This window comes from Taudactylus pleione, unplaced genomic scaffold (assembly GCF_031769625.1).
Source record: "Taudactylus pleione unplaced genomic scaffold, aTauple2 ptg000391l, whole genome shotgun sequence".
In the NCBI taxonomy this organism is placed as follows: Eukaryota; Metazoa; Chordata; class Amphibia; order Anura; family Myobatrachidae; genus Taudactylus; species Taudactylus pleione.
In genome coordinates, this window is record NW_028284792.1 from 5,348,164 (window position 1) to 6,332,500 (window position 984,337).

The 984,337-nt window shown below is 42.6% G+C and overlaps 2 protein-coding genes across 2 annotated transcripts; both read left to right on the forward strand.

Moving 5' to 3' along the window:
- The first annotated feature begins 160,544 nt into the window (after nt 1-160,544).
- LOC148507544 (speedy protein 1-A-like) lies at nt 160,545-169,596 on the forward strand. Its single transcript, XM_088445884.1, has 4 exons — nt 160,545-160,591; nt 160,736-160,821; nt 162,091-162,250; nt 169,444-169,596. Exons 2-4 carry the CDS (start codon nt 160,748-160,750, stop codon nt 169,594-169,596), a joined length of 387 nt encoding a protein of 128 aa, XP_088302010.1. The 5' UTR covers nt 160,545-160,591; nt 160,736-160,747.
- A 302,746-nt stretch (nt 169,597-472,342) lies between these two features.
- GALNT17 (polypeptide N-acetylgalactosaminyltransferase 17) lies at nt 472,343-965,303 on the forward strand. The gene is made up of 11 exons (XM_088445857.1): nt 472,343-473,811; nt 662,029-662,212; nt 702,242-702,408; nt 775,520-775,694; nt 803,864-804,061; nt 880,177-880,294; nt 939,687-939,872; nt 939,971-940,108; nt 948,929-949,024; nt 956,059-956,226; nt 964,354-965,303. Exons 1-11 carry the CDS (start codon nt 473,574-473,576, stop codon nt 964,480-964,482), a joined length of 1,797 nt encoding a protein of 598 aa, XP_088301983.1. The 5' UTR covers nt 472,343-473,573; the 3' UTR covers nt 964,483-965,303.
- The last annotated feature ends 19,034 nt before the right edge of the window (nt 965,304-984,337 follow it).

Sequence of the window (984,337 nt, forward strand, 5' to 3'; positions counted from 1 at the left end):
ATGTTCAAGACTAGTGGTTCAGCTTCACATGACGATGGAAGCCCTCCTCCCACTAAAAAAATCAAACGAGTTAAGCTGGCAAAAGCACAGTGAAGAACTGTGCGTTCTAAGAAGATATCACAAATCCCCAAGGAGAGTCCAAGTGTGGTGGCGGTTGCGATGCCTGACCTTCCCAGCACTGGACGGGAAGAGGTGGCTCTTTCCACCATTTGCACGCCCCCTGCAAGTGCTGAAAGGAGCACCCACAGTCCACTTGCTGATATGCAAATTGAAGATGTCACTGTTGAAGTACAACAGGATGAGGATACTGGTGTAGCTGGCACTGAGGAGGAAGTTGGCGAGGAGGATTCTGATGGTGATGTGGTTTGTTTAAATCAGGCTCCGGGGGAGACAGTTGTTGTCCGTGGGATGAAAAAGCCCATCACGGTCATGCCTGGGCAGAAGACCAAACATTCCACCTCTTTGGTCTGGCAATATTTCTATCCAAATCCGGACAACAACTGTCTTGCCATATGTACCATATGTAAAGGTGAAATAAGTAGGGGTAGGGCCGTTAACCACCTAGGAACATCCTCCCTTATACGGCACCTGCAGCGCGTTCATAAAAAGTTACTGTCAAGTTCAGAAACTTTGGCTAAGACCGTAAGCAGTCCAGGGACACCTAAATCCCTTTTTCCTGTTTTATCCAAGGAATCGGTGGATGAGGAGGATGAGGACTACATCTTGCCTCCGTAGAGCCAGTTTGTGCAGGGACACATGAATTGCCAGCTTGTTTTGTGGGGGCCCAAACGAACCAATCATTTCAGCCACAGTCATGTGGCAGACCCTGGCGCTGAAATGTTTGGTTTGTTAAAGTGTGCATGTCCTGTTTATACAACATAAGGGTGGGTGGGAGGGCCCAAGGACAATTCCATCTTGCACCTCTTTTTTTTCTTTGCAGTATGTACTGTTTGGGGCCTAGTTTTTCAAACTGCCTTCCTGTCTGCCACTGCAGTGTCACTCCTAGATGGGCCACGTGTTTGTGCCGCCCACTCGTGTCGCTTAGCATAGTCATCCAGCTACCTTGGTGCAATCTTTTGGCCATAAAAACAATATTGTGAGGTGTGAGGTGTTCAGAATAGACTGGAAATGAGTGGAAATGAAGGTTATTGATGTTAATAATTGCATAGGAGCAGAAAAACCCACAAATTCTGTGATTTAAGCTGTTTTTATGCTTTTTGTCAAAAAATACAGATCCAAAACACAAAACCCAGAACCCAAAACACGGAAGGGTGGTTTTGGCAAAACCAATCCAGATCCAAAACACGAAGAAAGATCCAGATCCAAAACCAAAACACAAAACACGAAAAGTGGCCGGTGCACACCACTACTTTATATTAGGGGTGTGCACCGGCCACTTTTCGTGTTTTGTGTTTTGGTTTTGGATCTGGATCTTTCTTCGTGTTTTGGATCTGGATTGGTTTTGCCAAAACCACCCTTCCGTGTTTTGGGTTCTGGGTTTTGTGTTTTGGATCTGTATTTTTTTGAAAAAAAGCATAAAAACAGCTAAAATCACAGAATTTGTAGGTTTTTCTGCTCCTATGCTATTATTAACCTCAATAACCTTAATTTCCACTCATTTCCAGTCTATTCTGAACACCTCACACCTCACAATAGTGTTTTTATGTCCAAAAGGTTGCACCGAGGTAGCTGGATGACTATGCTAAGCGACACGAGTGGGCGGCACAAACACGTGACCCATCTAGGAGTGACACTGCAGTGGCAGGCAGGATGGCAGTTAGAAAAACTAGGCCCCAAACTGTACATAATGCAAAGAAAAAAAGAGGTGCAAGATGGAATTGTCCTTGGGCCCTCCCACCCACCCTTATGTTGTATAAACAGGACATGCACACTTTAACAAATCAATCATTTCAGCGCCAGGGTCTGCCACACAACTGTGGCTGAAATGATTGGTTCGTTTGGGCCCCCACAAAACAAGCTGGCAATTAATGTGTCCCTGCACAAACTGGCTCTACGGAGGCAAGATGTCATCCTCATCCTCCTCATCCACCGATTCCTCACCCTCTTCAGTGTGTACATCCTCATCCTCACAAAGTATTAACTCGTCCCCACTTGAATCCACCACCACAGGTCCCTCTGTACCTTCTGGAGGCTGGTCTCCCTGGAAGAGCTGATAATTCATTTTGATGAACATCATCTTCTCCACATTCTGTGGAAGCAACCTCCTACGCCTTTCGCTGACAAGGTTCCCGGCTGCACTAAACACTCTTTCGGAGTACACACTGGAGGGGGGGCAACTCAGGTAAAATAGAGCCAGTTTGTACAGGGGCCTCCAAATTGCCTCTTTTTCCTGCCAGTACAGGTATGGACTGTCTGACATGCCTACTTGGATGCTGTCACCGATGTAATCCTCCACCATTCTGTCAATGGTGACAGTATCATATGCAGTGACAGTAGACATGTCAGAAATTGTTGCCAGGTCCTTCAGTCCGGACCAGATGTCCAAACTTGGTCCTGCCTGCCCTGCATCACCGCCAGCGGGTTGCTTAGGATACCTAAGTTTTTTCCTGGCAGCCCCAGTTGCGGGAGAAAATGAAGAAGGAGCCGTTGACGTGTCACGTTCCGCTTCAGCTGACAGTGTGTTCACCAGCAGGTCTTTGCACCTCTGCAGGCTTGTGTCGGCCGGAAAGAGAGACACCACATAGGCTTTAAACCTAGGATCGAGCACGGTGGCCAAAATGTAGTGGTCTGATTTCAACAGATTGACCACCCTGGAATCCTGGCAAAGCGAATGAAGGGCTTCATCCACAAGTCCCACATGCCGAGCGGAATCGCTCCGTCTTAGCTCCTCCTTCACTTTCTCCAGCTGCTTCTGCAAAAGCCTGATGAGGGGAATGACCTGACTCAAGCTGGCAGTGTCTGAACTGACTTCACGTGTGGCAAGTTCGAAGGGCTGAAGAACCTTGCACAACACGGAAATCATTCTCCACTGCGCTTGAGTCAGGTGCATACCCCCTCCTTTGCCTATGTCATAGGTGGATGTATAGGCTTGTATGGCCTTTTGCTGCTCCTCCATCCTCTGAAGCATATAGAGGGTTGAGTTCCACCGCGTCACAACCTCTTGCTTCAGGTGATGGCGGGGCAGGTTCAAGAGTGTTTGCTGGCGCTCCAGTCTTCGGCACGCAGTCGCTGAATGGCGAAAGTGGCCGGAAATTTTTCGGGCCACCCAAAGCGTCTCCTGCACGCCCCTGTCGCTTTTCAGAAAATTCTGCACCACCAAGTTTATTGTGTGAGCAAAACATGGGACGTGCTGGAATTTGCCCAGATGTAATGCCCGCACAATATTGGTGGCGTTGTCAGATATCACAAATCCCCAGGAGAGTCTAAGTGGGGTAAGCCACTGGGCGATGATTTCCCTCAGTTTCTCTAAGAGGTTGTCGGCGGTGTGCCTCTTACTGAAACCGGTGATACACAGCGTAGCCTGCCTTGTAACGAGCTGGCGTTTCTGAGATGCTGCTACTGGTGACGCTGCTGCTGTTGCTGCGTAAGGTGATACATCTACCCAGTGGGCTGTCACAGTCATATAGTCCTTAGTCTGCCCTGTTCCACTTGTCCACATGTCCGTGGTTAAGTGGACATTGTGTACAACGGCATTTTTCAGGACACTGAGGACACTTTTTCTGACGTTTCTGTACAGTCTCGGTATCGCCTGCCTAGTGAAGTGGAATCTAGACGGGATTTGGAACCGGGGACACACTACCTCCATCAATTGTCTAAATCCCACTGCACTAATGGCGGATACCGGACGCACGTCTAACACCAACATAGCAGTCAAGGCCTCAGTTATACGTTTTGCTTCAGGATGACTGCTGTCGTACTTCATCCTCCTCGCTAAGGACTGTTGGAGGGTCAATTGTTTAGTAAAAGTAGTGGTGTTCCTACTTCCTCTCTGGGATGATGAACGACTCCCAGCAGCAGCAGCAACAGCAGCAGCGGCAGCAGTAGGCGTAGCAATGCAGGATCCTCCGGAGGAATCCCGGATAGGAGAGTCAGTCATGCCAGTGATATGGCCTGCAGGACTACTTCCGATCCTGACTAAGGAGGAAATTGACGAGGAGGGAGTTGACGGTGTGGTTTGCAGGCGCTTGGATACAACAGGACAACGGGATTTAGGTGTCCCTGGACTGCTTACGGTCTGAGCCAAAGTTTCTGAACTTGACAGTAACTTTTTATGAACGCGCTGCAGGTGCCGTATAAGGGAGGATGTTCCTAGGTGGTTGACGTCCCTACCCCTACTTATTTCACCTTTACATATGGTACATATGGCAAGACAGTTGTTGTCCGGATTTGGATAGAAATATTGCCAGACCAAAGAGGTGGAATGTTTGGTCTTCTGCCCAGGCATGACCGTGATGGGCTTTTTCATCCCACGGACAACAACTGTCTCCCCCGGAGCCTGATTTAAACAAACCACATCACCATCAGAATCCTCCTCGCCAACTTCCTCCTCAGCGCCAGCTACACCAGTATCCTCATCCTGTTGTACTTCAACAGTGACATCTTCAATTTGCATATCAGCAAGTGGACTGTGGGTGCTCCTTTCAGCACTTGCAGGGGGCGTGCAAATGGTGGAAAGAGCCACCTCTTCCCGTCCAGTGCTGGGAAGGTCAGGCATCGCAACCACCACCACACTTGGACTCTCTTTGGGGATTTGTGATATCTTCTTAGAAAGCACAGTTCTTCGCTGTGCTTTTGCCAGCTTAACTCTTTTGATTTTTTTAGTGGGAGGAGTGCTTCCATCGTCATGTGAAGCTGAACCACTAGTCATGAACATACTAGGGATCGACCTTAGCCGTTCCTTGCCACTCCGTGTCGTAAATGGCATATTGGCAAGTTTACGTTTCTCTTCAGCTGATTTAAATGTCTTTTTCAAGGTCATTTTCCTGAACTTTGCCATTTGGGATTGTATGTGCCCTCTACTATGACATTGGGCATCGGCCTTGGCAGACGACGTTGATGGCATGTTATCGTCTATGTCATGACTAGTGGCAGCAGCTTCAGCACTAGGAGGAAGTGGTTCTTGATCTTTCTCTATTTTATTTTTATCGGAGAAAGTTTGGTCCTCCATTTATGTTATATCGATTTGATATATACGTGCGGCTAAACACAGAAAATAAATTTTTTTTTGGTTCGGACTGGAGTGTACTTTGTGGGTTACAGCACCCTTTAACGGTCAAGCCAGCCGGCCCTTTACTTATGACACAGGCGCACTCTTGGCACTACTTTGTTGATGCACGTGCGGCTACTGCGCACACAATTCACAAACACAGAAAATAATTTTTTTTTTGGTTTGGACTGGAGTGTACTTTCGGGGGTTACAGCACCCTTAACGGTCAAGCCAGCCGGCCCTTTACTTATGACACAGGCGCACGCTTGACACTACTTTGTTGATGCACGTGCGGCTACTGCGCACACAATTCACAAACACAGAAAATAATTTTTTTTTGGTTTGGACTGGAGTGTACTTTCAGGGGTTACAGCACCCTTTAACGGTCAAGCCAGCCGGCCCTTTACTTATGACACAGGCGCACGCTTGGCACTACTTTGTTGATGCACGTGCGGCTACTGCGCACACAATTCACAAACACAGAAAATAATTTTTTTTTGGTTTGGACTGGAGTGTACTTTCGGGGGTTACAGCACCCTTTAACGGTCAAGCCAGCCGGCCCTTTACTTATGACACAGGCGCACTCTTGGCACTACTTTGTTGATGCACGTGCGGCTACTGCGCACACAATTCACAAACACAGAAAATAATTTTTTTTTAGGTTTGGACTGGAGTGTACTTTCGGGGGTTACAGCACCCTTAACGGTCAAGCCAGCCGGCCCTTTACTTATGACACAGGCGCACGCTTGGCACTACTTTGTTGATGCACGTGCGGCTACTGCGCACACAATTCACAAACACAGAAAATAATTTTTTTTTGGTTTGGACTGGAGTGTACTTTCGGGGGTTACAGCACCCTTTAACGGTCAAGCCAGCCGGCCCTTTACTTATGACACAGGCGCACGCTTGGCACTACTTTGTTGATGCACGTGCGGCTACTGCGCACACAATTCACAAACACAGAAAATAATTTTTTTTTAGGTTTGGACTGGAGTGTACTTTCGGGGGTTACAGCACCCTTAACGGTCAAGCCAGCCGGCCCTTTACTTATGACACAGGCGCACGCTTGGCACTACTTTGTTGATGCACGTGCGGCTACTGCGCACACAATTCACAAACACAGAAAATAATTTTTTTTTTGGTTTGGACTGGAGTGTACTTTCGGGGGTTACAGCACCCTTAACGGTCAAGCCAGCCGGCCCTTTACTTATGACACAGGCGCACGCTTGGCACTACTTTGTTGATGCACGTGCGGCTACTGCGCACACAATTCACAAACACAGAAAATAATTTTTTTTTTGGTTTGGACTGGAGTGTACTTTCGGGGGTTACAGCACCCTTAACGGTCAAGCCAGCCGGCCCTTTACTTATGACACAGGCGAACGCTTGACACTACTTTGTTGATGCACGTGCGGCTACTGCGCACACAATTCACAAACACAGAAAATAATTTTTTTTTGGTTTGGACTGGAGTGTACTTTCAGGGGTTACAGCACCCTTTAACGGTCAAGCCAGCCGGCCCTTTACTTATGACACAGGCGCACGCTTGGCACTACTTTGTTGATGCACGTGCGGCTACTGCGCACACAATTCACAAACACAGAAAATAATTTTTTTTTGGTTTGGACTGGAGTGTACTTTCGGGGGTTACAGCACCCTTTAACGGTCAAGCCAGCCGGCCCTTTACTTATGACACAGGGGCACTCTTGGCACTACTTTGTTGATGCACGTGCGGCTACTGCGCACACAATTCACAAACACAGAAAATAATTTTTTTTTAGGTTTGGACTGGAGTGTACTTTCGGGGGTTACAGCACCCTTAACGGTCAAGCCAGCCGGCCCTTTACTTATGACACAGGCGCACTCTTGGCACTACTTTGTTGATGCACGTGCGGCTACTGCGCACACAATTCACAAACACAGAAAATAATTTTTTTTTTGGTTTGGACTGGAGTGTACTTTCGGGGGTTACAGCACCCTTAACGGTCAAGCCAGCCGGCCCTTTACTTATGACACAGGCGCACGCTTGGCACTACTTTGTTGATGCACGTGCGGCTACTGCGCACACAATTCACAAACACAGAAAATATATTATTTTTTTAGCACTTGGGGGGAGCACCCCTGATGGACAGAGCACCCCCTGGACAACACTACAGCACCCCTTTAGGACTGGGACACTGCACAGGACTTTGGAGTGGACACAGCCCCTATGGAGAACTGACTGCACAACACAGTCCAGCCAGCCCCTATGGACTTTGAAGTAGTGGACACAGCCCCTATTAACAACAGCAGCACAGCACAACACAGCCAGCCCCTATGGACTTTGAAGTAGTGGACAACAGCAGCACTACACTACACTACACTACACAGCACTAACTCCCACCCTCCCTCTTCACTGTCCACAGCCGAGTGAGAAAATGGCGCCGACGCGGGTACCTTATATAGGATCCAAAACCCGCGAGACTCGGAAGGCGGGATGATGACGTTTTGCCTCGATGTCAGATCCGAGTCAGGCGGGAAAAGTCGAGCCTGACTCGGATCGGACTCGGATCGGGGGGGCTCGGGGGGGTTCGGATTTCAGAAATCCGAACCCGCTCACCCCTACTTTATATTAATTAATGTTTCTCCTTGTAACCTATGAAAATAGAGCATTCAGTATGTTCTTTCAGGCTCATTTCTATGGGATCTAGTGTCCAGTTCAAAATATAATAGCAGACAGTACTTACACACGCAAGATGCTTAATAATCTGGTTTGTCTAATATACAAAGTAGAATCCATGTTGCTATATAGGCCCTGATTCAGACCCGGACGCAAGTGGCCGTTCGTACGTTCGGCGTACGTGCCGAAATATGTTAATTTAAGGGCTCGCTCGTAATTTCGTACGCAGCTAAACTTCCTCCCCAAAGTCTCCCAACCCCTCCTCTAGCTAACGAGCGAGCCAAATAGCGAGCGTACATCCCCAATGTGGCTTGCAGGGAACGCTCGCACAAGTACAAACCGGAAGTGGGCCTGTCAGATTTCGATTACCTGCTCGTTCATTCTGCCTACCTACTTCAATCGTATCATGCCAATCAATATATCAATTAGGTTAATTGCTCTTCACATGTGTTCAAAACCTTTTTTTTTCATTTTCAATAAACTTTACTCTTGTCCGTGTTTTTGTTTACTCGCAGAATACGTACGGTTTAAACAATGGTTTTCTTTATCCAAAATACATGTTTGATCCAATTATCAAATTGTTTTCCGTGTTTTTACCCACGCATATTATACTTGTTTCATTTCTTTATTTAAATTAGCTTACGCATGTCACTGCATCAAGCCTATCATAACTCACAATAGATTTTTTGGCCTGTAGAACACATGACTCATACATTAACCAATAGAATGGTTCCTGTTAATTTCCCAACTACATTAGCCAATCAAAATTATTTTCTGGTCTTTATTAAAACTGTTTTATTAAAAATACACCATTGCCATCATGAGAGCCTCTGCATTCACCAAGCGGGAGCTTATTGTCCTGACAGAGGTGATGGACCGGCGTATCACCAGCCAGCCTCCCCCCATCAGCAATAGGGAGAAGCGTTCCGCCTATGCGGAGGTTCGCCGCCGCCTGCGTTCCTTCGGCTCACGCCGACAGATCGGCCAGCTGGAGCGCAGGTGGTCCGACCTTCAACGGCGGAGGCCCCGCTTGCTGGCATGTTTTCGCCAGCGTATAGCGGAAAGTAAGTTATGTTTTGTTTGGTTTTCATGTTTTTATTTGCGGCCCTAGCTGCGTGTGCATGTTTTCTTGCTTGGCCTGTTTCTTTTTTTCACACATATCTGCGTGTGCATGTTATCTTGCTTGGCCTGTTTCTTTTTTAAAAACATATCTGCGTGTGCATGTTTTCTTGTTTGGCCTGTTTCTTTTTTAAAAACATATCTGCGTGTGCATGTTTTCCTTTTTGTTTGTTAACCAATTAGCGTTTAGAAAGGTGAATTTAAAAACTAACCTCAATTTGTTATCCATCATTTAGGGGTCGAGCGAAGACTACGGCATCATCGCCTGCGAAGACGTCGCCCTCGTCCCCTCTCCCCAACTCCTAGCCAAACCTCCTCTCCCCAAAATTCCCAAAATTCCCCCTCCACCCCTGCCTGCCCAGACTCTGACGCCCCTCCCTCTTGGAGAATTCCCATCCCTCCAAATTCCCCCTCCCCTCCACCCACCCCTCTCTTGACCACCCCATCACCACTGTCAGAAATATCCCCGCCGACCTCCTTAGTCAATTGTCCCACCTCCGAGGAGGACGATGGTGTGGTTCCTGGTCCAGGCGTCATTCTGAACGGTATGTTTCCCTTTTAACCATTTTTTTTTTTTTCAATGTGTTGATGTAATCCTTTGTCTGTGCCTTTTCCATTTTTTAGTATTTTAAAAGGTTGGTTATATATATCTTTGTTTAAAAATTTTGCAGATGTTTTCCCCATACACATATCACACATGTCCAAACACTCATACTTGTATCTCTTGTTTACGGTAGCAAGAATGTTTTTTTTTTATTTTTTTATTTTTGGGGTTTTTTTTTTTAGTTTTTTATTTGAAAAATGAATTGGTGTTTTTTTTTTTTTTTTTTAAAACAATTGTCACTTTTTGCTAAGTCGATTTTGCTTTTGAAGTTTTTTAGAATCATAAATTAAGGATTCATTTTAGTAAGCACCACAATTTTATAACCCACAGAGGACCAGAGGCGGTTGGCGGAGCTAGCCGGGTGTGTCCAGATGTTGAGGGGGCATGTTATCGGCCTGCTGGTGGTCCTGGATAAAATGACGGGGATCCTGCGCCACTAATTTTTTTTTGTTTTTTTTTGGTTTGCAACATCTTTTAAAACAATAAACATTTAAATTTTGAATTCAGTCTCATTCCTTGTCTGTAAATCTTAGATTGTTTAAACTTACATAAGTAGACTATTGCAGCAAGTATTTGAAAGTAATGTAACTAAGATTGTGTAATGCTGATTATTTTAAGCAGGCACATGAAACACCTAACACTAACAACAGGTTTGGAGAGTTACCAGCATTTGTGTTTTTAAATTTTTGTGGGGTTCGATAAATATTATTTTAAACCTGCTTAGGCCGAGATTAAAAAACATACTGATTCTACATAATACCTTTTGGTGTTGGTTTTAACCCACAAAGCATAGTAAAATACTGAGCATTACAGGATTAGCCATTAAGCAACTTTGACTTGGGTGAACCAGCTTACACTTGCTTGTAATGTCGAAAAGAAATTATATTTTTTAAATAAGCGAAAATTTATTAAACATAAATAATAAACACAAAGTGTTGGGTCACAATCAATACACACAGTGAAAACAATCTCAAAAATCCAGCCTACACCATAATAAAAAAGGCAAAAAACAATTAAGAACTGGTTGACGAATTAGCATGCCAACATGATTCCACAAATGTGGCGTTGCAAAATTGGGTCCAGAAGATATATCCACATGAAGTCATTTTTTGGGAGCAGGAAGTAGTCATCGTTTCATTCCAAAATATTATGAAATAAAACACAAAATGGGAAATAAAAAACTGATTAATTTGATTTAAAAATAATTACCTTTCTACATTGTGTCAAATAACTTATTTTGTGTCAATAATTACCTAAAGAATCTGGCCACCACATCATTGCGTATGGCCCCCCCACATACTGACCTCCGACCAACCTCGGGGGGGCCATCCTCAGGCAAGGCATCCTCTGGCTGCATTGGGACACCAATGGCGATGTTGCAAAATATCCCACACAGGACCACAATTTTTTAAACCATATCCGGCAAATACATGAGCTCGCCACCAGAGCGGTGGAGGCATCTGAATCGGCCTTTTAAAAGGCCGATACAGCGCTCCACCACTTGCCTGGTGGCTGTAAGTGCGGAATTAAAATCACTTTGTGGGCCTGGTGTGGGAGCCAAATAAGGAGTGAGCAGCCAGGGCATGCAAGGGTAGCCACTGTCTCCTGTGAAAATGAAGTGACAACATCAGGATCACTGTGTATCAAGCTTTGCATTGGTATCTACTAAAGGTCTCCACTTACCCAGAAGCCACGCATCACCAGCTTGTAGGTTGTTTAATTTTTGCCAAATCCCTGATTGCCGGATGACGAATGAGTCATGTGCACTCCCGAGTAATTTTGCATTCAGGGACAGGATCTGGAGGGAGGCATCACATACCACCATTACATTCAGTGAGTGATAGTGTTTTCGGTTCCTAAAAATTACCTCCAGCCATGCTGGAGGCTGAAGTGGTATGTGAGTACCATCCACAACCCCTATGATGTGTGGGAAGCCAGCTATTTGGTAAAAATTGGCCTTGGCCACACTAAGGAAACCCATATCCAAAGGCATTTTAATAAAATGATGGAGGTGCTTGAAAAGGGCCTCCATCACTGCCCTCAGGATCCTTGAAAAGGAGGATTGGGATATTCCCGCAACTATTCCCACCGTGGTTTGAAAGGATCCTGAGGCACAGAAATGTAACACCGCCATAAATTGCGTAAGTGGTGGTATTGCTGTAGGACTGTCAATTTGCCGCTCAAGATCACTCTCTATTAATGAGAGAGTGTCTATGATGATTTGGGGTGGAAGATGGTAGCGCCTTAACACCTCATCATCGGGCATTCCAAAAAGGGTGACACGTGTTCTATATATCTGGGGCCTTGCACGCCTACGATGCCTATGCCTGGGACGAGATTGAGGTTGGTCGGCTTCCGGTAGCATGGCCACAATAATACGACCAACATCAACCTGAAATGGTAAGAATTGTAGTTAAGGTATGTTGCCCAAAAAAAAGACTGAAAAATACTTATCTTTATGATACAATCCAAAGATGCTTACATGCCAGGGTATTGTCATGATTGCCAAAACCTACATTTCAACAGACCATAAAAAGTAAAGATTTTGGGGTGTCCATTTTATAAGCTTGATTTTTGAAAAGGCACAAAAATAAAGGGGGTAAACACACATTTCTACAAAGAGCAAACCGACATTGTGACGACTTCCACAATTTGGCCCCCAAAAAACAACCCAGATTGTGAACGCTAAATAGTTCGCAGTTTTACAAGGGGAATCAAGCCTACAAAAGTGTGCTAAATAGTTCGCAGTTTTACAAGGGGAATCAAGCCTACAAAAGTGTGCTAAATAGTTCGCAGTTTTACAAGGGGAATCAAGCCTACAAAAGTGCGCTAAATAGTTCGCAGTTTTACAAGGGGAATCAAGCCTACAAAAGTGCGCTAAATAGTTCGCAGTTTTACAAGGGGAATCAAGCCTACAAAAGTGTGCTAAATAGTTAGCAGTTTTACAAGGGGAATCAAGCCTACAAAAGTGCGCTAAATAGTTCGCAGTTTTACAAGGGGAATCAAGCCTACAAAAGTGCGCTAAATAGTTCACAGTTTTACAAGGGGAATCAAGCCTACAAAAGTGCGCTAAATAGTTCGCAGTTTTACAAGGGGAATCAAGCCTACAAAAGTGCGCTAAATAGTTCGCAGTTTTACAAGGGGAATCAAGCATACAAAAGTGCGCTAAATAGTTAGCAGTTTTACAAGGGGAATCAAGCCTACAAAAGTGCGCTAAATAGTTTGCAGTTTTACAAGGGGAATCAAGCCTACAAAAGTGCGCTAAATAGTTCGCAGGTTTCACATCCCCGAAAACCCGGAAGAAATCCGTAATGTCCCCAAAAGATGCGAAAAACAAGTCATGAACATTTAACAAACAAGTTAAAATCCAAACTTACCAATACACGATAAAGAAGTCACAGAACAAAAAGGTCGTTGGGGCAGAGCCAAAATAAACCTACAAAAAAAAAATATATATTTTTGGGCCAAAAACAAACAAAAAGGAGAACCATATTTTACAAAAGGATGATGGGAAAAAACTTACACAAAAAATACACCACAACTAAAAGAACCACACCAAAAAATGCGAACGGAAAGTTAAACACAAAAAAAACGCCTCTAACAAAATCCAAAACACCTCCAAACACAACTCCCGCCAACAATCCACTCCGACCAACGTAACCTCCAACAAACAACACCCGCCACCTCGACTCGAGTCGCCAAAAGCCATAAATAGTGTTTTTTTTCCCGCTCAAATTAAGGACGGATCATAGGAACGCACAATCAATGATGCGGCCGAATAATAAGGACACATGTATAAATACGTCATGGAAAAAAACTAACGGTCTGGTGTAGTACAAGTTTTGGCATAAAAAATGGCTACAGACCAGCCAAACAATGGTCAAGAGGCGGCCGGTAAGTATTTCTCACATTTCTAATCAAAGCTTAGTTTCAACCAGAATATAGTGAAAGATTGACATCTAAATTCAAACTAATTTAATGTAAATAGGTGTTGAGGATGACATGGAAGAGGCTGCTGGGCCCAGTATTCCGGCCAAAGCTGGCAAAAAGAAAAGGCAGCCACAATTCACAAGAAAGGAGATGGAGGTTTTGGTTCAGAAGTGTGTGGACAGGAATATGGGTGTAAGCCAGAAGTGGAGAATGTGGGAGGAGATAGCCAGTGATGTCAATAGGGTGGGTGATTATGTCCGTCTAGCCCGGGATGTCAAACGCCGGTAAGTAAAAACTTGACCCACAAAAAAAAGGGTCAAATAATGCAGGAATAATGCCTACTTTTTCACCCACAGATGGCAAGACTTCAAATATCGCCTGAAGCAAAAAATGGCTGACAGGGCTAGGCATGCAAGGGGGACAGGTGGGGGTCCCACCCCTGTGTCATTGGAGTTTAATGATTTGGAAGAGCTGGCACAGGGGTGTGTGCAGGATGTGGAGGTGTTTGGCGTGTCCAACATGGATACGGACATGCCAGACTTTGCGGCTCCTCATGTTGTCCCAGGTAAATGTTGTGATGTAACCAACTCTGAAATGTTATTGTGACAATATGTAGATTGTAATGTTCCTCTTTTCTCTTTTTACTCACAGAGACACAGGCGGATGAGTCTGCTCCAGAGGGGAGTCTTGGCTGCAGAATTTCTGCTGGCTCTGCAGGGTAGGAACCAGTACATCCGGCTGAGGACCCTGCAGAAGCCAGTCCTGGGCAATCCCCCTCGCAGGCAGTGGCACTCCTCACAGAACTCAATTTTAAATCGGATTACCATACGGAGATTCTGCAGAGGATGGACGCCAGTCTGCTACGGGTGGCTGAGGCCCTGGAGCAAAATTCTGCGGCCAACGTGACCATTGGTCAGGCCCTGGCGGAAAATACCAGGGCCAACATCCGCATCGCCAATGCCCTGGAGCAGCTCGTTCGCCAGCACATGGTGGAGCCAACCTCCCTTCCTGCCGGAACATCTGGATCCTCCACCTCTGGCACAACAACAGCCATTCCTCCAAATGTGCCTAGCCCTGTGCCTAGTCTAGAGGCCACAACATCTGCCTCTGGACAGGCCAGCCAGAGGACATCCCGGACCCGGTCTGGCGCCCGCCCTACCCCAGCCAAACGGGGAAAGAAACGATGACAGCACTGGTTACTTTTCGCACACTCCTTCTGTGCTTGCCCCATATTCCTTAAGGGCCAAAACTTCCCTCTCCTTTCTTGTGAATTGTTTTTAATTTGTTGTTATTTTTGGCCCAAAATTGGCTTTTTTTTAAAGACAAATGTAAAAAATATGAGTGGGTAACAATGACCCCAAACTTTTAAGGCAAAATGCACATGATTTGTTCAAAAATATGTTGAGTAAATAAAAAAAAAAAAATTTTCTCAACTGTATTGTGACATTATTTGAAAAATGGTTTTGAGTTAATCCTGTACCACAAGGCAAAAACGAAATCTTAGCTTTAAAAAAAAAACATTAAAAAAGGGTTAAAAAAAAATGTTTCTTTAAGGAACACTTTGTTAAAAAAAAAACCAAAATCTCCAGGCCAATGCAAAAGGTTACAATACACACAAACATGATGACAATATTGTTACAATATCACAAAACCCTAACAAAATTGTAAAAAACAATCCTTCAAAAATACGCTAATTGATTGTGTAATCCTGAATTAGCAGCTGAGATTTTCAGCTGCGTACGGTTTTGTGCTAACCCAAAGAAAAAAAAACAAAAACACATTACAAGCTGGTTTTCAATCCAAAGTTGATTGTTTTTCTGAGAAGCCGTGATAAATCGATGAAACATCGAGGAGGACCGGACCAGAGGACAAGGCCATCGCCATTGTGGTCGATTAATCCAGACCCCAAGCTGTGCGAGCAGTTTGAACGGAAAGAGGATCAGCCAGTGACGTATGACTTGGTACAAACACATTTGACGTTCGCATGAGCTAATTTATGTACGCCCAAAAAACTCCTCGCCACGCCTGCGTTTTCCCATCTCCACCCCCGTCAACGCCCAAAAACGGCCTGTTCTGTCAATCACATTTGACATGTCACTTTCTGTTCGCAATTTGCCGAACGAGTGAAAAAAACTCGCAAACTGCCGTACGCACATGCGCAGTGTTACACCGACACATGCGCGGTTTCTCAACATCGGAACGCAACGAGCGTACTGCTGCTAACGAGCGGCTCTGAATGAGGGCCATAGTGTGCAAAACATAGTATATTGTAGTAAGCAAGAATATAAACTGATACATCTGCATTATATAAACTGTGGTTTAAACAAATGGAAGACTTTGATATCCCAATCTCCAACCAGTTCAACAGCTTTAGTCACACCTAGTGGAATCGGTATGTAATGCCGGCGGCTGATTAGCCGCCAGATGAAGTACCGACACCAGAAGTCTGAAGGTTATACATCTCGACTGGGGCTGATAAGTGCCCTAACCCTCCCATGCCCGCCTCCCCCCCCCTCCACAACCTTAACTCTCCTTGCTGGGATCTCGGCATCGGGATCAAGATTGGCATCGGTATTTCAACAAATTTCTTTAATCTGCACTCGGGCTTCCACTGTCGGGATTCTGGTGGCCGGCATTCTGGATGTCGGTAGCATAACTACATTCCCTCCTAGTTACCTTTTGCAAAGAAAATAGTTAGCATGGGGACCAACTTTCCAGGCTCCTTCTTTTAAGCCTGGTCCAGTCCTATAGTTTTGTAGCCTCTACAGGGGGCTTACTACAGGGGCCTACAGGGGGCATTACTGGGGGCCTACAGGGGGCATAATACAGGGGGCATGACTGGGGTCACTACAGGGGGCTTACCACTGGGAGCCTACTACAGGGGGCTTACTACAGGGGGCATTACTGTGGTCACTACAGGGGGCTTACTACTGGGGGCCTACAGGGGCATTACTGGGGTTACTACTGGGGGCCTAAAGGGGGCTTACTACAGGGGACATTACTGGGGTCACTACAGGTGGCTTACTACTGGGGGCATTACAGGGAGCTTACTACTGAGGGCACTACAGGGGGCTTACTACTGGGGTCATTAAAGGGGGCTTACTACTGGGGGAATTACTGGGGGCACTGCAGGGGCCTTACTACTGGGGGCACTATTGCGAGCACTACAACTGGGGGCACTACAGGGGCCCTTACTACTGGGGGCACTTCAAGGGGCATTACTACTGGGGCACTGCAGGGAGCATTACTACTGGGGGCACTAGAAGGGCATTACAACTGGGAGCACTTCATAGGGGGACAAATACTGGAGGTACTGCATAGGGGGACCATTACTGGGGAGCACTACATAGGCGGGCACTGCATAGGGGGACCTCTACAGAGGGCACTGCACAGGGGGACCACTACTGGGGGAACTGCATAGGGGGGCGGCGGCAGCTGGGGCTGGCTTAGGTGCTGGGGTGGTGGTTAATTTTAATTTGGGGGGGGCACCAACATTTATCTTGCCTCCGGACACCTGGGATGAAGTTATGCCACTGCTACCAAGAGATGAGAGATGCCCCCCATTGTTGAACTCCTAACTTCTTGCCTGGGCAGCGCTGGGCTCTTCCGTGTGGCTTAGCTGCTGCCCGGGCTGTACAAATGGAGACACAGCGGCGTGACTTCATAGGTCACGCATGCCACATCGCCATCCTGCCCACAGTTCTGTTCACTGCCAATGAACAGTGAATGTGACAGGTTGCTTCAAGCCTGCACCCACTTCCGCGCTGAGGGACTGATGACGTCAGGATCCGTTCGGTGAAAGGGCATCTAGATGCTATCAAGGGACAAGGAGCTCCTTTCTCTGCCACGGACAGGTAGGGGGTCAAAGTATATTATTTTGTTTTCTGTGGGGGCCAGTGTAATTGTGTTTTTTATGTGGGGGCAATATATATTATTTTGCTGTCTGTGGGGGCCAGTGTAATTGTTATTTTTAGGTGGGAGCAATATATATTATTTTGCTTTCTGTAGGACAATGTGATTCTTATTTTTATGTGGGGGCCAATGTGTTTTATTTTGTTTTCTGTCGAGGCCAATGTATGTGTTTTTTTCCCCCCATAAGAACCAGTGTGTGTGTTTTTCTCCGTGGGGGATTGATGGTTTGCCTTGGCAATTTTAAAATCTTGTTCGGTGTGCCGCTAGTTGAAAATCACTGCACTAAGGTATCACAACAGTTTGAGAAGCAATGTTTTATAGTACAAATTGTAAAGAACCTGGAGCTTAGTTTTTGGGGTGAGACTGGAATTATTAAATTACCTCTTGAACATCAGTATGGGAGTTCATGGTGGTATTTTTTTTAACTCCATTATCATGTTTACTGCAGCCTTTCTTAAGAGTCAGAGCTCCACATTATAATATAACCACTTTGCTATTCACTTTTAATGCCATTGATATAACTCTTCTCTTGTATAGACCATTTGGCTGCAATGTAGCACCACAACCCTATCATGGTCACTCTCGATCTTATCTTCACATGCCTTTACTCTTTTTTATACTAGATATATCAAACCTTGATATAAGCCTTGGAGAGATAAAGTGGAGAGAGATAAAGTACCAACCAATCAGCTCCTGTCATTTTCAAACACAGCCTGTAAAATGACAGTTAGGAGCTGATTGATTGGTACTTTGTCTCTCTCCAAGGCTTGATACATCTATCCCTAAATAAATCACCCTAATCTCTCCAAGATCATCATTATTTATTATAATGCTCGAAGTGTTCCGGTAAGAAACAATATGTCATACCAACACTTCATTTCGGCACCCGCCGCTGGGACTGTCACAGTCCCGGTCAACAAGTGGCTGTCTGTTTAAACTTGGATCTAGTCATGAGCCAATCATGGCTCATGGACCGGCAGCCAATCAGCAGCAAATGGCTGCATATTGACTTTGGCGCCGGGTGCAAGACAATCAGAGGCAGCCGCCATAACTTGGTTGCCGGTCCACAAGCTGTCATAGGTTAAATTCAATATGCCGCTGAGGAGTGAGAGGAGAGGGGCTGCACTGGTCAGCAGATCATGATGTGGTCTGTGCTGGGAGGTGATCTGGGAGGAGCTGTGAGCTGAGAGGTGTGCTGGAAGGTGTGATGGGAGGTGAGCTGGGAGCTGAAAGGTATGTTGGAACTGGAAGGTGAGCAGCTGGGAGGTGTGCTGGGAGCTGGAAGGTGTCCTGGGAGCTGGGAAGTGTATAGTGACCTGGAGGTGTGCAGGGAGCTGGGAGGTGTGCTGGGAGGTGAGCTGGGAAGTGCGCTGAGAGCTGAGAGGTGTGCTGGTAGGTGAGCTGAGGGGTGTGTTGGGATGGAATCGGTATGAATCACCGCCGAACCTAAGCCCGGCGGATGAAATACCGACCCTGGAAGGCCGGCAGCTGAAGATCCCAACAGGGAAGGTAAGTAGGCTATTCCTACCCCTCTCCTCCCCTAACCCTCTCTTAGGGGTGCCTAACCCTAACCTCCCCCCTAGTGCCTAACCCTAACCCCGTCCTCCCTGCACCCTAAACCCAACGCTCCTGGGGGGTCGCTTAAACCTATACCCCCCTGGTGGTGCCTGACCCTAAACCCTACTTCCCCTAGCCTAAACCTAACCCTCCCGGGGGCGTGCCTAACCCTAAATCTCCCCAGGAGTCCCTAATCCTAGCCCTCCTCCCTCACGGCTAAGTGCTCCCGACGCCCAGCTTACCTATGAACGGTATGCTGGGCGTCGGGCTTTCGGTATGGGGCTGATGATAGATGTCGGTATTTAGACGCCTATCATTAGTCCCATGCCGGGATTTCACAGTCGGGAAGCTGGTGGTCGGCATTTCGACCGCTGGCATCCTAACTACATCCTGCTGGGAGGTGTGCTGGGAACTGGGAGGTGTGCTGAGAGCTGGGAGGTGTGCTGGGAACTGGGAGGTGTGCTGAGAGCTGGGAGGTGTGCTGGGAACTGGGAGGTGTGCTGAGAGCTGGGAGGTGTGCTGGGAGGTGAGCTGTGAGGTGTGCTGACAGCTGAGAAGTGTGCTGGTAGGTTAGCTGGGAGGTGTGCTGAGAGGTGTGCTGAGAGGTGTGCTGGTAGGTTAACTGGGAGGTGTGCTGAGAGGTGTGCTGGGAGGTGTGCTGGTAGGTTAGCTGGGAGGTGTGCTGAGAGGTGTGCTGAGAGGTGTGCTGGGAGGTGTGCTGGGAAGGAATCAGTGTGAATCACCACCGGACCAATGATCCCGACAGGGGAGGTAAGTAGGTTACCCCTACCCCCCCCCGCCCCCCTGTTAGAGAGCAGCCAGTGATGCATTGTGCTCACTTACTAGAAGGGTGTGGATAGGGTTCTGTCCTGATCTAAGTAGGACAGTAGAAATAACTTTGAGTAGTTTAGGATTGGTGAAGAAGGAGGAAATGAGAGTTAGTTTAAGGGTGTAAATGTAAAAGCATTGTATACATTTCTAATGAAGGATTTTTTTCGGGTGGAATGTGACATGCCTGGGATCTGAAGCATTACTTTGAGATGGGATGTATTTTTAGAGTGTGAAGTTGCAGGTTACAACTGTAAGAGCAGTGGTGAGTAGTAGGGTTTGCTTGATATAAGTAAGACATGTTTTTGACTGTAGTGGCCAAGTTAGGATATGACAGAGAAGAGATATGGTAGGGGTTTTAACCTGTGAGCTGTTGCATGTTGCTATAAATGATGTTTGAAGGCATGGAGATATAAGGGGGGCATTACTTAGGTAGCCCCAAATCCTGAGTCCACCTGATATTTCCATACCCCCACTTCCTCCCCTCACAGGACACCTTCCAGTTCACCTCCCTTCACACCTCCCAGCTCACCTACACTCACACCTCCCAGCTCCCATCACATCTCCCAGCTCTCAGCACATCTCCCAGCTCACCTACACTCACACATCACAGCACACCTCCCAGCTCCCAGCACATCTCCCAGCTCTCAGCACACCTCCCAGCTCACCTACACTCGCACATCACAGCACACCTCCCAGCTCCCAGCACATCTCCCAGCTCTCAGCACACTTCCCAGCTCACCTACACTCACACATCACAGCACACCTCCCAGCTCCAGAAAATCTCCCAGCTCTCAGCACATCTCCCAGCTCACCTACACTCGCACATCACAGCATACCACCCAGCTCACCTACACTCGCACATCACAGCACATCTCCCAGCTCCAGCACATCTCCCAGCTCTCAGCACATCTCCCAGCTTACCTACACTCACACATCACAGCTAGGGGTGAGCGGGTTCGGATTTCTGAAATCCGAAACCCCCGATCCGAGGCCGATCCGAGTCAGGCTCGACTTTTCCTGACTCTGACTCTGAAATCGAGGCAAAACGTCATCATCCCGCCTTCCGGGTCTCGCGGGTTTTGAATCCTATATAAGGTACCCGCGTTGGCGCCATTTTCTCACTCGGCTGTGGACACTGAAGAGGGAGGGTGGGAGTTAGGGCTGGCTGGGCTGTGTAGTGTAGTGTAGTGTTGTAGTGTAGTGTAGAGCAGTGTAGTGTTGTGCTGTGCTGCGCTGTGCTGCGCTGTGCTGCTGTTGTCCATAGGGGCTGTGTCCACTACTTCAAAGTCCATAGGGGCTGGCTGGACTGTGTTGTGCAGTCAGTTGTCCATAGGGGCTGTGTCCACTCCAAAGTCCTGTGCAGTGTCCCAGTCCTAAAGGGGTGCTGTAGTGTTGTCCAGGGGGTGCTCTGTCCATCAGGGGTGCTCCCCCAAGTGCTAAAAAAATAATATTTTTTCTGTGTTTGTGAATTGTGTGCACTGTGGCTGCACGTGCATCAACAAAAGAGCAGTGCCAAGCGTGCGCCTGTGTCCCATAAGTAAAAGGCCAGCTGGCTTGTCCGCTAAAGAGTGCAGTAACGCCCAAAGGGCACTCCAAACAAAATAAAAAAATATATTTTTTTGTGTTTGTGAATTGTGTGCGCAGTAGCCGCACGTGCATCAACAAAGTAGTGCCAAGCGTGCGCCTGTGTCCCATAAGTAAAAGGCCAGTTGGCTTGTCCATTAAAGTGTGCTGTAACCCCCAAAGGGCACTCCAAACAAAATAAAAAAATATATTTTTTTGTTTGTGAATTGTGTGCGCAGTAGCCGCACGTGCATCAACAAAGTAGTGCCAAGCGTGCGCCTGTGTCATAAGTAAAGGGCCGGCTGGCTTGACCGTTAAAGGGTGCTGTAACCCCCAAAGTACACACCAAACGAAATAAAAAAATATTTTCTGTGTTTGTGAATTGTGTGCGCAGTAGCCGCACGTGCATCAACAAAGTAGTGCCAAGCGTGCGCCTGTGTCATAAGTAATGGGCCGGCTGGCTTCACCGTTAAAGGGTGCTGTAACCCCCAAAGTACACTCCAAACAAAATAAAAAAATATTTTTGTGTTTGTGAATTGTGTGCGCAGTAGCCGCACGTGCATCAACAAAGTAGTGCCAAGCGTGCGCCTGTGTCCCATAAATGAAGGGCCGGCTGGATTGACCGCTAAAGTGTGCTGTAACCCCCAAAGGGCACTCCAAACAAAATAAAAAAATATATTTTTTTGTGTTTGTGAATTGTGTACACAGTAGCCGCACGTGCATCAACAAAGTAGTGCCAAGCGTGCGCCTGTGTCCCATAAATAAAGGGCAAGCTGGATTGACCGCTAAAGGGTGTTGTAACCCCCAAAGTACACTCCAAACAAAATATTTTTTTTTTTCTGTGTTTGTGAATTGTGTGCACTGTGGCTGCACGTGCATCAACGAAGGAGCAGCGCCAAGCGTGCGCCTGTGTCCCATAAGTAAAAGGCCAGCTGGCTTGTCCGTTAAAGGGTGCTGTTACCCCCAAAGGGCACTCCAAACAAAATAAAAAAATATATTTTTTTGTGTTTGTGAATTGTGTACACAGTAGCCGCACGTGCATCAACAAAGTAGTGCCAAGCGTGCGCCTGTGTCCCATAAATAAAGGGCAAGCTGGATTGACCGCTAAAGGGTGTTGTAACCCCCAAAGGGCACTCCAAACAAAATAATTTTTTTTTTCTGTGTTTGTGAATTGTGTGCACTGTGGCTGCACGTGCATCAACGAAGGAGCAGCGCCAAGCGTGCGCCTGTGTCCCATAAGTAAAGGGCCAGCTGGCTCATTTCTTAAAGGGTGGTGTAACCCACAAAGTGCACTAGTCTCCAACAAAAATAAAAAATTATTTTCTGTGTTTGTGTGCGCCTTAGCCGCACGTATATATCAATATAACATAAATGGAGGACCAAACTTTCTCCGATAAAAATAAAATAGGGAAAGATCAAGAACCACTTCCTCCTAGTGCTGAAGCTGCTGCCACTAGTCATGACATAGACGATAACATGCCATCAACGTCGTCTGCCAAGGGCGATGCCCAATGTCATAGTAGAGGGCACATACAATCCCAAATGACAAAGTTCGGGAAAATGACCTTGAAAAAAACATTTAAATCATCTGAAGAGAAACGGAAAGTTGCCAATATTCCATTTACGACACGGAGTGGCAAGGAACGGCTAAGGTCTTTCCCTATGTTCATGACTAGTGGTTCAGCTTCACATGACGATGGAAGCCCTCCTCCCGCTAAAAAAATCAAACGAGTTATGCTGGCAAAAGCACAGCAAAGAACTATGCGTTCAAAGAAGATATCACAAATCCCCAAGGAGAGTCCAAGTGTGGTGGCGGTTGCGATGCCTGACCTTCCCAGCACTGGACGGGAAGAGGTGGCTCTTTCCACCATTTGCACGCCCCCTGCAAGTGCTGAAAGGAGCACCCACAGTCCACTTGCTGATATGCAAATTGAAGATGTCACTGTTGAAGTACAACAGGATGAGGATACTGGTGTAGCTGGCACTGAGGAGGAAGTTGGCGAGGAGGATTCTGATGGTGATGTGGTTTGTTTAAATCAGGCTCCGGGGGAGACAGTTGTTGTCCGTGGGATGAAAATGCCCATCATGGTCATGCCTGGGCAGAAGACCAAACATTCCACCTCTTTGGTCTGGCAATATTTCTATCCAAATCCGGACAACAACTGTCTTGCCATATGTACCATATGTAAAGGTGAAATAAGTAGGGGGTAGGGCCGTTAACCACCTAGGAACATCCTCCCTTTTACGGCACCTGCAGCGCGTTCATAAAAAGTTACTGTCAAGTTCAGAAGCTTTGGCTAAGACCGTAAGCAGTCCAGGGACACCTAAATCCCTTTTTCCTGTTTTATCCAAGGAATCGGTGGATGAGGAGGATGAGGACGACATCTTGCCTCCGTAGAGCCAGTTTGTGCAGGGACACATGAATTGCCAGCTTGTTTTGTGGGGGGCCCAAACGAACCAATCATTTCAGCTCACCTAAACTCGCACATCACAGCACACCTCCCAGCTCTCAGCACATCTCCCAGCTCTCAGCACACCTCCCAGCTCACCTACACTCGCACATCACAGCACACCTCCCAGCATATCCCCCAGCTCCCAGCTCATACCCCAGCTCCCATCACACCTCTCAGATCTCAGCACATCTCCCAGCTGTCAGCACACCTCCCAGCTCACCTACACTCACACATCATAGCACACCTCCCAGCTCCAGCACACCTCCCAGCTCACCTACACTCGCACATAACAGCACACCTCCCAGCACACCTCCCAGCTCACCTACACTCACACATCACAGCACAACTCCCAGCACATTCCCCAGCTCTCAGCACACCTCCCAGTTCACCTACACTCGCACATCACAGCACACCTCCCAGCTCCAGCACATCTCCCAGCTCTCAGCACACCTCCCAGCTCAACTACACTCGCACATCACCTCCAGAACATCCCCCAGCTCCCAGCATACCTCCCAGCTCATCCCCCAGCTCCCAGCACACCTCCCAGCTCTCAGCACATCTCCCAGCTGTCAGCACACCTCCCAGCTCACCTACACTCACACATCATAGCACACCTCCCAGCTCCAGCACACCTCCCAGCTCACCTACACTCACACATCACAGCACACCTCCCAGCTCCCAGCACATCTCCCAGCTCTCAGCACACCTCCCAGCTCACCTACACTCGCACATCACAGCACACCTCCCAGCTCTCAGCACATCCCCCAGCTCTCAGCACACCTCCCAGCTCACCTACACTTGCACATCACAGCACACCTCCCAGCTCCCAGCACATCTCCCAGCTAACAGCACACCTCCCAGCTCACCTACATTCGCTCATCACAGCACACCTCCCAGCTCTCAGCACATCCACCAGCTCTCAGCACACCTCCCAGCTCACCTACACTCACACATAATAGCACACCTCCCAGCTCCAGCACATCTCCTAGCTCTCAGCACACCTCCCAGCTCACCTACACTCGCACATCACAGCACACCTCCCACCTCTCAGCACATCCCCCAGCTCTCAGCACACCTCCCAGCTCACCTGCACTTGCACATCATAGCACACCTCCAAGCACATCCCCCAGCTCTCAGCACACCTCACAGCTCATCTACACTCACACATCACAGCACACCTCCCAGCTCCCACCACATCTCCCAGCTCTCAGCACACCTCCCAGCTCACCTACACTCGCACATCACAGCACACCTCCCAGCACACCTCCCAGCTCACCTAAACTCACACACCACAGCACACCTCCCAGCTCTCAGCACATCTCCCAGCTCTCAGCACACCTCCCAGCTCAACTACACTCGCACATCACAGCACACCTCCCAGCATAGTCTCCCAGCTCCCTGCACACCTCCCAGCTCATCCCCCAGCTCCCAGCACACCTCTCAGATCTCAGCACATCTCCCAGCTGTCAGCACACCTCCCAGCTCACCTACACTCACACATCATAGCACACCTCCCAGCTCCAGCACACCTCCCAGCTCACCTACACTCGCACATCACAGCACACCTCCCTGCACACCTCCCAGCTCACCTACACTCACACATCACAGCACATTACCCAGCTAACAGCACACCTCCCAGTTCACCTACACTCGCACATCACAGCACCCCTCCCAGCTCCAGCACATCTCCCAGCTCTCAGCACACCTCCCAGCTCACCTACACTCGCACATCGCCTCCAGCACATCCCCCAGCTCCCAGCACACCTCCCAGCTCATCCCCCTGCTCCCAGCACACCTCCCAGCTCTCAGCACATCTCCCAGCTGTCAGCACACCTCCCAGCTCACCTACACTCACACATCATAGCACACCTCCCAGCTCAAGCACACCTCCCAGCACACCTACACTCACACATCACAGCACACCTCCCAGCTCCCAGCACATCTCCCAGCTCTCAGCACACCTCCCAGCTCACCTACACTAGCACATCACAGCACACCTCCCAGCTCTCAGCACATCCCCCAGCTCTCAGCACACCTCCCAGCTCACCTACACTTGCACATCACAGCACACCTCCCAGCACATCTCCCATCTCTCAGCACACACCTACCAGCTCACCTACACACGCACATCATAGCACACCTCCCAACTCCCAGCACATCTCCCAGCTCTCAGCACACCTCACAGCTCACCTACACTCACACATCACAGCACAACTCCCAGCTCCATGCACATCTCCCAGCTCTCAGCACACCTCCCAGCTCACCTACACTCGCACATCACAGCACACCTCCCAGCACATCGCTCAGCTCCCAGCACACCTCCCAGCTCATCCCCCAGCTCCCAGCACACCTCCCAGCTCTCAGCACACCTGCCAGCTCACCTACACTCACACATCACAGCACACCTCCCAGCTCTCAGCACATCCACCAGCTCTCAGCACACCTCCCAGCTCACCTACACTCGCACATCACAGCACACCTCCCAGCTCTCAGCACATCCCCCAGCTCTCAGCACACCTCCCAGCTCACCTACATTTGCACATCACAGCACACCTCCCAGCACATCTCCCAGCTCTCAGCACACACCTCCCAGCTCACCTACACTCGCACATCATAGCACACCACCCAGCTCCCAGCACATCTCCCAGCTCTCAGCACATCTCCCAGCTCTCAACACACCTCACAGCTCACTTACACTCACACATCACAGCACACCTCCCAGCTCCATGCACATCTCCCAGCTCTCAGCACACCTCCCAGCTCACCTACACTCGCACATCACAGCACACCTCCCAGCACATCCCTCTTCTCCCAGCACACCTCCCAGCTCATCCCCCAGCTCCCAGCACTCCTCCTAGCTATCAGCACACCTGCCAGCTCACCTACACTCGCACATCACAGCACACCTCCCAGCTCTCCGCACATCCACCAGCTCTCACCACACCTCCCAGCTCACCTACACTCGCACATCACAGCACACCTCCCAGCTCCCAGCACATCTCCCAAGTCTCAGAACACCTCCCAGCTCACCTACACTCACATATCACAGCACACCTCCCAGCTCATCTCCCAGCTCTCAGCACACCTCCCAGCTCACCTACACTCACACATCACAGCACACCTCCCTGCTCCATCACATCTCCCCGCTCTCAGCACACCCACCATCTCTCAGCACACCTCCCAGCTCACCTACACTCACACATCACAGCACACTTCCCAGCTCCCAGCACATATCCCAGCTCTCAGCACACCTCCCAGCTCACCTACACTCACACATCATAGCACACCTCCCAGCTCCAGCACATCTCCCAGCTCTCAGCACACCTCCCAGCTCACCTACACTCGCACATCACAGCACACCTCCCAGCTCCCAGCAATCTCCCAGCTCTCAGCACACCTCCCAGCTCACCTACACTCGCACATCACAGCACACCTCCCAGCACTCAGCACATCCCCCAGCTCTCAGCACACCTCCCAGCTCACCTACACTTGCACATCACAGCACACCTCCCAGCACATCCCCCAGCTCTCAGCACACCTCACAGCTCACCTACACTTACACATCACAGCACACCTCCCAGCTCCCAGCACATCACCCATTTCTCAACACACCTCCCAGCTCACCTACACTCGCACATCACAGCACACCTCCCAGCACACCTCGCAGCTCACCTACACTCGCACATCACAGCACTCCTCCCAGCTCTCAGCACATCTCCCAGCTCTCAGCACACCTCCCAGCTCACCTACACTCGCACATCACAGCACACCTCCCAGCACATCCCCCAGCTCCCAGCACACCTCCCAGCTCATCCCTCAGCTCCCAGCACACCTCCCAGCTCTCAGCACATCTCCCAGCTGTCAGCACACCTCCCAGCTCACCTACACTCACACATCATAGCACACCTCTTAGCTCCAGCACACCTCCCAGCTCTCCTACACTCGCACATCACAGTACACCTCCCAGCACACCTCCCGGGTCACCTACACTCACACATCACAGCACACCTCCCAGCACATTCCACAGCTCTCAGCACACCTCCCAGCTAACCTACACTCACACATCATAGCACACCTCCCAGCTCCAGCACATCTCCCAGCTCTCAGCACACCTCCCAGCTCCCCTACACTCGCACATCACAGCACACCTCCCAGCACATCCCCCAACTCCCAGCACACCTCATAGCTCATCCCCCAGCTCCCAGCACACCTCCCAGCTCTCAGCACATCTCCCAGCTGTCAGCAGAACTCCCAGCTCACCTACACTCACACATCACAGCACACCTCCCAGCACATCCCCCAGCTCCCAGCACACCTCCCAGCTCATCCCCCAGCTCCCAGCACACCTCCCAGCTCTCGGCACATCTCCCAGCTGTCATCACACCTCCCAGCTCACCTAAACTCGCACATCATAGCACACCTCCCAGCTCCCAGCACATCTCCCAGCTCTCAGCACACCTCCCAGCTCACCTACACTCACACATCACAGCACACCTCCCAGCTCCCAGCACACCTCCCAGCTCACCTACACTCACACATCATAACACACCTCCCAGCTCCAGCACGTCTCCCAGCTCTCAGCACACCTCCCAGCTGACCTACACTCACACATCATAGCACAACTCCTAGCTCCCTGCACATCTCCCAGCTCTCAGAACACCTCCCAGCTCACCTACACTCGCACATCACAGCACACCTCTCAGCTCTCAGCACATCCCCCAGCTCTCAGCACACCTTCCAGCTCACCTACACTTGCACATCACAGCACACCTCCCAGCACATCCCCCAGCTCTCAGCACACCTCACAGCTCACGTACACTTACACATCACAGCACACCTCCCAGCTCCCAGCACATCTCCCAGCTCTCAGCACACCTCCCAGCTCACCTACACTCGCACATCACAGCACACCTCTCAGCTCCCAGCACATCTCCCAACACACCTCCCAGCTCACCTACACTCGCACATCACAGCACACCTCCCAGCACATCCCCCAGCACCCAGCACACCTCCCAGCTCATCCCCCAGCTCCCAGCACACCTCCCAGCTCTCAACACATCTCCCAGCTGTCAGCACACCTCCCAGCTCACCTACACTCACACATAATAGCACACCTCCAAGCTCCAGCACACCTCCGAGCTCACCTACACTCACACATCACAGCACACCTCCCAGCTCCCAGCACATCTCCCAGCTCTCTGCACACCTCCCAGCTCACCTACACTCGCACATCACAGCACACCTCTAAGCACATTCCCCAGCTCTCAGCACACCTCCCAGCTCACCTACACTCGCACATCACAGCACACCTCCCAGCTCCAGCATATCTCCCAGCTCTCAGCACACCTCCCAGCTCACCTACACTCGCACATCACAGCACACCTCCCAGCACATCCCCCAGCTCCCAGCACACCTCCCAGCTCATCCCCCAGCTCCCAGCACACCTCCCAGCTCTCAGCACATCTCCCAGCTGTCAGCACACCTCCCAGCTCACCTACACTCACACATAATAGCACACCTCCCAGCTCCAGCACACCTCCGAGCTCACCTACACTCACACATCACAGCACACCTCCCAGCTCCCAGCACATCTCCCAGCTCTCAGCACACCTCCCAGCTCACCTACACTCGCACATCACAGCACACCTCCCAGCTCTCAGCACATCCCCCAGCTCTCAGCACACCTCCCAGCTCACCTACACTTGCACATCACAGTACACCTCCCAGCTCCCAGAACATCTCCCAGCTCTCAGCACACACCTCCCAGCTCACCTACACTCGCACATCATAGCACACCTCCCAGCTCCCAGCACATCTCCCAGCTCTCAGCACATCTCCCAGCTCTCAGCACACCTCACAGCTCACCTACACTCACACATCACAGCACACCTCCCAGCTCCCTGCACATCTCCCAGCTCTCAGCACACCTCCCAGCTCACCTACACTCGCACATCACAGCACACCTCCCAGCACATCCCCCAACTCCCAGCACACCTCATAGCTCATCCCCCAGCTCCCAGCACACCTCCCAGCTCTCAGCACATCTCCCAGCTGTCAGCAGAACTCCCAGCTCACCTACACTCACACATCACAGCACACCTCCCAGCACATCCCCCAGCTCCCAGCACAACCTCCAGCTCATCCCCCAGCTCCCAGCACACCTCCCAGCTCTCGGCACATCTCCCAGCTGTCATCACACCTCCCAGCTCACCTAAACTCGCACATCATAGCACACCTCCCAGCTCCCAGCACATCTCCCAGCTCTCAGCACACCTCCCAGCTCACCTACACTCACACATCACAGCACACCTCCCAGCTCCCAGCACACCTCCTAGCTCACCTACACTCACACATCATAGCACACCTCCCAGCTCCAGCACGTCTCCCAGCTCTCAGCACACCTCCCAGCTGACCTACACTCACACATCATAGCACACCTCCTAGCTCCCAGCACATCTCCCAGCTCTCAGCACACCTCCCAGCTCACCTACACTCGCACATCACAGCACACCTCCCAGCTCTCAGCACATCCCCCAGCTCTCAGCACACCTTCCAGCTCACCTACACTTGCACATCACAGCACACCTCCCAGCACATCCCCCAGCTCTCAGCACACCTCACAGCTCACCTACACTTACACATCACAGCACACCTCCCAGCTCCCAGCACATCTCCCAGCTCTCAGCACACCTCCCAGCTCACCTACACTCGCACATCACAGCACACCTCTCATCTCCCAGCACATCTCCCAACACACCTCCCAGCTCACCTACACTCGCACATCACAGCACACCTCCCAGCTCTTAGCACATCTCCCAGCTCTCAGCACACCTCCCAGCTCACCTACACTCACACATCACAGCACACCTCCCAGCTCACCTACACTCGCACATCACAGCACACCTCCCAGCACATCCCCCAGCTCCCAGCACACCTCCCAGCTCATCCCCCAGCTCCCAGCACACCTCCCAGCTCTCAGCACATCTCCCAGCTGTCAGCACACCTCCCAGCTCACCTACACTCACACATCATAGCACACCTCCCAGCTCACCTACACTCGCACATCACAGTACAGCTCCCAGCACACCTCCCGGCTCACCTACACTCACACATCACAGCACACCTCCCAGCACATTCCACAGCTCTCAGCATACCTCCCAGCTCACCTACACTCGCACATCACAGCACACCTCCCAGCTCCAGCACATCTCCCAGCTCTCAGCACACCTCCCAGCTCACCTACACTCGCACATCACAGCACACCTCCCAGCACATCCCCTAGCTCCCAGCACACCTCCCAGCTCATCCCCCAGCTCCCAGCTCATCCCCCAGCTCCCAGCACACCTCCCAGCTCTCAGCACATCTCCCAGCTGTCAGCACACCTCCCAGCTCACCTACACTCACACATCACAGCACACCTCCCAGCTCACCTACACTCACACATCACAGCACATCTCCCAGCTCCAGCACATCTCCCAGCTCTCAGCACACCTCCCATCTCACCTACACTCACACATCACAGCACACCTCCCAGCACATTCCCCAGCTCTCAGCACACCTCCCAGCTCACCTAAACTCGCACATCACAACACACCTCCCAGCTCCAGCACATCTCCCAGCTCTCAGCACATCTCCCAGCTCTCAGCACATTTTCCAGCTCTCAGCACACCTCCCATCTCACCTACACTCGCACATTTTCTTTACTAACGTGTCAGAGACACAAAACATCACAGACTTAGGGCCTGATTCAGATGTGGACGCTAATGCAATTGTAGCTGTGATGCCGTACGCAGCTGCTGTGTGAAAATATGCTAATGCTGCAGCCACCTGGAAATGTACAACACGTGTTGTTGTAGTCACTCTCTGTAACCGCCCCCAATTGGTACCAGAATGTCAGTCACTTTCAAAGAAATCCTCACTGCGAGCGGCATCACTAAGGTATCTTGGCGCATTTGTGGTGTGTATTTGATGCATGTGCATTCCGCCAATAATCACTCAGCTGTGTAAATATCGGCATTGCATCCCCATCTGAATCGGGTCCAAACAAGTTTAGCTCCGGCAAAATGCTACATACATTAATTAATCAAAGAAAACAACATATAGGTGTCACTGCAGATAGAGGAGATCACTGTCCTCTGGGCATTCCACAAACATGTGCCATCTTTTTGGTGCTTCAAACATCTGATAACATTGCCGTTCCCATCGGGTTCCATAGGAATGGCAGTTATATGATCTTTATCCCATAGTTAACCAACAGACTAGAGATGAGCGGTTCGGATTCTGTGGAATCCGAACCGCTCTGAACATAGGGGATCCGAGTCCACCTGAACTCTGTTTGGGTGTTCCCCGCCTGACTCGGATAATACAAGGGGCACAACTATTGGGGGAATAATACAAGGGGCACAACTACTGGGGGCATAATACAAGGGGCACAACTACTGGGGGCATAATACAAGGGGCACAACTACTGGGGGCATAATACAAGGGGCACAACTACTGGGGGAATAATACAAGGGGCACAACTACTGGGGGCATAATACAAGGGGCATAACTACTGGGGGAATAATACAAGGGGCACAACTACTGGGGGCATAATACAAGGGGCACAACTACTGGGGGCATAATACAAGGGGCACAACTACTGGGGGCATAATACAAGGGGCACAACTACTGGGGGAATAATACAAGGGGCACAACTACTGGGGGCATAATACAAGGGGCACAACTACTGGGGGCATAATACAAGGGGCACAACTACTGGGGGCATACTACTAGGGGCACTTGTAATGGGGGCATACTAATGGGGGCATACTACTGGGGGCATACAACTGGGGGCATACTACTAGGGGCACTACTACTGGGGGCACTACTACTACAGACACTACTACTAGGGGCATACTACTAGGGGCACTACTAATGGGGGCATACTACTGAGGGCATTGTGTAAGGGACACCACTGCTGGGGGCATTGTGTAAGGGGCACTATTGCTTTGGGCATTGTATAAGAGGCACTACTACTGTGAGCATTGTATAAGGGGCATTACTACTGTCGGCTTTGTGTATAAGGGTCACTAATGTGGGCATTGTGTAAAAGGGGCACTACTGTGTGTCGTAACATAAGTAAGAGACACTACTTTATGGTGTAATGTGAATCGGACACTATGGGCCTGATTCAGAGCTGAACGCTCTGACCAGAGCACTCGCTCTGAATCAGGGCCTTCCTACCTTTTTTTGGAGCGTCCTCATGGACGCTCGCATAGCTGTGGGTTACCACCTACAGCTATAGCGAGCGTCCATGATGATGGTCGCGATGGTCTTGACCATCGCGACCATCGGGCTTGCGACGAAGACCCTGCGGGAGGGTCTCGCTGCCACAAGCCCTGGAGTGATTTTGGCTCTATCAGAGCCAAAATCACTCCCACTGACATCACTAGTGATGTCAGTGGGGCCGGCTTGAGATGGTAGGCGTTCCCATGGGAACGCCTCCGTCTAGCAGGCACGCCCCCGGTACGCCCACCAAAGGGGGCGTGCTGTCAATCAACATCGACAGCATGCCCCCTTTGGATCGAGACCCGGAGCAATGGTGAGCCCGTCGCTCGCGTCGTGCGCATGCGCAGTGGGGAACATCGACCCGCTTGCGAGTGTCCTGCCGCTCGCGAGCGGGTCTGAATGACCCCCAATGTGCGGTGTAATGAGAATAAGATTGTGCACTGTGACTCCTTGGGCCGTAGCCCACTGTGTATACAAGTACTGTGACTCTGCTGGCTGTACCCCACTGAGTGGGTGGGAGGGCCCAAGGACCATTCCATCTTGCACTACCTCTCATTTCTGCCACTGCTGTGTGGCAATGTGTCATAGATGTGCTTTAAACTGTGGTGTCTGTGCCGCTGCTTTGTCGCTTGGTAACCAGTCAGCTCACTGCAACCTTTGGCCAATAATGGTGAAAACTATAATTTAAACTGTGAGGTGGTCTAAATTGAATGTAATTGACTAGAAATTAATGTTATTGAGGTTAATAATACTCTAGGAAGAGAAAAAAGCCCCATTTATGTTATTTTTGCTTTTTTTGTAAATTTTTGCAAAAAAATCCAAATCCAAAGCCAGTCACCGCAGTTTGGCAAATCCAAATACAAAGCTGGACAACGAATTAGAACCAAATCCAAATCTGCCAAAAATGGTCCGGCGCACATCCCTAGATTAAACAATGTTTTTTGGTGTCCATAAATTAGCCACTGCGTTCTTGCTCGCAGCAGGAGAAACCCCTGTGTGTCTGTAGACCTGCTATGTCTGAGACAGCTGAGATTTAGGGGCCTATTCAGCAATTGGTAAATGGCCCGGTAACCATGAGGAAATGCTAGTTACCACATATTTAGGTTACCGGGCTATTCATCATCAGGGGTCTAGTAGGACACCTGATATTTAGCAAACTCCGAAAACTGAAAGTTTTCGCAGTGCTTCCGAGAACAAGCGCTATCTTCAGATGGCACTTGTTCTCGATTTCCGTCCCCTTCCTATGGGAAGGAGTTCTGGGGATGCGAAGAGGGATCTGACGGCTTTCCGCATGCATGACCTTGGGTCACGCATGCATAGCCGGGACGACGGGGAGGAGGTAAATAACGCAGTTACTTCTGTAGCTACAATACTAACCGAGGGGACAGCTGCTTTTCGCAGTAGCTGTCTCCGCATTGGAGCAATGATGAATTGCTCTGGTGTCAAGTGTCCCCCGCTGCGAGTTGGATACTTAAGTATCCCTCGCAACAAGATCATTCCTTAATCATCGGGGGCCATTCGGCCTTCGATGATGAATAGGCCCCATTCTGAGAAGGCTGATGGCTGCCTGATCAGTGGTCAATGTTTATGGTTTTGTGTATGAACAACGGATGTGAGATGCTTTCAGTGGGTGTCTCTAAGCACTGGATGGCAAGTGAGTCATTAGCATATTTTGGTAATTGCAATCTGTAAGCGATCACAGCTGTGATGGCATTTGCGTCCCTCTCTGAATCAGGCCCAGCGCTGGTTAATGCATTGTTAATCATGTTATGCTCAATTTCTTCTCCATGATATACAAATGCTGTAGACTATATTAGCAATATATAAAACATAATGATGTCTGGCAGTTATATGTAAATATTAATAAGGATGGTTGTTAGAATACATCTGTTTTCTTTGCACTGGTTAGTGAATTATTGTGTATTTTTAATATTAGATAGACCAGTACAATAGTCTAGAAATTCCTTGCAGAATTTTTCCAGGGTTAATAATTTTTTCTTGCTGAGGACCTGGGAGATCGGGTATTTGGCTGAATAATATTGACTTTTTCAGCTGATAACCTAACAAAAGTCAGTTTTATTACATTTATTGAAGCTTCAGTTCCAGTGAGCATCATTCCTGTTATGTTCGAGCCATTTTTTTCTTTATCTGCTTTGTAGGTTACAGCATGTTTACATTTTCTACTGCTTCTAGAATTAGCAGTAGTTCTGTAACTCATGGTTCCTCCTATTATTAATTAGGTAAAATGATATGCAAAAAGCTATTATTGTTAGTGAGCATGCAGCATACATGCCATCTCTTCCTGATTGTCAGGGAGACTCCCTAAAATAGCAGTAATCTCACTGACTCCCTGAAGAGTCTAGCAAGCTCCCTTATTGTACCTTACCCCCATTACGTAGCTGTTATATACTTGGGACAAAAAAAAAGTCAGAGATATATACAGTCAGATGGAATCGTCAGTGCCATTTCCCTGCATTGGTGATAAGGCACAATGGGCCTGATTCACTACGGATCGTTATTGCGAGATCTGCTGTAAAAATATGCTAAAGAATGCAATCGCAAAGCCGTCACACAGCCAGCATAGAGACGCCCACTACTGCTATCTCACATCCATAATACCTTGCAGTCCTGGGTATACATCGGTAACATCGAGTAACAGCGGCCCCTCATGCAGGATTACAGCAACCCTGACCTTACTCAGAAATTGCTAACCTCGCACGCAGTGTGTACTCAAGCTGTGTATGTCATCGCAGTGGCTAATTTATGCACGTCCATGCAATGGCGTTCAAACAGACAGGCACGTTTGCGTTTCTCCGACCACTCCCACGTCACCACCCCCAAATGCTGACCACTCGTCACTCACTCTGCGATGGCTTTCTATCTGCATGAGTGATCGCAGATCGATCGCAATGCTAACGCATGCACGCTGCGGTGCATATGCATTAAGCACAATCGACCAGTCAGCGTACGCTGTTGCAGTTGCGATCAGTGATGAATCAGGCCCAATGATCCCTATGGCTATATGCATTTTCATATAAGGTTTCTCTTGGCCACTTATATGGAACCCTTTGTAAAACACAATATATGAGCAAGCCCTAAAAGTATCAGTGTGTATTCATCAACAAGTAGATCTTACGAACGGGATGTAGTCAGCATCCCGGAATGCAGGATGGCGATGATCACAATACCGGCGCCAGAATCCCGACAGCGTTGGGATCCCAGCTCCAGAATCCTGACCATCAGCATCCCGAAGGTAAGTATTAGGGGTTAGGGGTAGGGTTAGACACTAAGGGGGGAGGTTTAGGGTGTGGGGAGTGGGTGGTTAGGTTTAGGCACTAGGGGAAGGTTAGGTTCAGACATCGAGGAGGGAGGGTTAGGGGTAAGGGTTAGTGGTAGGACACATACCTAATGGTGTTGGGATTCTCACTGTCGGGATGCCGCTGTCGGTATTATGACTGGCGGGATCCCATACCGAGCCCCTCATGAACAGCTTTGGGGTTAATTTATATTTGCATGTAAATCACTTTTATGGCACGCCTGTCAGATGTCGCACTATACGTTCACTTTACCGATGCCGTCATAGATGTTGCTTTCACAATCTCCCTGAAATGCTTTTTCAAAAGTAGGCAAGTATGCAATGCAGACAAGGCAAATAGAAGTCCATTAAGGACTGCAGTGGGTCATTAGTTAACAATATATTGTAGGCACAGGAGACTGGATGATGTGTCTCAAAACAAGGCTGCATAGCCACTAAGTAGCAAAGCAGAAAACAAGTAGAGAGCTTGTAGAAGGTTGTCTGGTTGGAGACACCGCCGAAACCAGTACTGGAACTCATGGAGTGGTGCCTAGTGGTCGATTTAATGAGGCCCGAGGATGAGATGGAGCTTTCCCAAGCAAAGGAAGAAGATTCAAGCTATCATCTTCTGGTTCCAGCCCGGTAAGTTACCACTGAGCTTCGGCCTTGGCAAGCTAGAATCTGCAACCACCCACTTGCCAATCATCGCTAGTGGAGTATGGGCCAATTACAGCCAGCCGTGATGAGCCAATCATAGTTTTGCTTCCTTGCTCCAGATTTTATTAACTGAAGCAGGAGCGGTAAATTAATTGGTGGAGAGGGAGCAGGGAAGCACTACCAAAGATAGAAGAGAGAAGATGCTGGATAAAAGAAAGGGAGAGACCCTGGAAAGAAGACTACTGTGGAAGAAGGAAATTCTGGCACCACAAGGAAGCTTTTCCAAACAGTGCTAACATAATCCCCTTGCCTGCCGGGTGAAGGATCCAAGATGAAGCCTCTATGTTGTCATGAGAGAATCCAGTGCTGGTCAAGTTGAGGATCAGCACAAAAGCACCCCATTTAAAAGAGTTCCCAAAGCTGTGACTCTGTGTCCTGCAAGATCAGCCAGAACAGGTAAATCCCCAATGGGACATCTGTTTTCATAGATCTGTTAGACCACCAGGGTGTAGCCCCTTTGCTTCCCGAGCATAAGACCCATGTTGCAGTGTGCATTAGTCCCAAGAAATAAGTAGAGGACAATGGTCTGATTGTAGCTTGGGCACTAGGTCTGTTTCCATATTGTACCAGTCCTAGAAGCAAGGCCATGTTTTAGTAGTCCATTTCCTATAAGACATTGAGCCACTGTGTACTAGTCTGACGTGTAGAATCAGGCTGTGTCCAGATTTATGTTGTGCTGTATTAGTGTGGCAGGCATTAGGACTTCCATACCTTTATGTCAGTTATGCCGTACCCTTAAGTTAGGAGATGACACTATCATACTCACAGTGCATCTAGCAAATTCATGCACTGCAAACCACTACATAGTGACTGCATGGCATCACAGAAATCAACCCCTGTATTCTGTAAACCCCCACTAGGAATTTGTGAGTGTGTGTGGCGCATCCAAGTCCTCTGATGGAGGTGACCCCTTTCTGCACCCCAGTAGCATCCAGGGTCATCCCTGTCACCCATCAATAAGTTGCTTATGGTCAGACCCCCAGTTTAGGTAGACTGTTAATGTAATTTCTCTTGAATATTTGAATGTTTGTTTATCTCTTCTACTGCATTGCCATGCATGCTGTTATTGCTGTTTATTATTAGCAAGTGTTCTAGATGGGTTGAGGTTTTTAGTGCATACTCATATCTTCATTGGTTCTAGTTGTTGACACTGGGTCAGTTAGTTTGTTGAGGGCCTATGTGTTGCAGTTGGTTTTGAAGCTGCTGTAGGTAGCAATTGCTATCGGACGGAGATACTGTAGCCTGTGTGAGTAGGCTGCCTATTTTGATTAGGTGCCAGAGTGCAGAAGAAACTACAAGCAAGCTGATAAGAATGTTATACAGTTGAGTGCTCTCTATGTTTTGTATGTGAGTGTCAGAGCAAACCTTTTGTGTAACCCTGGTGTTTTGTCTTCCCCATAGGCCAAGACTGTCCAATGCACGTGGGTGCTAGGACAGATTAAAGGCATTCCTCTTAGCTCACTTGGTTGCCAAGTAAGAGCTAAAGGCAACTGGCACCTTGGTACAAATGCAAATAGGTGTCACTCAAGCATTTGAGGTGCCTGCTCCAAGAACGATGATAACCCGACCCACCTACTGAACAGACAGTATGCAATCGGGAAACCGGCTGCCTTAATACTGACAGCCGGCTTCCCGACTGTCATATCCCGGTGAGGGTGAAATAAAGGGCGTCTATATCTAGACGCCTGTCATTTCCCCGACGTCGGGAGACAGGCGCCCGGCATTCCCATCGAAGGGATGCTGGGCACCGTGAGTGGACAGCCGTTGGGGGGAAGGGTTAGGTTTAGGACACCCGTGCAGGACTTAGGGTTAGGCACCCCCCGGGAGGGTTAGGGTTAGGCACCCGCAGGGGGTACTTAGGGTTAGGCACCCCCCCCGGGGGACTTAGATTTAGGCAGCGGGGAAGGGGGGGTTAGGGATAGGCACTTAGAGGGGGGATTAGGGTTAGGCACTTGGGGGGAGGTTAGGGTTAGGCGCCCATAAGGAGGGTTAGGGGGTTAGGTCAGTTTATACTTACCTTAGCGATGATTAGGATTTCCAGCGCTGTCGGGCTTCCGCTGCCGGAAACTCTGCTTTTGTCGGTCAGGCGCTGCCGGGAACCGATTCCGATTAGACGGACTCCTTTTTGTTGTCAATGACTTAACTTTGTTTTACTGACTGGTCCTCATATCTATCTCTTTCTCTAGAGAAAAGTCATCCAGCGTGTTTTCCAGGACTTCCTGCAACATCTTAGAGCCAAGAAGGTAAAAGTGTATTGAGTGAGATAATTGACTAATACACCTGCATATTGGTGTGCAAGGAGGCATGTTGGTGTGCAGAGGGACATGTTGGTGAGCAAGGAGGACATATTGATGTGCAGAGGGAGCATATTGATGTACTGGGAGAGCATGTTGATGAGAGAAAGCATGTTAGTGTGCAGAGGGGCATGTTGGTGTGCACGGGGGCATGTTGGTGTGCCATCAGAATATACTGGTGTGCAGGAGATATTGGTGGACAATGGGCATTGGAAAAAGGTTGCCTGTTCTGATTAATCACATTTTCTTTTACATCATGTGGACAGCAGGGTGCATGTTGTTTACCTGGGGAAGAGATGCACTATGGAAAGAAGGCAACACGGTGGAGACAGTGTGATGCTCTGGGCAATGTTCTGCTGGGAAACCTTGTGTCTGGTCATTCATGTGGATGTTTCTTTGATACATACCACCTACCTAAACTTTGTTGCCGTCCAAGTACACCTCTTCATGGAAATGGTATTCTGTGATGGTAGCAGCCACGTTCAGCAGGATAATGATCCCTGGCACTCTGCAAAAATTGTTCAGCAATGGTTTACGCAAAATGATAAAGAGTTCAAGGTGTTGACTTGACCTCCAAATTCCTCAGATCTCAATCCAATCAAGCATCCGTGGGATGTGCTGAAAAACAAGTCAGAGCCATGGAAACCCCACCTTATTTATTTATTATTTATTTATTACCAGTTATTGATATAGCGCACACATATTCTGCAGTTCTTTACAGGGTATATTTGGTCATTCACATCAGTCCCTGCCCCAGTGGAGCTCATAATCTATGTTCCCTATCACATGCTCACTAGGGTTAATTTTTGTTAACCTCACAATTTACAGGACTAAAATAATTTCCTGATAAGCCTTTGTGCCAGATACTAAAGGACACCTTCAGAGGTCTTGTGGAGTCCATGTCTCAATGGGTCAGAGCTATTTTGGTAACATGAGGGGAAGCACCATGTGTTCAGTTTACAGCTCTTCAGGAGTCTCTAAATCACTTTCCTGTAAGGTAAGGCAGTCATAGTATGCAGACTTTCCTGTAGTAACAAATCTAAAATCCTCAGCATGTGTCTTGCTTAATTGTATCCTGAGACTTGTAGTGCCACAATTTTATGTTCTCAACAAAAGAAGCACAATGTGGTATAAGCTCAAATGATAATTAAACAAACACTTGGTGCACATTTACCTGCCCACCTTATCTATCCCTGACTCTTTGGCCCTTGTGGCCAGATATAGTCAAGACCCCATTTGAATATCACTGATAAGTAAATTAACCAGGGTTATTATCTGCACCAGCGTGGGACCTGATCTTGCATTCACTGAGTGTACACAGAGATGTGCTGTTGCATGCAGGATCGCTGGCATTAGAACTGGTGGCACAAGACCCCTGGGAGTTCCTGGGTGGTGACTGGGAGGTGGCCTGAAATGTGCTCAAAAAAAGTCAGTCTCAAGGGATTGTTATGGAAGTGTCATTGAAATGTCAGTGTAAGGTGTATCAGTCACATAGGTGCAGCCATAGAAGCCATGTTTATATGGAGTCAGAGGCATCACTAGGTCTGGTGACACCTGGTGCATACTTTAATCCCCCATACGTGGCCTAACATAAAGGGGCATGGCCTCATGGGAAATCCTGATCACATCACTCCGAGGGTGTGATGAAATCCTGATCACATCCCCGGAGATGCTGGGCTGCCCCTGAAGACTAGTGCCTGCACCGTCAGATCAGCCTCTGTGACAAGAGTCGAGTGCTGCAGGAGACTGTCACACTGCAGCACCCGGCTCCTGTTACTGAGGAGGAGCCGGCATTTGCAGTCTGCATCCCCTGCACCCTCATAATTACGCCACTGTATGGAGTTGAGAAGGAGACACTTCTTCTATCATAGACTGGTACAGGGGCTGATGGTGTTAACGATGGTGTGCCAATTGTGCATTATTCAGAACCACCAGTGGAGTTGCTCCGTCCACAGGGTATTGAAAGTGTGCGCCTCAAGTCTTGCACTCTCTGGAGCTTGCTACTACACAAGAGGAAGGCTGAAACTAGCATTTGCATATTATCACTGCTGTGACTCTATGAAAAGTGGCAGTCGTGGCTGCAATAGAGTGCATCTATGAATCAGACCCCCTGTGTCCATCTCTCTTCTCACTGAGGCAAAGGTTATTTGTAGCTACTGACTGCTTAAGTCCAGCTGCAGCAACTTCAGAGGTTACAGTTATATGGCCATTTAGAGTTATAAGTAAAAGTTTTGTCAAAAATTGAATAGTACTGGTACTAACCTAATGTCGTAGCCGATGGTATTTGCACAGAGCCGCCCACTGACTGCAGCGCTAATCTGCCGCTGTGTGTATTAAGATGCACCACTGGTTGCACCACCGAATATTGCACCAGCCCAATGGAGGTGCACATTATCCATCTGAACATGGCTGACTGTGTCAGTACAACTGTGTCTTTAGATGCAATAAATGACCGCAACATGCCCACTTCTTTGTAGCCACTCTAGTTACCTCCAAGGAATGCCCACTGAAACTTAAATTCTGTCTGTGGCTCGCACCGGTAATCATTGGAATGCATGTGCAGTGCAACTTGGACTCATGCACAGACTGAAAACATCAGCCACTTGCGTGTGGCATTCATATTACATGCACCTCTGACTCTGGTCCTGATTCAGAGCCGGATGCTCTGACAGAGCGCTCGCTCTGAATCAGGACCGTCCCTTCTCCTTTTTGGAGCGGCCTCCTGGCCACTCGCATAGCTGTGGGTGACCACCCACAGCTATAGCGAGCGGCCAAAATTATGGTCACAATGGTCAAGACCATCGCGACCATTGGGCTTGCGACGAGACCCTGCGGTAGGGTCTCGCTGCCGCAAGCCCTGGAGTGCTTTTGGCTCTATCAGAGCCAAAAGCACTCCCACTGACATCACTAGTGATGTCAGTGGGGCCGGCCCCAGACGGTAGGCGTTCCCATGGGAACGCCTCCGCCTGGGCAGCCACGCCCCCGGCACACCCACCAAAGGGGGCGTGCTGTCAATCACCATCGACAGTACACCCCCTTTGCTGCGAGACACATAACAACGGCTTGGCCGTCGTTATTCGGATCTCGCGCATGCGTACGACGGAGCCGGCTCCCTCGTGTGCATGCGCACTTGGGCAACATCAACCCGCTTGCGAGTGCTCAGCGCTCACGAGCGGGTCTGAATCAGGCCCTCTGGCCCTATGTATCTATGCAGTCACAATATCCCCTAGTTCTGAGAGAAGCCATCATCACTTTTGGCCTGATTCAAAGGTGCCTGCTATTGCAGCCGCAACTGCATCTTTTGCCAAAGCGCAACTGCATCTATATACGAACGCTGAGGCTGAAGGACTTCATACATCCGCCAGCTGAGGTGTTAATCTTCTGCTGTGGATATTAAGATGCACCATCGGATGCATCAGTCGCAACATCAGTTGCACCATCTGGCATTGCACCAGCCTCAATGGAGGCACAGAATCTTCATCTGATCATGGCCACTAGTGCCAGTGCAACAGCTGTAAGAGCCGCAGGCGCTGACTGCAACATGTACATGTTTGGCTAGCCACCCCCCTTTTAACACCCAGAAATGCTCACTAATGTGCCTCTCTCTGTGTTACTATTGTACTACAAATGATTGTGTTGAAAATGCTAAATTCCTTTAGTACTGAAATCTCCTCCTACCTCCTTTAATAAATCTACTTGATGATTATATTTATCACATTAAGGCCCTCATTCAGAGCCGCTCGCTATTTGCGGTCGTTCGTTCTAAAACAAGGGGTGGCTATTCAAATGAACCGTTCGCTAATTGCGGTCTGTTCACGCCTCTAAGTCTGAACGAGCGAGCAAAACTTGCGGTTGTAATTTTGAAAAATACGCCCCCTTGCCGCTCGCACCATACGTCATGTCCGCTAATTATTAGATTAATCGAGTACATCGAACAGCGTATGAACTGCTCGCTATTCTTGTGGCTGGTTTTTTCAACCGCTATTTTACGAGCAGTTCTGAGTAAAAAAAAACCAAGTGACGTGGTCAATGACGCTGCTGTATTAATTATGCACTCCCTTAAAACGCCCGTTTTGACCTTTAAGCACGCCTGCGTTCGAATTCCACACCCCCGTTTTCAAGCACCTTCCCCTGTTACCACCCACATACGCCTCCTTCTGTCACTCAAAATAGCAGGCATTCGCTATATAGCGAACAAACGATTTTCGTCCGCACTTACTGGTTCGCGCATGCGTATTAAAATCCGTACGCATGCGCAGATGTGCGAACATCGGTCAGAACGAACGAGCGGCCACTTACGAGCGGCTCTGAATCAGGGCCTATGTCATTTTTCTGTGTATATGGGGCTACCCTCTCTGCTACATCCTGGGGTGGGTAAAGCTCGTGGGGTCATTGCCAAAAAAAATCCACTGGAGCTGCCATCTCAGCTGCAACGTACCATACACACCTAACTTATATGTGCGCAAACCAAACCCCGGGGTACCGAATAGTGACACCCTCCTTCCTCGTCATTGGTGGACAGATAGTAAGGAGGTGTGTAACAAATGCCTTCATTGTATTGTTTAAAATAATAGCTAATCAATAAATATTCATGTGGCAGGGTAATAGAGCTGGATGAACAACAGGGCAGCTGGTCCAGTCGGCCACGGGTCCCCACACTTAACTACATCACCAGTGTGGGGGACACTGTAGCATAATGTGAAATGGGGATCCTGTATGGGATAGTGTGAACAGTGTATTCAACACATTTGTCTTGTTCAGTGTTTACATAATAGACTTTTTAATAACATCACCAGTATATGCTTTTGAAAGTTTATTGGTAGGTGCCCCCAAGTTAGTTGCTCTTGGGCTCCCACATACCTTAGCCTGGCCCTACAGGATGCAATTACAGGGGTGTATGGGGGAATTGATGATTACTCAAAGATAGGGGTGGGCAATAAGCAGCTCTCCAGCTGCTGTTGAACTACACATCCCAGCATGCCCTGCCACAGTTTTAACATTCCCTGATAGCAAAATTGTGGCAGGGCATACTGGCTGCTTATTGCCCACCCCTGCTGTAAGGGATGGGAGATGATGAAGTATGGAAGAGGGTTGGAGAAGTAGAGGCAAATGTGGGGTATGGAATCACAGACAAGTGCAGTGAAACTGTGGTTATAAATGATATATTGTGAAATATATATACCAGCACTACAAAATAGAGATGTGTGCAGACCCTGATGTTTTGGTTTTGGCTTTGGTTCTAAGGGCCTGATTCAGACCCACTCGCGAGCGGCTGTCCGCTCGCAAGTGGGTCGATGGTCTGCACTGAGCATGCGCACGACGGAGGGAGCTCCGTCGTGCGCATGCGCCAGACACGACGAGCGAAGGACTTTCCTTCGCTCGTTGTGTCCGATCAAAGGGGGCGTGCTGTCAATGTTGATTGACAGCACGCCCCCTTTGGTGGGCGTGCCGGGGGCGTGCCTCCCTGACGGGGGCGTTCCCACGGGAACGCCTCCCGTCAGAAGCCGGCCCACTGACATCACTAGTGATGTCAGTGGGAGTGATTTTGGCTCTGATAGAGCCAAAATCACTCCTGAGCTTGCGGTTGAAAACCTCAACCACAGGCTCCGGCTCGCAATTTCGATGGTCACGATGGTCACGACCATCGCGGCCATCAAAATGCACGCTCGTATAGCCTGTGGGTGGTGACCCACAGCTATACGAGCGTCCAGGAGGACGCTCCATGAAAATGGAGCCCGGCCCTCATGCAGAGCGTGCGCTCTGCTCAGAGCGTACGGCTCTGAATGAGGGCCTAAATCTTCATCGTTTTTTGATTTTGGCAAAATCACCGTAAAATGTTTTAGATTTGGATTTTTAAAAATATTTATAAAACAGCAAAAATAATGTCATTTGGGGAGCCGCTCGCAAAAAGCGAGCGCTCGCTCTGAATGAGGATGGTGAGGCCGGCTAAGCTGTCACCCACAGCTTAGCCGGCTACCTGGCCGCTTGCTAAGCTGTGGGTGACTATTGAAGGATCTTCTTTCTTTTGCAGTTACTTCTATATTTTATTTTGTTTATATCTTTCTTCTTTTCTGTGTTGTAACAATTGTTATATATTATCATGTCACATCTGAGATGTGTTTTGTTCCCTCCTGCCCAGCTGGGCAACTGTCTCTGTAGTTCTCCTTCATCTTAGGGATCTGCCTATGCTCCGGTGCTGCCCCCTGGATGCTCACGATCGGCTACAGTGTTAGGGTCTCAGGCGTCTTGTGGTGGTGAGTCATTGGCTCTCTGCAGGCAGTCTAGGAAGGCTCTGGTGGAGGCTGTGGGTTGAGCATTGCCTGTGGGCCTCTCTGCCTCCTCCAAGATGGCGGCTGCAGAATTGGAGGTTGTGGCTGCAACCCCGGTGTCTAGGACCTCATTGGGAGGCCAGCTCAGTGGTGCTATAGTGGCCCAGCCCTGCGGACAACTATTGGGGACAGAACAGGAGTATTCGCACTCCAGCTAGTCCTCAGCTAAAATTCCCTATAGCAATATGACGGCATCCGCAACTCTTACTCGCGAGATTGTGGCCACTGCAAGAAGATGTAATATGGTGGCCAAGAGGTTGGAAGTCATGAATGCAGCTCCGATTCTCGTGGCTGCCTCTCAAGCTGTGATGCAGGAGACATACAGCCAGCTCTTGCAGCTACAAAAATATTGGAAAAAGACCGTGCCAGTGAAGGAATACTTGTGAACAAATAATAATATTAATAAATCAGTCCATAGAAATGAAAAAAAAACGGCTTCTCTCCTAATATATGTAAAATTTATTCAGACTACTGATTAGACATCTATCTATCTATCTATCTATCTATCTATCTATCTATCTATCTATCTATCTATCTATCTATCTATATTAGGGGTGTGCACCGGCCACTTTTCGTGTTTTGTGTTTTGGTTTTGGATCTGGATCTTTCTTCGTGTTTTGGATCTGGATTGGTTTTGCCAAAACCACCCTTCCGTGTTTTGGGTTCTTGGTTTTGTGTTTTGGATCTGTATTTTTTTTTAAAAAAGCATAAAAACAGCTAAAATCACAGAATTTGTGTGTTTTTCTGCTCCTATGCTATTATTAACTTCAATAACCTTAATTTCCACTCATTTCCAGTCTATTATGAACACCTCACAATAGTGTTTTTATATCCAAAAGGTTGCACCGAGGTAGCTGGATGACTATGCTAAGAGATACGAGTGGGCGGCACAAACACGTGGTCCATCTAGGAGTGACACTGCAGTGGCAGACAGGATGGCAGTTTGAAAAACTAGGCCCCAAACAGTACATAATTCAAAGAAAAAAAAGAGGTGCAAGATGGAATTGTCGTCGGGCCCTCCCACCCACCCTTATGTTGTATAAACAGGACATGCACACTTTAACAAACCAAACATTTCAGCGCCAGGGTCTGCCACACGACTGTGGCTGAAATTATTGGTTCGTTTGGGCCCCCACAAAACAAGCTGGCAATTAATCTGTCCCTGCACAAACTGGCTCTACGGAGACAAGATGTCGTCCTCATCCTCCTCATCCACCGATTCCTCACCCTCTTCAGTGTTGTGTACATCCTCATCCTCACAGAGTATTAATTCGTCCCCGCTGGAATCCACAACCACAGGTCCCTCTGTACGTTCTGGAGGCTGGTCTCCCTGGAAGAGTTGATAATTCATTTTATGAACATCATCTTCTCCACATTTTGTGGAAGCAACCTCCTACGCCTTTCGCTGACAAGGTTCCCGGTTGCACTAAACACTCTTTCGGAGTACACACTGGAGGGGGGGCAACTCAGGTAAAATAGAGCCAGTTTGTACAGGGACCTCCAAATTGCTTCTTTTTCCTGCCAGTACAGGTACGGACTGTCTGACATGCCTACTTGGATGCTGTCACCGATGTAATCCTTTAACAGACAGACGCACGCTTGTCGCTGCTGCTTTAAGGATGCAGGTGCAGCTGCAGCCCACACATTTCACAAAGACAGAAAAAAAATATATATTTTTATTGTTTTAGGAGCGCACTTTGAGGGTTACACACCCTTTAACAGACAGACGCACGCTTGTCGCTGCTGCTTTGAGGACAGTATCATATGCAGTGACAGTAGACTTGTCAGAAATTGTTGGCACGTCCTTCAGTCCGGACCAGATGTCCAAACCGGCCCTTGACTTATGACACAGGCGCACGCTTGGCGCTGCTACTGTGTTGATGCACGTACGGCTACATCGCACACAAGTCACAAACACATAAAAAAAATAGTTTTTTATTTTTTGGAGCACTTTGAGGGTTACACCACCCTTTAACAGACAGACGCACGCTTGTCGCTGCTGCTTTGAGGATGCAGGTGGAATCTAGACGGGATTTGGAACCGGGGACACACTACCTCCATCAATTGTCTAAATCCCACTGCAGTAATGGCGGATACCGGATGCACGTCTAACACCAACATAGCAGTCAAGGCCTCAGTTATACGTTTTGCTTCAGGATGACTGCTGTCGTACTTCATCCTCATCGCTAGGGACTGTTGGAGGGTCAATTGTTTAGTAAAAGTAGTGGTGTTCCTACTTCCTCTCTGAGATGATGAACAACTCCCAGCAGCAGCAACAGCACTAGGAGGAAGTGGTTCTTGATCTTTCCCTATTTTATTTTTATCGGAGAAAGTTTGGTCCTCCATTTATGTTATATTGATATATACGTGCGGCTAAGGCGCACACAAACACAGAAAATATTTTTTTATTTTTGCTGGAGAGTAGTGCACTTTGTGGGTTACACCACCCTTTAAGAAATGAGCCAGCCGGCTCTTTACTTATGGGACATAGGCGCACGCTTGGCGCTGCTCCTTTGTTGATGCACGTGCAGCCACAGTGCACACAATTCACAAACACAGAAAATATTTTTTTATTTGGTTTGGAGTGTACTTTGGGGGTTACATCACCCTTTAACGGTCAAGCCAGCCGGCCCTTTACTTATGACACAGGCGCACGCTTGGCACTACTTTGTTGATGCACGTGCGGCTACTGCGCACACAATTCACAAACACAGAATTTTTTTTTTAGCACTTGGGGGGAGCACCCCTGACGGACAGAGCACCCACTGGACAACACTACAGCACCCCTTTAGGACTGGGACACTGCACAGGACTTTGGACAACTGACTGCAGAACACAGTCCAGCCAGCCCCTATGGACTTTGAAGTAGTGGACACAGCCCCAATTAACAACAGCAGCACAGCACAACACAGCCAGCCCCTATGGACTTTGAAGTAGTGGACACAGCCCCTATGGACAACAGCAGCACAGCGCAGCACAGCACAGCACAGCACAACACTACTCTGCACTACACTACACTACACTACACAGCCCAGCCAGCCCTAACTCCCACCCTCCCTCGTCACTGTCCACAGCCGAGTGAGAAAATGGCGCCGACGCGGGTACCTTATATAGGATCCAAAAACCGCGAGACCCGGAAGGCGGGATGATGACGTTTTGCCTCGATTTCAGATCCGAGTCAGGCGGGAAAAGTCGAGCCTGACTCGGATCGGCCTCGGATCGGGGGGGCTCGGGGTGGTTCGGATTTCAGAAATCCGAACCCGCTCACCCCTAATCTATATATATATACAGACTGATACTTTCTAAAAAAATAAGTAACATTTAACACTGATGCCATGAGTAAAATAAATGCTAAGTATCTAATAGCATATACAGTAGATTATTATAATTACTTGAAAAAGTCCTTAGATCAAGGACGAAACACATTGATCCAGATAAGCTACCTTGTACTGCTGATTATTCACTACCTTCCTGCCATGATCCATCCACATCCATTTGCTGGCTTATGTGATTACTACCATGAAAAAGATATCTACCTGCCAATTCTCGTTATTAACAAACACTACGATCAGAGGTCGGCTAATCCTCTGTTCTCTCTGATCGCTCAGCCCTGCCACCAATGGTGCTCATTGCCACAAGGAGACAGCCCGCTAGAGTAAATACTGCAGCTGTTACTCCTCACTGCTGTCACCCCTGAGCCTGCTTTTGCTGATTTATTGCCGCAAGCGGTTGGGTACGGGATGCTGGCGTTCGGGACTAGCTTAGCATCCTGACTGCTCAAGCTAAGTATTCCTAACCTAACCCGTAACCCTGCTCAAATCCTAGCCCTAGCCATCCCCGGTGCCTAAACCTAACCTTCCCACCTAAGTCCCTAATCCTCCCTCCCTGGTGTTTAAACCTAACCCTAACCCTCCCCCTAGTGCCTAACCCTAACCCCTAACCCTCCCCTTAACCCCGCTACTTACCTTCCGGATTCTGATTGCCGCTGTTATTCCTCACCACCACGATTATATGCAAAGGACTGCCATATTGGGCGGTGAGTATACAGTATATACAAGTCAGCTTCAGGCAAGTAATTCCATAATATCTGCAAAACGAATTTTGTAAGGCATTTATTTTTCATCAGGCGGCACACAACTTATTTATCCAACTCAGCAAATCTGTGGGAATAATTTACCAGCTATATCTAAGCGGGACTTAAATATCATCCTGGAGATTTATTCTCAATTTTCTGGAACTCAAATATAAACTATGGTCAATTTTCACCTTGCAATGTGATAAGTGATTTGTAATTATAATTATCTATATGCTATTAGATACTTAGCATTTATTTTATTCACGGCATCATTATTTCAAGTTGCCTATTTTTTTTAGAAAGTATCATTTTGTGTATCTATAAATGTCTGATAAATTTTACATATTTTATGAGAGAAGCCAATCTTTCATTTCTATGAAGAGATTTATTAATTGCTCATGAATATTCCCTCACTGGCACAGTCTTTTTCCAATATTTTTGTAGTTTTACTCCTTTTGGACCTAGTGGCAATTGGCCCCATAGATTTGCTGCAAGTGAGGTTTAGTACTTTATATTTTATACAATTTACCATTTCAATGTATACTTTATAAATCTATTAAGCGCCGTAAGATAGAGTAATTTTTTACCCTCTTGTGGTCTTTGGCCTTCATTCAGAGCCACTCGCTATTTGCGGTCGTTCGTTCTAAAACAAGGGGTGGCTATTCAAATGAACCGTTCGCTGTTTGCGGTCTGTTCACGCCTCTAAGTCTGAACGAGCGAACAAAACTTGCGTTCGTTTTTTTGAAAAATACACCCCCTGGCCGCTCGCATCCTACGTCATGTCCGCTATTTAGTAGATTAATCGAGTACATCGACCAGGGTATGAACTGCTCGCTATTCTTGGGGTTGGTTTTTGCTACCACAATTTTGGGAGCAGTTCTGGCTATAAAAGAACCCAGTGACGTGGTCAATGACGCTGCTGTTTTAAATATGCACACCCATAAAACGCCCGTTTTGACCTTTAAGCACGCCTGCGATCGGATCTCCATTCCGCGTTTTCAAGCACCTTCCCCTGTTACCACCCACATACGCCTCTTTCTGTCACTCAAATTATCAGGCATTCGCTATTTTGCGAGCACATGAATTTCGGCCGCACTGAGTGGTTCGCGCATGCGTATAACGATCCGTACGCATGCGCAGTTGGGCAAACATCGCTCGTAGTGAACGAGCAGCCACTTGCGTCCGGCTCTGAATCAGGGCCTTTGTTTTTGTCAGCTCTAAGTACTCAGAATGAAATCAGCAATAAGATTTGAAAAACTACATGGTGGTAGATAATTCAGAGATCTCAGTTGCATATATTTGCAAAAATATGGCTAAGCCTCCAGGCCACGTCACGGCTTCTCTGATACTGGAGGTCCCTAATACTTGGTCAAATTCTGGGGTGCAGAACCCCAAAAAGGCAGCAAAGGGCAGCCAGCCCAGGGAAGCACACCAGTGAGAGACTAAGGTGTTAGTTTTTGCTTCATTCTTATTAACACTTACTATGTGTTAATAGATGATACATAGGTGAAAGGTGTAATTAAAATGCTAAGAAAAAAATAATAATAATAATTTGAAGGTGTTAAAGTGCTAAATAAAGTGTTAAATATACCTGAATTGAGATCCAGCTTACCTTGGAGTCATCCCTAAGTCCTCCTAATGGCACTAGAAGAACCAGCATGCCCTCCAAACGCTGGTCCCATCTGCCTCTCAGAACAGCAATACATGTTTATAGCTGCTCAATCACTTCAGTAATATCACTCAGGTACATGTAAGGGAGGGGTTATTCTATACAAGAAACAGCAAAAAGTATTCCCCCAGCACTCAGAATGAAATCAGCAATACGATTTGAAAAACTACATGGTGGTAGATAATTCAGAGATCTCAGTTGCATATATTTGCAAAGATATGGCTATGCCTCCAGGTCATGATCATCTGATTCCAGCAGCTCTGACTCACTAACATTATCCCTAGTGGTGTTGTTACTTTGTGACAACACAGCCATTTTGTGCAGTCTGTGTCCACAGATGCAGGATTAGATGAAAAAGGGTAAATTTGAGGACACTTTTACTCTTACATCCAAGTCTAAAGCTGTATCGGTGAGGAGACCTATCATATCTGGATTGCAGGGATGTATATCCGCATACTATTCTTCGCTCAGTGGCAGATTTAATGGTCAGGTGTCCCTGCTCACAACATTATTGCCCCCCTCCCCACTGGTGCTGATATAATGCTATATGAAAAAAGGATCTGATGAACGTTGGTGGGGGGCATAGGCAAAATTAGACATTTGGTAATGGGTGGTCCCGGACGGGAGGCAGGGGATGTTTCCAGTCAGTCGCAGAGTAGCTCTGCCCCCATGATGAGAGTCTCTAAGACAAGACAGACAGACAGACTGGTAAGTGATATGTGCTAACTGTCTATATCCTGTGTCAGAAGTAAACTGACACCTAGGGGTAAATTTACTAAAGTGAGAGTTTTTAGAAGTGAGTTTTAAAAGTGATGTTGCCCATAGTAACCAAACAGATTCTACTTAACATTTAACTAGCACCTTCTAGAAGATAATAGCTAGAATCTGATTGGTTGCTATGAGCAACATCTCTTTCAAAACTCACATCTAAAAACTCTCACTTTAGTAAATTTACCCCCTAGAGTGCAGCACCTGTAATTCATTTAGTTTTGCAAACACATCTGTGCCCCCCTCCCTCCTGCTGCTTGAGGTTGATAGAGATGAGTAAAGCTGGCCACACACTAGACCAACTTACATCCAACCAGCCAACTAGTTGATTGGTTGGAATGAAAATCTGGTAAGGAATGCAATCAGCAATTTGCTCCCAAATGCTGGAAAATGGACCAAAACTGTTGTTTGAACAAATAGTTTAGATCAAACATTTAACAAACTTGTCTGAATGACCATTTTCATCTGTTTTCTGGCATTTAGGAGCAAATTGCTGATCATCATTTACTCCCATACCTTACCAGATTTTCATTCCAACCAATCAACAAGTTGGCTGGTTGGATGTAAGTTGGTCTAGTGTGTGGCCAGCTTTAGGGTTAAGACAAGTGCTCCCAAACACATAGGGGTCTATTTACTAAGCAGTGTTAGGAGACAGAGTGAAAAGTGATAAGAAAGTGATAAGGTGCCAGCCACTCAGCTCCCAACTTTCATCTCACAGGCTGTGTTTGAAAAATGACAGTTGGAAGCTGATTGGCTGGCACCTTCTTATCACTTTTCACTCTGTCTCCTAACACTGCTTAGTAAATAGACCCCAAAGTGTCAGAGCCGGATTTAGACCTCACGGAGCCATAGGCAAGACATTGTTTATTGGGCTCCCTCATTCAAACAATCCTGTGCATAAATATTACAGTAGGTGTCACTGGAGCAAGATGCACACATCATATTATATACACGCATCAATATATACTAGGGGTGAGCGGGTTCGGATTTCTGAAATCCGAACCCGCCCGACCCCCCCCCGATCCGAGGCCGATCCGAGTCAGGCTCGACTTTTCCCGCCTGACTCGGATCTGAAATCGAGGCAAAACGTCATCATCCCGCCTTCCGGGTCTCGCGAGTTTTGGATCCTATATAAGGTACCCGCGTCGGCACCATTTTCTCACTCGGCTGTGGACAGTGAAGAGGGAGGATGGGAGTTAGGGCTGGCTGGGCTGTGTAGTGTAGTGTAGTGTAGTGCAGTGTAGTGTTGTGCTGTGCTGTGCTGCGCTGTGCTGCTGTTGTCCATAAGGGCTGTGTCCACTCCTCCAAAGTCCATAGGGGCTGGCTGTGTTGTGCTGTGCTGCTGTTGTCCATAGGGGCTGTGTCCACTCCTCCAAAGTCCATAGGGGCTGGCTGTGTTGTGCTGTGCTGCTGTTGTCCATAGGGGCAGTGTCCACTCCTCCAAAGTCCATAGGGGCTGGCTAGACTGTGTTGTGCAGTCAGTTGTCCATAGGGGCTGTGTCCACTCCAAAGTCCTGTGCAGAGTCCCAGTCCTAAAGGGGTGCTGTAGTGTTGTCCAGGGGGTGCTCTGTCCATCAGGGGTGCTCCCCCCAAGTGCAAAAAAAATTACAATATTTTCTGTGTTTGTGAATTGTGTGCGCAGTAGCCGCACGTGCATCAACAAAGTAGTGCCAAGCGTGCGCCTGTGTTATAAGTAAAGGGCCGGCTGGCTTGACCGTTAAAGGGTGTTGTAACCCTCAAAGTACACTCCAAACAAAATAAAAAAATATTTTCTGTGTTTGTGAATTGTGTGCGCAGTAGCTGCACGTGCATCAACAAAGTAGTGCCAAGCGTGCGCCTGTGTCATAAGTAAAGGGCCGGCTGGCTTGACCGTTAAAGGGTGCTGTAACCCCCAAAGTACACTCCAAACCAAATAAAAAAATATTTTCTGTGTTTGTGAATTGTGTGTGCAGTAGCCGCACGTGCATCAACAAAGGAGCAGCGCCAAGCGTGCGCCTGTGTCATAAGTAAAGGGCCAGCTGTCTTGACCGTTAAAGAGTGCTGTAACCCCCAAAGTACACTCCAAACAAAATCAAAAAATATTTTCTGTGTTTGTGAATTGTGTGCGCAGTAGCCGCATGTGCATCAACAAAGTAGTGCCAAGTGTGCGCCTGTGTCCCATAAATAAAGGGCCGGCTGGATTGACCGCTAAAGGGTGCTGTAACCCCCAAAGGGCACTCCAAACAAAATATTTTTTTTTTCTGTGTTTGTGAATTGTGTGCACTGTGGCTGCACGTGCATCAACAAAGGAGCAGTGCCAAGCGTGCGCCTGTGTCCCATAAGTAAAGGGCCGGCTGGCTCATTTCTTAAAGGGTGGTGTAACCCATAAAGTGCACTACTCTCCAGCAAAAATAAAAAAATATTTTCTGCATTTGTGTGCGCCTTAGCCGCACGTATATATCAATATAACATAAACGGAGGACCAAACTTTCTCCGATAAAAATAAAATAGGGAAAGATCAAGAACCACTTCCTCCTAGTGCTGTTGCTGCTGCTGGGAGTTGTTCATCATCCCAGAGAGGAAGTAGGAACACCACTACTTTTACTAAACAATTGACCCTCCAACAGTCCCTAGCGAGGAGGATGAAGTACGACAGCAGTCATCCTGAAGCAAAACGTATAACTGAGGCCTTGACTGCTTTGTTGGTGTTAGACGTGCATCCGGTATCCGCCATTAGTGCAGTGGGATTTAGACAATTGATGGAGGTAGTGTGTCCCCAGTTCCAAATCCCGTCTAGATTCCACCTGCATCCTCAAAGCAGCAGCGACAAGCGTGCGTCTGTCTATTAAAGGGTGGTGTAACCCTCAAAGTGCGCTCCACAAAAAATAAAAAATTCTTCTTTTTTTTCTGTCTTTGTGAATTGTGTGGGATGTAGCCGCACCAGCATCCTCAAAGCAGCAGCGACAAGCGTGCATCTGTCTGTTAAATGGTGGTGTTACCCCCAAAGTGCGCTCCAACAAAATAAAATAATCTTTTTTTCTGTGTTTGTGTGTGAAATGTATGCGCAGTAGCCACACCTGCATCCTCAAAGCAGCAGCGCCAAGCGTGCGTCTGTCTGTTAAAGGGTGGTGTAACCCTCTAAAGTCCGCTCCACAAAAAATAAAAAATTCTTCTTTTTTTTCTGTCTTTGTGAATTGTGTGGGCTGTAACCGCACCTGCATCTTCAAAGCAGCAGCAACAAGCATGCGTCTGTCTGTTAAAGGATTACATCGGTGACAGCATCCATGTAGGCATGTCAGACAGTCCGTACCTGTACTGGCAGGAAAAAGAAGCAATTTGGAGGTCCCTGTACAAACTGGCTCTATTTTACCTGAGTTGCCCACCCTCCAGTGTGCACTCCGAAAGAGTGTTTAGTGCAGCCGGGAACCTTGTCAGCGAAAGGTGTAGGAGGTTGCTTCCACAAAATGTGGAGAAGATGATGTTCATAAAATGAATTATCAACTCTTCCAGGGAGACCAGCTTCCAGAACGTACAGAGGGACCTGTGGTTGTGGATTCCAGCAGGGAAGAATTCATACTCTGTGAGGATGAGGATGTACACAACACTGAAGAGGGTGAGGAATCGGTGGATGAGGACGACATCTTGCCTCCGTAGAGCCAGTTTGTGCAGGGACAGATTAATTGCCAGCTTGTTTTGTGGGGGCCCAAACGAACCAATCATTTCAGCCACAGTCGTGTGGCAGACCCTGGCACTGAAATGTTTGGTTTGTTAAAGTGTGCGTGTCCTGTTTATACAACATAAGGGTGGGTGGGAGGGCCCAAGGACAATTCCATCTTGCACCTCTTTTTTTTCTTTGAATTATGTACTGTTTGGGGCCTAGTTTTTCAAACTGCCATCCTGTCTGCCACTGCAGTGTCACTCCTAGATGGACCACATGTTTGTGCCGCCCACTCGTATCTCTTAGCATAGTCATCCAGCTACCTCGGTGCAACCTTTTGAACATAAAAACACTATTGTGAGGTGTGAGGTGTTCAGAATAGACTGGAAATGAGTGGAAATTAAGGTTATTGAGGTTAATAATAGCATAGGAGCAGAAAAACACACAAATTCTGTGATTTTAGCTGTTTTTATGCTTTTTAAAAAAAAAATACAGATCCAAAACACAAATCCAAGAACCCAAAACACGGAAGGGTGGTTTTGGCAAAACCAATACAGATCCAAAACACGAAGAAAGATCCAGATCCAAAACCAAAACACAAAACACGAAAAGTGGCCGGTGCACACCCCTAATATATACAGTTTTATTTCTCCAAAGGAAACCTGGCCAATCTGTGAAAAGGAATAGGTGGCACTCTTGAATCCTGACAAAACAATGCTGCCTATTCTTTTCCACACGGGAAGGGCCAGGTTTTCCTTATCTTGTTCCATTGACACGTACTGTACTATATGCACAGTTACTACAGTCTTCCTAGATCACATTATATATATTAGGGTGTGCACCGGCCACTTTTCGTGTTTTGTGTTTTGGTTTTGGATCTGGATCTTTCTTCGTGTTTTGGATCTGGATTGGTTTTGCCAAAACCACCCTTCCGTGTTTTGGGTTCTGGGTTTTGTGTTTTGGATTGTATTTTTTTGAAAAAAAGCATAAAAACAGCAAAAATCACAGAATTTGTGGGTTTTTCTGCTCCTATTCTATTTTTAACCTCAATTACCTTAATTTCCACTCATTTCCAGTCTATTCTGAACACCTCACACCTCACAATAGTGTTTTTATGTCCAAAAGGTTGCACCGAGGTAGCTGGATGACTATGTTAAGAGATACGAGTGGGCGGCACAAACACGTGGCCCATCTAGGAGTGACACTGCAGTGGCAGACAGGATGGCAGTTTGAAAAACTAGGCCCCAAACAGTACATAATGCAAAGAAAAAATAGAGGTGCAAGATGGAATTGTCCTTGGGCCCTCCCACCCACCCTTATGTTGTATAAACAGGACATGCACACTTTAACAAACCAATCATTTCAGCGCCAGGGTCTGCCACATGACTGTGGCTGAAATGATTGGTTCATTTGGGCCCCCACAAAACAAGCTGGCAAATAATCTGTCCCTGCACAAACTGGCTCTACGGAGACAAGATGTCGTCCTCATCCTCCTCATCCACTGATTCCTCACCCTCTTCAGTGTTGTGTACATCCTCATCCTCACAGAGTATTAATTCGTCCCCGCTGGAATCCACCACCACAGGTCCCTCTGTACGTTCTGGAGGCTGGTCTTTCTGGAAGAGTTGATAATTCATTTTTATGAACATCATCTTCTCCACATTTTGTGGAAGCAACCTCCTACGCCTTTCGCTGACAAGGTTCCGGGCTGCACTAAACACTCTTTCGGAGTACACACTGGAGGGGGGGGGGGGCAAATCAGGTAAAATAGAGCCAGTTTGTACAGGGGCCTCAAAATTGCCTCTTTTTCCTGCCAGTACAGCTACGGACTGTTTGACATGCCTACTTGGATGCTGTCACCGATGTAATCCTCCACCATTCTGTCAATGGTGACAGTATCATATGCAGTGACAGTAGACATGTCAGAAATTGTTGCCAGGTCCTTCAGTCCGGACCAGATGTCCAAACTTGGTCCTGCCTGTCCTGCATCACCACCAGCGGGTTGCTTAGTATACCTAAGTTTTTTCCTGGCAGCTCCAGTTGCGGGAGAAAATGAAGAAGGAACTGTTGATGTGTCACGTTCCGCTTCAGCTGACAGTGTTTTCACCAGCAGGTCTTTGCACCGCTGCAGGCTTGTGTCAGCCGGATAGAGAGACACCACATAGGCTTTAAACCTAGGATCGAGCACGGTGGCCAAAATGTAGTGGTCTGATTTCAACAGATTGACCACCCTGGAATCCTGGCAAAGCGAATGAAGGGCTTCATCCACAAGTCCCACATGCCGAGCGGAATCGCTCCATCTTAGCTCCTCCTTCACTCTCTCCAGCTGCTTCTGCAAAAGCCCGATGAGGGGAATGATCTGACTCAAGCTGGCAGTGTCTGAACTGACTTCACGTGTGGCAAGTTTGAAGGGCTGGAGAACCTTGCACAACACGGAAATCATTCTCCACTGCGCTTGAGTCAGGTGCATACCCCCTCCTTTGCCTATGTCATAGGTGGATGTATAGGCTTGAATGGCCTTTTGCTGCTCCTCCATCCTCTGAAGCATATAGAGGGTTGAGTTCCACTGCATCACAACATCTTGCTTCAGGTGATGGCGGGGAAGGTTCAAGAGTGTTTGCTGGCACTCCAGTCTTCGGCACGCAGTCGCTGAATGGCGAAAGTGGCCAGAAATTTTTCGGCTCACCCAAAGCATCTCCTGCACGCCCCTGTCGCTTTTCAGAAAATTCTGCACAACCAAGTTTATTGTGTGAGCAAAACATGGGACGTTCTGGAATTTGCCCAGATGTAATGCCCGCACAATATTGGTGGCATTGTCAGATATCACAAATCCCCAGGAGAGTTTAAGTGGGGTAAGCCACTGGGCAATGATTTCCCTCAGTTTCTCTAAGGATGTCGGCGGTGTGCCTCTTACTGACACCTGTGATACACAGCGTAGCCTGCCTTGGAATGAGCTGGCGTTTCTGAGATGCTGCTACTGGTGACGCTGCTGTTGTTGCTGTGTAAGGTGATACATCTACCCTTGGATACAACAGGACAATGGGATTTAGGTGTCCCTTGACTGCTTACGGTCTTAGCCAAAGTTTGTGAACTTGACAGTAACTTTTTATGAACGTGCTGCAGGTGCCGTATAAGGGAGGATATTCCTAGGTGGTTAACATCCCTACCCCTACTTATTTCACCTTTACATATGGTACATATGGCAAGACAGTTGTTGTCTGGATTTGGATAGAAATATTGCCATACCAAAGAGATGGAATGTTTGGTCTTCTGCCCAGGCATGACCGTGATGGTCTTTTTCATCCCACGGACAACAACTGTCTCCCCCGGAGCCTGATTTAAACAAACCACATCACCATCAGAATCCTCCTCGCCAACTTCCTCCTCAGCGCCAGCTATACCAGTATCCTCATCCTGTTGTACTTCAACAGTGACATCTTCAATTTGCATTCAGCAAGTGGACTGTGGGTGCTCCTTTCAGCACTTGCAGGGGGCATGCAAATGGTGGAAAGAGCCACCTCTTCCCGTCCAGTGCTGGGAAGGTCAGGCATCGCAACCGCCACATCACTTGGACTCTTCTTGGGGATTTGTGATATCTTCTTCAGTTCTTCGCTGTGCTGTTGCCAGCTTAACTCGTTTGATTTTTTTAGCGGGAGGAGGGCTTCCATCGTGAAGCTGAACCACTAGTCATGAACATAGGGAAAGACCTTAGCCGTTCCTTGCCACTCCGTGTTGTAAATGGCATATTGGCAAGTTTACGTTTCTCCTCAGATGATTTAAATGTTTTTTTTAAGGTCATTTTCCTGAACTTTGTCATTTGGGATTGTATGTGCCCTCTACTATGACATTGGGCATCGGCCTTGGCAGACGACGTTGATGGCATGTTATCATCTATGTCATGACTAGTGGCAGCAGCTTCAGCACTAGGAGGAAGTGGTTCTTGATCTTTCCCTATTTTATTTTTATCGGAGAAAGTTTGGTCCTCCATTTATGTTATATTGATATATACGTGCGGCTAAGGCGCACACAAACACAGAAAATAATTTTTTCTTTTTGTTGGAGACTAGTGCACTTTTAGGGCTACACCACCCTTTAAGAAATGAGCTAGCCGGCTCTTTACTTATGGGACACAGGCGCATGCTTGGCGCTGCTCTTTTGTTGATGCACGTGCAGCTACAGTGCACACAATTCACAAAGACAGAAAAAAAAGAATATTTTATTTTTTGTGGAGCGCACTTTGAAGGTTACACCACCCTTTAACACACAGACACACGCTTGGTGCTGCTGCTTTGAGGATGCACGTACAGTGTATACAATTCACAAACACAGAAGAAAATATTTTATTTTTGTTGGAGTGCACTTTGGGGGTTACACCACCCTTTAACACACAGATGCACACTTGGCGCTGCTGCTTTGAGGATGCACGTACAGTGCAGACAATTCACAAACACAGAAGAAAATATTTTATTTTTGTTGGAGTGCACTTTGGGGGTTACACCACCCTTTAACACACAGACGCATGCTTGTTGCTGCTGCTTTGAGGATGCAGGTGTGGCTATAGCCACACAATTCACAAATACAGAAAAAAAAAGAATTTTTTATTTTTTGTGGAGTGCACTTTGGGGGTTACACCACCCTTTAACAGACAGACGCACGCTTGTCGCTGCTGCTTTAAGGATGCAGGTGCAGCTGCAGCCCACACATTTCACAAAGACAGAAAAAAAATATATATTTTTATTTTTTGTGGAGCGCACTTTGAGGGTTACACCACCCTTTAACAGACAGATGCAAGCTTGGACCTGCTGCTTTGAGGATGCACATACAGTGCAGACAATTCACAAACACAGAAGAAAATGTTTTATTTTTGTTGGAGTGCACTTTGGTGGTTACACCACCCTTTAACAGACAGACGCACGCTTGGCGCTGCTGCTTTGAGGATGCACGTACAGTGCACACAATTCTCAAACACAGAAGAAAATATTTTATTTTTGTTGGAGTGCACTTTGGGGGTTACACCACCCTTTAACAGACAGACGCACGCTTGTCGCTGCTGCTTTGAGGATGCAGGTTCGGCTATAGCCCACACAATTCACAAACACAGAAAAAAAAAGGAGAATTTTTTATTTTTTGTGGAGCGCACTTTGAGGATTACACCACCCTTCATCGGACAAGCCAGCTGGCCCTTTACTTATGATACAGGCGCACGCTTGGCGCTGCTCCTTTGTTGATGCACGTGTGGCTTCTGCGCACACAATTCACAAACACAGAAAATATTTTTTTATTTTGTTTGGAGTGCACTTTGGGGGTTACAGCACCCTTTAATGGTCAAGCGAGCCGGCCCTTTACTTATGACACAGGCGCACGCTTGGCGCTACTTTGTTGATGCACGTGCGGCTACTGCGCCCACAATTCACAAACATAGAAAAAATATTTATTTTTTTTGCACTTGGGGGAGCACCCCTGGACAACACTACAGCACCCCTTTAGGACTGGGACACTGCACAGGACTTTGGAGTGGACACAGCCCCTATGGACAACTGACTGCACAACACAGTCTAGCCAGCCCCTATGGACTTTGGAGGAGTGGACACAGCCCCTATTGACAACAGCAGCACAGCACAACACAGCCAGCCCCTATGGACTTTGGAGGAGTGGACACAGCCCCTATGGACAACAGCAGCACAGCGCACCACAGCACATCACAACACTACACTGCACTACACTACACTACACAGCCCTGCCAGCCCTAACTCTCACCCTCCCTCTTCACTGTCCATAGCCGAGTGAGAAAATGGCGCCGACACGGGTACCCTATATAAAATCCAAAACCTGCGAGACACGGAAGGCGGGATGATGACGTATTGCCTCGATTTCAGATCTGAGTCAGGAGGGAAAAGTCGAGCCTGACTCGGATCGACCTCGGATCGGGAGGGCTTGGGGGGGTTCGGATTACAGAAATCCGAACCCGCTCACCCCTAATATATATATATATATATAAATATATATATATATATATATATATATGTGTGTGTGTGTGTGTATATACATACATAAATACTTACAGAGTGTGATAGGTGAGACGGGATGATAGGGGGTCAAATGAACAGAGGAATATAGGAGGAAAAATAGTGTGAGACTGTAGGAAAGGGGGATGAACAGAGGGAGACAGGAGAAGGTGAGGGAACAGAAACTAAGATAAAAACACCTTCACAATAGGTAGTAACTCAGCAAATTTGATATAATATATAATCTAGTGACATTGTAAAAACTGTGCATAAATCCAGTAGGTGTCACCAGGTCAAGTCTTGACCTAGTGACACCTACTGGATATATGCAGTTTTTACAATGTCACTAGAGGAGAAGAAAATAAATAAATATTAATAATAATAATAAAAAAAACACATACACACATATATATATATATATATATATATATATATACATACACACGCACATTATATATATATATATATATATATATATATATATACATACACATATATATATATACACATATATATATATATATATATATATATATACCCTACCTGCCCGTGCTGGGTGCTGCTGGTGGGCGGCGGTGGTCCTGAAAAGCTGGCAGAGTGGCTGCGGTGTGGCCCGGCTAGATGGGTGATGGACGGATTATCAGATGCGGGGGACAGGGCGGCGGGCGGGGGGCTGCGCACCCAGCGGTGAGCCAGTCTTTCTCATTGCAAGTGTGCACACCCGGCCTCTCCCAGCAAGCAGCCGCAGGCAGGCTGCCGGGCCGCGTACTGTCTCTCTTTCCTTGACAGAGAGACAGAAGCGCAGGACTCTCTGGGAGAGGAGGAGGCGGGACCGCGTGACGTCCTCTGGGAGCACTGTGATCGAGTAATTTCTATGGGCAAAGGGGCCCGTCCACGGGCCCCTTGGGTCCCGCCGGGCCCTAGGCGAGCGCCTAGGATGCATAGCGGGAAATCTGACCCTGCAAAGTGTGCATGACATGTGGGGCAGATAAGGGACCTGGACAATATCTTAGATCCTTGCAGCTACTATACTACCTGCATCTCCCCTGCTGTAAGATGTCTTGATATGACTACGCTCAAAGCTCTTGAAATGTCAGCTTCCTTCTAGGTGAGATATTACTCAACCCTACAATTAGCCAATATGATGCCATTTTTGAGATCCGAACATAACTGAATAAAACCGAACCACTCATCTCTAGTATAAGGAGAACATAAAGCATATAAGGAAACGTTTAATAGGATTAGGATAAGATACTACATATATAGTGGGGTATCCAATTAGCTCAAAAAAAATTTTGGCAGTAAAAAACTGTTTTTTTAGCCGATGTTCGGGTATTTTTCACCTATTTTTTTATCGTGCTATCCAATTAAATCTCGTTTATTAAAACCAAAAATGTTCTGTTTTTCTCATGAAAATACATAGGATCTCTGAAAAGTCGCGGACCTATGCATTTTCTCTGCCGCGATCGGGAGAAAAACACCATCTTCTTGGGATTTGGTTTTCGCCGCAGGCGAAACAAAATCCCTGATAAGTGCCGGCTTTGGGGCTAATTGGATAGCCCCGGGAGAGGTAACTAGCCGAGGTAAATTGGTACCCCCCTAAAGGTTTTCTCTCTGTGTGGCTATCTTCTGTCTGGTACACAGAGACCCAAATGCCTCAATCCTAATAAGCATTTTTTTATTTAAAATATATTTTAAATTAAAAAGATTGTTTACTTTTACAGCTAATGTATTACTTAGGGCTCCATTTAACATTATATTTTGCAGGTGGCATATTTAATTTAATATCACAATGATATGAGTATGCCACTGGTATTTAACATTACTTACCTGTCCAGCGGGTCAAGCAGTGTCCACCACCTTGAAGGTATCTTCAGCTGAGTTACCTGCAGCCTACTGCTTCCAGCTGTGGGTTGATGACTAAAGCCTATGCGCAACGGCCATCTGCACAAGTCAGGGGTGTTTTAAGAGAGGAGGGGGCCCGTGTGCAGACTCAGTGTGGGCCCCCTCCTTTCTCTGTCCGTCCTGTGGTGCAGTCGATTCTGGCTTAGTGCCAGAATCTACTGCACATGCACGTGTCTCCAGGAAAATGGAGCCTGCGCCTTTTCCCGGGGACAGCAGTACTGCGCATGTGTGAGTCACCGGGCAGAACAGCACTACGGACAGGTAAGGTAAGTATAAGACTATATGGGTGCAGGGTGTGTGGTGTGGGCCCCCTGCATCCAGAGAGGGGTCAGAGCTCTAGTGCCTGGCTTCCAGCACACAGCGGCAGCAGAAGTACCATACACCGTGAATGACTGACACTCAACACATCCAGTTAGCTGCTACATGCCGCCATTTCCGGTGAAGGAGCGTGGGCAGGTTGTAAGATCCGTGACCAGCGAAAGGACTATGTAGAATAAGGATGTCTCTTTCACTAATGGTAGTGCCGGCTCTGGGTGCACAGTTCATGAAGCGGAGGAGGTGAGGTGCACCGATGAAAGTATGAGCCTCAAGGATCTGCTGATATGGGGGTTTCCTAATAGCCTGTGTAACTTCTGTATGTGGCTGTGCAGGGGTGGTATGCGGCTGATGCAAAGGAACACTCACCCCATTGGTAATCCTGAACCAGGAGATTGTGCATTGGTAAGGATAGGGTTGGTCTATCTTACCGTATTTGTTCAGGTTTTTTTTTGTTTATTGTTGGTTCAGTGGAGTTGGTTTATTGTATATGCTGCATATTTCCTAACTTTGGTGGAAAGAACTTATGTTATTTGTGTATATAGTATCTTATATTACTCAGTTCATCTATGTGTTCTTTGTGGATTGGTGAGAGTTGAACACCAATGACTGAGGGCCTGACTCAGACCAGCTCGCAAGCGGGTTGATGGCCGGGTAGTGCGTACGCTAGTGCCCTGCAGCGAGCGAGAAATCACTCGCTGCGGAGCTCGCAACAAAATGGGGCGGCTGTCGATGTTGATCGACAGCACGCCCCGTTTTGTAGGCGGGGAGGGGGGGTGGCTGACCAAACAGAGGCGTTCCTGAAGGAACGCCTGCCGTTTGTGGGCGGCCCTACTGACATCACCTCTATTAGAGCAGGAAGTTCACTGGGGCTTGCGGTAGACGAGACCCTACCACAAGGGTCTCGTCGCAAGCCCGATGGTCGCGATAATCGTGACCATCGCCAGGCAGCTCACACAAGCTGTGGGTGGTCACCCACAGCTGTGCGAGCGGCCTGGAGGCCAGACCCCCCAAAAAATGCCCATCAGACCTGCAAGCGGGTCTGAATCAGGGCCTGAGTTGTTATATGTTAGTTATTAGGGCTTATGTAATAAGGTGCGACTTGCAGCCGCTGTGGGAACATATTTTTGGCATATTTTTAAAGTGGAAATCATTTAGAATGATTGCTGCTTTAAAAATACGAGAAGACTCACAGGTGTTCCTGCAGCAGCTGCAAGATGAACCCAGTTACATAAGCCCCATTGTCATGTTTCTGTTCTTTTAGTATGCCATTCATACTAACAATAATAATAATTCAATTAGATATCAAAAATACAATTACAAAAATACATTTGCTCAATTTTTAAAAGCTAACTCCAGTTGTCATGTGTTGTTATTTAGTTAATTAAGGTTTTTAAATGTTAGATATTTATTAAGGCAGGGGGCCAAGTGACAGTCTTCAACTGTTTTGCAATCAATGACGGTCTATGGCTGATGGCAAGTGTTTTTTTCTTGCATGGCACCAATACAGCAACATCAATGGTGGCACACAAGGTTGATCAAACATCAGCAGCGCTTGCCCGATGGCCGATGTCTACACATGAACAGCACTCAGCTATAGAGATGGTATGTAGCCATCGATGGCAGAGCCAGTGATGGCCATCACTATCGGTGCCTGCCGAACAACTCCAGGATGGGAGCCAGGTCAGTTGTCCTAGGCTAGTGGAGGAGCTCTGTGACATCTACTGCTGGAAGGAGGGTGTTTCACTTGGACAGGTCCATATCAGGCCATTACATGCTGGTAGCAGCAGCTCTTTAGGGTCCATTCTTCAACAGAGGTATCTAACGCCAACAGTACTTTCTCCTTTATTTATATTCATGCATCTTGCACACACCAGTCTCCTGATCTAGGTGCATGCTGCTTAACTGCATTCAGCATAAGGGGCTACCAGATAAATCTTTCCTGTGCTGGCTTCATCCTAATATTTTACAGTTCTCCTTCAAAAATACCTATGGCCTATCTAGCTGTAATTATATTTTGCAAGCTATCCGGCACACACCACAACTGGAACAAACTGACAAGGTGCCATCCAATAAACTTGTGTATGAGTACTTACTGGCTGGATTGTAGCAATGTTTTGCTTTTAAATAGGAACAATCATTTAGCTGCAAGTGGAAATCCAGCTAACTTCCTGGCAACTCTAGAAAGCCTTGCAGGTCCACATAGATGCAAATGTTCTCCTTGAATCACCTTGGCACATGTACAGGGCATTAAAATTGCAATTGCGGTAATGGTGCATGTGGCTCTATGTAAGGCTCTGTGTGATTACAGGAGTACTAGATTCACTCATTATACTACATGTCATTGGGAAGAACACTGTAAGACAGAAAATTACACACTTTGTTTGCTTCTTATCAACAGTTACATTGCACAACAGTCCCCATTTTTGCAATTTAGTAATTATTTTCAGAAGCAAAAGGAGTATGGTGTACACAAAGGGGAAGATACATCAGAAATGGGAGTGGTCAAGGCAGGTTGTGTGAGATTTAGGGATCAGTTCAATTATGTGCGAATGGCGAGTAGCGAGTCTATTTCTTGAAACTCGCACACTTCACAGTGAAGCACACTCCTTGAAAATTTCAATCTAATTAAAAATGTTTGTTCGCACTACTCGCAGTGAAGGGGTGCAAATTGACTGCCAAATAAGAAATGCGAGAAATGCATGAAAATGTGGGGAGATCTTCCTGGACCCCCCAAAATGAATAATTTTGTTAGCAGGACTTTATAGAAGGAATCAGTATGTAATGCCGCTGGATTACCGCCTGACAGCGGCAGCCCGACGGGTCGGAATCATGAAAGCATTAGCTAAGTATTCCAACCCTCCCCTCCCCCCCTAACCCTCCCTTAGGGGAGCCTAACCCTAACCTCCCCCCTTACTGCCTAACCCCAACCCCCCCATTAGTGCCTAAACCTAACCTCCCCCTTCCCACACCCTATACCTAACCATCCCGGGGGGGTGCCTATCCCTATACCCCCCCCCAGTGGTGCCTAACTCTAACCCCCCCTTTACCTACCCTAACCCTCCCGGGGTGGTGCCTAACCCTAAGTATCCCCAGGGATCCCTAAAGCTAAGCTTCCCCCCGTGGCTAAACGCTAAAACACCCGGCTTACTTTAGTTTGGTAAGCCGGGTGTCGGGATTTAGTAGTGGGGCTAATGATAGGCATCGGTAATTTCGACGCCTATCTTTAGTCCCCTGTCAGGATGTGGCTGTCGGGATATCGGCGGGTGGGACAGCGCCCGCCGGTATCCTAACTACATCGCGTATAGAAGGCTGTTTGTGGGCATTAGGAAGGTACTGTAGGTTTTTAAATGGTGTCAAATGGCTGATTTGTGTTTTTTTTTAAATGCAAGAAAATTATAAAAAAACTAACTTTTTTCGTTTAATCTCAAACTAATTAAATGAAAAATGCAAAAACAAAGTAGGAAAAAGGGTGATTTGGGGTACTTTGAGGGCACCTTGAAAATTTGTTAAAAATTTTAAAAACAATAATTTTTCAACTAAAATATTATTGTAATTAAATTTGGGGTGCCTAAACTAACAAAAAAGTTGAAATTGGGGTAATTTGAGGACATTTTTTTTTACACCAAATAATTACATGTAATTATTGGACTAGTTAGGTGAAATGGAAACTCCCAATTGCCTAATTAGTCATTAGGGGGGGTGTCCCGACATATTAACTTTAAAATAAAGATTTTCCTTTCAATTTCTGGAAAGTTGCGAATTAATTCTGACTGATTCAGTGCAATTTGCTAATTGGATTGCAAATGAATTCGCTATGCGAATTCGAAGTGAAAATAGCAATTCACACCTCACAATTTGCACCTAATAGGATTGACCCCTTAGATGAATAAGACAGATGTTGTTCCAAGATATGAACTGTTTGGAATATAGCAACAGACAGATAAAGCAATAATCCTGACCTCATTGTACAATAATTTATAATTCTTTAGCCAACTGTTTTTTTTTTTAACAGCAATACCGTCTATGTTGTTTTGTAAATATATATTTTGTAACCAAACACTCCCAATTTTTGAATTTACAAAAATCACCTGCATTCTACAATTTTGAAAAATCACACCTTAGTAAATAAACCTCAAAACCTTTGTGAACCTATACAAATTGTAAATGTCAGGAATGCTATATTAATGTAGTAAGCTTCGAAATCTTAATTTTGTTTGAAAGCATATTGAGACATTGGGGTATATTTACTAAAGTGCATATTTTTAGAAGTCAGATTCTAACTATTATCTTATAGAAGGTGATAGATAAATGTTAAGTAGAGTCTGATTGGTTGCTATGTGCCACATCTCCACTTCTATAAACCCACACTTTAGTAAATATACTCCATTGTATGTACAATTTACTATAGCGCATGATCAATGATTATTTTCCCAATCTCTAGTCTCTATCTTAGCTTTAGTACATAACTCCTACTAAACATTACAGTAGATGTTTGCTTTGCTCTTGCATCATGGAGCAAGACTACCATCTACTGGACAGACTCATGTAAGGATTTTGAAACACAAGCAAAGCAATTGTTTATTAATAAGGCATCTTTGTGCAGAGCTTTTATGACCAAAATTCTATATCATATCCATTATATTGCCAATAAACAACTTTAAAATAATTTACATATATTGCAAGGCATGCAATATAACACCCTTGGCTTAACAGAAGTCTGGTAATACATTACTGACTGCTGTATATCGACAGCTGTGAGAAAATGAATTGTTACAGTGTTTGCAAAATGTAATCCTTTTGTTTTTGATTTATTAGTCTTCAACTTAAATTTCACATATATTTGTGTAAGAAACACAATGCCATTATATAACGGAGTAGCAAATGTTATTACACTTAGTGGTGGAAAGTAGAATCCTGGTGCCTGGAAATTACATTTCCAGCAAACCTAATGCACTGCCAGACAGCACAGGGGATGCACATTACACTTATAGCAAAGTTATGGAAAAAGGATATATCCAATGGTTCCAGTGTGTTTATTTACTGTTAGTTCAGTGTGTGGAATTACAGTACAGTAAGCAGCCAAAAAATCTGCTGAAAGTCAGCGCTCAGGATAATAAATATAATTCCACACACACTGAGGAAGTATAACATTTGGATACAGATGCCCTTTAAATAATAAGCCCACGGTTATGTGTAGCCTACTGTAAGTGCGGCTTTGGCATGTGTACTAGAAATTCATTGTAAGGAGTCAGAGGCAATGTTAAGCGACAACAAAACCTGATAATTTCTTGTCAGATTTTAATGATCAAAATCATGTTCACACAGATCTAACAATATAGGTGAGGACAGAGACATTGTACATACAGAAGTAACAATTGGTGATGGCAATTTACCTATTGCTTTGCAGAATTAAATTGTACAAGCAGCTAGAAACATCAGTCATTTATCACTTCATTGTCTCTCTGGGATGTAGTCTGTATCCCAGCCAAGGAGATGTGTTAGGATCTGAGTTTGTTGTGGACCCGGGGTGGAAATAGGAGCAGACACCTGAACAGATTTAAATTGAAAAGTGGGTCTTTTAATGGGTGAACTTGCAGACATGTACACGAATAATAAAATAAAGTCCAGAATATTAAGAGGAGGGTGATGATTAGAAACTGTAGTGAAGTATGTATAGGTAGTGTCCAGGTAGTGGCAGAACAAATAAAAGTCTTTGTAATCCAAATGGTCACTGCAAGGCTGCAGACAGAAAAACAGTACTGATTGAAACTGGTGGGGTGAAATCCGGAGAGGTAATGGAGTACTTAGAATAGCAGCAGCTGATGAAACTAAGTGGAGAGTTATACTGAGATGGCTCAGTGTAGAACCAGAGAGCTAGGTAAATGGAGGCAGTGTGGGTTAAGGGTTAACTGTAGACACAGGTCCTTTGGCAGGGAAAGGGTGCAGGTGCAGGATGGTTCCAGCAGGAGACTGGGAGCAGGCAGAGCGGTCCAGGCTACTTGGAAGCTGGGATCTAGCAGGAGCACAGGTGAGCACTCAAACAGACAGGTTATTCAGCACAGGAACTCTCTCACAGCTTACACTGTGAAACACATTGCCCTGGCAACTATGGGAAGCTCTGAACTCCCTTAAGTACCCAGTGCAGAATCGTGATAGGTCAGAGAGAGCATGTGACACGCCAGGACTGGAGCAACTAAGTCACATGACCAGAAGCAAGATGGTGGCGCCCATAGCAGAGCGGAATGGAAACACCAACAGGCCTACCCCAGCCAGAATGACACCGTGCTTGTGGAACACCTCGCACAGCCAATGCCTGTAGCCAGACACCAACCCCTCCGCCAGAAGGACCACGCCACAGCGCCCTCACAGGTAATACCTGTCATCCCCTATGCCGAGAAACCCTGGTCGTGACAAGATGTAGACATATTTATGATGAGTGCATTTGTCCAGAGGGCCCCCACACTGCCCTGCACACCCTGCACTTACTTTGCTCCGGAAAGCAGGTCCCTCCTTCTAAGCGGTGCCATCTTGCCAGTGACAGCTTTGGGAAGATGGAGCTGTGCAGTGAAAGCAGACTCTGGCACTGTGTCAGAGCCTTTGCTCTCTTGTGCGCATACGCTTTGTTCCCAAATCTCACTGGGAAGATGGCACCACAGAGGATGAGAACCGGCTTTCCAGAGCAAGGTAAGATGCGGGGCTTGGGGGGAGGGGCTACTGCACACGGGTTCCCTCTGGCGTTAATACACCCCTGCAAGAATACGGTTGTCATTTATTTTTATTGCCATATTCTTCCCCTTCTATTCAGTCCAGTAAGTTTGCTATATTTAGCTCAAGGCAAGTCCTGTGGCAGTCACAATTGATACACATAGTATGAGTCCATTTTCTATTACAACAATTGTTAAGTTTATTTATTTCCAATTTCCTGTCATTATTCCTTATTCCTCATTAGTCCAAATAAAAGTCTAAGATATATTTATTCCAAACTGCTGGAAAACCCCCCCAAAACACTATGGGCCAAATGTTATAGGGTGAGAGTTTAGATAATCTGAGTTTTCTCACACTTTTTATACTCGGCCAATGTAATAGAATCTGAGAACAAAGCAACAGAGCAAACTCGCATGTTTTTCATACTCCAAAAACTCTCACGATTTAAAATCTCATCCAGATGTTTTCCTATTTTTGAGCTAAAACTCGACCAATGTGAGATGTTACTGCTAATCTATCACATTCTCTAAACTCTCACCCTATTACATTTGGCCCTTTTTGTCTGAAAATATTCTGATCATATTTGGGTAGACTAAATACAGTAGTAAAAAAAGTATTTGTAGCACCTTGTGTTTGTAGTGGTAAACAGATACGTGGTGAAAAATGGTAACCTTATGCTGCTGGGTCCCTCTGCTGTTAACTTGTATAACACCACCAGGAAAGAAGAATGTTTGTGCTGTGACATTGAAAGTTTTCATTGGAGGAGGTGTAAACTATATATAAAAACAAATGTATTATAAATGTTCACATAAATTTACTTTAAAATGTATATTATAATGACAATAAAAGCAGTAATTGCTGCCGAAATGTAGCCCTATCTGGTAGTCACAGTACATCAGCATTAGAGGGTATTGTAACACGCCTCCTGGATTCAAATTGTGAAGACTGCTGTCTTGAGGTGTGGCCATCAACCCTGTAGACTATTTTTTTTTACCTACTGTAGGCCCTAAAGTAAATCTCTTTAGAGTATTTTGGGTGAAGGCTGTAAAGTTTAGGGGATGACATTGTGTGAGCACTATGTCACCTGGCATGTGGTATTTTGACTATTTTCACACTGTGCATGTCCAGAGAGTGAGCACACGAATACTGGCACTTTTGTTGTGCAAATATTGTAGTAATGGTGTTTGTGGTGCATATATTGTAATAATGGTGTGTTTATGGTGCATATATGTTAATAATGCTGCAGCTGGGTTCCATATGGGATAGCATGGTGTTAAAAGGAAAATGTAACGATTCTTGGAGGGAATCAATGTCTATGACTGTAGAGCGGAGGATTAGATAAGTTGGGGGTACCCTTGTAGACTGCAGATGATAACAACTGAAAGTAATAGGAAAGTCCAGCTACAGCCTTGAGGGCTGGAATACTTGGCTAGTGGCGGCTGTTTTGCCTTCAGGGCTAGAAAGGTGTTGCAGCCTTGAGGATTGGCAAGTCTGGGTGAGGAGCAGTCTTTGGGCTGAGTAGCAAGATGTGGCTTTGGCCGTGTAGCAGCCTTGAGGGCTGGTAACCCTTGGCGAGAGGCAGCCTCTGGGATGAATTGGATGCGGCGTTGGCCATGTAGCAGCCTTGAGGGCTGGTAAGCCTCGGCGAGAAGCAGCCTCTGGGCTGAATTGGATGCGGCTTTGGCCGTCTAGCAGCCTTGAGGGCTGGTAGGCCTCGGTTGGTAGACACTGGCGTTGGTGCGCTAAATTGTGTACTTAGGAGGCAGAGGTGCGGACAATGTTGCTGGGTTGACACAGGCGTTGGTGCACAGGATTGCGCACTTAGGATGCTGAGGTGCGACCTATGTCGCCAGGTTTACATAGGCGTTTGTGCACTGGATTGTGCACTTAGGTCGCTGAGGTGTGGTCTATGTCACTGGCTGACACAAGCATTGGTGCACAGGATTGTGCACTTATGACTTCGAGTGCAGTCTGTGCCGCCGATATGAAACAAGCGGCTGGGAGCAGGAATGCACACCGTGCCACCAAGATGAAACAAGCGGCAAACAGCAGATGTTATGTGGACCATGCCTCCTGGATGGTACAAATGCCAGACAAGAAATAAAGCAAACTGGAAATCGACTGCAACAAACAGGAGACTGGCCACAAATGGAAACACATGAAAATGCTATCACCGGCATGTAGTGAAGGGCTGGCTGCAATTTAACAGATACAGGGTCCAATCAAAGCAAGCCCTGCAAGTCTCCCTAATGACAAACTAGTGTGCACCTGGCCTGTGCACACAGACAAGACAATTAACTAGTGTGCAGCTGATACTGCACACAGACAGACAGTAATTACTGAACAAATGAGATCAGCACACAGACAGGAATTAATGCAGTGTCCCAGTAGCAACTAAGACTTGGAACTGCAACCAAGATGATCAGCTAACTGCAGATCCTAAGAGTAAATATATGAACATGTTTAGCCAAACATGATCATATACATAATAAATGTAATGCTGCTTGTAATTTCCTAAAGTATCCTCCAGGTGAGACATGCTCAACGTCTTACTAATATGTCCCGGACCTGCTGAGTGCAGAAAGGATGCTTTACCTATCCCTGCATTACCTATTATCCTTAGTAATTAAACAATCAATAACATATTGTGTCATCAACATTTTAAGAAAAGTTAAATATGAAAAAAATGCATTTGTATAAGTTTTTAAATAAGCTTTATAGATAATCTAGCTGATGAACCCGGGTAGGCCTTAGATATTTGCTGTTTCCATTTCTATCTCACTACTCCAGTAACACTTTAATCCTTCCCCTCTATAGTAATGCATCACTACTACAGTAAGACATTATCTTCCCTCACCTGTGTACTAACACATTCAACTCCCTTACCTCTGTAGTAACACATTTCCGTCCTCATCCATGTTGTAACACATTCAACATTCCCCTCCCTCGTCTGTGTAGAAATACAATCCCTTCATCACACCTGAAGTAACACATTACCCGAACACCTGTAGTAACTTATTCTCCCCTCACCTCTGGAGAAACACGTTCCCCTCCCTCACCTCTGTAGTAACACATTACCCCCTCTCATGCCTGTAGTAACTTATTCCCCTCCCTCACCTCTGTAGTAACGCATTACCCCTGCTAAATCCTATAGTAACATATTCCCCTCCCTCACCCCTGTAGTAACAAATTTCCTTCCATCGACTTTGTTGTAACATTGGGCCTGATTCAGACCCGGTCGCTATGAGCGTACGCTCGCATGATGCATATGCAACTATTTGAAAGTGACGCGGTGGGGAGCGATCGCTTGCCAAGGCATAAGCACGCCTATCGTACCTGTACGAGCGTTCACTTGTGTATGCAGACTCCCCTTAGCATATGCAGAGACGCCCACTGCCCCACGTCATCTCCTGGAAGTTTATGAAAACATTGGTATATCGACCACTATTGGAGGTGAACGCAGTGCTTGTGGTAGCTTTTTTTTACCACAAGCATTGCGAGGAAAACAGAGGCAAAAAATGGCTGGTGACGTGTACTATGACGCTGCCTGTTAATTATGAACGCTTCTAAAATGGCGTTGAAACACTCGGGCACACCTGCGTTTGCATCTCCAACACCCCATTTTTACTGGACTGCCCCTGTCACCACCCACAAACGGCCTCTCCTGTCACTCACTTTGCTGGGCTGGTTTTGCAGGGCGAGCGAGGGATCTGTGATCGCACAGTGTAGTTCACGCATGGGCACTGCGATGCATATGCATGCGCAGATTAGCAACCATCGGCAATTGCGAACAGACTGCAGATTCCGTCTGGGCCTGAATCAGGCCCATATTCCATTCCTTCACCCCATAGTAACATATTCCCCTCCCTCACCCCTGTAGTAACAAATTTCCTTCCATCGACTTTGTTGTAACATTGGGCCTGATTCAGACCCGGTCGCTATGAGCGTACGCTCGCATGATGCATATGCAACTATTTGAAAGTGACGCGGCAGGGAGCGATCGCTTGCCAAGGCATAAGCACACCCATCTTACCTGTACGAGCGTTCACTTTGTGTATGCAGACTCCCCTTAGCATATGCAGAGACGCCCACTGCCCCACGTCATCTCCTGGAAGTTTATGAAAACATTGGTACATCGACCACTATCGGATGTGAACGCAGTGCTTGTGGTAGCTTTTTTTTACTGCAAGCATTGCGAGGAAAACAGAGGAAAAAAATGGCTGGTGACGTGTACTATGATGATGCATGTTAATTATGAACGCCTCTAAAACGGCGTTGAAACATTCGGGCACGCCTGCGTTTGCATCTCCAAACCCCCATTTTTACTGGACTGCTCCTGTCACCACCCACAAACGGCCTCTCCTGTCACTCACTCTGCTGGGCTGGTTTTGCAGGGCGAGCGAGGGATCTGTGATCGCATTGTGTAGTTCACGCATGGGCACTGCGATGCATACGCATGCGCAGATTAGCAACCATCGTCAATTGCGAACAGACTGCAGATACCATCCGGGCCTGAATCAGGCCCATATTCCATTCCTTCACCCCATAGTAACATATTTTCCTCTCTCACCTCTGTAGTAACACATTTCCTTTCCTAACTAGTCAAATAGGGGAGCCACACCAACTGCCAGTGATGTTTGACAGCACTTGGGATGACAGCTGTTGATTGAATATGAACTGTGCTATAGCTACAATGAGACAGTTAGGCAGGATAGTGCACAGGGGGAGGAAACGTTTTAGCTCTTTTCACCCCCTTAGGAGTCGAATTGAAAAATCCCCTCTTAGTGGGCACCTACGTCATGGAAGAAATATAGGGCCTGATTCACTACGGATTGCAACTGCGATCGCAGCTGCAATTATGCACGCAGTCTGGCTGCGATGATATGCTAATCCATTGCGATCGTTATGCCGTCGCAGCACTACATAGGATGCCCACCTTACCTTACACACATCCATAATGTTTAGCAAGACTGCGAAAACATCGGTAACATCGAGTACAATCGCAGCCTTAAGCACACTTGCACAAGCTCTGACCTTACTCAGTAATTGCTAACTTCATGCATGCTGTGAGTACTCAAGCTGCGTATGGCATCACAGTGGCTAATTTATGCACACCCGTTCGAACACACTGGCACGCCTGCGTTTCGCCGAGCACCACCCATCACCTCCTACAAATGGCACTTCCTGTCAATCACTCTACGATAGGTCTGCATAGTAACTGTGATCGCAGTCCCAAACATAGTGGCCAATCACACACGCGCACTGTGATGCTTACGCATGCGCAGAATGCAACAATCGGCTGATTGAATGCGTAAACGCAGTTGTGATTGGTAGTGAATCAGGCCCATAGTCCCTGATTTTCATGTTTCTAGGTCCAGAGGTTTGGGCTGGGCGTTGATGAGTCAATCAATCATAGATAGATAGATGTTGCTGAAGATTATTTAAAGCAAGTGCAGGTTCTATAACACAAGAATGATATAAAGGTTGTGAACAGTACTGTAATTAATATATTGTAACCTGAGTGACTCCATCTTGTATAGATGTCTTTTACATGTTTCTTTTAGATGAATTTGTCCTGTTCCCCATATTCCTGCCATCTTTTTAAAACAAGTAGGTGGTTTATTTTGCTCTAGCTCAGGGATGGGGAACCTCAGGCCCGGGGGCCATATAAGGCCCTTGGAATCATTTGGTCTGGCCCTCAGAGCTTTTTTCTGTTAGCCTCATCTTGCTAGCAGGGTGCCTCAGGGGCAGAAGTATGGGAGACAATGGAGGCGCCTGCCGCCGGGCGCCAGCACTGAAGGGGCACCTACCTCCATCACCCACATTATATTCACCCCATTTAGGGCTGTAAATATGGGGAATAGGGGGGCACTAAATGATAACTTGCCTCCGGGCATCTGGGATGAACTTACGCCACTGGGGTGCCTAGAATGTCCTTAGGACTCTTCAGGCGGTTACACCACTGCCCTTACATCTCCATTGCTGTAATCGCTGGCAATTGTGGCCCTGCCCCCGTGTGATGTCACACATTGGGGGTGTGGCCTGCACCAGGCCCGCAAATAATATTCTATATATCAAAATGGCCCTTGGCAGAGAAAATGGTTCCCCACCCCTAGCTTATTGGAAGATTGCATTAACATAATATATTGTGTCACCACAATTAAATGTTGCTATTCAAACATTTCTCATAAACATTCTCATTGTTATCTAGTCTAAATAGCTAAAAATACGGATATCAATTTCAGGCATTTCACCTTGGCATTTCAGTTTCTACAGAATAAACTGTCTTTGTTAAGTTGTAGTCAGCTAGAAGGAAATTGGTACTATATCAACCAAAAGCAAAAATCAAGTGGATGGTAATTCTAGGGACATTTAAAGACCAATGCAATAAACATTATGTGTGATTTAAATACAAGGTTATATAGTATATGTGGCATTGTGTAAAGTCAATATAATATAAGAGAATTTATCAAGTATTTATAAATATGATTTGAACTAGAATAATAGGTATAGATAACTTATGTTTAATATTTAGTTTGCAGTTATTATGGAATGTTAACAAGCAAGAATATTTTTCAACAGATTAACTTTTTGTTATCTTTTCTGAATGCAACTATTGAATTGTTAAGGTGCGCACACACGGTACGATTAAAATGGATGATATGAACGAGAACGATATCGATCATATCGTTTTCGTTCATATCATGCATTTTTCAGTGGCCAATGATCTGCGATGCGTGGGCACGCATGGACAATAACGATATCGTCAATCGCCCGTACATGCTGGCCAACCTTGTCGATATCGACCAGGTTGCTATAGGGACCCGCGATCAAAGATCGCGGGCCGTTGGCCATCGTTGGTGAGTTCATGGTGTGCTGGATGATCGATATCGATCATTCAGCACACCCGGGAGATCGTTCAATGATATCGTTATCACTGACGATCGTCCCGTGTGTATGCACCATTACTGTTAGCTCCCACAGTGCCAGCTTTCTTTTCTTTCACTTTTTGATAATATCAAGATTAAGGAACAAACTGGAGTTGGCACTAGGGAGAGACAAATTTAATACGTGATGAACTGAACGATGACGACTAACCAAGTCCAAGAAGGATGAAAGCCAGAAACCAATCGCAGGCAGGCTGCTTTACATAATGAGCTATTTTGAACAATAGTAATTGAGGCATATCTTTTTAAAAGCTAATATTGTCTATTACTCAGAATTGGAGTGACGTGCTATGAATTATGAATAATTATAAATATGTATTAGCGTAGTTAGTTTAAATTGAATAAATATCGAGTGAAGTTGAGACATGTTAGGATTTTCTGTATTGAAAACCTCTGGGAACACATTACCGTGTGCTGCGCCCAGGGGAGTAGTGAGGGTGGTTCCAGTGGAGCATGAGCTCCAGGTGCCAAAATTGACCGAGGGCGCAATCCAGAGTTTTGGAATTCATGGGGCACTACATAGAATGACGGCTGCCTGTTAGTTTTATCTCGGTTAGTTTGCTCTATGTCCTAAATAAGTTACGGATTTTTATAAAATATTAGGAGACCTGGAATAATAATAATGGTGGTAGACAGAACATGACATGGTTAGTAGTACTCACATAATATAGGTGCAATGTATATTTGCGAAGTAGGAGCATAGCTGAGAATGGAGCTTCCCATAGGTGTCCCACTCCAGTGGAAGCTGCTTGCGGCTGTAATTGAAGAAATAAGCTGTACACCCTATGGAATATTACCTTAGCATATGTACTCTGTCAATTTAAGCTAAATGATCAGATTATATAATACAATCTCCTCTATTGACTGCTAACAATGATTCAAAGGAGATAAAGTCAGAACCTAGGTGCTATACATAAATAAAGCAGTGACAAAGCAGATAGTGCATCACTGAAGCATTCTATTCCCCCAATGGGACCTCCATGCCCATCATAATACTGCCACTGTTTGCTGTTTTTCTCTTCCCTTCAGTACTCCCCCCCCCCCCCGCAGGCTGGCCATATTCCACTAGCACAGTTCAGTACGGGTAGGGGGGGCAATGACATGGACTTTCTCCGGGCGCCATGGTTCAACGCTACTCCTCTGGCTGTGCCAAACAAATGGACTGGCTGGCATGATGTTACAAGTCTTCGTATGACTACTGGCAGTAAATGGTTAACTACTAATGTTTATCATTTCTAGGAACAGTGGTAGTGTTGGTGCACTGGAAGCAATTATGTTTGTGATGTGCGTAATGATGGAGTAACATACTGCCAGCAATGTGATAAGGAGATCACTAGATTGCCATAAGAAACTAAAACAATATACCATTATCAAGTATAGACCTAATACTGCTAAAATGGCAATTGTTATGAAATTTGGGTCACACAAATACTCACATACATATTGAAACATGGGGTGTTGAAATGAGGATTCAAGACAGGCAGGTGTTTTTGGTGAAGCAGTGGCTTTTTAATAGCAGCAAACACTGCACCTTACATTACATGAGTTCAGGCACATAACAAAATAAACAAACAAACATAAAGGCCTCAGCACTCCTTGTGCTAATCAGTCAGCACTGGCTTGCAGCCACAATTTGGGCATGCTCTCCCAGCATAGCATTTGGACCCTGGCACTACAACACTGTGTCCCTACTTCCTGGCTACTACTCAGTATCAGGGCAACAAGCATTAGGTGCGTGTGAGAGTTTTAAACCCTTCCTGTGCTCCAGTGATTATTCCAGCTGGGTTAGTGTAAATGTGAAACCCTGAAATTCCACACTTCCACTGCTAATGCAGAATGCGCAGGTTTCACTCTAGCCTCCCTTGGAGGGAGCTGATTTCATCAGAATGTGGGTAATTCAGGTAAGAGACACTCCCTCTCACCACAATATACACATGGAAAGCACTTAAACCAGAGGTTCAGAAACTCTGCCATTACAGTGCAAGTTTTTTGCGGATATCCATGCTTGAGCACGGGTGACGGGTGAGCAGAGCGCACGCTCTGAATGAGGGCCGTCCTCCATAACTATGGAGCGTCCCCCTGGACGCTCATATAGCTGTGGGTCACCACCCACAGCCTATACGAGCGTGCAGTTTGATGGCCGCAATGGTCGTGACCATCGCGACCATCGAAACTGCGAGCCGGAGCCTGCGGTTGAGGTTTTCAACCGCAAAGCCCGGAGTGATTTTGGCTCTATCAGAGCCAAAATCACTCCCACTGACATCACTAGTGATGTCAGTGGGCCGGCTTCTGACGAGAGGCGTTCCCTTGGGAACGCCCCCGTCAGGGAGGCACGCCCCCAGCACGCCCACCAAAGGGGGCGTGCTGTCAATCAACATCGACAGCACGCCCCCTTTGATCAGACACAACAAGCGAAGGACTTTCCTTCGCTCGTCGCGTCTGGTGCATGCGCACGACGGAGCTCCCTCCGTCGCGCGCATGCTCAGTGCAGACCATCGACCCACTTGCGAGCGGACAGCCGCTTGCGAGTGGGTCTGAATCAGGGCCTTAATTAGTACCTCAGTCGTTTTTATTTAACCATCTGGACTAAAGCATGGATATACTTAAAACCTGGACTGTAATGGCGGTGTTTGGGAACCACTGCCATACATATTTCTTAAACAAACAATTGTGTTACCATCACATCAGTGCTAAACTGTTTTATATATGGTACTTTATCTCTCTCCGCTTTATCTCTCTCCAAACTTTGATAAATCTCCTCCTTAGTCTAATACCAACTCTTTCCACTTAACATATACCGGCATGCATTATGGCATAAACAATTATATAATTTATACAGCAATTTTCATAGTGAATAGAATGGTGATGCCCTTATATGAGCCTTTGAATATATTTACATTTATCTTGGTATTGCCATTTCATACAAACTTCCAATAGAAGGTAACTTCCTCACACCACAGAGCCTGTTAATTGCTATCTGTGGGCCTGATTCAGCAAGGACAGCAACTGCAAAGCTGCACGCAGGCAGCTTTGGAATTGTGATCCTTGCAATTATGGTACTGCATCACGCCTCCTGCTGCATTACGTATCTGAGCTGCGTTGTCCAATGCAGCATCGGATACTCTGCAGAACATCGGCAGGCTGCGTGACCCATGGAGTCCCACAGCTGGCCGCTACAGATTCGAGTAAGAGGCCAGGAAATCTCCGTCAGCCAATGGAGATCCTGGCCTCTTCCCTCCCCTCCCACGACAGAGGCCATCGCCGCCTATAAACGCCAGCAGACTGTTAATCACTGACAGTCTGCTGGCAGTCTCGGTGAAACCTCGCAGACCAGTTCTGCACATGCGCAGAATGGGACTGACGCCTGCGCAGATTCCTGAACATCGGCAATCTGCGTTCACTGCTAAATTAGGCACTGTGGGCCTGATTCAGACCCAATCGCAAGAGCACAGCGCTCGCAAGTGGGTCGATGGTCCCCAACTGCGCATGCGCACGCCGGGGCTGTCTCCAGAGTGCGCATGCACGAGACCCGGCCAGCGACGGTAACTCTGTCGCTACAGGTCCCGCACCAAAGCGGGCGGCTGTCAATTTTGACAGCCAAACGGAGGCGTTCCCGAAGGAATGCCTGCAATTTGGGGGCGGCCCCACTGACATCTCTATTAGAGCTGAAAGCTCACTGGGGGTTGCGGGAATGAGACCTTACCACAAGGGTCTTGTCGCAAGCCCCCTGATGGTCGCGATGGTTGTGACCATCGTGATCATCACCTGACCGCTCGCTAAAGCTGTGGGTGGTCACCCACAGCTATGCGAGCGGCCAGGAGGCCATCTTAGAAAAAAACAGGGATGCCCTGATTCAGAGCGAGCGCTCTCAAAGATCGTCTGGCTCTGAATCAGGGCCTATGGGCCTGATTCAGACCCGGTCGCGAGCGCTGAGCACTCACAACCGGGTCGATGTTTGCCCACTGGGCATGCGCACGAGACCCGGCTAGCGACGGGTGCTCCGTCGCTCCGGGTCTCGCACCAAAGGGGGCGAGCTGTCGATGGTGATTGACAGCTCGCCCCATTTGGTAGGCGTGGCCGGGTGGTGGCTTCACAAACGGAGGTGTTCCCAAGCGAACGCCTACCGTTTGTGGGTGGCCCCACTGACATCACCAGTGATGTCAGTGGGAGAGCTTCCGGCTCTATTAGAGCCAGAAGCTCTCTGGGGCTTGCGGCCATGAGACCCTACCACAAGGGTCTTGACCATCGCGACCATCATCCTGGCTGCTCGCTATAGCTGTGGGTGGTCACCCACAGCTATGCGAGGCCGCACAAAAAAAAAACCTCCAGGATTCAGATCGAGCTCTCTTTCAGAGCGTCCGGCTCTGAATCAGGGCCTGTGTTCCTAGTTGGAGCAGCTTATATGGGATGGGTGCGGGATGCCGGCGCTCGTGATCCTGGAGGTCAGTTTAAGTCCTGACTCCAGCATGCTAACCAGGTTACAATCCCGATGCCTCCAGGTAAGTAAGGTTAGCAACCTAACCCCTACCCCTACCTCTAACCCTCCCTCCCCCGGAGCCTAAACCTAACACTCCCTCCCACACCCTAAACCTAAACTCCCCCCCAGTGCCTAACCCCAACCTTCCCCCTAGTGCCTAACTCTAACCCATACTTGCCTACTTTTCAAAACTAGTTTCAGGGAGACTACAACCGGTAGTACATAGCACTGCATGGCGAGCTGTTGAATGGGTGTGTCATGCTCCACTCAAAGAGCATGTCTAGATCCACAAATGGGTATATCTATTGCCACTCAGGGGTGTCCCCTGCAGCGGAAGGTGAAAACTAAAGTATTAAGTGCAGCATGCTGCCAGCATGCTGCCAGTGGGGGTTTGTGTATGGGTTGCATGTGCAGTCACAAAAAATCGCTAATTTACGATCCCAGTATGTGACCCTGATTGTCTCAACCAATATGAGGGGGCCTGTAGAGCTGCTGCAGGTAGAACCACAGACACTCACCCTGAGACTAGGCCACCTCCTTGCTATCACTCTCCGTACCAGAGCTGCTCTCTGTAATGCTGTGGAGCTGCTCGCTAGCTGGTCCAGCCCAGTCACCTCCCTCTCACACATATACACAGCCCTGCCCCAGCTACCTAGCCCTCACACATATATGATCCAGCCATCTAATTTTCACACATATACCCCAGCTCTGCCCCAGCCACCTCACTCTCACATATATACACAGCCCTACCCCAGCCACCTCCCTCTCACATATATACACAGCCCTACCCCAGCCACCTCCCTCTCACACATATACCCAGCCCTGCCACAGCCACCTCCCTCTCACACATATACCCAGCCCTGCCGCAGCCACCTCACTCTCACACATATATCCAGCCCTTCCGCAGCCACCTCACTCTCACACATATATATCCAGCCCTTCCGCAGCCACCTCACTCTCACTCATATACCCAGCCCTGCCAAGGCCACCTCACTCTCACACATATACCCAGACCTGCCCCAGCCACCTCCCTGTCACACATATACCCAGCACTGCCCCAGCCACCTACCCCTCACACATATACACAGCCCTGTCCAAGCCACCTACCCCTCACACATGTATGCACCAACCATCTCATTCTCACATATATACCCCAGCCCTGTCCCATCCACCTCCATCTCACCCATATACCCAGCCCTGCCCCAGCCACCTCCCTCTCACATATATACCCAGCCCTACCCCAGTCACCTCCCTCTTACACATATACCCAGTCCTTCCCCAGCCACCTCCCTCTTACAAATATACCCAGCCCTGCCCCAGCCACCTCCCTCTCACATATATACCCAGCACTACCCCAGTCACCTCCCTCTTACACATATACCCAGCCCTTCCCCAGCCACCTCCCTCTTACAAATATACCCAGCCCTTCCCCAGCCACCTCCCTCTCACACATATACCCAGCCCTGCCCCAGCCACCTCCCTCTTACATATATACCCAGCCCTGCCCTAGCCACTTACATATACCCAGCTCTGCCTTCAGCCACCTCACTTTTACTCATATACCCAGCCCTGACCCAGCCACCTCACTCTCACACATATATTCAGCCCTGCCCCAGCCACCTCCCTCTATCAAATATATACTGCTGCCCCATCCACCTCACTCTCACATATATACCCCAGACCTGCCCCAGCCACCTACCCCTCCCAGATATACACAGCCCTGCCCCAGCTACCTGAACAGGAGAAGATATCCTAGCGCTTATATATCACACTGGTAACTGAGTTTAAAAATACCTGCAGTGGTATGAAAATGGGGAACAATTGCAACCCCACAAGCACTACAACAAAATTAATTAACACACACCGCGCTGGTATATAATAGAAATGGATAATAAATAGATGAATTTATTAATTCTCAAGAATATGGTAAAAATAGGGATAATACATCTGAAGGAATCAAACAGACATATATCAACAATAAAAATACATGATCAGCAATAGATATAAATACAAAAATAAAAATAAAAATAAAAAATAGATAATAAAAAATAAAATGTAAAAAAATTATTTTATAAAGGAGAACCGAGCATAAATAATGAATAATGTAATGACTAGCTGGTGTGGAATGATGATAATATTTGTGCTGGGTTGAAATCAGAAGATGATAGTTCCTGTATGGAAAGTTTCAAATGAAGAGATAAACGGGCGTTTGACACACTTGCTAGTTAATGAACAAATTTTGTAATGTAACCGCTTAGCCTGCAAACAATGTATACGTATAAAGCCACAACGATGAACACTCTGAGGCTTTTATAGCACAACAGTTTAGTAACTTTTTAGAATAATGGATGTGTTATCCCGTCGGGCACATGTTGATAGAAAAAGGTAAAGTACTGACCGGTCTCTAGATTTTAAAACAGCAAGGTGGGGATAGCGTGATTCTCTCATCGGCCGTGCTGTAGCAGTACTGACAGGTCAGATTATACTCGAGATCACACAGCTTCAAAGATGCAGTACCATGGCTCTTTGTCCGGCTGCACGGTAAGGTTGCCTGCCAGAAACCAGGGCCAGGAGGGAGCTGAGAGGAGTTCCGGATGTATGAATAGGTGCGGTCGCGACTTGGATATTCTCCTCGCACTGGAATCAAGGACTGCAGATGCTGGTGATGCTTGCAGGAGCGGGTACAAGACAGGACACTTGAGTCAGGTAGAGACAGCAACGTGTTTCGTCCCAGTCCTGGGACTTTTTCAAGCTGGATGCCTCTATCAGTGTCCTTCATCTTAAATAGGAGTCATAATGGATCTATTCAGTCTCAAATTAATCTCCAATAAGTAGCTAGTCACGGTATCCTCCACTGATTGTCCATTTGTCAGGTACCTACCCCTCACACATATATGCTCCAGCCATCTCATTTTCACACATATACTCCAGCCTGCCCCATTCAACTACCTCTATCAAATATATGCTACCCTATCCACTTCACTCTCACATTTATACCCCAGGCCTGTCCCATCCACCTCCATCTCACACACATATACCCAGCCCTGCCCCAGCCACCTACCCCTCACACAAATATCCAGCCCTGCCCCAGCCAAATAACCCTAACACATATGCCCAGCCCTGCCCCAAACACCTCCCTCTCACACAGCTCTGCTCCAGCCACCTACCCCTCACATATATAACCAGCCCTTCCCCAGCCACCTCCCTCTCACATATATACCCAGCCCTGCCCCAGCCACCTCACTTTCACTCATAAACCCATCCATGCCCCAGCCACCTCCCTCTCACACATATACCCAGCTCTACCCCAGCCACTTACTCCTCACACATATATGCTCCAGCCATCTCATTCTCAAATATATACCCAGCTACCTACCCCTCACAAATATACACTCCAGCCATCTTGTTTTCACACATATACCCCAGCCCTGCCCCATTCACCTACCTCTCACACATATATGCTCCTGCTTCATCCACCTCATTCTCATATATATACTCCAGCCTTTCCTCATTCACCTACCTCTCACACATATATTCTCCTGCCCCAGCCACCTCACTCTCACATATATACCCTAGCCCTGTCCCATCCACATCCATCTCACACATATACCCAGCCCTGCCCCAGCCACCTCCCTCTCAAACATATACCCAGTCCTGCCCCAGCCACTTCCCTCTCACACATTTTCCCAGCCCTGCCCCAGCCCCCTACCCCTCCCACATATACACATCCCTGACCCAGCTACCTACCCCTCACACATATATGCTCCAGACAACTCATTTTCACATATATAACCCAGCCCTGCCCCATTCACCTACCTCTATCAAATATATGCTGCTGCCCCATCCACCTAACTCTCACATATATACCCCAGCCCTGTCCCAGCCACCTACCCCTCCCACATATACACAGCCCTGCCCCAGCTGCCTACCCCTCACACATATATGCTCCAGCCATCTAATTTTCACACATATACCCCAGCCCTGCCTAATTCACCTACCTCTATCAAATATATGCTGCTGCCCCATCCACCTCACTCTCACATATAAACCCCAGCCCTGCCCCAGCCACCTACCCCTCCCACATATACACAGCCCTGCCCCAGATACCTACCCCTCACACATATATGCTCCAGCCATCTCATTTTCACACATATATACTCCAGCCCTGCCCCATTCACCTACCTCTATCAAATATATGCTGCTGCCCCATCCACCTCACTCTCACATTTATACCTCAGCCCTGTCCCATCCACCTCCATCTCACACACATATACCCAGCCCTGCCCCAGCCACCTACCCCTCACACATATACCCAGCCCCCTACCCCTCGCACTAGTGGCATAACTAGGGCCAGGCGAGCGGGGCACATGCCCTGGGCGCTGTAGGACAGGCGGCATGGGGGAGCGCCATCGGCCATGCCCCGGCCCATTCTAGTAGGCTGTGTAGCGCCGACCGCAGTGTGTGCGGTCAGCGCTACATATTTACACAGGACCGGCACTAGGCTTCCCTGTGCCCAGTGCTGGTCCTGTGCTGCACAGCCAAGCCCCTTCCCCCCCCCGAGCACTTACCCTAGCACCAGGACCAGAGTGGGAGGTGGGCTCAGGCTGTGCAGTTTGACACACACATTGCCACCAGTGCAGCAGCGATGTGTGTGTTAACCAGCAGCTAATGAGAGTCAGACAGACTCTCATTGACTGCTGCAGCGCCCACTGCAAGAGCCGGGCTGGAGCTCACTCATGAGCTCCACCTTCCAGCTCCTGCAGTGAGTAATGGGAAAGATGTTATAACATCATGACATCTCTCCCATAATGCAGAGCGTGCCAGCCCGGGAGGACTGAAGTGTGGTGGCGGTGGGAGCAGTGGCCGGATCCGGAGCGTGGACTCAGGTGAGTGTACTTTAATTTTTAGGTTTATTTTAACTTGTTTGTCTGCTCTACAGGGGGGCACTGCATTGGGGAGGCTATTACTGGGGGCACCATTACTGGGGGGACCTCTACCGGGCGTGGGGCACTACTGGGGACTACAACTGGGGAGGCTCCTACTGGGGACACTGCACCGGGAGAGGGAACCACTATTGGGGACTGCTCCTAGGGGAGCAAGCTACTACTGGTGGCATTATATAAGGGACTTACTACTAGGGGCACAAGGAAAATTACTACTGGGAACACTATATAAGTGGCTTACTACTAGGGGGCCACTACTGGGGGCACTAAATAGGAAGGACTACTACAGGGGGCACTGTATAAGGGCACTGGATAGGGGGGATCACTACTGGGGGCCTGCATAAGGGGGACCACTACTGGGGGCACTGCATGGGGAGGACTACTGCTGAGGGCACTATATAAAGGGCACTGCATAGGGGGTACCACTACTGGGGACACTGCATAGTGGGGACTACTACTGGGGGCACTATATAAGGGCCACTACTGGGTGCACTTCATAGGGAGGACCACTACATGGGACACTGCATAATGGGGACCACTACTGAGGGCACTGAATAAGGGGAACTAATGAGGGGCTGCTTAAGGGGGGACCACTACTGGGGGCATTGCATACTGGGGGTACTGTATAAGGGGAACTAATGGGGCGCTGCATAAGGGAGACCACTACTGGGGGTACTGTATAAGGGCACTACTATGGGCCTACATAAGAGGGACCACAACTGTGGACATTGCATACTGGGGGTACTGTATAGGGGGCACTACTGGGGTTAAGGTGCATATGGAAAGGAATGTTCAGGGTGATGATAAAGGGGTGTGTGTCATGTTGACACGCCCCATTCGGGCATGCACATAGGGTGGGGGGGGCGCTCCATTTTTAATTTTGCCCTGGGCTCCAAATACCGTAGTTACACCACTGCCTCACACACATACCCTGCCCTGCCCCATTCACCTCCATCGCACACACATACTGTATACCCAACCCTGCCCCAGCCGCCTACCCCTCACACATATACACAGCCCTGCCTTAGCCACCTACCCCTTACACATATATGCTCCTGCCATCTTACAAATATATGCTGCTGCCCCAGCTACCTCCCACTCACACATATACCCCAGCCCTGCCCCCATTCACCTACCTCTTACACATTTACACCCCAACCACCTCCCTGTCACACATTCACCACAGACCTGTGTCTGCCCCAGTCACCTCTCTCTCAATCTCTGCCCTGGTAGCGCTGAAAGAGGGAGTGCAGCTGCCGGTGGGGTCTGTCTGGCTCCAGTTTTATGATGAAGGCTTGGAGTTGGAGGTGCATGTGTGTCCAGGGGCGGGGCAGCATGGCCAGTGTGATAGGCGAGCAGAAGCAGTATCACTGTCAGGTACACCAAGGATGATCTGAAGAAATGCTACACAGTAAATTAGCCCTGCTCTGGCACCCAAGGGAGAAGATGTCACTGGTGGGGACTTCACCCTCCTATCCTTACCTTAATGATGCATACAAGCTTGTGAGTACTTTCTGGCTGGGACAGTCTCCTCCCTTCCTCTGTCTGCTAGCTGTTATTCTGCACCAGCCCCGCCCCGTCCCAAGCACAGTCCAGATTCCTGATGGGGTAGTGGGGACGGAGGAATCCGTGGGATTTATTTAACTTTGCGGAGCAGCAGGAGACTCCACAGTGACCTGAGAGTCTCCCGCAGTAAGCCTGGAGGGTAGGCATCTATGCCCTAACCCCTAACCCTCCCCATAACCCTATTACTTACCGTCGGGATTATGACTGGTGTTGGGATTTAGGCATCGGGATTATGATTGCCGGCATCCCACATGCCGGGATATGAACTACCTTCCCCCTGCACCACTCCGGCTCTTAAACACAGTGCAGCACTGCCATCAATGGTAAACTATTTGACATCGACTGGCGACCATATGACTATATGATTTCTAATCATCGATGGCCATTAGTGATGGGAAATCTAGTTCATTTTGGTGATTAGGTCATTATGATCTAGTTCACTTAAAAGAGTACTTCAAAAGATTAGTTCATTTAGGTCATTACTTCGGCTCAGATACACTGCTGATAGAAGTGATTGGAAACAAAACTAGTCTATTACACATACAGTACAGCATTTCTGTTCAAATGATCAGATATGTTTAAAATGTTTGATCTTTTAATATTTTTATAAAAGCAATGACTTATACAGCAAAGTAGTAGTGACATATTTAGCTCTGGAATGTTAATTATTTTTGAGAAAGACACAAATTAAGAATATTGTTATGTGTCACTTTTTCAAAAACAGTAATTGGGAAGAAAAACAGTAATTGGGAAAACCCATACCTTTACCCCATCTTATTTATTAATTGCACCCATTAATATCACTGAATGCACATCTGGGCTAGATTAAAATGGGGTGGATGGGACTACAGCTCCAGGCCTCCCCATAAACATTGGCTCATCATTACAGCATTATGATATCCAGCTGCCTCGCTGGCACACAGTCTGCTATAAATCATAAGTATTCTAATTGCATTTCTATTTTCCTCTCAAAAATATAAAATGTTTCTATTTTTCAGTATTTAGGGAGATAATGGGTCTGATAGTATAGGGGTTGTATATGCCAGCTTCTGTCATTTATCTAGCACTTTCTATGAAATGACAGAAGCTGATTGGTTGCTATGGGCAACTTTTCCATTTGATCACATCTCCCCCTATGTCTTGTGGAATAAACAAAACTACAGTATGTAGCATGCAGCATGCACCACTCAGCACTGTGTCTTGAGCTGATGGGGAATGTATCATGTGACTTGTGAGCTACATGATCCACTGACTAAACGAACTACTGACCTATATGCCAGGAGAATAATGACTCATGAGCTCTACAGAATCCTCTCAATGTCTGAGCATAGCAGTGTCACCTGTGGTAGTTTAGCAGTACTGACTCATGATGAATGTATGAGAGAGATGATGGGGAATATATCATGTGACTTACATAAGTCACTGACCTAATTGAACTAGTGAACTAGATGCCAGGAGAATGACTCATGAATCATCATGAGAATCAGTTCAATGAGCTGCACATACCCCTCACAAAGTCAGATAACAGTGATACCTGTGGTTGTTTAGCAGTACTGACTCATGCCTAATGGAGTTGCTGCGCTCTCTCTGTCACTGTGTCTAACTTCTCCCACTTGGTTTAGCTCCTGATGAACTGATCTTTGCCAGAGCTGTGAACTGAGTGAACTAGTTCATTTTGAAGATCAGTTTATTTGAATTGATCATTCGTAAACTACCCATCACTAATGGCCATACCTAGTTTGCAGAGGCTGAGTGGCGGCGGCTGTGGCAGGACCTGCCCGAGTTCCTTCATAGTGTGCATGCAGCAGCCAGTGTGTCAACATAGACACACTGATTCTGTGGCTGCACTGTGAAGAAGAGCCATGACAGGAGGCAGACAGCCGTGGTTTGCGGCCCCCGTCATTTGAAATGATCATGCCACTGAATCTCCCAGGTGCATAGATTTATCACATGGGGCACATTACCTGCTCGCCATTCACCTCCTTAGCTGTGTTCCTGCTGCATAGAAGATTAGGAACACACTTGGCAAATATGGAATGAAATATAGAGTAATATGGTAGATAGAACTAGCAAATAAGATGATGAGTGCTCACTGGCAGTTTACCAAGGATAATCCTAAAAAAATCTTATAATTAAGCTCTATGTATAGATTAAAATAGATTTTTGTATTTTTAACTGACATAGGCTCCATTATGTGTGATGAAATTTAGCACTTCATTCCCCAGTAAGTACATCATACTTGTGTTCAATTGTGATGACGGCAATGTCACAGTTAGAGATTTGCTATCATTGAAGGTACCATGAATTATACTCTGTGTTAGGGGATTTTACAGGAGGATTTCAGTCAAAAACACCCACGAGTAGTCTACATCAGAGGGGTTGAAGGACAAGACATTTATGGAATGGCTTAGTCAAAGTCCATACCCCGATGAGCTGTTGTTTCTGGGACTGAAAACCAGCTGTTCATGTACTTAACCCCCAAATCTCACACGCTGAAGCAAATATGCATGTAGATATGATGCAAACTTTGGCCCTGATTCAGAGCCGGACGCTCTGACCAGAGCGCTCGCTCTGAATCAGGGCCCACCTCCATGAAAATGGAGCGTCCTCCTGGCCGCTCGTACAGCTGTGGGTCACCACCCACAGCATATACGAGCGTGCAGGATGATGGTCGCGATGGTCTTGACCATCGCGACCATCGCCACTGCGAGCAGAAGCCTGCGGTTGAGTTTCTCAACCGCAAGGCCAGGAGTGATTTTGGCTCTATCAGAGCCAAAATCACTCCCACTGACATCACTAGTGATGTCAGTGGGGCCGGCTTCTGACGGTAGGCGTTCCCTTGGGAACGCCTCCGTCTGGGAGGCACGCCCCCGGCACGCCCACCAAAGGGGGCATGCTGTCAATCAACATCGACAACACGCCCCCTTTGATCAGACACTACGAGCGAAGGAAAGTCCTTCGCTCGTCGCGTCTCGCGCATGCGCACGACGGAGCTCCCTCCATCGTGCGCATGCGCAGTGCAGACCATCGACCCACTTGCGAGTGGACAGCCGCTCGCGAGTGGGTCTGAATCAGGCCCTTTGTGTGCAGCATAGAGACTAAGGGGTCTATGTACTAAGGGCCTGATTCAGACACGCTTGCTAGGCTGCGTTCGCTCGTAGCCGGCCAATTGTTGCAAACTGCGCATGCATAAAAGATGCAGTCCACGTGTGCGAACAAGTCACAGTGATCGGGAGACGATCGCTCTCAGCCCTTCTGCTCAACGGGAGGTTTCTGTTCTCCCTGAGCTCGCCTTAGGACACCTGCATTACGGTTTGACAGGTGTACCGCCCCAGTCAAACTCCCCAGTTTGAGTGACAGAACGTGCCATTTGTGGATGGTGACAGGGTAAGGACAAAGGAAACGGGGGTGTGGATGTGCAAATGCAGGCGTGTCAGTGCATTTTTACACCATTATAAGGCCGTGCATAATTAAGACGCAGCTTTAGCATACACATCATGAGTGAAATAAAGACAGCAGCACTCGCAGTGGTTACGGTAGGCTAGGGTCTACCTCAAGCACTGAGCGCTGGTTCGATGTCGCCCGACTGTACCAATGTTCTCAAACACTTCCTGGATATGACGTCTGAAAGTGGAGTCTTTTGTCCAGGCTAGTGGGCGTCTAACTTCACCCGGCGATCGAACGTTAAGACATAAGGGGCGTTCTAATATCTTAGTGTGCGATCGCGGCATTTGCATACTGGCCGTCCTTACGGCTGCGAGCGAGCGCAGCTTAGCGTCCGGGTCTGAATCGGGCCTTAAGTCCTGGAGAGAGATAAAATGGATGGAAATGAAGTACCAACCGATCAGCTCCTAATTGTCATGTTACAGGTGTATCTGCAAAATGACAGTTAGGAGCTGATTGGTTGATACTTTATCACCATCCACTTTATCTCTCACAAAGGCTTAGTACATAGATCCCTAAATCATATCTTGTTCCCATATTAGCAATGGTATGTTTAATGTAACTTTTGTAATTATTCCAGTTTTCCAACAATAGTCCCTTTTTCCACCTGAAATATGTAATTCCCAATACTTATTACCCATCATTCAGACACCTGCCGCTCCAAATTTTTTATATAAGCAGCAATTGGTTCCTATAACTCAGTAATTCCCAAATCCAGTCTTCATGCATCCCCTCATTGCATTCAGGATTTCTGGATTTCAGGATTTCTGTAAACATGCATAGGTGGATTAACCCACTTTGCTTGGTCAGTATTACCCCTTTTCCACCAAAATTCCGGGTCTGACCCGGAATTGGAACAGGGTTCCTATCCGGATCAGACCCGGAATTTAGCCGGAGCTGACTCGGGATATTCCCGAGTCGGCGCCACTCACACCACAGTCGAGTCTGCATAGACCCGGCTTTTCCGTCGTGAAAGTGGACGCTTGGAGATGACGTCATCTCCAAGCACCACTGAAGCCGGACCAATCGGCCAACTTGCGGCGCACTGCAGGTCATCAAGACCCGGAGTGCGCCGTACACACAGCAGGGTTTCATGGGCTGCGCCCGTGTTAAACCCTGCTATTTACCTGAGTTGGATTGCCGTGCCACTCAACCCGGCGTTCCAACCCTCACCCCTTTTACACCAAGGAGCTGCCCGGGTTAACCCTACAATAACCCTGGTTTTAGCTCCAGTGTAAAAGGTATATAATTAATATACCTGTTTCCACAGACAGAAATCCTGAATATATGAGCTTTAGGGGGTGCATGAGGGTCGGATTTGGAAATCACTGTAGTAACTGTTGAAACTTACAGTAAGTGAGGCCTAAAAGAATGCAAAATATTTTTTTTGCTGAAGACACTTGCAGGTTCCATGATATTTAATGTGCTAATCATGTGATTCCTGAAAAGTGCATATTTAATTCACAGTAATTAAACAGATAGTTATAAACAATCAATAATTAGTTGATTAAATATATCTTAACAAATGCCCTGAAAGGTAATTAGCTAGAAAATAATAATTCTTCACAAAAAAAAATTTATCCATGTATTTTCAGTCACACATTACTCAAATTCTGGCCCTGTCCTTTCTTCTTTTCGATTATGTTCTATTATCTCTTTAAGTATATTTTCTCATTAAACGGATAGCATCACTGTCTACATGACTTAGATTATGTTTCCAGAAATATTTTGTGTCAGAAACACTATTTCTTTACTGTTTGCCTGTCTATTTATCTGTCAGGCTGTCCGTTTTTGTGCATGCATGCTACAAATGCTAATTTAGGAACACTAACTTGATGCATAAGTACACACTAACCAGCAGATGTCAGCATTGTTTCATTTTAAACTTTGGCAATCCTTAAGTTTTGATTTTTTCCCCCCCATTTGGTAAAATGTTTCCAATCTTATTACATTGGGCATAATGTTTGCTTATTGGCGAGCAGAATCTTCCAAACTGTTCTATGAAATATTTGCCCTATTCTGCATTTTTCAAATTTTTCTGATGGAATTTGGCTTTAGGTGTTCTCTCAGTCCTACTCCAACCACGACACAGAATGAAGTGACCATTGTTTATTCTGCTTTATTTCTAGACTATAAATTTAAATTTTCCAGGTTTTTATTTCTGGAACTTAGCATCTCAACAAAATGGCATGTTCCCCTTTATCAGTCTATTTGCCTGAAATGTTGTGGCAATTTTGCTCATATAAACGTCAAATATTGTAAATTAAATAATATGACAAGATGTTGAGGTGTGTAGTGACCAAGTGAATTTGTACAAGTCATGTGTCTTCTAAAGTCCTTATAATCTAAACAATGTAATTGCAGACTCCAGCAATCACAAAGTGCTTTTTGTGATTGCTGGATTATGTCAGTATGCATTTACATACATCCTGACAGGGTTGGACTGGCTAACAGCACACTCCCACCCCACACCAACAAAAAGACTTTAATTTTGTATGTTGCCTAAGGAGGTGGACATCGAATACATGTTACTGTATATGGAAAAGAGCTCTTAACTTTGATCAAATCAGGGACAGATTGTAAACTTAAAGTGGGCTGCTGTTCTTCCTTGGGTATTGCTTGTACCAACTACTTTATGCTGCTGCTGTGCTGCTGTATGTCTTGAAAAAGATCCCTATTGGTGACTGAAACGTCAACTGCTTATATGATGTGAGACCATTAAAGAATTGCTATTATCTTATAGAAATCCCAGTGACTGAGTCAGTCTCTCTCTCTCTCTCTCTCTCTCTCTCTCGTGGCTTATCTGGGTACCTTTGAAGAGAGGATCTATTTGGCCTTTTAAGAAAGTCCTTTTATATGAAACACGTTACGGCCTCAGATGCTGCACCATTGCTGGACTCTTCAAACTCACATTGGATTGCAGGAAATGGAATCATGTAACTTGTTTTCAGTTTTTGTGTCAGATATGCTTCAAATCAAGCTGTTTTATTGTGAGTGGGTTACCACTCTACCTTGAATAAGTAAGTGTTGAAACATTATTATGCTATGTGATATATTCCTTTTTATAGGATTCCTTTGGATATTGTGGAGATTTTCTGCCTGGACCATTGGGAGTTATGTCCTGGCAGGTGTGCACAGCAATACAAATGTACATGTATGGGAAAGGAGAAGGGTTGGGAGAACTAGACAAGCCTTTTTCAATTTGTATGTCAATCAATATTGGGAGGTATATATTTAGGAAATTTGTAGTAATAGTTTAATGTATAAAATTAGTCTATAATAGTTCTAAAGTTATAACTCATTGATTTTGCAGTTTTGAACATCTATTTAATAAATAACAATCTAAATAGATTATTTATAACAAAAGGTATCACAAGGCACCTCTTTAAAATTATGTTAGCATGTTCTAAATTGAACATTTGCTGTGGCAAACTAAGATAAATTATACTTCTTCTGCCGGTGCTCAGCATCAAGACTAGATGGATCTCTACACTGTGTTGGCTAAATTTCTACTGTAATCAAATAATGATTCTCTATATAAAATATATTATTTACTGTGTCAAATTAAGTCATGAAATAAACATTGCATGAAAAAAAGATTTCATGCAGATGTATAGCTTAATTTAGAATATTATATATTCATTTATATTATCTTCAATAACAATGAATCAAATTATTAAATGGTTTAACATATATTGTTCAATACATGATCAAGTTTGCTTTGCTCCAAATTAATTATTTGTTGTATAGATGTGCATAAATACCTTATGTATGTGTTTGGGCATGTGTGAATCTCAGATTCCTTCACAGTTCCTAATACAAACCTCAGACTTAAAGTATAGAGTACAACTTCCATTCTTACACAGTGGAGGTGATTCTGAGTTGTAGGCAGTTGCAGAAGCAGCTGTGTCTTTAGACATTCCTGAGAGGTAACATGGATGTTGCTGACAGTGACTTCAGCTAAAGATGCAGTAGCACTGACACAGGATGCCAGGTTCAGATGGCGAAATTGCACCTGCCAAAGGGCTGGTGCAAGCTTCGATGTTGCCACCAATGGTGTTTCTAAATACATAACGAGATGGATATTATCACCCTGTGCATATACAACCCTGAAAACCACACCATCAAGCTCCTTGGTTTACAACAGTGTTAAAAGGGGTCATAGATTTGAAAGGAAATGGAGGAAGACGAACCTGGTAGAGGATAAGTTAAAACTAGTCAAACATATTGGAGAATATCAATCAATAATCACCCGTAAGAAAACAGAGTTCCTGTCAAATGAGATCATGACAGCAAACAATAGGCCAGCTTAGCTTTTTCGTACAATGGAGATGCTTTGCAAACCAGCATGCCTGCAGCCTGATGAATCCCTGTACCAGTCAAGATGCAATGAGTTTGCAAATTTCTTTGCAGATAAAGTATCTTCCATATGGGCTGGAATCCCTACAGTGCCATCAAAGTAGTGCCAAACTACCTAGCCTGCCAAGGTAAGCCACCTGTCTTCATGGAACAGCTTTGAAATAATAAATGTAAAAGACATTGCTAAAATTACCCGAATGTTGCGTCCAACCACCTGTGATCTGGACCCTGCCTCAACCAAGCTTCTAATAGGGTGTATGGACATGATTAGCCCTATATTTGCAAAAATAGTTCAATGCTCTTTGCAGACAGACATTTTTCCTGAACCACTAAAAGAAGAAATTGTCAGACCTCTCCTTAAAAAACCTAATTTAGATCCCGACTACATGGCCAACGATAGACAGGTATCAAACCTTCCTTTCTTAGGAAAGGTAATTGAGAAAGTGGTGTCAAAACAACTAGAAACTCGCTTGTCAACCCGTGATATTTATGATCCATTCCAGTCAGGATTCAGGAGGACACATAGCATTGAAATAGCCCTGGTATGTGTGCTTAATGATATTCTAATGGCAAGAGACAGAGGTGACTGTTCAATCGTAATCCTTTCTTGATCTCTCTGCAGCATTTGATACTGTGGACCTTGGGATTCTCATTGAGCGTGGACTGGATGGCACAGTCCTTAGCGGGTTCAAATAATTTCTCACTGGCAGGTCACAGAGAATTTCTTCTGGAATATACTCATCATCACCAGTAACACTTCCATGCAGTGTCCCACAGGGTTCTTTACTATCTCCCATTCTTTTTGCAGTAAACATGATACCATTGGGCGAAATAATCAAATATCATGGCCTGGTCAACCACTGCTATGCAGATGATACACAACTGTATCTGTCCTTTGCTCCAGGTACTGAGAACCCAATACTAACTCTAAATGGCTGTCTAGCCGAGCTCCAGGAGTGGATGAGAGCCAGTTGGCTGCGACTGAACTCTGATAAAACAGAGGTCCTTATGATAGGTCACAGGACAAGGCTGCAGCATAGCCAACCAACAGTACTTACACTTGGGGGTTCAAAACTAAAAAACACCAAAAATGTGTGGAATCTTGGTGTTGTCCTGGATAGTGGCTTGACGCTTAAACATCAGGTATCAGCCACAATCAAATCCTCAATCATCTAAGGAACATAGCTAGAATCAAGTGCTTAATTCCCTCAGTAGATTTGCCTAAAGTCATACATGCATTTATATTATCACGCCTAGACTACTGTAATGCCCTCTTCCTTGGTCGCCCAGCAAAAGAAGTGCACCGCTTGCAGATGGTACAAAATGCAGCTGCCAGACTATTAACCAACCAGCCCTGTTCCAGCCACATAACTCACATTCTCTACTCCCTTCACTGGCTGCCTGTAAGATGGTGGATCATTTTCAAGATTGGCTCACTGACTTTCAAATCCCTACATGACCAGGGCCCAAGGTACTTGAAGCAGCTTCTGACTCCTTAGAGTCCCACTCGATTACTGCGATCCATTGACGAAGGACTATTAACAGTACCTAGAATCTCCTGTAATTCATTTGGTGGTCAAGCTTTCAGCTTTGTGGCTCTGACTATATGGAATTCACTTCCTCGCACAGTTCGAGAAGCCTCCACTCTAGAATCCTTCAAAATTAAACTCAAAACTTAGCTGTTCACCCAAAATTTCTCTAATGTCACTTGTTAAGTTTTGTTTTTCGTGCTGTAAAGGCACATGTATAGCACGTTGAGTCCTCTTAGGAGAAAAGTGCTATATAAATAACATTATTATTTTTAGATGTAATAGTGCCACTGCCAGTGGGCATCTCAGTAAGCTCAGAATCGGTTGCGGCATTAACATAAAGATGCAGACCTGGTAGTGAAAAAAAATACATCAACAGCCATGTTTGTGTGCAGTCCAGGATCAGGCCCAAACTCTTGGCCTCATTCAGAGATAGACGCAAACTGAACTCAATGCCGATGTTGGCAGAGTTGAGCGATTATTTGCTACTGTGCATGCGCGAAAAATCCTGGAAACACTAATGGCGCATGCCTACACAGTGGCATGCTGTTGCATACAGGTATTAGAACTGGCAGCAAAAATGTATGGGCATTCCTGGAATGTGAATGGGAGGTGGCCTGAAGTGTGTGCAACAAGGGGTAAATTTACTAAAGTGAGAGTTTTTAGAAGTTAGTTTTAAAAGTGATGTTGCCCATAGTAACCAATCAGATTTTAACTATTATCTTCTAGAAGGTGCTAGTTAAATGTTAAGTAGAATCTGATTGGTTGCTATGGGCAACATCACTTTTAAAACTCACTTATAAAAACTTTCACTTTAGTAAATTTACCCCTATATGTCCATCTCAGGGGTGTGTTATGAGAGTGTCACAGGCATGTCAGTGAATGCAACTGCATTCTAAGTCATAAAGCCACAGCAACAGAGGCCATGTTTATACAATGCTAGCTGAAGTACCCAACATTGCCCGGGTTTAAAACTTCAGGTTATTAAGTTTTATTATGTGACGTCATCCAAATCCATCCAGTGGAAGGCCCAGAACAGGCTCCCTGGGTTAAAGTTCTGGCTGGGGCACTCCACTGTGAGGTCCGACCGAGACCCCAACCACTCCATAAGGCGTCCCAGACCAATTTCCACCTCTCTCTGAAGATTCCATCGAAATCCATCTACTGGAAGGCCCAGAATAGGCTCCCTTGGTCAAAGTTCTGCACAGCATCCCTGGGTCAAAGTTCTGCCCATCATATACCAATGGGAGGTTCAACTGGGACCTCAAACTGCTAGTATGTCTACTGGGATCTAATGTTACCACGCTATGAAGTTTTCTTCCAAATTATGTGATGTCATCCAAATCTATCCAGTGGAAGGCCCAGAACAGACTCCCTGGGTCAAAGTTCTGCCTGGCACACTCCACCGTGAGATCCGAGTAGGACCCCGACCACTCCATTAGGTGCCCAGACCAATTTCCACCCCTCTGTGAAGTTTTCATTCAAATACATCCAGTGGAAGGCCTAGAACAGGCTCCCTGGGTCAAAGTTCTGTCCAGCTTCCCCAAAGAAAAGTTCTGCTCAGCATACACCAACTGGAGGTGCAACTGGGACCTCATCCCCCCTAGTGTGTCTTCTGGGATCCAATGTTACCACTCTGTGAAGGTTTCATCCAAATTCATCTAGTCGAAGGCTGAGAACAGGGTCCCGAGTGTAAGTTCTGCCAAGCGTACACAAGCGGGAGGTCCAAACCCCCCTTAAACCTGGCCAGGATCCAACTGGACAAGCTCGCGTTAGTTTCATCCCAATTGATGCTGGTGTGTCCGAATGCATAACAGGACATACACAGACCAATGAATATTATAAACAGTATAAGATTGAGAAGGAGACATTGCATCTGCCATATTCTGGTGCAAGGGTTGATGGTGTTCGTGATGGTGTGCCGATTGTGAATTGTTCAGAACCACCAACGAAGTTGCACCATCCATGGCATTGAAAGTGGGAGTCTCAATTCTTGCACTCTCTGGCTCTCACTAGTACTGAAACTGAGACTGAAACTAGCATTTGCATATTACTATCTCTGCGACTCCGCAAACAGTTGCAGTCGTAGCAGCAATAGCATGCATCTCTAAATCAGGCCCTCTCTTTAATGCTATATTCACATCTTACAAATTCCACATTGTCATCATGTTACCAAGGTACAAAACTTGCTGTTTGAAAAAAAAGCACTATATGTGGAAATGCTCACTATTGTAAGTAAAATTGTCTCAATTGCATCTCTTACAACATATATCATTCTGTGTCTAAATTGTGATTTCTGAATACCTCATTGTGTAATGACTACCAGTGACATCAGTAAGTCAGCAACTACTGCCTGTCTAGGAATATTGGCCCTCATTCAGACCCGGACGCAAGTGACCGTTCGTACGTTCGGCGAACGTAAAAAAATATTTAAATTCAGGCACACGCTCGTATTTTCGCTCGCATCAAAACATCCTCACCAAACTCAGGCGACCCCTCCTCTAACTAACGAGCGTGCCAAATAGCGAGCGTACATCCCCGAAGTGGTTTGAAGGGAACGCACGCACTAGAACTACCCGGAAGTTGGACTGTCAGATTTCGATTAACTGCTCGTTTATTCTGCCTACCTCCCTCAATCGTAACATGCCAATCAATATATCAATTAGCTTAATTGTTTTTTTTTTTTTTTTTAACACAATGCAATAAACTTTATTTATGTCCGTGTTTGTGTTTACCCGCAGAATACGTACGGCTTAAACATTCGTTTGTAATTGTCAAAATACATGTTAGCCCCTATTAAATAATTGTTCTATTTATTTTTCTACCCGCATATTTCCTGGAGTTCAATTCTTTATGTACATTTGCTTACGCATGTCACTGCATCAAGCCTATCATAAGTCTCAACAGATTTCTGGCCCTGTCGAACACATGACTCATATACTAACCAATAGAATTGCTCCTGTTAATTTCCTAAATACATTAGCCAATCGTAAAATTTGGGTGCACTTTATCAAAAATGATTTTTCAGAAAAACTCCATTGCCATCATTAGAGCCTCCGCATTCACCAGGTGCGAGCTGCTGGTGCTTACGGAGGTGATGGATAGGCGGATCACCAGCCAGCCTCCACCCATCACCAACCGCGAGAAGCGATCCGCATATGCGGAGGTTCGGGCCTGCCTGCGCTCCTTCGGCTCACGCCGCCATATCGGGCAGCTGGAGCGCAGGTGGTCGGACCTGCAACGGCGGACGCCCCGCTTGCTGGCATGCTTTCGCATGCAGATCGCTGAAAGTAAGTTTAATGGATTGTGGTTTTCATGTTTATCTTTGTGGCCCTAACTGCATGGCCCTGTTTTCCCTGTATTTCATATTTATTCATTCTCCTCATATCTGCATGGCCCTGTTTTCCCTGTATTTCATATTTATTCATTCTCCTCATATCTGCATGGCCCTGTTTTCCCTGTATTTCATATTTATTCATTCTCCTCATATCTGCATGGTCATGTTTTCCCTGTATTTCATATTTATTCATTCTCCTCATATCTGTTTTTTTTTTTTTTTTGGGGTGCATTCGAAATTGTTTTTGGGCGCGGATTTGTGTTGAAACTAACCACAATTTGTTTCCCATCTTTTAGGGGCCCAGCGAAGACTACGCCGTCAGCGTCCGGCCAGACGACGATCATGGCCACTCTCCCCAACCCCCAGCCAACACTCCAACTCCAGTCCTTCCCCTATTCCCCACTCCTCCCCAGCCTTCCTACACCCTCAGCCTGATTTTTCTGGCCTCCTTCCCCTCCGTCCCAATTCCCCCTCTGATCCAACCACCCCTCTTAGAATGACCCCCTCCCTGGAGTCGGTCATTACCCCGCCCCGATCTTTGGGGAATGGACCCACCTCCGAGGAGGATGATGGAGGGCCTTCCGTAGCTGGCGTTGGGTCTTCCGGTATGTTTTTCTTTGCGGTTTTTTATCGTCACATGCTGTTTGTATGTAATCATGGGTGTTTCCTTTTTTTGGGTTTTTTTGCTAAACTTTTGGGGTTTTTGGCGATTGCCTTTACCTGTTACTGCTGTTTTCAACATACACATAGCACACCTGTCGGAATTTGGACATAGGCCTTGTATTTTTGCCCTACACCATTTTAGTTTGATGAGTTTTAATGCTGTTTTTTTTTAATGTTTTTTGTGGAGTTTCGTTTTGCTTATTTTTTTAATGTGGTTTCTCTATTGTTGTATTAATCCCCACACTTTTCTCACCCACAGAGGAACAGAGGCATCGGGCCGATTTATCCGCCTGTGTGGCCCAGATGCACACCAATATCATCGGGGTGCTGGTGGTCCTTGACCGTATGTCGGTCCTCCTTAGGGAGTAGTTTTTTATTTTTGGCCCATTCTGTTAATAAATTGTTATTTTTGAAGTTATGTTCTGGCTCATTCATTTTTTCGAAAGCACATATTGTTTACCCTGACATAAGTAGACTGTTCCTGCAAGGTTTTCAAATTTTTTACACTAAGAGTGTGTGTTGGATTTTTATTTCAAACAGCCACAAGAAACACCTAACAGTAACAATCTGATTCCCCTTTTTTGGTGTAGTCACAATTAGATATTTCAACATTTTACAGGTTCCTAGTTGGTGTGCAAGCTGCTTAGGGCAATCTTACAAAGCAAAATGATTGTACAGGCTTCCTTTTGGTGTTGGTTTGGACCCTGAAAAATTTTTTTTTTTTATCTCAACTGGCGTCAGTACTGCATTACCCCTTAGTCAAAAGTAACGTGTGTGAACCTGGTTACACTTGCTGGTAACGTTACAAAAAATGTACAACATTTCACTCTCAAAACATTTATTATCAACATAACTGAAAAATCAAAGTGGTCACTCACAAACAAAACACACAGTGATAATCTCAAATACAACACATACCAAAAAAACCACATCACAAAACAAAAAATCAAGAAATGGTTGACGAAGGACCATGCCAACATAATTCTACAAATATGGCGTTGCAATAAGGGTTCCAGAATATATCCCCAAAATGTCCACATACAGGTTTTGTAAGGGTAGCAGGAAGTAGTCATCGTTGGAGTGCCAAAGATTATGTGAAAAAACAGATGATGTAGAAAATAATTATCCGAAAATTAGATGTTCTCAAACAAAACCAAACACATTAGGTATCAACACTGTTTTTTAGAAATAATTACCTAAAAAATCTGGCCACCACATCATCGCGTATGGCCCCCCCACATACTGACCTCCGACCAACCTCGGGGGGCTATCCTCAGGTAAGGCATCCTCTGGCTGCATTGGGACACCACTCCTTATGGCGATGTTGTGAAATATCCCACACAGGACCACAATTTTGGAAACCATATCCGGCAAATACATGAGTTCGCCACCAGAGCGGTGGAGGCATCTGAATCGGCCTTTTAAAAGGCCGATACAGTGCTCCACCACTTGCCTGGTGGATGTAAGTGCGGAATTATACTCACTTTGTGGCCCTGGTGTGGGAGCCAAATAAGGAGTGAGCAGCCAGGGCGTGCAAGGGTAGCCACTGTCTCCTGTGAAAAAGAATAGTCAACATCAGGCTCACTGTGCATGAAGCTTAACATTGTTATGTACTAAAGGTCTCCACTTACCCAGAAGCCACGCATCACCAGCTTGTAGGTTGGTTAATTTGTGCCATATCCCTGATTGCCGGATGACGAAGGAGTCATGTGCACTTCCTGGTAATTTTGCATTCAGGGACAGGATCTGGAGGGAGGCATCACATACCACCATTACATTGAGGGAGTGATAGTGCTTCCGGTTTCTAAATATTGCCTCCAGCCGTGCTGGAGGCTGAAGTGGTATGCAAGTACCATCCACAACCCCTATGATGTGTGGGAAGCCAGCTATTTGGTAAAAATTGGCCTTGGCCACACTAAGGGCACCCATATCCAAAGGCATTTGAATAAAATGATGGAGGTGCTTGAAAAGTGCCTCCATCACTGCCCTCAGGATCCGGGAAAAGGAGGATTGTGAGATGCCCGCCACTATTCCCACCGTTGTTTGGAACGATCCTGAGGCACAGAAATGTAACACCGCCATAAATTGCGTAAGTGGTGGAATTGCTGTAGGACTGTCAATTTGCCGCTCAAGATCACTCTCTATTAATGAGAGAGTGTCTATGATGATTTTTGGAGGAAGACGGTATCGTCTTAAAACCTCATCATCTGGCATTCCAAAAAGGGTGACATGTGTTCGAAATATCTGGGGCCTTGCACGCCTACGATGCCTATGCCTGGGACGAGATTGAGGTTGGTCGGCTTCCGGGAGCAGGGCCAGAACAATACGACCCATATCAACCTAAAATGACAACATTGGAATGTCAGGCTTTTTACCCCACCCATTAAAAATAAATTTAACTTAGCTTGAAAATACCATCCATTGATGCTTACATGCCGGGGTATTGTCATGATATGTTGTAACTGCAAATAATCACATCAAAAATATACATCATTTTATGCTGGCCATGTCATTATCAAAAATTTAAGCAAGAAAAAACATAAAAGGGGACACACACACATTTGGGCAAAGAGCAAAACGACATTGCGCACACTACGTCAAATTGAGGCCAAATGTAAGCAACCAATGCTCCCGGAAAAAAACAAACAATTTTAAGGGATGAATAAACATTTCACAAAGCGCAAATTAGTTCGCAAATACAAGTCACAATAGTAAGTAGTAAAAATGCGCAGATTAGTTCGCAAATACAAGTCACAATAGTAAGTAGTAAAAATGCGCTAATTAGTTCGCAAATACAAGTCACAATAGTAAGTAGTAAAAATGCGCAAATTAGTTCGCAAATACAAGTCACAATAGTAAGTAGTAAAAATGCGCAGATTAGTTCGCAAATACAAGTCACAATAGTAAGTAGTAAAAATGCGCTAATTAGTTCACAAATACAAGTCACAATAGTAAGTAGTAAAAATGCGCTAATTAGTTCGCAAATACAAGTCACAATAGTAAGTAGTAAAAATGCGCTAATTAGTTCGCAAATTCAAGTTACAACAACGCTGCATAAATAAAAAAAAAAAACACCGAGTTCGATTTAGCAAAAACAAACGTTACATGTGTAAGGCCAACCAAAGTTGCATACAGACAAACAAGAACATTTCCAAAACAGTTTAACAAATGAACTTACCAAGAGATAATATATAAGAATCCGGAACAAAATGTCTTTGGGGCAGAGCCAAAATAAAACCTAAGAGAGATGAAATGATGGGAAAAACGTATTAGAAAAATCGACACCAGAATGAGAGACAAATTGACCCAAAGTTAGACTTCCACAAACTTACCAAAACTGGAAACGACCAAAAAAATTAAAATGGAAAAAAAACGAACGGAAAACAAAAAAAGAATGAATCCAAAAAAAAGTAATCAACAAACGCAATCTCCTACACCAGCCAACAATCAACTCCAACCAACGTAACCTCCAACATTCAATAAACGCCACCTCGATTCGAGATGCCCCAAGCCATAAATAGTGTTTCATTTCCCGCACAAATTAAGGAAGGATCATAGGAACGCACAATCAATGATGCGGCCGCAAAATAAGGACGCATGTATAAATACGTCACGAGACAAAAACACAATTCTGGTGTATTTCTAGTTTGAAGCTTACACATGGCTACAGACCAGGGAAACAATGGAAAACAGTCAGGCGGTAAGTATTTCATGCATTTTGACTCAATGATTAATTTGAAACATAATATTGTGCAAGTTGTGAAGTTGACAATTCTCCAAAATTACACACATAGGTGAGGAGGATGACATGGAAGAGGCTGATGGGCCCAGTATTCCGGGCAAAGCAGCCAAAAAGAAAAGGCAGCCACAATTCACAAGAAAGGAGATGGAGGTTTTGATTCAGAAATGTGAGGACATCCTGCCACAGGCAGACAGGAATATAAGTGCTAGCCGGAAGTGGAGAATGTGGGAAGAGGTAGCCGTGGATGTCAATAGGGTGGGTGATTATGTCCGTCTAGCCCGGGATGTCAAATGGCGGTAAGTAAACACTTGACCACCCTAAAACCAAAAACCAAATCAAATAAAAAGTAATGGTTCCAATTTAACCCACAGATGGCAAGACTTCAAATATCGCCCAAAACAAAAAATGGCAGACAGGGCTAGGCATGCAAGGGGGACATGTGGAGGTCCCACCCCTGTGTCATTGGAGTTTACTGATTTAGAAAAGCTGGCACAGGGGTGTGTGCAGCCTGTGGAGGTGTTTGGCGTGTCCAACATGGATACAGACATGCCAGACTTTGCGGCTCCTCATGTTGTCCCAGGTAAATGTTGTGATGTCACCAACTGTGAAATGTTATTGTGCCAATATGTAGATTCTAATGTGAGTCTTTTCTCATTTTTCCATCAGAGACACAGGCGGATGAGTCTGCTCCAGAGGGGAGCCTTGGCCGCTGAATTTCTGCTGGCTCTGCAGGGGAGGAACCAGTACATCCGGCTGAGGACCCTGCAGAAGCCAGTCCAGGGCAATCCCCCTCGCAGGCAGTGTCCCTCCTCACAGAACTCAATTTTAAATCGGATTTCCATTCGGAGATTCTGCAGAGGATGGACGCCAGTCTGGTACGGGTGGCTGAGGCCCTGGAGCAAAATGCTGCGGCCAACGTGACCATTGGTCAGGCCCTGGCGGAAAATACCAGGGCCAACATCCGCATCGCCACTGCCCTGGAGCAGCTCGTTCGCCAGCACATGGTGGAGCCGACCTCCCTTCCTGCCGGAACATCAGGATCCTCCACCTCTGGCACAACATCAGCCAATCCTCCAAATGTGCCTAGCCCTGTGCCTAGTCCAGAGGCCACAACATCTGCCTCTGGACAGGCCAGCCCGATGACATCCCGGACCCGGTCTGGCGCCCTCCCTCCCCCAGCCAAATGGCCGAAAAAACGGTGACACCATTGGCTACTTTTCCCACACTCCTTCTGTGCTTGCCTCATATTCCTTTCTGGCCAAAACTTCCCTCTCCTTTCTTGTGAATTGTTTTTAATTTTTGCATTTACGTTTACCCAAAAATTATTGTTTGCACAATTAATAAATATTGTGGAACACTGCCAAAAATGTTTGAGTTAAATATGTGGTTTTTTTTTGAGTGGATACCAATAAATTTACCACAAATGTACGACTTTGTATTCTGACATTATTGTAAAAATGGGTTACATTTAATCCGGGCCCACAAGCCAACAACGTTGAAACTAAAAAATTACACATTGAAAAAAAAGGGCTCGTTAAGGAACGTTTAAAACATTACCTAAGGAGGAAAAATCACCTTGCAAACACAAAATGAGGGACCAAACCTAAACATGATGACATTATTGTTACAATAGTCCAAAAACGAACACATTGCGGCCAAAATACACCCCCACAAATGTACGCTAATTGATTGTGTTATCCAGACATTAGCAGCTATGATTTCCACCTGCGTTCGGTTTTGTGCTATCCAAAAAAACTGCTTTCCAAAAACATACCAAGCTGTTTTTCAATCCAACACTAATTGAGTTTCTGACAAGCCGTGATTAATCGATGCTACATCGTGGAGTGCCGGGACGGAGGAGAAGGCCATCGCCACTGTGGTCGAGTTATCCAGCCCCTAAGCTGTGCGAGCATTTTGAAGGGAAAGAGGATCATCCAGGGACGTATGAGTTGGTACGAACACATTTGACGTTCGCATTTGTTAATGTATGTACGCCCAAAAAACGCCTCGCCACGCCTGCGTTTTTCCATCTCCACCCCTGTCAACGCCCAAAAACGGCCTGTTCTGTCGATCACATTTGACATGTCACTTCCTGTACGCTATTTGACGAACGAGACAAAAAAAACTTGCAATCTGCCTTACGCACATGCGCAGTGTAACACCGATGAATCAGGGCCCTTATTCATCTATAGAATACCCTGCTAGCACTGAGGTCCGCTCATGTTGTGTTTCACTCCTGTGTAACACAGAGGTCCGCTCACACTGCACATCACTCCCAGCTGGTGCTGAGGTCTACTGAGGTCCTGCCCCATTTGCTCAGTATCCTGTCACTGAGCATGGAGATGGCTCTCCACAGTCACTTGCTCACAACGTGTCTCCCGAGCATGATTGTAACAAACTGCACGACAGAGGGCCTGATTCAGAGTCGGATGCTATTTGCGAACGGTCGGTCAGAAAAAGGGGCCGGCTATTTAAATTGAGCGCTCGCTCTTTGCGGTCTGTTGACGCCTCTATGTCTGAGCGAGCGAACGAAATATGCGCTCGCTATTTTGTAAAGATGCCCCCTGGCTGCTCGCATCCTACGTCATCTCCGCTATTTATTTGATTAATCGAGTACATCGAAAGGCATCTGAACTGCTCGCAGTACTTGTGGTTGGATTTTCCTACCGCAATCATGCGAACAGTTCAGGCTAAGAAACAACCAAGTGACGTGGCCGATGACGCTGCTTTGTTAATTATGCACACCCTTAAAACGCCCGTTTTGACCTTTTGGCACGCCTGCGTTCGGATCTCCACTCCCCGTTTTCAAGCACCTTCCCCTGTTACCACCCACAAACGCCTCATTCTGTCGCTCAAATTAGCAGGCATTCGCTATTTTGTGAGCACACAATTTCTGACCGCAATGACTGGTTCGCGCATGCGTATTACAACCCATATGCATGCGCAGTTGTGTGAACATCGCTCGGAGCGAACGAGCGGCCGCTTACGAGCGGCTCTGAATCAGGCCCAGAGTTCCCTCCAGAACTACAGTATGGGTGAAGCCATGTTGGACTCTGTCACTTGACACTCTTCCTCCACTCAGAGCGCTGCTCCCAGACCAGCCGATTGCAACATCCAATCCCTGGGGACCACCCCTATAAATTCCATTGTCTGACTGGCCCTCATTGCCAGTACAATGTTGCATCTTGCTGAAGTTACAGCTCAGTATTGAGCTCCCAGACACTCTGTATCTGAATGGTCACAGGGCCTGATTCAGAGCCGCTCGTAAGCGGCCGCTCGTTCGCTCCGAGCCATGTTTGCACAACTGCGCATGTGTACGAATCGTAATACGCATGCGCGAACCAGTCAGTGTGGCCGAAAATCGTTTGTTCGCTAAATAGCGAATGCCTGCTATTTTGAGTGACAGGAGGAGGCGTATGTGGGTGGTAACAGGGGAAGGTCCTTTAAAACCGGGAGTGGAGTGCCAAACGGTCAAAACGGGCGTTTTATTGGTGTGCATAATTAATACAGCAGCGTGATTGACCACGTCACTGGGTTATTTTATAGTCAGAACTGCTCACAAGATTGCGGTAGGAAAAACCAACCACAAGAATAGCGAGCAGTTCATATGCTGGTCGATGTACTCGATTAATCTAATAAATAGCGGACATGACTTAGGATGCGAGCGGCCAGGGGGCGTAGTTTTCCAAAAAACGACCGCATGTTTTGTACGCTCATTCAGACCTAGAGGCGTGAACAGACCGCAAAGAGAGAACGGTTCATTTGAATAGCCACCCCTTTTTTCTGAACGAGCAAGCGCAAATAGCATCCGGCTCTGAATCAGGCCCACAGTCCATTATATCTAGTTCCTAGTAAACAAGTCTCCTATACCATCTTGCACACCAGTTTGATTTTACCACTGAGACTTGTTCTTACAGCCACTATCTGTTCCAGCTGATACTTTCAACCACAGGTTGCTTCTAATGATGCTTCTAACATTGAACTCTTATCAATTAAGTTCTTCAATTCATCAACATTGGCCCCAACTGATCAAGTTCATCAATTCATTAATATCGGACTCATATCAATTAATTTCTTCAAATCTTCAACATCGGATTCAGGGCCTGATTCAGACCTGCTCGCGAGCGCTGAGCACTCGCGTGCGCACGAGGGAGCCGGCTCCATCGTGCGCATGCGCGAGACCCGCATAGCGACGGGCAAGCTGTCGCTATGGCTCTCGCTACAAAGGGGGCGTGCTGTCGATGTTGAGTGACAGCACGCCCCCTTTGGTGGGCGTGCCGGGGGTGTGGCTGCCCAGACAGAGGCATTCCCATGGGAATGCCTACCGTCTGGGGCCGGCCCCACTGACATCACAAATGATGTCAGTGAGTGGGAGTGCTTTTGGCTCTAATAGAGCCAAAAGCACTCCAGGGCTTGCAGCAGACGAGACCCTACCACAAGGGTCTCGTCGCAAGCCAGATGGTCACGATGGTCTTGACCATCGCGACCATCTTTTTGGCTGCTCGCTATAGCTGTGGGTGGTCACCCACAGCTATGCGAGCGGCCAGGAGGCCACTCTAAAAAAAGAGAGGAAGGGCACTGATTCAGAGCGAGCGCTCTGAAAGAGTGTCCGGCTCTGAATCAGGCCCTCAATTCCATCAAGTTCTTCAATCATCAACATCGGCCTCAAACCGATCCAGCTCTCAATCCAGCATCACAGGTCCCAATCGGATTCTGCTCATTCAGTATTATATATTCCATTCCAATCTGCTGTTCAATAAAGACTTTCTTTTCCTGTTCTCGCCTTTGGGTCCATCATTCACTGCCATATCTCTACCTATTCACATTAATACATGTGGAGGCTTATGCTCAAACCACCTAAGTTCAGCCACGCCTCTCAAATCTCTTCAGTCTCCCACATCTGTTCCAACTCAAAACCAACCCTCAGGCATGACAGTTTGTACTGGCACATGGATCCAGCAGAGAATCCGGCACGAGCTGCTGGGTTTACACCTGATCTTGTTGCTCACCTAGAACACCAAGAGGTGGTGCAGGGTCAAGTGGTACAGTTCCACCAAGAACTTTACCAGCTGGATAACGTCCAATGCACTCTGAGAGGCTCTGGAGCTGCCATTTTATCCATTCTGATTTCTCTGGTTCCAGTTTCTTCAGTGGCACCTCGTCTGCACATTCCTACTCCTGCAAAATTTAATGGGAACCCCAAAAATTGGAGGGGTTTCCTAAATCAATGTGAAATACAGTTTGAGCTCCAAACCAGCAATTTTCCTACAGACCTTACCCATGTGGTATACTGTATATCATCTCCCTTTTATCTGGATCTGCCCTAGACTGGGCATCACCCTTATGGGAAAGATCGGATCCCATCCTAACATCTTACCAGGAATTTGTCACAGCATTCCATCGAATCTTCGATGAGCCTGGGAAAGTGTCATCTGCACCTTCCGACCTTCTACGTCTATACTAGGGTTCAAATTCTGTAGGCCTATATCTGGTGCAGTTTCAAACATTGGCATCAGAATTCTCTTGGAATGATGGAGCATTCTATGCAGCCTTTTGGAACAGCTTATCTGATGAAATTAATGTTGTTCTTGTTACTTGTGATCTCCTGGACAAATTAGAGGACTTGATTTCCCTGTGCACCAAGGTGGACTTATGTTTTAAAGAATGTGCTATTGAGAGACTGAGATTCATTCATTCCAAGCCTCAGGTGACAGTCTTGTTTCTCCTCCCAAAGAGGAATCAATGCAAATCAACAGTTCTCGCTTTTCACAGGAAGAACGCCAAAGGCGACAATCTGAGAATCTCTGTTTATACTGTGCTGCTCCTTCTCATCAGCTTAACAATTGTCCCAAGCATTTGGGAAACTCCCTCTCTTAACTCGGCAAGGAGAGGCTAAGTTAGGAGTAGTTCATTCCTCTCCAAAGAAAACTTATTGCATTCTATCAGTTTCTCTTCAAGTACTGTTGGATTCAGGCACAGCTGGTAACTTTGTCACATCTGAATTGGTCCAGCAATGGGCATTACCAACCAAGAGTCTGCTTCATCCTATCTACCTCACAGCGGTTGATTGGGGTACCATTATCCTTCAGACTTGACCTCTGAGTCAAGATTGGTGCTCTGCACTGTGAACTTTTAAATTTTGTTGTCATACCCAGGGCATCACAATCCATAGTTCTGGGCTTGCCCTGGCTCTATCTGCATAATCCTCAAATTGACTGAGGAACCTCACAAATCTCCACATGGGGACCATCCTGCTTCGGTTCTTGCCTCCAAAAAGTTCTTCCAGTATACTCTGCAGTACCAACTCATCCAGATACCCCTCCTCCTCATCAAGAATTCACTGATGTTTTCAGTAAAGCTGGTGCTGATATTCTTCCTCCTCACCATGAATGGGATTGTCCAGTTGAATTAATCTCCTCCAAGAGGGTGAATTTATCCGCTATCAATCCCAGAAATAAAGGTCATGACTGACTACAGTATATCCAAGAGAATTTGGAAAAACTGTTCATCCACCCTTCCACCTCTCCCGCTGGTGCGGGCTTCCTTTGCATCGACTACAGGGGACTGAATGACATCACCATTAAAAACAGGTATCCCCTCCCTTTGATCACAAAGCTTTTTGACTGAGTTAGTGGAGCCACCATCTTCACCAAATTGGACTTGCGAGGAACATATAATCGGATACAAATTAGGGAGGGAGATAAGTGGAAGGCCGCATTTAGCACTCGCGACAGTCACTACGAGTAGCTCATTTATGCCCTTTGGGCTTAGCAATGCTCCCGCAGTATTGCAGCACTATGTCAATGAGATCTTCCGCAATCTGTTGTACAAACATTTTAGTGTCTATCTTGACGATATTCTCATATTCTCCAGAAAAATCACTCCAGCTGAGTGCAACTACTCTATTGGGGATCAAGAGCTTTTTGCTATTAAATTAGACTTAGAGGAGTGGTGCTAACTTTTGGAAGGAGCTGTGCATCCTATTTCCATTCTCACAGACCATAAAAAACCTCTTACATCATAAGACAGCCCATTGTCTGAATCCAAGGCAAGCCAGATGGGCTCTCTTCTTCTCACGATTTAACTTCAAATTGTCTTTTTGTCCAGGGGTCCAGAACTGAAAGGTTTATGGAGCAAGAAAATGAGACTACATCCACTGAGAAGCACCTCATCATTGATCCAGTGGCCTTCTCTGCAGAGTAGAATCCTTACCACCTGTTAGGAAATTTGGGCTCATGCTTCTTGCTTCACAGGTCATGCAGGCATACAAAAGTCCTTCAAGTTTAATGCCAGGTTTTACTGGTGGCCCTCTCTTACAGAAAAGACATCTAAGACTTAATTGCTTCTAACAAGTGCGCCCAGCCTAAAGTGCCTTGACAGTCTCCAGCTGGTCAGTTACTTCCTCTCTCTGTTCCACATCAGCCGTGGACACATCGGTCGATGGACTTTATTACCGATCTTCCAGTTTCAAACAAGTTCAAACACCTTCTGGGTGGTAGTTGACTGCATCACCAAAATGACTCACTTCATACCCCTTAGCGGTCTTCCATCAGCTCCCAAGTTGGCTCAATTATTCATAAAAAAAATCTTCAGACTCCATGGACTACCTCAGGAAATCATCTCTGAGAGAGGAGTGTAGTTTGGTGTTCCTTGTGTTTTTCACTTCAAGTCAAACTCAATTTCTCCACTGCCTATCACCCACAGTCCAATGGTCAGATGGAAAGATTCAACAAAGACCTGGAGTCGTTTATTTGTATCCTCCTCTCAGGACAACTGGGCTGAACTCCTTCCTTGAGTGGAATTTTGTCACAACAATCAATATAATTCTTCATCTGGTTCCACGCCATTTTATGCCACCTATGGTCTTCACCCTCAAGTTCCTGAGTTTCAGCCTCATCCTGCCTCACAGGCCCCAGCTGCTGACTGCACCTTGCAGTACTTCTCAAATATTTGTAAAGAGATCCGCTCCTCCCTTGTGAAGGCTTCTGAGTGGCACAAGAGTTTGCTGACAAGAAGAGGAGAGCAGTTCCCAGTCTCAAGGAAGGATTGAGTTTGGCTCTCTACACGAAATCTGCAGTTAAGAGTGCCATCCATGATATTTGTGCCCTTCTACATTGGGCCATTCGCCATTTAGCATGTAATCAGCCCAGTTTCATTTAAACTCAATCTACCTCCTTTCCTGAGGATTCCAAATTCCTTCCATATTTCTTTATTGAAACCACTCATACTCAACCAGTTTCATTTAACACTTCCAAAGGCACCCAAAACCATAGTCATCGTGGAGCTGAATACGAATGGCAAAGATTCTGGAATCATGAATCCGTTAAGGACATCTCCAATACTTAATTGACTGGAAGGGCTACAGCCCAGAAGAATGTTCCTGGACTTTTGCCTCTGACGTTCACACTCCTCAGTTGATTAAAGCTTTCCATGACAAGTTTCCATGAAAGCCTAAGAGGTGTCCTGGGGCCACCCATCAAGGAAAGAGGGTGCTGGCACACTCCAGACACTTAAAACCACTTTTTTACCTCTCCGGTGCCTGTCCAGGCTAGCGCTAAGGTCCGCTCATGCTGTGCATCACTCCTGGATAGCACAGAGGTCCACTCACACTGCACATTGCTCTGGGCTGGTGTTGAGGTCTACTCCTACCCTCCTACCCTGTCTGCTCAGTGTCCTGTCACTGAGCATGGAGATGGATCTCCGCTGTCACTTGCTCACAGCGTGTCTCTCCAGCATGATGGTATACAAACTGCACACCAGAATTCCCTCCAGAACAACAGTATGGGTACAGCATGTTGGACTGCCACCTGTTGCTTATCCTCCACTCATAGCGCTGCTCCCAGACCAGCTGATTGCAGAATTCAATCCCTGGGTATCCACCCCTATAATTTCCATATCCTGACCTTCCCTCATTGCCAGTACAACATTGCTTCTTGCTGAGGTTACAGCTCAGTACTGAGCTCCCAGGTACACTGTACCTGAACAGTCCCAGTCCATTAAATCAAGTTTCCAGATCTGGTAGACAAGTCTCCTATACCATCTTGCACACCAGTATGTTTTTACCACTGAAACTTGTTCTTACAGCCTCCATCGGTTCCAGCCGATACCTTCAACCATCGGTATCATCCGATGCTTCCAACATCTGACTCATTAATTAATTCTTCAATTCATCAACATCAGTCTCAAACCGATCAAGTTCATCAATTCTTCAACATCAGATTCAGGGCCTAATTCAGCTAGCAACGCAAAGAAGAGAACACAGGCACTTGGCCGATGTTTTTGTACCGCGCATGCATATGCATCACACTGTGCATGCGCGAACTGGTCAGTGCAATCGGGTAAGCATACGCAGACTATATGAAGCGTGCATGCAGACCCCTTCTGATATTGATTGACAGGAAGTGCCATTTGTGGGTGGTGACAGGGGGTGGTCAGGCGAACACAGGTGTGCCTGTGCATTGGGATGCCATTTTAGGGGCATCTATAATTAAGCCAGTGCGGCCACGGACGCAGTGATGAGACTCCGTGCACACAGGAAGTTGCCAAGATCCTGCGCGAGGTCTGGTCAACCCCTATTATGCAAAAAAAATGCAGAAAAAAAGAGAGATTTGCCCCCCAGCACACTGCAGCAAAAACAATACTTAAATCCTACATGATAATAGCGATTCAGAGGTATTAGTTACATACATTTGCAAATATATGAATAAGCGCCAGGCCAATCGTCAAGGCTCCTCTATACTGGCGTCCCTAGCATTAAGGGGTTCACGTCCGAGAAGCAAGGCAGCCCAAAAAAATTTCAACCAAGGGCCATCCCCAGGGCATCACACGAAAAAGGGAAAAAGGTGATAGTGAAGTATAAAGAAAAGATGTGTAAGTATAAATCAATAAGTGTTAATGAAATGAGAAAGAATTAAAATTACATAAATAATATACAAACAAATAAAAAAGTGATAAAAGTATTCTATGTGAATTAAGTGGTGATGCCATGAGAAAGCCCCAGTCAGAACCCCCCCGGGGGTCCCACTCCCAAACGCTCACCCCAAAATAATTATTGCTACATAATAGTAGCACCCACTCTGGGTCATATAATTACAATTGATGTACTGCATGATAACAGTACATATAAAAGCTGAGAGCTAACTTACCTTGGAGATACCCCAAAAAACCTCCATATGGCACTATAAGCATCAGCACATCCTCCTAGTGCTGACTGCCTTCATGCCTCTCAAAACTTGCAAAAAAAATTGGTAGTTGCTCAGATCAGCTTAATTGCATAACACAGGTGCTTGTAAAGGGCGGGGTTTACTCTGAACACAGAAAAAAAGAGAAATTTGCCCCCCAGCACACTGCAGCAAAAACAATACTTAAATCCTACATGATAATAGCGATTCAGAGGTATTAGTTACATACATTTGCAAATATATGAATAAGCGCCAGGCCAATCGTCAAGGCTCCTCTATACTGGCGTCCCTAGCATTAAGGGGTTCACGTCCGAGAAGCAAGGCACCCCCAAAAAATTATGCAAATGTGGTCGATGGTTCTCGATGTTATTGATGTTTACTCTATCTTGCGTACTGATCATGCTTTGAGTAAAGGTAGATGGCGGCTTAATATAGGGCTGGGTGTCTGCATCTTGTGCTGCTGTCTCCATGCGTATGCATTGATTAGCATATTCTAGCAGCGGACGGGAGCATGAGTTCTCTCCTTTCCATTCCTCGCTGAATCAGGCCCTCAAATCCATCAAGTTCTTCCAATCATCAACATCAGCCTCAAAGCAATCCAGCTCTCAATCCAGCATCATCAGTCACAAACAGATTCTGCTCATTCATTCAGTATTATATATTCAGTTCCATTCCAACCTGCTGTTCAATAAAAACTTTTTATTCCTGTTCTTGCCTTCAGGCCTACCATCCATTGCCATATATCTACCTCCTCATATCTATACATGAGGAGGCCCTTGCTCAAACCAGCTAAGTTCATCCATGCCTTACAAACTTCCTCTTCAGTCTCCCACACTTGTTCCAACCCCCTGAGGCATGACAGGTAGAAGGTATACTGAGATCTTCAGAGTGGCATACTACTTTATGCCATGGAGTTAGGGTGGCCAACACTGCTGTGGAATGGGTCAACACCTGATGTCTACTAGTCAGGGATAGCTACAACAAATGAGATTAAGTAAATGGGTGAGACATGCCCCTTTCCAGGAGGATCATCGATTTAGGGCTGTCCACCACAAACCAATCATGGCAGTTGGCAGAGTTCCAAGTTAGAAAATGCTAGTCCCCATTCTGACAGGAAAGGACATATCTCGTCTAACTAACCAGGGTTTCCGAGCTTTCCATACGTATTTAGTCATTATGGAATAAAATTTAGTTAAGAGGGGCAGCTGGACCAACCTAGGGATGATGCAAAACAAATGTAAATTTGTGTAATAGCACCATATTTACTGCTGCTATGTAGTCCAGCCATGAGACCTCTCTCAACATCCACTCCGTGGTTAGAAGAGATAATTTCTATAAGAGTAGAAGATAGTTACATGACAATATCTCATCCTCTCTTGTTGGAACCTGAACCCCCAGATAACTAAAACTTTTACTTTGCCCTGTATATTTATAGGTGTAATGAAGCATTGCCATCAATTCATAAAAGAGGTACACAGGTAGGTATTCAGTTTATAAAAGGATACATGGCAATACTCCTCAAAAACAATATGTAAAGATAGAAGAGAGGACTTGGGACTAGTGATACACAATAATAATAATAAAAAATAATCTGCAAATAAACAGACTTTATGAGACAAACCATATAGCTGAGGGCACTGTACAGCTTCAGCAGTTCTAACTAGAGATGTGCAGGTTTGGATTCCTGAAATTCAAACACATCTGAACTTAGGGGCCATTAGGAGCACTGTGGTAAAGGGGCTCTTTTTCATAAAAAAAATAAAATGCCATTAGGAGCACTGTGTTAAAGGGTACACTGTGTTATTTAAAAAAAACACATAGGAACACTACAAGACACTGTGTTGTGTGATCAGGGCTTCAGGCAGGCACTGTGTTAAAAAAAAGCCATTAGGAGCACTGTGTTAAAGGGGCACTGTGTTATTAAAAAAAACACCATATTGTGCCATTGCCATAGGATCACTGGGCCTGATTCATTATGAATCGCAACTGCAAATGCAATAGTGATTACACACACAGTTCAACTGCAATAGTATGCTAATCCATTGCTATGCTGTCGCAGCACTACATAGGGATGCACACCTTACCCTACACACAGTGGCGGAACTAGAGAGTGGTGGGCCCAGGTGCAAGAATATGCTTTGGTCCCCCCTTTGTAGTGCCCCCAGTAGTGGGACCCCTATGCAGTGCCCCCAGTAGTGCCCCTTATATAGTGCCCCCAGTAGTAGTCCTCCGCTATGCAGTAACCCAGTAGTAGTCCCCCCATGTGCAGTGGCCCCAGTAGTAGTCCTCTCTATGTGCAGAGCCCCCAGTAGTAGTTCCCCCTATGTGCAGTGCCCCCAGTAGTAGTTCCCCCTAGGTGGGCTGCCCCCAGTTGTAGTCCCCCTTATGTGCAGTGCCCCCAGTAGTAGTCCCCCTTATGTGCAGTGCCCCAGTAGTAGCCCCTGCAATGTGCAGTGCCCCCAGTAGTAGTCCCGCTATGTGCAGTGCCCCCAGTAATAGTCCCCCCTATGTGCAGTGCCCTCAGTAGTAGTCCTCTTATAGAACAAACACACAAAAAAACACTTATCTGAATTCCCGCTCCTGCCCCCACCGCTGTCTGATCCTCTGTCCTCTCGACCCGCTCTCAATCTGCCCTATGGGAGAGATGTCATGACGTCTCTCCCATCACCCACTGCAGGAGCCGGAAGGTGGAGCTCATGAGTGAGCTCCAGCCCGGCTCCCTCCATGGATGCAGCAGCCAATGAGAGTCTGTCTGACTCTCATTGGCTGCCAAAACAAACACACCACCACTGGAAAGTACAGGAGTTTGTTGTGTAGTGCAGACCGCACTCACCGCAGTCCGCACTACACTGTGGGGCCTGGGGGTCACTGGCGGCAGGTGCAGCGGTGCTGCTGGCTGCAGGGGCTATGAGCCCCTGCACCACAGCAGGCCCTGGTGCAAGCCACCAGCTGCATCGCCACTTGTTCCACTACTGTTTACACACATCCGTAATGTTTAACAAGACTGTGAAACCATCTGTACAATCGAGTACCATTGCAGCCTCATGCATACTTGCACAAGGTCTGACTTACTCAGAAATTGCTAATTTCATCGCACGCTAAGAGTCATCAGGCTGCATATGGCTAATTTATGCATGCCCAAGCAACGGCATTCAAATGCACTGGCACACCTGCGTTTCTCTGATCACCACCTGTCACCACCTACAAACGACAATTCCTGTCAATCTGCGATGGGTCTGTGTAGTCACTGTGATCACAGTCCCGATTGCAGTGGCTGGTTCGCGAACGCACACTGCCATGCTTATGCATGCGCAGAACGCAACAATTGGCTAATTGCCTGCTTATTAGCAACTGTGATCCTTGCTGAATCAGGCCCACTGTGAGGCACTGAATTTTCTTCAGGCACTGTGTTGAATTTTTTTTTAAATAAAACACTGTTGTGTGCACTTTGTTAAAAAAAAGTTATTAGGGTTCCATTACTAGGAGCCCTGTGAGGCATTGTGTTGTGTGTTCAGGAACTGTGTTAAAAAAATAATGTCATTAGGGTGCCTTTACTAGGAGCGCTGTGAGGCACTGTGATGTGTGTTCAAGCACTGTGTTAAAAAAAAGTAACTAGGGTGCCAATACTAGGATCGCTGTGAGGCAGTTTATTGTGTTCAGGGTCTTCAGGCATAGTTAAATATGTTTAATATAAAACGTGTGTTAAAAAATATATTATTAGGGTGCCACCCAGATTATACTATGGGTGTTGTGAGGCAGTTTGTTTTGTGTGTAAGGCACAGTTAAAAAATTATTAATATAAAACGTGTGTTAAAAAATATAATGTTATTTCATACTCAGACTCTCCTCATAAATGTACTACAGGGGTGTGTTAACCAATTAGGAAGGAGGGAGGAGGGGGGATTGTATGGTCAGCTTCTCTTGCAACCATTGTCAGGAATCTTTGGCTATTAACATTGTATTCTTTTATGGCATTATTTCTTTTCAGCTGCTGCAAAACAGCTCTCGCAAGGCCACATCTCTCAATTTTAATTGTTTTAATTATTCAATTGATCGATCAATCAACCAATTTTTACCTGCTTTCCACTACATACTCCACCTCTATTGCCCTTGGGCCTCTAAGCTAATTCCCCTCATGCTCAGACTCTCTGTTGCTCCTCGTAAATGTACTACAAGGGTGTGTTAAGCTACCTACACACTAAACAATTATTGGGCCGATTTGCGAATAATTGGGTGATCAGCCTGATTTATTGTGTAGTGTGTATGAATGATCATTTCAGTGTTTCACCAATAAAACAGTTTGAAATCATCCACAAATGCATTCCTTCGATTATCTGATCTGTCGGGAAAGAACAAAAATCTTGGCCTCAAATTCCCGATATCGAGCAGTGTGTGTGCCTTTTCAATTATCTACCCATATTTCCTATGTTCTCCTGTCATTATGTCATCATCCTTGTGGGTGGACATATACAAAATCAGTGTGATGTGGTGAAAAATTGCTAGCTTCTATGGAAAAATTGCATAATGTGTAGCACATATATTGGGGCTTTCATTTTTCAGAAAAATTGTCCCATTCCTCGTCCTGATTAAAAATATCTGACAGTGTGTAGCTAGTTTAACCCAATTAGGTAGAATTGAAGGAGGGAGATTGTATGGCCAGCTTCTCTTGCAACCATTGTCAGGAATTCTTGGCTATTAACAGTATATTATTTTTATGGCATTTTCTCTTCTCAGTTACTGAAAACCAGTTCAGCAAAACAGTTCTAGCAAGGGCACATCTCAATTAGATTTTTTTTAAATTATTCAATCGATCGATCAATCATTCTTTGTTACCTATCTTCCACTACATACTCCACCTCCATTTCCCAATACTGCCCTCGGCCTCTGAGCTAGTACTTGATTAATGAAAACATTCTATAGCTTAGCATTGTATTGTAATATGTATATACTAAACTGCCATCCTGTCTGCCACTGCAGTGCCACTCTGTTTTCTAGATGTGCTATATTCTTTTTTAAACTGCCATGTGTTTGTGCTGCTGCTCTGTTGCTTAGTGTAGCCAGGCAGCTCACTGCAGCCTTTGGCCAATATGGGTGAAAACAATATTGTAAGCTGTGAGATCGTCAAAATTAACTGGAAATGACTGGAAATCATTGTTTTTGGGAATAATAGTAATGTAGGAACAAAAACAGGCCCAAATTAATTGTTTAGCTGTTTTTATCAACTTTTTTAAAAAGAAATCCAGATCCAAAACACTTGAGTGTTGTTTTGGCAAAACCAAAATACTACAATAAATTAGAACCAAAACACGGTAGTCTGTGCACATCTCTAGTTCTAATAGTCTCACCCAATGACTCGATAGAAAGCACAAAAATCAAGGGGCCAGCAGGCAACTTTGATGAGTACTGATAGTTATAGAAAAAAACGAGGAGAGGAGGCATTTCACTAAAATACTAGTGGATGGATCAGAGTAAAGGGCCAATACAGAGGCTAGCAACTGACTTTGAAACTCAAAATGACCAAAGAACAGCATCAAATAAACCAAATGCAAGGAATCCACAGATGCAGCAAAGAACTCAACAATATGAAAAACCTGCCAGGAATTGCTGGAGGCTTGCCTATCCATGACAAACCCAATTTGGTACTGTGAAAGAAAGGTATTACAGGTCTGAACTTAAGAACAAATAATTTGGCATAGATCTTAATCTCAATGGATGACGAATCGCATCCAGAAATCTATCAATATCTACAGTGGTAGGTTGGTGTCTATGCGTAATTGGGTCATTTATTTATAGACCTGAGAATAGTAGTAAGCAAAAGCATCAGACACATCTACAGGATCCATTACACTAGCCCTAACATTTAAAAACAGCCAAAATCCTCTCCTTAGCCAGCTTCCTCCTCATTTTGGTGTCTATGCATATTTGGGTCATTTATTTATAGAGCTGAGAATAGTAGTCAGCAAAAGTATCAGACACATCTACAGGATCTATTACACTAGCCCAGTAGTTCCCAAACTGTGTGCCTAGGGTGCCGCAGCGCTGTTACCAGGGTGCTGCGGACCGGAGGGAAGCTGCTGCCAGTTTTGTCCTATATCTGCAGAGCAATTTCATCCGGAGGTTGGGGGGGAACAGCTATGAGTGGCACTGTATATTAACTATGGGGTGGGGGGGAACAGCTATGAGTGGCACTGTATACTAACTATGGGGTGGGGGGGCAGCTATGAGTGGCACTGTATACTAACTATGGGGTGGGGGGGAAACAGCTATGAGTGGCACTGTATACTAAATATAGGGTGGGGGGGAAACAGCTATGAGTGGCACTGTATACTAACTATAGGGTGGGGGGGAAACAGCTATGAGTGGCACTGTATACTAACTATGGGGTGGGGGGGAACAGCTATGAGTGGCACTGTATACTAACTATGGGGTGGGGGGGACAGCTATGAGTGGCACTGTATACTAACTTTAGGGTGGGGGGAACAGCTATGAGTGGCACTGTATACTAACTATGGGGTGGGGGAACAGCTATGAGTGGCACTGTATACTAACTATGGAGTGGGGGGGACAGCTATGAGTGGCACTGTATACTAACTTTAGGGTGGGGGGAACAGCTATGAGTGGAACTGTATACTAACTATAGTGTGGGGGGAAACAACTATGAGTGGCACTGGCACTGTATACTAACTGTGGGGGGAATGCTATGAGTGGCACTGTCTGTATACCATACTAATAATAGGGAGGGGGTTGGGGGGAAACAAAAGTATTTCTGTCCTGACCTATATACTAATTACGTAATTTTGACCCAACTACTTGGGTCAAAAAGGTACTGCTCGGTAAGTAATTTGGCTTAGGGGTGCCATGAAAAAATGAAGGAGACCCTAAGGGTGCCTTGAACGGAAAAAGTTTGGGAACCACTGCACTAGCCCTAACATTATTAAAAACACCCAAAATCCTCTCCTTAGCCAACTTCCTCCTAATTTCCGGGCCAACATTCTACCAGCCCTATTGCCATGGACATACAGTTTCTGATTCAGCTGAAACAAATTTTTATGCACCTTACGTAAAGTAATCACATTCCATTCATCCCTCACTTTAAGCAATTCTTTAAAGAAGTTGTTATATAAAGAACTTTTATGATGAGCCACTAAATCCACTACTTTAGTTTCCAACACCTACTGAAATTGCAGATTATCCTTTTTAATACAAACAGCTGATTGGATGGCCATACATCTCAACACAGCCTTTAAAGAGCACCAAACATGAAAAATGGAGGCATCTTTGGGTTTATTAGTTTCCAAGAAAAGAATTAAGGAGCATGATAGGGCCTGCTTTGAATCATGGTCAGACAGTAAGTACTTTCCCAAATGCAAAGGCCTAGGTATCGTTTAGATTTCACGTCCCTATCTAGGCTTAGAGGAGCATGATCTGAGCATTCCATAGGCCTTTTAAATTTGCTGTAAGTTACACTTATCTGTCACAGCTAAATCTATCTGAGAATAGGACTTGTGGATATGGAAGTAAAATATATATTTATGAACTGTCTGGTTCCTGTCCCTCCAAATATCGTGGTAAAGTGAGATAACTACAATGTCAGCTTTTGATGTTACAAAATATTGTAAAGCAAATCTCCTCTTATTCAGGGAATTCAAACCTTTTATGTTTAAAGATAATACCTTAACCATGGAAGAAGAACACAGTAAATGCAGAAAAAACTATTAATTTAAGCAGTTTGCACAATTACACGAATAGTGTACCCAAGGAAGGGGGGGGGTGGATATAGGAGAAACTAATTGGGAATGAAAAACAAAACAAGAAAAATAAAGTGACAAAACTGAACTGGCCCATATGGAGCTAGAGGGGGTCACCAACTGAAGCAAGACTTCAGTCATTCAGGGTAGCGGCACGTCTCCCATTAGTCTTAGGGAAACATAGAAGTAAAAAACATTTTTAACCTTAACCATGGCCCTACAACAAACTACAAATAGAACTGTATAATGGCATCAAAATAAAACTGATTACCCATAAGGAGGTCACACACATTGTTGAGCGCCAAAATCCTCTAGTAAGCAAAAGTGCATTTTACTAAAGTTATCCTTGAATCCAGGTGGCAAGGAAAACAAAAGATGGTGCAATTTGAGTCCCTGTAATAAAGAATAATAAAGAAGACCAAAAAGTCTAAAAAGTCAAATTTTCAGAAACAAGAGGTTTAAGATAAGTGGCAAAAAGAAAAAAAACATACGCTACAGTATTACAGAAGCATTGCTGGTATTAAAATCAGACTGGAAACACTAAAAGGTGGTCATCCATTGGACCCCACTGTGGACCATTCTTGTTGAATCTGAGGACTTTCATGGACATGCAGGTGGTTGTCAGCATTATTCCCAGAATTGAGCAGTTTATGCCATCATCAGGAGAAGAAACAATAATCGGGGATCTGTTGTGCATCACAATAGTTTAGTTGAGCAGCCCAACCTGTACATGACATTTGCCTTCTGCAGGCCCCTGTAACTTGATGGTATGATCTTCATTTAGGTAGAGAAACAAAAGTAGTCGGGACTTAGTGCTCTATTAGGGGTTAAATAAAGTGCATTTGGTCCGGAACAGTGGCGGTCTGAATAAGGGATTGTGCAAAGTTCCCACAAATATACAATATCTACAAATAGATTGCACAAGTACTGATTTAATATATGTTTAACTATATCCTGCATATCTTAGTGTTATGAATTTTAGACATTAAAACTTATTTTCATAGAGAACTTGAACACTTGAAACCTCTTCTTTTGTTTAGCTGCAGCTATATCTCCAAATTCCTGAAGATCACCCAAAACCTGCGTGGAAGTCTCAGACAGATAAGCGGCTTGTAGAAATGCCTCTATAGCATGAAAGTAGTGCAGCCATATTATAGTGTCCAGAGGATCTCCAACAGGCAGGTTCTTTGCCTTGGGAAGGTGATGTATGCAATCTTTAAGGAAGTCAGAAATGTGAGTGGTGAGAAGGAGCTTCTGGAATATATCCATAGTAAAATCTTTGAGCCCACAATAGGAAGCCAACTCTGGAATGCCCCATTTTTTATATTATGATGTGATCTATCCTCCAAATCACTGACTTTAGCCCTCAGTGCTTCTATCTCAGCCAGTAATTGCTAGTGAAGAGCAAAAATCCAAGGTAACATCTGCCAGAAGTTGTTTCATGGATACAACTTACTGGTTCATCATTACCCAGGGAATCTATTCTAGTGTGCGTAGTAGAGGTGGAATGAGATAGCACTGCAGCAGAAATGATGCCCTTAGAGCAGTCACTTTGTGAGGAAGATCTCAGAGAACCTTGCATCAAAGGTGACAGTTTAAAAAAGCTCTCTTAGGGCACCAATTTGGAGGCTTTCTGTTTTGAGTGGAATCAAATCAGGGCTAGGTTTTAAAGCACAAAATAGAACAGAGTACCAGTCTAAAAACAACAAATCCATGGAGCAGCACTTGGTGTCAGGCCATGGGAGAGCGATGAGAGAAAGTCATAGAGCTCAATTAAGTGCCATAGTAATACCCCTTTTACACCAGCATGAACACGCATAAACATGGGATTTTTGACTGTCTAAATGTATCAACCTGGGTCCAGTGACCTGGGCATCTGACCTGGCTGACTTGCAGGGTTGAGCACGGGTCAATCCCATGTCACCCTGGGCAGCCTCAGTGGCACTTGGAGATGACATCATCTCCAAGTGTCCATAGCCGGGCCAACCGGAATGGAGCAGCGCACCCCACCCACCCTCCCTGCCTCCAGACCGCTGCAGAGCAAGGTAAGGGTGTTGTGGAGGGGGAGGGAGGGTAAGAAGCACTGCATACCTGCACTGGAGAGCCGGGTCAGTGCTGAAAAAAATGTTTGCCCATCCACCGCATTATGTCAAGGTGAACCCCATACGATGGGTCCCTAACATCCCTAATACTAACACATTTTGTCAAAATATCCTGGACCTACCTATAATAGTGCCCAGGGGCAGATGGGTGGGGTGCAAATACCAAGCAGAAGGAGTCTCAGCCTTCAGGTGTACAATATATACACAAATATATTGGAAAGGTGGAGGGGGCTTGGACTGCACACCCTAATTTTAAACATAATAAGAGGTGCTACCATGCAGAGACTTGCAGTACAATGCAGGGGGACATAGAATGCAGGTGCACACTCAAAATACTAAGAACAATCATAGTCAAAATAATCCTGATAAACTCTACAATTAACATTTAGTACAAGTGAAGTTCTTAGAATGTTTGGCCAAAAAAATGTTGGCCCACCCACTGCGTCAAGGTGAACCCCATAAGATGAGTCCCTAACATTCCGCAATCAATGGCTGCATACTCAGTATTTTCAGATATCACAGTATTTGAAATTCCCATTTATGTGCAGTAATGGCCAAAATGGCTGCACCCTTCAAACAAGTGGAAGTGCCATAGAAGGCCTTACCAATTAGTCACTTGGCTATATATAGAGCCTCTGTACTCCATATGCCAACCTCCTCATGAAGTCCAGCCAGATCTTTTGGATAATAATATTCAAAATGCGTAGAGGGCATCTCATTTTACAGTACCGATCAGTTTCTATGAGCCTCTTCAAATGAATGTAAGACTATGTATTTTTATAATTTTATTATGTTTTGCTGTGTGTGTGGTAAGTAAAACTCCTTAAACTTAATATATCATTGGAGTTAATTTTTTATAAATCCACATAACTGAAACACACTTGTTTGGATACAAAATTTGTTACTAACACAAGGGATCTAATAGAAGATGTCAGGTACATCCTCTGCTCAAGAGTTGGAGTGATGTTCCCACTGGTTCCATACAAAACATTTTGATGAGCACCTTTTGCACTATATTATAGACTAGAGACCACCTGTTTTCTCAACCTTTCTTAGAATTCTACCAACATTGAGACTTCATAAACAAAAGTTCTCCCTGGAGAACAAACAGCTGCCACCTGAAGTGTATCTAAAGTGTGCTGTTTGAAGGACAATCATATAAAATAGACACCTAAACAGAGATTTTCCTTGGCTGTAGCGCTGACCCAGTGTTTTTGGTTTGTTAGTGAATATCTTCCACAGCAATGAATGTAAAGCTGCCAAATCTTACATAGTAATTTGTTATAAAAAATAAGCTATTAGACCACGTAGAGACAATGTGACAAAGCAAAAAATCTTATCTAGTACATAAAATTCATTGGCCTGATTGTTTGTCTGTCTGGTTATGCATTCGGACACCCCTGCACTGATTGGGATCAAATCAATGCAAGGTGGTGCAGTTGGATCATGGACAGATTTTACGGGGGTTAGGGTCCCGGTTGGACCTCCCGTTGGTGTGTGCTTGGCAGAACTTTGCCCCAGGGAGTCTGTTCTGAGCCTTCCCCTGTATGGATTTGGATGAAAACTTCATAAAGTGGTAACATTGGATCCCAGAAGACATACTAGGGGGCTGAGGTCATGCTTGGACCACCCGTTGGTGTACGCTGGGCATAACTTTGACCCAAGGACCTGTTCTGGACCCTCCGCTGGATGGATTTGAATGCAAACTTCACAGAGGGGTGGCAATTGATTTGGGATGCCTTTTGGAGTGGCTGGGGTCCTGGTTGGACCTCACGGCAGAGTGTGCCTGGAAGACCTTTGACCCAGGGAGCCTGCTTGGATCCGGGTAGCCTGTTCTGACCTCCCTCCCATTGGAGTATAAGCTTGGCAGAACTTTGACCCTGGGAGCCTGTTCTGAGCTTTCCACTATATAGATTTGGATGAAAACTTCACAGAGTGGTAACATTGGATACCAGAAGACATACTAGGGGGTTGAGGTCCCAGTTAGACCTCCTGTTGGTGTACACTGGGCAGAATTTTGACCCAGGGAACCTTTTCTGGGCCTTCCACTGGATGGATTTGGATGAAAACTTCACAGAGGGGTGGCATTTGGTCTGGGATGTCTAATGAAGTGGTTGGGTTCCTGGATGGACCTCACGGCAGAGTGCACCGGGAAGAATTTGACCAAGGAAGCCTGTTCGGATCTTGGGAGCCTGTTCTGAGCCTTCCACTGGATGGATTTGGATGAAAACTTCACAGTGTGGTAACATTGGATCCCAGAAGACATACTAGGGAGTTGAGTTCCTCGTCGGTTTATGCTGCACAGAACTTTGACACGGGGAGCCTGTTCTGGGTCTTGAACTGGATGGATTTTGATGAAAACTTCAGAGGGGTAACATTTGGTGTGCAATGTCTAATGGAGTGGTTGGATTCCTGATCGGTCTCTATGGTGGAGTGCACTGGGAGAACTTTAACCCAGGGAGTCTGTTCGAATCCAGGGAACCTGTTCTGAGCCTTCCGCTGGATGTATTTGAATGAAAACATCAGAGTGGTAATATTGGACCCCAGAAGACATACTAGGGGTTGAGGTCCCAATTAGACCTCCTGTTGGTGTACACTGGGCAGAACTTTGACCCAGGGAGCCTTTTCTGAGCCTTCCACTGGATGGATTTGGATGAACACTTCACAGAGTGATAACATTGGATCCTAGAAGACATGCTAGGGGGTTGAGGTCCAGGTAAGACGTCCTGTTGGTGAATGTTTGGCAGAACTTTGACCCGGGGAGCCTGTTCTGAGTGTTCCACTGGATAGATATGGATGAAAACTTCACAGAGGGGTGGCATTTGGCTTGGGATGTCTAATGGAGTGGTTGGGGTCTTGGTTTGGCCTCACGGAGGAGTGCCTCAGGCAGAACTTTGACCAAGGGTGTCTGGGCCCTCCACTGGATGGATTTGGACAACATCACATAATAAAACTTAATAACTTAAAGATTTAAACCCGGCAATTTAAAGAAGAAGCACTTCTTTCTAATCTCTACAACTTTAATTAAGACCATATTATTTTGTTTTATCTGTTTTCTTACATCTTGGGCCACATAGAAAAGAAATGTCTTTAAATCACATAATATAAATAGTACAGTACAGATGACCGCAATTGTAATAACTAAAAAGAAGTCCTAATATGAAAGTTACTATAGGCTTTTTATGTGCACATTAACCCTTGTATAGATTAATAACAAATCTATACAGTTACAAAGTTTGGATTGGCATAATATTATTTTATTACTTTTGCAACTCTACAGTATTATAGCAAGGTTTATTATTATTGATTATATAGAGCAATGGCATTTGCTCATAATACAGGTTGAGTCTCCCATATCCAAAATGCTTGGGACCAGGGGTATTTTGGATAACAGAATATTACGTTATTTGGAATTTATGTATATCATAATGAAATATCTTGGGAATGGGACCCCAATATACACACAGAATGCATTTATATGTTATATACACCTTATACACTCAGCCTGCAGGTAATTTTATACAACGTCTTCAATAATTTTGTGGCTCAAGCAAAGTTTGTGTACAGAAATGAAATTCATTTATGTTTCATATACACCTTATACACACAGCCTGAAGGTAATTTTATACAATATTTTTAATAATTAGTGCCTTAGACAAAGTTTGTGTACATTGAACCATCAAAAATCAAAGGTTTCATTATCTCAGTCATGCCAAAATTATTCCGTATTTCGGAATATTCCGTATTTCGGAATATTTGGATATGGGAGATTCAACCTGTATATCTCTGCCTATCCACAGACATTTTGTAGAATGTTCAAATATGATTTGAATGATCTGTGATATTTGGGTGTCACCTTTAAAATATCACAGTATTCATAATTATTTTTTTGTGTTTGCTTATATATGCTTGATAACCTGTTCACATTGTTATAGAAAATGTCATGATGCCCAAATTCAATTTTTGGAGTGAACAGTTAAATGGTACAAAATAGCATCTGTTGTAATTGAAAACAAACTGGCTTTAAATTATCTCTAATTCACAAAGATTTTTAAAAGTATTAGGGGTATATTTACTAAAATGAGAGTTTTAAGAAGTGGAGATGTTGCCATAGCTACCAATTAGATTCTACTTAACATTTACTTAACAAGTTCTAGAAGATAATACCTAGAATCTGATTGGTTGCTATGGGCAACTCCCCACTTCTAAAAACTCTCACTTTAGTAATTTTACCCAATAGTCTCAAAGTGCAAATGATGATAATTTTGTGTATATGGTGTTTATTTTCTATCCATTTGGAAGTATTATATGCTTAGACTGTTACATAAAAAATAACTTTGGGTGGTTTGTTTACTGCTTAGGTGGATAATTATTTATAAAATGTTTTGACATATTGATGGGAATAAATTGCTGAAGTAGACGTTGAATTTAAACAGTCTGCTATTGACACTGCAACTCTCGGTGAAATGCATGTTTTAATTATTGAATAAATATCTTTTTAAATTTGCAAAGCCTCAAAATATTAAAATATAATTTGCAAAGTGCAACCTATGGTAACCCCAACAGCTAGAGCCGGATTACCGGCAAGACAGTACAGGTGGGTGCCTAGGACTTGGTGGTCCTAGGGGGCCCAATGCCTGACTGCCACTGACTGTAGGACACAGACTGGGAAGAGGAGCCCAGCAGCCATAGCCTCATGCCATGTGGCTAGGGGGCCCACCTGCCAAACGCCCAAGCTGCCGGAGCCTCAAGGGGTAATGTGGCTCGGCAGCTACATGCGAGAGTCAGGGCACACTGTTGCATTACTGGGTAAATCCCATGAGACACTGCAGAGGGGTCAGAAGAGCATGAGCTAATCTCTGCTTAGAGGAGCCCATCACATGCACCTCTGAACCGTGGACATCAGCAGCAGCAGCCTCATGGTAGGAGATTTATAGTAAGAACAGAACAGCAACAGGTAAGTGAAGCTGTGATGGATGGGAAGAAGGCAGTGATGTAGAGGGTAATTGGTATCATGGGGTGATTGAGGGTGAGTTAAGATGAAAAGGTAAATTTTTGGGAGGTTAATTAACATGATTTTTTTAAAATTATATATAAAAAAGGGAAGGAGTATGAGGTGGAAGAAGAATCCGCACTAGATAGAGAGACAATATCTGGCAGAATATGTATCCAAAAACCAACATAGCCACTATTGTTATGTGGATTCAAATAGTATTTAGTTGGGGGTTCTCCTAAATTTTAGGTAGTGGAACCTACATATAACATGTTTAGGAAGCAGAATTTTGACAAGTATGCCCAAGAAAAAGATATTTGTCTTTTTTTGCTTCTTCACAAACACATTTTTTTTATTATTATTATACAGAGTGAGGTACAGTAATAATTGTGAATGGAATCACTGATGTCTAAAAGTTAATGTTTATATGTGGGATGGTCAGTAATTGTGAATTGGGCTGCTATGATCATCCTGAAGTAGATAATGATTTTTTAGGAGGTATTTTTTGTTTTTAGGATGAGAAGATAATACTGTGTGTCAATTTGAAAACTACTCTGTGTTGTATAGTGATCATTCACATGCTCTGTGTATTATATGGTTGTCATTCATATGCTCTCACATGCTCTTTGTATTATATGGTGGTCATTCACATGCTCTCTATATTTTATGGTGATATGGCTCTCTGTATTATATGGTGGTCATTCATATGCACTCTGAATTATATGACAGTTATTCACATGTCCTCTGCATTATATGGCAGTCATTCACATGCTCTCTGTATTATATGGTGGTCAGTGCTCTCTGTATTATATGACAGTCAATCACATGCTCTCTGTATTATATGGTGACAATATCTGTCAGAATATGTATCAAAAAACCAACATAGCCACTATTGTTATATGGATTAAAATAGTATTTGGTTAGTGGTGCTCCTAGATTTTAAGTAGTGGAAGCTACATATAACATGTTTAGGAAGAAGAATTTTGTCCAGTTTGCCCAAGAAAAAGATATTTGATAGTCACTGATGTAGGTAAGTTAATGTTTATGATGTGGGATAGTCAGTTATGGTGAATGGGGCTGCTATGATCATCCTCAAGTAGTTAATGATTTTTTGGGAGAGATTTTTTTTGAATGAGGAGATAATATTGTGTGGCTCTCAAAATTACTCGGTGTTGTAGAGTGATCATTCACATACTCTCTGTATTATATGGTGGTCATTCACATGCTCTCACATGCTCTTTGTATTATATGGTGGTCATTCACATGCTCTCACATGCTCTCGCTATTATATGGTGGTGGGGCTCTCTGTATTATATGGAGGTCAGTCACATGCACTCTGAATTATATGGCAGTAATTCACATACTCTCTGCATTATATGATAGTCATTCACATGCTCTCTGTATTATATGGTGGCCACTCACATGCTCTCTGTTTTATATGGTGGTCATTCACATGCTTTCTGTATTACATGGTGGCCAGTGCTCTATGTAATATATGGCGGTCATTCACATGCTCTCTGTATTATATGGTGGTCATTCACATGTTCTCTGTATTATATGGCGGCCATTCACGTGCTCTCTGTGTTATATGGCGGTCATTTACATGCTCTCTGTATCATATGACAGTAACAAAAATGGTCTCTGTAGAGTATTACAATCATAAAAATAGTTTCTGCAATCCACGGCTGTCACAAAAATTCTCTCTGCAGTGCATGGCAGTCATAAAAATGTTCTCTGCAGTGCATGGCAGTCACAAAAATGCTCTCAGGATTGTATGGTTATCATAAATATGGGAAGGGGGCAGTGCGTACCCTTACAGAATCCTATGTATCTCAGTCCTATATCCACTTGCAACTGGGTGGCTTTGATATTATTTTTTTGTTTCTGTAGTGGGAGAGGGTACTTTGTAAGGTTTTCCTTCACCTCCAGTTTGTCTAGAAAAGGTATTTATTGTATGAACGGATAGGAATGGGGCCCCAAACCAGTATCTTGCTGAGGGCCCGATGAGGTCTTACTCTGGCTCTGCCAACAGTCACTACACTTGTGGATAGTCTGCCCAGAGCAAATCAAGGTGCCACACATTGGGGTCCAAGTCCACATTACCGGGTCTGGCGGTGTCATCTTACTGCCGTCTGAGTCCCCACTGGCGGACTGCAGCATCCCTGAGACATGTGGTCACTCATCTGTAACATGCAGTTCCTTCCATTCTACATCATGGGCGCAACTATTTTTGACAGTATCACATGATCCGCTCTGACAATCCAGTCTCCAGCAACTCCAGTCACATAATCCATCTAGCCTATCAGTTCTAAGGGTGCCCTATTTAAACCAGGAACTGTTGACTGTTCATTGCCAGACAACTTTTCTCCCAAGTGATCAGTACACTAGATCCTGGTTCCATTTGCATGACACATCTGTTCCATTCATCAGTCTCTAGTATTGCGAATAGCATTCTGCACTTGTTCCAGTTATCAGAATTCAATATGTCCTTCATAAGCATTCTGTCTCAGTGTGTTCCAGCACACCTACTCCAGTAATTACTTTACAAGCATTCTGTCTCAGTGTGTTCCAGCACACCTACTCCAGTAATTACATTACAAGCATTCTGCCTCAGTGTGTGCCAGCATACATGCTCCAGTAGTTGCTTCTCAGCATCCTGTTCAGTTATATCCAGAAAGCCTGCTGTAGTATTGCTGCACAGTCCAGAGTTACAGCATCACATGCAGTCTGCTTCTATTGTGCACAGCACGCAGTTCTAACATCACCTGCAGTCTGCTTCCATTGTGCGTAGCACTCAGTTCCAATACCTCCTGCAGCTTGCTTCCGCTGTTTTATAACATCCAAGTCCAGCAATTCTCACAGTGTGACTCCACTGTGCTATTGGCACTCACATTAGTGTATGCAGAGAATGTTCCAGTGTACTCTATCGCTATCTCAAGATATCCAGTTATCGTGTCCTGTATCCAGTCATCCCAAATACTAACTATTATCATTGGTCCGCATGAAGAGAAGAATTATCAAGACCTCAAGTTTTGTCTACTCTCCTACAAGTGAAGCTAGCCCAAGGCGACCTGATCCGAATTTACAAAACCCCAGTGATGTGACACAAGGTGAATGCCAATCCTCTCTTCTTTGGAGCTGCCTCCACAAAATAAGAGCGTGAGGATTAAACAGATACCCACTTAAACAACTCACCCCGCCATGCTTTCTACCTCCCCGTTCGCTAATGATAATTTACACAGCCGCACACAAATGGCTGTGCAAATCCTCCCATCTCAGATACCTCCTTGCTGCATTTGCGATCCCAGCACTGCGACTGATGTCACAGGCTGGGATCACCATTGGAATCGCTTCCGCAGCTTGTTCGGTGCCTGGTCATGCAAGAGGTCAGGTAACTGCATCCACCGCCGCAGACCCTGGCCTCATACCTCAAAGAAAAAAGGAGGCGGCATGCCTCCATTTGCAGGAACGGCGACCAGGCACGCCCCCACTCTGCCCCCTAAATGATGCAGCATGTCAATCATACTGCGGCTTGGGAGGTCTGCGAGTGAGATCGCAGGACCTGTCCTGCACATGCTCAGAATGGGTCCTGCTCAGACGCAGATCCCTAAACATTGGAGATGTGTGTTCATCCTCGGATGAACGTATATCTCTGAATCAGGCCCTATGTCTGTCAATGACAAGTAGTCACTTTTATAGGACATAGGCTTTGTATAGCCTTGTTAAAATAGGTACTTGTCAACTTGATATCATCTATGTTTATGCTCATTGTGCACAGCCACAAGCCAATAGACACCATATCTGGTATTCTCTACCAGCGGTGCTTGGATACAGTAAGCTTGTGCCTACATTGTAATTTTCTCTATGTTGTAATAGTCACGTTTTTATATTATTTTTCAATATTATTATTATATGTTTGTTTCTTTTCCTTGTTGATCAAAACAGATTGCAAAAAAACAAACAAAAAAACAGCTTGCCCTCTTCTTGTGGTCTCCCCAGATAATAAATCAGACCAATTAAAGAGAAGAGCTCATTGGCCTCAGGTATCACTCCAAGAAGTCAGATGGCAGCATTGCCTCAGCCAAATGAAGATGCAGTGTTCCACCAAATTCAGAACCCTAAGCTTTTACAATTGCTGTTCCGTGGTCCATGTATGCAGAAAGAAAGGGAGAGAGTTTAGAAGATGTGAGAGATTAGCAGTAAAACTCTCACACTAATACATTGATCGAGTTGTATTTTCAAAACAGGAAACACCTGGATGAGAGTTTAAATCTTGAGAGTTTTTTTAGTCTGACACCCAGGACAAATCCTCTCACCTCATGTCCACTCCACTTGTCATATTACAAAGTGGAATGATAGCTAGTACCTGATAATCATAATCCTACTAAAATGGTCTGAAGATAACCAAATCCATATTCTCTTGTTGAAGTTTAGAAATAAAAGGATATAGAGGAAGAGAAAGAGAACCCTAAGTAAAAAGAGGGATAACAAGAACTGAAAGGTGGACATGGGTTTGCACAATGGGCATCGCCCCAAACAGTGGTGTAACTATCAATTTTGCTCCCCGCTGCCAAAAATGTTTCTACCCCCCACGGCATTTTGGTAAAAATAAACCAGGGCTGTTTCTAGGCAAATTGACTCCCAGTGCAAACAGTTAAATTGCTCCCCCACCCCCCATAGACAGTTTACATTATATGTCATTTTTCCTAATGCCCCTTACACATTATGCCACACACCATAATGCCCATTACACATTATGCCATACATTGTAATGCCCATTACAAATAATGCCACATATCATAATGCCAATTACACAATATGTAACACACTGTAATGCCCATTAAACAATATGCCACACACAATGCCCATTACACATTATGCCACACACCGTAATGCCCCTTACACATTATGCCACACACCATAATGCCCATTACACATTATGCCACACTATGGGCGTTACAGTGTGTGCCCATTACACAATATGCCACACACTGTAATGCCCATTATACATTATGCCACACACCATAATGCCCATAACACATTATGACACACCATAATGCCCATTACACATTATGCTACACACCATAATGCCCGTTACACAATATGCCACACACTATAATGCTCACTACACATTATGCAACATACAGTTATGCCCGCCACCATTTTATGCATACAATCAGGCTAATTACTTTTTAAATTACCTGCTCGTTGTCAGATGTCTCATGCTCATTTTCAAGGGTTTTATGCTCTGGTCTCTATGCTCGTTGCCTGAGGTTTTGTGCTATGGGTTTCCATGCTCATTGTCAGGGGCTGTCAGGGGTTCTATGCTCATTGCCAGGGATTTCAAGCTCATTGTCAGGAGTCTTATGCTCGTTGTCAGGAATTTCACGGCAGAAGATGCAGCTTTCTGCATCTTCTCCCGGTGGCGCCAATGATCCCAGCACTTCTGGGTAACGCTATGTGCATTGCGCTTCCCTGACATGCTAGAGGTCAAGTAGTCTGTCTCATTTTCAGGCGGCGGTCATTTTTGGAGGGACATTTCAGCAGATTCCATATGGTCTGCTAGATCACATGGAATCTGCATAAACATTGCCCCCAAGCCACCATGCCCCCCAAGCCACCACGGGATCTGCAGGGGCTATTGTTATGCCCCTCCACCCAAAGGTTTTGTTGATCTCCATTAATAATATTCATCTACCTGCATAACACAAAAGCAGAACTCTTACACTTGGAGAAATAACCATATGGTAGCAACAAAGTAGTAAATAATGAAATACTAATATTAAAGTCTCAAGAATAATGTACATATAAAAGAGACCCTCATGCCCTCATGTCTTCCACAGTGATTATTAATAACTACTGTACAATCTATCCATAACCTAAAGCCATCTAGCAGTGCTCAAAACACAAAGGTGTAACTTTCCTAAGGATCAGTTTTGCCATCTAATGCAATCCGATGGGCATCGCCGTCAGATTGCTATCTAAAAAAACGGTATTGACTAACCATCGAATTTCATCATTAAGTGAAAAGCGCTGCAAATCGTGGCTTCCACAGTGAGGGCATGGCCATGATGATATGACTCATGGTGCAACAATCCTTGCACCTCCCACTTTTACAAAGTAGGCAAACATGGTTTTATTACACTGCACAAAACATGTCCCATTAAAGTATAGGACAACAGTTTATCTCCACCAGATAAAATGGTTCAAAACTCAAGTTCATTTACAGAGAGGAAAAGACCATGCACCACTTTACATTGTAAGGAACATCCCTGAAAATGAGCACTATAAGTCTCTTTTTTTTGTTTTAATTATATCACTACATAACCTTAAATCTCATTTCTATTTTGGTCTGCAAAACTTTGTGCTTTGCCAAGAATGCTTTTACGCTGACCAACTCCTCCTCTTCTTTCGCAAATGTGACTCTGCAATCCTGGTTATAGCTGAAATCTAGGTACAAAGCACCTTGCTCCTCAATTTGCACAAGTTGTGCAAATCAAGGAGCATGGTGGTTACAAAGGTGCTTTATTAGAGGATGATCAGCCACTTTGAACTTTAACGCTTGCTCACATAACTGGATAGCTCAGTTTTCTCAATTGCATAACATACCATATAACTTTGTAATAGCTGTATCTAAAATATTGCTGCTAGAGAACGTAAACTAAAATTGCTATGTATATTTTTTTCCAAAATATTTTTATTATAGAACTGCAAAAAAAACATTAATATATTCACAGTACATGAATAAACAATTTCAAAAACATTAAGGGGTCAATCCTATTATGTGCAAAGGGTGCGAGTAGCCGCTGCAACGGCGTTAAAATGCCGGCAATGGACCGGCACCTTGCACCCTTCATGGCCCGCTGCAAGCCCAAATCCGCTGAATTTTGCTCGGAGCCCTATGGGGCTCCGAGCAAAATTCAGTTAATCCAGGCTGCCATAAGGTGCTGCCATTGCCGCGAGATCATCGCAGCTAACAGGATTGACTCCATAGAGTGATACACAGGAATATGAAATAACAATTGCTATGTATATTTTAATACTCCATTGCAAGTTACTAAATCCTGTAGCTAAAAGTTATCATGTATTTGACACCTGTATATGCATACAGTCCAAATTTCATTTGAGAAAAGGGTGTTGGGTCACTCATGTAAAGGATTTTTTGCATATGCTAAGGACATGGACATTTTTCACATTCATTTTGGCCCTTGAGTGTTTGGAGGTATTGACTATTTGTACATAAGTATTACCTAGAAAAATGCGAGTTTAGCATTTGTTACACATTAAGGGGTTAATGTATCAACTCAAGCAGTGAAAAGAGTGAACCAGTGGAGAAGTTGCCCACAGCAACAAATCACCTTTGATGAAGCATTTATCAGATACATTCTATAAAATGATAGGTAGTAGCTGATTGGTTGGCATGGGCAACTTCTCCACTGGTCAATTTCTCCACTCTTTTGACTGCTTGATACATCACATCCTATGTAAGCAATCATGGCTGAGCACACATCATTGCTTTAAGTAATCCTCATGTTGATGATCAACAAAAAAATGGGACCTACCGTATTGGAGTTAAAGTGTATGTAATACTGTATAAATATGAGCATAGTCTGGTTGGGTATGGATTATGTTTATGTGGATCAGAACATAGATTGGGCAGACTGTTTGCAGCACTTATTCTAGCCCAATTTTGTCTTTTTGTTAAATGATGGGAAAAATGGCAGGGACGCAAATTACATTTCTAACAAGTACATTTATACACTTTCTTCGTCAACTTATTATTATTTTGCACAGAAGAAATCCTTAGGGGTTGAAATAATTCCTTTACAAATAAACAAACAAACCATGTTTCGGTTGTTACTCACAGGCAGATTTTGGGATTGTTCATACTAGATACATAGTAATGTGGAAATCTGTATTTAGCTATCCTTTATCTGCTGCAGAGCTCTAGTGTGAGCAGGTTAATTCAATCAGAGAACCCATCTTAATATGTGTGCATCTTGAATGGCCTTTTACAAAGTCTAATAATAAAATGCTGAAATAAAACATTTTAAAGGAAGGATGTGTAATTTAGTTTGATTGAATGTGGCATGCCAACGAAAGGTTATTAAAGATCAGCCATTAAAAAAAGTGATAAAACATTTCAAAATTAAATATTTTGTGTTATCCAATTACTCTAGCTCCATTAGATTAAATTCTGTGCCCATTACAGGATATTGGTCTCTATTTGTTTTCCCAACTCACATGGCTGTTACATTACTAGTTGGCAATAAAACTACTTTGTTATGCCAGTGGTTTGAAAGTACACAACTCGATAGTTTATATAGATGATATTTTAGTATTGCTGCCTATTTTATTAAACCTTACTTAGTGCTCTCTTAGCCTACAGCGCAACAGCAAACAACTTTTATAAATAAATAAAAATATTAATATAAATAATATATGATCCTGGTTTTTCCAATAGCACAGCTGAAAGTAATTTATCATATTACAGTACATGACCCCTTTTCTCAACTCATTTTTCACTTCTAGAAATTCAGCAAGTCACAATGGAATATCCACATCAACCACGAGAACTGCCAATTCATTTTTATATATTTTGTGAGACTTTTACATATAAAGCAAATTTTCAACTGCAATACAGTATTTGGGAAGATGGAATAGTGTACACAACACCAAATACAAGGTAGCTCCTGTTATACTCAGTTACATCACATCACCAAGACAACAATTTGTTACATGTCTTTGATCAGAGAATAAATTAAACAATATAACCTTTTTGTGCCCATGTGATCTAGTTTATACTCCAATCTTCAGTACACAAGTATGTAAGATGCCCAATAGCCACTCCATTCAGCTCTGACCTTTTCTCACTAGATGTTAGGGGCTTAAGAGCAGGGTCCTTCTAACCTAAGTGATGAGTGAAATTGAGGCATTTTTAAGACAAAGAATTTGTTCGCACCATGGATGTCTTATCGCTGTATACAGTGATGCCACATGAACAAGGTATTGAGGCTGTTAGACAACATATTAGTAAGGGTCCTACTTTGGGAGAACTTGTTGAATTTACTTGTGACTTAATTAGCATGGTGTTAACCAATAATCATTTTTAATATGCAGAGTCTTATTATTTGCAGAATCCTGGCACTGCAATGGTTTCAAACATGTGCCAGCATACACTTATTTGTACTTAGCCAATTATCAGAAAAATTACATCTGCCCAAAATACAGTCCGCGCATTCTGCGTCATTTTCATTATATTCACAGTAATTTCAATTAATAGCAGGACACATGAATATTTTGATGTTATGGTTGATACATTGAATAGTTTGGATACACCTATAAGTTTGACTGACAACATACATTCTTAATGTATATAATTTTTGGATATGACATCATACCGTGAGGGCAGTTATCTGGGCATGACTATGTTTACTAATCCAACTGACCGTAAAACTTTTTTATTTGCCACGAGCCATCCTCCGGCAAATTTGGTAAACCTGTTGCCAGGTATTTTCTTGAATTAAAACATCCTCTTGCTGCATTGAAATGCAAGATTATAGATTTTGTTCTTGCACTACCTTGTGGAGGAGACAAGTTATTTTCGTGCAGGTTTGGATTTATGTCTTGGATAACATCAGTCCTAGAAGACTCAGTGAACACAATCAAGTGAAATGCCATCTTTAAATTAGGTTGACTCTATTAACTATTAATTGATTTTTACCTGCAACCTGTTATGAGCTACTGACAGCTTTATAGCTAAAACAACAAATTTCCTGAAATGTTAGAACCTTTTCCAGTGGCATCACAAAGGGGGGTATGGACCGCACCCAGGTGTCACCCGCCTAGTGGTGACACCAAAGTGCTGACTCCACCTCAGTGACAGGAGCCAGGTGCTGCACTGTAGCATTATGTACAGCACTCGACTTCTGACACAGTGAGGGAGCCGGCGTTGCAAAACAAACTGGTCACCAGAGGCAGTCCGTACCTCTGGCACCTCCCGAGTGACAAAAACGGGGGTTTGGGCAGTGATGCCATGCCTCCACCCATGAGGTCACACCCCCTTTTTTGCTGGTGTGCGGCTTCTACACGCTAGATCTAAGCTGAAGCTTTCTTGATAGAGGATATGACAAAAAGGAAATAAGTGAAGCCTTTTTGAAAGTCCGCAGACTCCATAGAGAGGATCTATTAAAACCAAAAGATTTGATTTATCGAACAAGGTTCAGACAATTTACATTTTGCAGTACATATACTGTTGCATTATAATTCAATAAAAGGAAGATATTAGAGCATTGGAATTTGTTAACAGCTGACCACACGCTGTCCAAAGTCATCAGTAACCAGCAAACCAGGAGTCTTAAAATGCAATGATGTACTTATAGCACATTTATATTGACAGGTGACACATTTACCAATCCTCAAAATAACAGTATGTATCATGCTAAATAGAGGCTTGACTATAATAGTAGGTACAAGACCTATTCTATGTATTGAAATGTCCCTGCAGGTTGTTCTATGTACTGTAGGTAAAATGACGAGAATATTCAAGGACAGGCTAAGCCAACATAGATCCTTGATCAAGAAAGTCCTTGGAACAGTAGACACACATTCAGATTTACAAAACCAACCAGTAATAAGGCAGTTTATGGAAGCCAAGCACACAGTGGGACCACTTTAGTGCTACATAATTGATCAAATACAACTACTCAGAAGACAGGGGAACATGCAGAAAATGCTTTTACAGCATGAACTGAAATGGATATGTCGATTGAATAGCCTGGCATCCCATGGACTAAATGAAGACTTTACCGTGGCAAGTTTCCTCTAATTTTATGCTTTCTTTTCATTTATATTTATTTGCATTTATTTCTAGGACCACAGCCGTGTGGTTTCATGCAGTAACTGCCTTTAGAGTGTCACCTCTGTTTGAATAAAGCATCAGAATCTATAATGTTGACAAAAGTATGAGGCAACATCTTGGCATTACCGCTATGTGCTCACAGCTTCATATTGCAAAGTTTGTCATTATTGTCTGCACACCACAGGTGTTCATAGAAATAGAGAATACTTCCCTGTTCTGTATAATGCCAGTGTTCAGCTCTGTTGATATCACCACCATTGAATTTAGTTATTGCCCATATTGTGCTTACTATCTACAGTCTGGAGCTGCATTAGTTGTTTGATCACCACCGTGTGATTGTTACTGACATACTACGCTGTTTGTTTTTCTTTAAGTTTATATTTTTTGATGACACACTTCTTTATAACATTTACACAGGTTTGCTTACATTTCCCTTTCTTATGACAGCAGCCAAACTGCTGTGTTCTGTCATGACTGTGGGGCCTATTCATCATAACTAAAACAATGATGGAGGTAATTAGGTTTAGAACTCACATAGGGCTCTATTTATTAACATTATTTTGACTAAAATAAAGTGAAAAAGGGTGTTTTCACACCCTTTTCACATTATTTTAGTATCACCTATAGTTATTACAGGGCAATTGTAAAATTCTACTCCAACCCCTAAGTATCACTTATTTTTAGTAAGCAGATAGCATTTCCCATAATTGTAATGGGAAATGTGATCTGTCTGGTAGTTACTAAAAATAAATTGTGAAAAAATACCTAGGGAGCTCCTGTTATAATAACGCCACCTGGGGGTGACATTATCCAGGGTCTCCCCTGGTTACCGGACTCCTACTCTGCTCTAACAGGGAGTTGGTCCCAGTAATCAGCTGTGTGCTCTAAACAGACCGCAAGCTGATTCACTGCAAAAAAAAATAAAATGTAAATAAAAATTAAATTGACTCCAGGGACCGGTGGTTGGGGCTCCGGGTGATGTCCTCCCTCCAGTCAGCTGGCCTCCCATGCTGCACTGCGGCCCGATCATCAGGTGATCGGGTCCCAGTGCAGTATGGGATATCACCTGATCGGAGGCATGGAGGACATCACCGAAGGCCCGGATCATGCAGGTAAGTGTAATTAAGGGAGGGCGGGGGTTGCAGGGGGGTTGCGGGTGGTCCGCGATAGCGGGGGCAGGGCTTAGCACCGGGGGGGGTAGCAGCGGCGGCCGTGACTAGTGTGCAGATGGGATTCGCAGGGACAGAGCTTTATCGCAAGCTCTGTCCCTGCAAGGGATTTGTAGTAAATCCCTGTGATGCGAATTCAGTTGTTAATATCACACTACAATCTGCATTCAATATGCGGATTGTAGTAAATAGAGCCCATAGTGTTCTACCTAATACCGTAGGAATTCATCATTCCTCCTCTCCATAACTATCTAGTTAGAAAAACTGTCATTTTTGCGATGACAGCTTTTCGGGAAATAGATAGCTTTCCCTCTCTATTCTACTCTAATTTACCGCAGCTGGAATCTGTGCTGTACATTTGTTACATCTGTAAAATCAGCGCATTTGCAGCACTTCCTACAGCTGTGGTAATTTTGTGTGTCCTCCAACCCCCCCCTCACATTCCTCCCCCCCATTCCCGACTTACCTGCCCACTGCAGCCGCCTCCAGCTCCGTCTGCTGTTCTGACACTGTTCTCCAGGCAGAACACAATGAAGTTTAGAAACCCCCCGCCCCCCTTTTTTTTTTTTGCTACACTTTACTGTGTTCTGCCTGGAGAACACGTGTCAGAACAGCCACCAGAGCCAGAGGAGAGACCAGGGAGTGAAGGAGGACCTGCCCATGCTGACACAGGTAAATGTCACCTACTCTGCGCCACATCACAGTGGCGGATAGTAATTCCATCAAATTCCGAAAATACCTAATTTTCAGAATTTGATGAATAGCATAATTTCCATATCCCCATACTAATGTATGGGGAGTGTGGAAAATAACGCAGGAGGACTTAACCAGGAGATATCAGTGATAACAGTAAATAAGGAAAATGTCCTTAAAAACGTTATTTTAGTGTTGATGAATAGGCCCCTGTGAGTGTCATGTGTCCTGCTTGTTTACAGCCAATGAGTTTGTATTAGACTTAACAGCTGCATGTATTTTTTCATATTATCCAGGTATTTAAACAGCTATTGATGCCATTTTGCTGGGCTATATAAATTTGCTATCGGTTCCATGCCGCTACAGGCCCCTAAAGAAACCATGTGGAGGTGGTTGAAACATTAGTTGGGAACAGTAGGTGAACTATATTTCACTATTATATCCAGGCTTGCCGACATCCTGGCAGCCAGGTAGAACAAGCAGGAGGGCGTGGCGCGGTAGACGCGGGGCATGACTGTGGGGGCATTACTGGGGATACTAGCCGGCATCGTGTCATTTTGGACTGCCCCCGCTACACATTGCTGAGATTTTCAGCACTGTGAAGCAGAGGGCGAGGCCATGATGACGCGATCAGCATGAATCGAGTCACTGACCCCCCCGAGCTGTGGTGGTTTTATAGTGATCGTGGGAGGGTTGGATGGGTCAGCGGCCGCCGGGAGGCTTGCCTGCCTTTCCAGGGGGCCGGGAGCGGCGCCCGATTTTTGGGAGGCTCCCAGCCAAATTGTGAGGGTAGGCAAGTATGACTAAGGGCTCTATTTATTAACATTATTTTTACTAAAATAAAGTGAAAAAGGGTGTTTTCACACCCTTTTCACATTATTTTAGTTTCACCTGTAGTTATTACAGGGCAATTGGAGTAGAATTAGTAAAATTCTACTCCAACCCCCAGTATCACTTATTTTTAGTAAAGCAGATCGCATTTCCCATAATTGTAATGGGAAATGTGAAATGTGTGCAAGTTACTAAAAATAAATTGTAAAAAAATACCGGGGGAAGCCCTGTGATAATAACGCCACCTGGAGGTGGCGTTATCCAGGGTCTCCCCCGGTTACCGGGCTCCCACTCTGCTCTAACGGAGAGAGCAGAGGCGGGAGCCGGTACCAGTAATCAGCTATGTGGTCTAAGTAGACCGCAAGCTGATTACTGTAAAAAAAAGAAAAAAAAATTAAACATTTTTTTTTTCCTTACCTGAATCCAGGGACCGGTGATCGGGCCTCCGGTGATGGCTCCTCTCCGGTCAGCTGGTCTCCCACAGTGCACTGGGGCCCGGTCATCAGGTGATCGGGTCCCAGTGCAGTATGGGAGATCACCTGATCGGGAAGCCCGGAGAAGATCACCGGAGGCCAGGAGGATGCAGGTAAGTGTAATGAAGGGAGGGGGGGTCACGGGGGGGGAGGGGGGGTCGTGGGGGTCCGCGATCGCGGGGGGCGGGGCTTAGCGCCAGGGGCGGGGCTTAGCATCGGTGGGGGGTAGTAGCGGTGGTCGGTCGGCGCATGCGCGGGCTCTTAGTCGCGGTATTTTTTCCGAAAATACCATGACTAGAGTGCGGATGGGATCCGCAGGGACAGAGCTTTATCGCAAGCTCTGTCCCTGCAAGGGATTTATAGTAAATCCCTGTGATATTGCCTGAATTCGGTAATATCACACTACAATCCGCATTCAATATGCGGATTGTAGTAAATAGAGCCCTATGGGCCTGATTCAGAGCCGTTCGCTATTTGCGGTCGTTCGTTCAAAAACAAGGGGTGGCTATTCAAATGATCCGTTCGCAAATTGCAGTCTGTTCACACCTCTAAGTCTGAATGAGCGAGCAAAACATACGCTCGTCTATTTGTTAAAAATGCCCCCTGGCCGCTCGCACCATACGTCATGTCCGCTATTTATTAGATTAATCGAGTACATCGACCAGCGTATGAACTGCTCGCTATTCTTGTGGTTGGTTTTTGCTACCACAATCTTGCGAGCAGTTCTGGCTAGAAAATAACCCAGTGACGTGATCAATGACGCTGCTGTATTAATTATGCACACCCATAAAACGCCCGTTTTGACCTTTAAGCACGCCTGCGTTCGGATCTCCACTCCCCATTTTCAAGCACCTTCCCCTGTTACCACCCACATACGCCTCATTCTGTCACTCAAAATAGCAGGCATTCGCTATATTGCGAGCACATGAATTTCGGCCGCACAGACTGGTTCGCGCATGCGTATAACGATCCGTACGCATGCGCAGATGTGCGAACATCGCTCGGAATGAGCGTACTGCCGCTAGCGAGTGGCTCTGAATGAGGGCCTATATCCCTTCAATAAATATTTTTTCTTTCTACTAAAAGTAAGTGCTAGTCCTTTCAGAGTCCGGATGGATTTGGTGAGTCTTGGTTTTGTTCTATGATCGTTGCACTGCTGATATTTTTTCTGTGGAATTAAGTGTGAGCTGCCTTTAGTTCTGGATGCCAAAAGACCTCTGAAGGTGTCCTGTGGTATCTGACCCCAAGATATTAGCAGCAGATCCTGTAAGGTCTGTAAGGCCGGCTACACATTAGATGATATATTGGACAATGTGTCATTTTGAGGCAAATTAGAATGACATATCGTCCACATCGTCTAATGTGTATGCACAAATGTGCATACACATTAGTCATTCATTGTATCTTCTCATGTCAGAAGAGAAGATATTGCTAACAATTTTGAGCAAATTGTGCAGTGCATATGCTCAACCGAACAACCAGGTAATATGTTTTTTCAATCTGGCCCATGAAGACATCACCTCAAAGCCACTCCCATATCCTCCGACAGTTCTCTGCTTGTCTCTGCTTCACAAACAAGCTCTGGTCAGTTACCGCAGAAACAAATGTCCTGACCGACTGACTCACTGACTAATCAAACGCCCACCCCACATCCCTGGACCTGTTACCATGACAATCAGGGGTAAATTTACTAAAGTGAGAGTTTTTAGAATTGGAGATGTTGCCCATAGCAACCAATCAGATTCTAGCTATTATCTTCTAGGAGGTGCTAGTTAAATGTTAAGTAGAATTGGACTGGTTGCTGTGGGCAACATCTCCACTTCTAAAACTCTCACTTTAATAAATTTACCCCTCAGTGTATACAATAACAAACAGATAAGTTTAAAAACAATGGTGCTGGCAAATCTACGCTGAAGATCTCACTGCTAATGCATGTATAATGCATAGCAATATATCTGACCCGCATATACTGTAAAGCGTGACAAAGATACTATCGAAGAGAAAAATTCAACAGTTCAATGGAAGGACAAAATTACTAAGAAACTTATAAAGATATATATGAGAACCTCCCTCAGTCAGATTCAGTAAAGCATTGGAGCCCCAATGGCTCATTGAGCACACGAGGAGATAACGCATCTAACCTGACGATACATTGCGTCTCGCACTGTAACAATTTACGAGACCGACCACGCCCCCTAACCATTGGGGGAACGTGATCAATAATACTGTACCTGAGAGATGCAAGATTATGTTTGGCCATAGCAAAATGTATTGCCACTGGCTACGGCCAAACATAATCTTGCATCTCTCAGGTGCAAAATTATTGACCATGTTCCCCCAATGGTTAGGGGGGGGTGATCAGTCTCATAAATTGTTACAGTGCGAGGCAAGAGGCCATGTCTGAATCAATGGAAGCCTGACCAGGCACTACCCAGGCTGGCAGAAAAATTATCTCCCGCAGAATTAAATTAATATAATACCGATAGATGTTGTGATTGTTGTAATGGTGATCCCAGACTGCAACCTTGTTTCCAGTGATGGGATGACACAGATGCAGCAATGAGGTGTGTGACACCACCTTCTGCATTTGCATCAGAGATGGGAGATGGATGGATTTGCACAGCTACTTGTGTGTGGCTGTACAAATCTGTCCTTCTCTGAATCAGGCCCTAAGATAGATCTGGTAAGTGTCTATCTTCACCATACATTTTTCATTTAAGTTCTGCAAATACAAACTTTACTTGTACATTTGTGTTAAATTATGGTAGTTTTTTCATGTACCTTCAGCCACAGGTCCTCCCACTGAGGATGCTGCCCAACTGAACCCTGCTGAGGACTCTGATGAAGGAGCTGGGCCAGGGGAGAAGGACTGGGAAGAAGGGCAGGGGAGGTTGTTTGGACAAGGGAGGGATTTTGGCTAGGGGAGGGAGATTGGCCAGGGTAGGGATTTTGAGAATGGTAAGATGATGGTACAGGGGAAGGAGGTTGGACACAGTGCCAGATTAACATCCACATGGTCCTGGAGCTGAGATGTATGAAGGGCCTATTGTGTGCCGCTGCAAGGAGGAGGGGGGGAGGGGGGGTGACAAGTGCTGTGTGACTAGTGATGTGGGGGGTGAGGTGGCCAGTACTTGTGGGTGTGGTCAACAGAGGAGGTGGTGCCTGTACCGTGCACATTATAGTGGAGCTCTAAGAAGATAAAACTCGTGTTTTTGTATGAAAGGGTGAGAACTGTATTGTCTGTCTTTGCTTGAGTGCTAGAATTTTTTAGATTATATAAAAAAAGAGTAAAAATATCCAAAATTGTACACTGATGCCGCAAACCACGGCGAGAGATCGGGAAGCATCGCTCACTGCGCACAGACTGCCCAGCAGAGTGAGTGACAGGAGAAGCCGTTTGTGGATGGTGACAGGGGCTGGCCACTAGAAACAGGGGAGTGGAGGTGCGAACGCAGGCATGCCTGAGCATCTCAATGTCATTTCAGAGGCATGCATAATTTAGGGGCAGCATCATAGTACACGTCACCTGGCTGGATTTTACACTGAAGTGCTCACAGTGCTTGTGGTAGGGTATGGTCAGCCACAAGTGCTGCGATCGCATCCGATGGTACTCGATGTACCAATGGTTGCATACACTTCCTGGAGATGATGTGCGTGAGAGGGCGTCTTAAGACAAGCTGGTGGGCATCTGCATACACAATGCGATCGCACGCCAAGACATAGTGGGCGTGCTAATGCCTTGCGTGCACAGGGCTGCCAAGAGAAATCTTGGGCCCCGGTACAACAAGTTACCAGGGCCCCCCCTAGAGGGGGTGTGGTCACAGCATATTGGCGGCATGGTTGCACCTCTTTCGGGGCATGTCTAACTTGTGAGAAGCTCCCACTCACAGGAGCATGACGTAATTACCTCTCGTCAGGTGGGACAAAAGTGTTCACTATTAGGATGGCAGGACAGTCCCATAAAAGCTGCATTTTTAGCTGCCCAAAACTCTCCTACATGCCACTCAGAGCTATATGTCACATGTGAGAAAAATTAACAAAAAAAAAGCTAAAATCACTTAATTTGTTTTTTTTTTCTTCCTAGAGTATTATTAACCTCAATAACCTTAATTTCCAGTCATTTACAGTCAATTTACACCACCTCACAGTTTAAATGATAGTTTTCACCATTATTGGCCAAAAGTTTCAGAGAGCTGACTGGTTACCAAGCAACAAAGCAGCGGCACAGACACCACAGTTAAAAGCACATCTATGACACATTGCCACACAGCAGTGGCAGAAATGAAAAGTAGTGCACCCACCCAGTGGGGTACGGCCAGCAGAATCACAGTACTTGTTTACAAAGTGGGCTACGGCCCTAGGAGTCACAGTGCACAATCTTATTCACATTACACCGCACATAGGCCCTCATTCAGACCCGGACGCAAGTGGCCGTTCGTACGTTCGGCGTACGTAAAAAAATATTTAAATTCAAGCACTCGCTCGTATTTTCGCTCGCAGCCAAACATCCTCCCCAAACTCAAGCGACCCCTCCTCTAACTAACGAGCGTGCCAAATAGCGAGCGTACATCCCCGAAGTGGCTTGAAGGGAACGCACGCACACGTACTACCCGGAAGTTGGACTGTCAGATTTCGATTAACTGCTCGTTTATTCTGCCTACCTCCCTCAATCGTATCATGCCAATCAATATATCAATTAGCTTAATTGTTTTTTTTTTTTTTTTTTAACACAATGCAATAAACTTTATTTATGTCCGTGTTTGTGTTTACCCACAGAATACGTACGGCTTAAACATTCGCTTTTAATTGTCAAAATACATGTTAGCCCCAATTAAACAATTGTTCTATTTGTTTTTCTACCCGCATATTTCCCGGAGTTCATTTCTTTATTTAAATTTGCTTACGCATGTCACTGCATCAAGCCTATCATAAGTCTCAAGAGATTTCTGGCCCTGTCGAACACATGACTCATACACTAACCAATAAATCAATTGGTCCTGTTAATTACCCAAATACATTAGCCAATCAAAAATTTTTTGGGCACTTTATTAAAAATGATTTTTCACAAATACACCATTGCTATCATGAGAGCCTCCGCATTCACCAGGCGCGAGCTGCTGGTGCTAACGGAGGTCATGGATAGGCGGATCACCAGCCAGCCTCCACCCATCACCGACCGCGAAAAGCGTTCCGCATATGCGGAGGTACGGGCCCGCCTGCGCTCCTTCGGCTCACGCCGCCAGATCGGGTAGCTGGAGCGCAGGTGGTCGGACCTGCAACGGCGGACGCCCCGCTTGCTGGCATGCTTTCGCATGCAGATCGCCGAAAGTAAGTTTTATGGACTGTGGTTTTCATGTTTGTCTTTGTGGCCCTAACTGCGTGTGCATGTTTTCCATGTAGTTCATATTTATTCATTGTACTCATATCTGCATGGCCATGTTTTCCATGTAGTTCATATTTATTCATTGTACTCATATCTGCATGGCCATGTTTTCCATGTAGTTCATATTTATTCATTGTACTCATATCTGCATGGCCCTTTTTTGGGGGGGGGGATTAGAAAATTGTGTTTTTCTCGGATTTGTGTTGAAACTAACCACAATTTGTTTCACATCTTTTAGGGGCCCAGCGAAGACTACGCCGTCATCGTCAGCCCAGACGGCGCTCACGGCCACTCTCCCCAACCCCCAGCCAACCCTCCACAACCACAAATTCCCCTATTCCCCACTCCTCCCCAGCCTTCCAAGACCCTCTGGGTGAAATTTTGGGCCTCCTTCCCCTCCGTCCCAATTCCCCCTCTCCTCCAACCACCCCTCTTCGCATTACCCCCTCCCCGGAATCGGTAATTACCCCGCCCAGATCGTTGGGGAATGGAGGCACCTCCGAGGAGGACGAGGGAGGGCCTTTTGGAGCTGCCGTTTTATCTTCCGGTATGTTTTTCTTTGTTTTTTTTTTTGCCACAAACTGTTTGTATGTAATCATGTGTCGTTCCCTTTTTTGGCGTTTTTTGCTAGACTTTTGGTGATTTTGCAGATTGCCTTTACCTGTTACTGCTGATTTCAACATACACATATCACACCTGTCGGAATTTGTAGATTGGCCTTGTATTTTTGGCCTACACCATTTTGGGTGGATGGGTTTTAATGGTGTAATTATGGTTATTTATTTTTTTTTGGGGGGGGTTTGGTTTTGGCTTGTTTTTTAATGTGGTTTCATTATTGTTGTATTAATCCCCACACTTTTCTCACCCACAGAGGAACAGAGGCGTCGGGCTGAATTAGCCGCCTGTGTGGCCCGTATGCGGCACAATATCATCGGTCTGCTGGTGGTCCTTGACCATATGTCGGTCCTCCTTAGGGACTAGTTTTTTTTGTTTTTTGCCCAATTATAAATAAATTGTTATTTTCTAAGTAACGTTCTGGCTCATTCGTTTTTTCACAATCAGAGATTGTTTACCCTGACATAAGTAGACTGTTCCTGCAAGGATTAGCAATTTTTGTCACTAAGATTGTGTGCTGTATTTTTATGTAAAACAGCCACAAGAAACACCTAACAGTAACAATCTCATTTCCCTTTTTGGTGTAGTCACAATTAGATATTACTACATTTTACAGGTTCCTAGTTGGGCTGCAAACTGCTTAGGCCAATATTACGAAGCCAAATGATTGTACAGGATTCCTTTGGGTGTTGGTTTGGACCCTGAAAACATATTACATTTTAGCTCAACTGGCGTCAGTACTGGATTACCCCTTAGTCAAATGTAACGTGTGTGAACCTGGTTACACTTGCTTGTAACGTTCAAAAAAAAGGTACAAAATTTCACTCTCCAAACATTTATTCACAACATAACTCAAAAATCAAAGTGGTCGCTCACAAACAAAACACACAGTGATAATCACAAATACAACACATACCAACAAAACAAAAAAAAAACACAACAAATCAAGAACTGGTTTACGAAGGACCATGCCAACATGATTCCACAAATATGGCGGTGCAATATGGGTTCCATAATATATCCCCAAAATGTCCACATACAGGTTTTTTAAGGGTAGCAGGAAGTAGTCATCGTTGGAGTGCCAAAGATTATGTGAAAAAACAGAAGATGGAGAAAATAAAAAAAAATTATTAGATGTTCTCAAACAAACCCAACCACATTGGGTATAAACACTGTTGTTTTGAAAATAATTACCTAAAAAATCTGGCCACCACATCATCGCGTATGGCCCCCCCACATACTGACCTCCGACCAACCTCGGGGGGGCCATCCTTAGGTAAGGCATCCTCTGGCTGCATTGGGACACCACTCCTTATGGCGATGTTGTGAAATATCCCACACAGGACCACAATTTTCGAAACCATATCCGGCAAATACATGAGCTCGCCACCAGAGCGGTGGATGCATCTGAATCGGCCTTTTAAAAGGCCGAAACAGCGCTCCACCACTTGCCTGGTTGCTGTAAGTGTGGAATTATACTCACTTTGTGGCCCTGGTGTGGGAGCCAAATAAGGAGTGAGCAGCCAGGGCGTGCAAGGGTAGCCACTGTCTCCTGTGAAAAAGAATAGACAACATCAGGATCGCTCTGTATGAAGCTTAACATTGTTATGTACTAAAGGTCTCCACTTACCCAGAAGCCACGCATCACCAGCTTGTAGGTTGGTTAATTTGTGCCATATCCCTGATTGCCGGATGACGAAGGAGTCATGTGCACTTCCTGGTAATTTTGCATTCAGGGACAGGATCTGGAGGGAGGCATCACATACCACCATTACATTGAGGGAGTGATAGTGTTTCCGGTTTCTAAATATTGCCTCCAGCCGTGCTGGAGGCTGAAGTGGTATGTACATCCACAACCCCTATGATGTGTGGGAAGCCAGCTATTTGGTAAAAATTGGCCTTGGCCACACTAAGGGCACCCATATCCAAAGGCATTTGAATAAAATGATGGAGGTGCTTGAAAAGTGCCTCCATCACTGCCCTCAGGATCCGGGAAAAGGAGAATTGTGATATGCCCGCCAATATTCCCACCGTTGTTTGGAACGATCCTGAGGCACAGAAATGTAACACCGCCATAAATTGCGTAAGTGGTGGTATTGCTGTAGGACTGTCAATTTGCCGCTCAAGATCACTCTCTATTAATGAGAGAGTGTCTATGATGATTTTTTGAGGAAGACGGTAGCATCTTAAAACCTCATCATCGGGCATTCCAAAAAGGGTGACATGCATTCGAAATATCTGGGGCCTTGCACGCCTACGATGCCTACGCCTGGGACGAGATTGAGGTTGGTCGGCTTCCGGGAGCATGGCCAGAACAATCTGACCCAGATCAACCTGAAATGGCAAGATTTGAATGTCAGGCTTTTTAAACCCCCCCAAAATTTAAATTTTAACTTAGCTTGAAGATACCATCCATTGCTGCTTACATGCCGGGGTATTGTCATGATATGTGCAAACTGGAAATAATCACAACATAAATATACATCATTTTATGCTGGCCATTTCTGATTCCAAATTTTAAGCAAGACAAAACATAAAAGGGGAGAAACACACATTTGGGAAAAGAGCAAAACGACATTGCGCACACTACGTCAAATTGAGGCCAAATGTAAGCAACAAATGCTCAAGAGAAAACACAAACAATTTTACAGGATGAATAAGCATTTCACAAAGCGCTAATTACTTCGCAAATACAAGTCCCAATAGAAAGTAATAAAAATGCGCTAATTAGTTCGCAAATACAAGTCATAATAAAAAGTAATAAAAATGCGCTAATTAGTTTGCAAATACAAGTCACAATAGAAAGTAATAAAAATGCGCTAATTAGTTCGCAAATACAAGTCATAATAAAAAGTAATAAAAATGCGCTAATTAGTTCGCAAATACAAGTCACAATAGAAAGTAATAAAAATGCGCTAATTAGTTCGCAAATACAAGTAAAAAAAACGCAGCTAAAAACAAAAAAAAAACACAGATTTCGGAATTTGCAAATCAAAGGTTACATGTGTAATGCCAACCAAAGTTGCGTAAAGACAAACAGGAACATTTACAAAACAATTTAACAAATGAACTTACCAAGAGATAATATATAAGAATCCGGATCAAAAGGTCTTTGGGGCAGAGCCAAAATAAAACCTAAGAGAGATGAAATGACGGCAAAAAAAAGTTAGAAAATTCTTAAACAGAAGGAGACACAAATTGACCCAAAGTTAGACTTCCCAAAACTTACCAAAACTGGAAACGCCCCAAAAAATTACAACCGAAAAAAAGCGAACGGAAATAAAAAAACGAATATATCCAAAAAAATACTTCCACCAACGCAAACTCCTACACCAGCCAACAATCAACTCCAACCAACGTAACCTCCAACATTAAAAAAACGCCACCTCGACTCGAGACGCCCCAAGCCATAAATAGTGTTTAGTTTCCCGCACAAATTAAGGAGGGATCATAGGAACGCACAATCAATGATGCGGCCGCAAAATAAGGACGCATGTATAAATACGTCACGAGCCAAAACAAACATTCTGGTGTATTTCTTGTTTGGAGCTCAGACATGGCTACAGACCAGGGAAACAATGGACAACAGTCTGGCGGTAAGTATTTCAGGCATTTTGACTCAATGATTAATTAGAAACATAATATTGTGCAAGTTGTGAAGTTGAGAATTCTCAAAATTGAAACAAATAGGTGAGGAGGATGACATGGAAGAGGCTGCTGGGCCCAGTATTCCGGGCAAAGCTGCCAAAAAGAAAAGGCAGCCACAATTCACAAGAAAGGAGATGGAGGTTTTGATTCAGAAGTGTGTGGACATCCTGCCACAGGCAGACAGGAATATGAGTTCAAGCAAGAAGTGGAGAATGTGGGAAGAGGTAGCCGTTGATGTCAATAGGGTGGGTGATTATGTCAGTCTAGCCCGGGATGTCAAACGGCGGTAAGTAAACACTTGACCAACCTAAAACCAAAAACAAAAATAAAATTAAAAATAATGGTTCCTTTTTCACCCACAGAGGGCAAGACTTCAAATATCGCCTGAAACAAAAAATGGCGGACAGGGCTAGGCATGCAAGGGGGACAGGTGGGGGTCCCACCCCTGTGTCATTGGAGTTGACTGATTTAGAAGAGCTGGCACAGGGGTGTGTGCAGGCTGTGGAGGTGTTTGGCGTGTCCAACATGGATACGGACATGCCAGACTTTGCGGCTCCTCATGTTGTCCGAGGTAAATATTGTGATGTCACCAACTCTGAAATGTTATTGTGCCAATATGTAGATTCTAATGTGACTCTTTTCTCATTTTTCCAACAGAGACACAGGCAGATGAGTCTGCTCCAGAGGGGAGCCTTGGCCGCAGAATGAACCAGTACATCCGGCTGAGGACCCTGCAGAAGCCAGTCCAGGGCAATCCCCCTCACAGGCAGTGTCCCTCCTCACAGAACTCAATTTTAAATCGGATTTCCATACGGAGATTCTGCAGAGGATGGACGCCAGTCTGGTACGGGTGGCTGAGGCCCTGGAGCAAAATGCTGCGGCCAACGTGACCATTGGTCAGGCCCTGGCGGAAAAACTTTTGTCCTCGAATGATGATGTTCGTCCATGTAAGATGACGTTTTGCCTCTTTCTGAGTTCCGTTTTTTTGGAGGGAAAAATCCGAACTCCACGTGCAAACTCGAACCTATCCGAGCCTGCACATCCCTAGTATATATATATATATATATATTTATACACACCATATATATCTATACATATACTGTATACATGTTTGTGTGTGTGTGGTGCACTAGAAACCCACAGTTTTATATTGACAATATTCACAAAGAAATCATGGCAAAAAAAACAATATATGGCGCATGATTCTGAACATACTAATGGATGCATGTATATTGAACTTACCAGCACTACAGTGTCACTCACAGCCAGTGCGCTTTTTCCTCGCAGGCTCGACTCGCACAGATACGACAGACAAACCCTCCCTGCCCCCAATTCATCTGACTCACAGTGTGGCTGTACAGACGCCCTGCCTATCCCTCAGTGGCCCCGGAGCCTGGAGAAGAGAGAGACTCGTGAGATGATGATGTCATCATCTCGCAAGACCACAGACCAGGAGCTCCGCAGCTGCTGCACCGTGCAGGTCTTGGAAGAAAACAAAGCTTCAGGTCATGAACATACTGGCCAAGGACTCATTCCGAGTCCCTCCCCTCCCGGCCCACTGCCCGCTGGGCGCCCGCACAGAGGTGTAATAAAAGTGATTGACATTGAAAAAAAAAAGTGGTACTGGTGTGCTCCGTGCCCCCTGGCATGCCCGGGCCCAGGTAATTAGTACCCGCTCCCTCCCCTCACGGCGCCCCTGGCCGTGCAATCGCCTGCCTTCCCAAATTTGCATACGCATGGAGCGAGCGAACGCATCTAGCGAGCGGGTCTTAATGAGGTCCTCAGAGCGGTTCCTGAGTCCCCTCATCAGCGTCATGTGACACATGTCCGTGATGCTGAGGAGGGAACCCAGGAGCAGCTCTGCCGGCCAGGACACATAAGGTATGGGGCTGGAGGGGGGGTACAGGACCGGACAGTCACAGGTGCCTTGTGGCTGTGGGGTATGGGGGTGGGAGGCTAGGGTAGGCACAGGCACTGTTTCCTTAGAGGGGGTCCCCAGAACTTAGTTGCCCCGGGCCCCAACAAGCTTTAATTCTGCCCTGGCTTTCACTATCTCCCTGAAATGCCTTTTCAAAAGTAGTAGTATGCCATTAAAGGATCCATAACCTTCCTGATTAAGCTGCACAACCACCTACATATTACATGTTACTAATCTATACCCCCATGGCTGGAGCTACAAGGCTTCTCCATGCTGCCATTGTTTCTGAGGCTACTGTATGTCTTAAATGCTTTTTTAGTTTACAATTTGTGGAATCTGATGCAGGAAGTGAGGTGAGAATTATGAGATTCACAGAGATTTGTGTCATCACGGCTCTGCTCGCCCGCTTCACTGCAGAAGTAGATGGGATGTGTTGTCTACTCTCTAATGATCCCCAAAATGTGTGAGTCTCCCAGACATTCCAGGAGAGAAGGCAAATAGGACTCTGCAATTGCTGCATATAGCAGACAGTGCAAATGCAGAGATCCAGGCACACTGCCACTGATAGACAGGGGTGGAACATAGCAATACTGGGCCCCATGGCAAAGGGGGAAGGGTCTGTTTATGCCCTTCCACAGTGCACATGCATCAGGCCTGTGTACTGTATGTACAGAAAAGAACCCTGTTCTGCTCCTTCAAGACAATAGTATGGGCCTCAGATGGGTGACCCAAAACTGCAGCAGGCTCTATCAATAGTCCTAAAGACTACGGGACTGATTCAGACCTGCTCGCAAGCGCTATGGCCGGGCAGTGCGAACGCGCCGCGTGCGCAAGCCATGGAGCGAGTGAGAAATTCACTCGCTCTGGGGCTCGCTACAAACGGGGCGGCTGTTGATGTTGATCGACAGCTTGCTCCGTTTTGTAGGCGGGGAGGGGGGGTGGCTGGACAAATGGAGGCGTTCCTGAAGGAATGCCAGTGATGTCAGTATTGAGCTTCCAGCTCTATTAGAGCCGGAAGCTCACTGGGGCTTGCGGCAGATGAGACCCTACAACAAGGGTCTCGTCGCAAGCTCGATGGTTGCGACCATCGCAACCATCACCTGGTCACTTGCAAAAGCTGTGGGTGGTTACGCACAGCTTAGCGAGCGGCCAGGAGGCCAGTTTTTTTGAAAAAGAGGCCGCCCTGATTCAGAGCGAGCGCTCACTTTTTGCGAGCGGCTCTGAATCAGGTCCTGGATACATACAAATGCTAAAGTCTTCCTCCAAAATTACTACCTCAAGTCACATATTATAATTTGTGAGGTGTTCCTGAGATATATTTCATAGATATGTCATTGTAAATGTTACTGTTAGTTGCCTTATGTAATGCAGCAAGTAAGCTATAGTGGTCCATTAAGTCTGATGGTAGCCATGGCAACATCAGTTATTTTCAAACTGGCCATGAGCTCAGATGCCTGATGGTGACTGATGGTGACGCATCTACCTGACTACTGAGGAGCTGCACTACTTGGCTAATTATCTTCATTTACTATATTTATCTATTTTTTCATTATTATATTACATTTTTATTATACAACTAATCAGTAATATTTATATATAATATATATTGGGGTATAGTGTATATATATATATTTATACATATATAATATATATATATATATATATATATATATATATATATATATATATATATATGTGTATAGATATATATATTACTAAAGGTTTCTACCTTTACCAACTATACAGCTTTTTTTATAATATATTTTTGCTAATATAATACTTTATTATTTAAGATTTAAACAATTTATTATACAGTGTAAATCAATTTAAAATATTGAGATTTACACTCTGTTGATTATACCTTTACTTCTCTATTTATTATTAGTTGTTACCTAAGCCTTTTTTTAACACCTGTCTTCTGTTTGGAGTTGTTCTCTGCTAGGTGTGAGGGAGGACAGTAGCAGAGAATTGGACAGTGGGTGAGTGCAATAAGCCAGTCACTATATACAGTATAGTAGGTTCTAGGGTTATAGGAAGAGTAGTAGAGGGGGTAATACATGTAAGGGACTACCTATTTACTAAGCCTTCGATGGAGATAAAGTGAACGGAGATAAAGTACCAGACAACCAGCTCCTAACTGTCATTTTTCAAACACATCCTGTGACAGGGCAGTTAGGAGCTGATTGGCTGGTACTTTATCTCTGTTCACCTTATCTCCATCCAAGGCATAGTAAATGACCCCATATATCACTGACTAGGGAAATATAGGGCCTGATTCTGAGATTTACACAATGCCGATATTTACGCAGATTGAACACAGAGGATTCACTCACAAAGTCAGTGACAGGAAGTCAGCGTTTGGGGGAGGTAACTGGGGGGGCTAGGCAACACAGGTGTGTCGGGAATGTTTCAACCCTGATTCATTGCCGTGCATAAATTATCAATTGCGATCTTCTCAGCATGAGAGATCCCTGCGTGTCAGGAGAGCCGCAGTGTATGAGGTAGGTCAGACAGGACTTACAAGCTGCTTGGTTGGCCAATTTGCATGAATGTTACCAATGTTTATGCTGTTGTACGTCATGGGATGGATATGAGAAGGCAGCAGCGGGCGTCCCTATGCTCAGCTAACCTCTGGAAGGCATTAACATATTATAGCAACTGCGACCCTTAAGAGATTGCAGTTGCGATTGCATTAGCCTAAATCTAGGAAGCAGGCCCATAGTGTGTAGATTTGGATGTAACATTGTTATAGATATACATCTAATATTTGTTACAAAAAAACATGCCACAGATGCTTTATGTTTGTTTAGGGAGGTTGTTTCTAGACAGATGATGACAGGTGGGTTTCTGGGTACCAGGGCACCCCCCTCCCCTCCCCCTGAGTGCGCCACTGGCATTATAAAAATAGCCAAACAATTATAGAGGACACATGATATAGACAGTCTTTAGCCCTCTCATTCTCATAATTACTGTAACACATAAATGAGGCTGGAGAATGTAGGATTTTGGGAGGAAAAGTCAATACAGATGTAGCCACGCTCATCTATCTCGCGATGCGAGTGGCATGGAGGTCGCGACTAGTGTGCAGCACTATGTGACCCTCATGTGCTAGGCGAACATGGTGCATTTCCGCAATAAAATATGAATTACAGGCGTACATTTATGGATGACAGATCACTTATCTAATCTTTCATTTATTAAGTATTCTGTATTACCATACATAAAATAGAATCATTTATCACCGCAGGACAGGCACAGAGATGATGGCAGCAAAGAGGAAGAGAGTGGACGTCGCTGGAGAGGAAGACAGCAGGATGTGCGCAGAGCTGCATCCAGCAAAGAGGAGAAGACTGGACGTCGGTGGAGAAGACCAAGGCCGACAGTTTACCACGCTAACACCGGAGGAGAAAGCGGCCTTTTATCGACTGCTGGGTACAGCTTATTGGTTTACCATTTATTAAGACCACAAACAACATGGCGGCCATGCTGCTGAATGCAGCATGCCCCCCGCTGTCTTTCAGTCGCTGCTGGCATCAGCAAGTGTGTGTTCACTTGCCTATGCCGGCACCCACACAGGGTCCCGCCGCTCACATTATTGCGTATACCCAGCTTTAGAGTGATGTTACTAATCACCGCTGTACAGATGGAGGAACCCCCCTCGTACCTGCACCACCTCACATCTCAGCTGGAGTGTCCAGCAATGGGGCTAGGGAAAGGTTTGTCCTTTTCCTGGCAATGTCGTCTGTACAAAAAGCGATCCCATGTGAGCGATGTGCCTACAGTACACAAGCATCAGGCCCTATAAATCATGGTGGCAGAGACGCCCATCCCAGCGCAATATGATTTCACCTTTATTATGATAAAATTCCCTTATAAAGTTTTGCCTAATATTCCACATTACTTCATTTATGGCATAAGGGATAATACTGTATGTGTAACTGGGTAGAAAAGTCAGTGTCTAATCCAATGAGATTCTGTCATTTTCTAATAGTATATAAATGAAAGCAAATGTCTGATTGGTTGCTATGGGCAACACCAACTCTTCTTCCCAGTTACCTGCAGAAATGTCTATATAAATATTGCCCACTATATCATATAGCATGTCACCATTACTGCTTCTCATTGCAGAGGAAGGCCGCACCAAGAGGTTACTCGCATCGGATAACTGCAAGGATGTGTCAGACAAGGTATTTATGTTACTGCTAATTATCCATTACTATTTCATTATATTCATACTCAGTAGTGTGTAATAGGTGGCAAATAGAACTGCTGAGGTATGTACATAGTACATACACACACGTTTTTCCATTCTGACTATCTTTCTATTCTAGTACCTGCTGGCCATGGCGTTGGTGTACTTCAAGAGAGCCGGGCTGACTGTGAGAGAATACACCTGGCTCAATTTCTACAGCGCACTGTAAGTATTTTACCTCAGCGATTAGTCCAGTGATTCCCAACCTCGGTCCTCAAGGCACACTAACAGACCAGGTTTTAGTGCTATCCATGCTTGTGCACAGATGGTTAAATCAAAATAACTGAGGTACTAATTAAGTCACCTGTGCTCAAGTACGGCTATCCTTAAAACCTGGACTGTTAGTGTGCATTGAGGACCGTGGTTGGGAATTCCTGGAATAATCAGATACAGCTGGAGATATATCCCCAAAGAACTTATTAGCCAAGTCATAGGTTATTTACCCACACAAATACTAGTTACTGTGTGTCCACATAATAAAGGAGACAGGGTCAAATGTAATAGGATGGGATCTTTCAAAGTGCAGATTTCTTGTTGATATATGCAGTTGGACTTAAAGCAGAAATGTATTAATAAAAACCTATTCCAGGTTGGTTTTGCCTTTTATAAAATTGGCGCTTTAAGTCCAGTGGTAAAATAAATAAAAAATCTGCACTTTTGACAAATTGCACACTTACATTTAGCCCAATGTGTTCAAATACTATATCCCACATTATACAGAAACTATGAGTGAGAAACTTTTCGGAACTTCTACATGATATTCAGTGCATTCTATAGATGGTGTACACCTGTATCTGGAAGTCTGTTACAGTTTTAAATTATAAAAATATGTGGTAGGTATAATTTATGTTATTATATTATATCTAAGACCTCTTCCCAGAAAATACTATTTATTTCTGATGGCGATCTAATGACCCCATTCTTTTTATAAGGGTCCAGCTAGAAACAAACATTTGCTGTAATAATTATATATTTCAGGCTTTACTTCCTGTTACTGCCATCCTGAGATGGCACTGATAGAAAATACATCATGTCGGACTGTTGGTAAATGAGACCAGGGGATAAATTTACTGAAGTGAGAATTTTTAGAAGTGAGTTTTAGAAGAGATGTTGCCCATAGCAACCAATCAGATTCTAGCTATTATCTTCTAGAAGGTGCTAGTTAAATGTTAAGTAGAATCTGGATGTTGCCCATAGCAACCAACTCTTCTAAAACTCACTTCTAAAAACTCTCACTTTAGTAAATTTACCCCCAGGTCTTTACCCTGTAATTAATACACCTTCTGTCTCTGCAACACCACAGTCTATACATAGCTTTGTATGTAACAAAGCAGGAGCTGTAAAATACATGGTAGATCCTCTTTAATAATGATACATAGAACATGTTGGTGACTATACGACACAAACCTTACTCCTCATGGTCTGTTTCTGTAGGTATCTTGCAACCCAGATGGAGGAGGATAACATGCTCTACCGCCGGTTGGAACGCCAGATTGTCCGCTGCATACCACTCGTGAAGTTCTGGAAGGTGAAGGACGCCCTGTGGCACAGAATGGAGTACAGAACATTTGTGACCCAGGAAGAACTGGACGAGGTGTGTAACATGGTACAATGAGTGTTGGAGATATGTGTGTACAGGTGCGGTGGTATAGGAGAGTTATGTACACACCAGCTCCGTTATCAACAATGATCATTACAATGTTTCATGGATCTGAGGGAAAACATTTCATTCCAGTGTAACAAAATGAAGTTCTGGAGCATTTAGGAATAAAATATTTATTGTGCTTTGTGCAGGTTATGGATTCTCTGCATCAGCTGCAACATCATTGAAACATTAAAAAACATGTGTTCAGTCTTTACAGAGTCTGCTAGTTACAATATGCTAATACCCAAATTCATCTGAGGTAGGGATGAGCGGGTTCGGTTCCCTGAGAACCAAACCCACCCGAACTTCGGGGATCCGGGGCGATCCGAGCCCAAGCTCGGATCTCCCTGTCTGCCCCGGATCCCTCTCCCGAGGCAAAACCTCGAGATCTGCTGTCGGATCTCGAGGTTTTGCCTCGAGCGGCCATTTAAAAAAAAATGCCTTTGCCTTTAATGGGCAAAGTGCTGATTGGCTGACAGAGCCGTCTGTCACGGCTCTCAGCCAATCAGCATTATGGTGCTCATTTGCATGTAGCACGGACTCGTGAGATCCGTGCTACATGCATCTGTGTGACTGACAGTGACACAGAGCACAGATGGGTCAGTGAAACCCGTCTGTGCTGCTGTGTATTTCAATGACACAGATGCACGCACGGACCAGGAGATCCGTGCTACTTGCATCTGTGTCATTGACACAGAGCACTGACGGGTCCGTGGTAAAAAAATGGCGTGCACCCCCCCAAAAAAAGAGCAACCAGCCCCGGGCATTAGTGACCCAGTGCTGGGTGTGCTTAAATACAGGGGACAAATGACGTAGGGGTCCCCTGTACTTAAGCACAACCAGCACCGGGCTAGTCAGAACCAGCGCTGGTTGCCAAAATACGGGGGACAAATGACGTAAGGGTCCCCCGTATTCTGCGCAACCAGCTCTGGGCTCTGATCCGGTCCTGGTTCTGGAAATACAGGGGAAAAAAATTAGTAGGGTTCCCCTGTATGTTCCAGAACCAGCACTGGACTTTTTCTAGCGGGGGGCTGATGCCACAGCCAGGGGAGCCCTTTCACCGGGCCCCCCAGCCGCAGCATCAGCCCTGACCGCTAGTCAGCCCAGGCCGGGGATCCCTGGAGAGCTGGGGACCCCCCCAATAAAGGGGTCACCCTCTCCAGGGCACCCCAGGCCCAGGCTGATAGCCCGGGGCTATCCCCGCCACCCCTGGTGGTGGTGGGTGGCGGGTTGATTGTGTGGTGTGGTGTCAATAAAGAATATCAAACATTGTCTTTACAAGTAGAACTGCAAGTCCCAGCTAGCCTGCCCCGCATGCTGGTACTTGGAGAACCACAAGTACCAGCACGCAGGGCATTAAGGGCCCACTAGTACCTGTAGTTCACCTGTAAAAAAATGTTTAAAAAAAACACAGGACAAACACAGTGTGACAGTATAAGTTTATTAAACATACATACACACACACACATGTACACATACTCACCTATGTAACCTGTAGCATCGGTCCACTTGGCACCTGTGAAAAAAAACATACTGATTACTTCCTCCCACTCCCGCATCCGAGATTTTGCCCGTGCTGCTCCCTACCTTTGGAATGCTCTCCCTCTCCCTATCAGACTCTCCACCTCTCTACAAATCTTCAAACGGGCTCTCAAGACCCACTACTTCATCAAGGCCTTCCAGCACTCCTCCTAACCCACCTCATGCTCTTTCCTTCCTATCTTCCCCTTCTGTGTCACGCCTGTCTGTCTGCCCCTCCCCTTAGAATGTAAGCTCTCATGAGCAGGGACCTCTTCCCTCATGTGCTTCTCTTTACATTTTCTTCTACTCTCTACTCCCCATTAGGGCACCTAACACGGGACCGCCAACTCCCGGCAGCTTATTGTGAGTGCTTTAATCACTATTTCAGCAATGTATATAAGTTGTGTCCCTGTCCTGCACTGTAATGTACTGTAAGTTACTTGTTTCTTGTTCACTTATTAGTTCTATGTACTATGTAAGGCGCTGCGGAACACTTGTGGCGCCATATAAATAAAGGATATTAATAATAATAATAATACTCACCATCTCCTATGCGAGGTTCTGTCCTCTTCGTTCCAAAGTAGGCATCCCCAGACTTGGCAAAAAAAAAAACGAAAACGCGATCCACGAACTTAGTACCGTTCTATAGAACGGTACTTCCCGAATGAGAGCTTAGCGGCGGGGTATCACCATGGAAACCCCGCTGCTAAGCGTTCATTGGCTGAGAGAGGTCATCTCCCGTCTCTCAGCCAATGAACGGCTCCCTCCATTGTAGTAAATGGTGGGAGCCGCAAGGTTATTAAAGTTTACCCTGCGGTTATCAGCCTGGGCCTGGGGTGCCCTGGAGAGGGTGACCCCTTTATTGGGGGGGTCCCCAGCTCTCCAGGGATCCCCGGCCTGGGCTGACTAGCGGTCAGGGCTGATGCTGCGGCTTGGGGGCCCGGTGAAAGGGCTCCCCTGGCTGTGGCATCAGCCCCCCGCTAGAAAAAGTCCAGTGCTGGTCCTGGAACATACAGGGGAACCCTACTAATTTTTTTCCCCTGTATTTCCAGAACCAGGACCGGATCAGAGCCCAGAGCTGGTTGCGCAGAATACAGGGAACCCCTACGTCGTTTGTCCCCCGTATTTTGGCAACCAGTGCTGGTTCTGACTAGCCCGGTGCTTGTTGTGCTTAAGTACAGGGGACCCCTACGTCGTTTGTCCCCTGTATTTAAGCACACCCAGCATTGGGTTACTAATGCCCGGGGCTGGTTGCTCTTTTTTGGGGGGGTGCACGCAATTTTTTTCTTTTTTTACACAGGTTTTTTTTTTTTTTTTACCACAGCAGCACAGACGGGTCTCACGGACCTGTCATTGCTCTGTGCCAATCACACAGATGCATGTAGCACGGATCTCCCGGGTTCGTGCTACATGCAAATGGGCACCATAACGCTGATTGGCTTCCTGTCTGCCACTGCAGTGCCACTCCTAGATGGGCCACGTGTTTGTGCCGCCCACTTGTGTCGCTTAGCATAGTCATCCAGCTACCTCGGTGCAACCTTTTGGCCTAAAAACAATATTGTGAGGTGTGAGGTGTTCAGAATAGAGTGGAAATTAGTGGAAATTAATGTTATTGGGGTTATTAATAGCGTAGGAACAAAAAAAGGCCCATTTTATGTGATTTTAGCGTTTTTTTTTATTTTTTAAGAAAAAATCCAGATCCAAAACACAAAACCCAGAACCCAAAACACGGAAGGGTGGTTTTGGCAAAACCAATCCAGATCCAAAACACGAAGAAAGATACAGATCCAAAACCAAAACATAAAACACGAAAAGTGGCCGGTGCATACCCCTAATCTGAGGATGGGAAAGCCATTTATATGGCCATTACTCTACCCACAGGGTATTCAGAGTCCGCACAAGAGCTGAAACAGAATCCCACTTATAGATAGGCTGTGCTTCCTTGTGATATACTAATCAATGTAAGGTGGGGAATTTTCTGCATGTGAACTTGACAACACAGTGGAACACTGCTGGGGATATGAGTTTGATTCCTGACCAGCCCTATATCTATGCAGAGTTTGTATGTTCTTCAGATGCTTGCATGGGTTCCCTCCAGGTACTTGTGTTACCTCCTACACTCCAAAAAAGTATTGCAGGGGTATTCAATATGGAGCGAAAAGTCAGTTTTTGCGATCATTTCGCACCGATGACGTCATTTTCATTAGGTTTTGGTTTTACACCGTATTTAATTTCAAATACTTTTTGCAGGTTCGAAAAGTCTTTGAAAAAAAACGGGGATAACTTTTCACCACTGAATAGGTGGCGAAAAAAAGTGCAGAATTGGGGTTTAGGGGTGCAGGCTTAAAAAAAATAGCCTGCATCCCTGGGAATGTCATTTTAAATTAAAAAAAAAAGTAAAAAAAAAAAATAGGGACACACCAAGAAAATTATTGAATAGTTAGGGTGAAAAACAAAATGGAAAAAAAGGGTTTAAAAATAAGGAAATAGGTTCAGGGCTATTCTGCAAGTATGCGGCAGGTGTTTTCTAGAATAGATTATTAGAGGCAGGTGCATATTTGCAGAATTTTTAAATAAAGACTTTAGGGACTTAAAAATATGCTAGTACCCATTTTCATGTACCCCAAATTTGATGGGACCACTTAGAAAAACTAAAAAAAATAACCTAAGTGCTCTTCTGCATCACTTCTTCAATGTCGGGAAAAAAACACCTGCAGCCGCTATTTAAAACCCGACTTTCATTTGCAGGCTAAAACGGGGATACCCATAGTGATCCCCCAATTTTTTACAGCTTTAGGGGGGTCTTACAATTTATTCCAGGAAAATTTCGTATTTTTTCGCAGATCCCACTTCGCAGGTTCCCGTTTTCGTAGCTTTGATATATAATACGGGGATAAAGCGGGCGCTCGCCCGATACTTTATCCCTGGAAAATCTCCGATGTGGAGTGAAAAGTCCAGCACAGATTTTTCGCTCCCATATTGAATACCCCTATTGGTAGTGTAATTGGCCGCCGACTCTGTATGCTCCGATGGGACAGGGATGATGTGAATGACAAATACCCTCTGTACAGCGCAGCGTAATTAGGGGCACTATATAAATACATGAAGATTATAACTTATAAGAAAGTCAGTAAAACAATGAACCTCTACCCAACATTGAGTAACATTAAACAAAATAAAGCTGCACCTCTGTAGATGGGGATCTCTCCCAGGGACCCATTTATTATCTGGTTTTAATTATAATTTATTTTAATGGCAATAAGAAATGATGTCCCTGGATGCATTAAAATACACATGCAGGGACATGGGCTCTGGTGGGAGTCTGTTCATATGATGTGTAAAAGTAAAGTGATTGCAGATGGAACCTTCTCCTTATAACTTTTTCTGAAAAGGATTTATTTATTTTTTTCCAGGGAATATCCCGCAAATATTCTTTGATAAATAGTCTCCTTATTATTTGCCAGCATCATGCTCTGAATGTCTATAGGGTAAAGCATTGTCTCACAGGGCTGGACATATTGTCACTGGGGAATAGGTCACACGTGTGTCAGTGAGGTTACATGTAAAAGGGAACATTTTCCTTATTATACATGGTAACAATTTCCCAGCATTTCCCTATGGCCAATAGGAACTATTGTAGAGCACTGGTGCTGACCTTTTCTAGCTGATAATTCAGGTGTCACATTGCTCTGCAAAAGATGGTGCTTTATCACCCAGGCATAGATTATCAGTATTGTCAGCATATTTAAGCAAAACTTTTTGTCGCACGAGATGGGGAATTATTTGCGCGGAGAGAGTTTAGCAGTGTTACTGATGTCTGTGATGGGTGCGGTATGGTGGTATGATATGTTTACCCATAGCAACCAACCAGATTCTACTTAACATTTATCTAGCATCTTCTAGAAAATAATAGCTAGAATCTGATTGGTTGCTATGGACAACATCTTCACTTCTAAAAACCTGTACTTTAGTAATATACCCCATAATGTTGACATAAATCATGTCAACACAAGAACATCAACATGGTCATAATGTCAATGTTGACAACATTCATCATACAGGCACTTTTGAAATGTTAAAAAAGATGTGAAAGCGCAATGAGATATAACAATTAAATAATAGATAATTTAATAATAAGGATGTGATGTATGGAAAATTGGTAAAAAATAGTACTATATCACAAAGAATTAATAAAAACACAGAATATACAATGAAAAGACACTAATAGCATCAAATATATACATAGATAGAATACACATGAAATACTGATTGTACAGATGAGTAGTTGGTAATGATTGTATTTCTGTCTGTGAGACAGAATGAAGTAATTAACCCAATTAATAAAATAGAACCAATGGAAATATTCTTATGGGACAAAATGAAATAATAGTCTCGGATGATATAGAAAAAGACAATAAGAAGGCTCCTGTAAAAGGTAAATTAGCGTTGGAATTGTGCACAATACAGGCTAACCTTAGAGATGTGGCTCCCGGTTAGACTTCACTGAAACACAGAGGGCAGTGTCCGGAATGCCTCTCTGGTATATATCTCACCGACCAAGGAATGATCCGGCCTCCTACCAATGTAGGGGAATGAATGTTGAGTACGGTGGCAGGGAAAGTTGGATGCGGAGTAACCGCTGGTGTGAGGCCGCTATGAAAAGATCTCTGCCCGTCCTGTGAGCGGCAATGGCTATTCGTAGCTTCTGCTGTCGGCTGTCGGGACTCCGTGTGCAGGAGAACCAGGGGGTCAATGCGACCAGTCTCAGCTGATGAACGGCCGTGATGGAAAAGGGCCGTGCTGACACACTCCGACCTCCGTCAGATGGTTGGATCGGGATAGTTCAAAGTCACCATATGAATGCTCTCATAGATGCCGTATGGTACTGTGTAGGTGGTCGTGTGGAATTAATAAATGGGTGTGGAACAGAAGTGGTCTAACGCGTTTCTCAGCCTTTAAACGTCCGGCCGTTTCCTCAGAGACAATGATGAAATGTTGTCATTTTTAGAATGTTGACATATCGTTCCTGGTGGCCTAATGGTCACTTACCTGCTCCTGGCTGCAGTGGCTCTCATTGCGGTTTCCTAGTCCCGGGCTGTCATGTGACTGTCACTTCCGGGTCAGACCTACTATGCTCCAATATTCTGGTGAATATTTCTCCCCAAACCCTTCCCTAGTGCCTAACCCTAATCTACCCCATTGTCTAACCCTAACCTTCCCCTAGTGCCTAACCCTAACCTTCCCATCCACAGCCTAACTGTTGACAGATTAACAATGTCGGCATAATAACTGTTGCCATTGTGGTGTTTACTTTCAGAATGTTGACATTGTAAATGTAGACCTGCATTGACTACATCCCATCTATGACATATGCTATATCTCAGGCTCTGGTATAGGCAGAGTTATTTTTTGCATGTCTTTTATCATAGTAACACTAATTAGGCAGCCAACTCTGCATAAACCCCTGACAATATCCGGGCAGTCAGGAGCCCAAAACACAGATTCTAGGGCCCCATAAGATATATATCTTTTTTCTAGAGCATCTAACAGACTGTGAGCTGATTATGACCTCAAAATCACTTGTGTGGCCCCCATCTAAATTATAGTTTTTTTTATACTAGGTGATGAGAGACGATCGTCATCCTGCATGGACGAGAGAGAGAAAATTCCACCATGGCTGTGCGATAAGAGAATATCCTGGGCATCCAATCCTAGCTTGTCATCGATGTGACCCTCCTCCACAGCCCAGATTCCCCTCCTGCTCACTGCTCTAGAGCTGCTACATCCAGAGGAGGAATATAATATCTTGAGAGCAACACGAGGAGATGTAGAGGGTGACAGGGAGAAGCAGAGGGTGATGTGGAAAGGTAAAGGGTGGCAGGGGAGGGAGAAGAAAAGGGTGGCAGGGAGAGGCATTGGGTGGCAAGGAGATGTAAAGTATGACTGGGATAGGCAGAGGGTGGCAGGGCTAATAGTGGGTGGATGGGAGAGGCAGCGGGTGTCTGGTTTTGACTGGGGAGGAAGTGGGTGGCAAGGGGAGGCAGAGGGTGACAGAGAGAGGCAGAAAGTCTCAGTAAGTGGCAGTGAGTGGCAGGGGGTGACTGGGGAGACAGAAAGTGGCAGGGAGAGGCTATGGGTGACAAGGAGAGGCAGTGGGGGGCAGAAGGAGGGGGGACAGGGAGAACTAGAGTATGATAGGGAGAAGAAAAGGGTGGCAGGGAGAGTCAGAGAGTGGCAGGGAGAGACAGTGGGTGGCAGAGAGAGGTAGAGGATGACAGGGAGAGGCAGTGGATAGAAGGGGTAGTAGTTTGTGAAATGGAGTGGCAGTCAGTGACATGGAGAGGCAGTGGGTAGCAGGGAAAGGCAGTGAGTGACAGGGACAGTTAAAGGGAGAGGTAGAGGGTGATGGAGACAGTGGGTGACAGGGAGAGGAAGTGAGTGACAGGGATAGGAAGTGAGTGACAGGGAGAGGCAGAGGGTGAAAGGGAGAGGAAGTGGGTGACATGGAGAGGCAGAGGGTCATAGGGAGATGTAGAGAGTGACAGGAAGAGGAAGTGGGTGATGGGGATAGGCAGAGGGTGATGTAAGAGGCATTATCATTGGGTGATAATGAGTGGTAGAGGGTGACAGTGAGAGGAAGAGGGTGGCAGTGGATGCCTGGAGAGGCAGAGGGTGGCAGGGCTAGGTAGTGGGAGATGGGAGAGGCATTGGGTGTCATGTGATGACTGGGGAGGCAGAGGGTGGTAGGGGGAGGCAGTGGGTGACAGTGATTGGCAGAGGGTGTCAGTGAATGGCAGTTGATGTTAGGTGGTGACTGGGGAGACAGTATGTGGCAGGGGTGGCTGTGTGTGACAGGGAGAGGCAGTGGGGGAAGAGTGAGGTAGCAGTTGGCAGGGTAAGGGGCACAGGTAGAGACAGTGGGTGACAGTGAGAGGCAGTGTGTGCAAGGTGGTGACTGGGGAGATAGTAGGTGGCAGGGGTGGCTGTGTGTGACAGGGAGAGGTGGCAGGGAGAGGGTCACAGGGAATGTCAGTGGGTGACAGGGAGAGGAAGAGGGTGGCAAGGAAAGTCAGAGAATGGCAGGGAGATGTAGAGAATTATAGGGAGAGGCAGTGGATGGCAGGGAGATGCTGAGGATGACAGGAATGGGTAGAGGGTGACAGAGAGAGACTGTAGGTGGCAGGGAGAGGGTGACAGGGAATGTCAGTGGGTGACAGGGAGAGGAAGAGGGTGGCAGGAAGAGACAAAAAGTGGCAAGGAGAGGCAGTGAGTGGTAGGGAAAGGTAGAGGGTGACAGGGAGAAGAGGTGGGTGGGAGGAGGAAGCAGTGGGTGGTTACTATATATTTGTTGTCTTGTGTGTCTCGTTACCCCTTGTCTATCCTACTCGGGGACTAGCTACTTGTCGTTGTTGGCAGCGGAAGTCTGGAGGGATTTGGGATTTTTTGCCTGAACTGACGGACTTAATTCGGCTAATTGGCAATAATAATTAGAATTCTTATGTCCCTCTGCAGGTTTTTGGTTTTACCTCCAGCCGAGTTTACTTGTGTTATCCTTGCTTTTCTCTCATACCCACCCCTCCCCCACTCTCCTACTCTTTTCTATTCCCACCTTATTCATAGTTTACCCTCATGTGTCTTTATGTTGCTTCTAATTGGCACTGAAGCTTGTCTTGATTCGGTTTGGCATTTATTTTTCTTTTTGGCAGAACCTCCTTTTAGTTAAGTTTTCAATTTTAAAATGATTTAGGCCCCTATTTACTACAATCTGCGTTTAAATTGCTGTTGTGTGATATTTTCGACTAAATCTGCATTTTGAATTTAGATAATATCACATGGATGTACTAACATCTGCATGCAGGGACAAAGCTTGCGATAAAGATCTGCCCCTGTGAATCCCGTCTGAAGAATACTTCTCTTTGTATTTTTTCAGAAAAAATACAGCGAGAATGTGTCTGCGCATGCGGCGCCCCTGGATACCGCTACCGCCCTTGACCCCCACTCTGCGATCTCCTGCATAAATAACTAATTAAATAATAATAAATAACTAACAAATTATTCTGCCAAATTTATGTCTCCGAGTCTTTATTTATATTATGGATTACTGTTGAATGCTTTATAATTATATGGTGTATGCACAGGACACCCCTCAGACGATTGAAGGTTTATAAGAATTCAGGTGGCAAAACAGAATGTCATGTGAGAGGACTAGACCCTTGTCTGCTCATAGTGGGGTCTCGGGAACAATGCAGAATAACTGCTAATGTGTCATTTTAATGACAGATCCCATATCATAGCTATTTTGGGCAGAGAGATTTTCCAATGAAGCACCTAATAATTTTGCTTTGGAAAATGTGTTTGATAGGCATAGATTGGATATAGAATCTGTCCCCAGGTCTGCAGTAAGATTGTATAAACAGTCTGATCTGGAGTCCCATCTCCCCTTAGGATTGGACAAGTGTGTGCCCATCTTTAGAAGCTGTCATTACACTTCATTATACCACTCTAGCTATCTCGCTATAATGCAGGATGGCCAACCCTGATATTTTTAATGCCATGATATTAATGCAGCTCTTGTGCAGTTGCAATCAAAACCAGGTCTGAGGGCTATAGCTGCTGCTCTGAGATTCTCTGAGAGACTGAGAGATCCTGTCAGAAGACACCAAGAAGTTCTTTTGGTAGCCTCTCTCATGCTCTCAGAGAAGCTCAGGACAGAGTAATACAAATGCAAGAAAGAGCTCAGATGGGAAAAGCCAGTGGGCAGATGAGAAAAATAGATCACTGCTGCAGAATCTATCTGTGCGATATATCATGTGCTATATCAACTACAATATCGCAGTATAAAGGGTGAAAATATCGTGAAGTGTAAAATATCAGCTAATGATGCTCATCCCTACTATAATGAAGATTGTATATCATAGTCCTGTCTTAGTGGGGAATTCAATTCACCGTGATATGTGCAGAATGCCTCAGGTGAAAGTACTCTGCAACTGTTATGTTTGGTCATTTCTCCATGCACCCCATATAAATGCGCTAGAAAATGAGTAAGGATTGCCTTCTATAGTAAGATGTAATGTGCACAGCCAGACACTGTGGTGATGACTTGGATTACACACTTAGAAAGCAGCATAGCCTAGTAGATTTACACCTAATATCCATATCAGATTACAAAATGGCTCCCTGACAATTCATCAGCTGAAGAAGCCATTTTCTTTACATCATGTCAGATCAAATATCCACAACAGTATAAATTATTTTTCTAATCAAGCACATAATAATTATATTTTATTATGTTACCTCAGCAATCCTGTGTCTTATTCCAAACAGTTCATTTTTGACGATCCTTAGAGAATAATTCCCATTGTGGGAGCCTCCATTCATAATGTTGGCTCAGTAATACATTTTCGGGGCACATCCCCAGACATATTATGATGAGTGGAAGTGATCTTGACAAGGAACAGAAGATTGTATTTCTCCTCACAGAAGGCCCCAGATTGTTCATTCCATGCAACCTCCTCAGAGCTTGGCTGCGGTACTCCACAATTCCTTGCCACCATACAACTTTTCCAAATACTTCATACTAACAAATTTATAAAGATACATATATACTGTATATATTTATATATATATATATATATATATATTATATATATATATATATATATATATATATACACACAATGCGGATGGCACTCCCACTAATAGTCAAAGAATCCGGGTGCCCTCTGGAGATAACCAGGAACCGGCAACCACATGTACAAACACTTTCAGCGGCACTCCATAAAAAAATCACAGAAGTAGGTAGTTTACATCAACGTTTCGATGCTTTAATGCATCGTTTTCAAGATCTTGAAAACAATGCATTAGAGCATCGAAACGTTTATGTAAACTACCTGCTTCTGTGATTTTTTATGGAGTGCCGCTGAAAGTGTTTGTATATATATATATATATATATATATATATATATATATTTTTTTTTTATGAATGTGTTTTTATATTATACTAAAATGTATTCGAAAGCCAAGATAATGATAAAGTCTAGTGTCTCACAATCATTAGTTTGCCACTTGTAAATGCAATGTATTTACAGTATATCTAGGGAATGGTACATTTTTACTGGCCTATTATTGTTTGTTATTGACAGATGGACATTTTGCAGCATTTTTACTGACTGTCAGTAAATTTAGTGATAGGTGGTCACCAGGCTAGTAATACACAATCATGAATGAACCTGGGGAAGCTCGACATGGCCTAAACGTCAAATGCTGCTCATATACTTGGTTTTCAGAGGAGCAGCTTTGTCATGTTTGCTATCTGCAATATAATAAGGACTACAATACCATGACCGCAAAACAGTTGCTTTAGTACATTCATTAATACACACAAATGCAAAAGGTATTGTTAGGATGTCTGCTAAATAGGGCTGTAATTTGCTACAAGCAAAGGACAAAAATACTATCATTATAGAAATGCCAACTTTTTTTTATACAAAATCAGGACAAATAAACCCACCCCTGATTTGCCGTACCCAGTCAAAGTAGAGCATCCATTCCTGCAAAGCCAACGCCCTCTGTAGATATGTGACAGATACAGTATAAATGGAATAAGAAATATTAAAGATTGGTCAATATGAGAGACTGCTGCTGCTGCTCACATGGTACCCCGCCACCTCCTCTCCCTATAGAGCACGCAACATAAATTATATTATTTTTTTCACTGAGGCGTGGCCATGCCTACTGCCATTAGACCACGCCCTCAAAAATAACCAGGGCCCGGCAATACTCACTATGCCCTGGTTAGAGTGCCAGTGGTGTCATGAGGAGGGTGCGGGCCACACCAGGGTGTAATCCTCGGAGGGGGTCACACCAAAATGCCGGCTTCTCCTCAGTGACAGGAGCCGAGTGCTGCAGTGTCACATTCTCTTGCAGCACCGGGCTCCTGCCACAGAGGAGGGGCTGACAGTGCAAGCACAGGTCTCGGGGGCAGTGCAGCATCTCTGGGGATGCTGGGCACACCCCTGGAGTGATGCAATCTAGATATCCTGATAGGCCATGCCCCTTTGTTGCCCGATGTCCAAGCAGTAGCCGCGGCACTTCATAAGCCAGCCGCGGGCACCACTCTGTCAGTGACCTGACTGAGACAGCGTGCAGCGATAGTGCTGTACACTGTCTCCTCATCCTGCAGCATCTGACAGATTCAGGCTGCCTGCTGTCAGTGCTGTGTCACAGGGTCAGCGCCAGCGCTGACATAATGTGCTGCCCGGCCACAGTGCTTGGTTTCACTTGTAGGTGAAAGCAAGCCAATCACATGCCCACTAGCTAACTATACTTCCCCTTTTGCTCCTCCTCTCTTCCTCAAAAAGACGAGGAGCAGGGAATGGATGCCACCCTGGCTGAGAGCCTGGGAGTGGGACCGTCACATAGCGCTGCCTGCATTATATACATATATATATATTAGAGGTGAATGGGTTCGGAATTCTGAAATCCGAACCCCCCCGAGACCCCCTGATCCGAGGCCGATCCGAGTCAGGCTCGACTTTACCCGCCTGACTCGGATCTGAAGTCGAGGCAAAACGTCATCATCCTGCCTTCCGGGTAACGCCAGTTTTGGATTCTATATAAGGTACCCGCGTCTGCGCCATTTTCTCACTCGGCTGTAGACAGTGAAGAGGAAGGGTGGGAGTTAGGGCTGGCTGGGCTGTGTAGTGTAGTGCAGTGTAGTGTTGTGCTGTGCTGTGCTGCTGTTGTCCATAGGGACTGTGTCCACTCCTCCAAAGTCCATAGAAACTGGCTGTGTTGTGCTGTGCTGCTGTTGTCCATAGGGGCTGTGTCCACTCCTCCAAAGTCCATAGGGGCTGGCTGTGTGGTGCTGTGCTCCTGTTGTCCATAGAGGCTGTGTCCACTCCTCCAAAGTCCATAGGGGCTGGCTGTGTTGTGCTGTGCTGCTGTTGTCCATAGGGGCTGTGTCCACTCCTCCAAAGTCCATAGGGGCTGGCTGGGCTGTGTTGTGCAGTCAGTTGTCCATAGGGGCTGTGTCCACTCCAAAGTCCTGTGCGGGTCCCAGTCCTAAAGGGGTGCTGTAGTGTTGTCCAGGGACTGCTCTGTCCACCAGGGGTGCTCCCCCCAAGTGCAAAAAAGAAAACTTTTTCTGTGTTTGTGAATTGTGTGCGCAGTAGCCGCATGTGCATCAACAAAGTAGCACCAATCGTGCGCCTGTGTCATAAGTAAAGGGGCAGCTGGCTCATCCGTTAAAGGGTGCTGTAAACCCCAAAGTGCTCTCCAAATAATATATTTCTTTTGTCTGTGTTTGTGAATTGTGTGCGCAGTAGCCACACGTGCATCAGCAAAGTAGCGCCAAGCGTGCGCCTGTGTCATAAGTAAAGGGCCAGGTGGCTTGACTGTTAAAGGGTGCTGTAACCCCCAAAGTGCACCCAAACAAAATAAAAAATTATTTTCTGTGTTTGTGAATTGTGTGCACTGTGGCCGCACGGTTATCAACAAAGTAGTGCCAAGCATGCGCCTGTGTCATACGTAAAGGGCCGGCTGGCTTGACCATTAAATGGCGCTGCAACCCCCAAAGTGCACTCCAAACAAAATAAAAAATTATTTTCTGTGTTTATGAATTGTGTGCGCAGTAGCCGCACGGGCATCAACAAAGTAACACCAACCGTGCGCCTGTGTCATAAGTAAAGGGCCGGCTGGCTTGACCGTTAAAGGGTGCTGTAACCCCTAAAGTGCACTCCAAACAAAATAAAAAATTATTTTCTGTGTTTGTGAATTGTGTGCACTGTGGCTGCATGTGCATCAACAAAGGAGCAGCGCCAAGTGTGCGCCTGTGTCCCATAAGTGAAGGACCAGCTGGATTGACCGTTAAAGGGTGCTGTAACCCCCAAAGTGCACTACAAACAAAATAAAATATTATTTTCTGTGTTTGTGAATTGTATGCACTGTGGCCGCACGTGCATCAACAATGTAGCGCCAAGCGTGTGCCTGTGTCATAAGTAAAGGGCCGACTGGCTCGTCTGTTAAAGGATGCTGTAACCCCCAAAGTGCACTCCAAAAAAAATAAAAAATTATTTTCTGTGTTTGTGAATTGTGTGCACTGTGGCTGCACGTGCATCAACAAAGGAGTAGCGCCAAGCGTGCGCCTGTGTCCCATAAGTCTGTTAAAGGGTGGTGTAACCCCCAAAGTGCGCTCCACAAAAAATAAACAATTATTTTTTTTCTGTGTTTGTGTGAGAATTGTATGCGCAGTTGCCGCACGTACATCAACACAGCAGCAGCGCCAAGCGTGCGCCTGTGTCATAAGTCAAGGGCCGGTTTGGACATCTGGTCCGGCCTGAAGGACGTGCCAACAATGTCAATTTCTGACATGTCTACTGTCACTGCATATGATACTGTCACCACTGACAGAATGGTGGAGGAATTATTTTCTGTGCTTGTGAATTGTGTGCACTGTGGCTGCACGTGTATCAACAAAGGAGCAGCACCAACCGTGCACCTGTGTTATAAGTAAAGGGCCGGATGGCTTGTCCGTTAAAGGGTGCTGTAACCCCCAAAGTGCGCTCCACAAAAAATAAAAAAAACTTTTTTTTTCTGTCTTTGTGAATTGTGTGGGCTGTAGCCGCACCTGCATCCTCAATGCAGCAGCAACAAGCATGCGTCTGTCTGTTAAAGGGTGGTGTAACCCCCAAAGTGCGCTCCAACCAAAATAAAATAATCTTTTTTTCTGTGTTTGTGTGTGAAATGTATGCACAGTAGCCGCACTTGCATCCTCAAAGCAGCAGCGACAAGCGTGCGTCTGTCTGTTAAAGGGTGGTGTAACCCTCAAAGTGCGCTCCACAAAAAATAAAAAATTCTTCTTTTTTTTTTGTCTTTGTGAATTGTGTGGGCTGTAGCCGCACCTGCATCCTCAAAGCAGCAGCAACAAGCGTGCGTCTGTCTGTTAAAGGATTACATCGGTGACAGCATCCAAGTAGGCATGTCGGACAGTCCATACCTGTACTGGCAGGAAAAAGAGGCAATTTGGAGGCTCCTGTACAAACTGGCTCTATTTTACCTGAGTTGCCCCCCCTCCAGTGTGTACTCTGAAAGAGTGTTTAGTGCAGCTGGGAACCTTGTCAGCGAAAGGCGTAGGAGGTTGCTTCCACAAAATGTGGAGAAGATGATGTTCATAAAAATGAATTATCAACTCTTCCAGGGAGACCAGCCTCCAGAACGTACAGAGGAACCTGTGGTGGTGGATTCCAGCGAGGACGAATTAATACTCTGTGAGGATAAGGATGTACACAACACTGAAGAGGGTGAGGAATCGGTGGATGAGGAGGATGAGGACGACATCTTGCCTCCGTAGAGCCAGTTTGTGCAGGGACAGATTAATTGCCAGCTTGTTTTGTGGGGGCCCAAACGAACCAATCATTTCAGCCACAGTCGTGTGGCAGACCCTGGCGCTGAAATGATTGGTTTGCTAAAGTGTGCATGTCCTGTTTTTACAACAGAAGGGTGGGTGGGAGGGCCCAAGGACAATTCCATCTTGCACCTCTTTTTTTTCTTTGCATTATGTACTGTTTGGGGCCTAGTTTTTCAAACTACCTTCCTGTCTGCCACTGCAGTGTCACTCCTAGATGGGCCACGTGTTTGTGGTGCCCACTCGTGTCGCTTAGCATAGTCATCCAGCTACCTCGGTGCAACCTTTTGGACATAAAAACACTATTGTGAGGTGTGAGGTGTTCAGAATAGACTGGAAATGAGTGGAAATTAAGGTTATTGAGGTTAATAATAGCATAGGAGCAGAAAAACCCACAAATCCTGTGATTTTAGCTGTTTCTATGCTTTTTTAAAAAAAAATAAAGATTCAAAACACAAAACCCAGAACCCAAAACACGGAAGGGTAGTTTTGGCAAATACAATCCAGATCCAAAACACGAAGGAAGATCCAGATCCAAAACCAAAACACAAAACACGAAAAGTGGCCGGTGCACACCCCTAATTCAAATAGCTGCAGATTTTTTCTTTTTTTATACGCCTAGAGGTTTTTTCACGTACTTCCAGAGCAAGTGTGTTTTTTCCTAAAAATGGTAATTTTAGGAAAAAACTCAGAGACTAGATCTGGCCCCACGGTGGTACCCCCCCTGAGGACTAATTAAGCAATTGGAAGTTACCAATTAGCTTAATTAGTCCTTAATTACTCACCTTCCGAAGCGGTGTTTTCTTCATCCAACTTCGGAAGCCGGGTCTTCTGCAGCAGGGTGAGTATGTCAGTGTGCGTCAGCATTTATTAATGTTTGTAAGTGTGTGTGAGTGTAGTGTGTGTGGGCCCCCCAGTCTCTATGTGGCCCCCCAGAATGGGTGCTGGGAAAACTACATCTCCCAGCAGCCCTTGCCCCTCCCACCAGCCCCTGGAGCCTCTCAGCAGCCCCCGGGACTCCCAACAACCCCCTCTCCACTGAGATGACAGAGGAGAGGCCACTGGGATCCGCAGAGACCCTCGGAGACCCCCAGGCAGTTAAGTGCCAAATTCTTTTTGTTTTACGCGGCGCAGGGTTTTCAGAGCTGAAAACCCCGCATCCACTTTTCTTTAATTGGATATCGCGGGTATCGGGAGCATGCAGACCCACGGTATTCCAAAATTGGGCACGAGGGGTGCTGGGTTTTTTACCTTGCTAAACTTCGCGCCCAACTGAATATACCCCTTAGGGTGTAATGTTTTAATTTCAAATAGAGTTTTAATTTCCATATGTGTTAAACTACTAGTAATGGTCTTATTTCTCCAGTGTTTTTCCACCAACTTTATTCTCATTACTTTTTGTAGTCCTTTCACTGAACTAGAATGTTGCTCCTTGAAATGTAATTATAAAGGATGGGCACTCTGACCATTTTTTAGGAGGGAAGGAAATATTAGCAGCGCTTCCTTTAATACAAAGAGGAAAACCTCTAAAACAAAGGTTGGAATCCCCACAAGGAATCAAATGAAGATTTAAACAAGGGAAGAAGAAAAAGAGGGAATCACAGAATTGCTAAAAAAAATGAAATCTCAATTAAATCTACAAGGACAGAGCAGGAAGGAATATTCAATGTAAACATGTAAAGAAATTATTAGAATAGACAAGACAAGAAGCTATTAACATTTCAGAAGATAGATCAATTTACGAAAGATTAAGTAAGCCCTGTCACCCCACCGAACAATCCATCAGTTTCTGCCGACTTAGACAATTCCTCTAAAAGTTCCTTGGTTCGCCACACTTAAAGCACCCTTCTGGGATCACCCTATGCTCTGTGCCAACATCTTGTGTGGATTCCTTTCTGACTATTTGCCTGACAACCTTCTCTCATGTCTGGACTATATTTTCCAGGGCATAATATCAGTCAATGGCTACCACAAGCTACTCAAACGACTGCAGATTGCAGAACCCATTTTTGCAGCTCTTGCTTTAGGTTCTGCACACACAGGGCCTGCAACAGAAATCTTGGGGCCCGGTACACTGATGTTTCTGGTTACCCCAGCTTCTCACAATGGGCTCTATTTATTAACATTATTTTTACTAGAATAAAGTGAAAAAGGGTGTTTTCACACCCTTTTCACATTATTTTAGTTTCACCTGTAGTTATTACAGGGCAATTGGAGTAGAATTAGTAAAATTCTACTCCAACCCCCAGTATCACTTATTTTTAGTAAAGCAGATCGCATTTCCCATAATTGTAATGGGAAATGTGATCCGACCATAGTTACTAAAAATAAATTGTAAAAAAATACCGGGGGAAGCCCTGTGATAATAACGCCACCGGGGGGTGGGGCTTAGCATCAGCGGGGGTAGTAGCGGTGGTCGGTCGGCGCATGCACGGGCTCTTAGTCACGGTATTTTTTTCGAAAATACCGCGACTAGAGTGCGGATGGGATCCGCAGGGACAGAGCTTTATCGCAAGCTCTGTCCCTGCAAGGGATTTATAGCAAATCCCTGTGATATTGCCTGAATTCGCAATGCGAATTCACGCGGTAATATCACACTACAATCCGCATTCAATATGCGGATTGTAGTAAATAGAGCCCCATGACCCCAATCCTGCACATCCCTGCCCTGCATGTGTGATATGTGAAGCATGAGAATGTTTGTAACTGAAAGATATACCAGCCTTTACATATAGTAAAAATACACTATGACTTACAGTACCACACTGTCTCTCTGTCACTAATTATGCATACTGTAGTTCTTGTCTGCCGTCTCTTGCCAGATCTTCCTTATGACAGTGCTGTGGATGCCTCAGGGGTAGATGGAATGGTGTCAGCAGCCAGCCATTCTCAGTCCTCAGCCCCTCATCACAATCCTCAGCCCAGAAGCCCTCCATCACCTTCTTCCATCCCCAGCCACCATCACCTTCCTCTGCCCCCAGCCCGTGTGACATTCTGCCCCCAGTTCCCATCACCTTCCTCTGCCACCAGCCTGTGTCATCTTTTGCCCCCAGCCTGTCACCTTCTGCCTCTGGCACCTTCTGCCCCCATCACCTTCCACTGTCCCCAGCCCCATCACCTTCCACTGCCCCCAACCTGTATCACCCTCTGCCCCCAGCACCTACTGCCCCAGCCCCTTCCTGTCCCCAGCCCCATCACCTTCCTCTGCCCCCAGCTTGTCACCCTCTGCCCCCAGCACCTTCTTATGCAACCAGCCCCTTCCTCTGTCCCCAGCACCATCACCTTCCTCTGTCCCCTTCCTGTGTCACCCTCTGCCCCCAGTACCTTCTTATGCAACCAGCCCCTTTCTCTGTCCCCAGCCTCCTTCACCTTCTTCCCCAGCACCCACCTTGTTCTACTTCCCCAGCCTGTGTCATCTTCTGCCCCCAGCCTGTCTCCTTCTACCCCATCACCTTCCTCTGTTCCCAGCCTGTGTCACCCTCTGCCCCAGCACCTTCTTCTGCCCCCAGCACCTTCCTCTGTCCCCAGCCTATGTCACCCACCCCTGTTACTCTAACATCCACTATCCCCTCCAAAACGCAGCCTGCCTGATGGGCAGAGATGTGCGGCGACATGAATTATGATGTCATGCCACCGCGTTGCTCATAAGGTCAGACAGCAGTCAGCAGGCATCAGCCCAGGCTGCAGCTGAGCCACCGGGAAGAGCCCAGCACTGCCCGGTCCAGGCTACAAGGGACAGAGCAGGGGCTGGGTGGTAGCAGCTATAGGTCCCAGCCCGCCAGCTTAAACAGGGAGTCTGTGGCCCTGTTTTGTGCCTGCCTGGTCCTTAGGGCCCCTCTGGATCCCGGGCTAGCTGAGCACGCTTTGTGGACCTATATCGCCAGAAATAGAAATGCTGTACTTTCCCAGGCTCCGTCACCCCCTACCCACGCCAGAATTGCAGCTTTCAGCTGCTGATAATTTGCTGTCTGGGCTTTGAGCATATTCACACGGGCCCTCTGTGCTTTGCCTGACAAATAAGGAGCCAATTGTGCCCCCCAATGCTTTATTGGCCATTTAAGCTGAGTAGCCGTCCTCTCAAAGGACAACAAACATGCCCCAACAGTGTCTGACAGTGCCATCTTCTGCATTACGGCAGGCCTGTATTCAACCAGTGACAGCTGACTGAGCTCTGCCCACAATAGTTTGTTGCTCTCCAGCTGGGCCTTAGCAACTGCTAGCATCTGGGCTTGCTGAGCCTGTTGTGCCAAAGCTAGATTAGTTAAAGCTCGGAGGATTTCCTCCATCTTGCTATCTGAGCTGACTGAGTTGCAAAATTGGGCTTCTCTTATCATACAGTGGCCAGCCAGTGTTTTGACGCCAATATAAACTGGCTGCCAGAGGCCACCGCGTTTTACTGTACCTTCTATGAGGCACAACACACCAAAAAAAACCCCTTCCCCTTTAATTGGTTTTAAACAGTTTTGCAAATGAACGGTTTGTTCACAATACACACAGGAACAAACTTCCCTGGTTTACTTGTGCCACATTGTGTTTTCAATAATGTCAAAACATTTCTATATGTGGCACTCATACTTGCTTACTTTTGCAAACTAGTTTCAGGGAGACTACAAACGGTAGTACATAGCACTGCATGGCGAGCTTTTAAGGGGGTGTGTCATGCTCCACCCAAAGGGCATGTCTAGATCCACCTATGGGCATATCTATCGCCACTCAGGGGTGTGTCCTGCAGCAGAAGGTGAAAACAAAAGTACCACTTGCAGCATGCTGCCAGTGGGAGTTCGTGTATGGGTTGCATGTGCAGTAACAAACAAAATTGCTAATTTACGTGATCATTGACACTGTGTCAGAATCAGCCCCAGTATGTGACCCTGATTGTCTCATCCAAAATGAGTCCTCTGACAGAATATTTTTAAAACCTTCTCTGTTTGGGCACACAGAGGGCAGTGCCAGCCTATACACACAGGGGGCAGTGCCGGTCTGTAGAGTTTCAGCAGGTAGAATCACAGACTCACCCTGAGACCGGGCACTCCTTCTCCTAGCCGCCTCCTCGCTATCACTCTCCGTACCAGAGCTGCTCTCTGTAACAATTGGGTCAAAGCCACCCACAACCACACTGTGGAGCTGCTCGCTAGCTGGTCCAGTTCCATGTGCAGGGCCCCAGCAGCCCATCCTCTCCGCGCCGGGACAGCAGCTCCACCAGTCCTGACAGCTGCTGCCTGACGTGCGGCTCCACCTGTTTGGCCTGGATCACAGTCATGTCTGCGTCCCACCCTCAGCCACCACCCTCTCACACACATTAACCCCAGCCCTGCCACATTCACCTACAGCTCACACACATATGCTCCTGCCCCAGCCACCTCCCTCTCACATATATACCCCAGCCCTGCCCCAGCCACCTCACTCTCACATATATACTCCAGCCCTGCCCCAGCCACCTCACTCTCACATATATACTCCAGCCCTGTACCAGTCATTTCACTTTCACATATATACCCCAGCCCTGTCCCAGCCATCTCACTTTCACATAAATACCCAAGCTCTGTCCCAGCCATCTTCCTCTCACACATATACCCAGTCCTGCCCCAGTTACCTACATCTCACATATATACCCCAACCCTTCCCCAGCCACCTCCCTCTCACACATATACCCAGCACTGCTCCAGCCATCTCCCTCTCACGCATATACCCAGCCCTGTCCCAGCCACCTACCCCTCACATATATACCCCAGCCCTTCCCCAGCCACCTCCCTCTCACACATATACCCCAGCCCTTCCCCAGCCACCTCCCCCTCACACATATACCCAGCCCTTCCCCAGCCATCTCATTCTCACACACATATACCAGCCCTGCCCCAGCCACCTAACCCTCACACATATATGCTGCTGCAGTACTGTCTCAGCCACCTCCCACTGACATATATGCCCCACCCCTGCCCCATTTACCTATGGTTAGGATTAGACTATACAGCGCAGATGGACCTGTGATGTCACACCCACGTGACCCGGCCTGAAAGGGGGAGGGGCGGGGATGCTAACTGGACCAAAAGTGTGCCCTCGCGGGCTCGCTGCACTCGCCATGCTTCGGGCATGGTGGCTCGCTGCGCTCGCCACAAATATTTGTTCCCCCTCTATGCCCTAGTGGATGGTAACGCAGGAGCGGTCCAGCCTCCTGCAGTGGTCACATGGTGGATACGTCACAGAGGTCCTTTCTCCAACTAGGAAATAGCAGCAACCATTCACCTACCTCTCACACATTTATAGCCACCTCCCTGTCACACATACGCCACAGTCCTGTGTCTGTCTCTCTCTCGTGCGCTCTGCCCTGGTAGCGCTGAAAGAGGCAGTGCAGCTTTCGGTGGGGTCTGTCTGGCTCCAGTTTTATGATGAAGACTTGGAGGTGCATGTGTGTCCGGGGGTGGGGCTGCCGGCCGGTGTGATAGGCGAGCAGCAGCAGTGTCACTGTCAGGTACACAGAGGATGATCAGAAGAAATGCTACACTGGAAGCTGGCCCCGCTCTAGCACCCGAGGGAGGAGCTGTCACTGGCGGGGACCCCCCCTCCTATCCTTACCGTAATTATGCATACACAGGCTTGTGAGTACTTCCTGGCTGGGACAGTCTCCCCCTTCCACTGCGCAGTCCAAATTCCTGATGGGGGACTGGGAAATCCGGGGGATTTATTTAACTTTGCGGGGCAGCAGGAGATTCCACAGTGACCCAGGAGTCTCCCGCAGTAATCAGGAGGGTAGGCATCTATAGTGGCACTACAATAACCAGCAATTCTCAAAGCACTGTCTCTTTAATTGGGCTTATACAGACTAACACAGATACCTTTTTTGTGCTTAGAATTATTACTCCTGACGTCAATACGAAAAGATTTAGTTTTGAGGTGACAGGCAAAAAGGCCACATACAGTTGTCCATGAGCAAAACAGTCTCCACTTAGGTCAACTCCAGCCACATTAAGGTGCATATCCAATTAGCTGCGTGAGGCCGCCCTATTCGGCTTCGCGCAAGCGGGTAAAACACACTGATTCCGCAGTTCTCGCGGAATCAGTGTGCTCTCGCGCAGGAGTCCCGTTCTAATGACGCGGGGAAATAGCTATTTAATTGAAAAGCTAATCCCCACGTCGTGGGACTTTTGCCTGACAATTAGCCGCAGGTGAAATCCCACTGCTAATTGGATATGCCCCTTAGTGTCTGTACCTGTGCTTTATTTATTGTCATGCTAAAGCAGATTCTTACCAGGAATTGGAATCGTTTGAAATTAAATAATAGTTTTTTGCATAAATTAAATAGGAACAGTAATAAAAGGGAACACTGGACTTTTGTATCAGTAAACAGGGCTTACATCAATTTTTATGGAAAAACAGGATAATATGTATTAATCTCTACATGGTATAAAATAAAGTCCATTGTGATATATCTTTAATGGTTTAGGCAGCGTAAGCGAAGGAAGCACTCGGACAGTCATTTTATCATTGACTTGGGCCCTGATTCAGACCCACTCGCAAGTGGGCGTACGCACGTTCGGCGTACGTAAAAAAATATTTAAATTCAAGCACTCGCTCGTATTTTCCTACGCAGCTAAAAATCAGCCCCAAACTTAGGCGACCCCTCCTCTGACTAACGAGCGTGCCAAATAGCGAGCGTACATCCCCGAAATGGCTTGAAGGGAACGCACGCACAAGTACAAACTGGAAGTGGGACTGTCAGATTCCGATTACCTGCTCGTTTTTTCGGCCTACCTCCCTCAATCGTATCATGCCAATCAATGTATCAATTAGCTTAATTGTTTTTTTTTTTTCAACACAATGCAATAAACTTTAATATTGTCCGTGTTTGTATTTGCTCGCAGAATACGTACGGCTGAAACCTTCGCTTTTATTGTTCAAAAGACATGTTAGCCCCAATTAAACAATTGTTCTATTTGTTTGTCTCCCCACAATTTTTCTGTGGTTCATTTCTTTATTTAAATTTGCTTACGCATGTCACTGCATCAAGCCTATCATAACTCTCAAGAGATTTGTGGCCCTGTCGAACACATGACTCATACACTAACCAATAGAATTTGTCCTGTTAATTTCCCAAATACATTAGCCAATCAAATTTTTTTGGGGTGCTTTATTAAAAATATTTTGTCAAAAAAACACCATTGCCATCATGAGATCCGCCGCATTCACCAGGCGCGAACTGCTGGTGCTGACGGAGGTGATGGACAGGAGGATCACCAGTCAGCCTCCACCCATCTCCAATAGGCGCAAGCGTTCCGCATATGCGGAGGTACGTCGACGCCTGCGCTCCTTCGGCTCACGCCGACATATTGGCCAGCTGGAGCGCAGGTGGTCGGACCTGCACCGGCGGACGCCCCGCTTGCTGGCATGCTTTCGCATGCAGATTGCGGAAAGTAAGTGTTCTGGACTGTGGTTTTCAAGTTTATCTTGTGGGCCCTAACTGCGTGTGCATGTTTTCATGACTGTCCTATTGAGTCATTGTAGTCATATCTGCATGTGCATGTTTTCATGTCTGTCCTATTGAGTCATTGTAGTCATATCTGCATGTGCATGTTTTCATGTCTGTCCTATTGAGTCATTGTAGTCATATCTGCATGTGCATGTTTTCATGTCTGTCCTATTGAGTCATTGTAGTCATATCTGCATGTGCATGTTTTCATGTCTGTCCTATTGTGTTTTTTTTTTTTTTTTTTGGTTTCCTGTTGAAACTAACCACAATATTTTTGTCATTTTTTAGGGGCACAGCAAACACTACGGCGGCATCGCCACACAAGACGCCGGTCCCGGCCCCTCTCTCCAACCCCCAATTCCTCTATTACCCCCTCCTCCCCAGACCCTGTGGCCGAAATTTCAGGCCTACTTCCCCTCCAGCCCAATTCCCCCTCTCCTCCATCCGTCCCTCCTCCAAATACCCCCTCCCAGGATCCCGAAAACACCTTGCCCCTCGGGTTGGGGAATGTAGCCACCTCCGAGGTGGTCCAGGGAGTGGCTTCTGGCTCTGTCGTTTTGGAGAACGGTATGTTTTTAAAGTTTATTTTGGACACCACAAACTGTTTGTATGTAATCATGTGTCGTCCCCATTTTTTTTGACTTTTTGTCGCCTTAGGGTATTTTTGGGGGTTGTCTTTACCTGTTCCTGCTGATGTCACCATACACATATCACACCTGTGTGCCTTTTTTTAGGGCCCTTGTATTTTTGCCCTTAGACATTTTGGGGTGCTGGGTTTTATCCGTGTAATGTTTTTTTGGCCCACAAGCTTGTAAGTTTTGGTTTGCTTGTTTTGTGTTTTTTTACAATGTTGCTTCATTATCGATTTATTAATCCCCAAACTTTTGTCACCCACAGAGGAACAGAGGCGTCGGGAAGAGATCGTGAATTGTGTGGGCCGTATGCGGGAGCAGGTCACCGGGCTTATGCAGGGCCTTGACCATCTGTTGGTCCTCCTTAGGAATTAGTTTTTTTTTTTTTTTTTTTACAAATTGTTTCTTAATAAATCTGTTTTAAATCAAGCTCTGTCTCATGCGTTTGGAGTAAATCCAAGATTCTTTACACTGACATAAGTAGACTCTTCAAGCAAGGTTTGCCACAGAATCTCACTACAGATTGTGTGTTGTATTTTGAATGCAAACAGGCACAAGAAACACCTCCCAGTACCAATGTCATTTTCCTTTTTTGTGGTGGTCAACATGATAGTTTACACCATTTTTCAGGTTCCTATTTGGTGGCCAAACTGCTTAGGACAATCTTACGAAGGCAACTGATTGTACACGATTCCTTGTTGTGTTGGTTAGTACCCCGAAAACATTTTACATTTTAGCTCCAATTGCTTCATTACTGGGTTACCCCTTAGGTAAAATTAACGTTTGAGAGTTTGTTTACACTTGCTTCTAACGTGCCCAAAAAGGAAACAAATTACACTCTCCAAATATTTATTCACAACAGAAATCAAAATACAAAGTGGTCACTCACAAACAAAACACACAGTGATAATTAGAAAAACACCACATACCAAAAACACTAAACAAACACACAACAAATCAAGAACTGGTTGACGAAGGTCCATGCCCACATGATTTCAAAAATATGGCATTGCAATATTGGTGTCAGAATATATTCCTGAAGTTTCAACAGAAAGGTTTTTGAAGGGTAGCAGGAAGTAGTCATCGTGGGAGTGCCAAAGATTATGCAAACAAACAGAAGATGGTGCAAGAATTAATATCAAAAAAGATGAATGTTAAAAAACCGTAACACATTGGGTATACACACTGTTGTTTGATCAATAATTACCTAAAATATCGGGCCACCACATCATCGCGTATGGCCCCCCCACATACTGACCTCCGACCAACCTCGGGGGGGCCATCCTCAGGTAAGGCATCCTCTGGCTGCATTGGAACACCACTCCTTATGGCGATGTTGTGAAAGATCCCACACAGGACCACAATTTTCGAAACCATATCCGGCAAATACATGAGCTTGCCACCAGAGCGGTGGAGGCATCTGAATCGGCCTTTTAAAAGGCCGAAACAGCGCTCCACCACTTGCCTGGTGGCTGTAAGTGCGGTATTAAACTCACTTTGTGGACCTGGTGTGGGAGCCAAATAAGGAGTGAGCAGCCAGGGCATGCAAGGGTATCCACTGTCTCCTGTGAAAAAGAATAGACAACATCAGGATCACTGTGTATCAAGCTTAACATTGTTATGTACTAAAGGTCTCCACTTACCCAGAAGCCACGCATCACCAGCTTGTAGGTTGGTTAATTTGTGCCATATCCCTGATTGCCGGATGACGAAGGAGTCATGTGCACTTCCTGGTAATTTTGCATTCAGGGACAGGATCTGGAGGGAGGCATCACATACCACCATTACATTCAGGGAGTGATAGTGTTTCCTGTTTCGAAATATGGCCTCCAGCCGTGCTGGAGGCTGAAGTGGTATGTGAGTACCATCCACAACCCCTATGATGTGTGGGAAGCCAGCTATTTGGTAAAAATTGGCCTTGGCCACACTAAGGGCACCCATATCCAAAGGCATTTGAATAAAATGATGGAGGTGCTTGAAAAGTGCCTCCATCACTGCCCTCAGGATCCGGGAAAAGGAGGATTGTGAGATGCCCGCCACTATTCCCACCGTTGTTTGAAACGATCCTGAGGCACAGAAATGTAACACCGCCATAAATTGCGTAAGTGGTGGTATTGCTGTAGGACTGTCAATTTGCCGCTCAAGATCACTCTCTATTAATGAGAGAGTGTCTATGATGATTTTGGGAGGAAGACGGTAGCGTCTTAAAACCTCATCATCGGGCATTCCAAAAAGGGTGACACGTGTTAGAAATATCTGGGGCCTTGCACGCCTACGATGCCTACGCCTGGGACGAGATTGAGGTTGGTCGGCTTCCGGGAGCATGGCCAGAACAATCCGCCCAAGATCAACCTGAAATGGCAAGATTGGAATGTAAGGCTTTGGACCCACCCCAAAAGAAAATTAAAAACAACTTAGCTTGATGATACCATCCATTGCTGCTTACATGCCGGGGTATTGTCATGATACGTCCAAACTGAAATTAATCACAAAAATAATTTGACAAATTTCACTCTGTGCATTTTTGTTTCTAAATTTTGTGCTAGACAAAACTTAAAATATGCGAAACACACATTTGGCAAAAGAGCAAAATGACATTGCACACAGTACATCAAAATGGGTTGAAATGTTTGCCAAAAAAGCGAAAGGGCAACCACAAAAAATTTAACAGGATTAATAAGCATTTAAAAATGCGCTAATTAGTTCGCAAATACAAGTCACAATAGTAAGTAGTAAAAATGCGCTAATTAGTTCGCAAATACAAGTCACAATAGTAAGTAGTAAAAATGCGCTAATTAGTTCGCAAATACAAGTCACAATAGTAAGTAGTAAAAATGCGCTAATTAGTTCGCAAATACAAGTCACAATAGTAAGTAGTAAAAATGCGCTAATTAGTTCGCAAATACAAGTCACAATAGTAAGTAGTAAAAATGCACTAATTAGTTCGCAAATACAAGTCACTATACAAACTGAGAAAAATGCGCTAATTAGTTCACAAATACAAGTTAAAAAATGGACTTACCAAGAGCAAATATATAAGAGTCCAAATCAAAAGGTCTTTGGGTCCAAAATTAATAAAAAGCTAAAATATATGAAATTATGGATCCAAAAATTAAAAACAAGAACAACACAATGAGACAACAATTGATCAAAAGTTAGACTTCACAAAACTTACCAAATCAAGAAACGAGGCCAAAAAAAAAAGAGAACGGAAGATAAAAACGCAAATCTACCAAACAAAATAAACTCCAACCGCCAACTCCTTTATCCGCAAATAAGAAACTCCAGCCAAGGTAACCTCCAACAATCCAAAAACGCCACCTCGACTCGAGACACACCAAGCCATAAATAGTGTTTCGTTTCCCGCACAAATTAAGGAGGGATCATAGGAACGCACAATCAATGATGCAGCCGCAAAATAAGGACGCATGTATAAATACGTCACGAAAACACATTAAAATTCTGGTGTATTTCTTGTTTGGACCTCAGACATGGCGACAGACCAGGGAAACAATGCCCAAGAGTCAGGCGGTAAGTCTTTCATGCATTTTGTATCAATGATTAATTTGAAACATAAGATTGGGCAAGTTGTGATTTTGTGAAATATGAATATTTACACAAATAGGTGAGGAGGATGACATGGAAGAGGCTGCTGGGCCCAGTATTCCGGCCAAAGCTGCCAAAAAAAAAAGGCAGCCACATTTCACAAGAAAGGAGATGGAGGTTTTGATACAGAAGTGTGTGGACATCCTGCCACAGGCAGACAGGAATATGAGTCTAAGCCAGAAGGGGAGAATGTGGGAAGAGGTAGCCGTTGCTGTCAATAGGGTGGGTGATTATGTCCGTCTAGCCCGGGATGTCAAACGGCGGTAAGTAAACACTTGCCCCCCCTAAAAACAAACACCATTTTAAACAAAAGGATAATGGCTTCCATTTTTTCCCACAGATGGGGCGACTTCAAATATCGCCTAAAGCAAAAACTCGCGGACAGGGCTAGGCATGCAAGGGGGACAGGTGGGGGTCCCACCCCTGTGTCATTGGAGTTGACGGATTTAGAAGAGCTGGCACAGGGGTGTGTGCAGCCTGTGGAGGTGTTTGGTGTGTCCAACATGGATACGGACATGCCAGACTTTGCGGCTCCTCATGTTGTCCCAGGTAAATCTTTTGATGTCACCAACTCTGAAATGTTATTGTGCCAATATGTAGATTCTAATGTGAGTCTTTTCTCTTTTTTCCTAACAGAGACACAGGCGGATGAGTCTGCTCCAGAGGGGAGCCTTGGCCGCAGAATTTCTGCTGGCTCGGCAGGGGAGGAACCAGTACATCCGGCTGAGGACCCTGCAGAAGCCAGTCCTGGGCAAACCCCCTCGCATGCAGTGTCCCTCCTCGCAGAACTCAATTTCAAATCGGATTTCCATACGGAGATTCTGCAGAGGATGGACGCCAGTCTGCTACGGGTGGCTGAGGCCCTGGAGTAAAATGCTGCGGCCAACGTGACCATTGGTCAGGCCCTGGCGGAAAATACCAGGGCCAACATCCGCATCGCCAATGCCCTGGAGCAGCTCGTTCGCCAGCACATGGTGGAGCCGACCTCCCTTCCTCCCGGAACATCAGGATCCTCCACCTCTGGCACAACATCAGCCAATCCTCCAAATGTGCCTAGCCCTGTGCCTAGTCCAGAGGCCACAACATCTGCCTCTGGACAGGCCAGCCCGATGACATCCCGGACCCGGTCTGGCGCCCTCCCTCCCCCATCCAAACGGGTGAAAAAACGGTGACAGCAATGGTGACTTTTCCCACAATCCTTCTGTGCTTGGCTCATATTCCTTTCTTGTCAAAACTTCCCTCTCCTTTCTTGTGAAATGTTTTTAATTTTTTGTTGTATGTTTATGTCAACAGTTATGTTTGACCAATTTGTTTGATTTTGGGACAGATCTTTGCCAAAAAAAGATGTCCCCAAATTTTTTATTCATTTATTTTTTGTTTGAGCAATAAATTGACACCAAAAATCTGACATTGGATTGTGAAATTATTGTACAAATGGGTTACATTTAATCCTGGACCAAAAGGCAAAAACTGGCAAAATTTTTTTTAAAAAAATAAAAAAAAAATGGGCTCTTTAAGGAACGTTTAAAAATTCATATAACGAGGCAAATTCAAGAGGCAAAAATAAAATGGTGAGAAAATTAAAACATGATGACATTATTGTTACAATAGGCCCTAACCACCAAATTGAGGGCAAAATAAACCCCCACAAATGTACGCAAATTGATTGTGTCATCCTGACATTAGCAGCTCTGATTTCCACCTGCGTACGGTTTTGTGCTATCCCAAAAAACTGATTTCAAAACACATACCAAGCCGGTTTTCAATCCAACACTAATTGCTTTTCAGCCCTCCCGCGATTAATCGCAACAACATCGTGGAGTCCTGGGACGGAGGAGAAGGCCATCGCCAATGTGGTCGAGTAATCAAGACCCTAAGCTGTGCGAGCATTTTGAAGGGAAAGAGGATCATCCAGTGACGTATGAGTCGGTCCGAACACATTTTACGCTCGCATCTGCTAATGTATGTACGCCCCAAAAACGCCTCGCCACGCCTGCGTTTTTCCATCTCCACCCCCGTCAACACCCAAAAACGCCCTGTTCTGTCAATCACATTTGACATGTCACTTCCTGTACGCTATTTGACGAACGAGACCAAAAAAGCTCGCAATCTGCCGTACGCACATGCGCAGTGTTACACCGATGCATGCGCGGTTATTCAACATCGGAACGCAACGAGCGTACTGCTGTTTGCGAGTGGCTCTGAATGAGGGCCTTGCTTCACTAAAATCGTCACTGCTCAGCTCCCTTTTGTCTTACATTAATGTTTCATACACCTAAACCTTTCGAGAAATGTATAGAATAGTGAAAACTGCATGAAAATCCATCCTGTGGTTGTTGAGATTAGCCCGAACAAAAGACAAATGCCTACCAGGGACTTTATTTTATACTATGTATATGATCTAGTGTGTCCAATGTCATGTTGGCAGCATTTCTCTCAATATACCACACTATTATATATATTTTCTAAATAGTTTGGCACTAATTATCAGCAGGTGTCATCAAATGAGGTACCCTTGTAATCATTTCACATGGCATTGAGATCAGAGATTTTTATTTGGGCACTTGTTTTGATGTCACCATTTCAAAATGCAACAGAATATGTTGGTGCTATATAAACAAATGTTAATAAATAAATACTAAATATCAAGCTGGTTGCTGGTTCCACAACATGACAACAGTTCAATGTACTACCATAACTTCAACAGTCACAAGATATCAATACAACAGAGTACCTTTGGTGTAATGGGAGATATGCAGCATGAATGTGCAACAAAAACACATCTGCAATAATTGTGAGTTGCTGTCATGTCATCATGGACCAGATCTATAAAGAAATGTTTCCAGTACTTGTTGAGTCCATGTTACAAAGTATTCAGGCTATCCTGGGAGCAAAGGGAAGTCCCATCCTACCATATACTAGAATGGAGAACCTAACAAAGTGGCCACTGTTTATAGAGGTTTGTTAATGTTGAGATTTATTACACAAGGTTCTAAAGGAATACTGTGGTGAGGAGAAGATAAGTCACCCATTGTTTGAATCTTACATTATGCTAATTCACTCACTTAACTACTAACTAGAAATAACACACGGACACCTATGTGGAATTAAGAGAGGACACAGCCGAAATTTATTGATCAATTTGTAATTAGAAAGATGGTGGCAGTAAAATCAGTGCTCCAAGGCCACAGCCCAGCAAATATATTTGACTAAATAATTAGAGGCGGATCCCCACCCGGCGCAAACTGGCCTGAAGCAGAACCATTCTCCCTTAATTGGTACAGCATTGACCCCTCCCTAAGATGATGGCCCAGTCCCCCCCTAAGGGGAATGACCAACTGGCTCTATCAAAAGGCAAATGCTACCCAGGCACTCTAACGGTATAATAGGCCGCCTAGGAGCACAGCTTCCTTCCAGGCTGTTGGAAAGAAAATAAAATTGCACAGTCCAACAAAATCAACAAGAATTGCATACAAATCAGCTTAGATGGGTGGGTGGGGTTCCAGGACTGGAAAAGAGGAAGATGGCTCCTCTTCCAGACTATTTATAATGAATAGTAGGGGCCCTGCCCTTTATTGCTACCATAGGCTATTATTTTGATGGACACAATCCTGGTTACGCCCCCTTCTCTCCTTTAACCCCTGGTGAACTAGTAATATTTGATCCTAAACAGTGTGCTTATCTTTCCTCAAACTTATTCAAGTATTTTAATCTATAAAGGAGAATGTGTTAGTTAACAAGTCCTGGATTCTGAACCACTACAGCTGTCACCTTGGGAATCTTTATGGTATCAGTTCCAGGAAAAGGTTTCCTACCTAACATAGGGTCTGATTCAGAGTTGCACATTATTGAACAGCTGCTACATCTTTGTACGCAGCGGCTGTGCAATAATATGCTAATGGCACAGGAGACGTCTTGTGTAAATACACGCCTTTTGCCAGGTTCTGTTATCCACAGCTGCATTAGAGGATGCAGCTTTGGATCACTCTGTGTGACCATCAGTAATCTGAGTTCCTTCAGGTTACTCAGGATGGCTGGTGTTTTCATGCAGCTGAAGACAGTGAAGCTGAGTACAAGGACGCAGAAAACACGGGCAACACCCCCAATTTCTGGGATGATGGCTGACTCCGTCCCCACTCCACCCCCAAACAGATGTCAATCTGTCAATCAGGACGCAGCATCCAGGCACTGCAAGCACGTAGAAGGAGATCTGCACATGTGCAGTACAGATTCTGCCCATGTGCAGATCACCAAACATCGGAGCTGTACGCATACCATCGGGGTTGCATACAACTCGGAATCAACTCCTTAGTCATTTTCTTGATTTCCTACAAAAAGATTGATTTTCAAAATCTACGCAAAACCACTTGGTAGACTTACATTGGGGCCTGATTCAGCAAGGAACACAGGGCCTGATTCAGACCCACTCGCGAGCGGCTGTCCGCTCGCAAGTGGGTCGATGGTGTGCACTGAGCATGCGCACGACGGAGGGAGCTCCGTCGTGCGCATGCGCGAGATGCGACGAGCGAAGGACTTTCCTTTGCTCGTTGTGTCTGATCAAAGGGGGCGTGCTGTTGATGTTGATTGACAGCATGCCCCCTTTGGTGGGCGTGCCTCCCAGACGGGGGAACGCCTCCAGTCAGAAGCCGGCCCACTGACATCACTAGTGATGTAAGTGGGAGTGATTTTGGCTCTGATAGAGCCAAAATCACTCCAGGGCTTGTGGTCGAAAAACCCGACCACAGGCTTCTGGTCGCACTGGCGATGGTCGCGATGGTCAAGACCATCGCGACCATAATCCTGCACGCTCGTATGTGCTGTGGGTGGTGACCCACAGCTATACGAGCGTCCAGGAGGATGCTCCATTTTTATGGAGGACAGCCCTCATTCAGAGCGAGCGCTCTGCTCAGAGCGTCCAGCTCTGAATGAGGGCCACAGTTGCTTATACGCACGCAATCATGTCGAGTGATTGACAGGAGCTGCCATTTTGGGGTGGTGATGGGGGGTGGTCTGCCAAATGCAGGCATGCCAGTGTGTTTGAACGCCGTTGCATGGCTGTGCATAAATTATCCACTGCGATACCATACGCAGCCTGAGGCCTCACAGCGTGCGCTGAAGTCAGCAATTCCTGAGTAAGGTCTGACCTGCCTTAACTGTGCATATGGGTCCGATGTCCGATGGTACTCGATTATACCAATGATTTTGCAGTCTTGCTTACCATTACTGATGTGCGTGTAAAGTAAAGTTGGTGTCTTTATGTAGTGCTTCGGCGGCATTGCGATCACTATGGATTAGCATACTATCGCACTGAACTGCGTGCATAAGCTATATTGCGTTCCTCGCTGAATCAGACCCTTTGTAATAATCCTTCAATTAACTTGTTGGGGTCCCTGAGATGTTTAGAAGCTGTAACTAGGTTAGTAGTATTTTTTTCATACTCTTCAATTGCCACTTTATTTTATTTTTGTTGTATATTTTTTGTATTGCTAGATATACATATCTTAAATGATTTACATACATTTATTACTTTCATAGTGTATATACTAGATGACTTTTGCATGGTTAACATTTATTTTGATAATGTTTTGATATGTGCTGTATGTGTCTGATTTTCTTTTCTAGTTATTGTATGCCCGATTATGGTCCGTAAAAAATTAAATACAACTAGCACATTTCATTATTGATTTCATTGAACTGATACTAAATTTTACTTTTTCAGGAGTAAAGTAAGCATGCATTTAAGATTTACATGATGTCGAATATTTTCTGAATTTAATCTTCTATTAGTATTTTCCCCTTGAAAAACAAACATTGATGCTCCAGCTTTTAACTTAATCCCTTGAGGGGAAATGTGCTCAAATTAAAAATGCAATCTTGTCTGGCTATACCATGTTTTATACTGTACCATGATCTATTCAATATTAATGAGGATCTAGTGGATGTTTGGGCATGTTCTTTACACTCTAATACCAAGGGATTTTCTACCTGCCTCATATTTACTTTGATTTTATACTCAATAGATTTCATGTCACTTGAGCTAACAAGAAGACAATCCCACATCAGCAAGGTAGAATATTGCATAAATGAAATAGATGGATTTAATAAATAAACACACCTTTATTTGCCCAGATAAATCACTTTCCAATTGAGATTATTTCAATATGTAAATCCTTCAACTGCAATGAAATATGGCACATCGCTGTGGATGTTCTATTGGCACTGCCAGGCTAAAAACAACAAACAAACAAATTCCAAAGTTACTTGCTTGAATGGAATTGAAGATAATTTAAATTACATATGCATTTTTGAGTCTCATCAGGTAACTCAGGTTTTGAGATGGGGACGCAAGGGCTGAGAGTTGAAAGCAAAAAGTTTTGCAGACAGAAATTGTGTGTTCTCCAACTGCTCATTAATTGGAGTCAAGACAATGCAAATACTGGCGATGCCGAGTCATACTCAACAGAATGGTAGCATAGTGGTTAACATTATTGCCTCACAAAACTGAGGTCATGAGTTCAATTCCCAATCTGGGCCGCATCTGTGTGAAGTTTGTATGTCCCAGTTTCATCCCACACATACTTGTAAATTATTTATGACCAGTTATTTATATAGCTAATATCCGGTGCTCTTGACAAATACTATTTGCCTATTCACATCAGTCTCTGCCCCAGTGGAGCTTACAATCTATGTTCCCTACCACAAGTACACTAGTTAACCTGCCAGTATATTTTTGGATTGTGAAAAGAAACTGGAGTGCCCACTTACTGGGTCCGGCGACACTGGACTGACAGGCAGCAGGCAGGGAGTCCTTGGCGCCCACTGCCGATACATCCAGTTCCCTCCGGCAGCTATGACAGATGGCCACGGCTCTCCTAGGAGCACGCCGCCAACCTGTGTTAGATTTAAAGCGGCAGGCAGGCCAAATGAGAATTCACATTTGGCACCGGATTTCATCTCCTCCCTACCTATAAGAGGGAGTCTCTGGCAGCACACAGGTGCCAGAGTATAGGCTCCATTACCTTACTTCAGCATTCCTGTGTTACTTGGCTTCTGATTCCTGACCTTGGCTTTTGTTCGTGACCCCGATTTTGTTTGCTGCCTTGGTACTGCGTTTGATATCTGGTTCTGACCTTGACTATACTCCGTGATCTCATATGTCTGCTTCTTGGTACCATCTTGCTTGTTTGATTCTGACCCGGCCTGTCGACTATGTTTATATCTTCTCCGCGCCTCAGAAATAGGTCACACCAATCCTTAAATACGGGCTGCATCCACTATCCACCCAAGATTTGTTACAACAGGACAATGGGTTTTGGTCAGGGCAACTATTGTAGCTGGTTAGAGGATAGTCAGGTTTTTTTGGTTGCAGGGCTGTTTTTCTTTAGTTATTTTGGGGTAGGAGGTCACTTTGGGTGGTGGGCTATGGTTCTTTGAACCAGGCTTTGGTGGAAAGCAGTGGTCCTTAGTGCCCTCTTGTAGCACATGACCAGTTGACTGATACTCCCCCTTTGAGCACAGCTAATGGTCTCTGCCTCAGGTGAGGACCTGGTCTCCAATTCAGGGAGGGGACAATGCTATGCAATTAAGTGGGAGCGGTACCACCCAATCCTGTTTGTGTTGGGGTGGGTACCACCCCATTTTTAAAATATCTGTATTTTGCTGTTGCCGTGGTTCGCACTGCTTTTTCTTGCCACCCTTTATAACTGGAATTCTAATTCAATAAATTTGGCTGTGGCTTCCTTAATCACAATACAGTTGTCTGGGTTTTTATTCGTAGTTAATTTTATTAGAGATTGGAATAATAAAACTACTAGGTGACATACACCGAATTCCATTGGAAAACATCTAATATGTAATCATTATTTAAAATATCAGATTGTATTGTATTTATAAATGACACCTACTTGTCATTACCAGCCTAATAACTTTTATTTTCTAATTATTAAGCTTTCAGGTTTGTCAATGTCTCAAAATGGGTTTCCAAACCAATGAACAAAGTAAAAAATTTGATACCATTACCACTGTCATCTCAGTGAGCTCTGCAAATGCAAAACCATGCATGAAAGATTGCTGTGTTTAAATCTGTTCTATTAAATTTTAATGATCAAAGTGAAAATTAGAATATCAGAGGTGAACAATTTGCAGATTAAATATGTGTATCCAATGAAGCAAATGAATAAATTATGTATGCAAAACATTGCATACATGATGCACACAACTTCTGAAGGCATTTTCAGTACTGAAATAATACAAGGAAATTTTACAATTCTGCATTTATATTATTGGTGTTTTGTTTTTCGGTTTTGATTTTGGATCTGGATTTTTTCTTAAAATATCATAAAAACAGCTAAAATCACATAAAATGTGCCTGTTTTTGTTCCTACAGTATTATTAACCTCAATAACATTTATTTCCAGTCATTTCCAATCAATTTTGACCACTTCACAATATTATTTTTTTCATCTAGTTAAGGCCAAAAGCTTGCAGCAGTGTCCTCAATGCAGGTTTGCTGACAGTGTCGGCAGTGCAGTGGTGCTGGTGGTGTCCTCAGTGTGGGAGTGCTGGCAGTGTGGGGGTCGCTGACAGTGTCCTCAGTACGTGGGACAGCAGTGCAGGAGTGTCAGAAGTGGTGGTGTCGGCAGCGGGGGATGCTGCCAGTGGGGGTGCTGGCAGTGTCTGCAGCAGGGGGTGGCGGCGGTGTAAGGCAGCAGGGGATGGCGGGTGCAATCTTCTTTTGCTTCCTGTGTGCATATTAAATGGAATTAACGCTGGTTGGCTGAGAGCTGTGACAGACGGCTCTCTCAGCCAATCAGCGTTAAGCCCGCTCAATACAAAACCTTGCGACCCGACAGCGGGATCGCAAGGTATTGTCTCAGATGAGGGATCTGGGGCAGGCAGGGAGATCAGAGCTTGGCTCAGATCGGCCCGGATTCCCAAAATTCGGGTGGGTTAGGTTCTCTGAGAACCGAAACCGCTCATCCCTAGTATAGATGGGATGCAGTCAGGAAGCCAACGGTCGAAATGCCAACTTTCCTGGCTTTCCGACTGTCAAATCCAGGCAAGGTACTAATGACAGGCGTCGAAATCCCGACTCCTGTCATTAGATCTAGGACGGGAGCCCAACACCCGGCATACCGATCAAAGGTAAGCCGTGCACCGGGTGCAGGCAGCCGCGGGGGGAGGGTTGGGTTAGGCTATGGGAAGGGGGGTTAAGTTTAGGCACTTAGAGGGGGGTTAGGGTTAGGCACTAGGGAGGGAGGTTAGAGTTAGGCACCCCTAAAGGAGGGTTAATTGTTAGGGAGGGGTTAGGTTAGTTAGTACTTACCTTTACAGCTGTCAGGATCTTCACTGCGTCTTGGATTTGAACCGCCTGACATAGGTCCCGCGGTATTTCATACCGATCCTGTATAGATGATACATTCTGTGAAATGAAAATGTATAAGCACAGTGTGAAAACTTTGGTCTTGCTGTATTTTTTCTATTGTGTGAATCTCTATTTGCGAAATGTTAATACAATTTTGCTCATAAATTTGCTAATACACAGCAAAAACATTTCCCAATAACCACATTTTACTTCTCAGTATCACAAATGAAATAATTAGCATCACCTGTGGATCTCTTAACATTTGCCAGCCAGTAATAAATACACCTGTGCACCAACTAGGAGATATGGAAAACATACACTGTTAGCGGTGCCCTGCTATAGACCATCAATACAGCTAATTATTAAAACTGCATAATATAAACTATCCAATGCATAAGGAGACCAATATGTACATATATGTCCAGGACAGTGCTAGATTCTTCTACTGCTCCCCCAGACTCCTGAACTTGGGAGCTCATTCAGAGCCGCTCGCAAGTGCTGTGCACTCGCAAGTACCCCGATGTTGCTGCACTGTGCATGCACCACGTCTGGTGTGTGCGTGCGTGAGCCCCACTGAGCGACTGAAGTTCATTAGCCATAGGGCTCTCAACAAGATGGGGCGGCTGTTGATGGTGAGTGACTGCTCACCCCATTTTGTGGGTGGGTAGTGGGGGTGGCTGGACGAACACAGGTGTTCCCTTAGGAACACCTGGCGTTTGATGTCTAACTGACATCACTACTGATGAGCTGATGTCAGTAGTGGACTTTCTGCTCTATTAGAGCAGGGAGTCCACTCGGCCTTGCGGGAGCCTAGACCCTACCGCAGGGTCTCGTTGCAAGGCTGATGGTCGCGATTATCGCGATGGTCTCCTGGCCGCTTGCACAAGGTGTGGGTGGTCTCCCACAGCTTTGCGAGTGGCCAGAGAAAAAATAAAAATGAAAAATGCCCAAAGACCCAGCGAGCGGCCAGCTTCTGCGAGCGGGTCTGAATCAGGGCCTTGCTCCAATTTTCTGGAATGTTGCCCACATCTGAAATAAAAACATTCAGCTCCAAAAGAATGGCCCTATTGCCTTATTTAATGGCTTTCTGTGTTTGCTGCTCCTGTATATGCTGGAATCAGTGGCGTAACTTCAGCTCAGGAGCCCGGAGGCAAGATAAATGTTGGTGCCCCCCCTCCCCCCTCAGCACCTACCCCCAAAGTCCTAGACCAGCCTACCACTGCCAGGCAATGACCCCGCCCCACCCCCCTCAGCATCTATCCCTAAAATCCTAGACCAGCCCCCCACCACCACAACGACCTCACCCCACCCCACCCTCGGGCTTGCCAGACACTGAGACAAATTTACTGTTTTTTACTGCCTGTCTCCAGTACCACAGCCCACAGAGCCTCTCTCCTGGGTCCTGGCCACTCTCAATGGCCCGCAGTAGTCCTTTCCAGCTGCCGGTGCCTACCAAGTTGCAGACAGTGTCGGAGGCTCCTCAGGAAGGGCAGGCACAGGGTCTCAGCTGGTCACATGATACGTGACGTCCGCTGTGACCAGAGAGTGCAGACGACGTGGTGGAGCCGGAGGAGGAGCGCCGCTGATGCTGATCGGCACTCAGTTCAGTGGCTCCTCTGGCTCTGTTTCTTTTACTACTGGTTAGAATGAAGAAGCCGGTAGGTGGTGGAACGGCTGGGACCTGGGTGACAATGGAGCCAGGTGCCACCTTCAGGGCTGGCGCCCGGCGGCAGCTGACTCCATTGTCTCCGGGAGTTCTGCCTCTGGCTGGAATTATGACACACAATACACTTGTGTGTCATACAATACAATATGGCATATTAAAGCTGGTTAAGTGCTAATTATGCCCTCTTCATGGACTGGCCACACTCACTCTAAAATCAAGCATTTGGAAACCCCCCTCAAGAAATCCTGCATTTGATTCTGCTCACAAATGTATAAGTTGCTTATATAAGTAAATGGGTTACACTTAGGGGCTGATTCCAAATGCAGATGTATCCTGTAGATACCTGCAAAACTGCTTATGTCCCACAGAGAGCAATTGCAGACTGTGCTTGCTCCACTTCATGCAAATGCACATGGATGGGGATTAAAAGAGCGGATGGTCCGATCCAGCCAGTTGAAAGGCCAAATGTATGGCTCAGTGGTAGCCAAGAGGAATAGTCCTGCTCAGCCTTGAGGGCTGGAATTCCTTGGTTAGATTTGGCCAGGTGGTTGCCTAAAGGGCAGGAGGTGCTAGCTCCAAATGTGGCTTAAGACCCAATTAGTTGTGGTGTGGCCTTTGAGCCGGTAGCAGCCCCTGGGCTAGATGGGCCTGTGGGCCAGTAAGTGGTGATGCGGCTTTGGGCCGGTAGCAGCCTTTGGGCTGGACGAGGCCTGTGGGCCTATTAGATGAGATGCGGTCTGTGGGCCGGTAGCAGGCTTTGGGCTGGATGAGGCCTGTGGGCCTATAAGTTGAGATGCTTCCTTTGGGCCGGTACCAGCCTCTGGGCTGGATGAGGCCTGTGGGCCTATTAGATGAGATGCAGCCTTTGGGCCGGTAGCAGCCTTTGGGCTGCATGAGGCATGTGGGCCTATAAGTTGAGATGCGGCCTTTGGGCCGGTAGCAGCCTCTGGGCTGGATGACTTGGCTAGGAGATGCTGTGGCGCGCCAGTGTCGTCGGGATGACACAAGTGGTCTTACACAGGATTGCGTACTCAGGATGCCCAGATGTGCTTAATGCCGCCGGGATGACACAAGCGGTTTGTACACAGAATTTTTACTTTTTGGTTTGTACTCAGGACGCTAGGCTGCGCACTCTGGACTCTGAGTGCGGCCTGTGCCACCTGGATGACACAGACAGCAGGTAGTACAGATGCGGACCGCGCCGCCTTGATGACACAAACACCAGGAGCAATGGAGCTGGCTGGTTACTGGAACTGGACTGTGAAAATCGTTTACTAAATTCGTTCATTTACTAAATGTAATGAACGATTTGTTTGAACTACAAACGATTTTTGCATATTCCCTTAATGAAAATAGTTGAGTTGGTCGGTCTGACTGAACTTCAAACTACAAACTACAAACGTGAACGTGCATGAACAATAATCGTTCATCGTTTTAACTTAGAAAGTGAACGATTTTTTCAACGATTGAACGATAAACAATATTGTTAACGATAATCGTTCAAAAAATCGTTGTGTGTGTATGCACCTTAACAGGCAGAAGGAGGAGACTTCAGCGAACGCTTGCCCGGCGTTCACCCCACACAGCATTGGCAGTGCGGCGGCTTATGGCACCAGACAGCAATGGATGGATAAGATAGTACGCAGGTTGCTGTGCCCAGATGTAGAAGTGGCGGCGGATGCATCCAATGCAGAATCAGCCCCTTACTGCCCAGTGCCATCCCAAAAACCTCTATTATAAGAGCTGAACAGCTGCACTACTCAGATAGAGAGATTACATTTTTTTTGTTTTTTGTAAACTGTGTTTTTATTTGTAGAAGGTGCTTTTTGTCTTCCAAAATGCACAATTTTGTCTTTGTGCTTTGGGATGCAGAAACATATATTCCCATTCATGCCTGCCATTTACTTGACACACAAATACATGCTGCATGATCAACCTGTCCAATTACCCAAATGACCTCCTGATCCAAACTTACAGCTGTAAGTACTGCACCAATCTAAACATCTCTGAAGACTCCTTCAAGCTATTGTTGTGTTTTATGTCTAAAATTATGGCTACACCATCTAATTTTGTGCTCTGTGAATGGTATCTGTATTGAAAGTATTTATTTCCTGATGCACTATACCATAAAGCTTTTCCAGGGCATGTTTGAAAATAAGATTAATTCCATCTCATTTCTACCTTTTATAAAACAGGTTCTAAATGAATACATTTCAGTAATAAATATCAACATATAAGTACATATATTAGGCATATAAGTAACAATTTTGGATGAAGGTTACCTATTTATTTATATTTTATGCCCCATTTCATTTATTTATTTTTATACGATATTAAATTGTTAATAATACAGAGTAGCACAAAATAAGCTGTTGATAGGCTGCAAATTAATGTATGACAAAGTCTCTTACTATGAACTACTTACTATTATGAAGTACCTTATTGAATCTACATTTTCTTATTGCATTGCACAACTACGCTATTGCCGAGCCATTATACTTTCTCATTAGACTAGAAATTATGTAACTGTCTGGAACAGGAAGTAACTGTATTTGAAAAATAGTATATGGTTCTGCTATTATGACTTCAATTCCTGAAACTAATTATCTAATGCTAAGTAGGTACTGTAACTCACATAAATATGCCAAATTAAAAACAAGCCCAAATTTATTTTTAAATTCCTATCCACCAACTGATAATAATTTTATTGCTAATTTTATTTAATCATTATTATTAATGATTCTAGTTCCATTAAAAATATATACCATTATAACAAGTTATTTATAATGTATTTATGTGCTGGAAAATTCAGATGTTTTATCAATTCAGGATGAAAACACAGTCACTCATTTCTCCTACCCATGACTACAGGTTTTTTGTTTTACTTTGTTAATTTACATAATTTCAGCTCTCTGCAAAACATGTACCCATCAGACCTTTACTGGACCTGATTCAGATGTGGATGCAATGCCGATATTATTATTTATTTATATAGCACCACAAGTGTTCTGTAGCGCCTTGCAAACTAGATAAACATATAGGTGACCAGTGACTTACAGTACAATAAAATACAATGCAGGACAAGGACATGGATAATATACATTGCTACATTAGCAACCATAACACCCATATAAGCAGCAGAGCATAAGCAACCAAGTGTTAGGTGCCATAGTGGGGAGTAAGAAGTAGATGAAAGTGAAGTAGGGAGAGGAACAAGAGTATAGAGAGCCCTGCTTGTAAGAGCTTACAGTCTAAAGAAATAGATGTGACACAAATAGGTGTGACACAGATGAGGTAGATGGGGAGGAAGGAACATGTAGCTGCAAGCTAGCATGAGAGCTGGAAGGCTTTGATGAAGTAGTGGGTCTTGAGAGCCCGTTTGAATGATTGTAGAGAGGTAAAGAGACTGATGGGGAGAGGGAGAGAGTTCCAAAGGTGGGGAGCAGCATGGGCAAAATCTTGGTGGTGGGAGTGGGAGGAAGTAAGCAGTTGGCATGAAAGGCCACATGTATAAGTTGAATGAAGAGGGTGGACAAGAGAGTGAAGGGAGATGAGAACAGAGATGTAAATGGGAGAGGATTGGGTGAGGGCTTTGTAAGCGAGTGTGAGAACCTTGAATTGCATTCTGATAGGGAAGGGGAGCCAGTGGAGTGCTTGTAGGAAAATGGAGGCAGATATAGAGCATTTGGAGAGGAAGATAAGCCAAGCAGCAGCATTGAGAATAGATTGGAGATGAGAGAGATGGGATTTGGGGAGGCCAGATAGGAGGAGGTTACAGTAGTCTAATCTGGAGATGACCAGTGAGTGTATGAGGGTTTTACTAGCATCCTGGGTGAGATAGGGTCTGATCTTGGAAATATTTTTGATATGAAAATGACAGGGGTTCTGGCTATGTGGTTTGAAGGAGAGGGATGAGTCCAGGATGACTCCAAGACAGCACACTTTGGGGCTAGGTGAGATAGTTGTGCCATCAATTGATAAAGAAATAGTGGGAAGTGAGGTTATGTAGGAGGGTGGGAAGTTGATCAGCTCAGTCTTAAACATATTAAGTTTAAGAAATTGCTGGGACATCCAGGAAGAGATAGCAGAGAGACAGTTGGAGATATGAGTCAGTAGAGAGGGGGAGAGATCAGGGGAGGAAAGGTAGATCGAGTATCATCAGCATAGAGATAATAATGGAGGTCAAAAGCAGCAGAGAGCTCAAGGAGAATGAGCAGAAAGTAGTGGCCCTTGGATTTGGCAGCAACAAAATCATTGCTGACTTTCATGGGAAGTTTCAGTGGATTGGAGAGAACAGAAGCCAGACTGAAATGGGTCAAGGAGGGAGTGAGAGGAAAGAAGGGCAATTGTAAACAATATGCTTAAGGAGTTTGGAGGCAAAAGGGAGGAGAGAGATGGGCCAGTAGTTAGAGAGAATGTTAGGATGAAGGGTAGGTTTTTTAAGATGGGGGAGACAAGGGCATGCTTGAATGCAGAAGGGACAGTGCCTGATTAGAGGGAGAGGTTAAGGAGGTGGACAAGATGGGATCAGGCAGAAGGAGAGAGGTAGCGGAGGAGGCAGGAGAGGAAAGGGTCAAGGGGTGAGGTGGAAGGGGGGGTGGATGAGGGCCATGATCCTCTCCTGATAAAGGGGAGAAGGATGTAAGTGTCGGTAGAATAGATGGGGAGGGGTGATCCGGGAAAGGAGGAGGTGGAAAGCTGGAGGACTGGTTGGATAGTATGTAGCAAAGTCAAGGGCAGAGAGTGAGGCATGGAGACAAGGAGTGAGTGGGCAGAGGAGGGAGTTGAAGGTGATGAAAAGGTGCTGGGGATTTGAGGACTGGGAGGAGATGAGATTCTTGAAATATGACTGTTTAGAGAATGAAAGGGCAGCACTGTAGGATGAGAGCATAAATTTGAAATGGAGAACAACTGCCTTAGAGCGTGATCTTCTCCACTGTTGTTTGGCAGTTCGTTAATACTTTTGCAGGTATCTTGTGCATTTCGAATGCCAGAGTTGAGGTGTGGATCTGTGAGGGTGAGTAGTGATCGCCGGAGCAACAGAGTCAAGAACAGATATAAGGCATTGTATAGGGAAGCAGCTTGTTCAGGGCAGGAGAGAGAGAGGATAAGGGAGAGAAGTGAGTCAAGCAGGACTCAGTGTCGATAGCCTCAATGTTATGCTTAGTGATGGTGGCTTTAGGAGAAAGAGGAGGGGAAGGAGAGAGGGATAGGTTAAAAGAGAGAAGGTGATGGTCAATGAAGACCAGATCAAGCCAACACCCACTCACATGGGGACTGTAAATGACAGCAACTCGGAGGTGTACTGGTTGGAAGAGGCATATAGCATGAACTTCAAATGTAGAGAATGTAAGGGACGGTTCTAAGGGTATGAGTTGGTAGGAGTAACTGGGGGAGAATGTGAGGCCCCCAGAGGAGAGAGCTACAGGAGAAGTGGTGTCAGAGGGTGAAATACAGGTTTCAGTAATGTGTAGGAGATTCAGGGAGTGGGAGATGAAAAATTCATGAGTGGGGACCAGTTTATTACAGACTTATCTGGCATTTAAAAGGGCACAGGATAGAGGGACAGAGTTTGTGGGAGAGATCTGAATGAAATTTTCATGGTTGCTGTAGAGTAGAGGTGAGATAACTTTAGGGGATCAAGATGAATAAAGTGTAATGATCGTGCGGGCTTCAGTGCTAGGAGGGGAACCTGTAGGAGGTGGGCAGGGAGGGAGATTAATGAGATGTGGATGGAGGTGTGGTGAAGTGACAGGGACAGGAGGATGGGAGGAGATATTAGCAGTGGGTTAGTAGTACCCCGGTGGGGTAGAGGAGAATGAAGGTGGAGTAATGGGAGAAGAAGAGGAGGCAGTCAGTGGAGGGGAGAAATGTGGGGATGAGGAATGGAGGAGACTAGGGGGTAAGGATAAAGGTGGAAGCCGGGGGCAGAACAAAAGATTACGTAGACACTGAGTAAAGGGGGAGTTGAAGAAAACATGGTCATGGTAAGGTTGAGGTAAATAGAGAAAGGAAAAGTTGAATGTAGGAATGAAGAAAGAATGTGAGAGAAAGTGCAAATTTCCAGATATGCAAGTAAAAGTACAGTGTGGGAAAAAGTGTCTGCACAACAAAAGTTTTTTTATTGAGTATAATAAAAGTGGAGATTTGGTGGGAGGAGAAATTGAATATTAAAGTAGACAGTGATAGTAGCTAGATTATGTTAGACTAGGCCACAGGTTCTCAAACTCGGTCCTCAAGACCCCAAACAGTGCATGTTTTGCAGGTCTCCTGACAGAATCACAATTTAAATTATTAGCTTCACCTGTTTATCTTTTAAAATGTGTCAGTGAGTAATGAATACACCTGTGCAGCTGATGGGTGACCTGCAAAACATGAACTGTGTGGGGTCCTGAGGACCGAGTTTGAGAACCACTGGACAAGGCAAATGAGCTAAGGTAAAAATACATTATTAGAGAGGTAAACTGACATTAACACAGATACAGTATGCATTAAGATTATATGTAAAGCACAGAGCAAGCACAAATAGTAGCAAGTGAGGCACCAGGTTTTTGTAGCAACCAAACAGGGAGTCCAGTGATGAAAGTCCTATATATAGTTTCAGTTGTTCTAAGAGTGCAGATAGGTTGTTTCTCTTCTGTTTCACTTCAGAATAACACCAGTATAATGCCAAAATTAGATTTAAAATGTAAAAAGCACTTTTGAAATTGGCACTTATGAGATTCGGCACTCCAGCCAAGGCTTCCAGCCTAATAATTATTAATGTGATATTTGCGCAGATTAAGGATTCACTCGTAAAGTGAGTGACAGGAAGTCAGCGTTTGGAGGAGGTAACAGGCGGTGTTTGGGAAAATGCAGGTACGTCGGACCATTCAAATGTTGTTTTCTGGCACCCATAAATTAGGCACTGCATTCTTCCTCGCAGCAGCAGAGCCCTCTCTGTGTCTGGAGACCAGCTATGTCGGTGACAGCTTAGAGGTACTCAGAAGGCTGATGGCCACCTCACCTGCATTCGATGTTTGTGCATGAGCAGCGGATGTGAGAAACTAAGCACTGGATGGCACGTGGCTCATTAGCATATTATCGCAATTGCTAATCCTTGAGAAATCACAACTGCAATGGCATTTGTGGCATCTGAATCAGGCCAATTGTGTGGTGGATTTTCAATCTCTACTAATAAATTCAGATCATTCATTAGGCAACCTAATCACTGCCTAGGCCCCAGTGAACACTTGTGTGGGACTGAATTACTATAACCCAAAGTTTCTTAAACTCGGTCCTCAGGCCCCCAAACAGTTCATGTTTTCCAGATCTCCTCACAGAATCACAAGTGAATTAATTAGCTACCACTGCAATAACCCATATTTATGATTTTATTACCATACCAAGCTGGAAGGGGGCAAATCAGTATCTTGCCTTGATCACCATGAAGGATCTCATGAAATCAGTCACTTATACCACTTTTATACCAAAGTTCCGGGTCTGACCCAGAGGTTGGAACAGGGCACCAATCCGGATCAGACCCGGAACTTCCCCAGCGCTGACCCAGGATATTCCTGTTCACACGGAATGCGGCGCGATCCGGGTCATTGTGACCTGGATCATGCTGTTTACACTGCAGGGTGGAACTAGAACGACCCGTGGCCAATCCTGCAAAATACCCGAGTCGGATCCCCGGGTCCCTGGACCTGGGTGGTTCCATTTACACCAACAAAAATCCTGGGTTCATGTGCATCAACTCGGAATTTGTGGCTCTGTGTAAATGGGGTATTAGTAAATACTGTGCTACTTAATGGTACTTTGAGTGACCAATTACCTGACATGAATCCCTTTTAAATTCTCTTTATATAGAATAAAGAAGCATTTCCTGCTCTGACTTGCCCAAATACATTGCATGACAGAGTGATTAATTACTCAAATTTCACACAATATGATTTAAATCGTGCATCTGTGGGTCAAAGGCAATGATCATGCTATGGAGCAACTAAAAATCTCTCTACAGATAATTGCATAGGAAACAAGATGCTGCAAAATGAATGATAACTGGTAAGCGATGAATCACTCACAATCATACATCTTATAATTGCTTCTCTAGTTTAGCCCATAGTGATAAGTTAACAGGTAAGCAGATAATATAAATGCTGCTGTTGCAACCATAATAAGCCTATAATGAAAATAAATGGTTACAGATTATCCTATTATGGGTTGGGAAATATATATATATATATATATATTAGGGGTGTGCACCGGCCACTTTTCGTGTTTTGTGTTTTGGTTTTGGATCTGGATCTTTCTTCGTGTTTTGGATCTGGATTGGTTTTGCCAAAACCACCCTTCCGTGTTTTGGGTTCTGGGTTTTGTGTTTTGGATCTGTATTTTTTTGAAAAAAAGCATAAAAACAGCTAAAATCACAGAATTTGTAGGTTTTTCTGCTCCTATGCTATTATTAACCTCAATAACCTTAATTTCCACTCATTTCCAGTCTATTCTGAACACCTCACACCTCACAATAGTGTTTTTATGTCCAAAAGGTTGCACCGAGGTAGCTGGATGACTATGCTAAGCGACACGAGTGGGCGGCACAAACACGTGACCCATCTAGGAGTGACACTGCAGTGGCAGGCAGGATGGCAGTTAGAAAAACTAGGCCCCAAACTGTACATAATGCAAAGAAAAAAAGAGGTGCAAGATGGAATTGTCCTTGGGCCCTCCCACCCACCCTTATGTTGTATAAACAGGACATGCACACTTTAACAAATCAATCATTTCAGCGCCAGGGTCTGCCACACAACTGTGGCTGAAATGATTGGTTCGTTTGGGCCCCCACAAAACAAGCTGGCAATTAATGTGTCCCTGCACAAACTGGCTCTACGGAGGCAAGATGTCATCCTCATCCTCCTCATCCACCGATTCCTCACCCTCTTCAGTGTGTACATCCTCATCCTCACAAAGTATTAACTCGTCCCCACTTGAATCCACCACCACAGGTCCCTCTGTACCTTCTGGAGGCTGGTCTCCCTGGAAGAGCTGATAATTCATTTTGATGAACATCATCTTCTCCACATTCTGTGGAAGCAACCTCCTACGCCTTTCGCTGACAAGGTTCCCGGCTGCACTAAACACTCTTTCGGAGTACACACTGGAGGGGGGGCAACTCAGGTAAAATAGAGCCAGTTTGTACAGGGGCCTCCAAATTGCCTCTTTTTCCTGCCAGTACAGGTATGGACTGTCTGACATGCCTACTTGGATGCTGTCACCGATGTAATCCTCCACCATTCTGTCAATGGTGACAGTATCATATGCAGTGACAGTAGACATGTCAGAAATTGTTGCCAGGTCCTTCAGTCCGGACCAGATGTCCAAACTTGGTCCTGCCTGCCCTGCATCACCGCCAGCGGGTTGCTTAGGATACCTAAGTTTTTTCCTGGCAGCCCCAGTTGCGGGAGAAAATGAAGAAGGAGCCGTTGACGTGTCACGTTCCGCTTCAGCTGACAGTGTGTTCACCAGCAGGTCTTTGCACCTCTGCAGGCTTGTGTCGGCCGGAAAGAGAGACACCACATAGGCTTTAAACCTAGGATCGAGCACGGTGGCCAAAATGTAGTGGTCTGATTTCAACAGATTGACCACCCTGGAATCCTGGCAAAGCGAATGAAGGGCTTCATCCACAAGTCCCACATGCCGAGCGGAATCGCTCCGTCTTAGCTCCTCCTTCACTTTCTCCAGCTGCTTCTGCAAAAGCCTGATGAGGGGAATGACCTGACTCAAGCTGGCAGTGTCTGAACTGACTTCACGTGTGGCAAGTTCGAAGGGCTGAAGAACCTTGCACAACACGGAAATCATTCTCCACTGCGCTTGAGTCAGGTGCATACCCCCTCCTTTGCCTATGTCATAGGTGGATGTATAGGCTTGTATGGCCTTTTGCTGCTCCTCCATCCTCTGAAGCATATAGAGGGTTGAGTTCCACCGCGTCACAACCTCTTGCTTCAGGTGATGGCGGGGCAGGTTCAAGAGTGTTTGCTGGCGCTCCAGTCTTCGGCACGCAGTCGCTGAATGGCGAAAGTGGCCAGAAATTTTTCGGGCCACCCAAAGCGTCTCCTGCACGCCCCTGTCGCTTTTCAGAAAATTCTGCACCACCAAGTTTATTGTGTGAGCAAAACATGGGACGTGCTGGAATTTGCCCAGATGTAATGCCCGCACAATATTGGTGGCGTTGTCAGATATCACAAATCCCCAGGAGAGTCTAAGTGGGGTAAGCCACTGGGCGATGATTTCCCTCAGTTTCTCTAAGAGGTTGTCGGCGGTGTGCCTCTTACTGAAACCGGTGATACACAGCGTAGCCTGCCTTGTAACGAGCTGGCGTTTCTGAGATGCTGCTACTGGTGACGCTGCTGCTGTTGCTGCGTAAGGTGATACATCTACCCAGTGGGCTGTCACAGTCATATAGTCCTTAGTCTGCCCTGTTCCACTTGTCCACATGTCCGTGGTTAAGTGGACATTGTGTACAACGGCATTTTTCAGGACACTGAGGACACTTTTTCTGACGTTTCTGTACAGTCTCGGTATCGCCTGCCTAGTGAAGTGGAATCTAGACGGGATTTGGAACCGGGGACACACTACCTCCATCAATTGTCTAAATCCCACTGCACTAATGGCGGATACCGGACGCACGTCTAACACCAACATAGCAGTCAAGGCCTCAGTTATACGTTTTGCTTCAGGATGACTGCTGTCGTACTTCATCCTCCTCGCTAAGGACTGTTGGAGGGTCAATTGTTTAGTAAAAGTAGTGGTGTTCCTACTTCCTCTCTGGGATGATGAACGACTCCCAGCAGCAGCAGCAACAGCAGCAGCGGCAGCAGTAGGCGTAGCAATGCAGGATCCTCCGGAGGAATCCCGGATAGGAGAGTCAGTCATGCCAGTGATATGGCCTGCAGGACTACTTCCGATCCTGACTAAGGAGGAAATTGACGAGGAGGGAGTTGACGGTGTGGTTTGCAGGCGCTTGGATACAACAGGACAACGGGATTTAGGTGTCCCTGGACTGCTTACGGTCTGAGCCAAAGTTTCTGAACTTGACAGTAACTTTTTATGAACGCGCTGCAGGTGCCGTATAAGGGAGGATGTTCCTAGGTGGTTGACGTCCCTACCCCTACTTATTTCACCTTTACATATGGTACATATGGCAAGACAGTTGTTGTCCGGATTTGGATAGAAATATTGCCAGACCAAAGAGGTGGAATGTTTGGTCTTCTGCCCAGGCATGACCGTGATGGGCTTTTTCATCCCACGGACAACAACTGTCTCCCCCGGAGCCTGATTTAAACAAACCACATCACCATCAGAATCCTCCTCGCCAACTTCCTCCTCAGCGCCAGCTACACCAGTATCCTCATCCTGTTGTACTTCAACAGTGACATCTTCAATTTGCATATCAGCAAGTGGACTGTGGGTGCTCCTTTCAGCACTTGCAGGGGGCGTGCAAATGGTGGAAAGAGCCACCTCTTCCCGTCCAGTGCTGGGAAGGTCAGGCATCGCAACCACCACCACACTTGGACTCTCTTTGGGGATTTGTGATATCTTCTTAGAACGCACAGTTCTTCGCTGTGCTTTTGCCAGCTTAACTCTTTTGATTTTTTTAGTGGGAGGAGTGCTTCCATCGTCATGTGAAGCTGAACCACTAGTCATGAACATACTAGGGATCGACCTTAGCCGTTCCTTGCCACTCCGTGTCGTAAATGGCATATTGGCAAGTTTACGTTTCTCTTCAGCTGATTTAAATGTCTTTTTCAAGGTCATTTTCCTGAACTTTGCCATTTGGGATTGTATGTGCCCTCTACTATGACATTGGGCATCGGCCTTGGCAGACGACGTTGATGGCATGTTATCGTCTATGTCATGACTAGTGGCAGCAGCTTCAGCACTAGGAGGAAGTGGTTCTTGATCTTTCTCTATTTTATTTTTATCGGAGAAAGTTTGGTCCTCCATTTATGTTATATCGATTTGATATATACGTGCGGCTAAACACAGAAAATAAATTTTTTTTTGGTTCGGACTGGAGTGTACTTTGTGGGTTACAGCACCCTTTAACGGTCAAGCCAGCCGGCCCTTTACTTATGACACAGGCGCACTCTTGGCACTACTTTGTTGATGCACGTGCGGCTACTGCGCACACAATTCACAAACACAGAAAATAATTTTTTTTTGGTTTGGACTGGAGTGTACTTTGGGGGTTACAGCACCCTTAACGGTCAAGCCAGCCGGCCCTTTACTTATGACACAGGCGCACGCTTGGCACTACTTTGTTGATGCACGTGCGGCTACTGCGCACACAATTCACAAACACAGAAAATAATTTTTTTTTTGGTTTGGACTGGAGTGTACTTTCGGGGGTTACAGCACCCTTAACGGTCAAGCCAGCCGGCCCTTTACTTATGACACAGGCGCACGCTTGGCACTACTTTGTTGATGCACGTGTGGCTACTGCGCACACAATTCACAAACACAGAAAATAATTTTTTTTTTGGTTTGGACTGGAGTGTACTTGGGGGTTACAGCACCCTTTAACGGTCAAGCCAGCCGGCCCTTTACTTATGACACAGGCGCACGCTTGGCACTACTTTGTTGATGCACGTGCGACTACTGCGCACACAATTCACAAACACAGAAAATAATATTTTTTTTGGTTTGGACTGGAGTGTACTTTCGGGGGTTACAGCACCCTTAACGGTCAAGCCAGCCGGCCCTTTACTTATGACACAGGCGCACGCTTGGCACTACTTTGTTGATGCACGTGCGGCTACTGCGCACACAATTCACAAACACAGAAAATAATTTTTTTTTGGTTTGGACTGGAGTGTACTTTCGGGGGTTACAGCACCCTTAACGGTCAAGCCAGCCGGCCCTTTACTTATGACACAGGCGCACGCTTGGCACTACTTTGTTGATGCACGTGCGGCTACTGCGCACACAATTCACAAACACAGAAAATAATTTTTTTTTTGGTTTGGACTGGAGTGTACTTTCGGGGGTTACAGCACCCTTAACGGTCAAGCCAGCCGGCCCTTTACTTATGACACAGGCGCACTCTTGGCACTACTTTGTTGATGCACGTGCGGCTACTGCGCACACAATTCACAAACACAGAAAATAATTTTTTTTTGGTTAGGACTGGAGTGTACTTTCGGGGGTTACAGCACCCTTTAACGGTCAAGCCAGCCGGCCCTTTACTTATGACACAGGCGCACGCTTGGCACTACTTTGTTGATGCACGTGCGGCTACTGCGCACACAATTCACAAACACAGAAAATAATTTTTTTTTTGGTTTGGACTGGAGTGTACTTTCGGGGGTTACAGCACCCTTAACGGTCAAGCCAGCCGGCCCTTTACTTATGACACAGGCGCACGCTTGGCACTACTTTGTTGATGCACGTGCGGCTACTGCGCACACAATTCACAAACACAGAAAATAATTTTTTTTTTGGTTTGGACTGGAGTGTACTTGGGGGTTACAGCACCCTTTAACGGTCAAGCCAGCCGGCCCTTTACTTATGACACAGGCGCACGCTTGGCACTACTTTGTTGATGCACGTGCGACTACTGCGCACACAATTCACAAACACAGAAAATAATATTTTTTTTGGTTTGGACTGGAGTGTACTTTCGGGGGTTACAGCACCCTTAACGGTCAAGCCAGCCGGCCCTTTACTTATGACACAGGCGCACGCTTGGCACTACTTTGTTGATGCACGTGCGGCTACTGCGCACACAATTCACAAACACAGAAAATAATTTTTTTTTTGGTTTGGACTGGAGTGTACTTTCGGGGGTTACAGCACCCTTAACGGTCAAGCCAGCCGGCCCTTTACTTATGACACAGGCGCACGCTTGGCACTACTTTGTTGATGCACGTGCGACTACTGCGCACACAATTCACAAACACAGAAAATAATATTTTTTTTGGTTTGGACTGGAGTGTACTTTCGGGGGTTACAGCACCCTTAACGGTCAAGCCAGCCGGCCCTTTACTTATGACACAGGCGCACGCTTGGCACTACTTTGTTGATGCACGTGCGGCTACTGCGCACACAATTCACAAACACAGAAAATAATTTTTTTTTTGGTTTGGACTGGAGTGTACTTTCGGGGGTTACAGCACCCTTAACGGTCAAGCCAGCCGGCCCTTTACTTATGACACAGGCGCACGCTTGGCACTACTTTGTTGATGCACGTGCGGCTACTGCGCACACAATTCACAAACACAGAAAATAATTTTTTTTTTGGTTTGGACTGGAGTGTACTTTCGGGGGTTACAGCACCCTTAACGGTCAAGCCAGCCGGCCCTTTACTTATGACACAGGCGCACGCTTGGCACTACTTTGTTGATGCACGTGCGGCTACTGCGCACACAATTCACAAACACAGAAAATATATTATTTTTTTAGCACTTGGGGGGAGCACCCCTGATGGACAGAGCACCCCCTGGACAACACTACAGCACTCCTTTAGGACTGGGACACTGCACAGGACTTTGGAGTGGACACAGCCCCTATGGAGAACTGACTGCACAACACAGTCCAGCCAGCCCCTATGGACTTTGAAGTAGTGGACACAGCCCCTATTAACAACAGCAGCACAGCACAACACAGCCAGCCCCTATGGACTTTGAAGTAGTGGACAACAGCAGCACTACACTACACTACACTACACAGCCCTAACTCCCACCCTCCCTCTTCACTGTCCACAGCCGAGTGAGAAAATGGCGCCGACGTGTGTACCTTATATAGGATCCAAAACCCGCGAGACTCGGAAGGCGGGAAGATGACGTTTTGCCTCGATTTCAGATCCGAGTCAGGCGGGAAAAGTCGAGCCTGACTCGGATCGGACTCGGATCGGGGGGGCTCGGGGGGGTTCGGATTTCAGAAATCCGAACCCGCTCACCCCTAATATATATATATATATATATATATATATATATATATATATATATGTAAAAAATTGCCTCTCCTTTCTCAGATATCAGTATCTGTAAATGCTCTTTAGCTGCCTATGCATTTGTTTTTTTTTTCTCTTCTCCATAAGTAGCTTTTCCAGTAACCTCTTTCAACTGCCAAGTTCCATTGCAGGAATCATTTTGAAAAATTGGACTTGTGAATTTAGGGCCTGATTAATTATGGATTGCAACTGCAATAGTGGACGCAGTTGGCCGATTGATGCGCACTGCACATGTGTATGCATCACAGTGCTCATGCGCAATGGCTACACTGAGCACTGTAATACCCCTTTTCCACCAAAATTCCGGGTCTGACCCGGAGTTGGAACAGGGTTACTATCCAGATCAGACCCGGAATTTTGCCGCGGAATATCCCGAGTCGGCGCCGCTCACACCGGAGTCGGGTCTGCATAGACCCGGCTTTTCCAGCGTGTAAGTCATCTCCAAGCGCCACTGAAGCCGGACCAATCGGCTGGCTAGCAGTGCACTCCAGGTCATCATGACCCAGAGTGCGCTGTTCTCACAGCGGGGTTTCACGGGCTACGCCCGTGTTAAACCCTGCTATTTACCTGGGTTGGATTGCCGGGTCACTCGACCCAGCGATCCAACCCTCTCCCCTTTTACACCAGGGAGCTGCCCGGGTTAACCCTTCAATAACCCGGGTTTTAGCTCCGGTGTAAAAGGGGTATTAGTCATCGCAGAGTGAATGACAGGTAGTCAGCATTTTGGGGTGGGGAAGGGGGAGTGGTCAGAAAAATGCAGACGTGGCTGTACATTTGAACGCTGTTGCATGGGCGTGCATAAATTAGCCACTGCGACGGCATATGCAGCTTGCATACTCACTGCGTGTGACGAGGTTAGAAATTTCTGAGTAAGGTCAGATCTTCTGTATTTCTGCGTGAGGGGCCGATGTTACTTGATGTTACTGATGTATATGCAGGGCTGCAAGGTATTACGGATGTGCGAAAGTGGTAGTGGGCATCTCTGGGCCTGATTCACTATGGATCGCTATTCTGCTTCTACGCACGCAATGCAGTTGCTGATATCAATGGTGATATGCAAATGTCACAGCCTAACATAAGGACATTTATGGCATTAATATTGCCACACTGCCGGTCCCACGTATGATATGGGTAAAACCGAGCGCGGGCTTATTTTTTTTCTGTTTTGTTTCCAAATTTTACCTTGTGCTATCATTGCAGCTTTCAATTAAGGCTATAAAAGGCCTAGTTGGTTGTGGCTCACAGCCAGCCCTTGTATAGATTTGTCCCTCTGTATATGGGATGTGAGTACATTTAACTGCAATGTAATGGTGTGCTGGGCATACAGTATATGCTAGAGTAGGGACCTGCAGAAAAAGAAGGGGTCCCTTGATGCTGGGCTGCAGGCTAGTATGCTTTGATCAAATCATGACAAAATCCCCTTGGTTTTATTTGCTGCACACACATAGATTTGCTGTATATTATTGTTAGTGCCAATAGCAAAAGTTTTTCTGTTTTGTAACATAAAGATACCACTTCCCCTTACATCGGTATACTTTGTCAACATAGCGAAACAATCAGTAACATCAAGTAACATCGGACCCATATGCACAGTTAAGGCAGGTCAGACCTCACTCAGGAATTACTTACTTCAGCGCACGCTATGAGGCCTCAGGTTGCGTATGGTATGGCGTTCAAATGCACTGGCACGCCTGCTTTCGCCCAACCACCCCCGTCACCACCCACAAACGGCACTTCCTGTAAATCACTCTGCAATGGGTCTGCATAATCTCTTCATTCTCTTTCTCGTCCACAGTGGCTATTTCGTGCATGCACACTGCGATGCATTTGCATGCGCCGGACACAACAATCGGCTGATTGCGTGCATATTAGCAACTGCAATCCAGGCTGAATCAGGCCCTCTGTGCTGGCTTTGGGTGTCTCTATACCAGCTTTGTGATTGCAGTCATTAGCATATTTTTGCAGGAGACCTGCGTGTGTAATCGCAGCTGTGATCGCAATAGCGATCCATAGTGAATCAGGCCCTTCGTGCATATGTCCATAAAAGGGAATTTATAACTTTTGAGCTAGGATATTTAGGAAAAGGTAACTATATGTCAGCGCAATAGTGGCAATGTTTCCAGTAAGAAATGACTGTAGGCGAAATTGACTGGGTAAAGATGATTGGCAAGGAGAAGACAAAGGTTTGGTGCTGTAGTAATAATAAGTACCAGGTGCAGAGGTAGAGCTCACAGGGGAGGTGTCACAGATCTACAACTGTTAATGGATTTGGTGCTCAGTCAGTATTTGTATCTACCAGTATCAAAGGTGGAGAATCTAAAGCTCCAGTGGTTTTCTGACAGGGCCACTCACAATGAGGTTTTGGCTTCACTGCGCACAATATGCAGGTAACAGCTCCCTAGTCTAGTTACTAGTTTGATAGATAGGTTGTAGCAATCACTAAGAGGTGCCAGCAAGCTAGGGTTTGGTTCACAGGGGTTAAGTAAAGAGAGTCAAGAACCAAGTCAGAGTCAGTACACTTGGATTACTCAGAAAAGCCATAGGGATTAAGGATCTGATTCAGAGATAGTGGCTTCACCAGGGGGGTGCGGAACGCATGGGGTGACACCATCCGAGGGAGTGACAACAAAATAGTTGCTCTGCTATTTTGGTGTCACCCTCTTGGATGGTGTCACTGAGCGGCGTGCAGCGATGATGGATGATGCATGTTCACATCATCCATTCCACAGCCTCCTGTGTCTGGAGTTGCTGGAGGCTTCCCTGTCATCTTTAATCCAAAACAGTTATTGCAAATGCAAATAAGTTATTTTCTTATCCTGCTGTGTAATTAAATTTGAGACTTTTATAAACAAATTAAAAAGTTCATATTTTGGAGATGCAGTGTATATGACTTTTTTCTATCTGTGTGTGGTGGTATCCCTGTCATCTTTACCCAAAATTATTATTACAAAGAAATACTTTTCTTATCCTGGTGTGCAAAACAATTGCCAGTCTTTTATAAATTAATTTAAAAATTAGTATAGTGTGTTTTTGAAACGCAGTGTATATTACTGTACTTAGAGGGTGTTGTCGTGTCCCCATCAGCTGCATACAAATAATCATAAGTCAAAATAAATAATTTTTTTGCTGGTGTCAAAAAACCGTAGTCTTTTACTAGAACTGCATGGTCAGGGTAACAGTCCCTCCTTTGCCTATCTCGTTGTACGTGTTGTGACAGTTAAGTTCAACTACAATAACTTTACTCCTGTCCTAGTGTAAAAAATAAAACCAATCATGAATAATTCGTCATACTGTAGTACTTCTTTAATATCTACTAAAGGAGATCAAGGGGAAAGATGGTATGAAGGGCAACTCAAATCTAAACAGAAGTTCACAATCATAAAGAAATCATCACCTCAAACTATGAAGGGAAATTTACTGCCAAAAATTTTTAAATTGCCAACATGCCATACACCACAGGCAACGGCAAGGAAATGCTCAGATGATGGCCTTGCTTTGTGAGTGGTGGTCCTGCTACTGCTGTTGCATGCACTAGACGATTATTGTGAAAGCCAGGGCCATACACAGTCAAGCATCTTCTGTAACCTTGCATGCAACACCTTCTCGCTCTAAATCTAGATGTGTACCTTTAAAACAGGCAAATCAGTGCACAGTAGGAGAGTCTAAAGGTGTCCATAAATGCTATGTGTGATTCTGACATTTCTGACACTGTAATCATGAAGAAGCCTTCTTCCACCATTTCTGATCCCTCTGCAAACATGAGGATGAGTAGTAGTAATGATTATGATGTTGAGGATTTTACTGTGGAAATGCAAAAGGTTGAGGGAGATATTTATGTATTTGAAGCTAATGAGGATTTTGATGATGAATTTGTTGGACAAGAACAAGTTGATAAATTTCAGGCGGATGATGTTGTTTGACTCAAAGTAAGTCAGTCACCAGTGGCATTAGTTCTTACCAGTGATAAGAAGAAGGACATTGTCATGCCTGGGCATAAGAACAAAAAAAACACCTCTTCTATGTGGAATAATTTTTACTCAAATCTTCACACCATTTGTCAAGGCATCTTTACCATTTGTGAAACCAAGGTAAGTAAAGGTAGATGCATTAATTATCTAGGCACCTTCTCCTTGTTACATAATTTGCAAATCATTGGGCTGCTGCTGCTGGGGGTGAATCTTCATCACAGAAGGGGACCAAGAAGACTAGTAGTTTCAAACAACAATTGACCATAAAACAAGCATTTGCAAGAGGGGGATAAGGTCAATACCGATGCCAGAATCCTGAGACCTGTCAGAATCCCAATGCCAGCAACCCAAAGGTAAGTAGTGAAGTTAGGGGGAGGGCTAGGGTTAGAGGTTATAGTTAGGCACTAGGAGGAGGGTTAGGGTTATGCACTAAGGGGGTAGGGTTAGGTTTAGGGTGCAGGGAGGGCAGGTTCGCTTTAGGCACTAGGGGGAGTTAGATTTTGACCGCCAGGATCCCTATTCCTAATGCACAAAAGGAACCAAGTATAACACCCTCCATCCTGTTACACAGTGGATCATTAAAGCCATAACAACTTCATATCTGAGCATTAGATCTGCATCCAATATCCACCATTACATTTTCTGATTTTAAACAATTAGTTGAGGTAATGTGTTCTTGTTACCAAATTCCATCTAATTTCCGTTTTACCAAAACACCTTACCTTTACCAAACTTTACCAAAAGTTATTCTTGGCATACAAAATGCCATCATACCGACTATCCACTTGACTACGGATATGTGAACTAGTGGTACTGGTCAAACTAAAGATTACATGACTGTGACAGCCCACTGGATGGGTGTATTGCCTTCAGCAGCTGCAGTATCTGTCACACAACACCAGCTCATTTACAGGCAAGCTACTCTCTACATCACCGTCTTCGATCTGTTGAAAAAAAACAGGGATGTGGTAGCAAAATGGCTAATTCCTCTAAGGCTCTCCTTAGGATTTGTCATTTCTGATAATGCAAATAACATTGTACGAGCATTACAACTTGGTGATTTTGAACACATACCATGCTTTGCATACACAATAAACTTGGTGGTTCAGAATTTCTTAAAAAACTTGACAGGTGCATGTAGGGCAAGCTGACTATGGCCCAAAAATTTGGGGGGCATTTTCGCCATTCAGCAACCACATGTAGAAGATTGCAGCAGCTGCAATAACTGTTAAATTTTCCATGCCACCGACTGGAGCAAAAGGTAATAACCAGGTACAATTCCACCCTTTTTATGCTTCAGTGACTGGAGGAAAAGTAAAAAGCCATCTAAGCATACATAACAAACCATGAGATAAGGAGAGGGGTCATGTTACCTTAGTCCAGCACAGTGGGGAATGCTATCTGTTTTATGCAAGCTACTGAAACCATTTGAAATTGTAACCAATGAAGTGAGTTTTGACAGGTCATACCCTTAATTAACTACTGGAACAGCAGTTAGAGAAGCTGAAGGAGGATATGAAACTAAGTTATTCCACTAAGCATGTTGGACTTCAAGTTCTTTTTTTGCTTCTCCAGGACCAAAGAGTTTGTTACATCTTGCAATTTGATCAGTACATTTTGTCAACCATGCTTAATCCTAGTATCAAGTCATATGTAATGTCTTTCTTTCCAACTGACACAGAGATACATAAAGTTCCTTGTGAAAAAGTTGTCAGCTCAAGAGGCACATGACACAGCAATGTCTTCTTCTTCAGCTTCTCCTGCAAATGCTGCTGCCAGAAAAAAAACTGACTTTATCCAAGAGACCCGCTGGAGATTATGAGTCAACTCATCACACCAGAGTAAAACATTATGACATCTGGTAAGGTTTAGAAGAATTGCTAACAATGATTGACACCTCTACCATGACTCAATCTAATACAGAAAGCATAAACAAATGGTGGAGGATGATTTTAATAATAATGTACAAATTAGCATGTCACACAGTCCCTTTGCATACTGGGAGGAAGAAAAGGCAATTTGGAGCCTCTTGTACAAACTAGCTTTGGTTTACTTAAGCTGCCCACCCTTCAGTGTGTACTTGGAAAGAGTGTTTAGCACAGCTGGGAAACTTGTGAGTGAATGGTGTAGGAGGCCACTTTCTAAAAATGTGGCCTGATGTTAATATAAATGAACTACAAATTCTATGAGGAAGCCAATTACAACAAACTACAGAGACTTCTGTAACAATGGATTCCAGTGGGGAAGAGCTACAGTAATATTGTTCAATGATGATATTAACAAAAGTGATGAGTGTGATAAAGACATCTTCCTGTTAGCTGCCTTAAACCCACTGGTAGCTTGGCTGTCAGGGCCCAAACAAACCAAATGACAGTCCATGTTGCTAAAGTGCTTGGGTTGTTAAACTGTGCATGTCCTTTTTAATAAAAACATAATGGTGGGTGGGAGGGCCACATATTGGAGGCAGCATATTTTACTGTACTTTACTGTGGCATTCATGTTCTTTTGTATCTTGCAAGGCCATCCATTACCAGATTCTCATCCAGGCATATAGGCCCAGTTTCCTGCAGCTTCTTCACAGATATAGTGTAGTATCATTAAATCGTATAATCATATAATTCATTTTTATTGACTTTGACTAGGCTTTCACTCTGTCCTGAATCTCTTGTATTGTCATGAGGCCTGTGATTTGCTGTTTGGCATCAGTTTCCATTTTAAAAATCTCATTTAGAATTTGGAAGCTTGTTTTTAAATAGTTTTTTCATGTTTTCAATTTGGTTTCCTTGATAGTAAAGTACTGCTAGTAATCAATCAATCAATCAATGTTTACTGGGCTTCCACTACATACAGTACTCCATCTCCATTTACCTGTCCTGGCATCGGGCTTCTAATCTAGTTCTTGATTAATGAAAACATTGTATTGGATCCTATATATTTTATTAAACTGCAATCCTGTCTGCCACTGAGAGCCAATATGTTTCATAAATGTGCAATATTCTTTTAAACTGCATGTGTTTGTGCCACTGCTCTATCGCTTAGTTTAGCTAGCTAGCTTGCTGCAGCCTTTGGCTAATATTGGTGAAAACAATATTGTGTGCTGTGATGTGGACACAATTGACAATTCAGTAACCATGCAGCCGATTTACTGTCACAGCAAGGCAACTAAAAACTGCAGAACTGCCACCATAACTGAAAACTACACCTATACCAACTCCATAATGTCACTAAACAATCTTCAATAAAGAAATACAAACCTTTGACCATCAAATTAACTCAATCAGGCGTAAATCTAAAGAAATTGTTCCTAACCATGACATTAGAAAACAAACCACAGCGAAGTTCACTTTTAGCCATGCTTCATTCGTGACCGCACCTGGGTTTAGGGGTCTTGTGACATGTTATGATGGCTGACCACAAAAACTTAAAAAAAGCCAAGACTGCAGCAACAGAACCAAATCATATACAATGGCCCAGTAGAGGTCTAAAAATCTACGTTGACCCAAGGCATTCCCTCCTACAGTAGGTGTATAAACAAAACCTTCAGAACTCCAAAAGCTATTAACACCTCCAACAACTACCTCTTCAAATCCATCCACAGTATTCCACTATAATCTCCACATCTGCACCAAAAGGAAAAATAAACTAAATCAAAAGCCGCTGCTGATTTAGCAACCCAGAAGACAAACAAGTGCATATGGGCTTAATATTAAAAAAAATCTTAGAAGGAATGGATCAAGGAGAAAAACCATTAATAAATAATAGCATTTAATAAAAACAAGAAAAAAACACTCACATCAAGCAAAACAAAGACAAACATTTAAAACAAAACCACAAACTTGTTAGTAAGACAAGCATTGTATCCAGACTGGAGGTAAAACAAAAACCCTACAAAATCTTTGCTTTGTGCAGTGTTTTTATTACACTTTTTTATTGATGCCTTAGTGAAGGAAAAAAACACATCCCTCACACAGCCCTGCAATATGCAGTAAGTAATCTGACACCTCTGGATAGCTTTCTGTAGGACAAACAGCATTCGCCTTGCTAGGTCGTATATATCTCGAAAAAACTGACGACTTCCAATGATCCAAGTTTGGATCTCAGGAGTGGAAAAACTTGCCATGGCAGTGGAAATAGCTGCACCAATCTGGATTGAGTGTCAAAAAGACAATGGCCCTTTTTAAGACGTGTCCCAAATGGTACTTGTTAAGAGGAGACCCATTTAAACTCTGCTGACAGACATAAAAAATGATGAGGCTGTAGAATACCTAACATGGATATCTCCAGTTTTCTGGGCCTGATTCAGACTTGGGAATAGAGGGCCTGATTCAGACCCGCTCGCAAGCGATATGTGCTCATGAGCAGGTCGATGTTTGGCCACTGCGCATGTGCACGCCGGAGTTGGCACCGACTAGTGCATGCGTTAGACCCGGCTAGCGATGGGTGATCCGTCGCTACAGGTCTCGCACCAAAGCGGGGAAGCTGTCAATTTTGATTGACAGCTTGCCCCGTTTTGGAGGCGGGCAGGGGGGGTGGCTTGCCAAACTGAGGTGTTCCCGAAGGAACATCTGCCATTTGGGGGCGGCCCCACTGACATCACGAGTGATGTCAGTGGGTGAGCTTCCGGCTCTAATACCCACAGCTAAGCGAGCGGCCAGGGGGCCGCACAAAAAAAATAAAAAGACACCCTGATTCAGAGCGAGCGCTCTTTCAGAGCATTCGGCTCTGAATCAGGCCCAGAGTGAGATATCTCTCTCAACTGTGAATCTGAACAAACCATATTGCAATGCAAGGGGTGAAAATACATAATTTTTTTTACATGTGGGGTAAATACTGGCTGCTTTTGCATGTAGCCCACAAATACTGCACAGCTTTATTATTACTCTACAATTTAGATGTCAGTTTGGAAACACACCTCCCAAATCTAAAACTCTATGCACATTTAAAATCTGCCCCACCTGCAGTGCAGCATGGTTTCACCAAGATGATCAGTTGAGAGAGATCTCTCTCTATATTCCCAAGTCTGAATCAGGCCCTCTGCCCATAGGAAAAACACTACAGGCAAAATTAAGCATATCCAACATTGACTGCACCTCCTGCAGAGCCATCTTTCTGGCCGCAAGCCCAACTCAATGGCTTATGGCCCTTTTCAAGACGTGATTAAATTGGTACTTTTCATGGATCAAGCTTCAACAGCATTATAAAGCACAGATAGATAAGCATGCACTAAGAATACCAGGTAGATTCTTACATCCTTTAAATTTGACAATAAAATCCAATGAACCACACTCAGGGCCTGATTCAGACCCGCTCGCAAGCAGGTCGATGTTGGCCAAGTGCGCATGCGCACGAGGGAGCCGGCTCCGTCGTGCGCATGCGTGAGACCCGCATAGCGACGGGCAAGCCGTCGCTGTGGGTCTCGCACTGAAGGGGGCGTGCTGTCGATGTTGAGTGACAGCATGCCCCCTTTGGTGGGCGTGCCAGGGGCGTTGCTGCCCAGACGGAGGCATTCCCATGGGAATGCCTACCGTCTGGGGCTGGCCCCACTGACATCACAAGTGATGTCAGTGGGAGTGCTTTTGGCTCTGATAGAGCCAAAAGCACTCCAGGGCTTGCGGCAACGAGACTACCACAAGGGTCTCATCACAAGCCCGATGGTCGCGATGGTCTTGACCATCGCGACCATCATCATGGCCGCTCGCTATAGCTGTGGGTGGTCACCCACAGCTATGCGAGCAGCCAGGGGGCCACTCTAAAAAAAGAGAGGGAGGGCCCTGATTCAAAGCAAGCGCTCTGAAAGAGTGTCCGGCTCTGAATCAGGCCCTCAATTCTGTCTGTGTTTGTTTGCTTAAGCTTGCAGAATAATGCATTGTCTTGCACCAAAACATCCTAAAAGAGCCAGCTACAAAAATTTTGCAGGTGCATCAGCAATGGCATTTTTAACCCACAGGACATGCTTAGCCTGGAAATTAATATTCCAAACCAAACAGTGCAAAAGTAGCCTACAGTAGCAATAAAATGAACAGTTGGCAATAGAGATGCACTTTGGTGATTAATGGCCTGAACAACTTCAAGGTAACCACACTTATTAAAATATGCCAGAACCACGCAAATGCTTCACCAGAGCTCCAAAGCCACTACAATTGGAAAGAGTTCAATCAGGAGACAGTTCCTGTTTACTTTAAATCCTCTCTTACCCATTCCTCTGGCGTATGGGACCAGACACCACGACCCATATATGTATGGCCCAAAACCGGTAGAACCTACAACATCAGTGAAGATCTGGAATGCCACATTATTACGCATTGGGGACAGCCACTAAACAATACTGTTGAAACCAAAAAGAAATAAGGGCCAAATATGAAGGTCCCTTTCAATCTTTGCTGAAAGGAAATTATGAAGCTATAGAATACCTGACATGGATCTCTCCAGGTTCCTTATAAAAAACTCTGCCCATGGGAATAAGCCTACAGGCAAAATTAAACATACCCAACATTGACTGAAACCATCTGCAGTATCAATTTCGATACCCAAGAAAAAGAGACACATAACCGGTCAATCACACTTGTCATGTGCTATCGGAACCCCAAGATCCACAAACAGGGCCTGAACTGAAAAATCCATGTTAGCACAGTGCAAGGACTTTGGCAGCCCAATGCAAAGAAAATCATTAATTTAGTGTACTACCCCAGTTTTTCCCACACCTGCCACCACAAAAACAAAATGCTAAATCACTCAAGGAAAGCACACACGATAAAATAACCCATTGGTAAATGGGGTCAGCAGCTCTAATTTTGGTAAATAAATTCTTATTATTTGTTTAAACTTTATAGTTATTTGAAAGAATACAGTGTCTTTTAATGTGAATTTAAGCAGTATAGACTTAAATTAATAGTCTATAGATTTTGATCAGTAGCAGAAGTAGCTAAAGTCCTCATCCCCTGTATCTGTCCTGAGTGGGGGCAAATTTATTTCCACTCTGAAAGTGAATCTCCTAGTAGTAAATTGTTTCCAGCTCCTAAATTTAAATGCTAAATCTAAATGCTAACATACCTACCCACAGTCCTGATTTTCCATGGACAATCATGATTTTAGTTGGGTAATGCAGGGTACACACTACACAATGTGTGAACCCAGTGATGGCACGATGCAATGGCACGATACATCGCGCGGTCCATAAGCACTGCACGATGCAGTGGACGACAGCATGATGTGTAGTTCCATGCTGCAATTAGCAGCATGACGTCATTCATCACATCGTTCCATCTGCTGTGCTGCACAGCAGATGAGAAGATGTGATGAACGATGCACAGGAGCGTGCAAAAGTGCATACACACTAGACACTGTGGACGACATGTAATTTCAATTCGGCTCAAAACGACAACTCTGCAATATATATCGTCTAGTGTACACCCATCTTTAGAAATGGGGTGGGTCGTGTCCACTATGGTTATAGTACAACCATTGTTTGGACAGATGATGGCTATAGCCTCATGTTTCCTCATTTTCCAATGGAGAATATTTTGTGTAGCAACTATCCACCAGAAATCCTTACACTAATACCCCTTTGAGTGACCCGGCAATCCAACCCAGGTAACTTGCAGGGTTTAACACAGGAATGACCCGTGAAACCCTGCAGTGTAAACGGAGCAATCCGGGTCATGATGACCTGGAGCGTGCCGCATTGGCCGGCTTCAGTGGCGCTTGGAGATGACGTAATCCACAAACGCCCACTTCCATGCCGGAAGAGCCGAGTCACTGCAGACCTGGCTCCGATGTGAACGTCACCGACTCAGGAATATCCTGGTCGGCGCCGGCTAAGTTCCGGGTCTGATCCGGTTTGGCACCCTGTTCCAACCTCTGGGTCAGGCCCGGAATTTAGGTATGAAAGTGGTATGAGTATCAGTTCCTTTGTGTAAACTTGATTCTTTGTGAAGCGTATTTGAGAGTACTAGAAGGTTTGTTTGCAAATAATGCCAAATAAAATAAAATCTGCATAATAGGTAATTGTGTGAAATGTAGGGGTGTTAAGTATGGGGGGTAGCTTACCTGAGCTTGGGCCTCTGCCATGGCCTCCAGTACCCAGTGCCTACCCAATGTCTCCGCAGCCTTGCTGAAATGTAAATATTTATTATTATGGTTGTCCATTAGTTTTAGGTTACATATAAAAAAAACATACCAGTGGTTCTCAAACCAGTCTGTAGTAGGCAATGTTTGTTCTGAGTTTATGGATATCCTATTTCTTCTTTGGTAGGTAATCTATAAATCTTAAACTATTAGTCATCCAGAGATTAGATTGTGAACCATGGCTGCAGAGAAAACAAATGTGTCCATTTTAAGTTTCTATAGCTGTCAAAACTTGATATATATAAACAAATCAGAACAGATATTTACAATGAAATATTCATGTATATTTGGGATCTTTTATGAACTCTGATTATTAGGGAACACAGAATTGCCCATGTACAAAATCTCTTTTAATAGAGCTTTTACTGTTTCCATTTGAAGCAAATGAAAGTATCATTTATTTTTATTGCAAAATTGGTTTGACAAAAGAAGAGCTCTACTTACAGGTAGCAATCAATAAGTCTGTAAAAAGCAATATTACAGGCCATCAAGCTGAACTGTGCATCTTCCTGTAGAATGAAATATTTACTGAGTGGTGTTACAGCAAGAAATATGTTTATTTTTGATTCTCTGCCATGATCCACTGACCGTGTTCTGGTGCCAAGATGTAAATTATTTCTCTTGCTGCACTAATGTGAGACATAAATACTTCCTATTCTCTCATCTTAGTTATAAGGGCAACCACTAAATAGACCTTTTGAGATTAGGAAAGACATGCTGTCAACAAAATATTAATATAGTTGAGAGAAATGTAAAAGTATCCTAGGCAGAGAGGAATCTAATGCTGCTGTTGTAAACTATTAAAAATGGTGCAGGTGGCTTTTTTACCAATCAGGTTCGGACTGGGCCAGGTGGCAAGGGGACATGTGCTCCCCTGGGCTGGACCCCTTTTTAATGCTTCTGGGCTGGTAGTTATCTGGGTTGACAGTGCTTGACAAGGTGACAGGCTACATACTGTATGTACCGCAGCAACTTATGTATCACAACAGTCAGTGAGACAGAATTGAACCTGCATGCTTCCCGTAGGCAACACAAGAGCTGGAAGATAAATGGTATTTGACTTGTTAGTGAATGATGTACCACATAGGAGGATCACGGCTGCATCAAACACTTGAACACAATGTACCACGTAGATTTTCTCTTCACCTAAGATGAGACAAGCTACTGTAAATCCTGGAGTACAGGCTGGAAGAGGAGGAGGAGGAGGGAGAGGAAGAGAGACCCACCCCACCATCACTAATTTAGATTTGCTTGCCTAATATCAAAAATATAGTTTGACAGTCCCTGCCAGAGGGACTTGTTAATTAAATTGTGCACTAAATGCAAATTATGGATGCTTTTTGAAACAATGACAGAGTAGCAGATAAAAATGCATGTGGTTTTAAATATTTTGTAATATATACTTTGTTGAAGGTAAGTAAAAATTATATAAAATATCCCAAAATGTAAAATGGAGAGTTAGGTTTTGAAATGTTTAAATAACCCAACATTATTCAAAATGAGGTGACTATTTAAAAGTAAATTGTGATAGAAGAAATTTTCTATCACCACATACTGTATTGTAGCATTAGAATTTTTTTTTATCAATCTATTTATCATTAGCATTGCTCAGCTTTCCGGCGATACTTGCCTGGAAGCGGTGAGCACAGATTTACACCTTTGCTGGCCAGTTGTTGCCCTTCTACACATGAGCGGCCCAGGTAACATATGAGCAGCCCGCCAAGAGCCACGGTGGGCTCGGATAACAGGGGGCTTGGCCTAATCGCGGGAGGCGTGGCCACGCCCTTTTCAGGGAAAAAAAATTTCAGCACCGCTTAGCACGCTGGCGAGGGGGATGCTCTGAGCCCCCACAGCCCGGCGCAAAGGCAGGGGGGGCGCGATCAGTGTGATCGCTCCCCCCCACAGGCATAGGAGACTGGTGTGGCTGAGCCACGAGCAGTCTCCCACTGCAGCTCAGCACACGCTGTGTGCTGGGCTGCTGTGAGGGAGGGGGGGGGGCGGCGTCGGAAGCCCGGGCCCGGGTAATTTGTACCCGCTCCCCCCCCTCTCGGCGCCCCTGCATATGAGCACTGCACCGGGAGTCTGATCTCAGGAGCTCATTCAGACCCGCTCGCTAGATGCGTTCGCTCGCACCCAGCGTATGCAAATCCGGGACACACCTTGCAAGCCAGGCAATCGCACGGCAAGGCATAAGCACATCCACTATGTCTTGGTGTGCAATCGCTTTGTGTATGCAGACACCCACCAACCTGTCTTAAGACGCCCAATTGCGCACATCATCTCCAGGAAGTGTATGCAACCATAGGTACATCGGGTACCATCAGATGCGATCGCAGCGTTTGAGGTTGACTATAAACTACCGCAAGCCCTGCGATCACTTCAGTGTGAAATACAACCAGGTGACATGTACTATGATGCTGCCTGTGAATTATGCACGCCTCTGAAACGGCGTTAACACACTCAGGCACTTCTGCGTTTGCACCTCCACTCCCCCGTTATTAATGGCCAGCCCTTGTCACCACCCACAAACGGATTCTCCTGTCACTCACTCTGCGCAGCGAGCAAACACTTCCCGATCTCTCGCACTGGTTCGTGCACATGCACTGTGATGCGTATGCATGCGCAGATTGTGAAAATCGGCCAGCTACGAGCGAATGTATCCTAGCGAGCAGATCTAAATCAGCTCCTTCAGCTCCAAGTGCAGATTCATAAAAATATAAAAACTAGTAAAAAAATTATTTTAAAATAAGTTTTAAATGGAAAAAGTGCTCTATTTTATAAAAACAAAAATGCATTTTTTCCTCTATTTCCCCAGTAATCACTTTCCTGAGATGGTGAAAGCAGTCAGAGGACATATAATAATCCACATGTCAAAGATAAAAATATTACTAAAATGTACTTCTTTTTTATAAATTAGTAAAATTTATTTAAACAGTATGCATTAAATAAAATGCTTTATTCCACAAACAAGGCATATTTTAATTTGTCTCTCCTGGTAACACAAAGGGGCTGATGCTGACTAGCTTGCAAAGTAGCTGTAGTTGTGGGAGTTTCAAGTTCTAGCTTTTCATTAATTTGTGCTGTTTCTTTAAATATACCATCTCTTGACTTGACAAGCTTTTCGTCATTTGGATTCCAGAGTCTGTACCCTTTACTTTCATAACAATAACCAAGTATGATACAGTCAGGTGCATAAATATTGGGACACTGACAGAATTTTCATATTTTGGCCTCTATTCACCACCACAATGGCTTTGAAATTAAACAAACAAGATGTGCTGTAACTGCAGACTGTCAGATTTAGTTTGAGGATAATTACATCCAAATCAGGTGAACAGTGTAGGATTTACAACGGTTTCTATATGTGCCTCCCACTTTTTAAGGGGCCAAAAGTAATGGGACTATCAACTCAAAAGCTATTTCATGGACAGGTGTGGGCTATTCCCTCGTTATTTCATTATCAATTAAGCAGGTAAAAGGTCTGGAGTTGATTCTAGGTGTGACATTTGCATTTGGAATCAGTTGCTGTCGACTCTCAATATGAGATCCAAAGAGCTGTCACTATCAGTGAAGCAAGCCATCATTAGGCTGAAAAATCAAAACAAACCCATCAGAGAGATAGCAAAAACATTAGGTGTGGCCAAATCAACTGTTTGGAACATTCTTAAAAAGAAAGAACGCACCGGAGAGCTCAGCAACACCAAAAGACCCGGAAGACCATGGAAAACAAATGTGGTGGATGACAGAAGAATTATTTCCCTGGTGAAGAAAAACCCCTTCACAACAGTTGGCCAAATCAAGAACACTCTCCAGGAGGTAGGTGTATATGTGTCAAAGTCAACAATCAAGAGAAGACTTCACAAGAGTGAATATAGAGGGATCACCACAAGATGTAAACCATTGGTGAGCCACAAAAACAGGAAGACCAGATTAAAGTTTGCCAAACAACATCTAAAAAAGCCATTACAGTTCTGGAACAACACCCTATGGACAGATGAGACAAAGATCAACTTGCACCAGAGTAATGGGAAGAGAAGAGTATGGAGAAGGAAAGGAACTGCTCATGGTCCAAAACATACCACCTCATCAGTGAAGCATGGTGGTGGTAGTATCATGGCGTGAGCATGTATGGCTGCCAATGGAACTGGTTCCCTTGTATTTATTGATGATGTGACTGCTGACAAAAGCAGCAGAATTAATTCTGAAGTTTTTCGGGCAATATTATATGCCCATATTCAGTCAAATGCTTCAGAACTCATTGGACGGCGCTTCACATTGCAGATGGACAGTGACCCAAAGCATACTGCAAAAGTAACCAAAGAGTTTTTTTAAGGCTAAAAAGTGGAATGTTATGCAATGGCCAAGTCAATCCCCTGACCTGAATCTGATTGAGCATGCATTTCACTTGATGAAGACAAAACTGAAGGGAAAATGCCCCAAGAACAAGCAGGAACTGAAGACATTTGCAGTAGAGGCCTGGCAGAGCATCTCCAGGGATGAAACCCAGCGTATGGTGATGTCTATGCATTCCAAACTTCAGGCAAAGGATTTGCAACAAAGTATTAAAAATTGAAAGTTAAATTTAGGATTGTTTAGTTTGTCCCATTACTTTCGGCCCCTTAAAAAGTGGGAGGCACATATAGAAACCGTTGTAATTCCTACACCGTTCACCTGATTTGGATGTAATTACCCTCAAATTAAATCTGAAAGTCTGCAGTTAAAGCACATCTTGTTTGTTTCATTTCAAAGCCATTGTGGTGGTGAATAGAGGCCAAAATATGAAAATTCTGTCAATGTCCCAATATTTATGCACCTGACTGTACATACATTTCATTGACTTTAAATCAAGGTTGTGTCTTCTCTCTTTTGGTATGTGTACTTTTAAAACGTTCTAAGATGCTTTACATTCCTGACCATGCTTCAATTAATGTTTTGTCTTTTAAGGCAATTATGGGAGAACGATTTTTCAGACAACTGCTGTGGACACTGCTTCCATCCTAAATTGCTTGTTTAGGCCTGCATACTTCAGCATACATCTGGCTCTCTCCACTAGGTGTGTGGTTTGCTCGCTCAATCACACCATTTTGTTCAGGAGTGCACGTAATGGTGATTGACATACAACTCCATATTTCTTTATGAAGAATTCCACATTTTTGTTTAGATATTCTCCACCATTGTTAGACCTTAAGGTCTGTGACGTGTTTGATTATCTACAAGTCTCTTGTAGTCTGCAATTTTCTTCACTACTTCAGACTTCTCCTAATGAAGTATATGTGGTTCACTTTTATGAAGTCATCATTGAACGTTATAAAAGCTATCCGCTTTTTGACTTGATTTCCATTGGCCCACACACATCTGTATGTACCTAGTGGTACTACAGCTCTGCTTGCTGACTTTAGAAATGGCTGATGACTGATATTCCTGTAACTATCCTGTTCAGTAATTTTTGAACACTGTCATATCCAAAGTGACCAAATCTTCTGTGCCAAAGTTCCATCGACTGTGACTCAGTCATCATATCGCATAATACTACTGTGTGTCAAGGACGTGTAATTGATGGCACCGAGTACCTGCTGTTATTATGGTCCCTTTTCTATTCCATACAATGCACTTTTCTCTTGTGAAATGAACTCAGTATGACCTCTTTGCTTTAGGACACTGATAGCTATGAGATTTGTTCCCATCCCTAGTACATAAAGCACATGTTGGATTTCTTTAGTAAATAGTAAATATACCCCTTAGTGTATAATACAGTACTATTCAATTTAACTTGCTTGCATTCTTGGGACTGTAGAAGCTCTGCTTTAGCTGTATATATAGTTAACTTGGAACCACCGGGTTTGCGTACATCCCTGAATTAAATCCTTAGTTTTGTGAACACAATACAGAATACATACATGTTTAATCCATTGCTGCAGTTATGTTCCAAAGTCTTGATCCCCTGCAAATGACGCTACATTTTGTCAGTAACAATGATCAGTTTACCTTTTTTTGCTGTATATATGCAGTATATTGTACATGCTATATTGTATTTTATTCTCATCTAATTGCACAGAGCAGTGCTTATTTTAGATGTGGGTATGACTTGTATTATCTATACAATCAGCATTACTCATAGATGTATCACAAAAATATAAAAGCCTGTAACTAATTTTATATTGTCAACGTAATTAATTGTTTCATTTATTCTACTATGTACCCAAATCCAAATTATCATGAAAGCATTAAAATTTGTAGAGTGTACAGAGTCATGTGAGAAAATTTCATTTAACCTAATTGTAGGTCTTAAAAGAAGATCAGATCAGCTTTTAGTCAAGTTAATGTAATAAAACAGACAAGTCTAAAAGGTTTTGGAAACTTTCCATCAAGATTCTAAATAATAATACTGTAATAAGCAAAAAAAAATATATACACAAATAAATACACTAAAATAAAAATAAAATGAACCTACTTAAACAGACCATGAAAATAATTCTAAGCAGTCTGAGACAGGGACTGTTCCACAAAATATCAACCTTATTCTTAATTTGGGTGTGGAATTTTTCGAGAAGAATTTGTGACTATGGGGGAGATTTATCCAACCTTCTAAGGATCCTATTTATCATTCTATATTTGCAGCTATAAGCCCTGAAAACACCCTTTTTCTAGGGTTAACCACAAATATTGAGTTTCCCCCGGATGTATGAAGGAGAAGCCACAGCAGGTATCGGAGATACAGTACCTGCTGCTATCCCTCCATTCCTGCTGACAGCCACATAGGTTTCCATGAGGTATGCGATGCTGCCAAATTTTCTGGAGATTGGCCCCCACAGCTAACACCATCTGGAGATGGCGATAACTACTGTAGCCTATGGGCTACTCTGCACATAACTTGCTGGGAGAAGTTTCCTCCCAAACTCTTCTCCAGCAATGGCCCCCGTGCATGTGCAGTTAGTAGGACTGTGCATGAGCAGCAGCCCCAGCAGCTCTCTGGGGGACGGGTTCCTTTCAGAGTCCCTGTCCCTGCATGTGCCGGATGATACATATGATAGCATTTTGTAATGCGATCATGGGCGGTTGTGTCATGCCCAGATCGCATTGCAATTGCAATCATTAATAAATGGGCCCCCTTAAAGTGCATGCAACCAATCAGATTCTACCTAACATTTTATAGCATGTGCTAGAAAAATGGCTCCTGGCTTCAACCCTCTCCTGGCTGTTTTTATGCAACTCTGTTTGAAAGAGGAAGATATGCCAAATGTGATAAAATGTTTGACAGTAAATTTTATAACACCTCCCAATAAACTGGAGTCTCTGAGCACTATTCAAGTGCCAGAGAATTAGGTTAATTTCCTGTACTCCAGTGTCTGCTTCTTTTTGAGCTCCTAGTGTGATTCCCAGTGTTGTGATCTGGTCTGTCTGATGATTCTCCTTGCCTGCTCCCCCGGTACTGTTCCTAGTGATCTCCTTTCTGACTTTGGCTATTCTCCTGACCTGATTTTGCCTGCCCCCTTGTACCAGAAAGCTCAATTTGTTCTAAACTGGGTCTGTTGACTACTCTCCAGTACACCCAATGGCACCCTATATCACAACCTGCCTCCAGTTCCTCCAGTCCCCACCTGCACTATACATAATCCAATCAGAGGATCATGATCTGTATATTGGGTGCAGCTGAGTCAAAATCCCCTTACGGGGTGCCTGGGAAGGCCACTTGTTGTGGGTTAGACCATAGATGCTTATTTCCTATTTACAGTTGGTTACATATACCACAGAACCAACTGGTCCAGTTGATATGTGGATGGTTCCTGCTGAGGTGTGACTTAGCAAACAGATTAGTTTTCCAGGGGTCCAATGAGATATCTCCCTCTCCTGTAACTATCTAGAACTTTTTCTCATCATTGTGGCTATGGAGCACTTGGGCAAGCAGTTATGTAATCATTCCCTCATTTGAGCAAGGTCATACCAGGGCCGGTGAGACTAGTGCCCCACTCTTGGAGTTCATAGGAGTGCAGCTGCACTTGAGCTATGTATTTGGTCCATACTGTAGCTTTCTATTCATCCAATGTGAACCTCTTAAGTTTGCACTATATTAGAGCTGAGGAAATAGTTGGATTTTTTTTATCTTTCACTCTGCCTTTTTATTTTGCACAGTTTACCAAAATGGATTGCTTAAAACAAGAATAAATAAATGGGGTCAATCACCTGGTGAAGGTGAAGGATAATGGCTTCAATTAGTTGCTCGTAAAATGAGGGTAGAAAGAACTGAGATCTAAAAAAAAGTATTTCGAAAAATGGTGTATGTATGCTTGTGCGCACTGCTTTATACAGTATTTCTTTATTATCATTTAAAACAAAAACATACAGTTTCAAATATTAATGTTTCACCTATGCCATGTTTAATAGATGACTATTCTGTAGGTTTAGGTAGTGTAATATTTCCCACAAATGATCTTAATCTGCACTATTTCAATATCTGATCTCCTTGAAACATTTTCAGAATTAAATCACCTTGTCAACAACTTTCTGAATACAAATTTTGATACAAACTGGATACATTGTTTTAAAGAGCACGCAGTCTCAGCACACATTAATTGACAGGAAGTGACTGTTTGGGGGTGGTGACGGGGGGGTGGTCAGTGAAACGCAGGCGTGCCAGTGCATTTGAACGACAATACATTGGCGTGCATAATTAAGTATCTGTGACGGAAGATACAGCCAGAGCTCTAGATGCACACAGGAAGTGGCCCAAATCCTGAATGAGGTCAGGTCAACTACTATTATGCTAACGGCTTCGATGGTTCTCAATGTTACCGATGTTTTACCTGTCTAGCAAGGTATTGCGGCTGTGAGTAAGGAGAAGTGGGTGGCATTATGTAGTGGTGGGCATCTGGTTCTTGTTCTGCGGTGTCACTGCAATTGGGTTCATTAACATATTTTCACAGCGGTGCATGCGTATGCAGACTTGCGTTCCGTGCTAAATCGGGCCGATAACTAAAGGCTCAGTTAAACCTTAACTATAGTAGTGACTACCGCAGTCAGTATAATAAAGACTTTAAAAATTAAAAACAAATGTAGTAAATGTTCCTATCTTGATTGTAGTATTGTTTCAAGGTCAATTTTACTAGAAAAAAATGCAGTTATACATCCAATTACGAAAAAAAGTTGCAGTTTTTTTCATTGTGTTTTTTAATAACTTCACAATTCTGCAATCAGTTTATTTTAGATTCATTCTGTGCATTTAATCATTTATGGGTAATGCTACATTTTAATAATACATCCTGCTAAACTCTGTATTTTGCTTTCAATTATTTTAAATTATGTTTTAGACAAAAAAACAATCTTTATTTCAAACTGCAATAAAAGGATCTAATAGCATCAATTCTATTTAATTATAAACATGGCTTTATACAGCCTTCGGAAGTAAAATAATTCAGTGTCAAAATAATTGCTTCCTAATCAACAGACTATGCTTTCCGAGAAAGACTCATACATCACTCCTCGGGAGGCAATTAACAGCATATCAGTAACAGAAACAGCTTACAAGCGAGTGTGCGCAACACCTTAATCCCATTCAATGAGAAATAATGATCTGGAATTATATTTTGAATGCGGTTTGAAACCAAGTAAATCTTTATCTTCTAACACGAGTGGCTTTCTCATTAGCAGAAGGAGTATCTTATAGTTGGCTTTGGATATTCAAGCATTTATTACTTTAACCTAGAGTACAGTATGTAAGGGAAACCAAAATCCCCTATGCCACTTCATACGGGTTTTAGTGTAGTGAGGGACAATATTAGAATAGAGGGTAGAGAGTTAGGCATGGTAATGTACAGTATTTTGGATAGGAGATTGGGCTTTATTGTGTGCCAGGAATCTTATGGGCCTGATTCAGACAGGTGACGGTGCATGACCCGCTCTGCACATGTGCAGAATGGGTCTTGCAAGATCACTCACACTACCCCCTAAGCTGCAGCATGATTGATATGCTGTGACTGTGTGGGGAAGGGGCAGTGACGCTGACCATTTTACAAAAGAAACAGTCTGGTGTGTGGTCTTATATTATAATCTGAACTAGAGGTTACAGTAAACTATGCAGTGTCTAGTATAATGTCAGTGGAGACAGCAGTAAAGGATGCCTCAGTGTTCTAACAAATGGGACTTGAATTTACAGTATGACAAATGAAATGTCTTTTAAACAGAGAATGTCTAGCTTTTCTATGTGGGTAAACCTTACATGACTCAAGCCGCTATAAGGCTAAAAGGTGAAGGGTCAATTCAGAGTTGAACATTACTTGCACTCACATTGTGGGCGGGATGCATCAAGTATCGCATTTTGGATGTGACGCATCCCCGCCAATGATTGCATGCATACTGGAGTTTAGTAACGCAGTATGCAAGATCATTTAAGCAAAGGACATATCTTCCAATAAGAGCTATCCTTTTCAGTGTTAGGACTGCCAGGTTTATGACCTGAGAGTCCCTCTGCACATGTGTGAGCAGCGTGGGACCCTGGGCGGGATCCAAATGGATCTCTCTTGGGGAAACCTCTGAAAAGAAGCCAATGGGCTTCTGTTATCTATAGATGGTGCTGCCTATTAGGTCCAAGCATATGGGAAATGCATTCAAACTAGACATGTGCACTGACCCTCGTGTTTTGGTTTTGGATCTGGATCTCCCCTGGTTTTGGATCTGGATTGGTTTTACCAAAACTTCACCTCCGTGTTTTTTTTTTCGGTTTTGGTTTTGGATCTGGATTTTTTCTTAAAAAATCATAAAAACAGCTAAAATCATGCATATATACAATTGCATAGTTAACAATCCCAACAACACACCTTTGCTAAAGTTTTCCTCAGCAGACTGCACTGTCTAAAAACTAGAGGTGAGCGGGTTCGGATCTTAGAGATCCGAACCCACCAGAACTTAGAGATCCGGGGCGAGAACCGAACATGCGTTCGGTTCCCCCGCCAGCCCCGGATCTCAAACCGAGGCAAAACCTCACAGACGAAATCTCGTGGCTCGTGAGCTTTGGTCTCTGCTTTATAAGGAGGAGCCTGCGTCAGCGCCATTTCACTCCGGCTGTGGAGAGTGAACAGGGAGGGTGGGAAGTGTAGGGCTTGTGCTATCCTGTCTGCTGTGTCCATCTGTGCTGGTGGTGTCTGCTGTGTCCATCTGGGCTTGTGCTGTCTGCTGTGTCCATCTGGGCTTGTGCTGTCTGCTGTGTCCATCTGGGCTGGTGCTGTCTGCTGTGTCCACCTGGGCTGGTGCTGTCTGCTGTGTTCATCTGGGCTGGTGCTGTCTGCTGTGTCCATCTTGGCTGGTGCTGTCTGCTGTTTCCATCTGGGCTGGTGATGTCTGCTGTGTCCATCTGGGCAGGTGCTATCTGCTGTGTCCATCTGGGTTGCTGTGCTGTGTCCATCTGGGCTGGTAGTGTGCTGCCTGTGTCATCAATCACTGCTGCCTCGGTCAGGGGTGCTCTGGGCTCCAAGTTGTGGGCAAAAAAAAAAAATATATATATATATAATAAAAAGTGTAATTTTTTTTGTGTGTGTGCATGTGCGTTAGCCGCACTTATTCAGACAGCAACCTAGTGCTGCCTGTGTCGTCAATCACTGCTGCCTCGGTCAGGGGTGCTCTGGGCCCCAAGTTGTGGCCAAAAAAAAAAAAATCTATATAATACAAAGTGTATTTTTTTTGTGCGTGTGCGTGTGCGTTAGCCACAACTTGGCAACACTATTGCTGCTTGCTAGGTGACTCTGTTGCAAGACCGCAGTGAATATGGAGGGCAGTCACATGACAGGAGACACATGTAGCTGCCGGCAGCAGTCATGATGATGCAAGGCCGTCAATGTCCTCGTCCTCTATGACGGCCGATGCCCTAGGGCTTAAGTCAGGCTATGGATATGGAAAAGCAACTTATTTTACTTTATTAAAGAAAAATAAATCTAAAGCTAAGTTGACTTTAGCTAAACATAAAATTGGCAATATGCCATTCACTACAAAAAGTGGCAAGGAAACGATAAGGCCTTGGCCTTTATTTATGACTGGTGGTTCTAGTGATGATAGCCCTTCTGCTTGTTGTAGTAGTGGTGGTACTATAAAAAAATGAAAATAGTTAAGAAGAAGACGAGTAAGACAGCTCCGGAAGAACCAACTGTGTGCTCCAAGAAATCAAAATCACAAATCCCCGAGGAAAGTGCAAGTGTGTCCGCGGTTGCCATGTGTGAGCCAGACCTTTCTAATAGTGTATTTGAGGATCCTCCTTCCAACATTTGTGTGCCCTCTGTAAATGTGGGGAAGGGCAGACAACATATTGCTGACGTAGTCATCGAGGATGTTTCTGTGGAATTGCACATGATGGGTGAGGAGAATATTTCGGTAGTTACCACTAAGGATGATGAGGATGTTGATGCCGAGGATGTCGTTTGTGTAAGTCAGGCAACAGTTGTTGCCCATGGTATGAAAAAGTCCATTGATGTTCTCATGCTGTTGTCATGCTGGGGCAAAAGGCAAAAAAATCCACTTCTCACGTGTGGAATTATTTCCACCCAAATCCGTGCAACAGTTGTCAAGCCATCTGTAACTGATGCCAATCAAGAGTGAGTACAGGAAGGGACCTTAACCATCTAGGAACCTCTCCTTGTTACGTCACTTGGAGCTCATTCATCATATTCGAAAGTGTATACCACCAAGTTCCACAACTCAAAATATAACAATCATTCCAGTGTCACCTACCTGCTCCCTCTCTGTGGGATCCAAGTGCCTTCGATCTCCACAACCAACACCTGCATCATCAACATCCTCATTCGTCATTGGAAGTAGTCCTGCTGCATCCAATGTTATAAACATGATTGACTCCTCTCCTATCAGTGATTCCTCAGAAGGATCCTTAATGACTACGCCTTTTGCTGCTGTTGTTGTTGTGAGTGGATCTTCATCCCAGAAGGGGACCAGGAGGAAGACTACTAGTAGTACTGTAACCAAACAATTAACTTTCAAACAATAGTTTTCAAGGGTGAACAATTATGACAGCAGTCACCCAGTTGCACAGCAGATTACTGACACCATAACAGTTATGCTGGTATTAGATGTACGTCCAGTGTCCGCCATTAATGCAGTGCATTTTAGAGAGTTAATTGAGGTCCTGTGTCCCCGCTACCAAATTCCTTCTAGATTCCACTTTGCTAGAACAGCAATTCCCAATCTGTACAAGCACATTAAAAAAACCTTATTAATGTCCTCTGAAATGCCGTTGTACTCAGTCCACTTGACCACTGATATGTGGACAAGTGGGACAGGGCAAACTAAAGATTACATGACTGTGACAGCTCACTGGGTAGGTGTATTGCCTACAACAACAACAGCAGCAGCAGCATCTACCACATGCCAGCTGATTCAAAGGCAGGCTACTCTTTGTTTAACTGGTTTCACTAAGAGGCATACTGCTGAGAACCTCTTAGAAAAACTCAGGGAAATCATTGCAAAATGGCTTACCCCACTTGGACTCTCCTCAGGATTTGTGATTTCTGACAATGCCAGCAATATTGTGAGAGCATTACATCTGGGCGAATTCCAACATGTCCCATGTTTGCTCACACAATTAATTTGGTGGTGCAACATTTTTTAAAAAATGACAGGGGCGTGCAGGAGATGCTCTTGGTGGCCTGGAAAATTTTGTGACATTTTAGACATTCGACAACTGCTTGTCAAAGATTGCATGACCAGAAGATACTGTTGAATTTGCCCTGCCATCAGCTGAAGCAAGAGGTAGTAACTTGGTGGAATTCTACCTTCTGTATGCTTCAGTGGATGGAGGAGCAGCAAAAGGCCATCCAGGGCTACACAAAGGCCTATGACATAGGCCGTGGAGCGGGAATGCACCTTACTCAAGCGCAGTGGATAATAATTTCCCTGTGGTGCAAGGTTCTCAAACCCTTTGAACTTGCCACACGTGAAGTTAGTTCAGACGCTGCCAGCTTGAGTCAGGTCATTCCCCTCATCAGACTTTTGAAAAAACCTGAGAAACTGAAGGAGAAGCTGAAACAGAGCGAGTCCGCTAAGTATGTCGGACTGGTGGATCAAGCCCTTGATTCGCTTCGCAAGGATCCAAGGGTCATCAATCTCTTGAAATCAGATCAATATATTTTGGCGACCATACTTGATCCTAGGTTTAAGTCATACCTTGTGTCTTTTTTCCCAATGGACAGAAAACTGAAAAGATGCAAAGAGCTATTGGTAAAAAATTTGTCAGCTAAAGCGGCATGTGACACGGTATCATCTCCTCCTTCAGATTCTGCGGCTGCCAGGAAAAAACTACATTTTCCCAACAGAATTCTTGCTGGTCATGCAGATCAGTCACCAAAAAATTACATCTGATCGGGCCTGAGAAAACTTCCTACTAATAGTAACATGTCTACCGTGACTATGTCTGATACGGTCACCATTCACAGAATGGTGGATGACTATTTAAGGGATAACATTCAAAAAGGCATGTCAAACAGTCCTTTTCAGTACTGGCAGGAAAAAGAGGCAATTTGGAGTCCGTTACACAAACTGGCTTTGCTTTACTTAAGTTGCCCGCCCTCCAGTGTGTACTCTGAAAGAGTTTTCAGCGCAGCCGGGAACCTTGTCAGTGATCGGCATAGGAGGTTACTTCCTTAATAATGTGGAACAGATGATGTTCATTAAAACGATTTACAAATTCCACAAGGAAGACCTCTACCAACAATTACATAAAAAAAAGGACAGAGGCGCCTATGGTAGATTCCAGTGGGGATGAATTAATATTGTGTGAAGAAGAGGATGTACACACTGATGGGGATGACGAGGACGAGGAGGAAATTGATGTTGTAATGTAAACCCAGTTTGTGTATGGGATCATTTCCATGTCCAATGCACATTGGCAGCTTGTTTTATGGGGGTCCAAACAAACCAATAATTTCAGCCACAATTGGCAGTCCCTGTCGCTGAAATGATTGGTTTGTTAAACTGTGAATGTCCTGTTTCATATACAACATAAGGGTGGGTTGGAGGGCCCAAGGACTATTCCATCTTGCACCTATTTTCTCTGCATTATGTGGTGTTTGGGGCATTGCTGTCTGACATTTTGAATTTGATTGTTTATTAATGTCCAGAAATTATAATGGCCACACTCAGCATCTCCTGTATGCCCCTTTCATTTTTTAAAAATGGCCACATGTTAGTGCCGCCCACTGATGTCACTTAATTTAGTCAGTCAGCTAGCTGGATGCAACATTTTGGCCTTAGGCCTAACCTAGATGAAAAAAATCAATATTGTGAACTGTGAGGTGGTCAAAATTGACTGCAAATGTCTGGGAATAAATGTTATTAAGGTTAATAATACTGTAGGAATAAAAAGAGGCCCAAATTATGTGGTTTTACCTGTCTTTATCATTTTTTGAAAAAAAGATCCAGATCCAAAACCAAAAACCAAAACACACAAGGGTGGTTTTGCAAAACCAGATCCAGATCAAAAACACAAAGCAGATACAGATCCAAAACCGAAAACAAAACCAAAACACGGGGGTCGGCGCACATCTCTACTAAAAAACATGCAAGAATTGAATTGCAAACAACTCGGCATCAAGCCCAAATAATACAGGAAGTGTCATAAAAAAGGACATAGAATGCAAATACTGTATGTAATAAATTCATGAAAACACAAACTCACCATGAAATAAATGAACTCTCACATGCACACGAGGTGAAAGAAAATGAATCTGACTCAACTGACAGTCAAGAAAACGGAAAAAACATTTAACCTGTATTAAACTGAACAGTATGAGGGCAGCAGACTGCCAGGTAATAGAGATCACCCCTGAAGTGGTAGCAGTTAAGTTGAAAATGGAACTGCACATATCATCTGCCCTTTTAGGGTTTACAGCAAAAACTTATTACAGGTTAGTTTCAGAAAGTCCACTATAAAAATTGTTCTGTTGAAGGCAAAAGAAAAAAAGTGCATCTTCTAGAGAAAATGAAAAATGTGAAATACAAGAGAAAACGTACAATATATATATGTGTTATTTATATATTTAAATGACATATGTATTATATATATATATATATATATATGTATATATATATATATATATATATATATATATATAACAGCCTAGCTTTGCTTGCCAGTGTGTGGCTAAGGAAATTTCAAGCTTAATTGCAGTTTATTAAAACATTGCATACTGTATGTCATCATCTATAGTACATCTACAGTATCAAATAATTGCACAACTTTTAAAACTTAAGTGCATTGTGTGATATTCTGGGGTATTTTAGCTCAGTAGAGGGCAGTGGTGCAGTATCTACAGTAGGTGCATAAAAAGGGTCCACACACAGCTTTCAAGTTCAGATTAAATAAATTGAACTTTACTAGTGTCAGCATGCAGAAACAAAATAGCAAAAGCCTAGCTCCCATTCAGTGCACTACCTCACTGCTTGGCCCCTCTCTATAATGGGCAGCTAGTCTGCAAACATAGCACAAGTCTCAGTCTTGTCTCTCACAAGTATAGGCATGGCACCCTGGCCTGACTTGGTAGCCACAACTTTACATAGACACAGTCTTAGAGATTTGTAGTTCTTCCTGTCACCTACAGGTCTGGACATGGCCTCCTGGCCTTCACAGCTCCAAGGCCTACTGGCCTGTCTGGACTTCCTCAGTACTCCTTGGACTGATTCCACTTTGCAGCCCTTGGGTGTGATCACACATCCTTTTTGTTCCCTGTGTTGGTGGATCCCTCCAGCCCCACACAGAATTCATGGCTCACTATAGGAACCTAGCTTGATATTGCCAAAATTGTTATCCGATGTGTAACCCAAAAAGCGATAGGAACATTAAAAGTAATGGAAGCCAGAACTGTACTGTGTAAATAGATGCTTCTAAATTTCACAAAGCTTAACATGTACTATTTGTTATTTGTTCAATAGTTATTGCAGAGCTGATGATACTAAGGGGTCTATTTATACCCCTTTTACACCAACCGAATAACCCAGGTTATTGCCGGGTCAATCCGGGTCGATGCTCTGTGTGAACGGCTTCCAGAAAAAAATCCCGGGTTGATTTACCCGGGAATCTTACTCGGGTTGAGAGCAGGGTTGAAAACGGGTTGTTCCCGTGTCATGCGGCAGTGTGAACGGGTGCTCCCCGGATTATTTTACCTGGCTACATTCTGCTATTTGCTGATTGGAGCTTCTGGGGCGCTGGCAGATGATGTCATTTGTCAGGGCCCTGCAGAGAGATGCACATGCAGCCATTACTTGCCTGCCTAACCTCCTGCACACAGCCTGCACCACAGCCTGACCAACTCCCACAAAATGCAGGCTGATACACAGGCTGCAACAGTCAGAACTGCAGCGTGCACCACAGCCTGACCAGCAGCTCCAAATGCAGGCTGATACACAGCCATAACAGCAGCCTGAGCCACACCCTGTTGCTACAGCAGCATGTGTGCTGCATCGAACTGGACCGATGCCGATATCCGAGAGCTACTGCTCATCAGGGCGGAGGAAGAAATTAAACGCCAGATGACCGGCACAGTGAAAGATGCAGTAGTGTACCACAATATAGCCCAGATGCTGGAGTCCCGAGGGATAAAAGGCACGCAGCAGCAAGTGGTCAATAAATTGAAGGCCTTGCGTAAGCAGTTCACTAAAGTGCATGATCATAACCGCAACAAAAGTGGTGCAGGCCGCAAGGAATGGGTGCATTACCAATTGTGCTACAGTGCTTTTGGAAATACATCGCTTTCAAACCCCATAGCACTGTCCTCCTCAATTGCGCCATCCTGCTCCAGCCAGCAGGAGGATAGTCAAGAGATACCGGCTACACAGGTTACCCTGCCGTCCTCGCAAAGCAGACCAACATCACAGCTCCTACTGACCGATGAGCCTGGAGAAGGAAGTGGGATGGATTCATCTGTGAATGCTGACAGTATCACTACCACCATAGATGAGGTAGTTGAGACAAGCTCAGAGACTGCGCCCCTTAAAAAGACCCCTCCGCTACGCGCTAATAGTAAGTATTTTAAAAAAGTAAAACACCCACATCACACACACACACACACACACACACACACACACACACACACACACACACACTACATTCCCTTAAATCCAAATGGTAACTGTTGCAGAGTGCCGTTATCGTGCAGGTAGATAGAAGGCCACAAGCACATGTACACAAACACCACTGCTATCTTTACGTCAGCTCAGTGCATATCATATATATTAATTTTTATCCCCTTTGCAGTCTACAATGTGCCACCCAGAAAGAAGAAGTTCAACAGGTCGGAGCAAGTGGCTAGAGCGATGACTTCTGTGATCGTGGAGCATCTCCGCGAATTGGATGCCGACATTCAGAGGCAGGAGGATGCTAGATTGGATCGGTTTCTAGAGTCCGAAAGGGAAATGCAGCAGTCATTTATGAAGCAATTAATTGATATGCAGGAGAGACAGATGTCTTTTTTAGAGTGCACATTTGCTTGTGGTTATCCCAACCAAACACAGCCATTACCACAGGCCCAAGTGTACACAGAACACAAATTTGGGCAGTGCAATATGGGGCCCAATTATTACAACCCTAGCACTAAACCTAACACAACACAAACAAACCAAGAGTCACCACAGTATACAGTGTATAGGCAATTGCCGTAAACATGGCCATTTTAAATATTTTATCGTTGTACCAACCGGTACATGTTCTATTTTAGTTTTTTTTTTTTATGTTGTGTGGCTAAAATTATAATGTTTATTGTGTGAAGGCACTTTTCATTTTTTATAACTTTTATAGTATATTGTTTTGCCCGCAGGGATCTATAAGGCACTTTTCTTTTATACTGGGTATATGATGTTTGACATATGTTTTAAACTGTTTTTATATTTTTTCACAATCTGAGAATGTGTTAAAACTGTTCTATTAAAAATCACAATATATGCACATGGTTAAAGTAAAAAAAACAAAACTTTAAAACCAAATAAACCAAAAACATGTTTAGAATATGAAATTTTGCCTTTTTATTTTAAATCAATAAGGGAAGGTTTGTTGCAATGGTGACCCGGATGAGCTCGGCACTGACCTCATGCTCCCCCATGTAGCTTACTGCATCACTTGTAATGCCCCCACCTCAGTGTCTTGCACATTCCACTCGGGAAGGAAGCGGTCCTTTTGAATTTCGCAAATGTTATGAAGAATGCAGCAGGCTGCTACTACATGGGGCATGATTTTTAGGTCCACATCATTCCTCTTCATGAGACAGCGCCAACGTCCTTTTAAACGTCCAAAAGCATTTTCCACAGCCATCCGGGCAGAGCTAAGGCTGTGAGTGTAGGTGACCTTATTCCGGGGACAACTGTACATGTTGTGTATAACCCTTCATTAGCTAATGCTTCAAAGGATATGCCGCATCGCCAATGATGTGGACCGGGACCTCCACGCCATCTACAGTCACCAATTTCTGTAAAAAAAAATATGGTCACTATAATGAGAAGTGGCATAAGGTGTATTCACATGGTGGTCAAGTAGGTTTCAAAAATTTAATGTATTTTATAGCACAATATATATGTTGGCAAATACTTTGGAATATCATGCATTCCGCACCATTTCACACTTCATATTTTGCTAAAGCACATAAGTATAGTGGACAAAAAGAGAAAAAGGACCATATATTCTTACCTCTCTAGGGAAAAGCCATCCACCCCGCTTTTCCTCTGCAATATTGTACAAGTCAGAGTTGGTTAGTACTCTGGCGTCATGTGCTCGTCCAGGTCACCCTATGAAAACATCTGTAAAACTAAAAAAAAAAAAAATTTGTATTCTACCAACAATAAACATAAAATAAAAGTAGATATGAAAGAATAATTAGTACAAATTTACTTACCAGTATCGGTGGTCCACAACAGCTTGAAGAATAATGGAATGCCACCCTTTCCGATTATAATAATCCACAGGGTTTTCATGGGGGGCGATTATGGGAATGTGGGTCCAGTCTATGGCACAGCACACTGCGGATACCCACGCCTGAGGAAGCGTTGTATGGTTTCATCTAGGCGCTGTCCTTCTGGTAAGGAGAGAAAGCACTGGTACAGGCTATCCACTAATGCCCGCGTCACCTGGTAAATGATCTTGCAGACTATGCCAATCCCAACACCAAATAGACAGGAGAGTGTGCGGTACTCTCCGGGGATAGCATACCACCAGAGTGCAATGACTAATCTCCTGATTGGGGTGATGGGCTTTCGGTAGTTGGTGGTCTGCATCATCAGTGCTGGTGCCAGTAATTCCAACATATAATAAAAGGTGGCACGTGACATCCGAAAGTGTTCCAGCCACTGCTCCACTTGGAAAGCTTCTACAGCCTGCATGAAAGCTTCTCCATGGTGGCGGTCTCTGGCCCACATTCTTCTATTTCTCATGGTGGTCAATCTCATCATGGTGGTGATAATGGCTGATATCAGTGCTCTCCTCCTGCGCAAATATTGCCATCGAAATCTGGCCCTCTAAGCCAAGAATTGCGCTCTCCTCCTTGAACCCTGCACAAGGTGCCACTTCATAAAAAGCTGCATCCAATTCTCTGTTGCTGAAATCAACAGAAAGCTAAAAACAGTGAGGACATCGGAAATACCCACATGTGCTCCGTCTGCCATCATTGCTGCAATGCTGTAAGCAGTCCCCTCCCCTCTCTTTTGTTGCTTTTTGTGACCTCATCTTTGTCAGTCCTTAAAAAAGTCCATTTTTAATTACATCTATAGGGAAAAGCAGGGAAAAGCAGGGATTACCCGGGTTCAGTGTGAACGGGGCAAACCCGGGAATAACCCGGGTCAAGTTGCAGTGTAAACGGGGTCTGAAGCCGAGTTCGACCCGGGATTGACTAGTGTTCAAATTCCAGGGTCGGACCCGGGATTTTGGTGTAAAAGGGGTAGACACAAACACCTGGAAATATAGTGTCCAATGATCTTTTCCTTAATAATTCTTACAGATATTTATCAATCATGCTTGAGATTTAGTTTTAAGTGAAATACGATTTTTATTGTATTATATGTTGTGTGTTGATGTAATTGTTACTCAATATTCTTTTACAAATTTTTTTATGTAATTAAATTCAGACATCTGACAGGGCTTTGAACTGTTCTTGTCTGTGGTAATTACCCTACGATATTATTGCTTTGTATTTCTGATTTTCACAATACCTGTTAATTAGTGTGCATTCTATCTTGCTTCTGTCCATGGCTGCAAGCTGCTCTGTGGTTAATATTACCTTTGTACTACTACTCCAGTTTTACCTTGCAAACTCACGCTGTTTGTATAAGCCCCTACTGTCCGGAGATTAAGATCTGGCTGCATCCTAAGTACTGGTGAGTACATCGTACTCTATGGGAACAACGGGGTGTTGTTATAGGCAGAAGCCCTTCCTAGAGTAACTCTCTCAACTGAGAAATATCTCTAAGCTCTTCAAGCCAGAGTGGACCTTCCTCGACTTTCACAACAGACAGTCACACAACCTATGCTGAAATTTCTCTCAATAAAACAGCATATGCAATCAAAGGTCAGAAAGCTTCCAAATGCCCAAGACCTGGTAGATTCCCACCTGCTCTTTACCTTACTTTAGAATGCATCCCTTCAGGTTTCACCATTACCAGATACAATGCTAAAAGCAAGAATTACAGTCACCCATAAATATGGTAAAGACTACAATAACTCTGCTAAAGATTTCCGAAATAGCAACTTTAAACTGTACTCTAAAATTTTAGACAACTACAATACCGTGCTGTTGATGTTGTTTTAAAGACAAATGGTGGTCGCACCAAATATTGATTTGATTTAGATTTCTCTTCTGTTCATTCGCTTTGCATTTTAAATGATAAAAAAAACCTGTTACTTCTATTTTTGAAAGCATTCTTACTTTGTAGCATTTTGCCACGCCAGCCTAAAACTTTTGCACAGTATTTTACCTGTATACTCTGATCTACCAAGACCAAGTAGAATTTATCCTGGAACACCAGACAAGAGACAACATGATCACTATAGACTTGATTCATACTGTATTCACAATAACACCAAAATGCCTGCAGTTATTCTGTCATTAGACCCCGAAAAGGTGTTTGAAAAGATCACCTGCCTATTAATGTGGTGAAAGCTACAAATTTTAGTTTTACACAGGAATTTCCTCATGGGCATTAGAGCCCTATACGGTTCCCCAACTGCTACTTATAAATAAATGGCTCCTCCTAAGACACAATCAAAATCTACAATGGATGAGACAGTGATGTCCCTCTCCCTAGGTGTTTACACTAGTGATTGAACCCCTTGTTGCATTGAGCAGTAGAAGAAGGGAAAAGAAAACAAGTGGGATGACATAACCTACTGTAACATGCCATATATAGTATGATGGAATAACTTGCAAAGTAAAAACTTTTGATATGGGTAACAGAGAACAGGTTGCATGGTAGAATGCAGTCATGCAATTGATTAGATAGGTGACAGATATCTTTGCCCTCATGAAATGGGCATTGTAACATATACTTTCTTACATCACATTAATGTGATAATTAATATAATAAACAAATGACCATTAATCTCTTTCTTGTGGGGGACGAGTGGGGCTCATCCACGCATATGCACCTACAGTGGGGAGAATGATACTCACTTGTATTCCACAGTAGCTGGTATAGAGCCCTTAGTCCTTACCAGTCCAGAGTCCCCTCTTTCAATTTATGTGGCCTCTTAGTAACTATTGTCTGGTGATCAGCAGATAATATCATCCAGTGCTACGGCAAGAAATCAGTTTTCCTCATACTGGCCCAAACACACATAAGGGTACGCTGGTTTGAAAGAGGGGAGTCTCCTAAATGATGTGCCCTTTAGTACTTATTTTCTGGTGATCACCTGATAATAACTGAAAAATGACACAAAAAATATTTTTTCTCACTGAGGTGGGGGCAGGGATCTAAAGCCTAGATTTCCATTGGTGCCCTCATTTAATGCAGTAGGTTGTCTACTTGTAGGCCTTGTTGGGTTGCTATCAGGGGCATTTTTGGAAAGGAGGGGGCTCGTTTGCAGCCCCCTGATATCTGCAATGTAGTAGACTCTGGCACTGTGTCAGAGTCTACTGCGCATGCGCCGGTCTCTGAGAGCATGGTACCCATGTGCACAGCACACCCTGCACCCATTATAGATATGCCAATGGCTACCATATTTTTCATACACATACTGCAGTAAAAGTTTAAATTGAGATTGGAAAATTTTGCTTTTTATTCACTTTATTTGAAATTTCAATTAAAAAAGACTAATGGTATTTTCTGAAAATACAATGGCCTGATTCAGAGGTGGAAGCTACTGCTACCACAATGGCAAATTTTTGTAGAGTCACAACGGAGCTAATATGCAAATGCTAGTTTCAGCCTTCCCCTTGTGCATTAGTGTGCTCCAGACAGTGCAAGCCCTGAGACGCCCTTTTTTAATACTCATAGGGGCCAATCACTCCACCATCGGCGCACTATCTCGTCCACCATCAACACTTGCACTAGCCTATGATTGGCACAGTGTCACCTACTCAACTCTGGCTAAACATAACTTCTGTGGCTGAGGCTCTGCATTTGGGAACACAGCTGCGTTCACTGAAATGCTCATGACACTCCCATAACATGTTCATGAGATGGCCTTTTTTTTGCACAAACTTCATGCCACATCACAGTAAGCACCCAGGAACACCCATGGTTTTGCCTTGCTAGTTCTAATGTCAGCACCTCTATACACAATAATAGACTCTGCATACACTCAGTTGTTTTCAGAACTTTTTGTGCATGTTCAGTAGCAAATAATCATTCAACTCCACAAATATCAGAATTGTGTCTTGCTTTGAATCGGGAGACAAAAGTACTCTGAAAAAAATGAATGTAGAGTTTGTGTGGGAATTGCATAAAAAAAAATCTGTGATGTTGATGCTGGAATGTGATGAGCACTAACATAAAAAAGCCTCAGCATAGGGGTGAAAAAACCCTCAGCAGTAAAAGAGTTAAAGAAGATATTTTTATGAGGTGGGGGGCAGTGTTATATCTGGAAGCATGCGCATTCTATTCACAGAAATAATGTCACAAAAAGGTTGCTTCATATGGACTGTTAATTAAAATAGGTACCGTTATATTTGGTAAATTGTGCTGTACTTTTTATTTATTTTCCAGTTTTTAGGTGACCCTTTATTCCTGTCACCCACACAGAGCTTCTATAAGCACATAGTTACAAAGATAAATGTCAGGGCAGCCAGAAACAAAAAGCACAGTGATGCTAATTAGGTGATTAGAAGGAAAAGAAAGGCAAGTGCTGGAATTGAATAAGGTGTCGCAATAGTTAATACTAGTTGTCAACAGTGTGAAGCCACAGTGGTTAAATGTCAAGAAATCACAGGAAGGAAGGAACAGAACAGGTAATACTGTATATCAAAGAGCAGCTACAAAAATATTAACAAATATCTATCGCTTTTTTTTCTATGTTAACATGTTCATGTACTCAATTAATGTTGCAAGTTGATACAAGGTGGCATTTATTTGTGGACAGGTGGGAGTGTGAAGGGAGATAAGGTCAGAGATATAAATAGGAAAGAATTGGGTGAGGGCTTTGTAAGTGAGTGTGAGAACTCTGAATTGGGTTCTGAAGGAGAAGGGGAGCCAGTGTAGGGCTTGTAGGAGAGGGGAAGCAGATGTAGTATGTTTGGAGAGGAAGAGGAGTCAGACAGCAGCATTGAGGACATATTGGAGTGAAGAGAGGTGGGAGACAGGAAGGTCAGATAAGAGGAGGTTACAGTAGTCCAGTTTAGAATGACTAGTGAGTGGATGTCGGTCTTAGTTGTCTCCAGGGTAAGAAAGGGCCTGATCCTGGAGATATTATTGAGATGAAAATGTCAGGCCTGGGAAAGGTCCTGAATGTGTGGTTTGAAGGAGAAGTCAAGAATAACTCCAAGACAGTACACTTTCAGGCTAGAGGAGATGGTGGTGCTAGCAATAGAAAATAAAATTGAGAGAGGTGAGATTAATTGGGAAGATGGGAAGATTATCAGCTCAGTCTTAGACATGTTAATTTTAAGAAAGCACTGGGACATCCAGGAGGAAATAGCAGAGAGACATCTGGAGATAGGAGTGAGGAGAGAAGGGGAAAGGTCAGGGCAGGAGAGGTAGAACTGTTTGTAATCAGCAAGGATATGATGTTGGAGACCAAAAGAGCTAATGAACTCATTTAAAAAGGATGTACAGAGAGAGAATAGAAGAGGTCTGAGAACAGAACTTTGGGGGGCACAAAGTGAGTAAAAGATTTGCAGGAGAAGAGTGTGTCCATGGATTCAAGAGCAGCAGAGAGGTCAAGGAGAATGAACAGAGAGTAATGACCCTTGCATTTGGATCCAAGGAGGTCATTGCTGACTCTAGTGAGGGCAATTTTTGCAGAGTAGAGCGGAGGACTGAAATGGGTCGAGTATGGATGAGAGGAAGGTAGTTATGCAGTTGTAGACAATCTGCTCAAGGAGTTTGGAAGCAATGGGGAGGTTGAGAGATGGGGAAGTAATTAGAGAGAGTGTTAGGATCAAGGGTACTTTTTAAGAATTGGGTAGACAAAGGCATGCTTAAATGAAGAGGGGACAGTGCGTGATGAGAGGGAAAGATTGAAAGCATAGGCAAGATAGTAACAGGGAAAAAAGAGGGGGGGATTCCTGCACACTGAGTTGGATTAAATGCTAGCAAGCTGCAGTATAATTAACGGTGGACTCTGTTAGACATGAACTATATAAATAGAGTTATATACTGCGCTCAGCTCTAATGTTCTCAGTTAGGAACCTATTCCAATATACACTAGTCTTGTTAATAAATAAATGAATATGTAGGTAAATAAATATTTTTAATGATAAATAGACAAAATTGGACTAATTGATTAACTGAATTAGTACATGTAGCACATACAAATCTAAATGAATAGAAATATCAAAATACATGTAGCACACATAAAACTAAATTAATTGAAATATCAAGTGTCGGATTGGCACACAAATAAATAAATAAATACAGAGGAGATCAGTATCAAAATCTGCTGATTGTAGAAATGAAAAAAGTCCTTAGTTAATTGATTTATATGTATGGGTCAAAAATCCGGAAAAAGTCAAAAGGAGGGAATTCCTGGTATGTGGAGAATGCAGGGGAAATGCAGGGAAAAGTCTTGTATGCAGAATGATGATGGTACCAGCGGCGTCCCGCTGATACCTGACAATACAGTTCTGGTGCTGAGCTGCCCGGGATAGGCTTCTTGAGGAAGGGAGAATGGACTGGTCGGCAAGTGAGGGGTTAATCTCAAATGGCTTGGCACTCCCAGTGCAAATGCTAGCAGTATGCCTGGTCCCAGGCGCCTGCCAGCACTGCCCTCCGGAGTGGCTGTTACATTGGTGGGGAGGGATGTTATGGTTAGGCTGTATGAAGCCGATTACCATACACCCCCTCCACACTAGAGACTTACCTTCCTGTGTCTCGCCGATGTCCGCTCCTTCCTCCGGCCGGCTATTCTTGCTTGTAGTACACGTCTTTCCTTCTCCTCGTGTAGTTGCACTGGCTTGGTCACATGTGGCAGTCTTCTCCTCCGTCTGTTACTTCCGGGTTATGATCACATGATAGTGATCGAGCCACAGCTTGGTGGGTCCTTGATTCAGCAGTTATTATTATTAGGTTCAGCATGGTTAGAGTGTGCACCTGCATTTGTTTCATTTTCTGCTTGCAGCACTACAAGTCCCAGCAGGTAGCACCTCACATTGTGCTTAGAGTGTGCAATCTAGGCCCCCTCTCCCTATGTATTTTGTAATGTGTGTATGTATGTACACTGGAAGGAGGAGACTCCTTCCATCTTGATTAGCACTCCTCCCACCTGTCCTGGGTGTTTTTAATTAGCAAGGAGTCCTTGCACTCCAAGTCTGCACATCTAATAAGGCACACTGAGGGTAAGACCTAGTATATATATGCTGTGGGTCAGTTTTGGTACTGGTATTGGGGTGCGGAGCTCTCTGGGTTGGTGTGGCTGGACTGTTTCATTGCATCATAATGTCCACTTTTTCACTTCTTTAGTTTGTTTTTATATATGTTGCACTTTATACACTTTTAATTATAACCTCCTACTTATGTAGGACTTAACACATAGGCATTTCTTTATTATTCTTTAACTTTCACCTTAAATCTCACACTAGTGTGATGCCATGGGGCGGTTCTGCTGGGTTGGCCTGGGGGGTCCCGTGCCCTGTATTTGTTCCATAGGACTGTTAGGGACCTGCCTGATGGAGGTCACCTGTATATGGTGGGCAGGCCCATAATTATGGCCATCATTATGCTAAGAACCTCTTTGATGCAATTTAGCAGTATTATTATTAGGTTCAGTATGGTTAGAGTGTGCACCTGCATTTGTTTCATTTTCTGCTTGCAGCACTACAAGTCTCAGCAGGTAGTACCTCACATTGTGCTTAGGGTGGGAAATCTAGGGCCCCTTTCCCTATGTATTCAGGGCATAGAAGTGGCAAAGTGATAACCAGGGTTGGATGACTGGGAGGAGATAAGGGTCTTGAAATATGGCTGTTTAGAGAGGGAAATTGCAGCACTGCAGGTCAAGAGCCTAAATTATAAATGGAGGAAGTCATTATTGGAGAGCAATTTCCTCCACTATTGTGGTTCGTGAACACTTTTGCAGGAGCAACAGCACCTAGAGCAGAAATAAGGGAGACATTGAATAGGGAAACCGCTTGGTCAGGGCAGAAGAGATAGACAATATCAGAGAGAACTGAGCCAAGCAGGTAGGATAAGGACATAGTGCAAATAGCTTATGCATGGTGATGGTAACCTTGGGAGGCTGGGTGGAGAAGGAGTGAGAGATAAGTTAAAAAAGAAGATGATGGTCAGAGAGAGATAATGGGGTCTTAGTTAAGTGAGATACTGTGTATCACAACAGTAGTTGAAGACCAGGTCAAGAGAGTATCCACTCACATGGGAGAGTGAGGAGGTCCACTTAGAGAGACTTAATGATGATGTGAGGGTAAAGAGTTTAGAGGCAGTGGGGACATTAATAGGGATATTAAATTCACCTAAGATGAGGAAGAGAAGGGCTGAAGACAGGAAGGGGGAAGCCAGGAAACAAATTTGTCAAGGATTTTGGAGATAGGGCCAGGGGGATGATAGTTGACAGCTACTCAAAGGTGAACAAGAGGCAGAGGCAAATAGCATGAAGCTCAAAGGAAGAGAATGAAAATTATTGGTTTTGAGGATATAAATTGGAAGGAGCAGCAGGGGGATAGAAGGTTCCTCACACCACCACTATGCTAACCCCCATGGCAAGGGTTATTAGAGAACACAATTCCACTAGCGGAGTCTGTATTGGCAGATGTTGTATCTGAAGGGGATTTGGAGATAAAAAGGACATGGATGAGGACCAGTTTGTTACAGACAGATTTGGCATTCCAGAGGGCACAGAAGAGAGGGACAGTGTTAAGGGGAGAAATGAGATTGAGATTATCAGGTTTGCTGTATCAAAGAGATTGATTTGGAGCAGGGAAATGAAGAGAGCATTGGGATGTTTGGGTTTCCTGAATGAGGAAGCAAAACTGCAGGTGGTGAGCAAAGAGGAAGTTTAGCTTAGCTGCGCCCAATGAGCAGGTTGTGGCCCTCTGTTCAGGGACCCAGGAATTAGCAACTGACAGGTAAGTAAGGAAGACAACTGAGTAGCTGAATATTATCCCAAAGAATATCGGTAGTGACTGATGTTGACTATCACTGAAGTATATCGGTAGGGACCAATGGAGAATAATACAGGAGGATATCGGTAGAGACCAATGTAGAACGTAACTGGAGAATATCGGTAGTGACCGATGATGAATATCACTGGAGAATATCGGTAGTGACTGATGTTGAATATCACTGGTGATTATCGGTACTGACCAATGTTGAATACCACTGGAGAATATCGGAAGTGATTGATGATGAATGTCACTGTAGAATATCAGTAAAAACTGATACAGCACACTGGAGTAATACAACAATGCGCACTGAGAATATCGGTAGTGACTGATGTTGAATATCACTGGTGATTATTGGTAGTGACCAATGTTGAATATCACTGGAGAATATTGGTAGTGACCGATGATGAATATCACTGTAGAATATCAGTATAGCCTAATACAGCACACTGGAGTAATACAACAAAAACTGATGAAAGCACACTGAGGATTCAACAGCTTGGAGCCTGGAACAGCAAACCAATGCAGCAGCTACTGGAGAAGAGAAGTTGTTCAGGCAACTTCCTTTTTCCCGGAGTCCTGCTTTATACCCTTAGGTAGCTGTCCATTGGAGGAGAGAGTCAGCTGAGTGATAGCAAGGCTACCATTGGTGGAGGGTCTGGTCAGGTGAGAAAGACAACATGGCTGCGCTCTTGACCGCCGCCCCAGGAACTCCAATGGAGGATTGCGTGGAAGTCAACCATATGATTAAACATGCTAGATATGCTGCACAGAAGACTAATAGGGATAAACTTGTCTTTCCTCCCAGAAAGAGCTCTTATGAGACCAACCAAATCAGATTTGTAGGAGATTACAATCAGAATAGGCGAGAACTAAAGAATATCCTACAGAAACACTGGCCGATTCTCCTTTCAGACCCAGACCTAAAGTATCACCATGGAACACAGGTCTCAATGAGCTGGAGACGAGCCAAAAACTTTAAAGACCATCTGGCACACAGTCACTTTTAAATAAATGGCAAGAAAATGTCTAAACTTACTGGAACATACCCCTGTGGTGAGTGCAAGGCTTGTAACTTCATCCTAAAATCAAATAAGGTTGAGGACAAATATGGCAACATTGTCACCATACAAAAATGTATGAATTGCAAAGCTATCAAGATGATCTACTGCCTACAGTGTGAATGCAGACTCAGATATGTGGGGATGACCTCCAGGACCCTCAAGGTATGCATTTTAGAACACATCAGCAAAATATAAAATGCCAGAATGCATATGGCTAGAATGAAAAAGATCTCCTCAGTAGCCAGGCATTTCCTTTCAAAACATAAATGTGATACAAAGAATCTAAAGGCATTTGGTTTGGATATAATCAGTATCGGCATTAGAGGAGGAGACCTAACTAACACCTTACTTAAAACTGAAACTGGATGGATTTTTAATTTGGGGACCATGGTACCGCATGGTCTCAATGAGTATATTAGCTACAGTCCATTTCTGACCTTGAACCATGGGCCTGATGCAGATCCGGTCGCAAGTGCTGAGCGCTCGCAACCGGGTCGATGGTGGCCCGCAGCACATGTGCACGATGGAGCCAGCTCCATCATGCGCATGAGTGAGACCCGGCTAATGATGGGCAATCCGTCGCTCCGGGTCTCGCACCAAAGGGGGCGAGCTGTCGATGTTGAGTGACAGCTCATCTCCTTTGGTGGGCGTGCAGGGGGGGTGGCTGCCCAAATGGAGGCGTTCCCATGAGAACACCTACCATTTGGGGGTGGCCCCACTGACATCACAAGTGTTATCAGTGGAGAGCTTCCGGCTCTGTTAGAGCCGAAAGCTCTCTGGGGCTTGCGATGAACGAGACCCTACCACAAGGGTATCGTCGCAAGCCCGATGGTTGTGATGGTCAAGACATCATGGCCGCTCACTGTAGCTATGGGTCGCCACCCACAGCTATGCGAGCGGCCAAGAGGCCGCTCCAAAAAGAAAAATGCCCGGCTCTGATTCAGAGCGAGCGCTCTGTATCAGGCCCCATGTCCATTAAGCACTGATGGTGCTTTTTATCTACATCATCTCCCCTATTCTCTGTTCATATATATATATATATATATATATATTTTATTTTATTTCTTATTATATCCTTTTGCAGTTATATTGTTAAAATTATACAAGATATTCACACTATTTCTATTGATCAATAAATTATGATAAATTTATCCTTTTTATAATTTCATATATTTGATATTTTATCAGGGTATTCAGTATAGTCTTCACCCTTTTATATAATCCTTCTATGTTTCACTCTGGGTATCCCATTAACAAATGCACTTTCAACACACTTCTATATATATATTTTTTTATTTTTCTTCTCTTTTTCATTTTTACATTTTTATTTTTACATATTAATTACACACAATATATTTAAACAGCAAAGACACTAATGTGAATAATATCCCCTTAATGCTCTTCTCACTTTATATTGAATATTGATTTCTTCTTTACCCATATAATTTATTTATTTTTCTGTTGTCACACTGAATAGTAATTAACTCAGTAGAAAGTTCCTGAAGATAGTGTGCCACCTGTTGCTGAGCTGCTTCTTGATTTTCCATACAAGAGGCAAGGTTCTGCATTTCCCCGGCACATTGGAGACCCTCGGCATCCATGTGGCCTGAACAAACTGTCACGACCAGACCCTTGAGGTTTCCAGTCAGAGGACTGGGAGTCAGAGTGACTAGGTGGGGAGGCAGCAGTAGACAAGGAGGAAATATATACGACTTCCTATCAGCTAATTCCGGGTGTTGACGAGACCTGATCAGAGGTGTGGGGTCTAACCCATTGGTGGTTTTCACCAATGACCCCTCCAAATGAGATATGGGCTTAGCTGCGCTCAATGAGCAGGTTGCGGCCCTCTGATCAGGGACCCAGGAATTAGCAACTGACAGGTAGGTAAGGAAGACAACTGAGTGGCTGGATACTATCACAAGAGAATATCGGTAGTAACCGATGTTGAGTATTACTGAAGTATATCGTTAGGGACCAATGGAGAATAATATAGGGGGATATCGGTAGAGACCAATGTAGAGTGTAACTGGAGAATATTGGTTGTGACCAATGATGAATATCACTGGAGAATATCGGCAGTGACTGATGTTGAATATCACTGATGATTATCAGTAGTGACCAATGTTGAATATCACTGAAGAATATTTCTAGTGACTGATGTTGAATATCACTGTAGAATATCGGTTATGACCGATGATGAATATCACTGTAGAATATCAGTAAAGCCTGATACAGCACACTGGAGTAATACAACAAAGACTGATGAAAGCACACTGAGGATACAACAGCGTGGAGCCTGGAACAGCAAACCAATGCAACAGCTACTGGAGAAGAGAAGTTGTTTCCCGGAGTCCTGCTTTATACCCTTAGGTAGCTGTCCATTGGAGGAGGGAGTCAGCTGAGAGATAACAAGGTTGGTGGAGGGTCTAGTCAGGTGAGAAAGACAACATGGCTGCATCCATGACCGCCGCCCCGGGAACTCCAATGGAGGATTGCGTGGAAGTCAGCAGGACCCCAGGGAGGGATGCGGTTAAGGTACCACCACCCAGAATGCTCATCTAAGAGGGTAGGAGCCGTCGCTGGATCTAAGGGCATGTAGTATTATTGAAATCTAGGTTCATAAGTAACAGAGTAGTATATTCTGTAACATTCAGTAGACGGGATATGAATGTGACATTATGTAGTCTTAAACTGGGTATCATACACAAAGTGTATACAGCTTTAGGACTTACTTGCTTTATTTTCAGAAGCCACAGTCCACAGTAGGTCATTAACAGAGGTTGACATGTAGACATGTACAGTAATTTAAATCATTTATCTAGATTTCCTTTATCTATTAGGCTGCCACTATATTTCTCAGGTAGATCAATTGCTTATACTGTATTTGCTTTTAAATTATACTTATAAAACTGGTAATTCTTGCCAATTCTGTCTTAATTAAGAAAAAGTTGTGTGAATCAGCATGAACATCTAATTGTGGGTTATTAGAAATAGATGTGAGGAAAAGAGAATTGGGACTATAATACTTCCCACTTGAATAACTGTAATTACTTTATTATATACAAATTAGGCTGATCTAAGTAAAAACAAGCTGTTCCCGAAACAGTAAAGAATACCAGTAGTTTCAGTAAACTCACTAGTTTCTATTTTTACTTCATCACCCCTAGGAATTTTCAATTGGCATCAAATCCTCCTGGGAAATAATGTCCTCTTATAAGTTTGATTTTAACCTTCTGGTATACTGTATATCTTTATTTGTATTTTATGTATTATTTGTAAGTTTTCCGAGAATAATGCTTATATCACAATATGATTCCAAATATGAAAAAAAAACTTGAATTAAAGCCACAGAACCGCTTAAAGAGAAAAATTTACCTGTGCACCTCTCCGTCTGGCTGGAGCCTTGGAGCCTGGTACATACAACTGTTTTTGCCAGGGCCCTCCCCCTCCCCGCACTCTAAACCTAAACCTCCCCCCTTAGTGCCTAACCCTAACCCCTAAACCTAACCCTCCCCTCCACCTTGTTACTTACCTTTGGTATCTCGGCGGCCGGGATGCCAGTGCCGGGATTCAGAACAGAGTCGGTATTCTGGCGCCTGTAATGTAAGCGTCTGCATCCCGACTGCTGGGATGCTGAACGCATACCCATGTCCCATCTGTTTTTTGACATGCGCGGTAAGAGGAAAAGAGGAGTTGCACAAAATACATTTATATGTGTCAGCCCCCGGGGCTCCGGTTTGTAGGTGGGCACATCAGTAAAATATTTAAGTAGGTGTCTGTGCAGCTTTTAGTAGTTATTAATGAGCTATTACAATTCTGCCATTTGCTTGGTCAAACAAAACAAGAAGGCAGGTTTCAAATATACAGGATCATGATACCATAAATTATGGTTGCTATTTGTAGACTATAAAATTAATTGTCAGGAACAAAACAGTAAGTGGCTGCTATTGGCTAAAATAGGACTTTAGATCAGGGTTGCCGATATTCTGGCTGCCCCTTCCGGGAGGGAGCTGCCAGATCGGCATATCAGGGGGCATGGCCAGCACAAGGGGGCAGGGCCGGACAGTTTGCCGTCATTTGTGGGTGGTGCGGGGGGGCAAGGCCACACAATAGTGACATTTTGGCCCCGCCCACGCTACACAATGTTGAGATTACTGGCATTTTGAAGCAGGGGGCGAGGCCAAAATGACGTGATTCAGTGTGAATCACGCCACTGGTCCCCCACTGCGGGGGTTTCTCTTTTTGCCTCAGGGGATCCAGAGGGAAGGCCTGTCTGCCTTTCCGGGAGGCCGGGAGCGACACCCGATTTTCAGGATGCTCCTGGATGAATCGGCATTGTAGACAAGGATGCTTTTGATATATTAGACAAAGTTGAATATCAGTAATTTTACATAATGATCAGTGACAAGACTGTTCTAACCTGCTATACTCCCCTGACAGCTGCTCAGTTCCATGGATGGCTCCAAGAAAATGGGCAGGTAGTACAGTATAGTCAGTGATCATATTGATGTGAATCATCTCAGTGTTTAGGCTCACAAGGAGTCTCCTGATAGGCCCCCTGCAACATTAATCTCCATGTTGCCTTGCCAGCTATAGGTGTAGTCATATTGAGCCTGTAATATGCCTGCTGTAAGTTTGCCTTGCTCTGATTCTGGCTCAGACCTCTACAGGGGATATTTAAATATTTTCTAGATTGCTGCATGCAAGATATTTCAATCAAATATGATTCTCCCAATACCTCTAACACAAATCTATTACTGTATATCTTTGATAGTCATAGAGCAGGGCTGTAACCTGGGTGGTGCAGCATGTGCCGCAGGGCAGGGGGCGCTGTTCGGGCATGTACATTTTTGTTTATAATCATTCTCACTTGTAGCTTCCTCTTCTTTTATCCCCGGCATCTCCTAGGCACTCCTATCTCCTCTCTGGCTGACTCCCCAAGCACCTTCAGTCACATCCTCTTTTATTTAGCACACACAGCTATCTGCCCCCCAATTTCTGATGGCAGTCCTGAACACAGACACCAATTCCTGACGCAGGTGTTACCAGCACACATTCAGAACCCTTGCCAGTGAGTTCAGCTGCCAGCGCAGGGTACATACACGGATCTCCCTGCTACTGATATTTGCTGCATATACAATACAAGCATGCTCTTTCTATACCTTCAGCCAGTGATCTACACTGCTGGCTCCAGGCTTCTGCACGGCTGTTCTGATGGACAAATTTTGCTACAGGTGCACCTTTACCAGCACTATCCTATTTCTAGAGCTGGTGAGTTATACTGCACAATTTATCATCATTGCAACCATTGGATTCAGACCCACTCGCTAAGTTGCGCTCGCTCGCTATGAGCGATTTTCGCCCATCTGCGCATGCATATAAATCACAGTGTGCCCTTACTCATGAGGCCACACCCATTTTTCAGGTGTGCCTTAAGTCCCTATTCAAAAAAGGGGACGGAGCCAATGTTCTTTCTGGCCCAGGGCACTACAAAGTCTAGTTACAATTCTGTCATAGAGTTCCAGACTTCTTATTTGATATTTATTTGTAGCATTATCAATGTGGATCTTGCACATTATGGCTTCTTATTATTGTTCTCCAGTGAAAATGGTTTCCAGAAGTTGAATTTTTCTAAAGGAAAGCCATCATTCAAATGGAATTTCATATACAGCAGATGTGCTTAATGCTTCTTATTGTATTACACCATTATATACAAATTTCAAGATAAATTAAGTTTGTATAAATTAACTTCCAGTTTTTACTGTTTTCTTTCTTAATATTTTAACCATCAATTTCCTAATAGTAGATGTAACTGTGGGGTATTCAGAAGTGAGCATATGTAGATATCTAGGAAAAGGTGTGCAACTGCGCACTGAGGGCCTGATTCAGAAAGGATCACAATAGTAAAGTTGCACACAGGCAGCTATGCAATTGCAATCCTTGCAAATATTGTAATGTAGCAGGAGGCATCATGCCTCCTGTGCATTACTTATCTGAGCTGCATTGTCCAATGCAGCATTGAATAAACTGCATAACATAGGCCGGCTAAGGTGATCTGTGGGGTCATGCAGCTGGCCGCCACAGTTTAGAGGAAGAGGCCAGGTCTCTTCCTTCCACCCCCCAACAACAGCGACATGCCTCCATTTCGGGTAATGGAGGCTGTCGCATGCCCCTCCCTGCCCCCAATTGGTAGCAGAACATCAGTAATCTGCGTTATGTCAGTATGTCCTGGTGACTTATAAACAAAGACAAATATCAATTTAATATGTGGCAGGACCTGATATAAATTAGTTATATTGTAGGTAGAGAATTGTCATTAGGTTGCTCTTACTAGGAGTGATGTGAGGCACTGTGTTCTGTGTTCAGACACTGTGTTAAAAAAATAAAAAATAAAACTGTTGTGTGTTTAGGCACTGTGTTAAAAAATAACATTTACTAAGAGCGCTGTGATGCACTGTGTTGTGTGCTCAGGAACTGTGTTAAAAAATAAAACTGTTGTGTCTTCAGGCACTGCGTTAAAAAATAATGTCATTAGGGTTTCATTACTAGAAGCACTGTGAGGCACTGTGATAAAATGTTTTAAATAAAACCGTTGTGTGTTTAGGCACTGTATTGAAAAAAAAAATAATTGAGGTGCCATTACTAGGAGTGCTATGAGTCGATATGAATCAGTTAATAAGGGCAGCAACCCAGTTCTAGTGCTGCTGCAGTCATGATAGTACTTCAACATCTACAAAAGCCGGTGGCCAGGGGCAAAGAAGGTTTAAGATAGGGCACCTGATATCTAAATAATATTTCACAATGTTAAAGAAAACATTAACTCTAATAATAAAGGGAAAATGTACTGCTAAAAAATGTAAAATGATCAACATTGACACCTCTACCATGTCTCAATTTCATACAATAAGCATCACTAGAATAGTGGAGGATTATTTTAATGACAATGTACAAATTAGCATATTGCACAGTCCCTTTCAATACTTGGAGGAAAAACAGGGAATTTGGAGCTCTAGTACAAACTAGCTTTGCTTTACTTAAGCTGTCCACCCTCCAGTGTGTATTCGGAAAGAGTGTTTAGCACAGCTGGGAATCTTGTGAGCAATCAGTGTAGGAGGTTAGATTCCCAAAATGTGGAAAAACTGATGATAATAAAAATGAACTACATATTCTATGAGGAAGACCTTTGCCACCAATTACAACTAAGTACAGAGAGTTCTGTAATGGTGGATTCCAGTGGGGATAAGCTAATATTGTGTGATAATAATACTACTGATGAGGGTGAGGATGATAATGACATCTTACAACTGTAGAGATGATTAATAATACTTTTAGCCACCTTAAGTCCATTGGTAGCTTGTTTTGTGGCGCCCAAACCAAGCACTTCAGCCACAAAAGTAATAGTCCTTGATGCTGAAGTGCTTGACTTGTTAAACTGTGCATGTCCTTTTTTTATATACAACATAAGGGTGGAAGGACTCAAGGACAATTCCATCATGCTCCACTTTTGTTTTCATTGTACTTTACTTCGCTGCACTTTACTGGGGCATTGTTGACAGTCTTCTGGATTGCAAGGCCCATTTCTCTATTTTTCTCTTCTTTATAGTTGTAACTGCTTCTGTGTTCATATAATCATTAATCAATCAATCAATCAATCAAATATATCAATGGCATGCTTTACCTGGCTTCCACACTACATATTTCCCAGGCCTATGTCTCTGTTTTTCTTTTCTTTACAGTTACAGATGTACTGTATCATTGCTCATCTAACCTCAATATGCCACGCAGCGCTATATGCCTGCTGTGAATAAACTGCCAGGTCCCATTCAACTCTAGGATGCACCTGGACACTGTGCTGATTATTTTCATATGTGACACTTGTATACTATATCTGTATGCAAATGAGTTTGTAAATTGAACTTAATGTGGAAACAAGCTGCAGCCACTGCATCATAGCACTTCCCATGTTGATTGCAAGACTCAGTCACACACAGATACACAAGTGTCACATATCAAATTAATCAGCCAGAAATATTTCTCAACATAGTGAAGACCTTTGGTCACCTGGAAGTGGACCTTTTTGCAACCCCATAAAATGCACAGGTCCCAACCTTTATGTCCAAGATCTGGACTTAGGGGGGACCGTAACATGGATACAATGATGTTCCCATTGACTGATTTTCACCTTCCATATGCCTTTCCTACTCCTGCCATGCTATTGAGGGTCCTCCTCAAATTCAAAGCAGACAGGTATCTCAACTAATTCTAGTATACTGTTTGTCCCTCCAGACTTTTGTTTCCCTTGATAATCAGCTCTGCAATGGATCCAAACTTTCCCCTAGGAATCTCCAAGTACTGCTTCTAGGGGACTCCAGACTTACTACAAGTGCTCCCACAATGCATGTGTCTAGTGACTTTACTCTGCTGTTGACCAACACTAATCTTTTGACAGTCTACAAATAAATACTTTATACAAAAACAGAAGTACAAAGTTACAATCCTTAAATTTAACACTAAAAAGTGCAACATGACTATATCTCAAATTGCATTATGATCTTACATATATCCAGAATCTTCAAGATTCTATTCCTGTTCTTTGTAGCTCAGGTTCATTCACCAGAAGGTCCTCGGTTCTAATCTAGGCTGAGGTACATAAAGGTCACCTCCTATGATAGTGTTTACATTTTAATTATAATTTTGGTTAGTAAAAGAAGAACAATGCTGCTTGCAATCAAAGTTAGTTAATTTTAATATTTCAATCCAACAATCAAACTCATATATAAGGAGACATGACCCATATCAGATAATAACTAATAGCGAATAGCTAGCTAGTTCAGTATCTGAGATTCAACTCCAAATGGAGGCATTTATAATTAGCCTCCTATAATTAGTTGCATGTTTTTATCTTTGCAGGTTTCTTTCTATGGGAGAAGCTTGTTTCCTGGAGAGACTCCAGCTGCCCCTCACAACAGCCTTTTCTTTAGTTTTATTCTAGCTCAGATTCCTGCATACTGTTGGAAGACACAAGCTGGGCATCTTTTGTGTTTTAGACTTTTTGTTTGCTTTTTAATTATTTTTTTAGATAATTTTTTTATAGTGGCAGGCAGGAAAATGAGAAAAATGAAAAAAAAAATTGGTAAAATGAATATTTTGTTTGAAGATTTATTTGAGTCTTGTGTAAATTATCTTTTTATTTGATGCTGTTTGACATGTAACAAATGTCATAGGCTCTGGAGCAGCTTTTTCAAGGCTTCCTGTGGCTTGTTGGAAGTACTGAAGTATGTTCCTCTTCTGTGTCTTCCCCTTCTGTGTCACGCGTGTCTGTCTGCCCCTCTTCCCTCATGTGCTTCTCCTTACACTTTCTTCTACTCCTTAATCCTCATAAGGGCACCTAACATGTCTCTGCCAACTCTCTGCTGCTTATTGCGAGTGTTTTAATCACTATTGCAGCAATGTATATAATGTCCTTCACTGTACTGTAATTTTTTTTTTTTTGTTCACTTATTAGTTTTATGTACTATGTAAGGCGCTGCAGAACACTTGTGGCACCATATAAATAAAGGATAATAATAATAATAAGAATTATATGTTCATTGGCAATTTATAAAATGTATCATTGCATGTGAAGTGCCCATTGAGGAGGAACAAAATTCAACATTCTTGTGACCAACAAAATCACAAGTAATACACTTTGATCTACAACATTTGTGGTATCCATTTGGTTTAATTGCCAACCAACTAGGGCCTAGTTTATTTGCACCTACAGTAGCATTCTGACCCACAAAAAAACTAAATCTAAATGATTCTTCAGACTCTTGGCCTTTTTAAAAATAATCACAGGTTTCTCTTTCAAATAAGGTACTAGAACTTTAGCCAACTGTAAATTGGAAAAATTCTTTGTTACAATCTTTCTAATTTGATTTCAACACACATTAAATCTTTATATAAATGATAATTCAAACTGGTGATCATTTACTCCATCTTTTCTCCTTAGTGAATCATCCCCTTCAGTAATCTTTCCCTCTCAATCAGTTCAACATGTTTAAATGCCTTACATAGAAGATCCTCTGAATAATCCTGCTCACAAAAGGCTGTTGTTAATCACATATGCCTGTTCATAATAATCCCCTATGTTAGAACAACAACATTTAAGGTACAGATACTGCCCTTTTATGAATGTTGCTATTCCATTTGTGTTAATGACAACTTGTGGAATGCAAATAATTGTTACAGTCCACCTACTTTTTGTATGTGTTTGTAGGGTGAGCAGTGTGAGTAAAAGTCAACCCAAATGTGATAGAATTAAGCTGAGAAATGAAAGAAGAAACCAAATCAAGACCCACTCTCAAAATAATAAACAAATCATCAATAAATCTGCCATTGATCACCAAGTTCGCCCCAAATGGACCACATTAGATATAGTGATCTTGAAAGAGGCCCATATAAAGGTTGGCAAACCTGGGGGCGAACTTTGTGCCCATGACAGTCCTATGAAACTGTAATCAAAACTGTGCATCTAACAAAAAATAATTGTGAGTTAGTATAAACAAAATAGAATCCAACACAAACTTATACCTCCTCTCTCCAAGGTCCAAGGTCAGTGCTGGAAATGGGAGTTATATGGGGAAAAGGGGGGAAGGGGTATGGGGTATTTCATCTACTTCCTGATATGAATTTTGAGTATTATAATACTTGGCCATCTGCTAACAGTCTATATCCCTTTTTTAATAGTTATATGATTATAAACAATGCTCTCTGTTTACTAACCTAAACTATAGTTAAAGTTGGATTACAATTATAGGAGGCTAATTATAAATGCCTCAGTTTTGAGTAGAATCTCAGATACTGACCTAGCTAGCTATTTGCTATTAGTTATTATCTTATATGGGTCTTGTCTCCTTATATATGAGTTTGACTGTTGGATTGAAATATTAAAATGAACTAACTTTGATTACAAGCAGCATTGTTCTACTTTTACCAACCAAAATTATAATGAAAATGTAAACCCTATCATAGGAGGTGACCTTTATGTACCTAAGCCTAGATTAGAACTGGAGACCTTTTGATAAATGAACCTGTGCATTTACAAGCAGAGCCACACAACACCCCAGCTTTAAAGTGCAGCAAACTGCATCTTTAAATAGTGCGGGGTGCAACAACAATGGTAAAAATGTGGTGCTATGCACCTTGCCCATTGGAGTAGGTTGCTTCCTCAGAGACTCTACCAGAGGGTGTTTAATCAGAGTCAGCAAGTATGGACTGGACCCAATGATGAAAAGCATAGGCCTATTATAAAATGAGAGGGAGAAGGGTTATATTTTTATTTACTTCTTTATCAATATGATAGTACAGATAGCTGCAGATGTAGCTAGTTTGCTTGTTAATAACCTATTTTTTTCAGTTCATTTTTTTCAACTTGTTTGGTGGTGATTTGTGATTGACACTTATTATATTCAGCAATTTGTATTCATAACATTTTTAAAAAAATGAAGATGGAGACTTGTGGCTCCTTGTTTTCTGGTGATTTTCTGACAATTTTTCCTATATTAAATTCAATAGTCTGTAACTCAAAAGTAAATATTTTGAAATCTATCACAATTTCCCAATATCTGCATTAGGATACAATAATATATTATGTAAAAAAATATTTTTAAACCACAAAGAAGTGAGGACAATCACAAGATTTGGAAAAATGCCTTTCCTTTGCTATTGATATACACACTGGATATTTTGGGAACCACTAAGCAAATTGAAAACACATAAACATATTGGTAAAAAAAAATAAAAACAAAGAAGGTCACAATCTAGAAATATTGAAGATAATTGTTCTCGGTGGAACGAGAATACGATTCTTAGATACAAAGAGTTAATCAAGCCACGCAAGTAATATATGTTAAAAAAGACATTTATTACAAAGTAAAGGAAAGAATACTTAACTTGCTTTTAGAGCTACTTAAAACATAGATGGTTTCATTCTTCCCAGGAGCCTCTTCCTCCAAAACCTTGGAGCTGGGATCTCATACATCAAGCATAGACAGAAGGCTCCCTGTATACTGACAGGTTACATCTTATATAGGAAGGCAACGTATGCATAAGCATTTAACAAGTACAAAGGTCATTTAGAAATATTAAGTAAAAGACAGAGGAAAGAATAGACAGTAGAGGGCACTGCTGCTTCAATTATGAAAGTTGGACATGTTGTAGACAGATGACTATTTATGACGTGTACTCAGATAAACTGAAGGTAAGACACTATTGACAGAGGTTTAGTAATGTCTGGCTACAATGGGAAACTATTTGCTCTTGGGATTAAACAGTGAACTTTTGGCATTGCTAACCTTTCCTGACACAGCCACTTATAGTGCACATAAATGAAACTGCTGAACACAGATGTATATAGCTAAAAACACTACCTAATATCTTACACAGATATACCCAGATATCTATTACCTTAATACATTTATAAAATCACACAACAATATGGCTTCCAGCAACCATATTTGGTATCCCTACCACAATAATCTATGCTTTAAATCTATTCTAAAACATTATTAATTGTACATGACAGCAATGGTAGCAGCCTCCAAGTATTTAACAATTAAGAAATACAGATATAAGCAGTTTTGTTAAGGTGCTAAAGCAGGTTTTGCAAAAGTTTATCAGAATAAACACCCTAACTGGCACATTTCAGATGGAAACCAGTATGCAGGTTACCTAACATTATTAACAATATATTTTTTTAAATAATGACAAAGACAACCATATGGAATTAAAAATAGGTCAAACCTTTAATTTAAAATTCCAAACATATAAAACTTATGGTGGCAAAGAAATTAACAACAGCTGAACAGTGACAACCTGTTTTATGCCAACAAGATGATAATAACAAACTTGCAGGGCAAATTGCCCTTTTCAGAGGCAAGTACTAGGTATATACCCTCCTACAATACAACAACAAATTGGCCCTACCAGAAAGCTGCTGCCACTGACACCTGTCGAGTAAAATCAGTCTAAATAATTTACTGAAGGGAAGTGCACCCAGATGGTATTGCAGATAGCTAGCTACTGGGCTCCTGGGCTGCCTAGCTGCTGGGCTACTGCTTTTTTCCTGCTAAATTGGTTGAGCAGGAAAAAAAAACAGGGTGGGAGGGAGGGAGTGAGACCAAAATTAAAAGAGGCTGGCCGCTGCCTCACACTAAACTAAGTTCACTTTTCCATTAAATAAACCCACCCCTATAATGCTCTAGTTGGCAAGAAACCACAACTGAAATTAACACCTGTCACAAAACCAGTCTTACACCATCCAGTAGTGCTTTAGCAAGTGGGACACTATGTTCCAAAGAGCGGTCACTTCATTCCTGAAGATCATGGGCACAGCCACATTGGCTGTGCCCATGACCTTCAGGTGAGCACCAGTATCCAGTCTCTACCTGTCTCCAGCACTCACATTGATGCCTCATCCTATCCCTGACAAGAGCTCCCTATTTAAGCCTGTACCTGACAGTAGCTCCTTGTTGCAACAATGTGGTTCTTCATTTTCCAATGATCTCACTCACTATTGAGTACTAACTTTGATCCACTGCCTGAACCTGCACTACTAGTTTCCTGCAAGCTGCTGCCTCTGAGTCTGCTCCATCCACTCTGCAGCATTGTGCTGTATCCTGCTTCCAGTCTGTACCTAACCAGCCTATGTTCAAGTATCAGTCCCAGTCCAGCTCAGCTACTGTTACCTCCGGTTCTATTCTGTTTCAAGCCTGTGGTTCCACTCCGGCTGACTGCTTCTCTCTCCAGTCCCACTCTGGTTCAAGTCTGCAGTTCCACTCCAGCTGACTGCTGCTCTCTACGGTCCCACTTTGGTTCAATCCTACGGTTCCATTCCAGCTGGCAGCTGCTCTCTCCAGTCCCACTTCGGTTCAAGTCTGCAGTTCCACTCAAGCTGGCTGCTGCACTCTCCAGTCCCAGTCCAGGATAAGCCTGTGGTTCCACTCCGGCTGGCTGCTACTCTCTCAGGTCCATTCTTGTTCATGCCTGCAATTCCACTCTAGATGACGGCTTTCTTTTCCGGTCCATTCCGGTTCAAGTCTATGATTCCACTCTGGCTGGCTGCTGTTTTCTCCAGTCCCATTCTGGTTCAAGCCTATGGTTCCACATAGGCTAGCTTCTATCCTCTCTGGTCCCATTCTGGTTCAAGTCTCCAGATCCAGTCTGGTTCTGCATCTGTTACCTCTGGTCCCAGTCTGATTCAAGTAACTTGTATGGACACAGCACAGCCACATGTATGGAGTCTGGACACAGCACAGCCACTTGTATGGACACAGCACAGCCACTTGTCTGGAGTCAGGGCACAGCACAACCACTTGTCTGGAGTCAGGACACAGCACAGTCACTTGTATGGACACAGCCCAGCCACTTGTATGGAGTCTGGACCCAGCACAGCCACTTGTATGGACACAGCACAGCCACTTGTCTGGAGTCTGGACACAGCACTGCCACTTGTATGGAGTCTGGACACAGCACAGCCACTTGTACCAGTAGAGCACAGCACACAGCAGTGTGCCTGAGAACAGAGAGAATTGACGCAGAGTCACCGCCACGGAGCCCTTATATAGAATCCAAAACCCATGAGAATCTGATGCCAGGAGTATGTTTTGGCCCAATTAGGAATCTGAGTCTGGCAGAAAAATGGCTCGGATATACTCGGATCCCTGATATTTGGGTGGGTTTGGATTTCCTACCACTCATCTCTATTTAGGATAGCCATGAAATTCAGGCAGCCAGGGCCAGAGAGGCTGTGTCAGAAAACACAGACACTGGCCTCAGCATGCCCAGTAAGCAGAGAAGATGCCCCTGTTTTCTGGAACACTGGATGCATGTCAATCATGCAGCGGCTTAGGGAACAGACACTGATCGGCACATGTGCTTACATATGCTGCACATGCACCAATCAGAAATCATCGGGTTAGCGTACAACTGTGAATCAGGCCCTGAGTAAGCTATCAATGCAGTTTTGTTGCTTAAGGCACACAGTTGGAGCAAACAAGATGCTTGGTGCGCACAGAAAGTCATTTGGTGTGACTGAAGCCACAGTATGAAAGGTAACGTTAGATACTGTTTTTCAAACTTTTCTTATGTATGTTTGCAGTACAACTATGCAGGGACGCCGAGAGGGGGGGGGGGGTACAAATTACCCGGGCCCAGGATTGCTGGAGGGGCCTGGTGGAGGCCTGGGTCCGGCGCCACCCACCTCCCTCATACAACAAACACATGCTGCTGTGCACATACACACGCTGCTGTGTGCTGGGCTGCACTGGGAGACTGCTCGTGGCTGCTAAGTAGCAGCCACAGCAGTCTCCTACAGTATGCCTGTGGGGGGGAGTAATCACACTGATCGTGCCCCCCACTGGCTATGCACCGAGCTGAGGGGATAACAGAGCAACCTACCCAGTGCCCCATGCGGTATGCGGGGCTGCAAAATGTTTTTTTTTCTAAGGTGGCGAGACCACGCCTCCCGCGATTAGGCCATGCCCCCTTCTTCCCCTATGCCTGGCGCGGCTCTCGGCGCCCCAGCAACTATGGCATTGCATATCAACTTTATATCTGCAAAGAACAGAACTTATTTTACAGTCTTTATTAAAAAAATTAAATATAAATCATAAGCATGTATTTGACAAAAGTTACGTGCTCAGTGCTGAAATGTGCTACATACTGAACAGTTGGTAAAGTGTCAAGTGAAAATGAGGCATAAGTTATAATTAGGCATATAATAGCCCTCTAAATCACTTTGCTTTATACCACCTCTCTAATCCTTACAGCAGAGTTCCACATTCACATCCCCTGCTAAATCCCTTCTGTATAAAATAAATACTTGTATATGGGATTTACAAACATATATAATTCTAGCAGTTATGTGTGACCCATTGCCTGTCTGTCTCTATCTATCTATCTATCTATCTATCTATCTATCTATCTATCTATCTATCTATCTATCTATCTATCTATCTATCTATCTATCTATCTATCTATCTATCTTTCTATCTATCTATTCTTTTTACCAATCCCCAATGAAATATCAGCTTGATAAAAGGATATTGATAGTCATAGTGCAACATGTATAAATGTCAAGAATTTATTATGACAACAAATTTTGTACATACAGTACAAAAAATAAACTTCAGCTTATCTGAATATACTATACACATCACTAAGGACTGCCAGCTGTTGAATTCCAAAATAAATGTTCCTATAAGAAGCCTCAGGATAATTTGTTATCCAACGAATTTCGTCTGGACAAACAAATGGTGTCAAAATGACATCCTCAAGGGCATCAAAATATGAACCCTTGTCTGTTTTAAATATTGCAAGTGATTACAAAAATAATAAAAAACTGGTTTGCAAAGACAGCAATAGCCAATATGCATATTGACTAATGCCGTGCTTTTTCCAACGAACTTTAAGTTTGTGATCACTCATGCTTATTAAACTTAAAAGAAACTACTATCTATCCATTGATTAATTTGTGTTTGGTTGAGATAAGCACTTTCTGTTGAATTTGTAATATGGGGCCACACTGAGGATGTGGTATATTTTGTTAATATTAATCATTTCGCCATTCATAATGTCAACATGAGAATGTTGATATGGTAAAAATGTCAACATGCAGCATGTCAATATGCTTGCAATGTCAACAATGAACAGGTCAGCATTCATCATGTTGACACTTATGAAATGTTGCCATGATTAGAATGGTGATAAAATGTCCAAGGTGGTATAGTAGTGACTTACCTGGTATGGTGGCTCCAGCAATGCCTTCCAAGTCCAGCAGTCAGTAAATGATGACTTCCAGCGGATCCAGTGGTAATTCCAGTAGCAAGTATGCCTAACCTTTACCCCACTTCTAGTGCCAAATCATAACCTCCATAGCCTAACCCTGACCTCCACTTCTGTAATCGAACCCCATCCTCCCTTCTCGTAGCCTGACCCTAACCCTCCACTGCTGGTACATGCAGAATGTCAGAATTTCACATGTAGACAAGGGTTGGGTATGGGATGCAGGCCCTTGGGATCCCGGCAGTTAGAATCATGACATTAGCATCCTGACAGGGTTAAAATGCTGCCACCTGTCGGGTAAATATTCTAACCATACCCTTACCCCTAACTCTAACCCTCCCTCCCTGCACCCTAATACTAATTTTCCCCTAATGCCTACACCTAACCCTCACCCCTAGTGCCTAGACCTAACCTCTAACCCTCCCGCTAACCCCACTACTTAAAGTCAGGATGCCGGCACCGGGATTCTGACTGGTGTTGGGATTCCAGCGCAGGCATTCTAAGTGCGGGAATCCCGCACTCCAGTATTTCAACTGCATCCGTAGACATTGTGAACATGTGAAAATTCTGCCCATTTCAACATGTTCAATGTCTACATTTGAAATATATCAACATCATAACTGATGACTTTGTGATGTCGACATTATGAATGTTGACATTGTAAATGTTGATTTTTTTTAATTACACCCCCAGATCGATTATCATATGTACTGGGGTTTTTTTTATTTGGTTTTGGGTCTGTATCTCCTTTGTGTTTGGATCTGGATTTGGTTTTGGCAAAACCACCCTTGCGTGTTTTGGTGTTGGTTTTGGACCTGTATTTTTTCTAAAGAATCATAAAAACAGCTAAAATCACATATTTTGGGCCTGTTTTTGTTCCTTTAGCATCATTAACCTCAATAACATTTATTTCCAGTCATTTCCAGTCAATTTTGACCACCTCACAGCTCACAATATTGATTTCATCCAGTTTAGGACAAAAGGTTTCATCCAACTTAATTAATTAATCATGAACTAGGTCAGAGGCCCGAGGGAGTTGAACTATGTTTACAGACTGAAGTCAGGAAAGGACAGAAGGATTGATTAGTTTTTAATTTATTTATTTTAATGTTTTGATTCTTAAAAAAATTCATGAGGGAAGATCAATGTAGGAGCAAGTTCTTCAGTTCATAAAAGACATCTATGATCTGGATCAGGTTTTTTATACATTTAATAGAAATGTGGTGGCCTTACTTGTGGAGGTACTGCTAGAACACACTGTAAATAGATGTTTACTTGGTGCTCAGGGAGGTTGTTAGGGATAATGGGACCAAGACTTGCTGTTTACATCAGAGGAAAGCAGCCTGTAGCTCTCCAGCTGAACTAGAACTCCCAGCATCCGTGATATTTGCCGGGCCTACTGGAAGTTATTTGTCAACAACAGGTGGCATGCCTCAGTTTACCTCAGCCTGATTTACACACTGTATGTAATTTCTGGACATATTTGGCATTCAGAAACTGTATGTAGAAGATTTTAGTGGCTGTGGCAGTTCAACTTCCAACATGGCACATCAGGAAACAAATGTTTTTATTATTCAAGAGGCCTGAGGGAGTTGGAGTATGTATGTAGTAAAGGCATGGAAAGGAAGAGTTGATTAGTAGTACATTTTATTTAATTTTTTTATTCCAAAGCAAATTTGTGAGGGATGAGGCATTTACAAACAATAGTAAATCATTCACATCAGTCCTTGCCCCAGAATAATCCTTGAGTGCTATGCCTGCTGCTGCTGCTCCTGGTAGAGGATATTCATCCTAGTAGTAGTTTAATAAACAATTTACTGTTAAACAATCATTTTCAAGGGGGAGCAAATATGACAGCAGTCACCCAGTTGCAGTGTAGATCACTGAGACCATAACATCTATGCTGGTATTAGATGTGTGTCCAATATCTGCCAATAGTGCAGTGGGTTTAAGACAGTTAATTGAGGTCATGTGTCCCCGCTACCAAATCCCATCTAGATTCCACTTCATTACAAAAACAATTCCCAGCCTGTACAAGGACATTAAAAAAACTTAGTGTCCTCAAAAATGCCATTGTTCCCACTGTCCACTTAACCACAGATATGTGGACAAGCAGAACAGAGCAAATGCAAGATTACATGACTGTAACAGCCCACTGGGTGGGAGAATTGCCTTCAGTGGCACCAACAGCAGCAGCATCTAAGAAACAGCAGCTAATTCAGAGGCATGTTAATCTGTGTATCACCGGTTTCACTAAGAGGCATACCGCTGACAACCTTTTAGAAAAACTCAGGGAAGTCACTGCAAAATGGCTTACCTCATAAGGATACTGGATTTCAACCTCTATACGCACCTACCTATACCTTCTAAACCCTGCCTATAAACCTCTAAAACGCAGTCATACAGTAAAATAAAGACTTTAGACCTTGAACATGTGTTCCAAAGCACAAAGTATTATTCAAGTAAAGTACAGTCAGTTACATGCTGTGATCTAAGTACAATTTAGCGCAAAGAATTATACAGACCGAAGATACAGTCATACATACGCAAGCGCTCTGGGACCAGATTCCGGCATCAGCAAGAGATGTCCATCAATCAGCAATCAGCAGAATAGCCTAGAAACCCAGGGTCAGAGCACACATATTTATACCCCCCCAGAAATAAGCTGAATAAAAGAGAGGTCTTGTTGCGATTCCATTGGCTCTCCATGGTGCGTTTGTCACAAGGCACTTAACAGGTTGATTCAAATGGCCACAGTCCAGCCTCCAACAGCTGGTTGCCTTCGTTTTCCCACCTCACGCAAATCTAGACTGTTGGTTTTATAAAGTATATTTTGGTTCTTTATGTCTTTACGGTCCATAAGTTGCGAACGCATGTTCCGATCTTCACACCGATGATACCGGAAAGCTGTAGATAAAGTGCGGATCAGTATAATATCAAACACGGCCTACTTATCACGTATTAAACCTTAGATACCAAAATAGTCTTTATTTCACAGCATTTGTAATAAATGAATAAAACTTGGATCTTTTACTTTATAGCTATGGAACCTGTAAGTGTGCATTATGTAAGTATTAGGGATATGGGAAAAGATGCTAGTTAGGTTTATCTGATTTGGGCAGATGTGCACGCATGCAGCTAATAAACAGCGTTCGCATGCAGGATATTGTGCATTCGCTACTGTGCGTCAGTTAGCAGCGCAAATGTGCGTAATGTGTGGTCTTTATGCATGAGATTCTACTTATGATGGATTTAACACATATATATATATTATATATATATATACATATACACATATCTCATTCATTACTAACAGTTTCAAACTGCAATGCAAATGTGTTATGGGCAGTGAGCTTCACTTCTCAAATATGGTGGAGACCCCCAGCTGTGTTGGTGCCAGCCTGTCTGAAAAAGAGCAGATTTCTTACCATTGTTCATTCAGTCAAATTCAAGTGTCTGGGCCATATTACAATTGCCACAGCTACACCTGTCGACATGTGAGGTCTCTCCCTTTACATGCAAAAACACTCACAGTTCCTGGTGTATTGTCTATTCTATTTACTTTTCTCAGGAGGCTGTCTTTCTAGTTGTTTTGGTATTTCTCTATGCAAAGTTGTCCCCAGAATGGGCCTGTCATGGCTTCTAAAAAATGATCAAAAACAGTGCCATCTGTACTTAGCTCGTGAGTTGTAACTTAAAATGGCGCTGGTCGCAAAATGGCATCTTGTAGATTCTTATTTTTACAATGGAGTCTAGCTGCTATTCGCAAGATGGCATGGCGTGCGCTAATTTTTATGCTGATTCCATCTCAGCCACTAATCCAGCTTCGACAGTCCACCCTTTGATACCGAACAACATACTATCACATACTGATGTTAAAATTAATTTTAGGCATACATACATATATTACTTAATGTTATTAGGGGATGGCACAAGGTGGTTCTTAATCCATCAATAATGTGTCTCTAGGAGGGGACATAAAACTACCATTATACACACACCGCGGACCTTGGGAGATTATGTGAAAGATTTGGGAATGCACCAGTCCTATAAAGGAAGTTTTGATGGGGAATTAGGGACTTACATTATTTGAGGTGTTTTTAAAATAACATTTTGATAATACTTTTTATGCACATCTAAATATAATACATTATATGATGGTGTTTCTAGTTCAGGGTTGTAATGCAGTTCTACATTTACCTCAGTATTCATATGGGTACTTCTAACCACCATCATAATTTCGCTCTTCCGATTTACCTTATTTTTACATTTTCCACACTTCAACACATTAGGAACACACTTGACACATATACCAATTACTATGATGACAACCAATATAAGGACCAGGAGTTTACCTATGCTTGCGATCATTTCCTGGACCCACTCCCCTAGACCTGAGAACCACTTCACGGGGTACAACCATGACACACATTCCTCTACCTTTTCCTCTACTTCAGCCACTGAAGTGTTATGGTTCTTCCGAAATTCCCATTTTAGCTGCAGAATTTCATCCATCTTCCAGTCTATCACCTCCTTGGGGTCACTGGTGTTATTAGTAATATATGTGCAGCACTTTACTCCAAACTGGGTGGCCAAAGTTACGCAATACCCTCCAGTGACAGCTGTTAAATAATTTAGCAATAGTCTGTGTTGCACCAGTTCTTTCTTGTATGCTTGCAATTCCCTACCTGTATACCTGAAGGTGTAATCATACATCTCAGTGATATTATCTGTCAATTTAGCAAGATCTTGGATTTATCTAAAATTTAGCGTACCCCGAGTGATCCTGGTGGGATCCAATGTGACTAAAACTGAAAGCCAGTTGTCTCACTAATTAACTGAGTGGCTTTATGTACATCACCAGGTATCATATTTCTTTGGTCTCTGTGTTCATACTGTGTGTGAAGATATGGTGATGGTGTATTTTTATGAATACTAAGCATTTCACCATGTGTAAGGGTCATAATTTCTGGAAGTAATCTTCCAAAATAACATAACAATTATGGTACTAAGATTGATCAGACACTCCCCTGATTTGGCATAGCACTCCCCCTCCTGACTCCACTCCATCAGCACTGCCATCAGCTCCCATCTCCTATATCGGTCCCCCATCACAGAAACTGGGTATCCCCAAACAGATCATCACGACAGAAACTCTGGAAGAAAGAACTAGGATGACCACAGCAGACCACTCCTTTGCTGGAAGCACTGATCTACACATTTCTTTAGCTCAGGTATCTCACCGCACCTTTTAACCCTCCCGGAACAGGCTCGCAATTGACAGGTTCATGTTATCTGCCTCGACTCCACCCCATATTTCCACCGGTTGGTTGACCTTTCTACAGTGAGTGGAATGGACCCAGGTATCTCTCTCGGCCACCTTCAGCAACACCTGATTCGGACCTTCCCAATGATCAGTCAAACAACCTGAGCTAAAAAAAAAAATTTGGATCATAACAAATTCCCCAGGTTTGAAATCATGACAGTTTGCATCAGACATGTTGGAAAAATAAAATTTTCAATTTCAGTTGTTCTTACTCATCTTCATGAGACACTGCACAGTAACCTCATTATCATATTTTCACATGAGGCTGCCTGTTAAACAGTATCTCAAAGGGGGACAGGTAGACATATGGTCTGGGATGATCTTGATATTAATACCCATCACCTTACACAGGCATTACTTGTGAAATTAGTATCCCTCCTATATTCAGTTATTCTAGGGATACTGTATTTGTACACAAATTCCTGCAATTTAAATTCTGTTATCAATATCTACTGCTCTAAATATTGCCTGGGCTTCTGGGTTGGACAGTATTCCGAATATTTGACCTTAGCCTGGCATGGCTGCCGTTTGTCCTTAGCGACCTTGTGTCCTGTGTGTGAGAGATAAAGCACAACAGTTTAATATAATTTAAACATGACCTAAATACTGACAGTCAGGGTGTTAGGGCACAGGGAAGAAAGCAGAACAGAGATTGGGTATCAGTTACATCAATTACTATTACCAGTTTTTTTCCTAGTACTTCCCATCAACCTGTTTATCTGCAGATCACAAGTATGACCCGACTCCTAGCGTTGGCTCCCACTCTCCCATAAAGCATTAACGGCTACAATTGGAGCTGGTGCCTGTTGGACATTTGCTGGTCTCTGTGCATATCCCTTATGGGGATATCCAGGTACTCCCTGGTTTAGGGGTCCTACCCTCTTTGCCATGCAGCTCTTACTTATGTCCTGGCTGGTTGCAATTAAAACACTTTGTGGGAAGGATTGTTGTGTGGGTTGAGCAGGAGACAAAGGTGGTGAGTATGGGTAAGGATATTGAGGAAAAGGATATTGTGGGAGGTATGGAGCTTGTGGGTAGTATGGGACTTGTGGTTGTGTAGGATAAGTGGGATAAGGCTGTGTTTGCTGTGGTGTAGGATTAGTGAGGGCGTATAACTGTTCAGGTGCAGGTGTGGGTGTGGGTGCAGGTGTGTCTGCTGGCTGTGATGTTACAGTCATTCCTTCCAGAGCTTGAATACTGACAGCCATTAGTGTCTCACTCTGTGTCTCTCTCTTCTTTGAGATGTTTTTATCATGTTGTATGGCAGATTCTATGAGGGTATCTATTGTGACTCCCCTCCAGCCAGGCTGTGAGGTCTGAACCCGGGTTTTTAGGTTCTCTTTAAGGCCATCCATGAGTATGGTGACAATCATTCCCCTGTGGTGAATGCTATCTTTAATATCCTCTAACCCAGTGTACTGGGTGATAGCCTGCAGAGCCCGGTCGCAATAATCTTCTGCAGATTCACTCTCCTTTTGCTTTATGGTGAAAATTTTGTTCCAGTTAACTACTACTGGAAAATATATACCCAATTGAGTTATAATGCGGGAAATATTACCTTGGTTTACTTGGTCTGTTAAAGGAACGTCACCATCCAATACACAATCCGTAAAATTTTTTGTCACATTGATATTGCGTGGTAGACAGGCCCTTAACACCACCCACCAATCTTTATTGGTGGGCTCATGAGAACTACCCAAATTTCTCAAAAAATCTTTGACATTTGGCTAATTCCTTTTTGGGATCGGGGAAATCATTTATGATGGAATTTAGCTCTGCTCTTGTCCAAGGACAATGCATTACCACATCCCTTGTAGGTACAACTCCGTTTGCGTCCGCATTCTCATTCGGAACAGTGATTGCCCGAATGGGATGCAGACCGGCCGCAGTGCTACCTTTGACCTTATTACCTGGCTGGGGGTTTAATCTGTTGCTGCAACGTATTAACAACTTCCTCCACGGGAGCAGAGGAGTTTAACACTTCCTGTGCTGTTACAGATGGAGATGGTGGCACCACTTGAGCTTGTCGTGGTGTCGCAACTAACATGTGCACAGCATGGGAAACGGCAGATATAACAATAGGCTCATCATCAACATCATAAACATTTTCTTTATGGTTACTTAAGAGAGAGTACAAGTTGCTTGTTAAATTTTTATGAGTTTTTTCATGACTGTATCTGCACCTCCATCCACATAAGGTGGCGGTGGTGCGCGTGAACTACTGGCAATACCTTCCGCAACGCTACCTTGCCGCACATGCGCGCCATTGTGCGGCTTGCACACATTGCATTCCAGCGCTGTGGGTGTATTTGCTGGCAATGCGCTCGCAACATTAGTTTGTGTCACTTGCACATTTTTAAGCCACGCATCCCCTTCATGCTGCCACAATTTTAAACATTCATAATATTTTACTTTTTTCTCCCGAGAACGCATCAGACTGATGTGATCCCAGACATTATCCAATACATCTTTATCAAAACTACCAATCCTGGGAAACGGTCTAACACTCTTCATCGTTATTTTAAACCATACATCACAATACCTTATCGCATAAGTACCGTACTTAGTATGCATAATACGACGGGCCAATCCAAGTGGCGCTTCCATTAGCAGCACATCATTGTCTAACATTTCTATTGTTTGCATTGCTCCCATCTTGGGACAACTCCTATGTTTTTCAATAAAAATTTAAACTTGTGAAAGTCAATTAAGATACTTTCACTTACCTGTGAACGCCTTTGAAAAAGGGTGTATCCGCAAACTCTATGGAGGACTTCTAGACGCTTCCACTCACCTATGGAAGTAAAGGCCGCTTCCGCTCAGCAATCCCTTTTTGACTACCTTTCAACTGCTAGGGGGCAACAAATTACCCTTTGTGTTGCAGTTGATTTGGTCCACTCTCCCACCAGCTCACTATCACAATTTAACCAAAATTATGCGGTTCAATTATAGTGTTCAAATAAGCCTAACAGATCACACACATTGATCACTGAACGCTATAATCACGCTGGGGGCCGAACCCTAACAAAAATAACAACCCATACACCTGCTTTGTTTAAAGTAAACGGTAAGCTGCTACCGAGTCACTAGGCCAACTCCTGCGCCTAGCACTTAAGGGTCCTACGATACCCTTAACATTTTAGGTCCCGTGTTACACCCTAAACAAATACTCACTGACACACACTTTTTTCCTGTGCAGAAAAATACACGTTAACCCAGATATTAGTAACAATTGATAATGTAAACTCAATGCCTTTGTTTAAACACATGGCAGCACAACTGGAAAATGCGTATACACTATTGTGCGACTAGTCACATACATAATGATGCAACTACCACACAACCGTTTGATGTACCCTTAGCTGCGTACGAAAAAGTGTGTCCCTATTGCGCGCAAAAATGCGACTTAGCCACGTGGGCAATACTGCGACAACCCTTTTAAACGCAAAATACTATCAACAAAGGAAAACAAACTTCTTCCTCTCTTGTCCCTGGATTCTAGTCAGCGTCTCTTGTTCACACGATAATGGGTAGCCATCTCTCGGCATTGAATGGTTGCAGGTAAGACTGCTTGTAGCCACTATCCACCCTTTGCTGAGATATAGATATTCGTGTATATATCGTGTGATTAGGTACATGACTTCACTATGAGACCCCAACTAAGGATTCTGAATTTCAACCTCTATACGCACCTACCTATACCTTCTAAACCCTGCCTATAAACCTCTAAAATTTACGCTATTTGCGTACGCAGTCATACAGTAAAATAAAGACTTTAGACCTTGAACATGTGTTCCAAAGCACAAAGTATTATTCAAGTAAAGTACAGTCAGTTACACGCTGTGATCTAAGTACAATTTAGCGCAAAGAATTATACAGACCCAAGATACAGTCATACATACGCAAGCAATCTGGGACCAGATTCCGGCATCAGCAAGAGACCTCCGTCAATCAGCAATCAGCAGAATAGCCTAGAAACCCAGGGTCAGAGCACACATAGTTATACCCCCCCAGAAATAAGCTGAATAAAAGAGATGTCTTGTTGCGATTCCATTGGCTCTCCTTTACTGTGCGTTTGTCACAAGGCACTTAACAGGTTGATTCAAATGGCCACAGTCCAGCCTCCAACAGCTGGTTGCCTTCGTTTTCCCACCTCACGCAAATCTAGACTGTTGGTTTTACAAAGTACATTTTGGTTCTTTATGTCTTTACGGTCCATAAGTTGCGAACGCATGTTCCAATCTTCACACCGATGATACCGGAAAGCAGTGGATAAAGTGCGGATCAGTATAATATCAAACATGGCTTACTTATCACGTATTAAACCTTAGATACCAAAATAGTCTTTATTTCACAGCATTTGTAATAAATTAATAAAACTTGGATCTTTTACTTTATAGATATGGAACCTTTTGTGTAAGTGTGCATTGTGTAAGTATTAGGGATATGGGAAAAGATGCTAGTTAGGTTTATCTGATTTGGGGCAGATGTGCACGCATGCAGCTAATAAACAGCGTTCGCATGCAGGATATTGTGCATTCGTTACTGTGCGTCATGTTAGCAGTGCAACTGTGCGTAATGTGTGGTGTTTATGCATGAGATTCTATTTATGATGGATGTAACATATATATATATATATATATATATATACAGTCAGGTCCATAAATATTGGGACATTGACAGAATTTTCATATATTGTCCTCTATTCACCACCACAATGGTTTTGAAATGAAACAAACAAGATGTGATTTAACTGCATATTTTCAGATTTAATTTGAGGGTAATTACATCCAAATCAGGTGAATGGTGTAGGAATTATAACGGTTTCTATATGTGCCTCCCACTTTTTAAGGGACCAAAAGTAATGGGACAAACTAAACAATCCTAAATCTAACTTTCACTTTTTAATACTTTGTTGCAAATTCTTTGCAGGCAATTACAGCCTGAAGTCTGGAACGCATAGACATCACCAGACACTGGGTTTCTTCCCTGGTGATGCTCTGCCAGGCCTCTACTGCAAATGTCTTCTGTTCCTGCTTGTTCTTGGGGCATTTTCCCTTCAGTTTTGTCTTCATCAAGTGAAATGCATGCTCAATCGGATTCAGGTCAGGGGATTGACTTGGCCATTGCATAACATTCCACTTTTTATCCTTAAAAAACTCTTTGGTTGCTTTTGCAGTATGCTTCGGGTCATTGTCCATCTGCACTGTGAAGCGCCGTCCAATGAGTTCTGAAGCATTTGACTGAATATGAGCACATAATATTGCCCGAAACACTTCAGAATTAATTCTGTTGCTTTTGTCAGCAGTCACATCATCAATAAATACAAGGGAACCAGTTCCATTGGCAGCCATACATGCCCACGCCATGACACTACCACCACCATGCTTCACTGATGAGGTGGTATGTTTTGGATCATGAGCAGTTCCTTTCCTTCTCTTCTCTTCCCATCACTCTGGTACAAGTTGATCTTTGTCTCATCTGTCAATAGGATGTTGTTCTAGAACTGTAATGGCTCTTTTAGATGTTGTTTGGCAAACTCTAATCTGGTCTTCCTGTTTTTGTGGCTCACCAATGGTTTGCATCTTGTGGTGAACCCTCTATATTCACTCTTGTGAAGTCTTCTCTTGATTGTTGACTTTGACACATATACATCTACCTCCTGGAGAGTGTTCTTTATTTGGCCAACTGTTGTGAAGGGGTTTTTCTTCACCAGGGAAATAATTCTTTTGTCATCCACCACAGTTGTTTTCCGTGATCTTCGGGGTCTTTTGGTGTTGCTGAGCTCTCCGGTGCGTTCTTTCTTTTTAAGAATGTTCCAAACAGTTGATTTGGCCACACCTAATGTTTTTGCTATCTCTCTGATGGGTTTGTTTTGATTTTTCAGCCTAATGATGGCTTGCTTCACTGATAGTGACAGCTCTTTGGATCTCATATTGAGAGTTGACAGCAACTGATTCCAAATGCAAATGTCACACCTAGAATCAACTCCAGACCTTTTACCTGCTTAATTGATAATGAAATAATGAGGGAATAGCCCACACCTGTCCATGAAATAGCTTTTGAGTTGATAGTCCCATTACTTTTGGCCCCTTAAAAAGTGGGAGGCACATATTGAAACTGTTGTAATTCCTACACCATTCACCTGATTTGGATGTAATTACCCTCAAATTAAATCTGAAAGTCTGCAGTTAAAGCACATCTTGTTTGTTTCATTTCAAAACCATTGTGGTGGTGAATAGAGGCCAAAATCAGAAAATTCTGTCAATGTCCCAATATTTATGGACCTGACTGTATATACATATATATATATATATATACAAAGAAGAACAGCGGCACTCACAGGACTTGAAATAAATGAGACTCACGACTCCAAAGGATCAGCGTCCATAATGGGCAGTGAGCTTCACTTCTCAAACAAGTTGGAGACCCCCAGCTGTGTTGGTGCCAGCCTGTCTGAAAAAGAGCAGATTTCTTACCATTGTTCATTCAGTCAAATTCAACTGTCTGGGCCATATTACAATTGCCACAGCTACACCTGTCGACATGTGAGGTCTCTCCCTTTACATGCAAAAACACTCACAGTTCTTGGTGTATTGTCTAGTCTATTTACTTTTCTCAGGAGGCTGCTTTTCTAGTTGTTTTGGTATTCCTCTATGCAAGGTTGTCCCCAGAATGGGCCTGTCATGGCTTCTAAAAAGATTATCAAAAACATTGTCATCTGTACTTAGCTCGTGAGTTGTAACTTAAAATGGCACTGGTCACAAAATGGCATCTTGCAGATTCTTATTTTTAAGATGGAGTCTAGCTGCCATTTGCAAGATGGCATCGCACACACTAATTTTTATGCTGATTCCGTCTCAGCCACTAATCCAGCTTCGACACTCACATGGACTCTCCTCAGGATTTGTGATTTCTGACAAAACCATCAATATTATGAGAGCATTACAGCTGGGTGAATTCCAACACATCGCATGTTTTGCTCACACAATCAACTTGGTGGTGCAAATTTTATTTTTAATATGATAGGGACGTGCAGGAGATATTCTTTGTGGCCCCCAAAAATACTGGACATTTTCTTCATTCAGCAGGTGCATGTAGAAGGTTGTGGCACCTGCAAGAAATGTTGAATTTGCCCTGCCACCAGCTGCAGCAAGAGGTAGTTACAAAGTGGAACTCCAGCCTTTATATGCTTCAGCGGATGGAGGAACAGCAAAATGCAACCCAAAGCTACACAGCAAACTATGACATAGGAAGAGGACGGGGAATGTACCTTACTCAAGCTCAGTGGAAAATACTTTCCATGTTGTGCAAAGTGCTGAACCACTTCGAAGTAGTCATCTGTGAAGTAAGTTCAGATACTGCCAGTTTGAGCCAGGTAATTCCCCTAATTAATGCAAAAACAGGGATTGGGGAGATGGAAATTCGTCGCACAGACAGAAAAATATGTATATTATATATTGACAAACCACTATTCTCACTATCTAGTATTGTGTATGATGGAATAAACTAAGTATAAGAGGAGTGGCGGTGCTCACAAGAGTTATATACAATGTAAGGTAAAGGAAAAAGAGAAAGAAGAAGAAACTTTGGGCCTGATTCAAAGCCGCTCGTAAGCGGCCGCTCGTTTGCTCCGAGCGATGTTCGCACATCTGCGCATGCGTATGGGTCGTAATGCGCATGCGCCAACCAGTCAGTGCGGTCGGAACGTGTGTTCACAAAATAGTGAGTGCCTTCTAATTTGAGTGACATGATGAGGCATTTAAGGGTGGTAACGGGAAGGTGCTTAAAAACGGGGAGTGGAGATCCGAACGCAGACGTGCCAAACGGTCAAAATGGGCGTTTTAAGGGTGTGCATAATTAACAAAGCAGCGTCATCGACCACATCACTTGGTTGTTTCTTAGCCTGAACTGTTCGCATGATTGCGGTAGGAAAATCCAACCACAAGCACTGCGAGCAGTTCAGACGCCTTTCGATGTACTCGATTAATCTAATAAATAGCGGAGATGACGTATGATGCGAGCGGCCAGGGGGCGTCTTTACAAAATAGTGAGCGCATGTTTCGTTCACTTGCTCAGACATAGAGGCGTCAACAGACCGCAAAGAGCGAGCGCTCAATTTAAATAGCCGGCCCCTTTTTCTGAACAAGCGAGCGCAAATAGCGTCCGGCTCTGAATCAGGCCCTCTGTTTGGTGAGCACTCTTAGGACAAAGAAAGAAGGGGGCAGGAAGAATATATGTATACCCCTAAAATATAACCTTTAATATAAATTTCTAAAACATTGGGTCACACATAGTTGATTATCCACATCTCACTCAATTAACACACATATCATACAATACATAAATATACATATACAATACACAACAAAAAATATTATATTAAAGATATTGTTTAGCAGAATACTCAAATCAATGGAGAAAAAAAAATTATCCTCCTAAATTGGCGAAGTATTGAGTTGCATGTATAATACAATAGAATTTCTAATAAAAACATTAGCTAACAGCAGTTTGTACCCATCATTTCATCATTCAGTAGTGGGTGTAAAATAATGATAAGAAAAGTCAGAGCATAGATCTGCTACTCTTCATTTTGCTGCTCCTCACCTCTGCTAAATGCCATCTATGAGGAGTGAGAGCAGGTTGCCCTTAGAAACAGCAGTTTAACAGCGACGTTGCTCACATTTCATTCCTGCTGTTGCGTGTCATACTCAATGCATTGGACACTCAATGAGAGAACTGCTCAGATGAGATTGCCCTCAGTTAATAAAGTGAACGAAACAGTAAAAAAAGAGAGAGGGGATATCATTTGAAATTCACACAGTTTTAGCAGACTTGATCTGTATAACTGTTATGTCTGCCTATTAAACGGATCACACATTGTTAGCAGATTTTGTATAAACATACATTAACATAGTTGCTGCATTCATAATATATGGAGTATTCCCTGTGACCATAAATAGTGTAGATAATGCAAACAAGGAAATATATACACATAAGATAAATTGCATTGATAAAATAAAATGGTGTAATAGTGCATTTAAAGTTGGCACAGATGATTAATCTGCATAACACTGGTGGATCATAAATATATACAGCGGTTAGTATATATGTTATGTTTATAGTATACTTCCTTTAACCATATGAAAAAGTCTATATAGCTCATGTGTCTGCCTGATGAGCAATCTGCAAAATACTGGCAGATCATACACATATAGCCAATTATGGGCCTGATTCAGAGCCGTTCGCTATTTGCGGTCGTTCGTTCAAAAACAAGGGGTGGCTATTCAAATGATCCGTTCGCAAATTGCAGTCTGTTCACACCTCTAAGTCTGAACGAGCGAGCAAAACATACACTCGTTTATTTGTTAAAAACGCCACCTGGCCGCTCGCACCATACGTCATGTCCGCTATTTATTAGATTAATCGAGTACATCGACCAGCGTATGAACTGCTCGCTATTCTTGTGGTTGGTTTTTGCTACCACAATCTTGCGAGCAGTTCTGGCTAGAAAATAACCCAGTGACGTGGTCAATGACGCTGCTGTATTAATTATGCACACCCATAAAACGCCCGTTTTGACCTTTAAGCACGCCTGCGTTCGGATTTCCACTCCCCGTTTTCAAGCACCTTCCCCTGTTACCACCCACATACGCCTCATTCTGTCACTCAAAATAGCAGGCATTCGCTATATTGCGAGCACATGAATTTCGGCCGCACTGACTTGTTCGCGCATGCGTATAACGATCCGTACGCATGCGCAGATGTGCAAACATCGCTCGGAACGAGCGTACTGCCGCTAGCGAGAGGCTCTGAATGAGGCCCTATATCTTTACTGTATTAATAATATGCAACACATTCTCTGAGACCATATGCTCATCAGGCAGACACATGAGCTATGTTTTGGATACACTGGGTACGGCATACAGCATCACAGTGTAGGGTACTGCACAAAAAAAAATTTTGCACTTTTTTACTTATTTTTTACAGCCCATGGACGGACAACACACTGGATGGACAGCACACTTGATGGACAGCACAACCCAGAGCAGTAAACCCCTTGATGGACAGCACAGCACACTCCTGAATTAGCAAAGCAATGATAAATAACACAGCCCATTGGACAAAGCACAGCACATCATGCCTGGATTGGACAACACAGTCCAGCACAGCAAACCCCTTGATGGGCAACACAGCCCCTGGACTGAGAACCAAACCCACTCATCTCTAGTTTAGTTTAGTTTATACAGACTATAATGTACATGGAAGCACCTTTTTGTTATATTTTAAAAAAATCACCTTTATGTAACAAACCGATTGACCATTCAATTTTATTTATTGTTGTACAGTATACACTGTATAGCAAGAGATTGAGGGCTCTATTTACTACAATCCGCATTTGTAATGCAGATTGTAGTGTGATATTACCGACTGAATTCGCATTGCCGACAGCCGGTAAGCCGTCTGACTAAATCTCGGTGTCTAAATACCGACGCGGGACTAAAGACAGGCATTGAAATCCCGATGCCTGTCTATATCACGATGCCAGAATCTAGACAGACGGCTTCCCAAATTAAGGTAAGTCGGGCAATGTTAGCGCTTAGCAATTGGGGGGGTAGGTTGTGTTTAGGTACCCCGGGGTGACTTAGGGTTAGGCACAACCCCGGGAGGGTTGGGTTTAGGGTGCAGGGAGGCGGGGGTTAGGTTTAGGCACTCCTGGGGGGAGGTTAGGGTTAGGCATCACCCTGGGATGGTTAGGCTTATTGTGCGGAAAGGGTGGGTTAGGTTTAGGCACCCCGAGGGGAGGTTAGGGTTAGGCACCACCGCGGGGAGGTTAGAATTAGGCACCACTAAGGGAGGGTTAGGGATAGGGGGGGGCAGAAGGGAGGGTTAGGGTACTTACCAGCCCCAGTAGGGATCTTCAGCATTCGGGTTTGCAGCATTGGTATTTAGTCAGATGGCTACCCGTCTGTCGGCGTTTCATACCCAACCCTTAGGAAGGTACTGTAGGTTTTTAAATAGTGTCAAATGGCTGATTTGTGTTTTTTCTAAAAAGACATGAAAATGATAAAAAAAACTAACTTTTTTTGTTTAAACCCAAACGAATTAAATGAAAAGTGCAAAAAAGGTGATTTTGGGGTACATTGAGGGCACCTTGAAAAATGTAAAAAAAAATTATAAAAAACAATTATTTTTCAATTAAAAATAGTTTAATTAAATTTGGGGAGCCTAAGCTAACGAAAAAGTTGATTTTGGGGTACTTTGAGGACAAATTACTTGTAATTATTGGACTAATTAAGCGTATTGGGGGGGGGTGTCCAAGGGATTCAGCACAGTGTCCCAACATTTTAGCATTAAAATAAAGATTTTCCTTTCCATCTCTTACCCCCAGGGAGGTGTGAACAGAAATATATGAAGTCAGTCTGACTGATTCAGTGCGAATTCCTAATTGAATTGCAAAATGAATTCGCTATGCGAATTTGAAGAGAAAATAACAACTCGCACCTCACAATTTGCACCTAATTGGATTAACCCCTATATCTATAGAAAACAAAGAAAAAGGACAGCAGCTAGCTACATTATCAGTGGTGAATTTTGACAATAGGTTAATTAAAATTGTGACTGTTCATTATCTGCATTTTTTGTAGTCTCAATTAGCTTTTGTTATGGCAAAATACTGTATATAAGTAGCGTCACTTACTTAAAATATTGTCAAATGGAAGATCAAAACATAAATATGGACTCTTTCGATTAATAGGTGCACTGCATTTATATTTGTGTTGAAGTGTTTGTTAGTTCTGAATATTTTATTTTTTATTACTAAGACACCATCTGGGAAGTCAGTCAGAGAAGTAGTACAGAATGTTTCCAGGAGAGATTCTATTTTTGTCTGAACAGGTGTTCTTGAAATAAACTAAGTTCCTGGGTTCATGTTATCTTATGGTGTGGTGTTTTTTCAAGAACAGGTTAACAGTTTGCGAACTGCTGTAATCCCTGTACATTCAGGGCCGGACTATTGGGACTTTTATAAAAAAATTTAAAAAAATATACAAACATAAAAAGACCCCCGCACAAGCGTAATGCATACCATTCATACCATTGCATACGAGTTCCAAATGGCTACTAATGAGGCAGTTTTGACAAGAACAACTCATAGGGAGGTCTATGCACTTGCAGTTCTACAGAAACAACAAATGTTTTAATCAGGATGACAATACTACCTGTCATGTTTCCAAGGCAATGCTGGACTGGTATACAGAAAATGTGGTTATCCGGATGGACTGGCCAGTTCAGAGTCCAGATCTTAACCCCACTGAGAACCCTGGGATGAAATGTAGTGATGGGTGCGGGACAGAGGGGGGCGGAGCAATGCTCAGAGCGAGGTGACCTGGTAAGATCAGGTTATGGACTGTCACACTCTGCTCAAATTGTATGACTTACATTATCATTTGCTGCAGGTCAGGATTTCTGCCTGATCTTGTTTAAGAACCATGCACTGACATCACCATCATGCACTATGTCAGCTGCTAGCATTCTTCCAGTGGGAGTGCTGATGCCTCAGCTGACCTCAGCAGCCTATCAGGGACTGGCAGCAGATTCATATCCCCTGTGAGAACTCCCAATGGTGCCAGCGCAAAGAGTTGCTTCCCAGTGTTAAGTTCCATCCTGTGGCTCCTTTCTGCAGAATACCATCACTGCCCTCTGGCTCAATATCTACAGTGTCCTGATTTGTGTGCTGCTATATTCCAGTTTAGGAATCACAAGCTGTTCCAGTGAACTTACTCAGCAAACATCAGTTGCAGTCTATTTTCCAGCTCAGTGAAATCACCAGCTGCACTGATTAGAGGATTCCTGCAATCAGCCTCTGCAAATCTGTTCCTGACCCTGGCTTTGTTTCTGACCAGATTCTGTCTAATCCCTGGTACTGCATTTGGTAATCTGGTTTGACCTTGGCTATCCTCTATGACCTGCACACGTCTGCTCCCTGGTACCTTGTTGTCCATTTGGTTCTGACCCGGCCTGTTCACTACGCTGAAAGTCTTCTCCACTTCATCCAGAATTCACCAGCACCTGTATAAGGGAACCTATTCTGAGGGCCGCGACCTGTGTGTCGGACTCAGCCAAGCCCATACCCTCTTGCGAGGGTCCCTGGAGAACACAGCCTGCACATTAGACTCCAAGCCTCAGAAATAGGTCACGCCAATCCCCAAATATGGGTTGCGTCCATTTGCCATCCGAGAGTTGTGACAGATTGCTCTGGCCCTAAAATATATGGATGCTGCTGGTCAGACTCAAGTGGCAGACCCCAGTCTGGGCCTTATGAATGTGGTGAAGAGATTTGAGATGACAAAAGCAGGTATACTACAATATTTGGCTATTTGTTTTACCATGGCTTCTCAGTCTCAGAGAATTTTTTCAGACACAGTTAACCCCTGCATACTCACTGCTGAAGATTTTGCTGGTAACCTGCAACTACATATTTCAGTTAAGGGACCACTTATCACAATCGCTCACAGACCTCCCAGTCATCAAATACATTGAATCCTGCACGACATGCAGTATTTCAGCAAATGTTAGAGCAGCTGCAAAAGCTTTTAACCAATATTATAGAGGTTCTACCAGAATTCATGGAAAATTCTTCTGATCCTGACAAAACCCCAACTCAGTATGTTAAAACTAAGGAGTTTGCTGATTTAGGAGCCTTAACGACTTTGGTCTCCTCCTCTGTACTGAAAAGGGAGAAATATCAGTTTTCCATGGCCCAAGCTGTCAGAAGCTGAACGTCAGCGGCGCAAGGAATTTCAATGTTGTCTTTACTGTGGGGGTTCTGATCATTTTATAAAAGACTGTTCTCTCTGTAAATCAAGGAAGGGTGACAAGTCTCATTGTCACAGCATTAATGCCAACGAACTATCTAGATTGTCACCTTCAGTTCCAGTTTCCACTACTCTAAATAGGAGTGCTAAGGAAGTTGTCCAAAAAGGAACTTCAGTTCAAGATTGGGGTCCTGTGAAAAGAGCACCCAATTCCAGCTTTGGAAATGAAAAGAGATTGTTAAAATCTCCCAAAGTCAGTGAGAAGTCTGTTCCTGCAGTCTCAGGAGGAGTATCCGATATTCAAACTCCAGCAGGAGTATCTGATGTTCAGACCTCAGCAAGGGTATCCGATGCTTCAGTCCAAGCAGGGATTTCCTATTTTTCAGTGCCAGTGGCGGTGTCCGATAATTGAATTCCAACAAGGATATCGGATGCTCAGACTCTGGAAGGAGTATCCGATGTTCAGACACCAGCAGAGGTGTCTGATATTCTACCTGTAAGCAAGGTGTCCGATATTCCAACCCCAATGGGGGTATCCAATGTTCCAGCTGCAAGAGTGGGAATTGATGTTCCAGCCACAGTAGGAGTATCCGATGTTACAACTCCAACAAAGGTATCCGATGTTCCAGTACAAGCAGGGTTATCCGAATGTTCAGTGCCGGCAGGGGTATCCGTTACTTCAGCCTCAAGAGATGTATCCAATGTTTCACTCTCAAGATAGGTGTTCGACTGTTCAACCCCAGGAGGGGTATCCAATGTTCTAGTCTCAGCAGTGGTATCCAATGTGTTAACCCCAGCAGGGGCAGACGATGTTTTGGCCTCAAGAGCAGTGACTGATGTGCCAGCCTCAGAAGGGGTATCTGACTTCCAAGCCCCAGAGGGGGTATCCAATTCTCTAGCCCCAGAGGGGGCATCTGACTTTGTAGCCCCAGAGGGGGCATCTGATTCTGTAGCCCTAGTAAGGGCATCAGACTTCATAGTCCCAGGGAGGGCATCTGATTCTGTAGCCCTAGGAAGGGCATCTGACTTTGTAACCCCAGAAGGGTCATCTGATTTTACAGCTCCAGGAAGGGCATGTGAGCCTCCAGCTCCAGGAAAAATGTCTGAGTTGCCAACCCCAGAGAAGGTGTCTGAGTTGCCAACCCCAGAGAAGGTGTCTGAGTTGCCAACCCCAGAGAAGGTGTCTGAGTTGCCAAACCCAGTGAAGGTGTCTGAGTTGCCAACCCAAGAGAAGGTATCTGAGTTGCCAACCCCAGAGGAGGTGCCTGAGTTGTCAGCCCCAGGAGGGGTCTCTGGTGCATCAGCCCCAGGAGGGGTCTCTGGTGCTTCAGCCCCAGTAGGGGTGTCCATTGCCTCAGCCCTAGGAGAGGTCTCCAGTGCCTCAGCCCCAGGTGCTTCAGCCCCAGTAAGGGTGTCCAGTGCCTCAGCCCCAGGAGAGGTCTCCAGTGCCTCAGCCCCAGGAGGGGTCTCCAGTGCCTCAGCCCCAGGAGGGGTCTCCAGTGCCTCAGCCCAGGGGAGATTTACAGTGCCAAGATCCCAGGAGGGATTCACAGTGCCATGGATACAAACATTGATTACTGTTTCCCACTTCATGAGTGCATCACCATGTGGACTTCTAGTACAGTCCAGACCCAGAAAAGGTCATCTAAACTTCCTGTTCCATCCAGTTCCAGTGTGTCCAGTCTTAATCTGGTTTTGACCTGTACAATTCCTGCCAGTTTAAGTGTCGCCAATCCCAATCCAGTTCTACCTATTCAGCCAAGTGAGAGCCCTTTGTCTCCTGGTTCCAAAAAGGGCTTAGAATTCTCACAGATCAGTTTAATTCCTGTTGCAGTGGGCCTTTCAACTGAATCTCTGCTAAGAAGTTCAGCAGATGATCGACCATCCATTTACTTTGATGGAGATTTAGATCAGTTTTACGCCTTGGCACTTCAATGTCTTTCTAATGTGGATTCCGGATTGTTGCCTTCATTTACTCCTGCCAATGTGGTAAAATATTTCCTTTTGGCCTTAAGGGGTAAAGCTTTGGACTGGGCTAATCCACTTATAGAGACCAAGGATCCCATTTTAGAAGATCTCTCAGCTTTCACTGAAGTGGTACTGCAAAGATTTGCTCCAAAAGCATTGAGATCAGCACAAGGTCCACAGCCTGTGGTACTGCAAAAGTTTGCTCCAAAAGCATCGAGATCAGCACAAGGTCCACAGCCTGTGGTATTGAGACTTGGGGTCACTTCCTTGGCCTCTCTCCATGAAGGCTCCTCTGGGTATCCTGGTACTTTGGATCCATCATCCACTTCTGGTACTTTTCCCAAGAAAAAAATTTTGATTCTGACTCTAGACATGGATTCTGATTCTGTTTGTGATCCTCTAGCAGATGAAGCACCTTTCCCTGGAGGTCCTATGTTTAGAAAGGAAGTTTTTGTTGAACCAGAGATTGTTTCTTCCTGGTGGATGAAGACATTCCCGAAAGGGTAAGCAGAATCGTCAAAAGCATTAATTGCTACCATGGTTTCTGCTTCTCCAATGAAGAATGTTGTTGATCTTCAGAGATCTATTCAAGATTTTTTTTCCCTCAAGTCATAGGGGTGTCCGGAGGCCACCCATTAGGAGGGGGTAATGTCACACTCTGCTCAAATTGTGTGACTTACATTATCATTTGCTGCAGGTCAGGATTTCTGCCTGACCTTGTTTTGAGAACTATGCACTGACATCACCATCATGCACTACGTCAGCTGATAGCATTCTTCCAGTGGGAGTGTTCCTGCCTCAGCTGACCTCAGCAGCCTATCAGGGACTGGCAGCATATTCATATCCCCTGTGAGAACTCCCACTGGTGCCAGAGCAAGGAGTTGCTTCCCAGTGTTAAGTTCTATCCTGTGGCTCCTTTGTGCAGAATACCATCACTGCCATCTGGCTCAATATCTACAGTTTCTGTGTCCTGATTTGTGTGCTGCTATATTCCAGTTTAGGAATCACAAGCTGTTCCAGTGAACTTACTCAGCAAACATCAGTTGCAGTCTATTTTCCAGCTCAGTGAAATCACCAGCTGCACTAATTAGAGGATTCCTGCAATCAGCCTCTGCAAATCTGTTCCTGACCCTGGCTTTGTTTCTGACCTGCTTCTGTCTAATCCCTGGTACTGCATTTGGTAATCTGGTTTTACCTTGGCTATCCTCTACGACCTGCACACGTCTGCTCCCTGGTTCCTTGTTGTCCGTTTGGTTTTGACCCGGCCTGTTCACTACACTGAAAGTCTTCTCCACTCCATCCAGAATTCACCAGCACCTGTGTAGGGGAACCTATTTTGAGGGCCGCGACCTATGTGTCAGACTCAGCCAAGCCCATACCCTCTTGCGAGGGTACCTGGTGGCACATTAGACTCCGAACCTCTGAAATAGGTCACGCCAATCCCCAAATACGGGTTGCATCCATTTGCCATCCAAGAGTTGTGACATTGATGCAGTCTCCTGGGGTAAATAGTAGAACTTTCTCATGCAGCAGCCAATTAATAGAACACCAGTTGAGTGCCTTTGAACAAGTAATTGAAGCTAGCTTTTTTAGCAGCATAAAAATAAACAAATATGAAAATAAATCCTGGCCTGTCCAGCACTAACTAAACATAGGTATCCATGTCTAAGAATGGAAGGAGCTAATGTCCAACTCACAAAAACAGAATTTAAACACAGCACTTACATTCACCAGTGACAGTATTTCTCAACAGGCCTGCCAACCTGCTCCCCAGGTAGTGAGCGAGAGACTAGCAAAGTGACACACCCTTTATTAGCCTCTCACAAGTGATCTGACAACCAGGCAGCTCATTAACTTGATGATTAACAGACAGAAGTTAGGAACCTGGAACATATACACTACCGTTCAAAAGTTTGGGGTCACCTAGACAATTTCGTGTTTTACATGAAAACTGACTTTTATTTATCAAATGAGTGGCAAAATGAATAGAACATATAGTCAAGACGTTGGCAAGGTTACAAATAATGATTTTTATTTGAAATAATAATTTTGTCCTTCAAACTTTGCTTTCGTCAAATGAATGCTCCTTTGGCAGCATTTACAGCATTGCAGACCTTTGGCATTCTAGCTGTTAATTTGTTGAGGTAATCTGCAGAAATTTCACACCATGCTTCCTGAAACACATCCCACAAGTTGGATTGGCTTGATGGGCACTTCTTGCATACCATATGGTCAAGCTGCTCCCACAACAGCTCAATGGGGTTGAGATCTGGTGACTGTGCTGGCCACTCCATTACAGACAGATTACCAGCTGCCTGCTTCTTCCCTAAATAGTTATTGCATAATTTGGAGGTGTGCTTTTGGTCATTGTCCTGTTGGAGGAGGAAATTGGCTCCAATCAAGCGCTGTCCACAGGGTATGGCATGGCATTGCAAAATGGAGTGATAGCCTTCCTTATTCAATATCCCTTTTACCTTGTACAAATCTCCCACTTTACCAGCACCAAAGCAGCCCCAGACCATCACATTACCTCCAGCATGCTTGACATATGGCATCAGGCACTCTTCCAGCATCTTTTCACTTGTTCTGCATCTCACAAATGTTCTTCTGTGAGATCCAAACACCTCAAACTTTGATTCATCTGTGCATAACACTTTTCCAATCTTCCTCTGTCCAATGTCTGTGTTCTTTTGCCCATATTAATCTTTTCCTTTTATTGGCCAGTCTTAGATATGGCTTTTTCTTGGCCACTCTGCCTAGAAGGCCAGCATCCCGGAGTCGCCTTTTCACTGTAGACGTTGACACTGGCGTTTTGCGGGTACCATTTAATGAAGCTGCCAGTTGAGGACTTATGAGGCATCTGTTTCTCAAACTAGAGACTCTAATGTACTTGTCTTCTTGCACAGTTGTGCATCGGGGCCTCCCACTTCTCTTTGTTCTCTGGTTAGAGCATGTTTGTACTGTTCTCTGAAGTGAGTAGTACAGACACCGTTGTAGGAAATGTTCAGTTTCTTGGCAATTTCTCGCATGGAAACAGGAATAGACTGTCAAGTTTCACATGAAAGTTCTCTTTTTCTGGCCATTTGGAGAGTATAGTCAAACCCACAAATGTGATGCTCCAGATACTCAACTAGCTCAAAGGAAGGCCAGTTTTATAGCCTACTCTAACGAGCAAACCCGTTTTCAGCTGTGCTAACATAATTGCACAGGGGTTTTCAAGGGTTTTCTAATCATCCATTAGTTTTCTAACGCGCTTAGCAAACACAATGTACCATTAGAACACTGGAGTGATGGTTGCTGGAAATGAGCCTCTATACATCTATGTAGATATTCCTTTAAAAACCAGATGTTTGCAGCTAGTATGGTCATTTACCACATTAACAATGTATAGAGTGTGTTTCTGATAAATTGAATGTTATCTTTATTGAAAAAACACAGTACTTTTCTTTCAAAAATAAAGAAATTTCTAAATGACCCAAAACTTTTGAACGGTAGTGTGTATGTGTGTGTATATATAAATATATATATATATATATATATATATATATAATCATTTTTTATCTTGAAAAAGTCCAGAGTTGTGGACGAAACTCATTGCTACTAAATATGCGGTATCACCTGGGTGAATATATTGCACTTCAAAGACACCAGTGAGCCCTGACATGGCCATAGAATCTGGTCTAAGCATCTGACAGCTGACTAATGCTGGTAATAATGACTCTGAAACAGCACCATGGAGAGTGAGCCCTGATAGACAAAACGGACAAGCCACAGCATACAGTGGCCTCCAGTAATTGTAACTCCAGACCTCTCCATATGGCTGGCTATAAAAATGACATGGATATGTACAAACTGGCAATATAGGGCCTGATTCAGACCCACTCGCGAGCGGCTGTCCGCTCGCAAGTGGGTCGATGTTATGCACTGAGCATGCGCACGACGGAGGGAGCTCCGTCGTGCGCATGCGCCAGACGCGACGAGCGAAGGAAAGTCCTTCGCTCGTTGTGTCCGATCAAAGGGGGCGTGCTGTCAATGTTGATTGACAGCACGCCCCCTTTGGTGGGCGTGCCTGGGGCGTGCCTCCCTGACGGGGGCGTTCCCACGGGAACGCCTCCCGTCAGAAGCCGGCCCACTGACATCACTAGTGATGTCAGTGGGAGTGATTTTGGCTCTCATAGAGCCAAAATCACTCCGGAGCTTGCGGTTGAAAACCTCAACTGCAGGCTCCGGCTCGCAATTTCGATGGTCGCGATGGTCTCGACCATCGCGGCCATCACAAAGCACGCTCGTATAGCCTGTGGGTGGTGACCCACAGCTATACGAGCATCCAGGAGGACGCTCCATGAAAATGGAGCCCGGCCCTCATTCAGAGCGTGCGCTCTGCTCAGAGCGTACGGCTCTGAATGAGGGCCATAGTTACAATTGTTTGTGACTATTAATATAGAGTACTGTATACTATTGATTACAAACAGACATCAATACTACAAACATCTAAATCAGGTGTGGGGAACCTTTTTTCTGCTGAGGGCCATTTTGATATATAACATTAGTCGCGGGCCCAGGTGCAGGCCATGCCCCTCCATGTGATGTCACACGGGGCGGGTCCACGATTGCCTGATTACAGCAATGCCTGGAGCATCTTGAGGATGCTCTGGGGAGCTGTAAGGGCAGTGGTGTGACCGTTTTAAGCATCCTAAGGACACTTCAGGCGGCACTGCTGCATAGATTCTGGCCCCAGGGTGCCATTATAGGCACCGTGCTAGCCAGATATGGCTAGCAAAAAAAAGCTCAGAGGGCCAGACCAAATGATCACGCGGGCCTTATATGCCCACGAGCCTGAGGTTCCCCATCCCTGATCTAAATAGATATCACTTTCATATATTGAAGATCCTTCCATGAGAACAATATAACTTAAGATATTACTGCTGGCAGATTAATTAATACATCACACAAACCTATATTGCTATAATGTTTCAGTCTCTGGATTCTGTGTATCATTAAAGGTTTTTATGGAACACCTGCATTTGTAATTAAATTTTTTTTTATATAAAACTGATTCTTTGTAGGTTATACCAGCACAGTTATTTGTATGGTTTTATAAATATTATATCTATACTAGATTATGTAATTTTTACTGACTGTGTCACTATTAACTGTGTGACACAGTCAAAGCTGCAGTGTCAACTGCACCTTACCTCCTGTTTTGCTGCAGGATGACTCATTGAGCTGCTGATGTCAGTGGGGCCGCCCCCAAACGGCAAGCGTTCCTTCGGAAACGCCTCCTTTTGGCTGGCCACACCCACTGCCCGCCTCCCAAACGGGGCGAGCTGTCACTCACCATCGACAGCTCGTCCCCTTTGGTGCGAGACCCCTAGCGACGGAGCGCCCGATGCTAGCCGAGTCTCGCGCATGCGCACGTTGGAGCCGGCTCCGACGTGCGCTTGCCCAGTGGGGGAACATTGACCCGGTTGCGAGCGCTCAGCGCTTGCGACCGGGTCTGAATGACCCCCTGTGATCTCAGGACAACCAATTCAGCACAGAAGCTGATTCCTTTCTTTTGGCTTATGTGCAGAATGCTGAAATCTGCAAGATCCGTGTGCACATACCAACTTGTGTGCAACTCACAGTCAGCCCCATAGTGTTTAACTTCATAGGAGCACAATTCCAAGTGATTCTTATAATCATGTATCTGAGCATCATATTACACTCTTAATTTAGGGCCTGATTCAGAGCCGTTCGCTATTTGCGGTCGTTCGTTCAAAAACAAGGGGTGGCTATTCAAATGATCCGTTCGCAAATTGCAGTCTGTTCACACCTCTAAGTCTGAACGAGCGAGCAAAACATACGCTCGTTTATTTGTTAAAAACGCCCCCTGGCCGCTCGCACCGTACGTCATGTCCGCTATTTATTAGATTAATCGAGTACATCGACCAGCGTATGAACTGCTCGCTATTCTTGTGGTTGGTTTTTGCTACCACAATCTTGCGAGCAGTTCTGGCTATAAAATAACCCAGTGACGTGGTCAATGACGCTGCTGTATTAATTATGCACACCCATAAAACGCCCGTTTTGACCTTTAAGCACGCCTGCGTTCGGATCTCCACTCCCCATTTTCAAGCACCTTCCCCTGTTACCACCCACATACGCCTCATTCTGTCACTCAAAATAGCAGGCATTCGCTATATTGCGAGCACATGAATTTCGGCCGCACTGACTGGTTCGCGCATGCGTATAACGATCCGTACGCATGCGCAGATGTGCGAACATCGCTCGGAACGAGCGTACTGCCACTAGCGAGTGGCTCTGAATGAGGGCCTTAGTTAGCAACTACTGTAGTTTCTATGATGCAGGAATATATGGAGAGTGTTTGCCTGAAAAAGCTGAACAGTACTTAAGTGAAAAGAACAACCATCTAGCGACGGATTGCCACGATCCTGTGATGCAGAGATGCCGGGGTTGGAGGATCTGTGAAATCCAACATGTTAGATGTCACTGATTTGCCGATCACGATCAAAATCTGATCATGATTAACAAATCGATGACATTTAACATGGAGAACAGGAACATCTATGGCATTTCCAACCGGCGGATCAGCGTTTCAAATCGCAGGATCGCGCAATATGTCGCCTAATGTATGAGCCCCTTAAATTGTAACTTTTAAAATCACAAAGGAGATGCATCTAGGAAGGTTAGACACCATTTGTATGTGTAGGGTGGAAAAGAAGACTGCATATAGTTTAACCCTATATCTGTATTGGTGTTTTAGCCAGTGTAATAAATATATGGTTAGTATGGGACAAATATATTAAAATGTTTAGGAAGGGACAGAGGAGGAGGGAATATATTTTTCATCCAGACAATTTGTACAAACAACGTTAATAAAATCTATTGGCATGAGCAAAATTGTTTACTGCATTTACTTATGGCCTGGAATACAAATATGAAGCTGGCAATAATTCTGGCATAAGCAGGGCATTGTTTTGCAATAGGGCATACTGGAATAGAATTGCTAAATTATGGCTTTATCTTAAAGTAACTTTGCTGTTTTTCTCATACAGTGTATTTCAGAATTATACTTTTTTTTTTTGCTTTTTTTACCAATCTCAAGGTTGGTAAAACATTTCAGCTGATTAAAAGAATATGCACTAATTAATATTTATGAGTTTTTCTTCAGGCAATCATTTCAGCCCATCCTCCCATTTCTCCTTTGTGACCAACCTCTTGATAAATTAATTGAATAATTATAGGGCAGTTGAGGTTATCTTCAGCCTACAACTGATGACAAATGAATATATGTTTGCATTTTTTTCCTGTAAACATGTGTTACTGAGTCATTAATTTAATTACATTTTATATCCAAAGTTGAATTCTATGATAAATGAAGTGCTTCCCCTATTACTATACACAGTTTGATAACAATCAAAGTATATTCGTAATTAGCAGATTCATGTTTATTCACACTTTACTATTTAATAGAGATATTTTTAAGTGAAATAATGATGATTTAGTGATGGTAATCAGCAGGACAGAGTTTATGGAATTGGGTGATATTATACGTCTTGCCTCATTAACTAAGTACTTTTGCTTCTTATACTTTCTTCGTTTCCTGCTGGTGGTTGCAATTCAACCTCTTTTTCTATTGTGTTTTTTACTTATTGTATTTGTATCTCTACTTTTGCTGGTAGAATAAATATATTTTTATAGATAAGATGTGGAGAAGGTTGGGTCCTTTGGATCTTTTATTTATAAAGGTTCATCCTGATGTTAATCAACCAGGTTTATAAAGTATAAAATATTATCTAATCTGAAGAAAAACAATTTATTCAGTTCTAACATATACTGATACTGTACAATGCTCATTTAAATCTTTGAACAGCCTTTTATGAATTGTACACTTGGGACATGGGGCCTGAATCAGACCTGGTCGCAAGGCTGCATTCGCACACAGCCTGCCGATGTTTGGAATCTGCGCATGCGTACAAGATGCAGTGTGGGTGCGCAAACTAGTCCATGCGATCTTCGCGTTTGCACCTTGTACACAGACGCTCCACAAACATGAGTGACAGGACGTGCCATTTGTGGGTGGTGACAGGGGGTAGTCGATGGTGTCAAAGTCAAATAATTGGTTATGATCATTTGTAATTATTATCTGACGATCTAGTCATCTTTGGGCTGATAAAGAGTAGATCGGACGCTACTCTGCATTGGCAAAATCCAATTCGCACAAATGCGTATATGTATATTTATATCTATGCAAGGTTTAGTCAGTGATGAGAAACAGGTTCTGTATACATGTCTGTGACTAGTAATTAAAATACACAAAGATACTGTGAAGTGTTTAGGAATATTTTAATTGCAAAGCTAGAAACAATTGTCAGAAGTTTGACTATCGTTAGCAATTGTATGCCTTGTGTTCAATGCTAATGTGGTTAAGAAGAACTGACAATTATATTCTAAATAAGCATAGGGAAGCCTTTGTTGAGTTATCAGACTTCTTGACTTCTGCAAAAGCTTGCTATGTCACCTGTGAGCAGAACAACTTCATTGTATATGACTCCTGGGAATTAGATTCAGACAGATATAATATCAAAAATCCCAGTTAATGGATAAAGCTATATATATATATATATATATATATATATATAATATATATATATATATTAGTCCATGACACACACAATGATGCACATTTGCACACACATATATACATGCATACACATATACATAGTTGCTATTTCAATATGCAGATGCACAATGCATACTGATGAATTCCTGTACATATCTCACATTCACTTACACAAGCACATATATAAAAGGTTCCCTATCATTGAGCGTAATATTAGAGGTTTTGTTAGCTAATCATTATGGTGTAAAATGTACATATATGATATTTAAGGTATAGAACTTAGTAGACATGTCGTGTTCAGTATCATACTGATCCCCTGTTTAATTCCAGATATCCGAATCTATCGGCAAAGGAGTCGCATCTTGCGTTCGGTGGTTTTGGATTATGGGAATTATTGGTTAGAATGTGTACTCTGTATGTAGTGTCTTAACCAGTTTTAACTCTTTTGGAGGGATGGACCATATCCCTGTTGTCACCATATGAACTGTCCTATGACCTGCATGGTACCAGAATAACAAGAATCAAGCACCAAGGAAATCACGTATGCTTGTCTCTATTGTTGGTGTAACACTCTGGAGGGTATATAGGCTTGTGCTTTTGGGGCTAGATCTCAGTCATACCCATTTGATGACCGCAGACGTCAGGAATGATGACTGGGACCTGGATCCGGGGCGCATGCGTATGTATTGGCTGTACCTTTTGTATTTAATTGTCTTTGCGCTAATTGTGATAGATCAAAGTGTGTAACTTACTTTTTGTTGCAATAAGAACTTTTTGTGCTTTGGAACCACAATCAAAGTCTGGAAAGCAATTATTTCATGTTTAGCGATATTTGGTTATTCATAATGGTAACAGGGTTGTGGTGGAATGAACGCAGGTTCGTCTGTGCATTGGAACACCATGTTGGTGACGTGCATAATTAAGACACATCATCAGCGTACGCGTCACATGGCTGAATTAAACACAGCAGCACTCGCAGTACTTGCGGTAGGGTATGGTCAGCCACAAGTGCTGCGTATGGGTCCGATGTCAGCCGATGTTACCGATTGTTTAATACACTTCCTGCAGATGACGTATGTTACTAAGGGAAAGTGGGCATCTTGTGTCAGGCTGGTCAGTGTCTAAATACATACCGCAATCACACGGCAAAACATAGTGGGCGTGCTAATGTCTTGCTAGCTATCGCAGGATTTGCATACTTTGAATGCGGACAGCTGCGCGCAAACGCAGCCTTGCAAACGGGTCTGAATCAGGCTCATGGTTGCAAATTTTTTGTCATTTCCACTCAAATAAACATAAATAAAAAAAGAATATTTAAGCCCATTTGCTGAAGCATATTCATCACAAGATAAGTGCAGATTTGTACAGGTAGTGTGTGCCCCCAGTTTACATAATTCATGCTTATCATATACTTGCACCAATGTACTGTATTTAACTATTTAGCTTGAAAATGAAACATTTGTTATTAAGCATCAGAAAACCTTTTTACTGTAGCTGTACGGCAGCCACCAGGGTGAGGCTGTTGCTGTCAGCCCTCCCCAGGCCATGTTTGATTCTATAAGTGCAACGCTGAAAGAGAGGAGCGCTGGAGCCACTTTGCGGGAGCCTGGAACAGCAATGCAAACTTGCTAAGGTAAGTGTGGGGGCTGCTGGGGACACGGAGGGAGTGCTGCTGAGGATGTGTAAGGGGGCAGCTAAGGATGGAGACACAGACGAAGGGCTGCAGGGGACACAAGGGGTGCTGCTGAGGATGGAGACACAGAAAATGGGGCTGCTGAGGACACAAGGGATGGTAAGTGTGGGGGCTGTTGGGGACACAAAGGAGTGCTGCTGAGGATGCGTAAGGGGGAAGCTAAGGACGGAGACAGATGGAGGTCTGCGGGGGACACAAGGAGGGCTGCTGAGGATGGAGATACAGAAAATGGGGCTGCTAAGGACACAAGGGGTGCTGCTGGCGACACAGAAAGGAGCTGCTGAGGACAAAAGGAGGTCTGAGGGGTCTGCTGGGGACAGAAGGCATGGCTGTTGGGGGCGGAGACACAAGGGGGACCTGCTAGGGACGAAGACACAGAAGGGGAGGGCTGCTGGTGATTAAGACAGAAAGGGGGGCTGTTTGGGATCGAGACAGAGAGGGGTGGCTGCTGGGGATGGAGACACAAAAGGGGTGGCTGCTGGAGGCAGAGACAGAAGGGGGCCTGCTGGAGATGAAGGGGGGCTGCTGGGGACACAGAAAGGGGTTGCTGAGGATTGAGACACAAGAGGGGGCTGCTGATGACACAAGGAGGGCTGCTGGGGCTGGATACACAGAACTGGGGGCTGCTGGGGATGTAGACACTGAAGGGGGGCTGTTGTGGATGGACACACAGAAGGAGGGATGCTAGGGACAGAGAAAGGGGCTGCTGAGGATGGGGACACAGATGGGGAGGCTGCTAGGGAGATTGGAGGGGGCTGCTGGGAACAGAGAAGGAGGGCTGCTGAGGATGCAGAAGGGGCTGGCTGGAACTGGAGAGACTGCAGAGCTGGAGTTGCAGAAATGGGGAGGGGGGCTGGCCTGAATTTATTACACTTGTAATACAATCTGAGTAGTCAAGCTGCTCAGCCTCCCATAGCTCCCCTCTTCCTCAGCAGTGTCACATCAGGGTGGTAAGCAGTTTGCTGGTGCTGCTGCCCGTGGGGGGGAATGCTGCGAGGTGTGTAATGGAGGATTACTGTGAAATGGTAAATATTGAAGGGGGGGAACCGATGTGAGGTGCATATTGAAAGAAAGTTTGGGGTATTGTGATGTGGTGAAGGGGGGAGAGCGCATTGGAGTGGGGGAGTGCTGTGAGAGGAGAACATTGAAGAGTGGGGAAAGGGTGCTGCATCCAGACCTGCCTACAGACCCTCTTGCCTGCACACTCTCCCTGTCACCTACCATACCTGTCCCTGCATACTCACTCTGTCATTCACCAGACCTGTGCCCAAGTACTCTCACCCTGCCAAACACCAGACCTGTGCTGCCCACGGCATCTGTTACTGTCAGGTCAGTCATCTGTGAGGGGGATGGGGAGTATTCTTTTTTTTTTCCTGTGGGGGCCAGTGTGTGTGTTTATTTTTGTGGGGCCAATTTTTTTTTCCTATGGAGCAAATGTGTTTTATTTTTTACCTGTGAGGGGCAATGTGTTTGTTTTTTTACTTGTAGGAGCCAAGGTGTGTGTGTTTTTCAATATTAAATATAGTAAAAGTTAATTATGGATATAGTTGGAAGGGTGGTTCTCAAAAATGTCCTGCACATGGTGCTAGGGAGTTGTGAGTGATATGAAGTGAATATTGGATGCGCCGAGGGGATACTGTGAGGTAGTTGTTGAAGGGGCTAGGGGGTGCTGTGTGGTGGAGGTGGGTAGTGCTGTGAGGTGGCAGTGAAGTGGGGAGTGCTGTGTGGTGGACAATGAAAGGGACAGTGAGTGCTGTGAGGGAGTGAACGAGTGCTCTGAGTTGGGCAGTGGGTGCTGTTAGGGGGACAGTGAGGTAGTCAATGGGTGAGCTGTGAGGGGGTCAGTGTTATATGGAAGGAACTGGCAGTAAGAGAGCTTTGGAGCAGGTAATGAGACAGCTATGGAGGGGGTAATCAGGGATATATGCAGGAAGGACTAGATGAGACAGCTATGGAGTGGTGAATCAAGGAGTTGTGCAAGGGCAATGAGACAGCTATGGAGGAGGCAGTTATATAGATATGCGCAGAGAGAGGGCAATGAGAAAGATCCATGCACTCTAATGCTATATGTTGGCTGGCAGTTGCAGATTCATGGGGAGAGATCTAAATTATTTGACACTTTAAATGTTGGTATTTATTACATCTCTCTTTTCCAGACAGGTCTGAAACTTTCCAAGATTTAAACAACTACCTTAGAACACCAGCTGGCAGGTGAGATATAAATTGTCTTGGCCTTGGAAATTGTATGTACTCCATGCTGCAGCATAATGAAAACTAGGACATGGCTTGTGGGTATGGCAATTCCTATGAGGCAACACCCCTTGATATGAGGCCACACCCCTTGTTATGCGGTCACACCCACTTTTTTTCTGGGAACTCACGCACCTTCTGCACACACAATAAAAACCTCACACGCCTTCCCCTATCATGGTGCCCCCCCTGTAATTTTGTTCTGGATTCACCCCTGGCCAGGGCTCCAACTTGGGGTCCTGAACACTGCTTCAACTAATGCCTAAGCATGGGGACACCATTTCGCAGTACACCTTGGACCCAGAAAATGCCCGGGTCGAGCCCATTCACACTGAATCTGTGTCTGCCCTGCAGGGCCGTAGAGCAGTTGCTTGTGGAAAAGGGGCATGGCCTAAACAAATCCAGGGGAAGGGTGCAATCAGTGTAATCACTCCCCCCACAGGCAGAGGAGACTGTTGCTGCTACTCATCAACAGCGAGCAGTCTCCCACTGCAGCCCGGCACACAGTAGCGTGTGCTGGGCTGCTGACAGGTAAAAGGGAGGGGGCAGCATCGGACTTGCCCCCCCCGTGCCCCTCAAACAAGCCTCGGCCCGGGTAATTAGTACCCCCCTTCCCTCTCGGCACCTCTGCTGCCCTTGCATTCAGTGTGAGTGATTGAAAGGGGATGCTTTTTTGACTCACAATAATGAGCTCATGAAAACTGTGTGGTGACTTGGCTGTTGGGTGATGAGTGGAGAATGCATTGTTGTAATTATGGCTGGTGAGTTACTACTGAGTAGCCTGGAGCTCCTGGTTTTCAGTGTTTTTGTTTGCAGTTTCACATGAGACTGATGCAGTTGCTGACACTGTTCTACATTGCGCAGTGTCATTTCAGAATGAGAAGTAGGGTTTCTCATCTTCTCTCCAGTGAGCCATGGTGTCTAAAACAGCATCTGCTCCACTGTCATGTGCTCTGGTGCCTATAGATGAGGTGTGTACCCAGGTCTAAAAGCCTGGGTTGCACCATTCACACTGCAGGTGACCCGGGTCGGTGCCAGTAATAACCCTGATACTGTGCAGGGTCGCTGTGCCGTGCCATCCAATCCAGATCGGGTCTGTTCACACATAGCAAAGAATTGCAAGCCCTGGAAATATCCTGGGTTGAAAGGGGTATAACATGACAGATACAACTCCCCATCTTGTTTTCATTAAAAAAAATGAGCTTACATTTGCATATAAAAAAATAAGGAACAGCAAAGAATGCACCTGTAAGACAACACAAGTTTCTCACTACTGTTGGCAACCATCATCATTATTTTGCTAATTTTTGGTGATTTGAGATAAGTATGTGAATTAATGCACCAGAACTGAAAATCTGAAATTCAGCTGATTTTCAGAATCTGACAAACTAACTATTTATGAACATTCCATACATCTAGGTCTGTCTGAGCAGAAACTTGTGTTATGTACAGTACATTGTTTTTTATTAGCTTTACATTTATTTGAATTAAGCAGTGGCAGTTTTTACTAGGGGCTGCAGCCCCCACAGTAAAATCTTGCATTTCCAGAAAGCTCCCAGTCCGTGCACTGGCTTCACATTGGAAGCAGTTTCTTTTGCAAATCACAAGACAGACTATCAGTCCCAGTGGCAGGTGTGTTCTCCCCTTGGGACTGCCAGTCTGGATGTCCATTAGCAGAAGTTCTTCCAATGTTAAGCTGCTTTGGCAGCTAGAACGCCAGAGTTACCTGACTTCTAGAGGCTGCAGCCAATGCAGTCCCTTGAAACCAGGTTTTGTGTGCATGCCCTTTTTTATTTCCTTCCCCAACTAGATTTGCTGCGCACAGATAATTATGGCGTCAACCTGAGCTGCAGCCCAGGCGGCCTCCAGACTGAAAATGGTACGAACCGCGGTCGCCACCTGGATTAACTACGTATTTTTTCTATAGGATGTATTAATATGTTAGCCTTTTACAACAATAAAATGTAATATATACCACAGTACTTTCAGTATCTCTAAAAATATCAAAAATATGGTTTCTGTTCCATAATACTCCTGAATAAAGTAATTACAAACAGCAAACCTCACACACTTTTGAAAAGAAATAATACATAAGTTTACCATCAACTTATAAAATGTTCCTTTTCAAACTATTAATACTTAATCCAGATTGGTCTATGGCAACAGTATTTGGAATTGTTCCTTCATATCAAAGTTAGTTAAGGACAAGCTGTGTCATTACTTAGTCATTAATCAAGTAATAATTGATTTGCCCTTGTATGCAAGTGTTTAGAAAACTTCAGCAACACCACCTGGGATTTAATAGGTCATTATTTAATTTTGTTACACACTTGCATCGAAAACATTGTATTGATATTCTTGATAACAATGTAATTTGGAGCGCACCTGCATGTAATTAAATATATCACTTGGAAAATTGTCATGTTACGGCATTTGTTGTAAAGGAGGAATGAATGACAAATAAACTCAGTGGGGCCTGAAACAAAATAATTAACATTACTGAGGCTATAACATTGGTATCAGTAGGCATGTAAAATGTATATGAAAGCTCCTTAGAGGTAGATTTAGCAAGATATTACCAATATCATCATATTCATTTAGTCTCACTGGGTCGAAGGACTTTGAATTTTATTTTATAAAATTTCCGCTTGTGAGTTCACTGAGTCATCCCTGTAAATGACCAAAGTTAGTAGTAATGCTATGACTTTTTTCCTTTTTTTGGAGGGGAGGGAGAGGAATGATGCTGTAGGATCACTATCAAGGGATTTGAAGCACAAATTGTAACTGAATTGTCTCATTATCTCAGCATGTGTTTGCAGGAGTCCTGCATTGCAGCACCCCAGTGGGATAAGAAATAATCCTTGTTTTACAGGCCAATCTTTTAATGGCTGAACATTACTCCAGGCTCTGTGTCTACAACTGTTTCTAACATACTGATAAGGCTCCAGAACTTTTACCATTATTTATTAAAGTTAAAAAATATAGGAAGGAGAATACATATAAACGTGTGTGTGTCCACACGGCTCCCCCTAACCTATTACATTTATTTATCTGCCCACCCTGCCGACAGCCCATATCATTTAATTTCTATGGAAATGTAGCTCCAGCATCATATTTCTTAAGATAGTGTCAGAAATATGGCGTATTCGTGGGTGACAAGTTTTTTGGGAGGAAGCGAGCTCATGGACTTCTGCACATTCATCTCTCCCATCTTAGAACACCCCTGAGACAGGTGATATATTAATTAGAGATGAGTGCCGGGCCATTTTTGCTAGTTTTGGTTTTGGATCTGGATTTGGTTTTGCAAAACCGCCCTTGCGTATTTTTCCTAAAAAATCATAAAAACTGCTGAAATCATATAATTTGGGCCTGTTTTTGTTCATACAGTATTATTAACCTCAATAACATTTATTTACAGTCAGTTTTGACCACCTCACAGCTCACAATATTGATTTTATCCAGTTTAGGCCAAAAGGTGCACCGAGCAAGCTGGCTGACTAAGCTAAGCGACAGCAGTGGGCTTCACAAACATGGCAGTTCAGCTTCCATCATGGCACATCTAGGATAATAATGTGTTAGGTGCACAGAACCTCGGGCGTTAGTTTACAAGATGACAAACAGAAAAAAATGTAAAGTATACTTCCCTTTTACTCCAGTATTTTCTCTCAAAAATGAAAATGAAATGAAAAATATAGCATAATCCTGTTTATCACTAAAAAAACAGTTTATTCATGAGAAAAAAAATATAAATAAATATCCAGATAAACAAATACAAGCAGCACAATTGGCTCTGGTATAGAGCAATGTAAAACAACATAAGCAGCACAATAAATAGAAGTTCCAATGTTAAATAATGGAATTAAATATGCAAACAGATTAGCTCAACATAGGAGCAGATATCCTCATTCAATATGATGCAAAATGGTCACAAATGGTAGGTATAATGTATTGTTAAAGATACAATGTCGATAGGCAAATATAGCCTCCGTACCAGATGTCAGGAAGTGATCGGCATGGGGTGCACTTGGGGTGAGTCTGGATATCACCATCTGTGTCTAACAATAAGATGTCATCCAAGGTAAAGTGAGCATGCAGCAGCGCCAATGCGTTTCAAGTTGAAACTCTTCCTCAGGGCTGTGGCACATCTAGGAAACAGAGTGGCACTGCAGTGGTAGAGAGTAGAGAAACCAATAATGTTTTCATTAATCAAGAACTAGAACAGAGGCCCAAAGAAGATGGAGTATGTTTATGGAGTAGTTGAAGGCAGGAAAAGGAAGGAAGGATTGATTAGTTTGTAAATGTATTTACATTTTTAGATTCTGAAGAAAATTTATGAAGGAGAATCATTGTAGGATCAAGTTTTTCAGTTTCTGAAAGACATCTTTGATGATCTTGAGAATGTTCGATATTTGTGCATGGAGAGTTTGCCAGAAGATATTATGCAGTGTCTGCACCATCACACAGAGATGGCTGGGGCGTATATGGGAGCAGGCTCACTGAAGCCCACTTGTGTCCATTCCTATGTGAACCAATCTGCAGCACACCTGTCGCTAACACACAGTGAGGGCAGCTGTTTTGTGCCACATCCTAAATTGAATATTGATTAAGCCCATATACGTTGTACAGTGATGGATCTAAATTTTTGGGGCCCTGACACTTGAGCCCCTTTGCAACCAGCAACAATAGAGCAACATCCAACAAGGTCCAAAGGGCCTTGCTGCCCTTGCAAGGGCTTTGTGGCCCAAATGATGGAGATGTAGAAACCCCCCAGAGAGTGAGTGACTGTCGGTAAATAGTGTCATAACTCTCGGAGGGCAAATTGACGCAACCCATATTTGGGGATTGGCGTGACCTATTTCTGAGGTGTGGAGTCTAATGTGCCGGCAGTGTTCACCAGGGACCCTCGCAAGAGGGTATGGGCTTGGCTGCATCCGACACACAGGTTGCCGCCATCAGAATAGGTTCCCCTATACAGGTGCTGGGTAACTCTGGATGAAGCAGAGAAACCTTTCAGCGTAGTGAACAGGCCGGGTCAGAACCAAACAGACAACAAGGTACTAGGGAGCAGACGTGTGCAGGTCGCAGAGGATAGCCAAGGTCAGAACCAGATAACCAAACGCAGTACCAGGGATTAGACAGAAGCAGGTCAGAAACAAGCCAGGGTCAGGAATAGGTTTGCAGAGGCTGATTGGAGGAATCTTCCAATCAGTGCAGCTGGTGATTTCACTGAGCTGGAAAACAGAAGCACACAATCAGAACGCAGGAACGGTAAATATAGAGCCAGGTAGCAGTGATGGTTTTCTGCACAAAGTAGCCACAGGATAGAACTTAACACTAGGAAGTAACTCTTTGCTCTGGCACCAGTGGGAGTTCTCACAGGGGATATGAATCTGCTGCAAGTCCATGATAGGCTGCTGAGGTCAGCTGAGGCAGGAGCACTCCCACTGGATGAATGCTAGCAGCTTACATAGTGCATGATGGTGATGTCATGGTTCTCGAATAAGGTCAGGCAGAAATCCTGATCTGCAGCAAATGGCAAGGTAAGTCACACAATTTGAGCAGAGTGTGACAGATAGACAGATGTAGAAACCCCCAGAGAGTGAGAGACTGTAGATAGATATATAGATGTTGAAACTCCCAGAGAGTGTGAGGTGAGAGACTGTAGATAGATAGATAGATAGATAGATAGATAGATAGATAGATGTAGAAACCCCTCCCAGAGAGAGAGAGAGAGATAGAGAGAGAGAGAGAGAGAGAGAGAGACTCTAGATAGATCACATACAAAACCAAAACTTACTGTAGGATCCCAGCTATTGATCCTCCTGAGTGGGATTTCTGGAGTCAGGTCTCAGTCAGCTCAGCTTTCAGTTTGTGGTCAGCACTGCAGTGCCAGCTTCTGGCAGTTGGGGCAGCACAAATGGAGATGGGCGCATCTAGTGGCACCTAGCAGTACTGCACTCAGCATAGACACTGACAGCAGCTCTCTATTCTGCGCCTGGCCGGCTCATAATCAACTTGGTGGTTCAGAATTTTTTTAAAAAATGAAAGAAGCATGCAAGAGATGCTGTCTGTGCCCATAACAAATTCTGAAAATTTTTGGGATTCATTAACTTCATGTAGAAGATTTCAGCGGCTGTGGCAGTGCAGCTTCCAACATGGCACATCTAGGAAACAAGAGTGGCAATGCAGTGGCAGACAGGATGGCAGTTTGATAAACTTTAAAAATGTTTGTCATCTACATAAAATGACAGTCATCAATGCCCCAAACAGCGCACAGTACTTATACAGATACACTGGGGTACAGCCTGCAGCATCACAGTACTTATATGGAATTTGGATACACTGGGGTACGGCCAGCAGTGTCACAGTTCTTATATCAAAACACTGGGGTACAACCTGCAGCGTCACAGTACTTATATGGATACACTGGGTTATGGCCTGCAGTGTCACAGTATTTGCTTGTTAGGGGTACACACTGGAGTACGGCCTGCAGCGTCACAGTACTTGTATGGATACACTGCGGTAGGGCTTGCAGAGTCACAGTACTTATAAAGAATCTGGATATACTGGGGTATGGCCTGCAGCATCACAGTACTTGTGTGTTAGGGACACACACTGGGGTATGGCCAGCAACTTCATAGTACTTATATGGATACACTGGGGTATGGCCTGCAGCATCACAGTACTTTTTTGGATTCACTGGGGTATGACCTTCAGAATCACAGTACTGTACTTGTATGGATACACTGGGGTACAGCCAGTAGTGTCACAGTACTTATAAGGATACACTAAGATACGGCCTGCAACATCACAGTACTTATGTGGATACACCACAGTACTTATGTGGATACACCACAGGCCATACCCCAGTGTATCCTATCCATATAAGTACTGTGATGCAGCAGCATCACAGTACTTATATGGATAGGATACACTGGGGTATGGCCTGTGGTGTCACAGTACTTATATGGATACACTGGGGTATGGCCAGCAGCGTCACAGCACTTATATCAAATCTGAATACACTGGGGTATGGCCAGCAGCATCACAGCAAACTGAGGTACGGTCTGCAGCATCACAGTACTTATATGGATACACTAGGGTACGGCCTGCAGGGTCACAGTACTTACATGGTTACACTGGGTTATGGCCTGCATCATCACAGTACTTGTGTGTTAGGGATAAACACTGGGGTACGGCCTGCAGCATTACAGTACTTTTTTGGTACACTGGGGTACAGCCAGCAGTGTCACAGTACTTATAAAGATACACTGGGGTATGGCATGCAATGTCTCAGTTCTTATATGGAATCTAGATACACTGGGGAACGGTCAGCAGCGTCACAGTTCTTATATGGATACACTGGGATATGGCCTGCAGGGTCACAGTACCTATATGAATACACTGGGGTACTGCCTGCAGCATCACAGTACTTATATGGATAGGATACACTGGAGTATGGCCTGCAGTGTCTCAGTTCTTATATGGAATCTGGATACATTGGGGTACGGTCAGCAGTGTCACAGTTCTTATATGGATACACTGGGATATGACCTGCAGGGTCACAGTACTTATATGAATACACTGGGGTACTGCCTGCAGCATCAAAGTATTTATATGGATAGGATACACTTGGGTATGGCCTGCAGCATCTCAATACTTATATGGAACCTGGATACACTGGGGTACTGCGAGCAACGTTACAGCTCTTAATGGATACACTTGGGTATGGCCGGCAGGGTCACAGTACTTATATGAATACACTGGTATATGGCCTGCAGCATCACAGTAATATGGATACACTGGGGTATGGTCGGCAGCATTACAGTACTTTTATGGTTACACTGGGGTATAGCCTGCAGAATCACAGTACTTATATGGATACACTGGGGTATGGAAAGCAGTGTCACAGTGCTTATAAGGATACACTGGGGTACGGCCTGCAGAGTCACAGTATTTGTATGGATACATTGGGGTACGGCCTGCAGCATATCAGTACTTGTATGTATACACTGAGGTACAGCCCGCAGCATCACAGTACTTATATGGATACACTGGAGTATGGCCTGCAGCATCACAGTACATATATGGATACACTGGGGTTTGGCCTGCAGAATCACAGTACTTGTATGGATAGACTAGGGTATGGCCTGCAGCATCACTGTATTTGTATGGATACACTGGAGTACTACCTGCAGCATCACAGTACTTATATGGATAGGATACACTGGGGTACGGCCTGCAGCATCACAGTACTTATATGGAATCTGGAATACACTGGGTTATGGCCTGCAGCATCACAGTACTTGTGTGTATACACTGGGGTTTGGGCAGCCACGCCCCCGGCACGCCCACCAAAGGGGGCGTGCTGTCAATCACCATTGACAGCACGCCCCCTTTGGTGCGAGACCCATAACGACGGCTTGGCCGTCGTTATTCAGATCTTGCACATGCGCACGACGGAGCCGCCTCATCGACCAACATCGACAACATGGGCAACATTGACCCACTTGCGAGCGCTCAGCGCTCGTGAGCCGGTCTGAATCAGGCCCAGCATCTGACCCGCACTGTAACTGACTCACACTGTACCCTGCACTGTGGGCCTGATTCAGACCCGCTCGCAAGCGCTATGCACTCACGAGCGGGTCGTTGTTTGGCCACTGCGCATGTGCACGCCGGAGCCGGCTACGACGTGCGAATGCGCGATACCCGGCTAGCGATGGGCGCTCCGTTGCTACGGGTCTCTCACCAAAGCGGGGCAGCTGTCGATTTTGATTGACAGCTTGCCCCGTTTTGGAGGCGGGCAGGTGGGGTGGCTGGCCAAATGGAGGCGTTCCCGTTTGGGGGCGGCCCCACTGACATCAAGAGTGATGTCAGTGGTGAGCTTCCGGCTCTAATAGAGCTGAAAGCTCACTGGGGCTTGCGGGAACGAGACCCTACCACAAGGGTCTCATCGCAAGCCCCGATGGTCGGGACCATCGGGTCCATCGCGACCATCACCTGGCTGCTCGCAATAGCTGTGTGTGGTCACCCACAGCTAAGCGAGCGGCCAGGAGGCAGCAAAAAAAAAAAAAAAAAGCCATGATTCAGAGCGAGTGCTCTTTCAGAGCATCTGGCTCTGAATCAGGCCCTGTGTCCGACCTGCGCTGTATTTAACCCACACTTTATAACATACTGTGGCGCTGATTCAGAGCCGGACGCTCTGACAAGAGCGCTCGCTCTGAATCAGGGCCGTCCCTGCTCCTTTTTGGCTCGCATAGCTGTGGGTGACCACCCACAGCTATAGCGAGTGGCCAAAATGATGGTCGTGATGGTCAAGACCATCACGACCATCGGACTTGCGACGAGACCCTGCGGTAGGGTCTCGCTGCTGCAAGCCCAGGAGTGCTTTTGGCTCTATCAAAGCCAAAAGCACTCCCACTGACATCACTAGTGATGTCACTGGGGCCGGTCCCAGACAATAGACCCCAGTGGGCCTCCGTCTGGGCAGCCACGCCCCTGGCATGCCCACCAAAGGGGGCGTGCTGTCAATCACCATCGACAGCACGCCCCCTTTGGTGCGAGACCCTTAACGACGGCTTGGCCGTTGTTATTCGGGTGTCGCGCATGCGCACGACGGAGCCGCCTCCGTCTTGCGCATGCGCACTAGGGCACCATCGACCCTCTCGCGAGCGCTCAGCCTGAATCAGGCCCTGTATCCGGCCTGCACTGTATTCAACCCACACTGTATCCTGGACTATATCAGACCAGCACTGTATCCTACACTGTACAGTATCTTACCTGCACTGTATCCAATCCACACTGTGTCCCGCACTGTGGGCCTGATTCAGACTCGGACGCTAGTTGCGTCCGCTCGCTGGCTAAAAGGGTCCAGCTATTTAAATCATGTGCTCACACTGCGTCACGTAAAGCTGCCAACTAAGTTATAGCGAGTGGCCGCACTTTGCGATCACACCTGTATAAATACGCCCCTTTGCCACTCACAACACACGTCATCTCCGGCAGTTTTAGGATTAATCGGGAACATCGAGAGCCATTGGAGCTGCTCGCAGTGCTTGTGGTAGCTTTTTCCCACCACAACATTGCGAGCAGTTCTGGCTAAAATATAACCCAGTCACATGTGTAATGACGCTACTTTGCTAATTATGCACACCCATTAAATGCCGTTCTGACGGTCGGGCACGCCTGCGTTCGCACATCCACACCCCCATTTTCAAGCATCTTCCCTTGTTACCACCAACAAACAGCACTATCTGTCACTCAAAATAGCGGCCCGACTGCGGGCTACGGTTGAGCACTTTCCCATCACAATCACTGGTTCGCGCACTCTCATTGCGACTCATACGCATGCGCAGATTGCGAAAAATCGCTCAATGCGAGCGAGCGCAGCATAGCATCCAGATCTAAATCAGGCCCTGTATCCGACCCACACTGTATCTGACCCGCACTGTGTCTGACCCACACTGTATCCGACTTGCACTGTATCTGACCTGCACTGTATCCGACCCACACTATATCCAACGCGCACTGTATTCGACCAACACTGTATCTGACCCACACTGTATCTGACCTACACTGAATACGACCCGCAATGTATCCGACCCACACTGTATCTGACCTGCACTGTATCCGACCCACACTATATCCAACGCGCACTGTATTTGACCAACACTGTATCTGACCCACACTGTATCTGACCTACACTGAATACGACCCGCAATGTATCCGACCCACACTGTATCTGACCTGCACTGTACCCTGCAATGTATCCGACCTGCACTGTCTCTCAGTCGCAGGTATGGAGCACTGTTTTCAATGGTTGGGGAGATTTTGGGGAACTGCTCAACAAAAAGGCTGATTGATCCGGGGCTTTACATGGGCACAGAGCCAGTTATCAGTGGCCCAGCACCCCCAGGAGGGAAATGCAGAATGGGCACTGAGAATAGGCATGTGCACTTGTGTAGGGGCATTCATGTCTGTTATTGCTATTTACACATGGTTTAGGGTTTGTTTTGTTGCTGCTTGTTAACTACGATTAATTGTTTTCAGCAAGGATATTTCATGTACGATTTTTTGTAAATTTCTGTGTTGTATTGTTTTCTATTGAACGTACTTGTGAGTTGGTTTGGCCTACAGTATGTTTGTGAAAATATTGTGTGAGGTGGTCAAAATTGACTGGAAACGAGTGAAAACAAAAGCCCAAATTATGTGATTTTAGCTGTTTTTATAATTTTTTGATAAAAAATCCAGATCCAAAACCAAAAACAAAACACGCAAGGGGCGGTTTTGGCAAAACCAATCCAGATCCAAAACACGAGAAGATACAGATCCAAAACCAAAACACGGGGGTCGGCACACATCTCTACTTATATGGATAGGCTGGGGTATGGCCTACAGAATCACAGTACTTGTATGGATACTAGGGGTGTGCACCGGCCACTTTTCGTGTTTTGTGTTTTGGTTTTGGATCTGGATCTTTCTTCGTGTTTTGGATCTGGATTGGTTTTGCCAAAACCACCCTTCCGTGTTTTGGGTTCTGGGTTTTGTGTTTTGGATCTGTATTTTTTTTAAAAAAAGCATAAAAACAGCTAAAATCACAGAATTTGTTGGTTTCTCTGCTCCTATGCTATTATTAACCTCAATAACCTTAATTTCCACTCATTTCCAGTCTATTCTGAACACCTCACACCTCACAATAGTGTTTTCATGTCCAAAAGGTTGCACCGAGGTAGCTGGATGACTATGCTAAGCGACACGAGTGGGCGGCACAAACACGTGACCCATCTAGGAGTGACACTGCAGTGGCAGACAGGATGGCAGTTAGAAAAACTAGGCCCCAAACTGTACATAATGCAAAGAAAAAAAAGAAGTGCAAGATGGAATTGTCCTTGGGCCCTCCCACCCACCCTTATGTTGTATAAACAGGACATGCACACTTTAACAAATCAATCATTTCAGCGCCAGGGTCTGCCACACAACTGTGGCTGAAATGATTGGTTCGTTTGGGCCCCCACAAAACAAGCTGGCAATTAATGTGTCCCTGCACAAACTGGCTCTACGGAGGCAAGATGTCATCCTCATCCTCCTCATCCACCGATTCCTCACCCTCTTCAGTATGTACATCCTCATCCTCACAAAGTATTAACTCGTCCCCACTTGAATCCACCACCACAGGTCCCTCTGTACCTTCTGGAGGCTGGTCTCCCTGGAAGAGCTGATAATTCATTTTGATGAACATCATCTTCTCCACATTCTGTGGAAGCAACCTCCTACGCCTTTCGCTGACAAGGTTCCCGGCTGCACTAAACACTCTTTCGGAGTACACACTGGAGGGGGGGCAACTCAGGTAAAATAGAGCCAGCTTGTACAGGGGCCTCCAAATTGCCTCTTTTTCCTGCCAGTACAGGTATGGACTGTCTGACATGCCTACTTGGATGCTGTCACCGATGTAATCCTCCACCATTCTGTCAATGGTGACAGTATCATATGCAGTGACAGTAGACATGTCAGAAATTGTTGCCAGGTCCTTCAGTCCGGACCAGATGTCCAAACTTGGTCCTGCCTGCCCTGCATCACCGCCAGTGGGTTGCTTAGGATACCTAAGTTTTTTCCTGGCAGCCCCAGTTGCGGGAGAAAATGAAGAAGGAGCCGTTGACGTGTCACATTCCGCTTCAGCTGACAGTGTGTTCACCAGCAGGTCTTTGCACCTCTGCAGGCTTGTGTCGGCCGGAAAGAGAGACACCACATAGGCTTTAAACCTAGGATCAAGCATGGTGGCCAAAATGTAGTGGTCTGATTTCAACAGATTGACCACCCTGGAATCCTGGCAAAGCGAATGAAGAGCTTCATCCACAAGTCCCACATGCCGAGCGGAATCGCTCCGTCTTAGCTCCTCCTTCACTTTCTCCAGCTGCTTCTGCAAAAGCCTGATGAGGGGAATGACCTGACTCAAGCTGGCTGTGTCTGAACTGACTTCACGTGTGGCAAGTTCGAAGGGCTGGAGAACCTTGCACAACACGGAAATCATTCTCCACTGCGCTTGAGTCAGGTGCATACCCCCTCCTTTGCCTATGTCATAGGTGGATGTATAGGCTTGTATGGCCTTTTGCTGCTCCTCCATCCTCTGAAGCATATAGAGGGTTGAGTTCCACCGCGTCACAACCTCTTGCTTCAGGTGATGGCGGGGCAGGTTCAAGAGTGTTTGCTGGCGCTCCAGTCTTCGGCACGCAGTCGCTGAATGGCGAAAGTGGCCAGAAATTTTTCGGGCCACCCAAAGCGTCTCCTGCACGCCCCTGTCGCTTTTCAGAAAATTCTGCACCACCAAGTTTATTGTGTGAGCAAAACATGGGACGTGCTGGAATTTGCCCAGATGTAATGCCCGCACAATATTGGTGGCGTTGTCAGATATCACAAATCCCCAGGAGAGTCTAAGTGGGGTAAGCCACTGGGCGATGATTTCCCTCAGTTTCTCTAAGAGGTTGTCGGCGGTGTGCCTCTTACTGAAACCGGTGATACACAGCGTAGCCTGCCTTGTAACGAGCTGGCGTTTCTGAGATGCTGCTACTGGTGACGCTGCTGCTGTTGCTGCGTAAGGTGATACATCTACCCAGTGGGCTGTCACAGTCATATAGTCCTTAGTCTGCCCTGTTCCACTTGTCCACATGTCCGTGGTTAAGTGGACATTGTGTACAACGGCATTTTTCAGGACACTGAGGACACTTTTTCTGACGTTTCTGTACAGTCTCGGTATCGCCTGCCTAGTGAAGTGGAATCTAGACGGGATTTGGAACCGGGGACACACTACCTCCATCAATTGTCTAAATCCCACTGCACTAATGGCGGATACCGGACGCACGTCTAACACCAACATAGCAGTCAAGGCCTCAGTTATACGTTTTGCTTCAGGATGACTGCTGTCGTACTTCATCCTCCTCGCTAAGGACTGTTGGAGGGTCAATTGTTTAGTAAAAGTAGTGGTGTTCCTACTTCCTCTCTGGGATGATGAACGACTCCCAGCAGCAGCAACAGCAGCAGCGGCAGCAGTAGGCGTAGCAATGCAGGATCCTCCAGAGGAATCCTGGATAGGAGAGTCAGACATGCCAGTGACATGGCCTGCAGGACTACTTCCGATCCTGACTAAGGAGGAAATTGACGAGGAGGGAGTTGACGGTGTGGTTTGCAGGCGCTTGGATACAACAGGACAACGGGATTTAGGTGTCCCTGGACTGCTTACGGTCTTAGCCAAAGTTTCTGAACTTGACAGTAACTTTTTATGAACGCGCTGCAGGTGCCGTATAAGGGAGGATGTTCCTAGGTGGTTGACGTCCCTACCCCTACTTATTTCACCTTTACATATGGTACATATGGCAAGACAGTTGTTGTCCGGATTTGGATAGAAATATTGCCAGACCAAAGAGGTGGAATGTTTGGTCTTCTGCCCAGGCATGACCGTGATGGGCTTTTTCATCCCACGGACAACAACTGTCTCCCCCGGAGCCTGATTTAAACAAACCACATCACCATCAGAATCCTCCTCGCCAACTTCCTCCTCAGCGCCAGCTACACCAGTATCCTCATCCTGTTGTACTTCAACAGTGACATCTTCAATTTGCATATCAGCAAGTGGACTGTGGGTGCTCCTTTCAGCACTTGCAGGGGGCGTGCAAATGGTGGAAAGAGCCACCTCTTCCCGTCCAGTGCTGGGAAGGTCAGGCATCGCAACCACCACCACACTTGGACTCTCCTTGGGGATTTGTGATATCTTCTTAGAAAGCACAGTTCTTCGCTGTGCTTTTGCCAGCTTAACTCTTTTGATTTTTTTAGTGGGAGGAGGGCTTCCATCGTCATGTGAAGCTGAACCACTAGTCATGAACATACTAGGGATCGACCTTAGCCGTTCCTTGCCACTCCGTGTCGTAAATGGCATATTGGCAAGTTTACGTTTCTCTTCAGCTGATTTAAATGTCTTTTTCAAGGTCATTTTCCTGAACTTTGCCATTTGGGATTGTATGTGCCCTCTACTATGACATTGGGCATCGGCCTTGGCAGACGACGTTGATGGCATGTTATCGTCTATGTCATGACTAGTGGCAGCAGCTTCAGCACTAGGAGGAAGTGGTTCTTGATCTTTCTCTATTTTATTTTTATCGGAGAAAGTTTGGTCCTCCATTTATGTTATATCGATTTGATATATACGTGCGGCTAAACACAGAAAATAATTTTTTTTTTGGTTTGGACTGGAGTGTACTTTGTGGGTTACAGCACCCTTTAACGGTCAAGCCAGCCGGCCCTTTACTTATGACACAGGCGCACTCTTGGCACTACTTTGTTGATGCACGTGCGGCTACTGCGCACACAATTCACAAACACAGAAAATATTTTTTTTTTTGGTTTGGACTGGAGTGTACTTTGGGGGTTACAGCACCCTTTAACGGTCAAGCCAGCCGGCCCTTTACTTATGACACAGGCGCACGCTTGGCACTACTTTGTTGATGCACGTGCGGCTACTGCGCACACAATTCACAAACACAGAAAATAATTTTTTTTTGGTTTGGACTGGAGTGTACTTTCGGGGGTTACAGCACCCTTTAACGGTCAAGCCAGCCGGCCCTTTACTTATGACACAGGCGCACGCTTGGCACTACTTTGTTGATGCACGTGCGGCTACTGCGCACACAATTCACAAACACAGAAAATAATTTTTTTTTGGTTTGGACTGGAGTGTACTTTGGGGGTTACAGCACCCTTTAACGGTCAAGCCAGCCGGCCCTTTACTTATGACACAGGCGCACGCTTGGCACTACTTTGTTGATGCACGTGCGGCTACTGCGCACACAATTCACAAACACAGAAAATAATTTTTTTTTGGTTTGGACTGGAGTGTACTTTGGGGGTTACAGCACCCTTTAACGGTCAAGCCAGCCGGCCCTTTACTTATGACACAGGCGCACGCTTGGCACTACTTTGTTGATGCACGTGCGGCTACTGCGCACACAATTCACAAACACAGAAAATAATTTTTTTTTGGTTTGGACTGGAGTGTACTTTCGGGGGTTACAGCACCCTTTAACGGTCAAGCCAGCCGGCCCTTTACTTATGACACAGGCGCACGCTTGGCACTACTTTGTTGATGCACGTGCGGCTACTGCGCACACAATTCACAAACACAGAAAATAATTTTTTTTTGGTTTGGACTGGAGTGTACTTTGGGGGTTACAGCACCCTTTAACGGTCAAGCCAGCCGGCCCTTTACTTATGACACAGGCGCACGCTTGGCACTACTTTGTTGATGCACGTGCGGCTACTGCGCACACAATTCACAAACACAGAAAATAATTTTTTTTTTGGTTTGGACTGGAGTGTACTTTGGGGGTTACAGCACCCTTTAACGGTCAAGCCAGCCGGCCCTTTACTTATGACACAGGCGCACGCTTGGCACTACTTTGTTGATGCACGTGCGGCTACTGCGCACACAATTCACAAACACAGAAAATAATTTTTTTTTGGTTTGGACTGGAGTGTACTTTCGGGGGTTACAGCACCCTTTAACGGTCAAGCCAGCCGGCCCTTTACTTATGACACAGGCGCACGCTTGGCACTACTTTGTTGATGCACGTGCGGCTACTGCGCACACAATTCACAAACACAGAAAATAATTTTTTTTTTGGTTTGGACTGGAGTGTACTTTCGGGGGTTACAGCACCCTTAACGGTCAAGCCAGCCGGCCCTTTACTTATGACACAGGCGCACGCTTGGCACTACTTTGTTGATGCACGTGCGGCTACTGCGCACACAATTCACAAACACAGAAAATAATTTTTTTTTTGGTTTGGACTGGAGTGTACTTTGGGGGTTACAGCACCCTTTAACGGTCAAGCCAGCCGGCCCTTTACTTATGACACAGGCGCACGCTTGGCACTACTTTGTTGATGCACGTGCGGCTACTGCGCACACAATTCACAAACACAGAAAATAATTTTTTTTTTGGTTTGGACTGGAGTGTACTTTCGGGGGTTACAGCACCCTTAACGGTCAAGCCAGCCGGCCCTTTACTTATGACACAGGCGCACGCTTGGCACTACTTTGTTGATGCATGTGCGGCTACTGCGCACACAATTCACAAACACAGAAAATAATTTTTTTTTTGGTTTGGACTGGAGTGTACTTTCGGGGGTTACAGCACCCTTAACGGTCAAGCCAGCCGGCCCTTTACTTATGACACAGGCGCACGCTTGGCACTACTTTGTTGATGCACGTGCGGCTACTGCGCACACAATTCACAAACACAGAAAATAATTTTTTTTTTGGTTTGGACTGGAGTGTACTTTCGGGGGTTACAGCACCCTTAACGGTCAAGCCAGCCGGCCCTTTACTTATGACACAGGCGCACGCTTGGCACTACTTTGTTGATGCACGTGCGGCTACTGCGCACACAATTCACAAACACAGAAAATAATTTTTTTTTGGTTTGGACTGGAGTGTACTTTCGGGGGTTACAGCACCCTTTAACGGTCAAGCCAGCCGGCCCTTTACTTATGACACAGGCGCACGCTTGGCACTACTTTGCTGATGCACGTGCGGCTACTGCGCACACAATTCACAAACACAGAAAATATATTATTTTTTTAGCACTTGGGGGAGCACCCCTGATGGACAGAGCACCCCCTGGACAACATTACAGCACCTCTTTAGGACTGGGCCACTGCACAGGACTTTGGAGTGGACACAGCCCCTATGGAGAACTGACTGCACAACACAGTCCAGCCAGCCCCTATGGACTTTGAAGTAGTGGACACAGCCCCTATTAACAACAGCAGCACAGCACAACACAGCCAGCCCCTATGGACTTTGAAGTAGTGGACAACAGCAGCACTACACTACACTACACTACACAGCCCTAACTCCCACCCTCCCTCTTCACTGTCCACAGCCGAGTGAGAAAATGGCGCCGACGTGGGTACCTTATATAGGATCCAAAACCCGCGAGACTCGGAAGGCGGGAAGATGACGTTTTGCCTCGATTTCAGAATCCGAGTCAGGCGGGAAAAGTCGAGCCTGACTCGGATCGGACTCGGATCGGGGGGGCTCGGGGGGGTTCGGATTTCAGAAATCCGAACCCGCTCACCCCTAATGGATACAGTGGGGTATTGCCAGCAGTCTCACAATACTTATAAGGATACACTGTCTGGGTACGGCCTGCAACGTCACAATATTATGGATACACTGGGGTATGGTCTGCAGCATCACAGTACTCATTTGGATACACTGGGGTATAGCCTGCAGCATCACACTACTCATGTGGGATCTGGATACCCTGGGGTATGTCCAGCAGCATCACAGCATTATGGACACACTGGATTACGGTCTGCAGCATCACAGTACTTCAATGTATACACTGGGGTATGGCCTGCAGAATCACAGTATTTGTATGGATACACAAGGTTACGGCCAGCAGTGTCACAGTACTTATAAGGAAACACTGGGGTACGGCCTACAGTGTCACAGAACTTATATGGATACACTGGGGTAGGGCCTGCAGCGTCACAGTACTTGCATGTTAGGGATACACACTGGGGTATGGCCTTCAGCGTCACAGTACTTGTATGGATACATTGGGGTACAGCCTGCAACGTCATAGTACTTATATGAAATTTGGATACACTGGGGTATGGCCTGCAGCATCACAGTACTTATATAGATTAGAGATGAGCGGGTTCGGAATTCGGAAATCCGAACCCACCAGAATTTAGCAGATCTGAGTCGGATCCAAGCAGGCTCTGGGTTTCCGACCTGACTCGGATCTCAAAACCGAGGCAAAACCATGGAGTCGGAAATCTCGTTGTTCACGAGCTTACGACACTATGATCAATGTAGTATATAGGGACCATGCGGCGGACGCCATTTCACTCCGGCTGTGGAGACTAAACAGGGAGGGTTGATAGTGTAGGGCTGGGAGAGTTGCTGGTGTTGTTTGGTGTTGTGTTGTCTGCTGTCTGCTGTGTCGTGGGCTGGTGCACTGCTGATCCATTCTGGGCTGGTGCTGTCTGCTGTGTCCTGGACTGGTGGTGCTGCTGTACTGTCTGTTGTGTCCAACTCGGCTGGTGTAGAATACATCTGGGCTCTGCTGCATCCATCTGGGCCCAAGTTCTGGACTCAAGCAAAAAAAAAATAGTAAAAAATAAATAAAAATAAAAGTCTTTTTGTGTAATATTTTTCTGTGTGCTCGTGCGTGTTAGGCTTAACTGCACAAGATCCAGCCAGCAACGCAAGTTGCAACCTAGTGCTGCCCAACTCCAGTCGTGATCAATCTGTGCTCTGGGCTCAAGTTCTGGAGCTGAAAAAAAAAATATTGTCTTTTTTTTGTCAAATTTTTATTGTGTGTGTCAGCCACATCTGGCTGTCACTGTCATCGGCGTAGGTGCGCAGGGGTGCTGTGTTCCTGTCTGTAGAGGAGCTGCTGTCCAAAATAATAAATAAACAACTTTTGTTGTGTGCATATAAGCCACACCTGTCATCGGCATAGATGCGCAGGGGTGCTGTGCTGCTGTCTGTGAAGGGGCTGCATGAATATTGCAATGAAAACTTTTTTTTTAAGTTATTGGGTTACAAAAAGTTGTTTTTTATCTTAAACATAGTATAAATGTTATCCTAACAGCTTATAAAGTTATATGCTCTGAAAAACTAAAGCCTATATTTATTTACAAACCTATATAGAGTAGACATCCTAAATTGTAAAATTGTTCTATTCAAAAACATAAACAAAAGCAAAGATTATAAGTCTAGTGTGTTATGGGCTCTATTTATTAACATTATTTTTACTAAAATAAAGTGAAAAAGGGTGTTTTCACACCCTTTTCACATTATTTTAGTTTCACCTGTAGTTATTACAGGGCAATTGGAGTAGAATTAGTAAAATTCTACTCCAACCCCTAGTATCACTTATTTTTAGTAAAGCAGATCGCATTTCCCATAATTGTAATGGGAAATGTGATCCGACCAGAGTTACTAAAAATAAATTGTAAAAAAATACCGGGGGAAGCCCTGTGATAATAACGCCACCTGGAGGTGGCGTTATCCAGGGTCTCTCCCGGTTACCGGGCCCCCACTCTGCTCTAACGGGGAGAGCAGAGGCGGGAGCCGGCACCAGTAATTAGCTATGTGGTCTAAACAGACCGCAAGCCGATTGCTGTAAAAAAAAGAAAAAAAAAATTGAAACATTTTTTTTTTACTTACCTGAATCCAGGGACTGGTGATCGGGCCTCCGGTAATGGCTCCTCTCCGGTCAGCTGGTCTCCCATAGTGCACTGCGGCCCGGTCATCAGGTGATCGGGTCCCAGTGCAGTATGGGAGATCACCTGATCGGGAAGCCCGGAGAAGATCACTGGAGGCCAGGAGGATGCAGGTAAGTGTAATGAAGGGAGGGGGGGGTCGTGGGGGTCCGCGATTGTGGGGGCGGGGCTTAGCGTTGGTGGGGGGTAGCAGCGACGGTGGGTTGGCGCATGCGCGGACTCTTAGTCGCGATATTTTTTCCAAAAATACCGCGACTAGAGTGCGGATGGGATTTGCAGGGACAGAGCTTTATCACAAGCTCTGTCCCTGCATGGGATTTATAGTAAATCCCTGTAATATTGCCTGAATTCGCAATGTGAATTCACTCGGTAATATCACACTACAATCCGCATTCAATATGGTGTGTTATTAGAACAAGCAGAACAGAGCATTAAATGCAACATTTCATTTTAAGGTTTAAGTTTTACGTTGTGTCTGGAGATCATTTAGAAAGCAGAAAAAAAGCTCCATCATAAGCTGCAGATGATTAAACTCACACACAAAGGTTTAATAGAAATAGATACAACACCAGATCAGTTGTTTACCCTGGAGGATCTGTCTGATTCATCATGGTGCCCTCAAGACCAAGATTGTGCAAATTCTGTCAAAAGAGAGACTGACACCACAGCTAAACATAATAGTGACCTTCTGGATGTGAATTTTCTCATTTGCATGGGGAAAACCCAACCCTCAGATGAGATGGATCTCAGCCAGTGGACTACATTGAAATCACCATTAATAAGTCACAATGGAAGACTACAGTGTGGAGAATCTTTATTCACAGTCTGGAGAGGCCTCTGAGAACATGAAAAAAGATGCTCTTGGTGCTGAACTTCAAGGGATTTCTCCATCATGTTCTGCAGTGTGGAAAGGTTGCATTCACATGTTTTCTATAAAGCAGTTCAAAGTTACAGCCTTCAAAATGTCTGGCTATAACAGCCACCTTTGCCAGTATTACCAAAGATTATTACAAGCAAAGGATTCATCTGTCCAGAATCTATTTGGGAATTCACGGATTGTATTTGGCCTGAATGCACTAAGACATCCAGTGATTCTGTCATTGTGTTCTGTAGCCGACTTTTTCCTACCTGAATTGCAAACTGAAATACGGAATAGTAAGCACAGACAACATGGAGGCTTTTGTTATTCTGCTGCCTGCATGCCAGCCAATACCTACCAGACTACACCCACTGGGGGGCCTGGTCTTGATAATGACCATCCCCATCTGTTGCTAGGCCTTCTTCTTCCAAACCATCCATCCTGGACTTCCTGTCCAAAAAGGGTGAGCAGGATACAGAAAGAGTTGTTAGATGTCCCCGATGACATTATTTTTCATCTATAATAGATGATGTGGAGAGATAAGAGCTTCAGATGTTGGAACAGGGGCTCCCACCTATTTGGCTTCCCTCCAGAGAACAGAGCTCTGTTCCACAGGAAGTGTCTATGCCTGAGCTGATAGGTAGGTAGTCTCTGTCTGTTAGTAAACACCCTTCAGGAGATGGCAACCCAAAATAACAACAATTTCAATAATAATGCGTTCACTGATAAATTATAATGATAACCAACCTGATCCCTTAACAGCAACATACCCCATCTGGCCAACTCATAACATGACACCCAGTTTTCAGCCTCCTCTTCCTTATGACACTAATTCAGTCACCATGGTTGATCAATCAGCCATGTGTGGTCCACCCAATTTTTGGCCTTCTACATTCTAACATCATATTCACATATCTAAGAAGTGGACAGTGGGAACAATGGCAATTTGAAGGCCACTAACTAACTCTATTTTTTCAATGTCCCTGTACAGGTTGGAAAATTCCTTTACAGAACAGAAGGTTTGCAAAGGATTATTTAAGTCAATTGTTTATTTATTTTTGGAAAGCACGCTTCCTGTCCCCCTTCTGGGATGAAAAAATCCACTCCCAGCAAGCAGGCATGGCACTAAAGAATGAATTCCCAAGAAAGACACAATGTAAGACTTAAACCTTAAATCTGAAATGTTACATTTAATGCTCTGTTCCGCTTGTTCACATATCTCATATGGTTAAGTGCCACTGTCCACATTACAGAGGGAACAACGGCAGTTTTAAGGCCACTAACTAAATCTGTTTTTTTTTAATGTCCCTGTACAAGTTGGAAAATGCCTTTACAGAAAGTTTGCAAAGGATTATTTAAGTAAATTGTTTTTTGGAAGCACTCTTCATGGTCCGCTTCTGGGATGAAAATCCACTCCTAGCCGCAAAAGCAGGCACAGGATTCTCAAGAAAGATACAACGTAAGACCTTAAATCAGGGGTAGCCAACCTCGGTCTTCGAGAGCTCACATTTTCCAGACGACCAAGCTAGTGTACAGGTGTATTCATTACTGACCAAAACATTTAGAAAGATCCACAGGTGCAGTTAATTATTATAGTTTTGATTCTGTGAGGAGACCTGGAAAACATGCACTGTTGGTAGCTCTCGAGGACCAGGGTTGGCTAACCTTGCCCTTAAATCATAGATATTATGCTTGTCCACACATCTGTGCTGGTTGAGTGGCACTTTGAGGCTGTTTTAGCTGTTTTTTTTTTTTTTTTTTTAAGAAAAAAGATCCAAAACTAAAACCAAAACACGAAAACAAAACACGGAGGTGAGGTTTTGGCAAAACCAATCCAGATCCAAAACCAGGGGAGATCCTGAACCAAAACCAAAACACAGGGGTCGGCACACATCTCTAATATAGCTACACTTGGGTGGATGGACACAGCACAGCACTGAGCACAGGAGCAGACACTGGAGTCTATGGACGGAGCACAGCACAGCCCCTGGATGGACACAGCACAGCCCCTGGATGGACTCATCATAGCCCCTGGACAGACAACACAGCCCCTGAATGGATACCACAGCCCCTGGATGGACAGCACCGCCCCTGGCTGGACACAGCACACAACCCCTGGGTGGACAGCACAGCCACTGGATGGACAGCACAACCCCTGGATAGCACAGCCCCTGGACGGACTCAGCATAGTCCATATAGCACAGCCGGAGTGAAGCAAATGGCGCCGATCACTACGGGGAGGGTCTTAAATACAATCCATAACCTGTGAGAATCCGACGCGGGATTGATGACATTTTGCCTCGTTTTCAGATCCGAGACAGGCAGGAAGACCCGAGCCCGACTCGGATCTGGTATGTACTGTATTTGCAATGTTCGGGTGGTTCCAGTTCTCAGTGAAGTTGACCCACTCATCTCTAATATTAATGCAGGTAACATTAGTGATATCAAATATCAATATACTGAAGTTCTAAAATGGCAGCAATTATTATACTAGACTATTTTATGTATTTCTATTAAAGTTATGTTTTTAACTGTGATTATATAGTGGTAAGCAATTGGTTTTTGGTTCGTTTAAGAATTTGTTTTCATTTTTTTTTTATTTGTATATATAGTAGATCATTTATTTGTCTGACAGTATTGCCTATTCGAAGATCATTATTGGACTTCACTTCTTTTGGATTTGTGCAGATATTGTAAGATTATATACAGTGTCTTGAACACCTGAGAAATATCTACTTTGTCGATTCTTTCTTATTCAATAATTTAAGGCATGAAGCATATTATTTGCAAAAGTAGATTTTTTTTTCTGTTTGAGAAATGAGAAACTTAACAATGGCATCTGCCTTACACAAATTTGCATCCTGTCGACACAATGCTCTAAAGCTGCTATTATTGAAGTTAGTGCATTCACTATTTCAGCAAGCAGATTGAAATTATGTTTTTGTAAAGTTACAGAATTGTTCAAATCAATCAGTGCTTTTTGAATAAAGGTCTTTAAAAAGAGGAGTTAAAGCATCAAAAACAGTAAGTTTCACCTAATTTTGTAATCCACTGATAATACAGTATATCACGGGAGAGACCTTTTGAAACTGCCAAAAAGGTTTGGAAAATTGCTGTTAATGTCATTTATGTTTTGCTCATCAGATAGCTGAAAGATACTGTATTATTTTATTTGAGGCTGGAATAAGGTTAAGAACATGTCCTTGTCTTCAGTTGTGATAATTAAATTATGCTAGACTTATCATTGTCGTCTGTATTAAGCAGAGTTACATGCGCGTCATCTTCAAAGTCATCAATATAATTGGATGGATCAGCCATTGTTATGGATGAATAGGGTGAGGGCCATAGCTAGGACAGTGCAGCCAGTGATGTCTCCCAGAGAATCATCATCATTACCACTCCCTCCATGTGTAGTCAGTGATGCAAAACTCAAAATAATGAGTGGTCACAGGTTTTCCTGGGTCCTGCCATGATACGAGTATTCTGCATCAGCCAGTCCTGTATGAGAGGTTCACGAATGGAGATACAGGAAATGTGTTGATTGCTGACACCTCTGTTGGATCCATAGACCCTGAAACACCACAAATATAACGAGGTGCATGTATCCACAAGGAGTGTGATAGACTGTAGTTTTGGACTTCTGAAAGCAAGTTAATGTGTCTGGACAAATATGGTGGGGCGTTTCTCTACTCACCTGAGAATGTTAGGGAAATTGTAGTTAGTTACTGTATACTGCATAAGCAGTGCCAGATTAAGATCCACATGTGCCGGGAGCTGACATTTATGAATGGCCTATCGGCTGCAGCTGCAGAGGATGAGACCAGGCTGCAGGGGTGTGACTAGTTTTGTGAGGTAGTGACTAGTGATGTGTGAGTGCAGCTCTCTCACTGCAGCCTACTCCACATCTTTCTGATTGACCGCTCCCTGCATATATCCCTGATTTCCCCTCAAAAGCTGTTTCATTGCGCTCATTACAAGTCACTGCTCACCCCACAGCTCACTCCCCCCACAGCTCACATTACTCCATCACACCTCACTGCTAACCCTGATGCTCACTCTTCCATCACAGTGCCCACTACCCCATCACACCTCACAACTCACCATGCAGCTCACCTCTCCCACAGCTCCTACTGCCCCATCACACCTCACTGCTCACCATGCAGCTCACCTCTCCCACAGCTCCCACTGCCCCATCACACCTCACTCCTCACCATCCAGCTCACCTCTCCCACAGCTCCCACTGCCCCATCACGCCTCACTGCTCACCATCCAGCTCACCTCTCCCACATCTCCCACTGCCCCATCACACCTCACTGCTCACCATGCAGCTCTCCTCTCCCACAGCTCCAAACTGCACCATTACACCTCACTGCTCACCATGCAGCTCACCTCTCCCACAGCTCTCACTGCCCCATCACATCTCACTGCTCACCATGCAGCTCACCTCTCCCACAGCTCCCACTGCACCATCACACCTCACTGCTAACCCTGATGCTCACTCTTCCTTCACAGCGCCCACTACCCCATCACACCTCACAACTCACCATGCAGCTCACCTCTCCCACAGCTCCCACTGCCCCATCACACCTCACTGCTCACCTTGCAGCTCACCTCTCCCACAGCTTCCACTGCACCATCACACCTCACTGCTAAGCCTGATGCTCACTCTTCCTTCACAGCGCCCACTACCCCATCACAGCTCACAACTCACCATGCAGCTCACCTCTCCCACAGCTCCCACTGCACCATCACACCTCACTGCTAACCCTGATGCTCACTCTTCCTTCACAGCGCCCACTACCCCATCACACCTCACAACTCACCATGCAGCTCACTTCTCCCACAGCTCCCACTGCCCCATCACACCTCACTGCTCACCATGCAGCTCACCTCTCCCACAGCTCCCACTGCCCCATCACACCTCACTGCTCACCATCCAGCTCACCTCTCCCACAGCTCCCACTGCCCCATCACACCTCACTGCTCACCATCCTGCTCACCTCTCCCACAGCTCCCAGTGCCCCATCACACCTCACTGCTCACCATGCAGCTCACCTCTCCCACAGCTCCCACTACCCCATCACACCTCACTGCTCACCATGCAGCTCACCTCTCCCACAGCTCCCACTACCCCATCACACCTCACAACTCACCATGCAGCTCACCTCTCCAACAGCTCCCACTGCACCATTACACCTCACTGCTCACCCTTGCAGCTCACCTCTCCCACAGCTCCCACTGCCCCATCACACCTCACTGCTCACCATGCAGCTCACCTCTCCCACAGCTCCCACTGCCCCATCACACCTCACTGCTCACCATGCAGCTCACCTCTCCCACAGCTCCCACTGCCCCATCACACCTCACTGCTCACCATGCAGCTCACCTCTCCCACCGCTCCCACTGCCCCATCACACCTCACTGCTCACCAAGCAGCTCACCTCTCCCACAGCTCCCACTGTCCCATCATACCTCACTGCTCACCCTTGCAGCTCACCTCTCCCACAGCTCCCACTGCCCCATCACACCTCACTGCTCACCATGCAGCTCACCTCTTCCGCAGCTCCCACTGCCCCATCACACCTCACTGTTCACCATGCAGCTCACCTCTCCCACAGCTCCCACTGCCCCATTACACCTCACTGCTCGCCATCCAGCTCACCTCTCCCACAGCTCCCACTGCCCCGTCACACCTCACTGCTCACCATGCAGCTCACTTCTCCCACAGCTGCCACTGCCCCATCACACCTCACTGCTCACCATGCAGCTCACCTCTCCCACAGCTCCCACTGCCCCATCACACCTCACTGCTCGCCATGCAGCTCACCTCTCCCACAGCTCCCACTGCCCCATCACACCTCACTGCTCACCATGCAGCTCACCTCTCCCACTGCCCCCACTACCCCATCACACCTCACTGCTCACCATGAAGCTCACCTCTCCCACTGCCCCCACTGCCCCATCACACCTCACTGCTCACCATGCAGCTCACGTCTCCCACAGCTCACACTGCCCCATCACACCTCACTGCTCACAATGCAGCTCACCTCTCCCACAGCTCCCACTGCCCCATGACACCTCACTGCTCGCCATGCAGCTCACCTCTCCCACCGCTCCCACTGCCCCATCACACCTCACTGCTCGCCATGCAGCTCACCTCTCCCACAACTCCCACTGCCCCATCACACCTCACTGCACGCCATGCAGCTCACCTCTCCCACATCTCCCACTGCCCCATCACACCTCACTGCTCGCCATGCAGCTCACCTCTCCCACAGCTCCCACTGCCCCATCACACCTCACTGCTCGCCATGCAGCTCACCTCTCCCACAGCTCCCACTGCCCCATCACACCTCACTGCTCACCATGCAGCTCACCTCTCCCACAGCTCCCTCTGTCCCATCACACCTCACTGCTCACCATGAAGCTCACACCCCAACAAGCTCAAACTGCCCCAAAATACTTTTAAATATTAACATAACATCTTTTTTCAAAAGAACCATGATAACATTAGGACACTTTGTTGAGGTGTGTGGTTTGTTGTTGAGCATAAACATATATACCAAATGTATTTGCTAGCATCATGTAACTGTCATTTTCTAAAATAATTTAAATGTGTTTACCTGAGTTATGTGTTGTGCAGCAATTCAGAGAGAGTCTTGTTGCTGCAATTTTATATTTTTAAGCACAAGTACATGTATATTTTGCACTGTTTTTATTGTCTTAAACTTTAAGACAATAAAGTAAATAGAAATAAGTAGTTTGCAAACAAAATAATGTATTATTTTTTTTTTCCTTTTTTCACAGGTGAACCTTCCTATTCTCACTCTCTGGACACTCTTCTTCATCCTCCTCTTGTCCACACACAGGGCCTGATTCAGAGCTCGACGCTATTTGCGGTTGCTCGTTCTTAAAAAGGAGCTGGATATTTAAATCGATCGCTTGCTCTTTGCGGTGTGTTGACGTCTCTATGTCTGAGCGAACGTCCGAAAAATGCGCTCGCTATTTTGTAAAGACGCCCTTTGCCATTCGCATCGCATGTCATCTCCGTTATTTATTAGATTAATCGGGAACATCGAAAGGCATCTGAACTGCTCGCAGTGCTTGTTGTAGGATTTACTTCCCGCTATCACTGCGAGCAGTTCTGGCTAAAGACAACCAAGCAACGTGGTCGATAACGCTACTTTACTAATTATGCACTCCCATTAAACGCCCTTTTGACTGTTAGGCACGCCTGTGTTCGGATCTCCATTCCCTCATTTTCAAGCACCTTCCCCTGTTACCACCCACAAATGGTACATTCTGTCAATCAAATTAGCAGCCCCTCATTGTTTTACGAGCCCACGATTTCCGACCGTAATGACTGGCTTGCGCATGCGCATTACGACCCATACGCATGCGCAGTTGTGCGAACATCACTCAGAGCGAACGAGCGGCCGCTTACGAGCGCCTCTGAATCAGGCACACTGCTCCTGGGTGGTGTGCAGCTGTCGGAATTACTTGTGGAAGCAGAGCTTGTGGTTGAAGGATGTAAATTTTGCTCTAAAGCATTTTGCAACTCATTAAGAGCAGAGCAGATTACATTAGTCATATGCTGTTGGGATTGGTCTGGTCTCGTATAGCTTTGTTAAATTCCATCATCCTTAAATCCATTCTATGCAGTGCATTATCAATGTGGTTGAATGTCCTATACTGTATGTTACAGGTATATTACAACTGACTTTTCTTAAATGGCAATTCATTTGAGTGAACAGTTTCTTTTGGTCCACCACAAATTCAATTTGTAGATTAAGAAAGTCTTCCAAGCTGCCATACATATTGTCTGAACCCTGGCCAGCTTGTGGTTGTTGTGTTTGTGTCTAGGGGGTCTGCTCGTGATTGTGCCTGTGTGGCTGCTGGTGGATCGGTTTATTGCTCAGAGTAATTTTCCCATACTGTCATCAGATAATGTTTCTTCAACAGGAGTATCTTCTGGAATAAGGGCTAGCACATAATGGGCCTGATTCAGAGACGTACGCGATGCTGATATTTACACAGAGGATCCACTCGCAAAGTGAGTGACAGGTAGTCAGCATTTAGTGGAGGTATCGGGGTGACTAGGCAGACACAGGAGTGTCTGATAATTTAAATGCCATTTTATGGTCATGCATTATTTAGCCATTGTGATCTCCTACGCAACACTAGAGCCCTCTGCGTTTTATGAGAGCTGCAGTGTTTGCGTCGGTCAGATTTGCCATATATACTGCATGGTTGCCAGATCTGCACCAATGTTACTGATGTTTATGCTGTTGTATGTCATCGGACGGATATGAGAAGGCACCAGTGGGTTTCCCTATGCTCAGGAAAGATTTGGAAATAATAGCATATTTTTGCAGCCATGTTACATGCAAAATTGCAGATGCAATTGTATTAGGGAACTCTCTGATGTGCAGCAGGGGAGCCCTCTGTGTGTCTGGAGACCCACTATGGCTATGACAACGTAGGCTTACTAAGAAGGCTGATGGCTGCCTGATTTGCGTTTAATGTTTCTGGTTTTGTAAGTGAACGGCAGATGCATTCCGTGGGCGTCTCTAAGCTCTGGACGGCAAGTGGATCATTAGCATATTTTTGCAATTACGATTTGTGAGAGATCGCAGCTGCATGGCATTTGCATCTATCCCTGAATCAGACCCTTAGCTTTTGAAATGTTTCAATAGTGTTGTTGATAAATATTTCAATGTTTCAAATGCTTATATAAATAAATTCAATTAAGACATAGGGGTCAATCCAACTCCACGCGAAGGGTGTTGCAACGGCGTTAAAATGCCGGCAACAGCACGACATCTCGCACCCCTTGTGGCCGACTCTGAGCCCGAAATCACATAATTTTGCTAAGAGTCCTATGGGGCTGTGAGCACTTTTATGCAAATTTCGGCTGCCGAGAAGTACACTTATTGTCGTGATGGCTCACACCAGCGAGCACATCGCATGGAATTGGATTGACCCCATAGTTGCGAACAGTGGCCCTGATTCAGACCCGGTCGCTCTGACAGAGCTCTCGCTCTGAATCAGGGCCGGGCTTTTATTTTTTTAGGATGGCCTCCTAGACCACCCACAGCTACAGCGAGCGGCCATAATGATGGTCGCGATGGTCAAGGCCATCGCGACCATTGGGCTTGCGACGAGACCCTTGTGGTAGGGTCTCGTGGCTGCAAGCCCCAGAGAGCTTTCGGCTCTAACAGAGCCGGAAGCTCTCCACTGACATCACTCAACATCTACAGCTCGCCCCCTTTGTTGCGAGACCCGGAGCGACGGAGTGCCCGTTGCTATCCGGGTCTTGCGCATGCGCACAACGGAGCCGGCTCCATCGTGCGCATGCACACTGGACCACCATCGACCCAGTTGCGAGCGCACAGCAATTTCGACCAGGTCTGAATCAGGCCCAGAGGCCCTGATTTAAAGATGTATGTATGTAATGGTTTGCGTAAATCTCTGGTTACTTATCTGTGCAAGCGCAGGATCTTTAATGTGCATGTGCAGATCTTGAACTGTGAGATTGATCACAGAGCCACCTAAGCCACAGCATGATTGCCATGCTGTGGCCATTTGGGGGTGGGGAGGGGGTGGTGATGGTGACCATTTTACAAAATGGGGGCCTGTTGCTCCCATATAGTAGACGTGCTGAGGCAAGGCTCTGCGTGTTCCGATGCATATTTCCTGGCCCTGGTAGAGGAATTCTGGCAGCCATTCTGCGTAAACTTAGGCTTACTCAGATTGGCCATGGCTGGCTGATGGTGATCTGATGCTGCATCCTCAGATGCATCCATGGATCACAGAAGCGAGCAGGAGGTGTCTATTTACACAAGATGCCTCCTAGAGCATTAGTATATGTTAGCCACACTGCTGCATCCAAAGAAATAGCAGCAATGCTAACAGCGTACAACTCTGATTCAGGCCCAGAGATATATAACAAGTAATAACATATTCACAATCTTTTAAGGTGTGTTGTGTATTTAACAATATTCTTGATCCATACTTTGTCACAAAAGGGATGTAGTTAATAGACCAGTGGAAGCGATGCCGCCAGTATAAATCCCGACTATACATGCCCGACACGGGATTTAAGAAAAGCGTCGAAATACCGCCGCCTATTTTAATCCCGACGCCAGAAGCCAGACACCAGCATCCCAATTGTCAAGAGCCAAGTAAGTATAATACTTAGCCCAGGGATGGGGGGGTTAGGTTTTGGGACTCCCAGGGGGACTTAGGGTTAGGCTCCCCCCAGGTAAGGTTAGGGTTAGGCTAGGGGAAGGGGGGTTAGAGTTAGGTACCACTAGGGGGAGGTTAGGGTTAGGCATTGCAGTGTGTGGCAACCTGTGTAAGGGGCATTATGGTGTGTGGCATTATGTGTAAGGGGCATTACTATAAGGACGAAATTGACAAATAATGTAAACTGTCTATGGAGGTAGGGGCGCATTTTTAATTGTTCGCACTGGAAGCCAAATTGCCTAGAAATGGCCCTGTATTAGTTTTACCAAAATGCCATGGGGTGGCACAAGAAACTTTTTTGGCAGGGGGAAGCAAATTTTATGTTTACGTCACTGTTTGCTGCAACTATTACACTATTGCAGTGGTTCCCAAGCTTGGTCCTCAAGGCACCCTTACAGTCCGGGTTTCCAGAATATCCATACTTAAACACAGATGACTTAAGGCCCCCATACATCTGTGACGTAACATCGCGTTGTGGCGATGGGATCGGAAACGCCGATCCGCCGGTTGGAAATACAAACTTGCGTTCCTCATTGTTCCACGGTCCGTTGCAGTATCGGTGAAATTCTACATGTTAAATTTTACTGATCTGCCAATCATGATCATTTTTTGATTGTGATCGGCATATCTGTGAAATCCAACATGTTGGTTTTCAGCGATGCCAGGTTGCAGGTTCGCTACTTTGCGACGATCCGTCACAGATGTATGGGGGCCTTTAATTAGTACCTCAGTCAGTTTGATTATACCATCTACTGTATGCACACCAATGGATATCCTTAAAACCTGGACTGTTAGGATGTCTTGTGGACCGAGTTTTGGAAACTCTGCACTATTGTATCAGAGATGTATGGCAAGTGTCATTTGTGTTTCGTTATTCCAGAGTGTGACATATAAGCATTAAAGGCATTGCTTTATACTTGAATGTCTAAAATTATAATTATTGTTGGTACTCAGATGAAAGATATAATAATTAACATACTTTCAATACTTAATTGCTTGACTTACCTGTGCTGCTACTGATCTCAGATAATTGAAATCAGCATGTAGCTGTTATATAGTCATATACTCAATACCATACTTTCAACTTAAAACCTCCCAGATGGTCAAAAGAGCAAGAAATTTCCGATGCAAGCTCATTATAAGTCCAAGAAACCCAGAGAGAGTTAAGTATTTTAGAAATATTTTATATCTGTTCTGCAATTTGCTTTCAACACTTACAGTATAGAATAGTGACACACTATATATTCAGTTTTTTAACTCCTTTAAAGGTTTCAAATAAAAAATACATTTTAAAAATATAATCATTACTATCTTATCAAATATGTGCTCTAAAAAAGATTATTCTTCTGGCTTCTATGCAAAATCTTTGTAGCAAATTGATTTATTTGATTGTTGTGCACAATACCTACAGTGCAATTGTAACAGTAATCCTAAAATATTTATGCTTAGTACAGTGGGTTACATTTTTAGTCCAGTGCAGAATCACCCTCCTCCTCACTTTAGATAAAAGGAAAGCTACAAACTATAGTCATTAATTATTGTACTGGCCTGCTATCCAGGCCACTCGCCTGTATACTGTATGTAAATCATTCCACAATGATAATAAATTTTATATGAAAGCAGTTTTTCAGCACTTTCAAGGATCACAAAACCATTTCCCCAAACTTCAGCCTTTATCAATCTGATGGGGGTATCCAATTAGCAGCGCTAAACTAGCACTGCTATTTCACGGCGGTGGGGCTATCCTATTAGCCCCAAAGTGCCGCCCGACGTTGGCACTTATCGTGGATATTTTTCGGGACCTGATGTGTCCCGAAAAATAATCCACGATAAGTGACGTTTTTTCACCACCTAAATGGTGAAAACACATAGGTCCGCGAGCTTATCGTGGGTCCTATGTGTTTTTGGGAGAATTATCCTATTATTTCGACTAAAATAACAGAATAGGTTGGAAAAAAACATTGGTGAAAAATGGGGATAAACCCCGTTTTTCGTCGATCGTGGCTATCCATTAGCCCCCGAACTATGTTCGGGGCTAATTGGATACCGCCCAATGTGTCCAAAGTTTCCTTTAGTGAAAAAAAATTAAATAATCAACAATACTATGACTGTTGTCACATTAGCTGATAGTACTATAGGCTATGCAGAGTTGTGCATATGCATAAATATGCCTGTTTTTAGTTATATCATTTGCAGCAGAGATTGTTGGAAGTGCACATTGATAATGATGCTGACTATGAAACCAAGCGCAGTAGCAAATGCAAGGGGGGGTTCTAAGTACCCAGAATCCGCCCTGACAGACTGGAGTGCATGCAACGTGTTTTTAGCCCATGCCGCGTCATGGCAATTTTGCTGCGATTTGAGGGTCAATATGGAGGAGGCAGAGCCAATATGACACAATTTAATTAGATTTGAGTCATTTGACCCTGCGAATCTCTGCAATTTGCCACGAGGGGGCGGGGCTTAAGAACATGGTGCCAGCTTGCTAGATTCTGTCCCTATCAGATCTGCTGCAAGGTAAGTTTCTTGTAATGTATGTGACATATGTTTGTGTGTGTATGTAAGGTATGTGTGACATATCTATGTGTGTGTGTGTGTATATCATATATGTATGTATATATATATATATATATATATATATATATACATATATATACACCCCCATAAAAATCCAGCATTTGCCACTGAAGTGGATGGATACATACGGTCTGGCTGCCAAGATTCATACACCTTTTTCGTATGCAGAGCCAAATTAACAATGGGGCAGATGGGACTACAGCCCCTGGCCTAAACATAAAAATAGGTTCACCTTCATTACAGCATGATGATGACCAGCAGCTCAGCTAGCCACACTGTCAGCCATAAATCATAAGTATTAAAATTGTGCTTCTATATTCTTCACAAAATGATGCAATTTTGCTACTTACAGTATATGTATGTAGAGAGACATTGGGGATGATAGTGTTGGGAGTGTACACGTCTACATGGCATTGACCACACCTACACAGCACTGGCCACACCTCTACTGCTACTCACAATAGGCCTTTGATAGTTTTAAGCCTCGTGCACATGTGGTCTTTAATATAGCCATGTGCATACGCATTAAGTTGTATTAATGCAATGCAAAAACAATAATAGCTGATTTGCATGTAACTCTGTATCTACAGTGTGTTATCCATGTAGGGTAAATCTATGAATCTATTATCTAAAATATATATTGTTCATAAGATGTTTTCCATTATTTATCAAAGGCAAATTCAGTAATCTTTGTGGTCCATTCTGGTCATGGGAGTATCTACAGTGGGTGCAGGGTGTGCCATTGCTATTGGAGCCCAGAGGGTAAGGGGGATGAAATTAGTAAAACTTCACACTATGATCCATCTCCCGCACTCCCATTTTGCCCTCACAGGTACAGCTGAGTTGATCAGTGAGCCCGATACTGTTGGAGAGTAGGTTTTTCTTTGATTACACCTTTGTGAAGTGAGAAGTGGGTGAGGGTTTATCTCCCAGATTAGGACTGTCCCAGAAAGGGATCATGTGCAGATATTAAGAAAATTTCAAATCAAAGTGGAATTTCCTTAATTAGGAAGTATGCCCCCTCTGGTAGGAGCTGGTTGATCCCCATCCATCCTACCCTGTCTTTACATTCACTGTCAACTGAAATTTTCTCAGCTGTGGAAGCCCTGCAGACTTGTAGCTGCCATGTAAGATTCAAAAGCTGCCAATAGGGATGGAGCACTAGATAAGACATAATCTAAAGACATTCCATTATCAGTGAGTAGTGTATGTAGTGGATGTTATAATGTTAAGCAGGATGCATGTAATGAATGTTATAATGTTCTGGGGTACTATAATGTAGCATAATATAAGGTGGAGATACTATAATGTAGCATAATATAAAGTGGAGACACTACAATGTAGCATCATATAAACTGGAGACACTACAATGTGGAATAATATGAACTGGTAGCACTACAAAGTGGCAAAATATTAAATGAGGGTACTACAATGTGGCATAATATGTACTGTATGGCTTCATGTGAACTGAGGCACTATGTAGCATAATGTCTACTGGCAGCATTACAATTTGACATACTGTGAACTGGAGGCACTACAATGTGGCATAAGATGAACTGGGGCTACTATGTAGTATAATGTGAACCATGGCACTACTATGGGACACAAAAATAACTAGGACACTATTATAGAACATAAAATGAACATGTGCTTTGGTAGGGGTCCTTCAAAATATTGTTATGGAGCCCACAATGTTCTAGCTATGCCCCTGATTCTTGTCATTTTCATTGGCCAGTATAATTGTTGAATAATAAAATCATTCATAATATGGTCATCCTGTGTGTAGGATCCTCCATTCATGGATGTCATGAGATATCATATAATGCCAATCAGAGCTGCATTTGTTGGAAAACTAGGAGGTTTTAGCTTTTCTAAAATATCTAGCATGTGCTGACATGATTTATGTACTGTTATTATAGACATACGTAATGGTATCAAATGATTCAACTAAACAATCTAGCATGTTTATTATTAAAGGTAATGGAACACTCTTAGGGCCTGATTCAGAGTCAGATGCAAAGTGGCTGTATTTGGGTGATGCCGCTGGAGCCAGCTCATGTGAGATGCCCAACTGCTGAGAATTTGTGCGGCTTCAAGCGAGAATCCACACCGCTCACTGTTTTACTGTCCACAGCCACATAATTAGTATCGCCACATGCACCTGGACCATGTTGGGTGCAAGAGATCACTTAGAAACTGTCTTTCCGTCTCTGTATGCACGCCTCAGAATATCACTGAACCCAAGCTACACACCCACAACATTCTCATGATACACTCACTAGATAGATCTTGCATGTTGTCACCCAGAAATGCCCATTGCAAGCAAAGAGAGATCCAGTCAAGATCCATCTGACTCAGATTCCGATCAAGTCAATATTACAAATGCACAGTTTGCTAAAACTCACTATTTGTAGCTGCATAAGGAGCTGCTCCTGCACAGAATCAGGCTCTTTGTGTCAGGTAATGTATTATCGCTGGAAGTGCTGCTGATTAGAAATACAGAAATAACTGTAAACAAAATATACCACGTTGTTTTACATCATACAAAGATCTTTGCAACACCCTCCCTGACACCATACAATCTATCAGTCTGCACTGCAAAAAATATTCAGTCCACTGACCACAAACATCCTAAAATAGATTATACTTTAAATATTTTTTTTATTTATTATTTTTCATTTAAATGAGAGATTTCTAATTTTTTTGTTTGAAGATGAAATTTGTAAACCTTAAAGGACAATGAATGAGATTCTATGAATTTCGGTATTTTACATCGCTTCCAGCAAATGAGCTTACAAAGGTCAAGTTGTAAACAAAACAGAATTTTGATAAAAATTGTCATTTCAAAGGTTGTTTTGAACAATAAAATCTTTCAAAAAAATAAAAATAAAACACATTTACATTTAAAATGGCTTTGTATAAATTTGGCAGTATGTTAAACTGTTAAGAAAATATTTGGCAACCGATTGACTGAAAATGGAACTGATATGGAGCTGACATGGGACTACAGAGAGGTGAGTATATTATAATATGGGTGCAGGGTGTGCGGTGTGGGCCCCCATGGACTAAGGGGCCTGTGGGCACCGCACATCCTGCACCAGCTATAGATATGACAATGCTCCTGGCCTGACAATAAACGGGACCCTCTCAGATGAGTCACAAATCCAAGTTAGCCGTGCCCCATCCAGCATTATAAAGGATGCAGCTGGTGTTGCTGTCTTTTGGGGCACCACTCCTTTCTCCTTTACCAGCATGGCGATAATGAGACGTCACTTGGAAAAAGTGACACGACAGGAGCTGCTGCACGAACCTGAGCCTGTAGCTAATAGCAAGTATTTTCCCACTCTAGCAACTTATCATTGTCTAACAGGGAATACGAGTTCACAGAACTTCCATCACATACAATTACACTTAATCCTTGGTGCACTATAAGTACCAGCATGACCTATGTGTACAAAATGGCTGCCTGGGCATACGTCACTAGGAGACCCAAACTGGGACTACAGGCACTTGTAGAGAGCCGGCAAAATATGCCAAAAAAAAGTTTACATTTTTTTAAACAAATAAACACTTTATTTAAAAAAAAAAAAACACACCCAGACACACTTCTTTAGCCAGCCATGTTTTATTAAAAATCTATACTCCACACAGATCCTATACAATTTTCTTTTGCTATTCCATAAGGGATTAATAAAAGCTCCCCTGCCCACTCCACTCCCCCATGCCCCAAAAAATGCAGTGTGAGCTGTTCTAGTAGGTAGGTCATTATGTAATATGACATTTCTGACTTTTTTTCCTGTATTTGTGATAGTATGGATTAGAAAAGAAGAAAATAAGTTACACTGGGGTCTATTTACTAAGCTGTGTTAGGAGATAAAGTGAACAGTGATAAGGTACAAGCCAGTGAGCTCCTAACTGTCATTTTTCAAACACAGCCTGTGACGTGGCAGATAGGAGCAGATTGGCTGGTACCTTACCTCCGTTCACTTTATCTCCTAACACAGCTTAGTAAATAGACCCCTGTATTTTTTAATTGTAAGATGGTTTCATGAGGGTTTGGGGTAGTTTAATATTTTTAATAATTCCAATGAAAATTCCAACTCAGTCATCGCTATGGCTGTCAATCAGTAGTGCTGGAAGATAGTGGGAAAAAGTACAAGATGCATTCTAGAACATAGGGCCTAATTTAGAGGTGGAGCAAATACTGTTACTCGCTGCATTATTGTATGCATTGGAATTGAAAAGATATGCAAATGTCTCAGCTGCTGGGATTTGTATTGAGACACCCACTAGTGGCATCTCAAACCCGGCTCTTGGTTACAAAGACGCACCATAAGTTGCATCATCAAAGTTCTTAATAACCCTGTGGTTGCTCTGAATGTCAGTAGACCTGCTTAGAAGGGCGTAGTCGCTGGCTCTGATACGTCCCCGAAACGGTCGCAAAACACTTAAGTTTTACTCCCCATCCCCCTTCAAATGATCACTACCTATTAATCATTCTGTGTACAAATCCACACCATGACCGCCATCTTAAATCCATTGCAACACATGTGCAGTGTGACTCAGATGCATGCTCAGTAGAAAAAACATTGACCAACTGCGAAAACATTGGCATTGCGTCCACCTCTGAATGAGGCCCATAGTCCCTAAACACAAATTTAGAAAAAAAATATTTAGCTTTTAAAATTGGCATAAACTGATAGATAATCTAGCAAATCAGCTGATCAAAAAAAACATTCTGAGTGATTATCTGTTAGTGTATGGTTGTGAACTATATTTTGTCAAATGCTCAAAATTTATAAGACAAAAAAACTGATTATGATCTTTAGATTTGAAGCCACATACTGGGGAAGCTATTTGAAAATGGGGTGTAATGCGAGGACATGCCCGATAACTCCACCATGTTACCTATGGTGCGCACACGGAATGAAGGCTAGGACTGATTGTGTGACACTCCGGAAATAGTTGGTACAACAAAGTGGTGTCAAACAATATCAAGTACGGGTAATATATACAATCTGTAACAAATGGAGCGTTCTCTTTTTATTTATGTGTAAGATGAGGAAAACAACTAAAGAACATAAGATAATGCAATGACAATATATAATTGCTTTACAATTAGTCTACCAGTGAGAGATACTTTGAACAAAACAACAATTTCTTTATTAAACTAGAATGCAGCATTGACCAAAGCCGCAGGACTTGGCAGGAACATTGTGGATTTTCAAGGGTTAATGCATTAAACACATCATATCAGAAAATTGCCTTACAATTACCTATTAAAGGTGCAATGTACACCAATACCACAACACAGGTATGCAACCAACTCGCAGTTAACCCATACTTTCCATTCCTTAAATAACTCTAATTTCCCCCATAACTAATTACCAATTTATGGTAGCAGAATTATTTCTAACTTAAAAAGTTCAGCACTGTACTTTCCGCCGGTGCACTAATCGTTGCCCGTGTTACTTGAATTTAAGTAGGCTGAGGTTTTCACTATCTGTTTGCTGTCCATTGAGGCTGGAATTTATCCTTTACACCAGTCTATGGCTGCACACAGTTTTAGTTGCAGTTTGTTTTTATTGGAGACTCCTACTTATAATGTCAACTGGCTTAAACTGCAAAAGTAACAAATTAGTAGCTCTCTCGAAGGAATAACTATGTAGCAGTTATGTAGCAAGGAAATATTATATTAATTGTATCTAGTCTCTTACTGCCCTTATTTAGTTATCATTGGTTTTAGCTGCATTTCTCCCTAGTGACCGTCACTCCTACAATAGTCAGACCTTTGTCTGGAATGGATTCCAGAGGCCGATGAGATAGTATAATTAGCCCTTCTGCTTCTGTAGGATCTTGTAGCTAAAGGTTATAAGGTTTCCCTCGGCAGCTCAATAAAGGGGCTGGTCCCTGTCAAGTCAAACCTTTTTATAAGTTTCGTAGCTCAGCCTTTATCGGTGACCACCTCAATTGGCTATGCGACTATCCTCTGCAGGTGGGTGATGTAATACAGACTGACTAGCAGAGGATTCACTTTCTAGTCTCGGTCACAATCACTGAAAGTAGTTGCTAGCTGAGCTGTTGGATGGGGTAAATTTAGTGGGTTGTGTATAGCCTGTCAGAGCTGTTGAGTCTATCGGCCTGCTGATAGATGTCTGTGGGCGTTTTTATAGAGGGAGTCTGGGAGTTTCCTCTTACCACAGGGGACGCCTACTGTTCCCATTCTCCTTCTGTTACTGCTGGGATAACCACCGCCTACATATGGCCTCCCCCCCGAACAGCTCCATCAGGCTTGGGCTTCCAACTGTGGACGCCCAAGTCGTACCTCCCCCTGCTGCTGTTCACACCTCCATCATCCTGCTTCTGCGGGAGGAACAAGAAGTTGCCTCAGAGGAAACCCTAATATCTCCAGAATTATGCCTGGCCTCTCCTCCACTCTATGCCCACAAGCCAAAAAGGCCACAACCACTTCAGGTAACTGCTGTAGTGTGAGGTCCTGTCCAGTCACCATTGCCTCACAAGACTGCGCAATAGTCTTGAGGGCAGCCCTTTTTATCACCTCCTCTCTCTATGCTCTAGATACTTTCTGCCGGTACTGTGAGCTAGAGCAGACAACTGTCATTTCCAGTCAACTGTCAGTTCTGCCCACACGCCTATTTCAGCAGTTGTCCTCAATGTCCACTGTCACGATGTCAAACAGTGCAGAGCTGCATGCATATACAGTACATTACATCATAATTAGACACTACGGCATACTAGCATAAGTGGTACTCCCAGTTTCTGGAGTACCACAATTGTAATTCCCAATCCATCTCCGGTTTGCAACCATTGATAATCATTCCTGCTGAAGAGCACAGAGGGTGGTGGGCAAATCAGAAGGCACTAAGAGATGTAAGGGGCAGGGCTAAGTTCCATGCCCCCTGTGTTGGGGAAAAAAAAACCATTGCTGACAGCCATCGATGGTGGAGAACCATTAGATCTCTGGTATCAATGGAAAAAACATTAATCACTAGTGGCAAACCATTTATGGTTGTTAACCAATGTTGGCCATCCCTACAGTCAGCACAATGAGAACAGGGGAAGTTAGTCGCTGTGGTTACCCAATGGACCAGTCAGTGAGTAATTCACCCTTAGCTGGGACTGGTGGTTACGTGGGGATTTTATTCACTCAGGCAGATCAGAATATATCCAAAATAAGTATTTTTTATGACATCACAATACCATAAGACATTCACATGCCAAGGGGTACCATCACACTCTTGCAGTCAGCACCTCAAAATTATCAATCTCAATATCCTCCTACAGTATTACTGCTACCATTAGATAGACAGTCTTGTGTCCCCCAGCATGGGATACTGGCTCACACAGACCTTGCCCTGGTAGGGTTTCCTCCGGCAGCACCGCGATGCCTGGCCCAGAGGGTTTCGTGCTGATGTCTTGTACACAGGATCCTCCACGATAGACTGACCACCATTGGGAAACCTGTCTCTTTATATACCTGGCTGTCTTAACCAGAGTGTATGGCAGATCCCCTCTGGTGCCAAAAAGTCAGGGAGTAGGGTCAATATGTTTCATTTTTATGCCAGTCAAAATGTTAGCATTATGTTTCAAATGCTAGCAAACAGATTAGTGTATTATTATATTTATTAACTGCTGTATTTGGGGACAGACGTGCATACTAGACATCAAAATAGAGTTTTATATTCTCTGATAGCCACCATATTAGGATCTGTTTTCTATGCTAGCCAATATGTCTACGTAATAAACTAGCCTCCAGTTTGAAAATCTGCCTAACTCAACAAATTTAAAGTTCACTGCTTTTTTATTATTGGACAGCACATTGAGGGCCTAGTTGTTATACTAGACACTAGATTGAATACCTGTTTTATAAACTAGTCTGTAGATCTCAGGTCTGCTTTATCTAATAATCACTAAATTGGTGAACTACAATACAAACTAATAGCAAAACTGTGGAAATACTTCATATACTAGCCACCAGATTATGAGTCTGCATTGCATTCTGATCATCAGATTGAACTCAACTGTATATTCTATAACCGTAATGGGATCTTAGTTGAGTACTAACAGAATCAGATTTATTTTTTGTTTGACACCAAATTGGCTCTTGGTTTCCATTTGTATGTTTTCCCTCAGGATAGACTTAAGCAGCATTTACAGTACTCCCCACCATGGGTTGGTGATCACGGAGAGCTCTGGGCACAGGGCTGGTTCCCGGTAGTCATCTGTTGTCATGGTGTTATATTCAGTCTCAGTGGCAGGCCTGTGCTCTTTGGCATCCTTGGGCTGAAGTCTTTGTGGTGTACATGTGTCAAGGTAAATTCACCCCTCTGTGAGGTCAAAGGAGCTCATCACATAGGTGAGTTCACCACTTGCTTATATCACTTCTATGTACAGATGTCACAAGTTCTCTCTATTTAAGGGATAACCACTTAGTAATTTGGGCTTGATTATTAAAAGTCTACCTTGCTTTGGGCTCTGTATCTGAAGTATTCCAGCGAATCCTGACTTTGTGCCTGCTCCCGACCACATCCCAGTTATTATCATTGTATGTACCTTGCCTGGAGATATCCAATACCTGTGCACCAAATCTGGCTGCTGACTATAAGTTAGCTACTAACCTTGTCTGTACCCCACCTGGACAAATCCAGTATCTAAGTACCAAATCAGGTTACTGACCATAAGTTAACCACAGTCTTTGTTTGTACCTTGCATGGAGATATCTGTTACTCGATAAAATATTTTGTCTCTGGAGTTTGAGGGATAAGGCCTGTGGAATCGGAAGACCTCGTGTCTTTGCCGGTTGCAGTCTGTTTGCCTCTCTACAGCCTCAACCTAAATCTCCCTCCCAACCCGGTGAAGAGATTTAGTCTCCTGGTCACCCTCTCACCTGCAGTGACTGCTCCTGTTATACCACTGAGCTCTCTCGGACCCCGGTGCTGCCTGTACTCACCCCTACCTGGAGAGGAGTGACCATGGACTGGTGTCCCTGGCCACAATCTCCGTCTGCTCTCAGGCGTGGCTTCCGGTGTCCTGCTGCTCATTTGGGGCTGCTACTCCCAGCTCTCCCATGCCACGTTCCAGCAGACTTGTTACTCCTGGAGCCCTTGGGATTGCTGGTGTTCTGATCCTTGCTGTTGTCAGAGGGGATCCTGCACAGATATCCCTAAGGTCTTGCTGACTCCCTGACACTTCTGGTGAGAGTCGATGGTAGATACTGATCACCCAGCCACCTGATCACCTGGGAAGATTTATATCTCAGCCACTCTGTTGATGCAGGGCTGCATCTTCTAATTCCCTTTTACTGAGGTTTTGGTTCCATCTTGTGGTTCACGGTTGTAACCACACTCTATACACACTTTATATTCCTCTTCTTTGATACTCTTTTCATCTCTTTCAGTATAATATTTTAAGGTGTCCCTCACCACACACACCTCAAACACTACTATTTTACTATATGGGATGCTCGGTACTCTGACTCCTGCTCCATTGCAGATGTGATTATGGCTTCTGTTATGGATACCTAGCCACTGGCCTCTGGGGGTCTATGCTCATCTCTAGTCCCTTTATGTGATGTCTTTTTATATATTCCACTCCACCAGCCCATTTTGCATTTATATCATCCTATTATCTTTAATCATGTGCAAAGATAAAAAATCTGCTCAAAAAAGAGCCAACTCTCGTCCCCGGAATGACTCCTCTCAACCAGACCCTTCCTTCTCCTGATTCCCTCCAAAGAGGGTCCCGTCCTCAACTCTTCCGATTCTTCTCTGGCTCCATCCAACCCACCAATCCCTTCCTGTGCTGAAAATTCTTCCCTTCAACCCTCCTCCAAACTGGGCAATGAGATTAAAGAAATCTTGATATATATCAAAACACTGCAGACCAAACAAGACCTACAAACCACCATCAGGCAGGAAATGGCATCTGTTAAGCGAGACCTGTCACTACTTTCAGATCGCATTAAATCTTTGTAAGAGAGTCAAGAATCTACAGGCACCACCCTCTCTAAGTTGACAGACTTCATCTCACCACAGTCAGCTGTATTGCATTCTCTGAAGTGAAGGATGGATGCTTTTGATAACAGAGGGAGAAGGAACAATATCCGTATTAGAGGCCTTCTCCAGGATGTTCAAGCCCCATCCTCATCAATGTCCTGACTAAGATTTTTAATGAGATCCTCGGCAATGATCCGAATGACAAAATTATCTTCAACAGAGCTCATTGGGCCCTACGTCCTCGTGGTCTTTCTTCTGGTAGGCCAAGAGATGTAATTTGTCGCTTACACTACTTTTCTAAAAAGGATGAGATTATGCGTAAAGTCGGGTAATTGGGTGGAGTGGATTTCAATAGAGATACTATTCATATCTATCAAGATTTATCTTGGCATACCCTATAGCTTCATAGAGCCTTAAAACCGCTGACAGATGTACTCCGCAAACATCAGTTGAAATACCGATGGGGTTTTCCATTTCATCTTCAGGTTACTTTTTCCAGTAAAGCACATTCACTCCATACGCCCTCAGATCTTCCTGTATTCTGCTCTATACTGGGCCTCCGCCCAGTTGAGATGCCTGACTGGAAAGATCCTTTGGCTCAGCTGGATTTACCTTCTAGCTTGGAAAAACATTCTTCTTGGCAACTGGTCCAACATTCAAGATGGCAGCCGAGAAGTCATGCTCATCTCCTGAATTGGAGGGCACTAGAGGTTTTTTTCTGACAGTATGCTTTTGTGGTATCTCAATGTTTTACAGTATGTTCCGGTTTAGGTTCATTATCATACCCATAGCCTTGGAAACTGATTTCTGATATTGTATCTATTTTTCTGTTTTAGTCTATTCTTGCCAACATTGCTTTCCAAGTGTCTGTTATATGATCCACCTTTTACTTTTCTGGGACGATTTGTCGTTCTCACTGATGTTACATGTCTCCATGTTATAACCCAATTCTTACAAATATTTTCTGATTTAAATATATATATAATATTTGTTTATGTTTTCTCTATTGACAAGATGTCACTGTTTAGAAATGTAATTTTTCTCTATATTATTGGGACTGCGTCTGACTATGACCCTAAACTCGCACCACATGTTACTACTTACTGGGATGTTAGATTTTTATATATTTTCCACTGTCTCAGATGCGGGAATTCTATTGTTCTTGATGTTGTATAACATTTTATTTTTGTTGTTTTTTCCCCCCCCCCATTTCTTTTTTTTTCTCTGTTTCATTTTTTTCTACTTTTTTTTTTTCCTTGTCCCAGTGATCATCAGTATACTATTCTCCAAACCTCCCATGATGACTGCAGCTTCTAAGCTTATAGTTTCCTCCATTAATGCCCGAGGCCTAAACTTCCCTGAAAAAAGATCCAAGCAAATGCGCACTCTGTGCACAGGTAGAGTATATGTAGCTTTGATTCAAGAAACCCATTTTAAATCTGGAATACGTACCCCTTCCTGCCATGACCATCACTATCCTACCGCTTTCATTAGCAACAGTCCTTAGGGGAAATCTAAAGAATTAGCGATTCTTGTTTCACAGAGATTACCCATTTCCGATGTTAAAGTTCATAAACTGATTCCAGGTAGATTACTTCTACTTACTTGTCAACTTTTTAACCAGGCCTTTACATTTATTAACATATATGCCCCTAACCATGCACAACACAATTTTCTAATATCAGTTCTGGACCAGCTCGATTCTACGGTGAAAGGTATCATAATTTTAAGGGGAGATCTTAACTGGACTTTAGACCCTGTACTTGATGTTTCTTCTAACTCCCCTCGGTTCTTGCAAGCTAAATACCGCCAAGTTAGACAGAGTTTCCATGATCACCAGCTGGCCAACTCTTGGAGAATCTTGCACCCGACAGGTCGCGATTACTCGTTCTATTCCAACCCCCACAAAATGTATTCTTGTTTAGATTATCAATTTTTGAGTCACAGACATCTCCATATGCTCGCTGGTGCTAATTTTGGTCCAATCACCTGGTTGGATCATGCCCCAATCTATCTGACATTGACATTGCCATGCTTCTCTCCTGGACAGTGGTCCTGGCGGCTTAACAAATCTCTCTTACAAGATGCATATTGTAAGGCTGAGGTTGACGTGGCTCTTTCGGATTATATAGCCCCTAATAATACTCCTGATTTTTCCCAGATTACTATCTGGGAGGCTCATAAGTGTGTCCTTAGAGACAAATTTATTCAACTCGGTTCTTACATTTAAAAACAGAAATCTGCGCAGATCTCGGCTTTACTCCAGCGTATCGACCTACTTGAGACCTCACACAAATCATATTTATCTGGCGGTATTTACTTGGAGTTGTCAGAGGCTCGTGCAGAAATTAATAAGCTACTTTCTGATGAAATAAAAGCATATTTGCAGAAATGTAAAAGCCAGTTCTATCAATGGGGGAACAAGCCAGGGAGGCTTCTAGCCCAGGCTCTGAGAGCTCAGCAAGCATCTTGACTTATATCTACTATTAAAGACAGTTCAGGCACATCCCACTCATTGACATCTAAAATTGCTTCTTGCTTTAGACAATATTTTTCGACTGTTTATAACCTGGCAGGTTCCTATTCTGGATGGTCTCCCCATTATACTACCCCGCACGTATTCGGCTATCTTTCTACATTTCCTTTCCCACATTGTCTCCTTCAGATAGAGATTCCCTGAAGCTTCCCTTCATGTTGAAAGAAATTGAATCTGCTTTATTTTCTTCCCCCTCAGGTAAGAGCCCGGGCCGAGATGGTCTAACAATTGCCTATTATAAAACTTTCAAAGATAAATTGGCTCCTATGCTTTTAAATGCCTTTAACGCAATCTCCACAGATTCTCGGTTTTCTAGGCAATCTTTGGAAGCATATATATCGGTTATCCCTAAATCAGGCAAGGACCCATCCCTGTGTCCAAGCTACAGACCCATATCACTCCTTAATGTTGACTTAAATTATATGCCAAACTCATTGCCAATAGAATACACCCACTTCTCCTGCAGCTAGTTCACAATGACCAGGTGGGGTTTGTCAGGAGTAGAGAAGCTCATGATAATATGACTAAAATTCTTAATCTGATTCAATTAGCATCACAGACAAATGTGCCCACCATTCTTCTATCAACTGATGCTGAAAAAGCATTTCATAGGATTAGATTGTCATTTATGAAGTCTGTTCTTGGTCATGTGGGACTGGGTCCTCTCGCCCTACAGAGGATCCTAGCTTTCTTTGAATCTCCATCAGCGAGGGTGAAGGTAAATGGCACTTTATCAGACCCTTTCTTTATAAGCAATGGTACCCGACAGTGATGCCCGTTATCCCTACTAATTTTTGTGCTTTTCATGGAAGTCCCAGTGCTGTCCAATAGAGCCAACCCTCATATCTCTGGTATACAAGTTGGTGAGAGAGCATAAACTTGCATTGTTTGCCATTGATCTCCTAGCTACCATCTCTCAACCGGTCATAGCATTGCCACACTTGATGTTAGAATTTGAAAAGTTTTGGAAATTATCCAGCTTCAAAATTAATTTCTCAAAATCCAGGGCTCTTAACATGTCTGCTTCCCCCTCTACAATAGCGGGACTTCAAGCTTCCTTTCCATTCACCTGGCATCCCTCCCATATCAAATATTTAGCGATTAAATTTACCAGAAATTTGTCACAATTATTTCAAACAAATTTTTCCACCCCTCTTTCCTCTATTCGCTCAGACTATACCCAATGGCACCTGAAGCAGCTTTCTTGGTTAGGGAATATTAATGTGGTAAAGATGAACACATTGCCCAAATTGCGATATGTCCTCCAGGCCTTGCCGATTGCTGTGCCAGAGTCTTAGTTTCAATAACTTGCTTTACTGATCCATCAATTCATTATCACACACAAAACAGATGGGTGGTCTTTAGTTTCCATACATTAAATCTTATTACCATGCCATTCACCTAAACAGAGACCTTGAATGGACCAGAAACAGAGATATTAAACAATAGGTTGCCATTGAAGGCTGCTTCATGAAACAACACCCTGAGATAGTGCCATGGTTACCTTCTCTTTCTAAGATCTCCCCCCCTCACCACTATCTCTCCCACCCTTTCTCTATGGAAGACTTTGAGGCTTCTCCCTAGTATCTCCTCACTTTTTGGCCCTCTCACTTCATTTCTGGCTAATCCAAGGTTCTCGCCAGGCATTAATCCTTCCCACTTTCCAGATTGGACCATGGCAGGCCTCTTTAGAGTCGGCCAGCTGGTGAATGCTTCTGGCATTAAACAATTCTTAGAGATCCGAAAGAGATGGAACATCCCTCATTTAGATTTTTGGAAATTTTTGCAAGTATGCCATTTTCTCACCTCAGATAACAGGTTTATCCTGGCAAAAAAGGATCTTACTAATTTCGAGAAACTATGTGTCTCCCCTCGCATATAGTGTCTGCAATTTATTGATCATTATTGTCTAGCCAGGTGTCTTCTATTCCACCTTGGGATAAGGCCTAGTAGTAGAATTTAGGTATCTTTCTCTCTGATTTAGAATGGCAGACTAATTTTCTTAAAGCTCACTCTAGCTCTATTTGTATCACTGTTAGCGAAACACAATACAAGATTTTAATGCCATGGTATTGACATCCTGCTTTGCTGCATACCATGTTCCTATCCGTTTCCAATACCTGCTGAAGATGTTCTACCGCCTTGGGCTCCCTCGAACATATTTGGTGGGATTGCCCCCTACTATCACATTTTTGGTCTCATATAATTTCCATCTCCAAACAAACTCTAGGCTTTTCCATTTCTACAGGCCCTGCATTTTGGTTGCTTAATCACTCTTCAATCCCAGTTTCCCAGTTCAGGAATCTTTACTTCACCATCTCTGTAACACAGCTTGCGCTATGATACCTGTACTTGAATATCTACTACTCCCCCTACACACAAAGATTGGTTCCACAGGCTTGACTATTTTATGTCAATGGAAGATATTTTATATTCCTCTTCGGATAAGTCCTCTGATTTTGCCAGTACCTGGTTCCTTTGGTTGGAATATAAGTCTCAGATGAATACAAGAATTATATGTCTTCCAACTCACCTATCACATAAATCATGACTTTCAGTAACTACTATTTGTTTTTGTTTTTTTGTTTGAGATGATCCCTTCTCTTCTCTACTCTCCTTATTATTTTCCATTTAATTCTTTTTGACTTTTCTTATAGTTTTTATTATCTGTTATTCTTTTTGGCCCCTTTTTCCTTTTATAAGATATTCTATACTTGATATATAATATATTATTTGTGTAATAGAGTTTTTTTCAAATGTCTATCAAGCATCATTTGTTCTGGTTTATTTCAGATGTGAAATGTCTATTTTATTTATGTTTTTCTGTATATTCTAATAAAAACAAAATATATTAAAAAAATTTAGCTTTATGATTCTGTAATGCTTGAGCAGTTTTCTATGATTTTATTAATGAGATATTTTTATTTACAGTATGGTCTTCTGGAAAAATGTATAGTCCTCTATGTTGATAATGGGATGTAGTTAATAGACCTATGATCGGGATGCCGGCTGCCAAAATCTGGCGCTGGAATCCTGACATGAGTGGAGATGTCAATGGCGGAATCCCGACAGCTGGCATCCTGTTTGTTAGTATAGCGGGCGCCATTAGCTGTTAGCCATGGTGGGATTAGGTTTAGGCACTAAGGGGGGGTTAGGGTTAGGCTGCGGGAGGGGGGAGGTTAGGGTTAGGCTGAGGACAGGGTGGTTTAGGGTTATGCACCTTCCATGGGGGATTAGGGTTAGGCACCAAGGGGGGAGTTAGGTTTAGGCACTAACCAGGAAAGCTAGGCTTAGGGTGCATGGTAGGGAGAGTTAGGGTTAGGAGGATACTAGAAAGGAGGGTTAGGGGGTAAAAAGGGAGGGCTAGAGAACTTACTGTGCCCCTGACAGGATTCTCAGCATCAGGATGCCAATGTTGGTCTTTTGACAGCCAGCATCCCGAATGCCGGGCTCCCATTCGACGTGTTTGCTTTGCGTAGTGGAGCTCTCCTATACTCACTTGTAGTGAGGGGATAGCCACTTGTTGGAAGTGGCACCCCTTCACTACAAGTGAGTACAGGAGAGCTCCACTACACCGCATGTCCGAGCGGCCGGGTGTCAGGAGATTACATTGATGGGGAGCAGGGCCGTAGCTAGGGTGGTGCGGTCGGTGCCTCCGCACAGAGCGCAACATTGCAGAGGGTGGAACACTGACCGCCAACCATCTCATATATAATAGTGTTCTCCCCCTCTGTGTTCTGTAATCCAGCTCCGGGCAGCCGCTGCTGCGTGTCCGCGAGGCCAGCACAGAGGAGGCAGACAGCCGTAGCCTCCCCACCTCCTTCTGATGTACCATCTCCCTGCAACCTATTGTGATAGGTCAGACGGAGGGTGGATTGGGCCACCGGGACAGTGGGCCATTTCCCGCTGGGCCGGTCCCTTCTCCCCCCTGCTTGGCCACTTGACACCCTGACTGCTGCATCTAATGGCAGCTACCGTGATCAGAGTGATCATGAGCCCCTCATCTGTAATACTGGACATGTAAAATGGCCGTGGGGGGCTGTTGCGCATGCGCAGACACAGCAGCTTCTCCCATCGGCCATTGCGGAGCTCGTGAGTGACAGACTGCTCATGGCTCCGCCTCCAGCAGTCATGAGCGCAGGAGCCAAGGACTCGAGTCGGGAGGGAGCGAGCACCTGCAGTCTCTGCAGAGTCCAGGAGCGCTACGGCTGGCTGCCTTTAGGTGTGTGACGTCGCAAGTTTGATAAGTACAAAGAGATATGTCTTAAGTCTATTATATAATATATTGCAGGAGTCGGGGGAGGGGCTAGGGGGTAGGTTGGGATGGCCCCATAGTGTGAGCAGATATGTCCAGTGTGTGTACATCACTTATATTAAAAAGATCCACATGACATGGGACTCCTTTATATATATATATATATATTATATATATATATATATATATATATATATATATATATATATATATACAGGCAGGTCCATAAATATTGGGACATTGACAGAATTTTCAGATTTTGGTCTCTATTCACCACCACAATGGTTTTGAAATGAAACAAACAAGATGTGCTTTAACTGCAGACTTTCAGATTTATTTTGAGGGTAATTACATCCAAATCGGGTGAACGGTGTAGGAATTACAATGGTTTCAATATGTGCCTCCCAAAAGTAATGGGACTATCAACTCAAAAGCTATTTCATGGACAGGTGTGAGCTTTCCCTCGTTATTTCATTATCAATTAAGCAGGTAAAAGGTCTGGAGTTGATTCTAGGTGTGACATTTGCATTTGGAATCAGTTGCTGTCAACTCTCAAAACGAGATCCAAAGAGCTGTCACTATCAGTGAAGCAAGCCATCATTAGGCTGAAACATCAAAACAAACACATCAGAGAGATAGCAAAAACATTAGGTGTGGCCAAATCAACTGTTTGGAACATTCTTAAAAAGAAAGAATGCACCGGAGAGCTCAGCAACACCAAAAGACCCGGAAGACCACGGAAAACAACTGTGGTGGATGACAAAAGAATTATTTCCCTGGTGAAGAAAAACCCCTTCACAACAGTTGGCCAAATCAAGAACACTCTCCAGGAGGTAGATGTATATGTGTCAAAGTCAACAATCAAGAGAAGACTTCACAAGAGTGAATATATAGGGTTCACCACAAGATGTAAACCATTGGTGAGCCACAAAAACAGGAAGACCAGATTAGAGTTTGCCAAACAACATCTAAAAAAGCCATTACAGTTCTGGAACAACATCCTATTGACAGATGAGACAAAGATCAACTTGTACCAGAGTGATGGGAAGAGAAGAGTATGGAGAAGGAAAGGAACTGCTCATGATCCAAAACATACCACCTCATCAGTGAAGCATGGTGGTGGTAGTGTCATGGCGTGGGCATGTATGGCTGCCAATGGAACTGGTTCCCTTGTATTTATTGATGATGTGACTGCTGACAAAAGCAGCAAAATGAATTCTGAAGTGTTTCGGGCAATACTATATGCTCATATTCAGTCCAATGCTTCAGAACTCATTGGACGGCGCTTCACAGTGCAGATGGACAATGACCCGAAGCATGATGCAAAAGCAACCAAAGAGTTTTTTAAGGATAAAAAGTGGAATGTTATGCAATGGCCAAGTCAATCCCCTGACCTGAATCCGATTGAGCATGCATTTCACTTGATGAAGACAAAACTGAAGGGAAAATGCCCCAAGAACAAGCAGGAACTGAAGACATTTGCAGTAGAGGCCTGGCAGAGCATCACCAGGGATGAATCCCAGCGTCTGGTGATGTCTATGCCTTCCAGACTTCAGGCTGTAATTGAATTCAAAGGATTTGCAACAAAGTATTAAAAAGTGAAAGGTAGATTTAGGATTGTTTAGTTTGTCCCATTACTTTTGGCCCCTTAAAAAGTGGGAGGCACATATAGAAACCGTTGTAATTCCTACACCGTTCACCTGATTTGGATGTAATTACCCTCAAAGTAAATCTGAAAGTTTGCAGTTAAATCACATCTTCTTTGTTTCATTTCAAAGCCATTGTGGTGGTGAACAGAGGCCAAATTATGAAAATTCTGTCAATGTCCCAATATTTATGGACCTGACTGTATATATATATATATATATATATATATATATATATATATGAATGTATATGTGTGTAGTATATATATATATATATATATATATATATATATTAGGGATGTGCAGGCTCGGTTTTACTCGGATTTACTCGGTTCTTATCGCCACTTTACCGCAAATATCGGCAACATCTCTTCTAAAAACTCACTTCTAAAAACTATCACTTTACTAAATTTACCCCTAGGACTTTATCTCATCTTTTAACAATGGAAATAGTGCCTCTGACATACAGTATGTTGCTCTTGGTTGGATTTTAGCATCATGTTTGGTATGAGTTGAAGTTTTCAAACTGTGTTATATACTTTACTAATATGTTTTTCAAGCTACTACAATTTCAAGTTCACTGGGTACCCATCTGATTAAAAAAATTCCTTTTTAATAATATTTTATTTATATTAAAATGTTATCTATCTGTCTTTTTAATGTTCACTGGGTGCCCAGCTGGTTTCTAAAAAAAATAATTATTATTACTATTGTGATCTGAATTGTATTTTACATTATTCATTTGATATTGGATTAAGTTTTTTATCTGGTGGAATTTAATTTTATTGATTGCTTACCAAGTGGATATTTAAACTGAAATCCATTTTGATTTTACAAAAGCTATTAACTTACAAAGCTCTGTTAGACATTTTATTTTTAATATTTTTTTTTATTCTTATCTGAGCCGCAGAATTTTTTTCAATTTCAATAGTTTTTAGTAATATACAATTTTAATCAGTTCAGTATAGTAGTGTGAGGGATGGCTATCGGGGTGCAACCTGCCACAGTGCATGTGTAGTTGGGCACTTGCCTCGTTACCTTGTGAGCACTCACTCTCACCTGCAGTCCATTGATGAAGCACTGGCTAATGGTTCTGAAATGCAGGTTGGATGTGGACAGAAACTCATGCTCCTGTACCCTGTTAAAGAAGGAAACACACTGTGTCTGGATGACCTCTGCTGGGACCAGTGGATGGTCATCATTGGCACTTCTGGCCTCAGACTTTGCTACACATTAGTGATAAGCACCGGGTTGCAGTTGAACAGATTCGATCAACGGAAAGGGGATGGGGATAACACAGAAGATACACATATTATGCTCACCGGATGCACTCTTGTGTCTTGGATAGATGAACAGTCATAATTTCAATACCGGCAAATAAGTACAACAAGACATTCCACACACCTGGCTATATTACTTGGACCTTTTTCCTACACATGTACCACATCAACAGCATTGCTACACACAGACATATCAGGCTGACCCAGTGTACCACCACAATACAGGCTGGGTGTAGTGCACTCCTTATCCCTATGCTACTATGAACTACACACCATGCATTTACACACAAAAAATGTAGTACTAAAACAAACTAGGGGTGAGCGGGTTGAGCGGGTTCGGATTTCTGAAATCCGAACCCTCCCGAGCCCCCCGATCCGGGGCCGATCCGATTCAGGCTCGACTTTTCCCGCCTGACTCGGATCTGAAATCGAGGCAAAACGTCATCATCCCGCCTTCCGGGTCTCGCGGGTTGTGGATTCTATATAAGGTACCCACATCGGTGCCATTTTCTCACTCGGCTGTGGACAGTGAAGAGGGAGGGTGGGAGTTAGGGCTGGCTGGGCTGTGTAGTGTAGTGCAGTGTAGTGTTGTGCTGTGCAGTGCTGTGCTGTGCTGCGCTGTGCTGCTGTTGGCCATAGGGACTGTGTCCACTCCTCCAAAGTCCATAGGGGCTGGCTGTGTTGTGCTGTGCTGCTGTTGTCTATAGGGGCTGTGTCCACTCCTCCAAAGTCCATAGGGGCTGGCTGGACTGTGTTGTGCAGTCAGTTGTCCATAGGGGCTGTGTCCACTCCAAAGTCATGTGCAGTGTCCCAGTCCTAAAGGGGTGCTGTAGTGTTGTCCAGGGGGTGCTCTGTCCATCAGGGGTGCTGCCCCCAAGTGCAAAAAAAATTTATATTTTTTCTGTGTTTGTGAATTGTGTGCGCAGTAGCCGCACGTGCATCAACAAAGTAGCACCAAGCAGGTGCCTGTGTCATAAGTAAAGGGCCAGCTGGCTTGTCCGTTAAAGGGTGCTGTAACCCCCAAAGTGCACTCCAAACAAAATAAAAAATATATTTTTTTGTGTTTCTCAATTGTGTGCGCAGTAGCCGCACGTGCATCAACAAAGTAGCGCCAAGCGTGCGCCTATGTCATAAGTAAAGGGCCGGCTGGCTTGACCGTTAAAGGGTGCTGTAACCCCCAAAGTGCACTCCAAAGCAAATAAAAAAATATTTTCTGTGTTTGTGAATTGTGTGCAGTGTGGCTGCACGTGCATCAACAAAGGAGCAGCACTAAGCGTGCGCCTGTGACCCATAAGTAAAGGGCTGGCTGGCTTGTCCATTAAAGGGTGGTGTAACCCTCAAAGAGCGCTCCACAAAAAATAAAAAATTCTCCTTTTTTTTCTGTCTTTGTGAATTGTGTGGGCTGTAGCTGCGCTTGCATCCTCAAAGCAGCAGCACCAAGCTTACGTCTGTCTGTTAAAGGGTGGTGTAACCCCCAAAGTGTACTCCAAAACATGTGTTTGTGAATTGTCTGCACTGTACGTGCATCCTCAAAGCAGCAGCGCCAAGCGTGCATCTGTCTGTTAAAGGGTGGTGTAACCCTCAAAGTGCGCTCCACAAAGAATAAAAAATTCTTTTTTTTTCTGTCTTTGTGAATTGTGTGGGCTGTAGCTGCACGTGCATCAACAAAGGAGCAGCACCAAGCATGCACCCTTGTCCCATAAGTAAAGAGCCGGCTGGCTCCTTTCTTAAAGGGTGGTGTAACCCACACAGGTGCACTAGTCTCCAACAAAAATAAAAAAAAAATTTCTGTGTTTGTGTGCGCCTTAGCCGCACGTATATATCAATATAACATAAATGGAGGACCAAACTTTCTCCGATAAAAATAAAATAGGGAAAGATCAAGAACCACTTCCTCCTAGTGCTGAAGCTGCTGCCACTAGTCATGACATGGACGATAACATGCCATCAACGTCGTCTGCCAAGGCCGATGCCCAATGTCATAGTAGAGGGCACATACAATCCCAAATGACAAAGTTCAGGAAAATAACCTTAAAAAAAACATTTAAATCATCTGAGGAGAAACGTAAACTTGCCAATATGAGATTTATGACACGGAGTGGCAAGGAACGGCTAAGGTCTTTCCCTATGTTCATGACTAGTGGTTCAGCTTCACATGACAATGAAAGCCCTCCTCCCACTAAAAAAATCAAACGAGTTAAGCTGGCAAAAGCACAGCGAAGAACTGTGCGTTCCAAGAAGATATCACAAATCCCCAAGGAGAGTCCAAGTGTGGTGGCGGTTGCGATGCCTGACTTTCCCAGCACTGGATGGGAAGAGGTGGCTCTTTCCACCATTTGCACGCCCCCTGCAAGTGCTGGAAGGAGCACCCACAGTCCACTTGCTGATATGCAAATTGAAGATGTCACTGTTGAAGTACAACAGGATGAGGAAACTGGTGTAGCTGGCGCTGAGGAGGAAGTTGGCGAGGAGGTTTCTGATGGTGATGTGGTTTGTTTAAATCAGGCTCTGGGGGAGACAGTTGTTGTCCGTGGGATGAAAAAGCCCATCACGGTCATGCCTGGGCAGAAGACCAAACATTCCACCTCTTTGGTCTGGCAATATTTCTATCCAAATCCGGACAACAACTGTCTTGCCATATGTACCATATGTAACGGTGAAATAAGTAGGGGTAGGGACGTTAACCACCTAGGAACATCCTCCCTTATACGGCACCTGCAGCGCGTTCATAAAAAGTTACTGTCAAGTTCAGAAACTTTGGCTAAAACCGTAAGCAGTCCAGGGACACCTAAATCCCGTTGTCCTGTTGTATCCAAGCGCCTGCAAACCACACCGTCAACTCCCTCCTCATCAATTTCCTCCTTAGTCAGGATCGGAATTTGTCCTGCAGGCCATGTCACTGGCATGACTGACTCTCCTATCCGGGATTCCTCCGGAGGATCCTGCATTGCTACGCCTACTGCTGCCGCTGCTGCTGTTGCTGCTGGGAGTCGTTCATCATCCCAGAGAGCTAGTAGGAACACCACTACTTTTACTAAACAATTGACCATCCAACAGTCCTTAGCGAGGAGGATGATGTACGACAGCAGTCATCCTGAAGCAAAACGTATAACTGAGGCCTTGACTGCTATGTTGGTGTTACACGTGCATCCGGTATCCGCCATTCGTGCAGTGGGATTTAGACAATTGATGGAGGTAGTGTGTCCCCGGTTCCAAATCCCGTCTACATTCCACTTCACTAGGCTGGCGATACCGAGACTGTACAGAAACATCAGAAAAAGAGTCCTCAGTTTCCTGAAAAATGCGGTTGTACCCAATGTCCACTTAACCACGGACATGTGGACAAGTGGACAAGTGGAACAGGGCAATCTAAGGACTATATGATTGTGACAGCCCACAGTATAGATGTATCACCTTACGCAGCAACAACAGCAGCGTCACTAGTAGCAGCATCTCAGAAATGCCAGCTCATTCCAAGGCAGGCTATGCTGTGTATCACCGGTTTCAGCAAGAGGCACACCACCGACAACCTCTTAGAGAAACTGAGGGAAATCATCGCCCAGTGGCTTACCCCACTTAGACTCTCCTGGGGATTTGTGATATCTGACAGTGCCACCAATATTGTGTGGGCATTACATCTGGGCAAATTCCAGCACGTCCCATGTTTTGCACACACAATAAACTTGGTGGTGCAGAATTTTCTGAAAAGCGACAGGGGCATGCAGGAGACACTTTGGGTGGCCCGAAAAATTTCTGCCCACTTTCGCCATTCAACAACTGCGTGCCGAAGACTGGAGCGCCAGCAAACACTCTTGAACCTGCCCCGCCATCACCTGAAGCAAGAGGTTGTGACGCGATGGAACTCAACCCTCTATATGCTTCAGAGGATGGAGGAGCAGCAAAAGGCCATTCAAGCCTATACATCCACCTATGACATAGGCAAAGGAGGGGGTATGCACCTGACTCAAGCGCAGTGGAGAATGATTTCCGTGTTGTGCAAGGTTCTCCAGCCCTTCGAACTTGCCACATGTGAAGTCAGTTCAGACACTGCCAGCTTGAGTCAGGTCATTCCCCTCATCAGGCTTTTGCAGAAGCAGCTGGAGAAAGTGAAGGAGGAGCTAAGATGGAGCGATTCCGCTCGGCATGTGGGACTTGTGGATGAAGCCCTTCATCGCTTTGCCAGGATTCCAGGGTGGTCAATCTGTTGAAATCAGACAACTACATTTTGGCCACCGTGCTCGATCCTAGGTTTAAAGCTTATGTGGTGTCTCTCTTTCTTGCCGACACAAGCCTGCAGAGGTGCAAAGACCTGCTGGTGAAAACACTGTCAGCTGAAGCGGAACGTGACATGTCAACAGCTCCTTCTTTATTTTACCCCACAACTGGGGCTGCCAGGAAAAAACTTAGGTATCCTAAGCAACCCGCTGGCGGTGATGCAGGGCAGGCAGGACCAAGTTTGGACATCTGGTCCGGACTGAAGGACCTGGCAACAATTTCTGACATGTCTACTGTCACTGCATATGATACTGTCACCATTGACAGAATGGTGGAGGATTACATCGGTGACAGCATCCAAGTAGGCATGTCAGACAGTCCATACCTGTACTGGCAGGAAAAAGAGGCAATTTGGAGGCCCCTGTTCAAACTGGTTCTATTTTACCTGAGTTGCCCCCCCTCCAGTGTGTACTCCGAAAGAGTGTTTAGTGCAGCCGGGAACCTTGTCAGCGAAAGGCGTAGGAGGTTGCTTCCACAAAATGTGGAGAAGATGATGTTCATCAAAATGAATTATCAACTCTTCCAGGGAGACCAGCCTCCAGATCGTACAGAGGGACCTGTGGTGGTGGATTCCAGCGGAGACGAATCAATACTCTGTGAGGATGAGGATGTATACAACACTGAAGAGGGTGAGGAATCGGTGGATGAGGAGGATGAGGACGACACCTTGCCTCCGTAGAGCCAGTTTATGCAGGGACAGATTAATTGCAAGCTTGTTTTGTGGGGGCCCAAACGAACCAATCATTTCAGCCACAGTCGTGTGGCAGACCCTGGCCCTGAAATGATTGGTTTGTTAAAGTGTGCATGTCCTGTTTATACAACATAATGGTGGGTGGGAGGGCCCAAGGACAATTCCATCTTGCACCTCTTTTTTTCTTTGCATTATGTGCTGTTTGGGGCCTAGTTTTTCAAACTGCCATCCTGTCTGCCACTGCAGTGTCACTCCTAGATGGGCCACGTGTTTGTGCCGCCCACTCGTGTCTTTTAGCATAGTCATCCAGCTACCTCGGTGCAACTTTTTGGACATAAAAACACTATTGTGAGGTGTTCAGAATAGACTGGAAATGAGTGGAAATTAAGGTTATTGAGGTTAATAATAGCATAGGAGCAGAAAAACCCACAAATTCTGTGATTTTAGCTGTTTTTATGCTTTTTTAAAAAAAAAAACAGATCCAAAACACAAAACCCAGAACCCAAAACACGGAAGGGTGGTTTTGGCAAAACCAATCCAGATCCAAAACACAAAGAAAGATCCAGATCCAAAACCAAAACACAAAACACGTAAAGTGGCCGGTGCACACCCCTAATACAAACAATGCAAAAATGCAGTTTCCAAATAAGGCAATAAACACCAGATTAAATATCACAGGGCATACCTTATTACTGAGGCTTACACACTGCTAGGGCCTACACACTATTTCGACTATGTATGGCCTGGTGCCCTAAGCGACTCAGGCCTACTGCCTGTTTTGCTTAGAGGCAATAACAATTCTTTAGGGACCTAGCAAGGGACAGCAACCATAATACTACAGGGCCTAATGCTCTCCGGCTGCCTTAGTCCTGGTTCAGCCACAACCTCCACATGGTCTTCGCCTGAGGCAGCTTCCCACCACCTCAGTGCTTCCTGGAGTCTTCTTCTGAGGTGGGACAACTCCCACTGCCTCAGGGCTTCCAGAAGTCTTTATCCAGGTAGCAGTGGCTGGCAGGCTTGGATTTACACCGTGGTGATCCTTATTGGATTGCCATACCTGTCAGGCATCTTTGTACTGGTGAATGGGGCCTGAATCATTCCAGGTTCAGGCCCGCCACCCTGTTCGGGGTCCCCTTGTGACCCTGCTACAATAGCTCAATCAATGATTGTATATTCAATGAGAGACCACACAGGATTAAAACTGTAACATGTTTCTTTGTATCTTTTAGGCATATCTCAGTAAAAGATTTGGTAGGCAACAGCTAGACATAACTAATCACAGATGCACCAACAAAATTAAGCCGAGAACAGGAACAGTTGCAACATTATCAAGGATAACATGTAGCTAACATTAAGATTCAGACTTGCGAATAGAGTAAAGCCATACATCAGCAATCGATTGTGGCAATTCTGCATTTTGCAGATGATTGTGTCAAAAATATCCAATGTATGGGGTTCACAGATCGCAGAATTCAACCAAAAAGTGATTGCAATTGGTAAATCAGGTTATCTAAAATGTTGGATTTCCCAGATCAATTGTGGCTGTAGATTGCTAGTGTATGGTAAGAATCAGCAGATTTGCACATAATTTCTAGTAAAATGATGGGCCTTTCAAGATTTGACCCCCGTACAATAGCAATGGATTGTCGCAATCCCACAATTCATAGATGCCGGGTTGGAAGATCTGTGAAATCCAACATGTTGGATTTCACTGATTTGCCAGTCACGATAAAAATATGATTGTGATTTGCAAATCGGTGAAATTTAACAAGTATCACCGATCCTCCAACAGATCACGGAACATCGATGGCCGCCGGTGGGCATTTCCAACCGGCGGATCACCATTTTTGATCCAGTCGCAGGATCTGGCAATCTGTAGGCCAGAGTATGGGGGCCCATTGGCAGATCTGTAGTTGCTGAAAATGATCTGCAAATCGCTGAAAACAATCTGTATGGGTGCAGATTACTAGATTGGGACATTTTATAATCGTTCAATTCTGGTTTGTCTGATTGCTGATGTATGGGGGCCTTAAGATAGAACATGGACAAACCATGTTGAAATGCAAGGGGTGAAAATACATACATACATTATTTTTGCATGCAGGGTAAATAATATCTGCTTTTGCATGTAGCCGACAAATGCTGGTCAGCTTTATTTTTACAGTGCAATTTAGATTTCAGTTTGGACACGCCCCTCCCAAATCAAACTATCTGCTCATTTTACATCTGCCCCATCTGCAGTGCAGCATTGTTTTACCAAGATGCATAGTTATGGGACCCATACAGCAGCAGTCACAAAAAAAAAATATATCCCAGATGCTGTGATTTATTTCCCCAATCCACCAATCTCTGCAGATCATTTTCAGCATTATTACTATACACTAACAACCTTCAGAAATCCAACATGTTCGACATCCTGATTTACCAATTCCAATCACTTTTTGGTTGAAATCTGCAATCTCAGATTTTTTTATACAATTATCTGAAAAATGCAGAATTGCCCCAAATGATTGTTGTATGGGCCCCATTACTCTATTCCCAAATCTGAATCAGGCCCTATGTGCCAAAAAATTCCCAATGTATGACTGCTCAACATGCAAGAGCCACGTCAGTTATTTAAAGGCACTTGAAATTCACAAAACATATTTTGTCACTACTTATATTTCTTTATTATACTTATTTGTTTAAGATATGTTCTTGTGCTGCAATATAGTACTTTGCGTTTTGGAATTGAAGTCTGGGCCAGATTTATCAGTTCTATTGATGATGCAAATAGGTGCTTTCGAGAATAGGATGTTTTTTATTTTAACCGTAAACATAGTAGGGGTTACTGCAATATATAACATTGCTATCTCTGGTAAAGGCTTCCCCAAGCCCTTATAGCACTTCAGTACCCATTATTTTATCACCATCTTAGTATCACTCAGCTTATCCCAAAATATTTTGTGTTAAATTACAGCAAAAAAATGCATTTTTTTAATTGCAGTAAAAGGAAATGCACATTAAAACATCAATAGATAAATAGAGCCCCCAGTCCTTATTGTCATCGTTGTTACAGTTTGTTAAACATGCCTTTGTACAAGCTTTGAAGAGTGTGATGAGTATTTTCCCGAATCTTTGTTAAAAAAAACTAAAATACAGAAAAACTGTGGATTACCTACAAATTGGTGATATATTACTCTTAAATGTATTGGTTTTGAAAATGCAGTACTAATAATTCTACCATGATGCTTCTACCTTTATTGCACCAAATCTGCTATAAATAGAGATTTCTGAGGCATGACTATGTATGAGATCATTGAGTCATTGAGGTCATTGAGTAACTGATTAGTTACAAAATTCAGCTGGCATGAACATTTTATTTCTCACAGATTCTATATTTCATGTGCACATGGATTCGGTAATCAAATCAATGAACAGCTGAATAGTTAGCTGAGTCATTTCAGGTTTAATACATGCATGAGAAGAAGATTGTAGTGACAAATAATATTCAGTATACTGTACCACGCTTTCTCTGCAGTGATAGGCTGGCTAGTTTAATGTTGTGACACCTGGTAACCAGATGTTCCTTAATCTGAAGTGCCTAATGAAAAATGAATCTCAAAACAATATCAAGATGTGGAAATACTATCAATATTGTATCACAGTATACTATATAATGGGTAATACAATTTAAAGTAAATGTTACTGATATTGGCATTAAAAGTGTTTCGTTTGTTAGTCTCCTAACAGCTGTAACTTAATCCCAAACTGTGCACCACAGCTCCCTGGGGTGCTGCTGTGCTGTCACCGGGGTGTTGTGGCGCTGTCACAGGGGTATCACAGCAGCCAGAGACCTAAAGAGACCGACCAGTATATATTTTGTTTGTGTAAAATATTTTTTTTTCTGCACAGGAGGGAGAGGGTTGGCGGTGTGGTGTAGAGCTGAGCGGCAGGGGAGGTTGTGATGAGCAGGAAAGGGCTGTCACTTTAAAGCAGCAGGTAGTGAATATTAAAGCTGCTTGTTGCAGAATGGGGTCCTACAATGCAGTGTGTTGTGGGAGATCAGACAGGAAGTGTCTGATCTGAGGAGTGATGCTGCAGAACAGCGTTCACAATTAACACTAAAGGTAAGTAAGAGGGGATATTAAGAGGGGCAAATGGAGACACATGGAGGGGGCAAATGGAGATACATGGAGGGGGCAAAGGGAAATTCAATACATGGAGTACATCTATTACTCTACATAAAAATGCACATTTTCATATCCAGTGCACTTAGCCTCCCCAAAAGTTGCCCCATTACATATATAGGATTAAATGGGTTCCAACGAGCATATCGGGGGCAGTGCGGGCATTCTGAGCACAGTGCAGTGGGGGCAGTATGGCTGTTCCACATCCCTGCCCCCTATATCCTCATTATGACCCTTTTTATGCTTATTGTTTTAATAGGTTGGCTTTTGTATGTCCCGGCATTTCTATGATATTTCACTGCAGATTTCTGTCATTCGTATAATGTTTATTATAGGTATTGAAGTTAAGTGACAGGATGTGAGATCACTTCTGGCATTGCATAACTCTTGGCCTATACTGGCTTCCAGGCTTACTGGCCTCCTTGGCTGCCACAGATTGTGATAAGTGCACTTTAGTAACCTAGCGATTCCCACCATTGAAGTCAATGTTGGGAACCACTCAATGGCTGAGAGAGATGGAGGCTCACCTTTCTCAGCCAATGAACATTCAGCCAATGAATTTCTATGGGAAATGTAGCAGTGGAACCATCATTCGCAAAGTACCATCCTTAGAGGACTGTACTGTCCGTGGGGTCTGCGTTTTTTGTTTATTTGCTTTCAGAAGATGGTGGATGCCTACATGGAAAGAAGAGGACATGACACCAGAGGTACATGAGTATGGATTTTTATTGATAGGTCCTGATCTTGGATTCTACTGGACAAGGGGACAGACCGGCACTAGGGACAAGGTAAGTATGTAGTGTGAGTGCAGGTGAGTCTTAGTGTGAGTGAGTGCATGTGTAATAAAATGTCCTGTGTTTTATTATATTGATTTTTTGGATATCCAAGTACCAGCATGCGGGGAGGCTTGATGGTACCTCTAGTTCTCCTGTAAAGTACAATATTATTATATCTATTTTTGACTCAATCAACCCAGCACCCACTACCCAGTGGACCCCAGGCCTGGGGTGCTTGGGAGAGGGGGAACCCATTTATTGGGTGGTCACCATATGAGTCAAAATGGGACCCTAAAAATCTCACCATATCACATTTATGAGCTGCAGGAAAAACTCACACATTCTAAATATGCGAGAATGTGCGAGTTTGACTAGCACAAAAAACTTGCACTCTATTACATTTGGCTTTAAGACTGAAGAACAAATTGAATGTTCACAAACATCACAGTTTCCTGAAGAGAGTCTTAGGTTGTCCACGAGTGTGAGCCTGACATTTCTGATTCTCACACTGTAATCATATATAAGCTTTCTTCCAACATTTTTGAACCCTCTGCAAATGTGAGGATGAGTAGTAGCAAAAAATAATAATGGTGATGGTTTAGACATAAAAATTGAGGATCCTACTTTGTAAGTTGTAAATGTGCAACAGAATGAGAGGGATAATTGTGTATATGACACTAATGAGGATGATGAATGTGTTGGACAAGAACATGTTGATAAAATTCAGGAGGATTATGTTGTTTGTGTCCAAGTAAGTCAGCCACCAGTAGCAGCACTTAATGCTAGTGATAAGAAGAACATTGCTATGCCTTGGCAAAAGACCAAAAAAGCCATCAAAATATTTTTACTTACATCCTGACATTTGTCAAGGCATCTGTGGCTTTTGTAGTGACAAAATAAGTAAAGGTAGAGATGTTCTAAGCACCTCCTCCCTGTTACATCATTTGCATTGAGTTCATTCAAGTTGTTTATCAGAATCTGGAAAATCATATATAATAACAAGCAGTCCAGCATCAGCTCTCAACAGCATGGATAGATACCAGCACATGCAATCTCCAAAGCCAACACATCTACCTGGTTTGAATCATCTGTACTGGCTTGAGGGCTGTGATTTGCTGTTTGAATTCAGTTTGCATTTGAAAACTCACATTTGGAAGCTTGGTTTGCAATAATTTGTTTCATGTTTCAAATTTACTTTTCCTTAAATTATTAAAATAATTTCCCCTCCACTAAATACTCCACCTCCAATCACCTGTACTGGCCTTGGGCCTGTGATTTGCTGTTTGGAGTAAGTTTGATGATGTTCTAGTTTTCTACTAGATGTTATTCATACAGCAACCACCTGTACTGACTGCAGCCAGTTGTTTACTGTTTGGAGAAGTATGTTGGTAACATATTCTATTTTATACTAGGCTCTTACTTTTAGGATATTTCTTGATTAATGAAAACATTCTATAGGGTCATATAGTTTATTAAGAGTCATCCTGTCTGCCAATGCTATTCCACTATGTTTTATAGATGTACTATATTCTTTAAACTGCCATATGTGTGTGCCACTATACTGTTGCTTAGTTTAACCAGCCAGCTCATTGTAGCCTTTGGGCAATATTGGTGAAAACAATATTGTGAGCTGTGAGTTGGTACCTTGGGGTGATCCCAATAGGGTAGTATTGGATGTGAAAGTGAATGTTAGGCCACACAGAAAGTCCTTAACCAATTAACTGGCTAATATTTTTTTCCAAAAACTACTTTTATGATTGAATTAGGTAAAGAACATCTATTTAAAACTTATCCAAAATTATTTTATTCAAAAAAAATAATATATTTTTAAACACAATATACCATAAAAATATTAATTTTAACTGTGCAGGAACTTGTACTTTTAAACTATTTAGGATAATTGTAGATCTCATATCAATTTTCTTAATCAATACAGGATCGCCATAATCAAATGATCCATGAAAGTAGGCCTCATTATCATGGCAATAGCAACAAAATATTGATAGTTTTCCATGTATTAACACAGGAGGCAGTGCTAGACTTTCCGGTGGTTGTTCCTCTCTGCAGCCAGCGGGTGGAGGGTGCCACAATGCTGCCCAATCACTGCCACAGTGATCAGAACACACTGCTAAGGATGAAGTGGACACTGGCCAATTGCAGTCTGGCTGCCCTGCAGCTGCCAAGAGGTAGGTGCTGCTGGGCTGCCTAATCAGAGTGGCCAGCAGTGATTGGGACACACTGGGGGAGGATCCGAGGATGCAGAGGGGCCTGTAGGTGCCTTTGAAATTGTCGGTTGCTGGAAGATTATCAGTGGGTGTTTCAGATGCGACCATGTCAGGGAAAGCCCAGTCTGGCGTGGTCTCATTTGATGCGACCACACCAGGCAAGTGGGTAACCAAAATTATGGATTTATTGGTAAACAGCAGGTAACATCATTATAGTGGGTGATGCAGGTGTTAATATAGTGGTAACAGCAGAGTATAGTATATACAGTGATGAAATCAGGGGTTAATAGCAGGTGATTACAGGTCTCATCTCAGGGAGCTAAGCACTGCACTTGTACGCAGTACTGTGGCACTTGTACACAGTAAAGAAGATGGACATAGTCTGCACATGTGCAGTAACACATCAGACCTGAGGTATCACCTCCCTGCAGACTCTGGGTCCTAGTGGCTAGCATGTAAGCACAGAGAGGTGACAGCGCAGGGTGCTGCTCTCCCAATAGTGAGGTGATCAAAATGACTATAAATGAATGTTATAGATGTTAATATTACTGTAGAAACAAAAGCAGGTCAAAATTTTGATTTTAGCTGTTTTTTATCCATTTTTAAAGAAATCAATTGAGGGTGATATAAATTATGTGTAGTGTAATATATTTGTTTTAATGGGGCTCAAGAATAAGGTAATGTGCGCACTTGTAATAAAATCTGTAAGGCTTATGTAATCTCTTCAAGAACTTTTAATTTTTAAGTGTGAAATAAGCAATCCAAATATATTTTAATATAAACTTTATAACATATTTATAGCTATCATTTGAAAAAGAGTAGCAAAATAATATGTTCAAACTGCAACCAAATGCATTTTTTATGGTTTGGATTTCATATCTCTAAAGAAGAAGATGCTTTTAAATAACATTGTGTATTTACTTACTTTGACTATTTGTACTTAAAGGGTATCTAATCTATAGGGCAGGGATCTTCAAACTTGGCCCTCCAGATGCTGTGGAACTAGACATCCCAGCATGCACTGCACATAGTTTTAGCATGCTGTTATATCGAAAAGGTGGCAGTGCATGCTGGGATGTGTAGTTCCACAGCAGCTGGAGGGCCAAGTTTGAAGACCCCTGCTATAGGGAATAATGTTTTGCCTAATTAAAATTAGTATGCTGAGTACTGCAATTCACTGGAATAATACTCCTCATACTTGATATATTATTTTTGCCTAAGTATCCTTTTTGACAATTCAGAAACACTATTTTGCTATTTAGAAGGGAAACTGAGGCTTGCACTTGCTTTCTATGATTATATACACAGTTGAGTCACATTATTATGACCACCAGCTAATAGCCAGAGTAACCGCCGTGAGCAGCACAGACAGCAGCTTGACGGGCTGGGAGTGACTCAATAAGGTGCTGGTAGGTTGGCACAGGTATCTGGAGCCATGCTGACTGCAGTGCATCCCACAGCTGCTGGAGGGTGCGTGGTGGAGTATACATAGAGCAAACACAAGAATCAAGGTGGTCCCACAGATGCTCAATTGGGTTCAAGTCCAGGGAATTAGGGGGCCAGAGAAGTACTTGGAAGTCTTGGTCGTCAGCAACACACCTACACAGCGCTATAGTGGTGAAAAAACACAATCAATTTATAATCAATAATAATTTATTGAAATGCAACTGCATCAATTAAAAATATAAAATATAAAAAAAGCATCCTTTCATAGTATAATATTTTATATTTCACCACTATAGCGCTGTGTAGTTGTTGTCTTGGTTTTTATATTGGGCTTGCTGTCCATTCACAGCTGCTCTTAGTGGTGATTGATAAGAAGATTCTTCCCTCCCAGCACCTGGGGTATATTTTTATATAAGTCTTTTACACAAGTCTTGGTCATGCTCGTCCAACCACTGTCGGACATTTCTAGCCATGTGACATGTCACATTGTCCTGCTGGAAGATCCCATCTGCCTCAGGATGGATTCATAACAAATCGGTTGAGGGTGCCTTCCACATGGATGAGTGGGCCCAGAGAATGCCATGAAAACATTCCACAAACCATAATGTTGCCACCATCAGCTTGTGTTCTTCCAGCAATGGTTGTGGGGTGTTTATTCTCCAATGTTTCTCGCCTGACGCGTCCATCCATTCGATAAAGATGAAAACGTGACTCATCGGAGAAGGCAACCCTTCGCTAATCAGCAGAGGTCCAATTCTGATACAGGTGTGAAAATTGAAGCAGTTTGCGCCGATGAACCTTCGTTAGCATAGGTACAGTGACCATCCGTTTGCTTCAGAGCCTCATATGCAGCAAGGGTCGCTGAACTGTCATTTTAGACACACGTCTGGTGGCCACCAGGTTCATTTTGACGGTGAGCTGCTCCACTGTAGCGTGTTGGTCGGCCCTCACGCACCTTCGTAGCCGACGTTCACCTCTCACATCAGTGGCACGCGGTGCTCCGCAGTTTCCACGTCAGTTATTTGCAATGGTGCCATTTGTCCAGTTACGATACACCTTTGCCACAGCAGCACACGAACAGCTTACAAAGTTTGCTGTATCAGAAAATACCGCCACCCTTGGACCGAAAATCAATAATCATCTCTTTTTGCAATGCGGATAAATCGCCTCTTTTACCCATGACAGCAATGAGTGATATGTGTGCAGACAGCCTATCGCACACCTTAAATACCCACCAAGCCAGCGCACAGGCACATGATGTACTTCATGGGCTATACAGTCTCAGCAACATGTTTTGCAGGTTTTAACAGGTTATTTCAGCCTAAGGCAGCTATAGAGGGCTGGCTCCAGGGGTTGGAGCAAACTGTACTGGCTCAGTTAACAGCGTCCCAATACTCACGCACGTCGGAGTCGAGCGCAACCAAAAATGGGGGCGTGACCTAATTCCATAAGCCATGCCCCCTAAGCGACGTTATTTGGAGGCATGCCCGCATGGAATACCTCCAAATAACGTCAGACTGGGGGTAAGCCCAGCACTCCGTCACTAGCTGGGCTTCCACTATCCCTCTCCCGGCACTGAATGGATGGCGGGTGCATGCTGGGGATGTTGGGGAGGGGTGCGCCCTCTATGGGGTGGCACCTCTATTCGACCGGACTGGTTGAACACCCCAAGAGCCGGCCCTGCAGCTATATATAGTGCCATGAGTTATTCCACTTCTTTTTTTTATCAATGTTTTTAATTTGACAACATCAGTTATTGGAGTTATGCACCTTAAACATATAAACAGAAGTTAAAAGAAATGCTGCTCCAAGTTAAAATTCACAATAATAATGGTCAGCAAATACCTGTCTCCTTTTTTCTAGTCAATTTTTCTTTTTGTTTGTGTTCTTTTGTGCTTGTATAGTGATAAAGTAGCCTATTCATCATCACTTAAATTCTATAAAAGCAGGTGAAAATTAACATTTTCACCTGCAATTGTGGAAATTAAGTTACCGGCCCATTCATTAAGAAGGTAAAGCAGGAGATATCACAGATATCTCCTGCTTACCTTCCTCTCGCGGAATGGCCTGCTGTCCCCATACACTAGTATGGGGACAGAATTCATCAAGCTCCGAAAATACAATATTTTCGGAGCTTGATTGCGGGGAACATTCGCCATCTTCAGATGGTGAGTGCTCCCGTTATCTGCTCCCTATGGGAACGAGTTCCAGCTTGTGAAGAGGGATTGTTTCAGATCCCTCCTCCCGTGTCCAGCTCCTTCCACCGGACGTCGGGGTTCTTGTGCGCATTCGTGACCTGTAGGTCACACATGTGCACTTGTTTCACTGCTCTGAAAGTGAAGCCATTCGCGGGGACAGCTGATTTTTGGATCAGCTGTCTCTGCGACGGAGCAATGATGAATTTCTCCGGCATCCACATTGAGTTAGAAAGTAAGGGAATGTTATTTTGTAATATTTGGTATTAGCTCAAGATATTCAGAAGTTATCAGCCCATATTAATATTATTTGCAGTCTAGTGCACCTGTGAATAGATAACCGCAGCTTTTAAGTCTGCTTCTGGTAAGCCTGTCCAGGTGTAGTACAGAGTTTTGGAAAATGGTAAAAGGTACAGGCAGGGGTGGTTTTAGAGAGGAGAGGGCCCAAGTGCAGTGCCTTATTCTCTGGGACATCTCTTCTGCATATGTGCAAGTCACCAGGAAAATGGCCACTGCCATTTTTCCTGTGATTTTTGCTGCTCTGCAGTGCCGGCCCAGCACTCTGGAGACTGCGGAGAGGTAAGTATATCTATATATGGATGCAGGGTGTGGGCCCTCACTGGACGCTGCGGCCCGTGTGCATGACACTCCCTGCACCCATTATAGATACACCATTGAGTACAGGTGGCAAAAGATCATACTGTATGCAGCAGTACATACAAAGAATTTTCCAATTTGTTTGTGGGCTAGGTAAATTCACTGTTGACTGACGTTACTGATCACTGTATGGACAGATATTTCCATCTGATCATGAATTGCTTGATGCATAGAATGCTTCTATGTCGCAGGCTCATTAATGGGCTGATTCAAGAGGAAAGCAAGAAAAAAATAGCAAATGTGTGCCATGGCAAAACCATGTAGTACTGCAGATGGCACAGATTTAAAATGTGCAGAGAGATTTAGAGTTGGGAAAGGTGTGTCTCAGCTGAACTCTAAATTGTAGTATAAATAAAAACCCCTTTTCCAGTATTTTTTGGTACATGCAAAAGCGGCCTGTATTTACACTGCATGCAAAAAACAAAAATGTATTTGCACCCCTTGCAATGCAACGGGATGTAGTTATTATAACGGCTGTTGGGATGTCGGTGGTCAGAATGCCAGCGTTGTAATCCCGACACCAGTCAGAATCCCGGCGCCGGCATCCTGGAGTTATCGGGAGGGTTAGGGTTAGTGGTTAGGGTTAGGCACTAGGAGGAGGGTTAAGGTTAGACACTAGGAGGGAAGGGGTAGGTTTAGGCTGCGGGGGAGGGGTTAGGTTGAGGAATTAGTAGGGGTTGTAGACTGCGGAAAGGGAGGTTTAGGGGTAGGGGAAGGAGAGTATACTTACCTCCTTCTGTAAGGATTGTGACCCTGTCGGGATGCTGGTGTCGGGATTCTGACCACCAGGATCCTGAGCGCTGGCATCCCGTACCCAACCCCAATGCAACATAGTTTGTTCTGATGTAAATATAAAATTTGCTTTGCTCCCAACTATGAATCAGCCCTTAGTCATTTCCATGATTATTCAGAGGCATGATTCTCTGAGGAAACTGTGTGGTTATAGTTCAAACTGTTTTCAGTCTGGTGAAGCTTATGTTTAATCCATGTCAATATGACATTTCCCTCTACAACATCTAGTGAACATTGTTTATTTTCTTACATCTTCCCCTGAAGGGTTCTAACATTATGAAGTGGTCGGCTAAGACTGCCTCTGTGCAGATACTTAAATAGATACTGATCAGGTTGGGTTTGTAAGCAGTTTATTACTGGTTTATGATTCATATGTGAGGTCTGTATAAGCATTGTATTGTTTGTATGCTAGCTATTTATGAGGATTGAATAGTTGTAAATAAAAGATGTAAAATGTTTTTTGTGTGTTATATGCATGTGATCTTATTTTAACCTGTTCCCATTCACTGAGTAATAGAAAATGTACTATATTAGAATAAAACTGTAAAGGTATAATCAATAAGTGGACATCCTGAGTGATAGTAATCCATGCTTATACAAGATGTCTACACTAGTGCCACACATGTCCTTGAAACAGAAAATGATCATTCATATGGGCTTTACACATGGTCAATGTACTTGCTCAAGGAGACATGCACCATTTTATAGGTAAAGGATGACCGATAAATAAAACATAAAATATGACTGTATTCACTGCTGGACTGGGCATCTGGCACTTTATGCAAATGCCACAAGAGTTGATGGCCTGATGAGCTGGTCCAGTGGCTTGAAGACGTGGCTGAGCAGCTCTGCCTCCTGATGCTCTACTCAACTGACACTGGGCGTGCTGCGAGGCCATGCCTCTGTGACTTGTAGCTCACATGGCGACACATGGCCACGCCCACATGATCCGTTGCCATGCTCCCTTTTCTATGACACAAGCGCACTAAGAAAGCCCTGTCCCCTGTCCATCCCCTGTTTTATCAATATAATACCTTAATATAAATATATGCAGTTTGCATTAGTTGTGTAAGGTCCTCTGAAATCACAATTCTGGTGGTATTAGGAAGGTAGAAGTGATGGGCCGAGTATTAGGTTTTTTCTTCAATCTACTTCTAGAAGAATCATTAATATTAAAATGCAATTGTAAAAAGCACCACTACATCTAATGCTGTAAGAGCTTGGAATTATCTTGTCTTTACTTTTTTATTTTGCAGAAAGCGCTCCATGGAAAAGCCTCCTAGTGTAAACTACAGTAGTTAAGCAAGACTTCTGCAGTTCATTTGTAGAAAAATTGCTATGACCGGACTAGTAGTCTTATTTTAACTGATTAACAAATCATTTTTTACTAGTTCAAACTAAAGTGTTAAAGATATATTTTATTATATAAAAGATAATAAAAGCAAATTGCCTCTTTCTACATCCAAATTCCTTCTGCAGCTGCCGGTGGTGACCATTGGGACGCATGTGCAGTGCAGCTCAGCAGACACATGCACAGACTGAAAACATTGTACACTTGTGTGCGGCGTCGACCTTGTGTCCACCTCTGAATAAGGCCCAATGTTGACTTTTCATTTATAGATTTATTGATATTGGGCATAACGAGCTGACGGCCCCTCTGACAGCCCCTCTTCACACCCCTCAGCCTGCTGCAGTACCGCTACACCTTGGGAGTTTGCACTTCTGACTGCTGCTCTGGCTATTCCACCCGAGTATGAATACTATTTTTTGCAGCACCTTCCGCCATCTTGGCATCCAATGAACAGCACTTTGGTTGCTGTGTCCATCTGCTCTCCTTCTGGGGTGCATTTCCACTGACTGGGGAGTTGTTTGGCCTCTGTGGAGTGTGCCACTGCTTGCTGCTCCAACTCTACTGACTCAGATGATGTGGCCCCTGCTGAAACAAAGGTAACCAGTGTATAAACCTACATCTTTCCTGCAATTTCCAGGTATCCTGCTGCCCAGATCTAAACTTGTGGTGCAGATAAAGTGGAATAATTTGCAGGCCTTTCATGTCTGATGAGTGACAGTCACTGCTGCAGTGTCCTGACTCTCTGAGCGCCATGTGTACTCCCCATCCTTGCACATTAAGGCTCCTGTCAATACCTTCCCTCACTCCCAATCTGATTCTACAATTCCTCACCCTCATCCTGTACACCATGCCTGTATGATTCTACATATTTAGGTGGACTGGGGGGTGCAAGCACTAATAGATAGCATCATATTCTCTGTCTGACACATAACCGATACTGTCCACAATTAAGGGGAAAAAAGTTGCATAGGCACGAAAAATCTACTTTCCCTTTGACTTTATTTACAGTATGTTTGTGAAAAAAAAACAAGGCTACTTTACCACAGAGCATTCCACTAGCTCTTCTTCCCATCTTAACTCGTGAACTGAGGGACAAGCTTAATTAAGTCCACCATCGATTTCTGGCTACCACCCACAATGCCCCATGTATCTTATACTCTGGACACAACTAGTATGTTTTTCAAGATGCGTCATCCTCCACCCTACAGAAACATAATCTCATCAGCATTAAAAACGTTCTCTGTAACCACAAGATACGCTAACACTGGAATTTGCTGAGGCCTCTCACCACTGAGACACCAGCTTCCACCTCTTCCTGATGCCCTCTGTCACCTGGTCAAAGGTTTGTCACAGAAATGAGAAACCTTCTGCATACTCTAGGACTCTAACTTACAAATGTACTCCATTGTTTTATTTACAAGGTTTGTCCCTGTTCTCCCTTCTCTCTTATTTTTTAGGCTGCTTTGCCGCCGTGATGTTTTGACTGAATTGAACATCCCTAATCTACTTGTAGGTCTCATGTGGATATGTACATTTGACATTTAGTCAAGGTCTCATTCTCCCCTTATTCCCTTATCCCCCCCTTTCTCTCTCTCTCTCTTTCTGGGGTATACTTACTAAAGTGTGGGTTTTTAGTAGTGGAGATGTTACCCATAGCAACCAATCATAATACTATTAAAATTGAGTATGCTCCTCCAGATTTGCATTGTATTTTTATACTTAATTAGATATTATTTGCAGCTCTACCCCTTCACTCGCCATGTCCATTAGTGTTCTCTCTCTAAATGTTAATGGGCTAAATGTTTCTGAGAAAAGTACCATGACCATTCAACATTTAAAATGTCACAAAGCTCAAATTCTTCTACTGAAGGAGACCCACTTTACACATTCTCACCCTGGTCTCACCTGTAAAGTCTTCCCTCACACTGTCTATGCTACCTCAGACCACAAAACCAAGTGCATTGCTATCTAGGGTCACAACTCTGTCCTTCTTTGAACAACTCCTCCTACTCGGATAATCAGGGTAGATTTGTATAACTGACGGGTTTCTTGCAGCAGACACTGATTACAATTGTCTCCGTTTACTCCCCAAATGTGTGACAGGGTGCCTTTTTTAATGAATTGTTTCTTAAACTATCTCAAATATCTAAGGGACGTTTGGTAACAGGATGTGATTTCAACACTGTTCTTGACATTACTTTCAAATTGTCCCATTCTCATGCATCACTCGATCCCTCCATGGAAATTCATGTACTCTTTCACTTCTTAAGCCACTATGATTTGTATGACTCCTGGTATTCCAGGTACATCTCAGTGTGGGTATTCACTATTCACACACTTTTCTGCATGCCCCAATCTGACCTTTACTGGATAGGCATCCCCACCAGCAAGCTAATCTGTTCTGCTGACGTTTCCCTGGGGGAGGCAATCGGGAAGCCGACTGCCTAAATACCGGCAGCCGGCTTCCCGACTGTCTTATCCCGGCGAGGGTGAAATGCCAGGCGTCTAGATGTAGACGCCCACATTTCCCTGATGCCGGGAGACTGGTGCCCGGCACCATGATCGTAGTGATGCCGGGTGCCGTGAGCTGACAGCCGCGGGGGGGAGGGTTAGGTTTAGGTCTCCCGGGGGGGACTTAGGGTTAGGCACCCCCCCGGGAGGGTTAGGGTTAGGCTAGGGGGAGGGAGGGTTAGGGTTAGGCACCCCCGGGGGGGCTTAGGGTTAGGCACCCTCCCGGGGGACTTAGGTTTAGGCAGCGGGAAAGGGGGTGGTTAGGGTTAGGCACTTAGAGAGGGGATTAGGGTTAGGCACTGGGGGGGGAAGTTAGGGTTAGGGACCCCTAAGGAGGGTTAGGGGGGTTAGGTTAGTGGTTACTTACCTATCCACGATCGGGATTTCCAGCGCTGTCGGGCTTCCGTTGTGTCGCACTCTGCTTCTGTCGGGAATCGAACTGCCGGCCATGCGGCCGACGGTATTTCATACCAATTCCCTCCCTGGTGTCCTGGACTGACCACCTTGCAGTTGTTCTAGTCATTAATTTGGAACTTCCAACACAACACCACCATTGCTGGCGCTTCCCAGAAAACCTCTTACGCAAGAAAATAAATTCCAAATTGGTCTTGTAATTGTGGCATTAAGAAAACACAACTTCTCCCTTGATCTCCCCTCTTCTGGGATTCTCTTAAAGCCATAATTTGCAGAGTACTCAATTAGTATAGCTGCATCAGAAAAACAGAGGCAATACTTGAATCTTCCATTGCTTTGCTATCAGACCTATGCTAATGATTCCCTAAGCTAGTGGTTCCCAATCTGTGCGCCGCGGCACCCTGCGGTGCTGCAGTGCTATCACCAGGGTGCCACAGCCGGAGGGAAGCTGCTGTCAGGTTTTTTTTTTCATTGCATTGCTGGAGAGGGTTTGCTGATTGGAGCCGGAGCTGGAGCGGAGGCGGAACAGGGCAGCAGTTTAGATGTGATCACATGGGAGGCTGTCATCAGGCAGTGGGCTGGGCTGCCTGTTTTGACGCTGGCTTGAGTAGCTGAGGGAATGGCCACGGCACTGGAGGGAGATCTTTAGTAAAGGTAAGCAAAGGGGGCTCCTAAACTATAGGAGAGTGGGGGCGGATAGCTATGAGTAGCACTGATATAAGTATACTATAGGGAGGAGGCACACATAGGGAACTATAGAGAGGGGGTGGCTGCAAATGAAGACTGGAGACACATGGAGGGGCTGCAAAGAAGACACATGGAGATGGAATGCACAGGGAGACACATGAAGGGAGCTGCACAGGGAGACACATGGAGGGTATTACAAAGGGAGACACATAGAAGAGGGGGCTATACAGGGATACACATGGAGGAGGGGGCTGTACAGGGAGACACATGGAGGAGGGGGCTGTACAGGGATACACATGGAGGAGGGGCTGTACAGGGAGACACATGGAGGAGGGGGATGTACAGGCAGATACCTGGAAGAGGGCTTGCATTGAGAGACACATGGGTGGAGAGGGCTGCAATGAGAGACACATGGAGAGTGCTGTAAAGGGAGACACATGGAGAAGGGGGTTGCAATGAAAGACACATGGAGTAAGGGGCTGCAATGAGAGACACATGGAGGAGGACACATTTTGGTGCATATTGTATTTATTTTGTTCTTATTCCTGTTAATGTGTGCCGTTGTTTGTTGGATGAATTATAATTGAAAAAAATATATATACATTCTTTTTTCCTTGTATTTATGTATATTATTTTTGCAAACAAGTTAATAAGTACTGTATTTCTGTCCTGACAGAAATACTAAATACATTATTTTGATCCATCTACTTTAAAAAAGGGTCCGCTATGTAATTATTTTGGCTTGGGGTGCCTTGAAAAAATCTTGGAGACCCTATGGGTGCCTTGAACTGAAAAAGTTTGGGAAACTGCCCTAAGTGGAAAACTTACAAAAAAGCTCCTAGCACTTAAAGGCCAATTGAATCAGATTCTTTCCACCAAAGCAGCCAGAACACTTTGTTGGCTCCACCACCATTACTACAAAGAGGCGCCAAGGCAGATTCTTTCCTAGACCAAAACTCTGCTCTCAAACAAACTGTAATTGAATCTCTTCTGTGAAGGACCCCATTGGTACTTCACTTTATGACCCCCATAAATTTGTAGATTTCTTTCATGAGTTTTACACCAAGCTATTTAATCTTAACCCTGGTTCCCTTTCCTCCCATATCAATATTGCTGATATAGGGGGAAATGCATCAAACCTTGGAGAGAGATAAAGTGTAGAATGATAAAGTACCAAACAGGAAGCTCCTAACTGTTATTTTTCAAATACAGACTGTAAAATGGCAGTTAGATGATGATTGGTTGGTACTTTATCTCTCCCCATTTTATCTCTCTCAAAGGTTTGATACATCTCCCCCATAGTGACTTTCCTAGATTCATGTCATCTGCCCCAACTATCTTCCTCACAGCAAGCCACAAAACAGATTTCACTGCAAAGGAACTCTTAAAAATAAATCTGCCCCTGGTTCTGATAGCTACATAGCTTCCTATTATAAAATGTACTTACCATCTCTCTGGACTGTAGAAAGCAGGGATGGGCCCGAGTACTGGGGGGCATGGCCAAATAGTGTAGGCATGGCCACGCCCCCTACAAAAATAATAACATGTGCCCCTCATCCAGGGGCAGATCCGCAAAGGGGAAGGGGGTGATCAGTGTAATCGCTTTCCCCCACACTGCAGGCAGACAGAGACTGCTTGTTCTCAATGGCAGCAGCCTCCCTTGACCTTCCGCAGCCCATCACACAGCAGTGTGTACTGTGTGCTGGGCTGGGGAGAGAGGCTGTTGCTGCTGAAAGGTGAGAAGAAAATATGGGGGTAAACCTCGTCAACAAACCCAGACCCATGTGAGTACTACTTACCTCCCCCCTCTCAGTGCCCCTGCCATCCCTCTCCTCCCTCTTCCTAAACTTATTCAATTTATTTTTACATGGTAAGCATTTTGTTGATGGGACCACCACCAGAGCAGACGTTGTGGTTATTGCAAAAGCTAGCTCGGACTTCAACCTATAGTACGTTACAGACCAATATCTCTCTTACATGTAGATCTGAGGTTATTTGCCAATATACTGTAGTTGTAACTAGGCTGGCTACTGCTGGAACTAGTCTGGGCCTCCCGGACCAGCTTGGGTTCATATCGGGATGCCAAGCATTTGATAATGCCAGGAATTTTTTTTGATCTTATCTATGCAGTCAACATGTCTGGATTGGAACCTCTTCTCTGCTAGTGTCCCTTGATGCTGAAAAGGTCTTTGACCATGTCACTTAGCACTTTATGCACCCCACACTCCACGCTATGGGTTTTTTCAGTCCATTTTTAGTGGGTGTCATAGCACTGTATTACAATCCCACTGTCTTGGTTCTTGCCAATGGCTGTACCTTCTCCCCTCTTCTTTTTGCACTCACTTTAGAGCCTTTTGCAACCAGACTCCATCTTAATCCAGATATCAACAACATTACAGTTGGCTAATCTTAATATTAACAGACAATTTACTGTATGCAGACCATATTCTTCTCAAAATTACTAAACCCCATATCTTACTCTCCTTAGTTTAGAATTAAATTAAAATGTATGGTCAATTTTCTAACTTTAAAATTAGCTCAGATAAAATTCAATTACTATCCTTTATCATCTCCCCTTTTGTGGCAATCACAGAAACTTCTAGGTTTCCTTACTAAACTTTACTGTATGACCAGCTTTGCTGCAATTTCCCCCCCCCCACTTAAAGATGCCTTAGAGAAAACCTCCACACATGGAACAGTCTATACATTTCATGGTTAGGCAGAGTTGCTACGATTAAAATGAACGTCTTGCCTAAGCTTCTCTATTTATTTTTAAATCTAACCAGTCAGAGTTGTATATTTACTAAAGGTCGATTTGGCATTTTGAGTGATTTGATGTGCAATTTTCATTTAATTTGTATTCGATTTTGCATTTGGGTATTTACTAGAAGCCAAATCGAATGCAAAATCGAATTTCAAATCGAATTTTAGTCAAATCGGCCTCAAATTGAACATCGGGAAACTCTGGTACTTTTACATACACCAACACACAAAACCCTTATTTATTATCATTCGATTTGAGATCGACCTCAAAATCGGACTTCAAATCGAACTTCAAATCCCCAAATGAATAGACCTGCTTCATGCTTTCGATTTGAGCATGAGCAGGTCAGATTGACATAGATACATGCAGAAATCAGTGAGATGCCTGCCTGTATCTGACTGTAAAAAGAAAATAAAGAGTTAAATGTAAAAAGAAATTGACGTGAGGTCCACCCCCAAAACACAACCACCCCTGGACTTTTCAAATACAAACCTGGTTGAACTAAGTACAGGGAGACCCTACACAATTTTTTCCCTGTACTTAGTCAACCAGGACTGGGTTTGAAAAGTCCGGGGCTGTTTGTGTTTTGGGGGTGGATCTCGCATCAATTTTTTTTACTTTTAACTATTTGTTTGCTTGTTACAGTCAGATACATGCAGGCATCTTGCTGATGTCTGCATGTATCTGTGTGAGAACGAACTGCTCATGCTGAAAGTGAAAGCATGAAGAGGTTCAATGTAGTTGGGGATTTGCAATTTGGATTGAAGTGGGATTTGCCATTCGATTTGTACATGAACATGTCAAGTCGAATAGCAAATCACTGCTCAAAACCGAATCAAATCGAATTTGTTTTGCAAATCGCAAAACAAATTGACAATTAGTAAATCTGGTAAAAAAAACAGTTGGCACAATGCGATTTGAGTCAGTTTGAGTTGAACTAAATCACACTTCAAATTGACCATCAAGTAAATTTACCCCCTAGAGTCCACCTTAGCGTTTTATACAAACACACCAGAGATGGTGACCTTGGCCTACCCTGTTTTGCATAAATATTATCTTGCATCCCATTTGACACAGATAAGCTTTCCCACTCTATCCGGGCTCTGGATAGATGTTGAAGATAATTTTCTACATATGACTTTATATGATACTATGATAGTCCTTCTCCCTCTCTTTTCTATATGACCTGACGTAACACATGGGAGTGTGAAGATTATTCTTTGATTTGAAGTAAAAGGAAAAACTACAACCTATCCAGGAAAATTTTTTTTCTATTATTTGGACTTCGAACTGCATTATTGACATTGAATTTGGGAAGGTTTTTTGCTGTGGCTATTGTGTATCCAATTGCGCCTGGGTGACTTGCTGTTCTTGTTGTTCAAATTTACACATTTGAACATATAACTAGTATCTTCCATGACCGCAGCTCTCAATTTTCTAATATATGAAATTCTTGGCTAGCCCATTTTAGACCCTCATAGCTAACTTACTCTGCTCCCTATAGCTTTTCCTCACTAGCAGTTGCGAACTCCATACCTCCTTATTCCTACACCACTTATGCCCCACTTATGCCCTGTACGAACACACCCATGCTCTCCTCCCTCCCTACCTTAATGCCCTATCTACTTTCTCAGTTTTGCAATTACTATTTTAAGCAGAAAGCAAACACACCTGAACTTAAGAGTTCCGAGTCGAACGGAGTCCTGGCTTGGATCACTTTCGAGGAGAACCAAATCCTGACTCGAGTCTTCTCGCCAAGTTCAGAACTCGGATCTAAAAAAACAGATCTAGCTTATTTTGAATTGCATTTAAGTTCATCCCTCGTGATGTCAGGTGCTGTGAGGTGGTCAACATTGACTGGAAATGTATGTTATTGATGTTGATAATACTATATGAACAAACACAGGTCCATGTTACATGATTTTTGCTGTTTTTATACATTTTTTTAAGAAATCCAAAGTCGAATCCAAATCAAAGTCCAAAACACTTGAGGGTGGTTTTACCAAAACCAAAACACGATGATGATTTAGACCCAAAACTAAAACGTGGGGGGGGGGTCTGGCACATTTCTAGGTTTTGTAACTCCCATTACTATTGTCATTGCTTTGTGTTTCACTGTAACTTGATATTCATTTCTTGTATATACCATACAATACATTGATTTAACTGCTATTCAGTCTTTGCAATGCTCCCATCCCCTCTCATCTTTCATCATTTCTGTTTTCTGTATCCCCTCCTTTTACTATATATCTTTGAAAAAAACCAATAAACTTTATAATAAAAAAAATATTTATTTTTTGTTGAAAAATAGATTTAAGACAGTTTTATTTTTTCCCCATCTATCTATATGAATCAATTAAATAATAACTAATAATAGAAATTCAGAGAATCTCAAGCTTTGCTAAGTCAGTTTGCTTATTTTTGCCTTGGTATTTGAAAACATTGCGTTATATTCATCTTCTATGTATCTATTTATTTTTGCAGTGTTTGGCAAAGAAAGAAATACTATTTTAATGATGCTTATCTGTTAAGCCCTGGCAGATCTGTTGCTATAACTCACTGACCCCTTGAATCCAGTGTTCATAGAACAGACATTATTTCAATCTTGACTGCCAAGGCCAGCAAGATAAAACAATGTAACATTCGGGACAGTGTGTATATGATACAATATCTGCAAAATAAATTGAATTATTTCCATAATGCTACCATGAAAGTTAAGGAAGCATAATAGAATGTTTTTTTCAAAAACAAAGAAAACTCCACTAAAACATGTCAGTTATGTCTGGATAGTAATCCTTTTAATCCATATGGGCAAAGGAATGCAGGGTAGCACAGGAGAACTCAGCACCGGCCCTGTGTTTACAGTACTGTTTGCTATATGGGACAATGGCAGCATATCCTAGGTGGCAATAACCTGGATTGCAGATCTGTATGGGGGAACAGGCCTCACAATTAGGACTTTCAGAAATGATAGAATAAGCTTTTTTTTAATTACAAAATAGTTGAAATTATAAGGCCTTTAATACACTTGGGCTAAATGTTTTATGCATGACCTCATGAAAAATCAAAGTCAAAAGTGGCCCATAATCATGATGGCAAAATATTTAATGACTGATCGATTCAGTTCCTACCCCTATGAACACTGGGTAATCCGATGACACTATGCAAAAAAGGGTTATATGGTAGCAGGGCCTTATTAGTGTACCGGGGTGTCTGATATCTAATTTTCAATGGCACAACACTCTGGACACATGACAGACTGAACTGGAAGCAGTCGGGAAGCCGATGGATGGAACCCTGACCGTCGGCATCCCAACTGTTTAATCCCGACAAGGGTTAAATGACAGGCGTCAAAATCCCGATGCCTGTCATTTTCCCTATGCCAGGAGCCCGACACCTGGCTTACCGATCGAAGGTAAGCAAGGCGACGGGCGCGGATAGCCGCAGGGGGGGGTGGTTAGGTTTAGGGTTCTTGGGGGGGACTTAGGGCTAGGCACCCCCCCGGGAGGTTTGGTTTAGGCTAGGGAAAGGGAGGGTTAGGGTTAGGCACCCCTGGGGGAGGTTAGGGTTAGGCACCCCCCGGGGGACTTAGGTTTAGGCAGCGGGGAAGGGGGGGTTTGGTTTAGGCACTTAGAGGGGGGATTAGGGTTAGGCACTTGGGGGGAGGTTAGGGTTAGGCACCCCTAAGGGAGGGTTAGGGTTAGGGGGCAGAATAGGTTAGTCAATACTTACCTTACAACGATTGGGATTTTTACTGCTGCCGGGATGCAGCTGTTGGGATTTGAACCGCTATGCAGCCGGCATGTATATCATACTGAATCCTGATCATTCAGTTTGGTACTTTTTCATCAAATTGAACATTTATTGCAAGGTGCATAGCCTCATTATGATCATTGAATATCTTATCCAGTTGGACAAAATTGATTTGTAAGGGTGAAACAAAATAAAGATAAGGAACTCCACTGCCACACATACAGTAACATACAGTAATTGGCTAAAGTGTGATGCAAAAGGACACATATACAGTATGCAGTGGTAGGGACGTATGGAGGGACAGAAATTAAGCTAAAGAGTTTTGGGCCTCAAAACTAGGCCCTCAGACTTTCACTGGTAGCAGGAATACAATGGATTTGGCACCATACTGCTAGCATATTCCTCATGTTTATTGGATGTTGTTTATACATGTTCACTCAGAGATGTGACATCTCTAGAATGGAGGGTTAGATTAAATACAATATATACAACATCTCTAAGCCTCATTTGCATAAACTGGACTTATTTTGCATGCTATTAAAGTGCTTATAAGAGTGTCCCATAGTCACATAAACATTTATGTTAAGGTAATACAAAATAGGGTGTCCCAGACACAAAAATGCCACAAGGATCTCCAAAATTTCATTCATCTTGATGCAAACCTTACTTCCACTATTAGAACATGTACAAAGGTGATTTATACCTACATTCAGAATAAACATACTGCCATGTTTCTTCCAGTTTTTGTTATATATTTACCAAATAATACAAATCATACTCCTTTCAGTGCAGTGATGTAAGTTCATCCCAGATGCCAGGAGGCAAGATATAATTTAGTGCTCCCCCCCGCTGACACTGTAATGTAGCAATTTGCTGGCAGAGAGGCTATAGATAGACGAAGGCAGCAGCTGATGGTCTGACATGTTACTCTCCACTAGTGTATGGTGGCTTCTCAGGTGCCGGGAAGGGGTGCCATGTATTGGGCGGCCGGGACAGTACACTCTGGGTACATAGTTACAGCCCTAAGTGGGGTGAATATTTTGTTGACAATGGAGGAGGTGCCCCTTCAGTTTTGGAGCCCGGCGGCAGGCGCCGCCATTGTCTCCCATAGTTCTGCCCTTGTTTCAGTGCTTTCAAGTCCTTAACTATCTACAAATCAAAAGCTGCTTGTAGACAAAAAAATTAAAGGGATATTTTTCGTGGAATTGACACATCGAAAATTGGTCTGGTCAGAAATGACAGTATGATATAAATGGAAAACAAAAATTAAATAGACATTACAAGGACCAAATGTGTATTTTCTGCTGCCAAATCTTGTGAAAGTAAAACAACTGCAAATATTATGCTATAGTCTTGGGTCTATAGAGGAGACAGGCCCAGCTGGAATTACTCCTGAGATCTTGGCTATGGCTTTTTAGTTAAACTCATTCATTTATTTCCTTGTTTAAATGAATACAAAGTAATATTATATTATTCCTGATTTCATTTTATTTATTCTATTTGTTAATGGTACTTTATTCATTGCATTTCCATTTTTCTGTGCAGGATTCAACTGTCTTCATTTTTAATTATTTTATTTTAATTTATGGTTTGATACTTACATTATTTTTAGTCCTTTGTTTTTATTTTATCATTTGCAGCCGTGTTATGAATACAGTGTTAATTGTGGAATAATTTAATCACAGCCTACACAATTTCATCTCATTATACACTGCTATTACAAAAAAGTCATAATGAAATGAATATTCAGTTGTCTATTGAGGCATCCTTATTTAGTATCCCACAGTTGTAGTGATTATATTCCTATTACATAAACTTGGATGAGATCAGACAACTAAACAACACCTGTCATCTTCTTCTCTTTCAGCCACCATTTCTTTTCCCTATATATAGAATCTTGGCAGAAGCATCGGATGCAGTAATATTTTGTTTCATAATGCATGTAATACAAACCTTATGTTACAATCTACAACAACTATCAGTGCTAGATTCATTTGCCTTGTCAGTTTTTTTTAAATATGCTTTTAACCTGAAAATATGTTGTATCCTCCATAAGGTAATTCTTTCACAATGCAATATTTTTGTTTTTATTAGTATATATTTTTTTACTACTATACTTATTATTCAATGTATAGTGCTCTTAGGAAACTATGAATGAAAATTTTGTTTCAATACTTCAAAATAGCATATAGTTTATTCTTAAAGTTGAGGAGCAAGGAAAATTTGGCAGTCCTCATTGTCTACGTTTGTAGCAAAATGTGCTCATTAGTTTTAAAAGAGAACCAGTCAAGAATGGAATTGCATATTACGAGTGTACAGTACATGTGAAGCATGGAAACCACTCAAGGTATGCTTACAGCTGTAACTAAACCAAAGCAATTGAATAAAAGGAAAATAAAACAAATGTACGTCTGGACATACCCTTAGATATATAATTAGCTTACTTTCTCTGTTGAAATGATCAGAGCCAGCATTAAATACTGTATGTTGGTTCCTTTAAAGTGATTTTAAGCCACAACTTTAGTAAATTCAACTAGCAGTGGTTTACTTTAATGCAAACAATTTTTACCTACATAATAGCTTTCATTAAACAATTTAGAAGACAAATGTCATAAAATAAACCTTTTACTGTAAATTTTTTTCCATTAAAAAAAGCATAGATCGTGATTTAAATATAATACAATCAGGACCTCATTCAGAGTCTGTCGAAGTGGCCGCACGGTCGTACGCCACCGATGGTCGCTATACTGCGCATGCGTAAAGTTTGAAATGCGCGTGCGCAAACTAGCCGCTACGATCAGAAATTTCTCTCTCCTTGAACACAGCCAGGTCGGTAGTTTGAGTGACAGATTGAGGCGTTTGTGGGTGGTAACAGGGGAAGGTGCTTGAAAACGGGGGGGCGGAGAGCCGAACGCAGGCGTGCCTAATTATGCGAACGGCGTTTTATGGGAGTGCTTACGGTTTATGGGAGTGCATAATTAACAAAGTAACGTCATGGCACATGTGACATGGGAGGTTTTTACACTGACATGATCGTAGAGCATAAGAGAGGGTATGGTTAACCTTAAGCTCTACGACCAGTTCCGATGGTTCCCGATGGTCTCGATTAATCCTTATATGCCCGGAGATGACGTGCAATGCGTATGTCTAAAGTCTATTATAAATATATTCATTATATATATTTTTTCTTTTTCATTGTAATGACTTTTAGTCATAGATGCTGTACACTGATTTCCAGTAGATCTACACTTAGTTGAACAGATGTCTTCCAGTTCATGTAACACTAGTCAGCAAAGCGGATGCCTACATTTTTATAACTATCATGGGAAGCCAAAAAAAATCCTCATCTACATTCCACCTGCTGAACAAATGTTAAACTTTCAGTAGTTAAATCTACTGCTGCATTTGTACCATAAAAAAATACAGTATGAATTCGCAAGGATTTTTATGCTGGTGTGTATATGAGGTGTGCAGGTTTTGATCCTGCTCAACCCTAAGGCTACATTCGCCAGTACAACCTGACAGGTTGTTTCTCAATGATCATGGCAGGATTAATTGTGGGAAAGGGGCGGCCAGGGTAATCACCACAAGATCCCCATACTGTCCATCACTTTCTGAAAACAGGTGCCCAACATTACCTGTTACCGGACGTGGAACACCGTCACTGAGCAGCTCCATCTCCACAAACCCTTAAGCATGACATATCTTAACGGAGCTGAGAACGGGTGTAGTAGGTAGGTTCAAACCCCAACAGTGGCAGCCCGACAAGGGTGAAGATCCCGATCGTCCCTAAGGTAAGTATCACTAACCTAATTCCTCCCCTAACCCTAACCCTCCCTTAGAGGTGCCTAACCCTAACCTCCCCCCCAAGTGCCTAACCCTAATCCCCCCTTCCCTGCAGCCTACACCTAAGTCCCCCAGGGGGTGCCTAACCCTAACCTCCCCCCGGGGGTGCCTAACCCTAACCTCCCCTTCCCCTAGCCTAAACCTAACCCTCCCAGGGGGATGCCTAACCCTAAGTCCCCCCGGGAGCCCTAAAAATAACTCTCCCCCCGCGGCTATCCGAGCCTGGCTTACCTTCGTTTGGCATGCCGGGCGTCGGTCTTCCGGCATATGGTTGATGACAGGCGTCGACACCGGGATTAGAAAGTCTGGAAGCCGGTGGTCGGCTTTTAGACCGTCGGCTTCCAAACTAAATCCCCTGAGAACTGTGCTGTATTTAGCAGCAGGATGCAGGCTGCAATTACAGTACATAAATGGGATATTGTGGCATAATGGGGCACTGTATGACATACTGAGGGCACTGAGTGATATACTGAGGGCATTGTGGCAAAATGAGTTACTGTGTGGAATCCTTGGGGCATTGTATGGCATAATGTTTTTACTGAGGGCACTATGTGATATAATCCCTCAAAAGTGGGAAAGACTATCTCTAGAGACTGCCGTTTAAGGTATATGTGTAGTGAATTTATTATAATTGTGTTTTTATTAATTAAATATATTTTATTGAAAAAAATTATCTTTTTGGTGCCTACTGCCCCCACCATTGTTCATAGGCCCCCATTGTATAATGTATCCCCCTTCCCAACATGGTAGATATCCAGTGGTAATAGATTTCCTAGTGGTAAAAGATCTCCTCGTGGATTTACCGCCTCCACCCCCACGATGTCCATAGGTTGCCATAGTATAATTTATCCTATCTCCCAACATGATAATAGATTATTACCCAGTGGTAATAGATCCCCCAATGGAATGGCCCCTCGCCCCACAATGTCCACAGGTCCCCATTAAAGAATAACACACTCTCCCCAGTGGCACACACACTTATCTAGATCTTCTGCATATCTATGGTATTGTGTTCTCTTAAATAATTTTATAAGCTCCTCTTGTTTTCTTGACCTACAGGGATTTTCCTCCAAAACTTCCTAGTATTAACTGATTGTTTGCTGTTATAAAGATACCACTAGCAGCCACACTTCCTGTAACCACCACACAATTAGCTGACATGCGTAAATCTCTCCTCTTCCCACATGTGCTTTCATTCCCTTACTTATACTATCTACTCCATACTCCTTACACCAGCACCTAACCATTAAAGTCTGCCAACCTGCTACTTTGACTATTATGACTGCTGATGCAGCTATGTTTATATACTATGTATTTGTCCTGCAGCTGCTAGCAAGGAAATCAGCTCCTCTTCTCTGCATGGCAGATATAATCTCCATAAGGGTGGAGGCAGATGCAATAGTAAAATATATTGCAGCAGTTGCTCACTGCATAGTAAATTGGATTCAAAAGGAAAGGTGGGGAGAATTTTAGTTGCAGGGATAGTGCCTGAGAGCCACCCCTTAATGTGAGTCCTAAAATAATTTTTAATGTTTTTATATATTTATGTACTAAAACTTGGACCTACAAAAACAGAAATGACAAATAAGCACTATGTTTCCTTCTCCTACAGTTACTGTAAGTAGTAAAACTGAACCTGGAATGTTCTCGTGGAAAAAGCAGAGATTGGGATTAAATACCTCTTAAAATTGAATAAATTTTTCATATGGGGTTAGTGAAGCACCCTTTATGCGCAAACTCCACAGTCACAAACATTCCTAATAATAGATCTTATGTGCCTGTAAATCCCTGTACATTTTATTCAAGTTTTTAAGTTACTATGTTGTGCTAAAATCGATTATTTTCATTAATTACTGTAAATGAGAAAAGCGCTATTTATTTTAAATTGTAAATATACATCATTATAGTTCTCATTGGAAATCCAGAGCTGATCATTATAGAAAATACTATTTCCTTGCCTCTTTGCTGTATCTGTCAGTGACGTGCGGTGAGTTAAATGGCTGGGGACGCACTGGCTAGTATTAGAGCCAGATTTATACCAATTTTCCACCTAAAATCCGGGTCTGACCCGGAGTTGGAACAAAGTTCCTATCCGGATCAGACCCGGAATTTTGCCGGCGCTGACTCTGGATATTCCCGAGTCAGCGCCGCTAACACCGCAGTCGGGTCTGCATAGACCCGGCTTTTGCGGAGTGAAAGTGGACGCTTGGAGATGACGTTATCTCCAAGCGCCACTGAAGCCGGACCAATCGGCCGGCTAGCAGCGCTGTTCCCATAGCAGGGTTTCACGGGCTATGCCCGTGTTAAACCCCGCTAGTTACCTGGGTTGGATTGCCGGGTCACTCGACCCGGCGATCCAACCCTCTGCCCTTTTACACCAGGGAGCTGCCCGGGTTAACCCTTCAAAAACCCGGGTTTTAGCTCCGGTGTAAAAGGGGTATAACACATACATATATGATTCCAGAGGTTTCATGTGGGCATTATACAAATGGGCAGCAGTATATAGTGCTGGAAATTTGGTGTGTTTTGATTAGGGATGTGCGGAAAATTTAGACATGGGAGGCAGTGCCTTACCTGCCATATATGTTTTACTCTATGATATACATGTCCACTGACAGATTATGAGAGATGTATGGCTTCATCATTATTATAGCAGTTTGCTACGAATAGGATGTATTATTATATTTTTGCTTATTGCTTTTAGATTGTCTCAGTTTTGAGACATATACATTATACTTACCACTATTGCTTTTAAACTTATTTTCTCAGTTGCAAGTGTATCATTAGACTGGATTTTGCTATATGCAAGTATCTATGAAATTTACTTTAACAATTAGGGTCTGTTATTAGCACTGTATCCTTTGGTATGCATTGCCAGATTGGTTTAGATTGAACCATATCTGTCATCTACCTGTATGAATTATTGATACTGGGACATAACCCATGGCAACATTGGAGTATAAATGTTTAACCTATTATTTAATGATCCTCTGTAGGAGAGATTGTTTAACCACTTAACTGAAGTGGTCCCATGGGATGCGAACGCAGCTCACTGTGCTTCAGCTGACATGGTGCGACTGCACTGCCCCGCTGTGTTTTTGAAGTGGAAAGCCGTTCTACACATGTGCAGAATGGCTCTCCTCTGACTCCCTGGACTGTCCTGCGGACTTTGCAATTTCTGACCGGTTTTGCCAGAAAAAACATCAGTTAAGTGGTTAAAGTATACCTAATAAGGCTAAATGTTACATTTTAGTATTTTTTGAATTGTATTGTATAATTTCTACTGCTTCCATAGTAAGCTTCCCAGATGCACCCTGGGAAGGTCATCATGCATCTCCATCTTAGGCCCTTATTTAACTAGAGGCGAAAAGTCGGAAAAGTTTCGTCTGTCCGACTTTCCGCCTCCTTCGCATGTTTCAGAGGCAAAAACTTTCCGTGCGCGTCCCCACTTTTTGCCCTATTTAATTCCTAAACAGGCGAAAACGGAACAGGCGGAAAGTAATGTCAGAATTGGGGAAATCAGTCTGTAGCCCAAAAAAAGATGCACTAACATAGGGAATCAATGTAGATGTGTATTAATCGCTCTAATAAAAGTGTTTGGGGTACTTAAGTGGTTTAAATTGCTTCTTATTAGCGTCTTTGCATAAGTGGTGAAGAATGGCATAAAGCAGTATTTTTTGGTGAAAATAAGTAGCCCAGTTAAATTTGGGGTACTTGAAAATGGGTGCAAGCATATTTTTCTGTCTCTAAAGTGAACGTTTATAAAACATCAAAAACGCACCTGTGGCATGCACCTGCAATTCTAAAAACAATTGACCCATCCTTACAGACCACCAAGAAGTCTATTTTGCTAGTTTTTATGCTTGTCACCCCACTTTTTACTGTTTCACCCCCAAAACAAAAGAACTCTTTTGGGGTGTTCTGAAGTAATTGTTTTTATTTGTTTTAATGATTTGTCCTTTGGGGGGCTGTCCCGAGGGTTCTGAGTCATTTGCACCCCAAAATAACGATTTTGCACTTTTTTTTACCTGCTATTCATTGGAGATACTTTTCCACCTATTACATTGCATTGAGTTTCCGCTTAGGCAAAATCGTCCTGGAATTGAATATGGAGATACTTTGAAAACAGGCGGAAAGTCTGAGTCCATGGAAACTTTTCTCCACATCTCACTTTTCGCCTCTAATTGAATCTGGCCCTTAGTTTCCACACGGATCACTGCAAACAGGTGCTGTATATTTTCCCCTTCAGCACAGCACTGATGGTCCACTCACAGGGTCTTATTCAGCAGTGCACACTAGTGCACTGCTGAACGCAGATTCCCAATGGGTGGAAATTTGCGCAGATGCCAGACCCATACTGCGCATGTGCAGTACGCAGGGCCGACGCCACCATTAGGCAGCTTTAAGCAGATCCCTAAAGGAGGCAGCCACTGAAGGGTGGTACTGAGTCAAACTAAAAAATGAAGAATGTCTCAGTCATCCTTCTTTTCAATAACACTAGCGGCGATCGCGGGTCTAATCAGCCGCTGTCAAGTCTCTGAGTCACCTCACATACTTCACTGGCACTGGCAGAGTGAGGTCTCTGCATCCAACTGCCTGTGCTGTCAGCTGTGCACAGGGCAGCGCAACACACTCAGCAAAGGCATGCATTGCAGGGAGGCACCAGGCTGGAGAGGTGCTCTCCCCGCATGCTGCTGCTGTGTCCACCGGTGCAATGTATAATAGTAGTGTTAGCGGCCACAGTATTTTTGCTGATATTGTAGCAGTGTGCTGGAGGGAACACCCTTTTCTTCTGTGGTTCAGAGCAAACCCCGCCCTTTACAAGCACCCGTGCAATATCATTAAGCTGATGTGAGCGATCACTATATTTTTTATTGCAGTTCCGAGAGGTATGAAGGGAGCCAGCATTGGGAGGATGTGCTGGTTCATATAGTGCCATTTGGAGGTTTCTGGGGTACCTCCTAGGTGATTCAGCTCTCGGCTTATATATATATATATATATATATATATAATATATATGTGCTGTTATTATGCAATCCTTTAATAGGTAATTAAATGACCCAGAGTGGGTGCTACTATTAGGTAGCATTATTATTCTGGGGTGAGCGTTTGGGCGTGGGGCCCCTGAGGTTGATCTGGCTGAACTTCTTAAGGGCATCACCACTTAACTCACATAGGTACATTTTCAAATAACATTTTTATTTGTTTGTTTATTATTCATGTAGTTTTAATTATTTCCTACTATATTAACGCTTATTGTTTATCTTTACACATCTATATTTTACACTTCACTATCACCTTTTTTCGTGTGATGCCCTGGGGATGGTCCTTGGCTGGAATTTTTTGGGATGCCCTGTGCCTCAGACATGAACCCCTGAATGTTAGGGATGCCGGTATAGAGGAGCCTTGATGCTGGCCCGGCGCTTAATCTTATATTTGCAAATGTATGCAACTAATACCTCTGAATTTCTATTATTATGTAGGGTTCAAGTATTTTTGCTGATATTGTTGCAGTGTGCTGGAGGGAACACCCTTTTCTTCTGTGGTTTAGCAGCACACCTGGCTCCTTCTCTGCCAGGTGCAACGCAATTAATATACATTACAGCAGGTAGTGCTGCTGTCTGTCCTGTATGCTCTGCCCCCTCCCTCTTCTCCCACAGTGTAATAATGAACTTTCACCCTGATTAACTGTTTATTGCTGGGCATTAAAATCGCAGACACCCATGCAGCCTGTGATCCATGTTTGTAAACGCCCAGGCCCCAGCTGCAGTAGTAGTCAGTGTCAGTGTGCAGCATTTCCTCCCCCTGCACAAGCACCATCTCCCACCCAGGCAGACACTGGGGCGGAGCATTAGATGATGAGGAGCTCTCCCTGCAGCACTGGATTGTTCATCACAGTTCTTCATCATCATTCTAATCACTGAAACCCCAAGCCTGCTGCTCAGCCCCAGCTGTGAGTATACACGATACAGCACCACCTGATGCCATGACCGGTTCCCATTCTGCCCCAGCAGCATCGGCCCTCACAGTGACCGTCTCCCCCAACAGCAGCAGGACTATTCCCTTCTGCTACCTGACTGTCCTGTCTCTCCCTGGCTGGTGCTTCCACTGTATATACTTCTAGTCACTAACATATAACCTGCCTATACACTATATGTTGATTCCACCATATCCAGCTGCTTTATTCATTCCTATGCTGTGCATGTATACAGGATCAGATGCTGCCTCCCTGTGTATATAACACAGTACTTTGCATCGGCCTCCAATGTATTCTTCATAATCTATAACTGCTATAGGAGAAAATTCATGTCTTTCAGAGGATAACAAGATTGTAACTCAACCATTTTATCAAAATTAACTTCCATAATCTGAAATATGTATTCCCTCTGTTTCAAACTTTTTTTTATCATTGTATACATTTTATCAGTTCTATACAATTACGTGACCTCTTTAGAAAGCGTTTAGGACAGCATATGGGGAGGTAGGCTGAAGTTTTGCCTAGGATGCCGAGAAACCTAGCACCGGCCCTGGCAGTATTGGTCCTGCGTGTTCAATCACTGACAGTCTACTGCCATTTGTAGGTGGGAGAGGCGGTAGAGGGTGATGACGGAGTGTTGCAGCTGTTAGGAGGGAAGGAAGAGGCTAGGGTCTACATCGACTGACGGAGATTTCCTGGCCTCTTTGCTGTATCTGTCAGTGACGTGCGGTAAGGTAAATGGCTGGGGAGGCACTGGCTAGTATCAGAGCCAGATTTACACATTTACACATACATATATGATTCCAGAGGGTTCATGTGGGCATTATACAAATGTGCAGCAGTATATAGTGCTGGAAATTTGGTGTGTTTTGATCAGGGATGTGCAGAAAAGTTAGACATGGGAGGCAGTGCCTCACCTGCCATATATGTTTTACTCTAATGTTTTGATTATAAAAATGATTACAATAATACAAAGATATATATAATATTTTCTTTACATTATTCTTAGAATTTTTATAGTAAAAACTGTAGAGTATACCTAAGTATGACAGGAAAGGCTCTGCCTCACCTGCCCGCACATCTCTAGTATCTGTGGCAGCCAGCTTGCATTACCCCATGGGTCACTCAGCCGGCCGATGTGACCGCAGATTATCATTTGGTACATCCTTATCCTCAGATAAGTAATGCATGCAGGGGGCATGACGCCTCCTGCTGCATTACCATAATTGCAAGGACAGAATTGCAAAGCTGCTTACGTGCTGTAGTACAGATGCATGCACATCTTTTCACTGCTAGTTCCTTCAGGCTCGGCTATGCCGCTGATAGCTCCAGGGTGCTCAGCGGCCTCGTAGTGGGTCTCATCGCTCAGTGGGCAATTTGTGTAAGCACCCATCTTGTCGTGTCCCTAGACACAACCATGTATTTAGTCGCACAGCACACATTAACTGAATTTCTCTTGCAACAATAATGTCCCTAGTCACAGCGGCACATCTTTCACGAGTAAGCCTCTGCTAGCTCCATTGTGCTTGGCTACGCCGCTGCTAGCTCCGGGGTGCATGGCTGCTTCGTAGCGGGTCTCACCACTCAGCGACCATTTTGTGTAAGCAGCCATCTTGTCGCGTCTCTAGATACATGCCCATTTATTTAGTCGCAAAGCACATGTAAACTTACAGCATAATTGCTACTTATACCTCTTACAAAGACCATGTTCCTAGTATCCCTACATGACCCATTCCAGGAGGGTCAAAAATGCTATGTTTCCTGGACTTCACTTTTAATTTATCATTGCTGTCAGTTGTGATGAAACACTTTTCTTATCAATTATATACAGTACTATAATTCACAACACAGGTGATGGCAAGCAGATATTGAGCAATGTTTATGAACAGAGCATTTAGAGTGTACTGAACAGTGCAAAGATGGTGAAGAGTGGAAATTTCTACACTGGAGCTTGTTCCCGTCCACTCCCACCAATGCATTGGTATGCCTAAGCAATCTTCCAGGAACATGTGCCCTATGACCTTTACCTGAATTGGGCCTAGCGTGTAAATTTTAATGGCAGCTGAAAGAAAATACTGATCTCCAACATTTTGAATGAAGACATCCTATTAAGATGCCAGGCAGGATTCAAAATCATAAAGGAAGAAATGACAAGGATAAAAGACACACTGAATGGGGTGCGTGGATGCCCAGAAAACAGCCATGGAGGACGGTCATCATATGGCCAGTGGGAACAGGACAGCAACCTTGAAACCAAGAAGCAACAGTGGTATCTGCGTACATCACCTGAACCTGCTGCAATGTGGAGAAGGATCAATAGCTCATGGTCTTTCGCCACTCATCTTTGAAAAAGGTAAAGTATTGTACTGTGGTGAGTGCTGTAATGTGCTTACTGCGTAAACATTAATTGATGAGTTGTATTGTACTGTAAGTATTACAGATTGAATAACAGCTACAAGCTGTTGCTCAGGTGTACAGTATCTAAGTCTCACAATAATTAAAACATCCACAACAAATGTGGATGTTTTAATTTATTGTGAGACTAACAAACAATTTACACATGAGCAACAACTTGGAGATCTGGAAAATGAGAGCTGTTACAGGTCACGAGGAGTGGCTTTGAGAAACACTTTGATACATTATGCAGTTTAACATTACTGTTATTCAATCTGAAACACTTACAAGTCATCAACAGGGTCGTAATTAGGGTGGTGCGGCATGTACCATGATACAGGGCACCACAGGACAGGGGGTGCTCTTTGGGCTTGTCAATTTTGTGTTTATAATCATTCTCACTTGTAGCTTCCTCTTTTCTTATCCCCGGCATCTTCTGGCCGCCACTATCTCTCCCTTGCCGACCCCCCCTCCATGTGGCCATCTTCCTAAGCACCGTCAATCAATATTTAACACCCACAGCTATCTGCTCCACAGTTTCTGATGGCAGCCCTAAACACATCCACTAATTCCCGACCCACGTGTTACCTGCACACCTCAAGTACCTTTGCTGGTGAGTTCAGCTGTCAGCCCAGGGTACATACGCGCAAATCCCCGCCACTGATATTTGCTGCATATACACCACAAGTAGCACTCTTTCTATACCTTCAGTCAGTGATCTACACTGCCGGCTCCAAACTTGTACACGACTATTCTGATGGACACATCCTGCTGCAGGTGCAGCTTCAACAGTGCTCTCCTACATCTAGAGCTGGTGAGCTATACTGAATAATTATTGGGTATCTTCACTGCAGCCATTGGATTCATACTGTATTTGGCAGTTAAACCTGGATAACAGTGGAACAACGGGATGAGCACCCCTTCATCATTGTATGGGACAATTCAGATTTGTCATGGCCCTTACTCACGAAGCCATGCCCCTGTAGCAGGTGCGTGCAGGGGCGCCAAGAGGGGGGGGGAGCGGATACAGATTATCCAGGCCCGGGCTTCCTGAGGGACCCGGTGGGGGCCCAGGTCCGGCGCCGCTCCCCCCTCCCTTCTCTCTCTCTCAGCAGCCCAGCACACAGCGTGTGCTGAGCTGCAGTGGGAAACTGCTCGTGGGTGCTGAGCAGCAGCCACAGCAGTCTCCTTTGCCTGTGGGGTAGAGCGATCACACTGATCGCGGCCCCCCTGGGTTTGTGCCGGGCTGAGGGGCTTACAGAACTCCCTTCCCTGACGCACGACGCAAAACTTTTTTTTTGGCTTGAGGGGGCGTGGCCACACCTCCCGCGATTAGGCAATGCCCCCTCTGTACCTGGGCCCGCCGCGGCTCTCTACAGCCCTTGGTGCATGGCTTATGCCCCTATTTGAAAACTGTAGGGAGGGACTACAAATGCTCTTTCTGGCCCAGGGCACCAAAAATTCTAGTTACAGCTCTGGTCATCAAGTACTGTTTACATTACTGTTATTCAATTTGTAACATCTTTCATCAATTAATATTTACAGTATATTACTGTTATTCAATCTGTAATCTGTTTACATTACTGTTATTAAATCTGTAACACTATACAATACAAGTCATCAATTAATATTTACATACACTGTAATGTATGTTACAGTTACGGTGTACAGTATGCACATAATAGTACTCATTGTACAGTATTTTGTTGTACAGTAGCCTACAGAACACCTGATAGTGGCAAAGCAAATGTTGTGAACAGTAGTGTACTGTACTTTTAACAATTTATTTTGTTTCCCCCACCATGCACTGAATCTTTGAACAACCACACTGAGTATACTGTAAGGTGCAGTTTGGGAAGAGCAACTGTTGGTAGTTATAGAGTAGCTGCATTGAAGAATGTAAGTTTTTAATACTGCACTGTTTGGTACTTTGTAACAAGACTGTACAGTAGATAGTTATAAACACTGTATACAGTATATGTAAGTTCTATATATATATATATATATATATATATTTCACTGCATGTTAATGTCATAGTAAAATACAGTAGTTTAATTAAGTTTTATAAAGTCCGCTGTTAAACAATAGTACTGTACTGTATGCCATTTTAATGTGCAGTATGTTGTCTGACCTACACAACAACCATTCTTGTTTTCTTTTTCTGGGCGCCATCATGTACTAACATCAGCAAAAGTATCCCAATCTGTATACAGTATGGAACTCTGGACTATAAAGCTTATTTACACTACAACCTGTACACCAACATCCTATAAAGACCCAACATTGTCAAGCTCCCAAAAGAGTGCACATTTTTCTGTTTGTGAAGGGTTATTTTTGGCCACAATTTGCAAAAATCAATTTAGAGTAATTATAAAAAAACTATTTATTGTACAATATTTTTTTTCTTTACTGCTGTATACTGGTAAATAGTGAGCTCAGTAGATTAATACAAATAAATAAGACTGTACATTAAATACTGTACAGTAGTCAGAAAGCTGCAGTACATTATTATTACTGTATAGAGTACTAGAATTGAAGTATACAGTACTGTACTCTACATTACTTTACATTTAATAGCATTTCTATTGGACCACATACAGTATTTTTAATATAGTATAATGTCGAAGAGGTGCTACCCAGTAACAAAACGTACAGTACTTTACTGTATACGACCAACACAAAAAATAGGTACAGTAATTTAGTGAATTGATGCACTGATCAGCAAAATACAGTTCATAAAACATATTGAACAGTATACTGTCACTTATGAATAGGAAAACCAATAATAGTTAAAAAATATGTATAGTAAAAAGACAAATAAAATGAATAATGACAAACTATAAAGTGTTTACTAGTAATCTTTGGCAGGGGGTATACTGTAATGTACATTAATATCATGGTACGGGATGCTGGCACTCAGGATCTTTGCGGAATTAATCCCAATGCCGGCATCGCAACAGGATTAGGATACAGACCTGTCAGTAAGTATTCTTACCCTACCACTACTCTAAATATAACCCTGCCCCACCAAGCAGCCTAAACCTAACTCTCCACGAAACCTAATGCTTTAAGTCATAGACATTAGAGTATTGTTAGCTTACAGTAACTGTATTTTATGTTGCACTGCTTGTTTGCCATATTAAAATTTTTTATTATTACTATTAAAATTTTTATATTTCTCTTATTTTGGTCATGATTGTGTTACTTTGGTGTATTTAAAAAACAAATGTTCATTTTACGCTACCTGCTGTAACTGACTGGATGAGGTACTGTACCTTGTGAATAATGGAGGCCCACAAACACATTCTGTACAGTATCACTTATCCTCTTAATGTACACGACCCACTGTTAACTAAAGGGGATGGAAGGTTTTATTCAGAAACTTGCTATTAACCTACTGTACTGTAAAGAACACTATTTATACAGTGGGCAAGTCCTTTCAACAAGTGTACATTACATGTGTCTAAAAATCACCTGAGATTCTATTATACAGTATAGTAAGTGCATGGAAATGGATAAGACAAAAGAGGGTGTACAACAATATAGTTTTATTGAGAAAAAAAAAATCAAATAAAATAATTGTAAATGAAAATCACAAAACTAAATTAACCTTAACAAAATGTCAAACCTACGGTTGACCACTGCCCACAGGATCATTATCAGCCTGATTAGTTGTTTTGTGCAAAAAAACTGTATTAGACCAGTAATAGGGTTAAAGTACAGTATATCAAAGTTTTAAAAAAGAAAAAAAAACATTATACAGTAACAAACCAGTCACTACAGGTATCTAAAGTATAGAATCAAGCATTTCACAAGTACATTAATTCACTATTAATAAAAAATATTGTAATTACACAATGTGATTTCACGAACACTCATTTCCACTGAGATCAGATCACAACCTTATCACCTGCAAAGTTTTTTCATTGCTGTACAGTACTGTACTTCAAACTCAGTTAGTCTGAACCTACAGTATTTCTAAAGTAAATTATATTCACTTCTTCTGAAATTGTTGTATACAGTAGTATCACACCTTTACAGTTAGACTGTATGTACAGTATCTTGCAAGGTGAAGCAATAATGGGACCGATTCGTAGGTGCATGCTGTACAGTATGCTGATGTTTAACACTTTCCAGAGCTTAGTACATTTGCCCATTAATCCCTTATTTAAACCTGTATAGGAGATAAAAAAATTAATAAATACTGATTTACAAATTTATATTGTCCCTTTCCGGGCCTTGACCCCAAGGCACAAGCCATAGCAGTTGTTACACCATTTGTGTATGTCATGTCTAGTGTCCGACCAACGTGTACAATACAATATCGATAGCGGTTTATAGTCTAATGAAGCTGGATGTCATAACATCGAGATGAAGGGATGAGAAAGTGAGGAGCACTGCATAAAGTGGAGCGGAATACTTTAAAAGTATTGAATCTGAAATGATCTCTCTTTATGGAAAACTGTCCGTGCATCTATAAACCAGACGTCTTTACACCATGTAGCGACAGTATACTGTACAGATGGCCTGTAATGAGTACAATACAATGTCTAAAGCAGTTTAGAGTACAATGTAGCTGGGTGGCATAACATAGAAATGAAAGGTGGTTGCATGTTCAGATCAATGTATTAAGCATGGTAGAGCATCTAAAGAATATTGAACTTGAATTCCTCTGTCTTTTGAAATGCTGTGCGTGTGTCCTCACACCAGCGTATATACAATATATATATATATATATATATATATATATATGTATATATATATATATATGTATTCTTATAAAACACAGGACTCAAACACAAAATGATTTAATCATTTATTTAAACCTGTATAGTAGATAAATAAATAAATAAAAAATACTTATTTACAAAATGATATTGTCCCTTTCCGGGCCTCAAACCAAAGACGCAAGCTTTGGAAGTGCTCACCTTAGCCATGCAAGCCAGCCATAGCAGCTGTTACACCTTTTATGTATGTCATGTCTAGCCTGCATCTTTATACCAATGTGTACAATGCAATGTCAATAGCGGTTTATAGTCTAATGAAGCTGGGTGTTATAACATGGAGATGAAGAGATGAGGAAAGTGCGGAGCAATGCATGATCTCTTTTTATGAAAAACTGCCCATGTGTCTTAAGCTACGTGTCTTTACACCTTGTAGCGACAGTATACCATATGGATGGCTTGTAATGAGTACAATACAATGCCTATAATATACATTATATACAATGTATATAATGTCATCAAATAATTTAATCCTTTATTAAACAGTTTTCTGCAGCTCTGCATTCATGACAAAATGCAGTTAAGTACTACTGTATAGTCTAATGAATGACAGCTTCCATCAGCCAAATACCAGGCGCTAGTAGAGAAGCTTTGTTGGCTATTTTACGCATGTGCAGTGCAGTTTCGGAAAAGCGACATCTGGTGGACAGAAAGTTTAATTACACACTCCAGCTTTTCCTGCTCTTCAGTAAGTTGTGTTGTGCATGATGTGACTTAGAACCACAAGCAGTGGCATGGCAGGGTGCGAATAGCACGGCACGCTACATGGAATATGGAGCAAAGATGTAGCAGGACATGTCTGTATATGCAGTTGATGAATGCCAAAAATATCCAGAAATTTTTATGGCCACAGATAGCATCTTCTACATGTCCCTTTAATTTTTAAAAAAATTCTAAACCACCAAGTTCACCCAGTTGTAATTATTAATTAATTTCTGCCCTGGCTGTCTAGTGTGAGCTCTCCTTCCAGCTGTCCTGTTTGAAATGGTGCCCTAATCACTGCAAGAGAGACTTATATTGTATCCAAAATCTTTGAAATCCAACTACGGGATGATGACGTTTTGCCGCGATTTTGAATCTGATCCTGGTGGGAAACCTCAAACTGTGGCTCGGATCCTGTTGGATCCCCCTCCTCCTCATAAATTTTCTTTGGAATCAAAAAATTTAATTAAATTTACAAAAAATCAATCCTTCCTTCCTTTCCCTGCCTTCAACTACATACATACTCCATGTCCCTCAGACCTCTTGATTAATGAAAGCATTCTTGGTCTCTGTCTATGAGGTTGTATAGTTTAATAAACTGCAATCCTGTCTTCTACTGCAGTGACACTCTGTTTCCTAGATGTGCCATGTTTGATGTTGAACTGCCACATATTTGTGCCATCCACTGCTGTTGCTTAGCTTAGTCAGCCAGCTAGCTCAGTGCAACCTTTTGGCCTAAACTGGATGAAAACAATATTTTGAGCTATGAGGTGGTCAAGATTTACTGGAAATGAGTGGAAATTAATGTTATCGATACTAATAATACTCTAGGAACAAAAACAGGCTCAAATTATATGTTTTTAGCTGTTTTGAATTTTTAAAAAAAAAAATACAAAACCAGACACGGCGGTTTGGCAAAACCAAAACAGGCCAACAAATCAGAGCCAAAACCAGCAAAAATGGTCCGGCGCACATCTCTAGTTAATATTAACAGTGAAACATTTAAAAAATAATGTTCTGTAAAATATTATATTTCATTAGTAATGCCCAAAATAGACTACATTACCAATACAAATGTTCAATGGAATGTAATATGCCAGTAAAAGGCTCAAAGGAATTATTTGAATAGTAATTATCGCCTGAAGACTCTAGTGTAACTGGAAAATGCTAAACAGAATTAAATATTGCAGTACTTACTTTTTCATGGTCACTGTAGCCAATTTTTTTCTCTGCTGTGATTTCTGCATCCGTTGATGCTACTTCGTCCTCTGACTCCTCTGTTTGTGCCCAATGTATGTAACCAGAACCGTTGCCATGGTAATAAAACCAGCCCTGTTGCCATGGTAACATAAAACTCTTATTCAAGGTAAGATGGAGATGATTCTGCTTCTTTGTTATTTTATTGATTCCTCTTATGACAAAAAATGTCAAAGTAATATATTTATTTTGAGACTCACAAATAAATTATGTATAGCTGGGTGAGAACAAGACAAGTATAATCTTAGTTTACTCTTCAACTGTAAATATACCACAATATAACATTGGAATAGTAAAACAAAGGTGTATAGCTATCTCCCAACTGTCCCAATTAGTGAACCACAAAGGAGAGGGGAAGATGTATTGGGAAGTGGGGGATGGCGGAAAATAGATGTGGTCGGGCTTATATGGTGGGTTTTGCATGAAATTGGGGTGTGACCTGCATGAATCATGGGGGAGTTTATTTTAAACCAATTTTGACTGCATAAATGTTCAAAGGTTTGTTCTATATGTCTAATACAGAAAAGAGAGAAAGCAGACTCTTTTTTATGGGGCACTCTAATTGGTTTGAATGATTTACCTAAAGTATAACTTTTATTAGTGTATTCTTTAAAATAAGTGAATCAACATATTTAGAAAAAATATTAAAAAGTATAATTTTTTTGATATACATTATCAGCATATTATGTGTGGTTTCTGAACATTCAATAATTTCCAAATAACATATATTGCTTCAGACAGGAATCCACAATTACCACATTCTGTGAGTAAATATTTTTCTATAGAGAGAATTGATTTCCTGATTATGCCACACCTACTGATCCTCAAGTATGTAGGTAGGACATGCAAGCATGAGTGAATTCAAAATTCCGTATCAGTACACCCACATATACTTAACTCTGCATTCATCTCTGATCAAGAGCGATCTTCAATAGTCATTTAAATGCAGCACCATTCAATATAGCAATACATTATATAAATTGAAAGAGCAGGCATGGTTTACATCATTTCACCAGAGTAAATATGTAACAAACGTTCAGTTTCAACAGGATTAACATATTTGCTGATATATTGTAGTTTTCCCTGATCTCTAATTGTTACATGTAACACCTTTACTACCAAAGTGAAACATGATACAAGCAATACTGTGTTTGAAAATTCAATCCTGTTTGTAGCATAGACAATGTTACTGCAATCATTGGCCAATAAACATATCCATTAAGCATCAATTGTAGGGTCGGCTCCAGGGGTCGGAGCACCCTGTGCCGGTTCCTTAAAGGGTGCCCTTACATTGCAGAAAATGGGGGTGTGGCCTAATTACCATAGACCACACCCCTTATGTGACATTATTTGGAGGCGTACCAAATAACGTCAGGCTAGGGGGGAGCCCAACTAGCTTTGCTTCCTCCAGCCTTCTCCCGTCACTGAATGGATGCCGTGCGCATGCACGCAGCATCCATTCAGACTCCGGCTGGGGGGGGAGCCTCACTAGCTTTGCTTCCTCCAGCCTTCTCCCATCACTGAATGGATGCAGCGTGCATGCACGCAGCATCCATTCAGATTTTTTTACTCATGGGCTGGCTGCTGGCACTGACAGACAGGCTGTATGTGGTGGACTGCGGCACGCTGGAACTTAGTCACACACACACAGCCTGCCCTGCCAGTGCCTGCAGCCAGCCTGAGCCCATGGTGATGCATTCACTTACCATCTCTTCTCCGCACGGACGCCCTCGTCGCATCGTCCAGGCCTCTGCGTCCACCCAGTGCTCAGCCTCAAGGACCAGGGTGCAGAGTCAGCAGACACGCTGGGCGAAAGCACAGCAGCGGGGTGGGTAGAGCCCAGCATGACAGTGACAGGGCCGGGCCAGCCAGGGAAAATGGCGTCTGAAAATCGGCGTGCTCACTGTAGGCCTTTGTGCGGCCGCTCAGGTGGAACATGCCTGGAGCCGGCCATGATCAATTGGACAACTTCAATCCTATGGCCACTGCCAGCACATACAGTATGTTACATATATCAGGTTGCAAGCAGGAATGCTATTATACATTAATGAATATATTGTATCCACTGATCATTGTCAGCACATAAATTTAACAAACCACAATGCAGTATTTAAAAGAAGATCATATATCAGCATGCCGATATCATAGCAACACAGTGGCATATGCCTGCGATTGCTCCGATGAAAGAGGCTCTAAGAGCTCTCAGTTCATATGTTAAATAATACCAGTGCTCGTTTAGTGGGTGTAGGGTCAGAAAAAGTGCATATCACCGTCTGTTAAAGGGATCGCGGTGCATGCAGGGCTGGTTCCAATGCCAGCGGGTCCTGGATAAGGTACCTGGAAAAAAAGACAACTGTTTCGCCTGGACAACTTGTAAACGTCCTCACCAGTGAGTTACCACAGCAAGGACCTCCCTTATATAAGGGGATCTGTCCAGCGGGCATTCAATTACATGATTACTGTCTCTATCCTCTATTGTAATTGACATCAGCCTAGACACGCAGGCTTGAGTGATGGCTATCATTGGATCACAGTGTCCTATAGTGAGCTTATATCTTAGAATTGGGCTCTAATGTGGCCCAGCATCAGACTTAGCTGACTCTGGGCCTGATTTAGACCCGCTCGCGAGCACTGAGCGCTCGCAAGCGGGTCAATGTTGGCCAAGTGCGCATGTGCACGAGGGAGCCGGCTCCGTCTTGCGCATGCGCAAGACCCGCATTGCAACGGGCAAGCCGTTGCTATGGGTCTCGCTACAAAGGGGGCATGCTGTCGATGTTGAGTGACAGCACGCCCCCTTTGGTGGGCGTGCCGGGAGCGTGACTGCCCAGACGGAGGAATTCCCATGGGAACACCTACCGTCTGGGGCCGGCCCCACTGACATCACAAATGATGTCAGTGGGAGTGCTTTTGGCTCTGATAGAGCCAAAAGCACTCCAGGGCTTGCGGCAGACGAGACCCTACCACAAGGGTCTCATCATGATGGTCTTGACCATCGCGACCATCTTTTTGGCCGCTCGCTATAGCTGTGGGTGGTCACCCACAGCTATGCGAGCGGCCGGGAGGCCGCTCTAAAAAATGAGAGGGAGGGCACTGATTCAGAGCGAGCGCTCTGAAAGAGCGTCCGGCTCTGAATCAGGCCCTCTATTCATATTGTATCATACAAAATACAGATGACTTGTTAGTGCCGGATACTCCCAAATGCGGTCGGGTCCAAAGCTTGTAGCAAAAATTCACCCCTTCATAGATAGTACAAGGCCCGGTGATTACATAAAAAGAGGGTACATATATCAGAATATAAACTTTTAATATAGCGACCACATTATTGGATATAAGTTAACATCACATCCCTGATGTAACCATTTATATTTATTATCTTAATCATGTGTACAATTATTATCAGTCCCATCTCTAAAAGGCACACAATATTCTGCTATATTATTACACCGGCGTATAACCTCTTCACATTGGGCCAGTCCGTATGTTAAACATTTCTTATTTTAAACCATAATTCGTGATAGTCTAATTGAGATCTAGAATACATATGGGTGCACCAATATTTATACAATTCAAAAAGAGAGGCTAATATCCTAACACCATAAGCCAGACACCTGAGATGTGTCCCGGTTGCACCGGGCATGAGTCTCGGAACACTGTCATTTTCACAGTGCCGAAGTAAAAAAAATGTCTCACCATGCAGATGAGATATTTGGCAACATGCTAATGACCTGATGCACCATATCACACCTTGCACTATCGTCAGTGTTCAATTAGACCACAGTTTAAAAAGGCTACAAGGTTAATCTCTGATTATATCACTTGGAGATTATGCATCATAATATATATTGAGGAAATTGAGATAGCTACTACATTCCACAATGGTGTCCCTATACAGCAGAAAAACATCAAATGATAAATAGTGAGAAAATTCCAATATCACCATAATGATATATATTTAATAATCAAACACTATAACAGAGACCATCTCTCTGCAGTGCTTATTAGTCCAAGTGCACTACATACAACCACTTATAGTCAAGCATTCCCAATTTGGAAATTGGTCTTATAAAAGTAAATCAGTGTTACATTACATCTATTGATGATTGTATATCAATCGCAAATATATTCTCATCTTTAAACATGTTAGTGACCAAGTAGTTATAAAAAATATTTGAGTATCATATGTCACCTGAATGTGTAACCAGAGTGATCAGACTAATAATTGGTACAGATTCCATCTTGGGCAACCAATAGTTGCATATACCCAAATTTTAGTCACAATAGTGACTGATCCAGATCAAAGGTATGAAAAATGCACAGGTAAAAAGGGGAGGGGGGAAAGGTGGGGGGGGGAGGGGGAAGGGAAGGGGAATGGGGGGGAGGAAGGTAATCCTCTAATCGTAGTTATCATCTGGATAGTATGGAATAATCATTCTAAGTGTATTAAGGAATAGAAAAATCGTTGGTGGATATAACTATAAGTCCATGTCATGATCTGTTCGCTTTCCATACATGTTCATGAAAGATTTCTAATTATCACTATTAAAGGAAGGATATGTTTTCTGGAGCAGAGGTGTGAAGTATTGATTTTGGGCTGGATAAGGTCCCTATGAGCTAGAGGGATCGATGTTAGTTATAAGACTACGCTGTTATTGATATTTTCATTAAGTCCTTTGGGTTCCAATGCCCCTAGTCTGAATGTCCATTGTATTTCATGCCTTAGCAATTCCCTTTTTAGGTCACCAACCCTAATGCCCATTTTTATCTCTTCAAAACCACAGACTTTCATGCCTTTCAAGTCACCTTGATGTTGGTGGTAGAAGTGTTTAGCTACTACCGTAAGTTGTTTCTTAGATCGCTGGCCACATTTCTGATGTTTCCAACATTTAAAATAAAGAGGACCTTGACAACTACGAGAAAATCATCATAGAGAGGAAAAGAAGTACATTTTTACGAGATGAGAAGGATGTTTCTTTAGTATAGGTGTTCAAATGGAGACCTATGAATATGGGGTAACACAGCAAACATCAATCGGATAATTTTCTTTAATCTGAGTTTGAATCATCTGGTGAAGACCGTATGGACTCCGGTAACAGCAGACAGTTCAGAGATGAATTGACCCCACCCTCCCATTCATATCTTTTTAGGGAATCCCAGACCCTCCAGAAGTTTTCACAAGGGCGCAGAAGGAAGACAAGGAGGGCAAACAAGAAGGGCAAGAAAAAGATGGGACACACTCTCCCCAAACCGATACCCACTTTGCAATGAGAGGGGACAGTAGAAGATAGTCTTCAAATCATCAATCTATCTGACCACAGTTTGTCAAACACATAAATGGATGTATTAAAAAGAGGTCTCTCATTTTCACCATCCTTCAGATTCAAAAGATTTCACTGGGAGAAAGACCTTAAACTTTTTGCATGTAAATTACTACTAAAAAAAGTTTTTTTTCTGCTACACAGGAGGAGAGTGACTCTATCATTAATCTATCCAATGAAGAACTGCTAGCATTAGCTACATTAGAGGAACTTCAAGATGAATCTAATAACCCCACATCAACTACAAGGAGGAGACTTATGGTGAAGAATAAATCAACCTTCTTTCCACCTGATCATATATGCCCAGAGATCAGGGTATTCACAAATTTAGTATCTCATGATTTGTATAAATTTCATGGAAACAGAAACAGTCATAAGACCAACAATAACTTGACAAAGGAAGAATGATATAATATACAAAGTTGGAAAGATGTAGTTATAAAATCTTCCGACAAAGGGGGAAATACGGTAGTTTAGCCAAAAGAAATGTATGTTAAGGAAGCCAACTGATAACTACTGAATGAGGAATGTTATCAACAGATCCTCATTAACCCCTTAGACATTTTCAAAAGTATTTATAAGGGAATCCTTGATCAAGCTAAGTCTGAGGGTACTATCACGAAGCAAGAATGGGAATACCTGTGGACTGAACACCCCAGGATCCCAACTTTTTACCTATTGCCTAAGATACCCAAGAACCCACTCTCTCAACCAGAGAGGCCTATAATATCTGGGATAGGAAGCCTGACAGAGAAAGCTAGCACATTCATTGAGCTACACATTGATACACTTTGTGCTTGAATTACCATCCTATGTTCGGGACACAGAAGACATTTTGAAGAAACTGCACGACGTCAAGTTGGAAGAAGGACAACTCTTAGTCAGCCTTGACGTAGAGGCACTATACACCAGTATTGACCACTAAAAAGTTTTAAGAGCTGTGGAATATTTTTTGAGGATGGAGAACAATAACCAATTTCAGAACTTCTTGTTGGAATTACTCCAATTCATTCTCAACTACATCTTATTTACATTTGATGACAACTTCTTTTGCCAGGTGAGAGGAACTGCGATGGGAGCAGCCTGTGCTCCCACCTACACAAATTTCTATCTAGGCTGGTGGGAGCGAGAATATGTGTTCCATGAGGAGAATTATGAATTTACTGAACACATAACTGGATGGTGTAGATATATAGATGATAACCTGATCATCTGGGAGGGCAGCAAAGAACTACTTGAATTCATCGATAAATTAAATTACAATAGACTTAATCTAAGATTTACGAAGGAGATCAATGACAGCAGTATCTCATTCCTTGACCTAAGGATATACAAAAGTAGCATAGGCTGGCTGGAAACAGAACTATTCCGGAAAAGCACAGCAACGAATAGCTTGCTATACCAAACTAGCTCACATTTTCCCCCTACCATAGAGAACATTCCTTAAGGTGACACAATTGCTCGGAGGACATCTTATTCAAATTGCAGTACAAAAAATTATCCCACAGATTAAGGGAACGAGGTTACAGTAATAACTCAATTAAGAAAGCCAAAACAGCTATAATGAGTACTCAGAGAGAATCACTCTATTCCAAGATATGAAGAAAAAAAAGATCGATACAGGAATAGTTAGATTTGTGGGCATCTTCTGCCAAGAATGGAGATCCATCCAAACTATAATTCAGAAACACTGGCATGTGTTGCTCCTTGATGAAGACCTTTCTCGGGTTCTGGGGGAGAAAGTCTTTATGAGCTGGAGATGGAGTCTAAATCTAAGGGATGACCTGACACACAGCCACTACACAAGAACTGCACCCAGACCTCCACGGATTATGGGTTATTTTCCATGTGGATCCTGCCGCTGCTGCCGATTTATGAGAAAGAAGAAAGAGGTAATGGATAAATTCTGCACTATGGTTAAGATCAGAAACTACATTAATTGTAGAAAAAAAGGAGTTATTTACTGCATATTTTGTGACTAGAGTAAGATACGTCGGCATGAACAAAAGGATGCTAAAGCAAAGAATCCTCAAACATATCAGAAACGTCACAAATGCGGCCACCCATCTAAGAAAGATGAAACAACTTAAGGTAGTAGCTAAATACTTCTACCACCAACATCAAGGTGAATTGAAAGGCATGAAAGTCTGTAGTCTTGAAGAGATAAAAATGGGAATTAGAGGTGGTGACCTAAAAAGGGAATTGCTAATGCATGAACATCAATGGACAAACAGACTAGGGGCATTGGAACCCAAAGGACTTAACAAAAATAACTAACATCGATCCCTCTAGCCCATAGGGACCTTATCCAGCCCAAAATCAATACTTCACACCTCTGCTCCAGAAAACATCTCCCTCCTTTAATAGTGATAACTAGAAATCTCTCATGAACATGTATGGAAAGCAAACAGGTCATGACATGGACTTATAGTTATATCCACCAACCATATATATATTCCGCAATACCCTTGATTATTCCATACTATCCAGATGATAACTACAATTAGAGTATTACCTTCCTCCTCCTCTTCCATTCCCTTCCCCCCTCCCCCCACCCTTTTTTACTTACCCATTTCTCATACCTTTGATCTGGATCGGTCACTACTGTGAGAAATATTTGGGTATACTGCATGCAACTATTGGTTCCCCAAAATGGAATCTGTACCAATTATTAGTCTGATCACTCTGGTTACACATCGAGGTGACATATGATACTTATAAATATTTTGTATAACTACTTGGTCACTAACATATTTAAAGATGAGAATATATTTGCAATCAATATACAATTGTCAATAGATGTAATGTAACACTGATTTCGTTTTATAAGCCCGATCTCCAGATTGGGAATGCTTGACTATCAATGGCTGTATGTAATACATTTGGACTAATAAGCACTGCAGAGAGATGGTCTCTGTTATAGTGTTTAATTATAAAAAATATATCATTATGGTGACATTGGAATTTTCCCACTATTTATCATACAATGTTTTTCTGCCATATGGGCCACCATTGAGGAATATAGTAGTTATCTCAATTTCCTCAATATATATTATGATGCATAATCTCCAAGTGATATGATATAAAGAGATTAACCTTGTAGCCTTTTTAAGATGTGGTCTAATTGAACACTGATGATAGTGCCAGATGTGATATGGCGCATCAGGTCATTAGCATGTTGCAAAGTTTCTTGTCTGCATGGTGGGAGACAATTTTTTTACTTCGGCACTGTTAAAATGACAGTGTTCCGAGACTCATGCCCGGAGCAACGGGGACACATCTCAGGTGTCTGGCTTTTTGAATTGTACAAATATTGGTGCACCCATATGTATTCTAGATCTCAAACAGACTATCACAAATTACAGTTTGAAATAAGAAATATTTATCATACAGACTGTCCAAAAGTGAAGAGGTTATACACCAGTCTAATAATGGGACTGATAATAATTGTACACATGATTAAGATATAAATATAAATGGTTACATCAGGGACGTGATGTTAACTTATGTCCAATAATGTGGTTGCTAGGATTAATAGTTTATATTCTGACATACAGTCAGGTGCATAAATATTGGGACATTGACAGAATTTTCATATTTTGGCCTCTATTCACCACCACAATGGCTTTGAAATGAAACAAACAAGATGTGCTTTAACTGCAGATTTTCACATTTAATTTGAGGGTAATTACATCCAAATCAGGTGAACGGTGTAGGAATTACAACAGTTTCTATATGTGCCTCCCACTTTTTAAGGGGCCAAAAGTAATGGGACAAACTAAAACAATCCTAAATCTAACTTTCAAAGTTTAATACTTTGTTGCAAATCATTTGCAGGCAATTACAGCCTGAAGTCTGGAACACATAGACATCACCAGAAGCTGGGTTTCATCCCTGGTGATGCTCTGCCAGGCCTCTACTGCAAATGTCTTCAGTTCCTGCTTGTTCTTGGGGCATTTTCCCTTCAGTTTTGTCTTCATCAAGTGAAATGCATGCTCAATCGGATTCAGGTCAGGGGATTGACTTGGCCATTGCATAACATTCCACTTTTTAGCCTTAAAAAACTCTTTGGTTGCCTTTGCAGTATGCTTCGGGTCATTGTCCATCTGCACTGTGAAGCGCCGACCAATGAGCTCTGAAGCATTTGACTGAATATGAGCATATAATATTGCCCGAAACACTTCAGAATTAATTCTGCTGCTTTTGTCAGCAGTCACATCATCAATAAATACAAGGGAACCAGTTCCATTGGCAGCCATACATGCCCATGCCATGACACTACCACCACCATGCTTCACTAATGAGGTAGTATTTTGGATCATGAGCAGTTCCTTTCCTTCTCCATACTCTTCTCTTCCCATCACTCTGGTACAAGTTGATCTTTGGCCCTGATTCAGACCCACTCGCGAGCGGCTGTCCGCTCGCAAGTGGGTCGATGGTCTGCACTGAGCATGCGCACGACGGAGGGAGCTCCGTCGTGCGCATGCGCCAGAAGCGATGAGCGAAGGACTTTTCTTCGCTCATTGTGTCTGATCAAAGGGGGCGTGCTGTCGATGTTAATTGACAGCACGCCCCCTTTGGTGGGCGTGCCGGGGGCGTGCCTCCCTGATGGGGGCGTTCCCAAGGGAACGCCTACCGTCAGAAGCCGGCCCCCTGACATTACTAGTGATGTCAGTGGGAGTGATTTTGGCTCTGATAGAGCAAAAATCACTCCGGGCCTTGCGGTTGAAAACCTCAACCGCAGGCTCCGGCTCGCAGTGGCGATGGTCGCGATGGTCACGACCATCGTGGCCATCAAACTGCACGCTCGTATAGGCTGTGGGTGGTGACCCACAGCTATACGAGCGTCCAGGAGGACGCTCCAGAATTATGGAGGGCGGCCCTCATTCAGAGCGTGCGCTCTGCTCAGAGCGTACGGCTCTGAATGAGGGCCATTGTCTCATCTGTCCATAGGATGTTATTCCAGAACTGTAATGGATTTTTTAGATGTTGTTTGGCAAACTCTAATCTGGTCTTCCTGTTTTTCTAGCTCACCAATGGTTTACATCTTGTGGTGAACCCTCTATATTCACTCTTGTGAAGTCTTCTCTTGATTGTTGACTTTGACACATATACACCATACCTCCTGGAGAGTGTTCTTGATTTGGCCAACTGTTGTGAAGGGGTTTTTCTTCACCAGGGAAATAATTCTTCTGTCATCCACCACAGTTGTTTTCCTTGGTATTCCGGGTCTTTTGGTGTTGCTGAACTCTCCGGTGCGTTCTTTCTTTTTAAGAATGTTCCAAACAGTTGATTTGGCCACACCTAATGTTTTTGCTATCTCTCTGATGGGTTTGTTTTGATTTTTCAGCCTAATGATGGCTTGCTTCACTGATAATGACAGCTCTTTGGATCTCATATTGAGAGTCAACAGCAACTGATTCCAAATGCAAATGTCACACCTAGAATCAACTCAAGACCTTTTACCTGCTTAATTGATAATGAAATAACAAGGGAATAGCCCACACCTGTACATGAAATAGCTTTTGAGTTGATAGTCCCATTACTTTTGGCCCCTTAAAAAGTGGGAGGCACATATAGAAACCGTTGTAATTCCTACACCGTTCACCTGATTTGGATGTAATTACCCTCAAATTAAATGTGAAAGTCTGCAGTTAAAGCACATCTTGTTTGTTTCATTTCAAAGCCATTGTGGTCGTGAATAGAGGCCAAAATATGAAAATTCTGTCAATGTCCCAATATTTATGCACCTGACTGTATGTACCCACTTTTTATGCAATCACCGGACCTAGGGCCTGATTCAGACCCACTCGCAAGCGGCTGTCCACTCGCAAGTGGGTCGATGTTGTGCACTGAGCATGCGCACGACGGCGGGAGCTCCGTCGTGCGCATGCGCCAGACGCGACGAGCGAAGGACTGTCCTTCGCTCGTTGTGTCTGATCAAAGGGGGCGTGCTGTCGATGTTGACGGGGGCGTTCCCAAGGGAACGCCTACCATCAGAAGCTGGCCCACAGACATCACTAGTGATGTCAGTGGGAGTGATTTTGGCTCTGATAGAGCCAAAATCACTCCGGGCCTTGCGGTTGAAAAACTCAACCGCAGGCTCCGGCTCGCAGTGGCGATGGTCGCGATGGTCAAGACCATCGCGGCCATCAAACTGCACGCTCGTATAGGCTGTGGGTGGTGACCCACAGCTATACGAGCGTACAGGAGGACGCTCCATAATTATGGAGGGCGGCCCTCATTCAGAGCGTGCGCTCTGCTCAGAGCGTACGGCTCTGAATGAGGGCCCTTGTACTATCTATGAAGGGGTGAATTTTTGTTATAAGCTTTGGACCCAACCGCATTTGGGAGTATCCGGCACTAACAAGTCATCTGTATTTTGTAGGATACAATATGAATAGAGTCAGAGAAGTCTGAAGCAGGGCCACATTAGAGCCAAATTCTAAGATATAAGCTCACTATAGGACACTGTGATCCAATGATAGCCGTCACTCAAGCCTATGTGTCTAGGCTGATGTCAATTACAATGGAGGATAGAGACAGTAATCATGTTATCGGACACCCATTGGACAGATCCCCTCATATAAGGGAGGTCCTTGCTGGCTGTAGTAACTCACTGGTGAGGATGTTTGCAAGCCGTCCAGGCAAAACTATTGTCTTTTTTTCAGTTACCTTATCCGGGACCTGTCGACACGGGAACCAGCCCTGCATACACCGCAATCCCTTCAACAGACGGTGATATGCACTTTTTCTGACCCTACACCCACTAAACGAGCACTGGTATTATTTAACATATGAACTGAGAGCTCTTAGAGCCTCTTTCATTGGGCACTCGCAGGAATGCACTACCGTGTTGCTATCATATCGGCATGCTAATCTATGATCAGATGCCTGGAGAGCATAGGTGGCTACTCTCTTTTCTTTTAAATACAGCATTGTGGTTTGTTAAATGTATGTGCTGACAATGGTCAGTGGATACATTATATTCATTGATGTATAATAGCATTCCTACTTGCAACTTTATATATGTAACATATGTGCTGGCAGTGGCCATAGGATTGAAGTTATCCAATTGATGCTTAATGGATATGTTTTTTGGCCAATGATTGCAGTAACCTTATCTGTGCTACAAACAGGATTGAACTTTCAAACACAGTATTGCGTGTATCATGATTCACTTTGGTAGTAAAGGTGTTACATGTAACAATTAGATATCAGCGAAAACTACAATATATCAGCAAATATGTTAACCCTGTTGAAACTGAATGTTTGTTACATGCTTTCTCTGGTCAAATGATGTAAACCACATCTGCTATTTCAATTTATATAATGTATTGCTATATTGAATGGTGCTGCATTTAAATGACTATTGGAGTTCCTTCTTGAACAGAGATGAAAGCAGAATTAAGTATATGTGGGTGTACTGATATGGAATTTTGAATTCACTCATGCTTGCATGACCTACCTACATACTTGAGGATCAGTAGGTGTGGCATAACCAGGAAATCAATTCTCTCTATAGAAAAATATTTACTCACAGAATGTGGTAATTGTGGATTCCTGTCTGAAGCAATATATGTTATTTGGAAATTATTGAATGTTCAGAAACCACACATAATATGCTAATTATGTATGTCAAAAAAATATACTTTTTAATATTTTTTTCTAAATATGTTGACTCACTTATTTTAAAGAATACACTAATAAAAGTTATATTTTAGGTAAATCATTCAAACCAATTACAGTGCTCCATAAAAAAGAGTCTGCTTTCTCTCTTTTCTGTATAAATCTTGTTTATTCTGACTCAAAGGTAGCACTCCCAACAATTGTAAATTGACGCAGGTTATCTGTATATAATGCTTGAAGTTGGTTCTCTATAATAAATATTTCTGTGCCGAATATTGGCTAACCTGCATAGCCTAAGGCAGTGTTGGCTAACCTTGACACTCCAGCTGTTGTGGAACTATATATCCCAGCATGCCCTGCCACAGTTTTAGCATGCCCTAATAGCAAAACTGTAGCAGTGCATGCTGGGTTATGTAGTTCCATAACAGCTGGAGTATCAAGGTTAGCCAACACTGGCCTAAGGTTCTCTACAATTAGCTTTTCTAGTGCGGATTCAATTTCTTATTGTATATTCTATACTGTATGTCTGCCATTTGTTCTAGTGAATACTTAGGCCATTAATAAAAGGATAGGCTATTTACCAGCACAGCCTCACATCTGTAACCTTTAGTTTATAAAATACAGCACTATTTAGCTTCTTTTGGAATAATATTGTTTAATTTAGTTGTTCATGGTAACAGACATAGCTAGGTAGCCTAGGATTGTTATATATAGGTTGCCACCTTTGTTCTGTCAAAATACAGTATGGGGGGTTGAGATGTGGCCAAAATGGGATACATGGCCATGTCACCTCCCCAAAAACCAGAAAAAATACTATACACAGCCCCACAAATCTGGGCCGCTGCACTTCAAAGGGAGACACGATACCCCCCTCAGAAACTGACCTGTTGTCTGTTGGGCCCCTACAACAAGAGTAAAGAGACTATACTGTTTTTTGTGTGTACTAAATAAATTATACCTTATCCATATGATGGTTTCTCTGCAATGGGGAACCTCTGAAGAAATTGATCCTCCCTGAGCAGACGGTGTCTACACTATTCATGTAGTAGATCACAAGGTGTGGAATATGCATGTTTGTGAAGGAATATAACCAATGTCATCATCATACAACAGAGGTTCAAAAAGCCTCCTGCCCCTTCATTTTAGCCTCCTGCCCCCTGTATCTCTTCAGCCTCCTGCCCAGTCTTTACAGCCTCATGCCCTATCTTTCCAGCCTCCTGCTCTGTCTCTCCATGATCCTTCCACCTGTGTCTCTCCAGGGTCCTGCCCCCTGTGCCTCTCCAGCTTCCTGCCCCTGTCTTTACAGCCTCCTGTCCCCTGTGTCTCTCCAACCTCCCGCCCCTTGTCACTCCAGCCTCCTGTGTCTCAAGATCTGTGTACACTATGACTTGCATGTGACTAAGAATCAGGCTCTAAGCTGTAAATTTACTTAGAATTGTTTTGGGTTGAATTGGGCTTTTTCTGCATTATCCCCCTGATTTGTCAAATCAGAGATTTACTAAAGACAGACATGATTTTAGACGACAATAGACTTCATTAGACCTTCGGAGGGTTTGTCCCCAGCACTGCACAAATCAGTATGAAACTGTGCAAAGTGTTGATATTCCTATATATCATCCTAGGAATATCAACATCTTATAATTTTATAAAAAATATTATACTGTAGAGGGTCAGATCTGCATGCAAATGCAATTTGCGTATGTATTTTTTACCCTGTGTATGTGCCTAAGCCTAACATATGCAATTAAGGGCAAATCAGATACTTACTGTATGCATCTTAAGCGCATCTCCACTTGCAGCTGAGTGGGAACAACTGGGCTTCCTACAGTAGGTTTAGCTGACCTCAACAGTGGTATTATCAGGCCTTATTTCCCTTTGTTTGTTACGTCTATGCAATGATTTGTAATATTTGCTCTTGTGCCTGTAGTGTATAGTGTGGTAACCCTCTCCTAAGAGAGCTGTAATTCAGTTATTTACCTTACCCTAACATTCCATATTATATTCTAAAGACAAATATTTGCCTGGATGACCTATGTTCCCATTTAGAAGTTAGCCAGGAGTGATAATAGGCTGAGGATGGCCCAATAGCATAGCCAATCGAGTGTAGGAGCCAGGTGAAACAAATGGGCACTAGGGTCACCTCTTTTAAGGCCAAGAACCAAGGGGTTAGGGTGGTAGAGCAGTAACTGACAGGGGTGACAGTGAAAAGGTCTTCCTATTGTGGCCAATCCCAGGTTTTGCTAGACCTGCCCAGAGGCGCGGAGTTTAACCCATTTGGTGGTCATCACCAGTGACCCCTCCTATTGGGATTTGGGTTTCATTGCACCAAGTGAGCAGGTCACGGCCCCCTGGAGAGGTACTTTGGAGTGGCAGAAGACAGGAATATAATAATAGAAAAGAGCTCTGAGAATTATTGAAAAATGTAATAACAATGGGATATACAATTGGGAAGACGGCTGCCAGATTCCCGACAGCCGGCTTACCGACTGCTTTATCCTGGCATGGGATAAATGACCAGCATCTACATCTAGACGCCTGTTATTTCCCCGATGCTGGGAGACCGGCGCCTGGCATCCCGATCGAAGGGATGCTGGGCGCCGCGAGTGGACAGCCACGGGGGCAGAGGGATAGGTTTAGGGCACCAGGGGGGGACAGGGTTAGGCACTGCCCCGAGAGGGTTAGGGTTAGGCTAGGGGGAGGGAGGGTTACAGTTAGGCACCCCCAGGGGGGACTTAGGCATAGGCAGCGGGGAAGGGGGGCTTAGAGTTAGGCACTTAGAGGGGGGATTAGGGTTAGGCACAGGGGGGGAGGTTAGGGTTAGGAACCCATAAGGAGGGTTAGGGTTAGGGGGTTAGGTTAGATTAGTTGATACTTACCTTACAACGATCGGGATTTCCAGCGCTGCCGGGCTTCCGCTGCCGGGCTCTGCTGTTTTGTCGGGCTGCCGCTGCCGGGATTCGAACTCCCGGCCATGCGGCAGCTGGGATACCATACCGATTCCAACACTGGAAGTTACTGAAAGTTGTGGTCACACTGGAGATTACTAGCAATGAGACAATCTGGGGATTAGTAGAAATAGAATGGCACTGGGAAACACAGGAAATGGAGTGGTACTGAAAATGCTGGAAATGAACCAGACGCAGATTTGCTCTGGGAGACACAGGAGATCCTGAGACTGACTTGCTGTAAGGAACACAGGGAATGTAAATACAGGAGTATACTGAGAGTTGCTAGTGATCCAGACGCAGACTTGCTCTGAGAAACACATGTGATGCAGACACAGGGGTGCAATGAGAATTTATAGAGTTCCAATCACAGGCTTGCTCTGTAACTATGTGAGAGGCGAACAAGTAACTCAGGAAAATCAACATGAGAAGGGAAATTCTGAATACTGGTAATCAGCTTAACAGCTGAAACATGTAACACAGGGAGAGAGCTGGACATGTAATTCAGGAAAATCAGCATGAGAAGGGAGACCCAGAATACTGGTAATCAGCTTAACAGCTGAAACATGTAACACAGGGAGAGAGCTGGACATGTAATTCAGGAAAATCAGCATGAGAAGGGAGACCCAGAATACTGGTAATCAGCTTAACAGCTGAAATATGTAACACAGGGAGAGAGCTAGACAGCACACCTGAATTCAGCATGAGAGCAAATACATTTAACTCAGGGAATCAGCATGAGTAGCAGAATTGCACACTGGAAAGTGAATCGCTGGAAAACACTGGAAGTTGAAAACAATAGGGAGCCTGGAGAGAAGAAGTAGTACTCAGTCTCTGGAACACTGAAGACTTGAGTAAATGAAGAGATGAAGTTGATGAGGCAACTTTCTGCTCCTGGAGTCAGACCTAAATACCCCTAGGCTGTTGGTCATTGGATCAGAGGATCACCTGAGTGACCGCGGGACTACCATTGGGAGAGACTAGTCAGGTGATATGGACCAACATGGCTGCACCCATGCTCACTACCACAGGAACCAGGACGCATGCACGGAAGCCCTAGCAGACCCCAGGGAGATTACTCAGTTACCACTCACTTCCACTTCCAACGGCTGAACACCTAAGACCAAGGATGTCAGCGCGGAGGTGAGTAGTGGCCGATCCCAGGCTGCCTCCTAACATCAGGGCCAGGTAATCACAGAAGAGCTTCACTGTTCTTGCCAAATTAGCCATAGAGTTCTGTCAACTATGTCTACAGAAATATTCAAGTACTCAATCTGTGTGGGATGATGAGTGCTGATGAGTAGGATATAATAACACAAAGCACATACGGCTGCCAAAAAGTTAGATGAGCATGACACTGATGAACTTTATTAAACATTTAGTGCATATTTTAGAACAAAACCTGTATCAGTGATCTCCACCTCTGTCAAGCAAGTTCAGCATTACTTCACATGGTATTAGTTTGAGTCCAATTCACTAACAGATTACATGATAAATATGCAGGTTTACCTACCATTTTGACAGTAATCCTCCATTCTAATACTGGTGACATAAGTAATTCCACCTATTTCTCCTGATTAGGGCTCCATGACTGTCAATCACAATGCAAATAAATGCTCACTGCGAACAACTACGGTAACACACAATGCGTCTCAGATGCACGTGCAGGCTGCCAATAATCGCTCATCTGTGATCATCATCATTGCAAATAACTCTGAATCAGGCCCTTAATGTTAATGTACCTCCTTCATTAACTAATATTCACACCGACCTATGTCATTCAAATCGAGTCCTAGTTCGGAATCACTTTGGGGTAATGAGTCCCAGTTCACTTCTGCAGCCAGTTCGAAACTCAGATTTAGAACAAGTTTTGGAGTGCATGTACACTAGGGGTGTGCACCGGCCACTTTTCGTGTTTTGTGTTTTGGTTTTGGATCTAGATCTTTCTTTGTGTTTTGGATCTGGATTGGTTTTGCCAAAACCACCCTTCTGGGGTTTGGGTTCTGGGTTTTGTGTTTTGGATCTGTATTTTTTTTTGTTCCTATGCTATTACTAACCTCAATAACATTAATTTCTAATCATTTCCAGTGTATTCTGAACACCTCACACCTCACAATATTGTTTTTAGGAAAAAAGGTTGCACCGAGGTAGCTGGATGGCTTTGCTAAGTGACACAAGTGGGTGGCACAAACATGTGGCCCATCTAGGAGTGGTACTGCAGTGGCAGACAGGATAGCAGTTTGAAAAACTAGACCCAAAGAGTATATACTGCAAAGAAAAAAAATAGATGCAAGATGGAATTGTCCTTGAGCCCTCCTACCCACCCTTATGTTGAATAAACAGAACATGCACATTTTAACAAACCAATAATTTCAGCGCCAGGGTCTGCCACACAATTGTAGCTGAAATGATTGGTACATTTGGGCCTCCACAAAACAAGCTGGCAATTAATTGTACCTGCACAAACTGACTCAACAGAGGCTAGATGTCGTCCTCATCCTCATCCACCGATTCCTCACCCTCATCAGTGTTGTCCTCATCCTCACAGAGTATTAATTCGTCCCCGCTGGAATCCACCACCACAGGTCCCTCTAAACTTTCTGGAGGCTGGTCTTTCTGGAAGAATTGATAATTCATTTTCATGAACATCATCTTCTCCACATTTTGTGGAAGCAACCTCCTACGCCTTTTGCTGACAAGGTTCCCGGCTGCACTAAAAACTCTTTCAGAGTACACACTTGAGGAGGGGCAACTTAGGTAAAAGAGAGCCAGTTTGTACAGGGGCCTCCAAATTGCCTCTTTTTCCTGCCAGTACAGGTATGGACTGTCTGACATGCCTACTTGGATGCTGTCACTGATGTAATCCTCCACCATTCTGTCAATGGTGACAGTATCATATGCAGTGACAGTAGACACGTCAGAAATTGTTGGCAGGTCCTTCAGTCCAGACCAGATGTTCAAACTTGGTCCTGTCTGCCTTGCATCACCGCCAGCGGGTTGCTTAGGATACCTAAGTTGTTTCCTGGCAGCCCCAGTTGTGGGAGAAAATGAAGAAGGAGCTGTTGACGTGTCACATTCCACTTCAGCTGACAGTGTTTTCACCTGCAGGTCTTTGCACCTCTGCAGGCTTGTGTCCACCGGAAAGAGAGACACCACATAGGCTTTAAACCTAGGATCGAGCACAGTGGTCAATATGTAGTGGTCTGATTTCAACAGATTGACCACACTCGAATCCTGGCAAAGCGAATTAAGGGCTTCATCCACAAGTCCCACATACCGAGCAGAATCGCTCCGTCTTAGCTCCTCCTTCACTTTCTCCAGCTGCTTCTGCAAAAGCCAGATGAGGGGAATGACCTGACTCAAGCTGGCAGTGTCTGAACTGACTTCACGTGTGGCAAGTTCGAAGGGCTGGAGAACCTTGCACAACATGGAAATCATTCTCCATTGCACTTGAGTCAGGTGCATACCCCTTCTTTTGTCTATGTCATAGACATATCCTCTGACTCATATAGAGGGTTGAGTTCCACCATGTCAAAAAATCTTGCTTCAGGTGATGGCAGGGCAGGTTCAAGAGTGTTTGCTGGCACTCCAATCTTTGGCATGCAGTCGCTGAATGGCGAAAGTGGCCAGAAATTTTTTGGGCCACCCAAAGAGTCTCCTGCATGCCCTTGTCATTTTTCAGAAAATTATGCACCACCAAATTTATTGTGTGAGTAAAACATGGGACGTGCAGGAATTTGCGCAGATGTAATGCCCACACAATATTGGTGGCATTGTCAGATATCACAAATTGCCAGGAGAGTCTAAGTGGGTAAGCCATTGGGCGATGATTTCCCTCAGTTTCTCTAAGAGGTTGTTGGTGGTGTGCCTCTTACTGATACCAGTGATGCACTGCATAGCCTGCTTTGGAACAAGCTGGCATTTCTGAGATGCTGCTACTTGTGACGCTGCTGTTGTTGCTACGTAAGGCGATACATCTACCCAGTAAGCTGTCACAGTCATATAGTCTGTAGTCTGCCCTGTTCCACTTGTTCACATGTCCGTGGTTAAGTGGACATTGGGTACAACTGCATTTTTTAGGATATTGAAGACACTTTTTCTGATGTCTCTGTACATTCTCAGTATCGCCTACCTAGTGAAGAGGAATCTAGACAGGATTTGGTACTGGGGACACACTACCTCCATCAATCCCAATGCACTAATGGTGGATACCGGATGTACGTCTAACACTAACATAGCTGTCAAGGCCTCTGTTATCCGCTTTGCTTCCGGATGACTGCTGTCGTACTTCATCCTCCTTGCTAAGGACTGTTGGAGGGTCTTTTGCTTAGTAAAAGAAGTAGTGGTGTTCCTACTTCCTCTCTTTGATGATGAACAAATCCCAGCAGCAACAGCAGCAGTAGGCGTAGCAATGCAAGATCCTCCAGAGGAATCCCAGATAGGAGAGTCAGTCACTGGCCTGCAGGCCAGTGAAATGGCCTGCAGGACTACTTCAGATCCTGACTGAGGAGGAAATTGACAAGGAGGAGGTTGACGGTGTGGTTTGCAGGCGCTTGGATACAACAGGACAAAGGGATTTAGGTGTCCCTGGACTGCTTACGGTCTTAGCCACAGTTTCTGAACTTGACAGTAACTTTTTATGAACTCGCTGCAGGTGACGTATAAGGGAGGATGTTCCTAGGTGGTTAATGCCCCTACCCCTACTTATTCCACCTTTACATACGGTACATATGGCAAGACAGTTGTTGTCCAGATTTGGATAGAAATATTGCCAGAACAAAGAGGTGGAATGTTTGCTCTTTTGCCCAGGCATGACCGTGATGGGATTTTTCATCCCACGGACAATAACTGTTTCCCCCAGTGCCTGATTTAACAAACCACCTCACCATCAGAAAACTCCTCGTCAACTTCCTCCTCAGCGCCAGTTACACCAATATCCTCATCCTGTTGTACTTCAACAGTGACATCTTCAATTTGAATATCAGCAAGTGGACTGTGGGTGCTCCTTCCAGCACTTGCAGAGGGAATTCAAATGGTGGATGGAGCCACCTCTTCCCATCCAGCATTGGGAAGGTCAGGCAACGCAACCGTCACCACACTTGGACTCTCCATGGGGATTTGCAATATCTTCTTAGAATTAGAATGCACAGTTCTTCGCTGTGCTTTTGCCAGCTTAACTCGTTTCATTTTACTAGAGGGAGGAGGGCTTCCATCGTCATGTGAACCTGAACCACTAGTCATGAACATAGGGAAGGACCTTAGCCGTACCTTGCCACTCTGTGTCGTAAATGGCATATTGGCAAGTTTATGTTTCTCCTCAGATGATTTAAATGTATTTTTAAGGCCATTTTCCTGAACTTTGTCATTTGCGATTTTATATGCCCTCTACCATGACATTGGGCATCGGCCTTGGCAGACGACGTTTATGGCATTTTATCGTCTATGTCATGACTAGTGGCAGCAGCTTCAGCACTAGGAGGAAGTGGTTCTTGATTTTTCCCTATTTTATTTTTATCGGACACATTTTTGTCCTCCATTTATGTTATATTGATATACTTGTGGCTAAGGAGCACACAAACACAGAAAAAGATTTTTATTTTATTTTTTGGAGCTCTTTGGGGGATACACCACCCTTCAACAGATGAGCCAGCCGGCCCTTGACTTATGACACAGGCGCACGCTTGACGCTGCTACTTTGATGATGCACGTACGGCTACAGCGCACACACATCACAAACACAGAAAACATTTTTTTTTCCGGCACTTTGGGGGTTACACCACCCTTCAACTGATCGAGCCAGCAGGCCCTTGACTTATGGCACAGGCACATGCTTGGCACTGCTACTTTGTTGATGCACGTGCAGCTACAGCGCACACAAAATGAAAAAAAGATTGGTTTTTTTGCACTTGGGGGGAACACCCCTGATGGACAGAGCACCCCCTGGACAACACAGCAGCACCCCTTTAGGACTACAGCCTTTATGGGACACTGCACACAAGTCACAAACACAGAAAAAAATATTTTTTATTTTTTTCCAGCACTTTGGGGGTTACACCACCCTTCAACAGATGAGCCAGTCGGCCCTTGACTTATGACACAGGCACACGCTTGGCGCTGCTACTTTGTTGATGCACATGCGGCTACAGTGCACACAAGTCACAAACACAGAAAAAAAATATTTTTTTTTCCGGCACTTTGGGGGTTACACCACCCTTCAACAGATGAGCCAGCAGGCCCTTGACTTACAGTATGACACAGGCGCATGCTTGGCGCTGCTACTTTGTTGATGCACGTGCGGCTATAGCGCACACAAACAGAAAAAAAATAATTGTTTTTTTTGCACTTGGGGGGAGCACCCCTGATGGACAGATCACCCCCTGGACAACACTACAGCACCTCTTTAGGACAACAGCCTTTATGGGACACTGCACAACAAAGCCCAGCCAGCTCCTATGGACTTTGGAGTTTGGACACAGCCCCTATGGACAACAACAGCACCAGCACAGCAAACCCCCATCCTCCCTCTTCACTGTCCACAGCCGGAGTAAAAAATGGCACAGACGCAGGGACCTTTTATAGAATCCAAAACCCGCGAGAATCCCACAGCGGGATGATGACGTTTTGCCTCGATTTCAGATCCGAGCCAGGCGGGAAAACTCGAACTTGACTCAGAACCGGCTCGGATCTGGGGGTTCGGATCTCAGAAACGCGCTCATCCCTAATGTAAACAGGTTCAAAATAGCTGTTTTATCAATTTCTTTTTATAATTTTTTTTTATCAATTTTGAATACATTTTCAGAATTTTTTTTAAGGAATCCAAAACCGAAGTAAAACTGACTCCAAACCAAAACACTTGAGGGTGGTTTTGCCAAAACCAAAACACGATAATAAATTAGAACCAAATCCAGGTCCGCGCACATCTCTAATTCCTACTCATCTAGATGCCTCTCTGGTGTTATTGTGCTTCTCAGCTTATTGTACCACAGCAGTGGGGCAAGTAAACTGGAAAAGCTGCATTACATTAAGAACACAGTACACAAGCTATAACAGAGTATGAAATCTATGTAATTAATTATTAAAGCTGCAAACATAAATGTTATTAATATTTTACCACCTCTTACACGATTTTCCACTTAGTTGCTAAGGATTGCTCAATGTTCATATCAATATAATAAAAGCGAAGTATGAGTTCTTTTCAACAAACATTTAAACTTATGCTACAGTTCAGTATTTTAATCAGTTTCATGATGGTTAGGGCTCGGATATGCGAATGTGTTTCATCTTTCAAAAGATTGCATCAAAAAGTCATGTACTGTAAAACAGCCAATTTATTTTCTTAAGCATTACAAAATAAAATAAAAAATCATTCCACATTTTTCTGAATACACTGTAGGGCTTCGGTACACTTATTAAATAAATGACCTTCATTAAGAACTTTGCAGTTTACAAATTAACTAGCACACACTGGTGTCAATGAGCTCTTAGAGTTACAAACTGTACAAGAAAAAAAAAACAGCAGAATTAAGATCTGCGCTGAGCTTACAATTTTGCAGATGTCTCATTTTGTTCCTTTGTATTTGAAGATACCGAGCTTATGTGCAGCTGACTGCATTCCGATTTGTGTGCCAAGAACTAGTTCAACTTTACTCTTGGATTTATATTCTAGACATACTACGCACACACACACATACTGTATATATATGTCCACATTAGACTATATTGGTATTATATTTAACTTATTCTTCTTTACTTTTTACCCCCAGATAATACTTTAATGTACAGATGTAAATAAGGCTTGTTACACACAGATACATTAGGTATCCTTAGCACTTACATAGGGTTGCACCCTAACCCCGCACACTAATCCTCCCACTAACCCCCCATACTTACCTATGGGACACCGACTGTCCTTATTCTGGAGCTGGAATGTTGTGGTGATTTAGACCGTCGCCATCCCGTCAGCCGGTATACTGACTACATCATCTTACACACACTAATTGCCTGCACATAGCATCATTGATGGGGATCTGAAACAGAGAAATACTAACCACTACAAGCCATAACTCGCATATATAATTGCATTTTCCAGAAACCCTCAAGATAGCCTTTCGTATGGTAGTACACAGACACTCTCGTCCCATTCATCAGCCATATGCAGCACAAATACCGTCCGATTACCAGCCATATACTGCACAGATTATTGCATAAAGATAGCCACAACTGTTGCGCAGATTTTGTCCCAATTGGCAACCACTACTACACCTCCAAGCCTCTTCTGATTCTCCAACACTGCCATTTTTCTCTCAGTATATTCTGGATGTTACTCAGAAGTGTGAGTGAGAACTCACTGAGACTCAATGATCAAAGAAGTGAATAACTGTGATGTGTGATGTTCTGCCACAAGAGCACCCATCTTACTTTGTGTTTATCCAGTCTAGTTCAGTCTCTCATTAATTTAATAATAATTATAATAATAATTTAATAATTTATATCATAGCTGGACATTAATCCGGATTCCGTCCATTGTGGAGTACAATTGACTATTTAAGACTGGCCCATGGACTGATTATTTTTATCCCCCCCCCCCGGTGACTTTATTTACTTGATTTTAACCCCCTATTCATACATTTTTATTTTATTATTGTTTATTGATTTATTTGTGCACTCTTGTGTTCTTACGGCGTGATAGACATGCTTATTAAATGATATTTATACCGTCAGTCAAGCCTTACACCTATCTATTTATTATTATTCAAGTTTTATTTACTTGAGATCTGAGAAGCTATATCTCAATTCACTCCAGTTCAGTGATTTACATTTATTTATATTTTCATCATTGTTTGTTCACTTATCATGGTATATGTATGTGATCATTAGATCAATCATCTGGTATACACCTAATTTAGCGCAGGTTCTTTCATTATTTGTGGTCTTTTTAGTTAGGAGAGTGACATCCTCCTTGAACCAGCAGCTGTCAGACAGCGCCACCTGATACATTCTGTTTTTTTGCTGTGATGAGAGGTGCTGGGCTGTGAGGGGCTCCAGGGGGGAGAGATAAGTGAGCTAGGATGAAGGTCCACTGAGGGGCACCAAAATGTTTTTTGTAGTCATGCAATTGCACAGAACTCTTCTGCCTCATGGGAGTGTCGTGTGAGTGTCATAGACGTGTATGCTAACTAACACGGTATAAGAAAAAATCAGTCAGGTGCACTAAAGTGATGGTCCACCTTAAGACAGGTAATGCAGACAAATATACATAGAATAAAAATACACTTCCTTTTAAAGTCTGGGTTGATTCTCCAATATATGAATAAGTGAGTACCCTCATAATATTTTTTTTTCAGAACCTCTCTCAAGGCCTTCCTGTAATGGGTGTCCTGGTCAGCCACAAAAGATTGTGATACCGCCAATGCATTTCGAGAACAAGATCTCTTCCAAGATATTACTCACTTATTCATATATTAGAGAAAAGGAGAGATCTACCCAAACTTTCAAGAGAAGATGCTCCGGGCAGTTGTAATTACAGTATACCTGCCTGTAGCGATGGACGCTACAGGCAGCACTGCCATATAGAGGTAGATTTAGACCTCATGGGGCCCTAGGCAAGATACCAGTTTTGGGGCCCCCCTCCCTCAAACAATCCATAGTACTATATTTTAATTTCTGATTCATGCCCCTGTATAGCACCCTGAAGAAAGGGTCCATTGCAGCTTTGAAACGTTGGCTATGTATGTATGGGTTGGGTACAGGATGCTCGCACTCAGAATCCTGATGCTGGTGTCCCGACAAGGTTAGGATACCGATACCTGCCGGTAAGTATCCTAACCCTACCCCTAAACCTAACCCTCCCTTCCCACAGCCTAAACCTAACCCTCTCCCTCGCAGCCTAACCCTAACCTTCCACCCCCAGCAGCCTAACCCTAACCCATCTCAGCACAGAACCCCTCTTTCATCACCACTGACTCCTCTCAGGACAGACCCCCCCCATAGCACAGGCCCCCTCTTTCCTGACATCACTGACCCCTCTCCCTTCTCAGCACAGCGCACTCACAGCTCAGACCGCTCTCCCCTCCCCTTCCCTCACCTCACAGCACAGCACATTTCTCCCCTCCCCGCTAGCTCCAGCAAACTCACCTGCTGCCCGGGGTCATCATTGGTGCGGGGGACCAGTCCTGCATGGATCTTCGAGCTCCACTTCCAAGTAAGTATAATTGTGACATGACTTGATGACGTCATGTCACCCTCTTGAAGCAGTGCTCCTGAATCAGAAAGGGGGTGCATTCAGCCGGCTGCATACCCTATCTAATGGTAGGGCCAGCCCTGTCCTGAAACTCAGCCTCCTCATCCCCCCACCTGGTATGGGCTGGGCTCTAGACGTGCTGCTGCTGCTGCTGTGTGTCCTCTTGCCAGATGGTGCCAGAAGCAGCAGCTCAAAATGCAGGTTCTCTCGAGGAATGCACTCCGGGTGGCCCAGCTATGGACCCCTTGGGAAATGCAGAGCCCTAGGCATCCACCTAGGTTGCCTAGCTTGAAATCTGGCCCTGCTACCATAGTAATACTGGATGCAGAGAGCCATTCCAGGCACTCTGCAGCCAGAAGCAGCCTTGTGAGTTTACAAACCTGTATGTGATGTAGCCTTGTGAGTTTACAAACCTGTATGTGATGTAGACACTACGGGGTAAATTTACTAAGATGGGAGTTCTATTTAAGAAGTGATGTTGCTCATAGCAACCAATCAGATTCCAGAAGGTGCTAGATAAATGAGAAGTAGAATCTGATTGGTTGCTATGAGCAACATCACTTCTTAAATAGAACTCCCATCTTAGTAAATTTACCCCTTAGTGTCTACATCACATACAGGTTTGTAAACTCACAAGGCTGTAAGTCTGACCTGACTATTCTTACTTTGCTTTACAGCCATTGATTACCTGCCAATATACTGGGGTGATTTACATTTAAAGGCAGTGCTATAGGTACACATCTTAAGCAGGGTTAGACTGGCCCACAGGGATACAGAGAAATCACCGGTGGGACCCACTACCCGAGGGACCACTCCCTCCTCAGGGGGTTGGGTCCCAGAATTTGCACTCAAATTATACATTGTTACTTTATTAGAGGGTCAGTTGTCACAACCCTGTCTAGTTGTCACCTTTTGCCTTGGGACTTACCCCTGTCAGCTTCCCCATGGATCTGTGTGTGTCATTTGCCTGGAGGATTTGCTCTGATTATTGCACCTGGCCTCTCCTCTGTCTGTGAGCACTGCTAGCCCTGATTGGAATCGCAGGTGTGGTTCTGATTCTCAGAGCTGCAGTGATGAATACTCCCTCTGCATGTTGTGCCTTCCACCACTCAGAATGCTACTACCAGACCACCTGTCCGTATCCACCAATTGCTGCCAGACCCATGATATATATATCCTCTCCTGATAGCATTCTGGGCCTGAACATCTCGTCTTCCCGTGGTGAATGGTTCATGCTGTTTCTGCATTCAAGTCTGTCCCTGAAACCTGCTACAGCAATCCCTGGCGCTACCCAGAAAACCTGTTTCAGCTGTACCTGGCAAACCAGTAAATCTGCTGGCAGCAACCCCCGGTGCTTCCAGAAAACCTGTTACAGCCAAACCTGGCAATCCAGTAAGCCTGCTGACAGCAACCCCTGGTGCATCCCGAAAACCTGCTACAGTAATACCTGGCACCCAGACGTCCTGTTACAGCATACCTGGCCTGTGCTCTGCTGTTAGTCATACTCCTGGTTGGTCCCTGGCACTCTGTAAACCTGCGTCGTGTCACCCTGCCTTGCTTCCTGCTGTGGATCAACTCCTGCCCCTTTACATACCTACTCCCCTCCCTGAACCTAAAATTCCCAAACCTACCCAATCCTTCCTGAAACCTGTTATTTCCAATTATCCTGTCCAGCCTGCAAATCCCCAAACCTACCCATTCCTTCCAGAAACCTGTTATTCTCTATTATCCAATCCAGCCTGCTCCTGAGTTCTAGCCTTTGTCATAGTAATTCCAGATTACCCTGTTTAGCCCTCGTCTCAGCATTACCTGACTTCCCTTCAGCCATTGTTACATTCCAGTCCTGAGTCAAGTTCCAAGCTCATCAGTTCAGTCCACATTGTTCCAGTCCAGAGTCAAGTTCCATGCTCATCAGTTCAGTCCATGTTGCTCCAGTCCAGAGTCAAGTTGCAAGCTCATCAGTTCAGTCCACATTGTTCCAGTCCAGAGTCAAGTTCCAAGCTCATCAGTTCAGTCCACGTTGCTCCAGTCCAGAGTCAAGTTCCAAGCTCATCAGTTCAGTCCACGTTGTTCCAGTCCAGAGTCAAGTTCTCAGTTCATCAGTTCAATTCAACAAGTCTTCCTGCCGGTCCCAGTCCGGTCCCTCCAGTTCCTGTCATTTATCATCAAAGGCAGTTTTCAATGCTACCCAAGTCTTGTAAATAGAGCTATTTACATTCTCTGTGATTCCAGTCATGCCGGCCTCCGTTGAAACCCGATCACCACCTGAGACAGGTAACTCGCAGACACCAATCATGACAGTCAGTTACCTGGTGGGGCAGGAACACTGATGAACAGTGGTTCACTTCTATAGAAACTACACCAAGATTTGCCTTCCTGCCAATCAAAGTGGATGGTCATGACACACCTCTGTCCCCTCTTCTTGTGGCCTTGGGCTTTAACATAAGGAACAGAGGCCCTGATTCAGACCTGCTCAAAAGTGCATTGTGCTCGCAAGCGGGTCGATGGTGGCCCATTGCGCATGAACAGCGTACGCACTGCACATATGTGAGCCCTGGAGTGAGCGCAGAAAGAACTCGCTCCGGAACTCACTACAAAAGGGGCGACTGTCGATGTTGATTGACAGCTCACCCCATTTTGTAGGCGTGGCAGGGGGGTGGCTTCACAAACAGAGGTGTTCCCATGCGAATGCCTACCGAATGTGGGCGGCCCCACTGACATCTCCAGTGATGTCAGTGGGAGAGCTTCTGGCTCTATTTAAGCTATGAAGCTCTCTGGGACTTGGGGCCACGAGACCCTACCACAAGGGTCTCGTCCCAAGCCTGAAGGTCGCGATGGTCTTGACCATCATGACCATCATCATGGCCGCTCGCTATAGCTGCGGGTGGTCACCCACAGCTATGCAAGGAGTCAGGAGGCCGCTCCTAAAAAAACAACGCCCGCCCTAAAAAAACCAGCGCAGGCCCAGAGTTTCTGCCAGTAATTGGAATGGCATTGTAGCCCTGTGTTCATTCATTAACCTATAACATCCCAGTTGTAAAGGCATGAATTTCACCTTTACTAGACCTAATGCAGTACTCATTGAGTTTTAGACATTGGCAAGTCAGTACTGGGGTCCCCTATCACATGTATAGTGTATTAATGTGGTATATATAGACATGATAACATTCTTGTGCTTAATTATTAAACATATGTTATATTACATTATACTGCATCCCCAGGACTGTGGTGTGTCTGCACTAGTGCATTGATGTTATCTTGTACATTATAATGCATGCACTACCAGTATTTACTATATATGAATATATATATATATATACTCTAAAAAAAATAAATATATATATATATATTTATATACAGTCAGGTGCATAAATATTGGGACATTGACAGAATTTTCATATTTTGGCCTCTATTCACCACCACAATGGCTTTGAAAAGAAAACAACCAACATGTGCTTTAACTGCAGACTTTCAGATTTAATTTGAGGGTAATTACTTCCAAATTAGGTGAACGGTGTAGGAATTACAACGGTTTCTATATGTGCCTCCCACTTTTTAAGGGGCCAAAAGTAATGGGACAAACTAAACAATCCTAAATCTATCTTTCAATTTTTAATACTTTGTTGCAAATCCTTTGCAGGCAATTACAGCCTGAAGTCTGGAATGCATAGACATCACCAGACACTGGGTTTCATCCCTGGTGATGCTCTGCCAGGCCTCTACTGCAAATGTCTTCAGTTCCTGCTTGTTCTTGGGGCATTTTCCCTTCAGTTTTGTCTTCATCAAGTGAAATGCATGCTCAATCAGATTCAGGTCAGGGGATTGACTTGGCCATTGCATAACATTCCACTTTTTAGCCTTAAAAAACTCTTTGGTTGCTTTTGCAGTATGCTTTGGGTCATTGTCCATGTGCGCTGTGAAGCGCCGTCCAATGCGTTCTGAAGCATTTGACTGAATATGAGCATATAATATTTCCCAAAACACTTCAGAATTCATTCTGCTGCTTTTGTCCGCAGTCACATCATCAATAAATACAAGGGAACCGGTAGCTTTGGCAGCCATTCATGCCAATGCCATGACACTACCACCACCATGCTTCACTGATGAGGTGGTATGTTTTGGATCATGAGCAGTTCCTTTCCTTCTCCATTCTCTTCTCTTCCCATCACTCTGGTACAAGTTGATCTTTGTCTCAACAGTCCATAGGATGTTGTTCCAGAACTGTAATGGCTTTTTTAGATGTTGTTTGGCAAACTCTAATCTGGTCTTCCTGTTTTTGTGGCTCACCAATGGTTTACATCTTGTGGTGAACTCTCTATATTCACTCTTGTGAAGTCTTCTCTTGATTGTTGACTTTGACACATATACACCTACCTCCTGGAGAGTGTTCTTGATTTGGCCAACTGTTGTGAAGGGGTTTTCTTCACCAGGTAAATAATTCTTCTGTCATCCACCACAGTTGTTTTCCATGGTCTTCCTGGTCTTTTGGTGTTGCTGAGCTCTCTGGTGCGTTCTTTCTTTTTAAGAATGTTCCAAACAGTTGATTTGGCCACACCTAATGTTTTCGCTATCTTTCTGATGGGTTTGTTTTGATTTTTCAGCCCAATGATGGCTTGCTTCACTGATAGTGACAGCTCTTTGGATCTCTTATTGAGAGTCAACAGCAACTGATTCCAAATGCAAATGTCACACCTAGAATCAACTCCAGACCTTTTACCTGCTTAATTGATAATGAAATAATGAGGGAATAGCCCACACTTGTCCATGAAATAGCTTTTGAGTTGTTAGTCCTATTACTTTTGGCCCCTTAAAAAGTGGGAGGCACATATAAAAACCGTTGTAATTTCTACACCGTTCACCTGATTTGGATGTAATTACCCTCAAATTAAATGTGAAAGTCTGCAGTTAAAGCACATCTTGTTTGTTTCATTTCAAAGCCATTGTGGTGGTAAATAGAGGCCAAAATATGAAAATTCTGTCAATGTCCCAATATTTATGCACCTGACTGTATATATATATATTTATATATATATTTATATATATATATATATATATATATATCTGACCACCACCCCCCTCTGGTGGCTGTCCACACTCCTTAATCATGGACCCCTACTACTGCGTTCCCCGGTAGGCCCTTAATGCCTCAATCTGTACTGATCTTAAGACTAGTACAGGTTTTAGTCATATTTAGAATATGGCTAACATTTAACAACTAGTAAACATGTAAATTACTTTCAGGTTACGAACATACTCATCGAAAGTGCAGGCAGCTGCAGCTCCCCTAGGGGTGCATTCACCGACCTGTAGGAAGATTTAAAGAAATAGGCGTGCCTAGCGTGACGTCACTTTTGGCATGAGATTCAAACTTCTCCCTACAAGAGTGAGTTGCTGGGCACTAAACAAGTGCCATAGTATAGGCTCCATTACCTTACTCCTGTGTCATTGTTGTTTCTGGTATTCTGTGGCTCATTCCTGACTTTAGCTTTGTTCCTGAGCCAATATTGTCTGATCCCTGGTACTGAATTGTCTGTTTGTTTCTGACCCAGCTTGTCAACTACATTGTACGCCTTCATCATACTCCACTCCAGAGTATACCAGCACCTGTATTAGGGAACCAAGTCTGAGGGCCGTGACCTACATGTTGGATGCAGCTATGTCCAAACCTCCTTGTGGGGGTTCCTGGTGAAAACAGCCAGCACATTGGACTCTGGGCCTGATTCAGACCCGGTCACGAGCGCTGAGCGCTCGCAAGTGGGTCGATGTTAGCCCAGTGCGCATGCGTACGACAGAGGCGGCTCCGTCGTTCGCATACGCGAGACCCGGATAGCGACGGCCAAGCCATCGCTATGGGTCTCGCTACAAAGGGGGCATGCGGTCAATGGTGAGTGACAGCACGCCCCCTTTGGTGGGGGCGTGTGACAAGTGATGTCAGTGGGAGTGCTCTCAGCTCTGATAGAGCCAAAAGCACTCCAGGGCTTGCGGCACACGAGACCCTACCACAACCCGATGGTCGTGATGGTCTTGACCATCGCGACCATCTTTTTTGGCCGCTCTAAAATTCAGAGGGACGGCCCTGATTCAGAGCGAGCACTCTGTTCGAGCGTCCGGCTCTGAATCAGGGCCTCTGTACCTCAGTACTGGGTCTTATCAATCACGAAGTATGGGCTAGCACCCGTGAGTTTGTGACAGAATACTCTGGCCCAACATGGATGCTGCTGGTAACCTCTCACCAAGGGAGCTGCTGGAAAATCTCCTTACCAAGAGCATGATCAGGCCCAGATCATGCAGTGTTTACAGACCCTGATGTAGCAAATCGGTACCAACCAGTCACCTCCGACGCAGTTAGCAACATCCTCTGTGGTGTCTGTTCAATTTTCCAATGCTTCTGCAACACTGATATTCTTTGAAAACATAGTGAATCATCGCCAACATGGATGTGACATACTGTCACATCTCCAGGCTAACCAGCTCTTCTGCAGGCTAGAGAACTGCTTCTTTGAGCAAATGTACAGTAGCTGACATTCCTGGTATACATCATTTTGGTCTCTTGCCTCCAGATAGATCAAGAGAAACTCAACACCATTGTCTACTGGCCTCATCTGGGTTGAAAATCGTCCTGGGGTTCTGTAACTTTTACCATCAAGTCATCAAAAACTACTCGTCAACTGCAGCTCCCATCACCACTTACATAGAAGGGTCAAGACACCTGGGTGTGGCCTTCCAAGGCAGAGGAAGCATTCGTCCTTCTAAAACAGTGTTTTATCTTGGCACCAACCCATTCTGAGGCAACCCAACTATGATCAGACTTTTTTTCTGAAGGTGTACGCCTCCACGACTTTCGCAGAAAGATGAAGTGGGCAGGTGGTAATCTTGTTGTTTATTTTCCCATATATTCTCTGCTCCAGAGAAGAATCATGCCATTGGGGATTAATAACTGTTAACCATCAAGTTGGCCCTCCAGGAATGGCGATACTTGTTTGAGTGAGCAAAATTTCTGTTGACAGTTTTTACTAATCACAAAAACCCGACATACTGTACCTCAAAACAGCTCACTGCCTAAACTACCATCAGTCCAGAGGGTCATTATTCTTTGATTGGTTTAACCTGGTGATTACCTACTGCCCGAGTATCAAAACCATCAAAGCCGATGCTTTGTCCCAAGCATTCAGTTCTGCGAAGGTGGATGAGGTATGAGAAGACAAGCCTATTCTGAACCCTGATTGCTTTGTGGCAGTAACCAGCAAGATCAAGCTTCTGCCGGGGAACATATTTATAGCACCCGAACTCCGGGATAAGATACTTCAGTGGGCACATTCATCACGCTTCATCGGTCATGCAGGCATGAGAAGAACTTTGGAGCTAATCCTCAGAAATTATTGGTGGCCTACTGTGTGTTGTCAGGGACTTTGTGGCAGCCTGTACTACCTGTGTCCAAGACAAGGTTCCAACTTACCCTCCCTCCGGTACTTTATGTCCTCTAGCAGTGCCTGTTCATCCTTGGTCCCATGTATCCATGGACTTTGTCACTGATCTACCATCCTTTCAAGGCTTTAATACCATCTGGGTGTTTGCAGACAGATTCTTCAAGGTCACTAATTTCGTTCCATTGACAGGTCTACACTCAGCTCCGAACTGGCTGATGCATTCATAAGGGAAATCTTCAAGTTGCACGGGTTCCCCATGGACATTGTCTTGGACATTGGGGTACAATTTACCTCTAAATTCTGGAGGTCGTTATGCAAGTGCTTTGGGGTCAACCTAAGTTTCTCATAAGCCTACCACCCTCAAAGTAATGGTCAGATGGAGCAAGTAAACCGTATGTATCAACCAATCAGGATGACTGGCTCTCCCTGTTGCAATGGGCTGAATTCGCCCACAGTTATCTGTTTCATGAGGTCACTCTCCAATTTTCATTCAGTACGACTTACATCCTGTGCTATCGGAGTTACCAGTGCTCCAGTCAGTATCACTTCCAGCCATCCATGGTACAGTGAACCATTTCTTCAAGATATGGAGGGATGTAAAGAAGAATCTGTGCAATGTCTCCTCAAGGTATAAACTGTTGGCAGACAGGAAGAGATGGAGAGGTCCTTTACTGTGCCCTGGTGACAAAGTCTGGTTTTCAACAAAATAGTTGCTATTAAAAGTTTCCAACATGAAGTTTGCTCCCAGAGTTGTATTTCATGTCTCCCTCCTCAAACCCTGCTTAATTGATTTTTAACACTTTGCAACCCTCCCTCTGCAATTCCAGTACACCATCATGAAGAATGCGAAGTGAAGCAGATCTTGGACTCGCGCTGTTGGGTCAAGGCCTTAGATATTCATGTGCCTCAGCTTTTCCAGAAGTTCCACCAAAGGTTACCTAGCAAACCATTTGTGGAGTGTTCAGTGCCCACCCCTGGGAAGGGGGGAAATGTTACAGTGTGCTGGTCACTGGCTGTCACTTACCGGGTTTGGCAGCACTGGGATCCTGGTCAGCAGCAGGCTGGAGGTCCCCAGCACCAGTGTTGTTTCTGATTCTGCCCCTTCCTTCTGGCTCATGCTGTGGCCATAAGTGCAGGTGGCTGCAGCTTCCCTAGGGGTGCGCGTGCCACCCTGCAGGAAGATTTAAAGAAATAGGCACACCAAATGTGACGTCATGTTTGGCATGAGATTTGAACTCCTCCCTGTAAGAGGGAGTCTCTGACACTAAACCAAAGTATAGACTCCATTACCTTACTCCAGTGTCCTTGTTCCTTCTGGTTTTCAATAGCTTTTTCCTGACTTTGGATTTGTTCCTGACCCGATATTGTCTGATCCCTGGTATTGCATTGTCCGTTCTGACCTGGCTTGTTGACTACATTGTATGCCTTCATCATACTCTACTCCAGAGTACACCGGCACCTGTACTAGGGAAGCAAGTCTGAGGGCCACTATCTGTGTGTCGGACACAGCTAAGTTCAAACCACGAAGTACGGGCTATCGTCCACTATCCACCCATGAGTTTGCGACAAATACTTTGCATACTTTATAGCACATTGTAAATAATGATGATGATGATAATGATAATAATAATAATAATAATAATTATTATTATTATTATTATTATTATTATATTCTGTGTAATCATATTGTACAGTTTAACTGCTGAATGATATCATCTGTAATTTGTAAATTGCATACAAATACAGTTCTGTATCTCTCTAGAGAAATAAATAGATTTGCCCACATGTGAGCATCATGAGACTAGGGGCCTGATTCAAGTGGGATTGCAACTGCGATCACAGCTGCGATTACGCACGCAGTCTCTCGATGATATGCTAATCCATTGCGAATGCTATGCTGTCGAAGTACTACATACTTACCTTACACACATCCATAATACTTTGCAAGACTGCAAAAACATCGGTAACATCGAGTACCATCTGAGCATCATGCACACTTGCACAAGGTCTGACCTTACTCAGAAATTGCTAACCTTCCGGTACGCAATTAGAGCTCAAGCTACGTATGCCATCGCAGTGGATAATTTATGCACATCCCTGCAATGGCGTTCAAATGCACTGGTATGCCTGTGTTTCACCGATCACCCACCCCTGTCACCTCCCACAAATGGTACTTCATGTCAATCACTCTTCGATGGGTCTGCATAGCTCGTGCATGCGCAGAACGCAACAATCGCCCGATAGCATGCGTATTTGCAGTTGTGATCCAACCTGAATCAGGTCCTAAGTACGTAAACTGCCAGCAGATATGGAGGTTCTGTGTCAGGGACTATGGAAATATCAATAGGCTCTATCAGAGCCAAAAGCACTCCCCCTGACAACACTAGTGATGTCAGTGGGGCCGGCCCCAGACGGTAGGCGTTTCCATGGGAACGCCTCTGTCTGGGAAGCCACGCCCACCAAAGGGGGCGTGCTGTCAATCACCATCGACAAACACGCCCCCTTTGGTGCGAGACCCATAACAACAGCTTGGGTCTCGCGCATGCGCACGACGGAGCCGCCTCCATCGTGCACATGCGCACTTGGGCAACATCCACCCGCTTGCGAGCACTCAGCGTTCACGAGCGGGTCTGAATCAGGCCCAGTGCCCGAAAAACGGGACTGTCCTGCTGAAATCGGGATGGTTGGGAGGTATGCACTTGTAATGCTTCTCACCTTGTGGTTCTCTTTGTTTCAGGGACTTCACTTGAATGATGAGACTACATGCTCTTCTGGGGAGTATTCAGGGTGAGGAACACCTGGGGAAGATTCGGGTAACCCCCTACCCAACACATACACAGGCACAAACATCACAAGAATCCATCACGCAGATATCTTGCAAAAGCCACACTAGCACATTTATTAAAGGGTTTTGGATAGCTACTGCTTTTTTCTGTGTTTTACATCAAAAGTAACCTTGTAAGATCAAGAAAAGAAAACATCAAAAAATGCGCATAGAGAACTAAATTGAACAGTCGGTAATGTACAAAAAATAAAAACAGCATGTACAGTACTGCAGTAAACATCTAAAAAACATAGCACATGGATCTTCTCTCTTCTGTCTTTCCTTCTATAGTCATCCTTCTTAGTACAAATAACATACAGGCATTTGCAATCACTGGCTGGGTAACATAAACAAGAATATCAGAAATGGCTTCCACACACACCACACACATTAGACAATACTTTCCCCACTATCTTCTGCATGCTATTACTTGAAAAAGTACTTTAAGGATTTCCACTTGAAAGTTAGACACTGGCAAGTCTCGGTGCGGTAGCCAGGCATGGTCAACTGTGCTAATATCAGCCTAGCTTGCAGCTCTGATTCAGGTCCAATGTCTCCAGAATCGATCTAAAAATCATGATTCATTGGGCATGAGCATTGATCTTTTTAAAATATTGATGCCCACCTCTACCACTACAAGTCCAGGACTGACCCCAAAGAGAGCCGAGTCCTTTCCAAAAAAATAAAATAAAATAAAAATAGAAATAAAGTTTATATTGAAAAAAGGAAAAGTCCTGAACAGTCACATGACTGGCTGGCACACTGGGAATACTCCTGGTGAGGCCTATGGCCACTCTGCTCCAGAGTGCACCCGATACCTTGTGAGAAGTCATGTCTAGGTACTGGTTGCCTGTTTTTATATTGTGATAAAATAAATCAGGTAACTGAGCGAATAAAGAAATAGCTGTGTATCATTCATGTGTTATGTGTGTTTGCATCTTGAGTTATGCTGCTACATACTGCAACTTGCCTTTGAAAAACACAGTTCAAAAAGCTCTGCAGGCTGCTGCAACATAAAGGACAAGCTTTCAAGTTGGTCCATTCCTCTTTGCTCATTTCAGTATTAGACTTGTAAAAACACAGCTTTTTTAACTCTAATACAGTACTGTACAGCTATGAAAGTTACTTAATATCACTGCAGAGTTATAAAAGCATACAGAAGGCCTGATTCATAGCCACACCTAATCTGCAATTCATGACGATGTGCAAAATTTTAAAAACCCACATGCATTAGACAGAGTGTAAGCACAAGGGTGCTGTTTCCATCGATTCACATGCAGATCCCCTAACATGACCCCTTCCATCTGGTACAAAATGCTCTGCTCCTGGATTTCTCTCTTAATGGATGACTGCACATCGTGGAGAAGGAGCCTGTATCATCATGTGCATAAAGTCGCATACAGCGACCACCAATAGACGCCACTGCGTTTGATTTTGTTTTCAGCTCTGAATCAGGCTCATAGTGTCTAAGCCAATTCTTGCACTTAAGTATACAATATTAGTTCCATATGGAAAGTTTTTTTATTATAAATACTGATGTTTTTGTTTAAAACATGTTGATGCCAATGCTGTAAGCTGTCTATCTACTCATACCCAGCTCAATCACAGCCTGAAGACCAGTGATTGTCAGCACTGAAATTATCCACCATAAACCCACTGATGAATGTCTTGTGTGTACCGTACATCATTTAAATGACAATAATAATAATAATAATAATAATAATAATAATAATAATAATATAAAGACTCAGGGGTATATTAAATAAAGTGCGGGTTTTTAGAAGTGGAGATGTTGCCCATAGCAACCAATCAGGTTCTAGCTATTATCTTCTAGAAATTCCGAACCCACCCGAATTTTGAGATCCGAGGCGAGAACCGAACGTGCGTTCGGTTCCCCTGGCGGCCCCGGATCTCAAACCGAGGCAAAAAAATAGAGACGAAATCTCGAGGCTCGCAAGCTTTCGTCTCTATGTATATAAGGGTCCACGCTGCGGCTGCCGTTTCACTCTGGCTGTGGAGACTGACCAGGGAGGGTGGGTAGTGTAGGGCTGGGAGAGGTAGTACTTACCTGTGCTGGTGCTGTGCTGTCTACTGTGTCCTGGGCTGGTGCACTGCTGATCCATCTGGTGCTGTCACTGCTGTGCTGTCTGCTGTGTCCATCTGGGCTGGTGCTGTTACTGATCCATCTTGGCTGGTTCTGTGCTGTCTGCTGCGTCCATCTGGGCCCAAGTTCTAGACCCCCCCCCAAAAAATATATATTGTCTTTTTATTTTTTTTCTGTGTGCGTGTTAGGCTTAGCCGCACAAGATACAGCAACGCAACCTAGTGCTGCCGACTCCAGTCATCATCAATCTGTGCTCTGGGCCCAAGTTCTGGACCCGAAAAAAAAAAAAAACAATAGTGTCTTTTGTCTTTTTTTTTATGTGTGTGTGTGTGTGTGTTAGACTTAGCCGCACAAGATACAGCAGCAATGCAAGTTGCAACCTAGTGCTGCCCGACTCCAGTTATCATCAATCTGTGCTCTGGGCCCAAGTTCTGGACCCGAAAAAAAAAAAAAATAGTGTCTTTTGTCTTTTTTTTGTGTGTGTGTTAGGCTTAGCTGCACAAGATACAGCAATGCAACTTGCAACCTAGTGCTGCCCCGACTCCAATCTCATTAATCTGTGCTCTAGGCCCAAGTTCTGGACCCGAAAAAAACAAACAAAAAAATAGTGTATTTTGTCTATTTTTTTCTGTGTATGCATATTAGGCTTAGCCGCACAAGATGCAGCAATGCAAGTTGCAAACTAGTGCTGCCTGACTCCAGTCATCATCATTCTGTGCTCTGGGCCCAAGTTCTGGAGCCCAAAAAAAAAAGTGTCTTTTGTTTTTTTTTCTGTGTATGCATGTAAGGCTTAGCCGCACAAGATACAGCAACGCAAGTTGCAGCCTAGTGCTACCCGACTCCAGTCATCATCAATCTGTGCTCTGGGCCCAAGTTCTAGACCCAATAAAAAAAAATAGTGTCATTTGTCTATTTTTTCTGTGTGTGCGTGTTAGACTTAGCCGCACAAGATACAGCAGCAATGAAAGTTTCTAACCTAGTGCCGCCCAACTCCAGTCATCATCAATCTGTGCTCTGGGCCCAAGTTCTGTACCCGAAAAAAAATAAATAGTGTCTTTTGTCTATTTTTTTGTGTGTGCATGTTAGGCTTAGCCACACACGATACAGCAATGCAAGTTACAACCTAGTGCTGCTCTGACTCCAGTCTCATCAATCTGTGCTCTGAGCCCAAGTTCTGGACCCGAAAAAAAAATAATAGTGTCTTTTGTCTGTTTTTTTTCTGTGTGTGCGTGTTAGGCTTAGCTGCACAAGATATAGCAACACAAGTTGCAACCCAGTGCTGCCCCACCTCAGTCATCATCAATTAGTGCTCTGGGCCCAAGTTCTGGACCCAAGAAAAAAAAAATAGCGTATTTGTCTATTTTTTTTCTGTGTGTGCTTGTTAGGCTTAGCTGCACAAGATACAGCAGCAATGCAAGTTGCAACCTAGTGCTGCCTGACTCCAGTCATCATCAATCTGTGCTCTAAGTAAAAGTTCTGGACCTGAAAAGAAAAATAGTGTCTTTTGTCTATTTTTTTTTCTCTGTGTGCATGACTGCACATGTGTGAATTTTGTAACCGCACCTTGACTACACTATTGGTGCTTGTGACACTGCTTCAAGACTGCAGAAAATATGGAAGGCTGTCACATGACAGGAGAGCAAGGCCAAGAACCACATGTTGTAGCTGCCGCAAGCAGTCATCATGATGATGCAAGGTCGTCAACTTCTTCATCCTCTATGAAGGCCCATGCCCCAGGGCTTAAGTCACTCCATGGATATGGTAAAGCTACTTTTACTGTAGTAAAGAAAAAAAATCGAAAGGCAAGTTGCCTTTAGAAAAACAAAAAATTGGCAATATACCATTAACTACACAAAGTGGAAAGGAAAGGATAAGGCCTTGGCCTATATTAATGATGACTGCTGGTTCTGATAGCCCTTCTGCTTGTAGTAGAAGTAGTGGTGGTACCATTAAAAAAATTGAAAGTTGTTAAGAAGAGTAAGACAGCTCTGGAAAAACCAACTGTGTGCCCTGAGAAATGGAGAGTGCAAGTGTGTCCACGGTTGGCATGTGTAAGCCAGATCTAAATACTAGTGTACTGGAGGATCCTCCAAGTTCCAACATTTGTGTGCCCTCTGTAAATGTGGGGAAGGGCAGTCAACATCTTGCAGACGTAGTCAGTGAGGATGCTTCTGTGAAATTGCACATGTAGGAGGTAGTTGAAGGAGCTAAGGATGATGAGGATGTTGATGATGAAGATGTTGGTGATGAGGATGTTGTTGCCGAGGATGTCCTTTGTGTAAGTAAGGCAACAGCTGTTGCCCATTGATTGAAAAAGCCAAAGCCCATTGTTGTCAAAAGACAAAAAAATTCACTTTTCACGTGTGGAATTATTTCCACCCCAATCCGGACAACAGTTGTCAAGCCATATGTAACCATTGCCAAGCAAGAGTGAGTAGAGGGAGGGACCTAAACCACCTAAGAACCTCCTCCTTGTTACATCACTTGGAGCACATTCATCAAATATCAAAGTGTATGTCGCCAAGTTCCAAAATTCAAAACGTAACAAGTCCAATGTCACCTACCTGCTCCCTCTCTGCGGGATCCAAGCGCCTTTGATCTCCACCACCAACACCTGCATCATCAACATCCTCATTCGTCATCAGGAGTAGTCCTGCTGCATTCAATGTTGTTATTCAAAGCATGATTGACTCCTCTCCTATCTGTGATTCCTCAGAAGGATCCTTGATGACTATGCCTGTTGCTGCTGCTGTTGCTGTGAGTGGATCTTCATCCCAGAAGGGGACCAGGAGGAAGACTACTTGTAGTGTATCCTCCAAAAAACAATTAACTGTCAAACAATTGTTTGCAAGGGCAAACAAGTATGACAGCAATCACCCAGTTGCACAACGGATTACTGATGCCATAACAGCTATGCTGGTATTAGATGTGCATCCAGTATCTGCCATTACTGCAGTGGTTTTTCAACAGTTAATTGAGGTCCTGTGTCCTTGCTACCAGATCCCTTCTAGATTCCACTTCGCTAGAACAGCAATTCCAAGTCTGTACAAGGACATTAAAAAAAACCTTATTAATGTACCCATTGTCCACTTGACCACTGATATGTGGACAAGTGGGACAGGGCAAACTAAGGATTACATGACTGTGACAGCCCACTGGGTAGGTGTATTGCCTACAATAGCAACGGCAGCAGCAACATCTACCAAAAGACAGCTGATACAGAGGCAGGCTACTCTTTGTATAACTGGTTTCATTAAGAGGCATACCACTCAGAACCTCTTAGAAAAACACAGGGAAATCATTGCAAAATGGCTTACCCCACTTGGATTCTCCTCGGGATTTGTGATTTTGGACAATGCCACCAATATTGTTAGAGCATTACATGTGGGCGAATTCCAACACGTCCCCTGTTTTGCTCACACAATTCATTTGGTGGTGCAACATTTTTTTTAAAATGACAGGGGCATGCAGGAGATGCTGTCTTTGGCCCGCAAAATATCTGGACATTTTAGACATTCGGCAACTGCTTGTCAAAGATTGCATGACCAGCAGGTACTGTTAAATTTGTCCTGCCATCAGCTGAAGCAAGAGGTAGTAACTCGGTGGAATTCTACCCTCTATATGCTTCAGCGGATGGAGGAACACCAAAAGTCCATCCAGAGCTATACAACGGGCTATGACATAGACCGTGGAGGGGGAATGCACCTTACTCAAGCGCAGTGGAGAATAATTTCCATGTTGTGCAAGGTTCTCAAACCCTTTGAACTTGCCACACGTGAAGTTAGTTCAGACACTGCCAGCTTGAGTCAGGACATTCCCCTCATCAGATTTTTGCAAAAACAGCTGGAGAAAATGAAGGAGAAGCTGAAACGGAGCGATTGCACAAGGTATGTCGGACTGGTGGATCAAGCCTTGATTCACTACACCAGGATCCAAGAGTCGTCAATCTATTGAAATCTGAAAAATATATTTTGGCAAGCATTCTGGATCCTAGGTTTAAGTCCTACCTTGTGAGTTTTTTTTCCAACAGACCGAAATCGAAAACTATGCAAAGAGCTATTAGTAAAAAAATTGTCAGCTGCAGCTGCACATGAAACGCCATCATCTCCTCTTTCAGTTTCTGCAGCTGCCAGGAAAAAACTAAATTTTCCTTACAGAATGCCTGCTGGTCATGCAGATTGTTCACCAAAAAATGACATCTGGTCAGGCCTAAGAGAACTGCCTACTAGTGACATGTCTACCGTGACTATTTGTGACAGGGTCTCCATTCACAGAATGGTGGAGGACTATTTCAGAGATAACATCCTTATAGGCATGTCAGACAGTCCCTTTCAGTACTGGCGGGAAAAAGAGGCAATTTGGAGTCCCATACACAAACTGGCTTTGCATTACCCTCCATAGTGTGTATTCCAAAAGAGTTTTCAGTGCAGCTGGCAACCTTGTCAGTGATCGGTGTAGGAGGTTACTTCCTCAAAATGTGGAAAAGATGATGTTCGTTAAAATTAACTACAAATTCCACGAGGAAGATGTCATGCTGGGAGGTGGTTTTCTGGAAGCTGAGGCCTGAGGCTGCGGGAGGAAACGGAGGCGAGGGGCCTGAATGTACGACCTCCGTATCCACGGGTCTTGGTCATTGGCGAGACCTAGTCAAAGGTACGGAATCTAACCCACGAGATGGTGTTCACCAGTGACCCCACCAATCGGGATATGGGCTTGAGCTGCACCTCGTAAGCAGGTTGCGGTCCTTTGATTAGGTGACCAAAGCCTGCGGGAAAAAGGAGAGATGAACACTCGTGGCCCAAGGGGTCGATGCCAGTAAGGGGCACATAGGGACACTGTACTTGAGGTACAAGGAAGAGTGCACTGCGGACACACTCTACCGGGTTGCCGGTCAGAAAGAGTGCACCACGGTGCAATACTGTAACACATAGGTAGGGACCACAGAGTCCCGTAACGAGGAGGGTAGTAGCACCAGAGCCAGCCAGAGATTATAACGCTGGAGATTTTGGTATGTATAACTACACTCAGGCTGTGATGGTAAAGCACTGGTGAAATGGATAGTATACTGCACACAGGCGGTGGTGGTAACGCACTGGTGGAATGGAGGTATACTGCACACAGGCGAGGTGGTAATGCACTGATGAGATGAATGATATAGCTGCACACAGGCTGGGGTGGTAAAGCACTGGTGAGATGAATGATATAGCTGCACACAGGCTGAGGTGGTAAAGCACTGATGATATAGCTGCACACAGGCTGAGGTGGTTAAGCACTGATGATATAGCTGCACACAGGCTGAGGTGGATAAGCACTGGTGAAATGGATGATATAGCTGCACACAGGCTGAGGTGGTAAAGCACTGGTGAGATGGACGATATAGCTGCACACAGGCTGAGGTGGTAAAGCACTGGTGAGATAAACGATATAGCTGCACACAGGAATAGATCACTGGAAGCAAGGGAACCTGGAACGAGAGACCACTAGTAACACTAGCAGCGACAATGGTTGTTCAGGCAACTATCTGATACACAGGAGCCGGATATATAACCCTGGGAGCCCATGAATTGGTTCACAGTGTCAGCTGACCGGCCAGACTGTCAGGGAAGGAAGGACAGTCAGAAAAGGAAGTGTCATGGTGGCGCCCATGACAGGGACTCCGATCCCCATGCACCAGGCCACCCAAGACACCAGCATCAGGGAGAATTCTCAGCACCTCCCACGTCGCCGCACCAGCCGCCCGACTGCCCGGGAAGTCAGAGGAAGCCGGCGGGATGGTAAGGGATGGCCGATCCCCGGCTGAACTCTGACAGTACCCCCCCTTTCAGGGTGGACACCGGAAACCCACCAGGTTTACCTGGAAATCTAATATGGAAGGCTCGAACCATTTGAGGTGCATGAACATCTGTGGCTCTGATCCATGCCCTTTCTTCCGGACCATACCCTTTCCAGTCAATGAGATATTGGGGGTTGTTAGATTTGGTAAATTGAGAGTCCAAAGTCCTCCCTACCTCGAACTCTGTACCTTGAGAAGTTTGCACTTGAGGTAACTTGGGAGCAGAAGTTTGAAAATGATTCAGCACTAGAGGACGCAGCAAAGAAATATGAAAGGTATTGGATATTCTTAGCTGAGGAGGGAGTTCCAACTTATACGCGACTGGGTTGATGACCTTGCAAACACGTTAAGGACCAATGAAGCGCGGGGCTAGCTTCATACTGGATACCTTCAATCGGATGTTCCTGGAGGATACCCAGACTTTGGACCTTATTCAGAGGCGGCCATACAGTCTATGACTGCATGGCCGCCTCGATGATTGACAGCTCGCCCCGTTTGGAAGGCGGGCTGGGGGGGTGGCAGCCCAAACGGAGGCGTTCCCTTGGGAACGCCTACCATTTGGGGGAGGCCCCACTGACATCACTTGTGATGTCAGTGGAGAGCTTCCGGCTCTGACATAGCAAGAAGCTCTCCGGGGCTTACGACAAGTGAGACCCTACCCTAGGGTCTCGTCGTAAGCCCCGATGGTCGTGATGGTCTCTGAACATCGCGACCATCACCCGAGCGGTCGTAAGAGCTGTGGGTTTTAACCCACAGCCTAACAACCGCAACAGAGGCGGGCAGTCAGGATGCAAGTGGCCACCAGTTTCTGAGCGACCGACTGAATGAGGGCCTTTATCTCCAACTCTCAGCAGTGGAACAGCGACACGTCGTCTATCCGCAAATTTTTTTAGTTCTTGGACGGCTGCTTCAGAGAAGAATGAACCATCTTCCAAATGGTTGCAAAAGACTCCACCAATTTAGAAACTGCAGGGACCTCTACTGTAGGTAAATTTTGAAAATCTGGGACTCGAGGATGTCTCCCAAACACCGTGTAAAAAGGAGTGGCTTTGGAGGAAGTGTGATATTTGAAGTTGTGTGAAAATTCTGCCCAAGGTAATAGATCCATACAGTTATCTTGTGATGAGGAAACAAAGAGTCTTATGAAAGTCTCCAGCTCTTGGTTAACTCTTTCAGTTTGCCCATTAGTTTGTGGATGGTAGGCTGAAGAAAATTTTTACTTGGTTCCACAAGTGCTACATAAGGCTCTCCAAAATTTAGCTACGAATTGAACTCCGCGGTCGGAAATGATCTCTTTAGGAAGTCCATGCAACCTGAATATCTCCTTAACAAAGACTCTTGCCAACTGAGGAGCAGAAGGGAGACCCATCAATGGAATAAAGTGTGCCATCTTAGAAAAGCGATCCACCACTACCCATATGGTATTGTATCCTTGGGAGCATGGTAGTTCAGAGATGAAATCCATGGATATATGGGTCCAAGGAGTATTAGGAATGGACAGGGGTTGCAGGAGACCTGCTGCCTTCTTGTGGGGAGTCTTATGCTGAGCACATTTTACACATGAAAGAATAAATTCTCGAATACCCCCTTTCATTGTGGGCCACCAATAGGAATGCTGAAGGAACTTGTAGTCTTGAGGATACCAGAATGGCCAGCAAACAGAGAGCTATGAGCCCAAGTTAGTAATTTTCCCCGTAGTTCTGGGGTCACAAAATTTTCCCTGGGGGAGGAGTCAAAATTTGAGTAGAGGCGAAGACTACAGGATCTAAAATTGGTTGGGAACGTTGATGATCCTCTTCCTGAGTGCTGGACAAGAAAGACTGTGAGAGGGTGTCAGCTTTTCTGTTTAGACTGCCAGGACGAAATTGAAGTTTTAAATGAAATCTTGAAAAGAACAAGGACCAACGGACCTGTCTAGCATTTAGACGATGAGCCGTTTGGAGGTAGATTGAGTTTTTATGATCCATAATCACGGTAACTGGAAAGTTGGCTCCTTCCAACAAATGCCGCCATTCCATTAAAGCTAACCGCATTGCTAGTAGTTCCTGGTCACCAATTCCGTAGTTCTTTTCGGCAATGGAAAACTTACGAGAAAAATACCCACAGGGATGGCACTTTCCATCACTTGAGATTTGAGACAGTACTGCCCCCACCCCTACTGAAGAAGCATCTACCTCAACTGTGAATGGTTTGTCCAATTGGGGTTGGCACAGGATAGGTGCAGTGGAGAAGGCTTCTTTTAATTTTTGGAAGGCTTGGATGGCAGTATCTGGCCAGCGAATGGGATTGGCACCCTTCTTTGTGAGATTTGTGATAGGTGACACCAGTGTGGAAAAATTTGTTATAAACCTCCGGTAATAATTTGAAAAACCCAAGAAGCATTGAGTAGCCTTCAAAGATTTTGGTAACGGCCAGCCAGAAATGGCTTTTAACTTCTCCGGATCCATCCGGAGGGTCTTTCCAGAAATTATGTGCCCTAGGAAGGGTACCGAGGTTTGTTCGAAAAGGCACTTGGATATTTTTCCATAAAGATGATGCTTCCGGAGGCGTGACAAGACTTCGCGGACATGCTGGCGATGATCTTGCAAATTTTGGGAAAAAATTAGAATATCATCCAAATAGACTATAGCAAAACTGTAGAGGACATCCCGGAAGATCTTGTTCACATAACCCTGAAATATCGCTGGGGCATTGCAGAGTCCGAAGGGCATAACGAGATATTCGAAGTGGCCGTCTCTGGTGTTAAAAGCGGTCTTCCACTCATCTCCAGCTTTAATACGTATTAAATTATACGCACCCTGCAGATCAAGTTTGGTGAACAAAGAGGCCCCGCGAACTTTATCAAAAAGCTCCGGAATCAGAGGCAGAGGATATCAATTCTTTACAGTAATCTGGTTGAGACCACGGTAGTCAATACAAGGCCGAAGCCCGCCATCCTTCTTGCTAACAAAAAAAACCCCTGCCCCTGCTGGAGAAGTGGAGGGCCGGATAAACCCCATAGGTAGATTTTCTTTTATATATGCCGCCATAGCGGCTGTTTCAGGAACTGATAATGGGTAGGTTCGACCTCGAGGAGGGTTCTTCCTTGGCAGGAGCTCAATACCACAGTCCCAGGAACGATGAGGTGGAAGTTTATCTACAGCCTGTTCGCAAAATACATCGGCAAAATCTTGATAAGCTGCTGGTAGACCGGCAACAGAGGAACACTTGGGTTTGTCAGACGGGGGGAAGCTTATATTTCCACTGGAGGACACCGCGTTATTGCAGACAGGGAGTACTTGGATGAGACATCCATGGAAACAACTTGGAACCCACGATAAAATCAGCATACTGAACCACTCAAATGTAGGATTGTGCTTTTGTAGCCAGGGGAGGCCTAGAACTAGTTCATAGGCTGAGTCGGGAAGAACAAAAAATTCAATTGTCTCCTGGTGCAGACATCCAATCTGGAGGAACACTGGCAGGATTTTTGAGGAAATAGATCTCCCTAGCAAGGTCTTGCCATCTACACCACAGAGCAGTAATCTGTTTGGCAATGGAACCACCGGAATGCCTTTGGTCTGAACCAGTGACTTAGAAATAAAACTGCCGGCAGCCCCAGAATCCACAAGGGCTTTAACCATCCTTGTCCTGGACCGGTAGGAGAGTGACACAGGCAATAAACTGTCATTTATTTGGGAGGAGACAGAAATAACCCCCAATTGCATGCTCCCAACATCAATTAGGGTTTTGCATTTCCCGCCAATACAGGACAATTCCTTAATATGTGCTCCGGAGCAGCACAATACAAGCACAATTTATTTTGAAAACACCGGTTCCGTTTGGCGGTACTTAACCGGGATCTGTTAATTTGCATCGGCTCCTCACTGCTAGAGAAGGAAGGAGAGGAATGACCTCCCAAGGATGGGTGATCCAGAGGACGATCTCCACGCCCCCTATTTCCCCACCGCTCTCTATGGTGAAGGTCAATAACATCCGAGAAGGTGGGAGGTAAATCCCTAGATGCCAATTCATCCTCTCAGATAAGCCATGTAGGAAGGCTGCCTTAAGTGCTTCCTCGTTCCATTTTAGTTCGGACGCCAGGGTTTGAAATTGTACTACATATTGCCCGACGGACCGGGTACCCTGAAGGACACGAAGCAAATCTGAAGAAGCAGAGACAGATCTCCCGGGTTCATCGAAGATCCTTTTGAAAGCTGCCACGAACTCTTCATATCTAGATACGAGCGGATCTGCTCGTTTCCACAAGGGGGAGACCCAATCCAGAGCTGCGCTGGTTAGTAATGACATTACATAGGCCACCTTAGACCGGGAGGTAGGGAAATTCTGGGGTAGGCATTCGAACTGGATCTCACACTGGTTTATGAAACCACAACATCGTTGAGGAGTACCATTGAACCTCTCAGGAGTAGCCAAATGCAAACGGGATTTTTGAGGAACGACCCCCGAAGGTAATACAGGAGAAACCATAGGAGCGACAGAAGGTGGAGCATGAGACATAGCTGCCAGAGTGTTCTGAATAGACTGGAGCTGACCAGATAATTCCTGTAGGTACTGGGCCACATGTTGCTGTGCCGCCTCTTGGTTATCCATGCGAGCCGTTAGCTCCTGGAGATTCCCAGTACCTGGGGAGCCTGTAGCTTCCATTGGGCCTGAACAAACTGTCACACTGCGAAGCGGTTTTCTGGAAGCTGAGGCCTGAGACTGCGGGAGGAAATGGAGGCGAGGGGCCTGAATGTACGACCTCCGCATCCACGGGTCTTGGTCATTGGCGAGACCTAGTCAAAGGTGAGGAATCTAACCCACGAGATGGTGTTTGCCAGTGACCCCACCAATCGGGATATGGGCTTGAGCTGCACCTCGTAAGCAGGTCGCGGTCCTTTGACTAGGTGACCAAAGCCTGCAGGAAAAAGGAGAGACAAACACTCGTGGCCCAAGGGGTCGGTGCCAGTAAGGGCCATGTAGGGACACTGTACTTGAGGTACAAGGAAGTTTGCACTGCGGACATACTCTACTGGGTTGCCGGTCAGAAAGAGTGCACCACGGTGCAATACTGTAACACGTAAGTAGGGACCACACAGTCCCGTAACGAGGAGGGTAGTAGCACCAGAGCCAGCCAGAGATTATAATGCTGGAGATTTTGGTATGTATAACTACACTCAGGCTGTGATGGTAAAGCACTGGTGAAATGGATAGTATACTGCACACAGGCGGCGGTGGTAACGCACTGGTGGAATGGAGGTATACTGCACACAGGCGAGGTGGTAATGCACTGATGAGATGAATGATATAGCTGCACACAGGCTGGGGTGGTAAAGCACTGGTGAGATGAATGATATAGCTGCACACAGGCTGAGGTGGTAAAGCACTGATGATATAGCTGCACACAGGCTGAGGTGGTTAAGCACTGATGATATAGTTGCACACAGGCTGAGGTGGTTAAGCACTGGTGAAATGGATGATATAGCTGCACACAGGCTGAGGTGGTAAAGCACTGGTGAGATGGACGATATAGCTGCACACAGGCTGAGGTGGTAAAGCACTGGTGAGATAAACGATATAGCTGCACACAGGAATAGATCACTGGAAGCAAGGGAACCTGGAACGAGAGACCACTAGTAACACTAGCAGTGACAATGGTTGTTCAGGCAACTATCTGATACACAGGAGCCGGATATATACCCCTGGGAGCCCATGAATTGGTTCACAGTGTCAGCTGACCGGCCAGACTGTCAGGGAAGGAAGGACAGTCAGAAAAGGAAGTGTCATGGTGGCGCCCATGACAGGGACTCCGATCCCCATGCACCAGGCCGCCCAAGACACCAGCATCAGGGAGAATGCTCAGCACCTCCCACGTCGCCGCACCAGCCGCCCGACTGCCCGGGAAGTCAGAGGAAGCCGGCGGGATGGTAAGGGATGGCCGATCCCCGGCTGAACTCTGACAGTACCCCCCCTTTCAGGGTGGACACCGGAAACCCACCAGGTTTACCAGGAAATCTAATATGGAAGGCTCGAACCATTTGAGGTGCGTGAACATCTGTGGCTCTGATCCATGCCCTTTCTTCCGGACCATACCCTTTCCAGTCAATGAGATATTGGGGGTTGTTAGATTTGGTAAATTGAGAGTCCAAAGTCCTCCCTACCTCGAACTCTGTACCTTGAGAAGTTTGCACTTGAGGTAACTTGGGAGCAGAAGTTTGAAAATGATTCAGCACTAGAGGACGCAGCAAAGAAATATGAAAGGTATTGGATATTCTTAGCTGAGGAGGGAGTTCCAACTTATACGCGACTGGGTTGATGACCTTGCAAACACGGTAAGGACCAATGAAGCGCGGGGCTAGCTTCATACTGGGTACCTTCAATCGGATGTTCCTGGAGGATACCCAGACTTTGGACCTTATTCAGAGGCGGCCATACAGTCTACGACTGCACGGCCGCCTCGATGATTGACAGCTTGCCCCGTTTGGAAGGTGGGCCGGGGGGGTGGCAGCCCAAATGGAGGCGTTCCCTTGGGAACGCCTACCATTTGGGGGAGGCCCCACTGACATCACTTGTGATGTCAGTGGAGAGCTTCCGGCTCTGACATAGCAAGAAGCTCTCCGGGGCTTACGACAAGTGAGACCCTACCCTAGGGTCTCGTCGTAAGCCCCGATGGTCGTGATGGTCTCTGAACATCGCGACCATCACCCGAGCGGTCGTAAGAGCTGTGGGTTTTAACCCACAGCCTAACAACCGCAACAGAGGCGGGCAGTCAGGATGCAAGTGGCCACCAGTTTCTGAGCGACCGACTGAATGAGGGCCTTTATCTCCAACTCTCAGCAGTGGAACAGCGACACGTCATCTATCCGCAAATTTTTTGTAGTTCTTAGACGGCTGCTTCAGAGAAGAATGAACCATCTTCCAAATGGTTGCGAAAGACTCCACCAATTTAGAAACTGCAGGGACCTCTACTGTAGGTAAATTTTGAAAATCTGGGACTCGAGGATGTCTCCCAAACACCGTGTAAAAAGGAGTGGCTTTGGAGGAAGTGTGATATTTGAAGTTGTGTGAAAATTCTGCCCAAGGTAATAGATCCATACAGTTATCTTGTGATGAGGAAACAAAGAGTCTTATGAAAGTCTCCAGCTCTTGGTTAACTCTTTCAGTTTGCCCATTAGTTTGTGGATGGTAGGCTGAAGAAAATTTTAACTTGGTTCCACAAGTGCTACATAAGGCTCTCCAAAATTTAGCTACGAATTGAACTCCGCGGTCGGAAATGATCTCTTTAGGAAGTCCATGCAACCTGAATATCTCCTTAACAAAGACTCTTGCCAACTGAGGAGCAGAAGGGAGACCCATCAATGGAATAAAGTGTGCCATCTTAGAAAAGCGATCCACCACTACCCATATGGTATTGTATCCTTGGGAGCATGGTAGTTCAGAGATGAAATCCATGGATATATGGGTCCAAGGAGTATTAGGAATGGACAGGGGTTGCAGGAGACCTGCTGCCTTCTTGTGGGGAGTCTTATGCTGAGCACATTTTACACATGAAAGAATAAATTCTCGAATACCCCCTTTCATTGTGGGCCACCAATAGGAACGCTGAAGGAACTTGTAGTCTTGAGGATACCAGAATGGCCAGCAAACAGAGAGCTATGAGCCCAAGTTAGTAATTTTCCCCGTAGTTCTGGGGTCACAAAATTTTCCCTGGGGGAGGAGTCAAAATTTGAGTAGAGGCGAAGACTACAGGATCTAAAATTGGTCGGGAACGTTGATGATCCTCTTCCTGAGTGCTGGACAAGAAAGACTGTGAGAGGGTGTCAGCTTTTCTGTTTTGACTGCCAGGACGAAATTGAAGTTTTAAATGAAATCTTGAAAAGAACAAGGACCAACGGACCTGTCTAGCATTTAGACGATGAGCCGTTTGGAGGTAGATTAAGTTTTTATGATCCATAATCACGGTAACTGGAAAGTTGGCTCCTTCCAACAAATGCCGCCATTCCATTAAAGCTAACCGCAGTGCTAGTAGTTCCTGGTCACCAATTCCGTAGTTCTTTTCGGCAATGGAAAACTTACGAGAAAAATACCCACAGGGATGGCACTTTCCATCACTTGAGATTTGAGACAGTACTGCCCCCACCCCTACTGAAGAAGCATCTACCTCAACTGTGAACGGTTTGTCCAATTGGGGTTGGCACAGGATAGGTGCAGTGGAGAAGGCTTCTTTTAATTTTTGGAAGGCTTGGATGGCAGTATCTGGCCAGCGAATGGGATTGGCACCCTTCTTTGTGAGATTTGTGATAGGTGACACCAGTGTGGAAAAATTTGTTATAAACCTCCGGTAATAATTTGAAAAACCCAAGAAGCATTGAGTAGCCTTCAAAGATTTTGGTAACGGCCAGCCAGAAATGGCTTTTAACTTCTCCGGATCCATCCGGAGGGTCTTTCCAGAAATTATGTGCCCTAGGAAGGGTACCGAGGTTTGTTCGAAAAGGCACTTGGATATTTTTCCATAAAGATGATGCTTCCGGAGGCGTCACAAGACTTCGCGGACATGCTGGCGATGATCTTGCAAATTTTTGGAAAAAATTAGAATATCATCCAAATAGACTATAGCAAAACTGTAGAGGACATCCCGGAAGATCTTGTTCACATAACCCTGAAATATCGCTGGGGCATTGCAGAGTCCGAAGGGCATAACGAGATATTCGAAGTGGCCGTCTCTGGTGTTAAAAGCGGTCTTCCACTCATCTCCAGCTTTAATACGTATTAAATTATACGCACCCTGCAGATCAAGTTTGGTGAACAAAGAGGCCCCGCGAACTTTATCAAAAAGCTCCGGAATCAGAGGCAGAGGATATCAATTCTTTACAGTAATCTGGTTGAGACCACGGTAGTCAATACATGGCCGAAGCCCGCCGTCCTTCTTGCTAACAAAAAAAACCCCTGCCCCTGCTGGAGAAGTGGAGGGCCGGATAAACCCCATAGGTAGATTTTCTTTTATATATGCCGCCATAGCGGCTGTTTCAGGAACTGATAATGGGTAGGTTCGACCTCGAGGAGGGTTCTTCCCTGGCAGGAGCTCAATACCACAGTCCCAGGAACGATGAGGTGGAAGTTTATCTACAGCCTGTTCGCAAAATACATCGGCAAAATCTTGATAAGCTGCTGGTAGACCGGCAACAGAGGAAAACTTGGGTTTGTCAGACGGGGGGAAGCTTATATTTCCACTGGAGGACACCGCGTTATTGCAGACAGGGAGTACTTGGATGAGACATCCATGGAAACAACTTGGAACCCACGATAAAATCAGCATACTGGACCACTCAAACGTAGGATTGTGCTTTTGTAGCCAGGGGAGGCCTAGAACTAGTTCATAGGCTGAGTCGGGAAGAACAAAAAATTCAATTGTCTCCTGGTGCAGACATCCAATCTGGAGGAACACTGGCAGGGCTTTTGAGGAAATAGATCTCCCTAGCAAGGTCTTGCCATCTACACCACAGAGCAGTAATCTGTTTGGCAATGGAACCACCGGAATGCCTTTGGTCTGAACCAGTGACTTAGAAATAAAACTGCCGGCAGCCCCAGAATCCACAAGGGCTTTAACCATCCTTGTCCTGGACCGGTAGGAGAGCGACACAGGCAATAAACTGTCATTTATTTGGGAGGAGACAGAAATAACCCCCAATTGCATGCTCCCAACATCAATTAGGGTTTTGCATTTCCCGCCAATACAGGACAATTCCTTAATATGTGCTCCGGAGCAGCACAATACAAGCACAATTTATTTTGAAAACACCGGTTCCGTTTGGCGGTACTTAACCGGGATCTGTTAATTTGCATCGGCTCCTCACTGCTAGAGAATGAAGGAGAGGAATGACCTCCCAAGGATGGGTGATCCCGAGGACGATCTCCACGCCCCCTATTTCCCCATCGCTCTCTATGGTGAAGGTCAATTTTAATACAGAAGGATATAACATCTGAGAAGGTGGGAGGTAAATCCCTAGATGCCAATTCATCCTCTCAGATAAGCCATGTAGGAAGGCTGCCTTAAGTGCTTCCTTGTTCCATTTTAGTTCGGATGCCAGGGTTTGAAATTGTACTACATATTGCCCGACGGACCGGGTACCCTGAAGGACACGAAGCAAATCTGAAGAAACAGAGACAGATCTCCCGGGTTCATCGAAGATCCTTTTGAAAGCTGCCACGAACTCTTCATATCTAGATACAAGCGGATCTGCTCGTTTCCACAAGGGGGAGACCCAATCCAGAGCTGCCCTGGTTAGTAATGAAATTACATAGGCCACCTTAGACCGGGAGGTAGGGAAATTCTGGGGTAGGCATTCGAACTGGATCTCACACTGGTTTATGAAACCACAACATCGTTGAGGAGTACCATTGAACCTCTCAGGAGTAGCCAAATGCAAACGGGATTTTTGAGGAACGACCCCCGAAGGTAATACAGGAGAAACCATAGGAGCGACAGAAGGTGGAGCATGAGACATAGCTGCCAGAGTGTTCTGAATAGACAGGAGCTGACCAGATAATTCCTGTAGGTACTGGGCCACATGTTGCTGTGCCGCCTCTTGGTTATCCATGCGAGCCGTTAGCTCCTGGAGATTCCCAGTACCTGGGGAGCCTGTAGCTTCCATTGGGCCTGAACAAACTGTCACACTGCGAAGCGGTTTTCTGGAAGCTGAGGCCTGAGACTGCGGGAGGAAATGGAGGCGAGGGGCCTGAATGTACGACCTCCGCATCCACGGGTCTTGGTCGTTGGCGAGACCTAGTCAAAGGTGAGGAATCTAACCCACGAGATGGTGTTTGCCAGTGACCCCACCAATCGGGATATGGGCTTGAACTGCACCTCGTAAGCAGGTCGCGGTCCTTTGACTAGGTGACCAAAGCCTGCAGGAAAAAGGAGAGACAAACACTCGTGGCCCAAGGGGTCGGTGCCAGTAAGGACCATGTAGGGACACTGTACTTGAGGTACAAGGAAGTTTGCACTGCGGACACACTCTACTGGGTTGCCGGTCAGAAAGAGTGCACCACGGTGCAATACTGTAACACGTAAGTAGGGACCACACAGTCCCGTAACGAGGAGGGTAGTAGCACCAGAGCCAGCCAGAGATTATAACGCTGGAGATTTTGGTATGTATAACTACACTCAGGCTGTGATGGTAAAGCACTGGTGAAATGGATAGTATACTGCACACAGGCGGCGGTGGTAACGCACTGGTGGAATGGAGGTATACTGCACACAGGTGAGGTGGTAATGCACTGATGAGATGAATGATATAGCTGCACACAGGCTGGGGTGGTAAAGCACTGGTGAGATGAATGATATAGCTGCACACAGGCTGAGGTGGTAAAGCACTGATGATATAGCTGCACACAGGCTGAGGTGGTTAAGCACTGATGATATAGCTGCACACAGGCTGAGGTGGTAAAGCACTGGTGAGATGAACGATATAGCTGCACACAGGAATAGATCACTGGAAGCAAGGCAACCTGGAACGAGAGACCACTAGTAACACTAGCAGCGACAGTAGTTGTTCAGGCAACTACCTGATACACAGGTGCCAGATAAATACCCCTGGAAGCCCACTGATTGGTCCACAGCGTCAGCTGACCGGCCAGACTGTCAGGGAAGGAAGGACAGTCAGAAAAGGAAGTGTCATGGCGGCGCCCATGACAGGGACTCCGATCCCCACGCACCAGGCCGCCCGAGACACCAGCATCAGGGAGAATGCTCAGCACCTCCCACGTCGCCGCACCAGCCGCCTGACTGCCCGGGAAGTCAGAGGAAGCCGGCGGGACGGTAAGGGATGGCCGATCCCCGGCTGAACTCTGACAGAAGACCTCTACCAACAATTACATCAAACAATTACAGAGGCACCTATGGTGGATTCCAGCGGGGACAAATTAATATTGTGTGAAGAAGAGGATGTACAGTACACACTGATGGGGATGACGAGGACGAGGATGATGACAGCTTATAATGTAAAGCCAGTTGGTGTATGGGATCATTTTCATTTCCATGTCCAATAAACATTGGCAACTTGTTTTATGGGGGTCCAAACAAACCAGTCATTTCAGCCAAAATTGGCAGTCCTTGTCGCAGAAATTATTGGTTTGTTAAACTGTGACTGTCTTGTTTCGTATACAACGTAAGGGTTGGTGGGAGGACCCAAGGACTTTTTCCTTTTTGTACCTTTTTCCTTACCATAATGTGCTGGTTGGGGCATTGCTGCCTGACATTTCAAATTAATGTTATGGCTGTTTTAGGAACCAATGATTTGTTTTTTTCATTTATTTAATATCAATTTTACAGCCAGGGGCTGCACCAATGAATTGTTTTTAATTAATTTATTATCAATTTTACAGCCAGGGGCTGCACCAACTATCAACAGTCAATTTTTCAATCCCCCAGTAGTCAGCAATTATGAAACATTGACCTGTGAGAAGGTTCTTTGATAATGCATTTTCCCTCCTGCTGCAGGCAGCTCTGTCTCTGCATCACTATTCATGTAGGCGAGTACAAGATGCCTGTTTACATAGAAATATAACCAATATCATCATCACAACCAGATAATATATAGTAAAAGAAGTATTTGTGCAGGGTAAATATGAATTTTTCTGATCAAACATTTTCTGTGTCTCTCCAGGCCACCCTGTGTCCATTCCCAGCCCCCCCATCTCTCTATCTCCAGGCCCCCTTGTCTCTCCATCCCCAGGAACCCATGCACCTCTCCATCCCCAGGAGCCCCTGCACCTCTCCATCCCCATGCACCTTTTCGGTCCCCCTGCGGCTCTCAGCGTCATTCCCCCATCGCCCGCATGTCTCTCAGCCCCATTTCCCCGACCCAGTGCGTGTTTCTCAGCCCCATTCCCCCAGACCCAGTGCGTGTCTCTCAGCCCCATTCCCCCAGATATAGTGAGTGTCTCTCAGCCCCATTCCCCCACACCCAGTACATGTCTCTCAGCCCCATTCTCAGCCCCAGTGTGTCAGCCTTAGCCCCAGTCGGTCTCAGCCTCATTCACCCAGCCCTTGTGTGTCTCAGCATCATTCCCAACCCCTGTGTCACCCCAGCCCTGTCATCAGCTCCAACCTCCCCCCCCAGCCCTATGTTGTCAGCATTAACCTCCCCACCTCAGCCCTGTGTCATCAGCTCCAATCTCAACCCTCCCACCTCCGGCACCACCAACACTTACCTGCTGCTCATTTGTTTGGGTGCCCAAGGCTTCTCTGTGGACTGTGGCTGGCCCGGCATCACCGGGCAGGCTGCCTGTTGTTGCAGCATGCATGGAGATTGTCCTGGAGCCCGGGCTGAGCCGTGGATGGAGGGGCTGGAGGCGGAGACATCAGTGGTGACTGACAGGCTCCACAAAGGCTTGTGGGAGGAGCTGCTTCAGCTGGACATGCGCAGCAGCTCCCCCGTCAGCCATTTTTTTTCAACTTTTATATAAGCTTCTTCGCAGAAGACGTAGACTGGAGCAGCTCGATCGGAGCTGAGCTCCGATCGTGGCAGCGGGCATATGGGAGTGGAGGGGGGAACTTTGGCCACTGCATGGACCGACCCAGCGGGAACCGGCCCAGTGCCCAATTCGCCACAGCTCCAGATGTCCCTACTTCACTGGTGATGACAAGAAAAAATGTATATATTCTGTCAGGAGTCTGTCTGCATCGTATGCTGTGGACCATAATGGGGCGGAACTGCGTTCCGTCACTTCTATTTGGAGACGGAACCAGTTACACCTCCTCCGACCCACCTCAGCCCGGCACCGCAGGGCTCAAGGAAAGTATTGTTATTTTTGTGTAAGAGGCTTCACTATAGGGGGCATAACTTCTGGAGGCACTACTACTGGGGGCATTACTCAGGGAGCATTACAATTGGGAGCACTATTACTGAGCACATTACTCAGGGGGCAATACTACTGGGAGCACTACTACAGGGGGCATTAGTATTTGGGGCACTACTACAGGGGGCATTAGTTCTACAGGGGGCACTACTACATGGGGGCACCACTGCTGGAGGCACTGCAGAAGGGGCACCACTACTACGGGCACTGCATAAGGGGCACCACTATTGGGAGCACAATCACTGTGGGCACTGCATAAGAGGCACCACTACTGGGGGCACTGCATAAGGGGCACCACTACTACGGGCACTGCATAAGGGGCTCTACTACTGTGGGCATTATGTGTATTAGAGGCACTACTACTGTGGGCATTGTGTATAAGGGGCACAAATGTGGGAGTTGTGTAAAAGGGGCACTGCTATGTGTCATACATGAATAAGGGACACTACTATGTGGTGTAATGTGAATCAGGGGTGAATCAAGTTTGTGCTACTGTGTGGCGTAAATTGGGAATACTATTGCATGACAGACCGCGTCCCTTCTTTCGGCTCGCGTCTATGGCGCGGGCTGTCCCTTTTTTTAAATTTAAAGTAAACTTTCACACTTTTTAAACTCGGCCAATGTAATAAAGTCCGAGACCATGTAAACTCGCATGTTTTTCAAACTCAAAAAACTCTCCCGAATTAAACTCTCATCCAGATGAGAGTACGAAATACAACTCGACCAATGTGAGCATGTAAGAGTTTACTGCTAAACTCTCACATTTTCTAAACTCTCACCCTATTACATTGGCCCCATTCTTCAGATTTTCACATCAGGTTTAGATTTATTGAAACATAGGAGTGGTTATGCTGTCACCAAATACTCAACCCAAAGGGACATTTATAAAAATGACGCAACACTGTTCACATTACAAAACCAGTTTATAATTGACATTGATATTCTGTTCTAAATATACACACACCGAAATTGGCATGTTATGCCGGCGACTGTTTAGCTGCCGAATCAAATACCGACAGCGGCCGCCCAACGGGTCGAAATCCCGACAGCAGCAGGTAAGTACTCTAACCCTCCCCTCTCCCTAACCCACAGGATCGCAAACATGGTCCTCAGGACCCCAAACAGTGCATGTTTTGCAGGTCTCCTCGCAGAATCACAAGTGAAATAATTAGCTCCACCTGTGGATCTTTTAAAATGTGTCAGTGAGTAATGAATACCCCTGTGCTCCTTCTGGGTGACCTGGAAAATGCGTGGGGTCCTGAGGACCAAGTTTGGGGTCCTGAGGACCAAGTTTGAGAACCACTGCCCTAACCTAACCCTCCCTTAGTGGTGCCTAACTCTAGCCCCCCCCAGTGCCTAACCATAACCTCCCCCATTAGGGCCTAAACCTAACCCCCCTCCCCACACCCTAAACCTAACCCTACCGGGGGGGTGCCTAGCCATTACCTCCCCCTACTGGTGCCTAAACTTGACCCCCCTTTCCCTGCTCTAACCCTATCCATCCCGGCGGGGGGTGCCTAACCCTAAGTCCCCCCAGGGGTCCCTAAAGCTAACCCTCCTCCCCGGGGCTAGACGCTAAAACACCCGGCTTACCTTCGTTCGGTATGCCGGGTGTCAGGATTTAATAGTGGGGCTAATGCTAGGCGTCGGGATTTTGACGCCTATCTTTGGTCCCATGTCGGGATGTGAGAGTCGGGATATCGGTGGGTGGGATAGCGCTCGCCATATCCTGACCGCATCCCACTCACCTAAGTAGGAAAAACCTGTGGAGACCTATGACCAAGCAGCAACTTATTTGGTATAAATCACACTTTAACTTTAACACATACTTGCCTACTTTTAATTATTCCTCCTCGGGAGAAGCAAAGGAGGATAAGCAGGTGGGCAGTTAAAGTCACAAAGGACGGCTCTTCTGAAAAGAACTGTCCTTTGCGAAGAGGGAACTTCTGGATTTATGACGCAGAAGTCCCTCGGGTGTCCATTTTTGCACTTTCGTCGTATGACGTACGCGCCACGGGGGACACTGGGAATGATTCCCTCCCATGACATAAGGCAAAAAGAAGCCCATAGGCTCCTATTGGGCAACACCATCTATAGACCATGGCGTTGCCCACCGGGTCCAAGCTCTGGAAAGTAAAGCATTCCGGAGCTTGGTACATATGGGAAATGTGACCAAAATGCCGAAAAACAGAAATTTTTTGGATTTGTGCTTGCTTTTTCCCTTTAGTACATCCAGACCAAATTATTTAATGTAACCTATGCTGTCAACTCCTCGCTACAAAATCATATAAACAATTAACTATGGTTAAGATCCCATTTTATCATTAATCATATTTAATTTAACATTTTCCTGTCCTGCTCGACAGACTTCTACCATCCAGAATGTTATCATTTTTCCTATGTAGAACATTTGTTAATTTTATATCTACTAATAACATGCAGACAAAAATGTGACAATATCTGCCAAACAATACACTGTTTTTAATAACTCTTGACAGATACATATGACTGTATAGTATTTAATACATTTTTAGTAGATTTAAGGTGTAAATAAAAGAATTAAGGAGTAATAACCAGATTGCTGCATTTGCTGGCTTTATTTATAATATCATATACACCGTGCGGGCCCCATCGCTGTCATTTCTTTACAGGATCTCTATTGCTCCCCTTACTATCTGCTGCTATTACTGACTGTGCTCAGATTTGCAAACTGCTTTATCTATCTACAGAATTGCAATTAGTATTACTTTAGCTTCTAAAAAGGATCTGACTGAATGTAACAGCATATGGGAAATCCACCTACAGCATTTATTACATTTGCATTTTGCAGAAAGTCATTTCTCATCACACTAATAGTAATCTCAATAAATTGGTTTAAATCTGTTTTGCAATAAATGCTTATATATTATTTATTACTTATAATGGCCGAACTGACTTGCCTTTCTCATTGTAAACATAAAAATATTTTTATTTCTAATATTTTTACAGATGTAAACAGCATCATAATAGTAAAAATTGATTATGTAATTTGGTTTTATGGCTGGCCCAATGGCAAATAGTTATTTTGCTCATTTTTCTTATGTAATATTATTCATTAAATGTAGCCAAGCCATGTTATAATATTACCTGATGACTGCTGTATATAATCTAGTATGAGGAACCACATAACAATATTAATATCAGATATACAGTATGTAAAAATGTATTCTTTTTTGATGCACTCTTTTAGTTGCATATTCAGTCCTGTGCATTAATTATTTGAGGTGGTACAGTAATTCCCTAGTCTTGCTGACCACTGAGCACTTAAATTGTGTAAACAGGACAGTAAAGCCTTGTTCTCCTGAGCCCTGAATGTATCCAGCTGCAGATTCATAAATCCAGACCACATTTTCCGTGCAGCCTTTCTGTAGGCATGTAGCATGGGATTCAGGCAGCACACGGGAGGATGTCTCTGCACAGAAATAACCAGCTAAGAGAAATGGGAGCACAGGAGAGAGCAGCTTCTTCCAGCACCAGCAGAAAGATTCCCCAGCAGCAGCAGTACCAGGACCAAGACAGCACAATCACCATCACCTGAGACTCTGCATCCTTCCCATGGACAGCACACTGAGAGGGAGAGCTGCTGCTGCTGCTGGAGCCTGACAAGAGTGGGATGTGATGGGAGGAATCAGCTCCTAAGACCGCTTCTGCTGCTGCTGTGCTCAGGTTGGAATCAGGAGTTCAGGGAAGTGCGGTCAGCAAGCTTTGCCGCATTGTCAATTTCCTCTGCAATATTCTCTTCCCACATTCACACTTGTCCCTTCTGTGCTGTGATGAAGGCTGCTGCTGACTTATATGCCTGACTATCACCCTGGATAGTTACTATGTGCTCTCTGCAAATATATTGCAGCAAAAGAGTCTACAATTGTAAGAACACTTGTCATTATTATCAATATTGTTATCAGTTACATTTACCTTACCGCACCCAATGAGTAACTTTACAGGCTAATGTATTTTTTTATGAGTCTGGTGATGTGTGTGGCTTTTGCTTTGCATCTATCTACAGTGAAAATATTTAATAAGATTCCAATGCTGTGCTTAAAATGTCTCTATTCATCCACATTGCTGCTGTATAGTACTGGATGTTACTGAAGTTCAAGCTTGTGTTTTGACTGTTTCTCACTGGACCTTGTAAGTAAATAATTCAAATCTCTGGACATTTGCTGGACTCAGGCACAATTAAGATACATATGCTACAGTTGCAACAATTCCCATATGGAATACTGATTGGCTTTCATCCATCATCTGGATATAATACGTGGAATACTATCTGAGGGTCATTTGCATGCTGGGGAGTTCCAGTTGTTACCCAGTTTGTAAACTCTCTTTCTATCGCCTCCTGGACATGCTGAGGGTGCAGATCCTCCTCTATAAATGTTTTTACAGGCACCTGTAAAAACACTGCACGTTGATTGGCTGTGCAGCTTTGGATTCCAGATCTGAAATCAGTTCCCACTTTCAGATTGTGTTCTTAACTCTGTTGTCATCAGTAGTATTAGGAAGTTTTTGCTGTCACCGGTCGAACTAGTTCTGAATGTCTCCGCTTGGAATTTTACATTTTTCTTTTTTACAGTGATGTTTAACTGCTTCCATACCAATTTAGACATTGGCAAAAATTTCAGTTATTCCAAGAAAAACTGAAGAATCAAGATTGTGGAGGTTGATGGCTTCTCTGAGAAGAGTTAAAATCTTGTTGGTGTTGAACCTGATAGCTGTTGCTGGATTTGTTCTGTTTTTGGCTAAGTGTAGACCAATTACTTTGAAAGGTGGGGAGTCCTTCCATGAGATCCATCCAAGGGCAGAGGTGACAAACTTTACCACCCATGGGGTCAGCCCTATCCAGGAGGCAGTGCTGAAAAGGCTCTCCCTTTTAGAGGACATAGTCTACAGACAGCTCAATGGTAGGAGTGAATTGCAATATAAAACTGTATAATATATATACATACTCAAATTGAAATGCTTTGTATTGAATATTGTGCAACCATCAAGAAAATGTGGTAACGTAAGATGAGATAATATAGAAAATTAGATACTTTGATCAGTTACTGCACTATAAGTACATAGTCCAATAAAATACATGTTGATGTATTTGTACTGTATTTAATAATAATGAAACATTTTATATTTACAACGTATTATTGCTGAAATGTGTCAGTCATTCCATAAGGGCGCATTGTTCACCAAAATCATTTCTTAGCAGTGATTTCATTAAACAGCTGTATCATAAAAATAAGAAGCCTCAAGCCTCACCAACTTACCTGTGATATACTGTATATCATTATAGGATGGAATGGTCAGTGTTTACTATCAGTTAACATAGCACTGTATAATATCACTCTTATCCACAGCCCAGTAGTTTAAGTATAATTTTTATGATGGACTAATTAAAAAACAGTGCTGTGTGTTTTACTTTGTTTTGTTGACTAAACTGTAACCATTGAAAGCCAATGAGAATATTTGACCAAAGTAATTACTTTTCTGTTAGAATAAATTTCAAGTCTCTGTAGACACAGATAAATTGTTTTTACCTTAAATTATCTCAGGAAGAACATGCTGCAGGTGCAATCAGTAAGTATGTTATCATGAAATATTCATGTACAGTAGGGTTCTTCCCAAACTCAATAATATTACAATAATGTTATTTCACAAAAAGGATGTTATTTCTATAATCTACAGATTTATTTCTTGTACTTTGATCATCATTAAATGTACACATTCATGTTGCTATGTCTGTATGTTCTGGGATTAACCCTGTGAAGATAAGCACATCATTATAATCAATTGTAATTTCTGGATTGCCCTATTGTACTTGTTTCTCCATGTCTGATGACACTGTGAAATGGATTCAATCTGGTGTATTTAAATTTCTTTGAAAAGAAGATGACAAGAATGTGTATTGTACTTGTGCTAATATAAATCTATCTTTCCAATTATCTCTTATTTTTATATGAGATGTTGTTTTTCACCTGTGTAAAACCTACTGAATTTAATTATTTAAAAAGTGCAATTTAAGATAACTTTTTTTGGGGGGGAAATAATAGTGATTTGTCATAATTGCTGATTTTTTGCTCAGGATTTAAAACAATAATTTTGTAAAGTTAAAGCTAAGTTAGTTTTGCCTTTTAGAAATGGACATTTTAAATCCTGGTTCAAAAATCGCTGAAAATATGTATTTTGACAAATCATTTTTTATTAAATTCCCTCAAAATGTGCTCTGGGTAGTGTTTGCCTAAAATACAGGTACTTTTGTCTGTATACTACTAGGCTCACTATTGTATTTTCTGTTGTATAAATTTTTAGCACATTTCATTCTTTTAAGTGAAATCTTAACCTGTAATACAAAATAGAAATGGGTATATATTAAAAAGATGTTAACCAGTAGCAGCCACTCAGATCCTGAATCTCATTCTTCTAGTAGTGTTAGAAAATGAAAGTATATATCTGATTGGCTGCTATGGATGTCATCATTTTTTTTGCTTATTTTAAGATATTCCAGGTTTATATCTTAAAAATAACCACCATTGTATGGACAGCTACTGCAGATGTGTTTAGTATTTAAAACGAATGGTTATTTAACTATTATTATTATTATTATTATTATTATTATTATTATTATTATTATTATTAATTTGTTTTCATTCCTTGTAGTTTTAATGAACAGGCTTGAGAGGGGAAAATAATTAATTAACTTAAACATTGCAGGGATCAGGTATGTGGTATGGATCAGTGGCGGGCTGGGCCGGGGGGCAGGGTGCCATGTGCCCCCGGGCCACAACACCATGCGGGCCGCGGGCAGTCTGTGTCTCTGTGACACAGCTGCACCGTGCGTGTAGTGTAGCGAGCGCTACACAGTGACTGACAAAACACACAGCAACCAGCGCCGGCAGCTGTGTGTTTGTTTTGAGTGGCAGCCAATGAGAGTCTGTCAGACTCTCACTGACTGCTGCTGCGCCCACTGCAGGAGCCTCTCCATCTTCCGGCTCCTGCAGTGGGTAATGGGAGAGATGTCATGACGTCATGACATCTCTCCCATAATGCAGAGCAGCCCGGCCCGGTGAGGACAAATGGAGGAGCTTATGGCGGCGGCAGGAGCGAGGATTCAGGTAAGTGTTTTTTTTTATTACGTGTGTCTACTGGGGGGGGGCACTACATGGGTCACTACAAGGGGGAGAGTACTACTGGGGGCACTACAAGGGGGGGACTTCTACTGGGGGCACTACAAGGGGGAGAGCACTACTTGGGACCCTACAATTGGGAGTCCACTACTGGGGGCATTACAAGGGGGGGACTACTGCTGGGGGCACTACAAGGTGGGGACTACTACTGGGGGCACTACAGGGGGAGAGCACTACTGGGGGCACTACATGGGGGATTACTACTAGGGGCACAACAAAGGGGGGCTACTACTGGGGGCACTACAAGGGGGGACTACTACTGGGGGCACTACAAGGGGGGGACTACTACTGGGGGCACTACAAGGGGGAGAGCACTACTGGGGGCACTACAAGAGGGGGACTACTACTGGGGGCACTACAAGGGGGACTACTACTGGGGGCACTACAAGGGGGATTACTACTGGGGGCACAACAAGGGGGGCTACTACTGGGGGCACTACAAGGGGGGATTACTACGGGGGGCACTACAAGGGGGGGACTGCTACTGGGGGAACTACAAGGGGGGGACTACTACTGGGGGCACTACAAAGGGGGTACTACTACTGGGGGCACTACAAGGGGGGGACCACTGCTGGGGGCAGTGCATAGGGGGTACCACTATTGGGGGCACTATATAACGGGCTTACTATTGGGGGCACAAGGGGCACTGCACAGGGGGCCCACTGCTGGGGGCACTGTATGAGGGGCACTGCATAGGGGGATCACTACTGGGGCAGTACTGGAGGCATGCATAAGGGGGTCCTCTTCTGGGGCACAGGGGGCACTGCATATGGGCACCACTACAGGGGGCTGCCCCTAATCTTTATTTTTACATTAATTCCATATGGACCCGCCTCTTCCCTGGAACAATTGAGGGGGGATGGGGGGCGCCGTAGCACGCACGTGCTCCGGGCACCCTGGCTATATGCTACTCCTCTGCCAGGGCCACCTGCATGCATTTGCCCCCGAGGCTAAAAGTTGCCAGCCAGCCCCTGGTATGGATACCACAGTGCAATGTTCCCAATAGGTTACACAATCACTTTAGGACAGGTACTTTTTTGCGGTGCCTGTAAATAGATTTATTTTTTGGTAATGTGGTGCATAATATATAGCACTATCACAAATTAACAGAGGAAACTTGTTATACGGGTTAAATAGAATTCATACATGCTTCTTTATACATTTTTTTGTATGTCCTTCGATGCTATATACTACTGTATAACAATGGGAAATGTAACTGGAAAAATGTGTATTCACGTCTGTAAATACTAATCAAGTGTAACGTTTTAATCAAGTAGTAAATTAAACCAAATTAATAAAACTAACTATGGCACTTATCAGTCAGTTTACCAGTCAATTGTAAAATAAAAAAGGGGAAAAATGGATCTTGGTTGGATTTTCCTGTAAATGAAATCAGCTTCTTATTACTACTTGTTGAGCTGTCTATTTGATGCATGGTTCATAGATGTGTTTTAAGATCTTAATGTTGATGGTCAAAACCGATCGATCACTGCACTGCTCAGTTCCAGCTCTAGAATAATCAATGTATTCATCCATGTTTCCTGCCTGTACATTTCAATTCCCATAACACTAATTAATATATCAGTATATGATTCTCAAGGTGTAATTAAAAAGCACAATGGTCTGATTATCATTATGTATCAAAAGTGAATGAAGACTTTGCTAGACCCATAAAGCAATTCCTCCTCAGTCACACCTAATTTTTAGGTACTCTGTGCCTGTTGCCACATAATTTATCCCCATGTTTGGATTACCAAGGAACATGCAGATGTCATTCTGGCATGTAACATGAAGCGTGAGCACCTGCATAAGCAAATGTACTCGGGTAGATAAACTCAGCCAATTACATGGCCCCCTCAGCACAAAGTCGCAAACTGTGGCATCACATAGACAGGACTGGCTATGATGCGATTCGCTGAGCCTGCAAGTTTGTGGAAGATTAACCTACACACACAATCAAGTTATAGATGTACCTAGCTGTCATCAGGGCACACCTCAATGCATACTTCAGGGAGATTGTGAAAGTAACACCTATGAGCGTGGCGATAAAGTGGACATGTACTGCTACATCCTGGAGACATGTCATAAAATGGACTTCCATCCAAATGTAAATGAGCCCCAAAGCAGTTAGTAAGATCTATTTGTTGATGAAAACACACAGATACTTCTCAGGGCTTGCTCATGTATTGTGTTTTACAAGGTTCCATATAAGTGGCCAAGAGGATCCTTATATGAAATGCATGTAGCCATAGGGATCACTTAGGCAATAATAGCAGGACTTCACCAGGACTTCTCAGATAAACCTTTTTGAAACTTTTTAAATGTAATTTTCCATCTTTATGTGTGTTTGTGTGATATTTTTAAATAAATGTTATTGAACTACTACCTACTACACTATGAGAGCATTCTTCTCTCCCTCTTTGTTGTGATTGCTGGAGTTACAGTAAGTGCCACATATTGCATGCAGTAGAGGTATCGCTGGTGTGGTTCCAGGAAAAGACACAGCTGTCGATTCAGACCCAGAGGCTAAGCTGCGCTCTCTCTGCCAAAAGGGTTTGTTATGCAAATTCAGTGATCGCACTGTCTGGTGTAAGGACACCCTCTATGTCTTAGCGATGGCAGAGCAAACACACGCTGGTCTAAAGATGCCCACTTTTCCTTCTCAACACACGTCATCTCCAGGAAGTGTATGATTAATCAGAACCATCGAGAGCCATCGGAGCAGCACACAGCGCTTGAGGTAGACTCTACCCCACCGAAGCACTGCGATCACTGCAGGCTGAAATACAACCAAGTGAAGTGTACAATGACGTTTCCATGCTAATTATGCACACCCATAAAACTCAGTTTTGATGCTAAGACACGCCTACGTTTGTAGCATCACTCCCCCGCTCACAAGCACCTTCCCCTGTTACTACCCACAAACGGCACATTCTGTCACTCAAAGTAGCGTCCAGTCTGTGTACTACGAGCGCATGATTCCCCGAAGCAGTGACTGGTTCGCGCAAGCATCCGCCGCTTAGCGTCTGGGTCTGAATCAGGCCCACAATACTACATGCCTATTAATTTAGATTAATATGGTACGCATTCTATTATTAAGCAATGTGCTGGTATTTTGTTAATCATATTACACTATAAGGCGCTTGTTCTCACCTTTTCTATTTTATAAACTTGGGGGATCTGGCAACGGTCCAATTGGAGAACATAGAGCTGCCACCGTGAGATATTGTGGAATTATAGTTGAACAGATTGATTTATCTAAGAACAATTACACAGAAATCCACTGGTCTTAGCGCTTTTTTCAGTACCAAATTGTATTTTTATTTATATATATATATATATTCCATAAAAAACCTTATGGTTTCATATATCCCATTAAGGCTTCTTAGACGTGATCTGAAATTTCACAAAACCTATTGAATTTCTGCCACTCAAACTTTAAAAAGCAATGAAATTATGATCATTAAGGCTGACACCTTAATGGAAGTGTTCCTTGCGTAATACAGATATGGTATGCCATGACACCATTTGGTTAACTGCAGATTCAGCATTCTCACAGAGTGAGATTGCTGTCACTCACAAAATGGTGGCGCTGTTAATTCACAGAATTGTCTGCTCATTGGAATACACACATGCAGTCTATGCAACTGATTTTTGAGCAGTTATGTGGCACACACATCTCATTCATACTTGCCGACATTCAGCTCCCTCTTTCCGAGAGGGAGCTGAATGTCTGCTTACAGTGGGGAGCGTGGCCGGGCAATAATGATGTATTGTGGGTGGGGCCGGGGGCGTGATCGCATCATCGTGGCCCTGCCCCTTCTTCACAATGCCTGAATAAATGGTATTGTGAAGCAGGGGGCGGGGCTACAATGACACGGTTTCTATATTTACTCTGGGGTTGGCCGGGAGGGTCGGCGGCTGCCGGGAGGGTCGGCGGCTGCCGGGAGGCTTGACTCCCGGCCAAATCAGGAGGGTAGGCAAGCCTGATCTCATTCAGTGCCCACAATCTTCCCATTCAGTCACCACAATAATCCCACTGGGTTCCAACATCCTTCTCACTCAAAACATCCATCTAATTATACACATTCAGCTCTCTAATTGCTAAAACTATCATACTCTATCTTTGCATCTACACTATCTTCGCCTCCATGCTGCTATAACTTCCCCAATCCCTACAGCTGTGTGGTCTCCCAACTGTGCTAGTCTGCATGCCCTCATCCACACCAATATGTCTTTCCCCATATGCACCGCCCTGTCTTCCAGCATCCGTGCCACTGTGTTTCCTTCCATCTGCACCACTGCCTTACCCCCAGCCACATCACTATGTCTTCCCGTCATCTCTGCCACTCTTTCTTTCTCCTTCTTCACCATTTTGTCCATCCCCAACCATGCCATTCTGTCTTTCCCCTCCCACCCGCTCCACTCTGTCTTCCCACTCATCCACACCAATCTGTCTTCCCCAATCCCTACTGTTGTGTGTTCTCCCATTGTGCTAGTCTGTATTCCTCAACCACACCAATCTGTCTTTACCCATCTGCTCTGCTCCCCCAAACCATACCACTCTGCCTCCTGCCCATGTGCATCACTGTTTTCCACCAATCTGCATCACTTTGGCTCGCCCCATCTGTACTGCTTAATCTCACCCTCTCCATGCCTTTCTTTCTGCCCCATCCACACCGCTCTGTCTTCTGCCCATCCACCATACTTTTATCCCATCTGCGCAGCTCTATGTTCTGCTCAGACCTCAGTTGCATAGACTGCATGTGTGTATTCCAATGAGCACACAATTCTGTGAATTAGCAGCTCCACCATTTTGAGTGTGACAGCAATCTCACTCTCTGAGAGTGCTGAATCTGCAGTTAACCACATGGTGTCATGGCATACCATATCTGTATTATGCAAGGAACACGTCCATTAAGGCGTCAGCCTTAATGATTGTAATTTCATTGCTAGTTGAAATTTGAGTGGCAGAAATTCAATAGGTTTTGTGACATTTCAGATCATGTCTAAGAAGCCTTAATGCGACATGTGAAACCATAAGGTTTTTTGTCTATGAAATTTCATTGCTTTTTTAAAATTTATTAACTATCAGGGTTTGGAGGAGCAAACCAAGCCACCTGTAGGGGAGAAGGACAACAAAATGATACACTAGTGCAGATGGAAGAGGGGCCGGCACACAAGAGGTGGTTTGGGAGGTGCAGAATGAGAGATGGCTGCGGGGGCAGGCTGTAGGTGTGCACAGTAGCGGCAGCAGCGGGGGTGCGGAGCAGTGGCAGCAGTGAGGCAGTGCACAGGGGCATCAGTGGGTGACAGAGGGCTCACCAGTACTGGGCATGCACCTGAGAAAATAAAATCAATAAGTCACAGATGCACAGACGCATCAGTGAGATCCATTTATGCACCGATGTTAAAAATTTAATGTGTAAAATTAAAAAAAAGGTGCCCCCTCCAAAGCACAACCAGCCCCAGGCTTTTGACGGCCAGACATGGTTGTGAAAATACAGGGGACAAAAAGCATAGGGGGTCCCCTGTATCTAGCACAACCAGCACCGAGCTAGTCAGAACCAGCCCTGGTTGCCAAAATACAGGGGACAAATGACGTAGGTCCCCCGTACTTTGTGCAACCAGCACTGGGCTCTGATCCAGTCCTGATTCTGGAATTATATAGGAAAAAAATTAGTAGGGTTCCCCTGTATTATCCAGAACCAGCACCATACTTTTTCTTGCAGGGGGCTAATGCCACAGCCAGGGGAGCCCTTTCACCGGGCACCCCAGCCGAAGCATTAACCCTGACCACTTGTCATCCCAGGCCGGGGATCCCTGGGGAGCATAACCAGCACTGGGTTAATCAGAACTATCCCTGGTTGCCAAAATTGGAGGACAAACGATGTAGCGGTCCCCCGTACTTTGCGCAGTCATCACTGGCCTCTGATCCGGTCCTGGTTCCTGAAATACAGGATGAAAAAATGAGTAGGGTCTCCCTGTATTATCCAGAACCAGCACCAGACTTTTTTTTAGTGGGGGGCTAATGCCACAGCCAGGGGAGCCCTTTCACAGGGCCCCCCAGCTGAAGCATTAACCCTGACCACTAGCCAGCCTAGGACAGAGATTCCTGGGGAGCTGGGACCCCCCCAATAAATGGGTTCCCCTCTCTAGGGCAAACCAGGCCTAGGCTGATAGCTTGGGGTTATTTTCCTTTGCAGGTGAACCACAGATCCCAGCAAGCCTCCCCTACATGCTGTTACTTGGAGAACCACAAGTACCAGCATGCAGGGCATTAGGTATTAGGACCTGTAGTCCACCTGTAAAAAAATAAAAAATAAACACAAAACACTTTATTATTTTAATATTTTATTTTACAGGTCTTCACCTGAGGGACGGCGGCCTTTAAGCTCTTTTACATGGCTGCCACTACCCCAGGGCTTTGGTGTCTTTGCCTGGTGGGAGCAACCCACCAGGGCTTTGGTATCTTCTCCTAGTGGGCTGCAGACTGTGTCAGCTCTTTTTCATGTTGCTGCCACCCACTAGGACTTTCAGCGTCTTCGCCTGGTGGGCGCCAAATTGCCAGGACTTCGGAGTCTTCACCTAGTGAGCAGCAGCCTGTGTCAGCTCATTTTCGTGGCTGCCGCCCAGTAGGTTTTCCAGCGTCTTTCTGCTTCAGGAGTTCTTCATTGCTTCCTCCCGGCCGTCGGACTGCCATGCCACCTCCTCATGCTGGCTTATATAAGCCAGACAAGGGTGCAGGGCGATGACGGCGTGAGCAGTGATTAGCTCGCGGCGGCCATCTTTGGATTTCAAAAATTGCGCTGTGGAGCCTTTTTTTAAGTGGGCTCCGCTGCCGAACTCTGCAGAATGGCAGGCAAGGACTGGATCCTCTCGGATCCAAGCCTGCCGCCAACACACACTGCCACCAGTATCCCCGCCGCTGGGTCCCGCTCACGCCCACTCTGCCGCCGCCGCTGACACTCGTGCTGCCGCCGATGATGTCTGCACCACCGCAGCTGGTGTCCGCTTAGCCACCGCTGCCGGATCCCCGCCGCTTCTACCACCCGCTGCCATTGCCTGGTCGCTCCACCGCTAATGCTATTCAGTATCTGACCTCACATGCTTTATTTAGATTAATTTACCACTGTATTATTATTATTATTTAGTTTGTCTTTTTCTGAACCTGACTCTTTATGATTTTGATTTAAATTTATTTATACATTTTATATACTGTATTAATTAATATCATCATTTCATCCTGTCAGTAGCACGATGCTTCTATCATTTTTTTTTCTTTAATATAAGGGCCCTTATAATATATATATATATATATATATATATATATGTATATATATATATATATATGTATATATATATATATATATATGTATGTATATATATATATATATATATATATATATATATTAGGGGTGTGCGCCGGCCTCTTTTCGTGTTTTGGTTTTGGATCTGGATCTTTCTTCGTGTTTTGGATCTGGATTGGTTTTGCCAAAACCACCCTTCCGTGTTTTGGGTTCTGGGTTTTGTGTTTTGGATCTGTATTTTTTTTTAAAAAAGCATAAAAACAGCTAAAATCACAGAATTTGTGGGTTTTTCTGCTCCTATGCTATTATTAACCTCAATAACCTTAATTTCCACTCATTTCCAGTCTATTCTGAACACCTCACACCTCACAATGGTGTTTTTATGTCCAAAAGGTTGCACCGAGGTAGCTGGATGACTATGCTAAGTGACACGAGTGGGCGGCACAAACACGTGGTCCATCTAGGAGTGACACTGCAGTGGCAGACAGGATGGCAGTTTGAAAAACTAGGCCCCAAACATTACATAATGCAAAGTAAAAAAGAGGTGCAAGATGGAATTGTTCTTGGGCCCTCCCACCCACCCTTATGTTGTATATAACAGGACATGCACACTTTAACAAACCAATCATTTCAGCACCAGGGTCTGCCACACGACTGTGGCTGAAATGATTGGTTCGTTTGGGCCCCCACAAAACAAGCTGGCAATTAATCTGTCCCAGCACAAACTGGCTCTACGGAGGCAAGATGTCGTCCTCATCCTCCTCATCCACCGATTCCTCACCCTCTTCAGTGTTGTGTACATCCTCATCCTCACAGAGTATTAATTCATCCCTGCTGGAATCCACAACCACAGGTCCCTCTGTACGTTCTGGAGGCTGGTCTCCCTGGAAGAGTTGATAATTCATTTTTATGTACATCATCTCCACATTTTGTGGAAGCAACCTCCTACACCATTCACTGACAAGGTTCCCGGCTGCACTAAACACTCTTTCGGAGTACACACTGGAGGGGGGGCAACTCAGGTAAAAGAGAGCCAGTTTGTACAGGGGCCTCCAAATTGCCTCTTTTTCCTGCCAGTACAGGTACGGACTGTCTGACATGCCTACTTGGATGCTGTCACCGATGTAATCCTTTAACAGACAGACGCATGCTTGTCGCTGCTGCTTTGAGGATGCAGGTGCGGCTACAGCCCACACAATTCACAAAGACAGGAAAAAAAGAAGAATTTTTTATTTTTGTGGAGCGCTCTTTGAGGGTTACACCACCCTTTAACAGAAAGATGCACGCTTGTCGCTGCTGCTTTGAGGATGCAGGTGCGGCTACTGCGCATACATTTCACACACAAACAGAAAAAAAGAAGATTATTTTATTTTGGTTGGAGCGCACTTTGAGGGTTACACCACCCTTTAACAGACAGACGCACGCTTGTCGCTGCTGCTTTGAGGATGCAGGTACGGCTACAGCCCACACAATTCACAAAGACAGAAAAAAAAGAAGAATATTTTTATTGTTTGTGGAGCGCACTTTGAGGATTACACCACCCTTTAACAGACAGACGCACGCTTGTCGCTGCTGCTTTGAGGATGCAGGTGTGGCTACAGCCCACACATTTCACAAAGACAGAAAAAAGAAGAATTTTTTATTTTGTTTGGAGTGCACTTTGGGGGTTACAGCTCCCTTTAACGGACAAGCCAGCTGGCCCTTTACTTATGACACAGGCGCACACAGTCGCTGAATGGCAAAAGTTGCCAGAAATTTTTCGGGCCACCCAAAGCGTCTCCTGCACGCCCCTGTCGCTTTTCAGAAAATTCTGCACCACCAAGTTTATTGTGTGAGCAAAACATGGGACGTGCTGGAATTTTCCCAGATGTAATGCCCGCACAATATTGGTGGCGTTGTCAGATATCACAAATTCCCAGGAGAGTCTAAGTGGGGTAAGCTACTGGGCGATGATTTCCCTCAGTTTCTCTAAGAGGTTGTCGGCGGTGTGCCTCTTACTGAAACCGGTGATACACAGCGTAGCCTGCCTTGGAACGAGCTGGCGTTTCTGAAATGCTGCTACTGGTGGCACTGCTGTTGTTGCTGCGTAAAGTGATACATTTACCCAGTTGGCTGTCACAGTCATATAGTCCTTAGTCTGCCCTGTTCCACTTGTCCACATGTCCGTGTTTAAGTGAACATTGGGTACACCAGCATTTTTCAGGACACTGAGGACACTTTTTGTGACGTTTCTGTACAGTCTCGGTATCGCCTGCCTAGTGAAGTGGAATCTAGACGGGATTTGGAACCAGGGACACACTACCTCCATCAATTGTCTAAATCACACTGCACGAATGGCGGATACCGGACGCACGTCTAACACCAACATAGCAGTCAAGGCCTCAGTAATACGTTTTGCTTCAGGATGACTGCTGTCGTACTTCATCCTCCTTGCTAAGGACTGTTGGAGGGTCAATTGTTTAGTAAAAGTAGTGATGTTCCTACTTCCTCTCTGGGATGATGAACAACTCCCAGCAGAAGCAACAGCACTAGGAGGAAGTGGTTCTTGATCTTTCCCTATTTAATTTTATCGTAGAAAGTTTGGTCCTCCATTTATGTTATATTGATATGTACGTGTGTCTAAGGCGCACACAAACACAGAAAATAATTTTTTATTTTTGTTGGAGACTAGTGCACTTTGTGGGTTACACCACCCTTTAAGAAATGAGCCAGCTGGCCCTTTACTTATGGGACACAGGCGCACACTTGGCGCTGCTCCTTTGTTGATGCAAGTGCAGCCACAGTGCACACAATTCACAAACACAGAAAATATTTTTTATTTGGTTTGGAGTGCACTTTGGGGGTTACAGCACCCTTTAACGGTCAAGCCAGCCGGTCCTTTACTTATGACACAGGCGCATGCTTGGCGCTACTTTGTTGATGCACTGCGGCTACTGCACACACAATTCACAAACACAAAAATATATATATATTTTTTTTTTTTGGAGTGCACTTTGGGGGTTACAGCACCCTTTAACGGTCAAGCCAGCCGGTCCTTTACTTATGACACAGGCGCATGCTTGGCGCTGCTCCTTTGTTGATGCACGTGCAGCCACAGTGCACACAATTCACAAACACAGAAAATATTTTTTTATTTGCTTTGGAGTGCGCATTGTGGGTTACAGCACCCTTTAATGGTCAAGCCAGCCGGCCCTTTACTTATGACACAGGTGCACACTTGGCGCTACTATGTTGATGCACGTGTGGCTACTGCGCACACAATTCACAAACACAGAAAAAAGATTTAATTTTTTTGCACTTGGGGGGAGCACCCCTGATGGACAGAGCACCCCCTGGACAACGCTACAGCACCCCTTTAGGATTGGGACACTACACAGGACTTTGGAGTGGACACAGCCCCTATGGACAACTAACTGCACAACACAGTACAGCCAGCCCCTATGGACTTTGGAGGAGTGGACACAGCCCCTATGGACAACAGCAGCACATCACAACACAACCAGCCCCTATGGACTTTGGAGGAGTGGGCACAGCCCCTATGGACAACAGCAGCACAGCGCAGCACAGCACAGCACTACACTACACTACACAGCCCAGGCTGCCCTAACTCCCACCCTCCCTCTTCACTGTCCACAGCCGAGTGAGAAAATGACACCGACGCGGGTACCTTATATAGAATCCAAAACCCGCGAGACCCGGAAGGCGGGATGATGACGTTTTGCCTCGATTTCAGATCCGAGTCAGGCGGGAAAAGTCGAGCCTGACTCGGATCAGCCTCGGATTGGGGGGGCTCGGGGGGGTTCGGATTTCAGAAATCCGAACCCGCTCACCCCTAATATATATATATATATATATATATATATATATATATCATATATACATACATTCAGTTTCCAGGGAAATAAAAAAGGAGACCAACACACCACCTTATAGCAAAAATAATCAATAAAATTGTATTGTAGATACAGCCATATTAAGTTCAATCAAAAGTGCATGTTACAAATACAGAGTGGCAAAATGTATACTTAGTAACAGCCTAGTGATAATATGTAGTAACAGTCAATGGCCGTTTCAGGGTAGTGCTCTACACTTCCATTATGACAACGATTTTAATTCTCAGATTAAATATTCTTTTCAAGTGACAATTGCATTGCTGTTGTTTGCTAAGTGGGCTGAGAGATCACTAAATAAAAAGCTATATTTAATAACTGGAAATTTTCATACTAATTATTGCATATGTACTGTAAGTACTACTTTTAAAGGATTTTTTTCAGTTCAGATCCTGATGTCTTGCATACTATGGGGCTGATGTAGAGTTGGTTATATATTGCATAAAAAATGTAAGATTGCAGTGCCTGATTCAGAGTTGTATGCAAACCCGATGGATTGAGTACATCTCCAATGGCTAGGGGACTGCGCACGACCCAATCTGTATAAGTGCAGGAAAGGTCCTACAACATTGCACATAGTACTCCCTAAGAATCAGGCTGCAGCCATTTGGGGGTGGGGAGGGGGTGGCTCCGGGCAGAATTTCTGAAAACAGGGGCATGTTGCAGGATTTTCTGGGAGTGCCTCGGCTATGGATGTGACACAGCCCTACTGAGTAACCTGAGGGTTACTCAGATGGGCGATGTTTTTGCAAGTGATCTGATGCTGCTAGGGATGGACTAGCCATTTGGCAGAAGGGCCGATGGTCAGAAGAGCTGTTCCAGCCGAGAAGCAACAGTCTAACGGGCCCATTTGCGCTTAACTGTGTGTCACTGGCTGCCTGTCTGAAAAATACCTGCTGCGCTTACCCCTACTGCCTGCCCCGCTTCCTGGCCTTGAGGACACACCCACCTGCCTATACAATAAGCCAGCCAGCCAGATTTGGGCAGGGCTTGGTGAGACGTGACCCCTTAACAGATGGAGTGTGATGTCACACTCCATCCCTTCCCGTGCCATCATTGATTCCACACAACGGCTACTGCAGCAGTGGTTACTGGCTGAGAAGGTCTGCTAGAAGCGGATGCAGTCTGCAGGCTGAAACCATGGACGCCAGGACCAGCGGAGGACTGTGGACTGTCATGTTGATCTGAGGATGCCAGAGGAGTCGAGCACAGAGAGAAACAGTTTCTCCACAGACCAGATGGACCGGTGACCTGGTGGTGAGCCCTACAGCTGATAAGTCACTAGCCCTCAGCCAAGCGCCTGACCACTACTGCTAGTCCTGACTGACACAGCTAACTTAGTACTTAGCTGCTGCTGGAGCCCGGCTGGAGAGGGACCAGCTAGGTCAGGAGGAGTTAAGACTGACTGAGTCTTAGTAGAGACAGTCTGAGACCGTGTGTGTAATAAAGAGGGGGGAACAGACGTGGTGTGTGGTGTGGTGGTGGTGGTCACTGGACTTGTGAGAGAGGTGCCTGTAGACTGAAGTGCAGTGCAGGATGAGCCTGGGAGGGGTTGAGCACAGAGGTTGAGCATCACCACCAGTGTAGTGTGGTAGATGTGAGCACAGCTGACAGCAGGTGCTGAGTATGGGGGGAAGGGGGGAGGGGGGGTTAACAGTGGCAGAGAGGAACATAGTTATTCAGTGTGAGCTGCATGTGCTGAGTCTGGAGGGGGGGAGATGGAGGTTAGCAATGGAGCACTGTCTGTGACTGAATGCAGTAGGCATTTGCTGAGCTGAGACTGATGGTGGGGGGCTGAAGAGTGGCTTAAATGGGGCTGGCTGAGGAGAAATGTGTGTGATTGACTTCAGTGGGCAATGGGCATTTGCTGAGCTGATTGAAACAAAACGTAAACAGCACACTATAAAAGGAATTTAGAGATATACATATGAATGGGTGCCATATAAAGATTAAAAATATACCAATTGAATGTTCTAACATAAATAATTATAAATAAATAATTCATATGCACAGTGAATAACGGCCTTATACTAGCACATGGTCAGTTTAAAGTGCACTCAATCTTTGTTCATATGGGTCTGGTTCATAATAGTCCAAAGTCTCAATCATAGGGGCACAGGGCCCTATAGTGATGGTCCAAAAACAGCAGCGATTGGGTCCAATGCAATGATGTATGGTGTTTCTTTATTCCACATTCTATAGTCTGGAGATCCCAATTAGCGATAGATATCCGCGTGATGAACCAAACAGTCCTTGAAATAATGCCCACTGACCACTAGGTGACCAGCCCCAGTTGGCATATATAAGGGGCATTATTGTGTGGCATAATGTCCAATAAAGGGCATTACTGGTTTTGGCATAATATCTAATAAGTGGCATTATCGTTTGGCATAATGTCTTATAAAAAGCATTACTAAGTGTGGCATAATGTATTATAAGGGGCATTACTGTGTAGCATAATGTCTCATAAGGCCATTACTGTGTGGCATAATGTCTTATAAGGGGCATTACTACTGTGTGGAATAATGTGTTATAAGGGGGACTACTACTGTGTGTCATACTATGAATTGGGGGCCCTACTGTTGGTCTTACTATGAAATGGTGGCCCTGCTGTGTGCCGTGCTTTGGATCGGGGGCCCTGCTGTGTATAGGCCTGTTTGGGGGGTGATGGGCAGTGATATCATTACAGGCTCCAGCATCAGGACTGCTATCACTGTGTGAATCTAGGCTCAATGTCGCACTCCGCAGTCTCACATGAGTGCAGGTGTGAGTGTGTCATGTGTGTTGTCCGGGTGAGGAGGAGGAGGAGTGTGAGTGTGGCTCCTTCCCACATGTTGCAGAGCAGATAATATATTTGTGTAGTAGTAAATGTGAGATTAATTCTGTATATTATTATTTTCCATCCAAATGTTTGTTTCCTTTGTTCTCCTTGTAAATCTTTGGTATGTGAGATCACACTGGGCCCACATTATGCTGTGTACATGTAGACGGGATACAGTGATCTCGGTCTTATATGTAGTGTCTCTAGCTGCTCCACATATCGAGGTATCCCGATCTCTAATATATATAGTCAAATAAGAAGAAATTTGTGGTGCGCTATGTTAATTAATGTCTTGCGATGTAAGTCTTTAGGACTTTACAAAGACTCATAAAAAAGGAGTTTTTCAAGGATGTAAGCAACTTCCCTGGCACTTAGTCTCCTTCACAAAGGGAGTCTTAGCAAGACATTAATAACATAAACTAAGAAATATTGACTCCATTGTCCCTGAGCGCACCACAACTTTCTTCTTATTTATTATTTATTTATTTATTAACAGTTTCTTATATAGCGCAGCATATTCGGTTGCACTTTACAATTGGAACATTAACAGAACAAAACTGGGTAATAACAAACAGATATATAGGGAGGAAGGCCCTGCTCGCAAGCTTACAATCTATAGGGAAATATTCATTGATACACAAGGATAGGTGCTATATATTGCATTTTGGTCCAGCCAGAATGCACAGTTTCTTGGTTGGCTGCATGATCCAGTCACACAGGAATATTGACCAAATGTCATGAGGATGTGAGAGAAAGATGATGTGTGAGATTGTGTGTGGACTGTAAAAGGGGATGTAATTAGATATGGAAGCTATGAAGGTTATGTGGTAGGTTCTGGAATCTGATAAGCTTGCCTGAAGAGGTGAGTTTTCAGGGAACGCTTGAAGGATTGGAGACTAGAAGAAAGTCTTATTGTGCGAGGTAGGTTATTCCATAGAGTGGTGCAGCGCGAAGAAAGTCCTGTAACCGTGAATGGGAGCAAGTAATGTATGGGGATGAGAGACGCAGATCTTGTGCTGAGCGGAGAGGTCAGGTTGGGAAATATTTTGAGATGAGTGAAGAGATGTATGATTATTTGACAACATTATGAGGGGTATTCAATATGAAATGTAAACTTCGCTGCCGAAGTTTACGTTTCATATCAGAGTTTTTACCTGCTTTAAAGTATCGGGCGCGCGCCCGCTTATCCCCGTATTCAATATTAAATTAACAAAAACGGGAGCCTGCGAAGTTGGATTTGCATAAAGTTACGAATTTTTCCTTAAAAAAATTGTAGGACCCCCTAAAGTTGTAAAACCATGTGGGATCACTATGGGTACCCCCGTTTTAGCCTTTAAATGAAAGTCGGGGATTTAAATAGCCGCAGCAGGTGTTTTTTCCCGACATTGAAGAAGTGATGCAGAAGAGCACTTAGGTTATTTCTTTCGTTTTTTTAAGTGGTCCCATCAAATTTGGGGTACATGAAAATGGGTACTAGCATATTTTTAAGTCCCTAAAAATTCTGCAATTGTGCACCTGCCGCTATAAATCTATTCTAGAAAACACCGGCCGCATACTTGCAGAATAGCCCTGAACCTATTTCCCTATTTTTAAACAATTTTTTCCCATTTTTTTTTTCACCCCAATTTTTTTATTCATTTTTTGGGGTGTCCCTATTTTTTTTTTTTTACACAGTTCTTTTTTAAATGTCATTCCCAGGGGTGCAGGCTATTTTTTTTAAGTCTGCACCCCTAAACCTCAATTCTGCACTTTTTTTCGACACCTATTCAATGGTGAAAAGTTATCCCCGTTTTTTATCAAAGACTTTTCGAACCTGCAATAAGTCTTTGAAATTGAATACGGTGTAAAAGTAAAACCTGCGATAATGACGTCATAGGTGCGATATTAACGCAAAAACGATGTTTTCGCTCCCATATTGAATACCCCTATATGCTGTGGTTAGGGTGTTTATGGCTCATCTTTATATTCATTCAACCATCATCTGTCTCATTTTCTGTTGTCTGAGTGATGGAAAGGGGGGTGTCCTATGAGACCATGAGGTCTATTCATGAAGCAGAGAAGAGCCCTATTTAGCTGAAATCAGGGCTCTTCTCTGCTTTGTGCTATTCATGAAGCAACTTTACCGTGGAGAAGTGTATTACTTCTCCAGCGGCACCCTTGCTCCATGAATGAAAGGCATCACCATACTTTTGTATGGTGGATGCGATTCATAAAGGAATGGAGAGCTCAGTTTTCTGCTCCTCTCCTGCAGTACAGATTTGCCAGCTGAGGACGGCGTAATCAGTACCGCGTGGCGAACAGAGCAGGGAAGTTGCATACTTCCCTGCTTTATGTCCGACACCTGGCGCTGGCTCTGCCCCCTTTTCTCAGCATCCTTTGCAGCAGATCTGACGTGACCTGCTTCTCTCTGACGCCAGGGCATGCGCAGAGGAGCAGGCATGTCTGTCTTCTTACTGCGTACACAAGGAGCGCAGAGGGGCCGGCAGGCGCCCGAAGATGTCGGAGAGCTAAGTATACATGAATGGCTACCAAGCATCACTATATATCGCATCGATGTGATACGATATATAGTGAAATCTTTTAGTAGCCATTTCATGTTCTACATGAATAGACCCACATGCCTCTAACAATACCCTTTTCTGTTGCACCATTCTCAGTGATCACTAATGTCCTAACAAAGGGCCTCATTAAGACCCACTCGCAAGCGGCTGTCCGCTCGCAAGTGGGTCGATGTTGTGCACTGCGCATGCGCACGACGGCGGGAGCTCCGTCGTGCGCATGCGCCAGACGCGACGAGCGAAGGACTTTCCTTCGCTCGTTGTGTCTGATCAAAGGGGGCGTGCTGTCGATGTTGATTGACAGCACGCCCCCTTTGGTGGGCATGCCGGGGGCGTGCCTCCCTGACGGAGGCGTTCCCAAGGGAACGCCTCCCGTCAGAAGCCGGCCCACTGACATCACTAGTGATGTCAGTGGGAGTGATTTTGGCTCTGATAGAGCCAAAATCACTCCGGGCCTTGCGGTTGAAAACCTCAACCGCAGGCTCCGGCTCGCAGTGGCGATGGTCGCGATGGTCAAGACCATCGTGGCCATCAAACTGCACGCTCGTATAGGCTGTGGGTGGTGACCCACAGCTATACGAGCGTCCAGGAGGACGCTCCATAAATATAGAGGGCGGCGCTCATTCAGAGCGTGTGCTCTGCTCAGAGCGTACGGCTCTGAATGAGGGCCAAAATCCTACAGTTATCCTAGAGAACACTACACAGAACACCAAAATGTGTAGTTACGGCTTTGCTTTGGTGTGCACAGATGTGTCCTCTTCTGTGTTCAGCTCACCTGCCCTAAAAAAATCCTACAGTGAACACTGGGCCTGATTCAGACCTGGTCGCAAGCACTGAGCGCTCGCAACCGGGTCGATGGTGGCTCACAGCGCATGCGCGCGACGGAGCGATGGGCAATCCGTCGCTCCGGGTCTCGCACCAAAGGAGGCGAGCTGTTGATGTTGAGTGACATCTCGCCCCCTTTGGTGGATGGGCCGGGAGGGTGGCTGCCCAAACTGAGGCGTTCCCATGAGAACGCCTGCCATTTGGGGGCGGCACCACTGACATCACAAGTGATGTCAGTGGAGAGCTTACGGCTCTGTTAGAGCCGAAAGCTCTCTGGGGCTTGCGATGAATGAGACCCTACCATAAGGGTCTCGTCGCAAGCTCGATGGTCGAGATAGTCTTGAGCATCGCGACCATCATCATGGCCGCTCACACCCACAGCTATGCGAGCGGCCAAGAGGCCGCTCCAAAAAAAAAAAGCCCGGCCCTGATTTAGAGCGAGCGCTCTGTCAGAATCAGGCCCACTGTATTATCCCCTACAACTGCTAAGCTAGGGCTTGGTTACTGGGAAAATGCCTTCCCTATTCTTTGTATGTGACCTACAGTACACCAATAAAGAGCCAGCTTTACCTAACAGAACCAGCCAAATACCATATGTCTGACTATGTTTGAATCCCCGCTCTGTTGTGTGTATTCAAATACATATAATGAATTACACTTGTATGTTGCAGGTAGGGCCGGACTGGCCATCAGGAACTTCTGGCAAATGCTAGAAGGGCCGATGGGCAGATGGGCCGATGTGGCTGCCGCTGAGCGCAGGCTTACCAGGCCAGCAACGCAGTGTTCAGCGATTACCTTTACCGCGGCTGCATCAGTGCGTAATGATGCCATGAAACGCCCGCGTTAAGACGTCATGACGCGGTGAGTTCTATGTGCGGTGGGGGCGGAGCTCCGGTGAGCTGACTACAGGAAGGCTGTGACACCATTCTGTGATCCACTCTCCAGTGGAGAGTCACGTGCGGCCACTGCCGCGATGATGTCATGATGCAGCAGGCCCAGCCCAGGTATAAAAAAGCATGGTGTGGGCGGTTATCTGAGTGGACTGGACCAGACCAACGCCATCTTCAGACGGCATGAGCTGCTGCTGACAGCCTGACACCAGCTGAGACTGCAGACAAGACCCCCAGACAATCATGTGTGCAGTCACAGTGAGTGTGCACAATTTTTATTCTCCTTGGTGTGGTGGGTGGGCTACATTGTGGGGACTACTACTGGGGCCACTGCATATGGGGTACTACTACTGGGGGCACTGTATAGGGGGGGATACTACTACCACTGGCGGTGCATGGGGGGACCACTTCTGGGGGCACTACTGAGGGGGACCATTACTGAGGGCACTGTATATGGGGGCCACTACTGGGGGCACTGCATAGGTGGGGTGGCTGCTACTGGGGGCACTGTATGGGGGGGGGTGGCCGCTACTGGGACACTGTATAAGGGGGGCGCTACTAGGGGCAATGCATAGTGGGGACTACTACTGGGGGCCCTGCATAGGGGGACTACTACTGGGGGCACTGCATAGGGGAAACCTGTATATGGGCTACTGCATTTCCCCCTATTCCTTCTCTCTCTTTCCCAGCTTCCCCTCTTTCTCCTATGACTCACCCATTTCCCCCTCTTTCTCCTCCTCTCTCTCCCAGCTTCCCCTATTGCTCCCCTCTCTCTCCCGTCTCCCCCTATTGCTCCCCTCTCTCTCCCATCTCCCCCATTGCTCCCCTCTCTCTCCCGTCTCCCCCATTGCTCCCCTCTCTCTCCCGTCTCCCCCTATTGCTCCCCTCTCTCTCCCGTCTCCCCATATTGTCCCCCTCTCTCTCCCGTCTCCCCCTATTGCTCCCCTCTCTCTCCCATCTCCCCCATTGCACCCCTCTTTCTCCCGTCTCCCTCCATTGCTCCCCTCTCTCTCCCGTCTCCCCCCATTGCTCCCCTCTGCCTCCTGTCTCCCCCTATTGCTCCCCTCTCTCTCCCGTCTCCCCCTATTGCTCCCCTCTCTCTCCCGTCTCCCCATTGCTCCCCTCTCTCTCTCCCGTCTCCCCCCATTGCTCCCCTCTCTCCCATCTTCCCCTATTGCTCCCCTCTCTCTCCCGTCTCCCCCCATTGCTCCCCTCTCTCCCATCTCCCCCTATTGCTCCCCTCTCTCTCCTGTCTCCCCCTATTGCTCCCCTCTCTCTCCCATCCCGCCCTATTGCTCCCCTCTCTCTCCCTTCTCCCCCATTGCTCCCCTCTCTCTCCCATCTCCCCCCATTGCTCCCCTCTCTCTCCTGTCTCCCCATATTGCTCCCCTCTCTCTCCCGCCTCCGCCTATTGCTCCCCTCTTTAGTCTTTCCCTATTCCTTCTCTCTTTCCTAGGTTCCCCTTTTTCTCCTATGTCTTTCTAGCTTCCCCAATTCCTCCTTTTTCTCTCGGCTCAACCTGTTCCTTCACTCTCGCAGCTCTACCTATTTCTGGAGGAATGTGAAAAAATATATATAATTATATAATTATATAATGTAATATGCCATAAAAATAAAGGTTTACAAAAGGTTAAAAAGAGAAGAAATCTAGTTCATATATTGATGAGACCTAAAAAGAAAAATTAATTAGTAAATGTTTAAAAGGTCCTAGAGTCCCGATGGAGGTAATCATGTACAATCCTCTGAAGGTGATTGTGACTATAGGATCTGGCCTCCCAAGTTTGTTTATAATATTTCTATTTTATAATATTTGTAATGTGCAAATATTCATGTTTGTGTATGTGAATAGAGAACACTATTGCGTGACTGTCTGACAAAAGGTGAAAAAGGGCACTACTTTGTGATGTAACATGAATAAGGGACACTACTGTGCAGTGTAGTATGATGAAGGGGCACTACTGTGTGATGTAATGTGAAAAAGACACTACTGTGTGATGTAACATGAATATGGGACACTACTGTGCAGTGTAGTATGATGAAGGGACACTACTGTGTGACATAATGCGACTATGGGGCACTACAGTGTGACATAATGTGAAAAAAACTCTACTCTGTGACGTAACATGAATAAGGGATACTACTGTGCAGTGTAGTATGATGAAGGGACACTACTGTGTGACGTAATGCACTATGGGTCACTACTGTGTGACGTAATGTGAAAAAGACACTACTGTGTGACGTAACGTGAAAAAATAGGTGGCTTCGCCCCTTTCCAGCGAGACCACACGTGAATTTTTTTGAGCGTGCCTTCGGCACGCACTCTCCCTGTTTCACCTGTGGATGGTGGCACATGCTCTTTTGTCAAAATGTGTAGTTATGGCTCTGCTTTGTTGTGCATAAATGTGTCCTCTGTGTTCAGCACCCCTGTCCTAAAAAAGTCCTACAGTGAACACTATCTACTACACCTGCTAAACTAGGGCTTGGGAAAATGCCTTCCCCTTTCTTTGTGTATGACCTACACCAGTGAAGTGCCAGCTTTACCTACAGATATCTGTCTGGTGGGAAAGATAATCTGGTCCATTTTCCAGCATCTAGGAGCAAATTCACAGATTTTCTGTCCCACCACACGAATTGGACAGATATATCTATAGGTGTGTACACAGCTTAACAGAACCAACACAATACTAAATGTTTGACTCCCATGCAGGATGTGCTCTTTTGTATGTATTTTAATAGATAATGATATGTACTTGTCTGTTCTAATATTAATTATATATGTAAGAACATAAGTGGGAGGGGTCAGGAATAGTAAGGGGAGGAGTCTATGCCACAAGCCAGATGCTGATGCAAGGTGGGCATTTGTGCTCTTTAAATGCCAGGGCCTATTTTTAGTCCCAGTCCGACCCTGGTTGCAGGGCTGTCTTTACAGCAGTGTGGGCCCTGGGCAAAGCAATGCACTGGGGCACCTACCCATCCATTCACGGAAAAATATGTAAATGGTCAATAAAATTAAACCCCCCTGCATGCCCATCAGACCTCCCACACATGCAGAGAGACTCTGTCTGACTGATCTGAAGCAGGCAGATGAAGTGAAACTGGGACTGAGGAGGGTACTCGTCACGGGGGGGGGGAGTTAGATCAGGAGGTTAGATCGGAATACAGTGCACCGGCTGCCGGCTTATAACAATATCACAAATTTACCAACTGGCCGCAGCTGCAGGGGGGCGGATTGGCAGGCCCCTACAAGCTTCGGGCCCTTGGGCAACTGCCCAACAAGCCCAATGGAAGAGATGGTCCTGGTATGTTGCTCTAATATTAATGATATTTGTAAAAGGCAAAGCGTAGACTAAGAAGTAGGAGGAGTCTTGAATAGTAAGGGGATGAGTCTATGCCAGGAGCTGATGCGAGGTGGGCCTGTATGCTTTAAATGCAAGGGCCTATTTTTAGTCCCAGTCCGGCCCTAGATGCTGCATTCTTAGATGCAGCAGTGGATCACACAATCATGCAGGAGGCATCTATTAACACAAGACGCCTCCTGCAGCATTAGCATATTTGCACACGCTGGCTCTGAATCACCCCCCACAATGTGGCATAAAGTAAAACACACAATCTGGACACCTAAGTATGCTATAGACTTTTATTGTTGAGGTAAGTCATTCTAAGGTAGCAGTAATAATTGGGCCCCATAACAAAATTTCTATAATGCCTAACAAGCTAGACTCACTCCCCTGCACCAGGGACGGGTCTGGACTTTTCCTGTAGGGGGGGTGGTTTATCAATTAATCCTGCGTCGTCCTCCACTGTAATCCTGACTCCTCCCATCTTCATTCCTGACTCCTCCCCTTTTCAAGCCCTGTCTCCGCCCCTTACCAGTCCCATCTTCTCAGGGGGTTCCTCTCGAGAGAGTGGGAGGGAAAGAAGAAAACCTTTTTGGGGGCACTCATGAAAAAATAATTAAGATTTAACTTTTATTAGAAATACATTAAGAAGGGGTCAGTACATTTCATATGATTAGCAGCGTACTCTCACCTCCCTGTATATGTGTATATATGTATGTGTTTATGTGTATATGTGGGAATTCATATATGCATGCATGTTCTCTCCATATTATAATCCTATTGATGTAGCCTCTAAACAATTACCGTGTTGACTTTGGAATTTTTATTGGCACGCAGTGGCTTAACTAGGGTATTTGGAGCCCAGGGCAAATTTGAAAAGGGAGCCGCCCCCCCCGATGTGTGCGCGCCGAAGGTGCGCGCGCCAAAAAAACGGGCGTGGTCCCTTAAAAATGGGGCGTGTCAACATGACACACCCCTTTATTTTCACGCTGAACATTCCTATCCATATGCACCTTAACCCCAGTAGTACCCCTTATACGGTACCCCCAGTATGCAGTTGTGGTCCCTCTTATGCAGGCCCATAGTAGTGCCCCTTATACAGTATCCCCAGTAGTGGTCCCCTTTATACAGCCCCCAATTAGTTCCCCTTACTCAGTACCCGCAGTAGTGGCCCCCCAAATGCAGTGCCCCATGTAGTGTTCCCCCTTATGCAGTACCCCCAGTAGCAGTCCCCACAATGCAGTGCGCCCAGTAGCGGTATCCCCTTATGCAGTGCCCTTTATATAGTGCCCCCAGTAGTAGTCCCCCCCATGCAGTTTTCCCAGTAGTGGTCCCCCTTATGCAGGCACCCAGTAGTGATCCCCCTATCCAGTGCCCCCTGTAGTGGCCCTTCCTATTATTGCCCCCAGTAGTGGTCCCCCCAGTGCAGTGCCTCTAGTAGTAGGCCCCTTTTATAATGCCCCCAGTGGTAGTTCCCCCCCCAAGTAGTAGTCCCCAGTAGAGGTTCCCCCTCCCAATTAAGTGTCCCCAGTAGTAGCCCCCCCAGTAGAGGTCCTCCCAATAATGGTGCCCCCTGTAGTAGCCACCCCTCCCCCGTTGTGCCCCCACCCCCAGTAGAGGTCCCCCCAGTAGTAGCCACCCTGGGGGGACCTGAATCCACGCTGCTGCTCCGGACCGCGACACCACTCCTGCCGCCACCGCCCGCCAGTCCTCCAGGGCTGACGTGCTCAGCATTATGGGAGAGACGTCATGATGTCATGATGTCTGTCCCATTACCCACTGCAGGAGCCGGACGGAAGCCCGGCTCTTGCAGTGGGTGCTGCAGCAGTCAATGAGAGTCTATCTGACTCTCATTGGCTGCTGTTTAACACATGCATCGCCGCCAGCGCTGGAAGCCTAGCGCCGGTCCTGTGTAAATGTGTAGCGCTGACCGCACTCACTGCGGTCTGCGCTACACTGGTGGCTAACTAGGGCGGGCCGGACCGTGGCTGGCGGCGCCCCCACGCGCTGCCGGTCCCACGGTGCCCAGGGCACACACACTGCCCGACCCCCCCTAGTAACGCCACTGTTGGCACGTAGCACTTTAATGTACCACGTTTGATAAATATACCAGCACTGTAACATGCCTTTGAAGATGTTCAAGAATATGTGCATATATACATTGTATCCTTATCCTAAAGCTACCTGTTAATAATGGTGGAATAGTAAACACCAATAATCTACTACACTATAAGGATCGTTCCAATAATATAAGAGCACAAATATACACTATGATATTATGCCATATACAATATGAATAGGATGATGATACTAGTAATAAGTATTATTTGAACAACTGTTTAAAATCTCTGTGAGACCCATACGATACCTTTTGAATGATTTATCATATGGTTTATGTCAACTATCAAAGAAATAGATAACGTGTACTACCACTAACCATTGCACCACCACTTATTAGCTCATAATACTGTCAGTTATAAATGACACTTCTGATTGGTTTACATACCAAAGGTCAACAATGAATAACATTGGCTGCATGGACTGTAAATCATGATCTACATATGGATGATAGGCTAAATTCTTTGACACACGCCACGCAGCTCTGCCTATAACCGGAAGAAAGGGAATTCTGGACTAGGCAATGTGTGAACAAGCCCACGAGCGGGCGAAACACGCGTCAGAGCTCCTACTGGATACCCGTGGTACGCACAAGGGATCCGGCAGACAGACCCACCCCACCTACACCCACATCAAGGACCGGGCATCTCTAAATCCACGGTATAAGGTATCCTTACTCCAATGCTCTCTCATCCAGCCATGGACTGAACCATCCCTGCAATGTCAAAGACAACAGGGAAAGATTCATACCAGCAATTTGGATAGCAAAAGCACCGCTAACTGTATTCCAGTCTGTGCAGTCTAACACTTTCTCACCTTACGTTCACTGATCTCAGAATCACATGGAAAGGAAGTAGAGGTGTCGGGATCACTGCCTTCAGACTAAAGTTTTCATGCAAAAGATCTATATACCCAGGGCCGGATTAAGCTCTGTGGGGGCCCCTGGGCAACAAACATGTGGGGGGCCCTATCAATAAAGGTTATATATATTAGGGGTGTGCACCGGCCACTTTTCGTGTTTTGTGTTTTGGATCTGGATCTTTCTTCATGTTTTGGATCTGGATTGGTTTTTTTACCAAAACCACCCTTCCGTGTTTTGGGTTCTGGGTTTTGTGTTTTGGATCTGTATTTTTTTGAAAAAAAGCATAAAAACAGCTAAAATCACAGAATTTGTGGGTTTTTATGCTCCTATTCAATTATTAACCTCAATAACCTTCATTTCCACTCATTTCCAGTCTATTCTGAACACCTAACACCTCACAATATTGTTTTTATGGCCAAAAGGTTGCACCGAGGTAGCTGGATGACTATGCTAAGCGACACGAGTGGGCGGCACAAACACGTGGCCCATCTAGGAGTGACACTGCAGTGGCAGACAGGATGGCAGTTTGAAAAACTAGGCCCCAAACAGTACATACTGCAAAGAAAAAAAAGAGGTGCAAGATGGAATTGTCCTTGGGCCCTCCCACCCACCTTTATGGTTGTATAAATAGGACATGCACACTTTAACAAACCAATAATTTCAGCGCCAGGGTCTGCCACATGACTGTGGCTGAAATGATTGGTTCGTTTGGGCCCCCACAAAACAAGCTGGCAATTAATGTGTCCCTGCACAACTGGCTCTACGGAGGCAAGATGTCGTCCTCATCCTCCTCATCCACCGATTCCTTGGATAAAGAAGGAAAAAGGGATTTAGGTGTCCCTGGACTGCTTACGGTCTTAGCCAAAGTTTCTGAACTTGACAGTAACTTTTTATGAACACGCGCTGCAGGTGCCGTATAAGGGAGGATGTTCCTAGGTGGTTAACGTCCCTACCCTTACTTATTTATCCTTTACATATGGTACATATGGCAAGACAGTTGTTGTCTGGATTTGGACAGAAATATTGCCAGACCAAAGAGGTGGAATGTTTGGTCTTCTGCCCAGGCATTACCGTGATGGGCTTTTTCATCCCACGGACAACAACTGTCTCCCCCAGAGCCTGATTTAAACAAACCACATCACCATCAGAATCCTCCTCACCAACTTCCTCCTCAGCGCCAGGTACACCAGTATCCTCATCCTGTTGTACTTCAACAGTGACATCTTCAATTTGCATATCAGCAAGTGGACTGTGGGTGCTCCTTTCAGCACTTGCAGGGGGCGTGCAAATGGTGGAAAGAGCCACCTCTTCCTGTCCAGTTCTGGGAAGGTCAGGCAACGCAACCGCCACCACACTTGGACTCTCCTTGGGGATTTGTGATATCTTCTTAGAACGCACAGTTCTTTGCTGTGCTTTTGCCAGCTTAAATTGTTTGATTTTTTTAGCGGGAGGAGGGCTTCCATCGTCATGTGAAGCTGAACCACTAGTCATGAACATAGGGAAAGACCTTAGCCGTTCCTTGCCATTCCGTGTCATAAATGGCATATTGGCAAGTTTACGTTTCTCTTCAGATGATTTCAATGTTTTTTTTTTAGGTCATTTTCCTGAACTTTGTCATTTGGGATTGTATGTGCCCTCTACTATGACATTGGGGGTCGGCCTTGGCAGACGACGTTGATGGCATGTTATCGTCTATGTCATGACTAGTGGCAGCAACTTCAGCACTAGGAGGAAGTGGTTCTTGATCTTTCCCTATTTTATTTTTATCGGAGAAAGTTTGGTCCTCCATTTATGTTATATTGATTTGATATATACGTGCGGCTAAGGCGCACACAAACACAGAAAATATTGTTTTATTTTTGCTGGAGAGTAGTGCACTTTGTGGGTTACACCACCCTTTAACGGACAAGCCAGCTGGCCCTTTACTTATGGGACACAGGCACACGCTTGGCGCTGCTCCTTTGTTGATGCACGTGCGGCTACAGTGCACACAATTCACAAATACAGAAAATATATATTTTTTTTGTTTGGAGTGTACTTTGGGGGTTACAGCACCCTTTAACGGACAAGCCAGCTGGCCCTTTACTAATGGGACACAGGCGCACGCTTGGCACTGCTCCTTTGTTGTTGCACGTGCAGCCACAGTGCACACAATTCACAAACACAGAAAAAACATTTTTATTTTGTTTGGAGTGCCCTTTGGGGGATACAGCACCCTTTAGCGGTCAATCCTGCCAGCCCTTTATTTATAGGACACAGGCGCACGCTTGCCACTACTTTGTTGATGCATGTGCGGCTACTGCGCACACAATTCACAAACACAAAAAAAAGATTATTTTTTTTTGCACTTGGGGGAGCACCCCTGACGGACAGAGCACCCCCATGACAACACTACAGCACCCCTTTAGGACTGGGACACTGCACAGGACTTTGGAGTGGACACAGCCCCTATGGACAACTGACTGCACAACACAGTCCAGCCAGCCCCTATGGACTTTGAAGTAGTGGACACAGCCCCTATGGACAACAGCAGCACAGCGCAGCACAGCGCAGCACAGCACAGCACAACAGTACACTGCACTACACTACACAGCCCAGCCAGCCCTAACTCCCACCCTCCCTCTTCACTGTCCACAGCCGAGTGAGAAAATGGCGCCGATGCGGGTATCTTATATAGGATCCAAAACCTGCGAGACCCGGTAGGTGGGATGATGATGTTTTGCCTCGATTTCAGATCCGAGTCAGGCGGGAAAAGTCGAGCCTGACTCGGATCGGCCTCGGATCGGGGGGGCTCGGGGGGGTTCGGATTTCAGAAATCCGAACCCGCTCACCCCATATATATATATATATATATATATATATATACACGTATTGTAGTTGTGCCCCTTCTGCAATGCCCCCAGTAGTTGTACTCCTTCTGCAATGCTCCCTGAAGTTGTGCCCCTTCTCCAGTGCCCCCAGTAGTTGTGTCTCTTCTTCAATGCCCACAGTAGTTGTGCCTCTTCTCCAATGCCCCCAGTAGTTGTGCCCCTGCAATGCCCCAAGTAGTTGTGCCTCTTATTCAATGCTCCCTGTAGTTGTGCCCCTTCTCCGATGCCCCCAGTAGTTGTGCCCCCTGCAATAACCCCCATAGTTGTGCCTCTTCTTCAATGCCCCCTGTAGTCATGCACCCTAAAGTAGTGCCCCCAGTACTAACTCCCCCTCCCCACCAACACCCCTGTGAAAAACAGAGCTCCCGAGTCCCGCTGTCGCTGCTGCTGCCGCTGCCTGGATCTAACTCCAGCAAAAGCGTGCAGGCTCCTCTCATCGCGGGTGACGTCATGACGTCACCCGCGCAATGCATCACTGGGAAGGCAGGCTTCTGAAGCAATCAGAGGCCAGCTTCAAGTTAGTTGGTCGTGATCTAGATGCAGGAGCTCCGCGAGCTTCTAGTGGATCGCGACCAACCTTAGCCGGACCTGACCTGAGGCATGTGGCCCTGCCTTTAATCCGGCCCTGAAACATACCCAATGTGTAAAGTACCACGTTAGCACCCGGCAATTCAATTCAATTAGCCGTGGTAATTTACCACAGTCTAATTGATCCCCCGGGGCTATTCAGTTAGCCCCGAAGGCAGCCCGCAGGCTGCAGTTAAACAGAATTTTTTTTTCAGCCTGAGCTGGCTTGAAAAGAAACCCCGATAAATAGCCTGTTTTCAGGTGCTGTTAATGCATAGGTCTGTTAACTTATCACTGATTCTATGTGTTAATGCACGTCGGGTGAAAGAGGGGCTAGGGGCCTGATTCAGACCCGGTCCCTAGCAAGCGTCCGCTCGCTGCTGCCGATGTTCGCTAGTCTGCTCATTCGTATGCATTGCAGTGCGCATGCGCAAACTACTCATAGTGATCAGGAACCGCTTGCTCGCCCAGCAAAGACAGCCCAGTAAAATGAGTGACAGGAGAGGCCGTTTGTGGGTGGTTACAGGGGCAGGACACAAAAAAGAGGGTGTGGAGGTGCGAACACAGGCATGCTTGAGTGTTTCAACGCCGTTTTAGAGGTGTGCATAATTATCAGCCAGCATCATAGTACACGTCACCTGCCTGTTTTTTACACTGAAATTCTTGCAGTGCTTGCGGTAAGGTAAGGCAACCACAAGCGCTGCGAGCCCTTTCGATGGTCCTTGGTGTACCAATGTTTTAATACACTTCCAGGAGATGACGTGCGCTAGTGGGTGTCTCGACAGACGCTAATGGGCACCTATAGACACAAAGTGATTGTCCGCCAACACAAAGTGGGCGTGCTTATGCCTTTCTGAGCAATCGCCTGCCATGCCGTCACTTAGCCGAATTTGCATACGCTGGGTGTGAGTGATTGCATCTAGTGAGCGGTTCTGAATGAGCTCCTAGAATTGAATAGTCCCAGGAGTTAAAGCCCGAGGCTATCACACTTTTTCACCCCCTGTTAAATTAACAGGGCTAATTGAATTAGTCCCTTAAACTGTGGATTTGCAATTGAGATTGCAGCATCTTTCCCAGACACTCTAATATCTGCCCATGAAGTGGCCCCTTTTTGTGACCACTTTAGGTTACCTCCCAGTCTCCGCCCTGAAATGATTCTCAATCCCTTTCTCTAGTGTTAGTGGTGCCGTACGCAGGTATGTATGGCATAGGACATGGCATAGGACACTTGCGCAGAAAGAGATTTATAGACTTTTTGCGCATGTACAGCAGCAAAACACTCAATTGCATAAATATCGGCACCGCGTCCTTTTCTGAAGCAGGCCCATTGTCTAATGAAACATTTGTTAAAAAGGATCTTTGAGCCATATATGGGTTGAATAGTGGATTTTTCATAACTGTAGATATATATGTTTACATATGCAGGGGACAGGTTCTTAGCCATTGCCATCCCAGCCATAATACTTACTAAGATACTTAAAGTGATTAAACTCTAACACCATTCTAATAAGTTAATCATAAATTCAATGGCTGGTGCACTTTATGGGCCTGTCTAACTGCCTCTGTACAATCATCATGACAGAGGAGGATGTAGAGGAAGCAAATGTCTAAGGTAGTGAGAAATGCACCAACCTGTACTTCTGTTTTGTCCATTTTATGTAGTACTTCAGCTGCATTCCTATATATAAAGAGAAGCTGCTGCAGTATCAACTCTTATAAGGCTGTAAGAGAGCTTAACATTTTCTGGGCAACTGGAAAACTTTCTAAGGGCCGTATTCAATAAGATGCGAAAAGCCATTTTCGGCGATAAAGTTTCGCTAGTGATGTAATTTCACCATGCGAAAAGTTTCCTCCGTATTCCAGAGACTTTTAGCCGGTGCGGAATCTCAATGCAATGGAACCTGCGAAAAAGTTTCGCCTATGAATTAGGGGTGAGCGGGTTCGGATTTCTGAAATCCGAGCCCCCCCCGATCCGAGGCCGATCCGAGTCAGGTTCGACTTTTCCCGCCTGACTCGGATCTGAAATCGAGGCCAATGTCATCATCCCGCCTTCCGGGTCTTGCGGGTTTTGGATCCTATATAAGGTACCCGCGACAGCGCCATTTTCTCACTCGGCTGTGGACAGTGAAGAGGGAGGGTGGGAGTTAGGGCTGGCTGGGCTGTGTAGTGTAGCGTAGTGCAATGTAGTGTTGTGCTGTGCTGTGCTGTGTTGTGCTGCTGTTGTCCACAGGGGCTGTGTCCACTCCTTCAAAGTCCATAGGGGCTGGCTGGACTGTGTTGTGCAGTCAGTTGTCCATAGGGGCTGTGTCCACTCCAAAGTCCTGTGCAGTGTCCCAGTCCTAAAGGGGTGCTGTAGTGTTGTCCAGGGGGTGCTCTGTCCATCAGGGGTGCTCCCCCCAAGTGCAAACAAAAAAATATTTTTTCTGTGTTTGTGAATTGTGTGCACTGTGGCTGCACGTGCATCAACAAAGGAGCAGCGCCAAGCATGCGCCTGTGTCCCATTAGTAAAGGGCCGGCTGGCTTGTCCGTTAAAGGGTGCTGTAACCCACAAAGTACACTCCAAACAAAATAAAAAAATATTTTCTGTGTTTGTGAATTGTGTGCACTGTGGCTGCACGTGCATCAACAAAGGAGCAGCGCCAAGCGTGTGCCTGTGTCCCATTAGTAAAGGGCCGGCTGGCTTGTCCATTAAAAGGTGCTGTAACCCCCAAAGTACACTCCAAACAAAATAAAAAAATAATTTCTGTGTCTGTGAATTGTGTGCACTGTGGCTGCACATGCATCAACAAAGGAGCAGCGCCAAGCGTGCGCCTGTATCCCACAAGTAAAGAGCCGGCTGGCTCATTTCTTAAAGGGTGGTGTAACCCACAAAGTGCACTACTCTCCAGCAAAAATAAAAAAATATTTTCTGTGTTTGTGTGCGCCTTAGCCGCACGTATATATCAATATAACATAAATGGAGGACCAAACTTTCTCCGATAAAAATAAAATAGTTAAAGATCAAGAACCACTTCCTCCTAGTGCTGTTGCTGCTGCTGGGAGTTGTTCATCATTCCAGAGAGGAAGTAGGAACACCAATACTTTTACTAAACAATTGACCCTCCAGCAGTCCCTAGCGAGGCGGATGAAGTACGACAGCAGTCATCCTGAAGCAAAACATATAACTGAGGCCTTGACTGCTATGTTGGTGTTAGACGTGCGTCCGGTATCCGCCATTAGTGCAGTGGGATTTAGACAATTGATGGAGGTAGTGTGTCCCCGGTTCCAAATCCCATCTACATTCCACCTGCATCCTCAAAGCAGCAGCGACAAGCGTGCATCTGTCTGTTAAAGGGTGGTGTAACCCTCAAAGTGCGCTCCACAAACAATAAAAAAATTCTTTTTTTTTCAGTCTTTGTGAATTGAGTGGGCTGTAGCCGCACCTGCATCCTCAAAGCAGCAGCGATAAGCGTGCGTCTGTCTGTCAAAGGGTGGAGTAACCACCAAAGTGCGCTCCACAAAAAATAAAAAATTCTTTTTTTTTTCTGTCTTTGTGAAATGTGTGGGCTGTAGCTGCATCTGCATCCTCAAAGCAGCAGCGACAAGCGTGCGTCTGTCTGTTAAAGGGTGGTGTAACCCCCAAAGTGCGCTCCAACCAAAATAAAATTATCTTCTTTTTTTCTGTGTTTGTGTGTGAAATGTTTGCGCAGTAGCCACGCCTGCATCCTCAAAGCAGCAGCGACAAGCGTGCATCTGTCTGTTAAAGGGTGGTGTAACCCTCAAAGTGCGCTCCATAAAAAATAAAAAATTCTTTTTTTTCCTGTCTTTGTGAATTGTGTGGGCTGTAGCCGCACCTGCATCCTCAAAGCAGCAGCGACAAGCGTGCGTCTGTCTGTTAAAGGGTGGTGTAACCCTCAAAGTGCTCCAAAAAATAAAAAACTATTATTTTTATGTGTTCGTGACTTGTGTGCGATGTAGCCGCACGTGCATCAACACAGTAGCAGCGCCAAGCGTGCGCCTGTGTCATAAGTCAAGGTCCGGTTTGGACATCTGGTCCGGACTGAAGGACGTGCCAACAATTTCTGACAAGTCTATTGTCACTGCATATGATACTGTCCTCAAAGCAGCAGTGACAAGCGTGCGTCTGTCTGTGAAAGGGTGGTGGAACCCTCAAAGTGCGCTCCACAAACAATAAAAAATTCTTTTTTTTTCTGTCTTTGTGAAATGTGTGGGCTGTAGCTGCACCTGCATCCTTAAAGCAGCAGCGACAAGCGTGCGTCTGTCTGTTAAAGGGTGGTGTAACCCTCAAAGTGCGCTCCACAAACAATAAAAAAATTCTTTTTTTTTCAGTATTTGTGAATTGAGTGGGCTGTAGCCGCACCTGCATCCTCAAAGCAGCAGCGACAAGCATGCGTCTGTCTGTTAAAGGGTGGTGTAACCCTCAAAGTGCGCTCCACAAACAATAAAAAAAAATTATTTTTTTTTCTCTTTGTGAATTGTGTGGGCTGTGGCCGCACCTGCATCCTCAAAGCAGCAGCGATAAGCGTGCGTCTGTCTGTCAAAGGGTGGAGTAACCCCCAAAGTGCGCTCCACAAAAAATAAACAATTCTTTTTTTTTCTGTCTTTGTGAAATGTGTGGGCTGTAGCTGCACCTGCATCCTCAAAGCAGCAGTGACAAGCGTGCGTCTGTCTGTTAAAGGGTGGTGTAACCCCCAAAGTGTGCTCCAACCAAAATAAAATAATCTTTTTTTCTGTGTTTGTGTGTGAAATGTTTGCGCAGTAGCCGCGCCTGCATCCTCAAAGCAGTAGCGACAAGCGTGCATCTGTCTGTTAAAGGGTGGTGTAACCCTCAAAGTGCGCTCCATAAAAAATAAAAAATTCTTTTTTCCTGTCTTTGTGAATTGTGTGGGCTGTAGCCGCACCTGCATCCTCAAAGCAGCAGCGACAAGCGTGCATCTGTCTGTTAAAGGGTGGTGTAACCCTCAAAGTGCTCCAAAAAATAAAAAACTATTATTTTTATGTGTTTGTGACTTGTGTGCGATGTAGCCGCACGTGCATCAACACAGTAGCAGCGCCAAGCGCGCGCCTGTGTCATAAGTCAAGATCCGGTTTGGACATCTGGTCCGGACTGAAGGACGTGCCAACAATTTCTGACAAGTCTATTGTCACTGCATATGATACTGTCCTCAAAGCAGAAGTGACAAGCGTGCGTCTGTCTGTGAAAGGGTGGTGTAACCCTCAAAGTGCGCTCCACAAACAATAACAAAATTCTTCTTTTTTTTTCTGTCTTTGTGAAATGTGTGGGCTGTAGCTGCACCTGCATCCTTAAAGCAGCAGCGACAAGCGTGCGTCTGTCTGTTAAAGGGTGGTGTAACCCTCAAAGTGCGCTCCACAAACAATAAAAAAATTCTTCTTTTTTTTCTGTCTTTGTGAAATGTGTGGGCTGTAGCCGCACCTGCATCCTTAAAGCAGCAGCGACAAGCGTGCGTCTGTCTGTTAAAGGGTGGTGTAACCCTCAAAGTGCGCTCCACAAACAATAAAAAAATTCTTCTTTTTTTTTCTGTCTTTGTGAAATGTGTGGGCTGTAGCTGCACCTGCATCCTTAAAGCAGCAGCGACAAGCGTGCGTCTGTCTGTTAAAGGGTGGTATAACCCTCAAAGTGCGCTCCACAAACAATAAAAAAATTCTTCTTTTTTTTCTGTCTTTGTGAAATGTGTGGGCTGTAGCCTCACCTGCATCCTTAAAGCAGCAGCGACAAGCGTGCGTCTGTCTGTTAAAGGGTGGTGTAACCCTCAAAGTGCGCTCCACAAACAATAAAAAAATTGTTCTTTTTTTTTCTGTCTTTGTGAAATGTGTGGGCTGTAGCCGCACCTGCATCCTCAAAGCAGCAGCGACAAGCGAGTGTCTGTCTGTTAAAGGGTGGTGTAACCCCCAAAGTGCGCTCCAACCAAAGTAAAATAATCTTCTTTTTTTCTGTGTTAGTGTTTGAAATGTATGCGCAGTAGCCGCACCTGCATCCTCAAAGCAGCAGCGACAAGTGTGCGTCTGTCTGTTCAAGGGTGGTGTAACCCTCAAAGTGCGATCCACAAAAAATTTTAAAATATTTTTTTTCCTGTCTTTGTGAATTGTGTGGGCTGTAGCCGCACCTGCATCTACAAAGCAGAAGCGACAAGCGTGCGTCTGTCTGTTAAAGGATTACATCGGTGACAGCATCCAAGTAGGCATGTCAGACAGTCCGTACATGTACTGGCAGGAAAAAGAGGCAATTTGGAGGCCCCTGTACAAACTGGCTCTATTTTACCTGAGTTGCCCCCCCTCCAGTGTGCACTGCGAAAGAGTGTTTAGTGCAGCCGGGAACCTTGTCAGCAAAAGGCGTAGGAGGTTGCTTCCACAAAATGTGGAGAAGATGATGTTCATAAAAATTAATTATCAACTCTTCCAGGAAGACCAGCCTCCAGAACGTACAGAGGGACCTGTGGTTTTGGATTCCAATGGGGACGAATTAATACTCTGTGAGGATGAGGATGTACACAACACTGAAGAGGGTGAGGAATCGGTGAATGAGGAGGATGAGGACGACATCTTGCCTCTGTAGAGCCAGTTTCTGCAGGGCCAGATTAATTGCCAGATTGTTTTGTGGGGACCCAAACGAACCAATCATTTCAGCCACAGTCGTGTGGCAGACCCTGGCGCTGAAATGTTTGGTTTGTTAAAGTGTGCATGTCCTGTTTATACAACATAAGGGTGGGTGGGAGGGCCCAAGGACAATTCCATCTTGCACCTCTTTTTTTTCTTTGCATTATGTACAGTTTGGGGCCTAGTTTTTCAAACTGCCATCCTGTCTGCCACTGCAGTGTCACTCCTAGATGGGCCATGTGTTTGTGCCGCCCACTCGTGTCGCTTAGCATAGTCATCCATCTACCTCGGTGCAACCTTTTGGACATAAAAACACTATTGTGAGGTGTTCAGTGTTCAGAATAGACTGGAAATGAGTGGAAATGTAAGTTTTTGAGGTTAATAATAGCATAGGAGCAGAAAAATCAACACATTCTGTGATTTTAGCTGTTTTTATGCTTTTTTTAAAAAAAATACAGATCCAAAACACAAAACCCAGAACCCAAAACACGGAAGAGTGGTTTTGGCAAAACCAATCCAGATCCAAAACACGAAGAAAGATCCAGATCCAAAACCAAAACACAAAACACGATAAGTGGCTGGTGCACACCCCTACCATGAATAAGTGTAGAAAAAAGTGCAGAATTGGGATTTTGGGGTGCAAACCTCGGAAAACCCCCCTGCACCATTGGGACAGTCCCCCAAAGGTAAACTGCATCAAAAAAGTAAAAAAAAATACTTTAGATCACCCCAAAAGAGTACTTTAATTTTGGGGCAAAAAAGTCCAAAGTTGGGGGACAAATTTAAAAACTAGCGAAAGAGACTCCAGGGTGGTCCCCAAGTATGCCCCAGGTGTTTTTAAGTTTGCAGGTGGTTGCGGCAGGTGAATTTTTTATGTTTTTTAAAACTTCACTTTAGCAACTTCAAAATATATTTTTGCTCCCATTTTTATGTACCCCAAATTTGCTGGGACTACTTATTATCTGCAAAAAAACTGCTAAATGCTATTTTTCACCACTTCTGCAAAGACGCTAATTAGCAACTATTCAGAGCATTTAAGTGCCCCAAATACCTTCAGCAGGCCTATTCGGGGGTATCTATAGTGATCGCCAATGTCAGTGCATCTTTTGGGGGGTGTCAAGCTGATTTCCCCAAATCTGACAGCACTTTTTGTCTGTTTGCGTTTCCCCGTGTGCCGTTTTTGCCGATTTCTAATTGAATACGGGGACGCACGGGATACTTTTCCACATGGAAAAGCAGCGGTGATGGCGAAAAGTCTGGCATGCAAAAAGTACGGGACTTTTCGCTCCTAATTGAATATGTGCTAGTGATATTCAGAACTTTTCTGAAATGTTTTAATCAGAATATAAAATAGTATATCAGTTTAACAATGTAACGATATATTACAGCAATAGTTAAATCAGTCGGTGTTTAGAAAAATATCAGTACCCGTGAATGAAATAATTGCTAACAAATTGTTATGCTATAGAGATTTGCGTGGTCCCGTGGTTGCTCTTTCTAACTGTCTGTTCATCTTCAAATGGTACAATAATAAAAATATGGGTTCATATTGAAAAATGACACATACAGTACTGGGATTTTCCTCAGCACTCAGAATATAGATTAGTTATGGTTTGATTGTGAATGTAAATTGACCTGGAATCCTGGATGTACTGTAAGCAATCTTTAAGGTCATAATTGAGCTGTGTAAACAAAACCCACATTTTACAGAGTGCAGTCTTATCAGCATATTTCCTCTGTCTATTCTTTTTGCTGTTTATCTTACTGAAAGCTACCTACCTCATTTTATATTTTCAAAACCAATTGAAAGCATATTTCAGCTAATTGTTTTTCCATTGTTAAAATTCTCTCTAGAGTATACCGTAGTGCCTGACTTAAACTATACTGTCGTGAAATGAGTTATGTGCATACTTGCCAACAATCAGCTCCAGCCTTCCGGGAGGGAGCTGATTGTCGGCTAATAGCAGGGGGCGGGGCCGGCTATTGGGGGCAGGGTGGCCATTTTGGGTCACACTGGGGGCGGAGCCGCAGGATCACGTCATCGTGACTCCGCCCCCTCTTCACAATGCCGTGATTTTCAGCATTGTGAAGCAGGGGGCGGGGCCACGATGATGCGATTCTGCGCGAATCGCGTCACCGGGCCCCCCGCTGCGGGGATTTCTGTTTTTTTCAGGGGGGAGGTGGGGAGGGTGTGAGACTTCCGGGAGGCTTGCCTGCCTTTCCGGGGGGCCGGGAGCGGCACCCGAAACCGGGAGGCTCCCGGCCAAATCGGGAGGGTAGGCAAGCCTGGTATGTGTTTATTCTGGGATATCCATTTTTCTTACATACTGAGATATGTTCATACTAACTGTGCTATATTTTATGAATCTACCACAAAGCAATATTGTTTTTGTGTTGAAAAAATGATGGTGTGATATTATTTTCTACAGCAACTATATATGACACAGTGAAGTTGATGCCTCTGTAAAGCAGAGCCATACATTGTGGTATACTATCTACTCTGATTATAAATGTATTGGATTCATTGCTGTGACGATATCCTCAGTAACCATATATACATTGGATTTACTGAAGGAATGGTACTGCAGGCCATGTTTTCCAGTTAGTACCTACATTGCATGCCATGTTTTCCTTAAAGCACAGCTTTTAGCAAAAAAATATAGTCTTACAATTGAGTCTGACTTATTTGTTAGCTTTTCCCCAAGGTCGTGGGTGTTTTTTGGTTAAAAGAATAATTATTATTATTATGTAAATTATATGGATACGTCTATTCAAACACAAGCAATTAAGCAAAAGTGTTAGACAAATATTTTCGCCTTATAGAACACTATTTGTTTTTACTATTACTATTTTTTCCAAAGGACATTTTGGGGTCAAACAGGGAGGTGAGAGTACGCTCCTAATCTTATGAAATGTACTGACCCCTTCTTAATTAATTTCTAATAAAAGTTAAATCTTAATTATTTTTTCGTAAGAGTGCCCCCAACACCGTTTTTTTATTTCCCTCCCACTCTCTCGGTAGGAAGCGCCAGATAATATTGTTCAGCTGCTAAACTCGGGGTGCACCATCAACAGAGTAACACTATATATTAAGATAATTAAATATTTAGGATGTTGGTTATATATGTGTCTCAGAATATGAAATAGTCTTGTGCAGGATCAATCTCTTTCCCCGACTTAACACTCCCATCTTCTGTAGGCCTTGCACATCACTACACTATGGTGGGTATTCGCGGCTAATTGCCGCACCTGAGCTATTCAATTAGCAGGGATTACCCCGTGTGCGAGCCCCAAAGTCCCCACGTGCGAGTCCCCTCAGTCGGACTGAACCTCGCAGCTCATGGAGGTGCGAAGTAAAGTCCACGGAAAAACACCAATTCGGGTTCGTATGCGGGGAAAAACCCCATTTAATTGAATAGCCTGTCCCCGTGCCGTGGGAATTTTGACCGGCAATTAGTCATGGGGTAAACCCTGCAGCTAATTGAATACCCCCCTAAGTGATAGGAGCAGTGGTGTCACTAGAGTTGTTGTCACCCAGAGAGATACGCATATCAGTATATTAATCTTTAATCAACTAATTACTTAAAAGGAATAATACATTTTTATAGCTGTGTAGAATAGACAACCTGTTGATTTTTATTAGCTATTTGTGCAGTACAATTTAAGGACCTCATTCAGAGCCGCTCGCAAAATGCGACCATCGGGACTTGCGACGAGACCCTTGTGGTAGGGTCTCATCTACTGCAAGCCCCAGTGAGCTTTCTGCTCTATTAGAGCTGGAAGCTCACCACTGACATCCTGAGTGATGTCAGTGGGGCCGCCCTCAAACGGCAGGTGTTCCGTTGGGAACGCCTCTGTTTGGCCAGCCATCCCCCCACCCCGCCTACAAAACGGTGCGAGCTGTCGATCACCATCGACAGCCGCCCCTTTTGTAGTGAGCCCCGGAGCGAGATAATTTCTCTCTCGCTCCGGGGCATGCGCACGCGCAGTGAGGCCGCTGCGCGTGCGCAGGGCCTCAACAGCGACCCACTTGCGAGCGCATAGGCAACGTCAACGTCCCCATAAATGCTGACTACATGCTACAACTTGCACTGTGACACTACACTGACAGCTGATGGTGAAACTTTGAACAGATATGATAAATGGCCATTGGCTCTTGGTTCTATGTTTTATTGTGTGAAAGCATAAATAGCAAAGTCCTGTGGTCAGCCTCGGGAGAGGACTTGTTGTAATCTACTTAGAATCAACTTTGCTTTCTTAAAAAGAAAGAAGTAAAAAAAAAAGTAAAACAAAAAAGATTAAATAAAATGCATAAAACATGGGGATGGTTATATTAGTTATTTGCACCTAGGTTAATTTAATTAAAAATGCAGGGCTAAGTTCAGGAGCAGGGAAATACCATGGTTTCTGCAGTGGGTGGAATGTACACCCAAACTGTAATTTGCATCATGATTCTTACACTACTTGCAATTCACTAAATATTTTATATACAAGTTAAAGCTTATAATGTGCATGATAAATAAACAATTTTACAGAGCCAGAGATACCTAAATTACATATAGAAATATTATTTCTTCCAGTATCCCAAAACACTTCAGTATCTTTCATTGAGCGTCAATCTTTGCTCATGATTTTGGTATATTGCTTTTGCTACGTTGAAGGTAGTGTTTTTATAAAAAATGGCTAATTTTAGTTTTTCAGAAACTCTAGATAGAAGTAAACTTCATACTTGTGACACTTTGGAAATTCCCCAACAGTTCATTAATATTATACTTTTGCAATGTTTTTAAAGCTATATTTTATTTAGTTCAAATATGATTACATTTACTTTTTAGTACATGTCATAAGTATCCAAAAGATGGTATGAAAAATATTGAGCATAATCGTTAATTATAAAAAAAAAACCACAGTGGTATTATCCAAAGATAATTAAAGCAATCCAATATTTTATTTGTGCATTTAACTTTGTGTACTGTGGGCCTTATTCAGAACCCCTAAAGTAAAATCTCTATCCATGGTTCTGAAACAGCAAAAGCTATTTCTTTTAGAGTGGTATATTTGTGTTCTGATTGTATGCAGAAAAAGACATATGAAAATAAAAATGGTAACTTACATAGGTACTTTATGTATAGTGAGAAATATCTCAAGATGCATCCATCTTATAAACAGCAGTATTCACGCCAAGTGTAAGTCAAGAAAGCTAGTGTGTAAATGCCTAATACTGTACATATGTGGCTGACAATGTTAATAGTAAATGATAAACTACATAGTGTAATAGCCTCAATTTTGTACAAAACATCGATTGTCTTGCAAGTTGCAAATCACTGTATGTTTAAAAGCTAAATTAATTTCTAGCTCCTAGCTCCTGATTGGTTGTGTTTTATCTTGGAAATATGAGGCTGTCGACCAGTGGCGTAACTATGGAGGTTGTAGGGGGTGCGGTTGCTATGGGGCCCGGCGGCTTAAGGGGCCTGCCGGCCCAGCAATCGCACCCCCTGCACCCTTCATTTGCCGGGTGCCCGCTGAGATTGTGTTACCAGCGGGCACCCGGCTTCTTCTCTCCTCCCCCTCCCGGTGCCAGCAGCAGCGGCAGCCGGAGGACAGAACTCACTCCCGAGAGCTCCGGCTTCCAGGTTCCGCAGTGCACGATGGGAGTGATGTCATGATGTCACTTCCATAGTTCTGAGGAGCAGGCACCGGGGACGGACGGACAGCAGCAGGCACTGGAGCGGGGTTTAAGGTAAGTATTGTTTTTTTTTTGTGTGTATGTCGGTGTGCGGCGGGGGGGCTTACTATTGGGGGCATAATATGGGGGCATTACAGCGGCCTTCCTTACTACTGGGGGCATGATATGGGGGCACTACAGGGGCATTACAGGGGCCTGCCTTACTACTGGGGGCATAATATGTGGGCACTACAGGGGGCATTACAGGGCCCTCCTTACTACTGGGGGCATAATATTGGGGCACTACAGGTGGGCATTACAGGGTCCTGCCTTACTACTGGGGGCATAATGTGGGGGCACTACAGGGGGGCATTACAGGGGACTGCCTTACTACTGGGGGCATAGAATGGGGGCACTACAGAGGGGCATTACAGCGGCCTGCCTTACTACTGGGGGCATAATATGGGGGCACTACAGGGGGCATTACAGGGGCCTGCCTTACTAATTGGGGTATTGTATGGGGGCATTACAGGGGCCTTACTACTGTGGGCACTACAGGGGGCATTACAGGGGCCTTTCTACTGGGGGTATCATATGGGGGCATTACAGGGGCCTTACTACTGGGTGCATCATATGGGGGCACTACAGGGGCCCTACTCCTGGGGGCGTCATATGGGGGCACTACAGAGGCCTTACTACTGGGGGCACTATTGGGAGCATTACAACTGGAGGCACTACAGGTGCCCTTACTACTGGGGGCACTTCAAGGGGCATTACAGGGAGCATTACTACTGGGGGCACTACAGGGGCCCTTACTACTGGTGGCACTGCAGGGGGCACTACTACAGGGGGCATTACTTTTAGGTGCATTATTACCAGGGGGCATTGTTACCAGGCGCATTACTATAGGGGGCATTATTACTACTGGGGGCACTGCATAAGGGGCACAATTACAGTGGGCATTTAATGTTTTAAGGGAACTACTATGGGCATTGTGTAAGACCTAAGTTAGGGGGGCCCCTTAAAAATGTTGCTATTGGGCCCAAACAGTTCTAATTACGCCCCTGCTGTCGACTATTAACTAGCCAGCCTGCCTAAGTTTAACTTATTGTGCGAATGGGCTCTTTGGAGCAAGTTGTACTCAGGCTATGAGGATTCTTTTTTTGCAAAGTCCATAAGACTACATCAGATTGAGGAACAAGGGTAAAGATAAGAATTGACAAGATGAAGGCATTTATTCTGGGTGCAACTTAAACCAGATTGGTGTAGAATATATATAGTTCAATCCAAGAATAAATAATACCATAAAAAGTTTTTTTTATTTGCCATCGTAGAAGCATAAAATTGATCACAAAGTAACATTTGTACAATATACAGTAGTACACAACTTTGGTATTTGACTAGCGATGATTAATGGCACTTCGTCAGATTAGATGATACTGGTAGCAGCACTAAATTCAGGTTACACTATCTGTGTGGATCCTAAGAAAAATATAAACAGAGTTAGAAAGATATAGTATCTCTGCTTCTTATATTTTTTACTGGCACAGAGTCTCAGACATAATAGTACTGTAGATGTACGCTACATATTAACTGGCTCATCGAGCACATTATATGTTAACTGGATAATCAAAGTTTTATTCTTCAGGGTCCATAGGGCTCCACAGGGAGACAGTGGGGTGTAGGTGGTACTTGAAGGACCGGACACCAACAGCAAAGCTTTTTTCTATCCAAGGCTGCTCCAATCCTTCCCCTTATACCCCGCCCACTGTCTGAAGGCAACTCAGTTTTGTTGGTGTCTGGCAGGAGCTGGATCACCGATAGAACAGTGGGGCTGCTGTTAAGCAGTCCAAGCTTAATTTTTATGATTTATTTTTATTTTCATTTTAAATAAAGAGCAAGCAGCGCTAGACAGTCCTCTGGACATCTGCACTGCTGTTCCATCACCTCTCCATGGCATCGCGACTCCATCCCTCAGCTAGGTTCTCTCGGCGTGGCTCTGGGGGGGACCTAGCTAGCAGGGCTCCTCGGACCTCAGACTGCAGCCGGGACTCAAGAGGCAGGAAAAGGCATCTATGCGCAATCTAACCTCCGGTCACAGGAGACAGGCGCTGATGTGGACACCGGTTCGTCCGGGACTCCACTAGGCCGGCCATTCCACTGCCTTCTTGCCGCCTCTGAGCTGCTCCTCCCTTACCCTTCGCACCCTCAGAGGCTCACGGCAGCCATTTTCTGCATCAGATATCCAGGAGTGCTGGGTCCGGTTTCCCTGTATACCTCTCCCAGGAGCCAGGTTATACAGAGCTATTTCCTACTAGCCACTGTGGTCTGTATAGTTGAATTTAGTGCCCACTGCAGTTATATTGTAAGCTCTGCATTGTATGTGACTTGTGATAGTGCTGATGTCTGTTTCTTTTCTAAACTGTCAGCTTATACCTTTCTCTTTCTTCATTATAACCCTGGAATACTGAGGTATAGGGGGTCATTGTACCTCACATCTACCTATATTTGTTAGGGCTATCACATCTGTATCTGTGTTGCACACAACACTGTGCCATATTGTGTGCTACATCGTCCTTGCAGCTATGTCTGGCAAAGGCAAGAATAACAAGCAAAGGAAAAAAACTATTTGCAGTCAAAGCTGCAAATACCCCGGCGCTCAATACAAAAATTGTTTGGTTATAATCAGTGCCAGCTGCAAGTAATACAGGTTTGGTCAAAAACCTAGAGACAGAAGTCTCCACAAAAACAGAAGAAAGTATAGAATTGTTTTACTGCGCTATGCACTGTTGGATTTTACAAATTTAGAAAACTCTATATATGGTTTGCTGTCTGTTTAATTAAACAGGAGGCTTGAATAAAATAAAATATATCTGATACTTTAATACAATGGTCCACAGATAGACACTGATAATCAAATGTACATATATAAAATCAAACAAGATGGATCAATCATATAATAGCAAGGATCAAATGCCTGTCTAGCTTAGATGCATTGCTAGGAGAATGTAACTGTATCACTGAGATTTCTACAGCATAGCGTTCTAATGTTCAGCTCCTACACCAATGGCTACAAATGTAGCAATTAGTTTCCAATGGTGAGGCAGCTCAGTTGCACTGCTTAGATTGCAATCACTACTGGCGTCCCAGTGTGAAATGCAGTCACGCTGGAGGATAAACGGGTAAATAATGACAGTTGGAGTATCTCACCCCTGGAAATCCGTGATCACAATAGTGTCCGTCCCAGCTCAGCCCGTCTGGACGTTGTAATTCCGCGGCTGGATGAAGCCGGGTGCCGTACAGCCAGGGACAGATGCTGCTAATAGAGCGGTGGCTGTGTGTCAGCTGGCGGTGAGCCCGGCCGGAGACAGGAGCTGCTGGTGGAGCGGTGGCTGTGTGTCAGCTGGCGATGAGCTCAGCCGAAGACAGGTGCTGGAACTTCGAGCCATTTACAAAACCTTCACTCTGGCTCAGGATATTCTTCAGGGCAGGCCAGTACAAGTACAGTCTAACAACGCCATAGGAGTGTCCTACCTCAATCACCGAGGAGGCACTCAAAGTCAGTCAGCAATGGCAGAAGTGTCCTGCATTCTCACATGGGCCGAAACACCAACTCCCAGCCATCTCCGCACAGTTCATCCCGGGTATTCCCCATTAAAAGGCGGATTTCCTCAGTTGTTACGACGTGCATGCAGTGGAGTGGTCTTTCAATCCAGAAGTCTTTCAGCTCCTGGTGGACAAATGGGGTCTACCAGACGTGGACCTCATTGCCTCATGACACAACTACATGCTTCCAGTGTATGGGGTCAGAACAAAGGACCCTGACACAGCCTTCATGGATGCATTATCTGTGAGGTGGACCTTCCATTTGGCACTTCAGAAAACTGCTAAGACTGTTTCTTATGGCTATAGCATATGCCCACAGGGTATCGGATTTAGGTGCGCTTTCCTGTCACTCCCCATTCTAATCTTTCATCTGGACAGGGCTGTTCTTCGAACATGCCCTGGCTTCCTTCCCAAGGTGGTCTCTCGTTTCCACCTTAATGAGGAAATTGTGTTTCTGGCCTTTCAATCACCAGACCTCTTAGCAGGTGAGGCCTCTTTGGATGTGGTCTGTGCTCTGAAAATCTACGTGGACCATACTAGTTCCATCAGGAAATCAGACTCCCTCTTTGTCCTATATGGATTCCACAAGAAGGGATGGCCAGCTAACAAACAGACTCTGGCCAGATGGCTTTGCATGACTATCTCACAGGTTTACATGCAGACTGGCCTTCCTGTGCCAGCTACAGTATCTGCTTATTCTACTTGCTTTGTGGGTCCCTCGTGGGAAGCTCACCGTGGTGCATCTGCCGAACAACTATGCAAGGCAGCCACATGGTCTTCTGTCTACACCTTTCATAGGTTTTATGCTTTTGGTACATTTGCATCTCAGGATACCTCCTTAGGGCGCAGGGTTCTCCTCTCCCCGCCCTTGAACAACTGCTTTAGGACATCCCCATTGTTTCCCTGTGGAGCTGTATGGACCCTGAAGAAGAAAAGGAGAGTTATGGTAAAACTTATTCTTGTTAACTCTCTTTATTCGAAGTCCATAGGGTCCACAGGGCACCTGCCCTGATGTACCTGGCTTCTATGGGCTTCTTCTCATGGCCATTTGTTTTCTTCTCTGTGTGAGAGTCTGATTGCTCAGTGAACCAGCCTTCCTTCTTTCCTATCCTGCTCCTGCTTTGGGCTTGTTAACAAAACTGAGTTGCCTTCAGGCTGTGAGCAGGGTATAGGGGGAAGGACTGGAGCATCCTGGGATAGAAAAAAGCTATGCTGTTGGTGTCTGGTCCTCTAAGTACCACCTACACCCCATTGTCTCCCTGTGGACCCTATGGACTTTGAAGAAAGAGAGTTAACAAGGGTAAGTATTACCATAATTCTCCTTTTTTATAATTATTATTTTATTTTAAATATTCCATCATTAATCATTAACATTATTCAATTTCTTTTATGCAGCAAATAAGAATTATTATTATTATCCAATTCATCAGGGTTTTAACTGGCTTATAATATACAGTACATGCAACAAATTGATAAAAGGTGCACAATACTATAACTGGAGTTTGCCAGAAGCTTTACAGAGAATATTTGTCCATTCACATCAGTCCCTGCCCCAGTGGAGCTTACAATCTAAATTCCCTACTACATGCTCACACACTTACATACTAGGATTAATTTTGTCGGGACCCAATTAACCTACCAGTATATTTTTGGAGTGTGGGAGGAAATCGGAGCACCTGGAGTAAACCCAAACAAGTGCAGTTAGGGCCGTAGTGGGCATCGAACCCACGACCTCAGTGCTGTGAGGCAATAATGCTAACCACTGCTAATTGCTAACCATTACACCATCTGTGCTGCCCTGTGATGCGACTATATCACCACTGCAAGCACTGCAGATGGCAGTATATAAACCATTGTTCATCCAGGTACAGTAATATGTGTTTACTGTTTTACAGACTATTATTGGACTAAAATTTAAACCAATTTACTGTACTTTGTACACAATATATGCTTGCCATGCACAGTCTTCTCTCCTAATTCCTCACATGGGTTGGGTATGAAATACCAAATCTTGACAGTGGTATCCCAGAGGATGAAGATCCCAACAGGGGCGGTGAGGACTCTAATCCTCCCCCTCTCCCTACCCTAACCCTCCCTTAGTGGTGCCAAACCCTAACCTCCCCCTTGTGGTACCTATCCCTTCCCGCACCCAAAACCTAACCCTCCCCGGGGGTGCCTCCCCCCATGGGTCCCTAAACCTCACCCCCCCCTGCGGCTAACACCTAACATGCCCTGCTTACCTTCGCTTGGGATGGTGGCTGTCGGAATTTTGGTGTTTGGCTATAGATGCGCATCAGGATTTTGATGCCCTATCTTTAATCCCGAGTTGTGTTTTCGATGTCAGGATTCCGATGGCTGGCATCCCGGCCACCTGTAAATTAACTACATCCCCCTCACATTACCATTAGCATTTCCCACTACTGTACTTGTGAAACCTTTTTATTACAATTGAGACTCCACCCATCCCCTCACATAGATTCTTGCAATTTTAAGTCTACAACATCAACTTCAGTATGAGATGTGGTGGTGAGTGGTGGCAGGTATGGTAATTTAAGTCGTAACAAGCTGAGGGGTGGGCACTCTGTGTTGAGCAAGTTGTATGACTGGAGATTGCAACTGCCAATGAAGGGACATGGTCACATCATGCGACCACTGCAAGGACTGCATTATTCACACTACTGTGCATCTGGTTATAGAAATGCTTGCCTACTGCTTTTTAGACTTCTGTTGGACCGAAATTGCACCCAATTTACTTTATAATTGGAATGGAGGCAGCAAGGAACCACAGACTGATAGTTATATACAATACAGTGCAGTAGTGGAAGGCAAAAGGCTCCAAGAAACACAAAGTATTTCAGGATAGGAGTACTCTGTGAATGAGGACAGGGCATTGTACCTATTAGTCAGACAATGTATATATCTAATGACTCATGGGCCTACTGTACAGTATTTTCTTTATTCTAGCACTCATTACTCCACAGATATTTCACCTTAAGAGTACACATTCATCACAAATTGACATTTAGCAGTTGTCTGACACCATTACTTAATACAATATCTTAATTAGCCAACCAAGGCAGTGATTAAGGACAGGGCCAGAATACAGTAAAGAGGAACAGTGTTTAGCATTGTTGCAGCATAGTTTACAACACCAATATTTACTCCAAAAAGAGCATGTACAATGTAAAACCTACAATATTGTCACTTCAGTTTTGGATGTTTTGTTGGTGGGATGTTCATTCCTAAGAAGCTGCCCTCCTATACAAGCCTAGGGTATGATTACAGCTACTGTACAGTCCTGCATATTTTACTACAGCTGCTGTGTACAAGGATGCAGCAGTGCTGTGCCAACTCTATGCTATTCTGACTGGCTGTAGAAGTCTTGAGCACACAGTAGCTACACAGACTAAGCATTTTTCCCCTTCAACAGCAATGTGTGCACTTGCTTGAGCATCACTATGGTACCTACCTTCTCCTCTGCCACTCGTCTTCACTTCCTCTCGTATTGGCTACAAAAACTCAGATTTTTCCAAGTTCAGACATGAGATTCTGAGTCCTGGCATCCTGGGCTATTTTGAAGGTCTGCTACTGCAAACAACCCCTCCTCATATGTCCATCAACTAGGGGGACCACTTCTCTCCCTCAATTAAGCATAGGATTAGAGGGTTACATATAATTCTTAATATAATTTATTGTAATAAGACAGTTCAAGTTATCAAATAATCTGTTATGATTTCATTTTCTGTATTTTGCAAACCTCAATGTGCTGTATTTTTCTGCAAATCTCTGGGTGCTTTTGCTTCTGGAATAAAAGAAGGACAACATAGACTGTGGAATTCTGCTAATTTCTGCTTCCATCGAACATTAACATATTTTGTAGTTATAGATTTAGTGTACGATTATTATTATTATCCTTTATTTATATGGCACCAAATGGGTTCCGCAGAGCCTAACAAAGTACATAAACAGTTGAGCAGAAGAAGAAAACAATGACTAATGGTGCATACACACGATCAGATTTTTTCTTCAGATATGGACGATAACGATTTAAAAATCGTTCAGTCGTTCAAATCGTTCAAAACTTTGGTCAAATCGTCCAAATCGTTCAAATCGTTTAATCGTTCAGTCGTTCATCTGACAAATCTGACAAGTCTGACAAATCTGACCGTGTGTACGCTCCATTACAGTACAAGACATTGCAGGATAAGTATATGATGTATAAACATTGCTGCAACAGTGGTCATAACACAGAAATAAGTAGCAGAGTGCAGAAGTCAAGGGTTAGGTGTCATTGTAAGGAGTGTGGAGTAGATAATAGTATAAGTAAGGCAAAGAAATGCACATGGGGAAGAGGGCCCTGCTTGTGAGAGCTTGTATTCTAAAGGGAAGGGGCAGACAGACAGTTGTGGCACAGAAGGGGTAGCATGGGACAGGATGAAAGATTGATGGCATTGATGAAGAAGTGGGTCTTAAAAGTCTATTTGAAGTTTTATAAAGAGGTGGAGCATCTGATAAGGAGAGGTAGAGAAGCACATGCAAAATCTTGGAAGCAGTTGTGGCAGCAAGTAATCAGTTGGCAGGAGAGGTGACATTTATTTGCAGATTGAAAAGTGCGGGCATGAGTGTAAATCATAAGGTCAGAGATGTAAATGGGAGAGGAATGGGTGAGGGCTTTGTAAGTGAGTGAGAGAAGCTTGAATTGGGTTCTGAAGAGGAAGGGGAGCCAGTGTAGGGCTTGTAGGAGTGGAAAGGCAGATGTAGTATGTTTGGAGGGGAAGATGATCCAGGCAGCAGCATTGAGGAAAGATTGGAATGGAGAGAGGCAGGAATCAGGGAAACCAGATTGGAAAACTTTTCAGTAGTCTAATCTGGAGAATACCAGTGAGTGGATAAAGGGCTTAATAGCATCCAGGGTGGGAAAGGGTCTGATCCTGTAAATCTGTTTAAGATGGAAATGGCAGGACTGTGAAAGGTACTGAATGTGTGGCTTGAAGCAGAGGGAGTAGTGAAGGATAACTCCAAGAATGGGGGGCTAGAGGAAATGGTTGTGCTGTCAATGGATAATAAATTGGGAATTGAGTTTATGTGGGAGAATGGGAAGATGATCAATTCAGTCTTAGATATTAGAAAATCACAAAGGTGCGCTGTAAGATACTCCCAATATCAGCTGTATCTGTGGCAGCTCACTAGAGGGTTCTGTACCCCACAATCCAAAAGAGAAACAATAAGTAAAGTGGAGCGTTCAAACTGACACAGTTGATGAGTCTATATTGTTCTTGTATTTAGATCAAAATTAACATGTACTGCACATATCATAAGCATATAATACAATAAAAACCAATCTCTGTCTTTAAATATAATTAGATGATACTTAGTAAACAGCTATCATATTCTCTATATGCATATAGAAATCAACAAAGGGCCCAACTAATAGTAATCAAACAGTATAGCAGACAATAACAACATGTATATACAATCAATTAGTAGAGAAGATGGTGATATTCTCTTAGGTCCGTTGGTAATGAAAGGATTCCTTATAGTGAATAATAAATGTTATGGCTCAAGAATAATGACATCTCGATAGTAGTATAAGCCAGTACAGATAAGAACACTCCTAGAGTGCTTTTTCCATAGAAAATACCTGTCCAGAAGGAGATGAGATCCTTACATTCAGCAGGTTGGTTCCAAATTAAGCACCTCTGTGTGTAGCACAAGCCGCGGCTGTAGTGAAATCCTTAATCGTGGCACTCGTGGGTAACGGCTCTACTTGCAGATCACCGCTGGTACCTGATAATCTGTATTGTCTCCTAGTATCAGCAGGTGGAATTGTATGTTCCAACAAGGAGGAACAGGAGCAGCCTCCATTCTTGCAATCAACCCTTCACATCAGTGAGTGGTGGAGAATGGTGGTAGCAGGTTGGTATGTTCGGCACAGACCTGCTGATCGAAGCTGTCAGCAGCAGGTCTCTTTAGCCACCTCCTGGTGATCAGCCAAAGTGGGACGATGATAGGAAGAATAGGTTATTCCGTGGCTCAGAATGCAGCAATTGGTAACAACTGGTGTGGCAAGAGACGGAGATCGCAATTTGGAGATAACAGCACAAATTCTTGACGCGTTTCTCCAGGTTCTATACCCCCGGTTTCCTCAGAAGGTTAGAAAATATGATAGCTGTTTACTCAGTATGATCTAATTATATTTAAAGATGGAGATTGGTTTTTATTAGATTATATGCTTATGATATGTGCAATACATGTTAATTTTTATCTAAATAAAAGAACAATATAGACTCATCAACTGTGTCAGTTTGAGCGCTCCACTTTACTTATTGTCAGTCTTAGATATGTTAAGTTTAGGAAACTTCTGGGACATCCAGGAAATGATAGCAGGGAGACAGTTGGAGATACGAGTAAGGAGAAAAGGGGAGAGGTCAGCGGTTGGAAGGTTGATCTGTGTATCATCAGCGTAGAGATGATAAAAGAGCTGATGAGCTCACCTAAAGAGGATTTATAGAGGGAGAATAGGAGAGGTTCAAGAACAGATCCTTGGGGGACACCTAAAGGTTGGAAGTGGTGTCATGAGAGGAGACAGAGAAGGAGTGGTCTGAGAGGTAGGAGGACATCAAGGTGAGGGCAGGTGCACATAGACCAGTGGAGTGAAGGATTTGTAGGAGGAGATCATTGTCCACTATGTCAAAAGCAGCGGAGAGGTCAAGAAGAATCAGCAGATAGTAATGACCCTTAGACTTGGCAGCAAGGAGGTCATTGATGACTTTTATCAGGGCAGTTTCAGTGGGTGGAGCGGACAGAAGCAAGACTGAAATTGGTCAAGCAGGGAGTGGGAGGAAAGAAAGGAGGTAAGGCAGTTCTAAACAATATGTTCAAGCATTTCGGAGGCAAAAGGGAGGAGCGAGATAGGTGGGTATTTGGAGCGAGTGTTAGGATCAAGGGTAGGTCTTTAAGAATTGGAGCAACAAGGGTATGCATGATGAGAGGGAGAGATTGAGAGATTGAGGAGGTGGGCAAGATGGTAATAGGCAGAAGGAGAGAGGTAACGGAGGAAGTGGGGAGGATAGGATTAAGGGAGAAGGTGAGGAGTGGGACCAAATGAGGGCCATGATTTAATCTCCAGATACAGAAGAAAAAGAAGTCAGAGTTGGTAAGATGGATGGAGGGGGTTAGGGCTCTATTTACTACAATCCGCATTTTGAATGCAGATTGTAGTGTGATATTAATATCACAGGGATTTACAACAAATCCCTTGCAGGGACAGAGCTTGCAATAAAGCTCAGTCCCTGTGAATCCCCTCCGCACACTAGTCACGGTATTTTCGCAAAAAATACCGTGACAAAGTGCCCCCGCATGCGCCGACCGGTCGCCACTGCTAGCCCCCCACCTGCGCTAAGCCCCAGCCCCTGGTGCTAAGCTCCACCCCCATGATCGCAGACCCCCCCGTGACCCCCCCCCTCCCTTAATTACACTTACCTGCATGATCCGGCCTCCGGTGATGTCCTCCATGCCTTCGGTCAGGTGATCTCCCATACTGCACTGGGACCCAATCACCTGATGACCGGGCAGCAGTGCACTATGGGAGACCAGCTGACCGGAGGGGAGTCATCACCGGAGGCCTGATCACCGGTCCCTGGAGTCAGGTAAGTAAAAAAAAAATTTTTTACTATTTTTTTTTTTACAGTAATCAGCTTGCAGTCTGTTTAGACCACACAGCTGATTACTGGGACCGACTCCTGGCTCTGCTCTCCCCATCAGAGCAGAGCAGGAGTCCGGTAACCGGGGGAGACCCTGGATGACACCAACTCCAGGTGGCGTTATTATCACAGGGCTTTCCCCGATATTTTTTTACAATTAATTTTTAGTAACTTTGGCCAGATCACATTTCCCATTACAATTATGGGAAATGCGATCTGATTACTAAAAATAAGTGACTTAGGGGTTGGAGTAGAATTTTACGAATTTTACTCCAATTGCCCTGTAATAACTATAGGTGATTCTAAAATAATGTGAAAAGGGTGTGAAAACACCCTTTTTCACTTAATTTTAGTCACAATAATGTTAATAAATAGAGCCCTTAGACTGGTAAAGGAGGAGGAGGGGTGCTGAGGTTCTGGTGGGATATGATGTCTTGACGTATGGAGTCAATTTTGGAGGTGAAGTAAGTGGCAAAGTTGGTGGCAGATTGAGGAGGGGAGCGAGGAGGGGGTGGGCAGAGAAGGGAGTTGAAGAGACATTGGGGGTTTGAGGACCAGGAGGAGATGAGGTTATTGAAATATGACAGCACTTTAGGATGACAGCATACATTTGAAATGGAGAATAATATATCGTGTATTTACTGTAGTTGTAACAGTTGCATCTTTATTTTTCCTTTAGAACTCTCAAAGTGTATTTTTTCTGAAGTGATTTTTCCATTTCCTTTAGCATTCCATGGAATAATATTATTTGCTTCTATTCTGAAATCTTGAAAATAGATTAGAGACACCTGTTATTTGCTTTAGTTTATTCTCCAGATGTAAAGAAAAATGGAAAGCAGATTTTCTGTTTAATTAACTAGTATTACCTAGTATAATGTATTATGTATGAAGTAGAGATGATCAAAATCATACCGAAATTTTATGCAAATCGAGTTTGCTAGAGGAAACAAGTTGTTTCACAGACAACATTCTCATAGTTTAAGTTCTAAAGTTTCCTTTTGACTTGACATTTAACTTTTAGTGAGATTTTTATGCTAAAATGAGACCTGGGATGACATTGTCAATTCATTCTGTTATGAGATCTGGTAGGAATGGATACATATAAGGCTAAAAAACATTTCAAGCCAAATATAGTACAAGGTGAATATTTCACAGATCAGCTTTAACAATGTTACTCATCTCTAATTAAAGTTAATAAAAAATATGTAATTCTTATCACATTGTTCCAATTATTATGTTGAAATATTTTTCTTGACACTTAGACAAAAAAAGTAGTTTGACAACTTCAGAGAATATTTTTTAAAATCCTATCATAGGCCTTTGTTCAGATTTGGGAATGAGTAAGATAGAGCAAATAACTGTGTACCTGGACAAATCATGTTGCAATGCAAGGGGTGCAAATACATAAAATTGTTTTGCATGTAGGGTAAATACTGGCTATTTTTTATGTAGCCCACAAATACTGCACAGCTTTATTTATACAGTGCAATTTAGATTTCAGTTTTGAAACGCCGTTCCCAAATCTAAAACTTTATGCACATTTTAAATCTGCCCCACGTTCATAAGGGATGGTCACCTTGGGAGTGCCGTGGACTTGGACCAGTTGGCTTGTGGTTATCACTGGGGACGCCTGGGTAACATCTTTACCAATTGCCTGTTTAGTCTGCTTAGTCCATTTAGTAGACCTATTTACTCGGTGAGAGTCCATCACATCCATTGTTCATTTTTTGTTTGTTAATATGAAAGAAGTACAGATTGACACTATTGGAGTTTTTTCCCTATTTGTTTCATATGACAATTTTTGGGAATTTGATGCCGTTGAGGATAATATACTATCAAGTGTGGGATCGATACTCTGGGTTATATATCCCTCCCCCCGGAAGTGCATTTGTCTACCTTATGAACGCAAACCACCTAATCTGGTAGGAGCCCCTGGTAGGAGCCCCTGTATTTCTTCTGATGAGTGATGTATTTCACCATGGAAAGCTGTCTTCTATGTTTTAGAGATATATCGTGGGAAATTGAAGTACTCCAGCGATATAGCCTTTTCTGCAATCTTCACATCCTCAATAGATTTGGAAGTATTATATTTGACCTAGCGCTGAATGACTCTTTGGTGATATGTTCTTATGTTTTTGATTTGTCAAGAAAGTGTGGGGTGACACTGATTAATTGAAGGCTCCAATTAGCTGCTCAATAGGCGCACCAGTTATTTTCACATTGTTTAATGTTTGAGATAATAAAAAAAAGTATTTACACTGAGGGCCTGATTAAGCCCCGTCGCTAGATGCGGATGCCTACTCCCAGCGTATGCAAATTCAGCTAAGTGACATCAAGGCAGGCGATTGCACGGCAAGGTATAAGCATGCCCACTATGTCATGGCGCGCGATCACTTTGTATCTTTAGCCACCCACTAGCGAACGTCATCTCCAGGAAGTCTATACAACCATCGGTACATTGGAGCTGACCGCAGCACTTGCGGTTGACTGTACCCTACCGCAAGCATTGGGAGCACTTCAGTGTATAATTCAACCAGGTGACTTGTACTATGACGTTGCCTGTTAATTACTCACACCTCTGAAACGGCATTAAAATGCTCAGGCATGCCTGCGTTTGCACCTCCGCTCCCCCGTTTCCAGTGGCCTGACCCTGTTACCACCCACAAATGGATTCTCCTGTCACTAATTCAACTGGGCTGACTCTGCTGGGTGAACAATTGCTTCCCGATCGCTTGGACTGGTTCGCGCACGTGCACTGCGATGCATACGCACACTGCAAAACATTGCTCGCTCCGAGCGATTGCTCCTAGCGAACGGGTCTGAATCAGGCCCTGAGTGTCCACAATATTATGACCATTGGGTTGATGATACTTTGTTGGGCCACATTTTGCCCTTTATATGGCTTGAATACTTCTAGGCATTGATTCTGCATACTATTTGCATGAGGGACTGTTTAGGGCTGCTGGTGTCAATGCAACTTTGTCTTTGCGTCAGTGTGACACTTTGTACATAATGAAGAAAACAATTGTTTATGCTAACTTTTAAATAAATGTAAATATTCACAGTTACTGTTATTAAATCAGATTTTAGCTCAATTAACTACTCTATTTAACACTTTAATACTCTTGGATTAATTTATATACTCTAAGGGAGATGTATCAAGACTTGGAGACAGATAACGTGGAGTTGTCCAAAGCAACCAATCAGCTTCTGTAATTTCAAATACTGTGCTAGATCTTCATCAGTTAGAATCTGATTGGTTGCTATGGACAACTTCTCCACTTTATCTTTCTCTAAGGCTTGATACATCCCCGCCTGTGTCTTTAGTATGTTCAAAGCAATACCTACAGTATCTGGATTTGTAACAAACAGTAATGTCACACAATATTTGTGTATTATGTTCTTAGATGGAAACAGGAAAAGCTTGCAGTTGTGTCTGGATATATTGTTAAAACTAAGTAATGGATGTTAAGTTTCAGACAGGTTTTTAAATGTATTATGAAATGTAATCCGGTTTCCTAAAAAATACATATAGCTTAAAAAAATTTAGAGATATATTTTCATTTCATCAGATAAAAAAATGTAAGACTGTGATTGCTAGTGAAGGAATTTGCCTAGTCATTCTGTGGAAAAAGCACACTCTGTATAAACTATGAAAGACACATAGATCAACTTCAATCAATATTATGGCATTTAGCTACGTTTAAGTAGTTCCATTCACTCCCCTTCCCCCTGCTGGTTATGACATCTGCCTTAGTGTGCCTCTATACTATAAAGTCAGTTGGAAGATAGTCAGCTTTTTTATTCCTTGGCTACGTACATAGGGTGAGTGGGACTTGTCATCTACATGCAGCCAAAATCTGTGAGAGATGTGTTCCACGTACTCTACAATTGAGGCATTAAAAAATAACATCAATCACATCCACCATGATTGGTGGGATTTCTAGTTGTGCTGCAGCAGGATACAGTAAGTCAGGGAAATGTCCTTATTATTGGAACAGAATAACTGAATGTTCCAGTTTAATTTGACTCCCTGGTTTCAAAATAAATATGAGCATTCTAAATTGGAATCAGTTGTTAATAGTGAAAGGACTAGCATCCAATTATTTACAGATTGTTTTAAAACAAAGATGAAAAAGTTAGAAAATCAACTCCGATTCAAGAATATTTGTAATGTTGGGTCATGAGTTCTAATTTAGTTGAATCTGTTTTCTAGTTCAAATAATAAAAAAATAAATAGGAAAAAATATGTTTTAAGAATATAAAATTTTAATTATAATGTTCATTTATTTAAGGCTTTTCTTATATCTTGAATTGATATGCGGTGCAAGAAACATTCATAACCATTGCAACCAAATAATTTTGCTCATCTCTAGTCAAATGAAATGAAATGTGTTCTTTATATGAAATATGAATGCATGCTCAAAGCTCAGTGGTCACATAAAAATACATGATTCTAACTTTAACTGTCAGACTACTGGGATATTCTGCAAAGTCAGAATTTTGAGATAAAATGTAATAATTTTCAATAAAAAGTCAATATTCTAGTGTTGTTTATCTCAGCTGGGCAATAATGGGTTAATGCATCCTTTACTTCTGTAGTATTTTATGGCAGTTTGAGTGCAAGGAATACTGCTGTCTTTTATTTTAATATCAAGCCATTTTAGGGATCTACTTTGGGTTTGGAATGTGTAAATTAGCTTCATCCCACCCCTATAGATACAGTGACTAGATTTTTTATTTTATGTCAAAGTAACAGACAGCAAATAACATAATCCCAGCCCACCCACTTCCCTATTGAAGTGGAGGGGATGCACAAGGATTGTCTACTCTCCCTGAATCTCATTAACATCCCTCTGAATTAGGTAGTCTCCTGGAAAGTAGGCAAGTATGAGACAACCAAGCTCGGGATTACAGCTACCTGTCTCCTGAGCACATGCAGTGATAGAAGAGGGACTTGTTTGGTGCACGGAACAGCATTAGAAACATCCATCATCATGGGATGGGCCATAAGTAATCCTGAGTAATTTTCAGCCCTCAAATGGCCAATCTACGCCACACTCCACAAAGTTCAGGGATGATTTAGACAAGATAGGGAAAATGAGAGAAGAGCTGAAGGATTTATGATTACAACTTTTCATACAAGTTACTGAATCATTCACTGCATACATACATACAGTAAAATATGACATAGAGAATTTGTCCAGCATAGAGAACAAAATAAGTGGCACAAAGAAATATCTATATTGGTGCTAAACCAAAGACCTAAAAAAGATCACTTTAGTAAGTCAGAAGCCTGAATTTATATATTAGAACTCTGAATTTTTTTTCAAAAACTTTAATTGTTTAACACATAATGCTGAATAATTCTAATTACCTTTTTTACGTCTCTCACAAAAATAGACTTGCTTTTTAAAAACAGAATGTTTTACTATTATTTAATGATTCACTGTAACACTTGCAATGATATCACAGTGACAGTGTGATGTGATTTGTATTCCTAACTCTAATCAGTCTGCTCACTTTCTAATTTCTCTTTAAAAAAACATCTTTCTTTATTGAGATAGAATAGCGGAATAAACAACATAAATAAACATGCACACTGTACATGATTTTAACCAAGGAAGTGTAGGTCCCAAGGTGTAACAGATATTTTAGCATTGATGCAGTGTACATGAAGAAGGAAGTATTTCCAATCTGCATTGGAACACAGTAGCATATGGGTGTCACTAAAAATGTACAATCAAATCACATAAACATTGCATGGTTGCAAACATAAAACATCATATAAAACTTCAAATGTAGCCATGTAAGGGAGAACACATTTGGATAACAAATTGAGAATGGGAATAAAATGGGGAGGAGAAAAGGTATGTGATACTACTATAATGGGAGATAGAATATCATTTGGAAATATTTATCCTTGGCTAGCTCTTTCTTTAAAAATATTTTAGGATATGTCTAGAAAAAACTCTTAAGAAAACAACACCCAAGACACAAATGAGGGAACATGAGAAAGTTAGAGGCTAGATCGTTGTTTTCAATATAGAAAGCTGTAATAAAATATAATATAAGAAACGTACAGAAACAGTTGTGATTCAAAATTTAAATTAAATGTGGGAACATGCTGTGTGATATCAGAATAGAAAACATTGCCAAATAAATAAAGAAACAATATTTACAAAAATGAAAGAAATAGTGAACACAATTGATAGTTATAAATAAAATGAAAGTAAATCTTATGTATAATAATTTGCCACTTAATATATACAATATATACATCTGCTATGATGACTCAAAGATGAATTGATATATAACTTACAGTACATCCATGATAATACTTCAGTAATTTACAAAGTGAAAATCATCCGCTGCAAAATGCAAAAACAACTTTTAATGACCTGTGCCCCAATTTGTGCAAGCATGTCTAAATTGCTGTAGTTGCACAGGGTTTATTGGTCTGCACACCCATAGAGGAGAAGTTGAGCAGAATGACGGTGTTCTTTGTTAAGTATAGAGTAGGTGCACTGGAGCTCCTCAATTTGCAATGCAGTACAGAAATGGGATTTAATGGTAGTGAAAAATGTAAGAGTATATTTTATTTAAATATATGGTTCTAAAATAATATGAGGTCATTCTTTGATGTGCCACACAGTGTTGGAATCTGGAAGTCCCCTGTAGGAGAGAACACCAAAAAGAACAAGAGATATAGGGGAAAGAGAGGATTTTGAAGAAGGAGACCTCAGACGTCTATGGTTCCACTAAACAAATCAGGCATTTTTAATTTATCAGATAGACCTTTGAACGAGACCGAATCAAAACTCCTCTCCAATGGTCTTAATTTTGCCCCTAGTACTAATCCGTTTCTCTTTAACCTATTTTCAGAACTCAAACGCTATGTTAGGTCATTGTGCAGACAACGATACTTTTTCTCCAAAACCAAAAAAGATAGGATTGAAGAAAATTACCACCCAATAATTCTAGATGTGGATGATCAGGAATGTCTCTCTATATTAGAAACCTTGCAAGCAGACAGCGGAGAGAGTGAACAAGTGAATAAAATATATAATATCTAAGGCCCACCTATATATCCAGACAGAAATAAATTCAAGAGAAAATCCAATTTTTTTCCTCTTAACCATAAGAGTGCAAGTATACAACTTTTTAATAAAAATACACTGAAGGATTTTCAGGCACTATGTCATTCTAATCCCAAGAAAGACCTAGGGAAAATAAATATGTCACATGGGGAAAGGATGGCCCTTAGAAGACTTCAGGATGATGAATCCATCATAATCAAACCTGCCGATAAGGATGGTGAAGTCGTTCATCCTGAACAAACAAGACTATGTTGGGGAAGCTTTAAATCAACTCCAGGATGCCTCTTTCTATCAAGTCCTTACTAGTGATCCAACATTGTCATTTCAGAAGGAGCTTAAGACATTACTAGAAGCAGCGCGAGATGGGGGTATCATCAGCAGGGATAAATTGCACTTTTTATTTGTTTGTCACCCCATCACGCTGGTTTTTTATTATTTACTAAAAATACATAAGTCTTTAGTTTTGCCACCAGGACGCCCTATTATTTCCAGTATTGATTCACTCACTTCTAATTTGTCCTTTTTCATTTATCACTTTTTGCAGGGTCACGTTGTAACTCAGAGGTCACATATTCAAGACACTACTGATCTACTAGAGAAATTGAAAACCATCACCTGGCGCCATCAATATGGGTTTTTTACTCTTGACGTCCAGACACTTTACACCAACATCCTGCTTGAGGTTGGGATTTCTGCAATTAAGAAAATATTAGATAGTGATAAAAATACCTCTGAGGAACAACGTGATTTTCTGTTAGATTGCATCCGTTTCATTTTGACATGTAATAATTTTATTTTTGACTCCACCCACTACTTACAAATTCACGGAACGGCCATGGGCACCAGATTTGCTCTGAGCTTTGCCAATATATGGGCAAATGGGCTTATTTGAAGATCTGCATATATGGGATGGAGCAGTCAGAGCGAGTCTGGTGTTCTATGGCCAGTATATAGATGATTTATTTGTTGTTTGGGATGGGGATATTATTTCAGCCACTCACTTCACTGATTTTTTGAACACCAACACTATGAATTTCATTCACTTCACATTTTAGTCATGTCACTATGGATTTTCTAGATGTCACATTATCAGTTGCCGATGATAGAATCATCTCGACTCTGTATACAAAAAATGTAGATTGCAGCTCTTATCTGCACTATACTAGTGGACATCATCGGCCCTGGGTGTGTAACATACTAAGAAGTCAAATGGGCAGGATTAGACACAACTGCACCAGAGATGAGGATTTTGATTTACATGCTAATAATTTGAAAGGCAATTTTTTGGATAGAGGCTATCGCTTAAGCTTGATAGATGAAGCAAAAATCAGGGCCGGATTTACCACAATACAGTATAGGTGCCTGCCTAGGGCCCAGTGGGCCCTAGGGGGGGCCACCTCTCTGTGTCAGTAAATTTTTTAATTTAACAATGATTGATTCCGCCCGCCTGCAGGCAGAGCAGGGCTGCTGTACAGAAACTGGGTGGATGGGTGTGTGGAAGGGAATTACCCCCTTCAGAAGGCTGGCTGACATTGTTGCTTTCAAGCAGGGGGTGGGTGTGGGCGGAGCTGTCAGTGCTCATGGAGAGTTGGGGGCGGGCACAGTGATACATTGTACCCATCAACTTTAGCCCTGCACCAGCACGGAGGGATAGTGGTAAATGACGGGACTCCTCCATCCATAACTGACCACACACACACACTAAAGTACTGTAAGTGTAATTACATTGTGCTTTGCTTCTTCTCCCCTCTGTCCTTTCTGTCTCAACACCTCGGCCCCTGCCTGGCTCTCTTTCCTTCACATTATGTGCCTATCTCCCTCCCTCAGTCATATATGTGTATGTCTTCATGTCTGCCTCCCCCCACAGCAGTGTGTGTGTATCCATGTCCCCCTCCCCCCACAGCAGTGTAAATGTCTCCATGTCCCCCTCCCCCCACAGCAGTGTCTATGTCTCCATGTCCCCCTACCCCCACCAGCAGTGTGTGTGCCTCCATGTCCCCCTTCCCTCCACCAACAGTGAGTATGTCTCCATGTCCCTCTCCCCCCATCAACAGTGTGTATGTCTCCATGTCCACCACCCACCAGCAGTGTGTATGTCTCCTTGCCCCCCCAAAAGCAGTTTGTATGTCTCCTTGCCCCCTCCTCCCAGCATTGTGTATATCTCAATGTCCCCCCTCACCAGCAGTGTGCATGGCTCCATGTCCCCTCCCCCCACCAGCAGTGTGTATGTCTCCATATCCCCTCCCCCCAGCAATGTGTATGTCTCCATGTTCCCTATGTTCCCTCCCCCCACCAGCAGTGTGTATGTCTCCATATCCCCTCCCCCCACCAGCAGTGTGTATGTCTCCATATCCCCTCCCCCCCACCAGCAGTGTGTATGTCTCCATGTGCTCCCCCGAGTTACAGGTGTGTATGTCTCCAAGGGTGGGATGCATCCCGCCTCTCTTTGCATGCATGCTGGCATTGGTTACGCCGGTATGCATGAACAAAATGCAAAGGACAGTTCTCTCAGTAAGAGCAGTCCTTTGCAAATGAAGTCCCTCTGGCATCCTTCTGCACATGCGCAGAAGGACACGCGCTGTGGGGGGTGCTGGGAGGTATCTGATTGGATCCCTCCCAGTGGGGCAGTCGCAAATAAAAGCCGATTGGGCATCTGAAGATGGCATTGCCCATTGCATCAAAGCCCCGAAATGTATCGTATTCTGGGGCTTGATACATATAAGAAATGCGGTCAGACCCCCAAAAACTGTATTTTCGGGGGGCTTGACCGTATTTCTGACATTAGTGCATCACGCCCCAGTGTATCCCTGTATCATCTTTATGTGTGCCTGGCCTGTGTTTTCCTCCTTCATTTGCCTGTGTCTTCCATTACTCCTTTTATATCTGTCCCTCCACCTAATTCTGTCTTCCTCCACCACCCACCTTTCCATTGTGCCCCTCACAAACCACAGTTCCTCTTACCCTGTTCCTCCTTTCACCACCCCCTTATTTAAAACAGAAGATTGTGCTTACCTACCATTCTCAGGTTTCTCCTCGCCCCTTCTGATAATCCACCATCAGGACTCTGTCACCTTCAATTAAACTGAGGATAGCAGGTGAGCACAATCTTCTGTTTTAAATTGTTTTTTTTCTCTATAATGTTGGCCTCGCTGGCAAAAACCCTGATGGCAGAAAAACATGCCAGTTTTTGCCAGTGAAGTTTCCCCATGTTAACAGCACAAGTATTATGGTGGTACTTGTATCGCCACAATACCTGTTCTTTCAGCAAATATATTTTTTTTAAAAAAAATGCTTTATTCCTTGCAGAATATCTTTAGTTTATGTACATTTTTTATGTATTGTTTCTTGTAGGGACGGGTGGGGGGGCCCCAGAGCAGTAACTTGCCTAGGGCCCCATGAAGTGTAAATCCGGCTCTGACGAAAATCCATGCTGAAACAATCCATAAATTCAAATCTGTACAGGGTACTGATTAATATATGAGCAATGATGAGAAAATAGCTTCAACTTGGGAGAAAAGAAAAGAATAAATAGCATTACTAAAGCACTAGCGAGAACAGATACCTGGATACCTAAGAAACCAAAAGGCTGTTATACATGTAATCTCACAAGATGTTTAACTTGTAAATATATTGCGAATAAGAGCAAACAAGTAACATCAGTTAAGTCAGGTGCTACTTTTGAAATTAATAATTTCATTAGTTGTGAGTCTTCCTATGTCATATATGTACCGAGCTGCAGTTGTATGTATGTATGTGCGTCGTACAACACGCAGCTTGAAAGAACGGTTTCTTGAACACAGGCTGAATGTCTTGAAAGGCCTAGAGACGCATAGGATCTGATTCAGAGCCGCTCGCAAAAAGCGAGTGCTCGCTCTGAATCAGGGTGTCCGCTTTTTAAAAAAAAAAACGACCTCCTGGCTGCTCGCTAAGCTGTGGGTGACCAGGTGATGGTCGAGATGGTCACGACTATCATTCTTGCGATGAGACCCTTGTGGTAGGGTCTCGTCTGCCGCAAGCCCCAGTGAGCTTCCTGCTCTAATATCACTGGTGATGTCAATAGGACCGCCCACAAACGGCAGGCATTCCTTCAGGAACGCCTCCATTTGTCCAGCCACCCCTCCACCCTGCCTATAAAACGGGGTGAGCTGTCAATCAACATCGACAGCCGACCCGTTTGTAGCGAGCCCCGAGCGAGTGAATTTCTCACTCGCTACGGGGCTTGCGCACACCGCGCGTGTGCAATGCACAACCATTGACCTGCTTGCGAGCGCTATGCACTTTTGCGAGTGGGTCTGAATCTGGCCCATAGTGTCTCCAGACAGAGATTCACCAAAAAAACCCTGATTGCCTTAAAGTCACGGGCATAGAGATTATTGGGAAAACCTTGAGAAGTGGTGATAGATATAAGAAGCTTTGTGAAGCTGAATCCAAATGGATCTTCAGACTCCAATCACTATTCCCAGATGGTCTAAATGAAGCACTGGAGTTTTACGAGTAATTCACTGGCTTGGGGATGGGGGACGGGATGTCGTCGCTCCATATGTACCATCTGGTCAATGGACCGATCATAACCCACCCTCCATCTCCTACCTTCTCACCTTCTCTCCTGTCTCCTTATTTAATATGCCTCCATCTCTTTTTTGTGAAGATCCCCATCTCCCTTTCCCCTTTATTATATCTATATATTATTATTAATAATATTATTGTATTATTGCATTACTCTTGTTCATTTATGTTATGTTTTTGGTTTGTTCCCCTTTCTAACCAGTGTCATCACATATATCAATATCAATCTGGCAGCTATATTGGTTTTATTCCCATTTCCAATTAATCTGCCATAGCTCTCTATCTTTATTTTTATTTTATATGTATATTTTTTCATTATTAATAATTATTATTTTTTTTATATCATTATTGTTAGTTTCTCTTTTGAAGATAAGAACTATTAATAGATATATCATTTACAACAGCTGATTCTAGTTCTATTAAAGATTAAGATTGGGGGTGAGCGGGTTCGGATTTCTGAAATCCGAACCCCCCCGAGCCCCCCCGATCCGAGGCCGATCCGAGTCAGGCTCGACTTTTCCCGCCTGACTCGGATCTGAAATCGACGCAAAACATCATCATCCCGCCTACCGGGTCTCGCGGGCTTTGGATCCTATATAAGGTACCCGCGTCAGCTCCTCACTCGGCTGTGGACAGTGCAGAGGGAGGGTGGGAGTTAGGGCTGGCTGGGCTGTGTAGTGTAGTGTAGTGCAGTGTAGTGTTGTGCTGTGCTGTGCTGTGCTGCGCTGTGCTGCTGTTGTCCGTAGGGGCTGTGTCCACTCCTTCAAAGTCCATAGGGGCTGGCTGGACTGTGTTGTGCAGTCAGTTGTCCATAGGGGCTGTGTCCACTCCAAAGTCCTGTGCAGTGTCCCAGTCCTAAAGGGGTGCTGTAGTGTTGTCCAGGGGGTGCTCTGTCCATCAGGGGTGCTCCCCCAAGTGCAAAAATATATTTTTTTTTCTGTGTTTGTGAATTGTGTGCACTGTGGCTGCACGTGCATCAACAAAGGAGCAGCGCCAAGCGTGCGCCTGTGTCCCATAGGTAAAGGGCCGGCTGGCTTGACCACTAAAGGGTGCCGTAACCCCCAAAGGGCACTCCAAACAAAATAAAAAAATATATTTTTTTGTGTTTGTGAATTGTGTGCGCAGTAGCCGCACGTGCATCAACAAAGTAATGCCAAGCGTGTGCCTGTGTCCCATAAATAAAGGGCCGGCTGGATTGACCGCTAAAGGGTGCTGTAACCCCCAAAGGGCACTCCAAACAAAATAAAAAATAAAATTCTGTGTTTGTGAATTGTGTGCACTGTGGCTGCACGTGCATCAACAAAGGAGCAGCGCCAAGCGTGTGCCTGTGTCCCATAAGTAAAAGGCCATCTGGCTTGTCCGTTAAAGGATGCTGTAACCCCCAAAGGGCACTCCAAACAAAATAAAAAAATATTTTCTGTGTTTGTGAATTGTGTGGGCTGTAGCTGCACGTGCATCATCAAAGGAGCTGCGCCAAGCGTGCGTCTGTGTCCCATAAGTAAAGGGCCAGCTGGCTCATTTCTTAAAGGGTGGTGTAACCCACAAAGTGCACTAGTCTCCAACAAAAATAAAAAAATATTTTCTGTGTTTGTGTGCGCCTTAGCCGCACGTATATATCAATATAACATAAATGGAGGACCAAACTTTCTCCGATAAAAATAAAATAGGGAAAGATCAAGAACCACTTCCTCCTAGTGCTGAAGCTGCTGCCACTAGTCATGACATAGATGATAAAATGCCAAGGCCAATGCCCAATGTCATAGTAGAGGGCACATACAATCCCAAATGACATAGTTCAGGAAAATGACCTTGAAAAAAACATTTAAATCATCTGAAGAGAAACGTAAACTTGCCAATATGCCATTTATGACACGGAGTGGCAAGGAATGGCTAAGGTCTTTCCCTATGTTCATGACTACTGGTTCAGCTTCACATGACGATGGAAGACCTCCTCCCACTAAAAAAATCAAACGAATTAAGCTGGCAAAAGCACAGCGAAGAACTGTGCGTTCTAAGAAGATATCACAAATCCCCAAGCAGAGTCCAAGTGTGGTGGTGGTTGCGATGCCTGACCTTCCCAGCACTGGACGGGAAGAGGTGGCTCTTTCCACCATTTGCACGCCCCCTGCAAGTGCTGAAAGGAGCACCCACAGTCCACTTGCTGATATGCAAATTGAAGATGTCACTGTTGAAGTACAACAGGATGAGGATACTGGTGTAGCTGGCGCTGAGGAAGTTGGCGAGGAGGATTCTGATGGTGATGTGGTTTGTTTAAATCAGGCTCCGGGGGAGACTGTTGTTGTCCGTGGGATGAAAAAGCCCATCACGGTCATGCCTGGGCAGAAGACCAAACATTCCACCTCTTTGGTCTGGCAATATTTCTATCCAAATCCGGACAACTGTCTTGCCATACAGTATGTACCATATGTAAAGGTGAAATAGTAGGGGTAGGGACGTTAACCACCTAGGAACATCCTCCCTTATACGGCACCTGCAGCGCGTTCATAAAAAGTTACTGTCAAGTTCAGAAACTTTGGCTAAGACCGTAAGCAGTCCAGGGACACCTAAATCCCATTGTCCTGTTGTATCCAAGCGCCTGCAAACCACACCATCAACTCCCTCCTCGTCAATTTCCTCCTTAGTCAGGATCGGAAGTAGTCCTGCAGGCCATGTCACTGGCATGACTGACTCTCCTATCCGGGATTCCTCCGGACGATCCTGCAGTGCTACACCTCCTGCTGCCGCTGCTGCTGCTGTTGCTGCTGCTGGGAGCCGTTCATCATCCCAGAGAGGAAGTAGGAACACCACTACTTTTACTAAACAATTGACCCTCCAACAGTCCTTAGCGAGGAGGATAAAGTACGACAGCAGTCATCCTGAAGCAAAACGTATAACTGAGGCCTTGACTGCTATGTTGGTGTTAGACGTGCATCCGGTATCCGCCATTAGTGCAGTGGGATTTAGACAATTGATGGAGGTAGTGTGTCCCCGGTTCCAAATCCCATCTAGATTCCACTTCACTAGGCAGGCGATACCGAGACTGTACAGAAACGTCAGAAAAAGTGTCCTCAGTGTCCTGAAAAAGGCCGTTGTACCCAATGTCCACTTAACCACGGACATGTGGACAAGTGGAACAGGGAAGACTAAGGACTATATGACTGTGACCCACTGGGTAGATGTATCACCTTACGCAGCAACAGCAGCAGCGTAACCAGTAGCAGCATCTCAGAAACGCCAGCTTGTTCCAAGGCAGGCTACGCTGTGTATCACCGGTTTCAGTAAGAGGCACACCGCCGACAACCTCTTAGAGAAACTGAGGGAAATCATCGCCCAGTGGCTTACCCCACTTAGACTCTCCTGGGGATTTGTGATATCTGACAATGCCACCAATATTGTGCGGGCATTACATCTGGGCAATTCCAGCACGTCCCATGTTTTGCTCACACAATAAAAAAAGCGACAGGGGCATGCAGAAGACGCTTTGGGTGGCCCGAAAAATTTCTGGCCACTTTCGCCATTCAGCGACTGCGTGCCGAAGACTGGAGCGCCTGCAAACACTCTTGAACCTGCCCCACCATCACCTGAAGCAAGATGTTGTGACACAGTGGAACTCAACCCTCTATATGCTTCAGAGGATGGAGGAGCAGCAAAAGTCCATTCAAGCCTATACATCCACCTATGACATAGGCAAAGGAGGGGGTATGCACCTGACTCAAGTGCAGTGGAGAATGATTTCCGTGTTGTGCAAGGTTCTCCAGCTCTTGGAACTTGCCACATGTGAAGTCAGTTCTGACACTGCCAGCTTGAGTCAGGTAATTCCCCTCATCAGGCTTTTGCAGAAGCAGCTGGAGAAAGTGAAGGAGGAGCTAAGACGAGCGATTCCGCTCGGCATATGGGACTTGTGGATGAAGCCCTTCATTCGCTTTGCCAGGATTCCAGGGTGGTCAATCTGTTGAAATCAGACCACTACATTTTGGCCACCATGCTCGATCCTAGGTTTAAAGCCTATGTGGTGTCTCTCTTTCTGGCCGACACAAGCCTGCAGATCTGGTGAAAACACTGTCAGCAGAAGCGGAACGTGACACGTCAACAGCTCCTTCTTCATTTTCTCGCACAACTGGGGCTGCCAGGAAAAAACTTAGGTATCCTAATCAACCCGCTGGCGGTGATGCAGGGCAGGCAGGACCAAGTTTGGACATCTGGTCCAGACTGAAGGACCTGGCAACAATTTCTGACATGTCTACTGTCACTGCATATGATACTGTCACCATTGACAGAATGGTGGAGGATTACAGCGGTGACAGCATCCAAGTAGGCATGTCAGACAGTCTGGACCTGCACTGGCAGGAAAAAGAGGCAATTTGGTGGCCCCTATACAAACTGGCTCTATTTTACCTGAGTTGCCCCCCCTCCAGTGTGTACTCCGAAAGAATGTTTAGTGCAGCCGGGAACCTTGTCAGCGAAAGGTGTAGGAGGTTGCTTCCACAAAATGTGGAGAAGATGATGTTCATAAAAATGAACTCTTCCAGGGAGACCAGCCTCCAGAACGTACAGAGAGACCTGTGGTGGTGGATTCTGGCGGGGACGAGTTAATACTCTGTGAGGATGAGGATGTACACAACACTGAAGAGGGTGAGGAATCGCTGGATGAGGAGGATGAGGACGACATCTTGCCTCCGTAGAGCCAGTTTGTGCAGGGACAGATTAATTGCCAGCTTGTTTTGTGGGGGCCCAAACGAACCAATCATTTCAGCCACAGTCGTGTGGCAGACCCTGGCGCTGAAATGATTGGTTTGTTAAAGTGTTCATGTCCTGTTTATACAACATAAGGGTGGGTGGGAGGGCCCAAGGACAATTCCATCTTTCACCTCTTTTTTTTCTTTTCATTTGCATTATGTACAGTTTGGGGCCTAGTCTTTCAAACTGCCATCCTGTCTGCCACTGCAGTGCCACTCCTAGATGGGCCACGTGTTTGTGCCGCCCACTCATATCGCTTAGCATAGTCATCCAGCTACCTTGGTGCAACCTTTTGGACATAAAAACACTATTGTGAGGTGTGAGGTGTTCAGAATAGACTGGAAATTAAGGTTATTGAGGTTAATAATAGCATAAGAGCAGAAAAAAACACAAATTCTGTGATTTTAGCTGTTTTTATGCTTTTTTTAAAAAAAAATACAAATCGAAAACACAAAACCCAGAACCCAAAACACGGAAGGGTGGTTTTGGCAAAACCAATCCAGATCCAAAACACGAAGAAAGATCCAGATCCAAAACCAAAACACAAAACACGAAAAGTGGCCGGTGCACACCCCTAATTACGATATATATAGAAATAACAATCATAATATATAAATATATTTTAAAAGTACCTAAATATAACTAAATATATCTCATAAACAATTTCATTCTTTTCTTTTATTCTTTTCCCCCTCCTTATGAAAAGCCCAATTGGTTAATATAGGGACTTAGAATTATTTACTCATTCATGTTTGTTATTAATTTAATTTTTATAACTCTGTTTCATATTTTTGTCAGGACATTATGATGATTATGATTATGTATGTGATTTATTATTTGTAAATTAGATGTTGTCAATTGATTACTTTAAAAACATATACATGATTTTTTTGTAATAAATTGATACTTATTTCCTACAGGTGTTTAGAATAACCATTGTGCTTTTAGAATAAATAAATAAAATCAATTGAATCCACTTTTGTATAGCACTAGGACGGACCATCAATGGTTAAAAGCCATTACTTAATTATCCAATTACTTTTATTCTGCTGCTACTTATATGGTCAAACATACAAAGGAGAGCATTCTGGCTTGAAAAAGGCTACAGGTGTAGCCGATACGCATTGCTGCTCTCACACCAAGTTTTCGGGGAACTCTCTCTGCAATATATCGGCTGACCTCTCAATAGAAGCCGCTTACTATTCCTTCTACCTATGGGCATGCCATTCCCCATTGCAAAGTGATCACTGAGACCGAGAGAGGCTCCAAACAAAGTAAGCACACGTGGTCCTTGATTGTGAATCACCTCCTGCTGGCTCATTGCATCGCCACTACACTGAGATGTGAGCTGCCTGTCATTCCAGCAGAATCTCACTACTCCATCGGGATTGCCACAAGGAACGGAGTTCAGCTTCAATTGCAGAGCCGCTCCAAGTTGCCGCTTGACTGCTAGGCATCCCTGTGTCATTCAGCAACAACCGGCCGCCCAGGAATAGATGCCGACTGTGAGTAATATACTCCAGCACATCCAGCTGCCCTGCTCACGGTGCCCATCCTTTCACAGGTAAATTACTGGTCACAGCCAGCCAGTCTAATACTGGCATTTTTGCACTTCTTGTAGTGATTTATACGAGACTGTCAGATTTCAACCAGCCAAAGGTATTCTTACCAAATATAGGATTGGACTTTCCCTAATATGGCTACAATGTGATCCACTTACTGAGTACCTTATCACTACTACAGCTGATCACATATTATCATGATGGATATATTTATATCTTCAATAAATCAACATCTATAGAGAGAGTGGCAAATTAATAACAGGCACCTGCATCTGTCCATCCAGAGATCCTTTAAGTAACCCAATTCTTGTCACCATACCCAGGAAGCTGCAGGAGGTTAGGGGACGAATACTTGCCAGAAAGCTGTCAGATCTGACCCAGAAGCTGTGCTGGAGCAGGAGGGCATTCTGGCTTGAAAAAGGCTACAGTGTAGCCGAAATGCGTTGCTGCTGCTGCCTTCCGCAAGGATTTCCTGGATTCCTTCCCTGCTTGCATGAGGATCTACTAACTAGCACATTGGCGTGAGATTCTGTGGAGAAAATAAGGTCGTGACTATGAAGGGCGCTATTGTGGGAACTATCATATGCGGCTGCCCCCGTCAGTATTAATCACCTGATTGCGTTACCTCATTGGAAGGTCAGTGAGAGGGGAGCCGCTGATTGCCGACTGCTGTTTGCCTTTCGGCTGTGCGGGTAAGCGAGACGGGAAGACTGACCGCTCACCGCGACTATCCCTTAGACGCCCCACTCAACATCCTAGGGCCAGACCTTTCCCTATCCACGGAGCCGCCTGCATCCTAGTGCTAGTGCCCGACTGTTCTTGGCACGGAGTTGAATGGTCCCGGGTACTTGGTCCGATTAGAGACAGGAGTCTCTTGCTGCGGCAGGTATTTAGACCATCCTGCGATCTCTCCGGGACATATATTTCATCCACAGATACTATTTCAATTTTTTGTCAAGTGCCTTATATACGGGATTTATTTATACCTGCAGGAATTCAATTGGAACTTTTTCCAGACTGTGACTATGATTTTATGTGCCTAATCAAATTGCATTAACCTGCGGCATATTTATTAGTACAATAAAAATTTATGTGTTTATTGGCTTGTGTTGTAATACTTGTATCTAGAGTTCTACTCATTTGCTCAATGATACAAAGTGTACATGTGTATGTGGACTAGGAACCTGATCAATTCCAGTCCTTTACTCTAGACATTAGTTTATTATTTGCTTTTATTGTTACCTATGTACTTAATTTATCAAGGTTGAATAAATTGGTCTGTCTAGACCCTATTTATACACATATGTGATATTGTCTATGTCCCAACATAGTTACTAGAGCGCAGTGTTTTCTTGTAGTTCCTGGTGTTAGTGAGGGTGACAATCACCTCCTTTCACTGCTGCATTGGTAATGGATTTTTTTAGCTTACTAGCGCTGGGTTTGTTTCTTTTGTGTGCACCATACCCAGTACATGGGTTTTTATTATAGTTTCAATTCATATATCTAAATATCATTTGTTGCAATTTGTATCTGTATTGGGATACATTATTTTTATAGGAGTCTGATGAACTCCATAGTTTCAGTTATTTATTGTATGTCTATGCTTGATTTTTCTTTATTGTTTTAATTAAGTGTAATAAACACTATTTATATTCACATTCAATTATATGTGTTCTCATCATATGTCCCTGCTTAAGTATTAGAGCGCAGTTCATTTAATATTTTTTTTGTTAGTGAGGTTGGCAATTACGTCTTTTTTACTGCTGCATTAATACTTGATCCCCCTGCTTGACTAGCGCTAGGTGTCTCTGTTTTTATTGGTGGCAGATGACTCAAAAGGCATCTGCACACCCATAGAGGAGAAGTTGAGCAGAATAACGGTGTTACTTGTTAAGTATAGAGTAGGTGTGCTGGAGCTCCTCAATTTGCAAATCAGTGCAGAAATGGGATTTAATATTAGTGAAAAATGTAGAGTATATTTTATTTAAATATATGGTTCTAAAATAGTATGAGGCCATTCTTTGATGTGCCACACATTGTTGTACTGCAAATCTGGCACTTGTAGATTGTAGAGATGTTCCACAAGGTACAAAAGCAAAGCGCTTTGCAGTACATATCAGCTGTGCTTTATAAATGACCTGTTTTAATTAGCCATACAAATTTAAAATATTATACCATAGAAAATGAATTGTATTCTGATGGATTGCGGTATGTTCTAAAATGCACCATTTACCCAATTCATATATAAAACTATCATGATGGGTCATACATATTATTTAATTATTATTATTATTATTATTATTATTATTATTATTATTATTATTACTACTGTATTTAATGTGTGCATATTTTATTTGGATACAAATAGTTTACTATTTTATATTTTGCATTATATTTAATTTATGATTTATCTTGTAAATCACTGTTTTAAAGCAGTTGGTGGATACATGTACTTGGCTAGTTCCTGTCAGCTGATTATTACTATTATACATCTATATTATACATCTATCAAGTATTTAATTGCATTTATTTTCTCTTTTATATCTGTCCTAATTATACATGACATGTGGATATGAAAGGATTGATCAAAACATAAATATCTGGTCTACTTAAACATTACTAAAGTCCACTAAAATTATATCTCACACTCATTTTTCAGTATCATATTTTACCAGCACTAATATTAGATTCAAGTGCTGGCATTCAAAGAAATGTGCAGTCTCCCTGACTTATCTCAAAATACAATAACAAACTAAATACAGGTATTTAGAATGCAGCTATCGTCTGCCTAAAAGTAGAGTTGTAAAACCAATATATGACAAGTTTGTAATTTTACAAGTTGATAAGTTCATTATTTAAGTACACTAAGAGAGAAAGTTATTTAATATGGTTAATATTACAATAAAATCATAATGCTTATTCAATAAAAATTGTGACACAAAATTGGCACAGAAATTCAAATGCAAAACATAGTTCTTAATGTAAAAAAGGAATAAAAACAGGGCAGTCATGGCACACTCATATACTCTTTGTGTAATTCTGCCAGCCAGGGAAAACTAGAAGATGTGGATTTTTAGCATAAGTATAGCTCTTTTTAAACAATGGTTTACTTTGTCCAAGCTCCAATACTTTGTGAGATATCTCTCTTTTGGAACATAACAGATAGAGATGTAATATTTAAGTTATGAGTTTTCACACATACAGTATACATAAAAAATATGCATAATACTGTACTTTAAAAAGAATCCTTTGGAAGATTAATTTTCTCTATAGCTTCTTAATAGATGACACTTTATATAACATGTTTAAAAATTTACAGAGACTACTTCAAACATGGATTATGAAAAATATATATAAAAAGTGGAAAAAGATTTTAGCGCACCAAAGTACTCTAACAAAAAAGTAAATGTAGAGTGGCATCCAAAACATTCTAATAGCAGATAAAACAAAAAAGTATTTACTGTTTCATCATTGTGTATTGAACATTTTGTCTCTTCATTAATTAGTCACATTTAAAAAAAAAAAAGATTTTTTTGCAATAGTGTGATATGTTTTCTGAATATAACACCCATAAAATTTTAACAAAAAAATAAAAGTGTAGTGCACTCCTTCAATTTAATATTAACAACTTCTTTGTGGTTAAATACATTTACCTTGGACAGAAGAATTCTGAGCAATTGACAGCAAGTATCTCTCTTCAGAATACTGCTATAACCATGTTTTCCATTTTTGTAAACATGAAAAAATAGGAAATATCTAGTGCAACATCTTAAGAATATTGTTTTTTTATTTTTTAATAATAAGCACTTGCAATTAAAATACAAATTTCAGACATGTCCCTGTTTTATAATTGTTTATCTTACTGTCCTGTTTTGTGAAGTTTTGGTGTCTTACACATAAACAAGAATAGTGATAATAATTATGCATAAAATATAATATAATAAAATTTAAGTAAAATGACTCAAGAGTATAAGCCTAATGGAGCATACACACAGTCAGATTTGTCAGATGAACGATTGAACGATTTGAACGATTTGAACGATTTTTACCAAAGTTTTGAACGATTTGAACAATTTGAACGATTGAACGATTTTTGACTGCATTCAAATTAATGGCTTCGTCCAAGTCTGGCTGTAAACACATCAGATGTCAGATATCGTTATCTGACAAACGGGAAAGCGCATCGTTCATCGTCCATCGTTCAGGCATGTCAGATATGTCAGATTTTCCTTCAGATATGAACGACTGAATGATTTTTAAATCGTTATCGTTCAGATCTGAAGGAAAAATCTGACCGTGTGTATGCACCATTACTCAGAGATGTATGCAAATCTGATGGTTTGAGTAGATCTTCAATATATTTTGATCTGTACTGCAAATAGGAAGATCTGTCTGCGACGACGGCCCCAGTGTCCCCTGAGCTGCAGAATGATTGACATACTGTGGCAGTTTGGGGACAGATGAAAGACAGCATAGCCAACATCCCTGAAAACTGGGGCATGTTGTCCCCATTTTCTGGGCATGCCAAGGCTAATGGCTTTGTCCTTGAATGCAGCTTCACAAGCCCTGGCAGCTTGAACTCACTAGACATCCTAGATAACCTGAGGGTTATAAAGATGTCCAATGGTCGCACAGTAGATTCCATGCTGTGTCTTCAGATGCAGCATCAGATTACAAAAACCAGCAGTGGATGTTCTGCAACTGGGTTGGGTATGGGATGCTGGAGCTCAGGATCTCAGCAGTCAAAATCCTGATGTCTCAATCCCGACTAGTTTACAATCCTGGTGCCTAGAGGTAAGTAAGCCTATCCTACCCCTAACCCTACATCTCTGCACCCTAAACTTAACCTCCCCTGTAGTGCCTAAACCTAACCCTCCCTCCCAAGTGCCTAACCCTAACCTTCCTCCTATTGCCTAATCCTAACCCCTAACCCTCCCCTTAACCCTAATACTTAGGTGTTGGGATGCTGGCGCTGAGAATACAGGCACCGGAATCCCAACACCTGTTAAGATCCCGGTGTTGGCATCCTGACCACCGGCATCCCAATGGTAAGTATTAGGATTAGGGGTCGGGGTTAGGCATCGGGATTGTCACCTAGTCAGGATTCCTACATCAGCATTTTTACCCTTGGGATCCTGATCAGCCAACTGTTGGCATAATGACTATAGCTCCCTGCGGCCTCCTGTGACTTTTGCACTTTTTAGCACAGTCACTGTGTACAGAGATGCAGCGTCTATCTCTGAATAAGGCCCTATGTCCTGTGAATCATGGGATATTACACCACAGGTCATGTGAATGTCATGCAACAAGCAGCAACCCCATTTTAATATTTCTGGTTCTTTTTTAGGTGAAGTGTACAAAGGGATTCTTTTGTTTTCAACAAGGAGTGTCAATGCCCTACAAGATTCCTAGAAAAAGTTGTCAAAAATCCACCAGAACATATAAAATTCTTATTAGAGGGAGAAATAATTTAATGTTTCTTAGTACAATTTATTATTTGTAAAATGTTGTTAGTAAATAGCATTGTTCCAATACAGCATCCTATTGTAATTTTAGTGCAACCCAAAAATAACCAAATCATTTTCTATATCTATCCTTTATATTATAAGGTCACTTGTACTTAACCGCATGTACATTTTTATGAAGCCATCATTGTTCAAACCAGTGATTGTAAGGAACTAATATCATGCTTGGATTCAATGCTCCAGTAAAAATGCAAAACAATGCAGTTCTTTTACAACACAGAGTTTGGTCAAAATATATTTTTTCATCGGATCCCAACTAGACTAATTTTCACATAGGTTAGGATTTTCCTTTTAAATCAAATTGGTAATAATTCAGTATTAATTTATAATTCTATTATGACATTATATAAAACAATAAATATATTTTTTTTTAAAGCACACTTTTCCATAATGCTTTCATTTAATAAGCTTAAACCAAATAAAAAAAGCCACACTGAGTTCTTAAATTACTTTATGTCTTCTAACATGTATTAGGATACTACATATTAGCACTTTATTACAGGTTTGGCATATTTTAGTTAGCAAAAATAATATTTATATTTAAATGTGTTTGTATGTCGATATGTCTTTTTACCCATCTTTGCAAACTTCTATTATATTTTTTTATGATACTGTTTTTTTTCAGTAGATAAGACATTATTTTATTCTTTTGCTCTGTATTACCCACAATAATATAATCTTAAATATAGCTGCCATCTAAATTGATAATAAAATAAGTGAAAGTATGCTTTAAAACCTACAGGATATGTTGGGAGAGCTCTCTTATGACCCGGAGGCTTTCTTGAGACACAACTAATGATTAGACCGCATTGTGACTTGTTTCATTTTTTACAACCTACTTGTGTATAGGTATATATAAATTGAAAACATAATGGTGGATCTGTACAGGCCCAATATATTTTATAGCAATAAAAAAAAATCCCATACTTTTCTGACCTTAATGGAGCGTACACACGGTCAGATTTGTCAGACTTGTCTGATTTGTCAGATGAACGACTGAACGATTGAACGATTTGAACAATTTGAACGATTTTACCAAAGTTTGAACGATTTGAACGATTTGAACGATTTTTGACTGCATTAAAATGAATGGAATCGTCCAAGTCTGACTGCAAACCCATCAGATGTCAGATATCGTTATCTGACAAACGGGAACGCGCATCGTTGATCGTCCATCATTCAGGCATGTCAGATATGAACGATTTTCCTTCAGATATGAACGACTGAACGATTTTTAAATCGTTATCGTTCATATCTGAAGGAAAAATCTGATCGTGTGTATGCACCATAAGACATCATTTTGTTATAAATATTACTAACCAAGATTATTTTATGATTGTGAACCTGGAACCATTCCCAATGTGAAAGAATTTTGATGAATGTACAGTAACAAAAACTTAAAAAAGAGAGATTAGGGAAATTGTCTAAAATGTTCCACTAAAATTTTGCCATATTACGTATTTGACTGGACAAATTTCACCTTAAGCAATTCCAATCCTACCAAAACCAGCCCAGAGAATTATGAGAACAACAACAGCAGTATGAATTCACTAAGCTGTATTCATTAACCATACATTCTATCAAATACAAATTTATAATTACAGAGCAAAAAGGCTATTTTGCAGAATGGCGCAGTGAATCAGAACTCAATGATTGTCATTGAAAATTTCATGCCCACAAAATGGCATTGATATCTGCAAAATGCATGAAATACATTGATTGCTTCTGAAATTGCTTAGTAAAATAAATGTCAAGTTGTATATGATCAAATTTACACAACACTTCAGCTAAATCCAAAATGCAAGAAGCATAAAAAGTATACCAGCTTACCATGAGGTTGTGAGTCAGGCTACAGACAGCAGGGACAGAGGTGATAATAAAGGTTGGAGTGGTCATCAGTCAGGAAAGAGGTTGGAGTTGTAAATTTAAAAAAAAAAAGATTGTTTATATAAATGAGTTACTATCTGTCCAAAGTTTGAAAGATAGTATAAATGTTTAAATTGTGCAGCTGCTGGCTAATTGATGATCTGCAGTGATTATTTACACTGTATTTAAATACAGACACTGGACTGTTTTTAATCTTCTGAGGAAAAAGTAATTCATAAAGGAGAATTACTTCAGGATCATCATCAAAAATTGTGCAAATTGCTAATAATAGTGGAAGGCAAGGCCACCATCAGGGGGGACCGCCGGTCCTCAAGTCCCGGGACCGGAGAGAGCAGAGACAGAGGGGGGCCCAGGGGGCTGCGGTACTGCACCGGCAGCCACGGAGTACTGAGCCTGACAGTGCCTGATGTATTACAATAACAAATATGGTGCCGTCCGCGAGCCAGCCGGAGTTCACGGACTGGCAGCCAATCCGGAGCATGCGCTCCTATTTGGCTGCAGGTCCGCAAGCTTTGATTGGCTCGCACCCGGCGCCATCCAATCAAAGCTCCCGGAGATCGCGGGACCCAGAAGTCTCACATCAAGGCAGTGTGGAGCTCCCTTCCCAACAGCGCACGGACGGCGCTGCACCGCAGAGACACACAGGACTTCAAGAACATGGCCATCCATCCATCTACAAAAGGACGCTTGAGGGTGAGTTATAGTGCACCTGAGGGAGTCAGGACGCCCCACCAGACACAACCAACATACCTAGCGTATCATCTACAGACTCAGACCGAGACTTTGACCTCATACAGCTCAATTAATTGATCCTTCTGAGTGCATTCAGACTTCCTCTCACCATCAACATTTCCCCCCACCCTCCCCCTTCCCCAACTTTTTTCATTACAAATGCCCAGCAACCACTGCAGTTTCAGCACAAACAGCCCAGAACATGCTTATACTAGTGGAGCACTGTGACTCCATTATTAATGATACAATAAACATATTGTTTTACAAAACAATCATCTCCAGTTATCCTTACTGACAGATTCTAGACAACTGCACAACTTACCACGTGATAAATAACCAATACTTGGCATAACCATTGTCACACAAATTAAGGTGGGCGTGACGGTGGAACTCGCATACATATATATATTTTCAAGTTAAATATGTTTCAAGTGTTTGTTTATTGAGCATCTGTTTTTAATAGGTTGCCAGTATGCTAAATATCTATATTGATGGTATTTCAAATCAATATTTGTGTACACATTTATATTTTATGTTTTTTATATTACTTAAACTTTTTAATATTCATTATTCTGAAGCATCTTTGTTTCCTAAATTTCCCACACTCCATACCTTCTTGTTTTGTTGGCTTTGTTATGGATTTTTGTTGCTGGCTGGAAACAACGGCAGTTCATTCATTTGTTGAGGTGCACTTCATTTCAATACAGGGTATAAGTTGATTTCACCCTACTGGAGTCAGCGGCATTACTCTGCAGGATGGAACTGGCATGTGTCATTGGAAAGGGAGTTTAATATTTGTTTTCCTTTGTTTGATGTTACTTTAATTACTTTCCTTGTGCATCAGTAACTGTAACAATTGCACTATTGTTACTGTGCACTCAAATTGGATCCATCCTGCAGGTCTGTGTGAGAGTGACAGTCATCAACAAGGGTCAATACCCACCAACAAGAATGGGAGTATTTGATTCAGAGGCTTCATGATAACTTTAGTTCATTGAAAAATCCACCCTAGTAGCCCAGTGTCAGTGTCAGATTGGGCATTGCCAAATAACGGTGGTAACAATCCTAGTCCCGGATCATATGCCAGATCCATTACTGTCCATTCTACCTGGACTTGTATACACACACCACAAATAATGCCAGTCAAAAATCGTAACAATAAACAAATACTTGTATGCTTTACCTGTGATATACCATTAACATATGGTAAAATCAAAACAAACCTTTTTGGTGGCTAAAACACAAGTTTCCTCCTTCAGAAGAGATTTTGTCCTTTCAGCTCCAGACTTTATTATCTAAAACAAACTTTTAGAGATGCCTGAAGATCATTAACCAGTGCAGTGTATTTGCATCCCAGGCTGAAATTTGCCTCCCAAGGTAAAATCAAACTACCTTGATTATGACAACTGTCCGCCTTGTTTGAATATTCTGCACAATTATATTGTGAATTTTAAAAAAATTAGGGATCATTAAACAATTTATTTTGAGAACCATTTTTAACTAAATTCACACATCTTAGTATTCTTTAAGAATATATATCTAGAGTGAACAATGGACAAATCATTCTATTTTTTTTTACTTAGGCTTTGATTTTACATTTGTGATTCCACCTCCACTTAAAGGAATTTTACAGTTCTTGTTTTAATGCCATAAAAAATGCATTTTTCTTTTACATTGTACTAAAAGCTTTTATGTGCACTTATTTGCAAAACACACAGAGTGGCTTGTACAGAAGGTGTTTCATATTTCTTACTGGGATAAAAACAGCATTTATAAATACTTAACATTATGCAAGAACAATGTACTTAAATAATTATTTACTCTACAATACACTAACATTAATAATGCTTTTTGAATAAGTTCAGGTTTCTAATTCACTGGAAAATGTACTTATTACAGTCTGAATGTTTACTAACTTTTAATTTACTTTGGAACAGCATGTGTTTAACAATGTTATTAATTTTAGAATCGTATCAGTATTATTTTACTATATTGTGAGGTTTATTCAAATGCACAGGACAATTCTAAGTGATATATGTTCAGTAAAGGTAATTTTGAAAACTTAGGGGTTGATTTACTAAGCAGTGTTTTATTTGTCTGTTTTCAGCTTGCAAACCATCAAATATAAGATGTGGCTTTTACATACAAACTTTTACAATCCTGCGGTTTGATAAGTGAAAACTCAAATCACATTAAATTTGTTGCGGTTTGCAAGACCCTAAACAACATTCCTTTCAAGCTAATCCACATAGTAATACCAGATGGGAAACTTCTGGTGTTATTCCTTACATTTTCTGAAAGCCCAATCTACTCAGCTGCCAGGCTGTTAACCAACCAGTCCCGTTCCAGCCACATAACACCCACTCTCTACTCCTTTCACTGGCTGCCTGCCAGATGGTGAATTGTTTTCAAGATTGGATTACTAACATACAAAGCCCTACATGACTATGGCATGGCAAGGTACCTAGAGCAGCTTCTGATTACTTACTGTCCCACACGAGTACTGCGATCTGTTGACGAAGGGCTATTAACAGTACCTAGAATCTCCTGGAATTTGTCTGGAGGTCGAGCTTTCCCCACACAGTTCGAGAGGCCTCCACTCTAGCATTCCTCAAAAATAGACTCAAGACTTACCTCTTCACCCAAGCATAATGTCCATTGTTTAAGCTTATTTTGTGTTTTGTACTGTAAAGGCAAATGTACAGCACTCTAGGGAGGGCTTCTGCCTATAACAACTGCCCGTTGTTCCCATAGAGTACGATGCACTCACGGGCACTTAAGATGCTACCTGGTCTTGAACTCCGGACAGTAAGGGCTTATACAAATAGCGGGAGTCTGCAAAGTAAAACTGGAGTAGTAGTACAAAGGTAATATAAACCAAGGAACAGCCTGCAGCCAGGGACAGAAGCAAGATAGAATGCACACTAATAAATAGCGTCAGTGGCGTAACTGTAAATTTTGCTCCCCCATGCCAAAAAAGCTTCAGGCCCCCCCGCTCCCCCCCCGCCCAAAGATCAAACACACCCAAAGACAACGTTTAAGGTGTGTGGTTACATGATACAGCAATGTGCCTTACACATTATGACACACTAAGTAATGCCACTTATAACACAGTGTGCCACACCGGAATGCCCTTTACAACACATTATGCCACTCCAGAATGCACCTTACAACACATAATGCCACACAACAATGCCCCTTACACATGCCACACAATAATGCCACGTATAACACATAGTGACATACACTAAAGCCCTTATAACAAATGTATGCCATGCTGTAATGCCCCTATTTCACATTATGCCACACTGTAATGCCACATACAACACATTATGCCACACAGTAATGCCACATACAACACATTATGCCACACAGTAATGCCCCTAATAGCACATTGTGCACACAGTAATGCCAAATACACATTATGCCAAACAGTAATGCCCATTACATCCCACCCTGACAGATCTACTTCACCAACTCTCCTCTCTGCTCCTGCCAGTCTGTCACCTCAGCTCAAGACAGGTTGCACAGTTTTTATGTCTGTGTAGAACCAGATTATGCAATGCCCCCTGTAATAGTGCCCCTTATGCAATGTCCCCTGTAGTAGTGCCCATTATGCAGGGCCCCCTGTAGTTGTGCCCATTAAAGTAGTGCCCCCTGTAGTTGTGACCCATATGCAATGCCCTCTATACTAGTGCCTCTTATGCAATGCCCCCTGTAATAGTGCCCCTTATGCAATGCCCCCTGTAGTAGTGCCCATTATGCAGGGCCCCTGTAATTGTGCCCATTAAAGTAGTGCCCCCTGTAGTTGTGCCCATATGCAGTGCCCCTTGTAGTTGTGCCCCTTCAAGTAGTGCCCCCTGTAGTTGTGCCCCTTCTAGAAGTGCCCCCTGCAGTTGTTCCCATTTTAGTAGTGCCCCCTGTAGTTGTGCCCAGTAGTTGCCCCCTGTAGTTGCCCTCAGTAGTGAGCCCCCAGTAGTGAGCCCCCTGTAGTTGCCCCCAGTTGATTCCAATAGTGAGCCCCCTGTAGTTGCCCCGAGTAGTGAGCCCCCTGTAGTTGCACCCATTAGTTAGCCCCCTGTAGTTGCTCCCCCCCGCGCGCACACAAGCACACAAAAAAAAACCACTTACCTTTATCCCCGCTCCAGTGCTGCTGCCGTCCATACCCCGGCATCTGCTCCTCGGCACTATGGGAGTGACGTCATGGCGTCACTCCCATAGTGCCCTGTGGGACCCGGAAGATGGAGGGAGTTCCATCCTTCGGCTGCTGCCAGGGGTTAGAATAGGAGCCGGGCGTCCACTGGTAACACACTCAGCAGGCGCCCGGCAGATGGAGGGTGCAGGGGGTGCGACCGCACCCCCTGCACCCTCCGTAGTTACGGGAGTTCTGCCACTGAGTGGGGTAACTACTGCCCCCATCGCCCCCAAGCTACCCACCACCTCCAAGCCACCGCGGGGGCTGCGGGGGCAGTAGTTACACCACTAAATAGCATGAATAGCAGTAATAATACTGCAGGGTAATTACCACAGAGCAGCATGCACTGTGGACAATAACAGAATACGATTGCTTGTAAACACATAAATTAGAGGCAATCACAAACAACAGATATATTGCAAGATGGTATAGCATTAAACTCAGATAAACATGCAGCTGGCAGTATGGAATTGCAGCATAACATATAATGCATAATGGAATAGCAATATATTAACCATCATGTGTTTTGTAGAGTATAATAGCAGCAAGAGATATGTACAAATATTGTAGGATGGAATAGCAACAGTAAACAACACTAATGTCTTGCAGGGTGGATTTGCAGCACAGTAATGGTCCAGGTATACTTGCAACAGGTACAGGTAATGCAAGGCAGAGCCAGGACAGGAACCAGGGATACCAAACAGCAGATACAGGATCTGGATAGCAGGTCTTCCACAAGAAACTATCTCTGGTGAGGCAGGAATGGGCTGGATGCCCTATAACAATAGTCAGAGCCAATACTGTGTGAGCAATTACCACTATGAGTAGCCGAGTGCTGCATGCTCACAGAGGCTTGGTAAAAGAAAGGAGAAAAAAGTACTTTGTATCTGAGGCTCACTCAAAATCATCACCAAAATATATATATATATATATATATATATATATATATATATGTATATATGGAGCACCCTCAAGATAGGAAATCAATCCAATATTGTCTAATTCAGATAGATGTCTGTAAGACATGCTCTATGATATACATAGGAAAAATATATCAGACATCCTCAAATCATAGTCTAATAAAGAAACAGACCAATGTGTGGAAGTTATGCAGTGATAAGAAACAAAAAAAAAAAAACACAGTAGAATGTGTTGCAAACAAATGTGATTCAAATTAGTATATAAAATAAGAAACAGCGCTAGAGGGTAGTAAAAAGCTTATCTAATATGATAAATATACAGCAATTTTAATGTAAAATATACACATTTAATTTTAAAACAATAATACAACTCTTCTCCGTCATCTATTGAGGGAACATTTGTATAAAATAATGCTTATTGGTAATCATAAACCCTGTTAGAAGAGCAGCAATAGATGATCCAGTAAAGTACTTAGTTAGATAGCCCCCAAAAAGAAGCCTGTAATAGTCATTGGTTCCAAGATAGAATTTTTAGTGAAAGTCCTGGTTTATTATCCAGTAAGTAGAATAAATTAGTATTACCCAGTATGGTGTTTCTAAATAGGCAGCAATTAGTAAGGTATCCTCGCAATGTACACAATATGCAACAGTAGGAAGAATCCATGTTTGTCTCTACTTAGACAACTGGTCCGGATGATGTAGTGGAAGTAGTCCAGTGTGTGGCTCTATAGGGGGCTCTTGTGGCTGGAGTTGTCCAGTAAGTAATTGGTATATGGCTTAACGACTTTCCGTGTGGAAGTAACCCACACCTTCATCAGGAGCAAATGTATGTGATTCAAATCAGTGAAGGATGGCAGCAATATATGTGCAAAAAAGACATATATAATAAAAAAAACACAATCAAACAATTTAAAAACCACACCATAAACTTATAACCACAATCCTAATTACTTTGCATCAATACTTGCACCACAGGGAAAATCTTCACAGGATAATATTTAAAACAGTACAGTGTTTTATTCACAGTGCAAAATACTGATCATCTGCTTAATACATGACCCCTCCTCCAATAAAAAATAGAAATCACAGGTAATATTCCCTCCAAGAGTCAGTCAGAAAATCAGATATGTGCATTTACTGTTAGCTGTGATCTACTGTTCCTTGTTTGCCTGCGGCATTGGACAAGGAAGTCAAAGCCACTAGCACAGGGATACAAAGTATCATCAGCATCTGTTTTTATATAGACAAATATGCAGATTACCCTGATGCAGCGTAAAGCATCCACAATAAGTCCCTCTCATTTTTAAATGTCTAAAGTCACCATCCTTCACTGATTTGAATCACGTTTATTCATAACACATTCGCCTGTGTTTTTTTTTATTGTTTGTTTCTTATCACTGCATAACTTACACACATTGGTCTGTTTCTTTATTAGAATGTTATTTGTGGATGCCTGATATATATTTTTCATATGTATATCATAGGGCATACCTTACAGACGGGTGTGATACGCAATGCAGGTGGTCGGGATGCCGCCATACAAAAGACCAACAACCGCATCCCGATCGTCAGCATGCCAATGGGGGCTTAGTAAGTACACCAACCCTCCCCACCTTCATCTCCTAACCCTCCCTTCCTACACCCTTACCCTCCCCCCTGCACCCTAACCCTCCCCATTAGTGCCTAAACCTAACCCTCCCACCTTAGTGCCTAAACCTAAGCCTCCCCCCACATCTGGATTCCGGCGCAGGTCTTTAGTAGTACTTCGCGATTTAGGCGTCGGTATTTTGATGCCAGCAAATTAACTACTTCCCCTTACAGACATCTATCTGACCTAGGCAATATTGGATTGGTTTCCTATTTTTAGGGTGGTCCCTAAATATATTTATATATATATATATATGTATATCAATGATATAAGTGGCGCACAAAACTCAAAAATGACACAAATAATACAGTGCAATAAAGATTAAAAAACAAAATTTAAACGTAAATTTAAACACTCCCAAATTGAGGTGGCAGCTGATAACTTCCCTAGGATAGTTAAATCAGTGAACCATCAAACTGTGAATATGAGAAAGTTTGTGGAAGGTACCTGGAAGTGACATGGAGTGAGGGTGGAAGTGCGGTTCCATGCCCATAAAGGACACCAAAAGAAGAAATTTGTCCCCTCACTTCGCTCACCACAGGTTTATATTCCCCCACTATGTCCACATGGATAATAGGGAATATGTTGGACTGTAACTGATGACATCAGAGTACAAATACTAAAAGGGATCTATCCACTTCCAAAAATAGGAGGTATACTTATGGAAATGAAGGAAGTCCAGGATAATCAAAGACTCTGATATATGCTAAATCACAAAGACAGAAAGTCAGTACGAGTATTTGATATCATTGGTGCGGGAAATTTGCTTGTTTTGAGCATCCTTACCCTCATCAGTGTTATTCTCATTATCACACAATATTAGCTCATCCCCACTGGAATCCACCATTACAGAAGTCTTTGTACTTTGTTCAAATAGGCAGCAAAGGTCTTCCTCATAGAATTTGTAGTTAATTTGTAAAAAACATAAATTTTTCCACATTTTTTGGAAGTAGCCTCCTACGCTGTTCACTCACAAGGTTCCTGGCTGTGCTAGACACTCTTTCCGATCGCACTGGAAGGTGGGCAGCTTAAGTAAAGCAAATTTTATTTGTACAAGGTGCTCCAAATTGCCTTTTTTTTCCTGCCAGTATTCAAAGGAACTGTGTGACATGCTAATTTGTACACAATTTGTCATTAAAATAATCCTCCCCCATTATATTGCTGCTTACTGTATTAGATTGAGGCATGGTAGATGTGTCAATAAGTGTGGGTAATTCTTTTAAACCTGACCAGATGTCATAATGTTGTTTCACTCTGTTGCACTGAGGTGACTCATCCTTATCACCAGTGGGTCTCTTGGAAAAGGTCATTTTTTTTCCTGGCAGCAGCATTTGCAGGAGAAACTGAAGCAGGAGATGTTGTTGTGTTATGTGCCACTTGATCTGACAACTTGCTCGCAATGAGTTCTTTGCATTTCTTAAAATCTGTGTCAGTTGGAAAGAAATACATTATGTATAATTTACACCTAGGATCAAGCATGGTTTCCAGATGTAGTGATCCAATTTCAAGATGTTGCAAACCTTTTGGATCTGGTGAAGTGATTAAAATACTGGATGTACAATTCCAACAAACTTAGCAGAATCACTTAATTTCATCTCCTCCAGTTTCTTTAGCTGCTTTGCCAGTCATGTGATGAAGAGAATCAGTCTACTTATTTGGTTGCCATTTCAAATGGTTTCAGTAGCTTGCCTAAAATGGAGAGTATTCTCCACTGTGCTGGATTAATGTCCAACCCCCCCCCCCCCCTTTCTCCCAGTCTCTATTTCATGGCTTATTGTGTACATTTGGAAGGCTTGTTGTTGTTTCTCCAGTCACTAAAGTAAATTAAAGTGTGGAATACCACCTGGTTACTCCCTCTTGCTTCTGCTGGTGGCATGGCAAATTAAATTGTTCTTGCAGCTGCTGCAATCTTCTACATGCAGTTGCTGAATGCAGAAAATGAACCAAAAACTTTTCAGACCACATGTCTGCATGCACCTGTAATTTTAAAAAATTGTGAACCATCAAGTTTATTGTGTGTGCTTCAATTTCAGCCAGTTGTAATGCTTGTACAATATTACTTGTGTTATTGGAAATTATGAATCCCGAGGAGAGTCTTAGTAGGGTAAGCCATTTTGTTATCACGTCCCTGACTTATTAAAACAGATTGACACTGGTATGCTTCTTAGTGAAACCAGTGATACAGAGAGTAGCCTACATGTGAATGATTTGGCATTGTGTGTAAAGCAGGATACACACTTGCCGATATTTTGAATGATTGAACGATAATGCTAACAATTTTTCCAACAGGTTGACACTGGAATGCCTTTTAATAAATGCCATTGATAGAGAATAGCTTGCCTGTGAATGAACTGGCATTGTGTGTTAGATACTACTGCTGCTATTGGTAATACACCCACCCAGTGGGCTGTCACAGTCATGTAATTTTTAGTTTGACCAGCACTGCTTGTCCACATATCTGTCATTAAGTGGATACTCGGTACAATTGCATTTTGTCAAGGATACAGTTCTTTTAACATCCCATTACAGGCGACAAATTGCTGTTCTAGTAAAATGGAATTGAGATGGAATTTGTTAGCTGATAAATATGAACTCAACCAACTGTCTAAAGCCAGATGCATTGATGGCAGACATTGGACGCAATATTCTAATAATAGCATAGCCATCACGGCTTCAGTGTTCCACTGTGAAACTGGATGGCAGCTTTCATACTTGCTACTTTTTGAAAATGATTGTTTCACAGTCAGTTGTTGTTTTAAACAACTAGTATTCTTGATCCCTTCTGTGATGAAGATTTACCCCCAGCAGCAACAACAGCCCTAGGCCCTGATTCAGACCCACTCGCGAGCAGCTGTCCGCTCGCAAGTGGGTCGATGTTCTGCACTGAGCATGCGCACGACGGCGGGAGCTCCGTCGTGCGCATGCGCCAGACGCGACGAGCGAAGGACTTTCCTTCGCTCGTTGTGTCTGATCAAAGGGGGCGTGCTGTCGATGTTGATTGACAGCACGCCCCCTTTGGTGGGCGTGCCGGGGGCGTGCCTCCCTGACGGGGGCATTCCTAAGGGAACGCCTCCCGTCAGAAGCCGGCCCACTGACATCACTAGTGATGTCAGTGGGAGTGATTTTGGCTCTGATAGAGCCAAAATCACTCCGGGCCTTGCGGTTGAAAACCTCAACCGCAGGCTCCGGCTCGCAGTTTCGATGGTCGCGATGGTCAAGACCATCGTGGCCATCAAACTGCACGCTCGTATAGGCTGTGGGTGGTGACCCACAGCTATATGAGCGTCCAGGAGGACGCTCCATAGTTATGGAGGCCGGCCCACATTCAGAGCGTGCGCTCTGCTCAGAGCGTACGGCTCTGAATGAGGGCCCTAGTGCGCAAAGATTCTTCTTGGGATCCTGAATAGGGAAGAAGTCAATTTGTAAAATCGATGCTGGAGAACTATCTCTACTCACTAATGAGGAGACTAATGATGATGGTATTGGTGGTGGAGATTGCATGTGCTGGTATCTATCTATGCTGCTGGTAACTGATGCTGGACTGCTTGTTATTGTATCGCATTTTTAAGATTTTGTTAAATAATTTGCATGAACTCGCTGCAAATGATGTAACATTGAGGAGGTTCCTAGATGGTTAACATGCCTACCTATCACAATTCACGGATGGATAGTGGTTGCTAACCCATATTTTGGGATTGGCAAGACCTATTACTGAGGTGCAGAGTCTAACGTGCCAGCGGTATTCAGCAGCGACCCCCGCAAGGAAGTTTGGACTTAGCTGTGTCTGACACACAGGTGGTGGCCCCCTGATTAGGTTCCCTAATACAGGTGCTGGTGTACTCTGGATGGAGCAGAGTACAATGAAGTTATACAATGTAGTTGACAAACCAGGTCAGAACCGAATGGACAAGGCAGTACCAGAAAGCAGATGTATACAGATCACAGAGGATAGCCTAGGTTAAAACCGGGATACCAAGTGAAGTACCAGGGAGGAGACAGAAAAAGGTAACAAACAAAGCCAAGGTCAGGAATAAGCAGAAGGTATCACTGGGGATGCTGGAGTATGGTTTGGGAGCCTATACTCTGGCACAAGAGTGCTCTTAGAGAGTTCTTTATATTGACAGGGGCTTGAATTAGGTGCCTCCTGTGACATCAAAATGGGAGGGTCTGTCTCCTTTAAATTTTACTTAGGTCACCGCACGTTCCCCCATGGGAGCCATGGCCACCCACACCATCCCACCAGATGCCAGGAGAAGGAGGACTACACAGCAGAGTACTCCTCCGCACGCTGCCCTGCCGCTGACCAGTGCCATCAGACATAGGAAAGATGTTTTTTTTTCATCTTATGCCAAGGCATGATAATGTCCTTATTCGTATCACTGGCAAGAACTGTTGCCACTGGTGGCTCACTTACTTTGCCACAAACAACATCCTCCTTCTGTATTTTATCAGCTTCTTCTTGTCCAACACATTCTTCATCAACATCCTCATTAGTGTCAGATACACAAAAATCCCCCTCATCCTGTTGCACTTCCACAGTAGCATCTTTAATCTCCATGGCACCATCATTGCTTTACTACTAATCCTCACATTTGCAGAGGGTGCAGAAAAGGTGGAAGGAAGTTTCTATACAATGTCAGACTCACACATAGCACTCATGGACAACCCTAGAATATCCTCAGGGATCTGTGAAGTTTGTGAACACTGGAGCTGATTCAGACCCACTCGCTAGGATGCGAACGCTCGTGGCTGGCCAATAGTTATGATCTGCTCATGTGTATGCATCACAATGCGTGTGCACAAATCACTGCGAAAGATCAGAATGTGTTCGCTCGTTGCGCATAGATAGCCCAGCAGAGTTAGTGAAAGGAGAGGCTGTTTGTGGGTGGTGACAGGGGCAGACCACTAGAAACGGGGGAGTGTAGGTACGAACGCAGGCGTGCTGTTGCAACTCCTTTTCAGAGGCATGCATAATTAAACAGCAGCATCATAGTACACGTCACTCGGTGGGATTTCACACTGAAGCGATCGCAGTGATTGTGGCAGGGTATAGTCATCCTCAAGTGCTGCAATCGCATCCAATGGTGCTCGATGTACCAATGTTTACATGCACTTCCAGGAGATGACGTGTGCAGGTGGGTTTCTTAAGAATGGCTGCTGGGTGTCTGCATACACTAAGTGATCGCACACCAAGACATAGTGGGCATGCTAATGCCTTGCCGTGCGATCGCCTGCCTTGCCGAGCATGCTTTGTATTTGCATACACAGGCTGCGAGTGAACGCATCTAGTGAGCGGGTCTAAATGAGCTCCACAGTTTGTTCTTAAACCTTAGTATTCTGTTTGTGCACTGATTTGCCTGTTTTAAAGGTGACATCTCTAGACTGAGAGTGAGAAGGTGTTGCATGCGAGGTTACAAAAGACAAATGACTGTGTTTGGCCACAAAATGGCATTCTAGGGCATGAAACAGCAGTAGCAGGACCACCACTCGCAATGAAAGGCCATGGTCAGAAATGACAGTCTCACACATAACACTCATGGACACACTTAGAAGAAAATTTATTTGCAGGTGAAGTTTTCAAAAATCTCGTGCTGCAGGCTCAAAAATGTTGTTATTCAATTTGGTGCATGATTTTTATTTTTCTACACAGCTGTATTCCTCCTCTGCTTCCCCGACATGCAGAAGTCATCTTCCTCTGTCTTCTACAGCAGTGTGTGACCTTTGTTAGTGTGTGAGACTCCCCTGTATGTGAGAGACCCCTGTCACCGTGTGTGTCCTGTTTGTGTATGAGACCCATGTCACCATGTGTGTCCAATATTGTGTGTGAGACTACTGTCATGGTGTTTGCCCTCTGAGTGTGTGTGACACCCCTGTCATGGTGTATGTCCTCTGTGTGTGTGACACTCCCTACTGCATGTGTCCCCTGTGCGTGCAAGACTCCCCCATGTCAGTCAGCATATGTGACAGCCAGGCACAACAGAGAGAGAAGCAGCTGGAACAAAGGTGAGTGCCCAGGTGTGAGTGGCTGCATCTCCTCCAAAACAACTTTGCAACTTTTATTTAAAATCAAATACTGCAGGTTTTGGGAGCATGTATACCTGTGGCAATTACCTGTGGTAATTGGTTGCAATGCCCGTACAATATACTGAAGTGATAGATTTGCATTGAATATGCCCCTTGGACTCTCCTCTATGATCTGTGAAGTTTCTTCTTCTGCCTTAGGGGCTTATGTAATAGGGTGCGACTTGCAGCCGCTGCGGGAACTCTTGCAAGCCTTCCCGTATTTTTAAAGGCAAAACCAGCTTTGTTTTCTATGTATTATCTTTGAGGACACATATTCATCATTGAGATATACGTAACTGTGGAGGATCATTGCGGCGCGGAGTTACTTAAGATCCATGAGATAAGTCTAATCTATTTTAAATTTGTACAGATCTCTGTAGAAATTCAGTAGGGTGTTGCCCATATATTTGTCAATTTCAGTTCTCAGTATATTAGTAATTGGTCCTGTCAGGACTTAAAGTATTTATATAAATTTTTAGATAGTAGTTAATTTCAACCTCTCACTATTCTATTACTCAATTACAATATAAATTTCCTAGTATATGTATACCGTTTTTCCCTTTTTTGCAAGTTCAAAGTTATATCTTTAAAACCCTTAGCATATTGTCTGTGAAAGATAAGCAATGCAAACTAGAAAAGGCATTAAGACTTAGACCGGCTGAGCCATATTCTTCCTCCTGAATCCAGTGGTATAAGTTCATCCCAGACCCCCGGAGGCAAGTTTTTATTTGGTGCCCCTCCATCACAGCCGCTGACACTGTATGGAGGACTGAGATGGAAAGTTGTGGGGGCGCCGAACGTGTTACACTGAAAAAGAAGCTGCTGAGGAGCAGCAACACTAATGAGTAGGGACATGCTAGAGATAGATGGAGGTGGCAGCTGATGGTCTGTCACGGAGCTCCCCACTAGTGTATGGTGGCTTCTCAGATGCCAGGAAGAGGTGCCATTTATTGGGCAGCCATAGCAGTAGACTGCAGCCTTAAGTGGGGTGAATATGTTGTGGGCAATGGAGGAGGTGCCTCTTCAGTGCTGGAGCCCGGCGGAAGGCACCTCCATTGTCTCCCATAGTTCTGCCCCTGCCTGGATCTATTCTAATATTAGATCCATTATAGAGTTAGAAAATATTACAGGGTGATTAGCAAAATGGAAAGAACATTTCCCAGATATTACACTTATACAAATGGTAAAAGCTACTAACATTTTAAATAAACAACTAATTTCTACATCATATTCTGAGATGAATTATAAAATTTTACATCGAGCTTATTACACTTCCAACTTGAAATTCTTAATGGGGCAATCTTATAATGCTAACTGCTATAAGTGTGTTTTTTTCTCAGGCAGATTTATACCATTGTCCCTTTATAGCAGAGTTTTGGGCACAAGTCCATCAATATATTAGAAATACATTACATATACAAGTACCATTATTGCCTAGCTGGGTGTTTTGGGGCAGATTTGATGAACTAAAGGCAACAGATTGCTCATATTAAAGAATGCGGGAGCAGCCATAAAGACAATTATTTAAAAATGGATCGAACCATCTACCCCAACGCTTGCTTTGCTAGCACCTAGAGTGATATATTTATTTAACATGGAATGGACAGCCACGTCTATAAATAAGGAGGGATTAACAGAAACCTTTTTTGACATATTGTTGCCATATGTAAAAACTTTGTCATCAGATTTTAAAGACTCGCTTAAACAGAGTTTTCATTTAACAATGTGGTATATATCAGCTATAGGGGAAGGGGATGTGCCTTTCTAAAGAAGGTGTAGTTTTTTTATGGAAATGTTATATTAATTTAGCATTAATATGTAATTATTGAATAGAATGTTAATTGTTGTTTGGCTGATGTTCTCTTTTTATTATAGGGAGGACTAATTGAACATCTGATTGGGTGTGTACCTGATGGATTACTTGTTATTGAGAGATATACTTGTTGACTATGATGTGTTATTATGTCTCCCTTTTTATAATGTTTAATATTAATAACAATAAAAATTATTTAAAAAAAAGAAATGATGAGGGAAAAAAGGGGAATAAGGGGACTGTACAAGAAATAATATAGTTCAAGTCTGTATGACAATTATTATTATCCACTCAATAAATATAGAAAAATGTGAATATCTGCGCTAATAAAAATTAGTTTCCAAGAGAATCGACATGAACAAATCACCACTAACAGAAAGATTGTAATATATAAAAACTGTTTTTACTATTATTGATTCAATTGACCGGTCAATATATAAAACAAAAACAATCGCACAGAGTTATCAATCATTATAAAATGAATAAACACATTGTGCCAATATATTAATATGTTTATACAGAAAAAGATTGCTGGAGGAGGTGGATCCAAAAAAAATGTTTAAACACGTGTATTATTCCATAGATATCCACATCTATAATTAATGATTGTTGATCTCACCAGGAGTTAAATAAGCTGCTGTTGAATCATAATAAGCTACATTAGCCACATATCCTGAGTATATCACAAGTTGCTTAGTTCTCATCCAAGCAGGTGAGAAACTGTGCAGGCAGCGGAGGAGGCTGATGTATCCGGAGAGACAGAAGTAGAACGGCTCCTTGGTGACTAGGTAGTGCTGGTATTGATCCGGCCACATCTCGATTCTAGCCTCTACTCCAGCTGCCGGCTAGTGTCCAGCGGGACCACGGGTCTCGCGTCTCATTTTGCTGATGTTATAGCCGATGCTCAATAGATATAAGTGTACCAATGGGTCCAAAAGTAGTGCACTGATGCGTTTCGCTCCACAAGTCTGGAGCTTTATCAAAGAGTGATTGGAAAACTCCACATGGACCTCTTTTTAAATGTAAACCGCTCAATCTCATTGGTGTGTCAATCATGTAAATTGTTAACACCTGTATAGGATCAACCTCCTATCCACCTCCCCCAGCAACTATAAGGATCATATATAATCCTAGAAAGATTGTAAAAATGATGACATTATTATATGAAATATAATCAAAATATAAATATAAATAGTAAATAATATCCCAATCTTTAATTCATATACATAAAACATTTATACAACAACAATTCAATTATTTATATAAATATAAAAAGTCAATTGTGATACTCCATCTCATTTAAAAAAAAAATATATATAAATCCATGTTGTGTATCTAGAACCCATGACCTCATGTATCCCAATCAGATACCCTACCTTGACACTATTGCTCTTGTCCCATCTCTAAATGTTATAAACAAGACCATAGTAACTAGTTGGTTGACTCCAAATGTTACCTCTATATAGAGAATAAGTCTGTTTTACAATGTATCACATTACCTAAACCCACAAACCCATTTTATATATCTCAGTTCTATAGGAAAATAGGTTTAAAGAACAATGTTACATTTGCCATACCAATAAAAATAATAAAGACAATGCAAATATAAACAGTTATTAAACTTTACTATATAATGTTATAAAACAATCACTTAAGTTATTGGTAAATATAGTCATACTAAAAAAGAGAATATTCCTGAACAATATAACCATTCTCCTTATTTATAAAAGAAGATCAAATGACAATAGTGTATGTATAATCTTATGTTGAACTCAATAGACCTAAACCCGTGACCTCATAACCTCATGTGTCCCTATCAGTGGTTTTACCACTATACCATTGATCTCATCCTATCCCTTGATAATAAATCTTAGGACAACATACATTTTTTGATCACCTATCTATGCAGTATTCTCTTTGTTAGTACACAGAATGAATATACAATTATGAATTAACACAATCATACTATGTTATGCATGTTTGACTGAAAAAAATGTCTGTCTACTTAATAGTTCTGTTGAATAAATACTCAATAAATATAGACCCTATAGGTCAAATGAGTGAAGTGCACCCAAAAGTAATTGTAGTAACAACTAGCAAAAGAAAGAAGGAGAAAAAAGTACTCTGTATCTGAGGCACACTCCAAATCATTAGAAATCTTAGTCAAAATATAACTTTTATTTGTATCAAAAGTTCTAAAAGGTATATCAACAATATATATATATATATATATAGTTCCACAATCCGGCACTCAGTAGGTATAATTGATTACTTTACCGATCAGTCCACCGCATGTGAACTACTGAAATATGCACATCCAGCAGCGGCACTCCGGGGTGCCACTGTTGGACATATATATATATATATATATATATATATATATATATGAGAAATTTTGTGGAAGACAAGCGCCTTCAGTGTACCAGTCACTTGAACAATGTCAATAGAGGATTTTTAATTCTTAGGATCCTTTGGGATAGTTCCTGACGTGTCCTCACATTACGACCTTCTCGGTGTGTGACTCAGAATAGACAAAAAGCAGAAAAAAAAACATAGTGTAGCTAGTAATGAATATATGCAAACAGTGCTCAATTACACTAGAAATAGTGAATATATACTCAGTGAGAAAGCACTTCAAACGTATGATAATGACATCTTCCAACTGTGACATTGATTAACAACACTTTTAGCTGACTTAAGCCCATTGATAGCTTGGTGGGTGCCCAAACTGTGCATGTTATTTTACTGGGGCATTCATGTTCTATTGTTTATTGCAATGCCATCCATCACCATCTTCTCATCCAAGCGTATAAGCCACATTTTCTACAGCTTCGCCACAGATATACAGTAGTATCATCAAATCATATAATTAATAATTATCAACTTCTACTAGACTGCTACTCTGACTTGAACCCCAAGGCCTGTTATTTGCTATTTGGATTCAATTTCCACTTTATAAACTCATTGGGATTTTGAATGCTTGTTTTTTAATAGTGTTTTCCATTCCTCCGATTTTTTTTTATAGTTATAGTAACACTGTATTCAATCAATCAATCAATCAATCAATCAATCAATGCTTTACCTGGTTTCCACTAAATACCTCCATTTACCCTTGCTGGAATTGGGTCTATGATCTAGTTTTTGATTAGTGAAAATATTCTGTTGCATTATACAGTTTATTAAACTACCATCCTGTCTGCCACTGCAGTGCCATTATGTTTCATAGATGTACTATATTCTTTTTTAAAATCCAATGCATTTGTGATGCAGCTCTGTTGCTTAGTTTAACCAGCCAGCTCAATCCAGCTTTTTGTCAATATGGGAGAAAATAATATTGTGTTGCAAGGTGGCCAAAATAGACTGGAAATAACTGGAAATTATTGCTATTGATGTTATTACATGATTTTAGCTGCTTTTATCCATTTAAAAAAACTAAAACAAATCCAAAACTGAAAGAACGAAAACAAATGGGGGTTGGTTTTGCCAAAACCAAAATATGGGGGTCGGTGCACATCTCTAATTAAAGTGAATTGGCTAAACAACTGAAAATGGTTTCCCAAATTACTTTGTTATCTTTAGGACTTTAGTATTATGTATCAGAGATCTACCTTTCAAACAAGAGCACAACTTTGTATACAGTATTTGTAAAGGCTATTCTATGTTTTTTTTAAAGGAAATCAGTGTTTTTAATTTAAAGAAAAAATATTACAGCTTTGCAGTTCAAGGTTGTGTTGAATTTTTGTACTGTATGTAGGCCAAGGATTTTTTTTGTTGTACAGAATTGATATTTTCTACAGAAATAACACATTTGAAAGAGACTACATTAGACTTAAAAGCTTCAGTTCTTTGAATTATTCTAGTGTTAAATCATGTGCAATGAAATGATAACAAGTGTTACATTTCTGACAGTTGCTAAGGGACTGGTCTAGACTCTAGGCAGCATATAAAGGAGAGAAAAGCTAATTAAGACAAATTGAGAATATAAGCATAAAAAATACTGTCATTTTTTTCATTTAAAATCAGTAAAACTTACTTGGCATGTGCACTGAACGGGTTGAATCATGAAGAATTGATCTGGAAGGAGTTGCCCGTGTTGAAGCACGAGCTTGTACTGTGATAATGCTACTCATTTGTTCTAACTAAACACTTCATACAAATAGGATTCAAAAGCTATGTGCATTACTAATAAGCAAACTATATAAATGAGTGTAAGGCACACCAAAATGGAACAGTGTACGCTACACTAACCACACAACATAGTAGAAGAATTTTACTGTTGTCATTGCAGTACTATTCAAAAACTGTAAATTATGTGGAATGTGAATTTACAATTATATTATGGAATGGCAACTTGCCGATTGTATTACCAGAACTTCTCACCTATGAAATTAGCCTATTCTGCAGCAAACCTCAATTCACATGAAATTTCCTCCCAATTTCACTCATCTCTTACTTCTTGCAATAAATAATATTTATGCAATATTATGAGACATTAGTTTCAACTAGATGGTTCACAAACTTTATATTTTAAAAGCACTTTATTATTTTTTTAAATGTGTTTATAGTTTGAATTTTGGGTAAATAAATACAGTTTTGTTTGACTTTGAAATTTGTTTCAGTACAACCACTTTGGACAGGTTTTTTAGCTGTGGAACACTAAACTGAAGAAACCCTCAATTTGCTGATGCTCCTTGTACGTCTATAATTCTCATGGGATTTATTTTTACCTATACTATGAATAAAGCACTTTGTTTAGTTTGTATATGTTTGAGTTTGTACTTTATAAGCATAATATCCTATGCTATAATGTATGCAACCTTTTAAAGGATATAGTAGAATACTGTACAAATACATTTCAAATTAGAGCACAGGCTGTTTGTAGAATCTTTCCATTAGAACACACAGTACAGGCATATACCCAAGTGCCGATTATGGTTGGAATTATATTTAGTTCAGTCATGGTTGAGTGGTTGCAACAGTGCTAATGATGTTGGAGCTAGGAATTGTATTTAAAGTGGAAGACAAACTATAACAGAATGTGAACAGAATGTATGAAAAGGAATTCAATTCCAGAGGGAAAAATAAGTTAGAGAGAAAGGCTTAAAGCACAGGATAGTAGTTGAGAGAAATAGAAGGCTGTTTATGAGTCATACATATGGTACCACAATATATGGGAAGATAAGCCTTTGTGCTCTACTGTTATGAAAAAATATGTATTAGTGTATGATAGAGCCATTAGAGAAATTGTAATAAAGTTACATAGTAAGGTTGAAAAAAGTCAGATTCAATAAGTTCAACCTAAACGGCTAATAGTCTTGATGTACAGTGCACTGCAGCTTGTTCATATGAATTGCGTAGCCACAGTCTGGGCAGAGTACCCATGCTGACCCCTGTCCAGTCCATCCCTGAAAGCACCTACAATGGGCACGTGAGCATCACAACTGCACCATGGAGCAATGGAAGGTCTGATGAATCATGTTTTCTTTGACAACATGTGGATGGCAGGGTGCATCTGTATCATTTACATGGAGGAAGAGATAGCATTAGGATGCAGAATGGGAAAAATGCAAGCTGGCGGAGACAGTGTAATGCTCTGTTCAATGTTCTGCTGCAAACCCTCGGGTCCATGCATTTATATGGATGTTACTTTGACACGTACCAACTATCTAAACAATGCTGCAAAGTACATCGCTTCATGGCAACAGTATTCCCTGATAGCAGTTGCCTCTTTCAGCAGGATAATGCACCCTCCCACACTGCAAAATCTCTAAAGGAATGGTTTAAGGAAGACGACAAAAAGTTCAAGATGTGGACTCTAAATTCCCCAGATCTCAATCCGACCGTGCATCTGTGGAATGTGCTGAAAAAAGTCAGAGCCATGGAACTTATAGGACTTAGAGGTTCTGCTATTAATGTGTAGTGGAGACCATGCCAGAATGGGTTAAAGCTGACAGGAGTGGGACATACACAATATTAGGCAAGATAGTTTTATTGTTATGGCTGATGTGTTATATACTAACATATACAAATATTGAATGAGATATAATTATATACAGTATGGAATAGAATTAAAGCAGCAGTCTCTATAGAAGTGTGTGTATGACTCAATAATCAGCAAAACATACTAATATAGAACACTGTGATACTGTGCTAGTAAACTAAACTTGTGACAATGGCAGAAAACTCACAAGAATCGATGAGATACACTTTTTAAATAAATAGGAAATTTAATAAAACTAACCCAAACCAGGTAACATACAAAAAATGATTTGTTGATAAATAGTACAATGAAACTACAAGTTAGTTTCAAGTAAAAATACATATTAAAAATAAACTGCCTTAGTAATGCTGGATAACCATGGCTGCTGTTTGGGCAATCAACCTCAAAGATAATATGACGCAATGGGCCTGATTCAGATTCTCATGCAAATATCATCTCAGTTGTGATTTCTCAAGGAACGCAATTGCAAAAATATGGTAATAACCCATTTGCCATCCACAGCTGAGAGACGCCCACTGAAAGCATCTCAGGCACAAAACCAGAAACATTTCTTAGACTGCATAAATATCAGCACTTTATCAATGATAGGTAAATGTAGCAGATGTAGCAGATGTTTTGGACTTACATAGGAGTCTCCACAAATTGACTAGAGAACTGTCCAGCTAGTATATCAGAGGGAGTCCCAAACAGGTCCATTTGATGTTGTGTAACAAGGAGGGCAGGGACAATAATGCTGTGTACTGGACTATACAGCTGATGGCCACTAGAGGGAGTAGGATCACATCTTGACATTATTGAGTGTGATTCCACGTCTTCGGACAGCGCTGCTGATTTCCGGACTGTCCGGAGGAATCCTGGACAGGTGGTTATCCTGCCAACAGAATTATGAGTTTATTGGTTTATCTGGTGGTGACACAGGCACCTACTAGTTGGGAGCGCTGCAGACCCACCTGTGTACATTATTTTGTATACGTGTATGGGATTGGTGTTGATTGATCTAATTTTTTTCTGCTAGAGGTATGAGTGACTAGAACTGCTTTTTCTTTTTTCTGGGTTCTTGCACACAGGCAGACTGAAAAATAGATAGAGAGAAGATACTGTGTAATGCCCAGAGACAGACACAATGTGGACACATTAATAAGAAGGCATCTATGCAGCAGCTTTTCCTTTCAATGACATAGAGATTAAGCTGAATGAGAACAGAGTAGTCAACAGTATTAAATTAAATAGTAATAATATATTGGAAAGCAACTTTTGGATTTAGAAATCAGTGGCAGTCCTTTTATGTACATGAAGCCTCATGAAGAGTGGAGCAAATTCCCAATTGCTGAGTGTATCCTGTTTGTTTTCACATTGGGTATGCTCCAGAACTGTGCATATGCAAGCATGGGCATTGCAGAATCTACACTTGCAGCCAAAGTGGTGTAAGTATACAGTAACAGGGCATTCTCACATAGGTAAACATCATACAGGGCATGTGATTGAATTGCAGGCTTTCCAGAGTTGGACTGAAGCATAAATATGCCTGTTTCCAGGCGTATCAGTTGCATCAGGTGTTGGGGCAAGTGCACACTGATAATGATAGTGGCTTTCAAATGCTTACTGATAGGGGAAAAGATGTGTACACCCCTGAATACAGGTGAATACTGTATATCCATTTAGGGCCTGATTCAGATTTGGGAATAGAGCAAGTAACTGTGTACCTGGACAAACCATGTTGCAATGCAAGGGGTGCAGAAACATATTTTTTGCATGTGGGTTAAATACTGGCTGCTTTTGCATGTAGCCCACAGAAGCTGGACAGCTTTATTTTTACACTGCAATTTAGATTTCAATTTGGACACACCCCTCCTAAATCTAAATCTCTCTGCACATTTTACATCTGCCACACCTGCTAGTGCTCTGTGCAGCAACTTTGCTATAAGACAGATTGCTGGTAGAAAGGGTCAGTTTACAAACTACACTGTATTAGATACACTGGTTTCATTGTGAGCTGTCTATAAACTATCCTTTTCTGTATTCAGTACAATATCACCTGTTCTTACCATGCCATTTGGCACTGATGTAATGTGAGCTGGGTTCAAGGGAGGGTGGCCACTTAAGCTTCTGGGCCCCATGGAAATGACCACCCCTGTAGCTACCATAGACAGTGGCATCACAAGGGGGGTGCAGGGGGTAAATACTCCTCTTCAGTGACAGGAGCTGGGTGCTGCACTTTAGCACTGTAGCTCCTGACACAGTGAGGGAGCCGGGCACTTCAAACAGGCTGGTCCCCGGGGGCAGTCCGCATCTCTGGAACCCTCACAAGGCCACTCCCCTACCTGTGAGGCCACACCCCTTACCCAAGAGGATACGCCCTCTTTTTGCCAGCATGTGCGTGTCACCATGGGTAGGGATGCCATGACTATAGTTACACCCCCATCATTAAAGTCTTATTGACAAAGTAATGATATAGGGTTAACTTGCTCTTGGGAGTACACATGCTGCCGTTATAAGTATAGTATCAAAGCTTTTGCTCTTTTCAACCTTTTACCATTGATTTGAACTGAATCCCAGAACTATGTAGTCACAACACTGTCTATCACTGTAGCAAGCTTTATAGTAATTGTACAAAATAGTAATTGTGAAAACCCATAAGAAGGAAAGTGTATATAAAGTGGTAAAAAATGTTTACATACAATTTAAATATACAAATAAGAGTCTGATGTAAGGCAATTCAAATGCAACTGCAATGAAATAAACAACATTTTCTTTACTGATATTAACCTACTTTAAGTAAAACACCTGAGTTTAAATTCTTCAATTTTAGATGTGCAGCTGTGTTAAAGCACCTTCCTTTCAATAATAAAAGAGATACAATTCCTTAGTAAGGTTCTTTGGGGAAAAACATTGAGTAAAGAAAACATTGAATTATTCAACCGTTATGTTGTGTGTATTTGTAATAAGTATTTGGACTGTTTTGCCAAGACAGAAACTTTTGTATTTTTTTTTTATTTTAAATTTGCATATTGCATGTGGCATTTAGATACAGTATATAAAATACAAACAATTTAAAGCAGCATCTGTTTGTGCACAACTACGGTAGTATTAAAATAATTCAGAGAGTTGCAATCAAGAGTTATACTAGCTAGTGTTCCAAGTGGGAGAGTGGCAAGAGTCATGAAGACCTGAAGAGACATGAAGTACATCTCTTGGTATGCTTTGACGCCAAGAGACTATTTCATGTGGAGGGCACAATACCTGAGATGCTGTAAGCAATAAAGTTGTACCTATATCTCTAAGCTGGGTGACGTGGAGAGACCTGATTTTAAGAACTGTCAGAAGATGAGTTATGAGGCCCATACATCTATCCTGTATTGGGGCAATTCTCCATTTTGCTGATGCCAGTTTTGGGGGATCAGAGAAATCCAACATTTTGAACAATCTCGATTCCTCGATTTTCACCTGAAAATGGTTGGAATCGGCGAGTCAGGGATTGTTAGCATGTTAAATCTCCCCGACTGATTGCCAATCATAAATGTCCACGATTAGCATTTATGATCGCCTTTCAGTGAGTCAGAAACGATTATAGCAGAACAGGGAATTGGGCATTAGGTGCATGGCCTGCATAACCCTTTCCTTGTGAGGGTCAACTGTTGTGCAAAACCTTTGAACATTCACTTTTTTCTTGCAACTACTAAGTAGAGACGAAGGACGAAGAATTTTGGAGGCTGGCCTGGTGTCAAGAAGGGCAGCAACGAAGCCACTTCTCTCCAGGAAAAACATCAGGGACAGGCTGATATTCTGCAAAAGGTATAGGGATTGGACTGCTGAGGACTGGGTAAAGTTATTTTCTCTGATGAATCCCCTTTCAGATTGTTTGGGGCATCTGGAAAAACGCTTGTCCAGAGAAGGAAAGGTGAGTGCTACCATCAGTCCTGTGTCATGCCAACTGTAAAGCATCCTGAGACCATCCATGTGTGTGGTTGCTTCTCAGCCAAGGGAGTGGGCTCACTCACAAATTTGCCTAAGAACACAGCCAGGAATAAAGAATGGTACCAAAACATCCTCCAAGAGCAACTTCTCCCAACATCCAAGAACAGTTTGGTGATGAACAATGCCTTTTCCAGCATGATGGAGCACCTTGCCATAAGGCAAAAGTGATAACTAAGTGGCTCAGGGAACAAAACATCTAAATTTTGGGTCTAAGGCCAGGAAACTCCTCAGACCTTAATCCCATTGAGAACTTGTGGTCAATCCTCAAGAGGCGGGTGGACAAACAAATATCCACAAATTCTGACAAACTCCAGGCATTAATTAGGCAAGAATGGGCGGCCATCAGTCAGTATGTGGGCCAGAAGTTGAATGACAGCAAGCCAGGGCAAATTCAAGAGGTCTTGAAAAAGAAGGGTCAACACTGCAAATATTGACTCTTTGCATAAACTTAATGTAATTGTCAATGAAAGCCTTTAACACTTATGAAATGCTTGTAATTTTACTTCAGTATACAATAGTAACATCTGACAAATAGGCCTAAAAACACTGAAGCAGCAAACTTTGTGAAAACCAATACTTGTATCATTGTCAAAACTTTTGGCCATGGCTTTATGCTTCCCAATACTGTATAGGGCACTTATAGTGCTGCACTGTGACCTTATGTATCATGCAGGGTCCACATTGAGCCTCATTGTTTCCGCTTGTACTGTAAAGGGCCCCTATAGAGCAGCATTGTGTCCAACCTTTGTCTCTTGTACTGTATAGTGCAACCTAGGATTTTTATTGCTCCTTATACCCCCTGTACTGTATAAAACAGTTTATAGGTCCTCCATTATATTTTAGAACTGTACAGTCACTGCCATGCTCTCTGTATGATGTCAGTCACTGCCATGCTTTCTGTATGATATGTCAGTCACTGCCATGCTTTCTGTATGATATGTCAGTCACTGCCATGCTTTCTGTATGATATGTCAGTCAGTGCCATTCTCTCTGTATGATATGTCAGTCACTGCCATTCTCTCTGTATGATATGTCAGTCACTGCCGTACTCTCTGTATGATATGTCAGTCACTGCCATTCTCTCTGTATGATATGTCAATCACTGCCATGCTTTCTGTATGATATGTCAGTCACTGCCATGCTTTCAGTATGATACGTCAGTCACTGCCATGCTCTCTGTATGATGTCAGTCACTGCCATGCTTTCTGTATGATATGTCAGTCACTGCCATGCTTTCTGTATGATATGTCAGTCACTGCCATTCTCTCTGTATGATATGTCAGTCACTGCCATGCTTTCTGTATATGTCAGTCACTGCCATTCTCTCTGTATGATATGTCAGTCACTGCCATACTCTCTGTATGATATGTCAGTCACTGCCATGCTTTCTGTATGATATGTCAGTCACTACCATACTCTTTGTATGGTATGTCAGTCACTACCATGCTTTCTGTATGATATGTCAGTCACTGCCATGCTTAGGGGCAGGGTTAGCATTAGGGATAGGCACTAGGGGGAGGGTTAGGGTTAGGCACTAAGGGGGGAGGGGATGGTTTAGGGTGTTGGGAGAGGGAGGTAATATTTAGGCACTAAGGGGAAGGTTAGGTTCTGGCACCAGGGAGGGAGAGTTAGGGATAAGGGTAGGGAGAGGGGAAGGGTTAAGATATCTACCGACAGGTGTCGGTATCCTAACCCTGTCAGGATGCCGGCGTTGGTATTTTGACCACCGGGATCCTGTACCCAACCCTTTAAGAACATAATTTGAATATGAATAATAAGAGAATAGAGGCAGTGAGCACATTTATATGGCTGTTGGTCTGATAATGTGCTAAGTCAGAAACTGTTACTGGCCTAAGTACAGTTGGATGACAGAGCTTCCAATCCCAGCAGAGTTAACTATAACATGAACATGATCTCTCTTTGCAACCTGGGACTCCTTCATATAGGGAAGAAGCAGGTTGAGGGAGCACTCACCATCTAAAGATGGTGAATGCTCCCGCAGTCAAGCATTTTCGGAGCTTGATGAATTATGTCCCCATACTGGTATATGGGGACAGTGGGCCATAACGGGAGAGAAATGTAAGCAGGAGATATCTGTGATACTAGTGTATGGGGACAGTGGGCCATAACAGGAGAGAAATGTAAGCAGGAGATATCTGTGACATCTCTTCCTTTACCTGTTTGATGAATGGCCCAAAAACTTAATTTTTGCAAAAGCAGGTGAAAATATTAATTTGGTAGAAATTAAGTGATGATGAATAGACCCGCAGATCTCTTGCAGTTCACTTGCAGTCTAATATACTGTTCTCTGTAGTGACTTTCTCCCTTATCTGAACATTATCAGATATTTGCAGTGCACCTTAATTCCCCTTATCTCTCTCCCTCCCTGAGCATACATAATGTGTCACATTCATGTTATAGTTCACCCTGCTGGGATTGGAAGCTCTGTCATCCAACTGTACTTGGGCCAGTAACAATTTCTGACTTAGCACACTGTCAGACCAGCAGACATATAAATGTGCTCACTGTCTCTATTCTCTTATTATTCATGTTAAAATCATGTTCTTAAAGTGTCGGGTATGGGATGCCATCGCTCGGGATCCCCGGCAGTCAAGATCCCAATGCCGGTATCCCCACAGGGTTAGGATACTGACACCTGTCGGTAAGTATCCTAACCCTCCCCCTCTCCCTACCCTTATCCCTAACCTTCCCCTTAGTGCCTAAACCTAACCTCCCCCTCCCAGTATCCTAAACCTAACACTCCCCCCTTAGTGTCTAACCCTAACCCTCCCCCTAGTGCCTAACCAATAACCCTAATACTAACCCTCCCCCTAATCCCGCTACTTCAGGATGCTGGTGCCAGGATTCTGACAGGTGTTGGGATTCCGGCACCGGTATTCTAAGTGCCAGTATCCCATGTGCCGGGGTATTGACCATATCACATTCTTAAAGCCTCTCTGTAGCATAGTGTACTAAGCAAGAAATGTTACAGTTGGGTGCCATGGCATTTTTACACTGTAATTATGCCATATGTCACAGTGCAAATTTAAAACTTGATTTCTAGCTGCAAGTACTCAGGTGGAGTACAGTAAGGGTATGGACTCACACTTTATCTACACCTTTTGAGACACATCAGTATTATGAGTTACATTTATTTTTAATCATGTTACTTACAAAGCTCAAAATCTGTACCTACATTAAACTTGTGCTATTGGATATTTGCCAAGCCAAGGGCTTACAATAATTTTTCCTTGTAGGACAAGTTGAATGGGACTGTCCAGATTCAGCACAATTATTTTTTCCATACAATTTTGTCTTGCAGTCACAGGTGGGATATGTTGCTGGGCGATTAAAGTGCTCAGTTGCTATCTGTCCCATAGGGGCCATGTATTTTCTAAAGTGCAAGGCTACTGTCTTCTTTCTGATGGCCGCTCCTACCCACACCTGCAGTGGAATTAATTTCCACATGATAGGCTCTATGGCATGAATGTCTCTTTTAATACAGGAAATGCACTTATTAAGGCAACAAAATGATAGTGTGAATGGACAGTACAGAGGTTAGCTCCTACTGTGGTGAGAAACTGTAGTGGAAAACAAACACAGCCTAGGTTACCTTTTACATTTCACACTTTCCAGCTATATTGTGAACTGATCCACATGTAACTAGAGATGAGCGGGTCTGGTTCACCGAGAACTGGACCCACCTGAACATTGCAATTCCGAGTCAGATCCAAGACTGGCTCGGGTTTTCCCGCCTGACTCAGATCTCAAAATGAGACAAAATGTAATTCTTGCAGGCTTTGGATTCTATAAAGATCCCAGTGATCGGCGTCATTTGCACTCCAGGTGTGGATGGTTAACTGAACAGATGTGTTGCTGTCACTGTGTCAGTGTGTTGTCCAACTTGTCATGTCAGGGTCTGGGGCTGAAGGCTGCTGCTGTGTTGTCCATAAAGGGGCTGGGGCTGCAGTATATAAAGGGGGGCTTCAATGGGTGCTGCAGCTGCTGTGTCATTTGTCCTGTCAATCAAAAGGGCTGCTGCTGTGTTATACATAAGGGCTGCTGCTGTGTTGTTGTCCTGTCCATCAAGGGTCTAGGGCTGCAGTCCATAAATGGGTGCTGTGTTGTCCAGGGGTGGTGCTCTGTCAATCAGGGGTGCTCTTCCCCAGTGTATAATAAAATAAAAGTGCTTTTTTTCTTCTTTATTTGTGTGTGCTTTAGCAACTTAGCTGCGATATTATTGCTTGGTAACACTGTCGGCCAGACCACAGTTTATCGTCCATATATTTGTGACTCTGCACTGCAGGTGGTCTGTCCGCAATTGGCAGGGGTGCTTTGTTGTCCATAAAGAAGGGGTGCTGTCTGTGTTGTTCATCAATATTATCAATCCACAAAAAATTTAAATAAAGTCTTGGTCCCATTATCCCAAGCAAGTCTTGGTCCCATTATCCCTAACAACCTCCCTGAGTACAAAGTAAACATCTGTTTACAGTATTTTCTAGCAGCACCTCCAAAAGCAAGGCCACCTCATTTCTATTAGATGTATAAAAATGTAAAAACCTCCTCCAGATCAAAGATGTCTTTTAGGAAATGTAAAACTTGTTCCTACATTGATCTTCCCTCATAAATTTTTTTAAGAATCAAAACATTAAAATAAATTGAAAACTAATCATTCCTTCCGTCCTCTCCCTGTCTTCAGTCCATAAACATATTCCTACTCCGTCAGGCCTCTGACCTAGTTAAGGAAAACATTCTTGGTTTTTAAACTTCCTAGGGGTTGTATAGTTTATTAAATTGCCATCCTGTTTACCACTGCTATGCCACTCTGTACCATGTTGGAAGCTGAACTGCCACATGTTAGTGCCGATCACTGCTGTCGCTTAGCTTAGTCAGCCAGCTAGCTGCATGCAACCTTTTGGCCTAAACTAGATGAAATCAATATTGCGAGCTGTGAGGTGGTCAAAATTAGAGATGTGCGCCGACCCTCGTGTTTTGATTTTGGTTTTGGATCTGTATCTCCTTGTGTTTTGGATCTGGATTGGTTTTGCTAAAACCGCCCCTTCCATGTTTTGTTTTTGGGCTTTGGTTTTGGATCTGTATTTTTTATAAAAAAAATTATAATATAATTTGGGCTTTTGTTTGTTCCTATGGTATTATTAACCTCAATAACATTAATTTCAACTCGTTTCCAGTAAATTTTGACCACTTCACAGCTCACAAAATTGTTTTCATCCAGTTTAGGCCCAAAATTTCCACCAAGCTAGCTGACTGACTAAGCTAAGCGGCAGCAGAGGGCGGCACAAACACGTGGCAGTTCAACTTCAAACATGGCACATCAGTAAACAAATGTTTTTTCATTATTCAAGAGGTCTGAGGGAGTTGAAGTATATATGTAGTTGAAGGCAGGGACAGGAAAGGTTGATTGGTAGTAAATTTTATACAATTTTTGAATTCCGAAGTAAATTTATGAGGGAGAAGGGGAAGAGAGGAGAGGAGGCATTTACAAAATATATTTTACTCATTCACAACAGTCCTTGCACTAGAAGAATCCTTGAGCTGTTGCTGCTGGGAGTGGATTTTCATCTCAGAAGGGGACCAGGAAGACTACTAGTAGTGCTTTCCAAAAAATTGACTGTTAAATAATCCTTTGCAAAGATTCCACTTGAAAGCATTTCCCAACCTATACAGGGACATTAAAAAAGCATAATTAGTGGCCTCCAAAATACCATTGTACCCACTGTCCACTTAACCACAGATATGAGGACAAGCCGAACAGAGCAAATACAATATTTAAGATTTAAGGTTTAAGTCTTATGTTTTGTCTTTCTTGAGAATGCTTGAGCACCATGCCTGCTTCTGCTGCTTCGAGTGGATTTTCATCCCAGAAGGGGACTAGGAAGACTTTTGTGATTTCCAAAACAATTGACTATTAATAATCCCTTGCAAAGATTCCACTTGAAAAGCATTTCCCAACCTGTACAGGGATATTAAAAAAACATACTTAGTGGCCTCCACACTGCCATTTTACCCATTGTCCATTTAACCACAGATATGTGGACAAGCCAAACAGAGCAAATGAAAGATTTAAGATTTAAGGTTTAAGTCTTACGTTGTGTTTTTCTTGAGAATCCTTGAGCGCCATGCCTGCTGCTGCTGGGAGGTAATTTTCATCAAAGAAGGGATGAAGACGTTGTGTCTTCCTTCACAATGGACACAGATCTGAAGAGATGCAAAGAGCTTTTGGTAAGTAAATTGTCAGCTCATGTGGCATGTGATGCAGCGATGGCTTCTCCTTCAGTTTCTCCAGAAAGTGCATCTGCCGAGAAAAAAAATAAAGTTTCAAAACACCCACTAGTGATGCAGATGAGTCAACACAACCAAGTTTTAACTTTTGACATCTGGTCAGGTCAGAATTGCTTACAATTAATGACACCTCTACCGCGACTCCATCTGATATGGTCACCATTCAAAGAATGGTTGAGGACTATTTAAAAAAATTTAATGATAGCATACAAATAGGCATGTCAGACAATCCATTTGACTACTGGCAGGAAAAAAAAGGTACTTTGGAGGCCCTTGCACAAACTGGCTTTGCTTTACTTAAGCTACCCACCCTCCAGTGTGTACTCAGAAAGAGTTTCCAGCACAGCAGGAAACCTTGTCAGTGATTGGCCTATGGGGCCACTTCCCCAAATGTGGAAAAAATGATGTCCATCAAAATGAACTACAAATTCTATGAGAAACACCTTTACCATCAGTTACTTGCAAAAATGACAGAGGCACCTGTAATGGTGGATTCCAGCTGGGACAAATTAATATTGTGTGAAGATGATGTATACATTGATGAGGGTGAGGAATCAGATGATGATGGCGACAACATCTTGCCTCTGTAAAGCCAGTTTGTGCAATTAGAGATCATTGCCAGCAATGTCAGCTGCCCATTGGTAGCTTGTTTTGTGGGGGCCCAAACAAACCAATCACTTCATGATTGAGGATATTGTTGATGAAGGTGTTGGTGGTAAAGATGGCAGGTTGGATCTAGCAGAGAGAAGGGAGCTAGCTGATGCTGGACTGCTTGTTGTTACTTTTTAGCCAAAGTTTCTGAATTTTGCAAAAATGTTTTTGATGGATGCGCTACAGATGACGTAACAGGGTGGAGGTTCCTAGATGGTTAAGGTCCCTATCTCTACTAATTTTGTCTTTACAAATGGTACAGATACCTTCACAACTGTTGTCAGGATTTGGGTTAATATAATTCCACACCCAAGATGTGGCTTTTCTGGTCTTATGCCCAGGCATCACCCCAGCCTATAAACCCAGTTTATATTGTTACACCAGCCTATATCATCACCCCAGAATATACCAGCACCCAAGCCTATATCATCATCCCATCCTGTGTTGTGTATAAATTACAGCTGCGCTCTCTGTTAGATTGGGGTTTCATTGTCCACTTTAGTGGATATGAGCTTTATTTTAGTCCATATCACCACACCCCTACACATCTTCTGACCTGGTCTACAAGAAGAGCAGCTGCACTCTGGAATACGGTTGCATGGAGTTGCCCCTCTGACTCTCTGAAACTCAGGTAGAGTGGCCATGGATAGGGAGTAGAGACACTATATCAGAGAATGCAGTTTTAGCTGCTTTATTCCATTTTTTAAACCATATCCTCTAATTTCATCTTTTGAAACTATGACTACAGTATATTTATGTGAATCTCAGTTGAGGTGTTTGTGATGTCATTATGTTTAGTATATTATGCACGTTTTTAGCACTTTGTTGTGGTCTTGTAGTTGGCGTATAGACTAATAATTTTTTATTGCTAACTTTGTGTCATTAAATTGTAAAATTGTGAAGTTTCCACTTAGTGTCACAAGATTTTCTATGAATAAGAAAAGAATAACATGCTGCGCTACCACATAGTGTCACAAGATTTTTTATGAATAAGAAAAGAATAACACACTGCGCTACCACTTACAGTGTGACAATATTTTTAACGAATACACTATGTTTTCCACTAACAGTGTGACAATATTTTTTACGAATACACTGCATTTCCCACTAACAGTGTGACAATAATTTTTATGAATATACTGCGTTTTCCACTTACAGTGTCACAATATTTATTATACACTGCGCTACCACTTACAGTGTCACAAACAAAACATGTATGAATATTACACTGCAGTCTGACAGGCAGCATCACAGTAAAAAAATATAATAATAATAATAATAATATAGTACACTGGGGTACAGCAAAAATTATATTATTTTTTTATTAAACATATTATTATTCGCTTTATTTTTTTAAACACTGGGCACCCTTGGATGGACAGAGCACCCCTGGTTGGACACAGCAGCCCCTGCCCCTGGATGGACACAAAATCCTTGGATGGACACAGCAGCCCCTGCCCTGCATGGACACAGCGGCCCCTGCCCTGGATGGACACAGCAGCCCTTGGATGGACACAGCAGCCCCTGGATGGACACAGCAGCCCCTGCCCTAGATGGACACAACCACCACTGGATGGACACAGCAGCCCCTGGATGGACACAGCTACACCCTGGATGGACACAGCAGACCCTGGATGAACACAGAAGCCCCTGCCCTTGATGGACACAGCAACTCCTGGATGGATACAGCAGACCCTGGATGGACACAGGAGCCCCTCTTGGATGAAGCACAGCCCTGACAGCCCGGGACTCAGCAAGCAAATGGCGCCGATCACCGTGGGGAGGGACTTTTATACAATCCAATTCCCGTGAGAATCCGACAGCGGGATGATGACATTTTGCCTCGTTTTGAGATCCGAGTCAGGTGGGAAAACCCAAGCCAGACTCGTATCTCTCCTCGGATCTGGAAGTTCGGGTGGGTCCAGTTCTCGGAGAACCGGACCCGCTCATCTCTAGTCAAAATTGACTGGAAATAATAATTATTGAGGTTAATAATACTGTATTAACAAAAACAGGCCCAAAATATGTGATTTTAGCTGTTTTTATGATTTTTTTAGAAGAAATACAGATCCAATACCAAAATACGCAAAGGCGGTTTTAGTAATTCAAATTCAGTTCCAAAACATGAGGAGATACAGATCAAAAACCAAAACCAAAACACGGGGGTCAGCGCACATACAGTACCTACATGTAACCTATAAATTAGAACTACTGTAGATGCAGCAATGGGGATTGAAGACTTTTGTGTTTATGTTATGTTTCTAGTTCTATAACAACGCTTTCTCCATATTTAGTAGGTGATTTATGATATTTATATGTTGGTACTTTGATATTTAATGGTGCAAATTATTTGGTTGATCCATGCTAATCTTCATTAATTTAGATTAGAGAAAGCATGAATGTTATGCAAAATACAAATCATTGTTTGTTGGATTTTATACTATGGCTGATAAATAAACATTTTGTTAGCTTCTTAACAAAATGGATGCAGTTTTTGGATACAGTGTGTTTTCCCACATAGTATATTGCATACAGTACTTGCCAACTCTCCATGGTTGTCAGGGAGACACCCTGAAATAGTATAAATCTCCCTGACTCCCTGAAGACTCTAGCAATCTCCCTTATTGCACCTTACCCACATTATGTAGCTGTTATATACATGGGAAAAAAATAAATCAGAGATATATACATTCAGATGTGAGCATCAGTGCCATTTCCCTGCATTGGTGATAAGGTACAATGATCCCTATGGCTATGTGTATTTTTATATAAGGTTTCTTGTGGCCACTTATATGGAATTATATTCTCTGAATAAAAATTACGGTTAAAAAAACAATACAGTGAGACTCGCATAAATGAATACCTGCATACCTGCAGGGGCTGAAGATCGCAAGCTACTGTATTACATTTAGCCCAAAGTGTTGGATAAAGTAGTGGAGTGTTTTCTCTATTTTAGTATTACTATTAATCTGGCCTAAATGGACTGTCTGGAGAAGAGATTGCTTTCAAAACTATTTTGAATAGAGTTGCCAAGTCTGGAACAATAATATTGTTAAATGATTTGCAATATGTCTCAGATTCTGTTAGTTGGTTCAAAGGTATGGTGTTTAGCTATAGGATAACTTTCCACCCTTCTGTTTTTGGGTAGGATCACGGATTGGCGCTGGGAAATATCTTATATGTACAGTAAGCTAAGGTTGGCTGAAACAAGTAAAACATCTGTTTAGTAGAATGCAGAGCTGAACACAAGTCTGCAGCAATTGCACTCTCATTGCATGCATGGAAAAAAATGAGGGCATTCACCCATATGCTAAGTCATACACATATATACGGCTACACCTATTCATAAGCTTGATTTCACAGCATCATAATTATCAATGCACAGTTTTGCCAGCCCTATGTTTGGTGCTATAGTTCCGTGTAAAGACAGATGGACCTCTTTGTACTGTACAAACAGCTTTTCATTGTCCGTAATTTCTTCAACATGCCTCTACAAAACTTAGCTTTTATGCAAATGCCCCATTAACACCAAGTAACGCCAATTCAGTTGTAATTGGAGTTACGTATGACTCAGAATCACCATACATCAGTGGCGTCACAAGGAGGGTGCTGGGAGCACCTGGGTGTCACCTGCTGAGGGGTGACACCTAAGTGCCAACTGCTCCTCAGTGACAGGAGTCAGGTGCTGCACTGTGGCATTACGTACAGCACTCGACTCCTGACACAGTGAGGGAGCCAGCACTGCACACAGGCTGGTCCCCGGGGGAAGTCTGCATCTCTGGACGAGGCCACGTCCCCTACCTGCGAGGCCATGCCCACTTTTTTACCACGCTGCTTCTCTATCTTCTTCGGGGCACACACCTGGTGTCACAATGGTGAGTGACGACATTGCCGTACATGCATGTGTTCGACTAAGTAGCATATGCAGCATACTTACCTACTTTCCTGTAGAAGTTGCAGGATGCTCACAAATATTCGGGTAGCCCCACTCACCACTGGAAGTGTGTCTGGATCTCCCACATCCCACCCACTTATTAGGGAAGTGGGCAGGTTGTGAGAGATAATTGCAAGGAATCGCAGCTCTGTATGGCGAAATGATGCAAAAACACCCGTCACGGTAAACTGCTTGTGGGACCAGGGCCTAATGATATAGGAGCCCGTCCCACCCCCCGAAGTGGCCAGCTGTGTCTCCTCCGCGGGTTTCTCCCAGAGTGGAGATATGAAAAGTCGACACGTATGAAATGCAACACAAAAACATTTAAGACATGTCCATAAAACGGACTTGCATTTTATATTGCATCAGGTAGATACTGTTATTAGGATTACTTAAAATGGATTATTTCTTCTGGTTTCCAAGACATCAACACGCGTGCCTTTCTGCATGACAATGAATATAAGAGCATCACTGCTTTTTAAATTTCTTTTTTAATTGCCTGTTGAATATTTCTCTTTTCTGAGAATCAATGTCTGCTTTGGTGTCAGGTCCTCTGTTGAATACACATCTGATTTGTTCCCTGATGGAGGCTGCTTTTGTACTTAATGCGACAGTAGTGTTTCAAATCAATTAATCAGAGGCAGAAAAATAGATTTTAGTGCCCATTAGTGACCATAAGTTACAATTGGGAAATATACCATGATGGATATTGTAGATTAGCTTTGGGTAAAGGTGGCCCTCATTCAGGGTTGGTTTTAACAAGCTTTACCTCATGGTGTTACATTATTCTAAACCTTTATTTATAATTTTGTATGGCACCACAAGTGTTCTGCAGCGCCTTATAAGGTACATAAATCATGGTTGCTGACTTTCTGGCTGCCCCTTCCAGGAGGGAGCAGCCAGATCGGTAGGGCAGGTGGTGTGGCTGGCACAAGGGGGCTTGGCCGGACAGATGATGGCCATTGGTGGGTGGGGCGGGGCCACATGACCACATCATTTTGGCCCCACCCCTGTTACACAATGTCGATATTACAGGCATTGTGAAGCAGGGAGTGGGGCCAAAATTAAGCAATTCAGTGTGAATCGCATCACTGCCACCCCCCCTGCCGGGAGGCTTGCCTGCCTTTCCGGGGTCCGGGAGCGGCACACGATTTTTGGGAGGCTCCTGACCTAATCGGTAGGGTAGGCAAGTATGACATAAATAAGTGAACAAGAAGCCAGTGACTTACAGTACAATACAATGCAGGACAAGGAAAAGGTTTATATACATTGCAGCATTAGTGATCATAACACTCAAATAAACAACAGGACATAAGCAACCTAGTGATAGGTGCTCAAGTGGGGAGTAAGGAGCAGATGACAGTATGAGTAAGTAGAAGCACAAGAGGGTAGAGGGCCCTGCTCGTGAGAGCTTACATTCTATTGGCTAGATGTTACAGTATATTATTATATAGGACTTCTAAGTCTTTTTTACACAAAGATGACCTTTTAACTTGCTAGGTATGTACAGTAATCATGTTTCTGTGCAATGGATGTGGTGTTGAGATTGGGTTATTAAGTGACAATGCAAATCCCTGAAATTTTCACAGTAAGCTTTTGATGCAGGTTTTATATTTTAGTGAATATGCCCGAGTGAGGTAGGGGAAAACCTGAATTACTATGAATTTATATCTACCTTATATCTAACTTGCAGACCATTTTTTAGTGCAACACTATCTTGGCTTTCATGGTGGCATTCATTCATGGCAGTGTATCCTTTCAGCTATGATCCTAAGTAATCTAATATACCATAGTGACTTATTACTCCATGATTCAGATGTGTCCTCATATGCCAAGCGGCTTTACACCATATGGCACAAGACTCCCAATGCAACTGAGATATGGATAGTATAGTGATTATTCTACCAAATACTGCATACAAAGCCACTCACAGTGTACCAGATGCTAGGTTGTGACCATGACTGAACTAGCTATTAGTAGAGAAGGCCTCCGGTGGTAAGAGGCGAAACACGTCGTCAGAAACCCAAAATATTGACCCCTGTTGATGGCCATAGCATCCTGGATACCCACAGGCTAATAGCATTTATTGGACATTTACCACTGCAAATTTTTGGATGTTATCTTCCCCGATGACATTACAAGGGTCCTGTAGCATTACACTCACCAGCATACTGCTGACAACCTGGGAAGTACACTGGTATAACAGCAGTTACTGGAGCTCCTACTGCTGATTGCGTATGGATGTTGTCTTCCCCGCTGGTATAATAAAGATCCTGCAGTGAGTATACTTACCAGCTTGCTGCTGACAAGCTGAGAAGCGCACAGTCGGTGATAATCAAAGACAGCACAGTTGTCATGAGACAGATTGCGGTCAGACGAAACACCGCTGTACAGACAGAATACCTGTAGTGAGTATACACTAAAGTGCTAAGGGTGAGAGACAGCCTTTGAGCTGTTGAAGCAGCCTTGAGGGCTGGTGTGCCTTGGCAGGCAGTGGCCTGAGGGCCCGGAGTAAGATGCAGCCGTTGGGCTGGTGAAGCAGCCTTGAGGGCTGGTTTGCCTTGGCTGGTAGTGGCCTGAGGGCCTGGAGCAAGATGCAGCCTTTGGGCTGGTGAAGCAGCCTTGGGGGCTGATTTGCCTTGGCAAGTGGTGACCTGGGGCCCCAGGGTTAGATGCAGCCTTCGGGCTGTTGAGTCTTTGATGGTGGAAGCACAGGGACATAGCGCACTGGAGATGATGAGCTGCTACCAGGGTCGCCGTGATGACACTGGTGATGGTGCACTGGTTTGTGCACAGAGGACGATGAGTAGCTACCAGTGCCGCCAGGATGACACTGGCGACGGTGCGCTGGTTTGCGCACTGGGGACGCTAAGTTGCTACCAATGCCGCCGGGATGACACTAGCGACGGTGCGATAGATTGCTCACTAGTAATGTAGTTTTGTTGCTTCTTGCATAGTTTAGCAGAGTGATTGAGACACAGCTCGAGTTGATAGTGCACCAAGAGTGGCTATTTGGTGCACCTAGAACCACAGTATGTAAGGACACATCTGTTTTCAGAAGCATTATTCAGGTTCTATTCTGCATCTCTATGGGCACATTTATGATATGTACTGTAATATCTGCATGCAAATTGCTATGTTACAATGTCAACAGCCACTGACAATGTAATGTAGCATTTTGCATGCAGATACCCCGGCAGTTGCTAGCAGAATATAGGCATGCCACATATAATTTTAATCAGCAGAAGATGTGTGTACGTACTATTCATTTTGTGAATAAGGCTCATTTGAGAATAAAAAGTTGCACGAAAAGATGCTTGGCGCTATTTAGGCACACGGCGCTCATGCGTTATGTTTAAGGTGACTTGTAGCACACGGAGGTAACATGTATGTGTAGTGGACACATCTGTAGGTGGGTTTTATAATTTAATGTTACACCCCCCTTAACTGCTAGTACAGAGGTTCCCAAATGTGGTCCTCAAGGCACCCCAACAGTTTAGGTTTTAAAGATATCCATGGCTGAGTACAGGTGGTTAAATCAAATTGACTGAGTTACTAATTAAGCCACCTGTGTTCAACCATGGATATCTGTAAAACTGAACTGTTGTGGAGCCTTGAGGACCGTGTTTGGGAACCTCTGAGATAGTAGATTTCCAGAGAGGCGTAGATGTGACTAATTTCCTGCTTGCTTGTTTATTACTGTGTTATGGTAGTTTTTGTTATATCTTCATTTATATTTGTACCCAGAAGATGATTAGTTTTGCTGATGATTTGTGACTATTGGAGGCTTTTCCTAATGTTTGTAGAAATTCTGACAAAAGCACAATAGATTGGCCCAGAGGTTCCCAAAAACAGTCATCAAAGCTCCCTAATAGTTCAGGTTTTAGAGATATCCATGGGTGAGCACAGGTGATTAAACCAAATTGACTATGGTACTAATTAAGTCATCTGTGCTCAACCATGGATATCTCTAAAACCTGGACTGTTTGGGAGCCTTGAGGACCGCATTTGGGAACCTCTGGATTGGCCATTATAATTTTCCCTTTGTTGTTTTTAGACTGGGAATTTCCCACCTGCTCAGAGAAGAGTGTTTCCAGCTTTTCTTCTTAATATAGTGGTGCTGCTTTCCAGCCAGGATGTCTACAGCTGCAGGTCTCTTAGATTTAGGGGTCGATTTATCATATCCTGCATTTTAAATGTGGACTAAATTTGTTAATATTTACTAAATTAAAACTTTTACGCAAATTTAGTAATAAACTCTTGCAGGGAAATGAGCTTTGATAAGAGACCACCCGCATACATAGTACACAAACCAACGCTAAACGTGGAAGCAGAGTGATAGCTTATGCCAGAGGTTCCCAAACTCAGTCCTCAAGGCACCCTAACAATCCAGGTTTTAAGGGTATCCATGGTTGATCACAAATGGTTAGATCAAAAGACTGAGGTGCTAATTAAGTCACCTGTGCCCAAGCATAGATATCCTTAAAACCTGGATCGTTAGGGTACCTTGAGGACCTAGTTTGGGAACCTCTGGCTTATGCTATCACTCTACTTCCATGTTTAGCATTAGTGCATGTACTATGTATGCAGGGTCATCGGCTAGTGCATGTGTCATCGGGGGAAGGCAAAGAGGGATCTGGAGGATCTCAGATCACCCTCTCAGGTAAAAATAGCAATACAGAGTAGCCCATAGGCTCCTAATGGCTAACGCCATTTCAAATAGCGTGAGCAGCCGAGACCAAGCTTTGGAATGCTTTGCAATCTGAAGATTGGTAATTCTGACAGCATAGTAGCATTGCAGTCAGAAAGGGAAGGTCCGCAGCACATATCGGAGATGTCTGCTGCAGTCCCTCCTTGTTAAATCCTTGGGCTCTTAATATTTGTGGGTATCCCCCAAAAATCATACAAATAATATTTGTAGGACAAGGATGGCGTAGTGGTACTGCAGGCAACTGCTGACACTGAATTGACATTGGGATTGGGTCCCAGTCTTGTCTGCAAAATCATCAAATTCCTCAGCAGCTACACAGGAAATATAAAATGATGATAAACAGTACATATTGTATTGTATTATGCGTTCTGAAGTCAGGGAAAACCCCCAAACAGTATTTTAATATATTAGTAGCCATGTGAGCCACAAGGAAACAAGTCTCCATTATCTGATGGGTGCACAGCTTTACAGAGAGCCATAGCATTGTCACCTGGGTATTTACTCTTTAGGAAAAAATATGAATGTTGATTTATCTTTGTCAATCAATTATCTAACAATAAAAATTCTTATATTATAACTTCACACTCAACAGAGGAGCTGGCACGTGAATAAGTATTTTAGTGTAGGAGTAAGTATTTCTATTGCACTGTATTAAATCATACTTGCTAACTCTCCCTGATTGTAAGGGAGACTCCCAGAAATTAGTAGCAATCTACCTGACTCCCTGAAGAGTCTAAGGAGAAAATTTACTAAAAGGAGAGTTTTTAGAAGGGGAGATATTTCCCACAGCGGGGGTTTCTGTAAAGGGGGTGGGGCTTAATGTCATCTAGCGTCTGGCCCCGCCCCCCAAAGTGGAGAGCAGCAGGTACCCTCCTGCTGCTCCCGGAAATCTCCCCAATAATGTCGGCAAGTATGGATCATTGTGCCTTATATCCAAATCAGGGAAATGATACTAATGATCCCATTTGAATGTATATATCTCTTTTTTAAAATATTTTTAGGAGATTGCTAGACTTTTCAGGGAGACAGGGAGATTTCTACTATTTCAGGGAATCTCCCTGACAATGAGGGAGAGTTGGCAAATACATGTAGATCTTACTGCGTTGGGACTCATTTACATTTGGATGTAAATCAATTTTATGGCACACCTCTCAGATGTAGCAGTACACGTCCACTTTGAGGCCACGCTTATAGGTGTTGCTTTTACAATCTCCCTGAAATGCTTTTTCAAAAGTAGGCAAGTACAGTATGTATTACCTTAAACTACCCAGTTATCTATTTCATGCATTTTCTTGGAAAAGTATTTCAAGTGTCAGTTAAGTGAACTTTCTGACATTCTGACCTCATTAAGGAAATGGAACAATATATATAGCTGCTTCACTTTCTTTCATTATTGCCTTTTCCTTGCTCACTTGCAAGCCCTCTAATGACCCTGGCCTTTTCATAATGAAAACAGGATGTTATTTTGAATAGGCTGAAATAATTTGACTCCTTAATTGTACATTTTGCTGAATAGATTTCTTATTTTGGCAGAACATCTTGCTTTTACAGCCAATATTGGTTTGCTTTAGTTTAAATACTACTGCCATATTGCTTGACACAAGATATTGATTGTCATTTCAACAGGTGCTTTATAATTTTTCAAAATAGAAATGTGGAACTCTTTGTAACACCACAGTGTAGGAAAATTACTGATTCCAATCTATTTAATTAATGATAGCAACAGCTTTCTATACATTAATAACCTTTTTCCACTGCCCAAATAACATGGGTTTTTGCCAGGTCTACCAGGTCTCGGAGCACTGCACCCTATATAATCAATGTGTAGTGAATCACAGTGCAATGGTCTAAAAAAGGCTGGATATAAATGTATAAATCAAATAACTGAGCAATGCAAAGGAATAATATGGTAAAGCAACTAAATGTTTACTGCGTCGATTGGTTACATTGATTACAGCACTCATAACATATAAGAAGTCAACAGAAGTGCTTATGTGGTGTTAAATTATTATAGATGATGCTAAAATGACAGATATCACAGGTAGTTAATCATACATGATATCTGACCACGGCGGGTCATGTAATAGTGACACTAATCCAATGTATAGAAACTGACCACGGCGGGTCGCTCGATGTATCGGGAAACCAGAGTAAAGTCAGTCTGAGAGCGATTGTGCTATAATAGTGAGATATGACTCACAAATGTCTCAAGTAGTTGCAGCAGCGTCCCGCTGGCTGATGAGCTGTAGGTTGGTGCCTCGGGGATATCTTCCCGGAGAGGGAGTACGGCTACACACTCTGGTTGCTGGGGTGCAAGTCCTGGTCGTGACTGCCGGCTGACCGTGTGTATGGACGCGGGCATGGAGGCTGGTTGCTCCAGCCACTCACCCACGTCGTGGGACACGGAAGAAGCCTGCATTTATATATATATATAAAATTTATATATATATATATATATATAGAGCTTTTCAGCTCCTTGAAGAACTATAAAAGTGGCACGGCAAACATACACAGTAACATATACACGCACACACTGACACAGACTGCACTGACAGACACACTAACACACTGACACACACTGCACTGACAAAGCCTATACACACACGCACACACACACACACACACTGACAAAGCCTATACACACACAGAGACTGACACACACACACTGACAGAGACTGCACTGACAAAGCCTATACTCACACACTGACAAAGCCTATACACATACACACTGACAGACAGACACTGCACTGACAAAGCCTATACTCACACACACACACACTGACAAAGCCTATACACACACACTACAAAGAAACAAGCAACAGTGATCTGCAGAAAAGAATAATGATTTTGCCTTAAATTGAATTGACAAAGCCTATACACACACAGACTGACACACACACTGACAAAGCCTATACACATACACACTGACAGACAGACACTGCACTGACAAAGCCTATACTCACACACACACACACTGACAAAGCCTATACACACACTACAAAGAAACAAGCAACAGTGATCTGCAGAAAAGAATAATGATTTTGCCTTAAATTGAATTGACAAAGCCTATACACACACACACACACACACAGAGACTGACACACACACTGACAAAGCCTACTCACACACACACACTGACAAAGCCTATACACACACATACTGGCACACTGACAAAGATCACCCTACCCCCAAGCGCTGCAGCTCCCCCTACAGGCAGCTCAGCCAGGGACAGTTGCTGGCTCACGTCTTAACAATATTGTTAAGCTGGGCTGCGATGGAGTGGTGGGGGGGGTTTCTAGGTACTCGGAACCCCCCCCCCCTGCGTCCGCGGGTGAAACACCACTTTAATAGCTCCTTTAGATTGATTGTTGCAGTACAATTGCATTGCTTTAATATATGGTGCTTTTAACTCTAGTTTTCACTTTTTAATTTCATCTCTACTAAAGTGAATTACAGAGAGTTAATAAAATAATTTGTTATGCATGCCTTTTCCACCATTTTATTAAGAGGATATTTAGCTTTTCTAAAATACTAATACTAAGGAAAGGGTAGACAATGTACTGTACATCACTCCAAGTGCTGTGGAACTACAAATCCAAGTATACCCTGCCACAGGTCTGCTGTTAGGACATGTTAAAACTGTGTCAGGGTATGCTGGGATGTGAAGTATCACAGTAGCTGGAGTGCCGGACATTGCCTACACTTGTACTAAAATGTTCTTTTATTAGGAAATGGTTTTACACTGCCGCCGCTCATTACTACTAACTGCAAATTCCATCTGGGGTTATTTTCTACAGAGTAAGGCATCCAAATGGATATTGAGTATTAACCCTGCAGGACACTGTAATGAGCTGTTGTGATTTGAGGTGAACACTTGTACAAAGATAGACATAAAATCGTAGCAATTCCTCTCTTTTTACTCAAAACTGGTATAATTAGTGATGGCGGTTTGGTTTTACTGAAAACTGAACTTATCCAAACTTGGAGTTCCAAGTTGAACCAAGTCCCGACTCTGGTCTTCTTGCAAGTTCGGAACTCGGATCTAAAAACTGGATCTCATATTTTGAATTGCATTTAAGTACCTCCCTCGTGATTTCAGGTGCTGTGAGGTGGTCAGAGTAATCTGGAAATGAATTATATTAATGTTAATAATACTATAGGAACAAAAACAGGTCAAAGTTACATGATTTAGCTGTTTTAATCAATTTTTAAAGAAATCCAAAACCAAAACTGGGTGATTTTGACAAAACCAAAACATGATGATGATTTAGAATGAAAAGCAAAACACAAGGGTCTTTGAGCACATCTCTAGCTGTAATAGTAGGGCTAGTTCAAGTCATGAGGAAAATAATGATATTCACTATGTAAATGATTGCATAAGTATATACAGTATATCTGAGTTCAGGTTGCTATATAAAGGTATTTAAAATCAACACAGCAATCATTTGTAGCTTACAAAAGCCAGTGAGATTTTGCTTAGATAAATACCAACAGACATTCATTTTGCAAGTATCATATGTTTAGATCACAGAAGATAAAGCTCACCTACCTGACTCATGAGAGGACTCACACATACCTTCCAACAGTCCAAACCTCAAAAAGAGATTGAGTTTCACTGAAAGTGGATGTTGACAGGTAGGCTGGGGTGGGGTGGATAATAGGCAGGGCTTATTTACTCTAAAGAATGGGATATATGCTCCCATACTTTAAATGCTGGATTTTCAACAATAGTCCTAAAGTTCCCCCAACTTGTCTTGCATTTTGGACTTCCTCATTGATGCACCATTGATTTCATTTATTTTGCTGGGTCAGTAATTATCCCACCTGTTTACACAGGAAAATCTGAAAACATGACCTAAGAAAACATGACATAAGAACAGGCCCAGCAACAAGATGGGACAATGGGGACACTTGCACAGGTCCCTGAGATTCTGAGGGGCTCCAAACCCTCTGGAATTATGGGAGCCCACTTCTTGTGTCCCTTGTCTCTGCAGACAGCTACCTGCTGTGTAAGCAGGGCACCCGGCACAACGATTGTGGCTAGATACTCCCGACTAGTCCCAGACTCCCGGCAAACACATGAAGGCCAGACTTGTGCAGTGTGTGTGATGTCACGATGTTGCACTTCTGAATCAGAGCAAGGAGCCACCGGGTATGAGAGCCGCCAGAGAAGACTGAAAAAGTGCAGCAGGTAAGTATTGGCTGAGGCCGGGCTGGGCTAGAGAGTCATGGGTCGGGTGTTGGGGAGCTACAGATGAAGGATGTGGCAGACACAGGGGCTGGGGAAATGTGACAGGGGCTGTGAAAGAGGGGTACATGTGATAGGGACTGGGGAAGAGGGGGACATGTGACATGGGCTGGGGAAGAGGGGAACGTGACAGGGGCAAGAGAAGAGGGGGGCATGTGACAGGGGCTGGGGAAGAGGGGCAGATGTGACAGGCTGGAGAAGAGGGGGACATGTGACAAGGGCTGGGGAAAAGGGGCAGATGTGACAGGGGCTGGGAAAGATGGGGACATGTGATGGACTGGGGAAGAGAGGGACATGTGACAGGGGCTTGGGGTTTAGAGGGACATGTGACAGGGGCTGGGTAAGAGGGGGACATGTGACAGGCTGGAGAAAAGGGGGACATGTGACAGGGGCTGGGGAAGAAGGGTACATGTGACAGGGGCTGGGGAAGAGGGGGAGATGTGACGGGCTGGGGAAAAGGGGGAGATGTGACGGGCTTGGGAAGAGGGGGAGATGTGACAGGGCCTGGAGAAGTTGGGGATATGTGAAAGGGGCTGGGGAAGAGGGGGACATGTGACAGGGGCTGGAAAAGAGGTGGACATGTGACATTCTCTGGGGAAGAGGGGTCTGTGACACAGGGGCTGGGGAAGAGGGGTGTGTGACACAGGAACTGGGGAAGAGGGGTGTCTGACACAGGGGCTGGGGAAGATGGGTGTGTGACACAGGGGCTGGGGAAGAGGGGTGAGTGACACAGGGACTGGGGAAGAGGAGTGTGTGACACAGGGACTGGGGAAGAGGGGTGTGTGACACAGGGACTGGGGAAGGGGGGGTGGCACAGGGACTGGGGAACAGGGGTGTGTGACACAGCGGCTGGGGAAGGGGGGGTGACAGACATAGAGGCTGGGAAAGAGAGGTGGTGACTGACACAGGGGCTGGGGAAGAGGGGGTGTGTGACTGACATGGGCTGAGGAGAGGGGTGTGTGAAAGTCACAGGGGCTGGGGCAGAGAGGTGTGTGACAGACACAGGGGAAGAGGGGTGTGTGACAGACACTGCGGCTGGAAAGAGGGGTGTGTGTGTGTGTTTGTGGGTGTGTGTGTGTGACGGGCTTGGATAAGGACTAGGAGGGTGTATAGGGGGCCCCAAAAACATGAGTGTACCGGTCCCCAAGGTTTCTGTTGTTGGCCCTGCATAAGGACTAGATTTGAACACCATACACCATTTTAGTACAGGCAGCAACAGTTAGTTCTCAAAGGGTAGATGATCAATTTCCAGCAGAGTGCTAAGAGTGTTAAAATAGAAGTGCACCTACTCGTATCTGTTTGGCAAATATTTTTGAAGCAACTGAACACATTCAACGTCTTGTTCCCTAGCTGCAGTGTTATTTATAGAGTCAAGAACCAAGGTTGATAACAGATTGTACACAATTCAATTGAATAAAATACATTGAGGATCATTACCAATTTCCTGTCATCTGTTAACATCAAATAGAAGTTTTTACTGTAGATTGTTACTGCCATCTAATAGACTTGATTCACACAGCTCAATCTTTTCGTAAATCATATATCCATCACCTCAATAGTTTTCTCTCTCAGTATTTTGTCATACATTATTTCTCAGAAGACAGCAATGTTGAACAGCTAGGCTTATTTCTCTAACAGCCACTGGTTAACTATAACTACCATTTATAATGAAAAGAAAAATACCTTTTTCTGTATGATTTAAATGTGTAAGTACTGTATCACAGAAATAAAATATATTAATATAAATCAGATGGGTTACCTGTCATGTATATGCGATTGTGTGAAAAGGGGTTATTCAAACTACTCGCTGTCACTAACTACTGTAGTAGACCAGTAGTCAGATGAAATTGTGTTAATTAACACTAAGGAGCTACCCAAAGCTTGGCTGCTTAGAGCTGTTAGGCAGCATGGAAGTCTGACACTCTGTATTAAATAAAAGTTGGCAGCGGATTACTCAAGTGCCATAGATATCTGTTCAGATGTCACTCATTTAGTACAATGTGTCAGACAGCTAGACATTTTGCAAGTTCTACAGTCAGTGGGGCGTCTAGAGAAAGTCACAAAGGATAACTGTATAATATGATAGCAGAATGGCCCAGGGAAAGGATTTGCACCGTTCTACAAGTCAGATGAAGGTGGGAGTATGTGTAAACCAACCTACACAACAAAGTGAACTTCCCTTTACACTACATGCTGGTAAAACAAAAAACAAGTATCAGGCAAAAAGAAAAACACAATTAACTTTTTGGGTTTTTTATATATTCTGTATGTTCCTATTTTAAGTAGGGTCATAGGGCGGGATGCAACAACGGGAGAAATGCAGTCGACCTCCCAAAAATGCAGGTTTAACCGCATTTCTCATATGCACCAAGCATTCTGGGGCTTGGATGTGGTGGTTAACGTCATCTACAGATGGCGTTAACTTATAGAAACCTATGGGTTTCTCTTCGGAGAGTGCTGTGAGAGGAAATCAATCGGAGAGCTGTCCTTTGTGATTTTCTTAATGCATACCAGTGTAACTATGCATGTGAAGAGTGGCAGGATGCATCGCATCCCCAATGCATCATGCATCCCACCCAGTGGCGTAGCAACAGCCCCAGCAGACCCCGCGGTGGCTTGGGGGCGCCGGAGGCCGGACTAAGGGGGCGCGCGGGGCCATTGCTGTTCAGGTAAGTACTGCACATGGTTGTGGGGGCTGTTCTGCACTGGGAGGGGGAACTAGTACTGGGTGCACTGCATAAGGGGCATCACTTTAGGGTGCACTGTATAAGGGACACTATTATAGAAAGCACTGCATAAAGGGCACAACTACAGGGGGCACTGCATAATGGGCACTACTACAGGAAGCACTACATAAGGAGCACAACTACAGGGGGCACTGCATAATAGGCACTACTACAGGAAGCACTGCATAAGGGCCACAACTACAGGGCTTTGCATAAGGGCCACTTCTACAGGGGGTACTGCATAATGGGCACTACTACAGGGGGCATTGTATTAGGGGCACAATTATAGGGGACACTGCATAAGGGGCACTACTACAGGGGACACTGCATAAGGGCCACTACTACAGTGGGCATTGCATAAGGGGCACTACTACAGTGGACATTCTATAAGGGGAACTACTACTGTGGGCATTATGTGTATAAGGGGCACTACTGTGGGAATTGTGTATAAAGGGCACTACTTAAAGACCATCTAGAAAAGAGAGGGTACCAAAGATAGACCTTAAATCAAGCTTATCAACAAATTAAAACTCTGAAAAGAATGGATCTCCTCACTCCAAAAAAAATGAAATCAACATGATAATAACAAGACCCGCTTTATAGGCACATTCTGTCAACAGTGGAAAAATATTGATAATATCATTACATACTTACCACTGATAAGGATTTGGAGAAGACAATTGGAGATTGTATTTCAATAAGGTGGAGAAGATCTCAGAATTTACATGACAAATTGGTACAGAGCCACTATAGTAACAAAAAAACAAATAATTACAATTTGGTCACATGATGTTTCAAATGTGGCAGATGCAAAGCATGTGAATACATACAACCAACTAAGGAATTCACTAATAAATATGATCAAAGGATGATAGTTAAAAACTTCAGCAATTGTATAACTCAAAGGGTAATCTATTGCCTGACATGTCCCCGTGGGAAGAAATATGTAGGGATGACTAAAAGACAATTAAAAAAGAAGAAGAATATTGGAACATGTGGGTAACATCAAACATGCAAATGATGATCGTCTCAAAATGAAACAATTGACTAGTGTGGCAAGACACTTCCTCCATAAACATGGGGGGGATGCCACAAAGTTGCGGGCCTTTGGCCTAGAAAATGTACAGCTTGGAATCAGAGGCGGTGACATTAACAAACAGCTGCTTAGACGAGAATCCAGATACATCTTCTTATTGGACAGTTTAAACCTGGAGGTCTTAATGAGGAGATCAATTATTCAGCATATTTATAAACTTATCGATATATCCATTTTCTTCCTCTTTATCAGATTTTACTATTTCAAGAAGTATAGAACACACTTATCCTAGACATGGACTACATACATATAAGGGTATGTATGTTATGTCCATATAGGAGAATACCACTCTGGGAGACTATACACTTCTTGTCCCCATAATTAAATATAACAGTATCACTATAGACTATATGATATATAACAGTCTCTAATAGAAAAATAATGCTACACTATGATATAATATATATTAAATATAATCACATCTATTGTTTATTATTTGATCTACTTATTATTTGTTTTCATATTTTTTGATTTATGTTGAGAATATCCATATCATTTACCTCATTATACCCTTACATATTATTCCTTATAGATATTATATTTATTTAATAACTATTTTTGGTCACATATTTCATCAACTATTTATATAAGATATTTTATCATATGATACAGTATATCATTTATTATTAGATCATTTCCACACTATGATACAATATAAACTAAATATAATCACATCTTGTTACTTATTATCTATATATTTTTGTTTTTTTATTGAGAAGACCTGTATCATATGCCTTATTATACTGTGCAGAATTTTGCATTTCACCATATTATACATAATATATTTTTTTTAAATATTTTTACATATTTTCAGATCATTTATTTCTACACATTTCATTTATGTCATTTTTTGTCTTATTATTTTTCCTTTCTCTTTATATTATCCACTTATTTATATCACTATTAACTGCAACAGTATACACATCTTTCCTTATACTTACGATCTGTTTTCTAAAAAACACACTTCATCACTTATACTATTATTGTTTTATCTCACATTAACATACACATATACATTTTATTATCATAATTTTATTTACTTTCTTTTTCACACTATTTGATTTTTATTGCACATGTTAAGAGTATTATATAGCTTGAATATTGTGCAATGCTGACATAATCTATATATCAGCTTGTATAGGTATATGATTTATTATTATACCAACTTTAGTGTTTTCTCCTTTGTCATCATATATTATTTTTTATATAAATAAAAACATGTTTTCTGAATATATTGTATTATATCTAAAGTTTTTTCTTTTATCATTATTTTATAGACATTTTTGAATTTTTATGAATATATCCTATATACAATCTTTAAGTCGAGGAGTCCTTAAAACATACCTATAACAATTACCTTACTACATATTTTTCCAGAATAAAATAGCTATATGATGAAACAAATGTAGATTCATGTTGAATATGGTTATAATATATGAACTTGCCAGACTGGATCGGCAGTGATTGAAGATCCGTACACCATGATTAATACAACTGAATGGCTATTGGTGAAAATACACCATGTGAGAAATCCGTTGCTAAGATTGGCTGCTTGTCCTCTTAAAAGTTCCGATGGGAGCCTGCATCGGCACTATAACCTTGAGAAAGCAAACTGCGAAATGTGCATTGGAGATAGAGTGCACCAATTTAACTGATTTTCTTTTCTCTTTTCCTTTTGAACATATGTATTTAATCAGTTGGTAGCACCACCATATTTCCTGACTATACTCAGAGTGGTAATTACTCTCTCTTGTAATATTTTGGGTGAAAAAAATCTCCTATTTGCTAACAGTACAACATAATACTATCTAGTGCGGGAAGACCTTTCTTTCTTTTGTGTGCACTACTATGTGTCGTAACATGAATAAGGGAGACTACTAGGTGGTGTAATGTGAATCAGGGGCACTATGTGCGGCGTAATGTGAATAAGATTGTGCTACTGTGTGGCTTGATTTGAATTGGAGACGCTATGTGTGACTTCATGCCCCCTTTTTGCATGCCAGGCCCCCTTTTTCAGGCTCATTAATCACACAAGGTTTTGATCTTTAAAAGTACTGTACATCACTGAATCCAAAGTCTGGCCACCCCTGTTCTATAGGAATAGTCACACCTACTTTTGCCGCTGTCAGCGAGTAAATCAGTCACCGTGTCTGACAGATGTCTCCACCAATTGGACTTGTTTACTTGTTTTCTCCAAAGGCCATGCAGTGCCTGCCTTGCTGCCAACTGTAGTCCTCCTCCTGCAAGGTAACCAGGATAACTGAGCTATGTGGCGCAGCTTGTGAGATAATAGTATGTGTAATCTGATACACGCAGAGTTTACAGGTTATAACTAGGGATGTGTGTGCCGGACCATTTTTGCTGGATTTGGCTCTGATTTGTCATCTGGCTTTGGATTTGCCAAACCGCCTTGACTGGTTTTGGATTTGAATTTTTTACAAAAATTTACAAAAAAGCTAAATCATTTAATTTGTTTTGTTTTTTTGTTCCTAGAATATTATTAACCTCAATAACATTAATTTCCAGTCATTTACAGTCAATTTAGACCACCCGGCAGCTCACAATATTGTTTTCGCCATTATTGGCCAAAGGCTGCAGTGAGCTGGCTGGTTATTACCGACAGACCAGCTTCACAGACACCACAGTTTAAAGCACATCTATGAAACATTGGCACTCACTGTGGAGTCACAGTACTTGTGTGTTATGGACACACAGAGGGCTGAAGCCCAAGAAGTCACAGTGATTGTATAACAGAGGGCTACGGCCAAAGGAGTCACAGTGCTTGTACACGCAATGGGCTATGGTCCAAGGAGTCACAGTGCATGTATACACAGTGAGCTATGGCCTGCAGTCTCACAGTACTTGTATACAGTACACAGTAGGGTACAGCACAAATAAACAGTTTTTTTTAACTTTAATTATTTTTTTTAACTTTTATTGCGTTAACTTGTCACAGTACCTGTGTGTTATGAACACGTATTGGGCTACATCCCAAGGAGTCACAGTGCTTGTATGCTGTGAAAAATCCAATTTTTACCAGGTGTTTCATTGTTGCATAAAGTAATAGACTCCAATCCAATACACTGAAGAATGTGTCATTTATTAATTAATTAAATAAATAAATAGATCTTGCCCTTAGCAGGGAGCACATATCCCCCAGGGTTATAATGCAGCAATAAAAATGATTGATTTCAGTACAGAGTTTTTATATCTTTCTATTACAATATTCAGGTAATTAAGTCTTTATATTTCAGTCTCTATATCAGCACTTGAGTCTAAGTCTTTTAGTCCCTTTAAGCTCTGATCTCTGATCTCTCTGACCCTTTTTCAATGCAAGCCGTGGATCCAGATGTCCTTCTCAGCAACCTTTATAGCTGTATCTGTAAGCATTTACTTTGCCATGCCAAGGACCATCCCATTGATCTGTAAAGAACCAGAACGTAACAAAAACTTCACACCATAGTCTCAAGGCTGTATTTCATCTGCTGGACCAAACGCTGGTGTTGGTTGAATATCCTGTTGAGCTTCCCAAAGGTCTTGTTGTAGCTGCTTTGAACAGTCAAATCATGTTGTAATTTCAAATCATTCTTTGGTTTAGTAACACATCTTGATTGTAGTCCAAATAACAGTTAATAAGGAGAGAGTTTGAGATGAGGCCTAGGTGTGATTCTAATACTATGAAGCACTAAAGATAGGCCTTCAGACAATGCCATTCCTGTCTCCTTTGTAAGTTTAACTAGCCTTTTTTTCTAACACCATTAAGTCTAATATGACATGTGTAACTTTGATTCTATTCCCAACATTTCACTCATTTGAAAAACTTCTCTTGTAAAATTAGTTGCCATGTTACTTTCAATAACACTAGATAAACTATACCTTACATACAAATTCCTTCAAAGTCTCTTTCTAAGCATCTCGAAACAGTAAAATCAGTAAACTCCGCAGTATCTAAAAACATGTCAACAATATATTTTAAAACATACTGAAACCATGACAAGAACATACTTTAATCCTCTTTTTCTTCACTTTGGTAACTGAATAAAATCAATTTATAGTATCTGTAATATTTGGAAAATGTTATAGTAGGTACCATTTTCTCTACATTGTTTATCAAGCAAATAACACAACTTTAACATTTAGGTTTGGCTTGAGCATACCAGTAAGATTGTACAATGCAATTCATATTTTCTGCTCTTAAATTAACTATCCCACGAACACCTTATTCAAGGGCTGGTAATTATATTTTTAATTCCACTCAAATAGCTAATACCATCTTCTCTTTTAAAAAAAAAATGCTTTAATTTCCAAACATTGACCTCATTGTGAGAAGTATTTTCCTGATATTGCCTCAATTAGTCAAATGTGAGCCAGTCTACAACTGGCTCATCATACCGTATGTACTTAAACTGCCTCTCATACTACCCGGTCAGCTAATATGTTCCCCATGGAAATAATATCAGTCTGTCTGGTATGTGCCTGACATTTAATTACTGCAACTTATTTTTGGTAACTATATTGCCTCTATCAGTTCTTCAACCATTTGTGCATGTAAAATTGTATTTCCCCAAGCTATGCGGTAACCCCTATGCTTCCAAGTACTCTAATCAATGGTTGCCTTAACAGCAGTGTGGGCCCTGGGCAAAGCAATGCACTGGGGCCCCTACCCACTGATTCATGGGAAAGAAATTTAAATGGTCAATAAAATGAAACCCTCCTGCATGTCCATAAGATCTCCCACACATGCAGAGAGACTCTGTCTGGTCTGAAGCCGGCAGATGAAGTAAAACTGGGACTGAGGTGAGTGTTTGTCATGGGGAAGGGGGGGTGGGGAGGTTAGATCGGAATACAGTGCACCTGGGGCCGGCTTATAAAAATATCACAAATTTACCAACTTACCACAGCTGCAGGGGGGTGGGTTGGCGGGCCCCTACAAGCTTTGGGCCCTTGGTCAACAGCCCAAGAAGCCCAATGGCAGAAATGGCCCTGACTCTAATCAATACTGTACATTCAGCTACCTACGTTAAGTGTGGCAGTTATTGCATACGCTGTCACCAAAAAGAAAACATTTGTCTGTCTGTAACAGCTATCATTAGTAAGGAGAACCAAGTCAGGATTATCTAATTAAACTTCCGCAATGTCTGTTCTAACAGAAATGTTTTAACTCATGTATTTAATTTTTTGCAAACTATTTTTATATTTCATTATTGCAAATATGTTCATTGTCTTCCTTTTCCTCACCATCAACCATAATCAACCATATTCCGCCCTGTTGAGGATAAAGAATATCAATGTAGCACGATTCAAAATGTGACATCTGTGATCTCCCATCGAGAAATCTGGCAGTAGGAACATGTTTAAGTTGAGCATTATTAAATATCTAAATAACAGTATGTAAAACAAATAGATGCAATTCAACTTAACAATTAATGCCACCATTTAAAAGATATAAATGTCTTCGATGTGCCGTGAACAACATCCTGGATATTTAAACTTATAAATATAGTTAGATTTTGTCTCATTAAACTTGGTAGCCTACTTCTGCAAAAAACACAATTGTTTAGTATCTCTTATTAAAACAACTTAGAATTGAACAATTGAAACAACTTAGAATATAACAGCAGATCACTGTTAGATAAGGACTGAATCATCTATAAGAACAAAAAAGATTGCAGATTATTCTTCAAATATTGTAAACTGTTTGTGACATGTAAAAAAAAAATATTATCCCTGTCTTTTTAAAATACTATGTAGATACTGTGTATTTACTAAAAAAAAATCTCATAACCTACTTTTACTAGCATTTTATCCACTTGAAACAAAACTTTTTTTTTTCTTCTCTCAGTGAAGCTCTCAGATCTGGGAGGGGTATACAGAGAGAGTGGTAACTTACACTGGCGTACTGAGGGCCTGGTTCAGACCTGCACTCGCTCGCATTGACCGATTTTTCGCAATCTATGCATGCGTATGAGTCGCATTGCACATTTGCGAACCAGTCATTGTGATGGGAAAGTGCTCGCCTGTAGCCCACAGACGAGCCGCTATTTTGAGTGACAGTGCCGTTTGTGGGTGGTAACAGGGGAAGGTGCTTGTAAATGGGGGTGTAGATGTGTGAACGCAGGCATGCCCGACCATCAGAACGGCGTTTAATGGGTGTGCATAATTAGCAAAGTATCGTCATTACACATGTGACTAGGTTGTATTTTAGCCAGAACTGCTCGCAATTTTGTGGTGGGGAAAGGCTACCATAAGCACTGTGAGCAACTCTGATGGCTCTCGATGTTCCCGATCAATCCTACAACTGCCGGAGATGACGTGTGTTGCGAGTGGCAAAGGGGCATCTGTATACAGGTGCGAGCGCAGAGTGCGGCCGCTCGCTATTACTTAGTGGGCGGCTTTACGCGATGCAGTGCGAGCACATGATTTAAATAGCCGGCTCCTTTTAGCCAGCGAGCCCTGAGTACACAGACAGACAATTTCTCACTCTGAAAATATTCAAACAAGCAAAACAATTACCATTACAGTTACATTTATCTGAATAAATGTTTACCATCCTGCTCTGTATATAGGAAGTATATAGGATCCTATGTCTTTCCCTAATCGACTTTTAGTACACTTTCAACTGAATTTTTTCTAAACTCTTTATCTGAAGCTTCATAAGATTTTTTTCTCTTCTCTGCAAGATGTTTCTCTCATGCCATTTTAAAGTTAACAATTATGTTAAAGGATTGTTCTTCCCACTCTAGATATTGAATTGTTACCCTATTACATAATGCATCATTCAACCTATCCATAAAAAGTCCCTTAATCATATAAGCAACCTATGTAATCTTTAAGATTTTCCAATAATCTCTTATGATAATCAGCAACTGGTTCATACATTTATTATTTAGTCCAGAATAATGTAACATTAAACATTTGGTTTATGGTCAGTAATAATATTAACACTATTTATCTCATAAATCACATTTCTAAAATGAGGTGTTTCCATCCCTTCTCTATAGGTTCATGTAATAATAACAATGTAAATGACAATGTAACAAATCTCTAAGTATCTACAGCTCTATTTTTAAATTCTGTCTTTGGTCTGGCAACATTCTGATCTTCTAAGCACTTTTTTTTTTAATTTACAGGAACAACCATATCCTACTTATCCCAGCAGCATGTATCATGTATTTGTTTAAGAAAGGGCAGGGTTTAAGGACATGATTTACACTACGCATGCGCGGGATGATCTCTGCATTCAATTTAGATTACTCATACCAATTATGCAAGCATTACAAATTCACACTTTATGCTGCGCTGTTAAAAGAGATGCAATTTTCTATTATTTATTTATTTTATTATTTATTCTACCCAAGTTAAACTAACACTACTATACATTCCATACACTGGAAAACATATTTTATCACTTCTTGTCATTTAACACCACTCATCATAGAACTGCACGTAATCAGGATAAGCTGTTCTATGATCGTCTTTTTTCTCCAAGCAAATATCAGCACTCATCCTGATTTAGAGTCTGTATTTCCACTTGGGACATGTCTGTCTTACGAAACACAGGCACCCACAATCCACAATAACTTACACACATGATTCATATATTTTTCACTGCACAAATATTAAAATACATAGCCTCTAAATTAATTATTCTTCTCACCTGAGCTGTGGGTGATCAGTCCACAGTCTAAAATTATTACAGTAACTCAATACACTTAACTCAATTTTTAGCAATATTACTTAAATGCAACAACAAACAATGTAAAATCATCTCTGAGTTCAACTTTAGCTACACCAAACGTCATCTTCCCTCAATCCCTCTCAACATCTCGGAGCACAGAAATATATATGCACATATACAATTCTGATACTCACCGAGAAGTTTGCAGCTGCTGCAGACAGCTACTCCCCCTTGTCGAGTGAGGAAGACATCGGTTTAGCGGTAAAGATAGCAGTGCCTCCAGCTGTGGAAAATCCAAATTTTTACCAGGTGTTTCATTGTTGCATAAAGTAATAGACTCCAATCCAATACACTTACAAATTTGTCATTTATTAATTAATTAAAGAAATAGATTTATCCCTTAACTGGGAGCACATATCCCCCAGGGTTAAAATGCAGCAATAACAACGATTGATTTCAGTACAGAGTTTTTATATCTTTCTATTGCAATATTCAGGTAATACGCCCACTTACATCACACAGTACTTCTAGAACATTCTACATTATTCCACATTATGCAAGCATATAACGACATTTGGCATGTTCAAATATAATATTCATCAGATTAGACATAGTTTATTCTTATGGTCTCTTTTGTGCTTGGCAGTCAAATAGAAAAAAATTCCTTCATGAGATGCTCATTATGTTCTATATCACTATATTTGGTTCATATCTTACACTAGCCCAGAATTATACGTACATGGTCAAGTTCTTGTACAATTCTTCAAATAAACACTTTCATCAGGGAGCAGCCTTAAAGCCATCTCAACTCATTACTTAGATATAACTACATTTACTAAGCAAAATAGCTATACAAAGGCCATGTTGAATTGTATAAGCTGTATTCTCATATGTAAATATGGAATTATGTAAAATATAATGTTTCTTATAAACTAAGCTTCCACAACACACAGTGGGCTATGGCCAACAGAGTCACAGTACTTGTATATGCAGTGGGCTAAAGCCCAAGGAGTCACATTGCTTGTATACACAGTGTGGTACAGCCAACAGAGTCACAGTGCTTGTATACACAGTGGGGTATGGCCCAAGGAGTCACAGTACTTGTAAACACAGTGGGGTACAGCCCAAGGAGTCATGGTGCTTGTATACACAGTGGGATACAGCACCAAAAAAAACTGTTTTTTATTTACTTTTTAAACTTTTAACTTTCTTGAAAGTTTTTTTAACTTTTTTAAACTTTTTTTTTTGTACACACAGCCACTTGTGAGTCTAGACACATCCAGTTTAATCAGCAGAGTATAGCACAGCATACATCAGCATGCAGTATGCCCCCTATACACAGTCACTTTACCAGCACAGCCAATTGTGAATCTTTGGACATAGCCACTTAATCAGCAGAATATAGTGTAGCATACGTCAGCGTGCAGTCAGTATCCTCTATACAGTCACTTAACCAGCACAGCCAGTGAGGCTCAGCAGTGCAATGCGCAGTGTGCGAGTGAAATGGTGTCGAGTTCCGTTTGCGGCACCTTATGTAGAAAACAACTCTCGCAATAATCCGACGTCGGGAGAATGACGTTTGGCCTCGAAGTGTATTCCGAGGCAGGTGGGAACACCAGAGCCGCAGCTCGGGTGGACTCGGATCCCCGCTGTCCGAAGCGGTTCAGATTCCTCAGAATCCGAACTGCTCATCCCTAGTTACAACCTATATTCCCAATAATATGGTTCTACATGGTCATAGACACCAATCTTGAGCGGAGACGACAGACTGGCAGGAGCAAAGAGGAGGTTTGGTGAGGTAGATCTTTCAGGGTGCAATGAAATGGGCATTTCTGTGTTGCATAATGTGTAAGGTGCATTACTGTTTGGAACAATGTGCTGTAAGGGGTATTACTTAGTGTGGCATAATGTGTTATAAAGGGCATTACTGTGTGGCATAATGTGTTATAAGGGGCATTACTGTCTGACATAATGTGTTGTAAAGGGCATTACGGTGTACCATAATGTGTTGTAAGGGGCATAACAGTGTGGCATAATGTGTTACAGGGGCATTACGGTATGGCATAATGTGTTATAAAAGCATTACAGTGTGGCATAAAGTATTATAGGGGCATTACAGTGTGGCATAATGTATTACAGTATAAGTGGCATTACTTAGTATGGCATTAATGTATCACAAAACCACACACCTTTTTCGGGAGTGTTCGTGCCAAAAGTGCTCGCAGAGAAACAATCTTTGTTTTTTTGGGGCAGTGGTCACCAGAAACTTTTTTGGCAGGGGGTAGCAAAATTTATAGTTACGCCACTGATCCTGCCCATAGTATGCTAGTTGGCTGAAATTGGAAATGCATTTTCACCTGTATGTAGCATTATAAACCTCATTGCAGCCAGACCGGTTCTTATCTATATGTTTAGTTTGATAGTCACCATCATCACCAGGGCTCATCAAGGCCCCACTATGCCCACTTCACTTCATAAGAACAACAGAAGTAATCCAGCAAGGCATAGTTCAGTGACTGATAATGTTTTTCAGTTCACTGTCTTATTTTATATATAAAAAATTAAATAGCTTATTATTTTCAATGGACACTTGGGGGTATATTTACTAAAGTGAGAGTTTTTAGAAGTGAAGATGTTGCCCATAGCAACCAATCAGATTGTGCTTAACATTTATCTAGCACCTTCTAGAAGATAATAACTTGAATCTGATTGGTTGCTATCGGCAACATCTCCACTTCTAAAAACTCTCACTTTAGTAAATATACCCCCTGTAGTACAAAAAGTAAAAATAAAATAAAAATGATGCATGGAAACGCGGGATGATTCATCACACCTAGCAATTTACAGGAATTTATCAATGTGTGGCTGATAATGTGGTTGCAAACATCATGATAAAAAGTTAATAAGTGTTATATTAGTTTTGAACTCTCCACTAGTTCAATGTTATATTTAAGCCTATTCGGAAGTATCACTTCCAAAAGATGCTATTTCTGCCAAGACACCTTTTCGGAAATGTGATACTTTTCCCCCCACCGGCATACTCTCTGCAGTGCCCTCACCCCCCCTCCCCTCTGGCGTCATCCTCCCTACAGTGTGCCCCTCCCACCGGCTCCTCTCTGCGGCATTCTCCCACCCTTCCTGCGGGCTCCTCTATACTGTGCACTGGTGCCCCCGCTCTGAATTTAACCTCCTCCCCCCCCATGGCCACCGATATCTGACCTGACCTGACCATCCTCCTCCCGTGGCTGCCAGTATTCATGCAGGACCCACCGCAGCCGCCGTTGCCTGTCCCAAACATCCACCCCCTTCGCAGCCACCAGTGTCATTTACCAGCGCCCCATGGCCACCACTGTGGCTGATCACTGCAGCTGATGTCTGACCCCCGCCCCCCCACGGTAGTGGATAGATCCTCTTCTGCAGATGTACCCTAATGTAGGCCGCCACTGCTGATCACTGCCGACCCCCTCCCCCATAACCCGCCGACGGTGTCTGAACACCTTCCCCTGCCTACCCACCATGGCTGCCACTGCTCCTCGGTGTAACCTCCCCCCGGCACTCCTGCAGCACAAGCTCCCCCCAGCACCTGTGGAGAAGAGCACAAGAGGGAGCCAGTGACAGCCAGGATAAGTAAACACTGCAGGAGGGATCTGAATAGTGTAAATGGCAGCTTGTGCATGGTATCGGATGCTGTATGCCATCTCGGAGTGACGTACAGTATCACTCACAAGTTCTGAAAAAATTGCTTTGATGAATTACATAATTTCTACATCCCCATACTAAAATAGGAGTGAAAATTATTGGGGCATAATTGTAACCAGGAGATATCTGTAATACCTCCTGTGTTACACTGTTAATGAATAGCCCTGACCCTTAATTTTTTACAAAAGTAGGGGAAAATTTTAATTTTCACCTACTTTTGTAGAAATTAAGGGATAATGAATAGACCCCAAAGAGTGATGGGGGTATTGTAATCCCAAATCCAAATGCCACTCACTCTCTCAAGTGTCCTTGCAATATCTTTAGCCCTGTAACCTACTTAATCAACACTCCCTGCAATCTATTCAAACTCTATAATTCTGCTGTAACCCTGTGGTTATGCCTACAACACCATCCCCGAATCTTGTAATCTATGATCTCTGCAATTCTGCAGTAAAATACTATAAATAATTTCTATTTCTCTCTTTCTTTCTCTCTCTCACTATACTCTTTCCCTTTCTTAACACTCATACTTGATTTCTCTGGTTTTCAATCTCTTAACACACATGTAGCAGGCTTGCCTACCCTCCAACATTTGGCAGGAAGCTCCCGATTGTTAATTAAGCCTCCCACTGCTCGCAAATAATACCACTTCTCCCGGTTTCACTGCCCCTCGGTGAAAATCCGGACTACGCAGGTGCTAGTCTGGAAATGCAGGGGGCGGGGCCTGATGGGAGATGTCATGACTGAGGATATGCTAGCACCACTGTGGTGCACCTAGTCAGTCCTTGCCCAGCAGTTTCCATAGCCACCCACCTCCTCCTGTCCCCAGCTCCACTTCACCTCTAATATCCGGTTCCCACTCCCAGGGCGCTGAACATGAAAGAGCAGCAGGAGAATGAGTATTGGGTCCGCCTCCACCACCCCCTAAAGCATAAGGAGGCAGAGCCTATTGTTTCAGGTGCAGGGATTTAGAGTGACGGACAGACGTTGTTGCCGTGCTGAGTAACAGCAGCAGAAGAACATGGGGTGGAGGATGTGGGTAGGCAATGCCGTTCTGCTGGTATGGAAGATCCTGAGAGGCTGACAGAGGAGCGTATTCATCCCCTGCAGCTGCCCCACACAGGCACCTGAGCTTATGTAGCCTAACAAAGGAAGGTGCATCCCGGCTTCAGAAGAAGTACAGGTACTGACTAACAACATTATACTCCCCTGTCATCTGTGTGACCCTAGTACTTGTACTAACCCAAGCTGACTTCTTTGTCCCTACTACTACTACCACCTTCTCCCAGTCCCTACTATCTCCACTAATACCACCCCACTAGCTGATGTCTGTCAGTGCTGCTACTACTCGCAGCACCCTCCCCAGATTAAATTTATGTCACTTCTACTGCCCCCAACTAATCTCTACTACTGCCACTACTTTTACCAGTCCAAGCAGTCATCTGTGTTCCTGATACTAAAGTACCTGCCTTCTGTCACCTGTGTCCCTGCTACTACCACCATCTGTCACCTATACCCCTGCTACTACCCCCATCTGTCCCCTGTGTCCCTGTACTACCGCTTTTGAAGCTTGTAGGCTAGTACTGTGTGTGTGCTCCCGCAGCTGTGCTGTGGTGGCCCCTTCTCTTCTCCGTCAATGGTGGCCTTGTAAAATGTAAGTGAACTGCATCATGGCTCCTTTTTACACTACTTGATTGTCAGACCCAAAGGGAAGAAACTTGGTGCTGTGTCACAGGCATTAACTGCACTCTGAAAGGGCACTCACTGACAGCCATCCATTCCATGAATGTCAGTGCCCTCTCTGGGGGCGGCTAATGCCTGTGAAACTCAGCACCCAGTTTCTTCCCTTTCTCCTATTAGCAGGGCCGGCTCTAGGGGTGTTCGACCAGTGCGGTCACACATGGGCGCCACCCGTAGAGGGCGCACCCCTCCCCAGCATCCCGATTTCAGTGGGACAGTATTGTCCCGCTATTCCTCCCGCGGGCCGAAGTGGCCCACAGGGGGTCAAATCGGGAGGCTGGGGACCCCCACCGCCGCAGCTGTGTGGCGGTGCTGGACCCCAGGAGTGTGAATGGATGCCCAGGAGTGTGAATGTAGAGCCCTGGGGGAAGCCCAGCCAGTGACTGAATGCTAGGCTTTACCCCCAGCCTGACATTATTTGGAGGTGTGCCATGCGGGCACGCCTCCAAATAACGTCACGTAGAGGGTGTGGCCTATGGTAATTATACCATGCCCCCAAATTCAGTCGCGCCTTCTCAGGGGCAGACACAGGGTGCTCTGACCCCTGGAGCCGGCCCTGCCTGTTAGCATTTGGGTCTGACAATCTAGTAGTGTAAAAAGGAGCCAATCTCTCCTACAGTGACCTCACTGAGTGGCAATAGATATGCCCATAGGTGAAGATAGACATGCCCTTTGGTGCAGAGCTGGTCATGCCCCCTCTGCTTCCATCTATTATCTCCCTGAAAATACTTTTCAAAAGTAGGCAAGTATGACATGTAGCCCTCTCTCAAAACATATGCTCCTTCTTTCATACTTTCCCTCTCTATGTCTCTCTCTCTTAACTCAATCACGTACTCTCACTCTCTCTCATCAGATATCTGCTCACACTCTTCACCAGAGCCAAATTAACCATATCACCCAACTATCCCGCTTTCAGTGGGATAGTCCTGCTTTTCAGGGACCGTCCCACCTGCAGGCTGCAGTGTCCCATGGTGGGGGGAAGTTGGGTGGAGCATTGCCACCATGGCAGGTGATTAGATGCCGTGCACATGCGGTTGCAAGGTGGGGTCAGCACCGCAAACCAAAACTGCCAGAGGGGGTGCCAATAAAACAATGAAATTCAGTCTACCTGCTCTAAATGCTGCTTCTGGGGATCACTCATTAAACCAACCGGGTATTTGTATGTATCACAGGTGTGCTGGATTAGCCTGCCCCCAGAATCCTGTGTCAGCTAGCTCCCATTGGCCTAAAACTTGCAAAAGCCACTGGTCATGCCCCTCCCTGTGAGGCAATGCCCCCTTTTTAGACGCACATACCTTTGGCACACACAGGATCCTTATTTTCAAAATTAAAGATGTTGTGAGGTATGGTTTAACAATGGGGCTGTTGGGACTACACTTCCAGGTCACCACATAACAATAGACCAATCATCATGACTACATGCTTACCAGCCATCCACGTTAGCCATAAATAATAATTAAAATTGTATCTCAATTTTCAATACAAAATTATACAAGTTTTCAACTGTTATGTATTTAGGGAGACATTGGTGCTGATAGTGTAGGGCAGGGGTGGGGAACCTTTTTTCTGCTGAGGGCCATTTTGATCTATATAACATTATTTTTATTTGCGGGCCTGGTGCAGGCTACATCTCCTCGGCGTGATGTCACATAAGGGCAGGGCCACAACAGCTGGTGATTACCGCAATGCCGGAGCATCCTGAGGATACTCCGGGGATCTGTAAGGGAGCAGTGCAACCATCTGAAGCATCCTAAGGATGCTCCAGGCAGCACTGCTGCATAGATTCTGGCTGCAGGGTGCCATTCAAGGCACCCTAGTAGCCCCCGGGCCTGAAGTTCCCCATCCCTTGTGTAGGGGGTGTACATGCTCACATAGCACTGGCCATACAAACCCAGTATCGGTCACAGCTCCACTTAACACAATAGGTCCTTGATCATTTTCAGCTCCAAGCTTATACATACACATGGTAATCTCAATCGTGCTGTAGCTCATAACATTTACACATAGACACACATACACAAAGAAAAATGGACACATGGGAGAGTTGACCACCCTCTCAGAGTCTGCTTCTATTGTTTGTATATAGGTGGAATTTTTAGACACGATTGATGTTATCGGGCCCTGTCTTCTGCAGCAGTGGTCAGAGCAGAATCATGCAAATCACCTTATCACTCTATTTGCACTTTAGATTTCCAAGCAGAGAAATCTAAAAATGAGGCATATACAGCATGACTATACTGTATTATATGTACTGTTTATATGATCTCAAATAATTTTTATGAATTAAAAGATTTTCATGTATATTATTCATGTTCATAACATGTGTGGGATATTATGTCAACATTCACAATGTCAAAATTCATTAGGTCTACATGAAAATGTCGATATTGTTGTAATGTTGACATTGAACATGTTGACATGGTTATAATGTTGATATTAACCATGTTGACATTCAACATGTAATTCTCTCCCTAGCCCTAACACTAACCCTTACTCTAACACTAATGGTAACCCTAACATTAAACCTAAGCCTAATGTTGACATTATAATTGGAGACATGGGGCGGAATTCAATTAGTCCAGTTAACGTAACGGGTGCTAATTTATCGCCTGCAGCTATTCAGTTAGCCCAACTTTATGGATATTTCTTTTCGGGGCTCATGAGACCTGAATAGAAATCCCTGATAAGTATGCAGTTAATGGGTCAAAACACCCAGTTGATGCATAAGTCTGTGATGTGAACTTTTTACTGACTTTGTGAATTAACACTCGTTAGCTGCACTAAATTCCCCTTTTTATCACTCTTTAAAAGGAGAAGGGTGAAAAAGGGAGTCTTATTGAACAGTCTCAGGCAATAAACCCGAGGCTACCTACATTTTTTACACGTGCAAACTTAACGGGCTGAATTAAATTCCCCCATAGTAACTGCATACCATGACTACATGATTAAATGGTTTGGCTGTACATATTGTCCAGTCATCTATAAATACAAATATATATATATATATATATATATATATATACAGTGCAGAGCAGCACACATTTTGAAAAAAATCACAGTTCAGGTGCTGTAATCCCATAATTAATAGTATAAAAATATCTTTCAATGCTATTGCATAGAAAAAAGACCAGCACACTTCTTATTGCAAAAAAGACCAAATGGTCACCTTATATTGTATAAAAAATACAACATGTATTAGTCCACAAATCACATGTCACACTTAAGTCAGACAGCATATTAATCACTGAAATGGTCAAAATAAATACTATATATTAAAGATAGTTTAGACCAAGAGAAGTACAGCGATATACTCATCTAACGCCTGGTGACAAAATATGCAGTGAGTGGTAGCAGGCCCGACGGCTGTTTTGGTGTCTCTACACCTTCATCATGAGCACATTTACCTTAGGGAACTCAGCTGTATAAATACAGGAAAAAGGCGCCATCCTGAAAAACAAATCAAAACACTCACCTGGAGTATCGTTCATGAGACAACGCATCCCGGAAGTGTCTCCCCGGGCTCCAGCCGGGAGACGTCGTGTCACGCCATTGATGTCATCACGCAGTGAGGCAAATGCGGCACTGGGAACAGCGCTGGCGTTAGCCTCATGCGCAGCCCTATGGTGTGGCGGTTGCCAAGACAACCAGGGGAAACTTGTACACTTTAATCTAAAATTTTATAGTGAGTGTCAGATTTGAAAGTCTGGCTGGCACCCCTCCTGATATCCAAACATGACAAGACAGTGGCAAGAAAAACCCAACATAAAATGAACAAATCATAGTGACTAGCAAACATATAATCTCCAAAGTACAAATCAATAAAACTAAAAATCTATAAACAAAAATTATCAAAAACATAACTATAAGAAAAATAAAAAATAAATAAAACAAAGAATTTTTAAAAAAAAGAATATATAAAGAAAAAAATAGAAAAAAATTTATACTATGTAAAGATTGGTGTAGTAGAAGTTATGCAAACTAACAAATGCACTAAATGTCGCAATATTGAACCAGACAATATCTGTATAATAGTAATAAAAAGTGTCCAAAGTGGAATCTATTAAAAGAATTCAGTAAGACACAAAGTGCCGCACTATTCCAAAACAAGCGATATTATTATGTAAATTATAGAAAGACCCCAAAAGAGATCTCCTCATTCAGTCCATTAGGACGTAGTGTATTGAATTTATAACAGAAGTTTCCCCCTGTCTCCGCCCCTCTTGGATGGCTTGATCTGGTCCAATGGCATGAACCGAGTCACTGATAGTGTGGCCCATTGAGTGAAAGTGTCTCGCAACCGGAGGGGTAGTATGGTCAATTGACGTTAGAGTTTTTTTGATTGAAGAACGGTGCATAGCAATACTTTCTTTCAGCATTCTGGTGGTTTTGCCAATGTATAGTTGATGGCAGGGACAGGTAATAAGATAAATCACGTATCTGCTTTCACAGGTCATGCGATGATGCAAACGATGGCGTAACCCATTAGAAGGATGTACAAAATTTTCACCTGTGAGAAGATATCAGCAGTTTACAAATCCGCTACAGTGGAAAGCCCCATTTTTTAGCATAAGCCAGTTGCCATTATGCTGTCTGACACTCACATCTGCATTTGTCACCAGGTCTTTTAAGTTAATACTTCTCTTATAAGCAAAGAGTGGATTATTCTGGCATGACTCTTTAAGAATGGGGTCTGTCTTGATGATATGCCAATGGCGAAGTATTGATTCCCTCATCTTATATGAGGAGATAGAGAACGTGGTTGGAAAGACCAATCGAGCAGGTTTATTATCCGCAGCTTTTGGCATCAACAATTTATTTCTGTCCATCTCCATGCATCTTGAAATGGCTACCTCCACCTCATGGTTATCATATCCACGATTAATGAAATCATCACCCATTTTTCTTAGAGCTTTAAATAAATTATCTCTGTTAGACATGATTCTTGCCACATGGATCAGTTGAGAGAAAGGCAAACCCTTCTTGAGGGGTTTCAGGTGGAAACTTTCAGCGATCAGAATTGTGTTTAAATCTGTGGTTTTTTGAAAATGTTGGTCTCAAATTTATTATCCACAATTGAAACACTCACGTCAAGAAAATGAAGGGTATCCGGGCTACTCAAGCATGTGAACCTGATTGTGCTGGCAATGTTATTCAGTTCATCAACAAACTTGCCAAGCAATTCAGCTCCACCAGTCCACAAAAAGAAAATATTATCAATAAATCTAACATAAAAAATAAAAAACTTCGAAAAATTTATGTTTTTGAATATATGTGTTGATTCATAATTGTACATATAAATAGTAGCATAACTAGGGGCCAAATTTGACCCCATAGCCATGTCTTGTAGTTGTAAGTAGAATGCATCTTCAAAGAGAAAATAATTCTTGTGAAGGATCACATTAATCAGTAATAGAAAGAACTCACTAGGAGGTCCAGAATAATTTGGATTATTTAAAATAGCTCTCCTAATAGCTGTCATACCATCATCATGATTAATATTAGTGTAAAGGCTCATTATATCAAGAGAAACCAAAAGACATTCACTAGGTGGAGATCCAAAAGAATTCAATTCCAGCAAAAAGTCTTCAGGCTCGTTAGACAAGATGTAATACTGCATATGAAGACACAACAGGTGTCTTATTCTAATACAACTAAAGAAGAATGGTTGGCAATAAAAAGCCTGAAAGAGAATAAATCAATTATTATAAGACTGGCGGACAAGCTATGCTAGTATTAGATCTGAATCCAATATCTGGCATTAATGCAGTGGGTTTTAGACAGTTAATTGAGGTCCTGTGTGCCTGCTACCACATCCCATCTAGATTCCACTTATCTAGAAACAGAATTCCCACCTGTACATGGATGAATGTTAAAAAACTTAATTAGTGGCCTTAAAAATACCATTGTATCGACTGTCCACTTAACCCAGATATGTGGACAAACAAATGGTCAAATTAAAGAATCCATCTCTTTAACAGCCCACTGAATGGGTGTATTGCTTTAGCAGAACGAACAGTAGCAGCATCTAACAAATGCCAGCTCATTCACATGCAGGCTACTCTCTGCATCAACCGCTTCACTAAGAGGCATACCAGTGTCAATCTCTTTGAAAAACTCAGGGATGTCATTGCTAAATGGCTTATCCAACTTGGACTCTCATCGTGGTTTGTTATTTCTGACAATGCCACAAATATTGTGAGAGCATTACAGCTGGGTGATTTCAAACTTGTCTCGTGTTTTGCTCACACAATCAATTTGGTGGTGCAGATTTTTTTGCAGTAGATGCTGTCTGTGGCTCACAAAATGTTGGGTCATTTTTGGCATTCAGCAGCTGCATGTAGAAGATTGCAGCATCTGCAAGAACAGTTAAAATTTCCCTGCCACTAGCTAAAGCAAGAGGTAGTTACAAGGTGGAATTCTGCCCTTTATATGTTTCAGCAGATGGAGGAGCAGCAAAAGCCATCCAAAGCTACCCAATGGGCCATAACATAGGGAGTATGTACCTTACTCCAGCCCAGTGGAGAATACTTTCTGTGTTGTCCACGTTGCTGGAAACTATTCAAAGTAGTTACCTGTGAAGTGAGTTCAGATACTGCCAGCTTGAATCAGGTGATTCCACTAATTAGACTTTTGGAAAAGCAGCTTGAGAAACTGAAGGAGGAGCTAAAACAAAGAGATTCAGCTAAGTATGTCGAACTTGTAGATCAAGTCCTTTATTCGCTTTGCCAGGATCCAAGGGTTGTCAGCATCTTAAGATCGTATCACTACATTTTGGCAACCATGCTTTATTCTAGGTTGAAATTGTATGCATGTAATTCTTTCCAATGGACACGGATCTTAAGAGATGCAATGTGATCTTGGCAAGCAAGTTGTCACCTTAAGCAGCAGGTGACACAGAGACGTCTCCTCCTTGAGTTTCTTAAACTGCCATGCGTTTGTGCCGCTGCTCTGTCACTTAGTATAGCCAGCCAGCTCGCTGCAGCCTTTGGCCTAGATTGGGGAAAAGTGAAATCAATTTTGTTAGCTGTGAGATGATTTAATTGACTGGGAATGACTGGAAATTAATGTTATTAAGGTTAATACCAAACTATATGATTTTTGCTGTTTTAATCAATTTAAAAAAAAAATACAGATCCAAAACCAAAACACGTGAGGGCAGTTTTGGCAAAACAAAAATATGAATTAGAACCATAGCCAAAACGTGGGTTTTGGCACACATCTCTAGTTCATGCAAATGTGTTTCATGTATACTACCACAAAGATGCATTGGTAAAGGGACAAGTCCAGTGCCAATCCACAATTCAGAAATTTGCAGCCAATTGAGATGAAGAAGAAGTTCCAGTTTCCCTTCAAAAGATGCATGTAGTAGAACATTAGCACATTTGAGATGATTTATGGAACAAGTATATAGTGCAATTGGCTTCAAAGTTCAGAGTAGACAGCTGGGCTGGGGGGTGACTCACTTATTCCATGAAGCAAAATTTACTTCTGTGCTGGCACTTAATAATAATAGATGAAATAATGTTTCTCAGTTGTAGTCTAATAAATCTCAATTTATTTAAGAAAATTAAATTCTGATACAACATACAGATCAACATTAGACTCACAATGTTGACAGTTGACAACAATTACAGAAATGATCCCATTCGGGCGCTACTCCTCAAAAATGAATCTTTCTATTGTAGAAATGTGAGTCTCTGCTTTATTTGCGTTACCTGCCCACTTCATCAGAAAATTGTTGGTTTTTCAGAGCAGAGCAATTTCCTTGTGTCAACTCTAAAGAGAGTCATAAAGAAACTTAAAGAAAACATGTAAACCAGGTGCATATACTACTACTTTCTCCTGGTGTATATCAGGTACATATGCTGGAATCAGTATGAAATGAAATTTCATACCGATTCCAGCATATGTAACCTAACCCCCTAACCCTCCTTAGGGGTGCCTAACCCTAACCTCCCCCCAAGTGCCTAACCCTAATCCCCCCTCTAAGTGCCTAATCCTAACCCCCCTTCCCCGCTGCCTAAACCTAAATCCCCCGGTGGGGTGCCTAGCCCTAAGTCCCCCCAAGGGGAGCCTAACCCTAACCCTCCCTCCCCCTAGCCTAACCCTAAGTCCCAGGGGGGTGCCTAACCCTAAGTCCCCCCCGGGTGCCCTAAACCTAACCCTCCCCCCCGCTGCTGTCTGCTCGCGGCGCCCGGCATCCCTTCGACCAAGATGGCAGGCGCCGGTCTCCCAGCGTCAGGGAAATGTCAGGCGTCTACATCTAGACGCCCGGCATTTCATCCCTCGCTGTGATATGACAGTTGGGAAGCAGGCTGCTGGTATTAAGGCAGCCGGCTTCCCGATTGTATACCCATATGCTACTGTTTTTTCCTTAATTTGCTTGCCACATAAAAAATGGCTTATTTGATGCTCCTTGAGCAAAGGTGTTTGAGAACACATCTGTATACAGGTACTAATGTTCTGTTGGTGTAAACCAGGTATTTATACTGCTGAACTGAATGCTGGTTCATGTTTTGCCCAATTTCATATCAATAATAGCCAGAAATTGACAAAGGACATTTTGTGTGTTTCCGTTATCTTTAGTTTTGCAATCACTGACTTCCACAGTGGCTGAATTCTTCTGCTCTTCTTATTATGCTGGGAACATTCACACACATTGATTAAAACCTCTTTTTGTTATTTACAAAAAGCTATTGATGTTTATATTTTTGATTAACTTTGTGGGATGTCCCAAGGTGTATACACAAACAGGCTGCGAGAAGTGTTATGTGGAATGCTTTGTTAATTGATTTTCCTTTAAGTCTGCACTGTGCAAGTAGTTTAAGGTAAAATGGACTACAGTGGATCAGTTGGAAGATGTAGTAAAGGGAACCAACACTATGGAGGTTTATTTTGCCACAAATTAATTTGCTATCATATGTATATAACCTTTTAATTTCTGTAGCACTTTGTTTTAAAAGAAATTTTTAATAAATTTATATTTTTCAAAGACTGTGCTGATTATCATTAGTTCTGCATTGCAATTTAAATAGGAACTTTGTATATTAGTATACAAACAAATATGTAGAGATGTAAGACAATTAAACCTCTTATGATTTTTTTAAGCTACCACTTTCCCAGTTTTACACATGCTCTTGCTTAATTATTATATATTTCTTTTATTGAAAGTTTAATACAAAGAAATGGGGATACAGAAGGAAAAAGAAGGGAAAAGGGGTAAGCCAGACATATAGCATATCACAATATAAATCAATCGATCTTGGTCCTTGTACATATAATTGATACTTAAACTTTTTAGGACAAGAAAAATGTTTTATAAAACACTTCACAACACATATAGACAAAATACTAAATATTCAGTTAATGGAGCTGCCCCGGATCTGCGTGAGGTGAACAGAGAACACCGGGAACAACCGGAACACTATAAATGGTGGAATGGCCTTGTTTTTCCCTATATTCTCCCCATTTAAACCATTTCATATGGATGGAATTGACGGAGGAGGAGTATTTCTCACCTGTTGTTTCAAAAACAAAATGCTTATGGATCTTGTTTTCTATGATTGTGATGTTGGGGAGAGAGGCTGTCTTCCACCCCTGAGCAATTGTAGCTTTTGTAGCAATCAGCACATGACCCATAATATATCTCTCGCCACGTGATAATTCCCCAGGATAGAAGTGGAATAAGGCAACTAGAGGCTCCGCCTGAATAGTTACACCAACTATTTTACTAATCATAAAAAATACTGCATTCCACAAGGGGCGAAGTAGAGGACAGGACCAAAAGACATGAAAGATGTCTCCCACCAAACCACAACCTCTCCAGCAATATTGCGAGACAGAGGGCCAGATCTTATGCAGCCTTTCAGGAGTAAAATATGCTCTCTGAAGTAATTTGTAATACATTTCTGAATGGTTGATACATTTGGATATAGTAAAACTGGAACGAAAAATAATATTCCAGTCCTCATCAGAAAGGTTCACAGCCAGATCCCTCTCCCATTTAAGCCGACACGGAAGTTTCCCTTTTTTTTTTAACATTAACATTATCTGATACTGATACCAGCAAGATATACCACCTTTGTGATTAGAGGATCGTAGGCGAGTCAGCAGCAGTGATGGGAAGGCAGGTTTTTTAAGTGGAGAAGGGAGGTGACTGTGCAACCAATGTCTCAGCTGTAAATATTTATGAAAGTCCTGCCTCGTTAAACCAAATTGCGTTTGAAGGGACACAAAAGAAGCCAAATCCTCCCCCGCGAATACATCCCCCAAAGAAGAGAGGCCCACCTTCGCCCAGGAACCTAAGTGCATATCAGGGATCAAATTGGCTATTGATCGGAGAGACAGATTAGGAGAAGGCAGGGAAATCTCTTCATCTAAGGAAACACAGGTATGCCAACATACTATTATAGTCTGAACTGCTTTACAGAATCCCGGTCTGAAGGAGATTTCAGAAGAGGGCAGCCAGAATAGATCAGGAAGGGGAAAGGGGCGCATAAGTTCCCTTTCAATAATTACCCAGGGTTTGGGAGAGTCTATTATGAACCAGTCCCTTGCCTGGCTAAGTATACATGCTGAATGGTATCTCTCCAAGTCTGGGAAGGCCACTCCGCCTGTCTCCTTAGAGAGGGAGAGGGTATTTCTCGCTATTCTGGGTTGATTCCCCTTCCAAATATATTTAGTTAGTATTTGGTAAAATTTGTTACATATGGATTTGGATAGGGGTCTAGTAATGGTCCGAAATAAATACATTAGTTTCGGGAGCAGCACCATTTTTGCAGCTGCAATCCTTCCTAGCCAGGACACCTCATGTAGCATCCATTCTTTTGTTAAAGTTTCATAAGCTTTCAAGAGGGGCCCAAAATTACAATCAATAAGATCATGGTCTCTAGCTAAATGCACCCCCAGATATTTGAGGGACCTAGATTTCCATGTATATCTATACGTCTCCTGTAGTTTCTCCAAAATTACAGTTGGGATGTTAAGAGGGAGGGCTTCTGTCTTTGCTGTGTTGAGTTTGTAAAAGGACACTGCTGCGTATTGATCCAAAATGGCATGCAATGCTGGAAGGGACTCTTCTGGGTGGAGTAAACACAGTAAAATATCATCTGCGAATAAGTTTATTTTATGGGAGAAACCTCCGAGCAAGGGACCATGTATGGATTTGAGGGTTCTGATCATCTCCGCCAGAGGTTCAATGGCAAGCGCAAAGATGAGTGGCGAAAGTGGGCACCCCTGACGTGTGCCGTTGGTTATGTCAAATTTGTCAGATAGACAACCGTTTACAAATACCTTCGCAGAAGGGCAAGTATATAGGGCTGAAATGGAATCTAAAATACCTCCCTGGAAACCGAAACTGTGTAAAACCTTCATCAAATAACCCCAGTGCAGGCGGTCAAACGCCTTTTCGGCATCAAGCGATAGGATCAATAAAGGCTCCCTACGGTAGTCATAATATTCTATAATATTGAGAACTCTACGTGTATTGTCTGGGGCTTGCCTATGCATCACAAATCCGACCTGATCCGGTTTAATGAGAACCGGCAACAGCCGAGACAGGCGACTTGCAATCACTTTGGCAAACAACTTGACATCTGTGTTCAGCAAAGCAATAGGTCGGTAATTAGCTACAGCATTAGGGTCTTTGCCGGGTTTTGGTATGGCAATTATACGTGCCTCCAGCATTTCTTCAGGGAATTGCTTAGATTCCGTTGCTTCACCGAACACAGACAACAAAACCGGAGCCAGCTCAGCTTTAAATGTTTTGTAAAAGTTGGCAGAATAGCCGTCCGGACCTGGAGCCTTATCTGATTGCATTTTGCTAATGGCTACATCTATTTCCTCCAGAATCCAAGGAGTGCTAAGGGACAGACAAGCCTCAGAAGACAATTTCGGGAGAGAAAGCCCACTCAAGAATTGCTCAATAAGGGCTGCCGTTGGTTGGGCAATATTGGGGTCAACTTTGAGGTTATAAAGTTGCGCATAATAGGTTGCAAAAGCATTAGCTATCTCTACAGGGTCCGATACTTTAGCCCCATGGTGATTGTAGATTCTCTGTATCTGCCCCCTAGCCCTTCGTCCACGTAATTTATTAGCCAACAGTCGACTTGCTCGATTACCAAATACATAGAACTTTTGATTTAATCTGGCAATATTACGCTGTACTTCTCTAAGTGAGAAGACATTCACCCTTTCTCGAGCATTGAGGAGTTGTTTATATAATATTTTATTAGAGGGGTCTGCTTTATGAGCTTCTTCAATTTGCGCTGCCTCAACTTCCGCTTTCTCATACTGTTGTTTATATTCTCTCTTAAGCCGAGCCGCAACTTGAATTGCTGAACCTCTAATAACTGCCTTCAATGAGCACCAAAAGTTAAATATGGAAGTTTCTTCCGGCTTATTGGTACTAAGAAAAATAGAAAGAGCCTCCTGAACTGCTTTATGAGCCTCCGGCTGAGTCAACAGGTGATTACCTAGTCTCCACGGGCCCGGGATTACTCTCCTATTCCCTATATCCCATTTAACAAAAAGGGGGGAGTGGTCTGACCAAGTCATGGGAAGAATATTGATACTACTAATAGATGATAAGGTCCATCTATCACATAGGGCCAAGTCTATCCGGGAATACGTCCTATGGACATTCGAATAAAAGGAATAATCTCTTACTGTAGGGTGTTTTGCTCTCCAGGCATCAAACAACCCGTGCTCTACTAAAAGCTGCTGGAAACCCTTAGAAAACTCCTGTGGTCTATTTGAACGGGAAGTTGTTGAATGGGATCTATCCATGGTTGGATCCAGGACCATATTAAAGTCTCCGAGGAGCAATAATGCTCCCTTAGAGTGTTTTTGTAAAGTCAAACAGAATTTTCTACAGAAGGCCAATTGCCCTGTATTTGGAACATAACATGAGACAATAGTAACCTCAACATTATCTAGTAATCCCACTAGAATTAGATACCTTCCCTGTGGGTCTGCATATTTTGAGGTTAGTGTAAATGCGCAATGTTGAGAAATAAGGATGGCTACTCCTGCTTTCTTTTGAGGCCCATTAGCTGTGTAGCAATGAGGGAATCTGATGTTATTAAATCTTGGAGGGGCAGACTGCTGAAAATGCGTCTCCTGAATCGCAACAATGTGGGCTTTAACCTTAGAAAAATACCGCAGTGCTAAATTTCTTTTTTGGGGAGAGTTCAATCCTTTCGCATTGATTGATAATAAATTAACCATATCTATACAGACAAGGTGTAAAATACTGTGCAGTGACCAACATCAAAATAACAATCCTGGGATTGCAAATCTGGCTGGGGAAAAGAGAAACACATAACAGGGTAACATAGATAAAAAGGAAAATAAAAAGGAAAAAAAAAACAGCAGACATTAGAAGGGGTATAAGAGAACATAAACGACCCCACTTGGAGCCAACAAGAGTCGTGTAAAAAACTACGACTCTTAGGAATTTGTGATTGGGGGGTAGTAGCCTATCCCCGTCACCCATAAACGAAAGTTAATTAACACTATAAATAAACCAAGCATAGAACCATATCTTTACATACAAACGAGATCACTCAGGCAATGCAATTATGTGAAAAAGATAGCACGTAGTTTCAGCCTCCCCCCCGAATTTACGGGGAAGGGGCAGGAAACATTACCCGTAAATAAACAGTACCCAAGTGTAACCCCCTAGGAGAACATGGCCATACAAAACTTGGTAACATATAAAAAAAAACGTATCCAAAGATACATACAAAAATTTAAATAAGTAACTGGCCTACTTGTAAATGAAACATATACTAGAATTCGAGTAAAATAATACAGTGAAAATGCATTATTGCCACTCTGAATAGACTAAGACATTCAAAATACTCACAAAACTTTCTCAGGCTATATATAGTAGCATACAGCAGAAAGAAAATTATAATGTGTACTTATGCTTGAAATCCCGCTATAGATCAGTCTTTCTGCAGGTTTTGATTGGATGAAGAATCAAAAGAATTTCCAGCAATGTTCCACCTAGATAGGGTTTTCCACCCTTCATCCAGGTTTGTAATTATGACTGTGGAACCATCACGTGACACTAGGAGTTTGGTAGGAAAACCCCATCGATAAAGTATATTAGCTCTCCTGAGGGCACTAGTAATTGGATAGAAGGAGCGTCTCTTTGCCAATGTTGCTTGAGAGAGATCACCAAATAATTGGAGGCCTTTCAAAGCCGCTGCTGATTCCTCTGAAGGTCTAGCTGCCTTCAATAATGCCTCCTTCATATGAAAGAAATGCATCCGCATTAATACATCCCTAGATGCACCCTCCGGAGCACTTCTGGCTTTTGGAAGTCGATGAATGCGATCAATAAGAAGGTCATCTGATCGCGCTTCAGGCAGGAGCTTCCGAAATAAATTCAACGTAAATTCGTGGAGACCACTATGGGGAACAGTTTCAGGAACTCCTCGGAGTTTAATATTGTTGCGTCTTGATCTGTCCTCCAAATCTCCGACTTTCTCCCGAAGAGCAGTAATTTCAGTTTGGAGAGACTCATGCTGAACTATGAGGTCATTGTGTGACCCGACTACCTCCTCCATTTTATTTTCAAGGTTATTTGTTCGATCACCGAGGTCGTCAATTGACTGTTGACAAGCTTGAAGAGTGGCACGAAATTCCGCAGCAACCTCTACTTTAAATTGTGAGAGGAGTAGTTTCATGGTGCCGACTGTGAGAGAGTCACAATCTTTAGGGGAACTCGGTGCAGAATCGGTATGAGTGGGGGAGGAACTTGCATTAGATGGAGTAGTCAATTTAGTTTTCTGGGGAGCCAACGTCTCCATCCCAATAGCTTTAACAGTTTGAGGAGAGGGTTTGAAAAAGGCTATTTTTGAGACAGATTTAGAGATTTTAACTTTTTTCGGGCCCATAGTAAAATCCAGCGTAATCTCTCACGATAAAAAAAAATAAAGTGAATAAAAATGGGTATCACGTGAATGTATGTTCCACTTAACTCAGAAAAGTGTTAGGCCATTGAGATATCAGGGTGACAGGACAGAGAATTTAATCATCAGGCATAGAGAACTGCATCAGTGTGCCATGTAATATACTTTTCGGCCACCAGAGGGAGCTCACACCTCATACAAGCTCTGTTTCTATGGGGAATATTGCAGAAAAAAAAAACCAAGATGGCGTCGTCCCGGGGCTCCGGAGCCCAGCGTCCCCCACACTGTGGTCTTGATATGGGGAACTCCCAACAACTTAGGTAAGTCCCCAGGGTACCTTTAGATATGTGTCTGCTGCCCCTGAGCTTGAAGGCAGCAGGTGGACACTCGCGGCAGCGCAGCTATGGAAGTCGGAGGGCCTCTGAAATCTAGGTCCCGGCTGCAGGGTGGAAGGTAGGCCGCAGCTCTCGGGGAGGCAGGGAAGGTCACCCAGGCACCGCAGACACCTCTGCTGGCCTCTCTCAGGGTGAGAGACGCAGGGGAAAGTAAATATTTGGCAGTAAGATGCCTTTAACCTGAGCAGTAGGCAGTTTTAGAGAAGGGCTATCAGGAGCTCTTAAGCCACACTTCCGTCCCTGATGGCTGCCAGGCCACGCCCCCCCTATATATTTCTTTTAACATCTGGAAAGCATTTTGCTATTACAGCTCACAGCTTATAATGAGTTCTTAAGATACTCTGTGTGACAGGGTCTACTCAAACATAAAGGATATCATTTGGAGATCATTAGTTTTGAGCAATTTGGACATTTGTCCAAAATGCTGCTGTCAGATTTTTCAAATCTGAGCGGAGTTCAGTGCTTGTGTGTGCCATCTTCTGCATTTTACTCATAGAAGGGAACAGTTACAATTTGGAGCATTTACACACTGAACTTTAAGTATGGAGTGAAATGTACTTTTATGATGCCACTTTTAGCTACTAAATAAAGGACCTTATTAGAGATAAAGCAAACCAACATTAGCACATTGCTCTGAACAAACGATGGGCCCGAGTCATTACGGATCGCTATTGCGATCCCAGCTGCGATTACGCATGCAGTTCTGCAGTGAAAATATGATAATGTCTGCAATCGCAAAGCCAGTATAGAGAGCTATCTCACATCCAGTGGCGTCACTACCGTAGGTGCAAGGGGTGCTGCTGCTATAGGGCATGGACCGACCCGGAGCCTGGCCCTTCCCCTGCACCTAAGGTGCCAGGCCTCGATCCGTGGCCCCCCTTCCACACTTCCCCCTGCACACTACTCACTCCCCTCAACTTACCTGCTCTGTGGTCACATCCTCCCGGTCGGCTCCGGCTCTCCTCATTGACAGATACTAGGAGGAGTCATGTATGATAATATAACAAATGAAGAATTCTCAGCAAATTAAATAGTAGCTTGACTTCAATATTATTACTTCACATAGTATAAGTAAAAAAAATAGCATATTGTAAATAGCATTAATGCATATTCGCAAATAGACAAATACAAAAATATCAGACAATAATGCTAGGTTGTTACATTTTCACATATAGTGCCATATACTATACACGGTGGGTAGTAACATAGTAAATCAAGTAATTATTGCAATGCTTTCAGATTCAGGATAGAATGTGATGTGGTGGAGACGGCTTCTGCATAACATGTACAGGTGTAGTGAATGTCACGTGAGCGTGTCTTCCACTCACACATGAGGTTTAGAAAGAAAGTAAATGGACATCTGCTGTATACATACAAACTGAGGTGGACCTGATACAAGTAGAGCAGATCAACACTAGTTAAGTGAATCAATGAGAATGTATATTATAATATATATATATATATATATATATATATATATATATATATACTAGGGGTGTGCACCAGACACTTTTCGTGTTTTGGTTTTGGATCTGGATCTTTCTTCGTGTTTTGGATCTGGATTGGTTTTGCCAAAACCACCCTTCCGTGTTCTGGGTTTTGTGTTTTGGATCTGTATTTTTTTTTAAAAAAAGAATAAAAACAGCTAAAATCACAGAATGTGTTGGTTTTTCTGCCCCAATGCTATTATTAACCTCAATAACCTTAATTTCCACTCATTTCCAGTATATTCTGAACACCTCACACCTCACAATAGTGTTTTTATGTCCAAAAGGCTATGCTAAGCGACACGAGTGGGCGGCACAAACACGTGGACCATCTAGGTGTGGCACTGCAGTGGCAGACAGGATGGCAGTTTGAAAAAGTAGGCCCCAAACAGTACATAATGCAAAGAAAAAAAAGAGGTGCAAGATGGAATTGTCCTTGGGCCCTCCCACCCACCCTTATGTTGTATAAACAGGACATGCACACTTTAACAAACCAATCATTTCAGCGCCAGGGTCTGCCACACGACTGTGGCTAAAATGATTGGTTCGTTTGGGCCCCCACAAAACAAGCTGGCAATTAATCTGTCCCTGCAGAACTGGCTCTACAGAGGCAAGATGTCGTCCTCATCCTCCTCATCCACCGATTCCTCACCCTCTTCAGTGTTGTGTACATCCTCATCCTCACAGACTATTAACTCGTCACCGCTGGAATCCACCACCACAGGTCCCTCTGTACGTTCTGGAGGCTGGTCTCCCTGGAAGAGTTGGTAATTCATTTTTATGAACATCATCTTCTCCACATTTTGTGGAAGCAACCTCCTACGCCTTTCGCTGACAAGGTTCCCGGCTGCACTAAACACTCTTTCGGAGTACACACTGGAGGGGGGCAACTCAGGTAAAATAGAGCCAGTTTGTACAGGGGCCTCCAAATTGCCTCTTTTTCCTGCCAGTACAGGTACGGACTGTCTGACATGCCTACTTGGATGCTGTCACCAATGTAATCCTCCACCATTTTGTCAATGGTGACAGTATGATATGCAGTGACAGTAGACATGTCAGAAATTGTTGCCAGGTCCTTCAGTCCGGACCAGATGTACAAACTTGGTCCTGCTTGCCCTGCATCACCACCAGTGGGTTGCTTAGGATACCTAAGTTTTTTCCTGGCAACCCCAGTTGCGGGAGAAAATGAAGAAGGAGCTGTTGGCGTGTCACGTTCCACTTCAGCTGACAGTGTTTTCACCAGCAGGTCTTTGCACCTCTGCAGGCTTGTGTCGGCCAGAAAGAGAGACACCACATAGGCTTTAAACCTAGGATCGAGCACGGTGGCCAAAATGTAGTGGTCTGATTTCAACAGATTGACCTCCCTGGAATCCTGGCAAAGTGAATGAAGGGCTTCATCCACAAGTCCCACATGCCGAGCGGAATCGCTCCGTCTTAGCTCCTCCTTCACTCTCTCCAGCTGCTTCTGCAAAAGCCTGATGAGGGGAATGACCTGACTCAAGCTGGCAGTGTCTGAACTGACTTCACGTGTGGCAAGTTCGAAGGGCTGGAGAACATTGCACAACACGGAAATCATTCTCCACTGCGCTTGAGTCAGGTGCATACCCCCTCCTTTGCTTATGTCATAGGTGGATGTATAGGCTTGAATGGCCTTTTGCTGCTCCTCCATCCTCTGAACCATATAGAGGGTTGAGTTCCAACGCGTCACAACCTCTTGCTTCAGGTGATGGCGGGGCAGGTTCAAGAGTGTTTGCTGGCACTACAGTCTTCAGCATGCAGTAGCTGAATGGCGAAAGTGGCCAGAAATTTTTCGGGCCACCCAAAGCGTCTCCTGCACGCCCCTGTCACTTTTCAGAAAATTCTGCACCACCAACTTTATTGTGTGAGCAAAACATGGGACTTGCTGGAATTTGCCCAGATGTAATGCCCGCACAATATTGGTGGCATTGTCAGATATCACAAATCCCCAGGAGAGTCTAAGTGGGGTAAGCCACTGGGCGATGATTTCCCTCAGTTTCTCTAAGAGGTTGTCGGCGGTGTACCTCTTACTGAAACCGGTGATACACAGCGTAGCCTGCCTTGGAACGAGCTGGCATTTCTGAGATGCTGCTACTGGTGATGCTGCTGTTCTTGCTGCGTAAGGTGATACATCTACCCAGTAGGCTGTCACAGTCATATAGTCCTTAGTCTGCCCTGTTCCACTTGTCCACATGTCCGTGGTTAAGTGGACATTGGGTACGACCGCATTTTTCAGGACACTGAGGACACTTTTTCTGATGTTTCTGTACAGTCTCGGTATCGCCTGCCTAGTGAAGTGGAATCTAGTCGGGATTTGGAACTGGGGACACACTACCTCCATCAATTCTCTAAATCCCACTGCACTAATGGCAGATACCGGACGCATGTCTAACACCAACATAGCAGTCAAGGCCTCAGTTATACGTTTTGCTTCAGGATGGCTGCTATCGTACTTCATCCTCCTCGCTAAGGACTGTTGGAGGGTCAATTGTTTAGTAAAAGTAGTGGTGTTCCTACTTCCTCTCTGGGATGATGAATGACTCCCAGCAGCAGCAGCAGCGGCAGCAGGAGGCGTAGCAATGCAGGATCCTCCGGAGGAATCCCGGATAGGAAAGTCAGTCATGCCAGTGACATGGCCTGCAGGACTACTTCCGATCCTGACTAAGGAGGAAATTGACGAGGAGAGAGTTGACAGGACAACGGGATTTAGGTGTCCCTGGACTGCTTATGGTCTTAGCCAAAGTTTCTGAACTTGACAGTAACTTTTTATGAACGCGCTGCAGGTGCCGTATAAGGAAGGATGTTCCTAGGTGGTTAACGTCCCTACCCTACTTATTTCACCTTTACTTATGGTACATATGGCAAGACAGTTGTTGTCCGGATTTGGATAGAAATATTGCCAGACCAAAGAGGTGGAATGTTTGGTCTTCTGCCCAGGCATGACTGTGATGGGGTTTTTCATCCCATGGACAACAACTGTCTCCCCCGGAGCCTGATTTAAACAAACCACATCACCATCAGAATCCTCCTTGCCAACTTCCTCCTCAGCGCCAGCTACACCAGTATACTCATCCTGTTGTACTTCAACAGTGACATCTTCAATTTGAATATCAGCAAGTGGACAGTGGGTGCTCCTTTCAGCACTTGCAGGGGGCGTGCAAATGGTGGAAAGAGCCACCTCTTCCCATCCAGTGCTGGGAAGGTCAGGCATCGCAACCGCCACCACACTTGGACTCTCCTTGGGGATTTGTTATATCTTCTTAGAATGCACAGTTCTTCGCTGTGCTTTTGCCAGCTTAACTCTTTTGATTTTTTTAGCGGGAGGAGGGCTTCCATCGTCATGTGAAGCTTAACCACTAGTCATGAACATAAGGAAAGACCTTAGTCGTTCCTTGCCACTCCGTGTCGTAAATGGCATATTGGCAAGTTTTTTTTTTCTCCTCAGATGATTTAAATGTTTTTAACAAGGTCATTTTCCTGAACTTTGTCATTTGGGATTGTATGTGCCCTCTACTATGACATTGGGCATCGGCCTTGGCAGACGACGTTGATGGCATGTTATCGTCTATGTCATGACTGGTGGCAGCAGCTTCAGCACTAGGAGGAAGTGGTTCTTGATCTTTCCCTATTTTATTTTTATTGGAGAAAGTTTGATCCTCCATTTATGTTATATTGATATATATACGTATGGCTAAGGCGCACACAAACACAGAAATTATTTTTTATTTTTTTTGGAGACTAGTGCACTTTGTGGGTTACACCACTCTTTAAGAAATGAGCCAGCGGCTCTTTACTTATGGGACACAGGCGCACGCTTGGCGCTGCTCCTTTGTTGATGCCCGTGCAGCTACAGCCCACACAATTCACAAAGACAGAAAAAAAAAGAAGAATTTTTTATTCTTTGTGGAGCGCACTTTGGGGGTTACACCACCTTTTAAAAAACAGATGCACGCTGCTTTGAGGATGCATGTACAGTGCAGACAATTCACAAACACAGAAGAAAATGTTTTATTTTTGTTGGAGTGCACTTTGGGGGTTACACCACCCTTTAATGGACAAGCCAGCCGGCCCTTTACCTATGACACAGGCGCACGCTTCGTGCTACTTTGTTGATGCACATGCGGCTACTGCGCACACAATTCACAAACTCAAAAAAATATATATTTTTATTTTTTTGGAGTGCACTTTGGGGGTTACAGCACCCTTTAATGGTCAAGCCAGCCGGCCCTTTACTTATGACACAGGCGCACGCTTGGCACTACTTTGTTGATGCATGTGCTGCTACTGCGCACACAATTCACAAACACAAAAAAATATTTTTTTTTATTTTGTTTGGAGTGCCCTTTGGGGGTTACAGCACCCTCTAATGGACAAGCCAGCTGGCCCTTTACCTATGACACAGGTGCACGCTTTGCGCTACTTTGTTGATGCACGTGCGGCTACTGCGCACACAATTCACAAACTCAAAAAAATATATATTTTTATTTTGTTTGGAGTGCCCTTTTGGGGTTACAGCACCCTTTAACGGACAAGCCAGCCGGCCCTTTACTTATGGGACACAGGCGCACGCTTGGCACTACTTTGTTGATGCACGTGCTGCTACAGCGCCCACAATTCACAAACACAGAATTTATTTATTTTTTTGCACTTGGAGGGAGCACTCCTGATGGACAGAGCACCCCTTGGACAACACTACAGCACCCCTGTAGGACTGGGACACTGCACAGGACTTTGGAGTGGACACAGCCCCTATGGACAACTGACTGCACAACACAGTCCAGCCAGCCCCTATGGACTTTGGAGGAGTGGACACAGCCCCTATGGACAACAGTAGCACAGCACAACACAGCCAGCCCCTATAGACTTTGGAGGAGTGGACACAGCCCCTATGGACAACAGCAGCACAGCACAACACAGCCAGCCCTTATGGACTTTGGAGGAGTGGACACAGCCCCTATGGACAACAGCAGGACAGCACAACACAGCCAGCCCCTATGGACTTTGGAGGAGTTGACACAGCCCCTATGGAGCACAGCAGCACAACACTACACTACACAGCCCAGCCAGCCCTAACTCCCACCCTCCCTCTTCACTGTCCACAGCCGAGTGAGAAAATGGCACCGACGCGGGTACCTTATATAGAATCCAAAACCCACGAGACCTGGAAGGCGGGATGATGACGTTTTGCCTCGATTTCAGATCCGAGTCAGGCGGGAAAAGTCGAGCCTGACTCGGATCGGCCTCGGATCTTGGGGGCTCGGGGGGGTTCGGATTTCAGAAATCCGAACCCGCTCACCCCTAATATATACCTGCCGAGATGCAGGTATACTGACTCAGTGTTTCTGCACATCGGAACAAATGCCCTTGAGAGGTGATTGCCCATACACAATAGAACAAGCTAATGAAGGAACAATCATTCTTACATCTTTCATTAGTACAGTACTACAGGTTGCTAAAGTTATTGCTAGGTTTGATGTGCAGCACATCAAACCTAGCGACCATGGCTAGCAACCGGGGGAGCGCACAATTACCTGTACACACTTAGCAACATAGGCAATTTGCCATTATGAAACATCAGATCAGCCCATCATCCCTCCAGTGTGTACCAAGCTTTTAGTTTGTTTCTCATCCAAGCAAAAAACTATGCATGGTGATAGTACTCCCACACTATATAGGAGAAGCACTGTGACTACTCCAATAAAACCATTTACTCCCACCTTGTGTCCGCCTCCATTGGTCCACCCACTCATTCACACCACACACACTAGCAACCACATACACAGTCCAACACTCCCCCATGATCACAGGGCGAGCGCACCTTCCGTACCCCACCATCTCTAAAAAACTATGCATGTCCATCCATGGTATGTGCAGCACAACAAGAAGCTCATAGATTTTGTTTTGAAAAACAGTATTTTAGACAAGGGATTTTTCCCCATCCACCTCTGAGGCCAGTTTCAGACTAAAAGGTTTATCAGGATGGCAAAATAACAGACTTTCTTTTTTCCTTTAGATCTGTCCCTTTCACACACTACAGCTTTGTGCCTTGTGTGATGTTTTTGGCGTGTGTTTGATTTTCTTTTAAATCTTTAACACTGAAACCATGGACATCAGCCGCCCTTGTCAGTGGTTATTCACAGCTGTAACACGGTGGTGTTCGTGCTATCTGAAAAAATGGTCCGGATAAAACCGTTTAGTTTGAAATAGCCCTAAGTCTTTAGGTAAAACAAACCAGATCTGGTAGATGATAGGCACACATGCAAATATAACAATTTGCTTTCAAATTACAGGCAGATTAAACTGAAGAAACGGTAATTTGATCAATTAAAAAGATAGTTGAATTGGCCACACGTCACACTTTCCTAAATTCACCAAGTAATTTTAGGAGTACTGTGCAAGTAACTGTGTGGTATAATGTCCTGCTAAGCCCATATAGTAGGCCTAGCTCCACCTGTGGACCTATCTGCTGCTGCTTGGATGATTTTCAGCACCACCAGTAGAATTATCAATATATATATATATATACATTTACATTTACATGGTGGTCAAAGAGGTCAGGAGGTGTGCTACAAGAAAATAGCCACTGCTATCCAGCTATCCGGTAGTGGATTCATTCATTATTTTTCTTCCCAGCGTGAGACCATATTTTTTCACAGACTCACAACATACTGTATAGTACAGTATAGCAATGAAGGGTAAAACTCACTAGAAAGTAACTCCAACTCTTTATGATGGTATAGTCTATGCTGATTACCATGATACTGGCAATTCCAAAAATAACTGCACACAAGTGAAAGAGGTTAACTGCTCTACTTGAAAGGTATTCATGCCTCAAGGACAGAGATGTCCTTGAGGTATGAATGCTGAACAACTGACGCAAAGACTGAGTAGCTATTGTACAATAAATAATTGGTATGTGAGCAGTGTCACTGTAGAACAAATTCTATGAATTATAACGGAAATATACAGGGTTCCATAAAGGGGATCAGCCAAAACTTTGCAAATTTAGTATAAAGTTGTGTTTTGACAGATGGATGCTAAAATTAGTGTTATGGTCTCCAGGTGTATTTTATCTCAGTTAGTATATTCTTTTTTTTTTTATTCAATAATTCGTACAGTATTATAAAGAAGGGCATTGCTGACAATAAATTCATCATTTTAATTTTAGCCAATTTCTTTTTGCAGTAAAATGTAAGATCATAATCAAAGTTAATATGAAAAACATCATTAGTTTTAATGTTGTGTAAAATTAAATATAACTGAAGTTTGCAAACATTTCTGTATCTTTATTTTAATTAAATACAGTTTTATATTTTTTTATATCTGTAGCTATATGCAGTATTTAAGGGGTTTTAGAATTGGTTTAAAATTTCACAATATAATGGAATGTAATAGACAAGCACCATTATTGTTTCGGGGTGTGGTATAAGAGATAGACAATGTCTAGATACACACCAGATGTTAGACAGACAATAGTTAGACAGGGACAAAATTTCAACAGGGACAAAAGTCAGACACACTAAAGTTATACATGTAAAAAGGTCAACAGGTACAAAAGGTCGACAGGGTCAAAAGGTCGACACAAAATTGATCAACAATTTATTTATTTTTTTAGCCCTAATCTTCACCCTAACCCTCCCCTTGGTGCCTACCCCTAACCCTCCCTCCTGGTGCCTAACACTAACCATCTGGATAAGTGCCTAACCCTAACCGTGGGGGTATGTGCATAACCCTATCCCTAAACCTAACCCTAACATCCAAAGAAATTTGTTGACTATTTTTGTGACGTCCACATTCATGTAGAACTTTTAACCCTGTCGACCTTTTGTACCTGTCGATCTTTTTACATGTCTAACTTTAGTGTGTCTGACTTTTGTCCCTGTCAACCTTTTGTCCCTGTCTGACTATTCTAACATCTGGTGTCTTTGTAGACATTGTCTATCTAATTACTGTCTATCTATAGTCTGGAACCCATTTGTTCCTGCTATGTTGCAATGTTGTACTCTATTGCACTATTCCATAATACATTAAAATTGTTACTTAATCAGTATTTTAGACATCTTACCAAAAAGTAAAAAATTGATGACTTGATTGAACCACCAGCCACAGTATTAGCATAAAGACACTGTACTAGACTGCATTCACCTCTGAATCACTCTCTGTATGCTTTACTGCACAAAGGAGAGTGCTCACCGTTCCCAGTTATGCAGTTTAATATAGAATTAAAATAATTATTTTCATATAACTGCCTCCCTACTCATTTGGAATGTGCCACTGAAGCTCTCAATAATCTCAGTAAAGAGCAGAAAATAAATTATGTAAAAAACAGTTCTTATACACAAGACTTCCAATAACTCAACAAATCCCTGTACTACACAGACTTTCTCCCATAACAATGTTATACCCCTTCCAAAGCATAGTTCCCAATTGTACCAAGTTTGGCGGGACAATCCCGGTACACAGACCTAGCAAAGAGCAGAGTTTCACTGAAAATGGGTGTATTTGTCCAGATCAGGCAGAGTTTGAATGGGTCAGAAGTGGGATTTATTTTGTCCTGATGTTGAATGTTTAAATGTTAGGAGGTATGCCAATGGCAGTTAACAAAAGTAATTGAATTACATAAAAGCGCCATCTAAACCTTACTGTAGTTCATCACTTAAGCAAACAAGAACAAAAAACTTTCTTTCTATTTCATAAATCACTGTATAAAATAAATAATTATTTTATTCTTAAATAAACAGAAGTCATTATTTTCAACAAAAAGAACACTCATTAATATACAATCAGAATCAGTGACATTGTCACTATAGCTTGAGTTTTATTAGAGTATCATAAAAGAGAAAGAATAATAAACTGAATTAATCACCTGATACACATCAGCAGGGGACATCATTCAGATTAAAAATGTACCAAAGGACCATTACACAAGTCAGTCATCAAATGCTGGTTTAGCTAGTTATACTGATTAGTGAGGTATACTGTTGATCTATATACTAGTGTTCACTGTAAGGTGAACAGCAGGCAGTGCGCTGTCCAGAAGAAGGGGCACTTCTGTGTGCACCAAAGGTGTGCGCTCTCCCAAAAGGGGCATGGCTTCATGTCACACCCCTTGTTCATTACTCTAGGGGGCATGCCCAGTACCTACTGAGATGCTGGGCTGTCCCCAAATTCTCTCCTCACTGTGAATAGATGTATTTACTGCCAATGATCGCTAAACCGCAACTTTTCCCGCTCGCAGTACACTGTGGCCCAGAGGTGGGGATGGCTGAGGGCAAGTTGCTTCAGTGAGGCACTGCCATATGGGCAGGGCGCATATTGTCAATTTAAATCTGGCTAGGCGCAGCGCACTGCTGAAACAGCCTAGCGGCAACACTAATATGCTGTCCTTCTGTAACCTGTAATTGTAATTAATGTTACTGCTTTTTATGATGGTACGCAATAATGAAACCTTTTTTAGTATAATTTTTAATCATTATAATTAGTTCCTGTAACAGGCAACTAGGTATCATTATCCTCTTTTCTCAAGTTGAATCCCAAGAGCAAGGACACTACCATAGATACAGTATGTTAATATACAATGAAAAATCACAGTGCTGTAGCTATCGTAAAGTGTTGCTTGAAGTGTCAGGATAAAAATTATTTGTTGTCAAAACAGTCCAAGATCGGTACACAGCTTAGCATAGAGCAGCAGACAAGGGTAAGGCAAAGTGAGGTTAAATGACAGACAAATGGTCCGGTGCACAGCAAGTGGTGATAAGGCAAAAGCATGATTCATAGACAAATCCAGTATTCCTTACATAGCCCTAGTATTATCAGAGAATGATATTAGCAAAAATCAAGGTCATATTGGTACACATAAATAAAATAGCAGAGCAGACAGGAGAGTAGTCAAGAAGCAAGTCAGAGGTAAGTAGCTGATGTATATTCAAATGTTCATGGGGTGTGCACAAGTGTAGGTTCAAAGAGTGTCAGTACACAGAACAATCAGCTAGCCTTGACTGTTAGGTGAAGTGTCATTGTAATTGTTAAGGTACAGAGTTAAAATTACACACAAATGAGTTATTAGTGCATGTAAATATACTTACAAACAAAACAGAGAGCAGTAAACCCATCTCCAAACACCAGAAAGAAAAAATGCCCAGCCATCCTGCTGAAGTAAGTGTAACAAACTTTAAATTACTGTTAGATGGTGAAACACATATCGCTGACTGTGACAGTTCCAGAAACAAGAAGAAATCTGTGAAAAATTTCTGAAATGTATAAAATAATTGTCTCAAAACTTTTAGCATGTAACCTACTATGAATATTGTATCCACTTTAGGTGATTAACTGTACCAGCCATGTTTTTCAAAGAAAATAGTGTTAGCTATTAATAATATTATGATAGTGCTAATTTGCCTAAAATTTCTTCTTTCTACAACAAAAACTAAGAGTGCTATTGTATGTGAATGTCTTTATTTTGTTGAAAAATTTGCATAAAATTTAGGGTTATCACATAAGCTTAAAATTGAATTATAATATCTGAAAGGGAACTTTTAAATTGAATACCAGCATATAAGGTTGCAACACACAATTTATGAATTTATTAAGTACCCGTATTATCATTCCTACATTTTTAAGGTTTCAAAATATTTTTTTTTAATAATGTACATGTGCACATAGTATTATTTATTGTATATTGCCTTTTTTAGAATAAGTTAATGTTTATATTAGTAGACTGTATGAATTTTATGGTAATTACTCCTAATAGATGAGATGTTTGCCTTCATTTTGTTGCTGAATCTGATATTTGCTCCAATACACAGTGTGTGTGTGTGTTTGTGTGTGTGTGTATGTATATATATATATATATATATATATATATATCTTGTATTAATATAATATGCTTTATAAATTATACAGACTTGACTAGTGATTTCAAAATAAGTTCAAGGATGTGAAAATATCTGCTATATTTATTTATTTATTACTTATTATATATAGGCTAGATAAACAGAATAGAAGATTACATTTATTTACACTTCCTTACCTAATTATATAACAAAAACAGATATTCTTCAAACTTAAACAATTACTAAATAATCTTGAAAGAATTTATTCACAACTAGCAACCTGCCCTTGCTTTGTACAGGAGCAATTTTGAATTTACGGCAATATTCTTTTTCAACCAAGGTCTTATAAGATTGCCTGGTAGAAAACTTTACCCATTTTTTTCTCCTGGTGTCAACACAAAAAGATTTAGTTTTGACGTGACATGCAAAAGGACCACGTAAAGTTGTCCATGAGAAAAACAGCCTCCACATAGGTCAACTCCAGCCACGTTAAGTGTCTGTCCCTGTGCTTTATTTATTGTCATGCCAAAGCAGACTATTACCAGGAATTGGACTTGTTTGAAATTACAGAATCGTTTTTCACATAAATGAAATAGGAATGGTGAAAAAAGGGAAAAACTGAAACTTTGTATCAGTAAACTGGGCTTACATAATTATTTCTGGAGAAACCAGATGTATCAATCTCTACATGGTATAAAATAAAGTCCATCATTGTGATATATCTTTAATGCTTTAGGCAGTGTAAGCCAAGAGAGCGCTCAGACATCCGTTTTGTCATTGACTTGCTTCACTAAAATAGTCACTGTCACCCTTTTGTCATACATTAATGTTTCATACACCTAAACCTTCCTCTATAGAATAGTGAAAGTTGCAGCAAAATCTGTACAGTGGTTCTCAAAATTAGCCAAAACAAACAGATTGATGCCTACTAAGGACCATTTTTCATTGACTTGCTTCACTAAAATTGTCACTGCTCGGCTCCCTTTTATCATACATTAATGTTTCATACATCTAAACCTTCTTTGACAAATTCTCTATAGAATAGTGAAAACTGTATCAAATTCCATCTATTTAGTTAATGATCACAAGCAGGGCTGCCATCAGAAATTCTGGGGTCCGGTACTAAGAAAATAGGCAGGGCCACCCCAGGGTATAAGGCAGAGTTGGGCAGAGTGGTGGATAATGTGAGTGGAACTATAGCGGGGGTTTTGTCTCAATTGGTGCATAAAACAGGGATGCTAGGCATGGGGGATAGGGTGGGGGATGGCACAGGGCAGGGAACACTGGACAGGGAGGGCACTGGGCTGGGAAGGGTGGACTGAAGCGGCAAAAGGCAGGGAAGGCTGGTCGGTCTACAAGGGTAAAGGGCAATAGGGGAAGGGCAGAGTAGATAGGCAGGCTGGCTGGACATGGGGAGGGGGCGCATGGGAGACAGGCTGATTGGACTAGGAGGGGGGTGCAGGGAAGACTGGCTCGACTGTGGGAGGGGCAAGGCAGGCTGACTGGACTGAGGGGTAGGGAAGGCTGGCTGGCTGGACTTAACAGGCTGGCTGGACTGGGGAGGGGCAAGGCAAGGCAGGCTAGCTGGACTGAGGGGGTGCAGGAAAGGCTGGGTGGAAATGGGGAAGACAGGCTGGTTGGCTGGACTAGGAGGGGGGAACAAGGGAAGACTGGCTGGACTGGGGGACGGGCAAGGCAGGCAAGCTGAACTGGGAGGGTGCAGCTAAGGCTGGCTGGACATGGGGAGGGGGAACAGGGAAGACAGGCTGGTTGGCTGGACTAGGAGGGGGGCACAGGGAAGACTAGCTGGCCTGGGGGAGGGGCAAGGCAGGGAAGGCTGGCTGGAAAGACTGGCTGGACAAGAGAAAGGGGGGCACAGGGCAGGGTCAACATACCTGTGTTCCCCTGTCCTGAGCCCGGCTAGCTGCTGCTAGGATTGCAGTGGCAATAATTATAGCCTAATAAAGGGGCCAAAATAACTAATCATAGTATTTATGGGGGCACAGTTATTTAATTAATTTACATTAATTTAATATTAGGGTCAATTTAATACTATTTGAAAAAACATACAAATTGTATTAAATGATGTAATATAATATTTAAGAAAGGAACCAAAACTATTACTAAACAAAGTAATGTGGCAATAATCTTTTTACTGTATGTTAATTAGGGCCATATTAATTAGTTAATGATGGAGGCACATACATGCTTACATTTGTAGTGCCTCATGTCTGCAATATGATTAGTGCTTCCATCATTAACTAATAAACATATTATTACCCCATTTCATTATTTTACTATTAAAATTGGTTCCTTTAAATTTCCAAAATATTATACTGTCCATTAATTATTTGTATTTTTTTATTTAGTATTAAAAAGCCTCAATATTAAATTAATTAAATAATTGTTTTTTATAAATACATTTATTGTTTTGTCCTACAGTATTAATTAAGAGTTAAAAGTACCACTTTAATACATATGTTAAACATTTTTTTTACTTGGTTCTGGCTGACAGCTAGCAAGCTCACCAGATATTTTCTGATGTTTTTTCTGCCAATTTCAACCAAATTTCCAGTGAGTTTGGCTTCTAAAAAACCTACCTTAAATCACTGCCAATTTGCGTCTGATGGTTTGGAGGCCAAAACTATCAGCGATTTGTGGCAATTTGCAACAAGTTAGGCCTCACCACCAAAATCACACTCCATTACATTTTCCCCTCTGTTGTTCATTGTGTGTTCAGTCCATTTATGGAAGATTTTCTGCATTATGTCTTTTAGTCCTCCTCTGGTTTGCAAATCCTAATCCAACCTCATTGCATTGTATTTCATCAATTGTACTGGATTTTTAACTTAGTGTGTTTTCTTTTTCTTGTGGATCATATACTTTGAATTCATGGGCTACAGTTGGCCTGGTTAATTTACCTGTTCCCTTCTTAACCTTTGTCTGTTCAGGTAGAGGTGAATTTTATTACTCGTAGCCTTGTGTAACTGTTGTTATAATTTATACATTGTCCTTGCTACAGTATATACAAATATGTCCTCGCACAACTTTACTGCTGTCATGCCAAACAACCCCTCTTGACATGCCATGTCCGGTGACACTCTGCTAACGCCAGGCATTTTTTTTTTGCAAAAAATGCATGTGATTTGATATGTGTCACTTATACTGTATATCTGTGTGCGACTGAATCTCACAATCAGCATGCGAAGTACTATGATGCAACGGCCGGAGCTTTTTTTCATGCCAAGTTCCTTTTACAGATTTAGTTGCACACATATATACAAGTGTTGCATATCAAATTAAACAGAAAAGTCTCCTGGTGCATAATAATTGCATCACAGTGCATCTTATAAGCATGCTTGACACTAGCAGAGTAACATGGAACCAGGTGGCTCACTCTTGCCAGGCTTATTGCGCTGTGTGGTGTATTGAGGAGAGATGTAGGAGGACACATCTGTACCAAATAGCTTAACTATGACAGATTAACAAAAATTTGTTAGATACACTTAAAGGACTTCACCTTGTCAAATAACTTAAATGAAGATAATTATCTACTCTGCATATCTGAATAGTAGACATACCCCCCTGGCTTCCAATTTCTCACACAAGTAAGGGTTTACAAACAGTTTAAAGGGTTAGTCCTTCAACTCATTTAAATAATCTCATCTCACTTAGAAAAAGTTCAGCTTTACCCAATATCTTTAAATTACTAGAAATCTTAGTACCTACAGTGGGACTTATAAACTACAATGGTGCTAGTCTAAACCAGTGGAATGACATTCTGGAGAGCAGGCCCCACAAGCTCTGCACATCAGGTCTTCCTTTGCAAAGGTCTAATATCATCAAGGGTCAAAGAAGTTCCCAGGTGTTGGGTGGTTTATTTATTTTTATAGTTTTTAGAAAGTTGAATTTTCATTTAAAAACCAAGTAAACTCTTCTTCTGATAGAGTCTGTATATCATAGGGAGAGCTGATACCATATTGGTCTACATAATTATACTCAAAATGTATAAGATTGCGCTATAGGATAATCTCCAGAAGACCATCTAGGAATGGGAGGCTGCTGCTGAAGCTGTTAGATAATGGTTGGTGTGGAGGTTAGCACAACGCATTGTATGAAAATGAGTACATGCAAGCTTAGTTGATAGAGTCTTATGCTTTTTGATCATACCTACACTTGGGTACAGACTTTGAATCAGACTATTATTTTGCCACTTTGTTATAGAAGGAGGATTCCAAAGACCTATACACCAGATACTACTGGAGACATAAGCAGTCAGAAATTAAACAGACTAGCTGGAAGTAGCATATCTTGTGAATGCTGTTGTCAGTATCTGTACTGTCTGGACCCACTGGAATCAGCATGCATCTGTGGGCACAGAAACTGGGACCACTGGAAGTAGATAACCAGATACAAATCTGTAATACTGGAAACCAGACTGGAACCAGTGACAAGAAGACTGAGATGGAACCAGCTGTGCTGGATGCCAAGCTGGGACTGGCTATGCTGGATGGTTGGGTGGGACCAGCTATACTGGGCTGGGACTGGCAATGTTGGATGGCGGATTGGGACTTGTAATGCTTCTGACTCTGACTATCCTGAGACCAGTAATGCCTCTGACTGGGCTGGGATCAGTAATGCCTATGACCGGGCTGTAACTGGTAATGCCTCTGATAGGGCTGGGTCCAGTAATGCCTCTGACCGGATTGGGACCAGTAATGCGTCAGACTGTGTTGGGATTGGTAATGCCTCTGACTGGGCTGGGACCAGTAATGATTCTGACTGGGCTGGGAATGGTAATGCCTCTAACCAGGCTTGGAACGGTAATGCCTCTGACAGGGCTGGGACCACCAGACTTGGACTGGTGACACTTGAACTGAACACCAGGCTGGAACCAGTGAGACGAGAGTCGTACCTGGACTGGGACCAATGGTACAAGACTAGGAACAGTAATGCTGGGAGCCGAGCTAAGTTCAATAAATGTAGTACAAATTCAGATCACTTGTAGACTGTTTTTGTGTATTTAGCACTTACTGTATACTGTTGTAGAAAACTGAGGAAATTAATACACTGTAATATGTGTTTGTTGCAGAGGTATACTTAAGATGTCAGGAGAACACTATGCTTGCAGCAAAGAACTGAGATAATGTTTTTTAGAATGAGCATACAGTTGAAGGCTGGAACTAGCACACAAAGCAGATAGATAATGTGCTTGCAGGAATATCATAGGTACAGTAACTGCACACAGTGATCCAGGAAATCTGCAGGAGAATGAAGGGTGCACTACTCTAGAGAGAAGAATGCAACTGGTTAAAACAGATATGAACTGAACTCTGCAGGACTTGAAAACAGCAGGCAGGAGCACACTGGAGTTAGATTAGGTGAGACTCACAGATGGAAGTACAATCAGGAGAGAAAGCCTCAGCAGCACTAAGATGCAGGCAAGACAACAAGACTGTAGAATTTGAGTGTGGTATAAGAGATAGTCAGTAATTAGATAGACAATGTCTAGATAGACACCAGATGTTAGACAGTCAATAGTTACACAGGGACAAAAGGTCGACAGGGACAAAAGTCAGACACAATAAAGTTAGACATGTAAAAAGGACGACAAGTACAAAAGACCGACGGTCAAAAGTTTGACATGAAAATGCTCAACACAAAAATTGTAATTTTTTTTTTGCCCTAATCTTCACCCTAACCCTCCCCTTGGTACCAAACCCTCCTTCCTGGTGCCGAACCCTAACTGTCTGAGTAAGTGCCTAACCATGGGGGTAAGTGCCTAACCCTAACCTCCAGTAAGTGCCTAACCCTAATGCTAACCCTAAAAAAAATTGTCGACCATTTTTGTATCGACCATTTTCATGTCAGACTTTTGACCCTGTTGACCTTTTGTACCTGTCGGATCTTTTTACATGTCTAACTTTAGTGCGTCTGACTTTTGTCCCTCTCGACCTTTTGTCCCTGTTTATCTCAGGGGCGTGACTATAATGGGTGCAGGGTGTGCGGTGCACATGGGCCCCTGGGGCCAGGGGGGTCTCGCACCATACACCCTGCACCCATATTACTTAAAACTTACCTCTCCATGGTCCCGTGCCCGGTGTCAGCTCTCTACAAAAAGCCAGAAAAATTGCCACTGCGCCCATTTTATCCGGTGTTTTGTGCATGCGCAGTAGACTCTGGGCACACTCTAGTGTCCAGAGTCTACTAATGCTAAAGTCGGCTGCCGGCTGTCGAGAAGAGAGGAGGGGGCCTCGGGCAGGGAATGCACACGGGCCCATTCCTCTCTAAAGATGCCCTTGGTCTAACTATTGACTGACTAACAACTGGTGTCTATCTGGACATTGTCTATCTAATTACTGTTTATATATATATATAGTCTGGTACCCATAGAATTCAGGGGCAGTTTCCAGCAGGCGCAGAATTTGAGCACACTGAAGAGTCTTGTAATCAGCGAAGTGCAGCTGGAAGTAGTTCTGAGCTTAAGACTGAGGAATAACAGGAGGAAATCATATCTAGCAACACTGAGGCTTAGCTTAAAAGATGCACAGGAAACACATGCTATTCTCTAGCTTGGAAAGCTCTGCAGTACTGATACTTGCAGAGAAAAACCCAGAAATACTGAGACACTGTTATTACATTAGGAATTGCAGACTTAATGCTAAACAGGATCCATGAATTCAGAAATGTGACTTGTTGCTCTGGCAGTGAGCTGGTCAACAGGAAGGGTTTACATATTGTACAGTAGGTGCAGCAGATTACAGTTAAAGCTAGAGAGGACTCTGACTGGAGGGTATGCAGTCAGCTGACAAGATCCAAAATGGTGATGTCCATGCATCAGTTCGGTTGAGTATACCCCTACCCCTCCTCTAACCCCAACCCTCCCCTGCCACAGCCTAACCCTGACCATCCCTGGCCCACAGCCTAACATCAACTGCCCCCTCCTGCATTCTAACCATAACCACCCTGCCCACGCAGCCTAACACTAACCATCCTCCCCCCTGCAGCCTAATGCTAACCATCTCCCCAGCAGCCTAACCCTAACCGCCCCCGCCTTTACAGCCTATCGCTAACCATCTGCCCCCTGCAGCCTAACCCTTACCAGGTCATTTAGCCCACTTGGACCTGTGCTACAGGTCTTCTAAGCATTATCCATAAAAGTGTTCCAAATGTTCAGATCTGTTTAAATCAATTATTTTTGTATGTTTTTAAATTATACTTAATGTAATAATAACATTTTAATATTTCACACTGATCCACATATTCACCAAGATATACCATATTGTTTAGGTGCCAAAGATTCAACCATAATTAGAAATCCAGGGATAAATACTGTAGTTGCATAAGACTGTCAGATGAGCATATAATTAAACTTAGTACATGGACTTTCACTTATTGCTTGTTGAATATACAGTATTCATATTTATGTTATTAAGGTCTTTTATTTCACTCTTTTGTATTTAAATGCCTTCCATTCCACTCTCTACTCCTGCACTCTGACACTGTACTGTATGTGCTACAGGGTTAGGATACCGACACCTGTAGGTAAGTATCCTAACCCTACGCCTACCCCTAAACCTAACCCTCCCCCCACAACCTATCCCTAACCGTCCCCCAAACCCCAATACTTATTTTCGGGATACCAGTGGTCCAGATGCTGGCGCCAGAATTCTGACTGGAGTAGGGGTATAAACTACATCCCCTCTGTATTATATACCCAACAATACAAGGACTTAACTAAACCTTGTGGAAACTTATTTTGGGTCTATACAAAATATCCCTCAGAGTGATTGCAATTCTTATGATAATTATCTGTGTTCATATTATTATATTATTATGCATACTATACTATAGTTGTCTAAGAATTTGATGCCAATGTTTTCATGAAATGGTTTAAAGTAAATTAAGTATAATCCTACAGCTTCTGGTTTATTAGTGTATTTCTTTTTCTATATAAACATTATCTGTAATTGTAACCATTCATATTTCAACATAACACCATCAGTATTATTACTCAATAGAAAAACTACATTACTGGCTAAAGGGATCATCAAAACAAATTACTAATCTTTTTCTACATGGGTGCACACGTGAAAATAGCTTCTGGCCTTTTAGCTAAAAACATCTGATTTTTATTATCTTCAGATCATACTACTAGCATGGGTGGAACAACAATAACCATACACAAATATGTTCTACAGGAAAATACATATTATTGAATGTTACAGCATATATACATTTTAGGACAGTTGCCGAAATTAATGAGGGTGAAAAAGCAAAAACACAATTATACTTTATTATAGTTTTAGTTGTTATTTTTTTTGGTGCAGTACATTGTAAAATTATTGTTTCCATTCCAAATCAATACCAAATAGGTTAACCAGGTTACAATCTAAATTAATTTTATAGTTTTTATTGATGCCCAGGGACTACATGTAATTTGAAAATGTTCATACATACATATAATCGGATGAAGTTCATCATCTTACCCTGGCAAGTTGACATTTTCTTAGAATCAGTATTAATTGATCTGTAGAGAAGATTGGAAAATAAATAAACTTCAAGGCCAAGGACGATGAAAATATGTTTATATAACACTGTGCTATTAAAGGTAATTGAAAACATGATTTGTGTACTGGTACATGCTCTTTTATCATGTTACACTTCCACTTTTGTGCAACTTACAGGTAACCACATTGATGGCAGCACCTGTGGGGTAGTTTAGAGATGTTCTTTGACAAGTTTTCTATCAAGGTAAAAAAAGATATTTCATTTGGCAGGACTGGAGACTGTGGAGAAGACAAAGTATTTCCTATTATACATTTAGGTGCATCTTTCTCAGAAAAAGGACTTTACCTTATCCCTATACTTTTAGGAGGGATACATTTTGGATCTTCTTGATGCACTTTTATGAGAAAATACATTTCTAGGCACAATTCATCAAATATAATAAAACAATCTCTCAGGATTAATTTAAGATATAAATTATGTCAAACAAGTAGTATCTTCAGAGATAAATTTAAAGGATTATTCATAAAGTAAAATGAGGTTGTACTTTGGAGTTATTGCTATTTGCACAATATTCTTTTCCCAGAATATCTGCCAACCCAATAATACAAGCACAGATTGATTATCTTTGTAATTTACAAGAATTGTGAAGAATTCCATTTTTGAAGTGTGCCAAATTATTTTAAGAACTGCTTGCCTGGATGGGGGGCTGTGGTGTGACAGGTTCCTGCTGATACAAAATGTTGGATTAGTTTCTTCTGATGTTTGATAGCAAGGGAGGGATAGAGAGGAACCTCAAAATTCCCAAAAACTGCAAAGTGGAATGTGCTTGGTGGGCATGTAGGTGCACAGTACGGGTTGGGTATGGGATCCCGGCAGTCGGGATGCCCCCGGTTGGAATATCGACAGCGGCATCCTGACAGTCATAATCCTGACACTATTAGGTAAGTACCGGGATGCTGACTACATCCCGTACAGTAATTGTGGTCCATAAATAAGCTTTACTTAATTTTTTGCTGACTAGTTTTGAAACAAAAATGTACACATCTTTTGCTGGTAGATATTTGATGTTGTTTCTGAAAGCTTAAAACATATAAAATCAAATACAATTCTTCCTTTATCAGCAATAGTGATGTCAGATAGTATCAGTATTATCAGGTATATAGTTAGCTACAATTGAGGATAGTTTGTAAATGATGACTGAAAGTACTTACGCTCTAGGAAAGTATACAAATTTTTATATATATTTGTGATAGCTTGTATGTTTGTATACTGAACCAACAGAATACAGTATGTACGAGTACAGTATGCTCTAGTTATGTATTTATTTCTTATTAATAGAACCTACTGCAGTACTGTACATGTGGTAAAGGAGTTAGGGCCTTATTTATCATGAAATACTTGCAGGATCCCCCAACTCCTATGGGAGTGACTTGCAGTAACCTGCTGTCATTACGTGAAGCTCTGTACACTGTATAGTGTGTGTGCAAGGAGTCTCGTTCAGTTTTTCTTTTGTCAAAGGTCAGTGGACTTCTATATGTACTGAAGAGAAGCCCATTGGCAAGTATGACTTTATTTATTTTTAAATTCCTCTGAAGTGGGAACCCCAAAAATAAAATGGAGTACCCTCTGATGAGGAACTACTAGCCCTGGGGTTAAATGACTAAAGGTAGGTTTTGGCTCTAAACCAAAACTGACCGAAATTGACAGCCATCAACATAATTTTGATGTCCACAAAAATTTATATTTACTGAACCAACTGTCAGGTTTCAGCTTCAATTGAAACCCGATGGCGATGTCAGTCTTTTTGTTGTTGTTGGGTTTGCCATCATATTTGTACTTCTAAATGCCATTGGTTTTGAACTGAAGGAACAAAAATCGATGGCATTTAGAGCAGCAAACTATTACTGACATCACCGTCAGGTTTCAACTAAAGCTGAAGCCCAATGGTTAGTAAATATAGATTTTTTTTAGATCAACACATTATTTATGTCAGTTTAGTAAATTTACCCCATAGAGTTCTATGGGGACAGCAGTAATCCGCAACCTGGTTAATATCAGAGATCTATCTGGTGATAACCCTTTAATAAGATGGACAAAGGGCTAAGGTCACCATTCTCTGGACTTTTGGCTGATCACAGTTTAATTATGGGATGCCGCCGGTCTCAATACCGACGTCAGAATCCTGACAAGGGACTTAAGATAGGCGTCAAAATACTATCTTAAGACGTCTATCTTAATCCCGACACCGGAATGCCGAAGGAACCAGCCCAAACGAGGTAAGTCCGGGGCATCCTTAGCGTTAGCTGTGGGGAAGAGGGTTAGGTTTAGGGAGTGTCGCCAGGATAGGGTCAGATTTTGGGGGAGAGGTTAGCGTTAGGCACCCCTAGTGGGAGGGTTAGGGTTAAGCAGCCCTGGAAGGAGGTTAGGGTTAGGCACCCCCCCTGGGAAGGTTAGGTTTAGGGTGCAATAAGGGGTTAGGTACCCCCAGGGGGTGGTTATGGTTAGGAACTATGGAGGGAGGTTAGGGTTAGGTACCAATAAGGGAGGGTTAGGGGGGGAGAAGGGTAGGGATAGGGTACTTACCTACCCTGTCGGGATCTTCTCCCTTCAGGCGGCCATCGTTGGGACTTCATACCCATTCTGAAATTATAGACCAGGGGCGCCTTAAGAGAGGAGGGGGCCCGTGTACATTCCCTGTCCGGGGCACCCTCCTCTCTTTCTGGCTGGCCGACCACCACAGCATCAGTAGACTCTGGGCACTAGAGTGTGCCCAGAGATTACTGCGCATGTGCAGATCACCGGGGAAATGGTGCGGCCACCATTTTCCTGGCAATTTCCTCAGTGCGCATGCATAGAATGCTGGAAAAATAGCCGCTGTGGTCATTTTCCGGCATTTTGGGAAATGCTGTTACACTCGTCGTGGGACCTCGTAGATGTAAGTTTTAGATAATATGGGCGCAGGGTGTGCAGTGCGGGCCCCCCCTGGACCTGGGGGCCAGTGTGCACCGCACATCCTGCACTCATTATAGATACGCCCCCGTTATAGACACCATACACTGTAAGCTGCAATAGGGCTTGACTCATGCAAATGATTACATTTTCTCTGTAAGGTGCTGTGTAATATAATGGTACAGTGGAAATAAAATATAATAATATTACTTGTTATTCACATCTGTTACCTTTCATTTGTGGCTGAAACAAATATTGTCTCATTAAATCTGCATTTGAAGGTGTAATTTGTTTTCCATTTAATTTTAATTCAATGTCTTTTGTGTCTTTTGACAACTGTACGCAGTGTACATTATACAAACTTCAATAAACTATATAACACTTCCCACAGTTACTAATCTTTATAAAATGGGCCATGTTTTAGTTTAATATATAGTATTTAAGGAAGTGTTGGTTATATAAATGAAACATGGCCAAATGATTTACCAATGTTTGAAAAATAATGGGACCCTTGTGTATGAGCTAACATTTGATCTAAATATCTGTTGCATAGTTACACATACAGTACATTAGTTATTAAAAGTGGAAAAAACAACATCATATGTAGATTATGCAGTCCTTATCAGAAGCTTTAACTCATATTACTCAGCAATTATCACCAACCAAAATTGAAGCGCAAGCCAGAAATCAGGCTGAGCATAATTAAACCCCTAGGTGTTTTCAAGCAGGGCCTTCCCATTTAAGATTTATACAGCTGATTTTACTCTAAGTTATAAGTTAATGGTGAATGACTTAGTATTACCCAACTAGTTTGGTTGGGTACTGGTTTTACGTCCTATTTGCCAGTACCAACCCAGACTGTGAAGTCCAAGGTTTGTTACTGATTTGGGCAGCAGGAACCCAATTATTTTTACATGTAACCCTCTTTTAACATTTTAACCTAGCAAGGCTTGCACATATCATAGTTATCTGTTCAGTGCTTACCCAAACTCACCTGCATCAGGTCTATTGTGACAGATCAGTGGGGTTTAGTGTTCACAGATTGGGTTTTTGTTCAGGAGTTGGTGAGAATGCTGAATGCAAGAAACTGGGTGATCTGATTAAGTTCCTATGCATGGAGTGAAGTCAGGAACAGATACTGATAGGTAGGAATGAGGCATAGCATAAGGTGTAGGCATAGCATAAGGTGAGGACAAAGCAACTAGACAGGAACTGTATAAAGTCTTTAGTACTTGAAACTGAGCTGAATGTTCCCCCAAAAAAACACAGGACTAGAGATAATTGAAGAATGTTCAGAGATGGGACCAGCTAGTTAAATTATCGGACTGGGAACAGCTGGATGAGATTCTGGATTGGAATTGGCTGGATGAATCACCGGACTGGGACCAGCTGAGCAGGATCTGGATTGGGACTAGCTGGACAAGTCACTGGACTGGGACTGGTTGAGCAGGATTCCTGATTGGGACCGGCTGGACAAGTTACTGGATTGGGACTGGCTGAGCAAGATTCCGGACTGGGACCAGCTGGAGAAGTCACTGGACTGGGAACAACTGATCAGGATTCTAAATTGCAGGATTCTGCAGAGGAACTGGATTCAGGCAGCAATACTGTGGACACAGAGAGCTGGGGCAGATTCACAGGAGCCAAAGAACACTGGGTATTGAAGACGTTTCACTGGTAATCTGTCAGTGCAAATGGAAGTCCTTTTATAGGGCTTGGTGAGTTCTGATTAGAACTGGGAGGCACATGACAGGAAACTGAACCACTATTAGCTATTTTGCAGTCAGGTGACTGGGACCAAGAATGTGGTTCACATGGTACAGTTTTAGTGGGTTTAGCCAGGATCTCCTGCATGTCTGACATGCAGGCATCCACAAGAGAATGCCCGGGGAGCAGTAGCAGTCTACAGGAAATGGAGCACTGTCAATTCACAGACAAGAATTGGAAACTATTTAATAGGTAAGTGGCGGGGATCAGGTGAGTGAACTTTGTGACATAATGTTTGGGTTAGAATTGCCATCTTATTATGGTCGATATTTTACTTTTGCTGTCGGTATTGATCCTAAAGGTCAAAGCTGACAGACTTTAGAGCAGACAAAAATGACAGACATCAATGTCGGGTTTAAATTGAAGCTGAAACCTCACAAATGGTAAATACTCAACACGCCACTGTAAGTGATCGATTTTTATACTCTTTGAACTTATCTGTTATTTTATTTTTGTTCTTTAGAAAGTAAACAAGTGTCATCCTGTAGCATCATCAATGCGACATATGTCATGAACTAACATTTCCCACTCATGGATTCTACCTCCACTGGTCCACACACATGCAAACTTGGGAAAAGTGCAACATGTTTGTTTGCCCTTCACACAGCTTTCACATGCTAGTCTTACAGGATTGTCCACTGACATCCCAATCACCATGCCATTTTGAAACTTTTCTATATTGTCATAACCTAGGTGTCCTACTCTCCAGTACCACAGCTCCATTGATTGGTTGTATTCAACAGCTACCATTTCATGACATTCCATTGTGTCTATGGTATAGAGTTGTTGGTACCAGCAGTTACAGTCCCTTTTTGCTTGTACACAATGCACCAACCCTTTGCAATTGGACTCTATATACTCTCCTCTCTAGTACAGTAATTGTAAGTAGATTAGTTTCTTAGTCCGGCAGAAATTGTACAATAGTACTTCAACATCTCCTATTCCTCTGACATTCACTGACTCACAGGACTGTAATGACTTGAATCAACTTTTATCACAGCTAAAATGCATTGTGGCTCCTGAGAGCATGTACCAGCAATCCTTGCAGTGGCTCTTTGCTATTGTACATTTACTCATTTCCTCTGTCATGTATAGGTGTAAGGCCTTATTTCCAAATTTGTGACATTTAAAACATCTATACTTAGGCTTTCTGTGCTTGAACTATTAGACAGTAGGACAACATTTTTTTAATTTATTTCTGTAGATACACAGTACACTCATGAAACTGCAACAATTTAGCACATGCAGTCTCTGTGATTAGATTCCTAGTACTAGACTCTAATGATCCTAAGAGGAATTCATACTCTTTCACAAGGTTTTGCAGCATCACCATTGCAACCTCCTCGTCTATTATGACACCCACTAAAGTCAATTGCTGAGATAACGTTATGTCAATATATGTGTTCATGTTATTGTAATGTACTAAGCTTAGTTGCATATAATGTGTGCCTCAAGTTAATTCTTCTCAGATTTTGTTTTTCATAAGCCATCTGCAGAAGCACCCACATATGTGCGATCACTGGACCATGAATAATGGATTATACATGTGATTTTACTTTTTTACTGCTATTGTCCCCTCATCTCTGTTTACTTCTTCTGGGCTTGGATTATTGCACTGCACTGTACATTCTTCATACAGGTGAATTAGGGTCTATCTGTATTAACTCAGATCCTCTTATTCCGTGTCATTGAATCATGTTGATCTTGGTATTGGCTTGTTCCACACCAAAGGTATCTAGAATTTTGGCAGCTGGAATCCTTCACAGTGACAACCTTGGATCAGATCCCACTTGTGTTAGGCTGAGCCTATAGCTGAGCTCATAACTTGTTAGCAGACAGTACACTGGGCCCTAGGTGTACAGAATATTAAGTGAGCTGTGCTGCAGAGGTGTTGGTGGTGGTTAGTCCACACATGGTACCCCTTAACCAGGTTTCAGGTTTATTTATCCAGGTAGAACAACAAGGTGGCATAGAGACACAGGAATAAACAGGTATACTAACAGTGCTGGAGCAGCCTGGAGCTTAAGGGGATTGCTAGGCATCGTAGTGCACTTGATGGCAAGTTTGTGTATACCCCAATGGTTAATGGAGATATGCACCTTAGTAATAGCGGTGGTGGTATAGGGTACTAACGGTACTCTGTGGGGCCATATGTGGTTCTTATGGCTGGGATACTCAGAGGGCACTTCCAGTCTCCTGAAATGCTGAGGAAAAAAAATGCTCAAACAGGGTGCACATGTGCAGTAGCGCATGTCAGAGGTCAGGCCTCCTGCTGTGCTGCAGTAGGTCCTAGAGACTGCCATCTCTGCTGCTATATGGATATGAGACTGTCCAGAGCACTCCTTATCAAACATGTTTTAATTCAGTGGCTATGGGTGATTGGAGGTTGGGCGGCTTGCTTTATTTACACACACTACCTGCAGGTGGATTTCAGATGGTTCCACTGCCATTAAATGCAGTTCCTGCCAGTATGTGGAGTTTGGGCATGTCCACTCTCTATATCACTAAGAGCTCTGAGGGAGGATTGGACCTTCCCTCATCTCTAGTACACATCTGCTAGACTATTTATAGTCATATTGTTATATATGTAACTTTTAATTGCATTAATGTTGTTGTTATTATTATAATTTTTATTGCTATTATTATTACTACTACTACTACTACTACTACTACTAATAATAATAATAATAATAATAATAATAACAACAATACAGAACCTTTGATCAAAATTGTGTTCAGTCTGCATATGTACTGTATTTATGTTCGTAAAGCTGGTCCTAATAAGTTTACATAAGTGACATTGTGTAAGTTTAAAAATCTCAACTAATGAAAGCTAGAAATGTAATGATGGGAGCATTAAACAAGATGTTCAAGGTAAGCTCTATGTACCTCATTTAAGTTTTGTACAATGTACCTAAATAGAAGAGACCTACTCTGCCAACTACTTAGCAAACTGGATATGCATGCTTGCCAACTGTCCCAATTTTGGAGGGACATGCCTTATTCATGGACCTCAAAGAGGAGGGACTTCATTTAAAAAGTGGGTAGATAGGGATGGGACTAGGTGGATCGGGCAGAGATTGTCAGGTCAGGAATGGGACTTATCCCTAATATGTGTGTAGCAGGTATATGATTGTGAAAGAACATCAGGACTACCTTTATTACATGTGTCAAATGTGTGTTTGAAGCATTCTTTTACACTGGGCAAACATAAAAGACCAAATTCATCTTAAAATGTACCCTCTCATCACCTTTTATCTCATTTCTATAATATTAATCTGCAAAATAAAACCTTGTCTTTGCATTGTCTTGCAAAATGAAACACACTGGTGCTGTAAGATAAGCTCGCTATCCACCCATCTCTGCTGATCTGCAAACGTCTACTCCTCCACAAATGCCACTTTCCTAGTCTGTAAACCTTACACTACGCTGAACTTGCGGAAATAAATGTACACGGTACCACAAAATGGAATTTTGCCCTGTGTATTCGCCATTTGGCACTTGAATAAGGCCATGTGTATCATATATTCAACTTCTATGCATATGTGCTCACAGGGATTTCCATACAGGATAGAAATGTCCTGGTAAATGCATGGAAAACTGAATCTGACCTCCCATGCAAAGGCATTTTTATAAATCCCAAGCACAAATAAGGAGAGAGCTATTGGAGTTCAAAATTACAAAAATAATCCTATATACCTCAAACATGAGAAAAGCATTTTTGATCTGGTACCCATATGATATACCGGCAGATGGGATAACAGTGGTCAGAAGACCGACAGCGGCCCCTGTCGGGTGAAGATCCCGACAGGGGCAGATAAGTAACCTAACCCTCCCCCTCTCCCCCCTAACACTAACCCTCGCCCGGTGGTGCCTAACCCTAACCTCCCCCCACTGGTGCCATAACCTAACCCCCCCTTCCCGTGCTCTAATCCTAACCCTCCCCGGACGGGGCTTAACCCTAACTCCCCCTCCCTGCAGCCTAACCCTAACCTTCCCAGGTCAGTGCCTAACCCTAATCCCCCAGGAGGTCACTAAACCTAACCCCCCCATCCCCAGCCTAATTCTATACCTAACCCGCATTCTTACCTTCGGGATACCGGCGGCTGGGATGCCAACATCAGTATGTTGATCCCTTCGAGATGCCAGCGTCGGTATTCTGATAGGCTTCGGGATTCCGGTGTCAGTATACTGATGTCCGGCATCCTGTCCGCCGGCATCTTGACTGGATCCCCTAAATATTATATTCTGTATATGCAACTAAATTTTGGGGGACATTTTGCCTGAATTCCACTGTCTAATGACCATATAATAAAATTATATTTGACACAATGTACTACCAAATGAAAGCCCAGTATTTAAAAAACAAAATATATAATAATAACTTTTACAGGTCTTAAAATAAAAGCATTATTACAATACAGCAGAAAAACACCTAAAATGTTCTGGTCAATAAATATTCCTATACACGGTCATTGAAAAAACAATTCCTGTTAAAAGTGTAGAAGCATGTTTACAAAGTCTGACTGCGCATCATAGTGTACCATTCTCATAATGAGTCTTCCCATAGCTCTCTATTATATTTTGTCAAGGATTAATGCTTGTGACAGCTGCAGGCAGTGGCAAAATCGTGAAATAAATACTTGTCAATGTAAAAGTGTGATAAAGTCGTACTATTAAGATATATTGAAGATATTAGATAGAATGATGTTTATTATATTTTAATGTGAAACCAACCATGTTCCCATTTACGTATGCACAATCAACAACAAAATGATAAATCATATTCTATTTGTTTCAAACTTTTAGTTATTTAACTGGCCCATAGACTGTATAAAGCCAAGGGAAAGTACTTATTTAATCTCGCATTGCACAGACCATTTAGAGTAACAATTTATTTTTTCCTTTTTTTAAGGTTTATCCAAATCACTTGGTCTTATTGAAGGATATGGTGGACGGGGAAAAGGTGGACTTCCAGCTACACTTGCTCCTGATGAAGAAGAAAAAGCTAAAGGACCACATGAAAAATATGGCTACAACTGCTACCTCAGTGAGAGAATTTCACTGGATCGTGCTATACCAGACTATAGACCAACAAAGTAAGTAACCGTTACAGGACAAGCAAGTATTTAGGTGACAAATCAAAAGGTTTCAATTAATTAAAAGTTAGGCTAAATTGATAAGTCATAAAGTTACATTTTTTTTTAGCACACACATTTCCAGCTGGATTTGTAATCTCTCAAGCTGCATGCACACACAACGATTTTTTTTATTGATTATCGTTAAACGATATCGTTTAACGATAATCGTTTGAAAAAATCGTTCACTTTCTGAGTCAAATGATGAACGATTATCGTTCATGCGTGTTCACGTTTGTAGTTTGTAGTTTGTAGTTCAGTCAGACTTGTCAACTGAACGATTTTCATTAAGGGAATATGCAAAAATCGTTTGTAGTTCATAAAAATCGTTCATTACACTTTAAAAAATCTGAAAGATAATCTGACAGAAAATCGTTCATAAAATCGTTCATAAAATCGTTGGTAACAAAATCGTTGTGTGTGTATGCAGCTTCAAAGGTAGGAGCACAGTGAAATTCCAGGCATAGATGAAAACCTGTATGAGTGAGACAATTAAATAGATTTGCAGGGCCACATATATTCTGGAGTTTACAGTGTATATTAGCCTATCTATTATTCTATTATGTCTAGAATAAATTTCTGTGACTTTGTAACCATCAATTTATGAATGCTGTTATATTTACTCATTATTTTAGCATCATCATTTGATATATATATATATATATATATACCTATATATATATATATATATATATATATATATATGCACAACAATATGTGGATACAGCACCGGTATACACAGTAGTGGGTAATTAATTGTGTTTAATTCATTCAACACCACCCAAGGATAGTGGCGTCAGCCTTAAGTCAATAATTAAGAGCTAATGGTGTTAGATAACCAAAGACTTATGAAGAAAATATGATTGACATATAGGTGACTAGTTTGCAACAAAGTGCTAGTGCATAAAAGTGACTTAAAATTTGATGAAAACCTTTTGAATATACAAAGTGCTAGTGCAAGAAGCTAACTTTTCATTTAGTGTACAGATTATAATTAATATAAATATAAAATGTAAAGTGCCATAATGAAATTGATAAAATATAATTTATTCTATATATCAAAGATAAAAAAATAATAAATAAAAAAATGAATGGGCTACACAAGATGATAATCACATAACAGACAGTACATAATTCAATGCAATATGGACATTATAAGATTAAATAGTTTAAAAGGAATAAATAAATAGGACAAAGTATAAGCTTATCTGTATGATAAAGAATTCAGGGTTCATGGGGTAAGAAACCACTGCTCCCAACGCGTTTATATATTATGTTGTTTTGACACTACCCTTCTCTAGAGGTAATGTATGTGGGATAGACATAGAACCGGATTAGTCAATATGACGATTATATTTTTCTTAGCTGCTGGATGGGGGTAGGTTAGTGCACATGTTCCCTTGTGGAAAGGTAACATATGATAAAAAAAACTTGTATGGCAAAGAGAATGGTACAGTTATCTGCCCTCTTAATAATTAATAAGTTATTAATTAGTTATACTCCAAGATTTTAATAGAATGAAGGGCATCTGATTGTGTTCCCTTAATGTAAAACAAAATAGTTATACTGGCTGAAGAAAATCACTCTATTTTGGGGGCACTCTTAAAGGTACACAGCAAAAATACACAACTACAGACAACATGTAACATGGATATAGTGAAAAGATAAATGACGCCTGTAACTAGAGATGTGTGCGGACCCCCGTTTATTGATTTTTGTTTTTGGTACAACCACCCTCAAGTGTTTTGGTTTGGATGTAAAAAAAAATTAATGTAACTTAGACTTGGTTTTGTTTCTATAGTATTATTATCATCAATAACATTAATTTCCAGTTATTTCCAGTCACTTTTGATCTCCTTACAGCACCTGAGGGAGAGACTTAAAAGCACTCCAAAATACTCAAGATACGTTTTTTAGATCAGATTTCTATGTGCTACTCAGAACTCCAAAGTGATCCGAATTGGGACTCGGTTCATCTTGACACCCCAAAATTCTGGTATGTTTGGTTTGCAGCAAAACCAAACCACTCATCTCTGCCTGTAATTAATATAGATGGGGTGTACCCACAAACTTATGGGATAAAGACTACATGAAAGCGCTAAAGCTGATGAACTCATCAAGTACATGTGGGGCAAAATTACATAACCTATTTGCTGTCTTGTATAAGAAGTGAATTGGTAATGTTTCTTAGTCTTATGCCAAGCCTACTCTTGTGCATAGATCTTAAGATTTGTGTATTCTGTACCCCATTGTGTTTCTTGTTAAAATGTCTAGCCACTGTGATGATATTTTTCATTTTGAGCAAGTCCACTGATGCATTTCTGAAATTCAGTACATGCTCAATGACTCTCTGTTTGAGGGACTTTTAGGTCATGCCAGTATCTCTAAGTTTGCACTTGTGTGAGTAGATAACCCTCATGGCATTACATTTCAGGTACAGTAATTACGGTTCTCAACTGAGTCCTCCTGTCTATCCAGGACTTTGCATTTTTTGCACGTATATATGTGTAAGCCCTACGAGTGCCACATGAATATGATCCCTTTTTCTTTGAAGGATTTTTAGGGATTCTAACAAAATGATTTCTGACCAGTATAATTTGTATATCTTCTCCAGACTTTGTTGGACATCTTTGTCTATGAGGAGGATAAGCCAGTAAATCTGAACAATATTTCTGATATCCTGACATTCATGGAAGAAATTCTACACAAATTGTATTTTGTTGGGTTTCAGAGCGCTTTAATTTTTGAGAAAAATAAATTTCTCTATTAATTTTAGAACTGAGGTGTATAGCCTTTTTTATGTTCCTATGACCGATAAATTCTTGCCTTGAATGTTTTCTCAACTGAGCAATTCCTCTGTAGTCTGAGAAATTTTCCTTTAGGGATATTCATAATTGTGGATGGGAAATGGGAACTGGTACTATGCAACAGGTTGTTGGTTGCTCTGCTCTTCTTGAATAGATCTGTTATGAGTTTCCAATCATGACCTTTGAGAAATCTTGAGGTCCAAAAATTGGATTGTTTCATGGCTTTTATCTGTAAGTTTCAGATTGGGAGTAATGTTAGATCTTAATTAAGGGTTGGCGATCATCTTCACTGTCACTACATACTAGGTGAGATCTTCATTGTTTTAATTAATTCCCAAACCTCTAAATAATTTGTGTGTGTATGGGTGCACATGTTGCACCTATCACAGTGCCATGGATATATAGAAAAAACTGGTCAGAGAAAGTTAAATAGTTTTTACTGAGAACAAAGACAAATAGCTAAATTATTAATTACATAAATTTTTACCCTCCATGTTGACAAAGTATTCTAAGGCTCTGATGCCTCCCTTATGGCCAATGTTGGTGTAGAGGGCCTTTACATCCAAGGTAATGAAGAGGTGAGCTTGCCTAGCACATCTGGTGTGTCTTGTACATATGATAGCCCTGAGCTAAAACACATTGGAGTTCATTACACAAACTCTCCACACTATCAACTCAAGTTGCACCACTCTCCTGACAGAGACAAGACCCGCCAAGCATTACGAGATCTCGTGGTACCCTTGAAATACCAGAGTCTCATGGAACTCCGGGCATCATCCAGCGTGGCCAGCAGAAAAAAAAAAAATCAGTGACTTCCAACAACTAGGAGCATTACCAGATGGTGCAATAAAGCTTACCGGTAAGCCGACAAAGTATTTCTGGGTGGTGGTTACAAAAGAAAGTACACATATTTATTTTTAGTTCACTTTCTTGCAATTGACATTTTTTTGGTCTTATTGGGTAGATTATATTTGTCCAATGAGCAGAAATAAGCATATTAATGCTATTTTAAGGACATTCAAAACCTTCTGAAAAATATATTATAATTTGTGTGACTACAACATAAGTAATTACTGATATTGATGTTGGAATGTGACTAGCTAAAAAAGTGTCAAAATAGCACAGCTGCCAATGGGGGTAAACAAATAAATGGTACATTAAATTAAATTATATAGTATATAAAATTCACATCTAACCACCATATCCTTTAAGAATATTATAGACTTACTGGGTCAATATCTTGGTGCCTGAAATTTTTACATTTTATAACGGCACATGAAAAGACACAGCATGCAAGCACTTTTTTCCAGATATGCTTCCATTTTCTGTTATTTACTTTATGTAAGCCTTGCTCTCATTTGCTGACAGCTCCTATACAATATCAGTTGCAGTCTGTAAGTATGAATGAAAGAAAGAAAAATGACTGCTATCAGTATGATCATCTAAAAAGGAGTAAAAGCTGCAACTCAATGTACTAATGTAATTATAGTCACAGTGCTCTGTCTTTGGAGCAGAGCGCAATTCCATGTAATAGTTTGCTAATACATACATATTGCACAGCTCTGTTTATAAATAGAGAGCAGCTGACAGAGGATTTTATTGCATGGAGGAGGGGAGAAAGCAGTACAACACAACACAGCAATTCATCTTATTACTATGCATGTGTGTACTTGCTTCATCCTGACCTGTTTTTCAGTAACACCACCATGTAGCACAACTAAACAAGTTGGCACAGATGAAACAAATATGGAAAAAACAATGAAAATGTGTCACTCGCCCCCTACATTTCTTGGCTCTACCCATGTGAATAACGTTCTGCTCCTACCATTCCAATCAGAATATATGTGGTGTAGAAATAAAGATGCTTATAGTAATGATACTTATTCAACCTACCCAAACTCTCATAACAAATTCAGTTCCTCACTGACATAACTAGATATGTGATATGTCCCACAACGTGCCATGAAAAATGTGACTAAGCTGCACCATGCATCCCTGCACTTAGTATTTTTGCTGAATTTGTGTCTTTTTCACACTGCTAATGCGATAAAAGCACAAAGTACGAGTACTCTGTACACAACTAGTCGATTTGCGTGCTATAGCATTGCAACAAGGGTGATAATCTGAGAAAAAAGATGAGAGACTAAAAACAATATTACTGAGTCTTGCCATGCGCCCCGCCATGCAACATTATGCAGATTTACACAGTAAGCTCTCAGTACACTACAATCCTGCCTGTGTGCAGCTGCAATGCGCAAAAGGCATTCACAGATGGACGCTGATGCCACTGCTGTGAATTTATATGCAGAGGCTGTGCAAAAATATGCAAATGTCGCAGCCGCCAGGATTTGTATTGAGATGCAAACTGGTGGCTTTGCTAATCCAAGTGATTGCATATAAAAATGCAGCATCGGTTACAGATCATTTGGTGGTCAAGGTTCTGAGTAACCCTATGGTTACTCTGAATGACCACCAGAACTGAGACGCTGGAGCATTTGCAGCTACGTATGGGATCGCAGTCACACTCTGCATCATCTCCCCAAAAACAATTGTGACACACTTATGTTTTTATCAGCACTCCTTCAGTGACTCCCTCACTGTCAATCACATTGCGGCCAAATACTTGCTGAGACCGCTGTCACTATAGAAGCTGGACACATTTGCAGTGCGACTCAGATGCATGCTTTTATATATATATATATATATATATATATATAGAAATCCAAAAGAAATTGGCACTCAGAGTAATTGAAAATGCAACAATAGAAATGTATTAAATTCGGTCTACAGCCGTTTCTGGGCCGAAGCCCCGTCTTCAGGACAACAATACAAACAAAACACATAAAATAACCACATAACCCCCCATATGTACCTTACCATCAACTGGCGCGCGCCTCCAGCCGTCCGTCTGGAACCACCCGTCGGAAACACGTGACCGTCACACTTCCGGAAACTACAGCCGACATCGTCATGGGGACCGCAGAGTGCATTCCACAGACCAGAGAGCCTGCATTCCACAGTCGTGAACCGGCCCCACCCCCCGGCAGTGGCACCTAAAGACACAGCAAGACACCCACCGATTGGTGCATGTACATCACAAGCCCAACAACATTACATAAACATTAACAAAAAATGACAAACATCATAAAAACCGAGCAAATAAGCACATACCCCGTTAGGACCCCCACAATCCATAATCCCACACTCCAGAATCCCCATTGCAAACATAGCAATACAAAGTGAAAATAAAAGATCACCATCATAATACCAAATCAGTCATATGAGGCTATTCCAATTAATTTTTTAATTTAAGCCATGTGGGGCAATGGTATTAAGTCTTAAAATCCACTTGGATTCCTTGATAAGTAACATGTTCTTTTTTGCATACATGTCAATCTTTCAAACACCCACATACGAACAAAATTTTTGACATAAGATATGTGTTGACTTGTTCTACTGATCATGTTGTATACATTGTTATTTGTCCATGTAAGCTATATTACGTGGGGCAGACTACACGTAAATTCTCAGAGCGTATGGCAGCGCATAGGTCCGCCATCAGGCTGTCATTACAAGGGAGGCCTATTGATCAGACAGTTGCTCAACACTTCAAAGAGGTCGGGCACACGCTGGCATCACTTAGATACTTTATGATCGACCATGTGCCCGTCACTCTGAGACGGGGTGATAGGGCTAAGCAGTTACTTATCAAGGAATCCAAGTGGATTTTAAGACTTAATACCATTGCCCCACATGGCTTAAATTAAAAAATTAATTGGAATAGCCTCATATGACTGATTTGGTATTGTGATGGTGATCTTTTATTTTCACTTTGTATTTTCACTTTGTATTGCTATGTTTGCGATTGGGATTCTGGAGTGTGGGATTATGGATTGTGGGGGTCCTAACGGGGTATGTGCTTATTTGCTCGGTTTTTATGATGTTTGTCATTTTTGTTAATGTTTATGTAATGTTGTTGGGCTTGTGATGTACATGCACCAATCGGTGGGTGTCTTGCTGTGTCTTTAGGTGCCACTGCCGGGGGGCGGGGCCGGTTCACGACTGTGGAACGCAGGCTCTCTGGTCTGTGGAACGCACTCTGCGGTCCCCATGACGATGTCGGCTGTAGTTTCCGGAAGTGTGACGGTCACGTGTTTCCGGCGGGTGGTTCCTGACGGAAGGCTGGAGGCGCGCGCCGGTTGATGGTAAGTTACATATGGGGGGTTATGTGGTTATTTTATGTGTTTTGTTTGTATTGTGGTCCTGAAGACAGGGCTTCGGCCCAGAAACGGCTGTAGACCGAATTTAACACATTTCTAATTTTGCATTTTCAATTACTCTGAGTGCCAATTTCTTTTGGATTTCTGTGGATTGATTTAATTGCGCACCGGAGGCAGCTGTGTTGGTGTTGTGAGTGCCGGCAGACTTTGGATTATATATATATATATATATATATATACAAAAGCCCTGGGACAGTTATCAGAGGAAGATTTACTGTATATTTATGTACCAGGTATCAAAGGATGAATATCTGTGTATATATGTCCCAGGGTCCTAGCTTCTGTCTGGTAGACAGTTAGCTAATTAGCAACCTTGATTGCCAGACCACATATGAAAGGCTGATAAAAGGTGGATCAATTTCAATAGTCGGTCTCTCACTGCCTGGGGAGCAGGTTGAGGCCTGCAAAGAAAGAGAGACAGTTGCTTGTTATTGTAATTGCTGTGCTAAATATATCAATTCTACATGTGTGAATAAGAACAAATACTGTATGTACAACATACCACCCAACTGTTGGAGGTGGCACATTGGGACAAATATCATGGCTGCAACATGCTCGAGGCATGACTTTGCCAACATTATCAATGTGGCTGATATATTGTTCTGGTGGCATTGAACCAAACATCATCTGATATCGGACCGTGAGCATAGATTTTTTTCAAGTCATAGATACTCGATATCCAACCCTATTTTGCTCTACATTACCCTACAACATCCAGGTTTGCTGATTAACCCTGAAGAGCAGCTATTCTCTGCTATAAGCAACCTTTTAAAAGCAAGATAAGAAGCAGTAATGAGCTTTATATGAAGCTTTATAGGTTATCAGCTTTATATGCCGTAAAATCATAAAATGCTAGGTATCATCCTTGTTTCATTGGCACATAACTCGACTCATACTGGGCCTGATTCTGAGTCACCCGCAATGCTGATATTCGCAGAAATGGTCAATGTTTTTCAATTGCACATGTATTTCTAAAGTGTCGCACAGAGCATGCGTCCCACGGTATGTATGCACAGAGGCGATTGCACGGGTATATGTATTATTGGTGGCATATTGCAGTAGAAGTATATAAAATAAAAACCTTGCCGAAATATAAACTCCAATTTCTATAACTTTACTGCATGCTCTTTTTAGCACTGCATTATCATCTTCATCAGTATCATCTTGTGATCCTGGGAGTGGAGGAGCATGGAGGCGGGTGGGGAGGGATCAGAGGATTCCTTTCTAGTGACTGCTGCAAATCCCATCTTTAGATGAGTTACATGTAGCTAAGGGGACCAAGTTCTGAACAGCTACATGGTTTATCCAGGTACAGTTACTTGCTCTTTCTTGCTTTATTCCCAGCTCAGAATCAGGCCCATTGTACTAAATAAAGATGGGCGGCATATATCTTTGTTGTCAACCTGAGCGATCAAAACAAGCAAATGCCCTCACAGCGCCTGTTTCCTAACATGGCAACATATTACAGAGAAGTGAAAGAGTATATAGCGGATCTTGTTAATGAAATGTCAACTCCCAAGCTATTCATTTCATATACTGTATATAGAAGAAATAGGTTACACTGATGCAAAATAGGGGACCTGAAATATAAGCAGCTCTGCTATGGCTGGATGCATTCTTATTAGACCAAGGGCCTGATTCGGACGTGGATGCAAATGTCATTGCAGCTGTGATCTCTCACTGATTCGCAATTGTGAAAAATATGCTAATGAGCCCCTCACCGTCCACTGCTTAGAGAGAGTAAGACTAACATGCTACAGACGCAGTGGGTCTCCAGATACGGAGAGAGGGCTCAGTGGCTAATTTATGCGCTCCCATGTAATGGCGTTTAAACTCTCTGACACACCTGTGATTTCTAAACACCCCTCGTTACCTCTCCCAAATACTGACTACCAGGATTCACTTTGTGAGTGAATTCTCTGTGTGAGAGTAAAAGCAATTTCATCGCTGTGCATGCACAGTGCAACTTACAAGTATGCGCAATAGCTAACAATAGCTCAATCTTTGTAAATATTGGCATTACGCCCACATCTGAATCAGGCCCAAAGTTAATTTAGTGTGATAGAAGCATTAGCAATTGGAGAAACATAGTTTATTAATATAGCCTTGCTGAGTATATTGCTGACATCTGTTACATATTATATCACATTTTGCATGCTTTGAAATTACAGTTGTTCATGGGAGGTTAAAGACATTTAATATGCAGCTGAAAACAGAGTAAATACAAGGCTAATGCATAGATATAATAAGCAATTGTAGACAGTCAATCCATAGTCAGACAGATCTCAGTCACAGGCGCAAGTGGAGAGTTTTTGCTTACAGCGCATACACAGATGCAAATTTCAGCATTTTTGCAAATCTCCATCCTATTCTGAGTCTTTCCATGATATAGGACATTTCAGGGCAGGAACTGGGCGGTGACTATGCGATTTCACGTAACCATCCTGACTTGTGGGAGTGTGATGGGAGCATAGTGGGAGTGTTGTGAGTGTGTAGATAAAGCTCTGTGCTATTCTGAGTCACGTGTATGGGGAAGAGAAGCCTGTTTCTGATGGATCTCTTGCACATAGCATGGGACTATGATGATATAATGATGACAGTTACGGCGGTCTGCATAAAATTAATGGGAGCATGGGTTTCTGTTTGCAGATGCAGGGATCTTGGCATTCGTCCTATGGATTATCGTATTAGCATAAGGTAGTAAATAAGACTTTCGTGCCTGCCCGCATTTACAGCTACTTTATCTGCGACTCAGAGTTAGCCTCAATGATAAAGGAAAATAAGCTTTGTTACCAATCCAGAGACAGGAACTCATTGTATGGTTAGCTATAACTCACAGTTGTGCCCACTTTTGTACTCATGTGTATAGAATGGCAAGTCTCTTTATAAGAACACTTTGTTCTTCTCTGTTATTTACCTGCTATCAAACATACCATGTACTATACACTTTTAAAATACCAGACACAGATGCTTTTATTTTGCAGCAAAACAGTGTTATCTTTAATTGCTCTAGAATAAAGGAGCTGGAAATAATAAAACATTTGTTTGAGCCTGATCTTTCACCATTCAAGGTGAGTAGCTTCCACTAAATGTAACAATTGATAGGAGACAAACTAACAACAAGAGAATTCAAGTTCATATCAAGAAAATCTACAGAAAGACTCAGCCTACAGAACTGTGGTAAATACTTATAGCGTATTCAAGTGGAATATGTATCTGTCAGCCAAGGCATGGCAGCTGTTCACTGAAGAGGAGGATTATAACTGGGAAAAATGTCAGTTTGGAAAGAATAATTATTATGTAATGATAACTCTTCATTGTAAGCCAGGTTATCCTTCACCTACATTGGTGCTCAAAAATGTTGCACAATCATCATCACATTATGTTAAAATAGGTAACTAGTTAGGGCAATGATGGGCACATTCACGGGGTATATATGTGCCACCCTCAAACCTGCACATTACCCTTAATTTTAGTAACAAGTTATGGGCCTGATTCATTATCAATCACAACTGTGATTGCAATAGTGATTACGCACGCAGTCTCACTGCGATAGTATGCTAATCCATTGCGATCGCTGTGCCGCCACAGCACAAAATAAAGACACCCACTTTACCTTACACACATCCGAAATCTTTAGCAAGACTGCAAAACCATCGGTAACATCAAGTACTATCGTAGCCTCACGCACAGTTGCTCTGACCTTACTCAGGAATTGGTAACTTCATTGCACGCTATGAGTACTCAGGCTGCGTAAGGCATCACAATGGATAAATTATGCACGACCACCCACCTGTCACTACCCACAAATGGCATTTCCTGTCAATCACTCTGCAATAGGTCTGCGTACTCACTGCAATTGCAGTCCCGATCGCCGGTTTGTGCACGTGCAGAATGCAACAATCAGCCAATTGCATGCGTAGTCGGTAATGAATCAGGCCCTATAACAATATATTAAATAAAATAAAAATATACCAATATACAATAACATGAACTGGCATTTTAATTGTAAATAAATAAGTATGACAAGCTATAGTAAATAAATTTAAGAATTCAATGCAACCAGAGTTTCCAACAGCCTTTGAAAGCTATAGGTATAAGTTTGGACAATGGTGCATAACATCACTACCCTAAAAATCTCTTACCCTACAAAAAATAAAACCAGTAACAGCAAAACATAAAAATAATACCCTTTCTACTAAGGGGATTATAAGGATAACATCTCTGTGCCTGGACTACATTTACTGCTTACAGTAGCATCCCTCCCCGCGGTGGCCTCACAGACAGGGGGCGTGGCCTCACGGCCCAACCCCCGCTTTAGTTACTCCATGGATTTCAGTGGTGCGGACTGCCCCCTGGGGACCACTCTGTGTGCATTGCCGGCTCCCTAACTGTGTCAGGAGCTGAGTGCTGCGCATAATGCTTCAGTGCAGCACCCGGCTCCTGTCACTGAGGAGGAGTCGGCACTTTGGTGTCACCCCTCGGCAAGTGAAAATGGGTGTGGCCAGCACCCCCTTTGTTTCGCCACTGACTGCTTATAGGATACAGAGACTGGATATTAAATTGGCTTATTTAGTCACAGTATAACTACAGACCTCATATTCTAGGCATTCAAGTCCAACTGCAGTTCTCAGCATTTAAAGATTCACAATAAGAACCACAGAACTGATTTTTGTATCAAGGATTCTTCTCCATATATATATAATATCATTCTTCATTCAGTATATTGTGATATTGTTCAGAACATTTATATTTTCTTATATCAGCAAAATAACATTTATATGCTCATACTCTCTACTAAACTGTAAAGAGGCATTTGTTAGCCTATGGGAAAATGTAATGTGAATTTAATAGTTAACCTGTTCAGTTAACTATTGTAACAAGAATACTCTATGAACTGTAAAGTGTGCATATTTATGAATTTATTGTTCTACACTATGGGCCCGATTCAGCAAGGATTGCAACTGTTATTACGCACGCAATCGGCCGATTGTTGCGTTCTGCACATGCATCGCAGTGCGTGAACCAGTCAATGTGATCAGTATACAATCACAGTGACTACGCAGACCCATCGCAGAGTGATTGACAGGAAGTGCCATTTGTGGGAGGTGACGGGGGGTGGTCGACAAAATGCAGGCATGCCAGGGTGTTTGATTGCCATTGCAGGGGTGTGAAATTAGGCACTGTGATGCCATGCACAGCCTGAGTACTCAGTGCGTGCGATGAGGTTAGCAATTCCTGAGTAAGGTCAGAGCAAGTGTGCATGAGGCTGCGATGGTACTCGATGTTACCTATGGTTTCACAGTCTTGCTAAACATTACAGATGTGTGTAAGGTAAGGTGGGCGTCATTATGTTGTGCTGCGATGGCCTAGCAATCGCCATGGATTAGCATATCATCGCAGTGAGACTGCATGCGTAATCTCTATTGCAATCGCAGTTGTGATCCGTAATGAATCAGGTTCTGTGTATTTATTTGAGTTAAATATAAGATCTCCTTAAATTGCTTTTAATGTGTGTTACTTGTTTGGATTTTACACACTTTAACATTCTGCATCATATTATATGTTTGGAATAGCTCACTATTAAAACATAGTTGTAACCTCCAAGAGGGTTTTCCCAAGTAGGCCCAGACTACTACTGATACTTGGGCACTGAACTGATAAAACGATGTACACCTCTTAGTGGGAGGTTAAGGGTGGGTAAATATTAGACAGTAAAGCAGCAATCTAATAGCTTTGTGCAAAACAAGGCATACTGCACTTTCTAAGGACGATTACAGGGGAGGTGTATCAAACCTTGGAGAGAGATAAAGTTAAATAGTTGCCAAAAGCAATCACCCAGCTTTTAACTCACATTTCAAAGACTGTGCTAGATACAGCAAATTACATTCAAAATATATTGCTTTGGGCATCTTCTCCACTAACACATACCTACCTCATCTTTCTGTAAATGATTCCTGACTTTGTATCAACCTAATTAAAATGTATATCATACATGTAGGCAGGCTGTTAGATGTCAGTACTAATGGTAATACTTAATATAGCAACTCAGTGCTTCATTATGTTTGACTTTACCCTACTTTTTCAGAAATTGTTCAGGGACACGAATCAACCAAATCCAATAAATCTTGTAACATGAATTATTTTGCTCATTTCCAGTATGGATAGTTGACCCAAATACATTTTGCATAGCTTAAATATAAACAGTAATGCTTCTTTGTTTTACATTCTTCTTTTAAATGCCCCAAAGAAAGCTTTAAGATTTATATAAACATGAGTAACTTAATTATGATTATAGTATATGCAAAAATCTGTGCATATATTTCTGAAGTCTTTAAAGCCTACATTACCATACCACACATCATCTTATACAGATTCTAAAATACCACAGTACAATAAAATTCAGTATTATCACAACATTTGCTTTTGATTTTTACAGATCATTTATAAATGTGCAAGGCAGATATCTCATACTAATGGTGAAAAGTAGAAAACTAACACATTTATTAACATGTGTATGCACCTAACGAGCACCTGCTTGTATTTTTTTTTTTTAAAGAAAGTTAGGAGTAAATTCAATTAGTAGCAAAGGCCACAATTCGCCGTTATGTAAATCCACATCACGCCATTAAAATTGCTTGTTTTTTCTTGCACCCCATAGAGGTGCGCAGGAAAAATAGCAATGTTACATGTACTGTCTATATGGCAAATACTATATGTCTGCAGCTGAGCATAGCATCGATGCTCGGTGGCATATCGCCGCTAATTGAATTGACCCCTGAGTGGTGAGCTCACAGGATGTTGACTTGGAGTTAAGTTTTATATTTTTTTTTGTTGTAGCATATTGGGGTGGTGGTCACAATAGGTGTCAGGCATAATGTTAAAGTGACTATTAGGTCACACAGGGTAACAGATAACAGTGGTATTAGTGGTAAGGAGAATAGCTATATTGCAAGAGTCAACAGCGTTATTTAGATGTCTCACCTCAGGAGCTAAGTACTGTGCATCCGCACAGTACAGTGACACTCTACACAGTAAAGATGGTGCCAACTGCCCAGTGGTGATGTCATCAGGTTGCGTCTCCCTCTGACTCTAGATTCTAGTACCCAGCATGTATTACAGAGAGAGGAGGTAGTGCTAGAGTACACTGCTCTCTAACAATTTTAACAACCTAAGAACCTAACATCCTGCAATAAAAACATAGACTAACCCAAATAAGAGACCTGAGTGAGAAAATATCCGCTATTTAAAGGTTTGCTTACATACGCATGCCAGATTACTCATAACTAGAATTTAACTAATCCTTTTTCTTCCCAAAATAGATAAAATGTCCTTAAAAGGCTAAATCAGATGTATTATGAAAAGGTACATTAAATTGGATAATTAAAATAGACAAATTGCTTGGAGGCAAACTAAAAGCAAAGTTCTGTGGGGAAATGTCGTCTGTATCAAAACTTCGAATAGAAACCTCACATGTCATCCCCACCAAATTGGTGAGGAATTTTCTGCCTATTACTTCACATTATATACAGTAGTATCACTGAAAAATAACCCACATATAATAATCTACTAATCCTATGGCAATAATTTCTATCACAGAAATAGCTCCTGAACCAATAGCTCAAGCAATAAAAGACAAGATAATAGTTAAATTCCTGGACCTTCCTGCTTGCTGTGAGCATATTGCAAGACATTTCTACAGATAATTACACAAAATTTGGTTTCCTTTATTCAAGAGTATTCTAAGAGGCAAAACTTAATATTTGTTCTCATTTTAAACTGTTTTCACGCAGATTAGAATTTCAGATGTAAAAACAAGGACCAAAGGTGTCCAAATTGTAGCTTTATGCAGATTTCCTTTCCCTTCCTTTTCACAGATGGTCTGCTCCTCACCTTGACCTCATAACATATATCGCTTTCAAAGTATTGAAGTTTATGAAATCTTACAGCCTAATTTAATTCAAGTAAAAAAAACAATTGATCCCTTAAAAGTGCGCAAAAACCTCTGCTGCCTCCTTATATTTCTAAGAATAGAGTACAGGTTGAGTCTCCCAAATCCAAAATGTTTGTGACCAGGGGTATTTTGGATAATGGAATATTCTGTATTTTGGAATATTTGCATATCATAATGAAATATCTTGGGAATGGGACCAAAAAATACACACAGAATGCATGTATGTGTTATATCCACCTAATAACACACAGCCTGCAGGTAATTTTATACAATATTTTCAATAATTTTATGGCTCAAGCAAAGTTTGTGTACATACATGAAATTCATTTATGTTTCATATACACCTTATACACACAGTCTGAAGGTGATTTTATACAATATTTTTTATAATTTGTGCCTTAGACAAAGTTTGTGTACATTGAACCATAAAAAAATCAAAGGTTTCATTATCTCAGTCATGCCAAAATAATTCCGTATTTCGGAATATTCGGTATTTTGGCATATTTGGATATGGGAGACTCAACCTGTATCACCATACCCCAAATACAATATAAAAGTTTAGAACAAAAGCTGGCACTGGTTAATAACAATAATACTCAGACTTATGGAATGATCCAAATATAGATGTCTTTGATGAAACGACTTCAATGTCAGTTCCAGCTCATGTAGAAGATAATTCACAACATGAAAAAGATAAAACACAAAAAAAATGGACGATAAGGAAAATCTGTTTGAGTCTGTTTTCTTCTATAATCCACAAATATCAAAGTTTGTTTTTACTTTAGATGTAAAGCGTACCCCACTCACTTTATAGCAGGTGCTGTGAAGGCATATAAGGTTTATTTTTTCAATACAATGCTCAACCGGTGTGTAGTTCAATCTTGAATGGTGAAGAAAAGCATACCTAGACTTACAATTCAGCTGGCCTTTATGTACATGTAAAGGTTTCTTTGTTTAAATAACTTTATCCATTTCTTTTCATTGATTCCTCATCCCCTCACATATGCAGTGGATCATATAATACAAAGAGAGAACGGGCCATGTATTAGAAGGAGTGGTTTATTTAAGTTAATACATAGAATCTAAAAACATCTGGTTGATACCACATTAATTACACTGGAAAAGATGTTATAAATACACACTAAAGCTAAGTAGTAAAGGAATACCGGACTTTCCTAGACTACCATTAGTGAAGTTCCCAGGGTAAAAAAAAATTACAATGTATCAGTCCATACCATAGCAACATAGCAAAGGGTCCCTCCACTAAAGCATTTCGATCAAGGTGATGATCTTTTTCAAAGTGTATGGGATCTACTCTCACAACTGGCGTTAAGTACCCTCCCCAATTATCCAATAATTGAATTGGGGAGGAACTACCCTAAACATGTTTAACATCCATACAAAGCTATAGGTGACATGCGGGCATATGTCACACCTATGCCGCAGTCACGTTATCCCTCGTGGTTCCGGCACGGACTGCACTTCCGGTCCGATCACCGGAAGTGATGCCGTTAGTCACATTCATCATGACATCCCGTTATTGGAGATGGTGTGGTTCGTTCTGCTTATGTGGAGATCCACATGATGTTCTATCAGAGGCAAGAAGTCCATTACCATTGCCTCCCAATATTAAGTCTTTGATGCTGGTATTAGGAACACATTAATTTATGCTTGCATTAAAAACAGCCATAAATCCACATAATCCTATTTTCTTCTTCCCGCTATTCTGTTACTATGGATACTGTAAAAGAGTAGATACGATACGGGAAGCACAGCCTGCTATAAATAAAAATAAAATATTATAACTATATATATATATCATACGGTGCAGGTAAGTATATAAAAAAAATATGTAAAAGCATCTATAATAATATAGGATACATATACAATAAAAGGGAGACACATAATACAAACTGAATTGGTTAAAAATATGGTGTTTAAAAATTAACACATATAAAGAACACAAAATGTGTAAAATCCCAAGGTAAAACCTAAGACTGATTTAGTAGCAGCAATATTAAGACATATTTAAAGAAATCATTTTACTTCAAAATCTTGATTGAGACCTGAAGGTAAAAGTGTTTTATAATTAAAAATACACTTCATTTCCTCCCTTGCCAAAAGTGATTGAGTGTCTTTATGTCTTATCAAATTTCTAACCACTTTTATGCCGTAAAAATTCTTGATCCCTTCTATCGAGCAGTGGTGTATATCTTTGAAATGGGCAGATAGAGAGTGGGAATCTAATTCCTTTCATATGTAACGCAAATACTCTCCAATTCTCACTTTTAGTTGTCTAGATGTCCTTCCAATATAAAATATTTCACAATTGCATTCAATCGCGTAAATCACATTTTTCGAATTACAAGTAATAAAACCTTTTATTTGGTACTTCATACCATTTATCTCAATTTCCAAGAATTTCTTACTATCTTACTATTTATATTCCTATAGCCCATACACAAACACATCTATAGAACCACGTGGATTTGACATATACGCTATTCTTTTTCAAACCTAAATATGCGCTGCTCACCAATTTGGTTTTTAAATTGGACGCTTTCCTATAGATGTGTATAGGTTTTGGGGGAATGACTTCACCTATGATGGGATATTTTTTTTAAGTGGACCAGTGTCTTCTCAATATATGTTCGATTTCCTTATGCTGAGAGGTGAAGTTTGTAACAAATGCCCATTGAAACTTATCGTCTTTCTGGGGCTTAGATTTGGGGGCTAACAAATAGTTTCTATCTACATCCTCAGCAGCCTTAAGACCCTTCATAATTATATTATCTTTATCCATATAAATTAATCTTTCATTTTACCAGCTTTTTCTTTTAGTACCTCTGTATTAGTACAGTTTCTTTTTAATCTTTTAAACGGAGCTCCAGGGATCGATGTAAGCCATTGAGTATGATGGCAACTCTTTGCATTTAAATAGGACGTAAAGTCGGCTGATTTTTTATATGTTTTTGTTTGTATGCCTCCCTCTATATAGACCGCCACGTCTCAAAAGTTTATAGGTTCAGTTTGAATGTCAACAGTTAAAACAATTCCTTTGTCATTCTCATTTAAAATCCCACAAAAATCTTCTAAAAGCGATTTGTCCCCTCGCCAAATAAAAAATGTATTGTCTATTTTCTGTATACCCTTTACTGTATGTACGGCGATATGGACCACTTGTGGCGCCCTATAAATAAAATGTATTAATAATAATATGTAACGGGACCAGTACACTAGGTTTGCACTATAGGGATTTTTGTTCCAACTCGTCTCTTCTTCCCATATGCCAATAAAAATTTGGGCGTAGCTAGGTGCAAACCTAGTGCCTATTGCGGTCTGACCTGCTGAAAATAAAAATTGGCTTTAAAAATAAAATAGTTATGGCGCAGGATAAAATCTGTTCCCTTCAATAGAAACTCTTGTAGATTAATATCTAAAGTGGATCTATTTAAAAAGGCTGAAACTCCTCCAAGACAGTGTTCATGTTTGATAATAGTGTATAATGAACTTAAGCCGGCACTCACCATTATAAAGTTATCCTCCCACTGAATTTACTTAAGCATATTTAAAAAAGCCCTTGTATCTTTAAGATGGGACTCATTAAATAAAAGCAGAGGCTGTAAATAAAAGTCTATCTGTTCAGAGAGGTTGGCTGTAATCGAATTCATGCCCAACACAATAGGACGCCCAGGAGGGTTGGTTGGATTTTTATGTACCTGCGGAAGGATGTAAAGTACTGGCACAGTCAGCGTCTTATATATGTCTTAAATTTTTAAGTTCTATGAAAACTCTCTGTAGGGTCTTTCCTTAACTTTTTGTAGGCATTAGGTTCATTCAGGAGTTTAAATACCTCTGTCTCATAATACTCTACATTAAGTAGAACTATGTCCCGCCTCCCCTCCTTATCAGCAGGCTTAATGAACAAATTCTTATCAATCTTAAAATCTTTAATAGCCATTCTCTCTTTGAAATTTAGATTATATTTAATCTTTTTAGAATGTAGATTTAGGTCTAAATGTGGATCTGGCCCTGCTCTCCCTCTGTCATAAACTGCCCTCTCCATCCTAAGAAAGAACTTCTTCACCATTAACTTTCAAATGAATTTTTGTACGTCTACAAATAATTAAAATTCGTTAATCTTAGTTGAGGGGGCATATTTTAAACCTTTGCTCAAGAGTAATCTTTCATGAGCATTCGAATTGTGTGAACTTAAATTAAAAATTGTTACTGTTCCACTATCCCCTTCTGACTTTATAAGTGGATAGGATAAATTATTTGAAAAAACTGGAGAAAGAAATAGAGATGAACAAATCATTGGTTTTACCATTTATGGATTTACAAGAATGTAGGGATATGGAAGAAAAAATTTAATTAAAAGTGATGAGACTTATATTTTATTTTTATTTACAGTTTACCAGTCTGTTTTTCCCGTATCTACTCTATTACAGTATCCATAGTAACAGAATAGTGGGAAGAAGAAAATAGTATTATGTGGACTTTTGGCCATTTTTAATGCGAGCATAAATTAACTTGTTCCTAATAGCCGCATCAAAGACTTAATATTTGGAGGCAATGCCTCCAGTAGAACATCACGTGGATCTCCACATGAGCGGAACAAACCACACCATCTCCAATGATGGGACGTCATGATGAACGCGACTAACGGCGTCACTTCCGGTGATTGGACTGGAAGTGCAGTCCTTTCCGGAACCACGAGGGATATCGTGACTTCGGCATGGATATCACCTAAAGCTTTGTATGAATGTTATACAAATTTAGGGTAGTTCCTCCCCCAATTCAATTATTGGATAATTGGGGAGGGTACTTAATGCCTGTTGTGAGAGTAGATCCCATGCACCTTGAAAAAGATCATCACCTTGATCGAAATGCTTTGGTGGAGGGACCCTTTGCTATGCTATGGACTGATACATTGTAATTTTTTTTACCCTGGGAACTTCATTAATGGTAGTCTAGGAAAATCTGGTATTCCATTACTACTTAGCTTTTGTATGTATTTATAACATCTTTTCCAGTGTAATTAATGCGGTATCAACAAGATGTTTTTAGATTCTACTGTATGTATTAAATTAAATAAACCACTCCTTCTGATACATGATTTGTGTTATATGATCCATTGCATATGTGAGGGGAGGAGGAATCAATGAAAAGAAGTGGATAAAGTTATTTAAACAAAGAAACCTTTACATGCACATAGAGGCCGGCTGAATTGCAAGTCTAGGTAATTCTAAGTATGCTTTTCTTCACTATTCAAGATTGAACTACACACCGGTTGAGCATTGTATTGGAAAAAGAAACCTTTATATGTCTCCACAGCACCTGCTATATAGTGAGTGGGGTACTCTTTATATCTAAAATAAAATGAAACTTTGATATTTGTGGATTATAGAAGAAAACAGACTCGAATAGACTTTCACTATCGTCCATTTTTTTTTGTTTTATGCTTTTCATGTTGTGAATTATATTCTACATGAGCTGGAACTGAAGTTGTTTCATCAGACATCTATATTTGGGTCATTCCATAAGCAGTGGCGTAACTAGGGCAGGGCGAGCACGGTGCGTGCCCTGGGTGCCGTGGGACCGGCAGCGCGGGGGGGGCGCAGCCGGCCACGGTCCGGCCTACCCTAGTTAGCCACCAGTGTAGCGCCGACCGCAGTGAGTGCGGTCAGCGCTACACATTTACACAGGACCGGCGCTAGGCTTCCTGATAGTGGCAGACTACTGATATAAGTACATGCTTAGAGGGGTGTATTATATAACGGAGGTTAGGAATAGAGCCGACGGCACATAAACTTCTAGTCAGGGATAGAGGGGTTAATAAAGTTAAAAATGTTTGTTTACAGTTATAGGCAGATGCGATAGGACGTTAGGTTAGGGGCGGAGTTAGGGAGAGGGGTAGAGAATCTACTGTGGTAAAATCTGCCTCTTTTGAATTGATCTCCCACCCTCCCTACCCTCTTGTGTCTTGTGTCGGCTTTATTTCATTGGCAGGGAAAGACCGGCAATATTGAAGTGTCCATCTTGCAGCAGTAATAGCGGTGCGCACCCCTTCAATGCACTGATAGGCTGATTTCACCCTATTGGGGTCAGCGGCACCTCTCGACCGAGCAGGATGAATGGTGCATTGGCATGGGTGTTGGGGCCGCATCACTTGCTCTGAAAGGGATAGTTGGCCCTTGCAAGTTTTTAAGATCACCCTACCCTTGTCTGGGATAGTTGGCCCTCACAAGTTGTGATTTACTTGCGGCCTAAGACAAGTGGACGCTGGTTAGTTGCCGTTCTTAATCCTGCCACCATGTCTACCTTTGTAACCAAATAAAGCTGACCAATTAATTTAAATGGCATAACTTGGTCTCCTGTGTTTATTTTAGTTAAGTTTAATTTAAGTTTATGGGTCACATCTATCATCTGACGATAGAAGTTTAATATAAGGGGGAAAGTGATATAATATTATTTGTGAGTATAATATATAGCTTTACCCTCAACATGTCAGGACTTGGAGGATATGCATTAACAGAGGGCCTGATTCAGAGCCGGACGCTATTTGCGCTCGCTCATTCAGAAAAAGGGGCCGGCTATTTAAATTGAGCACTCGCTCTTTGCGGTCTGTTGACGCCTCTATGTCTGAGCGAGCGAACGAAACATGCGCTCGCTATTTTGTAAAGACGCCCCCTGGCCGCTCGCATCATACGTCATCTCCGCTATTTATTTGATTAATCGAGTACATCGAAAGGCGTCTGAACTGCTCGCAGTGCTTGTGGTTGGATTTTCCTACCGCAATCATGCGAACAGTTCAGGCTAAGAAACAACCAAGTGACGTGGTCGATGACGCTGCTTTATTAATTATGCACACCCTTAAAACGCCCGCTTTGACGTTTTGGCACGCTTGCGTTCGGATCACCACTCCCCGTTTTCAAGCACCTTCCCCTGTTACCACCCACAAACGCCTCATCCTGTCACTCAAATTAGCAGGCACTCGCTATTTTGCGAGCGCTCGATTTCCAACCGCAATGACTGGTTGGCGCATGCGCATTATGACCCATACGCATGCGCAGATGTGCGAACATCGCTTGGAGCGAACGAGCGGCCACTTACGAGCGGCTCTGAATCAGGCCCAGAGTCCGTATTACAGCACAAGACAGTGAGATACATGTAGTGTCCCTGACAGTTTTGAACACTCTGATTCTACAAAACCTTTAGAGCTTTCTTCTCAGTTTACTGTGTCTATACAAATATGATGTTCAGATGTGAACTATTGTAAACATGAAAACAATCACACAACCTCCCAAATACCAACCATCATTACTGCTATGCACATCATGTCATATGTGGAAAATATAGAAAAATCACGTCTTTCACACTTTCTTTCATTTTCAAATGTTAAGCAACCCATTACATATTCAGATTCAGAGTTCAACACCTGGGTGCTTGAAGTTATCTCATCAATACCATTTCCTTACCTTTTTTTTCCTTTACTAACCATAACTTTCTTCTCTAGCAATAAAACAAAACATATTACAGTTGTGATGGAGATTAACTGTACTAATATTGTTAAACAATGTTAGGGGAACAGTAATGTCAAATAATCACTAATAAGTATGTGGACCAGATATTTATCAATAAGAGAAAATAAAAACATGCCGTGTCTACTACTATTATCTCTATGTAACCTTTAAAACCTGAATTGAAGTTTATATAATCTATAACAATCTTCTTCATCTCATTTATGATACCCCACATTGTACACTTAAATACACTATCATATAGATCACATGTGCTATTAGATTACAAATACAGTATAGACACAATAAACATACATTCTTTATTTAAACTATTTTTTGTAAATAACAACATATAAATACAACATGCCAGGTTTACACCCTACTGGGCATCAATTGTCACAAATTTGATACCTTGCAGTTAGGAGTTATCACTTAAAGGTCTGTTCCACCCACAGATTATATGCTGCTGCCACTAACCATGACTTTACAGGCAATCCTGATGACAGTCATTTTGTGGCCAGTGAGATCGTACTCAAATTAGGCTAGTTTGTAAAAGGGCATACAGGCCAGTGCCAATGTAAACAAAGTTGATTTAAAAAATATAAAAAAAACAAAAGAGCAGTTGGATGGGTGACAGTTAGGGCTGTGGAGAGAGGAGAGCTGGAGGATGCCATTGAGCAGCAAGAAGCAGATAAAGAGATAAGAAGCTGTGAGGGAGAGACTGCAACAAGAGCCTCTGATGTACCTGCATGCAGTGCCGGGAAACACATTAAGACTTGAGGGCACAACTTGCTTACCTGTCTCCTCATTCAAAGTTTACAGCTTTGCCGACTTTGTGGAAGCTCTTAATGTTAAACGATAATCAGCTGCTCGCTGATCACCCAGACTAACTCACATTGCACCGGTTCATTGCAGCGGTGCTTGGTGCACGGCACGCAGCACCCGACCATTCTGAAAGGGTTTTACACAGACCGGACCTGCAAGGAAGGCAAGTGTTGTGGGCCTATAAGTTTGAAGTGATTTTACACAAACCAGAATCACGAATGTGGCAAGTGTGACGGCTCTTAATATTGAGGTACTAATAGAAACTTTACATTATAAGGAATACCACGGTGCATAATCCTCTGTGTGACATTAATACACACTAGACCAGATATTCCCAAATATGCACCTGAGGTGGGAGACACACTGCACAAGTGAGCAAGTAATACACTTGTCAGGAAAGTGGGTAAGACTGCATCTATTTACAAAACAACTAATTATCAGTATAAATTATTTATGGAGGGTCTTAACAGGGGACTCTGGGCCTGATTCAGCAAGGAACGCACTGATGCTGATGCATGCATTCAGTCGAAGGTTTTGCTCTGTGCATGCGTATCCATCACATTGAGCATGCGTGAACCGGCCAGTGCGATGGAGTATGCGTACACTGGGAGTCCGTAGCCCCAGGGACAAATGATTGACAGGAAGTGCCATTTGTAGGTGGTGACGGGGGAGTGGTTGGGCAAATGCAGGCATGCCTGTGCATTTGGACGGCGTTTCAGGGGCATGCATAATTAAGCCCTTGCGTCGGCAGACGCAGCCTGAGGTCTAGTTGCACACAGGAAGTCTCACTATGTCTGCGGGAGGGTCAGGTCAACCACTATTGTGCATATGGGTCCGATGGTTCTCGATGTTACTGATGTTTCAGCGGTCTTGCCAGGTATAGAGGATCCAAGTAAAGGGAAGTGAGTGGTATTATGTAGTGCTGGGCGTCTGCTTATTCTGCTGCGATTGCCATGCGTATGCAGGGCTCCCATTAGAAATTGTGGGGCCCAGGACTGACAAAATAGGCAGGGCCCCTGGGCCCCCCCTCCCGCTACTGCTAAGTCTAATTAATTATGACTTACCTTATCGCCTAGTGCTTCTTCCTTCTGGCTTCTTCTCCTCCAGGGCTAGCTGGCGCTGGTCCTCACATGCCGCGGCTCATCTGACCTCTCCCTTCCAGTGGCGTGAAGTCATGCACCCCAACTCCAAAGAAAAAAAACATTTATTGAACAAGTGCAGGATTTTCTGAGGGGGAGGGGGGGTTCTAATAATATATATATACATATATATATATATATGTGTGTGTGTGTTTTGTTAAAGGGCGATTGTTGCGTTCTGTGCATGCGTATGAATCGCAGTGCGCGTGCACGAACCAGTCATTGCGGTTGGGACTGCATTCGCGCTGACTACATAGACCCAATGCAGAGAGATTGACAGGAACTGCCATTTGTGGGTGGTGACAGGGGTGGTTGAGGGAACGCAGGCATGCCAGTGAGTGTGAACGCCGTTGCATGGGCGTGCATAAATTATTCACTGCGATACCATACATGCGATACCTGAGGCCTCATAGCGTACACTGAAGTAAGCAATCCCTGAGTGAGATCTTACCTGCCATAACTGTGCATATGGGTCCGATGGTGTTCGATCGTACCGATGTTTTCGTGGTCTTGCTAAACATTACCGATGTGCATGTAGGTGAAGTGGGCGCCCTTATGTAGTGGTGCGGCAGCATTGCGATCGCTATGGATTACCATATATTTGTAGTAAAACTGAGGCCCTGATTCAGAGCCGGACGCTCTGACAGAGCGCTCACTCTGAATCAGGGCTGGCCCTCTTACTATTTGGAGCGGCCTCCTGGCCGCTCGCATAGCTGTGGGTGACCACCAACAGCTATAGCGAGCGGCCAAAATGATGGTCGCGATGGTCAAGACCATCGCGACCATCGGGCTTGCGATGAGACCCTGCGGTAGGGTCTCGCTGCCGCAAGCCCTGGAGTGCTTTTGGGGTCCCTGACATGTTTAGAAGCTGTAACTAGGTTAGTGGTATTTTCCATATCCTACTCTTCAAATGCCACTTTATTTATTTTTCTTGTATATTTTTTGTATTGCTAGATATACATATCTTAAATGATTTACATACATTTATTACTAGTTGACTTGTGCATGGTTAACATTTATTTTGGTAATGTTTTGATATGTGCTGCATGTGTCTGATTTTCTTTTCTAGTTATTGTATGCCCGATTTTGTTCCATAAAAAACTAAATTCAACTAGCACATATCATTATTATTATTGAGTTAATTGAACTGATATGTTCTGGGTGTGATCTCACCACTGTGAGAGTGACAAGGTAAATGTCTATTGTCTCATATCCAGGTGAGGGCCCTCTAATCTTATGGACAAAGGTCCGGGTCAGTCTTTGTGTGTCATGAGATAGTCATGTTTGTTCGGTTCATATGCTAATAAATGAAGGCAACTGGTTTTTCATATAGTATCTGTAGCGGGTGTAGCTGTAATATTGTGAATTTAGCTGTGTCTCTCTTGTGCACTTGCTTGTCTAGCATCCATACAACATGTAGCGTGACTAGCTAGTTGCATCTCATATGCACGCATCAAGACGCATTGTAACATATTTAGTAGCAGCATAACAAATTCAGTCATACCACAGTTTACTGAGACACCGGAGTGTAATACTAGTTTATGTCTATCAGATGTTAAACTGATGGACATAAACCGAAGAGTGTAATACTAGTTTATGTCCACTTTTGCTAAACGCCATTTAGCGCATCTGTGAAATCACTACAGTTTAGCAAGCACTGACAGGCCAATCATGTACTGTACAGTGTAAATAGATCGCTGCTAGTGGAAGAAGTCACTATTAATTTGCAGAACGGCAAACCACCAGAGCAGCAGTGTACAGGGATTTTTTTCCTGTGTAAATATTGCAAACTTGACTGCTAATAGGTTGCATGCATAGTCTTTAATAAAATTAGATATTGTCATGATGAGACATGTACTCTAGTTAAATGCTGACATATCCGCTAATAGCCTGCAGTACAGCATATTTTTGCTTGCAATAATGGCACAAAGACAGCGGCCTCATTCAAAGCGCAAGCTTCTTATACTGCACAGGTCCTATGCAATGTCAGTGAGAATAATCAGGACCATCAGAATGGGAGGTGTGCAGCACATGAATAGTTGGCTCCAGTGGCTTAGTGGTATGTTGAATGCTTAACATGGGCTTTAACTGGGGTCAATTCCTGTTGAGGACAGGGGTATTGAAGAATAATTTCCCCTGCATCCCTGGTGGCGATGGATGCAGGGGTAATGGTTGAAAAAAATGGTTTGCGACTTTTACGCTGACCCCCCCCCCCCCCATATGAGCACTGCTGCTACGGTGATTTGCCATACTGAATCTTTGCGACCATGTCCAAAACCAGTGCGGCAGTGTATGTATTGCAAGCCACAGATTGAGTTGCATCTCATTGCGCCCACCCACGGTATTTGTATAACAGGACTAAGACACCTATATGACACAACCTAAGCAACAATGGGGGAGGACACATTTGTATTTGCAATATTATGTATGTAGATAATATATATATATATATATATATATATATAATGTATATGTTAATCAAAAGTCAATTATGCACATTTTAGAATCCTTGGTAAAGTCCAGGTCATAGATAAACAATCATAGTGCAGCTCAATCAAGAAGAGTAGAAAGATTCTGAAATAAAAGCATACAGGAGAGCTCACTCAGTAATAAGGTAAAACACACTCTTTTCTTGTGTAAATATCCACATACATTTAAAGTTTAAAACAGCAAGCATGACATTTCAACGGTCACCCAGTCCCTGGCAGATAGCAGCAGCTCCAGGAATGAGACCTCTTCCACGAGTAATGCCGGCTCTGGACACAGGCAGATCTCGTTACAGCGTCCACATCACAATCCAAACCTCAACATGTCCACACTCCAATAGATATATAACATGTGTGCTTGTGCAGAGTTTACCTTTAATGTTCCATGATTTAATGTTCTTTGCCGATAATTACATTTATTGAATGGGAAAAACCCTTCCATTTTACTCATCTCTCATTGTTCTTAAATTACTTGGTGCCAGTCTATTTTTTTAAATTGTTTGATCTTCTATATGTAATGGGCAGTTTTCCTGGAATCACCCCTTTTAGCAAAGGGTCCATACACATTATATCCCAACAGTTTACCCAATACTTTTTCTATTTCCTTAGATCTTATATTATAAGTGGAAACAAATGGGACCAAGTCATCTATGCTCCTCCTGTCATTGCTCTTATCTTTATATGTTAATAGTTCACATCTATCGCGTGTTTTAGCTTTATTTGTACAGGTTTCTATGATATTCTCTGGGTACATTTTATCTTTAAACCTTTCTCCATACAGCAGCTTGTTCCTCAAACTTTCCCATGTCAAAGCAATTCCGATGAAGTCTCACAAATTGCAAGTACGGGATATTTGAAATCCATTTTTTATAATGACAGCTCTTCAAACATGATGAACGATGTTTGAAGAATTTATGGTGTATCTAAATAAAAAATATTATAATTTACACTTTACCTCCAAATTTAAAGCTGATAAAATAGAATTTGTAGATCTAGTAATAGATAGCAGTATCTGTAATTAGTAAAAGTGATACTAATACTAATAAATACTAATACTAATAAAGTTAAGTGATACTAATACTTACTAAGTATTACAAGGAGACCCCATGGTGGGCTTTAAGAACAAATTAGACTCGATGTTATCACTTACCATCTCTAATAGATGGATAGATAATGACATTGCAGGTTTTCTGAGGACTGATTTCCCTATTTGTCCTATTCTATACTTACTTCCCAAAATTCACAAGACTCTGGATAAGCCGCCTGGGCGTCCTATAATCTCAGCCCACAATTCACTATTTTCACCAGTAGCGCAAGATGTGGACATGTTCTTACAGAAGGCGGTGGTACGTATAGATAGTTATCTAAAGGGCACTCATGACCTCATTGATCAAATTAATGCTTTACCCCCATTGACACACGGTATTCTGGTTACCATGGACATTTCGTCCCTGTATACCGTAATACTGCATATAGGAGGTATTTCTGCAGTAAGAGATGCTGTAATTAAAACTCATGATGGTATGCCACAGAGTTTTTGATACGTATTTTTTATCCCGGACATGTAACTATTTTATATACGGAGAATAATACTATCTCCAAACGGCTGGTACAGCGAAGGGCAGTAGTATCGCCCCATCGTATGCTAATTTATATATGGATAAATACGAGAACACTCATATCTTGCCGCTGTTTGGAGATAGTATAACTTTCTATCGTCGCTTCATTGATGATGTGTTTCTGATCTGGTGTGGAGCTGAAGAATCTCTACTTGAGATGATATGGTTTCTTAACCAACTTGATTCACCCATCAGATTCACGATGCAGTACAGTAATGTACAGATAGATTTTTTAGATATCACCACCTATGCCACCAGCTCTGGGTATAGTTTTAAGTTATATAGAAAGTCTACAGACCACAATACACTGTTATTCTTTGAGAGTCACCACCCAGAATCTCTAAAATGTAGTCTACCTGTGTCTTAATTTTTTAGAGTGTTCCATAATAACTCGGACTCAGTCAACTCTTTATGTCAGATTGAAGATATGAAATTGAGATTTTTTGAAAGAGGCTATAGCAAATCAAAAATAAAAAGATGCTTGGCCAGAGCACAAAAAATCTTCTTAAATGGCAAAAAAACTGCCAGCAAGATGAGGCTTCAAAATTCTTTTGTCATTACTATCACCTATGACACAGCAGGTATAGGCATTTGTAAGGCCATTAATAAACACTGGCACCTGGTTTCCTCAGATCCGAACCTAAGCAACAGATTACTGGATAAACCTTTAATTAGCTACAGACATGGCCGTAATTTAAAGTCTATACTGATGCGTCCTTATCTTGTCCCTACTAGGGACAATTCTACATGGTTACCAAGCCAAAAAATCGATTGTTTCAGATGCGCTAATTGCACTACATGCATAAATATGTCTGCGGGGGAAGGATTCCATCACCCCCACACAGGGCGGAAGATCAAAATTCAACACCGTGTTACATGTACAACAGACCATGTCGTTTATATTTTGACTTGTCCATGTTTAAAGGTCTACATAAGTAAGACGATTCATCCTTTTCATGAGCGAATGGAGAACCATAGGTCTTCCATCCGTAGTGCACTAGCGAATGGCGATTTGGACAAACCAGTAGCCAGGCACTTCCTTGAAGCACATCATTTATTAGCATCTTTAAAGTGCATGATTATCGATTGGGTGCCTCCACCACGAAGAGGAGGTGATCGAGCTAAAATGCTTCTGAAGAGAGAAGCAACTTGGATTAACAAATTGGATCTCATTTGGCCTCGTGGCCTTAATGAAGCGATACACTATGGAATTATTCTAAGTTAGTATGATTCTCTTTGGGGTGCACCACCTTGAGTAAATGTTGGTGAATCTTCTATTGGATATTTTTTAATTTTTTAATTTTTCTAATTTTTTCAATTTTTTATTTCATTTTTATTTTTTATATACTTTGTTTTTTTGTGGTCTTGTTTTTCTATATAGCTTAAAATTGATAAAAAAATTTTAGTTTATTATTGATACAGGTGTTTATTACATCTGTGCCATTGGATCATTTAAGATTTATGTAATTAGGGGTATTTTGTAGTAGGTAGTTGTCTTGAGATTTCATTGATAACATCTCATCCATTCATTGATTGTATTTCAATATCTTTATTCACATTGTGATATGTGGTTGGTGGTTGTTGTGGCGATAGTGAGGTTGACATTGCGTCTCACCAGCAGGAAGTTACCTTCTGGTGGAGCGCAGACTGTGAGACCACTCACACGCTGACAACAGCACCGATGTAATAGCCGCGTGAGTCAGGTGACTCATTGAGAAACGAACACATGCGTGGTTGCTATGGTAGCACTATAGCCGAGCGTGCGTTCCACCGTCAGGGAACTCCTGGGTGGAGGCACGCGGCTGACACACTGATTATGGTTTACAACGGTAGGTGCTTTTCATTATTGATTGTATTAAAACTATGCATGCATTAGCATTTCTATGCCATATGATACAAGGATGGATATGTTGTGTATCTGTTAGGTTATAAGTTGTTTTTATTGGGATTATTGGTCCATATATTTTAGGCTAGACATGATATGTTTTAATTTAGTTGTGGGTTTAGTAATTATAGTGGGTGGTGTTTCAGGTGCTCCCAGAGTATTTAAATGGGTTTGCAGCACTCAGTTATGTATCTTGCGAAAGGTCCAAACTTGGGACCGAAACGTCAAATGAGGTGAAACCTGCTATGCTATTAACTATAATAAAGGACTTTTTTGGAAGACTGGTGAGTGCACCCCATTCTTTACAATTTTTGTCTTTTATGGGTGATTTTGTGACTCCCTTTTGGGTATTCTACCCCAGCAAAGTTATTAAGGAGACGTGAGTGTGGACCTATCTGGAGTTATATTAATGTATATATATATATATATATATATCTACACCGGCAGCTGTGTGTTTGTTTTAGTAGCCGAAGAGAGTCAGACAGACTCTCATCGGCTGCTATGCCCACTGCCGGAGCTGGGCTGCAGCTCACTCATGAGCTCCATTTTCCAGCTCCCTCAGTGGGTAAGTGGAAGTTTTTTTTTTTTACGTGTGTGTCTGTCTGGCCCTGGGATCACTGCTGGGGGCACTGCTAGGGGGGACTACTACTGGGGTCACTGCTGGGAGGACTCCTACTGGGGGCATTGCTGGGGGGACTACTACTGGAGGCACTGCTCTGGTGGAACCACTACCTGGTGCACTTTATAAGGGGCACTGCATAGGGGGACCACTACCTGGGGCACTATATAAGGGGCACTGCATAGGGGGACCACTACTGGGGGTACTGTATAAGGGGCACTACTGGGGTCACTGCATAAAACCTTGCACCGGCCCTGCATACATACATACATACATACATACATATAGTGCCAGGGCCACTTGCTTGTGTTTGCCCCCCAGGCTGAAAATTGCCAGACAGCCCCTGACTGGGTGACCGTTGAAATTTTATGCTTGCTTTTCTAAACTTTAAATGTATGTGGATATTTAGGCAAGTAAAGAGTGTGTTTTACCGTATTACTGAGCGTGCTCTCTTGTATCCATTTATTTCATATATGTGTGTATATATATATATATATATATATATAAAATTGTTCATTTGTATGTATGCTCCCAATAAACTCGCGTACTACTGAATCAATTTTGATGGGGTTTTCACTGAAATGTTCTTTAAGCTCCTCAGAGTAACATAGGCTTGAATCATCTTGCTATCATGTTAATTGGCTACACACACACACACACGCCACACATATACATACACACACCACACATATGCAACTTCCAGTTTGCTTTGGTGGAGATTTCACAAAGCCTAGTAGAAATTCTTCACTTGCTCGTGACAGTGCTGCGGGGAGAAGGGCACACCTTACTTCCATGATCTCTAACTTCCACACAAGTGGAGCCGGTAGAGAAGTTTTGCTTTATGGTTGTCTGTCTATCTATCTATCTATCTCCTGCCTTCCTCTCTCTGCTGCCAGATGGCCACTCCCATCCACCCCCTCAGTGGCTGGCTGTAGCGCCGAGCAGCCCTGGTGGAAGGCTTCCCTGTGAACAACCAGGGGAGTGTGATGATAGGCTCCTGTGTCTAGTGCCATTATGACACCACATTGGGACAGCAGCGTGGCAATTGGCTGTAACGTGCCTTGTCTAGCATGACCGGGCTCTGGTTAGCTGGAGGAGTGTGAAAAAATGTGTTAATGTAACCAGCTACGGAGAGACAGGGCAGCCCGAGAGACGTTTGTGTTCCATGAGAGGAGGGTCCGCTTCCAGCTAACAGCCGCTTCCAGCTAACAGTCTCTGCACCATACAGTGCTGACTGCATGTGGTGTGCTGGGAGAAGTTTGCGTGGTGGGTCTGTGATTCCTGGCTCCGGTGTTCTGTGCCCAGGGAAGTGGAGGAGGGGTTCCCCAGAGCTCAGAGTTGTTATTGTGCCTCTTCTGCCTGTTTGTTTCCCGGAGCTGGCCACGCAGGATCTGACAACTTCTGTATCCAAAACTCACCTGGAAAACTTTGCTGGGAACATCAGACCGTGCATGGACACCCTGGGAGAGATCAGTAGTGCTTGAGGAGCTGTCTCCTTGTCATTGGATAAATTAATAATCACTCGGCAGGTATATATATATATATTAGGGGTGTGCACCGGCCACTTTTCGTGTTTTGTGTTTTGGTTTTGGATCTGGATCTTTCTTCGTGTTTTGGATCTGGATTGGTTTTGCAAAAACCACCCTTCCGTGTTTTGGGTTCTGGGTTTTGTGTTTTGGATCTGTATTTTTTTGAAAAAAAGCATAAAAACAGCTAAAATCACAGAATTTGTAGGTTTTTCTGCTCCTATGCTATTATTAACCTCAATAACCTTAATTTCCACTCATTTCCAGTCTATTCTGAACACCTCACACCTCACAATAGTGTTTTTATGTCCAAAAGGTTGCACCGAGGTAGCTGGATGACTATGCTAAGCGACACGAGTGGGCGGCACAAACACGTGACCCATCTAGGCGTGAAACTGCAGTGGCGGACAGGATGGCAGTTTGAAAAACTAGGCCCCAAACTGTACATAATGCAAAGAAAAAAAAGAGGTGCAAGATGGAATTGTCCTTGGGCCCTCCCACCCACCCTTATGTTGTATAAACAGGACATGCACACTTTAACAAACCAATCATTTCAGCGCCAGGGTCTGCCACACAACTGTGGCTGAAATGATTGGTTCGTTTGGGCCCCCACAAAACAAGCTGGCAATTAATCTGTCCCTGCACAAACTGGCTCTACGGAGGCAAGATGTCATCCTCATCCTCCTCATCCACCGATTCCTCAACCTCTTCAGTGTGTACATCCTCATCCTCACAGAGTATTAATTCGTCCCTGCTGGAACCACAGGTCCCTCTGTACGTTCTGGAGGCTGGTCTCCCTGGAAGAGTTGAATTGTTGAAGTTGTATGAACATCATCTTCTCCACATTTGTGGAAGCAACCTCCTACGCCTTTCGCTGACAAGGTTCCCGGCTGCACTAAAAACTCTTTCGGAGTACACACTGGAGGGGGGGCAACTCAGGTAAAATAGAGCCAGTTTGTACAGGGACCTCCAAATTGCTTCTTTTTCCTGCCAGTACAGGTACGGACTGTCTGACATGCCTACTTGGATGCTGTCACCGATGTAATCCTTTAACAGACAGACGCAAACTTGTCGCTGCTGCTTTGAGGATTCAAGTGCGGCTACAGCCCACACAATTCACAAAGACAGAAAAAAAAAAAGAATATTTTTATTGTTTGTGGAGCACACTTTGAGGGTTACACCACCCTTTAACAGACAGACGCACGCTTGTCGCTGCTGCTTTGAGGATGCAAGTGCGGCTACAGCCCACACAATTCACAAAGACAGAAAAAAGAAGAAGAATATTTTAATTGTTTGTGTAGAACACTTTGAGGTGTCACCACCCTTTAACAGACAGACGCACGCTTGTCGCTGCTGCTTTAAGGATGCAGGTGTGGCTACAGCCCACACATTTCACAAAGACCGAAAAAAAAAGAACAATATTTTAATTGTTTGTGAAGAACACTTTGAGGTGTCACCACCCTTTAACAGACAGACGCACGCTTGTCGCTGCTGCTTTAAGGATGCAGGTGCGGCTACAGCCCACACAATTCACATAGACAGAAAAAAAAAGAACAATATTTTAATTGTTTGTGTAGCACACTTTGAGGGTCTCACCACCCTTTAACAGACAGACGCACGCTTGTCGCTGCTGCTTTGAGGATGCAAGTGTGGCTACATCGCACACAAGTCACAAACACATTAAAAAAATAGTTTTTTATTTTTTGGAACACTTTGAGAGTTACACCACACTTTAACAGAAAGACGCACGCTTTTCGCTGCTGCTTTAAGGATGCAGGTGCGGCTACAGCCCACACATTTCACAAAGACCGAAAAAAAAAGAACAATATTTTAATTGTTTGTGTAGAACACTTTGAGGGTGTCACCACCCTTTAACAGACAGACGCACGCTTGTCGCTGCTGCTTTAAGGATGCAGGTGCGGCTACAGCCCACACAATTCACATAGACAGAAAAAAGAAGAAGAATATTTTTATTGTTTGTGTAGCACACTTTGAGGGTGTCACCACCCTTTAACAGACAGACGCACGCTTGTCGCTGCTGCTTTAAGGATGCAGGTGCGGCTACATCGCACACAAGTCACAAACACATTAAAAAAATAGTTTTTTATTTTTTGGAGCACTTTGAGAGTTACACCACCCTTTAACAGACAGACGCACGCTTGTCGCTGCTGCTTTAAGGATGCAGGTGCGGCTACAGCCCACACATTTCACAAAGACCAAAAAAAAAAGAACAATATTTTAATTGTTTGTGTAGCACACTTTGAGGGTGTCACCACCCTTTAACAGACAGACGCACGCTTGTCGCTGCTGCTTTAAGGATGCAGGTGCGGCTACAGCCCACACATTTCACAAAGACCAAAAAAAAAAGAACAATATTTTAATTGTTTGTGTAGCACACTTTGAGGGTGTCACCACCCTTTAACAGACAGACGCACGCTTGTCGCTGCTGCTTTAAGGATGCAGGTGCGGCTACAGCCCACACAATTCACAAAGACAGAAAAAAGAACAATATTTTAATTGTTTGTGTAGCACACTTTGAGGGTGTCACCACCCTTTAACAGACAGACGCACGCTTGTCGCTGCTGCTTTAAGGATGCAGGTGCGGCTACAGCCCACACAATTCACAAAGACAGAAAAAAAAGAACAATATTTTAATTGTTTGTGTAGCACACTTTGAGGGTGTCACCACCCTTTAACAGACAGACGCACGCTTGTCGCTGCTGCTTTGAGGATGCAGGTGGAATCTAGACGGGATTTGGAACCGAGGACACACTACCTCCATCAATTGTCTAAATCCCACTGCACTAATGTCGGATACCGGACGCACGTCTAACACCAACATAGCAGTCAAGGCCTCAGTTATACGTTTTGCTTCAGGATGACTGCTGTCGTACTTCATCCTCATCGCTAGGGACTGTTGGAGGGTCAATTGTTTAGTAAAAGTAGTGATGTTCCTACTTCCTCTCTGGGATGATGAACAACTCCCAGCAGCAGCAACAGCACTAGGAGGAAGAGGTTCTTGATCTTTCCCTATTTTATTTTTATCGGAGAAAGTTTGGTCCTCCATTTATGTTATATTGATATATATACGTGCGGCTAAAGCGCACACAAACACAGAAAATATTATTTTATTTTTGCTGGAGAGTAGTGCACTTTGTGGGTTACACCACCCTTTAAGAAATGAGCCAGCCGGCTCTTTACTTATGGGACACAGGCGCACGCTTGGCGCTGCTCCTTTGTTGATGCACGTGCAGCCACAGTGCACACAATTCACAAACACAGAAAATAATTTTTTTTTTGGTTTGGACTGGAGTGTACTTTCGGGGGTTACAGCACCCTTAACGGTCAAGCCAGCCGGCCCTTTACTTATGACACAGGCGCACGTTTGGCACTACTTTGTTGATGCACGTGCGGCTACTGCGCACACAATTCACAAACACAGAAAATAATTTTTTTTTTGGTTTGGACTGGAGTGTACTTTCGGGGGTTACAGCACCCTTAACGGTCAAGCCAGCCAGCCCTTTACTTATGACACAGGCGCACGCTTGGCACTACTTTGTTGATGCACGTGCGGCTACTGCGCACACAATTCACAAACACAGAAAATAATTTTTTTTTTGGTTTGGACTGGAGTGTACTTTCGGGGGTTACAGCACCCTTTAACGGTCAAGCCAGCCGGCCCTTTACTTATGACACAGGCGCACGCTTGGCACTACTTTGTTGATGCACGTGCGGCTACTGCGCACACAATTCACAAACACAGAAAATAATTTTTTTTTAGGTTTGGACTGGAGTGTACTTTCGGGGGTTACAGCACCCTTAACGGTCAAGCCAGCCGGCCCTTTACTTATGACACAGGCGCACGCTTGGCACTACTTTGTTGATGCACGTGCGGCTACTGCGCACACAATTCACAAACACAGAAAATAAATTTTTTTTTGGTTTGGACTGGAGTGTACTTTCGGGGGTTACAGCACCCTTAACGGTCAAGCCAGCCGGCCCTTTACTTATGACACAGGCGCACGCTTGGCACTACTTTGTTGATGCACGTGCGGCTACTGCGCACACAATTCACAAACACAGAAAATATATTATTTTTTTAGCACTTGGGGGGAGCACCCCTGATGGACAGAGCACCCCCTGGACAACACTACAGCACTCCTTTAGGACTGGAACACTGCACAGGACTTTGGAGTGGACACAGCCCCTATGAAGAACTGACTGCACAACACAGTCCAGCCAGCCCCTATGGACTTTGAAGTAGTGGACACAGCCCCTATTAACAACAGCAGCACAGCACAACACAGCCAGCCTGTATGGACTTTGAAGTAGTGGACAACAGCAGCACTACACTACACTACACTACACAGCCCTAACTCCCACCCTCCCTCTTCACTGTCCACAGCCGAGTGAGAAAATGGCGCCGACGCGGGTACCTTATATAGGATCCAAAACCCGCGAGACTCGGAAGGCGGGATGATGACGTTTTGCCTCGATTTCAGATCCGAGTCAGGCGGGAAAAGTCGAGCCTGACTCGGATCGGACTCGGATCGGGGGGGCTCGGGGGGGTTCGGATTTCAGAAATCCGAACCCGCTCACCCCTAATATATATATATATATATATATATATATATACATACATACATATATACATACATGTAGGTATGTATATACTATATATTAACTGTAAAAAAAAACAATATTCAATGCATAGCAACCAGACACTGCTTACATTTAAACTGTTTTAGAGGAATTGTACTGTACTGTAAATCCCACTGCGTTAATAGTGAAGATATCTTTGCCACAAGTTTTAGATATATTTTTCTTCAGAAGTCATTATCCAAGGTTACTTTGTGTCTTTCCTCTCCTTTGAAGAGTATACAGTAGTTTGCAATGTATGTTTGGTAAGGCTTCCTAATAGCAACTAGCTAAATGCACATGGATAATTGTTCTCACATATTAAATGTCACAGTGCCATATCTTGTAATTAAACTCCGCAATAGACTGCACAATAATAGGTTTCTGTAGTTTTACCTGGGTGTCAATTTCTCATAGAGAGAAAATGATTTTTTACCAGTACGATACAAATAGTTTTATACTCTACTCAGATAATAATCGGAATCGGTATGACAATACCGACGCCAGAAGGCAGAAAACTGAAGATCCCAGCAGGGTTAGTATTTTAACTATCCCTAAGCATCCACCCCTAACCTTCCTTTAGGGGTGCCTAACCCTAACCTCCCCCCTAGTGCCTAAACCTAACATCCCCAGGGGTGCCTAAACCTAACCCCCCCTTGCCGCACCCTAAACCTAACCTTCCCGGGGGGGTGCCTAACCCTAACCTTCCCCCGGGGGTGCCTAACCCTAACCCCCCCTTCCCCTAGCCTAACCCTAACCCTCCCGGGGGGTGCCTAGTCCTAAGTCCCCCCGGGAGCCCCTAAACCTAACCCTCCCCCCACGCGGCTGTCCGCTCGCGACGCCCGGATTCCCTTCATTTGGTATGCGTCGGGATTTTGGCTGGTGGATAATGATAGGCGTCGGGATTTCGACGCCTATCATTAGTCCCATGCCGAGATTTCACAGTCGGGAAGCCGGCTGTCGGCATTTCAACCACCGGCTTCCTGACCGCATACCACAATAATCCTTTATTACTAAGAAAAATTTTATTTAGGATTATCAGACATAATAATGTCATACAAATTACCTTACTGTCTAAATTATTTAACTGATGCACATGCTAACGATTGGGAACATGTTAGCAGAAGATTTAAATTGGTTTAAAAATTCAGATTCTACCTATCATTCTCTTGCATTCTAGAAAATTATACACAGAACCTGATTGGTTGCTAATAGGCAACATCACCACTTGTCTGTTTTAGAAGCTTTAGTAAATATACCCCATAGATTGGGTATGAAGTGCTGCATCTTCTATTAACTACCCCTCTTTTTAAGGTATGTAGTGATGAGCACAATTTATCAGAGTATTATCCAGATGTAGTAAGAATTATTTTTCATTCTTAATGGATTTACAGAGGCAGATTCAATTAAATAAATATGGAGACACTGTTTGAGCCTTGTGTTATGTTGCTCTGCAGGAAGTTACTGGTTCAAATCATTGTTTATTTTAAAAATAAGCAATGTTTTCTAAACCATAATACTTTTGTGAGCAAAAGCATGTTGTGGAAAGCTGTGATAGGCTGAGGATTGAGAATTACTGTAGATTATACTTACACCATATGACTGCCTTTTGGACATCCCATTGAAAAAAATACAAAATTAACAATACCTTCAGTGTCATGACATTGCACATTATTTGTATCATAACCACCTAAATGTACAATAAATCATCAAGTATTGCGTGTGGATGCTTTATAAATAAATGTTAATAGAGGTTATCTCATTCATAATGCATATTTGAATAACTATACACAAACATATTTCTATAAAGTGATGACAATATTATCTTTCATTTCCTGATGTATTGTTTTTGTCAACAATCCTTTAATAATAAAATACTGAGAAGCAAACAAACTTATTAAAACTTATTAACACAAATTGCCTATATTTACTGCTTATTGCTGTGTGGTGGTCCTGTTTTTTCTTAACTTTTCAAGAAGATGTTATTACAGTTTGCTAAGCAACTATCATGGCAACCACAGTTACATTACATACAGTATGCTGTAATGAGCATAGAGGATTTAGAATGCCGTTCTTCTCAAACAGTGCTAATCTTTGGGACAATTGTGCCGAAATTGTATAATCAACAATATTTCATCTTATAATAAGTTACATAGATAACAAATAAGTTTAAGTTGCTTGATTATTTTAGATTGTCTTTTGTAAATAATTTTTACATTAATGTGCTAAAGCATGGTTTTGAATACTTAATTTGTTATATTGGTGTATGTCTGGAAATAATTTAGAAATATATAAAATTAAAACAAACAGAAAACATTGTGATGTATCACTGTATAAGTTAGCACTTAAATCAAATGACCACAAGGAAACTAGGCAAAGAAGAAGCCTGATACATGCCGTACTATTTATTGTATGTTTGTGTAGTATTACTAATGCAGCTTATTATTTTCAGTCAAGAGAGCTTCAATAAAATTTTAAATAATACTGTAATTAATCAAAATGTTTAATATTCAAGAGTAATAAAATACACATATATGTAAATATATATATATATATATACACACACACATATATATACATTTTTACATGTGTATATATGTATATATATATATATATATATATATATATAATATGCGTAAACTAATATAATATACTGTGTCTTACATGCAATATATTGTTTTTTTTAAAGGTGCAAGACATTAAAATACCCTAAGGAACTTCCTCAGATTTCATTAATTTTCATCTTTGTAAATGAAGCCTTGTCAGTGATTCTTCGATCAGTACACAGTGCAGTGAATCACACACCTGTCCATCTCCTAAAGGAAATTATCTTAGTGGATGACAACAGTGATGAAGGTATTGTGATCTTTTACATTATTACATACTACTTATATAAAAGTATTCATGTTTGGAATTACATGTTAATAGTTGGATTGTACTCAGAGGTGCCTTTTAATAGTTTTGTTAACGTTTCAAATGGGTCAAATTCCATCTACAAACAAGGTGGATAAACCAGACAAATGACTAAAAACAAAAATGCAATGTCAAGAAAATGTTCAACAGTAGTATATCAAAGTATAACAGTATATCAAAGGCTATGTATTACATTATTAAAATATATGTAAAATTATGTAAAATTACTGGAGTGTCTAAAAAAATGCACTATGGGGGTCATTCAGACCCGCTCGTGAGCGTCAGGACGCTCGCAAGCGGGTTGATGTTCCCCACTGCGCATGCACACGAGGGAGCTCCGTCGTGTGCATGTGCGAGACCCGGGGAGTGACGGGCTTTCCATCGCTCCGTGTCTCGCACCAAAGGGGGCGTGCTGTCGATGTTGATTGACAGCACGCCCCCTTTGGTTGGCGTGCCGGGGGGTGCCTGCCAGACGGAGGCGTTCCCATGGGAACTAGTGATGTCAGTGGGAGTGATTTTGTCTCTGATAGAGCCAAAATCACTCCAGGGCTTGTGGCAGGGAGACCCTACCGCAGGGTCTCCGTCGCAAGTCCGATGACCATCGCGACCATCTTTTTGGCCGTTCGCATATGCTGTGGGTGGTCACCCACAGCTATACGAGCGGCCAGGAGGCCGCTCCATTTTCATGGAGGAGGGCCCTGATTCAGAGCGAGCGCTCTGGTCAGAGCGTTCAGCTCTGAATCAGGCCCTATGTTCACAAATATCTCTATCATTCTTGTGCAGCAGGTTTTCATGTTAGGCAGAATGCATTTCTCAAAATAGTTAATTTGTAAGTTTGTTTGGCTATGCAGAATTACCATTTGTGGGTTCCATAGCTCCCAAGTGTCCTGCTTTTGCCCGGATAGCCATGATTTAAATGCTTTGCCTCTCATTCCCCTTTGGGACAGCCTAGACGTTTGTGAGTTACTGTCTGTTCACTGTTGCTCTGTAGAGAAGCACTAAACGGGTACTGTGTGCATCATCCTTGGTGTGCAGGACATGCAAATTGCAATTTTAGTTAAGGGCAACTGGACAGGATAAGAATAATGGTTAATCATTCTGGAAGTGCTAGTGATACGTGACCATGGCCCTGTCTTGTCATTTTTAGGTAAAAAGGGCTACAGGGTTTGGTGAATAGATATCCATGATAGAGGATGACATCTCTTTTATGAATAAAATTTAATACAAATCAAAATCTGAAAATATCAAGTGCTTTTAAAAAGTGAACTTCAGGATCCCTCTGATACTGATTCTCTCAGTCTTGTTCTACAGCATATGTTGGTTGATTGTATACTTTAGAGCCAGACAAAATCCCTAAGTAATAGAAAAAATGCTGTTTTGCAAGTTTAATTACACTGTAGAGCTTCGCCCATGCAGGCTTTCTTTATCAAATAACATTTCCAGATGAAGGACAACAACAGAAAACCAAATGGGAAATAGTGCATTATACTGTAATATTGTATTTTCAGAGAAAGTCTGTATAGTCTGAATAGTTGTATTATCTCTGGCTTGCATAGGTGTGTGTTTTCAGTGGCAAGAAAAAAAAAAATTAATTAATTATACAGTGCATCCGGAAAATATTCACAACGCTTCACTTTTTCCACATTTTGTTATGTTACAGCCTTATTCCAAAATGGAATAAATTCATTTTTGTCCTCAAAATTCTGCACACAATACCCCATAATGACAACGTCTAAAAAGTTTTTTGAGATTTTTGCAAATTTAATTTAAAAAAAACTAAGAAATCACATGTACATAAGTATTCACGGCCTTTGCCGTGAAGATCAAAATTGACCTCAGGTGCATCCTGTTTCCACTATATATACTAGCTGAAGTACCCAGCATTGCCTGGGTTTAAATCTTCAAGTTATTAAGTTATTAATGAGTTGGATGTAACTGTCAACATTTAAAAAAAAGTTAGCAGCTTAGCAGCTCTTTCAACATGCCCATGAGAAAAAGTTCTGTCTGGCACACTCCGTCGTGAGGTCCGACCGGGACCCCAACCACTCCATTAGGCATATCAGGCCAATTGCCACCCTTTTGTGAAGCTTTCATCAAATCCATCCAGTGGAGGACCCAGAACAGGCTCCTTGGGTCAAAGTTCTGCCCAGCATAAAGCCATCCAGTGGAGGACCCAGAACAGGATACCTGGGTCAAAGTTCTGCCCAGCGTACAGCAGCGGGAGGTCCATCCAGGACCTTAAACCCCCCTAAAACCTGACCAAGATCCAACTGAACTACCTCACATTGGTTCCATCTCAATTGGTGCAGGGGTGTCTGAATGCATAACCAGACAAATATACCAATTAATTTTATTATATATATATTAATTCATATGTTTTATATATAAATATATTAATATGTGTTATATATAAAATGCATTGGTATGTTTGTATGGTTTTATATGGACAAAAGTATTTGGCCACACCTTTTAATTATTGAATTGAGGTGTTTCAATCAGACCCGTTGCCACGGGTCTATAAAAACAAGCACCCAGCCATGTAGTCTCCATTTGCAAACATTTGTGAAACAAAATGGGTCATTCTAAAGAGCTTAGTGACATCAAGCATGGTACTGTGATAGGATGCCACCTTTGCAATAAGACGGTTTGTGAAATTTCATCCCTGCTGGCAATTCCACGGTCAACTGTCAGTGATATTATTAGAAAGTGGAAGCATTTAGGAACAATAGTTGCTCAGCCATGAAGTGGAAGACCACGTAAAATCACAGAGCAGGGTCAACGACTGCTAAGGTGCATGGTACATAAAAGTCACCAACACTCTACTGATTCCATAGCTGAAGAATTCCAAACTTCCACTGGTATTAATGTAAGCACAAAAACTGTGTGGCGGGAGCTTAGTGGAATGGGTTTCCATGGCCGAGCAGCTGCATGCAAGCCTCACATCACCAAGGCCAATGCCAAGCATCGAATGGAGTGGTGTAAAGCACACTGACATTGGACTGTGGTGAGACAAATCATACTTCTGTGTCTGGCAGTCAGATGGGCAAGTCTGGGTTTGGCAGATGCCGGGAGAACGTTAGCTGCCTGACTGCATTGTGCCAACTGTGAAGTTTGGTGAAGAAGGGATGGGGTTATTTTTCAGGGTTTGGGCTAGGCCTCTTATCTCCAGTGAAGGGCAATCTTAATGCTTCAGCATACCAAAGATTTTGGACAATACTATGCTTCCAACTTTGTGGCAACAGTTTGGGGAAGGCCCTCTTCCATTCCAACATGACTGTGCCCCAGTGCACAAAAGAAGGACTATAAAGACAAAGTTTGATGAGTTTGGGGTGGAAGAATTTGACTGGCCCGCACAGAGCACTGACCTCAACTCCATCGAGCACCTGTGGGATGAGCTGGAACAGAGATTGCAAGCCAGGCCTTTTTGTTCAATATCAGTGCCTGACCTCATAAATGGTCTACAGAATGAATGGGCACAAATTCCCACAGAAACCCTCCAAAATCTTGTAGAAAGCCTTCCAAGAAGAGTGGAAGCTGTTATAGCTGCAAAAGGGGGACTAACTCCACATTAGAGTATGTGTTATGAATATAATGTCATTGCAGTCCCTGTCAGTGTAATGGTCAGGCACAGAATACTTTTGTCCATATAGTTTTATATATATTCAGGATACAGTATATAATATGGAAGCTGCTATAGCTGCAAAAGGGGGACCAACTCCATATTAGAGTATATGTTATGAATACAATGTCATTGCAGTCCCTGTAGGTGTAATGGTCAGGCACAGAATACTTTTGTCCATATAGTTTTATATATATATACAGTATATATATATATATATATATTACACACATACATACAAAAAATGTCTAAAATGTGCCACAATTGTAAAATAGAGAATATTTAATCCTTAAAGAAAACTACTAGTACTTTTTTTTAGATGTAATTCATCCCCACACTTTGGAGTTCACCCATTGGGTAGTGTAATGGAGAGAATGGTATCTTCAATGTTGAGATGACCACAGATGGTAGGTCTTTATACAGTCAGATCCTATGAGACCATTGCACCAGAAGCACCCAGAGAGTAGTACAGCAGCTTTTAGTGTGAAGTATTGCAAATGTATTTTGCGTAAAAAGGTAACAGACAAAGACATTTGCATCAAAAGCTTCCTTGAATTAATAATAGAACAGCACCAATGGTATATTGGCAACGCTTTTCCTTTATCTGGCCCTGCTATTGGGGTAATGGTTCTTGGCTGGTGGCAGACCAATATGGCAGTTCCGTGTAAAATCACCCTATACGTTTGGTCCATGGGACTTCATCAGGGGTATAGCAAGCCATAATAGGCAATGCATATGAAACAGAATTCCTTTTGATCAAAACACGGTTGGTGGTAATAACAATGTAGTTCAACCAGTGAATCGTACATAAACTACTGGTAAGTGATGTGAACTCCAGCTTACATGCAGAGAGATTCCTTGATTTACTACTAAAGTGTGTATTGCTTTATGCTGAAATTAACTTTCTTTCTGACCTTCCTATGTTTTACTCAATGACATACACAATGCTTCAAGTGTCTATATTTGCTGTATTTATAACTCTGCCACAACCAAGGCATTGTACACTAATGGAGAAGCATTTTTACAGTTAATATTAACAAATAATAATATAACCTAACTGTGTAGTTTTGATTAAAAAAAAAACATTGGCTATAATAATTAAATAATAACATTATACATTTAATATTTTAACCTTTTATTTAACCTTTTCACTAAAAAAATAGATATATTTTTTAATTTGAACTGTGAAGAGTACTGTATTTGAAGTTAGCCGTTTTACCATTTACCAATTTACCATTGAACATAGTTTGCCTTTTGTACTAAAAAAAACCCAAAACAAAACATAAATTTAACTCAAACATGTTAAAGCAGGTTTTACCACAGTAAAACAGACACGAACATGGATGACCCGGCTGTAACATGAACAAACCATGTGACTGATCATGATTATATTTTCTAAATTTGAGGAACTGATTTGTCCAGCATCTCTATTTGCAAGACATAAAGGTTTAACTTACCTTCATTACCACCAACAGTGTAAAACATGTCCTGAACTTCAATTTACCTAAAGCAGACCAGTGGTATGTTAACATCAATTTTGTGAATTTTGGGGGAATATGCATGCCACATTAAGCATTTGTGTTGTCTTGCAGCATCATCATCATCCATGAGCTATATAATTTGCATTTAAGATGTACAGTACATTTTGCATGTACAGGTTGAGTCTCCCATATCCTAAATGCTCGGGACCAGGAGCATTTTGGATTTAGGATTATTTCGGGTTTCAGAATACCTGAGGCCGGGATCCAATGGGTGCTGTGGGAGTGTCACGGAAGGCCCAGCAGGAGTTGTGGGGGTGGGGCATGTAAGGTGCCGCAGTGGATCCAGCCTGTGCTGCAGGTGTAACAGAAGCCTGGACGTATGCTGCAGAGGGTCTCGTGGGTGTCAGAGGGATTTCCGGCAGGTGCCGTGCAAAGGGGTCCAGCGTTTGCTGTGGATGTAACAGGAGGCTGCAGGGAGTCCAGCAGTTGTCACTGGGATTTCCGGCGAGTGCATTGGGTCCGGCTGGTGCTTTGGGTGTCACCGGAGTTCGGGCGTGTGCTGCGAGGATGTCCGTCAGATGTCGCAGGGGTCCGGTGAGTGACGTGGTGTCTGGAGTGTGCCGTGGGGGAGATCCGGCATGTGGAGGAGAAGAAGAATAATCTTTTCCGGTGAGAGAATGCCTCTGAAGCCACATCCATCTTCTAGTCATTGGCCATTGACACTAGTGACGTCATGACGTCAGGTCACGTCATGACGTCACGGCTGCCCCGAAATATTCCAGTTTTTGGAATATTTTGGTTTTTAGAATATATACGGTAATGGGAGACTCAACCTGTACATCTTAAAATGATACCTTTGACTGAATAGATTGGCATGTATTGTGGTTTGTAATCACTTTAAAAAAAATCATAAAATTTTACTGTGGTCATATTTCAAGCAATGTTAACTGGTTATCCTTATAAATGTGGATACCACTTCCACCATGCAACTAAGCCTGGTCCCTTGTGTCGCATTGTTAAGCTCACCTCAAAACCTAATTAACCTGCTATGCCCCCCCAGTAAGCCTGTCCATCGATGGGTGCAAGCCATCAATGGTTCATTATTCATAGTTTCATACCAACAATTTTAAGCACTGATACCCATCCCTACATTATTTGAACTAGGTTTACCAAGTTTTTATTGCACCATGTTTGTCTTTTACTTAACCAATAATTTGATGGCATAACATCACTGATTATTTAGGGTGTGTCTAAAAAGAATTGTTGTTTTTTATGAAATGTTCAAGTTTTCAGATTATAGATTTGTGTTAGGTTTGATCATTTTAGTTTTCTCCTTGTCATATCACATCAGGGGCAGATGTACTAAGCTCTGGAAAGTTATACATTGGAAAGTGATAACTACCAACCAATCAGCTCCTAACTGCCATTTTTTGTAACATGACAGTTAAAAGCTGATTGGTTGGTAGTTTATCACTCTCCAATTTATCACTTTCCAGAGTTTAGTACATCTAAATATTAAGATAATGTTTCTTAATTATTGGCAATTGTTCCCGATAATTAAAATTTCTGATAACTGCTATACATACATACTGGGAATACTTAGTATTTGTTGGTACCCCCCAAAGATGTCTATTTCAGTGCATATCCTCCAAATATATATTGACAAATATGTGCCTAAGTGTCTTATTGTCTCTATTATTATTATTATTATTATTATTATCCTTATTATTATTATACTTTATTTAGGCATGTTTTCAAGGATCCCTTGCTGGTATATGGTTCTGGACTGGAAGTCCATTATTGATCTTTGAGACTGCACTATTATAGACTAAGCTTATATGAGATACTGTATATGTGGGCATGTAAGTTTATTTCAAACAAACTCTGTTTTAGCTTAATTATGGTTACAAGCTTCATCAGTTAATGTTCTATTTATTGTATATTTTTATTGTGTGTATATTTTAGAATACTGGTAAAAAACATTTTATGTTAAGTATTAAAGCATTTATCTGAATATATTTATTTTCATTGAAAAGGATTGTGCTGTCTGTTGTTTTCACATTTTTTATCTCTAGTACAAAGATAAACTTCACAGTATGTACCTCGTCTAGTGTAGCAGTAGCCCTCTCTTTACATTTATTTGTTGAAATATCCTGTGCCAAGTATAGCTTTTTTATTTTTAGAATTTCATTTTTCAGCATTGCTTGAACATATATGAGGAGCTCTGTTTTACTACAACCTACTGGCCTTGACCTTCTGTCATGTGATGATCAAACTCATACATTGTCACATTGGCAAGCATGGATAACTTTCCAGCTGGAAAATGTATCATCAATTAAATTGTGATCTACAGTGGTGAAATATTTTAGCACTGCATTTCTTCAGTAAAGCTAGATTTACTCAATGACAGGAAATTTTAAAGAGGATTAGAGGCATCAGCATTGCCTATAAAATACTGCTTGAGAAGATTCATATTAAAATAAAACAAATGTGCAACTAGAAAACATTGATTGTGTATTTAGGGTGGCAAGTACAAATCATAGTGTGAATGGTTTTCTACTTTGTTTCCGGATATTGTCTGCAATCTACTGTATGTTTGAATGGAATATCATTTATGTAATGTGTCTTTTGTGTATTTGTAATTATGTAAAGAGAGAATTATACTTATACATTTTCTTTGATCACATTTTTATTTTGTTCATTATTAATACAATGCATGCTATCAGTTGACCCTACCTTCTCAATGATTCCTATTGAGGAATTAAGGTTAAACATTAGAAAAATAATTCCCTGAGGTTAGGCTCACTACCACTTAGTTCCCCAAAATACGCACACTTTTTGAACACATGACTTTGATTCAGTTTTTTAAAGGTAAATTTAGTAAATAAATGAAGTGTATATACTGTAGTACTACATAAGGTTATGCTTCACCATAACTCTAAAATGTTAACTTATGGTTTCATGTCCAATTGACTTACATTTCTCTGAACTTCAGCCTTTAATATTATCCATATCACCATCAAATTATGTTGTGGTATGAGGGTTAATAGAGCAAGCTCATAGTGTATTGTAAAGGTTGGATCTCAAAAACTTATCCTGCGAAAGTCAGGGTGTGGTCAAAGACGCTATAGCTACATTCCATTTCTCAATTGTACAGAGAAGCAAAAAATAAACAATTTCACCATATAATACCCTCCATCCCGAACACGTTTATTTCATTACTAATTTGACTACCTAATAATAAGTAGAGGAACAGCAATTTTGTGTTTTACAATATATATATATATATATATATATATATAATATTGCAGTTCAAACACCCAAGACTTGCGTATATCAGCGTTTGACAGAACGCGCAAGAGTGGTGTATCTGTCTTATTAAATGGGCCCTGTTGTGACAAAATTAATATGTGAAGCTACGTGGAGATGATGTAGAGTGACATAGATACAGAATAGGAGGAAAAAATTGTACAGGGTAGGCTATTTAATTTTTTTTAATGAATAAACATTTAACTGGATAACAGTGTAAATGAATAAAACAGTTGAAATGTTTCTGTCAGATGTGTATTTATGCCAGTGAGACAGTGATGTGCTGCTTTTCTCTGAGCAGTGTCTCTGTGAGTGATGCTATTGTTTACAGTGGAGTGACAGTTGGAAGTAGTTCAGTAATGTGGTTATAATGGGAGGTGTGCGATTGTTGTGAAGTCAAGTCAATCGACTCAAAGGTTTGGCTGTACGTTTGGCATACGTTTAATTTTTATATAGCAGTAGGGATATACAATAATAAAATTGGCACTACACTCTTACAATAGAAATACATGCCCTGGTGCCCTCGTGGATCTGCTAACATCAATAAACAGTCTGGGTGAAAAGGCTGTTTACAATAAGTATCAGAGAGACAACCTGTGTGAGTGATCACTAACACATGTTGTCTCTCTGATACCTATTGTGGAAGTCACTGTGAGTGGCGCCTTTTCACCCAGTTGTATGTTTGTTACTCAATCATGGCCAAACCCTTGAGTCAATTCACTTGACAATTTACATAATAGTTTACAGGCCGGGTTAGAACATAGGCTATAAGTTTTCCCATACCTCCTACTCACATTCACATTTTTTAGGTACTGGAGTACTAACTCCATTGCACATCTGCATTCACACACGATGCAGAATAGCTCACTTGAAATATAATGCACATTTCATGCTGCACATACAATATAAGACTTATAAATACCAAAGATGTTACATTTCAATGATTGATGCCATCCAGAAAAAAACATTTAGCACAATCAAGCTGATCTAGTAACTTTGTAAGTATCAGAGAGATGCTAAGCTCAAGTAAAAAATAGATACAAATACACAGGTTCACTTCTATTTGCTTCACTACTTTTACTTTTGTTCTTCATAATATTACTTTAAATGTCATTCAGATGTCCGGATACTAAATCCCCTTTCAAAATCAGGCTAATGACATCTATCTATCTATAAGATACAAAATGAGGTGCTTATTTAAATATAGTGTAATTTAATTTCTGACCAGTTAGGTATGGATTTTAAACTATAAATGTGATTACATTATGTTGTTATGACTGCAAGTACTATAATGTACATGTATAGAGTTGCTTAAAAAAAAAGGCTTGGAAATACCTATTTTAGAGTCCTACTTATTTTTGTTCTTTGCCAACTGATTATGGGCCTGATTCAGCTTGTATCGCAATTGCTGATATGCACGCAATCAGCCGATTGTTGCGTACTGCGCATGTACATGCAAGAACCAGCCACTGCTGTTGGGACTGCGTTCACAGTGACTACACAGACCCATCGCAGAGTGATTGACAGGAAGTGCCATTTGTGGGTGGTGACAGGGGGTGGTCGGCCAAACGCCAGTGCGTTCAATGCCGTTGCATGGGTGTGCATAAATTGTCCATCCTACACAGCCTGAGGCCTCATAACGTGCGCTGAAGTAAGTAATTCCTGAGTGAGGTCTGACCTGCCTTAACTGTGCATATGGGTCCAATGGTACTCAATTGCTAACCATTACAGATGTGCATGTAAAGTAAAGTGGGCGTCCTTTTGTAGTGCTGCGATACTATGGATTAGCATAGTATCGCACTGAACTGCGTACGTACGCTATATTGCGATCCGCAGTGTTCATAGTGATGGCTGGTTGGACAAGGTGACAATTTATATACAGTAGGGCTTAACAAAATACTGATTCTCTATTTATATATATATATATATATATATATATATATGTGTGTGAGTGTATATACTGTATAATCCAATGTAACCACTAAAGGAAGGATGCACTCTCCACTTTAAAATAATCGGTTGAATTTATTCATAATGGAACATCATAATTGCTGAGATGGAATAATAGGCGTGGTCGATGTTTCAGTTCCAATCTGAACCTTTCTCAAGACCTCATTCACTTGTTGTCATGAGGAGTGAACAGCTCTCATCACCCATCTGAAAACTATCCAGCACCAGACAAGGATAGCAAGCACCTCGTGTCACAACTAAATAACTTCTGATACTGTGTAACCACCGAAAACAATATGTGCAAAAACACACTAAGATAGATACCTCAGTGTCAGTCCGGTCGACTTTGAGATACCCTAATAAGTATAGGGCTCTCAGTGATGCACAGAGCTGCAGACAAAATATCAGCTGTTAAATGAATGGTGACAATAAGATAGAGTGCATCAACATATTGAGTGAAAATACTGATTATAGAAACCGCAGTGACACTTTAATCAGGGTTCCACTAGCCTTGTCAGGATCTTACAGCTGAGACAAGGCACCACAGACCTACAAGTAGATGTCAGGGTCAATGAGGCTAGCTCTGCTGGGATATACCGCAGCGCTCACGAGAGCGGGCTTACCTCAAGGTGTCCGGAGTCTAGCGATGAAGGAAGAAGACTGGTGGCGGGACTAGGTGCAGCCACGTGCAACTGCCGGCTCACGCTGAGTGAACGCTAACAGACTCAGCTCGGCTAATGAGCCATCGAACCCGAAGAGCACAGCTCAGGTGGATACCACTTCCACGTGGCAACTTGATATGCAAGCTGTGGGGTGTTGCTGGGGGATAATAGAAGCATTGCACAGCCAGACTTAAATATACTCAAAGGTGGCCACTGGGCGATGGGTATAGGAGCTCAAAACGGAAATCAAAAGCTGCTGGAAAATCTACTTCCACGCTCCAGCTTGACAAGCAAGCTAAACAAATCAATAAAGATCATATTGAAGTAGAATAATCATGTTATGTAGGAGCCTGATAAGACTAACAAAATCACCAATTGTTTAAATCAATACATCAAATTTACTTTAAACTTAGCGCTGTAAACATTGTTCTTATTAGTATAGGTGGGGGTATGTACATATTAGAACAAATATAAAAGTCTGTGTACAGACAACAGTCTGGAATCTATGGTTACTGCACAGGGAATACTGGAAATAAATATATGTATATAAATACATGTAACTATTACAGACCAAGAGCACTATGGAGTGCTCAATGTGTAACACAAACATAAGACCATTAAAGAAAGATTCCAAGTGGATTATACTCATTTAAACCTCTCGGGGTCACAGTATCTAGTTCATGTATCCAAAAACTCTCTTGTATCTGTACCCTGTTTGCGGGGGAATCCAATCAATTAGTTTGCACCTGAGGGATGCCATTTGGTGTTCTTTCTCCAGGAAATGTCTAGCTACCAGTTTATCACTCTTGCCTGTCTGAATGGCTGCCCTAATTGAGACTCTATGGTTGGCCATCCTGTCCCTAAATCTTCAGGCCATGAGGCCTACATAATAGAGGCCACATGGGCAGATTAGAATGGATATCAAATGATCAAGTGCACAGTGTAGTCTGTACTTGATTTTATTCTTACGGCCCATATGGGGGTGTGGAAAAGTTGATCTAACCACCATAGAGGTGCAAGTTATACAACTGCCACAGGAGTAAGGTCCTGGTCTCTTCAACATTACTTCTGATATATCACTTGCCTTGCCCGGATAGAGAGTGGGTCTCATCAACATCTGCCTCAGATGGCAATATAACTAAATCTTATCACCATACTTAGAAATGGTGGGGCTGTGAAAACCCAGAAAGATTCTTGCCTGATATATACACCACCACGTTTGACACTAAAGCCAAGATAACACAAAAATCCCTAAAAATGTTGGCCGATCTTAAAAAGCGATAAGACACTGCCATTTCAAAATGTGGCACCACCTATGATGGCGTACAGGAGAGGACCCAATCTGTATTCTCCTTTCATCCCATCTAGTACTCTACACCACATCTCCTATAACTCATAAGCACTGCACCCTCCCTTTTTTCCACGTTACACCTCTGCTCAACCCACACTACACTAAACTCCACCTTGCCCACCATCTGCTGTCACCCTTCCTCATTCAGAAGCCCACCACATACCCACACTCTCCTTATCCCCCTGCACTATATCAATCTCAACCCCACACTACAGCAACCCTAACAATCTCATTTTCTCTCCTCCCAACTCTGTCCCTCTCTCCTGTCTTCTCTAGAAAGCCAGTTCTGTCTATAATCAACTAGTCCCCATCCATGACAATTTCATCTCCAACTCCTTGAATCTCTTAGCCATCACCAAATCCTGGATTTACCCATCTGACACCACTTCTCCTGCAGCTATCTCCTTTGAGGGCCTCACATTTTTACACACTCCCTGGCCTGGAGGTTTCCTCATTGTTGGTGTTGGGGTACTTCTATCGTCTGGTCACTCTCACCAACTCTTACCTTCTAAACTCTCCATTTCAATATTTCCATTCAATGCTCATATCAGTCGCCTCTTCCAACTTCCTCAGGTAGCTGCCTTTCTTCGTCCCCCTTGATTTAGCTCAAATTTCCCTGATAACTTTGCTTCTTGACTCCTAATCTTCAAATGGGCTCTAAAGACCCCTTTCTTCCTCAAAGCTTTCCAGCGCTCATCCTAACTCATTACTCCATGTTCCTACCTGACAATCCAGCCCATCTGTGTCACCCCTCTTTGTCGCCCCCTCCCCTTTAGAATGTAAGCTCTCACAAGCAGGGTCCTCTTCTCTCACGTGCTTCTCCTTCCCTTACTTATACTTCAATTTACAACAGCACCTAACACTAGGTTGCTGACACCATGCTGCTTATTTAAGTGTTATGCAGCAATGTTTATAAATCATTTATTTGTCCCACATTGTTTGTACTGTTAATAACTGTATTTCTTGTGTGCTCATTTGTTTATGGTACTTTGTAAGGTGCCGCTGAACCCTTGTGGCACCATATAAATAAAGGATAATAATAATTATAATAATTATGTTTATACTATTTGTTGTGTCTTGAGTCCTATTGGAGAAAAGTGCTATATAAATACAATTATTATTATTAATTTGAAATATAAAAGCTATATCCACAATACAAATGTTCAATTACCTAGCATAATTATGTAGATAACAAAGCTGAACTGAAATGTTAGCATATTAGCACTACATCCCATAGATATTAACAGCACAATTTTAGTATATAATTGATAGAGCATGTAGGTCCAACATGTTAAAAGCTTTGTCAACTGGGGAAAAGGGAATAAAATCAAGAGTGTAATGGCAATCTTCCTAAAATCTGGAAAGAGTAAAGTCGAGTAGCAGTGGCAAGGGTAGGAGACATGAGAGAGTCTGCTAATCCCAATGGGTCCAGCTTGTCTCCAAGTCAAAGAAATGAAATGCAGAGACCAGAACAGAAATATATATTCTTCTTTTCCTGGTTGCACTAATTTAGGAGGCCACCTGGTAAGGTAATGCTGGGGTAAGAATATATGGCAGAGTAAATGGTTTACCACATGCTTTACATAGAGATACGGCTCTCGTTACTGTCAGGAGTCCAACAAGCCAAACAGAGCATTTGGATTAATCAGTCTTATATAGGGAAAGAAGGAACTCTCATTCAGAGACAAAATTATATAGCTTCGGGTCTCGCGCATGCGCACGACGGAGCCGCCTCCGTTGTGCGCATGCGCACTTGGCCAACATCGACCCATTTGCGAGCGCTCAGTGCTCGCGAGCGGGTCTGAATCAGGCCCTTTGTCTTTAAAAAGGTTGCTCCTTCCTGTGAATTGGGCAATTGATGCCGATCCATCTGGCTTATCTGTTATAACCAAAGCAACATTGTGAGTAGCATTTTGAATTCCATGGCAAAATACATTCATTATATTTTCTGCAAATGCTTTTTGAATTAAATTTTTTGCTTACTACAGATGTGTCCTCATACATCTAGCCTACTTGTGCGTTAAACAGCCCTTCTTATTGCGCCATGACGTGGCGTGACTCGGTAGCGCCGAGCATCTTTTTGAGAGTCTTTTTACCTTCAAATGTGACTTATTCACACAGTGATGCAAATAGTTAGCACAAGCAGCTTCTGCTGATTAAAATGATATGCGACATTACAAAATGTTACATTACAGTGTTACAGCTACGTTACAGCTACAGTGAAATGCTACGTTACGGTACACTGTAACGTAGCATTTCACATGCAGATACACCCGCAGACGCACAGAGAACATAGGTATGCTGCATATCATTTTAATCAGCAGAAACTGCTTGTGCTAGCTATTGGCATCACTGTGTGAATATGATGCATTTGAAGGTAAAAGGGCACACGAATGATGCTCAGCGCTACTGAGGCACACGGAGCTTCTGCGTTATGTGTGGCGCGACTTGTAGCGTATTGTGGATAAATATATGTGGACACATCTGTATATGATATATTTTAGTGTAAATTTTGATAAATACGTTATATGTGTCATAAGCAGCCAGAATTTATTAATCTGGCTAATTCAATGGAAGTAAACTAAACTTATGAGTATGGGTTGTTACCTGGTAGCAGATTTTATGGAGTGGATCCCATACTATTTGTCCACATATTTGCAGCTAATAGTCCAGGCTAAGAGTGCTAGTGCTGGTAACATTTTTAAACTAAGAACCATATATCTTCTACAGTTGACAGTGATGAATAGTGTTTCCAGTAGGCTGCTGTATGAGCATATTGTTAAAGGGTATATCAATGTGCTTTAAATATATCTTCATGCAGACTCATTTATGTATTTTTTTTTTTTTTTCATTTGTAGGTATAAGAAATGTGCAATCCAAAATAAACATGTTGATACACTCTTTTGACAGCAAGCATTTTACACCTTTGGGCTAAATTCGGCAAACTCTATAATGAACCTCCTGAGGCCTTCATTGTGAAAACATTTATATTTTATATTAATGTAAAATTTAAGTTTTACTTAATCATTATGCATAAAAAATATTTCAGAAACATTAAAGAAACAATAAGAGCTTGTGCGAATGTCCAAGGAATCATCACATCTGCGATACAATATCTACATTTCATGTCCTATCTAATTATGTAGATGATTATTTCCTAATCTAAAGTGCATTTTACTGCTGCCTCTTGATTACCAGTTATTTTGTCAGCTATGTGCCACAGGCTAATCGCTGTGAACATGATTTCAAATATTTTTTTCCTTTAAAACACATTCAATTCTGACAGCAAAATGTGTTACATTTAAGTTACCTTGTTTTTTTTCTTTGATACAGTTAATGTTGCTTTCATTGGAAATTGCTCAACCTTTTCAAATTTAGAAAGCACTCCTATATAAATTGGTAGCGTCTTACTATACAAAACATACATTTTTCAGTTAAGTATACATATAAATGTAATACAAATTACGCTTGTACATCAATTATTTCAGCTACATACTTATTCTTTCAATTGTAAGGGTTCAAATAGACACTCTTTTCAAGATGTTCTGAAATTTAAAAACATATATTCTCTTTTAGTAAATATATATCAGTTATGCCAACTCTATGTGTTTCATGTATGAGGGCTTTGTCAAGGATGGCGCTTCAGTACTTTTGGGTGGTTACAAAAAGCCGTCTAACTGAAGCTTGACTTACAATAATATAATAGAGTAAGAGTATAAGAAATGGGGAGAAAATAAAATATACAGTAACTGCTAAAATTGTGCTGTTTATATTATGAGTGCTAGGCCATGCCCCCTAATGTGTGACATTATGGGTTCATGAATGTGTGTCATACCATTGTTCCTGCTTGAGGCTTGCCCAATGCTACAGGAGCTGCTGTGCAGCCCCTATTCTCTTCCAGCGCAGTGGAGAAGCTGGTAACTGCTCGGTGACACCATTCAAGGGGCTGACACATATATAACAGAGCAGCTCTGCTATTTTGGTGTCACCTCCTGGAAGGGGGGCTTATAAGATTGCATATAGCAGGAGTGTCAGATTCTCAGCATTACATTTAGGCAGCATAGTTTTAGGTATTTAAGAGCTTGTATTCAAATAACAGAGTGTCAGGAGCAGAGGACTCTATATGGATAGCAGAATGGCAAGATTCAGGACTGTGAATGGCTAGCATACAGTAGTGTGTTGAACTCTGGATTGCACACAGATAGCAGATTGTCAGGAACTCAGGATTGCACATTGATAACAAATTATTAGGATTTTAGGATTTCATAGGGCAGAAGTGTGTGAGGGATTCATGACTGGATAAGCATAGTATAGTGTCATATATAGTGTATTCAGGCTACCACATTAGTAATATAATGTCATTACCTGAAATTGCACATGGGATGCAGTGTCAACAGCTCAGGATTGCAAATTGGTAGAAGAGTATCAGTAAGTCATGAATGCAAATCATTAACAGTATGCCAGGAATTTAGGATTTAATGCTGGTAAAAGAGTTCCACAAACTCAGGATTGTATGCTGGCAATTTAGTGCCAGGATCATAGAATACTTGTAACAGAATGTCAGGCAATCATGACTGCACACTGGCAACAGGATCAGGAACAGATAGTAAAGTGTCAGAAACACATGATTGCACACGGCTACATGAGGGTCAGGAGAAAGCAGAGTGTTAGCAACTCAGGAATCAAATGTTTAGAAGAGTATCTGAAAATTACAATTGCAGATGGGTAGTAGGATGCCAGGTACTCAAGACTGAATGCTGATATGTGCAAGGAATTCAGATTTTTGTAGTAGGATGCCAGGTATTATATAGTCAAGAACTTAGGGTTGCAGACTGGTAAAATAATGTCAGGAGCTTAAGATTGCATTCTGGTGACAGGACCAAGAACTCAGGACAGCACTTGGATAGCAGAGTATCATGATCTCTGGGTTTCACACAGATAGCAAAGCGTGAGAAACTTATGATTGCACATTCTAGCAGTGTCAATAACTCACATTTGCATTCAAATAGCAGAGTCTTAGGAAATCAGGATTGCACATGCGCAAGACAGTGGGCCTGATTGAGAAATGTGATCAGCTTCTACAGTATATGATAATATGCTAATGCTGGCTTCTCTGATCCACTGCTGCATCTGAGGATACAGCATAGGATCATCTGCGTGAACATCAGTCATCTCAGTAACCCTCAGGTTACTCAGGATGACTGGGAACTAACACTGCTGAAGCCAGTGAAGATGCATCCAAGGATGCAACCACTGGTTTCAGCACACCCAGAAAACGGAAATGAAATGCCCTCATTTTCTGCAACACTGACTTGCTCTGCCCCCAAATGGCTGCAGCCTATCAATCAGGCTGCTGTGTCCAGGGCACTGTAAGCAATCTTGTAGAATGAGATCTGCACATTCACAGTGCGGCATTTGCGCATGCGCAGATTTCACACCATCAGAGATGCATGTAAACAAATTCTGACTTAGGCCCAGTGTCAGGAACTCAGGATTGTACATGGTTAGTACAGAGTCAGCACACTGGGTATCAGGGTACTAACAACTAAGGAGAGCAAGCTGGTAACAAAGTGTCAGATACTCAGGATTGTGTGTCATTAATTCAGTGAAGTACATACGTTATTAACTCAGGCTTGCACATGGGATTCAGAGTATCAACAGCTTAGTATAGCAAATTGTATGAAAAGTATCTAGAAGTTATGATTGCAAATCAGTACTAGGACACCAGGAACTCACAATTGCATGCTGGCAATAGGGTGCCAAGATTATAGAGTTTCCTACTTGTAACAGATTGCCAGGAATTTAGGACTGCACTCTGGCAACAGGGTCAAGATCAGAGGAGGGCATGTATACAACAAAGTGTTGGGAACTCAGAAATGTTCTTGGATAGCAGATTGTCAGAAACTCATGATTGAACACAGGTAGTAAAGTGTCAGAAAGAGAGTAGGGAGAGCAGTATTGCACAGAGAAAGAGAGTGTCAACATCTCAGGATTCAAAATGACTAGTATAGTATCAGATACTGTGGTAATGCTTGCAAATAGAGTAGTTAGATGCCAGGTACTCAAGATTCAATTTTGATAACAGGATGCCATGAATTTAGGATTGTGCACTAATAACATGGTGCCAGATATTCATGATTGAACACAAGCAAATACAGTCAGGAACTTAGTGTTGCATACTGGTGACAGTGTCAAGAATTCAGGACAGCACTTGGATAGCAGATTGTCAGTAGTTCTGTTTTGCACACTAATAGTAGATTGTGAGGAACTCACAATTGCATTCAAATATCAGAGTTTCATTAATTCAGGTTTGTACTCAGGTGACAGAGTGTCCAGAACCTAGTTTTGCATTCTATATCAATTTTACATGACCTGAAAATCCCGAGTTGATGCACGTGAACGCGCATCAACCCAGGATTTTGTCAGTGTAAATGGATCCACCCGGGTCCAGGGACCCAGGGATCCAACTCGGGTAGTTTTTAGGGTTGACCATGGGTCGTTCACATGTCACCCTGCAGTGTAAATGGTGCAATCCAGGTCATGATGACCTGGGTCGTGCGGCATGCTGCCTGATTGGCCGGCTTCAGTGGCGCTTGGAGATGACATAATCACTAAGCATCCACTGCAACCAGCACTGGCCTGAGCAGCGCACCCCACCCACCCTACCTGCCTCTGGACCGCAGCAGAGTCAGGTAAGAGAGTTGGGGAGGGGGAGGGAGTGGAAGAAGCGCTGCTCACCTGCACTGAAAGAGCTGGGTCTGTGCTGATCCAGCTCCGGTGTGAACTGCGGTGTAAGAGGGGCCTGTCCTGATCCGATCCGGGTTGGAAAATCCCAGGTTAGACCCGGGACTTTGGTATAAAAGGGGAATTAGAAAGATGTCAGAAACACAGGGTTGTGCACTGGTAATCATATCAGTAATTCAGCATTGTACATGGGTAGAGGAGTGTCTGGAACTAGGGTTTGCACATGCACAGGATAATTTGAGCAACTCACAATTGCACATTAAAAATCTAATGTCAAAAGCTCAGGATTGTACATGGATAACACCGTATCAGGGCACTAGGTATCAGGTTACTAACAACTCAGGATTGCAAGCTTTTTAACAAAATGCCAGTAACTCAGGATTGTGTGTGAATAATTAAGAACAGCACATTGGTAACAGGATGTCAGAAACTAGGATACCACAAACTCAGGAATGCACCCTGGTAACATAGCAAAATGTCTGGAGCTAAAGATTGCACATGGATAGCAGAGTTTAAAGAACTCAGGATTATACATTGGTTGCAGAAAATTAAGTTGTACTCAAGTTGCAGACTTTAAGAATTTAAGATTGCACATGGATCAAAGAGTGCAAGGAACTCCAGATTGTTCTGTTATAGCAAAGATTTAGAATTCAGGTTTGCACATGGGCAAAAGAGTGTCAGTAACTCAGGTTGACAAATGATTAGCACAGTGTCAGAAACTCAGGATTGCACACAGACAGAGTGTCAGGAACAAGCCATTGCATTTGAGTAGCAGGATGCCTGAAACTCAGGATTACAAACTGACAACTTTGTACTAAGAATTTAGTATTTGATACTAGTAGCAGCATTCCAGTATCCCTGGATTTTTCACTGGAAACAGTATGTCAGTAAACTCAGTATTGCCTTCCAATAGCTAGGTGCCAGGACCTTATGATTGCATACTGGGAATAGGGTGCCAGGAACTCCAGATAGTATGCTGGTAACTGTGTGCCAGGAACTCAGGATGGCACACTGCGGGAAGGTGCAAGGAACTCAAAATTGCATACTGACAGCAGGGAGTCAGGAATTTAGTATTGTATACTGCTAACAGGATGCCAGGAACCCAGTTTTGAACACTTTGAATATGGTGTCATGAACTCAGGTTTATAGGACCAGGAGATCAGGATAGCAGGATCATGATATTAGGAATTCAAACTATCACATATAGGATCAAAACTAAAGTACAGAAAATGTAATTGTGAGACAGCATAGAAAACACAACCATTGATCTGGCATTAATTACAGGGGGAGACAGAGTTTTAAAGATCATTCAACAGGTGTAGATCATTAACTGCTGGGGAAAACAACATTGCAGGAACAACATAAATCAAGATACAGCTGCACCTCTGGCTGGAGCATGATATTACAGATACAAAGTCCACTCATCAGGGGTTAGAGCATGAAATAAGTACAGTAGCATGAACTTAGATAACATTGCTTATACAACATTAGCAAATAAAGCAGTTGGGGTAGGGGGTGTATTAATCCTTCTAAAGAGAAGAGAAGTGGAAAAGTGGATAATACCCCACTCACACAGAAAAACAAATTACCGGGAAAAGCACTTTTGCCCGGTAATTTGCTTATCATCACGAGTATTTTTCCTTTGTGAAAGGGTCAACCCAGGACGTAATTCCCAGGACTTCGGCCCTGGCTATTACCAGGATCGGAGACCCGGCAATCACACAGGAAAAATACCCGTGTTAATAAGCAAATTACCGGATAAAAGTGCTTTACCTGGTAATTTCATTTTCTGTGTGAAAGGGGGGTCAGGCTAGACCTTGCAAACTGACCCGGCACTCAAATGCCAGGTAAAAGCCGGGATTTTGAACACATTCTGGTGAAAGGGGTATAAGTTACCCATAGCAACCAATTAACTTCTAGCTAAGATTTATCAAGTACATTATATAAAATGATAGGTAGAAGCTGATTGGTTGCTATGCACAATTTCTACACTTGTCTACTTCTACAATCTTTAGATGGTTTGATACAGTACATCGCCCACTCATTCACTAATGTCCTGTCAAATAATCTTTTCCAAAAACCCTTCTTTTAAATGGACTAAGGTCTCCCACTGTAGCCAGTGTTATAAGCAACAAGTGCAGAGCAGACTTTTTTATAAATGACCCTGACTATGATTGGATTTTATTCGTTTAATTAACACAAAAAAACATTTGCGTGTATCTCTTTGCTTTCAATATACTTTGTAACTCTAATTTACCCAGGTGAGTACATTTTTTCTTCTGGTCTGATTCTCTGCAATATTTCATCCACAAGAGGGAGAGCAGGAGGTTGTGGAAGTGAATTCGCTAGTTAATGTTTTCAGCCTGTGCAGCCTGCAGTCTTAGGGACAGTATTTGGGCCATTAAAAATAAAGCAAATCGTAGCATTGACCGTGTGTACATGGATTCAGCGACAAAGGTCCAACCTAGTGTTCACCACCCCTTCAATATATACCAAAGTAACAATAGAAGGGCCACTGAGTGAAGTCCAAAATATAAATAAAGTAAACCAATGATTTTCAGATGTGAGTTTATCTTGGTTGTCTACTGTGCTCACCTTAAATAGGTAAGTAATGAACCTTGAAATATTTCTTTACTCCCTTTTTGAGATATTTGATCTTATTGAAAAACTTGTGTTTCACTATGTGGAAAACTATATGCAAGTAAGAATGCACTGTAATATGTTTATAGATAATTTGACTGTTCATCTCATAGTGGGGATCATAAAGATATTTCTCTGGGAATTGATTGACGTGTATAAATATAGTCATTCATGTCTTTATGTATTTATAATTCAATACCTATTTGGATTGCTTGTTTGAATTTATGCACAAGAACATAAAGAACTAGTAATTTATGGATCAGTAAATAAAAAACAACAGAACATGCTGTAACAGTAAAATAAACAAAATAAGAACATTAGGTTACCTTGAATCACAGCATGGTAACATAATAGAGAAAAAGATATATAAAAAGACATAAGCTTCACGATAAATAATTTAAGGGTTAGGCTGCATGTGTTGTCTCAAGTGTCACATGCCGCCTCAGGGCTATGGTGAATGGAAGCATCAACACAAACATTCAAAGGAGTGTTTTATGTATTCTATTATTGTTAGGAGATATCACTGGGAAATGTCGTTCTGAATATAGAATATTTTGCAATACTGCAAGCAATTCTAGCTTTTTTAATGCTTTATATGTGATGGTGTAATGTAATCAGTATGGAAAGTTGTGCTCTAGAATACCACATTATCTTTGGGTCTGATTCAGAGATGTACGAAAACCTGATGGTCTGCTTACATCTCCGATGGCGGGTTGACTGTGCATAATCATGTTACGGCTTAGGGGCATTGTGTGCAACCTCGCAGTACAGAATGGGTACTGCGAGCTTGCACACAGTGCCCCTAAGCCATAACATGATCATCAATCATGCTGCAGCCTTTTGGGTCAGGGACGGGGCAGCATTGCCTGTGTGTGCAGGAAATGGTAGCATGTTGGCCCCGATTTCTCGGAGTGCCATGGCCAGTGACTGTGCCTACCATTGCAGATTTACTGGCCTCACAAGCAAGAAAGAGGTGACCCTTTTGTGTAAGCTTCAATTTACTCAGATGGCCAATGCTGCAAACTTCACAACCAATCGTCTCAAAGTTGATCCGATCCTGCATCTTAACATGCTGGCAGGAGGCGTCTTTTTCCTTCAGATAACTCCTACAGGCATTAGCATATTTTTGTATAGCAGCTGCGTCCAAAGATGCAGCTGCTGTGGAAAGCATACTGAATCAGACCCATTGTCAGTCTCTCTGACAGTGGTCTTTTCTCAGGTTAAATGGTTGGCTTAATAAAGGTATGAGATACCATTGGAGTTGCCTTCCCTAAAGTAACAGCAGTCTCAGATAGAAGAAGTAACCAGTCCAACTGCAAGACAAGTATGAAATATAGTTAATTAAGCTAAGATTTGTTCACAATAAAATCAAACAAAAAACAAAGTCATGGGACCGCTTTATTAAACACACTTTATCTAAAATAACCCAAATACTAATTTAACAGTTAGAATTTGTCTACTGGGAAACATCTCTGTCATCACTGTCACATACTGTACTCAGTAAAGAGACATATCCCAATTACTGTAGCTCCAATAAGTTCCATTGGACATAAATGCAGTGTAGTAGTTAAGGTGTGTAACTACTCAGTGATAGAGGAACGACAGTACGATTACAACATTGTAATTGTACAGTTGTTCCTCATCCTGTGCTGTGCCTACACTGAACGATATGTCATTAAGTGTAGGCAACCTCCCTCATCCTCGAACATGCCCAATCTATCGTTATCTGCAGATTGACCAGCATGTTCAGGCGATGATTTTGTCAAAAACGACCAGCAGGAGTGCGCATTGATAGTCGTTTTTGACCTTTTAATGCCTGATTTGTGAACGATTAATGAGCAATTGAATGATAACGATGTTGTTATAATTCAATCACTCATTTTAATCACCGAGTGGATACGCGGCATAAAATTGCTTGATATGCCTGGTCTACAAATGATATACATGTAATGTAATGTGATTTTTCTTAACACGTTCTTTTTTTTAGAAAAATTGTGTGTGTGTTCTGCTTCTGGTTAGAACTGTTTTCCTTAGATATGTTAAACCAAATGTTGTATTTTATTTCAATTACCTATTTTGTTTTAAATGGTGAAACATTTCCATGTACCAGTCCCTTAACTTTCAGCACTATCACTAATTAATCAATTGGTGCATAAACCAGTTTAAAAATCGCCAAAGTGTGGGTTTAAAAATAGTTCAGAGTTTGGGCGTTATTACAAAATGTCAATCTATATTAATATTTGAATCTATACAAATAGAGAAATATAGAAGAAAAAACTGCTGTAAATTCACACACACAGAAAATTTGAATCTTTACTAAATAATAAATAGGGAAAGCCATGTTGATACTACAAATATATATTCTGTATTATATTAAGAAAATAACTACTTTAGTGCTAAGGGCCAGATAGGAAGTGATGTAATGAACCTTTGGGCATAAAAGGGAGATCAGCAGGTCATTCACTATCTGATCTGTGAGCTGAACACTGTTGCAGGGAAGCTGCCCTCCATTGGATATCTTCAGCTGAGTAAGTACTACTAATTGTAGTTAGTGGTAATTTGCCAATTTTGGTCAGTTATATGAATTGACTTAAATAGTTTTGAATTAAATTGATAATATGATAATTTACTAAGGGTGCTATTGTTTAAATAGGGACAATAAGAAACATCAGACTGGATAGGTCATTCATCATTTGACCTGAAAATTTAATATCTATTGTGTTAGGAGCAGCCAGTTACCTTAGTCTCATAAGTATCACACACCTAAAAGTATATTTTAAAAATAAATCACAATATGGTGAACTAAAAAGGTTAATGATGTTAACACATGTGCTGTTTAAAGGACATACTATTTGCCATCCTAATTGAGGATTAAAGTTTAGGCCGGAAGATCCTACATTTTTAATTAAGTAAGTTATTACATTTTTTATTTATTATATAGGAGTCCTGTAGTTGACTAACACTAATGATTTTCAATGTTTTTTTTAGGTACTCCCATTCTGGTCTAATGATACCAGTAATATATGCAGATATAAATTCTTATACAGGTTGAGTCTCCCATATCCAAAATGCAAGGGTATTTTGGATATCGGAATATTCCGTATTTTGGAATATTTGTATACCATATTGAAATGTCTTAGGAATAGGGCCCAAATCTAAACACAGAATGCATTTATAATTCATATACACCTTATACACACAGCCTGAAAGTAATTTTATACAATATTTTCAATAATATTGTGGTTCAAACAAAGTTTGTGTACATACATGAAATTAATTTATGTTTCATATACACATTATACACAAAGCCTATAGGTAATTTTATACTTTATTTTTAATAATTTGTGCTTTAAAGAAAGTTTGTGTACATTGAGCCATCAAAAAGCAAAGGTTTCACCATCTCAGTCATGCTGAAAATATTCCGTATTTCGGAATATTCCGTATTTCGGAATATTTGGATATGGGAGACTCAACCTGTATTGTTAAATGCATTATGATCCTATTCTGATCTATGACTATACCAGGGTTATATGCATATTGTCAAATGCTTTTGGATCCTATTTTAGTCTAAATGATACTAGCGATATATGTTATATATATATATATATATATATATATATAGAGAGAGAAATTAATTTTATATTGTATATTGAGACACCCATTTTATTTTAATGTAAAGACACTCCTGAAGAAATCATGGGTGACCTGTTTCTGTGACCTAAAAGTGGGTTCAACAAGCTATCAATGAGCTCAACCCATTAAGGGGTGACAGCGAGTTAGTAACAACATCTAACCCACAATGGCCACGATATATGTGTGATGTAAGGTTTTTATTCATTCTTACATTTATTTGTTTTAAATAAAACCAAATGTTAACAAAACAGACAGAAACTGATTGATTGTCATTGGGTGTACTCTGGTTGAGGGTTTCATTGTAGAAACTGAAAGTGGATCCCTTCGTCTTCATCTTCATCCCTTTAAAATGACATTTAAACAGAAAATATCAAGGGAAAATTTGAACCTGCATAATTGGAGTTTGGCGCTTCCGAAGATCACCATTCCGTAGAACCCTTCTGGTCCATACTGGCAAGAGACTGCATTTGGCGAAGCAGCCTCTATAAAAATAATTTTTAAGAAATCACTGTATGTTTTTTATATCTGCATTTTAAGATAAATTTTTTGATGTAGCGCAATATAGGTATTGTATTGTATCTTCAGTTTGTTGCCAGAACCTATTATTTGCCGCTCTAATAATACCCATGTTTAGGGTTAGGTCCAAGAGAACACAAAACTGTAAGAATATATTTGTTGATAATGAAACTGATTTTTGTGGAGGAGGATGAGGATGACTTTTATAATCTCCTCAATGGTATGGAGAAATTAGCAGTACGCGAATTAAAAAGTTGGTGTGACATCATTACCTTAGAGAAATATTTAGAGGTAGGCAGAATACCGAGAGGGTTGAGACTACAAAAATAAAAACTTTTGGGATTAACAATGAAGAATTTATGGCCAGTTGGAATTAATTACTTGAAGATAGTTCAGCCAAACTGGTAAATTTATTAATAACTGAAAGAAAGAACTTAGAAAGATTGAGAAAGATCTGAATAAATTTGAGACAAATATGTTAAAATTTGAGAACAATGAGACATTCATAAGTGAAGTTGAAATTGTTAAAAAAGACTTGATCATTTGGAAAATTATATTACAGTGAGGAAACAGAAAAAAATAGAGACAAAAAAGATTATGAAACAATAGGGTACATAATTTACATAATTGGGCTTCTAATAATACAGTCTCTCAAAAATATCAGTATGATAGACCTAGATTAAGAAGCAATAGAGAACAAAATTGGGAGAATTCTAGGAATTGATCTACTAGACATCAGGGACATAATTAATGGCGACGGGTTAAAAAAACTTATTGAAGAAACTCTTCCAATTGGTCCCCACAATATGAGAGGTATGGGAACCAAAGGAACAATTTTCCAACCACAAAAAAATAGGTTTGAGGTACTTAGTTCCTCCCCCCACCTGATTCCACAATTCTAAAAAGAACTGGCACAAAACAAACAAAGAGTATATATATTATAAGATTCATGTTTCCATCTAGACAGATTCACAGGGGTTTAATATCTCTTATGGATTCTTGAGTTATCATAATCTTTTAGAGAAAGGAATCTGGGAAACAATCATTTGTAGAGCTTGAACAGAATATTGCACTTACTGTATTATTATTTTTATTTATTTCTAATATGTACCACTTGCTATATGCAATAGTGATATTATATTAAATTATATATTTTTTAATACTTATGTGGTTATTTAAACAAGTGCTCCACCTACACCCAATAGAAACCTGACATTACAAAGGCACTTCTTAAAAAACCCTGTTCCTAAAATGGCTTACAAGCCCAATGAAAAACTGTCAGTTTCTCTGCTTTCAAAATACTATCCCAACAGATTTTATGATTTATAATGACAGATTTTATGATTTGGTTAAAGAATATTTTAGAAAAATTAAAGTAGATGGGGATAAATTTAATTGTAACTTAAACCTTATGGAAAAACAAGCTGTCAAACAATTAAAATCAGATGAAACCTTGGTTATCAAGCAGGCTGATAAGGTGGGGGCAGCTGTAGTGCAAAATAGGGATTCATATTTGGTGGAGGCCTATAAGATAATAGGTGATGCCTCCAACTATGAGAAACTAAACAAGGACCCCACAGAGGGATATCAAAGATAACTGTTTATGTTACTTAACAAAGCTAAGACCGAGGGTATTTTATGTGACAAAGAATTTGACTATTTGTACATGAAAAACCCTGTATGGCAATTTTCTATCATATCCCAAAGGTCCATAAAAATAAAGACTGCCCCCCGGGTAGACCTATTATATCTGGAATAGATTGCCTAACAGCTAACCTGTCTCACTTTATAGATCTTAAACTCCAACAATATGTCAAATCCTTAAAGTCCTATATTAAGGACTCCACAAGTTTATTAAGGGAGCTTCAAAAAATACATTGGGATCCTTCCTATAAATTGTCGAAACTGGATTATTGGCTGAGACAAGATCAGTTTAAAATCGAATCGCAGCGACACCATCTTGCGACTGGCCACAAGACACCATTTTGCGAAATGGCCGCCTAAGCGCCATTTTAGATAAACTCACACTTTAGTACATGTGGTGATAATACTATTAGCATCATGCGAATTCACTTTATGTATTATAAAGGATATATTTCAGAAATGGCTACGTGACAACTAGCTTGTGTATATAAGCTTCCTGGACAGTGTCTGCCCTCACTACAGGTGGTCTGGCTCGAATACACACCTACATTAGCAGGCTTCCTGCAAGGACATGATTTCAAAGACTAGAGTGTCATCTTAGGTCTGTCTCTTGTAGCTGGGCTATTTGCATTTCACACAAGAGACTGGGAGAATAAAGAGTTTTTCTTTTGAAGCCTGGGACAGGTGGGGGGACTGCTGACAGAGTGGGCATGTGGAACTATCTGCCTCAGCATGTCACACTGCTAAGATGTTCACTTAGTGAGAGTTAAGTGCACCCTTCGTCATACACACATTAATACGTATTTATATTAAACCCCGAATACTCGCACATTACATATTCACACATAAGGTTTAATTAGCTTTAAAGTATATGATTTAAGTTGGTTCAGTTAGTTTAAATGCTGAGAAATAAAGATATTTGATAACTAAGGTTCTATACATGTTAAGACAGCCGTGTTTGGTTTTCGAACTGATGCGTACTCTTTCAACAGAATCCCGGTACTATCGGTGTGGAGATTGCATCATGCATTCCCAACTTATGGACCGCAGAGACTACAAGCAACAAAATGTATATTTTAGGAACAACTGTTAGGATGCAGCATGGGGAGGCGGGAGGGAAAAGACCCTCAGTTGTTAGAGGCTGGGCGAGTCTATTTGAACCAGCCTGTTAAATGCACTGTAACATATGCTTCTCCCCTGGGAACCAATGGCATAAGCAAGAAACTTCTCTATTGTCCTGTCTATTCTGGGGGGGTATAAACATGTGTGCTCAAACACTGGGTCTTTAGTCTTCTTGCTGAATGCTGATTGACGGAGGTTTTCTTTCTGAAGGCCAGGATCTGGTCCAGAGGCGCTGCGTATGTATACTGTACTTGGGTCTGTATAATTCCTTTGCGCTAAGTTGTACACAGATCATAGCGTGTAACTGACTGTACTTTTACTTGAATAATACTTTGTGCTTCGGAACCACATGTTCTGAGTCTGGAGTCTCTATTTATTGTATGACTGCATACGCAAATTAGCGTAATCCTTAGAGAGGTTTATAGGAAGGATTTTAGACGGTACAGGCAGGGGTATAAAGAGGTTCATTTTAATATCGTCAAAATGGATAATGATAGATGTACAGGCACTATATTCTTCAATCCCACATGAAATAGGTTTGAAGGCAGTGAAGAAAATATTGGATTCAGACCAAGAAATGTCTGCTAATCTAAGAAAGTTCATTCTAATAGTATTAAATTCAAATTGGAGCTTGTAAATGGCAGCCAATCAGGAACAGGTGCTGAAGCCTCCGATTGGCTTGCGGCTGGTGCCAAATTCGAAATGCCACCGGCACTGTCTCTTCATGCCTGACTGACTGCCGGTCCTTCCACGATCTGCAACCAGCTCAGGTGAGGCGACAATCTGCACCACTGCCACCAGAGCCCCCCTCTCATATATGGGCCGGAACCCCAGTCCCAGCATTCCCCCTCTGATAGTGGCCCTGTCTTTGAGTGATGTGAAATCAGGTAATGCATTGCTACTGTAATTTTTCCATGGGTAAAAAGTTATTAGAGTTGGTGTTATTAAGACAGGAGAAAGGCAGTACATCTCCCCACCCCTACTCAGTTTATGTCCTTTAACCTTTACTGGGCACATGTGGAGTTATAAGTATTAGATACCTTTGGTAAAGATAGAATACAGCCAGAGAAAGAGAATAAGCTGTACAGTATGTATGTTTATTAAAATCTTGTGTCCAGCAAAATACAACCAAATTTTTCTAGCATAAATAAGTAGCTATCTGCATTAGGAGTGCCTGGGGAAGAATGAAAACAATGTCCCCTTTATATGTTTTAAGCTTTCTGTGCCAATAACATAACTGTTAGTGTTCCTGGTGGCATGACATAATGAAATGGTATCCTTTTAAGAGCACTGGGTCAGGTGAGCCAACACAGTGATGATGGCATCACTCTTTGCACTATGGAGAAATCACTGGGGAGAAGAATAAGGACTTGGAGTATGTGTGCTATAAGAAAATGGCTGCAGCTGTGCTCAAGGAAGTGTGCTGCATTACAGGGGATGTGTGGAATGCAGAGCATCAGAGGGGATCATTTAAGGGATATTTCCCATTCAGTTCCTGTACCTGGAAGTGATGTGGAGTGAGGGTGGAAGTGTGGCTCACTTCCCATACAGTCCACCAAAAAAAAAACTTGTCCCCTTCGCTCGCCATGCTTCGAGCTTGGTGGCTCGCCACAAGATTATATTCCCCCTCTATGTCCACATGGATGGTAGGGAATCATGTTGGACAGTAGCTGATGACATCAGGGTACAAAAACGGAAGGGGATCTATCCACTTCCATCATTTATGATGCTAGGAAATAGTAGAGTGCAGCATAATTTTAATGCATAGTCACAGCTAAGGTAAAACATCTTGCATTAGTTTGTTCAAGAGCAAACCTATTTTCAGGCTCTTTCTGTGACCATTACACATTTACTTTTGCTGTGACAATTCGGTTTGTTTTGCTAAACTTTAATACTTGGTTCAAGTGGATAAAGTATATATGTGTATATATAAATAAAGCCAAATCAATGGCATTTCAAACTGTAATTAGGTGAACAAACACAAAGGCATATCTGTGTATGCAACGTTTTGGGTAACTTCTATTCCTACTTAAGCGGGTTTAAGTTTTAAATACATATACTTTTTTAGATTTACTGTTGCTTTGTTTGTTCAACCTTTCCAGTTAGTGATAGTGAATTTAAAGTAAAGTAAATTTTACATTTCAATAAAACATAGGTCTAAAAGAACCAGCCAACTCTAAAATTTAAATTTTTATATATGAACCTTGAAGGTAAAATACATTGTTCAATGTTAACTTGACATTCGACTGCCACTATGTTGAAACTAAGTATTTCATCCACACTAAAAGACAGTTAAAGTATCCTAATGGCATCTCAAGCAATTCTAAAAGCTGTGACTACAGTACAATCATTTGAGTTACTGTGACATATACACAGTGCATTAGTGCAGAACAAACCTGCAAGCCTGTCAGTCGCTGTCTGCCTGTTTTGTTATAGTACCACTTCTGTCCTAGCATGATGACCTGCTGCAGAGGGGTAACATTTATGTCAGGCATATTTTTAAATTGAGTAATGCACAGTTTTTGAAATATTTTAATGTCAAACATTTGCTCAATGTGGCAAGTTCATGGTAAGGGTGTCTTCTCCTGGGGTAAATGGTTGCACTTGTCATGCAGCAGACAAGTACAAATACACCAGTCCAGCACCTTAGTACAAGAGACTGCAGCTAGTTTTATTAGCAACATAAAAATAAACAAATCATAAAGGTAAATCCTGGCCTATTTGGCTCTAACTAAACACAATGATTCCATCTCCCAGCGTGGAAGGACCTAATTTTCCTTTCACAAAACAGAAGTCTTTAGCACATCACTTACATTCAGCAATCATAGTGTCTCACAACAGTCCTCTGACCTGTTCCACTTGCAGTGAGAGACTGATTACAAAGACCGACACATCCTTTTTCAGACTTTCACAGGTGGTCTGTCAATCAAGGCAGCTAATCATCTTCTGCCTACCATACAGAACGTAAATGCAGTGGTTTATTGAGACATACCACCAACATGATTGGACACACTAGATCACATGAATGTACATTATTTCCCAATGACCGCACACCTAAGGCCTGGTCTATTTCCTACTGTAATCTGAACCACATCATAAAGCCACAGCTGTTTCAATCCACAAGTGCAACCAATAACATCTCCACAAGTGCAACCAATAACATCTCTCAGAGAGAGAGAGAGAGAGAGAGAATGCTCACAGAAAAGCAGCACATCACTGCCTCACACATCACTGCCTCACTGACATACACATTTCTGACAGAAAAATATAAAGAAATGTCCAAATTATAGAGAGCTTGAACAGGACTTACCTGAGCAGCCACTTCAGAGTCCAACACAACAAGCAGTGAGTAGACATTTTAGTCTTGGCCCTTAAGAAACATTTAGCACTTCCTGCCAGTACAATTCACATTTCCTTTCAAAAATGAACCACTCTTACAGTAACAGTAGTCATTAATGTTCAACTGTCTTATTCACTTACACTGTTATCCAGTTAAATGTTCATTCATTAAAAAATAATCAAATTAAATAGCCTATTGTGAACTATTTTCTTCTTCTATTCTGTATTTGTTTCTCCCTACATCATTCTCCACCCAGTACTAGTTTATCGCAACAGGGACCACTTTATAAGATAGATATACCACTCTTTCCTTGGGTGGTTAAACACACGAGGCCAAAGTCACACCAAGGCATGCGTAAATATATTTATATTTATATATGGTGTGGTTCTAGAAAAGGAGCTTAGCCATCCTCTACTTGGATTTTCCTATGCACTTACATATTTGTTTGGATTTTGTTGGACACTTTTGTGGACTTTTTAGGACTTTTTTTAAATTATTTTGAATTTACTGTAATTCCGTTGTATACACTGTTTCAGCACTAATGGTTTTACATAAATATATATATATATATTTAGATATATTTATGTATATATCCCAATCACAACCTTTCCAGTGTTTTTGTTGCACCAGCTTATATGGTAACTTCCTCAAATAAAAAATTAGCTTTAAAGATTATAAAATAATGTTTATCCATTTACATTATATACATTTGAGTTGATACTAATGTTCCATGTAATGTCACAAACAGTGACGTGTCTAATGTACCAATACAGCATTAAAACTCTTTTACTTTTATTTTCAACTTATTTTCCTTTATAAGCCAATTTTTGTGAATCTTCCAGTCTTTTTAATATAATACCCATGCTGTAGTAAATTGTCAATTTCATTTTGAAAGTGATTTGTAATCAGTTTTAATCTACAAAAAAATTTAAAAACTGCATTGTTGTTATTCAGTCAAACTGTTTGTATTTGAGGGATTCAAATGGCTGTCTTTTTTTTCCCAAATCTTTAATTAGCCAACCATGTCTAGGTAATATTGATATTATCTCAGCAATGGTGATAACTAATTATTTGCCTTTGGCTTAAATAACTTTGCAGGAATTCCTGTTTGTAAACCAAATGTCAAAAACTGTGGATGTAATTAAGCACTGACTTGGTAAGGAGAAAGCAGTGGACACAATACAGTCTACACGCTGAACTGAAGTGAATCCTACTGAGCTTATATTGACTCACGGCTGGTCTTCAGTCATAAAACGTTCGACTGTTTAGTCAATATCGCCATGGTCTTCAGAACTCAGGAGAGGTCAAGAGAAAATTACCACAGAGGCTAATAAACTTTACGTCTTCGATGCTAGTCTAATCAATGTGGCAAAGTGCCCTTTCAAAGGAACACAAAGGACAAAGCTAATAATCACTGGGCAACTAGGATAAGGTGTTTTTGATTTGTTTTTTAAATGCCTAGGCATGAATCAGTGTTCATAAAGAAATGTTTTTATATTTTTGGTTATCCAATAACATTTAGAAAATAATCTTAGCTTTGAGAGCACTGAAATTAAAATAGAGAATACAAAGAGGTACTAAGGGCCTGATTCAGAGGTGTACACAGTTCCGATTTGGTCGCTAGTGAACAATGTTTCTTGGTGTGCGCACTGCCGCACTGTGCATGTGTGGAAATGGTGCTGCAATACCAGTCTCAGTGCAGCTGACAGGGGAGGGACATTTAAAATGCAGGCGTGTCCACAGTGTTTTTGGGGCATGCCAAAACCAGTATCTGCATCTTTAGATACAGATTCACTGGCCTTGACAGCTTAGTTGTGACGGACATTCTGCGCAATCTTAGGGTTGCTTAAATGTCTGATGGTCTGCTCAATGTTTCTCTGATGCTAAATCTTCAGACGCATGCAGCGGATCTTGAGAAGCCACCGGTGGGCGTCTCATTGCGTTTGCATACATTCTCGGATCCGCTGCGGGGGAAGATGCCGCACTGACCCACTTGCGTCCACAGCTGAATCAGGCCCTATAATACTAGATTTGTGCACCGGACTATTTTTGCTGTATTTGGATGTGGCTCTGATTTGTCCTCCGCTTTTGGATTTAAATTTGGATTTGCCAAACCGCCGTTGCTGGTTTTGGTTTTGTACAAAAACAGCTAAAATCCCATAATTTGGACCTTTTTTGTTCCTAGAGAATAAGTAACCTCAATAATTAATTTCCAGTCATTTCCTCACAACTGCGTGGAGTCAGACCGATTTTACGCACATGCTCTGGGGTACTACAGTGTACTGGGCTGCAGTGCACGGTACAAACAAATACAATATGTATTCTTTAAAACTGGCAGATTGGCTCACACTGCATGGAGTTAGACCACTTTTACCCACACTCACAGGGGTACTACAGTGTACAGGGGTGCAGTGCGCAGACCAGTACAAATACAACAATATTTTTTATTTTTGCTGGCAAATATGGAGTCACACTGTGATTGCAGTGGGTGGGGCCTGTGGAGTTAGTGCAGCACCACTGTGATGGAATTTGACTAAGGGTACTGGATACAGCTTGTGGTTGGACACAGCACAGCCACTTAGATGGACACAGTGACAGCACATCTCCTTAGAGATAGACACAGTGACAGCATAGCCCATTCCAGATGGACACAGTGACAGCACTACATCCCCTTAGAGATGGACACAGCCCCAACAGCACAGCTCCTTAAAGATGGACACAGTCCCAGCAGTACAGCCCATAAAAGATGAACACAGCCAAAACAACACAGCCCCTTAGAGATGGACATAGCCCCAGCAGCACAGCCTCTTAGAGATGGACACAGCCCTTTAGAGCTGGACACAGCCCCACTCGGTCACCGTAGAGCAGAATGCAGCATGCAGAAGCGTGTCTGGACTGAAGAGTCCCGGCCACGGCTCCTTATTTGGAATCTAAAACCTGCGAAGATTCAATGCCAGGAGGATGACGTTTGGCCACGATCTGACATCCGAGCCTGGTGGAAAACTCAGAGTCAGGACTCGGAAGCGGCTCGGACTGCTCATCTCTACTAGATATCATAATAATATATTGTGGTATATAAGGGAGTATATTTTGATATAATTTGATACTATGATATGTATAATATGTTATATAGTTAATATTTATTAATTTGGTAATATTGTGAAGTTTAAAACAAATGTAAGTAGCCTGTTGTGTTATAACATTAAAGTTTGGTAATATAGGAAATGGGACAAATCAAAAATGTATGACTGACGACAATAGAGTAACAGTACAAAGAAAATAAACAATGCATTTAGTAAAATCTGTACACAGCATGTATCAACCACTAAATTAAAATGATTGTCCATTTGGCACAGGGTTCAAACCTCATTTAGGGACAAACGTCTGAAGTGGTGATAACCCCTTTAATCTTTATTTTCCCTGAAAAAGGGGTTAATACTGTTTCTCCAAATAGTATGTAAAACAAACCATGGAAAAATCATTGTCTGCATCTGTTAATAACACCACCACTATAGGCAGCTATGGCGGGAAAGCTTCAGCTGTTTTCTAATGGTGGTGAAACGTTATGGACACTTACTAAGTTTTTCATCACTCGTCACTTAACATGCAATATTAAGATGGTGCTATTTGTTATTTACATGTCCTGCTGCCTCCTCTCGATGTCTTTGTGCATACATGGTTATCTTGCATTGAGATCTTTTACAATGGAGCCTCTGGGTGCCAGATACTAGCAGGACAGCCAGAGATGTGAGTTTCTGTACCATCTCTCCAATGACTCACTTTTTAATATATTTTAGTGCTAAGATATTCTGCATCATTACACTTGGAAAAGGGTATATTAATACATTTGCCCAATTGTTCAATAGTTATAAAGATCTTGCAAAAAATGGCAGCAGGAGTTCATACTTGCAAACAACAGGGTTCATTGAGAATGACACGTGAGTCCAAAACGTACGCATATAATATGTGCCACAAAAATGGCACATTGATATGGATATTTTCTGTGCATGTAGCACTGTTAGAAGATGATGATAATGTGCTCTTGGCAATGCATACAGTATAATAGACCAGGAATGTGTCTGTGAATAACCAATACAAAGCGGTTACCTTTTTTTTACCAAGGGCAAAATTTTAATTCTTGCAGGACTGGTGGCACCAATATTTTAAGGTTTGTCTTCTATAGTACTGTATGTGTTTAGCTTTATTAATTAAAATTCATTAAATGTTTTAATGAAACTAATGTTTACTAATGTATTTATAAGGTTTGCTGTCATATGGTTATACTGCACTGTAATTGCTTGAACATTCTATAAAATCTATCAAATACTTCCTTTTGGGAACTAAGTGCAATTAAATAAATACATTTTTACTAAAACATGTATAGACAGGGGCGGATTGGGAACTAAAAGTGTCCCTGGAAAAATTTGTTGAAGTGGCCTCACGTGGGCGGCACCAAATCAACTGTAAGCGGAGTCAACACCAAAGTGTCCCTATCCACACACCTTAAAAAGAGGATGGCAGAGCAGTGAGAGCTCGGACCTCCTCACATGTCTCCAGATGTAACTCAAACCACCCCACCTGCTTCCAACACACTTACCCCTCTGACCATCCCACCTGCTTCCACATACCACAACACGCCACTCTGACCACACCACATGCCACTCTGACTGCACCACATGCCACTCTGACCGCACCACATGCCACTCTGACTGCACCACATGCCGCTCTGACCACACCACATGCTATAACCCATACTAGTCTGACCCCAATGCATCTAGAGATACACCTCTATCTGCAGTGCTGCACCTGTTCATGCTTTCGGATGTTGACAATTTTATAATAACCATAACCTTCACCTAAAATGCACCATATCGCGCACACTAATTGCACCGTAACCCTAAATGAAGCCTAACCCTAACTGTAGCCAACCCTAATAGCAGCCTAACCTCATCCAAACCCTAACCCTACCCTAACTACAGCCTAATCCTAACCCATTCCTCACTACAGTCTAACCCTTACCGCAGCCTAATCCTAACCCTACCCTAAATACAGCCTAACCCTAACCCAATCCCCATTACAGTCTAACCCTTACCGCAGCATAATCCTAACCCTACCCTAAATACAGCCTAACCCTAACCGCAGCCTAATCCTAACCCTATCCTCACTACAGCCTAACCCAAACCTCACTATAGACTAACCCAGACTGCAGCCTAACCCTACCCTAACTACATCTTAATTCTAACCTTACCCTCACTACAGCCTTACCTTAACCACAGCCTAATCTTACTACAGTTTTATTCTAAGCCTGCCCTAACTGCAGCCTAAATTTAACCTAATCCTAACCATACCCTAACTACAGCCTAATCCTAACCTAACAACAGGCTAACCCTAACTGTAGCCTAACCCTAACCACAGCCTAATTCTAACCATAAGCAAACTGCAGTCTAACCCTAACCATAGCCTAATCCTAACCCTACCCTAACCGCAGCCTAACCCTAACCGCAGCCTAACCCTAACCCTACCCTAACTACAGCATAACCCTAACTGTAGGCAAATCCTAACCCCATCCTAACTGCTGGCTAACCCTAACTGCAGCCTCATCCTAACCCTTAGATAACTGCAGCCTTACCCTAATGGCAGCCTAAACCGAACCTCAGCCTAATCCTAACCGTAAATTCATGTGAAATTCTGGCTGTGTCAATGATGACATTGTGAATGTCGACATTATGAACATATTGACATCCTGAATGTCGACATTTTGATGTTGACATTCTAAATGTCAACATAACTACATAACCTCCAGTACTTTTCATTTCTAATAAATGTAGAAATGAAGAGTACATTGAATGATTTATTAATTATACTACATATAATTAATAAATCATAAGTGTAACATGTACAGTAAGTGACTTACCTTCAATGTGGAGGAACAGGATACACTGGTACTGTAGCTTCCTCCCAGGATGAGGCTGTGTCTGTGTCTGGAAGGTCATGATGACTCTCCCTTCTTTCAGGTTTCATTTTCTGCTGCAGTTAGATTGAAATGGGGAATGGAGGGTTCAGGGGTTCCACAGATGGGGGGTTTGGAGCTGTGAGGGGAGAGAGGAGAAGGAGGAATCCGGTGTGTAGGGGGGGTCGAGGTGTTGCAGATGGGAGAGGGGTTAGTGCTGTGAGGGGAGAGAGAAGGAAACCAGTGAGATGATGGTTGGGGGTGTTGTGGATGCGGGGGGTGGAGGTGCAAGGGCAGAGAGAGCAGAAGAGAGAAACCTGTGTGAGGGAGGGGGTGACATGGATGGGGAGGGGTTGGAGCTGTGAGGAGAGAGAGAGCAGAAGAAGAAAGCCTGTGTGGGGGAGGGTCGGGGGTGCCGTGGATGGGGGAGGGTTTGAAGCTGTGAGGTGAGAGAACAGCTGTGGGGGGAAGGGGGGTCAGAGGTGCCATGGATGGAGGATTGGTTGGAGCTGTAAGGTCAGAGAGCAGAGCAGTGAGTGGAGAGAGGAGAGGGTTGCTGCTAGATCCTAGAGAAAGGACCTCCGTGGAGAGAGACTAGAAGAAGGAAACCTGGGAGGGGAGGGGGGGAAAGAGTGCAGCGAGCTCCGCTGCATGTGTCTTTCACTGTGTGGTGCTGACGCTGAGCAGTTCTGTCTGGGTGGGAGAAAGAGGAAACATGTGAATGGAGGAGCTCTGTCTCGCGAGATGACAGCCTATTCTCGCAGTTTCAGAAGCACAGAGCTCCTCCAATCTACAGGCCTCTGCCAGGTGCTGGCAGGCTGCCAGTGCCCATTAGAAAGAACACACTACTGGGGCAAAGCCACATGTGGCATTTGGTCCCACATCTGGTCTGCCTCCCGGGAAACTTCCCAGTGACTTTAACAGCCAATCCACCCCTGTGTATAGATGTTAAGAAAAGTGTAATAATAGAATAAATAAAAGTTATAGACTACCATTAACTAAAACTTGTACTATGCTTGAAAGATCTGTACAAACCATATGCATAGGTGGAATCTGCCTTGGAATTGGCAAGAATGGTAAACAGAAGGTACAAATTGTAAAGAAAAATATTGCACCAGGAAATAATAATAGAGTGCTAACATACTGTAGATTGAATTCCATGGCTTGTAAAAAATAAAAAAAAACAAATTAAAAGGAAAAAATAATTAGTATTATTCATCAAGCTAAAAAATAGTTAGACGATACCATGGTGAAAATTATGTACATAACAGCACAACTCCACTGTCAAAGGATGCCAATCTCTCTGTTTGGAACATTATAGTAAGTTCAGGCAAAGCTTAGTTATAGCTGATAAAACTAATGCTAGCTATTTATCTTTTCCATTTTTCTTACAACAGTTGCTAAAATGTTAATGAATGTAGAATTTTTAACCACTTGTACCCTTGTGTACCTCAAATAATTTGTTTGGCATTTCAAAATGTAACCTTACATCACAAAATTATTTCAGGAATATTTAAACCAAATTTATGCCATCAAGGCTCAAGTAAAGGCAGGAAGTCTATTTTACTAACTTCCTGGTTAGAGCAAAAATGTAACTTTGAAAGTGTCCCTGAATGCTTTAGGGAAATTAGCAGCATACATTGTGGGGAACAATTTACGTAAATAGTGGGGAACACAAGCAGCAAGTGAGACATATTCTAAACCAGGGGTGGTGAACCTCCGGCCCACGAGCCATATACAGCCCGCAAGGTGAAATCATCCAGCCAGACCGGCTGTCAGCGGCAGCAGCAGAATCAGTGTAGTGTAGAGGCTGTCAGCAGCGGCAGGTAGCGCAGCGGGAGAGCGGGGATGTCAGTATAGTCATCGGCGGCAGGTAGCGCAGCGGGGGAGAGGGGATGTCAGGATTGTCATCGGTGGCTGGTAGCCAATGACAGCCCTGACGCACCCCTTCCCCCCACTGCACTATCAGCAGCGGCAGGTACCACAGTGGGGGAGGGTGTGTGTGTCAGGGCTGTCATCGACTACCAGCAGCAGGAGGTAGCACAGCAGGGGGAGGGTGTGTGTGTCAGGGCTGTCATCGTCTATCAGCGGCGGCAGGCAGCACAGCGGGGGGAGGGTGAGTGTGGCAGGGCTGTCATCGGCTATCAGCCGCGGGAGGTAGCACAGCGGAGGAGGGTGTCAGGGCTGTCATCGGCTATCAGAGGCGGGAGGTAGCGCAGCAGTGGATGGTGTCAGGGCTGTCATCGGGCGGATTAGTGCAGGGGCTCTCTCCCTATCAGAGGCAGGGGGGGGATAAGGGTGTCAGGGCTGTCATTGAGTGGCATGCAGGGCTCTCTCCCCATCAGCGGCGACAGGCAGGCAGCACACAAGGGGGGGGAATCAGGGCTGTCATATGGCTGCCATTGAGCTGGTTAGTGCAGGGGTGTGCAGGGTCTCACCCTAACAGCGTGGGCAAGCAGGCATTGGTGGCATAGCAGGGGGTGTGTACAGTCAGTGCTGTCATCAGGCTGGTTAGGACTGAGAGGACCCCAGGGCTGCCTTATCAATCTGCCTGCCACACATCCGTAGGGACTGCCCCTCCAGACTCTGCCTGGCAACATACCAAAGAGAAGCAGTTACTTACAGCCATCGCATTAAGGGTGAGTTAATAACGTTTTTAACCAAATATAGGAGACAAATTTTAAGTTAATAATTTTGTATGGTCCCCGAATGATTTTCTAAGAATCAAAATGACCATTGGCAGAAAAAAGGTTCCCCACCACTGTTCTAAACTGACAACTATCTCCTAACATTATTGATGGCTAGTACAAACTCCTTGCAAACCAATGGTGATTTTAACCTCCATCAATTTGGAGGATTTGAAAGCAATTCACCATGATTTTATGATTATTAAGTTTGGATCCCTAAACTGCCGGTGGTTAATTAACATCCATGATTGGCCCCCTCTAGAACGCTGGCAGGCTTGTGAATTTCAACACATTTGTACCTGGAAAATAGAGAGCAGTCTGGCCTCTTTGTTAGATTTTTTTTGTCAGTATTTCCTTGGACTACAGTACATCATACTGTAAATAAGATAAGAAAATTAAGTGTAGCATCAACTACACCTCAGAATATGTGTGTATATATATATATATATATATATATATTATGCAGGCATTCCATTATACTTGAATAATATGCTCCAGTGCTCACTTCATCTACAGGATAACACACAAAACCATCCGTCAAGAATGGCACTCAGAGATTTCAGGTCTCTGAGTGCCTTTCTTGATGGATCATTGTGTGTGTGTGTGTGTGTATATATATATATATATATATGTGTATACACACTGTGAATAAGAACATGGATACAGTTTGTAGTCATATAAGGGGCAGAGACTGATTTAGTGTGTTATAAATCTGTTGGGGACAGAACAGAACAATTTTTAACACAATAATTTAAGTCATTGTTCCTATGACAATGTACATTTAGCCACACTTTATCACTTCTGCATAGAGCTCAAATGTTAGTCCATAATTTGTGGCTGCTAACTCCAGGCCCTGACTTTTAATGATTGGATATATTTGTCCATGCCTGAGCTATACAGACATTATGATATTCCTTTTTTACAGTTATATTATTTACATATACATTACTTGTGTTAGTATTCTTTCTTATGAAATTGAGTTTTCACAAAGGGATGCATAGAATGTGCTCTTCCTCATTAGGTGAACTTATTCAGTGAATGCCCATTTAACACTCTATCCTGGCATTGTGTAAATTAACAAGGGTACAACATTTTGGCAGTGTCTCAGAAGATCCAATGTCAAAGCCATATGTATACTGTCTATGTCCATGCTCTTGCCTAGATATGAGTGTAGAACCCCATGCTTTAGTTTTAGTTCTACATTATTGTATTTTGGTTTTTGTAAAACCATCTTTTTTTTTAGTTCAAAATTGATAAAAACAGCTAAAATCATCTAATTTGGGCCTGGCTTTGTTCCTACAATATTATTATCATCAACTGTATTCATTTTCAATCATTTTAAGTCAGTTTTCACCACTTCACAACAGAGAAGTGGCACAAATACATGCCAGTTTGAAATAATATCGCACATCTATGAAACATAGTGACACAGCAGTGGCAGACAGGATAGTAGTTTCTGAACTATACAACCCTATATAATGCATAAAAGGAAAAAGACTAGTAGAAAATATAATATATTACCAACATACTAATGTCTAGTAAAAACTTACTCCAAACAGAAAATCACAGGCCTGAGGCCAGTGCAAGGTGGAGTATTTAGTGGAAGGTAAAGCATTCACTACTATAATGAAAAGTAAGTTTGTAACATAAATTTTTAAAAACCAAGCTTCCAAATGTGAGTTTTCAAATGCAAACTGAATCAAAACAGTAAATCACGGGTCTCAGTCCAATTCATATGATCCTAGTCAGAGTGACAGCCTAGTAGAAATGATACTAATAACAAACTCCTGCAACTAGCAAATCACAGGCCTCATGCCATTACATATAAATGGAGTAGAAATAACAGGCTAGTAGTCTTTACACCAATACAGCAAGGTAGGCAAATTACATAATGAAAAGTGGTGCACAATGGAATTGTCCTTAGGCCCTCCCACCCACTGAGTACTTTAGTGACAGGGACTGGCAGCTTTGTGGATAAAGTGATTGGTTTGTCTGGGCACCCACAAAATAAACCTTTTTTGGTGGTTTGGTTAAACCAAGCCACAAATTATATTAAGGCTAACTGTTAATCATTCTCAAAGTTGAAGATGTCAACACCCTCATCATTACCCTCATCACTGTTGCTAATATCATCATCATGCAATATCAGCTCATCCCTACTGGAATCCACTATTAAAGTCTCTGTTTGTAATTAGTGACAAAGGTATTTATTATGAAATTTGTAATTTTTACGTACATCAATTTTTCCACATTTTCTTGACAGTAGCCTCCTACACCGATCGCTCTCAAGGTTACTGGCTGTGTTAAATAGTACAAAATGGTGGACAGCTTTTTTTCCTCCCAGTATTCAACAGGACTGTGTGAGATGCTAATTTCTACATTATTATAAAAGTAATTCTTCACCATTCTGTTGATCCTTTCTGTATCAGTCAAGCTTGAGGTATTACTACATCTGGGCATTTCATTTAAGACTGACCATATTTCATAATATTTCAATCTGGTACACTGAGTTGACTCATCATCATCCGTGGGTCTTTTAGAAAAGGTCATTTTTTTCTTGCAGTAACATTTGTATGAGAAACTGAAACAGGAAACATGTAGAGTGCTACTTGAACTAAAACTTGCTCGCAAGGAGCTCTTTGCATCTCTTGTTAGTTGGAAAGGAAGACATTACATAGGACTAAAACTTAAGATCAAGCATGGTTGCCAAAATGTAGTGATGCAATTATAAGATGTTGCAAACTCTTGAGTCCTGGCAAATCAAATATAGAACTGGACTACAAGTTCAACAAACTTAGCAGAATCGCTACTTTTCATCTCCACCAACTTCTCTAGCTGCTTTTTCAGTAATTTAATTAAGGGTATGACCTGACTCTGGCTGGCAGTGTCTGAACTTACTTCATTGGTTACAATTTTAAATGGTCTCAGTAGCTTACATAAAGCAGAGAGTATTCTCCAGTGTGCTGCAGTAAGGTGACAATGTCCCCCCTCTCCCTATCTCAGTGCTTGATGTGTATGTCTTGATGGCTTGTTGCAGTTCCACTAGTCACTGAAGCATTTAAATAGGGGAATTTCACCTGTGTCATGCTCCAGACTACTAAACCCACTTTCTTATGGCTCCAGTGTCTGTCCAGGATAGAACAGAGGTCCGCTCATGCTGCACATCACTTCCGGCTGGTGCTGAGGTCTTTCTGTGCTGCTCCTGCCCCATCCATTCAGTGTCCTGTTAATGAACATGGAGATGGCTTTCTGCAGCCTCTTGCTCACAGCATGTCTTCCCAGCATGATAGCACAGAGGCTGCATGCCAGAGTTCCTTTCTAAACAACAGTATGGGTGCAGCCATGTTAGATTCTGTCACCTGATGCTCTTCCTCCACTCAGAGCGTTGCTCCCAGACCAGCTGATCACAGCATCCAATCCCTGGGGATCCTCTTCTATAAATTCCATTTTGCAGACTGACTTCTGTTGCCAATACAACATTGCTTTTTGCTAAAGGTATGGCTCAGTGCTGAGCTCCCAGGTACTCTGTATCTGAATGTTCCCAGTCCATTATATCCAGTTTCTCTATCTGGTAAACAAGTGTCCTATCTAGTTTTTTTACCACTGAGACTTGTTCTTACAACCACCATCGGATTCAGACGATACCTCCACCCATCTGTCTCATCCAATGCTTCTAACATCGGACTCTTATAAATTAAGTTCCTGTATTCATTAACATCTGTCCCAACCGATTAAGTTAATCAATTCATTAATATCGGACTCATATTAATTAAGTTCTTCAATTCTTCAACATTGGTCTCAAACAGATCAAAATTCATACATTTTTCAACATCAGATTCAAATCTATCCAGTTCTTCAAATCAGCAACATCGGCCACACACTGATCCAGGTCTCAATCCAGCATCATCAGTCCCAATCCGATTCTGCTCATTCATTCAGTATTAGCATCTCCAGTTCTCATTCCAACCTGCTATTTAATAAAGACATTCCATTCTTGTTCTTGCCTTCAGGCCTATCATCCTCTGCAGCTCCTCTACCTCCTCACATTAATACATGAGGAAGCCCTGGCTCAAGCCACCCAGGTTTATTCACACCTCCCAAGTATCCTCTTCAACCTCCCCTGCCTGTTCCAGCCCAAACCAGTCCTCAGGTGTGACAACCTGGTTACTTCCTCTTGCTCCAGTTGGTGGCATGGCAAATGGAACTCTTCTTGCAGCTACTGCAATGTTCTTCATGTGGTTGCTGAATGCCAAAAATGAAATGAAAAAGCAAAAGAAAGCAAAGTATTCCTATAGTGGGGCACACACGGACTAATCTGAATGGAAAATTGGTTGTTTGTGACCCATCAAAAAAAAGAAATAAACTATAACTTTTATTATATCCTTTTAAAATTAAATAGGCAAAATATATCAAGAAATTGAAGTATAAATAAAATAGATTGATCAATTTTTTGTTGTTTATATATTTATATCAAATTAAAACTATTAGTCTCCACAGTGACTAACTTTTATTAAAATTGGATTAAATTTTGATTATACATACTTTAGTGTCACTATTTAATGTGTTGTGTACATAAATCAACAGTCTGACCACTAGAATGGTTATGGTGTGATGATCTTATTTAAATTGGACAGTGCTCAATATGTTATTCAGATATGAGCCACCCTGATATGTACTCTAACTCTCCTCTACTGAGTGCCAATGACTCAATATGCATCAGGGCACTTAGTATCACTATACGGTGTCTGTGTTTAACTATGTCAGATATCTACAATTTATTACAATTAATAGGCTACTTTAGTCATGTGGGCAGCTAACCAACAGTATCAAGATATGAAGGATATACTTGAAAGTAAATCTCCCTTTACAGGGCTTATTGATTTCACTCGGGTGCCAGACAGCGCTCAGTTTGTATCATTAGCCACATTGTTGCATAATCTCAAATTCATATATTGAAACAAGAGAGCTGGGGCACTTTATTTATGTAGTCCTCATTCCCTGTCTCATATTGCAACAATGTGTGATGATTGTATCAATTGTGTTGCCAGGAGGTTTTCACTTCTCTTGCTCTCCCTCGTACTGTTATTAAATCACATTTATTTTTACTACAGACACTCATAGGCAGAGTAACTCTGCCCGAACAAATAGCAATTTATTATAGAAATATACACTCTTCTTTCACTGGCCTCATAGTGTAGTGAGGCCACACTGCTAGTCTACTGCCGCTACTACAGGCAATGTTACTCTGCCTGGACCGGGGCTGCTCTGTTTAGCAATCACTTCTTTTCAGACTGTGTGTCCTGCAGCATTGCAGCACCTCGGTGGTTATCTTTATATGGGACAAACACTTCACTTGGAGAGTGATATATGACAAGTTAGCGTGGAGACATAATATGATTTAAAAGACACAGAGCACGCTATGCATCACATGTCAGTGCATTCCTTTCCTAACGCATGTTTCACCCGTTGGCTTAGTCATAGAAGCAAATCGACCTCAGGGTTGCCTCACACTATATCCTGGTCTTCCCTCAATAATTCTGAGACTCTTTGATTGACACTCTTTTTAGCCAATGGGTGCCTCCTGTCAGCATTCCCATTGGTTATTGAGTTCTCTTTAACAGAATTGTAATGAAAACAAGGGATAAGAATGTAAGTAGCCACTTGAATTCTACATCTTACCTTACTTAGGGATTTAAACAGTGTATATCAATACTAATATATCTGGATCATAACTTAATACATAATACAATTACTTAAAAAATAATGTCCATGTAAATGTGATATCTCAATTTACCAATCCATATTTAAACTATAGTCATAATTCCTCTACTAGTGATCACCATTAAAAAATTGTAAACATAGTAATAATTGGATGATTGGAACTTATAATGTGCTATAATAATTGATTCTACATCCTGTGAGCAAGATGTAATATGTTACGGACCTCATCCATAATAATATTAAGTGATTGTGTAATACCTAAAATTTATAATAGTTATTATATACACTTTATATTTCAATAATAACCCTCCCAAAAATGATGATGTAAAATTACTCAATAGTGATTAAAACGGAAAATATTAAAATATTAATTCCAAAAATCTAGATTATTAAAATTAAATAAAACCATGTAATTCTAAATACCATTATATATTAAATAGTGTATATCCATGGTAAACCCTCTATAAGAATATGTTCAAATGTGCCATAATGGTACGACAAAAATTATTCCAGATATGTTTTCATTATTAAAGAAGTTAAATGGGTTGAAAACGTTTTCATTTGAGGAACACCACATAATTGATTTTATTGTTCAGTCCTATTGGTTGCAGGTGGATATTTTTTTACTGCCAAATGCCAAAAATGCCCAGAAACTTTATGGTTCACAGTTAATATGTCCTGCATGGACCTATCATTTTTAAAGAATTTCTGAGCCACTAAGTTTTTTTGTGTGTGCCTTTCAAACTGAACAATTTGTAATGCTCATACAATGTTACTTGCATTTTTGGAAATTACAAATACTGAGGAAAGACTTAGCAGGGTAAGCCATTGTGCTATCACATCCCTGACTTATTAAAACAGATTGACACTGGTATGCTTCTTAGTGAAGCCAGTGATACAGAGAGTAACCTTTCTGTGAATGATTTGGCATTGTGTGTTAGATACTGTACTGCTGCTAAAGGAGATACACCCACCCAGTGGGCTACCACAGTCATGTATTCTGACCAGTCCTGCTTGTCCAGATATCTGTTTTTAAGTGGATAGTCAGTTTCAATTACATTTTCTAGTCAAAGATTAACTTTTTATTTAATGTACAGGTGAGGAATTGCTGTTCTGGTGAAATAGAATCGAGATGGAATTTAGTAACGTGGATATATGACTTCAACTAATCGTCTAAAACCAGAAGCAGTGATGGTGGAAATTGAAAGCAAATCTAATGCTAACCTAGCCGTTATGGCTACAGTAAACCACTGTGCAACAGGATGGCAGCTGTCATGCTTGGTTTCTCTTGCAAATGATTGTTTTACAGTCAATTGTTTGAAAAGGGATGTAGTTAGCAGACCAGCGGATGGGATGCTGCCGGTCTAAATCCCGAAGGTGGAAGACCGACACGGGACTTAAGATAGGCATCAAAATATTGATGCCTAGCTTAATTCTGATGCCAGAATACTGACAGACGCTATCTCAAACAAGGTAAGCCGGGAGCATCTTAGCTGTTAGCCATAGGTTTAGGCAGCATAGCGGGATTAGGGTTAGGTTTTTTAGCGGAGGTTAGGGTTAGGCACCACTGGGGGGAGTTAGGGTTAGGCACGAAGGGGGGAGGGTTAGGTTTTGGCACAAAGGGGGAGACTTAGGTTTAGGCACTAACATGGAGGGTTAGGGTGCGGGATGGGGAGGGTTAGGGATAGGCTACAAGAAGGGAGGGTTGGGGGAGAAGGGGGGATGGTTAGTATACTTACCCAACCCCTGTTGGTATACCGACCATTGGGATGCCACTGTCGGTATTTTGACAGGAGGTATCCCGACTGCCAGTATTACATACCCATTCCATTTGAAAATAAAAGTCTTTTGGCCTCCTGCTGTGATGAAGATTCGTTCTCAGCATCAGCAGCCCTAGAGCACAAGGATTCTTCTTGGGAATCCTGGAAAGGGTAAGAGTCAGTTTGCCTTTGCAAATTGGATACTGGACTACCTTTGATTGCTATGGCATGTGCTGGTATTTAACATGCTGCTTGTAGCTGATGCTGGACTCTTGATGTTATATATGATTTTCCAGATTTTGATGAACTAAAATGAACTCACTGGAAATTATGTAACATGGAGTTGGTGCTTAGATGGTTGATGTCCATACCTATACATACTTTGACACTAAAATGGTACATATGCAATGACAAATGTCAGGATTTGGGTATAAATATGTCTACACAGAAGAGCTGATTTTTGTAGTTTTTCGCCCAGGTATTACAATGCACTTCTTATCACTGGCATGAAGTGGCTGACTTACTTTGATACAAACAACATCATTCTTATGACTTGTTCTTGTCCAACACATTTATCTTTATCATGATGTTCATCATTAGTGTCAGATACACAATTATCCCTCTTATCTTTTTGCACTTCCAAATTACTCTTAAATTAAATACATTTTTATGTCTAAACCATCATTATCATTACTTTTACTACTACTCAACCTCACATTTGCAGAGGGTTCATAAACGGTGGAAAAAGGCTTCTATAGGATAGTAGTGTCAGAATCAAAAATGTCAGACTCACAAATAGCACTTATGGAAACCCTGAGACTCTCCTCAGGAATCTGTGAAGTTGGAGCAGGACCACAACTCACAAATCGAGGCCTATCTGAGCCTTACCTTGCCACTGAATGTGGTGTTGGCAATTTTATGTTTTTTGGAAGTAACTTTTCCCTTTTATAGTTAGAGGTGATATTCTTTTAAAGATTGGCAAACATTGTTTATATTTCTTCCACTTAATTTTTACCCCTTTACCTTTTTTAAAAGTAGACGTAGAAGTACTATGACTGCCAACGCTAGTACTGGGATGCTCCAGTTCTTCTATAGACTAATCCATGATTGATTTATACCAGGTCAGGAGTAAAGCTATTGTAATATGCCCTAGTAACTGACACCACACCAAGTGAACATACAATGTTATAAGGGAAATGCAGGACTGTTACCATGCAATTTTATTAAAAGACTTGATATTTATTTTTAAACCAGAAAAAAAAATTGTTTAAGACTTTTATCATTTTGGGGTGCAGCTTATGGGGACACCACACCTAGTAATATGCGTTGCCTTTCAATAACAACCTTCCCATAAAATATCTAAATTAAATTATAAAACACTTCATATTTTTTTCAAACCAAATTTGTTTTATTTTCCACTTTCATTAATATGGAATACAACTAATGGAGACACTATACTCATTAAGTACAGCAATATATGTTGCCCATCCCCCCAAAAAAAATACAGTCTTCCTTTGAAATATCTAAACTAAATTATAAAAGCCTTGAGATTTGTCATTTTACAGAAAAATAAATATTTTTTCCACTTTTATTATTTTAGAGTGCAGCTGATGGGGACACTGCACCAAACAAGTACACTAATATATGCTGCCTCTCAAAATACACAGTATTCTTTTTAAATATCTAAATTGAACTGAGAATTTTTTAAACCACAAAGAAAATTACTTTTTTAAATATTATTATTTTGAGGTGCAGCTGACAAGGCCACAGACACATGGATTAAAAATGCCAACTTTTAACATACTGTATACTGCAGTGTCAAAGATAGAGATACCCTGGTGAAAAACAATTGCAAGTACAACTACTGTACAGCCCACAACTCTTATATGCACTCTGTGTATAATGGGGTATGAAACCATGAGGGAGGGATTAATGTGCAATCTAAGACACGCAAGATCTGACAATTCCAAGAAAATTTAATTTTGCCTCATTTTGTGAACCCAATTTGGCTGGAGGACCCAAGTCGTGACTGGGATCCACTCGGAAACCCCAAATTCGGTTCTGTCGGATTCTCCTGAATCCACCACTCAACTTTACTTTTTGCCGAATGTAAGAGTTCTTTCAAGTGTGTATTTTAATGAAGAAATTGATATTTCAGAAGTTAATATGAACGTTCAAAGGCTTCAACTTGAACATTTTGATTTATTGGTCAATGTTTAAAATTGATTCACACAAAAAAGAGGGGGATCTTTTCTTATCTTCAGTATTCTGCCTTGCAGCTATCAAATTATTTGGTAGTTATTTACGACTTCTCCACTTGATAACATCTAGGAGATGTAGCTACAGTACAGTATATGACAGGACCACATTCATGGTTAGTTAGGCATGTTCAATCTTACCTATAAATAGCCCTTTCCCTTTTTCTAATATACTGCTACACAAATACATTTATCAGGCAATACACTTGGAATGTGGTGACACTTTTTAAAAATATAACTATGCATTCCATCTTGTGATGCAGTTTTAAAAGAGTGACTTCAAGGAAGTGAATGGAATCTCTGTAGAATCTACAGACAGATGGATCAAATGAGCATAACATACATTTCTACTTTAAGAATTATGGGTCTTAATGCTTTGCATCATCATTGACCTTTTGCATTCAAACAGTGTTCCATTAATACATGAATTCAACTGTGTAATTTATTTTTTTGTCATTCATTTTGAAATAACTTATTTTATATTGTTGTACTATATAACTGGAGTTTGAAACATATTATACAACTTTGAGTGCAATATCTCAAACAAAAATGGAAATTATGACTATTGACTTCTATACCTTAATATATAAACCATAATAGTTTAAACTTTTAGATTGTAGTCAAATATCTTATATAGACTAATAACAATTCTGGTTTTGCTTAATTATCATGAATATTGCATGAACCTTAACTAATTTAGTATTAGTACAGGTTGAGTCTTCCATATCCAAATATTCCGAAATAAGGAATATTCCGAAATAAGGAATATTCCGAAATACGGATTTATTTTGGTATGACTAAGATAATGAAACCTTTGCTTTTTGGTGGTTCAATCTACACAAACTTTGTCTAAGGCACAAATTATTTAAAATATTGTAAAAAATTACCTTCAGGTTGTGTGTATAAGGTGTATATGAAACATAAATGCGTTTCTTGTACGTACACAAACTTTGCTTGAGCCACAAAATTATTACAAATATTGTATACAATTACCTGCAGGTTGTGTGTATAAGGTGTATATAACACATAAATTCATTCTGTGTGTATATTTGTGTCCCATTCCCAAGATGTCATTATGCTATGTAAATATTCCAAAATACGGAATATTCCATTATCCAAAATACCCCTGGTCCCAAGCATTTTGGATATGGGAGACTCAACCTGTATGAAGTTACCATATACAGTAATAAACCTGGCCATTTCAAATATGTCATACAATTATAACCTTTTCTTAGCAGTTAGGCATGATACAGTATGTCTCCATTTTTTTACTCATTCATAACAGTTTTGTTAATTTTTAAGATAGATTTTGTTATCTTAAATTTGTCAGGTGAGTCTTTCAAATTGCAAATAAAATCCTTATTAAATAATATGCATTATCTCATATTTTAATTCTTCTTAAAACAGTACAGAATAAGTGAACTCAATTTCAATCACTTAAGGGTGCGCTTAGTAAAATCATAAATCATACATTTATTAAAAATAAAAAACGAAGCATAACATTAGACATAAAAGGGATACAAAATTATTGCAATCCACATATATTGAAGCATAAATGTTTCAAAAAACTACCCAGTCACTGGTAATAAAAATTCTACTTCCACTGGTTTGATTGTGTCCACTTTTAAATTCAAACAGGATAAGAGCTGCAGTTAATTAGTGTCCTTAGCCGCATTAGGCCATGCATAAGACTTGATGAAATGTCTCTATATTTTGTGAAGATTTATAGCAATTTTACATATGGCTTATAGCGGCAATAAACTTTAAACGTGCTCTTATGAACAATTGTAGCAATGGTAGGTAAAGCCTGTAGCAGCAATAGGGTTAGAATTTGATACAAGGTCTCTGTGATCCAAAAGCAGCTATGGCAAAAAAGCTTTTTTGTGAGTAGCTTATAACAGCAGAATCAAGGTATGGCAAGATAGGCTAATAAAACACGACAGTTTTTATATGGATATCATAGTCCCGTTATAATTACCCAGCTCACAATTCCCAAACGAAACCTAGGGGGTAAGACTAGTCCAGTAACAGCCGTCCGCTGTGTAGCGTCTCCTAACCAGGCGAAAAACAGCAATCCGGCTCCTGGTCCAGCTGCAGATATGAATCACAAGAGCTACAAAGGATAGTACCACACACCTTGTAGTGAGGTCCACTGTGCTGTGATATTCAAAGCAGGAACACAATCCCTCCAGATGGAAACAGTGTTGTAGTCAAGCAGTAGATGGGTAAAAACATTCAACTTCCCCTTGGTCACACCTTTCTAATACCGGGGCTGAGCAAATTTCATGGTGGACCTGATCATATTATGTATTAAAACAAAATAGTAAGACTTATTAATGCATTTTTTTAAAAGCCACAATAATTTCTTATTAGAAAATAAAAAAAATACAATAAAAATCATATTTTAAAGAACAAAATAGCTGCTTTTTTAATACTTTAAATGTTTATTTTGAACATGAAAATTTCTTTCTGTCTTAAGTTTTAGGTTATTCTTTTTGATGGTACCCCTTGTGTAAACAATAAAACACATTTTAAAAAGCATGCTTAAATTTAAATTGATTTCTTTTCAGGACCACTGGTACTGTACTGCATTCATCAAACAATAGCAGCCAGAACAAAATATGACTTTAATAGAAAATGTTAATATTTAATTTGAAGTGAGCATGCAGTACTATTATGTAACAAATGTATATTTTCCCATTTGAAACATCATACATTCATGTTTAAATAAACTTTGCAGTCTTCAGTTGTACAGTCTAATTTTGTAAACTAAATTAGAAAACACCTTAATTTCATTCTTAAGTAAATTAATAACTAAGCTCCTACATTTGTTTGGATGGTATCCAGGTTTTATTACAATTATGGCAGGGTGCCTTGTGCTGTCAATGAGTCTTATAACATTTAAGTAATAATATCATCCTAGAAGAGTATATTCTTGAAATGCTATCAAATTGTATTATTATTTTTTTTTACTGTTTTGTAAATTGCTCTCAGTTGTGAATTGACCTTATTTTTATATGGTACTGTACATTTTTACAGCTTTACAAGAGAAAATAGCTTTTTATTAAATTATATGCTGCAAATATTGATTGACTGAATACTGACTCCCCCACTGTCTGAGGAGTTTGCAGAATCACTTTCTATTGCATGCGTGAAACAACTAAAGGTAACGGTACCTAGGGTCAATGAAACGTTTATAGGATTGGATCCCCTGCAAGGCTGCAACATTAACAACCGCAGGTTAAAGTTTATAGCGAACGCTGAGTGGGAAGATTGCATAATTGAGTCTGACATATGACCATGGTATATGATGACTACACCAACTAAGCCTCAATATTAGACTGAGCTCTGTTGCTAACATTACTAAGGAAGACTGGATTTTTCTTTACTAATGTTGCATGGCTGTATCACTAACATGGACAAATATTAACATTTTACTTGGATTTAACAAGATAACTATCAAGAATACTAATAAGACTGCATGACGCTGTGGAAATATGGATATGTACTATTGCAATTTTCCTTTTTTATATATGCTTTTTATTGTGTTTTAATATGTATTTGTATACAATTAAATATATTATTGCTTGAATATCTGATTGAGCAGTGCTTCCCTGGGGGGAGGAATTTTTTCCTTCTCACATTGTTGGTATTATTGATAAATAGGCCACTTAGTGTCCAGAGCATACAGCTTATCAGATTTCATGTTAGATCATTTGTTCAATGGCTCATGTATGTCACTATGTGAGATGTAGTCTAAGTATATTTTTCTAGAGGCATATCCCTTTTTATATCTCCAGTTGTGACACTTAGCATATTCAATAATTCTTTACAACCAATCTTCATTTGACAATCTATATTAATGTAGCGCCAGGAAAAATGGCATGATCAGTGCCCTTAACAACATTATTCTCTCTTCAAAGCAAGCCCCAGTTCCTAAATTTCAGACTCAATCTATGTCTTCCCCATTGGAGGAATCCTGGTCCGCCATTAGAGACCGAATTTCCAAATAATTTATTTCTAAGTAAAGATGGTATATAGGCCCTCATTCAGACCCACTCACGAGCGGCTGTCCGCTTGCAAGTGGGTCGATGGTCTGCACTGCGCATGCGCACGACGGAGGGAGCTCCGTCGTGCGCATGCGCGAGACGCGACGAGCGAAGGACTTTCCTTCGCTCGGAGTGTCTCATCAAAGGGGGCGTGCTGTCGATGTTGACTGACAGCACACCCCCTTTGGTGGGCGTGCCGGGGGCGTGCCTGCCAGACGGAGGCGTTCCCTAGGGAACGCCTACCGTCTGAAGCCGGCCCCACTGACATCACTAGTGATGTCAGTGGGAGTGATTTTGGCTCTGATAGAGCCAAAATCACTCGTGGCCTTGCGGTTGAAAAACTCAACCGCAGGCTTTTGCTCGCAGTTTCGATGGTCGCGATGGTCAAGACCATCGCGACCATCATCCTGCACGCTCGTATATGCTGTGGGTGGTGACCCACAGCTATACGAGCGTCCAGGAGGACGCTCCATAATAATGGACGTGGGCCCTGATTCAGAGCGAGCGCTCTGGTCAGAGCGTCCGGCTCTGAATCAGGACCATAGTACTCTCCAGACTGCACAAGCCCCTGCCTCACTTCACTGTTGGCAAGGTTGTGATGAACTTGGTACTGTACCTTCATCTACATGTGGTGGTCATAAGCTCTCATAAACAAAGTGACTAATATTCCAATCTTTAAAAACCTGTGGTACTTCCTCTTTGTATCCCAATTGATGCACTGGACAAAAATACTGATAAGCTGTCAGCTCAGATCTTTAATGTGTTTAATTGTGTCCCTTTGGAAACACCTAGACTCCCCTTCCTTGCAGTTAGTCATTAGTACAGTTTGGCATCTGGCTGCCATTGAAAAACAATTATTATTATTACCAGTTATTTATATAGCGCACACATATTCCGCAGCGCTTTTACAGAGAATATTCGGCCATTCACATCAGTCCCTGCCCCAGTGGAGCCTACCACATGCACACACACATACACACTAGGGGTAATTTTGTTAGGAGCCAATTAACCTACCAGTATATTTTTGGAGTGTGGGAGGAAACCGGAGGAAACCCACGCAAGCACAGTTACAAACAGAATATACAAACTCCACACAGTTAGGGCTGTAGTGGGTATCGAACCAACGACCTCAGTGCTGTGAGGCAGTAATGCTACCATTACACCATCTGTGCTGCCCAATTACAATCTCAATAATAAATTCAACAAACTCTCTGTAATAGAGTGCAAGTATTTGTGCAGGATCAAACTTGCACCTTCTTGCACATTTGGAAGGTGGGAGTTTGTCTCTAAACTAGCAAATGTAATAGGGTGCGGGTTTAAGGGTCCAAGTTTGACTGGCATTTGAGTATAAGTGAGTTAAACTGCGGATAAACTCGCAGCTTGTATTGTGTTTTTTAGTACTAGGTGTGAGTTACACGGAAGCCTTCACAGATCAGTAATATCTGTGAAGAACTCTGTTTGAAAAAAGCTAGTAATATGTTAAAAATAAAAAAAATTATGTGTGGTCCCCCCCTAAAAGCACAACCAGCATCTGGCTTTTTTAGCCATTTCTGGTTGTGAAAATATGGGGCTGTTCCCTCTTCTGATAGCTCTGGGCAGAGAGTGCCGGGTTAATTGTAAAAAAATAGATAATGTAACATTGTCCTTTACTGGAGAACTAGAAGTCCCAGCAAGCCTCCCTCACATGTTGGTATTTGGACAACCACAAGTACCAGCATGTGGGGCATTAGGGGCATGCTGGTACCACTAGTTTACCTGCACTATTTAAAAGCGCAAGATAAGGGCATTGCTTTTTAGAAAAATATATATGTATATAAATGCAGATACATCCAGTTTACAATTAAAATATGGTGCTTGTGCTAGAACTGTAGATATGTACAATCATAGTACAGATAAAACAAAAAAATACTTACACAATGTAGCTGCACTTATTTTGTCAATTAATTATGCAAGAATATTATATATCATATGCTATCTAATAGATGAAAAAATGTTATTTACATTTTACCCAATGAGTAAGGAAGCCTTTTTTAAACAATGAACAAGATGACACTATTAGTAAATCTGAATGCTTCACAGAACCAACAACACCTGTTTTTATAATCACAATAAAAATAACCACCAAATAATAATAAAATATAATTTTTGTAGAAAATTAAAAATTCAGATATAGGGTGTCTTGTTTTGAAACCAGAAAGTAAAAAAATATGAAATGAATACTGCTGCTTATTTCAAACATTATTCAGACAGACAAGATACCCAAAAATTTGTTCCTACAGCTACTGTTGTTTAAATCACTACTGAAACCACACATTAATTTTATAAATAGGATCAACAATAACATTCTACCCCTAAGTTCAATGATACGTAAGCAAAGAAAACACACAAAACAATTATACCAAATCTGCCTCTGATGAAGCTGATACAGTCAACTACCTATCAATCACACTCATTGGGTAACTTGAGTTATACCCCCTTCTACCACATCCTCCACCCCCCCCCCCCAAGACAACAAGGAGCTGCTGCTGCTGCTGCTGCTGAATGGAGCCTGTACGGTATACAGTATATGTCATGACTTTATAGCTGGTATTCAATTGTTATAGATGCTCCCTGCTTGACGTCTATACTAAATTAATAGGTACATGACGAAGCAATTCAATTGTTTCTCCATTTGGGCACCCATTAGTAGCTATTGCGGCCACAAGCATCGGGTTTAGTCACCCACAGATCACTGGATGGCAAGGCATTTAGGTGGGTAATTTGGGAACTCAAAGTATCAGCTCTTGCTGATGATGTTTTTACTTTAGTTTCATAATACTAAGATTGCTATTCCTTATGTTTTATGGAAGCTTACAGGCTTTAATACTGTACAGTAGTTGGTTTCCTTGTAAATGCCTCCAAAACAGAGGCTTTAGCAGTCTTTGAATTGTCTTTATTTCTATTAAATCTAAAACATAGATTTTCTTTTCAACAAATCAGTTATCTGCCTAGTTTTTGCTCTTACTTCATCTTGACATATATAAATGTCAAATTTGATTAGAGAACATCATAAATGTTGAGGCTATGTCATGTAGACAAGATGGGTGACATGTGCATCTGCTCATAGAGTGCTACCATGCTTCCATCCAAGTAAAGTATTTAATGTTCCTGGCCACCCATTTTTTTGCTGTTAATGAAGAAATCCAACAGTAGAATATAGACTTCTGACCCACAAGTTAGTTGCTGCATTATACATCAATTGAATGGCGTTTGATAATTATTCGAGCCTTTTGCACAATCTTTTTGCACGTCTTTTGTGAATAGATGATATTTGTAAAATTACATGATATTGTTTGAGATTTTATAAACACCTTTTTCTATATATTTCTATATGTTATGCAGTGTGCTGGCCTTTTCTAATGCTACTGGAATGTTGCTGATAGATATATATATATATATATATATATATATCTCTATCAGGGGCGTCTTTAGAGAGGAGGGTGCCCAGGTGCATTACCAGTTCACGGCCCCCTTCTCTCTTCCCTGCGGCCGGCAACTGACTGACATGGCTGGCTAGCCACCAGTGCATTAGTAGACTCTGGGCACTAGAGTGTGCCCGGAGTCTACTGCGCATGCCCAAAACGACGGTAAAATGGCCAAGGCGGCCATTTTTCCATCTTTAAGGTACAGCAATGACACCCGGCACAGGACCTCGGAGAGGTAATTTTTAAATAATTTTTGGGTGCAGGGTGTGCGGTGTGGGCCCCATCTGGACCCAGGGGCCCATGTGCACCGCACGCCCTGCACCCATTATAGATATGACCCTGACATATGTATATATATGTATATATATATATATATATATATATTAGTGGTGAGAGGGGGTTGCCTCTCGCCTGAATTACCCATGGAGACTAAAGTAAATCCTGTGCAATCTGCAGCATCAGTGGAGGTTTGGAACTCCAGGTTTTCTGGGTTGCACAGGTCCAGCTGGAAATCATCACTGGATGACAGGAAGGGTTTAAAACTCTCATCCACCTGGTGCTCTGGGCACTGATGCCAAATAGGCTGGAGCCTCATTAGTGCCAGGGACTTTTCTGAACTAGCTGTGTTAAGAAGCATAGCAGATTGTGGCTGCATTCTACTGAGCAAACACTAGCACTTTGGTGCTGGGTCACTTACGTACACCTGCATGTCTAATTACTGTGCCTGTTTGTCCAGGCTTCTGCCTGTGTATGTTAAAGTGCAGTGTCTGTTACAATTAAAAGGCAGTGTTTCACTATGAACCTGCCTACCGTGTGTCCTATTTACTATGACCCTGTTACATTTGGTGGCCTGTACAGGGAGCTGTGCTGCTGTGTCACAGCACAGATGCCAGACACCTCTTGTGTGGCTAAGGAACAAATGAGGCAGAATGATCCAGTATATGTGACTACAGCTGGCAAGCCATAAAAACTGCAGTTGTATCAAGAACCTAGTATAAATTGCTGTCCACTGTGGGAAAATCTGTTGTGTGTATGGGAGAAGAAAGCGTTTCTTTCCTTTACCTTACTGCAGTGCCTAATTTGTGTTCTCTGAACCACATTAACCATTGCATTGTTGAAGAAGGAGAAATGGCAGTACTTTCCTTTGCCATAATATAATGATGTTATGCTGAACTTTGTTAATTGTTGCGCTGCTGGAAGAGGGAACAGTGTTTGTTTGGGAAGTTATGAACACCTATATATTTATTGTTTTAAATCACTGGCTTCTCATTGCCCTAATTTGAAAGCACCTAAACTCTGTAAGAGGTCTTGAGTTCAAATCCCCATAATACTTATTATTATTATTATTATTATTATTATTATTATTATTATTATTAATTTTATTTTTATTCCTTTTTTTACACCCTGGAAAAGTTGGCTTCTTTCCATGCAGTGTGGTTAATCCATATAATATTCTTTCTAAAGGACATAAACTAAATTGTTATGCAAATTGTTCAAATCAATGTGAGTCAGTATGTGTGCTGTGAATGTTATGGAGAATACACATAGCATATTCCAGGGATAGGCAATGTGAGGCACTACATCTGCTGTGTAATTACACATCCCATCATGCCCACACAATTTTGCTGTTAGTGCATTCTAAAACCGTGGCAGAGCATTCTGAATGTACGAGGGTGGATCGATAAATAAGGTAACAAGACCTCTCACATGTGTAATGTTCTCTATTTCATTCTAATTTCCTACCAGGCCAGAGCAGGTAGACTACTGCTGCCCATCACAGCCATTAGACTGCACCTGATATCAGTCATTCTGTCCCAACATCAGTTGTAATATGGTGAGGATGGCAGAAACATGGTCAAACATTGAGGTGCCTAGTGTGATCAGATTTCTGCATCTAAAGAGCACATCAGTAGATGAAATTCATCATCAACTTGTTGAGGTGTATAGTGATAATGTCATGTCAAAAAAACAGGTTTGGGTTTGGTTCACTGCCTTTGATAACAGCAGGACAGGCGTTCAAGATGAGCAAGCCAAGCACGTCCACCACAGATGACAATTCATCCCGCATTGAAGGCCCAATTCAGGAAGAGAGACACATTTAAGTAAGTGATATTGCTGATGAATTGAACATCTCAGTGGGTACTGTGCACAACATCATTCATGAGCACCTGGGGTACAGGAAAAAGTGTTCATGTTGGGTACCAAAGCAAATCACAGAAGTTCACAAAGCCAACAGGAATGGATTGTCTCTCGTTCACTTGATGTGGTACCATGAGGAGGAAGTGCAGTTCCTGCAGCGTATTCTTACAGGCGATGAAACGTGGGTGCATCATGTGACACCGGAGATGAAGCAAGCATCCATAACATGGAAACATTCATCATCTCCAAATTAATTCAACACAACTCCATCAGCAAAAGAAGGTCATTGCGACAATGTTTTGGGACCACCAGGGTGTGCTTCTTGTGGATTTCCTCACCTAGTGATATTCTGTGAATGCTATCCATTGTTGTGATACATTGAGCCAGTTGTGGAGGGCAATTTGTCAAAAACGACCTGGGTTCCTGCAAACAGACATCATATTGCTGCATGATAATGACAGGCCACACACAGCCAACCGCCCACGTAAGTTGTTAAGACGCTACCATTAGGAGGTACAGGACCATCCTCCCTACAGCCCTGACCCTGGCAAAGAGTTATTTCCATCTCTTTGGACCATTGAAGTAGCACCTGGGTGGAATGCGATTTGCAAACGATGGTGAAGTTCAGCAAGCCATCATGTCCTGACTTCAGGTACTTGACACTGATTTCTTCTATGTCGGGATAGATGCCTTGGTATATCTTTGGATCAAATGCTTAGATAAGTAAGGGGACTATGTGGAATAATAATCTGTATGAAGGCCATACAATTGATTATACATATATGTACGAGTAGAATACATTTACGCAGAGGTCTTGTTACTTTTTTTATTGAACCACCCTTGTATATTTTTGTATGTAATCTGAAATTGCATTAACATGTCTATAGGAATCCCTGAAGCTTTGCAAAACACTGACCCTCTCATGCATTGTACAGCTGCACCTGATCAGCAGCCAGATAAAAATAAATGCTAAATAACCTGGATACAGTGAGTCAGAGAAATAACAGAGGGAGAAACAGAGATTGAGAAAAAAACTGATAGACACAGTAGGAAATAAAAAGTTTATTAAAAAGTTTAAAGATGATTTATGGACTGCCCCCTAACCAAATCTAGATCGGCCCCAATATAGAAGCCCACAGTTTATTGATCGCTAGGGACAGGAGTCACTACACTAATAAGAATGCAGCCTGTGGTATTGCTATAATAAAGAGTCCTGACCTGAGAAGCTTTAGGTAACCCTAAGTATCCACTAGTAGTGCTGCATACAGTACTTACTGGGTATATTATACACATATAATACATTTTAATTATGGTACAAACCTTTATAATGACATTATATAATTACCAATATAAACATTCCCCCAGTGTTTATACTCCCACTGGTAGAGATCTTATTTACTGTTTGTGCTGTGATGGGGGTATGACACTATGTGCTGTTAGGCATTAACAGTGAATTGTCACTAGTCAGCTAGACGGTGGACATTATTAAGGTTATTGGGATTCCCTCTTATCTGATCATAGAGCACCTGAAACAGCTTGTCCAACAGACTCCTATACCGGCACATAGAACTGCTTACTTCTTACCAGTATAATTGGTCACACTTCTAAACCTCCTGGTTGGTGTTGGATAAATCCCCACTGCCCATTACTTTGAAGCAGTGTTGCACTTGAGCTTGGAGACACAGAGATCAACCGCTATACAGCTGGAGAACAGTTATGTGTAACTAGTTGTCATAGCATACAGGCAGATTCAAGTGTCTTTAAGCTAAATTATGTTCATTAGTTCCAATAAAATGTATTTAAAAAAAAAAAATAATAATTTATTTTGCTGAGGTGCTAGGAATATCACAGTATATAAGATGTTCTTCAACTTACAGATGATAAACGTTCCTCTAGATGTTTATAAGATACACATTTCTGGGCTCACAGAGCCTGTCTTGTATTTAGTTCTAGCACAGAATACAGCAGGGAAGGAGGTGATCCAGCCCCTCTCCTTTTAACAATCCAAATGTGTACAGACGCTGTTCAGGTGCACGCTGGAGAAGTTTAACATTATTTCTATTGGACAATGGTGAGTGTCACTACTTTTGTACATAAGACAGCAGTAGTAAAAAGCTGAGACCATGGCCACTCCCAGGTACCGAAAGTCTCAGAGGATTCTCCCCTTGGTTAAAAAAGGGTTACAGAGGTAGGCAGCCCGACCCTGTGCAATAGTCTCCTTGATACCACTGATGGATCCCTTAAGGCTCCAATGCAGTAGTTCCTGCACCTTCGGAGATCAGCCAGACTCATAAACCTGCAGGGGAAGACTTCCAGCAGTTCACTTATTGCAGCAGCCAGCTGGATAAATTTGGGGTGGCTACAGCCAATTCATTATCCAGATGCTGCTAGAGTAGCCCACTACTGGACTACCAGAGATGTGGGGCCACCATGCTGGATTTATCAGTGCTTCAATTCCCCAGGATGGGGACCAGAGCACAAACAATCCTAGGAGGGGCTACAGATCCCCCTAGATCACTAAGAAAAAGGTACAGTGCATTGTATTCATTTAAATATATTAGATACATTTTAAATGTATGTTCAGTATACATACATTAATATAGGTTAAGACATTTTATACAGTGTGCAGCAGGTGCACCCCAACCGGGCTTCATTTACACATGCACTACTGCCAGGGTTCTAGTTTTCTCATCTTCAGTTCCCAAGAATAACACTTTTAAATATATATAATATTTTATTATACTGTGCATTTTGTATACACCAGTACTGAGGCCTAGCACTGGGATATAACCCCTTGAGTGCTGAGAAGTACTGGGAGCAAGCTCTCCCATTCCTCCAATGATCTTCAACACACAGTAGCCCTACTTTATCCCTGCAGCCCAGGTTTCTTTCCTGGGGCTGCAGGGAAAACTGTAAATGCAATATTTACACACTTTGTTTAACATCTCACCCTTTTTGTGCCAGACCTAGAGCTGCAAGTGCTGGGCTTAGTCCACTGCTGCAGCAAATCAGATTTTTTTTCTTTTAAATGTAATCAAAAACATCAATTGCACACTATCCACACTGCACTATACCAATGTTTAACCAATTTCCTACCACAGATCTCCTATTTTACTAACAAATGGGCATTGAACAGGATGGGACATGGCCTCATGATGTTTGGAAGACAAGCAAGTGCTCAAAATCTGGGAAATAGGGCTAGCATGGAACAAGGTGCAGTCAAAATACTGTATTAATTGCATGCAAAATGCTCCACAATTACTGTCTCTTTTTACAGGAGTTTTAGTATTTCAAGTAGCATTATTTCAATAAATATACCAATAAATGTAAATGGCCTGCATACTGATTCCGAGTTGAATGGAATCTAACTATGATTCACTCAAAACAACAATTAATTTTGATACTTAACTGTCCCCAACATTTAATTGCTATGTTGACTTGCTACAGCTGCCGTCATTCTTTGTGCATTAATTCACAATTTGTCTCAAAGGACACCTGCAATAAAATTGTTTGATTCACACTTTGTTGTTTATCTTTATTTAGTTAATGTATGTCCTGTCATGGTTTATTGCTAACTAATTGACAGTTAGGGACATACAGTATACAATTTCGCTCTCTCCTGTTTCTCTACTTTAGCAGAGTTGTAAAACACCGGAATAGCCAATTGTTTAGAAAGAAGCATGAAAAATGTAACTAATTATCTGGATAACAAGATGAACAACAAAGATTCCAGCTCTGCTGTCACAGTTCCAATATTCAGAAAGGTACAAGGTTAAATCATTCTTCCTGTATAAAGTAGGGCATTCCTTCTGAGACTTAATAATAAAAATGTGTGTATTTGTTGAAGGTGAAAACCTGAATTTAACACTATCCATCACAACTCTTCGTACTGCTGGACTTCTATCATTTCTTACAGTAAACAAATCTGGTTGCAAATAACGGTATCCATGTTATACCCCTTTTACACCAGGGCAAAAACCTGGGTTATTGCTGGGTCTACCTGGGTCGCAGCTCAGTGTAAAAGGGTCCCTGAAAAATAACCTGGGTCAAGTGACCCGGCAATCCAACCCAGGTAGCTATCATGGTCTGACCCAGGATGGACCTGGCTAATGGTGCAGTGTAAACGGCGCAACCCAGGTTATCCGACCTGGGTCATGCGTAAAATTAGCTGATTGGTGGCTGTGGAGCAGTCACCTCCCACTTTTTATGACCTCACAAGTTTAGCAGGGCAGACCCAGGTTCAGAGTGAACAGGGCTGACTTGAGAATAACCCAGATCGATGGTGCTGTGTAAATGGTGTCTGACCTGGGTCTGAAATGGGTTGGAACCATGTCTGAAAACCCAGGTCGGACCCAGGTTTTTGGTGGAAAAGAGGTATAATATGTAAAAAGGAATGATATATTTACAAACAGGATTTATGTTTGCTTTACTTCATTTCTGTAAAAATATTAAGTGAACCATAAGTGCCTTAAATGTATAAGGATTGTACAATATCAACCTTAACACAAATGAACATTATAGTTTGATTTATATTGTGCAAGTTGTGAGCAGCTTAATGCCATGTGTGGTGGTTCTAAATTTTTGCAAACAGGACCTAAATCACATCTATGAAAAATCTTTGCATTAGCTGTTACTACATTGATTTGTACCTTGTTGCTGCAATATATTATAGCAAACACACTGTTTTGAGTATATTGAGGAGATTGAGATACTAAGCAAAGATGTTGGATCAGGAAGATCACTTTGTCCAGTTCAGCTGTGGAAACTAGGTAGAAAGCAGCTGCTTAATCTAGAAAGAACCTGATGTATCAAAACTTTATATAGAAAGATACAGTAGGCAATTACATCATACAAGAAAGATGTTTTAGCTATTTAATTTTTATTCTTGATGTGCATTTGTAAGCTGCTGACATAGACCAGGGTTACTCAGCATTTGCCCCTCCAGCTGCTATGGAACTACACATCCCAGCATGTCCTGCCACAGTTTTAGCATGCTTAATAGCAAGACTGTAACAGGACAGGCTGGGTAGTGCAGTTCCACAGCAGCTGGAGGGCTGTATGTTGAATACCCCTAATATAGAGTTTATCTAGTACACTATTTCAGCTAGCCAGAGGTTACTATTGACAAATTTAGTTCAAATAAATACAGAAGATTCACAAAACTTTGTCAAATCTCGTTAGAAATGACTTCGGTATAAGAATCTCTGTGACCTATGTGCCACATAATTTTCTTCTCATTAAAATAAAATTGTTAAAAAATGGTTACAGTGGTGGAAAATTACATGTGGTATCAAGGATCATCCTCACACCAAGGACACAGTTGTTTTGAAGACCTACTGGTATACCATCTTAGTTCATCTGCTGGACATCATCATCACTTTTGCTGCCATCTCTGTGCCTTATTTGCTGCCAACTTGGTGACAGCAGCCACCAACACATCTTCCACATTGGGGCACCAGTGCTCAGGTTCTGTATCCAGCAGAAAGCTTGATGCCAAAAAATAAAAGCCACACAGCATTCTGAGCTGACAGATGGCCTAAGAAGTGTCCATGTAGCACAAAAGCTAAATCCCTTTTCCGGAACCTGAAGTAGAAGGAGTTTCAGTTGGATAAAAATTGTCAATGACAAATGTGAAGTGCAACAAAATCTGCTGGTGCTATATAAATGTTAATGTTCAGTAGCAGTTGCTCACCTGATGTTGATATTAGGAGCTGGTCAGACTAATGTATATTTGCTTCCAGCCAAATGGTGCATCCATCCAAATTTTTACTTAATCCAGAATAAAGTGGGGTAACTTGGGAAACCCTTTAACCTTTTACGTAATAGACAATTGAAAAATGAATCATACTGTATAATGTGGATGACTTTTGAAGACTTTATAAGCTTCATTATTCAGGAAACTTTTCAATCTCCAGCAGGAACAAAAAGAATATATAGGGATATATTTATAAAATTTTAATTTATAATGTCAATTCCCAGTCTGTTAGTCTAATTTTGCTTACCACTGTATAATAGTGACTTCTACCACAAACTATAGATCTCTTATAGGCTCTACATACTGATAAATAAAAGTTCATATAAATCCTAATCCCCCCCCAAACAGACATACACACACTTCCATCCCTTAAGCTGGGTACACACTGACAGATATATTGGCCAATCAACTGATCGGTCAATATATCTGATGCCAGTCAGCCAGTGTGTACCAGCAATATGTCTGTGAACGCCATCGTGCACAGCTGATGGACAGATATATCTGCAGACATATCTGTCCATTGGCCAGTGTGTACAGGCGATCAGCCGCTGGGAGGGGGCGGAACCGCCCCCGACCCATCCCTCGGCCAGCGGGACCCACGGCTGCCTGGAAGATGATGGTCGTTCAGTGTATACGAACGACCATCATCTACAGATATACCTGCAGATCACTCGATCTGCAGATATATCTGCTAGGTGTGTACCCATCATAAAACACTAAAAAAGTAGATACCGGTATCTATAGTATCTTATCCAATGGTTTAAGTAGTTACAGTTCTCAGATGCTGTTTTTGGTGCACATACAATAGCTAGGGGACCCTTTTGCTATAATTGACTTGTAGCCTTCTTTCAGTTATTGGGAAACAATATGTAGTTTGGTGTTATTGTGCCAAATGTAACTTCTCTACCAAATCCCGAGGCTTATAATGTGGAAATAAATATTTACTACTCTTTAATGACTCTATAGTATGTTTGCTAGAACCCCTCATTAGAACTTTCTGAATATTGCATATGTGAACACAAAACCACACACATTCACATATTAGGAAGATTTTCCAAGTCAATCTCGATATAACCAGTGTACGTAGCAGGTTATCTGAAACGCTGCCCACAAAGTGGAAATGATTTTGCAGGCAGTGATTTATCACTTAGCCGGAAAATGATCTGATTGTGATTTCTTCTTTATGGCTTTTCTCTGTCTGTAGGGTTCACTCTCAGTCCATTTAGAGTTGTCTAAAGGTACTGTAAAATGCAGCAAATGCTACAAAAAAAGCCTTCAATTAGATAAGAAAAAGAACCTCGAGGGCAATAGTATCCTTAGCGAACCAGTGACTCTTGCAGAACACATACACATGGAAAATTGCCATTATAACAATAATAATATCCATCCTACATGTGAAACTGCTGCCTGCAAATTGGATTTTCCCCACTCACTTCTAACTAGATGGATATGATACCTGAGGGATAGAGATATTGAGCATGTGTATAGTGCAGAAAGCTTTCTAACTGTCATTAGCTAAACCAAAAGGATGCTCAGAGAGACAGTTTTGTGTTCTGTTTTCACAATCTGACTGTAATTGAAAGATTTAGTTTAGTGTATTTGCCACTTGAGTTAGGAAAATGACTGCATTTCAGTCGGTGTTGCAGGCTATGAAATCTTTTCTTCTACCTTATTTGTCATCTTTATGGGTCACAGATTTAAATAAGAGGCTGAAAAAGCAAGTTGTAAACATAAACTGGAGCTTTCAGACTGCAAAATGCTGTAATGATGGTGCATTATTCTTGAAAGAATAGTTTAGACAACTTCTATCATTTAGCAAAGGTTACTTTATTTAATTGCTAGTTTGTATGATCCAAGATATTAACGTTTAAAAGTATAAAAAAAAAAAAAACCCTGTATTCCGCTTCATAAAATTAAAGCAATGTATTATCTGGCTGGTAGTTTGACAATACATATAATACTTACCACATGGCTAGCAGAGGACAGGACTGTATAAAGATACCCTTTTATTGGAGTCATAAGGGCACTCATGTATTTAAATAAACAGGGGAGCTTAGAGTTGTGGAGAGCATGAACTGATTACTCGGGCCTGTTGGAGGTGCCCAGCGGGAGCTCCGAGCCAGCTCCTATGGAGGACTTTGCAGCATGTGGCAAACACAGTAGTTTTTCTATTTTAATTTTTTTTGGGTCACGCCTCCCAGATTTGGTCTCATCTCTCAATGGCCCCAAATGAATTGCCAGATCTATGCAAACAGCAAATTATCCAATGTATCTGATTTGCGGAAGCTGAAATAAAATAAAATATCTAAAAGCAAGAAGAGTAAAGCAAATCAGCCATCTAATTATAAACTGTATGTCATATTTATCACATGTAATGTATGTTCCTAATCTAAGTCTCACAAATGTGACTGAATATATATATTTTCAGTATAATGTGAGTACAAATATTACACATGCTGCATGTTATACTATTAATTTTGTTATTGCCTGTTATTGTGAACAGCAATGGTTTTTCATGGTTTTACAACCCATAATCTTAGAGATTAAGAAACTGATAAATTAAAAAGATTGCAGAATATGTGTAAGACATTTTTAAAAGTATTTGAATAAGACATGTAACGCCTAACAGTTTTTCTCTTTATGTACTTACTCTCCATTTCACAGGTTACATGATTCACATTGGGTTTTATTCTGGAATGTATACAGTAACTGAATTACAGATGACACAATAAATTAGCAGTGTCGTGAATTAAAGTGATTTTATACTGTACAGTGTTCAGCCACACTCATTTCTAACAAATGCATACAATAAAGCTTACAGTCATGCAATCCCCACAGTCAAACATTAGTAGCAGAATGAGTTGTACTTTAAATGTGATATTTTTAAAAGCTGCCAACTTTAGAACAAGTCAATTTGTGAAAATCCTATTAAAGCTGCCCCGGTGAACTGTAAAGGCTGTAATTGAGAAGTGGAAATGTCTTGGAGCAACAACAGCTCCGCCATAACACAGTAGGCCTGATAAGCTCACAGAATTTGGAATTCTAAGTGTTGTCTTACATAAAAATATTTTATTATTGATTGCAACACAGGGCACCTATTGTGAAGAAGTGGAAAGCCAACTGGGCCAACCGTAGTGCCCTTGCTAATGCTCTTGAGGCTGAATGAATGTGAATCCCTAGAGCCATGTTCCAAAATCTAGTGAAATGTCTTCTCAGAAGAATGAGGGTTGTTATAGAAGGAAAAGGTGGGGCTGGTGATAGGGGACAACTGCATATTAATATACATGGTTTTGAAATTAGATGTTCAACAAGCAGATATTGGTGTGATGTTCTGTTATTCGCATACTGTTGATTATGTAGTGTATGTCCATAAGTGCAACTGATATAGAGCTTCCCTTGCTTATTCCCTTGCTTTTACCACCATATCATCCCAACTGCCTACAACGGAACCGAACCTTTGGGCTCTGCCATCCTGCTGCCTATTTCAGTTTTATGACTACTGATGCAGCAATGTTTATAAACAATGTCCATGTTTTGCAGTGTTCTGTATGGTATGTCACTTTTGTTCTTGTTTTTTTTATTCATACTGTTTTTGTACGTAGTAAGGCGCTGTGGACCCCTTGTGGTGCCATATAAATAAAAGATAATAATAGAGCTTATCACATAGAGTTTATAGGTCATCTCTTTATATTATCCACCATCTTTTTCATTTCTCTATTAGTTCTGTGTAATACAATACATTTTTATGTATTGTGATTTATCAGTATATGAGTACTGCTATATTAAATATCTAATGATACAACTTGGGAAGATTATTGCTAAATATTATTCATTGTGCGACACATTAAACAATGTCATTAAGCATTCAGAAGCATTTATGTTCTTTAAGAGTTGTGTGAGAACCCTCATTAGCTGTATACAGCACTTTGCTCCATTGAGGATATGAGAACACTTTTCTTATGCTCTGTTAAAAGCAAGGACAAAGTACAAAGTTTTGTCTGCTTTTCACCTGTGTTTTTATACACCCATGTACTCTGGTACAAGCCCTGTTGTGTCGTGCTAGACAGTTCAGCAACAACCAAGTTGCTTAACTTATTAACTGCACTATTTTATTTAGAATGTAGCTGTAGCCAACAAATTATTTTGTTACAAATTATTTTAAATAAAAAATTGTCTTAATTTAATCACGTGTAAGAAGGTAGGCAAGTATAAAGCACAGTAATAAGTATAAAGCACAGTAATAATGTATAGATTTTGCTGTTAGTGCAATGGAGTATCAATTACAATTCTTATAAAAAAAAAGATACATACAGTATACTCAGGGCCGAAACTAGGATATTTGTCACCCAGTGCAAGGTAGCAATTTTGCGCCTCCTCCCTTCCTGTACCTGGATTTTGTCCTTGCTCCTCCATAAGGCAGTGCACTAGTCAAGCATTCCTGGTATAGTGACTTACATTATTCCACACACAATAATGGCCATTACACATTATGCCACACACTGTAATGCCTATTACAAAAGTGCCACTTACATATTTGCCCGACACCATTTTATGCCCCACAGTAGGGCTTCTAATTTACTTTAAAATCACCTGCTCGTTGTCAGGGGTCTTATGCTCATTGCCATAGGGTTCCATGCTCGTTGCCAGGGGGTTTCATGCTCATTGCCAGGGGGTTTCATGCTCATTGCCAGGGGGTTTCATGCTCATTGCCAGGGGGATTCATGCTCGTTGCCAGGGGTTACATACTTGTTGCCATGGGGTTTATGCTCGTTGCCATGGGGTTTATGCTCTCTGCCAGGGGTTACATGCTCGTTGCCATGGGGTTTATGCTCGCTGCCATGGGGTTTATGCTCGTTGCCAGGGGGTTTCACGGGAGAAGATGCAGCTTTCAGCATCTTCTCCCGGCACTTGCGCTGGCCTAACAGACAGTAGAGGTCCAGTAGGACCTCTAGTGTCTGTCTCCTCCATGGCGGCGGCCATTTTTGGATGGCCGTTTTCCGCATAGTCTATGCTAATGGCTAGTCCGCATGGAATCTGCTGAAAATGACCATCCAAAAATGGCCACCGCCAAGGAGGAGACAGACACTAGATGTCCAGTAAGGACCTCTAGCATCTGTCTCCTCCTTGGCGGCGGCCATTTTTGGATGGCTGTTTTCTGACTCTGCAGCCCCCAAGCCACCGTGAGTCATCCCTTTTTCACCCCCTGCATTCCGGCACCCGGTGCACGTGCACCTCTAGCCCCCCACTAGTTGCGGCCCTGGTATACTGTAGCCATGTTTTCTATCTCGCTTCCTGTTGGCTCTCTTGACTGATTATGTCCTGAAAAGGCCAAATTACAGTAACTTTTCCTATAACTATTCTATTAGTAGAATTTCAGACACAAGGTGGGATGCAGTAATCATCACATATTGGTTGAGATTTTTTATATCAATATTGGCGTTTTTTACATACCAGCTTTGTCTTGTGGTAACAGGCTGTGTGTTGGATTTGGCTCTGTCTCTTGTCTGTGTTGACTGCGCATGCACCAGCATGTGATGTGTGGGTGTCAAGGGGCACAGGGGGGTGATGTCAGGGTCATGTGGTAATGTAAGGGTCTCAGCTTCTCATGGGCACAGGGAGGTGAGTTTAGGGTGTCAGGGGTACATAGGGTGATGTGAGGGTGTCGGGGCACAGGGGGTGATGTGAGGGTGTCAGGACATGGGGTGATGTGAGGGTGTCAGGGCACAGGTGGTGATGTGAGGGTGTCAGGACATGGGGTGATGTGAGTGTGTCTGGACACGGGATGATGTGAGGATGTCAGGGGTACAGGGGTGTGATATGAGGGTGGCAGGGTCACGGGGGTGATGTGAGGGTTTCGGGAAGGGGGAGTGTTGTGAGGGTGTCGAGGCACAGAGGGTGATGTGAGGATGTCAGGGGTACAGGGGGGTGATGTCAGGGTCATGTGGTAATGTCGGGGCACAGGGGGTGATGTGAGGGTGTCAGGACATAGGGTAATGTGAGTGTGTCTGGACACGGGATGATGTGAGGATGTCAGGGTAAGAGGGGGTGATGTGAGGGTGTTGAGGCACAGGGAGTGATGTGAGGATGTCAGGAGTACAGGGGTGTTATATGAGGGTGGCATGGTCACGAGGGTGATGTGAGGGTGTCAGGAGAAGGGGGAGTGTTGTGAGGGTGTCGAGGCACAGAGGGTGATGTGAGGATGTCAGGGGTACAGGGGGGTGATATGAGGGTGTCAGAGTCACAGGGGGTGATGTGAGGGTGTCAGGCACAGGTGGCTGCTGTGAGTGTGTCGGGGTAACAAAGGGTGATGTGAGGGTGATGTGAAGGTTTATATATATATATATATATATTATATAAAAACATTATTAAATTCAAGATTACAAATGAGCATGTAAAGGTACCATTTAAACCCTCACACGAACAACCAGAATAAAGAAACATTACTAGTGAATGAAAACTAAATTAATAATTCAAGTACATTCAAAAACAACATATACCTTTAATACAATGTATAAATCTCTTCAAACACCTCACAAATGCCAATAAAAACACACACAGAACTACTGTACATTCTGCCAACATAAGATAGTGTTGAAACACAAACTAAAACTGCTGAGAGATTAACGTCAAAAGCAATGATGCATACCTGGAAAAATGGGATACACTATTGCTTTCAATAGGGGACAGCGGTGAGAAAAAACATGATAAATACAGTCTGTGGAAGCCAGGGACAACACAAAAAGAATTAATGCTGCATATGCAGAATAACTTATTACTGGGAAAACAAGCCGGTAAGTACCCTTTATCACGGAAAACAAAGATTGATACATCCCACTTATTATGTTCCAAAAAGGAAAGTTTACAATTAGTTTGTACATTATATGGTCTAAAGTATCCGATACATAATTCTGCTGATAGAGCGTTTTGTCACCAGGAGTTACATTTCTACATAGGAACTATTTTATAGCTACGGTTCATAGTACTTATCTGACAGTGATACAGAGGACCAGAATCAGACACCTTATCCCTCACCCATTCCTTGTGTGATATTGACAAAAAATGGTCAGTTCTGAATACAATATTCACAATCCAATATTTCTCTCAGGGTGTTAATGTTCATTAGGAATGTACATATTTAATATAAAAAAATATTGAAACTTAATTTATGAAATGTAATTATATACTGAACTTACATCATAATACACATGTGCATATGTTACTTTGTTCATTGCTTATATAACTGTTTGTATTTTTCCCCAGAGGAGCTAAAAGGACCGTTAGAAGAATATGTTCACAAGAGGTATCCTGGGTTGGTGAAAGTAGTCCGGAATCATAAAAGAGAGGGATTGATTCGAGCTCGGATAGAAGGCTGGAAAGTGGCAACTGGACAAATCACTGGATTTTTTGATGCACACGTTGAATTTACTGCTGGCTGGTGAGTAAACAGAATAAACATTTTGTTAATCATATTCATGTATCGAAACTGCAATAGCTACAGTATAAACAATAAACACAAACATATAAATGTAATTACTCTGCCAAAATAAATTCAATTGCAAGCAATTTCTAAATGTATCACTGCAAGAAATGATTTGGCTGCAATTTTTTTCATAAGTACTTAATTTGTTGCAAAGTCAACAGACAATCTTTTGCATCTTCTTTAGTTATGATTTTTGTACATTAATGAGTATTCATTTTATTTACTGTGCATCTATAATGTAACATATTTAACTTTGAAAATTGACATATTTGAACAAATGGAATTGATTTATTTAAATTTGCACAGTACACATTAAAATATTTCTATACCACGTCTTCATCACTGCTATTTTCACTTGTTAAACTACTAATGACTGAACCACATTAATTATATTTAAAACCCTTGTACACTTGGAATGGTGGATACAGTTATACAGTACTGTACAAATTTCTCAGATATTCTTAAAAGGACAATTTAAACTACAGAGGGGTCAATCTGCATTGTAACAGTTGGTTCAAATTGCTGATCTGTTTCAATTTAAATTAAAGCATTGTAATTGCGTTGTCTATTGTCATGCAACATTTATAAGAGTATATATTTAACATTATTGACATCTACCTGTTCTAGTGTTTGCTTTTTGATGTTTAAATAGAGGTTGCATCACCATCTATAATTATTTGCTAACTTTCAAGCAAAAATCACAATGATCTGAATTTTAGAACATATATAATTTAGGAGTTGAGTTTCATTAATTCCTATGGAAGTTCTGAAAGTGAGGTGCCTACAGACCTTCCCTGCTTGTATGCGACGTGTGTGGCAGTATCATGTGTGTAGTAATTCCAAGGTCTTGTCCTTAATCTTCATCAGATTACAGTACATCCATAGACAAACTAGATTGAAGCCTTTGATTCACCTTTATCCACTGCATTTTTTCAGCTGGACGGATTTGAAAAAGATCCAGAATGTAAATGCTTCTTACCTGTACATGCAAACTCTCAAACTCTTAGACAGTTTACAAGCAGATATTGTCATTTACACACCTGCAAAAATGTGGCCTTCACAAAGCAAATTTACAAAAACAATTCTACCAATCCTGTATAATAAACACACTCTATACTGCATATTAGTGGCACATGTAATAAATGTATGTCCTATGTTCCTTTACTGCCATAATTTATTTAAGGCATAAAATTCAAATTAAACCAAACAGAATTTTTAGCATTTTATATTTTAGCATTTGTAGAGTCAGGGCCGTAGCTAGGGTAGTGCGGCCGGTGCCATCGCACAGCGCACCACAGGTCAAGGGGGCGCTGTTTGGGCCTGTGAAATTTCTGTTTATTATCATTCTTGCTTGTAGCTTCCTCTTATTTAATCTCCAGCATCTTCTGGCCTCCCCTATCTCTTCCCTGGCCCTTCCCCATGAGGCCATGACCCTTTTTTGGGTGCATTATGTCCCTTTGAAAAATTAGGGGGGCGCCAATGCTCTTTCTGGCACAGGGTACCAAATAGTCTAGTTACGGCTCTGTGTAGAGTTCCAAAATGTGGAGTCAGTGTGTGCATTCATATACTGTACATGCTAAATGGACAAACACAGGTATTTGTTCATAAATAAATGTACTGGGGACATGAATTACAGTGTGTAAATGAGTGATGTAACAAATTGTATAATTTTTAACCTCCACTTTTATTTTTATATCTGTATAACTCTTAGCTCCCACCTTTCAGATCAATGCTGTGACAAGGTACTTTAAGTCCACACTAGACGATATGTCTGCCCAGTGACGGCAGATGTGACAGGCACAATATATCAGGCGACCCGTACACACTGCCTGATCTGGTGTATGACTGCTGCATCCAGAGGTATGGCATCACCCGCCGGATTAGAAGATGCAACCAAAGGCGCTCGTGAACATGCAGGGTTGGGCTTGAAATACCGGCAGTCGAGTTGCCAGCTGTAAAAATGTTGACAGCAGCATCCCGATGCTCAGTATCCCAAAAGGGGGTACGTAAGTATCCTAACCCTCCCCCCTTCTGCCTCTAACTCTAACCCTCCCTTCTTGCACCCTAACAATCCCCGCCCTGCATCATAACCCTAACCCTCCCCGTTAGTACGTAAACCTAACCCTCCTCCCTTTGTGCCTAAACCTGACCATCCCCCCTTAGTGCCTAACCTTAACCCTCCCCCTCAGTGGTGCCTAAATCTAACCACCCTAGTGGTGCCTAACCCTAACCTCACCCCCAAAGCCCAACCCTAACCGCTTTGTAGTGCCTAAACCTATCCCCCCCGGCAGCTAAAAGCTAAGGTGCCCCTCTATGCTTACAATAGGGATGGTGCCTGTTGGGATTCCAGCATCGGTATCTAAACTGGCATCTGGATTTTGACACCTATGATTAGTCCCGGGCCAGGATTCCGACTTCGGGATTCCAACAGCTGGCATGCCATCCACCGGCAAACTAACTACATCGCGTACATGCAATAGTGCATACACACTGAGCGATGTGGCCAATATATCGTTCTGATCTGCATCAGAACTATATATATTGTGCCCATCTTAAGAAATCTGGCCACATAACATTAAACTGCTTGTCTAAAGCAGATGTCTTAGGGATTCTTGATTACTGTTCACGACTTAGCAAGTGTAAATGTGCAAGGCTGGAAACATTCCATCAAATCATTTACTGTAGATGCAATGAATATTAATGTGTAAAGCTGTAAACAGGCAAGGGTATTGTTACAGGAATAAGCGAACCTTAAGACATCAGCATTATGCAAGCAGTTTAAAGGTGCCTTGCTGCAGGTAATGTTTTAATGTAAGTAGATAGTATAACACAACCGTTAGGCTACTTGAGGACAGTTTTTTTTACTATGATGCTAATCAGTTGCCTCAGCATTATGCACACATTCTAAACTATGCAGATTATAACAGACCCACAAAATTATATTAGCATTTGAAATTACAATTAAAGCTTTTTATTGCATATTATAATAATAATAATTTTATTTATATAGTGCTTTTCTCCTAAAGGACTCAAAGTGCTTTACATTTACAGTACAAAATACAAAATAAGCTTAAACAAGGAACATTAGTGAAATGCTTGGGTGAATAGGTGAGTCTTGAGTCTATTTTTGAAGGATTCTAGAGTGGAGACCTCTCGAACTGTGCGGGGAAGTGAGTTCCAAAAGGTTGGAGCCACAAAACTGAAAGCTCGACCCCCAGATGAATTCGTGAGATTCTAGGTACTGTTAATAGTCCTTCGTCAATGGATCGCAGTAATCGAGTGGGACAGTAAGGAATCAGAAGCTGCTTCAGGTACCCTGGGCCATGGCCATGAAGGGCTTTGTAAGTTGTTAATCCCATCTTGAAAGCAATTCGCCATCTGACAGGCAGCCAGTGAAGGGAGTAGAGAATGGGTGTTATGTGGCTGGAACGGGGCTGGTTGGTTAATAGCCTGGCAACTGCATTTTGTACCATCTACAAGCGGTGTAATTCTTTTGCTGGGAGATCCGAGGTAGAGGGCATTGCAGTAGTCTAGGCGTGATGATATAAATGCATGTATGACTTTAGGCAGATCTTCTGAGGGCATTAAGTGCTTGATTCTGGCTATGTTCCTCAGATGAAAGAATGAGGATTTGATTGTGGCTGATACCTGATGTTTAAGTGTCAAGCCACTATCCAGGACAACACCAAGATTCCGCACATGGTTAGTGTTTTGTAATTCTGAACTCCCAAGTGTAATTCCTGTTGGTTGGCTATGCTGTAGCCCTGTCCTGTGACCTATCATAAGAACCTCTGTTTTATCAGGGTTCAGTCGCAGCCAACTGGCACTCATCCACTCCTGAGGCAGCCATCTAGGGTTGTTATTGGGACCTTTGTACCTGGAGCAGGTAGACCAGGCCATGACATCTGATTATTTCACCCAATGGTAGCATGTATACTGCAAAAAGCATGGGAGATAGTATAGAACCCTGTGGGACACCGCATGGAAGTGACACTGGTGATGAAGAGTTTACTCCAGAAGAAACTCTCTGTGACCTGCCAGTGAGAAATGATTTGAACCATCTAAGGATGTGCCATCCAGTCCACAGAAATTTTTCAGGCACTCAATTAGAATCCCATGGTCCACAGTATCAAATGCTGCTGAGAGATCCAGAAGGATTAAGATTGAACAATTACCTTTGTCTCTTGCCATCAGAAGAACATTAAGCACACATACCAGGGCTGTTTCAGTGCTATGTCTTCTCCTGAATCCTGACTGGAATGGATCATAAATATCATGGGTAGACAGGTGGGTTTCCAGTTGCATTGCCACCACTTTCTCAATGACCTTTCCTAGAAAAGGAAGGTTTGATACTGGTCTATAGTTGGTCATGCAGTCTTGATAGGTACCACTTCTATTTGTCTCCTATATGAAACTGGTGAACCTGAAGGCAAGGAACTTACGTGGTTACGGCGGATAAGAGATTTTCGTCCTCGCTTCCCATGACTGCCCCGTTGAATTTTTTTTTTAAATGCCAAGGGATTTAAGAATGGAAGCCTGTGCTGGATCAATAGGAACTGCTGCTCGTGGTGGGCGGAGTGAAAGCATAAAGCTGGAAGTGTAAAAATACATTTGCTCATCACGGAGAGAGCATGAATTGCATTTGATGATGAGAGATCAAGTAGTTTTTATTTTTCTGTTTTCTCAACTCTGTGTATGATCCAGAAGTTATAATGGGATTCATGAGCAGTGTAATTTAATTTGGCCATTGCTATGTCCAGTTGCTTCTCTCTTGTACAAAAGGTATATTTTGAATAAGGAGTATCTAAATAATCTAACTTGTCTTTTCAGTTGATGATTTAGTTACACAAAGTATTCCAGAGCAAAGCAGGCTTGTGGAAAGGTGTTAGAAGCCATTCCTATTGTATAGGTGTGAAAATCCCAGTGTGAGACTCCTTTTGAAGTAGATATTCTGTGCAAGGGTAAAGATAACATGTCTCCAGGGGGGAAAAAAATGGGATCCTGTGTTTTAAAATTACCAGACTTCCAGATTTCAGAGACTGGTGATACTGTATTTTAGATTATTAATGCAAGAAATCTGAGTTATTTGCTGAGCAGAGAACAGAGGTGAATGATGTCTTAGGGGGGAGCTGGAGCCAAAGATAATTTGTATTGCACAGTACCTTGCTCTGGGGTGTCCACTGCAGAGGTAATGCCAGTCGGGTTCTGGTGGAGAGGGCAGAGGTTTCAATCGAATCCAATGTGAATCTCAGTGCAGGAATGCAATCTGTTGATTTTGGAGAGATGTCCATTCAGTGCAGTACAAGTTAAAGTAAGTCCTTGGATATTTCTTTTGCTTCTAATGTCACTTTTGTAGAATTTAAGCTGTTTTATGGAGATGTTCAGGAGCATGTAAAAGGTGAGGCAGCCATAGGGTGCCTATATATATATTATACATCCTCAATTTAAATATATTAACTCCTGTAATGCATTTGTATAATAGAAAAGTTTTTTTATATTATATTTGTATATAGAAAAGCTGTTTTAGATCATATTTTCTTGTTAAGAACAGGCAGGCAAAAATCCTAGTATAGGTACCCATGGAAATAAGTGAATAAATGCAGAATTGCCATTAGATTAATGGTACATAAAACAGTAGTTATGAGAAACAAGAAAACATACATTTAACATATAATTCAATATACTTATTATCATGTGTTACATAACACATAATTCAATATACACATAACACATAATTCAATATACTTATTATCATGTGTTAATTTGTTACATTACACTGTCTGTACTCTATTATATAATACCTTCTTCTTCCTATAGTTTAACAAGGTACAGTATGTAGTCAAAATGTCGATGATCAAATTGTCGTCATTCAGAATATCGACAGCAGAATGTCCACATGAGTGAAGACATTTAGAATGTTGACATGAACATTTAGAATGTTGACATGAACATTATGTCAACAGTCAAAATGTCAACTTTGTAAATGTCAACAGGCACAATGTTGATAGCTCATGTTATGGTTAGGCTGTGGTTAGGGTCAGGCTGTGGTTAGGGTTAAGCAGTGGCTAGGTATAGGTGATGTGAGAGGGTGAAAGACAGCTCCAGGACTTGGCAGTGGGATTGCACACAGCCGCTGAGAGTAAGAAATAAAGGAGAGATCTGTGAACAGAGAAAGGAGTTTGAAGAAACAGCATAAAGTAAAAACAGATTGGGCTGCTAGCAAAGCTGCATCCAAAGTCACTTACACTTACTGCAGGGAGCTGGCAGTTGTTATCATACCTGACTTTCCCCAAGTTCAGACAGAGAGCTGATTCACTAGGTGAGAACGTTCCCATTATTACACCAGATTGTGGAATAAATAATGTTGTTGGATTGCATCTAATCTGTGTTGCATCTATCTTTGTCTGGGGAATCCTTGCCCTTCTGCAGGGGTGTGGCTTTAATGAATAGCTGTTGCCGTAAGAAGTCTTCCCCACCAAGGAAACTCTGATCTGTATGTGCAGCACACAATTATCACCATTACTACTTTAGGGTATCAAAATAGCAACACTTATTAAGAGTTTGCATGGCCTTCCCCTTCAACCATCAACTCACCCACTCCCAAGGTCTTTCACACTAAGCACAACCATGCTGCCCTTAACACCCTTTTCTCTTCTTCACTGGACACACTACTTAACATTCTTTACTGCTTGTCACTAAAGGCATCGTCTGAAGTCAAAACTTTTATGAACTATAATTCTATTTTGAAAGGTCATCCTGATGTACTTTTACACCGTTGCTTATTGATGTGATAGTGGTTTATACCCTTATCCTTGGTGTCTCTTGAGGAGTAGCAATGGTTGGAAATAGAGCAAACTGATAAACGTTCCATGATCTGCGAGGGGGCAAGGCGGTTATTACAGCTTCTAAAATGGTGTAAGTCAATGTTTCCTAATACCAGTCCACTCCCAACAGCTTACGGTTTGTGGATTTCTCTTTGTGTAAACAGGTAAAATAATGACTGACCCAGCCAAGTAGAGTAAGTCACCTGTGCATGATTAAAGTAATCCTGAAATCATGAGCTGTTGAGGACTGGAGTAAAGAAACATCGGTGTAAGTAATCATTACTTTCAATGAGAAGGTTTTGCTTAGTTTTAATACATAAGGTAGAACAAGTGCACAGCTACCCACAGTGAAATTGCCAATATTATTTACTAATACAGTATGAGTTATTTAATATACTAATGAGGGTTACAACTTGTATCTCCACAAAAAATGATGTATCATACCACAAAATGCATTTGTTGTTAATAAAGTTTAAAATTAATGATCAAATATTATTGCCTGGAGAAACATGATGTTAGAAACATTGAATGTGCTGAACAAGTTACAATATTGCATGCTATTTTACTTTCATAATTGGTCACTGGAGTTGAATTATTTTGCACTAAGAGGTTATATAAAATGGGATGCGATCAATATCCCTACTGCGAGGACTCAGCGCTCAGAATGCCGGCACCTGAATTTGGATACTTGTGAGAATTCCAACACGCCGGAATCCTGAAGGTAAGTAGTGGGGTTGGGAGGAGGGTTAGCGTTAGGGTTAGGGTAAGGCACTAGGGTTAGGGTTAGACACTAAGGGGGGAGGGTTAGGCACTAAGGGGGGAGAGTTAGGTTTAGGTACTGGGGGGAGGTTAAGTTCAGGCACCAGGGAGGGAGGGTTAGGGTAGGGAGAGGGGAAGGGTTAGGATACCTACCAACAGGTGTCAGTGTCCTAACACTATCGGGACACCTGCATCCCGTGCCCATCCCATATAAAACATGGAAAAATACAATCCAGTAGTGTATTTGTATTTTAGGATACCATGTCCTTTTTTAAAAAAAATGTACCCAGTAATAATAAATATATAATAAATAAATACATTTTTGTAAAAGATTAGTTCTCCTGATGGGAGGAGTTAGTTAGATCTGGGTGTTCCTAGCTAAATGCAGTGTGAGCACATAATTGTACCTTACGGGACTTAATATTTAAGTGAGATTTAAAGGAGATTCAAACAGTACAAAGCAAATGTCGCCACTTCATGTATTGGACATTAAACTGTGCATCAGAATGGTAGAATTTGTAAGGAGTGAATAAGTGTCATCCTCATATGCTCTGACCCAACCAGCTCCACTTAAGAGAGGAGCTGGTTAGATGCAAGCAGTCATGTCTGAATGCATGCTAATGCATGAATGTGCCTCAAATATGCCAACAAGCTTTCTTTATGGAAACAAGTTTAATTTTACAGGTACTTAGTAGAGGTCTTTAACCTTTAATTAAACGTTTTTTTAATCATCCATGTGTATTTGATGCAGATCAGTTTATTTACAGGCAAAATGTTGAAATGCAAAAGTGACACATAAAGAAACAGTTCAGATGTCTGGATCAAGATCCTTCCAGCATTTATTATTGTGGGGTGTGGGACTGACAAAATAGGCAGCCCCCCCCCCCGTTATTAAATCTAGTGCTCAGCCATCTGCCAAGCTCTGTTATTCCTCACTTCACCCTCCTCAGTTATTGAATCTACTGCTCTGCCATCTGCCAAGCTCTCTTTTATTTACCACTTCACTCCCCCCCCCCTTCCCCGGTTATTAAATGCAGTGCTCTACCAAGTCTGCCATACTTTTTTATTTTCCCTACTTCATCCCCCCCTTCGGTTATTAAATCCAGTGCTCTGCCCAGCTCTTATATTCCCTACTTCATCCCCCACCCCCTGGTTATTAAATCCAGTGGTCTCCCCAGCTTTATTTTCCCCATTTCACTCCCCCCCCCTGTGTATTGCCTCCAGTGCTCTGCCCAGCTCTTTTTCAGTACTTTACTCCCCCCAACCCCACTCTGTTATTAAATCCAGTGCTCTGCGAGTCTGCCCAGCTCTTTTTAAGCACTTCACTCCCCCCCAGTTATTAAATCCAGTGCTCTGCGAGTCTGCTCAGCTCTTCTTTTTTCCCCTGCCCTGTCCGTTGTGCACAGCATTTTACCACTTACCTTGTTTCATTGAAGAATGCTCCAAGTTCTTCCCTCTGGCATCTTCTCTGCTCCTCAGACACCGCTGCTCCTCTGAATTCTCCCTCCAGCGGCGCGGTATGATGTCATGATGTCACCCACGCCGATCCCACAACAGTCTTTATTGAACATGGGGCTGACGGGTGTCATGTAGGCTGGACTGTAGGAGCTGCCCATGCAGGCCCTGGCTGTCTCCTCCATTTACTTAATGGGGACCGGGACAGTGGCAGGCAATGGGCAGTAGCAGCGGCTGGGCCACCTTTCTTCTGGTCAAAGGGGTAGTGCGGGCTGTAAGCTGTACAGTGGTGGTAGGAGCAGGAGGGCCTCGGCGCCCCCTCCCCCCGTTCCGCCAGGGTCCGGGCCGGGGACTCCAGTCCCGGCAGTCCCCCCCTGTTGGCTGCCCTGCTCCAGAATACAAATATCTCACACTAGACATTGTAGAAACTTAAATTAATGGTTTGAATATCTCCTGCATTAATTATTGCAACAGTCTCCTTATCGGTCTTTTCCTAATCGGACTTTCATCCCTACAATCTATATTGAATGCAGCAGCTAGACTGATTTTCATCACAATAGTTTTGCTACTGTTGCTCCGCTCTGTCAGTCCCCAATTTGGTTGCCTAATTTTTACAGAGTTCAATATAAAATATTTCTTCTTACATACAGTATAAGGCTAAGACCAAAATTACATCCTCATATATGTCTTCACTTATAACAAAATATAACCAACTCCACTGCTCAAGATCTGCGATATTCATCCACATTCATTATCTGTTCCCATTCACGGTTATAGGGCTCTGTTCGGACTGCACCGACTCTGTGGAATGCCCTCCCTTAGCACAACAAGACTTTCTTTCAGTAGCCAAACTTTCAAGCATTCCCTGAAACCTCACCTCTTCAGACAAGCTCATCTAATTCCTGAACCACCCACATAACCTTCATAAGCTATTTTACATAATTATTTCCCCTCTACAAATATCACAAAAAACTTAATCTGTTTTCTCTCTACATTCACACAACTCTTCAGGCCAACATTGCTATGAGGCTGGATCATATACTGGTGATTAAGTTATCAGACTGGCGTATAGCATGCTGTCGGTCTGAATCCCGACGGGGGAAGCCCGACACGGGACTTAAGGTAGGCGTTGAAATACAGACGCCAATCTTGATCCAGACGCCAGAATCCAGAAGAAAGCAAGCCCAAACCAGGTAAGTAGGGGGCATTTTAGCTGTTAGCCGCAGGGGGGAGTGTTAGATTTAGGAAGCATAGCGGGGTTAGGGTTAGATTTTGGGGGGGAGGTTTGGGTTAGGCACTTCTAGGGGAGAGGGTTAGCGTTAGGCCCCACTGGGGGGGTTAGGTTTAGGCACTAATGGGGAGAGTTAAGGTGCGGGGTGGCGAGGGTTATGGTTAGGCTACAAGAAAGGAGGGTTAGGTTTAGGGGGAGAAGATGGGAGAGTAAGTATACTTACCCGACCCCTGTTGGTATACCAACCATAGGGATGCCGCTGTTGGTATTTTGACAGGAGGCATCCCAACAGCCAGCATTACATACCGATTCTATATACTGTACACTTGCAATATGGTTGGATATATCTGCAGTATACAGCACTTATGCTCATGTATTAAACTCCTGTCATCCTATAGACTGTGAGCAGGACCCTCTTTCCTCTCTGTCTGTCTGTTAATACCAAGTCTCAATTTATTACTGTTTTATTCCCAATTGTAAGGCAAAATAGAATATTAATGTTAATAAATAACAGCTTCTAATCATTTCTGAAACTGTAATGTTAAGTTTAAAAATATGCATTTTTGTGATACGGTGATATGAAATCCATACATGTAAGTTAGAAGCTGATTGGTTGGTGATATATATCTCACAATTTTATCTCACATCACCAACCAATCAGCTTCTAACTTACATTTTACAGGCTGTGTTTAAGAAATGATAGTTTGGAGCTGATTGGTTGGTGATATATATTTCACAGTTTTATCTCACATCAAGCTTTGATACATATGCCCTTGTTTCTCATATTCTTTCCCACTTACAGTATTGAAAAATACATGCACCATGCACAATGTATTTACACATGTGTGCCGACTGATTGATTGGAACAAAAGGCCAAAATTCCATAAACTACAATTAATTAAAAGTCTTACACTTTGATCCCATGCTCATAAATCCTTCAATTTGCAGTTTGTAAGCCAGAGACAGGAAAAATTTCCAGTCGTAAGAATGTACTGTAAATGGTTAATATAAACACACAAATGTGCATATAAAACCTACTGAAGAACTAAGAGTGTGGATGAAAGTATTCAGAAAAAATAAGTGCTGCAGCATATGTTATAGTTCTGAAATTTTGTTACAATGAATTTGCTACGTGGAAGAATATTAATCATTTCCATATAGACTTGATGTGTCCTCTTTAGAAAAGGTCCCAGATGGCTAATTTCAGTCTGACTTATCTAATTGGAAAGCGGAAAAAAACTCTTCCGTTGTTATTTGGCTTCCAGATAGAAATTTATAATCTCAATGTACTTGCTCAGTTTTGCTGAGTATTTATAAAATAAATTAAACACATACATAATAACATACAGTGTAGGCAAGGAATTATGCTGCAATGTAGTAGAGTTATTATGTTTTTAATCTTGATGAAGTAAAAAGTTTAAAGTTAGCTGTATTGTAAATCAGTTTACCCATTTCAGTTGCATGTGTGTTTCATGCACCTGAGCTTGCCCATCTTCTCTATAATTCATATATAAATATTTAGCAGGACTTTGCCAATTCATGCATAATGTAGCATAAAACATACTTATTTACTTTCAAATGTTTCCCTTCCGGAGATTATTAGGAGGGGAGATGCAGCTAATCACTGTAGGGGGCAACACTGTGTGTTTCTCATTATTAGATTCCTCCCCCAGCATAATGCTGAAAAATGATAATTCTATCAGAATCTCGTCATCATGTCCCCTGTCCCATGCTGTTTTCATTAGGAGGGTGGTCTACTCCTCCAGAAATCCTTGGGGACTCCCCGAAATCAGGGAATCTCTCGTATGGCCCAGGAGAGTAGGCAAGTATTGCATAAAATAATTTTTGATAGCTCCGTATTCCTCAGTCTGCACAGTGGAGCCTAGACTTCTCCCACTCCCATGTGTTTGCAGAGCAAAGTTGAGTAGTTTGAGGAGCAGAAGGTTGCAGCAGTTGATAGGAGGATTTGGGAGGAGCTAAGATGTTCTTTGTTAAGTATGAAGTGCGGAGCAGTACAGAAAACAAGTTTACTTTGCAGAGAGATCATTCAAAAGAGGTAACAAAATGGAGTGTGTGCATTTTTATGGGTTTTCGTTGCTCTGCAGAAGGGTGAATAGCCATTTTAAAAACACAAATTTTTCAGCAGTTTTGAGCTTTTTAGTCTTCTTCTATAGTTTACTGTATGTGGAGACTTCTAGTTTACCGAGGAATCTCCCGGGAATGGAAATGGACAGAAGCTTCACTGCATGACTGGATCTTTTAGACACACTGGTGCAAACAAAATGATGTCCACTAATTTCAACTACATGTAATTGCTTTACTTATATTTAATGTTTTTGAAGTAAAAGTTTGTGTCATCTGTTCACTGCATTCAATCGGATGTTCTAGTGATAGTGATGATCTGGTTGGTCAGTTTGTGTACTCTGGACAGAATCGGTATGAATCACTGCCGAACCTAAGCTGGCAGCTGAAGATCCCAACTAAGGTAAGTAACACCTCTAACCCTCCCCTTTCCCCCCCTAACCCTCCCTTAGGGGTGCCTAACCCTAACCTCCCTCCAGTGCCTAACCCTAATCTCCCCCCAGGGGTGCCTAAACCTAACCCCCCTCCTCACACCCTAAACCTAACCCTCCCGGGGGGTACCTAAACCTAACCTCCCTCCCCCCCGGTGGTGCCTGACCCTAACCCCCCCTTCCCCCAGCCTAAACCTGTTAGGGGTGCCTAACACTAAATCTGGGACTCCCTAATCCTAACACCCCCCGTGCATGTGGCTAAGCGCTCCCGATGCCCAGCTTACCTACGTTTGGTATGCCGGGCATCGGGATTTTGGCAGGGGGCTGATGATAGGCGTCGGTATTTAGACGCCTAACATTAGTCCCATGCCGGGATTTCACAGTCGGGTAGCCGGTGGTTGTCATTTCTACTGCCGGCTTCCTGACTACATCCCCTCTGGACAGCAGATGAATTTACACATGTGACAATCATATCGCTGTAGCCAGTGCTATAATGTGCCCTGTGCTGGCCCACCCCTGAAAATGTGACATAATGATGTCACAGTGAGAGGGCTTTACAGATGAGGTGAGTAAGTAGCTGACCATGTAGAGCATCCTTAGTACACTCTGGAGCTGCTCTTTTGTATATTTAAAAGTTGCATTACTTGCTCCAGTCATTTTAATAGCTAATTTCCTATGTATGATATTACAGTGGGCCTGATTTAGAGCCGCACGCAATGCCGATGTTCACATAGTTGAATTATTTTTTTGTAACTGTACATGCAAAAAAATCTGTAGAAACTCTTACAGTGCATGCATTAAGCAGTGTACACACAAATGGCGCTGTTGCAATCAACATTCACGGTATCAAAAATGTTGTGGGATTGGTCGTTCCTGAGCAATGACTGGGAGGTGGCTCAAAATGCATGCAAAATGGTCTGTCTTATGTTCATGTAATGGGAGTGTGGTGGGAGTGTCAGTGCATGGCTGTGTACACAGGTGCACAGCTGCAGACATAGGAGACCATAGTTAGATGGAGAAACTGCACCTGCACCCGATGGTGCAAATGATGGTGGCATCTAAGGATGCACCAGGCGGTATTAGTGCATGAACAGACAGTGAAAGTGGGTGTCTCAGTCCTTGCACGTTCAACCACACTGATGTACACAAGGGAAGGAGTTTGTAGCTCTATTTGCATAAAGTCACAGATGTGTGACAGCCAATAGGCCCTACTGCGCGCTCTTCTGTGTGCGCTTATGTGTGCAAGTAAGAATCAGGTAAAATACTAGCTCAGACCCTCTGCATACCTTCTGCATGCACACACAGCCCATCACATTCCTCTCACATATAGCTGTTACATTGCATATTCCCCTTGCCTCAGTAAAATAATAGGTTCAGAAGAAAAATGCCATAAAAATTGACTATACAAAAACAAGGAATCCTTCACAACTAAAACTGTTTTCCAATTTTTATGTTGTGAATTTGTATTTTATGTTCTTAGTGGATATATACTGTACATATACAATAATAAAAAGTAACAAGGGTAGGTTTTAGTTTCTAATCAGTCATGCAGTAAATAACAGAACATTTTCAAAACCTGGGGCCTGATTCAGAGCCGTTCGCTATTTGTGGTCGTTCGTTCAAAAACAAGGGGTGGCTATTCAAATGATCGTTCGCAAATTGCAGTCTGTTCCCACCTCTAAGTCTGAACGAGCGAGCAAAACATACGCTCGTTTATTTGATAAAAACGCCCCCTGGCCGCACGCACCATACGTCATGTCCGCTATTTATTAGATTAATCGAGTACATCGTACAGCGTATGAACTGCTCGCTATTCTTGTGGTTGGTGTTTTCAACCGCTATTTTGCGAGCAGTTCTGAGTTTAAAAAAACCAAGTGACATGGTCAATGACGCTGCTGTATTAATTATGCACTCCCATAAAACGCCCGTTTTGACCTTTAAGCACGCCTGCGTTCGGATCTCCACTCCCCGTTTTCAAGCACCTTCCCCTGTTACCACCCACATATGCCTCATTCTGTCACTCAAAATAGCAGGCCCTCGCTATATTGCGTACCAACGATTTTCGGCCGCACTGACTGGTTAGCGCATGCGTACTAAAAACCGTACGCATGCGCAGATGTGCGAACATCGCTCGGAACGAGCGTACTGCCGCTAGCGAGTGGCTCTGAATGAGGGCCCTGGTGTACAGGAAAACAGTATGGTAGCACTTAATATCCGATAATATGTTGGATTTTACTTTCTGAAATGTATTTTTTAAAAGTAGAGATATTATTTTTTACAGCACATTTTTGTTGTGCTGGAATCATAAAAGGTCCCCAATATGAACTCTAAAGATGCATACACACACAATGATATTTTTAATGATTATCGTTAATGATATCGTTTATCATTCAATCATTGAAAAAATCGTTCACTTTCTGAGTGAAAACGATGAACGATTATCGTTCATGCGAGTTCACGTTTGTAGTTTGTAGTTCAGTCAGACTGGCCAACTCAACGATTTTCATTTAGTTAATATTAGGGGTGAGCGGGTTCGGATTTCTGAAATCCGAACCCCCCCGAGCCCCCCCGATCCGAGTCCGATCCGAGTCAGGCTCGACTTTTCCCGCCTGACTTGGATCTGACATCGAGGCAAAACGTCATCATCCCGCCTTCCGAGTCTCGCGGGTTTTGGATCCTATATAAGGTACCCGCGTCGGCGCCATTTTCTCACTCGGCTGTGGACAGTGAAGAGGGAGGGTGGGAGTTAGTGCTGTGTAGTGTAGTGTAGTGTAGTGCTGCTGTTGTCCACTACTTCAAAGTCCATAGGGGCTGGCTGTGTTGTGCTGTGCTGCTGTTGTTAATAGGGGCTGTGTCCACTACTTCAAAGTCCATAGGGGCTGGCTGGACTGTGTTGTGCAGTCAGTTCTCCATAGGGGCTGTGTCCACTCCAAAGTCCTGTGCAGTGTCCCAGTCCTAAAGGGGTGCTGTAGTGTTGTCCAGGGGGTGCTCTGTCCATCAGGGGTGCTCCCCCCAAGTGCTAAAAAAATAATATATTTTCTGTGTTTGTGAATTGTGTGCGCAGTAGCCGCACGTGCATCAACAAAGTAGTGCCAAGCGTGCGCCTGTGTCATAAGTAAAGGGCCGGCTGGCTTGACCGTTAAGGGTGCTGTAACCCCCGAAAGTACACTCCAGTCCAAACCAAAAAAAAAATTATTTTCTGTGTTTGTGAATTGTGTGCGCAGTAGCCGCACGTGCATCAACAAAGTAGTGCCAAGCGTGCGCCTGTGTCATAAGTAAAGGGCCGGCTGGCTTGACCGTTAAGGGTGCTGTAACCCCCGAAAGTACACTCCAGTCCAAACCAAAAAAAAAATTATTTTCTGTGTTTGTGAATTGTGTGCGCAGTAGCCGCACGTGCATCAACAAAGTAGTGCCAAGCGTGCGCCTGTGTCATAAGTAAAGGGCCGGCTGGCTTGACCGTTAAGGGTGCTGTAACCCCCGAAAGTACACTCCAGTCCAAACCTAAAAAAAAATTATTTTCTGTGTTGGTGAATTGTGTGCGCAGTAGCCGCACGTGCATCAACAAAGTAGTGCCAAGCGTGCGCCTGTGTCATAAGTAAAGGGCCGGCTGGCTTGACCGTTAAGGGTGCTGTAACCCCCGAAAGTACACTCCAGTCCAAACCTAAAAAAAAATTATTTTCTGTGTTGGTGAATTGTGTGCGCAGTAGCCGCACGTGCATCAACAAAGTAGTGCCAAGCGTGCGCCTGTGTCATAAGTAAAGGGCCGGCTGGCTTGACCGTTAAAGGGTGCTGTAACCCCCGAAAGTACACTCCAGTCCAAACCAAAAAAAAATTATTTTCTGTGTTTGTGAATTGTGTGCGCAGTAGCCGCACGTGCATCAACAAAGTAGTGCCAAGCGTGCGCCTGTGTCATAAGTAAAGGGCCGGCTGGCTTGACCGTTAAAGGGTGCTGTAACCCCTGAAAGTACACTCCAGTCCAAACCAAAAAAAAATTATTTTCTGTGTTTGTGAATTGTGTGCGCAGTAGCCGCACGTGCATCAACAAAGTAGTGTCAAGCGTGCGCCTGTGTCATAAGTAAAGGGCCGGCTGGCTTGACCGTTAAGGGTGCTGTAACCCCCGAAAGTACACTCCAGTCCAAACCAAAAAAAAAATTATTTTCTGTGTTTGTGAATTGTGTGCGCAGTAGCCGCACGTGCATCAACAAAGTAGTGCCAAGAGTGCGTCATAAGTAAAGGGCCGGCTGGCTTGACCGTTAAAGGGTGCTGTAACCCACAAAGTACACTCCAGTCCGAACCAAAAAAAAATTTATTTTCTGTGTTTAGCCGCACGTATATATCAAATCGATATAACATAAATGGAGGACCAAACTTTCTCCGATAAAAATAAAATAGAGAAAGATCAAGAACCACTTCCTCCTAGTGCTGAAGCTGCTGCCACTAGTCATGACATAGACGATAACATGCCATCAACGTCGTCTGCCAAGGCCGATGCCCAATGTCATAGTAGAGGGCACATACAATCCCAAATGGCAAAGTTCAGGAAAATGACCTTGAAAAAGACATTTAAATCAGCTGAAGAGAAACGTAAACTTGCCAATATGCCATTTACGACACGGAGTGGCAAGGAACGGCTAAGGTCGATCCCTAGTATGTTCATGACTAGTGGTTCAGCTTCACATGACGATGGAAGCACTCCTCCCACTAAAAAAATCAAAAGAGTTAAGCTGGCAAAAGCACAGCGAAGAACTGTGCTTTCTAAGAAGATATCACAAATCCCCAAAGAGAGTCCAAGTGTGGTGGTGGTTGCGATGCCTGACCTTCCCAGCACTGGACGGGAAGAGGTGGCTCTTTCCACCATTTGCACGCCCCCTGCAAGTGCTGAAAGGAGCACCCACAGTCCACTTGCTGATATGCAAATTGAAGATGTCACTGTTGAAGTACAACAGGATGAGGATACTGGTGTAGCTGGCGCTGAGGAGGAAGTTGGCGAGGAGGATTCTGATGGTGATGTGGTTTGTTTAAATCAGGCTCCGGGGGAGACAGTTGTTGTCCGTGGGATGAAAAAGCCCATCACGGTCATGCCTGGGCAGAAGACCAAACATTCCACCTCTTTGGTCTGGCAATATTTCTATCCAAATCCGGACAACAACTGTCTTGCCATATGTACCATATGTAAAGGTGAAATAAGTAGGGGTAGGGACGTCAACCACCTAGGAACATCCTCCCTTATACGGCACCTGCAGCGCGTTCATAAAAAGTTACTGTCAAGTTCAGAAACTTTGGCTCAGACCGTAAGCAGTCCAGGGACACCTAAATCCCGTTGTCCTGTTGTATCCAAGCGCCTGCAAACCACACCGTCAACTCCCTCCTCGTCAATTTCCTCCTTAGTCAGGATCGGAAGTAGTCCTGCAGGCCATATCACTGGCATGACTGACTCTCCTATCCGGGATTCCTCCGGAGGATCCTGCATTGCTACGCCTACTGCTGCCGCTGCTGCTGTTGCTGCTGCTGCTGGGAGTCGTTCATCATCCCAGAGAGGAAGTAGGAACACCACTACTTTTACTAAACAATTGACCCTCCAACAGTCCTTAGCGAGGAGGATGAAGTACGACAGCAGTCATCCTGAAGCAAAACGTATAACTGAGGCCTTGACTGCTATGTTGGTGTTAGACGTGCGTCCGGTATCCGCCATTAGTGCAGTGGGATTTAGACAATTGATGGAGGTAGTGTGTCCCCGGTTCCAAATCCCGTCTAGATTCCACTTCACTAGGCAGGCGATACCGAGACTGTACAGAAACGTCAGAAAAAGTGTCCTCAGTGTCCTGAAAAATGCCGTTGTACACAATGTCCACTTAACCACGGACATGTGGACAAGTGGAACAGGGCAGACTAAGGACTATATGACTGTGACAGCCCACTGGGTAGATGTATCACCTTACGCAGCAACAGCAGCAGCGTCACCAGTAGCAGCATCTCAGAAACGCCAGCTCGTTACAAGGCAGGCTACGCTGTGTATCACCGGTTTCAGTAAGAGGCACACCGCCGACAACCTCTTAGAGAAACTGAGGGAAATCATCGCCCAGTGGCTTACCCCACTTAGACTCTCCTGGGGATTTGTGATATCTGACAACGCCACCAATATTGTGCGGGCATTACATCTGGGCAAATTCCAGCACGTCCCATGTTTTGCTCACACAATAAACTTGGTGGTGCAGAATTTTCTGAAAAGCGACAGGGGCGTGCAGGAGACGCTTTGGGTGGCCCGAAAAATTTCTGGCCACTTTCGCCATTCAGCGACTGCGTGCCGAAGACTGGAGCGCCAGCAAACACTCTTGAACCTGCCCCGCCATCACCTGAAGCAAGAGGTTGTGACGCGGTGGAACTCAACCCTCTATATGCTTCAGAGGATGGAGGAGCAGCAAAAGGCCATACAAGCCTATACATCCACCTATGACATAGGCAAAGGAGGGGGTATGCACCTGACTCAAGCGCAGTGGAGAATGATTTCCGTGTTGTGCAAGGTTCTTCAGCCCTTCGAACTTGCCACACGTGAAGTCAGTTCAGACACTGCCAGCTTGAGTCAGGTCATTCCCCTCATCAGGCTTTTGCAGAAGCAGCTGGAGAAAGTGAAGGAGGAGCTAAGACGGAGCGATTCCGCTCGGCATGTGGGACTTGTGGATGAAGCCCTTCATTCGCTTTGCCAGGATTCCAGGGTGGTCAATCTGTTGAAATCAGACCACTACATTTTGGCCACCGTGCTCGATCCTAGGTTTAAACCTATGTGGTGTCTCTCTTTCCGGCCGACACAAGCCTGCAGAGGTGCAAAGACCTGCTGGTGAACACACTGTCAGCTGAAGCGGAACGTGACACGTCAACGGCTCCTTCTTCATTTTCTCCCGCAACTGGGGCTGCCAGGAAAAAACTTAGGTATCCTAAGCAACCCGCTGGCGGTGATGCAGGGCAGGCAGGACCAAGTTTGGACATCTGGTCCGGACTGAAGGACCTGGCAACAATTTCTGACATGTCTACTGTCACTGCATATGATACTGTCACCATTGACAGAATGGTGGAGGATTACATCGGTGACAGCATCCAAGTAGGCATGTCAGACAGTCCATACCTGTACTGGCAGGAAAAAGAGGCAATTTGGAGGCCCCTGTACAAACTGGCTCTATTTTACCTGAGTTGCCCCCCCTCCAGTGTGTACTCCGAAAGAGTGTTTAGTGCAGCCGGGAACCTTGTCAGCGAAAGGCGTAGGAGGTTGCTTCCACAGAATGTGGAGAAGATGATGTTCATCAAAATGAATTATCAGCTCTTCCAGGGAGACCAGCCTCCAGAAGGTACAGAGGGACCTGTGGTGGTGGATTCAAGTGGGGACGAGTTAATACTTTGTGAGGATGAGGATGTACACACTGAAGAGGGTGAGGAATCGGTGGATGAGGAGGATGAGGATGACATCTTGCCTCCGTAGAGCCAGTTTGTGCAGGGACACATTAATTGCCAGCTTGTTTTGTGGGGGCCCAAACGAACCAATCATTTCAGCCACAGTTGTGTGGCAGACCCTGGCGCTGAAATGATTGATTTGTTAAAGTGTGCATGTCCTGTTTATACAACATAAGGGTGGGTGGGAGGGCCCAAGGACAATTCCATCTTGCACCTCTTTTTTTCTTTGCATTATGTACAGTTTGGGGCCTAGTTTTTCTAACTGCCATCCTGCCTGCCACTGCAGTGTCACTCCTAGATGGGTCACGTGTTTGTGCCGCCCACTCGTGTCGCTTAGCATAGTCATCCAGCTACCTCGGTGCAACCTTTTGGACATAAAAACACTATTGTGAGGTGTGAGGTGTTCAGAATAGACTGGAAATGAGTGGAAATTAAGGTTATTGAGGTTAATAATAGCATAGGAGCAGAAAAACCTACAAATTCTGTGATTTTAGCTGTTTTTATGCTTTTTTTCAAAAAAATACAGATCCAAAACACAAAACCCAGAACCCAAAACACGGAAGGGTGGTTTTGGCAAAACCAATCCAGATCCAAAACACGAAGAAAGATCCAGATCCAAAACCAAAACACAAAACACGAAAAGTGGCCGGTGCACACCCCTAGTTAATATGCAAAAATCGTTTGTAGTTCAAAAAAATCGTTCATTACATTTAGTAAATGAATGCTTCTAGTAAATGATTTTCGTTCATTTCTCCCTTGAAAAAATGAACTAAAATCTTTTACTAAAATCGTTCATTTACAAATTCATTGTGTGTGTGTATGCAGCTTAAAGGTGCATACACACGGTCAGATTTTTCTTCAGATCTGAATGATAACGATTTTAAAAATCACCAGTCGTTCATATCTGAAGGAAAATCTGACATATCTGACATGTTTGTCAGATGAACGATGAACGATGCGCGTTCCCACTTGCCAGATAACGATATCTGACATCTGATGCATTTGCAGTCAGTTTTGGACAATTCCATTCATTTTAATGCAGTCAACAATCATTCATAGTTCAAATCATTCAAATCGTTGGCAAATCATTCAGATCGTTCAATCGTTCATCTGTAACTAAAAACATATACTGTTATGCTGCACATCCATTACACGATGCGGGGACAACGGCACAATTTGCTACACCGTCATCTCCCGCGGGGTGAAGTGCATACACTGAACGTTCAGACGTTCAGTGTATGCAGATCAATCATCCCCGAACATGGCAACCTGACGGCGGTCGTCAGGTTGACCATCATGTTCGGGCGATGATTGATGTTAAAAATGACCAGCGGGCACGTGCATCGCTGGTCGTTTTTAACCTTTTACTGCCCGATTTGTGGGCAATTACCAAGCGATGGAGCGATAACTACTGTAGTTATTGCTCTATCGCTAGGTTTAATCGCCTAGTGTATGGGCAGCATAAGGTGGCACAGTGTTTTGCATTGCTGTCTCACAGCAATAAGGTCATGGATTTGATTCTGACCAGAGCCATATCTGCCCGAGTTTTCACGGCTTGTCCTCTGGACGAAACCATCGCTGCCCCAAGCATCTGGCTAGCAGGGTTCCTAGAACGGCACCCAGCCACCAGATTCGCTGCTGCGGTGTCAGCCGGTGCATCCTCTGGATGCTCCAGACATGGAAACCACAGCCTATACAGCCCCCCTATAAACTCTTAACAATATATAAAAAGTTTCCCAGTGAATTATTAAGACTTTTGTAATTACTTATAAGCTCTAGTTGTTAATAATTCATACATTTTTGTTAACCTTTTTTTATTTTACATTTTTTGATTACGATAAGGAAAATTTTTTCTTCAAGATATATTTTCAGCAGCACCTAAAATTCTTACGCCTCCGTCAATATAGTGACTGGGCACATTTTTTGCGTATAATTCCTTGCACATATAGAGCTAGAATGAAGGTTGGAGTAGGCATGTAAGTATGGGCAGAGTACAGAAAGGCCCTATCTGCGCAAATGAATCCTATGTATATTACAAGCATATGCTCCAGTAAGGAGGTGAAGCTCTTGTGCTGGGCCACCAACTGGGGGAGACTGTCGAGCCCGTAGTCCTGGGCCTGGAGAGAGTAGGGGCCTGGGTGGCAGCGGTGCAGATATGCACTGGCACCCAGAGAGAAACGTCACTGCCACTGGCACTTCAGATATATGGCGCAGGCCGTGAGCAATCACAACTCGCGGACCAGTAGCCAATCAGGAGTGAGCTGTGATTGGCTTGCGGGTGGCACCATATATCTGAAAAGTGCCAGCGGCAGTGCTGTTTGTTTCTCCCTGGTTGCCAGTGCAGACTGCATATCTGCCCTCCCAGTCCAGCCAAGTTGCACTGTGACCGGTGTCATGGTGGAGTACTGGGAGAGCCCCCTAAGCAGCCAGCCTGGTACTATGAGCAGACCATGGAGCAGCAGCAGCTGCAGGAGCAGAGATAGGCGCTCAGGACCCGGACCAAGAGGGAATTCCAGCTCAAGCTCAATGACCCCTTTAGGATGGGCCAGATGGTGAGCAGGGGTCCACACTGGAGAGTAACACTGAAGTGGGGAGGGGACCACATACATTCTGAGGGGGTGAGGTAGGGGTCACACTGAGGGTGAGAGGAGTGGCATCACACTTAGGAGGGTAGTAGGGGAGGGAAGACAGTAATGTGATGAGGGACCTGCCCTGCCTATTTTGTCAGTACCGGGCCCCACAGTTTCTGGTGGCAGCCCTGCTCATGGGTAATGATAATGATCAGCTGTCACTTCTGAATGGCTCAGTGCATCCCTCACAGTAATATTATTACTAGTATAATGTGGCTGCTGCAATCTTTTAGCATTATTACATTAATATTTGTAGTTGATCTGCAGTGATAGAGCAGATTCCCAATGGACCTATCAAAGAAGAAGGCAAAGGATATTTGTATTGACTTGAACTTAATTAGCCCTTTCATATTGTGTTTGCTGCTGGTTTTAATTGCCTTTTACATGGTAAATGCAACTTTATTATTTATTAATAAAACTGTCAAGACATGGACAAACAATATTGTGCATGAAGCATTTACAGTAATTGTGGTATTATCCGCACTGTGAAGCCACATCTTATGCTATGCATACCAAATTGCACACATTTAGCAATACAGCCAGCTCTGCAACCGAAGCAAAATGCATCCTTTTTTACAATACATTTTATACCTGTGATTTAGCGGCATATTCCATCCAATTCAGAATGAGCCCCATACTGATGTATCCTCATACACTCAGGCCCGCCAAGAGCTGCGGCGGGCCCGGGTAACAGGGGGCATGGCCTAATCGCGGGAGGCATGGCCACGCCCTCTTCCTGACAAAAAAAAACAAACAAAAAAGAATTGCAGCACCGCGCGCTGGGGAGTGGGGCACTCTGAGCCCCTTCAGCCCTGCTCAAAGCCAGGGGGGGCACGATCAGTGTGATCGCTCCCCGGGCACGATCAGTGTGATCGCTCCCCCCCTCAGGCATAGGAGACCGGTGTGGCTGCTGCTCAACAGCCACAAGCAGTCTCCCACTGCAGCTCAGCACACACAGCCCAGCACGCACAGCCCATGGGCTGCTGTGAGGGAGGGGGGGCGGCGCCGGACCCGGGCCCCTCAGGAAGCCCGGGCCTGGGTAATCTGTACCCGCCCCCCCTCTTGGCACCCCTGCATACACTGTTGCTCTAGTCGCAGCAAATAGCCTCTCTTGGTGCGCCATGTTCCGGATGACTCAGCAATGACGAATGTCTTTGTCACTCAAAATGTGTGTCTTATTCACATAAATAAAACAACTGGAAATTACAAAATTACATTGCTGGCTTGCACTGATCAATTTGTATTAGTGTGTGAATCTGTGTAAGAAGCGCTACGATGCAGCGGGTGCGGCTTTTTCTCACGCCAAGTTCCATTGTGCTTTATCTGCAACTGTACATGTTTAAAACTAATTCCTGTGCAGTTAAAGTCACAGTCCAGCATCTCTAGTAAACTTTGAATGCTGTTTCACTTTATTTGAATGCGAATAACACACAAAATGTGAAGAAAAAGAGAGAACACTTTGGGCCATATTCAATTAGCGTCAAAAAGCCGTTTTCGGTAAAAAAGTTTCACCGATGACGTCATTTTGCCAGAGGAAACTTATCCCCGTATTCAATTGTGGTGACTTGTCAACGGTGCGAAAACGCAATGCAATGTACCCGGCGGAAAAGTTTCGCCTATGAATTGCTGTTGGGAAAAAAGTGCAGAATTGCAGTTTTGGGGTGCAAAGGTGGGGAAACCACCCTCCAGCCTTAGAACAGGTCCCCAAAGGTAAACTGCATTAAAAAAAAGCTTAAAAAAAATAAAGAACACCCCAAAAAATGACTTTGAAAAAGGGGGTGAAAAAGTTCAAAGTTGGGGTACAAACTTACAAACTAGCGAAATAGACTTTAGAGGGGTCTGCAAGTATGGGGGAGGTATATTTTGGATTGCAGGTGCTTCCTGAAGGTGTGTTTTTAATGCTTTTTAAGACCTCACTTTTGCCATTTTTAACCATGCTTGCACCCATTTTCATGTACCCCAAATTTGCTGGGACTACTTATTTTTGCCACAAAAAACATGTAAATGCTATTATTCACCACTTGTGCAAAGATGCTAAATAGCAGCTATTGAGAGCATTTAAGCACACCAAATACCTTCAGCAGGGCTATTTGGGGGTATCCATAGTGATCCCCAATGTCAGTGCATCTTTTGGGGGATGCCATTCCTCAAATCGGCCGCTCGCAGGAAAAGTGTTTTCTCCAAAAACACGCGTTGTAGGCGGAATGTCTGGCAGGCGAAAAGGACTGTACTTTTTGCAGCTAATTGAATATGCCCCTTTACCTCTAAAGCATCTCAGTTTCTCTGGGCAACTTAAGCCGTATAGCATATAGACACTAGGGGGTAAATTTACTAAGATTCGAGTTTGGTTGAGTTAGCATTCTCTGGAGAGTCTAGCCATTTTTTTCCACTCTCAAATTTACTAATGACAAACTCGGGAGAGAAATCTCCTTTGCTACAGGATGTCTGGAGAGTTACACTTCTCCAAGTAGAATCCAATGGGGGTACCTGAAAAAGATGCTATACTCACCTCTGTCCTTGCGCTAAAAAAAAACCGAGTGACCCGATCCATGCCGGACAAGTATTGGTATATGTGTTACTGTGACCCATGTGTAACCAGCCAATGAGTGGCCGCTATATGTAAAGCGGCCTCTGATTGGTTGCTGGGCTGTGGTATTTCCAGAAGAGGTCCATCTCCTATCGTTCATGAAGTATTGTTATATGTGACAACACATATACCAATACTTGTCCGCCATGGATTGGGTCACTCGGTTTTTTTTTTTTTGCCAAGTCTGGGGATTCTACAGAGACCAGCGCAAGGACAGAGGTGAGTGTAGCATCTTTTTTTCAGGTACTCATGTTGGATTCTACTTGGAGAAGTGGACAGAACATCTGGCAGCAGGTAAGTACTGTATGTGTGAGTGAGGTAGGTGTATGTAATAAAGTTAGACTTTCTACGGTGTGTGTTGTGGGTTTTTTAGTATTTTTTTTACAGCGGGGGTACGGGTGCAAGCCGCCTGCTGGCACTTGCAGTTCCACAGGTGCCAAAGGGTAGTTCCATGGTAAAAAAAACATTAGTATTACACTGTTAACAATACTATTACCCCTGTACCCACAGCCAAGGGGTGCAGGGAAGAGCAGCAGGCTTCAACCTAAGCCTGGGGTGCTCAGGAGAGGGGGACACCTTTATTGGGGAGGTCCCTACCTCCCCTGAGATTCCAGGCTTTGGCTGACTGGCTTGGGGTGCGAATGCTTTGACTGGGGAGACCCGGTGATAGGGTCCCCCGGCTGTGGCATTACACCCCAGCCGGATTTGAGTCCGGTGCTGGTTTTACATATAGGGGGAACCCTACGCAGTTTTTACCCCCCTATTTTTAAAACCAGGACTGGCTCAGCATCAAGGTGCTGGTTCCTAAAATACAGGGGGACCCTATTCATTCATTTTTCCCCTGTATTTTAAGGAACCAGGACTGGCTGAGCAGTCCAGGGCTGGTTATGCTTTTGTGCTGCACAATTACAAATGCCATCAATATGCCACAACTACAGTATATAGCACGATATGGCACAAATGTCAATCAAAAGTTGTTCCACATTTGTAAATAATTAGCCAGGGTCTTCTCTACCCTATGTGTCATATGTCTCTACTTAGTATGCCCCTGATTTTATGTCTTATGCTGAATTGTCTACTGGTTTTTTAATTACCTGAATGGAATATGTAACTGTGGGCCTGATGCAGACCCGCTCGCGAGCGCTATGTGGTCACAAGCGGGTCGATGGTGGCCCAGTGCGCATGCACATGACGGAGCCGGCTCCGTCGTGCGCATGCGCGAGACCAGGATAGCGACGGGCAAACCGCCGCTCTGGGTCTCGTACCAAAGGGGGCGTGCTGTCGATGTTGAGTGACAGCACCCCCCCTTTGGTGGGCGGGTCGGGGGCGTGGCTGCCAAGATGGAGGCATTCCCATGGGAACGCCTACCGTCTGGGGCCGGCCCCACTGACATCACAAGTGTTGTCAGTGGGAGTGCTTTCGGCTCTGTTAGAGCCAAAAGCACTCTTGGGCTTGCGACGAACAAGACCCTACCACAAGGGTCTCGTCGCAAGCCCGATGGTCAAGACCATCGCGACCATCATCATGGCCGCTCGCTATAGCTGTGGGTGGTCACCCACAGCTATGCGAGCGGCCAGGAGGCCATTCTGAAAAACCAGAGGGCCTGCCCTGACCTAGCTCATATTGCTCACCCCTAAACTAGGAGATTGAGGGCCTAATTCAGACCCGCTCGCGAGCGCTGACCCGCTCGCAGGATGGGTCGAGGGAGCTCCGTCGTGCGCCTGCGCGAGACCCGCATAGCGACAGCCAAGCTGTCGCTATGGGTCTCGCACCAAAGGGGGCGTGCTGTCGATGGTGAGTGACAGCACGCCCCCTTTGGTGGGCGTGCCGTGGGCGTTGCTGCCCAGACGGAGGCGTTCCCATGGGATAGAGCCAAAAGCACTCCTGCGCTTACGGCAGCGAGACCCTACCGCAGGGTCTCGTCGCAAGCCCAATGGTCGCAATGGTCATGACCATCGCGACCATCTTTTTGGCTGCTCACATAAGCTGTGGGTGGTAACCCACAGCTATGCGAGCGGCCAGGAGGCTGCTCCATTTTTAGGTAGGAGGGCCCTGATTCAGAGCGTCTGGCTCTGAATCAGGCCCTGTATCCATACTATTAATACTATCTGTAATTGCTAGCTCATGACTATCCACATACTGTACAATATGTGTTTGTGTCAGCATGTTTAGGTCTATTGTGTTGTTTATTGTTGTTTATTGTATTGATATTATGTTTTTTATTGCATTCATGTATGTCAAATCTGTAAGTCTGTCTGGTGCCATAGAAACCTATAAATAAACGTTGATGATGATATTGATAAATTGTAAAATATAATTAACTGTAAGTCCTGACCATAGATTGTTTCTGTTTTATTTTATTTATTACAGTATGGATACTTTATATCTGTCCTGCAAATCACAAAAATGGAAAATAAGCTCTTCTGCATTTTTATATGCTAGTTACTGATTGCTATTATTTCTGCATTTGTTGTGTATTGTTGATAATTCACAATTGTGCGATATTAAATTGTTTCAGAAATAAAATCACTAAATTATGTATAGAAGTTTTAATGCTGTTTGATTGATGTTCTTTAATCTTTTCTAACAAACTTTTCCAATGACCATTTCATGAATATATTTTGTGACTTTTTTTTTTTAGATTTTTTTTAATACTTTTTTAATATTTTTTTTATTTTAAAGGGCTGAGCCAGTTCTGTCTCGGATACAGGAAAACCGGAGGAGAGTAATTTTGCCTTCAATAGACAACATCAAACAGGACACATTTGAAGTTCAGAGATATGAAAATTCAGCCCATGGATACAGTTGGGAACTCTGGTGCATGTATATAAGTCCTCCTAAAGACTGGTGGGATGCTGGGGATCCATCTTTGCCTATAAGGTTGGTGGAAGCTAATAACTATTTACAAAAATGAAAGTATTTTTCCATTACATAAATATACAGGAAGGCTCAAAACATGCATACAATTTAATGTGTAATGTAATGCAGGCCACTTTAAAATCATCCTTATTCAAATCGTACTGCAGGCAGCCTCCTCTAATTGAAGCAGGGTATATGCCCAACACTGCTGAAGTATTCATTTTTTAATTATAAAAAAAGTTGTGAATGTGTCATAGCATGATCTTATCAGTTCAAATGTCAGCATTTTCTTTAAGTTGTAAAATGTACATTGCACATTTGCCAATACTATACAGGGTATAATAGCTCTGTTGGTGCTAGTGTTTGTCCTACCTTTCTTCCAGACCTCAAAGACTTAGGAAACATATGTCCCAGGAGGGTTAATAGGATATAACAGTCAATGAAAAATAAAAAGATTTTCTAAAGAGAGTAGACTTGAGAGATATGTTATAAGGGTGAACAGTAATTTGTAGGACAGAACAACGTTTCTAAATGTACAGAAGAAATGTCGGTATAAAAGGTTGATATAGTAAAGAACTATAAGATCTGAGCAATAAAATAGTCAACAGTTTAAATGTGTGATAAAAGTAGAAAATATTCCAACCATGTAACAATAAGGAATACAAGAGTTACACAATTTTTTGTTTATAATATTAGTCTATTTCTATTGCACTGTTATAAAAAATGTTGGCTACATATATATACTTCAAAAAATGTATTTACGTTTTGGTTTTTATCATTTGCTACGTAGCACCTAATGTAAATATGATTGCTTGTATATATGAATACCAACATGTATGGCTCAAAGGCAAATGAGAGCATGACATCATATAGTGGAATGCCAGTTGGAATATTTGAGATATATGATGTGTGAAGCATCATCCTCATGGAGAAACTTGAGAGTTATGATGGCTTCTTGGTGAACTGGTGGACAGTTTAATTCAGAGTATGCAATGTCATTTAGATTGCTAAGGTTCTTTCATTAGGCATAATTTCATGTGTAGGAGTGAGCAAAACATTACCAGCCTAGTTGCACCTAATTGCAAAGGGAAATGAAAAACAACTAAAAAAAGTATCATGAACTTGAAAGTGCATCAGTCTTAAATGTATAAAATTTTATCTCAAAATAATATTTGTATTATAATTAGTCTTTATTTTATAGTGCTATACATTGAGAGGATCTTTTTACAAACAAGTTACATGCAATTACATGGCACAGAACGTAAAGAAGGTTTTGTCGAAAAGAGCTCATAATCTGACAAAAAGTGTGGGTAACAACAGATGCATAATATAAGGGAGTGGCAATGGCAGCTAATGGTAGGAAAGTTGTGTGCGGACACTGAGCTACATTGGGCCCCACCGGTGTGGCTGTTCAATACTCCACCCAGGCTGTGCATGCATCATCAAATAAAAAAGCTTGCTGCTCATGTAGCCTAGGTCAGTGTGAAACCATGAAACACCTCCTAGGCTGCACGTGAAGTCACTTTCACCCACCCAAAATGAGTCCAAGCTGTGCCAGAGGATCATCATTTGGGGCTGAAGCCTGAAACTCCATACCATCACTGCAACGACTGGCCCTAAGTGAGGCCTCAATACTCTGTACTCACTTCTCTCCCTCTATTCAACCCTTGTAAATGTTCCTTCAAAGTGCCACTTAAATTCAAGCACTATGTACATTTCCATTCCTACATTTTCCTCCTAAAATTACTGCTGAGTTTAGCCTCATTTATGACGTAAATTTATCGAGAAAGAGGGAAAATTGGGACTGTATTATATGTGTGCTGATTTTATTTAACAGCATTCTTTGAATTGCACTTAGAAATTAACTTTTCTAACAAATTAGGGCTAGAAGATACACAATATGTCCCAATATGTCCCATTAATTAATAAATAATTAATAACTTGATTGATTCAGATAAAAAAAGATACATTTCCACATCATAAGGAGAAACATGTTCCACTTTTTATTTACAAGTAGTAACATTGTAGTTTTCATTATGAAATAGACTGGTATATTATTTAACCCCAGGAAAAGCTATAACCTTTTGTAATTAAAACGAATGTTCTCAAATTATTTATAAAGAGAGAAAAAATGGGTTTTCTTTTGCTGATGTGTGTTGTTAGCAATAAATATAAAATGATAGCAAAAATATACTGTATACTGGGGGAGAGAGTAGAATTGAACATCTGTTATCTAGCACAGACTGCAGCAATGCACTTACTGTACTAAACTTTAGTAATAAGGTTTGCAAAATTAAACCACAGTCTTGAGTTTTAAACTGGGAACATGTGGTTGCTATGGTAAATCTGATAATGGTTTGTATTGTGCTCACAGATTGTTACATGCTTCTTTATTTCTGTGCAATAATTTCTTGATAAGTGGAAATGAATTATTCATCCAAAATACCATTTTTTTCTAATTGCTTTAAACCTTGTATTTATTGATGATAATATAATTTGCATATTATAGTTCACACAAAGAATGAAAGTAAGGGCCGTATTAATTTAGAAGCAAAAAGCCTTTTTCCTCGCCGATCGCGGCTTTTCGCATGGTCTGAACTTATCTCCAAATTCAATTCCAGCCAGTTATCGCCTATGCGAAAAGTCAATGCAATGTATTAGGCGAAAAAGATTTGCCTAAGAAAAGCAGGAGAAAAGAAGTGCAACATTTTCATTTTGGGGTGCAAACGTAAGGAAACCACTCAGAACCCTTGGGACAGCCCCCAAAGGACAACTGTGTCAAAAAATCAGGGAAAAAAAATAATAATAACACCCCAAAAAATACTTTCATTTTGGGGAGAAAAATTACAAAGTGGGGGGACAAGCATATAAACTAACGAAATAGCCTTCTTAGGGGTCTGCAAGGATGGGTCCGGTGTTTTTAGGATTGCAGGTGCATGCAACAGGTGCATTTTTCATGTTTTTTTAAAATTCACTTTAGAGACTTTAACAGATGCTAGCACCCATTTTCAAGTAACCCAAATTTGACAGGACTACTTTTTTCACCAAAAAATACTGCTTAATGACATTCTTCACCACTTTTACAAGGACGCTAATAATAAGGATTTAAACAAGTTCAGTGTCCCAAATAGATTTATTAGGGCTATTGGGACACTTCTACATTGATCCCCAATGTTAGTGTATCTTTTGGGGGGGTTCGGACTTTTTTCCCCTATTCTGACAGTACTTTTCCCCTGTTCTGCATTCGCCGCTTGCCGTTTTCGCCTGGTTAGTGATTGAATAGGGCAAAAATCGGGGACGCACACGATAAGTTTTTGCGTCCAAAACACGCAATGTAGGTGAAAAGTTGGGTAGGCGGAATTTTTTTGCCGAGGCAAAATAAATTGAATACGACCAAATGTCTGCATATCTGAAAGGTAGAACTCTTCTACCTACAGTACACTATCTGTGGCACAAAATGGTGGTCACTGCAATAAAACACCATGGATGTACTTCATGCACATTGCAAAATGCTTACATTTTGCATCACTGCCCTTTGATGGTTCGCCCAATGGAGGGCTACACCTACCTACTTTTGGGGAGAGTTCACATAGGGGAGATGCTTTTGTCCATTGTGGGTTAGGGATGGAATAAATAGTGTCATTATGACCCTGGCCCCCTTTGTGTTTCAATGGTTCCAATTGTGCCATCACACTGAGAGGGTACAGCTATGATGACACAATTCTCTCTCATTGCATCATCAAACCTCCTGTTCCGCCTATTCACTAAGATGTAGGCAGTATGTAGAAGGATGATCTGCTCTCCTGAGTGTCCTTGGAACATAAATATAGCAGTGTTCTGGACGTAGGTAAGTACGATGAAGTACATCATCATGGTGGGCAGAGAGGTAAGAAAAATCTGTGAGGAACGCTGTTTAGAAATGTACACTGCAAAGTAGACTCTAACATTAATTTAGTATCACCCCTTTCATTGAAATAAAATAGTTTTTCTGTCATATTATTGCTCAGTTTGCCCTTAAATTAATTATACCACACAGCGCTCTTGGAAATATGCTTCTCCTCCATAACGTAAGATAGAGACGGAAAATGAGTTCCAGACTACCGTCTCTGAGCTACAGTAAGGTAATACTCATCATTTAAAGAGTGGCAATGGCTCTACACCCTTCTTTACAGCTACACCACATGCTTTGCAGTAACAGCCTTTCTTTGCCTAATTTCCCATTTTGCAAAGTATCCCTGCAAAGTAATCTCTGTAAACTCAGACATCTTACTCCAGAAACCCCCGCACATCAGGTCCAAAGTAGGTTGTACAATGTACAGTTGACTTTTTATGTATCATGTATTTGGAAGAAAGAGTCATATTTGGGATCTACTTGATTTAAAGTTGGGGTATTTTAACAGGTTGCTTTGCTTTTCCTGAGATGATTATTAGCATATAGTTAAATCTGCAAAAACAGCCCTGTCAACTGTCCTTATTTTGGAAGACTTCCCTGTCAAGATTTGAAATCCTGAATGCATGGATAGTTGGAAGATATGTATAACTTCAGATTTCTTTACTTGTGAAGGACAAGCCTTGTATACCCTTTCAGTGCCGTACATACTGCATATACAATAAATGGTCATGTTGTCTTCCAGCTCTTGCATAACTACACATTTCAGCAAGCCTGGTAAGCTATGACTTGTTGTTCCACAAATGTTGTTTCTCAATCTGATCAGTCAAATTGTATTTAGTGTTTTGTGCCTCTCCTTAATGGAATAGTGTGTGTTAATGTCAGCATTGTTTTTTTTTAGCCTCTTCTACTGTTTCCATAATCATCTATATAGATTATCTCTTCTCTTTAGCTTAAAAATTGTGAAGGCTCAAAGTACATCTCAAGAGGGAGTAACCACTGGTTTCTGGTTGGTGGTGATGTAGAGTCCAATAAACCTGATGGCAATAAAATTATGAATCTTTAAACTGTTTAAAATGTTAGTCCCTAATTTTGTTATATAGACTTTCAAATATGTGATAAAAAATGCTACAATCAGATACAATTCAATCCCACAGATAATTCCAACATAATGTACAACTTGATATTTGGGAAAGCCTAGACAGAAGGAACAAATAACAAACAAGAATTTTAGTTTTTGAAAGTGGATAATCCAAGAGTACCTACATTTTATCTCCTTCCCATGGTACATAAAAATGCCACAGATGCCCCATATTGTCTCTAGCATTTGTGGTCACTCAGAACAAGCCAGCACCTTATTAGATGTATACTTGTGGCATCATGTTCTCAGTTTCCAATTCTACCTGAAGGACACATCTAATGTATTATGTAAGATTAAAGGTATCAAGCTCAGCAAAAAAAATTATCTCCTTTTTCATCAAATTCTTATATATACGAGTAAGCATTGGCCATTAAATAGGGATTGATGCTAAATACTTTCTCAATATGGACAGCTCCCCAGTATTTCATAATATTTTCATTGATCTACAGTATTTCATATTACACAGGAGTTATCTCATGTTCATGTACAAATTCTACATTCAAATTACGGAAACACAGTCATAGGAGCAGCTTGTGCTCCTATGTTTGACATTTTTTTTCTTGACTGGTGGGAACGGGAACATATGTGTAAAGGGAACAATGAAAAATACACCCAACTCATTCTCACCTGTCTTCTCATTATAGCAAAGTTTGATATTGTAGAGAAGGAGCAAGGAACAATCACTTCATTTAATAAGGATACTCAATGACAACGAGTTTAACCTCAGTATAACCCCTGAGATAGAATAAAAAAAGACTTTTCCTAATAGGTGCTATCATTAGAGTATTAGACAGCTGTTTAATCAAGTAGGAATTCAGGGCCTGATTCAGAGCCGGACACTCTGACCAGAGTGCTCGTTCTGAATCAGGGCCCTCCTACCTAAAAATGGAGCGGCCTCCTGGCTGCTCGCATAGCTGTGGGTGACCTCCCACAGCTTATGTGAGCGGCCAAAAAGATGGTCGCAATGGTCATGACCATTGCGACCATTGGGCTTGCGACGAGACCCTGCGGTAGGGTCTCGCTGCCGTAAGCCCAGGAGTGCTTTTGGCTCTATCCCATGGGAACGCCTCCGTCTGGGCAGCAACGCCCCCGGCACGCCCACCAAAGGGGGCGTGCTGTCACTCACCATCGACAGCACGCCCCCTTTGGTGCGAGACCCATAGCGACAGCTTGGCTGTCGCTATGCGAGTCTCGCGCATGCGCACGACGGAGCTCCCTCAACCCATCTTACGAGCGGGTCAGCGCTCGCGAACGGGTCTGAATTCGGCCCTCAATCTCCTAGTTTAGGGGTGAGCAATATGAGCTAGGTCCCCCCAGCTGGGACCTAGCTCATAGAACAGAAATAGTAATAATAAATGGAGATAATGATAAATTAATAAGAAATTGTATAATACTACCTGGATTATTAAACAATTTATTGACATACATAAAAATACTAATAACAAATAAAATATTTTAATTGAAAGAAATATTGGTAGAAATACTGGGACTTAAAGTATTGTCAATTTCTCCAAGCAGACATGCCGCTTAAATTTTGACCAGTACTCACAAGAATTGTAGGATGTGGTATTAAATCAAATATGAAACTGATAATAAAGTCATCTAGAGTAGTACATAGCAGTTGTAAATTACCAGATAAATAGAATCTTTTAGCAATGTCAGAAGAATGGTAAGTATTGGTAAATAGACCCCCTAAGATACAGTATCAGTCTTGTTACCAATGGCTAAGATGTCTTGGGACAGATTGTTAGTTGTTTATAGCAGATACATTATGTTTACTTATTCTGTAAGTTCTCAATGTGAAATATGATCCTTTTGGTTTCCTTATTATTAACTGAAAATAGTTTTGACATCTACATGTTAAGCCCTATACACACTGGATGATGTGTGTATTGAGCGATATCAGCAGCAGCAGGCCCGGTGAGGGTGATGGGATTGGTAAGGGCATACACACCTGCCAATGCCGGCAAGGACAAATGACAATGGGGGGGTGTGAGGCCATGCTGCATTTGGCAGCATGGCATCGTTAATGATATCCCCAGATTGAGCTGCATGTACAGATGACTGGGGATATCGTCAACGACCCGCGGGAGTGTGCATCATTTATTGCTTAGTGCATACACGCTGGACGATTTGAACGGTCAAAGATATCGTTATCGTTCATATTGTTCACAAATATCATCCAGTGTTTATGGGACTTAAGTGAGAGTGTTTGGTGGGATTGGGGAATCTCCGACTAAAAGTGCATATTAAGCCATCTTGACTCAGTGTGATTGGCTCCAAGTAGGACCATACAATAAATACTCTAAATCTGTCCTTTGAGCACTTCTGCTTTCCTTCTTTTGCCTCCTTGGCACACCTCCTGGCTTTGCCTCTGGATGGGTAGAGGCAGGTTTAATTATTAGTGTCAATTGTACTGAGAGAGTAACTTCTACTTTGCAACTAACCCAAAGCTAGAAGGGACTTGTACTGATCCACTCATGAGCCCTTATTTTCCATTTGTTCCAATACAAAAAAATACCTGCTCTTATCTGTTGTTCTGTGTCCCTTGTGTAAGTTTTGCAGCTTTTACACTTTATTCTTGTCAGCTGTCTATTTTCCCCATTGACTGCTCCAGCACACTTTCAATCAAATGTAAACAACAATGTAATCATATTCTTACTTGAGAAAACTTTCCCTTCTAGGCTGCTGTTCTTATACTGTGAAGAGCAGCAGTGATCCAACTGATATTGACTCAGTAATTATCTTTTAGTTGCCAATAGGGACTGAAAGTAGCTTGAGTGAATCGTGATGGTGTTAAGCTGGTAAAATGGTCAAAAATGTTACCATATAGATGTAGCTCTTAGAATGTTTACAGTTCATGTTTGGTAATACACTGATGGTTCAAAAAAAGAATTGGGCATCTGCAATAATTCACCATTGCTTTAACTTAAACTACAATATGTATAATGTTAATATACTTTCATTTATAATGCCTGTGAGTAATTGTGAGAGATGCCCTATGCTGACTTGGCACATATAAGGAAATAAAAAGAATACAAAATAAAATTAAAGGAATGGAAAATTAAAAGTAATAAGAAACAATTTTTCCCCAATGTTAGGGCTGAGGCAATAAATATGTATGTAGAGCAGTGTTTCCCAACCTCGGTCCTCAAGGCACGCTAACAGTCCAGGTTTTAGTGATATCCATGCTTGAACACAGATGTTCAAATCAAAATTATTGCAGAACTGAGTAAGACACTTGTGCTCAAGTATGGCTATCCTTAAAATGTGGACTGTTGGTGTGCCTTGAGGACCGTGGTTGGGAACCCCTGATGTAGAGTATTAGTGGAAAGGGAAATGAAGCATCAGTAATTATCAGGATTAGCAGCCATCAGATTATAGCTACTGTATAAGGAAACATTTAGCTATCATGTTATCATGAACACTGATGGAATTGTACAATTGGATATTACTGGTAACATCATCACACCCAGAAGCTTTCAGCACCTTATACTAGTGATAGATGTATTGGATTTTATTCATAAAGCAGCAACATACTTAATTTTCAATAATATTGTCGTGTCAAGTGCTAGGATCACCTACTGTATACGATGTTGCCCTTATCTTTTACTGACTGTCAAAGGAAAAAGATCTTTTATATGAAGATAATAGTACAATAGTACAGTGCACCTCTATTGTTGTATTGGATCATATCCAGAACTGTAATTAAGATATTAGTGCTGGTTCTCATCATGTTAGCACTAATTTCCAGTTTAGATCTTACTTTCTTACTTGACACTCTTACTTACTTTCTTACTTGACACTCTAACTTACTTTCTTACTTGACACTCTAACTCCTATATCTTATAGGAGTATAAGAAAAAAAAGGTCAGGAATGATCATCTTTCTGCATCTCACTTGTAGCTTCCTCTTCTTTTATCCCCAGCATCTCCTGCCTCCCCTATCTCTTCCCTGGCCCTTCTCCATGAAGCAATGGCCCTTTTTCCTTTTTCATGTGCACTATCTTATGTCCCTATTTAAAAACTGGGGGGGGCACCAATGCTCTCTCTGGCACAGTGCACCAAAAAGTTTAGTTACAGCTCTGGACACAAGTATTGATTTTCACAAAGTTTGCTGCTTCAGTGTTTTTTGACCTTTTTGTCAGAGGTTACTATGGTATACTGAAGTACAATTACAAGCATTTCATAAGTGTCAAAGGCTTTTATTGATAATTACATTAAGTTAATGCAAAGAGTCAATATTTGCAGTGTTGGCCCTTCTTTTTCAAGACCTCTGCAATTCGCCCTGGCATGCTGTCAATCAGCTTCTGGGCCACATACTGACTGATGGTCGCCCATTGTTGCCTAATCAATGCTTGGAGTTTGTCAGAATTTGTGGGGTTTTGTTTGTCCACCCGCCTCTTGAGGATTGACCACAAGAAGAGAAAAAAATATTGGGACATGTTCTAACCATACATTTTCTTGCTCATTTTGGCTAAAATCTTATGCCAAAGTAAAGCAAAATTTGTCACAAAAGCAAAACTGAAATTGACAATGTTATACAAAGCAGTTAGAAATTATCCTTGGTTTAAGTCACACATAGCAAGACTTTGAAATGTCATCTCATCATGAGGATATAAAATAATCCCAGTCATAAAAAGTTTAAAGGTGAAAACATATACGTTTTGGGTATTACCCCAATATATTATAGCTATTTGAATGCCAAATTCAGATGAAGTTCTATATAAATAGAATAGCTACTGCCAAGATACTTTTCCAGTGAGTCATTTAATGCTGGAAAAAAATCCTAAAATCCTAGAATATTCCAACATCATGCTTGGGCTCAGTGTACTTTGTCTTTGGTTTAAAGATTATCTTCAGTCATAAAAAGGAACAAAGTAAAATAATGAATACATCTTGAATAAGAATTGTGACTATATTTATGTACAATCTAAAAAAATGTAACTCACTGGCAATGACTACATTAGCAAAAACAAAGCTATATTTTATGCTGTTTTTGTGTTTTGCAAGATAGTTTGCTGCAGATATACTGTACTGAAGGTGCACTGTAGCATTCTCTAGTTAGTTAACTGGTTAGACCAAAACTAGTTTGCAGAAGTATTAGTGCTGTATTCTTTAAATTATATAGATATGTGTCAGTCTGGCCAACTCTCCTGAAATGTCCAAGAGTGTCCTGAATTTACGGGGGCTCACCCGGACTCCTCACAGAGTTGGTGTGTACCCTGCTAAAAAATGCTGTCAATTGGAGCTCTTAAAACCAAGGGGCCAGGCTGATGCGATCTCGCCACCCCCTTCCTGTCCCATCAGATTGCACATGGCTGCCACCTCTGGGACCTACCAGGATTGAGTCCTTCAAAGGTTGGCAAATATGATATATGTGAAATGGTGACTTTTTCAAGCATTAGAATTAGGAAACCTTTGCTTTTTGATGGTTCAATGTCACAAACTTTGTTTAAGGTACAACATTATTAAAAACATTGTATAAAATACCTTCAGGCTCTGTGTATAAGGTGTATATGAAATATAAATGAATTTCATGTATGTACACAAGTTTTTGTGAGACACAAAATTATTGAAAATAATGTATTAAATTATCTGCAGGCAGTGTGTATAAGGTGTACTGTATATGAAACATACATACATTCTGTGTTTAGATTTAGTTCCCATTCCCAAGATATCTCATTATGGTATGCAAATATTCCAAAATATGGAATATTCCAATATCCAAAATACCCCTGGTCCTAAGCATTTTGAATCTGTATTGTGTTTATTCAAGACTTGCTTCAGACTAGAGAAATGGAAGACAAGTTTTCAATGAAAGTTTGATAGTATACGAAAAAAGAAGTGTCAGAATAGAGGATGAAGGGTCCAAAAGGAGCATTCCAAGTCATTGAATGGGCATTTTCATCAACTGAGAAGATGTCTACATCCAACAAAGGACATGGCATAATTGTATACACCCTTAGATTACCAGGCACAACACTGCTATGTAAGATGCACTGGTGTCTGTGTACTCAATACCCACTGCACTACGCAACATACACAAGCAGTAAACACACAGTTAGCAGTTTAACTTATATTTTGTAAGTCAAGCTGGCGAAAAGACAATACAACCCTGACACTAGTAAGTGGGGCTATATCTATAATAAATCTAAATAACTCTAGTATTATATATACTTTGATAGAGCATACTACAATTAAATGACACAAATTTATGGCAGACTAATAATGGCATTTCAAAAATATGTATGAAACACAAGTTCTTAAGGGGTCTATTTATTAATATTTGCTTAAATCCCCTGAAAATAATCATTCCTTATTGCTGCATAATATGGCAATTACATTTTTTTTCTGGTGGTACTTAAAACTGCAGACACGCTAGGACGCGGGCTTCGAAGCTTCCATGTGAAAGAAAATTGTGAGGATGTAGCATAGGCTATAATCGACTTACCTAATGTAAAGATGAGAACAAGCACTTTTTGAAACTAGGTAAATACTTAAGACCTCAGTCCCCATTGCAAGTGCAGAATCTTGCATTAATTTGCCTATCTCTGATATCTCCTGCATTTAGCATTTGGTAGGTCACCCCAATACTAAAATCTTGTGGAAACTGACATTTGATTTTCTGGGGGAATTTACATCAATAAATAGACCAATGATTGACATACTTATGCAATCATATAATATATAATATATTGCTGATTAACAATCAAGTCATGTTTTTAAACATAGACTCAGGCGTACATATTTTACAGCAAATAAAGCAAAATTCAGCCCAAAGCCAACAGGATTTTCTTTTAATGTCCAATTTTCTGAAGAATTATCTGCATTTTCAAAGTGTAAAGTAGTGCCTTAACTAGACATGTACGAGTATTTGCTTTGCTGCCCCATGACACCTGCATTTGTCTTGCAGAGTGCCTGGAATGGCAGCCTGCAACCTGTAGTGCCGCTTCGGGCAGTTACCCTGCAGTTTATAGAGCTGCAGCTTGCAGAACTATCTGAGGTGCATCCATTAGATGCTCTGGGCACTCCTCTTCTTGCTAGTTACACTTAGGGATGCCCAGGCCAATGCTAACTAACATTGGTCTCATTCTGGTACCCCTGCCCAGAAAGTGCCAAGGAAAAAAGTAAATGTGCCCCCCTTTAGTCTAATAAATTTAATCTGTGCCCTCTTTATTTTACTAATAATAATCTGTAGCCACTTAGTCTGGACCACCTTTGGCACTCTTAAGTCTAATCATGCTCCCTTTATTCTAGTAATAATAATCTGTGACCCATTCGCTAATAATGAACTGTGAACACTTTAGACTAAAAATATTAATATGTGCCCCTTTTAGTCTAATAATGATATGTTCTCCCTTTAATTTTATACTAATATGTGCCCCTTTTAGTTTACTACTAATAATAATAAGAATATGTGCTTCTTTTATTAGCATAGTAATCATATGTGCCCCCTTTATTAGCATAGTACTAATAACCTGTTCCCCCATTATCAAAATTGTAAGAATTTGTGATCCCTTAATTTTAAACATAATGTATGTCCCATCAGTATAATAATAAATATAATGTTATTTTTAGGGAACATGTTTATCAGTTATCAGGTTTTAGACCTTATAATTGTAAATCAAGTTTTGCCTGCATGTATCAAACTCACACGTAGGGACAGAGGCTCTGAAAGGATCCGGTCCCTAAAATGGGTTCAAAGTGAAGCGACCACATCAGCAGTCACTTCTTTCCTCGTTCGGGACACCTGAACGCTACTACACATGTGCTGTCTGCTGACTATGTATGTACGGAGGCCATTGCCGGGGTGGGATGCAGAGGATACTGAGGGGTCTATTTACTAAACAGTGTTAGGAGACAGAGTGAAAAGTGAAACTGTCATTTTTCAAACACAGCCTGTGAGATGACAGTTGAGAGCTGATTGGCTGGCACCTTATCACTTTCTTATCACTTTTCACTCTGTCTCCTAACACTGCTTAGTAAATAGACTCCTTAATATTTGAAGGTACCCACTGAAAACGGGTATTTTTGGGGAATATTCCACAAATATTATTTGATTAATAGGCCCCTTAGCATATTTATAAATATATAGTGCCACCTTTAATTCTTTTTTATATTGCCACCTTTTTTTCAATAAAAATTTCCCCACATATTTTCTATTGTGTAACAATCTGAAATCCCTCTCTTCCTCCCTGTTCTCTTGACCAGTCCTGACTTTGTTGCACAGTAGAGATACATGGTGATGGCACCCGCCGCTAATTCAGGCACTATATGTGTCCCGTCCTCATGTTAGTGAGCCCTGAATCCAGTGGGGCCAGTTCAGCCCTGGAGAGATACTACACTGAACTTTAATGAGCAGATATGAGTAAATATACAGTTGTGCTGTGTGACTATTCAGGTAATGAGATGGGTACGGGATGCCGGTGCACAGGATATCGGCAGCCAGAGGACCTCATACAGAGACGCTCGCAAAATGCCCCCGCCCCGCCTACAAAACAGTTCGAACTGTCGATCACCATCGACAGCCGCCCCTTTCTTAGTAAGCCCCGGATCTAGAGAATTTCTCTCTCGCTCCGGGACTTGCGCACGTGCAGTGCGGCCACTGCTCGTGCGCAGAGCCTCTTCATCGACCCACTTGCGAGCACATCGGCGCTTGTGAGCGGGTCTGAATGAGACCCAGAATCCCAACGCTGGCATCTCGACAGGGTTAGAATACTGACACTTGTCGGTCAGTATTCTAACCCTTCCCCTCTCCCATCCTAACCCTCCCTCCTCAGTGCCTGACTCTAACCTCCCCCCCAGTGCCTCCTCCTCCCACACCTTAAACCTAATTTTCACCCGAGTGCCTAACCCTTAGCCTAGTGCCTAACGCTAGCCCTCCCCCGAACCACGCTACTTACCTTTGAGTTTCAAGTGTCGAGATTTCCGGCGCCAGCATTCTGAGTGCCGGAATCCTCACGGTCGGGATATTGACCGTATCCCTTGGTAATGAACAGCAATTAGACATTTTGGAAAATATAGTTCTTATATTGTATGTTAGGTCACTTGCAGGCAGGAAATTTGCCTGAATTACAAAGTATATCTTTTTATAAATGTCCCCTTTTACATACTTTTCACATAGCTTTTGGCTGTTCTTGTAACATAAATGTGCATAATGAATTTGATTTAATGCCTTTTGAGATCAGAACATTTACTGTAGCTTCCTCAAGGAGACTCCACATCAGCTTGCCACATTAGTTTCTTTTCTGTCTATAGTTCTTTGAAATCATCAATTTAAATTTTCTGATTAACCATTTTGTGCTATGAAATTTGTCATTGATGGGTTTTTTACCAATTGCATACACTAGTAAATTTATTGCTGTAACTGGGCCTGATCCAGAGGTGTATGCACTGCCGATGTACAGTAGAACATATTACAGTGATTTTTTGCTACTGCGGCATGTGACTAATTCGCACCATGCATGCATCCTGATTGTGTTCATACAGAGTTGCAGTTGTTATTTCAGGTGCACCCAGGTAGAAGAGTATTGAAAATATAATGGGCGCTCCTCGAAGGTGATGGGAGGTGTCTTAGTGCACGCAGAGATAGTCCATCTTATGGGCGTGTTATGGGAGTGCTGCAGGCATATCAGTGAAAGTGGTTGCAAACTTTTGCTCAACCACTTACATAGGAGGCCATACACAGATGAAAAAAACTGCACCTGCCATAATCCTGGTGCAAGTTTCAATGGTGCGGCTGATGGTGGCGCCATTATCGGACTGGCCCAGTGGGGAGTCAAGGATATCCCTGGTGGGCCCTGGTACCTGAGGGACCAGCCCCATACCTTAGGGAGACTGTGCCTACTGCAACTGGATTACAGTTGGGGCACTAACCAGGGGCCTCCACTATTAGAGAACACACCCCAGGTGATCAGATCACCAGAGTGATCAACCACCGCAGCCTCCATTGTATCACTGTGTCATGCAGTGCTCTTATAGTAGCAGTGGCTGGCCCCTGAGCATTGATAGTCCACGTAGGCTGCATGGAAGATAGCAGGAGGCAGATAGGTACTTGTGACAAACAGGCAAGCTTGGGCCAAGTGCTGAATTACTTGCAGGTAGTTGTATGTGGGACTGTTGCACACTGGGGGCCCCTACACATTGCCAAAGCTGGATTGAGGGAATCTATCCTGGTCTTGGCATACCTCACTGGCAGGGACATAAGCGTAACAACAGTGTGGGTGCAGGGGGTGTCCCTGTAATGGGGCCTGGTGGCTTGGCGGTCCACCCCAGGACACACCGCCCCTGCTCACGTCGGCATCAATTAGTGTGGAACACTGCTGGGCAAGATGCTCCCAGCACTACACTGAGGTCCCCATCTGCTGTGGGCTCATCCCCATGTATCTCTCCAATGGCATCCTATATGGAGTGCATGTGTAAACAGCGATGCACAGAGGAAGGAAGGTAGTACATCAACTGTGTTATAATAGAGTGTTTTCTAAAAATAAATTTGTCCTGTTACTACACATACTACAAACCAATTATATGTTTTCATGCAGAACCACTGTAGTCTTTGAAGTGTTTTAAATACAATTATAAGTGCTCCGCATCAAATTGTAAAGAGGTACCAGAATAATATTACACATTAAACAAAGCCTAGTATATTTGGCATAGAATAATACCATGGTATTGCACACACCTCTCTCAGCACACACTATACATTTACGTATAACAATATATGACAAGTACTGACTTAAGGCCCCCATACACCTATGCGATTTCTAGACGATCACACGATTTTCGACTCGATGTACGTTCAGTCTTGTTGAAATCGTGAATTTTTTCATCCGATGCGCGCCCCCGTGGGTCCTTCAATCGTATCTTATGATCATATGTGCAGCACATATGTTCCGTCGTATCGTGTTCAGAACGTGGCTTTTTTTTTTTTATGCGATCCATCGTGTGGCAATACAGACATTTCAATGACTGTTTGTCCCTATTACCTAATGAGTGCGTGAGGCACAGGATCGATCATACGACTGATCCCGTGCAAAGAAGAAAAAAAAAACGTGACTACGGAACTGCAGGGTAATCGGATGTAAAACGGATCGGTAGGTGTATGGGCCCTATTACATTACACTGATACAGTATGTTTAAATCAAAAACAAAAACACACTTGATTCAGTTGAATGGGAAATGTATGCAATTGTGGCAATGCAACTACTCAGCATAGAGATTCACCATAAAACTCACCAAGAAATGTAATGAGCAAAGCAGATGATTTAGTGGCCTACAGTATGTACTAATAATTGTGACATTGCTGCAATCATAACAGTATTGTAACAGACAGTATCGCTGCCCCTGCAAGTTAACTTAACAGGAGTTGCTCTATTCACTTGTGTTTGAATATCTGAAAAAATTAAATGTGACAAATGTGCAAAAATAGAAGAAATCGGGATGGGGCAAAACTTTTTCACGCCACTAAACGTACGCCCTCTGTACAACTTACTTAAAGGACACCTAACTACCTCTGATTCCTTTTCTATCAACACATTCCACTGAGTCTTTACATACATCATTATAATGTTCTTACTGCAAACAACAGGGAGCATTATATTTTTCCCGTACAGTACTGTACTTCTACAGTACATTTTACTGTAGTTTTTGATGCTCCACTTACCGGGCTCTCTCTTGCTTTATCATGTCACAAAAGAAAAACAATGCTTTAGACTGATTTTTAGATGAGGCATTATTTTACACCTCTGTAGGATTGACATTTACACTAAATGTCATTGATAGTTTCTGTTATATGAAGTGATTATCGACATTTGTGATGAAGTTAACTTATAAATGATGACTCATCAATTATCATGTGGAGAATTGCTGAGTATTATGAATTCTTAAAACAGTCGATAGAAATAAATGTTTTACAATTGTTGTAAATAAAATATTATGTCATAAATCTGAAAATCAGGCCATCTTAATAGTAAATTGTCTACACTTATAAATTAATATAAATATTTAATCAAACTGAATGACGGTTTCTGGAAAATGAAATTACTGTATAGTAGGCTGTGCAAGTTTTTTTGCATTTGATCATTTTCAGAAAGGCTCTTTTTCTCAGCACTTTATATACTGTATTATCTTAGCTCATAGCCAGGTATGCACATTTTCATTAAACTGTTTACCACTTCATTGACAACTCTTTTTTTCCACATAAAAATATATATCTAGGGGGTGTTTTGCACCCCTCCCTCAATACCCACGTGTCCAAAGGCCCCCATTTTAAAATAACTTCCCACCCCCCATTGGCAATAAACCCCCCAGTGCTCATAAATCAGGGGTGTTTCTAGAGAGGAGGGGGCCTGTGTGCAGTCTCCGACACGGGCCCCCTCCTCTCTGTCCGGCGGCCGGCAGCGCACTGAGCTGTGCGTGGCCAGCACTGGAGTTATAGTCTCTGGGCACTACAGTGCGCCCAGAGTCTATAAAGTATGCAAAGGTCACCAGGAAAATGTCTGCGGCGACCATTTTCCCTGTACTGCGCATACACAAACGACGGGAAAATGGCCGCGGCGGCCATTTTACAGTTGTTTTTACAGCGCCGGACCCCATTCCTACGTGGGACTCCAGAGAGGTAAGTAATACTATGGGTGCTGGGTGTGCGGTGTGCGGTGTGGGACTCCCCTGGACCCAGGGGCCCGTGTGCCCCGCACACCCTGCACCCATTATATATATGCCCCTGTCATAAATCCAAATAACAGTACCCTCCACACCCCCTTAATAATAAAAAAATCCCTATTTTATATACCAACCCCACCCCTGTCAAAAGACCCTGTTATATGCACCCACCTCCTCCTCCTTCTCCTCCTTCTACCCTGTGACCAGTATAATTTTTTAAATTATTATTTTACCTCCCTCCAGCACCATATTTCTTTATGTTGCCCCTCCCCCACCTCCTACTGATGATACATTCCCTCCTGGGGGTTGGCCCATCACCCCCATGGCATATACAGAGCTTAGTCTACCCTGCTGCAGCTGATCTCCATACTTGTAGAGATCATCCAAATAGTACTTCCATGAACTCAGAGACAACTGCATTACTACAGGGGGGGATCGGCAAGTCAGAGGAGATCAGTTCTGCACTTGTACAGGATGGATCTCCTCTTCTAAAGCCGGGGCATACAGTAGGGCGGAGCGGTTGCAAGTGATGCTACCTTGCCAGCTGACGCACTTCTGGCTGCAGTCACATCACATGCAATGTTACCAGTTAAGTGGTTGAAGGTTAGTTTCAAACATATTTTTAATAGGTATGTTCAAGACTTGGGGAAAAATGTAATAGCCTCTAAGATGCAGGAATCAGCATGATTCCAGCAAGTCTCCACAATGTTAACAAGTGGCAATAATTTTATAAGGCACACCCAACATTTCCCCCTTGGAATCAGATAGCTAGGTGCTACAGTAAGTGCAGTATCTTTGCCATGCCACCAACTTTTTGAGTTTATTCTTCTCCTTTGTGTCCTATATCATATCTCTCCTTCTATCTATCACAATACCCAGGAGAGAGATCTGTCCTGGTATCAGTGCAGCTGATAACCTCTTCAGATTTCTTATTTTATTTTATTATATCTACATAATAATTGTGTGTAAGGCATTCCTCCCAACTGTCCGATATTGGTGGGACAGTCCCACTTTTCAGGCACTGTCCTGCTGTCCAACCTGTGGGTCTCAGTCTCCCAAGGTGGGGGAAAGTTAGAAGGCTCCCTCTCACTCGCTGCTCTATTCAGTTGAAAGAGGGACTAGGGCATGCCCAGTAGCTCTCCGAGCCCTGAGCATGCCCCCAGCATGCCGCAAATTACAGGTTGGCTCTCGTGTACATTTACATTAGGCCACGCCCACTGCAGCAAGGTCCCACCTCCTTTTGAAGCTTGAGAAAGAACTTGTATAGTCTGAAATGCTATAATTTTAATAAACTGATGGGTTTATGCATTAGATTTCTCTTTGGCGTACTGTTTATTATGAACAAATTATTATTCGCACCCAGTTATTACTTTACCAAGGAGTGCACCTTGTTTAATGTTTGTCTATCTATCTATCTTCACAAGCAGACAACTTATCAGCATTGTTAAGTCATTTGGTGCACTAATTACCCGTTGATAATTAAACCATTGAATGGTGTGCATGTGATGGCTACATACCAACACAAAGGAAACTGTAATGCTGGAAAAGCAACCATTATTTGATAATCTTCTTGCAATGGCCGTCACTATTAATTGCTCATCCTAGAGTATGACTTCCCTCTTGTGCCAGTAAGCTCAGGGAGGTAAGATGACCTACAACCTTCTTGCTTCTGGCAAGTTCACCTTGGGTACCTAGATTCTCTATGACTAATGACCAATACAAATACACTCCACACAGCCAGTAGGTGAACTATTCATAATTGTGCCACAACCTATTGGGAATAGAAATCATCAGCCCAAAATTGCTGAAAGACTAATAAAAAAAACAATGGAAAAGGAAACAAGGGAAAATAAGAGGCATGATATAGGGAGAGGTGAAGTTAGGAGACTTGCCTGATCCTGAATGCATACCCTAAACCCTGTTTTTACCTATTTTGTTTAAGTGCCAATAGCTTGTTTACAGAGGTACCACTGGCAGGCCCATTCATTTTTATGAGTAGCATTGTGCTGCAGCTATCGGCAATGTTCCTAGCACAAAGTGGGAAAAGTTGACTGAACTTGAACAATTCTGCAAGTAAGAATGGACATACTGTAAATTTCCCCAATCTAGGTCCTCAAAGCCAGTTGAGACATATCCAAACAGACTTATGACTGTGATTGCAGCAAAAGGTGGCTCTACAAAGCATTAAATAAGGGACTGATCATTTTTCTAACCCTGTTGTTCTCATTTTTTATTAGGTGAAATGTGTAAATAAATCTGGAAAAGTTTGAATTATTTAATTTACTTTTCTAGGGTGTTTTAGGATTTAGACAGGGTATGATGATTTTATTTAGGTACTGTACTTGTCATATGTGAAGAATGGGAGGGAGTTCTTTAATTTAGTCTTGACAACAATTTGTTTTCTGTGGTTTTCCACTAATTACCATTGGCAAGGGGAAAATTGTGATATAAGATGAGGATGAAACATAAACTGCATACATGGTTGCATATACTGGGTAGGTGGATGATAGGTTGGTCTCAAAGTGGTATATAGTGGTGGGTATGAAAATTCTGTACTGGACATACAGATGCGTCTACATAAATCTATCCTCCATGCACTACAAATCACGTTACACATAACGCGGGAGCTTTATGTGACTCGGTAGATCTAAGTATCTTTTTGGGCGACTTTTTTACCTTCAAATGCGTCTTATTTGCACAGCAAAGTGAATATTATGCACAAGCATTTTTACTACTTAAAATGATATGCGGCATGCCTATATTTTGTGTGCAACTACGGGTGTATCTGCATGCAAAATTGTGCATCACAGTGTCAGCGGCTGTGACACTGTAATGTACCGTTTTGCATGCAGATACAGCCGCTGTTGAATCCAGAATATAGGCATGCCGCATATCATTTTAATCAGCAGAAGCTGCTTGTGCATCTTATTTGCATCGCTGTGCGAATAAGACACATTTGAAGGTAAAAAAGTAGCAAAAAAAGACGTTCATCGCTACCAAGCGATGCCACGGCATGGTGCAACTACAATGGCTGTTTAATGCGTAAGGAGGCTAGATGTATGAGGACACATCTGTAGGATTATACAAAAACTGAACTGTCATGGGCATGAAGCTAATATACTGGCAGTTGGGCTGTATGATTGGTTTTGGACTGTGGCCTGCATGAGTATGATATGATGGGCACAAGGTTATGAACGGTGGGCATAAGTCTTATCATGTTGAAACATGATTGTACAGTATATAATATATATGGGACAGTAGTTAGTATGGGGTTGATATACATGCGACAGTGCTGTACTGTATATGAGAGGCATTTTCACTATATATATATATATATATATATATATATATATATATATAGCAACACTCCTCACCTTTATCGGGGGGAATTCAAGTGTGATGCACGTCAGTGGCCACTGGATGGCGCCTGACGGAGCAATTCAGCACAGTTGCTGGCGCTGACATTTCTACTCACAGCCCCCCGAGCTGGCAAGTACAAATGACAAAAAAGTGACCCGTTTGAACACTCAAATGGGACTTTTCCCAGGCACAACAATGTCCCATTATTTTGATGGGCTGCTAACTAGTGTGATCATAATGAGGCATTTATGCTCCCCAGAGTATATGTGTTTTACACTGAAATATATTGTTTGATAATGATCTTTATAAGCTGGACTTGGGGATGTTCATACACATGGAGTAATATGTAATAGGAATGTCTGCTATTCCTAGTAATTAATTTTTCCATGCCATGAACACTGTTTCTTTATCATAGCCTCTTTTTTTTCTTTGAGTGTGATCGCATTTATGTACAGATTGTTTTCTACCCTGGGCCTCTTCTTGTCCAACAGTCTATATGGCTGAAAATAAAAAACATATTTTAGTTGCAATCAAGCAACAAGTTATAAAATGTACAAATACATATGGCATATATTACACATCTTGTTAGATATTACAACAGGTTTTCAAGTTACAATGAATATTGTTTATTCTTACACCAAAAGGTATGCATATGTCAGCAAACCTTAAAACACTGTGCTTGGCCACGCCTCCAAGTTGTAGAATTTTTTTCCGCCCTCAAACTAGTTAAATCCACCTGAACCACCAGCTGATGATGCGAATGGTGTGCCATTCTCTGAGGATGTGCCAACTGTGCAGCAAGTCCTCCAGGTGATTGCTTTTCTAAATCAGTAGATTAACAAGTTACAGTTTTACCTCTTTTTTGATAAGGCATGATCTTCAAAATATGAGTGTTAGGGTGTGCACTAAATCTCCACTTCCATGAAAGGTCAGATTGCTGATTTGCTGATACTTACAAATTTAAGCTGTGTGATATTAAGGGTAGACTGTGCAGAAATAATTTAAGGTTCACTGGTTTGATTGAGAGGACTGAGGGATCTGAGCCAGAAAAGTTCTTGGAGGAGTGGCTTGTGTGGGAATATCCTAAAATTGCCTTTTCACATCACTTTGTTGTGTAGTGGGGCCAATGGTTTCCTTCTCAACCACCTCAAGAGGGGCTTCATATCCAACCTTTTTTGCCAAAACTGAGATGCTATTTTAAATCTGGGCAGACTCTCGGCTCCGCATAAATTGGATAATGACTCCATTTTCGTTTATCCATCATCCTAAATGCTGGCATCCCGACAGTAAGTATTGGGATTAGGGGTAGGATTAGGGTTAGTGGTTAGGCTTAGTCACTGGAAGAGGGTTAGAGTTATGCACTATGGAGAGGGTTAGGGTTAGGCACTAGGGGGAAGGTTAGGTTTAGGCTGTGGAGTGGGGAGGGTTAGGGTTAGGCTACAGGGGGGCAGGTTATGGTCAGGCTGCAGAGAGGGAGGGTTAAGTTTAGGGGTATTGGTAGGGTTAGGATACTTACTGACAGGTGTCTGTATCCTAACCCTTCTGACCGCCATGATCCCGAATGCCGGCATCCTGAGTGCCAGCATCCCATACCCAACCCCCAAAAAAAGCTTTGTGGACTGCAGTTATCATATTCTATACCTTTTCATGCTTGGTTGTGGGTCCTTAATAATGTTACCACCCAGTACTTTACTTCATCACAGGATGACATTGACTGATTGGAAAAGAGACTGAGGACATTACACTGATCCTGGTTAGAGTTTTTCTGCTTCTGAAGTATATGTTTATATTTCATTCTTGTTTTGCCTCTGCTGCAAAATACTGTATGTTGTTTGTTGAGTTAGTTAGGAAATTCTCTGAGAATGCTTTAGTTTCAGGGGAGCTTCTGTTATGCATGGCTTTTACTGTTCCCCTTCTCTTATTTCCGATGAAAAATGTTTTAGTCCAAAAACTGGTGGCTGGGATTCTGTTTGTTGTTTTAGTCTAGGGTTTTGGGGTTAGACAGTATTCCATAATTTTAGGTGGATATAGGCCCTCATTCAGAGCCGTACGCTCTGAGCAGAGCGCACGCTCTGAATGAGGGCCGGCCTCCATGAAAATGGAGCGTCCTTCTGGACGCTCGTATAGCTGTGGGTCACCACCCACAGGCTATACGAGCGTGCCATTTGACGGCCGCGATGGTCGAGACCATCGCGACCATCGAAATTGCGAGCCGGAGCCTGCGGTTGAGGTTTTCAACTGCAAGCCCCGGAGTGATTTTGGCTCTATCAGAGCCAAAATCACTCCCACTGACATCACTAGTGATGTCAGTGGGCCGGCTTCTGACAGGAGGCGTTCCCGCGGGAACGCCCCCGTCAGGGAGGCACGCCCCCGGCACGCCTACCAAAGGGGGCGTGCTGTCAATCAACATTGACAGCACGCCCCCTTTGATCGGACACAACGAGCGAAGGACTTTCCTTCGCTCGTCGCGTCTGGCGCATGTGCACGACGGAGCTCCCTCCGTCGTGCGCATGCTCAGTCCAGAACATCGACCCACTTGCGAGCGGACAGCCGCTCGCGAGTGGGTCTGAATCAGGCCCATAATTGGTATGAAATTAAAGGGCTTAGTTTATTTGTGCAATGTTATTTCCTATTGTTTTTCCTCTGGCTACACATAATTTTGAAATGTCTGACTGTCATCCTGTACATCTATCTCCTACATATTTGAGGTGTGTGGGGTTAGCTAACGGGGTTATGTTGGAGTGGTGGCATTAGGTTTCTCCTGTACCTATTTCACCCTTAATATTGCCCTCCTTGTTAACTCCTCCTTATGACTGTAAATATAGAAGGTACTCCATCTGCTGATGTGGTATGTGATGGGACTCAGTGATAGAATTAAGTGCTCCTTGCTACTAACTGAAGTCAAGAACTATATCTCTGACATCACTTGCCTAAGGAAGGCTGTGCTTAAAGAAATGCTAAGGGGCTTCAAGTGTTGTTCCACTTTTTCCATAACTCTAGGGGGACAACTGTCTATTTAAAAAAAAAAAACAGCTTAATATTTGAATATGAGCAGGTTGAGGTTGCTAGATATGTATTACTATGGGCATCTGTCAAATGATCTCCTTACTATAAAGGATATGTATACAGTACATCTCCTCCTTTAGGTAATGAGATTTCTTATACCCTTTTTACACCAAACAAATAACCCGGGTTATTGCCAGGTCGATCCGGGTTGAGGCTCTGTGTGAACGGCTCCCAAAAAAGTAACCCGAGTCGATTTACCGAGCAATCTTACTCGGGTTGAGAGCAGGGTTGAAAGCATGAGGCAGTGTAAACGGGTGCTACCCTGATTATTTGACCCGGCTAGCTCCGAAAGATGCTGATTGGAGCTTCAGGGGCACTGGCAGATGATGTAATTTGTCAGTGCCCTGCAGAGAGAGATGCACATGAAGCCATTGCTTGCCTGCCTAACCTCCTGCACCACAGCAGCCTGACCAGCAGCCACAAAAGCAGGCAGGCACACAGCCTGCCACAGCCAGAACTGCAGCCTGCACCACAGTCTGACCAGCAGCCACAAATGCAGGCTGATACACAGCCTGCCACAGCCAGAACAGCAACCTGTAGCAATGCTGTAAGCAGTCCCCACCCCTCTCTTTTGTTGCCTTTTGTGACCATCTTTGTCAGACCTTAAAACAGACCATTTTTAATGACTTCTATAGAGAAAAGCAGGGATTACCCGGGTTCAGTGTAAATGGGGCAAACCCGGGAATAACCCGGGTCGAGTTGCAGTGTAAACGGGGTCTGAAGCTGAGTTCGACCAGTGTTCAAATTCCAGGGTCGGACCCAGGATTTTGGTGTAAAAGGGGTATTAGAAAGCAGTCTCCATTATTGCCCTTTTGCCTGTGAATCCTGTGGTGTGTATGGGGGACTCTAATAACATTATGGATAGATCCCTCAAAGGGTAAAGGGAGATATCTGCCCCAGATCCCCTAGGTTATATTTCTGACTTTAAATTAGTTACTGAGTTGGGTCTTGTAGATGTCTGGGGGCTCCATTATCTGACGTCAAGCCAATTCCTCCATCAGTAAACCTCATACTTTGCCCATCCCACACTTTTGGGCTTGTAGAAATGGATCCCCTCTTTTTACTCTATATTTAATTCACAGTATCTCCGAGAGGGACTTCTTTTTTAAAAATTTTAAATAGGAAGAATGTAACATATTCACCATTGAGTCTCCAAAAACTGGATTTACATAATGCTGCTGAGTGTCTCAAGTGTGGCCTTTCCGGTGGTGACTTTTGCCATAACTTTTGGGGTTGCCATGCTGTACTTAGATTCTGGGTGCAGGTTTGGGATTGTATCAGAGTTATGAGATCCATGGTTCTGTCCTTGTGCCCAATGGATTGTCTTTTTGGGATTTCACTTGCCGAAAATATCAATGCCATTGTTTAAAAGTGTGTACTTTGGACCTCATTCAGAGGCACTCGCAAAATGCAAGCGCTCGCTCTGAATGAGGGCAGCCGCTTTTCTTTTGAAGGGTGGCCTCCTGGCTACTCGCTAAGCTGTGGGTTACCACCCACAGCTTTAGCGAGTGACTAGGTGATGGTCGCGATGGTCAAGACCGTCGCGACCATTGGGGCTTGCGACAAGACCCTTGCGGTAGGGTCTCATCTACCGCAAGCCCCAGGTTGCTTCCTGCTCTAGCAGAGCAGGAAGTACCCTACTGATATCACTGGTGATGTCAGTAGGGCCGCCTACAAAAGGCAGGCATTCCTTCAGGAATGCCTCCATTTGTCCGGCCACCCCCCCACCCCGCCTACAAAATGGGGCAAGCTGTTGATCAACATCGACAGCCGCCCCTTTTGTAGCGACCCCCGGAGTGAGTGCATTTGTCACTCGCTCCGGGGCTTGCGTACGCGCAGTGTGAGCGCTGCGCGTGCGCAGGCCCTCACCATCGACCCACTTGTGAACGGATAGCACTTGCGAGCGGGTCTGAATGAGGTCCTTTGTCTTTCCATGCTTGCTAAAGTTATCATTGCATGGACATGGCTTGTACCAGAATAACCCTGTTACTGTAAATGTACAGGCTTTAGTTAACTAAACAGCAGACCATGAAAGATATATGTACACCAATACAAATGCTGTGCCTGATTCCGAGATATACAGTAACTGCACTCTTTCACAGATCGCAGTTGCTAAAATATATTAATGCCCACCAAAGCATAACTGAGCATAGGGACGCCCACTGCTGTCTTCTCATATCCATCCAGCAACATGCAACAGCATAAACATCGGTACCATCAATGCACATCGGGCAGTCACGCAGCATGTAAGTCAAGTATGTCTAGCCGTATACACTGCAGCTCTCCTGACATGCAGAGAGCTCTCATGCTGGCAAGGCAATCATATTGGCTAATTTATGCACACCCATGAAACAGCTTTAAACGGTCAGACACTCCTACGTTTTTCTAACCAACCCTCATTACTACCCCCCAAACACTGACTGTCTTTCACTTTGCAAATGGTTCCTCTGTATAAGTGTAATTGCATTGCAATCAAAGCACGTGCAAAGTGTGGGTTTCACGCATGTGCAATTGCAAACAATCGCTCAATCTGCATACATTTCGGCTTTACGGAAATCTCTGAATTAGGCCCTCCGTCCATAAATACCATAACATTTTGAATCAATGATATCATCTTCATTTTGTTTTCTGTAGAGATAATGATAGCCCCTGATTGGTATTTGTTGACCTCTCAGCACTGCAAATGTAACATGTTTCTTTGAGATACAGTAGATATTACGCTACTGTAATGTTTTTTTTCTTTATTTTCTTTATTTTTTTTCCCCTAAATTAATACTTGAATAGAAAAAACATTGTGGCATGATATAATTAGTCAATGCTATTATCTCAAAAAAATAAATGTTACAATGTGTTACACTTACTCAAGTAGATGATAACAATGCAAGGTTTTATGAAGCCTAGATCTGTTGATTCTTCTCTATTTAATTATTTTCTCAGTTCCAATAGTTAAATTATCCAGGTATCTAATGGGCAAATGTAACAGATTGCGCTATGCAAACATCAGCGAGTTCCTGGCAAATAATGATATTTTACTGGAACAATCATTTAAAAGGCAAAATCAACCTGATTTTGCCTTTTAAATTATTGCCCCTTTCAAATAAGATCAGCACAAGAACTGTTTGTTTTTGCAGGGCCGTAGGGAGGGTATGTGCGAGAGGTGCCATCACCCAGAACACAGTGCCCTGGGGATGGCACCATTGCTGCCCCATGGTACCTGCATCTGGCCAGCAGGGTGTGTTAAATGGCACCCTTGGCCAGTAGTGCACCTCAGTGTTGCTCAGGTTATCCATAGCAGGGCCGAAACAAGGATTTTTGTCACCAGGGGCAAGACAGTAATTTGGCGCCCCCCATGTAATTCCCCCTGCAGTAATGCCCATATTGTAATGCCCCCATAGTAATGCCCATATGTTAATACCCCCATAGTAATGCCCCTGTAGTGCCCACCATACAGTAATGCCCCTGTAGTGCCCATGCTCCCATATTAATGCCCCTGTAGTGCCCATGCTTTCATAGTAATGCCCCTGTAGTGCCCATGCTCTTATAGTAATGCCCCTGTATTGCCCATGCCCCCATAGTAATATCCCTGTAGTGCCCTTACAGTAATGCCCCTGTAGTGCTCATGCCCCCACAGTAATGTCCCTGTGGTAATGCCCCTGTAGTGCCCATGCCCCAATAGCAATGCCCCTGTAGTGCTCATGCCCCATTAGTAATGCCCCTTATTGCCTATGCCCCCATAGTAATGCCCCTGTGGTAATGCCCCTGCCCCCATAATAATGCCCCTGTAGTGCAGCTTATTAAAAAAAAAAATATTTACCTTGAACCCCGCTCCTGCATCCAGCATCGCGTCCGGTCCGCCGGCTGCTCCTTGGAACTATGGGGGAGAATTGTAATGACGTCTCCCCCATAGTGCCCGTGGGGAGAGCCGGAAGCTGGAGTTCGGGAGAGAACTCCAGCCTCCGGCTCCGGCTACACCGCGTCGCTGCAGAGAAGGAGCCGGGCGCCCGCTGGTAATAAATATTACCAGCGGACGTCCGGCTTGGAGCCTCTCTGCAGCGCCGGGCTGGAGGTCACTGGCACCAGGTACAGCGGCTCACCCGGTGCACGTGCACCTCCAGCCCCCCCCTAGTTGCGGCCCTGTCCATAGGAAGCTTCGGGCATGCCCCCTACATTGTGTACAGCTGCCCAGAGTGTCCACGGAGCTCTCCATACATCTTCTGCTGTAAATAAATGAAATAAATACTGTTGCAGTTTTTGTTTGTACTTAAAATTGTGGATCTATTTTACTGTTTAAAGTAGCATGATTAAGTTAAGCTACTTTCTTAACAAATTAATTATGTACTCTCTTTATTTATGTATTTTAATTCATTATTTGCCTTTGTGTAAACTTTCCAGCTTTCTATTTGTATAATTAAGTTAAGCAGCATTAGGTGAAGAGGCTTTTAACGCACAAGTTAAGTGGCACTTCTAAAGTTGTATGCAAGCTCCGTAAAGAGTTTTACCATTAGACTCATGCTAAGAGAATCATCTTAAACAAGATTTCATTAGTATTAATGTAAAAACCTAATCTTCCAGTAATGAGCACGACTGAGAAAATGTCAGTGTGAAAATGTAAGGATAAGTTAGATATTGTGCATGCAAATGCTGGAAAGATGACATGTACAGTACAATACTGTAGTTTGTGGAAAAATTGGAGACTCAATTATATAATCTGTGAAATTATTTTTGTTTGGATAATCTTCAAACAAAGTACTGATTTATATGATTGTTGTGGCAAGATGTGTAACGGTCAGTACTGCAGTAAAATAACAGAAAGGCAGTACATTAGCATTATTTTGTGATCAAATGAATATAATAATATAGGGTGAAATAATTGTCTGTGCATTATTTGCTTTACACAATAACTTTATGTAAAGAGCCATCAGCAGTCAATGAGTGCCTTCCAAATGCAAAGTGTGAACTGTATCATTTTTAAATATATGTTATTTGATGTGTTAGGCTTTAGATGGGTAAAGAGAATATGGAGGATATTTACTAAAGTGCCAATATGCAGGTTTAATACACTTTGATCTACAATTTGTAAACCATGGGAAGCATATTGTTTTGGCGGTATGTAGTCACGAAGCCGGCGGTCGAAATGCCAACTGCCGGCTTCCCAACAGTGAAATCACGGCATGGGACTAATGATAGGTGTCTAAATACCGACGCCTATCATTGGCCCCACACTGAAATCCTGATACCCGGCATACCGATTGTAGGTAAGCTGACTGTTGAGAGCGGATAGCCGCAGGGGGGGGCGGGTTAGGTTTAAGGTCTCCCAGGGGGACTTAGGGATAGGCACCCCCCTGGGAGGGTTAAGGTTAGGCTAGGGGAAGGGGGGGTTAGGATCAGGCACCCCTGGGGGGAGGTTAGGCATCCCCCCGGGAGGGTTAGGTTTAGGGTGCGGGGAGGAGGGGGTTATGTTTAGGCACCCCTGGGGGAGGTTAGGGATAGGTACTGGGGCAGGAGGTTAGGGTTAGGCACCCCTAAGGGAGGGTTAGGGTTAGGGGGGTAGAGGATTAGGGATAGCCTACTTACCTCCCCTGTTGGGATCTTCATCTGCCGGCCTTCCGATGTCTGTACTTCATCCGCCGGGCTGACATCCGGTGGTATATCATACTGATCCATTTGAGCTATCAGACCTGTCAAAACTGTAAAAAAAAATTAGACCTAAAAAGATATCCCCTCCATTACATGCTGTAAGAGCCCGATCCATGAACTTTGGTGAATTACTCCTTAGGACTAATAATCGTTATACCTGTACTATAAAAAAATTCCAGCAATATGAATTGACCAATTATTGTCATTTGTTGATATAATAAAACTGCCCATAAGTAATACATGCTGTTAGTTGCATAAATTCATATACATATTGCCAATGCAATTATAAAGTGTTTACAAACACGGTATTGCACTACAGTATTTATTTTTCATTTTTGTTTTGTATGCTGGAAGATACAATCATTAGAGTCATTGAGCTGGAAGACAAAAAAATTGAGTCATAGGCTTCTGATTCAAGAAGGATTCAAGTGAGGGCACTTATTCTAGCTCCACTACTGTACTTCACCATCTTCATGCAGGTGGAGGACTGTTCACTCAACTTTCTTCATTTGAATCACTAGCAGTGGAACTTTTACATTTATTATTGAATGTTCTACACTTTCTATATTTTTTGTATTCTTCTTTTATATACATTTGTTTTTCTTTACCCATCTATGAAGCATTTGAAGAGGGCACAGCGCTTAGTGTAATTCATCATATATATTATTGTTGTGTAAAGTGTCACCAAGTGTTGGTCCACATAGCAGCTGAGATTGAGGTGCACTGTTTTTTTATTTTTTATATTCTTTAAGCATCTATGAACATACGGTACACCTAATATAAATTAAGGACACCACCCTAATGCTCCTTTTCTATGCCTGCCAGCTCATTTATCTAATCTCTTCCCTCAAAATTACTTTTTTTTTCCCCATGAAACAATGTGGTATCTCATAAAATTGGTTGGAGTTACCAAACCTAGGAATAAGATGTCACAAAAGTGCATGTGTGTTTGTGTAAATGCACAGTAAGTTGTCAATGGGCACTCCATTATACTGTAGGCTCTCTTTCTCAGTAATGTACTTTCAGTCATTCTCCTTTCTCTTTTGTCTCTGATTCTGAACATGACAAATAAATCTGAATTGTGAAGGCCACAGCAATCTCACAGCTACAGCAACAAAGATTTTGATTCTGAATTGCAATGGCTCCCTTGGAACCCATATCTTTTCACTCTGCCAGCTCCCCCATCCTCAGTAACATTGTCAATTTTATATCACCAATACTTTTTTTTGTTCAGATTTTTTTCTGTGCCTGCAATACACCGTAATGGACATTTCTGAAAACACAAAATAGATTATGGAGACTAATAGTGTAGACAGAACACCATTCTAAATAATGACTATATATATATGTATATATGTGCCAAACTGCATGCTATGCTAGCACAGAAAATGTTAGCAGTACTCACTTAAAGTTACAAGTTGATACAAGATCTATAGTAGCTCCCATACTTTGGATAAGTGAGCAGATACTTATTTTATTTATTTCTGAAATTATTTAATTGATTTCTTTCTGTTTCTGGAACTAGATATAAAAATGATAAATTAGACTAAAAAAAGGTACCTCTGAGTTCCACCACCAAAAAGCACTGGGCTATTTGTTTTCAGAACATTGAAGATACTGGGGTGGCAAATTTTGGCGAGTCGTGTTAGAAATTTTCCTTTGGTGTTGTCACTAATACAGATGTATCCTCATACACTAAGCCTCAATATCCAATATGGTGCACAATTAATGGGGCAACTGAGCCGCGCCAGGCGGTGTAGTATATTGACTTTTCCTTTAAATTTGCATCTTATACGCATTGCAGACACAGCAAAACACCGCTCAGTCTATACTAGAGACACAGGGCTGCAACTTTAACTGCACGTGAATTAGTTTCAAACAGTAAAAAGTCGCAGATGAAGCACAATGAAACTTGGAGTGAGAAAAAGCTCCTGCCGCTGCATAGTAGCACTTCGTATACAGATACAGACTCCTTCGCACGCAGATGTACAAATGGAGCACATTAAGTTGATCAGTGCAATCTAGGAAAGCTGTTTTGTTGCATCAAGTTGTTTTATTAGTGTGAATAAGATGCACGTTTTGACCTGGCACACCGAGAGGGTCTGTTTGGCGCAACTCTGGCAATGGTGTATGAGGTCACATCTGTATATCCTGTGGTTTGTACAGTAACTTGCCCCCAAATAGCTCTGAAAAGTATTGATTTGAGCAAATGACACTCTATTCTATTTCTCCCAAAGACTCAGGGTTTCTTGATGATTATTTGATCCTCAGTGCCCCCCTGGGAGCCCCAAGCCTTGGCATTGTGGTGAGTTTGGGGGAAAGTAACAGGAGGTGAATTTGCAGAGCACTCTAGAAATGTATCTGTGATCTGGTAATTTATTTTAATGGTCAGATTCATACATACATACATACTGAGTTGTTAGGACAGAAAAAAAATCACCAAGTTATCTGTTTGATAAGTAATGACAAACAAATCTATATTTATTTGTTAATGTAATTACACAATAAACAGTTAAGGATAACATTTTATATTGAAGTAAGCTCATCTAATTAATTTCGCAGCACGTTTGTAGTAGTCGCTGCTTACATGGTTTATGAACCTACTGCAGATTCATTGCACAGTAGGTGGACTTATCTCTGATTAACCAATTAACAAAAATAACTTTCATCTGCATTAAAGTATACATTTGCATTTCATATTAACAACTGAATCAAGTGGTTTATAGTAAGAGACTAACTTAACCAAATCTTTAGGCTATGGTCAACCTAAACTGAAAATTGATTCCCTTTTGATGAAAATTAAGGTGTAAAGATGATGGAGAAGCAAAACAAAATCCTATATGCATTTGTAACTGCTAGTGAAAAACACATTATAATATAAGTCAAGTTGTAGTTATATAAGATAATAATGTCTGTACACTAAGCCATGCATGCTTGCACACACATACAGCAGATCAGATTCATTAAAGCAGTGCTTCTCAAATCCAGATCTCGGGACACACCAACAGTGCATGTTTTCCAGGTCTGCCCACTGCATAGCAAGTGAAATAATTGGAGCTACAGTACCTGTGGATTTTTTTAAAAATGTGTCAGTCAGTTACAAATACACCAGTGCTCCAGTAAGGACATATGGAAACATGCAATGTTAGTGTTCCCCGATTACTGGATTTGAGAAGCACTGCAGTAAAGCATAAGTCCACCTTTGGTTGGAAATATTCTCAAACTAAGCCCCTCTATTGCTAAACTTCAGCTTAGCTTTGGGGATCTCTAATGTGGACCTCCATCCTCTTAATTTTATTGGTCCTGGAAGAAATTGGGGAACCTGACAAAGAATGGCCCAATTTGAAGTATGTAACAGATACAGTAGGTCATGATTGCCTCTGGGACTTCAGGCTTCAATTTTAGTCTCTAATGGTGATGTCTTATTCTGGTAACCCCTACAGCACAGAGGATAAGGAGCATAGAGAAGGGACCACGCAGTTAAGTTAAGAGGAATCAGCAGGGGTGTATCTAGGGATCCGAGAACCCCTGGCAGTGTAATGGACTGGCATCCCCCTCCCCTCATAATTTCAGGCAGTGCCCCCAGTAGTAGTCTCCCCTATGCATTGCCCCCAGTAGTAATCCCCCCTATGATGCATTTTCCCCAGTAGTAGTCCCCCCTATACAGTGCCCCCAGTAGTAATTTCCCCTATGCTGCAGTGCCCTAGTAATAATCCTTCCTATACTGCATTGCCCCCAATAGTAGTCCCCCCTATACAGTGCCCCAGTAGTAGTCTCCCATATACAGTGCCACCAGTAGTGTCCACTCCCCCCATAAAGTGGCCCCAGTAGCGCCCCCCCTATACAGTGCACCCAGTAGTAGTCTCCCATATACAGTGCGCCCAGTAGCGGCCACCCCCATAAAGTGGCCCCAGTAGCAGCCTCACTATACAGTGCCCCCAGTAGTGACCCCCTCCCCAATATAGTGTACCCAGTAGTGGCCACCCCCTATACAGTGCCCCCCTCCCTGTGCCAGGCTTACACACACAGTAAAAACAACTTACCAGAATCCACACTCCTGCCGATGACCACCGCTGTCCACTCCTCTGGGCCTGCTCTCGCTCTGCACTATGGGATGGGAGAGACACCATGACATCTCTCCCATCACCCACTGCGGGGGGGAGCCGGAAGAGGAAGCTCATGAGTAAGCTCCAGCCAGCTCCCTCCGTGGAAGCAGCAGCCAATTAGAGTCTGTCTGACTCTCATTGGCTGGCCACTATATGCTTGTTACTGTGTAGGGCAGACCGCTCTCACCACGTTCTGCCCTACACTTGTGGGGCCCGGGGGACTAGCGGTGGGTGCAGTGCAAGGCATCGGCTGCACCGCCGCTAGACCCGGCCTGATTCCACCCCTTGGCTGCTGGTGGCACTGCCAGATGGCGCCCCCCTTTGGCTGGCGTCCCTGGCGAGTGCCATTCTGGCCAATGGGTGGATACGCCCTTGGCAATCAGAGAGTATGGGAGTTAGTTTGTTCAATATTCCATCAATGAAGTAGAATTATCCTGTACTATTTACTATATAAGTATTGCTTTGTTAGCAATTAGTTGACCAAAGGTTTTAGTCTGAACAGAGATCAGACAAAATGGCATTATTAAGTTGTGGATTTGTCATAAACAGTGCAAATAAATAATCTTAAACACAGTGATACATTTCCATATATAAAAAGGATGAAAACGGACACATTTTAGAATTATTGCATCAGCGAGTCTGCAGAACACCATGATTTTCACAAATGTAGCTTTCAGTATAAAAGTTGCCACACAAGGTAGAAGGGTTAAAAAGGTGTATATTATGTAACAATCATAAGGAACCATTTAAATTAACTGTAACTGTTTGCACTTATGTCCAGAATGTTTGACTTGTGGTATATTTGTTAGCATCCTTACCATCTGCATGTTCTTCCTGACATCTCAGAGTGAACTTTTATACTTTTGCAATATTCCATTTCATGCTATTTTGCTTGCCTGTTCTTTGTGAAGATCTGTAAACAGATATTTGTACTTATAAATAAGTGCCTGATATCCGTCTCTTGCAACTCATGTTGTACAGCAATTGGAAGGATCGTGATCTACACATTCCCTGAGCTGTTTTGTATTGCTACGGAACAATAATAAAATAAGTAAGAATATATATATAAAAAGATATATGTAACAGTACAGTCTGTAGACATTTGTACTTTTCACTGTGTGCAGCACTGCAGAACCCTTGTGGCGCCCAATAAGTAAAATATTCTAATAATAGTAATAATGAAGCACAGTTCTCTGGGTCAAACAGTGATGTCAAGAACGTGTCACAGATTCAATGAATTATTGATGTGTGATCAAAGGGACTGATTCAGCTTGGATCGCAACTGCTAATACGTAAGCAATCGGCTGATTGTTGCGTACTGCATCGCAGTGCGTGTGTGTGAATTGGCCTCTGCGGTCAGACTGTGATCGCAGTGACAGAGCAGACGCATCGCAGAGTGATTGACAGGAAGTGCCGTTTGGGGGTGCTGACAGGGGGACTGGTCGGCAAAAAGCATGGGTGCCAGTGCCTTTGAATGCCGTTGCAGGGGCGTGCATAAATTATCCACTGCAAAACTTTACGCAGCTTGAGCACTCATGGTGTGCGCTGAAGTTAGCAATTTCTGAGTAAGGTCTGACCTTTTGCAAGTGTGCATGTGGCTGCGATGGTACTCAATTGTATTGATGATTTCGCAGTCTTGCTAAACATTACGGATGTGTGTAAGGTAAAGGGGGCGTCCTTATGTTGTGCTGTGGCAGCATAGCGATCGCAATGGATTAGCATACTATCGCAGTTGAACTGCGTGCGTAATTGCTATTGCTTTCGCAATAGCGATCCTTACTGAATCAGGCCCACAGGACAGTGCCCTCACTGTTGGACAATCACAGAGAATCCTGGTCAATTCATGTCACTGTCAGTGTCATACTGTGGTGGGTCCCTGAGAGAACAGGTTTTGATGTCTCTTAAAGTTTGTTTATTTTTTTACATTTCTAACACGAAGATTTTCCTGTGGGTTAAGAAATAAAAAAATTATTGTGGAATAAATTTGAATAAATAAAGAATATTTCCCATTGGTAAATAAATTAAAAATTGTTCCTGTGTATTATAACAAACAAACCCTAGTTTTGCAAAAAGTGATAATGTTTTTCAATATAGTACGTATAAGATATAGGAGACTTACCTATGCCCCTTTCAGACTTAAGATCGGGGAAATTGCCGGGTCTCAGGCCAACCCTGGTAAACAGCAGGATTGTGGACCTCATTCAGAGTCGGTCGTTGCGGCTGCACGGTCATACGCCACTGATGTTCGCTAAACTGCGCATGCGTAAAGTTTGCAATGCGCGTGCGCAAACTAGCCGCTACGATCAGAAATTTCTCTCTCCTTGAACACAGCCAGGTCGGTAGTTTGAGTGACAGATTGAGGCGTTTGTGGGTGGTAACAGGGGAAGGTGCTTGAAAACGGGGGAGTGGAGATCCGAACGCAGGCGTGCCAAATTATGCGAACGGCGTTTTATGGGAGTGCATAATTAACAAAGTAGTGTCATGGCACACGTGACATGGGTGGTTTTTACACTGACATGATCGTAGAGCTTAAGAGAGCGTATGGTTAACCTTAAGCTCTACGACCAGTTCTGATGGTTCCCGATGGTCTGGATTGATCCTTATATGGCCGGAGATGACATGTAATGCGTATGAGAAGGGGGCGTATTTTTTATCTTCCGGCCGCTTCCTCCCCTTGGTCGGCAGCTAACGATCCGAACTTAGGGATGCAAACATGCGAGTGCATCATTTGCATATCTGGCCCCTTTTCCCGTACGACCGTGCGGCCGCAACGACCGACTCTGAATGAGGTCCAGTGTACCCAGGACTTTGTCCCGGGTTATTTAATTCATACATAACAAAGACCCAGGTCGATGCACTTTCAAGTGCAAAAACCAAGGATTTTGCTCTATGTATGAAAAGGGTATTATGGGACTCAATGGGGGTAGATGTATGAAGCAGTGAAAGAAATATGCCATTGAAGAAGTTACCAATGGCAACAAATCAGCTACTGCCTATTATTTTATAGAATGTACTTGATATTGCAACCTCAATGCTGGTTGGTTGCCATGGGCAACTTCTCCACTGGAACACTTCTCCACTCTTTTCACTGCTTCATACATCTAGCCCAATGTGTGAGTGATAGTCACCAGATCTCACCATGCACAAGCAGGTACTGACAGTGTTAATCCAGGTTCACTGTGAGTAATGTGACTCTTGCCCCATTAATGCAAATCTCATGTCCCATTAATGTGACTCTCTTGAACCAGTAATGCCCTATTTACCAACACTAAAGAGGTTATGCCCTCCTTTTAGTATTTAACATACAGCAGTAAACTTAGCTTACTGCTGCTTGTCACTATAACGCTTATGCCTTTCCAGCTTCAGCGAAGCCTTCCAATCATTTGCAAAGGAGCCAAGTATGACATCCACCATCCTCTTGCACAGGGAATCGCTGAAGCCATGATGGTTATGTTAGCATTAGATCTGCATAAAATATCCACCATCAATGCATCTGCTTTTAGCCAGTAAGTTGTGGTCATGTATCCACACTACCAAATTCCATCATGATTCTATTTTTCCACAAAAGCAATTCCTCACCTGTACTGGGACATTAAACAAAAAGTTATCTCTGCCTACAAAATGCCATTGTACCAACTATCCACTTAACTACCGATTTGTGAACGAGCGGTACTGATCAAACTAGGGATTACGTGATTGTGACAGCCCACTGAGTGGGTGCATCACCTTCAGCAGCAGTATCTAAAACACAATGCCAGCTCATTCACAGACAGACTAGTCTCTGTATCACTTCCCTAACAAGCATACCGGTGTCAGTCTGTTGGGATAGCAGAATGGCTTACCCCACTAAAACTCTCCTCAGGATTTGTCATTTCCATTAATGGAACTACAGTAACATTTTATAAGCGTAATGACTGAATGAATTTCAAAATGTTTTTTTTTGTGTGCACCCAAACAAATCCAGCACTTCAGCCACACTGATGTGTTTGGTTTGTTAAACTGTGCATATCCTTTTTAATATACAATAGATTTTCTTTATTCTTTTAAAATGTCATGTTTTTGTGTCGCTTCTCTTTTGTTTAGTAGTTTAGTTACCTAAAATCTTTTATTTTCTCCTCAGTCTGAGCTCCTCTGACTGGCAACAGGTGTTATCAGTACATCTGGACAATGCTGCCAGGTAAAGGTGCTGTTGAGCAGGGCCAGTCCCAGGTCTATTAGCATCCTCTGTGAGAATTTTTGGAGTGCTGCCAATGCAACTACAGTATACATAATGAATACTATCAACCAAAAGAAATATGCCTCCCAGGAAAATATACCAACAATGACCCGCCCACTGGAAAAAAAATCCCACATTGGCCCCCGACAGGAAAACACAAACACACTGGCCCCCAACAGGAATAGAAACACACACATTACTCCCCTCTCACACACATTCAAAAAAAACACACAATGCCTCCCCCAGGAAAGAAAAACATGCACATTGGCCCCCAAAGGAAATAAAAAACACACACATTGGCTTTCCATGAGGAAAAAAACACACATATTAGCCCCCACGGGAAAACAAACACACATTGCCCCCCCCCCATAGCATATAAAACACACACATTGGCCCCTGCAGGGAAAAAATCCCAAAGTGTCCCCCCCACAGAAAATAAAATTCATACATTGGCCCCCACAGAAAAAACACACACACTGGCCCCCCACAGCAAAATAAACACACATTGGCCCCTACATAAAACTAAACACAAACATTCTCCAGCACAGGAAAAAACACATATCCCCCCAGGCATCAGCAACTGACTACCTGTACTCTGTGCACTCTGCCTCTCCTTCCTCTCCACCCTCATTGCACTGTGTGGCTGTGTGACCTACATGACATCACACAGATATATCAATAATGTGTTACAGCCCAGACCATGTCTGAGCCAGAAGATGAGCCAAAGGCAACCTGGGCCATAATTTTAAATAGGCCAGAAGTTTAGTGGCTGCATTGTGTTCCCTATGGGATGGCACTCCCATGCAGCCACTCCATTCAAACAGGCCTTGAGGCAACCCTGCTGTCAGGGAGGAGAAATAAGATTCCAGGCACCTCTTTAGACAGCCAGGGCAATGGTGTGTCCTCTTCCACAATCTGCCCCTGTGCAGGTCTATGGTGTAGGACTCACATGATGGGGTGCTAACAGAGATTTTTGTCTGATACAGCCCTGTTCCACCTCTGTATTGATGCCTGGGGCACATACCTACAGGTCCTAACCTCATTATGCCACTGTAATGCAGCCAGAAAGAGATTTACATATTTAGTTCTGTAGGCCTCTCCTTCCTGGCCTGTGCTGACTGACTGGTTTAAACTCAGCTGTTTCCCTTTCCTGGATCTTTGAACTGTTGTTTAAGTTGGAACTAGTTCATACTGTGTAATCCGAGACTGGTTTTCACTGTGCTCATTGACACCATGTTTTTTATGAACCTTCCCAAGCTGTTTAGCGCTTGGTTGAGGACTTTTGAGAGAATTATGTTGCTCACGTTTACTTATTTATTGTTAGGACCATCTTCAATTAATTTCAAAAGCCTATTGAATTGTGTATCACACATGCTGGAATCCCCATTGAAATTAATGGGATATTAAAATGAATGGGCAAAGCTCTGTGCCATTTGTATTTTAGCACCATTTGCAGCTAGCGCATACAAAACTGCAGCAAAACCTCATGCGAACCGCATATCAAACACCTACACAAATGCATAGCGTATACATGCATTTTGTCATACGGTTTTCAATTGCATTTTTCAATTCAAGTGTAACACCAGAGGGTAAGGGGCAGGGCCATAAGTGTATACTGAACACAGCGGCTCAAAAACAAATTTTGCAATAACTACTGACCATTGACTTGAAATCTGCCACACAAATAAATCTGTGTGTATTTTTCTGTGTGCAATAATATAAAAATAGTATAATCAACACAAAGTTTAAGCATCTTGTGATGTTTAATTGCAATTTTCATGTTAAGGAAGCAGCATAAACAATTAATGCCTCATTCTTTATGTTTCAGGCAGCATTTTACAACTTTTAAATTTGTTTTGGTTTTTTTGTACTTAAATTGTTGTAGTTGGGGGATATAAATATTATAAATCTAATGTATGCCATGATGCTGTTCTCTCATAACTGAGATAAAACATTAGTTTAACCACAGCAGACAAGACCAATTTCCCTTCTGTAAAGACAAATTGAAGTCACGTAGGTGGGGAGATGTTGGAATACAAGCTGTGACTTACAGACTAGCAAATAGGAATGCTTTGCAGGATTTAAATAAGAAAAATAAATTTGACTAGTGAGAGGGAAATGTAATGTGTGTTTCATGGTGTTAGCTTATCTTACTACAGTATATATTAGACTACTCACTAAATGTATTGGTTGTGAACATATTTATAATTCTAGATACATCCTATCAGCAAATACTGTGTTTACAGGTTTACCATCATGTCCTTGACTAATTTTACATATATTTATCAGTCATAAATTATTCCAATATGATTAAATTATTACTTGTATAGCTCTTCAGATAACCTCAAATGTAACATGTACACTAGAAATAGAACTTGTTATAGGTTAAACATATAAGCAAGGCGACAGTTATTTCATCCACCTACTGTGCCACCATCATCAGCTCAGCAGGAGCCATCTCTACCCTATTTCCATCTGGCAATTACAACTGTATCCATCTCCAGCTTATTTGGACCGTGCCTCAAACACTTTATTATCATTGGGCATTGTCACCATTACTAAAGCAACCCTGCACATCTACACATGGTAATTATATCTAATATGCTGGACATTAATATCAAAACCAGGTGAAATACTATGATTATGGACATTTAAGACATTGGTTCATTATCATTAAATGCCGCTTAGAACTGAATGAATAATGTGAGATAGGGGATATATTTTATGATCTTTTTAAACACGTGCTTTATTGCGATTCTATTGTGATCATTGATCGTTGTATTAATTAAATATTGATATATTTTTAATCACCCCTGATTAGTTATATTTAACTACCTATTGAGAGAGCTGTATCTGTGTTTTGTATATTTGTTTTTTGTGTGGGGACTGAGTCTTCTCTTTATATGCAGCTGCTAACTTCATTTGGAAATAGCACCTCTAGGCAGTGCCTGACGCTTGTAATCAATCCATTACATTTTCCTAAACATACAGCAAAGTCTTTGGAGTAATTTAGAAAGCATAATGTGTATGGCATCATCACCGTGTGATAAGAACATTTTTGTCTGGATAAAGACTGTGGTAACAGAGACAGCCTTCACTCTCTAAACACATCATTGCACTTTTTCTATTACTATAGAATGAAAGATTATATCAATATCAAATTGAAATGAAATGAATGCCAAAGGCATGCGTTAATTTGTCTTGCATAATGCAGACTACAGTTGCATGAATTGCATGTTTACGTTTATTCAATCAGCTCAAAAACCTTCCACTGTATAGTATTTTTATACTCTGTATGCTATACAGTCTTTTACTTCAGGTTGCCATTCCTTCAGTTACTTTATCACATTCTGCCAACTGCTAACTACTTAACTTAAACAGATTATTCTAATTTAGGTGACTGTTTAGCATAGGTAGCTAGCAGGACTGTGGTAATTATCAAATATTGCTGCAAATCATAGCAATACATAATGTAGTACCATTGCTACTGTATTTAACATGTTGGGGCTGCTGGGTAAATCTCATTAAAACCTCCCTCCTATGTGACTATTATTTTCCTTTTGTCAGTAGATTAATGCTACAGAAAAAGGAGGAAGTGATCATTCACTTCCTTGTTTAGCTATTACTGATCTGCAACAATACATTGTAGATACATCATAAATACATAAAATCACATACAATTGTTGCAAATTCAAAGAAAAACACACATCATCTTTATCCCTAAAAACTACCTCATCCTACCCCCTCCCCCATCTTAAACCCTCTACTGCCTTCACCTCCCCTACACACCCCTAGCATGACACCTTAAATCCTAAACCCTAACCCTTAAGGAAAAAAAGGCAAAGCTTTGTAGGTGTATGCAAACAGTTCACATCTACTCATGAGGTTCCCCCTCACATAAAGCCTTACATGGAAAGAGAGCCAGACAATGCCCCTGAACTTGAGAGGGATTCTCTGAGAATTAATCGGAGTCAGCCCAGCAGAGCACACATCACCCAGGCAGTCCTTCAGTAAAAGTGGAACATGAAAGTAGGCCCAAAGGATTCTCATCCCCAACTCCCCTCTGGATGAGTTTTTTACATCGCCCACCTCCAGCCCCAAACACCTTATTACATTCAGGCACAGGATCACGTAGATTGGGAGGTACCCATGCAGATACTTTTTACCTGACCACTTTCTATCCTGCCTATCAGAAAACAGACTCCCAAGGTTGAGTTTTAAAAAGGTTGTTAAAAAAAGGCTGCAGGGTTGACCATACTCAGTCCCTCCTCTTCCCTTCATCTGTAGGTGATACATCTCTTGATTATAATATCCTACAACAGCAGGAAAAAAAAGAGAATTAAACTTGGGCCATATAAACTGAGGCAAAAAAACAGACACATGAGTCAGTCTACAGAAAATGTTTTAAGCAGTAGAAATGTTGCATTTTGAACTGGCCAAGTCAGTCCAGACTTTTATCCAATAGAAATTTTGTGGCAGAAATGTAAAAAAGTCCTCCAACATCCAAGAGTTGAAACAGGTCCATAAGAAGCAATGTGGCAAATTCCTCAAAGCATTTACAGTATATGTAGGAGTGATGAACAATTACCGTAAATGTTTGATTGATGCATTAGTCAAGAGGGCCACACCAGTTACTAAAAGCATATGTTCACATACTTTTTCTGACAAAGACATTTTAAGTTAAAACATTTTGATTAATAAGTTGTTGAAATGTAATATTCTTTTGTCTGTTATGTGATTTATTGCACTCTCTTTGGGCCTGAATCTGAGTTACATGCACTGCCGGTGTCGTACGCAGTAGAACAATGTTTTTCTACTCCACATGCATCTTAGTTGCACCTTAGTTTCAATTGTTAGCGCACAGACTCACAGTACTGATTCAGATGAATAGTCTCTGAAATGTATTAGAAATGTATTGGACGTTCCTGGGCATTGACTGGAGGGTGATAGGTGGTGCTAAACAGATGCAAAGAGATGTAATGTCTTATGGGAGTGTCTTATGGGAGTGTTTGGCATGTTGCCAAAAGTGGTTGTGTACAAAGACGCTTCATCGTTAACACTGGAGGCTGAGAAGCTGCACTTAGCATAGGGCAGGTGCAAGTTTGGTTGATGGGACCGATGGTGGTGATTAAAACTGCACCAAATGGTATTTGAGCATCTCAGTGATTGCACATTTGGATGCATGCTGTACATAAGGGAAGGAATTTGTAGCGGCATTTGCATAAAGTCAAAGACACTACAGTTTCAAAAGATGCAGTCATGGGCGCGGCTGCATCCGACTCAGAATCAGTTCCTTTATCTGCTTTTATAACCTAGATGAAGAAAATCATACCTTTTATATAAGGCTCCAGCAGCAAATATCCATTTGATCAGACAACATCTGTTTTAGTACAGGGACATCTGAAAATTTTCTGAGAAGTCTACAGTACTTTCAAGATTCATCTGTTTTTTTTTTTAATAAAAAATAAAATTTTCTAATAATGAATTTTTTTATGCCATACAGTAGATTGAAAGTTAAATAATACACCACAATATCTTATTTTTCTTTTTGCAATTGTAATAACACATTAGAATTAAGCGTTAATAAAGATTTGAAAATACAAGTATATTGTTAATGTCCTTATTTATGGAATATAATTAAATTATTCAGGCTTAACAGGCAAATTACAACAATGTTCACTATACTTTTTTAAAATTAAAATATAATCCATTTGTGAGAAGTGATATTAACGTAACTGATACATACTTGCTTACTTTTAAAAAGGATATCAGGGAGATTCTATAAGTGCTGCCCTGAAGATCAGGGTGCTCCTCATAGTGCATTGAATGAGATAGAATTATTGGGTTTGATATAGGATGCCGGTGGTCAATATCCCTGTGGTCAGAATCTCGATGCTGGCATTCCGACAGGGTTAGAATCCTAACCCTCCTCCTCTCACTACACTAACCTAACCGTCCCTCCCTGGGGCCTAAACCTAACCTCCCCCTCCTCGCACCCTAAATCTAACCCTGCCCCTTAGTGCCTAACCCTCCCCCTAGTGCCTAACCCTAATGTTAACCCTCCCCCTAAACCTGATAATTACCTGCGGGATTCCGGTGGTCGAGATGTCAGTATCGGGATTCTGACAGGTGTCAGGATTCCGGCGCTGGCATTCTGAGCACCGGAATGCTCACGGCCAGGATAATGACTGCATCCCAATTTATTATATCAGACTAAAAATAAGCGTAACAGAAGGCAAACTTTAACAGCTTTTAGATGATCAGCTTTGTTGTATTAGGTTTAAACAGAAACACAATACAGGAGCCACTAACAAACAATTTTGTGACTCTGCCATAAAAATTCCGGAATACACTTTATAGCATCTTAAATGGCACCCTTTAACATTCTCCCTTCCATCAGGTTTATGCACTTCATCACATATCCCCTGTAATGCAGCACACATCTATGGGAGGAGATATTCTGTAATGCAGGACACACCCCCTGTAATGCACATAAGCTCTGTAATGGATCTCCCATCTCCAGCAAACCAGCACACTTTCTTAGGGACACATCACCTATTATTCATCAAACATCCACAGGGCACACACATGTGGTGATCAATATGCTGGAGTGCAGCCACCATTTTCTTTTTGCACACATCCATCTAATTCTTTTCCAAAGTGTCTCTACCATTGTAAGCAGAGAGAGAGATGCCATCATCATGGTGTTGAGCCCATCCAGGCTCAGGGAGTCTACCTGACACTTCAGGGAATTAGGGACAGTAGATCATCACAAGGGCAGAACTATGGGAGACAATAGAGGCTCCTGCCACCAGGCTCCAGCACTGAAGGGACGCCTTCTCCATTGCTCACAATATATTCACCCCACTTAGGGCTGTAACAATGTACCCGGAGTGTAACGTCACGGCCACCCAATACATGGTTCCTCTTCCTGACACCTGAGAAGCCACCATACATTACTCCATGTCAGACCATCAGCTGCCACCTCCATCTATCTATAGCCTGTCCCTACTCATTGGTGTCTCAGCTTCTTATGTCAGTGTGTCACGTCTGGCACCTCACTCTCTGTCCCACTCCTCCCTGGTGGCAGCCCTAGTCTCGGCGCGGACCTGTGCAGCAGTCCCAGTGCATCAGCTCACCAACAACTTCCCATCCCACTCCTACCTGGGGACAGCCCTAGCTGTGGACCCATGCAGCAGTCCCGGCACCCCCCATACCGACAACTCTCCATCCCACTCCTCACTGGCCCTAGCGGCGGACCCATGCAGCAGAGTCCTGAGTGGCTGGCCCGAGGATAGGCATGGCTGGGTGACAACAAGAATGCATCAAACGGAGCTGCGATTAAGAGGGCATGGAAGGCTGGGCCCTTTGGCACCAGCAAATGAGTCAGGGGGGCTGATCTTTGATGGAGAAAATTCCCGGCATGTCATCAGTCGGCATTAGACTGGGCATTTTGTGATTTGTAGTCCCACCACAGTGGCAGTCTTACAGTATTTTGATTTAAACTTAGTCCTGAAAGCCACCACATCAGGTGTTTTTTCCCTCTATTAGGGGTATCAGGAGGGCTCCCCACCCCACATAAGGTGGATTTTGCCTCCATCAGTCGGACTCTGAGCCTCATGCTAATTGCACCATACAGGTGACTGCATTTGCCCTTAAAATGCATCTTATTCACACAGAGATGTGAATAGAATGCACAAGCAGCTTCTGCTGATTAAAATGATCATGCCTATATTCTGTGTGCTGCAGGTGTATCTGCTTGCGAAATGCTACATTACAGTGTCAGGGGCTGTGACAAGGGGGGCACCAAATTATAACTTGCCTCCGGGCGTCTGGGATGAACTTACTCCACTGGATCATCACTATTTTAGGAAATTTCCTTGATTTCAGGGAGAGTCGGCAAGTATGAACTGATAGCAATTGGCATGTCATTATTTCCTATGACAAGGTAAAGTTAATCAAGGTGCCAGCTGTACTGTAGTAGCAGAGGAAGTTTTTGTTTTTATACTTTTAACATAAAATATGAAATGCACATAGTACTTGGCCCCTTTCACACAGATATTTTATGTCCTCCAGTCTTCGGACAACCAGTCCCATTGCTGAATTAGTCAGAACCCAGTACAAGAGGTTTTCTGTATTTTCAATCAGATGCATCTAGTACTCTGTGTGCCAGTTTTCATGCTGACAGATTTAAAAAAATGATTTTGCTACTATTCTAGCATTGCAAAATGTACTTATCACAATGCTACATAATACATTGTCTCTGTATTGATGGGATGCAGTCTGGATACCAATGGGCGCTATCCCGCCCACCGATATCCCGACACTGCAAGCCCGACATGGGACTAAAGATAGGCATTGAATTCCTGATGCCTATCATTAGCCGCAATACGAAATCCCGACACCCGGCATACTGAATGAAGGAAATGTTTTAATTGTTTTATGCAGCCTATCAAGAAACTTAGCATGTGCTAATGACTAGCATCTCTAGTTATTGATCGTACTACTTATGTAACTATATAATAAAACAATATATTTTTTTATAAATTATCAGCCAATTGTAAACTCCGTAGATTTCACACAGTTAATAATTTATTACTATAATTTTTTTGTGTAGAACAAGCATATTACATGGCACTGTACAAAGAATATCTCATCCTTTACATCTGTCCTTCCCCCATTGGAGCTTGCAGCTTAAATTATTGGCCATACCAATGTGTAACACAAACAGGGCCTTGTTCTTAATAAAGCCTAGATGCTAGCTCTGTGAGACAGCAATGCTAACCAAAAAAGGTAAACATTGTTTAATTGCATTTGGTACAGACAGTTTTCTTGGCAAAGAACATGTCTAAAACTACTTTTTGGAATTTGGGTGACATGATTTTCTCTATTTGCTAGTAAATATACATTTTCAGAGAAATGGCTAATAAATCAGTATAATGCTACTAACATTAAATAAAGTAAATTAATATGTGGGAGTAGGTGCAGACTTGAATATACAATTGTTGATGGGACATATCTTGTGTGTTTTCTCACTGTGCATGCTCTGGAACTGTGCAAAACCTGGTGAAGCATTTATCATCATCACTGGGCTACTCTCTGGAACGTTCAGGAGAATCCCGAAACATGGGTGACTCTCCAGGTCTCCAGGTAGAGTAGGCAAGTCTCCTGAATGTTGATCGCTGCTTCCCCCTCCCACTTCACTCAGGAAGTGACCATGGGGGACAGCGACAATCCATGACTGGTCAGTGTGATGATGTGAATCAAGGCAAATTGCGTCGTCATTGCCCCACGTTAGGAATCATAACTTTGTATAGATTGTGTGGGGCCACAATGGTGCAGTCACTGCAGTACACTCCCAGCACCTCCCACCTGGCTGCACTACACCCCCTCTGGACTTCCCTCTCCAGGAGGGGACAGCCAAAATATCAGCAACTTTGGACTATGCTAGTGGGACATTCTCACGTAGGCAAGGATCAGTAAGGGCCTGTCAACAAATAATGCAGAGTTGAATGTAAAACCAAATATGCTTGTTTAGAGGCATATCTTTCGCACCTTTAGTATAGGATAAGTGCATGAGTTCACTGATAATGATGACTAGTAGCAGACAAGGTGTAGAAGGCACAATGTAAAATATGTACAACTTTGCATATAGTGGAATATATTAATTTTCACCATGCACATGGTACAGAAGCAACAATTGCCCGGTTTCCATCCAACTGAGCCATTGGTAATAAATAGATCTGATGAAAATGTTGTCTTTATAACTGAAAGTTTCTGAAATCAATCAACCCACAATATTATTTATGAAATATATTTAAAATGACAGGATTTTATAGTATATCAGTTTTACAGCAACAATAGAGATAGAACTAAAGTACATAAAATTACTTTGAAGAGTCTTATGCCCTAGCAACTGATGTCTTTCCAACTCATTACACCAGCGAGTGGATAGAATTGTGCCCTCATTCGTTACCTACAACTCAAATTTTATTGTCATTATCAGTAAAAGCATACAAAACTCACAGACTGAAGCTATTATAGCAGGTCAGTTAAATAGTATTTGAATATAAACTTCTTCCTAAAGAAAATTTTTTTAAAAGAAAAAATATTATAATGACTGACCTTTTTTAAATTAAATTAAGATTTAAATGTCTGCTTAAAAATAGAATTATATTCTGAATGTTATCTGTCCTTGTATCACCAATAGGGGACATTATGTATTAGTTGATAGTAGCCTTTCATATATGCAACAATATATTTAAGAAAAGCTATAGAGGAAAGAATAATAATAATGAGTTACTGCTATATGGAATTGTAGTTAATAAGATCAGTCATATTCATACTTACCAACTTTTATCCACTGTCATCCTGGTGATCCAAGGTTGAACAAGTCATTGTAGCCACTTTATGATGCAATACTGCCACATCACTAGCAGAGGGGCAGCAATGATGCAATCAGTAAGCCCCCTTCCCCACTCACTTCACTGGAGGTGGGCAGGATGTAGGACATTTGCCTTTTTTCTCTGGAGTCTTCCGAAAATTCCAGGAGGGTGGACAAATATAGGTTATTATCTTCTATTATCTCTTAATAATCCATGTAAAAACAGTGAATATTATCAAAGTGACCATTGTCTTGTTTTTATCATGTAACTGTCATATATTTTAATTTTGTGCTTGCCTCTGCTTAAGTATCGTACAAAAAAAATAACCAGGGGTGTTTATTATTAACATTTAATTATGTTTTTTGGACTTTGCTATGCCCCAGCAGTCTTTCAAAAATCTGTTAAAGACATTTTCAGAGATCTGCTTCAACAGTTTGTTGACATCTATTTAGATTATAGTCTCATCTGCTGCAAAAAGAGCGGCAGTTACTCAGCAAAACACCTTCCTTCCTGGATTCCACTCATTACTTTAGACCAGTACTTTGCAAATTGTTTTGCTACTCAAGGAATACCGGATCAGCCCTACACCATCTGCAAGATTTATTTGCTAAAGATTGCAAGGATTTACACATCCACCATCTGGTTACAATGTATCTGCTATAACTGGGCCAAATCTATTGCTTTTAACATTGAATATACATCTCTATTTCTAATCATATGAACTGAGAGCTTTATATAGGACTATATATTTGTTTCTCTATATTTCAATTTGTTTATATGTATTTCAACAACCTATACAATTTATAAGCATGTCATTTAAATGAGATTATATGTAATTTATTTCTGTTTACCTAAAGGATACTTTTGTAATTTTTTAGATAATGTATACATATTGAACCAAGCCATCCAATTTGCTTCACTTTATATCTTATGTGTTGTCATTATTACTTTCTACTGAGTAATGTTTCTCCTTTATAAAGAAATTTCAAAGCTTCTAGAAACATGTGGTAGAAGTTTTATCTCATGTTTGGGCTAATCAGCTATACTGCAAATGTGATTTTCTTTTTTAACTAGCTTAATATCCTTTTTGGGTTACTTAATCTAAGGTTCAGGTCTACAAATGAATTCCGAGAAACAAGAAGCAATAATCAACTGTCCCATGCAATCTAGGCTATAAGCCATGCACTGTTTCCTCTGGTTTGTAATATGGTATTAGCAGTTCATTAAAAGTACTGTGCCATTGCTGCATTCATCACTGCCATGATCCAATAATCTATACACTCCAAATATTGGTCTTTGAAAGCTCTAGAAACATTTAAACATCACTACCAGGACATCATAACTGCACAAACCTGCAGTCAGGCCAATAACATTTCCCCTATGTTTGTTGGGAGAAGATGATTACACCATCTGTGTTGGTGCACTTTGTACCTAAAAAAGATTAATCTGGAAAAATTCACCCATGCAGTTTTTATTGGAAATCTTAACCAGCAGAGAAGAATTATTCTATAGGGGATAAGGAGCTACTAGTTATTAAACTGTCAATTGTGTGTGAAATTATTTACAGTACTTGAGGGAGCTTTACTCAAGTAATCGTATTCACTGGCCATAAAAAAATATTGTATGTTTACTGCACATTGTTTTAACCCATGCCAAGCAAGAAGGCCTCTTCTTTGTTTGTTTCAATCTAATAATGACCACTTGTCCTGGCTACAGTATGCTTTCTCTCGATCTTTTGACTCTTCCAGAAAATCTCTAGTTCCAACAGAATTATACCCAAAATTACTTTAATGGGCTCACATATCTTAATTTTTTGGGTATGCTAACAAACACCCTTGACCTCCCTTGCTATTGCTTAAATTACCTCCCTGTCTGGATTTTAACACTATGTGTATTTGTCGACCATTATTCTAAGTCTACATTACACATTATTTTTAAACTAAAAACTTCACTGAAACTAGAAAATAATTTTATTGTAGATATCTTCCACTTCATGGTATCCTCAAAAGATTTATTTCAGACCAGAGAGTGCAAATTGTTTCCTATTTTTTGTGCCCTTTGCTGCTGAGGGTTTTCTTAACCTTGTGCTGAGGTAATTTTTTCACATTTGTGCTCGTCACAATCCAACACAAATTACACTATACAGTACCTTGTTGTTTTTTCAGAACACATTGTATTTTCTGAAAATAATATTAGTCCATCTTAACACAACAATTAAAAGTTGTAACCCAAATGGGCAAAAAAAATGTTTTAAGCTTTTATGATTTTTTTCTGTCTTATAAACACCTTGTTTCACCAGTAACCCACCTTTCAAAATAATAAAAAGCAAGGTTCTATCTGTAGGTGTCTGCACTTGAAACATTAGTTACTGCCCTGAAGCTATATCATTACAAACCTTCACTCTATACTTAAAAACACAAGCATTATTGTTTTTAAACTGCTACATTGTAGCCAATGATGTAACCGCAAGGTTTACCTTGCAGAAATAGTTAAAAGTTTTTTCAAATTAGAACAACTATTAAAAAAATATATTGATAGTAAACAAATCCCCAGAGGCTTGATACTGTTTAAATCTCTGTCTATACAAGATGATCCACAACTTACAGATAACTGGAATAGAACACTAGACAAGTCAAAAAGTTCCTTAAGTAGATACAAAGACAAACCCTATGTATTGAGCAAGATCAAGCCACCAATAGTAGAGATGAAATGTTTGAAAAATAAATTGTATACTCCAAAAATAGAAAATTATCTACAGATAATCAAGACTATAAAGAAAACAGAGTACAGACTTATAGAAAGAAAAACTACTACAATGAGATCAGCTCATCCGCTAGACAAGACAGACCAGATCAAGAGATGGAAATGTATAATACACAACCCCGTGATACCTATCCATCTAGAACCCAATTAAATAGCCAAAGATCAAATTGTTTACACTCCAGAAAGAGAACATTTTCTCACCACTCTCCAGGTCAGAATTACTATAGCGATAACAATCACAAACCTCATACAACAGAACGTAGTATGTATAAAGGCAATCAATCAGAGAAGGGGTTTTTTTAGAGACCAGAACATCAGGGAAGTTTATACATCCCAACCCATATGCCCCATTATCCCTAGGCACCCCAAAAAGATCTTGAGAGTTAGAGGAACCAGATGGGGCAGGAAATCATGTAAGAAGACCCAGAATAAGATAACAACTAAAGGAATCTCAACCTATCAGATAAGACTCTTGATAAATACCAATTGAGATTTTTACAGAAAGGTTTACATTTTTCTCCTAGACAGGAGCCTAACATGTTTGACCTTTTTGTTGAACGCAATCACTTTGTCCACAATTTATGTAGGAAGAGGTATTTTGCATCTAAAAAACTTAAAGATACTGAATCCTCCCCAATAATATTAGATAATGAGAGTTAAAAAACTTTAGAGGGTTTATGGGAGGACAATCATATTGAAACAGTAGGAACAAAAGAACCCATTTTTGATGTCAATAAGAAGGAGTGGATAGATATGCATAGTAATTTTAAGAAAAAATCAATCTTCTTTCCTATCAGTCATAAATCTAACACTATTCTTTATTTATATAGGAAAACATTAGATCGTTTATGCTCAAAGAAGTTGACTTTGTCTAATATGTCACCTAATGAGAAAAAAGCCCTTAAAGAACTTGACCATTGCCTAGTTATCAGAAGTGTGGATAAAGGGGGGGTTAGTGATTTTGACCAAGGAGTATTACCTTATTACCTGAAGGAAGCGTTTAACCAACTTGAAGATAAAACATTTTATCAGACATTAACTTGTGATCCTACGACTAAGTTTAAATTGGAATATAAGATCCTATTAGGGGCCCTCCAAGGAGAGGTGATTTCAAAAGATGAGTTTTTGTTTTTGAATGTTGAATTCTCTATCCTATTTTTTATCATATTCCTAAATTCCCTGTCTATACAAGATGATCCACAACTTACAGATAACTGGAATAGAACATTAGACAAGTCAAAAAGTTCCTTAAGTAAATACAAAGGACACACCCCTATTTATTGAGCGAGATCAGGCCACCAATAGGACAGTTGAAATGTTTGAAAAATACCTATTATTTCAGGAATAGGGTCCCTCACATTGAATTTGTCACAGTTTATTGATTTTTTTTTTACAGAAACTAGGTAAAATTAAAATCTTATATTAGGGATACTATGTATTTGTTGAACATAATTAAATACATACAGTGGAAGAGAGATTATGCCTTTCTATCACTGGATGTAAAAGCCCTATAACTCACATACCGCATGACTTTGGAGTACAGGTAATAAACAAATATTTTGAAATGGATTTAGAGATGACAGTGCATTTAAGGATTTTTTTGGTGGAGCCTATCACTTTTATTTTAATGCACAATTATTTCACTTGAGGATGAGTATTTTTTACTGGTGATAGGAATGGCCATGGGCACTACTAGGTTTACTAGTTTTGCCAATCTTTATATGGGCAATTTTGAACACAAATACATATGGGAAGGGCCATACAGTGTACATGGTCATTATAAAGACAATTTAATTTATTATTTGGGATGGGGATGAGAGTTTTGTTAATTTTCTCACTGATAATAATCACAACCTCATATTTACTCATTGTTTTCACCAAGAAAAAGTACACTTTTTGGATTTGACCATATCCTCAGAGGGCTCTAGACTCTCTTCTGTAAATTTAAAAGAATAAGTAGATACAAATAACTTCTTGCACTTTACTAGTGGACATTATAAACCATGGCTGCAAAATGTACCACAGAGCGAATTTAATAGACTCTGCCGTAATTGTTCCAATATCAAGACTTTGCAATATCTTTAAGCGAGACCAATTCGCAATGCCATTGCAGATTTACAGCTGACACACAGATCATGTTCCTTTTACGTAACATATTAACATCTTGCTGTTGTAAATATTTGTTAACGTCAGCACTTTTAAATTTATCTTTATTTTGCCTTATAATATTTGTCAATTTCACAATAACTACCTGTTTTTATGCTGTGTAATATGTTTTTTTCATCTGCTTTTTTTGGTTGGCCATTTTATTTTGACTGCTGAAAAATCACTATTAAGATGAAGAAGAAAACTGTGTGCAATTTTAGCATAATAGATCGAATAACTGCATGTGTGATCAAATCATAGCAGGTCGTATTAAGGAGTTATCAAACCTTTATCAAAGGGGATGTGCTAAGGAAATCAAAGAGTCATTGCTTCCTGTCAAAAAAAGTTTTACGGAAACTGGGTCTATCCACTTGTGCTCTTTCAAATACAGACTATTTTAAAGAAAAAACAAAGTAATTTGTATCTTAGTGCACAAAACTCTCTTTTTATTGTTTCTAGGGGTCTATTTACTAAGCTGTGTTAGGAGATAAAGTGAACAGTGTTAAGGTACCAGCCAATCAGATCCTAACTGCCATTTTTCAAACACAGCCTGTGTCATGGCAGTTAGGAGCTGATTGGCTGGTACCTTATCACCAGTCACTTTATCTCCTAACAAAGCTTGGTAAATAGACCCCTTTGTCTGCTGCAACTCCTTTGTTAGCTATTACCATTCCCTGTGGTATACATATGAGGTTAGACATGTATAATCCCAATGTCATGCATCAACATACTAAAACCAAAGAGCTGGCAACTGAAATGAAGCAGAGAATTTTGGACTTGTATAGATGAGTTCAGCTCAAAGTACAGTATTATTTGTGTAGATCTACATCATACATGCATGTCTATGATTATGCCCCACTATAGCAAAAACAGTGCTTAGAAATATGACTTAAGAGTACTAAATTCTAAAATCACATTACCATATTTCTATACAATATAATATTTTCCACAATATAGTATTTCTATGGTTAAGCTAAAAAATATTTAACTGGATTAAATAATTATACACTTTTAAACTATTCTAATCATCTTTGGTTCCTTACATAGAGTGTACTCTCACAACCAGTAATACTGTAGTTATGTAATTTAGTGGTGCGTGTACTAATTCCTTTTTATCTCAAGCCTTGGAACTTTTAAATTCATAATTCAGAAACATTAGTGTTCTGATTGAGAAGATTGTTATCCGGTTTTATATCTGAAAGAAAGAAAAATTTTTCGCACAGACCACAACTCACATTCAGTTCTTTCTCTGTATCTAAAAGTGCCCCATAATGGGAATACTTTTCTTCTTGTTTTGACACTGGTTTTATATCTATAAGTATACATGTATTTTTCATATTTCTATTTAAGGAATTTTATAAATATATCTCTTCATAAATTTATAATATATGATTACATGGTTTTATCCATTAGATGTTTTATTACATTTGTATAATTATATTCTATTTATGAATGTGAATTATACTGTATATGAGTTTTAACTATATAATACTGTATTATATGTATATACAAATATATTCTATATAATATGGTTTAATGAGCTTATAATACTGCTTTTTGTTTTTCTTTCTTGTCTTGTCTGCTTCACAATTGCTCATTCACTGCAGCTTACAGTTAACTAATTTGTAACAGTGTTGTGAATTGCCTTTTAGAATATTATAATACAGATGTGTCATCTTTCATCTTTGCCAATCACGCTACAAACTTTCACATGCATCTCACCATGCAATTAGCCACGTGCACTATGCTATGCCATGCCACACGCTGCATTTGCACCATGCAGTCCTATGGAGTCATGGGTGCGAATGTAGCACGCGTACCCATGAGCGACTACACGACTCACGCCATGCATAGCCCGATTTGTCGCATAAGCCCATCTGTAATGTACTAAAGTGTCACTATACAAAGAGGAATGTTGTCTGAACAGTTTTTAGTAGGAATGAAAGTCACATTTTCACTAATAGTACATACAAACCACAAATTCAATTAAATACAAACATCTGTTGTTTTCTCACTTAAAAAGCAAATGGAAATCTCCTTTCTTACAATAATAAAGTGTCAATATGCCAATCAAAATAATAATGGTCAATATGCAAATAAAAAGCTGCTAGATAGTGTTCTTTATATCATCATCATGGTGTATTTTTGCATCTGTCTTACCATTCCTGCACATGAAAAGCCGTTGTACATGACATGTACATGACCTTACTGTACTCGGTCTATGTTTTTCTGTCCCATTCTATAGCTGTAGGGAGACATACTGTAAGTCAGATGCACAAAACCTATATACAAACATATGTGTACACATGTGCAGTATGGAAATGCATCTTACATAAAATAGCAGATGTACAGTATCTTTTTCTACAATATACTGTATGTAATTGGTCTTTATGATGAATTGGATTTAGTGTTTAATTGGACCCTGTACCCAGTCATATTATATGTTTTATTATTTTCTATCTTCATTCTCTTGTGTCAATAAGTAATTGAAAAATTGTGGTGCATTTTTGTTAAGTAATTATGTCTTATCCAAAAGCATCTATAGTGCAGGCACATTTCATATATGCTGCTCCAGTATATTCATTTTATTAGACAAAAGTATGTCCTGAAATATTAACATAGGTCTTTAAAATATGTTTTCCAATAAAAGATGGATGTTATATGTAAAAAGAATTGGATGTTCTCCTCACGAGAAGTAAAAGATTTATATCCTCCCACTTTGTTCTCTGGCTGTGCTCGTAGGCAAAGCCTAAAGCCATGCAAGCTAATTTATTTTATGAACTTGCTCCTAAAGGTAGGGCCAAAGGCTCATGCCAATTAATCTGATGTTACTTAGGTTTTCACTGCTACCTAACTGAAAGATTGTATTGCTAGAATAAACCAAGAATAATGTAAGATAGTTGAAAAGAAATACTGTGACTAAATAAAAATATAGTAATAAGTTATGATTAGTTAAAGTATAATACAGTTTATACATAGACAATGATTGTGGTCAATTTTACATAATTATCTTATATTATTTACATACAGTCTATCAACTTTAGTCTTGTATATCTGCAGGTTCTTGATTTTGTAAAAATAAAATAAAATTCAACAAAGATTTCATTCATCCATTTTCACAAGCTACAGCAGGGAAAGATGAGCTTAAAATATGCCTCAGTATTCTTCCCACGTGTCCTGGGGTGTGCCATGAGTCACAGGGTTGTGGCTATGCCTCATTACCCTTCTGTAAATGTCAGCCAATCAAAGTGCCGGGAGGCGGAGCTACTCAGCCAGGCCTCCTAATGACCAGACCGGCCCAACAGGTCATCCACCCATCTGGCATTTGCCAGAAGGCCAGTCTGACCGTGTGCCACTGTAAGTAACTTGAGAATCCGATCGAGACCTTAAGAGAACCTAGGGAACTTTATAATACAAAGCCTTCCTTTAACTTCCACCAAATATTTATTTCTTTGTTACAATTACTGATATTAATGAAGGTACTTTCTGTTTTTTTTCTTGAAAAATTGTATGTTCTAATCTACATTAACATTTAAATATAATTTATGTAACTATATATCACTACACTGCATTTTTCATTAACACAGGAGGCAATTTATGAAGCATAAAATGGATGAGGCACAGCACAGAATTAGATTTGCCACATGCCATGATTTTGCATACAAATTTCCGTGCATACAGTTGTAAAAAAAAATACAAGCCAAGGGAAGGAGTTGGGCAGAGCAAATGTGTTCCTTGGTAAGTGTATACAGTAGTGGGTGTAGAGAGGAACCTACTCTTACAGAGCACTGTACTGCAAATTGTCCCATCCTAGAACACCTCTTATTATTTCCATTGTATGTGTATATTGCATAAATTGTGCATAAATTGTCTAAATAGTAGAAATGCCGACATTCAGCATGTCAACATGTTTAGAGTGTCAACAGATAACATGTCGTTTGTGTACATTCTGAACATGTCAACATTATGGTGATGACATAATGAATGTCAACATTTTGCATGTTGTAAATTTTAGACACAGGAGAAACCTACAATACAGTACTCATATCAAAATTACACCCTCTAATATGAAAAGTCTGTATATATGCATTTAGAACAATAATTTTTTATTAACATTCAAGAATTACTTATTCAATCAAATTAAAGTTCTTTAAAATGTACACAGCAAAGAAGATCTTAAATGCCACTGAATAGCCAACCAATACCATAATATAAATACTATATATATATATATATATATATATATATATATATATATATACTTCTGTCAGAGTTTAAAGGAGATTCAACTTGTTTTATAGTTATTAGTATGACAATGATTGCACTGTTTTTGCTGCCATTAGATACTTTTGTCTTATTTCAGACCTGAGCATTCATCTGTAAGTCAGGTGACCCAGGCACATATTTTTTGATGTTCACAGACTCATTTTCAGTGAATTATCACTAACTTATTGATTACATATTGAGACTTTGTTTTGAGCAGTATATCTCAGTTTGAAAGAAGATGGATACTCAACAAGGACTGTCAGTTCTCTTTTCATGTCTCCAAGGGTAATAGAAAAATTGATTCATTCATTTTTAATGTTTATTCTATTTCATCTTTAGCATGGGCTATCCATCATCTTTTGTACAAGGAGTACATGTGAATTGATGTGTGTGTGTGAGTTTTTTTCATTAACATCAAGTTTGCTGATAATGCTACAATGTTGGTATTGGCTAACACATAAATAGGCCACATCACATACATAATTATCTGATGTGTATTTATATTGTTACATTATTTGTAAGAAGTGAATTCCAAAGGACTAATATCTCTTTATAATAGGAATTGTCTGCCACTAGTGACTGTCCAGGCAACATTCTATAAAAACATTAGTACTATGTAACACAGTAATTCATAAGTTTAGTATAGCACTAAGGTTGTTTAGTGACATTGCATGTACCCTCAAAGTTCCATTTTAATGTTTCATTTATTTGTTAATCCTAATTTTACTTTACCACTTTGTAGAACCCTTTGTATGATGTTTATTTATCTCATCAGCTGGTTATTTTCTAATCTATACTCTATAATGAGTGCACAAAAGTCATGGTCTGTGGCAGTACTTGTTCTTGCAATCCATGTCTATAATAACTTTCAGTACCAGAAATTATGGTCTTATTGATGGCAAGTATCCATCACAGGTCTTTATTAGTATTGCATTAAGACTAAGGTGTAAAACATTATTTATCTTGGTCCCATATGCCTAAAATGTCAGCACTGACATCCTGAGCCAGCTCAGTTGCATCCTTCTGGCCAGCTGCATTTATCTTGGTGTGCATGCAGGAATCATGGAGCCTAATATTACCTTATTACTGCAACTTCCTCCTTTCTTGCATTTGCCTCACCGATCTATCCCAACTTTAATCTTTGTTGTTAATGTGTAATCCAAGACAAGTGTTTCATTGGTATATTTTAGTGCTAATGTCATTATAGTATATGCCCAGCAAGCAGGACCATCTTAACTTATAGGCATGCTGGGCAGCTGCCCAGGGCCCCGTGATTCTATGGGCCATTGAGCAGAGACAGGCTTTATCAGGGAACATCTACATGAAGTGTGCAGCCACTTACTCCATACATAGGGCAACAGTCTAAGTGACAGGGAGAGAAAGATGCATTAACTACCTGCCTCTAAGCCTACAGCCACAGAGACAGATTAGGGGGGCCACATCCCCCAGACCCCCCCTCTCTGGGGTCCCCCCATACTTTAATCACAGCTGCAGTGCAACTAAGGAACTGCACTGCGAGCTGGAGAAGAGGGAGGTGGAGTCGGTAATCCTAACTTTATCTTTTTTAATGTTTAAACATTAATTTTGTTTAAAGTACCAAAATCTAAAAGTTTAAATTTATTGACTGTTTACATTTTTATTTCCATGAATGTTTGGGTAGGGGCTCCAGTGCATTGCTTTGCCCAGGACCTACAATGCTGTTAAGAGGGTCCTGCCAGCTAGCTTCTTGTTTTCTTTAATGTGATTTCACTCACAGTGTAATAATGAAGTCTGCATATTATATCTCTCTGGCTATCCTGTTGGGAATGATTTGCCTTTTATGCTATGTCAAACTGAATTTGTATTTCTAATTTCTGCCCCCAAATTTTGTTGATACACTTTGTGAGCACACCACTTATCTCTTGAGATGGAATGTCCTTCAGAATTCCTCTAATTCAAATTCAGTTATCTAGATTGCTTACTCTGTACTGAATTCCTTGCACCTGTTTAGCTTGGCGATGTATGTTATTATGTATTTTGCCATCTTTTTCTTTCATTGATTCCTTATCTGCAAATACTGTGGGCCTGTTAGCTGCTTTCCTCAATGTTTCCTGTAGTCTTTGTTCTAATGCTAATGCTGGTATCAATGCCGGTAATTATTGCTTGTACACAGAGACTCAAGACTACAGTATGTAAAATATCTCCTACTGTAGTTCTCTTCTATGTGAATTTGTTGATTTTGACATAAGCTTTTACATAGTAGCCTTCTTCTATGACATTTCCTTATCTTTCCCCATTCAAGCGTCTGGTTAGTATATTTGTGAAGAAGTAATTGAAAGTGAATATTCAAATAATTTTGGTTTCAAGCAGTCTTGTCATCTCTTATGTCTCCAAGAGTATGCTCTCATTTCTAACTTTAACATGTTTGGGAAGGCATTGTGTTGCACTGGTGATGAATTTGTTGTAGGAATTATCTAACATAAAAGTATTATATGTGTATTGAGGCTTATAACCCTTATCTTTTGAACATAGGCCCTCATTCAGAGCCGTACGCTCTGAACAGAGCGCACGCTCTGCATGAGGGCCGGGCTCCTTTTTCATGGAGCGTCCTCCTGGACGCTCGTATAGCTGTGGGTCACCACCCACAGGCTATACGAGCGTGCATTTTGATGGCCGCGATGGTCGTGACCATCGCGACCATCGAAACTGCGAGCCGGAGCCTGCGGTTGAGGTTTTCAACCGCAAGCTCCGGAGTGATTTTGGCTCTATCAGAGCCAAAATCACTCCCACTGACATCACTAGTGATGTCAGTGGGCCGGCTTCTGACGGGAGGCGTTCCCGTGGGAACGCCCCCGTCAGGGAGGCACGCCCCCGGCACGCCCACCAAAGGGGGCGTGCTGTCAATCAACATTGACAGCACGCCCCCTTTGATCGGACACAACGAGCGAAGGAAAGTCCTTCGCTCGTCGTGTCTGGCGCATGCGCACGACGGAGCTCCCTCCGTCGTGCGCATGCTCAGTGCAGACCATCGACCCACTTGCGAGCGTACAGCCGCTCGCGAGTGGGTCTGAATCAGGCCCATAGTGTCAACAATGCATCTGGTGACTAAATATTGTATTTCAGCTTATTCCACCATCTCCTTTGGAAGAATTCCAGATTATAAATTTTGACAGATATGATTTTTTACTCAAAAGCATTTTAAACAAGTAAAAGAGGAGATTGTCCTCTTAGTTTGGAGAACTATGCTATATGTTGCTCAATAAAATCTGGATCACCACAACTATAAATAAATATTATATTTTTTTTGCCTCTTGTGAAACAAATGGACAAATGTATTGTCCACTATGTATAACTGTAGTAAATGGTTTTTAAAATACTATGATTTTATTGCTGTCTTGATAGAGACTGGATAAGCTGTGGGTAGATCATTGTACTGTACCTTCATTGAGGAGGTTCCTTAATTTGTAGGTATGTTTTACAGAATGAGAGGTTACAATCTGGTCCCTCAATAAGTTCAAACTGTGGTATCATTTAAAGGCAGATGTGTTCCCAGGAAAGCATTGTTTACTAGGCCAAGATGTTGTATATGTTGCAATAGGGTGACAAGTGGTGTGGGCTGATAGGTGGTCCTTCTCCTCGGACAGTAGGTTCCTCCAGATAAAGCTATGACGGAAACTTGCCCTGGACTGGTGCCAATTGCTCTCTGCCAGTGGGCAATTTCCCAGACTATAAGTGACCCATACTTTCCTGTCAACTACTCATAGTCCCCAATCAGTGTAGAATAAGTGGACAATTCATATGGCAGATGGGAAACACATCATGAGAGATGATTCTTAGCAATAGCTATACCTGTGACCAGCTCACTGGGTTCTACTTACCACCAGGAAGCAGGCACCTAAATAGGATTTTAGTTTGGCCAAATATTCTCTATTTGCAGCCCCTATACCTCCTGCTTATTCAGCTGGGTCACCTGTGCACCAAGAGGTTGATAGCTGTAGAATTTAATTCCGTTTATGACGCTTGCAAGAGACATCACCTTTGTGGAATGTGTGTCTAGGGTAGGTTGGTGTTGAAATTTATAAATTGGTGAAAGTTCTACCACTAGAATAGGTATAAATGGGTTCCCCTTGACTATTAATGTTCTAAGGTCTACACACTGAATAAATTATATATGTGTTTAATTAGTACCAGGTTTGTATTTATATCAACGTATTCCAAATACTTTGCTAATAACAAAATCAATAATACCAGATCAACAGAAGTCTCTGCTCAAAGCTCTGCAATATGTAAAAAAGATTTTACTAATGTGGCTGTAGCTGTACCAGATGATACAACTTGATTCAACTTGCTTTATCATTCTGCCCACGGGTACTTTTGCTTAGGCTTGGGAGAGTAAAAAAAACCCCTCCCCTTCCTGGAGAAAATTAGTGCATTGAGCAGTGTCACATCTCCAGCATGCTTTCCAGCCAGACTTCTCTTCATATAATTTTCTATATATGGCAACATGTACAGTTATAATTATCCAATTGAGCAAACATTTTGGAGATTTGTAGGCTTATGGAATTGGTTGCGACTTGCAGCCACTGCAGGAACTTCTGCGAGTCTTCCTGTATTTTTAAAGCGGGAATTATTTTAAAGGCAAAACCAAGCTGGTATTGCCTTTAGATTGATAGTCACTTTAAAAATATGGGAAGAGTTGCAGGAATTCCCACAGCGGCTGCAAGTCAAAACCTATTACATAAGCCCGTGGTCTCTTTTCTTTTATTTAACAATTTATTCTTTAGAACTTTTAAAACATGGCTGAATTGAGTAGGTAAAATCATTTAATAAAGCTAAGGGCATCATCAATATAAGTAACCTGTTTTTATCCAGTATGCATTTTAGGAGAGCTAGTTTAATTTAATCTCTTGTGTCCTAATGAATAAGAAACTTTCCAAATGAATGTCCATTTCAGTTTCCGGATTTATTATTAAGCTACAGTATTCAAAAATGTATTAGAGAATCTAAGGCAATTCTGTTTTGTATTAGCAGCACAGGTTTATATTTGGTAAGATATGGAATTGGTTTACATTAATAAGAACCACAGATTTTTTGAAGTGTATCTTGTTGAGAATGTCATTTAGAGTATGTGCAACTCTATTGTGTGGGTGTAATACCTTTGTCATTTTTAATCTTACCATGAGCATATCAGCAGTTGAGCATAATTGCTTCAATTAGCTTATCTTGGTATAAATTAATAGAAATTATAAAACTCAGAGAGAAGGACATCTAAGGTTAACCAAGTGATAAAATATCTCAGTAATTACTCAAAGCATACTTTAAAAAGTTCCAGTACTTTAACTTGTGCCCTTTTCATTTTTATATGAAAAAGTAATTAAGTTATTATAAAGTACAGTATGATGAGTGTATAAAAATTACTTTTCCATGTTTCTTTGATTGAAGACTTCACTATTTCCTTAAGGGATTTCAGCATTACTCACATTTTTACTTTCATTATGTCTAAAGGAAAAAGTTAAGAGTGCATTACAGATGTGTCGTGACATTTATATTACTATTGTATTGTATTTAGGTTATTTTAAGATTGTAGAGATAAGAAATCAAATATTTTGTAACAATGCTTCTTTTATAAAGACTATACTGAAAAAGGACAAGATGCCTAATAAGGAAAGACTTTGTCTTATGGGGAAATATCAAGTATCAGTCATTGGTACAGTATATCTTCCTAATTAATTCTTGTTTCTATATCAAGCTGGTGAAAGTGTCTCTCCTAATTTATGACCTGGCAGATGAGTTATCCACATTAGGCTAATTGGTTTTGCATTAGGAGAAAATACATTCAGCTTTATTGCCTCAAAGGACAAAAATGCTTATTCTGAAACTAATGTTCAGTATTTCAGTATGCTGTAATTGTGCTAGATATTGTTTATTCCTATTGACGGAAAATAACTTCAGTTGCAAATGTAAAGCTTAATAAATCTACAATTATTTCAACTATGCATATATTCACTAGAGTTACTAGACATTTTGTTGTCTTGAACTGCATAGTTTTTAGTATTCCTAAAGATGTCACAGCCTAAAGAGTAATTATTAATAGTACCCTTGCCATAAGACATACAAAGGTAGCAGGGGCATAACTATGGGAGACAATCGAGGTGTCTGCCACCGGGCTCCAGCACTGAAGGGCCACAATATATTCACCCAACTTATGGCTGTAACTATGTCCCTGCAGTGTACCGTCAATGCAGCCCAATACATGCACCTTTACCCAACTCCTGAGAAGCCACCATACACAAGTGGAGAGCTCCGTATCAGACCAACAGCTGCTGCCTCTGTATATCTATAGCCTGTCCTTACTAATTGGTGTTGCTGCTCCTCAGCAGTTTCTTTTGTCAGTGTGACACATTCAGCGCCCCCTCTCCCACAACTTTCTGTCTCACTCCTCCATGGCATGTCTATATTCTGAGTGCAACTGCAGGTGTCTCTGCTTGCGAAAAGCTATATTACAGTGTCAGCGGCTGTGACGGGGGGGCACCAAATTATAACTTGCCTCCGGGTATCTGAGATGAACTTACGCCACTGAGGGGTAGATGAATTATAATGGTATGCATTGTACTGCTATAACTCTTCCTGCTTCACCTTGAAAACTCCCCCCTTCAGTGATCCATGCCTGAAGACAAAACACATCAAGCTACCTGTAGTGCTCCAATGGACATGCGTGGTATCTCACATGCATCTCAAGATCTCGTGTGCAGCCCAGAGCCGGCAGTCGCTGCAGCAGGGACAGCACTGTGGTAATAGGGGAATGACAGCTGCGGCTGTCTATATCGATAGCAGCAGCTGTCAGAATGGTCAGTGCCAATGACTGTTCATACATTGCCCAGCACAGCAGCGATAATGACAGGGGAGCACAGCGTCCCTGTCATTTAACATCAAACCTCACTTTAATACATGGGCAGAAGCGGTATCAGCATATCTACCCCACAGACCTCATTGGACTATAAACTTTTTTGTCCGCAGCCATTTTCATTTTTATAATAATTAAATTATCTTTAACAATTGAGATTTGTTTTAGCACGCAGCTAAATTTAAAATTACATATTTAACTGTGGTTTTCTCTAATACAATATGCAAACAAACAAAACATTTTCAGTACTCGTATATATTCACAAATGTTGAAAATATATTGTACTGTAACTGGGTGCCACTAGTATAAATATAGGTTTTCACAATGGTGCTCATTGATTAAGTGGGTCATGTTTTCCAGTGGATAATTATTTAATTACTATAATCTAATGTAGGGATGTGCAGGCTCGGATAGGTTCGAGTTTGCACGTGGAGTTCGGATTTTTCCCTCCAAAAAAATGGAACTCAGAAAGAGGCAAAACGTCATCTTGCACGGACGAACATCATCATTCCTGGACTTTTGTCCAGGAATGATGATGTTCGTCCGTGCAAGATGACGTTTTGCCTCTTTCTGAGTTCCGTTTTTTTGGAGGGAAAAATCCGAACTCCACGTGCAAACTCGAACCTATCCAAGCCTGCACATCCCTAATCTAATGTATGATTTGTGGAGTTTAAGCAGAATGTAAAAAAATGCTTTATTTGTTTGTGGATTTAGTTATGTTTTATCTTTTCCTCTGAGAAAACAGCATAAATATAAAGTGGAGAAATTTGTATGGTGGTATACTCACATATATGTGAAATTAAAGTTAGTGACTATAAAACCCAAGCTTATGTAAAAAGTAAAATTGCATAACAAAGAATTTACTGTTCTTGATGCTCCTATGTTGTGTTTATACTGTTCTACTAAACAGTACTTACTTCTAAAGAAAAATTATAAAGTTTTATTTACTAGTAACTGTTGCAATTGATGTCTTGGGTAGAACTATAATGATGATTTTACTGATTGTTTATGTGTGCTTCACTGTCACTATTTAAAGCACAGTCTTCCTGGATCAGTATCCTAATGACTGCACTGTGTAATGACTTTAATATTCAGTGTAAATTACTATAACGCAAGAGAGACATATACAGTATGCTCTGTATTTACTTCTTTTTATTGATTTACCAAGATTTACAATTTTTACAGTCCCTTTTATGCAAAAGATAAGAGCAGCTACTGTTGTTAAATAAGTTTACTATCTAGGTGAAATATTAAGATTTTAAATATTATATACTATGGTGATTAGAGCGGTAAGGAGAAAAATGGCAAATTGAATTAATCACTACATGTTTTTCTAGGAGATTCAGCTTTTCCTGCTGTTAGCCAGCTGCAGAATGGAGCTGCAGCCAGACAAGTCAAACAAAGCAGCTCACAAAAAAGAGATTTTCAGCTAATCAGTGAGATCACTGATAGCTGATATCCTAGCGCTTGGCAAGCAAAATAATTATTGGTTATTAATTGTGTCAAAAATAGAAAGCCAGCACTGCTGCTAGTCCATATACCAGTCACTTTATATGGCAAAACACTGCAGACAAACTATATATATATATATATATATATATATATATATATATATTAAAAGCTTAAAAGCAATGATTCACTTGTGTTTAAACAGGCTGATAAGGGTGGTGGATTAGTAATCATGGATCATCATGATTATGAAAAAGAAGCTTTAATGCTTTTAAATGTCTGGGTCTCATATAGCACTTTACAATGTGATCCAACCACAAGTTTTGTGGATGAACTTCAAACCATTTTAGTAGATGTCCTACATAAAGAGGTTATTAATAAAGAAAAGTATCAGTACCTCATTAAGAACTATCCTGTAGTTCCTACATTTTATTGCTTACCAAAAATACATAAGCAACTTATTAATCCTCTGGGAAGGCCCATTGTGGCAGGGATAGAGTCTGTAACATCCAACTGCTCTCACTGTGGAATTCTTTCTTAATAAGTATGTGAATAATTTAAAATCCTATCTTAAAGATACAACAGGCATTTTAAAGATCATGAAAGATATAGGGTGGAAAGATGGCTACAAATGGACTACAGTAGACATCCAGTCTCTATACACATCAATACTACACAATAAAGGTATAGAGAATTGTAAATAATTTTTAGAGGCAGACCGGTCTTTGGATTCCACACATAAGGATTTTATCTGCTCTTTGATGGGTTTCATTTTAAGTCATAACTATTTTAAATTTCGTGATAAATTTCATCTACAAATAGTGGGAACAGCAATGGGTATGGTGTTTGCTTCCAGCTTTGCCAATCTCCACATGGGAAGCTGGGAGCAGAAATATATCTATGGGAATCATTATTTTTCAAGTAAGCTTATTTCTTACTATAGATATATAGATGATATCATCATGATATGGATTGGTACAATGGACGAGTTTGATAACTTCATGCTGTATCTAAAGGATAATAAATACAATCTTTCACATATAAGATCAGTGAAGAAGAAGTTGAATGTCTAGATTTGATATTGAGTGGGGAAAGTAATGGTGTTGTTAGTCGGAATTTTGTGAAAATGGTGGATTAAAAATAGCTATGTCCACTATAAAAGTGGGCATATGAGAAAATGGAAAACAAATATCCTGTATTTACAATACTGTAAGAACTGCAATTCAGATACTGAATTTAATGAACAACTACAGCTCTATTCAGATAGATTTCGGGGTAGGGAATACCCAGAGGAATTAATTGCACAAGCAGAGGAATGGGCAATGGGAGTAGACCAGGAAGATCTTCTTGTATATAAAAATAAGATCATGACAAAAATCAGGTCATTTTCGTGACACAATATAATGACAAAAAGAAAGAAATCAGGAATACTTTTAATATACATTGGAAGATTTTTAAAACAGATCCAGTCCTCAGTTCCATCCTGCCAGAAAAGCCACAAATAGAAATTAGGAGAGCAAGGAACTTAAAGAACCAATTTTAAACTAGTCTATTAAAACCTATTGATAGTAGTACCAAACCCTGGCTTTGTAGCAAAAAAGGTTTTTTTAAATGCAACACGTACAATGTCTGTAAATATGTGAGTCCCATAAACTATAAGTTTAATAATTTTAATGACACTAAGAAGTATAAAATAAAGGATTATATGAATTGCGTAACTACTTCAGTTATATATCAGTTAGAATACCCCTGTCATTTAAAATATGTTGGAAAAACAAGAGAACCTTAAAGTTATGCATACAGGAACATGTAAGAGGCATTATAAACAAATTGGATAACCATTCAGTGCCTAAACACTTCCTGAAATATCATAATTCGGACCCCATACAGCTAAAATATAAGGCTATTGAGCATTTTCAACTGGGTACTAGGGGGGGAGATCGAGAAAAAGAACTGTCTTTTGGATATACACTCTAAACACTATGTGTCCACATGGGTTAAATGATTTGTATGAGATTACACCTTTTTTATGATTATGGTGTTGATGTTATCCTTGATTCCTATATTTATCCACTCATTCTACCTCATATATGAATTTTAGTTTGTCAATTATTCATGGTCTATTGTTCTCTGATTTTTAACAAACATTAGTGTTTTATGTTTTGTGTAGTTTTTATATATTTTAGATACATTATATATTTTTTATATACATTATATTATTAATATTAGAGTACCCATATCAAAGATTTATTAATAATGGGCACACCTGGTGGTTTTTTTATATCTCTACTTTATTAGCTAAGAGCCTTTGTATATGAATTTTTACATTAATTATTGATTATATTGCTTTTATTCAGACATTTTATATATTTATATTTTTACAGTCAAAGTGTTATTTGCAATTATTAATGTATTGTTTTAGTAGTAAGTTTAGTATGTACACAATGTTATAATACAGTTGTATATGATTAACAGCAGATATCTTGCCCAACAACAAGATGGCGATGTCCATACTGTCTGGTAGTTCTTCAGGAAAATGGCCGCCAACACTAGATGCTGTCTATTTATATACACATATGCAGCAGCCGCTGGGATGGGAATTCAGTACTAGATTAGCCCCATTTGGCCACCTAAGCAGGATTGCCTTTTCACTGTGAACTTAAGAGCACACAGTGGGCAGTTCTGAACTATAATAGTCACTGATTACTGCGCTATCGCGGCACTTAGTGATCTTGCGCATGCACAGTACCGCTCAAAATGGTGTTTCCGGAAACGCCATAGATGGCATGTGCAATTAGGCTTTTGGCTATATAAAGGGTTTTTACAGAGCATTAATTTATCCTCCTGACAAAGTCCAGCCCAGTGAAGTGGGTGTAGGTGATGAAACGCATAGAGGTGTTTTGCGGTTGTTACATGCACTCTCTCCCAGATTTTCCATCTGAATGTAAGAGCTTTTGTTCTTTTATGTATTATGTTGTAAATGTTGTATATGTATTAAAAACTCATAGTAAATTACTGCACTATGAGAGCGCACTTATTTTCATATACCCACATGTGAAATCTATACTGAGCTTCTAACTGAATATATACGGGGAGGAACATTGGGGACCAAGTGGAAAATTTCAACTCCAGGTGTATCCTGATAGTCCCCCTTCATAACCAGAATTTTAACCGTGAGGGAAGACCATACTAGTTCCATAAAATACCCCCTGATGTGCCTTTAAATCAATTTATTGTGGTACACATAATACTTACCTTTGTAAATTTTATGATTGAAAATACTACACCAGGGAGTGCCTGATTCTCACCACTTTTTAGAAATAAATATATATATATATATATATATATATATATATATATATATATATCCAAAGTCTTCAGCACCTTGTAAGATCCACTTAAATCTCTCTAGAGCAGAGTGTAAAGCTCTTGAGGATTTAGGGTCATATGAGGACATTGTAATCAGGATCTCTGATAAAGGGCCATAGTTATATAGAATATTGAAGATTTTAGGGTGACAGTGGTTTGGCAACTATTTGATCATAATGTTTATAAGAAATTATGCCACAACCCCACCATGGATTATTAAAAAGAGCTGTTTGCTATTCTTACTACTGTTAGAGATGAGGGTCTTATAACTTCAGATGTATGTTTGTCTCTAACTAAGGAATTCCCAAAAACACCTATACTTTATACCCTGCCAACATTACACAAGAGACCTCTGGGCAGACCAATAATATTGGCCCATGATTCATTATAGCAACCGGTCTCTCAACTATTAGATTTCATTCTTCAACTATAATTACCCTTAGAGAAAATATTCTTAAAGGACACTACAAACTTTCTGAAGAGCTTTTTGGATATTGGCAGCATCCCACCTTGTACATTATTGTATTGTCTAGATGTTTTTAGTTTATATACATCTATTTCTCATCAAGCAGGGTGCATGTTTAAACTTTATTCCAGAAATCATATAACCACACATTAGTACAGTTGTTACATTTATAGCATTCTGCTGGTTTATAATATACATTGGGTATCTTAGGAAAATCACATCCTGTGATGTCAGTATGCACAAGTCTGTCCATAAGATTACTGTCCCTGTTGAATGCCACCATGGGGCATGCTTTCCTAAAGACTGGTAAGTCTCTATCTGAGGCCACATTTGGCCAAAGGGCTTAGGTCGCCTGACAAATTACAGGCTGGCTACAGAATAGTTGCTGATCCAGAGATTAACATTGGTGGTATTTTTAAATTTAGTACTCAGCAGTTTTTCCCTCTGCATTTCAATCACTTTTCCCTTTTTTCAGAGATATTATATTCTCTGCTCACAAATTTCTGTATTAAAATATCAAATTTAGCTGAAATATTTGATCGATCACTAGTAACCCTTGCTATTCACATAATTTCGGACAAGGGAAGGCCTTTTTTCAATGCTTTTGGATGGGAACTGGATTGTCATGCTAGGGTTGGATTGGTTTGAGACCAATGTTGATGATATGAAGAACTTGATGATTTTGAATCCGATGTTGAAGAATTGATGAACTTGATCGGTTTGAGACCGATGTTGAAGAATTGAAGAACTTAATTGATATGAGTCCGATATTAATGAATTGATGAACTTGATCGGTTGGGACCGATGTTGATGAATTCAGGAAATTAATTGATATGAGTCCAATGTTGGAAGCATCGGATGAAACTGATGGTTGGAGGTATCGGCTGGACTGATGTTGGCTGTAAGATCAAGTCTCAGTGGAAAAAAACAGACTGGTGTGCAATATGGTATAGGAGACTTGTTTGCCAGATATAGGAACTGGATATAACAGCCTGGGACTGTTAAGATACAGAGTACCTGGGAGCTCAGCACTGAGCTGTAACTTCAGCAAGAAGTGACGGAAATGGAATTTAAAGGGGAGGATCCCCAGGGATTGCATGCTGCGATCAGCTGGTCTGACAGCAGCACTTTGAGTAGAGAAAGGACATCAGGTGTCAGATTCCAACATGGCTGCACCCATACTGTTGTTTAGGAGAGAACTTTGGCATGCAGTCTGTGTGCCATCATGCTGCGAAGACACACTGTGGGCAAGGGGCTGCGTAAAGCCATCTCCATGCTCATTAACAGGACACTGAGTGGACGAGGCAGTAGCAGCACAGACAGACCTCAGCACCAGCTGGGAGCACTGTGCAGCATGAGCAGACCTCAGCACTAGCCTGAACAGTCATCAAACTGGTAAGAGAGTGGTTTTAATAGTCCAGAGCGTGACATGGACACCAATAGAAATGTATTCCTATCCGTGTTTTTGTTGTATACATCAGAATTTAGTCTACCATTTTCCCTTGTGACCTTGACATCCAAGAAATTTGCCTCTACCAAACTGTAGGTGTTTGTGAACTTAATTGAACCTTCAAGGTTATTTGTCTCCAGAGTGTCAACTCTTCCTGTCCAAAGCATGAATACATCAGAAATGTAACAAGTGTATAGAAGTATATGTGATTTCACAATGGGGTCACTAAAAAAATAATTTATCTTCTTCATTGAACATGAATATATTGGCATATGATGGGGCAACAGATGACCCCATCACACACCCTTGTAATTGCAAAAAAAAATCTCCTTCATATAGAAAATAGTTCCGTGTATCTGTGTTAACTCCAAAAGAGTTTAAAACAACGTATGGTCAAACATAGAGGATGGGAGATTTGCTACAATAAATTCTTACATGTCCAACATCCCTGCCTGATGAGAAATAGGCATATAGAAATTGCAAACATCTAGACAGCACAGCAAAGTATCAGCTGAGATGTTGCCAATATCCAGAAGGATCTTCAGAAAGCTTGTAGTGTTCTTTTAAGAATGTTTTTTCAAGAGTAATAATGGTGTAAGAATGCAATCTAATAGTTGAGAGACTGGTTGATATAATGAATCATGGGATGATATTATTGGTCTGCCCGGAGATCTATGACAATCCTTGTGCAATGTTGGCAGGGTATAAATAGTAGGTGTTTTTGGGAATTCCTTAGTTCCTTAGTTAGAGACAAACATACATCTGAAGTTATAAGACCCTCGTCTCTAGCAGTAGTAAGAATAGCAAACAGCTCTCTTTGATATTCCATGGCAGAGTCACTGGGTAAAAATATCAAGTGTCAGTTGCTTTTCTCAATGTTCTATAGAGCATTGAAAGCAGCAACCAACACTGGATATATTGAATCAAATAGAAATATTCTACCAATTGTATCTATATTGTTTATATCCATGTGTGCAATATATACATAATATGTTTATGTTTGTGTCATAATGAATATTTTATGATTGAGAGAAGTCTGATTTATTGATCAATCAAGCATTTATAAATATATTTCATCATTTGCTTTAATGTATCTATAAACTCCTGTAAATAATGTCTGGTAAAACAGTGAGAGCTTATGTAATCGCTTATGATTAATGAGTTTTGATAGGGATTAATGCACACCTGCTGTATATTATTACAGATATTAGAAATAATCTATAATTTACAGTATAGAGTACATTATCCCATATATTTCTCATTTCCTATATGCAAGCAAAATATTCATAATCCTATTAATATACATTATACATACTTCAGTGTTTGTGATTATCTTATCTCTGACTGGTTATTGGAAAATCAAGAGAACAGGAGTTTACATCAGTGACTGAAAATTACTTTAGCAGAAATGTTCAGTTTGTTTTATCAGTTGTCTTCATTGGTTGGTTTTCATCAGGATGCAGGCATAGCTGTACAGTTAATTAGAAAATATATGTTGTTGAAAATTGATAAGTTGACTCTGCAAACATGCAAATAGTCTTACTTGTATCTGAGACTTTTACTAAAATAGTAATTGAAATGACATTTAACTGTATTAAATACATGATGACTATCAGTCATTAGCAATATGCTATTATTTAGAAGTGGGAGTAAATATTTTTTTGCTTAATATACACATTTTCAGAACAGCGCATGCACACTGAAAATGTGCAAAATGCATATGTGTATTGTAGGCTTGCGTCTCCTTACATTTGGAGAGGGGCTTAACTAGGGCTATCAAGTGCAATTCATGTAATTCACGTAGTTGCAACACAATTATATGTGGGCTCATACTTGATTTAAAATGGAAAAACAACAGCTGTAATTCATTTAATTGAATAAAAATTTCACATGTATCTGCATTTAATATTTGTTTTACTCACATAGTACTGTATAATGCAAATGAAATTTTGGCATTTATTAACATTGTCAAGAAACTTTTCTGTCTAGTGTATGTGATAGTTCAATATATTGTTATATTGTTTATAAATAGGGTAATGTGACTTTAGCATTATTTACTAATAACATCATGTATCTATGCTATCTCAAAGCTATCTCTACACTATGTAAAGAGGTTTTCATGTTGAGTTTGAATGCAGACAGAATGGGGCTTATTCTGACTCACAGACAAGTCACAATGTGCACAGATCCCATGGATTTAGGTATACTCAACATGTGACAAAGCAATATATAGGCTTCTATGGATGCCCTGGATCCAGAATCCATACATGGACAAAGATTGCTAGTACATACGGGTTGATCTTTCTATTGATGAATCACGCTATCTGTGGATTGGACACTTCCGGACAATTTTCTGTTTCGTGGGAGTGTCATAGGCATTTCAGATGCTCTCCATGCTTTTTAACAGTGTAGGGATGGGATGTTTGTTTCAGACGGATCTTTTATATCCATCATGGGTTCAGACACTAAGGATGACAGGTGTCATAGCAGGTGTAACAACAGTGGGGGAGAGGAAGGCTTCCACATGCAGTCACACCGAGTTTAGCTATATAAAAGAGGATTCTCACATTACCATAATGTAGTTAGCACAGGGGCAGAACTATGGGAGACAATAGAGGCGCCTGCCGCCGGGCTCCAGCTCTTAAGGGGCACCTCCTCCATTGTTCACAGCATATTCACCCCACTTAGGGCTGTAACTATGTACCCAGAGTGTACTGTCATGGCCGGCTAATACATGGCTCCTCTTCCTAGCACCTAGGAAACCACCATACACTAGTGGAGAGCTCCATGTCAGACCATCAGATGCTACCTTCGTCTATCTATAGCCTGTCTGCATGCAAATTGTTACATTATAGTGTCAGCGGTGCTGACAGGGGGGGCACCAAATTATATCTTGCCTCCGGGCATCTGGGATGAATTTACGCCACTGAGTTAGCAGTAACATTTGCGGCCAGACAGAAAAGTGGCTGTGGATGCATCAACCCAGAGTCATCCTCAATATGCTTTTGCTAAAATAAAGTACGAGTATGCAAGTGAAGAGATAGCATTTGCATCAGGTTTACATCAGGCGTACATAATACACACTTAAAGTCCACCCAGTTTAATAAACTTTTATTTTGATACAGAAAAATGCATTTGCAATCATGTTTGAATAAAAGAAAAAACACAATCAACAATACAGCAGGTACTCTGCTACTCCGGTATGCAGTCGTCATGTTTACAGTGACTGTATAGACAATAATGGTGACACCACACTGTTAACTGTACTATGTCAACACGGTTAAAATGTCGACATACTACATATTGACACCTGCACCATGTGAACATCATTAAAATGTCTACATATGACATGTCTAATTACGCAAATATAATAACACTACAAATCTTAGGGTTGGGTTTAAAGTTAAAATTACGGATAAGGTGAGTGTCAACATGTTGACTTTATGGCAATGTTAGAAAAAAGGGGGGCTGGTTCCGGCGCTTCCTTTAGATCTACGGGAATCTTGATGTTTCCTTCATATAATTAAGAGAGAAAAGAATATATAGTGTAAACCTATAATTACTAGCAGATACAAAATAATGATGTATGAATCACACTCACCATTTTTGAGTGAGTGTGTGGCGTTGGACCTATTAATCACATGGTCCTTCGGCGGTTGCCAATAGCAACAGTGATGTCACCAATGGTCTAGCTTGATATCGAATATCAAGCAACGTGTTTCGCAGAGCCTCTGTCTGCTTCCTCCGACTGATAGAATTTATGGCAATGTTGACATGTTCCAAGTTGACATAATTTATGCCAACATATTGAACATGTTATCATCAACTGCTACTGTTAACATTGAATACCTATCGAAATAGTGGAGTCTAGAATATGCCTGTTAACTCCTTATTGTGTACAATTTTTTTTTTATTAAATAACACCTGTCAGCTTCAACAGTGAATCCGCAATCAGTCAATCAACAGTGGCAAGCTATATTATGTCGACATTTACAGTGACAATACTATATTACAACAGTCAGAATGTCGACAATTGGATTTTAAGATAAACCTAACTCTGATCCAAATTCTAAACCTAATTCTAACCTAACCCTAATCCTATTCTAACTGTAACACTAATTGAAGCCTAACACTAACCTTAAAGTCATGTGTTGAAATTCTGGCTTTCAACATTCAGAAAGTCGACATTCTGCCATCATCATTAGCATTTATTTGCACCTGTCCTCTATCTCTGTTACAAATTTACAGTGCTCAGCCAACATTAGACTGCTCCTTCCCTGTCCTGTTTCGCTTTTACATTTGCAAGCTAGCATGATAGCTAGCAGATACAAGTAAATCTACACACCACATATGTGGTCAGCCTGTTTTGTGGGCATGCACAGAACCAATTTGCTTATACCCCTTTTACACTAGAGATAAAACCCAGGTTATTGCTGTGTCGACCCAGGTCGGGCCTTAGTGGAAACGGCTCCAAAATAAATAACCCGGGTCAAAGCTCAGTGTAAACGGTGTCTGAAGCTGGGTCTGAACTGGGATGGACCAGTATTCAAAATCTTGGGTCGGACTTGGGATTTAGGTGTAAAAGTAGTATAACTGTACACTGCACAATCTGGCAAACATACAACTTAGCATCCACTACAGATAGCATAATTAAAGCATAGATAAAGTTTTTAAACTTGATATACACAGACATATGGGAAGATCACTAGCATGAGCACTAGTTATGGCCAAATATTGTATGTATTTATGAAATATTATATGCAATGATTTAAACATCTTAGAAAGCCATTTATTTGAAGTTAAATTCCATCATATTTGAGCATATGTACCATAACTTATATACCGTGCTCATAATGTATCTTATTTTTTTTTCTTTTACTCAGAACACCTGCCATGATCGGCTGCTCTTTTGTTGTGAACAGACTGTTCTTTGGGGAGATTGGCCTACTAGATCCTGGAATGGATGTATATGGCGGAGAAAACATAGAACTTGGTATAAAGGTTTGTGCAACTATTTTTAGCCTCATATTTATCTATACTGTGTACAACAAAATGGATGACTTCACAAAAGAAATTGAATACAGAGGCAATTTATGGTACCAAAGTCATTAAAACTATATACCTCAATCACCAGACCAATTACATTTAATTGAGTTGCATTTAATTCACCGGAAATAATTCTATATTTCTGTCTACCCAATCTAATTTCCTGCTAATTATAAACTTTTGTTCACGCTACCTTCACTGATTTATTTTTTCACTCTGTTAAATTTAGCAAATAGATAGTAATTACGCTTTAAAATATGCAGAAATAAATCTTGTTTGTGCCCTACAGGGGTTGTGTTTAATTCTTTTAACATAGAGATTCAATAAAACAGGCATTTTCACCAAGAATGCGAACTTTTGCATATACCATATATGAGACGTAAAATATTATTTCAAAGTGGATCGTGCATCAGAATTAAACTTCCAATATTTGCAATAAATTCTCAAATTGTAGATAGGCTAAAAAATGTGAGTTAAATTTGGTCAAGTTCAAAGTCCCATTTGTCTTCTCTACATAATTATGCTAACTGCACTGTAATTATGTATCCATGTAAACTGATATACTGTCTGTATTAGTCTGTACTTACATATCCTGTTGTTACTTTTATCCATTTGTATGTATGTATGTGGCGTCTTATCAATAAACAATAATAATACTGTACTAATGTGCCAATAGGTTTGAATATTTGTGAGTTCATTCATACTTAAATGACTGCATTGAGTAATATTTTTAACAGTCTTCCATGAGCGCTGTGGTTTACCACTTTGGGCCATTTTGTAGACATTTTATCTACAGTATAGCAGGCAGACAATGCTACATTTTATATATTTTTTTATATCTCATCATTGGTAAAATACACAACATGCCGGTGGAACCAAATACTAATTTTAATTTTAAAGCACAGTACAGTGAAACATGCACAGAGTTCTGATAAATAGCACAACTCCATTAGGGCATCCTAAATTTTAATTAGCATTTTGTCCTGAGTACCAAAATATTTAAACAGTATAAATGTATTTTAAATACACTTTCAAGTTATTCTCTAGGACTAGAAGCAAAGTTAGGATATTATTTTTCTAATCTTTCCTTATTACCTTACATTATGTCCCATATGATTCAAATGACGGTACACTGTAGCTGTTCAGAATGCTGTACATAAAATGTAACCATGGGACCATCTGTGTGGAGTTTGTATGTCATCTCCTTGTTTGTATGGGCTTCCTGTAACAGTCTAAAACATTCTGGTAGGATAACTGGCCACTGAAAAAATGAACTGTAGTACAGTATTTACAGGTAAAAGAGTTTAAAAGTCATGGGCTTAGGTGAAAGTTATAAGTGGTTCAGGCAGGCACGTACAGTACATACCGTGGGTTGCTATGAGGCATGCAGCACCTCTGGGGCCCACCTCCCCCTGCACCCAGCTCACTTCAGCAACATTACAAAGAGAGTAACCGCTGATGATCCCTTCTGCAAACTGCTTTTTAGTCACAGGCACACTTTAGCCTGTGACAAGGAAACAGTTTGCTGCATGGACCAGATCATCAGCGCTGGCCCCTCACCTCTGATATGTCTCTCACTAAGAGAAGCACAGAGGAGGCGTGGCTATGATGATATCCCTGGACCATGGCCACGCCTTCTCCCAGCTTCAGTGAGGATATTTGGAGCGGCGCACCGGGTTTTGGAGGTAAGTAGTTTGGGGCAGGAGGATGGGGGTGATGGTGGGCATAGCTAGATCTATGGGGGCCCTGTGGAAATTTGGGGACCCCATGCCTTTTTTATTAAATGTCCATTTAATTTTTTTCCTAAAAACATTCCTGCTATTATATAGAATACCTAGATTTATATGTAAATAAAATAATTACAATAAATGTCAGCAGATAAACTTCTTAAAGCTATTTGTTCTCCAATATATGGACTTCATTTCCCATATTCCACCTCATTGTGGGTGACATCAGCGCCACAATGTAAGCAGAACTAGTTCAACTGTTTCAGAGGCACTCTCTGACTCTAGCTGCTGCTGCCAATACTGTATGTTGCCTGCAATTACTGGGTGTGTGGAGACTTGTCTTCAACTATCCAACGTTCAATATCTGTTACAATATGCCTGGGATCAGGTAATAAATTACTATAAGATGGATTCAAAACACTGACTTTCTGCATCTATATGAGGTCACTGAGGATGATCTCTATAATAGCTCTTCAATTAGCCTGGGGATCTCTTTTATTGTCAATGAAAATTTACATCCTTAATGACGCCAAATACATTATCTTTAAAAAGGCAGAGCACTGTTTCCTTTAATGTTGCAATACATTGTTTCTATGTTAACATTTGTTCTCTTCAGTTATATTGTACAAATTTTACTGCAGTCAATGTGTTTTGGACAATACATTTTTAATAATAATTGACAGCTATTGTGATATTTTATTATTATATGGTGTAGTTTCAAGTGCAGACACGAATCCTTTATTTATATTTTATGTTTCAAAAGGGATCATCGGGGCCTCTTTTTGTTATTTTTTGTCAGCTGCTATAATCAACACCAGCTCTGTGTCTTTATAAGCACACCTGTTTTTTTGTTATGGAAATAGATTAAATTGTGAACCCTGCTGCCTTTTTCACATGGTGACTGGTAACAAACTAATATTACAATTCAGCATTATTATTATTATCATTTATATATATGGCGCCACAAGTGTTCCGCAGTGCCTCACAAAGCATAAACAAATAGGTGACCAGTGACTTACAGTACAATACAATACAATGCAAGACAAGGACATGGATAATATACATTGCTACATTAGCGACCATAACACCTGCATAAGCAGCAGAGCATAAGCAACCAAGTGTTAGGTGACCTAGTGGGGAGTAAGAAGTAGATGACAGTAAAGTAGGGAGAAGCACAAAAGGGTAGAGGGTCCTGCTCGTAAGAGCTTACATTCTAAAATGGAGGGGTAGGCATATAGGTGTGACACAGATGGGGCAGACAGGGAGGAGGGAACATGTACAGTAGCAGCAAGTTTGGATGAGAGCTGAAAGGCTTTACAGAGATAGAGGGTCTTGAGAGCCCGTTTGAATGATTGCAAAGAGGTGGAGAGTCTGATGGGGAGAGGGAGCGAGTTCCAAAGGAGTGGAGCAGCATGGGCAAAATCTTGGAGGCGGGAGTGGGAGGAAGTAATCAGTTGGCATGAAAGGCAGTGTGCATTAGTTGAACAAAGAGGGCAGACAGGAGGGTGAAGGTAGATGAAAGCAGAGATGTAAATGGGAGAAGATTGGGTGAGGGCTTTGTAAGTTAGTGTGAGAACCTTGAATTGGGTTCTAAAAGTGAAGGGATGCCAGTGGAGGGCTTGTAGGAGTGGGAGGCAGATGTAGAGCATTTGGAGAGGAAGGTGAGCAGCAGCATTGAGGACAGACCGGAGAGAAGAGAGATGAGAGTTGGGGAGGCCAGATAGGGGGAGGTTACAGTAGTCCAATCTGGAGATGACCAGTGAGTGTATGAGGGTTTTAGTAGCATCCCCGGTGATATTGGGTTTGATCTTGGAAATCAAACATGTTATCTATTATGAAATTAATTATATACACAATTTGACATCAGTTCTTTAAATTTTACATATGTTTTGGACATTCTATAGGATGTTTGATTTTATGGTAACCATTCCTAGAAAATGACTTATTTGTTCAGCTTCCAAGATGGATTTAATTGAAGGCCTTAGGTCATTTAAAATGTTCACTCTCTCAGCTTTACTGCCAGAGATGCAGTTGTAAGATACTTATTTGTTCTACTTCTTCTTAGTAGCTACTACTTGTAGTCTGTGTTGAGTCTTACACAAGCTTCTTTAAGTGATAATGCATATAGGCACCCAGGCCTGGTATCACCCAGAGGTGTGTTAGCTGGATGCTATCATCTTTTGAATCACTGTGGCTTACTTCAGAGTCATAACTAGACATTTTGGTGCCCTGGGCCAGAAGTAGCATTGCCTGCCATGAAAGAGGTGATGGGCTCGAGTCCGGGGTATGACAGTGACAGTATTTTAAAATGTGAGCCTTTAATTAAGGTGAATGTGACTGAAGGGTCACTTAGGTTTGGAAGGGGAGGTAGCCAGGCAGCAGAGGGAATGGAGGGAGAGTCAGCCAGGGTGAATATAGGTAAGGGTTGTGATCAGACACAGAGAGGAGATGCCGGTGATCAAAAAGGAGAATGATTAAAATAGAAAATTGATAGGTGCCACCATACAGCACCCCCTGTCTTGTGGTGCTCTGTGCCATAGCACGTCGGACCACCCTAGTAACAGCTCTGTGTATTTTTGTATTGCTTAACCTACCTGACATCTCTCTCGCTGTATTATATTACTAGCTATTAACACTGGTCAGTGTGGGGTATATTTCAGTGTGTCACAGCTATATTGTGTCACGTTTTGATCATCTATTCAGAATTTGGACTAATAAATGAAAGAAGATTCCAATTCACTATTACAGGTCTTTTTTGGGGCTTCACGCACTCTGCTGAATGCCCTCACACACACAACAAGACCATCTGGCCTCCAAATTTTTGAGTGGTATCTGAACACTTAGCTCTTCAGGCAAGCTTCCCAAATTCCTGAAATGCCCCCATAACCTCTATGAGCTATTATACCTCATGTACCTCATCCTCATGTAACAAGTTACTATTTTTGTGTACATTGTAAGAATATGAGCAGGACCCTTTTTACATCTTTGTTTGTTAGTTATTACCCAGTTTCGTTTTGTTATGGTTTGCATGTACAGTATACAATATATAATGTAGTGTGCTCTTTTATGAGAAAAGTTACCATTGCTCGCTTAAAGTTCCAAGTCACTCCATACTCTGGACAAGTATAAAAATAATTATAAAAAAGCACAATATACTTAAATATATTTGTGTGTTTTTGCAGAACAAAGTGGACAACCATTCCCTCTATAAATATTTTATTCATAACCATAACTCTAAACCAAAAAATTAACAATTTCATTCACTTAGATTTAGAGAAAGAGGTGGTTCTTGGAACAACTAGGGGTAAATTTACTAAAGTGAGAGTTTGGGAGAGTTTGCAAACTCTGGAGAGTTTGGTCATTTTATCCCACTCTCAAACTCGGGAGAGAGATCTCCTTTGCTGCGGGAAAATACTGGAGAGTTAGCAAACTCTCTTCAATTCACCATCGGCAAAACTCGAGAACCTTTTCACTGGTGAAGATAGGATTCGGAAATTTAACAAGCAGAGAGTTTCTAAACTCTCATGAGATGGAAAAATTAATCTCAGAATTAATTGCAGAAATCCAATACGGGCCACAGACACACTGTAACAACACGCTACAGTATATTGTTACAGTATGCTAATGACAGCTCAGGGATTGAGCTATCAGTACTGGGCCGCGAGATAATCAGCGGCGGCTTAACATTAGCGGCTGCTCATTGGCTGGGACCCACGTGGACTTAGCCAATGAGCGGCTCCTCCACGTGGGTCCCAGTCAATGAATGGCCACTAATGTTAAGCCGCCGCTGATTGGCTCGTGGCCCCACACTAATGATAGCTCATTCTCCATGAACTGTATCAATGTGATGTAGCGTGTTGATACAGTGTGTCCAGCGCCCTATTTGGATTAGTGCAGAGAACATCGTGGGACAAAAGGTGAGTATTGGATGTTTTTGTTAGGTACTTCCATAGGATACTTTATGTTGAGAAGTGGACGTGAACATCTGGGAACTGGTGAGTATGTGTGAGTGTGTAAGGATGTAATAAATCTTTATTTTCACGGTGTGTGTGTCTTGTGTTTTTTCACACATTTCTTTATAGGTGAACTAAATGTACCAGCAGCCCCTTAATGCCCAGCATGCTGGTACTTGTGGTTCTCCAAGTACCAGCATGCGGGGGGAGCTTGCTGGAACCTGCAGTTTTACAGTAAAGACAATGTTGTTAATTCTATTTTTAACAGTACACCTATCAACCCGCCACCCACCACCCAGGGATGGCGGAGATAGCCCCAGGCTATCAGCCTAGGACAGGGGTGCCCTGGAGAGGGGGACCCCTTTATTGGGGGGTCCCCAACTCCCCTGGAATCCCTGGGCTGACTAGCGGTCAGGGCTGATGCTGTGGCTGGGGGGGCCCGTTGAAAGGGCACCCCTGGCTGTGGCATCAGCCCCCTGCTAGAAAGGGTCCTGAGCTGGTTTTAAGTATAAGGGGAACCTCACGCAAATTTTTTCTCCCTATATTTAACACCAGGTCTGGCCCTGCCGCCTGGTGCTGGTTCTTAAATTACTGTGGAACCCTACACATTTTGGACCTCATTCAGAGTCGGTCGAAGCGGCCGCACGGTCGTATGGGAAAAGGGGCTGGACATGCAAATTATTCCCTCGCAAGTCGCGTCCCTAAGTTCGGATCAGCTGCTGCCCGACCAAGGGGAGGAAGTGGCCGGCAGACAAAAAATACACCCCCTTCTCGTACGCATTACACGTCATCTCCGGGCATATAAGGATTAGTCGAGACCATCGCGAACCATCGGAACTTGTCGTAGAGCTTAAGGTTGACCATACCCTCTCTTAAGCTCTACGATCATGTCAGTGTAAAAACTTCCCATGTCACATGTGCCATGATGCTACTTTGTTAATTATGCACTCCCATAAACCGTATGCACTGTCATAAAACGCCATTCGCATAATTAGGCACGCCTGCGTCTGGATCTCCACTCCCCCGTTTTCAAGCACCTTCCCCTGTTACCACCCACAAATGCCTCAATCTGTCACTCAAACTACCGACCTGGCTGTGTTCAAGGAGAGAGAAATTTCTGATCATAGCGGATAGTTTGCGCACGTGCACTGTGAAATTTACGCATGCGCAGTATAGCGAACATCGGTGGTGTACGACCGTGTGGCCGCTTCGACTGACTCTGAATGAGGTCCTTTGTTCCCTGTAATTTTAAGAACCAGGACTGGCCGGCAAGTCCGAGGCTGGTTAGTCTTTTGGTGGGGCCCTATGTAATTTTTTTATTAAACCTTTAACCCATTTTTTTACAGCCTGGAACACAAGCAGCCTTCACATATCTCACTGATATGTGCAGGCTGCTTGCTTGGGAGTGTTTTGCAGAGAGAAGACACTACAATCTTGGGTGAGTCATCTCCTGCAAAACCTGCTACTTGGGAGAGAAATCTCATTCTGCTTCACCATCAGACATCTCACTGTCAGCTAAACTCACTTCTTGGTAAATTTGAGAGTCTCAGGAGCCTCAAATCACCTGTGTTTCGGCATAGCTAATCGAGTTGAAAATAAAGCAAACTCTCCTAGACTCGATTCTTAGAATATTTACACCCTAGTCTCACTTAGAGAGATGTACAATATTTGCAAGCTGAATATTATGTTACCACGGAGTATAAATGATAGCTTTGATATCACTCCATTCCTGTGAAAATATGGGAGTAATTTTGTGATAAAATCTGAACATATTCTCCACTCTATATAAATGTATGAATTCTAGTTTTACTACATAGATTTCACTTTTTTAAAAAATATTTATTATTTTATGAATATAATCCACAATTTATATTATCTTTTATTGGCCCATATTTATTTATTTGCATGTTTATTCATTTGAGATTTGAATCACAAAGAAAATGGGCACTACGGATGTATCCTACTCCTGCTACATCTTTGCCGTCGCACTAAAAACATGCGCACACATCGCACCATGTGATTACCGGCAGCAGCATACACTACGTTACGTTATGGCGTGCACTGCGATACACATAAACAGAGGAGAAGTTGTAGATTTTGGTGGGCAATAGTCTAAGCAAAGAGAAACAGAAAATGTGCAGTTTGAACAGAACCATGGAGGAAAAATGGATATAGACAAGGACACTGGCATCCCATCAAGTCGACATCAGCATATTACCAAGTTGAGATATGGCAAGTTCTGTTTCTTCACAAAAGATAAGACCATAATGTGCATTGGTGAAATCATTGTAAGAGTCACCATTACATATGTGCAAACTTGCAATGAACTTTAATTAGTTGAGCACATAGGAGCAAATTCTTTCCATGCTCTTTTTTGCAGAATAGTCCTGAAACATACATTCTGCCATCTTCTCAAACTAGAGAGCATATTTTATGGGAGACAGTCCAGATCACTTCCTTATGGACATAATTGAAGCAACTGAAAATCACTACTCTTGATTTGCTATCAGCGGCATTGCGCACTGGTCTGATGTGATGAGCTCAGGGAGGGTGGGCATGAGAAATATTTATAAGGCAGTGACCCTTTAGGAGTCTGGTAAATCAAACACTTGAAGGTTATTTCTACTCTTTTCTCAAGATCATCCAATTTGTTCCACATTTGGTTATGAACATTTCTTAATTTATTAGAATGGTAACACTTCACACAGAGGAGGAGATGTACTAAGCTCTTGAAAGTGATAAACTACCAGCCACTCAGGTCCTAAGTTGAGATTGAGGTGCATGGAGGACGTACAGTCTAAGAAATGTGTTGAAAATGTAGTGGACCTTCCTGGTGGTAACAGGGAGATGTCTTAGTGCATGTGCAGAGATGGCCCATCTAATGGGCATGTTATGAGAGTGTCACATGCATATCAGGGAAAGTGGTTGTAAACACAAATGCTCAACCACTCACATAGGAGGCCTTACTTGGACGTACAAACTGCACCTGCCATAGGGCTGGTGCAAGTTTCGATGGTGCGACATATGGTGCTTCTAAAGATGCATCAATCTATATTTTAGCATCAACGGATGCTGACAGTGTTTGTCTCAGACGTTGCACATTCGGACACACTGATGTACACCAGGAAAGGACATTGTAGTGGCATGTGCATAAAGTTGTAGACGAACCACTGCCAAAAGACACAGACACTGACATAGCTGCATCCAACTCAGAATCAACCCCACAGTGTGAGCTGCTGCATTTGTGAATTTATATCCTGTTAAGGTCTTTATAAATTATTCTCCCTGTTCTTTCATCATAACAACATTATAAGTAGCAGCAGGAGCAGGAGCAGGTAGCTGCAGCTGGGAAGTAGAGGGGATGTGGCAGGAGGTTACATTACCTGGTCTGGAGATGTGGCAGCCATATTTGGATCCACTCACTGCTTATCCTGTCAACTCTGTTGCTTTTTCAGTTGCATCAGCACAGAAACAAACTTTGGGCCTGATTCAGACCCACTCGCGAGCGGCTGTCCGCTCGCAAGTGGGTTGATGTTCTTCAGTGAGCATGCGCACGACGGAGGGTGCTCCGTCGTGCGCATGCGCCAGACGCGATGAGCGAAGGAAAGTCCTTCGCTCGTTGTGTCTGATCAAAGGGGGCGTGCTGTCAATGTTGATTGACAGCACGCCCCCTTTGGTGGGCGTGCCGGGGGCGTGCCTCCCTGACGGGGGCGTTCCTATGGGAACGCCTCCCGTCAGAAGCCGGCCCACTGACATCACTAGTGATGTCAGTGGGAGTGATTTTGGCTCTGATAGAGCCAAAATCACTCCGGAGCTTGCGGTTGAAAGCCTCAACCGCAGGCTCCGGCTCGCAGTTTCGATGGTCGCGATGGTCAAGACCATCGCGGCCATCAAAATGCACGCTTGTATAGGCTGTGGGTGGTGACCCACAGCTATACGAGCGTCCAGGAGGACGCTCCATTTTCTTGGAGGGCGGCCCTCATTCAGAGCGTGCGCTCTGCTCAGAGCGTACGGCTCTGAATGAGGGCCTTTGTCTATACAGATAAGTATAGTCAGAAAGAACCACACTGCACAATTGTGTCCATGGGAGGTCAAGAAATGACCGTTAAAATTCTGGGGCTGTAATAGAGCTCTCTGTGCACCCAACTGCTCACATCACAGCCAAAACCAGATGTCCTTTACTCCTCTAACTTAATTAGTTGATGGCGAACAGATTTTATTTTCAACACAAGGTACATTGTGTCCCCAATGGGCTCATTTGTATTTTATTTATTTTACCAAGACTTACAGATGCCTATGGACGAAAGAGGAGGGCACCCAAGTATTTGGTAAGTATGTCATTATCCTCCTGGCTGGTTCAGCCTGGTGCTGGTAATTGGAAAATAGGGGGAGCCTCACACAATTTTTTCACCCTATTTTCCAATACCAGACCAAGCTCAGAGGTCTAAGGCTGGTTATTGAGTTTGGGGGGAACCCCACACATTTTTAAAAAATTTTACTATTTTGCTGCTACTATACCAGCAGAATCTAAACTAGCATCTTTGGAAATGTGTGTTGGTGATATATTATATTTTCTATTAGGCTTTTAATTTTAGGCTTTAATTTATGAAACATTCTATAGGGTCATATAGTTTATTAAACTGCCAACCTGTCTGCCATTCCTGTGCCACCATGGGCCTGATTCAGAGTTGTCCACTAAACCGATGTTTTTGAAGTTGAGTGATTATCGGCCATTTGCACATGCATCTGAGTCGCACTGCACATGGGTCAAGTTACATTACCGTACATTACTGCAGCAAATATTTACTCTGTGATTGACAGTTAGGAAGCGTTTTGAGGGAGTAATGGGGAGTGTCAGCTAAAAATGCAGGTGTATCGCATTCATTTCGGGGGCATGTCACATCTTGTGTCTGCGATCCTATATGTAAGAAATATGGCTCCAGCATATCAGTTCCCACTGTCATTCTACATGAACATAGAGTTACTCAGGACTGCTAACATCTCAGCGTTGTACACATTTGAAACAGCATTAGCATACATCTCTGAATCATGAGGCCGATGATTTCTGAAATGCTGTTTGGAGAAGTGTGTTGATAATATATTATCTTTTTTTTTCTACTAGGCTTTTACTTTGAGGCTATTAGTTCTTGATTAATGAAAGCATTTTATAGGGTTGTATAGTTTATTAAACAGCCATACTGTCTGTCACTGCTGTGCCACTATGTTTCATAGATGTGCTATATTCTTTTAAACTGCCATTTGTTTGTGTCGCTGTTCTGTCGCTTAATTAATAATTCTTTAATTAGCAATTTCTTGTACTAGCCTATCACTCTGCTGTTACTATGGCTTGAATCTCCTGAGGCCTATGATTTCTGATTTGCTGGTTGGAGAAGTGTGTCGGCAATATATTATATTTTTACTAGGCTTTTACTATTAGGCTATTTATTCTTGATTCATAAAAAACACTCTATATACTGTATATATATATATATATATAATATATTAAGTGGCATCCTGTCTGCCACTGCTGTGCCACTATAGATGTGCTATATTCTTTTAAACTGCCATGTGTTTGTGTGGCTGCTCTGTCGCTCAGTTTAGTCAGCCAGCTTATTGGAGCCTTTGGCCATTATTGGTGAAAACAATATTGTGAGCTGTGAAGTGGTCAAAATTTACTGGAAATTACTGGAAATTATTGTTATTGATGTTAGTAATACTTTTGTAAAAAAAACAGGTCCAAATTATATGATTTTTGCTGTTTGTATGGTTTTTTAAAGAAATCTAGATCCAAAAGCAAAATATCTGAGGGTGGCTTTGCCTAAACCAAAAACGACAAAGATTTATAACCAAAACAAAAACACAGGGGTCTGCCCTCATCTCCAGTGGAAATATGATATATTTTTTTTGCAACCCCGTTTTTAGAGCAATAAAAAAAATCTATGTCAGCCTCATACATACCATTTATTATAGTTGTAAAAATGAAGAATTTCTTAATTTCTCTTGAGGGGTCTGCAGTGAATTCTATCAGCCATTAACAGAGCAAGCAAATGGAGCAATGCAGGCCATTCTATCTGCCGCAAGAGATTTCTACTTTATCTGACTGCGGTTTATATTCCACCACAGGCTGACTATAAGGTTGCTCTGGAAATCCTATACAATGCTATCTCAAAGAGGCAATTGGTTTACCTGGATGGATTGTGTCTTGTTGCCGGAGATGTTAATAAAGCTAATTTAAAGACTGTTTTACCAAAATTTTATTAGAATGTGTTTGCTCCGACTCGGGGTGATAATATTTTAGATCAGGTTTATTGCAATGTTAAGGAGGCTTGTAAAGTTATTATGTGCCCTCATGTTGGTCATTCAGATAACTTATCACTGTTTCTTCCATCGAAGTGTAGACCCCTTGTTAAATTTACTAAGGTGGAGAGAAGAACAGATTTTGTGTATGGCCTAGAGAGGCCTAGTTAATTTACAGGATTGTTTTGAGCCTACTGATTAGGACATATTTGTTCTACAATCCATGGAGGACTCTGGTGTAAATGTTGATTTCTTGGCTTCCTCTGTTCTATCATATGCTACCTGGTGTATTGGTAATGTCAGTGGAGTCACAAGGTAGGTGTGGGGGATGCGTGCCGCACTCAGGTGTCAACCACCAAGGGGTGACACCAAAATGCTGACTCCTCAGTGACAGGATCTGGATGCAGCATTGTAGCATTGCATGCGGCACTGGGCTCATGATACAGTGAGGTAGAAGGCACTGTAGACAAAGTGGTCCCCGGGGGAAGTCCATGCCCCCTGTCCAAGATGCCATGCCCCCTGTCCGCAAGGCCATGATCCTTTTCTCCGGCACATGGTGGCTCCCCTCCGTGCACCAGGACGCCACTGGGTAATGTTACCATAATGATGCATTTTAAACAATTTCCAAATGAGAAGCCATTGATGAACGGTGAGGGTCATTCTCTGCTTTGTGTTCAGAATCAGGTTTTTAAGACAGGTGATACTTATGTGTATTAAGTGGCAAGATTGATTCTGAAGGAGAGGATTAACAGGGCTAAAAGAGAGTTCACAGCAAAAGTTGAACTTCAGTTCAATAAGGAGCACGATGAATGTGTGAAGGGAATCCAATGCCTGACTGATTACAAAAGTAAATACCTTCCTTTTGGCCATGTTGATGCCTCTCTGGTGGAAGAGCTAAGTCATTTTTATGCCACATTTGATAGAGGGAATACTTCTTCCGCAATTAAATTGCCTTATTCAAGTGGGGAGCCGTTAGTTCTCACTGAGTGTGCTGTTAGAAATAGTTTACTAGGCATTAGTGTCAAGAAAGCACCCGGTCCTTATGGTATTCTGGGGAAAGTTATGAAACGGTGCACTAGTGAGTTAGATTTTTACATATAAATTTAATTTGCCTTTAGCAGCTTGTATTGTCCCAGAAAGTTTTAAATCCACTGTTGTTGTTCCTGTTCCTAAAAATGTGAAAGTCACGTGTCTAAATTATTTTTGTCCTATTGTTTTGACCCCTCTTATAATGAAGTGTATTGAGAGGATTGTATTAGCGCATATAAAAGGTCAATTGCCTGCTGGCTTTGATAATCATCAATTTGCTTACAGGCAAAATAGTTCAACGGAGGATGCTTTGTTATCTGTGATTCATTCCTACTATGGCCACTTAGAAGAGCCTATAACACTCCACATATCCTGAAGAAGCCCATCGGGTGAAACGCATTGATAAGGAGGAACTAAGGACGTGATACACTAGCATGAACATTAGTCTGCCAGCAGACTCCTCATCAGGTTCCTGGACTGTACTTGACAGAGCACTTGCTATTAAAATGGAATAAACCTTCTGACAAAACCAGGAGTACTGATACCTGGAGAAATGTGTCAAGGTTTAAAGAATTAAGACTGCTCAGTCTCACACCCTTGCTGCTCATGTTCTACCATTTGGCTCTTGCTATACCACTGGGTAAATTGCCAGCTCACTGTGCCCGAAACTTTGGGCATTCATGCCATCGGGATTTCACTATAAAGTAGAGAAGAGCCAGAACTAACATTGCTTCCACTTTGAAGGCTCATTGAATCCACGGATTCATGGTCCTGCACCCACCGCATTAGCACACCTGCACTTGGATAACAGGCTCTTTGTGATCAGAGAGAGCTGCAGCTTGACAGCTCAGTGCACAGAACATGCCAGCTGCTGACCACATCTGAGCCGGACACTGCTTCTATTTGTTATGCAGTGGATGCCTTTGATACACCGGTGATATTCGCCCATACAGAGACCTACAGGGGGACAGTGAGAAAGCTATTGTAAACAGCTATTATACAAACAGGGACTCTTCTTTATATTCTAGAGTGCTTTGATTGTACTGATATAGCATTGTGTTTCTATAGTGAGTGTATAATTTCAATTGCTTGACTATGAGCAAATTGTTGCACCTATACTTATTCATGTTTTTATCTGTTGATATTAAATATTTTTATTATATTTACTGGTGTACTTTTTCAAAGAAGCAATCCATGTGTTTGGTTTGCCTAATACATATGTCAGAGTGCTTTTTGTTACTTAAGTTCAGCATTTAATACCATTCTCCCAATTATGTTGTTATATAAATTACAACACTTGAGATTGTCTGTAACCTTATGTAATTGGATTTTAGACTTTTTAATAAACAGACCCCAGCAAGTTAAAATGGGTGATTTGAAGTCTACTTTTATCAGAATTAGCACCGGTTACCGCACAGGGGTGTGTTTTAAGTAAATTATTATTTTCATTGTTTAGCCATGACTGTATTCCCCAGGCTAGTACTAATTTAATTATTATATTTGCGGATGATACTACTGTTGTGGGTCTTATCATGGACCGCGATGAAAAGGAGTATTGTGATGAGATGGATATGTTGGTTAAGTGGAGTGATAACAACAATTTAATTTTATATTTGAAAAAAATTAAAGCAATAACTAACTAACTATTGATAACTTGGTGCTAGGGAGAATGAGAGATTTTAAACTATTGGGCACTGTTATTTCAGATGATCTGACGCGGACCTCTGATATTTTATCTATGGTGATGAAGGCTCAACAACACCTATTTTTTCTAAGGAAATTGTGCGCTGCAAATTTAACTAAGGTATAATTGGTTAGGTTTTATCGCTGTGGTGTTGAAAGCATATTGACTTTTTGCATTACAGTTTAGTATGGCAATAGCACTAAGGGCTCTTAGGGGTATATTTACTAAAGTGAAAGTTTTTAGAAATGGAGATGTTGCCCATAGCAACCTATAAATTCTACTTAACATTTAATTAGCACCTTCTAGAAGATAATAGCTAGAATCTGATTGGTTGCTATGGAAAACATCTCCACTTCTAAAAACTCTCACTTAGTAAGTTTATTCCTTAGAGTGAGTTGTACATACAGCTATGGGTATTATTGCCTATGATTTGCTGTCAATTGAAAATATTTACATTGAAAACTGCTGCCCGACGCCCAGCATAATGAATGAAGGTAAGCTGGGCGGTGGGCACGGACAGCCGCGGAGGGGGGAAGGTTTAGGTTAGGGGCTCCCAGGGAGGATTTAGGGTTAGGCACCCCCCCCCAGGGAGGGTTAGGCTAGGGGAAGGTGGGGTTAGGGTTAGGCACGACAAGGGGGAGGTTAGCATTAGGCACCCCCCCTGGGAGACTTAGGTTTAGGCTGCAATAACAGGGGGGTTAGGTTTAGGCACTTAGGGAGGGGTTAGGGTTAGGCACTAGAGGGGGAGGTTAGGGATAGGCACCCCTAAGGGATGGTTAGGGTTAGGGGGGAGTACAGTTAGTTTTACTTACCTTAATCCCCTGTCGGGATCTTCACTCTTCCGGCATTGGGATTTGAATTTCATACTGATTCAGTGTACACAATTGTTAACATCCTAACCACTTAATTTTTTCCTTCATTACATCAAAAAGATGGTTGAGTTGTATTAAAGCTAGAACATCTCGATTGAAAAAAAGCTTTTCCCATCTGTTATTGTCAGTTTTAATCAAAAATTGTGATTTGTAACTATATGTGGATGACCTGGATTGTAATTTCGTTGTGTTTTTTTGACAATACAGGTTGAGTCTCCCATATCCAAATATTCAGAAATATGGAATATTCCAAAATACGGAATATTTTTATTATGACTGAGATAGTGAAAACTTTGATTTTTGATGGTTCAATGTACACAAACTTTGTTTAAGGGACAATATTATTAAAAATAAAGTATGAAATGACCTATAGGCTGTGTGTATAAGGTGTATATGACACATAAATTAATTTCATGCATATATACAAACTTTGTTTGAGCCACAAAATTATTGAAAATATTGTATAAAATTACCTTCAGGCTGTGTGTATAAGGTGTATATGAATCATAAATAGATATGGGTCCTATTCCCAAGATATTTCATTATGGTATGTAATTATCCAAAATATGGAATATTCTGATATCCAAAATACCCCTGGTCCCAAGGATGTTGGATATGGGAGACTCAACCTGTAAATATCTATCTACATCTACAAATCAAAAATAAAAAGTAAGAAATACAAGTTGACATAAAACAACATGGGCTAATATAATTGGTCTACCAGGATGCTTGTCCATGGTTTTATGGATTTTCGTAAACAAGTATATTATTTTAGGAATTTCTTGTGTAAGAAATTAAACAATTATGTCCTGTATCCAACCATTCATTAACCCTAACTAAAAATAATGATTGTTTCGTATAAGACATATAGTAGTAGGGTACATTTTTCAATATTTTATGATAACTGTTATGAAATTGCTGCCTCCTAATCTTTTTTAAATAATCCTCATGATTAAGGGGAATAACCCCTATCAGCTAGATAGATAATGATTTGTTTATCACTATGGTGAAATTTATAGCATCCTAAATTCGCTATTTATAAGTTTACTGAAATATATATTTTGTTTATTAATGAAAGAAAAAATGTCTAACTGAACTAATCAAATAAAGAATCAATAAAATAATTTTGTGAAGACGGATTAAAAGTACTTTAAAACAAAAAGCCAAACACAAACCAGTACACAGTACTTTGTGCCAAATGAAATAAATCTGTAATATAATTTCTCTGAAGTAATCCTTTAATTTCAATTGTCTATAAAAATCCTCTTATATTCAAATATCTGTTTTGGCTACTGTAATCCCCCTGCCTCTGCTTCAACTAACTAATTACAATTTAAAATGTAGGTACAAGAAGAACTATTATAAAACTTTCAGAATATTAATAAAAAAACTGGGCAATAGATACAATAACTGTTATTACAATTGTGTAGAAATATTCTAATGTCATTGTTATCAAATTAAAAAATACAACAAATTTTAAAAGACTTTATATGACTGTGAAAACTTACCACCTCACCTGAAGCCTTGAATACTTTATCTACCACTGCATTTTGTTGATGTGTTTGCAACACAAAAGGTTCCTTGCTTATAACACACATCTGATTTAGTAAACTGAAAACAACTACTACTTGCTTAATGATGCAATCATGTGATTTTACATAATGGTGTCTGTTTTTTTATAATATGCTTCACTGTCCCCGCCAACGCACATGGATTTTTTTTCAACAGTTGCCGGGCAATGGGGGAGGGGTGTACACAATTTGTGTGCTGTGATATTTGGCACTAAAGCAGATATTTAAACTTTGTATATTGTGTAAACTATTGCTCACTGACAAAAACAAAAGCAGTGTGTATTACTTGTAAAAAGAATAGAGTAGACTTTATACAATTTTCTAAGTATGGTCAGTAAGTTTTCTGTTATCAGTATGTTCAACTACATACAGTACATAGATTATTGCAGTTTAGCATTTGTACATTGTACAATTGTGAAATGCAATGTGAAAAAGCCCCTCTCTACTATAATGGTTAGAGAAAATCTCCATTCACCACATATTAGATCTGTCACCAATGATTAATGTGGCAATCCAAGATGAAGGTGACATAGGAGCACAAAAATAGCTTTTAGAATGGAGTGAACATAGAATAAATTTATTTCTATCATGCTTTAGACCTCTGTATGTGATGACTTTCTTATTGGCTTCCTTTATGCTTTCTATAATGATTTTGTAATATTATTTATAATATATTATCCTTTTTTGTTACATTAGCTTACCCAAGACTATGTATTAATCTAACAAATGATATTATAAAATATTGAATTAAAGTGATATGGGAAAAGTCTGATAATAAACAAATCAGCTGATTCTTTTATTATGTTCACATCCTATTTTTCAGGTCACTTTGCTTTCATACATTAAAACTGCACAAATGACTTGACACACATTGCTCTGCTTCTTCACTCCCTGTAACAATCTATTTTTGAGTGTCAAAACAAGAATATGGTTTAAATGTGAATTAACTCAATTATTACTATTGTCATGAAAGCCATTTTATACTTTCAGCAACAATATTTAAAAGGAACACTTCATTAGAGCTATAAATAAAACACAAAAAAACTATATTTTTTTTATTTCAGACGTTTATATGTGTGCTCTGTATGCCAAAATTCACTTTGACATGACTACTTATTAAAAGCAGCAATATTGATGATTTTTTTGTCACCGCTTAACACAATGATAGAAAATCTGTTGACACCAATATTAGTCTTGACTAATTAAAAATTGTTTTATTTAATTAATAAAATCCTGAGATGGCACTAGCAGAAGAAAGATTGTGGCTTTCTAGATAGTACTACAATTCTTGTTAAATACACCTGAGGAAGCTTTTACAGATGAAATTCAGTGACATTTATCGCCAGCATTGGTTGCCACCAATGATAGCAAGTCTATCATTAGTGTTAACTTTTTAATAGATAGGTTAAAAAAAACACCCTGAGTGCATTGCATGCTACCTTATCTGGTGTGACTACACCTCAATTTGGAGTGACAATGCCTTGTTTTCTTGACACAAACCGTTCCTAAGTTTTAACAGAACATCATTCCAGGGCAATAGAAATAAACTAACCAAGCAATTTGTTGGCTTAAGCCATGATTCATTGGGTCTTCTTTTATTCAAGGCAAACAATTGTAAAATCAAACTTGGTTATTTATAAAATTTATATAGAAAATTATAAGTCTTAAACATCAGTAGAATAGTTTTTTTTAACACCACTTACTGAATCAAATGGTCGGCACTGTACCACCAAGAATCAATGAATACTTCTGCTTTTAAGGTGCTATACAAAGTGCAATATATCCTCTTTATCAGTTAGTACTGTAAAAGGCTGTTTTATACGGATGAAAATAACAAAAGACAGCCGTTTGTGTTTCTTGCTTTATAGAGTAGAGTAATCTTTGGACAGTGTTTCAAGTATGGTCGGTCTGTTTTATGTTGTTAGACTGTTCAACTTAAACTTGCAGCTCCTTATCTCTAGAAAACTGGGTCAGCCAGGGACAGCTAAGTATACAGAAAGTTCAGTAAGGACTTGTTTGCTTACCGTAGGGGTGCATACACAGCAGGACAATATCGGCACACTTTGGCCAAGTAGGCCAAATCGGAACGACAAATCGGACATATTGTGTGTATGCCCAATTTGCATGCTCCCATGGTCGCATGCGATATTGTGTGATTGGTCGTGCTGCATGACCAATCACACGTTAACGCATGTGAGGCTGTATATATTAATGAAAACATTTTAAGTGTGTAATGGCAATCATGCAATGTCCATGGTGAAGGCAAAACCTAAGTGTAGCAAGCCCCCTGTAAATGTAACTTAATCTGACTTGGACTCTTGTCCATATATATGCTTCTTAGAAAACCTACTGATGATGGTGATGACACAAGCAGCTGTTTACAATGTGATAGTTCCAGGCTATCATACTCTGTATACATAAGCGTAACAGCAATAGTATGTCAAGTTGCTGTCATCTAGTGAGATTTTAAGCTTGTGATTTCCATTTGGACTACTGAAGAAAAAAGATTCCCGCTGGAGTTATAAAGCAGTAAAGCAGTAAATAATGGATGTGAGAGTGTTTGTATTTAATCACATTGCATTTATTAATAGCACTCTTAAGACACTATTTTTTCTTTTGTATATAAACTTCACTGTCTTTTGTGTGAATATAAGGTAATTAGACTTTCAATTTTATAAATAAAACTATCAAGCCACTTCTTTATTAACAGTATGTGCTTTTTGGCATTTTACTTTTTGGTGACTACAAAACCACCAGATGGATTTGGTTAAACCTAAATTTACTAATCTCTAGAAATAATAATATTTGTATGCACATATCATTCTGGATAAGTAGCTTTAAATTATTTGTTAAGAATTTTTTAGTAAAGTTTGTATGAATACTGTAGTTACCATTGAAAAAGTTTTCTGAACTTCACAATGAAAGAGAAATCTAGCTACACAATATGCCCTAGGATTGGCCTAAGATGAGCAAATCCTGATTACTTCCAACTAGTGTTGTGTATGACTAATTACATTTATTTAATTAATCATTAAAGACATTATTACTTATTTTATTGTATTATTTTAGTTAAAACCATTTTATCACCACACCTTAGAAGATTATTGCTTATTAAATCTCAACTATTTGCTTCATAAGAGTTTATTAAATACTCTTCTCTTGGATCATATTATATGAGTTCTACTTTGTGCATAATTGTGGTGGTATTTCTTGTTTTGAGGAGAACTTGTTACCATGTACAGTATGTTGCAACACAGTACTGCAATACACTATTAATATATAACTTATTTTGAGTTTGTTGTTTGTTTAGTTGTTGAGCTTTCCAATATCAGTGCATTGGCTGTAACTGAAGCAACTGTCCAATTCTGCTGAGAACTCGCATGTCTCAGAGATGAAATGGTCTTGCACTATGCACTGTAATGAGATAACTAAGGATGTTTGATGATGAGTTAGGAGATGGGTGGTTAATGGATACACTAAGCATTCCAGTATGATCCCGGTAATTCAGTGCCAAGTGGGTAGGGATAGGCTTGGTTTAGTTAGCAAAGTAACAGTCAGATTAGAAGAGAAGCAAAAGATGACCAATTCCAAAAGTGCTTTACCTGCTAAGCTTTCTATATGTGCAAATGGACTTCTCTTTCTGAGGTGCATTCATATTTCCATTTGGATTATGGATTCAACTGGCAATGCACATGGAATGATTTAAAGCATCAGTTCATATTCCTGACATTTTTACATTAATACTGTTAATCAAGTTCTAATATACTTCTTGTGTTAGCCTCATGCATCTTTTAAAATAATCATTAAAGTGAATAGACAGCTGGGGGTATATTTACTAATGTTCGATTTTGATTTTAGTGTGATTTGACATTCGATTGTCATTCGATTTTCTTTGATTTTACATTTGGAGATTTAGTAAAGGCAAAATTGAATGTCAAATTGAACATAAAACTGAATTTCACTTAAAATCGAACATCGAAAAAACATTGGTACGTTTACATAGACCAACATACAAATCCTACTAAGATTTGATTTGAATAGGAGCACCAAATTAAACTTAAAATCGAACTTCCAATCCCCAAAATAATAGACCTGCTTTATGCTTTGTATTTTAGCATGAGCAGAAATGAATGACACAGATACACGCATAGATCAGTGAGATCCATGCATGCATCTGTGTGTAAAATGCTTGTAAAGTGTAATTTTTTTTATTAAATTATGTTTGGTGGTCCCCTAAAAGCACAATCAGCCCAGACTTTTCAAAACCCGTCCTGGTTGTGTAAATACGGGGGACATTTAGTATTTAGCACAATAGCACCGGAATTTTTCTAGCGGTGGCATAATGCCACAACCAGGGGAACCCTTTCACCAGATCACCCGGCCAAAGCAGTGCACCTGACCGCTAGTCAGCCCAGGCCTGGGATCCCAATAAAAGGGTCCCCTCTCTCCAGGGCACCCCAGGCCTGTTCTTATAGCCTGGGGCTATCCCCAGCACCCCTGTATGGTGGGTGCCGGGTTGATTATGTAAAGTGTGGTATAAAAATAGAAGTGATAACAATGTCTTTAACAGTAGAACTACAAGTTCCAGCAAGCCTCCTCTGCATGCTAGTACATAGAGAACCACAAGTACCAGCATGAAGGGCATTATGATCCCGCTGGCACCTGTAGTTCACCTGTAAAGAATTGGTAAAATAAAGACAATACACACACCGTGAAAGTATAAGTTTATTACACACATACACACTCACACATACTCACCTACAATACCTGGACAGGTCCTCTTCTCCAAGTAGGCATCCAATGAATGGTTCCCACCATTGACTTCAATGGTGAGAACCGCTAGATAACCTTTCATAACCTAGCAGTTCTCACCATTGAAGTCAGGACCGGCTCGCTGAGCCCAGCCCTTCTTGTGCAAATTACAGGGGACCCCTTTGAACTTTAATAAATATACCCCTAGGACTGTCTTTATTACGCTTCTGTTAGATTTGCATGTTGGGATATTTTTATTATATGGGTGGTAAACTAATAATATCTCAATGAAAGTATAGGGTGACTCCCAGTTACTGGAACTTGCTAAGCACTCATTAAAATTAAGTCACAGAAGTCACTTCTCCTAACTGTACCTACCTTTCAACCACCTGAAGAATGTGATTACCTTATATTTCTATATGGCTCATATGAACAATACCGTAGAAACATCTGTTAGGAAGCATATCTTTTGTGTGCATTTTATTATATAAATTCCATCCATTGCCTCCACATGTACAGGTCCTGCCCATATTTGGAAAAAAAATATTTTTGTAGCACTAGGTAACATTGTCTGGTGATCAAAGCTGATCACCAGACCATAAGCACTAATGGGCCCTATAATTTAAAAGGGGGGACCCCCCTCTTTTTGACATGTGTTTCCCTTAATTATTGGATTTCAGGTGTCATTATCTTTTATTTTAAATGAGTGGTCTCTTATCTGTCAAGGTGCCATAGTTGGGGAGATAGAGGGACTTACAATCCCTCACCCCATACATTTAATTTTTTTTTTACAAAAGTGACATCAGCCCATGCACGTGTTGACAGCACTTTGTGGTTCAGCAGCGTGGCTGGCAGCAGTCCACATTGGTTGTCAAGACCGGTAGGGTAAAGCAAAGTTTTCTTTTTTTTTCTAAGCCCTCCACTGTTGAGAATGTGCGTATGACTCATTCTCTGCAGTTTTAATGTATATCCATAAGTCAGACTCATCTTCAGCAGCGAAGGGGTTAAAAATAATTGAACACTTAGATTTTTATTATGCAATGCACAGTCCTCTTTTTAATTATTCTGTTTTATTTTTGGTCTTCTATATTTTATTCTTGCATCTAATTTTTCAAGTGTGAAGAAAAATGTTGCCATTATCACACATTATAATATATATTCACAGCTATAAAGTCAATAGTGGAGTGCACTGTAAAATACTGAAATAGTAAAAGAAGTTAAAGAGCACCTGAAAATGTCGCATTATTTTTCTTACTGTCTGTGCATTATATATTTTATTAGATATTGTCTGAGCACAGCAGGAACACTCATTTTGTGGCTAATAATTTATTAGCCGTTTTATACATATATACTGCTTTCTGGCAGAATTCTAAATCTTTTGAATAAAAGCAAACCTATTTTATTTCATTGTGGGAGACTTTTTTAAGGGGGTTTCAGTTGCCTGGAAATCCCCCTTGGCTGGCCAGTGGCTTGAATCATGACCACAAAAGCTAAAGTATACAATATGATTTTATTAGAGCTGCAGTCACAACATGCAGTATAAGGTATATAATGGAGCTGCTGCTGCACATGTTCAGTGTAGACAATAATATAAATAAATATGTCCTGGGCTGGTGCTAGGCTATTCTTCCACTCCTCCATACTCCCAGGCTTGCTCCAATGCTCCACGTTTAGCTCAGCCCTACTGCCACATTTAACAGTTTACTATGATCGCTGGCCCTGTGAATGTCTGATGCATTACACAATGCATGTTGTATGAGGCAGCCTATATCTTGTTATGTGCTAATTATGCCCTCTTCATGGGATTGCCACATTCACCCTAAAATCGAGCATTTGGATACCCCCTTTAGAAATCCTGAATTTGCCCCTGAAATATACAAAATGCAATATAATAACATAAATAAATAAACAGGGAATAGGAGACTGACAGTGAGCTGATTCCCCGTGAACAAGCCACCAGGTGAACTGCGCATCGGCTGATGGGTGCCCCGTGACTGCCCAGTACGGGACACCCCAACACCAAGTCTGTGTATGTTTTTTTCACCAATACTGGAACCTCCTTGTGATTAGGTGAAGTGTGAGTACTCTTGACTTGTGCGTCCAGTTACATGGCATTAGACATGCCTAACAATACAATTTAAAATACTCAATATTTGTTTGAGGGACTGTATGTTAGTTCAGCACTTGCACTTTAGTTATTAACTTGAGTACTTTATATTATTATTATCATTGGCACATGCAATTTAGGTATCTTTTTCTTGAATATTTGTTTAATAACTATAATCAGCTTTGCGGTGCTTGCAGAGAGTTGACTTACACCCCAATACTGGGTTTTTGCACAAATAGACACATGGATGTCTGTTTACTGTGATTAATTAATGAATAAGGTGAGGAATTGATAGGCAGAAGGAAACATTAGCACTTTGTCTTTTTATTATCTGCATTTTATGTGTCTGGACTAAAATAGACTGTAATACTATAGATTACACTGTGTAATTGATTGAGGAGAATTTTTCTTAGGATGACATATAGAACTCGTGCTCCTAAATAAGTGATTGATATCAATAGTGTGTGATCAATTATGATGGTCTGTTTTTGTTAATATAAGAATAAATACAGAGCTATGTATACCTGACATACATTAAAAAGGGTGTTGAATGTGGAATAATCACATCATAATGATGCTATCAATTTCCTCTATTGGACATTATCAGCAGATTAACTCTATCATCATGTGTCCAATGCCTCAGGCTTAACACATGACAGCAGAAGTGAAAACTGATCTTTTGTTCCAGTAACTCTGTTGTTTCCATGGGCAACCTGTCGTTAGAGAAACTCTCACGTCCAGTCCAATGCCTGATGGTATGACTGGATGTGGCATAATTCCAATTGAGACAGATCTTTTTGTCTAGACTGTTTCTTCACCAGACACGAATATTAATACAGTGTGACAAATATAGGGCTATAATGTCCAAGATGATGCAGATATGGTGTATCCTGTATATAGAATAACGATTGACTAAATATTATTACAGGTACTGTACTTTTCTTCATTATTTCACCTAACTATATGGTATTGAATTTACATGTATGTGTGTCTTTTTTCACTGTACTACATACTGTATTTACTAGGCATGATGCCTATGAGATTTTGGGATAATGTGGATAGTACCGGTGAACATTTTATTATCCACTTTTTTAATATATTTTAATTGAGTAAAGGATACATTTTACAAATTCATTGTGGAGAGAAATCTTCTAAGAGTGCTCGTAAGATAGAGTTCTTTTTTTCATATACAAAATGCAGCCAGTTCTGCGTATCTGAGGGTGCATTTTATGCTTATAATCTAGGCACAAATTACATTAATCTGTGGATAAGACTCATGATGAAGATCATTGTGGAATAGAGTACATAGACTCTTGGATCAGGAATACACATGTGCTTGCCTTGTAAGATACAAATGCCATTTTTATGGGACTACTGTATTCTGGTCTTCACACATACCAAGCATAAGGTACTTACAGTAAGTATAGTTTAATAATCTTTTAAACTATGCTTAATAAGTTTAATAATTTTTTAACTGACAAATATACTGTGGGTTTCTTAGATTTTACTGTTTTTATATAAAAACAATATTTAACTTAGCAAAATATATTGTGATAAATGTGGATAGTACCGGTGAACATTTTATTATCCACTTTTTTAATATATTTTAATTGATTAAAGGATACATTTTACAAATTCATTGTGGAGAGAAATCTTCTAAGAGTGCTCGTAAGATAGAGTTCTTTTTTTCATATACAAAATGCAGCCAGTTCTGCGTATCTGAGGGTGCATTTTATGCTTATAATCTAGGCACAAATTACATTAATCTGTGGATAAGACTCATGATGAAGATCATTGTGGAATAGAGTACATAGACTCTTGGATCAGGAATACACATGTGCTTGCCTTGTAAGATACAAATGCCATTTTTATGGGACTACTGTATTCTGGTCTTCACACATACCAAGCATAAGGTACTTACAGTAAGTATAGTTTAATAATCTTTTAAACTATGCTTAATAAGTTTATTAATTTTTTAACTGACAAATATACTGTGGGTTTCTTAGATTTTACTGTTTTTATATAAAAACAATATTTAACTTAGCAAAATATATTGTGATAAATGTATTTTAATTTTGTTTTAAATTTCATTTCTAATCTTAATTTTGTGTTGCTTTTTTCATTTATATTTTGTTTTCATTTTGTATGTTTAGTTTTTACTGTGAATTTTATTTATTTCTCATTCTGTTCATACAGCCATAATTTGCATGCTCTTTTTCTATACATACATCTATTACTCCCACTGCTTAAATATATTTTCACCATCCCTTTCTTTCCTTAAGTTTTGTCCAGACTTTGCTAAAATAGTGAGATCTGAAATGTCCAGATACAGTTGTAGCCCAATGCATTAGACATATTTCTAAACATTCACAATGTTTTTCACTTTTTATGCATTGTCCTTTGGGATGTCCGCTATTAACTGATTATCACCACTGGCCTAAGCCGTTTTGAAATGTATACAAATCTGGACACTTACAGGTGTTGATTTATTATATGAGGGTGGGGTTACTAACTAAATAGACAAGTTGTTCAAAGTGGACATCCTCTCTAAACCTTTTTTATTCAATGTATTTCTTTTGTTGTTGTTTTATGCATTATAGAAATTATGAAATTCACCTTGATAAAACATGAAGAAAGAACACTTTTTAAATATTTTTAATGGTCACTCACTTCGGGAGCCAAAGCACTATTGAAGGGCCTCTCTGATCATTCTTTAGACTGAAAATAATTCCAGTTCACATATTGAAGGCTGCTAGTCTCCACTTATTACATGTTTCACAAAAAACATAGGTAATCCCAGATCACTTAGGGAAGTCACACTTTTTCCTGGGATCCCCATTATGAACATCAGATACCACAAAAGCCAATAATGGATATATTGCTATTAGAGTACATACTGTAGGTGCAGTGCATCTGGTTTCTAAGATGAGTATCAAGCAGTGGAGTCAGATGTATTCAAAAATGTAGTGGAAGAGCCGAGAGGGTCTGAATATATTAATAATAAAAAAGCCGCCTTCTAAAGAGTGCAGTTTAACCGAAAAGAAGAGAAAATACCCGCACAAATATTGGTATGTATTAGTTTATCAATAATCCTTCCTTATCATGACTAATAACCATGATCCATAATATAATACCAATTACTCAATATAGTATCTTTGAAGGAGGTGCACCCTGGAATAATTATCACAGTATACTTAGAACAAAAGAGAAGAAAAGTCATTCCTTAGTGGGGCACTCACGGATTATTCTGCATTATTTGACTATATATGTCAACTGAACTGGGGAGTTATCATAAATATAAAACATAACCTTTATTAGAAAAATATTTTAAAAAAGTTTGTTTGAGAAATATAGTGTTACACTTAAAATCCAAATAGAACAAAAAATAGAAAAAGGAAATAAATAATTGTGTTGTCACCAAGTTTCTGTGTGTTATTGATATGTTATCATATTGGTCTGTGGAACTGGGGATAAGTCAAATGTTCAATTATCTTATAATAAGCAAAATCTTAGGGGTCCACTCCTCTACCCTAGCTTCTCCTTATGTGGAACTGGGGATATATCAAATGTTCAATTATCTTATAATAAGCAAAATCTTAGGGGTCCACTCCTCTACCCTAGCTTCTCCTTATATCTCTTATACAAAATGGAGCACATATCCATAGGTCATCCAACCTCTTTTATAGTGTTATGTATTGCTCCAACAGATGGCATAGATGTATCACAAAATTGGCCATGAAATAATGCTAATGTAAAGGGATCCACATATATCTGGAATAACGGTGTCACTTCTGGATTACTTGTAATTAGTAGCCTTAGATAGATTTATGAGTCTATCTAAGGAGACTTGAAGAAGTCTGATACCCTAGACGAAACGTGTTGGAAGCTCCTATATTCAACCCTCTCATGAACTTACCTTTATTTAATATCAAATAAACCAATTTTATCATTATTATTCTTCATCCTTTTTTTGATGTTTTATATGAATTGTTTGTCTTTTTAATATCCTCTTACTCAACTACTATTGGTGTTTACATATGTGTGGCCCTGTATGTTTGGGGCCTTTTTGTCTTAAATAAACTGTTTTATATTTATATATATTTCTTATGGGAGTTTATTTATGTACTTGTTTAATGATTTGAGTTTGTTTTAAAGTGTAGCAATAGATTACATTAATTTTATTGGTCTGCACTATTGATTGCTTGGATTTCACTGTATACACATATAATTATGTATTTAATATATTAAAGTTGTTTTATTATCATATTTATATACTTTGCATGTTGCACATTACACTAATATATGTTTACAATATTGTACTAAGCACTAAGGGCGCTCAATTTCAGTTTTAATATTTTCATATATATTTATATATATATATATATATACACACACAGGGCCTTACAGGCCTTCTGGCACTTTGGGCGAATGCCAGAAGGGCTGATGTCCTGCTGGGCCTGTCCAGATTGAAACCTTCACTGACCAAGCAGCTCCGCCTCCCAGCACATTGCTCGGCCAGGGTACTGAGAGACAAGGTCACTTATACCAGAGCTGTTTTGCAGCCCCAGTCCATCCCTGCACACACACATACACACACATATATATATTTATGTCACACATACATTACATTACACATGGACACACATACACCCACACTTACCTTGCAGCAGTTGCAAGTTGTAGATGGGGACGGAACCAGGCACTATGTCAATAAGCCCCGCTCCCTCGTGGCAAAATGCAGCAATTTGTGGGTCAATCAAGAGGGGGAGGAGCCAAATGACGCTATTCTAATAGAATCGCATCATATTGGCTCCACCTCCTTCCCATTGACCCGCATTTTGCCTTCAGGGTGTGTGGCTTAATAACATGGTGCCTGCTCTACCCTCTGTCAGGGGGGGTTCTGGGTACTCAGAACCCCCCCCCCCGGTTGCGCTACTGTTGCCTCTGCATCTCCTGGGGGGTACAGTAAATACAAAAATTTGGCAAAATAGAGTTTGTATACTAATTACTATCATAATTACAATCATGGGAATGAGAGCTCTACTCTTAACAAGCAATTTTATTACTTACAAATATTTACCATAGTGTTTACAGAAGTTTGAGATGTTTATAGCAAAGTTGTTTATTAAGGGACTTTTATAGAACATGTAGGTGCAATCAATAGTTGACTTATTTTATTGTAATACAAAAATGTTAGTCACAGGTTAGTGAGGTTACATTTATTGAAGTTATTTCCATGTCAGAAATGAAAGTAAACAGCATTGTCTTTCTACGGTATTTTGGCAGTTAGCTTTGAGCTATTTGGTTGACTAAATTATGTTATTGTCCTTAGGAGAAGGACAGTCTGTTGTAACATACTTAAGCCAATTCTCCCATCTGCCTTTATTAAAAGTGAATGGTTTCTTCTGATGTCTCAGTAGAGGCTAGCTATGGTAGCTGTCCAGAACACCCCAAACAATATTTATTTAATATTGCATCCCAAGGATGAGAGATTCTTTTCTTGGTAATGTTGGTTTTTTAATAGGTTTTAAACATTTGGCATTTTAGCATCTTTATGAATAGTTATAAGCCTACTGATATGAAATTTCACATTTCAATGCTTTTTATTGTCTGACTTCTATGTTGAAATATTAATTTATGGCACAAAACTTCACACCGTACATATTGAACTCAATGATTCATTTTTACAAACCTTTATTTAGAAGAAACTTTTCTCATTTGTAGTATACTGTATGTACAGTGTAGAGTATACTACTTGTTTTTGAGCATTTTATTGTGTGCTTTAACCTTTTTAATTGTGTTTTTGATGTTAATGTAAGCAAATGGACCTAAGCACATACAGATTCTCAAATCATTCTCTTTGTGTCAATTTAATGTTACCTGCAACATTTAGGGAATTCTTTACATTTAGTACATTATGCTGCAGGGAAGCAATGAGATGCACAAAGGACAAAGTATAAGGGTCACCACACACTTTTATCAAATGTTATTGATAAATCCCATATATAACAACTATAATTGCCTCTTCTTATTCACCTTTCATATATCTGCACAGTATGTTAATGAGAGGATCCTTTTTCTGAACAGGTATCAGATATAGGTATGATGAGTACAGGTGTTTTTCGCCTTCGGTAACTGGGTAAACGCAATGATAATAGTAATCCTGAGTTGACACATTTCTTCTGTTCTTCAATGGAAAAAACATCAGGTTGCTCCTCCATTACACCCATCTCCCAGTCCAAACAGTGGTTTGCTATATTATTGAAATCCTGTAGAAGAGAATGAACAGCAAGGTACATAATATCCAACCCAAAATGTAAAAGCACAGGGGCTCATCCAGTTCATTCTGAAGTGTACGGACATGGTAGTAAGTTATATTTGAATAGCGTCTGGTTCTAGTGTAGGTGAGTAGTACTGTCACAGAGCATGTCAGAAAAACTAGAAGATTCAGGTCACAGGTTTTACTTCTTTTCAGACAGGTTAAAGCACATTAAGTCCTTGGTCCACTTCAGATCAGACTAATGATTTAATAAAAAAAAAACTGTGAGGATACCGTATGTTGTTCAAGCCACAGCCTGTGGAAAACTTATCGGTAATCTTTTCTTAAACACCTCTCATTACTGTGCTTATAATGCACTCCTATTGAAACAGTTGTAAGTTTGCAACTTTGTTTATGTATAATAGATGCACTGAAATCACAGAAGAAATGATAAAAACAAAATGCACTGCAGTGCAACACAATACACATTTCTTTTGTGTAAAACATTAGCATATTTGGCCCCAGGTAATTTATATACACTGCAAACCTGTGGAGCCTGCTGCATAACACCATGTAGAGCACGGGGGATGGGAGGGGGGAGGGGGTTGGTGGCAGTGTCATTAACCTTTTGGCTACTGTGGCAGACTAAACATTGGACACGAACGAATCATCTACCAACAGGCTAAGAGGAAGATGTATCACACTTTCTAAAAAGGATAAGTGGAGGATTTCCCCATAGCAGAGAATCTGTAGTTGATAAATGATAGCAATACAAGCCAGCATCTCAGTTTATAGCACAGAGCAGCTGACTGGGGTCACAGAGCAGGAGCCTGGCGATCAACTGACCAGAGTCACAGAGGTGCTCGTCGGATCACCGTTCACCAGTCCCTGGGTTCAGGTACTGTAAGTGTTAGCTTAGCGTGGGAGAGGGTGGAAATCACAGGGAAGGGGACAATGAGTAGGGTGGATGGTTGCGCGCGGGGGGATAGTAGGTGACACATGCACGATCACTCTCTCAGGTTAATTTTTTTTGCAAAAAATACCCTCTGTGGTAGTAATGGTTAAAATATCCAAATTGTTTTCAACTCTGCAATAGACAAAAAAATATGCCAGACAAACTACAGTAGCCTAGTCTTGACTATGCACTGCCTCATTTACTGTGTCGGGTAAAGGTGTTGTTTGTGAAGAGACAGAGTAGGACAGAAAGGCTTATTTACTAAAATTGCATTAAGGTGCACCATTGGCTGTAAGGTTTCATTAATTAAAAATGACAGTAATTGCTGAATGGTTACTATGGAACAGTCAGTGCAAATTCTGAACATAAATGCATGTTTGAATAAACCCTTGAATAGAGTCTCCTGATTCTTACATTGGAATCGGTATGAAATCCCGATGGACGGGATGCCAGCTGTCAGTACACTGATAGCGGCATCCGGATGGTTCAAATCCCAACAGGGGAATGGTGAGTAATGTTCCCCTGTCCTATTTACCCCCTAACCCTCCTTTCCTGCACCCTCATACTAACATTACCTACCCCTCACCCTAAACCTAACTCTCCCGGTAAGTGCCTAAACCTAACCTTGCCCCCCTTAGTGCCTAAACCTAACCTTCCCTCCTTAGTACCTAACACTAACCCTCCCCCCTTACTGCCTAACCCTTACCTTCCCCCGGTGGTGCCTGAACCTAACCCCCCCTGTCCAGAGCCTAACCCTAACCTCTCACCTGATGCAGCTTAACTGTAAATTCCCCAGGGGTACCTAAACCTAAACCCCCCCCCCCGGAGCTGATACTTAACTTTCTCTGGTCCCCTTTGCGATCGGGATGCCATCTCCCGGGATTCCGATGTCGGCATCTCCAGTCATGTTGGGACTCCGTCGCCTGTGTTCGCTAGGCGATCGGGATTCCAGTGCCAGGGTTCCGGCAGATGGCATCCCAGTTGTCAGGATCTTAACCGCATTCCCTTACATTATATCTGATGTTGGAAGGTGGAGATAAGTGAATATACTGAAAGTAATTTTGGAAAATTTTATTTTTTATAAATATCCCTCAAAAAATATGGTAGCTTCATAACTTTTTAGCCTGGATCATGGCTTCTGACTGAGTATATACTAATTGAAAGGTTACTTCTACATGTGAAATGTAACTGGCAATAGCAGTGAACGGTATTCATATACAGTAGTTAAAGCACAAATACTAAGAATTAGAGGTAGTATTTACTAACATTATCATCCAGACATTAGGAGCTAGTGTGTTTAAATTAGCACATCAAATAGTTAAATGGCAATCTTTAATACACACCACATATACTTTGTTTTAAAGTCTTGTCTTATCACTGTTTTAATGATAATCCCATGTTGCGTAAACTGAATATAAAATAAGGAGAAATTATACTAAGAAAGGCAAAAAGTGCTACATCCTTTTCTTGTGATTTCACTTGGTTTAAATCACTGTATCTTGGAAACAAATCAGTTCTTATCACTGTCTACATATAGGGCTTTTGCAGAATTGTTTTAGTTTTGTGCTGTACTGAAAATGTCTAAATAAATTGCATTGACTAAATTCTGTTTTTCTTATTTTAAGTTAGCTACATTATTTGACCTACTTTTTTATAGTTGAAGTTCTTAGTCATATTGCATATATATATTTCTACAGATTTTTTTGTATTCTATTTCCACATTTTATCCAAATTATGATCATATGTCTCTCGCATCATTGTGTGTTCAATTGCAATCTAATTAAAACATTATTTCAAGATAAAACAGGTTCTAAGGCCAAATGTACTCTTACTTTTTTTCCGTCTGAGGACCAGAGCCATAATTTTACAGATTGTAAAACAAAGGCATAGTATCGTGCATAAATATGAAATGTGTGTCTTATTAGAGACATCTGGATAACACATAATAAAATGGAATGTCTTCTGCTCCAAAGTTTATCCTTCTAACATGTGTTCCAAATGGTTAGTGAAAACGAAAAAAATCTGCATGCAACAAAGAAATATAAACTCTGTTACCATATACTGTATACTGTAAGTGATAATTATGAGAACATTATTATGCAATTATTTTGTAGTGTTTTATAATATAAGATGTTTCTCTTTCACACAAACAGACATTTAATATTAAAAAAAAATTTCATTTACTGTACAAACATAGAATATGTTACTTTATATGACCAAATTGAATTTATGCTAGTGTCATTTACATATAAAGTAAAGCAAAGGGTTATTTAAACTTCGAGCTGTAATTGACAGGCTTATATAGTTTAAAGTTACTTTCTGTCCTGATGGGATACAAGTGGGCAAGTCTGGCACAAGATTGTCTGTAGTCCAGATTTCTGAATTTGCTTATGGTCCTTGTTCATTTTGGTTTAGTCTACTCTGTTACCTGCATTCATTTTCACTTTAGTAATTACTACTCCTCTTTCTGTGCTGTCACTCACTATCAGGGCCAGATTACATGTTGTCCCAGGCGGCTCTGTGGGCCTGATTCACTTTCTGCTGAGACCTCCAATTTTTCTGAGCATGGACACACATTTCAACATGAAGGAGAGGCTGTTCAACACCTGATTCCCTGTTGTGGACAGTCTTAAATCATCATGTCCAGTTAAAGCTTAAAAGTTTATGGAAATGTCTTTTTTCTTCTTTAATGACTGTATAGATATTGAGTCATACAAAGTGTCATGAGTCAGGCTGCAATTTACCCTTTGTGGTGGGACATCCATCCTCACCGTGCTGGCACCCTGATTCACAAAAAAGGCTTTGGTCATGAAAACACTCTTGGGTTAGATCTGGAGATGTTCATGCTTCACATCTCATTTAATGTGCTATTTGCCAACAAGTGCTTCCCAATTGTTCCACATTGATCACTGTTGAGGTAACATGCAAAGTATACTTGAGCAAAACACCTGGTTGTGCACAAAGGTGGAAAAATCTCAAGAGGAACATTATACAAATTTGTAAATTATTAAATATAACTTTTCCTGTGTTCCGGCCATAGTGTTCGGTTTAGCATCAATAATGGATTCAATTAATCTTCAGAGTGAAGGTACATTGATACTCCCATTATCACATGTGCAATTAATGTGTGGTTTAAGCTTTGCTTTACATTGGACAAATAAATGCACTTCTCTGCTAAAACGCATTTGAAAGACATAGGTGCATGACATTAAAAATACTGTATAGGATCAGACCAAATCTCCATCAGCTTGGAGCTGGTGCAAAAGTCAAGTCGTTTTGCACAGCCTAGATGTAAAGATGCTAAGGGCATAACAAAGAATGCCCTTAATAATATGTTCACTCTACCCCTTTATCTCATTTGCAGCACATACGGTGTAATGGTTAGCGTTACTGCCTCACAGCACAAAGGTCGTAGGTTCAATTCCAACCACGGCCCTACCTGTGTGGAGTTTGTATATTCTCCCTGTGCTTGCATGAGTTTCCTCCGGGTGCTCCAGTTTCCTCCCACACTCCAAAAATATAATTGGCTTCCAACAAAAATTAACCCTTTTTTGTGTGTGTAGATGTGGTAGGGAACATAGATTGTAAGCTCCACTGGAGCAGGGACTGATTGATGTGAATGGGCAAATATTCTCTGTAAAGCGCTGCGGAATATGTGTGCTCTATATAAATAACTGGTAATAAATAAATAATATATTCACTCAGCAAATGGAAATCTAGTTTATCAATATAAAGCTAAATGGAAAGGTGTGCCTAATTTGTACTTTACATGAAAGTTTGTCCACCTCCCCCATTGACTAGTACAAAATCCTACTGCTATGCAAATACCATAATTATTGTTGGTAAGTTTATGCTCTTTTGTATAAATCTAGGTTTTGCAGTGTGCCTTGGTTGTTTTGTAAACTGTAAATGAAGCCCTTTGTCTGAGGAGAATATGTGATTATATGCAGGGCCGGTGCTAGGGTGTTCACCTCCCCCTTCAAAATAACTAATTTGCACCCTCCCACCCATATTCTATAAAGGGTCAGCATACACCAAAGAGGTGTGGTCTCACAAGGAAAGTGCATGACAGCACATTAGTGCCCCAATTCAAATTACGCCACACAGTAGCACAATGTTATTCACATTACACCGCACGTAGTGCCCCTGATTCACGTTACACCACATAGTAGTGTCCCTTATTCACATTACACTACACAGTAGTACCCCTTATACATGTTACGACACACATTAGTGCCCCTTATACACATAATGCCACAGTAGTAGTGCCCCTTATGCACATGCCACAGTACTAGTCGTGCCCCTTATTCACATGTCATAGTAGTAGTGCTCCTTATACACAATTCACAGTAGTATTAATAGAAAATGGGACCCTCAGCTGCATCCAAATAATTGTAGAGGGCTTAGATGTCAATGGAGCATCATCCTAGGGCAGAATTAAGCAAATCACGTGACGTGCACTTTCAGTCATGTGATCCTGTTCTTCCCCCGAATCGCAGCATTTCCTACCATTTACATGTTTGTTGCTCATGGTGTCTAGATTGCCAAATAAAAATACTTTGAATAAATGTGTCAAAGCAATACAAGAGGACAATTAGGTAACATCGGTAATAAAAATGTGGGAGCAGGGTGTTTGGTGTTCAGTCTAGTAGAGTTTTACTGGGGCTCAAAGACCTCCACTTACACCCCCAAGAAGCTTCTTTCATTATCAGTAAAATAGGTTACAAATCGGTAATGGGGGGAAAGTCTCCAAATGGAGACTATCTATAAGAACATGACCTCCACCTACTCTCCGCTTGGTGAGATGGCTGCTACCTACAGTAACACAAACTACCAGGAACATTTGTATCAGTAACACATATGGCACAAACAGTATTACCCCCCAAGTAAAAAACAAATACACCCCTCCCCATTGCATAAGTATACCATCCCCCTATATAACATTTAAACATTTTCACCCCTCCACTAGCACATACCGGAAAGGGGAAGTGTCTGGTTCTTGTGGAGCTCCAGGCCAGCATACAGGAAAATAATTCAGAGACAGGATAGACAAGGAAAGGGTTGCAGACTTGGGGCAAGGGGATGATGTCTTGGCAAGGGACAGGAGGGAGTAGATTAGAAAAGTCAGACAGGGTATATGAGATGGCAGGGTCTCAGGTGAGGGACGAAGTCTAAGCCAAGAGGGAATAAATGACAATAGTCAGACAGGGTAGATGAGGTAGCGGGGACTCAGGGTGAGGGGTGGGGTCTTGGCTAGGAACAGGAGGTGGAAGGATTGCATAGAATAGAGTCAGAGTAGTGACAGACAGGGCAGAGAATAGGGGGGGTGGAGACTCAAGGTGAAGGGACAGGAGTTTCAGTAGAATACAGTCAGAAACAGGGTAGTGACAGGGTAGAGGATAGGAGGGTGTGGAGACTCAGCATCTCAAGCAGGGAGGGGAAGGATCACTGGTTGCATCCACTCTGAGCAGGCACTGGCAGGTGTACAGAGGACACAGGAAGAAAAAAAAGGACAGGCCCGGGGAGCATCTGGCACCCTGCCCCCGGCCCAGCCCATGCACAGCAAGGGGAAGGGACTGTGTGAAGAGCCATTCAAGCTCAGCTGCATCCTGCCTGTCATACAGTTTGACAGGTGCAGTGGCAGCCAGCAGCAGCAACAACAGACTCAGCAGCAGCTGCAGGGAGAGCGCCTCTCCAGCCTGGCACCTCCCTGCAGTGCAGGCTATGGTGAGTGAGTTGTGCCAGCCCTTATTATCCTGACACTTATCAGAATACCGGCACCAGCATCCCAACTGCCGGAATACCGAAGGTAAGTACTGGGTTTAGGAGGAGGGTTAGGGTAAAGAGTTAGGGTTAGGCACTAGGGTTAGGGTTAGGCTGTGGGAAGGAAGGGTTAGATTTAGGCAATAGGGGGAGGTTAGTTTTAGGCTGCAGGTAGGGAGGGTTAGGGGTAGGGTTAGGGGTTAGGGTAAGATTACTTACCTGGGTGCGTCGGCATTATGATTTGGTTGGGATGCCAGCATCGGGATTCTGACCACCGAGATCTCGAGTGCCCACATCCCATACCCAACCCATCACAGGATAAACAATTACAACTGTAAGGCAAAGTACATTACTTTCCCAATCAGTGAAGTTCACAAGAATCTCAAAATTAGTAGTGAATATATGAAGAGGCTTTCATGCTAATTCATGAACTACAGTGTGCTAGAATGCATCAAGATTGTTCTCCAGCAGTGAAGAATAGGCATGTGTGGTAAGAGCAGACCAGGTTCAAGTATAACCCAAGTATGATAATAAGTAATAAGTAATTATTTCCCAATAGGATACATTTTGTGACCAGTGCAACCCTTATGGATCTGTACCTGTTGTTATGATATTCTGAATAATTTCTTTAAGAGACCGAGATGCGCTAGGAAGGGATTTTGCCTATAACAACCACCCATTGTTTTCTTATAGTAGGATACACTCACCGGTACTTAGGATGCCACCAGGTCTTACCCTTCCAGACAGTAGGGGCTTATACAATTATTAAGGCGGGTATCCACTACCCGATTAAACAGAGCGATTGAACAATAATGACATTGTTATCATTCAATCGCTTGTTAATCGGGCACAAATCGGGTAGTTTAATGTCAAAAACAACCAGCGATGCGCGCTCCCGCTGGTCATTTTTGACATCTATCATCACCTGAACATGCTGGTCTATCTGTCGATAATGACAGATTGGCCATGTTTGGGGATGAGGGAGGGTGCCTACACTGAACGACTGATCCTTCAGTGTAGGCACAGCACAGACTGTGAAACAACTGCACGATTACAATGTCATAATCATTCAATCGTTTCACAGTCTGCTAGAGGATACGCACCAAAAGGAGATCGCAGAATGTGCTGGAAAGTGTGGATTCAGAACAATTACAGAGATAGGACTGATACCTAAATACTACACAGTCATAGGGTCACAAAGGTAAATCACAGGGCAGGACAGAGGCAACCAGACAATTTTATCTGAATGGACAAGTTTGCTGAGTAGGGCTAATGGTGGAGTAGCCAGTAGGTGGTAGATGCACCAAGGGCAAACAGAGTTAAAGTTGCTCAGAGCCTGATCAGCTATAATGAATAACAATGGAGACAGGGCTAAAGACAAACCTGGCACAGGCTAGAATAACCAGGAGTGCTATGTACTGAGAGACGCAGGTAGAAGAAGTATTCCAGGACACAGTAACAGGGTCAACTAGACACACCGAAGTATAAACTATCACTAGCAGTAATGTGTTGGACTGACTGCTTTTTATCAGGGACCTGCACCAATGGGAGGGAAGCAGAGAGACCAGCCCCCTAATGTAAAAATTCACAGCAGCTGAATGCTGCACATAGCCGGTATCCCAGCATCTACCCCTGGCTGGGACCAGCATTCCCCGCGGCCACCTGGTGTACCAATTGCCTAGCAACCCCAGGACCAGTGCCAGTGTGGCTGGGGAGACGCAGCATACTAGCTGCCTAGAGATGGCCAGGACCCATGACAGTGTAATGAGCCACAGTGGCAGCTCAAAGCACCTGTATATATTACTATACTTATGCCATTGTCTAGTTAGGATTAGCGATCATCTGATTACCAGGGAAGTTATGTATCATTATATGCTATAGTATTGTATGAAATCATCATAATTTTTAAGGATTAAAAATCCTGTATCAGTATATACAGTAGAAAGCACTGGTTATTCCATTTCATTACATTGTCTATGTTGTTTTTCTCTTTCAATTCCCAACATATTACAAACAAATTATTGCATTAAACCATAACAAAAAAACCTATCTTACTTATTACAATGAGAGCTTACAGTACAATATGTATGTTGTTCAAAATGTGAAAACTTATACAGGGTTAATTGTTATGTCAGGTTAAGCAGCAGAAGCCAGGACTGAATTATTTTTTGAAGCTAGTAAATGTTCCATTTTGTTATGTTAATTTCACAGCTTTCATAATAATGTTGAGAAGCGGCTTTTATACTTACGGTGCAAGAAGATCTATTTTCCCCAGAGACTCCAAAAGAGATATCATTGTTGAGCACATAATCAAAGCTACTGAATAAAAAAGGGGCAAAGGAGAGATGTGCTTCCACAGCCTTATTCACGTAAATTAACTTTCCAAATGTTCCCCTTGAATGTTTTTCAACTGATTTGCATGGCCATAACGCTGTTAGTAGCTAATAGAATATTCATGATTGCAAGAAGCTTCATTGGGCATTGTCCTATTTTACAGATACAAAAGATTCCCAGTAAATGTCTACAGTGTATTTTAGATACAATATTAGACATAAGAGTGGAGCTGTCCTGTTTTATTGTTATTGTATCTATAGAACATATTGTTACTAACGTGCTCTCAATGGTAAGAAAAACAAGAGATTAATTTACATTTTATTTTATTGAATACATATTTTTAATTACATTTTTATTTTCTACTTGAGGTAATATAGTGGTATCTTGTGAAATGGCTAGACTGTAAGTTATTTGGCAATTTTGATAACTGAGTACACTATTAATAAGAGATCATTTTATCTATGTAATACCAGTAGCGGCTGCCGCCACCACTTGGCACAACAAAGCCTGAGTATCAGCATTACTAAGAGACTTTTATTGTTCAGGACATCTTTAGCTTGTGTTTTTATTTTTGCTAAAATGTAACTAATATTATAAATATTTTAAAAGGATTTGTCTTTGCATTGAAATCAATGGCCAGCAAATTACACTTAAAATAGTATAGATTTGTGCAAAAATAATATAGAGTGTTTTTCTAAAAACAAGGTGTCCCAATGCCTTTTTCTAGATTTCCTCCTTTATTGACCTGGTGTACAAGTAATTTCCTACATAATATAGTATAATAACCTTCAACCTTTACTGTACTGTATGTTACGTGTTACCCTGATTTGCTTCTGGTATTCTTTATTGCTTCAACTGCATTCTTGTATTATGATTGTTTAACGCTTTACATCAATTTCTGTCTCCCTTTGCCATTAATATCAGAGTGTATTAGTCACATCCATTTCATGTGATTTACAAGATTAAAGAATAAATTACCTTCTTATCGTATTGCTTATTCAGTAACTAGACTGTAAGGTTGTATTTGGAACATTGTTACATTGTATTTGTTTATTTGTAGTATAGCAATTCCTTTCTTCACCTTTTGATTTATGTGGAAGAATATCACCTTGTTAACCAATGTGGTTTATATGTTACAGCGACAGAGTTTCTAAGTGACACTTTCAATCATAGAGTGGGCTCGCTGTTAAAATATCACACTAGATTGATATGTCACACTATAGGGAATACTGTATGGCTTTCCTATATTTCACTGTTCAGTTATTGTTGAAATAAATGTGAAACTGGTACCATTAAATCCCTTGTGGTATGACAAAGAGATGAATCTGTATCATTAATTCACAGGGATGTACTTGTATCATTAACTGTTTAATGTAAATTCTGTTCTCAGATTACATGCATAGTCTGACAGTGGTGCTTTTACCATTTATTCCTGTAATAATCTAGGTATCTTTTATTTTTGAATCCTTAAGCCTTTTAGAAATTGCTCTTCAATTGTTATATACTGTATTTTCTCCACATATGGGGAATATAATTGCTACATAGGGTTAAACAACCCTATACTATTGTATTTGTATGGTATCAGTCCCACTACAGATACATTGCCAGATTTGTAATTAGGGATTTTGTACAGTATCACCTCTTCTGGTGATCTCTACAACTGGATTTCTAGAAACTCCTTGCATCCTGCTATTCTGGAAATTGTATTGCTTTTTGTGTCCTTGAATGTGCTGCTCATTAAAAAACATTTGATTATCTGATAGGATATTAAAAGGAAAATAATTTATTTTGTTTTGGAATATTTAAATATCATCATACTTCCTGATGCACATTTCTCGGAATTATTGGCCGACCGTCTAAAACGTACGCAGATATTCAACCATTAACTAATTTTGCATCTTGGAGTTCTGGAATCAATTATTGTAGGCTCATTGCAGTGTGGGCTTCTTTTATTTCCAAAGATTTATATTAGATTAAGACTAGAAGATGAGTGAAGGTAAGTAATTTTAGACACCACTACTCTGGGTAATACTTTAAGGGACAAACAGTGCCTACAATGGTTTTTCAAATAAAATGGCACTAGAAATGTTACAAATTAAGGGAGCCATTGTAATTTATGACTTTTTTACAGAGTTGCATTGCAGTTTTATAATTGGCCCATAATCATTTATTTAAAAATCAAGGCGGAACACTTTATTATATATTTTTGGAGGTACACTATATTTATTATGTACAGTATATATTTGGAAGAAATTATATTTACTGTATTAACTAGATGTAAGGGTACTATAATATTTCACACTAGCAGAGTTTAGCCTGGATGCCTTATATTGAAGAACTCTGCTAGTGTGAAATATTATAGTACCCTTACATCTAGTTAATACAGTAATGTCCAGCTTCTGCTGGACATTACACATAACAGTTTTGCCTCTCAGTGGGCATACTGGAGAAAGGGCTTTAATCTGTTAGAACATCGGGGAGTGGAGTGATGTCTCCTTCCAGTTAAAATATGTGGGTAAGACCCGAAATAAGGGACTGTTGATTATATACAGTTGTTAATGTATCTCCTTATATTCTGATTTGTAAATGTGTAGTCAGTGCCAGTGTTAGGACAACAGTCACCTTTTAGAGTGGCATGAAAAAAGTTTTTGCTCCTTTCGTGATTTCTTCTATTTTTGCATATTTGTCACACTTCATTGTTCAGGTCTTAAAACAAAATTGAATATAAGACAAAGACAACCTGAGTAAACACAACACAGTTTTTAAATGATCATTTCATTTACTGAAAGAGATAAGTTTTCCAACACCAACTGGCTCTTTGTGAAATAGTAATTGCACCCTTCGTTACACAGTCAACCAACGAACCAAATGAAATTGAAAAGTAGGATTAATTAGACTAGACACAATCAGGCTTGATTACTGCAAGCCCTGTTCAAACTAAACATTAAATAGATTCTTTACAACAATATGAAGCTGGATAAAAGGTCTCAACCACACAGTATGCAGCGATCAAAATAAATTCTAGAAGAGATGAGAAAGTTATTGAAATATTCAGTCTGGAAACTCCAGCGAACCACAGTGAGAGCTATTGGGCTTGATTCTGAGTCGCACGCTGAAGCACATGCACCAGCGTCTATTGGTGGTCGCCCATCTGCAATGTTATGCAAATGCTGCTACAAAGCCCATCCCTGCTGTACATTCGTGGATGTGAATGTGAAAGGGCTGAGATACCCACTTTTTTAAACATCTGTAGAAGCTGTAATATTGCCTGGTGCATCTTTAGACGCCATCAGTCGAAACTTGCACCACCTCAATGACAGGTGCAGATTTTCTGTTTGATTACGGCCTCCAATTTGAACAATGAAGCATCTGTGTATGCAAACAGAGAATCTTCTCAGGCGTGGCTTGCGTACCTCTAAAGATGGGTACACACCTAAGCGATATATATATATATATATATATATATATATATATATATGCAGATGATGGTTGTTCATACACACTGAACAACCATCATCTGCATGCTGCAGTGGGTCCCGGGGGATCGGGCATGTCCCGGCGAGCTGGAGGGTGTGTCCTACCCCCCCACCCCGCAGCAGCTGCTGTGTGTGTACGGGCGGTCTGCAGACCACCCGTACACACCTGCCGATGGACAGATATGTCTGCAGACATATCTGTCTATCGGCTGTGCAGCGCAGCCAATGCGATATGTCTGTGAACGATGCCGTTCACAGACATATCACTGGTACACACTGGCCGACATGCAGCAGATATATTGGCCAATGAATTGATCGCTTAGACAAAGTCCTGACATGAATCCCATTGAAATGCTGTGGCAGGACATTAAACGGACAGTTCCATAGAAGTTCTGCGTTCATCAATTTGATGGTTAACTCCAACTCTTCATGACATTTATTGCCCTTGTTTACAACACTTAACACTTGTCATTCACTCTTTTGCTACTGTTATACCTTCCATTGATATCTTCTTGTAAATGCAAAGCTTGCAGAGACATACTTTTATGATTAAGTGCTAGTAATATGAAGCCAATCAGTTGTCCAAAACAAGCTCTTGTACCATTTTCTACCACTTATTCCTTTTAGTTTACAATTACTTTAACATGTACATCTATATTACCTTATTGTCATCAAATTATGATTAATATGTTTCTTTTGTTGTAGAGGGCTACAAACTATGCTAGTGCTATCTTTAAGGATACTGTATCTATACTTATGATCATCACAATCCTGCATGCTAAAGTATAAGCTTCAATATGCTATTTTTTGCTATAGTGTTTAGTGTACAAGTGGTAGTGATGTGTCTCTTCATATAGAACATACAATTAAATAGGTCAAGTAGATGTAATTCCCTGAAAAAGATTAGGTAGATAATCTCTCTCTTCAATCCAGTTAAATGTTTGTTATTGCCCATTTCTTGTAGATGACCAGAATATATTTCATCAACTGATTGAATGGAATAGGATATTTATGTAATTTAAAACCTAATGTTGGTTTGAATAACAGGGTCACATAAGGTTTACTATTACCCTGAATGATTGAAATGATTATAGTAGGGAGAAAGGCATCAGCACAATGTAATCAGTGAGCATCAAAACTCATTTGTCCACTTTAATCAAATTCCAAACTGATGCTTTGCAAATTACTAGGTAGAAAAACTTGTTGACTATTTGAAAAGTGGTAAATGTAAATTTTAATTAAAGCAAAATAGATGTTGACATGACTGCATTCATTACCAAATAAACACATTTTCTAAAAACTTGCTTCTACCATCTCCATAGTAGAACATTTAATTAAAATTAAATACAGCACCTCCATACTACTGTATGTGATCGTTCTCTAATTCCATTCTGTAGACCATAAAGATTAGGTAGACTTTTTTTTTACTAACATTAGAAGCTATTCCCAGTTGTTTATCAAATATAGCTCCCAGCTGCATGACTCAAGTAGGCCATAGTATACATAATTTATAATACATTCTCACCCTTAGATCCTTCTGCCTATCTCATCCATCCGCTAAAGGACCAATGTGTTAAAATGAACATATCAATGGGTTAAAAATATAATCTATAACCTAGCTAGTGATCTCGGAAACAATAAGTTATTTGCTTTGTTATACTTTATTTATTCCAACCTACTTTACCAAGTGGAGGAATTTTCTGTAGCAAAAAGCAAATAGATACATAAATACATATTTTCATTGGTTCTTTTGGTTCTTTTTAAATGCACTCTTTAGATACAGTTCTTTAGGACTACACTAGGGACCAGGAGGACCAATTTTAAAATTCAAATGTATCAAAGTAACTTTTATATTGTCTTTTATCATATTGATAGCTTTCATTGTTATCATTTTGTGAATCTTTGTTACGGTATATTTGAAGAAAGAGATTGAGGCTATCCTGAGATTAATTTTCATTGGAGGCAGCTAGATGTCACCGTCTGCTTGTTACCATACATTTAATTTGGGCCATATTTGTTTCTACCCATGCAAGAGTGAATAAGACATCAGTTTGTAACTGTGCAAAGTACTGTAGCCAGGAACCCAACATATTACAGAAAGAAATAGGTGGTTGGGTAAGACAAATTTACAGAAGAAATGGAATTAAATTGGAACTCAACAAAATTTACTCCAAACTCATTTCTATTTGCCCCCAGGACAGTGCCCCCCTTTGCATAGGCCTTGTTCTGCTATATAATAAAAGTAGCCATTCACTTAATGTAGGATAACATAAAAACACTTCTGTTTGTCAGTAGTTCTTCTTTCCAGCTTTAGAATTGACAGAGATGCAGTTTTTACTAGTCAGTAGTAAACTTGACAAATCAATTACAAAACTGCATCTCTGTCAATACTACAACAAATCTGGGTCTCCAGTTACCAAACATACATATACCTAATTGTGCATATCGCCATAATTGACAGTGAAAAGGTCCCACATGAAAAAAATAGTTATAGGACATCTGTGAATGGTCTTACTGTACTGCACTATAACCCACAATCCTTTATGGTATTTCTCTGGATTATCAGCAAGTAGTTATCATTCAATGCTCCCACTGCAGCTACTTGGTCAAACAGCCACTCACCAAATGTATGTGAGAGTCATACGTGCACCAATGTTATGCTTTTTGTATAAGCGTTTTGTTGCCACCACCAGGATCCTTCAATGGTACCCATAACTAATTACACTTTCCTCTTTGCTGTTTACTCTAAATCCTCTTGACCAATTATTTTGAATCAGAACTGCTGGATAGAAGGTAGAGAATTCACTCAAGACACTGAACTAAAGATATAGGAGTGGATTAAAGTGTCTGTTTTAGTCTATTGACCACTGCAACACAGCAGGCAAATGTGTCTCGCAGAAGCAAATAAGGATCTAAGAATAGATGTAGTTTACTGCTCATAAAACTCTTACAAAGTTAACCATTAATTAGACATACCACCTGCAGGTAGTGATGTTACACACTTTACAAGATCTACAAGCACTTATTTTACATTTTTAATTCACACAATGTTAGAGCTGTGTAAACCACCACTATATTAAGTTAACCAAACCAGATTTAGGAGCCTATTCTGATGGAACATAAACTGCAAATTGACCCAGAAATATTGAGGATCTGACATAAGTTGCAGTGGCAGATCCAAATCTCCTGCAGCATTTCATTATTGCTTCACTTCACGGATGGCTTCTTGGAAAATAAGCTGTCCCTTTGAGCCCTACCACTACTATGTGTGCTGCTAGCAAGTAGTAGAGACAGGTTACACTGCCAGGTTCCTCTTAGCAGCGTTACTGTGAAAGCATGAACTGAGTTCACGCATGAGCACGGCGAGGTCAGGGTGAGTTGGTGGGATCTGAGTGGATCCCTTTTTTCAAGCCATCTCTCCTGCCAATAGGAAGGAGGGAGGCTGCAGGTGCTATTGCCATCTGAAGATGGAATGGTCTGCAACTATCAGGGGTACATCACAAAAGAGATCAAAGGTGACATACTGTACACATACCTGTGGCTCCAACAATAATCCCTCTTTGCAAGGCATCTCTCCTTCCAATAGGAACAACAACATTTTTATTAAGCCCATTTGTGGAGTGAAAGCTATTGTCAATCCATTTAATATCAATGCTTTCTTGTGCTACCAATCCTGTTAGGGTGACTGTCTAGCAAATAAGATTACCACAATTACAGCATGCAACCACTGGTGACCTGTGATAAGAATTAGCTACTTGTGCTAACTTTATGGTTTAGACTCTGTTTAGTGATGCATTGCTAATACATTTACAAGAAAAACAGAAGGCTAAAAAAATTGTTATATGTTTGGTTTGATTGAAAACTTTCAGGGAGCAGTGCCATGTGATGAGTTTCTGAAGTTATATTAGGAAAACTCATTTCCCTTTGGGCCTCTTTGTACTGAAGACCTCTCCTGCCCTCCCTTCCAGTTTAGTTGTTTTTGGTGGATATGTGAATAGTATTCTATGTGGGTGGCAGTAAAGAACAGTGGCTACTAATTACAGTATTTGACAGTTTTATTCATTTTTAGGTGTGCCCTTCTTTAGTATGGTCTCTGCCAGGCAGGCCCACTATGAGTTGATCTAAATGAGGGTTGTCACCAGTGTGTTATGGCAGTATTCTTAGCAAATAAATGAAGTAAAATGCCAAAGGTTCAAATTTAAATGCATGTTTATTGCAAAATAGTAATAGAAAAACATGCATCAATGAAGACAGTTAAAGAAAATACATAACTGCCCCAAATTGTGTTTATATGAGGGGTTGGGGAAAAAAACAAGTACACATGGGCCCAGCTAGATTGTTGCTCATAGCGCGCCATTCCAGCCTCTGTGTCGTGCCATGGAACGTTAAGTGATGGCTGTACTGTGGTGTGCCATGGTATTCTACAATGAAAGATAAGCCATGGCATGTAATACACTGCTTAACTTCTGGGTGGTGAGTGCCCCACTGATGAAATTTTTACTACTCAATACTACAAGTGGATGGCCCTGTAATGTGTACAATACAATGTCTACTGTATAGCGGAAATGCCAAGTGGTGAGATGTCGAGAGAAATGTTTTGAGTCTAGGGTCACAGGAGTGCTGTGTGACTCGGTAGCGCCGAACGTCTTTTTGTGCAACTTTTTTACCTTCGAATGCAGCTTATTGGCACAATCAGCTTCTGCTGATTAAAATGATATGCAGCATGCCTATGTTCTGTGAGCAAGTGCGTGTGTATCTGCAAGTGAATCACTACGTTACAGTGTTACAGTCACTGATACTATAACGTAGTGTTTCGTATGCAGATACACTCGCACTGGCTCACAGAACATAGGCATGCTGCATATAATTTTAATAAGCAGAAGCTGCTTGTGCTATAAATTGATTTGCTGTATGATTCAGATGCATTTGAAGGTAAAAAGTTGCATTAAAAGACACGCTACCGAGTCACGACATGGCATGGCGCAACTAGAAGGCCTGTTTAACGTGCAAGGAGGCTGGAGTCAATCATCGGGCGGTGATACAGAAAATGCATTTGAAATCTGACGCATGCACTGTGTACTTTAGGAAAAGTGACATCTGGTGGACAAAAAGTTGTATTACATGATATGACTTTTTTCCAGTGCTATGCAACTTTCCATTACAAAACACTCTGTGGCGCGACTCAAGGCTACTGTGTGGCGTGAGATGCATGGCGCGCTACATGGTTGTATGGAGCAACAAACTAGCTGGGCACATCTGCAGCTTCACTTTAGCTTGGTATCTGTGTGTCTGGGGCATTCTGATCCATTCTGTATATATGAAACAGTTCACAAGCTCAAGCAGAACATCTTATCTTTGTTTACAAACATACTGTATCTGAATGATTTGCAGACCTAACCTATTGTTAAAGAATCAATAAGCAATGCATGTAATTAGTTTCCTCCACATCCCATATTGATTACCAATATTACCAGCTATATATGTAGCTTTAGGGAAATTATTGCTACAGGGTACATTGCAGAGCACATAATTCCTTCTTAGTACAATTTCTGTTCAGTTGCTGTTATGCAAATACTTTTGACAAGACTTTTTCCCTATTTATCTTTTTATCAACTCCCTGAAATTCTTCTGTGAATGTGTGTGACTGAGTTATTGGAAAGTTTAGTTAATTATCCATTCTTTACTTTGCCACCATTGCACCCCCCCATTTATATGTGAGCTTTTACCCATCATTCACTGTGTCACGGTCCTTCTCTGCCCCTGCCCCTGAACTCTGTTACTTAACTTAAATAATCCACTATGTCCATCAGTCACAGTTATGTACAGACCAATCCACTGCATTCAAGCTCAGGACAGATTATACCGCTAAACATGAATGGCATGAAACCATCAACGGGAAACAATTAATGGGTTGAACCAGCAATGTTTATCCCTGCTGTGGAATATGGTGGGCATATCATGGACTGAGAAAAAGGCTGAGCATCGCAATGGGGGTGGGGGGGAGGCTTAGTGTCATGGCCCCTGCACTGGGAGAAAAAAAACATTGGTCCATCTCTGCCATTTGCGGAGAACCATCGAACCTCCATCATTGATGGCAAAACCATTGATCATTGATGGCAAGCCATTGATGGTTCTACCTATTGATGGCCATCACTACAGCAAATCAGATTTAGAGTAGGCCTACAGTAGCTCTGCCAGTTTTAGCCCTAACACCATTAAAAAAAACCTTACTGTCTGTGAACTGTTTGAGAGCTTTATTTGGGGGTTTATACAGTACTGTACCTGTGACTGAAACTGACTTGTTATTGCCTCATAATGCCATAGCAGACTATGAGCCCGATTTAGAGGTGCACACTATCTGTACACAATGCCGATATTCATGCAGTAAGTTGATGTTGTTATAATTGCACATGCAACCAAATTATACTGCACATGCATCCTGATGGCTACCGTTGGGAGACACAGAGCGAATTTTGGTGCAAGAGTCCTAGTTTACAGTGGGCATTTCTGCAAGGTAACGGGGTGGTTAGGCAGGCACAGTCATGTCACAGATGAAGAAATTGCACCTCCACTGGGCTGGTGCAAGCTTTGATGGTGTGACCAATGGTGCATCTAAAGACACACTGAGGCAGAGTAGTGCAGCAGCTAGTGGCAATCTTATTAGGAAGTGTTAGAAAGCAGTGTGCTTCTGTCCTGTCTGCTCACTGAGGATACATGATGGACACTAGGACCCAGAGTCTGCAGGGAGGTACAACCTCCAACCAGCCTTTTTCTCTTTATACTGTGTAAAGTGACATGATGGGAGACAGAAGTCTCCTAATTAGCTCCTATGAGAGACATGGCTGTTGCAGCATCCTAAACTGTTACCTGTTTGCAGCATACACTCAATGGCTGATCAGCTGTATAGAACCCTCCGCTCCATTATCAGTGTGCATGTAACAGTGAGTATGGCTGTACCTACTATACTTCAATAAACTAACACCTCTGGTTTAGTAACTGGGCTGTTCATAGTATGAGTCATCTGCTGGAGTGTACCAACTTTGGAATGTGTATGTATGTCCTGTCTAGTATGTTTTGTGTTGTATACTGGTATTAGGATTTATAATATTAGTAACGACTGCTTTTTTTTCTTAAATATCCATCAACCTATTTTACACCTACCTCTTTTATAGATCCTTATATATACAGCCAAAGTTAGCTTGTTAAACTTTTTACCACAATACTTATTTAATAGATCTAAATAAAGTTATATAATCTTATCAGTGCGTGTTTCCTTAAGAATTTTCATAGTACTAAGGATTTTATTTCTTTTCCATTCTCTCCCTTGGGTGAGCACTGGTCCTCTCTGTTTTACAATATCTGCTGGAGTGTACCTACTTAACTCTGCAATATCAATACCTATTTAACAAGGGCCTATCAGGGTTGTATGAATAATATGCCTCTAATCACCAATATTGTTTTGTTTTTGGCTATGAAATATATCAACCTACCTGTTTTGTTCACAATGAAGTCCTCCTCAACCTCCTCCTGCTCCTTGTCTCATCCTCCTCCTCATCCTCCCATTTAGTAGGCTCATTGCTCTAGATTTCTTGGGCATGTGGAAGTTCGGAAGACACAAGTGTTCATTCTCTGAAATTATTGGTGGTCCACGCTTCTTCAAGATGTGAAACAATTTTTTGCAGCCTGCTCAGGACAAAAGATCCAGCCAAGCTCCATCTGGTCAACTTCTGCCTCTGCCAGTTGCTCATTGCTCTAGATTTCCTGGGCATGTGGAAGTTCGGAAGACACAAGTGTTCATTCTCTGAAATTATTGGTGGTCCACGCTTCTTCAAGATGTGAAACAATTTTTTGCAGCCTGCTCAGGACAAAACATCCAGCCAAGCTCCATCTGGTCAACTTCTGCCTCTGCCAGTTCCAAGTACCCTCTGGACTCATATTTCTATGGATTCAGTGTCTGACCTACTTGCCTCATCATATGAGTCATAGTGGTTTAATTCTCAAAAATTGCCTTAATTTCTCTATATGGTCTTCTATCAGCTCCAGTATTAGCTCAACTCTTATTCAAGGGAATATTCTGTCTTTATGGGTGTCCAGGAGAAATTGTATCTGACCATGATGTCCAGTCTGTAATCAAATTTTGGCTTTTGTGTAAGGCACTGCAGATTAAACTCAACTTCTGTTTGGCTTAACACACACTGTCCAGTGGCCAGACCAAACAATGTAATCAAGCCTTAGAAACCGTTCTCTAGCTATATGTCTCTTCATCTCACGATGATTGGTCAGGCTTACTTCCTTGGGCCAGATTTGCACATTACAGCCATTACCACAAATCCTTCAACTCAGTACCACATGGTGTATGGCCTCAACCCAGGGTACAAGCATTTGCTCCATTACAAGCAACAGCTGTTTCAGCTTCTGAGTCAGTTCACAGAGATTTTGCTAAGAATTGGCAACAAGTACTAATCTTACTTGTCAAAGTGTCCCAATCATAAGATCATTGCTGATAGAAAGCAACAAACCATTCCTACTCTATGACCAGGAGACAGAGACATGTTGTCTACCCATTACCTATGACTCAGGGTGCCATCCATGAAGTTTGCTCCCCACTTCACTGGGCCATTCAGTATTATTCAAGTCATCAATACAGTTTCCTATAAGTTACAATGCCTCCATATCTCAGGGTACCCAATTTAACCTTGGTCCTGAACCACTTTTATTTTCAATCAAAGCTATCCAAAGGTGCACACCAAAAACAGTATCTGGTTGATTGGAAGGGCTACGGCCTAGAGAAGAGGTCTTGGATCAATGCCTCTTGTGTTCACACTCCATGGTTGGTTCACAGATTCCATTAGAAGTGACCACTCATAAGAGGGGGGTACTGTCACACATTGGGGTCTTAGTCCCAGTTACCAGGTCCAGCATTGTCACATCACTGTCATCCATGCCTTCACTGGTTGTTTCTGGCATCCTTGAGACCTGCACTGGCACTGCTGCATGTGTCCCACTGCAATTCAGTCTGCATTCATCTCCAGCATCTACCATCTGGGCTGTTCTGCCCTTCACACCCATTCCAGAAGGTGTCCAACTAAACACTGGTGCATTAATCTATGTCCTACTCTCAGTACTGTGCAGCAATCCAGTACCATTAACTTCTGCAGGCTGTACTGGTTGTACAGGCACTTTGCTGTGATCACATCTACTGCCTGTCTCTGCTTACTACAGTATCATCAAAAGACTTAACCTGATGCACTTCTGGCACTCTATCCAGTATCCACCTAGCAGACTGTATCTGTTCACAAGCACCTATACATATCCTTCTAGTAGTGGTCTAGATGAGTAGGATATGAATCAAGGCCTGAAGCTTCCACTACTCACCCACATACAAAGCTCCAAGGGTCGTGATCCGAATCTACAAAACCCCAGTGACATCACAGGGGCACACTTGAGTCAAAGATAGTGCAAGGTAAGAACCAGTATGATGGACAAACCTGCCTGTGAGAGCTTATGTGACATTTCAGGATCTTATTCAATTAGGCGATTATACTGTGGAAAATTCAAGGAGTAAATCATCATCACTTATTTTTTTGCACCCCATAGAGGTGTGAGAAAAATAAGCAATGCAACCACACATCGCCAAAGGTTCCAGTGGGAGCTCATAGCTACAGTAATTCAGTCAGCTCCATATGAATCCGCTATCGGGGTTGGGCAATAAGTGGTCCTCCAGCTGCTGTGGGACTAAACATTCCAGCATGCCCTGCCACAGTTTTGCTATCAGGGGATGCTAAAACTATGGCAGGGAATGCTGGGATGTGTAGTTAAACAGCAGTTAGAGAGCTGCTTATTGCCCAGCACTGCAGGTCTAAACAATAAAATTCCATCACATACAGTAACCAGTAAATGTCTCTAATATTACTCACTCATTGAGCTACTATTAATTAGAGCTGTCATGGCTGCTTTCATTCACTAAATTTCAGTTTTCTTCCAAAGTTCAAATATGACACTTTTTGAGTGCTAATTAGTTATGACAGTGGAGGTTACTAACAAGTCTTGACTATCACCAGCCAGTGAATTGTTTCCTTTTCAGCAGCAGGAAGAAAGCAGAGGGACATTTTTTGCACAATATAACACTTACATTTCCTCCAGACATTTCTCCTATCTTTTCTTGCCAGTCCTAACCAGTGCTCAGATCCATAGAATTCTTTGAAAACAGCTGTATCAAGCCCTGGAGTTTGAGGGCTTCTGTAGTTGGAACACAGACTGGGCAGAGGGTGATAGGAAATGGGAAGGCAATATATAAGTCCTCTTCATACGTCTCTCCCAGGTGTTGGCGAGACCTACCCCAAGGCACAGAGTCTAGTCCACCTGATGATCTTCACCATTGACACCTCCAATCGAGATGTGGGTTTCGCTGCACTAGGTGAACAGGTAGTGGCCCCTGGGTAGGTACCTGGAGAAAACACGGAGATAGATATGGGAGGACTATATGAGCACTTACAATGTTGGAAGAATAGTTATAATAGATCCCGAAATCAATGAGCTGAGAAAGGTACTTTGGAAATCGATATGCTAGTAGTGAGGATAACCAGTACTTGATATGAGATGCTGAATAGCGATGGTAAGCAGTTCTTGATATGAACAATGAATAACGATGATAGCCAGTACTTGATATGAGATGCTGATTAGCGATGGTAAGCTGCACTTGATATGAAACACTGGGGATGGATGGTAAGCTGTACTTGATATGAACACTGGATAACAATAATAGTACTTGATATGAGTTGTTGAGTAGTGGTGATAATCAGCACAGAATGTGAGAAGCTGCGTAATGGTGATAACCAGCACGCAATGAGAGACAATGAGTAACGGTAAGCTAGCATACAAGAGAGTACACAGGAGAGGTACACTGGGAAGCCTGGAACACAGACACAGTAGAAAACCACTACAGGAGCGAAGTTGTACAGGCAACTTCCTGCTGCAGGAAGTGCCCTAATATACCCCTTGGTAGCTGGTCATTGGCCAGAGACAGCAGCTGACTGACCGCAGAACTACCATAGGAGAATACTGTTTAGATGATGCAAACCAACATGGCAGCACCCAGGACCGCAACGTGGCAACCAGGATACACACCAGAAGACTCTAGCAGACCCAGGGAAGAATACTCAGCCATCACTGGTCTCTACAGCTGACGTCCAGACTCTTTAGGAGCCCAAAGATGTCATCGCAGATGTGAGTAATGGCCGATCAAAGGCTGCATCCTGACAAGCTGTTTGTTAAATAAATACAGTAAGGAGCTTTCACCTTCAGACCTGGGATTTTCACTTTGCAATTTATCAAATTAGAAGACAGAGGACTAAGGGGCCTGTTCATCTTCAGAGGCCGTATGGACTACGATGATTAAGTATTATTCTCGCTGCAAGAGATACTAAAGTATCCATCTCACAGCGGGGGATAGTTTGCATGGGAGCAATTCATCATTGCTCCGGTTCGGGGACAGCTGCTCCAAAAAGCAGCTGTCCTCTTGGTTAGTATAAAAGCTACAGAAGTAGCTGCATTACTTACCTCCTCCCCGTCGGTGCGGCCAAGGGCATGAATGCCACTGCCGCCGGGAGTCCGTGAGAAAAATTATAAATATCTTCTGTATCATTCTAATCAATTTTATAGTCAAAACTCTGGAGTAAAAAGTGTATGGCACTGCTCCCCTGTCTTCCTTTTCTACACATCCCTGACTAAAACACACCATATTTCCAGCACTATATACTGATGCACCGTGGGCCAACATAGTGCATAAGGCGATTTTGAGGATATGTCCGACCAATCCAATGGATCGGGTGAAATATCGTCTAATGTGTGTACCCACCTTTACATGCAGGTAAAACAAGGGTTTTAATATACAGTATATAACATTTGGCATGCAATATTTACCTACTCTTTGTGTGGTAGACATTGAGATGAAGCTGATTAAAGATATTTTGCAACATCAAATATCAAAGGAAAAGGCCAAAGAGTTTGTCACTGCCACCATTAACATCATCACGACTGTACTCAGATTAATCTTCACTTTTGTGTACAACCGGATTACGTCTGCATCTGGTGTGATTCAAAATGTCATCTGTGAATTATGGATGATGGCATGGTAATGAATGTGAACAGTATGTAAAGTGCATATTTAGCATAAACAAACTCTTTTTTATATGCATTCACATTGCTAGACTTGAACATTATTGTCGTGAAGATTCACTAATTCAACTGTCTTTCTGCTTTAAAGGATTTACTGTGCTCTTAATGTACCATGTGATTATTGATTCTTAGGATTACCACACATCAGGTTTTATGTATGCTGAAAAAAGACAGCCCATTATCTGCTTGCTCATATCTTGGCAGGTGCCTTCTGGCAATGAACACTTTATAGTCTGCTAAAATAAGCAGTACGTGACATGTCTATATTTTTCCTTAATGGAAATCTAAAAACCCACTGTTGTCAGTATCACATATTTAGCATTTTAATTCAACTAAATGAAAAAGTAATTACAGCTAGACAATTGACTGAAATACAATACATTATTCACGTACCAGTGTTTCATATTCTTCAGTACAAAAGCTTCTCTTAAATCATAATACTGCATACTTGCCTACTTTTGAAAAAGCATTTCAGGGAGACTGTGAAAGCAACACTTATGAGCGTGTCTGTAAAGTGGGCGTGTACAGCTACATCTGAGAGACGTGTCATAAAATTGACTTACATCCAAATGTAATCGAGCCCCAAAGCAGTTAGTAAGATCTACTGTACTTGTTGATGAAAACACACAGATCCTTTTCAGGTCTTGCTCATGTATTGTGTTTTACAAGGGTTCTATATAGGTGGCCAAGAGAAACCTTATATGCAAATGCATGCAGCCATAGGGATCACTGTGTCTTATAACCAGTGTGGGGGAATGGCACTGATTATACCATATATCTGGGGTTTTTTTCAAATAAAAAACTGCTTTGTAATGGGGATAAGGTGCACTCAGGGAGATTGCTAGACAGTTCAGGGAGTCAGGGAGATTGCTACTATTTCAGGGGGTCTCCCTGACAATTAGGGCGAGATGGCAAGTATGTAATACTGTAAGACTGAATATATGTCCATGAAAGTTCAGAAACCTATCACCATACGCTTTTACTAAATAAGGTTTAGATTTTCAAGACATATAATGATTGAAACAAATATTGTGTCTAATTGTGGAAATACTTTTGATACCTGATTCAGAGATGGACACAGTTCCAATGTTAGTTTAGTTGAACTATGTTTTGCCACTTCACATGCGCAAAAAGTCTAGGAAACCGTTACTATGCAGGCATGAACCTAGATTTGCGAAGGCATACACAGTTGTGTACAGCATTGCTATGATTAGAGATGGGATTAATAGGCATTTCAAGTGGAGACTGGGTGGTGACTTTAAGTGGACGTAAAAAGAGGGCGTTGTCTCATGGGTATATTATGGGTGTGATTCAGTATATGACCGCATTATCATTCGCAGAACCGCCGCCACAGGGATATATAAGAAAGTTAAAAGAAAGACTCTGTGCTAGCCAGGGGCTGCTTGAGGAGATGTTTTTCCAACCTATGGTGCATCGATGGTAAAGTGGTTAGATCCACCAATGGACTTGAAGATTGCTCAGAAATGAATGGGAATCCGAATCTGACCCTATATCCAGAATTAGGGAGGAGACAAATGAAATGATGATGCAGGGATGGGATGATGCTGTTGAATGTGCACCTGTTGGTGGAGCATATCTTGCATATTCTTGCAATGTGCACAGTCTGGGAATGAGCGTTCACAAATATGGGTAATGCAGAGCTGTACATATTTCTATTGCTTCTATATTTACAGCTGAAGAGGTATAACTTGGTTGTAACAATCAAAGTTGGGTGAAGGCGTGTTGATGCAACTGTCAGTTATGCAGAGATGGATGCAAGTAAAATTTTGCCTGTTTCCAGGATTAATCTTTGCATTAGGTATAGGTTTTGTGTAAGTGGGCATTGATGTTGAACAAACCAAGCATACTGTATACGGATGGAAATAAAATACACATTTTTTTCTGTGCATGCAGTTCAAGAGCAATATACACCTAATTTACATTTTAACTCTCAAGGTAAGAGTTATAATGCTTTCTGTATTTCTAGCTTTAGTATTTTTTATAATTTTTTTAGAGCAGAGAGGCAAGGATTTCTCTCATAGACAATTAGGACTCAATAGTTGGTTCTTTGTTTGTGCATGTAATAATATCATTTAAACAAATGCACAGGGCTGGACTGCCCATCTGGCACTTATGGCAAATGCTAGAACAGCCGATGGCCAAATGGGCCAGTCCGGCATTAAACCCTGGCTGAGCAGCTCCACCTCCTGGCACTCTGCTTGGCCGGGATACTGACAGACAGGGCATGCCACCAGGCCAGGCCCCCATGACTCATGGCACTCCCCTGTGATATGTAGCCATGCCTCTTTTGCGGGTATGCACAGAAAAAAAAATTATTTTATTTTTGCCCGTATGCAGTACACTTGGTTTGTTCAACATCAATGCACACTTGCCACAAGTCATGGAGGACCATGGTTGGGAACCCCTGTTCTACACAAATGGGGATGACTAAGACACCCAGTCTACTTGCACTGTAAAGACTCAAATCACCCTCTTGAGCATAGTCTGAGCGCCTCTGCAAAGAAGGACCCCCACCTAGGCAGCACAAACTTGACACTAAACCAAGTGTAAGTGCTGCACAATAACTTCTTGTGCCATATTTTGCCCCTGAGTTGTAGAGCCTTCCCACCTAGCTGCACCAGGGCCATCTCTTCCATCGGGCTTGTTGGGCAGTTGTCCAAGGGCCCAAAGCTTGTAGGGGCCCACCAACCCACCCCCCTGCAGCTGCGGCCAGTTGGTAAATTTGTGAAATATTTATAAGACGGCCACAGGTGCACTGTATTCCGATCTAACCTCTCCCCACTTCTCCCGTGACGAGTACTCACATCAGGCCCAGTTTCACTTTATCTGCCAGCTTCAGACCTGTCAGAGTCTCTCTGCATGTGTGGGAAGTCTGATGGGCATGCAGAATGGGTTTCATTTTATTGACCATTTAATTTTTTTTCACGTGAATGGGTGGGTAGGGGCCCCAGTGTATTGCTTTGCCCAGGGCCCACACTGCTCTTAAGACAACACTGAGCTGCACCTTCCCTGAATTGAAAATATGTTTACTTATGAGATAAACAACATATAATAGTGAGGTTTTGGATGGGAGGGTGGGACATTTAAACCACAAAAGAACACTCTGGAAAACCAATTGCCTATTTATAAACTACTCTGGAAACACAACCCTCAAATTTAAATGGATAACACTCTGTCCATCAACACTAACCAGCAACAATTCCACCTGGCAACATTTAGCCAATATTAAGAAAAAAACAATATAACCTTAAGCTTATGCAGGTTTTCTCTATTTAATAATGAAATGTGTCTTTATTTATTCTATCTGTAAAGGCTAAACAGTTTTCCTACACTGTACTAAACAGAGTACAATATGATGAAATATTTGAAAAAAAATCAGAGGGGTGTTTAACTAAAAGTACTAAACTGGCATTTGCCTTTGTTCCCTTTATGCCATATATTACTATGAAACCTTATTGTCTATCACTTACATGTGCCCTCCACAAATCTTTAACTCTTTACCTGCTGTACAGCAGTCATACTACTTTTCTTGCTCTTGTTTATTTTTATTGTTTTTTCTAAAATTTAACAGTTGTAATTACATTTAGCTGGTCAACTTTACAAACAAAGAACTTCTATTTTATGTATATGTTTCTTTATATCTTTTAGATTGTAAACTCTAATGAGCAGGTCTCTCTCATCTCTTCTTTCACTGATTGTTACTATATTTTTACGCATGGAATGTTCAAGAATTTTTCTAATTATACAGTGCTGCCGAATGTTTGTGACATAATTAAAAAGACAGCTTCACAATTAGGGGGTTTCCAGTTGCCTGGTAACCTGCTTATGCTACTATCACCACCACCTTTAATATACAGAAGCCAGTAAATGTCCTCATCAGTGGCTTCCCTGTAGACCAGCAGCCTCATTGTCATCATGGGGCTGGCAGAATACGGCAGGAGCCCTGCAGCATATTTGTTCAATTTGTTATCCACTTAGCAACAGCTGTATTTTGAAAATTGCGTATTGCGCTCCTTTATCTAGGTGGATTTGTCCAGTGTTAAATCTGTTGCTGCATTAGATACTGGTAGTTCTAGCTTAACTACCACTTAACAATAACAAAAATAAAGGTGTGCATCCATATAGGAGCAGACCAGAACCTGTTTATGAATAAATTTTTCTATATGCAGGTTGCATGATATAGATATAGGTTTAATAATAAAATAGTATATAATGATGTCAAAAAGGGAACATATGCCAGAAACAATAATACATGTAAACCAAAATATTCTAGGATGGATTGATAGATAACAATTTAGGTAACAATGTTGTTTTACATTTGCAGTAGATTAATGCTAAACATTTCTATTTTGTCTAATGTGTTGCTGTAGGTATGGTTGTGTGGTGGAAGCATGGAAGTCCTCCCATGTTCACGAGTAGCCCACATAGAGCGCAAAAGAAAACCATACAATAACAATATTGATTTCTACACAAAGAGAAATGCTTTACGGGTTGCTGAGGTTTGGATGGACGATTACAAATCACATGTTTATATTGCATGGAATTTACCATTAGAGGTATATTATACAATATTATTTAGACTAATCTTAAAATATACGTGCCACAATTTATTCACACATTCTAAGTACCGGTAATTGTTTTTGATCATTTTCAGAACCCAGGAATTGACATAGGTGACATATCAGAAAGAATATCATTAAGGAAAAGCTTGAAGTGCAAGAATTTTCAGTGGTACTTAGATAACGTTTATCCAGAAATGAGAAGATACAATAACACTGTTGCTTATGGAGAGGTAACATTTCTTTATGGTGGTCTCATAGCATTTTGATCCTTTTTACATGCTATAATTAATCTTAAGCCTGCACAATCTTCTTCTTGCAGGTACCTTGACTCTTTTATATATTTATGTATTATTTTATGCTCATTTATTTTTTTTTGCTTTTTAACATAGCCTTTACTGCTATGCAGAATTTTTTTTTCATTCTACTGCATATCAACTCTATACAGTATTTTGTAAACTTCATTGCACAGAATTCTGTTTGAGCCATTATCTGTCATTGAAATACAGTATACAATACTCCCTTCTCAAAGTGTGTTAAGCTATTTTGTGATTTTAACAGATTTAGAGAACTCTTCACATCCTGGGTCCAAAATACCTAACTTATATTTATGAACCTCACACATGACAAACCAGTAGGCTTGGAAGAAACAATAGGGTTTATGTAATAAGTCGCGAGCTGCAGCTACTGCAGGAACTCCTGCGACTCTCCCCATATTTTTTAAGCGGCAATCATTTTATGTGCAAACCCAAGCTGGTTTTGCAGTTAAAATAATTGCCGCTTTACAAATACAAAAAAACTTGCAGGAGTTCCTGCAGCGGCTGCAGCTCGCAAATCATTTTTAATAAGCCCCAATAGATGATAATATCACCACATGAACCCCTGGCACTTGCTTGAAAATAATAACTCATATATTAGCAGATAGTGTAATGGAAGTATGGGCTAAACCTTCAAAAAAAATCGAAACAAAAAGATAGAAAGAACACTGCGCGGAGTTAGCTCATAAAAATAAAAAATGGATAAATCATGGATAATAATGAATAAAGTCAGCTCCCTGTTTCTCTTTATCCCAAAGCAGTAAGTTTGTAGAGTGGGAGTCCACATTAACATTGGGCCTTTATAATGTGAATATTCAGTGTATTATGCATAGCAAAATAAAAGGCTGCCATACAATAAACTGTCCCTTAAACCATATAGAGTCCTAGGGGTAAATTTACTAAAGTGAGAGTTTTTAGAAGTGAGTTTTAGAAGAGATGTTCCCCATAGCAACCAATCAGATTCTAGCTATTATCTTCTAGAAGGTGCTAGTTAAATGTTAAGTAGAATCTGGCTGGTTGCTATGGGCAACATCTCTTCTAAAACTCACTTCTAAAAACTCTCACATTAGTAAATTTACCCCCTATTGTGCTACCAATAAAACCATCATGCCTCTGCTCTATATAATCCTATAATGCCACATTAAGCCTATACCATGTCACCACTGCATCATGGTTAGACAATACTATCACGTATAGGGGCCTATTCATCATGATATAATTATCAATAGTGCTAATTATGTTTTGAACTCACAGAGCCTTCTGGAGGTATACATCATGCCTCATTACCTAAAGCATACCTCCCAACATGACCCATTCCAGGAGGGACAAAATGCTCTGTTCCAGGATTTTCCTCTAAATTTATGATTGCTATCCCATGTGTTAAAACACCTTTCTTATCAATTAACTACTTCAACACAGCAATCATAAATTAAGTGAGAAGTCCAGAAACAGAGAATTTTGTCCCTCCTGGAATGGGTCATTTTGGGAGGTATGCCTACATTATCTAGCTGCTCTTTCTACTGAGTCAGCTTTTTTGAAGTGAAAGACTTTTCTCCTGGTTCTCCGGTCTTCGTAGACTCTTCACAGCTTGTCTTCAAGCTGCGCATGCACAGTATGAAGACAAATTGCGAATATGCTCAGAAGACTGGAGCAGCAGGAGAAAAGTGTTCCCTTAAGACTCAAAAGACAGATGGGACAGAGGGACTGGCTGGAGTGCTAACAACCACCACCGACATGAATACTCCTCTAATGTTAATTTTCACCTACATTTGTATAAATTAAGGGATGATGAATAGACTCCATAGCCTGATATCACAAACATTGCTTTTCAGCACGCAGGCATCAGTTGCTAACAGGAAACAACCATAGTACCATCATTAGTGTTATATTGAACTTCAGTCAGTTAAAGTTCAGTCTAAAGTGAGTTATTGGCAATAGTGAACTCTATAACCATTTTCATTCCTGAATCTTTGTGAAGGAATCTGCTTTTTGTCTGTTTACTGACAAATAGGTTACACTCATACATAGTTGAACTTGGAAACTCAAACAATAAGAGGCTGGTGTAGAGTGAGACATATGGCACATTTTTTTGTGAAGTTTCTGTGTGTGTGGTAACCTGGTGAGGTGAAAGTGTAGGGGGTGTGGTGAAGATATAAGTTTAATTTACCATGTATAGTGGTTGAGCTTCATGGAATTCTTTCTTCTGCTGCAGCTCTTTACCAAGTCCCAGTAGAGAGGCAATGATTCTTTAAACAGTCACAAATAAAGGTTGAGAGGATTTTGCACAAATAAAAATTTGTTCTGCTACCCAAACAGGAGGAATGGTGGGATAATCAAGTAATGATGGATTTGAGTAATTTTTTAATATTAAATCAAATAAGACATAGGGTGCGATTCAATTGCTTTAGCTTGCTCGATCTCTAGTCTAAAGTGATGGGAGTTCGCTGGGCGCTATTCAATTGATGCTGATCTTTGCGTCGATCATGCCCAAAGAGGTTGAGTTTAGCCGCATAAAATGGCTACACTCTGTAGAAATGCTGGGCGTGATCGCGAAAAGTGCCTTTTGGGCGCCCAACAGGGTAACTTTTTGCGCATCTCAGCTTGCCTCCCCCGGAGGGTGCGAGCACAAATGTCGATGCCGGCAGCTGTACGTGCCTGACAGGAGCAACAACTGAATAGCTCCATCAGGTGCGAGGAGGGGCCAAAACAATTGAATTGTGCCCACAGATTCACATAGAAAACAAACAATACATTCTAACATATAATCCAGTAGAATATACCTTGATTTTAATTTATTACCCCCTGTGATTAATGAACCACATTTATATACCTACAGATCGATATAAATTTGATTCAGCACAATACATGGGGTATATTCAGTGGCGTAACTAGGGTATTTGGAGCCCAGGGCAAATTTGTTTGCAAGTTGGGGCCCTTTTTAACTTGAATATATAAACAAACTGGAAGTCTCTTTTTAAAGTAGATAACTGCTTGTTTACCAATAGATAATAGCACAATAAAGGATAGCACAAATGGATCTAATAAGCTCTTGCTTAAGAGTAGGGACATTGGGCCTGATTCAGAGCTGAACGCTCTGACCAGAGCGCTCGCTCTGAATCAGGGCCCTCCTACCTTTTTTTGCAGTGTCCTCATGGACGCTCGCATAGCTGTGGGTGACCACCCACAGCATATGCGAGCGTCCATGATGATGGTCGCGATGGTCTTGACCATCGCGACCATCGGGCTTGCGATGGAGACCCTGCGGTAGGGTCTCGCTGCCGCAAGCCCTGGAGTGATTTTGGCTCTATCAGAGCCAAAATCACTCCCACTGACATCACTAATGATGTCAGTGGGGCTGACTTGAGACGGTAGGCGTTCCCATGGGAATACCTCCATCTGGCAGGCACGCCCCCGGCACGCCCACCAAAGGGGGCGTGCTGTCAATCAACATTGACAGCATGCCCCCTTTGGTGTGAGACCCGGAGCGATGGAGAGCCCGTCGCTCGACAGGTCTCGCGCATGCGCAGTGGGGGAACATCGGCCCGCTTGCGAGTGTACTGCCACTCACGAGCGTGTCTGAATGACCCCCTTTGTCCATAACACATAAAGGAGGTAATTGTACATATTGTATGGAATAACAAGTACACATAGGCAAATGCAGGGAGGGTTCCAGTTGCCTGGAAACCTCCCTCCCCCAGCCCACACCATGACCACAATCGAAATAGTAATATTAAAGAATTTTACTATTGCTGCATGTTCTTCTCAGTATCACAAAATAAATAATTAGCACCTCCTGTGGATCTTTTAACACATTTCAGCCAGTAATATATAAACATGTGCACCAACTAAGAGATCTGGAAAACATGCACTGTTAGGGGTGCACTGCTATAGACCATCAATAGGGTTAATTATTAATACTGTATAATAAAACACTATTCAGTGCATAAGGAGACCAATATGTACATATATGTCCAGGACAGTGCTAGGTTCTTTTGCTGCTCCCCCAAACTCCCAGACTTGCTGCAAATGTTCTGGAATGGTGCCCTCATCTGAAATAAAAATATAAATCTCATGCAGGATTGCCCTACTGCCGCATCTAATGGCTTACTGTGATTGCTGGTTCTGTATATACTGGAATTATGACACACAATACACTTTGTATGATGCATATTAAAATGGATAAATACCAATTATGTCCTCTTCATGGACTGGCCACACTCACTCTAAAATCAAGCATTGGAAACCCTCCTCTTGAAATCCTGGATATGCTCTCACAAAGCAGAGAGTCTTTTCTGGAGCAGCTTCCTTATGGAATACAGGCAGTTTAGTGATGTAGTTAAGATTGTTAGCTCTTCGTCTCTGTCTTTGGATCAGTGACCGATGAACAACAAAGCCCAGTCTCTCTCTCTCTCTCTTTCTCTCTCTCTCTGGAGGTCACAAGCTGGGATCACCATTGCGACCATCAGTGATGGTGGACTACGGCTGAGTAAGCCTTGCTCAACGCAGATCCTGGGCTGGCCACTCCTGGAAAACAAGGCGGCCGCTCCCACCCCTACACCGCCCCTTAAATGCCTCTGCCTGTCAATCAAGTAGAGGCATTCTAGGGTCTGTGTGCGACTACGCAGGACCCATTCTGCACACTTGCAGAATAGGTCCTGCGCAAGCGCAGATTCACTTGCGTGCACTACTGAATCAGGCCCGTATTAACAACAAGGGAACATTTTTTAATTATTGTATGTTCTATAATAATATCTCCTCTTTGTGTTATATGAAGTCTGAATAGTACCTTAGATATCTACTCACATCTGTGCTGCAGAGAGAGGAGGGGACCCACATGGAGGCTGCACGTTGTCCCCTCCTCCCTTAATCCGCCTTGTAATAGTGAATGTGTATTTTTTAATCAAACAAATGGTTAAAAAAAACAAGAGTGTAAGTGCATGTGTCATACACCTGGTGTAAACCAGGCACATATGCTACTGATGCCAACCTTCACACAACTTGCGAAAGATCCCACTTTGCATATTCACACAATTGCAGAATTTTTAGTGAACACACTTAGGCCTGAAATTTTGGATGCAATTGCATTAATTACCTCATTAGGCCCTAAGTGTTTTGCTTTAACTTAAATTGCAATTCTTTGGTAACAAGAACTATTTTAATATTAATTTTACCCTAGTTTTTATAGCACTGGTGAATCCCAAAAAGGATATACCGTAAATTAAACAAATAAAAAAAAACTTTACAGGAGCACACCCTGACACTCAAAGTAAGAGTACCATGAGACTTTACTATAATATGTTTTTAATTAAAAAAGCAACACATTAAATGGGCATATCAAATTTACATCTTAGCAAATCTGGTGGCCTGGAAAACATCAAAGCCACTGTTTCAAAATTGCTAAAAGGCTCTAGTTAAAATTATGTTTTAAGGATTCTGCTTTTATTGATTTTAACATGATTATTAGTTTTTATGTCTGCTCCAAGCATGCTTTGCTCAAATAGTGCACTGCAGGGTATCTATCAAGCTCTAAAAGCATAATGCATATGTTCCATTAAATTCTTAATAGGAATTTTATTTGAAAGTAACTGTTGACTATTTTACATTGCATTTAATAGTACTTTTATGTGTAGTTTGCGTTACAATATTAGAGATCACATCAATATTTATGTTTTATCTGCTCAATATAAGGTATCAAACAATGCAAAGAACAGAGGAAATATGTTTTTAGATATATTTAAAAATAAGTACCGTAAGATGACAAATACACTAGACTCTGGCACTAATGAGGTGCAGGAGGTGCGGCTGCTACAGGTTCCGACAATTCTAAGTCGCCACCACCTTCAAAGACCCTAGATCTAGCCGAAGGCACCCCTACCACACTGCATGCGCTGAAGAAACCCCACCCAGCAGGTTAAATTTACATTGTCAGACCTCTATCCAGTGGTCGAAGTGAGAAATTTGAAGTGGGGGTATGGAGGCACACACAAAAAAATGGGTGTGGACACATGTCACAAGGGGTGTGGCCTCACATCACAAGGGAACTGACCACTCAAAATGGGGGGATGTCAGCTTCCATCTATAACCCTTTGCACCTCTCACTCCCTCCCCTCTCCTTGTAACCTTCTGCATCTTCTTTTCTCATGCTGAAACCATGACTTTAGACGGGTTTAGCTGCGCATCCAGTGCTTATGGGCGCTTCAAAAGTAATGGGTGCCCGAACAACTGAATTGCTCAAACAGGTGCCTGTTACTTTACACACCACCGAGAAAATTTAAATTTTCCCCAAAAGGCTTTGCATAAAAAAAAAAAACACACATAGGCTTTGCATGAAAAAAAAATGCACACATTGGCACCAATAGGAAAATTTAGAAATACATAGGTCCCCACAGGAAAAAAATAAAACACATAGGCTTTACATGAAAAAAACACACACACACACATTGACACCGATAGGAGACTGTGAGGTACACGGAGGTGCTGGGGTGCACAGAGTTGGTGAGGTACACAGAGGTAATGGGCATAGAGGGGGAAACTAACCATGTGGCAAGCGTAGCGAGCCACCAAGCCCAAAGCGTGGTGAGCACAGCGAGCCCATAAGGGGGCAACTTTCTTGTTTAAGTGGGGACAACTTACTTGTTTAGCTGGCCTTCATGGGCATGAACTGCACTTCCGCCCTCACTCACGGCACTTCCAGGTCCCTAGCAAGAATGGGAAATAAGCTCTACCCTGCACATATATGGCTCCCCAGAGTGAGGCAGAGACTTTTCAGAGACTTTTCAGGGGGGAGACAGGCAGACACAGGCCAGCGGCGGTACTATGAAGGGCTCCGCAGCGTAGCAAGAGTGAGCTGAGAGAGCCTTAGCCAGGTGCTGCGACGGGCAGTATGAAGGGTTGTCAGGGTAGCGCGGGACGGGGTGGCACAGCAGGAGAATGCCTGAGTGAGAGAGACTGTCACTCTGCATGTTCCCACTTGGTGCTTAAGCCATGTCTCCACCCTCCACACTCAGCTCTCTGCAGTCCTGAGAAATTATAAAAGCTAAAAAAAAAAATTGACTAGTGCTGGAAACATAGAAACATAGAATTTGACAGCAGATAAGAACCACTTGGCCCATCTAGTCTGCCCCATTTATAAACATACTGTATTGTTACCTCGGAAGTACCGGTATGTCATAACGTTGCATACCGGCACACTTCCAGCACTGCCTCTATCCAAATTTAGCTATGGGACGCAGAATGCATGGTTCTATCAGCATAAAAGACCCATATTCATAATTAAACAATATTATCCACTGTTATTTTTAGTAGAGATGTGCGGTTCGGTTCTCCAGAAATCCAAATCCACCTAAATTTCGTGAATCCGGACAGATCCGAGTCGCAGTACTGATCTTCCTGCGATTCCGAATTTGGATTTTAAATCTGAATATCGGGTTTTGGATTGCAAAAATTACATGATTTTAGCTGTATTTAAAAACTTTTTAGCAATTTAAAAAAAAAAAACAGATATAAAACTAAAACACTTGAGAGAGATTTTGCAAACCCCAAACCAAAACATGAAGGTGAATCCATACCCAAAACCAAGACAGAGGGGTCAGCAAACATTTCAAATTTTTAGGGCGGTATTGAATTAGACATGAAAAGTCGGAAAGGTTCCGCCTGCCGCACTTTTCGCCTGCATCGTGTGTTTTTGCCGCGGAAAATTATCGGGCACGCTCCCGCTATTTTCCCCGTATTCAATTCCAAAGGATGCAAAAACGTGTCCCAGCGATACTCAAACAGGCGAAAAGTGCTGTCAAAAATGGGGAAATCAGCCTGACAACCCCCAAAAGATTCACTAACATTGGGGATCAATATACTGTAGCCTACTGAAGCTATTTTGGGTACTTCAGTGCTGTGAATTGCCTCAAATTAGCATCTTTGCACAAGTGGTGAAGAATAACATTAAACAGTTTTTTTATAGAAACTACATAGTCCTGTCAAATTTGGGGTACTTGAAAATGGGTGCAAGCATGGTTTAAAATCGCAAAAGTGAAGTTTTAAAAAATGCACCTTCAGCAAGCACCTGCAACCAAATAAACACCTCCACCATACTTGCAGACCCCACAAAAGTCTATTTGGCTAGTTTAAAAGTTTGTACCCCCACTTTGCACTTTTTCGCCCCCATTTTCAAAGTAATTTTTGGGGGTGTTCCTCAATTTTTTTTAGGGATTTTTTAATGCAGTTATACTTTGGGGGGCTGTCCCAAGGGTGCTGAGTGGTTTCCCGACATTTGTACCCCAAAACCGCAATTCTGCACTTTTTTTCACCACCTATTCATAGGCGAATCTTATTCGCCTATTACACTGCATTGCGTTTTCGCATACGCGAAAACTATTTGGAATTGAATACGGCGAAAAGTTTCTGCCGGGCGATATGACGTAATCCGCGATACTTTTTCGCAAGAGAACGGCTTTTCGCGTCTGATTGAATACAGCCCTATTCTCTCCCAAAGTCCTTTACTGACACTGCACGCTACTAATAAATTGATAAGTGGCTTATGAGCTGGCTCTAGGCTCCAGGCAGCATTGAGGTTGCACAAGCATAGGGAACCCACACCGCATATATGAGGATTATATTTATTTTACTGTAAAATTATTTAGAAAATTGCTGTTTAGTGGGCAGTAGTTTGCTATTATAAATACCTTTTACCCCCCAAAAAATTATCAAAAATCTTAAAAACTCTTTTTATTGTTTCTACAGCTGCGGAATAACAAAGCTAAAGATGTTTGTTTAGACCAAGGCCCACAGGAGAATCATACAGCTATAATGTACCCATGCCATGGTTGGGGCCCTCAGGTTTGATATTTTTGTATTTGTTTTATGGCTCATAGTTCATAATTTACAGTCATGTATAGATGATTATAAAGATTTACACAATTGAGCAGTAATAGTTTCTGTTATTCTAGAGTAATCAGTTTGTGATGATTGCAATACTTTGGGGCTTGTTTATCAAGTAGAAGCAGCCATAAAACCACTGAAGTGATTTTATTCCAGACTTTTGTCAGAAAATCTAATTATCAAACACTTCTAAAGCAGAATCACTAGTCCTATCAGAAATAATGTATTGTAGCCATTTTACTAGTCCTTTTAACCTTTTAAAAGAACATTTCAGTTGCTCATGTTAGCACGATTTTTTGCTGTTTTATTAACATACATTAATTTATCCTATATTAATTTAGGTAACCATGATTTTGGCCTCACATTATATTTGCTTAGCGTGCATCCCAATATTCATGAGTATGTGGGTATACACATCATCCTCCCAGGCCCAACCCTACAGTAGATCTAATTTGCTATAAACATATCCTGATTCCAAAAAGTCATGTCCCTGTAGTCCACAGATAAAAAAATTGTTTTTTCGGAGTATGATATGTTTTAAGAAAATAATTATTTTTACTTATATACAGTGAACAGTATTAAAATTATTTTGACTTTTTTTTTTATAATACTCACTTTAAATTCTCCCACATTTTAGAGAATCATGATCTTACCAATGAACAATTCTATTTTGTTTTAAGTGCTCCTCTTTAATACATTTGTAACTCATAATAAATTATGTTGTGAATTATTTGTTAACATATGAAATGTACTGTATACATTGGTACAATTTATTTGATTTTACTTGTAGACAGGTTTCTCTGGAAAATCGATGTACAATACAGTACTCCTGGGATTTATTTACACCCACAAACAATTCTGCATCAGCTACAGGTTGTACAACTGGTGACCAATTTCTAAGTTTCACAAAAATTATCTCCACATACAATACCCATAATATGTACTATGAACAGATAATACTAATGACCAAGTGATCAAGTAGTTTGGTACAATTTGTTAATATAAAAATATATATACAGGGCTGTTAAAATTAAAGTATCATTGCTTGGAAGACTCTAGAGCAAGTTGTATGGCTCATAATTAAATTAAATGTGGACAACAGGTACTTCAGAGAATGTCTTACCATTTATTGAACAAAGTATTTTGTCACCAGGTGCCACTGTTTTACTACAAGCTGCTTGAATATCATTGTAATTGTTCAATGTGTCCTCCATTGTGTTCAACAACAGTTTCTATTTGAAGAACTGCAATCTCTATAGCAGAATGTAGCAATCTGGTGGCATAGGTAGCACATGACATCTAGTTCTGTCTTTCAGATCTGACACCTGGTTCTTAAAAAAACAAACTATAATGTGGTACTCTAATTTTAATAGCCCTGTATATGAGTCATTTATGAATGTGCAAACATATGGCCACATTTTTCCATTTTGTCATATGCACCTGTTTACATGGAGATCTTATGTCAAGATTGGAGTAAGATTGAGAATTCAGAATATTGCTTCAGCTAATGGGAGGATCATGCACTTGAGCTTCAAATTTCAGGACATTTAAATGAGTTTCAGTGGCTGGAGAGGGCACATTTACACCACACCCTGGTTTTCGCTTTACATTACTGACATGAAGAGGAACACAGGAGGACGTCATCCAATAACACAGTGTTTGTTTTGAGATAACCATACGGTCCATGCTGTTACAATAACACCTGGAAAACATATAATAGCTCATTCTACTTGCAACAAAAACTCTTGTTCAGATTATGCAATACATAGTCATGAGAGTCTATACTCCTGCAGCCTACTTAACATGCCTATTTAACATTCTCAGACTGTAGCTAACCCTCTTTTTCAGGGATAAGAGCTCTAAAGTCTATCTAGAGTGTTGTTCAGCTCTAGACCTATCTAATGATTAACTTGAAAAAAGGCAGTCCTGTCTGCCTCAATCAATGCGACTTCCTTTGAACTTAATATTGTGCAACCACTGATCCAAACAATGAAAAACATGTTTGAAAAAACTGAAAAGGGACTAGAGAATATTATTAAACTAACATGCATTGTAGCTGGCCCTCTTTAACTAGAACCACATGATTTAGACTGCAACAAGAGGTTCCATATTATAGGACCAGAAAGGAAAATATTATTCCAGATTTTTCTTTTGTCAAAATTACCAACAATTTAGTAGCATATGCATATATTGAAGCTGTAAATTCAAATAATCTGGACAAAGAGGTACTGTATTAAAATCAATGGCCAGGAAGTAGTCAGCATCCCAACAGTCAGAATCCTGGCATGCACTAGACTGGCTGCGGGATCCCGGAATATCAAAATGCCAACAACTTCAAATGTTAAGTATTAGGGTTAGATTTAGGCTGTGGGAATGGAAGGGGTAAGGTTAGGCTGCTGGAGGGGAGGGTTAGGGTGCTGAAGGGGAGGGTTAGGGTTAGGCTGCAGGGAGATGGTTAGGGTCAGGCTGCGGGAGGGGTGGGTTAGGATTAGTGCTGGGGTTAGCTTTAGAATACTTACTGAAAATCACTGGCATTTGCACCATCGGGATTCCACTCATGGCATTCTAACCATTGAGATTCTGACCATCGGGATGCCGTACCAAGCCCAGACAAAGACATTAGCAAATGGTTGTTTACACAGTATAATATCAGCACAAACAGAGTGCAGGTAATTCCATTGACTGAGATGGGCCCAGATCCCCTCATTGCATTCAGAAAGAGACCCCAAAGTAAGTCTAGCACAGTTCTTACCACTCCACTTGGATGATGGTAGCTGAGGCGAGTGCAGATGATGATCCCAGTGCAGACAGGCCTGGATGCGGATTAGTTGAATACTGGAGCAATGTACCAAAATTATATAGTACCAGATGTCTAGCTCTGCAGATGCAGCAATATAGGACGCGTCCAACTCAGCCAGAAATGGATGCTGAGCACCTTGAAGCCAGGCTGGAAATAGGAACAAGGATGACTGTCCAGGAGCCAGACTGAAGTCCCGATTAAGCCCTGCCAGGAATCAGAACCAGGAATAGTAGTAGGTTGTAATTAGGAAACATACCATCTGTATCAGGAGACTGAAACAGAGCATACAGCACAGGAACCATAATCATAGAAAATATCCCAGGAAAAAAATAAAAGAAATATACAGCAAAGGACCAGGACATTACGCTGAGAACAAATGCTATCACACACAGAGTTGGAGTGTCAAGACAGATCTTAAATACCAGACACAGCCGAACTGCACTACTAGGTAACAACACCTGCATAGCAGCTCAACTTAATAATATCAAGTTCACGTAATCAAATCAGGGTAATACCATAGCAGAAACTGACATTCTCTCATTTGCAGGCAACACACCTGCCTTGCAGCTCAGAGTAATTGAAATCACACACATGAAAAGTCAGTGACTGACAGTGACAACAATGCAGAATCCTCATAGGTGGGTTATGGCTCATGTAAGACATAACCCACCAGGTGAATGTTCATTGTATTAAAATAACTTCCATGTCCCACTACAGGTGCATTGCCTTGGTTCAGCAGTTGCAAGGCTCTAAGTAAATAGTTTACAGCTTCTTAGGTGCTGATGTGTTCACTCTTCCATCATTTATGTGCCTCGTCATGGCTTGAGTCAACAAGGTTGTGCACAAGCTACTGGGCAGGTATGTCCATCACAAAAATGGGCATGCACACTGTGTATAGATTTTTACTTCCACATGCATACATTTCCCTTTATATGATAAGTTGATCTTACCTTTTTTGTTAATTATTGTGGTATTATATTGTGTAGGAATTCTGTCAGACCTAATATGTGCTCTTTCTTGGGCTTATATTTGCCTGGTGTCAATGGAGATGAGGTTCTCACACTCTTCTCCTCCCCCTTTATCTGTCCACATGATTTGGCTACCTTTCAACACCTCCACTCCCTCCACCCAATACTTGCCTGCACATTGCCCAATGTTTCTCTCCTCCGGCACCTTCCAAACTCACTCCAAACACTCTGATCAACCTTATTCTTAATATAGTCTCTTTTGGCGCTGCTTCTCTCTCCAGCTAGCATTCCATCTCTCTTCTCCCCTTTCCCTCTCAGTTGATTTGTGTACAATTGCACAACCCACTTTCTCTCTGCTCATTCTCTCACCATCATGTGACGCACTACGTCACTTACTAATCCCGGTCTCACCCTATCTGATGGGCATATTCATGGATACTCAGGACACACGTTAGCCCAGCAGCACAGCATGCTGTCTGGTTACCCCCATGTGACATGACACGTCATGGATCTTGTCACAGGCCACACTTCCTTCAGCCACATCAGCATCCCGAGACCACACACACGCAGGATTGGTTAATCACATGCACGTGGCCACCCACACACCCGGAAGTCCCCTTTAAAAAAAAGCTTTCCAAACACCACAGTAACTCCATGATAAAACCCCGACGGCCGAAACGTGTTGGAGACCACCACAGCTCTTCAAATAACTGGCACCCAAGCCTCACTTACACCCAGTATCACTGCATCCAAGTCCAGAAGCAGACCACTCATCATGGTTTGGTAAACCCTGCCTGTCCCATCTGGGACTTATACACTGACCCCATGGGACTGTGGGGTTGAACCACAACGCGGACCTCCGCATCATAAGATCACCATCCAGTGACTGTCACAGTTGAACATCATGGGCACCTGACTGCCAGGCACTCCGCAGGATCGCGGAGGCAACTCACACCCCCTGGCCAGCCATTGGGATCACAACAGCCACCGCTTTCCACCATGGACCGCACTTCACCTACCGGTAGGTAAGCATATCCCAACCGCAGTGTGGGATGCCGCCAACTGCATGAACTCCTGGGCACAACACCATTGTTACACCCCGGTTGCCACAAGTCTGTCAACCAAAGGTCAAGCAGGGGAATGTGCCGGAATAAGGACCGCACGCCAAAGGAGCCCCCTGAAAGGGTCAACCTACTTCCCAACTGTGGGCTGTACAGAGACATTATCCCTACCCACAGAAACTGAACTTACCTACGGAACCGCCTAGGGAAGCATTGTGTCTGCCCAATAAATAGGTTTGGATCCCACACTCATTGTCAGTCTCTTCTTTCACTCATCAGTCCTCGCACACCACCACACCATCATACTTTATGATTTTACTGCTCTGATAACTGTTCTCTCATAACTTTCATGTATCTTTTGTTTTATTTTTTTATGTGTGATTGTTTTCTTGTCTGTTCTGTGCTGCAGTCTTGTGTCACCTTACAAATTTATTTTGATGTTGATATTAATGATGCTGCTGCCATTGTTTATCTGCTTCCTGGCCCTGGTTCATTTGATTTTGACATTTTTTTCTCTTGATTAATCTGCATCTGAGCAGCACCCACCAAAACTTCCATACAGAAGTCCTGGAGCCAGATCTAGCTTTCAGTAAAAATGGTTTGGCTTTACATTATAATGGGTAAATATATTATTAATTATGGAAGCAAGTCTGGCTTAAGTATTGTGTCAGGTCTGATTCCAGTTTTGTATTTCCATAACCAATATTTTCTCTGTTGACTAATCTGTAGAAACCCACCAAAATATATGACACTCCTGTTGCAGAACATACTGAATGTTTATTCTACACACCCATTATTGTTGAATGTAAGAGCATGTTATGTTGGTGTGAATACTTTGGATCTCTACTAATATAACTTACCACAATACAAGATTTATTCTGATTTCTTTTTACATGTGAAACCTATGAGGAAACTGGAAATAATCAATTGTGGGGGATCATATTGGATCAAGATAACTTAGTAAATTTAGCCCAAAGAATCAGTACCATCACAGAACCCCCTCCTCCCACATTTTGCTATGGGGTCTGGAATGTACTGCAGTTTTTATTCCTGGATTGTGACTAAGGGTTTCCTGGGGAACAAGAGTTTTGTGGGGCCTATAGTGCACCAGTACAGAACAATGGGCCTGTTTGGCTGACTGCAGCTGTTTGGGGAGTGGGAAGTGTGCGGGACCGTCCTGCATGCCTGTAAACAACAGAGGATGCCCATCGATTTCATAATGGCAGCAAACCCACAGTTTAGTAATTTTCCACCAACCCTCCCCCAGAATCGGTTTGCATCACAGACAATATAAATGTGAGTTCCTTTTATAGAGTTGTAGACATTTGTTAATATTTGCCCTTTTGTAACTGGCCTGATTCCAAGTGCCCATTAATTATTTTATTATTTTGCAAATCATAAAGAATTTGCAGTTTGATTCACTGAAATTGAATTTTTGAAATTCACCTGATTCAATGCTTTTGTTGGAGTGTCCAGTGGACATGTCTCTGGTTTCTACAGAAAACTTCTATATAAATTCTCAGTATGCCAGCACAGTACTGCCAGAAAATTGTTAGTGCCTGTTGACTTTTGTAAAACACATGTAAAATTCTGAAACGTGCAAAAATGAGTTTGTATTGAAATACACATCACATAAATCTGTCCAAAATCCATGCACAGGGATGTTAAGAGATCTTACGGGCTCTGGTACTGGTGTGTAGCATGGCCAATTCTGTGGTGAATTAGCCACGCCTCCTCCCCCCAAAAAACCTGAATAAAATACTTACGCAGTGCCGTAAAAGCAGCAGCTTACTCTCTTTCACTGCCCAATGTGCCCCTGCGACTGCGCTTCCATATAGGCATGGCCAGGGACAGTGGGCAGAGCAGTGGGAGGGGTTTGCTGCTCTGGGCATCTCCAGGCCCAGGTAAGTACACACCCGCGCACCACTCTTGATGCCCCCTGACGATGCTTATCTCTTTTAGAGAACATGTTTGTAAAAAAAAAAAAAATACACAGAAATAATGAAGAGCTTTTTCTAGCTATTAATTTTACATTTAATGTATGGAGAAACTGTTACATGCAAAATACTGATGTTATATTGATGACACATAATAAACGTAAAATTGTGTCAATGTTGTTATAATTAATTTTTACATAATGCTAATGTCATTATGTGTTTGCAGCTTGGGAGATATACAAAAGAAGGATACCTCCATATTGGTACACTAGGGAGCACAATTCTCTTACCTGATACCCGCTGCTTGGTGGATAATAAAAAAAGTAAATTTCCCCAACTTATGGATTGTGATAAAGTGAAAAGCACACTTCACAAACGCTGGAGTTTTATACAGGTAAGGAGCAGTGTTTTTGCCTAACCACTGTTAATAACGAATGAGCAAACGTGCTGTAAAAACTATTACTCTAGCTAATCTATTTATTTTGTCATAAATTACCTAAATATGATTTACATTTTTAAAGTGCATTTGACTAGGGTGTGGGTCGGAACATTATATGCTAAAACAGTAAAACTATTTTCTTCTAAGCGTAGCCAATCAAATCAGTGGAATGTTCACAGCAGCAGGAATGTGCTAATCATTTTGGAAGCACCAAACTTGTGTTTATGTTATTGAGGAGAGGGCTGCATGTGGCAGTTACAGTTTTGTTTTGAGGAGGGGAATGGAGGTACTGTAAGCAGTATATTTATTAAGCATCAGCTTTGCTGTCAATTCAAATCTGGCTGGTATCGATGGTGGTTTAGTTTCTAAAGCAACAGTACTTACCAAGCATCGGTTTTGAATCACCTGTTTTACAGTAAACTGACGAGAATCCACCGTAGGTTTGAAGCACTGTATAAATTAATAGGATCGGTGCAGACTTTGATAAAAAAAAATGTTTAAAAACATGGTGATGTAAAAAAAAATTAAGGAGTCCCCCCCCTACCCCATAAACTGATAACCAGCCCTAGATTTTTCAGCCTAGGCTGGTATTGAAAAATCATGAGGGGGAAGCGTTGGGTCCCCCCTATTTTTCACTAACCAGCACTCAGCTGAACCAGCGAGGGCCGGTGATGCTATAACATAGAGACATACAGCAGCGTGGAGTCCCCCTAGGGGCATGCAAACAAAAAGTATGGTGGTCGCTCACATCAGTTTAATGACTTTGCACAGGTGCTTGTAAAGGGTGGGGTTTACACTGAACTACAGAAAAAAAGGGATTTGCCCTCCAGCACACTGCAGCAATATCAACAAAAATACTTGAATCCTACATAATAATAGAAATTCAGAGGTATTAGTTACATACACTTGCAAATATATGAATAAGCGCCAGGCCAGCGTCAAGGCTCCTCTATACTGGCGTCCCTAACATTATGGGGTTGACATCCGAGGCGCAGGGAACCCCAAAAGAATCTAGCTAAGGACCATCTTCAGGGCATCACACAAAAAAGGGAAAAAAGGTGATAGTGAAGAGTAAAGTATAAATGTGTAAAGATAAATCAATAAGTGTTAACATAATGAGAAAGAGTTAAAATTACATAAATAATAGACAAACAAATATAGTGATGAAAAAATATCTATGTGAATTAAGTGGTGATGCCCTGAAAAAGGCCCAGCCAGAGCAACTCCGGGGGCCCCACACCCAAACGCTCACCCCAAAATAATTGTTGCTACCTAATAGTACAGTAGCACCCACTTTGGGTCATATAATTAGAAATTAATGTACTGCATGATAACAGAACATGTATAAGCTGAGAGCTGACTCACCTAGGAGGCTCCTCTATACTGGCGTCCCTAACTTTATGGGGTTCATGTACGAGGCACAGGGAACCCCAAAAGAATCTAGCCAAGGACCATCCCCAGGGCATCACACGAAAAAGGGCTAAAAAGTGATAGTGAAGTGTAAAATATAGGGGCATATCTATAAAGGGTGCAGGTGGACGCAGCCCGCACACAAATATTTACCTCTCAGGAATCCCATGTCAGCGGTAGCATTGCAGTACAAATCACTGGGAAAATGAGCAGCAGGAAAACCACCAGGAAAATGGCTGCTGCGCCATTTCCCCAATGACCTGTGAATGCGCAGTAGACTCTGGCACAGACTAGTGCCCAGAGTCTATTGTAGTGCTGAGTATGCTGCAGGGCACTGGCTAGGGAGGAGGGAGCCCCGGACGGAGATTGCACACAGGGCCCCTCCTCTCTTAATACGCCCTGGTCACCCTGTTAAAATTTCAATGAGCCCTAGAGTGGCTGGTTCAGGAATGGAATCCCTAGGAAATTGGGTCTCCCCTCCAGAAAGACAACAGTCCTGATGCAATGATTACATGCAGTATATAATGAAATTTTATCATTAATATTATTGTTTTTAATGGTGGACCATTGGTCCCAGCAAGACTTTCAGGGCATGATGGCACTTGAGAATGACAAAAACCAGGATGCCCAGGCATCAAGGGACCATTGTAGTCAAAATATACACAGCACACACCCACCAAATGTGGTATTATTCTTATAATAACACACAACCACACCCCTCGTTCACCAATTTATTACTCACAAATCCTTAGAAAGTTCCTTTCAGTCCTGTAGCAATCAGTCTTGGCAAAATGAAAAGTTGCCATTCATGGATACTCTCCATGAGAATAAATAGGGTCGTGTTTATTGGTCAGAGCATGACAGAAATAGAACTAGCTAGTTCCTACAGTTAACAACTAAAGAGGTAAAATGTAAAAAAGGAAGCATCATCATGATGTAGACCTAATTAGCTGCAAGGAGGAAGTTGTTTTATTTGTGTAGAAGCCCAGGACTGAGTAGTGACAAGGTCAGCTAAGTAATACAAATAAAGCCATGAAGAGATTACGAAGAAGTCTATTCTTGAAAAACATGTGGATATTATCTTTGCATCTAATTCTATATTATGGAGAATACATAATCAATCTAGATTAAGAAAACAATAAATCTGCCATTTGGTTGAGGATGTAGCAATCTTACTCTTGGCTGTGGAAAAGGCATCATGTGCCATAAATGTAAATATAATGGAATGCAGACTGTAGTTAGGAAATCTGGAAATATAGGGCTGCCTATAAATGCATGTAAAGGCAACCTCATCTATAGTGATGACTGCTGCCATATTTGTAACTAACTGAATATACAGACATGAATGGGCTGGGGTAGTGGGCAGGAAGACATATACCACCCTTGCTGGACACCTTTCATATACTTTGAGCTGGTATCTATCAACCCTTCTATTTCTTTATGTTGCCTCAAGCTGCCTTTGCACTGTGTTGTAATAATTTATTGAACAGGACCTTCACCTGGGGGACAGCAGCCTTTAAGCTCTTTTGAGTGGCCTTCACCTCTCCCAGGGTTTCTGTCATCTTCACCTGGGGGTGGTGGCCTTTAATCTCATTTGCACTGCCTCCACCTACCCCATGGCTTCTGCTATCTTCATCTGACATCTTCACCTAGGAGGGTGGCAACATTTAAGCTCTTTTGCATGGCCTCTGCCTCCCCCAGGGCTTCCGTCTTCTTCATCTATCATCTTCACCAGGGGGTGGGGGCTTTTAAGCTCTTTTGCATGGCAGCTGCATCTCCCATGGCTTCCATTGTCTACATCTGTCATCTTCACCTGGGGGAGTGGCACACTTTAAGGTATTTTATGTGTTCACTGCCTCCCCCAGGGCTTCCGTCATCTTCATCTGTCATCTTCACCTAGGCTGGTGGTGGCCTTCAAGCTCTTTTGCAAGGCAGATGCCTTCCCCAGGGCTTCTGTCATCTTCATCTGTCAACTTCACTTAGGCTGGTGGGGGCCTTCAACCTCTTTTGCATGGCAGCTGCCTCCCTCAGGGTTTCCGCCATCTTCATCTGTCAACTTTACTTGTGGTGGAGGCTTTTAAGCTTTTTTACGTGGCTGCCACTTCCTCAGGGATTTTGTCATCTTCATTCTCCTGTAAAAGAAAACAACATGGAGTGGGATCTCCCCTCCCAAGCATAGCCAGCACCAGGCTCTTAGTGCCAATGATGGTTTGAAACATGCAAGGGGAAAAAAGCATGTGAACCAGCACTGGGCTTAATGAACCAGCACTGGGCTTAACTAGTGGGAGGTAATGCCGAAGTCAGGGGATACACTTGACGGGGTCCCCCGGCCCAAGCATTAATCCCCCCAACAAGTCAGCCCAGGCCAGGGATTCCTGGGGAGGTGGTGACCCCCCTAATAAAGGGGTGCCCACACTCCATGGTAACCCAGGCTGGAGCTGAAGCCCATGGCTATCCCCTGAATCCCTGCCCACTGGTCCTGGGGTCTATAGGGAAAATAATTGTTCTGGGTCCCCCATCCTAAACATAATTAGTCTCTTTTAACTGGCGCTGGTTCAACTTACGGAGAATATAAAACTAGGGGGTCTGCTGTATTTATTGAACCAACATGAGGCTCTTGGAGCCAGCACTGGTTCTAAAAATACAGGGGACAAGAAGCATGGGAGTCCCCCCTATTTTTAAAACCAGCAATGGGCTCCACTAGTGGAGATGTAATACCAATGCTTCATGGAGTCCCCTGGCCAAAGCATTCTCACCCCTGGCTAGTCAGCCCAGGTGGGGATCCCTTGGGGAGATGAGGACCCTCCCAATAAAGGGTTACCCAGCCCAGGGCTATCCTTCACATCACTTGCCAGTGGATGGCAGGTTGATAGGGAGAAAAAATTGTCCTGGGATCCCCCAACCTAAGCACAACCAACACAAGGCTCATGGAGCCTGTGCTGGTTCTAAATATATGGTGGAAAAAAAAAGCGTGAGGATCGCCCGTATTTTTTAAAAGAACACCATGCTCCACTAGCAGGGCTGTAATGCTACAGCCATGAAAAATGCTTCACAGGTTCCTGCTGCCAAAGCATTCTCACCACAGCTAGTCAGCCAAGGGATCCCTGGAATGGTGGGGACCCCCCAATCAAGTGGTCCTACCTCTCCAGGGTAGGCCGGGGGGTGCGAAGTTGATGGGGTTAAAAAGTAATATTGTCTTTTACAAAGGTCCCAGCAAGCCTCCCCCACATGTCGGTACTACAACTATCAGCATGTGGGACATTAAGGGCCCACTGGTGCCACTAGCTCTCCTGTAAAATAAATATTAAAATAAAGACACAACACATGGGGCCTAATTCAGAGCCGCTCACCAGCACATAGCGCTCGCAAGCAGCTCAATGTTTGGGCCCTGCGCATGCGCCGCATCCGGTGAGTGCATGCGCAAGCCCCGAAGAGTGACTGAGCTTCAGTTGCTGTGGGGCTCACTACAAGATGGGGTGGCTGTCGATGGTGAGTGACAGCTCCCCTTTTTGTAGGCGGGTAGGGGGGGTGGCTGCACAAACACGTGTCCCCTTAGGAACACCTGGCATTTGTGGGAGGACCAACTGACATCACTAGTGATGTCAGTAGGGGACTTCCTGCTCTATTAGAGCAGGGAGTCCACTCGGGCTTGCGGCAGCTGAGACCCTACCACAGGGTCTCGTCACAAGTCTGATGGTCGTGAAAATCCTGACAGTCTCCAGCCCATTCGCACAAGCTGTGGGTGGACACCCACAGCTTTGCGAGCAGCCTGGAGAAAAAAAAACAAAAATGCCCACAGACCCTGTGAGCTGCCTGTGGCAGTGAGCAGGTATGAATCAGGGCCATAATGTTTTAATATTTTATTTATCTGGATCTTCACCTTGGGGGTGGAGGCCTGTTAGATCTTTTTCATCGCTGCTGCCTATCCAGGACTTCCTCTGCACCTTCTCTCTCCAGGAGCTCTTTCTTGCTCCTATTCAGCCATCATACTGGTTGCCCCTGTCTCACACTGGCTAATATAAGCAGGGGCGAGGGAGCGGGATGATAAAATGGTGAATCGTGATTGGCTCCCCATGGCCATTATGATTTTTAAAAGTTGTGCCATGCGGTGCCATTTTTAAAACTGCAAATGCCTCCAAGGCACGCTGTGAAGAAATGTAATGTGCAATACTTTTTAGCCTTTATGTTTAGCCCTTGTCCATTTGCCTGTTTTATCCATTCGTTATTCTGACCTAGCCACACAGGAAGTAACCAGCAGAGAAATGTAACATCTCACAGAAAAAGCACCTCATGGGTTAAATTCCACCTCCGCAGGGAACACTCAAGACTTAAACCAATTACCCTGTCATTGTTCCTTCTATTAGCCTCCCTTTGTTCCTCTCTGGAATTTAACAGTCTCCACGGAGCCGTGCCAGCATGTGTTCATCGGGAACATGACAGCAGGGGAAGGTAGGTGGGATGGACAGGGTAAGGGACCCACACCAATCAGGGAACTGTGCAACTCCCCTTGGTGGTCACAAGCACCATGAGAAATTGAAAGGTTTTAAAAGAGGTCATGCAGGGCAGCTCCTCATGTTAGTCACTGACTTTGGCTAAGAGGTATCATTCTTCCAAGGTGCTTGGTGGAGCACATCACCAGTCCTGTTTGGACGTATACATTTGGAAACTCCTGTGTGGAGATCTTCATTCACCAGTGTGGACTAATACGCTATCACTGCTGTGTGATCTGTTATAGTTTCTATGGTGTGGTATCCCAGAAATGCTTGGGTGGACTTATACACTATCACTACTGTGTGATTGTGACAGTTTTTTTCTGTGCGAAGCTGTGCGATGTTAGCTCTTGTGTGGAATTGTCCTGGAACTTTACCCTCCCAGGGACTGGCTCTATCTGGACTGATACCTGCATATTGCCTATTTGCGTTGTTTACCTCTTGTCTGTGTGGATTATCTATTTCTCTGTACCATGAAGAATTAACCACCACTTTGGTTTCATCTGCTCGGTGTCTGGGTGATTGAGAGAACCCCGTATCCTCACACACCCCCATTGCTGAACTCTGCAACTCTTTATGCCAGACAAGGACTGGATCCGTTTGGATCCAGCCCTGCAACCATTGCTGTGATGCCCTCCACCGCCTCCCACCGCCATGCACTCTGCCGTCTCCCGCTGCTACCACCACAATCTGCCGCTACTGTCGCCGTGCCCTCCACCACCACCGCCAGGATGCAAGAAAAAGTTGGGCATCTTGTGGCTCTCAAGTAATGCCACTCTGAGTACATCCCCTGCAGGTGGCAACTTGACACGCACAACAGATTGAAATTCCCTATCTATAAAATGGAGACTACATAATTTGGCTGATTATTGAAAAACTGTAACTTTCTCAAAAACCTTAACCCCAATAGGCCTTACACTGGTATCTATCAAAATATCAATGTAACAAAACAAACCCAAAGTCTTAAATTGTCGAGTTATGCCTTCCCAAAAATACCTAAAAAATTAAGAAACGTGGTGGTCATTCTCAGCTTTAGATTATTCCAAATTTCTATTTTTTTATTTTTTGTGGCCTGAAATTTGGCAGCGACGGTTCTTTGCATCCATGCCAAATTTTAGCTCAGTACGTCCAAAACTTTTGAGCTGTAGCCCTTCAAACACAATGTCCCCCTATCAGAAAATCCCTATGGGAGAATTTTGTTTATTCAATTCAGCTTTAATAACAGCACGGCCCTGTTCTTATAGTATGCATACATTATAATAAATATGTACTGCACTTTTGGGTCACAACAACATGGATGGTCCATGACGGAACTCAGACCTAGGAGCATGGGCCAAAAGGCATGTAGAGAGCCTTTTTGAGGCTTAGGGCAGCAGTGGGCTCAAGGGTTAAAGTTTGTGGTCAGCTAAACAAGTCAGCAGTCCTCATCTACTCAACCGACACCCCTGGTGAGTAACATCTTGGCAAATCAGTAGATATGGCCCTGGTCCCAAATGGCAGTGGTTCCCAAACTTTCTTGAATGACAGTGCACTAGAGTATCAACATTTATTTCATGGCACCTATAAGCCCAAATTAAATTATGTAAATTGTGCTTACCTGTCACCCACAAGTCCAGTTATGTGAAGGTGGACAAGGTTGTACTTCTGTTTGTACACAGATTTTATGATTGGCAGCCACCTTTTTGCCTATCACATTGATCATAAATAATTTGATTTGGTCCTGAACCACCAACCTGTGGCACTCAAGTAAGTGCCTTGTGAACGCAGTTTGCCATATAATAAAATTTAAGGATATAATAAGTTAACATTCTGTTCAGTAACCATAATAATGTCCAAAATTATGTGTCTTTGTGAAGGTCATAGAAAGTCCTGGTGACTTAATAATTTATTTCGAGTTTACTTTATTCTTTATAACACACACATATTCAAAATTAATATTTGATAATATCAGTATTTACCAATTGTAAGCAATGATATCATAATTCACTGTTTATATTTATATAATATATTTTTTACAGGAGTTTACACATATATTAACATGCATGTTTAAATTATTCTTTCTGACTCAGTAGAGAGACTATGTACAGTAGGTAAGATTTCCGTCAGCCCCTAATATGTCCATTCTTATTAATGCTTGTCAATCATAATCCCATGTTTGATTTGTTATTTATTTTAATTTCAGAATGGAGCAATAATGAATAAAGGTACAGGACGTTGCCTAGAGGTTGAAAGCAGAGGTAATGCGGGAAATGATTTGATTCTTCGGAGCTGCACAGGACAAAGATGGACAATTAAAAACTTCATTAAATAGGAACTGAAAACACAGATGTAGTGTCCTACTGTCATTTGGAGATATTGGATACAAACTTCATCTCTTCTTTATGAGATATTTCTATAGATTTAATCAAGAACCAAACATTGGAGAAAAGTCATGTATTCTTCTACTATGGAGCGGGTCAGAACTTTTACCTTTAATTTAACAGCAACCATTGAATCTATTCTTGGGGACTTAAAAAGGCCAGTATAGAATCATCCATTCTGCATGCTTGGTGGTTAGTTTAAATTGATTCAGCGCTTTCTAGGCTTACATTTATTAGCCCCTTTTAAATATCAGCAGAAAGAGAAAATAAATACAGTACGGTTTTCTCTTTTTCTGTTCATGTGAAAGTAATTATAATCATGAAACAGTAGATTGTATGTTTCTAAACAAATTATTAGCGCCTCCTGAAATGTCCTAACAAGAAACCAGAATAACTGATTCTAAAGAAATATACGAGTAGTCTTATAAATCACAAATGCACTACTTGTCTGCAATTATGTTCTGTAAAAATCAGCAATTCATTATTATAATGGCACAGTTCATGCACAAAACATGGCAACATAAATTATTTTATGTTTATAAATCAATTTATTTTTATTATACAGCTACACTGTGTGACTACTGTTACATTTCAATGATAAAGTGAAAGCTCTATCAAATGTGTGCTCTTAATTAAATTAAAATAGAGTCAGTATACCAACTCCTCTTTATGGGTAACTACAAATTCAATTGAAAATGTAATTAAACATGTATTACACTTTTCACATTGGGATTTGATTATACTTAGACAGAATTATGATTAGCTCTGTCAACTATGTGTATATATATATATATATATATATATATATATATTTATATATATATATATTATATATGTGTGTGTGTATGTATATATATATATATATATACATACACACATATGTATATATATATATATTCAGCAAGTGCTTTGTTTAATATGTTTGCTCCTCTCTTATGTGTTGGCAGGCTCTGCACTTATTATGTATATAACACTGGATAGATGCAGCTAAGAAATGTGTCAGCCTAAAATAACATTTGAATACAAAAACTGCATTAATGGTTTAAGTATTTATGGAACAACCATATCAAACTGAACTCTAAAGGACTATAACTATCCAGTTTACAACTTTGCTAACCATGTTTTATTTTGTCTTAGAAACATGTCATGCATAAGTATAATGATTTCAATGCGACTGGAACACTAATGAACACAGCTCACAAATAAATAAAACTTGCTCAAGTTTCAAAGTTGCCTGATTTGTTTGTGCAAATGTAAAACAATGCAATAATGTACATAATGTATGTGAAATTTTTGTAGACATTTCTATAGATTTAAAATGTGCAGAGATTTAGATATTTAGAGGTGCATGTCCAAACTTAAATATAAATTGCTGTGTAACAATAAAGTTGTCCAGCTACTCTGAGATACATGCAACAGTATGTACCCAGCATGCAAAAATATAAATGTATTTGCACCCATGGCATTGCAACATTGTTGTTTTCCAGTTATTTGCTCTTTTGCTTTCATCCCAACTCAGAATCAGCCCCTTAGGGGGAGATATATCAACGTTTGGAGGGAGATAAAGTACCAATCAATGAGCTTCTACCTGTGATTTTACAGGCTGTGTTTGACAGTCAGGAGCAGGGGTGCAAGTTCATACCAGGAGTCCGGAGGTGATTAAGTTGTTGGTGCCACTACCACTACCAATACCCCAGTCCCACCCTCTCCCTCCCTACATTCACTGCTGTGCCAACACCCAGACACACACTCCTCCCCAAATAACTTCTAACACCCCAGCACACAAACAATACCCTTGCTAATCAAGGTCTTCCGTTCTTGCTGTTTGCTGCTCTCACAGCAACAGCAGGTCCTGTGTGTGTGAGGGATGGGACATGGACTCCAGCCTCTGCCCTGCCCCTTTTATGTACATTGGTGAGGTTTCCTTGCTGGAGATCCATCACAGAGACCAGACTCCAAGGTGGGGGACCTCGGAGAGGGAAGACTGCGGCACATGCCCCCTGGGCTCCCTACTTATTCCTGTTCTGGGGCGCATAAAGCAGAACCTGGAAAAATGGAGGATGTCAGTGTGCCACCTTCAGGGCTGGCACCCAAAGACGACTGCCTTCCATTGTCTCCTGTATTTATGACCCTGGTTAGGGGCTAATTGTTTGGCACGTTATCGCTCTATGTATCTTAAATAACCCCCAGAAAAGTCAGCATCATAATATCGCAAATTAAGTTTTCTGAAATAATGTGCTATCACATACATAGATGTTAAGTCAACATGCTCTTACAGGCAAAATGTATGTAGTGTTGCGCTTTATTCAATATAAATCTGGTATTGTTTGTCAAATAAGTTGCACATACTGTATTGCAGCATAAAAATGGCTTCATGGTTGTTATAGTATAAAAACTTTATAATGTCTAGTAGTACATGGACAAAGTAAATGTTAACTCTATGCAGTTATATTCAATGTCCCCATATTGCTTGACATGTTCCCATATAGCTAGTATGCCCCATATTATAGCCTCAGATCCCTCATATATAGTAAATGGGATAACATATAAGACTATAAGATCCCAATAATTGTAATCCTGGATCAGTGGCGAAACTAGGGCAGGGTGAGCGGGGCACGTGCCCTGGGTGCCGTAGGAAAAGTGATGGGGGGGGGCCACCGACAGCCACGGATCGGCCCATCCTAGTTAGGCAATGTACTGCCGACCCCAGTGTGTGCGGTCAGTGCTACACATTTACACAGGACCGGTGCTAGGCTTCCCTGCACCCAGCATCGGTCCTGTGCTGCACAGCCGAGCCCCTTTCCTCCTCCTGAATGGTTTCCCAATAGCGCCAGGTGGAGGGTGGGAGGCGGGCTCAGGCTGTGCAGTTTAACACACACATTGACACCAGTGCGGCAGCGATGTGTGTGTTAATCAGCAGCCAATGAGAGTCAGACAGACTCTCATTGGTGGCTGCTGCTGCTGCACACACATTACAGCCGTGCGACGGCGATGTGTGTGTTAACCAGCAGGCAATGAGAGTCAGACAGACTCTCATTGACTACTGCAGCGCCCACTGTAAGAGTCAGGCTGGAGCTCTCTCATGGGCTCCGCCTTCTGGCTCCTGCAGTGGGTAATGGGAGAGTTGTTATGACAACTCTCCCTTTATGCAAAGCGCGCCAGCCCGGGAGGACTGAGGTGCAGCGGTGGGAGCAGTGGCTGGAGCCGGAGCGTGGATTCAAGTAAGTGTATTTTTTTTAACTTGTGTGTCTGCACTACGGGGTGGGGGGCTACTACTGAGGGCACCTCTACTGGAGGTGGGGCACTACTAGGGACTACAACTGGGGGCGTTACTACTGGGGGCACTGCATTTTGAGAGGGAACCTCTACTGGGGACTACTACTGGTGGGGGAAACTACTACTGGGGACACTATACAAGGGGCTTACTACTAGAGGACCACTACTGGGGGCACTAAATAGGTAGGACCACTACAGGGGGCACTGAATAAGGGCACTGGATAAGGGGGATCACTACAGGGCGCCTGCATGAGTGGGACCACTACTGGGGGCACTGCATCGAGGGGGACTACTGCGGGAGGCACTATATAAGGTGCTTACTACTATGGGCACAAGAGGCACTGCACTGGGGGGAGCACTACTGGGGGCATTAAATAGGGAGGAGCACTACAGGGGGCACTGTATAAGAGGCACTGGATAGGGGGATCACTGCTGGGGGCCTGCATAAGGGGGACCACTACTGGGGGCACTGCATGGGAGGGGGACTACTGCTGGGGGCACTATATAAAGGGCACTGCATAGGGGGTACCACTACTGGGGGCACTGCATAGGGGGGACTACTACTGGGGGCACTATAAAAAGGGCACTGCATAAGGGGGTACCATTACTGGGGGCACTGCATTGGGGAACTGCTACTGGGGGCACTATATAAGGGGCACTGCATAAGGGGGACCACTACTGGGGGCACTGAATAAGGGGAACTAATGAGGGGCTGCATAAGGGGGACCACTACTGGTGGCATTGCATACTGGGGGTACTGTATAAGGGGAACTAATGGAGGTCTGCATAATTGGACCACTACTGGGGGTAATGTATAAGGGGCACTACTATGGGCCTGCATAAGAGGGACCACAACTGGGGACATTGCATACTGGGGGTACTGTATAAGGGGCACTTCTGGGGTTAAGGTGCATATGGAAAGGAATGTTCAGAGTGACGATAAAGGGGTGTGTGTCATGTTGACATGCCCCATTTTTAAGTGTCCATGCCCATGTTTCCGCGAAAAATGGGGTGGGTGGGGGGCTCCATTTTTAATTTTGCCCTGGGCTCCAAATACCCTAGTTATGCCACTGTCCTGGACTGCATGGGGACAGGAGCAGCTGTAACCTCAGCAGTGGCGGAACTCCCAGAGACAATGGAGTCATTTGCCGCCGGGCACCAGCCCTGAAGGGGGCACCTGGCTCCATTGTCACCAGGAGCTGCATGGAGAAGGAGCGCCGATGATTGGTGCTCCACCTCCAGTGGCGTAACTACAGAGGGTGCAGGGGGTGCACCCCCTGCACCCTCCATTTGCCGGGCGCCCGGCTCCTTCTCTCCCCCCGATGGTAGCCAGAGAATGGAGCTCACTTCTGAGCTTTGGCTTCCGGGTCCCGCAGTGCACTATGGGAGTGACGTCACTCCCATAGTTCTGAGGAGCGGGCGCCAGAGACGAACAGCAGCAGGCACTGGAGCGGGGTCTTACTACTGGGGACATTACAGGGGGCTTACTACTGGAGACACTATAGGGGGCTTACTACTTGGGGCACTACAGGGGGCATTACAGGGGCCTTACTACTGGGGGCATCATATGGGTGCACTACAGGGGCCTTACTATTGGGGGCACTACAGGGGCCTTACTACTGGGGGCACTGCATAGGGGGACCACTACTGGGGGCATTGTATAAAAGGAACTGTATAAGGGGGCAGCGGCAGCTGGAGCTGGCATAGGTGCTGGGAGGGTGGTATATTTTAATTTGGGGGGGTCAGGGGGGGCACCAACATTTATCTTGCCACTGTGCACCTGGGATGAAGTTACATCACTGAGCCTCAGGGCCTGAATCAGAGGTAGACACATGCCAATGTTTATGCAGTTGAGTGATTATTGATCATTTGTGCATGCGTCTTAGTCGCACTGCACATGCGTCGGGTTACATTACCTTCGGCGGTCACAGTGAGAATTTGACCGCAGTGTGATTGACAGTCCGGGATCGTTTGGGTGAGGTCTAAAGGGGGAGTGTTGACGAAAACGCAGGTGTGTTGCAATAATTTTGGAGGGTGTAACAGACTGCAACTGCGATCCTATAAGCAGATAATATGGCTCCGGCATTTCATTTCCCTCGACCATTCTGCAAGACCATAGGGTTACTCAGGACTACGATAGTCAATTTATCTGTGACCGATGCCGCATCTTTGTACGTAGTTTCTTAGATTTGCAAAGCTGCTGGTGGGTGTCTTTATACAAATCAAGTGTACAGACACAGCAGCGGCGGCATTAGCGCCAATCTTTGAATCAAGCCCTCAGTGTAACAATGTTACACCATTCCTCAGAACTGCGGAGAAAACATGGCTTAGCTAACCATGAGATTATTTCTGATCAGCATGAAACTGTGTGACATGGCTCAAAACCACATATCACAGGGCTCCATAGTGTCACCTCTAGAAGTACTTTTCTTATTGCATCATCAGCAGTAACCTGAAAAATTAACACAAATATGCAGTATAATAATGGAAAACGCTGTGACAATAACACATAATAAAGGGTCCCTTTTATGAGGCATTTAAGCACACATCTATAATATTCTAAATTTGTCACTACTGTATATACAGAATATCATAATGTGCTGATTTTCACTGTCAGTGCATTGTATTTAGAATGTGGAATTTAAAGTTAGATTTAAAAAAATATATCAATAGGATATATGAGACCAATTCAAATGGAAGTACATTGAAATGTCAACTGGCATAGTTTTCTCTCTCTGTTACTGATTGTGCAGATCAGTAAAGGCGGGATGTACTAATCATCGTATCCATGTTGCTGAACATTCCTCCACTTATCAGTTACATACCGGTGAAAATATCGTCGGCATGTACCTAGAAAATCGCAAAGGACAGCTCTCCCAATAAGAGCTGTCCTTTGCGATACAGGGACTTTAGGGTTTATGACCCAGATCCCTCTGTCGTCCTTTTGCACATGGGCAGAAGGATGTGCGCCATGGTGGTAATCAGAGGGATCTGATTGGATCCCTCTCAGGGGGAATTGAGGTAAGAAGCTCATAGGCTTCTATTGGGTAACGTCTAAAGATGGCGTTACCCGCTGGGTCCAAGCTCCGTAATGTATCGCATTCTGGAGCTTGGTAAATATGGAAATGCAGTCAAAGCTCAGAAAACCCCTGTTTTCAGAGTTTTTACCGCATTTCACCCTTTAGTACATCCCAATCTAGAGACCGAAAACTATCCCAGATGACTGTATCATACTGTGCTTGCAAATCTCTCAGGACTATATTTGCAGCAGTGTTCTGTGCAGCCACTCTAAACACAATAGAGTTATCAGACACATCTCTCTAATGATGTAGCAACAGCTCAGTCAATTATATCATAACAACGCACAAATATAGGTCATACCATATTGCCCAAATAGAATATAGCAGAGGATCCCAAACTCTACCAATACAGTCCAGGTTTTAAGGTTATCCATGCTAAAGCCCAGATGGTTAAATCAAATTCATAAGGTACTAACTAAGGGGTGGATAATAAAGCTTGGAGAGAGATAAAATTGGAGATAAATAGCACCAACCAATCAGCTCCTAACTGTCATTATTCAAACACAGCCTGTAAAGTGACAGTTAAGTGCTGATTGGTTGGTGCTATTTATCTCCAATTTTATCTCTCTCCAAGCTTTATTAAATCTCTTCCTTAGTCACCTGTGCTCAAGCATGGACATCTATAAAACCTTGACTGTAATGGCAGAGTTTGGTAAGCTCTGTCTAAAGCAGACACTGGTTCAAGATTCAAGGAGCAGGGAATGCTGCATGTTTTTTTTCATTCATTTTTTTTTTTACTTAGGTAAATCTTTATGTATGGAGACTGTCTCATACATGCCTACTCTCCCAGGATGGTTGGGAGTCTCCCAAAAATCGGGTGGCGCGCCCAGCCTCCCAAAAAGTAGGGAAATATCCTGGCCTCCGCCACCCCTTTCATTCCCTTGCACCGCCATGGACCCTCCCCCTGCATCCCCATACATACACCCCCGCAACAGGGGAGTGGTGGCACGATTCACGCTGAATCACATCATCATGGCCCCACCCTCTGCTTCACAATGCCATTACGTGATCGCGCGCTCACTCCCCCTGCTCCGTCCCCAATGCTACATCATTGCTGTACCACACACCCTTCTGTCACACCACGCCCCCCCCTCCCCTGCAGTAGAAGCCTAGAAACCCCACATTTAGCTCCCTCCCAGAAGCGGGCTGAATGTCGGTAAGTATGGACTCTTTATTGCAGCGTATGAATGGCCATGCATGACAAGAAACCTACTTAAAAAAGTTCCTCCTCCCCTTCTATCTCGTTTAAATAATCCTGCTCCATTAACTGAATTCTACTTGAGGAGAAGCATTTAGAACCTATTGAGATATTGATATTGATTGACTGTGACATCTTGAAGATAAGAAAGGCCCTGATTGGATGTCTGACTTTTGTAACTCACTGTGTTGTGATTGGGTCATTTGTTTGTTTGTTTGTTTATCTTCCATTGGACTACATCAGATGAAGACAAAAACAAGGTACAGGTAATAATTTTTTTTATGATGGGAAGAGTTTAAAAAGAGTGTTCTTTTTTTGGAACTCTACCAACACATAGCTACACTAGTGGGTTCTTTCTATTATTGGAAACAACAAAAAGGATCATGTTTGGCAATTAACCTATATGATTCAGCTCCCTCAACATATATATTAGTCTGCTTATTTTAGTAGATCTTTTATATTATATATGTATTGCATACATTTTTTTATACAGATGTGATATGTTCTTTGTGGTTATATGCAGTGCTCGAAGTGGGAATTTAGAGGTGGGGGTATGGAGATTGAATTTCCCCCCCTGCGGGACACATCTCTACACATTGCCGCCGCTGCTCCATCGCTGGGATGCCATACTGCATCCCAGCTCTGGTGCATTTTCTTCTGCGGCTAAAATGAAGTGGGGCCTGGAAGTGGCGGTATGTCATACCGCCATATACTGCCCCACTTCGACCACTGGTTATATGTCTTAAATGTCTTAGAGATGGTTCTCAGTCTAACACAATGTCAATGTCCAATGCAGATCAGTTGTTTCTCCTGCCATGCATCTATAATCGCAGAGTCTGTGAGCAGTGGTGATTCACAGAAATGTCTTGATAATGTATTCGGTGTTCCTGGGCTGTGATGGCAAGATGACAGGGAGGTGGCTAAGCGGATACCTGGAGATGGTTTGTCTTATGGGCACTGGAGTGTCGCAGATGTGTGCCTGAAGTGGTTGTGAACGCCAACTTATAATCATTCACGTTGGAGGCCATACTCAGATGGAGACTGCCGTTAACATGTGCAAGATGCACAAATCTGTATTTGAGCATCTAAAGACAAAAAAAAAGTTGACATCTCAGATCTTGCACAATCAGATGCATGGCTGTACACCAGGGAATGGCTTATAGCGGTATCTGCATATAGGGCCATATTCAATTAGGCTGCAAAAAGCCGTTATCGGCGATACTTTATCGCAGATGACGTCATTTTCGCATTTTCCACTTATCCTCGTATTCAATTTTTTCTGACTTTTCGCCAGTGTGAAAAGTCAATTCATTAGACCCTGCGAATAGGTGGCGAAAAAAAGTGTAGAGTTGGGGTTTTGGGGTCCAAAACCACCCTTCAACCCTTGGACAGTCCCCCCAAAAATGTTAAAAAATTACCACAGGACACCCCAAAAATGGTAAAAAATGGGCAAAAAATTAGAAGTGGGGGGACAAACTTCTAAACTAGTGAAATATAGACTCAGGGGGGATCCCCAAGTATGTGCCAGGTGTTTTTTTGTTTGCAGGTGGTTGCGGCAGGTGGATTTTTTATGATTTTTAAAACTTCACATTAGCCACTTTAAATATGCCAGTACCCATTTTCATGTACCCCAAATTTGATGGGACTACTCATTTTTCCAAAAAAAGTTGCTAAATGCTATTCTTCACCACTTTCCCAAAGACGCTAAATAGCACCTATTCAGACCATTTTGAGACCTCAAATACAAATAGCAGGGCTAATCGGAGGTACCCATAGTGAACCCCCATGTCAGACCATCTGTTGGGGGGCGTCATGCTGATTTCCCCAAAAATTACAGAACGCATATTCGCCGAGTCCTTTTTTCATCGATTTGAAATTGAATATGGGGAATCACGGGGACGAGCGTGATACTTCTTCGACCTGGAATACAGCGATGATTGCGAAAAGTCTGGCAACTGACTTTTCGCTCCAGATGGAATATACACCATAGTCGCAGATGCAGTACCAACAAAAGATGCACACACTGACTCTGCAGCCTCTGACTCAGAATCAGACCCTAAGTCTGTTGTGGTTTTATGTACACACACATACACACACCTCTGTGGAGCATTATGCAGCTTTTATATAATAATGAATTAACAGAAAAAACCTAAGTGCTGACAGAGAGCCGCTGGAAAAAAGGGGGTGTCAGTCCCAGGAGTGAGTGAAGAGCAAAAAGTGTAGATACCAGTGCTAAAACAAGATTACTGATGGACAAATAGGTCATAAATAATCTTAAAAACACATCTTAAATAGATATGTACAATGAAAAAATATATATTAAAGATAAATAAAAAGCCACATATTATTGCTCAAAACTCATGTCTGATAAATCCTTGGAAGAATTTCCTTCAGTATTAATGCACAGTCATATGGATGGAAATAGTCAGTTGGACTAATGTATCCCTTCTGCGAAAGGTTTACCGGGGAAATGATGAGGGTTTTGCCACAGTCCCTGGGCACATGCAGTGTCCTGTATAGAAATAGATGGGGCTGTCAACCTCCTCCGGAATTTGTAGTGGATCGCCAAAATCAACAGGGTTCCAAAGGGCCAGAGTAAATGATCTCCAATGGTAAGAAGGAGTAATTCCAAGTATCATATAAAGCTCAATGCATTTCACTGGTTAGAATCCATCCAGCTTCTGAGGAATTTATTGATTTTGGCGATCCACTACAAATTCCATTAGGAGTGAAAAGTCAGTCATTTTCGGAGGAGGATGACAGCCCCATCTATTTCTATACAACTGCATAGTTTGGGGTTGCCATCGAACTTGCTGGGAAGTGCGAGTTGGAGCTGAGGAGTAGGTGGAACTGCAGGCGGAGACACCACAGAGGAGGAAATTGCAACTTGAGCATTAGTAGGAACAGGATTTGATAACAGAGCCTGAATGCTATCCAAGCGAGATGACATATCCTGAATAAATTGGATGAGTTGAGCTTGAGAAGTCTCTTGTCTTTCCAGACGTGAAAGAACATCTTGAGGGGAATCTGCACCAGATCCCTGACCACTTGCCGAGTCCATCGGGCCAGTGCAAACAGACATGGTATTGGGCTGGGTCTTGGACCTGTACTATAAAACTCAGTTGCTCTCTAGAGGAGACTTGGTTTGATGAAGTTTCTATGCATGAAAGAGTATAAAACTTAGATACTTATGAGTGCATGTAGAAGGATGGCTGAAATCTGGTGACATCACAGAAGCTGCTTGGTGTGGCTAGGAAGCCATAAGGTGAACAGTGGTAGCACGGGTGATACTTGGTGCGTTTGGGATGCCATAAGGTGAATGGTGGTAGCACAGGAGCTACTTGGTGTGGCTAGGAAGCCGTAAGGTGAATGATGGTAGAACGGGAGCTACTTGGTGAGGCTGGGAAGCCATAAGGTGAATGGTGGTAGCAGTGAGCTACTTGGTGTGACTGGGAAGCTGTAAGGTGAATGGTGTTAGCATGGGAGCTATTTGGTGCAGCTGCAAAGCTGTAAGGTGAATGGTGGTAGCACAGGAGCTACTTGGTGTGGCTGGGAAGCTGTAAGGTGAATAGAGGTATCACAGGAGCTACTTGGTGTGGCTGGGAAGCCATAAGATGAATGGTGGCAGTATGGACTGCTTGTAGTGGCTGGGAAGCCGTTTGGAGAATGGTGGCAGTACAGACTGCTTGTAGCGGCTGGGAAGCCATTTGGAGAAGTATTTGCTGGACGGTAGCAAATACTCATGGAGCTCAGTGAAGAGGCTCACTTAGTCAGACTAAGGGACTTGTCGCACTGGCAATTTGTGAGTGCAACATGGAATCCTTTTATAGGATCTACAGGACACTGATTGGCTGAGAAAGAAGAAGAAACATCCTCATTGGTAGTAGTGGAGTCACATGGGCAAAACCAAGATGGCCGTGCCCATGGACCGGAGGGCAGCATTCCCAGCATGTGAGTATTGGAGCCGGCACAGTCAGCAGGAGCCAGCATGGAAGTGAGAGAACAGCAGGACCCAATGGAGAGGACAGCAGCGGGACCCGCACCAGAGGGAGAAGATACCGCTGCACATCATGGGAGCCGGGAAACACCACGGGTCAGCTCCCGCAAAGGTAAGTGATGGGGTCTGATCCTGGGGTCTCTGTTGTGGGCTGTGACATAGAGGAAGCAGGAAAAGCAGCAGTTACTTACTGTAGGCCGAATATAAGGTGGCACCCAGGCCTGGGAGTCGCGGGTCCACAGAAGCTCACAGAGGACTGTGGAATGGCAGGAGCAGGGTCCTCCAACTACTCACCTGCCCAGGACACCGATCAGGAGGGTAATGGAATCAGCGCCGGAGCCAGGAGCTGCAGCAGCTGCTGAGGCTGAATCCAAGATGGCGCCCACGATGAGGAGATGATGCAGGAGGAAAGTAATTTCACCTACAGCACAGCAACTAGAAGGAACAGACAGGCTGTGGAACTTCAGGAGTGTGGAGAGGTAAGTAAACAACAATGTGCCGAAGTGGGAGTCCGGTTAGAGGGTACAGGATAAAATACCAGATATTTGGGCCTAGGAACTGTAGAATTCTAATACTGTAGAATAAAACTCCTACTCTTAGCTTTTCCTGGCCATGTCCAGAAGATCAGTCTCTTAGTGGCACTTAGGATGGATTATCGATGGAAAAGATGGTGAAGAGAAGGCCATAGTGATGATGGGAGATAATGAGAGAATAGTTAAGGGTTTTGTGAACATATTCAGTAAAAAAGTAAGTTTGGCAATGCTTCAAATTAGGAAGTAATGGACTTGATGTTTGTAGTGAAGTAAAGTTAAGGATGACACCAAGGGGAACAGGAGAGAGTGTGATGTTGTCAACCATGAGGGAAAATTGAAAAGATGGAAGAAGGGGGAAGATTATGAGCTATGTTTTGGGCATGCTGAGCTTTAGGTAGCCTTAGGACATGCAAGTGGAGTTTGCCAAAAGGCAACTGGATAAAAGTGAAGAAAAGGGTCAGGGAAGGAGTGATAGATGTATGTGTTGTCTGCATAGAGGTAGTAATGTAAAGTAATGAATAATTTCACCAAGAGCGGAAGAATAAAATCAATGTCTGACAACAAAGCCTGGAGAATCCACCAGCGAATGAGGGTATGGATTAGAGCAGGGATGGGTACCCTCAGGCTCGGGGGCTGTATAAGGCCTTTGGAATCATTTCGCCTGGCACTCTGAGCTTTTTTCTGCTAGCCTCATCTGGCTAGCGAGGTGCCTAGAATGGCACCCTGCAGCCAGAATCTATGCAATAGTGCCGCCTGGAGTGTCCTAAGGACGCTTCAAATGATCACACTGCTGCCCTTACAGCTCCCCGGAACATCCTCAGGATGCTCCGGACATATCTGTAATCACCAGCGATTGTGACCCCCCGTGTGATGTCACATGGAGGGGGTGTGACCTGCACCAGGCCTTCTGCAGAAAAAAGGTTCCCCACCCCTGGATTAGAGGATAATTCAGTAATAGAGACACTGAAGGTGGGTTGAGGGGAAGCGGTGAGCAATGTGCAGGCAAGCAGTGCATGTGTGAATGTGGGGGGTGAGGCTGTGTTGGATTTTAGATGGAACAGGATTGAGAAAACAGGTCCACAGAGATGTGAGTAATAAATGTGTGAACTTAGGGCCTGATTCAGAGCCGGACGCAATTAGCGCTCGCTCGTCCAGAAAATAGGGGTGGCTATTCAAATGAACCGTTCGCTCTTTGCGGTCTGTTCATGCCTCTAGGTCTGAACGAGCGAACAAAATTTGCCCTCGTTTTTTGGAAAAATACGCCCCCTGGCCGCTCGCATCCTACGTCATGTCCGCTATTTATTAGATTGATCGAGTACATCGACCAGCGTATGAGCTGCTCGCTATTCTTGTGGTTGGTTTTTGCTACCACAATCTTGCGAGCAGTTCTGGATATAAAATAACCCAGTGACGTGGTCAATGACGCTGCTGTTTTAATTATGCACGCCCTTAAAATGCCCGTTTTGACCTTTAAGCACGCCTGCGTTCGGATCTCCACTCCCCGTTTTCAAGCACCTTCCCCTGTTACCACCCACATATGCCTCATTCTGTCACTCAAAATAGCAGGCATTCGCTATTTAGCGAACAAACGAATTTCGGCCGTTCTGACTGGTTCGCGCATGCGTATAACGATCCGTACGCATGCTCAGTTGGGCAAACATCGCTCGGAGCGAACGAGCGGCTGCTTACGAGTGGCTCTGAATCAGGCCCTTATTTACAGTAACAGGAGAGAAAGAACCAAAGGTGAGTGGATGTGTGTAAAAGAAGGTGGGTGTGCTGTAGAGTGATTGATATGGAGAGTAGAGATTTTTTGACAGATGGTTTCCATTTTTACTTTAAAATAGGTGAAGCAGCTATGTGCAGTGAGGAGAGTAGGGGAAGGTGGTGAAGGGAACAAGAAAATCATTCAGTAAGTGACTTCTGTAAGATCCACAGGACCTTAGAAAAGATGTGCGCAATCTCTCATTTACAGTGAGAGTGGAAAGTGTGTCTTTTCTTGGTTACTGTACATTACTTGGTTTTTATTCCAGTTTAATTGATGTATTTATTACCAGATATTAGGGGTGTGCACCGGCCACTTTTCGTGTTTTGTGTTTTGGTTTTGGATCTGGATCTTTCTTCGTGTTTTGGATCTGGATTGGTTTTGCCAAAACCACCCTTCCGTGTTTTGGGTTCTGGGTTTTGTGTTTTGGATCTGTATTTTTTTGAAAAAAAGCATAAAAACAGCTAAAATCACAGAATTTGTAGGTTTTTCTGCTCCTATGCTATTATTAACCTCAATAACCTTAATTTCCACTCATTTCCAGTCTATTCTGAATACCTCACACCTCACAATAGTGTTTTTATGTCCAAAAGGTTGCACCGAGGTAGCTGGATGACTATGCTAAGCGACACGAGTGGGCGGCACAAACACGTGACCCATCTAGGCGTGAAACTGCAGTGGCAGACAGGATGGCATTGAAAAACTAGGCCCCAAACTGTACATAATGCAAAGAAAAAAAAGAGGTGCAAGATGGAATTGTCCTTGGGCCCTCCCACCCACCCTTATGTTGTATAAACAGGACATGCACACTTTAACAAACCAATCATTTCAGCGCCAGGGTCTGCCACACAACTGTGGCTGAAATGATTGGTTCGTTTGGGCCCCCACAAAACAAGCTGGCAATTTATCTGTCCCTGCACAAACTGGCTCTACGGAGGCAAGATGTCATCCTCATCCTCCTCATCCACCGATTCCTCACCCTCTTCAGTGTGTACATCCTCATCCTCACAGAGTATTAATTCGTCCCTGCTGGAACCACAGGTCCCTCTGTACGTTCTGGAGGCTGGTCTCCCTGGAAGAGTTGATAATTCATTTTATGAACATCATCTTCTCCACATTTTGTGGAAGCAACCTCCTACGCCTTTCGCTGACAAGGTTCCCGGCTGCACTAAACACTCTTTCGGAGTACACACTGGAGGGGGGGCAACTCAGGTAAAATAGAGCCAGTTTGTACAGGGACCTCCAAATTGCTTCTTTTTCCTGCCAGTACAGGTACGGACTGTCTGACATGCCTACTTGGATGCTGTCACCGATGTAATCCTTTAACAGACAGACGCACGCTTGTCGCTGCTGCTTTGAGGATTCAAGTGCGGCTACAGCCCACACAATTCACAAAGACAGAAAAAAAAAAAGAATATTTTTATTGTTTGTGGAGCACACTTTGAGGGTTACACCACCCTTTAACAGACAGACGCACGCTTGTCGCTGCTGCTTTGAGGATGCAAGTGCGGCTACAGCCCACACAATTCACAAAGACAGAAAAAAGAAGAAGAATATTTTTATTGTTTGTGTAGCACACTTTGAGGGTGTCACCACCCTTTAACAGACAGATGCACGCTTGTCGCTGCTGCTTTAAGGATGCAGGTGCGGCTACAGCCCACACATTTCACAAAGACCGAAAAAAAAAGAACAATATTTTAATTGTTTGTGTAGCACACTTTGAGGGTGTCACCACCCTTTAACAGACAGACGCACGCTTGTCGCTGCTGCTTTGAGGATGCAGGTGGAATCTAGACGGGATTTGGAACCGAGGACACACTACCTCCATCAATTGTCTAAATCCCACTGCACTAATGTCGGATACCGGACGCACGTCTAACACCAACATAGCAGTCAAGGCCTCAGTTATACGTTTTGCTTCAGGATGACTGCTGTCGTACTTCATCCTCATCGCTAGGGACTGTTGGAGGGTCAATTGTTTAGTAAAAGTAGTGATGTTCCTACTTCCTCTCTGGGATGATGAACAACTCCCAGCAGCAGCAACAGCACTAGGAGGAAGTGGTTCTTGATCTTTCCCTATTTTATTTTTATCGGAGAAAGTTTGGTCCTCCATTTATGTTATATTGATATATATACGTGCGGCTAAAGCGCACACAAACACAGAAAATATTTTTTTATTTTTGCTGGAGAGTAGTGCACTTTGTGGGTTACACCACCCTTTAAGAAATGAGCCAGCCGGCTCTTTACTTATGGGACACAGGCGCACGCTTGGCGCTGCTCCTTTGTTGATGCACGTGCAGCCACAGTGCACACAAGTCACAAACACAGAAAATATATATTTTTTTGGTTTGGAGTGTACTTTGGGGGTTACAGAACCCTTTAACGGTCAAGCCAGCTGGCCCTTTACTTATGACACAGGCGCACGCTTGGCACTACTTTGTTGATGCACGTGCGGCTACTGCGCACACAATTCACAAACACAGAAAATAATTTTTTTTTTGGTTTGGACTGGACTGTACTTTCGGGGGTTACAGCACCCTTTAACGGTCAAGCCAGCCGGCCCTTTACTTATGACACAGGCGCACACTTGGCACTACTTTGTTGATGCACGTGCGGCTACTGCGCACACAATTCACAAACACAGAAAATAATTTTTTTTTTGGTTTGGACTGGAGTGTACTTTGGGGGTTACAGCACCCTTTAACGGTCAAGCCAGCCGGCCCTTTACTTATGACACAGGCGCACACTTGGCACTACTTTGTTGATGCACGTGCGGCTACTGCGCACACAATTCACAAACACAGAAAATAATATTTTTTTTGGTTTGGACTGGAGTGTACTTTCGGGGGTTACAGCACCCTTTAACGGTCAAGCCAGCCGGCCTTTTACTTATGACACAGGCGCACGCTTGGCACTACTTTGTTGATGCACGTGCGGCTACTGCGCACACAATTCACAAACACAGAAAATAATTTTTTTTTTGGTTTGGACTGGAGTGTACTTTCGGGGGTTACAGCACCCTTAACGGTCAAGCCAGCCGGCCCTTTACTTATGACACAGGCGCACGCTTGGCACTACTTTGTTGATGCACGTGCGGCTACTGCGCACACAATTCACAAACACAGAAAATAATTTTTTTTTTGGTTTGGACTGGAGTGTACTTTCGGGGGTTACAGCACCCTTTAACGGTCAAGCCAGCCGGCCCTTTACTTATGACACAGGCGCACGCTTGGCACTACTTTGTTGATGCACGTGCGGCTACTGCGCACACAATTCACAAACACAGAAAATAATTTTTTTTTTGGTTTGGACTGGAGTGTACTTTCGGGGGTTACAGCACCCTTAACGGTCAAGCCAGCCGGCCCTTTACTTATGACACAGGCGCACGCTTGGCACTACTTTGTTGATGCACGTGCGGCTACTGCGCACACAATTCACAAACACAGAAAATAATATTTTTTTTGGTTTGGACTGGAGTGTACTTTGGGGGTTACAGCACCCTTTAACGGTCAAGCCAGCCGGCCCTTTACTTATGACACAGGCGCACGCTTGGCACTACTTTGTTGATGCACATGCGGCTACTGCGCACACAATTCACAAACACAGAAAATAATTTTTTTTTTGGTTTGGACTGGAGTGTACTTTCGGGGGTTACAGCACCCTTAACGGTCAAGCCAGCCGGCCCTTTACTTATGACACAGGCGCACGCTTGGCACTACTTTGTTGATGCACGTGCGGCTACTGCGCACACAATTCACAAACACAGAAAATACATTATTTTTTTAGCACTTGGGGGGGGCACCCCTGATGGACAGAGCAACCCCTGGACAACACTACAGCACCCCTTTAGGACTGGGACACTGCACAGGACTTTGGAGTGGACACAGCCCCTATGGAGAACTGACTGCACAACACAGTCCAGCCAGCCCCTATGGACTTTGAAGTAGTGGACACAGCCCCTATTAACAACAGCAGCACAGCACAACACAGCCAGCCCCTATGGACTTTGAAGTAGTGGACAACAGCAGCACTACACTACACTACACTACACAGCCCTAACTCCCACCCTCCCTCTTCACTGTCCACAGCCGAGTGAGAAAATGGCGCCGACGCGGGTACCTTATATAGGATCCAAAACCCGCGAGACTCGGAAGGCGGGATGATGACGTTTTGCCTCGATTTCAGATCCGAGTCAGGCGGGAAAAGTCGAGCCTGATTCGGATCGGACTCGGATCGGGGGGGCTCGGGGGGGTTCAGATTTCAGAAATCCGAACCCGCTCACCCCTACCAGATATTTATATAGCGCACACATATTCTGCAGCGCTTTACAGAGAATATTTGGCCATTCACATCAGTCCCTGCCCCAGTGGAGCTTACAATCTACCCGCTCGCTAGATGCATTCTCACGCACGCAGCATATGCAAATCTGGCAAAAGCAGGTGATCACACGGCAAGGCATTAGCACGCCAACTATGTCTTAGCGTGCGATCGCTCTGTGTATGCAGACGCCCACCAGCCTGTATTAAGATGCCCACTTTCCCACGTCATGTCCAGGAAGTGTATGCAACCATCGGAAACGATTGCAGCAGTTGTGGCCGACCATACCCTACCGCAAGCACTGCAAGTGCTTCAGTGTAAAATCCAGCCAGGTGACGTGTACTATGATGCTGCATCTGATTATGCACGCCTCTGAAATGGCGTTGAGATGCTCAGGCATGCCTGCGTTTGCACCACCACTCCCCCATATTCATGGGTCATCCCCTGTCACCACCCACAAACGGCATGTCCTGTCACTCTAGCTAGCAAGCTGTCTATGCACAGCGAGCGAATGCATCCCGATCGCATGGACACAAAAATCATCTGGCTGTGTGCAAACGCAGCCTAGTGAGCGGGTCTGAATCAGGCCATATGTTCCTTATCACATACACACACACTAAGATTAATTTTTGTTTGGAGACAATTAACCTAACAGTATATTTGGAGTGTGGGAGGATACCAGAGAACCTGGAGGGAATCGAACCCACAATCTCAGTGCTGTAAGGCAGTAATGCTAACCATTACACTGTCTGTGCTGCCCTAAAATGGCAAAGAGGCAATGGGAGGTGATAGACTGCATGAATATTAGAGATTTAACGTTAGTTTGCGTAGCAAGAATGGATGTGAGAAATTTATAATGGAAGAATTCTGCATTAAAGATAGAGTTTTTAGATTGGTGCTCGATTATATGAGAACGCTTTTGCATTGTTTTATATCAGATAGATTTTATTTGCACTGTTTTAGATCAATTTAAATAGTAATTTTCTAATGCAATTTTCTTGCTTGCTAAGTATTTATTGTAAAAGTTCAGTTATATCTGCACAAATTTATTTGAGATTTTTTTTCTCAACATCTAATGATAATAATAATAATAATAATAATAATAATAATAATAGTAATATTTCTATAGCACTTTCTCCTAATATGAATCAAAGTGCTGTACATTTATCCTTTACAGCGAAAAATATAAAACAAGCAGAACAGGTGAGTCTTGAGTCTATTATTGAAGGATTCTAGAGTGAAGGTTTCTCAAACCAGTGGCGGACTGGGCTGGAGGGGAAGGTGAAATCTGCCCCCCGGGTTGGTACAATTGATCAGCACTAGGGCCGCCGGCCGTTGCTGCACTCTGTGACACAAGCTGCACCGCGCTTGTATGTAATGGACGGCCCCATGCTGGTAAGGAGCGACATGACGTCAATACATCACGTCATAGGCAGTGCTGAGGCTGGACGATGCGTTGGGAGGAGAGGAGAGTGGGAGCCGCGGTCCGTGTTTGAGGGAGGATCGGCGGCCATATTCCTGCTGCAGGTTTAGGTGGCAGAACTGCCCGTATGGGCCGCTCATGAGGTGGGTGCCATTGGCCCTTTAATTATGCCTTGCATACTGAGGAGGGGGCCGCCAAGGAGAGGTAATGCTCTATAGCC

What these genes read in the sequence shown, in the direction of transcription:
- LOC148507544 (XM_088445884.1), top strand. Translation starts at nt 160,748, where the DNA reads ATGGCGTTGGTGTACTTCAAGAGAGCCGGGCTGACTGTGAGAGAATAC. An exon ending in CTCAATTTCTACAGCGCACT is followed by an intron (nt 160,822 to 162,090) that starts GTAAGTATTTTA and finishes CTGTTTCTGTAG; the next exon opens with GTATCTTGCAACCCAGATGG. An exon ending in CCCAGGAAGAACTGGACGAG is followed by an intron (nt 162,251 to 169,443) that starts GTGTGTAACATG and finishes TTTTTATACTAG; the next exon opens with GTGATGAGAGACGATCGTCA.
- GALNT17 (XM_088445857.1), top strand. Translation starts at nt 473,574, where the DNA reads ATGGCTTCTCTGAGAAGAGTTAAAATCTTGTTGGTGTTGAACCTGATA. An exon ending in GGATGACAACAGTGATGAAG is followed by an intron (nt 702,409 to 775,519) that starts GTATTGTGATCT and finishes ATTTTTCCCCAG; the next exon opens with AGGAGCTAAAAGGACCGTTA. An exon ending in CATGGAATTTACCATTAGAG is followed by an intron (nt 939,873 to 939,970) that starts GTATATTATACA and finishes GATCATTTTCAG; the next exon opens with AACCCAGGAATTGACATAGG.